Genomic DNA, 1,153,433 nt, shown 5'->3' on the forward strand with positions numbered 1-1,153,433 from the left:
AGAACCCATGGATACAAAAGGCAGGCTGGATAAGCATTTGTACCTGTATAAGCATTTAGTGCAATGAATTTTCCTCTCAGCCCTGTTTTATCTGTGTCCTACACACTCGGATTTTTTTTAACACTTTTATTCAGTTCAACCTAATTTTTATTTCCCATGAGACTTCTTCTTTGACCTGTGAATTATTTAGAAGTGTGTGATCTAGTTCCACATTTTCAAAGATTTTCTTGTAATCTTTTGGTCATTAATTTCTATTTTAATTTCATCGTTGTTAAAAACACACTCTGTATGATTTCAATTCTTTCTAATTTGTTGAGGTTTGTTTTATGGCCCAGGATATTATCTATCTTGATATATGTTCCATGGCATTTGTCAAGAATGTGTATTCTGCTGTTATTGGATAGAATGGTCTATATATCTCAATGATATCTTACTAGTTGATGATGTTGTTAAGTTCTTCTAAGTCCTGGCTAGTCTTTCTATCAGTTATTGATAGACAGGAGTTAAAATCTCCAAACATAACTGTGAACATGGCTATTTCCCCTTTTATTTTCATCAGTTTTTTCTCCCCATGTTTTGCAACTCATTGTTAAGTGCATTAAGATTGTGCTCTCTTCTTGGTGGGTTGACTCTTTAATCATTTTGTAATGTCTTCCTCTACCTCTAGTAATTTTAAGGAATGGGTATACAATTTGAATAGATACTTCACCAAAAATAGGTACATAGATGAAAAATAGTCACTTGAAAAGACTGTCAACATCATTAGTCATTAGAAAAACATAAATTAAAACATAATTATATACCGCTATACCCTTATTTGAATTTCTCAAACTAAAAGGCTGGACCATACCAAATGTTGAAGTTATGGGCTAACTGGAACTGTCATACACTCTTGATGGAAATATAAAATGGTACAACTGCTTTGAAAAGCAACATGGCAAGTTCTGGAAAAGTTAAATATACACCTACCATATGATCCATATATTCCACTCCAAGATATTTACTCAAACATATGTCCTTACATAGAAATGTTCACAGGAGCTTTATTGTAATATCAAACACTACTATATACCCAAATTGATTCATGAATAAGTACGTGGATTAAGAAATTGTGTCATATCCATACAATGTAACACCACTCACCATTATAAAGAAATAAACTCTTAACACACCTAACAGCATGGATGGATCTCAAAATAATTACACTGAGTGACAGAAGTCAGTTAAAAAAATAGTACACACTGTACAATTCCATTTACATAAAAATTTAGAGAGTGCAAATTATTCTATAGTGACAGAAAGCAGATCAGTGGTTGCCTGGGGACAAGACAGGGAGGAGAGCCAGGAGGGATGGGATGGAAGAATGACAAATAGTCTTGAAGAAACTTTTGTGGGTGATGAATATGTTCATGATCTTGATTGTGTTAATGTTTTCACAGGTGTACATATGTCAAAATTTCTCAAATTGGACACTTTAAATTGGTGCCGTCAATTGAATGATATTTTCATCCTTCCTCTGAATTGATTTGGAAAGTTTACCAAGGTAGAGAAGTTTTCGTCCAAATTTCTATTCTTATATCCATACCAAATGATATGAACATATGATCTATGTTGGCTTAATTGATATAATCATACTATCACTTGATCAAGTGCTATCTTATAGCATTTCATAATAAAGGAAAAAGTTCATTACAAATATTTTAAATATGGCAACATTTATGTAAGTTTAAATTCCATATGGGAAAAAGAAAGCATTGTGTTTCAAGAGAAGAACTCCACATGCATCAAAGTTCCTTAAAGATAAGATTCATTTGAGAGAAGAAAAGGAGAATGGGGGGGGGCCTTTAAGGAGGAAGGGAGGGAGGATGGAAGGAAGAAAGGAACAGAGTGAAGGAGGAGAGAGCTCACATAGACCAAATTAGTTTATTGCATTAATAACTTGACTTCTGAAATCCCATATGTAGAAAAAATAAGTGTTTTCTTTTATGCTCAAAGAAAGGAAATACAAATGCTCTGTATATGTATGAGATATGGTCCTAAATGGGAGTTAAATGGACCAGGACAGTAAACAATTACATGATTCACAGAGCAGGGTGGCAGAGCAGTAAGAGCCATCTATCAAAAACTTTAAAAACAGCTGGATTATGGTAGAAAATCGTAAGACTCCTAGCAGTTAGTGCACAGTGACAGGCATATGCTATCTGAGATGTGCTGATAAAATAAAACTCCTATATTAAAATAAGTAAATAAATAAAATTTACTCATTTTATAAATAAGTTTACCTAGCATTTAACATCCTATTTCCTTCCATGATAAAGGACCATATTTTTTGTTTGTATGTTTTCAAATGGATTCTCATTTGGCATCCAGTGTTTGCCCCTCCTCTCTAACAGAAATAACTTCAAATCCATTTTAATGGTTCACAAGAGGTCCTGAATTATTAACCCCTGATCAACTTCTAGGCACAGCGGACCTTTAATGTAATCCAAATGTACTGACTCTTTAAAAAATAGAAATACACAAAAAATGTTGAGAGTTGAGACAAGAGCAATCCTGAATGAAATCCAAGTCTACAAACTTTTCTGAATTCCATGGGACTAGATGTGTATCAAAGTTAAGACTTTTAGAATTTGAGAACACTAATATGGTACTCATACCATAGATTACATAGATCCACATGTTAAAGCCTTGACTATTTTTGCAGGGAAATGTATAATCAATAACTGTGCGAAAAAGAAAAAACAAACAAACAAACAAACAAACAGAAAGAACATAACTAATCTCATGTTCAGCCATGGCAGGTTTGCCAACAAATGAGTTTCAGGAAAACTTTTCCTATTCAGGTTATTTTGGATTTCAGATTTACAGATGAAGCTTTGTGGACCTGTTAAGTTCAATACCTTAAAAAAAAAAGAGATAAGAAAGTCGTGGAATAAAACTGGCGTGAAAATATATGCACACAACTTTAACTTTCAGAGTGCAAATAATATAGAATTATAGCTAAGAGTTGTACTTCCATTTGATATTGTACATCAATTTTGTTTCTCTAGAGTTTTTTACAGAATAACCAGGTAGTTTCTAAAAAGTGTATGAATTCATTAAACCAATATCTATACTTTCTGTATTTTATTATTATTATCATTATTTTGAAGACAGGGTCTTGCTGTTACCTAGGCCAGCTTCAAACTCCTGAGCTCAGGGGATCCTTTCACCTCAGTCTTACAAACAGCTGGGACTAGAGGCATGCATCACCAGGCCTGGCTACTTTGTGCATTTTAGACTGACAATTATAATTTGACAACAGCTGGCCAAGTTAGTGGTTTGAAGGGAAACCAGACTATAAAGAATATAGATTAGTCTCTATCAATACTGCTATATTTAGAGAAAATAATTCAAGAATTACAAATGGTGGTGTGGTAAGCAGAATTATAAGAATGTAATATAATACATCTCAGTATATTTAAGACATACTTTTACATATACTTCCTATAATATATTTAAGATTGTTTATTATATTCCTATTATAATGGAATTTTCTTATGACGCTGTCATCAGGATCTATGTAGGACAAACTTACAGATAAAAAACTATCTTAGTGAAATTTTTTAGGTCTAAAACTTAGTACATTGAGATTGAGGCTGAACTGATTTCTGTTTCCTCAGAAACCTGTCAATAAAATATAGAAAGAAAGAAATCCAAGTGAATTTTATTCTGGTGAATAATGTACTAGACATTGCCATGTGTAATGTTAGAAATTGTTACCACAAATTTCCCTTAAATTAAAATATGAACTTATTTTTTAATGCGATTTTATATTGACTTCATTTTAGCATGTTTTCACATGTAATATTTTTTAAACATGATTTTTGTCCAGATGAGGTTACTATTTATTTTATAAATAGAAAAAATAATCTGAATGCACTGAGTAATTTGGGTACTTACAAAGGTAAGGTGTTATAGAATGCTATGTTCCCATTCCTACTCCGCAAATGAGAATTCTAATATTATTTTGTGAATCAGCTAATACTAGGTCTTTCTCATCATTTTGTTAATACCCTCTACCTCAAATTTCCAAAATGGTTACTCATATAAAGAAACAAAATTATTATGATTAATTCCAAAACGTAGTAGACAAGCAACTTTCTCTTAAACATGACCACCTAAGTAGTTGGCGTTGGAAAAAGGAAGAGAAGAACTATTAAAACAACAGTAACAACAAAACCACTCTGTTTCAGGCTCTTGTGAAGTTGTTTCACATACATGACTGTAATTTAATGTTTATCACAACTCCCTCAGATGTGTACTATTATATATTTTGCAGATAAGGTTAAGAAATTGACCCAGGTCACAGTCATGCATAGTTCCTGTGTCTCTAGATTGGTAGCCTTTTCTTTATATCTGATGACTTCCTTTTCTCCATACTCTGTAAGAAATTGAGTCTATATAGCTGTCTAGATATTTTACTTAATGGCAAGTGATTGATAGAATTCTCCCCTAAAAGGTCAAAGTATACAGATACTGCTTAAAAGTTTCTGACAACAAGCATGTCTGATTACTCCAGAGCTATACAAAGTAGAGTATAAGAAATTAAATCAGGAGCTCAAATGCTTCTCTATGCTATTATCTTCACACATCCAGCCTACTAATTGTTTTTAGCTTCAAATATTCCCCCAAGCTGCCATCTAGGGCTCTTGATGCCCATCACCTTTGGGTCTCCCAATTAGTCTAGGGCATTCTGAAAACGAATGAAATTAGAAATGCTTTGGAAGCAGAGCTCTGAAAGATTATTATGCCCTATTGCAACCTACATTTCTGTCTCTTTGGCCAGAATGCTTAGGCAGCTTCAAGTAGTGCCCAGATGTTTTGAGACATTTGATTAGCAGGAGTTATTCCTCTGAAAGCGTGAAGGATTTATTTTGAGATGTGTGCTGTTACTCTGACTGCTGCTATAAAGCTGTGGGTTTTCTTTCCTTTTTGCCATAGGAGTACTTCATAATTTCAGTAAGATTCTCTCTGCATGAAATAATGTACTTTAATGTAGATTTCCTGCAGCAATCCTCAAATACTTCTCTGTGGGATTTTACGTTTCAACCAATTCCATGTACTCATATCACTTTTAAATTCATTTTTACTTACGTTTTTATAATGTTCACCCTGACTAGTAATTTCAGCCTTACCAGAGATATTTTTTGTCATGTTCTCTCTAAATCTTCAAGCCCTAATACTCTGAACCATAAGGCAAAAAGTTCTATTTTTCTTGGACCCTTATTTCTAATATGAAATGATAAGTCTTAGGTCATAAAATATTAAACAAAAATAGAAATTTTCCTCAATGTTAACATGATCAGATTGGCTTAAAAATAAAACAGACTACTTTTTGCTAACTTGCATTACAGTCTGGCTGGAGGTAGAATAATATTCTTATTTGGCTATAGCCTATATACATATTTTGTTCTGACTTTTGGACTGGTTCTTTTGGTTAGAGCTTTTTAATTCCATTTCCAATTTCTATAAACTTTATTGGCATGGCAAGGAATGCAAGCATGGCTAGAATCCATAAATTATGTTTGTGACTTTAGGGCAGTAGGTTTCACGAAGGTAATAGGATTTTTTTCTTGCATCTTCGTTTTCCAATAAGTAAGGGAAATGGAAGAGAATATTTTAGTCCTAGAAAGACAGAGCAGAGGAAGGGGGAAAAAATAGACTTCTCAGTGTGGCTGCTTTCTGAAATGAGCCTTGAGCATTGTCTTTAAAAAAATAAAAGAAATACCAATCCAATATTTCATTTCAAAATAAAATTTGTATATAGGGGAATATCCAGGTTCTGTGGTGCCTCAAGTTTACACAACTTTGTAGACACTTTGTAAGAAAAAGAAATTAAAGTTACAAACTCAGTTTCAAAAGTCAATATTTAAAATAATAAAAGAAACCACAACAAATTATACATTGTGAAAAGCTGACAAATAAAATGAACATCATAAAAATTCAAGAATAATGTATTTTAATTAATTAATTGCCTAATATACCTCTATAATATTTTTCCTCAGCATTTTTGATTGCATACTTCTGATCACTGTTTATATGACAATTATATTTTCTATAGCTGGAATGGAAAGATAATTCAGTCTGTCTTCTAGCCTGGTAAATCAAAATATGTTTTAAATTAATGAGAGTTTAGAAATCTTTCTTTCAGCTTCACAATTCCTGTTTGGTAATGTAATGCCAAGGATTCTTCTATATGTTGGGATGCATAAAACATGTCACTTTTAAAATGGACGTACTTGGTGTTCATAGTACTGCTATAGGTTTTTATTCTATAATCAAAGGAATTGTGTAAGTTCCATTTTGCGTATTTCCCATCAAAAAAAGAGAAAACATTGTGGTGCGTTTATAATTATACATGCTGCATTATGTTCCTGACAGAAGAGGAATTCTGTTTTGAATAGTCATCTTACCCTCAATTTTACATGTTTGACGTTTGGAAAAATAATCACAGACTAGCTTCTGGCTCATTTCAAACCTTTCCCCTCCACCACCTATATACGTCTAGTGCTAATTAGTATAGAGCAAATTCATATGCTGATATAATCTCGGGTTCTATGTCTTCAGATCTGAACACTGGGCAAGTCAGCACAGAGTATTCCTGGAAGCCATTTCTATACCCAGACAACCAGGAGTAGCTTAACTGTACATAAAATTGTCTTGCAAACCACTAAAATTCTTTCCACTAAACCAGGATTTCTCAACCTCAACACTACTGACATTTGGAACCAGAAAAATCTTTGTTGGGGAAGGAGGCATTCCATGTATTCCTGGGTGTTTGGCAGCTTCTTTATCTTCAGTAGCACCTCCAACCCCTTTCTCAGTTGTGACACCCAGATATATCTCCAGACATTGCCAAATGTCTCTTAGGGGGCAAAATCATCCCTAGTTAGAATTATTGTATTATACAAATCTAATTGTATTCCTAACTCATCTCATTAATTAAATACCCCCCAAAAGCCCACCACTATTCTAATACCAAAATATGGCATAGGACAAGTTGAAGAGGAAAGAGACAAAGTCTTAACCAATGGCAGATACAATATCTTTATTTGCAAATTTTACAAAAAGCTTATGATCATACAAAGACATTGTCAGGGCTCTCCCAGGGTTTTGAAAAAGGTCCATGCAAGGGGCCTATAGATTAAGCTCCAGTAATCTGATGTTATGATAAATCAATTTGTTTGTAATTGAAATTATAAAGAAAATAATGACTTTTGATATTCTTATGGTATATTATTCAAGGGTTCCCTAAACTTAGTCAAAATGTTCCTAGTGGGCAGTGGTTATTTAAACTGTGCTGAATAAGAAAGAACCTAGCTCAGGGAATGATTCCTGCGTTTCTTCACACATTATTGCTCCCCTTTGTCACTCGGGTGATGTAGCTGAAGGCCTATCAGTAGGAAACATATATGTAGAGGCCCAAAAGCCAAGGCTAGCTTTCCTTCTCCTCCACCTGTTTAATATTCACAAGTCTTGCTGCCTCTGAAGTTATTCACTTCAAGATTCCTGGTCTAGCCAATTCCATCTTCCCCTTTATGAGACAACTAAAAATTGCAGTCATAACTTTGTCAAATTTAAGTTTCCTGCTACAGTCAAGTGAAACTTGGAAAGAGGTAAGCTTTGAGTCAATGAACTAAATCCTTGACACAGACAATATTAGAATGTAAGTAGCAATGAAGTAAGAAGCAATGACCTACTGGTTAATGGCTAGAGCCCACACTGGAGTGGAGGAAGACAGCTTGGTGTAATGCTAGACTCCCAAAAAGTAGGCACAGAACAAAGTAACTCATTCTAATCTCTGCTATCCACTGCCATCACACGAATTTCCTTAAAACTAACCTGCTTAAAAAAATTAAAAAGTTTGACTACTCCCTGTTGCGTAACAGCCAAGTTTACATTTCTTGTCTTGCAGTATAAGGCAGTTAAGGTCTTCCTACAATCCTGTACTTTTCTCCTATAATTAATATTAAATGTGTATTAGCATTATCAACCCAATTTTATAGACAAGGAGGCTGAAGCTCATTCAGTTAAGAAAAATATTGCCCTGGGAAATGGTTTTACAGATTTCCCTCTGGCTCAGCAACCTGTAATAAACTTGAAGTTAAAGGTAGACAGTAACTTTATTTTGGTCCCCAGATAATACTCCTTCCTCTCAGTCTACAATAACTTCAAGCCATTGAGATGAATCTGTAAAAGGTCTAAAGACCCAAGTGATTCTGTAATTTTCATTATCTCTGTATTCTTGGTGGGAGGTGGGGAAGATTTTCAAAATCTTCATAAGCAACTTCGTGTTTCTAGGGAAAAAACTATAGTAACCTGTATAAGTTACTGTGTGTGCCTCAAAACAGGGTTTCTTTTTTAAAAGGGATTTTCACTGCCAAATAAGATTAAGGAACTAAGTGTTAAATTGCGTTAAACATGTTTCTTTCCTGCAATATGATGTTTCCCAAACACAGTTGAAGCCTTTTTTTTAATGGAAAATTATCTCAGTAGATATTAGGATCATTTGGGAAACAGTTCAGTGAATGCTGGAATGCTGGTAAGAATATGGGATTTGCCACAAGGCAGTTTGGGGTTCAAATCATGGCTCAGATCTTTACTGGCAATGCAGCTGTAATAAAGTCAATTAACCTCTCCAAGCCTCTGAAATCTTATCTATAAAACTGGGATCAAAAATACCTGCCTTAGAGTGTTATTATGAGGCTTAAGGTTAGCACCTAGAAAGCACTTTGTACAGTGCCTGGGACGTGCTCCATAATTCACTCCTCCTATTAGTATTTGAGTGTATCTTTGAAAGGGCTTCAAGAAAGTATTCATCTGAAGCTATAGGGAAGCTGTTTATACTGACTTGTAATTCTATTAGCTTTTACTTACTGTATGTTGATTGACTTTGTAGTGAGAATGAAATCTGCCTAGATTCAGCGAACCCCATGAAATGATCAATAGTTATTTGTGCGAAGAGCTCTTGGCTCTATAAGAGGCAAACAAACAAGCTTTTTCTAATGTGGACTAATTTACCATCAATTTAATATAATCTTACATGAAACAATAGTCTTCTCAGTAAGGTTATACACCAAGTATTCACTATGGTAGTACCTGATTGGTGGAGTTGTGATGTTTTACAATTTTCTTCTTTCTAATTTTTCTGTAATGAACTTGTATTATTTTTGCAAGGAGGAAAAAAGTTATTCTTAAAATTTAAAATAATAAACCCTGGAATTCTTTAATGTCAATGTTCTAGTACTGCTTATGCTTCTAGTAGGAGGAGATGGTGTCTATTTAGATAGTGCTATACACAACACAATTCTTTCAAGATATAAAAATAATCAGTCTTTAGGACTAAAAGAGATCTTAAGGATCATCTTTTCTTGTGCTTGCCTGTGAAACACTGGATCACTGGGTATTTCCTGTGAAATATGAAAAATTAGATCACTGGGTGTTGAGTTCGTTAATGATAGAATCAGGACTCCTGTGCTTCTCAATATGTTTATGTGTAACAAATACAGACCTGAGGGACTAGGAAAAGGAATTGATTAAAAGGAATGTTGACAATTCATGCCCTGTCAGTTCCATTATTCACATTCTAATTCCTTCCAAATTATCCTACTATTCTGATCCTAACTGCCTTGTTTCTTTGCCTCTTAAAACAATTCTCAATGGCAAAAATTTGAAATAGTTGTAGACTGTCTTACAATTCTCGCATGTCTCTTTCTTTTGGCATTTTTCTCTCAAATAGTGAATCTATTATACCTCTTCTCCTTTACCCACAATGCTATTCCCAGTTACTTAACATCTCTATATCAGCCTTCACCGAAACTCTTCCCATTTCAAAGTATACATAATTCTAAGATTTTTCCTCCTTCCCTAGCTCTGGTCAACTCGGACTGAAACTTCAAGATTTACCTTGAATCTCTGGTCCTCTCTCTGAAGGCTTTACTCAATCCTCAAGGCAGTGTCAGTGGTTCCTCCAAACAATTATCACTTATTAAGATTATGGTTATGTTTCTTTCCCCAACCAGCATATGAGTCTTAATTCATTTTTGTAACAACTTAAAATAGAATAGGATGCTAAGCAAACAGTGGGTGAATGCATGAATTAGCCTCCCCAGGGTAGTTCATCTCTGCTGAATGTTTAGAGAAAAATGACATGACAAAATAATTTTAACTGAGGTATAAATGACTGATAGATCTTTTGCCTTGCCCTCACAGGGCTATTTGGATGACTAATAAGACACATAAAATGATAGCACTTTAGACAAAGTGACCCTGGAGAGTGTCTCTAAATTCATAACACATGAACAAACAAGTCTTTGTACATTGACTGGTCTACATATACTTTCAGTATAATGAAACTATTAATAACATAGCCTGGTATGAGGAACTAATGAGTTAGCAAAAGCAAAACACTTGGAAATCCTGGAATGACATTGGGAAGTTGAAGGAGAGAGGAAGAAATGAGAAAACATGGCTGAAAGCAACAAGTATTGGGGGTCCTAATGTAGAAACTGGCAACATGGATGTAGAACAGTTGTTTCTTTTAGACATTTGGTCATTAAACTGCTCTTTCACTATACTAAGTTAAATGCAGCATCTTCTGTAGTTGACATCAGAATAAATTTCATCCTCCAGTTTCACATTTCAGTAGCAGAAACTGACAACCCAGATCCCAAATCGTCCCCATTAGAAGTGAGAGAAACAGATGGGAGGGGAATAAGCACAGTGAAGATATTTGTCACCCACTCTTGCTAGAAAATGACAGAAATTAATTGCCTCTTCATCTGTGTTTTCACAGCAGGTTGTTTGTACCTATCATTTTCGCGTTTATTCCTAATTCTTTCTCACATGTCATTCTCCCTGTCTGCCACACTCGCCATTAGATGGTAACTTATGCTCTCAGAGGAAGTGATCCTGTGTTCTATCTCTGTACCCCTCAATGCCCAGTATAGAGCGTTATAGATAAGGAAGGGAGGGAGAAGGGAAGGGGGAGGGAAGATGCAGAGAGGAACTGCCATATCAGGAAGGTGTTGGTTAGCATAGAGTGGGTGGTTGGGTGGGGGTGAAGTGGGTAAGTGGATGAGCTGGAATGGGGAAAATGGAATTTGAGGGTTAAGAGGAAGAAAAAGGAGATAATGTTGTACCAGTTTCAAAACCTGGTTTCAAATTTACTCATATTTTCTGTGATTGTTGCTGAGAGTTTTGCAGATTTTCAATTTGTGTTGAAGTAGTTAGAGCCAACTTTTCAATTTATTCCACCGCTAAATAATTAATTTCCCCCTGGGCTCTTTAGTAAGTTTATCAGCAGTTGTATTAACTACTGGACAAAATAGTTCAGATATTTCTGTGATGGGTCACGTCACTTATTGACTTAAGTGTAATGTTTTCTTTTGAAATCATACCTTTGGATCAGAATCACATAATTTCTTTTTAATGCAGGTGGATCTTGTAGTAATTTGAAGGCATTTCTAGTGTCTTACCTAGTCTCCTCAAAGAGATTTATTTGCTATGATTTATACATTCTGTACCTAGATTTATTCTTCTTTACAAATTTGGGAAGAATTTGGAGGACCCAATGAGTCATCCTAATTTCTTTCTTTCATCAAAACTCAAAGATAACTGGCAGGATGTCACATAAAAGAGATAGAAACTTAAAAGCTAGTAGTAGAACTTTGTGATTTAGAGATGATTAACGTTAGATTACATTTTAACCAATAGCCTCCATAATGCAGAAAACACCTCCACTCCTATTTCATTGTAAGTGGTTAATTAGCCACTTGTCTAATAGGTAGTTAATGAGCCAAGCTTGAAGGTTCACTATGAAATCCTAGATAAAGATCCCTACCTTTCTGTGATTTAGCATTTTATATCCAGAAAGTTTTAAGAAGTACAAAGGCAGAACCTCTTAATTTAGTCTATGAAACTATAAAACTTAAGTACCTGTTGTTCTAGGGTAGTTTTGCTTTTCTTAGTTTACAGAAATAAAACCAATATATTAAAATATAAATAAATAAAGAAATCAAAGTGAAAGGAAAACCAGGGTAGAATAATAAAATAATAATACTGGAAATTCAGTATATAACAATGCAGACCAATATATTGTACACAATTACTAAATATGACTGCAACTTTAGCTGAATTTCCTAGCAGCCAAAGTAAAAAAGGAAACGCAAATAGTTACACAATTATTCATAAAATATAAATACTCATGGTTAGGGAGAAAAAAATTTAATCTATTCATCATATATTCTTTTCATATACTGAGTCAAAATTTTACTTTTGGCAACATTATTACATTGAATTTAGTCTTGGTTTTGGGAGCAAAATATAATAAAAATCTCTTTTTTCTGATATTTTTATGATATGAAATAGTCATCGTAATGACAGCAATTCTTTCTAGACCATCTATATAGGTTTTACTTATTTGTTTATTGTCCATCTCCCTCCACTAGAATGTAAACACAGGACAAAGAATTTTGCCTACTTAGCACCCTGGTATATAAGCAGTATCTAGAATAGTACCTGACGCAGGTGAGGTTCTATTCACTCACCTTTATTTATCAAGTAAACAAAGGAAGAAGTCAAGTTGTATGGGGCAGGCTGGCAGGTGAGATATCTTAATCAAATCACCCTGAATTAAGAGTGTACAGTCAGTAACTGGATTATAGGGCCATCAACCTGATCATGATTTGTCTACTAAGGTATATTACTGTTGAAAGACAGCATTTTGAATAAGTATGAACTTAGCTTTCCTTTTTCAACACTATCTAGGAAGAGGAAGAACTCGAATGTTATGATATCTAAAGTGATTTGAACTGTCCTAAATTGTTTTAGTGTGCAATCTCACTTTATCTAGGATGCCTTGGATTTAGACTCACAGTGGGTCCCATAGCTCTAACAGGAATTGAGTTCTGAGTGCCACACAATGAGTTTTGCAAGTAAGTCTTCAATATCTCTGGGTGTAAATAAATGATGTCAACAGTTGTTTGTTATATACAAGGGAAAATATTTCTTCAGACAGCAAGAAGAATACAAAAATAAATAAATTAATAAATCTGCATGTTTGATCAATATTAGAGCCATAAATAAGAAAAATATTAGAAATCGAATAAAGGAAAAGACAGACTTAAATATCTTGCATCAGAATAGTTTCAAACTATTCAAATAAACATAGGAAGCATAATAGGATTTTTGTTCTCTGTTCTATTATTCTTTAAACCCTCTTTCCAGGAGTTTGTTCTCTCATTATTTCAGAATTCTACATCTTTGCCTGCCAGATTATAAAGCCACTTGGCCTTGAAAAGCCTGTTAATTGAGCATCCGTTTTCTCATCTGTAAAATGGCTATATTCTTTAAGGATCAAATGAGATGACCCGTGACCCATGTGTAGTAGCTTCCTATTGCTGTTGTAACAGATTACTACAAATTTACTGGCTTAAAACTACTCAGATTTCAGTTCTGTAGATCAGAAGTCTGAAATTGTTCAATGAACCATAGTCAAGGTGTCAGTAGGGCTGTATCCATCTGGAGGCTGTAGGGGAGAATCTGTTTTCTTGACTTTCCCAGCTTCTGAAAGCTACTTGCATTCCTTGGCTCATGGCCCCTTTCTCCACTTTAAAGTCAGCAGTATAGCATTTTCTTCCATTTATGACCTCTACTTCTATCCTTACATCTCTAACTCTATTGCTTCCCTCTTATAAGAACCCTTGTGGATTATATCAAGTCCACCCAGATAATCCAAAATAATATTGCCATTGCAAGATCCTTAACTTAATCACATCTGCAAAGTTCCTTTGCCCTGTGAGACAACCTTCACAGCTTCGGGGATTAGGTCATGGATTTTTTTTTTTTTTTTTTTGCCAGGGGGAGTGTTGTCATTATTCTGCCTACCACCTCATGTATTTTTGAAAATGAGCTAAAATTAATTCTTATGTACATTCACATTGTCCACCAGGCTCCTCTTAAGTTTATATAAAGTACTTAAGTGCCATTTTACATCATGTGGAAAATGAAATACAACTAGGTTTTGACCAAATCAGCCTCTGATCCTTTTCCCAGACTGTTTTAACTTGTTGTTCTTTGACTTTCTGCTGAGATCAGTGAACCATTAGTTTATATCAGCTGTAGTTGTCAACAAGTAAAAAAGTTAATTGACTATTTCATTATGGCCCCAAAGAAATTGCATGTGATTTTAATACTCCACTGTGCTCGTGCAGCTATTTCTTAATGAACTCCTCTCTGGGCTTATTTAGTTTAAACAGTTGTGAAGCTTTAAAAGCATATAAACTAATGTTATGAGAAATTTGTTATGTATTTTATGTATCTTCCAACAAGGCTTCTCAGGCGAATTAAAAAATTCATCAATAAAATGAGCTCTGCATCCCCAAGACAGACAAGTATTCAGTCAATGAGAGGCACACTCTGGCCAGTTGTTAAGAGCCAGCTGCTTCCCAGAAAGTCCGTTTAGGTAAGAAGTTCGATCTCCAAAACATGGTTTACCCCTCAGGCATTTTCTCCTGTCTGCAATGACCATAACTTTACTCAAGATCTAGCTCAAAACTAGCCATCCCTGCAAAGTTTTTTCCTCTGACTACACTTCATCATGATTTAATACTTTGCTTTCTATTCTATCATATTTAGGAGATATACCCACACATATACATACATACATAGACATATATATATATTTATTTATTTACTCATCTTCCTCTTCCCTCCAGTGGTTTGTTGTCTCTTATTTTTTTGCCTGTTAAACTCAAATGTAAACTACTAATTCTCCTGTATCCCCCATAGAGTAACTAGCACTGTGTTGTGCACTTAATAAATGCTTACAAATGACAAAATGAATTCTTTGCTTTGGTTAAAGAGGACTTCAGCATGGAAATGAGCCCCTATGTTTGTGTGTAGGTTTTAATGGTTCATTTTCTTGTCAGACTTCCCCGGGTTATGAATGCTGTGGCAGCACCAACAGCGTAGAGGGAGGATTTTATTGGAGAACATTTGGAGGATTAGAAAAATCTCCAAAGCTTTGGAAGTAACGTATTTTGTGTTCAGAAATCTATTTCTTTCTGTCTCAAGACCAGAATAAGCAGAGTAGAAAGATGGCAAGATCCACAGGGTTCCATATGTGAAGCCAGTTCCCCAGCCCCCTAGAGAAGTAAGTGGGAGGAAGGAAGAGGCATAATCATTAGAGGATTTCTTATTCGGCTGTGTTAATTCTTGTCAGGCTGCAACTTTGCATATGAGTTCTTAACCCTGCAAAATGTATTATTGAATGCATGATGTATTTAATTAGTTTTAAGTTATCCTCTTTCCTGGTTTTTACTAAAATAACAAGCAAACAAAACCCTCAGGATAATTTATGCATTCAGACCAAAAGAATTCAAATCGGATTCAGTAGGATACTGCATAGCTGGTACCCTTTGTGTATTTTTTTTTCCTATAGTGAGCCAGGAAAAACATAATACATTTTTGGGGACATAGAAAAGTACTCATTAGTATAGAGGGAGAATGAGGCACCATTTAGTGTCCCAGGAAAGGTAATTTGTCACACACATACTGGGTTGCTGTGAAGACCAGGCATTTTTTCCTCAGAGTTGAATCCTGTATTAACATCATTGGACTAGGCTATTTGAAAATGGGGAGAGGCTCTCCAGTGAGAATATATCAGCTCTGGAAGTGACTGTCACTGTCCCATCCCTCCACCTCAATCCAATTCTCACTTTTATGATTGGCTTCCTTTTTGACCCATGCTTGTTAATTATATCCAGCTGTAGGCAAATTGCTCTTCCAAATTGGCAACACTGAGCTCTCAAGCTGCTCGCATTTTTTGCTTCCCTTGATAAAACCTTTGGAGCATGCATTTTTTTGACTAGTGTTTCTGAACTAATCCCCAGTTATGGATATTTTAAAAGGTTCAAGGGACTGGCAAAATAACTCCGGTTTTGAATATAGTGTATTTCTTAACATCTGATCCAAAATTGTCTAAGAATATATAGAGAGAATTTCCTCAGGGACTTAGGCAGGCAGCTGTAGCATGCCTCTTGTGCCTGGGTACTCTGGTGTCAAGATCTAAGTGCTGTGCTAACTGACCAGGCCACAGTGCAATCCTGAGGAGCAATGGGCTTTGTCTTACAGTCCAAGGCTCCGATATTCACGCAAAACAATGGCTTTTAAGGATATAACAATATAACAAGCACTTTTTTTTTTTTCTGGAAGTCTCAATTCAGGAGCTTTATTGTCAGAGAATCCCTGCCCCTCTCATCTTCAGGGACTTTATTGACAACACACATACCCATGCAAGATTCTTACTGTAAGGAATTGCTTTTAGGATTTTTTTTTCCTTTTTTCTCCTTTCAAAGAGAAGATAGAAGCTCATTTCCAACTACCAACCCAAGAAGCTTTGCTGGATGAATTGGTGTTGAGGATTTTGACACTTGACTCAAATGAAAATTTTTAGAGATGAATTAGGTACGTAGGAATTGGGGGGAAATGAGATTTGGAATCAGAAGACCCAGGTCCCAGTTACAGTCCAGCAATTAACCAGCTGTATGCGAGGTTATACAGCTGCATAACTTTGGGCAAGTATTTTAATCCCTCTAAGCTTTGGTTTTCCTTCCCAGTTAAGTGAAATTAATCATACTACCTGGCTTGCCCACTTCACAGGGTTGAAGTGAGGATAGATTGAGATCATGTGGGTGAATATGCTTTACAAACCTGAAAAGCATAATATAAGCAATTAGTTATTATTAATGAGCTGAGAATATTAGCTAATTGCTTATAAATGCATGTTGTGTGTACACTCATGATCTGTCACTGGGTAAATAAAAGCTTGCTTCTGCTGGGTGCAAGTTTGTGCATAAACTTTCAGTGAATTAGAGAAAGAAAATAACATTTACTCAGCAGCTATTATCATCTAGGCCCTTTAAAATCTATACATATAACTAAATCCACATCTCTATGAAAAATATATATATTTCACTCAACCCTCTTAAATATGATTTATTAACCCCATTTTAATATGAAAGAAATTGAGATATAATGATATTAAATGTTGTTTAAGGCAGTGCATCCCAAATTCTGTTCCCTGAAACCTTAATCCTGAGAGATACTCTTCTATTAAAGGGTTCTGTGGTACAAACTTTAAGAAACACTGCATGCTTTTTCTTCCTACAGTAGATTAGAGTGCACAATACCATATTGGTAACCATGGAAAAGGTCCTATATTAAGAAGACTGCTATAGTGAAAAAACCTGTTTTAACTTTGTTGAATCCAGATTTCTCCAAGCTTATTTGATCTTGAGATCCTGTTTTCCAGTTATACTTATTAAAATCTGATAGAATTGAGATTCTACAGAAAACATCTTCCCAAATGCAGTTCTGAGTTCATGATTGGAGTTAGTATGTGGTAAATCTGCAATGAGAATACAGGTCTGTCCTCTTTTAAAATGACTACTATAGCCATATGCTAAAACAATAGGAAAATAGGGAAGGGCAGCCATAAAATTTTATTATTCCACACATACTGCTAATTAAATTAATACTGTGGTTTGTGGGTTTTTTCCCCCCAGTCTTCTTCTTCTTCTTCTTTTTTTTTTTGGTTGTTATCATAGCACATATAGACTTTTGTCTTCTGATTTTTTTATTGTTGCAAAATATATATAACATAAACAGTTTTACTATTTTTAAGTGTACACTTTGGTGGCATTAAGTACATTCACATTGTTATGCAACCATTACCACCATCCCTGTCCACAACTTTTTTGACCTCCCAAACTGAAACTCTGTACTGTCTTCTGATTATTTTATCCAGTATTTGACCATAAGCATTTTTTTCATTTTGTAATTTACCCTTTTTCATAACCTTCATTTCTAGTGGCTGTGAGATATTCTACCATATAATGCCTATGTATCTGCTTATTATTGGATACTTACATTTTTCTACTTTTCTCCTTTGTAAATGATAAATATCTTAGTGTATGTAATATTTTTCATATTTTGGATTATTTCCTTATAGCTACTAAAGAATATGAAAATTTTAGTGATTTTAATGTGATTTGACCAATTTTTTCTAAGTTATACAAATTTATACTTCTTCTATTGATCGATTAACTGATATATTCATGTACTCTTTCAAACAAACAAAAACCAAGTAATTTTTAATATTTGCCAGGCACTTAGCCATGTAAAAGACAGACAAGGTCACTCTCAAATTATTTCAATCCATACTGGCCAGCATTAGTCATAGTCCCTAAAGACAAAACTGATTTACTCATCTAAAAGTTTTATTGCATCTCTTCATTTTAGTGATAAGATACCCTTGTTGGTTTGCTAATTCCTTTTTAGAATTTCCTTCCTCCTCTTTGCTTCCCCTCCCCCACCACTCACTTACTCATGTGTCACTGGGCAAGTTACTTAAAACCTGTTTCCTCATTTGTCAAATGGAAATAATAATTGTACCAACATTATGGAATTGTTGTCCGAACTCAGGAAAACATGTGACATTGTATGTCTTAAGACAGTGCCTAGCACCTTTTAAGCACTCTCTAAACATTATTTGTTACTGTTATTAATTTCATGATAAAGTAATAAATCAGTTGTCTCAGGCAATGGGCAAGGTAAGAATTGTGTGCACTTTGTCAATTTTGAAAGTGCGTCAATCTTTAAAGAAACTTTTTGTTTATGTGTTTAAAAAACAAATTACCATGTCGTGAACTTCTTTTATCTTTCTTAGAAGAACAGAACAGATGAAATAGTTAATGGATGGTAGGGTTTTGTTTGTTTTTACTGGGGCAAATTGCTGCTAAATTTTAGGAAGTTCAGCAAAGTCCTTAAAAAGAAAAATGCATGTCCTTCATTTTTTTGTTACCTGGGAATGAATCTAGGAACATTCCTTCATTAAATAGGAATGGTGATGGTGTGCAAAAGAAGGATGAATTTATGCTGTATCCAATTGGCAAGTGTTGGGCTAGTCAGTGTGCTAATTAGCAAGGACATGCCACGTTTTTAAAAAATCTTTTCTTCCAGATATGTACGTGTGTATAGTATATATGTACGTGTGTATAGTATATATGTATATGTCTCTGTATTTATTTTATTTATATTTCCAGGCCTTAATAAGCTTGGTCATTAATAACATATATTTGATTAAAGGAATACGTGGCTTGGTAAATTATGTGAATGTTATATTAATCTGGATTTCACACTGTAACTGGAGTTACAAAGGCTAAGGATAGGCTATCTGAGTAACTGACAGATGTCAATCAACAGACAATTGTTTTAGGAAATGCACAAGTGACATCAAAATTCTAAATAAAAATTATGTTTATTCAATATTGACCACACCTATTTTTAAGTGATATTTTACAAAAAGGAATAAAGTATGCATCACAGTTCTTAACCACAGAAGCAAGTCAGGGCGGCATATGGTGAAACCACTTCAAGCTGCCGAAGAAGTTGCAAACTGTAAAATACTTGACTGTCATAATGTACCATTATTTGCCTCCAGATGAATCATTCATTGCTGTTTTCATTGTCAGTGTAAAGTCCTTTTGTTAAATACTTAAATAGCTACTTGATATTAAAAACAAAAACCCTTTTCTACACAGTCCAGACCTCGGTGAAAGGAAAGATACTAACCCCTGGTGCACTTATGTGAGAAGTGGAAAGAGGCCGGAGGGTTTCAGAGCAAGCAAAGTCAGAGAAGCAGAGAGTAAATTCAAATATTCGGCAAATGACAAATAAACCAGAAAGGAGACACACCAGCTGTTCACGCTGGTAAGTTACCGAACGTTTATTTTAGTTCAAGTTTTATGTATTACAGGAATAAAGAACAGTAAGTTTTCTGTGGGGCTGGGGGTGTCACTCCTTATTACGAGGAAAAGGAGCAGAGAGTTTTCAGTGCGGCGAGTGTTTCCTCAGGGCGCTCCAAAACTCCCCTCTCTTCCCACGGGGCCCGCTCCGGCGGGACCTCCCCAGGCGGGGGACACGGCCGCGGACGCCGCTCCTGCAGCGCGGGGTTGTCTGCGCCCGTCCTCGGCTGTCCCGCCACCCTGCTTACCCAGCTCCCGCCTCTCAAACTCGGATTTCTGGGACAGGGCGGCGAGCTGCGCCCGTCTCCCTTCCCGCCCGCTCCCCGAGCAGCCGCGGGCGGCGGGCCGCGCGGCGAACAAAGGCGGCGGGAGGCGCGGGCGCGCGGCCGGGGCGGGCGCGCGTGTCCCGGCGGGAGGCGGCGGCGGCGGCGGCGCGCCCGAGCCCGCATTCCTCCGAAGCGCCCGGAGCCCGCGGGGCGACGTCAGCCCCCGGCTCCGCCCCCGTCCCTCCCCGCGCAAAGTAACTCTTGACTAACAGGAGCAGCCTCGGCCGAGCATGGAGAGCTGCCGCCGCGGCCGGCCGGCGACGCGGGCGACGCTTTCGCCCCCGAGGTAGTTTGGCGGCCGCGGAGAAGGAAAAAGTGCCGGCGGGCGGCTGTCGGCTCCCCGCCCTCGCCCGGGGAGGCCCGGCCCGCACCTCCGTCGTGGGTTTCGCGGCGATCGCCCCGGCAGCTCTTTGCAAAGCTGCTTGAAACTTCTCCCAAACTCGGCATGGATACGGCGGCGGCGGCGCTGCCTGCTTTTGTGGCGCTCTTGCTCCTCTCCCCTTGGCCTCTCCTGGGGTCGGCCCAGGGCCAGTTCTCCGCAGGTGAGTGGCCGGGGGCGTCCGGAGCCCAGATGAACGCCGGAGCCCGCGGCTCGAGAGGCGTGGAGCCGGCTCCTCGCCGGGGCCGGGGCAGGGATCTGGGGGAAGCTCTCGCGGCCCGGGGGTCCGGGGCGCGGGGTAGAGGGAGAGCTGTCCCCGGAGTTTGTGCCAGGTGGGTCGCGGGGCACCGGGCTGGGCGCCACTTGGCGCAGGTAACTTTGATCTGCGCGACCCATTGTTCCTCCCCGAAGCTCGCTCGGGGCGCAGGCTGGCACGACTGCGCTGGAGTGTGTAGGGACATTGCTTTTCTTGGGGAACTGGTGGCTTTGGCGTCTAGTGCAGCCTGCCCGGGGCTAGTGGGGAAGAGAGAAAGAAAAAGTAGTTACGACTCCGGGGACGGCTGCTCCTATACTCTGTTGCTTGTGCTGCGGGCTTGTTGCTGCCACTAGTGTTTAAAAAAATCCCCCGGGATCCATTGTCGGAAACGTGCAGATTCGAAGGGACTGACCTCGGCGCGCTTTGCCAGGTGCTTTTTGTCCCGGGAATAACCTACCCTGACTATTGTCTAACTACTTCCCCGTCCCTCCCCGAGTCGCCTTTCTCCTCCCCCAGCTTTGGGTTGCTTCTGGATTTGTCCTGTGGGCTAGGACGGTGTCCGAGGTGTGCTCCGTGTGGGTGTTGGGGGGGGGGGGCTCGCAAGATGTTTGGAAATGTGATTCTGAGGCTCCTCGCCGAGCCGTCCTGGGCGCCGGGTCCGGGCGCCGCGCCGGGGAAGCCTGGCCCGCGCGTGGGAGCCCGCGCCTCGGGCAAAGCCACAGCGAAGCTGGCCCAGCACCTCCCGGAGCCGGCCTGGGGCTGTGATGGGGACTGTAAATGACTCCCTTCCGCCAGGAGGGCCCCAAAGGAGGGATGTGGTGCGGTCTCGCTTCAGCCCTTTGGGTTCAGGCACTCAGAGAAGTCCGTGAACCCCGGCTCTGCCGGTCGGGTCCTCTGTTCCTTTCCAGTTTTGTTACCCTTCTTGTAGGTTGGTTGCTTCTTTCGTTCTCTCCTCTGGGGGCTCTGAAGTTTCACCAGGTGGACACTGGGGAGCGGGCTCCCGGGCGCTCGTCTACCTCCCGCCAGCCCTGACAACTTTTCTGGCCAACCCACCCAGCTCAGCTCGGCCGGCGCGCGCATCTGCTGCCTTGCTTGGTGCAGATGGAGACGCAGAGGTGGCCGAAGGCTGATGGAGAAGACGGGAAAAGCGACAGCCGCGCGCCTGGCTGAGGCCGCAGGACGCAGAGAAAGAACTTACTTTGTACTTGACAGTTACTCTCTTTGTTGTGGCTGCCCTGCTTCCTGGAAATAAACTCAAATTGTTGTTTTCCGGAGAAATCTTTTATTTTCCTTCCTCTTCTCCCTAGCACTCACCCACCCCCTCCCCCTTTGGAACTCTATACAAGGAGTTAATAGATTCAGGTGGCAGCATGTGTCCTATTCCCAGGAAGAGATTATGAAATGGCAGGTGCACAGGAAAAGCCATGCATATAGGTGATGTATGCAGAGGGCAACAGCTCTATGCAATGAATGATCCGATGGTTTAATTTAATTCTCTCTGGAGTAAGCATTACTGCATGCATCTCTGACATATAATGCCCGTTAGTATTGAAACCGTGCTTGATGTAACTCATTATATGCAGGCAAGTTGGAGTGAGTATTGATTTCTGCACAGTGTTTGTCACTGCACGGAGAGCCTACGCTTGAAAAGGCATGTAGTTTGTTAATTGAAAGTTTGAACTCTACCAGTTGCATGATTAAACTCACACGTATTCAAGAGTTGCAACTGTTAATGTCTCAACAGCTGATGGATATATTTTCGGCAATAAAGAAACTTTTCTTTTTCTCCTTTTAGATGTTATTTACCCCTTAATGATTAAGTAAATATTAAATTTGCTCCCGCAGAATGTGCAGATGAGCTTTTCTGATGATAGATATCTCAAATGAACGATTGTGTTTAGATATCCAGTTCTAACTAATTTAACTAAATATGCCTGGCTTTTCTTTAATGACAAAACATAACATTTGACATTATGTTATATTTAATTAATAGAATATGCATTCCAATTAAGTGTAATTCTCACAGGATAGTATCTCAATTTTGCCCTTTATGATTTATATATGTGCCCTAGAAATGAATGTCTTTTATTCTCAGAATTTAAAGTCAGATTGTGGATCTGCCTTTCTCCATAAATTAAAAGTTTGTTTTGTAAATATTTCCTTCCTCTGGTTATCATAAATCATTTGATATTCTACTGTCGTCAAATTCTATGGCAGTCAGATTTGTTGCCAAGACATAGAGTGGATTACATTAGAGATTGGAGGTGTATTCTTTCTTGCTGTTGTTTCTTATGTTTTACTTTAAATTATGAACTTCTATTTCTTTTTAGAAATTTATTCTTTAAAAGTCTAAAACAATATGTTACTTTAATCATGCCCATTAAGGCCAGTTAACTTTCTGCTGTTTTTATGTGGTTCCTAATGTAGTAAGCTTCAGAAAAAAAATTTGAAAGGCTAAGGATTGTTGAGCTTTGAATATGTCATAAACATATTCAGTATGCTTTGTTTAAACCACAGATTTAAGAGTTTTCATTATTGTGACTTTTTTCTTAGCTTTTAGAGTTGAAGTATAAAACTACTGTCCAGTGAGCCTCTTTAAAACCAGAACTTCCTATAAATCTGTTTGTATTTATGTTCTTCCAGTTTAATCTCTCCCTTAAAATGACAGCTGTGTTATATCTAGGGAGACAGAGGCATAAAAGCTCAAAGAAGTACTAGAGTTTATTTCCTGGGTTGTGTAGCTATCATTTCTTGATATCACAATATAACAAAGTTTTCTGTAGGACTTAGATCACTGACAAAACCGGACACAGATGAGGTGACTTGGAATCTCAACTTTCTCATCTGTAAAATGGGGCTAATAATAGCCATCTTGATCTTGCCACATGGTTTTTATGAGGACCAAGTGAAGTCATTTATGTGAACTACACAGTGTAAATTGCAGAGCACTACGCAGCTGTTTGGAGTATAATCATCATATATTAAAGTAGTTGAAGTGGCTTAGTTTCAGCTCTTTCCTTCCTTCACTACTCCAGAATTATCTTCCTAGTGAGTACATACTGTTCAGCATGCATATATGCGTGAGTGTGTGTGTTTTTACCTGGAGACATTCATTTTAATTATTAAACAGCCTAGATTGGTGAGACCATAATTTTATAATTTTATCAGCATAATGAGAGAAATTATACTTAAAAAAAATTTTTTTTTTACTTACCCATTGTAAATCCTCGCTTGAGATAAACCTGTGGAAGAGTTAGTATTAACATTCCTAGCTAGTATTGTAACTATAGAAAAAATGTTTTTAGTTAATTTCTTTAGCTGTTTGTTCAACTGTTGGTTCAGCTTTTCCATCTCAGTGTAGAGAATAATACGCAGCTTTTCAGATGCAGTCTTATCAGTGACCTAGAGAGGGACTATTGTCTCTCTTGTATGATGTGAGCCTGGAAAATCAGCTCAAGATCCTGCTTTGGATATAGTTCCTGGCATGCTGCTCTGTTAACACACATGTACTTGATCCTTTAGGACCTTGGAACTCTTCTAAGCCTTACCACTTTCCTCCTGACTCCTTGTTGTTTCTGTATGTGAAATTAATTTATTTTGTACTTATGACTTACTAGGAAGATACATTGAAGCCAGCTTGTTTTAAGGTTTACCTTTTAGTTTTCTGGTTTTGATTGGCCAGTATCCCTCGCTTCCTCCACTCATTCAAACTACAAACTCTGATCACTAGTAAATGATACGTAACTGGACATTTTCCAGGACTGGTTTTTCTCTCACTGGTCTCCTTATATCAAACTCTGTTGATTTTCCTAGATTGTGAGATGTTGTCTTGTATCTGGCCTACACAGACGGGAAGAGGCAAGTCTGGCTGCTATTTGGACATTGGCATGTGTGCTGCTGACAGCTCTTTGCTTTGTATTCATAAATGTGAATTTGAAAACTAAATCAACCCCTCCGCCATTCTGCCCCTCTCCCACACTCCCACTCCTCTCTAGCAACAACAACCCTCACCCCCCTACACAAAATCACAGCCTTTTTGCTTTCACCAAATATCTTTTGGTGCTGGATGTGTCCTTAAAAATCGGAAATGTGACTCATCCACTGTCCAAAGCTAATTCCAATTTTCCCACCAATCTCAATTTTTTTCTAGCAGTGATGATTTGTTACATGTTTTTATGGCTGTGATTTCATATAGGAAAAGTGTGTTGTTGTGTTCCCTACTAAATATATTTGAAGTGCGGTGGACTAGGTCTAGTCATGGTGGTATTATGGACAATGTGAATCGTGCTAAATATGGATCTGAGCTGCTCCCATTTCCCCTCCTGGCTCCTCATGGAGGGCAGGAAGAGAGATGTTGGAAGATTGAGAGCAGGAAACATCAAGAGAGTTTACAGATTGTTCTTAAAGACAAAACAAAGAACACAGGGATTCTGTGTGTTTGTGTGTTTGTGTGTGTGCCTGTTTGATCTTTTAATTTTCAGAAGAGGGGAATAAAAAGTCCTATTTTTGACTTGTTTATTGGAATTTGCCTTTGCCCAAACACATTCATTTCTTATTCTGTCAATGTAAAAATTTCTCTTTGTGTATTCCTCTCAGACTTCACCCTTTGATCATATGTATCTGGTCTCTGTTCCTTTATCAAATGGTGTTTCTCTTTGCCTAAAAAGGTTGTAATTGCTTTTGAACATGACTTTTTTTTTTTTTAAATCAAAACTCATGCTGTTTGTCAGACTACTGAAAAATAGTACAAGACATATCAATTCATGATATGTCTTAAAATGGTATTTCATAACAAAGTAAGTGAATAAAACATCAATCAGGCTAATTTTTATTTCAATTGAAGCAAAAAGCAAACTTGCGTATGCATGAAATAATCTTTTAATGTCACATGATATTTATTTGTTGTGGTTATCTGTCTCTGAATGAGTCTTTAAGTTCTTTTTTGTACATGGGGATAGAAGATTTGAGTACCGCTTTGCCTGTTATTTTGAGATAAGTTCCATACAACTATGCTTTGGAAAACTTTTTAAAAATATAATATTTGAATGCTTGATATCAATGTGAACTCTGAGGTAGATGGTTTACAAACTTTAAACTCTATCTTAATGCAAATGTGTTTTATGAAAATATTCTTAAACATAATTCTATATAGAAGGTTTTCTAAGTTTCATGAAGATCCCATTGTGAGAAGTATGATTATTTTCCTTTTGTATTCTTGAGGGAATTTTTTTGATTAGTAGGTAATATTTAAATAATAAAAACTGAAGTTATGTAATTTTAAAACTTAGTTTTTGTGAGGTTTTTCATACTGTTGAAGTTCAGGGAAAACATTGGGCCGGGGAATATAAGGATTGTTCACATTGATCCTGTTATGGAATACTGCCATTTTCCTACTTAAGTCTGGTTGAATTTTTTGGCATTCTCCTTTGTGTGTTGATAATCCATAAAAATTACAGAGGCTTATTTTGTCACTATAATTGTTTTAGGAGCAAATGAAGTAGTCCTAAATAGCATAATCCCTGTTTCCACTTGATATGATTGTCAAGCTCTGTTAATAAAAGTGATGAACAGGACAGATCTGGCTGAATCCTCCTATAGGTGTCATTCTAGGAATTGTTTTAATAAGAAGAATTCAGAAATAAAGCCAAGTCATATAGTGCCTAGTTGAGTTATTGGTTGCATTTATTTTGTTGGGAAAGCTGAAAAATGTAAATATATATTCGTATATGTATGAATACACACATGTACAATGATGAGACTTGAATGAGGGCCCGCCAATGATAGGACTTGATTATTCAAAGTTTCAGGTTAGAAGGAAGGTGAACAGTAAGGATATCTAGAGGTGGGATTAAAACTTCATGCTTATATTCTTGGAAAGAGTGGTAAAAATAGGTCATTATTTTCTCTGTTTCAAAGATGGAGAAACTGAAGTAGAATAATAAATGAACTTTATAGTCTATACTGTAGTATACTATGCTATACTTTTAAGGAGAAAATAATAAATCTTCCTCCAGATTGGTGTCTATTTATATAAGCCCTTCCTAATGTGCAGCGTGTTCATTAACCAGCTGCTCATAGACCAGTTCTCAACTCTGTCCAAGGCAGCAGCTGACCAGCCACAGAAATTCCTCTAATCCTTGTTGGGTGGTGGGGTGACCTAGCAGCTGCTTAAGTGGCAGACTAGTAACAGCCCCTTCATGTGATTTGCCTTAGGTCGTTCAGCAAATTCAAGGGTAGAGAGGAAGCCTTTCTAGGGTCCTTACTTCGCAGCCAGGCAGAGTTGATGCCTGATTGCTTCATGGCCATTGGATTCCTCAACTGCAAAGTGTGCTAGGGTTTTGCTGGCTTGGATTGTGGTTCATGGACCAGTAGTGTCAGCATCACCAAGGAACTTGTGATGATCAGTGATCATCTGTTAGAGCCACCCCAGACCTACTGAATCAGAATCTGCATTTTAATAAAATCCCCCAGTGATTGGCTTGACCATTTAATTTTGAGAAACACTGCTTGAGGACAAAGAAAGCTCAGCTTAAAAAGATTGCCACGTGTATGTACTTTACTGTAGAATTGTAAGAGTATTGTGAAAGGATTAATTATAATATGAAACATACTTCCCTGGATTTATATTTCTGATCAATATTTACTTGATTATAAATGAACATCCCAGACACATCAAAACAACAACACCATACGTGTTTTTTGAGAGAATACTCAGACAATTTTGAAATAAAAATTGTCTTAAGAGAATAAAAAAGGCTAAATAGTTTTGGTTATGAATGTTTTACATAAGAACATTTAAAGATAACATACTATTTAAGGAACCAAACATGCCATATCCAAATCATTTTTACTTAGCATAATGTTATGTTGGTGTAGATAATACTATTCCCGCTGATATTACTAGCAACAGTCTCTTGCTTTATAATTCTCTTTTTCATCTAAGTATAATTTAAGATCTTTGCATAAGGAGATCATTTATAGGACAGTCAAATTTAATGAATGAGAGTTAGTAGGTAGAATGCATTAAATATAACTGGTGTTCTTTTTATTATCTTTTGTGCTCATATTTAAGAACAGAGATTCTTGTCAGTTTTCTCAAGAGAAAAATTATGATGTAATAGACAGTGTACACTATTCATGTCAAAACACAATTTTACTTGCATTTTATAGCTTGCCTTAGCATTCTTTTAGAAAATGAATTTTCCCTGAAGACCTAATTGCCTTCTTATTAATGAGCCTGTAAGTGTTTTTTGTTATCCATTTACTATTCTAAATGTGTCTACTTGTGCTAGCTATTTCAACAGTGATGTCTCTGATTAAATCACAACTGCTGTATTTGTTTTTGCCATTCACTAGTGATTCAGAAAATACTGGCATAATGACATGGTTATGGCAGAGACTAATGAACAACAAGAAGTAAAAATTAATGTTAACCCATAATAGTTGGTTGTATTGTGATATCAGAAGCTGAAGTTCAGGGCTAATAGCAGCATTCTGTACATTTTTAAAACTCTAAAATTAAAGTCTGCTTAACTTGCATTGTCAGAAATATAAAAAAATTAATGTGTTGGATTAATAAGTAAACTACAAACAATATGATTTCCATATTTATCTAATTTAGATACTGGCATTTAAAGAAAGAGGTTTAATGGGAGCCTCTTCACTGTTACAGAACGAGTGATGGAGAAGGAAACTCAGAGGGTACTTTCATACATCTTCAATAGCTTTAGAGTTTGAATGTTTTGACTTATTACTTTTTCTAATTTTACTCTGAATTCTAGAACTTGTCTTTTTTACTAGGTCTACTTTTATTCTTAGGAGCAATAATTAAGTTCATTTATTCCCTCACTTGTTGGAAAAGAGAGTTTTCCTAAAGCAGTTGCAAAAACAACATTGGGAGCTGCCGTTTTCTGAGAGCCCGTCACCTGCCAGCCACTATGATCAATCTTTTACATCAGGGGTCCTCAAACTCTACGGCCCGCGGGCCACATGTGGCCCGCTGAGGACATTTATTCGGCCTGCTCAGTGTTTTTGCTGCTGCTGCCTGTCCTGCTTAGCAGCTGACTCATCCCGGGCCCACAGTGCGCATGTGTGGAATGTTCACCCCGCAGTCTCCAACAGCCCTCCAATGGTCTGAGGGACAGTGGACTAGCCCCCTGTTTAAAAAGTTTGAGGACCCCTGTTTTACATAATTTTAAATCCTCATAGTAATCCCTGAAGATTGGAATCATCTCCATTTCACAATGAGGCCTAGAGAAGTTAGTAATACTTGTCCCAAGTGGTTGCATGAGGAACTGGTAGGGCCAAGAAACATAATTGAATGTATACATGTGTAGTGATTAGACATTTTTTTGGTTGCATGTGGGCAGAAAATGCAACCCAGGTTGGTTGCAACAAAAGAATTTATTGTCTGTCCAAACTTACAATTCAGGTGAAGCTTGATTTAGAAGGTTGTATAATTGTATTGGGACATGATCTGTCTCTGCCTGCTCAGCTGAGCTCTGGGATACTCCAGGAGCTTCCTAACCTTCTACAGAGGCAAGATGGCTGTGGCAGCTCCTACTCAACAAGATCCCAGGTTCAAATCCCTTAGGGAAATGTGAATTTACCTCCTGGTTGTACCTGAAAGAACTCTGAGGTTTACTGTGATTGAAGGGTAGATCATGTATCCAGTCATTGAATCAAAGGCTCTGACTGAGGGGAAGTTAGTGTGCTCATGGGTTTAGTCCAGGGTTCTGGGTTCAGCCCTAGATTCCCACCCAGTTTATGTGGGCTGATGGGGGAGCTGTGAGTCCTCAAACCATCAGTTGTCAACAGATAGGGGAACTGGTTTTGGAAAGGTGAGAAAACTACAGTGTGGTTGCTTGAGGCGGAATTTAAATAAGGCATGAATAATAAAAGAAAGAATGGGGAACAATTGTGTGTGTGTACTTAGAATTCTTCAGGTGGGGAGAAAGGAGGTGGAGGGGAGAAAGGAGGTGGTGGGGAATGGCAGTTGGATGACAGGTGGTTCTCTATTCTGAACCACTAGGTGGTCTCAAAGGTGGAAAGGGTGGAGTGGAAAGAGGCAATTTGTGGCTGGCAGGTTTGTGTGCATTACAGATCAGTTCTTCGTAACTTAGGGAGTATTTATTTATTGCTTTTCCCTGTAAGCCCTGCTTTAAAGCATGAATATTACTATTTTCATTATTTTATTCTCTTTGCCTCAGTATTGAATGAATCTAACATTAAAAATTTGCAGAACTTTAAGTGCTAGAAAAGACCTTAGAAATGAATGACCCCTTCATTTGACAAAACTTGCCTAAAGTTGTACATCTTGAGCTCAAATTCAAGATTTTAATGTATAGGTCAGTGTTGTTTCAACATGTATATCATTTGGCTTAATGGCAATTTACATTGATAATGATTAAAATTATTTTAAGACTCTTTAATTCTTTTGGTTTGTGTTCTGAATTGCTGAAACAATGTTATCCAATACAGGCCTGATGTAATGATTGGCTTTGCTTAGAATAATAATCCAGATATAGGGTAAAAATAATGTGTGTGAATGAAAGAGACCACCTTAGATAACTGCTTGGTTTTCAGGTATCCTGACAGGATTTATTTATATATGCATGTATAGGTGTTTGCATGTCTGCATTTGTTTATTTTTAATAGAAAAGCAAAGGATAAACTGATCTATGATAAATGATACTAATTGACACAGAGAAATACAGCTAACTCTTTACTTTTTGGAAATGAATTTTGAAAAACAAGTGGTAAAGATGCATTTGTTTATAATTTTGATATTTTAACCTCTGCTGCCTAACTTTATAGTGCATATCTGAGCAACACAGGCTATTAGAAAGAGTTGCTATAAGAAACATTTTGGGGTACTGAATAATGAATGAAATGTAGAAAAGTAGCAGCTGTTTGCCTACTTTCCCTCATAATGAGACATTTACCTGGGTTGTCTTAGACGCGTGTCTTTGCTAGTGGCATAAAGTTGGATTTGACTGAGGACCATGGCTGTGCCAGGATAGACCCTAGGCACATCTCTGGTCCACAGTGGTCCTTCTGTGATCAGAACAGCTGGACTGGCACATAGGGGTGAAGACAGTCGTCTTTCAAGGTTTATTCCTCTGTCACTGGAGCCTTGTTTTCATATACCTTTGTCTGTTATCTTAAAGGACTTATTAAATTGTCATTTTCTTCTTTGTGTATTGGCTGCTTTCTATATGACTCTTTTCCTCTGTTATTTATATCCTTATCAGTTGTGATAACTGTCAGTCCTGAATGATGAAGTTTGTAATAATTTGCCCTAACAGCCTGGCTGGTTGGAGCAGATTGCTATTAGTGTTGACTTATTATTGCCCCTGTATCTAAACTCACTTTTAAACTCTCGGGGAATATATGAGGTGAAGGGGCTGGCAGTGGCCTGTTTCAGAGAGCAGAAGGCTTTGGAGATCTATGAAGGAGGATGTTTTAATGCACGGAGCACTGGGCTTGCCATAGGAGGACCTGTGTTCCATTCTCTGTCACTTTCTGAGATTTGGGGGGCGTTTCCTTTCTGCATGATCCTTCATTTCTTTATCACCAAAATGGGAATATTACCATGAAGAATGATTTTAATGTCTTATCTAGTTACTGAACCAGGCACTTTTAAAAGTAAAATGTATAATATTTATGAAAGTACTTTTATAATTGTTAACTACCATAAACATATGTTATTTTTGTGGGAATATAAACTCTGACAATTAAGAGATTATTGTTAACTGGGTGCTGTGATTCACGCCTGTAATCCTAGCACTCTAGGAGGCCAAAGCAGGAGGATTGCATGAGGCCAGGAGTTTGAGACCAGCCTGAGCAAGAGCGAGACCCCATCTCTACAAAAAAGAAAGAAAGAAAAAGACGAGATTATTGTTGAAGGCACAAAAAGTGTAGAAGCTAAAGAATGGAAATGAGAATGATAGATGCCTTATCTATTTGCATATCTAAATTATACATTGCCTATTTAAATTTGGATAAAGTGGTATAATAAGAGTTAGTATGGTTCTTATGAACAATGAGTAATTGTATAGGCCTTCCAAATTCATTTTCACATATCTGTATTTCCTATACACACACACACACACACACACTTCAATGCTACCAATTAGTACAGTATCCATGAGGGATACATACCAAGGTGCCCAGGGGATGCCTGGAACCTTAGATACCCTGTATATACTATACTACGTTTTTTTGATTTAATAATGGAGGTGGTTACTAAGTAACTAATGTAACTGACTGGATAGCTTATATAGTGTGGACACACTGGACAAAGGGACGGATGATTCATGGCCTGGGTGGGACAGCAGGACAGAGTGAGATTTCATTATGTTACTCAGAATGGCGTGCCGTTTAAACCTATGAATTGTTTATTTCTGAAATTTTTTCATTTAATCCTTTTAGATCGAAGTTGACTGAGAGTAACTGAAACCATAGAAATTGAACCCATGGATAAGGGGGAACTACTCTATTTGTATTTTTTCTGTATGTCATTAAAGATTATGTGATTATAATTTTATTAAATAAGTTTAAACAAATATTTTAAGGACGGCTATCATATATATCAAGTTATGTATATACTTTGTTCCTTTAAAATATTTTCATGAAGAGATAGGATAATGCTTTTCCCATCTGAGCTGGTTTGCCTAGTTTCTGAGAGCATGATTCTGATGAGGTTTAGATCCCTTTGTTTATTCTTTTCACTCCACCTATCTTTGAGCATCTACTATATGTCAGTACTGTGCCAGGTCGTGGCTATCCTGGCAAGCAAGCCAGACCTTGTCCGTGTGCTTGGAAAGCATATACAACTTTTTTGAGTTTCAAGGAGTGGTAGGCTTTGCATAGCTCCACATTTACTCTTTCACAGCTAAGGCCTGGGGCTATTTTGTAACTGACCATTTATTTTGTAACTGACCCTATCCTGGGGATTGGGCAAGTCTCACAGCCCAGTTTGTTTCTCACAGTTTGATGGACCATTTTAGAACTTGCTTGGGATTATTCCAGTCTATCAGCAGTCTTTCCATATTTTTTGAGACTGCACTCACAAAAAGAAAAGGCTACCAAAAAATAATTTACGCAAAAGTTGCCACAACGATAGTAAAATTCCACCAAGTGGAATTTCCCAGAAGTTGGGTAATCTGAAGTGTAAACAAAGGCAGAGGAGAGAACACATTTGTTTTCTGGAGGCTCACAGACACTAACTGTCCCTCTGGAGGCAGATCAGGAAGACTGAACATTCATATGCAGAATGCCCAGTTGTGGTTGTTTGGCTGCAGGTTTTATTTGCTGTTACCTACAGCTGCTTACCGACTGTCCCTGGTGCCTGGACTTTGACCAGCCTTCTCTCTGCTGCTGCTTCTGTGAAGCCCGTTGCCCTGTGTAGTGGGCAGCCACGAGGGAGGGAGGCCAGAGGCTGGCAGAGAGGCCTGTCAGCCAGGAATGAGGGTGGCCTATGACCATCTCCTAGCTGCCCGGGCACCTGCATCCTGGCACTGGTGTCCTGGAAGCAGAAGCAGAGCAGATTCTCTGTTTGGTGCTTTGGCCATTCATTCTGAAGGGGACAACAGTAGTCACACTTAAATACACTCATTGTCTTACCAGGAAATGGAGATTTTGGACTTCTGTCGCAAAGGAGGCCCATATGACCTGCAGTGTATGAATTAAGCAGAGAGAAGTAATGTTGGAGATGCATAAACTTTCTCTAAGCCAAATTAAAATTACCAAATTGCATACACTGAAGCTTCAAAAGTAGAAATCTAGAGTTTGTTTTAGTTGAGTCACTGATATCTTATGTCCATTTGATATTTAAGCAAGAGACACCCCAATGGTGATCTCCACTCACGGAGCATATAGCATAATGCTTAGCAGCCCAGACATTGGAACCTGACGGCCTGAGTGTGAGTGCAGGTTCAGCATTTTCTTACTACACGAGCTGACCACTTTCCTTCAGTTTCCGCCTCTTCAAAATGGGATAATGAAAGGACCTATTACAGATATTTGTTTTGAGGAATATTTAGTTAAAGTGCTTTAAAGAGTGCCTGGAACACTAATACAACTAGTTCACTTCAGTTATTGTTATAACATTATTACTAAATTAACCAATGTTTGAAGAATACCTAATCCCATGCTGTTATCTTTAAAAATCGCTAACTGTAGTATCTTTTACTTTAAAATAAAATCATCAGAGAGTAGATAATAGGATGTCTGAAATAAGTAATGTGCTGATTAACAAAGACCACAGGTAGCACTATAAAGAATATAATTTAGTGTTTATGAAAACAGGCAAATTTGCACTGATTCCTAAGAATTAGAATCTTAGGATAAATGACAAAACAAAACCCAACAAACAGCAGTAAAAATGATGGGTAGGGTAGCTACAGCAAGCGTGAAGGAAGCATTACATTTCAGGTATAAAAATACCCCCAAAATCTTTGGAAAATACATTTAAAATTTCCTAGGCAGGTTGGGGGAGATAGGAAGTTTCTGACATACATGGAGCTGTTTACCCTCTAGACATATCTAATCTCAGGTAAACTATGAAAACTTTACTTTGGGAATAGAATTAAAATAGGAATTGACCAGAAAGTTGAGAAGTGAAATTTACACCACTTCAAGAAGTGTCCATCCCAGTGAGAATTATGTCCTGCATAGGAGCAGCACTCCGATTTAGAAACTAAAGAATGAGAATTAAGCAACAGGATAGGAGAGATCTCCTTAACTCTTAAAGAATGTTGTTTTCCCTAAAGGTTATAGAATGAGAAAGGATTATCAGTATTGCTTCTATTTGCATTTGACACGTGCTAAACCAACGCATACTGGCATTTGGAAGATACATTTACCTATGAATTCTAGGTAATATATTTGTTTTTCTTTTGGAAGGTTGCCTAGGTATTTAATCTTCCTTAGTTCACAAAGTGATAAGGTAGTTTCAAATACATTTAAACATTTTTTTCAAGCCTCTGTCCACTGGATAAAGCCATTTTCAGTCCTGGCACATGCTGGAAAGGTCTGGCTAAACTTTTGACAATTGTTAGCTCATTTGTAGAGTTGTTCTTTGGCCACTCAATGCAGAGGAAAGACTGTCAATAAACGTCAACAAGGATTTTATATTCAACTCCAGCTTCAGATTTTTTGTACTTTTTAACTTTTTTTAGGGTATCTTTTCTATAGTTAATTAACACCAACTTCCCTTTTCCTTGTGTTACACTTGTGAAAATATTTTCTCTCCAGATATTTAAAAAATCCTCTTAAATTTCTTAGCAGAGAAGCTCTTTACATGGCAGACTTGACTCTCAATGAAATGATGTTCTTATACTATTTAATTTACCTTAGTAATGCAACTTTGTGTTCTGACCGGATGCTCCCGCTAACAGAGGTGTTTGTGATTGTGGTGGTAGCAGGTGTCTTCATAAGCGCGTCTCTATTTAAAAACTAAATCGCTTAAGATGTCATTTTGGTATGCTATTTGACCAGCTTTATAGTCTTAATAAAAGGGAGGATTAAAAAATACTTAGAACTTCTGTGATACATTTAAATTTAAACAATTCTAAAAGAGGGTGTACATGCCTACTTACCACGGTGCTCCAGAATCATGATTCAATTATTATTTGGAAAGCAGACTGCTGTATATATTTGTCACAATAATACCTAAAGGATACTCAATCACAGAGTGATTAACTGAGAATGGGAGACCTTTGTATGGCATGAAATCATTATATATAATCAACAGTATATGAGCCTAACCATTGTGGTTCAGGCTCTGGTTTTCAATCTTTTTGCACTAGGGAATCAGAGAAACCCACAACCAGGAAAAGGTAGAACAGATACCATCAAAAGACCTGGGGGCTCTGATTGCTTGCTCTTTAGGCAAAGTCTTTTAGATTCTGCAAAGGAGATTATGTCCTTTCCTGGCTGATTCTTGTCAGGAATACAGATCCCAGGTGAAGCCTGGGAATTGCTTGGAGGGCAGTTAGGACAGTCTTTTGAATTTCTCACTTACATGCTGTTCCCTTAAGTATCCATTTGAGATCTTTGCTAGTCTCTCAGCAGTTTGCTCACAGTTTGGACACCGTTGGACGAAAGTTTTCTATCCACCTCCATCACTCATTCTCAATTATACCGCAAACATTCCCAGTTGTCAACACATTTTAAAAAACCATATAATTTTGTTAAGAGTGTCTCATGTTGCTTTTAAAGTAGTCGAGTAAAGGGTGGGGGAAGCAGGATGGCATAGCAGGGTTTACTTTTTCAGAGGCTAAATGCTTTGAAAGCAGTAAGAGGTTTTTTTTTAGGTAGAGATGCTTATTGTTTTTGGCACTCCATCCATTGTTGTTGGGATAACAGCTACCTCAAGCATTGTTTTTTATGTGAGTCATGACAAAAAGGATATATCTATTTTGTACATTTTGACAATAAGACTTGAACTTATGACAGAATGTCAAATATGATATCTTTTAGTGCTTGTTAAAACAGTCGATACCAGTCCAAAATATTAGTACTTTCTTGCTGGCTGCACCTTCTTGGGGCCAGGAACCACTGATTTGTGCATTCGTATGATTGATTTGGATCCCTATTAGAGAGGCTAGTGAGCTAGTTCACCAGCCTGTCTTCCTTCAACAGGGTGTGTGTGGCAGAGCTTATCTGATTTCATTCATGGTAGCTTGGTAAAGTTCACTGAGTATTAAATGCATGTTCATTTTGTGCCAGGCAGTGTGTATAGCACAGAGGGCAAAAAGGTGAAAAAGTTGACTAAGTTCAAGTACTTAAAAACCTCAAAGATTATTTGGTGGATCTAGCAATAAATGCGTTATAGTTCTGAGTGGGAGGTACACTGAGAAGTGCCATCAGAACCTGGAGAAGGGACAGTCATCCACTGCTGGGGTGATTACTTAGGTAGACTTCCTGGGTCGGAAGGTCATCAATGGGAATGGGCACATATGCACAGGGGAAAAAGGAATAATGGTGATGGTGGTAAATGTTTAACCATCAGCTCTCAAAAAATAAAAAAAAAAAGCTCAGGTTTTAGGATTTAACAATTTTTATGTTGTAAATACTCTTACTGTGGCTGATTTCAAACTATCAATGTGACATCACTAAACACAGAATTGGGAAGACATGCAAAGCAACACACCATTATACAGTACTTCCACCATACAGATACCAGAAAGTAAATAATTCCAAGAACATGAATAATAGTGAAATAATTAGGAAGTGATGAGTTTTGAGTTATTACCTCTATTTTAAATATGATTCCATAACTGTAAATTTATAAAATTTATTTTTAAATAATCCTCTAAGAACTGACTCACAAAATTCCAGAGAATTTTAGCATCTGACTGCCAGGAACTGGTGTATGCTGGTTTCAGCACACTACTCAATGCATTATAATCTTGGATGTGGGTGTGAGGGAGCAAGTGAGTAAGAGTACTCTTCAATTATGGGATCTTTCTATAACGCTTTCCTAATTAACAGAGTTTAGTGTAAGAAGGTCTGGTGCATCTTGAAACACAGTGGTAAGTTTTTAGCTATCAAGAAAGTTTAGATTCATTGATATCAAATGTTGAAGTCAGAGGCTTTTGGAGCACCCACTGTAGAGCTGAATCTCAGAAAAAGTCCCAAGAAGAACGTTTTTCTGTATAATTCAAGTTTCCTCATTACACAAGATGGATGTCTTTGGTCTTGGGTGTTGGTCTGACTATCCAAGCTCTCGTTAAAGCTTGTTAACTTAGAGCCCTGCTAAGACTACATAAAAGATAAGCTTTTTAATACCTTTGAATTCTGTCCATTTTTCATACCGAATACCATATTTTATGAATATTACACAGTACGTGGAGGGTTTGCAAGAAATACAGCTTGAAAATTATTATATAATCTTGTACTAACACACCTCTTGTGGCCCACAATAGCACCCAATATTTAAGTTCTTCAGAAATATTGGAAGAATACACATGTCAGTAAAAGTGAATGGATTTGCATCTAATTCTGCTATACGTTGTCATTTTGACAGATTTTTTTTTTTTGGATGTTTGTGAAATTGACATCTATAAAATTTACATTTTTAAATAGAAAGCATGTGTTTCTTATCTTAATACTGTATTTGAGCTTTTGGTTTAATGATCCTTTATTGTTTCCTGCTGAATTATCAGTTACTTCTAACTAGTTATTACTGTATTTAGTTGTTAGCTAAAGTTGCTTCTGATTATTTTACTTGAGTTTTAAAATTCCTTTATTATTTAATCCCTATCAATGTTATGTAAAAAGGTAGAATGTTGTTTTAACACATGCTCTTATTATATTTATTTCTGTAAGAGAAGAATATTCAATATCTCAAAAAATGTTCTCTGGGATTAAAGCAGTACTCAATAAAAATCCCTTTGCTCCACAAGCCTTTGTTAGGCTCTGCCCCAAAGAAGTTAGTGTCTAAAACAAGATAATCATACTTTGGAGTATACTGTAAGAAATTGGCAGATTGTGCATATGTAGTGTATCTGTGCTTTTTTTTTTTTCCTTTTGGTGGGAGGGCTGCATGTGTGTGTGTGTGTGTGTGTGTGAGAGAGAGAGAGAGTGTGTGTGAATTGAGTTTATTAATATATAGCAGAGCGCTGACACTTCCCAAGTGACTTATTTTGGCAAAATGGGTTTTCTCTGTATGTTCTCTTTTTTTACATCTTATATAATCTGGGAAAAAAATTCTACTTTCTCTCATATATAAACAATTTCAAGAATTTGGAAGCATTCCAAACTTTACAATTTAAAGCTAGATTTCATAACAAAAATTTCCCAGACTGTTCAAAACAAAATATAGATTTTTAACTCTTTTCAATTTGTGGTCTCTTTCCTTAAGGAAGCCAAGTGGGATAAGTAGAGGCAAGTATTACTCAAAATTAATAAAGGTGTAGTGCTAAGTTGACTGAAAGCTTTGATTTCTGAACTCACATGGTTATAGGAAAGAGGCATATGTTACTATAAACTTCCAGGAATTTATTTAAAAAAATCAATTTCTACTCTATGACCTGGATCAGTAGACTTTAAACCCACTCTCTTACCTTTATGCCTATACTACTATAACAATTAATTGATATTCAGAGTGATGGATGAATTAGCTAAGCATAATCAAAGGTGCAGTTATGCTAGGTAGAGTATGATTCATAAGGTTGGAAAGGTCACCAGTAGTGACCACAGTGATTGAAATATTATCTCTAAACCTCCCCATCCTCAGTTGATCACATGATCATGTTAAATAGGATGACCCACAATAGAGTATCTGTTTTTGACGGACAACTTCTAATTTTTATTACTTTGTATCTCAACACTCTGTTTATTCAGCAGGACCTGATAAAGATCAGTAATTCATTTCTCACTGTACTTAGCCACTCATTCACCAAAACCAGGTGATATGGCAACAATGTATGGGCATCAGGATTGTACCTGCCACTGCATCAGATCTGTTATATTTCTCTGGGCTGTTTACATGTCTCGTCTAGACTATTATTTCAAGGGCAAACATTATATCCCTATTTGTAGGGGGTGGGGAGTGTCCACTAACCTTTAGGGACATAGCTTTAAAAAATATTATTTTCAATAACTAACATTTTAGTGTTTATTGGTCCTAGCACTGAGCTAAATATCAGCTCAGGATTTTCAAATTGCTTGCAGCCACCCATTTCGTGGGTACTAAATTCAATTCAGCAGGTCACTAACAGCTGAAAGAAAAAAAAACCACATTAAATAGAAGAGAATATAACAAATAATAACAAAAATATATATCTCATAGAGGAAGGGAGAAGTATTGCTTCATGAAACTTTGGTTTCAATGGAATAGATTTATATATCTTTATGTGTCTGTGTACTGAATCACCATGTGAAATGAATTTCTAACTTTTGAGTCTGCCCAAAGAAGAGGAAAAGCCACTGCACTGCACTCACACAATGCTTACTACAGTCTCATGAAGTGACTTGTCCAAGGTCGCACAACTTTATAAACTTCAAGCTCATTCTCTTAACAAGTATGTTGTGGCACTTTCTAGTAGGATAGACTACAAAGAGCACAGGGTTTTGCTTAATTCAGTGAAGGAATAATTTAAATTATATCACCTGTTTCTTTATCCTCAATTTGGGCATAATGTCACCTATTTACAAGGTTATGAGGATCTAATCAGGAAATTTATGTTGGATATTCTTTTCCAACCTTGAAGAGCTATACGCATGAAAGTTATTATTATAATGACTTGCTCTTCAAATACAAACTGACCACCATGTTTGACTTGAGACGGTTGGATTATCTTTTAAAGTATTTTGCAAACCTAAAAATGTACAATTCGATGTTTCACTAGTAGAGATCTTTTGTTTCTTGTTTATGACAGGATGTTATGAATAAAGAAGCTATGATTTTTATTTATATTTACTTTTTCTATTTTGGTGTTACTCTTGACAAAATACCAGAAGGCCAGTGTACTTTGGACAGACCTGTACAAACTCATTATTCATATTTGTCTTTTAAATAAACCTGCATCTTTAAAATTACATATTAAAACAAAATAACATTGTGTAAATAAAACTTGATTAAAAAAATTTTTTTGAAATACCCATGACAATGCTCAGTGGAACATCTAAAAACTTTTAACTACAAAAGATATATCCAAGACTTGAAAAACAAAGGAATAAAAAACAAACACAAACCCTCCAATTAATGGTAAAATTTGTGAGTAGAGATATTTCAGTAAATGAAAATAGCTAAGAGAATAGCTAGCTATCTGTTGCCTGTCTTGCTTGTTCATTCGTTCTTTCATTCTTTCTTCTTTCTCCCTCTCTTTCTTTTTTTCCTTCCCTTCTTTCTTTCTCTTTCTTTCATCTGTCTATTTAGGCATCTGGTCGAACTTTTTGTCAAGATATTATGTTTTTATTTCATATTTATTCTGTGGCCTAGTTCCAGGATCTAATGATAAAATGTACATATTTTGCATTTTGTATATTAGTATGGCATAACCTCATAATTCAGTATATATCCTGAAGGCTTAGAGTTATGTACATTATCATACTTAGACTGTTTCTCAATCTTTACAGGATCATACAGTTATCTGGACAGAGGAGCATTGATGCCCCTGTTCTGCAGCATTCCCTTAGCCCAGTCTAGCTAAAAGCAGAGGAGGATATTGGGATGCAAATTAGGGAGAGGAAGGGCTCTTTGCCAAGTGTTGTTTATTGAACTGAGTAAATGTCTCCCCCATGGGTTGAAGGGAGCTGGTTAGTTTAAGTGGGCAGGAAAAGCCAGCATACTTCCAGGTGCTGAGATTTCTTAAATAAATATCACAAATGTAGATTTCCCTGAGTCCCTGCAAAGAGGGGCAGGCATGAAGGCCCCTCAGCCTCTGGGAGCCCAGGTTTGGAAGGCTGGCTACCTGTTTTGAAACTGAAAACTGTCCAGAGAGGATGCTTGGAATGGAAGCTTGGCTGGGATTTGTCTTTGTAACATCTTGACAGAAAGAGAGTGTTAAGGAAATAGGATGACTGCAGTTTCTGGGGATTTATTTACAATTCCTGAGAGAATTAATTGTTTTACTTTTTCACACTTAAGATATAAACAATATGCTAATAGCAAAGCATCCATACCTATTCATGAGAAAAATTCCTTAAAGGATGCATATTGGTCAACATGTTGTTAAAAAACACTTATTAAAAAAAAACCTTCAAGTATAAACACAATATCCTTTTACAGTGTTCTGCAATTCAGATTTTAAAATTATTCACAGAATCGCCACACTCTGCCTCCAATTAATGAGAGTTTACAGTTTATGTGTTAGTTAGATCCAACAGATAAAAATACCTGACCCTTTTGATAAGTGATAATCACTTAAACTTTGGATTCAAACTAAGAGAACAGAGTTCATCAAAATATGGATGAATTAATACTGAGAGAGGTATAAGAGTTATGGAATAAGAAATAAAAGAGAGGAAAGAGAATGAATTCAGTCAAAACAAGAAAGCTTATAAGTGCACGACTCTCATTTTGATGTTTATTTGATTGAAATATGAAATTTTATATTTACTCATTTCATAAAATAAAAATCTCAAGTATTTAGAACAATTTGTTTTCAGTCTAGTTTGTGTTAAAATTATTATATTTTTAGTATATATAGCCAGGCATAATTTAATGTTATTTATTCCCTCCACTCCCTGGCGTCATAAAACTATTAATGTTAAGATTAGTGTTCTGCTGTTGACAGGGTACTTACATATTTATTTTGTACTTCTGAAGTGAAAACTTGCTATTGTAGTATAGAATATAGTCATCTTCAATTTTGACAAGTTACATAAGAAAATTTTATAAGTGACTAATCACATACTGTTATGTTTGTGGGAGGATTATGGCATAGAGTTATTTTGTCATCCTTTTTGGGTGTTATCCTTGTTAGTTTATAAAGAACCTTATATTTGTTACCTATAATGTTTTATGGATTTCAGAGCTGCCTTGGCCTTCTTCAGTTTACTGTGATACCAAGCCCAAAACGAGTATTTTGAGTAAGATTTTGTGGGGAAAACTATAGTCATCTTTTTTTAAAAAAAATTATAAGATGAGAGTAATTCCAAAAGCCCCTACTGAAAATGTTACAACATCATTAGTTTATTATACCTTGTAGCATATTTATGCTTTTCATAAATCCAGAAGCAGAGTTGGTTTATATAATATTTGTTTACAAGATAATTTTACACGATGGTATAATAATTTTAAAGGCTCCATATGTTGTTACTAATGATCAAACTGATGGAAGTTACATTATTTCAGACATGACTGTCTTTCTGATCTTCTGGGACCAAGACCATGTAAGGATTAAATCTGAACCTAATCTCAAATCCCAGAATCCTAAATTAAACTTGTTACTTCACTTTGACTTAATATTTTATATTAAAAATGGTCATTTTTCCAGTATTTATTAAGTGCCAACTACATGTACAGTATTTTGCTAGAAACCATAGGGATACCAAGTGTATGATAATTTCCTAGATAAAGAATATAATCAGAGGTGGAATTTTCTAACAAATATTCTTTATTCTCTACTTTACTATTGGACAGGGTTTTAGGACTAGCCTCCCCCTCTCTGCCCTACCTTGCTGCCTTAAGATTTAGGAAAATAGTTTTCCAATCATCACATTGCTGGAATCTAAGATGGACTTTCCTCATTAGGCCTGCATTTTCTCCCAAGACTTTGGAGGATGCTCTCAATCAGTCTTTATAGTATATATTGAGCACTTTCACTGTGGCATGTGTTAGGGACTGTGGACATGATCCTTTTCATCATGGACTTTTCATCATGATCTTTTGCAGTCCAGGCTAGACAGATGTTAAACAGATACTTGTAAATATGTACTCTTAAATTTGGAAAATCCTGCAAAGAAATATATAGGGTGTTAGAAAAATGGCTCTTAGGGAGATTGCCCTTGCCTTGTGGTCACTGAGAACCAAGAAGTGCAGAGGATATTTTGACGTGAAAAAGCTAGGCAGAAGATTCTAGGCAAAGAGTGCAACCTGCGTGAAGACCTGGAGACTGAGGAGTGTATGGTGCATTGGAGCAGCTGGAAGAAGCCCACCCACCACCATGGCTGGAGAGGAGCTATGAAGGGGAACTTGGCCACGAGTGGCCAAAGCTTCAGGCAGGAGCTAGACCATGCAGGACCTTATAAATAATTGCAAAGATGTTATTCTAAGGAAAAGCCATGATCAGATTTTAATTATATGAGGATCCCTCTGAGTACAGTGTGATGAATGGTTTGGAGGGACCATATAGCTTTTGGTGAGATCGGTTAGGAAGACATCATAGTCTAAGTGAGGGATGATCAGTAGTCTTGATGAGGGTAAGTGGATGGGTTGGAGAGGTATTTTTAAGGTAGGAATGATAAGGCTTGCTGATGGATTTGTGGGGATTTAATGAGAGGGAATGGTGAGAGATGCTTCCTGAGTACCTGGTTGAAACTGTAACATTTGCCAAGATAAGGGAACATTAAAGCTGGGATTTGGGGGTCTTTGCCTACATGAGGATTTAAAAACATATTTGGAAGTTACCTTTTCCTTGCTTTTTACTTAATTCTGTTTTGGACAACATGGGCAAATATTCTCATTTTTCAAGATTACTTACCTTTGTATTGTGGTTTAAGGTATGCAAGTATTTGTGCATATGCATTTGTTTAAAACAGTCATTTAAAACTGCCCATTTCAGTTCTAAAACAATTAAGTCCTCACCTCAGGCACTTTATTGATTCTTTTTCTCCTTTATGCTTTAGCTTCTGTGAGTGATAACATTTGCTGTTTTTGAAATTCTTTGCCTACTCACTTTGTCCTTTCTAGACCGTATATGAATATATTGGTGTATATGTATTTACCAACACAACCGCACAGATAGTTTCTTTTAGAATGCACTGAGTGTATGTAGTAAAATACAGAGAAAGGAAGAAAAAAAATTTAAAATTTTTTTTTTTTTTTTTTTTTTTTATGGTTTGTCTTAGAAAGTCAACACTAGAAAGTTGAGACCTAAGATTCTCTTCTTTGTGTGTGTGAGGCTAGTTGAGGTTTTACAGTTTGGCTGCTTGTCCTATCATCAGAACAATAGGAATTCAACTCCTACTTTCCCCACATACTTACAGGGCGTTATGACAGTTTTAATGTGAATTGTAAAATGTAGGGAGGTGTGCTCTAATTCCCTTTCACGCACATAAATCGAGTTTCAGACTCTTTCGGAAATGTTTACTAGAAAAAACATCATGGGCAGATTTTAAAATGCTTTTGGATTGCATGACGGCATGGTGCCACTTCGATTGAAGGCTTGTAATATTTTATTTTCTTTCCCGAAGAGTCAAGATAAATCCTGTAAACATTTTCTCTCCTTTTGTTGTTTCTGTTGTACTATTGTGTTTGGCTCTAACCTTTTGCCCCCAGGGAAACAAAAGTGTTTTCTTTCCTTGGGTTCTCCTGCTGAGTGCCCCAGCTGTTGGGCAACAGTTTCAAAGTTGTTCCTTATTTACACACTGCAATTCTGACTGATCAGAAAGCTTCCTAAGTCTTAGCTGAAGCACAAGATAATAATTTAAGGGATATTTTTTGAAGGGAAATCTTTGTTAAAATCTATCAGAATGTAGCTTATTTAATTTTATTGTTTTTTACATTTAGATACAATTTAGTGAAATCATTATATCCTTAAAAATGGTTAAGGTGAACAACATAAAGCTTAGTCTTACAAAAACTAAAGCAAACTCATTGGTTTACAGGTTCTAGTAGCTACGTTTTATTTCTTTTTATTTTTAGAGACTAGGTCTCTTTATGTTGCCCAGGCTGGAGTGGAGTGGCTTTTCATAGGTGTAATCATGATGTACTGTGGCCTCCAACTCCTTGGCTCAAGCTGTCCTCCTGCCTCAGCCTCCTGAGTAGCTAGGACTACAGGCATGTGCTCTAGTAACTATTCTTTATGCATTCAACATTAAAAATAACAAATGTTGTAAACCACTAGTGTAGGGTAGACACTATTTTAGATTCTGATTAGGCTTTGCCCTCTGGGAGCTTCAGTCTATTTTGAGAAATGGACGTGTTGATAAATGTTATAATTCACAGTTCGCTTTGGAGTGGAGTGCTGAGAGGAGACATATGACAGAGGAACTAGCTCTGCCTTGACAAGTTGGGAAAAGCATGATAGATGGGGAAACAGTTGTGTTAAGTCTTATCCTTGGAGTTTCCGGATGAAGAGATGGAGGAAAAATGCCTTGACACCAAGTCACATGTTGTGCTTAGGTGCCACGTGGTTAAAATAAAGCTATTGGACTTGGTGATTTCTAAGTTCTCTTCTAGTTCTATGAATTTACCATAGTATAAGTATAGTTGTGTGTGTGTGTGCACTTTTAACTGGGCTTGAGAAATCATATTTGTTATGGCAACGTGTACAGCTAGTGTCACAGCTCTTGTGACAGCGCTTGATGGGGAAAGAACATAGCGGTGCACGAAGAGTCGGAGAACCGTCTTTATTCCTCTGGCAGGCTCCACCGACTTCTGACTTCTCTCTTCTCAACTTGTGATTTCTGACTCCCCTTCCTTGTTCTCTTCCTGTTTTTATACCCTTGATAGGACTGCAGAAAGCGTCCAATCGAAACAAGCTTTAACATCCAGTGAGCAACAAGCTTTAACATCCAATGAGCAATAAACTTTTTTTTTTTTTTTTTTTTTTGAGACAGAGTCTCGCTTTGTTGCCCAGGCTAGAGTGAGTGCCCTGGCGTCAGACTAGCTCACAGCAACCTCAAACTCCTGGGCTCGAGTGATCCTACTGCCTCAGCCTCCCGAGTAGCTGGGACTACAGACATGCGCCACCACGCCCGGCTAATTTTTTCTATATATATTAGTTGGCCAATTAATTTCTTTCTATTTATAGTAGAGACAGGGTCTCGCTCTTGCTCAGGCTGGTTTCGAACTCCTGACCTTGAGCAATCTGCCCGCCTCAGCCTCCCAGAGAGCTAGGATTACAGGCGTGAGCCACCGCGCTGGCCTTAACTTTAACATCCAGTGAGCAACAGTGGGATTCAAAAAGTACCCAATCAGGATCGCACAGCCAGCACAGGCCCGTACAGCAGGAGGCGGCATGAGCCCAGGCGACCCCAGCACCCCAGTGTGCCCTCCAACTGGCCCCATGCAGCGCTGGCCCACCAGGATGCGGAGTGACTGGGAGTCGTTTTCCGCATCAATTTAATACATTTTAAAAAATTCCAGTTCAGTTCCCAATTTTTAGTGGATTTTGGTAAATGGAACTTGCTCTAGGGAAAAAGTAAAGTAGGTGAATGCTTGCTTGCTTTTTGCTGTGGAAGCAATTAACTCATTCACTCATATAACATACATTGTTAAGGGCTGGGGAGTGGCTTATACCTATGATCCCAGCACTTTGGGAGGCCAGGGTGGGGAAATACCTTGAGGGCAGTAGCCTAAGACCAGCCTCCTCAGTTTAGTAAAATTAGCCGGGTGTGGTAACATGGGCCTGTAGTCCTAGGTACTCAGGCAGGAGGCAGGAGGATTGCTCGAGCCCAAGAGTTTGAGGCTGTAGGCAGCTATGATCATGCCATTGCATGCCAGCCTAGGCGACAGAGCAAGACCCTATCTCTAAAACAAAAATAAAACCTCAGAAAACAAACAAAAACTCCATATATTGTCCAGTGCCTAGTATGTGGCAGATACTGTTAGAGAACAATAAATATACACATTCTGGCTTCTAAAGTGCTTACATTCTGGTGGTATATTATAGGATGCCACGCTCTGGATGGGGCATACACAGGTGTGAATTGCCACAAAAGTCAACAAACATCAGTCTTTCCTGCTTCTTTCACAAAAAGCACAAGGGAAGGGTGAGAACATGTCTAGGCTTGAGAAAGGCCACATGGAGAGTGTGGCACTACAGGGGTTTCTTGAAAGACAGGGTTTCCGTAGGCAAAGACAGGGAGATGGGGCATTTCTGGTGAAGAGAAAGCAAGAATATTTTCAGGCCAAATGGTTCAAGTTGGAGAGCGGGTTATACTCAATAGAGTAGTAGGAGATAAATTAGGTCTAGAGCATGAAAATAATAACAACTATTATCTTGTCTCATGTGAGGTGCTCTGGCAAGTATATTTATTTATTAAATCCTCAAAATCCCATATAAATATGATTGTGTATTTATGTTATAGGTTCTCTAAGGGCCACATGAGCAGTAAATGACAGATTTGTTTCAAACCCAGGTCTGTCTGATATAGAAATATGTGATCTCAATCACCATAATATATTGGAAATTTGGTTTTTGGATGGGTAGCCTACAAGGTACTGTTGAAAACTTTGAGTGACTACATAAATATTTACAATGTAATAGTATGATAAATTCAATAATTTAGGTGTTAGGTTTTGGGTATTGTGGGAACATATGGAAGAGGCAAATGACTCATTTGGGAGTGGATGGACAGAGTTTGCCTAGGAAGTGATACCAGCGTTGAGATCCAGAGACTTGCAGGAGTTAGCAGGGCAAGAGAGAGTCGACAACGAGGGTTTCCTTGGCAGAGAGAGCAGCTTGTGAAGGGCCCAGAAACAAAGCAGTAGGAGCTGCTACTGGTGTCTCTGAAGGTGCTAGAAATGAATGTGGCAACGTGTTGAGACTAGATCATGAAACCCTTGGGTCCTGTGCAAGGGAGCAAAGACTTTATCTTGGAGGTGGCCTGATCGTATTGCAGGGTTTAAAGCAGGGTAGTGATAGGATCAGACTTCCAAGATGTTAAATTCATTTAAATGAATGAGAACAGGCGTGAATCAATTCCCAGGGGAAGCTTCCATCACCTAGTTCTCTTCCTGCCTAGAAGCTTAGGCTGTTACTAATAGTTACCAAGTAGCCTTAGCTTTTAGTGTCTGTGCTTGCGCTTGGTAACTTTTGCTACCCTTGTTCTGCTATCCACCCTTCCAGTCCCCATCCTTCATGTGTGTGCTACACAGAACCTTGGCCAGGATCATGAAGAGAGTGAAAAAGTAACAAGAGAAAAAAAAATTATGGATTAACGTAAGCCTAATGTTTATTTTGGTGTTAGATTTTGGTGTTCATATGAGTACCTAAGCCCTTCTAAATTAATCTGATGTTTTCATCACAGGTTTCCAGGTTGGGAATTGACTGAAGGTAAAATAATTGGAAATTATTGGTGTAGCCCAAATTGCATTACAGCTGCCAAGTGTGGATACACAGGAGCCAGGCTGCTTTTGTCTGCTTCCTCATAAACATTCTTTCCGCATTCTTTATCAGCACATAATCCTGAGACACAAAAAGCCTTTGTGTCCCACTGGGAATGTGAGAAAATCAAACCCATCTATTGGTTTTGCTCCTGGTTAGGAACCACTAACATTTCTATATTAACCACCCAGGTTTCGAATTGAGATAAATGTTATCAGCAAGATGTGTCCTATATTTTCACCAAAGATATCCCTGTTCAAATACAAGAAATCTTAAGGCAGACTATAAATGTCTTTTTTCATCTACCTGATGCTGTGATTTATGGGTAATTTAAACATATAAATTTGAGGGAACTTAGCCTAATAGTAAGCACTTATATGCTTACTATGCCAGGTACCAGGCACTTTATGTATATTAATAAATTTAATTACCACCACAATCATGTGAGGTAGGTATTATTGTTATATACTGTTATAGACTGATTTATGTCCCCTACAATTTTATGTTGAAGCCCTAACCTCCAAAGACTGTATTTGGAGATAGGGCCTTTAAAGAATTAGTTACGGTTAAATGATGTCATAAGGGTGAGGCCCTAATCTACAATGACTGATACCTGTATAAGAAGAGGAAGAGACTCCAAGAATGGGTGTGCCCAGAAAAAAGACACAGCAAGAAGGCCAGGTGGTGGCCAGTCCACAAACCAAGGAGAAGCCTCAGGAGAAACCAGCCTTGCTGGTGTCTTAATCTTGGACTTCCAGCCTCTGGAACTGCAAGAAAATTAATTTCTTTTTGTAAAGCCCCCCAGCCTGTGGTATTTTGTTATGCCGGCCTAGTAGTCTCATACATACACATTTTATGACACAGGGAAATGGAGGCACAGAGAGGTTGAACAACTGGCCCAATGTCACATAGCTTAGAAAATGACAGTCAGGATTCACACTTGAGGAGGAGTCAAAGCTGTTAATCACCATGCTATTCTGCTGCTTATGAAGCTTTCCAATATCCGGGCCTGGGTTGTGTGCCCACATACTGCCTTTGGCATTTTCCCTGCCCTTGTTGTCTCTGCCTACTTACTCCTCTGCTTTCTAGTGCTCAGTATTCTTGGACTGTTCACATTGGGCTGTACTAGGTAGGAAGGATACATCTGCAGAATCCCTTACCATTGTCATGGTTGGTAATTTGCTCTGGCTTAAGCAATTCCATGGTTCAGAATGAGCAGGGTTAGCAAACACTTAAAATTTTTCTTGTTATACATTAACTTTTCAAATAATAGCAAAACTCATCTTCATATTTTCCCCAGCATTAGTCTCATTATTTCTGTTAAAGACTACATTTGTAGCAATCCCTGACTGCCGTTTCTTGGAGAAGAATTTCTATGAAAGGACAGGGAGAAGGAAAAAAGAGAGAGGAAGGGAAGTTATTTGAACTAAAATGACCATGTTAACTCATGTAACTGGTCTAACTGATGAATTGAGCTCTTTTTAATTGTTCAAAAATATGTTTAGTATGGTATAATATTTTAAAATATTCTTTAAAATATGACAGTATTTTTTTGGCAGATACTTAGCTTCTGCAAACCTAAAGAAACGATTCAGTTGTGAAAATCCAATACAGTGAACATTGAGGATAAGTGTGGGAGCTTTCCTGAAAGTACAGATATAGAATGGGTTATGTTGTATACATAGCTACATTGGGATTGGTCTGGGAAATAATAAAAAGTTTATTTCTGAGCCTATTAAACATTTCCTCCAAGCATGCAATTGTATAGGTTGTATAGGAAAACAAAACTTATGCTGAATACTTGGGCTCTTTTCCTAAAACTCCTTTTAATGATGTAATTAAATAAAGACCAGACAATGTGTACCTTGTCATGTGCCTTTTATATAGTGTAATTTGATACAGATACTTGGCCACAGATAAATAAAATTAGGTTTGATTGATTAGCATATTTACTTTTATATTTTACTTAATTTTATATGACTAAGTGTTATATGATAAACATTGCTTAATTTCTGAAACCATTTTAATATCACTTCAGTTACTATGATTCAGGCTTGAGAATATGCATCATTTCCAAGTGAGATTTGCTCCTAGCCATGGACCAACCCATTATCTGTTCTGTGTGCAGGACTCTTACCAGGATTAAAAGAAACAGGAAGGTGCAATGAGCTTTACTCTTATGTATGAAACTCCAAATATAAACTGCTTTTAGAATAATTTATGAAGCTTTTTTCCATCATGGAACCATTTTATATTTCTGCATATAATTTCAGTAGAAAATATGTTCCATTTTCAAAATAAAACATTTGTCTTTATAAATTATTTTATTTAATACCTGAATATACAGTCCTTAAATTCGTGGCACGGGAATTAGTTGTTCTGGAAATATTTTCAAAACTCAAGCTTATGATTTCGGGAAAGTGTACCAGAACATCATGTGAATTGTTAAATTATTTTTTAAAGCATGTTCTTTTCTCATGCCTACTCATGGTAAAAATAGAGGAATGCAAATTATGAGAAAAGGAGATTATTTTAATATACAGTAGAGTTTTTCTTTCCCATTAGAGATTGATGGCTTTATAGCTTAGTGTAAATTTTTTTTATGTGAGTAAACCTATTCTAGTTTTACACTATTTGTCAGTAAAAGCAGAAAGATAGTAATTATTGGAGATTTCATCATAGATGAAATTCACTTTTAAGAATTCTCTTTCAAATTTTAAAAAATTAAATGACATGTAAACTTATCGAAAAACTTCAGTATCATTATATTAATACCAACATAGGGATGATGATTTTCTTCTTGAACAGTATCCCTGCCCTACCCACTCCCAGAAATGCTAAATGTGGGCTGCCTATTGGTGAAACTACTGTAAATATGGCGGTTTTGCTCTGAGTCCTTGAATAAGCAATTTTAGCATGTCATTATCCAGCATACTCAACATGAAAGGTAAGTTAGACCTCTGTTTCAAAGATAATTACCTGCTTTTGTTTATGTTACAAATAGCATATTCAGTGGGATCCAGGTTTGTGGATGCCCACTATCCATTCACCATTCTGATAGCAACATCCAGATTTTACTTTGGGAAACTACAACTCCTGTGTGCAGTTTTAGGGGCAGAGAGTTGTGATACCTTTTCTTACCAGCCATAAGGGTCACAGCTGACCAAAAGACAGCTTGACAAAAGAAAAGCATAACACATTCATTTAATAAAAATTTTATGTGCCACAGGAGTCTTCAGAAATGAAGACCCAAAGACCAAGGGAAAACTCTACTTTTTTGCTTAGGTTTGATGAAGAATGGATAGTCATGTAATGATCATTACTGATGGGGGAAGCTCAACCAAGGCTTGCCTGCTCATTCTTCTTTGCCTCTCCATGTAGCATTTCTTCCTCCTGGGTACAGTGCAAGACCCCTTTGGAATGAGGGTCTTTAAGAGAGAGGGTGACCTTTCTAGGTTTTATGGCTTGCTTTGGGGGGAGAGCGGTTCTAGTTTCTATGACCTGCCTGAGGGAAGAGGAATTCTGGTTTCTATAACTTGCTTCAGGGGAGAAAGAGGGACCAGAGACAGGAGGGCAGGAGAAGGTCAAAGAGAAACTTTGCTTCTGAGGCCTTCCAGTCTCCTTTAGTTCAGAGTCCTACTCATGCCAAAACTATACTTTGGGCTGTTGTTTTCTGAGCCCAGACACAGTTTTGATGGGACTTTCAGTCAAGGTGTCCTGCCTTCCTTTATCCAGAGGGTGGGTTCCTGAGCACACCAGGAAAATATGAGTCCCACCTCAGGATTTCTTAAACTGGGATGTTATTCTGTCACGGGTGGTGAAAACTGCAAGATTTATTAAAATGTGAAGGCTATACATCTTTCTGTCATGTGAAGAAAGCAGTAGGAGAGTACTAGAGAGAGGAATTGAAGATGCTTCGCCATGTTAAAAATCCCTGGTTTCAGTTGTTGATGAGAATTAGCTTCTTTTCTTTGTATCATAGGGTTTAATTATTCAACATTTCCTTTGATTCCTCAAGTCTCAGTACATTTCTCCTTTTGCCTGAGCTAATTTGGGTTCAATTTCTGTTGTTTATGACCAAACTGATACCTCAATTAAATTATTTTTCTCTGTTCATATTTTCCCTTTCCTTTTCCCATATTCATACATTATTTTCAATGATTATAATCACAGCATAGATTTTGTTTTTTCCTTTTTTTTTGAATTAATACATCCAATGAACACATGCTTTTTCTCTTAAACCTTACTTCATAGTTGTCATAAAAAAGCTATATAGTATATGAATTGGTATCATAGTTTAGTTTACCATTTCACCTATGTTAACTATTTAGGTTGCCTTTCATCCTTTTTTTTTAGTTTTTTTTTTAACCAAAATAACAAAGAACTTTGTGCATTTTTAGTAGTATTCCGGGGGTTAATTTCTAAAAGCTGGAGTATTGAGCAAAAGATGAAAGTAATGAACGAGCATGGATTTTAGAACCCAAGTAAAATTGAACACAAATTCAAACTGGTACCAGTCACTATCTAAATGGTATTAGTTGAACAATTGTTTAAGTACTTTTTGGTCAAAATGAGGATAATATCATCTGTCTCTGGCTTTGTTATAAAGATGAAAGGAAATGATGGTATCTAGATTTTAAAAAGTATGTTCATCACTCAAGAAAGATTGCTGCTTATTCTTCATTTCTACAAGGTATTTTCCATTATTGCTTGTCTGATTATTGTTAATTTATTCCCTAATAATAACTTGTTTCCATCAGGAGCACCATCCAGTTTCTTCTTGGACCCTGTCAGCTCCCCTTCTTCTGCTTCCACATCCTTTCGCTGGTATGATTGCCTCCAGTCTTGGTCCCCTTGGAAGAGCTACTTACTACATAATTCTTCCATGGGATCTTCCTTTGTTCTTTAGCATTCCTCACTATGACAGCAACTATGCCCATAATAGTCCTCTTTTCTTTTACTTCATTTTATTTATCATAGCAGTGCATATGAGTTATTGCTGTGTCTGTTCTCCAGTGATTGGGACCTTGCCTTTGTAATAATAGTGATTGCTGTATAGTAGGCATTATCTCTGTGTGCATATGCATGCATTTGCAATTAATGATGTACTAGATAAAACAAGTTAATGATATGGGTCTCTAAGGTTATGTTTGTATGAGATTTCAGGTAAATTTTCCGCTCTCTACTCTGTTTTTCTCCCAATGAAGGAAATGGTTGGAAATCTGATGGCAATAGAACTGAGTGACAACTACACAGCATGATAGCTGGTTATTTGCTTAGAACCAGATCATAAATGTGTAATGTGTGCTAATGTAAACAATTGTTCTAAATTTAGAATGTCATTACTTAAGTAATTTTAAAAAATGTAATTATGGGTTGATTGCAACAAAGCCATAGGCCAGCATTTTTATAGACTACTAGGTATTTCTGATAATATTCATAATCATGTAGTTGAATTGTAATTATACAGCTTGTATTTATTTGTGGGTAGCATAAAACTTTATATGATTTACATTTGTTATATGTAGATCATTCTTGCTTTTTATTGTGGGTTCAGAGATACCACTCTAATGCATTTGATCCAAGGAGCATCCTGTTGAGATTGTCGGCTTGTTAAAATGGAAATTTAATTTTTATGAGGTTTGTATGTGTTTTGAGGCAAATTAAAATTACAGTACTTAGGGTTGTGGATTTGATTTGTATTTTCTGAAAGGAAGGAAACTATTGAGTTTAAAAGTGTGATTTGATTTGAACAAACTATGCTAATTAAATTTATTTTTTAGGACAGTATTAGTAGAAAAATATAAATGGGGGCATTTCTGCATTTCAGAAATACAATTCAGTATTTTCTTAACACTTGGTTTTTTAAAAAATAAAACATTAACAGAATTTACAAGTGATTTATTTGTGTTTTAAAAGTTTACTTTATAAAGGAGTAGTCAGGAAGTAGTTTCTTCCCTAGTTTACTTCTGACCATGGGAACAAATATTGTTAATATTATCACTTGACAACTTGTTCACCAACGTTAAATTAGCATCACATACTCAGTCTCATTCAAAATTTTTGAAGCTAGTAATTTAATTTGTTAGTAGTTTAATTTGAAGCTAGTAGTTTAATTTGTTAAAGCTTGCAGGTAGGAGTTTTTTGAAGGGTAAAAATTCACTTTAAAATTTAACTAAGATTATAAACAGGATTGTAAATAATCTGTAGAAAGCACTATTTTTCCAAAATAATTAGATTATGATTTTACCGTTAGGAGTTTAAAATGTTACTAAGCATTTATTGTTTGTTAAGGAGGAAATAGAAAGAAGGGTTAGGTGAACTGAAATCTATTCTTGAGAAAATATAGGTTTGCTAAAAGATCACTATTCATTAAACCTATTTTAGTTGGACATAACGTAGTACCAAGGGTGATGGATAGGCCCATTAATACCAAAGGAGAAAAAACAGATTTTTTGGGGTTTATTTTATTTGATAGACATGGCAACCATAACGTGTACCTAGGGTTTATCAGTTACTATATTTGAAGGGCACTTTGGTCAGTAGTTAGGATATATTTCTGAGGAATCAAGGGGATCTGGGGATATGTAACCTAACCATGAGGAGGAGAAAAATAAATTAAAAAGGAAATGACTGGCCCTGGAAATTATTAGGACATCCTGCCCAGGATGTCATTACCAAATCTGTGTTCCGTTATTTTTATAAAAAGATTACATCTATACACACCAGAGGACAATGGCAAACAGAGACATAATTGGCCTGTGGACATTTCATATCACATTAGCCTAGTACTTTTAATTACAGTTTTGGTTTAATTACAGTACTAAAGTAGTTGCAGGCACTGACTCTGACAATGGAGAGCAGAGATCTTAGTTAGCACAGATTCTTCATCTCAAGTCATAGCGGCGCTTGTGTGCAAAATGACATTGAATTAGCACAGCATAATGACCATGACCTGACCATTAGGGAAACATGTGAGTTCCTTTACTACAATACATTTCCATGACTGTGTTTTTTTTTATTCCTTTGTTCACCTTTATGAATAGTTACTTGGAAAGAGAATTAGGCTCAATGTTACTATACTTAATCTACACTAAATCATTCTATCAGAGGGAAAAGAAGATGGAAAGGATGTGAAAAATCAGAATGATTTTTGAATTGTATTTTATAAGAAACATGCTAACATGCTGCTTTTTGCTTTTAAACATGCAAAGTAGCAGATGTAAATGAACTAATAGGATACAACAAATTGCTAGAAAAAACTACTCTCCTGTGGGAAGTGAAAAATCAGAATTATATTATTTTTGAATTATATTATTGTTATGAAAGATATGCTAATGTTTGCTTTTAAACCATGAGTGGTGGCAAACAAGATGTAAATGACTGGGTATGATAAAAAATTGGTAGAAAAGATACTGCTCTTGTAGGCCTTGATAATGTAATAAAGTAATATATTACTCAAACTTTTTTGAAAATGAATAAATAGAGAAATTGCTGGACTCAGTGTTGGTGGCTTTACTGCACTGTTAAAAGCCCATGTCTAAATACTTAATAGATGTTCAGATTAGGAAAGTTTTATTTCATCAAGAATCCTGCATGTAAGGAAGTCAGTCCTTAGTTGGCTCAGCTAAGAAAAAAGCACGATGTTGATGCATCAAGTGGTTTTATGAGCAGGATACCACCTGGTTCCTCCTTGCTCTGACTTCATTTGTTGTTGTCTGGAATAATGAGAACTGTTCATTGGCTTAATGCCTTTTACTTTTAAGAGACAGATGCTATCTGATCCCTCTTGTCAGAAGAATTCCCAGAATAAGCCATTCAAGCAAGAACAATTGGTGTCTTGTTGATTGCAAACAGTAGAAGAGGGAATTCTCTGTATTTTCTCTCGCACCTTGCTTTTTTCTGTTCTTATGTGTCCGTCATTAGCAGAGACTGTTCGATGACCGACTAACTGAGGTGGGACATGGGTAGTGCTTTCCTATGATTTGGATATTGTTTATTACTTTGATGTAACTGCTAAGCATCTAAAAATGTCCACACTGGTAGTTCATTTTTAGTGTTTCTGTTGAGCCTGTTTTGTGAAGTATGTTTCTATTTGTCTCTTCTGATACATACATTTTATTTTAAACAGGTCTCCGTTTCTAGTCTTCCTTTCTTTCCCCACCTTCTCCTATTTCTCATCCTGTGACCACACATCATTCTCAGTCAGGATTTTCTTGAAGTCTGCTCTTATTTCAGATATAAGCAATACATGTGGCTAAAAACAAATATATTACAGTACAATATGAACTCCGAGGAAAAGTAGACAGAGATGAACTAGTGGGATGTATTTTGAATTCCATTTGTAGGCTGGGGTGGATATTAACATCCCTGGCTATTTCACTTGATGCTTCATCTATTCAAAGGGGTGGGAATGTTTTCTGACATCATTCAACACAGGTCTAGGTCTCAGTAGGGCCCAGAGTCAGGTTTCTTGTTTGAACCACCAGGGGCAAGTGCTAGGAAGAAACAACAAAAAAGAAAACATGTAAATTGGTAATATGTGCTAGTGCCTGAAATCCATGCAAGCAGGATTCATACTTTCATTCTTATGTATGTATGTATGTATGTATTTTGGGGACAGCGTTGTGGGTGAGAACAAAAATTCTAAGAAGAAAATGAACAACAGCAAAATGGTCCATTTAAAAACCCCTCCTGAGTTAGTTAACAAGCCTTTATTGTGTGCTTTTTTTCTGGAAGATACTATGCTACATAGTACTGAAAAAGATAAAAGACCTGTGAGACCCACTTCCTTTAAGTGTGTTAATCTTGTTGCATATTCTTAAAATGTATATTCATTAAAATTCTTGGTTGTCTCAACATGTTAACAATATTATGGTTTGAAATAAAGGAATTGGAGATGTGAGGAGATCAAAATATTTTCAGGGTAACCGAGGAATGGTTATTGAATCAGGTCAAAAAAGGAGATAGATATAGAACTGGATAAAAGGGTGTGGAAGTGATTCTTAATAAAGAAGGCCTTGATACCATAATCCCTGCAATACAATGTTGCAGATATTGCATGGGGAAATAGAACTCATCATAATAGGAAAAAAATGAATTAATTGATCACTTAAAAAGTGAGTCTGCATCATTAATCTTAGCCCACTGTCTCAAACTCTAGATTGGTTAGTCTCTTGGGGAGTATTGCAAGTTGTAAATATCCAATAATTTAAACCAATTAAAATGCAAACCATTTACTATGCAAAAATTGCAAATCTTAAAAAAGGTATAGGATTTCAGGTTCCAAATCTTGGCATCGAGGGAAGGTAAGTGAGGTAAGGTAAGTGGCCAGTTAACAGTTGAACCTAAGAAATTGACTATGTTTAGTTTTAACAGCAGAGCAAAGTTAAAGAGTGTGTATGAATTGATGAAAATACATTTTCAAAATCATTTCAAAAGATAAGGTGTAATTGGGCTTTAAAGTAAATTTTTTTGCTGTCTGAAATTAGAATAGGAAATGCAAGCTTATTTGACTCTGGATATGTCTTATAACTTATTCTCAGGCTGTACTATGTATTAGAAGTAGGAGACCGTTCAGGGTGTGATATGTATACCAGTGCAGCAGGGGGATTAACAGTTATGTTGGTATGGGTGTGACAAAGAGAGTGACTTAGGGAAAAGGGGTTATTCTGATGAGTAATGAGAAGTGAGTTTGCAGAAGCAATCAAAGTATTTTTAACGGCTTGAATGGTACAGTGTAAGATTTTAGGCTCTGTGCAGTGTAGTTCATGAAGATTCATGGTGATGGGTGTCGATGTGATATTGGGAAGCATCCTGACACAGAGGGTAAAACACTGGACCGGAAGTCATGAACCCTGGTTTTTTTTTTTTTTTTTTTTTTTTTTTTTTTGAGACAGAGTCTTGCTTTGTTGCCCAGGCTAGAGTGAGTGCCGTGGCGTCAGCCTAGCTCACAGCAACCTCAAACTCCTGGGCTCAAGCAATCCTCCTGCCTCAGCCTCCCGAGTAGCTGGGACTACAGGCATGCGCCACCATGCCCAGCTAATTTTTTCTATATATATTAGTTGGCCAATTAATTTGTTTCTATTTATAGTAGAGACGAGGTCTCGCTCTTGCTCAGGGTGGTTTCGAACTCCTGACCTTGAGCAATCCGCCCGCCTTGGCCTCCCAGAGTGCTAGGATTACAAGTGTGAGCCACCCTGGGTTTTGTAGCCTTGGCTGCACCTCTATCTAGATACGTACATTTGGAGAAGTTACTTCCTTCTTTGAGCCTTAGTTTTTCATCAGGAAAATGAGGGTGTTACACTGCTCTGTAAGGTGCCCTCCGTCCCATGTGAAGGTCACTCTGTCAGTTCAGTATTGAGAAGAAATGGTAAGTGCATGCATGAGGTAGGGACTTGGCTATAATGGCATTTAAAACTGAAGAGGAAAGGACACTTCAGGGAGATATGGTAGAGGTGGAAACGGCAGTTTGTAGACAGGTTGAGTGTGGAGGTGAAAAGAGAGTCAGAAATAACTTTAAATTTATGGGCTTAGGGGATTGGGAAGATAGAGGTAATATTAACAGTTCCAGGAAATTTGCGAACACTTGCTTATTGTTGGGGGAAGAACATGAGCTCAGGTTTTCACATGTCCAGTTTTAGTTGACTTCTGAGTGAGATGTCCTGCAGGCATCTGGAAGAACAGCCATGAAAGGGGAAGGAGAGAGGTCAAGCCTGGAGGTGGCTCCTGGCTGTCAGCCACAGTCCGGGTGCCATTAGAACAGAGTGAGCTCACTGGGGAAGGAATGAGAAGAAGAAAAAAGAAATAAAAATAAAAAGGCACTGGCCTAAGGTTTGGAATTGCAGTGGGAATGGGGGAAAAACCTTCATGTAATTCAGAGCTGACGGTGTGGAAGTCAAGGACCAAAATAAGTGAGAGAAATGGGAGAGGGTAGGGTAGCTGAGAGGTGGAGAGAGCCACTGAGTTGAGTATTGAGATGGTAGATGGCTTCTGGGCAGTTTCCTTGAGCTATTTCCCAAATATTGACGTGGAAGAAAGAATGTTATGAGGAAATGGGCGTAATAAGAATAGAGTCCTTATTTTCATTAAAAGAATATAGAAGTCCTAGTAAGTAGGAAAATAGTGTTAAGTAAAATTCAAGATGATTTAATTGTGTGCTAAGACAAACAAAAAGCATTTTTTTTTTTTTTTTTTTTTGAGACAGAGTCTCAGTTTGTTGCCCAGGCTAGAGTGAGTGCTGTGGCATCAGCTTAGCTCACAGCAACCTCAAACTCCTGGGCTCAAGCGATCCTCCTGCCTCAGCCTCCCGAGTAGCTGGGACTACAGGCATGCGCCACCATGCTAGGCTAATTTTTTCTATATATGTTAGTTGGCCAATTAATTTCTTTCTATTTATAGTACAGACAGGGTCTCGCTCTTGCTCAGGTTAGTTTCGAACTCCTGACCTCGAGCAATCCGCGCGCCTCGGCCTCCCAGAGAGCTAGGATTACAGGCGTGAGCCACCACGCCGGCCCCAAAAGCTTTTTTCTCCCTTTTAATTCTGCTTTCAGTGAGAATTAACAAACTTCTCAAGTCATTCCTCTTTCAAATCCTACCTAATCTGCACCACCATATACCCAAATGAAGCATGTATCTCCCTCAGGAAGGCGGAGAAAGACTACGTATGCAACCTCCTGTTTCTCAACTACTGAGATTAAAAACACACTCCCTCCCAATCTGTTTACTCCAAAGAGGCCCTGCCCCAGCTTGGTTTCATCCTCACCATCTGTAAACACGATGTGTGGATTAAGATGGATTTTGTTACAGTGGAATTTGGACGCTGGGATTGAGTCAACATAGGACTTTATAACTCTGTTTAGTTTGTATGTAAGTGGTTGAAGCAAGACCTGGAGTGCCCTACAGGAAGATGGCTAAAATTACTGCCCCTGTCCCTGGCCATTTCAGTGCCATAAGCATTTCAGAAATAAAATGCAGATTTTTTTCCATATGACACATCTAATCAGTTGCAATAACTTTGCACCAGAATCACACAATTTTATTGACACGGGGTAAGTAAAGCCCTAGTGCACTTCCGAAGCATTGAATACACCATAAACCTGTGACAGGACCAGTAAAAGTCTTCTGGATCTTTGACTACGGGCTAGTTACTAAGCAGCTTTTTTTTCAACTAGAACAATTCACTACTACACTCTAGTATAATCATCAGTGTTTAGAGAGGCTTTACCCCATCCTCAAATCTACCCTTCTACCCACTGAAAACATTTAGCTTTTTTTATGGCCCTCCAGGGAGGAATGGGAACCCAGCTGCATTGGGTGAGGATAATTCAGCCAGGTGGATGGCTAAGGTGGGGTTTGGATGGAGCTGAACACCCAGCTCAACTATTAGTCCAGAAAAAGGAAGTGCTTGTAAGGAATGCCTGCTGAATTTTGTCTCTTGGGAATTTTATTTCCTAGTGATATATTTTAGCCTGCAACTGGAGGCACTTCTTAATTTGTTTGCAAATTAACATAACTTTAAAATTGTTTTACTATTTTTTTTTCAAGCCATAATACTGCTTTTTCTTCCATGTGGGCAGGTGAAAAGTAAAGCAACTGTGAAAATGAAAATGTTCTAAGTAACAGACAACCAAGGCATGATTATCTTTCCTTTTGCTAAAAAAACAAAAAACCCACGTGTATTTGAGATCATCTCTCTTCTAGAGTGGCAAAAGTATCATAAGAATGCTAAACGGCTTGTACCTACAGCCTTTTTTTGTAGCGTTATTTTGTTTGCCTTTGTCAGGATAAAGGTTACTTGAGAGCTCTCTGAATACATGTTTGTCTGCTTTCCAGTGTAGGGAGATGACCAAAGGCAGGTTAGAGCAGTCCCCGCACAAGTGTGTCACCTAAAAGTGCCAGACATTCTTCAGGTGCAGGTAGGTGTGTCCTTTTGCAGCCACCAAAGCTCAGGCACAGCGATGGCTTGGGACTAGATTCATGGAGGAGGCAAAAAGTGAAGGTTCTTTGTATTTGCTGGTGTTTTATCAGGAAACAATAGTGTAGGGAGGACAGATGTGGGTAGGGTGGGTAGGAGTCCATGAAGCATAAACAGAATCATGTCAGTTCTTAAGCTTTTTAATCTTTGTTTTACTTTTTTTCACGGAACACTGACATCAAAAAACATTGTTTCTAAAGATTGCCCGAATTCATTAATTCCAAGTATGTAAGAATGCCACGCCCCTCTTTCGATTAGTTGTAAGTGACGTCAACACTTCTGCCCTGAGTAAGGCGATAGTTAAATTGTGTCTGCAGGTTGTGCACAGTTCTTTCCCTGGCTTCTTTATTGTGATGGCAGTGGCAATGACATATGGACAATGAGGGCAGGAAAAAGAACTGTTGTTAATTTGCCCCCATGATGCTTCAGAATTGATCAGTGCCTCTTCTCTCAGACCTATGAAAGAAGAAGGTGGCTTTTAAGTATGAACTTTTTTTATCATCAAGTTTGCTCTGTTCTTAATGAAAAAAATTGTCAGCATCTAAATTGTATATTTGAATATTTTCTATGTGTCAAATTGTCATTATAAACATTAGTTGCTTGTTACACTGTTACACAAAGAATTTTTCATTTCTCAGTCTTTTTGATAGGAATAGGTAAGTCTTGCCTTTTCTTTAGTACTTTTAAAAAATATTGGTTGATATATGGTGGTTACTCTTCCTGAAATTTAGCTTTTAGACTTTATAGGTTATAGATATGAGATTGCAACTTTGTGATAAATGTTGACTGTAGCCATGAAAATAGTGACCTATTCCCCCTACCCCTGCACCTTAGCTAAAATATATCTGCAGTTCCTAAATGTAACTGTGTATACTTTTTACTAGAATTTATTAGCTTCCTAAGATAAAATTAACTTGCTTTATTTGCCATAAGTTTGTTATTTTTTCTACAATTTAGTTCAGGGTAATTCATACCAAAACAGGTAAACATTTTTATTCTTCTTGGCTTTCTGGATTGCTCTGACTTCATAAAATTTGGAAATCACATTTTAATGTTGTATTGCCTCTTTATTAAGTGCTTGGGAAACTAAACACATGGAAGTGTCCTTATTTTACACACTGGTGTTAACAACCTAGCAAGATTATATTTTTTTCCAATCTCAGATTTTTTTTTAAAAAGCAGTTTAGGAAGAACTCACACTTGTTGAAATTTATCATCATCTATACCTTAATATCATATGCTCTATGTTCTTACTAATTATTTGCAGGTTTCCACGTCTTAAATATTTGCTAAACCTGAAAAATATGAATGTATTTGCTGAATCAAACCAAAATGAAATTATGTTTTCTTAACTATGAATGAGACTAAATCATCTTAACATAACTACCAAATCATAGTAAAAAGTGTTGAAATAAAATCAAATATACATATTCTGTATACTTATTAGACTAAGTCTGCTTTATTAAAATGACTTTATGATTCTCCATCGTATTGTTTATGCATGTTGTATCTAAAGATTTATGCCAACTGATAGTTAATACTACTTACCTGCTTTTAGATTCAATGACATTAGACAAGAAGAATGGTTCCCTGCACACTCTGAACATATTCATGACATTCTGAACATATTCATGACCAAGATGTTATCAGAGATATTTTTTTAATTGACAAATAAAAATTATATATTTTTAAGGTGTTTAGCATGATGATTTAATATATGTAGATGTTGTATGATGATTACCACAATCAAATTAACTAACATATCTATCACCATCCATACTTTTTTGTTTGTATCCCAAACCCAGTAAAAACTATGTAGAGAGGCTGTTGGTATGAGAGGAAAAGGTGCTATGTACACGAGGACTGCTACGGGAGTGGGAGAAGTGGGATTCTTGGGGAGCACGGTTAGATCTGCACTACGAATGTCCTCTTTTGAAAATTATAGAATGAAATGATCACTGAACCATACAGAAAGCTTGTCCTGGTAAAAACATCCTTTCTGAATTTTTAAGAAAAACAACTGCAAGTCTGATTTTGAAGAATTGGTGGAATACTGATGGAAGGATTTTAGTAGGAGTATTACACACTGTACAAAAATACTTGATACCAAATATTACATACAATGGAATGTAGCTGGAGACCCTCTCTTTTATTAGGAAGCATCATCCGTTTCTTGTGTAAAATAAATTAAAAATATTATTATCAGTGAAAAGATGATTCTCAAATAGGTATCCCAGCTCAGTCTTCCTCTTTATGTGTCAGATTTATTTAAGACAATACCAGGGTGCCCAGGAGTACCTCAATCTCAGCATATTTAAAAGCAATTGTATTATTTGCTCTCAAGCTTGTTTCTTACCAGTCCTTTAGAGTTCTAGTTATCCAAGCCAGAAACTTGTGAGTTGCCTTTGGTTCTTTTTATCTTTCTTACACCATATCTGGTACTTGCTCCCTAAAATCGCCCATACCTACGTCTCTTGCATATTTCAATACTGCCATAATTAAGATCTTCAGAATATCATTCCTAGACTGTTATGGTAGTCTCCTGTCTCCTGTCTTGGTTGCATAAATAATCTCCTCTAACCAATCCATCTTTCACTGTGTTCTCAAAGTGATTTCTCTGAAACAAAAACCTAATCATGTGATTCCTGTCTTAAATGTTGACTGCCTCCCTATGGCCAATAGAATATAGTTTCACTTCTTAAATGTTTTCTGTGTACAAGGAACTCTTTAAATATATTGTCTTGTATAATGCTCATAGTAACTAAATGAGGTACTAACTGGCTCAAGGTCACATAGCTGATGATAACATGGTCAGGATTTAGCCCAGGCCCTCTGAGGCTATATACCCTGTTTGTAAACACTATGCTATGATGCTTCAAATTATCTTTCCCTCCCAAGAATGGAAAAACAAGCACCACATATACTCACCAGCAAATTGGTATTAACTGAGCAGCACCTAAGTGGACACATAGGTACTATAGTAATAGGGTATTGGGCAGGTGGGGGGGGGAGGGGCAGGTATATACATATATGATGAGTGAGATGTGCACCATCTGAGGGATGGTCATGCTGGGGACTCGGACTTGTTGGGGGAGGGGGGAATAGGCATTTATTGAAACCCTAAAATCTGTACCCCCATAATATGCCAAAATAAAAAAAAATTATCTTTCCCTGAGGTGAACCAAGAGAGGATGGGCCCATTTTATATCATCCTATACCATTGAATGTGCCCTGCCTTGCCACTTTCTTTAAAGGAGATTTTTTAAATTTTATGGTATAAAATTAACACTGAAAGCCAATGGTTCTTGACCTGTGAGCTGGCATAAGCACTAATGAATGGTTCTGAAGCTATTTGATACATTGTATGGCTTCCATTTTAGTTGAGACATTGGGCATTTTTAAATGTGTTAGCAACATTCATACCTGATATTTTCCTTTTAGCAGTATCTTTTCCTGTCCTTGTGTTGTTGATAGTTTGGGGCATACATTTTGCTGCAGAGAAAAATATAATGACACTGAGCTTGCGTATGAAGTTATTTCCCTTCTGCTTGAGGCAGTTGTGAGCTTTTAGTTGCTGCAGAAGTACAGAAAAATTTTGAAATTTTGGTGGACAGAGCCATTGAAACCTTTCTGTCTTAAAGTTAAGTTTGATTTGAGAAAAAGCATGTAGGAACACAAATATATTATACAGCCTTATTTTATCAACTCCTTGCCATTCATTCAATCCACAGCTTATTCTAAGCATTCATCCTATTTTCTGAGGTTATTGATTTTCCTTCTAGGGTCAGGTGTGTTAGAAAGATCATTTGTTTCCATTGAAGAATGTAGTGTTTTCCAGGTCACAGTTTAGATGTTTGTGAGTGACTTAAAACAAGTCAATATCTAATGCTGCTTCCATATGAGATTCCTTCATCTATTTGATGACAGCCATCATGTCCCCCCTGCCCGGGTCACCTTTTCTTTACATAGACATTCAGGTTCCTCTCTCACAACAGGACTTTCAGGTTTTTTTTTTCTTTTTCTTTTTTTAATCATCCTGCTCCCACATTGAATTAGGAGGCCCAAGTGTATAGTTAGATATAATTTAGTGTCACCTAGAAAAACACTGGCAGTTATATTAAATAGAATTTAGTTATTGGTCCCTACACCTTATTCTTTTATTCCTACAGCCCAAGACAGTGGTTATTCCATGATGATCTGTGGCCCTGGTAGGTTAAATGGAAAGGAATACTTTATGGGCTGACTCAAAATTCAGATTATACAAAATATGTTAAGTTTTTTGTGTGTGTTATTTTGACTCGGATGTGTCTTTTCCACTTTGTACTGCAGAAAGCAATGTTCATTCTATCACAGAATGAACACAATGGAAGTTTAAAAATGTAGCTTTTTAACATAGTGGTAGCTTTACAAAATAGGTTTCTATAGCGATGAGCAAGAGATTCTGGTTATTTGAGTCTTGAGAACATTAGCTCAGTAATTCTACAGTCTGAGAGACTTTAGGATCATTGAAATGAAGAGTTTTGAAAGTTCTCAAGCTCTCGAAGGGATCCTTGAAAAATAACTAGCGTTTAATTTTTCGAAACATTTGATTTCTGATCATGAACTGATATCACCTTGGATTCTTTGGTATTACAAATAAATTAGGAAAATTACCACTTAGCATCCATAACTGATTTGGGAAAGAATCATCATTGGTTATTACATTGGGGGCAGGAGAAGTTTATGGAGAGTAGGATATTTGGATGGATTTAAGCACCTCCCTATGGGTATTTTATTAATTGCAAAGCCAAAAAATAGTAACTACATACTGGAGAAACTGGACATCAAAATTAAGATCACTGAAGAGAGGCAGACAGACCTCATGTGCATCTGGGTGTGATTCTATAAGAAGAACACAAAATTATCGCTTCTCGGCCTTTTGGCTAAGACCAAGTGTAGAAGAACACAAAATTGCCTTTGTAGCATTCTGGCAAAGAATACATTACCTGCATCTCCTCATGAGGAAACATCAGACAAACCCAAATAGAGGAATAATCTAAAAAAATACCTGGCCTATATTCTTCAAAATGGCAATGTCATGAAAGACAAAGGAAAGCTGAGGAACTCTTCTGGATTAAAGGAGATTTAGAGATGTGAATTGCAATTAAATACAGCACACGATCCCAGATTGAATCCTAGACTGGAAAATATAGTTAATAAGGAGATTATTGAGACAATTGACAATTGAATATAGACTGTGGATTATATCAGGGATGTGCAAATTTTTTCTGTAATGGGCCAAATAATAAATACTTTAGGGTTTGCAGGCTATACTGTATCCCTTGGAACAACTACTCAGCACTGTTGTTCACATTATGGCCGTAGAAAAGAAGGGGCATGGTTGTGTATCAGTAAAACTTTATTGACAAAATCATGTGACAGTCCAGATTTGGTCCAGAGGTTTGCCAAACTCTGGATTACATAATTATGTCAATGTTAAGTTTTCTCAATTTGATTACAGTACTGTGATTATGCAAGAGAATATTCTTGTGGTTTGGAAATACATATCATTGAATTATTGGGAAATAAAGGGCACATTGTAAAGGGCACCCTACTATCAAATTGTTTATAAAATATAAATATTTATGGAATAAATATTAAATGCGTGAAATAAGTAGAAAACAAATATGAGATGTTGAATATTGATGAATTTGGGTAAAAGATATACAGGAGTTCTTTGTGTTATTCTTACAACTTTTCTGAAAGTTTCAAATAATTTCAAAATAAAAAGATAAAAACAAATTCAGGGAGTTCCCTAAACTAAATGGGGGGTAGAAAACAAAACTAACAAGTAACACATGTAAACATACCCCCCACTCACCCACTTACTGAATTTAGTGACCATTTGTGACATACTGAACCATGTGAATAAACAGAAGCTACAAAACCAGGCTTCTGGGGGACTATACAAATAAAAGGCAGAATTCATGAGGGAAGAACCCAGAGAAACAACAGAATTGAAGCAAAGGCTCAGCAGAATCACCTGATTTCACTTGGCTTTATCCTTTTTTGAGGGACAAAGCCTTGGAAAGATGGCTCGGTGTGACTGTGTTGTCGGCAGCTTTTGCTTTGCCTTCCTAACCCACCTCCTTCACCTCCTCTACCCCCTCCTTCTCTGTTTTGTGTCTGTGATTTCCTTTATTCAGTCCTCTCTTTTTCTTCCTCTACCTTTTGTCTCCCTCTCCTAAGCTGGCACATGGATTTGTTTCTGCTGTATTCTTATTATACATTAGCTCAATTAAGATCATGGAGGAGAAAACATAATCAGCACGATATTCAATTCATTTGAAACCCAGCTCCAAACTGTAGTACAGAACTATCCAGTGTTAACCTCACACACTCACATGTACCTGTTGCACTTCTAGCTTGTGATTGAAATAGGAAGGCATATTCCTCACCAGTGAGTCTATTTGTCTGGTCCATTTTGCAGTCAGGCTACTTTCCCCTTATTGGTTGACTTGCTTTGGTTGCAGTTTTATTATTTATTTTTTTTATTTTTTAAGGTTGTTTTGTACCTATTGAATGTGCTTCTGATTTACGTTTTTATTAATTTATAACTGATTCCCTTTAAGATTACTCTCTTTTCCTCTATGATAGGGTCCCTATTTGTCTTTTATGCCCCATTTTCACTTTGTCCCAAACTCTTCCTGAGAACTTTCTGTTATCATTAGTTTTCTTCTGGAACAGAATTGTTCTAACCTTTTCTGCTTATATTCCATAATATCTAGAATCTTCTGCCCCATTCATTTTTAGTTTTCCTATTCATTTGCTGCTCCAGTTTTGACTTCCAAAGGTCTTGGAAAGTCAAACATGTTATTTTTTTGAGAAAAATTGAAAAAAAATTTCATAGTACTCATATCAGAAGAGCAGATATTCTGCAAAATGCCTTTATTATTTTGGCCTATTATTTTCCAACAGTAGTTGGAAAATGTTCCATACGACGTCTGTCTAGAAAATATCCAGCCATTGTTAATATAACGAGAACAGTTTGAGAACAGTTCGTAGGACATTGATGTAACCTAGTAGCCAAGGAGAGTGGACTGTAATGTACGCATGTGAACAATGTTGCTGTCACTGTACTAGTCAGTGGGACGCCAGATAACTGTTGAGTGAGCATGTATACTGTGTGGCAGTGGAATTGAAAATGGCTGGGCAAGTGGAGCAATGTGTCTGCATCAGATTTTGTGTTAAGCTTGAACATTCCTCTGTGGAAACTATTCGGATGATTCAGAAGGCTTTTGGGGATGATGCAATGAATGTAGCACAGGTAAAAGCATGGCAAAAATGCTTCAAAGATGATCAAGAATCTGTTGAAAGTGATCAACGTTCTGGAAGGTCTGCAACCAGCAGAACACCTGAGACTGTTGAATGTGTACAGGTTAGCTTAAGAGATGCTGGGAGAATCGTGTGAGTTTCCACAGTGCCTACTTTGAAGGGGACTGAGGTGTCAGCGTCTTATGTGCATGTTTCTTGTATCTTCAGTAGTCTGTTTTTCACATTACATGGCTGGATACTTTCCGGACAGAGCTTGTATATGTACTCGCTGACCATTTACAACTATTGGCCTTGACTGTCAGTTACTCCCAGAAATAACTAAATTCCTTTGAAGCCCAGAGAACATTGTTGCATAAAATTTACTTTTAAGTTATGTTCTTCAGTGGTATTGCAGGCACTGTCATACATTCTAAGGATATTTTGACTCTACAGTTTATGAGAGATTTAACCTAGCCCTTAAGGTACTGTGGGTGTAGCATTCCTTATGTGGTTTCTTTTTAGTTTGGGGACTCTTTCTCCATATTCCCCGTGCCGTTTTTAAGCAAAAGAAATTCCCTACATGGTTTAATGCAGTGAAAATGAGTTCTGTGTTTCCTTTCTTCCTTCCTTCCTCCCTCCCAGCCTCCCTTCCTTCCTCCTTCCTTCCTTTCTCACTACCTACCTTCCTTCTTTCCTTCATGTTAAACTGTATAGTTAATTAGTATTTGTAGTAGTTCACAGGAAAGGCTTCTTAGTCATTTAAAAACAGGAGATACATCGTTTCTTCCATCTAGATAATACCTTATTTAACCTGTAAATATCTGTATGATAAGGATTATTTCATAGCAAAATTCTGTACTATATTGCTTTTTAAATTTTTTTTTTTTTTGTCTTGCCATTTGTGAGATAGAAAAAAGCTGTAGGCAAGTATTCACTGAAGCATTCTCTTTACTTGAATTTGGTCTTTTCCAAAGATGAGAGAAGTGCCATAGTAAAGCACAGACTTTGTTAGAGACCTAAAGTGAAAGGCAATAGGTTATTATGCATAATTTTGTGAACTTACATCAGCTTTATTTTAACATGACTACTTTTTGTTAAAAAAGCTCAGTAGAGGTCAACAAAATGATTTTATAGAAAAAGTCAAAGCTCAAACAAGACTTCATTCAAGAGACAAAGACACAAAGAATGTCAGAGCTCCAAGGAAACTTAGGACATTCTAGCAAGTGCCATTATATTAAAAAAATGAAAACTGAGACACTAGAAGTAACTAATTATTTTAGTGGGGTCTGAAGTAGAACATGAGCTCCCTCCGGCTATAAGTTACATAAGGTAAGATGGTTTGTTTATGATTATGCTTAGGAATAACAGGATGTATTCAATTTTTTGTTTGTTGTGATGTATTTATTATACTAGTTTTCTATGATTCCCATAACAAATTGTGACAAAGTTAGTAGCTTAAGACAATTGGAATTTATTACCTTACATTTTTGGAAGTCAGAAGTCTGATGAGTCTCACGGGGTGCATCAGGGTATGCAAGACTGGGTTCCTTCTGGAAGGATCCTTTTTTTTTTTTTCTTTCAGCTTCCAGAGGTCACCCTACCTTGGCTCATGGCCCTTTTACTCTAACTTTAAAGTCAGTAACGTCAGGCTAAGCCCTTCTCACACTGCTATCTCTTTCTCCTTTTCTGCCTACTCCTTCCACATTTAAGGACACTTGTGATTCCAGTGAGTTTGCCTGGTTAATCCAGGATAATCTCCTCATCTCACAGAGTCAGCTGATTAGCAACCTTAATTCCATCTGTAGCCATAATGCCTCTTTGCCACATAGCCTTACCTATTCACAGGTTCCAGAGATTAGGATATGGACACTTGCCGGACCACTGTTCTGCCTACCACGAGTGCTAATCTGTGTACATGTTAAAATAAAAATATGACTAGAAATATTTACATGTTTATTTGGAGGGGCAAATATTGAGTTACTTGATTGTTTTACTCTCCTGTTTCTTCCCCTATCCTCAACTATGCTAGAACATACCCTTAAAGCTACTCTAGGCTGTTAATAAATAACAGTAATATAAGAAATGACCAGCCTTTTGTTTTATTGAATTTGAAGCGGCTTTCCAGGTCAGCACATAAATTATTTTGGAGGTATGTTGAAATTATTGGAAGTTGAGAGAATCAGGCATGCTCTCCTTGTGTGCGTTCTGACTTTATTAATTTCTAACAGCTCCTTCCCTTGGCATACATCTGCAGCTAAGCACACAAGATAACCTTTTGTTTCTTGATAGATGGCTTAATATATGCTTTCTAGCTAGATAAAATAAATGGAGGAAAGCACTCATTTATAGTGGTTATTTCTATTTTTTCAAGGTTAGATACTCGTCTGGTTTTGTTAATCTTGCCGTGGATATTTTGATCTTATTTTCCACAGATGTGAAAAGAACATTTATCATTGCTATGAACTAAATACCTGTTGCAAAGTTGTGAGGCTTATTTATCAAAGGGAACTTCTGTGGGAAAGGAATTTATCCTACGTTGGAGAAATGAGATAAATTAAGACTCTTTTTTGGAACAGGTGTTTAATGTGTATTTTGAATTCCCTGGGCTAGGGCAGTGTTTCTGATTGGTACACACCTTTCAGGAAATTATTTCTGATTGAAATAGAAACATTGCAACTTTTCAAAGGGTTGGAGAAATCTCTGACTAAAGGAAAAGGCCAAATGCTAGTAGATGAGTGGATAATTAGGAGAAAATAAAACAGAACTGGTAGAAATCTGTTTCTTGGGTAGATGGACCCATCTAGAAATGAATTACCAATATGGAGGTTTAGATGCTGTCCACAGAACTTATGGAACTGCTGGAGGTTTTGGTGGGAAATCTTTTTCGGTAAATCTATTAACCAATTTTCTACTCATGAAAGATATTAGATACTAAAATATTAGAGATAATAGATTCAATGTTAATATAAACTTGAGCAGAGGGAAAATAGAGACACATTACTTGAAAACAGACATTACATGGTAAGAAAGATCTAGTTACATGGTGTTGATGGGCACTTAAATGAGAGCCCCAATAAACTCCTATTGAAGAGTGTAGTTAACTATGAAAGCTTGAAATTGAAGATATGTGTGATGCTGGAAGACTGAACTTTTGTCTGAGATTGTGGGTGTATTTATATATTTAGTGACATAGACTATTAGCCTGTTACTACCCAAATTAGTTTGTCCTGATGACTCATTCATCAGTAAAATAGTATTATCCTCTCCATTGTAAACTAAGATTTCTCAAATCAGAAGTCCTTATTTTTTTATTTGATAAGAACTTCAGTGTCTACTAATTACCAGGCACTATGGTTGATGCCAGATGTAGGATACAGAATGTAAGCAAATTTGGTTCCTGACCTCATGGAGTTTATAGTCTAAAAGGGAAGATGCCTATTAATTAGTTAATTGCACAGCATTAAGTCTGTGTGTGATATGACATACAGGTATGTGTCATTACGTGAATCTAGAAAAGCTTCTCCCAAAAGGTACACTGTGATCTCAGGGATAAATATAAATTAATAAAGAGAAGGAAGATGAAGTGAAGGTAAGGGCAAAATATTCTAGTTTGAGGGAACAACATACACAAAGCCATGTGGCTGAAAGGTGCTAAAGTTCACAGAGTATACAGTGGGAGAATGTGTTTCACTGAAGTGAGGATGGAAAGGAAGATGAACCCAGATTAAGGAGAAACAATGTGAAGTCATTAAAGGGTCTTAATAAAAGGGTGATGCTGATAAAATTGGATTTCTGTTTCAAAAGATGATTTTGATTATAATGTAGAGAACAGAATGGAAGTGGGTAGAAGTGGCCACAGGGAGAGAAGCTGAGAGCTCTGCAGTAATCCAGGTGAGAGAAGTGGGTAAATCCATTAGTGTTGGAGGATTTGGAGAGAAGGAGATGGATTTGAAAGAAAGTTGGAGGACAGAATCTCAGTACTTGGTGACGGATTGGGTTCAGGGATGAGGGAGAGGGTAGAGTCAAGAATGAATCCTGGGTTCTTCTGGCTTTCAGATCTGGAGGAGAGAGGAGGTATTATTACTGAGAGAGAGGGAGCCCTGGAAAAGGACCACAGTTGAAGTGAGGATGGGATGTGGAAATGTTAGAAATGCGTTTGTTAGAAAGCAAAAGAGGGCAAGAGGGCAAAAGAAAGGTCGAATTAGAGAATTTTAAGAACTTTAATGAGACAGCTACCTTAGCTTGTGATTGAAGATATTATATATGCGAAATTCCAACATTTAATGGCTAATGAGGAGACTATGAATCTGCAGAAGAGTGTCCAGAAAGATTGGAAGAAACTAGTAAGAATGCATCATGGAAACCAAGAAGGTGAAGAGGAGGGAGCGATTACCAGTATTGAATTCTGCAACATCAAGAGCAGTGAAGGCTGAAAACCCTCACTGTTGCATATTGCAATGTGTGCAACCTACACATTGCATGGGTGATATGAAAGTCATCGGTGACCTTGGACAAAGTGGTTTCGATGACACAAACCTGCAAGTTTTCTCATGGTGAGATGTTAAGTCTTCCTGGATTATATACTTAAACTTGCTGGAAGTGATCATTTACTATTTTTATAGAATTCTCATCTATGTGCAGGGTTTACTTTCATCTTTTTTGTGTGTGATGTTTATTTTATCCTCTAAAACCAAACTTAATGACATTAGCAATTTAGAATTTACCATTGTTAACAATACACTGTCTGCCCTAATGTGAGCATACTTTTATTCATTCCTCTTGCCCAAAATATAATAGTAAAGCTTCTTTTCTTATTTTTAGTCTCATCCAGTGTTAGTTCATTCTCAACTTTAGTCTCCTGACATTATTTTAGGATCTATTTCATTTGCATATTATTATTCTCTTAAGTTTTATTTAAATTATATATATATTAAGCCCCTTATCTAAAAGAAAATACTGTGTACATTGCTTTTAAGTGCACCCTACCTTTTCTTCTCATCTATTTTCGTTGTATATTCAGATGCTTGTTTATGAAAATGAGCCATATTCTTTCCTCTGTACTCATAAAAATCATAGTTTTTCCTGTCTTCAATTAAAAATAATTTACTTTTTAGCTGTCTAAATATCTGACGATACTTACTATCTTCTTTCTGGTTATTAGGAACTTAATTGTCGCATGTTTCTAGACTCTTGCATTTCAAAGGCCTGAAATGGATCCACTGACAGTTGTTACCCTGGGGCTAGTAGGAGGCCCTTGCACATCAGGCATAGAAAGTGTTTTACCTGTAATTGCTTTATTTTCTAGATTAAAAAAAAAATCTACTTGTTGGTATATTCATATTTGCCATTCTTGCCTGTGCTATTGTCTTCTTTTAGTTTCAAGACTTATTTGCTTTGCACTTGGTGTGGATTGTCTGACACATGAATTAATAGCTAAGATATTGTATATCCAGTGTGTTTTTCTTCTTCTTAGATTTCTCTATTCGTAATTGTGGCATTGACAAAGACTTGGCAGTAGATAGTATGAAGACAGATTCAACCAAGTAAACTGGCAGTAGTTACTATAAAAAAACATGTAGAAGAAAAAGAAATGCAGTAATTTTTTCCTTTAGTCTGAGTAACAGTTGTTAGGACTTGCTCCATAGCCAGGCAACCAGTGCAATCACACAGGGCTCCAAATTCAGAAGAGGACACACACTTGGGATTTATTTTGTTTTTTTTTTTTTTTTTGAGACAGAGTCTCGCTTTGTTGTCCAGGCTAGAGTGAGTGCCATGGCGTCAGCCTAGCTCACAGCAACCTCAAACTCCTGGGCTCGAGCGATCCTTCTGCCTCAGCCTCCCGAGTAGCTGGGACTACAGGCATGCGCCACCATGCCCGGCTAATTTTATATATATATATCAGTTGGCCAATTAATTTCTTTCTATTTATAGTAGAGACGGGGTCTCGCTCTTGCCCAGGCTGGTTTTGAACTCCTGACCTTGAGCAATCCGCCCGCCTCGGCCTCCCAAGAGCTAGGATTACAGGCGTGAGCCACAGCGCCCGGCCCACACTTGGGATTTAATGTGCTGTGATTGCCGCCTTGAAATTCTTATTAATTCAGTCTTTGGGGTTTTATAAATGCAGCCCCAGTGAGTGAGACAATGGACCAAGAGCTTGAGGCTTGGACTCTCAGATCATATAGGATCTGGCTACCATGCCTGCTGCCTCCTGCCTCCCTGGGGTGGGTTTTTGGCCACCCACTCTCCTTCTCCCACCCAGCCCAGTGACTCCCCACTCTCCACCTTTGGAGGGAGCTGTGCTCAGGAAGGGGGTTGGTTGAGTCTGGTAAGTGCCTACTGCTTATTGAAATGTGATTCAGGGCCCCAGGTACCTGTGAGGGTCTGTAATCACCCATGAGTATTCCTATGCCCAAGAGAGCTCCACATTCAATTACAAATAAAACATACCATTCTAGGTTGAGGGAGACACCTTGAAAGAAAGGTAACAATTATTTTTTCCTGGTTTTTGAATAAGGGGCCTCCATTTTCCTTTTGTTCTGGACAAATTATGAAGTTGGCCCTGATAATTGTTAGTAGTGAACTAGTGTCTGGAAGAAGATTTCACCTTTGCAACTTACTGAATGTATTAGAAATAAGGTTCCTGAAATTTTTAGTTTTTTGAACATATTACATGAATGGATTGGGTAGTACTTAGAATTTTAAAGAATTTCCAAATGCTTTATAATAGTAATTGTCTTTCCACAAATCATGTTGTTAATCTTTAAATTGATTTTAATTAATTTTTTAATTTTAGTTATTTTTCATTGATAGATAATAACTGTACACGTGATAATTTGATACATTCACAAAATGTGTAAAGATCAAATTAGGATAATTGGGATATCTGTGACCTTAAATATTTGTCTTTTCTTTATGATAGGGACATTCAAATTGTTCTCCTCTAGCTATTTTGAAATGTACAATGGATTCATGTTAACTATATCACCCTACTGATCTATTGAAAACCAGGACTTATTTCATCTAGCTGAATAGTTGTACCCGTTAATCAACCTCTCTTCAACCCCCCTACCCTTATGAAATTGGGCTATTTATATCCTTGCAGTAGTAACAAAAGGAATTTGAATTTAAAACATGAATTTGCAAGATTAATACCAAATTTGTACAGTTATTTTTACCCTGAATTTATTGAAAAGATAAGCTACTTGTTTAATGAAAATTCTTCGTAATCATCTTTTTTAGAAAGATCTTATTTTGTCACGTTCACTTCCGCCTTGCCTTTACTCTCAGTTGGTTTAAGTTACCAAACTGCTTTTGTTGGAGATTATACATTTTATTTGATTGCTTTATTGAAGGTCATATATTTTTTGCATGAGGACTTTTAATACATCAGAGTAGTGTAGGGCTGTCCAAGGCAAAATCCCAAACGTTTTTTCGGCACAAAAAAAGACACCCAAGAGAAAGAACAAATTGGCTTTAATCTTTCCTTCCATAACCTTTGTGACCTCTGTTATTCCCACTTCTGTAGACCTGCAATATTTTTGTTGTGTTACTATGGTTTTTTTAAAAAAACCTTAGTGATCTTATTTTCTTTATTTTCTTCTAAATTAAAAAAAAAAATATTGGTGTTACTGCTCAAGTTTTCTCCTTTGTCACAAGTTGGAAGAGTTGATTATGCTGGTGTTACAGGTGCTCACTGGGGAATGTGCTGGAGCCATTGTGTGACCATCTGTTGTATTTTTTTTTTTAACCTAAAAAAACCTTCTGACGGGCTCCTTGTGGAAATACATAATAATATGTTAAAAAATCGTTAATTTATTACTTTTGATGTAGAGTCATATCAGTATAGCAGATTTCAGAGATCTGCTTTGTTGATTTTTTTCCAAATTAACTTTTTGCTTCTTTCAATGTCTTCTAAGGCAGATCACACAAATGGATATTTTAAGTTATTAATGCATTCTTTTCTTTCTCAAAAGTCCTAGGGACCTTAAGTAATTTACTTTGGCTTCTATGCTAGCATTTATCTAGTTTATGATCTCACTTTTTCTTTCCATGTAGAGGTTAGCCTGCCCCTTTGATTGAATAGTTGAATTTATGACCTTTTTAAATGATTTCACAGTTGAAACAACTTTTTAGTTATTTTAAAATATATGGAACTTTTGTGTTTATTGTAATTTGGCCCATTTCCTAAAATATTATGCAAATAATGATTAGGTGCTTTGCATTCAAGGCATAATTTAGTTTATCTCTGGAATTCATGGGTGGAATCATTTATTTAAAAGTAAAGTTTGACTTTCATAGAGAAGGCTGAATTGTTTTGCAGACACTAAATAGAATTTTAATACAAGTGCTTGAGTTTTCTTACTTTTTAATAACTACCTTAATTTTATGTTTTTTTTTTTTTTTTTTTACCTAGCAGGGCACATTATTTTTCTTTAAAGTATAAATTTGTTTTATATAAAACTACTGAAGATAGAATTCCAAGGATGTAGAACTAAACACTGATAAGGACCCTAGAGTGGTTGGTGAACACTGTGTAGACAGGGCCTCAAGGTGTAATTCACAGATAAATTGAGGCCTTAGTAGCTTGAAGCAATGAATGTACATCACAGACATTCAACATATATAAACAAAGATCTTAATCCTAAACTGATTATTAACCCTGGGAATAGCATGTTGGAGGCTGCTGGGTGATCAGAACAATAGTATCATACACACTTTTAACTGTTGTAATAGAGATAATTGATAGAATAAAAGTACACAGAAAGTGATTAGGACAAACTTGGAAGGCGAGGCTGGATTTCTCCCATTTTTAATAAATTTTACTCCCAGTGAAGCTTTTCTTTATCATTTTATCTGCATTTATCATCTAGGAGGCATCACTTTACAACTTAGAGTTTTTATATTGTTTTATCTCCTATCTTGATAAATTTATTGACGACAGGCATATATTGTTCCTTTCTTTATAGTCCTCTTGATAACCCAGTTAGTCAATTAATTTAATATGGATCATACACTATGATAAGTGTTATAGATGTGGGACTTTAAAAATGTTTAATGTAGAAATTAACATTTTTTTTCCTGATACTCTTCCATTCTTGACTCTTTTCACTTCATTTTCCTTACTCCTTATCTCTTCTAACCATTATCATCTTTCTATGATGTCTCTCTCCTGTTCTTCAACTCTCTGTCTATACTGTCCAGACAGGAGCAACTAGCCACATGTGCCTTCTGAGCCATTAAAATGTGGCTAATCTGAATTGAGATCTGCAACAAATATAAGTTACATAGTGGATGTGATACGAACAAAAAAATTTTTAATATCATTAATTTTATATTGTTTATGTATTGAAGGGTTAATATTTTGGCCATATAGGATTACATAAAATATTACTAAAATTAATTCCATGTACCTTTTTTTCTAAAATGCAGCTGCTAGAAAATTTAAAATTATGTACGTGGATCTAGGTATATTTCTGTTGGAGAGCACTGCTCTAGATTTCTTTTGTTGATTTTTCTGCCAACAAAAATTTAGGCCATCTTCCTGCCCATTCTATTCTCACTGCTTGAAAAATATTTTCATGGGGATTGGAAATTAGAAAACTGACAAATTTCTTGAAACTTGTCTTTAAAATAAATGTTAGATGGAATATTAGTCAGCAATAACAAGCAATGAAGTATTGATACATGTTCCCACACACATTTCACTAAGTGAAAGAAGCCAGTTACAATAGATCACAGACTGTGTAATTCCAGTTATATATAAAATGTCTAGAAGAGAGAAATCTACATAGACTGAAAGTGGCTGCCTAGGATTAAGAGGGAGAGAGAAGTGAGGGATGACTGTGAATAGTGTTTTATGAGACACGAGCAGTAACATCAGACAATAGTGATTGTTGCACAACTCTAAATATATTAAAAACCTCTGAATATACATTTTTAAATTTTAAAATGGATGAATTTTATGGTGTGCAAATTATATATGTTAAAATAAGAAGAATTGGACCATGTTCGTGGCATTAAAGTGTCCCTGGTCGGTCTTGTTTGGAGCTCTGCTTCCCCTTTTCTGCCTCTTGGAATAAATTTGCCTTATTTTTTCATTAATCAATTTAGCGTTCCTAAAAACTAAGTGTATATTCTTGTTAATGTCAGTAGCAGTTGGGTGCTTTCATCTTAAAAAATGAAAAGAAACAGGTCAATGTGTATTGGAACTTTGGTAAGCAGTTACATTCCCTTTTTAAAATTGGTGTGTGCAGAAGAATTATTTTAATGCAGTTTTTCCCCCTAAGGGAACTTGTTAGCTAAATGTATTTAAGTGTCATTTTAATGCATTTTATAGCTTTTTAAAAATTCTTTATACTTCATTGATGTTCCAACATCTGATGAATTGTGGCTTTTCATTAGGACATCTGGATTTTATATATAAAAAAAAGAATAACAAAAGAAAAACTTTTTTGCAAGGTGGTTACACATATCTATTTATGCTACAAGTGTATAAATATGTATTTTATATAACAAATCTGGACAATACAAGGGTCTGTGTGCTGAAGATAAACATTTTGATTAAATTAGTCCACTATAAGACATGGAAAAAGCTTAGTGTGAAAGAGGATTTTTTAAAACAAATTCTTTCAAGCTTCATTTTTTTCTTTCTCCATTTTCCTTTAATGATGGCTAGAAACTGCAGTATCTTAAGGTAATATTATTTCTTATATTTATGCATCTGTGTGCTCATTATTTTATATGTCCTCCATTTTGACATAGCTTATTTTTCTAACCTTCAAAATAAATGTATAAGTAAACAGCTACAAAACTAATGTTACCCTGATCCATTTGACCTAAAGTGAGAAAAAAGTGGAGAAGTGCAAGTTCCTTACAGAAGGACAACATCTTTAGTTGGAGATAGGTTTTTTCTTGCATCTCCTCCATCAACTATACTGGGATAGCAGTTGAGTTGCCATTGAATTAGGTGTACTTTGCTTCTCCAACGTGAGAATTTTATGTCACCTGACTTGTAGCAGTGACTTAATTGAACAAGGAACCCCTAAAATCGCAACTATATTTGTCTTTTTTTTTTTTTTTTTTTTAAGACAAGGTCATGCTGTGTTGCCCAGGCAGGAGTGCAGTGGCATCATCATAGCTTACTGCAACTTCAAACTCCTGGGTTCAAGGGATCCTCCTGCCTCAGCTTCCTGAGAAGCTGGGAATACAGGTGTGCCACCATGCCTAGCTAATTTTTTTTTCTGTTTTTTATGGAGATAGGTCTTACTCTTCTTGTTCAGGCTGGTCTTGAACTCCAGTGTGAGCCACCATGCCCAGCCTATATTGGTCTTTAATGATTACTTCTTTTGGAAGGAAAAGGACATTCTTGAAGATTTTCAAACCACAGTTGGGCCATATAATGAATCTATAATCGATAATGTATGTAACTCTTTATGGATTTATGTCTTTTCCTCTAAATTGTAGACAACTGTTACTGTCAATGTAATGCCATTGTTTTGATAGATAAGTAACATTACTGCCTTGTTTATTAGAAATAGCCACCCATGAAAGTTTATTGCTTGGAGGAACTTAAAGAATGATAGCAACAAACTATTAGCATCTTCTTATAGTCTATAGTGGGCAGGACTGGCTCACTGGTCCAAATGATTCCATTTGTTGTTGCCGTGGATATCTGCATTTTCGTAGCAGCTTGGGTAGAAGGGTTTCAAAGCCATCCTTTCAGTATCTATAGAAGGGACCCAGATGGGGGGAGGATGGCCTCCAATGTGGAACTTGGTGAGGTGGAACAAGGTGCGTTGGTGGCTATAGGTTTTCTGCCTGACTTCTTTTTTTCTTTTGTTCCATTGTAAACAGTGGGCATAAAACTATGGCATATGATGAACTTTGCCAAGTTTTGGTACCATGCCCTGTCAGTTATAGAAGCCAGGTATATTAATTGGTGTGATAATCTAACTATAAAGAGATGTTTCAATTGGTGTGATAATCTAACTAGAAAGAGATGTTTTGATTTACTGGATGTTAGCACTTGAAGGAACATAATGAAATTCTTCCTTCTCCTTTTCCAGATGAAGAATCTGCCAAAGATCCCAACATATTTACCATTAATCTTTTTTTTCCTTCATAAGAGATTCCTGGTAATTTTAACCCATAGTGTCCATCTTTAAATGTTCCAATTTTAAGGCTACGGGAATGGCTTTTTATGTTTATAGAAGTTTAGCATAAAAGCATATATTTCCAAAATTCTGTGGGTTTTAATAATCCAAAGAATATTGTTAATGGCCATAAGAGAAATTGTTAATCATTTTGTGTGTTCATTTTTACTGGTGATTGAGATGAGTACAGGGAATAATAAGGAGAAGAGTAATGGATTTCTATCATATATTTAAGCAAATAAGTGGATTTAAAATATTCTCTTTTATTCTCTCAAATGGTATTTTTCCTCTAGTTTTATTGAAGTATAATTGACCAGTAAAATTTGTATATATTCAGTGTGTACAATGTGATAATTTAATACTCCTATATGTTGTGTAATGAGTACCACTGTCAACTTCATTTGCATATCCTTCACCACACATAGTTACCCTATTGTGTGTGTGTGTATGTGTGTGCACGCATGCATCGTAAGGACAGTTAAGATCTGCTTCAAATAGTGTGGTCTCTTATTGTGAACAATTTATTGTGGTCGCCATTTATTTCTAGTCAATATTCAAATACCTAGTTTACGCTTTTATCTGAAATTATATTTTAAATTTCTTAATATAGAGTTATCTGCGCTATATTGTGAGTTTATGGAGATTTGTATATTTTTATTAACTTTTCAAGGGTAAGTAGTGCCCATCAGATGACTGACTCTCCAAGGCACTTCCTATGCTGGCTTTGTTCCCTTCTCTTTCCCCAAACATTTCCATGTTTTCCATTCTTTAGTTCTGATGGAGAGAAGGGGATTGACTTTCTTCTTGTGGTTGTTCGTCTTGACAGTTTGCGCCACTAAACTAAGAGGAGAGATGGAGGGAAATTGAATATTCAAATGGCTCTCGGGACCCAGTAGAGAAAGTTGAGAACAGAAATTGGGAGAATGATTTCCTTGCCTCCTCTACTACTTGTACATTTGACAGTGAGGACAGTACATGTGGGAATGTTAAGGAGTTAACATTAATAGTACTGTGGCTAAACAGATGGTGTAATTAGCCCACAATGGGGAAGAACAACATTTTCATGTTTGGATAAAAAGGGCTCACTGTGGGTGGTAGAGTAAGAGGTTCCAAATGACAGTACATTATGAAGATCAGGAGAGTGACTTTTATACTTCATGATTTAGGAATGTATCTGTACACACATGTACACACACACACACACACACATATATCCTCCAGACAATATTAATGTAAGTAAACTAACTCTTGTTATTTTTAGGAAAAATTGCTCTGTAAATAAATGCACAAATGTCTATTAATTCAGCTTAGTCTAGAAGACATGGCTAAATACTGTGGAAAATGGGAAAAGGATTTGGTCTTTGTATTCAAGTAGCCAATTTTCTGGGATAAATTCATAGGACAGCAGCAAATATAGGACCTGGCAAACATTATTATAGTCAAAATTTATTTTAATTGATTAGCTAGATGAATAGTTAGCCAAGTTCAGCCGAGTTCTTCATAAAGAAAATATTTTCATAAGACTGTGGAGAGAAGTTAAAGGACTAAGTCTGTCTCTTCCACTCATCTAGCATTGTTATCTATTTCTCTGTGTGGGAAGAGGTTTGCTCTTGTCAAATGTTATTCATTCTAAACTTGGTTATGTATTTTCATGAAGCACAAGAAGTGATGCAATAGCAAGAAAACATAATCAAAGGAATAAAAGAATATGGCAAGCCTTTCAGTTTGTATAACATGAAAATATTTTCCTCAGTAAATCTGGAAGTTGAAATTCGTTATATTCTGTGCTGTTTAGGTAGATCTCAGTCAAATTTTTACAAAAATGTAAATTTAGAATAATACCTCATACTTTGGCTAATTATTAGAGAGATATTTGTAGATTTTTCCCATTGTCAGCCCATCTGCTCCTATGGTACAGTCATAATGCAGAAACATTGACATCTCAATTATTTCCATGGCAACAAATTGATGTCAGGATCCTACATTTGACTTCACTGCAGGACCAAACAGGATTTGGATTACAGGGATGGGTTGGGAGTTCTTATTGAAGTCAAGTCTTAAAGAGAGGAGAATAGAAATATTTTGGGAAATGTATATGTTTTTTAAATTTAGCCTTACCTTTAAAGAGGAAAGAATAAAACTACATAAAGTGAATGAATGAATGTTCTTCTCTCTCTATATGTACAAAGACGAAGTGAAGGACATTTGCTCTCTCTCTGACAGTTGCAAGTAAAAGTTTGAATCTGATTTAATGTTTACTCAAAACCCTAAAAGAACAAAGCCTCAAGCAGTTGTCAGTAGTACAAAATAGGCTGGGCATGGTGGCTCACACCTGTCCTTGTAGCACTTTGGGAGGTCAAGGACGCAGCAGGATCACTTGAGACCAGGAGTTCAAGACCAGATTGAGCAACAAAGGAAGACCCTCATCTCTACAAAAAAATAGAAAAAATCAGCCAGGTGTCATGGAGGCGTCCTAGTTACTCAGGAGGCTAAGGCAGGGAGGATTCCTTGAGCTCAGAAGTTTGAGGTTGCAGCAGTGAGCTATGATGATGCCACTGTACTCCAGCCTGGGGAACAGAGTGAGACCTTGTTTCAAAAAAAAAAATTACAAAATAGTGAAAGTCCAGAACCTTCATACTTTTAATTAAGTTATATGTATAAATATTAGTATATGGTACCCCAACTTTATGTAATCTTGTGTGTCTTTGGTTTAGGATATAATTATAGTTGATCTTCCATACTGTAAGGACTGCATAGGTTCAGAGTGTTGGTGATACTTTTTCTTCTTTTTCCATTTTGTGCTGCAGTGAAGACTACTGAGTATTCCTTTACTTATTCCAGACATGATTCCACTCATTCTTTATTGCCAACAGTCAGGGGAAACAATTAGATTTGGTACCTATTAATAAACTTTATTGAATCTAAAAATATTTCTGAGTCTTTTCTGTTCTGTATCCCTTCATACGTACTTGTAAGCTGGTCTCATTTTATTCAAGTTCGTTTAGGTTTCTGTCTCCCTTGCTAGATTGTGAAGGCAGGAACTATGTCTTCATTATACTCCTAGTGTCTGGCACATAGTGGGTACTTTAAGTCACTTTATTGATAAATGTGATCTCACAGATTGTCAGGGCATTACAGATTCTCAAAATGTTGTTGGTGTCATCCCATTCCACTGTTGGACCTTGAGTTTTGCAGGGTTAAAATTTTGACTTTGTGTTTAGGAGACTGACTTATGATAAGCAAACTGAAAAGAGACTGACTTATGACGTACAATTGGTGATAATTCCCTGAGTCTATTTTTTTCACTCCTTTTGATGAATGAGTCCATGCCAAGGCATCACATTGTAGATTAGATGGCTCCTGTGTGAACCAGTTTTAGAATTAGATGTTCAAAGGTATTTTGGTTGCTGTATAAATTGTCTCTGGACATTTCTATCTAGGTACCTGGTAGCCATCTCTAGGAAGAAAATGTTTTCTCACTCTTACCTGTACTGGACAGACACCACCAACAAATACATTCTTTCCTCTTCTAAAATGATTTGCATGTCTTTACCTTTCCATTAATTATTACTTTAGGTAGTAGAGTGTGAATAAATTGGTAATGATTTGCTTATGTATTCATGTTCCTGAGAAGGCACCCTGTGATAATGGCCATGCCAATAGGTTGAGGGTTTATTCTGAGCCTGACAATATACCAAGGGATTTACGTGCATCATTACATTTAAACATTTAACCACTGTAGGAGGCAACTACTACTGTTCTTCCTCTTATAACAGAGAGGGAAGGAGAAGCAAAGAAATGTATAGTAACTTGTCCCACATCATACCCTGAAATAGGTAGAAGAGCTGGGATTTGAATCTGATTCTGGAGTCGGGGCCCTTGCCACTGGGCTCATACACAGATTGATAGCTCATTTTAAAGTAGGATATGCTGCCTATGTTTTAACTTTCATTGTTTTCGATATTGGAAGGTGAGCTTGTTTCTAAATTCAAAGAAAATCCCACTTTAGCCCCAAGTGGGAATGGTAGTTTTCTACCTGCAGTATCCCTGTTTTCAAGGTCAGAGAAGCAGAGAATTGGCATGAGGCTAAGAAGAAAATGAGTGTACTTAATGATAAGAATTTATAATGAGGTTTCGAATGAGCAAATATACCCATTTTGGGTTCATTTAATTTTTTCCTGTGCAGCTTAATAGCATTGCAGTAAAAACTTGCTAATTTAGATGAGTTGTGGGCAACACCTGTCTGAATTAACTGAAAGTCTGAATCACAGAATAATTTCATAGAAATTAAGTTTTAATATTTTTCTGGTACATATAATTAGCCTATCAATTAGGAGCTAGTAAAACTAAGCTTCTGAGTTACTTACTTAGAATAGTTTGTTTTACATTAGCACTCTGTCTTCAATCTTATTTATGCTATTAATTGGCTTTTAAAGTATTTTAATATTTCCTCCCTAGAGATTGGCTTTTTGCAAAAAGATTGGCTTTTTCACTTTGTAGTGAAGCTTTCATGTACTTCACTACATTTAATCCCCACAAAAAACCTTATTTTTCAGACTAGTCAATTTGGTGTGAAAAGGGAATAATAAAATCATTTTTTTTTCTTAGGGCAAGATGGCTGGTCAACCATAGCCTGGCCTAGAAAGTGTGTCTTTTAATGTGTTTCATTATCACTACACAAATATTTGCTGTTTAGTAGACTCTTTTTTTTTTTTGAGACAGAGTCTCACTCTGTTGCCTCGGCTAGAGTGCCATGGCATCAGCCTATCTCACAGCAACCTCAAACTCCTGGGCTCAGGCAATCCTTTTGCCTCAGCCTCCCGAGTAGCTAGGACTACAGGTATGCGCCACCGTGTCTGGCTAATTTTTTCTGTATATTTTTAGTGGGCCAATTAATTTCTTTCTATTTTTAGTAGAGACAGGGTCTTGCTCTTGCTCTGGCTGGTCTCCAACTCCTGCCCTTGAGGGATCCACCTGCTTCGGCCTCCCAGAGTGCTAGGATTACAGGCGTGAGCCACCGCGCCCGGCCTAGACAACTCTTTTTCATTTGTCATCAAAGTTTGTTGAGCAGCATTTGCTCAGGCTGCTATAACAGAATACCATATACTGAGTGGCTTATAAACAACAGAAATTTATTTCTCATAGCTTTTTTTTTTTTTTTTTTTTTTTTTTTTTGAGACAGAGTCTCGCTTTGTTTCCCAGGCTAGAGTGAGTGCCGTGGCGTCAGCCTAGCTCACAGCAACCTCAAACTCCTGGGCTTGAGTGATCCTTCTGCCTCAGCCTCCCGGGTAGCTGGGACTACAGGCATGCGCCACCATGCCCGGCTAATTTTTTATATATATATCAGTTGGCCAATTAATTTCTTTCTATTTATAGTAGAGACGGGGTCTCGCTCTTGCTCAGGCTGGTTTTGAACTCCTGACTTTGAGCAATCCGCCCGCCTCGGCCTCCCAAGAGCTAGGATTACAGGCGTGAGCCACAGCGCCCGGCCTTCTCATAGCTTTTGAGGCTGGTCAAGGTGCCAGTAGCTTAGGTGTCTGGTGAGGGCCCTCTTCCTGGTTCATAGACAGCCATCTTTTGGCTGTGTCTTCACATGGCTAAAGAGGCGAAGGAGCTCTCTGGAGTCTCTTACAACTAATGGTTTTGTCAGTCATTGAAGGTCGTTGCTTTATTCCATTAAGGCTTGCAAAATGGAGATTTTATTGTTCTGTATCCATATATTATTTAGAATTAGCTTATATAGAAGAGCTTTGCTTTACCTGCTAGGACTATTTGGTTATCTTGAAACTCAGTTTATTATGGCAACATGGGACAATTCTCTTCCTTATGTATCAGTTTTCAGCCTACTAAGTTGGTGCCCCAGCATCCACTGTATTTTTAAAAGTTGTTTCAAGAGATTCTTATGTGCAGCGATGAGAGAGAAACTAGAGCTTGGATACATCCCCAATCCCAGAGTTTTATTACTTATTATAAAAGCAGATTTACAAGTTGGCTATTGTTTTTACCACATGATATATTCTTTTGCCAAACTTTATCACATTATGTGGATTTCTTTCAAAGCAATTCTGTAGGAGTGTTTTGGGAGGTGCTTTCTTATATTCGTTCATCTACAAACTAAAGTAAATGAACCACAGAAAAAAAACACTTCTAGGGCAACCTAAAAATAATAATGCAATAGCTAACATTTATTCAGGGTTTATTTGGTGCTCATCTTTGAGCTTAGCCCTTTGCAACCATTAGCTCATTTGACCCTCATAATACCCTATGAGGTAGGTAACCTAATTTCTCATGCAACGAAAGAAGAACCAGAAGCTAAAATGTATCTACTTGTCTAATGTTATGGGGCCAGCAATGGGTGGGGTGGGGCTGAAGGGTGCTGTATGTATGGAGACCTAGAGCCTATATGGTGGACCCCAATTCTCTGCTCCTCTCAGAGTGGAATATTTCATGTGTCTGATACCATCCCTTGTGTGGACCTTTTGTACTTCCATTCTGAAGCAAAGAAATGGAATGATTGTGTTTTTAATCTTCAGGTTCTGCCATAAAAAAATAGATATAGGCAGAGTTGTATACAGTGGTTGTATTTTGATTAGACCATTATGGCTAGCATTTTCCAAGTGGTTACAATGTGATGGATATTATGCTCTTTACTTACCTTTATGTTAACAGTTAATCATTGAATCTGCAGGTTAGTGGTTAGCTCTTTTTTTACGTCTGAGGAGATACAGGCTTAAGGAAATCCAGTGCTCAGTGTGCCACAGTGAACTTTGAACCAAGGCTCCTCCGACTGCATAGCTCTTTATTCTTAATCACTTTATGCTGAGTAGCCAGAGGAAGAGTAAATAGGAATTAAGCATAGTTTGGAGAGTAGCCTTCTCCAGAAGCCAATTTAAAGGTTGTTTTCCAGCCCAAACAGGAGAGCCACATCGCAAAGCACATGATTTTTGTAGAATGTGTCCCAATTAATTCTCTCAATGTCAGAACTTGGTCATATAGTCTGCTTGTTTTCGTTTTTTTAGTTACTCCGTGGTTTTGGACAGTGAAGGAATAGGTGTTGACTAATCATGATCAGCGCAGAATTTTGCTGCTATTATTTCAATAGGTGTTGCTCATTATTTGGAAATAAGCATGCAATAAGAGGTCTTGCTGTATCTTATTCTTGTGTGGTTGCCTCATTATGATTGTGGAATGTGAATTTAAGAAAAGTAAGCCTTGGTTATTTTTTCCAATGATTAAAGCTTTGGTTTTACAGATACATAATTTTACTCTAATGTTTTTAATAATTAAAAGCATATAAAGAGAATGCAAGGCATCCCTATAACCCTCTTTGGAAGTAAAGACTCAGTCAGTGATCAGCCACAAATTAACTCAGGAAAAAGTACTGGATGCATTTTTGTATATTTTAAGTGAAGAGAAGAGAAGACTCAAGACGGATGGCTGTGTTTATTTAAGGGGGAAGATTTTTATGTGAGAGGTGGGGAATACAGAAAAAGTGAAAGGAGACCAAAACAAAAGCATAAGAAATAAGAAAAGCAGAGATTATGGTGACACTAGAACAGTGGGAAGCAATCTGAACCAGGTAGAACAGTGATGGAGACTTTGGGAGTGGGCTCAAGGTGCCCTGGTCTGTCCCCATGAACTTAGTGGTTCTCAAACTTTTGGTCTTAAGTACCCATTTATGATCTTAAAATTATTGATGACCCCAAATAACTTCTGTTTATGTGGATTATGTCTATCAATGCTTAAAATATAAGAAATTAAGACTAAGAAATTAAAAAAAAACAATTAAACCCATTCTGTGTTTATAAACTGTATTTTTGTAGAAAAATAATCCTATATTTCTAAAACAAAAAATAATTTAGTGAGAAGACAGACATTTCTTTACATATTTTGCAAATCTCCAATATCTAGCTTACCGGAAGCCTGGATTTTCATGTCTATTGTGCATTCAATCTCTTGTATTTTGTTTTGGTTGAATGTATGAAAAATATCTTGCCCCAAACAGATATGTAGTAGAAAAGGGAGGTGTATTTTAATAGACTTTTCAAACAATTCTTTATATCCTTCTTTGATACTATACCCAAACTCTACATGTTCTAATTTCTTAAAGAGTTTGAATATAGGATATAAAACTTCATCTAAGCACTTGTACTTCATTACATTAAACTATGTTGGTATTTTTTGTACTTTGGATGGATCTTTTACTTTTACATGATTTTGTAACATCATGTAGTGGTCAATTAGAAAATATCAGTTTACTAAGTTATGCAGTTCTTCCAAATGTTGACAAATTTCATTATGTATCAAACAATCATTTATTAATATCAGAAAATGTTTTAAGTGTTAGAAAAGCTGTCAAGCCCAGGATGGTGGATACAGTTTTCCAATTTATTAATTTCTGTCTAAAAGCTCAAATTTTATCACGGGCAACAGAAATTACCAGTTATTTTTCTTGATCTGATAGGCTCACTCATTCTTGTTCCAGAAAATGTTGGTCAAGACCAGTTTGTCTTTAGTCATTCATTCATGAATTCATGAAATGGCCTTTCATGAAAAGAATGGGTAGTTGAGCTCATATTTCAGTCTCAAAAATGCTTTTTTTTGAGATAACTGTCCACCCCATTCTGATATGCAGCACACATGTTTTATGTATATTTTCTTCATCACAAGGAATATTAAAATGGCATACTCAAGGACAGTAATTTTTAAAAATTAATTAAATTTACAGGTTTATCAAAAACATTCTCAAGTAAAACTGCATTTTATTTACTCTGATGACATGTCAGTGAAGAGTATGAAATGACTACCAGTAAAATTTTGTGCCCCTGCCTTGATTCCTGCTAAAGAAATTGAACAGTTTTACCTACCAATGGTTTTATTGTGCCATCAATGGAAAAAGTAAATAGTGTCTTAGTATCATTATGAAAATTATTTTGACCTCACAGATCCTTAGAAGGGTCCTGGGAACATACTCTTTGAGTGTCCTTGGTTCAGGGTGGGAGCTTAGAGTTGTCATATACAGTAAAGTAATTGTTCTTGTATGTAAAAATACTCTCCTGGAATATATTTCTAAGAGTAGAATTTCTTCCATGCTTTCAAATAAATGGTTTTGTTTAATTGGTTCATTAACAGCTTGGGAAAATTAAATTGCTATTACAGAGAAGAGGATAATTTGTTTTTAATTTTCAAATAAATTAAGTACAATAATGCTTCACAGTGAATTTCTTAATAGTGATCTTGCTATTATAACTGTGTGCATCTTTAGAAACAAATATGGTTTGCACAGGTGACATACCTCTCTATTGTCAAAGTGTTAATCATTTCTCTGCTTATAGAGTTGTTGGTCTGATTTTTATGCTACTGTGGTTTAATCTCACACAGTAAGTATATGGGCAAAAATAGCTTAAGTGTGAATATGTTTGACTCTTCAGTTACTGCATTAACGTAGTATATATTCTACACAAGTATTAAATATTTATTCCTACCCTTGGTTAAAAGTCAATTTAAAAATTGCACCTTGGGAAAAAATTACTGTTTTTACCTAGAAAGATCAGATTATGCAAGTCTTTCTAGTATTTTCTGTTGTTTTTCTCCTCTTTTTAATCCAGATTTCCCTTGTGGGGAAAAAAGCAACATTGAAGTATAAAGTAGAGCCAGGAAAGAAGTGTCCTTCTAACAATAATGATGTCATAGTACATTTCTTTTTAAGTTCTGCAGGTATGTTAAGAATAGTTCTGTAGATTGATATCAAACACCCTGGGGGACCAAAATAGCAAATTCTAATAAAATAATACATAAAATATAGCTATTAATCTGTTTAATATAAAGTGATACAAAGGAATAAAATATTAAAAGAGTTTTAAAGGAGACTGATTTTCAATTGTATACAGTATGAGATTTTGTGAAGACCTTTCCCAGATGCGTGTGGGTGTGTTTTTGTTTAACAATCACATGAATACAAACATTGAAATACATTTTATAAAACAGGCATGGCATAGAACAGGAACACTTTGCTAGTTAGAGAAGGCAAAATGTTTTGTTAAATGACCCCTTGTAAATGCTGTGCTTGGTTAATACTTTTTATATTTGGTTAGTGGTTAAAGTTTAAATTGTAAATGATATTCATACTTTCTTGTCCCCATCTCACCTCAAACACATAGAGCAGAAAAATCTTTGATTCCTGTTAGCAAGTAACTAGAATCATAAAGAGCTACACGAATAAATCATTTATTTCCAATATTATTTAGTGCCTAATATATGGCATGCTCAGTGCTGAATGCTGAGGATAAAAAAGGACTAAGATTAGGACTTTGTTTAGCAGAGACAAATGTCTCTATGGCTCTTTACAGGAATTTGTACCGGGGCCTCAGGAAGAGTACAGTTCTATTGGGGGTGTGTGTGTTAAATGAAAAGACTACAAAGTCTTTGCAGAACAGCCGACCAATTGGAATTATATGCACTCAGATGACTTAACAGTTTTAAGTACCAATTATTTATTGTCTCTCTAGAACACTAGAACCAAGGTTATAAAAAATTAATAGTTCTTCATTTAGTTCAAAATTTATGAAGAATCTGTAGCATCTATTATGTGGCAGTCCCTGGGGATGCTGGAATAAATGGCAGGCTACAGTAGTGGGAGAGTTTCATGATTTCAATATGACGTAGTGAGTGCGCTGGAGATGAAATGTACAAAGAGGCATCTAACATCCTGGTGGCTGGTCATGTCAACCACAACAAAACCAACTTGTGTTTGCCACAACGTAAAGAAGGATAATTCTAAATCATGGACTATTTTCTTATGTTTACTTAGCATGAATATTTCTAAATAAAAAGAGGTCATTGCTTGTGTGCTGTAGATATTTCTTATCCTCTAGAATCAGGCGTCCTCAGACTACGGCCGAGGGCCACATGCGGCCCGCCGAGGACATTTATCCGGCTCTATGGGTGTTTTTGCCGCCACTGCCTGTCCTGCTTAGCGGACGACTGGTCCCCGGGCCACAGTGCGCATGTGTGGAATGTGCACCCGCATCCTCCAAAGGCCCTCCAACGTTGGGAGGGACAGTGAACTGGCCCCTGTTTAAAAAGTTTGAGGACCCCTGCTCTAGAAGCATGGTCTTGAGTCTGCATACTGGAAAATGGCCAAGGTATTCTCACTATCTTAAGCACTCATAATAGGTTAAGCCTGATTCAAATCCCACCACTAATTAGCTATTAGGTCCCTAGATCAGTTATGTAATGTCTTCTAAACCTTGCTTTCTTCTATTGTAAATTAGAGATAAAAATAGTAGCCAAATCCTAGGTGTTTTTGTGAGCATTTAATGAGATAATCTATGTGAAGTGCTTAGCGTGGTGCCTGGCATATGGTAGATGCTTGTTATGTGTTAGCTATTATTATTTTCTCTTAAAGGATTTTAATAAACAAATAGCATTTAATCCTCAAAATAACTCCAAAATAGGATTTTTTTCTTATTTCACATCTCAGGTAGAAATCCTGGCATTCTTGCATGGCTCTGCACTACCAACCAAGAGAACAGCTGCATTTAGTGTTGTATTTAGGAGCTGCATTTAGCTGCAGCTAAATGCATTTAACTGCATTTAGTGTTGACAATGATTTTTTAGAGTGTGATTCCCCTTCCTATTAAAATAGGATAATAAACATTTTCTAACCCCTCACCACGTGCAAAACACTATGCTAAGTATTTTAGAAATAGGAAACTTGAAACTAAAATTATTCTTGTCCTTAGGAAGCTTACACTTTATCACGATAAATAAGATAAATATGTAGAGGACTATATATACTGTGTAGTTAAAAAAAAAAAAGGAAAAGTATTACTTAGCTTTGTCTTATTTAAGCTTTAGGTATTCTGAGAGGTAAAAAACATAAGATTGCAGTTGTTAGAAAAGGCCTTTGTTAAAAAGCTGTTTTGAGCATTTTCCCCTACTGTTTTCCTTAGTTTTATTTGCAAGCTGGAGCAGGTATTAAAGATGAAGTGTTCTGGTGGGAGCGGTAGCCCGGGGCGCTTGAAGCATTGCTAATTTCAAACCTTGTAATTTAGTTAAATTGAAACATAACTGCATTTAGATGAATGGGCTGCTAGTTTCCCTTCCCAAAGCAAACATGCCAACCTCTCATTACTTCTTGTCTGTACTAAGGCTTCTGTGCTATTCAGATCTGCTCGTTTACACATAATTGACATGTAACGGTGTTGATGTTGCAGATTTTTTATTTTGAAAAAAGAATTAAAAAAAATAGGGATGCTTTCCATAGCATACTGTATTAATCATTTTACATTATGAAGGGAAAATGCGACAGTGATTCCAGGTAACTTGGTGTTCCTGTGGAAGGTGGTTTGTGCAGTTCTTGGCTCGTGCTTTTACAGACCTGGGAGTAAGTGACACAGTAAGTCTGATTACGAATACAGTTTATCTTCATTTGGAATCCATGACTTCTATTAAATTTAATTACTTCCCCGGTGGCTTCTATTAAATTTAATTAATTTCCCCTGCAGCTGGTATGGTAGAGGTGCTGCCGCTAAATGAAGGTGATTGCTAATTGCGGGAGTTTTCTGAAAGAGGTTTTACCCTTTCTCTTGTTTATCTGGAAATCGCTTATCCAGCCAGACGTCTCAGAACATTAGTGAGAAGTTGCAGGTTGCAAAGTCATAGGTGAGTTCATCATCATTACTTAGAGAACTCTTAAGGTTTTTTGTTTTTGTTTTTTCCCAGTCTGATCCTTTAGTTAGCGTGTCTTTTGGTGAGAGGACAGTGTAGGATTCTAAGAAGAAAACTGGCCCAGTCTTAACCAAGACAAGATGGAACATGTTAGGCCTATATACACATGGCGGTTTCTGGCAACTGTATCAGGTTAATTGTTGCTCAGTTTCCAAAACACGAGAGGTGAAAGAATTCAGCATTGTGAGCAGTGTTATTACCCATCCAAGCCATTATTTGGGGGACTCCATCAAATGAGAATAAACAGTCATATTGTTAATACGATTTATTTTACTTGGGCCCTACAGCTGTAATGATATTATAAATATCAGTATACATTCCTAAGGCAAAACTAGAAAATTTAAAGCATTTTTAAAAATCAAAACATATAATTGTTATATACCTACTACCATTGTGTTGTTTCTAAAAGTTGGTCAAATGTTAGGAAGAAAAATGTATACCATAATTGGATGTCCATGCATTTAAGGCATTTTTTTTAATTCTCTGCCTTTCATTTCATAATAGAGAAAGGAACTCTCACTATTCATAGTATTATATATAAATATGTAGTGTATATACAATACACATATTACTTTTCATAGCAGTCCAATGAATTCTTTCCAATGAAGAATTGAAGCTCAAGTTCTTGTCTTTTCACTCAGTAATTATACCTGCTTCTATAAGTATGTGAAAATCCTGGCTTTAGAGGAAGTTCTATTGTAGTTTGAATGGACAATAAACACTCCTTTGGCAACAAGCTTAGAAAGCCTTTTTTCCCCCATAATTTCATTTTCTATGTTTTCTCCTACTTTTCTGTACACTCTGTTTAGCTCAAACTGGGAGGCGATTATCTTACTTTAAATATCAGTTTGATGTCCTTCATGTTTCATAATGGTCCTGTTCTCTTTTTTTCTACTCTCCATGATAGTTTTTCCTGATCACATAGCTACTAGTACCATCTGTAAACCCATTCATTAGTCTAAATTTATGACTCCAGTCTTGACCTCTCTTCTAAGCCTGTTAAAGAAAACCAGCGCCAGACAGTAGTTAAAGGGGTAAAAACAGATTTTATTCAGGAACTATTACAAAGGGGAAAGAGAGACCTCAGTACAGAACTGGTCTTAATTCTGAATGCAGCACTGACAAGTGTAGGCTTATAGCTAAGGAAGCAGGGTGGGGGTCAGCAGATGGAAACTTACTAAGAGGACGCATGAAGGGTAAGGGGGATTCTGGTTAAACTGACCTAACAGGACTCTTGCATCACCTGGGGGGGGTGGGGGAGGAGGAACTAGATCAGATATCTAGAGTGGGGGATTCTCACCAAACTGATCAGCAGGATTTTTGCTAAAATTAGGCTGTGCAGCTCTGGCGCACTTGGGGCCTAATGGAGAAAAATACGTAGAGGAGCCCGAATAAGTGTGGTCAAGGAGAGCATCTCTGTCGAGCTTCAGAACCTTTCACTCATTGCATATGTCCTTAGGTTATTTCCCAGGCATAGCAAATTGAAATCATCAAATCCCTGTACAAATCTATATTTTTTTCCTCCAGTTCTCCCTGCTAGCCTTGCCTCGGTGATTAATGTCAGGAACCTGGGACTCATAATTTCTCCTTCTCCCTCATGCCTTGCCTTCAAGCATTAAGCTCTATTTAGTTTAATATCAGATCTTTGTACTTTATTGCATTTCACCCCAACCTCACCATTTGAGTCTATGCCACACAGACAACTATAGTATTTGCTCCCTAATCTACTTAGTGTTCGTTCAAATCCATTCTCCTGAGAGCTTGTTATCTTTGGATTGTAATTATGATCACTTTTCTTTCCCCATTCTTCCCCACCTCTCTCTGCCCCTCTCTCTGCCCCTCTCTCTTTCTCTCTTTCTCTTTTCTTTTTTCCTTCCTTCCCTCCCTCCCTCCTGCCCTCCCTCCTTCCCAGTTTTCTTTCTCACCCCTCTTCCCTTACCTCCTTCTCACCCCTCCCTTCTTCAGGTACCTGACAGAATGATAAAGACTTGTGTGTTTCAGTAAACTTACTAATGATGTAATCTGAATTTACTTAAAGACAGTATACTGATAACCATATGGAATTTGAAGGAAATTATCTGTGTTTTTTAGAATGACCTGAATGTCATTTTTTCTCTGCTACCATTTTTAAAGAAATCAATCTTTTGTTTTTTGTATTTTTTTCTTTGTGAAATGTGCTATGTTATTATGTTATTGTAACTTCATTTGTCAGAGTTATTTTAAATTTGCAACCAACTACTAAATTTCTAAACTTTACAGTTCTGGTAGAAGTACACATATGTTTGCTTTTCATTAGTGGTATCAGATTTAGAATTCCTTTTATTTGTCTTCTCAATTAGTTATTAAGTTTCCTGATTGTGCTATTTAACTGATACTGTATTAATGTTCACTAATTGGAGCCATGGAAATGCGCGAGTCAATCAATGAATGAATTAGAATTTTTCTCTTTACATGTTTCTAACTATCCTTAGTTGTTCTGTGCAGGGCATGGGGAGGCTGCGTAGTGGAGACTGTGCTACCAATTTTGGTTTGAATTTTGGTCCTACCACGTAGGACAGTGTACTCTTATTCTTTAGAAGCTCACTACGGTGTGGGAGAAATGAGATAGATAATTGGTAGGATACAAGTATCCAGGGCTAGAAACAATTAGGGATATTTATGGGCATTGGCAACCAATTCTCTACATAGGAGGGACTTAGGAGTGGCCACAGACTTGTTTTAAGGCTGCATTTGATAGCATGCAAATGTATATTTATTTGAAATGTATCATAAATAGTTTACTTGAGGTGAGTTTAGGTGTCTGAGGAAGTGGCTGGAAGTTGAACCATACATCCCCAGTTGACTCTGATTCTACCAGTGTTGGAGGAAAGAAGAGAATGTGGACAGAGATAAAATAATGAAAGTGGGAGCTACAAAGGGAAGGGTAAGCAAAGCATAGAAAAATGAGGTGAATATAGTCCTAAGGCTAGACGGATTTCACCTGGCAGAGTAGAGAGAATTCAGGGAGGAAAGTCTACCTGCATTATTTATTGTTCCAGAACTAACTTTTACATATTTAAACTTTTACAAATCTGCATCTTATTCAGAATTATAAGGAATATTATGAAGTATTTTGAGGACATATCTACCAGTATTTATCTTTGCCTGTCTTTTCTGATACTCATTCAAATATGGATTTGATGCCTGAGATCTGACTTTGATGACTCCATAGTTGTTCTGGGTTTGGATGTCAGAGGTCTCTGAAGGTTTGATTTTACTTATTTTTTTTTTAGATGTGGGGCTTTGTGTAGCTACTGAATGTTGGTGGTTACCAGGGTCTCTTCTAAACTGTTTTTCTAGGCTTCCTTTTCTGATATTTTTTCTTTCAGATGGTAGTAAAGACCATTTGTGCTTTCCTAATCTTTTATTACCGTAGTAGGGAAAAAACCCAGCTGCCCAGCTTTCATGTGTAACCACTGTGTACAAATTACTAATCTTGTGATTGCCTCTTAGGAGGTCAGTTTTAGGGAATTTGTGTCTTGTAAATCCCTTTTTTTGGAACTGACTGTGTTATACTGCTGTAATTTTCATGGAAGATAGATGTGATTCCCAAGCTTATGTAGATTAGCTTTTTTCTAGGATATCTAGAGGGGAGACTAGTTGGGCAAGAGCAGAGGGTCTTAATGTAAGGGATGGAGGACTGGCCTTTGGGAGAGGAATCTGGAGGGTGGCCTCTGGTCCTGCTTGACCTAAAAACCGATGTTGTTTGTCAGTTGGTTTAATTTTTTAATCTTTGTTTCTCTTATTCACAAAAGAGCACTTCAGGACACCTAGGCCAGGCTGACCTCACTGTTTATTGATTACTTTTGCCCAGTAATATGTTCTTCCCACACTGCCTAGTGTTTTCATTTCACATTATGTTTTTTGAACTAGCACAACGTAAGGACTAATTGGGGTGATTAAGTCTCCTTAAAAAACATGAATTGCTTTTTAGAGGTTTAAGTGGCTACCCAAAGTTCATACTGTTGCTAAAATATGAATAAACAATATGAAAAGGAAAGGAAAACTTTTAAACAGACTTTTAAAAAGATCTTCAATAACTTTATAATAAAGAACTGCAAATTAAAATGACAAGAAATGTCTTTTTTTTTCCACTCGTCAGATTGGCACACACCTAGCAATTTGATAATGCTCTTTGTTTGCAAAGGTTTTGGACACGGTCATTCTTACATGCCTGTTGTTTGGTGTGTAAGTTCGAACACATACTCCACCGTGTAATTTAGCAATATCCATCAAATATAGATGAGTGTATTCATAACACCTCCCCCCTGGAATTTATTAAAAATATCTGTATATAAGATGTTCATGGCAGTATTCTTTTTAATAGCAAAAGATTGGAAAACAACTAAATGTCCATCAGTATGGAGCTACTTAAATCCATTATATATAGTGCACTCATACAGTGGAATACTCTCCAGCTGTTAAAAAAGTTTAAAATGAGGCAGTTCTTTATATACTGATATGGAAAGGTCAAACCATTTTATTAAAGATAAAAAGATAAGGTGTCCAGCAGCTTGTATAATGTGCTACCTTCCATTAAGTAGGAGAGAAAATAAAGTATATTCCTACTTGCTTGTATACACACATATATGCAGTATCTGCAGACATACATAGTACCTTCTAATGGCAGCAGTTACCTGCAGAAGGGGAAAATTTCACTATATTAAAATTTTTTGAAACATACAAATACATAATCGCAAAAATTAAATTGAAAAATCATACTTTTTGGTGAGTTAACTTAATAACATTGTTTCCTTCCTAACACTCATCTGAAATCAGTGGGAAAGGAGTTTTGACTGGGAAGGAAGGAGGAACTGAGCAGTTGCAGAGCGTTGAATTCTTCTGTGTGGCAGGATCTAACCCATAACCTACAGTGAGGACAGCTTGAAGCCGTTGGGAGATATGAAGTTAGGCAGTAGGAACTTTGTAAGAAAATGGAGCTGAAAGGATGCCAAAAGTTAATTTAAACTACAGTCTTCCCTGTATAAACGCAGGGGGTTGGTTCCAGGACTCCTGCATATACTAAAATCTGTGCCTACTGAAGTCCCACAGTTGGCCCTGTGGAACCCACATTTGGAAAAGTCAGCCCTTATATATTCGGGTTTTTGTATCTCCTGAATATTGGAGTTTCAATCTGTATATGGTTGAAAAAAAATCTGTGTATAAGCAAACCCACCCAGTTCAAATTCATGTCATTCAAAGGTCAGCTGTACTTTGAAATTTTGTGTGCAGCCAAGAAATCTCCAAGAAAAGCAAAAGATAGGTGGGATGTTCTTTCTTATCTACTCTCCTGCTTTTTGTGTGAAGCAGAATTTAATTGCTATCAGAATGAAAATATAACGTAAATGCTTTGAGTTAGCACATGGTTGAGGTCTATTACAGGCCAAATATATTTAATTGTCTACTCTGGGAACCTTTCTAATGTTTAGAAGTCTGTATATGTTTGCAACTGCATTTTCACTTTTAGTAAACTACGGTAATACTCAAACTTTTGGAAGACTAATTAGGGACAGCATGTAATTATTTGCAGGGCCATAGACCTTGTCATTCATTATAATCAGTGGGCTTTACTCCTTGGTGTTTGACCTATTTTTGTGATACTTTCTCTTTAAAGCACAGAATTTAGAATTCTTTGATTATAGCAGAAATGATGAATAAAGCATTTTGAAGGAGATTTTATTATCTTAAACCTACTGTATTTCTTTCATGGTATAATTCGCCCTATGTACTAAGGGTTATTGTTTCAGATTACATCAGTATGGATAGTTTTCCATTTTTCTTAATTTATTATTTTATTAAAAAATATTGACTACTTGGCATGGGCCAGATTCTGTTCTTGACTATGAGTATTGAATGGTAGACGTTTCTGCTTTCATTACATTTGTAGTCTTTTGGATACAGGTTTTATCTGCCTTGCTCATTTACACCCCCTTCCCCTTTGATAATTTCATTGTAAAATATTATGAAGTGGGAGGGGAAGGGAGGGGAACATGCATAATTGTTCAACCACTGTTTCTTTCCCAAATATTCAGTTCCCCTTTAGTAAAGAACTTTATGACCATTTATTGGAATCTTGATCTAAGAAATTTTCCCATTTTTAAAAGGCAGTTTATTCCAAAGTACTTGATTATTCCAAAGTACTTTGTAAGCAAATCTCAGTGTTCCCCTGGTATTAGAAATGCATCATTGTGTAATGGAAGGAACAGCAGTTTGGAGTTCTGATTGGAGTACTGATCCATCACTTAATTATATGACCATATTTAGGTTTTATTCTCTGAACTTCAGTTTCAATGGGAAAGCAAAAACTACCTCCAAGAGTTGACACAGGGATTGAAGGTACCTATTGTGTGCCTGGTGAACACTAGGAGCTCTGTAAATGCTTGCCATTATTTGGTTATTAATTCAGGAGCAGCTGATCAGTAAGAGCTTAAGTGGTGGTACGGGTATTTGGTAATGTGTTCAAGTCTCAGTCTTGGAGCCTGAACTCCTGTGTCTTTAGACTTTTCTCAGCCTAACCTGGCACCTGGGGCAGCCCTAGTTCACTATTCACATCTCTTTTTGAGTTAATACTGCATTGCATCTTAGGTGTGTAACAGCTTTTCGATTTGATCCTCAAATCAAAAGAGGTAAGATGAAGGCAGATGAAGAGAGCTAGAAGTAGTAGTTTGTTGGACAGAAGTAGAGAGATGAGTGCTGAGTGGCGCTCTCTTCCTCATTCCCTGCCTGTGGCAAGCAGCCAGCAGTTTCTTAATTCAAACTTCTGTGTGCCCTGGCAGTGATAAAGCACATTCTTCTTAGAGAATTCCCTATTGGCAGCTGCCATTTCAAAGAAGCAGAAACTTACAGTAGAAAAATGATTATAGTTTAGAGTGTTAATATGTGTACAGGAGTAGGTAGATCCAGGGATTGGCATCCATTCAGAAGTAGCGTGCCAAATCATCATTAATTCCCTCATTCATTAGGGGAGGTAGAAATGTCAGTGAAGGTCACTCGCAGACTGCATCTCCTCCGGAAATCCCTGTGATGGTAGGTGGTTTAAATCAGCCCTCACGTATATACAGTTGAGCCTTCAACAACGCAGGTTTGAACTGTGCAGGTCCACTTATGGGTGGATATCCCCCAACTACTTGTGAATTGACAATATTGTATATTCGGGATGCAGAACCTGCATATATGCAAGGGTCAATTTTTCTCATAGGTGAATTTTGCGGGATCGACTCAGGGACTTGAGTATGAACAGATTTGGGCATCCAGAGGTGGTCTTGCCTATACCTCCCACTGTACTCTGTTGAACCCTGGCCTTCCAGGAATAGCGACACCTTCTGGCAGAAATGGGAGTTGTCTGTGTCAAGTTCCACTTGTCCACTCTCATGGTCCATTTGCTATATACACCCTGAGTATGCCGCCTCTCGCTACCTCCATTGGCACTGCTCACACTGTTATTTCGGGTGTGCCTTCATTATTTCTCTTCTTGCTGATCATTTAATGCTATCTCATTCTATTCATTCCAGTAAAAACATCTTTATCTCCATTCGGCACTCTCTTCCTTTCCTTTGGTTGGCTTAATTGTGGCAAAATAATGGCTAAGTCTTTGGAGTCGGCCTGTTTTTTTAAAAACGTATTTAATCATGTAATCTATATTTATTGTGGTAAGAACACTTACCACAGTAAATTAAAACATAAGATCTATCCTCTTAACAAAATTTTAAGTGCACAATACAATATTGTTAACTATAGGCATAAAGTTGTACAACTGAAATTTATACTCATTAAATAGCGACTCCCCTTTCCCCCTCCAGACACATGCTAGCAGTCACCATGCTAGTCTCTGTTTCTATGAGTCTGGCTAGTTTAGAAAACTCAAAGTGGAATCGTGCCAATCACAGGAAGACAAATACTGCCTGGGTTTTGATCCTCTTGGCAAGTTACCTTGTGCTCTGTACCTTTGTTTCCTATAAAATGAGAGGCTAAAATAAAATAAAATAATGCATGTAAAGTTCTCAGCATATCATTTTATGTGAAAAAATCCCTCAGTGATTGTTAGATTTTATTATTTAGCTGCCACCGCACCTTTTCATTTAAGTGCCATAAATAATCTCAGTTGATGAAATTAGTGTCAGTATATACTCAAAAGCATGGAAAAGAAAAGTTGTTTTAGAGAAAGTAGCTTTATATCAATTTCTGAAGTAAGTGAAAATGTTGAAAGTTGTCTTTAGAAACTTCAAGTCTCTAAATATTGCTCCTCCGCTAAATTTTCAAATCTGCTTTTTTAAAGCCCTAGGAGGTGAAATATATTTTAAAAGATTCCTTCAGTTGGATCATTGTACTCTTTTAATTACTAGTATTTGCTACTTTATTATTTTTCATCATTTTCTAATTTTAATACAAAAGTTAAAACTATACTTTAAAATTGCATTTAAACTATCTACTAGTCTTTTGGGGGCTATCCTAGGATTTTAAAACAATGGTTTGGAAAAATATTGGTTGAGACCCCTAAGAGCAACTTACAAATTATCTTTTTGAATAAAAAAGGGGATGGCTGTTTCATATCCTTTGTTGTTTTACCTGATACTCTCCAACTTTTAAGAGATATAATTATTGCCTTTTATATTATTTTTTTTTCCCCTTTCTCCAGTTGACTGAAGAATTTGGCCAAGTGGTTGGCTTCTCTTAAACTACATCCGTAATGCCAAGATGCTTGTTTCTGGTGTGTGTTTGAGAGCTCACTTTTTATTAGAAAACTTTTGATGACTAGAAAGCACACAACAACTTATTTTTCTTATAATTTGTGAGAACTGGCTTTTCTGAAAAGTTTTGTCCAGCTTCACACAGGGGCCAAGCTATCATAAAAGCAGAGGGGTGTACTCCTTCACAAACAGACATGCTTGGTCTCCTGCCCTTTGTGACTTGTCCCTTAAGAGCAGTCTCTAATGGCTCTTTGTGTAAACATTTCTCTTTGAAGTAACAGAAATGGAGCTCTGCTCTAAGCCATCCACCAGCAAGATCGAAAACTATCATTTTCTTCTATTTTCATCAGCTGACCCAGATTGTTCTGTGTGGCTCTTAGTGTTTGCCTAGCCTCTTCCTGGGTGCTTAGTAAATTCAGATCTAAGCCACTGCTCAGTTATGTTGAGATTAATTCCAGATAAAGAAAAAAGATTCTTTTTAAAAAATTAAAAAAATAAATTAAAACTCTTAGTGATTGATGTGTACAATATACTTTAAGTCAAACTATTTCATCCTCAAAAGATCAACTAGTGTAGGAAAGCTATTTAATTACATATTAATATTTATGTGACTCATAATATGAGACCCTGTCAGGATGTCCGTGGCAAGCCAAGCTTTTGGGAATTTTAAACTTTGAAATTATTTTAAATAGTTGTAGAACCTATTTGGGAAAATCTCATATGTAGGCATTTTCCTGATTTTTACGATAACAATAGTAGACTGGGGAAGCTCACCTATGAGGAATATTTAAATTCCTTTATTAAAGTGAAATAGTTCTTTTTCTTCAAGTCTGTTTTGAAATGGGCTAGCATAAGAGAGATTCCAATACTTTAAATCTGATGTTTAGTTTTTTTTAGAGCTAGTTACATTTATTGAGTTCTTTGGGTATCAGACATGCTCCACTTTCATGGTCTTATTTAATACTTCCAACAATATTTGAAGCAAGTTCTATGATTGACTTATATAGTAAGTAAATAAACAGATTTCAGGAAGTTAGGTAGTTTTCTCGAAGTCGTGTAGCTGTTAAGTGGTGGGATCTGCTCTGCTGTTGTTCAAAACTGTATTCTGTTGTCCTCTATGTTCTGCATTTCTCTAAAAAAGTTGAAAGGGGGGTTCAGAAGTATCTAGTTATGTCTATTTAAAAGTCATTTTAAAACTGAGTATGAAGGCTTATTTAGGAATATCCCATGTCGTCTTGTCTATCCATGGTTGGTTTGCTCAGGAGAAAAAGTCACAATTAAACAATTGTGTTCAAGAGACCATGGTTTTTATTACATTGACCTGGCTCATCAGAGGTTTGAATTGTCCCAGAGACAAGGTAATGTTTTTGCTTCAATTCACCTGTGCTGTTTTGGATTTTACCCATGTAGTTCTTTTTTTTTTTTTTTTAAGGAACCAAGTTTTCTGCTATTTTTTTTTTTTTTTTAAGGACCATGTAGTTCTTAAATGGGTAAATGATGAGTTTGTCAGCCACTTTTGATTAACGATGGTTAGTATCAAGTATTTTATCAAGTATTTGCCTAAGAGATCTCTGACTTGGGATGGGAGGTGGTTTAATACCAAACCCCTCAAAATAAAAATGTTTTTCTGTCTTCTCTATGTGGCTTATGGATTATATACCTGTGACTCTCTCTCTCCTGTGCTCAAGTTCCTTCCTAGTATCTATGCAAAGTGGGGTAACAATCACTTATGAATATCTTAAAGAAAAAAACAACTGTAAGAAAATGCTGTGGAATAAAACAGAATGACATCCTCTCATTTGTAGAAACATAGATGGAACTGGAGGTCATTATGTTAAGTAAACTAAGCCAGGCACGGAAGGCAAATACCACATATTCTTGGTCATATGTATGAGCTCAAAAAAGTGGATCTTATGAAGGTGGAGAGTAGAATGGTGGTCACCAGAGGCTGGGAAGGATGTGTTTGGAGAGGGTGGGGAATTAAGAGAGGTTGATTAATGGATACAAACGTACAGTTGGATGGAAGGAGTAAGTTCTCTTGTTTGCTAGCACAGTAGGATGACTATAGTTAACAATATATTGTATATTTCAAAATAGCTTGAAGATTTGAAATGTTCCCAAGATAAAGAAATGATAAATATTTGAAGAGATTGATATTCTAAATACCCTGATTTGATCATTACATATTGTATGCATACATCAAAATATCATGTGTACTGCCTAAGTATGTATAAATATTATGTATTAATAAAAATAATATGAAAAAGAAAATACCATGGACATTGAATAATAAAGAATAAAGGATAAAGTAAACTGTAGTTATGAAATCAGAAGACAGTTAAATGAATGCCTGAATTAAGGAAATAAAATTTAAAATAAGATAAACAATAAAAATTTATAGTAAAAATATAAAAATAAAATTGAGTAAACTACGTTGAATTAGATGTGTATGTGTATTTGTGAACACAACGTACCTCTATGCTAAAGGTAACATTGATTTAGACTTATGTTTCATGCCTGTGTTGAAAATACTCAACTGAGCCATTTGTGAGAATATTTAAACTTTGAAAATCTCTAATTAATGACTCACAATAGTTTCATCTTGTAAGTGAAACAAGGACATACGCATATTTTTGTATGGTTCAGATCAGATTTTGGTATTGATAATTTCAATGGTTTGTAATGATTTTAAATTATTCTTTTATAGAAAGTATGTAAAATTGTCATGGCACATTGCTACATAACTATAAATGGACAGAGTTTTATAATAATAACATGCATTTGTTTGGCCCTTATCTCTTAAGATCTGCTCTTCCTTACATTATTGCATTTGAAAGGCACTAAAGGTGCTCTTTGATTTACATATTACAGTAGTAATTTCTAAAACAATTAATTTATATCAGCTTTCTTTTCACTTAAAAAACTGAATCCTATTTAAAATATACCTGCGTATTCATACAATAACAAGTTGACACAATCTGTTTTGTGAGGAGCAGTGTTTATTTTTCAGCGAGATTTTTGAATTTCTGTTTTGAGCACTTAAAATCCTTTGAAAATAGTAGCCATAAAAGCAGTAATCTATATCCTTAATGATAGCATTTAAAAAAAAAAAAAAGCAGTAATCTGCTCTGGTTTATGACACTTTTAATAAAATGCATTAGAAAATTCTAAGGAGTTGTGTTTTCAACAGCTTTCTTTTCCTTCCTTCCTCCTTCTTCCTTCCTCTTCCTTCCTTCCATGCTTTCCTTTTTACATCAAGGGTAAGAAAATATATAATATCATACCTTGCCACTGTTTCTAAAAGAGTTGGAAGTGGAGGAACAGTACATTTTCCATGAAAATGTCAGCCTGTCAAGATAGCTCCACCCTGTCCATAGGCCAAGTCTTAATCATTTGGATATGTCTCCTGGCCATGCAATTGGAAACAATTTTAGTGTTAGGTACCAGAGATTGAAAAGGAGATCTCATGTTAAGCTTTTAGTGTGTTGTATGCTCTTCAATGAGGTTTTATAAGAGACTGTTGCTTCATTAAAAAAGAAAGAAAGAAAAACAAGCAATTAGATCCAGGGGGATGCTAGAATTTTTGATAGTTTAACATGAACATGTCTTGAGCATTTCCAGTTCATAATGAGGCTTGCCCGAAGTGAAATGCCATTTCATTTCACTTGATATGCCCTGGACATTATTTGTGGCATCTGCTAAAATTCTAAAGCATATTTTAAAAACAAAAGATTTCATTCTAACACCATCAACTGGGACCACTAGTTATGCTGGAGAGGTGAGAATCTGGTGTCTTACTTATTAAATTTTTTAGACATTTTCAGACTGCTTAGCTCACAAAGGTGTTTTGTATTCTTTTTGAAAATATGTTTCAGATGTCATAGATGCTTGTATTTTTAAGACTGCATATTTATTTAAAATTTGTAAAGAACGTCTGGAAAACATTTCTAATACGATACAAAGTTTCTATATCTGCACAGTAATTAAGAATATTTTAAAAATGACACATTGATTATTAAAGGTTATTTAAATATTTATTTCTGTGTGGGAATATGGGATAGGCATTGAGGAGGGAGAATATACTACTTATGTGCTTATGTGACACCAGGTATATTTGTCTCTTCAGATTTCTGCTTGGGCGTGCATGGTGCCAGTACAGAGCCTGGCATGAATTATGCTGCTTAATCTATATTACTGAATTAATGTCTCCTTTTTCTGGATGTGGTCTTGTCTTTTTTCTATGACAAATTCTTGTGTATATTTCAAGGTCAAATCAAAAAGTCACCTCTTTGTGACTTTCCTTTATTTTTTTAAGCACAATTAAATTTTTCGTGTGCATGTTATATACACTCTCATGACAGTGGGTATCATGCTGCCTTAGTTACTATGTCCTTTCTGTATTTTCTGCTATCATTAAAGGTATATAACATTAATATTTCAGTCTTTTTGTATCAATAACATTTAATATACTCTTTGACATAGAATGGAAACTCAATAAATGCTTGTTGAATCAAGGAAATTCAAACAGAGTTCAAAAGAAAATGACTTGGAAAGAGAACTAACATGTATTGCTTTCTTAATATATACTAATCTATTTATTTGTTACTTTATAATTTGATGGCTGTATAGTCTTTCAAATAACCTTGGGAGAAAGGAGGTAGTGTCCCTATTTTACGGATGAGGAAACTGAGAAACTAGTAAGTATAGAATTAGGCTTTCCCTCTGTGTACTGTCAACACTACTTTAAAGGGCTTCCTGTGACTTTGAATCTTCACACTTTTGCAGCTCTTTCTTTCTTCAATCATTGCTATGTGAGGTGGTAGAGTGTACCAGTTTAAAATCTAATTTTCGTCCCTTAAATTGCTAATATTATATAAACATGCCCAATTTTACACTCACCTGTTAAGGTGATTCCATTATTCCTAGAACTTTTAATCATCATAATCCCAGGTAAAATCTCTTACAAACTACTGAAGTTTGAAGTTTGGTCTTTTATGAATAAAATTTTATACCTAAGAAGCGAATTAAAAAATGAAAACACCTATAATTTAAAATAAACTTTATATAGCATTGATGAACATACAAACATATCATGGTGGATGGTCTCAGTCTGTTTTATCTTTATTATCATAAGTTCTTAAAGCTGAAATTACCTAATTAATAATGCATACCTCACTGAGTAGAGTGAGTTTACATTCTGAATAAGGCAAACTTCTAGAAGGGCCTCTAGGATTTTATTTTTAAATAGAGGTGCTGCTCTAAAACACCCATCTGCTCCCACGTCTTACTAGTAGAATTCACTGGGATACGTTCTATGGGATTTATATTTTATAGATTGATGAGTGGATGGGGATATTTTTAGTTGTCAAACTGTATTTTGCTATCACTTCGGAAGTGGCGCTATTACTTTTGTTTCATCATAGTCTAGTAGGACAGGATCAGGGACGATTTTTACCAAGAAACCAAGATGATTTTGATATTGGTCATTTTAGCTTAGTTGCTTGGAATAATGTAATAACCACCTTGAGGTCACAGGTTTATCATCTGGGTGGACCATAGCTTTAGTCTCTTCTTGGGCACATTTTTGACATGGCCTCAGTTAGCTCTGTCACCAGGGAGGTGGCACAAGGCCATAGTGGTGGAGAGTACAAATCAGTTATCTACCCTGAAAAACCAACTCAAAGAGCAGACTTCATGACCATAGAACTGTAGGAATTTCCAGTTGGAAGGTTCATTAGGGCCATCTGTTCCTGTCCCTTTCTTTACAGGTGAGGGAATTGATATGCACAGAAGCTAAATGACTTGACCTAGGTTACACTTTCCCAGTAGCACAGCCTGGATTTAAGACTCTAAAGAATGTGCAGATGCTTCTCCACTTTAGATGGGGTTATGTCCCTTAATAAATCCATCATAAGTTCGAAATATTGTAAGTCAAAAATGCATTTAATACACCTAATAAACCTACCAAACGTCATGGGTAGGTGCCCACCTTAAATGTGCTCAAAACACTCACTCACATTAGTCTACAGTTGGGCAAAATCATCTGACACAAAGCCTGTTTTATAATAAAGTGTTAAAGATCTCATGTAATTTATTGAATACTATACTGAAAGTGAAAAACAAGATTTTTGTATAGGTACTCAATGTATAGCTTCAACTGAGTGTATATTGCATTCACACAATTGTTCAATCAAAAAATTGCAATTTGAAATATCAGAATAGATAATTGAAATTCATTTGGGCTCCCTAATTGTTGGTAGGTAGTTAACTTGTTATTGGTATAATTTGTACATGCTGTTTGCTTGCCTGGAGTGACTGTCAACCACAGATCTTCACATTGGCATCTTTCTTCCAGTGATTCTAGCTCCTCAGAGAGGCTATAATCGCTTTCTTCTAGGCTGGGGATACAATGCTCAGTGATAGCGTAGTCCTGTTCTAGAATTCTAAACAGCTAATTCTTCAGTTGAAGAATAGATTCAGTCTTATTCCTGACCTGAAGAATCCATTGAATCCATAGGAAGAGGATTTGTCAGTTCATGGTTTCTACAGATTCTTATATGATTTCTTATTTACCGTATATGGAAAGGATAATGCCAAATATTTATTTATTTTTTAAATTTTCTTGCTAGCCTCTGGTAGTGGTTGGTACTGGATGTGGGGAGGCTGGGTACAGGAGGAGATTAAGGAGAAAGGACTGATTCTGGTCTGGTAGTCATCCAGGTGTTGACAGAAGTTTCTAGTCTTACTTTGAGGAACACAGAAGTAATTAATAGATTACTTAATGAATCTATAATGTCTATCTATAATCTATTAATAGATTACTTAATGAATCTACTTAATGAATCTATAAAAGTATTAATTAAATCACAAATGTTTTGAAAGTCACATTCATATTTTACACTGTCCTCCTAGAGGACATATTTTACTTGTGTAGAAAGGAGCCTAGACATTATTGCTTTCCAATACTTTGACATATCTTCAGACTGTCAGTAATAGCAAAAGACGTGTGCTTGTTAATAGGAAAGGCTCCCAACTGTGAATGTAACTGTACAGTATTTCTTGTATGTAGTAAAAGAAGGCAGGCAGGAGAGCACAGTGGCTTAGGGTATGTTCTCTGGAGTCAGACTTTCAACATTGGCTGTGTGAACTTGGATAAATTATATGATACCTCCCTAGGTTTTCTTATTTGTGGAGGTAGTAATGATACTTTCTGTATAGAATTATTATGAGAGTTAAATGAGATAATGCATATAATCACATAAGTACTCTCGCACATAGTGGCCATAAGTGTTAGCTAATTTACTTCTATTATTAATCCAATCAGTGCTAGTTCTACACCCTTAACATGTGCCTATTTGGTACCAATGCACATTAGAATACATGATAGGGACCTACCTAGATTAAAGGAAGATCATAATCATGTGCCTCACCAGTTGCAGTGTTGGCTAGGTGAAGGATTCCTTTATGGAATGTTGAAATTGAGGAGTACCAGAAAAAGTCAAGGCTCTGAAATCTTAAGAGTATATCAGTTTATTAAAAAAGAAAAGTATTTCTTTGACAGTTCTTACTTGGCAGTATAGGGGCATTGTGTATTTAATTTCTGGTAAATAAAAAAAAAATGACTTTATATAGTTATGTTTTCCAGGAACAAATGTTTTTCTTTTGTTTCACCTTCTTCCCTAAAACATGGGTTATAAAAAAGCCATTTTAGTTACAAATGACAAAATGAAACGACAAAGTGTTCAATAAAACTTTAAAACTACAGTCTTTTTCTTTGAAAATGAAATGTTAGATTTTGTTCCTATATGATTTTGAAGATGTGGTGAGTATTGGAAATGTTGACTCTTTTTATTCATTTTTCTCAAAGCAAAAAAATGCATTTGAAGGAGCTTGGTGAGTGATTGGGGTCTTAGGGAGTTGTAAGAAGTTATAAGGATTAGGTTACATTTGAATTTGTCACTTAAGAAATAATTACAGCCCACTGTAGGGTGCTGAGAAGAATAAAAAGATAAATAGGGCCAGATGCTGCTTTCAAAGGGATTACAGGGATTGAATAAAATACTAGAAAAATAGTACTTTAATGGAAAGTAGAAATTGTAGATGCTGAAAGAGAAGTAGAATCAGTGTTCTCTTAGAGATGTTACTTCTAGCTAGAGACCTCAAGGGGAGCTTTAAAAATGAACTGGTATTTGAACTGGGTCTTGAAAAGAAGTGGAATTGATAAATACTTATACAAATTGGAGGCATGCTAGGGAAATGCATCCTCAACAAATGGAGTAGAATGTGCAAGGACTAGAGGAAGAAATCAGAGGAATTATTATGGAGAGTGCTAAGTCATAGTTTATTTCCCCAACAATACCAGTCTCAAAAAGATAACGTGCACACACAGAGGTTTCTATGGTGAAATTAGTTTTGGAAACCTTGGATACTGTATCTGCCTCCTGGAAATTTGCAAACATTAGATATTAAAGACTCAGGGAAGTCTTCTAGTAAAAAAACCTATTTAATGTTATTTATACTACCTTATTCCTTATGAAATCCTCTCTATTAACAAAGTGCATAGAATGCTATGAAGCCATTTCTTGCAGTTGCCTATTGGAACATGTTGGTCTATAAAGGTAGGTTGAATTAAGGTGGTGGGAGAACCGAACACCAGAGTGAAGCATCTGTGGGTGTATCCATGGAAGCTTTCTGATGTGGGTGAGCCGAGATTCAGTGTGCCTGTAGAAGAGTTAATCTGAAGACTGCGTATGAGATGGGGTGGATTGGAGATGGGGAAGAGATTTGTGGAGGGGCATCCAGAAATAAGCATTTTTTTTTTTTTAGCAGACTAAGCTTGAGGTAATGTTGATCTAACCTGGAGTAGTTGTGATACCAATTAGAAGGAAAGGCTTGACAGAAAAGCATCTTAAAGGAATAGAGCCAGCAGTTCTTTGATTTCCATTAAATGTGGCTAATGGATGATTTTTAAATTTCTAAAACATGCATTTTTGTTTTTACGTTTTAACATCTCTGAAATCAAGAAGTGTCTTAGCATTTAATTATTCATTAATTATCAGTGGCATTCATTCTTAGTGGTACATAACATTAGATTTGTTGAAATAATTTTGCTGTTGAGGGTGACTTTGAGGTAAAGGAATACATTGCTTGAGAGTAGCTTGGGGCCTAGCAGTTTCTAACTGTGTGATGTTTTTTTTATCCTTATGTGGAAGAGAGGTGACGCTAGAAGAGTAATCTCCATTCATTTGGGCCGAAAGAGATACTGATTTGTTCAGAGAAAAAGAATGAGTGAACATCAGAACCAGGATTCCTTGATGACTTTTGCTGGTCTCTGTAGGCTTTTTGACCTGGCATAAAAGGGAGTGATTCCTATGAACTTCCATTCGTCTCACTTACTGACTTACTAGCCTGATTTTACACAGCTGTGAATATTGTGACTTTAAGTTGTGAGATGTGGGCCTTATCCTGGATCTTCCATCTATTAACTTGCTCAGAAAAGCAACCTAAACCTTCTGCCTCAAACTAACTTTTCAGTGGCCACCATTCTATATCTGCAGTAGATCTTAACCTCTAGCTGTCAAAATAAACATTGTTATAACACATTGTATATGCTATAGTTATCTTAAGAATAGTTTAATTTGTTACTTTTTAAAAAAGATTCAAGTAAATTGAAATAGATGTTTACCCCTCCCCTCCCCTCCCCTCCCCTCCCCTCCCCTCCCCTCCCCTCCCCTCCCCTCCCCTCCCTTCTCTTTCAACAGCCTTTCACTCTGTCTCTCAGACTGAGTGGTACAATCATAACTCATTGCAATCTTGAGCTCTTGGGCTCAAGTGATCCTCCTGTCTCAGCCTCCCGAGTAGCTAGGACTACAGACACATGCCACCATGCCTGGCTAATTTTTAAAAATTTGTAGATACAGGATCTCACTGTGTTGCCCAGGTTGATCTATAACTCCTGGCCTCAAGTGATTCTCCTACTTTGGCTTCCCCAAGTGCTGGGATTAAGGCGTGAACCACAGTGTGCCTGGCCAATTTTACCATTATATATTCTGTTCTTATGGTTTAAGGAACTCAAGAAATATTGATTAAATAGAGAACACCTAACCACCCCCCCAAAACAAAAACTCTCCGCAAACCAGAATTATTGATCCAACAAATTATTATAAAAAGTCATACGAATTATTATTCAATAATATTATTCTTAAATTATTCTGAAATATATATTGGTTGACTCTGTATACCTGCATAAATGTTATTGTCATGAAACTAATGTTCTTATTTTTTTCCTCCAAGAAATCTGTCTATAATGGTTCGATAGTTTAGCCACTTTATACAATGTTAAGCTTTTTTATTTTTCCATTTTCATTTGTGAGTTGATAATGTTCTTAGCTCACGAGAAGAGTCTGAAAACAGTTTTTCTTCATTGTTAATGACAGCTGTTACATTACTTACCAATGGGTAGATCCTGCATAAGAAAAAGAGAAGAAAAAAATCACAAGTAGTTTTCTCTTTTTAAATCCGAAATCCTGAACTTCCCAAGATTTTTCTGCCAGACATATTAATTTAATTTTAGGTGTTCTGAAGAAAAACAGATTCATGTTTACTCAAGAAGAGGGTTTTTTAATTGCTATTAAAGAGAGAAATGAGAGAGAGAGAGAAAGAAAGAAAGAGAAATGAACGTGTTTTAACATGACTGTATTTGCTCATCTTCAGTTCGAACCACACAGATTAGGGATCAAAGAGGAGTGATTTTGAAAAGTTTAGTTTTATACCGCTGACTGACCAGGTTATTATGCTAGTCACTTCAACCTCTTAATCTCTCCTTTATTGTATTGCTAAACAGCAGAAATGCTCAGTTATTTATTTATTTATTTTTAACATCTGTGAAATGTTAAAAACTATTTTGAGTTCTTTGGGAAAAAAGCATTCTCCCAATGCTGTAACGAATGTGACCAATAATATATTAGTTAAGAATCTTTTGATTCTAGACAAAGATATGACTATTTGGAAAGGAAAAAGGAATATACTGGAAAGATACATGGGAATCTAGTGAAGTCCAAAGATGAAGTGAACAATAAACAACAAACCATGGAGAGGTCAGGAATGCGGTCTGACCTCGGGAACAAATACAGCTGGGAGACTGACCCCAGTACTATCTTCATCTCACTTCTCTATTTCTCTTTGTGTGTTGGCTTCATTTTTTTTCTTTCTTTAAGGTACACTCTTTTTCTCCACACAGTAGTATGGCCATTTAAAGTTTTGTAGTGATTTGGCTCTTTCACAGAAAAAGAGTTGTATTTGTTGGGAGAAGGTGTGGGAGTAGTGGATTTTTTACTTTTAGAGTGATTATAAGGTATCAAAATCAATTACACCCATGCATGCGCACAAACGCAAGAACTACAAGATTAAATTCATACCTTAAATAACAGACTAAAAATGTATGCATGGGGAAAAAATAATGCATCATGAAAAATTAAACATAACCTTCTGACAACACACTTACAAAATATACAACAGAAAAAAGGGTTGTAGGCAGGGGGAACTCTCTGTAGAAGTACAAAGCAGCTCTGTTGGTTTCTGGCCAGGGCTCTAAGGTGGGTGAGCCTTTGTATGTTGCTTAGCAATGTGTGTTCTCTTATTTGAATGGGCCTAGCCTCATGAATCATGAATTGTTAGTTTACAAGAGTAAGGTGTTCTTATAAGCCTGCCAGAAACACTAACTAAGCCCAGACCCTTTTTATACTGGGAAGATTTTAAGACCAGAATTTTAGCTTCTCAGATTTATTGCAGAGCTTGAAGAAATATTATTTGATGAGGCTAAATTTGTTATTATAATCAACATCTAACTCTCTGGGTTTTGTATGCCAATCTTTTGTGTTTCTGGATAACAGAACAACAGGGCTGATTAATTCTGCTATTCAGCAGTACATTTAGGGTAGAGTGTGTGAGGTGGGAGGTGGAGCGGTGATCTCTTGTGTAGTTACTGAGTCCTTCCTTCCTTCCTGAAACAGTTTGTACCTCTGGAAGGGTGATTACCTGTGAAGAGTAGTCTTGAATGCTTTGTAAAAAATCCTGTCCTTACCATTCAACAACTTTTGAATCTTTGTCAGATGAGTATTGAAAAAAAAAAAAAAAAAGGAAAAATCCAAACAATAAACTCCTTTCTTATTTCCCTACTCTATCTTTAATTCTCACTGTTTTGGATGATAGGCTAATATATTCTGCCACAAACACCAGTGTCCTTTTTGAATATTTGTGGGATTGCTTCTGGCAACCAGCCCTGGCACCTTCTGTTTTCATACCTTCTTTTGCTCCTACCTTTTGAACCCCCAGATTATATTCTCCAACTTCATTCTTTATTGCTTTATAATTTTAAAATTAAAATATTCTAGTAGTGTTCTTCACCAATTAATGTGCTTCAAATGCAGTGAATTTTTATTTGTTTAAAAATGACATTAGTCAAAGTAAACCTGTCAGATTTGACGAATATTGATTTTAAAGAATCTGAAAATGAATGGTTGTGTTTTGTAAAAGCAAGTAGAAACTGATACAGGAAAGGTGATATTGAAGTTCAAGAGATGCTGGTGAATCACTGAGGTAAGCAGGTAGGGTATTTTACCTGGGCACAGAAAGTCTCTTCCATATACGAAAGTTGGATTTTATCATTTAGCTTAGAGTTGAAGATGATTATACTAAGAGTAACCATCTAATTTCTATAGTTATCTACCACCGTTTTTGTGGTGCAAATGCAAGCTACCTGTTGCAGTATTCCCTAAATACACCCTGTGGCTTTCTTTCTGTCCTCTGCTGTTCCTACCGTTGGCATGTCGTCCTTCAGCTTCAGTTGGCAAAATCTTTTGTGGCTTAGTGCCTTCATTCTCGTAAGTTCTTCCTGATCATAAATGGCGAATGTAAAATTGAATTCCTGCTGCTCTCTAAACACTCACATAAACTTTGCATGTACTTTCTGTTGTCATTACCACAGGTTGCCTGTGTTGTCATTATTTGTATCCATGCTCAGGCATGTCCAGCAAGTCTATGCTCTCTGAGGGCAACAATGAAGTCTCATTCATCAAAGCATGTTCCATATACCTTGTATAAAGTCTTGGATTTAATGAGTGATAATCAAACACTTATTGATTGAAAACCAACAGTTGATTCAAAGGTTAAAGAAGGAAAATATTATATATATATAATATATATATATTATATATATATGCTTCTTTCTAGCAAGACTTTCAGATAAAATTATACAGGTATTTCAGTTTAGAGCTTTTTGTTTATTTTTTACTTTCATTATGAAAAGAAAAAAAAAACATTGCCAGAATTCCAACCTCATCGCGACAATTATATTTATATTTATATTTTTTCTTTCAAACTGATTTAGTTGAGATGACTGTTTTTCTTTGTAAACTTTACAGCCGATGACAGTGTTCCCATTCCTTTTTAAGGGAGAACAGGCAGCCATATTTTAAGTAAAGTGTGAGATAGACTGAATACACATGAACAAAGTTTGCAATTATTGTGGTATAAACTCACAATATAGTAGATCGTATACACGTTCAGTGTTATGCATGATTATTCATTTCCTATGTGCTAATTGGGCTTTAGTACTAAGCAGCTGTTATGAAGGATTTCATACCTAACTAAACCCAACATCTTGAGTTTCCACAAGGGGAATGAGTTGACCTTGGGAAGTTTAGAAGCACAGTTTTTAGATCCCTTGTTACCTTCTTTTTTGGGAAGGAAGACTTTGGAGAATAAATACTCTTCTCTCCAGTTTTGCTTCACATTTTTTTGTTGGGAACACAAAATGCTCTTCAACCCCAGAATCAGTCTTGCCCTGGCTCCTCAGCACTGGCTGGGACAGGCTCGGAGAGCAGCAAGTTCTTGCAAGTCTATGTCTTCAACAGGTTCTCAGATTGGTTTCCTATTGAATTCCTACTCTCTGTCTTTTGACTTTCCACTATTTAAAAAAGGCAGCTAAAGACCACAGCTACTCCTTTCAGCCTCTTTCTTCCTTCCTTGGTCTGTAATAAATATGCAGATTGAGTAGACAGAGTCTTATGTTTCAAGTAATGGTCCTCTGCCCCCAAATGTTTTTTTTTTTTTGCAGCTCTATGAAAAAAACCAAAACACTAAAATAGCCTTGGTGCTACCATTTATACTTTATTTGGGATTATTAGATCCTAGATGTTTGTAGACATTTGGAGATTTCTCCATAAAGTCCTGGTAAGAATTTTCAGATGAGAAGGAGGACAGAGTTATTATGGACAGATTGCATATGTGGGGGGGGTGGGGTCTTATGTGACATAATGGAGTGCTTTACAGAGCTAGAGAGGATCATCACCATGAAGTATTTCTGAGTAGGGACAGGATCCAAAATTGGGATGGGAAAAGAGAATGGTGTAGATAAGAAGGTGATTTGATAAAAAGTCACAGACACCCTAGGTAACATTTAAAATGTAGCAGAGGTGTGATTTGTTCAGGTCAGTTCCAGCTGGATACTGAGCTGAGTTCTAGTGCTGAGGAGTAGGCTCAGGACATGGATATAGGGACATATGCTTGTGGTCCATGCTTTAGGATATACAGAACAAGAAATTGTTTTATTTCATTTTATTAATTATTTGTTTTTTTTGAGAGATGGGGCCGCACTTTGTTGCCCAGGCTAGTGATGAACTCCTGGGCTCAAGCAATCTTTCCCCTTTGGCCTCCCAAAGTGCTGGGATTATAGGTGTGAATCACTGCACCTGGCCCCAGAACTAGTTTTTAATGAGGACTGTGGTTTCTGATTCAAATCACATTTTTCGTAAAGGAAACATTTTATTTGGAGTATTTGGAATTTTGAAGAAGGGGAGAAAGTGAAGAACTATGATTATGTTATGAAAATAGCACCGAATGGATTTTTAAGTGGTCATAGCTTTATAATAAATGTAATTCATAAAATCAAGTAATGATAAAAATGCATTTCAGTTATTTTTTTGACAAGATGCAGAGTCTTACAGAATGCTTGCATCCATCTTTGCATTAAAAAAAGTTTTAACTAAAAAACAAATTCACTTGTACCTAGGCATTTTTACTCTCCCTTCCATTTCTCTGTGTATAGATGGGAAGTAATGTGGTACATTACACCAGGCTGGGTAGAGTGGGAGAGGAACACGCACAAAGCTGTTGTTGAGAATGTCTCTGGGAATTAGAGATGGCCATGTTCCTTTTCCTTTTTCTCATACCAGGTAAGTTAGATTTATTGCGGGATCCTGCCTGTTCCTTAGGGAGTAAAGGTGAACCCCGAGTTTGTGGCAACATTATTGCACACACAAAAATTAAGAAGGATGGAGTGACAAAAATACTATCAAGATCAAAGAAATTTCCTTGTTATTAAGCAAATCAAGATGGAAGGCTCAGCTTTATTGTCTAATTATTAAATGTTTGTTAGTGAAGTCAGAATGATTTATGATAGTGATAGACCCAGAAAGAACCTTTAATGATATACTCACAAATTAGTTTTCTTGTATTAAAGTGATCAGTACCTGTTAGCATTAGTAAATGACTCCCGTGCTTTCCATTATAACATTATTGCTTTTGAATTTGCATTATTAACCACTGTGTTTTTTTCTATGCATAAATAGTGTATAAACTTCTCTTTGGGGGTGCTGATGTTTATGGCTTATTCTTGAGTAAGGTTGCAGAGAGAACTGTGTTATCCCTAGAGCAATTTTGAAATTATAGTTAACTCTCTATTCCCATGTCTGACCTTCATAATGGTTCATCTTGTCCTCGTATTTTAACACCTAGGCTCTCTTACCTGTCATGCATACCATGTCTCTTTAATTCTTGACTGTTTGTTAAATCTAACTAGATTATGTTTTGAACATGTAAACATTAGCCCAAGAAAAAAAATGGAATTATTTTTCCATTGCATGTTATGAGTACTGCACTGAGTTAAAAAAGGAAAATAAGAATTTTAGATAATTTTTTCTACTTTACAGGATAAATATATATAAATATTTGTCTTAGTAAATAGCAATTGAATATTATAAACATTCTCTTTTGACTTAAAAAGTTTTTTTCCCTTGCTAGTTTGGAGCAAATAAATATATAACATCTTTATTTTAAGATAAAATAATTCATGGTTAGGAATTTGGAAAATTCAAAGAAAGTTAGAATCTTATTAGTCTGAAAAAAAATACTGCTAAAACATTTTAGGTCTATTCTTTGAGTCTTGTGTATGCAGGTTTTTGTGTATCTATACATTCTCTTCTAATTTTAGTTCTGAAGGAAAGTCAAGACAACATATTGAATACATAAGGTGCTTTTAATTTTAAACATTCCTATAAATTTATAGTTTTATACTGTTTTTCCCAATGTCTTGCTAAGATGAGGACATCTATGTACCACTGCACCAACAGATTTGATTTTAAACCTTGGTTAGTTCAGAGCTTTACTAGCTCTCACCAAGACTGTTGTGATCACTTCTTCAAATCTTGTCTTTCTCTCTGTGTGTGGCTCCCACAATCCATCTTTTGCACTACTGATAATGGGATCTTTTTGAAACACAAATTTCACTGGTGTCCCAGGGTACTCAGCCTGGCATAAAAGCCAGTTGTTACTGAGGTGTTTACCGCTCCAGCTCTTGTTTGAACACTCCCCTCTTAAACTTCATACTGCCCACAGAGCTAATGGGGCTATAGTCATACTGCTTTTGTACATTCCATTTTCTTTGGTGGTCTTCATTCCTCTTTTAAAACTTAGTTCACCTGTCAGATCTTCTGTGACCATCCACCCAAGTATAGTGTTTATTAATCACTTGCCCTGTTGCTGCCTGTACACATGGTATATATTTCTCATATATTAATTATTTACTTAATATTTCTCTAGTGTAGGACAGCCACTTTTTCATCTTTGTATTTCCCAAATCTAGTGTAGTATTGGTATATCAGTAAATGTTCATTAAATTGAATTCTTTACAGTTAGCTAGATTCAGTGAACTCTGATGTCACCTACAGATATATTATCAGCCCCAAACATTTAATCCTAACCATTTCAAATTCAGCATAACCAAGTTTTTTTTCTTTTAAAGCGTATTAACAAAAGACCATGAGATCTGGGGAGGAAAAAGGGAGTGTTTTGTTTTTTATAAAATAACTATCTGCAGACTGGGGAGTCCCAGCCTTCAAGAACAAGTGAAAGAGTGTTCTCCAAAGGAAAACGGCAGGATCTTACTGAAATAGGGCAAGTTCTACACCCTGTTCCCAGTCACATCCATTTATTCAAATAAACGACTGATTCCGACTTGTTCAGTTCTGACTGGTGGAAGTAGTTGATCCCTGATTGTGTGGTTTCCAAGCTCCAAACCAGAAGTCTGTGTCAGGTGTTAATTTCAACAGGCCAGTGGGGTGGGGGGATTCTAGCTACAGTTTATCTTGGCACCAGCAACATAGACTTGTTTGGCTTGACTGTAGAAAGAGAGGTTCTGTGACACTTTTACATCTTTCTGAGAACACAGAGTACGTTATAGCTCCTTCACCCAGCCTTGGCCACCAGGTTCTTTTTTAACTTTGAGCACCCCAGTTAGCCAGGGGGAGCCCATTTTTTTCTTTTGGCTGGGGGCATACTTTAAGAATCATATAGGTAAGAATGTAAGTTTTCATCTTATTTTTTCAGTTATTTTGAATAGTTATTTATTTAATCCTTACTATGTGTCCTATACCCTGCTGGATTCAAACAGGATACTGTGATTGAGTGAATAAACTTCACGAATCTTTTATGGAGAAGGATTTAATGTTATTGTCATCATAACATTTGTGGGATTAGGGTTTGTTTATCTTGCCATTATCTTCAACAAGGCTTATCTGCTGTCTCTTGGGTTCAGGTATTACTCCTTTGCTCTAGCTTGTTCTCAGAAGACAAGGGGACTTGACAAATGGATGTTATCCCCAAGAATCATCTCTGCCAAAGTGCTTTGTGGGACTGATTTGTGAGAATAATGTTTTTCTTCTTCATTGTGTATCTCAAATGGCACATTTTTCACCACCGAAATATGAATACAGTTCTTTTGTGTTTATTAAAATAATTAACTGGTATTTATTTAAAGGAATAGCTTTGTTAATGGTGGCAATTCTCTTGTGACTTTGGATTTTAAGTGCAAGTTTGGTTTTTGTATGATGCCTCATCCAGACTTGTCTCAAGAATAAAAATGAAAATTCTTGGAGAAAAACCTCATCTTCTTCTAATTTTCACATAGATGCCTTTCCATTGCAGAGATTTGGAAGGTGACCTGCAGAGAACAGCTCTTTGACTGTATTTTCTGCCAGATTCTGCCAAACCTATGCAAATGAGCATAAATTAAAGAAATTTTATCAAAGATAAATCAAGATTATCTGATTTAGTCACACTTGCCTAATCTTGACTGTGTGCTTATGAATAGTCCCTGCCATTTTCTCATTCTGCTGTATGTCATCAGGATCCCAGGTGCTTTTATTTCTCAGGTAGATTAAAAAGTACACAAGCTTTGGAAACAGATACAAATTTCAATCCAGGAATTAATAGCTATGTGACCTTGGCCAAATCAATGGACTGCACTGTATCTCAGTTTTCTGAGCTGTAAAATGAGAACACTTTTATTGACCTTGTTTGTAAATACTAAATGAAATTATGTATTCATATTAAATGAAATTTAAACTTTCATATTAAGTAAAAAATATGAAACTAAGAATATGAAATTAATGTTTGAAAATATTAAATAATATAAAATGAAATGAAATGTTTGCAAATATTAAATGAAAGTACCACCTGCAGTGTCTGATGCATAATATGTGTTTTAATAAAACTACTTAGATTACTTTCTTTTAAACAAATTTAATCCCTTCTCACGAGCAGGAAATAGAGGACAAAATAAAAAATTTAATCCTTTCCTGAAGTGTTTGGTTTTTCATATTCTATACAGCACATTTAGTAAAGCATAGGAATGGTTTTATTACATTAGATCAATTGGACAGAGCAATAAAGAACAAATCTCTTACGGATGATGAGGTTTTAAAAATAATTAGTGGCAAGACAACCCAACTTCTCACCTGTTAGATTCACTTTTAATAAAAATTAGGTCAATGACATGCAATATCTACTATCTTTAAAATTTTTTCCACTCTGAGGAAATTTCATTTGTGTACTCTGGCAAAAAAAAAAAATTAGAAATTAATTTGGCTAACAGAGACAAGCTGAATAATAAAAGTTGCAGTGTGGTGTGCAATAGGGAAAAAAGCATTGCTGCACCAGGAAAAGGGGGTCCTGGGATGGAGTCTCTCATCATTTGCTGTAAGTCTGGAAAAGTCAGTTACCCTAAGAGAGTCCTGGGTATGAAAGGAGGTTGTAACACTTTCCCTACCTGGAGATAGGGAGCTGGTTCAGGTAAAATCATGACATCTCTTCTCGTTCTGCACTTTAATACTAGGAGTTGGAGAAAATGTGGCCTTTTTCTATAAGCATCTGTTTAATTTTATAAGAATATTTGGTTTGAATAGGCTTCTGCCTTAGCATATGGAGAGTACCACAGGGAATTTACTACCCTATTCAGTCTTTTTTAAAGGCTGAATGGATCCACTTTTATTTTTCTTCTAGTTGTGAGCCATGAGACATCAGACTCCCAGTACTACAGTTTCTGTTTTCTTTTAGTGACTTGGTAACTTTTGTTAGTTGTCTTTTTTTTTTTTTTTTTGGATTAAGATTATTCTGGTCAATTAAATAGGATGGAAAGAGAAAAATTAAGAAGTAGACATCAGTTTGAGTAAGAAAAGTCTACAGGAATAAAGTTTTGCTTTGAAAAGTTGGGTCGTTATAGGATGGTAATCCTCATAAAGTGATCATTATAGGTAAGCGTCACATTTATGCACCTGTGAACCTGCTACTTAACTAGATTAGATTGTGTTGACCTGTGCTTAAATGATCCTTACAGTCATTTCCAATTCTGAAGTCTAATGGTTATATTAGATTCAATAGAGTGTAGCCTTTGGGAAGATCTAATTTCTAAAAAGTGCCATGCCATTCCATCTGAATAGTCAAGTGATTTCAAAGACATCATGGAGGAATGCCATTGATATCACAGAGGTCCTGCCCTTTCTTGAGATCAAGGATGTGAAAAATATCCAAGCAGATGCAGAGAGGCCATTTGTCCCAAGACTCTAGAGGACATTCCTATACTGGGTGGAGAATTGTACTCAGTGGGCTTAAGAATCTTTTGCAACTCCTCAAATGGAAAAATTTTTTTGCACTTCAAATAAATGAGTGGTTTAGAATAAGAGGAGCCCTACATTTCCCTAGAAAACTAGGGTGGACTTGGAAGAAAGGAACAAATGAATGTTCTTTTATGCAGTGGTAGTGCAGTGCTCTATGCAGGTAGACACTTGACAAATAACCCTTGATACTTTCTTTTTCTTCCTTTGTGGGTTTGTTTTGAACTCTGCCGGGGGGTCAAATTAGAATACCATTGCCTTGTCCTGCTTTAGCAATATGTAGGTGGGCTTAAGTACAGTTCCATTCTCAAATAGCTGGTTCTAGTAAATTAAATGCCCGTTACTATTGAGGAAATATATGGGTTGTAGATGCTGAAGTAAACTGGGTTAAAAATATTTATTACACAAAAGAGATGCTAACTGAAAGAGGCACACATCCCTGTTCTCCCAACAATTTCTCACTTGTAAATGGTATCTCCAAAGGGTTGTCCAAATTCTTAGTGTGGGCATGCAGAAGAGACAGCTGAGTCACAGCTGCTAAAATGAGACCGTGCCTCCCTCCCCTTCTTCAAGGGAAGAAACAAGGATAAAGGAGTGAAAGAGAACTAGTGCCAATAGCTTACTTAAAATTCACTGGCTTGGAAGTCTGTGAGATTCCTGGGCCAAGAGGAAGCCATTACTCTACTATGTGGGAATGTTTGCAGCATGAAAACCACCTTTTCAATGAGAACTTTTATAATTGGCCATAGTTCGTGCAAGAGTGTGTATCTTCTTTCTCTGGAGATCCTCCCTGTATTTATAGGAATGCCAGTGCTCTCTGTCCTGTTATTTGAGGCTGCTGTTTAGTCTATGTTTTCGACTAATACCTGGCCTGTTTTTTGGCTTTCTTCTGAAGTTTGATGTTACTCTTCCCTTTAAGTCCCTATTTCCATCCATTTGAACAGTTTGGAAATGCCAGCTTTGTTTGGATTTGGACCCTGGCATGGTGCCTTACTAGAAATGTGACCTTGAACAAATTATTCCAGCTCTCTCCACCTTAGTTTCTTCATCAATGAAATGGGACTGATAATAGCATCCATCTTTTTAGGTTGTTGTGGGGATTAAATGAATTACTTCATATGAAGTGCTTAGAACTGTGCCCGGCATGTTGTAGCCACTCTGTCATCCTTGTCTGCTGTTGCTAGTACTATTGCTGCTGTTCCTTCTGGTGGTGTTTGCATCTCTACTACGGAGATGTCTGTTATTCCTTCCTGCCCATTTACAGTTTCTATCACTACTCTGACCCTGTGCCTAAGGACGATCCTCTATTGATGGTAGCATTGAAGATGGCTGGAGAGAGAGTAAACTATCAATGAATACTCTAGCTCATAGGAACAGCACTAATAAATTAACATCTGTTTGGTATCACCATGTTTAATATTGTTTTAGAAGTTCTTATGGATGTAAATAATTAAACACATGTACACACAAAGGAGAACACACTTAGCATTATTTAGACATTATGAATTTATACTTAGAGGTCCCGGTAGCATCAACGGTAAAATCATTAGATTTTAGGTCATTAGCAAAATGATTAGATACTGCAGGTTTTTGAAAAGAGGTAGCTTTTCTAAGGATCATAAAATAAACAGTAAGATAATATAATACAGGAAAGACTAGAAAGAAATGCAAACTAAAATATTAGCACTTATTACCGCTGGTTGGTGGGGACATACATGATCTTTTAAATTAAAAAAAAAACCCTATTGTTTATTTAGTTCTTACTACATGCTATGAACTGTGTTAAATATTTTTGGTATTTTAAAAATAGCTCTTGGCTTTACCCTTCATTTGTATTCTGACCAAATATTTCATTAATCCCCTTTGAGATCCATAAAGCCTTTCTAAGTTTTGTTTGTGAATTTGAATGCATCTAAAGATTGTAATTGAAAAACTGCATTCCACTTGGCGCATATTATAATTTGCTGCCACTTACATCTGCTTGAAGCTGTCAATATGTGGAGAATAGATGTGATCGTAGGACTGAAGTAAAACTGCTTTTAATTTGGGAGTGAAAACTTTTAAAAGCTGTACCTCCTTTCTCTGTGGGAAAATAAACATTTATATTTTCTGTGTAAAATGTATACAATAATGTTGACTAGTTTAGATCTGACTTGGCTAAAAAAGTAACATTGAAATGTAGACATTTAGAAAAAGTGTAATATACTTGACACTCTGGATCCTCGGAGAGCTTTACTTTGTGTCTGAAATTTTTAAGACACAGGGTCTGTTTATTTTCTTTTCTTCGGAGGCTGTGGTCGTGATTGTGGTTGTAAATTTAAGGCTGTGAAGGAAGTTTTACCACTGAAAGCCCAGCCTCAGCCAGGCTGGAGATTGGGCAGGAAGTCGGCTCTCTTGCCCTCAGTTACTTACCCTGCGGCTGCCCTCCCCTGCCACTCCTAGCCCAGTATTTTATATTTAAACATTTACTGTTTGACTCACACCATTCTCACTTCACTCTTGGAGGTGTAATTAATGCCACTGAGTCAGATTCAATAGCCTTTCACTCATTGTGCTTTTAAGGTCTTTAGAGAAAGCACAGATACCCCGGTTTCGGACTGCATGTTGTGGAGGCCTGGCGTGAGGCCACGTGACAAGTCACTTTTATTGATTTTTAATGTTGTGGTAGAAATACTATGTCTTGAAAATGTGACCACGCTATTGCCAGTATTCTCTACAGCAAAGATAATTCTTTTTGTCTATTTTACAAGATGTTTGGAATATATGAAAAGCAAACATTTGTATGAAACATACCCAGTCCCTTTTATGCATTGCTAAGTAGGGTTGTGAACTGTAGAATCCTATAAATGGATGGTTCCCATCTTGGGGAGATAGTTGCTCGTAGACACCATCACAGCGTGGAGATGGTTCCTCACCTCACACATTTCCTTCTAGATGTAGCTGTTCTATAGGGGTAGGGGTTAAAAGTTGTTGAACAAGAATCTGAATGCTGCTTTCTTATTTGCCTTCTGCAGGCAGTTTGTACTTCATGGTTATCACAAGCAGCCTGCCAGTTAGTCCTGGATCATGGCTTTGCCACGTAGATGAAGCAGTTGACAGACTCCACTCTCCAGTCAATTAAGGTCCCATCTCAGGTCTCTGCCTCCCACTCTCCACCTCCATGCACCCTTCAAGCTCTTAGTCTTATTATTATTTTTTTTTTTGAGACAGAGTCTCACTTTGTTGCCCAGGCTAGAGTGAGTGCTATGGCATCAGCCTAGCTCACAGCAACCTCAATCTTGTGGGCTTGAGTGATCCTACTGCCTCAGCCTCCCGAGTAGCTACAGGCATGTGCCACCATGCCCGGCTAATTTATATATATATATATATATATATATATATATATATATATATATATGTTTTTTTTTAGTTGGTCAATTAATTTCATTCTATTTTTAGTAGAGACGGGGTCTCGCTCAGGTTGGTTTCGAACTCCTGACCTTGGGCAGTCTGCCTGCCTCGGCCTCCCAGAGTGCTAGGATTACAGGTGTGAGCCACCATGCCCGGCCAAGCTCTTAGTCTTGAGCATGGCTCTTTCCCCTCCCTGCCTAGAGTTAGAGTCCCTCCTGTTCCTTCCCCAAGAGATACTTTCATTCCTCTGTATCTGTGTCATCTATTTTCTGTAATCTGAAAAGCTCTTCTTCTGTTACTACCCACTCTGTAGAGCATTTTATGAAAGAATCTTAGTCAAATATAGTTACTTGAAATACCAGCTAATTATCACGATTTTTATGCCTCACACTCTCCAGCCCTACTTCCTCCATGCATCATCTTGATCTACTATGGTAACACCTAAATTGTAGACTAACATTAATCACAATGCTAAGAGTTGAGAGGTTAGGAAGAGACTTAACTGTGGAAGATATCTTCTTACTTCCCCGCATGCATTGCATGTGTGATTTCACTAGTTGATTGTATTATATTCCATTAACTGAAAATGCTATTTCTAGGAATATCTTTTGTTTTACTAATATCAGGTTACTAGTAAAAACACTGAATTAAATAATATTATGAATAATCATAGCTAGGTAGTCACAACCATGGTCCAAGCATTTCATGTGGAAATATGTATATGTCTGCATTATTTGAAAAAGGTATAAATCCATCCTTTGCAGATAAAGCATCAGTGGAAATACTTTTGGCATATCTACCTCTATTATGCTTTAATCTGTTTTGCATTCTGGTTGTATCTTCAGATAAGGCCTGCAGTTACTGAAATGATAAGTGAAAAGGAAGTAAGTTATATTATTAGATGTCAGAAGAATACTAGGAAGTTATACTTAAAGCCATTCTTTTATATAAAATTTTATTTTTGGTTGAGTTATAATACTATTGGTGTAATCAATCTTATCTTGAGTCGTTTATCATAAAATGTCACTTTTCATAAGTAGTTCCCCTGTGTGTGTTTCCTACATTTGCTAAATAGCTAGCTGAAACAATTGGTGGCTAGGGAGGGATATTTTTATGTCACTGATCTCCTATGACACTTTCCTCTTTCAGGTTATTCGTGCACTTGATTTGACATTTCTTTACCTGTGTAATATCTTTGAATCTTTCTGTTCCCTTGGCATTTTGCCAAATAATTGCTAGAGTCTATGTTATTTCTTAAACTGTGTTTTGTCTTCATCTGTTGATAATGTTGAATATTTAGGTTGAATATTAACTCTTATAATACCTTAGTGTTGTCCATTAGTCTAAAGTTTGAGGGTATATTTGCAAGTCACTTTGCCGTCAGTGCCCTGTAAGCATGAAGGTTTTTCTGTTGTCTTTGGTTGTCATTGAAAAGACCCATATGTGTTTTATTTTTGTTCCTTGGAGGGTTTGTCACCCTAGGTTTTATTTGTAGGAGTCAGGACCCCACATATACCAACATATATGTAGGGCAGATTTTTAGAAGTGAAAATGCTAGATTAAGGGCAAGTACATTAAACACTTTGGTAAATAAACCAAAATTGCCTTCAAAAAGAGAAAGGTCAGTTGCCCTTCTTTGTTATCCCCTCTCTGGTCAACACTACATATTATCAATTCTTGATTTTTTTTTTTTTTCAAATGATATGGACAAGCCTCTTATTTTTGCTGCATTTTGCCCTTACTTGAATAGTGAGGATGAGAGTCTTTTCTAAATTTACTGGTACATTAAGTAGGGGAAATCTATTTTTATGAACTATTTGCTGAAATGTCCTTGTCAGCAACACATTGTAATAATGTATTTTATTTTATCTATTTTTAGAGAGTTGAAAATTTCAAAATATGAGCTATGGCTTGAGGTGAGATACTGCACAGGAGATACCAGACTTCAAATGCTATCTTCATACTGTTACTGCCTTTAATCTATTATTCAAATCTTATTTGCCAGCTTCTCTCTCCCCATATTTGAAATAATAATAAAAAAAAACCTCTATGTTTTTATGTTTCATTCCGAAGGAATGTGTTTGCATTTTTTCAGTAAACCTTATAATTTGATAGATTTACATTTGGTCATTAAGTTTTAAAGCAAGAGCTGGAGGGAAAATTAAAAGTGAGAATGCGAATAAATGAGTTATATTGCTTCAACCAATCATCCAAATTTGATGAGACCAGGATATTTGAAGTTTGTAGATATTTTCATACCTACTATTCTTAGGAACTATATATGCCTAATATGCTGGACTTTGCAGCATAAGAAAGCTAACTTTTTATTTCTATTAAATTATTCTTGTAGTCCCAGACCTCTTTCCTATAGTGATTTATTTTTTGTATTTTTGATTGTCTTATCAAATCCTAATACGGGTAGAGTCAGCATCTTCAAAACATTTTTATCATGTAAGAATAGTTGAATTGTGGCAGTTTACACTTTAGGAATTTCTACTGGAGAGTAGTGGTAGTACTTTTTCCTGACATTTACCTGAATTTATTATCACATAGCTGCTTTATCTTTTCACAAAGGCCTAGGAGTGATGGGGTACTGTTGTAAGCTCATCTTTCCTTTTCTAATCCTCCAACTTACTGATCATTTTACATGTAAAATTTCATATGTGTATATATATGTATATATATATATATGACAATAATAAGAATATCACCTATATGTTTTCCTAACTAAAATCCTAACTAATGATGACTTAAATATACATAGCACTTAACTTCTAATATCATAGGATATTGTGGACAGATTCGAATTAATTGGCAGAGCATTCCTAAGTAGTAATTAGAAGTATAGATGGGAAAGTGAAGCCAAACTGTTTCTTTGTTAAAGAAATGGAAAAATGAAGACAGACAGACCTGAACCTTGGTGAGGCCTGATGCAAAACTTTATTCACCATTCTTCCACTTAAAACTCTTTCCATTAGGTTAGAATGGCCATTGACTTACATGTTACTTAAATCCTGTGGATAGTAGTGCTTTGTGCTGCTTGACGAATCTTTATTTTATGTGGCAATTCAGTGACTTCCTTCTTTCCTTCATTCCTCTCTTCCCTCCTTCTCTTTCTTTCTTTTTTTCAGATGTGTCTCACTCGTTACCCAGGTTGGAATGCAGTGGCATAGTTGTAGCTCACTGTAGCCTGGAAATTCTGGGCTCAAGTGATCCTCCCCACTCAACCTCCTGAGTAGTTAGGACTACAGGTGCCATCACTATGCCTGGCTAATTTATTTTTTAGTTTATTAGAGATAGACTACCAGCCTGGGCAACATAGTGAAAACCCTATCTCCTGGCCTCTAGAGATCATCCAACCTCAGCCTACCTGGGATTACAGGCGCAAGGTTTCTGACATCATTCAATATAAACATAACTATTTGCTTGTATTTGTGTGAGTGGCTTATTTACTGTGGACCTAACAGAAGGTCAACTCTGACATTAAGTGATTCTTAGAATGAGAAGAATGGTTAATACATCCAATAGCAGTAACTACTAATTCAGATGAAGATGATATTCACTTTTCTTATTCTACCTAACAAAAATGATGACAGAACCAGAATTCCTTACTAATCAGAATGTATTTTAAGAACTTTGAAAAACCTGAACATTGGTCTATAAATCTTCTCTATATTAACCAAGTGTAGAAATATTCTGAGAGGAAAGGGGTTTCATATTAATAAAAACTATAGAAAGATAAAGTTTTTTCTATACTTTCAAGATGCATTTTAATACCTACCTAAATTAGTTGGTTATCTGTTTGAAGTGTACCTCAAAGTCTTACAAAGCTGAATTGTTGATCTCCTTAAAATGTAATTGGGTATATTTAAATTTGCTTTGCCAATCTGATATAAAACTTTAAATTCAAAGCCTCAGTGCAGGTTTTTGCCCTTCCTCGAGGAGGGAGGGTCATGGAAATCTGTTTTATGTGGCTTCAGCCTTTCACAGAACCCTTTTCATAAATGAAAATGATACATCACCCATCATGCTTGAGCTGAGTCAGGAGCAACTGCTGAAATAAGCCTGAATGTGTCCGATATGGGTGAAGTGGAGCCCACCAGTAATCAGTAACCAGTACTCCCTCCATGAGAAACAAAACAAAACAAAGAAATGCTTAAGTGTGGGCCTGGGTGGTTTCCAATTTTACCAAAATGTAAATATGGCTTCAGTTGGGAATTTTATTTTTCACTACATTTATTCTCTATTACTTTGTTCAATGGCTTTCTCTAGATTGTGTATCTAACACTAAGCGGAAAAGATTTTACTAGAATAGTTAAAAGGACAAAAAAAAATAGGAAAAGAAACTTGGGTAAATATAATCACTAATGATCTTTGGGAAAACACCTAGTTTCTTATCCTACAGTGAGTGTGAGTGCTGCTGCAAAAATTGTCAGAACAAAATTGCTTTTAATTTATTTTAATGTTTTTAGAGGTAGAAAAGTCACTGTTTATACATGTTTTAGGGGAAATGAGATGAAAACTGAAGGTTGCCAAACAAGAGCGATAGGACAGTGTTATGATCATACAAATTACCAGCCTTTAAGTCACCCTATTTAAATAAAGGCTTTTATAGCTTTGTCCAGTAAAGATCTTTTCCTGTCTATGGCATCAAAGGTGCCTGAGAGATTTTGCCATATGATGTGGTTCAAAGTTTGCTACGTTTTTATCCTCATACCAGTCACCATGCTATCTCATGGGTGGGCTGGGGAATTCACTCCCTGTTGGGTAATATCTTGAGGCTGTGCTCATTGGAGGGAGCTGTACTGGTTGATTCTGAAAATATCTAATCCTGCCTCATTTTGAGGAGCCCTTTAGTGTACTGATTAAGAGTGAAGAGCCCGTAGTGCCTAGGTTAAGATCCTGGCACCGATACTTTCTTGCTCTGTGACTCTTGGCAAATTTTATTTTTTCCACTATGAGGTACTTTTCACTAATATGTTCCTTTTACATTTTAATAAACCTCTTTTCATCTGTGAAATCATTTCTATGGCTGTTTGGCATGTAATCATCCATTAGCTCCATAATGAGGTTGGATGAAGTCACATACATACTGTAAAGGCTGTTCTGGTCTCTGAAGCTATTTTTTTTTTGGATTTCAACTAATTTCTGAGACCTGAAAATAAGGTGAAGAGATTTGGATTGCTCACACTTGTCTTCTGGGTCCCCTCCTACAATGGATACATGGTCACATGCATTTGAAAAAAACAAAACAAGAAGAATTGCTGACCTTTTTTTTCTATTAATATCTGCTTCCCTGATTCACACAACTGCTCTGCATTTTATTTCACTTATGGAAAGAGCGCTGAACTAGTGAATAGTAGAGATAATTTGTACTCATTTATGCATGTATATGCTGGGTCATGAGGTAAAATATATTTCCCTTTGTGGTCTTATAAGTTTGAAGCCTTTGAGCTAGAGGATCTTGAAAGCATCTTTAGTGCCCCCTTTTTCTAGTCTCACTTTCTGACTTGCACGGCTGTCCAACCAGACAACTGATTTGTTTCAGACATAGTGCTAATATTCAGATTCCATTTCTAGTTCAGTTTCCTGGCTGTGACCCACCACTGCTTGTCTTTATATATGGGAAAGAAAATGGGAGGCTTATGGAGGTGATGCAGAAATCAAAGACCCTTGGTTGCAAGTTTTTCACCAGACTATATTCCACCTACAGTTTTGAAGAACACTGAAGATCAAAGTGATCTAGACTAGGGATTGGGAAAGTATGGTCCACAGGCCTGTAGCCTGTTTTGCAAATAAAGTTATATTCAAATATAGCCATGCCCATTTGTTAGGTGTTCTCTTTGGCTGCTCTCTTGTTACAGTGACTAGAGTTGTGTAGTTGTAACAGAAATGGTATAGCCTGCAAAGCATAAAATATTTGCTAACTTGCTTTTTATAGTTTGCTCACTCCTTGTCTAAAGGAAGATATTTCCTCACTGTTTGAAAGCATATCTGACTTTCTTTTTAGTCTTTCTAGATAAGTTAGAAACCATATTTCTGTTTCATTAAAGGCCTATTGTGTTAAATATGTGCATAGGGTTGCATCTATATGCACATAAACAAAACAAACTGAAGAATGGAACATGGAAAAAATAAGGATACTTTTTAAAAAAACTTGTTGAGTGATAGGAGCTTGACATACGTTATTATGACCAGTCCTAACACGACTGTCCTGTAGCTATTATCTTGATTTTACTGGGAAGGAAATTAAAGCTCAAAGAAGTAAAATAACAAAGCTGCATATGTTCTTAGCCATCACTCCATGCTGTGCCTGGATACACTGTCTCTCTTCTAGCAATTAAGTGGATCATGTGAGCCAATTTCTTAAAATTCCTTAAGTCTTATTAATTGAGGTATAGGAGATTTTAATATTGCTTCTCCGCAAAGATGGAGGGGAGTGAAATTGGACTTAGCATTCTGTTGTAGTTGATTCAGTCTTAATTGAGGGATGATCATTTAGTTGGAGTATAGCATTTGCTTTCATTCATAGACAGTTTGAGTAGAAGTTTTACTAGTTAAATAATCTTGGATTATATAGATTAAACATATATTCTTGGCTAGAGATGGAGTGCTACAGATGATCAATTATATAATTAACTGGTGTGTTTGAAATGAGTTCTCTTGTCATTAAAAGTTTTTTCTACCTATCAATACATGCTGGGTCTAGATTTCCACAAATGTGTATCAAGTTTCTTTTCCTTTATGAAGGAGCTAGGCTCAAAAAATTTTTCACATATTAATTAACTATACTCAGGGCAAATAATTTTTTTCTGGATCTGAAGTGATTATCATTTAAAGAACTCTTATTCATAAATTTTCTTAGTTTTCTTCCAGTAGATCCTGTTTGGTATTGATCCAGAGCAATATATTTTGACCACGACTCATACTTAAATGCCCTAAAGGCATTCATTCTTTGTATCTACTTGGAATTTTTTTTCCTGATTTAATTTCAGTACTTAAATTGAAAAAAAAAAGTTGCTTGTCCTTAGAGTAGATGTAAACTACCTCAATCTTGATCATGGTATGTGAGTATTTATTTGGTACCTTCAATGTTCCCAGAAGTATACAGTTAAAAGAGGGGAAAAGCCACTATTAAGATATCCCAGCATATTTCAGAGGAAATATGGACTTTATTTAAAAGCATCAATTTCTACACTTTTTCCAATAAGGTATTTTTCTGGGAATAGAGTATATTTGCTTCAATTATAAATGGAATCACATTTAAGATACTCAGTAATAATTTAGTTTTTTATTCTTTTGAATTTTTTGTGAAACCTATTGGCTTGTTTGTAATGAGTGTTGGTTATTATACCAGTTAATTTATATTATGGTTTCTGATAGCATAGGTAAAGATGACCTATTCAAAGTTAGTTTAACTTGGTATTGCACGTATCCTAATGTGACATATATTAATCTTTCTCTGTGTTCTGAATGAAAGAAAGATCATTCCAAAGTTGATGATCACTTACAGAAGCAAATTTGTATATCACAGTTTAATTCGCAATGGGAGAAGGTTAATTTGTCCATTTTGAGGGTCACCAAACAACTTGTGCTAGGGATATTGCATTTGCCAACATATTTTGTCCAGGACTTTCCTCTTACTTTTAAAAACCCTATGTATTCTAAAATGATTTAAGAAAATGGTCTGTATCTTAAGCTAAATGAAGCTTGTTCTTTATAAACACTAAAGAACCATGAAACAGAATTCTATTTGTTTCTTGCCGTTGTACCCAGCCAATTAAGAATGTATAAGTGCCTTGGAGGAGAAAATGTGGGAGATGCTAGGCCAATATCTTTTTTAAAAAGTCCTTTATAAAATATTCAGAGCTATCCACTGCTCTGCTGACATTTTATTTTTCTTCATTTCAACTTTCTCTAAATTAACCTGACTCCAGGTTTTATGGAAAAGTTTGACTTCAGAAAGGATTTTAGTATTCATTTTGTTCATGACTCTACAGAAAGAGTCTCTATTTCCATTTTCTGTCATGGAGCTACCACCTCTGTTTAACTAAGCACTCAAGAATGCTTATTTAAATGCTAATCTCTAAATGCTGCCTGTTTAGGCAGTATAGTTTTAGGGCTAGGATACTTTCTTCTCTCTCCTTTTTTTTGTGGTGTGTGTGGGACTAATATTATGTCGTGCTAGGGTTTTCAGGCAGCAGTTTAGGAATGGAAAGAAATTCTGGCAAGTCCAGATAGGCTTGATTTTTATTTTTAGTGAACAGGTTGCAAAGTCCCTTAAGTGGCTTGCCATAGTGGAAGCAGACTGTTGTGGTGATAGATCTGTGCCTTAGCTGATTGATTGGTGTGGAGGAATTAGCAATCTGTGAAATGCTCTTCAGAAGTAATTTTCCTCCAGGGGTCAAGGAACTGTGGTCATCAGCTCTCTGGCATGATTTGCAGCTATTCATTGTAACCTTGTCACCAGTAGCAAATACAACAACTGAAAATGGAAGACGTTTCCTCACTCAGTTTTCTTCCCCTCTGCCTAACTAAATTTCAATAGTTTCTTCTGTTTTGCCATCCAGCCCAGTGAAACTTTAAATCCATGAGCTATGTTTTAATGTATGACTTAGAAACTTGCTATGACGTTTCTTTTTTAGTAAATTATAATGCCATATATAATATAATGATATATTACAGTCAAGAGCATGTGGATAGAGGACTATGTATCATAGAAAACTTTGTGTTTAGGGCTTTCTAGTGAATTTTAAATGGTCAGTAGGAACTGTGTATGATGGAATCAGCTCAGGATATATTATGTGCTCGCTGTCATAGAGTCAAACCACATTGTTTACCTCCATTACACCCTGTCCCATCCTCTTTAAACTACATGGCTGCTATTATTACCATTATTTTTTAATGTGGCTTGAATAGTGTCATACTCCTGGATAAAGTCTTCTAATGGTTTCAGTACAACTGTAGGACAAACTCTAAACTCCTTTTTATGACAGTTAAAATCTTTTATATTTAGCTTTGTTTCTGCCTAGTTTTCTACATACTCTTCATGCTCATTATGCAGAATTATTTGAGATTCCTTAACATATTATGTTCTTTTATACTTGTATGCTTTTGTCCGGCTTTTTCCCCAGTTTCAGTCCCATTTCCAGTTTGGCTTTTTTCTGCTTGGCACATCCTTCCTCATCTTCACTAGGAATAACTCAGTGAAGCTTTCCCTAACCGACTCTAGTGTAGGTAGTGAATTCTTTTGTGTTCTTTGGAACTTTGATCATACTATTATTATCCCATATAACATACTGTATGTATGCGTACATACATATATATTTACACACACACACACACACACACACACACACACACAGATCCCCTCTAGTTCTGTCTCATTTATCAGTTCAGGATTATTTTTTTAATATTTCCTATCGTCTACTCCAGTACACACTATGTTAGTCCTTAACCCTGAAATACAAAATTCTTCAAAAAAAGGATTTGTAAAAGATTTATTAATATGCTATATATTGCACCTCTTGAATTAGAACTTATTGTAAATTATAAATTAAAAATTCTTAAAAAAATTTTCTATCACTCAGATCAAGTAGGCCAATAATGATTTTCAAGACTCTTGACACAGTTCTGATATGGCAGTGATGTGCAACAAATAGCAGGGGTTGACCCACTTATTTTGTACAGCTACTCCTAGTTGTTATTGCTAATCAGGATCCTGTAGGCTAAAATTAACAGTGACTATGAAGGACAGCAATTAAGGCCATTTGTCTTCCAAATGAGTCAATGTGGGTTCCACTGGTAGTTTAAATTTATATACAGAGGGCACTCACACTATTACAAAGGGTAATGGGGGCCCTGAAGGCCTGTGTTGCAAAGCAATAAGTTATTCTAGGGTTATGATAGCAAATTATATTTTGAGAAGAACTTTCCCCTTGCTATGTGAAGATGTATTTCCTAGCAACCTCTTTTCATTGATGAATTTGAGATTAAAAATACATCATTTTTCATGAGAGCATTTATGGAAAGTCTGTGTAAAAGACAACATTAAGTTTTTAAGCTTCTGAAGTTTGGTTATTTAATTTATTTTTTTAAGAAGCCAGTATCTTGCTCCATAGTCCAGGCTGGAGTGCAGTGGCTCAATCATAGCTCATTGTAATCTTGAAATCCTGAGCTCAAGCCATCCTCCCACCTCAGCCTCCCCAGGCATGTGCTACCATGCTTGGCAAATTTTTAAGATTTTTTTTGTTAGAGACAGGGTCTTACTATGTTGCCCAGGTTAGTCTCGAACTCCTAGCCTCAAGCAATCCTCCTGCCTGGGGCCCCCAAAGTGCTGGGATTACAGGCATGCCACCAGCCCTTGCCCTTGGAGTTTGATTATCTTAAAGGATTGTTGTAGTCCTAAGTGTGATTCAAGGATACACAAAACATTCTGCTTTTGCAAAAGGTTTTAGGGCTATATTGTCATCTGGACATCTGTGATCTTGCCTGCTTTGTCTATTTTGCCTATGACACTGGCTCCTTTCTGTCATTGGTGAAGAATGTAATTTTTATTCATACTCAAACTGCTGAACTTCTGATGAGGAAAGTGAATTCCTTTTATACAGAGAAGAATTCACAGGACTGCCTTAAGTATATGGCTCCTTCGCCTGTTGCTTGGTCAGAGAATTCACTGAGTTTCTTCTCAGAGATCCCCATGGAAACTAAACAAATAAGCTATTTGAAAGGAGACAAGTTATTGGTTTTTTTCATTAAATCCACTGCTGGGTTTTTGTTCTAATCCATTTTCTTTCAAGATTAGACATATAGGCCAGTTCTTATTTTCATGATTTTAATAAACCAAGTATGTTGAGTTGTGTGTGCCTGTACATGTAGGCAAGAAGCAAAAGTAATCATTCTACTTCTGCCATAAAATTACCCTGGGAAATAAAGCCAGAAAAAAATGATGTAAAAGGAAAATGCTACCTCCCTTTCAAAAAATTGATTATTAAATAAAGTGGAAGTGATGAGAGTGATTATAGGATAATCTGATTGGTTATGTGCTTCAGTCATCCCTGCCTTAAAATCATAATTGTGGATGAAAGTAATCTAAGTACAGCATGAAAGATATCATGCACCTCAAACACTTTAGACCCCATAAAACTTTATATGTTTCATTTGCTATTATGAGTAAATTTCAAATAGTTGTTTTAAAGCAAGGAATTTGGTAAGACAGATATTAACTTCACCTTTTGAACTTGCATTACAGAGAAAGACGATTCCTTCTTTTCTGTCCTCCCTTATCCCCATTAAAGTTGTTAAAAACTATTTAGATTCTAGGTTCTTTGTATATTTCAGGAAAACCTCACTTTTAGATGTGTCTTTTGTTATTTTTAATAGTTTAAAATCTGTGCCTCAGCCATCCTTCTGAGGCTCAAACTTGCTTCTCATGCAAACAGAGGGTACTGGTAAAAATTTCTTTTTATGTGAAAATTTAAAGAAAATAGTGATAAGCAGGAGTGTCATTTATTATTAAAATTAGGAGTAATGCATTACATATTTCCATATAACATTTGCTTCTCCAGTGCTTTTTCTGCGTTAGAAAATCTGTTTAGAATATAACAGGAGTCCTCTTTTCACCTTCCAGGTGGCTGCACTTTCGATGATGGTCCGGGGGCCTGTGATTACCACCAGGATCTGTATGATGACTTTGAATGGGTACATGTCAGTGCTCAAGAGCCTCATTATCTGCCCCCCGAGATGCCTCAAGGTGAGCAACATTCTGTTCACTTAGTATTGTGGGAATAGCTTTGGAATATGTAGCATTTTCTTATTTTAGCATAACAATAATAATTTAACTGTTATAATAAGCCAATGTATTGTGCTACTAGAGCTCATCTAAGAGCCTTAAAATATTCTTTGTCTTTCCTTTAATACCTTTCTGTAATCCTATATTATTCAAGAATGTTCACGATACCTTTGTTATCTCTGTCTTTGGACAAAAATATAAGTATGAGTGGTTTTTCCTCCCTATTTAGTAATAAATCCAAATGGCAAGCCGAAAAATAAGAAAGCAGAACTAACAGTCCTTTCAAAAAATCTTAAACATGGAATCAACTCATTTGATAGCTATTCACTTAAATTGCACAGGTTTGATCCCATCACATCGAGGGGAAGGCGTATATCACACGGTGGGTAGAGAGGTTGTATCGTCCTCTCACTGGTCATACGCATGCCAGTGACCCTGAGGGCAGGCAGAATGGAGACAAAGTTATACAGAAATAGGACCAAGACCTGTTATTCTTTACCTAGACTTTGTTATAGCCTTTGATTTTTGGTTTTGTGAGACAATATATTTTCTAATTATTTAAGGCAGTTCGAGTTGTGTTTTTTTCTTACTTGTAAAAACCACATTGACATAGGATATCAATATATGCATACCATTTCATGCAATATCAGACTAATATTTGTGCTTCCAATTCTATATTAATTTGGAACTAATTCTAAGGTCTCCATGTATAGGTTTAGCAATAACTTATTACATTGTAAACATGGAGAATGTAAACATGAATTTTAAAATATAATAATAAAAAGAGCAAACTATTTTCCTTCTAATATTTAGAAATAAATAAATATAGTATATAATTATATATAATCATATATATAAAGATATATAATAATTGATGTGCTGATTGCCTACTACTAATAATGTAGATTTAAAAAAATATTTTTAGTATTTTTATTATAATTATTTAAAAATAGTCTATAATTATTTTTTCTACAAATACAGTAAGTCCTTCCTAAACTGAGTGTGAATTTTAGATATAATTTTAGACATAGCCATTGGAAGTGAAAATGTTGATTATGGTCATTGAAGAGAGAAAATTTTATCAGTGGAATCCCAGAATGTGCTAATTAATGATTTAAACAAGTAAAAAGTAAAAATGTCAACAATAAACAACATATCACAAGTACACAAAACAAAAGTTAAAAATAAAAAAGTTACATTTCTAAATTTGGATTTGTAAATGAATATAGTAAATATATCCTTTGGAAAGGCTTTTTCTTTTCTTGACAGAATCTTTCTCTGTCACCCAGGCTAGAGTGCAGTGGCAGCATCATAGTTCACTGGAACCTCCAATTCCTGGGCTCCAGGGATCCTCCTGCCTCAGCTTCCTGAGTAGCTAGGACTACAGGCACACGCCACTGTGCCAGGCTAATTTTTTCTATTTTTAGTAGAGATGGGGTCTTACCCTTGTTCAGAGTGGTCTTGAACTCGTTGACCTCAAGCAATCCTCCTGCCTCGGATTCCCAGAGTGCTAGGATTACAGGTGTGAGCCACCGCGCCCAGCCTAGAAAAGGTTTTTATGTATCCAACCTGATGTGTACTTTGATAGTAAAATGAATTAAATCTGCTTTTTAGTCTAAATTGTCACTTTTCCATTACTGAGTAGGGAAGTGGTTATTTCTGAGGCTGAAATGAGCAATAATTTTTGCTGCTGAAGAATAAATTGAAACTATGTTGATACCCTTTGTTTCTTACGTGTGACCCCTAATTTGTCAGTGGACTTTTTTTGTGCATAGGTTTGTGTTTTTGTTTTTTTTTTCTTCAAAAATACATACATTATTTTCCTAGTGCATTTTAATTAAAGAAACTACTGTAATTTTTCAACTGAGTTTTCTCTGTGTTATATTTAGACTAAATTTTTCATATAAAATTAAAGGGGGTGGACTGGGATGCACACATTTTGACTGTTTATCGTCAGAGAATAATCAGAAAGACTTTGATTTATGGAAATGTTACCATTGTTAATTACCACTGATGGTGGGTAATGAATAGCTGAAGAATTACTGCTCAGATGACCTTGTTGGCTCACCTTTGATGAACAGCTTAATCGGTGGTTACAGTGCAGATGATACGCACAGAAAATGAAAGTGTTTGAAATTCAGCCATATCTTCCAATTAATAGGACATAAAGTAATTAATCATGCAGAGGAGGGAAAAAGGTCATGGCAGCTTTATTTTTGTCAAATGTGACTGTTTAGTCTTCAGAGAGGTAAGAGAAAGCACTTGTGTATATTCTTTTGCTCTCCTCTTTTTACAATAGATATCTTTTTTTTCCATTTCCCTTTTGATATTCCTCTCAAGTGCTGATGGAACATTATTTACTTGTAAATTGACAGGAAAGAGACATTTAGATTTATCCAATTAAAACTGTATGGATGACTTTTTTATTTTCAAGTAAATAGAAAGGAATGCTTGTTTTCTGTTGTTTACTTAAAAAAAATCCACAAACAATAACAAATCGAAAAATCCCAAATATTTGGCAACTATAAAGTAAAGTATTAAGACCGGCTCTCTGATGTAAACTTGGTACTCAATACTATGAAATACTCGAGTGTGGTTCATTGGCTTCTGTTTATTGATCTTTTTGGATTGGAAGCCAAGAGGTGAAAAAGAAAGGGTAAATAAAAAGGTTATAAGAAGAGAAGAATGAATATGGATAGAAGAGAGGATAGGAAAAAAAAAAGAAGAAAATTAATTTCCATTCATGGGAAGATACAATGCTATCAGTAACTGATTAAAATATTCTGCAGCAATTCCTAGCCTCACATACTACATTTGTCAGGTTACAGTGATGATGGCTGAAAGATCTGCTAAATATATTTAAAAATGCATTGCATAACAGAGTCCTAATGGCTCCAAATCATACGAAAATATGAACACCTACTCAACTTGGCCATCAAGGAAATGCAAATTTAAACCACAACGAAAAACTACTACATACACAGTGGAAAAGTGAAAATCGTAATCTCAAGTGTTGGTGAGATTGTGGAGCAAGTGAAACCCTTATACAATGGTTGGGATTGTAAATGTGTACAACCACTTTGTACAACCTAATTAGCAGCAAATCCATTCTTGGGATATAAGCTCAGCAGAACTGAGTATATGTTCAACAAATGACATGTGCAAGAATATTTATAGCATCAACATTCATAATAATTCCAAGCTGAAAATAACCCAAATGTCTGTCAGCAGTGTAATGGATAAATCAATGGTCTTGTGTTCAGATAATGGGATGCTATACTGCAATGTAAATCAACAAACTGTTGCTGTATATATACAACAGTATGGATGAATTTCACAAATATAACCTTAATGAAAGGAATCAGAAACAACAAAAGAGTTTGTTTTGTATAAATTTATGTAAATTATATAAATTTCAAAAACAGGCAAAACTAACAGATGATGTCAGAAGTCAGTGTATTATTTACTTTCAGGACTGGCTGAGGGTGGGCAATGGTTAGTGCTTGTAACGTGGCATGAGGAAGGCTTCTATATACTGGGAATAATCTATTTCTTGATCTGGTTGGTGTTTTGAAAGGTTTGCTCAAACTGTAAAAAGTCATTGATCTCTGTGTTGAGTTTTGTACTTTATGTATCTGATATGTTAATAAAAACTGCCAAAAATAAAACAAAACAAAACACAAAACAAACCCAGTGCTCACAAGGATAGTATTATGAAACAAAAATAATATTTAAAAATGTTATAGGTTAGAATAAAAGATGTGTATTAATAATAGGAATCTTCAAATGAGTGCAAACTTTTATATTCTCATAATCCTAGATTCCTTCTTTCACACTAAAAAAATGTTACATTCTTTGAGATTCTTGGGCCTTGGTGTGTTCTTTCCTCTGCTTAGAGATTTTTTTGTCTACTTATCCATTCACCCTTCTCTTGTCCATTCTTGCTGTGTCTACTAAAGTTCTAACTACTTTGAAAAGATTTTCCTGACTGGCTTGGAACTCTCATATTTCTTCTATCCTCACGTGCAAATATGCTCCCCACTGTATTTTGTACATATTTCAGTTGTCACTGTTATCATAGAATATTTTTATATGTCCTCCTCCCCACTAGACTATAACATCCTCATGAGCATACACCACATTTTTTCATCTTTGATTTCCCTAGACACTATTTTATTTTGCTTAGACAAATATATCAACATTCTGTAATGTAAGGTTTAAAATATTTTGGTCAAGGATTAAACAATAAAGATTTTTTTTTTTTTTTGCCTCTTATTAGAAAATTATTTGAAGAAAAAAATCCCATTTCTCAAACATTATATTGAGTTCAGATTTTTATGTAATTACAAGACCTTCACATCATTAATATTCAGCTTTTTTTCTTTAGAATAAATATCACCTGTTTATTTTGGATATGTTTAGATGTTATTAAATAAAATTAGACTACCACTAAGAAAGAGTTCTCTCTTTATATTTCTCTTGTTCTTCTTTTTCTAACTTTCTTTTTTGTCCTTTGCTTGTCAAATTAATCCCTATCTTCTAATACTTAAAAAAATCTGTTATGTGTGTGTGTATGTTTGTGTGTAAGAAATTCATAGAGTATGAGAGATTTTACATGGAACTAGAAATGGTTCTTTGATCTCAAATACATCTGTGTTCATGGCCTTATTTGTCAAGTTCTTTCATGCCTTTGACCTCATGAAACAAATTCATTTGACCATTTTATTATTTGTTCTGTCCTAGATTCAAGAGCAGGGATTGTGATTGACATCTCAATACATTTATCTTTCACTGTAATTATAACTCCTTTTTCTTTTTAACAGGTTTTTTAAAATAACTAATTGAATTTTAGAGTCTCTAGAGCACTCTTTTGACAGTATTTAAAATTATGACTACATTGTATCTACCTTTTCTGATCTGTTACTTTTCACTGATAGTAATGATAATCACTGTGTAGAGTTCCTTATTTAAAATGCATATGCTGTGTATATAGTGAAAAATGAAAGCCCTCTGTTATTAAATAAATCTGAAGATTGAAGTAAGAAACCATTCCTCTTCTCTTATAAAACTTAGTGAGGTGTGATTCAATAGTTGAAGGCCCTAGTAGATAATCAATTCTGCCCCTTTGTCAAGTTCCTAAACTAAAATATAGACAGCAAAAGAGATTATACAGAGAAGGAAGAGAAATGAATGATGCTATTAAGAAAAATACCTTTTAATTGATTTGTTACTTTTAGAACTATGTATCTTTTTTTTCCTTAGATTTTTTTTTTTTTTTTTTGGAGACAGAGTCTCGCTTGTTGCCCAGGCTATAGTGAGTGCCATGGCGTCAACCTAGCTCACAGCAACCTCAAACTCCTGGGCTCAAGCGATCCTTCTGCCTCAGCCTCCCGAGTAGCTGGGACTACAGGCACGCGCCACCATGCCCAGCTAATTTTTTTTTTTTATATATATATATTAGTTGGCCGATTAATTTCTTTCTATTTTTATAGTAGAGACAGGGTCTCGCTCAGGCTGGTTTTGAACTCCTGACCTTGAGCAATCCGCCCGCCTCCGCCTCCCAGAGTGCTAGGATTACAAGCGTGAGCCACCACGCCCGGCCTTTTTCCTTAGATTTTTAAACAAGAATTTTAGCTAGGTGTTTAAGGCTTGTTTTCTTTAAATATATAGTTGGAGAGCTTCAGTGTGCTTGTATATTCAATAGAGAAGGTACATCGGTCACATGATTTTGTACCTGACTTTCTTCTGATAGTGTGATGTATTAAAAATTCAATAAAACATTGATGTTCACAATTTGATACATATGATAACATTCATAAGTAACAATTTCAGCAAAGTTGTCTTAAGTAATGATACTAATCTCTTAGTTTTACAAAAGACAGTTATAATTTATTATTGATAAAATAATATGTATGTCATGTAACACATTTTAATACATCTGAGAAGAAATTTCAAGGGAATTTCAGTGTTGACTTAGTATTTCTTTCTCTCTGGGAATGGTAATCATGTATTAAAATTAGTGGGTCACTTTGCCTAATATTTCTATGAACCTATTAGAGACATTTGACAATAAGGCATATATTTTTACAAAGTCACAACTGCCAAAAATCTGACACAGCTGAATTAACAGAATTTTTTGACAGCCAATCTGACAGAGCCACAACAAGGCAGATAGTGGTAGAATAAAGTTATATGCATATAGTGTTGGTAATGAGATATTGAATTGCTAATATTATGGCTAATTTTGTGTTAGAGGATAGAGAAAATCAGGCCAAAATGTTGGTTTATTTTTTGTTGTTGTTGTCTAGTTGGCATTGTCTGTTAACACAACCAAAGATAATATATGTGTGAACATGCGCAGTCCTAAGGTGGACTGAGAGATGGGGTGGTAACGGGTGAAGAAAGGAAGGGAATGGCTTAACATCCGGTCATTAACACAGAAGAGAAAACCTCAAAGTATTGGAGATAGGCATTAGATTCTAAGGAGCCTGAAAACCACAGAAGTTTAAAGGTGGAAGGCTATGCATCATTCAGTGTTTTTCAGATATTTTTTAGGCAATAGAAATCATTGTTTTAAAAAACACAATATGTTCCATTTCTCAAATATGTAAAATCAGTAACTAGGAATGAATGGTCTTGGAACTTACTTTGTAATTCTGTAAATACCAACCCCTAAACTTTTCCTTTCCACCACCAAAACTCCATCAAGGGGCTTCTGTGAAAAGCACTTAGAGATGTCAGGCTGTGAGGGACAGTTTGAGAACAATGAGTTTGCAAACTCAAGCACTTTCAGATAAGCATCTCTGACATGAAGATACTTCCTACTATTAGCTCCCACTTATTGGTAGTCTACAGGAGTTTTACTTTATGAGGGACATGATATATATTTTTTAATCTTCGCAAGAACCTTATATAATTGGTGATATGTTAGAGCTAAGTGGAGTGAATAACTTGCTTAAAGTCACCCAGGGACAGAATTTGAACTTAGGTCTGTCTGTTAGCAAAGCTACCTTTCCACAGTACTATCCTGCTTCTTAATTATAGTTGAGCTGACAGATTTCCTTGACTTGAACATGTACATTTAAATCTACTGTATGAGCTTTATAATTTATTTGATTTAATCCACAGTCATTTTCTACCCCTTCATCTCAAATTATTTCTTTCCACAATTTGAAAGCTTTAAACGAAGTATTCTTCACGAGAAATGGAATCTGAGACTCTCTGTTGTTTGGAATTGGTCCTGAGCTTCAGGGTTTCCTCCGAGATATTCTCATCCCCTGGGGAGATGCTTTGCCCTTTCTTTGATTTACCTGTATGTTATTTTTAGTTGTTTGATGAACACTTGCTGCATGTTTTTCAAAGCAAACCCTTAGAAACACATATATTATCTGCTGTCTCATTAGAGCACACATGGTAAAAGAAAAATTCATGGACCAAGGGAATCAGACTAAAGTCTAGGGTTTGAAAATAATTTTAAGACTTTGTTTGCAGTGGAGTATTTTAGGATGAGAATTATGGGCTTATTTCAGTGTGCTCTTCCAAACCATATTATCATGTGTCTATCGGTGCTTTTGCCCTTAGCACAGAGAAGATAGTTTACTACATTTGAGTTGCTTATTAAACACAGTGGGAGTTGGAGGCAGTGCAAAGGGAGAGTGAAAGGCTGTAATGGACTACTTGAAAGGTGAGCCACTTAATGAAGGCTGGTTTTTAATGTAAGGACTATTATCCTTGTGGACATAAATGCAGCATGAAGAATGTCTAAATTATAGTGGACAGAAATGGCATGCTGAGACAGGAATTTTTTTCCTGATATTTCAGGTACATAATGTACCTAAGTTAGATATATCCCAATATATCTCAGGAGAAAAGAACAGCCTAGTATTGAAAAAAAAAAAGAAAAAATTAATATTGGTGTCAGTGCTAGAGAACTTCCAACCTCTTAAATGAATTAGAGATAAAAGTACACAGCAATTTCAAAGACTATGCAGTCACCTTTAACATATACTTTAAAATCAATACATAGTCCAAAGGAACAAAATTACTTTTTCTTGGGAGGAGTGTGACTGAAAGTACAGTTATGACCTTATACTTTTCTTCTCCAAAAATAAATTTGCCTCATGTTGGCTTGGGACTATCTCAGTTTAAAAAGCTTATTGTCTTTCAAACACAAGAAGAATGCCAGGAAAACAAATTTACAAGAAAACCAACAAAAGATAAGTAATTAAGTTAGGGATTAGTTAAAAATACATATGATGTTAATAATCTTATATAGTTTGTGTTGTGAAAAATATAGAGCTATGTTTCATGTTAGATTATCACTACACATAAAATATACTTTAAAACCTTGGAAGACTGTTAGTTTTTAAGCCTAAGTTCTGCAGAGAGTACTATGTTATATTGAAAAGGCCTACATGCCCTCCCCCAAAGGGGAAATTATTGGCTGAGAAATATTGCTCAATGCAAAGTGAACGTTTTATATATTTAGAGCCCTTGACATCTTAGAAATGCCTGCAGCATCATGAAATCTTCACCTAGTGACACAGATTAAAAAGGTGCTGGCTTGCTTTTTATGAGAATAAAATTAAATAGGACAAATCCACAAACTTCATCCAGTTGGTTATATAATTCCATACGTTCGTCCCCCAACCCCTTCAGTTCTTTAGTAGTTGGTGATTTAAATAGGAAAGGAGGGTGACACATTTGGCTATTCAAAAATTATGTTTTGAGTGTGTAATTTTTATCCAAGGTAGGTCAGGTTTATTGGATACTTAAAAAATACTTCTGACCACTTCCACCTAATCCCAGGCATTTAAAAATATGTCATTTCATTTAATTCTCACAAAAAAGCCTTTGGGGTATGTATTAAACTCATTCTATAGGTGAGGGAACTGAAGTTCAGGAAAGGTTAAATAAATTGCCAGAGGTTTTATGTCTTGAGAAAGGCAAGGCTAGGAATCCAAGTATGTGCAGAGATATAGGATAAGGATTTAACTTTTGAACTTTATATAAACAGTGTAAGTAGAGATCCTTCTCTAGAAACTGTAGCAAAAATACTCAGAGATGACTTGGAAATGTGGCAGATGCTGTATTTCTTATGCTTTCTCTAGCTGCAAATAATGTAAAACACAACTCAAATGTCTTTAAACCACAAGGAAAGCTACTTAACTCCAGGTCCAGGGTTGGCTAATTTGGTGGTTCAGTGGCATCACCAAGGATCCAGATTTTTCCCATCTCTTTGCTACTTCATTATGGTAGGTCATCTTGTTACCCAGGGTAGCTCCCCTCAAGATATGTAGCTTATACTAGGTACTAAATTCAGAAATGACAATATCCCCAAAAAGAAAAGGTTATTGGTTGTTTCTTCCTTATGTCTCATATGTCTGTGTGTGTGTGTGTGTGTGTGTGTGTGTATGAACACAAAGAACTTTTCTGCAATGCCCATCAACAGATTTATCTTCTGATCTAATTGGCCAAAATTATGTCACATGCCCATGTCTAAACCAATCAGCCTTTGGGAGAATAATACCTGATTGTACTATTTTGTCAGGCCCACCTCCCTCTTCTAGCTGGAGCTGGGGCTATTGCCATTTCTTCCTGATGCACATGACCAGACAGCTTTATTGGAATAAGGGTGGGGTAGATGTTGGGTAGCCAACTAACAGGCCTGTTTTAGGACTCTTTGATATAGATATGGTAGGATAGATCTATAGGTAGTAGAATGTCAAAGCTGTGAGATTTTAAAAAGTGGTGCACAGATAAAGCATTTATGAGAACAGCATGGCATTCTCTAATGCATGTTTAGTGTCATTTTTAACTTGATATCCCATATTTACTGGATCTGTAACATGAGAAGCAGGAAATCTTCCTGCCGTTAGTAAACTTATTTTACCTTTCTAACCTGCAGTTGTTACCCTTGAGAATTTTTGTATTCTCTCTTGGTTTCCTTATGAGTTTTATGATACAGAATAAATAAGGGAACATACTTTATAAGAAACTCAAAAACTAAGAGGCAAATGTTATATAGTATATATGTGAATGAGCATGTGCTAAAGATACATTAATTTACTATGAAGGGAATCAGCAGGATGGTAAGGCTGGTTCGAAAGATTATAAGAACAAGGGAAGCATTTATAACCTGTGAAAGAAAGAATGCTGAGTAAGATTCCTAAATTTTATGTCAAATGTGCAATGGGGCAATGAAAGTAAACTTGAGATTATCTTTACTACCAGACGGAAATCATTTGCTTCTTTACTAGACAAAGTCTATTTGCTTTATTATCACGTGAGTATTGTTTGTATTGCTACAAATTTACTTCTCTTTCTCAGAGCTATCAAATATCTTAATCAGTGGCAAATAGTGATCCAGACAAAGGTACCTACTTCTGCAGAATTAATTAATCCTTTGGTGAAGGATATGCAGTCCTTCTTTTACTTGGTTCTAAGTTTTGAACATTTGTTCTTTAAAGTTCCTTTTTATGAACATAAATATTCTCCAAGGATGACCATTGTTAGAAACAACAACAAAAAAGGCTGGTCTCATTTTGTTTTGGTCTGATTCATTCTATAGGTGCAGCAGTGTTTATTAACAAATATAAGCCTTGTAGTTGGATCAAACTATCCAGTGCTATATAGTATTAAACAAGTGTTAAGCACAGAAAATTAATTTCTGTTTGAAGATTTTATTAGGAATCTAGCATTGTATTTTCAATAGCCTCTGTCACCTCAAAGTTTTTTTTTTTAAATAAATCTCCATTATTTACCAACCATATCAGAGTAGAGAAAAAATTCTCTATCAGGATACAACAGTTAACTATTTTATAAGGTTTTGGTTGATGTTTTTCTGAAGTTAAGAATATATGGACAGTGAGGGTATTAACATATCTCTAGGTTCTTCCTATAAATTGAATTATCTTGGACACATATTTTATGTTAATAATATTTACACAGAAAGTCGAACTTCTCTGATTTGAAGTTCTTTCTATGTAACCCTTATAAAGGTGTTAAGTTAATTAAAAAATATGGAGCATGCCAAACAAAATTATTTTTAGTATTCCTAATCTTATAAGGAAATGAATCCTTGTGGTTGTTCAAAGCCCTATGGGAAATCCCAAAGATAGTTTAGAAGAAAAGACATCTTGAAATTTTTATTTTTTTCTGAATTTAGAGTCTTGTTGTGCAAGGAAGAATGAAAAGAATTGTCATAGAAGATTGACTAAGATATTGGTATAGGTGTCTGAGAATAAGGAATATCAATATTTTTATTATTACTAATATCAACACTTATGATAATAGCAATTACTATTAATAGAGTAGCTAATTTTATATTTAAAAGTAAAATAACAGAAGGTAACACAACTATAAGGAAATTTAACTCTTCCAGAAGAAATAAAGTTATTTTTGTTTTTAATCATCAAAACAATAAAAAAATCAACTTAATACACAAAAAGGTATTCTGGAGAGATACAGAATCTTTCCTTAGATTAAACAAATGGTTAGGAATAATTTTTACAATCTCTTGTGAGGAAGAAGATGAAAATATTAATTTGTTTTTTTAATAGAAAACCTAATTCCAGTCTGGTGTTAATATAATATTTGGCAATGAAAGCTTTAAAAAAAGATAACATATTTTTTATAATCATCAAAAATTTAATATGGTTTTTTACTACAGGATTATTTTGTGGTATATTACCTTTTATTATGTACTACATATATCCCATTTTTAGTCACTCTAAGCTGTTCAAAATATCTACCATATTCTGATGTTTTACTGACTGTTTAAATATAACTACAACTCTTTCCACTTGTAGAATTTACATATTATCTTGAGTTTTTGAATCACAAGTAAAATATTTTCTCAGGAAAAAAAATTTGAAACATTGGCTAAAAATCTTTGTACTGAGAAATATCTCTAGTAAGTTATATGTTCAAATCTTTGGAAGTTTATATCTTTGCAGCAGTATTGGAAGATGATATTTTTCATGTTATGTCTTACAGTTTAACTTGGCTACTAAGGGTATTGTTGTGACAATAAAATCTTGCTTTATATGATAGGTACTGATTTTGATTTTTTTAAACTGGATTATTTAGTTAGATTTATTGGCAGTGAAACCAAGAAATAGACTCTCCTCGCTTGGGAGAGGTGGTGACTATTTCTTCTGTTCTGTTTTACTCAAAATTAAAATCAATGAAGACAACAAGCCAGTGGGAAGAGGTGACTATTGCTGTTATATGTCACATTCTTCATCATAAAGTTCAATGTTCTCCCTAGTCATAATGTTTATATAAACCCTTCGTTAAAAAAAAAAAAAAAAGAACAGCTTTCATGTTACTCTCTTATTTGTGCAGCCTGAACAATTTTTTACCAGATCAGTGGCAGTGGTCCAATAGTTTTTTGAAATTTTAAATGCTCTGCATCTATGTTAGGAAGTAGATACTGACAAGTCCTGAAAAATCATTAGAGTAGATTGAATGAGAAAAATGGTCAACAAATATGATTTATAATTTGTATATAGGCCTGTTTCATGCTGCTTTTAAATATTTGCTGTCCATTTCTTAACACATGATTATATAAAGTTCAGAAGGTAGTATATACTATAATAGAAGACACATTCCTTTGCGCTCAGTTTTCCTTGTATTTTGACACACAGAATTCTCAAATCTGGTGTATCATATAAACAGTTTCGGTAGTAGCACCAGAATAATGGATGTGAAATCTAAAAGAGACCTTTGAGATTATCACTATTTTAACTTTTCATTTCACAAATAAAGAAAATAGTGTAGAAATACGTAAACAGAGGAACCACAGACTGGGGCCAGAATAACCTGAATTTAAATTTAGGTTTCATTGCTTGTGATTCGGCTATAACATATAACCTTTCTGAGCTTCCATTTTCCCATTAGTAAATTAGGAATATTAAGATTTCTCTCTCTCTCTCTCAATGTTGTTGTACCAGTGAAATGACAAACAGGTTTGTGCAGCATCTGGTAGTATCTGGCATGTACTTGATGCTTAATAAATATTATTTGCTTTCTTCCCTCTGGCCCAAAGTGACATGGCTGGTTAGTAATCTCATTAATCTACAAGAAATTAATTTGAATTCCTTTCACTTTTTTTTAGAGAGGAATTGCATTTCTCCATTATAATTTTTCAGTAGATCATTAGGAATTATTTTATGTCCAGTTTTGAAAATTCCTTTGTTACGTAATTGTTCACTGGGTGCAGGTGCTTTGCGCTGTGACACATAATGGTACATGGAAATGACTTTTATAACAAAGGTAGAATTCGAGGTGTGGAAATAGTTTGGAAAACGGTTTATTATTTCTCAAGTCTTTAGGATGATATTTACATAGTTATTCTGTTTGGATTACTGGATTGCTTTGTGATCCTTCTAATTTAAGTTTTTTCCTTATGAAATACAACATTTTACTTTGGATTTTACTTAATGTTGACAGCAGCTGCAGCCTATAATGTTATAAAGGCAGAGGGAGAAGTTATATAACAACATTTGAAACATTGAAATATACTGGAAAAATTATTAAAAGTATCTTGCGCTACAAAATCTGAGCTTTACTATACAAATACCCTCAGGCAAGCATAGGAAATATCTGGATTTGAAAAACTTAGTCTAAATCTCTCTGACTAGCTTATTGTTATTACTTTGAAAATATGGATATTCTATCATACAAACAACTTTTGGTGTTATGGTTTAAAGTAGAACTTATAAAGGTACTTATTTGGTTACTACATATATGAGTAATTTTTAAAACTTTATCAACTACTAGAGCTGTCCCCAGGTTGTTAGTGGTGAGTTGTTGTCTAATGAGAAATTAGATTATGTTGGCTGTCCTGCCTAGGCCTGAGTACTTCTTCTGAAGAATGAGAAAAGGGTAAGTTCAGTTCTCTCTGCTCTTTATAGGCTTATCTACATATTGTGATAATGTATAGTATAAGCTACTTTGAATATCAAATGCAGATTTTTTTAAACCTAGGGATCCATGGATGTGTTTTAAGTGTTTATAAACTCTTTAAAATTGTGATTCTGTATATGTTTGTATATATCTGTATGTATTTGATTTTTCAGGAAATTATTAGACACTGAACATCAGAATACTCACACAGAACAGTAACAGAATTCTATAGATCGGTGGTCCACAACTCCTGGTCTATGGATACCACACACTCACCCCCCCGCCCCCACCCCCAAAAAATTATCTTCCATGAAACTTAGGAACTGGCCAGCACAGGGGAGGTAAGCAGCCAGGTGCACAGCAGGGGGTGAGCGCCAGCCAGTGAAGCTTCAGCTGTATTTACAGCTGTTCCCCATTGCTTGCATCACCGCCTGAGCTCTGCCTCCCCCTCCCCCATCCCCATCCCCGGACCCTCCCTGTGGAAAAATTGTCTTCCATGAAACTGGTCCCTGGTGCCAAAAAGGTGTTGAGGACCGCTGCATAGAGTACAAAATTATGCAGGTTCCTAAGGCACAGTCCTTGAGGAGAGGTTGAGTTTATAATGGGTGACAAAACTCTCACTTTGTACATCTCCTGGTCTAGTATCTTATGCTGATCCCATCAAAGATGCTATCTTTCTGTAAAGTCTCTTTGTGCCCTTTTCATTTCATTTCCACTACCTCAGAGGGAGTTGGTCATATGCAGAGTTCAAAGGATTTAAATCTTTAATTCTCAAAAGATTACTCTGGGAATTTTTTCCCTCCCAAGAATAATGTTTATAGACTTTTTTTCTGTTATTAGATGAACCCATTTTTTGATGTCTTGCTTGCTACATTATTGGGATTGAAGCCTCCTTTGTAACAGTTTACATCCAGGCAGAACAGAATTTGGCAAGTCCTCTCCTTCCTTTTTCTTCCATATACTTACCATGTATTTTCCATGGGAAAACTTAGAGAAATTACTTTGAGTTTCATGGTGTTCCTCATTTCCTATAACTCATTGTTGATTATTCCGAGTAAAGCTGTAAGCAAAAAGAAACAAATAAACAAGCACACAAACATTAAACAACAAAATATTAGATAGCAAACATTATTAAAGAATAATTAAAGAATAGAATAAGCATGGAGGGAGTTTGCTATCTATCCCTAAAGTGAATACCTTAGAAGATGGAAGCTTTTTTCTCCTGATCTAGTCAAATAGTGTCAAACAGTGTTAGAGATGAATATATGACTGACTAAGCACTTCCCAAAAGTCTAAGATTATTCACAACCTATAAAGGATTTGATATTTTTAGGGATATCAAAAGGTATTCCTTTTCTTCAATAACTTATGAAGAAAAAGGAAGCAATTGAGACATTTTTACCAAAGAGCTTTTTATTTTGGAAGACTCGGTCTCTAGATTCTAGCACTTACACCGCATGGCCTGGCCAGATAGAATGGTCCACTCATCCTTTAAAGGTGAAATCAGGACATTAATATTTGTCCTTCCTTTCCCAGAAACTACTTGTAAAGACCAAAAGAATACATGAAAACAGTGAAAGTAGGTTTTAATAATCTGAAGAAGTAACAAGTATATTGTATTGGTCATGTATATGGCTTGGACCTTGGGCCTTTAGTTATTTCATGTCATTTTAGTAGCCATTCCTTCAGAGAATGAGACTGAATTACAAGGTTCATGGTAATGTGTTACATAGCACTTAGTTGATTTGTGCTGTGTTATCCTATGACTGTAGGTAGCAATGGGAGAGTGTAGAGAAAGGAGGCAAGAACCAGGTAAACTGGAGTATGTGGAAATAAAGTGGCTGAAATACGAGTTTCCAAATTTCAAAAAGAACACAGAGTAGAATTACTAGAAAGACAGTAGGAGAATATCAGGGAGAAGAGTCAAGTGGCCAATAATTAGCTACCGTGTTGTATTCTTTCCTAATAGTGCCTAGAATAGTACTTCGCTGTGATAGACGTTTAGTAATTAAAATAGCCTCTTAACGTTCAATCTCTAAGGTCATTTTAACCATAACAGACAACTCATTACTTCATTCTGTTATTTTCAATCTTATTTGAACTTTGCATAGTGTAACAATTATACTGCAGATAAAAGTAGGAGGTAATTATGCATAGATAAAAAGAGCATTTTTTAAAAGAGATGAAACCAGGATGTGACAAAATTCTGCTCTGTATAATTTCTCCCAAAGTGATTATATATGTATATATCACACACATATATGTTCAGTTGCATAGCATATTTTACATGAAATTCTTTGGGCTTCTTTGAAAAAGAAAGATTCTGCATATAGATAGCAGTAATTATTTTGGAGTCTAATTTTTGTTGTCAGATTTCTAAAAGATATTTTTCAAGATTCTTTGTATTTTCAGTGGAAATTTTTGTTGCTTATTTTCTTATTTTAAAACTAGTACATGTATAGTATACAGAAATGAAAATGAATCAAAAACCTTAAAAGTCATACATAAGGCTTATAACCCAAAGAAACCACCATCAAATGTTGATTTTTACCTCTAATGAAAAGGAGTCTATATTTGTGTATATGGAGTGTTTTTGTGTGTACATTTTTATGTTTATGTATGAAACCATGACCATATAGCATATGAAATTTCTTTTATTTTTGCTGTCATAATTAATGCTGCAACAAACATCCAAAATTTCTGTAGTTTATAGTTGCTATCTTTGGGAAGGTTGGTTCAGATGGAACTACTAAGTCTTGTCCAGAAGCAGGACCTAAGTTGTCATTATTATTATTATTTTATTTTATTTCATTTTTGAAACAGGGTCTCACTCTGTTGCCCAGGCTAGAGTATGATGGTGTCATCATAGTTTACTGTAACTTCAAACTCCCAGTCTTAAATGATCCTCCTGCCTCAGCCTCCAGAGTAGCTGAGACTACAGGCATATAACACTACGCCTGGCTAAATTTTTTTATTTTTTGTAGAGACAGTGTCTCCCCATGTTGCTCAGACTACTCTCAAGCTCTTGGCCTTAAGTGAACCTCCTGCCTCGGCCTCCCAAACTGCTAATAGTGTTTTATTTAACTTCATTATATTTACTCTCTGGTACATAAATGTAATAATATCTTAATATATATAGATGAAAGTAACTTACAGTTTTTATTTATTGACACATAACTTTCACTTTAATATGTGTGGTTAATTTGTTGTATTTTCATGAAGATCTGTGAAGCTACAGGACCTAAAAAGCAAACTGTGTTCATAGATTACATCTGAAGCATAATTCTTTACTGTATTGGAGTTAAGCAGAGCAAAGAAACAAGTGCTCTTTTTCAACATTAAGAAAGGAAGAGTTTTAATGTGTTTAAAATACAACCTAATTTATATGCTTGTAATAGTTCTGAAGTTGATTAAAGTCTGTAGAGTGAATGAAAATTGCATGTAGTTCTCATTTCAGTTGACCTTCCATGTTAATTAGGACATTTTTTTTTTTTTCATTTATTTTGGAGCTAAGTACATTTTCTTTATCTAGTAAACTTTGATTCTGTTTTTTTGGTTGCTTTTGTCTTTAATGAAGTTGATCACTTTCATATCTTTTCTAACTTTCCATGAGATTTTGAATAGCAAATCAAAGTACTATGATGAAGAGAATTTAGGCACTTGTAGTTATCTATTACTTCTAACTCATTCGTCTATTCATTCATTTAACAAATATATATTTAATAGCATATATGCCAGGCACTATCCCAGGCACTTGGGATTAACCCATGAACAAAATAGACAAAATTTTGTACCCTCAAAAAGCTTATTATCTCGATGAGGAAAAGATAATAAAACAATGATGAATAAAATATGCAGTATTTCTAAGTGCCGTGGAGAAAACTAAACGTTTAAAAGATGTGAAGGAACATCCGTGCAAATATCTAGAGGAAAAGCATTCCAGGCAGAGGTATCAGCAAGTAGAAAGTCCTAGAACAAGAGGAGGATGCCTGGCTTTTGAGGAACTATTGGATGATCTTGGCTTAAGGAGAAATTGGAAGGGACTGCAGTAGGAGATTCTTTGTAAAGGACCAACGCCTCACCCACTGAAACTTTAATTGGGTTGAGTTAGAGCTGGGCCATAGCTTAAAGTCTCCCAGGTGATTCTAATGTACAGCTAATAATAAACATCAAAGTAATGGAAGCAAAAGCAGTGTATGTTTTGTCTAAATCATTTCTAGTACTTTGTATTGTAATAGGTTATCCTGTTTTTGTTTGTACAAGTATTGAATATGCATCTATATCTGATTGATGTCTATGTGTTGCACATCAAAATGTGAACTAACACAGCTTTTCAAGGAACAAAGTCTAAGGCTAAGCCTTACAATTGTATTTAAGTATTATATTTAAAAATCCTAAAGGAATACATGAACACTCAGAATAAATCTAATTGGTTTGCTAGTAGTTTTAACACAGAATCTTTGATAGGAACTTACAGGTGCCATGTACAACTTGCTTTTACTTGGAAATACTAACTAAAAATATATTGGAGTGTTTCCAGTCTTAGATCACTATTTCCTGTCTCGAAATTACTTCCCTCATTATTTTCCAACAGTGTATGGTACATCCATGTAGTACAATAGACATATCCCAACTCATATATGCCAGAGTCCATTCTATTCTGTTTTGTTCATTTTCCCAGAGTCTATTCTATTCCATTCTGTTCACTTAGGGGAAAGTGAAAAAATTCAGGATACTGACTTACGGAAATGTTTTTTGATGTACCGAGAAGTTAAATACCTTTCTGAGGGCCAGGCAGGGGTCAGTTTGTGTACCATGAAGTAGTCATTTATACCAGTCATTCATGCCTGTGAGGGTATCATCTGTGATACTGTCAGAGTATCATCTGCACTTAAAATACAACCTATTTACAATTGCCTGTCTTCATTACCATAATCTGTCCTCAGTAACCTAATATCAAGTAAGAAAGACCAACTACAGATAGCCTTTATTTGCCCTTAGGTTTCTCACTTTTCCACTCTTTGTAAATTCTCCTTAAGGATTAAATGAACAATGTATGCATGTGTACAATGTGCCTGACATACTTCTGTCACTTTTCCTTTGGTTTCCCTGCATACATCGAATGTTGGAATGAACTGAAGCCTAAGTTTTGGCCTGGTCTTTTGTTCTTAGATGGTCTTGTGGTCAACATGGATTTAACCACCACACTCAAGGCATTAAAAAATCCTTTCCTTTCTACGATTCCCCTTTAACTCTACTTCTTCACTTGTAATTTATTTTTATCACCGTTCCCTGCTATTCTTGTGCCATGCCGGTGCCATCCTAAAGGAATACATGAACACTCAGAATAAATCTAATTGGTTTGCTAGTAGTTTTAGCAAACTGTGAAGTCCATTTGTTTGTTATGACACAGGCAACTGTGAGCAGAGCTATTCCCTGAAAACACTATTTAGCAATTTTAAATAAACTGTAGTCAGAATATAGAAATAGAATAAGAAAACTGGGGTTTACACCTATGGGGAGCACTTAATGTATCTGATGGAAAGGTGTGCTAACCCAAAATAACAGAGACAAACCTAGGGTTACTCCGTTGTTCTTCATTCTATGCATTTGTGTGCCCAAGAGTTTCTAATCTCTAAGCAGATTTCCTTGCTATTGAACTCATTCCTTAAGCATTAAAAAGCTGAAACATTGGGGATGAAGAATGAAATCTGGAAAGCTTCTCTTTCTTGAGATTAACACATTTACTTGTTTTTCAGGGAAGAAAAAGTTGGTGGTTGGTTGGATGATTTAGTAGTTGGGGGCCTCCCACTATCCCATTTTGACTCCACAACCACAGTTGGAAGAAAGAAGCCTGTTGAATCAAGGAGTTCAGTCCTATGAGAGTAATAGCAACATCACAACTGTAGTCAAAATCTAAATCAGTTGCCATGAAATTTTTAATGAGAATATATAAAATTAACATATGCTAACAAACTATCAATTTGAGTTAGAACTGCTTTGCAATAATATGTTGTTTCATGTGATTGATATGGAGTAGCTATTTGTTTTACTGACTCCATATTACAGCATAGTAGTACGGATAGAGTCCAAACTGATTAAGCAGATGTAACTAATAAAAATGAATTGTCAGGAGAATAATTGTAGGGGAAAGAATCAAAGACAAAGCAAAGGGCTTTTTTTTTTTTTTGCTGATGGGCTGTAGAAGTACAAAGTTTGGGAAAGCATGGTATAATTCATAGACAAATCCAGTATTCTACTTATTCAGATTTAATTCACTGAGTTGTCAGGTTATAATTGAGCTGTTCATGTTGTTCTCTTGAAATGTTTTGAGGTAAACCAAATATCTTCTAAGAATTCAATTATACTGAAACAATAGCCACAAGACACGGTGAAGTTATTGCTGATGCTAACAAAGGGCATAAAGGGAAACACTATTTGTATTAATATTTAGTGGTGTTAGTGCTATTGCTTGGAACCAAATATTTAAAATTATTTCCAAAGTGAACAGACTTGAATTTAATAATGAATTATTATAATAAATCATGAAGGTAATCTTTTTATCCTTAAAGTAGTAAGCTGAAAGTGCTTTATGAGGCAAATTGACTTTTTAAAAATGACAATAACAAAAATCTAAAACTAATTTACAGAATGACAATTTTGGTGGCACTTTTATATAAAAATTTGGAGTATTCATTTGATAATTTTGGTTTTAAAATTTAAGAGTTTTATTGGATAGAAATTTTTATCAGAAAAGTAATGCCCATTTAAATAGGTTTTAAAATAGAAAAATGCAAACTTGATGGATTATCTTGTTGTTAAACAGGCACTGCTTCATGAGTAATATTACTATGAAAAAAATACTTAAGACCCTAAAGGCCTATAAAGGAGAAATATTTAGGAAATGAAAAGGAAAAAAAAATATCTGGAGCAATAGCTTAGGGAACCCTGAGTTCTAGTCCCTACTTTACTGTTAATTCTGTAGCTGTGAGCAGCTAATTTAACCTTCCAAAATCTTTTCTTCATTTGGGTAAGGAATGAATAATACTTTCCAGCTACATCAATAACAGGGATGCCCTGGTGGATGATGATGTTTATTTAGTACATTAAGCTCTGTGGGTGGGAAGACAAGTACTACAATATGAACACAAGCTGTTAATCATTGAACCACTTGATTTTTTTTAATGCTTATTTTAAATAGATTTACTTTGGTTCTGTTATGTGCAAGGGACCAAATTCCATGTCCTTTCTGCTAGATTTGAATCTTCTGAAATGCAGCTCTCATTTTTTACTCATTATTGTATTCTGTCCATTCAAGACTTTGCTTTCTTCTACATAGTAAATAATCAACAAATGTTCATTTAGACTATAAATATTTTGAATGGTTTCGAGTTTTGAATGGTTTCAAATTTTGTATGGTTTTGTTTCTTTAAGCTGTCAGCTTTAGAAGAAAGAAACTTGTATTCACCTCTTTCTTCTTAGTTTCCATCATTGGAGCAAAGTGGTCAGTTCTGGAATAGATTTCCTTCCAAGGTTAGCCATAGAATATCTTCAGAAACATGGCATCCACATGTTTGTGAAATATGCCGCAATAGGTATTTACTAAAATGTAAGAGATGGGATATAAACTGAACAAAGTTTTAAAAGTTTCTAAAGCTTTTTTAAAAAATAGCAAAATTTTCATAATCTATTCAGCTTCTCAATAAATGTGCATTGAGTTAGGAGGAAGGTAATTTCTGTAAGTTGGTCAAAATTTAATCCACTAAATTTAATTCTTTGAGTATGGGATATAGCTAAATTTCTTTTCTTTTCTTTATTTATTGACAGAGTCTCACTTTGTTGCCCAGGCTAGAGTGCCGTGGTGTCAGCCTAGCTCACAGCAACCTCAAACTCTTGAGCTCATGCAACCCTCCTGTGTCAGCCTCCCAAGTAGCTGGGACTACAGGCATGTGCCACTATGCCTGGCTAATTTTTTTTTCTATGTATTTCTAGTTGGCCAATTAATTTCTTTCTATTTTTAGTAGAGACGGGGTCTATATTTTGCTCAGGCTGGTTTCGAAATCCTGACCTTGAATGATCCACCCGCCTCGACCTCCTAGAATGCTAGGATTACAGGCATGAGCCATCGTGCCCAGCCAAATTTCTTTTAAATATTATTCTGTATGTCAAGAATTTAAGGGTGGAGAATAGTGAGCTTTCACATGTATTTTATTATACCTGGTGAAAGGCAAAATAGAACTGAGATTTATCAGACCAGGTCCTGAAATTTTTGGAATGACTTATAAGGTGTCTTATAAGGTGTCTTATCTATGTTGTGCTTATCTCTGAGATTTTACTTAGGATGCTCAGTCTTTGAGCCTTATTTACATGTGGAACATTTCATTTTCTCTTCAGAGCTCTTTGAAGTTAAACTATACTTTAGAAAAGAGCCTACTCTCTAAAATCATTATTGAACCTCTCAAAACTGCCATCTTTTCTTGAAGAACATAGAGGTAGGAAATGATTCAGTAAAACTTTAATGAAAGAAGTGTGGGACATTGCGGGGGAAAATCAGTATATAAATGTACTTTTTAGGAGAACTTTTTCCCTTGGTGAAATGCCTACTATATCTTAAAGGCAGAAAGCTTGACTTGTGAAGTGGTGGTGGAATTTAAATTGCATGCAAAGAAAAGCCAAGGCTCTTTAAAAGAAAGTGAATTAAGTCAACTATGCAGTTTAGCTCTTTGGTGATATTTGTTCTTTTGGAAAAAAGTGATAAGTTTTATTCTTATATATCCTCTGAATAATGGAAAGATTTTCTAGTACCTGAATTTTAAAGACCATTATTTTAGTCTATAATTTTATAGTACTTTGGAAGTAGAGAGTACTTTAGAAACCTAGCCCAGCTGCCTTACTTTATAGATATGAAACTAGTCCCAGAGAATAGCAGTACTTGCTTGGTGGAGAGCACAGAGCGACTTAGAGCTAAAGTCACATTTGGCATGGCTGAATCCGTACTCTGTCTATGTGACTCTAAGGAGTTAAAGGAAAATGACTTCTGACTCAGATACTCCTCATTCCAGTTAGTCCTAATCTTGGGTTAGTAGCTTATTTTGTGTTAAAAATAAATTGGAAGTAATTTGAGAAGAATGATAAAGCTTCTCTGGGGGCAAATTAGGATTACTCAAAGGAAGCTCCAACTAGTCAGAGGAAGCAACCAGTACAAGCAGGACCTTTGCTCATTGTTCTTGTCAAAGATTTGCCTGCACCATTTTTCTTCTTTTAACAGAATAGTTAATTGTTGAGAGATCTCTCTCTCTATTGGAATCACTCTTACATTAATTGTTTTGTTTTGTTTGTTGGAAGAGTGTAAGTGCTGCATCAGTGTATGGTACGGATCCAGGCCCTGTCCTTTTCTTTTCATCCCAGAGCCTCTCATTTGTTTTCTCGGATCTCTATGGCCCTACATTTCTTCTCTCCTTCAGTCTCTGCTTCCTGTTGTGCCTGTCTACCCCCAACAGGCTTCTTTTACCATGTCTACATTTGAGTAAAATTTGGACCCTATTATTTCTTGACACCTATTGATTTTTAAACCCAGTGACTTACAAAATAAGCTCAGCAATTTTGGAATGAAATGGCATCTCTGCATTTTGCATTACTTTTTATCGTGGACATGGGGAAGGTTATGTATGCACATTAGAGAGTCAAATCTCAAAAATTAAGTACTGGATTTGCTTCATTTAATTGCTTTATAAAATTGCACTAACACAGTAAATCATTAAAGTGAGAATATTTTTTTCCCAAAGGCTCTCTCAAACTCTCAAGCAGGGCATTACTTTGTATTTTTTATACTAGTTAATGGTTTCCATTTCGGCACTGCTATTATGTACTCAGAAACCTGTGTTTGATGTAGGACCTTGTATAAATGAGGCCCAAGTTAGGGGTTTGATTTATATATAAAACAATTTAGAAGGAGAGATGCTCTCTATTGCCATACTTAATACTATCCTTTATATTAATATGGGCCTTCTGCCAAGGCTTAACTCAAATTCAGCAAAGGGCAGTGGTGATCAATCTTGCTGCTTAGACTCTTTTGGAAGCTTAAAATAATACCTGTGCCCAGGCCCCACCTGACACCACTTAAATTCAAATCTCTATGGATAGGGCCAGGGTATTGGTGTTTTTAAAAGCATTCCAAGTTATTTCAGGACAGATAATATTGGATACGTTAGGTGAATCACTGAATTTGGCAAGAGTTGGATTTGAGGACTCTGCTACTTTAGGCCCAAGTGGGTGTTATAATGGGTGGTTTTACATATCTCTTAAATTGTAGAATCCTGTGATATTGGTAATCTCTTTTTTTAAAGTAAATGCTACGAAACTGGGTAGAATTAAAGGGAGAAGAGTTGGGGTGGAGTCCTGGATAATTCGTTGTCACCTATTGTCAATGTTGGAAAACCAGCATGAAGAATACAGTAGAATTGGATTTAATTTAACCGTATACCACCAGATATTTATTGAGGGCCTACTCAATTGAGGATAGGGTTAGAAAAGTGAACAAAATAATAAAATATTCGTCCTTTATAGAGTTTACATCCTTGAGGAGGGTGTCACATAGAGACCAAGGCACTATAATATATTAATAGTAGGTCCAAAACAGCTAGCTTTCCCTCCAGTTTTGGAACTATTGAGCGTGAACTGAGAAGTTTGCTTGGTTTTAAAAGCCTGCTTCTATGAAAACATGTATCTTCTAACACTGAAATCATCCTCTGAATCTAAAGAAGCTAATATCATAACAGGTAGCAAGGAAGTAACGAGATGAAGGGAATAGCAGACCTAAGTTTGCTGTCTGATATGCATGTTCATTGAGTCTAAAAGTAGGCAAACTGTCACCATGATTTTATTTCACTCTCTATTTCATAAACCCTCACAGTTGGTTTTATGTATGTTCAATGCACACTTGAGTTGCCCCCACATCTTTATTGTGTATTATTATTGCTGTAAAGCTATAAAGCATGTTGTCACAATCTCTGTGGTCCGAAAGACCTGATTCATTTCTCAACTCTGTCTCCTGTACTGGTTAAGTTCCCTTAAACTTTAACCATTTATTTACTGTGATATCTACATGTAGGGATCTTGTACATGTTTGAGATATGTAACCTCTTTAGCCTAGTCATTGGTATGCTTAATAAATGGAAATGTTGTGTTATTGAAACAGCAGCAATTTTATTTAATACTTAAAATTGAAAATAGGAAATTATAAGAACTTTAATATATCACAGAAGAAGAGGTATGAAATTAATATGTTTGTGTAAATCCTTTCATTTAGGGTGTAACACATTAACCATCATGTGAGTTGTATTTAACTCATGCTAGTTTTGAGCTCGGGGCCTTGTGAAGCATATGTAACTCACAAGTCTCTTCACCTTGGGAGTCACAAGAAATATTTTTAAGTTACATACAACTCACAGAAAGCAATAAAAAACAAAATTTTCATTAAATTAGAAAGGATTATTCTGTTTTCGAAGATTTTATTCTATTTTTGTAATAAAACACTGTGGCCTCCAAGGAAAACACTTTTTCCTTGGATTTTTTGCAGATTTTTCTGCAATGTTTTGCAGATTTTTCTGCAAATTTTGCAGATTTTTCCAAAAGTATGACCTAACACGTATAATTTAGTACCAAAGAGCTAGTCAGAATGATATACTACTCTCAGAAGCATCTAGAGTCCATTTTTGTGTGTGTTTACCTTGAGTATCTCTGTATGACCCCTTTACTGATAAGTTCTCCTAATGGTAGAGGCTAGTTTATCAGATATAGTCTATGGAAAGGCTTACTCTCTATGACTGATCTGAACTCAGGAAATCTGGCTCAGTTCTTAGTGTTTGCAAAGTGGTTCAGATTCAGACACAAGTAAAACACTACTTTGTTGCTTGATGCTTGAGTGACAAGTATCACATCTGTAGTTCTACTGGGAGTGTCTGCTGAGAGTAGCTTAGCATTTGGGTTATCAAACCTGATTAGGTTTTAAACCAATCTTATCAGGTTTTTCCTGTTCTTGATTTAACTTAAACATTTCTTAAGATCACTAGCTTGGTAAATACCCAGCTCTCCAGCTAGGAGAGTTAAGTGTTGTCTGTGTTCTAAAAAGTACATAGACAAGGCTGATATTGATAACAAGTTATGTAATAAACTCATAAATGCAGCCCAAAGTGCTTTCAGTAGCTGAAGCTGGGCACACAGTGGCTATGGGTATGTCACATTGATATACTTGTGGCTTGTGGGTGTTAATGGTTACTGGCTAGAAGAAATGCCAGTTCCATTTCAGATCAGTTATAGAAAACTTTTCAAGGCCTTTTATAATCTAATTTTTGATCCTCTGAAAATATTTTTATTTTGCCAATATTTCTTTTTAGTTAAATATGACTTTAGTTTTCCTTGTACCTTTAGCCATATTCAAATGAAATCAAATCTCAAATGATGTTTTTAAAAGGCACTTTAAACCCAGAAGTAACTTTTAAACTGACTAAATGTCTTGATCGTGTCTATGAAAATTTAGATAAGATTGTTAGGAAAAAGAAAATTGAGCATGGGCATGATACTCTGATGAGAGCATGAATTTGGCCTATGATGCTTACAAGTTTTTATCCATTTCTGTGTCTACTTTATGTGGTATATTGTGCTATTAATAGATTCGGTAGGATACTTCCAGGAAATTAGAAGATAGGATTGAATCACAGTGTTCATTATACACATTCTTTGCCATTTTCAAAATATATCTAATGTAGATATATGCAGACAATATACTTTTACTAACCTGTTCTTAAATTTACCACTAACAATCTAGAAATATAGCTTATCAAAATCACACCACGACTGGGAAAAGATGAAGTCATTGATTCTTCCACAGTACTACAGAAGTACTGTTTAATAAGCTCAGATTTAGATACATGAAATGACAGGAAAATAAAGCTTTAACAAAGTTGATTCAGAATATTAAAGGCTTTATAGGCATGTGGGTCACCCTAATAGGCAAACCTGCGTGCAGGAGAAAGGATGTAAGTATTCATTACTACGTTTAAGTTACAATGTGTACATTTAGGCTGAGTTTACTTACACAGGTGAGATAACTAATAATTATCCATATACTTTAAAATATCCAATCATTCAGTGCTGGGTGTGGAAACTACAATCAATCAATCAATCAATCCAAGCATTTCTGCTTAGGAGAAGTTTATTTATTTAATTTGTTTGCAAGAAGTCAATGATCATTATTGCCCATTGATAAAGCTTACCTAATAATGTGTTAATATGGCCTCTGATTTCCTTTGTGGAGTTACCAATAGCTTTTCAAGATATGGGAGTTATTCATGACAACAAATGGCACCTTTTACATTTAGGTGTCAAATCAAGTATGTATTTTTAATCATATGTAAAAAAAAAAATCAGTAAATGTAATACAAACTTCTATAACTAACTGGAAAGTTTATGTATGGATCATTTGTTCCCCCATAATAGGACAAGGTAAAAACATAATTGTTTTAATGCCATATGGTTCTAAGAAATATGTTAAAATTTAAAACTTAAAGTTGAGAATATATGGGAAAAATTATGCCTTAAATTCATCATGGCTCAGAATCACAATTATGTTAGAATTTTATTATATATCACAGTATAAAGTAAGTTTCCATGTTTAGGTACTATAATTTTATCATAATTGAATGATAAAATTTGAGTTTGGTTGTTGGATAAATGACTAGGTATGTAATATGGAGATTACAATAACAACAAAAAGTTCAGTTTTTGGCCCTGCTAATTATTAACTTTTATAGCTTTGGTTTCCTCAGCTATATAGTAGAAGAGAGAGGGACTAAGTAATGTGTTTCTTCTACTTTTTGGTGTTGTAACTTTGATTGATAAGATAACTAACCATGGATGTAAGTATGGAAATGTCATTTGGAAGAGCATCTTCTACCATAAGCAGCATGTAACAAAGATGGTGGTACAAACTTAAATTCTGGGCCTGAAAGTAAACCTACAGAACATTCTCCAACTACATTTATAAAAGAGGGCCTTTCTCTTTGATGGGCTTTTTTGGGGAGACTATTTGAGTTGTTTTGTGAATATTTTTACTTTGTCATGATTCACCAATCATTAGTGGTAAATGTGGTAGATAGGAATGGATGATCAGGAAGCTGAATCCCAGATAAAAAGAGATGCGATGATTATATCAGTTTCTAGTGAGACCATAATTTATGAGCCAGAATATAGCCCGAAGCAGGTTTAGAGACAGACAGTAGGAATGGAAGCAGGTACTGTTTAATCAAGTAGTTTAGAACAGACCACTGACATGGCCATCTCTTTGCTTTTGAAAGGTCTTTTAGTCAAGCTAGACTAGATTGTATTGTAGTTCCTAATTAACCATAGCATTCAGTGACAACAAACATTTATTTTATATTTCTGATACATGTTCCCAGCAGGTCACTGGGGGATTTGTACTATGTAGTCACTGAGAGACCCCTGCTGACTGAGGCTCTGCAGTTTTGTAGTTGCACCATTTAAAACACAGAACTCTTCTCTTTCTCATTGGTAAGAGAAGACAGTGACTATAGACTCTCCGTGGGTGTTCTGAAACCTCAAGCAGGAAGTAACACATGTTGGCTGGGCGTGGTGGCTCACGCCTGCAATCCTAGCACTGTGGGAGGCCAAGGTGGGCGGATCACTCAAGGTTAGGAGTTAGAAACTAGCCTAAGAAAGAGCAAGACCCCATCTCTACTAAAAATAGAAAGAAATTAATTGGCCATCTGAAAACATATAGAAAAAATTAGCCGGGCATGGTGGTGCATGCCTGTAGTCTCAGCTACTCGGGAGGCTGAGGCAGGAGGATCACTTGAGCCCAGGAGTTTGAGGTTTCTGTGAGCTAGCCTGATGCCACGGCACTCTGGCTTGGGCAACAGAGTGAGACTCTGTCTCAAAAAAAAAAAAAAGAAGTGACACATGTCACAGCTCAGCTTATTGGTCACAATAAGTCACATTACAACATCTGACTACAAGCAGGATGAGAATTGTGGGCAGCAGGTGGAGTGCTTGATGCACTTCACTGTGTGTAACACAAAAGAAATGTTGCAGAAGAGGGTTTTCTACCTCTTTCTACCTTTGTTAAGCTTAGAGGGTTGTAGTAATTAAAACAAATTTGACTTGTATTATTGTATTTGCAGTAATTCTTTTTCTTTCTATCTTGGCTTCTCAGTTTGGTATCAGTTCTCAGTTTATGATGACCTGTTTCATAATAGTCAAATTTACATAAATTCTAATTCATGATGATGTCACTGGCTCATGGACAAATCTGTTTGAGGGGAAAGTATTCGTACGGTTGAAAGTTTCATTTAAATGTATATTCTGTATTTATTTTTTTGAAATTTTGGTGTTAAATGTGGTCCTTGCCTCTATTTACCAATGCTATTATATTTGATATGAGCCCTTTTCAAATTTTAATCTAACATTTAAATTTTATTTTGGTAAAATTGGAAATTCAGAGGTTCTCCTTGTCTTTTAAAATGTAAAAACCAGGATTTCTTTTATGCTTTAGCACAAATTCACACAGATATTCTTTCTTATAATTTGTTAATGAGGAATCTAGAGTTGCATTTACAAATCACTCTAAGACTGTAACTTAGATCCTTATTTATAAATCCTATAGAATAGTAGGTACTTAATATGACCTGATTATATCTGAGGGCTTGTCGTAGACTTGAAGACAAGTTAAGTGCGCAAAAGTTTCCCTCCATGCTCTAATATATGAAAGATAAATTTATATTAATGGGAATTTGGTTTGTATCATACTTTTGTTAAAATGTTGAGATAGTATTTGAGTGGGTGAGAATAAGGTGGAAACTGTGTAACGTGCTATTTGCAATGCATTTATTGCATTTATTTGATTGACAAAAATGTCTTTGTTTAGATGAATTAAAAATTTCTTTATGTTATTTAAATACAGTCACATGCTCCCTAATGATGTTTTGGTCAACGACGTACTGTGCACAACATGGTGGTCCCATAAGATTCTAGTACTGTATTTTACTGTACATTTTTTATGTTCAGATACACACATACATACCATTGGGTTAGAGTTGCCTACAGTATTCAGGACAGAAACATGCTCTGTAGATTTGTAGCTGAGGGGCAATAGGCTATACCATATAGCTCAGGTGTGTAGTAGGCTATACCATTTAGGTTTGTGTAATCACACCCTGTGATGTTCACACAATGCCATTGACACTCTCAGTACCTATCCTTATCATTACTGACTCATGACTGCATATACATTTTTCCATATTCACTGAAACTTGTACATCTTATATCTTAAAAAATCATCCAGGGGGCTTAATGGCCTGCATAGAGTCACACTGCAATGAAAAAATAAAAACAGAACAAAATAACAAGATGTAACTGAATACTGGTTTTATTTAAATGAAGAAATTGAGATTAGTTTCACAGAGGAAAACAGGTCATCATTCATAGGCACAAAATGGAAATGAGGAAAGCAGATTCTCCCATGGGTAAATATTTTTCTTTTTTGAAATAGCAGTTTTGGCTGGGCACAGTGGCTCACGCCTGTATTCCCAGCACTCTGCTCTGGGAGGCCGAGGCGGGTGGATTGTTTGAGCCCAGGGGTTCGAGACCAGCCTGAGCAAGAGCGAGACCCTGTCTATACTAAAAATAGAAATAAATTAGCTGGACAACTAAAAATATATAGAAAAAAAATTACCCGGGCATGGTGGTGCGTGCCTGTAGTCCCAGTTACTCGGGAGGCTGAGGCAGGAGGATTGCTTGAGCCCAGGAGTCTGAGGTTGCTATGAGCTAGGCTGACACCACAGCACTCACTGTAGCCTGGGCAACAGAGTGAGACTCTGTCTAAAAAAAAATAAAAATAAAAAAGAAATAGCTGTTTTATGTGTATAGTTCTGTCCAGGTATTACTCACATGCAGAGTTTGTAAACTGAATGGTTGAAGTAACTTCTGGAATCCTTATAAACTGTGCTAAGTATGAAACATCCTAAATGACTGAAAAGCTAGCCCTTATAGATTTCGATATTTGATACTTAGATATATTCATTTCAAGCAGTTAATGATTCTTAATTTCTTCTGAATCCTTACGTGTAAGTTAGCAATTATAGGGGCAGTGGGCGACCTGTGTCTCATTTTCAATATTAAAAAACAAAACAAAGCAAAACCTAAAGGCTATTGTACATTTACCACTGTAAATTGTTCATTCTGTCTAAAGCATCAACATTCTTTGATTTTTATTGAAATTATATTACTTCAGAGCACTGACCTAAGTTATTTCATATTACTCACAAGCTCTGATTGGTACTATTTACACATCTGAAACAAAAAAGAGGTTTAGTGCCCGTGGTGCTATGTTGAAAACAAACTCAGTCTAGTTGTATAAAGTGTGGAAAACATTGCCATCCTACCCTGTACAGTTTCCTAGCTATTAATTGCATCAATGTTTACTTAAAAGCATATTAAAGCTTTATTGATGCTCAGTTCAACATGAAGGAAATCACATGGGGTTCTGGATTATGAACATTTTACAGAATTAGTCTAGGAATTCTGCCAAGGAAAGTAGAAGACTTAGAAGAATGGGTTCGGACGTGAATTACTGGCTTCACATTCACTGTACATATTAGGTTAATCCTCTGTATATGTTTCTCAAATGCTAGTGATTTACCTTGACATTATATAATAGCAGCTGTCATCACATCTCAATGTCCTGTGCCTACTTCTTTGGCTCTGATTGATAAAATTTCAAGGAGATGGTGTTGAATAAGGAAAAGCGTTGGAATCCGGTCTTTGCCCCTTACTGGCTGTAGTTTTAAGAACATTGCTTCCTCATCTGAAATACAGAGATTAAATGAGGATTAAATAAAATAATAATATGTCAAGATTTTATACTCTGACCTTATAAATATTAGGTCAATTGTTATTTGTTTTTCTGATTGTAAAGTGAACAGACTCTGGGAAATAGGAAGAGTTTAAGTTTCTTAAACTTTCCCAGATTTATGTTAAAATGATGTAATTTTATGAAATGCTTTCTTAAGCTCTGTCATTCTCAAAAGATCATGGTTGTCTTAAAGGCTTTTTTTTTTTCTGTTGTGAAAACTTGGTAGGATGTAACCTTGAGCACAGAATGCGAAATTACTTACATTTGAAGAGAACTAGGTAGTTTTTATTTTGGAATAAATGTATATTGATGAAGAAGGCCTTTGAACTTGCCTCACTCTGAAAGCAGTGAATTGAGTGCCACAGGAGTGGAAAATGTCTTTAAAAGAGACCAGCCTTTTTGTGATTCTAGACCAATGGATAATGCCACCCAGGCAGTATACGAAAATACTGCTGTGTAGCCTATGGCTAGTTCCTCACTTATGAATTGAGCTAGTTGGCAAACACTCCCAAATGTATTATGGACTTTTTTATTGAACTGCAAACACACACATACAGTTTTCATTTTTTGATTACTATTAAATGTTATCAAAATTTATTCTTTAGGGAAATTGAAATATAATCATCACACAGTGAATCATATTAGGTTATACTCAAGAAAGAAAATGCTGTCTTTTAAATAGAATGAAATGAAAATATTAGTAATTTGTGTACCGTATAGCTACTATTGCAAATTTAAAACAAGAATTTTTGCAAGCAATGCATGATTCTTAAATACTTAATCATGCCTACAAAATACAATGTAATATAGTAATCCATGAGGCACAAAATGCAATCATAAATAATGTGATAGGACTGTCAAACTGGAAATTGGAAACCATTTCTAAAATTAACTGTTTCCTACTTGATAAAACTCTGAAATTCACAAGGTATTAATTTTTGTAGTGTTATTTAAATCAACTGTCCTAAAACTCCCTTTAAATTATACACCATTTGTTTTCTTACGTTACCAGGGATAGGGAAGGTACAAGGTTCTAGTAAATCATATCACTGTTTATTAAAGTGTGATCCAAGGATCCCACACATTAGAATTTCTTAGGGTGCTTATTTTAAAAGGGAGACTCTGGGCCCAATTATCAGAATACCTGGATGTAGAACCTGGAAGTTGTCCTTTTTAATAAGCAACTATTAGGTTGCTCTCCAGTGGGATCCTGTGCCACATTTGAGTGCTAGTGTCTTGGAGGAATCTGTATCTTAGTGAAAGCAAGAGCAAATAGAGTAGTGTCTGCATTGCACATCCTTTTTAACCAGCTCACATGGTAGAAACCATGAGCAATAAGTATGACATAAATAAAAACTATTATCTACATATATATCATTCTCCCCACTTTTCTCCTGCCTTCAAATCTGAGCAGTCTATTATACTTTTAGGAACTACTCCTCCTAACTGAAGTATATTGCTGCTTTCCAGCTGCTGCCTGCAGTTACTTAAAAATTGAAACAAGCCTCTCATTTCACATTATATTTCTGCCTATCCATATGCTGAGATAATGCACTGGATATATTTTGTCATTTGGCTGAGCAAGAGTTCTATTTGCATGATTTATGAGGATAATTATTTGCTTTGAATAGCAAACTTAGACATCTCACTTCGAGGTAATCTGCTACTGGAGATGGCACTGTATCCTTGAGTTATTGTATTGTCTAGTCAGGATTTTTGGTAGACTAAACCTTGCAGCCTTTGGCAAATACCCCAGAGCAGTGCCCAGGGTTCTCCCCTTCATATTTTTGTCTTTCTTATATAGTGAGTGAAACTTATGAATGCATGACCTCATCTGTTAAAATTTCACTGTGGTTGGAGCAGTGTTTTCATTCAGTTGCACACTGCTGGGTTGCTCCGAACTGGTCATGTCTATTGAACGCTTCAAGTACCAGTCGCGCTATGAGCCATGGTGAATGGACAGGAAGTGTCACTTTGCACACAGAGGTGTGAGTGAGCACAGCCACTTCCCACCACTGATGGTGTCTGATGAAATTGTAGGCTCTGGCCTAAATATGCCCTTTTCTTCATGGCTAAGTACCATTATAGTAGATTGTGATTATTGCAGATCAAATGGAATTTTGTCTGGGCTTTATCATAACGGCTTAGAATTTCATTTGGCTGCTCTTAACCATTCTAACTTTTGAAAGAGGTAACCAATTTTGATGTATTTTAGTATTAAAGTTATAAAAATATATTAAATTTAACTTTAGTATAAGTTCACAGATCTGAAATAAAATTGTAATTGATCCAGCTTTATTGAGTGGGCCTATCCTTTGTAATTGCAAGTGTATTTCAAGGAAATTTGCTTTGTGAGTGGGGATGGTAAAGAGAGGTGATGGAACAGTATGATGTCTGTGTAACATCACTACCATTTACTGTTCAAATATCAACACTTAAGCTGTTCACAAAGGTGGGGCTGTGCCTTAACTTTTGAAAATAATGCACTGATAAAAGTAATGGTTACAGTCAATTTAGACAGATACATAAGTTAGAATATAATAAGACAATGTCAGCATAATAAAATTGGCAATAAGGTAATTGTAGTAAGGTACTAAAAATTGAAATGTTGTATCTTTGATTTTTCTGTCATTTTGAAAAACAAAGACAGTTGCTCTTGAATGTATGAATATTTATAATTATTTGGGTAGTGTTGATCTCTTTTGGCTACAGAGAGCTAGCTAGTCTATAAATATAGATAGGCTGAGTCTGAGAACAGTGTGTACTGTGACAGTGGCCAGAAATGCTGAATCCTTAACACTCGTGGTGGAGCTGAATATCTGGAGCTGGGGCTCCCACCTAGTCCCTGAAATGTAGCTCTTGTTCCCATACTTCTCTCTTACTCCTGGCCTCGCTTGCTTGCTATCTAAGGGAAGTGATTGCTTCCTAGATCGAGTTGTACAACTTGTGAAAAACTGTTAGTAATTGGAGGTCCATGATCTCTATCTTTGCTTCTTTCTTGCTGCTTAATACTGTGATAATCATATGAAACGATTACAGTGTGAACTCTGACCCACAGCTGATTAAATAGTTCTTAAGTTACACGTACAGAATGAGCATGCTAAAGCTCAAGTTTAATAGCATGACAGTAGCTAACTTTGTTTCTATAGGTAATTGAAATTATAGTAAAATAAAAATGTGAAAGGTTAAAAACTATTTCTTGGCTCAGGAAGGATGGTTCCCTGTCCATGTCCCTTCTTTCTGCATTGCCAGCCTGCATCCTCATTCTTTCATCTAGAAATTCTCTTTTCCTACTATGTTAAATGTTCTTAATACTCCATGCTTGGCTCCACCATGAAGTGCTGACCTTCTGTAAAGTCCTGGAGTTCATATTTCTTCTACTATTTCTTTGAAGGTTAGCCTTTCTTCCATTGTAGAACCAGAAAAGTTGTGTTAGAAGCTATGTTAGGAAAAGCACGGGACGAAAGTGGATTCAGGAGGCATGGCTTACGATTTCAACTCTGATCCTGGCTATATAAATTACATAGAATAAATAAAAGTATTTCCAGACCCCTGTTGCTCATATTAGTTTGGAAAATGATCTGAAGTGGAAATATAGATTTATGCTTCATCAGAATGAATCGATGGCTGAAGCCAAGGGATATGGAAGATTGTTCATATAACATTGCAAATTATGATGCAGTGAAAGGAGAAAGTTACCAAGATGAAAACCTTTAATTGAGGGGTGGGCAGAGAAGAAAGAGTTCATGGGAAAATTGAAGAGGGTTATCTCAGAGGTATCAGGAAAAAGAACAATAGTTGTGTCATGAAGTGTATGGGGGAGGGTTTTAAGAAGACAGAAGAATTGTAAATAGTTTCGTTGCTGTTTTTGTAAATAGTCTTTTGTTGAAAAGATATAGTAGGATGAGAAATGAAAAATGCCTAATAAATTCATTAAGTAAGGGCTCATTGGTAACTGTGATGGAACTAGTTCTTTCTGCAGAAAGGGGCAAGAGCAAGGTTGCATTGCAGTGAGCTTGCTGTGCAATTGAGGAAGCCTGTGGCCTTCAATAAGCATGGGTGGAGGAAAGGAGTAGATGGAGAGGAATCTGGACCTGAATAAGGAGTTGTTAAAATGGAGATTATATGCAGGGACTAGATTAATCAAAGGGGGATAGACTAAAGAAATAGAGACAGGAGGTAACTGCTGAGGGAGAGAGGCTGAAAGAAGATAGAGGCGAGTGAGATTCTGCACACAGAAAGATGGCCTAGCTTTTAATCAGGGTGAGTGGCACCTGGGACTTAGACATTTCTCTGTTTGGCTAAGTTAAATATTTGTGTAGAGATTGATTTTCTATTTACTTTTCCCAAAGCTATTTGCCTTTTAGTTGACTCACCGGTACTACATTCAGCATTCTTAAACTATGAAATTTTAGTAGGAAAAAGGTTTATGTGTGGAAACATTGGGAACTTTGCTAACAAAAAAATTCTTAAAACGTACTTGAATGTTTTTCTTTACTCTTCAATTGCCAGAATTTTATATAATGTCTATGATACATAATATGCACACACACTCACATGCATATGGGTTTATGTTATTATTGTTACTTGGTAAAGAGAAGCTGCTCACCACACATTGTCTATAAATATGTGTTGACTGTGCATTGTTAGAGGCACAAAAACCTTTTTCCTCTGGATAAGAACAAAAGGGAAAATAAAGGCCTGATAGTGTCAAACTTTTAAGTATTTCAAATCTCAAGTATTTCAATTTTAGTATTTTAAATTTCTAATAATTTGGACATCATAGATACAACTTTTTCTGCAATCTTTGAGGAAATGGTTTGCTAAGCAGATTTAGCCTGTATTCTCCCACTTTTGGACAGGGTATAATTACTGAACTCAATTGTTCTGCCTGTAGGTGTAGGAAAACTTTCATACTCACATCAGAATGTTAAGATTGTAAACAATACTAAAGAATGTTCGAAAGGTGTAAAATAATGAAGTCAATATACCCGTAAGAATTCTAGAGTTAGATTTTAACTGTGAGAGAAAACCAGCTTTTTGTTTCTATGAAAATAATCTTGACTCTCCAGTAAGGCATTAAATTCATTAAAACTTTTACTATGCTAGTTACTTGATTTCTGGAAAATATTTGCTAATGAAATAACTATGTTTACTTTAAATACATACTATAATCTGCACTTAATTAGTTGGGCCTGACCTTGAATGGGTAAAGGGTAAGAGCTGACCATTGGAGGTTGAAAGTATGTGATTAAAGGGCATTCTGGATTAAAGTGGCCTGGGCTCAAATCTGAGCTCCGTCATAAATTAGCTCTGTAATCGTAGGTAAGTTAGTTTAAATTCCTAGGTCTCATATTCCATATAAAACAGGAATAATAATAGTATCCTCCTACTGTCATAAATTGGATGAGTTAATACTCATAAAATACTTAGCACTTGAGCTTACCCTTTCTAATAATGTTAACCATTCTTGTTGCCATTTATATGCATTCTTCTGGTAGGTGGTAAAAGAAAATGTATAAAAATACAACAAATTCAGAAAATTTTATGTAAAGAAATGCAATTTATAAGAATGAATATTATAGGAATACAATTTTGTTTGGGGAAAAAAGGATATACCCATATATAGAAAAAATAAACATGTTAAAATGCAAACAGTGATTATCTCTGGGTGATATGATTATGAATGCTTTTAATTTTCTTCTGGAATTTTTGCATTTTTCATATTTTTTATAAGGAATGTATATTACCCTTATACAATATATGTAGCAAATTTGGTGAAATAATATAGATCATTCCCAATATGAACTATTTAGACATTAAAAGCAAAGTTAAGAATGTAAGATGAATCTTTTTAGATTTGGGATGCAATTCCCAATTGCATCAGAAACTGCAGAAGAAATTGAAGCAGGTTCTGCATTTAATCAATGAGCATAATACTCAGATGGGTATTTTTAGCAGATTTTTACCTCCTGGGACAATATTCTTTGGCTACTCTGTAGCACTGTTTTGAAATGGCCTATCCTAATTTCTGTAGGTACCTGTGCAAGGAGTGAAAAACCATCATTTTAGCATGGAAATTTTAGCTGAGTAAAAGAATAAAATAAAATAATATTAATAATAAAAAACCCACAAACAACAAAACTTAAGAAATCATGTGAAAATTACTTCTGGTTTTTGTTTTTTTTTTTTTTTCCTGGCTTTGCTCTGTTTTTCTTTTTTTTTTTTTTTTTTTTTTTTTTGAGACAGAGTCTCGCTTTGTTGTCCAGGCTAGAGTGAGTGCCGTGGCGTCAGCCTAGCTCACAGCAACCTCAAACTCCTAGGCTCCAGTGATCCTTCTGCCTCAGCCTCCCGAGTAGCTGGGACTACAGGCATGCGCCACTATGCCCGGCTAATTTTTTATATATATATCAGTTGGCCAATTAATTTCTTTCTATTTATAGTAGAGACGGGGTCTCGCTCTTGCTCAGGCTGGTTTTGAACTCCTGACCTTGAGCAATCCGCCCGCCTCGGCCTCCCAAGAGCTAGGATTACAGGCGTGAGCCACAGCGCCCGGCCTGTTTTTCTTTATTGAGAGCATATAATCATGTAATGATTTTAGACTCCAAGATTTGTGTAGCATACTTTCATTAGAATTTGGTATTAACATGATTAGTAATACCAATATGACTGGGTATGTGGTTTCTTTTCAGGCGTCTGTTTTCATATGAGGGTGCATGAGGGTGCAAATTTATTGGAAACATTCATTGAAGTCTCTCTAGATATTTGCATATGCAGAAAATAGAGTAGGATGAAGAATTTTTGCTAAGAATGTTGATATGCACTAGCATGTGATCACTTAGAAAATCAGGAGATCATGTACTAATCAATGTAGGAAACAAATACAGGCATTCTTTAACTTGTTATGTTTTATTGAGTAATACCAGTTCCCTAGCAACATGCTCTAAATGTCAGTTACCATGATATATTTTAACTGTGAGTAATTGCATTAAGTACAAACCTTACTGCTAGGTGTTCGGCCCACAAATCGCTATGTAAATAACAGATGTATGTCATGATCTGTGGCTAATCATATCACTTCTTTCAAAGTGGTCTCTGCTCACCTGTTGTTCAGTTCAAGCACAGAGAGCAAGTGTGCACTTGTGTTGCCTTCTTGTCTCCTGGTATACCTACATGAAATTTTATAACAGAGAATAATTTAAAAAGGGAACTGATTGACAAAAATCAAAGAAACAAATGATAACTTTGGAAGTCAAATCAAATCAAACATAAATGGAGTTATAGAAGAAATTGCTGATAATGGGAATATTGACCTTCCTGCCATTCAAGAGACTCTGGATATGTAGCCAGAGAAACTTAGTGGAAGTGAGTTTATCCACATAAAGAGGGAAAGTGGTTGTGACAAAAGGAAAAACACTAGCAAAATATTCAAATTAAATAAGTCTTGGAGATATTTCATGATGTTGCAAATATAAAGAATAAAATGTTGGAGGCTTATTCAAACTTGGAAAGGAATATGAGAATTTGCTGAGGCATAAAATATATGCTAACTCTGGATGGCAAGTTTTACCAATGAAAAAAAGAGAAGCACTATTCAAACTACTCTTGGTAATTTTTTAATTCAACTGAGATAATTATAAATTCACATGCAGTTTTAAGAAACAGTACAGAGAGCTTTTATGTACCCTTCATTCAGTTTCCCCCAGAGATATCCTCTTATATTTTGTATTAATGTTAGTACAATATCATAACCTGGAAACCCATATCAATACAACCTGACCTCCTTAGATTTTTCCAGTTTTACATGCATTCATGTATGTATGACTGTTTGTGTGTATATTACGTTCTTTGCAATTTTATCATGTATAGATTCTTAAAACTACCACCATGGTCAAAATGTAGAATATTTTTGTCACCACAAGGATCCCTTGGCTATCTTTTTATAGGTAGCTACTTCTCCCTGCCCATTCTTCGCTACCAGTTGTGAACCAATAATTTTTACTTCTTCTCTGTACTTTTATCATGTCAAGAATAGTATATAAATGGAATATATATCCATGCATGTACAGGAAATAAATATATATACACACACATATATATAGTATGTACCTATTGGGTTCACTATTTTCATTCGATGTAATTTTCTTGGGATTCATGCAAGTTGTCATGTGTATTAACAGTATTAATAGTTTGTTCCTTTTTATTACTGAGTAGTATTTTTATACATATTTTATATATGTGTGTGTGTGTGTGTATATATATTTCCATATGCTATTTAACCATTTTCTTATTGAGGGACATTTTTGTTGTTTAGTGTCTCTTTTTTGGTTATTACAAATTAAAGCTGCTGTGAATACTCATCTACATGTTTTCGTGTGACCATATTTTTTTCCTTTGGGATAAATGCACAAGAGTGCAATTGCTACATAGCGTTAAATGCATGTTTAGTTTTATAAAAGACTGGCAAGCTATTTTCCAAAGTGGCTGTATCATTTTACATATCCATCAGCAATGGAAAAATCCATTTTTTCAGCATCTTTACCAGAATTTGATGGTAGCATTATTTTTATTTTAGCCATTCTGATAGTTGTTTAGTGATCTCATTGCAGGTTTAGTTTGCATTTCTCTAATGGTTAATTATATCAAATATATTTTCATGTACTTGTTTAACAACTGGGAAAGGTCTTTGGTGAAATATCTGTTTGTTTTATCCATTTTCTGATTAAATTTTTACGTGTTGTTTTGAGTGTCCTTGTGTCCTTGCTATTGATATGTTCTCTCAACATTTCTAATGTTTTATATTTCAGTATGGTAAATAATTATTAGTGTATTTGTTTCATTTCTGTATAAATTTATAATCAAGAACATTTTTTAGTGTTTTGACAAAAATTTTGAATGATTGAAATGATTGAAAAATCATTAAATTTAATCACTCAGTTATGAAGATTTATTTGCAGTTTCAACTAGCATAGTTATTTTTAAATTTCTACACTACTGACCAAAGCAAAGCCTGTCTGTAATCATTATAACAAATGATCCGTGCTCTGTTATAGGATATACAGGATGCTGTGGAAGCCCATAGCCTTTTAGAATTTCAAGTCTCAATTGTGATCTGTGTATGAATAGTAGTTTGGCAGGCAGAGATAGAGGGGAGGGTGGTCTTCCACGCAGACGGAACTGCATATGCAAAGACTTGGAGGTATGAGAGAACATGACATGCTAGAGGAAATAAAAGAAGGTCTGTAGCATATGGCTGTAGCATAAAGCAAGAAGGGCAGTAGATAAGATTCAAAGATAGGAGGCAGATTTATAAAGATATCATAATGTCTGTTAAAATATATGATTCTTATAATAGGGCCAAGAGAGACCCAATTAAAACTGGAATTCATAGTGATCTTTCTGGCTGCAGAATGGAAAATAAATTATAGAGTAATGCAACTAAAGCCCTTAATAATTTATAGAAGTGTTTTACATTCAAAGTTGTTTTAGTGTTTATATTTGTTTGGGTATTTATATGATGATTTTTATTAACAGAATGTTTCAAATGATAATATACTAACCTGAAGGCCCAATCCCAAAATGTGAAACTGATTAAAGCTGAGCTACTCTGCAGAAAATCGAGGTGGATGGGTTAGACCCCAGAGACCTGATTTCCCTTTGCAATGTCCAAATGGACCTTGACCCCATTTCTCCAAACCCTAGTGGAGTATTCTTTGTAGGCTGGAGCTCACTGCAAGGGGTCCCCTTATCATTTCAACCATGACAGTTTAGCTTGTATTTATTTTATTTAAGTTTCATTGCATGATTTCATATTTACAAAGATTCTCCATGAACAAAATGTATGAAAGTCCTTGCTGTTAGGGTTTTGGGAGTTAAGGTTGGTAAATTCTAATTTAGAAAAGGGAGATTTTAAACTCTGGGGTACATTTTTTTTGTAAGAACTAGGTGAGGAAATGAACTACCAGGAACTTTCATTTAATCAATTTGACTTGTGAAAATTATGTGAGAAGCTGATGATTTTTTTCTTTATTTTTGAAGTTTAAGGTCCCATGTCCTTACAGTTCTCTGTCAGTTGTTCCCTGAGATCTTTAAGGAATTAAAGTGATGATTTTCCCTCTATCCTACCTGTCTGAACATGTCCTATTTAAATTCACAGTTTATTTTCTACCACATATAACACTCTAACCTTCTTGCCTATATAAAAATAGGACCACTGCTGTTTTCGATTTGCAGATGTCTTCCTTTTATATTTATATAGTCACCACTGACACAGTAATGCTACCTTTTATTTACTTAAAATGTTGAGATTAGGTTCATAAGTCTCCTTGTTTATTAGGCCCTCAGACTTTAAGGAGAAGAATATGATAGAAGTCACAACTGCAAGAAAGAGTCATGTTTCAACTGTAGACTCAGTGCTGTCTCTTGGATTCCTGGCTAATTTCAGGATGTGCTTCATTGGTATAATTCAGCACCTAAGAAAGCATCACACATTCTTGTTTATAGAGGTGCTTAGAACTGAATAAAAGGAGTTGAAATCACCTTTCCTGCCGCCTCTTATATTCTTCTTCTTTTAGGTTAGAGAAAAAAAGAGTGTGATATTAAACTGAACATAAGCCACCCATTTTCTGGCTTTAAAGAATTTAATGTGGCTTGCAGAGTCAAAGATCTACTACTAGCCAATAGGTAATAAAACTGGCTTGGTGATAATTTTTCCATTTAAAGTATAAATGTTAAAGAGAACTTAAGTCACACCAGTTTTTGCCTCACGGAAGTGTAGGCCCAGTGTTTGCATAACTTGCAGCTATTTTAGAGAAACTAGATATCTCAATTTTCAAAGAACTGCTCGCTAAAATGTTTATAAGGCATCGTGCAGGTCAAACAGCATTTCTGTGGACTACGCCTTTCATCTATTAGTCTGAAATCCTTGATCTAGCACCCACATTACTGGATCGTATCAGCATCTGTTGGATCGATGAATACCCTCTGTGTGCTCGTCCTTCCATTCTCTTTTCCTTTAAGGGCATTTGATACTGTTGATAAGTCTACTTGTCCTTGAATTTTAACATAGTTAGTTTCCTCTCTTTCTTCTGACTTTGCACGCCAACATATATAATGTCTGCTGATTTGTTTCTTACAAAAGACTGAAGCCTTTGAAGTTTAAGACCATTTTTAAATCTGACCCTGATTGGTACCTTGAGCACTTTCTACCTTGCTGTGAGCTACTCCACGTGTACCCTGTACAAATTTAGTGTCTTTGATCCTATAACTCCTCCCTCTGGCCTATTTCTGTCTCCCATCCCGTTGCCTGAAGTTTTTATTTCTCCCTTGCTGCCATTCCTATTGAGTGGATGCGTGGGTAGGTCCATCTATGTGGACTTAATACATGAGACATGATTGTCTCATTGCTGGCCACAGTGAAAGAAGTACTCCTCTGTGTTCTGAAACCCATGGGTAGATCACCTATATGTGGTGATTTTCCCGAGACACTCCTGGTTCATAGCATAATGATTATTAGCATCCCATTTCTCTGTGCAAAACTGTGTCTTGCTTTGGAGGATGCCTTACATGGTCACCTTACCCATAGGCCTTTTCTCTTCTATATTCATCAGTGGGTTTCCACTGTTGGCAGCCTTGCCCAAATACCGATGTTTGAATAGATTTAAAATGCGTAAAATTTCCTTATTACCCAAGTAAAACAAAATAGAGTATAACACCTATGCCTTTTCAATAGTAGTTCTTTTCATCACAGTTCTTCATTTTTATTTTTTATACAAGTAAAGCCTATGATGCAAGCTGATTTTTCAGTTTTCGTTCTGCAGTGTGAATATGGTTGTATAATCTCTCCCTTGTAGTAGAATCAGTTTCTGAAGATATGCTGGTTTGTTGTTAACTAAGGCAATAAAACAGTAGAAGCTCCTTACCTAAATTGTTGCAGCGGGTCTCCCACCTCACATTTATTTACTTATTTATATTGTATACAATCAAAAGGAGATAAGAAGCTCTAGTTCATAAAAACATAAAACTAGAATAAATTTCTGTATTTTCCTGTTGATAAAATCTCCCATTTATCTGCAATTGTACATTCAATTATAAACCACTATCAGGGAGGATTTAATTCTTGAAAGAAAATCCACTGGGGAATATTTATAAGCAAATTTATTTCAGTGTTTTATTTCCTGCTTACATTTGATTAAGTGAATATGCAGAAGAGGTATGAGGAATAGTGACATCATGTTTTTAGATTTGCTATAGTACTTCCTATTGCTCTTGAGTGGCTATGAATTTTCCTTTTTCTGGACTTTATACTTGAGTTCTCTCTCATGAAAATGTTCTCATATGCCTTATACATTTGTCATTTACCTACAAATCATTTACCTGATTTGTCATTTACCTACATTTCTTTCTTTACCTATATAATTTCCTTCTTTTGTAGCATAAGGGAGGTGAATACAGTATGGAAACCTCTGTTTGTAAAAGCCCGTAGCAATTACTAGCATTCTTAGATAGGTGGGTTTTTATTTGCTTTCTTTTTAAATAAGGATGAAGTCATTTTTGTGCCCACATATTTTTATTCATCAGTAGCCAAATTAGTGATTACTTTTCTTATCAGTGTTCAACAGGAAGTTTGATTTATTCCATCTCCAATTTAGAAGTTAAACAAATTGTTATTGAGCTTCCAAGTTTTCATACATGACTTATTAAAGACATAGCTAAAAATAAGTAACTGGAAAGTAATTCTCTTCAATTTGACTGTTAGAATTTTATTTCCTGTAAAACTTTTCATATAGTGAAAATAGGAAAAATAAAAATTGTATATTTGTTAACAAAATAAGTTGAAATATTTCAGTTTACTAAATTATATTTGGATTATAATTTTCATAGAAATTTTTTTATAAATTATTATGGCTGTAATATTCACTATGAATAAAACACAGTAAACATAGATCTTAAAAGCAATACATAGATCTTAATATTATTCATCTTAAGTGCAATTATATTTTAAAGATTTGGGGATAGGTTTTGTTATGTTAATGTAACTAATTTTAATATATCTAATAGTCATTTTAAACTCTTCATTCAAGTGGAAGATGGTTTTTCATTAACTTAGAGGAGATGGTAGATATTGAATTAAAAGCTTTATCTAAAAGTCTTTATAAAAATTTGACTAAAATAGCTTATTTTTGCCAGAATTTTTCATTTTAGGGCTGTATTTAATCAGATTTGTTTGTTTATATTACCTTCTTTCCTATATTGAGTTAATTAATTGGGATATGTATTTGCAGATTGTGTAAATAAGTACATATTTAGAAATAGTGTAGCTTCACTTCAGGTTTCCATAATAATGAGGCTCATAGTGACTTCTGAATATTACTGTTCTCCAATGCTTTTTATCAAAGTATATGCGTTACGCAAAAGCTACAATAAATGATCTATATTTGAGAGCTATGTCTTAACATTTTTGTCATAACCTTGGAATTATTGACATAATCTAATTCCCATGTGTACTGTATTTCTAACAAAGCAATATTTCAAGACCTAGAATAAACTTTTGGAGCAAAAATGAAATTAACTTAATACTATTGCTAATTTATGGAATATTATGTCTTTTTTATTTTTTTTATTTTAGCATATTATGGGGGTACAAGTGTTAAGGTTATATATTATGTTTTAATCGTGATTACACTTCTGAATTTTAATTGCAATGTAGAAATTGAAGTGTCATATACATAAATAATATTTAGAAAACTCTCAGGTTTCTTAAAAAGTTTATTTACACATAAAGTAATACACTAGCTGAAATTGAAATGGTTAAATATTAATATATTTCTCTTTTTTAAAACTACATTTTGTATGAAGAAAAGAACATAAATGAGCTTAAAACCCTGGGAGATAGGAGATTACTTTACCTTTGTGTACACCTGCTGTGCCCTTCCCCACACACATACTCACAGGGAGGCTGGTACAGAGTAAATGAAAAACTTAAAGGTATCTGGGATAGGTTTATTGCTTAAAAACACATAAATAAGCAATAAAATCTCAACATCTTACATTGACCCTTCTTCACTATGTATTTATCTCCAGTTTCTACAAATTTAGAAATACTCTAAAATGGTATGCACTGACTCTGCAATGAATTCTATCAATTCCTTCAGTTGCCTGAATTAGCAACATTTTCATGATACCATTTTGACAGGGGACAGGTTATAAACAATCTTATGATGATACCATTTTCATTCTTTCAAGGGGACAAAACCAGACTTCCCGGTCCCTTGTCTCACCTCTCTTCCTTTGTTCCTACCTATCCCATCAAGCTTGCTGGTGAATGGCTAGGATTCCTTTTATGGTCACACAGACTGAGGTTAAAATATAAATTTATATTATTGTTTCGAATGAGATCACATTACATTCATTATTTTTTAGGAGCCTTATTTACTAGTGTAAAGTCCTACTCCAAAACATTTGATAAATTATACAAAAAAGAATCGTTTTTCTTTTCAGTCGCTAGCGTTGCAATTCAGATTCTACTTTTCTCAGTATCCAGGCAGATCTTAGTGTCTTTAGTATTTTAACCAGTTAAAGTTTCAGCACTTAACGTCAGACTTATGATGCATGTAAATTAATAATTTTCCATTCCTTTCCTATTTTTATAGGGAGAGCAAATATGGGATTGTCATTTGTTATAGGCTTCTTATATGCCAAACCTCATGCCTATAGTGCTTTGCTGATGCTCTCCAATATATTCCTCATGGCAGTCCTATGAGACAGGCTATATTATCTTTGTTTGACAGATGGGCAAGCTGTGTTTCAGAAAAGGGATATAACTTGTTCAAAAATCACACACTTGACAAGGAAATTAAACTGGGTTGGTCTCTTCCCTTTGTATTGCAAGGCACAATTATAAGCTTTATAAAGTGTTTTTATCTTTCTGTAAGATCTGCCTGTTTACTAAGAGAAATAGAATCTGCACTGGATTAATTTGTTAGACAACTGAAAAATAAAACAGTTTTATTTCATATAATTTAAAAATGTTTTGGATTTTGACTTTATATCAGATTATTAATAAAATCATTGTATTCAGGATATTTGTTAACGAAATATGTATTATACTTAGGATATATCAAAAATTGGCTAGAAACTTCAACTTTTTAAAGTGACAGGATCACTACAGATTAGGCAAGGATGAAATATTGCTTTTCAATTTTCATGTTTCTGCTTTCCTTTGCTTCCTTGGATGTTTAAGATATTTGCCATATGTCACTTAAATTCAGTGTTTTTCAGATTTTCAGTCTATAAAAAGATGTATTAGCAAAATCAAATGATCTCCAAGGTCCGTAAGACCCACAGAGTTCAGTGAGATTGTGGCCGCTTAGAGAATGACAGGAAAGGCATCACTAATACAATATGCTTATATTTCTCTCTCTCTCTCTTTTTTTTTTTTTCTTGCTTCTGATTGTTATTCATTGGAAACATTTTCAGACATCAGGTATACTAAGGTGAAAGTAGATTCTTTTTTTGCAAGATAAATAAGCCATGTACTGCCCGAAATATATATCCTTTTAAAATATAACTTAAATAGATACACTGGGTATAAAAAGAACACCTACTACTATCCTTTGTAGTTAAAGAAAATTGAGTGCTTCTATTTTGAGGATTAGATATATTTAATTCTAATGGAAATAAGGCTTATACATTTAGATTCATTATCTCAGAACCTTTGGTATAACAGGCAAGGTTATATTAAACACCTTCATGGTAACAAGATGTATCAGTGAGAAGGGACACAAAATGCATGTAGTGTACACTCTCCTTGCATGGTGATTAGCACATGCATTATCTCTCCAGCCTGAATTATGTACTGAAGAGGAATCCTGGACTGTGTTAGAGGAGAAATAAATTGGAAGACATTCTTGCTTCTCCCGAAGCTGAGCTTCACATCATAACTTAATTATTTGTGTCTCAGATGTTGGGATGTTTCTCAAATGTCAGTGATTCAATTAGCCGATACTTATTGATTCCTGACAGTGTCTTTAGCACAATGCTGGATGCTGTGGTTTGAAGTAGGGTAGGGTATTGCCATCAGCCAGATGACTTGTCTTCTCGAGGAGATGGTGAACATGCACAAAATAATTAAACCGATGACAGGATGAGAATAGCTACTGTGTATTTCATACTTATATTATGCCAGTCTCAGAGTTTTTTGTTTCATACATGTAATAGGAACAAAAATACATCTTTCTGCCCATACCTAAAGGCCCAATTCCTTTTGGAGTCATATCAGAAAGAAGCATATATTCAACACAAGAAAGGGTTTAAAATAGCATACATTTACTGAAGATTCTTTCAGATGTATGTGTGTGTATATATATATATGTATGTATTTGTGATTGAATATATGTCCAATATATGTCATAATAAGTGGAAAAACTTGCTTAAACAAACCGCTTTATCTGACTTTTAAAGTTCTGCATCACATAGTAGCTGCTCAATTTTGTGTGTCTCTGAAAAAAAAACCCCGCAACTTGACTCATATTTAAGACTTATTTTTTCCCCTCCATTTTCCTATATTCAGGATAATTTTTTCTGTCCCCCCCAGGTAACATTTTGCCTTTTATTATATAAACGAATTTTTTCTAGATTAATTAAAAAATTCTACCTCCCCTGCCCCCATCTTTATTTCTCATCTGCAAGGTACAACAGAAGCTGAGCAGTCCAGACAAAAACGCTTAGAAATGAGGGGTGATTTAAAAAGGTTGATAAAAGATTGAATAATCATAGTTTAATTTCGTTGCCTTCTGGCTGCATATAGCTTACCTTGCAGGGTATTACCTTAGGTTTTCCACTATTTTGGCAAACACAGGTCTCCAATTGTTAGTGAATTCAGCATGAGAGTCTTGATGTAACTTCAGTTGACCTTTGAAAGATGAGTGTGATTTCAGTAAGTGGTGATAGAAGGGTTTTTGAGAGAGGAAGCAATTTTATTGGATGCAGAGAGGATGACATAAGAAACTTAGTCACTTTGGTGCTGTTGGATCAGAATATAGTTGTTTACTTTGAATAGAGGATCCACGTGAAGGAGTTAGCCTTCTTTTCAGATGGGAAGAGTGAGGCAATATTGTTGAGGCACTAGAAACCAAAGCACAGAAATTTATTTTTTTCTATGTAGTACTTGCAACCTTTAAAAGAATAAGCATAAGCTGGGCCGGGCGCGGTGGCTCACGCCTGTAATCCTAGCACTTTGGGAGGCCGAGGCGGGCGGATAGCTCAAGGTCAGGAGTTCAAAACCAGCCTGAGCGAGACGCCGTCTCTACCAAAAATAGAAAGAAATTACTTGACCAACTAAAAATATATATACAAAAAATTGGCCGGGCATGGTGGCGCATGCCTGTAGTCCCAGCTACTCGGGAGGCTGAGGCAGGAGGATCGTTTGAGCCCAGGAGATTGAGGTTGCTGTGAGCGAGGCTGACACCATGGCACTCACTCTAGTCTGGGCAGCAAAGTGAGACTCTGTCTCCAAAAAAAAAAAAAAAAAAAAAATAAGCATAAGCATATTTCATGTATTTCTCCCAACATTTTTATAAGACAGGTAGTATCTCTCTCTCTCTGTTTTGTTTTGTTTTTTTTTTTTTTTTACAAATAAAGAGCCCAAGTTTATAGAAGGGAAAGCGAGTTATGTAAATCACTTAACTTTTAAGTGATAGCACTAGGATTTGAACCAAGGTTGATCTGACTCAAGAGTTCATTCTCTTAGCTATAAGCTTAGAAAAATAGACAAAATTGCAGATGTTTCTTAGCTTAAGATCTATCCTGTTTATTTCAGCTGGACTTGGGAGAAATAAGAACTTTGCCCTTGTGTATTTTGTCAAGCAGCTAAAAATGCAAACAACTCTGTTTCACATAATTTATAATATGTTTTTGAATTAAAGCATTTAACAGCTGAACTCTATTTAAAAGTTTTTATTTTAAGGAAGTTTGTTAATAGAACTTTTACTGTGCTATGGAGTTAACCTATATGAATGACTTTTTAAATTGAAGTTCGGCTATTTTCTATTTCTTTATTTTATTTGTAGTCTTTAAATGCTAGATAACCTTGCATTAACTCTTATTTATGACAACAAGCTGTGGATTCTTTATGATTTTTATGTGGACATTTATGTTATAAAAATGCCTTACTTTACTGTCCAGGATTTTCAGAACAACATTAAATAGAAAAATAATGGAGATCTTTTGTTCATTCCTGAATTTAAAAGGAATTTTTGTGAATTTTCACCAATGAAAATATTTTTTGATGCAGGTTTTGGTAGAGGTGCTTTTTCAGAATAAGAAAGATTGCTTTTATTCAAAATTTTTTTTTGAGCATTTGCTAGAATGAACCTTTTTTTTGTTTAAAAGATAACTTTTAGATATTTCCTTTGAATTCATAACAATATTTTTTCTTTGGATCTATTATTTTAATTTTATTCACAATTTTTTTTCTATTTTGTTCTAACAGTAGTGATAAACTTACAATGTATAGTATAATATTTTAAAACTTATGATAACCTATTTGAGAGCTAGTGCACAGCCACTTAAGGAAGATGAGATGGTGTTGAGACAGATGTACCTACATGATGGGCATTTTTGGGGGACATAATTATGTTCAGTTTCAGTGCTGTGATAAATAACCAGTTGATAGTATTCATTCTTCTTGGATATAGCTTAGTAGGCAATCACAATTGACCATCTCCATTTACAATTTCATGTAGATTTGGCTTTTGGGGTTTTGGTGAGATAAAGTAAGCTCTATGGAAAACTTGTTCTTAGTAACAAATAGAGGCTGTCTTCATGTTACTAATCATTCATTATTTACTTTATATACTTTCTTATACTTTTCATTGTTACACAAATAATTGGAGGTGACTTATCCTCTAAGATAATTATCCCAGTAACAAAGAGAAATAAGGAAAAAAAGACTCCTGAGCTGTAAGAATGCAAATATGATTGTAAAATCAAGTTCATTATAAAATAAACTTAAGTTCTTCAGCCAACAAGGCCTACACTGCTGTTTTAGTTGACTCTCAAATGAGATGCTAAGCTTCCTGGAAACGAACTTGAAGAAGAAACACATAATTAGTTACTTAATTTTTACTTGACTCTTAAGAGAACGAACATCTTTCTTAACATCAAGTTCTAAAGATGCAGGCAGAGAGAAAGGCATAGAAGATAAAGTGCTGGTTCTGTACTCACTTTAAGGGGGTGAATCCCTCTCAGTATCTTTTTTAAAAGTGTTTTTCTTCAGAAAAATTAAAATTATGGATTTTCTTTTAAGAAAATGAATATAGGCTTGTGTGGACACAATTTTATTCCAATGTGCTTTTTGTAGTTATTCTTTTCTTACTTTACTGTACTATATGTGGTAAGTTTTCTTTTAGGCTGACTTTAGTAAGTGAGCTAGGGCAATGCTTCTCAAGCTATAGTTTGAACTCAGAATTCTCTAAGTCTCATGAAGGTTTTTAATAATTATATGTTTTTTTCATGAGTCTAAAATTTATGTGCATATACTTAAGTTGATCTGGATGATTGAGAAATAATTCAGAGACATTATTTGCATGTGTGTTTATGTTATCTTTGCTAAGTTGGAGTAGAAATTGCGTTATAGTTTAGAGTACAAATGAAGGTTTCACAGTAGTTCATATTAAGAAAAGTAAACGTGGCAGATAATACATACAATAACGCATGCAAAATTTATAATGAACTTTGGAATGCTGGTTGATATCATACTGCTTTTTAAAATACAGATATTGTACAGCTCCTGAATTTGTACAAATTAACTTAAGCTTATTATAATAACAATAAATATAGTAAATACCCATGAGAAGAATTTTTATTAAGCGACTTAAAATTTTTCCTTTTATTTATTTTGGGATGCACTATTAAACTTATTGGTCCATCAAAAGCATGAATCATTGGCTAAAAACTACTAAAACCACTATTAAAGAAAAATAACAAAAATTATGATGAAATTCACTCAAGTGATGTTTGATTGTGATCTGAACTCCTAGCTTTTTTTTAACAAATTTGATAGAGACCCAAGAGACAGTTTACAGTTAGACGAAAGGACTTATTTTAGGAGGAAATTTTAGCCATTGGAGAAATCCAGTGCTTCTTAAAGTTCTTTTCAATAAACTTATTAGGTTTGTGTGAGAATTAGGTTCCCCAGACAACTTTTTCGTTTTGCTCAGCTCCTCTTAAACAGGTTGCATCTCTTCTGTCGCTGTTCTCTGTTTCTACTTTTATTTTGGAGGGAGGTGATGGTAGTAATTTTGACCTTTGGATTTCAGTCCAAATATTGATCCTGGGCAAGGAGAGAGATGAGTAAAACTATGCTTTTAATTATTCACCCTAAGGAACCTGGTCATAGGGCCATTTCTACCTGGCAAAGAAGAATCAGATGTCGTATAGTATGACTGGAGCCCCTTGTGGCACCTTTGCTAAAACTAAAGAAGTCCTTAGGGTTAAGTCCTTTCTGGAAGCCCAGTAGGAAGTTTATCTGTAGCCATTTATCACCATGAACTTGTTTGTTAGAGCCTCACTTAATATTCTCACTTATTTTCGTGTTTCAATTATAGAAAGATATTTTATGCTTTTCAGTGTTCCAGGAAGCAATGGTAGGCTGAAACTACTGTGAAGAGGATAATCACAACTGTGCTTCAATCACAATTAGTTCCAATTTTGCCCCTCTAGGTAGGCATGCCTTTTGTAGCATCTTGTCAATGTTTTCTTCCCCTAAATGCATTGTCTTTTAAATTGAATGCTGATGAGGATAAATATATGAACACTCAAAAGGGAATTTTGGTTTTATATTTGAAAATAATAAATTAGTAGATGACTATTCAGACTTAAGATGTGTTTAGCAAAGTTCAAGAGGTGAATATACTTGAGATACCTAAACTAGTTATATGTGCTTGTCAGTGCAAGATTAAATGGTTTGTATCCTGCTGCTGATATAGTCTTCTGTGAGCTTTTGGAAGTCACCCAAATTGTTAGGAACTATTGAAATGACATTTTGATACAAAATTGTAAGAAAATTCTTAATTATAAAAGCTAGCCAGGTAAAGTAGAGATTTAGAATGAATATCATCTCTTTTGTCCTCTATTTATAATTTCTAAATTTCTATCACTTTCAGTGAAAAAAAGTTTGTAATCAGATTGCTACATTCCATGTTCCATGGTAACCCACAGTGCAGTATTGATTTGATAAAATAAATGTACTCTGTTATATTTTATTTACAAAGTATTTAATAGGTTTTGAAAAATTTTTCAAAAGTAAAAAACAAAGTAGCACTGTGGAATTTATGTTTGTAAATATGTATGAAGATGATTTACAGATGTGTTTATAGCTAACACCTCATGTGTCTAACTCCTCTTTGACAGCTTCTCTGGGATGTCTCAACAATTAATGGCCCTCCTTCATTAGGTAGCATTTGCCATTTTTTTCATGAGGGTCAGCCTTTTCAATATTTGGTAAATTTCTTGCCTTAAGAGTTTTTATGGCCCCAGAAATAGGTAAAAATTCACCTTTTCAGCCATCCTTATAGCCAGGATATCAACAGGTGACCAAATCTCCACCACTCCAACTACACATAGGAGCTTTGATTTTGAAACTATTGGTTAGAGAGGAGGCATCATGAAGATTTCCTTCTGCAGAGAGGGGAATCATAGACATCCAAGGGCAGCAAAGTACATGCCCCAGCCTGGGTGTTTGTCTGCATGCAGCAGTGGCTGTCCACTGGAGGGGTCTTAGGGTATGTTTTGATCATTCTTTGGGCTTCCTAATGTTCTTTAAGATTTTTTTTTAACTGAAAATGATGCAGTGGATTCCGTCCTTTACATCAAACTTAAACTGACCTTTCTTTCAAACTTGGTCTTCTTCTAGTGTGCCATGGTTCATGGAGTGGCACCACTGTTTATTTGAGTATAGAAGCAAGAAATATAGTTGTATTTCTGGACACCTGTCTCTTTGATTCTGTATCTCATGCATCACCAATTTTGCTGGTTTTACATCCTATATAGGTCTTGATTGGCTGTTTTACATAATCTCTATCAGCTACTACCATAATTAAATGGTATTTTTCTTTACCTGAACACTACAACTACTTACTACCTGGTTTCCTTTGCCTACTTTGCTTACCACCCCGTTACTCATCTGTTCTCTACATTATAGCCATACTAATTCCAAAATGTAAATCTGATTTGAGATAGCAACAACCCTTTTCTGTGACTTATTGAAGTAACAACAACAACAACAAAAGGACAATACTCCTTATTTTTGCCTATGAGGCCATCTTGGTGGGTTTGTTTCCTACATCTCCACCCTCATCTTCTCCACGCTCTTCTACCAGGCCAAACTTTTGGTCTCTCTTACTCATTATATTCAGCCCTGTCTGGGTCCTTTCCACAAGTAGTTTCTGAAATGATCTTCCTTCTTCTCTTTGGCCAATAACTCTCTTTCATTCTTTAGGTCACAGAACAAACATCTGAAGAACTCTCAAAGAGGTCAGACCTCCCTAGTATATCATCTCATAGCCAATCAGTTTTTTGTAGAGGTTTCCACAATTTTATTTGATATATATTTTATTGATACTTTATTTGTGTGATGCCTCATCCATGTGGAAGAAGCCCTACTGAAATGGTATTGTTGGAGCACTTTAAGTTCATCCTCACTGGTATTTCCATGCAATTGAAAAAATATTTAAATTATGTTATTTCTTCATAAACTAAACTTCCTATTCAATTTGATGGGCAGTATAAATAGAAGCTAAAGAAGATGGTTTTCATGTTAGATTTTGATTGAGTTCTGAGCAAGTTACTTCATCCTTCTCAACCTCACATTTTTATGTACAATATTTTGCAGTTTTTATATTCAGTACCTTTCTCACTGGAGGGTTGGATGGATTAAATATTTTTACTGTCTAAACCATTGTTAATTAATATATGTGAGGAAGCCACCATCAAGACGTCATTGATGAGTATCTGCTGTGTGTAGATCAGTGTAGGGAAAGGTATAATGAGGAATAATAGCCTTTAAGAAGTTTACTATCGAGAGTTTGGCAAATTCTACACAGTGTAACTATAAAATGTAGGAAATGTAAAATTTGTTAATTACCTAGGAATGTAAAGAAACCTAGGAATTCTCGGACAAGGTAGAAATAGAGGTTCTTAAAGGAGAAAAGGAACACAGGCCTTCCAAGCAAAAAGAAGAAGGGGTAAACAAAGCAAAAATGTATATTGTTTTATTATGAGCTGTGAACTCTTATGAACTGTGACCCATGGGTTCATGCTGGTGGCACATGGCAAGTTAGCATTGCAAGGCTTAGATGGACCAGACCCATGAGGATTTTGAACGCCAGACGGATTGTATGGTTTCTGTACTCAGACACACAGGTGATAGCTCCAACCAATTGTGTTGTAACTGGTGGATGGAAGTCACTAAAACTGGAGTAATCACTGCCAGTTCATGGTGTTTGCAGAGGTCAGCCACTGGTTGTAGGGTAATTGCTCAAAGCAAGAAAACCTCACATTTTTTTTAAAGATACATAAGGAGTTCTTAGGGAGATTCTTTATAATATTTTAGTTGGAAGAAAAGGTTGGAGATGTATCCTTGCTTGTGGTTATTCTCAAGGGAGAGAAATTTGATCCTGTTGTATGTGCTTGAGTTGTTTCCATTTAGCTTCTGAATATTAATGAAATCTTGAAAGTATATCTCTATAGAAGATTGAAAGATGTGAAAGTGAAGCTTCTGACATTATTGGAAGTTCTCCTCTTCCCTTCCATCAAAGAAAGATTGCCCCTTCCCCCCACCGCCTTGGGGTTGCGGAGGGACACCTGTACTTGATTGCTGGCCAGAGATCCAACTGTTACTTGTTTTGGCTGAAGATTTTTTTTTTTTTAGTTTCTTCAGTACACCCCAGAGGGAAGCTTTAAAAAGTTAGTGTGGGAACTAAAACTCTACAATTTCTCAATGTTTGTGTTTACCCATTGAGCCTTAAGTTAGCATTTATAAAAACATTAAAATACAATTCTCAGTTGCTCTCAGGGCCAAAAAAACAGTGTTGGAAGGGAGGTCACTTGCATCATGTGGCTTTTCTGGTTTTGTTGGAGGAATATCCTGAGATGATTGCATTTGCTCAGAGGAGGTTGAATTAGTTGTGTGTTAACAATCAGAGAAGTATTTGTATGCTGTTCCTTTCCTTACCATTGGACACTATGGCATTTCAATATTGACCATGTGTGTTTTGACCATTTTTTCTTTGCCTTTTAAAAATAACAACTGGATTGGCAGCACTGGAAGTAGAATAACTTATCCCATAAAAATGGAGATATAATTTGCTTTTATACTTTGCTCAAGTATTGAGAACCACTGATTTCATTAGACCTGCTTTAAATTAATACAGGCTCAGGGAACTTCAGAGGGGTCTCTGGTTTTTTTTTTTTTTTTTTTAATTTTATATCAAAACCTTGAATTATAGTAGTTAATTATCTTGTGACCAAAAGCAACAATCTCAATATCTGAGGCGATGACATTGTTCTCTTTTATATTTTTATATCCTGGGACCTCAGTTTCTTTTTTCATATTTGGATGGTTTATGAAGCTAGTGGGGAATACAGAAAATAAACATAATCCCATTTTCTTTACCACTCTGTTGTTCTTGCTTTTTTTTTTTTTTTTTTCCCATCTTCCTAGACATTAACATTTTAAAATGTAAGCACTTATTTTGTCTCTTTTTTTCTCCTGCCATTTGGACTTTCTTCTTTATTTCCCTATATTCAGTCTCTCATTTTTTTTTTTTCTCTCAATTTTTGCCATCGTTCCCTTTTGCTTTTCTTTTCCTTTGCTCTTCTCAGGCATTCTAAGACAGGGCTGTTATCCAAACAAGCAGACGGATTTTTGGCTTAGATAATAGTACTTTGTAAATAAAAAAGTGAAAAGATGTTTTTACTGTAACAGTTCCCATTTCTGTAATCCCCACAACAATCCTCTCAGTGGTACTTTTATTATATCTAAGACACTTATCTTTTCTGGGCCTCAGATTTTCATCAGTGCAGTGGTTGAGAGGAAAGGTGCAGTGCTGGTGGGCAGAAAGTACAGAGCCTTGCTTTTAATTCAGGTCTCTGACTTCAGAGCTGAATTCTTACCCGCCCCATAAACAGGAATATGCTTTCATTTGCGTATATGTTACTCCTTCCTTTAGAATATTTATGAAGTGTTTCCTATTTCAGTTAGGAACTTTAGTAGTCCTTAAAGTTAAACAAAGGAAGAAACTTCCTTGATTGCCAGTTGAACTGCTCCTGTGACTTGATTACTCAGTCACAGTAGCTGGAGGACTCAGTTGAGAAACTTTGTTCTACCTGAGTTCTTCTCTAATTGATCATTTTCACCATTTACTTATTCAGGAGTGGTTACCATTGTCACAATGATAACAATTGAATAGTTATAGTTGTTATTTTAAGTCTTCTAGGTTATAGTCATCTCAAAGGTAGGAACTGTCAGAATTATAGACTAGTTGAGTTGGAAGGAAACTTATATCACTCAGTACAACTACAGGTGTGCCTTGTTTTACTGTGCTTCACTTTATTGCATGTTGCAGATACTGTTTTTTTTTTTTTTTTAATCAGTTTTATGGCAACCCTGCCCACATCCAGCAAGTCTCCTGGCTCCATTTTTGCATCAACATGTGCTTACTTTGTGTCTCTGTGTCACGTTTTGGTAATTCTCACAATATTTTAAACCTTTTCATTATTATTCTATCTGTTACGATGATCTGTGACCAGAGATCTTTAATGTAATCATTGTAATTGTTTTGGGGCACCATGAACCACATTTATATAGAATGGTAATTGATCAATATTTGGGTTCTGATGCTTCCATGGACCAGTCGTTTCCCCATCTCTCTCCTTCTCCTTGGCCCTCCCTAATTTAGAGACACAACAGTATTATAATTAGGTCAATTAATAACCCTACATTGGCCTCTAAGTGTTCAACTGAAAGGAAGAGTTACATGTCTCTCGCTTTAAATCAAAAGCTAGAAATGATTTAGCTTAGAGAGGAAGACATGCCGAAAACTGAGATAGACTGAAAACTCAGCCTCTTGTGCTCAACAGTTAGCCAAGTTTGTGAAGCAAAGAAAAAGTTCTTGAAGGAAATTAAAAGTGCTATTCCAGTGAACATGTGAATGATAAGAAAGTGAAATAGCCTTCTTGCTGATATGGAGAAAGTTTTATTGATCTGGAAAGATCAACAAGCCACAACATTCCCTTAAGCCAAAGTCACATTAAGAGCAAGGCCCTCAATATTGAAGTGAGACTATCCACCAGCAAAAAGATAACAACTCAAATAAATCCACACTTCTGTAGTGAACCTATCTTCAATATAGGTGGCAAGAACATAGAGTGGGGAAAGAACAGTTTCTTCAATAAACGGTACTGGGAAAACTGGATATCCATATGCAGAAGAATGAAACTAGATCTTTTATCTCTTGCCATATACAAAAATCAAATCAAAATTAATTAAAGACTTTAAGACCTGAAACTATGAAACTATTAAAAGAAAACATTGAGGAAATGCTTCAGAGCATTGGTCTGGGCAATGATTTCTTGAGTAAAATCCCCAAAGCATAGGCAACCAAAGGAAAATTGGACACATGAGATCACATCAAGCCATTAATAAAATGCTTTTGTACAGCATAAGAAATAATCAACATAGAGAAGAGACAACCCACAGAATGAGAGAAAATATTTGCAAACTACCCATCTGTCAAAGGACTAACAACTAGAATATATAAGGAGGTCTAATAACTCAATAGGAAGAAATCAATTCTGATTAAAAATGGGCAAATGATCTAAATAGACATTTCTCAGAAGAAGACATGCAAATGACCAACAGGTCTATAAAAGAATGTTCAACATCATTAGTCATCAGAGAAATGCAAATCAAAACTACAATGAGATATCATCTCACCCCAGTTAAAATGGCTTTTATCAAAAAGGCAGGCAATAATGAATGTTGGCAAGGATTTGGAGAAGGAGGAACCCTTGTACACTGTTGGTGGGAATGTAAATTAGTGCAACCACCATGGAGAAATGGTATGGAGGTTCCTCAAAAAACTAAAAATAGAACCACCATATAACCCAGCAGTCCCACTGCTAGGTATATATCCAAAGGAAGTGAATTCAATATATCAAAAAGACACCTGCACTCCCATGTTTATTGCAACACTATTCACAATAGCCAAGATTTGGAATCAACTTAAATGTCCATCAACAGATAAATGGATAAAGAAAATGTGGCACATATACACAATGGAATATTATATAGCCACAAAAAAACGAAATTTTGCAATTTGCAACAACATGAATGGAACTAGAGAACATTATGTCAAGTGAAATAAGCCAAGCATGGAAAGGCAAACCTCACATGTTCTCACTCATAACTAAAAGAGTGGATTGAAAATGTTCCTAACACACATAAAAAATGATAAATGCCTGAGGTGATGGATACCCCAATTACCCTGATTTGATTAATTCACATTGTATACCTATATCAAAACATCACATGTACCCTATAAAGGTATGTAACTATTTATACCCATAATAATAATAACAAATAAATAAATAAATAAAGATAACTCACTGAAGGCTCAGGTGATTGTTAGCATTTTTTAGCAATAAAAGATTTTTAAATTAAGATATATACATTATTTTTCAGACTTACTATTATCGCACACTTAATAGACTACAGTATGGTATAAACATAACTTTTTTATGCACTGGGAGAAAAAAAATCATGTGACTTGCTTTATGGTGAAATTTGCTTTATTGCGATGATCTGCTACTGAACCTGCAATATCTTGGAGGTATGTATGTCTGTATGTTAAAATGGAATTTTGGTACCTCAGACCTAATGTGACCATTGAATAGAATATTTTGAATTTGAGAATATTCATTTATGTGGAAAATGTGGAAGCATTGCACATTCATTCTCTACTGACTTTCAGTTCTGGCCTTTGTTAGTTGTTACTTAGTCAACTAAGCATTGAAAGTATATCCAGACAACAGGTGGGAATTGTTAGCATAATATTTAGTGTTCAGGCAGTTTCCAGGGACTATAGCCTGTACTACCTTCTCTTACCTTTCATAGTTTGTTCTAATTTGGTTCTTTTAAAAATGCAACTGGTGATTACAGAATTGGCTACAGGACAAAGACTCTCTTGCCTTTTGCGGGAATGTAACTGATTATTCTCTCTCAAGTTGCTTTTCATTTTAGCAGCTACTTCTGAAAAACATTTCACTCTTTCATGACTTCAAAGCTATGCAGGTTGGATAGCCATAGGGAAGTGCCAGGATTTCAGAAATTGGAGAAATCTTACAACAAGGCTTTAAAAACTTAGATCTATGAGTCCTTTAAAATTGTTGGCGAAATTGTGTGTACGTTTGTTTTTTTCTGGGAGTGGGGGTCATGGGAAGAATATTTAAAATTTATATCAGATGTCAAAGAAATAAAGAGTGAGAGAGGCAGGCTTATGGAGGAGTAGGGAAGAAAGAGCAGAGGAGGAGGGTTGGTTCCCACTGGTATGGAAGGGGTTAGGTAGAGCTGGGAAGGAGGGTTAGAAAAGGCTGCAAAATCTAAGGGCTAATGAACACGAAGTTTTTGAGTGTGCTACTCTTTAACATTGTCATTTCATTTTTAAGCTCTGAAAAAGTTCTCTTCATACATTCCCTAGTCTCTCTACTATTATCTGTACTACTTGATTCTCTCTGCTGTTTGGTAGGGAAAGGAATGAATATGTCCAAAGGAAAAAATATGGCGGAACTATCTATTCTTCTCATCAGTGTGCCTTAGCACATTGTATAGTCTTCTCACCAGATCTTGGGGCATAGACTGTTCAATAGGAGGAAAATAAGGCAGAGAATGGTGAAATTATTTGTCCAAACTAGGCAGTTGAATAGATATGTGGGAAGTAGTTAGAATCCTGAAAGGTCCTGGAAGGAAAAGCAAAGCAATTATAAAATTAGCCACATAGGTTTCCTATGTCTTAAAGATGGAACTGGAAGTTTTGGTGGTCAGATTAAGGGCCAAGCATTTACTTTTGCTTTCTAAGATGTAGTAAGGGTGGGGAATCAAACTATAGAACAGTATTTGACCCACTTTCTAAATCTTAACATGTAGCAGGTAAACTCCAGGTGGAGACTGGTCTCCCAAGGAGAAATGTGCTACCTTCTTCTGAAACCTTCTTTAGTTTTTGTATTGTCTGAAGATTTTAGAAGCTGTTACTGAAATTGATACATTTTTTTTTTTTTAGTTTTCAAATGTAAGTTGACTACTTAGAATAAATACAAAGCCCCTACTCCAGGAATAAGAGAAATTTTATTCTTTATAATGTGAATGAAGGAGTTTTATATTTTGCCAAGGCCATGGGAGAGACATTCGAGGAAGGCTAAAGTTGGAATTAGAATCCTACAAATATGAAAGTTCAGTCTTTTGTTTTAGAATTCAGGGGGCAAGTTTACTTTTTCCTATCTGACATTTTATAATGTGTGCTTCATTCTGTCTTTTAGAAACAAACCGTGTGATATAGGGAGTGAACTCTATTAGAAGGAGACATTACCTTAAGAAATAATAAAATAGCTTGAAGAATTAAAAATAGACATGCAAAAAGTAAGGGCTCTGATGTCAACCTACCAAAATAATGGAATCTTTTGGGGGAAATTGTCAATACTGAGAACTTTGATTAATGTCATTTTAAATTTCATGTTTTTTTTTCCTTTTTGTCCATTTTTGAAAAACAATGCTTTAAAAAAAGTCCATAATTTTTTTGCTTGCCTTCAATTGAGTCCACCAAGAGTTTACAGGTACATAATCCCTCTGTTAAGTGCTAGCAGGACAAATGAGGTTTCTTATCTTGAAAAGCTTCCATGAGGACCAGGGAGATGCACAGGCAGGTACAGTATATTTGGTACATAAAAGAAGATTATGTAAGTGCTATGAGAATACAGAACAGGAAACACAACTAGACAGTTGTCGAATTTTGTTATAAAAACATTCATCTCCAGACTGAATGCTCCAAACTTTGTTCTGGACTTTGGGAAAACAAAATGAATGAAATCCCAACTTCTTATGGAGTTTTTCCGTTAAGTAAACAAATTCCGTTAAGTGGCAAGGGCTATGAAGGATATAACAAAACGTGTTATATTAAAAGGAGGAACTTCTTTAGTTAACAAACCAAGGAATGTTTTACCAATAGGTGATATTTGAGCTGAGACCTGAATGATGCAAATAAGCCAGCTGAGGAGAGAGCTTTCCAAGCAGAGGAAAATATGATATAAAGAGATTGGGACAAGCATAAACATGGATTTTTTTTAAAGGACAGAAGAAAGCCCACTGAATCTGGAGCATCTTAAGTAAGGGCAGATAAGTGTAGGAGATAATGTCGGAGTGGAAGGCAGATGCCGGACCATATTGAAGCTGAGAGGCTAAAGAGTTTGGATTTTACTCTCAATTACAACGTAAGGATGAGAAAAGATTAATTGTATGTGTTGGGGAAAAGTATTAATCTGACTGCCAGTAGTTAACCATTGTAGGATTGCTAGTGTAGAAATCATGAAATCTGTTAGGATCCTAGTTTATTTGTCCTTCAGAGAAGTGATAGTTTGATAAGACTAGTGAATAAGAAAAGTTGATGGCTTGAACAGACAACTTGGAAGTAGAGACAGTAGGAATTGCTAGTGAATTACAAGAAGAAAGTGAAGGAAAGGGAAAAAATCAAACTGATTCCGAGGTTCTTAGTTTTAGTAATTGTTTATATTATGTTACCACTTAATTAGATGAGGACAAATGGTGGAGGGAGAGGCTTGAAAAAAGGAAATAAAAAGATGAAAGATACTATGAAAAGTAGAATAATGACATTGCCTTCAGGACAAAGGTAATAGCAACAGAAATATTTAGAGACATTAATTTTATAACATAGAAAAAAAATCATCCCAGATGGGCTGAGACCTAAATCATGATTTCATTTGTCACACTTCTCTCTGCCCACAGATCCTGATTATTGCTTCTTAAGCTGCCTAGGCATGAAACAATATTACTATATAGTATTTTGAGTTTTTTTAGATCAACAGTTTCTGGCATGTTCTTTGTTTCTACTGGGGAAAATCTCAATGCCAAGAACTAACTGTTTCACACAGTGTGTTGGTGTTTTGGTAGCTATTCATAATGTTCTTAAGAACATACAAAAATATTTTTCTTATTAGAATAGCATATTATTCTTCTGTTCATCTATAACAACCTGATTCTCTAATGATGCAAGCATAGAGTGGAAGAAAGCCCTTTGTGATGGTTGATTTTATGTGTTAATTTGACTTAGCCACAGAGTGTCCAGTTATTTGGTTAAACATTATTGCTGGGTGTGTCTGTGAGGATGTTTCTGGACGAGATTAACATTTGAAATGGTAGACCCAGTAAAGCAGATTGTCCTCCCTAGCATGGGTGGGCTTCATCTAATCCACTGAAGGACTGAATAGAATAAGAAGTAAGAGAGAGTTTGCTCCATGCCTGACTTTCGATGTTGGGACATGGGTATTATCCTGCCTTTGGTCTTGGACTTGTATTGGAACTTACACCATTGGCTCTGTTGCTTCCTGGACTCAGACTCTGACTTGGACTTGAACTGGAATTTACACTATTGGCTCTCTTGCTTCTCGGGCATTCAGGCACAAATTCGGACTATCTCGTTGGCTCTCCTGGGTCTGTACTCTTCAGTCCCCATGATTGCATCAGCCTATTCCTTATAATAAATCTCTTTATACTATATGGCATATAGTATATAATCTCTATGAATCTCTATGTAAAAATATATATAAAAGAGTATAAATATATAACTCTATAAGGCTATATAACTTATGTCTCCATAATTAAAAATTAAAAATAAATCTTAAGGATTTATATATTATTTTATATATAATATCCTTATTATAAATGGATGCTATTTCTGTATAAATCTTTCTATATAAAGAGATTATATCTATATAAAGATTTATTTATGTAAAAGATTTTATATATAGATTTATATAAAGATATCATGTCTTTACTATATATAGAGATTATATGCTATATGCTATGTATCTCTTTATTCTATATAAGGAGATTATAAACTATATTATATAGTATAAAAATGCTTATTATAAGAAATATATGTGTGTGTGTGTGTGTGTATGGTTATTGCTTCTTTTTCTTTGAAGAACCCTAATAAATACATCCTTTATAATCCTTTATGCTAGTGTAGAAAAATTCAGCTTCTTTGATTTTTATTCTCCAAACATCTAAAAAGGGTTTTATTTCTTAACTGATTTCATAGAGTCCATCTTTTTATCCTGCAGAGACTGAATTAGTGAAGTAGACTCAATAAAAATAAAAGCACTAATAATGTTCTCATTAAAGCAGGATATAAAAAGAATTATGTATATTAAAATATAGTGCTTCTTCATATGTGGTCCAAAGATCACTGTAGGTCCCCACTACTCTTTCAGGAGATCCACAAGGCCAAAATTGTTTTCACAATAAAACAGAGATGTTGTTTTCCGTTTTTTCTTCTCATTTTCTCATGAGCGAATGGAAGAATTTCCCAGAGATTATGTGCTGTGTGATAGCTATCACGACAGATTAAATGATAAAGTAAAAATGAGACTTTAACTCTTTTAAGTCAGGCATTACAGAGATTTGCAAAAAGTGAAACAATGCCCACCTTCTTGCTATTTTTATTTTTTGGTTTTGGAATATGGTTATTTTTCACAAAACTATATTAATTAGATTAACAAATTATGAGATTATCTTTGTTAATCAAATAAATTAATATTTTTCAAATACCTGTTTTAATTTATGATATGGTCAATTTTGATAGAACTCACAGAAACAAAAACTTTTGATATCCTTAATATTTTTTAAGAGTGTAAAGGCAACTAGCATTTCAGGCTAAAAGCATTTCAGAACCTTTAATCTAATAGAAGGTTTCTTATATTAAATATACACTAGGGTGACTCTGACCCAGATGTTAGGTATGTACTTCCAAAAATTACACTCTTACATTAAATTATTATGTCTGAAGCAGCATAAACCAGTTCCATTTAATAAAACTTTTTTTGTTGTTTTGATGTTTTCTGGTAATTATCTCACATATAGGTAGAGCTAGTACTCAGTGTTATTTATTATATTCTAAAATCCATACTCTTTGTTTATTATTTAATTAGTGATCCAGTTAATCAACTAACAAGTGTCTATTGGATTTCTGCTATATGCAATGTCCTTGTTAGATGGTGTGCCAATTATGAGTTTGTTTCTTCAAAGCTCCAGATCTGCCCTTCATTACCTGCTCTGTGATAATGGTGCTTGACCCTTTTAAATGTTTCTTCTTTACAGCTGCTAGCACAGTGCTAAGCTTTGTCAGTAGAGGGCACTGGAGGGACATTTTAGAGGAAAGAAGCTTCTCTTAACTGGTTGCATTGTGCTTCTATGTTTGGTTCTTGCTCGTGCTGCATTGTTCAAAGTGCTATCTCTATGCAGCCCACATAGTCTCACAGTGAGCTTGCAGCCCAAACCTGGCCTAGTGTTCACCGTAAGGCTCGAAACCCTGGCCTCATGCCACCAGGGGAGTGTTTGGGGAGTGTTTCCTGCTTCTCCAGCTGCTGAGGACCAGCTCTGGCCAGAGTGACCAAGCAAACTTCTTCATCCAGTGAACTATAACCACGCCTTCTTTAAGCTACCTGATTTTCATCAACACCCCTCCCCTTTCCACATTTGTTTTTTCCTTGGGTACCCAGCTATTCTTCAGGGTTTACCTTACAACTTTAACCTTTCTACCCTTTTATAGGTAGTAAGTCTTTATATTACACTTTCACTGTTCAATGTACTGCATGCCTCTCACTTGTGATTGGACACTGATCAAGTCAAGTGCTTTTTAAGAGAACATTATTGCTCTTCTGAGGGAAATATATTATCTCTATTTAAATTATTTAGAATTTCTACAAAAGCAGTGTATAATTAAGGGTCAGAATCAGAAATTCAAAAACTCTGAACCAGTTCTGGAAAAGAAAACTGGCATGGCAGTGGGAGAAAATTGTGAGGGGTTTGTCAGATATGGGAGAAGGTGGTTTGTGAAGAGAAGTGACAGGTAAAATGACCAAAGTACTTTGGGGCAAGATCATGGAAGGCCCTGAATACTGATCAGAGAAGTTGAGATTTTTCTTGTGGTTTTTAGGATTTTGAATAAGACCTGACAATAAAAATGTTATGTTAGTGTACTAAAGTATACATGCTCTCTCTCTCTCTCTCACACACATGCCCTAGATATAAAGGAGTTTTAGAGTAAAGTGTGGAAATCTAAAAATTATCACTTGTTGTTTTCATTGCTATTAATCCTATTTTCTATGTTAATACGTTATTCATGGAAGTGTAATTTAAAGATAAAAAATTCATTAATATATAAAATCCATAGAGCATTACTTATTCATCTAGATATTAAACTATGATATTTATGAATATGGGACTTGTTTTCTTTGGCCATTATTTTTAGTAAAAGCTGCCATTTATTCTAAGTATTCTTTGTCTTTCTTTCTCTTTTTAAATGAATGGAAATAGAAGTACCTGATTTTTGTATTGTGTTTTTTTTAATGCCAAGGTGCTGTTAATCTGTAGGATGTAAAGAGGATTTATTTTTGAAAGGCCTCAAACCTGTGTTTATTTCCTAAGTGTTTATCATTATTCATTTGATGTTCCTCATGTAAGATAGTATTCATATAGTCTCCTTTTTAATAAATAAAAGTAGAAATCTAATGTCTCCTCATTATAGAACATGTATTAGGAAAATGTCCACAGCAAAAATAAGAAAACAGGAGATAATTACAGTCCCCCCCACGAATATACTGTTACATTTTGCTATATATTCTGTTTTTTTCCAGTCATATGTACGGATTTATGTGTATGCATATGTGAGTATACACACATTTACACTGATGTATTTATTTAACATCAATACATATTTTCATAAGTAGGTATAATATTTTGTAACCTGTATATTTTATTTACCATGTTGTGAATATCTTCCATGAAATACTTTTAAATAATATATTTCTTAATGACTGTATAATTATTTATCAAATTGATTTTTATAGGACATTTAAAATACTTTGTTATTCATTATTTTAAAGTATAATGATGAGACGGACATCTTTTTTAGCTATATCTTCTTATGTATACATGATTGTTTATCTAGTATACATTTGCCAACATGAAATTGACAGATCAGAGAGTATATATCTCTTTAAGGTTTTTATTCTGATTGCCAAATTGCTCGTCAGAAAGGTTGCACTTTTTACAAATGAGAATATTATAAACATGTAAGTTTTTCTCCTCTGTCTTGAATGATATATTTGAGAACTCCATTGCTTAAGAGATTGGAAGGAATATTTGTAAGGCCATATTAAAGAAGTTATTTTAATTAAAATTTAATACATTGTATGCATGTGAACACAGATGTTTCATTATTAAGTTTAGAGATAGCTAAACTTTTATTAGAAACTTGCGGGATTAGTTAGCTGGTAACAGAACAATAGTAAATAAGCTTAAATTATAACATAAAGGATGAGGAAAGTACATATTGTAGAATTTTCCTACTGAAGGACTGGGAAGCCATTTATTCTGGGAGACTGTAGAAGTAGTTTTTAGAAGTTGATAAGAATAGCACAGTGTTCTCTGTGTTTGAGATGACGGAGGGGAATCTTGTGTCAAACAGGCAGCTGCCTCTCTGGTGCCTACTGGCTAAATTGCCACGATAACAAGTCAGTAGGCAGAAGGACTTTGGTGACTTTTTGGTGATAGTGCTTGCTTCTTTTCTGGGACTGTGCAATAAGTGCATTATTATTCCAGAGCACTCAGATAATGTAGCAATGTTACGCTGCATTGAAAGTAGACCATTTAGTGGAAACATTGTATAGAGATTAATTATTGGCACTAATTTTCTTTATTATTTAACTTGCTTGAAATGCTGAAATAGTTTAGGCAAGCTTTTATTTTGTGACTTTTGTCTTTCTAATGATCAAATTGGTAATGCCTACAAATGAATATAGTTTGTTCATCCTATTTTTCTAATAAAAAAATTATTATAGCTTAAAAGTACATCTGCCTGAAAATCCTAAATGGTCTTAATGGTAAATATCATACATTAAAATGTGACACAAAGCATATTTTTCTCCAAGTTTCTTCTATAATAGAAGAAAATGAATATTAGAAAGCCAGTAAATCATTTCTAGATCACTACCTTGAAATTGACATTCATGAGCCATAATTGATGCCAACTTGTAAAAATAATTAAAATACATTATTATCATAATATGCCACTAGAAAAAAAAACTGTTATGGCAGTGGAGAAATAGGCTACTGGTTTGTGAAGAAGCTGAGGCCCAATAACACTAAGTAACTTATCTAAAATCTCAGGGCTGGTCCTAGTTAAAAGCAGTAATTGGCGTGCTATGCAGTGGTGGATCTCAAAGACATCTTGCTAAATCAGCCGTTGACTTAAGAATGTGAGTATAACCAAGAATAGAAACATCCTGCTTCTCTAAATTGGGTTGGAATCCAGGATATCCTGTTAAAAAAAAAAAAGTATAATTTCATCAAAAATATGCGCGGACAATTTATTCTGTTAATGTGCCGTCTGTAAGAATCAGGAAGGTAAATAAAATAATAATTCCAGCTTACAAGAGAAGATGAGAACTGGGAAAATGGAGTGAACAATAATGTCCGTCACTGCCACTAGAGTATGCTTATTCTGTACCTGGACAATACTAAAGTGTTATATGAAATCTTCACAAAAACTCTCATCCATAGGGTGCCATTCAGTGGGAATTGGTCAGACTTGAAAATTGGTTTCTTAAGTAGTTGATGCTATGAATCTGTTGTTGGGGATTAATTGAACTAGTTAGAATAGCAGTTGAGTAGTTGAGTGTTTAATGTGTCATGGGTACAAATTTTCAGGAGGGAATGCACGGGATTGATTAATTCTACATGGTGTTAAGAAGAGTGGGTAAAGTGTGAACCCTTGAAAACACTGGGCTCTGCAACACTACACCTAATATATTTTGGTTAAAATCACAACCTAGAAAAAAGATATTTTACAATAAAATTTGTGTTCTGCTTTAAGTATGATAAATAATTATATTACATTTTTATGACATGTTTTTGTTAATATCCACAGTGACATGAGAACAAATGGTTGTTTTACTGCAGAGGTTTTTGGTTTCATATCAGCAGCCCAGTGGTCAAGTCTCATTTTTGTGCTTAGTTAGTACATGAACTTTGCTTGTCATGTCAAGTCTGTGTACGAGTGCTATGTCCTGTGCCTCTTCATGATATTAATTGATAACCAATGAGCATTTATTCAGTTGAAGAAGGTAGAGTAGATTAGCAATTTCAACTGGATTTCTTGCAGCCCTAGAAGAGCGTAGGGTCTACCTCAGAATTTGGCCACTAGAAGTGGTGTTTAGCTGACAGCTTAGTGGGTAAGACTCCAAGTGGGTAAATCTATGTGCACAATTCTTTGCTCAGAAATTTTAAATTTTAGCCCTCACACTAAAACTATTAATAACAAAATAGCAGGTTGTTGTGGGGACTAAATGAGTTAATACATGTTGTGTACTTTGAACAATATCTGTTATCTAGTTCAATTCACCGCTTTACTTAATTGGTATTTTTCCATGGCTATATTCTGGAAGACAGAGTCTTTTTGAGTTAAATTTAATGTCCAGAATGGCTTGCTATCTTTGTATTATTATGTATTCCCTTTTGCTTATATATATTTAGCTTTATTGTTTGTAATGTCATTTCAGGTTCCTATATGATAGTGGACTCTTCAGATCATGACCCTGGAGAAAAAGCCAGACTTCAGCTGCCTACAATGAAGGAGAATGACACTCACTGCATTGATTTCAGTTACCTGTTGTACAGCCAGAAAGGGCTGAATCCTGGCACTTTGAACATATTAGTTAGGGTGAATAAAGGACCTCTTGCCAATCCAATTTGGAACGTGACTGGATTCACGGGTAGAGATTGGCTTCGGGCTGAGCTAGCAGTGAGCACCTTTTGGCCCAATGAATATCAGGTAATCATCTGTGCTTTTGTGGTGTATGTTTTGATGTCATCCGCTCTCACTGTATGTGTCCTGCATAGTCATAAATACTCACCTCATAGTAGTGAGACATTGTCCCTCTTGCTTTCCTCTACCCTTGTTGAGGAAATGTTTAGATACATTGACACAAAACCTTCAAAGTAGAAAAAATATTTCCATGTATTAAAAAGAAAGGTAAATTTAGCCCCAAAATTTGTTGGTTGTTTGGCAAAGAGCTATTTATTGACAGATACATTTCTATGGAGGAAATAGTCTTTTTGAATTGACTGTAATATTCAGACTGAATTGACTTACCAACCTCTGGAAAATAAACATGAATTAGTCCTTCATGAAATATGTTATCTTATGGGGGAGACATTTTTATTATTTTAATTTTGATTAATTTAACTAATTATTCAATTATTTGATTAATTATTTTTATCACTTGAAAGGGATAGAAAAATAAGCAAACAAAAAATAATTTGTCCATAATCTCTTTGAATTTCATTTTCCAGAAATGCTTAGTCTAATTATGGTTAAACTAGACAGTGAATAGTGCCAATACTTATATCATGTTTGGGTGACTGAGCTTATTTGGTTTAACCAACAAAAAAGTGCATTTAGCAGTCTGGAGAGTTTTTTAGTAACTCACACTATGAAGGTCAATACCTGGAAACAGAAAGTTCTCTCTTTGAAATCTCACTTTTATGTTAGATGTTGAGATTTAACTTTTAAAGGACTTGCCTATTTGTAGCTTATTGTACAGACTAATGAGAATACGTCTGTGTAAAAGTATATTTCATCATGGTCAGTAAGCAGTATACAAACTAACAATAGTTTTATTTTCGCTTTTTAAAAATGAAATATTTCTTCAGGTTAGGCTTGTCTTTATTCCTAAAAGGGACAAAAAGCAATGCCTTATTTTAACTGCTATGTCTTGAGTTGATTTTTCTGTTTTACATCATAGACATGCTTCCACAGGTCCTCAGTTCAGGGTTATGTGTCTATTGAGATTTCAGTGGATTTTCATTAGGTACTCATTGATGCCATTATTAAAACAAAAGGATGTTCCTCTTCAATGTGGGACAGCCACCTGCTTTTTCAGGGCCCACAGCTTCAGGAGGGCTGCAAATGTAGTAGGTAGGTGGGTGGGGGTGTGTGAAGCTAATGCGAAAAGCACTGGCTGCAAGATCAGTGGGCTCATCTCTAACAATAGTGGGTTGATGGCTGTCATCACTCGGTCACCCTCACAGTGCATTATCATTATACTGATTTCATGAGAATCTGTCATAGGAGCTTAACATAGCTCCGGAAAGAAGCTCTGATTCAGCAGAATAAATTTGTCAACAGATTCAGCCTCCATAAAACGATGCCCCAAGTAACAAGTTAATCTAGCAAAGTCATCACAAGTGTGGGTTCTGGAGTCAGATTGTCTTTCTTCAGCCCTGTTTGCTTGCTAGTTGCTACCTGTGTAGATCTTTAAGGAATCAGGATTGTTAGTTGTAACCTAAAACAAAATAGAAGTAAATTTTGATAAAGCCAACAAATAATATATCTATGGTATGTTTCTTATGCCTTATAACTAAGAAATGCCATACATATAATTATTTTTCTAATTTTTTAAAGATCTTTGAATCATTGATGTTAATTACATTATGGCACAGATTATTGCAGTGTTATTCTCATGTTGAGTTACTGTACCTTGACTGGGTGAATAGTTCTTTGTTCAGTCTCCTTTTGCATGATGAAACTCCCTATGATATATGTGTCTGTGGTTTCTTTAAACAAACAGTGTAAAAAGTGCCTGGATGAGTTTCGCCTTGGCCAGTGAGATATTTTTGGAGATGTCTTGTCAGAGAAAAAGATAACTAAATACATGGAACCTGTGGGTAAATGTCTCATTGTTGAAGATTAAAATTTGAGCCATAGATAATTTCTTAAGTGATTATTTTACTTCCACATCTTTTTCCTTAACCTACAAAACTTAATTAATGAGAGCAAATAACAGAGTAATTTTTATTCATGTGCTTAGTGCTTAATAAATTACATGATTGATGTTTTCATCAATTCAATCATGTGTATACCTAGTTTTATGCCTGTACATTAATTATTAGAAACAACCAGCATAACATAAACTATATTTATAGAGCATTTTTTCCTCTTAGGAAATAGCATGAAAAATATTAAGTCTTCTGTATATTTTTTATAGCTTTCAGAATCAAGTGTCTGTCAAGTTTTTGGTAAGTGTTGGTTTGCTGGCAAAACATGGTAGAATTTTTAGTAGGTGTCTTACGGGCTGATAGTCTCTATATTTAAAGACAAACCCAACTGTTTGAAGTACAAAATTTCAGAGGCCAGTTTTGAGATTGCATTAGGGAAATTTAGAGCCTTGATTTCTATTCTTGTGTAAGAAAAGAACCAACTTATATCCATACAGAGGTATGTATCAGACTTACTTATGTAGAGCCAAACTTATTTGTTGAAGTGTCTCTCTCTCTGATCAAACCTGTTACGATTCCAGAAATATTTCATATCAAAGTATTTTAAAAGTATTTTGTAAGTAAAAGTGTATTAAAGAAAATAACCTTATCTTTAGGGAAAAAAGCAGTACCATACGTCTGCCTTTAACATAAAAGAATATAGCCGTGGCCTCTGTAAAGCATCTAATTTTGCACATACCATCTTATTAGCGTGGCCAGAATGGATTAGCTTCACATTGTACACAAACTGAGCCAATGAATTGATCTATTGGACTTGGTTATTTTGTATTTCATATTTTAACTTTGTTTATCGCCTAGTTTATGGAGATCTGTTTGTTGTGGCAATAACTGTTCTTCTTCAAGGCTGGTCCATTCTCTCGATGGATGAGAATACTGGTTATACAGAACGGCAGATTGTATTTTCATCCCAGCCACATTTTAGCAGAAGAATGTCCTTGACTATCAATGCCCTTTACTATGTCTTAGAAGAAGGTTGTGCTAGGTTGTGAATTATTCTTTGTGTTATCAATTAAGTTCTAGGACTTGTCTCAAGAATTAGCTGAAAAGGCACACATTTATTATTCTTAGAGTTAGGGCAAAGTTACGCAAAAATACAAATGCTGAAGTACTGCTTGCTTAGAAACTCTACAGGCTATACTTCGCTATGTTGAAGATTATGATACATTATATTAAGTAATATATGTGAAAAATACCTGTTAAAAAAGAATAGCTTACAAAGGTCAGTGGTGGTGTTTATTTCTTTTTAAATATTATGTTCTGTATTTTTCTTAAGCTGTAGTCATTTTATTTTGTTTTTATTCTTGTTTGCAGGGTGCTATGGAGTAAATCACTTAATTTAAGTCCTATATATTGATAGAGAAGGACAGATAAATTTGTTTGGAAGTTTAGAGACTAGATTACTCTTCTGTCTGGGAGAACTGAGGGAAGCTTCGTGGAGGTGTGATATTTAAATCCTATCTTGAGGTTTGATGGAGATTGATCAATATGTAGAGAATAAAGACTTCCCAGGAAAAATCACAAATTCAAAATGATTTGAAATTTTAATCGGTGTTGGGAGCCACTGATGGATTTAATTTAGTTTTTAAACTTTTATTTTTGTCAGAGGTAGTGATATCATCTTGGTTCACTTGATTGATTTGCTAGTCACTGTCCATTTGTATTTTCTGTTTCGTTTCTTGTTTTGAAATTTTTGAATCATCCCTTAGTTTGTTAGTATTAATTTGATATGTAATATCCCCATTTTTTTAAATTTTGAAAGCATGCTATTTTCAGGTTTTTCATTCATTAAAACATCTACCATGTTTCCCCGAAGATAAGACCTACCCATAAAATAAGCCCTAGCAGGATTTCTAAGCATTTGTGCAATATAAGCCCTAACCCCAAAATAAGACTTCGTGATGGGCGTGGCTACACGTCGTATCTGCACAACCCATGCATTTCCTCGCGGAGCGGTAAAGAAGATGAGCAGCCCTTCTCATCTGCTCCATGAGAGCTCTATTGCTGGACATTGAGAGATTGGGGCCAATGGTTCTAAAGGAAATAGAGTCACAAGAAATTCAGGGTGGAATTCGGGGTTTGGAGAGTTACGATGATCTTCCAGAAGAAGACTACTTAACTATATTTGAATAAATGTAGATTGTTGTACCGTACTTAGAAAAAAAATAACACATCCCCTGAAAATAAGCCCTAGGGTGTTTGCTTGAGGAAAAATAAACATAAGACCCTGCCTTATTTTCGGGGAAACACGGTACTATTAGACTATGAGGTCACACCATGCTAATCCCTGGGAATCTGCAGGCAAAGTGCTTCTTTCTCCACATGAAGCTCACATTCTAGCCTTGCACTGTAAGAGATAAAAATGTAAATCAGATGTGTGCTCTACTCTTAAGGAACCAAGGCCAGATGGGAAATGTGAGATACACAAAGAAATAACTTAAAACACATTAGCAATTGTTAAATGACTTGAGAGGTAAATATAAAATGTAGTGGGGAAAGCAAAAACAAAAGATAGTTAGATTTGTGTTCAAAGTAATTTGAAGCAGAAATGGGACTAGAATTCTGGCCTCTTGATTTCTCTATTCCTTTGATTAGTATGCTTTCCACCATACCGCATATTTTTTCTTAAATCGCAATTATTTAGAGCCAAGACTTTTTGGACACAAACAGAGTAAGCAAATATAAATTGTTTTTGATATGATCTTTACAGTGATACACAAATATCTAAGGAACTGTTTCTGGCCTTTGTCTTCAGAATAATGTCTTTTCAGCTTAGTGTACTAATTATAGAAATTATCATATCACATTTGTTCTATTTACCTATTTTTACAGGCCTCAAGTAAGTAGTGTAGATTCTTAAATTAATTGCTAAATAGAAATAAACAGAAAAAGAAGCCCTTAAAATCTGCATGAGGTATCATCTTAGTGTTAAATTTCAACTGAAGATCAGCACACCTTGAAAAGTGTAATTTTCTCCACCGTGGAAATCTGACCTGTCTTGTACGTGTAAAACTAAGTTCTGCTTTGGGATTAAATCCATTACTTTCTTACTGAACAGTGAGGTTGTTACTAAATGAAGCAGGCAGACGTATGTAACTTGCAAAACTATTAGTGGAAACCTAATCTGCTGTTTTCCATTAACTGGGTGCACATCATTAATCACAAAAATGATGCGTGATGAAAACTACAGGGGTTTGGCCAGAAATTGGAAAGTGATAATATAGCATAAAGTGAATTCCTCCCCTCCCCAATTCACCAAGAAACAAACACTGAACTTTTGTAATTCATTTTCTTCTTCTTAATGTTTTCCATCAGTTTGAAAAAAAAATGTAAGAACTGGACAGGCATGAGATTTTTCTGTTTTTGTCTCCTTTTTAAAGGGTGATATTAACATGTAGTGTACTGATATGTTGGCAATAGAAAGATTGTTACACTCCAGAGATTCTGCTGGCTTTGGGTCTAAGGACTGGGGCTTAAACCAAGCGACTGTTTACTTGAATAAAGAACCTCTGAAAGATTGATCTTCAGACATAGTGGCTTATGTATGAGAAGCATGCGCATGAAACATCCATCAGAGAATGAGGAAGAGGGAATGCCACTCCTCTGTTCTAGTACTTGGAACTCTTCTAATTATTGCTGGTCCTCATTCTTCCACATAGAGGCCCACTTTAGAAAGGTGGGCAGCAAGATTTTTCTTTCTTGCTCTATCTTATAGAGGAAACGTCTTCATTTGTAAGCTTTGTAAGTGGCTCTGGCTCATGATCTTGCCTAGCAGCATTGCAGATATTGTTAGTTGTCTATTCAGTCAGTCATTCTTCTCACTTTCTTCCATACTGAGAGGACTCCCTCCTGTCTTACTTGCTTTGGAAACTTCCTTTGCAGGTAAGGGTGTCCTGGCCATAAGACACGGTTAGGTCATATTAATTATGATGAGAATCTGCCAGGAGACTCCTGGGAAAGATGCTCCTCACTGATAATAAGGAGACAGACATGTCGTTGCATGAGAACATGACGCTTGGCGCCACCGTGACCATCTCGTAACTGAGGAAGGAGAAACTCAACAAACAGGGTAACAGAGGAGAGTCTGGAAAGAGTCTGGGTCCTTTTCTCAGGCAGAGTAGTGGTAATTATAATTATAGCAGCTGTTTAAAGAATTTTTAGATGACTATTCTGCTATGCTGCCCCAAAGCATCCTAATGTACCATGTCACATCATTCTTGGGGTTTCAAGAATCCTACCCGTCAACACATTGTGGATAGCACAAGTGAAACATTCAGCAGAATTAAAAGTAGGCATATCTACTTAGGCATGAAGCAATTGATATTTTTCAGTCTAGCTGGAGAGAGAAGACAAACTATGTATTTGTATATGTAAATAGGGCTGTGAGATGGTGGATCGACGTTGAACGGGGGAGAAGGGATGGAAAGATGATCTGTTGAGTGTCTACAATGTGTAGGACACCAGGCTGGATACTTTTCTATATGTCATCTTTAATTTGTTTTAGTATTTGATCAGGTGCTCAGTAAATGTTTCTTACCTTCATGCATAGATTGGATTGTGGTTATTTAATCTTTGGACTTTACCCCTATTCCTGACTTCTGAAGTTAGCCACAGCTAGATAGGCTTATTTTAGTTATGACAACAGGAATTGCCTAACCTGGTCACCGAGGCTCATTTTTACACTGATGAAATACCTTCTGTTTGATAGGCTATTAAGAAAGCAGAATTTGCTGCTGCTTTTTAATCCTCATGATCCTCTTTGTTGCAATTAAAGTACCCAAAATGGGTTTGGGGAGACTCCCATGTTGTGTTCTAGTTATTGTTTTCTTAAATCTTATAACCCAGTGAAGGTGACTTCTGCCGGTTCCTGATGGTGATGTGCTTTTATTACAAAATGCCTGCTCTTCTTTGACTTTGAACTGTCTGTATTAATTCATTGATGAAACTTATGGTTGTGTAAATAAATGCAAACCAATGAAAAAAAGAGCCCTGCTGGTTAACACCGTAATTCCTATAAGTAGGTGACCAGTCTCTTGTTATTCTGGTCAATCATTCCTGGTTTTATGTGGGGTAGGAGTTGGGGCAGGGAGAGAATATGTTTTTATGCCACAGTGCCTCTTCGCTGTTTCTTTTGAGAAATAGTTCCATGAAATTAATTTGACTCCCTCTTAATAACTGATTGAAAACTAATGAGCAGTAAGGAGAAAAAGGCATTATTTGTCCAATTTATGACTTTTTTTTACCTTAGGAGTTTGTTTTATCCAAGGGGAGTGGGGAAGACAGATGCTACAAAGAGTAGTGCAAGAGATGTTGCTTCTTTGCTTGTTCACTCAACTTGTATTCACTTCAGCTTGCTGAATCTGAATTAATCCACTTCTGATTCCTTGTTTTGCACCCCTCTTTATTAATTATTTAGCATACATTTATCAAGCAGATCTTCACGTACTAAGATAAAAAAATGTAGCCAAATACAAAAAATGGGAGAACCACTTCCTTCTAATCAGTTTAATGGTGTTTCGGACAATGCCCTACCATTTCCTGACATATATGAAAAATCTAGATAGCAATTTAAAACTAATTCCTTCTTTGGTTATTTTGTCTAATTGACTTTGATCGTCAATTAGAATTGGTCTGTTTCTTTTTTTTTTAGGGCTTTTCAGTTTCTGTACAACTTGAATTTCTGCATGATCCCTTTGTCCATATTCATTGCAAAACTTATTTTTCTTCATTTAAGTCTACATGTAGCATGTGAATGAAATATTGGCTCTCCCAAGGGAAAAACAAAAATGAGTGACATGTTTTTATCTAAAATTTAACTTTTATGCTATGGTGATTTTAGTTTCAATTCTTAGAACATAATGCAAATGTAAAAGGATACAATTATCTATTTTAGTATAAGTTTTTCAATTGATCGAGTGTGGTAGAAAAGAAACATAAGGAAAATGTCAGACATATTTTTAGTCTGTTTCAATTTTATGACTCTTTAGATAATGTTATATAGAATCTAATTATTCTCTATTAGTAACACAAATTGGAATATAAAGGAAAACAAACTTTGGACACTATAAATTCCACTAATGTAATCTAGTGGACAATTTTGGGTTAATTTTAGCTATCTCGATTTTCAAAAGGTAGTCTTAAAACTGTCATTATAAAACTAGCTGCTACATGTTATTTCTGCATTTAGTTATAAATAACCATTGTACACACCACTGGAATTCCTTGATGAAAATTAGATTCTTAATATTCTTTGATCTTTTAAATCATTCTTCTAGGCTTTCTGGAAGCAGTAAATCAATTCTCATTTTATGTGTAAAAATAAGGTCTATCATCCATAAATTTATACCAAATAATAATTCAGTAAAGTAATAAAGAATGAAACATTTCTAGTACCTAAAGAACAAAGTTTGGTTAAAACCTAAATATCTTCAGATCCTGGTATTTTGCAGCAACAGCACGATTATAATACTTAGAAATAAATATAGTAGTTTTTTGGGTTAATATGTATTAAAAGACACTTTTGCTTTGGTTGTGATCTTAAGTAATATAAGACTTACAAAGGGATGAAGTCAGTTGAGCCACATAAATACCAGTATGGATTGCTGTGTTTTGTTTTTGGTTGCTGTTTTTTATTTTCCTTTTTTCTTCCTCTTTCTAATTTTGGGGGTGGGTGGGTGCCATTGTAAGCAGAACAATAGACACATAACCAAATAATTATTTATCAAGTGTGTATGTTACATTTGGCATTGTGACATACTGTATAAGAACTAGAAGTAGAATGTTTCTCTCTCTCTCTCTTTTTTTTTTTTTTTTATGGCAGTAGAGAATAAAACAGAAGGCATTTTGTATGTTGGATAAAAGTTTGGATTAGTTGTCATTTGACCTGTCTTCAATATCCATTATCCTGTGTTCAGGTCCATTCTTTAATGGCCTCCTTGCTTATTGAGTAATTGTTGGTGGGACTTTTTGAGTTTCAGTCCCCATAACATGAGATGATAGTTAGTCTACTATGTTTCATTAACCCTTTGCACTCACTTGCTTTTTTCTCAATTCCTTTAGTGTACTCAGGATTTAATTTTTTAAATACCCCAGATTTTACAAAGCACGGCAGTAGAATAAAAAACTGGAGTTTCTTTTCATACAAACTCATTTATTTGTATTATTTTATATTTCAAATTATTGATACATTCAAAGAGTAATTTTAATCTCTATAATTATTCATGGTGTGATATTTTTTGAAACATTCACCCACTTGAAGACCTGGTTTACATTCACATGTTTCACAAATATAAATCGTCTCTCTTCTTCCTCCTTTGATTTTTCTGTTAGAACAAACAATACAATCTTTGTGTTTTTTGTTAGGGTGAGGTGTGATTATATTATTTCCATCTAAATGTTGCTCTAAGTTAGTAGATAATAATCTACCCCTGGAAGTTAATGTACCATCTCTGCATTTACATTTTACTTGTTCTTTCATGCTAATGAAAACCAGAAAAGATACTGGAAAAATAGACAAAAATCCTCCTTCACCCCACGGTGAAACTACGTGTCGAGTGTGGCTCGACATACGAGCTGCTACTGAGGCTAATCGTGTCGAGTCACACTCGACATCCGAGTGCAAAGGGTTAAGTTAATAACGAAAGGCTGCTTTTAAAGTGGTCTATTTAAAGCTCTTACAAATAACAGATACCAACTAGAACTAGCAAAGTAAAAAAGAGACAGAATTGAGAAGATTTGAAAGTCACTCAGCATTTGAGAGAAGTGGAATACCCAAGCCCTAAGAAGACAGGAGAGCCAGAGTAGATCTGAAGACAACAGCAATACTGACTTTCTTTCTGAAGGATTGCTGTGACTGACTCATTAATTTATCCATTCAGTGAGTATTTATTGAGCAACATAATCCATGCCGGGCATCCTTCTGGGTGCTGGGGATAGATAGTGATGAGTAACTTTCAAGTTGCCTGTTTTTCCAGGAATTCTATGCTAGAGGTGGGGTTGGGGTTAGGGAATACCAGATAAATTCATAAATAAATAAAGGATTAGAATGTAGTAAGTGCTAAACAGATATTAAAACAGAAAACTGTGAGAGCTGGAGTCTTGGGAACCACTCCAGACCCAGTGGTCTGGGAAGGAGTGTTTGAGGTGACCTTCACCTGGAGATCTGAATGACTGAAAGGAATGTAGAGACTAGGACATGCCCTGGAGAGAAAACAAACAAACAACAACAACAACAAAAAAAAACAAATCTGGAAAGAGATTTGTATTTAGGAGATAGAGACAGGCATAGTGGTCAAAGTTTATTTTGTTCAAGATGAGATGAGCAGATTCCAGTGATGTGAACCTTCCAATCCAAGCAAAGAATTTGGATGCTTTCAGAAGATTTTTATCAAGGGATCCTATTTACTCATTCTTGGTCTCATCTCCAAGTTTATATAATTCTTCCTTAGTCTTTTCACTGCTTATTCTCTATTCATAGCTCTGATTGTGCCCCATGTTTTCTATTTTTCCCTTGCCTTCAACTCTATTTGCTGTTACTGAGCTCCTCAGATTTTGCCAATGTTTCCTTTAAAGTCAAAGCTTCAGCCTTTATTTGAGGTCCTTCATAATTTAGCCTCAGGCAACTGCTCCAGACTTTCTACCATTATTATTATTATTTCTTTTTTTACAGAGACCTCCTGCTTTAGTCAAACTGCTCTAATCTTCTCTGGGCAATTTGGGCATTTCTTTGGGGGGGGGGGCTGAATTTACATGTGATTTATCTATTTCCTGAAATCCTTTTGTTTCTTCCTTTCCATTGTCCAAGTTCTGTTTATCCTTTAAGACCCAGCTTTATGCCTACTTCTACCATGAAATTTTTGCTAAACACCTCCACCATCAATGATCTCTCCTGTCTTATATCTGTATTGTCTACATTGCTCATGAGACATTTAGCTTGTTATAGTTCTGGATAGTTTTATGATTTTTTTGCTCCTAAATGATTTATATATCCTCTTTGAAAAGGGTCTGGGTATGCTATAAAGGCAATATATTAATGGTGCTTTGTATTTTAGAAAGCAGTTTGGCAAATTAAAAACAATGCATCTTTTTAATAGCATTATCGGGTCACTGGGAAAGTACAACTGTTTTTATTTTAGAGATAAACATGAGGGAGGGGATAAGTGACTTGCTTAAGGTCATATTGCCAGATAGAATTGAGCTAGGTCCCTTCTCTACTGTGAAATCTTGTCCCTTTCTGTAGTGTGCCAGGCTGTTTGTGCACTGATAATGATCTTCTAGTCTTGGTGTCAAAGGAAAATTTGGCTTGCAGATGAAATAGTGATGGTATAAGAGTAAGGTTATAATTATTTCATATCCATTTCTCAGGAGAGTTATTCTTTATTTGTTAACATTTCTCCCATCCAAGTACTAACCAGGCCCAACCCTGCTTAGCTTCTGAGATCAGACGAAATCGGGTGCGTTCAGGGTGGTACAGCCATAGACCATTAACATTTCTTTAAAAACATTGAATAGTTTTGTGGGTTGTCTATCCAAGAATTGATTGGATGAAATAAGCTGAATACTTGAGAGAGAGCTCAGAACTGTGGTGAACTGGATTTCAGTTCATTTCTACCACTGACTAGTGGATTGTCATTTCATGCTTAGCACTAGTCAGGGCTCCAAGAAACAAAAAAGTATGAGAACAATTTCATATTTTTCTTTAGGGAATATAAAGTCCACTAATAATTGCCCATGTGTAATAATTGCCCATGTGATAATTTTTGATGGAAGGTGATGGTTCAATATGGTTTGGTTATGCAATTATCTCAAATTTTATATATGTTTGCACATGTCATAATAAAACAATAAGGGAAAAAGTCTTCTGAGGAAGATAAAATATCTATATTGGCAATCTTGTAGTGTTATTTAATTAAATGTCCAAAGGAGTTGTTGGGGCTTAGAAAATGATCCCTAAAATGAAGTCCTCAGAAACAGCCTCAGAAGCAAAAGTTTCTCTCTGACCTACTTCAATCCTCCAGCCTCTCACCCTTCATTCTCCCCAAAGGTGAGTCATGGAAAGTATGGTGGGTTTCTATAGAAGCCTTTTCCCCTAGGCAGGTCATAGAAACCAGAACCCCCTTTTCCCCAAAGCCAGCCATTAAGCCCAAATTACTATAACTTTCTGTGTAAGAACTGGCCATAAAGAAGTTCTCTGACCTACCTTGTTTGACTATAGATCATAAGATTCCCATTTCAGAAAGGGTCCTGCCCCATACCCAGGAGGAAGAAATGCTATACAGAGAGACCACGAAGAATCTGCACAGACAGGCCTTGCTGGGTTTCCCTACTCAGTCTATTAACATTAGACTGTACCCTTTTTATCCAATCATATTTCTATATGGCTGTCCATACTTAATTGAACCAAAGCATAAACATGGATAGCTTTCACTGTATTTCCGGGACTTCATTCTAAAGACTCTAGGGTCATGTAAAACCATGAAAATCTTATGCTTTTCTTTTGTTACCCTGTTTTATGTTGTGGGGCATTGGCCATGACCCTTATGATGGGGAGGAAAGGGATCATTCCCTTTCTACCCCTACAGAGTGAAGAAAACAATACTGTTAATGTTTAAAGAGCTCTAAGATAGGAAAAATACATAAACGCTGTGGTCAGATAAAAATTCGGCTGGTATTATGTGTATAAAAATTGAGGTGTGTAAAGGGAAGAGTAAAAGGCAGTTTAGGCTTGATAGCATAGATAGCAGCCTCAGGTTGGAAAAGAGTATGATCGTACTGTTTAAGGCAAAGGGACAGCCCCACTGGCCTGGCTGAGTGGAGGGCTTTGAAATGAGGAGGAAGGACAGATTATGTGGAATACATTGGACCCCATTATTGAGAAGTTTCCAATGCCAGGTCAGGAGATATGTCTGTTTATATTGATTCCTTAATTCTTGTGGACCCCTCAGAAGAGGCGAATCAGCAGAGAAGTGTGATGACAGTGAAGGTTTTTGAAAGTCATTCTTATGACTGAGCTCAGCAGATCAAAGGTGGGCCTTAACGCAGCATTTGCTGGCCATCCACGCACTGCTGTGATTCAGGCTCCATCTGTTCAAACTAGGCTCGCAAAGTCATGATGTGCAATATTTTTGGATGATGATCTGTGGGGGGGAAAGCACATTTTTGCTACTTAGTTCCCTTTCTGCTAGGTTGAGATTTATTTGCTATGAAAGGTAATCATGTTTTGGCTGATAAACTCTTATTTTTTTAAAAAAAAACATTTACTTTTAAGGCTTCTTCTTTTGTCAACAGAATCGCATTTTTTTTCCATGTAAGTTTGTTCTTTCTGCTGGGGTTGCTCAGGATCTTTCCCTTATAATAAAAAATGAAGGCTGCCCGGATGATGCTCTTTTGCCCCATCTGCCTGTTAAGTCCTTAATCTTCTACACCTGGGTGGCTTCTAATCCTTTATTTGCATTATGTACCAGTAGTTCCAAGTGGGGCAAGTTATGTGTCACATATGCCAACTAAGTCTCCTTGTGCCATCAAAGGGCAGGCTACTCCCTGAGATCTCCTGGAAAATAAAGTGGGCTGCTGTTCACAAATGGACCCGCCAGTTTTAATGCAACCCAGTTAATAAATGGCATTCACTCACTATACAACCAGGAGTGCCCCATTGATTGGCAGCAGGAAGCTCCTTGTTCACGTTGAGAGTTTCTTTTCACAGGACTGCTTGCCTTTGAGAATTGTCAGTGGGCTGCCTTTGCCATGCAGCGAAAGGTTCTTTCTGCTTTTCTCATTGCTATTTGCTTCCCTCTTTGGAACTGGTTGAGTTATTTAGTCATGGGTCGGAGTGGTAAGGCACAGCAGTTTTAAATGAGTTTGTTTTTGGATCTTCCTTGGTCAGGGATCTTTTTTTCAGAAGAACATCAAGCTAAGAATACAGGAGGCAAAGTTATCCACTGCTTCTTAGCTATTACTGTGCTAAATTACTTAAATTCAGTGGACAACCTTGTCAAGAGGTTATGCCCTGAATTGAATTTCAGCCTTGAATCTTGTTCTAGTTCAGAGAAAGCTCATGTTGCAGAAACAGTCCTCTCATCTCAGGCACATAAACCTTCCTGACAAACCATCTCTACACCCAGCTGAAACCGTGTGTATCTGTTAGCTACCCTATCTAGTGACAAGAAATTAGAAAGAAAGAAGGTACAATCTACTTCCTCTGTTATTCAAGTTAAAGCCTGTTCATCTATAACTAACTTAATAAATCATGTACTTGTTAGGTGAAGACAGAGTAGCTCACCAAACTTAAAAAAAGAAAAGAAAGAATGATAAAAAAAGGCCGTTCATTGTTCAGTACCCTTGCATCTCTGGTTAGCCTTCATACAAATGAATGGCATCGGTTTGTAGGAGCAGAAAGACTAGAACTTTTTCTTCAGTTTCTTTGCCACTACTAGAAAACAAACCCTCATTTGTGATCATGTTGCTTGGAGAGAGTAAACCTGGAGAGAGTACCAGTCTGAGAGTGGGAAATTTTCTATAAAAATGGTAATTATTTATTAACCTTGAGAAGGAGAAATTAAAAAAAATTAGAGCTATCTTAAATTGGAGGGAATCATTTGGAAAAGACCAATTAGGGTAACATTGGTACTGTTTATTACAATCTGGCCATACAAAAATTCTTTAATTCCTGAGTGTCATTAAAGTTTTCTGCTTCAGCAATATAAAACACGTAGGCTGTGAGGCATTATTACGGCTTCTGGTGTAACAGATTTTGGAGGCAGTAACTCCAGTGAGAGGAAGTTCCAAGCTGTTTTGTGTAGCAGCTACCACATTCCAGCATGGCTATAAAGCCTTGCATAGGGTCTGAACCTTGCTTGCAGACCGGGACTGCTGCATGTGGTCTTTGACATTTCCGTACTGTTGAGATGATCTACATTGACTTCTGACTTCTCCTGGACTCTGGACTCTCCTACCCTTCTCTGCCTTCAGCATTGGCCTGGGAGGCCCCATTTACACCCTAACGTTCATCTACTGCTGTTGTCCCAAGGGGACTATGCCCTTATTAGGGAAGGATCCTGTCCTTAGACCAGGGGCTAGGAGAACTGGGGAGTGGGAGATGTGATGCCTCTACCATGCCCTTTAATAATACTCATTTTTTAGAAAAAGTCTACCGAGTGCTCAGTTGGGTTAGACTTTGTCATAAGAGAAAAAATAATCAGAAATATTAACTCTTTGAACTTAGAAGCTATCCTGTAACAGGGTTGTAATTTATAACCTATTGACTGTTGAGTGGTGAGACATTCAATATTGGGACTAGCAACCCTATCATTTTTTAATGCTCAAGATTATATTATTTATTTACAAGGGACATAACACCTCCACAGTTATCTGCTCTCTCCTGCATATTTGTTTTATTTCTCTATGCCTACCCCACTGTATACCTTGTACCCACAGATGCCTACCTGTGTCTCCGCAAACATGTAAATGTTTCATCCTCAAAAGATGTTGACCTCTCCTTCTGTACATCTACTTTTCAGAGCCAGACTCTACAGGGCAGTTTTTACTTAATGTCTCTAATTCCTCTCAAATGTTTCTCTTATACCTTATCGCTTGGGTGTTATCCATTTCTTGCATCTGAAAATTACAGTTTTAAGATAATGCAGTACCTCTAACTTTTTCCAAGTCCTTATTCTTCTTGACTTCCACATAACATTTGACATTCCTAGATCTTCCTTTCCTTCCTTAGATCTAAAGCCTATACTATCTTTTTTTTTCCAGTAAATTTCTCTGATCTATTTTTCATCTTTTTCCTTTTCTGTTCATTCTTCTTTTTTTTCCCTTCTAAATGCAAATAATTGTATGTATTTAGTCCGTTTTCTTTTATAAATATTTATTTTTGGTGAGTATTTTAACAATAAATGACTATGTACAAGATAATGAAGAATAATAAAACATACACACATGTATCCATAAGCAAGCTTAAATAATCTCATCAGAATCCCTCAAGAGTCCTTCTCCATTGAAACCTTTCTTCTACCCCAAGGGATGCAGTGTTCTGAATTTTTTCATCATTTTCTTCCTTTTGCTTAACTTACTTTAAACAAATATTTTAAGTTTCATACATTTTAAAAATATTTTGGAAATGGTATGATGTTTTGTGTATTTTTTGGTATCTTGATTCCCCCCTTCCATTTAACATTCACGTTTTCTATGTAGTTGTACTTAATTTCTTTCAGTGTTGTGTGTAGTATTCTATTTTTGAATAAGCTAAAATTATTATTCTTCTGCCTGTGGATAATTGGGTTGTTACTGGGTTTTCTAATTGTTATTTTAAAAACAATATTGCGGTGAGCATTCTTGTATATTTGCGTGATATTGCTAAGTCATGTGGCATACATATGTATTCAACTTGATAAGATGATACTGAAATTGTTTGCCAAAATGATTGAACAGTTGCATTCTGACTAGCACTATGCGTAGAAACTTTAAAAATTGTATCGTAGAAACTATAAAAATTGTTATATATTCTCACCAACCCTTGATATGTGTACATTTTCAGATTATTTTTCCCATTGGGTGAGGACATAATTGTAGTCAAAAGTTGAATTTCTCTGACTACTGTTGAAGTTGAGCATGTTCTCAAATGTTTGTCATTTGTGTTTCTAAGTTTTTCAAGTGCACGTTTGTCTTTTGCCCAATTATCTATTGGTTTATCTGTTTCTTATCAATTGGTAGCCAGTTTTTATCTAGACTGGATATTCATCATTTGACAATAATATGTATTTTTCCAGGTTTGGGCTTGTTTTTTTGACTTATAGTGCTTTGGACAAAAACATTTAATTTTAATGTTGATGATTTTATTGATTTTTTTACTTTACAGATTATTAAAAAATGACTTGGTTAGGAAACTTTTCTAATTCTGTGATTATTTTATTCTATATTTATTTTTAAAAATTTATGATTTGCTTTTCAAATTTAAATATTTGATTTTAATTATCTTGGGATTAATTTTATGTATGGCATAAAGTAGAATCTTTTATGATAGTTTTCCTTAGTGCTGGATTCATACGTGTACTCTCTTTCTCTCTCTGCCCCCTTTTTTTCTCTCTTTTTCTTTGTCTCTGTATGTGTGTGTGTGTATGTGTATATATATATATTTTTTTTCTTCTGAGCTGTCAGCCCTCTTTCCAGCTGCCTGATAGAAATGTCCATCTTCATACACATCACCTTATTCCCATCATATCTAAAATAAAACCCCCTTTCTCATATTTTCTAAGCCTCTACTCCCACATCTAACTGGTTTCTAGATCTGTTAAACATTTCCTTTAAAATGAATTTCTATCTGATAGTTTTTATTCCTACCATCACCCTGTTTCATACCACGTGACCTGAACATCAGACTCTGCAATGTTTCAAGTAGACTTCTTACATCTTTTTTTTTTCCCACATGGACCATGCGCTGCTTCCACCATAATAGTATTAATCTATTTAGATCGAGGCTTTGAATATCTCAAAGTGGCTTATTAACGCCTCCTTGTCATACTCAAGTATGTTAGTCCCTACAGTGTGCTCTAGTTCTTCTTTCTAGCCCCAATTCTGCTTTGTAACATCTCTCATCTAAATTTGTTTTTCTTTAAATTATCTTATGCTCTTTGTTTTCATTTATTGGCTCATTCCATTGTATCCATTGTTCTACTTCTTGGCAGAGAAGTGGACCCATTGTATCGTCATTCTTTGGCATTCACAATTCCCTGAGTTATAACTTTCTTAAGTGTTTTTATTGAACTACAGGTACCAATTCTTATATTTCATTTCTATAGTACCTATCATAATATCTAGCATATAATAGATAATAAATATTGGTATTAATAGATTGATTAGTAAAAGGATACTAATTTTATGCATTGAAATTGGGTTCTTCTGAGTGAATTCTTTTAAAAATACCTAATTTGGGGAGTTAGATTTTTAAAAATGCTACTGATTTTATTATGGCAAAAGTGAAACATTGGACTTTTATTTAGGATTATGACATATGTAATATTTTTTTGAGAGATCCAATTTTCAATATGCACGGAGAGTCTTTTCTTACTAAATTATCTTTATTTTTATGTTAACCATAAATGGTTCATTTCTATTTTTGTTTTCTTGATTTCTTTTTTCATTTCTTTTTGTATGTTTCTTGACTTTCTTGGCCAGAGAAAAGTAGTACCCCTATAGCAATAACACCTTTATATCTTAGTAGACTTGTTCTTCCCTTTCCATTTTTTATAAACAGGCCAAGTCATAGGAAAAAGGCCTGGAGCAACTATTCAAGCCTGATATTTGTATGACCTCTTTCTGGAAAAAAGGAAATTTGAAATTCTCTAAGCTACCAATGATGTAGAAAGTGAATCTAATATTATTTGGTGATTCATGTAACTATCACCGTAGAAAAAAAATTAAAGGGAAAATCTTGTTCAGGCCTCTTTATTAGTCAACTATATTTCAGATATTAATTGGTCTGCATTAAAATGACACAGGTAAATCAACAAAATGATGGCTCTGAAAAAGGAGTTCTTCAAAAGTCTTCTAAAAAGGATATAAACTTTTTCTTTTTCAAACTTTTGTTTAAGTTTCCTCTAAAGGAATCAAGAAGAGAATACTTAGACAAATAGAATAAAGAGTTATTTTTGCCTTCAGAAACAATTTATTTAAGAAAAGAAACATAGAAATAGCAAAATAGGTATAAGAGAGAACTTCCACTTGCCACAGCTTTTTGAACAGTACAGTACCACCCAATCCATTCCTTAAGCTAGAATGGTGAGTTAGAATGGCTTGTTTCTCACAGTGTTGTTTTCTAAAAACATGTATGTGTTTTTCCCCCTTTCTAGATTATCACCCTGTTCCTATACCTCCTAGTAGGACTAAGGAACATATGCTGATTATATGTTAAAATGAACTCCCTAAAATTTAGTTTTTTTTCTCAATTGTCTTGAATAAATAAATCTGCAGTTGCTTTTGTTCAGGCACAGTTGGCTATGAAACTTAACAATAGGTAGAATTATATGTGTTTTAATATGAAAGGCTTTAATGACTACTTTATCAACTGTCTCATTTTAGAGATTCATAACAGGTCCTGTGATCTGTACATGTCATACTCAGAAAGGTATCTGAGGGAGCCAGGATTTCCTCAATTACTTTCAAGATAAATCGACTGTTTTATGCATTTAACAATCGAATAACTTTTCTTCATAAAGTCAAACCAAAAGAGTGTTTTGTATATTTTTATCATTTACATCCATTGAAATGACTTAGTCTATATGATACATGAATCACGGGTAGTTAAATAAGTTAAAATATATTTAGTAAAATTTTGCCTACTTGATGTTAAATGCTGCCACCTTCAGTAGTGACATTAATTAAAGAAAACTTGTTACTTTGAATGTTATCCTAAAGTATTTTTTTTCTCATAAAGAAATTGTGTTGCTCCTTCTTAGTAGTATGCTTTGGTTTTGCTTGCCAAGAGAATGTGCAAAGAGCTTGTATATAACCCCAGTTTACCAGTTTAGAACAGAAGGCATTGGTGCTGCTCCCTTAGTCTTTTTAAATAAACCACAGGCAAAATATGGAGCACAGAGTAATGTTAATGTTTCAGAATTGCATTTAGTCCTGGAGCTATGATGGCATCTTCCATGGGTGTGTTTTATTCTGACTACAATGCTGCAGTCTTCTTAAGGTACACTCTTCTGTTGTTTCAACAGGTATCTCAACTTTAGATAATTGTTAAATGAATGTTGTAATTGAGACAATCAGCTCTTGGAACTGCAATCATTGTGGAGACCTTATGCTCATTAAATTCTATGTAAAAATAGTCTAAGTGTGTTAAAGAAAACCTTTCCATTTTAGAAGGAGAAATTGGCTTGAAGAACTTATTTTAATGGAATAAAATTAAGTAATGAATCTTCATGCCACATAACTTTCACTTAAGTCTTCCAGCTTAAGATCATCAATTATAGCAGAGATTCTTTTAACATCTTGAAGTAGTAAAGAGTCGTATTTACTTAGAGAATATATGATTTATAACAGAGTAATACACATTAATACTGAACGGTGTCAACCTATATGAAATCATTTCATTACAAAAGTAACCCAAGAGGTGGCTTAGAAGAGAATTGATGAGAAATATAGCAGGACTAGTACACTAACGGATGTCATCAACAACTGTTTATCCTCTGCCCTGCTCCACGGCCATAGGGACATTTTCACCCATATACCTTTCTACTCCCCAAGGGCATCTTTTCATAGACTAACAGAGACATCGACAGGACTCCTTAAAAGCAATGCCAGTAGTAGAGACCCATGGTAAAATATCCCAATTAATCTTGGGTGGAGATCAGTGAACAAAAAAGAGGGCTAGATTTGGAAGATCTAGTTGGGAATGGGGAGCCAGAAGGCAGTACTGGAGCTAGTCTACCAATTTAGGAGATTTGTGTAGTAAGTAGTTCAGAGGTAGGAAGGATGGAAGGCCTGGATGGTCTACTGGTCATGCAGACTGAGTGAAGTCAGGTGATATCAGAGATGACTTGGAGATAGAATTGATAGAGATTGTGCATTATTTGGCATGTGGATTTAGGGGAAAAAAAGGCAGAGGTGATATCTAGTTTTCTACTTGTGCAAGTGTAGTGGACTGATGCCATTTATTGAGACATGGATTATTTGAGAGGAGGCAGATTGTGTGTGTGTGTGTGTGTGTGTGTGTGTGTGTGTGTGTGTGTGTATGCCAGGAGTTGTAGGGGTGAAAAATAATGATTTAGTTGACCATGGGCTAGCCATGTGGAGTCGATTCATAGTTTGAATACCTTAAGGTCAAGAGAAAGAAATCAACTAGAGACTCGTTAGCATGAAGATGCTGATAAAATTCAGAGGGAGCTAGTATTGCCTTTGAAGAATAAACTGAGTAAGGAGAAGGTCTCATGAACACTAACATTTATGATAGGCTATAGTAGAGTCCAGTAAGTCCAGCCTGCCAAGGGGCCAAAGAAGAGAGATACAGAGTTAACAGAAACCATGAAATTGAGTGACAGGAAATTTAAGGGAAAAGAATGTTTCATGATGGGCATAGGTAAGACTGTCAAATGCTTCTGAATTCACAAGGAAGGTAAAATTAAAAAGGATTTATTGACTTTAGCCTAGAAAAGTTTGGTTTTAATTTCTTCCAAATACATATTTTGAGTAAATTGAGATACTTCTGAGGCAGAGGATATTCTGATATTTTTTTCTGGCTGATGATGAAAATGAGAGCCCTTTCTGGTTTGTTTTTGGTTTGCTCTTTTGTTTCTTTATTTGTAATTTAGTAGTAGGAACTTAGAATGAAGTTATCTGTATTATCTGCTGTTTTTAGTAGAAGGCTGTAAAATCACCTACCTGTAGCAGGTAAGACAATAGGTGTAAGTCATGTTAGCTTATGTAGAACCAGAACATACATCACTGAGATAATATCCTTATCCTAACGGGAAGAACAAAGTAATGTAGTCTTCTAGCAGTGGAAACAAGGCGGTCTAGTTATCAAAGAATATATCAGCAATGATGATTAACTCTAAAGTAAACTCAAATAGTATGTATTCAGATAAATTAAATAAATGTAATTTATATGGACAGGTGTATGTGTCTCAAGAATACCCTCCAATGAGAGAGTGACCTCCAAACTTTCACTTTATGTATATATGTAGGTAGGTGGAGATATAGATCCTGGCAAGACCCTGAGCAGAGAGTCCAGCCATGCCACATGTGGATTCCTGATCTATGGAAAACATGAGACAATTTCTCTCAAGAATCTCTTAGGCGCTTTGCTACTCAGTGTGCTGCACGGACCAAGTACATGAAGCAGCAGCAGCAGCAGCCCTGAGAGTGTGTTGATGGAGAATCTCAGGTTCCCAGACCTGCTGAGTCAACCCACATTTCAGCAAGATCCTGTGTGATTTGCAGACACATTAAAGTTTGAGCTGCACTGTTCTGAACAAACAGAAAACACAGGCAGTATTTCATAGCCATAATTACTTTCTGTAAGGAAAAGGCACAATTATAATTATTTTTATGATTAAAAAATTAAATTATTTCATCCTGAAAATAATAAAATCTTATTATAGAAAATTGGGAAATATAAAAATAATCTAAAAAAAGTATTCATTTAGTATATGCGATAGATATGCACTTATGGAATTGTTTTCTTCTAAAAAGAAAAAAAGATGTGCTTTTATAATTTAAACACACTAATATTTTTTTTAAATGAGGATACTATATGCCTGAAGTAGTAATTTTTTATTTTTTTATTTTTTGGGGAAAGTGTTTCCTTGTTGCCTGGGCTAGAGTGCAGTGTCATTATCATAGCTCACTGCAACTGCAAGCTCCTGGGCTCAAGTGATCATCCTGCCTCAGCCTTCTGAGTAGCTGGGACTGGAGGTGCGGTGCCACCAGGCCTTGCTAATTTTTTCCTATTATTTGTAGACACAGGGTCTGGCTTTTGCTCAGGCAAAACTCCTGGCCTCAAGCAATCCTACCACCTGGAACTCTCAAAGTGCTAGTATTACATGCGTGAGCCACCATGCCTGGACTAGTAATGTATTTTTGTATTTAACATTTCTCTGAACTTCTCATGTGTTATGTCTTAAAGCAAGTAACAAACCAAAAAGACAATTTCTGAAGTTAAGACTTAAAATAGATGAGTATAAGTAAAAGCATTGTTATTTTTGGCAAAATTGGAATCATATTAAAAGGGGTGATAAAACTTTACATAAGTGGACAATTGTTATATTTTTATGATTTTATTAAACACAAGAAATAGTGATATTTACATTAAGGCAAACACTCATTTATTTATTCAACAAATATTTTCCAAGGGTCTTTTTCATGCCCTTTATTTCATCTGTATAGGCTAGATCCTGAGTCTCTGCATTCTAACAAACTCCCAGATGGTGAAGATCCTACCAGGCTATGGACTAGACTGCTCTAAGGTCGACCTTCTTGAATGTCTTGTCTATCTTGGCTTACATTCCCCCATCTTATGGCAATTCATCGATTTTGAAGGAGGGAAGTCAAAGGGGTTTATCTTTGGATGAGCTTTAAAGTAGCCTAGTCCCAGCAGCACATTGAATCTTAGAAATTTATGCTGAATATATACCGTACTTGCAATGTATATCTGAGTTTATTTTACTATAAAAATATCCATTGGGTGCCTTTACAGAAACATCTTATGCAAATGGTTTCTAATCACATTAATGATATTTTATACTTCATTTTTCTGAGCTATCTCATTAGACTAAAGAAGTTTCTATTTCTTTTCAAACAATAAATACAACCTGGTACTATCAAGTTTTTAAAAAAATATTTTAAATTTGAAGGGTAATAGTTTGAAAATATTCATATGGTGACATAAAGCTTATTGCATAGTCTATTTCAAATGCAAACTAGTCATGGTTAGCTTGTGAAAGAAATTCAAATATTATTAACTTAAAGATTTATGTACATTATGGTGGAATCACATATATAATTATGTGCTATTTAGGTAGGATATTATATATTTCCTGTTTCATACTGTAATTTTACCCAAATGTGTTTTTTAATGACTCTGGCTTTGATCCCAGAGGTCTGTGATTTCTTTTTGAGTTGGTCAACCCTCAGTTATTTACTCATATTTATAAAATTATCATTGTATCTGCATTCATAAGTTATTTAATAAAACTTAATTGAATTTAGGGTAAAATAGAGGTAGAACATATATTATACACATGTTATGTAAACTCTGCACTTAGCATATCTTAAGCCATCATAAGTGGATAAGCAAAAATTGGGCTCCTAGCCAATGTGATATTTTGCTAAATCTTAAAATTTTGTTGGGTTACTGCAGGTATATTTTAGGTTAATTTCAAATATACTCTCTATCTACCAACATGAAAGAGATGAAATGTAATAAGCTGTCTCTTTCCTGAAAACGTTAACATGGCAACTTTAAGAAAGTTGCCATGTTAAAATCTGCAAAATGCAGGTAAACATTTACAGAATTCACTAATTATGGATGGAAACAAGATGCTAAGAGTATGTGAAACCCAAGGGGACCCCAAAGAAGATGAGCCTGGTAATTCAAGTGACAGAAGAGAAATAGACATTAAACAGCATTTCAACTTCAGGGTGCACTGGAGAAAGAAAAAAAGGAGAGGGATTTCTTTACACATCACTCCAAAGAAGTGGGGAAAAGAAAACTGTTTCTCGAGAGATGGCTGTTATTTAATCAGTAATGGGCGCCTTAGAAAAACTGATGATTTGCATCAGGGTTAGGAAAAACACAAAGTTCTGCTCATAGCAGGTATAGCACACATTTATTGATTTCCTCTTTTTATGAATATTTCTAAAATTAAATGCAGTAAGCTAAAATTGTAAAATTTAAGGAATGTACTTAGTATACTAACATATCAAATGTAAAAATCCTTAATTGTCCTTATGGAAAATGTGTAATATGGCAGAGACAGGGAAACATTAAAACACACACACACACACGCACACACACAAGTTGAAAGAAAAAAAATCACTCAGTTGTAAACACAAAGGCGCCATCACTAGGATATCAAGTGGCCCTTCCTTAGGTTCTGTCAGGTGCATTATTGTCTGCTTGAGTCCATGTGGTCACAGTGTGTAGGGAACTGAGTCTGTCTTATGATGGTGTGTCTCCCTTGTGCTTTTTGCATGAGTTTTCTCTACCAGGCAGTTGTGAAAAGGTTGTTGAAATGAATTCTACTTCAGTCAGTGAGGGTAGTTTCATTCAGATAGTTTAATTACTATTGTTATTTAATTATATTGGATGCAACAACCTGTAGCTCAGATACTTCCTGAAAAAATATTTTGATCTGGTTTATTGATTTGGAAAAGGTCTGAGCTTTATATTCCCCAAAATTGTATTAGGTGCTTTACTTCTGTCATGAGACAGGTTGGCAAATGATGATTGGTATGTGTGGTAAGGTTTCAGAAATCCCAGTCAAATGAAACAATAAGTAAGGAAAGGTTTGTGAAGATCTAGAATACAGTATCATTATTGTTATGGTTTGGGTGTGTCCTCTCCAAAATTCAGGTGTTGCCAATGCGATAGTATTAAAAGGTGATTAGGTCATGAGGGCTCCTCCCCACGTGAATGGGATTAAGGCCCTTGTAAAAGATGCTAGCTTGCACCTTCCGCCACGTGGAAACACAGCATCCCTCCCCTCTGAATGTGCAGCAACAGGCACTGTGTCTCGGAAGTAGAGGGCAGCCATTATCAGACAACCAACCTGCCAGTGCCTTGATCTTGGATTTCCCAGCCTCTAGATATCTTTACTGCATTATCTTTGACTTTCATAATGATTGAATGAAATGAACTATTATATCCATTTTATAAAGAAGGAAACTAGGCGAAATTACCTAACCAGGATCACAAAAACCAGTAAACATCAGTTAGGTATTGAACTCCACAATATCTCACTCTTTGGCTATTCTTTGACTACCAACATTTTGGTTTCTTAAAAGTTATTGGAGTTCTTTTTGCAATATAGGCATTCATTTAGGTGTTGGAATACAAATATAAATTACCCACGGCTGTTGCTTCTAGACTAGCTTCCAGTCTTGTAGGGGATGCAAATAATTATAAATAGTAAATAATATTAAAATTCAGATGCTGTGCTATAAGTATGTCAATGTGCTAGGTAACATTGAGGAGGATTACCTATTGCCTGAGATTGGCAAAGGAAGAATTCATAGAGCAGATGTACTCTGTCCCGAATGGGGAATTGCATGCGATTTTGGGAAAAGTTTGTAACAGAAAATAACACATATAAATCCACAGAGTTGTGAAAGAGATATTTTGGGAATTATATTTCTTTGTGCCTGAAGCCTGGGGAAAACAAATGTAAAATAATATTTGAAATAGAAACTAGTGTTTCCAAAGGGAAAAATATCTTAGGTTCTAATTTATTCACATTTTAACTTTTAGTTTTCAAGGAATTGCAATTAGAATATCAACAGGATTGGTATTTTGGTGTTCATCTAGGCCAGTATTCTTCAAAGCCTTTTAAAAAATGCATTTGGACTTTTTTTTAAAAATAAATAATATTAGAAGATTTATGTTTATATTATATGATATAGTTTCCCTAAGAAATGTATGGGTTACAGTTATGAGGTCAGCAACAGAAAATTATATAAAATTTATTCATATATGTATTGCTAATATTTTTCTGTGAATAAAATAATTTTTTGTGTGAATTCTAGATTGCTTTCTACAAGTCCATGAAGTATATATGAAATATATAATAATTGTTCTTTTTTAAAATTTCAGAATATTATGGGGGTACAAAGGTTTTGGTTACATGAATTGCTTTTGTACAGTCAAAATTGTGTGTCCATCACCCATATAGTGTGCCTTGTACTCATTTTACCAATCCCCTCTTCCCTCCTCCCCCCTGCTTGATTTCTGTTGAATTTTACTGCTGTATATACACATGAGTACATATGGTTTTTGTTTTTTCACTCTTGTGATACTTAATACTTAAAAGGATGGTCTCCAGTTCCATCCAGGTTGTTACAAAAGGTAATTTGTTCACCATTATTTTTTGATGGCTGAGTAATACTCCGTGGTATACATACATCACATTTTATTGATCCAGTCATGTATTGATGGACACTTGGGTTGTTTCCACATCTTTGTGATTGTAAATTGTGCTACTATAAACATTTGAGTGCAGATGTCTTTTTTATAGAGCCTTTTTTTCCTTTGGGTAAATACCCAGTGGTGGGATTGCTGGATCAAATGGTAGTTCTACTTTTAGTTCTTTGAGGTATCTCCATACTACTTTCCATAGAGGTTGTACTAGTTTGCAGTCCCACCAACAGTGTATAAATGTTCCTTTCTCTCTGAATCCATGCCAGAATTTGTTGTTTTGGGACTTTTTGATAAAAGCCATTCTCACTGGAGTTAGGTGGTAGCTCATTGTGGTTTGATTTACATTTCCCTGATGATTAGAGATGTTTAGCATTTTTTATATGCTTACTGGCCATTAATCTATCTCCTTTTGAAAGCTTCTGTTATGTCTTTTGCCCACTTTTTAGTGGCATTGTTTGAGTTTTCTTGCTGATTCCCTTGAGTTCTTTGTAGATTCTGGTTATTAGCCCTTTATCGGATGTATAGCACGTGAATATTTTCTTCCATTCTGTAGGTTGTCTCTTCATTCTACTCATTGTCTCCTTGGTTGTACAGAAACTTTTTAATTTAATCAGGTCCCATTTATTTATTTTTGTTGTTACTTTTATTGCCTTTGGGGTTTTCTTCATAAATTCTTTGCCTAAGCAGATATCAGTAAGAGTTTTTCTGACCTCTTATTCTAGAATTTGTATAATTTCATGCCTTAGGTTTAAAGTCTATTATCCATTGTGAATTAATTTTTGTGAGTGGTGAGTGGTACTGATCCTGTTTCAGTCTTGTATATGTGGCTATCGAATTTTCCCAGCATCATTTATTAAATAGGTATTCTTTTCCCCAGTGTATATTTTGTTCTTATTAATACCTGACCCAACAATTCATTTAATTCAAAAATTGTTTTTTAGTATTTTCTTTCTAGCTAATGATATTGTCTTCAAAGAATGCCATATTTATCTTTTCCTTTCTAACTGTGATATATTTTATTTTTCTTTCATGGTATATGGCATCAGCATGAACTTCTAAAACCACAGGTTTATCTCTAAGTGGTTGAAGGGGTTATGATGAACTTCTCCCCTTTTCTACGATAAGAATGGTTAAAAACAAATTCCTACCAGGGCCACACTGGTGGCATAAATGTATCAACTGGGCAAACTGTAAGAAAATAGAAAATGGCAAAACCAGAAATACAGAGGTCATATTCTTTTAAGACACCATGCCACAAGAACACATCTCCAAGTTTGATTCCAGTAAATGACTGCTGGAGCTGATCCAGTTGGGAAAGGTATAGTACTCCTGAATAGATTTCTACTTGTAACTTGAATCGTGTGAGAAATATCAGTATTTTGTAAGAGCTGGTAAATATTGAATATCAGTGGGTATTGACTGGAAAACAACATGGCCTAAGGAAAGAACAGTAATTTTTGAATCTGAGTTCAAATTGTAGCTTGACCCCCTACTTGTGTTGTGATCTCGGGCACATTACTTACTGCATTAGTTTTCTAATTAATGCCATAACACTTGGCTACATATTTAATGGCTTAAAATTGCCAGATTTATGATCTTACAGTTCCATGGCTCAGAAGTCTGAGATGGATCTCACTGGTCTAAATCAAGGTGTTGGCAGGATTTTGTTCCTCTTTAGCGTTTCTAGGAGTGAATCTGTTTCCTTGCTCTTTCTAGCTTCATAAGACCACCTTCCCATCTTCCTTAGCTCATGGCCCCTTCTGTGTTCAAAACCAGCAAGAGCAGGTTAAGCCCTTGGCACATTGCAGCCCTCTGTCCTCTTCTGTAGTTACATGCATCTGATGCTCATCTCTTCTTCTGCTTTTAAAGAGTTTTATGATTACATTGTGCCCACTTGGGTAATCCAGGGTTATGGACCCATTTCAAGGTCAACTGATTAGCAGCTTTAATTCTTCTTTGCCATGTAATAGCATTCCTAGGTTTTGGGGATTAGTATGTAGAGATTTTCAGGGAGCCATTTTTCTGTCTGCTATTCTTTTATTTTCAGTTTCCTTATTTGTAAAATGAGATTGTTGTAAAGATTAACAGCAAAAAAAAGGTAAAGTATGTTAAATGCCTTGTGTAATGCTTGGTATAGTGTAGGAATTAGATAAGTGGTATCTGCTGTTATTTCTTGAGTTGCTTTTTCTATTACATTCTTACATTTTGGCTTATAGTGCCCTACATTTCTAAGATCAATGTTCAGAGATTTTCTCTGCTGATTAGGAGTTTCAGTGAGTTGCTTTCACACTACTAATAAGAATACAGGACATAAGCTTAAATAAGTTGGAAATTTTGAAAGTTTAAATTAAATTGCTTATATGTAGAATCCTTTAAAGCATCCTCCAATTCTCTATCCTAGAGTCTAATGCTCCTGTTTCTTCATCTCTACATCAGGGTTTCCCAAGATTGAGCAGCCATCAGATTACTTGGATGGCTTGGTAAACTTAAATCTCTGAGACTCATACCCAGAGTTTCTGACTGAGTAGGACTGGGAAGGACCCGAGAATTTGCATTTCTGACAAGTTCCCAGTAGCTATTGATGCCTTTGGTCTGCAACCACAGTTTGAGAACTGATGCTATAGAAATACCTGTGAAATAAATAGGGTTGATTTGGCTTTCTTCCTGTATGCAGGAAGAAAGATATGCAGTTAAGCATATCTTTGTGTTTTTCTTTGGTTGCTAATTCCTCAAATACTGGAAAGATCTGCATAGTAGTAGGGTGTATAAATTTTAAATGGAAATTCATAAGAATTTTTCATTATTCTGTAATGCAGATCTGCCCCCACAAAGTACTGTTATTTGAAGTGAAGCAATTTGTAGCCGTAGAGTAGATATCAGAATCTGTCCCTTTCCCCAGCCAAAGAAGAATGTCTGACTAGGATTCCTATGGTGGTTTCAGTTAGTTCTCATCTTTTTCCAGTCAGTCTAGTAGGCTATTTTTCAATTGTCAAAATCGTAAAATGAAATGGTTTTCCATCTGATTGTATTACTGCTTCACAAATCAAATGTCTTTTAATAATTCTGTCTTAAAGTTACTAAACATAGTGCCATTATTCTGCAACATGACGTTTATGCAGTACAAAGATAGTTCATTGTTATATAAGGCATGAAAAATAAAGTGTTAAATTAATAATGTTGTTTGACACATCCTTGAAATTGTCCTTGAATTATAGTACTATAAAATACCTAACAACTTGTATCATGTTAAAACTCAGATTGCTTTGATATAAGAACCTAGAATCAGTTTCTGAAACTTCTTTATTCTCCATAAAGTATATTAAGGTGGCAAAGGTCAAATTTTCTGTATTTTTCTATATGATAAGAGGCTGAGACTTTAAAGGGGAGAAAAAAGAGCTCAGAGAGGTTTCACTAGAACCTTCAAGTACATTATTAAATGAGCATAATCCTACAGATCAATTGCTCCTTTTTAAAAACCATGATTTTTTAAAGAAGTTTAATGACATTGCATTGATTGAACAATAATAGAGAATCAAATACATTGTTAAAGTAATTTGATCTTTACTCACTTAAACTATATAAGTCAGATATTTTATTTCAATACTTTGGAACTTCAACTGGACTTAGACTTTATAAATTTGATTTGTTTCTCATTTCCTAGAAAAGTATCATATATAATGAATTATATTTGATGTAATGTTAATATTAATTGAAATATCTTAGTAAGACAATATAATTGGGCTTTTTCTGTACCCAGGATACACACTGCTGTTAGAACTTTGCTGTGAACAAGAATTTTGAGTCCATTCCATGGCTTTGTAAATGTTAGGAGGCCTAGGAATTCTCTGGCATGCTTTTCAAAAATGTAGGTTCAAGAACCCTATCATTTAGAAATGACGACTCATTAAATCTTTAATAGGACCTACAAATGCTCCTTTATAAAACATATTTTAGATGGTTCTAATGCAAATGATTCTCAGACCTTACTCTGAGAAACACAGGTCTAGGTTCTAGCCATGGTGGCCATAGATTGGATGAAATGGGAATGGATTACTGAAGATGGGATTTAGATGGAAAATGGAAGAAAGCCAGCATATTGGTGAGAAAGAAGCAAAGTTAGGAGCCTGAGGACATTATTGTACCAGGGAATTTTATACTTTTAAATTTACAAGTACTAAAGTGGCTTCTGTTAATTCTTAAGGAATTATCAAGTTTTCAAAGCCAGGTCAACTAAAATATATGTTAATATTAACTGGCTGTAAAGTATGTGGTAGAGAGAGTACTTTAGGAATATGAGGAAGAATAAAAGTTCTTAACCTCAAAATACTTGTAATTTAACATAGTGGGTTTTAAATGTTTTGGTTTCATTATCTTTATTTGAGAGATACCTTACTTGGAACTCTAAGGTCAAAAGCAGAACCAAAAACAACATAAAAACTTTGGTTAGATTTGTCACAGGGGCTAGATCCCATGTCCCTTTTATCTCCCATTTCACGTATTCCACACTTTTCTAAATTAGAGAATTCTTAAAGCATCACCATGGAAATTCTAGGATTCTTCAGAACACATATTGAATTATTTTAGAAAATTCTCACTACATAATTGAACAAGCAGATAGAAATCTTTTTTCACATGAAATGGGGAAACAATCTAGATTAACTTTTGTATTATCACATCCAAAGCATATAGTTGTAGACTTCAACAAATTTTGTCAACGGACTAATATAAAATTTAGTATTTAATGTGCTAAAAGGCATATGCATATGCCAAGAAATGAATCTTGAATAACATCCATATTTATGAAAGAAATAAAAAGAACCTCCAAATTGAAAACAGTCACTGAGTATACCAAAAATAAAAGCTTTCAGTTTTGCGAGCATCAACGTAGTCAAGTGTCAAGAAGCAAGTTCAGGGCCAGAAATCAGAAGAATGATCTTTGTGTTTAATAAATAGACAATCTGCTTCAATGAGAGAGGCTCTGGTAGAGTTTTGGGTGAAGAAGCCATATCAGTATGTTGGTAAGTCAGTTGGAGATGGTATAATACAGAAAGTAGGTAGGGAGTAGGAATTTGGATAAGACGAATGTTTGCACAGAAGCCACAGGGTAATCATGATCAGATGAAGACTTTTACAAATAAAAGAAACTACTTGAGTATATTTATAAAAGGCTAATGGAAAGGAGCAAATAGAAAGGAGATGTTAAAAATGGAAAAGAAATTGATGAATTGAATGAGATCCAGAAAAGGAAGCAGTCAAAGGCATAGAGTTGACTACGAACAAGTAAGGTCAGCTCATCTTCTGGGAATGATTGAAAGGAAATAACAATAGTGAGAATGCACAGAACATTGTAGCTTGGTGACAAGAAGTTAAGGGCAGTGGTGTCTGATTTGTTTCTCTTGATAAAGTTTGAGACAGGAGGATTTACTGTGGCTTTTGAGGTTGAAGAACAGGAGATGCAAAGAATCATGGTCATAGGTAATAGGAATTTAGATTATCAGCTGTATGGTTGAAGATAGATAAAAGTTTGGAAGTCCCTCTGGGCTGAAAAAGCAGAAAGTAAAAGATTTTAGATTACTGAACTTGAGAGAAACTCTGCTTTTGCTCATGAAGGCTTAACTGCTGAATGAGTTGTCCTTCTGAGCAAGAGTTTTTAGACATTAGACATCAGGCAACACAGTACTGCAATTCTTGATAGAAGGGAAACAAATGAGGTGATACCAGAAGATTTTTCCCAGTTAACAACTTGGAGGTAGTATCCAGGCCTGGCAGAGAGAGAGGAACTTAAATAGGATCTAGCACTTTCACTTGGGAGGAGAACAAAATCAGAATTAGAGAGGCTGAGGCAGTGAAAAATTGTGAGTCAGAGAACTGGAGAGAAAGAAGATGCACAGAAAGAGTTCCAGAGATATGCAGAGGTGTCCTTTCAAGTTGGCACATATATTATGTTAAATTCTAAGAGGCAGGATAAAGAACCATTAGGAAGGGGTAGGTTAAATAATTCTCAAAATTCACCCACATTTGGGACTGGATGGCATTGGCATCCCCACCAGCTGGGGTAAAGAGCCTTCCTTCATAATATACAGATTATTGGGTAGAGTGATCAGAATGTTATCACCCTAGTAGTGGGACTAAATTGACTTTACTCTAAAGGCTGCTCTGGACATGCTGTAACAGAGCTTAAAATTAACCCTTGAGAGGATCATGTTAATTTAAACAAAACAATGTGCCCAAAATAGTTGGACATTTTTTGAAGGAATAAAACAAAATCCAGCACCAAACAATGTAAATTCCACAATGTTTAGTATCCAATAAAAAAACATTTTACCTTGTATGCAAAGAAGCTGAATAAAATGAACAATAACTAGTAGGGGAAGCATTAATTAATGGAAACATAGTTGGGAAAGATGGAGATGATGGAATTAGCAAAGATGTTAAACAGCTATTATAAATATGTGCCATGTGCTCAAGAGACAGAGAAAAATATGAGCATAATGAGAGAAATGGAAGATACAAAAGGAACCAAATGGAACTTCTAGGGATAGTTCTTATTATGAAGTCATTGCAATAGACATTATTGAAAATGAAACAATGTGAAAAAAATGAACAGGGTCCCAGGGAGCTGTGGGGCAGTATCAGTTAGTCTAACTAACATGTGTAATTTGGGTTTTGCAAGAGAAGGAAAACAGAAATATATTTGGAAACATAATTGCCAAATATTGTCTAAATTTGATGAAACCTATAAACCCTACAGATCCCAAACCACAATGAATACTAAGCAGAATTAATGTAAAGAAAACCCACAATGGCACCTCATTATGAAGTGGCTGAATACCAGTATAAAAGCTAAAATTTTAAAAGCAATGAGAGAAAAGACTTCTGTGGAGAGAGGAGGAGTGTAATAGAGGCTGGGCAGGAGCCAATTTTTAACCCTGGGGTGGGTTGAGACAGCAACTTTCAGAGTTGGGTGACTCTGGGTCCCACATAGAGGGACATTTAACAGTGACAGGGATCTTCCAGAGGCCATGTGGATTAGGTTTTTTGAGGGGCTTTAGGGGATGAAGGGAGTCATGACATTCAGTAGAACTATGTAAGTGGGATTTTCTGATGCCAAGGATGACTAGGATTATAATGAATGGTCTCAATTTTCCTAACTTTGTCTTATGACATTTTTTTTTTTTTTTTTTTTGAGACAGAGTCTCGCTTTGTTGCCTAGGCTAGAGTGAGTGCCATGGCGTCAGCCTAGCTCACAGCAACCTCAAACTCCTGGGCTCAAGGGATCCTCCTGCCTCAGCCTCCCGAGTAGCTGGGACTACAGGCATTCGCCACCATGCCCGGCTGATTTTTTATATATATATATATATATTAGTTGGCCAATTAATTTCTTTCTATTTTTATGGTACAGACGGGGTCTCGCTCAGGCTGGTTTTGAACTCCTGACCTTGAGCAATCCACCCGCCTCGGCCTCCCAAAGTGCTAGGATTACAGGCGTGAGCCACCGTGCCCGGCCAATGTCTTATGACATTTTGATGTGAGAACTGGCTGATATTCTCAGAGAGTGACTGACCAGTGTGGCCTTAGAACATTGATGTAGTTTGCTATCCCGTTTGCACGTGGAGGGCAAAAATCAGTTTTTCAGCTGTTCATGGGAAATTTTAATACTGTGTATGAATAGAGAGTAGTGTTATGTGAACTAAGAAAGAATAAGGTCTACATTTGTTTAATTCAACTTTATATTCTCCATTGCACAGCACAATCCCTGGTCATTGTTAGATATTTAATGAACTTTCCATACTCTTCTCATTGTTGGGAATTCTTTAATGCCATAAACAGATTAAGATTTTTTGAAAAAAGTCCACAACAAACCCCACACACTCCCAATCAAGCATAATAAAAATGGCTTGAAGTTTTGTTAAATAATTATATAGTAGAGCCTTACAGAAATAATATTTCCAGTCTAGCTTTAAAGGGAAGATGATGCTTCTGACCTACTTTGTATGCATTATGAAAAACAATTATAAAACTTTATGTACTTTATAAAATATTCTGTAAATGCATCTTTCCTATAAATATCATGCAAATGTTTAAAAGTAGGTCATTGTGTTTTGTCCTTCCTCTGGTGAAATCAAGAATAACCTTTGGAAGTTTTGTTGGAAAGTAGAAATATTCATTCTTTCATTGGACACCTTTCACTGAATGAACATTTGAAGTAGGGTACCATGTGAGGCCTAGTTATAGAAGACAGTTTCTCTCTTCTCAGAACACACCCACATGGGTCAGTATCTGTAGTCAAGTCAGTGTATGAGAGGTATCATTTGATTAATCCAGGATATGTTCCCTGATTGTGAAGGGCAGGCGAGGTGGAGGTGGGGATCTAGTCAACATGATATGTGTGGCAAAGATGACAAGGATGAGGAGGCATTTGAGTTGTTAGCGTTTACTCTGGGAACCTTGGGGGAGAGATCAGAGGCATAGCAATTGGCACTTAAAAAGGTGCTTTGAGAATTGAGAGGTGAGCATTTTCAGTGAATTACAGAAGTCCAAATTAAGTAAAAGTTAGGATTTGTTTTGAAACAGAAATTGAGAATGTAAGAGGCTGAATGGAGTTAGACTGTGAAGAGTTATGAATGCCAGACTAATAAGTTTGAACTGAGTCCAGTTAAAAAAAAAATGGAGAACCACTCTGAAGGTTTACTTGTAATGATTATCTTCAAAGCCTTGCTTTAGGGGAATTTAATTTTTTGCTATATGTAGGTTACATAGAGTCAGGCCAGCTTCTTAGTAGGCCGTTGTAGTAGTCTTGGTATAATGCAGTTATGGCCTAAAAGTGAACTGCAATGCAAAATAAAAGTGAAGGATGGATACCAGAAATATTGTTAGGAATGCTGATACTGAACTCTAAAGTGAGTGAATCCTTGGGCAGATTGTTGTTTTGTGGTTTCCTGCAAGGGCAGTTTAATTATGTCTAACTATTAAACCTAATAGTTTTCTTAATAAATGCTATTGATTTTAATTTTAGTGCAAAATGTGTATTGCTTCTATAAATATTGTTTTTTTGGTCTATATTTCTGTATTGGAAACTGATAATTTAGGAATGGTTACACTTGATATATCAGAACTTTGAAAGTTATTTAATTTACCACACAGTGTTTAGGAATTTGTAGTAGTAATGATTTGCATATAAAAGTACATGCTGGTTAGAAAGTACTCACTCACCAAGCATTATTACTTTTGAGATATGAGAAGGAAGAACTATCTTATGTATGTATGGCTTCATAACTGTGGAACTTTTCTCAAAAACGAAAAGGTACTAATTGTATTTTTAGTACTCCTAAATAACTTTCACTCCTTGGTTAATTTATATCTGTGAGTCCTATTTGTTGACTAGTCTGGGCAGTATTTCTGTGCTTCTCCCTTTTGTTTTTGTGTCACCTTGTCATTTTCTAAATTGATTGGGGCACCCTTGAAGGAAATGGTCTGTGAAGGACATGCGCACACTGAGGGCTCCATAGCCAGGCCAGGTAGGGAGTGAGCCATGGGGGTGAGCACAGATCAAAGACAAGGTGGGTTCTGCTGTCCTCACTTTCCAGAGAAATGAGGACACTTGGCTGGGGGAAAGCCTGGCCTATTTTAACCCTTTGTGCCCAGGTGGTTCGTTGCAGTGCTCCTGTAGGAAAACACTACCCTTTGTTGTATTTGCAGGACCAATATATTTTTATTTCTGATATTTAGTCTGCCCTCTAGTCTCCTTCAGTGGCTGTCTCATTCATTTTGGTCCCAACTATCATTCCTCTTTTTTTTTTTTTTTTTTCCAACTCTCATAGCTATATTATGGCCTTTTTTCCCGTTAATATCACAAGTCGCAGTATAGTAAACACGTAATGTTTGTAAACAATTTTTGCAAAAGAGCTCACAGTGCTTTCTAGAGGTATCTGCTAATTAATCTTTACAGAATCCGTAGGAGGTAGATTGGGGTGGATGGGGGTATTCAGCACACAATTCGCTAGACCATGCAATCTCTCTCATATGATAGAGGATTATTATGTTAAATATTTATACACTGAGTACATAAATTTGTAGAGATTGATGGAAACTGAATCCCTTGGCAGAAATATGAGCATGCCTGTAGCATAAAATTGCAATTGTAAAGCAAGTCTTATCAACTTCTGGTGTTTAAGGAATTATTCTATATCTGCACACTAAGCCTTGTTTCCTTTATCTTGCCTCTTGGGGAGTGATAGGGAGCAGCGAGCTACTGAACTTCTGGGATTTCAGCAAACGACAAACTCGGATTCTTGATAGCATTATTTGAAAATTACAAGTTCCTCTGGCAATTGTATGACTCATTTTCATGTGTATAATAGATTCATTGGCATATAATTAGTATTTTTATGTTGATATATTGATAATATTTATAGAAAGCTAGTCAGATGTTTTGTGCTTTACAGAGTTTGATGTGGATCATCTGGATTACCCTTTCTACAAAACAAAACCCTGAAGGCTTTTCCCTTTAAGTTAGGAGGCCCCACTATGTTCAGTTGAAAGCAATTTATAATCCTAAGGTGCCTTAGTGTTTTCCCCACTGTATCATATGAATTCACTGGGAAAACCCAAACAAATCAGAGAGTAGAAAGGGAGGAAGAGAATCAGTTCTTTGCTATTATTTCCTTTCTGTTTTTTTCCTTATGTGTGCATGTTGCTCTTTTCTCCCCACCTTCCCTTTGATTTCTTTTAGCTATTAAATATGTGAGGAAATAAGACTGTTCTTGGATTCCCATTTCATGTAAACACACAAAGATAACAGATTAATTCTGATAGGGGTTCTTGGGAATTATAAGAAACTTGAGTTTGTGTTTAAGTATGTGGTCACTGGTCTGCCTTGCTTTGCCTTCTATTAGGATTCCAATAGAGAGGGATCTATAGTGGGCTTGGGATTGGTGGGATGGTAAGTGCAGAGATAAGGGGTCTTCATTAGTAGGCCCAGGGGCCCCAGGACCATGGGACGTTCTCTTATCACTGAGATAGAATGCACCTTCCTGAGAAGGGCTTGCAGGAAATAAGATTCCAATATTATTCAAGTGCTTGATTCCGTACTATTCAAATGCCAGGCATAGTGGAGTTCCTGGAGGTTTTGCTCCTTTCACATTCATTTGAAATGAATATTTGAGGATCAAAATGGAAGGTGGGATAATTTTATTCTTTATAAAATGTGTTTAAGATAATGGATCAGTTTTGAATAAACAAAAAACTGAAGATTGTTTCCTTTGCCATTAGAGCCAAAAAACACCTCCTGCCTTTTTGCCTTACTTGGAGAAGCCCACATCTGGGCTTGCTCTGTTCTCAGCTCCCCTCTTGGCCTGGGACTGCCCTGTGACCCCTGACCGCCAGCGCAGCAGGGTTGAACAGACTGGATCATGTTAGCGAGGTCAGCTGGATGTCAAATGTCTTTCTATATTGATGTAGAGAAATAATTGCTGCTTTGTGCTGTGATGTGGCACACTGTTTGCAAATATAGATTTCTTTTTCCTCCTGTAATCCTCTTAAAGGGCCAAAATATGAAATCATTGTCACGTAGATTCCCTCCCCCCACAAAAGTTTGATTTGATGAATTAGCTAATTATTCAAGTGATATGGTACAAAGAATATAGAAATAGATTTTCAAATTATTCTAAGTCCCTAACATTTAACATAGCTACAATTATTAATAATACCATTATCCAGTTTCACATAGTACATGTACACTGTCGTATCCTGTTTAAAAATTTAAATGGTTTAGGAAAGTTTTCCCACCTGCTTTTGATATTGTTTTTGTGACCATTATTTTCAAAGACTGTAAAATATGCTTATTGTAGTTGACTTGATTATCATTCTCCTATTAATTCCATGCTTTTTCTCTTAAATTTTATGTACCTTTTAAAAACATATTTTATATTATTTGTAAAGTCTTTAATTCTCCAAAGATGGCTTTTGTACTCGGCAAAGATGACTATGAGCTATTTTGTTTTGTTGCTTTCTGAAAGTATTGATAGGATAATATTCTCAAGGAGGAGAAGTATAGTGGTAATTTTCATGCTACTGAGATCTTATATAAACAGGGTTTTAAAATTTATTCACTGACATGGAGAAGCTGCTTGGTGCTCATTACTGTGTTAAGTGCCAGGCCCCCAGGGATGATATGCAGAGCCCTTGTCTCTGCTGGTCCAGAGGAGACACTAGCACTGAAAAGCTGGTTACCAAGAAACTTGCCAAGTATGTCATGGAGTTTTGAATTGAGAGCTAAAAGAAGAGGCATTAGAAAGAAATACAGTAGTTTAACTCAAGCTGTGTTTTCAGACTGAAGAGACAGAGATGAGGTTAATTTTTTTAAACCTCTATTTGTCCTACATCCATGAATTAAAAAAAAAAAAATTATTGCTACTAATAAGGGAAAACATCAAAAGCTTTTAACACACATGTGTATGCTCAGTGGGTCTATTCTAGTAAGTCAGTGATTAACAGAGCCTTTACTGCCTGGTGATGGGCTTTTCTAGGCTGCTGATAACTATTGTTTACAAAGATGCTGTCAGTGAGATGCTGAGAAATGGCTTAGGATGGAATGCGAGGGGTTGTTAATAATAAAGGCATTAGCTGTGATTATGAATACTTTCCTCCACTCACCACACCTCCTCCACTCACCACACCATGGTTTCTTGGGGAGAAACCATGTAGCAGAAATTGTATAGCTATTCAACTTAAGTTTAATTCAACTTATTCAAACTTAAAATAATATTTTAATGGTCACTTGAGTATGCATTTTTGCATCCCCCTTTATGCCTAACTCTATGAAATAATGTTTAAAAAGACACTTAGTGAGAGTACTTTCTTCCAGTGGCTTCAATTTAAATAAAGGAAAAAATAGCTCTCTGGTTTACCCCTGGAGTATATATCTAGTTGGCTTCCAACTGCATTGATTGCTATTGAAGTGGCTGTTGCCATAACAGATTTACCTGATAAGCAATTCTGTAGTCTGCTTACAAAAGCCATTCATTCATTGGGGAACGAGTCCATTTACTTTGTATTTTTAATTAAAGGTGTCTAAAGTTGGAGCGCCTGTTTTTCCATTTTCTCAAACATCACAAATCAATATTTTTTTTTTTATTTTTCCTAATCTAGAGGCTGATTTATATTATTTTTTGTTGTGGTGGTTAATTAGAATCAGGCTGTAACACATTCAAAGAACAGGCTTTAGCCACTAAACAGTTTTTCCAGGTTATCTTTATTTATTTATTTTTTTCATTTTGCCCTCGGTTGGAATTTGAGAGACTTGTTTCCCCAGGGATTGGTGTGATTTCCAGCTCTATTATAGTCAACTTACAAAGGCTCACACAGTCTGAGCCACTTCTAGTCTAAATAAGTGCTTTGGCCGTATCTCAGAGTGATTAATGACTGAGTGGGAAGCAAAACACACAGCACTTTGTGGACCGAAGACCAGATCAAACTGGTCCTGATTCTACTCCCACCCCTGGTCTCTTTGCTCAGGACCCTTTCCTGGACCAACAAGTAATATTACTCCTCTCTTTTGATGTACCAATGTGTTGGAGTGGAAGGAGCACTGACCTGAGAATTCAGGAGTTCTGTCTTGTAGATGTATCTCATTATCACAGACTGTTAAGAATGTTTTTTTTAATCCTAATTTTTTCAGCCAGTGCATTAGGTATTCTTTATATTCTTACGTATGTTTGAGAAGTATTAGCTAGTTATGTTCTCTTTCAAGTGTTTGATAATAAATGGACTAAGGCTAAAGAACAAGCCCTGTGGCCCTGTGCAGAATGGAATTTTCCTGGTTGATAACAATGCATGAATCAAATCTTTTTCTAGCATAGAGGTTAATCCAGTCATGAAGTACATTACTAGGTTATTATCCATGTCTCATTTCTGCAGCTTGCCCATAAGTGGAGATTCTGCTAAATGCTTTATTGAAATATGGACAAATTAAGACCTGTATCATTTCCTTTACCTATTATTCTGGTACATCTAGCTCTTCTTTGGACATTCTCAGAAACTATTCATTTAAAATGCCAATGGAATTTCACTGATACTTTGGAAAGATTGGTTTGTAGGTTTTTTTAAAACTCAGTTTATTCTGTTTTAAAAATATTAGGACCGTATTTGTTCCTATAGTCTCCTATCATGTCCATTTTTTATTATTTTCAGTATTAGCCAATTGCATATTAGATCATTTAGCCATTCATTCAGCAGATAGTTTTAAGGATCAGAGAGATGCCAGGTACTTCTACAAATTTTCACCATACCTTAGGATATTATTTGTTTGAACTGGCAGACTGGAATTAATTCAAGGCAGCTATTAATTCAAGCCTAAGCCATTGGCTGAGGCTGACTCATAAATCATGCTAGAATGTTTGTTATTCTAACCACACAGAAATTAATGTGTGTCCTTTCCCCAACCTTTACTTCTTTGGTCAGGAGTCAGTTAAGGGTTAGTCTGCCCAAGCTCAACATAGACCCCCCCCCCCCCCCCCAGTTATTGATCTCCTTTCAGAAGCTGTCTCTATATTACTATTTCTAGAGTCAGGGTGAGCAGGAATATTGTTTTGAGAGCACAGGTCACGTATTTCATTAGGGTAACATATGATTGTGTTCTGACCTGTTTTCTCTCTAACTTGATTCTCAGTGTTTTGACAGAGCTCTTGCATGCCTGTTCCATAATAGATGACAAAAGATAATCATGTTCTTATATGACAGTTTCATAGTTTATCTTAGTCTAAGAGTGGCATAAATTGACAGCTGCTTGTACAAGTAACATATTATTTTCTTTGGTCAATATACTGTGACTGACTTGAAAGACTCAACAAATTACCCTGGTTTATACTTCACAGGTACTTTTTATAAAGCTTAGTTGCAAGTTAAACATTCAATGTGTGCTTTATTGAATTACTTTCTGTATGAACTTGAGTAGACAGCTGTTTTCTCATTAGTGAAGCTTTTTTTGCAGGCTGACACTGTTGTACCTGGCTATAAGGACTAGACTGTTCATCCAGCAGTTGACTCATTCATTGTCTTTCAGTAAGAGAACATTTAGAAAAACTTTTCTAAGGAAATCTGTGTTCCTGTGGTGTTGCACTCTACAAAAGGGAATACTCTTTTGGACATGGTCGAGACTTTTTAAGGATAGAATCCTCAATTGTCATAAGAACATACAAATCTCATATATGAAGTTTCTTAAAACTTAAGGTTTGTAAAAACAAATGGTTCTGCATTTAAATGACACTGTTGAGTAGTTTCATGCCATATACCTTTCCAGGGAGCAGTATGGAGCTCATTGGTGCCCATAGCTTAAACAATATTTTAAGAAGATTGTTTGAAAGATATGCAGTCCCTTCTTCCTCTTTTTCTTCATTATTTAAAATCTATCCCCAAATCAAACCAGATCTGCAGAAACTGGCACAAGGAACGCATCAATTTACCTCCCAGTGGAATTGTTGTACTGAATCAAATTACACTGGTAGCTGCTTGCTGCATATTTTGCTAGCAAGCTTACAGCCAATTTATGGCTCTCTAATAGGAAGTATATAAATGTTTATGGTAAACATATTTGAGCTTTTTCCTGGTCCTAATTGATGTCTTTATTTTCATTTTTCTCTCTTCTTTCCCACCAGTTTTACATTTGTGGAATTTTCCGGTGGTTATTATATCCTTTCAGCTGCCTTAAGATTTTTCTAGAATGGAGGCAGAATCTAAATAAACAAATACAAAACATCTGTAGCAGAATAGGATAATTAGAAAAGAAATGAATTTGTTCCTTTTTGAACTTCTGTGGTCTAAGACAATATTTCTGCTTTCTTAAATAAAATGTCCTGATAAGATGTCCTAATAAGATGTCCTGCTATTAGTAGACATAAATAAAGAAATTTGTATTTTAATTACTTTAGCTACCATAAAACTTTACATTTTGGCCTCAAGCAGAATCTTATGCTTTTTGTTTATTAAATAATTTAATACATTGGCATTTGTAATTTGATTTTAATATTTAACTGATATTTAATTAAAATTTTAATATGTGCATACTCTAAATTTTAAAGTTTACATATATCATCACACTGAAAAATTCTACAAAGTAGGCAGGGTTTATATATATTATGGCCAGTTTAGAGGCTTGGTTGAGCTTTGACTTTCCAAAAACAATGATTATATCATGTGAAAAAGAAAAATAAGATACTAAATTTTGAAAGAACCTTAAGAATTAGTTATTCATAATTTAATAAGTATAAATTACTTTTAGTTATATGAAATATTAATACTGAAAAAGACCTTAGAAGGTATTGTGTCCAGCCTTCTGATTTTATGAGTGAAAACAATGCAAGTCTTGAAGAATTTTCCACTTATGTTACACAATTAGATATTGACAGAGTGGGATTTAAAATCATATCTCTTGGCAGCAGTCCACTTCTCTTTGTATTATGTCAGGTCTCCTATTGCCATAATCCATTCTAATTCCAGAACATTCAAATGTATATTAAAATCTCTACTCATCGGAACCATACTTGTCTCCTAACTTCAAATAGAGTTTAGTGGTCTAATCCTTCTTCCCAGTAACTACTCTCAATACTTTTAACTGCTGGTTCAGTGTTTTCACCCTTTAAGTCTCTTGTTATTGTAACCATTCTTTAAATTGTATCACCCTCACTTATCAATTGATTAGCTCTTTTCTCTTTAAGGTCAGTAGACTCCGAGTAAAAATCCTGCTATAGGCCCCTTGAACTCTTTCTTTACTCTTTCTATGAAACATTATAGGTCTGCCTGTTGGTTATGAATAGATGAACATACAAAAAGAGGTAAATGTATATTAACTGTCTCAGAACTCTGAACACTCAGTTTTGCACTGAAAAAAGTAAACACAGAGAAATAATACTTTCAGCATTAGGATTCAGAATCATTTGAGTTCAAATATTGGTTCTCTGTCATTTATTGTGAGCTTGGTCAGGTGACATCTAGACATGTTTTGGTCTAGAGTTCAATCTAGTGATTATAACAGAAAATGTTGAATCTTAGACTATGTTTAAGGAAGTTTTATAAATTCAGGGTCATAATCTGGGATCTATAGATCAGTAGGTTGTTCAATTTTGAGCTTCAAAGGCTTGTAAACACAATTTTACATACTCTAGGGAGGAGAATATATAGTTTTCATAAAGTGAGTCTGGGACTTCACAAAGATTAAATACCACTGCTTTCTGTAAACAGTTTATATTTTACTTCATACTAAAAAAGTTCATCTATTTTTAATTTATCTTTTAATGACTAATGAATATGTAAATAAACCTGCAAAGCTGCATTGTAGTTGATATTGGGGTTCTTGTTTTAGGAAATTGAATTGTTACTATCGTAAAGAGTGCCATTAAAATGGTAATACTTTTTATTTCCCTGATAAACTTCAGATTAAACCTTTCAGTTTGATATTATTTTAAGTGCATTTGTTCCAGTTCTTCTAGATAAAATGAATAAACCAGTCAATTGTGCTAAGGACACAAACATTGGCCAGAGATCATGCATCAATAGTCTTGGAAGAGAACCAGAGATACTATAATCACAGTTCGCCAAGTGTGACTAATGATTCCTTCAGAGTTGAAAACACTAGTGTGCTAGTGTTTTGTGAATGCTTTAAACTTTGATCGAGAAAGGGGACTTCTGAGTTAAGGCCAGGGTGCCAGTAAAGATTTGCACCTGATCAGACCTTTCTCTTTTTTTGAGTAGTTAATAGCTGCTTCTGCCAGAATACCAGATCAAAGCATAGCAGGGGAGATTAGTACATTGGTTTTATCAGCCATTTTCCAGCTACAGCTCTTATAAAGCTGATAACAGGGTGGGGGGTGAATAAAATCATCTGCTTTCAACCTCCCTGTGGTGCTTTCATCTTGATTTGCTTAAGAACCAGGGAGGACCAAGTCTACAGTGGACACCTGGTCTATCCCCTCTCTATCCCTGTCAGAGTTTAAAGCACTTAACTAGTAATCACTGTTCTGATTCCGGGCCAGCCAGGTACCATGTTTCCTTTGCTTTTGACTTGGCAACCGCTGTGCCTCCTTCAGTACCTGGTCCTCTGCCAGCTGTCTCAGTTACCTTGGATTGACTACAGAAGACTTGTTTGAGGTTTGTATTTCTCCCACTATTACCAAGGGTAAGGGTTGCAGCTTCTGTTCTATCCCTCCATAGACTACAGAACACATGCAGTCTTTTGTCTGTTTTTTTTTTATTCCTTCATGGCTGCTCTTGATGTTAAGGACCTGAATAATACAAATCTTACTTGCCAAGAGTTGACAACTGAAGTCAGAGTCATAGCTTTTTAAGATCAAGAAAAAAAAAAAAAAAACAACCTTGTCTATCCAGTCTTGCCCACTCCTTTTATATAGCATATATGCAGCTAAAAAAACAAAACAAGGAGGTAGAATCTTGATCTTTCGATGCCTGACTGGTAAGCTGATTTCTCCATGACAAGATGCTACATTAAAACAGAATGATTTCTGAGATGGTTTTGGATGAGAAATAAATTGAAATTTTTCAGAATAGCAGAAAAATTGTATAGTATATTAAAAATCTCTAAAAACACATTCTGAAAGTTAAGCCTACAGGATGCTGCATATTGTACATTCTCTAAAGACACATGAATAAGTGATGTTTCTGAGATTTCTAGCATCTCTATTATATATGGAAAATGTCCAGAATTGAATATGGTGGAATTACATTTTTCTTATGCAATATGATTAATTTGTAATACATTGACTCTCCTCTTACTATCAATGTGTGCTAATTATGTATGGTCACCATATGTGGCTTTGTAAGGTTGGGGGTGAAGTGTAACAGAATATAAAATATCTTGATCTTTGAACCAGTAGCATTCAGTTAAATTCCTATTTCTGTCTCTAATATACTGGAGCATTTGGAATCTGATTTAAGCTATATGTGACACTTTTCTCATCTGAAAAAAACATGTTGCATTTTTAGATACTTTCTAAGGTTTTCTTAGTATGAAAATCTAGTAGAGTACTTAGAACATAATTTTACTATTTAAAATGATTATATTTGTGATGATGTACATTTTTATTTTGTTTTAATCATACATGGTTGACATTGTCATCATTTATTGATTTCAACAACTCTATGCAAATTCTAACATCATTCCTATGAAAAAGCATAATCCTTTTTACAGCATCTGTTTTAGGATGTGGTTTCCAGGAAACTATCATGGCCCAAAAGCAAGGACTGCCTATTATGGGCTAAGGATAATCGACTAGCAGGTGCAATCAACAGAAGGGAAAGTTAATTTAATTGGTTTAAAGACTTTCTTGCAGCCACAGAAAATGCTAAATTGATTTTGTTTTACTTCATAGAAAAACTGCAGGACATTGTACAAGGGGAGTTGCTTTTGGAGAATATATTATCTTCTATAGATGATACTATTGATTTTAGGAAATTTGAAAATAACTGTCCCAGATTCAACAGACTGCCCTTATGATATGTCAGTTCTTATCCCTAGACCCAATGTGGGTAGTAGAAGAATTCATTATAAATAAACAAAAAATTTTTGCCTAAATATAGCTGGCTGTTTTCTGTTTTTAGCTATTAATAGCTCAGCAATGAACTGTTTCAATTTACTTGTACACTGCAACTGTGTAACAATTTCTATATTTCTGTCAATGACATGATCATTCTCAGAATCTCTCTGGCTGGAAACTTAATAGTTGGAATTGGCTCAACTTTCATTGCATTCTAAACCTCTCCTCCTCATTTTTTTTCATATTAAAATCAGTCAATGAATTGCATTTTCTTTGTATTGTGTTTCATTGAAACCTGATAACCTTCTCTACTCCCAGCATCACCTAGATTTCTCTACAGTATTCTCTTGAGTGATTGACCTCTCCTGGCATCAGCAGCCAAAGTTAGGGCATCTTATAAACTGCTATGGAACAAATTTCCTTTAAACACTTGGGGTATCAAAATATTTTGCCTGATTTTCAGTCTTCTCTAATCACACCTCTTTCAGCCTTTGTGTTAGTAGCAATGTTACCTTCTTCTGAGCCTTTTTCTAGCTTACCTGACACTCAGTCTTTCCTCTGTGTTTCAGTGGATTTACGTAGATACATCTGTCATAGTCATATAATGTCCCCTTGTAACTACCCTTATTTGACCAAGTCTCTGGCTTCTTGACTGTTGGAATTGTCTCTATTTTAGTTTTGTAGCTCAATGCCCTGCAGCACTGCCTGACACATAATAGATAGATGCTTTATACAACAATTTTTCTTCTACTGAGGACAGGATCCATGTATTCTTCTTTAGCCTCTCTTCCCCCTACTGCCTTACACAGTGTTGGGCATAAAATTAGGCAATAAAATTAAGAACTGCCCCTTGAGCTCTTATTGTAATTTAAGTACTTATATATTCTTGATTTATGTTATACAGTGTTTTTTGTTTCACAGATATATTTACCTGTTAAGGATGTTGTCAGTTTTATTGTTTAAAATATTACATAATTATTTTTATATATGTAATTGCGGAAATTTAGTGTTTTTTTTTATGTTTTTCACTGACAAGTTTACAGCATTTTCTTGTACTTGTTAGCATACAATTAGGCAATTTAATGCTTATTCTAATAATGGAAAAATGACATTCATGAATGAAGTAGTTACATTTTCGTATGACAATTACATAGCAATTCCCTTTGTTTTATAAAATTGATAAACTCTGAAATTTTAGAGCTAAATTTTAGAGGCCATTTCATTAAAACTGTCTTTATTTTATTGAAGAGAATACATTTCTGCCCTCTGGGACTTTGCTAGAACTAATTAGCCCTTAGCATGTAAGATATGAGACACTTATTACCAGGTTGTTCTCTCCTTATTTTTGCTTGACAAGAATATTACTGATTGATGTGATCTCTCTCTCTCTATGTGACATCAGAGTGATAGCTTATTGCATGTTATTTCACCTGAATCATTTCTTTTGATGAAGGTAATAGTACAGGAAATGATTGAAGAAAATCACATAATAGATGGATAGTCACAAGTCATCTTCATTAAGAGTTCATATTTATATTTTATTGGTAGAAAGCAAATGATAAGACTAATAATTATTCTCTTTAGTAGTGTTAACCATACAGTTCCCTATTTTCTACCAAGGTAAGAAAAGAACTTGCAAAGTATCTCTCAGTGGAATATATTAAAATGTTAAGAGAATTTATAGGTAGCAAAGAATAAGATAGTAAGGATGAGTTCAATATATTAAAAATATTTTACTCTAGATGGCTATATTTCAGGGGTACTTAGTACTCCAGATAAAAGGTAGGTGATTTAAAGGTAGGTGATTGTACAGTAATTTAACTAGAGCCATTGTGTTTTAGAGATCGTAAAACAAATGAATTGTTAAAAATAATTTTACTATTCATTGGGGCACAGTGATTATTACAGAATAATGACTTTTCTGTTGGTGATGCAGTTGGCAAATATAAGTAAGCCGTTTTGCACTTTTTGTCTGTTTTGGATGCTTTATCTTTCTGAATATAGACCCTATTCTCAAGAACGGCTGAAATCATAAGCATTTCTAATAGTTCTCTGTCTTGTATATATGCTTTAATCGGTGGTTCTTTCACTTTCTCTACATTTTATGTTTCCTCTCATATAAAAACTACATCTTTCCATGCTCAATAATGGATGACCCTTGGAATTTAGTGACAAATGTGGGTTAATTTAAGTCGTCATCATCAATTTAACAAGCATCTCTGGTAATACGTTTTTCACTTAAAAAATGTATCATGAAGCAAAATGTGTTTCTCTGGGGAACAGCAATGATTGCAAGATAATCACACACCTCTAGGGCATAAGAATGGGAAAGGTACAGGCAAATGTATCTGTTCCTTTGACATAATGATTATTTCATAATAATGGAATGCTTCCACTCTAGTCTTCCTTGCCACCACTATCGCATCCCCCCCTATTCTATTAGGCTGAGGGAGGAATAATAAATTTTTTCTTGTGTGCTAGAATATGATGATAGTACTTTTATGATGGCTCGGTATACATTTTAGCTGAACTGTACATTTCCTTATGATCACTAGGAAATAAGCATGGTCCATTAGCCCAAATAGTTGATGTAATAGAGAAAATAGATTTTTCTTGAGCTCTTTTGTGATTGCTTTTCCCAATAAGACCAGGTCTTTTTTTCAGAAATCTCCAATTGGAACTCATATTCTATTGCAATTTTGCTGTACACTCTTGTATTTCTGGATTTTTAGGAGTCTTGGATTATTTAAACTACTTATTAGCATTGTACTCAAACGATTCAAGGACTATACATAGCACAGTTCCAGGCCCAGAGATAAGGAATTTTGTATGTTGTTATTGTTAACTATGGAGTCTTGTGGCTTGTTTTGCCAGTTATTTAGTATAAACTTTTTATGGAAGCTATTTTGTGATTTACTAGCAATAGCCAAATATTGGAGGAAGAGTTTTAAAGAGCATCAGCTTTAGGATCAAATCTGGTTACAACAAAATACCTTCAGAATCCCTTGTTATGTCTTCCCTTGTCCAACTTATTCTAGACCACAAACTTGTTAAAAAAATGCCTAAGGCACTGTCTGGTGGAGAAGTATTCAATAAATAGTAGTAGTTTCTTTTTCATTCTTATGTTTGCCATTGTATCCATAACTTTTGTTGGAGTATGTGTGTTGGGTGGATGTATGTGGTCAAGGTGGTTATTAGTAACTTTGTATAAAAAATAGAAATAAGGGCACCCAGGCATTGGTTCTAAGTCCTGGGAGTAGGATTAGTGACTTGTGATTCTTTAGATAGGTCAGTATAACTGTTTCTTGTCAACAGGCTGAAGGCCTTTGCTGAGAACTATAGTGTGTAGGAACCCTCACTGAAGCTATGGCCTTTTTTAGCAGGGCTTTGACAGGAAATTAAGAATGTATTGAATGTCTGCTCCATGTTAGGACAGATTGTATGTTACCGCATGACCTCCTCTGAACAGCCCTATGTTTCAGAGAATGAAGAGTGGACTTGAGAGCCTCAAACAGTGTTCTCAGCGTCACACAGTAAGGGATGACTGGACTCTCAGCCCAGGTGGGTCAAGGCTGAATTATAAACTATGTAGGAAGCCCAAGCTTTCTTTTTTTTTTTTTTTTTTTTGAGACAGAGTCTCACTTTGTTGCCCGGGCTAGAGTGAGTGCCGTGGCGTCAGCCTAGCTCACAGCAACCTCAAACTCCTGGGCTCGAGTGATCCTTCTGCCTCAGCCTCCCGAGTAGCTGGGACTACAGGCATGCGCCACCATGCCCGGCTAATTTTTTTTATATATATATCAGTTGGCCAATTAATTTCTTTCTATTTATAGTAGAGACGGGGTCTCGCTCAGGCTGGTTTTGAACTCCTGACCTTGAGCAATCCGCCCGCCTCGGCCTCCCAAGAGCTAGGATTACAGGCGTGAGCCACAGCGCCCGGCCCCAAGCTTTCTTTACAAAGTCACCTTGTAATCACTTAAGAAGATGGTATCTCATGTTCACTAACTTACATAATTGTGCCTAGTTTTCATTTTTATGTTTTACATGTATGTGCCCATGTCTTCTTATTCTTTATTTTTATTATGGACATAAAGGACAAAAATAAGGGAGAGATTCACATCCTTCCCCCAATGGAATACATGGCTTTACAATCATATAGCAGTCAATAAGTTTTTTGGTAAAATAATAAAAAGGATAGAAATAAGTGAGAGAACATAAAATAATTCATGTTTTATTGACTCATCTAGTGATTTCTATTCTTGGTAAATTGGTTGAAGAAATGAGTTTCATTTCTACCTGTTCAAAGATGGATATATGGCAGGGAGATAAATCACAGACTTTACCACTTTTTCCCTTTACTTTGTACTGACTGACTCATCACCAACGCTGATTTTTTTTTCTTGATGTGTATTAATACGTAGATATTTTTGTTTCTGCTTGTTTGTGAAAACTTAAATATCAAAATTAGCATTTAATTAGCTATATAATTTTATAAAAATTTTTGTGAAAGTAACACATAATATCCAACATTACAACAAATAATATGTTTCCTCATGATATTTGTTGATAATTAGAACAAAGTGAGATATAATTTTTACTTGAATTGCTTAGCAATTTTTATCCCAGAAATAACTCTTCTCCATATTCCTTCATATCCCACATTGATTTTGTGCTTTTACTTACTTCCATATGTCAGCTTTATGGGTTAGGCTAGCTTGGAAATGTTTCTTTCAGAAATGAATCTAAAAATTTCTGAGTTGAGAGCTGGTTTAGCATAGTTTGTTTATTTCTGGCACCCTACAAGCCTTACCTGGATTCTTCCCTTTGCTATTGTATGTGCTTAGATATGTAATCACTACCTGGTCTTCTGGAAACGTTGCTTTTTGTGCTTGTAATATAGAATAATAATGCTGGAAGAGACCTTAGGTGTTATAGTCCAATGATTAAATTTCATAGAAGAAACAATCATGGCCTGTAGAGATTGCTTTGCCCAATATCATACAACTGTAAGTGGCATAATCAGGATTAGGACTCAGACCTGACCACTAAATTCAGTGTATTCAGTATTAGTTAGTGAATTGCATATAGCCTTGTTCTATAAAAATTGCCTAATCTGGTGCTTTTCAGACTTTCTGCACTGGTATATTCAGCCTCATGAACTCATTTATTTGGGCCCTGAGTCACTGGTGACCATGGGAAAGTGAAGGGAAACATATTTTTTAGACATTTGCTATTTGCCAAGCACTGTGCAGCATTTACTAATATTCTCAAAAATTCAGGTAATAACACTTCAGTGTCCTTTTCCTGCCTCTCTGCTGGCACCTTTAGCTTTGTTTGATTCTTGTTCTGTTTCCACAACCCTTCCGCCACCTCTTCTGGCAAGAAAATATGTGTGCTATCTTAGTCCCTTCAAGCTACTATAATAAAATACCACAAACTGATTTCTTATAAGCAACAGAAATTGATTTTTCACAGTCCTGGAGCGTGGGGAGTCCAAAATCAAGACCCTAGCAGATTTGGTGTCTGAAAGTCCTTCTCTTGGCTCATAGACAATGCTTTCTCTTTATGTCTTCACAGGGCAGAGGGATGAAGGTCTGATGAATAAGGGCACTAATCCCATTCATAAGGGTGGATGCCTCATGAGCTAATCACTTCCCCAAAGCCCCAACTTCTAATGCCATCATTTGAGAGTTAGAATTTCAATATATGAATTTTGGAGATGGGAGAACACAAACATTTAGACCATGCTATGTGCTAATTTAAAAAGTGTTAATGTCTCTAAAATACCCTCTGAAGCATTTAATTAAATTTCATAGCACTTTAGAGATTAGAATACCTCCAAGTTTAAATTTGCAGGTCAAGGTGCAATCTTGAAAGGTAATTCCATTAGATGAGTTTAGTTACATTTGACACTGAATAGCAAAGTGTAAGGACTGTGGCAACAGACCAAGGGGTTTGAATCCTGATGCAAAAAATATTTACCCCCTTTCACTTCTGTGTATTCATCGGTTATCATAGCTCCTACCTCACAAGGTAGTCATAAAGACCAAGTAAATTAATATTTTAAAGCAATTGGAAGAGTTTCTAGTACATGATCACCATTATCTATGTGTGTGTTAATAACTGAATAACATAAAAAGAGTTGCTTATATTTATGATTAGTTTTCTAAAAATTGAAAGATGAGCCTAAGTTTGAAAAATCTTGTTCAGCCAAGCAGAATATGTGCATATTAGCCACATCATTTATAATAGTCAAATCAGTCCTAAATTACGTAGTTTTTGTGGTGACATAATTGATATACGGAGTAGAACAAGGTATATCAGATAATTGACTATGTAGGCCTTTGTGTATATTTAAATTTTGGCTTTTAAGTGAACATGTCACTTAATTTCTGCAAGATATGACTATTAATGACTGTTCCCCTTTTATGGGGATCAGATGAAATAATGTGCATGAAAGCACTTTGTGAGCCAGGTGGTGGCACATGCTTGCAGTCACAGCTATTCAGGAGCTGAGACAGGAGGATCACTCGAGCCCAGGAGTTGGAGGCTGCTGTGCTCTGTGATCATGCCTGTGAATAGCCACTGCAACCCAGCCTGGGTGACGTAGTGAGACCCCATCTGTAAAAATGAAAATATAAAAGTACTTCGTAAACTATAAAGACCTATCCAAATAGTGTTACTATTCTTAATGGTGATGACTTGCATACTTAGATCACTTTGCAGCTCTTTACATGGATGTAAATCTATGATGAGAAAATGCCCACATAGAAATAGCAGGACTACATATATCACCATTTATGTATGATATCGGTGTTTAAAATAGGTTATTTTTCTTTAGAGAAAAACTTATCTGTTTTTAATATTCTTGTGGGTGGGTACTTAGCACAATATTCTATGTAGGAACACTGTTTAAACATATATTTTACAAGATTGTGAGGTTTCAACTCGCAGAGGGTTTAACAACTATTCCAGACCACTAGCCATAATTTTCAATTGCGTTTGTCAATTCATTTTTCCCTGACTCTTAAGAACAATGTTGGACAAATTTTATAATTTTTGATCATTTTCAGTTATTAAAATTCAGTTGAGTCCAGTTCAAGTCTACATCCTTTTATTTTGCCTTCCCTCCACCATTTGTTGCTTAGACTTGTTGCCTGCCGTTTGAAAGAGAGGACTCAATACATAGTCAGCTGTTTCTCTTGTCTTCTCTTACCCAGACTGGGTTTGGAATAGACATAAAAGAGGCAGGTATCTTCTTTTTTAGCCGAGCCCACATTGGATGTCAGGAGGACCTCCTGATCTTACTCTGACATTCTTCTTTTATAGCTTTTTAGCTTTGCTACAAAGCTCTGCTGATGAGTGTCGTCTTTTGTCATAGCCGGTGTGGGTGATTTACTTGGTGTACTATTCTGCTTCGTACCAGCCCTCTCTTTTCTGGAAAGAAGCAGCTTTGTCCCTTCCGGACCAGAGTGATTCACTACTCTGGCCTTTCCAACAGAGGTGGCCTCTCACTTAGACGCCACCTGGGAAGACTGAGAGCCCCAAACCACCTCCACAAGGTGCTCTTTCATATAGAGACAGGTAAACCCTCAGGACAGCAGGGACATGCCCATCTACTTGCTAAGAGCTGGCTTGGACTGGATCATAAGAGCTGACTATTAAATTTTCTGGAATTTGTGATCTTGCTGTTAACACAGTCATTACTAATTATATTATGTAAGTGAATAATCAAGTAGATTATTTTAAAAAGAAAGTACTAAGTACTCAAAACATCACTTCCTGATTATTTTGCTGCATGTTATTATCTATGATCCTGATACTGCTTTGCATCTGTTGTCTTTCTGTGGTGGGAAATGCTGTATAATAGCAGTGTACTGCTACACATCTCTCCCCAATCCACGTTCAGTAGCTTCATACAGGTAGCTTGAAATTGGCCATGGTGTGAGTATTTCTACCACTGAAATCAAATGCCACAAACTATGGTCTACCTTTCCCCAACCCCCACCTCCCTGCCATTTGTTGAACGTTTAACAGCAGACCACTGGACTCGCTGCATTTTGGTCTCTTGTAGTTCTATTGCTAGAGGTGACAACAGCAAGTGTCCCTCCATTAATAATCTCCACGATTAGGAAGGAATTGTCTTTTCCTTCTGAAGAGTTTTTCACCAAATTCTCCCAAGAACCCTCTCAGGAAGCATTTGAAAGCCAGTTGCCAGCCTCTTCTTCTCATGGACACCATAGTCTCAAGTGATCCCTTTAGATCCTTCCCTGCATTTGACTCTGCCATCTCTCAGCAAACACTTGAGGAAGGTTGGCTCCGTTGTTCATGAATCATCTAGAATATAAAGTACTTAGAATGGTTCTTGTCATTGGTTTTGGACCCCAGCTCCAAATTCTTGGGGAAAAAAAAAAGAAAAGTACCAGTTAACCTCCTATTATAAAAAGACTAAAAAAGTATTTCATTTTTAAATTTGATTTCATAAAATAGACTTTTTATGTAAATGTTTCACAGTGACATGTAAACTCATAAAAAAGGTAGACATTCCTATTGTCTAAGTCTGTAGTCTCAAAGTGATTTTCCAAAGCAACTGAGAGTCGAGTTGGTTTTGGAGAAAGTGTCTGTCACTCTTTCTTCTTTCTTTGCCTTCCACCCACCCCTTCCCCACCACCATAACCTTGTGATTGGGTCTGGTTTAGGGTTTACCTTTTATTAAAGATAACGTAAGTAAATAAGTGCTTTTTTCTTTGGGAAGTTAGTGTTCTCTTTGTATGTGGAAAGTCCAAAGAACTCACTACTGGAAAACAACAAAAACAAAAGATCCAAAATTTAGGGTTGTAAGATCTAGATATTGATGATCAATGTTTGTATTTTAACTTAAGACTCTTAATCTGATTCCCTTAAGATGAAAATCCCCCTTTAAGAGAATAAAGTTTATAATGAATGTATTTTCACTACCGTAAATTTATTAATTTCAGTAATTTAATCTTGAGTTTGTCTCATGCTGTTTGAATCTAGGGAGAAAACATGTTGGAAACTGTACATAAAATTGGTTTGTCAACAATTTTGAGTTGCAGTGTAACTTTCACGAGGCTGCTTAATTTGTCATCCATAAAATTGGGATGAAATCCAAACCTAGAAAGTAATATTTGACTGTAATAGCAAGCCATACAGCATTGCTTGAGCCAAATAAAGCACACTTGATCAGTTCCATCATTTGCACATGTGGAGAGACTTTTCTCAGGCTGAGTAACTCCTGATATTGGATTCTAGACTTAGTCATGTCACTCTTGCTTGTTGGTGCCATGAAATAATTGCCCTACCCTGTAAGAACCCAATTTGAGGCTGTACTCAAGAGTAGGACCTACTTTCTTGATTCTTACGGAGTTTATATTACTCATATGAAAATATACTGTGACACACCAGTTGCTTTTTACTTCTGATTTTACTATCATTAATAAACCCCTGAAGAATCCCTGAATTTGTTGAAATTCATATTTCAGAGCAGTGCCACTAGCCAGATGTGATTATTTAAATGTAGTTAAAATTAAATAAAATAAAAAATTCACTTCTTCCTTCATTCTAGCCACATTTCAAGTATTCAATGCCAACATGTGGCTGGCTAGTGGCTACCATATAAGGCAGATATAGAACATATCCTTTGTGGCAGACAGCGTTGTTGGACAGTTTTGCTCTAGACTAAATTTCCACACATAATACTTGCTCTTTGATAACTGCAGATATGTGGCTGGATTTTATTGTGTTTCAAGCATTTTGCAAATTCTGAGTTGGTCACAGTGTATTTTGTGAAGAAAAAATAAACCTGTTAGAAATGTATAATATAGTGTTTCACCTATATTATGGAGCATCTTAAGGTCTAGTTCGGAAAATTTACTGTAATTTGTTGCAGTGTTTTTAACATCTTTTTCCCTCTAGAAGCATTATTTTCAAATTTCAAACTCATATAACCTATTGAAAAATATGTATGAATATTGATTGCTGCTTTGACATCTTTAGTCATAACAAGCCAAAAGAAATAAAACAATGAATCATCTAATATGTTTGAACAAAAATTAAAGGTTCTTTTTTGAAATTTTTATTTTAAGCATTGAACTTGAAGTAGATAAAAAAGATAAGATGGAATTTATATTTGAGGATATAAAATAGAAAATGAAGTTCAGAGGCTTGACAGAATGACAGATTAAGAGGGGTAAAAAAGAAATTATTGCTAGCCAGTCTCAGGATGAAATACTAAGTAGAGGCCTCAGCCTATAACTAAAAAGAGAGGTGGGAAAGCTTAAGAGAATGCATATCAGTCTTACAATTTAGGGTAAGTTTTTTTTTTTTTTTCTATATAGAACAACTATACCATTGTTGTTAAACTATTAAAGCAGTAATTTCTTAGATATGTTTAAAGTAATTCAGGATGACTGTATTTTTTGCAGTATCTTCTAACATTTGAAACTTCAGTGACAGCATGCTTTTATACTAGAGTCAAACTGAGAAGTTTGTGTTGAAATCATTTTCACCTCACTTGCTTCCAAATGTGTAAAAGTGGTTATATAAATCTTCTACATTTCTTAGGGGATTAGGAAACTGTTTTCAGAAATGGACATTATACAAGTATCTCTAAAAAAAAAAAAGTTCCACCTATCCAATTCAAATTAGAAAAGCAGTGTACTACACCCCAGCCCTCTTTCCTTCTTACCTGAAGACTAGGCATAGAAAAGCATACTTCATTCCACTTGCTATGCTAGCATAGTTAAGGCCATTTTCTCCATTTCTTCTGCCATCCTCATAGTTAATGCCACCATCCTTTCCTTGAACAACTGCAGTGACTTTCTTAATATAGTCTATGCTTCCGGCTCTTCTCTCCGACAAACCACTTCTCATGGTCATCAAAATAATCTTCTTTAGATCATAATTCAGATTATGTCACTCCTCTGCTATAAGCCTGTTCCATTACATTTAGAGTAAAATCTAGTATCTTTTTAAAAAAATTGGAATGGAAAAAATATTTTTAGGGAACCCATGTCATGAGAAGTATAGTCCAGAGAATAATAATAATAATATACTCTCTAGGCCTAAAAAAGGTTTTCTAAGTTATGCAGGTGACATATTGATAAATACTTATCACAATTCAAATGCAGACATCAATAAAGTAAAAAGTACAACTCCTGTTTCATATCATTTCACCCAATCCATCCAATTCCTCCCTCAAGATAACTACTATCTGCTGAGCCTATAAACTTTTAAGACATTTTCTAAGAAATTACATCCATGTTACATATATTTATACATGTTATGGACTGGAGAGTGGAAGAGATTGTGTGGAAGAGTTCCTACAGAAGAAAGTCACATGCTTTTGCTTTATTTTTAACTTTCTTTAAATGAAAAGGAAAGAAGAATGTTTTAAGTTACGTCTTCAACTGCTAGAAAAGTAGTATAGTTCGAATTTTTATGGTCTTCTCCTAAAGATTTATGATTTTCACATAAAAGAATGAAAATTGAAAACACACTGAGTCATTCTTCTAGAACTTGAAATTATATTCTTCCCCTCTACTCCTGGTGATTTAGTTGAAAGGACGTATTTTATTTTAAAGAAGAGAAAGACAATTCAAACTTTTACACATACACACTGTTTACTAAACCAATACAAACTTGTTATAAATAAATTATTTCAGAAATATATAGAAAGTGAAAGTAGCTCATAATCTCATCCTCCTTCTCCTCCAGGGATGATTTCTAATATTTTGATGAGTGTCCCAGTGGGACACATATGTGTGTCTGAGTGTCTTTGCACATGCATGTATGTATGTGAGTGTAGTAAACTTGCTATTCAATGAAATAGGAATAGATGATGTTTTGATTTCTTAATTAGCATACTGTGAAGTGCTTTATTTTTCTCCATACTCTACCTGTAAGCAACCTGACCCGATCTGACTACTTCTTGCTCTCTTAGATTAGTGCTTCTGAGCGGTGGCATGCTGGTGTTCCCTGGCAGTGTTGTTATAGGTGTAGAGTTAGCTTGTGTTGGGACACCCTAGCCTATAGGTTGGAACCTCAAACTCTAAACAGTCTTGTCCATTTACTCCACGTGCCACACAGCTATTATCATTTTCTGTTTGTTTCTTAATGTGGGAACATTTGAGAGCATTGCTGAAGTCCAGGCTTCCACCATCTCTTACCCCAGACACGGGCCTCCCCACGCTTCACCCAGTTTCCTTTCTTGCCCTTGAGAGGCTGTTCTCACAGCAGACTGTTCTTTTAAAAATACATGTTAGTTATTATGAATTTAGGAATTCTACCTCAAATCCTCCAGCAGCTTCTCAACAGAGTCTAAATAAAATCCAAATTTTTAACCACGGATTCTGACTCCTGGCTAGCTCCATGTCAAGTCCCTCTTTCAGCCCTTTTATTCTGGAATGCTCCAGGATTATCTCAGGGTCTTCGAGCTTGCTATTCCCTCTGCCTGGAATGGTATTCCTTCCATCTTTACGTGCTGTTCTCTACTCGTATTTTACCTTGTCAGAGACTTACCTATCACCCTGTTTCTACCCATCTGTTCTTTAGCTCCTTGTTTCTGTGCCATATTTGTCACCATTCCATATGATTCTTTATTGTCTTTTTTCCATACTAGAATGTTCTTCATGAAAGGATCAACTTCTTTCATGTTTATTTCTTGTAGATATCAGACACTCAATAAATAGTTATCTAATGAACAAATGCATGTGCCATAAGGGTCTACTGACGGTGAAACTAACATTTTTATTCCTTATTTGTCTCTTTTACTTTCATTTTCCCAATGCCTTGGATTTTTCTGATCATTTATCTCTAGTATTAGCATGAGCACTTCAGGAACAGATAAAGGAGCAGTATTGGCCAATTAAGCCATGCATGATTTACTCTGCCTTATCACTGAGTGTGTAAGATAGTTTGATCTTTTAAATACAGTCAAATGGAGCTTTTAATTATTACCTTACTGGATATAACATTATGTTTTGGTCTTTATTATAGGAATTTTAAGGGATTTTGCATAATCTCTATTTTCTTACAGGAGAAAATTGGTACAAATAGAATAGTGATTTCTGTTCTAAAAGCATTATTTTTAAAAGATAAAACTGGTTTTAGTATAAAAGAAACAATTTTATTTCTAGATAATTTCTGGATAATTCCCTCCTATGCATCACCTCAAATTATCATATTTAAATAATTCTCAGTGGTCCTCATTGATTTTTTTTTTTTTTTTTTTTTTTTTTTTTTGAGACAGAGTCTCGCTTTCTTGCCTAGGCTAGAGTGAGTGCCGTGGCGTCAGCCTAGCTCACAGCAACCTCAAACTCCTGGGCTCGAGTGATCCTTCTGCCTCAGCCTCCCGGGTAGCTGGGACTACAGGCATGCGCCACCATGCCCGGCTAATTTTTTTATATATATATCAGTTGGCCAATTAATTTCTTTCTATTTATAGTAGAGACGAGGTCTCGCTCTTGCTCAGGCTGGTTTTGAACTCCTGACCTTGAGCAATCCGCCCGCCTCGGCCTCCCAAGAGCTAGGATTACAGGCGTGAGCCACAGCGCCCGGCCTGATTTTTGAATAAATATATTCTGACCATTTCTTTGTGCCAGGATTTGTTATGTGTTTATGACAGTAAAGTTTAGGTCTGATTACAAATCTGAGAACCTTCATATTTTTGAGACCTGGAACTTTGAATCTGATTAGTTGAGTAGATCATTTTGGGTAACATGCATTACAGAGAAAATTAAAGATGAATTTTCACCACTCTCTTATCTATGAAAATGGAATTAAAGTGAAAGGGGCGAAACCTTGGCATTTTATTATGTCAACTTCACTTACTTTTTTATATTTCTTAGAGTGAAGACAATGTTTATGACTTTAAGTCTCCAATTAAATTTAAATAAAGCCTAAGACTTTTAGTTATTTTAAACACTTGCTTGTCATTAAATTTTAAATTTAAAAGAAAAATAATCTACACACACACACAGAGGTATGTTTTCCTGAATATATAATAATATATTTGATCTCTCCATAAATATGTATATGGATATAGCAATACAACTTAAATCTTTCCACATTATTGTACACAGCAGACAAGCAATAAATACTTCTTGACTGTCTGAGTAATATCCAAGCCTGTTTAAGATATACTATTAGATGTTTAGGTCTTTCTGATGAGATTGCAGTTCTTCAATCTGGTTGTTGCTACCACACTGACCTTTTTAAGATGGAAGTCAAACATATTATCTCATTTGTAAAACCCTTCAAAGGCATGACCATTCCTTCAGAATAAAGGGTAGACTCCTGCTGTTGGGACAAAAGGTCCCCAGCTTCCTATCTCCCAGGCCTTCTCTCTTCTGTTCTTTTCTTCCTAACTGTAACTATACGGTCCATAAATTGCTTGCGTCAATAGCTCATGATGTTTCCTGTTGTCAGTCTTTTGCAGATGGACCTCATTTAATCTGTAATGTCCTCTTTTCTGCTGTTTTAAAACTGTGCTCTGTAATCATTTCCTTTTTGAGTCGTCTGCTTTCCCAGGTAGAAAATAGTTTGCCAATCCTTTCTCTTTTTCTGTGTTATTGTTCTACACGTCATAGATTTTTACCTCCTAGAAGTTGTGGCTCTGCCTTTTATCCCTCTTTGTATCCCTAGTGGCTAGAATGTATAGTGTGCTCACTAAGTGCTTGGTGAATGAATGCAGGATGTTTCAAAGGTCACTTTCCCTGAAGTCTTTTGCTCTTCTCCCAGGTAATTTTCTCCCTCCTATCAACTTTCTTACCTCTCTAACTCTGCTTTATCACAAATAACTGTGCTATAGTTATTTCCTAACATGTCTGTCTCTTCTGCCACACTGTGACTCTCTTGAGGACAGAAACCAAAAATTAGCCATTTCTTTCTGTCAAATATGAGTCTATGAAATATTAGACACTCTGTGAAATTTTTTGATGAATAAATGAATGGCCAATTTTTCAAACATTTTATAAGCCTATATTTTATACAGGCTTATATTTTTGTTTTAGCTGGGTATCTGATAAAGAAAACTCATGAATCCACTTATGATTGATGTGTGTGTGTGTGTGTGTGTGTGTGTGTGTGTGTGTGTGTGTGCGCGCGCGCAAAGAAAACAGTACTGAACAAGATGACTGGTTCTTAGAACCAGTTCTTCCATTAGTAGCTATAGGACTAAGACTGGCAAGTAACTTCCAGCTTCAGCATGGAGATCAGTCTGGATAAGTCGTTTTCAAATTTTAGCTGCATCATTGTCACCTGGAGCTGTGAAAACAGATCACTCGATTCCACTTACAGCATTTCTAAGAATTTTCCAGATGTTGCTGATGCTGCTGGTGCCAGGACCACATTTTGAGAACTTTTGACCTGGTCTCTCTTATGGTATTTTGCAGCCTTCAACATATCAATAATTTGTCAATATATGATATCAGTGCAAAGGTTAAGTAGGCTAAGTATTTTCTGATGTCTCTGGTGAAGGCCTTTGATTTGCACAGACAATTTCTCTAATTATTTAAGTGACACTTTCTTAAATAAATTTGAGTAGGTTTCCATTCTATAAACTATCAAAGGAGGCAGGCACATGGTCATTATGTCTGTCAATTTCCCTCACCTATGACTAAATCCCACCAATAAAATTAAGGCTTTTCCTCCTCTTCCTTCTCTGTCACCCATGTTCTTTTCTCAGTGAGGATAGTTTATCTTTCCCCTTCTACCTTTAAAACCTGATTTTATTCCATTATTTTTGTTTCAGGCCTTTGTAATTGTACAAAGAGTTCCAAGGATTTTTTTACTTACTGTTGTAATTTTTAAATTGTGTCTCAATCCATTTTAATTGACTACCAGACACCCAGAGAGGTTATGGGTATTCTTCAAAAATAATACTGACTTGTGATATGGAAAATATATTATTTTCCTTCTTTTTCTTTTTTTGGACTAACTTTAGATCTCTGAATATCCTCGATAATAATTTTTTTGCCTTAAAAATTTTCACAAGAAAGATTCTCAAAGTCTTAAAGACTATCATTTGCTGATTAATGACACATAAATATTTTATTAAGTATATTACCAAATATTTCAGTTTATATTCTGAAAAGAATTAAATAAACTGCATACTTTTAGTTTATTCATCTTAACTAGTTTTTTAAAGAAAAAAATCAAGGCAAATATAGATGTGTATATTTATATGTACATATCCATTTTTTACAAGTGCTAGGCTATCTTCTAAATTTCCCCATTATTCTGTAGAAGCTAACTATAAAATGCATTTTTCATTACTTTTCCTTGTAAATATTTTTGAATTTTGTCTAGGCCTTTTCTTGGTGAAAGCACTAATATCATAAATTATACATTAATATGTAATTATGTTTGTACTATTTAAACCTTACAGCTAAAGGTGTCACTGCACTTGATCATTTGGCTTGTAAAACAACAAAAGAAAAAAGTTTATAGGCTTTCTATTCTTAAATTCAACTATGAGTACATAAAAAGTTACCTAAATAAACTTTATTGTAAAAATCTTTTTCCACACCAACCCTAACCTATTTTTTCAAAAAGGAAAGATTATAGTACCTTCGAAATAACTTAATTGTTAAATGAATATGATGCGAGTAGAGAGTTATCTTTCTACCAAGAGGTTTTAACAAAACAATTACTTATTACTATGTTTGAATTTGTGATGTGGTAGTTCACGTTTAGCATCTGGCTGAACTTTGCCTGGATGTAGACTAATCCAGTTATCTTACTTGTTTGGTTGTAGTTGATCATCTGGTTTACTTAAAGATTGCTTTCTTTAAAAGTGCTTATAGTCAACAGATTTCATATGTTAATAGATATTTAGTATGAAGGTATATATAGGGTCTCACTACTAATTTTAATTTTCTTAATTAAGCTTCCTGAGTATAAATTAAAGCTCTTGAGAGTCACTTAAATGTGGCAGGGAATAGACTTACTGTGTTAGTTTGAAAGCATTATTTTTCAGATATAGTTGTACAAGTGAAGTGATCTACTTCTGCTATGTGTAAGATTGGAATGTTGGTGCTAAAATTTAAAAGGTTCTGCTTGTGGATTGTAGGAAGACAAATGGCACATCTCAGGAAGCAAGGAAAAATAGTACTGTAATTCAATGTCATGTTGATAGAAATAGAAACCTTAACCAGTCATCTTTTATTTTTGGCCCAGACAACTAACTATAAAATATAACCCAGATGGTAGAGCTATGATAGTAAAGATATAGAAATGACATTTTGCTGATGAATTTTCTGCTACTCTTTGCTTCCCCACTTTCGGTTTTATACCAAATCTTTTATGGCGTAAGTTGCTTGCTTATGTATCTAAGGACAGATCCATAGGATGAAAAATGTGTTTAATGACATTTTTAGATCTTGGATTATTTCGGTAATCTTTTATTTTCCTCTTCTAATTGCCTTTTTGGTTTTTCCTCTCTTTTGCTAAACTCATGTCATGAATAGTGGGTCCTACTTCAGTTATATTTCTGAATACATTTCTAAAGGCATTTAGAACGTATTTAGTAGTATCATCCTCTGCCTATGTCTGTTTGTATTGGAATTGGAGAAGGCTCTAAAAAGAGAGCTGGGAGCTAGCATAACTTACACTGATCTGTAGTCTCAGCCATCTGCACCATACTTAAACCCTGAATTGAAATGGCAACGAAGTCACATAAGGGAGTTTAGTTAAAGGGATGTAAGAAATTAGGAATGGGGAAGGTAGTGAGTTTGTGGTGCTGAGTTTTTGTGGTACAGAAGAGCTAAATGATATTTACTTGTGGTCTCCAGCAACAGTGTCAACTGGAGTTGCCTTTTTGCCACTTTGTTTCTCACTGACTGTGTCTTAAGGCACTGCCTGTGATAAATCAGTCCCACAGGGAGGTCCCTGTAATGAATAGCAAAGGGAGGAAGAAGCTAGCATTTATGGAAAACATCCTAAATTGTGTATAATCTCTTTTAATCCTCCCAGTGACCTCATGAGGTCAGAACTGGGATTTGAGTTGAGGTCTGTGGCTCAGAGTTGGGACACTGTTGCCTAACTCTTGTGCACTGTCTGTGCTGTGTGTGTCTGCATGTGTATATCTCTGTTATCATAAGGGTCTTACATCAAAACCATTTGAAGAACCCAATATATACTTTTCTGTTTTTATCTCCAAAGCCATCTTAATGATATAAAGAATATGCAGAGAACACAAAAATTTTTCTTGGGTTTATTTTGTGAACATTATTTATTGCAGGTTTTGGGTTTGTTTTCAGAGATGAAAAGTTTGTCTAGGTCTCTCTTAGTCACATTATGATTAAGAAGTCATGTGTTTTTTGATACATATTAAGCTAAATCAATATCTATTCAAATTTAAAAGACCACTGATAATCTTTTACAAGTGCAAGATTTTAGAAATGAAGAATTAATTTAAATAACTAATGGACTATTATGAACTTCATCATTGTAGCATAAGATCTGATAATGATTATTGTTAGTTCCTTTATTCAGAACTTCTGGATACTTTTGGTGATTACATTAGGATAGCCAACTCCCTGGGCTAATTTGAAACATAGGAATATACTTTGCTTGCGTATTCCTTTTAGTATGGAGTCTTCTGAATATCTCCATCTTTAGGCTTTTATACAGTCTACTTTGGTGTGAAATCTCTTAAGATCTGGGGTCCTGCATTTTTACTGTGACCTGGACACCAGTGGGTGCTTCGACTGATGTTCTTCCATTGATCAGGCAAAATGCAGTATCACTCTGAATAGTGTTGTAGTTGGATTGGATGCTGTAGTTAGCTTTTCACATAAGCGCACTTTTGTTATACCTGATATTGTCATCCATGTTACATAATGTGCTATTCTCTCTTATCATCTAGGCAATTAGTAATACTAAGCTTCAGGATATTTTTTTTATAACCAGAGCCCTTGTAATTAGATACATTGACGTTTTATTCAAGAATACTTGGTGATGTTATACATAGTATTTGCATTTTAAAATCAACTTACGTCACTATTATATTATTATAATACATTGATAGCTAGGACTATGTGGATGTGTGTATGGATGAGAGAAAAAGAATATCTAAACCCATAGAGTAGCTCTTGCTGAGTGGCAGATACTGTAACTATGCAAAAAGCACATATTTATTCAGGTAAGAGTGTTGGTTTGGGCTGGCTGGATCCCTGATTACTCCCTGTAGACTATAAGGTCTTGTCATGAAGTCTTGCTAGGACTAAGGAACCAGCCATTTTTAATCTCAGAACATCTGAAGGAAAATAAGTGATTTTGAATTATTATGTAGCTATGAGTCACAGACGTGCTAATAGTTCAAATTTGAAATCTGTTATGGGTTACATGAAAGATAGATTTAAGCTTGAGTGTGTGTCTTAACTGCATTGTACATTTAGTTGGCATATAATTATTGGTATTAATGGATTAACACTTAATTGGACATATAGGAATAACATTTATCCAGTGTCTGGAGGGTGGGCAAGGGCAATATATGTAACCTTAACGTTTGTACCCCATAATGTGCTGAAATAAAAAAAATAAAAAATATAAATCCCCCAATTACTCTCACAAGCAGCTTTAAAGTCAAAGAATATATAGGTGTTTCCCTTGCTTAATATTTTATCTATGTACCTTTTGTGATTGCAGGTTGTGGAATTCCTTCAGGAACTCAATAAACAAGTAAACAACCAATAGGTTGTTAAAAATTCGTTAGTTTTAGAGAGCCCCAAAGCCTTGACTCAAGGCATTTTCACACTTTAGACTCTTAGAAGTGAGCTATTACATGAGTCAGTGGGCAAACCAACCTGGCATGCAGCAGTTCATCTCAGAGAAGCTCCTTTTCTCTAACACTTTCAGCTAATCCGTAGTTGAGAAGGCAGAAATCCAAATCAACAGTGCCTCTGAGAGGAACTACAGTGGGTGATAGTAACTCCCGGTTTTACATCGGACTTTTGATATCATCTGTCAGTTCAGTGTATCTTCATCTTTTTGGACAAATATAGAATATTCACATTCAAAAAGAAATTAGATTCTAGAATTTTAAGTTTTGACATACTTACTCTATAGAAGATCTGAGGTCCACTGGCAGAAATGTATGCTTTATAGCATTCTTGAATGGTTTAAGGGCGGCGATTATTGTTTTCTGATTTCTAAATTAGCTTGGGAAGATTATCTGGAACTTTCTCAAGGGAACAGCATATCAACAGCATTTTATAATTTAGGTAAAAATAAGCTAAATACCTATGCTCATTTTTCTTTTTTAGACAAAACTATTAACTAGAATTCACTGATACTACATAGTTGTTTTCTATAATGTACTGCAACTCTTTCTAGCCCTCACATGCAATAGAAATCTTGTGAGGAACATGACAAAGTCACTGCTGGCAGTGAGCTTATATATTATTAATAGTAGAGGAGATAAACATAAGTTTATTTACATACTTATGTAATTATAATTATCTGTTTGTGGCTCCAGCCTGTTGACACTTCTTCCCAAACATTCTCCAAAAGAGAAGATATCATTTCTCATGTAACTTAGAACCAGGTCAATGAGTGAGAAGCACATGGCTGCTTTGAGTGTTTTTACTTTCAATCATGTCATCATCCTCATTATTCTTTCCATTGGACACTAAGTCATTATCTTCTACTCATCATAAACTTTGGGAGCAGCCTCATATAGAGTTGCTCTCTCTACTTCCAAAGCCCATAGCATTATACTAATGGAATCAGTATATTTGTGGAAAGCCCACTAATAGTCATTTTACCTCCCCACTTCCAGGGTTGTGTGCCTTCCTTATTTCACCTTAGTAACCTCGTCTCTGGTTAAATGGATGTTGTAATATCTCACAACTATTTTCACTGGACATCTTTATATCTCTCTTCCTCACCATAAACTTAACTCCTTCTTGTATATTCATTTTGCTGAGATCATCCAACAACATACGGAGACCACCTATCCATCCAGCCATCTGTCTTTTGCCAGTTCATCAACTTGCTTAGTATATCAAAATTTGATTTCATCATAATCATTTTTGTTGTACAGTTGCTGTTTCAATAAACTCTTTGCTTACTTTTATCTGCTTTTTCTGGGCTTAAATCTAAGCAAATGCTGTTTTTGAAAAAAAATCACACCATGTGATAGATTTTGATCACTAGAAATTCATGGTCATGAACTTCAATTGGGCCCATAATACAACTGGAAATTCTACTACTATATTTTTCTATTCAATTCTGTTTCTCATTCTCCTCTCCATTTCACTCCGTTCAGTTCACTCCAAACTTCAACAACTCCTTCTTTTCACCATCCCATTCCTCATAGGTGAGAAAATCGAGGCTATGTAATAGAAATGTTATCTACCATTCCTACAAATTGCATCTTCATTTACCTTCTCCTTTTCTTTTATTATTAAAAAAAGGCAGAGCCCCCTGTTATGACCTGTGTTTTGGATCTTACTCTATATCCCACTAATAGTTGTTATTTTCTTTTGTGTACACTCAAATATTTCCTACCAAACTGAATCATCCTCTTCAATATCTAAAAGTTTGTGTATTTTCCATCTTAAATATAATAAGAATAATTACAAAAAAAACCTGAACTCTTCCCTTGATCCCATATCTTCTTCTATTCTCATATTTCTCCATTCAAGCAAACTTCCTATATTAGTGTTTATACTTTTTGTTTGCATACCTCCACTGTTGTCATTATTGCCCGATATGGTTTTCACTGCTGTTATTTCATACAGATAGGTCTTCTTTGGGCAATTTTGATCTCAATGGCATAGATAAAAGGGGCATCTTTAATCTACATTTTATTTAATGTTTGACTAGCATTTGGTCCTGCTATCTCTTCCCCCTTAGATATTCTTTTATTAAGTTTTGTAATCCCATATACTTATATCTTCCTTTTATAGCTCTTTTAAAAATCTTTTAAAAAGATAAAAATCTTTTAAAATCCCTTCTGTCCTCTTTTGTAAACTTACTTTCCTCAATCCTATCAGGGTGGAAAGTATGGGGTGAAGAGAGAGAACCTAGGAATCTTGAGAAACTACAATGCTCAGTTTACAAGATAGGGATCAATTATATTTAATGATTTTTATATGTGTGTATATATGTACATATATGTAAATGTTTATAGTCCTGCTGTCATCTCTTGAAAGTTTACTTGTGCCAGGGCAGTATTTGAGCTTTGAGGACAGAAAGTTGAGTCAACCACAGTTCCTGACTTTGAGGACATACATTGTACTGAAAGACATGTATGTATGTGCTTTACTTTTACTCATATGGCTGAAACTGCAGCATTAGTCATTGTCGTGTGTCCCACAATGGCTATTTTATTTATTTTCAAAATGCGGACGTGAATATTTAGAAATAGGTTTTGATTATGGCACATTTGTTCTTCGAAAGCAAATGTGTAATTTACTTTGAACTTTACATAAGTAAAATTTAATGTTTAAAAGTTAAAATTAAACAACCACAAATTTAAGGAGGTTTATAGGAATCAAATGCCAGTTTATTCTATCCTTCCCAATTGGGGTGAGGGTTAGGTTTGTGATAAGAAGGAGAAGGGAAGAGAGAATGGGAAGAAATTTAATTTTATGTATGGGTCTTCTTTTTTTTATTATGTTGCTACTTATAATCAAGGCCTGTTTATTTTATTTTTTTATTTCACACAGATATACTTTTTTATTTTTAATTTTTTTGTTTTAGCATATTATGGGAGTACAAATGTTAAGGTTACTTATATTGCCCATGCCCCCTATGTATTGGTCTTCTATGGATGTTTTCTTCCCATGATAAAGAGTGGTGCCACTTAACATAGAATACTTGACTGTGTGTCAGGAGCTGTGCTAAATATGTCATGTACACTCTCTCATTTAATCCTCTCTAAAGCTTGGAGGTGAATATTAATAGTTTCCTTTATAGAAGAGGAAATTATAGTTTACATTTTACATAAGTTAACATACAAGTAACATTATATAACTTTTTATTGAAGTTAAAGTTAGAGTTAAAAAGTGTGAACTAAATATATATTTGAATTTGGAGTCATACTCTTACCACTATGATATAGTGGGAAAAAATTAAGGGCAATTTTTTTAGATATTCCTAGTCTGTAGTGTTTTGTGCTTGATATTTAGTATGCCATTTAATCATTTCATATATACCATTCAATCTTCAGAATAAACCTGTGGTATAGGCAAAGGCAGTATTGTGCAGATGAGGCTACAAAGACACAAGTTAAACAAATTGCCTCGGTTATGGGCTATAGCAGACCAACAACTAGATACCAGGCTTCCTGACCTCTAGTTCAGCTTTCCATTATAGGAGAAACTTCCTCTGCGTTAATTGAGTTTGCCAGATAAAGTTGTTCTTGTTCTTTGAGGTTTGCCATTGTTTCCCCTCTACTTTAATTCAACTTCACTTATTTGGTTAATAATCCAGGAATGTTGCTTGAGTAGCAAAAATTTGATTGGAATCATCACCCTCAGTATTTCAGGTAATGGAGTGGAGTAAAAACAGCATGAAAAGCAGAACCCAGCCATTCTGTTCCTGGGCTGGTCTCCTGTGTGGGTTGAAGTTGACATCTGGTGTGGCTTCGATCTCTCTGTTCTCCTGGGAAGCCCTGGTTGACTACTTGACACCTAGCATTAGATCTGACCCGAGCATTAGCCCAGGAAAGCTCTGCGTAATTAAGCAAAATTGAGATTTGTTTCCCCTGACTGGACAGAAGAGCCCTACAAGGTGAGGGCTCTGTTGAAGTGATAAAGCTGATTAGATCTTTAGCAGTAAAGGAATCTGATCTTAGAAATTTTTTCTAGCTCTAGTTAATGAGGCAAAGACAACACTTAACAGGGAAAATGAGGTCACTAAAAAGAGAAACTTTTTTTTTTTCTTTAATAAAGAACCAATCATTTTGTCTCCTTTTAAATCAAGGCCTAAATTTATTGTCCTGAATAAAGCTCAATTTAAATGAACAAATAAGCAACTTTTTTTCTCAGGGGTATAGTAATCTTGTTTAAACGTAAAGCACAGGAAGTTAATTCAACAAAGTAAGACCAAGATAAGCCTAAAAGTTAAAGTAGTTTAAGAAATACTGACAACAACAAAACTGAAGTAACTAGCAATTATTCATTATATAGATGTGTGGTTTATTCATTAGAATATAACTTTTTTCTAAAAAAAGTTTTATCTCTTTTTCTTTCTATACTGGGATACACTTATACAAACTTCACATATTAACAATGCAATAATCATTTGTTTCAGTTTATATAGCACCTTTACATATGCTGTTTACTCCTCATAAAACTTTATACTGAAAGCTGTATTATTTCCATATTATGGAGTTAGGACTTGGATCTAAAAGTTCCAAATCTCAAATCTGCGTGATTTGCTCAAAAAGTTGTAAATAGGAGAGCTTGGAGTCAAATACAGGTTTTTTTTTTCAATCCCAAGAAAGTGGCCTATACCACAATTGCTTCCAGCTATATATTAAAGTTTTTGATTCTGGTCTCCATTTCTTTCTAAACCCATATTTTGCAATCCAGTATTTAGAAAATGCCATGGTATCTGTGTTCATACCTAATACATTTATATAAAATATAAATTATACATGTACACACTTGTGTGTTCATAGATTAGCCATACCTCCTCTATGAGGCATTTTTCTTCCCACAAAGAACCCATCCTCTTTCTCAGGTTCAACTTCTTACAGTAAAATCAGTAGTCACAAGGGCAAACTTAAAAATAAGTAACACAGAATTAGCCCTCTGGGAGGCTGAGGTGGGCGGATTGCTCGAGGTCAGGAGTTCGAAACCAGCCTGAGCAAGAGCGAGACCCCATCTCTACTATAAATAGAAAGAAATTAATTGGCTAACTAATATATATAGAAAAAATTAGCCTGGCATGGTGGCAACATGCCTGTAGTCCCAGCTACCCGGGAGGCTGAGGCAGGAGGATCGCTGGAGCCCAGGAGTTTGAGGTTGCTGTGAGCTAGGCTGACGCCAAGGCACTCACTCTAGCCTGGGCAACAAAGCAAGACTCTGTCTCAAAAAGACAACCAACAAAAAACAAAAGTAACACAGGAGAAAGTTTTATGATGGGAGTGGATGGAGGGGAGACAATCCATCCTTCCCAGCTTACCTTGTTCCATTGTTATTGGCTTTGGGGTGGTGGTAAGAGTTGATTATGAATATGGGAAGGGTTTAATGCTGATGATACTGCTGTTTAGTCAATGTAATATTTAATCGGTGTTCTATTTAAGATGACATTAAATTTTTTTAAACTTAAAATTGACTTAAAACTTTAGATTTTAAAGGAAATTTAAAGCCTACACAGTCTATTTAAATGAAACACTCTGTGTGTCTGCTTTCTTTATGTTGGGGGGTGGTGTGATGACATTGAAGAAAGCAGCCTAGGGTAGCTTGGCTTAGGTAATTCTTGGCTTCAGCAATCATTGGCAGTTATGCCTTGGCTGGTTACATAACTTTCCTTATATTGAGGATGAAAATAATACCCACCTCCCATGATTATAATGAGGATTAAATGAGGTTTTTGTTTGTTTGTCTTGTTTTGTTTTGTTTGAGAGTCAGGGTTGTTTTCTGAGGCTAGAGTGCAGTGCACAATCATAGCTTACTGCACCCCAGAACTCCTGGGCTCAATTGGTCTCACCCTCCAGAGTAGCTGAGACAACAAGCCTGTACCACCATGCTTGGCAAATCTTTTTATTTTTTTGGTAGAGACAGGTTTTTGCTGTGTTGCTCAGGCTGATCTCAAACACCTGGCTCGAGGCGAGCCTCCTGCCTCAGCCTCCCAAAGAGCTGGTTACTGAAATGAGCCACCACACCCAGCTAATTGAGTTTATATATGTATATGTTACCGTGTATAGACAACATAGAAACAAATGTGAATGTGCATCCTAGCTTAGGACAATCTATTATATATAGTAATTGCTCAATAAATGTGAATTATTATTCGCAGCCCAGTCAATCAAGCATCTCCTCCTCCACTATAGTAAAAATGTCCTGGCAAAGTTTTCTGGAGAATGGCTAATTTCAATCGATACTTCTTAATTGCAGTTTCTCTTGACTTTTCTCCTACATTAGATATTATTTGCCATGGTCTACATCTATTTAAATGCAGCCTCCCAAATTGTCAAGTTGTCGCTCTATTTCTGCCCAACTTCAGCAATTTTGACTGTTTACACCTCCCAATGGAGGTCCTCAGACTGCTAAGTTAGAACCACAGCCTAATCCCGGAATTCACAAATGTTCCATTTGGGGGAAAAATGATTGTAGATCAAAAGATAACTTTGGAGAGGCTCTCTCCTTCTAAAATTTGTGTGCATCTAGATACCTTTATTTGCACAGGTATCTGATATCTTTAAATTATGGTTATTGTAATATGCCTGGTCTTTTCTAATTCTTTTGGTTGGGAGTATTGACCTGCCTGAAACCTCCTGGTACCTCCCTTCCTTCCTTATCCATTACGTTTTAATCATCATGCTGTGTTGGTTTTAATTCTGCTGTCTCTTCATTCTTGACCTTCCATTTCCAGTAGCTTTCTCCTCTTATTTATCTCTCTATGCCATATTACCCACCCATCACATTAACTTTCCAGTCAGTAGCTTACTCCTGTCCATGGTGCTGACTTCAGAATTTACTTTAGAGCCATCTCTTCTCTTCCAGATCTATCTAGGTATCTGCTGTGCATTTCCCCCTGTATCACAGACAAATCAAATTTGAAATGTCTGAAACATACTTAGTTATCTTCTTCCTCCACGTTGTATCTCTTCCTGTATCAGTAGTCCTGACTAAGGATCCTGACAGCGTCATTCATTTGCTATCTCACACTAGAAGTCATTGAGTCGTCCTATATTTCACCAAAACGAATTGGTCAACATCTTGTCTGCTTCCTTAGCATTGTTTTTATCTTTTCTTTTTCTTTTCATCTCATCATTCCCACTGCTTCCAGCATATTAACCATCACTCAATTTCTTTCAGACCATCTTCCATCATATAAGTTAGCTAAATGTTTCTATTAAAAATGAGACCAATTTGATTATATATTCTTTCTTTAAGCATCAATTGCATTACATTTTCTAAAGTGCTTTGCAAGATAATCCAAAAAGAATCTATGTATCTCCATGAATAAAGGAGTTCAATATAACATTGAAGTGTTGAATACTAAATCTGTTTTCACTCAGAAAGTCACAGCACACATTATTAAAAGAAAGGCCATATGAAGTTTTGCTGTTGACTGTAGCAACCAAACTATATAACATGAGCTTATATTTGAACAAAAAAATTCTTTCCCCTTGACTTTTGTTCATGTGAAACTATGGTCCAGGTATACTTTTGACCTCACTCTTGTGGTATATAAAACCTTCCATGCCTACTTCTCTAATCTCATCTCCTTTCTTTTGAGGCTTTGCTGCCATAGAGATAATATTCGTTTAGTTCCCCAAACATACAGTCCCACACTATTACACTGTATGTTGTTCCTTTGGCCTGCAATACCAATAATCCATCAGTTGACCTCCATCTTTGAAAATTCAGCTATTTGAAAGCACAGATAATTTCTTTATTCATTTGATGTCTCTGTCTTTAGTGGTTAGCATACTCCTTGATACATGATAGGTATTCAATATGTGTTAAATAAACAACAAAAATGGAGAATGTCATTTGGAGAAATTTACTTTTAAAGGTATCAGATTTTCTGTGTCTGCCCAGTCATTCTGCTGCTATATATTGCCTATCCAGGAAATATAACAACACTTGATAGTAGCTGTTTAAAAATATTAAGCTGCTTGACCACAGTAGTTTAATTGTTCTTCATATTTTTTCTGTTTACCTATACAAGGTTTAGGAAATTACTCTACATTATAAATTTTTAATTCTTATAGAAAAAATCAAATTTACTTTTATGTGTGTTACAGCTATTCTCCTTCTACTGTGGACATTCCTTAAAAATGATTGTTGTAAATATTTTCTATTTCTTCCTGACAGGTAATATTTGAAGCTGAAGTCTCAGGAGGCAGAAGTGGTTATATTGCCATTGATGACATCCAAGTACTGAGTTATCCTTGTGGTAGGTTGTGATTAAGAACTGTATTTTTCTGTGTCCTTTCAACACTTTTCTTATATTGGCAGTGACTCTTGATTGTTTATCAGTTGGTCATTGCTGTCTTTTGTTGTTGTTACTCCTAGCCTTCTGTTGAGTTTTAAAAGAACACTGAAATATTTCTAAAGTTTTGAACCAAATGTTTTTTGACTTGTAACTAATTGTACACACATTAAAGGATTCCTTTAAATTATTTAATTACTGAGAACAAAATATAAATAGAAAGGCAACTCTTGGTAGGTCTTGTTCATTTTTTTTTTATATATTAATTTGTCTAGAAAAGCAAAGAATAGCAAATTATAGTTCAATAGAAAGGAAAATAAAAAGAAGGCTCACTTAAGTTTTTTGATATGCTAAGTTGAGGGATGGGGTGAGATGAAGGGAATGAATTAGTTTACCTTATTCCAAATTTAGAACTATTTTTAATTTTTTGCTGTCATAATAAATATCTGGTTTATTCATATTTTTTAAAAAATAGAAAACAAAACAAGAAACTCAATTAACTGGTACATAGTTTTGTTATGCCTTTAGGTGCGTATTGGTTGGTTTTTAGATGGTGTGGCTACATGTGCGTTTATATCACATCCCTGAAAGACAATTATGGCATACAACTGATAGAGCCAGCTAAAAAGCAGCGGGCATAAATTCAGACATTACCTATATTTCCCAACAGCAGTATTTAATAGGGACTATGAATTCTGGATTAGCTATTCATTAATCCTCCCTGGTAGAAACATCTCGAACACATTATAGGCAGCATATACAGGGACCACAGCATGAGGGTCCAAGGCTTGTACTACTGCTGAGTGGTGTCAAACCCTAGTGTACACCAGAACTGACTACAGGGTGCAGTAAATCACAGGTTGCTTAGTTGCTCCTTTAGTTCTGATTGAATAAATCTGAGAGTAGCCTGAGAATTTGCATTTCTACTCAATTGCCAGATACTATTGATCCTGCTGGTCTAGAGTTTATAATTTGAGAACTGCTGCTCTAGCTCATGTTAGAGCTTAAGTATTCCTTTTTTTCGAAGCTCCTACTGAGGGAAGACAATAGAGAAAGATGTAGCAGGCAAGTGTCAGCTTGTATATTCCATGTATGGTATATTTTAAGGAAAAGAACAAAATCACCTCATTCAGAGTTCAAGTTGGTTTACTGAGTTCTTTCAGTCCATAGTACAAGAGAGATCTATGTTTCTGTCTGCACTTCATTTTCACTTCTTGAATGATAGAACTTAAAGAAAGGCTTTCATGGGTAAATCAATAAAAAATTATGCATTGAGCACAATTGTAGTGTGATATGCTCCTCCATGAACTTTTCTTTTACTTTGGATTAGCTTTTGCTATTACATTTCCTTTCAATGGAAAACATGGATGAGGCTTCAGTTTTAAAAGGTAACGGCAGAGAATACTTGTTTGACGATCATAAAACTGATGTATATTTAGACTCATGCCATCATTTTCTGTTGTTCTAATATGGATATTTCTTTTGGGTAGCTTTCCTACGGCTATAAAGGAATAGGAAGTAGATTTAACGAACAGTTTAGTTGATTTTCTATTAGAGAGAAACAAACACATTCCCTTGTTCTTTGAAGTGCTAGAGGGTTATAACTATTGAAGTTTAAAAAAAAAGAGAAAAAATCTAACTGCTTAAATTGTAGCTTAATCAGCTTAATGGCTGTGTAACTGTCAGTATTTTAGAAAGCATTATATGTTTTTATTATATTTCTATATTATGCTCTGATTTGTGCCTATTTAATCTCTTTTGCTTGCTTTGACTTGTAACTTTTATTATTGCCCATATGCTATATGCCATGGCAGCCATTCAGCAGTAATTGTTGAGTGCTCAGCCTGTATAGAACAATACTCTAGCAATTATAAGACAATAAGTAATAGAGCTACTGAGAAAATGAGAACTATGAGAGTCAGAGAGGAAATAGTGTCTTCCAGCACAAATAACCCCTCAATTTTCTTCTGCATGATATTGGTCTTTGACAGAGTTAAAAACACTACCAACAGTATTCTGGTGGGATAAAGTAACATGGCATATTTTCTTCATGTGAAAAAAAAATTTTTTTTTTTTTTTTCTACCTTCACAGATAAATCTCCTCATTTCCTCCGTCTGGGGGATGTAGAGGTCAATGCAGGGCAGAATGCTACATTTCAGTGTATTGCCACAGGGAGAGATGCTGTGCATAACAAGTTATGGCTGCAGGTAAGGCCAACTTGGCTAAAGAGTACACTTGATTTAAAAAAAAAAAATTATAATTATGCTGTTTGTGGTCTTATCCTTATCTGTGTTTGGGAGCCAGGCTGTCCATTTGGGTTTAATTTACTTGGTTGCAGATTTGTGTTAGAGGTTTCCCTTTTTGGAATGTAAGTAAAAAATATGAGGATATATAATTAATTATTTGTGTTAGTATCTAGTGAAACCTAACGATGCTCTAGTGTTATGTTCAAACTGCAAAACAAATTTATCTAGATCCATTCAAGATATGAATAAAATGAAATTTTTCTTATTTAAAAATATTTTGAAAACTGAACTTACAAGAGCATAGTACTTAAGCAGGAGCTGTCATATTCCGATAAATTTTTAAAAAGTATTTTAAGAAACTCTTGGGTGTATTTCAAGAAATATGATTTGGAAGAGAGCCAATTAAATTTTTGCAGAATTTTTGTGTATGAGCGTTAATCACAGATCTGAGGTCAAGACATTTGCCTTGCACATATTAAGTCCTTAATGAATTTGTATTTAATTAATTGCAATCTAACATACATGTTAGAGAAATGTAAATGGTTCATATAAAGAGCTTTAAAAGAATCAGAGTGAAAACTGTAGACTAAGGAATATTCTTGCCTTCAGAGAATTTGCAGAAAATATATCTGTCAGGGATGTGCTGGGGGCTGAAAGTAGCTGAGAGCAGCTCTAAAGGCAGGAGACTGGGCCTAGAACAGGTGTCTGTTGAGGTGAATACTTGAAGTTAAGTGATATGTAACTAATAATATGGTTCTCTGAGCACCATTATTATTATTATTTTGGTTCTTTCTGCATCAGAATGAGGAAAGGGATTTAATTAGTTTTGAATTTTAAATTCCTAAGAATGCCAATAGAGACCAAAAAGAAAAATCACTGTAAGATTAACTTAGTTTCTTCAACATAGATATTAAGATTTATTTTATTATATCCTTTAGAGAGGTGAAGGTAGCGTTGAGGATAATCATTAGTTTGCAGGTGTTTGGGGTAATGATTGTAATAAATGATTATTGAAACCATACTTAGTATAATGTCTGATATTGTGCTAGTTGTTATATGTGTGGGTTGTTTCATCTAATACCTATAATAATCCAGTTGGTGGTTATAACAAATATATTTCATATGAATCTAATTATCACTGCTTTTTATCATTCATTTGATTTACAGGTATCAGGATACCATTTTTTTTGTATATCCAAATGTGAAAAGAAAATGAGGCTCCCTTTTTTTCTGTAATTATGCTAATTTCTTCTACAGATACAGAAATATAGGATTATTTTTCTTAGGAAAGTGTATATTGTATAATGTATAACCTATCTTATCAACTAAACATCAAGTCACCCCCTCCCACCACATAGAATAAAAATGATGTTAGATAAGTTTTCTAATTACTTTGCTAATTATTTTTCATTTAGATGGAAACATTAGATGGCATTTGGCTTTCGTTGTGAGCTATGTAGTCTTTTAGAACCAGAGGATCTGTAGTCTGCCCTTGGTTTTATGCCTCAGGATTTAATGTGACATTGAAATAAAAAGGGTTTTGTGTCCTCAGTCACTAGCTGCCTTGTGGCAACAAAGACTTTCTGGCCCCTGCTGGTCTGAGTGGGTTGCAGTCAAAATACTGCTCATTTTTTGTTTCTTATTTTGTAGATTGGCCATTTCATGATGGCTTCTTAAAAAATTTTTCCTGCCATTTTTTGAACAAAGATGAGAGAGAAAAATATTTCTTCGAACTTCTATTCTGCTTTCTGCTTTCTTTCTCCCCTTCCTTCTCTTTGCATTTACTGCAGAAAGGTGAATTTGTGTATTTCTCTTCAATTTTGACATTGACATTGCCCAATTCTTCAGCAGTGTACTTATTTGCCTTATTTACTTAAAAGCTATTCTACCTCTTTCAATAATAGCACATAAATTACCTTAACTTATTCTCTTTAATTATTATTCTCCATGTTCAAGAAATATTGGAATATATCAATTCCTTGGGGAATATTTTTAAATTGAAATAAGAAAATATTCTTTATAGTATAATAATACCATGTAACAATGAATCAGATAAGATTGGTCATTATGTATATATATCAATCAATCAGAAAGTGGGAATGACTTAAAAAATTTACCCATCTTTTGTTGAAAGTAGTAAAAACATAATACAGCGGGAATAATTCTGGTTCCACAGTGAATCAGAATAGATGCATGGATGCCACCTAGTCATATGCCATCTAATCCATATGAATAGATGCTAAGTTATTTGTTCGGTGTAGAACAATACCCTAGAGTTCAGGAAGCCCAGTTCTTCATTCTAACCTTCCTAACCCTTCTAATCCAGTTAATTGTGGGCTTAGAGACTTCATTGAACTGTTCTGGGCCTCAATTTTCTTTATCTGTGAAAGAAGATGCTGGATAGAGACTAAAATCCCTTCCAGCTGTAAGATGCTAAACTAGGTCTTTATGTTATTTTTGATGGCCTGAAACATGGCCCTGATAACCTTTTTGTTCGATGGAAGAATATAAAATTTTTATGTTATTAGTTTTGTATGGGGAAAAATGGTCCCTTAAATTAAGTATCATTGTGAGAACAATGCTTAAAATATCTACTTCAGAGTATTAAGAATGAATGTACTTGAAGCAACTCAATGGAAGGTCACTGTAGTCTATCACAGAAGTAATGGAATAATAGAGTAGCTGTTATACCTGCCATGGTCAGGTAAAATAATAAATGGTGATTAACTTTTTATGTCCTCCAAATAACTTACATTGTGTAGCATTGAGCTTCAATTGGTAAAATATTGTCTAAATATGGGGGAAAGTAGCAAAAACTAGAAAAGTGGCCAATTATCTATTTTAAAGGAAAACTAAACACGAAAACTCTATGAAAGATACTGATCATATTTGATATTTAAAATTTGTATATGGAAATACATGTAAAGAATAAACTCTCACTTGTCTATTGTTTCTAGGTTATGATTCATATTCTAATGATTTTTGTTGTCTAAAATGACATACAAATTAGATAAATTACAAATGGAGGAAAAAAGTCACAAACACTTAATGAGTTACAAAAGCTAATCAAGGATAATTCGTAACACATATGGTGGTTCTGGAAGTGTCTTTAGGGGAATGTTCTTTCTTTTAGAATCAGATTATATAATTATAGTGTCTTTAATGTAAGTTATTTGCTCTAAATATATAGAAAGCAATGACTAAGTACATAACCCAGATCAACCTTCTTGTACAGGCTAAATGAACTAAATGACATATAAAATAATGTGAGTGAAAGTTTTTTAGAAGTCTGTTGAGTCTCAAAAAGCTATAAATATGGTGAAATTGTGAAGCTTTCTGAAACATCGTTTTAAAAAATATGTTATGCAATACATTTGTGTAGTAAAAGAAACTTAGAATAAAGTCTTTAGTCACTCTTAGTAGAACTTCCAAATTCTTTTTCTATCATAAAGCTCAATGAAGTTAACATATATCCTATATATAAACACCTAACAAGTTTTGTCAACTTAATAATTTGTAAATTTTTTCCAATTTTCCAAAAACATCTGGAATTTTTCCAAATTCCAGATGTTTTTCAATTCTTACAATATATTTTACAACTAAGCTATTTTAATGGGACAGTAGCCCCCCTTATCCATGGGGAATAAGTTCCAAGATCCCCAGTATACCTGAACCTGCAGATAGTTCCAAACCTATGTGTTATATTTTTACCAATACATACATACCTATGATAAAGTTTAATTTATAAATTAAACATGATAAGAAATTAGGTAAAACTCAGGTTATAGGAAATAAGATCACAAATGAAATTTTAACGTATAATTGATACCGAAATGAAATAATAAGAACAGGGGTTAATTGCTGAGAATTGTCACATAATTTTCACACAGGAAAAACAAATTTAGCTTGTACATTTTTATAGGTTAAAAATGTTGGTCATGTGCTTTTTACTGTTTGTTATTCTTACTAATATGAATAGTAAAGTGATTGCAGGAAAAAGCAAATATATAAGCAAATAACTAACATATGTTGCATGAGTTCCATTCCTAAGCATTTACCCAAGAGAAATGAAGACATGTGCCACAAAGACTTGTACAAAAATGTTTATAACAGCTTTATTTGTAATAACCAATAATTGGAAAGTACCTAAATCCCCTTAACAAGAGAATGGATAAACAACTTGTGGTTCATGTAAGCAACAGAATGCTGCTCAGCAATGAAAACAGTGAACTACGGATACATGCAACAGCATGAATGAATCTCTGCAACATTATGGTTTCGAAAAGAGGACAGACATAAGAGTCCATACTTCATGATTTCATTTATATAATATTAAGTTTCAGAAAAGACAAAACCAATTTATGGTGATAGAAATCAGAACAATGGTCACCTGTGGGGGATAAGGATTGACTGGAAGTATAGAGAGGGGGAATCCATTGGGGTAATGTAAATGACATATATCTTGGTTGAGGTGTTGGGTCTATGGGCGCACATGCCTTTGTCAAAGATTAAGATTTGTCCAATTCACTGTATATACATTTTACACACATATACATTTTAATAAAACAGGAATGAGGAAAAAGTGACTCTATGAGTCACTGTTATCAAATAACCCACTTCCTGGCGGTATTAATCAAGCCATAGATGACAGTAGCCTACAAATATTACTTGCATTTTTGTCCATCTTGTCCATTTGAATTGATTTGATTAGGTTCAAAGATGATGTGTAATCATTACTCTTAGTTGAAATATAGAAGAAAGCATGTTCGGAGTGTTCTGCTTTTAAGAACATCTTAAAACCTGAGGATGTGAAAAGGTTGAAACTCGGGTTGGACTGTAACGTTTACGTTAGTAATGTTTCGTGAAGGTCCAGTGTAAGTGGACACTTACATGGCAAATCAAATAGAGCCTATTGCTGGAACATCTGTCAGACCATATGCTTTGGCTTCAGGTTCAGTGTAGAAACTAAAATGCTAATGGCTCCATCCATCATTACAGAGCTTGGCAGACATGCATCATTGAATTGGGCAGAGAAATTCAACAGTGGAGTTATTGAAAAGTAGAGAATTGTGTGGGTAGATTTGGTGGCACCATTTGTTTTGGTGCATTGAAATGAGGCTGTTTAATGTGTGTCTGGTAATCCTATGCAGATTGCCATCAAAGCTGTGGCAATTGGGCCAATCTGTCAGTAATCGCCGCAGGCGCTGGCACCCTGCCTCCTCAGTGGGCCTGCCAAAACAGGAAAGTCAGCCACCGCTTTGCCCTTGGTGAGGCTCAGCGTCGCTGAAGTAGTGTGATACAGCTGGTTTCTCAGCCAAAGGAAATGTCATTCCTTATGGAGCAACAGATAATTTAAGCAATGGCTTGAGAGTAATAATTGGAGAGTGATATCAGTAAAATGAGATGCAAATTGCTCTAAAAACAACCAGAGAGAGGCTTATCTCTGCAGTACCAACTGTTGTCAGTGGAGGGGCAGTGAAAATGGTTGGTCTGAAACTTCTGACCACACTGAATTGTTTCTATAGTACATATGAACATCACCACATAGTGATGCAAATCTGAACCATGCTTTTATAAAAATTGAGTTTACTTAGAAGTACAAAAATTTCAACTGATGAAAATGTGTCACTAAACTATTTCAAATGTCAAGAAGTCATTGTTCACAATACTATTCCTGATGGCCCATGCTATATTATTTTCTCAGACTTATTTATGCTATCATTTGATATGCCCAGATGTTTATGGCATATATAATTTCCATAAGAGATTTTATAATCTTTGATAGTCTTTCTTTTAGAGAAAAAAGTCTCATAATTTTTCATGTATTATAATGAAGAAAAGTTCCCTGAAGAAATTAATCTATGCTTTGAAACTGCAGTTTACAGTGAGCCATTCACTGAAAACTAATTTGAGAGGAATTTTTCAAAGTCAACTTGATTAAACACAATATGTGATCAACTCATGTTAGGTACCAGAAAAAAAGCAAAATAGTGAAGAAATGCAGTCTATTGAAAATTGTCCTAATGTCTGGGTGTGGTTAAAGTTCTGACATTTTCTAGGCAATTGACTTTTAAGAGTGGCTGACATACTTGCGAAATACTAGAATAATAAGTTAGCATATGTTAATAATTACTAGGACAGTGAGTAAACTTAAAGAATGATGTCAGAATGGCTAAAGAGTCATGACATAAATATATCTTGAGATATTTGGAAGACTGGATATGTCTTAAAATCTTATAATGTAGGGAATGTACAAGAGGGATTTAATTTGTTCTTTATAGATCTTACAGTAAAATAGTGATTTATGGTTGGAAGCTTATGGTGAGAGATATAACCTGATTATAAGGGAGAATTTTATAATTGCAGGGCTGTTGAAACCTAGAATGAGCTGCTTTAGGAGGTAGTAATATTATAATTAGTTGAAGTATCCAAGCATAATCTGGACAAGCACTTGCTAGAGAAGTGGAGGGACATTCACCACTGAGGCCGTGCTGGGCATGGTGGCTCATTGCCTATAATCCTAGCACTTTGGGGAGTCTAGGTGGGAGGATCGCTTGAGCTCAGTTCAAGACCAGCCTGGGCAACACAGTGACACTCTGTCTCTATGAGAAAAGACAAAAAAAATTTAAGAATAGTGAATTGCGCCTGTAGGCCTAGCACTTGGGAGGCTGAGGTGGTAGGATCACTTGAGTCTAGGAGTTCAAGGCTGCAGTGGGTTATGATGGTACCACCGCATTCCAGCCTGGGCAACAGAGCAAGACCCTGCCTCAAAAAAATATATACAAATATATATATATATATTGAGGCCATGAATACTTTTTAAAATACTTTCAGCCCTGAAGGATGATTCTGTAACCAAGTAAGGAAAGACTGTATAGAATCTATGACAACTATTTCAGAGATGAGAATGAGCAGCATAGACTAGTGAAATCATTTGATTGAAACCTTGAAGTATATATAGGCCTTGAATAAGCAAAGATTAAGTAGGTTGTTACTGCAGATTCAGAAGGTAGAAAGCACACTGCATGTTTGTGAAAGTGGGATAGGAACATAAGGTGAAGGATCTTACTGAAGTGGAAGGTTCACAATGGCTAATAGAGGTAAATATAGTTTGTGGAAGAGTTGGTACTAGACCATGAAGGAAACAAGTGGAAGAGGAAAAGGCTACCGTTAGCAATACAGGCATCAAATAATGAAAGCCTGAGACCAAACTGTGCCAGTAGAATTGGTAAATTTGTGAGTAGGAAAGGAGAGCTTTTGCGTCTGGTTGGTACCAGTTGACAGAATTTGGGAAGATGCAAGAGTGAAATAATAAAGACAACTTTCTAAATTTTCTCAGAGCTCATCTTTTAAAGCCAGTAATTTATTTTCTGTCTTGGAACTAATGTCTATTAGAACCATTGTTTACTTTTTTTCCTGTTTCTGCCTTCGTAATTGCATATAAATGATCCTCAGTAGAAGTGAACGATGAGGAGACTTTTCAATTCCTTTTGGCCTGTTTAGCTTTAAATAAACGTTTGCCAAGTCAACTTGAAACTTGTGGCCAAATGAAACAAACCTCTGCATGGTCCTTGTATCACTGAGGAGAACTACTCTATGGGAAAGCTGTTGATACCTTCAGCCCTGACTGCTGTTGTGACTTGTGGCTCACAGAATAGGAATGTCTCTGTGTTTTCCTAACTTCTTATAATCTGCTCTAGACTTAACCTGACATTAACACTGGTCTGCTCTTTAATTCTAATTTCTTGTTTATCCTTTGCTTAAACAGTAGTGACTTTTCCACATATGTGCTGGTTTACAATTAATTCTGCTCCATTTAAGAGACTGTGTTCTATTTCGTGGCTAGTAGCTATCACTCTTGGCAGTCCTGCTTTTTCTTGGACCATTGGTTTATTCTAATTGATTGTATTATTTTATTCCTTCCTGGATTTTTATAAAGAATTCTGCTTATAGGTCTTTAGATAAAATAACTGACCATGTATCCTGGATTGCATGGTTTATCTTTTACCTTCTGGCATTTTTTGTGTGTGCACATATATGTAACTCTGAGCATCAGAAGTTTAATCATTAATTTTTAGGATTGTTAAATATTCATTTTGGTTGGCTTTATGTGGCTTTCTACCATAAACAGTTCAATACCTTGCAGATATAGTGTTTTCTTTTCCTTCTTTAATAATTTATAATCTCTGAATTGAATGTCTACAGATTACATAGTTGATTATAGATGAATAATGTGTGAAATATTCTTTACCTTTCTTATCTATTCCTGGAACATGACTATAAAAGCATGATAATCATAGGAGCTCAAGGATTTCTTCTTATTGATATCTATAAATAACAATTTACTACTCTTCTTGTGCAAGAATAGTGTACTCTCCTACCGTTTGTAGAGCTGCCTTTTCAGTGTGTTTTCCAGATGTGTCACCTCAAGCACTTTACAACTTTCCCATCGAGCTCTTGCTATCAGTATTACAACATGGGGCTTTGGCAGTGGTGCGGTTTCTTTATGAAAAGCAGTCTGCAAAGACCTAATATTTATAAAATCATTTTATTGTCACATAAAACATAGATATAGAAAAACACACAGAAGTAACAACTGTTATGATTCAGTGAATTTTTTACAAGGTTCACACCATACAGGTCGAGAAAGAGACCTTGCCAGCCACCCCAGAGGTTCCTTCTATGTGCTCCGTGTCGGGCACAGCTGAGCTATGTGCCTGCCCCTACAAATTACAGCTCTCATGACTTACAGCTCTTGTAGGTTTTTCTTTTCACTCATATATGCATCCCTAGACACTATAGATTAGTCTTATCGATTTTTAAAAACGTATTTTGCAGTATATTTTAGTCTGTAGGAGTGTCCTTTCTCACAGTTTATCTGTTAAGGAACCCAGGCTGTTCACTGTCTGGTTTCCCACAGTCTACATTTTGCTGATTGCATACTAATGTCCTCTTCAGTTCAACATGTTCCTCTTTCCTCTGTATTTCCTGCAACTTGGCAGCCAGATCCAGGGTCAAGTTTGATCCTTTGGCAGCTGTATAGGTGGTGCTTGGAATAATTATGGAGGAACAAAATGTCTTGTCTTGTCTTTTTGTGATCTTGGCAGTTGCTGATGATAAATGCCTATATTTATTCCTGGAGGTGGAAAATTGCGATATTCTATTTTTTTTTTGTTTCTCCCTTATTTTGTATTTTTTGATGAAATTTCCCTCATCTATTTGGTTACCAAATGATATAATTCATTAAGTAAAAGAAGGATAAATTCTCCAATCTTTGCTTTATTTCCTAGTTTGCAACATAGTGAGTTGGTTCCCTATCCTCCAAAGATGACTGATTCATTTTTTTCTTTTAATATTGGTTTGAAGTTGTGGATTTAAACATATTAATGGACTTCAATTCATTGTAATTATTACTATTATTAAAGCTCAAACTGTGCTATCTTTGCCCACTGGTAATCTATCAAAGTTGGCTCTTGAGTCTTTTTGTGATCTGACCTAAGTAAGCATGAGAGCCTCCTTGTTACCTGGTATTGTGAGATGTTCTATTATACTTTCTCCTCCAGATCTGGAATCAGTCACTCTTCCATGATGCTCTGATTAGTGTTAGTTAGAAACTGTATTTCAAGATCATAATGTGGGTGCTGAGGGACACTCATTGCTAGACTTCTTCGGCGAAAAGAGGTTAAAAAAAAAACAACCCATATATTTAAAGATAACATACCTAATGAGTTTATTTTGATATTTCAAATTCAGGTCTAAATATTTTCATTTAACATTTATTCTAGTATAATGTCTCAATTGCATCTTCTTTTTCCACACTAATAGTTTTGGTTGTCAATGAAACCGAGGAAGATAGATTTAGAATATCTCATAATTAAACATTTACACTATCTCATATTATTTTGAATATTTGCACCACACATCCATTGTCAGCATATAGTACAGTTCTTGCCTACATAATGTGCTGTCTGCCACTCAAGTAGGCTTAGTTCTAAATGTTAACTATGTTTTTAATGTTCATTATTAGTCTATATGTTATGTCTTCCTAGGAATTTTGGATGTCTGAGACTCATTTTCTACCAGATTCTTGAGGATCTGCTTATGGAAATAATATTCTCAAGTTCTTAGATGATGGTAATAGTCTGTGTCCTTGATTTTGCAGGATATCTTAAATAAAATCTTTCATTCACATTTTCTTTCCTTGAGTAACTTAAGCCAATTTTGTAGGATATCTTAAATAAAATCTTTCATTCACATTTTCTTTCCTTAAGTAACTTAAATAATGCTACTTCTTTTTCTTCTGCCAGAAAACCTACTGACAAAGTCTGCTAATTTTCTTTTTCTTATAAATCATGTACCTAGTTTGTCTAGATATTCCCCCAATGTTTTTCCCATTCAAAATCTCTAATTTTACCAGAATATGTGTTACTGTGGATCATTCTGGGTAATTCTCAGTTATGTGGTCTTTTCTTTCATTACATAATTTCTAAACATTTTTTTTAATTGCAGAATTTTTTAAATGATAATTTTTAGTATTTTTTCTGTTCCTTGCTCCTTAGGGACCACTATTATCTCTGTGTTTGATCTTCTTTGCATATCATTATTACTCACTGTCTCTCAAATCCTTTTTATTCTCCTTATTTTAAAATTTAAAACAATTGTATCACATTTTGTTTTGTTTAGGGAATCACTTGTTGAGTTATTTCCCTGTTCTACAGGGACCTAAACATCAAATGTAAAAAGAATACCTCTTCCGAGTTCCTCCAATTTTAAGAAGATTGGGGGGGGGGGCGGTCATATATAATTATGTGTCTGAAAACCAGCGAAATAATCTCTGCATGTGTTGTAAATGCCACTTTTTTTTAAGTTTAAAATTAAATTGGATTAATTTTATATCTCAGGCTTTGAAAAGAGAAGCTGAAATAAACTATACCATATTTGAAGTGCATCATATTTCTTTTTAGGATATCTTCAAGCCTAAAGTGATAGAAAATGAATTGTGTTATGTACAGAAAAATCAGAGAAAAGGGGGTTCTAGGAATTGTTAATGTCATTTCAGAGACTTGATCAAGAACATGCTCTGTCTTTAATGGAAAGAATGCTCACATTAACCTAGTGTTAATAAACTAGTGTGTCTCAAGGTGTAATATCTTATGCATAACCTAAGGATCTTATTAATAAGCAGATTTTGATTCAGTGGGTCTAAAGTGATCTCTACATTCTGCATTGATAAGAACCCACCAGGTGAGGCTGATGCTGTAGACCACACTTTGAATAGCAAGAGATTTGGTTAATAACTGGTTGGAATAGATGTTGGGGAATCATCCAATTTTACCACTTAAATACTTTATGCCAGGGACTGAACTTTTCAAAGGAGCACTCCATGAACTCTGCGTGATGATGCTCACATAGCATCATAGAGGAGAGTGATATCACTGAGGGATTACGGTAACTTGCCCAGAGATACTTGGTACATGACAAGTTCCATCCAGCAGCCTGTACTGGAGACAAAGTAAATAAGAAAGCAAGCATGAGATAGATCTTGGGAAAAAAATGAAGAGGAGCAGAAGAAAATTTAGGTGGTAGGTTATGATCTCTTGGACTATATAATTTTGTATACTTCATTTTTCAGTACTTCTCAGAGTAGGGAATATTTGCAGTGGAGGAATCGTAAAAACTCAAAGCAGAATAAAGAGCCTAGAACTGAAAAACATAGCACAGGCAGAGAACTATAGGCAAACATTGCTTCATAAGAGAAATTTACCATTACTTCTTATATCCTCCTTTATGGTCCTCTGATAAATTGATAGCTTATTATTAAAGGCCTAGTTTTTGAATTTTAAAAGAAAATCATTATTTTTGACTTCATGAATGTGTAATACATGTTGTCAATTGCTATTCTAACTGTAATGCAATACTGGAAGCTGAGTAAATAAAGCAGTGCTACTATAATGCATTATATTTGCTCATTGGAATAATGCATTGATCAAGCCTCAACAGCAAATAATCAAATCATTGGACAATACCTATCATAAAAATGAAGGAAACAGCTTTGGTTTAGTATAGAAGAAAGACTGTTGGATTTGGTCATCAAACCTGGTTTTGAGTTTTAGTCCTCCTCCTTACAGTCTGTGCATCACATTTCTGATCTTTCTGAATCTTGATTTTATGATCTTTAAATGGAAATGACTCTATCACAGTTAAATTTATATGAGATAGAAGTGACAGAACCACTAACAACTAACATAATTTCAGGAACATGGAGGTGCTTATTAAATGATTGTTGAATAAAATCCTGAATGTTATGACTCTGGGTTCATTTTTATTGTGATTCTATTTCAGTAGATAAATAGCACCTCTCTATTGTACTCATTAATTATATAATATACATCCTGTATAAACATCTATATTTTGTAGTTAATATTATTAATACATATAAATATAAACATCATGTAATGTATCAGCTTTGTGATATCCTGACTGGATCATCTTAAACCTTTCAAACTCTTTGAGTTGTGGTATAGTTCTAAAATAGCTTGGTTTAAGCGATCTCTTGGTGTCCTCGCAATTCAATATTTATGTACCTTCCCTTTATTATTAGTTTGAATTAATGATTATTATATATTTAGCTATAATAATTTATAAAAGCCTAAGGAGGGTGATATGATTCTTATCTCTCATGTTGTATAATGAATTTAATTCCTTTAACAAAGTACTTGAGCACACATTATATAAAGATAATATATATTAGATGACATTGAAGAAAAAAAAATAAGACATGAAACCCAACCTCTAGAATGATTTCAGTATACAAAGAGATAAAAATACATATATAGAAAATATTATCGTAGAAGAGATTTAAGATAGAATAGTCAGTTAATAAGTTTTATATAATAACATTTTATGGAGTTTTTGAGGTAGTATTCATGACCCTGCTAACAACAGGAATAGAAAGGGGAGAGTCTGTATAAGCTGATGGAATGTGAAGTTGAGGCAGAAGGAAGGAGCCAGACACCATAGATGAAGTCATTGTGGGAATTGACGAACGTGTAAAAGTTGCTAATCTCCATTTTTGGATAACATTTTTTTCACAAGAGCAAATGACTGATTTTAGCAAAAGTCAGTAATTTTAAAATAGTTCTGAAGAAATAGTACAATTTTGATATATGGCAATCCATGAACAATAGAAAATTAAGAGAATCTAGAATTTTTTCAGGCTAGTACAAGCTTCTTTGGAATGGCTGGCTATAAAGTAAAGGATCAGAAGTTGAAGTTTCATAGACAATGCAGAATATTGAAGGAGTGTGAGATGGATTCTCATGGCAGTTGTGATTCCAGAGGAGACTATCATTGAACAGGAATTTGGATGTTGTTAGAGCATCCCTGAGGCCAAAGTGAGTTTGGAATCACTGGGAATGTTCACAGAACTATGTTCGACAGGATAATTTGGTCTGTGAACATTCCCAGTGATGGGAATGATATTTGGATTTGCTGGGAATTCCAGAAGCTGAGAGGTGGTTGCGTGGGACAGGAGGAAAAGGATCTGCGAGTTAGGAACCAGGATATTGGTAGCTCTCCCTGAAGGAGGGTGTACAGTACTAGAAGAAATTGTGCCTTACTATGTCCCCCTTTGAGAAAGTGGTATGGTGAGAAGAATGCCAATGAAGATGAAAAGATGGAACAATGGTTATTGAGAGGTAAACCTTAAGGGTACTCAGAATCTCTTCGCCAGAGTAGAAAGGTTTTGGAAGACATAGTGTTAAAAGACTTGGGTGGGGTATGGGCAAGAGAATTCAGAAGGCAGGACAGGCAGCAGACATTGACTGGTCTTGCAGAAGAACTGTGAGTTATCAATGGCAGGGAGCAAGATGACACCTTGAGAGCACCACTGGAAGGGAACATTAGAGGAAGATAAGATGAAGTTGGTCTGCTTTCTAATTAGAAAGATTGTATGGAAATGATGCGCTAATTGAAAATACAATCTGAAATATGCATGTGTAATGATCTTTTGTGTTTATGTGGTTTGTAGGGAAAGACTAATTATATTCAGTGCTTTGAATATAAGCTGGTTTTCTCCTCCTTAATGAGTAGCAGATCTTGGTACAAAAATCATCAGATAGGTGGGGAAGGAGAGAAGAATTAACAAAACACCGAATGAATAAAAAAATGGCAAAATCCTAATGAGAACTTGGTGTCCTGAGGTCTGTGTATATGCATATTCATGCACATGTATGTATATATTACATAATATGCATATATATGATTTCAGATATGGAAAAGTATGTTTAAAGATACAGTGAATTTTAAGATTTAGAAAATTATTACAAAAATAGAGTATCTTCTTTATCATTTATTGTTTTAAAAAATATAAAATATTTCAAACATACAAAAAAATCACACACAACAATAAAATCACTATTAATGTTCCCACCATCCTAATTAAATAGAAGTTAACATTTTGTACTTTTGTCTCATGACTTTTTGTTCAGGAATATTTCTTTGAGATTTAAATACTCACACATGTAGTACTAGTCAATGGGTTGCTGGAGCCAATGAGTACCAGAAAATTGTTAAGTTTTCAGGAATTTTGAGAGCCAAATGATATCACATTGATAATTTGAAAATGGCCATAGTGGAGTACTTATGCCACAAAAATTAACAAATGCTACCAATCAGCATTTTATTACTTTGGTTGCACAACTATCTGCTCCAAACTTCACCTGCACATTGCTGGTCCAAGTTTGCTTAGTTTAACTGCTACCTTGTATTTTATTGAATGAATAAAACTCAGTTTATTAATATTTATCTGCTACTCAGAAATATTTGGATCTTTTTCATATTTAACTATCACAAACAATGCTGAGTTCAGCTCTCTTGTAAATCTCTCTTTGATCACATATGCCAGGGTGACTCCAATGTAGAAACCTAAAAGTGGAATTGCTGGGACCTGAGGTTTGTGCATTCTCAACTTTACCAAATAGTGACAAGTAATTTTCTAAAATCACTAATAGTTTACAATTCCACCAATAATTTGATCATTTTTGTTTCCCAGATTTACTGCATAAAATAATATGAAAAGATACCAGGGATATTTAGCATTTCACTGCCAAGAAATAAGATTGAGGATCACTATCAATTCTTTCTCATAGTTGTGACTTTCCTTTGCTCTTTGTGTTGTCTTTGACATACAGAAATTTTAAAATTTAGGTTGACAGTCACTTTTCCATAGTTACTAGACATATACATTTTTTCCTTTTATAGTCTGTTGTTTGAGTTGTTTAGCTTTTTTCTTATTGAATTGTAGAAGATCTTTCCATATCTTGGTATTTATCTTTTGATGGCTATTTCGTTGACAAATAGCACAGTTCATGACTTTTCTTTTTCACTTTATTTATGATGTCTTTCAATATATGAAGCTATAAATTTTATTATAGTTGGATTTTTCAATTATTTCCTTTATAGTTTATGCTTATTAGTCTTGTGTGAGATACCCTGATATCATAAATATGTTCTCTAATATTTCATTTTGAAAGCTGACAGATATGCTTTTAGCCTTTGGGCTCTTTTGACTAGTTCTTTAAAGTGTATAAATTGGCTGTCATTAATACCAAAGAGAAAGAAGTTTGGAAAGTGTACAGATTTTGGGTTGATCCTAAATTATCCATCAGTACTTTTTTTTGTCATTCTGAGCCCAGCACATTCTGCATATTTGGAACACAGAAATGCATAGGGCATGGTCTCAGTCCCCTGCTGGCTACAAAGACGGCACATACAGTATAGTATAAGGCCTAAAAGAAGCTTATTCATATGTTCTGGAAGAATGAGGGGAATGAATCATTTGCCATGGAACTGTTAATTCTCCTGTTACTTCATATACTCTGGTATACTAGCAATTTTATGGAAAATGAAGATTACTACCTTAATGTCAGCCCTACATCCTTTAAAGGATACCAGTATTCACTCACTACCTTTTCCTGATTAAATGACAATAGTAAAAATTTGTGGGTCTACATAGACATTTCCCCCCCTAATTTTGCAACAAGAGTAATTTATCACAGACATTGCTTGCTGAGATGCTTTGGATTTATGGGAAGGTTAACAATCTGTTTTTAAAGATTGGTTTCTGTTTGCAGAGACGAAATGGAGAAGATATACCCGTAGCCCAGACTAAGAACATCAATCACAGAAGATTTGCTGCTTCCTTTAGATTGCAAGAAGTGACAAAAACTGACCAGGATTTGTATCGCTGTGTAACTCAGTCAGAACGAGGCTCTGGTGTGTCCAATTTTGCTCAACTTATTGTGAGAGGTAAGGTAAAATTGTTTTTACTTCGTTAAGTTGTATGGCTTTGTTAGGACAAAAGCAACTCTTTAGGTATATTGATTGATTTTTAAATCACAGTGTTTTTAATCTCAAGTCCTTATATATAAAAAACATTATTATAAAAGTTCTGTCTTTTGGTGAAATGTCTTAAGGTGAAATTAAGAGTATAATTGTAAAGGTTTTCAAGTTTCCAACAAGTGTTTTCCATCAAAAAGGGATCTATTTTATAATGAATGCTCTAATAGGGCTGAATATTAATATATAAAATATCTTATTCCACTTTGCTATCATCTAGTTTGCATTTTAACTTTAGTTCTAGTTCTTCCTGTTTAAAACTCTTTTGTTCTTCAAAGCATTGTAGCAATGAAGTCAGGGTCAATCATTCTATTTCCATAGACTTGTAAATTTTACCAGTATCAAAATAGTAGTAAATGTTCGCTAATTAATGCTCCCTATATAATCTTAGAAAGTTAGAACTGCTAAGACATCTTTATTAATATTCTTGGATACTAAAGTTATTTAGACGAATGTCAGGGATTCTGACCTATCACTACATAACTGTAATGAATCCTGGAAAGAGATGTACAAGTACAAAGCATATATTACATTTATTCTTAGTTTACTGAGTCCCCATTATATTCCAGGCACTATTCTAAGTTGTAAAGATACAATTATAAATAAAGTATAAAGTCCCTGGCCATGTGGAAGTTTAATATTGAGTGATATTAAGCATGCTACATAGATAGATATTGAAAATGTAGCAACAAGCCATGGTATATATTATAAAGAAAAATAAAGAGACAAAATGACAGAGAATTATTCAGTAAGGTGGTCTGGAAAGCCACTTCAAAAAAGTAACAACTGAGTTGAAATCATTAAAAAAACCAACCAAACAAACAAAAACAATGAAGACTTCAGCCAGGTGAAAATGTAAAAGAAAGTAGCTGTGTTGAATAAGGTATTATTGTGCACCAATCAATGTAGACACAAATGAAAATAATTATCCACTGATTCAAGGATAAGTTTGGGGGAAAATATCTAAACTGTGCTGAGATTGTCAGAGATATCATGGAAAGCGTTTGTGAATGAGTCCTCTTTAAGGGGCACCTGAAGGTTTAAAGTTGCCCAGGTTAGGGGGATGGGTGGAGGGGCAGGAGTGAAAGAAAGAAGCACCAGCAAGCAGAAAGCACAGAACATGCCAAGGCCTGAGGGCTGGAAGGAAACTATGAGATACATCCATACATTCATACTTTTAGAGAGACGGAAAGTGAAATTCAAGCTATTCGATAATTTGCCCATAGCCACAAAAATATAATAATTGACTGAGCCAGAATATAACGCCATGTTTCTTGATTCCTAATGGTGGGCTCATTCTTTTCTACTCCAGCTTTCTCTCACGTTAATATTACTGAATAATACTGTCAGCCTCTTGTATACTTTTGTCTTGGGAGACCGTATGGCTTATTAAAAAGTTTTATCTTTGTAGATTAAATATGACTGTTTTCAATGAAACATCTCTCATGTCCCCATAGTCAGCTCATACCACCTACAGAAGTTCATGAGATCATAGCTCCAATTTATCAAATAATAAGAAAATATGATCATATTTCACTCCCGTGTTCAGGCACATAAACTATTTATCCCATGTTCACAAATGCATGGATATTCATCTTTGTTAAGCCCCATTCTAGCATCTTTTTCACTTGAACCTAATTTTGAAAGCCTGAAGGTGTCTTGGGGCAATATTCAGGGCGATTAATATGTTGTAGGTACTGGAATGTGGGTGTCTTCTTGAATTTTAATGCTCAGTGTAGTACTATATATGCGTCCACTATATGCAACCTCTGAAGAAATGGTGTCTTAATAGTGTACCTAGAGTGCTTTTGAATAACTTACAGTATATATACTATGTATAGTTATGTATAATACATATTATATATAGTTATATATATTTACACATATATAGTTATCTATACATTTTTTTCAAGGAAGTCATCCTATATTTATTGGACAGATTATAGGAGAAAGTGATGCTTTTATCTAGGTTCTCCCTTTGTATATATGGTTCCTTCTTTTGTATGGATATTTTCTGCATGTTTATATTTAAAAAGAATCATTTTTTTCAGTACTAGATCTCACGTTTGTCTTAATCAACAAGTAGATTTTACCATTTTATCAAAGCTTGGTTTTCTTTACCTGGAAACAACTATATTACAGCTATTCTAGGAGCATTACTTGTAAAATAAATAAATAATAAAATTTATAAAAAGATTCTTAAATTTCATTGAGAATTTTGATGCATTTTCTTTTTTTCTTTTTCTCTTTTTTTAAGAAAGTCCTGCCATTTAATATAGATATTTCTTTTAAGTTTTATCTTGGGAAGATTGGGTTCAAATACGATGGTTCTTTGAATATGTTTTTCAGAGTATGCTAATATTTCAGAAATATATTTTGATAGTTTGTGCAGTTTTATTTTTCCTTTCAACATATTTTGGTTTGTTCTGTAATACTTTCAGGTGATACTTTGCTGTTTTAGTTGAAAACCAATATAGAGGTATAAGTTTTCTTGTCTGTCCAGATGGCCACCAAATAAATATTGCTAACCAAAAACATACCTTTAAGGGTCAGCTGTCCTGGTGTTGAAACAATGCTGAGAATTAACTGTGATGACAGGTCCTATCTCTCATTGGCACTTTTAAAGCTGACATCCTATTACATGGATAGAAAAGATGGTAATTTTAAAGGAAATTTTTGGGGCAGTGATATGAATAGTCTTTAATAAGAGCTGGCATACTATTGCCTGTTGTCAAAGATGACCCAAGGGTAAGAGTTTATTAGTGCATTTTCACTTAAACTGAAAGTGACAGGGCACGCTTAAGGGTTTTTTGTTGCTGTTTGTTATAAATGAAAATTTCACTGAAAAATTCTCATGCTGAAGAGTATCGATCCATGTTTTTCCACAGCCAAAGGAAGGAAAAAAAGGTATTGTGAAATAGAATTTACTTTGTCATGACTTTAACATTGCTTCATTTTGAGTAATGATATTATCTTTAGCTTGTGGAAGCCAATCTTTATTGACAATGGAGTTTTTACAGAGATGAGATGAAGAGCAGACATTTTTACTTGATGTTTTACAAAATCGAAGTGTAAAAGTATAAAAGACAAGTTGAAGTGGTGTTTGCAAGCTCCAAACTAAAAACACCAACTTCATAGTTTAATTATGTTACAGATCTTGCTCGTTCTCTACTTCATTTTCAATTTTCTCCTTCTTCCTTTTCCACCTATCTAAATCAAACACCCACTTACATCTCTAACCAACCGACGTGCATAAACTTTTCTAAAATTCTCTCATCGTTGCACCTGACACACTCAATTTCTATTTGAAATTATTTGTTTTTATGTCTATCATTTTTACCCATGAAACTATTACATTGTAAGTTCTTTGATTTGAAAATCACTGTTTTTTTGTTTGTCATTGTTAATGGGTTTAATTTTTAAATTCTAGTGTCAACTATTAGTCATTATCAAAATGCTTAGGAAGTAAAAAGTATTCAGTTAATAATATCTATTCCTAATGAATAATATCTAGCTGGAAATTGGGGTGAATATCAATTCGTTTCCCCAGCTTTACTCAGGGTAGGTACCCAACCTTATTCAGAGTTGGAGTTTAAAATCACAGGAAATTCAGACTGATGTCAATATTTTTCTTGTTAGACAGTATAAACAGCAATATAAACTACCTTAAACATAGGGTATGTACTGGCTGCTGTGACTGGAAGATGCAGGACAGGAAAGCTTCAGGGTTGGTTGATCAAGTCATCAAAGATGCAAGTTCCTCCCAATCTTTCATGCTGCAGCTATGGTTATGGCTTTTATCCTAAACCAGGCTCACTTCAAAGTCACAGGATAGCAATATGACTACATGCTTCCTTGGTCTCATCCAGTTTGGGATAAAGGGGCATTAATTCCCACAGCTATCAAAAGCATTCATTGCTGGATATTGGAGAGACAATTAGTATGTCTGGTAAAGAACTTTTGTACACAGGACTCTAGATCGTAAATATGTTATTCAGAGCTAGTTATTCATTCTATTCAGGTAAGAGAGTAACTGGGAAAATATTTCAAGAGAAAGTACAGCTTAACCTTGAAGGACATACTTTAGAATATGATAATATAGGAGGAGGAGTAGTATCATACTAAGTCAAGTAACAGTATGGGTCATAGGTAATCGGTGGGATTGTAACTTACTTGGTCAATGGTGAGCTGTTAATGAAATCATTGGCTTAATGCCAGTTATCTGCTATATATGCAAAAAAAAAGAAAAGTCAAAACTATCAAACATAAGATTTGCATTTGAGCATTCCAAATGGTGCTTTTACTGTAATTATTTGTATTTTATGTTCTAGCACCTAGCACAATGGTTACATAAAGATACACAGTACTTTTCTTGAAATTAACAAGTAAACTTATTTAGTTGCAATCAGAGCAGCTGGACTGACCCTGGAAGATGCAGGGAATGGGTGGTGAACCACATACCTCCTCCCACCTGCAGATGGAATGAAGTTTGCTGGTACAAAGGAAGTGATGATGGATGTTTTCTGTAGTGTCTGAACCAGCATCTTTCCTTTCTCAAATGAACTAATAAGGGTGACTCTTAAAGTTAGCATGAGATATTTTTCACTGGAAAAATAATCTCGATTTGACCGATATTCTAGTCTAGTATTCTATTTGAGTATAAAATTAAATCTGAATGTTTCATTTTAGTATTTCTGTATTAGAGGTAAGGACATTTGGGAAGTAGAAAACACTTTAAAACTTTTGCTACTTGGTAGCTAAAAGCCATAGAATTTTTAGCTTGAGACCGTCAGTAATCCACTTAATATCACACAGTATTGATTTTTAACTTAGTTTTTATAGCACAGTTGTCAGACTCATGAATTCATATACAGATCCCTTTTCTTACTGGTGACTTGAAGATCTCTTTTCTTTACTTCTATTGTGAAAACTAGTCAACTTGACAGGAAATTTGGAGTTAGCTGGGAGAATGCAATTTTAAACATCTATGTTTCATAAAATCTGAACTATTAATAATGAAGTCTTAGAATACATTGATAAGTCACATACTGATTTTTCCCCAAATACTCCTACATAGTTAGGAAAACACATGCAGTGAGTGGACACTAAATGTCTCAGATTTGGAGGAGTCTCCTAATGTCTCATATTTTAAAATTTTACTTTCTTACCCTTGAGTATGATAAAAGAAGCATTTAGAGTCTCCTCTCATTCATAGCACCTACTTGTAATTCAGGTGGTTGGGTGTTTAAGATGTCTGGTACATATTTAAATTCTAAATGAGCAAAAGAGTACTAGATGTTCTTATTTCAGATAGTATATTGTGGTACAACCAGAAAATGGATACTGATTTGAATTGTTCATATAATCAGTTCAGGAATACTTTTTCAAAGTTGAAAAGCATTAATAAATAATGATTGTACTTATGTTTATTTAAAAGTAATAGGAAAATATGCCTCTTAAATTTAATATTGATATTAACTGGGATTCGGTATTATTACTGAAACTCTGTTTGATTCAATTCTGCACACTATTATTCCAAATACTTTTTATATTCATTTTCTCCTCTAAGTTTCCTTGTTGGGTCTCTTCCAGAGTGGTAGAGTGTAGCAGTTGTCTTTGCTCAAATGATTATTTTCATTTTTGTTTTCTCTCAGTTTGTTGTTAAAATAAAAATGTCATGAGAGTTCTTTCTCCAAGGATTTCTGAGTTTGCTTCCACAGGTGACTGACGTGTATAGCACTGCTCTTTGAAGTGAATCTTTGTGGAGTTTGCTTTTGTTGGAGCGTTCTAAGAACTTGCAAAAGATCAAGAAGGATGTGGAATCATCTACATGGCAAATAATTGTTTTTGTAGAGCTCAGGGGAATTTGATTTCAGAGTGCTTATCATGGGTCTATAATCTCCTTTTGAGTTTCAGTTCTCTTCTCTTAGAGTTTGTGATAAATGTAATTTGAGCCAACTTCTACCATGGGACTTATATCTACTTCATGGACTAACAGTGTCTTTGTAATTTATATTCCACTCCCTGTTCATCAGTTTTCTTTCCCATACCCCAAACCAAAAAGAAAGCAACAATGTCAGTTTGAAGTAAGAGTTTTCAGTCTCTCTGGGTTTCATTGGAAAATCAGCTAGCAGCTGTTATTGAGTACTTAGCATGGTAATAGGCACGGACAAACACCAAAGAAATAACAGACGTAGTCTCAACCCTCAAGCAATTTATAATTTAATTAATTCCTTAGGAAGATGCAGAATTTCTCACTGTCTTGGCACAGACTTTTGACTTATATTTTGGTCACACTTTTAATTCTATAAGAATACAAAAGATTTCCTAACAAATGAAAAACAGCCTACAAAATAGCTATTCCATCAAAACCCTGTATTAAGCACTAATCTGGTAAATAATGTCATACTGTGAGAGTCTTATAGAATGTTAATTGAACAGAAGCCCTAGAGCAGACAGATTGAAATCAATCAGTGAGGGCAGAGATAATTCATGGTGTTTAGTGGTATAATGAGTAAAGATGGCACTATAAGTGTTGTGGTGGGACATTACTTCATTAATTTCAGTTCCTGAGTCTTTCCCACTCTCCCCTCCACTTTGTCTTCAAGAGGGTCAATAATAGCAGTTTCCTACCAGCACATAACTTATAGGTGAGTTTTTGTGTTTAGATAAATTATCTGCCACTGAAATATTCAGATCTTTTAAAAACCCAGCTGATACACATTTTGCTTACTAATACATGATTAGGAACCTGACTGCTACAAAGAGTACAAACAAGGAAATACATGGATAACAGAAAACATTCATAAAATTGTAGGTAGAAGCCTTACAAAGAAGGTAGACAATAGTATGTACTTATTGATTATGAATACATCAGTCCAAACCAGATTGTTCAAAGTTAACGATAGTACCTCAGAAAGCACTTTGTTTTCCATCTGAGTTAATATAAACGATGTTTTTACCTTTTCAAGGAAATATTTAGTCTAATAAGAAACTAAAAACAAGCATGATGTCAACACAAGTAAATTCTTATAAACATATTTTGTTAGTCCTCCACATGGATTGTGTTTAGTCATTAGTATTTTAGAAAAAAGAAAAAAAATTGTCCAGTTCAGTGTTAGAAGTGGAGATTTGAGGACTGAGAACTGGGCAGCGATTAAATAATATGCCAAAATATAGGACAGCTTTTTCTCAACACATAAATGTGCAATAGCCTCTTTTTGTACAACTTAGCGCTGATGTTTGTTTTTAGAGAAATTAGGGCCTGTAGGTCTATTCTCATCTCTTCGAGGAGGTGTATTCTCATCTCTTAGATATGCTAACAGAGTTACTTTTAAAGTTTAGGACATAATTTATCCTGGTTATAGGAATATAAATTTCTTTTTGCTGTCCAATTTCTGCTTTCTGAGCTCTAAACTAAGAAAATATTTTTGTCTTTCTGCTTTGCACAATTTGGAATCATAGATTTAGTAGTGGTGCAGAGTCTGTCCTTGTGTTAAAACAAACAACAAATGGATAATTTACCTGTACCCTTGTTAGGAAGAAATTTTACCCACATGGTTATTTACATCCTCATAATTGCCATGGGCATTTTCTTTAGTCTTCATATACATATGGAGGGTACCATTGCTACTCTCATGTTGCCAGTCTGCCCCCCCCAGTGGCTTCCCTTCACATTAAGAAATATAAGTGACAGTCCTTTCCTGTTTTAGAAGGCCTTGGATGAAGTATCCCCTGGCTGCCACTCCAAATTTGTTTCCTATCACTCACCTTCTTCCATAGTCCATAGCAAGCATAGCAGCTCTTCCAAGCATACTTCTGCCTTAGGGCCTTTACACTTGCTATTCTTTCTATGCAGACTTCTGTTTTTTCAAGTAGATGCATGCTTTCACATTCTTATTTCACTCAGATTTCTACTGAATTTTTTTCTTCAAAATACCTAAAGGCCAAATGGCAATTGTCTCTAGTACAGAGGAGAATTTATTGATTTTGTTTTACAATTTTTTCTCTAAAGTTAGTTAGGTCAAAGTTTTCAAAAGATTTTGAAAACTTTTCTTTGCCATTACTGCCACCACTTTGTACACATCACTGTCTTCTTTTTCCTGCACTTGTATAAAAAGATCCTTTGTGGTCTCCCTCCGTGAGCACTTGTCTCCTCCAAGTCAGTCTTCACACAGCAGCCAGTAACCGTGTGACATATAGAGTAAGTCAGAATACTTGCTCCCTGGCTCTGGTGCCTTCCTGTTCATGCAGTTTAAATGCCACATGTCTCAACACAGCTCCAGGGTCCTGCCTGCTCTAGCTGTGCTCACACCATTCAGTCCTTCATGAGTCTCCTTTGCTCACCAATCTTTGGCACCACTGGCTTTCTTTCACTTGCTTTAATGCACCGTGATCTCTGCTACCTTTGGGCCTTGCCTTTTTCACTTGCTGTGCACCTTTGCAAGCCTTCAAAATATAACTGCATTCCTAATATCTGCCTCCATTAGACTGGTGAATTTAGGGACTGTTTTCTTTTGCTTGTTCATGATAGGATCTCTGTAGCAAGCACCATGACCAAAGTCCAGCAATACAATCAAATATCATCAAAGAAACAAATACAGTGTGAGTTATAAAGTACCATGTGAATGGTATGGATTTAATGTGTAGAGTGAGGAGGCCAGCCTCATCACTGCCTTTGATGGTAAAGAAATGTGCTGAGGAGGAGAAGAGGTTTCATCTGGCCCTTGATGGATGGATAGCATTTGGATAATTGAAGATATACAAAGGCATTCCACGCAGAAGGAATGATATTGGGAAACACATGTTCTTTCGGACAAGTATTAAATATTGACTATAACACAGTGTTTTCCAGGGAAGAAGTCTGAGATAAGCTTGAAATTGTACTGTGGGGCCTTACTGTGGAGGAATTTGAGAGACAGATTAAGAAATATAAATGTATTATGTCATTTGATATAGAAACCTTTGGCAGTATGACTACTCATGTAGGTTAGTAATGTGTTAGTATCTGTCTCAGAAAACCAGGATGGAAGATGATTTGCAGAATGATGAGTTTTCACAAAGTTTAGGGAACTTAACAATCCTAAAAGCTTGAGATGGTAAGGGGGTCTTGTGGGGGGGGGGCTATGTGGTAGAAAGAACAGGTCAAGAGTGCAAGATTATGGCAGAACTATTGTTAAGAGCATTGTGAAATGACAACAGGAAGAAAAGTCAAAAGAGATTTCTAGATTTTTAGCCTGGGATACTGGCTGAAATATTGTATTGTGGACAGAAATTCGTAAGACTCATAGAAGAACTAATTTGAAAGCATAGATGATAATTTCTGTTGTAAACTTTTGATTGAGTTCTGGGGAGATGTGCAGATTTAATATCTTTAGGCATCTTGGTAAGTCTTAGACTAATTGTAGGCTATTAAATAAGTATTCAGTACAAGATAAATTAAATATTAAGTACTTAGTGCATAGAAATTTTTTGCATTTTGTTCCATTTTAGAGCCCTTAGCCAATCCTATTAGATTTTTTCATGTTGTTAAACCTATGATAAAAGCATATGTATTCAATTAAGTTTTCTTTTCTTTTTTGTTTTTTGCTGCTGCTTCATGTAGATTCCTGACTGAATATGACACTATTAAGTGAAAATTTTTTTCCTTTCTTTGTAAAACTTTTTACTTCGTAGGAATAAAGAAAACAGCCCAAAGACTTCTCCACTTTCTCTGCTCTTCAGATTTGATTGCTCCTGATAATAATGCTCTTAGACCTGTCTTTTTCTTACATCAGTGTTTTAAAGGGTTGAGAAGTGGGGGATTTTCTTTATAGGACTTTTGGCTGATGGCATTTCTCAATCCTCAAGGAATGTCATTCACTGCAGTGGGTGGTTTGAAAATATTTACCAAGGGTAAAGAGTTCCCACCTGCCATAATTTTCCTATGTTAAAATAGCCACTAGGTTTGACATTTCTGTGTATTGTGCAGGATTGCTAAAAAGTAGTTACCATGACCAGACTGGTTGATGAATAGTAATGATGAAAAGCAGGGTGTTTGGAATTCAATATGGAAGATAGAAATGCTAGATGTCAGAGAAGCCATATATTAAAGAGAATTTGAATTGGAAACTGAATCTCAATCTGCCACTGGGAACATTTTGATCATTTTGATTTATTAAACTTTTATAACAGCATTCAGATGGAGCTGAATTAAAACCTTTAGTCTTGGATAGTTTATGGTACACCAACCACTGTGTTACTAGTATCATTTTGAAGGTTCTCTTAGCACTCTTGGGGAGGGGAAAAGTAGGTGGGTGAAGGACTTATTTTTTTTCACTTATATTCTCACATCTAACATTAAGTCCCTTCTTTCATTAGCATTGTGTCAAGAATAAACACCTTTTTCAATGTCAACATATTAAGTACCGAAAAGTTTTCAATTTTACTATTAAATATATTCGAAACTCTGATTAATAATGTTCTAATTGAAATTGCGTTTTTTATATTTTATATGCCTTTGGTGTGTGTACTTGTACACTCAGTGGTGTCTGTGTCTATGTTTGTATTTCTGAGTTTTAAAGATAAATATTCCAATAGAAATAGGAATGCAATTCTGAAGCCTAACTTGCAAGTAAAAGAGTGCATTTTCCTACAAATATTGGAATTCTGTACATCAGGTTTTCTAAAAATCATCTTTCAGCATCAGCAACCATGGGTAGTCTTTTCTGAACAGTGGCTCCATACTAAAGAGAAATCAATTACTATTACAGAGGCACTGTAGGTTAAAGGCATTACAAGCTTCATACTTGGTTTTGCAGCCAGGAGAGGGTACTTAGCTGTGAATCAGGAATGATGCAAAAGATGGATGAGACAGAGTTCAAGGAGCAGTAATGTGAGGGTCCAGGACTATCATTTCAAGCTGTCTCAGCAGCAATGATGGATGGTTTGGTGGCAAGAAGTAATAATACCAGATGATGAAAGATGCGTCTCAGCATCTTGAGCCCCAGCATACCGTCTACCTGTTGGAGTTCTGGGGCATAATGATTCCTGATTTGCAACCAAACGGGTTTGCTGCATTTAGCAATCCAGATTTTTGGCAGCTGTGAAGGAAGCAAGTAGCATATCAAACACTCCTGCACATTGTAAATTTAATTACCTCATATTTATGCATAGTAGTTGTTGACAGGAACTTGTAAGCTATGCTAATATGGTAGGTAATTTGTTACCTCCAGAAATCACTTTCCATGTGTCTTCTGATCATTATCATGAAACATGATAAATGATCTCGCCCATGAGGTATAAATGAAAATGAAATGGATAATTGGATTCTATGTCTAAATTGTGGCTGGAATAGTCACAGCAATTATAATTGAATTTATCTCATAAAAATGTATTTGGTAATTTATCAGTGACCTTTCATCATCTTAAGCCTATGATTTTATATGAAACTACTTTTAAGATGATGGCAAAACATTTTTTTTCAAAAAGAGTATTTCCAAATACTTAATTTTCTATTTTCTTGCCTTATTCACCTATATATTATAACATTAATAATTTATTCAATGCTTTGATGAGCATTTTTGAGCAGTCACCATATGTTATTTATTGTGTTTGTTGTTAATAAAATGACTAAGATGTACAATCTTGAGGGTCTTATAGTTACATATGTAGGTATGGGAGTGTCTAGTTTTTAAATTATAACATTTCTTCTTTTGCACCTCATTCTATAATTCTATAATTCCTTTTTCTCTTATAGCTACTTTATATGAGGGTCCAAGAAGAAAACAAAACTACTTTTAATGTTTTTTTGTTTGTTTTCAATTAAAAACAACTGTCAATTTTCAGTTAACAATTAAAAGTTATCTGGAAGTGTAACTTTTCTTTTGAACAAGATATGCCAATAAGCAGGGCATATCCATAGGGAATTGTTTCCCCTCTCTAATTTTTTTGCTTGAAATTCCTCTATTTTCCATATCTGTTGGTAGTGAAGGTATCTTAGCTCCAACTGATGAGCTTATTTTAGTTTAGCTTTATTTAGTTTCCTTGTTGTAACAGAGGAAAATGACCATGCTCCAATTTATTCTTCTCTCTGGTAAATGTTAATTTAATACAACAGAATATAAAATAAATGTTTAGTATATGTTGTAATAATTTATGACATTTATAATACATTTGCATTGTGCAGGTGCTGTGATAGATGCTTTACATACATTATTATTTTCTTATCCATTTTTACCCAAAAGCATCCTGAGCCTGATAGGCAAAGTTACTCAGATCACCTGGCTCTAAAGGGCTAGTCTTAGATTTGAACCGAAATCTGATTCCAGTGCTCATAGTCTTTTCACCTTGCCGTGGTAACAATAGGCTATACAGAAACAAAATTTATATCATGGCATTAAGAAAAATGCTTCTTGAAACAAGATTTAATGACTATGAATAAGAAACAGAGTTGTTAGGTTTCAACCTTAAATTCCAATGATTGCAACTACTGTGTTACTATGATTATTACCTTATCACTTTAGAAAAATGCATTTAGCTTACATTGCTTGGCTACTATTTTTAACTAAATCTTGCCATGACAAGTAGCAGGATAGCTACAGCACTGATTGTAAATAGACTAGCAGGAGGTGTGTGAGCCTCTGTACATCAAGTATAGGGTATTTTAAAAATTACTTATGACTACTACACATGCCCTTTTTCCAGATTGTGATATACTAATATAAACATGTGCACACACCCATTCACACTGACATGTTATCAGTGCGGGCTCACTCAACCTCAATTTCAGCAAGCCTTTGTTAGAATCTAGGCAGAGACTGTCATCCGTGTAGTTTCTAAAAAGCTAAGAAATTATTCTGCTGTTCCTCCTGCATTCTTCTTCCCCTCTTCTCAACATTTTTAAAATTTTAGATCAAGAATTATGAATTGCTTCTGTAGGTCTAAGAAGATGTTGCAAATATGTTAAATGTCTTTAATAATATTACACGATTCTTTGGATTTCAGAGCTTCCCTGATTGTGGAAAAAATAAATTATCGAGAATTCAATAGCCTACAGTCAAGACTTTCTAAAGTCACAGTGCTCATTAATCAAAGAAACTCCATCAGCATTTAGCCTTAATTTTCTGTGAATATTAAAAATACCCTCCTGGGTACACATAATTTTTTTGTGGCTTAGTCATCTTTGATCAAGTTGGATGAAAATTTCAGACTCCCTGGCTTGTTCTTTATTTTTTTCTTTTTCTGCAGACTCCCTCTATTGACTTATTATTTTCAGGTTGGTGAAATAGCATTAGAAACCTTTTATGTATGCTCTGGAGGAAATTTTCTTCTATACTTTATTTTTTATATTTAAAGTAGAGTTGTAGCCTGAGTACTCTTCATGTTGAAAGTCAAATCATAAGCCAAATCTCTCTTCCAAATAACTCACCTGCAGAGTGGCTCCATTTCTGTTTGCTACCTGAGTAAAAAGCCTAGAGAGATGCTTTTAGATGGGCTCACAGAGTATTGCCTCGGACTAACAATGGCAGTGTAATCAGAGTTCAAATAATGTCAAGATACTAAATGACCTAAGTTGGCATGATTCCAGAATAATGTTAAATAAAGAAAATGTTATATTCACATAAAGGGAGATGCTATGAGAAATACATGAACTATGTAAAAATAGTGTATCATAAAAAGATAAATTCAAATAAATCTCAAAAAACGTATAGTTACAAAGCAGAAAAAATGTTTACTTAATTCCTTTATATGGTGTAATCCCTTCATAATATGTTTAACATACAAAGTATGTTACGTAACTCAACTACTCCTCTAACATGAGCTTGATTCAACTTAAAGGCAGAAAGATTCGAATGCCCAAACTTTAGCAGGTAGACATTCCTCTTGTTTCTTTTGATTTCAGGCATTCTCATGTTTTAGAAGTCAAAATACCTGGTGTAATGAAATGACATACGGAAAAACATATACTCCAGTCTTTGTGAATGATTTAGAAAGAGAAATTTTGATGAAATTAGATTTTGCCATAAATGCTGACTTTACATTTTAAATCTCAGTGTGAGATTCTACTCATACTAAATGATCTTTGAGTAGGATGGGGTGGGGGTGGTTGGTGGGTTTTCTGGGCAAGAGTTTAGAATAAATTATATCAATCCTCCTTTTCCCACCCTCTACAGAAAAGTGTGTATGAAACTTATATAGCTTGGTAAGTATTTAGCTTGGTGAATATTACCAGCACCTCAGAAGTCCCCCTCACTCCATTCCAGTTAATATCTTCCTCCCCTAAGGTAACTGCTGTTTCTGGCTTATAACAGTAATGCACAATTTAGGCAAATGGAATCTTAGTTTATACTGTTTTTATCTGACTTTTCTCATTCAATATTCAAGTATATGAAATTTATGCATATTATTATATGTAGCTATTTGTCATATGTTTTCATTGTTATAAAATATTCTATTGTGTGACTATGCCACAATTTATCCATTTTACCGATGATGGGATTTGATTCTTTTTCACCTTGAGCTATTTACAGTAGTGGTATATTAAAATGCTAGTGCATGACTTTTGAGGATATATGTGCTCATTTTGGGGTAGCATGTACTTGGAAGTGGAATTATCAAGTCAGAGAGTATGCTTATGTTGAGCTGTAGAAGATACTAGCAAAATATTTTTTGAATTTATTTTATCAGTTTATGCTCCAACTTGCAGCATGAAGTTTCATATCCTTACCAGCACTTAATATTTATTATCTTACCTTCCATTTTTAATTACCTTCTTTGTTCATAAGGGCATTCGTTCAACAAACGTTGATTACCTAATATGCAAAGCACTGAAGATACAAACTCAAAGATAAATATTAATAATATAAAGCCCTTGCCTTTAAGAAGCTCAATAAGTGAAGAGAGAGGCAAAAAATAAAGGTAAATCTTTATAAGACAAGGTGCATTTATTTGAAGGTACGGAAGGTGTGGTGAGGATAGTTTTTCAAGGACAGTAATAAATAAACTGAGATTTGAAGATAAATAATTTTGCTAAGTGTATAAGTGGCAAAAGGGCATTCCAGGTGGGATATAAAAGGTAAAGGTGGGATGATTTCCTTTGGAAAGTACAAGTTGTTAAATATGAGCGTATGATTGGAATTGAATTAAATATGAACATATGATTAGAATTGTCCAGTTGGTTGGACAGGTAAGTAGGGGACAGATCATGAAAGGGGCAGTGTATTTTAAGATCTATATTTGATGTTTACCTTCAGCTGTCTTAATAGAGTTCTGTTTATCAACTGCTGCGTAGTAAACCACCACTAAACTTAGTGACTTAAGACAATTAACTGTTTTATAATGTTCACAGCTTCCATGGGCCATAAATTTGGAAAGGCATAGCAGTGGATGGTTTTTCTCTGTTCTATAGTGTTTGAATCTTGAGCTAAGTCTCAAACTGAACAGCTGAAGGTGATTTATACTCTTGGAGGCTAGAATCATCTGCAGATTTCCTCATGCACAAGACTGGCACTTGAGCTGGGCTAATGCCACCAGCTAATTGAAAATTGTACATAGTACCTGAGGTCTCCAAGAACAAGTGTTCTAGCTTCCAGTGAACAGAGAGAAAATGATCTGGTCTTTTGTGACCTACCATCAGAAGTCTCCTTCCATAACTTTCTCTGTGTTCTACTTGTTGAGGCAGGCCTGAGGTCCCTCAGATTCAAGGGGTGAGAGGATGGACCAACCTCTTAATGAGAGTGCTATCAGATTTGCGGGCATGTTTTCAGACCTTCACAGTTTCTATATTATTTATGCCTCTATTGCATTTTCCATGTGTTATCTATAATGCTGTAATATTCACCAAAAATTATCCAGTATAGTTTTGGGTTTTATTTTATTTTTTTCATTCCTGGCCATTCTGCCTATAATTTGAATATCTCCTAACTGGCACCATGGCTTAGAGAGCACAGACGTAACCATTGACCTCTTCTTCTCCACAAGATTGACGTGATTTTATAAAGAGAAAAATATGAAATTACAATGAGTAAATGCATTTATTTAATACGGTTTGCAGTTATATATGAAAATAACTTGAAAGATTATTAAAAATATGCAGGCACAAATTAGTGCCTTAACATTTTAAACAAATCATTATGCGTTATAGTAGTGATACTAATAAATCTGGTATACGTTCATGATTAATTTCTCAACTTACTGTCTAGACATTTGTCCCATATCAGGCCCTTAAAACCTGGACATACACATAGAGATATACATTTAAAAACACACTGCATTCCACGGAGGCAGGAAACATTGCCCTTTAGTTACAATGTGGAGATCTCTCAGCTATCAACTTACATTAGTGTGACATTTTACAAAAATGTTTGCCAAAGAAACATGATACTGCTTTTCTTTATAATACTTATAATAGTAAGCTTTCTTTCTCAATTCTTTTTTTCATCTTGTGTCCCCTGATTGAGCTACTATTTCTGAGATTCTTCAGTCTCTATAAAGATATTAGCACATTTTACTTAGAGTTCCCCCCCCCCCCCCAGCAAATTTTCGGTTGACTGACTGAAGTTCGAAAAGATTGGGAAATTTGAAGGTTAGAGGAAAGGGTATGTGAGTAGTCTGGGTTGGTAGCCATTTTATGTCCTTATTTTTAAGAGACATGGTATTCATCAAAGTAGAATAGGGAGCTTTCTTTTGCTTTTTTTCTTTTGGAGAAGTAGCTGAGAAAAAAGAGCCCAACCCCCTAGCTGTATAATTATATTACTTATAGTCCAGAAACCCTTTATTTTATTATTCTTGAAACTTTCCCTTGCTGTGCACAGAACTAGGACTGGCTTCTAGTATTTTATGTTTTTGACGATATGACTTTTTTTGAAATTATGAATGTCAAATACCCGTTATTGTGTGAAAATGGGGTTGTTCGAAGGGAATGAAAGTAAAAGGTCTTTTACTGGCCAAGCTGTCACACTAAGTGCACTAAGTGCAAGATGTCCTTGGACAGGTAACTATTTATATGGTTAAACATCTCTCAAATATCACTAACTTGTTGTTTTATCAGTTGGGCCTATAATTATTCTTGTCTACCTCCAGTTTCCATCTGATTAGAAAACTTACGTATAATGATTTTATTTTTGATGGTACTTTGACTATAGGGCGAAGGTATTTTGGCCCTTAAAGGAATGCTGATAGAACTAGATGGTCACAATAATCATTCAGAAGTTCTTATGATTTTGATGACCACATTGATGGCTTTATTTTTATGGCATTGCCTTTTCTTCATCATTATGCCTGTAATACTCTTCAGTTACCCATAAAAACCTGCTTTTCTTAGTTCAGGGACTTAAGTGGAAGTGCACAGAATCTCTCAGACTCTTGTCCCTTGTTCAAATCTGTGTAATTCTTTTAAGTAGTTGCCATCAGGAATAGCTTATCTAAAGTCAGTAGTTCTATCTGCTGAACTCACTTCTCATTAGAAGTTCTCTATCTCTTAATTTAACCCAAGGTGTTTAACCTAATAGAACGCATAATTGTTTTTTGTTTTGTTTAATTCCAAAATTGAGGAAATGTTCTGTAATTGCTAATTTTAGGTCATTTTTTTTCTTTGGAATGAATATATATTGGTAGTCTTTACATTATGAAACTGAGTTGGATCTGTATAAGCAAAAGATGCCTTTTCTCTGCTAGGAAGATTTTTAAAGTCTCTGAAGATGTGTGTTTTTTGAACTGAAGAAAAGCCTTAAAATTATGACTGCTCTGGAGTTAGTAGTGTACAAGTCAATCCTGTTATTTAGAGGAGCCGTATATATGACTGAGGTCTTGTTCAGTTGGTTTTACTATGTCATCACAAATTCTTCTTGATAAAAGAAAAATAAATAATTATTGCATAGAGGGAAATGCCTAGCCAAAAGATGGCCATTGCGTACCCTCCAGGGGCATGCAGAAATAACAGGCAAATATAGTTCCCCTGAGTTGGGGCAAATAAAGTCTTCATTTTTATCTGCCTAGAAAACAAGGTCACTGAGTAGAGGAAGCAAGTAGTGTCTCCTTATTCCATTGCAGTCTGCATCATTACATTGAAAAAATGGCCATCTGTTGCTGGCTTCATATACATAAAAACCCCATTCATTATTTGAATTGTCTCAGAATGATCACAGAGTATATATTTATAATGAACATATGCTTATTATGTTCTATATTTCAATGAGTCAACACAATGTATTGTTGAGACCCAGGGAGCAAGTTGGCAGACTTACATTGCTTGGTCACAATTAAGTATTGGGAAATTCTTCTAATTGCATAGTTTTAAATTTCCTTAAAATGTGGAATTTAGGTTCATGTAATTTTTTTTTTTTTTTTTTTTTTTTTTTGAGACAGAGTCTCACTTTGTTGTCCAGGCTAGAGTGAGTGCCATGGCGTCAGCCTAGCTCACAGCAACCTCAAACTCCTGGACTCAAGCGATCCTCCTGCCTCAGCCTCCCAAGTAGCTGGGACTACAGGCATGTGCCACCATGCCCGGCTAATTTTTTACATATATATATCAGTTGGCCAATTAATTTCTTTCTATTTATAGTAGAGACGGGGTCTTGCTCTTGCGCAGGCTGGTTTTGAACTCCTGACCTTGAGCAATCCGCCCGCCTCGGCCTCCCAGAGAGCTAGGATTACAGGCGTGAGCCACCGCGCCCGGCCCATGTAATTTTTTAATGTGTTGATATTCTAGCTGTGGGAGACTCAGGATATTTTTAATAATACTTTTTTCTTTCTTGATTATATATGTATTACATGTGCATGTGTGTATGTGTATGTAATATGTATATACACACAAAAAAGAGATTATAATCTCAATGTAGAAATTTTGCAGTGGAATTTTTTTCTTTTAATTGATATCTCCTTTTTTATTGGATTCAGCCATTGTGTCTTAATATGTATTCAGATAAAATGAATACGAGTGGTGTTAACTATACTCCAAACCCTTTTGCCTATAATCTATGATGGAATAATAGTTGATGCTGTATAACATAGGCATAGTAAACATGTTACTGGGACATACATTGTCATTGCCAAGCGCAGTTTGTCTCCTTTCTCCCACCATATATTTTTTTAAATTCTCCTATCTCATAAAGGTGACTGATGAGATGGAGAAGTGGTTACCTGTTTATGGCCCTAGACTTGAAAGAACCAAACAAAGAGCTAAAGGCTTTCCTAGCTTTACTACTGACTTAATTGTTATTCTTGGAATCAACTGGATGTTCTTTCCTTGAAATGCTGTGAACAGGTTGAACTCTGACAAAGCTGAATTGAGGTATTAAACAACCAAAAGAGAAATTTTCTGTATTTATTAGCTTATGACTCATTCAAAGGAATCCATAATTTTCATCATAACCTGTGGTTTGCTGCCATGTGCAGTGTGGTACTGAGAGAGGCTTTTGTGAAGTTATTAAATTATTCCAGTAATTCATAATTTTAAACCAATTCATTGCATAGATATAAATGAGGAAGAAAGTGATTTTCAAACAAAATGAGATACAAATTTGTAGTTACCTTACAATTTGATTATATGGGCTAAAAAGCAAATAAAGTTTACTTTTTAAAATCCCTTCGCCTTTTTTATCTATACTAACTATGAAGCTAACCTTGTTTGAGTTTCTGCTGACAGGTCTAAAACTCTGTGCTGCTCTTGTGCCTTTTTATTTCAGGCAGGTAATAAAGTTATTACACCAGTGTTTTCAAATCAAGGTGAATAAAATGCCATAGTAATGCATAGGATATGAAATTTCAGTATGCAAAATTTGCAGTTTCATTGCAGAAATGATTCTTCTTATTTCAGCACTTCAGGTAGCAGGAAAGAACCTTGTCATAGATTAAATACTGTAATTCCACAGATCTTGCAGTTTAAAAATGAATACATATCACACAGGGATTTGAGAGACAAAATAGTTGTTTAATATGAAGAGTGGCATAGTTAGCATCACAATTTTCTTCTACCTTGAATTAAATTTTTGTTCAAAATATATATATATATGTGTAATTCTGGTGTCAGTACAATGATATATTTTATATCATTCCTGATTGATATTATATATTCAAATTACTTTTAAAATATATAAATGAGAGTGTTTTCCTCACATGAAAAATACTTTTTAAAAACATTTTAATTGATCTGATTTGACTAAAAGACAAAAAAGAATTATTGCTAGATTTGTAGCTATGCCTTCATGTTACAAGCTGGATAAATCATTTGACGGCACTTGGTCACTAAGCAATTGCTTAGAAAGCATTCTTTTGTTCCAGTCAACTAACTCCTTTAATTAAATAGTAACAATTTGTAGGTGCTGTGCATCAATGTCAGAGCAATTGGCTTGCTACAGGGTTCAAAGTGAAAGGTATTAAATCTTACTTTTTAAGGACTTAATTCTAGCACCTAAAACTAAATAAAATAAATAAATACACAGCTTCACTGTGGTCATACCCAAATGTTGATTCACACCCTGAAGTTGTAGTATACATTTTCTCACATGGAATGGGTAGAATTTATGGAAACATTTTTTTCTTACAGTAGTATGAATAACTTTTTTCTACAAGGCATTGTGGAGCCAGTCACTCATCCTGTAACAGTTGTGTTTAAATTTTGTCAGGGACTGTGAGAAATGCTGGGAACGTTTTATGCACATATTACAAATTTTATTGACCAACAGAAATAAAAGAAAATAAAACTCAACTCATAGTCCTACAGTTCCACCATCAACTGCTATTTGCTCCTTGGAATGTTTTCTTTTGGTGTTGGTGGGTTGCCAAGTTTTTTGCCCTAGGGATATACTTTTTACTTTTTAAAGTAAAAACTAATAATCTTCATAACTTGCATTCTTAAGGCTTGCAGGAAATTCTATCGAATAGACACGCCATGATTTGTGTCACTATTTCCTATTGTTGAATATTTTGATTAAGTTTTGCTCTTCTAAACAAAGATTTAAAATACATCATTATAATAAATTCCCAGAAGGGAGATTACTTTGATTTCTGGACACGTCTGTATTTCTTGATTTCTAAAAACATTGTTATCAGGTCACTTGCTTATGAGGAGGCTATATACTCAAATGCCCATTTACCTATATCATCTTAGCCATAGTCAATTCAGTGTGAATAAATAATCACTTGTACAGGGCTTGCATTCTCTTCCTCAAAATTCTATTGCTCTTTTGAGAAATGAAAATATAAGTGATATAATTTTACATAAGCATAAGTGGTGAATTTATTATTCTCAACATCATTGAAATTATTTTCTGCATTTTTGTGGTATTTCTCTAGAGGAACCTATTGGGGTTTTAGATTACAGAATTCTGTTTTTCTTCAACTTTATTGTTATAATTGACAAATAATTGCATATATTTAAGTTGCACAAGGTGATGTTTTGATATGTACATTTTGGAATTATTAAAGCAAGCTAATTAATATATCCATCACCTTTCATACTTTGTTTTGTGGTGAGAACTTTGAATATCTATTCACTTAGAAATTTTCAAGTATACAATGCATTATTAACTGTAGTCACCATGCTGGACAATAGACATCCAGAACTTATCCTAATTGAAATTGTGTACCTTTTGACCACCATCTCTTCATTTCTCCTTACTATTCTCCCAGCCCCTCATGGCCACCATTTCACTCTTTGCTTCTGTGAGTTCATCTTTTTTAGATTCCACATATAAGTGAGACCATGCAGTGTTTGTCTTTCTTTGCCTGACGTTTGAACTACTGTTTTCAGTGGGTAGCCACTGGAAGAGAATGAAGAAACTGTTTAGCTGGAAATAATTAATAGTGATTGAAAATACATAGTATAAACAGACATGGATAATTTTTCATTAAATGAGTACATTATTATAAAATTGGAATTTTTTTCACTTTAAAATTTTCTACCTACTCACCACTGAGAAATCATGTGTGCTTATTTCGTAGTTATTGGAAGTTATTTGTGTGTGAATCATGGTGAATACAAGGCTATGTACACTCTGTCCATACTTCATCATAACTGTATGCTAACACCCATCTAATTTCCATACATATAGATGGTAACAGCTCCTTTTGATCAATACTTAGTGTAGGGGCTGGCACAGGGGCCTCAGGTTGGATGATATCCAAACTTTGTGATGTCTTAGCTTTAACTTTAATTAACCATTGCCAGCTTATGAGCCACCTGAGTTATATGATTTTAAAAAGGAATCTATCAATTGGATTGAAGGTTTTAAAAAAGGGATTTTAATATAACAATTAAACATTATATAAATTAATTCTATCAGTGTACAAGTATGTAAATAAAATTGAATAATTTATATGAAAGAAAATTTTTAGAATTTGCTAACTGAATCATCGATATGAGCATACTACATCATTGATATGAGTAAGAATGATGAGGTATTTGGCTGCCTAAGGAACTTGTTAGGACTAAAAATCTGAAGTCTCAGAAAAATCACAGTGTGAAAATCATGAGAACATTATTACTCTTCTCAGAAATATATCTGAATTACAGTTTATAAACTGGGGATACAAGAGAAACCTTGTTAAATCTAAAAATTTTCAAATGTACACTTCCTGTTTTAACAACTAAAGAAAATGAAACAAATTATGTTGTCACAGATATGATACTAAATGTCCAAAAAATACTTCCAATTATTTATAACCTGCTTTCTATTTCTTATGGGAGCAAAGACCATTTTTCTATTCATCAGTGATATTATTTTAAGTTTCTTGAAACACTCAAGTACCATTAAATTATCCTGTTGAGGCATAATTTAAAATCATTTAAAATTTATTATGGGGTAGCTGATAAAATAAATGACTGAATTATGTGATACAATGATGTCCTTCTTCCTCCCCTCAGCCTCTCTCATGTCCATTTTCCTTTCCTTGAGCATCAGGTAGGTGATAGGGGACAAAATGAGTACATTTCTTATTTAATAGGAACCACAACTGTATCAAAATTCAGTGAGGAGAATGATACAGAAATAGAATAAAATTGACTTTGAAGCAATTCATTTAAGTAAACAAATGGTAGCAAATAAGAAAAGTAATCCTATCTCCAAGGCAAACATTCTAATGTTGAATTTTGCAGGAATTTGGATATAGTAAGGGAACATCTACTGTAGCCATTTTATTGTAATAATTTTCATCATTTCTATCATTTCCTTTTACAACAAATAAAAAAAAAATCACATAGATCAATTATTGGCTCTTCTGTGATTTCTATTGCTCTGACCTAGCTCAGAAACATTTCTAAAGGTGAAGTATAAGCTTCCTACCAACTTGAGAAAAAGTGGAGCTGAGATCTCTCCTAGGAAGAAGGATGAGAATCATGGTCCATATTTGTGGTAGGCTGAAAAATGTGCCCCAAATGTACCATGTTCTAATTTCTGGAACCTGCGAATGTTACCTTATGTGCAAAAGTGATGTTTGCAGATGTGATTAAAGATACTTGAAATGATGGGAGTATCCTGGATTATCCAAGGGGCCCCAGATACAATCACTAGTGTCCATAGAAGTGGATGGCAGGGGGACATTTAACTCCAGACAGGAGAAGAGAAAGCAATGTGAGCAGTAAGACAGACAGGAATTGGAGGGATGTGGCTACAAGACAAGGAATACCAGCAACCAGTAGATATTAGAAAGAGTAAGGAACTGATTTTTTTCCTAGGCTGTTTAAAGGAAATATGGCCTCTGACACCTTGATTTTGACCAAATGATACTGATTTCAGATTTCTGGCTCCTAGAACTGTGGGAGAATTTCTGTCGTTTTAAGCCACCAAGTTTGTGGTAATTTGTTATAGCAGCCATAGAAGACTAATGCAATATCACTGCTTGCTTCTGTAGTGGAAAGGTTGATCTTAGGATCCTTTATGTCAAGGCCTCATTGACAAATAAGCAACTAGGAAGCAGATTGGATTGAAAGGTATTTTGTTCATCTGTTTGAAAAGATGAATGTAGAAGTGTTATTTGCCTTGACGTTCACTTTGTTACTGACTTTTTCTGGATATGTGGCTTCTATTTCTGAGTTTGTATTTTACCAATTAATTGAATTTTGATAAGTGACATATGTTTGTAAAATATCATTATAATAGAAATAACTGGATGAGAATATACTTTCATTATGATTTACTGGATTTCAAGACACTTAAAAATTATTTGAAATATAAAAACAAATATAGCAATTTGAATATATAATTGGGGTTTTAGAATAGGTTCATTTCTGGAGTAATGAGCGTAAGTCATTAGTTGAAAGTTAATTGGTAACATGGGCAAAGTTTATCTTATATTTTGGGGATTGCATGCTTCAGTTAATACCTATCATACATTTGGGATTTATTCATACCACACCGCTAGGTCTGGTAGTGTATTAAGTTATGAAGAATATTAATATTGCTGCAAAACAATTACTTATTCATTTGTGAACTGATTAAAATTCATGCATAATTTATTGAAATGAATAGAGATTTTATAAATAAACCTCCTTGTTCTCAAGGGCCTAAAAACAAAATACATATGCTAATATAAGGCTACTTTTTACATCCAACATAAAAAATTTAATATGTAGGGGTATATTAGTCTTATTAATGGTTGGTTTCACTTGTAATAATAATGCTGTTAATCAATGTATATGCTTTTAATCATCTCTCAACATTGCCACATTTCCAAATTTGAGTTATTGCTTTAGTTATTGGACTGCCCGCCCCCCCTTTTTTTGCCTGACCATAGCAAGTGAGATACAAAACTGATCAGAGTGAATTGCTGCCCTTCTTCAGGCCAAGAGCCAGATTACATCACACTCATTTGTTTATGTACATATAACACTAGTGTTGAATATTCATTTCCAGTTTTAGAATGTATATGCCCTGTGGCAGAAACAAAACAGAACAAAATATATAGGCCCCACAGATAGGGCTTGTTGATACATTTAGAAATGTGGAGTCTTTATAAATTCTTCAAGTAATGATTTACAGGTGAAGAAATTGTAGCACAAAGAAGTTAGATAATATATTTAACTTTACCCAGTAATTACTATGTATACAGTTTTGAAATTAGGCTTCTTGACTCCACACTTTATTTTCTTTTATGCCATTTCCTTAAAGATAAAAATGATGACACTTTACTCTTTCATTTGTTTCTAATATATCTTTGGTGTAGCTTTTATCTCCCTTCCTTTCCATCTTCTGCTCTCCTCTTAGCTTTTCTCCTTATTTTCTACAGCAGGGGTGTACAGAGTTTTGACAGGTGAGATTTGTTATTCAGTATACACATATAAGGTGAGGTTTCATAATACCTATGAATTTATAGATCAACCAAAGTTTGTTATTTACAATTCATTTGGCATACTGTTCGTTTCATCCTTATGTTGAGTATCAGATCTCTTGAGGTCATCATGAAGCTGTAAAATGAGTAGGGTATTGCTGCTCTGGGGTAGAACCCCAGTGAACTATGAATTTCGCTTTTTTTGCTACTTAAATTAGTCAGTATATGAGCCATCTGGCATGAAAACAAACATTGCACATGTTGAGGCAACTCAGTTTATTCACAAAATACAGACTGCATCTTAAAACATATTCAACGTTTAGATAGTGTGGGAAAACATTTGCATTTTTTCTATTGTGTTCCTTTCTCTATTCAGTTTCATTTTAGTTAGGGTTTCGAAAATATATCAACCAACTTTCTCCCTATCTGCTAGAACCTTTGAAAACTCTGAATATAAAAGGTGTTAGCCTAGTTGGTGAAATGGTTAGCTCAATCTTATGTTAACTGATAAATGAAAATTCGAAACTATTTGGTTTTATTTAAACTTTTTTCGAGAATAATTCTCCATTGAGTTCAGTTGTGAAATTAGAAATAGTTCACCTGCTACACAATTTTGACTATGTATTGCTGAAACCACTTGCAAACCAATAGGAATAAATTTTGTGGTTAAAATTTATAAAACAGGTGTTAAGAACTGCATTTACATAGAAATAGAAATGATTCAAAATGTATGTAGTTTATATACCATATGCTGTCTTCTTCGATCTTAGTTTTATTTTCACTTTAAACATGAGCATAGTGAATCACAAGGTCATATGGTTATGCTGGTAATTAGCTTAAAAACTATTGCCATAATGAGCTGTGATTATTTGAGGGGAGTAAATTATATTCTTCAAGGGATTTTTGGATAAGAAAAAAAAAATTGTGTTATATCTGTTATTCTTTATCACAGTATTCTGTTTGTTTCCTGTATAACTGTCAGTTTAAAGAGAGTTTGTTGTTGGATTTGTTGTTTCCCTTAATGTTACTATGTCTCCCCTACAATATATATGGATATCACCCCAGCAGTTCGTTAGCTACTCAATAAATATTTGTCATGAATTTTGAAGGAATATTCTTGAAAGTAATATTAGCCTGAATAGAAATCTGGGCAAGCTAGTCTTACCCCTTATGTTATGGATATTTGTAATTTAGGGGATTTTAAGCTAGACACTGTACTGTTATACAATCAGGGTTAAAAAGAAAATTCTGGATTTTCTTAAAAATCCATTTTCTTGAAAATGAAAATTCTCATTTCAATTAAACCTGCATAAGATGGTAAAATCTATTTAGGCACTTTTTTTGCAATGTATCTTTTTCCAAACAATGCATTGCCATTAAAATTGAAAATCTAGTTTGAAAGACAATTGGTTGTGTGTTCTTAACTTCTCCTTATTTGTGTCTTCTCTAGTCTACTCCTACCTGGAATGGGTTGGAGTATGAGAGCATTATGTGGTTGCATTTAATAGTGTTCCTTTATGTAATTTGTTCTGACTTAAAAAAAAAACAAAAACATTTAAATCAATTTTTGTGCAATTACTACTTAGTAAGACTAACACTTTCCTCTGAAGTCTTTTAACTTTCTTGAGAAGTGTGCGAAGTGTTCAAAAATTCTAAGAAAACTGCATGTGATCAAAATGTACTAATGGGAACTTCATGACTTAGTATTCCCTGTGGACAGCCACATGGAGAAAGCTATAGCTGTGGAGTACTTCCTAAAGTCCTATAGCTCATTTCAGTTGCATTGCTGTTATGGAACAAAAAGTGCTATAATGTATCATTCATCACATCTAAAAATTTAAACATTGAAATGTGTCCCAAAGTTTCTTTCAAGCAAAGATATCTCAAGCTATCCCAAATCAAATTGCAGTATACCTTTGACATTTGAGTTTAGTATTTGATGCCTCGCTTTATCACCTAGTAGTCTCAAAAGTCAGTGATGAATAGTGATTCGTGATTTTGCCTCAGTGTAAATTGATGTGGGTGTGTGGAAACAAGTCAGCACCTGGCATCAGCTTCTGAGTTCAGCTTTGCTACGCCTTGCTTCTACTCTGATCTATAGGAACTCTGAAGGCATAGGAAGCAAAACAAAAAGAAAAAGAAAAAAATACCACTTGGCCATATTTCATGAATGAAATAAAATATCAAAGGTCAACTCTACTCTGTTGAGTAATTAGAGCTAATCCTAGCTATGTATCTCTAAATATTTTCTCTCTATTTCCCTTGTTTACTCTTCCTTTAAAAGTTTATCTCCTGGAGAAAGATGTTGTCTCAATAAAAGAAAAATTGTGGTAAAATAGTCATATGCCATCTGCAAAATTATTTGTTTTATAATAGTATAGTTGCCAGACCATTCGTGTTTGTTCCTGGTTTTCTTTTAAATATTTATCATATGCTCCCATGTAAATTGTCCATTAAGCATGTAGGCTTTGTGACACATTAATATATCTATCTATTATAATATTTTAGATTTTTCGCTAATCAGAGTGCACACTCATCTTTCCTAGAACCTCCAAGACCCATCGCTCCTCCACAGCTGCTTGGTGTTGGGCCTACATATTTGCTAATTCAACTAAATGCCAACTCGATCATCGGGGATGGCCCGATTATCCTGAAAGAAGTAGAGTACCGAATGACATCAGGATCCTGGACAGAAACCCATGCAGTCAATGCTCCAACTTATAAATTATGGCATTTAGATCCAGATACTGAGTATGAGATCCGTGTCCTGCTTACAAGACCTGGCGAAGGTGGAACAGGACTCCCAGGACCTCCACTAATCACCAGAACCAAATGTGCAGGTAAGACTGAACAGCAGGCCATTCTACTTTGTGACAGAATCTAGCATAGACTTACAGTACGCATGCAATATTAAAAGTTCGAATTATTGGGTATGTGATTTAGTCACTCTATTCTAAGAGCTCCAAGAATTAGGTAAATCATCACCTCGGTTATATCATAATTTGATTTATAAGTAACATGAATGCTTTTCCATTATTAACCTAATATTATATGAATCTAGAATCTTTTTTTGCATGGTAATTTTGGTGAGCCTGGTATGTGTTCAGTCCAAATATCTCCGACAGGTATTGCTTGAAATTATTATTGGAGAAAAAAAAGACATTTTCAGTTCAAGCAATAGTGAACACCTTTTTACTGTGTGGAAATGATCTTCTTCAATAATTTTCTTATAGTCAGTACAGAGGCTGTATCATGTAAAATGGATAGGAAAAGTTACTCTGCACAAGGCCTTAGTGAGGTAAGTATTCTGTTCAGAAAAATCCCATTGTTGAGGATTAGCTCAGTAGCTTGACACCCAGATGCAGAATACACAGAGAATGCCTTACATTTTTATGCCCTGTTATTGCTCTTCCTGTGACTAAAACGGAATGCTGAAAATATTAGCTTATGAAGAAAACACAAAGACTAAAAAGTGAAATAAAAATTGGCAGGGTATGTTGCCTCATGCCTATAATCCTATCACTGTGGGAGTCCGCGGTGGACTGATCGTTTGAGCTCAGGAGTTCGAGACCAGCCTGAGCAAGAGCGAGACCTCATCTCTACTAAAAATAGAAAGAAATTAGTTGGACAACTAAAAATATATAGAAAAAACTAGCCGGGCATGGTGGTGTATGCTTGTAGTCTCAGCTACTCGGGAGTCTGAGGCAGGAGGATCGCTTGAGCCCAGGAATTTGAGGTTGCTTTGAGCTAGGTTGATGCCAGGGCACTCTAGCCATGCCAACAGAGTGAAACTCGGTCTCAATCAATCAATCAATCCTGGCTTCTTACTGTACCATGTTGTTATAATGGGAAGAATTTTTAGCTATTTATTAAAAGCTGTAAAGCTATTAAAAAGTTTGTTATTTGAGTGCAGTATTTATTATTGAAAATAGTTTAATTTTTAAAAAGGACATATCTAGCTGTAACTTTTCATATTACATGGCTGGATACTTTCCGGACAGGCCTTGTATTCTCATCAAGCCTTATGTTGAAATACCTGAAAATTGAAAACTAAAACTGTGAGGTCTATGAAGATGTAAGTGCCTATAAAATACCTTTTGTTTCTTGAGCCATCTGTTTATCATTTGCAGTATTGTTGGGTGACCCACCAAGAATATTGATGTACAATCAAAGTAAAACTCCTTTCAATTGCCTGATACCCTGTGATACTTAAATATTTTTAAATCCGGCTCAATTTTTATATGTTAATAGCACCAATTGGAAGATATTCACTAATAAGAAGTTTAACTGTTTATGACCATTAGTTTGAGATCTAAATGATAGAGAGTCTAATAATTTGTTGATTTTTGTCATTTACCTCATGGTTGAAAGGCAGTTTAACTTGAAAGATGTTGGGTAAATCTTCATTACTCAGCCTAAATCTCACCATTTGCTTTTCAAATATTCTGTACATCTACGTCTTTTCCTTTGATGTCATGTGACTTAAATTGTTTTTATGGTAGAAAATAAACTTTCTGAGGAAGAGACTAAGTTGACTCCACACGCTCAACTAGTCAGAGAAATCATTTAAATAGTAAAAAACATATTAACGAACATTGATTTATCCCTATTGAATGCTTATGTTCTTAGTACACATTGAATTGTGGTAAGTAAAAATATGACTATAAAGTTCTTTGAAATATTTTATTCAGAGTATAACCTTATCTTTGTCAGAGGAGATAGAGTAAAAATAACACATTTGCTAACTTATAAATGCCGTGACATTTTGGGATTATACTGGTCTTTTTATCTGACTTTTTTAAAGAAACATTTAATTTGCATACTCTCTGTGACGTAAAATGCTATCAGGTTCAGTCATTTATAGTTTTGGTTCCAACTGTGGTAAGTTTGTTTTAAAACCATCTTTCACATGTGATGAGTCTTTGTCATGCATATTTATTTTTAGAGTGTTGAAAACTGTACAAAACAGAGCACTATTTATGCTAACTATAGTATTAGCTGATTTTTAGTACAGTTTTCAACACTCTAAAAATTCTTCATAATCTGGGGAAGCTATACCGTTTAGACCCCAAACATAACTTTTGGAGGCAGTTCTCATATACTCTAACAATTCTATATTATTCTATATGCCTGAATACTAGTTTTATTAGTGGTTCTGAACAGTAGATCTATAAACAATTCTATTTTAATTATGACTGGGAGTAGTCCACATTATAATTATATAGTTTTACCATTAATATCATCTAATTGAATAAATATTGATTACTTTGAAGTAGTTATTTTAATATACCCTACATATTAGACCACCAAGAGGTTTGTAAAAATGTATATATGTGTTTGAGATATCAATTTCATATAAATTTCTTATAAGTAACAAAGAAATGAAGTTTATTTTCTGCCAGTCAGAATTCTCGTTTCATTTTGGTATATCACAGAGGAACAATTTTTGTGACTGTTAAGTACCAATCAAAGAGTAAATTAGTTAACATTTACTATTTTAAAGATTCCATTTTAATACATTTAAGCCATTGCCATTTTACTTTTGGCAATATTAAATGTTATCTATTTGCCAGGAATCTGTCAATAATTTTTCAGCAAGTCAATAGATAGGTTTTACTAATGTATATTAATGAACAAATTTTATATTTTCAAATGAAAATGAAGATATTTTTATAGCCAAGCATTAATAAATACTACTTTAGAACCAGCATATGAGGTAAATCTATCATGATATTTTATTTTCACACCAATTCTATGGGTTAGATATATTATTATCCCACTTTTATAGCTGGTGAATTTAAGATTCAGGAGAAAACCAAAAACGATAGTGATTTTTCTAATATCAGATAGTTGGGTAGCTGGACCTCAACTGCATGTTGTGGTACTTTAAAAGCCTTAATTCTTTTTCATTCTACTCCTACCATAGGTAATTTTTTTTCTCTTATAATAGTATAGCATGAATAAATAAAAGTACAACGGTAAAATCCAGTATGCATGTACAGTTTTAAAAATGGGATCTGCATGGCTAACTTATTCCTTAAGAACACATAAGTTAATATTTTCAGCTTCACTTATATATATATATAGTATATATAGTTTATATATATAGCATATATAGTTGCCTAGTGCTCAACTTACAAATATATGCTGCATTTTAAATACTCAAAACAGTTAAAGAAGTATATAAAAGTGTTTTAATTTATCCTTTTCTGAAAATGTCCTGCCTGGTTGCCAAAGCTATTTTTTTTGTTGTTGTTTTCTTTGTAAAATATGTTACAATCATTTGGTAAGTAAGTACAATTACCTGCTTCAGGGTCTCTGAAGTTAGGAGAGGTGGTAATTACAGCCTGTGGTGGCTGAAGCCACCTGCACCTGCCTTGTGCTTCTCTATGAACCTGAGGAGTATGATTAGTTTACTGTGAGTTTATACTCTGACCCATGTTGTTGTGCACATAATGTTTCCTCAGGCATTTTATAAATTTTAAAAAAGGTATAAATGTGAAGTTGTCTTAAATGGGAAGTAATTCAAAAACTCCAAGGAACAATCAGAAAGTATGCTTGCTTTTTTCCTGTGTGTCTGTTTCCTCTGGGTATACCATCTGGTATAGAAGGTAGGAAAATACAGTTTTTCTTTCTCTTATTAAATGGAAATAAAATATGCCATCAGAAATTGTCCGTGTTGCATGCTTTGGCAATTGTATGTTAAAATTGCTCTTTGCAATTGCCTTCTCCTTCTGGGTAAGCCATTGTGGAACTGCGTTATGATTAACTGTCATTTTAGCAGCAACTCCCTCATAGGGAAGGTCAGTAGTTCAGAGTGTCCAGAACATAATATATTTACACAGTTGGGAAAACTACTCTCTACTCTTATATTGAAGTTCAGTGCTCTTGGCAATTTTCAATGAAACATTTAGATCTATGAAGCAGTGAACAGGAGAGTATCTTATTTTAAATGAAAACATTTACTAAAAATCTATTCTTTTCTGTCCTAAATTCAAAATGCAAAGAAAAACAAAATAATACTCAGGGTTATACCAGAAACCACAAGGTGAGGAATTAAATTTTGGACTTTTGTCTATAGCTTCATCAGCAAAATGGTACCATATATTAATTTTTTTCTGTGGTCCAAGATAGTTCCCTATCACAAAGACTAGTTACCATTGCTACTCAGCCTAGAGGTTAAAACAAACTAAACACTCTTCTAAGAATTGGTTTGGCTTAACAGTATAAGGATGACTTATTATTTAATTTAAACCGAAGGCTTATTTCAATGCTTGCTTTAAAATTTTTTGAAATGTATTAATTTCTTCTATATCATTTTTGTGTGGCTGTTTTATTGCTCTTGAGCAAGAATTTTAAAAGGTGATGCTATTATTATTAAAGTCAGGAAAACTAAAGATAAAAAGCCATAGCAAAAGTAATGGAAAAGAGTTCTTCAATTTTCTTAGAAATCCAAAAGTAAAAATCCTGTTTTAGATTTCTTTTTAGTGAGTAATAACTTGATTTTGTTTTTCAAATTCTGTAGAGAATATTTCTGTTTGAAAAACATTTATTCATAAAAAAAAACAAAAAACTTTTGTTGGCTTCTTTGTTAACAATACAGGGTTGAGCACTAGGTCTTCAGAATTACACATCCAATGGCTTGCACTTAAGCTCCTAGTCATCACTAGGACAGAACTATAAACCAAGAGTAAAATGCAAAGTGATATGACTAGAATTAAGAACAGAGGGAACCGCATGTTCAACCCACTTATAAGCATTGCTTATGTTTTGTGGGTTCAGAAAATACATGAATCACTGGTTACTCTGCACTTGTGGAAGGTAAGCTGATGCTAGGTCTAACATGATCCAGCTGTTATCCAGTTGTTTTTAGGACGCACACTAAAAGATTGATTGGAACTCAGGAAGAACGAGGGTCAGAGAAACCATGAAAACATGCTTACTTTGTATGTCTTTATATGTATATATTCTCTACAGCATCTTTCTCATGTCACATCAGAAATAGGAAATACATAAATTTCTGAAAAGTATTACCATTCTCAGTAATCAAAAAGGTTAATTTTAATATAGGGATTTTAAAGCTATTTTATAAGTGGTCTAATTTTATTGTTTGAATTACTTTTCTTTTTCAAATATGTGGCTTTTCTAGTATGAATACACATGAACCAAAGGGTATAATGCATTATTTTAGAGGATAAAATCATGAATAAGTGGAGAGAAATTCAACAGATACTGAGTATTTGATGGCACATTTATTTATTTCACAGATTTTATAGAGGGTCTGAGTTGTGCACATTGCCATACCCAGGACTGCAGATGATGCAACATTAATGACAGGATTACCACTCTTAAGAAATAGACCATTTACTGTTACAACCATAATAAAAATAAAAACATAGTACATGATATAATAAAAATACAAAATACTTCAGAAATTTAGAGAACAGCAGGTTAATTTCTGACCAAAAATTAATTTTTCGCAAGCACTTTTAACTTTTCTAAACAGAGTTGGATTAATGCTTCTGCTGAACAGACCCATTGCCTTATCCCTAATTCCTAACCTGTGAAATAATGCATAAAACAATGTCCAGCCAGTATTTACCAGAAAGATGATTTGCCTTCCCTCTTTCCTCTCTACCCATATATAGGCTATATGGACACATGGAGGTATTAAAAAGAAAGATGTAATACACACCCTAATTTAAGCCATCAAAGTAATTTTTTTAAATCTTGAGGGTTCATAGATTATAGAAATTTTATCCTAATATTCCCTGGTAATTGAGAGAGACAGACTGACTGACTGCTACAAAAGCAATCAACGTCTATACACTATGCTAAAATGGTCTATAACACTAGAAGCTCCAAGCATTAGAGTCATGACAGTTGAATAAATATGAACTGGTGTTGCTCACTACCTTTTTTGTTTCTTACCTCAAGAACAGGATGTACAGTTAATTGTGCATCTCAGTTCATGGCACATTTCCTTAAATGTAGTATCAGCAACAGCAATGTAATTAACATTACTAATAGTATAGGGTTGATTTTGTTTTAAAATTGTGTCATCTAACTTTGTGGGTGAAAAGCATTTGGTAACCAGTGAAAATGACACTGTATTTATTCATAGTACTTTACCACATGCTGAGTCTGTTAACTGTATCATTAAGTACTCCTTTATCGGCTTCATTTGTTTTTATTGAATTTCAGGTAGAACAATAAAGCTACAGGTAGAAATTATTTGAATAACAACATCAGTCTCAATGTTCTGGAATTTTCCTCAAATCCTAGGTCTTTTATTTGATATCAAGAAGTACAAATGGCTTTAAAAATAAAATGATATATTAATAATGTCTTACGTGATAATAACACAGGAGTGTCTGATGTAGAAAATGATCTAGGTAGAATTAAAAAAAATATGAATCCAGATATGAAACTCTGAGGGATGTGTTAGTGATGAAGGTGGGTTCAGGACACCCAGCCTATGAGCTTCAGACCTTTCCCTGATGGTGCCATTGGGGTCATCCTGTACACTTGCTCTTGATTTCCTTCCTCTTTACTCAGAGAATCTACTTCTGCCTTTTAATTCTCATTCCATGTTATGTCCTTTTTGAATTATGATTTGTTTCCTTTGCTTTGGAATCTGTAAGAAAATGGTAAATCAAGCTCTGCCAAAATAAATAAATAAATAAATAAATAAATAAATAAATAAATAAATAAATAAATAAAAATCGCAGTCACCTCTTTATAGAGGTTGTGGGGAGGACACCTTTGTGATTATTTCTGGAATTCATTTCCCCAGACCAATTCTACCTACATATGAAAATACTATAATTAGCATTTGGGGGAGTATTGCTCATTTTGTGCAATTTCTGGAGGGAAAAAAATGCCATTATATGTATGTATCTCATTATTTCATCATTTAATTTGACTCTTACCTTACTAAATCATTAGCTTAGGATTTCAGTTTCTGGTCTTCACTGTCTTCATACAAGATATGGCCTTGTTATAGCTAATAATTACTGTAGGGATAACTCTACCATCTTTTCTCTCCACCAACTTGTATATAAACTACAGAGGAGGGGAGAAGCCTATTCAAAGGAAAAGGATAATGAGTGAATTCTAATTTCTAGCCTTGTAAATTATAGTCTTACTTTGTGAACCCAATAGAAAATGAACTTCAAAGGGCAGAAATTCATGCCTTTCTTGTCACCCTAAGCAAAATCTGTGCAAATTCAGCTGTCACTACATATGATATGGTCTAGAAATCATTGAGTGATGTCCATTTTAATTGTCTCAGCTAAATCATCTCAGTGAAGTTGAGTTTAAATAACTCATCTTTCATTCTGTGACTGTTATTTCCCACCCCTACATAATCCTTCTTTGCAACAAGAGAATAATAAGCAATCAGAAAAAAGTTTGAATTATTTTAAATTATTAAAGTATTTTAAACAGGTGCTGTATTCTTTCTTGTTATATCTACCTCTCCAGATATACTACATTTCATATTTTTTATACTAATGTTACATGTGAACATATAAGACATTATTGCCAAAACAGGGCATGCATACACGCACACGCACACACACACACACACACACACACACACACACACACATACACATACACACTTTCCTTTTAAGAGTGATTAATTTACAAATTAGGATACCACTTTAAAAATTATGAGGAATAATAAAGCAGTGTCATAGTTCCAGAGTCCCCTCTCCTGCTTTTTTATCTCTTTTCTCTAGCAAATTCTTGCAGCTTATATATATTTGTGTATTGTGCATGTACTTGCTCTCTAAAACAACCAGCTCCACTCTGCTTAGGTGGAGGAAATGTGACAGAGGTGAACTAACTATCCCTAAGCTTAATTTCTTTGGAGTTCCCTTGCTGGAAGTCCCAAATTCTGTAAAAACTGCATGGAATTCATATATGCAAATTGTTATTATAAACTATACATAATAAAGCAGTACACCGAATTTTGCAAATAGAATTTTTAAAAACATTCCTCATTCTGCAGTGTTTATAAAACTATTCTCATTTTTGTCAGTGCATTATTATTCCCTATGCCTGTGGGGTTTTTTAGTTATATATATTAATACAATTTGATATTCTGCTTATTTTAATTGCCCACAAGTGAACCCATTTTCTATGTTTCTGTAGGACATTCTCACACTCATCTTTAATGATTGCTTAATATTCTACTGGATACATATACTTGAATTTATTTAAACATTTTCCTGCTACTGAAAGTTTGGACTAACTCCAATAATTGGCTATTCTAAATACTGCATTGAGGATCATGCATATATATTTTTTCCATATGACTAAAAAATTCTTGACAAATACTAGTCAACTACTTTCTCAAAGTATTCTATGAATGACCTTTACTTACACTGGCAAGGCTAGTCACACAATTTTAGTACAAGAAAGTACTTTATAATTAATCAAGTCCAACTCCCCTATTAATCATGGTTCTGGGCATTTAGACTCAATAGTAAAGTGATTTGATCAATATCAAACAGTTACTGGATCAGAAAACCAAAACTATTGTTTATTTTCTTGTTTTCTCTTACATGGCTGTCTCCTGTATGCCAGACACTGTCTTAAATGCCAGGTACTCTAAGATGAAGACTCCATTCTCTAGCCACTCAATGTCTAGAGGATCATCATAGTAGCTGACAAGTACTGAGTACTTGCTATGTGCCAGACACTAATATAAACTCTCAGATACAAATTGAGGCTGCTAGAATGCAATTCTGTGCTGAGCCACTTAGAAAGGTTAGAAGATAGATATTCAGGTAAATAATTAAACCAATAAATGATATGGTAGATGTGCTTTTAGGCTTGATGAGAGCACAAAGGAGCCATTAAGTATGAGTAGAATTTCATTAATCAGATCAGGAGATTAGTAGTTACAAATTAAGGATTGGGAGCCAGTAAACCCTAGGTTCGAATATGGCCTTAATACTTACTAATGGGCAAGTAACTTAAGCTCCTTAGTGTTTCTTGTCTTCATATGTAAAATAAGAATCCATGAACAAACCTGCCCGATATAATATTTGTGAGCTAATCAGTTATGTGCTAAAGCTAAGCATCAACGTATTAAATTTTTAGGAATTTTGCCAGCTGTTTGTTAAATGATTATTAAGAAATAAATGATAAAACTTATAAGTATATTAATCATATATTTAAAAGGTATATGTACCTCAGCCTTCCAATTATTTTAATATATTACACCATTATCTCTGTTCTTGAGGCTATTTATGCCTATTTTATGTGTACATTTGAGATACTATATAATGATCTAATGCTCATCTCTTCCCAGTTTTTGAGAAGGAAAGCTTAAAACTGTAATGGCAGTATTTCAGCTTGGAAATTGGCAAATGCTACAAATCAGTGCTTTTTTCCTCTCCTCCCCACGCTCTCTCTTCTCAGAGAGCCAAAAACATGTTTAAAATATTAAACATTTTTCTTCACACCAATGAAGATGATTCATGCAAAGTGCTTACTTAGCACCATGTATGACACATAAGAAGCCCACAGTAAATATTAGCCATTACCACATTAGAAGCCATTTTATTAAAGATAATATTTCTTTGATATTTTAAAAACTGCAAACATGCAAAAAATCTGAAGATTTTATTCAGTAAATACTCATATATCCATCACTATAATGGAAGAGGAATATATAGGAATATATCCTATATTTGCTGTATCCCATATTTATCCACCTTTTCTTATTTTTATTCATTCATCAGTTCATCTTAATTCTTTAGCTAATACATTAAAATATTTTATGTAAAGGAATGATTTTTTTAAAGAATGAATTGTTTGAATTTTTAAGTAGAATGTTTACAATGATTTGTTTTTCAGAAATATTTCTCTAGTGGTAGTTTAGGAAAAGGATTGAAAGGTGATTTCAGGGAGATTAGAAGGCTGCTACTTCAGTCTAAGCAAAAATTGATCAGTGCTTGAACTGAGGCAGTGGAGATAAGAATTCCAATGAGAAGGCAGGATTGAAAGAGATTTGATAGGTGCAATCAGTAGAATTTGGTGACACAATGGAAGTGAGTGCTGGCTTAGAAAATTAAAGTATAGTGACAGGTTTTAACTTGAAGGAGTAAAACATTGGAGAAAGTTTTAGAAGGAAAATCTCTGTGCTTATTTTTAGAAATAAGATATTGGGTAAGAATTGTATTTCTGGGTCCACGGTTCAGTAGAGAGGGCAGAGAGCAGGATATACAGACTTGAGTGTCATCACCATTTCATTCCTGGTGTGTGAGTCATGAGTACACTATAATTTCCTTGAATTGTAAATTGAAGTAAGCTTGTTTCAACCACATTTTCAGAAATTATACTCATTTTTAGGGGGAAATTATACCGTTTGCATCAGTATCTTATTGCATGAACTATTCTGATTTCTCAAGTCTCCCTGCTCAAGGACAGAAAGTATTTATAATTTTATATAGAAACTACTTGAAAATATACAGCAGGTTGTTCTGTGTTTACAAATGTATTAAACTTGGTCAATTATTGATTTATAAAGAGTGATCAGTTTGTCGAATTAGGAACATCTATAGCTGTATTTTAAGTGTTCCCCAGAGTGGGCAGGTTTGAGCATTAGGCTAAAGGAAAATTCAAAGTATGGTTTAGTGTTGGTTTTCACCTGCCAATCCTAGGCATACTTACAAATAAGCTACGAGGATACTTCTGTCTTCTTTCCCATTTTCTCTCCTACCTCCAGTTGTCCTTCAACTCAAAGATCCATGGTGCTCTTATGCTGTGCATGCACCCTTCAGGGACATCCACAGGGTGATGGGAGAAGGGCTTCAACATATGCACTATGTTTAATGGCAGGGCTGCTTGTTGTGCCCAGTTTTTTGGATACTAGTATCAGACATACCATGTTGTACTGATACCTTACAAGAATTTCCAGTTATAGCAACTTATTTTTAAACCTTGTATAAAGTTCTACACTTGAGTGCTTTGATAATGAACTTATGAAAATAATTAGTCTTATTTTTTACACCCTCAAGTCAGAAGGCTCTGTAGGACAAACTTAAATATTTAGACTTCCCGAGGATTTCCACTAGAGCAGGGGGAATAAAGCACTATCTCTTTTTCAGTGAAGAGCAGAAAATAAGTGGTTTTACTCTTTCAGGTTTTAGTGGAATGTTTTTATAAACTAAAAAGTAGGTCAGCAAAGACTGAGTTATGTTATTAAGAACAAATATCATCTTAAGGAAATGACTCTACAGCTGCCTATTATTGAAACAAAGATAGGGAGAATTTTTAGTGATTCATTCCTTAAATTGCCCCAGTCTTTGAGTATGATGCTAATTACACTGGCTGGGTTAATTTGATTTCTACTTTTATTATCTGTCTTTTTCTCTCAGTTACAATATTTTTATAATTTTTGCACATGGTAAACCCTTTTTTAAAGCTATGCTTAGTCAAACCAGTTATTTATTTGTGTACAATTTCAATAAAAATATCTAAAATTGGTGGATCAGTCCTTTATCTCCGAAGAACATAGGTTCATATCACTTCAATTATGAAATTCATTCTAAGAGGAAGAGTCGAATTTGGAAATCTGCTATGCTTGTGGAAATATGTTTTTGACATAAACATTATACATTTACTTGTAACAATAAAGTTAAAATGGGGTAAGGTAACTTTTATCTTAAATTTAAGATCAAGAATTGATCTAATGAAGAAATTCTTTCAAAATTAGAAATATTCTTCTAAAAAACAAGAGGGTATAATTTTAGCCCTTTAATATACAGATTATAAGAAGTCTCTGAATAATAGAGAAATAAATGAGTACCTGCATGCAACAAAACAGAGCTGCTCCAATGTTACAAACAATACCTAATATTTTAATTTTCATGAGGCTAATAAAGCATTTGTTATATTGTGTCTTTTAGCATGGAATATTGCATATGTCTTTAGTTAAAAATATATTCTCAGTGTGGACAGGTGGTATTTAAGGAGTTTGGAGTGAGAAATGGTTTTGCAGTATAACAAGGCATATTACAAGCGTTTGCCTTGAAAAGAAAGTTAGATATTTTCCATTACTACCTACTGTTAAGGTGCTCACATTATCCCCTAAACAGCCTCATGCTTGTGGCAACAATCATGAGCTGTCGTTTTTTTGTACTAATATGAAAGTGCATTTCAATCTTTTTGACAAATACTACATCACTTCTGGCTTTGAGAATTTTTGTCACTCAAACCTGGTTGATGTATAAGTAGGTTGAGACATGCTGGCTGAAATGACTTTAGATTAACTGTATTGAAGAAAGTAAAATTTTACTTGAGGTGTTTCTTTTTCTTTTCATTTCTCACTTCTCTCCCTATCTAACCCTACCCTCACTTGGTCCATGAGTTCAGATTCATTCTACTTCCTTATTCTTTATAAGCTACTTCATTATTAAGTGAATTGCCTTACAATGAAACTGATGGAAGCTTTTCATGGAAATGTGTAATTTACCTTTTTGTTTTATTAATTTCCCAATTGTAGATATGCATGTGTGTCCAAATGCATCAGTGTACAATCTAAGGGGTTAACATAATTTTTTGCTTTCTTATTGGGGCTCTGTTTCCTAAAAGAGTAGTTGTGAGGTGTCTAGAACCCTAGCCTCTTAAAGTCATTCATAATCTGTCAGTTGGTGTGAAATATGAACATTCTGCCTTTTTGATATTGTGATTTTAATAGTTACAAGTTTTGTACTCCTTAAATGTCCCTTGCAGTCATGCCTGGTTTGGAAGTAGTTTTGGTTTTAACTTTTTCTTCTTTAGTAATAACATCTGCATCTGTCGTAGAGACAAAATGAACAGTAAAAACATTGTTACTTTAAAAGATGACCCATGAATTTTCAGTGCTAACTCCTAAAGTAGCACTTCTGAGAAAGAGATCATTTCTCAGGTAAATTAAGATGCCATGGAAGATCTGTTTGTATTTTAAATAAAGTGATTCATTTAGGAGATATCTGTAGAAAATGCATACTCACATTAATAGCTTTTGTTTAACCCCCTAAATAAAATTGTAAAGGAATTACCCATGTCTTCACTCTCTTCATTGTGCTCACCCAGCAGTAGGCTGTGCTGAGTAAAAGCACAGAAATAGTTGTCAATATAGATATGGAAAGTTATAGATTAAGTCTAGATATAGATACAAAGATGTAGATATTTTCTCAGTCGCTTATTTGCGACCTACAGGAGAGATTAACTTATCCCGAAAACTCACATGTTCTTATAGGCAGTATTCAGGATCTGCCTTAGTCTATTTTATAGTGTCCATTGCATGAAGTTTATAATTAGGCTTTGTTTTAATTAAAATTTTACTTATGCTAGCTGTCCTAATACTTGAAGAAATCCATGTTGCCATCATTAAAATTTGTTTACAGTCTAATTTAAATTAGTTTAAGTTTGAGTACAAAAGCAATTACAACAAAAGGAAGATGCCTACTACAGTTTGAAAATATTTATTCAAATTTAAGATATCAACATTTATTTTGTCACCATTAATTTGTTTTTCAAATCAAAAGTAAAGGAAATTCTCCCATATTGTTCTGAAAGGTGCACAGTGTTAATTGTAAAATTATGTATATTCTTTGTCTCCACTATGATATAAGCCATAAAATAATATGCACACGCTTTTAAAATGTTCTTTACATTAGTGGAAATTGGAAAGAAACTAAAAGTTCAACAATAAAGAAATGGTTTTATGAATGATGTCATACATATATGGTAAATATTTTGTAGCCATTAAAATTTTATAAATTTATAATTATATATGTATTTATAATTATAAATTATATATTTATATATTATATGTCATATAAGTTTGTTATATATGACATATAATTATATATGTTATATAATATGTTATTATATATGACATATAATTATATGAAACATTTGTCAGCCATTAAAATTATATGTATTTAATTCAAAGCATGAATATAATATCAATTCATATGGGGAAGGTAAGAGGGAATGATGAAATAATAATGAAAAATACCTTGCATGATATCAGGAAATAATTTTATGAGTAATTTTCCCTGCTGGTAACCCCTGTTCTACTCTCTGTTTCTATTTAATTTATTTGACTTTTTCTTTCCTTCTTTCTTTTTTCTTCTCTTTTCTTTTTTCTTCTCTTTTCTTTTTTCTTCTCTTTTCTTTTCTTTTCTTTCTTCTCTTCTCTTCTCTTCTCTTCTCTTCTCTTCTCTTCTCTTCTCTTCTCTTCTCTTCTCTTCTCCTTTCTTCTCTTCTTCTCTTCTCCTTTCTTCTCTCCTCTCCTCTCCTCTCCTCTCCTCTCCTCTCCTCTCCTCTCCTCTCCTCTCCTCTCCTCTCCTCTCCTCTCCTCTCCTCTCCTCTCCTCTCCTCTCCTCCCCTCCCCTCCCCTCCCCTCCCCTCCCCTCCCCTCCCCTCCCCTCCCCTCCCCTCCTCTCCTCTCCTCTCCTCTCTTCTTTTCTTTCTTTTCCCCCTATAGAGACAGGGTCTTGCCCTGTGGCCTTGGCTACAGTGCAGTGGCATCATCATAGCTCACTGCAACCTCAAACTCCTGGGCTCAAGCCATCCTCCTGCCTCAGCCTCTAGAGCAGGCGTCCTCAAACTATGACCCATGGGCCACATGTGGGTGTTTTTTCCCATTTGTTTTTTTACTTCAAAATAAGGTATGTGTAGTGTGCATAGGAATTTGTTCATAGTTTTTTTTAAACTAGAGTCTGGCCCTCCAACGATCTGAGGGACAGTGAACTGTCCCCCCATTTAAAAAGTTTGAGGACCCCTTGTCTAGAGTAGCTGGGACTCCAAAGAGCACACCACCTTGTATGGGTGAATTTCTCTATGTTTTGTAGAAGCAGGGTCTCACTATGTTGCGCAGGCTGGTCTTCAACTCCTGACTCAAGGGATCCTCCTGCTTCAGCCTCTCAAAGTGCTAGGATTACAGGCATGAGCCACAACAGTGGCCTATTTGACTTTTCTTAAAAATGTCATGTATAAGTGAGATCATACAGTATTTTCTATTTCACTTATTTTGCTTAGCATGGTGTCCTACAGTTTCACTGATGATGTTGCAAATGGCAGGATCTCCTTTATAAGGGCAAAATAATATATGCACATACATGTGTGTATATATACATACATCATACATATATGTATATATGCACATGCATGTATATGCTCTATATATCTATATCTATATATATATATCACCATTTATCAATTCATCTGTTGATGGACACTTAGGTTGTTTCCATGTCTTGGCTATTGTGAATAATGCTGCAGTGAACATGGAAGCACACATATGTCTAGGAGGTGCTGATTTTATTTCTTTTGGATATATACCCCACTAAAGGGATTGCTGGGTCATATAGTAGTTCAATATTTAATTTTTTTGCAGAGGCTCCATACTGTTTTCTATAAAGATTTACTAATTTACTTTCCCACCAACAGTATACAAGGGTTCCCCTTTTACTTACCATCTTGCCAACACTTAGGGCTGTTTTTATTTTAAGCAAAATCCTTTTTCACTTTCAGTCAAAAATGCATGAGAGAATTAAATTGAGCTGCTACTTATTTGGTAGATGTCACACATTTTGCTTCCTAAGATTTTATGAAAACATATTTTCTGGCATTTCCTATTCATCTAGAAGTATTTTCATTCTAGTGACTTAATTCAGTGGGGATTTTAACTTCTGAGTGCCATTTTCTATTTTCAGATTTAAAAAATCTTATTTTTATCTGCTTTTAGAATATTGTTTTTAAAATAAGATTTTTAAAGTTTTTCAAAACTGAAAATATTGGGCCCCAGACCAGAACTCAGTTAAGTTTTTATTTAAATGGAGGTTGTTAGTGACAGTAAATGCTTTGACATGTCTTTACTTAAATCAGTAAAATGGTAGGTCAGGTGCAGTGGGTAGAATCAGTCTCAAATTGAATTTGGGGAATGCATATAAATAGAAGTAATATAAAGAAAGTGAATTATCAGTTGTGTGATGGGAATATTATTAATAAGTAAAACATGATAATTGCAAGAGTCAACTTTTTGTAATGTCCATCAAGCTTATAAATCTGCCCTACAAGTAGCCTTAGTGGTAGAGAGTTGGACTGCATAGAAATGCAGTTTAACTTAAAATTATCTGGGAATTACTCCTTTATAAGAAATTTTGCTGTAACTTACAGCAAAATTAGTATGACCCCAAATTACTTTGAATCACAACCAGGTAATACAAAGTGTAATTTAACCCTACTAGATGGGGCAGGTAATGTGGAAATACTTCATTAACATTAAACAAAGTCAATGCCAAAATAACTCAGGTGAAAAAAGACACTAGAATAGCATTTAAGAAAATAATTTTATATATGTTTTTGTTCAATTTAGAAATGAATTATCATAGAGATTTTCATGGTAAATATTAATGCAATTAACTTTTTAAAGTTCTGGGATAATTTTTAATATAAATTTGTATGTTTAAGATTTATTTTGTTTGTTTAGAATGATTGCCAGCATACACTTTGTTAATGTAATCTTTACTATTAAAATTGGATTGTTTTTTCCTGGCTATGATATTTTGCTTCCTCCTCAATCAAGTTGTAATAGTTTTTTTTTGCATTGGGGTGAGTTTTTCATTTATATTTATGTATAAGGCATAGCACAGGCTATGTTTCAAGTAAAACTCTGGACTGATGCAAAAAAAGTTTGTTTTTTTGTCTCTGTCATTGTTAATAACTTTGGGGGAAGTTGAATATTTTATTCAGAAGTGCAAATACTTTATTCCTAGCTGTTTTCTGATGATATGGTAACTCAGGGGGTGTTAGGTAAAAGAAAACATATTACCAATATTGATGTGCAGAGTACAAAATGTTATTCAGATAGCTTTTATTTACATATTTGGATGGAAATATATGTGCTAGTTACATCCTTCCTAATTTTAAGAAGAATTTGAGGCAATTTACTAGAACACAAAAGATTTAACAGAAGAATACTAAATTGATGAGTAACTTAGGGGAAGAGTGACACAAAGGGTGAAAGAAATAAACTCAGGGTATAAAGAGAATAAACCAAAATTTATGTCATGGAGTCTTATGTTATTAGAAGAGACTGTAGATTTGGTTTGGAATTTACTAGTAATAAAAGCAAAATCTGAATCAATTAATAATTATGGTATTTATTATTTGTAATAAATAGCTTTTATTTATCAATCACTCATAATATTCTAAAAACTATGCTCAGTGGTGGACACATTTATTTATTTAGTTAGTTAGTTTTTTGAGTTTCACTTTGTCACCCAGGCTGGAATGTGGTAGTCAGCATAGCTCACTGTAACCTCCAGCTCCTGACCTCAAGCGTTCCTCCTGGCTTGGCCTCCCAGAGTGCTAGGATTACAGGCTTGAGCCACTGTGCCTGGCCTGTGATCTTATTTAATTATTATAGTGACCTTGCAAAGGTCATGGTGATATTATATTTTAATTTTGCAGAAACAGAATTTCAGAAAAGTTAAGTGTCTTTCCTGAGATAACACAATTAATAAATGGTTGAGCTAGGGTGTGAATCCAAACAAATCTGACTCCCAAAATCCATGATATAAATCCACAGAAGTTACAGTTTTCATAAGATAAAGTTTATCAGAAATAAACATGCTGAAGCTATGAAAAAAATATCTAGTGTGGGGCTCAGGCTTGATTCAAGGATAAAATGGAGCCTGTCCAGAGGAATGTCTGTAATGCATAGCCTTCAGGCCATCCTTCTGAATATCTCTTTGCTCTTTGTTGCTGCCAAATTATTTTGTCTTAAGGCTACGAGCAAATTGTTTTTCTAAAAGCTAAGTCTTCTATGAACAGTTAATATTAAAGCCAAGGGGAACACTTCCTGGTAAGCGTTTTAGTAACTTCATCCTTACGTATATCTAGAAGAAATACTCTTATAATGAGAACTAAATCTAGAAATTCACCTAATATGTGGAATTTTGATAAATAGCCCATGCTATTTTTAAACAGTTTTAAACATTTTTTACTTACATTTTACTTTTCTATCATCTTTCATTTAACCATTAAACTACAATTGTTCTAGGATATAAACTTTCACAAAGAGCATTGATTAGGTTTCAGTTTCATTAATTTTTTCATGAATACTTGAATATTCATTCATAGTACATTATGAATTTATGGTAAATTTGGTACTGATTTTATTCAGGCAGAGATATATTTTAAAGTTTGTCTTAGCGAAGGCAGTGAGGAACAAAACCATCCTATTGGTGATTTTTACATTCTTAATTATATGTACCTTTGGGTCTTTTTTTATTACTTTATATATATTACATATATATTAACAAAGAATATATAAAAATAATATACCATATATATGTCAGACTCACAAACTGAGACCTAATCATAGGACAATGAATATTTCTCCTCCCACCTAAAAAGAAGGAAAAGGGGAAAAATTAATGAAAAATCCTATCATAAAAGGAAAAAACAACATTAACTTATGGTGAACTTCATTCCATACTTCTCTTTGTGTGTGCATGTCTATGTGTATAAAGTGGAAAAAGAGAACAGTTAATGGTTGGGTAAAATAAATGTACAAAATATACTCCATATGTTCTTAACAAAGTTCTTGGCAAAACTTATTTATTTTTCATGTAACAAAATAGGAAACTAAGGTAAAACTGAAACCATTACTGCCAGCTATGGAAAATATTTTCATCACAAGTGTGTCTGTCACTTCATTCTTTCTTCCTTTGTTTATGTTTTTTAATGCCATGGACCAAAGTCTTGGGTCATTTGATAGCAATTTTAGCATAATCTTCACACATAGAATATACAAGAGATATGAATCCATGTAAACATATGTAAAATTACAATTGTAAAATTTATATGGATGACTATAATATTTGTAATAATATGGGGAAACTAAGTTAGCCAGTAAGGTCAGGTATATTTAAAGATCCCACAAATTTATAAAAAGTGGATTGTGAAAAATATTTGGAGTTGAATATGATTGTTTTGAAATTCAGTTTTTAGTTTTGATAATTATTTTTGACTTTCTATTATAGGAACGACCTCATTCCCTTCCACTTATTTAATACTCAATAATGTATTAGGTATACTATTATTTTATATTATGATATAATATAATATGTATCTGCTATTTAGTAGCCATAATTCCCTCTACTCTCTTATCCTAGTTTCACATTTAAGTGCTTACAACCAGTCATTTTACCATGATTTAGCTACCCTTGAGTTCTTTATTTGATATATCCCTTTTGACTGAATATTTTCTAGTAGATTGTGTTGAAAAATGAAGTGAATTAAAGGATTTGGGGGAACATATTAAATATATAAAATATCCTTTTATCTTAGTTTAATTTTTTAAATATTCATATAGGAACATATAAATCTAGTTTATTAGTTTTATGGCTAAAAACATATCCTACTCTGACTTACCATTTATGCATCATTCCCCTATTGATGGCCATTTAAATTATTTCCAGTGTCTTTTCCAAATAAAAACAATGCTGTTATGAACCATGTATTGTCTTTTAAACACATTTCTGTGGTATATGTATAAAATTGGAACAGTAATGTTATATGGCATATCTATCCATTTTCACTTTTACTAGAAATTGTCAAATTGCACTCCAAAGTGCCATATTTGTTACTGTGCTCATCATCAATTATCAGAATCCCAGTTTCTACACTTTGGACTAACATTTTATATCGTCAGACTTTAACTTTTGGCAGTTTGAGTATAAATCTGAAACTGAGTGTAAAATATTTAATTTATATTTATTTTAACTTTTTACCTAATTATTCAATTCTCCAACATACCATTTGTTTGTTGGCTGTTTACATTTCCTTCTTAGTGAATTGTAGCAACTCCATCTTTATCTCCTTTTGTTTTTTACTCAATTCTTTGCACTTTCATTTTGGTCATTTAGATAGCTTTTATTTTATGAAATGTGTTTAAAAATGCGGAAAACATTTAAATGTCTTCCTGTTTTTCTTCAGCTAATTTCATCTATGTATATTCTCTGGTTTTGCAACTGTTCCTTTCCTCTGGCCTTCTTCCCACCCCCAATAATTTGTTAAATGTTTCTAATCCTCCCCCAATCCCACCTATATTTTTAGTATTTTATATGTGCTCTTCAGCAAACCAGTTCATGCCAACTAAAGATTAAGGCAGGAATTAACTTAAGACTTAGTTCTGTATTTTATAATAACTTTTTATAGATGGAGATATTAATCCTGTATTAATGATATTGAAACAGACTAATATGGTCATAAATTAGAGATGTTAGAGAGTTGTAGTTTTACCCGAATAAATCATAATACAACTAGACAGCCAATTTAATAGTAATGTCATATAAAAAAAGCCTAATTTAAATATAAAGCTATTAGTAACCCTGTATAACCAATGGGTAAATATTTTCCTCTGTGAAGAAAGCATCTGAGAATAAGCACAGGGTCATAACTTGTGAGAACTAGGATTATAGGATCATGCTTTATTCAAAAACAGTTGGCATGCTTTCTCCTCTGAAATTGAATGGTCATTGTCTCAGAGTGTTACCTGTATCTCTGATTCATCAGTCATGTTCCCTTTCAAATCTCTTTATCTTTATGTGCATATTTATGTGTATGTGTGTATTTTATATATAGAAGAGTTTCAATTGTAGCCATTTCTAGGAGAAGCATAATTAGTGTTGGTGAATTAGTGTCCTCCAGGGAAATATGAGAAGATGAGAAGGAGTGAGAGACTTGCATGTGTCAAGGGAAGATGATGGAAAGGACTGGAAAGTATTCCTGTATAATGAGGATTCCTAATACGCATGTTTGTGGATTGTCATTATGCCCCTGGAGAAGTTGAACATTTAAAAAAAAAAAAAGGTTATATCCTATTTTCACTACTCTCCAACTCTAATTTAGCAATTCCTTTGTGAATAGTCCATAAACTACATTAGCACCTGTGTCTTTGTCTTCAGCAAACTTCTCAGGTATTTTCATTACATTACAGATGTTGCAGATAGCTTGGAATATCATTTACTGTTATCACTATTTTGAAATTACAATAGTCAGTATACCTACGTCTATTTAATGTATTAATAGAGCAAGATTTTTGTTACTTTTCACATACTTAAATGAAAATTTAGTAACTGTGTATCATTATAAGTGGTTTCTGGTGCTATTCTCTGTATCTTGTTTTAAGCACATTTAAACGTGATTCTCACAAAGGGATGAAGCTTCAGTAGAGCACCAAAGGGAGCCATGGCATAAAAAAGTATAAGACCCTTTCTGGAACAGGCGAGCTAATTCAGCTTGCTTTTAACCTTCCTTCTGTTATATTCCAAATGTGACAGTTCTTCTTTTTATCTGCTGTCAAGCATAAACTTACAAGGGAAATTGAGAAATATTTTTCTACCAAGATGTTTATTCATGCTTTTGTTTTATTTTAATGAAATAAATGTACCCAGTGTAATGGGGAAAAAGAAAAATTGGTAACTTATTTAAGTCCATTGCAGCCTGAAGACATTTAAAACATCACAGTGAAGAAAAGGTAGAATGGTAACTTCATTTATAAAAATTCTTTGGTAGAAAATGAGTATTTTGTTCTAATAAGTAGAAACATATTAAGATATTGTAACAATATTAATAGTAAATATTAAACATAATCTTAACATACTAAGTATTATATATAACATTAACATCTTGAACATAAAACATAATAAGTAGAAAGTTAGATTTTAATTTGATGATCTGAAACAATTTTAAAGAGTGATAACTGGTAACAGTCATGAAATAATAAGTGACACCTAAAATTGTGCTAATCACACAGGAAAGAAAACAGAAAGAAGAAAGCCTGTCAGTGTTGAGGTCCACATCACTGTTCTCAGAGGTTTTGATCACCATCTCTGAGCAAGGTTCTATGCAGATCTTATCAATGTTTGTATCAATTTGTTTTACTGCTCAGTTTTCACAATTAATGGACCTTTCCCAGGTAGATTTAACTGGGTATCTCTTTCTTTCATTAATTGAGCACATGAAGAAGTTTCTGGCTCATTCTTAAGTTGACACGTAGGCTTCACCAAGAATTCGAAGATTAATTATTTCTTAATATATTTGAAACTATTACTTTCACCTCAGGCTCTTCCTATCTATGTGAAAAGTGTTAAGACAGTTTTAGAGAGAGAGTAAGAGCTGCACCCATATTCTAGCTTTCCCAATACCTACAGACATGGTAAAGCCCAGAAAGAGTCCAATGTCTTTTCCTCTTTTTCTCTTTAACACACCAACTCATAAACACATCTAAAGACATAGAGGAGAAAATGAGATAAAATAGAGTAAAACTAGAGGGAAAAAAAGTATGATTCAATTCATTGATAGTGGTATTATATAGCATATGATTTTCTTCACACACGTAAGATTTATTTCTTGAATAAATAAAAAGTTAATCGGCTTGTAAGTCATAAGTGTCTTATAGTTTGATACAATAGATAAACATCAAAACTGGTATCCTCATTAGGTTGTATAATGGTATATTGGCACTTACTGTTATTTAAATGTCATCCTCGTTTCCTTTTTGTAGTGCTGATGTTAACCTTGTAAGCTCTAAATTGTCTGGAAGTTAATGGTCTGTTACATGACTTTAATAGTTCTTAGCGAAAGAATATTAGATTATATTATGCAGTTTGAAATGTAACTTGATCTCTACCTCATAATCATAAGTAATGACATAGTCTTGGTTGAAATTAGGGGCATTTGTTTTTTTTCTACTAATGCTGTTCATGGTATAAATGAAGAAGTTTTTTTTTTTTTTCCTTTTTGTCTTGACAAATATATTTATTTGCCCATCATCACACTGAGGTTTAGGAGGAGAAAAAAAAAGAAGGAAAAAACTGATCATATTTTCTAAAGGGTAGAGTGTTCTTTTTGAAAATCAAAATTTGAAAATTATTATATTAAAGTCGACAAACTCAGAGATATTATGTTCTGTCTGGACCCATCTATGCCCTTGTCAGGATTTGGGAGAGTTTTATTTTTTTTAATTTTATAACAGTTAAATTAAAATTGAAGCTAATATAACTGACAAGAGGGAAATGGAAGCAATTGGCTTGCACTAAACAAGTTTGAATGGTTGTTAATGTGAATGACTTTCAGGCAGTGAATGTCAGGGAACAGTAGATTACTTTCTTTACCTCAGGCATTGTAAGCCATCTCCTGTGGTAGGACTGACATAATTTCTCTCTCTCTTTCTTGAAACTGGGAAGCAAAGTAATTGGAGTCTGGTAATTTTGGCCTATGGCTGATGAAGATAAATCATAACGAGCTATGGAATACACACTGACAATCCACATAGGGCTACTAGAACATGAACTTTCAGTAAAGCATTAATCAAAAATTCTTTCTTTGTGATTTAGATTCCAGGAAGTCATAAAACTGTTAATTATGAATGCAACCATCATTTGTTATTTTTGTCTAGATTCACATGCTAAACAGATTGTTTCAAAATGTAAACTGTTGTATTCTTTAGAACATGGGTTAGTAAGTCTTACCATTTCCATTATATCCTTTATATGATTTTGAGCTAGCATATTTGTTTAACAGAAATTATTTGAGGTTTTAAAATAATAGAGGTGGAAGACAATTCAAGGCCATATGGTCTTCTAGCCCATCTCCTTAAGGCTCATGAATGTTTACATTACCTTGAACAGATGGAGGTGTAATCACTTAAACTTTTATAGGAATAGAAGTTCTAAAGCATTACTCAATAGTTCATTTTTGAACCTGATCACTCTAACTGCTAAGGGATTCCATTGTATATTCAAATTATTTTAATTTAAATTCATATAACATGATGAGGCTTCAGAAGACTACATGGCCTCATTGTTTCCATTGATCATATAAATTTATTAATAAAATATGATTTACTAATATTTATATCATACCATTTATGAATTATTTTCAATGTTTGATGCTGTACTAAGTATCCACCTACATTATTGCATTCAATTTAACAATGTAATGAGGTTTTGTTATCTCCATTATAAATTGAGGAAAGCTAGGTTCAGGAAAGGTAAGAAATGTGATCAAGTCACATGTATAATAAAAAGAGTTGCTGTAACTTAAATTCAAATTTTTCTGGCTTAACTCTTTCCCACTGAACTACTTCTTCAGTGTTAAAGAGTCCAAACTCTTCCTTTCCTCCTAGACATTTTATCATCTTATAGTCCTCTTTCCTCAGCTAATGGGAGTGTATCTTGCATTTCTCAAACCTTTTTACGTTATCACCAGTCCCCCAGCCATTTTAGAATTTCTTTTTAAATCTCTTGCAATTTTATTATATTTGTCTGATTTATATTGCCTAATTTATTTTAGCAGTTTACTTAATCATTTTAATAGACTGCTAATATTAGATATATAACCAATGTGATTAATTGTGCCCTTTTCCTCTAAACCTTCATGATGAAATTTTAATACCACAAATATACTGTTTATATACTATATGTAAAAAATAGCAATATTTTTGCCCCCCTCCAAGAACCAATTTTTACCCTTTGGAGGTGATATTGCTCCTTTTGTGAATGAATATGGTAAATAAGATCTGACCCATTTGTTCTACTTTTAGACCTTTTGTCGAACTTTCTGTTTATCTACAGATATTCCATTCTCAGTATAAACCCAGATTCCTCTTTGTTTTGACATCACAGTCTATTGCCAGAGAAGTGATTGATGCCTTATCTTCATGTCTTCAGAGCTGGTTCATAAGGAGATTGTCAGAAAAAAGCAGACTTTATTGGTACTAGTAGACTTTTAAAGATAATGTACTTCCTTTTATGTTCATCTTCATTTTCTTTTAAAATACAAGAGTTGCAAATTGGTACTTTAGAAAGTGTAAAGACTTTACTTTTCACTCTGTATTATCTTTAAAAAACCATATTGAATGATGATGCTTTATATGGAATTCAAATAATGGGTTTTCTACAATTTTTATCTTGCATCTTAAATAAAATTAGCTGGCAACCAGTGACTAAGAAACTGTGGTAACCTAACATATCCAGCTTTATCATGTGATGCAAAAATATAACAGGAGTAAACTTCATTGGTAGGTTCTTATACTGGGAAAGAAACCAGAAGATGATGGAAATTACTCGTAGCTTTTATATATAATTTGTGCAAAGTTCATAGACTGGGGCTTTGATCTACTTCATTGGATCAATACCATGATAAATTGAATTTTGAAATGTTTTTTTATATCTTTTTTGGAATTACACCAAATAATCAGTGATTTACATAGATGAAACTGACCGCTCAGGTTTTAGAGTTTCTTCCTTCTCTATAGTGTTCCTCAGTACTTTTTTTTCCACGAAAGTCATTTTTGTTCTATACTGAAGTTTACAACCCTTCAGATCTGAGAGAAGTATTTTAATAGTGCCTTTTGGCACTCAAATCTAATTTTGACTTCCATGACCACCCCATCTCTATTCAGAAATTAAAGGGATTGCTGTACAGTCAATCAAGAGAAGGACTTTTGATCCTGCAAATGATTTTCATCTCTGTTAGTCCTGAGGAGTTAAGAACAACTTCAATATTACCTGCCAGGGAGACTATGCCAACTATTACTTTTTCCAGGTACATATAGAAAAGAGGGATAGTATATATCTAAGTGAATGAAACAGAAGAATCAAACCAAATGATATAGGGAAAGAGCTATAACAAGGAACCTTTATTTGATAAAGGTTTTTGGGAAAGAGGAAAAAAGAAACATGAAGGTGACCACTGTGTAAACATATGTTTCAAATGACTTAAAGAGTCACGTATTTGAGAACACCAATGCTTCATGAAGCTTTAGATGAAGGGAAAAAAGGAAAATAGGAACCAAAACCCAGGAAGTTTATGTATACCTACGCAAATTAACACATGGTGATTCAATTTAAGATGCGTGTGTGTATTGTAGATGAAGCATTCTGACTTTCCTCAGTGGCCTTGGCCCTCCTCTATTAAAGGTACACCTTGTTCCCTTCCCAGGGTAAGCACAACTCAAATCAGTAAGGACTCAACAGGGAGGCTATTCATTTAAAAAGCTGTCGTTTCACCAAGGTTGCTTTAAAAATTCTTTTTCTTAAGCATTTCTATTTGATGTCTTTGGAAGAAAGAGAGAATTAGCAATTTAAATGATTGTGGAATGTTTTTGACCATTTACACGCTGCATAAAAATCCAAAACAAACATCAAGTCACTTTAGTAGGCAGAGGAATGTCATTCTTTATAGTGTTTGTGGTTTATTTAGTCAAATGTGATGTACTTCATATATATTTACTTATATACCAATATAAATACATATCAGTAAATGATAATAAAAATATAATTTGTAAGTTTTAAGAAATGAGACAATCCTAACAGTCTGAAATATCTTCCCAGTTTAAAAAAAAGTGAAAGAAGGTGTTGAAAGGGATGCAATAATATTCAAAGGGTTTAAAGAGGCCCCATGAAAAATCCATAGCCTATGCTCAGACATGAAAGCGTAATAATTCTCCAGTGGGGTCTAGAGCAACTTCCTGTTATCAGACACATTAACACCTTTGCAGGAAAAGCAAAGGGGATTGTTAGAAACTATAAACTACCTCATCATAGTTCAGAATTTGAATGAACTTCTGGTTTTCAGTGTCCCTCCCCCTCCCCGATTTTGGATAAATGACCATAAGCCTGTATTAACTTATTCACATTCTCATAATAACAAGATGAGTTGTTACTAGACCCATTTTATAAGCATTAGAAACTAAAGCAAAGAGGAGTCACGCAACTTCCTTTGGGTTGCACAGTTATTCTAAGAAGGACTCAGGAAGCCTCACTCCACAATCCATGCTCTTAATCACGATGACACACCCCCACTGTGACAAGCATACACACATGCAAATATATACCTGACACAGATGCACATACAGAAGCAATTAAGAACCATTCAGTAGTGGATCCCCAGAATTCTATACATTTATGTGATTTAAGTAAAGATGATTTTCTTATAGCTGTTTTATACTGCATTTGTCTTTTTATTGCCACATATGTTTTCTGTTCTCCAGATTGATTATTATCAAAGCTTGTACTTAGTTTCATATTTAAGAAATTTCCCATTTGTTTTTAATCCAGGTATAATTTATAAAGTGTTAGCTTATACTGGGAATTTTGACTTTGTGACATACAGGAAAAATATTATGTGACCAAAGACAAACACTCATGATAAATCATGAGAAAAAAAAATACAATCAAAATTATAAAATTTAAGTCGTAAGAAATTTACAACAATTGCTACATGAGCACAGACTTCTTAGACTTGGTGCTGGCACTCTGGGGCATAAAGGCTGACAACAGAATTATATATCGTTGGCCTCGGCAATTAGGAATGCTTCCTAACATTTGTGTTACTGATCTTGTACTTTTTAATTAATCCAAACTTTTGTGGTGTTTTGGAGAAATAATTGATACCACATTTGGACAAGGAAACATATAGAAGCATGAAACTTCTCCTAACACCAGAAAATAAGGAAGGTATCAAAGGTTACTAAGGTTTTGTCACAGGGTTGAAGAGGTAGCTTGAAGTTGTTACTACTAAAAAAATGGGATACTCTGAGGGGAAAAAAATAAAAAGGAAGGAAGGAATTATAATGGATTGAATCATATAAATATATAAAAAATAAGTTCATAATACTAGCTTACAAAATTGATATCATTGATAATCTTTGGATGATGCTAGGAAACCAACATATTCTGAAAACTTTAAATTATAAAGAAAAAAATCAAACATTTAACCTGCTTTTCCTAAATTAACTATAACTGAGGGTAACTAAATAGCTGAAAAGGGAAGTCTGTCTTTATAAAATTATTCCAACTAATGAATAATATTTCCACTATGCAAAACTTAAATAATGGATTTAGTTGATCATCATTAGTGGCTATTAACATTCCAAAAGATACCACTGAACATTCTGAGCCTCCTAATAGCAAGTGCACACCTGTGAAAACTTCTTTTCAAAAGATTCAAGCCTGAATTTCATCAAGCTTCTATATTTAACCACCAGTTTATAGGAAATACTGGGCTTTGCGAGATGTGTGAACAATACTAAGCATATACAAGCAGAAAAATCTGGAATGTAGAAAACTCTACAGGATAAATGACCAAGTTTCTTTAATCACTGAAGTGCAGTATTGGATTGGGGTGGGGCTTAAAGATTAAAAGAGACTTTAAAGGTCTAGCAACCCAATGCAATATGTAGACATTGTTTAGGTCCTGATTTGAACAAATCAACTAATACTGAAGCTAAGTGAGGGTTTGTTACATTATTCTATCTGCTTTTCTAATGCTTAATAATTTTCTATAATAAACATAAAAATGAAGTATAACTGTATTTTCATCTGGCATCACTACATAAGTAATAAATTGTGAGAATTTATAACAGAAATTGAGTTATCATTTTGATTATTTTTGAAATTGTGTCAAATTGTAGCTTTATTTTCTCTTTCAAGGAATTCCTTAGTTGAACTGTTTTTTCAAATCTCTAGTTAGTTTAAATTATTTGTATTACTTTGTGGTCAGAAAATGGGGTAGTGTAATTTATACCTTTTGGGAATTTTTGAAACTTTTCTACATTAGGTAAATACTGATTTTTTTTTAACAGATGTGTGTACTCTTATAGAACAGATTGTCTAAAATGTGGTAGTTTGCTATTATTAAACTTTCTTTTTCATTATATTATTAAAGTCATATCATTTTTGGTTACAGAAATCTTTTAGTGATACTAATGATAGACATCAATAAAAATTTTTTCTCAATTCCCCCTTTCCCATTTTCTTTTTTTTGCTATTGACATTTTAATGCTATTGCTTCACTAGAGATTCATGCTTGTTATGCCTTCATCAGGAATTGAATTTTCTCTTTTGTCAATATATAATATCTAAATGTTAATTATTAATATATATAAATTATGTATTAACAAATACCTATATGAGATGGGACATGCAAATGAGATTACTAAATTATACAAAAAATTATGACTTTTGTTTGAAATCTTAGGAAATAAACGTTTCTAACCTTTTTCTTTCTTTCTTATGGAATTTGTCTATCACAATCATGGTCTGCTCCAACCAAAATCAATTCTTAGCTAAAGAATATGTTTCTGAATTCCTAAGCTTCCATCATCATTGTTGATAGTATTTTATGGAGTTTCACTTTTTTCTTTTTTGTTTGGACCATACTGAGTGAAGCACATTTTGATAAATGGAGGTGCTAACCACAGCTTTCTGCTAGATATCACAAACCCATTTTAGCTATTTTAATAATTCAGAGGTAAAGGCCATTTTTCTTTTGGGAATATTGAATAAATAAATTTCCATGAAATTAAAAATGATTAACAAGTTCTTGCCAGATTTCATATTTTTTTTTATTTAGCAATCATTGTAACCAAAATGTTGGCATTGTGTATCAGAACAGTGTTGTACTGTCTTTATCTTAAATTCTTTATACACTAGTTCATTCTTGAAGGGGAGGACTGTATATATACTTGTAGTCATTGTAACCCAAAAGATAGATTTCGAACTGCAGGAGATGCACTGAAAAATGTAATTGAAGTTTGAATAGTCCTGTCACTTTCTGATAGAATATTTTTTACATTCAAGTCATTTAAATGAAATTCTGGAAACACTTTTTTTAATAGCAAATACATAGTATACTTTACCTAATTAGAAAACCCACATGCTAGAGAATGATGAACATGAGTAAATAGATCTAATTACTTTTCTTATACTATGTATTAATCTTTCCCAACCATGTTCCAGTGGCTGTAGCTCATTGTGCTCTACCTTACTGAGGAAATTGTCTCCTTTTTGTCAGTCTTCACCATCCTGTCATTTTTTACCATTGTCATTTTAACTTATCCAAATCTTGTTCTTCTTATATCTCTGACGTTCCTTTGATTTTGATTTCACATCTAATACACATTAGTTATTAATATTTTATCTTACTGATCAACTAACTTATTCATATATTTTATTTTTCTTACCAAATTCTATTCGTCTTCAAGGCAAAAAACTCTTCTAGGTTCTAGGTCATCCTTTTCCTCTCTGTACTTAGTTTTAGAAAAATTGAAGACACATAACAAATTCTAGTTTCACTGAATTCTGTATTTTTTAAAAAAGGGCAGACGCTGTTATGAATTCAGTCCTACAGATATGTTTGATTTCCAGCCTGTCCCAGGCAGGTCATAAGGTGCCACTTTTGAGGCTTAGGTGATGCCTGTTGATATATCTATCACTTTCTTCTCTTCCCTAATGTGTTCCCCCTTTGTGAGTCACAAATATAAATGCTACTCTTTCTTAATATAATCTGCCAACTTTAAGAAACTTTTTTATTTTTAATTACCATTTTGCCACACGGGTCATGCTTTTTCCTATTACTTTTCGCTCTGTCACCATCTTAGCTGACTTGAGAAGCCAAATGGATAACCCATTTCTTAGGGTATTTCTGTTTTAATGACCACCCATGCACTCCTTATACCCTTTGATTTCTTGCACTAAACTTACAAATTCAGCCTCTTCCTCTCCATCATTGTCGCGCCCGCCTCGCCAGCAAGGAAGACGCGGCAACCGGAGTTCTTCTGACAGTGCTTTAATGGGGATTGCTTAACTGATTATGTGCTCTCGGAGCGGGCTTATATAGGCACTAAGTACACTGGGCATTGTCTGATTGGATAAGGCACTTGGAAGGGAGGAGACAAGCTCTGCACATGCGCTGAGCACTTGTTTGTCAGACTAACACCAGGGTTTGACCAGGAAGCGGGCGCCATCTTGGAATGGCGTTGCCACCGCGCCCCACACATCATACTGATTTTGTTTTTCTCCACCTCAGTCTTATTGCAAACCCCAATTCCTCAGCCTCTCTCATCTTTTCTTCTCTCCCTACTCTGCAGGTTCTGTTACTTGATTATTTCACCACTGTGCACTCTCTGGCTAGGTTCCCTCTCTCCTGATAACCCCTCCTGTTGCCAGACCTCTTGTAGAATAAACCTGGCAGTCCCCCTTCGTGACATGATGTGACTGGAAGTCCTCTCACTGTGCTGACTGGCTCTAGTACAAGTCCAGTTTACTGTCAATATTTTGATACATCCCTCTCAATTTCTTATTTCTGAGAGCAGCTGGTGACCCTAACAGTGTCCCTTTCTTTCAAACACCTAACCACTTTCTTAACTCTCAACTAAAAATCTTAGCTTTGATTTTAGTGAGAAAAATCAAAGTCATCTGATGTCAACTCCACAATTATTCTTGCTTTCCTTCAACGAAATGTTTTCTTTTTTTCAGAATTTATTCCCTCCTGCTTTCCTCCTGACCCTGTGGCAAATATACTTTGTGTTTTTCAGATATTATAGCCCCTTCCCAGGTCCACTTACTCTTAGCTATTCCTGTCTCTGCAGGGATCTTCCCCATCAAACAATTCCTCTCATGTATTTCTCTTTATCCATTACACCAGTTCTTCAAATCAGCCTACAAATATTCATCTTCTTAAATGTCATCAATGAAAGAATAACTTTTATTTTGACCCCAGTTTTCCCTGATTATACTCGATCCTATTTTTCCTTCACTAACAAAGGTTTCAAGAGAATTGCCTTTTTATACTGCCTCTATAGTATTCACTCCCTCATTAATCATCTGTTATTATGTTTCCTTGACCACTTCATTAAAACTTCTTTTTAGAAGTTTGTAATAACCTTCTAATAGGCAAATATAAGTCATTTTTCTTAGAGATCATCCTCTCTACAGCAGAAGTTTTTGTGTAAAGTACAAGAAGCATGGATGTATGGAAAGTGAATGTTACTTACGTATATGCTGCCTTCTGACAAATGGAGGGGTGTGCATTTATTTTTTTAAAATCTGTTTAAGGTTTTCATCTGAAAAATTTATGATCTTTTCTACTACTTATTGGAGTTTGCCTTGTTAGTTGTATGTAGATCTCTGTGTGGTCTCTTTTACCATTTATATTTCCTTCTCATATCTAATGTAATAAGATACTAAAGTGATGTTTAAAGCCACAGACAGACTTTCTTTAAGAATGCCTTAGTTCTCTCTCTTTCTCCCACACCCTTGGCTTAATTATTTTGCATGGCTATATGTATAATACATTCATAAAACAAAATATGACATAGCAATCATATAGGATGTTATCAGTTGTTTTTGTAGTTCAGAATACTTCATAAACGGACAAGAATAAAGCTGAAATCCATAAAATGGGAGGGGGGAATATCTCCTCCTCCCTGTTGGACTTTTTAAAACCTTGTTTATCTTTTAACTCCCAGTTCAATTTGCAACAGATCTACAAATTCAAATCAACTTCACAAACATTGATTGAATTCTATAAGATTTCACATCACACTTCTGACATCTTAATCAAAATTACATTTTTACCCTATATTCCTTTACTATTTTAATTTCTCCTACCAAAACACTTGTCATTGATATTTCATATATGAATTATTGACAATAATCATCATATCTGACACTTTAAAACACAATTCTCTTTGCCAAATACTGTGCTAATCTCTTTACATACTTTATGTCTAACCCTTAATACAACCCTACGATCTAAAAAAAGGATGTTTTTGTCCTGCTCTAATGAGGAGTAAACATGGGAAGTTTAAGTAATTTTCCCAGGCCATATAGATACTGCCAAGATTTGATCTTGAGTCTGACTTTTTCATACCCTCACACTTCCCTCCTCCCATATTTATGTATTTTTATACTTGTAACTCTTCAATGGAAATGTAATATCCAGGAGGGAAAAGATAGATAAACAGATGTTTATGTAATATGATCACAGGGCACATTTTCAAAGCATTGGTAGCAGTCAGCTGTTTGAAAGTTGCAGGGAAGCAGGGAAGTCTTGACAGAAGGAGTAACATTTGGAATGCCTCTAGAAAAGATGAGCAAGGCAGGCAGGGGAGGAAAAGGGTGGCTTATTCCAGAGGGAGGGAATGGTGAGGGCAAAGTATAGGCCCTTCACAGTCCAGTGAGGCTAGAATGTAGGACATACACCAATTTATTAGGTTTTGGTTGTTTGCTTCCAAAACAGTGGAAGAGTTATATAGCTCCTCTCTTATATCCAGTTTTGTTAGAGCATTGAATTTATTTGGCCTCTTGCCTAGTATGTTTTGGTGTAAGTCAAAAGGAGTAAAATCAGAAATGATTTTAGATAATATTAAAAGCTTAAAGAAGCAGTATAAGCCCAGCGCAGTAATTATAGGTTTGTTACCCTGTCTTACCCTAAGGTTTTTATTTTTTGGCTTTCTGCTGTATTGATTATAGCAAAAATTACAGCCAAATCTACTGAACGTCTTGGTATTCTGTGTAATCAGAATTGATACTAATGAACGTCTGAAGACTACATCCAGCTTCTAGTTCATGAAGAAGCATTTGTCTCTTTACCTTCCAGTGGTATAGTGAGATTCACATAGTATTACTGAGGAAGATCCCCTAATTCTAGTGAAATCCTAGCATGATATAGCTCCCAGAATACCATTTCCCATAGTGAACATCCACAATTAGCTGGAAGTGATCTCAGTTTTAAAGGCATTAAGCAATGACTGCTTTTACCTATCATTTTTATGCACACAAATCCAATGCTGATTTAGTTTGTCAGGAACAAGGAGGAGGAGAGGAGTGATAAGAGTAATACAAATGGGCTTCAATGTCTCAAAATAGGCAGTTATATTACAAATGTTATTATAAAGCTTCCATTTATTGAAACCAAGTGCTAGATTCTTTACCAAGTACTTTGCATGCATGCCATATCTATTTTATTTCTCACAGCTACCTTATGAGATACGTCATTAACTCTATTTAAAATAAATGAAATAACCTTAGTGAGATAAGGTGCTACACAGTAACTACTAGATTGGAATTGGATTTATAGTCTATCCAATTCCTAAGCTGTCTACTATAGGTGTGCAGCTCTGTATTGTACCTGCAATTTAACAACTGTTCAAAAATTAAAATATTATTCTTAAGTCAGACAAATCTAAAACAGCATTATAGTACATTTCACATTTAACATATTTACATATATTTTTTAGTTTAGAATTATTAATAATGTTATTTATTTCTATTATTTCATTAGCTATGCTGTGCCATAAAGCTTTTGTTTCATATTCAGTGACAGTCTGCCAGACCATTATATCAGGTAGACCGATTCAGTTCATGGTTCCCTTTGATTAAAATGCATCAGTCATTTATGTAAGATATGGTCGATGAATTACCCTTGAAATCATGGAAACAGGTAATTAAATTCTGTCATTTTCCCAAACTTTGGCTTTGTTCTTTCTCTAGAAAGACATTATATAATCCTAGAATAAACAAGGTTTCATTTCCCCAAAGTTAATTAACATGCAAATAAATCTCCTACATACTAGTAATTGTTCTTACTAGGTAAATCAATATAGCTGGACATGTCATTTTTAAGCAGAATTTTTTATATTTTGATAACTCTAAAATGTTTTGGAAAATTTGCAAAGGTAAGAAACGAAAGGCTGATGTATTCTTTTTGCACAATCAGCCGATTCTTAGTTTCTGCTCTGATTGGTACATTGAAGAAATGCTAATAATATATCCATAACCTGTTAAGGAATATCAAGTCTCTTCAGGAAAGGAATAATAAAATGCTAATGATCAGCATTAACCATTTGAGTTGGAATGGCTTATAGAGGAACATTTGTGTCCTTTTCCTGCCAAGAGTGGATCACCTTCTACAGTAATCCCAACACAGCAATTACCAGTACCTGCCAGACTATTACTACAGTAGAAATTCTTTGAGGGAAGAAGTTTGTATTATTATTACAATCTGTAATGTCATAATGCTTTGCATAGCATTTTATATAATATATGCTGAAGAAGTTTTTCGATGAATATTTTAAAATTCCAATAATCAGGAATTCTCACAAAGCAACCCTTTCCTTCTTGCTAATGCAAATGACAAAACCCTAGTTCTTCTTCCATGTTGCTCCAGCAGATACTCATTATTCAAACAAGTGCATCAGTGTTCCTTGTAAAATATGGCATAGAGAACTGAATTACAACTGCAGTGCCTCAACCAATACTGGACGTAATGGGTTTACACCTCCCCTTTTCTGGTCACTAAAGATTACATTGTAATTCTTGGCGGCCTTTTCTCAGCTCCAGTTTAAGCAGTCAACTCAAATTCTTGTGTGTGTTGTTGTTTTTCTTTCCATCACATTATTATTATACAAGTTGACATTTTAACCTTCTCCACAAGAAGGAAGAATCTGTACATTTTAACAGTAGTGAAAATAGGGGAAAATTGTGCAGGCAGTCTAGCCTTTGCTTTAGTGGCTTGAAGGAGGGAAAGGAGTTGCCCGTAAACTTACATTAATGATATTTGGTCCACTGAGTATTTTCTTTTCCAGAACTCTTCTTCACTTCTTGGGTTTTATTTTATTTTGTTTTATCCTCTGTTGTTTTCATATGAACCATTGTTGAACCAAGTCACCCACGAGGCCATTAGCATGACAGAATGTTAAAAAGCAACCTGCAGCACTCTGTGTCTAACCCTCTCAGTCACTGACAGGCTGCTGATAGGAATATTTCTATTATGAGCATTGAAATATATTGACATTTATATATTAGAGCCATTTTCTTTATAAGGTTTGATTCTTCTTCCTAATGATGTTATGGTTTTGTCAGTTTTATAGTCTTAAGGCTCTACAAAATTCATAGATATTTGGAAATAGCTACTCCCATGGAAGAGAAACACTGATGAGTGTGTTTGAATGATAAGTATCTCAAGAACCATCCTGGAAAAAGAATTAGGGTTTTGCTATTTAATACCAAAAGATGATGAATGGTTTTTCTGAAACCATAATATGCCCCTGGTTTCTTATAATTGTAAGTTAAAAAAACTGTAGAAAAAGTTATTGTAGCTATTTAGCTTTAAACAGATTATTACTTTACCAGCATGTTTATGCATTTCTAAATATCATATTTATACATAAATTTTGCCATATATATTTGGATAATCCCTGTATAAATCTTAGATTCTATACAGCATACATTTATGTATATGATAAGTAACAATATATTTACTACTTAGGGAAGCAATTAAAAATGGAAGTAATATTCTTTTTATACAAAGGCAATATCTCAGAAGATAACAGGAGAGCAAACTGAGGTAGAAGAATGAGCTAATTAGACTGGAAATAGGAGAAACATTCATGCTTTAGTTCTAAAGTGCTTGTTTTCTCAGACTATTCGTTTGTATTAAAACATGTTCCTAAATGAGGCAATTATATGGTGCTTGTAGGTTTTGCAAACAAGATGTGAAATTGTTGAGCATTATACACTTCTCAACAGAATGATATTAAAGTATTAATTTTATACCTTGGCATGGCCTCTTATGTCATATTTGTAGATTAGAATGCAAATATAATAAAGTTTTGCCAAATTGGTATATATAATAAAACCATTTTAAAACAATATGGTAAAACACAAAAATTATGTAATGTAGTACATTGCCTTTTTAAAGTTTTTAATCAGGCTTATTGAGGCATAATTTATATAGAGTATAATTTGTCCTTTTTGGTATAGAGTTATGTGTTTTCACAAACTGCCACCATAATCAAGATACAGAATATTTTTATCACCCCCAAAAAATTCCCTCAGGCCCCTTTGTAGTCAGACTTCAAAGTTAGTAGCTTTATTATCTCCCATGTTACAGTACCACCATAGGAAAGAGAGTGAACCTCTAACCCCAGATCCACTGGAAGGCCCTGATTTGCCTGACCTAGGTAAGGGGCCACTTATAGACCCTTCAATCCCAGTTAGCAAGATACGGTACCACACCTGCCCCAGCTATGGCTCAGGTTACAGTTGTGGGAAGATAGGTGGAGCTGCCATTAAACCACATGGAGGAAGGAACATTTTCCAGAATATAATTGTTCTTCACTAAGCAGGGGCTAGGAGTTCTGGGAACATAAGATAATAGGTGTCTATTATTATACTAATTTAATAAAAATTAATAGCTTTCAATAAGATAGTTAAAATTCATGTGTTTTTTAAGATAGAAAAGATTTTTTTGTTATGTTACCTATAAGATATCTATGTTGTAAGTTAATAGGATACACATTATATCTAATGTAATGTAATAGAAATATTTAGGGCACAAATACAATGTGAAATAATTTATGGTTAATCTTTTTATATAAAAAAAAAAAAACTATGATCTATTTTGACCATTTTAAACTCCTCAGGACATAATAATAAGATTTTCACTCTTGTTTGTCTTACCTCAAGAATAAGAAATTTGATTTTTTCCTACAGTTTTGTGTCTTCATAGTCTGAATTTCACCTACATATATTTGCTGTAAGTAAACAGCAAACCAGTTTAGAAGTAAAGTAAAACAGCCATAAATCCTTTTATAAAATAAAGGAGCATTAATTTTTTTACACTACTTTATTGTGATATTATGACATATTTAATGTACACAGCTTGATGAGTTTGGAGATGATGATACACTCATGAAACCATCACTGCAATCTATGCCATGAATCTGTCACCACCACAGGTTTCCTCTTGCCCTTTTAATTATTATTATTATTTTGTATGTGTGATAAGAACAGAACACAAGATTTACTTTCTTGGCAAATGTTTAAGGAACGATCTTATGAATACATCTGTAGCTTTCTTGAAAGGCAGTATGTTTGAATTGTTCATGCCTTCATTTCATTGACAATTTCTTCTGTATAAAAAAGCTTGCTCCAGGTAATTTCCCCCTAAACAACCTAGAGCAATCAAAAACTCTTGTTATTATGTAGCTATTGGAAAGTCAACTTTATTTTAGCTTTTTGGCACTTTTAAAAAAAATTTAATTTTTGTGGATGCATAATACTTCTAATAATATATCTTTATAGGGTACATGTGATGTTTTGATACAGGCATGCAATGCGAATTAATCAAATCAGGATAATTGGGATATTCATCACCTCAGGCATTTCTCATTTCTTTGTGTTAGGAACATTTCAATTCTACTCTTTTAGTTATTTTAAAATGTATCCTAACTTACTATTGGTTATAGTCACTTTGTGGCACTACCAAATATTGTTCATTCTTTCTATCTAACTATATTTTTATGCCCATTAACCATCCTCACTTTATTCCCCCCTCCCTACTCCCTGTCCAAGTGTCTGGACCATCATTCTACTCTCTGTCTCCATGGGATCAATTGTTTTTAATATTTAGCTCCCACATATGTTGGAGGACATGTGAGATTTGTCTTTTTGTGTTTGGCTTATTGCACTTAACATAATGTTCTCCAGTTCCATCTATGTTGTTGCAAATTGCAGGATTTCATTCTTTTTCGTAGCTATATGATATTCCACTGTGTATATACATATGAGAATTTCTTCAGCCATTCATCCATTGATGAACACTTGGGTTGGTTTCAAATCTTGGCTATTGCAAATAGTGCTGCAGTAAACATGGGAATGTAGATATTTTTTCAATATATTGAATTCCTTCCTTTGGATATATATCTAGCAGTGGGATTTCTGGTTCATATGGTATTAAATAGTTGTATTTTCAGTTTGTTGAGGAACCTCCATATTGTTCTCCATTGTGATTGCCCTAATTTACATTCCCACCATCAATGTATAAGGGTTCCCCTTTTTCCACATCCTCACCAATATTGGTTATTATGTATCCTACAGACATTATTCCACAGCATTGAGAAAGGAGGGAATCCTCCCTAACTCATTGTATGAAGTCAGTGTCACCTTGATACCAAAGCCAGTCACAACAAAAAAAGAATACTACAGACCAATATCCCATATGAACATAGATATAAAAATCCTCAACAAAATACTAGCAACCCAATTCAATAATACATCAAAAAGATAATATACACTGATCTTGTACATTTCATCCCAGGGATGCAAAGATGGTTCAACATATGCAAATCAATAAATGTGATTCCCCACATAAACAGAAGCAAAAGCAAAGACCATGTGATCATCTAAATAGATGCAGAAAAATCTTTTGATAGAATCTAGCACCCTTTCATGATAAAAAAAAAAAAACCTCAATAAACTAGACATAGAAGGAACATACCTCAAAATTATAAAAGCCACACATGACAAAACCAAGCCAGTGGGTGCAAAAGTTGAAGAGGAAACATTGAAAGCATTCCTCCTAAGAACTGGAACGAGATAAGGGTGTTCGCTGTCACCACCTCTATTCAGCATAGTACTGTAAATCCTAGCCAGAGCAGTCAGGCAGGTGAAAGAAATAAAGGATATCCAAATTGGGAATGAGGAGGATAAACTATCCCTATTTTCCTGAAAATATGATCTTATATTTAAAAAACCCAAAAACTCCATCAAAAGACTCCTAGAATTGATAAATTCAGCAAAGTTTCAGGTTTCTATTAATAAATCAATGTACACAAATCAGTAGCATTTCAATACACCCATAATAGTCAAGCTGAGAGTCAATTCAAGGACTCAATAATGTTTACAATAGTTACAGAGAAAATAAAATATCTAGAAATATACTTAACCAAGGAGGTGCAAAATCTCCACAAGGAGAATTGCAAAACCTGATAAAAGAAATCATAGATGACACAAACAAATAGAAAAACATCCCATACTCATGGATGGGTAGAATCAACATCATTAAAATGTCCATACTGCTCAAAGTTACTTACAGATTAAATATAGTCTCCATTCAAAATACCAATAGTTCATACATCTTGATAAAAGCCATTTTAACTGGGGTGAGATAATATCTCATTACAGTTTTGATTTGCATTTCTCTGATGACTTAAATGAGCATTTTTTTATATACCTGTTGGAAGTTAACTTTATTTTAATCAGAACATCTGATAGTTAAAATTTGGCCGCTACTACCACAGTGTTACTCTTCCAGAGATAGATCTATTGTAGTTTCCCCCCAACCCCAGTTTTGGAACACATGGTGGAAAAGCATTAAATGTATGCTATTGTAAGAAAAACTCCACATTGGTATTTATGAAAATATAGAAACTTTTTGCAGTTCTCCATAAATGTATGATGATAATATGCTAATTATCTTTGGTTATATTTTTGGTACAATCCATGCATTTATTCAGTATCATTAAATACCCACTATGTAGCAGATATAATTTAAATGCTGAGAACTAAGTAGAAAAAAAAGTCATTATCTTCATGGAATTGAACTTATATTGGGAGAAGAAGCAATAAAACATAATTATGTAAGAATGCCATGTAAATTATAAGTGCCATGAAGAAAAATAATGCTGGGAGAGGGGATAAAAAAGGGTGTCAAGATCTTATTTTGAGATAAGATACAATGGTCAGAAAGGTCTTCTCTGAGGTTGTGACATTTGAGCTGAGGTTGAAAAAGATAAGGAATAAGCCTTGTGGCTTTCTGGAAGAGGAATGTTCCAGCAGAGTAAATAACAACAATAGACCTGAAATGGGCAATGCTTGGCGCCTTATAACAATACAACTCAAAATGTGGTCCCCAGGCTGTGTACTGATGTAGAACAAGGCAAGACAAAACTTGAGAGTAAACTTTTACAGCAATTTGCAGTAGTAACTCGTGAGTGTTGAAGCCAGTATTTGATACATCTTACCTGTCATTACTTCTTCATTTCATTAGTAATTAATTTGATTGTATTTTACAAAAGTATAGTTTCACATTAGAGTTGGGGGGGAGCGGGCTGGTCCTTCACCACATATAGTTTGAGAAGCACCATGTTAGAAGACGAGAACAGACCACTGGTTTAAGTTATTGAGTGTGAAAGGAACCAGCTGAGCAGCTAAGGGTGAGAATGGGGATAAAGAAGATGGAAGGAGAGAGAAGAAGATGTAAAATAGTCTACAAGGAGCATAAATAGGTCAGGGAAGTGGTATACTTGCCTTTCCAGTGCTGAGGACCCGCTCAGTTTTGTAGTCAAAAATTGAATGTGAAACTAGTCATCATAGGTATGCTTTAAAAAAAAAAAAAAATAGGGGCGGGCGCGGTGGCTCACGCCTGTAATCCTAGCATTCTGGGAGGCCGAGGCGGGTGGATTGCTTGAGGTCAAGAGTTCAAAACCAGCCTGAGCAAGAGCGAGACCCTGTCTCTACTATAAATAGAAAGAAATTAATTGGCCAACTAATATATATAGAAAAAATTAACTGGGCATGATGGCACATGCCTATAGTCCTAGCTACTTGGGAGACTGAGGCTGCAGGATTGCTTGAGCCCAGGAGATTGAGGTTGCTGTGAGCTAGGCTGATGCCACTGCACTCACTCTAGCCTGGGCAACAAAGTGAGACTGTCTCAAAAAAAAAAAAAAAAATCAGCCACTTTCAACTACTTCATTACAAGTGCAGAATAAGCAGAGAGTAGGATTTAACTGGGAATTGGGGTTTCTCTAGCAAAATATTAAGAGGAAAAAAGAATTTAAAGCTTATGAAAGGATATGATTATAATGATGCACTTGGAATGTAAGCTGAGTAAAGAGGGAAGTAAGGCATAGGGGTGCTGCCAATGACAAGATCAGTGGACAGGCAGTGTCACTGTGGCCACAGAATCCCTGGGAGCACTAGAGTGCATGAGTCGAAAGGTAAGGGCAGTGAGTCAATGAGAGGGATGCCCAAATTGGTGTTTTGAAAATGGTCCAATTATTGGTAATGACTAAGGTGGAAAAGAGGTCACCTCACTGTGGCAGTATTCTAAGACACTAATAGAAAACCTCATATTTAGACTTATGTAAAACAGAGTAGCATCACAGTACCATGTTTTAAGCGAAGTCAGTCACCATTAGGAAAAAAACAGAACACTTTTATGTGTACTAATGGCATTTAACATTTCAAAGCAGATAATTACAAAGCTTTTCATCAGGTGCTTTTCTTAAGTGAATATATGGTTTCCTTCAGTTAACTGTGTCTGGTGAGAAGTAACCCCATTTGGAGGGGAACACATGGAGATGAGTCAAAGTGTACTGGGTGAAGGGAAAGAGAGGGAAGTGCTGAGTTATTGCATTAGTGTCTATTACCTGGTAGCTCAATGTCAGTCTCTTGCTGTTTCCTTTAGCCTCCCTTCTGTCCTCAGATAGGGAGACAGGTATAGTGGAGAGATCTGCATTATAGGAGAGAATGGGGATAGTGTAATAAGTTTCAGGCCCAATCAGCTTTAGATAAAAAGTATTGAATATTCTGATTCTTATAACGTGGATGAGTTTTGAAAAGTATGTGAGAAATAAATCAATATTTTAGATCGGAAGCCATAAATATCTTGAATAGTTATATTGCAATAATTTGAAATTATATTAAAAAGCAAATTGTCTCCATTTAGAAATGGTTTAATATATAGCATGTCCTATGTATGATAGTATCAAATTTTTCTTTTTTGTACAAAAAATGCATTTTATACGTGTGATACCAGGATACTTAGAGGATGAGGCATTGTGTGACTAAAAGAGCATTCACTCCTTACTAAAATTAGTCTTTATTTTTGTTGAAAACTAAGACCTAACTGGGTTTTTTTGGTTTACGTTATAATTTTCTTGAGTCTACTTCTCCATGAAAGAAAAGCACTCCAAAAATTCCGTCTATATTTTCATCCGTAAGAAATATATTTGCTTATGTTTGTACATGTGTGTGAAAGCGATATATATACATACATACATACACTTTGCAATATTTATATTCTTAACTTCCAATGAGATGTTATATTCATAATTTCCCATATACTTTCAATGTTTAACTTGCCTGGGTGAAAGCTCTGATGGCTTTTTTCACTTTAGATGATATTTATTCCCTTTACTTCATTACACATAATCTACCTGTGCAAGATCTTATGGCATGTGGTAGACTTCATATTCTATTAGACGGCTTATCGGCTTCTCTGCAGGCTTCTCAATTTGAATTTTAAAGTAAAAATGAATGAATTTGTGTTGCTTGTTAAGCCCATATTCTGAACAAATTCTGCTCTCCATTTCTGGGGTGTTAACTAGAGAGTAGAAAACAAGTTTATAGATTGTCATTTACAATAGCTGTATTATATGTGTATATGATCTCTAGTATATACACACATGCATACATATAACATGTATATGCATAAATACTAATAATATATAACTAAACATACACATATATTAACATATAATTTTTATGTGTATATCTAAGGAGTAAGAGAAGTGCCTGGTTATTGATTATCAGAATTAATTTGATGTTTAGAAGGAAGAAAGACATATTAATTTAGACAGAACAATATATTTTACTATCTGCCATTAAAAAATGAATAATCTTATAAAATTGAAGGTAAAATTATAACATCATTTAAGTGTTTTTATTCTGTCTCCTGTATGATGTGAGGATTAAACAGACTGTTCGATTCATCTCACTACATCAAAAAGGGCAGAGTTTCAGAGACTCAAGCCCAAGATGAGATGGAACAATTTTAGAAACAAAGCAAAAAAATATGAATGCTTTTGCAGCCAAAATTGAATTAATACATCTCCAGCTACTCAAAACAATCGCTGTAACCCATAGTAAAGCTGTTTAAAAGATAGTCAAAATGCTGTACCTCAGGTTTGCACTTAGATCAAAATCTTTTTCTATTGCTTTTGCTGTTAGAGGACCTCATGCTCCAAATCTCCAAAGAATTTTAGTTGGGGAGTTTTGTTTTGTTCTATTTTTCTAAGGTATATGTGAATAACTTAAGTATTCTCACATACTTGTTTCTTTTAGGAGAGCGTATTCTATGCTCTTTGTAAATTTTATGGAAGTATTTGAAGATAAGAATAAAAATTTGTCCTGTGTTAATTTATATGTCTATTTTTCAATGTATGTAAAAAGATCTTATTTTATCTTCAAAGGCATGACAACATTTGTCCATATTCTGAAATTTTATGTTACTTGATCAAGATTGTTCCCCTTAGCTTTAAGGAAATTTATATTATTATAACAGAATAAAATGTTTATTACACATTATCAAAGTTTCATTTATGGTATAGTAATTTTGAATGCTATTTAATATCAAACAAAATAATCTGGATTTTCCTTTGTAGTTTAATTTTATAGAATCACCCATTCATGTGCTTAAATTTTTCTTACCAATCAAGAGATCATGGTGTGTTTTATAGGTGATCAAAATACATTGAGTAGAAAAGTGCAAGTTATTAGGTTTACTTGAAGTCATAAAAGCAATTCTCCTTTATGATACGTGTTTCTGAATAGTCTTGTCTCTGGAGAAAGCAAACTGGTGTAGTCCTTTTTCATCTCTGGATAACAAATCCCCACATTTAAGGGATATTAGATCATTCAGATCAATATAAGAATATTTCTTTAAAATGAGAACTAAGCCTTTGTATGAATTTAAAAGTATTTTCTAGTGTAAAAGCCAAGAAAGAAATTAATCTGAAAAGCCAAGTACATTTGTGTACCTACTTTATTTTGATCTGTTCCTTTCTCTTGAAAATATTTATCTACAAAATGGGCATCCTGATGATCATAATAATTCTGAGCATTTATGCAGTAGCTCAAATAATTTACTTCTTTTTGAAAAAAAAACAATTTTTCTGCAAAATATCAAGAAATTGCAGGTGTATAACTCAGTGGCCAGTGTATTCAAATCAATTTTTTTTGCAAGAATCAGGAAACCAAAGGACACAATAACAATAATTCAAGTTTGAGATAGGACTGATGAGGTAGAAATATCTTAGACAAGCTGTTGACATTTATTATGGGATATTCAACTATTATAAAGTATACTTTGTGGCATTTATTTGAGTGGTAATATTTCCAATTAAAGGAAAATTATTGTTTATATATTTTTTAATTTACTGTTTTCAAAGATCACTTGTACAAATTATATCTCACCCCATAAGGTTTTAATATAATCTCTTCGTTTTGTTTATCTAACTATAAATAATGCCTTATGTTCAGGGTTATTCTTCAGAGTAGTGTGAAACAACAGATTTAGCTGTCATATATGTTTAGTATTTAGGTTGCCGGGTAGACAGTGACTTCTGTACAGTGCCAGTGTCACGGAGCAAGGAAGCAATGTTACAACTTATGCATCTGGATGCAACATGAGGGTGCAATAGCATTTTGTACAGTCAACGAGTGAGGAAACATCTTTGTTTATTATGGAAAAAGGGATGAGGTCACAGTGTCTGAGTAGTTCAAGACTGTTCACAGTATTTGTTGACATCCTGCTTTCTGATGTCTTAATTTTATTTTTGATTAGTCAATGCCACTTTATTTGGATTAGACATGTTTTGCTAGAGACATAGAAGCAAAGCCATGATGTCCTTAAGTATGAAATTAAGACAAAGCTATTGGTATCTGACATCATTTTGATATGGAAAACTAGAGAAGAGTCTACTTTCAAGAACTCTTTAGTACCCCTTTGGTTTACCCAGAGCTGCTCAGTGTTGATTCTGAAGTCCAGACTGCTCCTGCAAAACTGTCATTGAAAGGCAATCAGGATGTAAATATGTTTATTTGTTAGAGTTAGTGTTAAAAAGAGAGACAGAGAGGGAGGGAAAGAAGAGAGGACAAGAGAGGAAAGAGATTTCTTGACTGAGTTGAATTTACAATTAAAAGGAACTGTAATCATCCAAAAGACCTTCCTCAAAGTTTCACACTTTGTTAGTGTTAAAAGCTATTTTCCTATCTGTGATCTCAATAGGGGACCTTTAAGCAAAAGGGAGATAGGAGCCCTTTAAACTATAGTTTCATGAAATTTCGCTTATTTTAAGTTAGTGACGTGCACATGTGTGTGTGTGACATTTTATTCTTAAGATGTCTAAGACAGCATTAAAGTTATTGGGCTCTCATCGCTTCACAGTTGGACTACTGCAGCTGCTTTTTTCTTTTTTCAATATTCTTAATTCCTGTGCTCAAAACCTGCAAAGACTTTATCACTGCTTACAGGAAGTCCAAATTCTTCAACCAGTATTTAAGATTCTCCATAATGGTGTTCTCTGTCCATCTAATTTTGCCTCCCATTGTTCTTTGACCAGAGCCTAAACTCCCACTAGCCCATTCTCTTCTTTCCCCATCATACCCTGATCTCATACTGTTTTCTGTAGGTGTCTGTCTCACATTATTCTCCCCTTCTCTGATCGTCCACTGACAGACACCCCTGTGTGTATTGCTTAATTGCCTCCCCTGTCCCCCATTTGATTGAAGTCTCTTGGGGAGAGTCATGTGGGGGTTTTTTTGTATTTCCCACATGACTTGCGTGATGAGGAGTGCTGTCTGCAGAGAGAGCACTCAAGTGATTATAGAATATGTCCATTAAGTTTCCTGAGTACAAGACTCTTACTTTATCTCCCATTATGCTGCCAGTCTGAAAACTAAGAGCCTCTGAAAGCCTCAGTATTGCTGATGCTGTAAAGACAGGATATCTAGTTCCCTAGAGTCCCAGATGATGAATGGAAATATTGTTTTAGTATAAAAAGCGAAAATGATTAGCAGCTCACATAGAAATAAAGAAAAATGAGGGTCATTTAACTTAATGGAAAAAGGATAGGTGAGAAAAATTAGACTTGTTTTTTAAAAATAAGAGTAAAAATCATCGTGGAAAAAACACCAAGGAGAATTTAAGAGGAAGTTTTGGATAAGTCACTAGGACAGTAATCTCTAAGGTGCAGCAAAAACATTGAGCCTTCTTGAATAAGGAATGAAATGTGGAACTGTCACACGGATACAACAGATTTCATAAGGCTTCCCTCATCTCTACTGCTCTCTGTTCAGCAACCCAGATTGCACATCTTTTCTTCCCTGTTGTAAGGCTGGAAAGAATCAAAAAGGGAAGGAATGAGACGTGTAAGTTAATTATATGGTTTGTGTAACTACTTTATATATATCTGGGGCTGGCCAGAAAACCATTTATACCAAGCAAGATAAAATTATTCTGGCCAGTCTCTGGCATTTACAGTGACAGTGCATGTTCAATATCTCTTTCATGTTTTTTAATATCAAAACAAGAAAAACTCATGGATTATTTCTACCTTTAATTTGGGAACTAGGTATATATTAGCTCTTTTAAAAGGAAAGTAATTTGGCACAGATCCAGATACAAATCATCCCTGGATGATAATATGCCTTTATTTTCATAAAGCTATATATTTTGTGAATCAAAGAGCTGTGTCTTTATAAATATGTGGCAGGTATTTATATTTCAAGTGGGCAAGAAAAATACCTGAAGTGGGAGACACCAATTTTGGAATGATCCCAATTTTTTTTCTTGATTAATACTTCCTACTCTTTGAAATCACTTATAAGAGCTATATATTCCTTGTATTCACTGCTTGGAAAGTTTCATGTGGCTTACTCAATTTTGCATTTACTATATTATTTTAGCTAGTGGGAATATTTGGTATAATTACTTTGGCTGTTCTTTATTTGATTATGAGCCTCCCTTTACTTCTAAAATAGTGTCTTAGATACTGTTTGGGTTCAGTAAGTAAATACTTGGTATTGCTAAGATGTACCAAGATTTCTATTTCAAATGGTGTTTGGCTAGCAGCTCTGGACACAGCTTTGCTTCAATTGCCAATAAATTGACTATGAAGACAGAAAAAAAATGACAATTCACAATATGGACAATACAGGCTGAGGGTCAGCTTACTGCCAGAATTTGAAAGGAGTTACATAAAATTTCAAAAATACAGTAATTAAGATAATCTTATAGTGGATACCTATAAGATAATCTTATAATGGATAACTATATATCCACCATACCAAATTGATTTTGTTATTATTGTTTTACTCATTTTATCATGTATATCTCCATCTCTTTATTGATAGAACTAGATTTTCAAATGCAATTGGTGGTTTACTTATGTTATACTTCTGGAAATAGTGCAAATTAAGTTTGCCTTAAGGCAAGAAATAAAAAGCTATATGGAACCTGGCTTAAAACAAAATGTTTCTTTAAACTGAAAATACTTACAAGTTGTATAGATTTTGTTTTTCAAAGCAAACCCCTTCTGCACGTACCTGTCTATTTTAATATCTATTCAGAAAGTAACTGAATGACAAACAGGGAGGAGGAGACATATGGTTATATTTTATTTCCTGCAGAGTGTAGCTTCCACAAATGGAGTATTACAAGCATCAAAGATAAGAAGAAGCCAGCGAGGAGTTTCTAGTTTTTTACGTATGCTAGGTGTTCTGACCATTAATGCACTGAGGAGGTGGAAAAGAATAAGGTCCCCTTCAGAACTGTGGAGCATCACCAGACTATACTCTGCTAGACTCTGGAATTGCATAAGAACCGTGCACCTCAACTAGCCATCCAGCTCTCTATCTGAGAAATGGCTCCGGCCATCACAGAAGGGCATAAAGAGCAGAGGATGCCTTGTTTTTGTTGACTGTCACCCACATTCAGCATAGCTTCACCCTTGTCCAAAAATATATAAACAGAAAGAAGTAACATATGGCTTTTAAAAATAAAAATACTTCAGAATTATTGATGCTTTACATCAGCAAATACCTGAAGAAAATGCAACAGAATCTACAGTAATTTGAGGAAAAGTACCTAGCCAAGAATTTTGTACCAGATCAAATTAGTTATTACATGAGTAGGCACCAAAAAGGCATTTTTATTAAGCTGGAGTTTAGAAAATATACTTTGGCGCAGCTTCCATGACAAAATGTACTTAAATCAAAAGTAAGAGCCTAAGGATGCCATGTTATTAAATGAATTGCACATCTTCCCTTACACATTCTGATCTTAGATCTCAGAAACTTGGGTTGGATGTGTGTTTGATAAATAAGATTGTGCAGCCCAGGAAAGAACCTAAGTCTTGTGTCTGTAATGTTTTTCTCAAATATTCTTCTATTTCCTCATTTTGTGATTCCATATGTATCAGTCTTCTTAGGCTGCCATAACAAAATAACACAGACTGGGTGGCTTAAACAACAGAAATTTATCTTCTGACAGTTTTGGAGGCTAGAAGTCTGGGCTCAAGGTGTCAGCAGATATACTTTCTTCTGAGGCCTTCTCACTGTGCCCTCACAGTGACACATCCCTTGTGTCTCTCTGTGTGTCCAGTTTTTCTCTTCTTATAAGGACACCACATAATCAGGTTGGATAAGGGCCCACTTGAAGGGCTTCCTTTTAATTTAATCACCTCTTTAAAAGCCCCATATCCAAATGCAGTCACATTCTGAGTTACTGGAAGTTAGTGCTTTCAACATATGCATTTTGAAGCTACACAATTCATCCCATAATACCATATTCATTGATATCTGATGACCTCCTAAAACTCTACCAGAGGCTATACTTTTTTTGACTGTTTGATAATAATGGCCAACCTCTCTACGTGATTATAAACTCAGGGTAAACACAGAACACATCTCATAGCCTTGGTTTCACCATTAAAAATCAACAGCATTTGGAATCAGCAGCACTTCAGGGCTCAGAGGACACAGGGATATCTTAATGTAGAGTTAGCTAAGAAGGCCCTCTTCCTAAAAGAGAGTAGTGAATGGAGCAGTCCCTAGTGCAACTCTAGGAAGCATCCACTCTGAAAGTATGTGATGGTGCAGTGGGCAGATTGGCTCTAAATCCCTTAGGGCTCATTCCCTAGGCTAAATCTCAATAGTTATGAAAAGCAATCCCTGGAATTGGCAAAGTTTATAACTCTGTGATAATGAGCAAAGAGTGAGCAGGGCTTTTTTCGTTGTTGTAGAAGCAGCAGAAAGTTGCTTTTACACAGCAACTCCTTACATCTTGGGGAGCCAAAGTCAAAGATGGACTGTGGCACAGTGGCCTTAACAAACACCCAGGGAAGAGTACCACAGCTCTGCGCCAGCTCGCTCCATCAGCCAGCCCTCTAACCAGTCAAGAAACTGTGTTTAACAGTAGTTCCATGAACTGTGAGAGTGGAAAACTCATGGTTAGACCTAGCCTTATCTAAGTCTAAATAATGAAGAAAACAAAATGTGGAGATGCATCATATGCATACACACACACACACACACACACACACACATACACACACCCTAATAGTTTAGTTATGGTTAGATAGAGAAAGAATTTGTTTTAAGGAATTGACTCACAGGTTTGTGGAGGCTCCGAAATCTGAAATCTGCAGGGCTTGCTGGAAATTCTGGCAGTACTGATGTTGAAGTCTTGAGTTTAAAGGCAATCTGGGGGCAGAATTTCTTCCTCTTTTGGGGACCTCAATCTTTTCTTGTAAGGCTTTCAACTGATTCAGTGATCCCCCCTCAGCCTCCATTATGGAACGTAATCTGCTTAACTCAAAAGAATACTGATTAAATGTTAATCACTTCTAAGAAATATCTTCAGTGACATGTAGACTAATGTTTTACTAGACACTGGGCGCCATAGACTAGACTAACCATCACCAGTGACTATGAAAGGTTTCTGAAATTTAAGTTATGAAAAGGGCAATCCTCAAAATGCAATGTAGAGAGCATAGTATTGGGAAGAAAACCCTTTAGAAAAGATAACATTTGTACTTTCCTTAGTATTCACAAAATATGGGCTCTGAGACAAGACATAAGAGTGACTAAGGGCAGATAGAACTCAGGAATTTTTTTAAGTTTATGCATATTCTAATAAAAGATATAAATACGCATATAAATTTGTTTTACATCATATGGATTCATTTGGTTATGGAAATTGATAAATATAGTATATTCTGTTGCTAATTACTGGTAAATATTTTTTGATACTAGAATAATATTATGATTAGACCTATTATAACCAACAATCAGAACTCCTGGTTTGTCAGAATTGTTTTGTCACTTTGGTATCAAGGAGCAGAATTTGAATGTTGAAATATTTGGAATTTTATATCACTTGTATGATTTATTTTGGGGAAATAAAGGACACAAACTTAACATAAATAAGTGAAGTCCTGCAACATCAATGTTTTTTTTTTAATGTTTAAAATCATTTTTTACCCATTCATTCTCTCTCTTTTTCTTTTCTTTTCTTTTCTTTTCTTTTCTTTTCTTTTCTTTTCTTTTCTTTTCTTTTCTTTTCTTTTCTTTTTCTTTTTTTTTTTTTTTTTTTTTGAGACAGGGTTTTGCTCTGTTGCCAGGGCTAGAGGGCAGTGGAGTCATCATACCTTACTGCAACCTCAAACTCCTGGGCTCATGCAATCCTACTGCCTCAACCTCCAAAGTAGCTGGACTACAGGTGCATGCCACCATGCCTGGCTATTTTTTTTATTTTTGTTTTTTTGTAGAGACTGTGGTCTCACTATTGCCCAGACTATATCATACAGATAATTATGGAGGTATTTTTGGTTTTTACTTGCTTGTAGCTTTTCTATTTACCAGTACACTAAAATATTTAGTTTTAATGTTTGCTTAGTGGAATATATTTTATCAATATGTAAATTATGTCTTTTTTACCTTTCAAGATAAATTTTAAAATAATAGTTCAGGTGTAATTTTGATCATCTCTGATTCACACAAAATCAAGTCAAATATAATTACTTCATAAGGATGTTTCAAAGTAAAAAAATAAAATCCAAAATGTCTGCATACACTGTTTTTAAAATTTTGTCCATGAAAATGGGAAATACTAAGGTTTCTTATGTTCTCAAATTTAGTTCATTATTTATATGTGTTGTTTATGAAAATATGTTGTGATTCTAATGTTTACTTTAGATATCAAACTAATACAAATGTTAAAGCTAGAATAAACCTTAAAGATCTGTTGTCAGGATTATATCTTATAAATTATATCATTTGATTTGTCTTGTCTAAACTAAAATTGTTAAATAGAAAAAGGAAAATCAAGCTAATTTATAAATTATATATCTAAGCTCTAATGTTTATTTTTCAACATACAATTAATTTTAAGTAGATGTTATTAATTTCTTTCTATATAAATACCCTGAGCTAAAATTTTCAGCATGCTCCTATCTTTTTTAAGATCAAATTTTTGACTAATGCCTCCTTGTTAGAAATATATCAGTTACACTTCATTTCCTACTTGAAGTGATAATGTGAGTTGGTCTCAGTAACTTTTGAATGTCTTTCTGTAGAGAGTTGCTGTCTTACTGGAATGGAAGATGTTGACAACCAAGTGTTCAGATATGGCTGATGGAAAAATCAGGATCATTTTCTAGTTTATGTGACATCAGGGCTTTCCAAAAGGACATACAAGATAGCTTGTCATGGCTATTACTGTTTACTGTTTCATCAGTTAGACTTGCAGTAGGATATGCAGAACTCAGGTTGTGTGTGGTGGGGAAATATTTGGAGAATAAAATGAGTATAATATTCATATACTAAATGAAAGTTGAGTATACCATACATTTAACTAATGCCACTTATGTTTTGTTCACATAATAGTAGTGCCATTAGTGTGATTCTGGAAAGATTTATGGCAGACCTCGATATTAGTCTTGTTCTCCAGTCTGTGCCCTCTTGGGAAAGTGGGAATCAGAGGAAGAGACTATTAACTGATGACACTAGTTCTTGTTTTAAAAATGCACAGCTTGTAACTATTTCAATACTTAACCTTTTGTCTTATACAATATTTTTAGTGTGCATTTTATTTCATTGCTTTAATTACAGATGTAGAATTTTTAGCAGCACAGTGGTTTGTAATTATTTGTCTGAAAAATGGATTTGACCTTTGAAGACATAATTTTTATGCATCAGTGGACCTAATTTGTTTAAATAGTTTATATACAAACTGTTAACCAGTGTGATATTTTTCTTTAGTAAAGAGATCATGGCCAAAACCAAACAAACAATAAAAAAAAAACAGTAAGACTTAGTTTTCAAATTTTGATACATGTTAAAAAAACATTATCACAACATTAGTTGCCTCTAATTTGACATTAAATAAATATAGTGAAAAAGTAATATTTGAAGAGTTATTCATGCTTTCTTATAAACGGTGATTGTGATTTGGGTATATCCCTTTTAGAACTCAGCCTCATTACTTTAAAAATAAAAGCACTATTATACAACACTGGTTGACTTGAAGGAGGACATTTTACTCTGCAAGTGTCCTAATTTTACTCCTGGTTGGAGGGACACTGGAAGATTTTTCAGCCAGAACTACGGTGAGAGATGAATTTTTACTATATACTGAGATGCTTGGAAACAGAAAAGAGCTAATTTTATTATTGAACGGTAGTTAATAGGCTACCTGTGTCCAAATGCACACCTGCCGTCCCCACCCCCACCCCCCAAGTAGATGCAGTCTAGAGCATTCATAGTGGTGATCTCTCATCTGGCATAGCTCCCTGCAGATTTTTATTAAGTCAAGCATCCTTTGCTTGCCCGCCCCCAACCCGATCACTCATGTTCTGCCACCAGAAAAGTAGTTTTTCAGGCAACACACAGCTTATATTTGGAAGATTTCCAAAGTCACAATTGCTTCTTAATCTTCCAGTGACTTTGAAAGAAGCCATGTCATGAATAGAATGCTCAAAGTTCTGTCCCTGTACAATCTGTAGTACATTATTTCAGTTATGCTCTGGCTTCTTAGGGAATTGATTTTTCTTTTCAGTGTACCACCCTCCCCCCAATTCTCTCTTCTTAAATCAGAAAAGAGGAAGGAAAAAAAAAATGGTGCACAAAGGTGTCTGGGAAGTAGAGCAAAACATAGACACTTACAATCCCATGAGACTGTGAAATAGATGGAAATTATAAAACATAAGACAACCATTGCTCACTCATGCAACAGCAAATTATATAATTCTGGAGTGGAGAAGCTAACCCCAGAATGCTGCAGCTTTCAAACTAAATTCTTTCAGATGCAATCCAATCATTCAATTGTTTGAATAAGTTTTATATCAAGTGTGTTTCCTTATTCCTTAATGTGTCTGTTTCCAGAGCCCTGAATATCTAAATTAAAGGTGAAATCTATTTTTATACCATAACCATTCATTTGTTTATGGAAAAGTAGCTTAAGGTGTGATCAAGGAGTTCCTAAGTACTTAATGTAATTGCCAAATGAGTTTTCAAAATGTTCCTTGGAGAGTTACAATGAAAATAAACATGGCCAAGGCTCAATAAGTCTTGTGGTAAATAGCCCTGTTTAATTTATTTAACCCAGCACTTCCTAAATGAAACCCTTTTGCCCCATAATATCTGTTTTTATCTCACTATCATAGATTTATATGTAGGTAAAAGACCGAGGAAAAATTTGATAGGGCTTGGTGAGGGAGGAATTATGGGGGTAAAGTGAACGGGGCCTGGGTTTCTGGCTTGTTAACTTAGTAGTTGGTAGACCATCATTCACTGAGGTGAGACACTATTTGTTTGTTTGTTTGTTTGTTTGTTTGTTTGTTTGTTTTGATGACTTTCACATATGTCCTGGCAACAAAGTGTGGCTAGTATTCTGGATTTGAAGAGAAGCAGGCTTTCTGTACATTGCAAGATTTATTATTGAGAGCACATCCTTTGAGGAAATGTAATGTTTGCAGAAATAGATTTGGTATTCTAGCTATATCAGGAAATGAATCTTAAAAATATAAGATAGAAAAATTACAACCAAAATAATTAGAACAAATTATATTCCACATTAAGAGGCCTTACTCTTTAGACTTAAGCAATTATTTATTTGCTGCATTATTGTCATCTGAAAACATACGACTTTAAGAAAATATATCGTATCTTACTCTCATTGTAGTCTTATATCTTCTTGCCAAGCAAAATGAGCTGAGTTGTACGTTCAGAATGGGCACGATGATTGTCTGAATGTGACATTATCTGATGACACTCAGAAAGCCTTTAAACATAAAAGATATAGAGAAATGCTTCATTGCTTTCCTTGAATTGCATTTTTTTCTTTCGGTCTAAGCAAGATTAATGTTCCCAACTGACATGATGACACATCTAGCTGTGAAATGACAATAAAGTATGTACAAAATGGGAGTATGGACATGCCTAATAAAATGCACTACCTTAATTTTTTTCTAAATACTATTAGTTTGAGATTGTTCTGAAGGTAATGATGTTCAACTTGTAAATGTGTTGCATATGCCATTATGTTTATACATTCATGTGTATACACTGTTTTTGTTAGGAGTGATAGATCACCTCACTTTTGCCTGGATTCCTCTATCTCAGAAAAGTGTTGGCATTTCTTATTTTCTTCAGTTCTATTTAGCAAATGTTTACTGAATAATTCCTCTGTTCCAGTTACTATGCAAAGTGCCTGTTATATGAAAGTAACAGAAAGAGAAGAACCTGACAACATAAACTTAATTTAGGTGAATACTTCCTGATGATCAAAACTAATTGGTGATCAAATGAAAAATAAAAAGTCTAGCAGTATCATATTGTAGTAGTAGATTCAGGTACAATGGGCAAGCAGTAGATTCAGATATAATAAGAAGGCAATTCATAATTTTATTTTTCAGACCACATTATAAATGAAAACATGCACCACACATAAATAATATTGGTGAATATTATACCATTCTTGAATAGCAGGGACGGGATGGCTTACGCTTAGAAGTACAGAAAAATCATTTGAGGAGACATTGAGCTTCAATTTCCAATAATCAGAATGAGTAGAAATTAATAGGTATAGTCAAAATCACAAGCTAACTTAAAACAGGTAAAGGATAGATCAAGTAAAGGCAAATTATATAATTTTCAGAGCAAGGAGAAAGACACAAAATAAATCAAGATGTCTATCTCTACAAATCATGATTCACATAAGCAGAATGTGCAATTAGTAGAGATATGTCCCGAGGAAATCAATAGGCCCATTTTACCCTTATTTTTTGAAATGGGCACTAGCAACATCTTTGATAGCAAGAACTCTTATTGCAGTACATTGAAGTATTGGTTCATGTCATTTTTGTACAGCAGTCATTTATCATCTATTTCAAAAGCATCTTTTTGGTCCTTTATATTAGCTTGTGAACGTACAAAGTAACTTTCCCATCAAATAACTCTAGCATTAGAAAACAATGACTAACTACCTCTGGAATACCTTTGGAGAGTTGAGGGTATAGCCTGACTTCTTTATCGCCAACAAAAAAAATTACTTGGAAGGTTTTTTTGCTATATCTTAAAAATGCATGTGAATTTTGCATTCTTTTTTCTGGTGTCCTATTGTAATTTCTGACCAAATTCTTTAGTATCCAGGAAAGGTTGGCCATAGTTATCACGTGGTTTCTCCTGTCTCCTGTGAATGCACAAATACCCTCATTTGAGAAACACAGTATCCCAAGGAGTTCACCATGAAGGATTATTAATAAAATGATGTTCACTCAGAGTATTCTGAGTACTCTGTATTTGTGTCCATTGTGAAGGAGAATTGCATCTGATCCTCAAAATATGGGGATGCTTTCCATAGAATGGATAAAAGAAAGAGGACATTCGGAGCAGAAGCACAGTGTCTATGCCTGCATGAGCCGTGTGGCTGGAGGGTGGATTGAGAGTGTCTAAAGATGAAGATGGAAACTAGAGATCACTTTGTTCAGCTTGCTATACAAACTACGGATTTTGGTTCTTATATAGTATGTCAGTGATTCTTTAGCATTGAAAGAAACTTTTAAAAAGTGAAATCAGTGTGAACGTCCAATAAATAGTTCTATTAATATATACTTATTTTAAAGTTTAAAAGTTTTCTTATAAGCCAACCAGTGAAAATAGAGTATTTTCATAAAAATTGAACCTCGTCGATTTTAGATGACAGTGACCATTTTACATTGGCCTGAACATCTAGCTGATTTCTACATTTTGTTTTGGTTTCATGGGTGTCAGGAAAATCCAGATTCATGTAGATAACTCATATACTTGAAAAAAGGTATATTAATAGTTCATTTTGAAGTCCCAGAATAATTTCTTATTGAGGTGATCTGTAGACTTGAAAGAGGAATAATTAGAAATTGTTATTTTAATACTAAATCACTAAGAGAGTTTAACTACTGCTCATGAGCAAAGAATTTAATTTGGGTGGAGTAAACCAAATTGTTGTAAGGTACCATTTTAAAGTAATCTCAAGTATGTCAATGTTATGCTTAGTCAGATATTCAGTCAGTGTATAAATTAGTCACGTTTATGCAGTTTGCATGTTGAGTCTAAATTGCAAGTTTTAGTTTCATCAAAGAAACTTTTCCTGCAGGTAATATGTGATCTTGCATCAAGAATGTGAACTTGTTCAGCTAAATAAAATCCTATATCATAAGCAGACCAAGACATTGTATCCATGTTCTAGTTGCTTAGATATTGATCTAACACAATAGAAATCTGTATTTGGAAAACTACAAAACACTGATAAATGAAATAAAAACATATCTAAATAAATGAAGAGATATTCTCTGTTCTTGGAACACAATATTCAACAGTGTTAAAATGTCAGTTCTTACTAACTTGATCTATAAAAAGATATGTCCACATCCTAATCCCTAGAACATGTGAGTATTACCTTATGTGGCAAAAGAGTGAACATTACCTTATATCTGATGTGTTAAACAGATGCAATTAAAGACTAAGGACAGATATGATTAAAGATTAATGAGGAGATTATTTGGGATTGTCTGGGTGGGCCCTATAAGTACTGCTTCAGCCAGGTAATCGAGGTCGGCATCCACAGTGATGGGTCATGTTGAAGGTATGTACCCTTGATATGGCATGATGAAAATGGCACTTAACCTCTCCGGTCTCCCTCCCAAAAACCCATAGACAGTCTAATATGAGAAAAAATATCAGACAAATCTCAATAGAATGACATTCTGCAGAATATCTAATAAGTATTTCTCAAAACCATCAAGGTCCTCGAAACAAGGAAATTCTGAGAAACTGTCACAGAGCTGAGGAGACATGATATAATGACTTATCCTGATTGGGCACTTAGAATAGGAAAAAGACATTAGGTAAAAACTAAGTAAATCTAAATAAGTCTAAATAAAGTAAGAAATTTAGTAAGTAATAATGTATCAGTGTTGGTTTGTTAATTTTGACCAAGGTACCATGTTAATGTAAAATGCTATTAATAGGACACTGGATGTGAGATATATGGAACTCTCTTTGCAAATTTTCTATAAATCTACAACTATTCAAAAATAAATTGGTTTTTTAAAAAAAGTAAGGTTCTTTCTTGAGCAGTGTTATTGGAGCATACATGCAGGGCTAAAGTAAAAAAGACCGGTGTAAACAAAGCTCCTACTAACGTATGCATTCATTTCCTAAGGCTGCTTTAACAAATTACCACACACTGGGTGAGTTGAAATAACTTCTCTCAGTTCTGGAGGCCAGAAGGTAAAAATCAATGTGTCTGCTGCTCTGTGCTTCCTCTGAAAGTTCTAGGGACAATTCTTCCCTGCTTTTTCTGGTTTCTGGTGACCCTGGCTTTGATTGTCATTTTGGGGTATCCAGATGTCACCCCTCCCTCCCTGTTTCTCTGTTTTCTTCTTTTCAGTCTCTTAAAGGGACATTCATCATTGAATTTAGAGGACACCCAAATCTGGGATAACCTCATCTTGAGATCCCTAACTTAATTACACAAAAAACCTTATTCCAAATAAAGCCCCATGTTGAAGTTCCAGGTGTTGATGTTTGTTTCAGGAGCCACTACTCTGTCCACTGACACCATGCTGTAAGCATAAAATGTTCAACAATCTGCATAAACATGGCAAAAGGAGCCTACAGAACCATTGAATATACTATTGTTTACCAAGTGTTATCTTAATAATGATTATAATAATAACAGGTCATAATTATTGAACTGTTACTCTATGCTATTCATTGATGTCCTGTGCCCTACATATATTCTCTTTTAATCTTCATATGGAGTTATCTGTGATTTTTAGGTGATGAAACAAAGGTACTGAGAAATGAAGAAACTTGCCTAAAGTCACACAGCTAGTAAATTTCAAACCTGTGTTAATAGCATTTATTGCAGTTAAAATACTGCAAATGGAATGAATGTATGTCAAACATTTGCAGAAGTTCTGAATCCCTCTGTGGGACCTACTTTAAGGTTTAAAGCCATGGGAGAGAGGTGTGCAATCAGTGTTTTTTCAGCTTCTTGGTATGAAGATTTATCAGTCCTTTTTGCTGGGGGCTCCTCTTGACAGAGATCAATATAGGATTTCAAATAAGATTCCACCTCCATAATCCAGCTATCTTCCAACCTACTCTTATCTTCTCTATCAAATTTCTATTTTCCTCTGAAAATGATGTACTTTTTTATTCAGGTTTCCCTCTAACTAGAGTAACCCTAACTCCCAAGCCCACCCCCATACATGCACACATGTGCTTTTTTATCCTTTTAATTTATGTCTTCCCCCAAAGACTTAAAAATTTCATGCTAGCAATATAAAGACTTATAAATTCTGCAGCAAGCAAATGTAACATTTCTAGAGGCTATTAAAATATGTAGATGTCAAGTAAATATATATGATGAAGTAAGTGATTTGAATAGAACAATTAACAGATGGTAGCAACAATTATATATTCATATCCCTGGCCAACAGCATTTGGTAGATATAATTACCTTACAGGTGTTAACTGCCCTTCATGGAATGAAGTATCTCTGAACACTAGAGAGGCATGGTGAAATGACTGATGGTCACAAATTAGTAAAAATTCCATTGGCTCATTTTTTAGACAAGAATCAGAAAGCTAAATTCAGTTCTTGCAGTGTAGTGCTAAGTTCAGAAACAGTGAAACTTAAACAGGAGAGCAGGTGTGGAGTAATCTTCATGTTGATTGCTGGTGTGGGAAAAAAAAAATACCCGCACATTAAAAGACATTTAAAATTCACTCAACATTTGGAAGGTGCAAAGTCCAAAAAGGCAATCATTTAGGGAAAAGGAAGCAGCTGTTAGGACTTATTCCTTTGAGTTTTTTAAAATTACCTGAGCTTCATATGCAAAATAGTATTATCATGCTATTTTCAAAAAAATACTTTATCTGTGTAGATAAAGTTGTAGTTATGTTTCTTTATAGCCTTAAGAGAATTATACTGGAATGAGGAGAAGAGATAATTTCGAATGTTACTGTTTTTAACATTTTAATCATTTTGGCCAGAAACATTTGAAAAATAGATAGCCCTACCACACACACACAAACAAAAAAATTAGGCCATTCAGACATTGTTGTTTTTATTTTGTTTTACTACTACTGTGAAGAGATTTGGTACTTCCGTTTAACATTTCTATCAGTTGCAGCTATCTGTCCAAGGAAGTATTAAATAAGTCTTAGTTCCTGGAAATGATATTATCTGATTAAAATTGGAATTTCTCCCTTTCTATTATACCTTTGAGTCAGTCCTGAATCTTTAAATTTGAGCTATACTAAGCACCATAATTTTAATATTTATGTCAGTATTTTATTTTTTCAGTTTATACTTTCTAAATGTTTGTTACTTTTTTCCATAGTAATGGTTCACAACTATTTTGTAAAGTTCTTAAACATAAGTATTATTCTTCTCCAGTATCTTATTTATTGCTGGGCAGTTGTTATTAATAAATATTTTGATTGATAAAAATGTATTTTAAATAATTATTTTCTAAAATTATTTTTCTTCTCTTCCAATTCTGTAGGAAAAAAAAGGGATTTTTGTCCTCTAAAAAAATCCTTTCATTTGTTTAGTACTTTACAACACATTTCTCCATAACACAGTTTTAGAGGTGTTAAGTTATCTACCTAATATCCAGAGGTAGAGTGATATGGGGAAACATTTATTTTGCTATAGTCCTCTTTTCTCCTATAATGGAAAGTTAGATTTTTAGTAATAGTTGTTTTAGTGAAATGTGCCATAATGTTCCCTTAGCCTTATATTGCCTATGATAACAGTTAAAATTGAGTATGTGTTTAAAGACTTTAAAAAAATTTAAACTGAAAAGCAGGCTTCTGTTGTCTAAGATATTCTTCAACAAACCTGATGCTTTAATTTTCTCCTGTTTCTACTACAATTAAGAATATTATACTTTTATGCCTTGATCATGATGAATACTCAAGAAAAGAAGCTTTTCTGCAGACATTACATCCATAAAATACAGTCATCAATACACCTTCAATCTTCCCTGGTTTCTAGGTTATGAGTTTGGTAATCCATTAGAATTCGTCACAAATTGCCACATGGTAATGTGTATGCATTGTCTTCTTGATAGAGTTCCAGTAGTGGGATTACTATATCCAAAATAAACAGTCTGAAATTGAGATAAAGATTTATGTTTCATGATAGTCTTCTTTTAGATTATAAACTTTCAGAAGTTTCTGAGCTGGGAGTTGTTACAGAAAAGATAAAAGTTATGCTTCTTCATAGAAGAACTTTAAAAATAATATTTTCAAATATTTCTTAATAGTAAAAGGAAATACCAAAATAATTGTCTGTAGCAACTGATATGTCTGTATCAGTTTTTAACCATATCCATAGGAATAGATATGCATAAGAAAGACTAGAATTGATATGCAAAAATTAAATAGTAGTCATCCTTAAAACTGGGATTAAGATTAAAATTATATAATAAAATATTATCAAATTTAATAGTAACAGTTAAGTTAGTTAAAAATATTTTCTTATAATATTGAAAAACAGACTTCTTCCTTCAGCATTGAGACTGGGAAAATCACTTAACCTTCTTTCTAGTATGGAGCTGAGGATGTGAACAATATTGCATGGCTGTTGTAGGAATCAAAGGAAATGACATATGAAGCACTTAAGTGCCTGGTCTATAGTTGTTGCTTAATATATGCTAGTTTTCATTAATTAATTTTTAAAATATCTCCATTGGTTCTTATTAAAAATAGAGTCTATCTAGCATAAATATTTTAGAAGCTGTTCTCATAAGCATTGTAGTTACTGATTGATTTTCCATTATACTTAACCCCATCATAGTATTGTAGAATTAATATGGAAGGGAGAGTAACCATGACTGAGAAACCTATATAAAACAGAAGTCTTCCACTTTAGGGACAAAGTCAATTTGGTCCTTGAGTAAATTTATTTTTCTAGCTATTATTTTCTCATAGACAACTTTAGCTTATGTCTGGAAATAACTGCCAAAGTCACTGGCTCTATTAGAAATAAATCCTTTGAGAAAATATTTTCAAGCCTCTATAATATAGTTCTGAATTTTTCATTATACCCAAGGAAGTTTGTGAAATATATTTCAGCAAGGAAGTTAACATTCAAAACCTTTTCTATTTTAAGAGATTTTGCATTGTTTACCTGGAGAGTAAAATTAGGACTTAAGTAACAGTCCATCCAATATAGAATGTAATTGTTTCTTTAAAATTTAATTTACAAACACATGTTAGTTTTTAATACATCTATGGTTTGTCATTTGTTTTTCTTTGTTTAGTTATGTTTGCATGCTAATTTTCTTAAAGAATATTTTATTACTAGAGAGAGTGTTTCTTTAAAACATACCTTACTAGCTTAGTAGAATTCATTTAATTATTGGATTATGTATTAGTCTAGCAGATAGGTGAAATTTAAATTTTCTCATGTCATTTAATGTGTTCACCTGTTTTTTTTTTTAATAGCTGAGTTATGCTATTAGAGTATTTAAATAATGTTTCTGATTGTTCTGTTGAGGACTAAATAGAGCCTTAACTGACCGAAATCCAGTAAGTAGATTGGAAAATGTTATATATAGATTGGCAAATGTTATCTGGGAAAGGAAATGCTACCGTGTTTCAGAACTCCTGTAAAAGTTTTTTCCAAGATAAAACTAAGGAGAGCTGATGACCAAAAATTAAGAGGAAAATTCTGTTCTCGGATTTAAAACTGTAGAACGGCTAGAAAGCAGCTGAGAAATAAATGGCTGATTTTTCACGTGGAAAAAGGTTAATGGTGGGGTGTCCTCAAGATCAATTTTAGTGCAGCTGGTGTTAAAATCTATTAATGATTTAGAAAAGAAGCAGAATTTTTTTTTGCTGATGTCATCATTTTATTATCATAGTAGAAATGGACAGATAAGAGCATAGCTAAAATAAAAGGCAGATTTTTTAAATATAATTCAGAGATCATTATAAATATAAAAACCAAAACAATCTGTTCCAAACTTTTGGCTGTTTTATACTCCACATTAATGGTTCATGGGAAATTGATGGAGGAAAACATCTCAAGCTTTATTGTTAATATAAGACAAGAAATAATATGAAATTCAGTATTCTTTTATGAATTTTGTGTTCTATATTTATCAAACACATGTTAGAGAAAAAAATATAGCACATAGATATAAACATGCATACATATTACCAAGATGGTATTTAGAGTGTAACTATTTGTTTCTTTTACTTCTCATGCATGGTTTCTTCCAGAAGTGGGATAGATAGCCAACACTGGTACAAGGGTATTTGTGCATATAGGCATGCCACAATGCAAATCCATGGTGACCTAGATTTGTTGTCATTAGATACATATCATGCCAGAGATCCCTTTACTAAAAAGTCTGATGGATAGATGGATAGAAGAGTAAATGAAGTTATTTGAATGATAGGTCACTATGGCAATATTTATTGACATTATTGTTGTTTGCTTATGAACATCTTGCAATAAAAAATCCTTTGAATGATAGGCGAATTCCTTCTACTTTTCACCTTGAGGCTGCCTCCTTGTGGAGTTGGTGCATTTTCTGGCTCATGGATCATATTTTTTATCCTACCACAAATAAATAGCTTAATTATGAAAATATAAGAATTTTTAACATAATATTAATGTTTATGTCCTGAAAATTAGATAGCATAAAATAGAAGCTGTGCAAATCTTAATTGATAAAGATAAATTAGTCTGGAGACTTAAAAATATAGAAAGCTTCAGAATTTACATAAACCAGATTATAAAATTGCTTGTTTAGGGAACACCTATTTCTACAGCCAATGTAGTCAAACATATTAACATGAGATTCTTCTAAAGCTTATAAGTCTGTACAATTATAGATGTTACATACCTTGGAACAGTATTACATAATCAATTTGTTTTGCTCAATTGTTATTGAATGTATATTGATAAGCACCCCAAGTTATAGTTTCACTAAACCTGTTATAAGAAAATGGATTTCAAACTACATTGTAGAGAATTGTATGTCTTCTTGGAGGAGCTTTAGATTATCGTAAATACTGTGATCTACAAGCCTGACGTTCATATATCCTTGTTCATCAACATAGCTTTGCCACTCCCAATAATTAATTTATATTTTAAGAGTCAGTATTGTAAATTTGAAATTTTTAAATTAGATTTTAATAATATCAATTTATCTCTTCATATATAATTGTGGATTTTTGCTCTGCCTCTGGATCTTCACACTGAGCTGTCTTTCTGGACTATTCCCCACTCACCTGACACCTATGAGGAATCAGCTCCTCATTTTCATCCTTCACAGCGCAATTCACTTGGTCTTTCTTCAAGGAAGGCTTTCTTCATGCCTTATTATCGATGAAATTTTCTTTGTTATATGTTGTCATAGTTTCTTATAGTTTTCCTTTATAACATTAACCAAAATTTAATATATACACATTATATTATTAAGGATAGTATGTATATATGTGTATACTTATACATATGTGTGCATATATATGTATGTGTAGAGGATTTTAACTCTTCTTTCCTGGGTGCTATTTCTTATATACATAGAAGCATTTGTTTACTGATACTGAAAATGATCTTGCCAAGGCAGGAGGCTTGCTATATATATTTATTATAAATATAGATAGATATTTCAGTGTACTCAACGAATTGGTTCCAGGACCCCCACAGATACCAGAATCCATGGATATTCTACAAGTCCCTTATATAAAGTGGCTTTCATAGTATTTGCATATAACCTATGCACATCCTCCCATATACTTTAAATTGTCTCTAGATTACTTATAATGCCTAATATGATATAAATGTTATATAAATAGTTGTTATACTGTATTTTTATTGTAACTTTCATTTTTTTCCAAATATTTTCAGTCACTTTTGATTGAATCCACAGATGCAGTACCCACAGGCAGTGAGCTGACTATGCATGTGTGGGTATACGTATGTGTGTGTGTGTATAAGAAATGATGTGTGTACACAAAGAAACTGTGAATACTTTGGTGTCATTTCCTCTATTTGTTTTCTTCTGTGTACATACGTGTATTATAGCTGCAGGTTGTTATGTGGAACAATACAACAGGTACATTTTGCATGTATATCTGTGTGTCTGTTATACTAAAAGTATTTTCCTGTGTAATTAGAAACAAACAGAAGGCCGATAGAACTGGAAGTGAAGAGATTAAATTAGGATGATATTTTATTCTGACACCATGGAGTTGTGAGGAAGGGTGATTTTAGAGTAACAAATAGTAAAATCTGGACCTTTATTTTATGTACATGTGCGGAAGAGGGAAAAACTAGTATATCCAGGATGATTCTCAGGTTTCAGTATAAGTGGGTGGGGTGGCTGGTGACTGAAAGGAGAAGGAGATAGGAAAGGTGAATTTAGTTATGGACGTGAATTTGAGATGCCCGTAAGAAATCAGACTGCATTTACCCAGTGAATTAGGCTATTTTAATTCACCAGTGAAGTGAAAGCAAAAGAATATGGCCTCTGAACTCTATGTGCTAAACTATATATAGCTTCCATGTTAGAAAAGCCTTAGTGAATTATTAAGGGAGATTATGACTCCTCTTCCCCTGGAGGTATTTTGTAAGTACACAGAAGCATTTGTCTGCTGTGTTTTGAAAATGAAATTGCCAAGGCAGGGCAATTGCCAGCCTAGATAACCTGTCAAGAACTTACTTATTTTTATGTTGACTCTGTCACATGCTTCTAGTCCACCACAGTTTTCATAAACCAATGTTTTCCCCTTGCTCTACCAATAAGAATTTATTGAAATTTACTAAGATAGATTCCCTCCATCATAAAATTAAATGCCAAGATTTCATATTCACTTAAGAAGCATTATTCTTCAAAACCTTATTTATTTTTTAATATGTTTTCATCCAAGAAAGTTATATATTTCAAGAAACTTTATCATATATACTTCAGTCTTGAATGGACTTATTTTTGTATATTTTTCCCATTTTCTTTATTAAATTTATCTTCAGTGTAATCCAAACTAAGTGCAGAGGCAAGGGTTTAGTGTTGTTAAAATAAACACATTAAGGCCGGGCATGATGGCTCACGCCTGTAATCCTAGCACTTTGGGAGGCCGAGGCGGGCGGATTGCTCAAGGTCAGGAGTTTGAAACCAGCCTGAGCAAGACCCCGTCTCTACCAAAAATAGAAATAAACTACTTGACCAACTAAAAATATATATACAAAAAATTAGCCGGGCATGGTGGCGCATGCCTGTAGTCCCAGCTACTCGGGAGGCTGAGGCAGTAGGATCGCTGAGCCCCGGAGATTGAGGTTGCTGTGATCCAGGCTGACGCCACGGCACTCACTCTAGCCTGGGCAACAAAGTGAGACTCTGTCTAAAAAAAAAAAAAAAAAAAAAAATGAACACATTAAGAATGGTACATCCAAAACTTTGGATATTACATTAAACTTCTAAAATTGATGCATTTGAGCAAATTCGTAACTACCCATCACAACCAGCTGTCTTTATCATTAAGATTTACTTCACTCTTCATAATCAGATATGCATAGTGATTGTAGTGATAACATTATAAGAATAAATTTATTCAAGCTGTAAAACCTTTACTAACACCCCCTTCCATCTTTACAAGTAAAATTGAGCATTCAATCATTTATAGATACACCTTCTATGTGTTTGATACCATACTAGGTCTGGGAATATAAGAATAAAGTAGAAATTACAAGTGCCCACACTCTAAGAGTAGAGACAGGCATATAAACTGATGATTTAAAATGATAGGTATACATGGTCATATAGTGGTATAAAGGACATTGAAAACTAAGAATAGGGATGTTGGTTGGGGTTAGGGGTAAAATCTTACCTCTCAGGTACAATGTACACTACCCCTAGCGACAGGCACACTGAGAGCCCTGACTTCAGCAATATGCAGGTCATCTAACAAAAACACTGTATCGTGGCTCTTATATTTTTATTTCCAAATGTTGAGGAGGTCCCAGTATCACCAAACATTATAAAGACATGTAACAGTGCAAGGAGAAGATATGGGATCAAAGAAGGAATACTAAAGAACACCCGAGTAAGTGATATTAAAGGAAGATTAGGAAGAGTTAGCCAGATGGGATGGTTGGGTGAGGGGGAGTGGCTATCATGGAGGGAAGTATGTTATATCAGAGGAAACAGCAAGAACAGAATTATGGAAATGAAAGAAATGCATGTGGGTATGGAGAACCATAGGTATTTTGTTATTCCAGAAACATGAAGAAGTACACAGTTCTGAAAAAAGATAGTGAAGAGGTAAGCAGAGTCTAGACTACTGAGGATATTACACACTTGGCTAAAGAATTTGGTCTTTACCCAATAGTTCAATGTTTTTCACAACTTTGATATATCTACAGATATCAAAGAGAGTATAATGCAACTTGGAAAACACAGTTATAGGTACATTTTTTAGTACACTTAAAACTTTATTTCAAATTAAAATGATAATTGTTTCATGTCAGAAAATGATGTCCTTAATAGCAACTTTTGTTATTTGTTTGCAAGTTGGAGATACATATTCTGAGATAAAGCTTAAGTTCTAGAGCTAGTCTGTATTTTCTCTTATTCCTTATTTTCTCTAACTTAGTTAAATACTAACTCATAGGTCAGTGAGAATGGTCTAGCAAGTATTTGGTGACTGACAGTTTTGGATGTTTGGATCCAATGTGAAACCAGAATTAACAAGGAGATATTTTGCTGGAAAGTACTTTTGGCAAATTCAGAGTCTATATCAGGAAGCATGTCTTACTCAGAACCTAGAGGGTTAAATGTTTTAACTTAAGACATAACATCAAATAGCTTTTTATATACTCTTTGGTTGAATTCAGGAGTAGAAATTACATTTTTCATGTTTGGTTGCAGCATTGGATGTTTTTAAATATGCTTACCAATAGGACATCAATTGCTTTCTCTAAAAAATATAGAAACCCATTATATGTTGATGTACGTTAAACTTGCAGCAGTTGTGTCATTTGTACCCCTCTTCTGTCATCTTAAGAAATCTCTCTGATCGTCAGAGTCAAATATGGTGATACATTGGTCCTGATGCAATAAAGTTAGACTATTGAATAAATTAAATATATTACTGATATTGTATTATTAAGGCATGCCACTTGAAATCATTGAAATGGTGTTAAATAGCATGATCAATGCCAGCAAGAAATACATTAATCTCAACCTTCATTCTGAAAACCCATGTGAGCTTGTTTCCCCTTGACAGTCAGTATACTCCAGTACAGCAAGGCAGTCTTGTATTCACTGCCTATTTCTTTACTCAGTACACTGAATATACTTGATTATATACACATATTTTATTATTTCCTTCACACTGAATCAAAATCAGATAGTATTATGCTTGACTCTTGGCTGTTCTCAGATGAATAAAATTTATCTGTATTGACATTTGTATTTTATTTAATTCTTTTTTCAAAGTGTCACCTTTCCCTTCTTCATTTGTATCTGTGTTATTCCAGTGTTCAATCCACTGCCTCTTTCCTGCATATATCGTCCTAGTTCTCTGGGATGACTGGTACCAAAAGTTCTAAAGCCTTTTGCCCTCAAGTTTATTCCATACATCTCTCAAAAACCTATCCTCTGCACATCAGTGGTTTGTGCAACTGTTAAATGAAATGTCTGCAACCACTTCCAAGAGACAGAAATTGATTGCCTTTCCACATTGCATAGCCCCTCCATGTTGACATTGTACAATGTTTAACAATGTTCATTGATGGAGACATTTTGCCAATAGCTTTTCCTGATGCTTTGAGTGCATAATATTTATCATTAATTTTCTCGGTGGCCTTATAAGCCTCTCAGAAATAGTGTGGTTACATTTGCTTTGCTTCTAAGGGAATCAATTGGAAGTCTCTGCTTTTCATCCCTTCTCATCTTTGGTGACTAAAGTTATCCTAAGTGAAGTATTTCAGGAATTGATAAACAAACACTACATGTTCTCACTATTAGGTAGGAGCTAAACGATGGCTTCACAGGGTTATAAAATGGTGTAAAGGACATTGAAAACTAATAAGGGGAGAGGGTGGTAGGAGAAATGAGGGATACAGCTTGCCCATCTGGCACAGTGTACACTGTCCTGGTGACAGGCACATTAAAGCCCTGACTTCCGCAATATGTAGTTCATCCATGTAACAAAAGCACTTGTTACCCCCTTAATATTTTGAAATAAAAATTATTAAAAAGTATATTTAATGTTTGTAGACAATGCACACAAATTAAAAATAAGATAGATAAGACAACTGGACCAGCACAATCCTTGTGGCAGGTTTGAGCCATTACTGATGTAAAAATTATTAACAATGTAATAACTTGAAAATCATAAATAATCTTACATTTCAAACTTCTGAAATGTGAAAAAGGACAAGCATGGGAAGCGTGGAACTCATCTAGAAGGCTAATATGGCTGTTAATTTTCATTTAGTTACTCTAATGTTATTTTAAGTGCTATTGTTCTAACACTATAAATTAAATTTAAATATTGACACATACTAGTTGTTTTAATTTTGTTAATGTTCTAGTAAATGTTAACCCTTTTCTATGTTATGAGCTAAATGTTTGTGTCCGACCAACCCCTGCAAAAAAAAATTCATATGTTGAGGCCCCATCCTTCAATGTATGGTATTTGGGGGAAGGAGTTTGGGGAGGCAATCAGGTTTAAATGAGGCACAAGGATGGACCCATGATGAGAATGTGCCCCTATCTCTAAGAGAAATGAGCTTGCTCACTCTCTGCCACGTGAGAACACAAATAGAAGGCAGCTGTCTGCAACCCAGAAGAGGTCCCTCAAGAGGACCTAGTCATGCCAGCACCCTGCCCTCAGACTTGCAGCCTCCAGAACTGTGAGAAATACATTTCTCCATTTTAGGCCACCCAGTTTCTGGTAATTTAGAGTCATCGAAACAGAGTAAAACACTGTGGAAAACTTTTTCTATATCATATTTTACATTTTTCTGATTTCTTAATGTAAATTTTATACAATGTTTTAAAAGAATGTTGTTTTTGTTTCTATCAAAATTGAATTTGAATTTTAGCCAAACTATCAATAAGTTACTCAATTCTCTCCTACTCTCAGTTTTCTCTTTCATAAAACAAAGTGAGAGGGGGCGGGAATAACTGCCTTTTAGAGTTTCATGGAAAGTAAATGAAATAATAAATATAAAATGTTTTCCATAGCACACAGTACTTAACTTAGATGCCTCCACTTTTTTTATTGTCTTCACTAGGTATAATGAAAAAAATGACAATTTTGCTTTCTCCTTTTGTTATTTTATTGAGTTTTTATTGACAATATTTAATTGTTTTACCATTGTCACTAAAATGACTATAATATCTTGTTATTTTAGCAAAGGAAGGACTAAGCTCAGTGCAATTTTTAAAAAGTCAATATAACACTAAAACAAGGTTGGTACTTAATGTCCTTAGGAATCACTACTTTTGAGTGAAATTTTTTGCACGTTTTTTTTTTGCTATTTAGGACTTTGGTTTGGTTCTAGTATGGTCTGGCGACATCATGAAGCAGTTGAGAGATCACTTCCAGATCCATGTACAATTAAAAGAAAATTGCAGTAATGAGATGGTTGACAAATGAAAAGAGATAGGATTGTGTCAAGGAGAAAATAGAGGCCTCTTGTGGCACAGTCGTTGGCATGTGCCCATGTAGGGGACTGCTATCTTGCTCAGCAGGAGATGTCATCTCAATTATGCCTCTAGATATGAGTCCTTACCCAGTGATGAAGATCCATGGTGAGGGAATCGGGTTTTCCATTGGAGAAGCCTGAAAATCCTCACTTCCCAAATTGGCACAAGGATTATGACTTAACACAGTATTTTTATAACATTTTTAAAGAAACGCAATGAAATAGTATGTGTATACATTAAGGCCAATCGATATACTATTAAAACTTTTATTTTTTATTTCAGGTTCTGATAAAATAACTGATACTTCTTTACTTAAAATTATGTACTTTTTTTTACTTAAACATGAGTAATGTTTAAAGATATTGAATATATACTATTTATTTCTCCATCACTTTTTGCCATTATGCAGCTTTGGGCTACAGGACTTAATATATCCTTCTGCTTTAGGGGGAAGGTTTAAAAATATTTTTAAAATACATATTTCTGGTGTACTTTATTCCTTGATGAATCATAGAAATGAATTATAATTTTCCCTATAAAATGATACAAAAATACATTCTTGAAGCATATAAAATAAAAAAATGGAAAGAAATGAAACTATCATATTATATTTGCTAACTACTACATTTTCATGATTTTTCTTAAGGCCCTCCATTTACACTATGATTTTTTCCTAAAAACAGGCAGTTAAAACTTACATACTTGTGAGCTATTAGTGACCTTAATTGTTAAACTATAATTACATGCATTGCTTAATTGTGTTTATTTATCAGAAAATATTAGTAAATGTCTGGATATATTGTTCTGTAGTTGATATTATAATTTCATAACAATCCAAAAATTAATGTGAATATTTCTTTAAATTAAATCTAGTTCATAATGAAGTACTTTTTGTTAGGTATTCAAATATCTGTAACTACCAAATTCCTTTATTACATTTGTAGAAAAAAATACTAAAATATTTCAAGAAGGCATTAAAGAATATTGAAATATTGTAAATAGCTACAGTTTGATCGGGATATTTGGGTGCTATAAACATCTTTGAGCTCCTATTCATACAGAAGATAAATGAACAACAAAATCTTTTAAACAGTTATCTCTGTAGCTTTGCATTCAAAACAAGAATTCTTGAAATATTCAGTAGTAATATCTAATGATATATTGAAAATTTCTCTTATAGAGAAAAAAAAAAACAGTTTGCATTTGTGTGTACAAATGAGTGGGTCGACTCCAGATACTCAGTTTAGTAGGGAAGCTTTAGGGTCAATAGCAATATCTATTCTTTGGTATAGTTTTCTATTTGTTTGATTTCTGTTAGATTTTAGTGCTGTTTGTAATTCAACTTAAGTGTTTTCCCTAGTACCTTACACACATATTCTTCAAGGACTTGAAAGTGGGCAGAATAATCCAGAAACCTTGCTTTCTTATCTAAAATTACTTAGTTTTACATATTGAAAATTAGAAATCCATGCTTTTACTTTCTACATGAGGAGTAGAAGATGGATAAATAGCCACAGACAGACAGTCCATTTGAGTTTGGGGAAAGAAAAAACTAAACAACTCTTTCCAAAACTGTCAAGGATTTTATTCTTATAAGTGATAATGTGACTAGACTACGAACATAGAACTCCAATAAAATTAATAGCCACATTTTATTCATAATATTTGCTAAGTAAATTTTCTAAGCATTCTACATGTAGCATCTTATTTTATCTTTGATTCAACTCTGTGAAGTAGGAACTGTTTTTTTCCCCTCATTTCATGGATTTGGAAATGGTGTGTATAGATGTTAAGTAACTTGCACTATGTCGCCTGAGGTCTGATTCCATAAGCCCAATCCCTAACCCAACACATATATGGCCTTTTCAACAGTGGAGGCTCTGACCTTTCATTGTAGCTATGCTTGGTAATTTAAAATATATATCACATGTAGATATATGTGAGGTCGGGAAATATTCTTGTGAAACTTGTTGGAAGCTACTATAATAGGCTGGTAAAATGAAAAGCAGTATACAATGAGACTTGCCCTGTGGAATCAGAGAACACAATTTGACAGTAAACTCATGGCAAGCAGGAATGATTCAGCCTCTGATTAAAGAACTCTTTGTGTCTCCATGCACATGAAAAATAAGTTTAATGTGCATTTAATGGCACCATCTGTTTTATAGTGTGACCTAAAAAAAAATCAATTGTTCATGAATTAAACTCAATTTATGCAGAACATCTCATTTTTAAGCTGGAATATCAAATAATCTAAGACACCAAAGCTCTGTTCTTCCTATACTATGAAAGTAACATCCATTGACTTTAAGGATTTAGTTTTTTTCTATCTTCATGAGGTTTGCTTTATTTTGATATTTTATTTTCAAAGCCCATAGATTTTATAACACCTCCTTTAGGGTAAAATTGCTTAAAGTTAATATATTCATCACTTTCTTACTCTATGCTTAGCACTGAATAGGAAACGAGTGAAGTGGTAAATATGTTCCTTGCCCTGGAGAAACTTGCTCTCTAGTTGAGAAAATAAGAAAAAATACTTAGAAGATCAAAAAACAATAAAAGGCAGTTCAAAATGAATATCCTTAAACCCCTTAAACTAGTCTGATATTCATGATAGATAAGTTGTTTAAAGTACTCATCACATTTTCATCTTTAAATGTACACTTTCTTCTATCAAAGATTTTCCACCTTTTGAAAATTTCAAAGGTCTATAATAACCTTTTCTTCTCCTCTCAGTTGATTTCACCCAGTAATTTGACATTTTTGTTATTCAAATTGAAATCTTTGCTTCTAAAGCATTAAAACATGTTAAGGCTTTTTCTAGAGGATTGGTCTGGTTAGTTGTTTAAACCTCATTTTGTAACTAAATGCAGGCATAGAATTTTACTGGTGACTTTTCTATTATTAAAGACTAACCTTCAATTAGCAAAAATTTGTAGCTCACTAATTATGTGCCAGGAACTTACTGATTGGAGAAAATACAAAGATCCATTCAGTCATATTCATTTATGTCTTTGTTTCAATAGTGCTTTATTCTTACCCCATTAAAATACAATTTACCTGTTTGTGGGTCTGTACCTTCATCATATTTTCAGTTTTTCATGAAAAAGGGTCATATCTTACTCATCTTTGAATCCTAAACAACTAGTTGGCCCATTTGTATTTACTTGCTGAATATTTGATAAAGATAATTGTTCTTGACAATTAAATGTCTAGTAGGAACCGATTTTTGAAGTTTATTCCATGTTTGAAAAATCTGCTACATATTGCAAACTTAATAGCTAATTATTTTAACACTAATATATTGGGTTCTATTTCTTCAAGGCACAGATTACATAAACTATTTATCTCTGTATAGGGCATAGTTTTTTATTTCAAGTTTATGTGTTAATATAGGAGACCTGATCACACAGACACACAAAATGAATGGCAGACTCTATGTGTTACATGCCTTAATAGAGGAACAGGTAAAAGTCAAGATTTAAAGGTCACTTATCACACTGTCAGGCTTCCTGGCTAGATTTTCACTGGGAAGATAGTATATTACAACTGGTCATTGAAACACTTTAATAGTGAGATCTTCAAGAGGAATTTATTCTAATTAAATAGAATGAAATAGACAATGACATATACATTGGACTAACAACTAACTAGATTAGTTTTGGTATCTGATGAGTAGATTGGCAGGAAAGCAGGTCATTGGGAGAAGACAGGAGATAAAGTTGGCATGTGTATTAGGAGATCTTTCCGTGCTAGGAGAATGGATTTTTACTATATTTGTTTAATCTAGGAAATCAGTTTTTTGAATGGACAAGTTATGTGATCAGAACTGTATTTCAGAAAGTCTGAGTGAAGAATGCATTGGGAATATTGGTATTAGTGAGAATTCCTCATAGTTGAAGTGAGAGAAAATTAGGGCCCTCTGAATTAAAGGGCCAGAAAAATGCAACGAATCTTTTAAAGTGATGTATTAAATAGATTTAGTAACAGATTAAGGACTTTTTTGGGAACAGAGGAGCCAGTGATATCTGTAAGGTTTTAGTCTGCAGACTAAAGCCTTTAGTAGAAGCAGAAAGATTAGAATAAAGCACTCATGAAAGGAAGATGATGATGAATCTTGTTTTAAGTGGTATTATATGTTGGCATCCAGATGGAAATCTATAGGCAGTTTGAAATTCAGAGCCAGAATTCAAGAGATGGGTTAGAACTGGTAATAGAGATTTGGCTATTGAAAGGATGTGATTACTAAAGTAGCATGTGAATAGAACAAACATAAAACAATTTCTCCAGTGCTTTCACACTTTTATGCATTTTCATCTTTGTTTACTATTCTTCTGTGACTATATATACCGATTTGGACCTTCCACATAATACTTCAAAATGTAGCCTTAACCAGGAAAATAGTCTCCTAAGTTGTCCTTTCTGTGTGTTGTCAGTATTCAGTGCTTCCCTGTGGAACCATTTAAAGATATTAGTGGATTTAAATACAAATATCTTCATAAAATACCTTGCATAAACTATTTAATGATACATACATTACTTTTTTACTTACACAGTTTAAGGGGTTTTCATTTTCTTTCAAGGCCAATATAAAACACACTGGAACAGTTGACTACCTCTATAGACTGGCTCCAGGAAATCCATGGTTTAAAACTTATTGAAAACCTTTTCATATGTAAGGAATGAATTCTTCAAGATGTATATCAAGATGAATTGCCTTTAATTTATTTATGGTTTATGTGTCATCACATACAGGACTTATGCAGATCTGAGACATAATCAATTAGAATAATGAAAGATATTTCACAAAGAACAAAAGTGAAATAATATTCAGAAAATCCTAATAGAACAAGAAAATGGAAAAGTGAGATTTTGAAATTGGAAAATATTAGCCTCCCCTAATATTTATTGAGTGTATAAATGTTTAATGATTTTTTTCTAGACAACCTCAGACCTTAAAATTAATGGACATAAAATACACAGCAGTACTGTAAAAAAACTTTTAATGTGATCCTCCAAGCAGAAAATAAGCAAGGAAACAATTGACTTAAATGGAACTCTAGGACAAATGGGCCAAACAAACATTTACAGCTCATTCTACCCAAAACCCACTAGATATGTGTTCTTCTCAACAGCTCATGGAACATTCTCTAAGATTGATCACATCCTAGGCAACAAAACATGCCTCAACAAATTTTAAAAAAATAGAAATTACACCATGTATCTTCTCAGAGCACAGTGGAATAAAATTACAAATAAATTCCAACACTCAACTCTTCATAAAGTCATGGAAATTAAATGACCTGCTTCTGAATAGTAATTGGTTCAAGGAGGAAATTAAGATGGAAATCAAAAGATACTTTTAATTAAATGGCAAAGGGGGCATAAGTTATCAAAATCTGTGGGATTCAGCAAAAGCAGTCCTAATAGGAACATTCATATCCATAAATGCCTATGTCTGAAAGACAGAAAGATCCAAAATCAGCAATCTAGTGAATCATCTCAAGGATTTGGAAGAGGAAGAGCAAACCAATCCCAACCCCAGGAGAAGGAAAGAAATAACTAAGATCAGAACAGAACTAAATGAAATCAATAACAAGAGAATTCTGCAGAACATTAATGGGACAAAAAGTTGCTTCTTTAAAAAGTTAAACTCAACAGGCCTCTTGCTAGATTACTAGAAATAGAAAAAAAAAGACCGTCATAAGCTCAATCAGAAATGAAAAGGGAGCTATTACAACTGATATGATGGAAATACAAAATTTCATCTCTGAATACTATAAAAATATTTATACACATAAACTTATAAATGTTGAGGCAATGGACAAATTCTTGGAAACACACACCCTCCCTGGGCTCCATCAGGAAGAAATAGAATACCTGGATAGACCAATATCAAGTAATGAAATTGAAAAGGCAATAAAACAATCTCCCAACCAGAAGAAGTCTCAGACCAGATGATTTCATAGCCGAATTTTACCAGACCTGTAGGGAAGAAATTATTACATAACATAAAGAAGTAAGGAATCCTCCCCAACTCGTCCTACGAAATCAATATCACCCTGATACCAAATCCAAGAAAGGACACAGCGAAAAAGAAAACTATAGACCAATATCACATATGAATATAGATGTAAAAATTCTCATTAAAATCCTAGCAAACCACATTTAGCTGCAAATAAAAAAAATAACATATGATGATCAAGAGGGCTTCATCTCAGAGATGCAAGAATGGTTCAACATATGCAAATTTATGAATATGATTCACCACATAAATAGAAGCAAAAACAAAGACCATGTGATCCTCTCAATAGATGCAGAAAAAGCATTCAACACAATTCATTACCCTTTTATGATAAGAACTCTTAAGAAAATAGGCATAGATGGAACATACCTCAGTGTTATAAAATCCATAAAAGTCAAACCCATAGACAGCATAATACTCAATGAGGAAAACTGAAAGCATTCCCACTTAGAACTGGAACCAGACAAGGTTACCCACTGTCACCACTTCTGTTCAACATAGTGCTGGAAGTCCTAGGTAGATCAGACAAGAGAAGCAAATCAAGGGTACCCAAATGGGGAAAGAAGAGGTCAAATGATCACTCTTTGCTAACAATAAGATCTTATATCTAGAAAATCCCAAAGACTCTTCCAATAGACTCCTAGAATTGATAAATAAATTCAACTGAGTCTCAGGCTACAAAATCAATGTACACAAATCAGTAGCATTCCTGTACACCAACAACAGTCAAGCTGAGAATTCAATCAAAGACTCAATACCTTTCACAATAGCAAGAAAGAAAGTAAAATACCTAGGAATAAATTTAGCCAAGGAGGTAAAAAGCCTCTACAGAGAAAACTATGAAACACAGAGGAAGGAATTTACAGAGGATGTAAACAAATGGAAAAACATATTATGCTTATGGATTGACACAATCAACACTGTTAAAATGTCTGTTTTCCCCAAAGTTATTTACATATTCACTGCAATCACCATTTAAGTACCAACATCATTTTTCACAGTTCTAGAAAAAATAATTGTATGCTTTGTATGGAACCCAAAAGACCTCGAATAGCCAAAGCAACCTCAAGACAAAAAAAGTATAAATCAGGAGATATTACTCTACTAGACTTAAAGCTATAATACAAGGTTATGGTAACCAGAACAGTATGGTGCTGGCACAAGAACAGAGACCTAGACCAATGGATCAGAACAGAGAACCCAGATATAAAACCATCCTTATATTACCATCTGGTCTTCGACAAAACAAACAAAAATGTACACTGGGAAAAAGAATCCCTATTCAATAAATGGTGCTGGGAAAACTGGATAGCCACATGTAGAAGACAGAAACAGAAACACCTCTCACCACTCATGAAAATTATTCACAACAGATAGTAGACTTAAACCTAAGGAATGAAACTGTAAGAATTCTAGAGTAAGAGTTTGGAAAAACTCTTAGTGATATTGGTTTAGGCAATGAATTTATGAAGACCCCCAAAGGCAATGACAGCAACAACAGTCAATAAATGGTACATGATTAAATTGAAAAGCTTCTTCACAGCCAAGGAGACAATCAATAGAGTGAATAGACACCCTACAGCATGGGAGAAAAAAATTTGCATTCGATATATCAGATAAAGAGCTATTAACCAGATTCTACAAAGAACTCAAGCACATCAGCAAGATGACACTAAGCAACCCATTATAAAGTGGGCAAAAGACGTGAACAGAAACTTTTCAAAAAGAAGATAGACTGATGTCCAATGAGCATATGAAAAAATGTTCAACATCACTAATCATCAGAGAAATGCAAAACCAAATCACAATGAGATATCACCTAACTCCAGTGATAGTGACTCTTATTAAAAAGTTCCAAAACAATAGATACTGGCACAGATACTGAGAGAAAGGCACACTTATACACTTTTGGTGGGACTGCAAACTAGTACAACCTCTATGGAAAGTAGTATAGAGATACCTCAAAGAACTAAAAGTAGAACTACCATTTGATCCAGCAATCCCACTACTGGGTATTTACCCAAAGGAAAAAAAAAGCATTTTATGAAAAAGGCACTTGCACCAAATTTTTATAGCAGCACAATTCACAATTGCAAAGATGTGGAAACAACTGAAGTGCCCATTGATAGATGAGTGGATTAATAAAATATGGTATATGTGTACTAAGAAGTATTACTCAGCCACAAAAAATGGTGAACTAACACCTTTTGTAATAACCTGGATGGAACTGGAGACTATCCTTTAAACTACAAAGTATCACAAGAATGGAAAAACAAAAACCACATGAACTCACTAGTAAATTGGAGCTGATAGATTAACACTCATGTGCACATATGGTAGTAAAATTCAAGGAAAATCAAGCAGGTGGGAGGGTAGAGGAGGGGATGGATGAATTTAAACCTAATGGGTACAATGCACACTATCTGGGTGATGGACACACTTATAACTTTGACTCAATCTGTACAAAAGCACTTTATTTAACCAAAATGTTGTACCCCTGTAATATTCTAAAATTTAAAAAAAAACTTTTAAAGTGAGAATTTTCATAAAGCCGATTTGGTAACATATATTTTATAGTTACTAGGTTATTCAATAACTTTAAAATGACCATGTTTATTCTTCTAGTAATTAAAAAAAATTGTCATCATTCCTTTATCTCAAAAGAGATCGTGAATCTTCAATTTTAATATGGGCTTAGATTTTCCAGGTAGAAGCTAAGGAGTTAGTTCATTATTCTTATCTCTGTCAATTTCCTAATTTACAAATGAGCTGAAGCAATTAATCCTTGCAAGATGCCTGTATTAATTATAATCTTAGGCAGGTTTCCTTGAGGTTTTGTAATTCTTTTTGTCACATTTTTACTGTGTTTACTGTCACATCTTGATGCTTGTTGACATGCTGATTCATGTTTTAGTGCACTAGATAGGTTTTATTCATCTAGAGGAATGAGTGTAAAGAGGTCACACCTTATAATCACACTAGCATTTCTAGTTTGTGCAAGCCATATATCTCCTTTTAATTTAATCTCTGAAAAATGTACAGGGATTTCTTCAGCTAAGCTGTATAAATTGATAAAATTTATAATCAAGGCTGTCTAATCTCTAAACCTAATATAAAACTTCACAACTATTGATTATATGTGAAGGATCCACAAGCTGTTAATCATGCATGAAAGCATAGAATAAATGGTAGCTTCAGAAAAGGAAATGGACAAATAATTATCAACCCTGCAGTCCTTATCTGTCTTTGTGTTTCCCTGAAGCGAGCGTGTTACCAGGCACTTATATTTTATAAAATCAAATTTTATGCTAAAGCGTATCTTCATGCTCACTTTTGAAACTTGTATACTACAGAGTATTTCTGTTATAATTTAGACATTTTCTCTTTTTACTCCAGCTACATGAGCAAAAACAAATTAGTCTCTTTGATAAGTTTCATGTAGGAATGAAAGTTGATGTACTTAAAATCATAATCTTTGTAAGGAACAAAATGGGCAGCACATACTTGGAATAGCATTATAATATAATTGTAATAGTTTATTGTAGGGCGGGGTTGAGGAGTTCCCTGTCATAGATACCATCCCTTAAACTCAGCCCTCAACATTTCATTTGTTAATATGCTTTATAATAATATCCTACTTTGAATTGAGTGACTCATTAAAGGATGGATATCCAATGTTTATAAGAGAGTTGTGTAGTTGAGAAAAACGTGTACTATTTCTGTATCTATGCAGCATTAGAGGAGTTTGGATAAAAATATATATAAATGTATTATTTTCTCCCAGTGTCTCCTAGGACTGGGAGAAAATAATAGTAAAGAAATGTAGACTATATTGCAGATTTATTTACACACAGTCATACTGATATAAAAATTAAAATATTTTAATAAATGTTATGTTGCAGTGTTGGTATAGGTTACTGGCAAACTATCGCAACTATTTTAGCTTAGAATAGATGACTGACATGCGTTATCACCAGAATTGTTATTTCAGCGTGTAATATATTCTCTGTGAGAGCATAGTGAAGAAAGACAAAAACATACCCATTAAAAGTCATGTTTTAAACCATAGACCATACTACCATGGTGTCTGGCACACGTCAAGCACTTACAAAATGTTTCCCATTATTCAAAACAGAGTGCTAAATAAACATGAAGCAGCTCAGCACAACCCATTAGTAGGGAAATAAAATTCTTAAACTACTATACTGTTCTTGGTAGATGTCACTGATACAATCTTCACATAAATATTAAGGTAATTTACAGCTAGGTGCAGTGACTCATGCCTATAATCCCAGCACTTTGGGAGGCAGAGGTGGGAGGATTGCTTGGGGCCAGCAGTTCAGTTAGAGACCAACCTGGGCAATATAATGAGACCTCGTCTCTACAAAAATTTAAAAAATTAGCTGGATGTGGTGGTGTGTACCTGTATTCCCAGATACTTAGCAGGCTGAGATAGGAGGATTGTTTGAGCCCAGGCATTCAAAATTGCAGCGAGCTCTGACTGTGCCATTTTACTCCAGCCTAGATGACTGAACAAGACTCTGTCTTTGAAAATTAAAAAATAAGGTAATTTATCAAATGAATGGGAAGTCATAATAAAATGCAGAGCAACAGCTAACCACAAAATCGTATCAGTGGCACAAAGCAAGTATGATTGGTTATACTTATGGGGTGGTTGGCCAGGAGTTGCTGATCATCTTGGCTGATCCTGGCAATACAAACCTGCTGTTAGACTGGATTTGGCTCATCTAGGTTGGCTTCTGCTGGTACAGCTTGGCTGATTCGGCTCTCATCTACATATATCTCATATTCTAGAAAGGATATAAACCAGCAGGAGAACACAGGTCTTTTTGAGATACAGGGTGAGGACTAGCATACCTTCACTTTTGCCTCATTCTTTTGACCAAAGCAAATCACAAGGCAAAGCCAAAATTAAAGGATGGGGAAATAGACCTCATTTCTTTGGTATAGGGAATTGCAAAGTCACACGACAAAGAGTGGGAATAATAAAAGGAGAAATGAAAAATTGCAATTGTCATTGCAACTACCATGGAAGAGAACTGGGTTTTTAGGTTTTATTTTCATTAGCATTTGAACTTAAAACATATTAAAACTATCCACATTATTGTTCATTAAATAAAAATTTCCAAGCATGTACTGTGGGCCAGCCATTATGCTTGGCATGCAAAATATTTATCTCATTTTTCAGAACAACCTAAGAGGTAGGTAATTTATCTTCTTTTAAAGATAAAGAAGACATTGAAAATCCCCTTTAGAATTTTGTTATTGCTACATACAGCTCTTCTAAAGTCACCTTACTTTTTTTACACTATTATGAAGAAGTGTTTTCCATAATACCTTTTTTGGCATTATATACAAATCACTCTACACTTTTGTGTCTGTGATTTATGCTGTTGCTAAACATTTTTATGAAAAATAAAGCTTATTTTTATAGAAGTAGATTATTCTCTTATTGTCTTCTATAAATTAAGAAAATGCTTTTTCTTTCTTATATTTTCTCCAAGTATAGACAGTCACCCATAGAAAATGTTTTATTTTTTTAAGTTTCATTTAAATAACACATAAGCATGATATACAGTATCAGAGATGAATCAAAGTGGATTCATTGATTATAATGACATGCTTTTTCCCTAATACAGTCTGATATCACTATATAACAAAATAAGTGGAAAACCTTTAAGGGTCCTCAAATTTTCTCCTGCTAACATTTTGAGAATTAAGTCTCATGATAAGACATTAGGTTGGATTTATCCTTTGGAGAAAGAATCATTTTTTGTCTTTTTATCCATGTCACTTTGGTAGTATTGCTCTTTAAAAATCAAACAATTTACTTGGCATTTATGTAGAGAGGGACCAAATGTTAATTTTATTAAAATCATATGATGAACTTCAGTAAGACTCTTGAGAGCAGAGGTAGTGACTTGTTTGGGTTTAAATTGATGCTGTGCTTAGTGTGGGTCTGCTGGCAATGGGTAAATATTACGTTGGTTCTGCAGGAGAGCTGAGCGCGCCATGCACCCTCTGTCACTTCATATCCCCCGAGTCCAAGCATGTCACTTCAGCAACACAGCCAGAGAGCCAGAAGAGCTGACAGTTGGCTTGTGATTATTCCTGGACCTCAGGCTCCCTCATGTTACAGTACTAATCAAGTCATCTCACCAACTTATCATTAACTCAATTTGACCCAGGGGAGCAGAGATGAAATCTTTTTGGCAAGACTAATGATGCTATAACATTGAAAAGATGTGAAATGTAAAACCTTGATTATCCTCAATCCTTACCATGAGGAAAAGAATAAAAATACAAAGCACCTAAAGGTAACAGCAAAAGACAATGTCTTTCAAAGACCTTAAGTTTTTCCTTCCCCAAGGTATGGCACCGTTTTCTTATTTGTGTTTTTATTTCTTTGTTCAGAAATTTCATCTTAATTCTTTATTTACACTTACAGATATTTTCTCTGGCAGTCAGAAAACTCACTCTTCTTGTATTTGTTTTGATAAATGGAATGAAAATTGTATTTTGTAGTCGGCTTCTAAGATTTCAGATGAAAAGGCAGCCAGGAGCATGAAGCTCCTGTCATGCTTCAGTGTTCTGAGTTTGTGTACATCTTTGACAAGATATTCCTTTTTTTTTTTTTTTGGCATGAGCTTTGGGACATCTTCTATTTTTATCTGACTGACAGCTGGATAATAAGTTTTATCATTAAAAACTGATTCTAGGGAAATATGATCCCTGCCCTCCATTCTCTTATTGATGCTAAAGCTTTTGTTTTCACAACTCTTTCAGAGTGACTAGAAATTATCACTACAAAAGGACATGGATTAACCTGTCATGTCCTGAACTGTTTACCAAGTACTAAAAAAAAAAAAAAAAAATTGAATTCCCTTTTATATGTTACCTAGAACCACTTATTAAGAATTATTAAGTACTTCATTTTATCCTATCAAATTGGATTAAATATTTGACACATAAATTATTACAGATATAAATCCATGCTTGATCTATTTAGAATTTAAGTGAGGGCAGTGATATGTTACTTCTCTGTTTACCTGCTAATTATATAATACTGGTCATAGATTTAATATAGAAATTCTCCACCATATCTTTTTACTTCATCTTGATTTCACAAAGTTTTTCTCACTGAAACAATTAAGAAATAGGTGGACCATAAAAGGCAAGAAAGGAATGGGAAAAGTTAATAGACCTTGCTGATCAACATTTGACAGAAAAGATAAAGAAAACCAGCTAATGCTTGCAGTTCTCATTGCATGTATGTTTTTAAAAATTTAATAGGTAACTGTTTTTCCTTGGACTTATTGGAAATAAATTAATGGAAGGGAGTTTTTTGCCAATTTGCTTGTATATATTTCCACAGGGCATATAATAAAAGATTTGAGATTTATCAGCTGAAGAGTAGAATGGGGAAAGCACTAGATTTTGCTTCTAGCTGCAGTTCTTTCACTTGCTTCTTAATGTTCTCCTATCCTGTTCTCCAAATATATCAAAAAATGGGACCTTAAGCCTTCTTAATTCCTTTTCTCAGTCCTGTGTCATAGATTTTACCCAATCTGAACCCCCTGCCTAATGATTTAGGCGAAAGAGTCAGATGAGTACATGCCTGGAACACAAATTTCATGAAGAAGTAGAACAATCTGAGAAAGTTGAACTTAATGTTTCTTTTTTTAATTGTAAGTCGATAATTTATAATTGTATAAATTTATAGAGTACAAAGTCATGTTATAATTTATTAATATATTGTGGAATAATTAAATCAAGCTACTTAACATACCCATCACTTCAAATACTCAATGTTTTTTATGGCGTGATCAGGTTTCTGGTACTGACCTTTGCTGTTAACTCATGGGTCTCTTTACAAAGGTCAACGAGCCTCCCTTAGAATTCAGATTTTTCATCTATAAAATGGGGTAAGGTAGAGTTAAGGTAGGCACTAGAATGTATCTGATTCTTTTTGACATCTCCCTTGAGTGAGTTTGTAACATGATGTGTTTAGCACCATCTTCCCTTCAAGCTCACTGTCACGCTCACTGCATTATGTTCTGTTCTGTTCCCCCCCTCCCTATCTGCCTCCTGTCATCCCCCCACTCCATTTCTCTCTTCCCATCTCCTTTTCCCTCTCTCTCTCCTCCCTGTCTCTCTTTGTTACCTTTCTTCTTGTTCTTTCTGCTGTCTCTGAAAGGATGGGAGTACTCCAACCCCTAAGGTGGACTGACAGCTCCATTTATACCTCTTTTTCTTCCGAATCCTCCCCAAGTTATATAAAACACAGATCAGCTCAAGTATTGTTTGTATGTCTTGTTTCTTAGCTGACAATGTTGTCAAATTGATCTTTATATTCTTAGTTCCTGGTATGCTTCCTGACCAACAGAAAGCAATACATAAATGGCAATGAACTATTGGATCATTTTAACTCCCAATTTGTGTCTCTTCTTGACTTTTCTCTATTTATTTAAGAGTGCTGTAATTTTCTTAGTCATTCATTCTGAACACATTAGTTATATTGGATCCATTCATATATCTCAAACCCAAGTAACTACCAAGTTTTTCAATTGTCCTTCCATATCAGCAGCATTTATCCTAAGTATTCCTGTTGTCACCCTCCTTGCTTAGCCTTTTATACATTGTAATCTTTTGATTTCTCTACCTACAGTGTCTCCACCCTTGACATAGCCTCCAAATAAATCTTGCTAAAGCAGTTATTTGATTATGTTCACTTCCAGCTGACAAACCCTCAGTGACTTCCCATAGCCTATTATAAGTTCAACCTCTTACCATACATCTGAAGTTTTCCCAATCTTTTGCCAACCAGTCTTTTCTGTGTTATCTCCTACCAGGTAACTTGTACAGCAACCAAATGGGATTACATTTTTTTACAATTGTGTTCCATGGTTTTATTCATCTTGTTTGCTCTGCTTTGGAATTATTTATCCAAACTATGTGTATAGATCTTCCTTCTCTCCTTTGAGACCTAACACAAATACTTCTTCCATTTGACAGGTGGAAGTTATCTGAACCTCTTGGATTCTTACAGTATTTTATTCCATTCATATTTTATGTGTCTGTATATATACATACATACATATATATATCTTAATTTTTAAATCTTTATAATAAACAAATGGTAAGCTCTTTGAGGTCTAATATTACATTTTATTCATTTTAGTACCTCCCACAGTGTTTTTAATAGTATATTTTATATGATAGGAAATGTTTTTGTTTCATAATAGATGGATCAGTTGATCTAAACATTTAATTATAACTATTTGTTGCAATGAAGATCATTCCATTGCTGTGTTTCTCTCCCTAAGTTTCTGATGAAACTTTGCCCTATAACTTTTTAAAATTCTGTTTCTTTTTATCAGACAAGCAAAGAAAGAAAAAGACAGATAAAGAGAGAAATATAAAGTTATAATATATGGAATACTCAATAAAAATTAGAAAATGAAAAGTCAAAAAATTAAAGAAAAAGTACATTTAGCAACTTCCAAAACAATTGACAAATAATGCATTGTTCAATGTATTCTCATTGTTTTACCATCATTTTGGGTTTTTATGTTGTTATAAATACAGTTTACTATAGTAGCTCTATGTACCATTGATCATGCAGTCATTTCTTTAAATTATTTAATACTTAAAATAATTTTTATGCCCAGGTCTTATATAACATAGGAATTTCCAAACAATATCTTTCTGCTTTCAGTTATTCCATGACAATTCAAATAATTATTCTGATTTAGAAAGTTAAAATTTTTATTTATGTATTCATATTTCAGAATAATAATATAGTTATTGGTAAAACATGAGAAATAATGGATTAATGTGCGAAATTTAGGCAATTTTATTGTTGAGTATGTTGATAACATTTTCTTTGAATCGATTTCATGATAGTAGAGCTATCTTGAGCCACTGCTCTTTATAAGAACTCTAATATAAGAATCCATATGCATATAGTTGTCACCCCATGTCAAACCTAACAGAATACAAAGGAGTTGCATGGCAGAGTATCTATCATTTATGTGTGTGTGTGTGTATACAGACACATATACATACACAAGAAGTTCCTATTACAATAAAAACTGAAAAAAAGTTAAGGCATAGGACAAGTAAGAAAAAATGTAATTAGTGACTCCATCTGTGTTGTTATTCATTCCATGAAACTCAGAACAATTGAGTTTTGATTTTTAATCTTGTGTGTATATTTCTGAATATTATCCTAATGTGAGAGTAAAATTATGTTTAAATCACTATTTTACCAATAATAGGGCAATTTACAACTGCGGTTCCCAACCCCCAGGCTACAGAGCTCTGCGACCCCCCCAACACACATATCCATGGAAAAATTGTCTTCCATGAAACTGGTCCCTGGTGCCAAAAAGGTTAGGGACTGCTGATTTACACCATTTATTCAAGCTGTGATGAAAAATATAAATTTTGAATAACACGTTGACCTTGTTGAAAGATTCTTTGCCTCTTAGAAAATTATTTCTTTCCACAATTCTTTCTGTATCAGTTAATAAAGCATTAGTCAATGAAATGATGACAGTGGCTTATATACATGTATACAGGATTAATAAAGCTATTCATTCCTGGTTTTAAATGAGAATGTTTAATGGGTGTCAAAGTAAGCAGCATTTAAATATACTAACACAAAATTATCACTCAAAGTGAACCCTATGCATTTTCTACATAATAGACAATGTATTATATTTAATATATATCTTTTGCCAACCCTTAGATATGTAAAAATTAAGGATGCAGAGCTACCGTGTCTTCTTTCACAGTGTGTAAGCTGTCTAGATAAGTTTTAAAAATAGTATTAGAATGCAGGGTAAGTGCAAACTGAATACTGAGACAAAACGAAAAGACTGGTGAGAGAGTGATGATTTGGAAAGAGAGAAATTCATAAAATGGGGAAATGTCAGATTCAAAATAAGGGGTATGTGAAAACAAGCATATAAACACTAGTCCTAAAAAGTACTAAATAGAGGAGTAAATATTTATTGGTGTTCTCTCTCATTGCTGCCTGGGAGTTGTTCATTCACATACCCCAAGTATTTTTATGGGAAATCTTACTTTCTCATTCTGGATACTTTTAGAACAAAGTATGGCCTAATCTTAGAATATCTGCTAAATAGTATCTGGTTGCTACCTAGCAGGCAGCAAAATAACAGTTCATCTGGGAATTTTTAGGGTGATCCTAGCTAAAATTGCCTGGTCCAGCTTGTGGGCAGCTGTAGCAAAGATTGTATTTCTAGTCTAATAAGACTGAATTGAAAGTATCATCACTTCACTCTTGTGGGGAAAATGCTAGCATAGAGTTAGACATAGAAAGCAATTTTTAAAATGATTAGAATCATGACATTCTTCCAACCTATGTGCTTAAAGTAACATTTGAAACAAAAGTGGTAAAATAGGGAGGATGGATACTGTGAATAGTCATAAGATTGGCAATTAACATTTAAAACCCAAGCATTAGATTCTACCAAAGATTAACATGCATGCATGTATATAGACTTTTGTAGTTTTAAGGTTTTAAATTAACTGGCCACCAGAGTTTATTTCAGATTGCTCATTAAATACTAGAATGGCAGTTCAGGCTTGCCATCTGTGTAACATGCTGATTATTTTTTACGGAACTATGATTTTAATCTCAAAAGTAAAAATTTATAAAAACACCCAAATTAGACTTTTTTGATGTTATTTTCTCTAGTGATTTCCATTTAGTGGGGTTGTTGACTCTCCTTAGTGAATTATCCTTGACTTTCGCCTTGCCTTTTTTCTTTTTGTCAAATCAGTGTATTAAGGTTTTGTTGTCTATCGGTTTCTTTACTGTGTAGACGTTGTCATGACCATGACTTTCATAGAGTAATTATTTTGATTAAGTTAAACGATGAAAGTTAGTCTTGCATGAGGAAAGAATACACTTGGGAAGCTGTGATGGATGGACTCCAGTCTTTGGAGTGTTCAGTTCTGCCAGCATTTTCCAGTTGAATGGAAATTCACCTCCCTGTTTGGTTTGGGTGACAGTGAATGGATCCTAAGGTCTGAGTGTTTTGTAGGAAAAAACAGAATGAGATAAATAAGGAAAGAAGACAATGTGAATATCCACATATGTTCTTGTAATTTTTCTCAATTGTTTTTGCTTTGATGAACATCATTACTGAAATAATTAATGTTAATTAATATCTGTGTCATTTTTTGTAGATGGTAGTTTAGTGTTACAATTAGACTAATTAGTATACAGCATAGTTTGGTGACATGATAAATCATAGAGTAGAATGTGTTGGCTCTTATCCATTTTAATATATTAGCTAATTTACTTGCTCAACAACAACAAAAGAAAAGAAAGACAGGGAATTGGGCAGTAAGAGCAGCAACAATAAAGGCATTGTGGCCACATGTTCAGTTTTTTTATTTTTCTAACAAGTTCCTGATTGTTGACATTTTACATCTCATTTATTTTTCCATTAGTGAGTCATAGTCCCTGATTGAAACTTTCTAGAATAAGATCACAAATAAATAAAACAAATGAAAATAAAGGATGACTTGTACATTTTCTAGATTTGCATATGCTACATCATACTCAGCATTTTACTTTTCCAAGATTATTCATGGTAAAATTGACAGCTGTCTGCATCTTTATTTTTCAGAACCTATGCGAACCCCAAAGACTTTAAAGATTGCTGAAATACAGGCAAGACGCATTGCTGTGGACTGGGAATCCTTGGGTTACAACATTACTCGTTGCCACACTTTTAATGTCACTATCTGCTACCATTACTTCCGTGGTCACAACGAAAGCAAGGCAGACTGTCTGGACATGGACCCCAAAGCCCCTCAGCATGTTGTGAGCCATCTGCCACCTTATACAAACGTCAGCCTCAAGATGATCCTAACCAATCCAGAAGGAAGGAAGGAGAGTGAAGAAACAATTATTCAAACTGATGAAGATGGTATGCTCATACTTTGTTATTCTAACAAAAATAATATAATTGCTTAAAATTTTCCCTAGATTACCCAGTACTGAATTGGATTCTGAAATCTGCTGAATTCTCTTAATGAGGATAACATTGGAAAAAGTTTGCATTTAACAGAACTCAGTATTTTTCAGAGAAGCATCCAAATACTAAATGAAATATACCTCTGTTGTCTTCTCTTTGGATACAGTGATATAAAAGTAGAAACACTAAAAGCTTAAATAGAGTTTTTCTTCTCAAGTGTTCAAAAATAATTTGTATTATTCATAGAGTAATTATTGAATGGAAATTCAGTTTACCTATTGGTTAAATGCACTGATTAAAAAGTTTAGGTTTTTGCATTTTACAAACCAATACTAGCTGCTTTTATTTTCCTAACATCTGAAAACAACAATGTTTACTTTTTCTATTCATTTTAGATGGTTTTATGTGAGTCTCAATATATAAGAAGGCACCAGTTCATATCTTCAAGTCTAAATAAAGGCCTTTATTAGATATTAGCAACCTATCCTCCTTAATATATCTTATTGTCAATCAAGTAACTGAGCTATAATTTGTCTAATTTCTGTGTGTGTTAATTCTGAATAATTAAATAATAGAGACAAATATTTATATTAATATCATAATATACAGATACCTGCTGTAGCACTAAGTATATTATAATATAAATATGACTATATTTCCTGATTCAACAAAAACATATTATTATATACAAAAGTCTACAATGATAATATTCTAATAATAACAATGCATTCTTTTGATGTAACACATTACATTTCAGAATTTCCTGTCATGAATGAAGGCATATAGAAAAAGGAAGTGTGCTGTATGTTGAACTGAGGTTGAACTAAAGCTAAACTGGAAGTCTGGAACCACAAGCTTTAAGTCCTGATTTTAATACCTCTGAAAGCTTAGCAAATCCTTTTGCTCTCTAGCTCTCTATTTCTCGTCTCTAAATGAGGGGTTTAAAGGAGGTGGTCTCTGAGGGTCCATCCCCTTCTAAAATTCTCCTTCAGTAGCTTGACAGTAGGGCTACATTTTTGTTTGGGTTTCAGAAAGAGGATGTATTTTATATAACCAGGTGTTCCCAACTTCCCTCATGTTCTGAACTTTAGGCTCAGATGTATCTTTTGGTGCCTACCAAGTATGAGATGCTATATGGTAAGTTAATATGTCATAATACTTCTTAACACTTCAAACTCTCCCACTTAGAAAAGTGGAAATGATCCTAGTTTCTCCTGTTGTTTTTGTTGTGACGAAGAGAAATGAGAGCCCTTTAACTTCATTTAGCTCAGACTTTGAAGGTAATAATTAATATAGTTCTAAAATTTTGCATGGAATCATTCTCATATTCCTAAAACTTCAGAGAATAAGCCAAAGACATATTTATGATGAATGTATATTTGTCATATTGGTTATCTCAGCTATCATGTTTGAATTTGCAATATTTAAACCACAAATCCCCTGCCCTAACATATAAACACACAAACACCTGTACATCTTCCACCTCCCCATACACACACACACACCCCTCAATACATGTTTATAAAAGAAAGATTGGTTTGGGGTAATTGTTTCTTATATGCATGATAGAAATGGAAAGTCTAATCCTAGATTCAGAAGCTTCTGAAAAATCTGTATCTCATAAAGTGGAATAAATGTTACCGTGGTTGGGTCACACTAGGCATTTTGTAATCCACGTATTTAGTAATAAGCGCGTACTCACATGTTTTATTGCCTGCATTTAAATTTTGTTAAAAACCATGGTTTCTTAATTACTAATGGTAGACTCAGTTACATGAGTTTTGTGCTTTTTTTTAGCCAATCACTGTCTAACAAGGCAATTCATTTGATGGTATTCTTTGGTATGGTTTGTTAGTTTGCCTTTCTTTTTCACAAACAATAGAATGCAGTCAGGCTTATTTAATCTTTTTCATATTGCATTAAATTTTTAAATGCATTTTTCAGTACACATATGACTAGACTAATAATCAGGGAATGAATTGCTTTGGAATTTTAAATTATGCCCTACATTGATCAAACTTAGGACTGAGCTGTTTATTTTATCCAGAATAGTCTTATAAAAATAAAATGACATTAACTGCATATTCTAATTTTAATATTTTTTCTAACCTAGTTTTATTAACCTTTGCTTTGAAGAATTTTTTTACTGGTTTTAATAATACTAAGTGGTATATTATTATTTCATAGCATGGTCACCAACAGATCTCTTCTGTTGTGAGTGCATTGTTTTTGTTTTTCATATAAAATTTAATGATTGATATACAAACTTTTCTGTGAAGCATTTGCCAAGTAACTCAGTCTTCACATCTGCCCAGTTTCTATATAGAATACTTCATGTGTCTTAGTGTTCCTTAGGGGGAAAAGAATATTTAAATCATAATTTGTTGTGAAGATCGATGGATTATGATGATCTGATTAAGTCAATCTTACTAAATTATTGCTGCCCTATATACATAGAAAAGGAATAAATTATCAAACATCTAATAAAGGGATATAATTTTATGAAAAGAATTCTGAAGATATCCATAAATCATGAGAGCAAAGCTAGAACGATTTCCCACCAGAACCCTAAGGTAGAATTTATATTTAATTTATTGCGTACATTTTTTTAATGCATGGGCAGAATTTTTTAGATGAGGTTTTGTTTTCATTTTTTATTCCAGCATTCATAAAAATCAATATTATGAAGTTAGCTCAGCAGAAAAGCCTGGTTTGGGGACATTTTTTAAAACTACAAAGCTATTTTTAAATGTACATTTATTACAGTTTAAAGGCCATAATGCTTATTTAATATAATCCTGCCCCACCCATTTATCATTTTTCCTCTCTTTTCCGTTTTGAGAGTTATATTTTACAGGACTTTCAAAGAAAGTTAGCTGAAACAACACTCATATAAATCTCAAACAGGGGAATAAAAGTCAGCATTCTGTCTCCATTAAAAGTTGTTGATGTGGAAATGTGCAGTGACATTCCCTGCAATCTGTAGACCGCCAAGATAATGGTTCTAATAACTTCATGTTGTATTTACACAAATCATAAGTACATAGAGACATTGTAATATATGTAGACATCATCTTCCCTCAAATGTAGAAAGTTATTGAATATAATTGGTCTGTCCTACACCTCGCCCCCACTTGTTTATGGATATGCTTTGTAGTTCACCTAAGTATCTGTCATTCTGTCCCTCATCCACTCACTATACTAGTCCAAGTATAAGATAAGTAGCATGGCCACTCTCTTGCCCATAACTTCCCCACAATCTTTTCCCTCTTACAGATGTGACCTATAGGTACTTGGAGTGAATTCTTTTGACAAAGTAGAACATGTATAAGAAGAACACAACAGAAATACAAAAATTCAAGAAAAGCTGCTTTCCAATTCTACTTTCAATGCAGAATTATGTGAACATTTTAAACTATCACTATTTGGGAACAATTTGAAATACATTTATGCCATTTCATAGTATTTTTAGGCCGAATTGTGTTGGGTGAACATGACTATTACTACAATGCCATCAGATAAACATTTACTGCATATTTTGCTCCCTCTCTCCCTTGACATCCACTTTCGATTTGAGGTATATAAAGATGCATATCTTTTCCTTAATTACAATCATAAGTTTATATCATTTGAGTAGAATGGAAACAACAGGGACTCCCTTGGAAAACAAACCGATGGCCATGGCAGCCACAGTAGTTGCTGCAGATGGCACACAGGGGCTGTCACTGCCCCTCTGCCTTGATTTGCATAGCCTGCGCTGGTACTATACCAGCAGGAGGGGAGTAGACACCTTTGGTTTACTTCTCTCTGCACCTTAAGCTGACAGATGCGTGGACATATCTTCTGAAGTTTAATGGGAGCATTTTTTCAGTATACTGTGGATTTGTTTCCTTTATGAATTTACTATTAATCTGCCAAATTATATTGCCTGTCTCAGCAGTCATAACATCATTCATAGTCTCCTTATAGATAGAAATAAATCTTACTCTTGTGACATATCATTCAGAATTTCTTGATGCTGCTGGCCACGATGCAATGCATTTCCTTTGATCCAGTGATTTTTAATTTATTTCAATCCTCACAAAATTGCTGTTTACTTTGAAACTACATTTCTAGATAATGTCATGTGTAAAGTTCACTGAAACGTTAGATTAAGGGAAAATATTAATTAAAAAACATACTTGTACAATATTAGGTGATATTTTTAAAAGGAAATAAGTTTTTGAGCCAAGTGTAGGATAAATAGTATTTATTTTAAGACATCAGAATTAGAAACTGGATATTTATGTGAATAAATGGAAGCTAGACATTTAAGTAAAATACATGAAAGGAAAATACACAATAGCTAAAGTATCTTGTATTTTGTCAATAGAAGCTGACGCATCATTCAGCGTTCCCATTGGGTGTTGCCTGTTGTATATTTGCAAATAAGGACTGGAGCGAAGGTTCCTCAAATCTGGTCACAGCTGGGGACACTTCAAAAGTAGTTCAGCAGATTGTTTTAAATAAGTCTGATGTTACAAACTGATTTGATTCTTTGCTTTGAAAAAGTGAATTTCATCCAAAAGCAATGACATTTTAACCTATTCATCTTTAACAATTTTTATATAATTATAATAACACTGTTTTTTATAAATTATAGAAAATTTAATAAGTATAGCTATAAAAATCAGGTTGACTACTAGTGGGCATTTCAATTCAGTGCTATGTGATTTGGCTTTTGAGTCCAAAGAATGTTAATTATTATTATAATTCATTATTTTATGAACTTTGTTTATGGAGACTGGGGGATTATCATAATCTTCAAAAAATCTTTCAGGGAAAATATAGCTCTGTTCTTGAAACAAATTACAAATAAGATCTTCATGTTATTAGAGGTACACAACAGAGAAAATGAGACTACATAATTTATGCAACTCTCTGAGGTGATAGAATATTCTTTTGAATAAAAATTACTTTGCATTTCTACATGTTCTGCTTTAGAATTTTATAGAATTACTTTAAGTTCCCATATATCAAAGTCAAGTCAGAAGATGGGTCATATAGCTTATTTTCTTTTTAAGAACACATTTTTATTTATATTTAATTTCATTTCTCTAGCTTATATGATTTGCTTTGTCGTTTTCTAATATAAGCATTCTTTTGACCAAAAAACATATATACTTGTAGTGCCCGGTCCTGTGCCAGTTAAATCTCTTCAAGGAACATCCTTTGAAAATAAGATCTTCTTGAACTGGAAAGAACCTTTGGATCCAAATGGAATCATCACTCAATATGAGGTATTGGGAGATCAAGGAAGTTAATTGAAATGTGGATTGAAGGAATAAGAGGGAGGAAAAAAAGGAAAAAGTTAGAGAGAAATAATGGAAAAGAAGTAAGTGAGAATTAGGGGATTGAAATCAGTATCTTTAGTCTTAATTTATAAATTCATTGATTCTAAAATTGAGTATCAAAATAAATATTGTATAGCCTCTAGAGTTTTCAAGTTCTTAAAGTATTATAATAAATGTATGTTTTTTGTTGTTGTATTATTTTAGGGAAGCAGGATTGTCCTTGTTAAGCAGACTTACTGATGGTTGTAGTAATGAATAACCACACATAAAAACCCTAATTTTCCTTTTTATAAAATTAAGAAATTTGTATCATACTAGACTTTAGGAGAGGCCATTGAATGTAAATTCTTTCAGCATAAGGAATTAATACCAGAAAGCAAGACAGATTATAAACCTGACTACTCCAGAGCTTCATGTCAACTTTGAATATAAATCATTATCTTTTCAAATAGGAGAAGCTAAAAAGAAATGAAAGGAACATTTTAATTGCACAAATGTGTAGTTCTGTTCCTACATAGTCAGTGTTGATTAGAGCATAAAGGCTTAAATTTCTAGTGGCTACAGAGTGAATCTTGGGAATGAGAATCACTAGTTCAGTCTCATATTTTGTGACTATGTTAGCATATTTGAATACCATTTACATGAAATTTGTTATGTAACTTGGGCAAAGCAAAGACTATGTTAATAATAAATATTTATTGAACATTCTATGTTCTATGTCTGTTAAAGTATATAATCACGAAGTTTTACATGTATGTATGAAGATTAAGGCATATTAATTTATTTGATTTTTTGGTGGAAGAAAATTGGTGTATATTAGTCTGGTCAGATATAACTCTGGGTATATCTATAGGTGGAAGAATGATAGAAAGAGGGAGAGAGATAAATACAGAATGACAAGAATAACCATACTAAAATGAGAAAGAAAAGATGTAGGAAAAAGTTAGGATTGACTCCACGTGGGTGCCCTTTTACACTACCTTATTTTAAAAGGGTTTATTTACAGTTTATTATTACTTATATTGGATATATAGATAATAGGAAATATATTTCTTAAAACAGGTCAGCTACAGCAGTATAAGATCATTTGATCCTGCAGTTCCAGTGGCTGGACCTCCCCAGACTGTATCAAATTTATGGAACAGTACACACCATGTGTTTATGCATCTCCACCCTGGAACCACATACCAGTTTTTCATAAGAGCCAGCACAGTCAAAGGCTTTGGGCCAGCCACAGCCATCAACGTGACCACTAATATCTCAGGTATGCAAATGAATTAAGTACAAATAGAATTGATCATGCTCTTGATTTGTAATAGCATGTCCCAGAGAATCGCATATATACCAAGTGCAGTTCATCTCACTCATTGAATCTTTAATATGCTTGATTGAAGGCACTTTAAAGAATTATTTGAATACAGATTATTATTGATTATATGTCCAAACCCAAGCACATCTCAAATAGTCACTTTTAAAACTCTTTTAAAATATTACATTATATCTTTATTAAAAATCTTTCAGAGTTCATTATAAATGCTAATAGATCTTATTATACTTTTGAGGAGTTGGTAATTATTATGGTATCAGAGCTTTATGATAAATGGATTTTATCAAAAGAATGGTAAAAAATCCTAGCTCTAACATATTAGTACCAGGTGTCTTGTCTTTTTTCCATTTTCTCTGACGTTCTGATAATTTTAACAAATACAGGTTTTCTTTCTCTCTTAGGAATCTTACATAAATGCATCTAAACTTTAAAATGGGAACATGCAGGAGAATTTTAAGTTGATAAACAAATATAATTAAATTTTACATTCTATTATGTTCACAGTTGCATAGTTTGCATTTGAGTAGATTGTTTACAGATCTTATTTCTCCTTCAGTCAAATCATCAGTTAAACCTGATTAAATTCTTGCTCGGAATTAGCATTGTAATATTTCCTACATTTACTAAAGTTTATGTGGCGTTTTATCTTATTTATTTAATATTACCTAAATAAATATCTATTACCGAAGAGTAAAATTTGGAAAATTAAATGTTTTAAAAGTCAGCCACACAAGGTATTAAAGTACTAATTTTGACTTTGTAAATTCTTTTTGTTCATTTATGTTCATTTTATTATAGTTCTATATAGCATATATTAATGATACATGATAATGTTCATTAATTTTTTCCATTTTTCTGAATCTGTAACATATCAAAAAGATGCTACGTACTCTCTAAATTGTTTTAAATCTAAAATCTTATTTGGAAATGCTTTGAACAGAATACAAACTTTAAAAATTTGTATAGTAAATAAAATTAGCTATTCCAATATGAGCTATAGTTCCTTGGCATAACATTTGATTTATCTTAAAATTCTAATGAAAAAGAATTTTAAAATATCATCATTGCCTCAGAAAATAACAATGTATTAAAATTGCCATTTTATTTCCTGATAAAACAATTCTACACTCCAACCAACTGACCTAACTGACCAGCTCTGGTAGAACAATTCTGAATCATCATTTTACTAGAGTACAAGACTTGGTGATATTATGATATACTGACACATGTGTGGAATTAGCAGTAGTGCTATATAAGTAAGATCTTTCAACAGAGATAATTACAAAATTTACATAAACTTATAAAACTGAAAACATTGAACAAATGTACATTTGTGAAAGCCATATATGTATGGCTCAGATACTATGTTTTGTTTGAACAGAAAGTTTATTGAAAAGACTAAAAAACCCATCTAGCTTTTTCTTTGAATTATTTAATTGCAGTTTCACTCGTACTAACCTAAGTACCATAAATACTAGATTGTACCTTAAAAACTTGGTTGCAATCACATTATATTGAGAACAACTATTAATCACAGCTAAGACTAATAAAATTATGGTTAGTGTGGTTCTCAGCATCACTTGAACTTCCAAGATAATTTATTATTAATTTTATTTCCTAAGCCCAGTAATTGCATCCCTCAGCATTTTTAAAGCAATTTAAATAAAAGTGAAATCAAGTTATTGGAGGTATAATGGTTAGAGGCATTATTAATATACACACATATACATACACAGTACACATGTATATATATATTGTGCATGCATTATATTTAACATGTTGTTTTTGTTTCCTAAAGAACTCTGAGATAATTGTCTCCTTCTTATGTCACCATTCCTTTATTTAATCTGGACTATATTTTAAAGAAATCATTGAAATATCTTTCTAAGTGTTATATCCTGCCTTCAGACTTAACCTTCTTCAATATATTTCTATATCAATCTTTATACAACAGATAATTCCTTCTTAAATATTTTCAAAATCTGTTGTATTGTATCCAGGAGGATAAAGTCCAAACATGCACTCATGATTAGCATTTGTGGCCCTTCGTTGTATGACTCCTCTCACCCTCCACTTTTCCCCATGAACCCCAAGTTCCAGGTACAGCAAACTGTGTGTACCTGTTAGAGGATACCATGTCCTTTCATATTTTGTTGTTTTCAAATACTCTGTTTTTTAACTCTGGAATTTTAGTCCATGCTTTCTCTTCTTTTTAAGATTAAGCTCACACATCACCTAAACTCCAAACTCTTCCCTGTTTCATCATCCCAACACTAATCTAAAAGTGTGGTCACCAGACCAACATCATGAGCATCACCTGGGAACTTTCTAGAAATGCACATTAGCAGGTCCCTCCCCAGACCTCACCAGGCAGCCCTCATCTCAGGTCCTGTGATTCATATACTCCCCAGAGAGTCTCTTTTGTTTCCATCTTCCTCCGTTCCCATCATTGCTCATTTGAAGTTCTCAGGAAACTAAAAGCAAAAGCATCTTCACAAAATGTTTCAAATATGTGTCAGAAGTTGCCAGATTATTTAAATTTCAACAGCATATCTTGACTTAATAGCTTTTGATGCTTTAGGTTTCCCAGGGTTAGCATTCAGTGGCTGATGTGATGCTCCAAAATAAAGTACCTTGTAGATAATTAGGTATTAAATTGATTTTTCCTTAATTTAAAGTCGTCTATTCATCCTGACCTGTGATATATTACTGTGAACTGATTGAACCTTTTTTCTCTCATTAACCACTTCTCAGCTCCAACTTTACCTGACTATGAAGGAGTTGATGCTTCTCTCAATGAAACTGCCACCACAATAACTGTATTGTTGAGACCAGCACAAGCAAAAGGTGCTCCCATCAGGTAAGATAGAAAGACTACAGTAGTCCCCACTTATCTGGGGCAGCGGGAGGAGGGAATGTCCAAAGACTCCCAGTGGATGCCTGAAACTGCAAGTAATACCAAACCCTATATATACTGTATTGTGCTTTTTTCTATACATGCACACCTATGATAGTCCTCGTTTCTGTGACGCAAAGACATACAATGTAACCAAAATGTTTGTACCCTCATAATATCCTGAAATTAAAAAAATAATAATGAGCATTGATAACACAAAAAAATAAAAAATAGGCACAGTAAGAGATTAACAATAACGATCAATAAAATAGAATAATTAACTATACAATAAAAATTATATGAATGTGATTGTGTATGAGCACTTACTAGCGCACGCGCTCGCTCTCTCTCTCTCTCTCTCTCTCTCTCTCTCTCTCTCTCTCTCTCTCTCTCAAAATATCTTATCGTACTCTACTTACCTATTTTCAGACCAGATTGACTGTGGATAATTGAAACCATGGGTAACTGAAACCACAGTATGAAAAACTACAGATAAGGGGGTACTACTGTAATAGTTAAATAAAAAATGGCTAGTAGGAGAAATGATTTCTCATGGTTGGTTAACAACTAATAAAGTAGTTTTTTTCTAAGAGACGTTCATTTAACAATTACTGGAAAGAAAGTTTTATTTTTTTCAGTTTAGTTTCTATTTATTCATTTTTCGTTTGGATGAAGCCTGCAGATGGACCTGAAGTTAAGGGCAAAATTCTATAAGGGAATTGTTGAGATATTCATGAACTGAACCGTTCACCTTTCTGCGCTGTTTGATTTAAGAGCGTTGCCCTTTTCTCACCCTCTAGTCCCATTTCATTTCACTTCCTCTGTTGCTGTCTATGTTATAAGAGCTTTGAAGATATTTGTCAGAAATAGGAGGAGAAAATAACTCCTGTCCACTGCTGTAAATCAGTTATGAATAATTTCATATGAGTGATTGAAAAATAGGACTTTGAGGAAATAAAAGCAGAATAGTTATAACACATGAAGCCTGTGTGACCTTTTAATTCCTGAATTGTTCCTTATCAAGAATTCTTAGTAAATATTAAAGTTTAATTTGCCATTTCATTTATCTTTCCAATATTAAAATCTCTTTTATTACCTTACACCCCTCATCTTTCAAAAAATTGTGAGCCCTACTATTTTTAGGGACTGAGTCAAAGTATTCCAATTACTTTAATTTCTGCACATTTTTTATTAGATGAATGTTCAAAGCTTAAACAAGTTTCCATTGGGAACTTACAGATTTTGTCGACATTTTCTTACCAAACTTCTATTGAGAAATAAATCAGGCCACAGAAATCAATTCAAGTATTTCACAATCGAATCATTTCAAGTTGTTTACTTCACTTAAAAAATAAAATCAGTCTTTGTTCTATGTGTAAAATGAATACATTTGACCTGATAAGCACATATTAATCATTCAAATAATCTTATATCACTGGAAAAGAAAACATATTTTTCTAAATTTAAAAAAATATATTGATTAAAGGACATAAGTCATAAAGGAAATCCTCAAGTTCCCTCCAGCTAAAAATCGTGGGAATACCACACCCAGAGAAAGAGAGAGATGGCTGAGTGTATACTTGTAATATAAACACTTGTGAAGCACTGGCTACTTGAAAATTCAAAGTAAGTATATAGTACTATTCATGAATCAATGGTCTCGGTGAATCTGATTGCTGATCCAAAGGAGAAAGAAAAAAATGCCTATGCTCAGTATCTTTTTCTTTTGACAAGTAATCAGAGTCATTCACAGATTCCTACCGGTGATAAAATTTACTCTGTAGGTATTCAGTTCTGCTACTGCTGTTTAAATGAGCTACCAGGTACTTGCATTTATCTTCCAAGAGTTAGATATTTGAGTGAATTCAGCTTTACTTTGTGTAACTTGTAATCACAGTATGTTGTTAGTAGTAATAGTAGTGTTATATAACTGTGCTATATAACTTACATTAACTCTTTGTTCATTTAATCCATTTTTCCACAAATTTGATCATGTATTAAGAGCCAGCCAATATTCGAGGCATTGTAAATCAAAGATAAAATGACCAAACAAAACACAGAACCTGTGCCCACATTTGTCATGGACCATCAGAGGTGCCTGCAGCATTGTAAATTCTTTGCTCGTAGCTGGTGTTCAGGGGTTTCGTTGACTCAGTGAGTGTGTTACTGATAACACATTCTTAAATCAAAAGTTTTTTACTTTGTTACTTTTATCACATGATTTATAATTACCAAGAATTCATAGTCTGAACTAATGTTTGTGCAAAAATAATCCTTGATAATCATATATCCTCTTACTCCAACACAAAAATGTACCTCTTTGTATTTGTTGGCAAGACAATTGACCTTTCCTGGGATTGAGGCCAGTGGCTGAGAACTCCAAATGATACACTTTAGATTAGTACTCAAAAAAAAAAAGAAAAAACCAAAAAACAAAATAAAACTTTAGTCCTAGAATACTACAAGAAGAAATAATTTAATGATCATATAAACAAATAACAAGTTTTCTTAAGTGAATGTTACTACCAGAAAAAAAAAAATCTATTTTCCAACTGATATTCTAATCCCCCACCACTTCCATCTTTGGCTTTGTGTATTGACTTGTACAGCTCACCTACCGCTGGGTGCCAAGTGGCAGGACCAGACTGGTCTAGTCAGGGAGTTTGGCCTCAGATGAGCCTCCTTTTCTCTTTGAATCCTCCAACCAGGTAGTGCTGCCTCTCTTTCCTCTGACCACACGATTACCTTCCATCCCCCTAACAGCAAATGGAGCCTTATCTTGAGGCTTATAAATTTTATTTGGCCCAGTGTCCTGATTTCTTTGAGAATGACTACCAAATTTGATGTAATAAAATTTCCTAGCACTGAATTTACCGTCTGGCATCTCAAATATCTACATGATTCCCTTCAGATATATTTGAAACTATTTGACTGTCCACCCAGTTTTTCTATATTTATGTCAGCCTATCAGAATCTCTTCTCTGGTAATGGTTGATGCCCTTTCACTCTGTTGTGGCCTTTCTCCCCACCACCACCTCCCTAAAAAAGCCAGACCTGTTAATATTTACCACCCACCTAAATCATCTAAGAGCATCCAAGAGTTGGTTTGTCTGCTGTTATAGGCCCTAAATACTGGATTCTATCCTTTCCTGTGTTATAGCATTACTAGCCTCTGCCAGAGTGCATTTCACCATCCATTCATCCCACCTGCAGTGGAAATACGTATTTTTTCTGCCTGGTCTTCCCAATATCAAATTCCAGGTCCACAATCCTCTGTCATGCCAACTGGGAAATCTTTGTTATATGGAGTTTGTACATTTAGCTTAGTTGTACTAAGAAAGCTAAATTTACCAATGTTGTCAATACATTTGTTGATTCAATAGCATTCTATATGTGCCAGGAGCTGAACTGGAGGTTCAGAAGAAAATTCCACATAAGGCAGTTTAGTATGTGCCCACGAGTAGGGGCAGTAGACTCAGGAATCAATGACAGGTAATGATGCAGTATAACAAATGTAACGACAGCAGTTAGAAAATGTAGTGCTAGAGCTGAGTTTGGAAGGAGAAGTAGAAGTTAGCTTGGCCAAAGGTCACTTTGACTGGCAGGGGGTGGAGAGAGTTGCTGAGAAGAGAAGGGACAGTGGGCTTTCCAAATGATTGCCAAGCAAATGGTGGGCTATGTGACATAGCATGGTGCCTTCAAAAACAGCGAGTAGTTCAAGTTATCGAGAGTGAAGGGTCTGTGGGAGAAGTGATAGTAGCTGAGGCTGGAGAGATGAACAGAGCGAGGCACTGTTTTGTGCCAGCCTGAAAACTGAAGGTGGCCACAGAAGGATTGTAACCAGAAGTTACCATGAGTAATATTGCATTTTTAGAAAGATCACTCTAATAGAAACATAGAGAATGCACTAGGGTTAATCCAGACTAAAAGCTGCAATGGTTGTTGTGTGAAGTGCTCATGAGCCACAGTAAGAAAATAGCAATGGCAACACAGGCACAGCTGTGGCTCCTATACAAGGTTTTAGGTGGAAAGATGTATAAGTTTGGTGGGAAGGGAGATGGAATGGAGACTTTAGGTGAGAGATAAGGGAAGCTTTTATTTTAAAAGTGGTAGCAGAGCAAAAAGTCATCTTAGAATTCAAGGATTTGGGGGTTTTTTGAGGTTATTAAGTAATTTGTAACAATTCTTGTAGTATTGCTACCCCAAATCATAAAAAGTCATGCTCTCTATGGAATAGGGAATTATTTTGTATATATTTTGCCTACCTTACCAATATTTCCAACAAATTTTACCTCTAAGAGATCATAGTGCTTTTACAGAAGAAATAATGGCCACTGTGAACAATCCCATTGTAAATAATGCCACACTCACTCTGACCAACCACTTGTCCTTCTGTTCCCCGTGAAGACTGCCTCCCTATGCTAATGCAACACATGTGCAGTACAACCCTGGCAAATGTGGTTCTTTGACAGAAGTACTTTTGATTTTAACATCATTCTGAAGACTGAAAGTCTTTGCCTGGCTTAACTAGAACTTTGAATCTCTTTACCAGCGTTTTGAAATCTATCCTTACAACTGTCATCACTTGACAATCATTGCTATGACTCAAAATGAATATTTTCCACATTTAGAATCACTATTCTAAAATACACAATTTCTTTTTTTCTAAAAGGCTTCTTCATATATGTATTAAAATTCTAACCTGAGGAGATACAATTATAAATTATAATGTGTAGAATGTCCCATTTAGTAAGAGATTGACCTGATATAACTATGTTTTTAAAAAACGAAAACAAGAGCAGAATATTGTAAAAACAAACAATAGTTCCTCTGTGGTAAGGCTCTGATTATTGTAAAGTGTAAGAAATGAACGTGTATTATATTTTAACATTTTCCAAATATTTTAGCAGTTTAAGCCACCGAAAGCTACCCATTTTAAGGTTACTTTATTTTGTGGATAAAATCTAATTTTACATTTTAAAACATTAAACATATATTTGGTTAGGTAATTAGGATATAGTCATGAAATGCAGTCAAACCTACCATTTGTTCCATAGTTAAATTAGGAAAAAAATTGTTTGATGTTCCAAATTAAGTGATAGCTTAACAGATCAAATACAGGTTAAAATATAGAAGCGGTATTTTCAAACATTGTATGTTAGGGGTCTTCCTTGGGTCACTCAGTCACATATACATAGCTTTAAATATTAGGGCTAGCATCCTCATCCATCTCCAAAATAGTCTGTTTCATCATATTATTTTAAAGAGATCAAATAATTCTATCTGATTTTCTTAACCACTGCCATAACATAGAACTTACTTGAATTCCAAATAAAAATGCTGTGAAATTGAAGCAAAGATAGAAATAATTTTTTGTCTCATTTTATTTGCAGAAAGCTTATATGGGCCGAGTTAAATCAATTAGAGGTTATTTTAATTTTATGTTCATTCTATAGAATCATAGAAGGTAGATTTTTTTTTCTAACATAAAATAGGAGGAGATATGCCCTTTCTGTTAAATCTCATTTCCAGCTTTCGATGACTGTATCCCCAGCCAACAACTCAGTTGTGACTTCATGAGAAGCCCTTAGCCAAAACCACCTTAGCTAAGCCATTCTCAAATTCCTGACTCACTGATACCATAAGATAACAGCGTTTGTTGCTTTGAACCACAGAGTTTTAGGGTAATTTGTTATGCAGGAAAAGATAATACATCTACCCACATAGCTGAAATCTTCTCTTCCTTCAGGTTTCTCCTCAAAGGGAGAAAGGCCTCTCTTGAGCACCCCATATAAATAAAACAGCATTCTCCGTTCCCATCACTCCCTGTTTCCCTTATCTGCTTTATCTTTCTTCAGTGTGCTTATCCCCTCTTGACATATTATATAATTTATTTGTTTTTTAAAATTTATTTATTTTTTATTTTATTTGTAAATCCCCACTAGAATGAAAGCTTCGCGAGAACAGAGACTTTCACTACTGTGTTTATTATACTAACCTTGAAATAATTCATGATATATAATAAACACTCAGTAAATATTTGGTGAATGAACAAATGGGCACTGGACTTAAAAATATGATAGCCCCTGGCTTTAGTGAGTTTATAATCTACTAAAGAAAAGATGTACCTCTGAAAAAAATAATACCACGTAGTATTTATAATGTGCCGTGTTTGTGATGCAAGAAACAAGTATCCTAAGACAGTAATTCTTGGCCTTTTTTTCAACCCCAGAATTTCTAATGATACCTTGATGATTCCAGTCAGTGGGTTTCTGGCATTATAATTGGTGTCATTGCATTAGGGACTAGATTGAGCAAATATCCCATGTGGGTTTATGACTTCTACCCCCATGTTGTCCTTCAACCATCTACACTTGAAAAATTATCTCCACTGGCTTAGAAGCTAGGATGAAATAGTCAGAGGCGGCTTCATGATGGAAGTAAAAATACTAGATATGGAGAAAGGAAGAAACTCTTGACAGTATGTTTAGTGTATTCGGGTAACAGTGGGCACATTGGTGTCAAATGGATAATATATATCAAGAAGGAGTGAGAGTAACAATGGAGATTTAAGGGATGTGGTAAGATATCATCAACTCCAGTGTAAAGAGTATAGAGGTTGCTTTATGAAATGATAAAAGCAGTGGGAATGGAGAAAATGGTATATTAAAAAGGTATTATGAAAAGAAATTACAGGAGATAGAACTAGAACTTGGTAAAAGACAGAACTTGTTAAAATTAATGCCAGGATCTTGAGCTTTGTTGATCTTAGGCAAAGGGAAATCTTATGAGAACCGGCTTATGTGTTTAAGGAGTGAGGAGGGAAGAGCAGGGACTTTGATGGTGACAGGGATGATAACCTCCACTCTGTTATCATCAAAATGTTGGCAGTAGGCAGTATGAGCAATGGTAGCTGTGGGATCTTGGGAAGTCTGTTCATAAGAGGAATGGCAAAACATTAGAGCTGGGGAATTTCTCCTGAAGCTTTAAGGAGACTTTTTAGATAAAATCTGAAAAGTTTGTATAACATTGTATAATTTGTTATTTTGCTATCACCAAGAGGTTACGCAAGCTAAAACTGTAACCAGGTTCACAGGGGATTTACTTAGTAAAGGGCTAAAAAAAAAATTCATGGCAAGCTATTATAGGTAATTTGGGGTTCAGCCCAAACAGTTTAAGTATTAAATCAGGAAGTCTATCTGCCAGATGTATCATGTCATCTATTTTGAGCTCATGGCAAAATCCCCTTATATGTCTTCTTACAGTCTTATAACTGAGGGAAAATTGTATCATGAAAAGTCATCATTTGGCCTCCCAAAAAACTAACAATAACTGCATACCAGTGTTTACTCAAATTAGATTACAGACAATCCCCCAATTTATGATTATGGTTGAGTTTACAATTTTTTAACTTTACAGTGTGTGAAACCATGACAAATTCAGTGTACTTCAAGTTTTGAATTTTGATATTATCTTAAGTGAGGGATATGCAGTATGTGAGATAGTCCACACTTTGTTATAAAACAATCTTTGCGTCAGTTGATTTTGACCAACTAGAGTAATGTAAATGTTCTAAGCACATTTAAGCTAGGCTAGGCTCAGCTATAATGGCCAATAGGTTAGGTCTATTAACTGCATTTTGACTTAGGGTATTTTCAACGTATGACGTTATTAGGCCATAACCCAATTGTAAGTCTAGAAGCATCTGGACAGTATAGAAAATATGTCACTTTTAATATTTAAACATAAAGAAATCACATTTTGAGTGTTGAATGAAGATTTATGATGCCAGTATATTGATTTTAACTTAATTACAGAAATATTTTTAAATGTAATTAAAAGGAATGGGGAATATATGAAAAATGGGTGTAATGATTAAAAATATTAAGATGGTTTGGGGATATTTTTAATTATGAGAGCACTAAGCTCAAATAATATTTAGATCTAGCTAGAGTTAAGTACCATTAGGTAATTAGACAACCACAAGAATGAAAAAGCACAGGCCCGTTTCATGTAATTAGTCAAATCACTTCTAATTTGATTTCCCATTTCTTATTTTCTGCCCTTTAATTAATTTGAATTGATAAATAAGAAAGTAACAAGGATAAAAACAAGTTCTCTAAACATGTGCTTAGAGGACAACCTCTCACATTGAATAATGAAGGAAAGATAGTTTCTTTTAAACATGAACTTTATAATTTTTAGTTGGGGCTTAATCTCAAATTCAATGCGCTCTCTCCCTGTAGTGACTTTTTGTTATTAGATTATTAAGTATGAAATGTCTGATTCCTTAAGTACTAAGTTTAACAGTTGATATCTCTGACATTTCACTTTGACAATTCTTGTTTTATTTTTATTGTGAAGATACATCTTTAGTCTTGCAAACACAGATTTTAGATTGTGATTATCTTTCAAATTTTTTTAGAGCAATTTTTATGAAACTATGGATAAGTTAAAAATTCATGTTATTTTCGAATTGAGTTCCATCGTAGAACCAATGCAGGGCAGACAGCTCAAAATATCAACAAAGTGTTTGGGAAGGCTGTGACTAATGAATGCACAGTACATTAATGGTTTGAAAATGAGCCACATGGGCAACCTTAGACCAAGGTAGATAATGATGAGCTGAAAGCTATAGTGGAAGTGAATCCATCTCAACCTACACATTAAGTAACAGCAAGGTTTGATGTTACTATTCCAACAATATTGGACCATTTAAAATAAATGGGCAAGGTAAAGATGCTGGATAGATGGGTACTGCTTGAATTCAATGAGCATCAGAAGAGAAATCGTCTCAAATCTTGACTTTCTTTGCTGTCACAACATAAAGGTGAATCATTTCTACACCATATTGTTACATGTGATGAAAAATGATTCTTTTTCACAACTGCAAACGCTCAGCATAATGGTTGCATAAAGATGAAGTGCAGAAACACAGTCCAAAACTGAATGTTCATCAAATAAAAGCTAATGATATCTGTTTGGTGGTCCAGCATTATATCATCCACTACAGTCTTATGAGACCTGGTTAATCAAGCACAGCGTATGTCTATTACACCCAGTTGGATGAAATGATGCGGATGCTTGTGATTAAGCAGCCGAGATTGGTCAGTAGAAACAGGCCAGCCCTGTTACAGAACAACAGTGGACCTCACATCACACAAACAATGCTGCTCAAACTACAGAAGCTGGACTTAGAAACCCTCTGTCATCCACCATATTCATCAGACTTTACACCAATGACTACCACTTGTTTCACGTGTTGAACCACTTCTCTCAAGGAAAAATATTCAATTCTCAATAAGGTGTGGAAAATGCCTTTTGCGATTTCTTTGCCACTCGCCAGGCTTCTTGCTACTGGCATAAACAAGCTACCATTAAGATGGCAAACTGTGTCGAAATACTTTTCACTAAGTATAGGCACTTTTTAAGGACTTGCCATGATTATAGTTGATCTGATTACCAACTATACCCTTGCCTTCTTAATGTGCATGAAAAAGGTAGTAATAGATGCACACAGTGATATGTCTTGAAAGGACCTGATTGAAGACAGAGCCCAAATAATGACAGTAAAATTTCATTAGAGGATTTTTCTTAATATCATTATAAGGGAAGATACTTTCGTATTTTCAATATGCTGAAAAGGTAGCATGCTGGGGAGGTTCTGAAAGGAAAGAAAGCAGTATAACATACAGGTGTGAGCCAAGATTTTAAACTGGAAAGGGGTACTTCTAGTTGAAGGCAAAAGAAAATATGAGAGGTAAGTTAAGGGGACCCTGCATATCTACTTTTGGGTGGCTGTCTCAGTCACTTTAAATGCTTATTATGGACTGTCACAGGTTCATTAGTAGAGTTTTAAAGAAAGTAGATATTTTGGATTTTGTTGTTTAAACTGTATCATACTAGAAAGTGTCAGCATTCTAACAATGGTAGAACGCTAGAAATTTCAAAAAAGAAAAGTGAATAAATATAAGGCCCATGAGAACTAGGACTTTTTTTTCACCCCTCTATCCTAAGTACCTACATGGTAGCCATTAAATGTATAATTGTTGATTGAAAAATGAATGAATGAATTGACTCAAAGACACAGGAAGGAAGCTAATTGAGGAAATTCTTATTATTCAAAAAATTTTCAGGATTTTTGAGGTGAAAAATATACATTCTTAGAGAAAGAAAAAGAATATCTTAAATATGTCCTAAGCAAAAACTCAACAGAAGAGGCAGCAATGATTTATTCATTCTGCAAATACTTATTTAAATGCCCATCACCCTATTTGAAACCACACTTGAATATAAAGTATGATGGACAATCTATCAGCTAGTAACAGAAAGCATAGTTGGGGTTGAAAAATATCCAGAAACTGAGCTGTTTTATTATGAAGACATTTCTCTCCTGATAGGGGGTGGTGGTGGAGTGAGAGAGGGATATGAGATATGGAGATCTAGTTATCTCCATCTACCTTTCTGTCCGATGTCAGTCATTGCACAAAGAATATTTTAGAAATTACGCTTGGAAGCCAGTTTTCAGAAGTCTTTCTGTATGTATGTATCTTGGTCTGCTTGGCCTACTGTAATAAAATACTGGGTGGGTGGCTTAAATAAGAAACATTTATTCTTATAGCTCCAGATGCTAGAAAGTTCAAAATCAAGGTGCTAACAAATTTGACTATTGGTGAAGCCCCCTCATCTAAACCGAACTACTTTCCAAAGGCCACATCTCCGAATACTATCACATTGAGGGTTGAGGTTTTAACATGAAATTTGCAGGGGACACAAGCATTCAGTTTAAAACAATCTAGTATAAAATAGAGAAAGAAGAAAGTAAAGCTAGTAGTATAAGTTTTAAGAGCTTGATTTCTCTTTGCCTCAGTTTTGCAATAATAACAAAAATACAACACTTCATTCTTCTATGATCATTCAAAGAATAAATGGATAATGTTAGGGAAAAGATGTATTATAAGATTAAAGTGCATGGCAATAGCATATTCATGTATATACATATATATATATATATATGGAAATAGTTTCCTTAATTTATATTCTTTATTAAAATATTCCCAACTTCTAAAATTTAAGTGATTCATTTAATTTAGAATAGTGCCAATCTGAAAGTTCAGCCTAAGGTGTTGATTTTTATTTTCTGTGAAACCATCCTCAAGGTTCTTTCCCAAAGAGCAGATTGTACCTTTTCTTACTTCACTCCTCTCCAGCACTGGCAATTTGCTTTGCTCCTAATAGATCTGGAGAGACAAGCTGTCTAGCATGAAGTATCCTTAATTTGTAATGTAGAATCTATGTCAATTTAATAGAATTAGGTAAGATTGAATGTTGACTAGATTTTCCAGGTTTTTCTAGAGATGTGAGATAATTAATGAGGAATTAATTTTTAAGGATTAGGTTAAATGATTAACAAGGATGTTAATCCTTGTTCTTTAGGGCAAGAATATAAGGTTTGTTTGGCGAGCATGGATGTGGGAGTTTATATGCATATGTGGATGTGTCCCCAGGATATGCAAATGTGTAACATACAAATATGGATTATAAATTAAAAATAAAACAAAAAAGGGCTAGATTTGCTTCACATAGCAGATGTCAGCTTTGTTCATTCTTTTCTTCTTTCTCTTGGGCTATGCTTATGTATTTCCTATATTTTAAAATTGACAAGTGCTTGCTCCATGAATGTCTCCGAAACCATGTATCTTGTCAATAGCATTCTTAGCTCAGCAACCCAATTTGGCAGCAGGATAGAGAGTGATGCAGTAGACATAATTTGAAATAACCTCTACTGCTGCCTTAGTCGCTTGCTCAAATTGCGATTTCTGACATTAATACCATGTCTGTCCTCTTTCTAAAGGAAAGGAGATGGAGTCTACCCTATCAATTTCTTAGCAATATTTTGATGGACAATGGGAACTTGAATATTTAGGAGGAAAAGAAAATCTTTAATTTATAAATTAAATTATAATTATTTTCATCTATAAAGGTCTTTTGTTTATAAGTGTAATAGTTTATATTAAGTTAAAATTTTATACATTCTAAACTGTCTTAATTTTCACAGATGCAAATTCAGTCTCTCTCTCTCTCTACACACACACACACCCACATACACCTCTTTCTTTTTATAAGCCTATTAAAGAAAATATTCCATTCTTGTTGAAGGTCCATTGAATGAATAGTGCCTATTTTTCCTATGTAGAAGGAGCATATTTGTCATAGACTCAAGATTCAATATGCAACCCTACACACAGCTTATTTATGTTCAATTTATATAAACTACCACAATGCATTTTCCCGTAATTTTCAGAAACTTTTAAGCATATTTTTTAAACATTTAAATAATATATAAATTAATAATGTCAACTTTCCCAGGAGTACTTTACCTGAAAAAAATTTTAGCCTAGAGAATTTCCTACAAAGGAAGAATATTAATATGCCAGTTTTAGAAAGTGATTAAAAATATTAGTATTAGAAATCAGGGAAATCTTTAAAATTGCATTTTTCACTGCTCGTCTGTACAATAATAGCTATTGTAGAAAAGTTTTAAGACTTTTAAGAAAGGTATTAGAAGGCTTAGGTTAGAGCTTTAATAGGCCAAATGCCATCTGTTTCTACAATTTGTAACATTTTATTAATAACAACTCCAGAAGAAGGAGGCAGTCTATTTCAGTGGCGAGGACAGATTTCTGTCCATCTGTGCCCGCATTGCCGCATGTCACTTGTACTTTAGATCTACATAGCTCTGAGCCAATGTAGATGCCATGGCAAGGTCAAGAGGTGGAGAAGCCTGTCAGCACATTCTGTCTAGAAGGCTGTGACAACCACAAACCGGTGCTTCTAGCACCGCCCTGAGGCCCTCATTCTGTTGGACCTTGGAGCTGGGCCCTCCCTAATACCAATTCAAGGGAAATGTTAACTTTAAACATTTAAAAATACCAGACAAAGAACTTAATCTATGATGTGTCTCTGGCTAATGTCAGGGTCCTTATTAATGTGGCTTATTCCTCAGTATTTTAAAATGTGAAGAGTTCTATGATGATTTTTTTTTTTTTTTACCTTTTTTATTCCCTAGTAACTATTCTGTTGCTGGGGAGAGCAAAATCCATGGGAAATTCTATTTTGTTGCAAAATAGCTGAAAACATGAGTGCTGTGGGTTAAGACTGGCTTTAAACAGTTTTAAATGTGGTATGTTCATAGTAAACCCTTTGTTCCTTTGGGGAAAAAAAATCTTAGTATCCTGAATCATTACATGTGTGCTTTTTTTTTTTCTTTTTCCAAAAGTGCGTATCAGATTGTCGTGGAGGAGCTGCACCCACACCGCACCAAGAGAGAGGCTGGAGCCATGGAATGCTACCAGGTTCCTGTCACCTACCAAAATGCCATGAGCGGGGGTGCGCCCTATTACTTTGCTGCGGAACTACCCCCAGGGAATCTACCGGAGCCTGCCCCATTCACAGTGGGTGACAACAGGACCTACCAAGGCTTTTGGAACCCCCCTCTGGCTCCACGCAAAGGGTACAACATCTATTTCCAGGCAATGAGTAGTGTGGAGAAGGTGAGCTTCCTCCACTACTGGCTTTTTCACTGTCCTTTGGTAAAGCCGGTGTCGAATTTTATAAATACTCAGTAGCATTTGTTCAGGAAAAAATAGAAAGAAAGAAAGGAGAAGACAGTTGTTGTGTAGCGGGTGCTGTGTGCACAGTTTTGAGCCTACTCCAGGGCTGAGGCTGCAGGCTGGTTATATTTCACAGGATTCCCGTTTCCTAGTAACTGCCTGCACTTGCTCCTTCTTCTGGGGAGGCCTCAGTAGCAATTGTGAGCAAAATGATTTGAAAAGGTGGGCGTGCTGCTGCCAGGACTCCACCCCCCAGTAAATACCAGGCGGTTGTTCTGTCTTCTTCTCTCAGTGGTGGCGCACTTCAAAAGATTAAATTTACTGCAGGATAAACAGAATGCGTGTTCCACAGCAGGCTAATAAACGCTTATAAACTTTTCAGGGTTTTTCAAGCCAAATAGTAAATAACAAGTAACAATCCTCTGATTGCAAAGTAATAGGGCACCTGTGGTATAGCTGACAGAACCTAAACGGAAGGCAGCCTGGCGATGACTGGCTGCTGGGCTATTACAGAAGCTGTTTCCCCGGCTGCCCCCTCCTTTTCCCATTTTGGACACAGTTGTTTTCAACGCTGCCACTGATCCCAAATGAATATTGAAGAGGAAAACACTACAGGATGTTAGAAACTACCAGTGGTTTCTTTCATACATGGGGAAACAACCTGGTCTTTCGTGTCTCACGCTGTTCTCTTGGAGAGATTTTTCTCTCCTAAAACTTACTTTATTTATTTATTTACTTTTATTTAATTTTTGGCGGGGGGGGGGGGGATAGAGAAAAAAAAAATGTGGAATAGAAACTTCCACAACTTAAAAGCCAATAGAATAATGACATTTTAATGGACTTGTAGTTATATAAGGAATTGCTAGGTTTGTGTCATTGAGTCCCTAAGGTGGGATATGATATACAGTTGCATCAGTCATATTATATCTTAGAATAGTTTAATGGGAAGACATCACAGTCCATTTGCATTGAGGACCTTGGGGGTTGATTGGCCGCTTTTGTATGAAAGCTTGGTCTTTCTGCCTCCCTGTATGGTTGGCTTATAGATGACAAAGAAAAATGCTGTAGCATCTTCCAAAATGTGCTTCAAAGTCAGAGGCTGCTCATGGTTGAAGATGCTCTTTTCGTCTAGTTTATTTCTGTATAACTGGGGGCCTGTAGAGGCAAATCCAACACCTACTTCCTACCTACATAGCCTTCCTGGTCCAACTGAGCTGCTCAAAAAAAGAGAACACTGTGGAAGTTATTCATCAGTTCTGGGTATAAAGTAGCATAGAGGTAGGAAACCTAGTTTTGTGTTAGGGTTTTCATCTTTAGAGAGATGAAAGCTTCCAAATTAACTTTTGTTATTTGATCTGTTGTATGAGAGCAGTGTTAATGAATGGCTGTTACTTATAAAGGATTTTCTCTGGCACCCTTTAAAAGCTTTGATATAAATTTTCTCTTCCAATTGTTAATATATCTATACTGTGGTTTAATCAAAGTACAGAATAGCAACAATGTATTTCACAGCTATCTTGGCAAAGAGTTTTAAAATTGCCGTGACTCCTGCCAGCAGAGGCCGGTAATGTCCAGAGAGAGTTAACAGCAATTGCTTTTAGGAAATCTAAACCCCTTTGGGCCTTTATAGGAATGCGAAATAATCTCTTGGAGCTTACCATGAAGGCCTCAGGTCACAATTAAGTAATAGAAGTGTAAAATTTTATTTTTAATTACTAATTCTCCCTCAATGCTTTGTTTAATTTAAAAATAATAAATGCCTAAGAGGAGATTATAAAGAACTACTCAAGATGGAGTTAAACATGCATCTTGAACACAAATAGCCTCTGTTTTGTTCATTGGCTTTGACACCTTTGCCAATCTCTTATGTATTTAAAGATACACACTGAATGAATTAAGTCCTAGAGAAGTGAGGAGTGGGCCCAGATACTTCTACTGCTGGCAGGGACGTGTCTCCTACTAGCATTCTACAACATTAAAAAAATAATAATATTTTTCTTGCTCTTTCCTACTTCTACTTCCTCTACCCGCTCTCTCTCCAGCAAGAGGAGGAAAATAATCTATGCTGAGAAACAGTTAACTCCTAAAAGCGAAATTCAAAGAAAGAAAAGAACAGATAAATTATACTGCAACTGTGATACAGTGTTTTGATGATCTTTCTAACTATTATCATTTAGCTCTTTAGTCATGCTAGGATCCAAATGAGAGTATATCATGTTCAGCTTTGGTCTGAGTCTGCAGCTACCAGATGAAAATTAAATTTATATTTGGATCTGATATGTATTAGCTTTGCAAACATTCTTCTGATAGTTTAAGAAGTACAATGCATGTAAATAGAATGCTACACTACACAGACAAACTGGTCTGTTTTATTACAAGGGGAAAGACATACCTACATCTTTAAAAATACTGGAAATTATTTAGAGTTCTTATTTTAGATTTTTAAAAAATTTCTCTGAGGGTATGTATTAAAAATAAAGTCTCCTTAATACTGCAACTCTATTGTTTATAATCCTTTTTATGACCCCAAATTGAGCTTCATGATAGTTATAGTTTATGAAATAGGAAACTTCTTATATTGACTATTTTCTTTCATTTTTACCCTATCAGGAAACTAAAACCCAGTGTGTACGAATTGCTACAAAAGGTAAGAGGTTTGCTTTTTTTTTTTTTTTAACTCTATTCGTGCCACCCCACCCCACCCCCCACCTTTCTAAAATGAAAGAGCTTTGTTCCCTGCTTCAGGGCTAATTAAATGTGGCATTTCTATTACACAGTTAGTTCTCTGATTCACTTGGGTGTTTTTAACAAGTAATGGGGTGCAACTTCCCATCCTCTAGTACTTGACTGAAGGAATCTTGTTGTGAGAATAGGAAGGATTTAGAAAGCCTTAGAAGAGCTTATTTCTGCCGTTTAGTGTCTGCAAGGTCTTGTACCACTGATCAACCAATGTCTTTGGAAAAGCTCAGCAATAGCAGCTTACAATAGCAAGTTACTTGTCTAAAAACTTCTGTTAACTTTCCATGGTAGAAAATCAAATATGAAAAGAACCGAGCTAGTTCACGCCAATCTGAGGTTATAGGGGTGGAGACTGATTGGTCCATGTCTTTATCTGTAGTGCAATTAGATTGAAGATAGTTTACCTTTTTTAAGAAAAAACTATGCCAAGAAATGAGATCTGTGATGGCTAATAGCCACGGCAATTCCTGCTGACTCTGCATATTGTGGCTTAGTTGCCCAGTTTCTTTGATAAGAGCAAACATTTTAATCTTCGAATAAGTATTTAGAGTTTGAAATAGAGGAGAATCTCCCACGTTCTCTGTATTTATAATCATTCATTAAGGAGTTATTTGATGATGCCCACAAAGAAGAGACAGCTACTTGGGGTATTCTAGCAAGAGAAATAAGAAAAAGCTATCTGCACGCAGACATGGGCCTCCTCTCAGGGTTGGTGCTCTGGGTGGGTTGCTGCCAGAATTAGTATCAGACCCACATTCATAAGCAGTAGTTGATTCACTTGAAGCAAAAATGAATGGCCATATTATCTTTGTGCTGGCATCTTTCCTTTCTTCATTTTTCTCCATCCTAATCATCAATCTACTCAATTAGCATTTGTGTTTTACTCTTGATTTGTAAAGTCAATAAAGACTTTCCTCTTGACTCATATGAATAATAAAGAAGCTTTACAGAAGAAGAAAATATACTTGTTCAATTCAAATGTTAAGATTCCTCATGATGGTTAAAAAAATAAAGCAACGCTTAATGAAGGAAAAGAGAAAATGTATATGGGTGTATATAATTTATACGCAATTATTTTATTTTTAACATTTAGCTTATATATCAGAAATTAATGTTGAACTTTTCAGAAGATAATGGCAGAAGGTATCTAGGTGTATATTACCTATGCTTTTTCAGATTTAAAATAGAGTCCGAAAAGTAAAAGGGTCTCACATCAGCATTTAAGAAAGTTCTTTAGATATAATCGTGCTACATTTCTATAACTAAGAAAGGATAGCTATAAATGATTCTAACGTTTTTAAAAATGTTTTACTCAGTTATTTCATTTTTGGCTTTTGCATGAGTTGTTTAAGCATTATTTTATTCCTCTTTATTTAGAAATGAAATGATGCTGACAAACATCATATGCTATTTAGACTGCAGGAGGGTTGAGACCACAGAAATTGATCTTACTATGTGACAAAGAATAATTGCCAGAAACTCTGAAGTAGTAAGAAAGAGTTCATTTGCAGATGTTCTTTGTCTAATAATCTAGCCCTGCTATCTCAGAAAGACAGTTTGGTATATAGCAAGAGAAGTGACTCTGGCCTTAGACTTTCTAAGTTCATATCCTGACTTTGCCCCTTACTAGTTCTTTAGCATTGGCAAATTACGTACACCCTCATTCCCAAAACAAGAATAATAAAGTACTTACACCTTATTATTGTGAGGATTAAAATAACTTATATCTGTGAAGTGCTTGAATAGTGCTTAGTGTATTGTAAATATTACATAAGTGTTAACTACTATCTTCTCACCGTAATAATAATAATAATCTTGCACCTTACTTCAGAAGGACATAATTTATGTTATACAGTTATAAAAGAAATTATGTACAAAAAAAACTAAACTTTCATGATTGAGAATTCTTGGTGGAAAACTAAGGGTTTTTTGTTGTTGTTGTTGTTTGGTTTTTATTGTTTCTGCCCAGATCTAATATATTTCTTTCTCTAAACATTTAGCATTTTTTCCACCTTTTAAAAAACACACTTATTAAGGTAATATCAACTTATTGCTTGACTACATGTTAAGGGAACACCATGCAACTATGGTCAAGTTTGATATGAAATTTTTCAATATGAAAATAAAAAGTTTCCTGGCAGGGCATTTTGAAGACACACTTAATAGCCAAAATGGCATTAACCATATTGACTGGGAAGGGGCATGAAAGAACCCTCTAGTGAAGGAATGGTTCAATATTTCACAGGTGTATACATAGGTAAAAATCTATGACACTATATATTTAAAATGTTTGCACTTTATTGTTATACATGTGTATGTAGATAGGTAGGTAAGGTATTTCTCAGTATAAAAAATAAATATAACATTAAAAATTGCATGACCATAGGTAGAAATAACACTAAGTGCATAGAGGAGTCTCTGGAGTTTGGAAGGCTGCTGTTGCTGGCTTCATTGCAGTTTTCCTTCCCTGGGACAAGATAGATCATCACTCTCCAAGCCACTTTCCCTGAGCAGGGCAACCCTGCCCAAGAATCTCTGGGCTGTATGGAGATAGTCTAGAAAAGACCTTTCTCCATCCTGGAAGACTCCCACAGACAAGCCTGTGTTCCAACTGCCCCTCCCCTGGCTCCCACCTTCACAGCCTCAGCTGTGAGTCTTATACAGCTGGAACTTTCCTTTCCTAATTTCCTCCATATCTAGATTAAGTTTACTGAAAAAAACTTAATTCTCAGGAAAATGTGGTGTCCTTCTAGAAGACATTCCAGTTTGCAATGGCCTTTCACGACACAAAATTTTTGTTTTTGTCATATGTAATACTCTATTGCTTTCTATCACTTTTTTAAAACTGAATATGAATACTTAGCTAAATTTGAAGCTGTTATATAATAGTTTTATACATCCACTATGTGCCAGGGACAATACACAGTGAGAATCATGTTAGGGACAATAAATATTTGTTATCCTGGTAATAGCATTTAAATGTAAGATAAATGTTTCAGCTTTCATGTTTAATCAAACTAGTTTTACGGTACCAGTTAGAGTGATTCTGATGAATATATTAGAGCAATTTATATGTGAGTTAAGACAAATTTATTATACAACTAGAGTTCTTATTTATGTAAATGGGCATGTATATTGTGATATACATTTTACCTTCTAATATAGAATACTTTTTTTTACCAAAGCTAAGACTTTATTTGATTCAATTAGAACATAGTTAGAAATATAATTCATTAAGTAATGTGAATTGAATTAAATTTAATCCTAGTCTGTCTCTATATCCAGTTTTATTCAAATGAATTTTCTTCTGCTGAATTTTATGATAACGCATGATTTTTTATTCGCTCAAATGGCTACTTGCTAGGGTAAATAGGAAGACAGTTTAGCTCAAATTATCTTTTCAATGTAATCACAGCTATTCTTATGACTATATTCTAGCTGCTTTGCTTTCCTGGTACTCACATTTCAATGAGAAGGACCTGTTTAGGTGATTTAATCAGAATGAATGAGTGTGATGTATTAGAGCAAAGGCTCCAAAGGAAATCTAGCTATTACTACCTCATATTACTGAGATTCTGGATGTAGGAAATTATAATATGAAATTAAAATTCTATTAGATGTCATAAGAATCAATATAACGCAGTGGCATAAGAATGTGCCATGTTTTGCTAATGAGAAACTCTGACTTCATTGGTGGATTTCTTTAAATTTTATAGTCAAAGTAAAAATAAGAATTCCAGATATTCTTTATGGTTCTCAAACATAAGATCAGGACTAGAAATTAAAAAGGGGTATCATTTATGCTATTTTCAACATTCACCTTTTCCTGACATTTTGAAAGTTGGTGCCAGTTCTCCCAAAACTGCTATATGTCTGAAATTCCATGAGTCTAACCAGTTTCTTCTTAATTCACTCCAAAATGAACACTAGAACCTCCTTTTGTGCTCTCATTGCTAGTATAAGCAGACTCTTCCCCACCATGTTCCCAGAGAAATATCCTAGTCAATGAAACAGAAAAGATATGTGTTAAGGACTTTGAAAGGTTCATGCTCACTCTCTTCATCCCAACCCAGACCAGCTGGAAATTAAATATTTCCTTGCTTTAAAAATACTTTACATTTAAGGAAATTAAATGGTTCCATGAGATGACCTTGACTTGTTATCAGCTTATTCCTAAGAAGCCTGTTGTAGATGCCTGACATTTATGGCCACTCTACAGGACAGGAGGAATGGTATTAATGTCCAAGCTTATCAAATGGGCACTGTTAACTGTGGAAAGGATAGTTTCTAATCTATTTTGTAATGCTATAATCAAATACTTAGAGGAAAAACAGTGAGTTGGTAAAACCTCAAAGAACTACCTGCTAATTCATCTCAGAAAGAATTCATTAAAGTAGGTGGTTATATCATTAATATTCAAAAATCAATAGCTTAGCAACAAGTAAAACAGTATTTTAAGATGATGCCATTTATAATGTATCTAAAAACATTCAGAGTAGGAATATATCTGATGATAGGTAACACCTCAATCCTGAACACTACAAAACCTTATTGAGAGAAATTAAGCAAGACTTAAGTAAATGGAAAGACAAACCATGTTCATGGCTGTACAATATTGGTAAAATATCAGTTCTTTCTATATTAATCTATAGATTTAAAGCAATCAAAATCCCAATTTCTTTTATACTTGGATAGCCTGATTCTAAGCTTAAATGGAAATGCAAAGGAACGAGAATATGCAAGGCAATCTTGAAGAAAAATTAAGTTCCAAGATGTTATTAAGGCTCCTATAACTATAAAGTTATAGTAATTAAGGCAGTATAGATAGATAATGTAGATATTCTGACCAGTGAAAGAGAAATTTCAGTAATAGACCCACACACATATATTCACTATATTTATGATAGATAAAATTGTAGGGAGGTGGGGAAAGGATACTCTTTTCAATAAATGTTGCTGGATTTCCATATGTGTATATAAGGCAATATATTTTGACCTCTAACACACACTATATAAAAATTATGCAGCAGTGGCCCAGGAGGGTCCTGAGCAGGTGAGGACAACAATCTCACAGAGGAGCAGACAGCTGTGGCATCTCCAAGACCTGTTAGATTCAGGTCATTATCATGGAAGCAGTTAGTGGCACAGTCTGGAGTGGAAAGTCAGAGCTTAAACAGGGAGAAGAGAGTTTCCACACGTGAGCTGCTGGGGTTTTGGAGCCCAAATAGGGTGAGAAGATCCATACAGCATGGAAAATCAGAGCCCAAACTTTGTGGGGCTTAACCTGGTGTGGGGTATCTGGTCCAGGCAAGGTGAAAAGCTTGGAGTAAGGAAGTCAGAATCTGAGTGAGGTAAAGAGTGTGTCAACACAAGAGGGTGGCCCGTGCAGGGTGTCAGAGTCCCATGTGTCCAGGTGGGTCAACTTCCATGCAGAGGTTTGGTCATGTGCAGGATGCCTGAGTATGTGTGAAATGAAGAACACATAGCCACACAGGATTGGCATAGATTACATATATATTATATATATACATACATACATACATACATACATATATATATATATATATGAGAGAGAGAGAGAATGAGAGGGGGAGAGAGAGTTTTAGTTATAGAAATAAACCTAGATGAGAGAGAGAGAGAGAGAGAGTGTGTGTGTGTGTGTGTGTGTGTGTGTGTGTGTGTTGCATAGCTCAGGTCACTAACAGAGCCTGGGAACAACAATATGCTGATACTAAACACTCCTGTATCCAAATCTTGGTGTCTAAATACCATGTTCCAATAAAATAGGAACTGAGGATCTTTGGAGAGATAACTAATTCCAGGACTAGAACAGGGATAGGATCAGATGAGACTAGAACTTCTTTGTTTTTGCCAGAAAGCAAAGGAGTACTCAAAAAATAATGAGGACATGTCAAGAGGACACAATTGCCAGTTTGAGGGGGCATCACTGGCTGAATAGAGGTGAATTTGAGAATCAAAATAAATAATGATATTGATGGATTATATCACAGAATAAAATAGGAAACCACAGTCTTTCCTGTTATGAATAAAGAGATAGGTGGATGAGAAACTGATTATTTACATAGTTTCAAAATAGCTCCCCACAAAAAACTTATCAGTTACAAAGGGAAAAAGATTAACTTCACAGTGGAAAAGTCTGGCAGATGTTTTGATCGAGTCATAAAAATGAATAACATAGATGTTGGGAAAGTCATTATGGTTTACCACCAGGATGCAATAAAAACACAGTGTCACTTTTGTGATATTTCTACCAAAGATGTATAACTTTAATCTAACCATAAATATCAGATAAGTCCAATCTGAGGACATTGTACAACATGATTGACCTATAATCTTCAAACGTGTTAAGGTCATGAAAGTTAAGGGAAGGCTGAACTGTTCCCAGCTAAAGGAGACCAAAGGGACACAGCAACTAATTAAAAAACATGCTTCTAAATCAGATCATTTTGATTTAAAGGACATCATTAGCACAATCATAAAACTTAAAAGGACTCTGACATTTAGATGGTGGTTTCATGCTCTGTAGGAAAATATTCCTTTTGCTGGAAATACTACAGTATTCTGGGTAATGGAGGCATCAAGTTAGTAACTTACTCTAAATGCTTAGTTAATTGAAAAAAAATGTACTATATTTTCTGTAAGTTTGTGTGTATTCAATATCAAAATGAATTTGAAAGCTGTTATACTAATACAAGTGGAGGAGATAAGTGATTAAAGAATGGGAATAAGGACGTTGGGGACATAATGGAGAAAAAGGCAAAATGCCTTAGTGTGTATCTGCTGGGAGCAAGGAAGCTGAAGGCTTGAATATGGTGCTGAACTTCTGTCCTGAGCCAGCCACACTAGGCAGATGTGGTGTCAATCACAGAGACAGAAAATACAGGAAGCAAAGGCTGAGATTTTTTTTTTTTTTAATGATTCATTCTATTTTGGAAATGCCAAGTGTTGGGTACTAGAAAATCGCTAATGACAGAGGCAATTAGAAAAGCAGAAATTAAAATTCAGAGAATTTCTGGAACTAGAGAAGTTAGACTTGGGAGTTTTGGGAGTGCTAGAAACATGTAAAGAAAGTAATATAGAAAGATGAGTAGAGCTCCTTGGGGGCATCTGTGTTGACCGAGTGGGAGGAGGAAAATGAGGGTAGTAAAGATGCTAGAATATAAGCGATTAGATTAAAAGGTTTATAACCAGTAGAGTGCCTTGTCACAAAATCAACAAAGGAATATATTTCACAGAGGGACTTGGAAATGGTAATTAATGTTTTTAAACACTGTAGAAAGTAAAAAAAAAAAAAAAAATAGAATTGAGAAGAGGGAACTGGCAAATTAGATGTCCATGGTTGATTTTGGAAAAGGAGGCATTCAATAGAGCATTTGAGCACAGAGATAATGAATGGAAGCAAGACATCAAGGTTTTATGGAGTGAACAGGAACTGAGCAAGGCAGTTCAGTACACTGTCCTTTCCAGAAATGTATCACTGATAGGAAGGAGATTACCAGGACTCCGATTTAGGAAAGAACTATTAAGCATGGCAGAGACTTGAGCATATTTGTTTATCAAAGGGAAAACAATAATGAAGCCAAAAATATTGAACATATATGAGAGAATAAATTCCCGGAGGAAGTAGGACTGATAAAGTTGAATGAATACAGAAATAAATATTTTAAAACAATAAAGAATATTTGAATCTGTGATATAAAGCAGAAGGACAAGTGACACCAACAGAAAAATTTGAGGATAGAAGTCTGTTAGATGATCCATTTACACAAATTAGATGAAGTCTTGTGGAAAAAGTACAAGTATCAGATGTGGAATAACAGGAGACCAGAAAATTTAAAAAGCTTTGAAAAATTCTTGTGGGGGAATGCAAAAGAATTTCAAAGCCAAGAACAATTAGTATACATACTAGAATAACATCATTTTGAAAAATACTGTATATGTGTAAATCATTGTAAAAAAATCCCCAGTATTATAGATTATTGGTTTTCTGCCTTCTTGGAATTTGTGCCTGGTGGCAACCAACACATAAAGGGGTGCAGACATTGGTTTGACTACTAAAGAAACATATGAATTAAATAAATAATCAACATCATAATGTTTAAAATAAACAATCATGTGAATACCTATTATGAGGTAAGAGAAGAGCTAATTCTGAGAATATGTTCATTGTGGTTGAAATCAGTGGTTCTGCTCTCTGACTTTCATTTAGGTAAGATGTCACTGAGAAGATACTTCAGGAATGGAGTGGAAGGGTTTATCTAAATTGTACTAGAAATCATGAAAGCCATTCCTTTTATAAAATAGTCTATACAAAACCAGAATTGTTCTAAACATATGAAAGGGAATTTAGTCGGCTGTATATTTGAAAAGTAAAAAGAAGAATACGTCTCAGGAAAGGTGTTCGTGGTACATTAAAACCATGGGGCAACACCAGAAGGTCTTTATTACAGTGAGGTGAGATCATTGTACAACTTGAATGTTTTAGATTGTTTGATATTGGTTTACTTTATCTTTTTACATATAATTTATGTCAATGTCCTAACATACTATACACTCAAGTACACACACACACAATTATTTCTAAACTAGTAGCTAAGGATCTTGTGCCATAGTACACATGGTACTCCATGGTACTACCATGGTACTTCATGGTACCATAAAGAATTTATACTGTGATAGCTTTATTTTTTTCTTAAGGAAATGATCTTAATGAGTAATATTTGTATGGTTCAATGTAAATGTACTGATTCGTGCAAATATTATATAAATTATAATAAAATTTACTCAAGGATTTTCAAATTACTTCCCAAGAAACATGCTTTATCCATATTAAACTAACAGAAGATGCATTTCAGTTGAATTTTTATTTCATCTTTTTCAATAATTAGCATGGTATGTCATTTAAAACTTTCTCAATATATAGTCGTTTATGGACCCATGTACTTATTTACATAAAATTATTCTTAAAATAAAGCAAGCAAGCAAGCATTAATAAGAAATCAAGATGTTGAATAATTACCTAGAATAAGACTAAGAAACAAATCTAATAGTATAGGAAATTTAAAGTATTATAATCTATTTACATTAAGAAAATATTTTGAAACTATTCTGGATATGTCCAATTTCCCCCTCATATATGAATTTATGAGTTTTTAGAATAAAACTCATTACTTAGCATTTAGTTTTAGTGGCAGTTTCTAAATTGTCAAATTTATTTTTTAATCTGACATTTCCATTGATAAAACTATCAAATTTGATGGAATAGAAAAATTTATAATATAGTTAAATTTATTTGAATGTAGTGTTTAAGGTGAAAGGAGCTTTTTTTTCCAAAGTTAATGAAATAAGAGCTATGTTTTATATTATCCTGCAAACACTTAAGCTCTGAAGGCATAAATGGATTTTATTCTAAAACTCCATTTGTAAATAGTTCATTTGAGCAGACTATTTACTTGTTGCTTGTGTACTCATGAGCCATTCTTTGACTTCTAATTTCATTTGGATATCAATTTTCCAATCATTCATTTAGCAAATACTTATTTTGTGTTCTATGTTTATCAGACAATGTTATAGGCTCTGAGGACAGAAAAACAAATAAATAGAAGAGAGCTTTTGCTCTTGTGGAACTTAAATTCCAGTGGAGGGAAATAGTCTAGACACAAACAAATAAATACAGTCATCCCTTGGCCCCTCACAGATACCAAAATCCAGGGATTCTCAAGTCCCTGATATAAAATGGCATAGTATTTGCATATAAGCTATGCACATGCTTGTGTATACTTTAAATCATCTCTAGATTCTTAATAATACCTAATGCAACATAAATAGTTGTGATACTGTATTGTTTTTTAAATCTGTAGTATTTTTCATTGTTGTAGTATTATTTTTCATTGTCCTCTCCCATGGCGAACATTTTCAATCTGTGGTTGATTGACTCTGTGGGTATGGAACCTGAGGGTGCAGAAAGCTGGCTGTATATGGGATGTCAAATGGGATAAACCTTTGAAAAAAAATAAAGTAGCAATGGGGAGATATGGAATCCTGGGGCAATATGTCTAGGAAATTACTATTTTATATACAGTATCAGAGAAAGATTCACTGGTGAGGTGATGTTTGAGCAAAAACCTCAAGGAAATGAGGGAATCACCCGTGTGGGTGGAAAACATTCAAGGTAAAGGAAACATGTGCAAAGATCTTGAGGAAAATGTATCCTTCGCTGCTCAGGGAAGGTGTCCTGAGGCTCAAGGGATGGACCAGATTGTTCTAAATCAGCTGTTCTCAAAATTAAGCTTGAGTCATAATCACCTGACAGCTCCTTAAAGCAGATGGCAGGGCCTCAACTCCACAGTTTCTAAATCACTAGGACTGGGGCAAGACCCACGAATTTGCATTTCTAAGTTTACTGCTGATGCTGCTGGTCATGTAGCCACACTTTGAGAACCACTGACCTAAACAAATCCCATTTGCCTCTGCCAATGTTTGGTTTAGGGTTGTGTATGTAATCTAGTCTTGGCCTGGAAGATCTAAGGATACATCTTCTGGTAGGTCTTCTAAGAAACTTTTTGCTTCCTGATTTACAAACACAGAGATGGCAAGGACAGACCCTAGCCCATCCTTTTTGCCCTGCGGCATTGTGTTACAAGGATGTGGTATTTAGAAAGTTTAGCCACATTGACCAATAAGAGGAAGAAATCTAGAGAATAACAAATTAGCTGACTCTGAGCCTTAACAACTGTGAGCTTCTGAGCTACCCATTCATTGCTGGTCTTCCTTAATTTCAGCTATCTGTGTTTGAAAAAATAAATGTCCCTATTATGGAAACCACTACTAATGGGCAATCTATTACTTGGAGCAGATAATGTGTGAACTGATGTTAGATTTCTATTTTCTCTTAGAAATTTGATGATAATAAAAATAGTAGTTAGGTTCCAATATAAAGTATAAAGGTCCAGTTGTTTCACGGGACAATAATTGCAAGAAAGCACTTAAAGTTCATGTAACCTAATCATTACCAGTGATATTTTTAGATAGTGAATGAATCTTCTTCTGGGTGTCAGTCTAGAATACCAGGAACACATTTGCTGCCCCTCCATAAGTATTTGGTGGGATTTATCCTCACTGGCTCCTGCAATAGCTAGAAAGCAGGACTCAGACGGTTCTCCTAGAAGCCGTGGAAAGAAGAAAATCCCCAAAGCTAAGACATACATATCTGTATTCATTCATCCATTTAACATCAGTTTATTCATTCTTTCGATAAACCTAAAGTTGATGGATGATTATTATTAACGATGTCTGTAGGCTGAAGTTTTAACTCTTCTTTTTATATATTCCCATCCTGGGAATGGTCTAAGTTGGATTATTAATATTTATTCAGAATATTACTTATGTTAAGCAATGATGATATAGGTCCTTCCTTAGCCCCTGAAAATTTTTTTACTTCAGTGCTAGCTTACATTTTAAACATGTATTCCAATATTTAAAAAAAAAATCACTTGTCACAAAAGAGTATGTATGCATGGAAGATTTTATCCCAGTATATCATATGACATACAAGCTCTGGTAATAATTTATTTACTTCCTCTATTCTTCTCTCGTTTGCTGTCTATTCCCTGATTACTTCATGACGAGTAGGTTTTAGGAGCTTTTTCTTTATATTTTTAATTGTGTCTCATACTGCTTCCATCACATCTTTCATTGGTGCCCTTTTCTGTGAGTATGCAGATGGATGAAAACGCCCTAAGTGACAGACATTCAAAAATAACAAACAGGAGAAGAAAAAACATTTAATCTGTGAAGAAGTTACAGTAAAACCATGGATGCTTCATTTGGTTATAGCTCCGTGTGTTTAGAAAAGGAATTCATGCCCACCTAGTCACCACCAGGGAACTTGATTTTAAGTACAACTCCACAGTCTCTGCTCTTCAATTAAACTCTTGTGCTTCATTCCTTACAGAGCTTCCTATGGTGGAAGGTGGTTTAAAAAGCAGGGATGAAGTCTAAAGAAAAAATATATATTTAGATAGGTTTCAGGGTCTAAAATCCTAATCTTAACTTGTTAAATTGTATTATACTAAGATGCTTTTTATTTAGCCAGCTACACATTGAAGAAAACAGGAAAGCATCAGGAATACATTTTTAGATTCTTTTGTATCGCTTTTATAAAGTGATGCAAACTAATGTCAACTATGGTAGGTTGCCCTGGCCGTTAAGAAACTTTGGGCAGGAGTGTGGCTTTTCCTGGTCCCTAGGATGGAATTAGATTTGAGGATGTTGCAAGCCCTTCTGGAAACTTATAATTACTGAGCATAACTTGTGTTTCTTCTGAGTGCTTAAGCACTCTTGCTGATACTGACACTCTTTTCTCCTACGAGGGAACAAGTTATGTGTCATTCTTCCTGCCTTTTGAATCTATGCACTAGTTTTCAAAAAATAATCTGAATAGGAGTTTCATTTTTCCTGAACTTGGAAGGAAGGAAATTACAGAAAAGTATATTAGTAATAGAGTAGTAGACTATAGCCTTAGGGAAATGAAAGCATATCTAAGTGAAACCAAGCCAGGAACAAGAACAATTTTAATAAAGTTTAAATCAGTGGTTTATGACTTGAAACTAAGTTGTTAGGTACCAGTATTTCCTGCTGCTCTGTCAAAGTCCTTATCATTGTAAATTCTTTTTTTCTTAATATAAAGGTTCTAATAGATATTATCAACCTATATGCAAAACTAAGGTATTTCTTTGCTTTTAAAAAACTATAATACAAAAATGTAACTTTCCCACAATGGATTCAAAGGCTAAGTCGTCAAAATTTTTGTTATTCAGAAAAAATTTTATTACAATGAAGAACTATCTAAACTACTATCTAAACTATCTAAACTACTATCATGGACTGTAAAGTTTATGAGGGTAGGGGTGAAAACCTATTGTATTTGTGCCTGATATTTAATAGAAATGCATCAATCTCTTTAGAATGGATGAATTAATTAATATTATTCAGAATATTATTCAGTGGTGTAATTTAGAGTTACTCTTCTCAATGCCCTAAAGATATATAATCTTTTTTTTCCTACTACATCTTTATTGATATAATTTAGAAACAATAAGAAATGTTCATTTTCTTTTTAGTCTTCTATGGAAACAGAGAAAATTAACATGAATAGAAATGCTGCTTCTATGTTTGCTTGCCCCCAGTCTAAACTATTCTACACTCTTAGCGGGGACAAAATGTAGAAAGAAAAGTTTTGCTTGAGTTCTTAATTTCATTATTTCTTATATCAATTTTCAACTTTTTACTTCATGAGGAAAATAGATTTAAAGAGTAATTAAATTTTATCTTCCTCCCCCTACTGAGTAGAAAGTATTATTATTGTTACTATAAATAGGGGAAGTGCATGATATTGAAGCCCTTTACTTCAAAAGTTTATGGTTCAACTCATCATATTTAAAAAGACCTGAGAATAATTAAAGTCTAGAAAAAAAACATACAAAAATATCTGTGTGTGTAAATTTGTATACTACATGCAAGTATTCTACTTAATGAATGAAAAACAGCCATGGTTACTTATAGAAAATTTCTGGGAAGTGATGAATTCTTATCTCTGCCTTAAGTCAGTTGAACTTTTAACTGTGTGGCTGGGCATTAGCAAAGGCGGAAATGTGGTAACTAACAAGTTACATGAAGATTCCCTCCAAAGAGTTTATTCGTTTCTTTAACAACAACAAAAAATTGTAAACACCACTTATGTACCAGGCATGATTTTAGGTGACAGAATTAGAGTGGTAAACAAGACATGCCACTTCTTTCAAGGAGCTTATATTTTAGATGGGGAGATAGACATATATATGTACAAGTTAAATAATCAAGATAGTTTTTAAATTTTTGATATATTCAATGAAGGGAAAAAAAAAAAGAGCAGTGTGATGTGATTTTGAGTGAGTTCCCTGAGTAAAACTAATTTTGAAAGGATTTCAGGTAAATCCTCTCTGAGGTGATATTTGAGCTGAGACTTAAATGAAAAAAATTAGCCTGTCATATAAATTGGGCAGAAATACTTACCAAAGAGAACAACAAATGCAAAGGCCTTGATGTAGAAACAAACTTTGGGAAGGGAGAGGATCCTTGAGGCCTTGTAAACCATAGTAAAGAATTTGCATTTTGCTTTAAGTGTGGAGAGCCACTGCAGCATTTAAACAGAAAATCCTGATTTCATTTGTGTTTTTAAGGATCACTCTGGATGCTCTATGGAGAAGAGAATAGAAGGTTGTCAGACTGTGCTGAGAGTCTGAAAGGATAGTGCAGTTGTGCATGCAGGACGTGATGGTGGCTTGGACTAAGGAATTGGCAAAATAAATGAGAAAGAAATAGGCATTTTTAACATTAGTACTTTTAGGTATAAATGCATAGAATTTGTTAACAGATTTAACAAAATATATGGAGGAAAGTAAAATTTAGGATAGGTTTTTGTCATGTGCAACAAAGTAGATGAGTTTGTCATTTCATTTGGTTGTGGGATATTGTAGAAAAAGTATGTTCTTTGAAATCTAAGCAAATTCAAGTTGGAATCCATATATTCTTTCAGTACTATTTGGACAAGATGAGGATTGAAAATGTAGGATTTTATATCATAGAAAAATCAATTGTCATTAAAAAATTAGAATCATAGAATTTTTAGCAATTATATATTCTAAAGATTTTCCTAGTTTTTTTGTAGATGTTTCTGAGATTTCAATGGCATTTGCTCTACTTTTGTAATAAACTATTTTTTAAATTGAAAATAATGCTTGCATATACAAATCTGTAATACAGAGAATATTAACAAATGTCTTCCTCTCAGTTTTACCATAAAGTTTTATTTCCAAGCGCCTGTAAAAAAATAAAACTTTTTCTTCTACCTTTATATAAGTATATCTTGAAATTGCAAACTAAGTTACTAAAATGACCATATGATTTGACATTGCATATATAGACAGTGTGCAACCAAATAGAACATTAAATAGTTACTATATATTTCAGCTATCACTCTTAACCCCTGATTTCAAGTTTACAGCTGAAAACTCATTGATTGGCTCCATAATAGGAAATGAAAATGGTATTAGTAATAAGTAAATGTGAAATTATAAACATATTAATAAAATACTTATATTCCATTAAGTATTCCTTTTCCAAAATGATTTTATGCTAAAAAGTTTGGAACCCCTGACCTAAGTCAGTGCCCTCTTTGGGTGAGAATATTGATATTCTTTGGATGAGAATATTGATGTTCACTGATGACTTGATTTTTCAAGGCAGAAGAGACTGTTGAAAGTGTGGGAACAGAAATCAATTCCCTGTGCTCTTCTCAATGTACCACATTTAGCCATACTGTCCATCTAGAATCATCAGTTTAAATGCTAATATATGTTCAGGCTCCATCTTCATGTCAACAAGGGCAGTATAATTACCAGAGGTCTATTATAGTAATCATTTCTCTAATGTGATTAAAAGACAATCTGGAGATTTCTGTTTGGCAGACTATACTGATAGCATCAAACTGAGGATACTGTTTATTGGGAAGAATTTTATGATTTAGAGTTTCATTTAAATAATATCAACAGTAAAGTTTAAATTACTTATTGCCTTTAATTCTAGGAATGTTGCCTTACGTGACTAATGAGGCTGAAAGAACTTTACTATTCATGTAATGTTTTCATAAACATTTATGTCAGAGCAAGGATGGCAAAGTTCTTGGTGACAGAATTATTCCTATCACAATCCCTTTTTTAATACTGTTATTCAAAACGGAGCCAGTTAACATTTCTAGACAATCACACGGTACTAAATAGATAAGTTATTTGTAATTATAGTAATTCTTGGTTTGGGCCTGGTAGGCTGAATATTGTCCCCGCCCACCCCCCTCATAAAAAAAGATATCTATTTTCTAATTCCCATTGGGAAATTATCCTGCATTTTCCAAATGGATTCAGTGCAATCACAAGAGTCCTTATAAGTGGGAGGTAGGAGGGTCAAAGAAGCAAAGGTTGGAGTGATGTGCATTGAAGAAGAATGCAGCCAGGAGCTGAGGAAGACCTGTAGCTTCTAGAAGTTGGAAAAAGCAAGATTTTTCCCCTGGAGCCTGCAGGGAAACAGAGCCTTGCTAACACAGAGAACAACAAATGCAAAGGCTTTGATATAGAAACAAACTTTGGATGTTCAAGGGAGAGGATCCTGAAGGCCTTGTAAAACCATGGTAAAGAATTTGCATTTTGCTTTAAGTATGGAGAGCCACTGCAGCATTTAAACAGAAAATCCTGATTTCATTTGTGTTTGTGTCCCTCCTACCTCCCACTTATAAGGACTCTTGTGATTACACTGAGTCCATTTGGAAAATGCAGGATAATTTCCCAATGGGAATTGATTTTAGTCCCATAAGACTCATTTGGGATTTCTGATCTCCAAAACTGTAAGATAATACGTTTGTGTTGTTTTAACCTACATATTTGTTGTAACTTCTTACAGCACTTATGGATAACTAATATATTAATAGATTTGGACACCTGGAAGTAGGATCCTAGTGTAGCAAATACCTAAAAATAAGAAAGGGACTTTGGAATCGGGCAGTGGACAGAAGCTTGAAAGAATTTTGAGAAGCATGTTGGAAAGGCAGATTGCCTTCAACACAGTTAGAAGTATGAATATTAAAGTCTCTGCAGTGTAGGTGCAGAAGAAAATGGAGGATATGTTACTGGAAACTGGAGGAAAGGGTATTCTCGTTATGTGGCAGAAACATAGCTGAATTGTGTCCTGCAGTTAGGTAGAAAGCAAAATTTAAAAGCAGTTAACTAAAATATGAGGTAAAGAAATTTCCCAAAAATGTTGAAGGTGCAGCCTTTCCAAAAACATACACATACACGCACAAACTGTATATGTATACACTTTAATAAAACTACATATACACACATTCGTATACGTGTGTATATATAATTTGTTAATATTGTTGTCTTTGCATAGTGGCAATACAGATTCCCTATTTTGTCCTTTGATTTTAAAGAAGTCTAAGTATTTTTTTTCTTAGCAATTAAAAACAGCCCTTTAGAGTGAATCCCTACCTGAAAAGGATTATATTAATTTTATTGCAATCTTATGGTAACATCATCTCTGCCTCTCTCTTTTCTAAATTTATCCTATTGTAGGCAAAAAAGATTAAAATCCAGTTTGGCCTCTTGAAACACATTTGCAGAGTGTTAGAGAGCATTGGCTTATGATTATTGCACTATTATGGACAAACAAAGTATTTTTATTCCTCCATCAGTTTAGTGTCTGAAATTGTGAATTCTTTTCAGTTTTCAATGAAATGTAGATTACTTTGAAGATTATCTCTCTGATTTAATAAATGGCATTAGAGTAGAAAGTTAATTGGATCTTTCTTGAATGAGCATTGACCAGTACGTGTGGTTGATAGGAAGAAGATAGTATTCGATGTATTTTGAGTTTAATGTGTTTAAAACTTTTATTAGAAAATTATTTTTTGTGTAATTGGTTTTCTCAAATAAAGTATGTAACCTCTATTACACTTACAAAAATCACAGAGAAATTCTAATGCATTTTAAAATAAAAATTTTTAAATTTTGGGAAAATGAGATATTAAAAAGTGTTACATACTAGAACACGTGTATGTTTTAATGTATTTTTACTTTAAATACAGAGAAAATGAGTATTACCTGAAACATCTGAACAATTCTAGATTCAGAGCTATTGCTTTCGACATAGATCTCAACTGAGCTTCTAATTTTGGAATCTTGTTCTACTTCTTATATTTCCTATTCTTTATTCAAGAGCTCCTGCTGGATTTCCTGGAAAAGAGGTTGATTGTCATTTCTGCTTGGTTTATGTAGAAACTCTATCTTCTTCATTAAGGAAATACAGAAATGCAGTGTCTGACTATTACTGGCCCTTCAGTAAAAATACAGATTATCCTTCTAAAAGAATGCTACGACGCCTCCTTAAAGATGTTTGTGTGTGCAGGTGTGCTTCCATATTGTCAACTCAGAAAGACGATGTTTGCATTGCTGCCTGCAGCTGTTATTTACAACACCTGCCTTTGCATCTGTGCCTCTTACAATTCCAATCTTGGCCTTTGTTTGAGGAAACCACCCAATTCTTGTATACCTCCTGCTTTCTTGGTCTATTTGTTACTGTTATTTCTCAGATGAAAACCCAACTGGGCTATACGTTTGAGATAGAGTTTCCTGTACTAGTAAATCTTTCCTCTGTTCACCCTGATAACCACCATCTCTGTTCTGGCTCCTTTATATAAAGCTTCTTGGTGGTATCCAGTTATTTTTCTGAAAAGTTTGGCCACTGGGGGAAATAGTTTGAAGTAAATACAGTTGATCGTTGGTGGTCCAATAGCATACTAAAGACTAGAGAAAATAAGAAAATTTTAGTAGAGATAAGGAAAAGAGAAAAAACTGAAAGGTCATAAGAATTATGTAGCTAAGACTTCACATCCCATAATTCAGACATTTTCTCTAGGCTTTCCTAGCACAAGACTTCTTAGAAGTGATTACAGTAACAACCACTTTATTCACATGTGTTTTTTTTTAATTTAATATTCACATCATATCAATGATAACACCCATCCCTTGAATATATCCTTATTCGTTGCTTAATTTCCTATACCAGACTATTCTGTCAGCTGTTATATGTTGGGAATTTGGTCATCCATTCAGAAAGTATGTATTGTGTGCTTCCTGTCTGTCAGGCATTAAACCAGATATTGAACTTCCAAGGAAGATGGTTGTAGAAGGGAAGGCATAATCCCTGTATGCACTAACTGGGCAGGGCAGGCTTGGCGTAAAAATAGACGTTGGCCACATCTGTCTTAAATCATGAGATATCATCTTCCTTTATGCTAGCCTTTTATTAATCACCGACAGTCTCCAATGCAGAATTCATCAGACATTTTCACACTGAGTGGGGCAGCACTGTTTGAAGTTGTGAAAACTTCTGTACTGTATTTTTCACTCCTTAAAAAAAAAAAGGAGCCAGATGCGGTGGCTCATGCCTATTATCCTAGCACTCTGGAAGGCTGAGGTGGGAGGATCACTTGAACTCAGCAGTTCAAGATCAGCCTGAGCAAGAATGAGACCCATCTCTATTAAAAATAGAAAAATTAGCCGGGCATGGTAGTGTACACCTGTAGTCCCAGCTACTCAGAAGGCTGAGACAGGAGGATCACTTGAGTCCAGGAGTTGGAGATTGCAGTGAGCTGTGATAACTCTACTGCACAATAGCCCAGGTGGCAGAGTGAGACTCTGTCTCAAAAACAAACAAAAAGAAAGAAAGAAAGAAATGTGTCAAAATAGTCAAAGTGGAGAAAAGCATGAATAGCCACATAAATAAGTTGGGATTCATTAAATAAGCCAGTTGGTAGAAGCAAATGCAGGAAGTATTTTTAAATTCACTGCTCAGAGAAAATTTTTTTAAAAATCTAGCTTAAAGTTGTTATTTAAAAAATTTGCACAATACTTTGAAGAATGACAATAAGATGAATGTCACAACAATCATAAAAAATACATAAGTACATTAGTATTTTAAATTTCTCCTGAATAAAAATTGCTACATCTCTCCTAAAATCTATAACCAAGATGAAAACAAAGTTAGAAAAATATGCACATCGCCAGCTAAGTTTAGTTTGACTTCTGTTTACCAGATGTTTTGAATAGAAGTCTTTTCCAGTGTTCAGTGTAATGCTATCTGTCTCACATTGCTGTGAAACATCTAAGCTATATATCCTATTTGTTGATAAAGAACATATGGCTTTAAAAATCAGTGCTAAAACGATACAGAAATTTTTTATAAAGCAAGGTTTAAGTTTTATTCTCAATATAATAATTGTTCTAAAACTATTAAAAAATGAAATCATATTTCACCATGATATATATAGCCAGATAAAGGAGTATATTTTAGAGATAAATAGAATAATGTTACACATTGTTCCACTCTGGATTACTTATTTTTTTTTCAGTTTTAGAATTAACGAAATAACTGTAATGTGTACGTGTCCCTAATCTGTTGTCATAGGCAAGATATTTATTTGCTGAAATGTTTTTTGCAGATACTTTAAACCTCACTGACTTTCTCTTCGTTTTTCTTTCTCTAATCAAGACTTCATTGAAATATACATGTAGTAAAATTCTAATTATGCTAGACTTATTTCCTGAATGTATTAGTGTTATAGGAATAATAAACTCTAAATTTCATTTTCTAAATATTAAGATATACATTCTTAAATCTCAATGGGCGTATGTTCTAGGAGGCTCTACAAGAGCTCAGTTGGGTGACTCAGAGGACTGACTTGCCCCATGTGCATCATGCTTTTGTTTGGTTCCATTCACAGGAACAGTTGGCCATCATGCAGGGTATCAGAAAATGACCTAAATTAACTTTTCTGCAGGAAGAAGAGGGACCTCAGGATAGGAGCCTCTAGTTTCAAATTTGCCCTGAAATGTAAATTAATTCAGTCTTAATCTAGGATGACTTAAATGACTTAGTATATAATGTCTCTTGTTTCTCTGAAAGAGAATCTATCAGTGACAGAGAACTAAGTCTAGATATCAAATAAACAGTTCTGCTTACTGAGAAGAAGCAGAAAAATCTGATTAGTGCAAAATAAAAGAGGGAAGGGTGGCAGCACATTGAACAAGATTTGCTTCCAAGCACAACTAAAAGAATGAGTTAGGGAGGAGATGAAGAGAAATCAGGTCATTTACTTTCAAAAAGAACAGGCAAGATGGGGATTCCTTTTCAAAGATCCTTTATAATTCTGTGATATAGCCTTTTTTTGTTAATTCTTTAATTTCCACATTTATTTCAATTATCATATTAATACTTACAATTAATTCTTACGTTTGTCATGTATTAAGTATGCTCAGGATTACAAACATGAATAAGATATGCATGTTGACTTTATAGGTACTCACATCCTACTTACTTTTCTTTTTCTTGCTATTTTCTTTTCTTGCTATAAGTTGATGAAACTTATCTTCTGTGTTATTCATGGCAAATATTTAATCTCTTAACAAATCCTTTTTATGGTTATCATTTCTCACCTATAAAATGACTATTCTCTCTAAACTCTGTTCTCCCAACCATCTTACAGTTTGGTTATCCATAAGACTAAGTCTAAAGCTCCTCTCGGGTGTAGCTGCTCACAGGAACATGATGTAGCCACCATGGAGTATAACTCTATATAAAACTCAGTGGTTTTATTGGGCTTATTCTCTCGTGGTTCTTGGGTAAGCCTTGGTTGCCTCTGCTGCTTCTCGTTCATCTTTTGAGGCATGCTCATGAAACGGAGTTCCTCAACCTTGCCAGACCCCAAATATAACAACTGTTTAAGAGCCTCTTCACTATTACGAAGCAAAAATCCATTCCCTGTGCCAGCATACCTAATTTCAAAAGATAACCACACTTTCCTAACTTTAATACAAAGAAGAGCTAAAGGAAATAACTTAAAATAAGATGTACTTATTATGTAAACAATTGAACAAAACCACACTAGAAGACCTAAGGAATACTCTGATGTTTGCCACTATTCTTAGAATTTCAGAACATGACATCTACTAATGCAGACTGCCCTACACATCACAGTATGTCTATTGGCCCTGCCCTCTTCCCAGCAAATGTTCTAGAGCCTCAGCTCTAATCACCAGGAGACCAAAATGCCCCTGTACATTTCCTACATGCCTCCTCCAGAAGTCACTATCTGCTACACTGCCAACCACTGCTATAAAATTTAACCTTCCATGCCACTTCTTATTTTTGACATCTGTGTGTGGTTGCTATGAGGAAGGTTTTGCTCTCAATCTTCCATGAGCACATAAAGTCTTGGAATATTTTTTTCTCTTCTTTTCCCTAAAATAGAACCCAGATATGCCCACACTTGGGCATGATATTTTTAATAAGTACATCTTCAAGTGGCAGATCATAAAGTGCAATTCTGACTTGCCTTATATTGTATCATTACCATGCTGTCATCTTGTGTCCAGATGACATTGGCAAAAAGCACTGAAGGATTCAGTAATATTTTGATAAAGGGAAAATTTATATAGTTGTTTTTAATAGGCGACATTCGTTGAGTGGAAAGACATTTTAAACTGCAGAAAATGAGCACTTCCTGAATTTTCTTCAACCGGCACAAAGAACATTAAATAAGCAGTTTCAAAATTTTCGTGTCTGTGTCACTTGCATGCTTCTCCTTGGTAATATGCTTTTCTGACATTGCTATGAAACACCTAATATTAGTTAAGATATATGCATTTTCAACAAGTTTTTCACTTTGATTTAAACATTTCACTTAATCCACAAGTATTTGCCACTTGAAGATGTACTCATTAAGGGCTTACATACTTTACATAACTGCATGTTTCAGTCATCAAATCTTGCATACCTATTTCTGATTGCCCAATCCCTTTTCTTAAAATTAAAAAATAAAACTATCTGACACAACTACACCATTCTCCAAAGAGGAATTGTAAAACTTTAACATCCTTATTTTTCCTTCAGATGGCCCATTTAAAAATCTGAAGAGACTATAAGTTTCATGAATCTTTGTTTTGTTTTTCTTATTTTTATTTTTGTATCAGTCTCTAAACCAAAGCATTTACAGTACTCAGGATATTTAATAATCAACTTTTTTGTTAAATAGGCAAGTATATTTCTTCAATGAAGATTTTACTGATTCTTTTCCTTTATCAAAGGAAAGCTTATATTAAACATTTTGATGGTTGAAATGCTGCTCATCAAAAATTGATCATCAATTTGAATGCATGTGACAGTTTTTCTATCATGTTGTTGTATTACTTCTGAAAATACAAGACAGAAGTTGGTTGGGCTGCCTTAGCTGCCTTTTTCTGCAGTGAAATGTATTTAGACTTTAATTGCTTTAGCTGTGCATATAGATCTTTCTGTTGAAACATGCACTGTCCTTTTATAGAAAACATAATAATGATAATGTAATTTTGAGGATGGTTTAGTCTACACAGTTATTGACCAGAAGCACAGGTTTTACTGGAGGACCAGTCTGGGTTCAAGGAGCTGGTCCTTAACAATAAAGGAGTATTTCTTTTTATATGAAGGTAAGGTGGTATCTGAAGATTTCAAATCCTCTTTGGCATTCATAGAACCCTAGTCAAACCCACTGTTGTGTGCTCAACTATTCTTGACTTTTGAAATTGACCTCTGTTAGTTTTCATATGTGTTCATATATTTATGTATAGTACATATAAATATGTTATAAATAATGTTTACATTTGTAATTATCGCCAATTTCACCTTTTAATATGAAATCTTTCATTAAATATAAAGCCATCATTTCATTTAACTTTTAAATGTGGGTGTCAGTAAAATAAAACAAATTTCTCTTAATGCAGTAATAGCAGACATATGCTGTTCTAAAATCCTCAGAAATCTGGCAAGGTGAAAACTGCGAAGATAGCTATGATCTCATGAAGTTTGAATATAGTCCTAAACTCTTTGGAAAGAGAGATTTGTCAGCTGGATTTTCATGCTCTAAATCTGACTTCAACAACTGCCACTTTCTACCACGATTTATCCATTGTACCTCAGCATCTCCTGACATTCCCCAACAAAATCCACTGTCAAATTAACAGCTTAGTTCTGTCATTTGTGCCAGGCCCCAAGTGCTACCCTTGTATTCTACAATCACTAGTCCTTTTCGAAGTTATTCCCCAGGGAATGTTGCCAACTAGAAACAATTCAGAAATACTAAAAATATGATTTTTTTCCTAGTTTCTCTACAAACCCCTCTATGCTTCCCAATAGCCTCGTATTATTAATATCTTCACCCCTTCAGCTGCTTTCTCCCTAAGAAGAGCACACAGCTTAGAGCTGGTTCAGGGAATAACTCCGGGTTATCAAAAATGATTTTTAAAAAATATTTGTCATCCAGGGGAATAAGATCTGAGGACAGGACGAGGTAGTGTTGTCTGGAGTGTTCTCTTGCTACTCATGCTGCTGATATTTCTATAGTAGCCAGAGCTATATCTGTGACAGGTGTTACTGAGTCTTTCATAGGATTGATTTAAACTATAAACAATGTAGAACCTACAAAACCCTAGAGGCCTTTCAGCCTCGGAAACTGAAATTATTGCATCTTTTCATCCTTCTTACAGAGGGGAATGTTTCCACCTTTATAGTTAAATTGGCTGTTCATATTTGATGCTTACTTGACTTTTTATGGTTACAATCAATGTATAGGCTAACACATTATATATAACGACTCATATATTTGGTTGGAAATTTCTTGGATTGTCTACAATCAGAGTTTAGAACTACTCTTCTAGAAGTATGACTAGAGGAAGCTATTCGAGCTATAACCTTTACAAACCTTTAACACAATAGTCAATCTCCTGTTGCTGATCCAAATTACATAACGGGCTAAATCAGTGGGAATCAGCATGATCCTCCACACAGAACCAGAAGCCAAAAGGAGGAAAACCACTGGGAAGCTGAAAAACACAGCACAGAGGCCAGAAGCAGGAGGGTAGAGTGGGGCAGAAACCAGAAACCAATGAGCAGTGATTGGGAGGGAAGATTAAGGCAGGAGGCAGAGCTTACAGGGAGTCTGACAATGAGAGGCGGCAGCTGGAAGAAGGCTTGGTAAGTCTGCTTTGTGCAAGAAGCTGGTAATTAGAAACAAGTTATCGATCAGAATCAGATAGGATTTTGAGATCAGAGCAGGTACAAGGAACCAGAAACACTTGAACGGGTCAAATAACACCTGCCTTGCCCAGGAAGTCCGTGCTGTTGTGACTGCTGCTATAGTGGCCTGCTGAGCCCGGGACACTTGCAGCCTGGCGGCTTGTCACCACTGGAGGACACGACACTGGGGGAAGGTACAGGGAAGGACAGGACATGAGACTAAGAGTGTGGATTCAGACAGATCACTGGACTGTTCGGATGCTTTTCTTATAGGGAAAAAAAGTAGGAAGCAAAACTTCTCTTTGTCACTCAAATTTTAGTGTCATTCAAACTGTCTTAAATTAGTGCAAGATCTGCAAATTGAAGATAATGAAGGGAGAAAAAAATAAGGCCAAGCTCAAGTAGTTTTGACTATAGAAACATTTGGGGCCGGGTATGGGTTACTGGAGAACAGGAGCATAGATTTTTTTTTGTTTAATGGCTTTAGAGTTTTGGTTACTTGTCATTTTCTCATTAGTACCTGCCTCCCCAACAATAACAACAAAAGATAATTACCATAGTCTATTCTTACATGGAACACTCAGAAATTTTACATGGACATCAAAATTACCTCATCAATTTCTTCTGAGAATGATTCAGTTAAGTTCCATTTCACATCTCCCCCTCTTATAAACTCCCAGCATTTACTCTGCAGCATTTATGTAGCATTTGTGTTACACAGTTTGTATGATTGTACATTTATTTTCATTCCAAACTAAGTGCAAAGTTTCAGAGGGCAGGAACCATATCTTTAGCTACAGTTAAAAAAAAAAAAAATGTACCAGACTTGGAATCAGACGACCTGGGTTTTACAAAGCCAGTTGTGTATCCTTAGCCAAATCACCTGTCCAAATCTAGCTTGCCTAAACTATAGATCCAGTTGAATGAATGGTTTTCAAGGAAGTGGGGCAAGATGAATCACAGCATTCAAGGCTTGGGTTCCTTATCTCTGCTTCAACTACTATGTCTGCACCTCATGCATTTCAAGTATTGGGCTTCTACATATGTTGTTATTTTTTAAATTTTCCCTGCTAATAAAATTTTCACTGATGTGATAGTGTCCAACATTTCTTCCAAACTTGAAGTTTCATTCTATTTCGATCATTTTATTTATCATTCATTTAGTGTATTTCTTTGGACATTGGAAGTGTCTAATAAATATTTGTTGGGGAAGAAAATTAATGCCATGACTCACTCATGCAATATTCAGATGTTCATACGAATTTTCATGTGAGAAGTTTAGTGCAGCCTGTAGAGAATGGCATTTTAGACTTCTGAAGAGAATTCTTTTTATGTCAGCTTGAAATTCATCTTGAACTTGCTTTCTGACTTAAGGAAATAAAAAGCAAATCTTTTGTGCACATGTTTTATACAGAGAATGAGCTGCTTTTAAAAGAATAATCCAGCTGCTATCTGATCAGCCATGTAGGACTTATTCTGTGGAAATGAAGAAGCCCCCCTTTTTTCAGTTTGAGTCACACATATGAAGGCTTTGATAAGATTAAAATAATCCAAGAAAGCAATTTCAAGATGCACAGCTAGAAACAGGAACTAAGAAACATCCGTGCCTCACATGACCCAGTCACCTAATAGAAGAATCAGGTTTTAAGGACTGTCTACAGATAATGCCGGGATATACAGATAACTATGAACAACTGCTGGTTGAGCTAGAAACACTGATGGTTAAGTTAGAAATCTTATGATTTTTATCTTTCAAATTGTCTCTCTTGCTGCTTTATATTCTTTTTAAAGAGTCAATTATACTGTCACTTGGACGTTTTGCTTTTGTGTGACTTTACTCACCTTTGATGTCCTGACCAGATAGATCCCTTTTACCAAGCTTTCAGAAACCCCCAGCTTCTGTGAATGTTAGCTGCTAATGAGTCACATCTGCCCCTTCTTTTCAGAATTGTTTACAATTAAAAAGCATTTGCTCTGCCCAGATCTTATGTGCCTACCTCCCAACCTATCAGCTCACAGCCAATGACTGACTGGGATGGGGGGCGTGGTAAAGAAGGTTATCTCCTTCATTTCATGGTAAAGTCAACTTTGGGGTGGTTCATGCTTCAGAGTTAGTTCCCCAAGAGATCCCACTGAAGCCAGACTCCAGCTGAGCTGAGCTTAGCTCTTTTCTTTTTCCTATCATGCTTCTCCTCTCCTTTTCACCTGACAACACCCCCTAATAAATCATGTACCTCTGAATCCTCGCAGGCTCTGCTTCTAGGGAACCTAACCTAAGACAGTGATATCTTTGAGAGCATAGATTCTTCTGTCTTTCATCCTCATTCTCCAGCACATCTGGAATATGAGGCTCACAAATATCACAGGTATTTTGAAGAGCAGGCAGAGTATGAAATTTGACTTTCCTTTGGCCAGATGTTCACAGTGGAAGATAGATAATTGAAGTCACAAGCAGTCCACACAGTTCTAACCTTACTTTGAATTCTTAGCTCACTGAAGAATTAGGAACACAGCAGAACTGAGAATTATGTCAATGTCAAAATGGAATCCATTTAACATCCTAATCTTAAATCAGAAACCATCAAAGCATCGTATCAAACAGAAAATGTTCTCACTTATGAAAGTTTAGAAGAACATTTAATCAACATAATTTTGTTGCACAGCTACTCTCTGCCACATGTCCTGTGCTAGGCATCAAGAAAATATTAAAAATGAGTAAGATAAGTCCATGCCCTCAAGAAATTGAGAATGCTGAGTTAGCCTGATAGATGAATTAATAATTTCATGAAGTGTGCCTCGACATCAAAGAGAATTCCATATAAAATGACACTTAAGATGAGTTGGTGGAAAGAACCAGAGGTCATATCCATGTAGGGAACAGCGTGGGCAAACGCGTGCAGACATGAAAGTTAATGCAATCAGTGTTCAGGAAGGATACTTGGATGGATTGGTAAAAAATTAGGCCAAAAGATATATTTGATTTGCAGTTCTGAAAAAAACTTATAAGTCTCAGGATTGACTTTATCTTGAGAGCAGGTTGACAGCTATAAACAGTACTTTCTGGTTTCCTTTTTCCTGTGCTTTAAAAATTATTAAAATGATACAGTAACACATTAAAGTGTTCTTAAACAATATCATAAGGAACTGTCACTTTTGCTTTTTTCCCTTTATCAAATGCTTACATAAATATTTTTCATATTTCAGTGATTGTGATTATGATGATTTGTAGCTATTGTTTTATTGTGAGCTTTTCCCATGTTATTATGTTTTCATTTTAAGTGGCTTAAAATACCTTTATAAATAATGTGTTTATTATAACTTACATTCCCCATTTTTATTTTCCCTGAAATCTTTGTAGGCTATAAAGTAGGGCAACAATAGTATCATACTTGGATTTTAGAAAAATGGCACATTAAAGTTACAGATAGAGTGGGATGAGTAGGATTTGGAGTCAGAATGTCAATAAGGGAACTGCTGCAATGTAGACTAGGAAAGAGGTGATGCCAACCTCTTGATGTCCTCATCTTCATCTATAAAAGAAGATACAACAAGCCTCATAGGTGCATGTGAAAGTTAATTGAAATAATATATTAAAAGAACTTGGCATTTATGAAGCTCTTCAATGATCATTCATTCTACAGAGGAAGCTGTGAAAAAAAATTTTAAAGGTCAGTTTGACTTTTAGGTACCTGATTTCCTGAAAGACTCTTTGAAAATCTTTGAATGTGGGTACTGGCTTATTCATTTTCATGTGATAACTACACTGCCTGACTTAACTTTATTGCCCAACATACATATTTCTTCAATGATTGACGTAATGAATGGCCAGGCAATAAATAACTAATGGTTAAATGGACAAAGACTTCTATCTGGAAACATGATAGTAGAGACAGCTTATAGGAATTGATATGTACATTATTTCCAAAATTGATAAGGTAAGTAAAAATACTTCAGTCATCACATAGTGACAGGTATTTTCTTCCCTTGCCAGTGAAAGTGTGTGTCAACTGTTTACTGCCTAATAGTAATACCAATAACTGTGTATTAAGTGCCTGCTATGTGCCAAACATTTCTAGATATTTTATGTATTCAATACTTTTCAAAACAAACCTAGAGAACAGGATTTATTTGTTCCCTTTTAAAGGAAAGACCCATTTTTACACCATACAAACAGAAGAGAGACGTTTTGAACCATGTTGCAGGACCTTCTACAGCCACTGTTTGCCTGAATGAGTGGAGAGTGACGAGGGGTTCCATTAGCAGTAGAAACAAGTAACAAGCAGCAGGATGTGAGGAGAAGTAGACCTGCCTACCCAGATCTGCCAACTGTGGCCAATGACAATGTCTTCCTTTGTTCATGACCACTCCATACCGTCACCTAGCCCTTTCTTATTTGGATCTCTTGGGATTCTCTTGATTATATAAAGCATGTATCTTGAAAAATACTGGAAAGCATATAGATTTTAGTAGGCTGAATAATGGCTACCCAAAGGTATCAGGTCCTAATCTCTGGAACCTGTAAATGTTACCTTTGAAGGAAAAACAGTCTTTGCAGATGTGATTAAGTAAAGGATCTTGACGGGGAGGTTATTTTGGGTTAACAGTGTCGGTCTTAAATCTAGTCACATGTATTCTTGTAATAGTGCGGCAAAGAAAGATCTAACACACAGAGGAGGAAATGGCCACAGTAACCACAGGGGCAGATATTGGAACAATGTAACCTCAGGTCACGTAACACCAACAACCACCAATAGCTGCAAGAGGCAAGCAACCGATTCTCCCCTAGAACCTCAGGAGGTGGGGTAGCCCTACTGACACCTTGATTTTGGCCCAGTGGTACTGCTTTTGGACTTGTGGTTCCCAGAACTATAAGAGGATAATTCTGTGTTGTTTTCAGCCACCCAGTTTGTGGTAATTTTTTACAGAAGCTATGGGAAACTAATAAGGACATAGAAAATTATTTTACAACCTTTCTCTGAGGTACAGTTGTTTAGTCAGCATTTTATCTTATTCGAGCCTGTGTAGAACCAGGATTTTCTAATCTACAAACCATTGATTTTCATCTTGACTTAAATGTGTTTAGTTATTCTTCCTCTATAAGGTAGGACAATTTAGCAAAAGATTTCAAGAATATGTTATCTCCTTCGAGGTTCAGCTTAAATCACCTTGATATAACAAAAGTTGGAGAAAACAATCTCTCTGAATCAGAGACTTTGGAATATGAATTCATGCAAACTAATGAAGGAAAACAAAACTTGGCCTCATAGGGAGAGAGCATCTTATGCAAATCTTTGTTGTCAGCCACATTCATACATGCAGAATGCAAAACTATGTTTCAGTTTGTTGGGGATTTGGAAATAGCTTGAGATAATCTAATTTTAAAGGACTGGCAAATGCTTGCAGCTTTGTAGAATGTATTCCACATATATCAAAGATATACTTACTGTACTGCAAAATAAACTAACATGGTGTGTGACTTTAGTTGAAAAGGTAAATGTTAGTTTACATTTTATTCTCTCATATTCATTCTATCGGCACATGTTAATAAATTGCAGAACTGTAGTGCTGATGCTGCAAAGTATACTAATAAATTCTAGGAATTATTAGAGATTAGTTAAAATGTTTTGTGTACACTGTAAAAATACTAGATTATTAATTTTCATACTTGCTACTCAATTTACATTTATTGTAAATGTAAACATATAATAAGGAACGATTTTTTTCCCCTTAAAAATGTTCCTGGTAAACAAGAGGATTCATAAAATCATGGTTTGCTGATGCCATAGCAACATAATCTTATATTGAGAACATCATCTGTTACAGTGCAAGTAGTGGCGGTCATGTGCTTAGAATAGACTTTTCGTTATTAAAGTACATTGTGATATGATAGAATAAGATTTGTCCAGATGTTTACACAGCTCTTACAAGGAATTATTTTAGTGTGTTCATATGGGTTGAAATGTTATGTGCTTAAAGGATTGAGTTACTGTTACGACTCAGAATATTTAAGTAGCTTTGAACTGCAGGAGTCGGTTAAATGCCTGTTTGGGAAAGAAAAATAATATGAGTGGACAGAGACTAAAATTTGTGAATTATCATGTCATGATTGCCCTAGTTAAAAATAAGAGATCAGATAGTTCTGTTTTAACATATACTGGGCAGGAAGTGATTGTTTCTTTGTTTTTATCACATCTTTGAAAAGAATACTGGCCAGCAGAGTTTTAATGGGAAACCATAGCAAGATAAGAAACATGCTGGGGGCAGATTCAGGGGTGAAGATAATCTGCATGCTGTGCAGAGAAGGAAGGCACCACCAGGTCCAGAGCCGAAGAGGAGGGAGTAGAGAAAGTTAGGAGGGGCTGAGACTGAGAATCTAGCCTCCAGAGAGGTTCGATGAACAAAATTTGACTTCAGGAAGGTGTGAATTCAAGCACAGAAGTCAGTATGTGTAGGGAAAGACTACATTATAAAAATAGAGGGGTGGTGTGTGAGGTCAGCCACTGTTCTCTAAATAGGGGTGCTGGTTTCTACCTGCGTAAGTAGGCCACACAAATTCCCAGATCAACGGCTACTGGTCGCAGATTGAGGCGCTCGCCTTCCTTTCATTTCTTCATCGGAGCACTCATATCGTATGTTCTTGTCCAGAAGTGGATCTCTGCACTCAGCTGTGCAAAAGAAGTACAAACCCTTATTCTTCCTGTAGTGTGCTGCCTAGAAGATGAAGTGTTACTCTTGCAAAAGTGAAGGAATTATTATCTTGCAAAAAACTTATTAAAAGAATACAGTGTGATTTTACCTGATTCCTCACTTGTAAGCTTAGCCTAACTTTTGGAGAGACATTGAGAAATCAGTCTTCAACTAAGAATCCTGGGATAATTGCTAATACTCACATGTGACATTTTAAATAATTTATTGTATATCTTTATAGATCTCAGTTTCTCAAATCATGTTTGTTTTTTTCAGATTTCAGCCTTCACTTCCACTCTTCTGCTTTTTTTCTTGGCTCCTGCCAGTCTTACTGTTCAGTTCACTACAGGTCAGAAAAGTTGTTCAGTTTTTTTAAAGCAGGAGAATGTGGCGAGGATGGGATTTTGTAATTTAAGTGTTTCATTTCTGTATCAGAGCATTTTGGTTTAGGCAGCAATCATAGTAGCTAAGGTTAGGCAGGATCCCACACCTAATCTACTAAGTCAGTGTAAACTTTGTGGAAGAACACAGTTTTCTTTTAAGTAGCTTAGCTTTCTATTCCTCCCAAATGTGCAAACATACAGGGGGAGATTAAAAAAGAAATATGCTGATAAAATATAAGGCTCAGTGAAGTCCACGAGAGGAAGGGAAATCAGACTGTGGAAGAGGGAACTCTGAAGACTCCAAGCCATCCGTGTGACCCGGTTAGACTCGAGAACAGTGCCTCAGAAATTTCTTCAGAATAACTGGAGATTTTTCCTTTCCCCATAACCTAGCAGTGTTTGACAGTAGTAGGGCTCACTTGGAGTGAGGCGCTTAGAAACCAGCTTTAAAAAATTCAAAACTGTGGATGAAAGAGGTATGTTGAACGTTGGATTCAGTGGAGATGGACGTAATTGAAAAAACAAATACACCAAAGGTCAAGGGGAAAATGAAGTCCTTTGTTGGAGGGCTGCTGAGAATTCGATTTTTAAGAGAAGAAAAGTAAGGAACCAAAAGTTTGGATGGCAAAAAGACAAACAGCACGCCCCCCCTCCGCCCCCGCCCCTAGTGTTTTATGAAGTGGTCACAGTAGAATCTGAAGCAGCGATGAAGGAGCATGAGAGAGCCGAAGGCACCACTCACAGGCACTTAATTTCTTCTGAGAACTAATTTATACCAACTACCCTCGCTTTTGGAATAGTAGGTGAAAAGTTAATGGCCTATTTGCATTTACACTGTAAAACTCCTATTTTTTTAAACAGTGGCGTGCAGATTGTTGGTGGGTAAATCTCTAATGTAAGTGAAGGATTTGGGGATCAAATAGTTCCTGAATCCTTACTCTTTGCTAGAGAGTAGAGATGTTGGCGTATGCCCTCAAGGAGGAAAGACGTGGAAAACAGGCACAGGGAACAATCTTTATGAGCTTTCTTCAACATTATCTCATTTAATCCTTAGAATCATTTGGAAAGAATATTATTACTCCATGTATAGATGAAGAAACTGAGATTCAAAAATTATACAACTTCCCTGAGTCATATATATCTGTGAATGGTGACTTCAGAAAACCTTGCTCCTCCTAAATCTCCACCCTAACTCTACTAGTGTGTGATTTAGAGTTCAAGTAAGAAATAGAATCAACAAGTGCATAAGAATTCAGAAGACCTTGGAAGGATTGAAGGGCCAGGAAAGCTTCATGAAAGAGACGAAACTTTCTTATTAAAAGAGTCCTATTTAGATAAAAGGAAGACTTTGAATATAAAGGCTTTATTACTTAGAAGTGGAAAAACTAGTCCATTAAAGTATTTTGAATATAAGTGCTTGTTAGATATTTTGAGTATTATAAGTTGTGTAACATAGCCTTTACATAATTTTGGACAATCAAGAACCCTTTAAAAATGTGGCCCCAACCTATTCATCTACTCAAGGCCAAAAGATATTTTAGGATTAACAACCAGTCTTTATTTTTAAAATATATATAAATAATTTAGAATTTATACTAAATTATCTTGGAAAAGCTACCTTGTTTCCCTGAAAATATGACAGGGCCTTATATTTATTTTTCCTCAAGAAGACACTCTAGGGCTTATTTTAAGGGGATGTGTTAATTTTTTTTCAGTACAGTACAACAATCTACATTTATTCAAATATAGTTAAGTCGTCTTCTTCTGGAACATCATCATAACTCTCCAAACCCCGAATTCCATCCTGAATTTCTTTCAACTCTATTTCCTTTAGAACCATTGGCCAATCTCTCATGTGGAGCAATAGAGCTCTCATGGGGCATATGAGAAGGGCTGCTCGTCTTCTTTACCACTCTGTGACAAAATGCGTGGATTGTGCAGATATGCTGCATAGCCACGCCCATCATTAGATCTTATTTTCGTGGTAGGGCTTATATTGCACAAATGCTTAGAAATCCTGCTAGGGCTTATTTTATGGTTAGGTCTTATTTTCTGGGAAACACAGTAGAACTCAAAACCATTTTTTAAATCTGGTTCCTCTGTCCAATATTGAGGCAGTCTCTAATTTAGTAGATAAACATCTGTGAAAATTTCAGTGCAACCTCTATTAATGTGATTTAAACCATATTGTATGTTCTTCTAAGATATGCCAGATTAATGAATTATCCAAGCCTAGGTTGAAAATGACCTCAAAATGAAAATAGAATTCATAACTAAAGGCAGCTAGTTTTAGCCCTTCATTTTGCAAATAAAAACAGTAGGAATAGGTTAAAAGGTAGGTATTTTTATTATTTTATATCAAGTCACATTATATATATATTATATTAATAATTTGAACACTAATGAAGGTTTTGTTTGATTTCTATTTCTTTCTCTAATATTCAACTTTTTTTGTTCCAGTTTGTGTTTTCAATGGTTTGTTTGGATGACTGGCCCAGATCTGGCAATCTGAGTTTGTGCCAACAAAAATGTCAAGTGCATTTTCTTTTTAATTACATGCAGTGCCTAAATTTTAATATTTCAGATTTATCCCTGAAGAAGAGACTTTTCCGATCCTGTAGTTTGTAGGAGGAAAAACATATCACTGACATTATCATGAAGCTTTTTTCCCCTGACATCTCTGGATATCCACACTTATAATTTTGTAAACATTTCACTTTGAGGTTCAGGTTTAGTTGTTCTATAGCCTACTTTGCTATAAACATTGTGTCTGGATACATGATTCAGCACCATCTGTTGTAACTTATTTCTCTTATTTCCCAGTAGTCTTTAGTTCACCTTGTTTTACTCTTAATAGGCCATTCCTACTTGGATGTCACATATAATTATTAGTATGTGGAAGATGTATTTATCATTCATATTCTTTTTCTGTTTCTTTACCTTTGGCATAAATGTGGACCAGCTCTCAGTATTCCCCAGGATTGCAGTATTATTAATATGTTATTTAACTTCTATTTTTTTTACTTCTCCAAGTTAATTTTTAATGTCACTCTATTATTTTTCTCTGATCTTTTTTTTTTTTTTTTTTTTTTTTTTTTGAGACGGAGTCTCGCTTGTTGCCCAGGCTATAGAGTGAGTGCCGTGGCGTCAGCCTAGCTCACAGCAACCTCAAACTCCTGGGCTCAAGCAATCCTCCTGCCTCAGCCTCCCAAGTAGCTGGGACTACAGGCATGCGCCACCATGCCCGGCTAATTTTATATATATATTAGTTGGCCAATTAATTTCTTTCTATTTATAGTAGAGACGGGGTCTCGCTCTTGCTCAGGCTGGTTTCGAACTCCTGACCTCGAGCAATCCGCCCGCCTCAGCCTCCCAGAGTGCTAGGATTACAGGCGTGAGCCACCGCGCCCGGCTTCTGATCTTTATTAATTGAGGTAGGCAAAAACAAAAATCTTGTTTGTCAACTAAACAGCTCCATAATCTCTACCTACTACTTAGACAAGTCACCTAAAAAGCATTTTTGCTATTGATATGATACATCCTTCCTCATCTCCTTAAAAGCCGGCACCATCCATCTCCATGTCTTCTTCAGAAAGGTCTTCTTTCACCCCTAAATCTAACATAGTCACCAAGGCACTCTCTTCCTCCTGTTTTTTTAATTCTCAGTATAGAACAATTCACTGTCAGGTGATACTTGTTTACTTGTGTATCATTTGCTTCACAACACAGGGATGTCAACTGCACAAGAGCAGAGATATTCTCTATCTTGTTCAGTGATGATCCTTCAGAGCCTAGAAATGTGCCAGACACATGCTAGGAACAACAAATAATTTATTTAATTAATGAAGAAGGAAAAAAAAATGCCTTCTCTGTGGTTTTAAGATGGGGCACTGAATATATGTTTCCCTTTTTTTGTAAATTTACTTTATGTCTTCCTCTAAGAACCTCCCCATATTCCATTCATTCATTTATACATCTAAGTCTGGTTTTTTCCAGAAAGGATTTGATGTGACTGTCTATTTGTGTTTCTCTCTCTCCAACTTTTCCTTTCATTTTGTTAGTTAATAGTTGAGATTGACACGTCTATTGTATTCCTCACCCCCCTCCTTTTTTTTTAAAGAAAACTGTGGTAAAAAAAACTACTAATATAGGTGGCTAATCACATTTCTTCCACGTGAAAGTGCTACCTGGGAGTTGGGAAACATGTAGAGCTAGCAAAAGTGATCCGAGGTCTGGGATACCTCATGGCTACTGGTAGAGGAGATGCAAATTCTCTTTTAGAGGAAAGTGTAATCAATTTTGGCCTGCAGGATTCCCACAGACTAACAGAGAGCAATTAACTCACAATCAAAGGTCACCAAGCATTCTTGGAAGTAACTTACTGTGAGAGTTAACAAAAACAACAGATCTAAATCCTCAAAGGATTGCAGGTGTCAGGATTTTTGTCAAATACAAAATATAAAATGGCTGTATACAAAACAGTTTAATAAGTAAAGTACAAGTCTTAAAGATTTGCAAGATGTTGTCAAGAGTAACTAAACAAAGACTCACTTACCAAGAACCAAATGGTTCTATTATTTTCCAGGAGGCGACCTATCTATCCTGTGCTGATCTTATTAATACATGACTTTAAATGCTGTAGCTCTATAGTTTGTTGTAATACATGATGGGCACATTCCCATGCCAGTTCTTCTTGAGCATTTTAACTTTTGTTTATATTTTGCTCTGGGTAACTTCTTCACATCTAGCATCCTGCTAATAACTTATCTCATCACTTTTGTCAAACCTGCTATAAGTCCATCCAAAGAGTTATTTTAAAATTTGAACAATTATGCTTTTCCTTCCAAGTTCCATTTGGTTCTTGGTAATGGTTCTCACTCCAGAAAATGATTCATGCAGTTATGTAATTTTGATATAGGACAGCATGGCTTTGTAGATCACTGGATGAATTCAAAAGTTGTACATAGATAACTAGATATTTATGTGGTAAGGGGAAGGACCTGACACAGCTTCCTACTGTACATCACACTCAGAAAGTAACTCTAGATCAACCAGGATGAAATATATGAGATGCATAGTCTTAAAACTTTTAAAGAAAAAATAATTTTTTTAAGTTCAGGTTACAAAAGAACTTCTTAAACAATAAGCACTAACCATAAAGAAATGGTTGATACATTTGGCTTTATTAAAATTAAAAACTGCTATTCATACCATAAATAAAGTAAGAAAATCCACTAATGGAGCTTTGAATATATTACCCTAAAATATGGCACCTTGGCTTATTGAATATTTTACGCTGAAAATTTTTGAGAAAACAGCAAAAGCAGGGAGTTCTCTCTGACCTTCCCCTGAAGCAGATCATAAGACCCTCATATGAAAAATATCCTGTTTATACCTAGTGAAAAGGAACAGCCTCATCTCCAAAGATGAAGGGACAGAGAGAGGAATCTGAACGAACAGGCCTTGCTAAGATAAATCTACTTTACTACACCTTTCATCATACTCTTTGCTCTGTCATATTTCTCTATGACTGCCCACCCTTCATCAAACCTGCTATAAAAAACACTCAAGTTTAACTGTTACTTTAGGTCTTCATTTCCTTATGAAGTCTTCCTTGTCACGAAAATCTTATATTAAATAAATTTGTATGCTTTCCTTTTGTTAGTCTTTGTTATATTATAGGGGCCTTAGCCATAAATTTAGGAGATTAAAAGGAAACGATGTTTTCTCTCTTCCACACCATCCTATAGGAGAAAGTATTTGCAACACAGATAACTGACAAAGGATTAGTATCTGCATATAAAATGTTTTCACAGAACAAAAAGATAAAAACCAAATAGAAAAAAAAATGGGTACAATGCCAGTTGTACAATGAGCATTTCAGAGAAGACACAGGTATAAATATTTCAAGTATCTCAGAAAGTCATTTTATTCGTAATCAGGTGCATATTAGATATTTTCTACCACGAAATTGACAAAAATTAAGAAATGATAATACAGAGCGTTAAGATATAATTTAAATGGAGTTGGCATATATTGCTGGTGAGTATGTAAATTGGTAACAGTTTGACATCATCTTGTAAAGTTCAATATTTATAACATTTGTTTCAGTCAAAATGGGCCTTATGTAACCCATAGGCTACAGTTTGCCAACCCCTGAAATAGAGTGAGAAGTATTTGTGTATTTGGGAAATGGCAGATGGTTTTAAACTTTTGCCTTCTTCTCTTGAATGTAAAGCAGCGGTCCCCAGCCTTTTTGGCACTAGGGACTGTTTTCATGGAAGACAGTTTTTCCATGGACCAGGGAGTGGGGTGTGGTTTCAGGGTGATTCAAGTGCATTACATTTATTGTGCACTTTATTTCAGTTAGTATTACATTGTAATATATAATGAAATAGTTATACAACTCACCACAGGTTGAGGGCCCCCCCCCATATAAAACAGTTACAGTAGTCATTTAATCACATGTACATTTTAGAAAACTCATACCTGTAGCAATATATATGTTTGCTTATTTGATACATATACATATAGTCGATATATATGTGTGTGTGTGTGTGCAAAATTTTAGGAAGCCAACATGGACAGCAGGAGGGCTAGTGACAAAACAAGATTGGGTCTTCAAGGAAGTTGAAGTTGAAAAGGAGAATTTAGGACAGATTTCAGAGCTAACTTAGCAGAATGACTAAACCATATTAAAGAAGTAAGTCTCTATTTTACCCAATTCAATGAATTTAAATGGGAAGCTCGAAAAATCAATATGTATGATAAAATATTTGCTCTTCATTAAGTTACTATGAAGCAGGCTGGGTGTGGTGGCTCACACCTGTAATCCTAGCACTTTAGGAGGCCAAGAGTTCAAGATCACCCTGAAGCAACATGAGACCTCATCGCTACAAAATAAAAGAAAAATTGAAAAATTGGCCAGGCATGATGTCCCATGCCTATAGTCCAAGCTACTCAGAAGGCTGAGGCAGAGGATCACTCAAAGCCCAGGAGTTTGAGGTTGCTGTGAGCTATGATGATGCTACTACCCTCTAGCCTGGGCAATGGAGTGAGACCCTGTCTCCCCATCCCCCCCAAAAAACAATTACTATGAAGCAAATAATATTTTACATGTTTTTTACCTTTAAATACATTACTGCATCATACTTGATTGCTTTTTTAAAATTATTTTTTCATTTGTTCAGAATTTTATGTAATAGTTTTAAACTGTGATTTTAAAGCCAAAACAAATTTAGAAAATCTAAGACTAGAAGGAGATGCCTTGAACAGTGTGAAATTAATTTTAAATATTTGTAATATTAGTCTATACTTTTATTTCATAGTTATTTAAAGTCTTCACAAACTTCACTACTATTTTCTGCATCAGAGATTTTCAGGTAGCAGCTATATCTTTATTAAACAAGAATAAATTACTTTGCAGCTACTGTTAAAACAAAATATGTGGCTTATAGCTGCTTTTTGTGTTGTTGTTACCAATGAAAAACTCTGATAGACTCTGTTTTTTATAGTCAGCAATCTAATACTGGACAAGTTTCATAAGATCACATGAGATGATGAAGCAAAATGACTTCAAAGAACCATTGAGTTAAATAATACATACTTCAAGATGCCCGTAAGGCTTAGGCCTCCACTGTGGCAGACTATTTAATTAATAACATGTGCTTTACAAAACCCATCATTATATATTTATATTATAGACCGCTAAGATTTGTTAAAAGCTGTTTTTCAATAATGTCAGTTCCCCTAGTTATAGTTTCTCATTTTTATATGATGACTCCAAAAAACTTACATCTAAGTCGTATCTACCCAGGGCAGCAGCATCTACTACTGCTTCTAGTATTACAGTGTTTCAGTTCATAAAAACCTTTCGCATCATTATGTCACTTGATATTCCTAAAAGCTACTTAATATAGGTAATGTTATTTATTTTTATTTTATGGATGAAGTTATTAACTCTAAGAGATGCTAACTTGTTCATTGTCATACAATAAACAAGAGAAGATTTAAAAATCAAAATAAGGTGCTGCTGATAAAATCTTTCATTGTTTCCATGCCATTGCAATTTTCCTGTACTTTGCTTTGGTGGTAGGTAGTTTGGTGGTAGCTGGTGGCAAGGAAACAATTAGCCCTGTGAAGGAATGGCTAGCACAGGGGCTTGAAATTTCCAGAGAGGACTCAGAAATGCATGTACCAAGTTCATCTTATGCTAACATCCAAAACAAGAAGATATGTATCTGATCAAATATATCCTTGTGTTTTTTTAAGAAGACAACTGATTTTCTATATGCCAGTACAACCTAGCTTACTAATGTCATTCTTTCATTTATTTAACTAATACTTTTTGTAGTGTTGATCCTTTCCAGGTCCTACTAGAAATTCAGTGGTGAGCAAAATAAGCATGGTTCTTGCGTTTATGGACTTTACTGTAACTGCAGCAGGAAGCCATTGGAGGGCTCGAATGAGGGATGTGATATGATATAATTCAAACCCTAGAAATACTATGTACTACAGTATGAGCTGTTTGTTTGTTTGTTTGTTTGTTTGTTTGTTTGTTTGAGACAGAGTTTCACTTTGTTGCCCAGGCTAGACTGAGTGCCATGGCGTCAGCCTAGCTCACCACAGCAACCTCAATCTCCTGGGCTCAAGTGATCCTCCTGCCTCAGTCTCCCGAGTAGCTGGGACTACAGGCATGTGCCACCATGCCCGGCTAATTTTTTGTATATATATTTTTAGTTGGTCAATTAATTTCTTTCTATTTTTAGTAGAGACGGGGTCTTGCTCAGGCTGGTTTCGAACTCCTGACCTCGAGCAGTCCGCCCACCTCGGCCTCCCAGAGTGCTAGGATTACAGGCGTGAGCCACCGCGCCCGGCCCAGTATGAGCTTTAATGTGGAATAGGCAGAGAATACAGTCAGAGAGATAGCATGGAGGAACTGATGGGTAATCTGGGTGAGAGATGATACCGACCTTAATTAAGGTAGTAGCAGTGAAGATGGCAAAAAAGTGGAGACGAGATATTTAGGAAGTAGTGGTGCTTTGTAACTAACTGTGTGAGAAAGAGAGGTAAAGTGACCATGCATCTCAGTTTGTCCAAGATAATTCCAGTTTTTGCCTTTTCTCCTGTCATAATTATTTAAGAGTATTCCCTTTCACTTTCAAAAGCATCCCAGTTTGGATGATTAATTATATGTTAATCCCAGTGATAAGGAAAGAATTGAGGATTCAAGAATGATGCCCAAGCTTCTAGCTTGAACAACTGTGCAGAGTTGTGCCATTTACTGAAAGAGTATATACTAGAAGAGGAACTGGTGTAAGATAAGATTATGATCTCAGGTTTGGAGTGGTGTGTTTGGGGTGACTGTCATGCACTGAAATGAAGACATAATAATCACATGACTACATAGGTCAGGAGTTCAGGTTGGAGCTTTTGGCTAGAGATATATTGTAATTTGAGAGTGATCACTTATGAGGATATTGCCTGAAATGATGTAAATGTATAAGATCACCAAATCAGAAAGTATGAAAAATAGTGTGAAGAGGCATAGGTCCTTGAGGAACTCAAAGGAGCCTATTTTTAATAGATTGGCAAACAAGGGGGGACTCACAAAGGAGATCTGGAAAGGAGAGGCCAGAGTCATAAGAAACTAGGAGATGCTGAAGTAATGGAAGCCCTGGGAAAAGCATGTTGCAGGAAACAAGTAATGGACAGGTATGTCCAGTGTTACTAAAAGAGTACACAAAATAAGATGAGAAAAGTGCACATTGACTTCAGTGTGTCATTAGAGACATTGGTGATGGTGGTTTGGTGGGGTTGAGCGACATAATCCTGCTTGTGGAATTTTTTTATTTTTTTTTTTTTTATAGAGATTGGGTCTCACTATGTTGCTCAGGCTGGTCTTGAACTCCTAGGCTCAAGTGATCCTCTCCCCTGGGCTTGCCAAAGTGCTGGGATTACTGGTGTGAGCTACTGCACCTACCTGCTTGTGCAATTTTAAGGAACAATTAGAACATGATTGTGAACAATTTTTCAGATCTATAACTGAAAAAGGAAGAAAGCACAAGTGAAAAACCAGGAGGATTTGCAGAATTTGATTGACGATGATGTCTCTGAAGATGTTATAAGATCGCCTAATACATTGTACTTAGAGGCTTCTATCTTTAATGTCCATCATGAAAGTGGAAGAATGATTCTGTATAATCACCACTATTAAAATGATTTTAATTTTTTAGGTAAATTTGTGATTTTAAAATTATTTTATTTTTAAGTAGTGGGAGCAAGGACACAATTTATGAACTTCCTCTAACTATTTTTGCCCCCCAAAAATACATCTCATAAATTGGCCCAATAAAAAAATGAAATTCTGCCTTAGTTCTTTTTTTCTTATTGTGCAAAGAATTATGCCAGCTTGAGAACACTGAGGATTCTTTGAATGTTCTTTGGAAGATATAAAAGGTAAAGATTTATGGCAAAGGAAAGCATTTCTGAAAAAGGTGTTCCACATTGTCTTTGTGTATATGCATAAATTATAAACAGGACTCAGGAGTGCTGTCACTATAATAGCTTTTTGCTCTCTTTGAAGAAAATAGAAAATGCTCACTTAAGGGCTACTGCTTGCATTTCCATTAATGAATCTTTTAAGCTTGAATGATTTTAAATAGGATATTTATGTTCCTTGGTCCTAGTAGGCCAAGAACTTAGGAAAACATGTGTGATTAAAGTATCCAAAGTAATAAATTTATACAGACATATTTAGTAAAAAAAACAGTGTTAGTAGTAGCAATACTCATAATAATAATAAATGTCACAGTTAAAGCCTTTGAGGAAGATTCACAATCAAGGGAAAACGACCGCCAAATCACATGTACTCAGAATTTGATTAGCCTTCTATACTCAAGTTTAATAATTATGTTGAAGATTAATGAACAACTTTTTACACAATAATTGTAATGATGAATGACAAGACCCCTTACCCAACTCAAATAAATAAATTGGACTGGGCTTTTTTTTTCTTGTTTAACCATTTAGTAAATGTAAATTGAAATCTAGCTTTTAACAAACACATATGGATTATTAAAGTGATATCACTGATTTGCATAAGATTATGAAAGTCTCAATGCTTTGCGCTCTGAATACACCTGCAAGTTTATCGGTGTCTCTGTTCAAAAATATACTTTTAGATTTTCTTTTTAATTCTGGAAATATATTTAGATGAATTCATTAGTAAATCTATATTATTTATAAGACCTTAAAAATTTCTTCATCCTCTGACTTTGAAATTATTTATCCATCACCCTTATGTCAGTGTTTTTAGTTACTAAACCCAGGTGATATTAATGCTGCTATCCATATTTCATGATGAATTTGTACCTATATATATTACCTGCTTCCTGTGGGGATTAGCAGTTCTAGACATTTTTATAAAATAGAACATACGCTACTTATGGCATAACATATTTAGAAAATTATTTCATAATAGCATTTCTTTTATTGAATTAAAATGCTATGTTAAAATACTGACCTCATTAAACGAGAACTGACCTTCCAGAGAATTTTCAGAAACATTTAATTCTGTAACTCACATATGTCAGGAAATCATCAAAGGATCATTATCATTACCCTCTGAAAGCCAAGTATAATGTAGAACCTGATGAGAGTAGGCTTTAATTAATGAATAATGATGATTTGTTGCATGGAGTAAAGTTTTTTCTAGGGATTTCTACATCAAACATTCTGTTTCTCTTCCTATTTGAAACAGTTTCTGTGTCAAACCAATCTAATTTAAGAATTACAATCACAATGTTCTTTTTAAATTTTATATTCAACTTTAGAATATACTCCACCTGTTTTCAGTATTTAAATCTGTAAATATGTATGTATACACACATATCTATGTGTAATTATACATAGATATGTGTGTATACATACATATAGATAGATACAGATTTAAATACTATTTATAGTATACTGTATACTGTATAAAAATCTGTATAGATACAGATTTAAATACTATTTAATTCTTATTAAACAAAATTAGCATTATCTTATTAAGCATGTGTATATATACACATAGATATGTATACACAGAGATATAGGTATGTATTTCTAAATTTGCTTCTGGAAAGGAAGAGATCTCTAACATATTCACTATATATTTTCAGGAATTGAACCATAAAGTAGTTTGAAAGGATTGAGCTACCTTTATTCATAATTATGAAATTGGAAATTTCTTGCAGCCTGGATATATGGAAAGTGTCAAGTCAGAAAGGAAAACTCCCTTTGCTCACCAGGAAAAAAATAAGCCAAACCCTTGCTTTTTCTGCTTGTGAATAATGGTTACCAAAACTAGTCATAGAGAAGTTTTATCCTATGCAATTGAAAAAAGATAAATTAAGACCGAGTAAATTGTTAACTTACTGTGTTAACTGTGTTCTAACACTTTTTTCCAAACTGTCTCTTTCATGCTGGTTTTGCTTTAAATTGCCATTTTGTAAAATGATACTAACATTAGATATATTTGTTCTTTCAAATTTCTTACCTGGAAAACATAAAAGTTAACAACCTTATCAGTCCCCTTTTGGCTGGTGGGAAAACTAGAGTGGACATCTATCTATTTATATGTGCAGAACTGGGGTTGAGGAGCAAGGAAGCTAAAAAAAGATGCTGAAGAGGAAAGGATTGGAATGTAGAAAAATAGATAATTTTTTAAATAGAATTAACATATTGTCCATTGGAAATATACAAGGTTACATGTAGAGATGCGTTTGTGTAGCTGTTCATTCAACCATCTCTTGACTCCAAATGCAAGACGCTGACGCTGGCTGTGACCAGCTGGCTGTGACCAGTGGTTTAAGGCAGTTTCCCCAATGTTCCTAATCCTAAGAATCACTTTGGCTCTTGTTATTCAGATTATGAGCAGGAGTGGCTGTGGATCTGGAAACATTGAGAAATGCTGTGTTAAAAGACAGAAGATGTATTAGATTTTTTCTCTGTCCTCGAGCAATTTATAATCTATCCTTATCTCTCTAAGCCTTACTTTTTTTAATCTATAAAATGTAGATAATAGTACTTTCATTGCCAGTTTTTAAGGTAAATGAGGTAAAAAGGAAATGTCTTCAGAGAGTTACTGGGGCTTGTAAATTTATTACAGTTTATCATTTTAATTGGGTATATGGGGAGTGGGCGTGGTTTTGATAAAGAAATGAAGTTAGGGCATACAAAGAATTTTATAAATTAATCATCTCAGAGTTCTACTCAGTTTTGTTATCTGAGTTTTATTTGGTAAGAGTATATGAAATATTCCTTGCTATATCTGTTTTTCTTTGCTTATTCTCTTCTTCTGCCAAACCAACTATTCATCTTAAATCTCATATATTAAATCATAAACTCATGCCTCTAGCAGTGAGACTATGTATTTATTTAACCTAACCCCTTGTGTCCCAGACAAGTATCATTGAAGCTGCCTTACAGCACCAAGCGCACAGCACCTTGCATTTGAGTCAAGAAATGTTTGCTGGCCGGGCGCTGTGGCTCACGCCTGTAATCCTAGCTCTTGGGAGGCCGAGGCGGGCGGATTGCTCAAGGTCAGGAGTTCGAAACCAGTCTGAGCAAGAGCGAGACCCCGTCTCTACTATAAATAGAAAGAAATTAATTGGCCAACTGATATATATATAAAAAATTAGCCGGGCATAGTGGCGCATGCCTGTAGTCCCAGCTACTCGGGAGGCTGAGGCAGAAGGATCACTGGAGCCCAGGAGTTTGAGGTTGCTGTGAGCTAGGCTGACGCCACGGCACTCACTCTAGCCTGGACAACAAAGCGAGACTCTGTCTCAAAAAAAAAAAAAAAAAAAGAAATGTTTGCTGATAAACAAAACGAATGTCTAAATCTGAACCCCTCTTTCCACTGTACCATGTGCTAAAAATCTTGTGTTCTGACTTTTAAGGACATTTAGAGAAAAATAACTCACCATTCCCTTTGATACTTATTTCTGCATTTTTATTTTTTTGTGCTAACAAAACCTTCAGTAGAAAGCTTTTCTCCATCTCAATCCTAAATCTTATGCTGGGGTTTAGCATGCTTCTGTATTTATATTTTCAGGTTATTATTATCCAAATACAATAAACAAATAGTCTTCTTATTTTTGGCTGGGAATAATTTGGGGAGGGGGGAATAATTAGCTGCTTTCAGTAACTGATTTTTTCGATTTGTTTAGCAGCAGCAACAGAAGAACCAGAAGTGATTCCAGATCCTGCCAAGCAGACAGACAGAGTGGTGAAAATAGCAGGAATTAGTGCCGGAATTTTGGTGTTCATCCTACTCCTCCTCGTTGTCATATTAATTGTAAAAAAGAGGTAAGACCTGGTATTGTCGTGTCCCACTTACTTACCCTTCATGTCGCTAGTTTAAAAAAATTTTTTCTCCAAGCTCTTTTACATTAGAACAAACAGTAAGAAGAATTTAATTTTAACAATGTTGCCAGCATCTGAGTCTATCGCACATATATTTTTAAATAAATTTTCATTTGGTTATTCGCAGTTGAATTTTAGATATAACTTTTACTAATTTAACCTTGAAATTAATGTAAGAATTTAAATTTTCAAATGCAAATGTGCTTGAGGTATTAATTTATCTTGTATTTGAAGTGTTATTAAGAATGGCAAAATATGGATTTATTTTGATACTTGATACTATGAATTATTTTATACTCTCACTCTGTATTTTTCTAAATCTTGGCTACAATAAGATATGAGAAGAATATAACCATATTTAGTAAACTGGTATATTAAATATTGATAGCCTAAAAATTTCAGCCTTTTAAAATGGAGAGTAAAATTTTTTAATTGAATATTAATTTTTTATACTATATCAAACAATATCGCCATCTTCTGGAATTATATGAAGATACTAAGAACTGCTAGAATTTAAACTGAATACTGTTCTGGAAAAGAAAGTATATTCCTCTGGAAAACATTTGAAAGGATACAGTTTTTATAATATGAGCTTTTGTCCATTATATGAAATGTCACTCTCTGTAAGGCATAGTCTGAGAAACTAATAGAGCACTCTAATCTTTCCAGTCATGTATTTTGGATAATGCTACAATTTGGAAGGACTTTTTAAAACAATCTTCACATGCAGAGTACGGTCCTAAAATAGTTTGGTGTATAGAAGTGGTTGTAATTTATGAATTCTATTGCATAATACAATAAATGATGTTGCTTATATTACATTAAATCATCTAAGATACTATTATAATCATTTTATACTTGAAATAAAGCATTAACATTATAGATAAGACTCATACTACATGTTTTAATGATTCCATCAGAGTTTATTTTAATATATTGCCTCTTTACAATTATCCCCTGGAGATATATATGTTGGAGAAGACACATCTGCATTAGAAACATTAGGTATGCATTATAGTGTTTTGTGTTAAATTAGCTACATACGTGCTTTCCCCAAACAGTGCTTTCTCTTGCTGTTGTCTCCCTCTGTGGTTGGAAAATACATCATATGTGAGGCAAAAAGATTTAAATATTTCAGTAATAAAAATTTGCCAATAAAGATCAATAAAACCTTCAACTATCTTCAGATCTTACGTTTCTTTTTAGTTTAAATTTGTATTGGGAGAGTTAACTAAAACAGTTTAGAGAGCAGAGTTAATTAACATTGCTTCACAATTAAAATTATTCCAGTCACTTCAAATTGGATATGGGCTTTATGAAAGTGGCTTCCGATTATGTCCCTCAGTTACAAGTGGGTTAAACATATCAGTTTTATTTGTCATTTATTTGAAAACACTTAACGTGTTTTAATAGCCTCCTTATCCATGGCTCTCTGTTTTGGGAAAAACAAAACAAATAGAAAAATAAATTTCCTAAAGTATGCTAAAACCATCACTAAGCAAGATTTTGGGGGGTAAAATGCTCTGACAGCTCTCTAAAATTGCATAATCTAACAAATTCTTTTTCTGGTTCATATTTTAAAGGATTAATGAGCCTCTCCTTAAAATATTTAACATTTGAGTTTTCATAATTATGCTTTAATTGATTGTATTTTGATGGAAAATATGCAAGGCTTTTGCTTCTCTTCCTCACCATCACCTCTATGACTAGGAAAAGTTGCAATTTATAGATAAGTAAAGTTCCATATTTAGGTATGTTACCTTCCGATATATAATATATCTACGTTACTTGAACCCCTTGCTAACCTAAGCAACTTTGTAATGATTTTTACACATACGGAGTGTGTGTCACACATGTATCATGTATGTTTTAATCACAATATATTTATTATACACACGTAAAAGCATACATATTGTAACACTATTGCATTGGGTATTATCAACTTTACCTTAAAACTTTTAGTATATAATATAGTTTCCCTTTTAATATCTAAATTTATATTAAAATAATGGAAAAGCAAGTTACTTTAGCATCTCATTATCTGCATTTTAATGGGAAATTGTTGAATATCTCAAGGCTTAGTCACTCACTGAGATTAATATATGTAGGTGTACTTCTTATGTTGAAAAAAGTTCCATGTATTTTTGGTTTTGTGTTGTAAAAGAATGGTTTGGAATTCAATTGAGTAAAGTTTTACAGCTAAGGGTACATATAAAGTAAGTTTTTAGGCTAAGAAAAGGGATATTGCATCTTTCAAAACGCAATGTCATTTTTTAATTTAATTGCTGTTGAATTATTTCCAAATGTATGCCATTTTTCCATTGGTTATGTATTATATTTTACATGCGCAGCACGAACATGTTAATAATTCAAACATAAATTTTAAATTATGTTTCAGTACAGTAAATGTTTGTGTATTATACCATATTCACATGCATCTACTGTAGAAATATCTTTGTGTATATATAGTATATGGTGCATATGTATATTCACATATGTATATACCTGTGTACCATTATGTTATACTAACTAACTTGTTTATAAAAATTTGGGTATTCTGCATATATGATATATTAACATGATAGATCTTTATGTTTGCATTTAAATAAAAATAGTCTATATAGTACACAAGTTCTATACACAGCTGTTCCATCTGTCACATATTTAGATGATAATGGATGATATTATGCTTAACTGCATGTTGAAAATACACAATCCATTTAATTTTTCAATTTTTTGGCTATAAGAGAAATGTCAGCATGTTATTTTTTTCCAAATTATGTATTTTAAATTTTATTTTTCTACTGCATATCTGTCTGTTTAATTGCATGGCAAAAGAAATCTAACAGTGCATGAGCAAATTGAAATGCAAAGCAAAAAAACATGAATTTTATTTTATTTTATTTTTTAACGCACATTTTTCTGCTTTATTGAATGTGACAGAGTCACGCTTTTCATTCACCATTGCTTCTCTTTTTCCACTGTCTGTGATTTGCTTGCCAGGAGGAGCTACTATTCTTACTCCTACTACCTGTAAGTAGAAAATGGGTGATGTACAACTTTACATGTGTTAAAGATGCAGTATCCCTTTTCAAAAACAAAACAGAATTTTTGCAATTTTGGTGTCATTTCAAAAAATGTTTATCTGGATGCTAAAACTATAAACTTTATTACCTATATTTTGCTAATCTTTTTTAAAAGGGATATTGTATTTCTGTATGTTCAGCTACTTTTTATTTATAATTTTCCATAAGTAGCTTTAGTCCACAGCCAAAAACATCATTTATTTACTGAAGTCAAACCTGTACCTTCTCTTAGCAATATTGCACTTCACTCATCTGGTAAAGTACAGATAGTGGTTGTAACTCACAAATCCCCGTCTTTACATAGCACCATGATGTTTGACGAAATGAGCCACATGATGTATTTATAGGAGAACACTCAGAATGCCTTCATGGGATGCAAATCAGATCAAGTCTGCATGTGATAACATCTCTCTCCATATTTCTAGGAATCCAGGATGGATTATCACTTCAGAACACCTTTTGTCTGGCTACGAAGCCCATCAGTGTGCTCTTCTTAAAAAAAAAAAAGAATAGGTGAAAAAAATTATACATTGTAGCAACAAAAAAATAAAAATTCTTTTTAGAGAAAAAAATGATTTTGTTTATTACAGCTTAAATATAGGACAAAGTTTTTCTAAAACCAAGGCCAAATAAACTTTTTGTCAACCTACTTAGGAACTAACATAGGTATCACGTAGCTACTTTTTTCTTCCAGAGTCTATGACTCATCTTAGACTTGGGTATGGAATACTCATTTGGATAAGGATGGAGAGGATTGTCCATTCTATTTCCTGAGTCATTTTTGGTTTATCACCTTATATGCTAGGGCCAAAGGAATGATACAACAAAGCATGCTTGGACTTGGCTTGACCAATATTTGGTCTACCACCTTTCAGTGCTTAAGGATTGAAATTGCTCATGTTTGGGCCATATATCCCACAACATTTAAATCACTAGGTAAATTTCAACTGGCTCTACAACAGAACTTTGTAAGAGTCTCCATAACTATAACACAATTCTGCCAGCATTTTAAATATTATAAACATTTGGCTTCCCAAAATCTGCTAAAACAAGCACATATAAACTAAGAGTGCTTCTAGCTTATTGTGATGAATCATAATATCCTTTTTAAATCGTGTTTGATGAAGCCAGAGGTAATTAACTGTACCATTTCATACAGTGATGGAGCACTTTCCCCCTTTATGGCCCACCCATTCATCCACCTGCAGAAGTTTATGCTGTTGGCAGCTTTGATAATGAAAATCATTTGCACATCTGTCAAACTCAAGTAGTTGCAAAATGAACTGCTTAACTGTCCTGAAGTGCACATTATTATGCCACTTGCTCAGGGGGAGACAAAGCATCAAACATACTGGAATCAATAAGTATTTAATTATGAGAATGTCAGTAAGCTTACCATTAGCCATCGATGTATCTCTAATATTAGAATGGGACTCCCTTTTTGGTGGATGGATGACATTTCTGTGTTCCAGACAATATAGCAGGTTATGCCAATGTTACTGTAATACTTAGGGCTACTGGCATTTTTTAATCATAACCAGAAAGAGTGTCACAGAAATATGCTTTTAAAGGCTACTGAAACATACCTAGTAAAGCTAATCTGAATTAAAGGGGTATTTTTATAAAAGTGAAAATAAATTTAAGTAGATCTTAAAACCAGATGCAAATTTTACAGTAATATTCATTGGCATTGTCATAGTAACTATCAGTTTTAAATCAAAACACTTAACACTTATGTTAATTTTTCTTTGTTTTGTAAGAGGTGGAATGAAAGCCTACCTCACAGGGTTGTTGTGAGGATTCAGGTATAAGAAGAAAGCTGATAATGCATGGCTGGGAGATATTAGTAAAGGTTGTATTCCCCCCTGATTTGTCAAGTAATCTAGGTTTATAAAGCTGAAAAGTAAAAGTCCTTCGTTGCATGCGAACTCCAACCTGTCATGCACTTGACAAATTCATTACTCTTTGTTTTTCCCCAATCATGAAATACATATATTTGGACATATTTTAAAGTAAAGTTTCAAGGTTTAAACTAGCCTTTTCTATTTACTCTGAATGGCTCATCTTCAAAATGTGAGTATTATTTTGAATCCAAATTTCAGTTTATGCTATTTTTATCCAATTCAATCTCTCATGTTTTTTTTTTTTGAGAAATGAATTCATTCTTTCTTCATGCCCAAGAAACAAAAACTGGAAATTATTTCTTAAACTATGTTCTTGCTGTTTTAGAATTTACAAATGGTAGAACATCTGCTATATTCATATTCTTCTCAAATTTATAACAACTAATGTTTAACTGCTAGAGTTAAGTAGTGCTTTATATCATAGCACTTTGTAATGTGGCAATTAAAAAAATGTAAGCCACTAGATATAGGAGCTTAGGCTTTGGAACCAGGTCATTCTTTATTGCTTGGTAGACAAATGACCTTGGGCAAATTATTTAACTCCTCTGAGTCTTGAACTTATCTATACAATTAGAACTGTTACATCTTTTTCAGTGGGTTGATCTGAGAATTGGCTTAACAAATGAAAAGTGCTAAGCATATAACAGGCCTAATTTATCTATTCAACAAGTATTTATTGAGTGCCGGCTATGTGCCAGGCACTGCTCCAAGTGCCAGGGATATACAGATGATCCTTCTCTTTGCAGAACACACAGTAGGGAAAACAATAAGAAGATACTTGCAATGATACATGAAGAGTGTTATCATAGGGGGAGAACTTGGTGGTATAGAAACACCTAGTCTCGAAACCTAACTTGAGACCCATTGTGCTAGAATCAGTCATACAAAGCTTCCCTGATGAAGTATCTATCAAGCTGAGACAGAACAGAGGGAAGTTAGCCAGATATTAGAGGCAAAAGAACGTCGTAGGTTAAAGAACAAACATTCTATATGATGGCCTAGACAAAACCTTGGAAAATGGAAGTCTTGAGGCTAAATATGACCCGATGATGTTTAATTAGGCCCTATACACTGTTTCAAAAACTAAAACCACTTGAAAATAGTCAAGAAAATGAATGTAAACAATCAGATTCATGGCTTGTCTCTGGGGAAAAAAAGTGTATATCAGAAATTCAACACTGGGACCAAAGGCCACTAGTCATCTAAGCAAGTAGACCCCAAGCTGCTCTCCACTTTGTCACAGTCATTACCCTTCCTTACTGGCAGCAGCACTCATTTATATTCCCCATCTGAGACCTATGCATTTGTACAGGACTTTTGCCCCCTAGCCTAGAAAAAGAGATAATAGTTCTTTCAATGTATAAAGTAAATATTGCTAATAAATGATGGTGCTAGTGGTAGTGACGGTGTAGTGGTAGTTGTAGTGGTGGTGGTCGTAGCTCTTGTTACAATGTTGTCATTGTTTTCTCATTACTAATACTGTGATTATTATTATTATTTTGTTAAGAAAATAAAGCTATCTGCGCCCCTAAATCATAGTTTATGAGTATTCTAAACAAGATAGTGTCAGATCTGCTGTGTCAATGTGTTGTGTGTGCTTGTTATGTGTCCCCTTGAACCCAAGTACTGTAAGTTTTGGAGAAAAATAGCCTACACGAGAACAGTCCTCAAATCACTAGATTAATTTTTTAAAGGAAACTTCTTTGGATATAAACTCAATCAATTAAATGAGACTTTGTAGTATTTATAGTACAATTACTCTAGTTTAGATACTAATGAAGATGAGAAGAAAATAGCTTATGGTCTAGCTGAGAAATCATGTTCTTAAAACAATTTAAGAATAATTCCAAGGCAACATAAACTGCTGCTGTAAATTTAATAACATAATGTGCCTTGTACAGGTTTTTAAAGTATCTTTATATAATATATAAATTACACTGTTCATGTGATTTAAATGTTTTACATACCTTTAGTAGCTTTTTTCCTTGTATGTTTCATGTGTAACATTCACAAAGAACCATAATGTATTTTACATCCTTGATATGTAAGCTAAAAATGTTAATATTTGAGTAGTTCATAATTCTAATGCTGCTAATTTCCAAATCCCCTAAATTATTTGTCCTGCAGCATTTATAAAGCATTTCTGTACTGGATACTTTACCATTTGATACTTTACCATTTGGTTCTAACACACATTTTTAGTATTTGATCATGTCAATACTATAAGAGGATCATAATTTGCATAGTTCCTTTACATACCATGTTATAAACTTTTCTCTGTGCTTTTCATACATAGTATGTGATTTAATCCCACGTATTTGTGTGTATTTGAATCATTCTAGCTGTGGTTGATTCTAAAAGTTTTCAGATGAGGTTTTGATTAATGGTATAAATATGTTGCTAAATGTGTTAAAGTTACACATGTTGCATTTTTTACTTAGTAATGACACAAAGAATGAAGAATGGGACATTTCTTTGTCTTTTTAATTGGGTGGCTATAGCAAAATAAACTTGAAAAAATAGTCATGTTATTTCTAAGAACTTCTAAAAGTTGACCAAAAGCATTAATCACCCAAGAGGAAAATCAAAACTTAGCCCTAGCTTAAATTTTCCTTGAACTACTCTAGTAAGGAAGTATTTTTTAATATTTTTAATAACATACAGTTATATTTTTATGATATTTATTTTATGGATAACAATAAAACACAAGAAATGATGAGAAGTTTGGGTTGACAGTGTGAATACTGATATATCCATCTGACAAAACAGTTTCATAGCAACCAACAAATATAACTGTTTCAATGTCAAACTTAATTCCTGAAATTATGATCAGGTCTTAAGGTTTCTGAACCATGTCTATAACTTTATCCTCGGGCTCACCTGAACTGCTTATTGCTGGTGTCAACTCTCCTTCAAATCTCACATTAAGGATTCCCTTTTGTACTTGCCTTGGCAGCAAGCTTGCTAAAAAACGCAAAGATGCTATGGGGAACACCCGGCAGGAGATGACTCATATGGTGAATGCTATGGACCGAAGTTATGCTGATCAGAGCACTTTGCATGCAGAAGATCCTCTTTCCATCACTTTCATGGATCAACATAATTTTAGTCCAAGATGTAAGTTCTTCCTTAAAATTATAATAAATGATTTTGAGTCTCATTAAGTTCACTTTGAATTCCACATTACCTTTTGAATAGTAAGAGAGAGTAAGAAATAAAGAAGCAGCAGATAGAGAAAAAGGGATGTTACGGAATTTACAAAAAGGATTATTTGCAGAGTTGATACTGGGTTTAGTTTAACTTTAAGCTATATAAATTTTATTACTGTATCATATGAGAAATTTCAAACTTAAAACACTCAGGCCATATAATATGTCATTGCGTTAAGTTAAAATATGTGATTGCCTACATAAAATTAGTTCCTCTTAGAATTTATAATTATTTTGCCATTTTCATCTTCCTTAGTGTAAGATAGTTTCTTTTGCAATAAGACAAAACAATGTTTCTTTCTGGGAATTATTGGCATGGGTAAAATCATTCCATTAAAATAGTCTACTATGAACTTTTGGAGAATGTCAGCACTAAAAAGTTAACTAGGGGCCAGATTAATCTACATACTCATAAGTATCTAGTATGAAGTCCAAAAGTATGCTTTAATTGGAGGCTTTGCAGAAAATTGTGAAATTCATCCATCTATCTATCCATCTTAAGAATTCCTAATGTTGATCTCTGAAGGCAGGACTTTTAAAATATATCCACTAATGTGATGTTTAACAGCAGATGATTTGAATAATTATCCTAGATTGAATTACTGTTTATCTTCAAATTTCCTATGAATTTTATGTTCTCTTCTATGCCTATGTTAATTTTAAGTTAATTAAATTTAAGCTAAATTACCTAACTTTGTTTCTTCAGATCCTTAAGTAAAATTGATGCTTGAGGTAGGCAGATGGGGTTTATCATTGGCCTTGTGTATCTTGGGTCTTGTGGCATTTGTATAGATCCCAGAGATATGCTTACCACAGTTTGGAAAACATGGGTATAAGGAAAGAAGTCAACAACAGAACTATTTTTTTCCTATATGGATTACAAACATATGTAGTATAGTAAGATTGCAAACAAAGTATTTATGGGTTATATGTTTTTATGTCTTTTCAAAGAGGGAAACTTTTTCTGAAGTGTTCAGCTTAGTGAAATTTTTCAGTAATTATTATCCCTAAATGCAGCCTGTCATTTTCCATGTTATATATCTACACGAAATTAGTAGTTAGAAATGCTATAGATAAGTCATTTGGGAATGTAGCTTTAATCATGATAGTACCTCTCTAATTTTATTTTTATTTCACTATAAGATAAATGATAGTGAATAGCATGAAATACTATTATTGTTGAAAGTTAGTTGTGCTGAAAATATAGATTTATCATCTCTCTAACTACTTGATTGAATATTTAACCAATTACAGATTTGAAAGCATTTTGGTTCCCCAAATTTTTTACCTATTGCCTATGTTAGGACCCTATTAAGAAGTTTGAACTCAGCAGTGTAACTATAAATATCTACTTATGAAAATAGAGAAATGATTATCTCTATTTCCCACAGTTAACTGAAAAAATTTATTTGGAATGAATATGAGATAATTACTTCTCTAAATACCTTACATTTGATAGATCTAAAATGCATGGTTTCTTTTCTCCTAACTTTATAATCTTTAGAATGTCAAGTTGAATCTTCTGGCTTTTTAAATTGAACAGAGTACTAAACCATAATTATAGATATACTTTTCTTGATATTTAGAGATAACCCAAGCTGAAAGAAAGAATTTTACCTTTGCAGGATACAGTAATCAAAGAAAGTTTAATATTATATTTCTTAAGAAAGCATAAATCTATTTTAAAGAAAAAGATGTTAAAATATAACTTTAGAGCAATATATTCCTTCATGAGCTTTATTTTCCTACAGTGCCCAATGATCCACTTGTACCGACTGCTGTGTTAGGTGAGGCTCTAAATCTTTATCATCTTTTTATTGCATGGATCACACCTTCTTGCATTTGTCCACATAGTAATTATTTACAGTGCGGGAAGCAGCTTGAGTTTGAAAATATACCGCCATGATCTTATCAAAGAGCTGTGTTGTTCAACCCAATCATATCTAGTGGATATCAAATTAGCAAGGTATACTGTTTAAAGCAATGCATTTTTAAATTCTTGGTTCTATTAGGTTTAGAGTACAGTGACCCTTAATGTATGACTAATGTTAACATATCCAAGTTAGTATAATAGAATGAACTGAAATGTACAGATCTCAGGGACTGGTGCTGCCTGCATAACCAGTTCATAGAAAAAAGTCTACCTGATAGAAAGGGATTTTCTAAATCTTCCTATTTTCTAGCAATATAATACATTTACAAGTAAGCACTATGATTGTGTGCATTTGCTTTAGTTTTTGTCTGTATTAGGAATTTATAAATGTAGGTAAAGTTGTTCGAGTTTTGATGCGGGGTTCAGCATTCTGCATGAACCTTACAAAATAAGTAGTGTTGTCTCAAGAAATTTAGAATAGGCCACTTGGTTTACCACCATATAACATCTAAGAAAACTGTTATTGCTAGTGATGATTAAGGCTTTTTCAGATAAATTACATTAATTTTTAAATCCAGCTATATATTTAAGAATGGAATGGGTTTAATTTCAATGATTACCCTATTCCTTGACTAAATTATATGATTCATGACCAGCTTGCCTCTATGTTCGTAAGTTCCATATCAGTTTTACCTATTTCTAATTAAGATTTAACCAAAGAAATATAGAAATTGTCAGAGAAATATATCTTAAAAATTACCAAGTGTCATGTTGGTTATTAATATTTATTATTTCTTATAAACATAAAACTTACATTTTATGCATGATTTTGTTATCCACATATTCAATGATCAATTACATTTTTAAAATATTTTGAAGCAATGCAAGTAACTCAGTTAAGTAAAATATACCTCTTATTCACTAAAATAAACAACTAAAATTATAATTTTATAATTGATACAAAAATATATATGCTGAAAGAATCTGAAAGTCAATGCTCCTGTCTCGGACTGCTCTCTCTCTTTGATGTCCATACCAATAATGACAGGGAAGCGAACTGGGGGATTTGTCCCTCAGGGTGGCCTGATCATGTAGGGCATAAATAGTGATCAGTGGGGAGGCACCAAATGCCTCTGAAAATGTCATCTTCTGTTGAGCACTGTAGAAGCCTGTCAGTATCAAATTAATAAGTAATTTCAATTTAAATATTGAGAAAACCTTTAGGAAAAAATAGTTGCCTAAATGTTAAGATTTCATTATAGTAATTTTCTACATGTGTGTAGAATTAAGTCTAAGTCTCCGTCCTCTTGTGGATTTACAATATGAACTCATAAAAACACCTTACATCTTTCCTTTCTCATCTTTAAATCAATATAATAATTCCTACCATACATTTTTTACAAGGTTTTATAAAGAGAAAATGAGATAATGTATTTGAGTTTTACAGACTATACAGTTTATACAATTATTTTAACAATTTTCACTGTGAAAAGGGATTTTGTGTTTAAGGAAAGCTAGATTTAACACAATAGAGTCGTAAAATGTAGTTGTATAAACATTCATCATGCATTTTATTTCATTTTGAAAGTCAAGCTGGTTGTTTTTTTTTAAAAAAAATTGACATTCTTTAAAAGCTAAATCTCTCATTAATCATAGTAGATATAGAAATGATTTGTTACATTTTTTATCATTCTTGGGATTGTGGTGTTTACAGTTTTGCATCCAATTGATTCTTTATTTATAACACAATTTCTGAAATCATCTCAAATATTGCTTGATATTAATATTTACATACTGATTTTAAAGGGCTTAGAAACTTTTCATATTGATTCATATTTTTCTTTTGTGTTTTACTGCTTCATTGGGTTTAAGTCCCTATAACAGGTAAGTGTATTTCAAAGAAATCTAGAAAACCTTTCAATCAAGGATGTATTTGAAGTTATTATTCTTAAATGTATAATAAGGATAATGATTAGTACCTGTACCCTCACTACTAGTCACATTATTAGGTGGTTTAATGAGGTGGAAATGTATTGAGATTAATAATTCATATGTTATGATTTTAAAGACCTTACTGCTCATTGTACTTCTGTATTAAAGCTTAATGCAAAACAAAAGGCACTGTCTATTTCATATTGGGACACAATCATCTGTAAGATTTGGAATATGGTTGAATTCTGTGTTTCTCACTGAGCCTTTTACAATTGTAAATTTTCTGCTGCTGCAGCAGGTCCAGTGTGAGCGCTGGGCTGCTCCTCTGAGCCCTGGCTGCCTTCTTCCAGCTTGGGTGATTGCATTTTGCCTCTCTGATGTTATCTGTTCTCTTTACTCCTCATCCTAAACTATATTCTGTAATAGTGCCCAAATCAATTGCTTCTGAATTTAATTTTACTGGGGAGATGTATAAATTCTTTATGTCAGTCTATTGATTGTAATATTTTAACAAATGTAGATCAATTGACTGTGGTCTCATAGTTAAAAGAGGAAACTCTGATGAATCATGTTTGCTAGCGAATGTTTGTATGTAGAGGGTGGTCAAAACCCGAGCAAAAGGCATAAATTCACTTGGGTGGTTAGGTCACGACAGAATCCACCAGGGATTTCTTGATTCATTGTGGTATTTTTAGGAGGGAATGCAAAAAAAAAAAAAAAATGCATTCAGCTTAATAAGAGGGAGTAAAGATAAATGCAATCAAGCTAAAATTATAGAGGCACACAAATCTGATTGTAGGGTTCTTTTTTTTTCCTTCTCCAGGAAGAAAAAATGTTTATCATGGGGACAACAATTCATTTTTTGCCATATCCTATTTGTAGAGTTGGTGATAGAACAGGCAAATGTACCAGCACTTGAAATATGTTTAACTGTTAATTAAATATCATTTTCTACAGTATGCATTATCATTAAAAACAAAAGTTCCCCTAAAAGTGTACTTTCTCTTCTGTTAATGAATATGGTAGTTATAATGCTTTTCAAAGTAACACCCCTTACAACATTTGTTTTTTTTTTTTTTTAAAGTGGTAAGTTTAAATGTGATAAATATAAGCATGCTTCTAATTGTAATGATTAGTACTCTGGTCATTAAAATACTGTTTATTCTTCATAGGCAAAATGTTCTTGTTCTTTTCTTCCTTCTTATGACAGAAAATGAAATAAAAGTTTCTTTCCATTTTAAGCTAATAATACAACTGGGATGGGTCCTACACTTAAATGTGGGTGGTCAGGGAGTCTATGGATTTCAAATAACTCATTCATTGAAATATTTATTGAATACTATGCACCAGGCACTAGGAATAAAAAGAAAAATATGACTCTGTCTCTACAATCTAAAATCTAAGTATTCAGAATTTAGTGAGTAAAATGAACAAGTAAATAAATGATTAAATCTGGGCCAAGTGAAGTGACATGCAGGACAACAGGAAGTCCTGGGAACATAAAGGAGCTTTATAACTCAGTCTGGGTGGGCCAGGGAAGAATTCCAGGGGAGGTGCCCACATTTTGCTTCAGACATACCTTGATTTCCTTACACAGTGGCCAGGAGCCTCAAAATCTCTTTGTAATAAAAACCACGTAATAACAAATCAAGGAGGAAGAGGTTGAATGTAAATGCATGTGCAGCCTGGCTAGCAGACAGAGCGGAGTTGGGGTGATCGTGTAAAATGTTCACATTTCCCAGTCCAGAGTGTTGTGGTAAGAAGCCCCAGTGGCAGGTAGGGCACACAGCAGTGCCACCAGGGCAGGAGCAGCCTTGTGGGGATGGTTGCCTAGGTCGGGTTTCCGAGGGAAGTTGGGATGTGGGTGGGAAGGAGTTTGTCCAACTTAATGGGCAGTGAAAACACCTCTCCGGTTGACATCTTGATACTGCTTTGACTGCAGATGTAAGAAAAGATAAGAACTCAGCAAAATCCCCCACTTATGCTTTTGAAAGGTGGATCAGATGTCTCCCTGCCTCTCACAGCATCTGCTGTCTTGCTGATGCACACAGGATATACTGTGATCTCAAACCTTGAGCTTTGTCTTTATGGGGATGCTGCCCTAGGCCTACACTGTCTGGTATTTCTTTCCCTTCCTCCTGTTATCAGAGAGGTCTTAAGGTCTTAAAATCTTTGCGTGGCTATATATTAAACAAGATAACTTTGTCTCTTTTTTAATCTTCTGGAATCTGAAAAATACCAGATGAGAACCACAGCGCCACAGCAGAGTCCAGCCGTCTTCTAGATGTTCCTCGCTACCTCTGCGAGGGGACAGAATCCCCTTACCAGACGGGACAGCTGCACCCAGCCATCAGGGTAGCCGACTTACTGCAGCACATTAATCTCATGAAGACATCAGACAGCTATGGGTTCAAAGAGGAATATGAGGTGAAAGCTTTAATACTGTATTGAATTTGATTTTTAACCATGATACTCAGCAGAAGTTCACAAAGCACAGACTGCTCTGTAGGGTCTCTAACCCAGTGTTTATGAGTGTGCAATCAAGTGTGTATATGGGAAGGGGGAAGGAATTGAAAAGAGAAAGCTCTTCCCAGGGACTTATCTGAGTTCAATTTCATTAGAATAATTTTTAATGTTGGATCGCATAATTTATTTCACTATGTTATCGAAAACACTTTGTTAAACCTTCTATGTCCCCAATCAAAACTCAAGTGGCAAGATACTTTGAGTCCTATTATGCCATTATAGATTCTATCACTTGAATGACTTAAGTAGCAGATACTTCTCTGCCTCTTTGCTTGTTGACCCTCTGATTGAGAAATCAAATGAAGCTCTGTGCTCTAAATGTACTACTTGCCACTCTCAGTTTATTTTGTGGATTATTGGTTGACGGTGGCTGGGAAGAAAAACAGAACACTGAAAAATCTGGTAAACAACATTAAGAATCCCAAAGAAGGCTGTGGGAAATTCTTCTTCCGACCTTGTTTCCCCTTCCTACTCAAACCAAAATACCAGGATTTATCCTACAAAGGAAGTGATTTAAAACTGAACATTCCACTAAACATAATATAGCAAAAAGGAAAAATTCCTTTGCCACCCTTCACTTACTGAGAAATGCTATGTTGGGGCATGGGAGGAAGCCAAGCCACTCCCCGTGCACACACCACAGCACACACACATTTGAAGTGAAAGAATTCAAGCAACACTTTGCTTTAAAAGCCCATCCAGAATACGTCCAACTTCATGAAGAATTTTTTAAACTATACATTTTACCTACAGATTACGTGTATACCTTAATTTGGGAGTGAAAAAAATTTTCTTTGAATTTGGAAAAATCAGTTTTAGATACACACCAGAAACATAATGCTGTGCTAACAAAATAAGTGCAAGGAATTAGAATATTCTGCCAGAGCTGGTTCTTTTTGTTCGTTTCATGTGTATTCCTGTGTACCTCACTTCAAAGACTGTTGGCTCTTTGAAGACCCTATTTCCTGTGTTGAGCAAAGTTTAAGTTTTTCAGCAAAAAGACATCTATACCCATATTTTAAATTGCTACATACAGTAATTAAACCAATCAACATATTCATCTGTTCCCAGATTCTGGGAGAAGAGGACTCTCTTTAATTTTCATATGGTCCCTTGTTGTAAAGACTCAGTCATGATCTTCAAAGAAACTGAAATGTGTTGCACTGCATACAATTTAATGAATAATTATGGTGGGAAGCAGGTTTTCTTTTCGCTGTTATAAATACTAAAGATGCACATTTAAATAATACTCATTAAAATAATTTTTTTTTTCAGTTTTTGATGCACTATTTTTCAGTATCTGTAGAAAAAGAATGATGCTTTTTCTACTTTTATCTCACAAAGATACAGCAATCTTAAATTTGAAATACTTTCAAGGCCTCTTTTTTCTCCAAAGTTATTTCTTGTCTTTATTTTGTACTCAGTCCAATCCAAGATGAACAAGTACAAGTCCAACAAACCAGCTTTGAGGTCTGAGAATGAAAACTTGTTTACTACTACAGGACTCCCTCACTGACAAAATGGCTTTTACTATTAAGCTCTTCAAAACAGATAAACCAGGTTTTTTAAAAAGGAATTAAATTCAGTCTGCTTGTTTATTTTTTTTCCCCAGAGCTTCTTTGAAGGACAGTCAGCATCTTGGGATGTAGCTAAAAAAGATCAAAATAGAGCAAAAAACAGATATGGAAACATTATAGCATGTAAGTTCCCCTACAGTTCTTCCTGCATGTAAATATTATATGTATAAAGATGAATGCAAAGTTCCTTATATGGTTTTAAACTTCAATGGAATCCCAGAGAGTGGTGCATCTGTTTACAAAGTAATCTATTTAATATTAAAACAGCATTGGCTATTAGCAGTGGCTCTGAAATTGTCATCATCCTCATTAATTAAATTGACTCAGACTCTTCACCCTGTGGAGATAACTTACTGTTTGATTTCATGTTTGTACATAAATACATGGGTGTTATTAAACAGCTAAGAATATCAGGATAATGAAAAAAAGAAGATCTTTTTATCGTAAATTGCTGTATCGCTCCCACCAAACATATTCAAGGTTGGAGCGTTATTTTTTCCACATGCCTTTAATTCTTATTGAAGCCAATGTGTGAACTCCACTTGCTGCATGTTATTTTTGTCATTAGAGACTTCCTCCTGATTAAGTCTTCATTATATATACACGGGATAAATAAAGTCATTATCATACAAAACTACAGGAGCAGTAAGGAAAGTAGCAGATAGCTTAACTTATAACTAGTTGCTGATTTACTTAGACTACTCTATTCAGAATTTAAATTATTTTAATGTTATCTTATGAATACATCAAAATTTAACTTTGACTCTCAGGGAATAAGAAGTTGAGAGCAGGAATTCAAAATTCACTTTCTAGTTCTGTGGCTCATTTGCTGTCAAGTACAGAGGAAAAGGATCCCACCCATTTAAAATCACGACCAAGAAGCCAAATTAGAAGTAAGGCCAGTTCAGTTCTTTTAGGTATGACTCAAATGATGATGTATCAGACATTATCATGTCCCCTAAAATCTCCCTGACTATAAAGATGCAAGTCACTGAAACTTTATTCATGGAATATTATAATTGTAATAAGTAATGAGCTCATTAAAGTTCTTATATTTCTTCAAATGACTAGTTTGATAGTAGTATACTATGAATAGACTATTGGCAACCACTGAATTATTTAGTCTCTACCTATGGCATTGTCTCAGAACGGGGAAAATTTAACAACTTGTGTTTTATTATTAAAAATTTTAGATGACCACTCCAGAGTAATTTTGCAACCTGTTGAGGATGATCCTTCCTCAGATTACATTAATGCCAACTATATCGATGTAAGTGTGTTTATAGTTCAGTATGTCCATTTTATTGGCTTATATACATGAACTTTTTTGCTTGTTGTTACCTATAAAGTGATTGCTAGCTTTTTAAAATAAAGAACAAACTGTACACTTTTCCTTGTTCTACGTCCTAGTACTTACTGACGTTGTTGTGCTTTCTTTCACACCTGACTTTGGTTTGGGCTGTAGATTTGGCTGTACAGGGATGTAAGTATCACTATATGTAAATAACAGCACCGTATTATAAATATTTAAATAAATATTCTTAATTACAGTTATTACTAATGCTTACTACTAGTTATCTCTGCATGCTTCACCTAATTAGCTTCATACAGTATATCTATGTTCATTTTTTTGTAATTCTTTTACATGTGTAAAGATCTATTTTTACCTCCTTCCCTTTTCTTGTTGAGACAAACAGGACCATTTTTAGCTTTGACAATTTATTACGTACTCAAGTTTTATTTGTTGATGATTTCTGTTTCTGGCTTTTATTCTTACCCTTCCCCAAACATATGTGAGAAGCTGGATAGTATGATGTGTATTAGTGTTGCTGAAATTTTCTCTTTTACATTTGACTTGTGATGTTAAAAATGAGTAAGGAGACTATTTTGTGATGTGTGGTATTGGCTCGTAAAGTGAAATTACTCAGGCAAAATAATTACTAAATTGCAATTGTAAAATATCCATATCACACATATATATCAAATCACACAAATGAAAAAATTTGTTTTGATCATATATTCCACTGTTAAATTTTGGTCACATACATATCTACATGCAAATTATTTAAGGGAAACTAATTATCAAATAAAATATAAAATAGTATTAAGGAGGCAATATATTATAATACATGCAAGGAAGACAGGCTATTTGGTCATACTACCTGGTTCAAAGTCACACTGGAAATCTTGGGAATGTTACTTCTTTCTGTGTGCCTGTTTCCTCATCTTTACAGTGGGGACAATAATAATAGTACTAACCTATCACTCTGTTGTGAGAATTAAATGAAGTAATGCATGTTGAGCATTTAGCCCAGTGGTTAGCACATGTTTAGCACTCATTAAACTTCACCTGTTTTTTTAACAGTTAAAATCTAGGTGTGCTGAAATTAATCGATTCAAAATACGCATAATTGTAAGACAAAAGGTAGAAGTATTGAGTTTTGCATATATGCAAACATTTATATACGTAAAAGAATTGAAACTTAGGACCCAACTTTTTCTAATTTCCATAAATAGGAAATAATTTTCATCACATCTTTTAGGTTCATGGTTTATAGTTATTTTAAGAATTGTAATTATTTAGTTGAATTAATATATTAAGTATAGCATATAAGTATATTGGTTAAATTTATGATCATAATCTTTCTCTCATTCAATATTTAAATTTATCAGACATGTCATCATGGAAAACTAAGTTGATGGTCTACCTTTAAAATAAAAAAATCAGCAAATCTCTGACAAGTTTGTAATTGTTCTTACCTATTTAGTTCAACCTTGGTTTTCTACCAAGACATGTACACTGGAGGCTTATTATACTACTTTATGGTTTATGCAGTAGGACTGTATTCTAAATAAGACTTATTTTCTAGTCTTTTTCTTAAGACCCCAGTGCGTTTTGGCTGATGACTACACAGTTTCATAATTTTTCCTTTCCCATTATTTTATTCTTAAAGATATAAGTATTCTGTAATTGGTATATTTTTCATTAAGAACAAATAAAATGCTCATAAAGCTTGGAAAACAATTTTCCATAAAACATTGTACTATGTTGATATATTAAGAAATAGAAATCTTCCAAATTTACAACAGCATAATGCTCACTCTATGGATTTGTAGGTTGGAGATCTCAGTTTACATGCATTCATGTGTGTATTGAGTTGCCCACCCCAAAATGTGGGCAGATTATACCACAGACTTAAAGCCCTTTGATAAACACACAACAAATTCAAAATTTAACCCTATCATATCATCAACATTTTTGCAACTCATGATCTGTTGCAATTCAAACCAACTGACAGCAACTAACAATTTATTGCTCATGAAGAATAATTTCTTTATTGAAACTTTGGCACACTGTGGGGAAAAAAGTACTAAACTTTTATTCAGGATAAAATGCATTTTTAAAAATTCTTCTTTCCCTATATATGTGTGTACCTATAATTATGTGTGTGTAAATTAACATTATTAGCACACACAAAATAGTTTTTGCAGATTACTGAACATATTATAGAATAGGAATATTCTCTAAAAATCTCAGCAGGACTTTGATTTGATGCACACATGCATTGTCCAGCTCTAACATTGGAATGTTCTGTTATTTTTTTTATGGTTCTAATATGTCCTCGTCCATTTGTAACGCAGTGTGTTGTACTTTTGAATGATAAAATGAGAATTAATATTTTTAAACACAGTTTTTACTAGGAATGAATGACTAAAGATTAACATGAAGGCATAAACACTTTAGTGAAATCAAACAAAATCTATGAGGTTATTCCATAGCAAACCAAACTCAATTATACAATATATATTCTAATTAGAGCCTTTAAATATTTAATTTTTGTTTTATGTTTACCTTTCAGATATCATAGGTTTGAGAAGTGAACTTATGTGTTCACTACTCATTTCTGGATTTTTTACTATAACTTAATCTTAACAGGTGGTTGTCTTCATCTTTTTATGCCTTCATTCATTTATTTCTGATACTGATGTAAAATGATAACCAATTTGTTCTCCTATTTTAGGGCTACCAGAGACCAAGTCACTACATTGCAACCCAAGGTAAAACTTTGCCTGTTAAGAACAAACAAACTTGCTTATTCATCCATATGGTGTTTTTGCAATTTTATCTTAATTAACTGGAAAAAAATCAGCTCTTCTAACACTTGCTCTTTACTCATTTGTATAGTATAATTTTTTTTTAATCTATGTAAGACTTACATAAAGTTAAGCTTGATTTATTTTTTAATTAAAAGTAAAAGAGAAGTTGCTGGTAGTTTTTATGATTTGGTCCTTGTTATCCAGATATCTCAGAGCCTTAGTCAATAATGGCGGACAGAGAAATTACTTATTTTTGATGAAAGAGAATAGTGGCTTCATCTTGTATAAGGTACCTGTCTTCTCGCGGCATAGTTTAATAGTACCGAAGACCAATATTGTTATAATGAGATGTTATACTGTCTTCCAACAATTTTTTGACAAGTAAAGACTGAGACAAAACAAAGAGCTACAGGGAATTTAGTCGAGTTCATTCTTTGTGGAATATAAAAAGAAAGTAGGAAAATCTTGTTATAGTGATACACTAGGGAATAAAGTATCCAAACAAAAAACCATCTTTAGCGATTTCTCCAAATTTACTACTGGCCTTCAGAAAACAAACTTGCACATCTGTCTTATATAAGAGGAAAGTAAAACAAAAGCTATGTTTTCTCTTTTGACAGAGGTCATTTTGTAAGTGTTTTCACATATCTTTGGAAAAATTGAGTTTAATTGCAGACTCTTTAAAGTTAGAAAGACCAGCTATAGTGGTGAACGGTATTCTAGTGTTATGGTATTGAATAGAGGATAGCCCAGCACATGCTTCTGCAGTTTGGAAGTGATAATATATGAGGTTAGGATGTGTCCTTATATGTAAGGATACTTCTTCATTAACCCCTAACTAAACATGTGCTATTTATAAATGATGGGCATTTATGTAATTGGTAATATATGCTGTTTGTCTGATGGTGGCCTGAGACTTCCTATTTTTCATATATATTTGAAGATGCATTAAAGTGACATGGTAACAGACATAGATACCCTCTAGTGCTATCATCTTCTGAATTGGAAAGTACAGGAGGCAAATTGGGAGAAAAAAAAAAACTTACAAATGCATATGTTTTTGCCTATTGTGTGAATTTAGATAGGAACTGAATTTAAGTACTTTCAGTGACATTTTGTGTTTGACTTTTAATTATATTTTTCTTAGTTTACTCTGCTTTTTATCTTAATTAAACTCCTTACTAACTACAAAATCCCTTTGATAATATAATATTGAAATTAATTTCTTCATAGGCCCAGTTCATGAAACAGTATATGATTTCTGGAGAATGATCTGGCAAGAACAGTCTGCCTGCATTGTGATGGTCACAAATTTAGTTGAGGTTGGCCGGGTAAGAGAAAAAGAAAGATTTCTTTCGTTGTCGTCATAAAAATGAGTATAGTTGTAAAGCAACATATAACATACTTAAAATAGAATATTATCCAAGTTTTTAAAAAAATTTATAGACAAAGCATTTCAATGGAATGCTACTAAATGGACCTTCAATGGCTGACAAATTATTTGATTTCTCATTGAGCAATAAAATAAGCCTTGATCTTATACTAGAATCTAATTGCATGATTAGGCTTGTATATTTTTTATGAGACTATACGAAGTCTATTGCGTAACAGATTTTTTTTCTCATGTATAGATTCTTTTAATTGTGTTTTAATTAGGACCTAAAGAGTTACCATAGGAATTAAATCATCTTGGCTAATACGTATTATGTATTCAGGTCTACTTATGTATTCTTTTTTGTCATTTAGGTTAAATGCTATAAATATTGGCCTGATGATACTGAAGTTTATGGTGACTTCAAAGTAACTTGTGTAGAAATGGAGCCACTTGCTGAATATGTTGTTAGGACATTTACCCTGGAAAGGGTAAGTATCCTAAAGTTCTTTAAAAAACGATGTACATCAAAACTGCTTTTTCTCTTTAAATCCTTGTCAAGCTTTGTTTTTATGATGCTGTAAAGTCTGTTCACACATTTATTCATTCCAGAAATATTTGAGAGTTTACCATGTGTCAGGCATGTTTCTAAACCTTGAGACACATGTTAAAATCTCTGCCCTGTGGATCGCATAACCTATTGAGGGGAGATGGCACTACAAACAAATAAGCTAATATACCCTTCATCAAAAGTGCTATGGAGAAGAATAATGTTAGGACTAGAAATGGGGAATATTTTTAAGGTAGGGGAAGCAATGATTTATGATTTTAAAAGGATGATCAGGGAAGGCCTTGTCCTTGAGAGAGTAACATGAGTAAAGACCTAAAGTACGTGAAGGAGAAGGAGTGATGGGTTATGTCCTAGGGGAGAATGTTTTCAACAGAGGGAAGAGTCATTTCAAGAGGCCCAGAGACCTATGTGTATTCCTGTCGGAAAGACAACCAGCCAGGAGGCCAGGGTGTTCAGAGATGGACAGGTGAGTGGGAAAGACATATGAAATAAAGTGAGAGAATTCACAGAGCCCGATAAGTGGAGTCTTTTAGGCCATTATTAGGAGCTTAATTTGTATTTAAAGTGAGTTAGGCAGCCATTGGAGGGTTTTGAGCCTAGAGGTAACATGATCTGACTTTTTATTTTTAATAGGATCCCTCCAGTTATTATGTTGCAAAAAGACTAAAGCAAGGTTGGTGGTGTGGTAGACTGAAGTGGGACATAGATGCAATGAAATACATCGTTGTGGAAAGGCTTAATAGATTTGACCACACAAAAGAATGTAAAATTATCTGTGTCAAAAAAATAATTTAAAGTACATACACACAAAGGAACCCTGTGATTATGAATATCCTTAATTCATAGTGTTAATACCAATAGAAAGGAAAATACTAGAGTCTGTGAAGAAACACAACTGCTAATATGCCTATTTAAAATGTTGAACCTCATGTACTGATATACCATTTTGTACTTTCAAATCAGCAAGAACTTTACCATTTTGTACTTTCAAATCAGCAAGAACTTTAAAAAGCATAATAATCCTCATTGATTGTCAGGGTGTGTTGAGACAGATATTTTCATACATTGCCGATCACAGTTAAATGGCTATAAACCCTCTGTGAATCAATAAAACAGTATATCTCCGTAGCTCTAAAGTAATTATGTCCTTTGAGAAGTTTACTTTCATGAATCCATCCTAAGGAATTTACTTAAAGCACAATGGCTTCATTTATAATATTAGAAAATTATAGATAACCATAAATGTCCAGCAATAGAGAAATAGTTGAGCAGTATTTTACAAAAGATATTTGCAAATAATTCTACCAACAGGAAAAAATAATTAGGGAAAACATTAAATTGAAATTAGCATTATATAACATAATTATGAGTATCGCAACTGTAAAATATATATGGAAATTTTTAGACAAATCAAGTAGAATAAAAATAAGCAATGATACAGATTTCAAAAAGAGAACCATTAAGCTTGATTTATTAAACTAGATCCTATAATTATGTAAAGAGAAAATGTAGAATATTTAGTCTCTTGAGTTTATACCGTTTTATAAAATCAGTCATGAAGCTGAATACACAGAAAAAAGTTGAAATGTTTCCAAAATCCAGTAGAAAACAAGAACAAATCACTGACCAATGACCCCACAAATTAGCCTCTTAGAAATCACCAAATCCTCTTCTGAGTAAACCTTAAATGAATGATTACTTCCATACTAAAATTAATATTTTATATAGATCAATAATTTTATATCAAAATTTACCTCAAGTTATCAACTAAGAAAAATGTATGCCCATAAATGATTTCTATTTTGAAAGGCAATCTGAAATCATATGAAAATTAGAAAATAGGAAATATATTAATAGACTAGAACAAAGAAAAAATCAAATATAAAAAAGAAACACAAAAAAATCAAAAAGCTAATTCTCTGAAAAGATCAATAAAGTAACTAAACCACTGTCAATTCTAAATGAGGTAAAATGAAAACGAAATTTACCATATTAGGAAACACAAAGAGATACAACAGCAGTTATACTTGCTGTTAGAAAAGTTATAAAAAATATTATGTATAAATTTAAAAACATAGATTTTAGTCTAGAGACACAGATTTTCTAGCAAATAATTCTCAAAAAGTAGACCAACAATAGTTAGAAACCTGAAGAGATAGTAGAAGAAACTAAGAATGATTGTTAAAATTTATCATCAAAATTGCACTGTGGTTTCCCTGATGATTAGAGATGTTGAGGATTTGTTCATATATTTGTTGGCCATTAATCTGTCTTTTGAAAAGTTTCTGTTCATGTCCTTTGCCCACTTTTTAATGGGGTTGTTTGATTTTTTTCTTGCTCATTTTCCTGAGTTCTATATAGATTCTAGTTAATAGCCTTTTATCGGATGTGTGTACTAGAATGTTTATAGCAGCAGAATCCATAATTGTAAAGATGTAGAAACAGCCCAAGTGCCCATCAATACATGAGTGATTAATAAAATGTGGTATATGTATACCATGGAGTTCTACTCGGCCACAAAAAACAATGGTGATCTAGCACCTCTGATATTATCCTGGATAGAGCTGGAGCCCATTCTACTAAGTGAAGTATCCTAAGAATGGAAAAACAAGTGCCACATGTACTCACCATCAAACTGGTATTAACTGATCAACACTTATGTGCACATATGGTAGTAACATTCATCGGGTGTTGGACAGGTGGGAAACGAGGAGGAGGGTATGTGTCTATTCACACCTAATGGGTGTGGTGTACACCATCTGGGGGATGGACATGCTTGAAGCTCTGACTCTGGAGGAGCAAAGGCAATATATGTAACCTAAACATTTGTCATTTGTACCCCCAAAATATGCTGAAACAAAAAAAATTTAAAAAAATAAAATACAGGTTTAGCAAATGTAAAAATATAAAGTAAAATAAAATTGCACTGTGGTTGACATTTCTTTGTCCTTTAAAGCTGTAGTCCCCAACCAACTTGGCTTCAGAACTCCACCTCCACCCTGCCCCACCTCCTGGCCCTATGGAAAAATTGTCTTCCATGATACTTAGGAACTGGGCCACACAGCAGGGGGTAACCTTCATGTGTATTTACAGCTGCTCCCCATCCTTCACATCAGCTCCTGAGATCCCCTCCACCACCACCCCACCGTGGAAAAATTGTTTTCCATGAAATTAATCCCTGGTGCCGAAAAGGTTGGGGACTGCCGCTTTAAAGAATAGCTAATGTTTATGTTATTCAAAATATTTAGGTCATAGAAAACCATTAAAACCAACAATTGAAGAAACCATTCAAAATAAAATATCAAAAATTTGAATCTAGTAGTGAATGAAGAAAATATCCCAACATGATCTATCATGATATTTTTCCTAACATTGCAAGAATATTTCAACTGTAGTGGGAAATCTAGCAGGATATTTCATTGTCAGGACATAAAAGGAGAAGAACCATATGATTTTATTAACAGATTAATGCATTTAATTTTATTTAAAAGATCTTCATAGTAATAATAAAATTAGAAAAATAAGGAGACTTCCTAAATGTGATAAAGGTGATTTAACAATAAGTAGTAGCATGCATGTGAAGGAATAAAAAACTAAAGACTATCAGTTTATTATAACAAACTAATATAAACACTATTATTGCTTTTAGAATGAGGAATGTAATATGGATAATCATTTTCACTATAGTAGTCAATATTTTTGAAAGTTTCAGCAAATGAAAGGAGACAAAAGAAATAAACTATGTAGCTATTAGAAAAGACAAAATTATTGAAAGATGAAATAATTTTATATAAAGAAAACAAGATGATATCTTAAATAGAACTAATGAACATTTGTGACTAATTCAACATAAATATTCATAAATTATAGCTCTACATTAGTAATAAATATAAATAGACATTAAAAAATCTTTCACAATAACAAAAAATGCTCAGATAGCAGAATTAACAAGAAAGATGCAGGTCCTAATTGAATAAGAACACAAAAGTGTATTAAAAAACATAAAATGATTTGAATGGAGACATGCACCATGTCCCAGAATATGAGAGAACTTGTTATGAATATCACTATATGGATTTAATACAATCCTAATTGGAGCATCATTGAATTTTAATTTTAATTTTATTCTTGTTATTTAGAACTAGAAAAGAGTGGGATTTGAATGTTTTTTTAACTACATATATGAAAATTTCTCCAAAAAATTTATAGAAAAAGAATGATAGGGAAAGAGGTACTACCAGATATGAAAATATACTAAAAAGGGCCTGGCATGGTGGCTCACACCTGTAATCCTCGCACTCTGGGTGGCTGAGGTGGGAGGATCGCTCAAGGTCAGGAGTTGGAAACCAGCCTGAGCAAGAGTAAGACCCCATCTCTACTAAAAATACAAAGAAATTAATTGGCCAACTAAAAATATATAGAAAAAATTAGCCGGGCATGGCAATGCATGCCTGTAGTCCCAGCTACTCAGGAGGCTGAGGCAGAAGGATCGCTTGAGCTTGCTTTGAGCTAGGCTGACACCACGACACTCTAGCCCAGGCAACACAGTGAGACTATCTCAAAAAAAAAAAAAAAAAATTTACTAAAAGGAGTAAGTCCTGTACATGTAATAGAAGGATAAAGGGAACAGGTCCAATATAGAAATTCTAGTAAAAGGATTAGTACAGAGGTGAAGTTACTGACTAAAATCAGGTCTTAAATCAATGTATGACCTTCATCATGAGAGCTAACTTTAAAAGTAGCCAAAAAGGTGACTTTTCCATTTGGGTGATTTCATGATGGTGTTTATCATTGTAACTATTATAATTATTTGTTGAGCTCTACTTTGTGTCTTGTATTGTTGCCAGGAACTGGAACTAAAAAGAATTATAAGATATGATCACTGGCTTCGAAAGTGTGTTAATATTGGTCTGCATAAGATAGATTCTAAACTTTCTCAGTTTTGTTTATGTCACGTAAAGTTTCTACCTGTTCTGACTGAACGCGTGAGGTTGAGGTTTCACAGATGGCTCACAAGAGTTAAAACTATATAGATTGTAGTAGGTTTTTTTTTTCTTTTTGCTACAAATGTGACTTCTTAAAAATATATTCTGCGGCATTTCATGTATGCCCTCCAAGCTGTGCTGCCCCAATCTATAGTCTTCTTTTAGCAGAAAGGCAGGAAAAAGCTTTGAAATGTGCATTTGTAGGATTCTCTTAAATTAACCCAATAGGACAGGAGCACAACAATGAATGCTTCCTTTCTTTCAGTTTGTATTTTTGTTACTATAAATAACACTCTGCTGAATTATTTCACAGAGCTAAGAAAAATAATTTGCCCAAAGAACAATTTAGCTGCCTGTGTATTTTGCGAAACCAAACTAGAGTAGCACTGTCCTGGAAAATCCCTACATGCTCTGCTTCAAAACCATTTTCAACATGGATAAGCAAGGCATTAAAATCTCTTTGTGAGGTGAGAAGCTGGAAAGTTGCTTTTATATACCGCTTGAGAACTCAGTGCCTTGGGTCAATAGGGCAGCATTTTAGCTTTCCCATTTTCTTCTTTCCCCCTAATAATTTTATGTGTTGTCATTCCCAGTAAGAAACAAGCTGTCAAGGTAAATAAAATTTACCCAGACTTAAAGAACTCAGCAAGACTTCTAATTTTCTTTCTTTGGCAGTTGTCTGACAATAAAGGTAAGCTCCTAAACCCATGTTAGGCCAGCATCCCTTTTTAGAAAAGGTATGATCTTTGGTACATTTTTTTATTGTTATCATTGTTGATGGCGTCTGTACTTATAATTGTGTTTAATGGCTTTATTTTGGTCATTTTGAAAACACTTCTTTCCATCTTTGCACAGAGGGGATACAGTGAAATTCGTGAAGTTAAACAGTTCCATTTTACCGGCTGGCCTGACCATGGGGTGCCGTACCACGCCACGGGGCTGCTTTCCTTCATCCGGCGGGTCAAGTTATCCAACCCTCCCAGTGCCGGCCCCATCGTTGTGCATTGCAGGTGAGTGGTGGTCCACATGGCCTTGACCATATGCAGCCAGCTCTTTTTAGAGTATCCAGATAAAACGTTTAAGCACAAAAACTAATGTGTGCTTACAAAGTTCCAGCTTGCATATATTACAGAGAGAGTAAAACAGCCATAAAATAAAAGTTAGCTGTTCAGTAGGCTGTAAACTAGAAACTTAAGAAATGCATACATTCAACCTAATGTGTATAGTGGTTATCCACAATTACAAATGTAGAAACTCTGCCTTTTATTGGCAACATCTGTGGTTTGGGGGTTTTTTTCCTATCACTTTTCCAATCCCATATTGTATGGAATGGTAGGCTGAAATAGAGATTTCTTGCCAATCTAGAAAATTCCCAATGGAATCCCAGCTTTTAAAACTAAATTTGAGACATACAGAATTACTAAATGGCCTAAATTGCAAGAATTTGTGTTGCAAAACAGCTATTTAATTTTTTTTTTAAAAAAATATACGGCCCATTAGAGGACCTTGAAAACTGCATCAGTGAGATTCAGCAAATATATGGCAAAAACATGAACATTATATCCAGACTTTGGTCTGATTAGAAACTTCTTTTAAAACAAGCATTCAGAGACACTAAAAGCAAATTACATGGCCTCATTTTGAGGTGTGACCAGAAAAATAAGTACTGAATCTGAAAAGCTCTCTCTAAATGATGCTACACACCATTTTCAAATACTATCCAAGCTATGTAATAGGTTTTACTTAAGCATTTTTGTTCTTTCTGAAAATCCAACCTATTGAGGATTTAAATAACCATGTATAAAAGGGGGAAAAAAACAGAGAATGAAATAAAGGTAAGACATCCCATAAGAGCAAACACTGTGTACCCTGGGAGAAAAAAAAACAACCTTCATTTCATTCCTCCTCAAGAAATCTGATGTACTCTTCAATTACTTTTCTGTCTCAAACCCTGGGAACAGTGATTGAGAAGATGGTAGAGGAAAAAAAGAAATAGAGATAGCTGCAATATCTTTTGCTTAAATTTCTAAAAGAACAGTGAGTCCAAGAGAAGTGACCAAATCTGAATAACAAAGAAATAATGTCACTAGCCCATCTACGTGTTTAGAAGATGAGATAAATAGGTTTTTAATTTAAGGATTTGTTGATTTATCATAGAGGTTTACTTTCTTATGAATTGCTTGCTTCAGAAGTGCTCCAAGATTCTCAGATACTCTCTTGAAACAGAAGTGTCATTTTCCACTTGCACTCAGGTATCTCTGGATTTATGGAGAAGAAGCAGCTGACTACAAAGTGAATTTCAAAAAAAAAAAGTTATCTTGTTTGCTCCATTGACTTCTATATTTAAAATTGAAGAAATAGTCCCCAGTAGTAAAATAATAACAGTATATTATGATTCAACTTTTGGATTAAATACAGTAAGATAGTGGCTAGCTTTGTGTCTTGCTGAGAATCACATGCTACTCACAATACATTTTCATTTTCCCTCCAGATCATTACTCAGTCTTTATACTATTGGTCTCCTCTCCTCTGATAGCCATCATTTTCTTTCCCACCCTCACCATTAGCATTTCCTGTGAATTGTGGCTCCTCAGATTTCCTATTTAAAGTTTTTGATTTAGTTTTCTTGTGCCTTGGTATTTACAATTGTCTCTCTAAGGGACAGCAATGCCAGTATACTCACATTGTTGCCAAAGGACCCACAACTAGATGAATATAAAAATATTTCAGTTGGGAGTTAAATTTCAAAGCACGAATCCACCACTTGATAAATTCCATGAGATTGAAATTACGTGTATTAAATTTACATCAAATGAAGACCGTGAGAGAGAGAGATGAAACTTGAATGACATATGCACATTATTTTCAATTTGGAAATAATTTGGAACTCTTGTTCCAGTCTTTAGTTTACACTAAAGCAGACACTCTACATGTAAAATTATGTGTGTCTTGCACTTCGGTAAAGCAATTTGGTTCTACCTGATGGTGGAAAAGGTCTTTATGAAACATATAAAGACAAACATGTTCCTATAGTTCTTAAAAATTTTTTTTTCAGTGCTGGTGCTGGACGAACTGGCTGTTACATTGTGATTGACATCATGCTGGACATGGCTGAAAGAGAAGGTGTCGTTGACATCTACAACTGTGTCAAAGCCTTAAGATCTCGTCGTATCAATATGGTCCAGACGGAAGTATGTTAATTCACCTCTAGTGCACTTTTTTTTGTTTTTGCAAAAAAAACGACAGTTGTTTTTCATATGTAATCAATATTAGCTCATGAAGTCATATACAAAAATACTGGCATTTCAATTAATATTTCCATATAGAGAAAATTCTCTGTATTCTCTACCTTTGATGATAGAAAAGTTTTATTAAAATGTTATGAAATTTTCTTTTTCTTTCCTTTGATAGGAACAGTACATTTTTATTCATGATGCAATTTTAGAAGCCTGCTTATGTGGAGAAACTGCTATACCTGTCTGTGAATTTAAAGCTGCGTATTTTGATATGATTAGGATAGACTCCCAGACTAACTCTTCACATCTCAAAGATGAATTTCAGGTATTAACTATTTCTAAGGCCTCTTCTATTATTTATTACAATTTGTTGTAGGCACTACTAATTCTTTATAGGAAGGTCTTTCAAGTCAAATGTATAACCTTTGACCCCTATTTGAAGCATAATATAATACCTGTCTCTTTCATTATACATATTATGGAGTCACTTTTGTATTAATGTGCTCATATCTGCTGTATCCTGAAGGGCAAATAAGTTCAGACTCAGGAAAGAATACTGGTAGAAGGTATCATAAAAGTCAAATTTGGTGGTGATTTGTGTGTATTTATAACCTTTTTGTTCCATGCAGTCTTATGGATTTTGACCTTCTGTGTCACTTACAATGTGAGATCAAGCACATTAATAGTAATAGCTGAAGTTTGTAATAAACATTGTCTCGAAATAGTCTTGAATATTTTCACTAGCCTTAAAACATCCTGAAGGTGTGAAAATGAAGTCAAGGGTAGCTCTAGAAACTGAATTCTTTGATTCTTGGTCCAGTGCTCTTTTCAGCATGCCAAGCTTATCTTCAACTATGGCGTGGCAAAACATGATGACAAATGACACAGTTTCCAGCATTGACGAAGGGTCATCATCATCATAGACCCTACCTGATTGTATTTGCTTTGGTTGGGCAATGCATTTTGCAGGTAGCTGCGTTGTTTATCTTCCCTCTTCCCTTTAAGAAGAGGCACATTGAACAATGTGTGTCTGGTTCCTTTGTCACTTCTCAGGCTTCATTAGCTTTAACTACAAAGTCTATCAGCCTGTCGTAGTGGCAAATGCCATTGCCTTGCACAAATCCTTGACTTTCTACCTGGCCTCCTAAATACTTGATGGGTGTGTGTTAAACTATTAAGTGGGTCACTTTCTTTTAATCTGGGTTGTTCCCTTTTCTTTTTAGACTCTGAATTCAGTCACCCCTCGACTACAAGCTGAAGATTGCAGTATAGCATGCCTGCCAAGGAACCACGACAAGAACCGTTTCATGGACATGCTGCCACCTGACAGATGTCTGCCTTTTTTAATTACAATTGATGGGGAGAGCAGTAACTACATCAATGCTGCTCTTATGGATGTAAGAGACTGCCCTCTTTGTTAGTGCGGAGTGCCATGAAAAACTATATAATGCAATTGAATACTGGCTAGTTTTCTTTTCTAGGAAATAAAAACAGCCTAAAGAGGAAAATTAGAAACTTTCATTGAAATACAAATTTTTCTGGAGAATGATTTTAGATTTCCCCACAGGGATTCTTGCAAACGATTATTTTTTAAAGCATAATTGTAGAATTGGAGCTTGATTGTCAATCACTGCATTCGTATAGGACATAACTGCAGGTTGTATGTCTCATCTTAATTATTTTCAGAAAAGAAAATCGTGGCTTATCTATTCTGAATATAGTTAGGAATGAATTTTTTAAGTCACAGAATGCCATATCTCACTAAAGGTGTGTTAATTTGGGAAATTTTTGTCTGTGACATTTAATGTTTCACTAATTTGAAGCTAACTTGTTTTATTGGCCATTAATTAATAAAGACTACTTATAACTAACTAGGGAAGGCATGGATGATACCATGTCAACACATCCGTCATAACAAGGGAACTACTGTACCTTCTTCCAGTTTTCATAAACTGTACATGCCCAGCATATACTCGATGTGTTAATATCCTATAGACAGAACAACATGGAAAGAGAATTTTAAATTATGTCTTTGGCCACTACCTTGATTACCTTGTAAAGAAGCAAGAAGGTTGTCAGAGTTTTATTTTTAATAGTTTACTGCCTTCACATCCAAGCTTTTGCCCTTTGACAGCTGAAACCATAGCATAGAGAAATTAGAAGCCAGGATTCATTCCTTTCTGACTACAAGGAGACTTTCTAAGTTGTTGCTTCTAGTGCGCTTCCTAAAATTACCTTCTGTAAATTAGTAGCCTGGCAGTAGAGACTTAGAAAAGCCCACATTCTACTGCTGAGACTAGTCTTAGCCAGTCCCTTTCTCTTTTGGGCACTGCAGAGCAGAGTAGTGCAAAGACAAACTCAAATGAAAAGCTCTCATCCTTTCTGTGACCAGTATCTTGCCTGGCCATTAATCACATCTGCAGAAATCACACTGCATCCCAGTTGTACCTTTCCTTCCCCTCCTAGGCGTCTGGAAAGGAAAATATACTAAATACAGGGACAATATGTCAGACTTGAGTCTAGATTGGAAATAAAAAAGGATGTGTGAAAAAGGAAAAGAGAACATAATATTAGGAAAAGTAATTAGGAAATAATAATAGGAAAAGTATTGATACCTTTGAATTTATTGTCTTTGGCATCTTTGGCAAATATTTTGCAATTTTCAGGTTGTTGTCTTTTCAATATGGAGATTGATCCTCGTAATCTACCTGTCCCTACTCTCTGCTGAATCCTCTATTATTCAAAAAAGATACATTTCATAATCAAAGGTGTTCTGTGGATTTAGTAGTGGAGTTAAGCTTTCAGACAAGTAAGGTTGGGTTTGGTTTACAGGAAGAGGGATTATCACTCAATACTCCCTCCTTCTCCCTACCTTCTACCCCTATCAATAGTGGTACACCCTTTTGCCAGGCCTGTAAAGAATTAGGAGGCAGTAAGGCCAGAGATTCTGTGACTTCAAAGCCTTGTGTATGCTCCTGCATTTAGAAAGGAAAGAAATAAAAAATCTTCAGTCTTCTCCTTTATCACCTCCTCCTTATGCATTTCCCCTCCTCTGTGATGTAAAAAAAAAAAAAAATGAATGGATGGCTGCTCTGACTTACCTTTCCATGAACTAGACATTTAATTGGAAGGAAAACTTACTTCCTTCTATTCCTTTCTCATTAGCCTTCATACCTTTAAAAAAGGAGGCACTCCTTGTAAAAAAGGAGTTACACCTGCAGGTGTAACTTTATAAGGTTTTGAGATCATTGAGAAGTAGCCTTGTCAATTACCATGTACTCAGATCTATTCTGCAGTCTTCTATGGAATGGAATACCATGGCTATTCACATTTCCCAAATGGTGGTCGCCTCAGTGAAGTCCAAGATCAGTTCCACATTTGAAGGAATTAACAGTAGTATGATACAAATGGGTCAGGAGATTCCTGACAATTTTTGTCAGCATTAAGGAAATCTATCTTAGAAAACTGTCTACTGTTTTTTGTTTTTTGGGTTTTTTTTTACAAATAATTAGATTAAATCATTACATAGAAACATACATTTCTACTTCAGCATAGATCATCAGTCTGTAGAATAACAGGTTGCCTGGGCAAGATAAACATTACCTTTACTACCCCTCCCTATGGAAAGAGATAATATATTGTGTTCTAATCAAGGGGAGCTTGACAAACAAAAAGCCATCTCCCCACTTAGGTGGGGTCAAGTTACTCTATGCACTTGAGAATCTTAAATGATTGAAACTGTTATGGTGACAGTTGGTATGCATTAGAAATGCTCAGGAAACCATAGGAAGTGGATTGTGCCCTAACAGATGTGCAGAATGTGCTGATCATATCCGTATACTATAAAAGCACAGGAGTTTGAGGTACTTGTGGTTTTTCATATTTGGAGTGGAGGAGAGTCAAACAGTTTTATTTACACACACTCACATACACACAGATGATTGATTAATAGAAAGACATACCAGGCTGGGCACAGTGGCTCATGCCTGTAATCTTAGCTCTCTGGGAGGCTGAGGCGGGCAGATTGCTCAAGGTCAGGAGTTCTAAACCAGCCTGAGCAAGAGCGAGACCCCATCTCTACTATAAATAGAAAGAAATTAATTGGCCAACTAATATAGAAAAAAAATTAGCCAGGCATGGTGGCGCATGCCTGTAGTCCCAGCTACTCAGGAGGCTGAGGCAGGAGGATCACTTGAGCCCAGGAGTTTGAGGTTGCTGTGAGCTAGGCTGACGCCACAGCACTCACCCTAGCCCAGGCAATGAAGTGAGACTCTGTCTCAAAAAAAAAAAAAAAGAAAGAAAGAAAGACAAACATACCAGAGGTTTTGTGCTTGCTTTGCCTTCAGCCTTTCAGAGACTGATAACCTTAGGAAAATTGACATAGCCTATCAGGTACCTAATAGAGGATCTTAACCTCGAGAAGTTCTTTAGTTTCTTCTTTTATATCTGTCCTGTATTTACTTCTCTCAATAAAGTAAAAATTCAATTCTTGACTTGAATTGCATTGAAATCTACCCACCAAATTGACTCATTACTGCACTAGTTCCAAGATATTCCAGAGGTCCACATCTTTTATTCCATGGCTTAAGTGGCCATCTGGCTACATCTCTATGTGAATTTATTACATCTTACTGGTCCTACATTGAAGTATATTGAATCTGTTTGTACAAGTGATCATGCGTTTTAAGTTCTTATGTTTCTTCCTCTATATTGTTTCTTTACAGAGCTATAGACAACCAGCTGCTTTCATCGTCACCCAATACCCTCTGCCAAACACTGTGAAAGACTTCTGGAGATTAGTGTATGATTATGGCTGTACCTCCATTGTGATGCTAAATGAAGTCGACTTGTCCCAGGTTGATGGCTATGGTTTGCTTTTGTGTACTTGTACACACTTAATAAAGTAATAATAAAATGCTAAAATCTGCTTTATACTACCCTAATTAGAAAAAATAATTCTCATTTCTTTTTCTTTCAAAACACTCATCATCTAGGGCTGCCCTCAGTACTGGCCAGAAGAAGGGATGCTACGATATGGCCCTATCCAAGTGGAATGTATGTCTTGTTCAATGGATTGTGATGTGATCAACCGGATTTTTAGGATATGCAATCTGACAAGAGTAAGTCATGTTTGGATCATTCTAACTCTAAATGAGCTAATCCAGAACAAGTAGATCATAAACATATGGGATATAATTCCATTCCGACAACAGGGAGAGTAGAATTATTTAATAACAAGCACTACACGATTCATCCCAAAGCTAGTAATCATCTTATAGCGTAGTACTATAACAAAAATGCACTCCAAATTCAGGAAAGTAGAAATGCTAGGAGCTAGGTTTTCTGGTTAGTTACTAGACTGACGTATTCCATCTGGAAATCTAAACTCAGATGTACTGGGCTCAGTCAAGTTTGACAGTCTGGGCCTCAACCCTGAGCACATGTGGATTTATCTTAAAGATGACTGCATGTTTTATTAGTATTGCCATCCAGCCCAAAAAGGTATGTGACTTAAAAATAAGAACATAGTAATTATAGTGACAGAGGAGCTTTACCTCAAGAGGAAGGGATATGTTAGATCAGCCATTATAGTAGGGTTCCATGTCACTGTTCAAGTTCGATGTATAAGAGGCATGAAGGAAAAAGTAAATCATGTATTTTTTTAGGGACTCACCATTACTGATTCTCTTACCTATAATTTCATCTTCCTAAATGTCCCAACCCTTGGCTCTGCCCGGATCTAAAGGTAGAACCAGTGCTGCTACCAGTGTGCCTTTTCCCAGCAGCAAAGTAACAGCTACTGTGTCCCTCAGAAATCTTTTTTTTGCCCTGACTTTTCATGTGCTTTGCACTACATGACAAATTAGATGTGAGGGTGAGTCTCCTTCACAAAAATGAAAAGTACTAATCAAAACTGTTTAGATTGTATAACCAAGAAGCAAACAGAATTTGAAAAGAAAACATTAGTAACTTTCATGGAACTAAGCTCTTTTTAAAGGGAAAGATTGTTCTGTTTTTTAAAGTACCAGCTCTATGTATGCGTATTGTTTTAAGTGTGTCATTAGGGTTGTCAGGTTTCAGTGTTTTTTCGTATCAAAATGACTATATATGTGTCTGGCTAATAAGTCTATATGTATATGACTATGAGCAGGGAATAAAATCATATCCAATTCTGTTGCTAATTTCAGAGGAGAAAAAAGGATAACTTCAATCATGTCATAACATTCTTGTATATCTTAGATGTTAATTTAAATGGAATCTCATTATGTCTGCACATCTGTCACAGTGTGGTTCTAGTAATATTTTAGTTGAGAACGCGTAGCTGCTGAAGAGAGTATGGCTGGTCTGTTAATTGAGGTGTTTATATGGAAAATATTCTAGGAACAGGAACTGAAATCTGTTACCTTTTTAAGTCAGTATCTTTGTTTATTTGCTGAACTTCCTATTTGGTGTTCTGGTCCTTATTAGTGCATGATTTTTTTTTTCTGTTCCCCATCTCATTATATAACATCATTTACTTCATTAAATATTTAGTATGCACCAACAACAAGTTGGGTACAGTACTACATAGGGCCTGTATCTAACCAAAGGATGCAGGAGCCCTTGCCATATGGAGCTTCAGATTTGATGTTGTCTTCTATGATTTCCTCATGCATTACATTCTCTTCCTTACGTTCTTATTGGAAGGTTCATGGTTTTGATTCACAGTATTACTCTTTGGAAAATATATACAAGGTTCTAATAATACAGAAATTAGGAAAAAGATTTCCTTGTCCTTAAGGAATCTATATATTATCAGAAAGAAAAGCCTTGAATAACTGTAAAAATTATTTATTAAAATGATACATTTTACAAAGGAAAGAATACAGAGGGTTTAACTGGGCAACCTGACATAGCTGTGCGATCAGAGCTGACGTCTTTGAGATAGTTGTATTTAAGCCAAAATTTAAAGAATCAGTAGGAGCTATTTGGGGGTGAAGTAACCATTCTGGTTTGCCCGGGATAGAGAGCTTTCTGGAGACATGCAAGTTGTAGTTGCTAAGACAACAAAACACCCAGGCAAATCTGGGACAAGTTGGTCACTTTATTTGGGATTGAGAAGGGCAAGCAAGAAGGAAGCATTCAAGCAAAGGGGACAGTAAAAGAAAAGTCCCCAAGGCAAGAAGTAACTTTGTAAATGGACTAAAAGAAAGCCAAGGGAAGGTTGTTAAAGGAGGTGGAGCCAGATCATGATCACTTACGGATTTTTAAGTCATAGCAGCAATTTAGATTCTATGCTGGCATCACTTGGGAGCCATTAAGACAGGGAATGACAAGATCATATTTGCCCTCCAAAATAATTATGATGCTTGTAGTAAGAAAGGATTGGAAGAAAATCAAAGTTTATTCAGGGAGATCAACTAGGAGATAATTATCATAACTTGTCATTGGGACTACAATGATGTCAATGGCAATAAAGAGAAGGAAATGAATTTGAAAGTTATTTAGGAAATACAGTCCTGGGAATTGATTACTTGATATCGGGTGTGAGGGAGAAGCCAGATATAAAGGATGATTCCTATGTTTCCTGTGATTATTTAGAATGTTTTCATACTGGCATGTACGTATTTAGGACTTACATCAGCTAGACTCAATCCAGTGTAAATTTCATTTGTACTGTATATCATCTGCATCTTTTACTTTTTAGTAAAAATCGTAGTCCAGGCTAGGTACTGTGGCTCCCACCTATAATCCTAGCACTCAGGGGAGGTGGAGGCAGGTGGATTATTTGAGCTCAGGAGTTTGAGACCAGCCTGAGTAAGAGCTAGACCCTGTCTCTACTAAAAATAGAAAGAAACTAGCTGGACAACTAAAAATACACATAGAAAAAATTAGCCGGGCATGGTGGCACATGCCTGTAGTCCCAGCTACTCGGGAGGCTGAGGCAGAAGGATCGCTTGAGCCCAGGAGTTTGAGGTTGCTGTGAGCTAGGCTGATGCCACAGCACTCTAGCCTGGGCAACAGAGTGAGACTCTGTCTCACACACACACAAAAAAAATTCTAGTCCAAACTTATTTACACGAAAACTCTTTTCCCTCTACAGCCACAGGAAGGTTATTTGATGGTGCAGCAGTTCCAGTATCTAGGGTGGGCTTCTCATCGAGAAGTGCCTGGCTCCAAGCGGTCATTTCTGAAACTGATACTGCAGGTGGAGAAATGGCAGGAGGAATGCGAGGAAGGGGAAGGCCGGACGATCATCCACTGCCTGTGAGTAGGGCAGTTCAGCCTGACCGTTGCCTGGGCTGTGGTGCTTATTTTCTCAGTAGCCTTTGCATTTTCTGTATGAAAGAGTATCCAACTCACATCTTGCACACCTCCTATAGATATTATTCTAAAACAGTCTTCCTTATGATTCTATAATTAACTACTAACTGTATTGTTTTATTTTTTCTAAATATTAGTTATTATATGATTTAAACTCTTTTGAACACTATCCCAAGCAACCTCTTACTTACAGTTTACAAATATATCAGAATCTCAAGGTGTCTAGGTTGCAGCTATCTATGCCTATGGCATATTCCTAAGTGTAAGCGACTGAGCTAATCCCATCCTCACGTTTCCTCCTCTGCTCTGTACACATCCATGCACACCTGTGAAGCAAAATTAAGACACAAATGGAAAACAATTTAAATGGGTTTTTTTTTTCCCAGACATACATGATTGTGCAACCTACGGTCATCCGGCACTGCTAACTCAAATGCCTTTGCTTTCAGAAATGGTGGTGGGCGAAGTGGCATGTTTTGTGCTATAGGCATCGTGGTTGAAATGGTGAAACGGCAAAATGTTGTCGATGTTTTCCATGCGGTGAAGACACTAAGGAACAGCAAGCCAAACATGGTGGAAGCCCCGGTGAGTCACAGGGTCTTAGGCTTAAAAGGGATCTTAGAGATTAGTTCTAGATCTTTATTGACTAGCCGTGATATACACATAGGGAATCAGATGTGAAAAATGAATCATTGTAGGGACTTTAATAGATTGTCAAACATCCCTCTCTACCCACAGAAACTTGATCTCATCTCACAAAAACTGCTAATAATGAAAATAACTATTTTCATTTAATTTGGGAAATGTATAGGATTTTTTACTATTATAGCCAATAAATATTTGCTGCAATAAACTTCGGTGAATGATTCTATAATAAGCATAAATCCTGCTATCTAGGCTGTATTTTTCATTTATTTTTATTTCTTAAAGCATATTGAGTTAACGTATAAAACATTCATCTAAGGGATATAGTAATAAGTTACATCAGCACCCTAGATACTCAGTGTTTTTTAAAGGACAATTGAAATTTATTTTTGTCATTATCCATAATTTTTCATTTTCTGATCAAATTATAAATTTTTAATCTGTCATTGTGGACAGTCTACGGCAGCTCCTCCAACTGTAGAATGAACTTCATGTTTCCTATAATGCTACTTGAATTTGTCAGGGCTCATAAAATCAGAACATATAAGATAAGAGCGAATAGATGTGTGCCAAGGTTTATCTGAGTGAAGCTGTACACAGAATATGAAAGTCAAACCTCTAACATATTTTACTTCTAAAGAGAGTTGTCTGTGGTTACATATATGTGCATCATGGGATCACATTAGAAGCAGCTGTATAGTTTATGCTCACAGAAACATAAACCAGAAAAACCAAGGCATCATTGTTGCTTGCCTACGTTTATCAAGATGATCAGATAACTAAAATGTGCAATTCAATAAGCCTTTAAAGTTTTTTCACCACTTCCTGCTCATGGATTGTTCACACAGAAGTTGCATTGCTTCCTGAGACAAAATCTGAAGACTTCGGTTTATACTGTTTCACTTTTATGAGTGGTACCAGACTTCTGCCCTTTCTAAAGTCCCCTAAAATCCCCCTCTACTCCACCTCAACCTTCAGGGTTATTGCAGTTGTCTGGACAAGATGGTGTTGGTTTTGCCTGGTGTGCTGGCACGGGAGATGGGGACTGGGAGTGGATTTGAGGGATACTTGAGGTGAAACTTTCAGATCTTACAAACTGGATGGGTAATGGATATCTTTAAGTTCTTTTGCAGTTTGGAGACTTCTTAATGTAAACTCTGCCTCCATGTTTCAAGTCTTCTTAAAATCATCAGTAGGGTCACTTCTGGCTTCAGAATTTGACTTTTACTTCCAATTTTCACTTTGATTTCTCACCTTTTCTATTAAAAAAAATCTGGTTAAACTCTGCCATTCTAGAGCCTTCTGAAGAGTTACTATTTTCATATTCACATCCCATATATCCATGTATCCTGATTAAATACCCACCCTCTGGTTTTTGTTTAATGAGTTAATGATTAGTTCAGGATGTTATAGAGTTGAGCTGACAAAGTTGGTAAGGAAATTGAGAGCATAAACAAAATTGCTGGAGATTACTTAAAGAGACCTAACTGTTTCCAGGCATTTTTTGGTTCTTTGGATGCCCTTGCCACAGTGGTAGGTTAATTTAAATCATACCTACTTGGTAAATAGGGTAGGAATGATAAGGACCTCTTGAGGGAAATTTTATTACTCCAATTTATTGTTGGAGACACCTGGAAGTTCTTTAGAAATATACATTTTAGACTGTTTTCCAATTTAGCCTGAATTTTACCTGCTTAGACTGAGTAGGGAAGTTTTAAATGTTATAAGTCATAATTTGTAATAGGGTCGTTGAATTTTTCTAAATTCAGGATAATGGAGCAAGTCTATACATGAACTTAGAGGAAAGGCAGTTTGAACTCAAAAATGTTATTGCCAACAAGTTCTCTTAAATAAATAAAGGCAGCAGAATAAGTTTTCAGGTATAAATAGAGTCATACATTTTAAGAACCAACTATTCTTGAAAAATTTGCTTAAAAACTCTAATAGCCTGAAATTGCAAAATGGCATTTAAAAATAACTGGCTTTTTTCCTTCTCCTAAGGAAATAATCAAATATGGAGAAAAATATTTGTACATGTTCACAAAATAGAGAAAAAAATTTAAAAACTTAACAATTAATGCTAGATTTTTATATTACAAGATATTAATATGGAGAAAGACTATAACAATGTTTTAAGAAAGTAAAATACAAAATTGTTTTGAAATATGTAATTATATTTATTCCAAGATTATTATTTCAACCATACATAAAAAAGGACTCAAGCAAACTGAGGAGATATCTTAACAATTGTTTCAGATGATAGAATTATATCTCTTTTTCTTTATATTTTTCTGTGCTGGGAAATTTTTCTGTAAGGATCAGATACTGCTATTGTAATCAAATACAAATCTAGACATTAAAAAATTTTGAGAGAATAAATGCTGGCGTGGTTGCGGAGAGAGAGGAACACTCCTACACTGCTGGTGGGACTGCAAACTAGTTCAACCTCTGTGGAAAGCAATATGGAGATACCTTAAAGCAATACAAGTGAATCTACCATTTGATCCAGCAATCCCATTGCTGGGCATCTACCCAAATGATCCAGTGATACTCTACAAAAAAGACACCTGCACTCGAATGTTTATAGCAGCACAATTCATAATTGCAAGGCTGTGGAAACAGCCCAAGTGCCCATCAATCCAAGAATGGATTAATAAAATATGGTATATGTATACCATGGAGTACTATTCAGCTCTAAGAAACAATGGTGATATAGCATATCTTATATTTTCCTGGTTAGAGCTGGAACCCATACTACTAAGTGAAGTATCCCAAGAATGGAGAAACAAGCACCAGATATATTCTCCAGCAAACTAGTATTAACTGAGTAGCACCTAAGTGGACACATAGGTACTACAGTAATAGGGTATTGGGCAGGTGGGAGGGGGGAGGGGGGAGGGGGGCGGGTATATACATACATAATGAGTGAGATGTGCACCATCTGGGGGATGGTCATGATGGAGACTCAGACTTTTGGGGGGAGGGGGGAAAATGGGCATTTATTGAAACCTTAAAATCTGTGCCCCTATAATATGCCGAATTAATAAAAAAAAATGGCTAAAACATGTAAATTTTGTGTTATGTACACATAAATTATAAAAAGGACCAGTGCCACTACTCACTAGAATCTCCTGATTTAAAAAAAAATCAATAAATCCAATATGAGCAGATCTTTGTGTTCACACCAATAAAATTATGTCTAAAATGATAAGCTTTAAAAAAAAATTTTTTTTGAGAGAAAGTATGAGGCAAAGATGTCTTTTTAACATCAATTTCCATTTTCTTCAAAAGCAGTCATTAGATTTCAATGTAAAATATGTCTAGATGTTAATCTTGTATATAGAAAAAAATCATAATCCTTGAATAATTTAAATTGGTTGACAAGTTTCATTGGTAGCTATTATTTATCATTAGTCTTTTTCTTACCTTTTCTCACCCCTTTTGTTTTAACATCTTTCAGGAGCAGTACCGTTTCTGCTATGATGTAGCTTTGGAGTACCTGGAATCATCTTAGTTGGGTGAGACTTTTTAAGGCATATCCACGCAGAGACCTGTTCATCTGTTGAGCCAGCAGCTGTTGTACCTGTCATACTTGTGCAGAAAGATTTTAATGTGGGGGGTGGGAGACTTTTACATTTGAGAGGTAAAAGTATTTTTCTTATGAAGTTGTGTATCTTAATAAAAAGGACTTAATTAGTTTCTATTACTGTATTAAAGCATCAACATTTCGTGCCACATAAATTATATTTAATAAGAACCAGATTCAAATGAGAACTTACCGGTGTTTGTATAGTGAATATGCAGCCTTTTCTCTCCTGGTTTCAGTAGAGCAGCTACCACATGTTGCATGAATTAATACTTTCTACGTGGCATTTTCCTCGCTTTTTAAAATGAAAGCTGTTGAATCTTTAAAGGAAGAAGAAAAGCTGTGCAAATTCATAGTAAAGCTCATTTTTTTATATGTTTCAAGTGTAGCAGATCTCTATAAATATATAAATATATATAACTGGCTTATTTTCTTTTAATGTGCAATGATGGCTGGATCATTTAAAGTTCTTTTTAGAAAATAACATAAGCCAAAGACTCAAGTGTAAATATGTCTATATGGAGAAAGCACATTATATTTATTGGTTACTTACATTCCTTTTTTGATGGCTAAAATAGTACCACCACACGATCATTTTTTTTTTTCTGAAGAAAGCTTTTTCTTTAGCTAAAATCAATGGTAAACGATTTTTGTAGATTATTTTTTGTATGTTTTAGTGTAACTAGAGGATAAACTTTTTATTCATAAACCAGGAAGCAATGTTCTTTATAGTGATTCTCTTGTGTACATGCTTGTGAATTAAATTTATGTGAAATACCTTGGCAATTGGGTCTTTTAATATAGGACCAAATTTAAACATTTTGCTGAAAATGTATAGTTTTTCACAATTTCATTAGGTACATAATGGTTTGGTGATCACGTATGAAGAAATGTACACATTAAAAGGCCTCGCTGATGACTTGCAAAATGTTGAACACAGCCTTTAAGCATCATTTAAATTTTAAAGGAATCGATCTTTTCAGCCTGTGGCCAAGCACTGGTCAAGAAAACAAGATGGCAACATTTATGCTTTCAGGGTCAAGTTTTAGCAAACTGTAAACTGTCAAGGTGATAAAATGTTTCTCTTGATGTTTACACGCACAAGCTTTGGGTTCTGACCATAGAAGGTGTGAGCAAATCAATGCCAGATTCCTGTTTTGTGCATTGTCATGGGATTCTCAAGTGAACCTTTCTAAATGTGGTCTTGTTCACATGCTCCATGTAGCTGTAACTTCACATCATCAGCTTGCAGTTTGTTATTGACTAAAGCATTCCAGCGTCCTCTTTCTAGATTGCCAGTTCATGACATGGTGCTTATAAAGATTTAATTAAAGTAAGAATGAAATAAAGTTTTTATAATTACAACAATTATTGTTTGCTCGTCATTTTCTCTTCTTAGTTTTCACACCTTCACCACTATATAAACAACTTATTCCTATACTCAGTGATACTAGCCACAAAAATTAAAAGTTTTGCTATTAAAAGCAAAACTAATTTCCAAGCTCTAGTTTCCTTCATTTGTATTCTCTTAATTGAATGCCAACAGCTCCAGGTGAGTGGAGGGGGAAAGGCCAAGGCCATTTATTTAGTTTCTATATTTATATGTCACTATCCATTCACTAATACGCAGTTACTTGTTTTTCCCCTGCAAATAGTAATATTCATTCCCATTTTACAGATGATGAAATTGAAACTAATGAGAAGGTAAATGGTGTGTCAACAGACTGAAATCTAAGTCTCACTGAGCAGCTTTCTTTTACCATTAAACATACTGTTTCCTCACTGTTGCAAAGATGAACAAAGAAAATTTGCCACTACATTCTTAGCGTTCCTTGTTAATACTTTCCAAGAAAATCAATTATGTACATCTTCGAACCCCCCCCTTTACTGTATGTATTATTAGAACATTTGTGAGTTTCATTAGAAAAAAATTTAGATAAAGCAACTTTCTCTTTTCCTAGGAATGCTAATTTCCATTTAAACATGGAGGCATTAACAAAGAGTCCATAAACTCACCCAAGATTTCTTCACCCAGTAATATTATGTTAATCCTATAGAGGGTTCTGTTTTACTGTGTGACTCTGATTTCATCTCTACTCACATGATTGCACACACGATCAAAGTCACCATGAATACAACTGTCCTCAAAGATCAGAGATCCATGTGGCCTTCAAAAGTCAAGAAAAGAACAAATGAAGTCCTTTTTATTACTATAATAGGAAGTAAAAATGTTTGGGCACCAAAGAGGCCAATTTTTCAGGCAAGAGTGGGGGGAGAGGCCTCAATCTGTTTTTCTCAAAATTCATTTCAAAGCTCATGCTTCATGCCTGTAAGGAGCTCCCTCAGAGTCCTGTGCATGGCCATGTGCCTCGCCCCGACCCAGCCGTGTCCTTCGAGACAGTTATCCTAGCAGAGTACTACATGCTTTTCATAGTTAAGGGCTTTCTATTCTTTAAATGGCTGTCATGAAGTTGAATTTACAGAGCCCCTTCCTGTAATTACGACTAAGAAAATGTTGGAAGTGTGTGGACCAGAGACACACAAGCAACTGTAAATGTATCAGTTTTAACCAAGCATTCCTGAAAATAAGTGTTAGCCCCCTAGTTAGAGCTGCCCCTTAGCCTTTTCTAATAATCTTTGGAGAAAAGAAAGGACTTTGGATGATGGTATTGCTATGTTGAAGCCAAATGATCTCCCATATTGAAAGACAAAAAGGAAGATATTTTTGCCTGGACATGGAGGGGACACAGTGTTTACCCTCTACACGGATGTGCTGATGTGCTCATTCAATATTCATCTTATCAAAAATCTCCTGGATTTCAGGTACTCACGTGATAAGCGTGGAAATCAGACACCAACAGCTGCCCCTTTTCAAATCTGTTCTGTTCCTACAAAATGATGTAAAGAAAAAGGTTCTTAGCATCTAAAAAACTATCAGACACTAATCTGTATTAAGATGCAGGCAAGCAATCTGTAGTTGAACTGGAAATATGAGATGGGCAGTCTGCTAGCTTTAGAATACTTACCTTTGAAATTTGCCTAACTTTCATGGGGGAGTGATATGGTACATTTATATTTAATTTCTGTGCACTTTGACAATCATTCTTTTTCATTAAAAAAAAAAATCCAGAAATCAATATTCTGTCACATAACCCAGCGTAATATGTAATATTTATCCTATAAAATGTTTCCATGGGCAGAAACTTCTCACCCTTCCTAGACTCATTTCACTGTTTTAGTAGACACCCTACTTAATGTAGGGTCAGTGTGCTAATTTATTCATCACTATACTAAGTGAGGATAGACAACAACTGACTGTGGCTCCCTTTACAATTTCTACTTACGTATCATTTCATAAAGCCTCCCCATAGCTTAGGGAGGCTTGGTGTAGGAAAGATATCTGCATTTGTTCACAACTCTGGTCTATTCAAGCAGTCTTCAGAGTATTAGAGTAGTCTCTCTCTGAAACTAAAAGGAAAAGCTCCGTCTTGGGATGTACTTTAAGCTATAAATGGCTTCCGGAATATAAATTGTCCAAAAATCAATGGAAATGTGGTAGACATATAACACTTCTGAATTTCCAGCTCCCTCAAAAGTGAATTGAAATGCTAACCTGGAAGATAACAAACACCACAGAGACACTGTTAACAAATCCTGAAAAATAACAGTGGAGGAGGGTTTCTACACCATTGAAGCAAACATAGCTCCCTACAGAATATCTCTTTAACGTCAAGACTATGCTGAGACTAATTAACCACATCAGAATAAATCAGACTCAATTTTCTGTGTTAGATTTCAACTATTATAGATCATTTTCTACAATTGGCAGGTGCATCATGAGATATGTTATCTGTCATAAAATGTTTTCTCCCACTCCCTTTCCCTGGGCAGATTTTATTAGTCTTTTAAGTTGTATTAGTCATGATTCAGTCAGTGGTATGTAGCATTTAGGCAAAAAAAACCCCCAAACCCCTCAGTACTTAGATGCAATCTATGCGTTCTATTCAGATGTAGAATATGAAGAAAAGGAATATCGAAACTTAGTTACCAGTGAGTCCTTTTCTTAAATAGAAATTAGAATGTACAGACAGGCAGAGGCCACACATTTAGACTATGCTGCATAGTCTCAAAACAAAGTCTAACTGGGACAGTAGGGAAAATGTGATTGTCATGACAGCCAATTGTTATTTATTGAGAAAGGAGCAGCAAACTCATGCCTGCAAGGTAAGCAGGTACTATGAGTGATAGAAGTGGGCCATGTGTGCTTAAGAATGGTCACTCAGAGCCGGGCACAGTGGCACACACCTGTAATCCCAGCTACTCAGGAGGCTGTGATGGAAGGATCACTTGTGCCTGGAAGTTCAAGGCCAACCTGGGCAATATCGACTTCATCTAAAAAAAAAAAAAAAGGTTATATTATTACAAAAAAATCCTTAAAGTGGAACATTTTCTACTAGAAATATTTTTCATCTCTACAGAATAACATTTCCTATTTTTTAAAACATATTTCTCTTGATTCCTCTTATATTTTCCTACTTTGGATTTAAAAAATGGCTACTAGATATTCTGTCATCTTCAGCTCTAAGAAACACGAAAGCATGAGTGATAATAAATGGCAACTGCTGGTTGATACAGGGACCAGAGGGAATGACCTGGGGAGGCCCACTCCCGTATGAGTGAAAGCTCACTCAGTGCCCAAAGAGAATGGCACATACCTCCCAGCAGCCTTTGCTGCATAGGAATGTGGACCCAATAGTGAATGCGCCTTTTTTCAAAGTATAGAAAAATTTTTAGATTTTAAAATTTTGAGTGTTGACAACCAATGAAGTTTATAAAAACATAGAAACAAACCTGTCTGAAGGCTACGTTTGCTGTGTTGCATAAGAGCTGCAGCCCCCCAGTCTGTGACCTCCATAGAGAACCACCTATTTTACTGTTTTGACCTTTTTAAGATGTTTTAAAAGAAACATGAATTTGAGCTGTCTTGAAATAGCTGTCACCACTATTTTTTTCCTATTTGCCTTTTCTCACATATTTTTCTTTTAAAAATGTGTGTATGTGACTCTCAACTCCTAAGATAGATATAAAACAAAAACATGATTGATGTCTTTCTCCTCCCTTTTCCCTGGACTATATTTAGAAACGCATATTTCAGAAAATAACCCCTATATTTTACCTACTAAGCATCACCCAAAATGATGACTAGAAAATAATTCTTCTGGAAATAATAGTATTGAGAACTGAAAAGAGGAGCACTTGTTCCGTGAGCCATGGGATGGCCTGAACTGTTTTAGTGACAATGCAGAAGAGCATCTGTGGAAGTGCCACATTTCCGGATGGTGATTGTACCTGCTGACTTCCCTGGCAGGTGCAGAACAGCATGGGCTCTTGCCAGCTCACAGTGGGAACCCGAACTCTAGTTCCATAAATCTAATCACCTGAAGCGCAGTCAGCAGACCAAAATTTCTTTCTTTTCACCTTTGTGTTATATTCTTGGAATGACAGAGTATGTGTTGATTAAGATTTTCCAATGTCAAGTTCTTTATTGCCTGTGATCAAATGTCACTGAGGGAAAATATCCACTTTCACATAAGAAACCAGAGCATGGATTTTCCCCATGAAATGACAGAATGTTCAGGGGACATTAGAAATGATCAAATCCGATGCCTTTATTGTTAAGGTTAAAAGATTAAACCTAAATTAAATTACAGGGCCATATAATAAATATTTTAAGCTTTACAGCCTTTTGTTTTCTGTTACCTTTTCAGCTAGAGACCTTTCCTTAAAGATTGGGTTAAAAAGTCCTTCAAACAGAAAGGAAATGATAAAAATTTTCAAGCATCAGGAAGGAAGAAATAATGGAAAGAGCAGAATTATGGGTACATACAGAAGCAGATCCTTTTTACATATTTCATAAATCATATTTGATGATTGAAACAAAATTTTAACATAATCTGATGCTCAATAAAATGATAGTTAAAATGGAAAAGAAATAGGGATCTAAGTAGGTTTTTATACTTCCCCCCAAAGTGGTAAAATATCACTACTACTAGATTGTAATAAATCACATATGTTTATTACTATACTCAGAAACCACTATGAAAATTATGCCAAAAGATATGTTCACATAATTCACAGGAAAGAGAAACAGATAAGAACCAGAGAAAACTGACAAAAAAATAAATGACAGGATTTATTGCTAAAATAATTAGTCAATGCCAATAAAAATATAGAAATTGACAGATTGGATAAAAAGCAACAACAAAAAATGAGCCCAGTGTATACTGTCTACAAGAAACTTGTCGCAGCTACTTTTTCACTCCTGAGCTCGGCACCGAAGAAATGAATGATTACTCGAAACAGTGTTTTGAGAGAAGGGGAGAGACCAAAATCCAAAGGAAAAAATGGCCTCTTCAGCTAAGTTTCTCCCCGTATTTATATCCAAGGACACGTGCAAGGGGTCAGGGCCATTTGTTAATTTTTTTAACAACTTCCATACAGGTCAGCTGTTTTCAGCTGACCTTTGCACTCTGCAAACAAGTGGCTTCAGGCAGGTGTTTTTGCCTGGTCCTTCATTCACCTTGCTCACGTTCTTTCCATCCATCCTTTCTTTCCATAGAGATCAGCTGTTTTCAGCTAACCTTTGCACTCAGCAAACAAGCAGCTTTGGCTTCAGGCAGGCATTTTTACCTGACCCTTCATTCACCTTGCTCACGTTCTTTCCATTCATCCATCCATCCTTCTAGGCCCAGCCCCTACAGAAACTCACTTCATATTCAATGAAATGGGTAGGTTGAGAGTAAAAGAAAGGAAAAGCGTATATACCTTGCAATCAGTCAATTTAAAAAATCTTAAATAGCTATCTTAATATCTGCTAAAGTAGACTTCCAAATAAGTAAATGTGTTACAGGCATAAAGGGACATTACATAATGATAAAAGGATCAATCCACAAGAAAGACATACTAATGATGCTCAATGTATACACACCAAACCACAGAGCCTCAAAACACATGAAGCAAAAACTGATAGAAAGGACAGAAGTCGACAAATCTATGATTATGGTTGGAAATGTCAAATGCCCCTCTCTGCAGCTAATAGAATTACTAGACAGTAAATTAGCAAAGATACAGAAGATGTACAACACAATCAATCAACAGGATCTAATTGAAAAAATATAGAACACTCTATCTAACAGTAGCAGAATACATTTTATTCAAGCTCCCATAGAACGTTTATCAATACAGATTATATCATGGGCCAATAAAACAAACCTCAACAAAGTATTTAAAGGAACTATATAATTCTATATGTTCTTTAACCATAAAGGCATCAAACTGGAATTCAATAACAAAAACAATGAGGAATTCTTTAAATATATAAAAATTAAGCTATATTCTACATCATTCACAGGTCAAAGAGAAAGATTAAAAAATGTTTAAAGCACAACTAAAAGGGAAATGTATAGCATTACATGCTTTTAAAAGCAGTACTGACAGGGAAATTTATAGTATTAGTGCTTACACTTGAAATGAGACAAGGTCTCAAATTAATTATCTAAGTCCCTATCTTAAGAAAATAGAAAAAGAAGAAAAAAAAAGCCAAGAGCAAGTAGAAGGAAGGAAATAATAAGAGCAGAAATTAATGGCAATGAAAATAAGAAAACAAAGTATCAATGGAACAAAAATCTGGTTATAGAATATCAATAAATTGATAAACCTCTATCAAGACAAACAATAATAAAAAAAATCCATAAAACAATATCAAGGTTGAAACAGGACATCACTACAAATATTGCACCCATTAAAAAGATAATAAATAGTATAATGCAAAAAAACTTTGTATTCACAAATTGGACAACTTAAAAAAAATTGACCATTCCTAAAAAACTACAAACTATTGAAACCTAACTAAGATAACATAGGTAGGTACTCTGAATAATCTTATTATCAAGAAATTGAATTTATAATTAAAAACTTTCAAGAAATCTCCAAGCCCAGATTGTTGCATTAGAGAATTCTATAAAATGTTTAATTAACACTAATTTTATAAAATCTTTTCAAGAAATAGAACAGGAAAGAACACTTATGAATTCATTTTATGAGGCCAAAATATACCCTCTTACCAAAAACAAAAAGTACACAAAAGTAAAAGTATAGACCAATGTCACTCATAAATTTTACAAAAAAAAAAAATTCTCAACAAAATATTAGCAAAGTGAGCCCAACAAAGTCAAAAAAGAATTATGCACATAATCAAATGGAATTATTTTCATATATGCAAGGCTGGTTCAACCTTCAAAAATGAATCAGTATAATCCACCTTATATCAACAAGCTAACGAAACAAGGCATATGACCCTATATTTATATATATAAATTCTATATTATAATATAACAGAATTATATATTAGTTTTATATATGGATATATATTAATTGATACTTTATACTTACTCACTATTATTGGGAAAGAGGCAAAGATGCCCTCTCTCATCACCTTATTCAACATAGTCCTGGAATTTCAAGAACTTCAATAAAGCAAGAAAAAGAAATTTAAAAATTTCATACAGACTTGAAGAATACAATAAAAATTTTCCTATTTGCAAATGACATGATTATCTATGTAAAAAATCCCAAAGAATCCTAGAACTAATAAATGTGTTAAGTAAATTCACAGGATACAAGATCAAAGCCAAAATATCAATAGCATTTATATTTATTAACAACAAGCATGACAAAACTGAAGACATAATACCATTTATATTTGGTCCACAGAAAATGCAATACTTGGGTATATACTTATCAAAACAGGCACAGGATGTATATGCTAAAAATTATAAGATGTTGATAAACACAATCAATGTATATTTAAAAGATGGAGAGATATATTTTGTTCATGAATTGAAAGAGTCAACATAGTAAATGTTACTTCTTCCCAAATTGATCTATAGATTTAATGCAATGCCTATAAAATTCCCAGTAAGAATTTTTATAGAAACAGAAAAGCTTATTCTAAAATTTCTGTGGAAACGCCTTAGGATAGTTAAAACAATCTTGACAAAACATAAAAAAGTGGGAGAGCCAAGTACAGGGGCACACACCTATAGTCCCAGCTACTCAAGAGGATTCCTTGATCCCAGAAGTTCAAGATCAGACTGGGCATAGTCATGAGCCTTTGTCTCTAAATTTAAAATAAATATATAAATAAGAAAGTGGAAGAAATTACTCCACCCAATATTAAGGCTTACTAAATAGATATAGTAATAAAGAGAATATGGCATTGGTTTTAGAAAAAAACAAATAAGAAAAATCTCCCAGATTTAGTGAAAAGCAGAGTTCTTAGACTTGGTCCCAAAATAATGATCCCTAAAACTAAAAATTGACAAACTGGACCTAATGAAAACTTTTTCTCTGGGAAAGCTCATGTGAAGAGGAAGAAGGACAAGATTAGAGGAAAATATTTGCAAGCTACATATCTGATAAAAGGACTAATATCTAGAATATAAAGAACTCCCTCTGCATCCATGCCAGTATCTATTGTTTTGGGACTTTTTAATAAAAGCCATTCTAACTGGGGTAACATGATATATCATTGTGGTTTTAATCTGCATTTCTCTTATGATTAGTGACATTGAGTATTTTTTCATGTTTATTGGCCATTTGGCTTCTTTTGAAAAGTCTCTGTTCATGTCTTTTGCCCACATTTTAATGGGGTTGTTTGGTTTTTTTCTTGCTTATTTGCTTCAGTTCTTTGTAGATTCTGAGCATTACCCCTTTATTGAATGTATAGCTTGTGAATGTTTTCTCTCATTCTGTAGGTTGTCTATTTGTTCTGTTGATTATTTCCTTAGCTGTGCAGAAGCTATTTAATTTAATCTTATCTCTTTCTGGACTAAGCACAAGCAGTTTGCAGATTGTCACTGGTCTACGGACCACATTTTGAGTAGCATTACTCTAGGGAACACATGCATTGAAGGGACCAGCAGGAAAATAACTAGTGAAGGAGTTTATAAAGTAACAGAAGGAACTAAAACAAGGAAATCATGGATTTGTGGAAAAGTAGGGAATTTTTAAGAAAGAGGAAATGGTTAAATATGTTGACCGCAACAAAGCTCACGTAGGTTGAGGACCAGAAAAGAAGCTATTGAATTGACAATTAAGATATCACTGACATTTTAAAGATAAACTTTAGGAGAGTACTAGTGGTAGTAGAAAAAAGCCAAGCTACCAGGCTGAGGAATTGAGGAAGTAGTGAGAACCAATGAGGACTACCCTTCTAAGAAGCTAGATAGTTAAGAAATGGAAATAGTGTGGTAGCTTAGGGGTGCAAAATCATCAAAGGAAGACTTCTTAGACCAAAAGAGACCCCCCCCCCTAAAAGTTTTAATATCACTGAAGGGGTCTCAAGCTGAAGAGAGTTCTCTCTTCAGACAGAAAATCTAAGAAAGATTGTTTTGGTCTTACAACAATCTTCTTAAAATTAATATGCAGGTTGGAGGAGATGAGGGAAAATTTCTTTTAAGAATCTATAGAATTTTGAATACTTCTTTGATTGTGCAACAGAAAATGACGGGATTTTAATTGACTCAATTGCTCCTGGGTTGTGTGGAAGGAAAATACATTTTAAGTACTAGAGAACATAGTTAAATTTATCCATAGAAAAGATACATTTTTTTTTGTAAATTGAGAAATCTCTCTTTGACTTATAATTGTAAAGTGGTAAATCTGGATGCTGAAAAACTGGGTTTAAATAAAGCAAGGCCTACCTAGAAAAAGAATAAGAAGAAGAAAAAAGAACTTTCAAAAACTCAGGTAAAAAACAAAATGAAAACAATGAGAAAGCAATTAGAAAATGGAAAAAACACATGAAGAAGCATCTCACTGATGAGCATATACAAATATACACATGAAAAGATGATCAACATTGTTAGCCATTAGGGAAATGCAAATTAAAACCACAGTGATATGTCACTACAGAACTATCAGAATGGCTAAAATAAAAAATAGTGACAATACCAAACACCAAATGCTGGTGAGGATGTAGAGAAATTGGATTATGCATATATTGCTGGTGGAACTATAAATGGTAAAGCCACTCTGGAAAAAAGTATGACAGATTCTTACCTAAACATGCAATAACATACAACCCCGCTATTGTGCCCCTGAACATTTATTCCAGAAAATTGAAAACTTATTATCTTATCCCATTCAGGGTGCTCTAACAAAACTGAGTTGCTTATAAAACAACAGAACTTTATTTCTCATAGTTATGGAGGCTAGGAAGTCCAAGGCATAGGCAGATTCAGTGTCTGGGACCCACTTTCTGTTTCCTAAACCACCATCTTTTCACTGTGTCTTCACATGGTAGAAGGGACTAGGGATGTCTCTAAGGTCTCTTTTATAAAGGCATTGTCATAGTTGGTTTTGTATTGCTATAACAGAATACCTGAGATTCGGTAATTTTTAAAGAATAGAAATGTACTCTTATAGTTCTAGAGGCTTAAGAGTCCTAGTATCTAATCGCCTTTGGTTTGGCACAAAATAAAAAAAAAGAGAGAGAGAAAATCTAACCTTCCTTCCCTGAAAGACAAGAATCAAAGCAACAGATTCTTCTGCTGACTTTGAAGAAGCTTCTAAGTTGCAAGGGGCAGGCCCCTAACAAATGGCAATTTACATCTTCAAAGACTGCAAAGGCTTCTAGGAGCTGAGAGTAGCCCCAGTGGCAAGCAAGAATTAAAGACTTCAGTCCTACAACCACAAGGAACTGTATTCTGCCAACAACAGCATGAACTTAGAAGAGGACCACAAGGTCTGGAAAGGAAGGCACCTAGATTGAAGCTTTGCAGAGGACCAGCTAAGTCATGCATAGACTTCCTAGTCACCAAAACTGTGAGGTAGTAAGTGTATGTTCATTTTTTAAGTTTTTCAGTTTGTGATAATTAGTTACATTGCATGAAAAACTGATACAAGGGGAAGTAAAGGTGGAAAAACATATATAACTAATGTATATAAAAATAAACATTACAAACAAGAACATATGCATAGCCCCATGGTCCTCAGTCAGCACCTTGGGGTGTGTTAACCCAAATCTAAATTTCTGAAGGGTCTGAAAGATTGGTGGTGCTGCTTGTATAGGGTTACTTTAATTTTCCATAACTTATTACTGGATATGGAAATACTAAGAGGTTGCATTAGTTTCCTAGGGCTACTGTGACAAATTACCACCATTTTGGTGGCTTCAAACAATGGAAATGTAGCCTCTCACTGTTCTGGAGGCTAGAAGCCCAAGATCAAGGTAGTGGCAGGGTTGATTCCTTTTTGAAGCTTTAAGGGAGACTCTGTCCCATGCCTTTCTCCAAGCCTCTGGTGATTGCCTTTGACCCTTAGCATTGATTAACTTGTAGACATATCATTTCATCTCTGCTTCCAAATTCACACGGACTTGTCCTCTGTGTTCTTCTTCTTCTTTCTGTGTCTTCTCCTCTTTTTAAAGGACATTTATCACTAGATTTAGGGCTCACTCTAGTAAACCAGGATGATCTCACTCCATAATCCTTAACTTAACTAAAACTGTGAACACTCTTTTTTCCAAATAAGATTACATTCATATTTGGATAGCCATATCTTTCTGGGGGCTGCCATTCAAGCCACTACACTGGTGTTCCAGAAAAACCCTTGAATTCTAAACCCCGGAATTCTAGTTATTCCGAGCTATAGCAACCATATTTATACTTGATAATTAGGATTAATAACCCAATGAGTACAAAAACACAACAACCCCCACCCATCACTTTTCCTCTTTAATTCAAGAGAAGCTTAGAAGGCCAGGTGGCAGACTTAACTTCCAGCTCAATGACACATTATTGTATCCTCTGAGAAATAAAATTCCAAGATCAATAAAGCCCAAGTGTCAGGAATGGAAAGCGGAAAACTGTGACTGCTTTATTGGCTGTACTATTGAGAAGAACCTCTCCTACTTTCACTCCATGTTTCATTTGCCTCTATCCCTGGTCCAGGCAACTAGGGCCAGAAAGCACAGACACAGCCATGGGAGAAAACCATTTGGATCTAGGAAGCCGCCACTCCTAGAAAGCTTGACATACAGGTAGGTGCACATGCATGTGTATGTTGACATATTTCTAATATGCTTCCAAAGACATACCCCACTATACATATGACCTACCAGATGATCCAACTATATCCAATATCTAACTATAAAATTCGTCAACCACTCTCCAGTAGTATATAATCCAAATAAATAAATCTCATTAAAATGATTTTTATCAAAAATGCTATAACAAATGCTGCCAAGGATATAGAGAAAGGGGACCCCTCATACACTGTTGGTGGGAATGTAGATTAGTGCAATCACTATAGAGAACAGTATGGAGGTTCCTCAAAAAACTAAAAATAGAACTACTATATGACCTAGCAATACCACTACTAGGTATATATCCAAAAGAAAGGAATTCAGTATATCAAAAAGATATTTGCACTCCCATGTTTATTGCAGCATGATTCACAATATCAAAGATTTAGAAGCAACCTAATTATCCATCAGTAGATGAATGGATAAAAAAATTTTAGCACATATACACAATGGAATATTATATAGCCACAAAAAGAAAGAAATCTTGCCATTTGCAACAACATGGATAGAACTGGAGAACATTTTGTTGAGTGAAATAAGCCAAGCAGAAAAAGACAAATCTTGCATGTTCTAACCATATGTGGGAGCTAAATATTAAAAACAATTGATCTCATGGAGACAGAGAGTAGAATGATGGTTACCAGAGGCTGGGAAGAATAGAGGAGAGGGGAGTAAAGTGGGATGGTTAATGGGTGTAAAAATATGATACATAGATAGATAGAATAGAATGATAGATAGGTAGAATGAACAATAGTTGATAGCACAACAAAGTGACTATAATCAACAGTAAGTTATAATATTCTTTAAAATAACTAAAAGAGTGGAATTGGAATGTTCCTAACATGGAAATGTTAAATGCCTGAAGTGATAGATAACACAATTACCTCGATTTGATTAATTCACATTGTATGCTCATATGGAATATCACATGTACCATATAAATATATACAGCTATATAATATATATATTATATATATAATAAATACAGCTATTGTGTACTCATAATAATTAAAAATTTTTTTAAAAAATTAGGTAGTCATTAACCCCTGAGTCCATATCTCTTTTTCTTTTCTTGATTTTTTTTTTTTTTTTTTTGAGACAGAGTCTCACTCTGTAGCCCAGGTTAGAGTGCCATGGCATCAGCCTAGATCACAGCAACCTCCAAGCAATCCTTAAGCAACCTCCTTAAGCAATCCTTCTGCCTCAGCCTCCCGAGTAGCTGGGACTACAGGCATGTGCCACCATGCCCGGCTAATTTTTTCTACATATATTTAGTTGGCCAATTAATTTCTTTCTATTTATAGTAGAGACGGGGTCTCTCTCTTGCTCAGGCTGGTTTCAAACTCCTGACCTTGAGCGATCTGCCCACCTCAGCCTCTCAGAGTGCTAGGATTATAGGTGTGAGCCACCGGGCCTGGCCCATATCTCTTTTTCAAATGGAAAAAGTACCTTTTGCAATATATTCCTTTTCTTACTGTTGGAGTAATATGAAAGGTAATATGAAACAGGGTATAAATCAAAATCTTGGTCTTGTTTAAAACCAAATCCAAGGAAATAAAATGAGCTAGGGAAGAGAGAAAGGCCAAATATATACAGCAAATAAACAAGACAAATGTAGGATCATGATATGTGCTATGCAGAGTGATTACAAAAGGGTGGTGTTTCACCAAGTGACCCACATATGTGAAGACAATAAAGGAGAGGACCCTTTCAATACACAGCCCTACAATAGGAAGAAGCTGGGTGTATTCAAGAATGACAAAGTGGCCAGTGAGCCTGGGTGCACACTGAGGACAGTGGTGCAGTGTGAGGTCAGCGAGAGTGGTCCACAGCACACAGGGATTTGTCAGCCAGAGCCAAGAGTTTGGATATATTATTCATTATCGTCCTCCATTCTCTCCACCCTCGTACTGCATAATCCAGAGCCTAATGCATTGCATTGCACATGGTAGGTTTCAATACATGTTATTAGGTATGATTTAAGCCAGCCTTAGAACCCAGGCTTCTTTTTTCGTGTGTGTGTTTCCTCACTACATCATATAGTGTCTCTGCTTCTAAAAAGGCAGACAAATAAATGAAACCCCAGGCATCTGCTCCTGGGAACTTTCCAGGATTATCCTTTGAGTACACTGGGTAGCTCATTCCCTTAAGTACTTTGGCACTTCATTTATAGTATTCATGAATTCAATGAGCTCTTTAGTAAGTAATTTCACTCAGGACCATGAGAAACAAAAAATAAATCTAGGTCTAAAGAGACTAGGGCACTCATCCAGTTCAATATCATGGATTGAATATAGACAAAATCTTCCTCCATTCCAGTCCAAACTCATAAATGATAGCAACATATAAACATATTTTATCAACATGGAGCCTGCTGTGAAAACTAGAAAGAAAAATCTCATAAATCAGAAATGGAGAGGCTTTCCTAAAAAGAAAAAATATAGAAAGTGAGCTGGGGGTGTCAGAAAGATGGGCAGGACCTGAGCCAAACATCTGCGCAGCTGGGACCTGAACCACACCTGGCAGGAAAACATGCTCCTGACGGAGAGATGGAGTCGCCCACCTGTACCTAACAAGGCCTGATAGTCTCGAAGCATGTCGCTGACCCTGGGCAGACTGGGTGGCTTAAAGCAGCAGACATTTTTTTTCTTAGTTCTGGAGGCTAGAAGTTCAAAACCAAGGTGTGTTGGCAGGGCCATTCTCCTTCTGAAACCTCGAGGGGAAGAATCCTTCCTTGCCTGTTTCTAGCTTCTAATCCCTGGTATTCCTAGATTATATGTGCATCACTCCAATCTCTGCCTCCATCTTCACACCATGTCTCCTCTCCTCTCAGGATACTAGTCATATTGGATGAAGGGCCCACCCCACGGTGTGACCTCGTTTTACCTTAACTAATTGTGTCTGCAATGACTCTATTTCCAAATAAGGTCACATTCAACCCACAACACACAGCAATAAATAACTGACACACGCAGCGAAATTATTCAAGTGTGAGGATAGAATGAAGATATTTCAGACATATTCAACCTATAACAGTGATGTACACAGAAGTGCATCCCAGCGGTTACTGCTAGAACACATTTTTCCTCTATATTTATGTATCCATAAAATATAGTTTTACTGGATTTAAATGTTATGTAAATGTTACATTGAGGGTATCCTGCTGCTTGCTGTTTTTCACTTATGTTTTTGAGATTTATTAACATTGGAAAGCTAGCTCGTTTTTTAAAATTGCTGTATGGTGTTCAGTTGTAGAGATATATCCTATTTTATCAAACTTTCTCCTGCGGATGAATGAATGTGAGTCTCCATTTACCTCTTACGAGCCAGTCTCTGTTGTTCTGTGCATGGCTCTCTGACCTCTGGGACTGCATTGCCTGGGCTCCCTCGCTGTCTGACTGAACTCCGGGTTTGGCCAAAGCAACAAGAGACCAGCTGACAGACACAGAGGGAAGTAGCATTTTCCCCTGCTGGGCCACATTTTTCATAGTGGGTGCGATTCCTCTGCCAACGTCCTTGTAGCCAGCTTCTCACTCCATAGCTTCAGCTCTCCAGATTACACTCACACTGTTTCATCCTGTTCCCCCTTCGGGTCCAGGAATGGCAATAACTGCCACCTTTTGCTACTTCTTGTGTGCTTTGCTAACCCCTGTTGGTTCCCCAGACTTGCTAGTACCACTGCAAATAATCTTTTAGAAAAAGAAACCCAAATATAGCCCTCAATTCACTGTTTGAGCATGCTATCTATTTCCTGCCCAAATCTTGACTTGTACTATAATTGGTTCCAGAAGTGGCCCTAAGACACTGTCCATCAAATTGCATTATGGAGGTGCATTAGATGAGTTGCATGGACAGACTCTTTGCCAGGGGAAAATGGAACCCTGGTAAAATCCAAGGCAAGCAATGGCTAGTACTTTTACCAAAGCATATCAGCCTTTGGCACATAATATGAACCAATGGACCTAGCAAATGCTTTCTTTTCAGTTTCCATCAGTAAACATAACCTGCAACACTTCACCTTTGCCCAGAGGTTTAGCAGTACACTTTGCTGTCTTTTATCAAGGCTATGTCTGATCTCTGTCATGTTGGGGTCTGGACTGGAGCAGTGATCCCTCAAAGTGTCATCTGTGAACTGGTTTCTGGTCCATGTTTCTTACTTGTCCCCAGAGAATTAGGAAGTTTGCACCAGAATATGAACTATGTCACTAAGCACGCTGTTTGGTTCAGCTGGCAAATTTTTTTCTTAAAAAGATTTTTTGGTGAGGGAAGCAGTGCATTGATTTATATTCTGGTGTGAGCTCCTAACCTTAGTGTTGCAGACAGGTACTTTGAATAGCTGCTTCCAGACTTTGATCGTCTGAATAGCCAACTGGATATCATGTTGGAGCATATTAATTTGACCATGTCGTCAGGACGAAGCCAACAGCTAGATGTCTCAGGGAGACAAATGCATGACCTAGAAAGGGAGACAAACCATGGGAAATTTCACAGAATTGTGACATTATGAGGTTTCTAGTGGGACAATGTTTTGAGAATGTCAGAATATTCCCTCTTAAGTGAAAGACAAGTTGGTCTCATTCTGCATAGCCACAGAACGAAAGAGCCCTAGCAGTTAGTATAGCTCATTGAAATTGGGAGGCAACAAATATCATATTTAGCTCTACTGCTATGCTCTATCTACAAGGTAATCTGTGAGGCTACCTATTCCAAGAGATATTTGGAGTATGAGCAGGTTATGTGGCAGGTCCAGGCTTCTGCACAAGCTGACCTGCCACTTACACCTATGATCTTGCAGACTGAATAGTACTTGAAGCATTTGTGGCAGAAAGGGCTAAACTGTGTCGCCAACAACGGTGACATCACAGTGCAGCCCACCTCTACTAATTATTGTTCTCCATTGGTAAAACTGCTTTTGGTTTGCTTTGTGGCCCTGGTAGACAAGGAACAGCAAACTGTGGTATGGAACACCAGCAGCTGTGACAATGGAGCTACCATCAAGAACCGAGTGTTATCTGATACAATAAATTATTAGTATAAAGTTGGTTGTGGGCAGGAGTATTTCGTGATAAAAAGTAATTGGTAGATAGAAGACTGTGCCTGAGAAGGTCAAGAAACCACAAGTAAATTTCAGGAGTGGTGGCTCAGACTCCTCCAGCATCCGCTCCTGTTCTTCATTGCCTCTGCCCTAACTCACATCTCTGATGTTGTTGAGATGGTAAAATATTGCGGTTTTGTTTGTTAGGGACCACAGCATCTGTTGGCATGACAGTGTCACTTCTACTGTGCTTGTTTTGCAGGATCTAGAACAAGGGTTGGCAAACAACTGCCTGTGGGCCAAATCCTGCCTGCCACCTGCTTTGTCTTTCTCCCACACTGTTTTATATTTTTAAGTGAATGGGGAGAAAAATCAAAAGAAAAATGATAGTTTGTAACATATAAACATTATTGGAAATTCAAATTTCAGTGTCTATAGGTGCTTTCCATGCTACGGTGGCAAAGCCTAAAATATTGACTATATGGCCTTTTATAGAAATATTTGTCAAACCTGATCTAGAAGCTTGGGGACGTCATTGCCCAAAATGTCTACTAGCAGACTAGATTTCAATAATGAGATGGGTGTTCAGGAGATTTAGAAGGAAGAAAAGAGGTAGAAGGTAGTAATCCCCTATGGGGTGTAAGCAAACTGCATGGGCTTTGGCAGACGGCTGGTAGGATGTTTTGCCAGCAGCTCCCGGGCATTCTCTTGTGAATTCAGCACACAGGCTCAGCCCAGATTGCAAGTGACTCCTTTACTTTATGATTTCCTGAATTTTAATAGCAGTTTCCCCCCAGGGTTTACTCTTCCCACCCTTCCAAAGACTGCTGTAAGCCTTGAATTCCTATATTTAATCCCTTCTTCCTCAATATACCTAAAGTGCCTGTATTTCTGATTTTCTGTGCAAACCTTGACTAAGTCAATAAGAAAAGTACTAAATCAATAAGAAATACTAGCACATAGCTACAGCTAGGAGCAGAATTGTGTGTTCTGTGAGAGCATATAATAAAAGGACTTTTACCTATTCTGGGAAATAAGATAAACTTTCCTTGAGGAAGTGAAAACTGATCTTAGATCTGAAAGAATATGAAGAAACTGGGCAAAAGACTGCAGCTTCCAGGACAGAGGAAGTGTCAGAGGAATGAAACAACCCAAGTGCCTGTCAATCTATCAGTGGATTAATAAAATATGATATAAGTATACAGTGGAATGCTACTCGATTATAAAAACAATGGTGATCTAGCACCTCTTATGTTATCCTGGATAGAGCTTGAGCCCCACCTCCAAAGCGAGGTATCACAAGAATGGAAGAATAAACACAACATGTACTCACCATCAAATTGGCACTAACTGATCAACACTAAGGTGCTCACATGGTAGTAATATTCACTGGGAGTTGGGGGCCTGGGGGTGGGTAAACTCACAACTAATGGATGTGGTGAGCATTGTATGGGGGAAGGGCATGCCTCTAATCCTGGCTTGGGTGAGGCAAAATCATAATATGTAACCACAATGTTTGTACACTCATAATATCCTGAAATAATAATAATAATAAAAAAGAACAGTATGCAAATAACCCTTTGGCAGGAAGAACACTGGTGCTATAAAGAGAAAAATGCGAATAGGATTGAAATTCAGGGAGCAAAGGGCCAGATAAACGTGGAGTTGGACAGAGAGGATATACCACGCAGGAGCATCTAGGCTGTGTGTGGGATAGTGCTCTTTCTTCCATGAGCAATGGGAGCCCACTGCTTTATGTTGCCTCTCTATTGGTTATAAAAACTTTATCACAGATGACATAAGAGATGGAGCTTGACTAATGGGTACAAGAGTTGTGAGAGAGGAGAGCTCTACACAAAAGGAACAAGATATGCTAGTGAATTGTGTGTCACCCAGTGTAGCAGGAACTGAGTGGAGATTCATTTAAAGACAAAGTGTGGAAGACCCAACATTGCAGGATTTGGACTTTATTTTGTTGTCAACAAACAGTTATCCAGGCAACCAAAAAGGCAACAAAAGGAGGTGTGTGTATGTGTATGTGTGTGTTTTTCTTGTCCTGAAACTTATACTGAAACACTGAATTAAGGGTGAGAAATATTGTTGGCTTTTGTTAATGATAGTGTTTTGTGGTTCTTGAAGTGAGACAGAGGCTTACAGATACAGGAAATTGGTGGCTTTGGTAAAGTAAAAACTTTGAGTTGTTTCATATTAAAAAAAAACTGTTGCAGAGTTTTTCTTTATGCCGTTGCTGCAATAGAGAGATGATGGCACTTTTGAACAGTAGGTGAGTAAATGCCAGATCTCCATGGCAGTGTCTGCAGTCACCCAGATCTGGCAGCCTTATAGACAAAGAAAAGGAGGCTAAATGAAATTAGACACCAGACCTTCAAGAGACATGAAAGAATCATTTAGGTATAGGTTTAAAAGTACTATCCGTTCCCTTAGAAAGAAGAATTATGTATGCATTTATAACATCTAGGTAAGAAAAAAGAAGTATTATTCTAACAGAGTTGGTAAAAGTTGCAGGTTAGTTTCCCTGAAAAGAGACCCTGACATGGAGTTTAGTAACATAGGCAGTTACTGGGGAGTGCTCCTGACAATGGCACATGAGAGGGGTGAGGAAACCAGGATTGGGCCAAGAGAGGAGTTTGATGATGATACAGTTGTAACAGAGGTGAGGTATCCCTGCATGGACCAATATTGGGCTGCAGGCTACCCGGCGGCAAAGAGACATAACCTTCATTGAGGAAGTTTCCATAAATGAAGGGTAGTACCTAGAGAGGCATTCAACTAGAGCTGTCAACAGTCAACACTTCTGGAAGCTGGGGGATGGGTGCCTGGCCCTGAAGAAAGATCTGGGTGCAACACTGCATATCATAGTCACTACAGTTCAGGCTCCTGTGTCTCTTGGAACCATTTACTTCATATTGTAAATTCATCCCATCTGAATGTAGCTTTACAAGATTGTGATGGGTCTATATTACCTGGGAAACATACAAAAGGAAGATTAATAGCACAAACTACAGACTCCATTGCTGTGGCTAATTTCAAGGACATACATCATCTTCCTCCTCTACCACTCATTCCAAATTTGCTTCACCCTTGATTAGTCCCTCTGCTGGTCTTGATAGCTAAGGTGTTTCCGTGGTGCAGACTCTCATCCCTGAGGAATGACAGCCCCTAGTCCCCATGTGTTTCTCAAGCCCTAGCTTCTGTTGTTGACTATTTTCTGTTAAGAGTGGGCATGGGAGAACCAACAGATACCCCAGTGCATTACCTGGATGCTAAATGAATTATTCCCTACTTCCATTGTGCACCATCAGCCTTGTCTCCCCATGAAGATAAGGAGCAACTCTACCTGCCAGGATGGTGACACAATTCCTTGCCTGCTGAGCTCTGGGTATAAGAAGTCTGAAGTGACCAGAGGTGAACTTTGGCTTAAAGTCTAGTGGGACTCTCTCTGTGTCCTTTGGTGGAAGTGTTTCTTCTCTGGGACCCAAACTTTCTATATAGCCACAAAGACTAGAATTAAAGGCACAGAAAGCAAAACCCCAAGTAGGACACTGAACTTGATGATCATTGGTGCCACTTTTACCTCTGCCCCTTGATTCCTACTGCCATGTGTTTGCATATTGGGAACACAACACAACATAAGGGATATTGATTTTGGGTATGTCACATCATGAAGGATGGTGTCTTGTTGTTCAGGCTGGAGCCTCATCTATGTATTCAACCTGGTGCTGCATCTATATAATATTAATAGTAAGCTATCCCATCACTCCATCAAGCTGGTAGTTTCTGGGTAGTGTAGAATGCAACAGGACCAGTAGTACCCATGACCATGAGCTCCCTGCTAAACCTCCTTTGCTTTAAAATGATTTATTTGGTTTTATTTGTTATTATGTGGAAACATGGTGGTAAATCAGAATTCAGTAAGTCTTTGCATAATGGTCCTGGTTGAAGCCCTGCAAGCAACAAAGAATAACTGTTGGTTCCAATCAGCATAAATCACTGATTATTCCAGTGAGATGGAATCCAATATACTCAACTTGCCACCACCTGTCAGTGGCTGTCACCATAGCCATTTGGCAGTGGCAAAGGACAGAGGCTGTGTAACATCAATTAGCTTGTAATTCTGTCCCCTTGGTTGTGGTAAATATTCTCTGGCATTAATATGAAATATAAGGATTGTCACACTGTGTGCTCTTGGTGATAGATCCAGCCACACATATCTTCCCCAGATCTCCTTGTCTACAGTCTTCCATTTTGTTTTTCATTCTAGGACCAAATAACGATCCAAGCCATTTGTCATTTTCCAAGAATCCAGATATACATGGCTATTTCTCTTTCCATCTGTGAAGTAGGTGACCAGAGGCACTGCTCAAAACTTTTCTGAGTGCAAACCACTGCCTTTCAAAGCTACCACTAAGTGAATAGCCGTCCCTTCTCACCTGGCACCCTTATGTGGAACCAACCAATTTAAGAACGTTGCTTGGCCTTTTACCTTTTATATCAGCTAGTCATAAGAAATTTCTCATTTAGCTATAGCTGTTTGGTGAGAGAAGGGTACTGGTGCAATAGTAGTGAATGACACACAGGTCTGAACTATCTGACTGTGCAGTTTACTTCTCTGCTTTTGCGTGTTCCACTGATACCACTTCCGCCTTACAGTGTATTGATTACTGCTAGATCTGCTTGACCTTATGACTTGGTGGGTATGAGAGAATTCATCTCAAGGTGGGTAGCTCTGTTCTCTTTGTTACTCGCTGAATGTCTATATTCAGATGCTCCATTTGTACCAGGACCCAGTAGAAAACCAATGGCTATTTTTAGAATAATGCTTGAGACAGTATGGCTTTGCTACAGAACCCCATACAGTGGTTCTCCGATTTGCGAGTACCCTAAATGCCACATGGCATCAATCCCACCACAGGTAACTTTAATACAAGAGAGTCTGCCAGATCTTAGGGTTCAAGCAGCAGGAATGTTTGTTCTCACTGCAGCTTGGACCTGCTACAGTGCCCTTGCCTGCCCTGGACTCTACCCAAAGTCGGCAAACTTCTTTGTCACTCAGTAAATGAGTTGATAGAGTTTTCTCAAGCATGAAACATACAAGGTCTGTCCAGAAAGTATACAGCCAAGTAATATGAATATGTATATTAACAATGGCTGGATACTTTCTAGACAGACCTCATATACTGCCTCCAGAATTAGAAGAATTCTGCTAGACATTACATATCCTTCTACTTGAGAAGTATGAGATGCAATTCTTTGTTCTTAAATTTGAACAGTTCTTTGTTCTTTACTTTTTGATGTCTCAGCCTGACCCAGACCACTGGACCGCTAAAAACTTTACTGATGTGGCATGTCACTGATTCTTTGTAGAATTTATCTGCCACCATCAGGAGAGATTGTTTCTTACTAAGGCCTACAAAATATTTGCCATTTCTTGTTCATCAGGTCTGACTAGCATGTTTTCACTGAATGGAACCAATTTTATTTTTTAAAAAATACCCAAATGTGCAAGTCCTTTCCAACTATATTATGATAGAGTGGCAGAAATACTGCACCACTAAGGCAAGACCATAAATATATGCTATTGTTTATCCCATGTGGATGTGAACTACTTTTGGTCCTCTTTACTGATAGGAATGGAAAGAACTAATTTGCCACATCAATGGTCACATACCATGGTCCTAAGGCCATGTTAATTTGCACTAGTAAAGATAATATATCTGGAATGCCAATTCTAATTGCAGTTACTACTTGAGTTTGTGGAAAGCACTGTTACCTGGCAGATCTATCTGGTTGCTTAGGTGCCAGACTAGTGAATCAAAAAAGGATATGATAAGAACCACCACCCCTGCATCTTTGAGATACTTAAGGCTAACACTAATATATTCCATTTCCCAAAGTTGCAATTTTTTTCAAGTTTTATTGAGATATAATTAACATATCATACAATTTATCCACTTAACATATACAATTCAATGTTTTTTTAGTATACTGACAGAGTTGGGCAACATTATTTTTGACTTATTCACTTGTCAAAAAGTTTCAGAGTATTCTTTTTGGTTTTCCCTACTATAATAGCTCTTACTTCACAGATCAAGGAACCAATGTGGAAATTCTGCCAACTACCATGATATCCATTTGAGTCAGACATTTGGAGACTAGAGAAATTACAACTGGTGTGTCCATGGAATGAGTGAACTCACTGTGAGTTGTATCTGAGTCAGGATCACACTTATCATCTTCCTCCCATATCCCATCAATCTAATGAGGATAGGAAATGAGGATACTTCCAACAGTCTTCTAAATGTTTGAGTGTTCTTCGTTTTCCAATGTACAGTTACTTTAGCAAATGGTCCTGTTTCCCCTTGGAGAAAGACTGGGGAACTGATTCTCTATCTACCTGCTGTGGTGCTGCAGGTTCCTTTCTCATGGTGAAGCACCTCTCCTTCAGTCTGTGGGTTCCAGATTTAGGAACTAGCTCAGGTCTGAAAATTGGGTAGTGAATCATGACTTATTACTAGTGTAGACTCTCAACTCTAACATGGCATTTTTGAGCTCTTTTAATTCTTTCCTTCACCATTTGTCATGACAGATTTGACATTTCCCCCTTACTTAATATAAGCCAACCCTCTTTCAAGCATCGTAGTGCCAATCTAGCAGTGTAATAGCACCATCTCCCAGGATTCTTGCCAGTGTATTAAATCCTGTATGGGAGAGTGACCCCACACTGGCAAACACACCCTTGCCCAATTTCTCATTCCATCCCTCTCCAGATCCAGTCTTATATGGACTCTCCCAACTTCTACCCATACAAGTTGTGTCAGTCCTTCAGTGCCTTTGGTATATAGTCACTTTATTCTCTTAGCAGGTCCTGCACTTTCCTGGCCTAGTTATATTGTGACCCAATTTTTCTAGCAGTCAGTAAAGAAAATGGTGCTATATCTTGAACAGAAAAACTATTTATTTTTTATTTTTTTGAGACAGAGTCTCGCTTGTTGCCCAGGCTAGAATGAGTGCCGTGGCGTCAGCCTAGCTCACAGCAACCTCAAACTCCTGGGCTCAAGCAATCCTTCTGCCTCAGCCTCCCGAGTAGCTGGGACTACAGGCATGCGCCACCATGCCCGGCTAATTATATATATATATTAGTTGGCCAATTAATTTCTTTCTATTTATAGTAGAGACGGGGTCTTGCTCTTGCTCAGGCTGGTTTCGAACTCCTGACCTCGAGCAATCCGCCCGCCTCAGCCTCCCAGAGAGCTAGGATTACAGGCGTGAGCCACCACGCCTGGCTCAGAAAAACTATTGTCCTTAGGTCAGAAATTTATCCTTTGCCTTCAATAAAGGGAAAATGATAATCATTAGGATGAGAAAGAAGATATTTCTGCAGGCCAGGAGTCTAAAGGATTCTTGGGATCTGGATCCATTAGTACATTGTTCTAGGTGTTCCCATCCCAAGTCTCAGGGCCCCACTCTTTGTCAATCAGCGCCTTGACCTGGGCATAACAGACCTGCCAGGATTGAGAATGCAACCTGCTCTGGAGCAGCTTCTCTTATAATTAATTGCTGGTTCTGCTCCTCAGCCTAGTCTACTCTACAGCTGATGGAAATGACAGTCTCTATAGGGTGTCAAGGACACTCTTAGGCTTTCCCACTTTATCTTATGTTGGCAATTAATCACCTACAGCATCTCACCAAAAAATTGGTGGGTTTTTCTAATATGTCATTTATCCCAACAGTAACCATCTGATCCTATCATTCTTATGATTATTACTCCCCCAAATCTCTCGAAATCCTACAATATTGCACTAGCCAGTACATTCCATTTCACTAGTATCTCATCCCAGTTTGCCACTGGTCAAAGTTCTGATTGCACAGCAAGTACAAGCCAGGGGCTCTGAGTGCTCATCTGCTTCCGCTGGTAGCATCCTTATTGCCACATGGCCAGCAGTAAATCTAGCTCCAAAATCCCATTTCTGAGTTTGCTTCCTAAGAACACTCCCAGTGCCAACTCTCCTAGGTTGGATTCCCCAGAAAACAGACTGTAAGACTCTGAGATTTGAATGCAGGTATTGGGGAGTGCCTTTACTGGGAAACAACACAAGAGAAGGATGAGAAAGGCAAAATAGGGCACAAGATAAAATTTACCTGTGATGAGTTGACTAGAGGCCTCATCTGACCCTGGGGAGATTTCTGTGACTGGGATAGCCCTTCAGAATTGTCTCAACTGAGTCAGGGCATCAAAAGGTTTGCACCACAACTTTGACTACTCATTAAGTTCAAGCAACCCTCAAGGATGTATCTTAATCTAGACTAAGGTAACGTGTTTCAGCCAAGCATAATTCCTTTAGATAAACTCAACTGGGAGCCATTGTCACTAACACTCCTAGCAGCTGGGGGAATTGCCAATTTAGTCCTGAATATTTAATATTTATTTCAACTGGGTTGTTACTAAAGTACTAATCAAAAGTATGGAACCAATATTAAAGTATTAAACTAGTATTCAAGTTTTTAAAAAGAAAAATATGCAGAAATATATAATCTTATAATATTTGTATTACAAGAAGTATAAAGATAAAAGAACTGAAACACTAAGCCTTTGGGGCCAGTCCACCTTTAATGATTAATATTTTCCCTCCAGCTAAATTTGACTTTAAAGAAATCCCTGCCCACCATACAGGGTTTGAAGACCCAAAAGAGACAGGCATTGAGAATTTTATAATATTGCTATAATCAACTTTGGGCAGAGGAAATGTTTCAAAACTGACAGGCATTGGGAGTTCTGGGTTCTTAAGGAAACACAGGGGAGCAGCTCTCTTATAATTACGTCTTAACTACTTTTGAAGAATTTTGACTAGTTCTGCCTTGCCACTTGAGACATCTCTTTTACATAAATATTAGAGCAAGCTTAGACTGACTCCAGACTGGGTTCAAGTCCAGTCTGCCACCTACTATCATCTAGTGACAATTGTCTTAACCTGTGTCTCAGGTTCCTCACCTGTAAAATAAGAATATGAATGCACCTACCTCACAAGTTGGTTGTGAGAATTAAACAAGTAATGTATTTTGTATGATGACTGCATATTTCAATCGGTGATAGTGGTTATTATTTCATTCTATAAGAAGGTGTTTTGCTGTCCCTTCATCCATAATTTTTATTATCTTATGTCTCAGCAGATGGAAATGATATTAACTGTCTCTTCTCGATTGAGTTGTTCTCTGCTGCTTATTTCAGATTCCACATATGGCTATTGGAGCAGATGCAAAATAGTTGACTGAGATTGAGTGTGGAGTCTGTGTCAAAAATAGCCCATTTATACCAGGACTGAAGCTATAAACCTATACTCTTGGTACCAAACTAGAGAGCTGGGATTCCCAGCCCAGATTTTGCAATATTTCAGTATGTTTAGAGATCATGAGGATTATTTTATATTCCTGTTTAATTATTCATTTTGTTACATATTAAGTCTCTATGTAACATGAGTGTTATCACTATAACTCATATATAGAATAATCCAATCTTGGTAGGGTACAAGCAGGATAGATTAATTTTTCTATACCATTGTTTTTAACATGTTTGGTTTGATCTTGCCTTCTTTATCCCTTGATGATATCTAGGAAGGAAGATCCCATAGATGTCTGATAACTTTCAATTAAAAGAAGTAATTTTAAAAAGAACTTTATAGATTCCAGAAGAGATTACAAGATGACTTGAATCTTAATCCAGTTAAAAGAAACTTCCTTCTCTATCCCAACTCATGCTGACTGTGGGGCTTGTGGCCTTGCATTGGTGGAACGCCTATTCATTTACCTCTTTCTTACCTATGTGAAAGAAATCTGGAGCAGCATAATGAAGGAGAGAAGGGATTAGAAACAAGGGTGTAAACTTTTTCTTTATTTTTTACTTCTTTAGTTCTTCAATTTTATTTCCCTTGGCTAGGACAGGTAGAGAGGCTGTCAATGCCTGCTTTGGGACAAACATCCTAATGCCTCCTTGTACTGCACTTATTTCCTTAGAGAATTTGTGGGGACTTCTGCACTGAATGGTTTCCTGATGTCACAGATGCCCTCTCTGGCTGACTTCTGGTCATGCCTAACTCAGATCCAACACTTGGAGGTTTATCACCTGGTCTCTACCTGCTGACCTTCCACTGAGCCAGAGTCTACCTTAATAAATGGGGACCTTCAATATGGATTAATTAATCCTGACTTTGCCATGGCAGACTGTTGGGAGTGGTGTCTGAGTATGGCTCCCAGTCTTCAGGCCCTGCTATCAGAGGCCAGTTCAACTGTCAGTTTAACTCCAGCATCACACAGGGAGGAGACAGATGTCTGATTCTATGCAGGCTACCAAACTTCAGAGGACACCAGTTTAACTACTGAGGATTCTCTCATGGAACCTCACCTTGGTGCAGTGAGCTAGGGAGGGTCTGTGAGTCTCTGAAGCTCTGCAAGTGTAGGTAGAAGATGCTCATGCTTTGATTGTTATCTTGGGCAGCATAGCCCTTGACCGGTGGTGTTAGGGAAAGGAATAGGGATGATGGGAAAAGCCACAGCCCTTTCCACCAATCTGCTAATGACTACCTGAGAAGACAACACAGTTCTTTACTTCTAAGAAACCCCTTCCAAATTCCTAGTCTTCCCTTTATATACTTCGGATGTAGGTGATGGTATTATGATGGTAATATTGTTTGACACACCTTTAAATAAAATGTGGTATATGTATACCATGGAGTACTATTCAGCTCTAAGAAACAATGGTGATATAGCACATCTTATATTTTCCTGGTTAGAGCTGGAACCCATACTACTAAGTGAAGTATCCCAAGAATGGAAAAACAAGCACCAGATACATTCTCCAGGAAACTGGTATTAACTGAGCAGCACCTAAGTGGACACATAGGTACTACAGTAATAGGGTATTGGGCAGGTGGGAGAGGGGAGGGGGGCGGGTATATACATACATAATGAGTGAGATGTGCACCATCTGGGGGATGGTCATGATGGAGACTCAGACTTTTGGGGGGAGGGGAGGAAGTGGGCATTTATTGAAACCTTAAAATCTGTACCCCCATAATATGCCGAAATAAAAAAAAAAAAAAGTCCTACAGAGATGTGTATATCGGCCCTTCTGTAGACTGACTGGGTTCTTACAATTTATAGTTTGCAATTTTGGTAATTATATTGGTAATTTAGCCAAAATTCTAAGAGCTCAAGAAAACTCCAGTTCATCGGACATTGGATAATTTACTTAATCCCTTTGTTCTTTAGTTTTCTCATTTTTAAAAAAGAGAACAATAATAGTACCTACTTCTAGAGTTGTTGGGAAGCTTAAATGAGGTAATCCATGTAAAACCCACCAGTGTTTAGCACAGTTTTTAAATACATAATAAGACTTCAACCAATGTCAGCTAACCCTATATGATATGGTATATTTATTTAACTATACATAAATGTTGATGGATATATATTTATTCATTTATTTCATGTATATTTACAAACACCTAACTGTTATAGGCATTTTGTGAGGACTAATGAATACAACAGATAGCCTGATGAAGCTTATATTTTAGTGAGGAGAGAAAACTAATAATCACATGAGACTCTGATGCATCAGACAAAGATAGTACTATGGAGAAAAATAAAGCAGGGAGGGGCGTCAGGAGTGTGGAGAAGTGCTGCTATTGTAAGTGATGGAAGGACTCACTGATGAGGTGACATTTGAGCAGAGATGCAAGGCAGAAAATATTATTCCACATGTTAGCATAAAATGTGTTCATTAAATTCAGTATTACAGTCTCCCAAATTTTAGTACTCTTTATAACTGAAACAGGTAACTCACACAGCCTTATACCCAATGAAGAAAAATTACCTTACATTGGGTAAATTCAGTTTACAGAACACAGTTGGTATTATATCGATAAAAACTATGTACTAGCTTATTCTGGAGATATTTTTTCTTGCCTTTTAGCATATTTTGTAATTTTTTTTTTGCTGAAAGCCAAGTAGGAACTGATGTAAACAGGCCTTTGGTGTAAGGTACTGTGTTAATCTGGCTAGGAGCTGAGCTGTATTTAATGTATTTAATGTTCTACTGGCTATGGTATAGGTGCCTTTGGTTTCAGATTCCTCTAGTGTCCTTGTTTTTGTATCCCTGTTACTTTGAGCTTCCCCAAGAACTCCTCTTTAGCTAGAATCTACACTTTGCAGCTCTTTCAGATCTAATCCATCGTTACACTGGAGTCCTGTTGGTGTGGTGGTAAGATGTAGGGAAGGAAAAGAAATCTATAACCTTTTGATTAAATCCCAGTTTTTTTTGTCAACCTGCATTCTTGATCTTTGACCTTCACATGTGTTTCTTAGCTTTCTTCTTTCCCCTTTAGGTAAGACAGGAAGAATAGAAGGAGCTAGAGTTCGGTAAATTCTCTTCCTCCTAGCTGAGATGAGGCTCTGATAAAGTCTTTTACCTTCGCAGGTTCCTCTTTGTTATGGAGAGTACTCTAGATATACTTCAAATCATTACATTTTTCCTCCCTTGTCAGAGCTAGGATGAGAAATTTTTTTTTTTTTTTTTTGCTTTTCACTGTGAAAACCTGGTGGTAAGGTTCAAGAAGGTAAAACTCATGAAACTATAGGGGCAAGATCTTATTTTTGTAAGTAATTATTTATTAAAGTATAGCCTATATACAGATATGCATGAATCATGAATGTATAGCTTGATGCATTTTCACAAAGAGGAAAAAACATGTAAGTAACTAGCAAACTGATCAAGAAATAGAACTTTGGCAACATCCTAGGACATCAATAATGGCCACTTCTGGTCACTACCCTCTCCAAGGTAACCATTATTCTAATTTCTAACAGCATGTAATACATTTGCCTATTTTTGAGCTTTATAGAAATAAAATTAGGTGTGAGAAATTCTTTTTTGTTTGGCTTCTTTTAATCAACACAATGTTCATGAGAATAAGCTGAACAAGATTGCATGTAGAACTAGTTCATTCCTCCTCATTACTGCATCATATTTCATTGTATAAATATAACATAATTTGTCTGTTCTATTGTGATGAATATTTGGATTGTTTCCTCTTTTTCTCCACTAAGAATAGTGTTGCTATGCACTAGAGTACAGGTCTTTTTATGAGCATATGTAGCCATTTCTGCCAAGTGCACATCTGAGTATATACCTAGGAGTAGAAGATACACGTTTGCCACTAGCAGATACTGAGGGCAGAACAGATTTGCAAAGTGCCTGTGACACATCTTAACTCTCCCGAGCAGCAGTGCATCAGTTTCAGGCACTCCACAAGTTCACCAGCACTGGGGATTGACAGTCTCTTTCACTCTAGTCAGTATGATATGGAAAAAGCACCTTTACATTTTCAAAAGTTCTCTACATTTTCTGCCTCTTCTCAGTTGATCTCTCATTGTACCCCCAAAATTAGCAAATGCCCTGAAGGAAATGTCTGTTTTCCTTTTTTCCAGTATCTTGGATGGTCAAGTTGGTCAAGTTCTGTGTGACTTAGAATCTCTTTGGCCTTCAAAAAATATATTACTGACTTTGTTTATTTATTTATTTAATCCAGGCTACTCTAGTTGTCCTCAGTGGAAGAGTTGGTCTGCCCTCAGCTGTGCTATCATAGACAAAAGTGGACAGAGAAGTCTTATTTGATGAGCTCTTAGTCATTTATTTTTAGGAAATTGTACAAGGGCTTCTCTGGAAGAAAAAGTTTTTACTGTGTTTTTTTTTTTTTTTTAGAAAGAAAATTCTAGCTATAATAATCTCCAAAGATTATATCTCCTCCACGGGAGAATCAATATAGAATTAAACTATTCTGAGATGTGTAGATTTCCCACTCTAAATAAAGCACCATGAATTCATGCTTGTAGCTTTTCGTATAACCCATTCTTAGAAGTGTTGAGGACAGCACTTATAATCTGGAGTATGCATCAAATACTCTGAGTTGATCTACAATTTAGTAGGAAGGCAGATGGATAAATGCATTGACATCATTTTTACCATCCACAAACATACTACTAAATGTATCTCTGAAATTGTAGAAAAGAGCAATACATACTGTCATTTTATGAATTATAACTACTGTATTTGTGTTGAGAACTGATGGGGGAAAAGAAGAAAATAAACAGCTGTAAATGTGCTTTCACCGGGAGGCTGTGGGGTTTTTTAAAAGCTAAAAACATTAGAGTTTGTTGCCTTAGGATTACAACACTCACAGAAACAGTGAGTCAGCAAAATGAAAACAAGATGACTCATCAGGAGTGTGAAAATGATGAAGAACAGATACAGAATTATTAATATTTCCTGTTCTTCTGGTTTTGTATTTTTCCAGATACATTCTTTGAAATTTAAACAAATAAAATCTACTGAAAGGTCAAAGAAATATTCTCTATATATATATTTTTTAAATCAAATGTCACATACTGCCATTCTATTATTAAATTCCTAACTCCAGCCATATCTGGGAGTTGATGAAAATTTAAAATATGCTCTACTGCATGAATGAAAAAAATAAAATAATCTATTTCTAACTTTCTGAAGACACAAAGATATTAAGAAGAATCTGAACAAACAGACATTCTAATTCCCCCCCCCCCAGTTTATTATTAGGTCATTAAATATGAAACGTCCAATTTGAAATCAAAACTTTAGTTTGTTATGTCTCAAACTAGAAGCAGTACATTTAATCACAGTATGCACCTACACTGTTGACACAGTTTTGCCATTTAATGATGGCTTCTTTATGCCAGCAGTGAAGAAGTCTGGAGAGCAAATGATGATGAAATCACAAAAGGTATTTTCCACAGCTTGTTAAGGGTGGAATATTTTTCCTTGCAAGAAATGGTTCAAAGCCTGGAAGAAGAGGTAGCCAGTTGGTACAAGGTCTGGTAAAGACGGTGGATGACAGAGAGTTTACAAGTCCAGTCTCTGTAGTTTGAACAGCATTGTTTGTGCAACATGTGGTCAAGCATTGTCTTGACCGGCAAGAGGATTGGCCTGTCTCTATTGACCAATCTCGGCTGCTTAATTGCAAGCATCCTCATCATGTCATCCAATTGGTTGCAGTAGACAACTACTGTAATCGATTGACCAAGTTTCACAAAGCTGTAGAGGATAATACCAGCATTGTACCACCAGACACCATTAGCCTTTTTTGATGAACATTCAGTTTTGGACTGTGTTTCGGCACTTCATCTTATCCAACCATTGTGCTGAACAGTTGTGATTGTCAAAAAGAACCCATTTTTCATCACACATCACAGTACAGTGCAGAAATGATTCGCCTTTATGTCGTGATAGCAAAGAAAGGCGAGCTTTGAGACGATTTCTCTTCTGATGCTCGTTTAATTCATGCAGAACCCATCTATCCAGCTTCTTTACCTTGTCAATTTGTTTCAAATGGTCCAATATTGTTGGAATAGTAACATCAAACCTTACTACTAATTCATGCATAGGTTGAGATAGATTCGCTTCCACTACAGCTTTCAGCACATCATTATCCACATTAGCCTCTGGTCACTCACATGGCTCATTTTCAAGACTAAAATTACTTGAATAGAACTTCTCAAACCATCCATGTACTATGCATTCATTGGCCACATCCTTCCCAAACACTTCGTTGATATTTTGAGGGTCTGCACTGCATTGGTTCCACGACAGAATTCATATTGAAAAAATAACACAAATTTTTGACTTATCCATGGTTTCACAAAAATGGCTCTAAAAAAACTTTTGAAAGATAATCACAAGTCAAATCATGCACTTGAAAGGAGGAGGATATACCTTCACAATATAAATAAAACAAGAAGTGGCAAAGTGAAACATCAGATATATCAATTGCCAAACTTAGTACTTAAGGAAATAGGACATTTCATACTTAATAACCTAACACCATTCATTCATACCCTTTTGATGTCCAATAATTTTTCCATGGCTGTCTACTCTTTATCAATCTTAAGCATAGCAATATACAAGTTTACCCAAAGTTTATTTTGGTCTTCATTTCCTTATAAAGGCTCCCATGTCACATAGCACTTAAATAAATTTGTATGTTCTTGTTAAAAAAAATCTATTTTTAGCTTTTGGAACCTATGGGGGAAAAAAGGATCTGGAACTGAAAAAGGAGATGTAGGGGTTGTGTCTTTTTTTCCTTGATCACAATGAAAAATATAGGAGGCATACATATCAGTGGTCCACAGGACACTGATTGCTCTCCTCTCTGTACCCCAGCAATGCTCATTTTATTGCTCTTCATCCAAAAGTACCTCTGTTCCTTCGAGAATACATATTCGACGTTGCTGGTTTTATCGTGCTCACATAATTGGGTGAAGAGTATCACATGTTGGTCAAACAGATACCTGTCCTGGTCAGAAATTCCCTTGTCCTCTTAAGTGCCCGGGAATCCTTGTGTGCTTAACTGAGCCAGGGTAGCCATCCTGCACACTCCCGGATCTCAAAGTCGGTATTGCCCCCCCAGGGGCATTCTCTGCAGTTGGAAAATGCCCCACACCCACCATGCTGTCAGCATTCTGAGGTGCTCTGGCGCTCTGCTGGACCTCTAGGCCTGACAATTGGTGTCAGAAATAGAGGAGAAGAGTGGAAGGATTGAGTGTTTCCTACCCCTGCCCAGGTCAGGTCAGCCTTCAAAGAGGGAAACCTCCTCTTCCTCCCTCAGTCTAGAGTCAAGAAATTCAAGACCAAAACTGTCTTGGGCTCCCAAGGCTACAGCTACTTTTATTATAATAAAGCACCATCATGGCATAAGACAGTGTCTACAGTGAAAAATAAGGAATACTATCAGTGAGCATTTGAGTACCTTAGGTCGTACAACAGACACGACATAGGTGCCATTAGTAAGTAACCCTACTTTACAGATGAGAAAATGGGGCACAGAGATGTGAAGTAAATTACATAAGGTCATATAAGGCAGAAGAATTGCTCATAGTAAATGAGTACCATCACTGATGGTCAAGTATAGAGTTTCAGTTGGATTAATCCACATCTGCCACCATTCTCAGATCTGCAGTGCAGCTTTCCAGCATCGTCAGAGGGGATAACCCTACCCCTCCAGATGGACTGTCAGGAGAGCTACCCGTGGAAACTGACCGGGGCTGTGAGGGCTGCAGCTCTTTAGACACATTTACTTCCCCAGAGTACTAGTCTGTTCTGGGTCAGCTCTTGTTCCAGTTTTTCCAGCTCACAGATCAAAAACTATTTTAGTTCCTTTTTCTCTGTGCCAAACTACTGTGTCTTCTTCTCGAAACTATTTTATTTCAAAGATTCCACTGACCTTCCCTATAAGGCTTAGTCAGGGCTTCCTCTGCTCTTCCCGAAAGGTTTTTTTTAGTTTTATGATTTTTTTTCTGAATAGAATTCTGAAGATGAAACAGTGAGCTCCTAGGTGTAACATCATGATGATGATGATGATGAAGAAGAAGAAACATTTCCTGCTATAATATAGTTTGGGATCAAACTTTGGTCCATAGTATTTACCATTCCAGATATATCAGTATCAGTCTCTTCTGTCTGTTTAGAACTTCAACATCAATAAAGGAGTAGTCAAAGTATTTACTTAAGGATTAGATTAACGGATTTGAAGTTTCTTATGGTTGTAGAAGAAAGAAGAGCGTTAATTTCTAAGTTGCCAAAGAGCTTGCATGGAGTTCTTGCTGCTTCATATTTGCTGTGTGTATACCATCTGCTGAATGTTTTCTTGTCATACTAATCTTTCCTGCTTAAATAGTCCTCAGAACACTTTTTTTTTTAATAGAAATGCCGGCTTTGGTTTATTTTTTTTGTATGTATATATCCTTTTTTTTATTTCAGCATATTATGGTTGTACAAATGTTAAGGTTACGTATATTGCCCATACCCTCCCCCCTCGAGTCAGAGCTTCAAGCATAACCATCCCCCAAACATTGCACATCTCACTCATTGTGTTTGTATATATCCATCCCCTCCTACCCCTCCCACTCGCCCGACACCCAATAAATGTTTTTCCTATAGGTCCACTTAGGTGTTGATCCATTAATACCAATTTGCTGGTGAGTACATGTGGTGCTTCAGAACACTTGACTGCTGTTTTCATTCCACAGCATTTTTTGAATGCCCATATATGTTATATATACAGTTGGGACACACAAACATGAATAAAAGAGTACCTTTTTCCAAGGAACTCTTTTGATCTATTTGGGTATTAGTCTATGAATCTATGAGATGTCTAATAAGGAACAAGATCCCTCCCTCAACTAACTTTCACCTAACAAATGAGGACATACATACCAAAACACAAGATCCCTGATATTCAATAGTTAGCAAAAAGAAAAACTTTTAGGTTTAACAGCTAGAAAGAGTTTAAGATGCAGTATTGCTAAATACAAGATATCCACTTAAATTTAAATTTTGGGTAAACAATGGATAGTTTGTATTTTTACTTGCCATATCTGGCAACCCAATAATGTGGGAATATGTGTTATTTCCTGTTCAAGTTAAATTGTATTCTTATTGAAGAAGCAATGACATAGTAGAAAGGGAATGAGGTTTGGAATGAGCCAGATATGAGTTAAAGTCTGACTTTATCAGTTATTTGCTAGGTGGCAATGGGAAAGTAATTTAACTGTCTATGAACCCCAATTTTCTCATAGAAATTGTAATAAATACAATTGCAATTGCTTAAATGGCTCATTAATAATATATAGAAATCACTAAATGTACCAGGAACTATATGTTTTTACTTACCAGTGGTAATAAACATAATAATGATGATAATGACTAATATTTATTCAACATCATATGCTAAGGAGTGTACATTATTCCATTTTATTCTCACTATAACTTTTTAAAGTAGATAAATAATATTTTTTTAAGATGAGACAAGATTGAACCCACTCAAGTATTATACCATAGTGTCTCCCCTCTGTATACTATTTAGAAATAATATTTTAGACAGACAAGTGGCACTTGCAACAAAACAGCTCTTTGGCAGCCACTGAAGAACATTAATATGAGAGGCAGAAGCACAGTGATAGAGGCTGTCCACCAATGGCCAGCAGACCTAACTTGGGAGAGTCACAGTTCTTTTTAGCTACATAGAGAGATGGACGTATTTGCATCACTAATGCTGGTAATAATGATACTAATAGCAATAGTAATAATAATAGAAGGTACTATGTATTGATCACTTAGTATGGGCCAGCCCATATTCTAGGCATTTTACATGATTAACCTATTTACTCTTTACAAGATTTATAGATAAGCAAACTGGGGGTCAAAGTATTTAAGTAGTTCACCCAATATAACTCACCTCTCTCTTTTACTTCAAGAATGTACCTTTTAGGCTGGGTGTGGTGGCTCACGCCTATAATCCTAGCACTCTGGGAGGCTGAGGTAGGAGGATCATTGAAGGTCAGGAGTTCGAAACCAGCCTGAGCAAGAACAAGACCCCGTCTCTACTAAAAATAGAAAGAAATCAATTGGCCAACTGAAAATATATAGAAAAAATTAGCTGGGCATAATGGCGCATGCCTATAGTCCCAGCTACTCGGGAGGCTGAGGCAGAAGGACTGCTTGAGCCCATGAGTTTGAGGTTGCTGTGAGCTAGGCTGACGCCACGTCACTCTAGCCCAGGCAATACAGTGAGACTCTGTCTCAAAAAAAAAAAAAAAATAATGCACCTTTTAGTAAACCTGACCTGGGTCATAGTTAATCCCTTATTCCTCTGTGTTTTTGCAGACTTAGTTCACATCATTTTAAAAATAATTTTCATAAGGCCGGGCGCGGTGGCTCACGCCTGTAATCCTAGCACTTTGGGAGGCCGAGGCGGGCAGATTGCTCAAGGTCAGGAGTTCGAAACCAGCCTGAGCGAGACCCCGTCTCTACCAAAAATAGAAATAAATTAATTGACCAACTAAAAATATATATACAAAAAATTAGCCGGGCATGGTGGCGCATGCCTGTAGTCCCAGCTACTCGGGAGGCTGAGGCAGTAGGATCGCTGAGCCCCGGAGATTGAGGTTGGGGTGAGCCAGGTTGACGCCATGGCACTCACTCTAGCCTGGACAACAAAGTGAGACTCTGTCTCAAAAAAAAAAAAAAATAATTTTCATAATGTTAGCTAAAATCTTTTCTACTTTTCTTGAGGGAGAGGATCTTGTTTTATGTATCCTCCCAGCAATTCACATTGGGTCTGGTGGTTCTGGTTATCTATTGCTGAGTAACAATCCACCCAAAAAGCTAGTTGCTTAAAATAACAATATATTTTTTAATCTCTCCTGGGTGTTGATAGGGTCCGTGGTTGGTTCTTCCTTAGGGTCCCTCACACAGGGACAGTCAGATGGCCTGTAGCTGCAGTCATTAGAAAGTTTCTTCATTCGTGTGTCTGTCAGCAGGGCCCTGTCTTTCTCCTGGCCTCAGTATGTTGGTAGCATGGGCTCCCTGATACTACGGTAGACTCAGCATCATTGAGCTTTTTATACAGTGGCTGACTTTCCTCAAGCATTTCCAACAAGCATTTCAAGAAGAAGAAAGTAGAAGCTCTAAGTCTCTTATAGCCTGGCTCAAAAAAATGGAGGGACATTAATTCTTCTTGGTCAGTTATTCTAATTGTTCAGAGCAGTCATAAAGCCCACCTAGATTCACAAGGAGTAGAAATAGAAACCCAACTCTCAGTGAGAAGAGTGTTAAAGAATTTGTAGCCATTTTTAGTCTACAGTACTAGTATTTCTCATTAATTATTGGATATATGGATTTCTCATTAATTATTGGATAGATGAAAACTATCTAGGCCGAAAAAGCAGATGAATGAGAAAAAATGAGGGGTAAAGATTAAAAACAAAATTATAAGGAATCTTACAATTTAAAGTTTGAAAGAACCCAGGAATAGGTGTCATTGTCTAGATATTACAACATTACAGACATATAATATATCTTATATATATAGCAGCAAGTAGACATGACACTGGCCCTTTGTGTTCATAATAGTACTTTGGAATAGAGCTCTAGACAAATTTAATAGATATAATGGCTCTCAGCACTGCCTTTGGATCAAATTAGCTTATTCTTCTCTTCTGTTTTCATTCAAATGTTTCTTTTCCACTCAACAAAGTTTACCTTTGAAAAGTCAGAGATTTGGAATACTTTATCATTTTTTTCTCAAGCTTTTTCAGACAGAACAGTTTTATAAATTTATGTTTAATTTTTTTGTTTCCCTAAAAGCTAAACGTGATTCTAGTCCTTAGCTTCCATTTTATTTTGAGGACTTCTACACAGCAGGTAGAAAAATTCTATTATTATATTTTATCCTCACAGGCATCATAACCAGAATAAGCTTTTTTGACTCCTGATACTTTCCATCAATGCTTCTGTCTCAAACCATCACTTGTCCCATCCCAGAGAAACTGCTTTTTAAAAAATCACACAACTTATTTAAACCTTCTCACTGCTTCCTGGTGAGGAGTCAAGGGGAATATGGGATATGAACAGGGGCATAATGAGAGCATAAAACCCACCAGGACTTTAAATGTTAAAATCAACAAAATATGCAAAATGCCTTGAGGCAATGTAATATCACTGTCTCACAGAAGGCAGAAAATTACTAAGAGAAATTTAAATGATGTGCTGGAGAATGTCAACTGCATTTGGAATGGAGCTTTGGATTTTTATAGGAATTGAATACACATTTCAGTCATTAAAATGAAATGCTCTGAAATTGTTTCAGATTGAACTTTACATAGGCCGAGGAGAAATTACAATTAAATATATCATGCCAAGTTTTTAATTTATGAAATGAGACATGGTGCTTTCTGAGAAAAGAAATAAATCGCAAAGTTGGTCTCCAGAACCTCTTCCATTCCCAGGGACCACAATTGCCTCTCCACACCCACCCCATTAAATCCGTGTGGGAATGATGCAGGCATGACCTTCACAGGCTTACAAAACGTGAGGTGTAACAGGAAGCAAACAGATATTAACTCCTCTTGGCAGTGATCTGGTTTGGGGTGTTCCTTCTTAATTGCCCAGAAAGCAAAATCATGACCTTCCCTCTGCTTCAGCATCCCCACTACTGCAGGGGCTTTGCTTAGTGACCACATTCTGGTATTTTGTTTCTGATCTCATTGTGTTTCTATTTTGCTGGTTTTATTTCCCCTCAGATACAGGTATCTGGGTTTCTAATCCAATTCCAAATCTTTGACTCTTTTATTGATGATTTGGATGTGGCACCCTTGACCTTGGTTGAACCACCCAAACAGTTAACAAGAGGAGCTGAGACTCTTTCTGGGGAGGCTCATGAGATATTTGCTCATGAACTGGGCCTCTGAGGCTCCTGTTTGGAGATTCACAAAATCTCAAAGATAAACAAGGCAGAGGGATTTATCGCCTCCTTTGCCCTGCAGATATTAAGGGCTTTAAACCTGACAAACAAGAATAATTCTCTGAGGATCACAGGTAACACCAAATATTCATGAAATTTGTATACAATTATCCTTCTTCCATAACAAATCTTAACATTTTCCCCCCAACTACTCTATTAGCTTTGTTCCTCCTTCTTGTCTTCTCCAGACTCCATTTGCTACCTCTGAATATCTCTAGAATCTAATATTCATGTTATTTTAATATCATTTTTCCACAATACAACCTACAACAACAATTAGAGGTTTCTCTTCAACTTGAAAAGTGAATAATTCTTTCAGCTAAAAAAAGAAAGTTCAGCTGTTCTCACAATGATGACATTACAATCTGGGTACCTAAGGTAATGGCCCTGCTTCTGAAAAACCTTACTCCTTTCTGTGCCTCTTCCTGTTCTCAGTCCTGCCATTCTTCTCTCACATCCCTGAGACCCAGTATACTCATTTATCGCTGCTTTGCTCTCACAGGAGAATTGGAAAATTATATCAAGAGTCATTTAACAACATGGGAATTTGCGTGATGCAATAAGAAGCCCAGTGATAGGTAATGTAGGATTGTTATAGCAACTCTGTGATGCCATTAGGACCCAGTTCCTTCCATAATTCTTTGTTTAAGTAACCTTTTTTTTAGAATGTTTTAGATTTACAGAAAATTGCAAAGATAGTGCAGAGGATGCCTATATACCTCACACCCATTTCCCATTATTAACATATTAGTGTGCGTATTTACCACAGCTAACAAACAAATATCAATATATTATTATTAACTAAGCTATACATTTTATTCAGGTTTTCTTAGTTGTTTCCTAATGTCCTACTGCTGTTCCAGGATCCCACCCAGGATACTACCTTACTTGTTATGTCTCCTTAGGCTCCTCTTGGCTGTGGCAATTTCTCAGCCTTGCCTTATTTTTGATGATCTTAGCAGTTTTGAGGAGTATTGATCAGGAATTTTGTAGAATTATCCTCAATCATGATTTGCCTGATGTTCTCATTATTAGACTGAAGTGATGGAATTTTGAGAGGAAGACTGAAGAGGTGAAGTGTTATTTGCATCCTATCATATCAAAGGTACAGGTTATCAACATGTGTTATCACTGTTTAATGTTGACTTTCATTATATCTGATTAAGCTGGTGTTGGCTAAGTTTCTCAGCTGGTAAGTTAACATTTTTTCCTCCTTTCAACACTGTATTCTTTGGAAGCAAGTCACTATGCATATGCCACATTAAAGTGTGAGGAGTTATGCTCTACCTCCTTTGGAAGTTTAATATCTATATAAAGTATTTGAAATTATTTTGCCTAGGATATTTGTCTATTTTCCCTCATTTATTCATTTTTTTCAATTCTTTGTTTAAATCAGCATGGACTCAGGAATATTTATTTTGTAACTTGGATTATAACCTAAACTATGTTATTAAGTTTTGGGTTCAAATTGTTCCACATTTGGCCATTGAAACTCTCAGTTGGCTACTGTGTCCTATTGATATATCCATCGTTGTGGGATGTATGTGATTTTTGTTTCTTTGTTTTTTAAAATATTTCCTTTCTTGCATTAAAAATTCTCCACGCTCATCTTGTATATTTTCTACCCCACTCCTAAAATCAGTAATCTTTCCAAGGAGCACTGGTTCCTTTTACTGGAGAATGGTATTAGAAACCAAGATCTTGGTACTAGGAGTGCTCATTGCTACTGAGGTGGTGGTGTTTCTAGGGCCTCTCAAATGACAGGGCAAAGAAATACATGTGCATTTATAGTATCCCATATACACCCATATAAATGTAATAGTATCCCATATACACCCATATATGCCCATTATAAATGTTTTATATGTATCTGGGTATATTAAGTTAAACATAAGTTCATAATGATATATCTAATGCTAGTCCATTACCACGTGGATCATTCTGGTTCTCTCCCCTTGCTTATCTCTAGCCTCCCACTCTAACATGGAGAAACCTGGTTCCCACCATCTGCCATCTATTTACCTAATAGTTCACTACCAATGTACAGGTATAGCAATATCAGAATTATTAACCCATACCTCCATGGGAACCATCTTTATCAACTAGAGTACAGTGCTTATGTGCAGTTTCTTTTGTCATTAACCTTACAGACTCCACTCATTTCCAAACTTACTTAGGTCAGCACATTTTCCCCCACCAGTGAGGTTGTTTCCTACCATCATTCCTTTTTGTCATCCTCAGTATGTGGGTTCGTCCTTGTGGTTGCAAGATGGTTGCTCCAATTTCCAGTCTTATATTACTTATTCTTGTCAAGATCAAGAAGGAGGAGTAAAAAATCAAACAGTTTATGCCACAGGAGTTTGACCTTTACAAAATTTTTCCAAGAATTGTCATTTGGTATTTTCACTTACATCTCATCTTCTAGAACTGGGTCATGTGGCTACCTGTAGCATAGTCATTAAAAGACACACAGGGAGTGAAGTTCTGTTAGTTAGTCTAGGGTCAGCCAATTAGCAGCGTCTGCTACACTTACTCTAACAGTATTGGAGGTCATAGGGACAAGATTCACTCATTCCTTCATTCAACAAATACTGTGTCTCAACTATATGCTAGGCAATATTCTAAGTGCTAGGTAGGACAGAAAATGAATTCTTCTATTGTGATGCATATAAAGTCATTTAGGAGGAGACCAAATATCAAGTGAATCGAACTAACAATTTCAAACTATCATGAGTACTATGAAGAAAATAAAATGGAGTAATATGATGCAGTGACTGGGGTGGGTGTGACATGTGAGTGGATAGCATCAGGAGATGCAGACAGGGAAGGTGTTTTTAAGAAGACGCCCTTGAACTTGGTACTGAATGATGAAGAGAAGTCACCAACTTGAGGATCTGAAGGAAGTCCTTTCCATTCCAATGGCCGAAAGAGTAAAAACCCCCAAGCTAGGGATGAGCTTGGGTTGTCCCAAAAATCAGAAACAAGGTGAGTGAAGCTAGATGAGAATGAGCAAGGAAGAGAGCCACATGGGATGGAGTTAGCATGGTACTCAAGGCCAGATAACGTAACACCTTTAGATCAGGAGGAAAATTTAAGATTTTACATCAGCCATTAGGCAAAAAAAACAAAAAACAAAAAAACACCAAAAACTGGTGTCTGCTCTGTCTGCTGTGTGAAGAATGAGTTTCAGGAGGCAACAGTGGAAACAAGGAGAGCAGAGAGGAGGTTCCTGAAGTAGCCAGAGAAAAGATAATAGTGTTTTGGTCTAAGGCAACAGTAGGGAGAATAAGAAGAACTGGGGTTCAGTTTGTATTTTAGAAATAAAATGAACTTTATTTTCTGATGTTTTGCATATAGAGTAAGAAAAAAGAGAGAAACCTTTGGTTGGTAATGTTGCTGAGATAAGGAAGACTAGGTTGTCTGGGTATCTGTTGCTATGTAACAAATCACCCAAAAATGTATCTTCTGTTTATTACTTTATTATAGCTCCTTGTGTCTGTGGGAGGGGAATTCACAAAGTGCTTGATGGGGCTGTCCTGGCTCAGGGTCTTTCATGTGGTTGTATGCAGTCAAACGGACTGTCTCTCTCTCTCTTTCTCTGTCTCTCTCTCTCTCTTTCTCTTTCTTTTCATACAGCCTTAGGCTTCTCCAGGTGGTCTTTCTGTGTGGACTAGTTTGAGCCTCCTTAGTGTAGTCAGCAGGTCTCACATAGCAGCTCATAGCTTCAGTGAACAGGGTTGAAGTTGAAAACCTTGTATCATTTACCCTCAGAAGTCACTCGCTGTCATTTCTGCATCACTCTATTGGTTTTAAGTGAGTCTGTGAGTCACATGCCTGCCTGGATTCACAAAAAGGGAAATCAGACCTCTCCTCTTGATGGAAGAGTGGCAGAATTGTAAAAGAGCAAACTGGATGGAAGATATCATTGCAGTCATCTTTGAAAAGTACTCTCTGCCACAGAGTGCCCTTTGACCTCTATACAGATCTCTCTTACATGCAAAATACACTCACCCCTCCAGAGACCTACCAAAATTCTTATCTCATTACAGCATCAGCCTTGGGCTTCAAGGCCGGGACCTTAACGTTTAAATCAGATCTACTGGCAATTAAAAGTTGTCAGGTGGTTGGATTTGGTTCCTTGAGTACTGTTTTCTGTCTGAAAACCTATGAGTCAAAGAGGGCCCTTCTCTTCCCCATGGACACCCAATGTACAAAGTTAGAACAGGTGTTCAATCGCTGTCATTGACACTCCCACTCCAAAGGGGGCAAAAGGCAGGTATGCAACTGTCACTGCTCTGTAGCAATTCTGGGATCCAGCCAGCCACAGGATCACAGTCCTTTGATTAGGTTTTATTCCCCCTCTCTGGGAGTTGTTCTCTATGTGTCCTCACTCCTCTCCCGGGACTCCTGTCCCTATCGTGAGTCATCTTTTATTTTCCAATAAAAGTCTCTTCTGTTTGCTGTTGATTACATCTGTCATCCAACTTTCTGCCTTTAGAAGTTCAAGAGTCCAAGGGCCTGTTTTGATTTTGAATTTTCTCTTATACAATTCTTAAAAATTTTAAAATTCTGTAGGTTTCCTATGCAACAATTTACAATTTATCTCATTAGGCAGATGCCACACCCACAGTTATCTTCAAGATAAGCCCTTCTCTTAATCTCTGTGATTAGCGCAAAAAGTCTTCTCTACCTTAGGCTCACAGTTGAGGCTGCTGAGGGACCATGCCCTTACGATCTTTTTATTTAATTGCAAGGAGCTGTGAGGCATACCTGGAGGGACTTTTCAGTCCTTTTTGTTTGGCTGAAAAGTTTCTTCAAGCTCCGCCCTTAGGTCTTTCTGATAATTCTATAGTCACATTTTGGATTTGAACCTTGGCCTCAGATACTTTCTTATTTTGGAAGCTTTTGCTAGCCGAAAAGACAATTTTGGGGGTCTTCGCAAATTCTTCAAATTTAATTTAAGACCTGAATACTTTGTGTTTTAGTTCATCTCTTTCTTTTCATTTTATTATAGGCAGCTGGAAGAAGCCAGGAAGCACTCAGCGCTCTGCCTGGAAATCTCCTTAGATAGGCCACCAAATTCATTAGATACATTTTCTGTTTTCCATGTTACCTCGATGACAGCTGTGCTTAACTTTCTGTCACTGCACGAAATGATCTCTTTTCCTTAACCTTCTAATAATGTTTTCCTCACTTTCCTCCAAGTTTTATTTTCACCGACTCCTTGAGATCTTTTAAGATTCTGCAAATTTTTTTCTCCAGGTCCTTTAGGCTTTTCTTAACAGTTTCCACAAGGCTCTTCCAGCTTCTGCCTGATTCCAATCCCAATGTCACATATTTGTGATAAGCGGCACTCCGTGTGCAGGTACTAAATTCAGTTCCAGTTATCTCTTGTGTCAAAAACTGTAATAGTTTTATTACCTCTGTGGTTTCAGTAGGCCTGGAAATGGGGAAGGGTTTGATCGTGTAGTTCTGGCTCAGGGTCTCATCTAGTTGCAGTCAGACAGTGACTGAAGGTGGAGCAGTTAAGGGCTGCTTCTCTGTCTCTCTCATCATGTAGTCTTAGGGCCTCACTACGGGTCACTCTGTATGGGTTAGTTTGGGCTTCCTTATCATGTGGGGGCCTCAGGGCACTTCGACTGCTGTTGCATTTCAGGGATCCAATGTAAGAGTTTGAGCAAGTGAGAAAGAAGCTGAATTGCCCATAATCATTTAGCCTTAGAACTTACCTGGTGTCACATCTGCTACATTTGATTGGTTTCAAGTGTGTCATAATGTTAGGTAGATAGCAAGGGATTCCAAGGTTTCCTAGGGAATAAAGTGGTCGCTGTTGCTTTGGTGCAAACTGCTCCACCTGGGAAGAAGGCCCCTATCTTATTCCTGCTCTATCCTAATCTCCCAAGCAAATGCCATACCTGGGGCGGAAGGAATATCCTATGAATCAGCCAATCATAATAGCATGCCAGCTGCAAATGAATATACAGAACTCATAGCCCACAGACCAAGCAGCATAAGTACCATAGAGTCCAGAAATTGACCTAGAACAACATGAATATGTAGTTAAGACTCAGGTCATGCAACTCCCAACTGTCCAATCAAAGTGGTGCCATGACATCTCAGCCACAGGGAGGCCCCAATCTGGGCAGTAGAGAACAAGACACAGAACCTAACCAAGTCCCTTTTGGCCCTTCTGTTGGCTCTCCCTTTGCTACGACAATGAGTCCAGTCATTGTCTGTGGCATATGTATCATGCTCTGTAAACCTATGTCTTGCTCTTGCCCTATAATCCTATCTTTCTCTCCTCCATAAACCTCATTTTCATGCTTGCCTTACTTTGGTGTGTCTGGTCATTCTCCGGCCCTGCATGCACTAAGAACCCACAATAAGACCACACAGATTCAAAGAGAGGGAATTATATTGCTTGGAGAAGGGAAAGAGTAGCAAGGGACAATTTTATTTTGTTTATCTGTGATTAGCACAAGAAAGAATCCTTTGTCTTTGGCTTGCAAAGATATGAATTTGGTGGACCTATTGAAAACAGAAGTTCAAGGTCCTATGAAAAGAGAGCCCCTCAGCTACCTAGGAGTAAAAGTTAAAGATAATTACTTATTTTTGTGGTAAAATACATATAACATAAAATTTACTATTTAATTGTACAATTCAGCGGCATTAAGTATATTCACAAGGCTGTGCAACTATCACCACTCCCCAACAGAGAAGATTACTTTTCAGAGAGGACCAGGTTTAGGAAACCTGAACCATGCCCGATGACAAGAAAGAAAGCATAGTTCCAAGAGGATCTGGACTAAAATAGAAAAAAGATTTGGGGCTGGGACTTACCTTTAGTGCAAGAATGAGGGGAGCTTGTTCTGGTGATCATGCATTGCCAAGAAATCCTGTTGTCAGCAGCTACAATGACACGAGGAGGCAAGGCCATCTCTGTGCAGTGGAAAAGCATTGGACTGATCAGGATCAATTTCTCACAGTGACACGGTACAACAGAGGCCAAAGCAATGAAGATAACAGACTGTTTAAACTTGGCCTTTTTAATGCTAAGTAAACAGTTTTGTTGCTGAATGCCAACTCATGAAAGAAATCGGACTTCTCTCTGATCAGGTGATGAAGTGATCAGTTGGGAAAACAAAGCAAATATGACCATATTTTACTCTAATTTTGTATAATTCTTCATGTTGGTTCCTTATAGTTAGGAATAAGTATAGCAATCTTTAAAAACTAGAGAAAGTTGACTTTGAATTTACTTTCAGTTTAATATATTCCGAGCAACTATGTTCACTCGAATAGGGTTATTACGTTTCTGACTTCCAGTAACTCAGACATTAGAACAGATAAGGAAAGTGACAAACCCGTTTTTATTCTAGCATTATTATAACTCTTTGCTGTCAGGAAAGCCAGGCTGTTTTGCTTCGTTTCTGTAAGAAATTGTCAGTTGATAGGCAAAACTTCAAGAATAATTAAAGAAATGGGATATGTACACTCTCTTGGGAAAATCAATCTCCTGCAAATGTATTTAAATGAATTCAGTATCCTTTCCTTTTAATAGTGCTTATCTGGGCAAAAACATTTATTTTAGATTTTGTTATGGCACCCAGAAAACTATGATGCCTCTTTAAAAATAAATTATAGGGTAAAAGTCACAGAGGAGGATGATTGAAAAGAAAAAGTCTCAGGAACATTCCCGGTGTATCTTCCCCTGTCTTAAGTGCACTCAAAGCATGCCAAATCAATCTCAAAACACTTCCTGTTACCTGAGACGCTTTTGAAGTGTCTTCGTAAATGTTTAATGCATCCCTATCTCTTATTCAGCGTATCAAGAGAAGAGAGATTTGTTTTTGGCAGGGGTTGGCTTTGGTAAATGCCACAGGTTAATTCAGCAGGTACTGTTGTGTCTGTGCAAACTGCGAAGGTTTGACAGCTGCCCAGAAATACTGGCCATTCTCTTTGGGAAACCAGACTTTGACACTTGGATTAGGGCACATGTTCACCTCACCTCCTTCTCCACAAAAACACTAAAAGATTTTTTTTTATCGATATAAAGATACTCGCTTTGAGCATTCTCCAGGCCATAGTGATTGCGTTTCAAACTGGAGATGGGTCGGCAGAGCTGTTAACGGCACTGATATGACACTAGTACCATTGAAAAGGTTTGCCATTCATGGACTGGTGCCCTCTGCGTGTTGTGCCTGCGTGTTATCTCATTTAACTCACACCGCAGAACGCTTTGGGAGATACAATTACTATCTTTTTTTCAAAAATGAGAAAGCCAAGACTTGAAATATTTATTATTATCTTCTTTTTAAAAACAGTTTTATTGAGACACAATTCATGTATCATACAATTCACCCCTTAAAACTGTATAATCAAAGATTCTTAGTGTATTCACGGAGCTGTGCCACCATTACCACAATCAATTTTAGAACATTTGTATCACATAAAAAAGAAACTCCTTAATCATTGGTGGTCATTTCACTGCTCCCACCTGTCCTCTTCCCCCAACCGCACCCTGCCCTCCTGCCCCAGGCAATCATTTATTTGCTTTTTGTCTCTATTTGCCTATTCTATACACTTTAAAGAAATATTCCTCCTATCTAACTATAATTATATATCCTTGCCCAACATCTCCCTATCTCCCCACCCTCCAAAAACCCATACCTGTGGTAACCACCATTGTACTCTCTAATTCCATGAGATCAACTTTTATAGATTCCACATATGCATGAAATTGCACAATATTTGTCTTTCTGTGCCTGCCTGATTTCACTTAGCATAATGTTCTTACTTAAAAGAGTTTCAATGACTTGCTGAGGGTCTGCCTAGTTAGACAGAGCTGGGACTATGTGACTAGGTCTCTATCTACTACACCTGTTGGAAAAGAAGCTGATGGGAGGGAAGATGGAAATTAGTGGGCCTTTGTGCAACTATTCATCACCTCATTTAATAGCTATTCATTTAGTGCAATTTACCATTTGATAAAACATGGAAGGAGTTAGATTTACATAGCTGATTTTAATTGCCCTCACAGCAGAGACTACAAGAAGGTAGAAATTGCTCAAAGCTAGAGTCAAAAGATTTGGATTTCAGTTCCACTTCTATTGCAAACTAGCTCAGTGAATGTGGTCAAGCTACATAGTCACTTTCATGGCATTCAGAGGAAACAAAAATGAATAATGTTGAGAGAGCACTCTAAGTTCCAGAAGGCTTTCAATTTGTGGTTCCAGTTTTTACCTGATCTCCAGATGAATGCTTACCTTTAAACAATTTTGAAACCTTATAATAATTTCAGTCTTTAGATTAATCTAACTAGAATTGTTTGCTGTTATTTCCAGCTAACATGGCAGGAAATACTGAGCCTGGTACAATCTGGGTTTAACCACATCAAGATTTAAGAGCTCCACCCCCTTTGTAGACACACCAAGTTCACAAATCAAGAGTTCTGCAGACTCAAGATCTATACTTACGTTTACAAGGTTTATATTTACACCGGTCTCTTTGGCTGGTGGATGGGGGTAAGAGGTTCTCCCTGGATCCTTTCTTTTCTGCAGGAGAAGAAGAAAACACCTGGGCTGCTCCAATGCCTTTATGCAGATAATGATCCTTAAAGTCAGCCTCTCCAATCAAAGGTACAGCTCTTTGTGGGATAATACCTATTGCATAAGATTTCATGGGCCAAAGTTATCACTGGTTATGTATATTCTGTCAGGGTTTTCTTGCATTAAGTGGTCAGTTATAAGACCTAGTCTAGAATAAATTTTTTTTAAAAAAATTACTGTTACAAGTAAGGTTAAATTGATAATTTAATCCTTAAATTCTCTTTTTAAAAAATTAAAATGCTAATCATAGCACATGTGCTGTACCTGACTTTATGTGTTCATTTTTAATGTTGGGGGTCAGCCCTTTAGAGGCTTAAGTGCTTACTTTGGAGTTAATGATGGGGCCCCTCTATGCTGAAATTAAGACCTAGTCAAGAATATGGCTAAAGAAGCATAGCTTCCAAAGTTAGTCTAACCCCACATGACTCTGGTAATGAGGACTTTAACTAGATAGTATATTGGTTGGGGTTCTATCAGATATAAGTGAGGTAAGCTGACTCATGCAAACTTAGGTAGAAAGAAGAAATTTATTAGAAATCTATTATGATCTCTCATGGAATCCAAGGAAATGTTGAACCACCAGGCTTTTGGAATGAGGAAATCAGGAAAGATAAGCATCCAGAAGCAGGAGTTTTTGGCTGGTTCTTCAAGGATTTACCTTTAATGACACTAAATTCCCAATTTCCAGGATATCTTTTAGTTCAAATTCTAAATTTCTGGAGAATAGAATCTGACTGGCCCAGCTCGTCTCAGATATTGGTCCCTTCTCAATCAACTATGATCTGGAATGTGATCAGAGGCTATAAACACAGCTGAAAGGGGCTCTCCTGCTGATTATTCCAAGAGAAGGGGAATTATCAAGAACAGCTGGGCAGTTAGATCAAGAGTACCTAAAACAATGGTCACTATGAGTAGCTTTGACACAGGGCAGCACTTGTAACTGCTGGTTTCAAAGTTAATGTGAAAGACTAGGTGCAGGTCCAGATTCTACTGCCCCCGTGCCTGTCTTCTTTTCAGCATCCTATCAATTCTGTGTACCTTACCCTTCTAATAAATTCCCCATATTGCTTGAATTAGTGTTGGTTTATGTGGCTTGCAACCAAAGGATTCTAATCAATAAAGAGGTTGGAACCAGAAGCACCTATTGTGTGTTATAGACCCAAAATGTAATGGGAGGACTCATCTATTCTGCTCATTAGACATTGACTTCCTCACCACATCTGAGATAGCTTTTGGGACCATCCTTCTTGTGTAACTCTTCTCATATAGCTTGTGAGATTTGGGATGATTTTAGAAGTTGAATAATCCAGTACTTAATCTTTGCAAATACAACTCTTAAATTATTTGTTTCTCTCCATTTCCATTTCCTTTTCCTGACTCTAGATTTCAAAGTCAATTCTCTTGTACAATCAAACACTTTGATTTTAGCCCTGGCCTCAGTGTTTCTCATCATTATCAGTGGACTTGAGCCTACATGTTCTGATCTATCTACCAACCAATTTGTCTCACAACTCAGGACAATCTGAAACAATTACCTGGTAATATATTACTTGACTGCAAGCAACAGAAACTGACTCTGGCTTAAGAAAAACAAAAATGTAGGGATATTGGGATATTGAAGAGTTCACTGGCTTTACTAGAATGTGAGACTATCAGATTTAGACTCTAACAGCACAGCAGAAAGTAATTCACTATCTTGTCTGAACATCACCAGCCACTGACATGAATGAACTCTATTCATTTTATTTTTCTTGCTCTCTTTGTCTGACTGTACTCAACATTTAAGTTTCCCACAGAAAGGATATTCTAGCTTTGATTATGTGCTCCCCTCTTGAGTTCAGTGGAAGGGCCATGTGAACCATCCCAGTGAATGGAGATTGTAATAGAAGGGCATTAATCATCTTCCCCTTACCCCAGCTGCAGCTCTGCCATGAGAGGAGGATCCTCAAACAAAAATTGGGGCTTGGTGGAGAACATGGGTGGAGACTGGATAGGCAATCACTTTCTATCGTAAAGTAGCCACAGTTGTTTTCAATAAAAACATTTTATTATACTGGAATATACATACATATACATAGATATGAACTTCCTTCTCTTTCCTTAGGTTTATTTTATTCAATAAAGGTATTTAATTGCAATGTAAAAATATATGAAATTCTAACTCTTTCATTAGGTTTCAAAATATAAAATCATATTTTAGTTAAACAAATATAGGACTAATTTTTTTACTCTCTTCAGATTTCCTTTCTACTACCCATGAAACAGGAACTTCTGCTGTCTAGATTAAATTCTGAAAAAGAAAAGTTTGCTCATTCTTCTTCCTTACTTACTCCTCCCCCAGAAGTCTCTTTTTGTGGTAAGATTGGGATAAAGGTTCATATGTGGCTCAGATTATGTCTGTCTGTCTTTCTCCCTCTCCCCTACCTCCAGGCAGAACACAGATAACATTATCCTTCTGTGCCCTCTCTTTATTTAGTAAGCACAACCAAGTCAGGGGCCAAGAGCTATTTTCTAGAGATAGACCTAAAGAAGGCCTGGGAAGTCTGAATTTTCCTAAGTACAGAACTTGGATCTTCAACTCTTTCAACTGTCAGTACCAAGTTCTAGACTGGGGGATGGTGGGCGGAGGCTCCAGTTTTAGCCCATGGTCACAGATATCTTCTCTAGACCAGTTGTACCAAAATAAATAAACAACAACAAAATGATACTATACTGTTATCATTTTGCTTCTCATGTCTGTTTTCAATTTTGTTTGTTCCCAAAGGGCAGGTATGAGAAGCCCCATATAACACCTCAATGAAAGCTTTAAAAGAGTTTTCCATTGGTTCTTTTAAATGTAAATTTCTTATACATAGTGCTCAAGATGGATCCATAAATAATGCACTGTTATAATGGGACTTCAATCTGTGTAACATTAAAATTATACAGACTTCATTCTACAAATGGTTCGGTATCAACAATTAGCAGCTCTGCAGGTTCACTGGTAATATATAAAATAAAGTCAAATTGTGTTTCCAGTCAATTATTCTTCTGATAACCAAACCATATGCATTTATAAAATATTATAGTTGGCATTTCATCTGTAATATTACTTTGTTTCAAACAAAGTAGACCTTTATAAAGATCATACAGTTATATCCTGACTATACTGTAGAAAAGCGTAGCTTTACTGTAAAATGGGAACAAATGAGGGAAGTAGTGTTTAGGTACATATGAAAGTTACTTTCATTTCTTATATTCTATCATTAGATGATATGATGTATCATAGTCACAGACTGCAAAATGTTATTTTAGTCAATGACCGAATGCATCTGTGATGGTGATCCCATAAGATTCTAATACAGGATTTATACCTTTTCTGTGTTTAGATAAATATATACTTACCATTATGTTACAATTGCCTACAGTATTCAGTACAGTAACATGCTATACAGGTTTGTAGCCTGGGAACAATAGGCTATTCTATATAGCCTAGGCATGTAGTAGGCTATACTATCTAGGTTGTGTAAGTACACTCTAGATGTTTGCACCATGATGAAATCACCTAACAGTGCATTTCTGAGAACATATCCCTTTGTTGAGCCATATGTGACTATTGCATAAGGGATTCATCCCATAGAAATTTACAAAGTGACAAGAAAATAAAATACCTAAATTGTTCTTAGTATCTTCATAGACATGCCCTTAGACGATAGCAATACAGGTTGAACATCCTTATCTGAAAATCCAAAATCCAAAATGCTCCCAAACCCAAAACTTTTTGGGTGCTAACATTAGGCCACAGTGGCAAATTCCACACTGGGTCTCATGTGACAGGTTGTAGTCAAAACACAGCCAAAACTTTATTTACTTAAATTATTAAAATATTGTATAAAATTACTTAAAATATTGTATAAAATTACCTTCAGGCTATGTGTATAAGGTGTATATGAAACATAAATGAATTTAAACTTGGGTTCCATCCTAAAGATATCTCATTATGTATATATCCTGACTATACTGTCATATAGTCAGTATGTCATATACCAAAATCCAAAAAAAAAAAAAAAAAAAAAAATCTGAAATCTGAAGCACTTCTGGTCCCCAGCATTTCAGATAAAGGATACTCAACCTGTATGAGACTTGGACCCTACCATTTTATGCTATGTTCACTAAGGGATTTCAGAGCATTTTCCCCCCCAGATTAAGTCCTAGGAAGCATGCAGTCCTTGATGGTTATTGCCCATCAATACTGGTATCCTAGGAATATAGTACATGGGATTGAATTCTAAGTCATGAGCTGTAAAACCTTACACAGGAGAAAAACATTCAGCTTCTTTATGAAGTTGATATTTACTTCAAATATAGATTAAATAATGCTTTGGGGATTAAAAGCCTGAATTTACAATCTTACTTCAACTGAGAAGTCTCTCAGTGAGACATACACCCCAGCGCTGGCCTGTGTCCAGGTCTGGCCATGACTATGTTATCTTGGAGAGAAGAAGAGAGTGGAGGTAGAACTTAATCTGGTTTAGATTCAGATTATTCAATTAAATACTACAAATATGTGAAGGCCATTCATTTTTTTGTTTTTTTCTTTAGAAAATATTTCTTAACATAGTGCTTGTGAAGGTATGAGTGCTTGTGGAGCTTAGAGCTATGGAGTGCATGCATCAAGACATAGATCCTCTGCCCCCAAAATATACATAGTTCAGAGACAGAGAAAAAAGTATGAAAAAAGCTACATAATAAGAGATGTCTGGCTGATGGGAATTCTAAGGCAGAAGAGAGAATTTTGAAAATGATATAAAGTTGGAAAAGGACAGGAAAACAAATACCTCATGTACTCACTTATAAGTGGGAGCTAAACTATGGGTACACATGGTCATATGGAGTGGTATAATTCAGGGGTCCCCAACCTATGGTGAGTTGTATAATTATTTCATTATATATTATAATGTAATAATTAGAAATAAAGTGCACAATAAAGGTGATACACTTGAATTATCCCAAAACTATACCCCCACCTTTCTGGTCCGTGGAAAAATTGTCTTCCATGAAAACGGTCCCTGTGCCCAAAGGTTGGGGACCAGAGGTAATGGACTTTGGAGACTGAGAAGGAAGGAGAGCAGGGGGGAGGGATCAAAAATTACCTGTTGGGTACCATGTACACTATTTGGTTCATAGGTACATTAAAAGCTCTGATTTTACCACTATATGATTCATCTGCATAATAAAGAACCACTCATAGTCCCTATATCTACTGAAATAAAATAAAAATAAAAAAGATTAAAGATCTAAGAAAAAAAGGAACCAAAAAGCCTTCAAGGAGGTAAAGGAACACTAATTCAAACTTAAAAGATGAGTATAAGAGACATTTCCCCCCCACCCAGTATCTATTTGCCCTTCTCTTGAGAAATCACTTGATGCTCCACTCTCCATCCAGGTGTTTCTTGTGCAATGTCAGGATGAGCCTGCGACCTAATCTGGGCCAGCTGAGCATTACATTCACTTGGCCACTGATAATGTTCAGGGCTGAATTCAGGGTTGGATGCATGACCTAGCCAGACCACCGAGAAAAAGCACACCAAAACAATCTTTTCCCACTGGATTAGGGACATAATATTTTAAACAACAAGTAATTCACCTTGCTTAGACAACAGGATTTGTGGCAGAAGCATTGGAAATGTGGTAACTTCAGGCTGTTCTGAAGACCTTAATTTCAACACTGTAAGGGCTGGATTTTGTAAGGCCAAAAACACCATTTCACATGAAAGGCATTGATAGAACAGCAAAAGGCATTATCACATTTGTCACATTTTCATAAAGATTATAGCATTTCCTCTTAATTTTGCTCAACACTTTTAAGCTTTTTTCATTTATATATTGCATGTATTAATTTCAATTAGACCATAGATGTAGTTATACTTTAGATTAAGGGGTTTGAGTTTTCTCAAAGATAGGTTTGGGTTTCCAGTGAGAAGTACTCCTCAGACCAGTTCTGCAATAAGAGATCCCTGGGTGTGAGATTGAGGACTGAACTCTGATCTTTTTCTTGTCCCCCTCCCCCAAAAAATTCATTTCTAAGCAGGTCTGGTGAGTCACACCTACAAATGATAAAAACTCAGTAAACATGTTTTTATGATGTTGTTTACTTCTCAACCTGATTCCGATATAGCATCACATGAAAGATACAAGACCCTTAAACTCTCCTTTCAGCGGATTCCTGGTCTTTTGGACAAAACCTAACTCAGCCAATTGTCAACTAAAGAGTCCTTAAATCCACCTATGACTTGCAAGCCCCCACTTCGAGATGTCCTGCCCTTTGTGGGCCAAACCAATGTAGGCCCTCCATGTATTGATCTATTATTCTACCTGAAATTCCTGTCTTCCTGAAAATGCATAAAAACCAAACTGTAACCCACCACAGCAAGTCCACTTGCTCAAGGCTTCTTGAGCATGGCTCCAGGCCATGGTCCTGGTCCTCAAATTTGGCTCAGAATAAACCTCCTTAAATTATTTTACAGAGTTTGTCTTCTTTTCCATTGACACATGATATGGAGCCTTGGCAATAATAGCTCTTCAAACCCTCTCAGCCTAAGTACATGCCTCAGGACTTAAATAAAATTCAGGCTGTCTTCCAAAGGTGACATAAAGTATATAAATGTTTCCATGGCCATTATGCTCAAGACGTTTTATTTATTATTTATTTATTTATTAGAGACAGGGTCTCACTCTGCTGCCCAGGCTGGAGTGTAGTGGTGCAATCATACCTGACCGTAACTACAAACTGCTAGGCTCAAGGGATCCTTCTGACTCAGTGTCCTGAGTAGCTGGGACTGCAGGTGTGTGTACCACCACACATGGCTAATTTTTAAATTTGTTGTAGAAATGAGATCTTGCTATATTGTTCAGGCTTATCTCAAATGCCTGACCTCAAGCAATCCTCCTTTTTCAGCCTCCTAAAGTGGTGGGATTACTGGTGTGAGGCACTGCATCTGGCCTAGAGACATTTTGGGAAGACAATTTCAGATTGCCCACTTCTTGCAAACGAACACACACTAGTCTATAAAATCTACTAGTGGAGAGATTATACCTATTTAGTATGAAAAAAACCTCTTGAACAACCCTAATAAGATCTTAAAGATAAATGTACAATTCCCAAGAATAAAATATCTATTGGGGTCAGCAGAAATCCCCAACAGATGGTGCCTGGAATATGGTATAGATGTAATAAATATTTATTAAATGAATAAATGAGTATAATGCTTTGATTATTTAAACTTTATAATTTTAAGCAGATAAACTGGGTCCGTGAGCATATGAACTTATTTAATAAGTTTAATAAATTTGAATACTATTACTACTAATAAAGACACCTGGTCAGGTTAAGGAATAGATCATTATTGCTACCTTTGAGGTCCTTTGAAGTTATAGTATCCTGATTTTTATGTTTTATATTCCTTTGTTTACATTATTACAATTTAATTGAAATATAGTTTCATCTTCTAAATGTAATCATATTATTTGTATTATTTTGTGACCACTTTATTTTTATTTTTGAGATGCACTTTATATTGTTCATTTTTCACCCTGCATGATATTCCATTGTATGAATAGACCTTACTGTACTTATTCATTCAGCTCTTGTTTTGGATTATCTTAAGTTTTTTTTCAATTTTCATACATATTCATATGTTAATATGCATTAAATATTCTCATACAGTAGAACAAACTTATTCACTTGGAATTTAATACTAGTTTATACTTTTCTGTTGCTCTTCTGTATTTTAGAAAATATCATTAAGAATCTCACTGCAAAGTGATACAGAGCTTATAAAAGTGATGACTGCCAAAAGAATGCCAGGATAAAATTCAGACTGTGACAAAAGAAAATAACTGTATTACAAATATCTGACATAAATCTACTGGAGGAGGTGGGGAAAAAGAGGAGCTAACTTAAGTCAATTTGGAAATTATTGAAAACTGCACGACTAAAAACAAAAGGAAGTATACTAAGCATTGTAACCTAGCTGATGAAGTTGTTTCTCACCAAGGTGCTTATGTATGGTTTAATACTTCTGGCAGTGTTAAACACATCTCTACATGTATGCTCGTATTAATCAAATAAGCACAGGTAATTGAAAGGCAGATGGCGGAGCCAGGTTTCTCATGATAGGAGAAACAAGTTTAGAAATGAGCAAAGGAGGAAAGCTAGAATGAACCATATAGTATTGATTAGAGTTGGAGATATCAGTATGAACTTATGTTTAGATTATTATGTAAATACATAATAAATATTTATTATTTACATAATAAATATATATAATATAATATATAATAATATATTATAATTATAATATATTATTATATATTATATATTATATTATATATTATATTATATATTATATTATATATAATTATAATATATTATAATATAATTATAATATAATTAATATATATAATAAATATTTATTATGTAAATAATCTAAACTTATGTTTAGATTATCTAAATACATAATTAGATTATTATGTATATTTACATTATGTAAATACTGGATACATATAGAAATATTTATAGATATGTAGGTATACAGTGGTCAAAACTGGAACAATTGGAACTACAAAATAAATGTTTTAAAAATAGTGTTAGATTATAACCTAAAGTATGAAATAAATATTCATTAATCCATGCTGATATAGATGCATGATTAAATAAATAAATAAATAAATAAATGAGGGAGAAGATACAAATTTCTCATGCAGAATTCCAGATTATTTATGAAGATACTCCTTCAAGGAGCTGGAACATAAGTTCCTGCTGCTTAAGTGCAGGCTACACTTAGTAGTGACTTGCTTCCATGGAGAACAGTAAAGGGGAAATACAACATTACTGTGGGAAGACCTGGCAAATACTACCTTGATCAGATAATCAAAGTAACATCCTCAGTGATAAATCATGTTGACAGCTGGTACCTTTGAGCGGATGGAATCAATATAATACTTTCTCTCTGTGGTTTTCCTCCCCAAATCCATAAAATCAGTCCAAACATGAGAAAAACATCAGACAAACCCAAACTGAGGCACGCTCTACAAAATACCTGACCAGTACTCCTCAAATTGTCAAGGTCTTCAAAAGCAAGGAATGTTTGAGAAACTGCCACAACCCCCAGGAGACTAGGAAAACATGATGGCTCAATGCAATGGAGTGTTCTGAATGGGATCCTAAAAAAGAAAAATGACAATAGCAAAACACTAATAAAATTCTAGTGAAGTATAGTGTTTACTTAGTAATATTATATCAATGTTGGTTTATAAGTTGTGACAAATGCATTGTAATAATGTGAAGTGTTAAAATAGGAACAGGTGTAGGTATGGGTATGCAGGAAATCTCTGTACTGTCCTGCAAATTTTCAGTGAAGTTACAACCTATTCTAAAAACATATAATTTAAATATTTTAAAAACTGATGGTTGCTCAACTTTATAAACTCCATTTCAAATATGAAGCCCTTTAATTATCCTCTCTGAGGCATGGTGATGTCAGAAACAAGTTCCCCAATACCTGGTTCTATCCAGACAGTTTTATTCTGGGAATAAGGTTGCAGGAAATGGATAAAATATTAAATTACTTTTGGATACACGCTATCAGAAAACAAATACTCATGTAATGCGATTGTAACTGTTTCTATCAAGAACTTTCTTCCCTGATAACAAACTCTTGAAGATAAATTTAGCATTCCTAAGAACGAAATAAACACATCTTCTAAAACAATGAGCTCACAGAATGATGGGGCTTATTGCAATGGTCTCAGAGTTTAATTGAAAAACATAGTCACTGAAAAGGTAATTTGAACTATGACTATAAATCTTTGTGGAAAATCATCATCTATAACAAGGCTTTTACTTCATTTATTCTTAGCTATTTCACATATATATATATATATGAAATTGGATACACTAGAAAGTAATAAAATCTAAATTCATTCTTTCTCTATAAAGTGAATCAGTAAATCTCTCCAGTTGCTATCTTCTCAACCCCTTCCTTTGAGAAATATATATATATATATATATATATATATATTTTTTTACTTAGAGTTTCTCAACAGAGTGCCTTTTTAATTTGTAAGTACAGTAGGTCTTGCCCAAGTTTTCCTGTCACTGGATTTATGACTTTTCCAACTTTGAAAATTATCTCAGTCAAATGTGTATCATGTGCTAAGTTTGTAAAACAGGGACACTTTTGAGAAACATAATGTCCTCAGCCATGTGTTACAGATCTGCCAAGTGAGCAAATAGGTTCTTCAGTTATTTACACACTTTAGGAAATAGGAATCCTAACCAAGCTGCATCATTCACCACTCTCCCTTGTGTGTGTGTATGTGTAGTTGTTGTTGTTGTGTTACATTTGCATATTTGTTTTTGTCACTATCTCTATCCCTTTCCCAATAATGCATTTGACATGAACTGTTCGATATGCTGTTGGTTTTATAGAGCTTTGGTTACCTGGTACCTCCCAGCATGACTCAGTCTGATGGCACCAGCTGGAAAAAGTTGTTTGTAGTTAACCGTCTCATGTATACATTTGTCAGGCTAAGCAAATGGTCTGTTGCCAAATAAACTGACTAGGTTAAAGAAATATATACCCCAAGTTAAATATGCAAACTAGATAATTTATATTTAACACACATACACACACAAATATATATATATGTATATGTATATATATATATATATATATATATATATATATATATATATATTTTTTTTTTTTTTTTTCCGAGGCAGGATCTTGCTTTGCTCCCTGGGCTGGAATGCAGTGGTGTCATCATTATTCATTGCAACATCAGCTCCTGGGCTGAAGTGATCCTCTTGCCTCAGGCTCCTGAGTAGCTGGATTACAGGTGTGCACCACATCTGACTAATTTTTTCTACTTTTTGTAGAGACTAGTGAGATAGGGAACTGGCAGGTACTGCTTTGGGTATGGCATTGCTTTGGGCATTACTGCAGCATTGCCTTACTGAGTCAGGAAGTCTCAGAACAAAGTTTCTAATTGTCCTGATCAAAACAAGAAGAAGACAGGGCAAGTTCACACCGGTTAGAACCAAGATGGTGGAGGAATATTGCCCCTACCATGAATATCCTCCTCTTGTTTAGCCTGTTGCTTAAATAGAAAGACAACAGGAACCAGGAGGCTAGTTCTCTTCTGCAGGAAAAGCCAGTCTCTACTCTTGTCTGTGGAGTAGACTTTCTACATTTCTATAGTTTCTATATGTTTTGTTGGCTCACTCCTGAATTGTTTCTTGCATGAAGCCAAGGACCCACTTGGACTTTAAGTGGCTCCCAGCATTGGGAATCACTTTCCTGTGTCACAAGATCTCACTATGTTGCTCAGGTTGGTCTCAAATTCCTAGCTTCAAGCCATGTCCCACCTCAGCTTCTCAAAGTGCTGGGATTACAGGTGCAAGCCACCATGCCTGGCCTTATATTTAATATACATTTTAATATCTTATTTTCATAGTATAATTTCTACCTAATATTTTATTTTTAGGTCCTAAATCTAATGGGAAAGACCTGGTTTTTTTTAAGGGATTGGTAACTGGATCAGTATTTAATGTGTGATAAAAAATTAGTTAACATTTTAAAAAATATTTTTAATAATGCTTAGAACTAAATTGTGTCGGTGAGGCTCCAAGATATTATCACACTGAAATGCAAAGGACATCCTTGATTTTTCTTTCAGATAAAACAAATGCGCAAAAAAGAGAAAAGAATTGTCAAAGTGGGAATATCCACTCTCCAGGCATCTTGCAGTTATGTTTTTAAAAAATGCTATATAAAAGTCAGAGGGAGGCCAGGCGTGGTGGCTCACACCTGTAATCCTAGCACTTTGGGAAGCTGACGCGGGCGGATTGCTCAAGGTAAGGAGTTCGAAACCAGCCTGAGCAAGAGTAAGAACCTGTCTTTACTAAAAATAGAAAGCAATTAATTGGCCAACTAAAAATATATAGAAGAAATTAGCTGGGCATGGCGGCACATGCCTGTAGTCCCAGCTACTCGGGAGGCTGAGGCAGGATTGCTTGAGCCCAGGAGTTTGAGGTTGCTGTGAGCTAGGCTGATGCCACAGCACTCTAGCCCGGGCAACACAGTGAGACTCTGTTTCCAAGAAAAAAAAAAAAAAAACAGAAATGAAAAAAAAAAAAGTCAGAGGGAAATGCTAGAGTTACATCATAGAACTGCCACCATTTAAAAAGAGAAATCAGAAAATCTTTTATGAGCGAAGGAGCACTTGTCCTGGTTCTGAGGAAGGATTGAGTCCTACCTGCAGCAAGGGAAAATGTCAGGGCAGGATTCATGCAATAACACTGACGTTCACATCATTCCAGCTTGCAAGACACATATTTTAACCTGTGCCCCTGCTCTGCAGCATCTGGCAATAGTCAGAACCTCATGGAAAACATATACAAATCTCCATTTGGGTAAGTCTCCACAAGGTGAGCAGGCTTATCTACCTAACTGCTTTTTACCCTCTAAGATTAACCTCTGGAACACTCTGTAAAGAAATCCCTTCCTAATTCTTGAAGTTCCTGAGTTAGCTATTTCTCCTGTGTGTTCCCATAAAGTAGCCTGCTCATCTCTCAAGTGAACTTTGTACATTGGATTTTGATTCTTAACTTGTGTGGATGGTCAGCTAAAATGTCACCTCTCCAAGGCTTTATGTATATGCTCAGTGCCTTGCATAAGGACAAGCATAGAGGAAGGCATCAACAAATGTTTGCTGAAAGAACAATTAAACTTTAATTTTGCAAAATGGATGACCAGAAAAATATCTAATTATGTCTAAATCTATTTGGGAAGAAATGTGAGCCCTGCATTGAGTTTCATTGAAAAGGAGACTGAAAGTGCTGGGAGGCAGGAACTTCTTTGAAAATAAGGCAATAATGAGTGAACACACTCATAGTTTTGGCAGATGCACAGAATGTCCCAGGGGAAGTTAAGAGGTTTGGATTTAGCAACCCTTTAAAATATATACCTATGTTGTGTTTTAACGACTTGAGCCAATAAATGCCACCTTGTAGTTAAGCCAATATCAGGAGGTGATTCCTGTTTTCTAGGCAAGGCCTAATTTTTGCTTCTTTAGAAATAAACAATGAGGAGAAAGTTTCAGAAAATGAGTGCTTTATATTACCAGTCAGAAGGATCTCTAAAGTCTGTTCATTATGTAAGGAAATATTAAATAATATTCAGATATTATAATATGGTTTTAAGCCTTTGCTTTTGAAGTTCTATACTTGTGAGATAATTGGGTTTTGTTGTTGTTGTTTTTTTTAGTGTTCAGCCATTTCTGCTCACTTTTTAGGAAAGTAGCTACAGAGAGATTAGCAAAGGAATGAGCAACTTGTGCAAATCTGGATTTTGGGTTTTTCCCCTTTTTATTCTACAATATCTCTTGGGTAAGAAGTCATTGACAATGATGGCACTAACGGTTACTTTATCACCATTTGATGGGCAGGTCCATCTCTGTTCTTTAGTGGAAGTATTAAGGAGAGGGAGGAGCAATCCCAGTGTGTGGACAAGATTTTCAACTTTCCAAACATGTTTGAATTATTGGGATAATGTGAAATGCATTTTCTTTTTTATCTTGTCCCTTTTTTGGCCATTAAAGTAATAAATGCTTTAATTAATGTGAATAAATCTTTGTTTGTATCTGATTATGTCTAAATGTGAAATTGCTAGATCCAATTGATAGCAAGATAGATCACACCAGTTTTCAGGATATATGAGTGACTAAATAGTGCACCCTCAACAGTATGGATTTTATGAGTTACATATTTGCTTGTTCTGTCAGCTTTGGAATGTGTAGATGGTTTTTATTCTGATAGTAGATTGTATTCTTTTCATTGAGGTGATTTTTCTTTAGATATTTTGAAGCTATGTTATTTAAGCCTGTGAATTTTCTTAATGAATTGGCCACTTTTTCATTGTTAAATGACCTTTTAATCTCTAGTAACACTTCTTGCCTTTAAATCTACTTTATCTGATATTGATGTAGCTTCAAGAGCTTTTTTGCTTAATGTTTTGTGGTTCATTTTTTCCTATTCTTTCACCTTTGACTTTCTATGTACTTATAACTACAGTGTATATATTTTTAAACAACATTAAGTTTTAAATGTCTGTCAATATTAGTTTATAATCTGTCAATATTAGTTTATTAGTTGGATTATTAAATTACTTAATGTTTATTTGTATATTTCTTTAACTTAAATTAATTCAACTAAGAATATAATTGAGTTTATGTCTACCAACTTACTATTTACTTGCTTTTTGGGTTTCATTTTTCTTTCTTTTTTTGACTATTTTTGGATTAATCAAAAATTAATTTTATGATTCCATTTACTATATTTTAGTGGCTTTCCTAGAAACTACAACATGCATCCTTATTTATTTTAGTATGATGTTAATGATTACTTCTAAAACTTCTATAGAATCCCAGAGCCTTAGAATATTTCAACTTCATTTATGTTTCCTTTTGCATTACTGTTACATTGTAATATATTGCATGAACTATATATAGTTCACATATATTTTAAACTCTGTAAGTCGTTATAATCATTGTCTTGGACACTGGATATTTGTTCAATTTACTCACATATTTACCATCTTCTTTCCTTCTTGTGGTTTTGCCTTCTGTCTGAGATCATTTTACTTTCGCCTGAAGAACACTCTTTAGTATTTTAGTGTATATCCATTGGTGACAAATTTTCTGAGTTTTTATTGTCTGAAAATGTCTTTATTTTGCCTTTGCTTTCATAAATTATTTTTTCTAGATGTAGAATATTAAATTGGTAGTCATTTTCTTTCTGCATTTTAATGATGATATTTCACTGTATTTTGGCTTTATTGGTTTTTGTTAGTAAGCCAGCTATCCTTTGAAAGTGACGGTTTTTTCCACTCAGATTGCATTTAAGATATTCTCTGATTTTGGCTTTTAAGAAGTTTTAGTAGTATATTCCTTGGTATGCTTTCTTTGCATTCCCCCTAATTGGTGTTGGAAATTCTTGAATCTATGGATTGAATGTCTTTTCCAGTTTTGGAAAATCCTCAGCTATTAACTCTTGAAATGTTGATTCTCCCCCTCTTCTTTCTCCTCTCACGTTGGGACTCAGTTTACACATAAGATCTTTTCACTATGGCTGAAATGTTCCTTAGATTCTTTTCTGAATGTTTCACTTTTAAAAATCTCTCTGTAGATAGAGAGTAAATATTTTCTACTCTCCTATTTCCAGTTCAATGAGCTTCTCTTATTCTGGCCCTTCTTCTGTTAAACCCAACTATTGAATTCCTAATTTCAGTTATAGTATTTTTCAACTTTAGAATATTCATTTGATACCCTTTATAGATGGCAGTTATCTTTTGAAATTCTCCTTCTTGTCTTCTAGTTTTGAACATGTTCATAAAAATTATTTTAAATTGCAAGACTAATAATTCCAGTAGCTGAGTCACCCCAGGGGTTTGTTTCTGTGGTATATCTTTCTCTCTCTCTCTCCTTCCTCTCTCTTTTTCTGTTTTCTGGCATTCTTGGGGTTTTTTTTAAATTGAATTCTAGTTGTTCTGTTTAAAAAATTATAGAAGTTCTGTCTGCTTTTCCTCAACAGGAGGATTTACTTCTGCTTTTGTCTGGCAGCTACAATACGGGCAGATCACCTCCATCCACTGAGGGATGAAGCTAATTTTAATTTGGTTTCAGGTTTCATAAAACCTGTTCTACTTACTTTCTTTGAGGAAGGTTCAGCAACCCCAAATGAGAGCGTGAACATTTACTGGGGCTACTTCTTCCTCCTTTGCAGGCCCCGGCTTCCCTGCTCGGCTTGTGAAATTGCTGAAAGCACTGCTTGGCTTTGTCAGCTTCTTACCAGTCACTTTCTAGCTTGTGTCTCATACAGTCAACCTTGTACTGCCTTTGAATGGGCAAAATCCTAAAGGGGCAAAGTGGTGCTGAGCAACACATGTCTCTGACTTTTGCCGGATATCTCAATAGTCCCAAATTCCAATTTTTTTTTGTCTTTCCACTTATGTGAAACTGCCAAAAACTTGATACAGCTTCTCTCCTCCTTAAACACCAGTTTTTCCTCTCCTTCTCAGCCTCTCTCTTGATACCAATTACTAATCCACAATGCAGTGGGGGGGCAAGGGCAGAATATGTGGTTCTTCTCACGGCATTGTTCTACTTTCTAGGATCTTGGCCTTTCATGGCCCAACTGCCCTGACAGCTCTCCTGTTACTTAAAACAGCTTCTAAAAAAAATCATCCAGCTTTTTAGCTTGTCTAGGTGCCTTTGGTAGGCGAGCTGGTCAGATAGGAGCTCATAGCTAAAGTAGAGTCTTTTAATATTTTCATTTTTCATATTGATGAATATGTGGTCTTTTTATACCCCCAGGACGTTAATTCTTTATTTGAAGTATGTATGCATCTCCCTACCATTTTGTTAAAACTACTTTTTGATTAATAGAAGTAGTTCATATATTTCTGTCAAATCTATTAGTCTTTTCCTTTAAGAATTCAGTTGCTGCTTAGAAATAGTTTTTTCTTACCCTCTTTCAGATGTTTTCCTATGTTTTTCCCTTTGGTTTATTCTATTTAAATTTAATTTCAAAATTTATCTAACTTTAGTTTTGTTGCTTGAAATGTAAGGGAACTATTTAGTTCAATTATTTCACAACCATTTGTTGAATCAAACATTCTTTCCTACTGCTTTTGGAATTTCACCTTTTTTAATAGTAAATTATTATATATAGTCTAGTTTTTTTTTCTGAACTGTTTATTAATCTGACTGTTATAACACCTCTAATCTGCTGTTTTAATGATTGAACTTTAACAATTATTTTACTACCCTATGGTTTGAGTGCCATCTTCTCAATGCTCTGCTTTGTTAATGTCCTCTTGGCTGTTCACATCAGCATTTCTCTTGCTGTAGTGTCAGAAGAGATTACAATCTGGACTAAAGCAGTAGCAGTGGGAACGCAGAGCAAGAGCAGAGTGAGCGATGTTGAGTATTGCCATCTATGGGGCCGGATGGATTTGGAGGCTGGAGAAAAGAAGGCATCGCGCATGACTGCAAGCCTTCTGGCCTGGGAAACTGAGAGAACAGTAGCATCATTAATTAAGATTGGGAATATAAAAGAAGCAGATTGTCAAAAGAGCAGAAGCAGACATAGCATAGGTAATTTTAAGAGATTGGTGATATTATGCAATGGCTGTTTTGGTTAGTAGGATAGAAATTTGACTTGGGAAAATTTATTTTAGAAAACTTAAGTGAAGCCCAACTTGGATTAGCTATCAAATAAAATTTGTTCTGGCGTCAATGCTAACGGATGTATGATTTTTAGGGAGGAGTCCCCAGCAGCCTTTTTCATATATGTAACCACATGAAATATGGGGGTAGGCTGTAAACAACCTCAACTTGGGGGCAGGGCTGAAGAAAGCAGATGAACAAGTTTGGGAGTTTTTTGGATGAAAAAGTTGCAGGTGAGGAAGTAGAATCTACTTATGGAAAAAAAAAAAAACCTATTGATGTGGCAAACCATAAATTATAGTTTTGTAAAGAAAGAAATAAAGCCCAGCAGATTATTGCAAGTATCATATGTAATTATGAAGAGCTGAAAGAGTTTTGTAAGCTCTATATCAAAACAAGGTGGTATTTTAGCCATAGGCCATTTACATGAAGGATGGGGTAGAGCTGGGAGGTCCTCTGACCCTTCTCATACACTGGCTCATACACTCTGCAGCCTAAGGCCAAAGCAGTTCACAGGGAGCCTAGAGTTTAGTGAATAAGGAGAATGTGCAGCTTCCTGGCATCTTTCAGGTGTATATATACCAGCCGATATTCCTTTATTTATCCTTAAAGAGACTTAGGAAATATCACCCTGAATTGCATATTCTAGCTCTAAAATATCATTTGAATTAAATACAAACAATAGAGAAGGGGAGGATTTTTGAGAGATTGATTTTCATGAGGCTTCTCCTGCATCCTTTGACTTTGGGCCTTCCCCTCCCTCCCCCCAACTTAAACCACAGGATCAAAATTATAGAATATTGACTTGGAACCAATTCTAACATTTATATGACTCTGACTTTTGCTCCATTTAATAAATGAGACAAATGAAGATCAGAGAAGACAAGGCTGAAGTCACCCTGTACATTAAAAGCAGAGTTCAACCCAGAAAACCCAGGTTTCCTAACAACTGATTTAGATACCTTACACCGTAGTGTGGAGATTAAAATATTCATTTTAACTTATGATATTAATTTACTGTATCTCTTTGCATATTCTACCTCTACCCTACCCTCCTTTAAGATTCAGCAAAATTTTTAATGTGGAAGAATAAAAAGTGGTTTCAATACTCTCTCCAGAGTATCAGATTTCTGAAAAGAGCTGACACAAAGCACTTTTATAACCAAATTTAATATAAAATCGCTGAGAGTATGCAAATAAGGCACAAAGCCAAACTTTAGAAATGAACTAGAGAGATAATGAATTCAAGTGGTGCCATTTGTAAGATTAGATTTTACTTCCTTGTTCCTGTTCTTTTTTGGTGGACAAGCCATAAGCAACTCTGACCCCAAACAGTCTTGCCAATGCTGTAGATGCTCACCTGGTTTTGCAAGGACAGAGCAAGCTACTAACCCATTCTCATTCTTTTGGCTGTGTCTGTTCACACATGCTCACCCCACCCCCATCCTGCCCTACTTCACTGTCAGAAGGAAATTAAGCCACAATGTGAACAAAGAAAGCTGCAACACCTTTTGTCTCCTGCCTCCTCCCTCCCTCCTCACTTCCCTCCTCACATAGAGCTCCTCCACCCCAGTCTGGTCCCAGTGTCACTTGTCCCTGCCTGGTGAGAGAGGAAGAATGAGCAGGGACTACAACTGCAGACAAGAAACCCCCAGGAGCCACACATTTCTGTAAGTACTAGGTCTGCACACAACCTAGCCAGAGCAATGGCATTATCTCTGGAAGAATTCATCCACTCTCTGGACCTCAGGACTCTCCCCAGGGTTCTAGAAATCCAGTCTGGCATCTATTTTGAAGGTAAGCACTCTCCAGCCCTTTAGCTGGCTAGAAAGTACTTGTAGGGTGCATACCCTTGAGAATTGGAGGGGGAAATTTTAATAGCGAATATATGAGTTCTGTTAAAGGCAAGGTGACCGTAAAAGAGAGAAAGTGGTTAATTGATCGATCCATGAATGGTCTTGATCCAGTAGTGCTAGAGAAGAGAGTAATTAGATAGGACTCTGGAATGGATAGGGATAAGGAATTGAATGAAGTTTCTTGAACTTTTTGTAGGTCTTCAGTAGTTCAAAATGCATTATTTCTGCCTACTCTTTGAAATTGTCATCAAATAAGACAAGTTTAAAGTTATTGATATTTATGTTAACAAACATAAAATTTAGTTTTTCTAAAACAAAAGTAACTATCAAAAGCACAGTGTTTTTAGAAAGAAATATTTTCAAATATTTCCCGAACTCTTAGCCGTTTCTAAATATTCCTTATATCATTGTTCTCACTCTGTTGTGGCCTAACTCCTAATTCCTCAAATAATGACAATTTTTATTTGAAGGTATAAAAATGAATGTCACAAGATAATTTTGTAAAGTCTATGTTGAAAAGTCAGAGTTCAATTAAAATTATTGAATAATAAACTATTGAGTTTTGGTTTAACTTAGTATGTTAATTAAGGCAAAAGAACATTAAAACTTTTGATATATACCCTAGAATCTTTTTTGTGGTTAGTTTGAATATACAGAAGACAAAGAGTCATTTTGTAGGCAAGTGTATATTTCTGGTCACCAGAGTAGTAGAATTGAAGCAGTAGTAGAGTCAGGTCCACACAGGCTACTGGGAAGATAATTTTAAGAACTGTTGATAGGCAAGTCTTTCTTGCCTATCACAAAAGAATGCATTATATATTATATTACAAAATAAAATAAAGATTGACAAATGTCAGCTCCAATTTACACACACACACACACACACATACACACACACACACACACACACACATACACATACACGTGTAGGTGATGGATTGGTAGCGACTGTTATCAGCTTAGTATAGGATTTTGTTTAATTCATTTGCAAATTGATTACTTGGAATTAGACCATGTTTTGCCATGTATGCCACAGTATAAATGTCTCTATTTCTAAACAACCTCCAAATAATTTTTTGTCTCATGGTTTGTGTAAGTTTTTGTGTAAGAAGTCTTTCTTCATGTCTAGGTTATAAAGATATTTTTCTATATTGTTTCATATCAACTTTATAATCTTATATTTTACATTTAATTTTTAGTCTATTTAGACTAGAGGACACCTTGCTATCAGGTGTACAGGGATCCAATTTTCGTTTTCTTTATACAATACACCTGATTTCCAAGTACCATTGCTAACCTGGCCATCCTTTTTCCAGTAATTTATGTTTCCTTACTTTAAATCATATTATGTGCTCACGTCTATATCAGTTTGTCTTTAAAATATATCTTTTATTCCTTTAGTCTATTATTTTCTTGTTTCAAAGTCACAGTATTTTTATAACTGTGGTTTTGGAATAAGTGTTAATATAAAGACACAGTATAGACCAATTACCTGTTTTACTCCTTTCTTTTTCTAGGTTGACTTATTCATTCATAGACTATTAAGATTTTTTATGGATACATAATAATTATACATATTTATGGGGTACATGTAATATTTTGACACAAGCATGCAATGAGTAATGACCGAATCAGGGTAACTGGGATGTCCATCACCTCAGACATTTATCATTTCTTTGTGTTAGGAATATTCTGATTCTACTCCTCTAGTAATTTTGAAATGCACAGTAAGTTATTGTTAACCATAGTTGCCCTGTTGTGCTACTAAATACTAGATCTTATTCCTTCTATCTAACTGTATTGTTGTACCTATTATCCAAGCCCTCTTTATCTCCCCCTTCCCATTACTCTTCCCAGCCCCTGGTAACCATAATTCTACTCTCTACTGCCACAAGATCAATATTTTCAGCTCCCATATATGAGTGAAAACATGTGCTATCTGTCTGTCTGGGCCTGGGTTATTTCACTTAACATAATGTCTTCCAGTCCCATCCAGGTTGTTGCAAATGACAGGATTTCATTCTTTTTTGTGGCTCAGTAATATTCCATTGTGCATATGTACCACATTTTCTTTATCCATTCATCCATTGAGGGGCACCTAGGTTGATTCCATATCTTGGCTTTTGTGAATAGTGTTGCAATTGCCATGAGAGTACAGATATCTCTTTGATAGAGTGATTTTATTTATTTTGGATATATACCCAGCAGTGTGATTGCTGGGTCATATTGTAGTTCTAATTTTTGCTTATTAGATATTTGATATTTTTTGTTTGATATTTTTTATCTTTTTGATAAAAACCATTTTAACTGGGATGAGATTATCTCTTTGTGACTTTACAAATATGTTTTTTTTTAAAAAATGAATTGATTCTATAAGAAATCCAACTGGGATTCTTATGCCATTGTATTGATTTTGTAGATTAACTTGGAAAGAATTGACATTTTTATATGGTGTTACAAAAGAACATAGGATGTTCCTTCATACGACCAGACCGTTTTCTTCATACTTTAATACTATGTTATACTTTAATTAAGAAGGAAGAAAAGCAAATACCTTGATGAATTTTCACAAGCAAGCACATTCATGTAACTACCACCCTGGTCAAGAAATATTAATAGAAAATATTCTAGAAGTCTCATTTTGTACCTTTTCTCAACCACTATCTACCATTTTCCCCAAGGGTAACCATTATTGCCACTTTTGTTCATTTATGAACTTTACATAAATAGAAAATTATAGTACGTATTCTTTTCTGGTTGGCATATATGTTTAACATTATATTTATAAAATTAATTTATGCTGTTTTATATAGTTCATTTATTCTCAGTATATATAATATTCTATGAGATGAATATACTATAATTTATGTATCCATTCTACTGCTAATGGACATTTGGATTACTTTCAGTTTGGAGTTGTTACCAGTAATGTTACCATGAACATTCTTGTACATGTGTGCTCACATGTATATGTATTCAATACGATATAAAAATAAGTGGAAGTGCTATGTCATATGGTATATGTATCTTCAGCCTTGGTAGGAAATGAAAAACAAGTTTGCTAAATATAATAGTTATTTCCATTCCTAACAGCAGTATATGAGAGTTCCAATTAATTCATATGCCTAGTAACACTTGACATTATCAGTCTTCTTAATTTTAGTCATTCTGGTAAGAAAATTGGGGTAGCATATTGTTTGTTTTTATCTCCCTGATGACTAATGAGATTGAGCACATTTTCATATATTTATTGGTCTTTTGGAGATATTCTTTTATGAGGAGACAGGTCATATCTCTTGTTTATTTTTCTGTTGGATTTTATTACATTAAATTTTGTTATTGATTTGATGAAGTTTTTGTATGTATTTGAATTACTGATCCTTTGTCAGTTTTCTGTGTTGCAAATGTCCTCTTTTAGTCTATAGCTTAACATTTCATTTTCTTAATGGTGTCTTTTAATGGATGGAAGTTTTTAATTTTAGTGTTAGTATAGTCAACTTATAATTATTTTCCTTTTTCTGTGTTGGCAAGGAAATTGTTCTTTATGCTAAGTTCAGTAAAATATTCTCTATTACCTTTTAGAAATTCTATTGTTTACTCTCATATTTAGATTTGCAGTCTACCTGGAATTGATTTTTTTGTGTGTGTATGTGTATGGTTTGAAGTTGAAGCTAATATTTATTTTTTTCTTCTATGGAGCCAATTGGTGCAGTGATGTCTATTGAAAAACTGTCTTTTTCCTATTACCTTACCCACCACAGTGTCCATACGTGCCTGAGTCTATTTCTGCAGCTTCTATTCCATTCATCTAATTGCTATCCTAACAGCAATTTCACCTGCCTTAATTAATGTAGATTTGCAACATCTAATATATAATTTATGTTAGATATAATAACATGCTGCAGAGCTGTGGTTCTCAAACTTGGTTGCACATGAGAAACACTTGGATTATTTTAAAAATATAAATCCCTGGATCTTTCCTCAAAAGGTAAGGATTTAATTATGTCAGAGGTCAGGTATCACCATCAGTTTATTAAAAATCTTGCTAATGGTTATAACATGCAGCCAAATTTGAGAACTACTACTGTAGAATAAAACCTCCCAATTTATTATTCCCCTTCAAGTTTGATGCTTTGAATTTTCATATATACTTTAGAATTAATTTATCAACTTTCCCAAAAGTCCTCTTGGAATTTTGATTAGCCATACATTGGTTTGGAGAAAATTGGCATCATTTTAAATTAAGTCTTCTGATTCATTAACCTGATATACCTCTCTAGTTATATTAATCTATTTCATTTCTGTCAATAACATTTTATAATTTTTTGTGGAGATCTTATACTTTTTTCACATTTATTCTGCTATTTGACTTTTTATGCTATTATAATGATATCTTTTAAATTTTTCATTTTCTCTTTGTTGTGCTTATTGAATTTTAAGAATATATCTTTAGTTTATTTATTTACTTATTTTTAATATTTATTTTTTAAAATTTATGTGTATATATATTATTTCAGAATATTATGGGGGTACAAATGTTTTGGTTCCCCAAATTGCTTGAGTACTGTTGAAGTCAAAGTTATATGTGTGTCCATCACCCAGATAGTGTGCATTGTACCTGTTAGGTGTGAATTATATACCATCCCTTCCTCCCCCACTCCCACCTACTGGATTTCTGATGAATGTTATTTCCATATGTGCACATAAGTGTTGATCAATTAGTTCCAATTTAATGGTGAGAACACGTAGTGTTTGTTTTTCCATTCTTATGATACTTTGCTTAGAAGAATGGTCTCCATTTCCATCCAGGTTAATACAAGAGGTATTAGTTCACTGTTTTTTGTTTTTTTTATTAATTCACTCATGTATTGATGGGCACTTGGGTTGTTTCCATATCTTTGCAATTGTGAATTGTGTTGCTGTAAGCATTTGAGTGCAGGTGTCTTTTTTATAGAATGTCTTTTTTTTTTCCCTTTGGGTAGATACTCAGTAGTGGGATTACTAGACCAAACGATAGTTCTACTTTTAGATCTTTGAGGTATCTCCAAACTACTTTCCGTAGAGGTTGTACTAGTTTGCAGTCCCACCAGCAGCATATGAGTGCTCCTAACTCCGCATCCACACCAGCATTTGTTGTTTTGGGACTTTTTGATGAAAGCCATTCTCACTGGAGTTAAGCGATATCTCATTGCGGTTTTGATTTGCATTTCCCTGATGATTATTTTGGATTTGTTATGTACACATTTGTGTTGTCTTTGAATATTGATGGATTTTATTTTTTTCCAATGATTGCGCTTTTTTTTCCTGTTAAAGCCCTGGCAAGTACTTCTAGTATAATATTGAATAGGGGTAATGTTATCATTATCTCCTTTTTTATCAGGACCTCCTTTTCTCATTCATAAACACAGGGAGAAATTTTCAGTTATTCACAAGTACATCTGTATGTTTTAAGCTAAATAAGTTTCTATTTCTCTAATAGTGTTTTTAATCATGAGTGTATGCTGAATTTTTATCAAGTATTTTTTTCTGTAACTTTTATGATGATTTTGATTTTTTATTTTACATTTATTTTTTGAACATTAAAGAAACCTCTACTTATAGAATAAAACCAATTCCATCATCTATCACTGAATTTGGTTTACTAATTTTGGGGGGGGATTTTTGTATCTCTTTTAGATAATGATATTGGCCTATAATTTTTATTTATTGTAATATCCTAGCCAGACTTTAGTATCAAGTTATATTGAACTTCTAGAACTTCTTGGGTAGAGTTATGTTTTTTCCCTAAAGATTTTTTGTAAATTTGGTGTTATTTCTTACTTAAATATTTAGAATTTCCAATGAAGCCATACTGAGCTGAGTTTTCTAATGTGGAAATGTTTTAAATTATGACTTAAATTTGTTAATAGCAAAGTCTTCTGTTCGTGAGCATAGTTTATCTCTCATTTAAGAAAGAGAAAATAAAAACATTTCCTAGATCATTAATTATAGTTTTTAAAAAATGTCTCTGTAGAGATCTTATGTATCCTAGGCTAGTTCCTAGAATGCACTCACATATACAGATATTACATTATGTGTACACATATTGCTATGTTGAATGATATATTTCTTCTGTTTTCCCATTGATTGTCACTGAAGTGGAAAAATGTAATTCAATATTATCAACAGAATTGATGAATTCCTTTATTAATTCTAATAGTTTATATTTCATTGGTTTTCTTTTTTTTTTGTTTGGTTTTGAGACAGAGTCTTGCTTTGTTGCTCAGGCTAGAGTGAGTGCCATGGCATCAGCCTAGCTCACAGCAACCTCAAACTCCTGGGCTCAAGCAATCCTTTTGCCTCAGCCTCCCAAGTAGCTGGGACTACAGGCATGCACCACCATGCCCGGCTAAGTTTTTCTATATATATATTAGTTAGCCAATTAATTTATTTCTATTTATAGTAGAGACGGGGTCTCGCTCTCGCTCAGGCTGGTTTCGAACTCCTGACCTCGAGCAATCCGCCCGCCTCGGCCTCCCAGAGTGCTAGGATTACAGGCGTGAACAACTGTACCTGGCCTTTCATTGGTTTTCTGAAATAGATATTGATCTTAGAAAACATTGACTTGGGTCTTTTTTTTTTTTATTTCTGTATATTATGGGGTACAGATGTTTAGGTTACGTATGTTGCCCTTCTCTCCCTCCCCCCCATTGACTTGGGTCTTTTCCCTACCGTTTGTTAATACTGTTTTTTTCTTACCTTTGTAGTGTAGGCTGGGGTCTCCACTATGATGTTAAGCAATGGTAGAAATCATCATTTAATTCCTATTCATAAAGAAAATCATCCATAATTCCTGCATTATATGTAATACTCTAAATTTTGGTATTTAACCTTTACTAAATTAAGAAAGTTCCCACCTATTCTTTTCTTTCTAGGTGTTTTCATAATAATTAAGTATTCAGCTTAATGCTATTTCATCATTGATTAAGATAATAGCAAGATTTGCTCACTTTAGTCTGTTTATATGAATTACTTTTAGAGATTTTTCAAATGTGAAGAATCCTGTCATATTATATATACATTTTTGAAATACAATGTAGGAGTTTGTTATTATATTTTAGATTTTTGCATTTGATCATATTTGAAATGAGGCAATAGACTTATCTGTTTTAGAGTTAAGATAACACTACCTTCCTAAAGTGAACTACATAGCTTTTGTTGTTTTCTATTTTCTGAGGTAATTTCCAAAAAATAGGTCTTAAAATCTTCTTTAAAATTTGTTAGAGCTCTCCTGTAATACCCACTGAATGTGAATTTTGTGGAAAAAATCCAGAATTTGGGTTTGTTAATATTCTCTATTGTTTCTTTAGTTGATTTCTGACTTGATCTTCATTTTTTTATTTCTGTTTGCTATCTTGCACCTTTTCTAGATTCCTATGTTGAATCAGTAGTCATTTTAAAAGCCTTTTTTGCTTCTTGATAAATGTGTTAGAAACTATTATTTTTCTCTAATTACCTTTTTGACTGTTTCTCATAAATTTTACCATGTTGCATTTTCATGATTACTCAATTCTAATGACTATTTATTTCTTTTAAAATCCAATGGCTATTCATTTTATTTATTTACTGACCATATAGGATTTAGTATAGCTATGCTTTTGTTTTAATTAATAATTTTATATTATTTTGTTGGAGAGTGATAGTCTTTATTATAGTGTTTCTTTGAAATTGATTGAGGTTTCCTTTACCTTATGGTATGAAGCACGTCCTACTTTGGAAATATTTCATGTGTTCTCAAAATGAGCATACTTTAGTTTTTGAAATAATATCATTCTATATATACCAAATAGCTTGAGGTTTTAATTGTTTTGTTCACATCTCTGTTCTCACTGCTTATTTTTCACATGCTTAATCCATCATGTTATTAGAGGATTATGTTTAACAACACATTAGCAGTTGTTCATTTATCTAGTTCACTCTTTCTTTCTTGAGTCACAGTCTCGCTTTGTCATCCCAGCTAGAGTGCAGTGGCATCATCATAGCTCACTGCAGTCTCAAACTCCTGCGCTCAAGCGATCTTCCTGCCTCAGCCTCCCAAGTAGCCCAGCTAATTATTTATATTTTTAGTAGAGATGGGGTCTCCCTCTTGCTCAGGCTGGTCTTGAACTCCTGACCTCAAACAATCCTCCCACCTCAGCCTTCCAGAGTGCAAGGATTATACGTGTGAGCCACTGCACCCAGCCCTCACTATTTCTTTTGTTTCATTGTATTTTTTCAGATTGATTTGTTGCTGGTCCTGTGTTGAGGAGAGTTATATCTTTTTACTCTGTTATTATCATCCTTTTTCCTTGATGATTTTTTTCACTAGGTACTATTTTGTCAGGTAATATTATTACTCTGCCTTCTTTTTGTATATCATTTTGTAAGCATTTGTTTCTAATATTTTGGTGTCTTTTTCGTTTTAAGTGCATCCTTTTTCTGCTGTCTTGTATCAGTGCAGGCAGTGGAGCCAGGTTCCACCCATCCTGTGGTGATGACTCCATGACAGAAGATTCTGGGGGATGGGAGGCTTGAGGGAATTTGAAAAAGGCTGGTGTCAAATAATGTGAGGTTCTGTGGTACTGAATTGAATACTCCCAGCTGACAGCCACAGTGACAATAGGCAGCGTGCTCAATAACATGTTGCTCAAGCACTTATTATTTTAGGAGGCTAAGTTGTCCTACTGATGTGAAGCACAGAGCTGTGGGTTATAAACTCAAGACCTGGGTACGCTACACATGAGAGTTGATTTTATGGTAAGTTAGAACATTCAACATTAGCTTTGTCCTCTGTTAAGAAAAATAGGCTTCATCATCACCCTGAGGGCTGATGTGAAGAGTAATTGAGATATTATATATAAAGTATGTAATCCAAATGAGAGCCCATAGCAATCTTGCAGTAAATAATAACTATTATTATTGTTACCTCAGTGTTTATATATTATGAGGAAGACTAATTAACTATTTCTAAAAAGTAAAATAAAACCAATTTGAATGTCTCCACTGCTCATACACAAACAGAAGGTGAATATGAAGAAAAATAGTAACAATTAAAACACTTAAATAAACCATATATGAATATTAAATTAGGAACTTTAAAAATAAAAAATATTAAATTTATAAAATAAAAAAAAATTACTGGAAAAAACCCAAAATACATACATATGGAAGAAAGACAAACTCTAAACTAGGAAAATATTTACAGTATATACAGTAGACAGATTGTAAATATCCTGAGTGTACAAAGAATTACTAAATAAGGCTGGATGTGGTGGCTCATGCCTATAATCCTAGCACTCTGAGAGGCAGAGGTGGGAGGAAAGCTCGAGTTCAGGAGTTCGAGACCAGCCTGAGCAAGAGTGAGACCCTGTCTCTACTAAAAATAGAAAGAAATTAGCTGGATAACTAAAAATATATAGAAAAAATTAGCCGCGCATGGTGGCACATGCCTTTAGTCCCAGCTACTCAGGAGGCTGAGGCAGAAGGATTGCTTAAGCCCTGGAGTTTGAAGTTGCTGTGAGCTAGGCTGATGCCACAGCACTCTAGCTTGGGCAACAGAGTAAGACTCTGTCTCCAAAAAAAAAAAAAAAAGAATTACTAAATAACAGTAATTAGAAAAGTGAATATAAAATTTAAACGTAAGCAAAATATGTTAAAGGCAGTTCATATGCCATACTAATATTAAAAAATTTAAATCTGCTAACACAAATGCAAATGAAACAATAAATCATTATTTACCTATTAGGTCACAGATACTAGAAAGATTCACAAACCCAATGTAGACAAGAATGTGCAGAAAGGAAGTGAGGCACAGCAATTGGGTAATATGCATCAACATATAAAAACATATATAAACATCTGACCACAAGCAATTAACTTTAAAATACAATTACAAAAGGCAAAAATAGTGGTTATGCTAGAATGTACATAGAAGCATGTTTTATACACAAACATTAAGCAAGCTTAAACATGGAATATCTAACATAAATGCCAATGATACATTATCAGGCATTGTTCAAGGGGCTAGGATTATAATTGGAAAAAAAGCAAAGCTGCTCCCCTCTTGGAGCTTTTTTACAGTGGATGGGACAAATGAAAAACAAATGATAGATTTAAAATATATACAAGTGTCATGAAGAACTAAATAGAGAATAAGCAAAGCGTGGGGAGAGGTGAACTTTTGAGAAGGTGACAAAGGCAGATTATCTCTGATGAGATGAAATTTGAGCACAGCCTGAATAAACTGAGAGAATGAGCCTTGTCCACATCTGAAGAACATTCCTGCCAAGGACAAAGTGCAAACCACTTAAGAACTTGCTTCACCTGGGTAAGATACAGGGAGGAGGCCAGTGGTGCTGAAAACAAGCAATTAAGGGGAAGACTGTTGGGAGATAAGACAGAAGAGGGGCAGGCCAAGCTCTTGCAGCCTTGAAGACCTAGTGACACACGTGGTCCACGGTGGGGCTGGGTAAATAGGTGGGGCCTGTAAGATAAGGTGGTCCGGGAAGGCCACTCTGAGGAAGTGATTTTGGAGCAGAGACCAGAATATTGAGGAGGCATCAGACAAGAAAAGATCTGAGTTCCAGATTGTTCCAGAGTGAACAGATAGTGCAAAAATCTGGAGACCAGAAGGAGTTTAGTCTGTTTGAGAAAGAGAGAAAATATCCCTGTACCTCGAGCAGATAGAAAGCAGGGAGATGAGTCATTTGAGAAGAGGTTTAAGGATGGATAGAGCATTTCAGGGTGTTTGGGTTTTGTATGAAATACCAACGACCAGTTCAAGGCAGATGGACAGGACCTAATTGCTGTTTTAGGAAGATCACTGGCTGCTTTGGGGAGAAGAGATACCGGGGCTGGGGGGAAGCAGAATAAGGAGACACATTAGACACCATGCAATAATCCAGAAGACAGAAAATGGTGCCTTGATTTAGTTTGAAGAGTAATGAGCAGTTCAGGAGAGGCTTTGGAGGTAGAAATGTCAGGATTTTCTAATAGATTTGATATGGTGTGAAGAAATGAGAAGACTAAAGGACAAGTCCAGGGATTTTAACCTAAAACCACTGGGTAAATGTTTGTGCATTTGACAGAGTTGTGAAGACCAGGGGAAGATGCGATTTGGTGAGAAAAGCAAAAGTTCTGTTTTGGACATGTTCGATATAAATATCTATTATTCATAAATAATAAAAATTATAGAAGAATAAAAATGAAATTAATATTTTAAACAATGTAAAATTTTAATAGTACAAAACCCTTTTATCTCATAAAAGCTGTTAACTTTATTATAACATTAACTATTTTTTAAGTTAATAAATAATAATTGTACATATTTATGGGGTACATGTGGCATTTTGATACATGCATACAATGTGTATGCTCAAATCAGGGTAATTAGGATACACATCACTTCAATGATTTATCATTTCTTTGTGTTGGGAACATTCCAAATTTTCTCCTCTAGCTATTTTGAAACATGCAATAACTTATTGTTAACTATACTGACTCTCCTGTGCTATAGAACCCTAGATATGGAATACTATTAATATTGAACACTATTCCTTCTGTTTCAATTTTTTAGCTGTCACATATGAATGAAAGCATATTAACTATTAACCAATTTTTAGCAAAAGCAATTTTACTGAAAATTCTTGAAAATATTTAAATATTTTTATTACTGAATATTTTAATATTTTTGAAAATGTTGATTAAACACCATGTGGTACAGAGATCTAACCGGTTCTAATTTAATTTATTTTAGTACTTGTTTTGAATGACAGCTATTAAAGATACCTCATAAAGATACAGTGTACTCTATTTGTAATCTATGCATGGAGCAGGTTTAGCATTAATGTTTATGGCTATCACTCTATATGGGAAATAATCTTCATAAATCTGATTTTGGCAGTTTCATTAGATAGCAAGTATATGCAGTTGATGACAAGTTTGCAATAGTAGAAGATATGCCACTCTGTCATTCGCTTCTTGATAGGCTCTGCAATCATCAGTATGCAAGTGGCTGTATAGGCATCTTGTAAAGTTATCATCTATTTTGTGAGTGCTAATATAGTTAAAATTACATTACAGCGATTCTTAAATCAACTTAACTTGACACATATCAACTCCATTATGTGGTAGTATATTCAAAATAAATGAATGAGCACAATTCTTTTAACTCAGTTTTTGGAATTCCCAATCTGTCTCAGTATGTCATGTACTATACACATGACCATCTATACACATGTCACACGACCATCTGAGGTAGGGATAACTAAGGACTTTTTAATATTAAATACTAGTAAGTCTAAAATGAAATATTTATAAATAGTTCTGTTAAATACTAGCATAGTTTAGTTTTCTTATTTATTTTATGTAGAAATGAATGTGATATTTAATACAAATATGATATCCAATATTTTTTCTCTGACCTCTCATCTTGTAATACTATATGGAATATGTAGCCCACTTTAGAGATCCCTGCTAGGAGATAACTTAATTGCCATCATAAGTCCTTCTCAGATTAAAACTCTGGGTAATTATGACATACATCATAGATAAATGTTCCTGTGCTATCATGTCATCTTCAGTTCTTTGAAAAAGCAGTTTATAAAGGAACAAGTTTGAAAAATTAAAACAGAATTGGTGTTCATCTATTCCAGTTTTCTCCTTCTTTTGGGTAGCTGGTATTATTGTATTTCCAAGATCTGTTTTGGTTAGATGGCTTGCATTGGAGAATGTAATGAGAGCAGAAGTAACATGTATCATGTGGGGGCATATGCTTTAATAATCAGTTCATAATTTAACATATTTCATCTTGGTAGACTATGTAAAAATGAAACCGTAAACAGCCTAGGTTGCTAAGTGACTGCAATCAGCAGAGACCTTCTCCTTATCCAGCTCTGTTGGACATGTAATGGAATCAGAAATATACCTCATTGCTTAAATCCCTGAGATTTTTGAGGTCGTTATCTTTATATAACCTAAACTTTTCTCATGGATACGATGATATCAGCGAACTATAATCAATTATAATTTACTTATAATAATAATTTATTATAACTGGAACTGAACTTATTATCAATTCAATAAAATTAGACACCAGATATATCCTGGAGAAAGTCATATAACATCAGGAAAATTTCTTGGGTAATAATGCTACCATACATTCATAGGAGAGTGAGTTTACCATTTTCAATTTGGGAAACATTATCTGTTGCTTATTTAACTACTGTCCATATTGCTAACATTACCCCTTACCACTGTTTACTCCATACATGTAACCATTTTGGTATTGACTTAAAAATTTGGCAAAAAACAAAGTGGGTTTGCGTTATGATTTTTTGATGAGCTGAATATTAAAAAATTATTTTTTTGCTTTATAAAAATACATGTGCATGGTTGGGCTGGGCATGGTGGCTCATGCCTATAATCCTGGTACTTTGGGAAGCCAAGGCAGGAGGATCACTTGAGGCCAACTGTTCGAGATCAGCCTGGGAAACATAATGAGACACACACACACTGTCTCTCTCTCTCTATTTGTATACACACACACATACATACACAAGTATATATGTATATACACACACACATGTACATGGTTGGCAATTTGATAAATGCAGAGGCACAAAATTACCTGTAACTCTACCAAACACAGAGAAATGCCATTAACATTTTGATGTATTCTCTTTTAATTTTTATGAAAGTATGAATTTTAAAAAGAGAAAATTAATGCCCAATTCCATTCCCCACGCTTTGTCCAGAATCTCTCTACTTCCCACACCTTCTGTCTACCTTTTTAGTTCAAACCATCATAATTTATTTGCCAGGATTACCAAGATATCCACCTAAATAGTTTTTCTGCTTCTACTCCTTTCGCTTCTAAGCCTACACTCAACACAGCAGCCAGAGTCATGCTTTTAAAATGTAGGTCAGATTAGTCACCTCACTGTTCTATTAAAATCATTCAGCCTCTCCATTTTTTCTCAAAATAAGAACATTACAATGGGTAATAAGGCCCTACATTGTCTCCCTGCCCCATTATTTGTCTGAGTTTATTGTTTACTAATCTTCTCCCTCCGGCAACACTAGCCTTTCACTGTTCCTCAAACTTGAGGATATTCCCCTGCCTGAAAGCTTTGCTCATGCTGTTTCCTTGGGCTGGAAAACTCTCTACCAGACATCAACTGGACTCACTCCCTTTTCTATGAGGCTTACCCTACCACTTATATATTCCTGCAATTTTTCCACTCCCCTTCCCTTTATTCTTCCACATTCTGGTCTTCATTTTCTTTTATATCAAAGCCCCTAGCTCCTTCTTGCACACAAGTCACTTATTTATTGCTTATTTGTCCTCTCCTTTTAGATTTTTCTTAAAATTTTATTGAGGTTTAATTTATATGCCATAAAATTTAGCCACTATGGCTATATAATTGAATGCTTTTTAGCAAATTGTTAGAGTTGTGTGATCATCACAAATTTAAGACCATTTCCATCACCTTAAAGAATTCCTTTGGGTTCTTTGCCATTAATCAATCCCCACTGGAATTTCCAACTCCATGCAACCACTGATTTGCTTTCCATGTATAAATTTGCTTTCCATAGACATTTCATATAAAGTAAATCATACAATATGTAATCCTTAGTATCTGGCTTCCTTCACTTGGTATGTTTTTGTGGTTCATCCATGTTGTAGCATGTGTCAGTATTTTGTTCTTTTTTACTGGTAAATAGTATTTTATTGTATGGATATACCATATTTTGTTTATCTAATGCCAGTTGAAGGACACTCAGATTTTTCATGCTTGGAGATATTATGACTAATGTGCCATTTTACATTTTCACCAGTAATATAAGGATCTCAGTTTCTCCACATCCTCACTAAAATTCAGTGTTGTCTATCTTCTTATATTATAGCAAGTGGTATCTCATTGTAGTTTTAATTTGCATTTCTCTAATGACTAATGATGTTGAGCACTTTTTCCCTGTGCCCATTAGCAATTCATTTTTCTATTTGTCTTCTTTGATAAATGTCTCTTTCTTTCTTTCTTTCTTTTTGTTTTTGTTTTTTTTAGAGAGAGGGTGTCACTGTCACCCAGGCTGGAGTGCAATGGCATAATCATAGCTCACTGAAGCCTCCAACTCCTGGGCTCAAGCGGTCCTCCATCTCAGCTGGGACTACAGGCATGAGCCACATGCCTGACTGATAAAATGTCTCTTCAAATCGTTTTCCCATTTTTAATTGAGTTGTTTATCTTGCTATAAAGTTATAAGCATTCTTTATGTATTCTGGATATTTGATTTGCAAACATTTCTAGATATACAATTTGCAAATATTGTCTTCCCTTTTATGTCTTATTTTTTCATTTTGTTAATGTATTTTGAAGCAAAAGGTTTTAAATTTTGATGAGATTTGGTTTTTTGTTTTCCTTTAGGGCTTATGCTTTTGGTATCATGTTGTCTAATCAAAGTCACAAAAATGTCCTCTTCTGGTTTTGTGTTGGGGGTCCCCAAGATTATCCTCAGGTTTGCTGATTTTCTAGAAGGACTCACAGAACTCACAAAAGCTGTTATACTTAGGGAAAGGATACAGATTAAAGTCAGCAAAGGAAAAAAGTATATAGGTCAGAATTCAAGAGAACCCAGGTGTGAGCTACCAGTTATCCTCTCCCACTAGAGACACATGGACAGTGGTTCATTTTCCTAGCAATGATGTGCGGCAACATGTATAAAGTATTTTCAACCAAAAAGCTTACCCATACCTTTGGGTCCAGGATTTTTATTGGGGACAGACTACAATGCATGATTGCCCATATGACTCACCTTAGCTACTCAGTCTCCAGCCCCTTCAGACATCAAATTGATAGAGTGTAGTCCAGGACGCTGGGTGAACAAAAACATAAATTTACCATAAGTCACATTGAAACTGTCTGAAATGACACAAGATCCCAGATATGCGAAAACACTCTTATCTAGCAGGATATTCCAAGGGCACAGAGGTTTTCTCTCAGAAACCCATCAAGGGTTAGTTTTTTCTTTAGAACGTGTGGGATTTGAGCACCCTAAACTCATGGAGTTAACCTTTCTGCATGGTATTCTTTAGAAGAGTTTTATCTCTTGTCTTTAGGTCTCTGACCCATTTTGAGTTAGCCAGAAATCTCTAAATCCTTAAACTCAAGTACTGAAAGAATTAATCAACCTTGAACCCATTTACCAAGTATTCTGGGAATGACTCAAGTAGAAAAGTCTTGCAGTAGTCGGAAGAAGTGAGGGTGGTAACCAGACAGATTTCTGGGTGAACTGTTTTCTGGGTTGAGGGGACATCTTTAGCAAACTACTATGGCAAGAATATATTGGCATATTTGAGGAAAACTGAGAAACCATCAAGAGTAGAAGGAGGGGAAGAGTGATCAGAAATGGTATCAAGAGAAAATGGTGGATAACTAAATATGGTTCTTTCGGACGTTGCAATATTTACTGGGGAACATGGGGATACAAAACTAAATTAGCCCAAAACAACTAAAACAATGCTAGAACTTGTTTCTTAACTATAAATTTAGAAAACATGAGTCATTTATTTTCACTGTTTATCAAGAAGAAAAATGTTGATGAAACCACACATATATTTGCAAAAGTCAAAGTATAGCTGTGCTTAACTGAGCCCAAAAATATGATGCTCAAAGTGTTCTTTGTGGCAAATTTTAAATGCCAAGAAGATGTTTTTTTCCCTCTTCAGAGTTAAGATTTTTAAGTGCCATGTTTTGGATAGATTAAATGTTATACTGTTTCTTGTTCCTGCAAAAAATATGTTAAAATCATAAAAAATATTCTCCAAAATTATATATCTACCTCCCTTCATTTCCTCCTTTTCTTTCATCATTTCTTCTTCTTCCCTATTTCCTTCCATAAAATGCATAAAGTATGATTTTGCCCTTAAAGACTCCATAGGTAGGTAAAAAGAGATAGTTTTTTTTTTAAATTTAAATCAGTATTTAATTTAAATTAAATCAGTATATAATAATATAATATAAGGAGTGCTCTAACTGACATAAAGTGTTCAGGGAATACTGGGAGAGTATAACTCACCACCCAGGAAAATCAGAGAATGCTCAACAAGAAGTGATAATTTTGCTGGGGCTTACAACCTAAATAGAAGATGACTGGGTAAATAAGAAACTTTCAGAATGAGAGAAAATTATTCAGAAGGTTATATAGGACTCAAAATGGAGTCCCAAAACTGCTCAGGAAATAGTACATAGTCAAGTAACATGTCGTCATAATTTAAATGGCTTCTGAACTATAATAAGGATATTGAATTTCTGCTGTAATAAATATAGGAAACTATAAAAATATGGTATTTTTGTAATTTGTGTTATAGACTGAATGTGTTCCTCTCCCTGCCCCAGATTTATATGTTGAACCCCTATTTCCCAGTGTGACTATATTTGGAGATGGGGCCTCTAAAGAAATAGTTAGGTTAAATGAGTTATGAGGGTGAGGCCCTGATCTGATAGGATTAGTGTTCTAATAAGAAGAGACGCCAGAACGCTCACTCTCTCTCCACACACACACATTGAGGGAAGCCCATATGAGGCCATGGGGAGAATGCGGCAGGCTACAAACCAGGAAGAGAGCCCTCACCAGAAACAGAATAGGCCAAAAACTTGATCTTGGACTTCTACAAACTACAAGAAAATAAATTCCTGTTGTTTAAACTACCCAGTGTATAGTATTTTCACAGCATTATATTCTACTTGTGTTTATTCATGTTTCATAGGTTTCAATGCTTAGACAAAACAAAAACTTTTCTTTTAAATTTGTATTTACAACATTGACTTTGGCTTATACAGACTCAAGTGAATTGAAATTACATGAAATCTAATGGAATATGTCCAGTCACATTTAAAAAATAATAATTATAGCTAAACAAAGTACCAGTATTTTTCCACATGAACTTATATTTGTAAAGAGTTATTAAGGGCAAGCATTACATTTCTAAAGGAGAATTTTTCTATGTGTTCACATGTTCTGTTGGACTTTGCAGGTATGAATCTGCTCTGATTTAGGACCACCAAAAGTCACAGACATCCAAAATTTTAAACTTGTTATATCTAAGCTTGTATATTATGTAAAAACTTGCATCCCGAAATTTAAAGTTGGTAATGATTTGTTAAATAAATGTAAATTTTCTCTGTTTGTGTATGGTTGGACACTAAAATGACTGTCAGAATTTGGAAACCTTAATTGTTCAATTTAAGTTAAAAATATACTGGAATTGTGCTAATTTGATAATATGCAAAAATTATATTTTTGGCTACATTCTTAAAAGCATAATCTTGTTTGAACTGACGTTTGATTATTTTTTCTTTCAAAACTTAGGGAACTTTTTTGCTATGTAAGATTGACACTTAGCTACTATATAATTTGGCTTTCAAATTATATATGGCTTCTCATAATATATTTGGCTTCCAATAATATATTATATATATTCCAAATATGGCTTCCTTTAGGCCATATACCACAAATCAATAAAAAGTTCCTCTTTTAGTGTAATTAGACATTACATTTTTGAAAATAAAAATAAAAGCATATGAAGTTTAAGAATGGAAATTAGAAGTTTAAAAGTTTAGTGCATTTTCATGTGTGTGCTTGAATGGAACACGTTCCTCTCTAAAATTTAGCTTAAGCAGGACTTATTTTAGAAAAAAGCCCTAAAACAGGTGCATTAAAAACCAGCAAATAAGCTTAGATAAAAGCAATTTCAGTTGTATTATCTTCAAAAGCTGTGGAAGAAAATAACTGCCAGAACATTTTTTCGTTTTTACTTAAGTGGCGATATGCCAAAATGTGGACATTTTTATACAATGGAGTATGTTATGTACACTGATGGTAGAGTGTTCGTACTTGAAAATATCTAACTTATTTGTTAAGTGCCAACCTTGACCATGTAATACAAAATTACAAAATGGAATCCTGGCAAATGTTTTCTCATATAATCATATAAATATAGATCACGTGTATGCTTCCTTCATTTTCTAAGTATAAACAGTGAGCAAGAGATTAAGCAACATTTTATTTTTTACAGTCTGCTAGATTTTTAAATGAAATGCAAATTTGGGGCAATGATATTAATTACCTAAATTCATTTTAATAAGTACAAATTATTGGTGAATTTTTTAACATTGAACAACTTTTACTAAAGAAAAATAAAATCAAAATTTTTGCCTTAAGAGTAGTATTAATAATTATGTTATGTATATTATAATACTGGTAGATTTTGTTAGGCACTGCTAAATGATTAGTAAGTGTTGAAATGGGAGAGAAAGTAACTTCAAGTTAGTGTGTTAAAAAAAATCAGAAAACTTGATTTTAGAAATGTCTGTCTTTGATGAAATATTCAAGGCTCTTGAATGTAAAAACTTTACATTTTAGTTGCATTATCTAATTTTTCTTACTCCAAATAAATATTTGCAATTATTGCACTTTTAAAAAAAAAGCCAAAATTTTAACAAAAGCTATGAAATGAAATGTATTTAAATGAAACATACCTTTTCACATGAAACAGTACTTTTTATATAGAGGTGGTCAGCCATTATTCGACAATACTTTTTTGTTGTTATTTTAAAGAAAAATAATTTATTGGGACAAATTTTCTTAGAGTAATTTTCTACTGTTCTATGTTATCATATTAGCTATCCAATATTCTAATTATTGCAAAAATAATTAGGAGTAAAGAGGGTTTTTCTTTAGGTTAGAAAGGTTGGTGTTAGTGATTCAGTATTTGTGTCAGTTACAGTAAGAATACTTGCCCCACAAACTGTGTGAATCCTAACCACAAACCAAAGTACATTTTTTTTTTTTACTTCTCTATTGGAATCAAGAAAAGCTTAAAGTATATTCAAAACGTTTTTGTCCATAATTCTTGAAATCAAATCATGTGAGTTTTGAATTTATTTATTCATTAGCAGAGGCCACTTTGATTTTTAAAATTAGTAACATAGTTGTCCTACCCTTCCTATTTAAACACAGCATATGTGTTTATTCTATTTTTTTTTTTTTTTTTTTTTGAGACAGAGTCTCGCTTTGTTGCCCAGGCTAGAGTGAGTGCCGTGGCGTCAGCCTAGCTCACAGCAACCTCAAACTCCTGGGCTCAAGTGATCCTTCTGCCTCAGCCTCCCGGGTAGCTGGGACTACAGGCATGTGCCACCATGCCCGGCTAATTTTTTATATATATATCAGTTGGCCAATTAATTTCTTTCTATTTATAGTAGAGACGGGGTCTCGCTCTTGCTCAGGCTGGTTTCGAACTCCTGACCTTGAGCAATCCGCCCGCCTTGGCCTCCCAAGAGCTAGGATTACAGGCGTGAGCCACAGCGCCCGGCCTGTGTTTATTCTAGTAATTTAAAAATAAGCAACTGTTTACCATGTTCAAATTGTTTATAGAATCTTGACAATAATGGAAATTTGAACTAGTCTCAGATCAGATACAGGATTGTGCTCCCTCCCTCTTTCCCTTCCTTCCATCTTCATTTTTACTTTAGACAAATGAGATTGGATAAATTTTCAGATATTCTTTGATGCAAACTGACTTCGAACACTTGTTATATGCTGAGATCAATCACGATGCATGGGCAAGGGAAGCCTGCAAAACAAAACACCAGCCATCAAGTTTTCATTCAAAGAAACACAAATAATTAAGAGGGCTACAGCCAGATCTAACAGCCAGATCAACCGGACACGTGTTGCATGCCTTAAAATTTCCGGAGGGCAAGGTGGCTGTGATCTGAGAGACTGGACCAGACCCGGTGGAGGAGTCTGGGCTGGGAGCATTTCCCGTTGGCTGGTCGGGAATTACCGAGCCGTGGAACCAGCCTGCGCAGGGCGGGTTGTAAATCGTGGAAGACCAGCTTAGAGAGATACGCCGCGGGTTGAAACCCGACCCAGCGGCAGGCTGTGAAGACGCGAGCCGGCTGCCAGGATTCTCCGGGCGGCAGAGAACAGCTGCTCCATCTCCCTTCTCTAAGGGTCCTAAACACCCATTTTTTTCTCTCTTTTTTTTCTCCCCACTCCCTGCTTCCGCATAATTTGGCCATTTAAAAAAAACCCTACATTTCTAGTAAATCTAATCTTTTGAAGAATGAGACAGCATTCTAAAATGTTGCAAAATAATTTCATTTTACTGAGGCAGAGATCCATTCAGTCACACGTTTTTTTTTTTTTTTTTTTTGAGACAGAGTCTCGCTTTGTTGCCCGGGCTAGAGTGAGTGCCGTGGCGTCAGCCTAGCTCACAGCAACCTCAAACTCCTGGGCTCGAGTGATCCTTCTGCCTCAGCCTCCCGGGTAGCTGGGACTACAGGCATGCGCCACCATGCCCGGCTAATTTTATATATATATATATATCAGTTGGCCAATTAATTTCTTTCTATTTATAGTAGAGACGGGGTCTCGCTCAGGCTGGTTTTGAACTCCTGACCTCGAGCAATCCGCCCGCCTCGGCCTCCCAAGAGCTAGGATTACAGGCGTGAGCCACAGCGCCCGGCCAGTCACACGTTTTTATAGAATTGTCCCATTCACCCATTATTAATAAAGGCAAGAATAAAACTTTCTTTTCATATTAACAGGATCAAAAACTATTTTTCTTAATGATAGTTAAATATAAGGAAACAGATAAACGAAAAAGAATAAATTAAGTGTCCAAGAATATCCATGTATTCAGCTAACACTCTTCGATGCCTGGCAGTACGCTGAACTTGAAGCAATCAAGGTCATGAAATCACCATGGTCCTAACTCTCAAACAAGTTAAGGCCTCTGTCATGGAGGTAGACTTAACAGTTACAAAGACATTTCTATCCCTTAATGTATGTTCAACAGGTTAGGAGATCACTCTTGGATTGGTATTGTTTCTGTCAACTAATACAATCAAACCACCTGAATTTTCATATAATATACCTAAAAGAATTTTTTGCATAGAAATAACATTATCTTGAAAAAAGACTTTTTTCTAAATTGACATTTTGCAAATTACTTCTTATTGTAACACATGCTTTAAAGCTTAAATGAATGTTTTAATCCACCGAAGATAGAAGCACTAATGAAAATTTAAATTTCTGCCATTATTAACAATGTTCTCTTACTAAGAACAATAAGCCATTCATTAAAAAATTGACGGTGCAAATTAACTATTGATAGATGCCATTCATCTGACAAGTGACCTGTAGCATTGCATTTTTACTGCTAGGTTTCATGCTTCTCTAATTTAGATTCCTTTGAAGAAACAAAGCAGTATTATTCAAGAAAGTACATGTTTTTATGGAACCACAGACTCACAGTAAAATTCACCAGCTCCTATTTCTTAAAGTAACCTATCAAATGTTAATCTCATTTATGAAGAGTCAATAGAAAAAAAAGCATGCCAAACTTTTCCAAGAAAATGACTTTTGTTGCTAACTGACCAGAATCAATTTGGGCATTCACCATTATTAGGTTATTTTTGGTAGTATTGGTAGCCTTCATTCCTTGATCTCTTCCCCCACAAACTTGAGGGCCTAGTACAATGAAAGAAAGCTTTAGATCAAATTTTGCCAAATGTAAAAGACATTTGTTTTTACAAGCAGGCATAACAACAGTTATGTGACCCATTTGTCAGTTTGATGTAGTTTCAGCTGTCTTTGAAGTGCTCTGACAGTAACTTGCAGGGAAAGTTCATTAGAGGCTTCTGCAGCAATGTTCGAGCAGCAGGATTCAGCTATCCTGGTTAAAATCAGGTAACAAAACTGCTTTGAATCAGCCGCTGAACCCAGACCATAGTGCACAGGGCTCACTAGATGCTTATACTTCCTTTCAAGAACAGCAGTGCCTATGTTAATCAATACACTCCAAACACCACTCATTCCACCCATGAAGCAGCCTTACTAATAACTATTACTCTAGTTAATAAAACCTGTGTTAATAGGAAATAAAAGGAGGCGTGATATTTGTGATAGTTGTTTTAGTGGTGTGGACTTCTGATTAATATTTTGCATGTTAACTAGCCACTCTGAGTTTATATTTCTGATTAGTGTACTTCACATGTTCACTAGCATTTTCCTCATCCTATCTCCAAGGTTAAAACTATTGAACACATATATACAGGCATACGTTGTTTTATTGTGCTCAGCTTTATTGTCATTTATAGATACTGCGTTTCTTACAAATTGAAGGTTGGTGCCAGCCCTGCACAGAGCAAGTTTATTGGTGCCATGTTTCCAACAGCATGTGTCCTTTTCATCAATATTAATAACCAGCCATCCAGAATGACCCCATTTGCTATAATCTCATATCAACTACTACATGTGTAGGAGATCATTCTTTGACTTGTCTGTTGCTGTCTTCATTAGCATGAGAAGACAATCAAGGTGACACATGGATGACCAAATTAGCAAAATTCTGAAGCACTCTAGGAATAGCAAAATTTTATCTCTCATTTAAGTTTCTTTTTCACATTTTTATAGAACTGTGCTATTCAATATAGCAGCCTCTAGTCATATGTGGCTATTTAAATTTAAGTTAATTAAAAGTAAATATATTTAAGAGATTCCTGAAAGAAGTAAATGTAGACTTACCATTCAATCCAGCAATCCCACTACTGGGTATCTACCCAAAGGAAAAGAAGTCATTTTATCAAAAAGATACCTGCACTCAAATGTTTATCACAGCACAATTCACAAGTGCAAAGATGTGGAATCAACCTAAGTGCCCATCAATTCATGAGTGGGTTAAGAAAATGTGATTTATATATATATAATGTATGTATATATATAATGTGTGTATACACACATACACACACCATGGAGTACTACTTAGCCATAAAAAGGAATGAAATAATGTCTTTTGCAGCAACTTGCATAGAACTGGAGACCATTATCCTAAGTGAGATATCTCAGGAGTGGAAGACCAAACATCACATGTACTCTCTAATAATTGGGAGCTAATCAATGAGCACACACAGACACAAAGACATGTAAAGGTCATTGGAAATCAAGAAGGAGGGGTAAAAATTTACTTATCGGGTACAATGAACACTATTCAGGTGATGGACACACTAAAAGCCCTGACTTAAGCATCATAAAAGGCATTATCCATGTAACAATAACATTTGTACCTCCTTAATATTTTGAATGAAAAAAAAGTAAATATATTTACTAATTGAGTTCCTCTGTTACATTAGTTATATTTCAAGTGCTGATGAGCCTAATCTGGCTATTAAGTGCAGTGTTGGGCAGCTCAAATGATAATCTTTCCATCATTGCAGAAAGTTACATTGGACAGTGCCACTTTGGAGTCCCTCTGAGAGTCCCAGGGTGGGAAGAAGCTAACATTTCCAGTATCGTTATAACCCATTGCCACTCTCTCCGCTATCTTACTCTCCTAATGGCTTACTGCAGTTTGTGGGTTATAAATTTTCCTGAAGCTTCTTGTACTACTTCCACCTTGCATGCACATGTTTATTAACTTAATAAATAAGGAGTTTAAACTATTTTGAGATGGTTGCTTATTCACATGTAGTTGTAAAGAAATATTAATAATACAGAGAGATCTCAGGTATCCTTTACCCAATTTACCTCTATAGTAAGGTCTTGCCTTACTGTTGTACATTATTATTAATACAACCAGGATATTGACATTGATGTAGTCAAGATACAGAACATTTATATCATTACATCACTCACGTTGGTCTTTTACAGCCATGCCCACTTTCTTCTCACTCCCCCACCCTCTCCTTAACTCCTTTCAATTATCAATCTGTTGAACATTTTCATAATTTTGTCATTTCAAAATGTTATATAAAGAGAATCATATTGAGTATAATCTTTTGGGATTGGCTTTTCTTCACTAAGCGTAAGTCTCTGAAGAATCATCCAGGCTTTCCAGTGTATCAGTAGGCATGGCTGTAAAAGACCAACGTGAGTGTTGTAATGATATAAATGTTCTGTATCTTGACTGCATCAATGTCAATATCCTGGTTGTATTAATAATTCTTTGTTCTTTGTTATTGCTGAGTAATAGTAGTATGGGTGTATCTTGGTTTAAGTAGTCACACATCGAAGAACATCTTGTCTGTTTCTAGTTTTGGCTATTGTGAATAAGGCTACTATAAATATTTGTATACAAATTTTGTGTGAAAATTCAAGTTTCCATTTTTCTTGAATAAAAGCCCATGAGTGAAATTGTTGGTCAGATAATGGCTGCAAGTTTGGTGTTTTCTGTTTGTTTGTTTCTTTGTTTTTAAGAAACTGCCAAACGATTTGAGGAGTGTCTCTATCATACATTCTCACCAGCAAATGTAGAAAGTAATCCAGTTTTTCTGTACTCTTGCCAGCATTTGGTGTTGTCACTATTTTTTATTTTAGTTATTTTGATGGTATGCAGTGATAGCTCATTTGTGGTTTAAATTTGCATTTCACTAATGGCTAACAATGTGCTCATTTGCCATCTGTATATCCTCTTTGGTGAAATGTCTTTCACATCCTTTGCCCATTTTCTAATTGTATTGTTTGAATTTTTACTGTTTGATTTGAGAGTTCTTTCTGCATTATAGATATAAATTCTCTATCTGATACATAGTTTGCAAATATTTCTCCCAATCTGTGGCTTGTCCTTTCATCCTCTTTACATTGGCTTTCACAGAGCAAAAGTTCTTAGTTTTGATGAATTCCAATGTACTAAGGTTTCCTTTTATGGATCATGCTTTTGATGTCAAGTCCAAGAACTCTTTGTCTAGCCCTAGGTCCTGAACATTTTCTATTTTATTTTCCTAAAAGTTCTTTTGTTTTATATTTAAGTTCATAATCCATTTTGAATTAATATTTGTACATAAGGGTCTAGTACAGCTGACCCTTGCCCAACATGGGTTTAAACTGTACAGATCTAGTTACATGTGGATTTTTGCAATAAATATACTGCAAACTTTTTTGAGATTTGTGACAATTTGAAAACAACTCCCAGATGAACCATGTAAACTAGAAATATTTTAAAAATTAAGAAAAAGTTAAGTATGTCATGAATTCATAAAATATGTTATTACAAGTCTATTTTATCATTTAATACTATAAAATATATACAAATCTATTATAAAAAGTGAAAATGTATCAATATTTATACACACAAACATGTACAGACCATACATGGGGCCATTCACAGTTAAGAGAAATGTAAGCAGATGTAAGGATGCAGTATTAAATCATCACACATTAAATTAACTGTAGTACATATTGTACTACTATAATAATTTTGTAGCCACCTTCTGTGCTATTATGGTGAGCTCAAATGTTATCCCCTTAAAACTCCATGTGACGTTAGTCATCTCCATGTGAAAAGTTCTGTCTCTCCAGTAAATTGCATATTACAGTAAAAAGTTGTCTCTTATTGTGTTTAGTGCAATACAGTAAACCTTGAATAACACAATGGGGTCCATGCGAAGTGCTACTAGTGATGCTGGAAGTGCTCACAAGAAGCAGAGAAATGTCATGACATTAAAAGAAATAGTTGAATTGCTTGATAGGTACCATAGACTAAGGTCTGCAGCTGCGGTTACCCACCACTTCAGACAGACAATTCATCTTGTAAACAGACAATGTAAACTTACAGTATTCATAAATACGGTACCATTCTGTAAATGTGTTTTCTCTTCCTTGTGATTCTCTTAATAACACTTCTTTCTCGCTAAAGTATTTTATTGTAAAAATACAGTTTATAATACATATAATATACAAAATATATGTTATATGTTAATCACCTGTTTCTGTTATCAGTAAGGCTTCTGGCAAACAGCAGGCTATTATAATAGTAGTTAAATTTTTGGTGAGTCAAGAGTTTTACTTATAGTTTTCACTGCGCAGGGGTTGGTACCCCTAATCCCTGCATTGTTTAAGGGTCAAATGTACTAGGTTAATTCTTTTAATTATTTTTATTTTATGGGTATCAATTTTTTTCCAGCACTTTTTTGTTGTTTACAAAAGCTTATTTTTCTTCCACTAAACTGCTTTTGCAACTTTGTCCAAAATGAGATGGGCTTATTTCTGTGTGGCTGTTTCTAGACAGTGTATTTTGATCCATTAATGTATGTATCCATTAATGTATGTATCTATTCCTCTGTTAGTACCATACAGTCCTGATTACTGTAGGAAAATAAGTCTTGAACTTTGGTAGTCTGATTCCCCTCTCCTACATTCTTCTTTTTGAAAATTGTTTTAGGTTGCCTAGTTCCTTTGCCTTTTTATATTCATTTTAGAATAATATTGTCTATACCTACAAAAAATTTTAACTGAAATTTTGATCACAATTGCATTAACCTGTATATCAATTTGGGAAAAACTGACATTTTTTTTGTTGTTGTTTGTTTTTGAGACAGAGTCTCTCTTTGTTGCCCAGGCTAGAGTGAGTGCTGTGGCATCAGCCTAGCTCACAGCAACCTCAAACTCCTGGGCTCAAGCAATCCTGCTGCCTCAGCCTCCCAAGTAGCTGGGACTACAGGCATGTGCCACTATGCCCAGCTAATTTTTTCTATATATATATTAGTTGGCCAATTAATTTCTTTCTATTTATAGTAGAGACGGGGTCTTGCTCTTGCTCAGGCTGGTTTTGAACTCCTGACCTCGAGCAATCCACCCACCTCAGCCTCCCAGAGTGTTAGGATTACAGGCATGAGCCACCACGCCCAGCCAACAGCTTTACTATGTTGAGACTTCTAGTTAATGAACACAGTCTGTCCCTCTATTTTTCAAGATCCTTAGTTTCTCATGGCAGCATTTGTTAGTTTTCAGCATAGAAGTTCTATATGTGTTTTGTTACATTTATAACTAAGAATTTCATTTTTGACAGCATTTATAAATTATATTATAATTTCAATTTTGGTATCCAAATGTTCATTGCTAATTGTAGAAATAAAATGGAGTTTTTATGTTAATCTAATATCCTGCAACTTTAATGAACTAAATGTAATAGTTACAGGAGGTTTTTTTGTAAAGTCTTTGGAATTTTCTGTATAGATAATTATGTCATTTGCAAATAAGGATGGCTTTATTTCTTCCTTTCTGAGATGTATGATTTTCTTTCCTTTTCTTGCTTTACTGCACTGGCAAAAACTTCTAGGACTATGTTGAATAAGAGTGGTTAGAATGGATATACTTATTTTTTATTTTAGGAAGAAAGCATTCAGACTTTTACCATCAAGTATAATAATTTTAGCTGTTTTTTTTTTTTTTTGTAGATTCTCTTTACCAATTTGAGTGAGTTTCCTGTATTTCTAGTTTTTCTTTGAGTTCTGTTTTATAAAAACATTTATATAACAAAATTTCATTTTGTTAAATGCTTTTTCTATATCAAGTGATATGGTCATATGCCCTTTTTTTAGCCTATTAATACAATGGATTACCCTGATTGCTTTATGGATATTGAAACAGTCTTGTATCTCTGGGATGAAGTGTGATAAAACTTTGCACATTACAAAGAAGGGACAGGCCCTTGACTGGCTTCTTGATGATATCATATAAGATCTTGGGCTATCCTGGCTGATAAGAGTGTCTTTGCACCTTCTTGATCTTGGGCCACTCCAGATAGCTCATGCTAACAGTGTGATTTATGGTGAATGCCTGTTTTTGTTTGCTTGAGGTCCTGGGCCACACTGTATTATTCTGACCTCTGAGAGTGGTGCTGGGCGCTGAGTAGTTAAGGTCAGTCATGTGTGCACTACCTATATGACTGACTCCCAGTGAAATTCCTGGACATCAAGGCTCAGGTGAACTTCCCTCATTAGCAATAGTTTGTATATGTTGTTGCTCATCATTGCTGGGAGAATGATGCTATGTCAATGTGACTCCAGTGGGAGAAGACAGTTGGAAACTTGTGCTTGGTTTCTCCTAGACTATGTCCTTTTTCATTTGTTCATTTTAATCCATATCCTTTCTCTGTAAGAAACTGTAATCATGAGTATAACCACTTTTCTGACTTCTGTGAGTCATTCTAATAGATCATCAAACCTGAAAGTGGATTTCGGGACATCTGATACATGTGGGCAAACATCATTTTGCTGGACATTCAGGTAGCTATTGAAGGAGGCTTTCAACAGATGGAACTGAGAAGCTGAGAAACTGAGATTGTTTCTTCAGGTTGATTTAGTGTTTATTAGAATGGTCATTTGTAATAATCTACAGTTACAGCTTCCTGAAGCTGATCATACTTCTGAGTTTTTATAGAAGTCTCCACACCTCTGCACATGGGTTCTCCAAATCAGGCCCAACTCATCTTCTCCAAGATAGCTTTCCATTGAACTCACCTTTCTCCCTTCCCAGCACTCTCCAAGAAATAGTCTGGATTCTTATATGTTAGTCCAAACTAACTACAAAGCATATATTCGATTCCCTTCTTCCTTAAGATCTGGCTTTTACTTCTTTCAATAAGAAACAGAATTTTGATTTACAAAACTTTTTTTTTTTTTTGATGGAGCACAAAGGGCAGAGTTTGGAAGTAAAAAATAGTACATTTGGTATTTTTTCTCTTCGTAATTAAAAAAATACTAATTTTCTTTTCAGCAGGGTGAGAAATTCCTTTATGTCATATACTGAGTTCACCTCAGTCTAAAATCTACTGTATGATAACCTTCCATTTTTTGATTCATACATTCACATGAGAAGATTTTGGCAATTGTGAAAAATCTTTTTCCATTTCAATAAAGCCTATATTTTCAAGATTATTATTTCCCTAAGTATTCAAATATTTGTTGAATCTCAGAGTTTAACAATGACTAAAATTTCTCTCTCCCTCCCTGGGGAAAAAGTCCTCACCTCCTTGGCTTTAATGGTGGAAGGGAGAATCCAGTGAAAGAATCCAGCTTAGATAAGGTATTGTTTCCCTAACTTTGCTACTCAGCTTTAGGGCATTGTTACTTTTTCTACTATAGGAATTACTTCTACCATTGGTTAGCAAAGCCAAATGTTTCATACAAAATGGCTGGCTATTCCTCACACAAAGATTTTAGAGTTTCCTGGCAGGAAACCTCCTTTGGACATCCCTGGACAAGTACACATTTTTGAGAGGCAGGACACCATGTTGCATGACTCCAAAGATGCCATTCCCATCTATGTAAGTTGCGGTTCGAGTAGTTTTACAATGGTCAAACCTATGCTTAAAGCAGTGGCCCTGAACATACTCCAATTGTCTGATAGCTTTATTTGTAGAAAGAACTACTAGTGACAGCTATCTTCAAACATTTTAAGGCTTCTATGTAGAATAGTTAAGATAATTCCACTTTCTGTATGATTCCAAGGACTTAAAATAGTTGTAAATGTATATCCTACAGGAACAGAGATTATGGTTAATAAAATGAAAAACTTTCAAACACTGAGAAGTGCTCAAAAGTAAAGCAGGTCACCTTAAAATAAATATAATTTTACCAGTGGAAGTGTTCAAAGAAAAGTTGAACAGCCAACCGCTTGGTAGAGATCTTGTGTAGAGACTCAGTCCTTCTAACACATTAGTAGGGTAAGAGGGTACTTAAGTTCCTATCTGACACTGAGACTCAATGATTCAAGAGATCATTACAATGGATGGCATTTTGCCTAAAGATGTAAATGAAATTTAAACTCATTCTACAGCTGGCATTGGGCTATATAAGGTTGTGATTATTATCAAGTTAGACGTTTTATGCCTCAATTCAGACAGCTGCCCTGGAATAAATGTTGGATTGAGGGATATGTGTTCTTCTGCCAGATTTCTTTTGACTAAGACTTTGGGAGTAAATTAGCCCAATTTGAGGATTAAAATCATTAAGAATAAGTATCGGCCAAGAGGGCTTAAAGGAAGCAAGATCAGTCATAGTGTAGAATTGGACTGGAAATAACTTATACCTGGTATGCCATCTTCAACTGATGGATAGTCACCTGGAACTTTATATTGAGGAGGATTATTAGGCCACATCCAGATTCAGCTGGAAATATGCCATGGATGATTAATGATCAGAGGGACAAATGGTAGAATATACTACAGATATTTGCCATTTCTGTATGAAGGATAACTGGCATACTATTTAGGGAGAACTCATAGAATTCATCTCCTGGGGAATTTCACCTTCTCATGGCTTTCAGTCTTAGCTGTGCAGGTGGAGCAACTCAAAGCATCCAGGGTCAATTAGGCTGAGCACTGCATTGTACAACTGAGACGAGTATAATGTAGAAATCAGAATGCCAATGAGTAAATTACAATTACAACTATTACTGTCAAGTTGATTAAAATTCCTGTCCCTTTTACTTAGGGCACCCAGGCTGCTGTGTCATTGAGATAGATGAATTAATAACACTGATTAAGACTTTGTGTATTAGGTCATAACTTTCCTTTTTCCTATATGTTCAAATTTTACTCAAACTCCTTGAGTCTACATTCTGGTTTCCTGCCTTGACTGTGGTCATGGTTTGCACTCAATGTCTACCGGAAGTGCTTCTCAAACTCTGTGGTAAAGGCCCAATTTATTTTCTTTTTCAAATCCATCACATGTTGGTACTTTGGTAAACTATAATACAAATACATAATAAAATGAAATCAAAGAAAGATTTATAAAATAGAAGCGCAATTTCAATGAACATAACCTCAAAACTTTTTATAATTTATGAATCTATACTCTCAATTTCTAAAGTATAATTCACAAGGAAAATAGTTTAGAAAGTATTTAATTAATGCAAATGAACTTAGAGAAATACATAATATAGTGAAGCTTTATTTTTTATGTATTATGTGAACACATTATAGTGCATTAGGGTCCCTGAATAATCAATGCAATCAGTGTATTTATATTCATTAAATGGGAAGTAGAGAACAGGTTTAAGATCTTAAATGGCTATAAAGGTCTACAGTAGATTTATTTAACATTTAAGATAAAAACATAGGCCAATACATGAAAATGTATAAAATGTACTTGAAACCAAGTCCTTCCTAAAAGAATAAGCCAACTCCAATGCAATACTGTTTATATAAAATAGTATGACATTATTTATGAAGTCATTTTGAGGGTTAAAATGTGAGTAAAATGTGGGAAATATTTGGTCAATAATAGCATCAGGAGATGTGAAACCAGTGATTTGTTCCACCATTGTAGGGAAATGTTTTGTGGATGTGTAGGAGGGCTGTTCATCTCATACACACGCCTCTCAATCCCTTTGCTATGATGATGATTGACACAAAGAGCCACAATGATGACTTCTGTCATAACCACTTGCAAGCCCTCTTAGTACAGTTTCCTTTAGTATATTAAATGAATAGGTTCTGCCATTAAACAAACACGTTTTTAGCTAGTGTATGAAACTGTGAATTATTCTTTCCCAACCACTAAAACTGTCATTTGAATGTCATGCACTTCACTCAGAGTGGTTGAAAATTTGAGCTTTTGGCCCTACTACTATTTTAATCTGATTTTATTTATCTCAGGCTCCAGACTTTTCAAACTATAGGAGCCTTTACTGCTTCCCCCTGTTTAGACTTTTTAAGTAAGATTCACTAAAATTCACTACAGTCTATTGATCATTTCTGTCATTAGGCTTGACTTCCTGGATAATACTTAAACCCAAATTCAAAGAACCTCATATTCTTAGTGGGTAAAGAGATTATAACTTAGTTCTTCTTAGTGCAGCCATCATTTTTCTTACTACCTAACCCTTTGCCCTCTTTACATGGTTATTTAGGGAGGTAGAGAATCTCTATGACCTTGAAAGATCACTTTCTATCAATGTTCAGATATACATCTTGGGAGTATATCCAGTGTGTCACTGGTAGAATCCACCCCTAGTAAGGCTGCAAGCTTGCTATTTCAGGCCCATTTATTTGTACATTGTATTCATCTATTTTTAGACATAGTCTTCATGTACTGGGAATGACTTTGTCTCCACCTTACAGGGAATGGAGACCATGTCTTTAGAGAAGATTGACCTTGTAAATGTCTATTGCAACGTTAGCCTCCTTTAAGCTTCATTCCGGTGGTCAAGTGTTTAGAGATTCACTTGGAAAATTGAATTTATCACTATAATGGTCTCTTAATGTCATATCAACCACCATGTCTGGGGACAATTGCCAATGAAATAGTTTTACACTTACACATTTCCTTTACAGGGATGTTTTCTCCTTGATAATTTGCACTATCCTTAAGCAAAGAATAACCATACCTATTTATGAAAAGCAAAGATGCATCTCCACTGGCAACACTATCTGATGTGGTTCTATATACATTTTCAGACACTATTAACAATACTTTCCAGATGTAATTTCCTAACTTTTCAAAATCTATCTCAGATTATCCCATGAGCTCCCAATCATGTAAACTTAACAAGTAGAGATTCATATTGTAGAATCACTTACCCTTAATACTCCTTGTCTGAGGAATTCATAAGGTGGATAGCTTATATACCCATTTGATATCGAAAATACCAAGTGAAGATATAACCCATGCCAAAGCCTTGAGTTGTCCATGCTTTAAGCTGCTGATGTGGAAAGACCACTACTATGTTCACAACAATCGTTATTTTACAGTAAAGCTAGGTTATAACAACATTCACTAAGGATCTATTAAGTGATGAAAACTGTTATTAGCTGTGGGGGGGTTGTAAAAATATAGTTCAGATGATATCTCTTCTCTAAGAACTCATAATAAATTCCAAAATATATGTAATATCAATGGCCAGAAAATAATACCCCGATAGCGGGCAGTGTTAATAATCACATAGGGCTATAATGGAGATAAATATAAAGTTCTATTAGAATACAGAGGAGAGAATGAATTCTTATGTGGTTATGGGGATCAAGGAAGGTTTTTGATGAATATGAGCTGAATCTTTAGAATTGTTGGACTTTGATAAGTTGACGAGGAGGTACAGGGATGAGTGGCATGTATAGTGGTGGGGGCAGGGGGCAGAGTGCACTTGAGTAAAGGGAAAAAACTCTTCAATGTAGTTTCCTCTTTCTTGAGTGCCACACATTTTTAACTTTGTAGAGAAGATGGGAAAAAAATCTATTGAACCAATTGTTTTGGCTGTTCTGATGTGATCATAGCATTGCTTATACGGATTGTCAAACAAGGGATGAGCTCATAAAAGGATATTAATGTGTCGTTTTTATTGAGCAAAGTAGCATTACAGAAAAGGTGATTTCAAAGGCACATGGCTCTTTCATTACAGCCTTCAGGGGTGATGTTTGATCACTGAAAACAGGCTGCTTTGTTCCAGCTTTCTCTGATGTTTGGCGTTATCCTGAATACATATGCTCTGACTTGGAAAGAATCAGTCTGTAAAGATTTAATAGATTTGAGATTTGCATATTCATAATACAGGTTTTGTGGTTAAAATGAAAACCATTTTAATACATATGTCTATATATGCACAAATATATTTCAGACACATACCTCAGCAAATTTTTAAAACGTGATTAAACATATTATGTGTTTTTTCTGAGATTATGAAAGTTGGCTATTTTTTAAATCCACCATTTTATTTAATCACTAAGGAAAAAATAAATTTTAAGGGACATTAGATTGGTGGTAACAAAGTGCAGTAAGATTTCCAGTTTCAGGGATTTGAGATTTGCTCTACGTCCCTGTCACCTATCATAGATATAACTTTCTAGTGCTGGACATCTCTGACCACTCTTCTTATTAAAAATGAGTTAAAAGCTTTCTTGGTTAGAGAAAATTGGAAGTCACAAAATATTAAAGAGAAATGTTAAAGGTTGGCATTTGCATACGGTTCTTTTTCTTATGTTATTGAAATCAGTGATTTTTCTTTTTTTCAAAAGGAGAGAGATGCTTAGAAAGAGACCTAAGGAGTCAAAAGCTTTTCTTGTGGTGACCAACACTCACAGAACTTTCTCTTCATAGAATTCTCTAGCTTCTATTCCTTGTGCATTGATATGCAATCTCACCCAAATTTATCTTTTCATTTTGAATTCCAATTGAATCTTCGAAAGAAGGATCGCATTCCAAGTCAGCCAGTTTGCTATACATTACATTTACTATTAGATGCTCATTCCATTGAAATTAAGCTCAACAGACTTAAGCTGAAATGGGCTAGGTTAAAGATTCTATTTCATGTGAGAACAAAAAATCCTACTATGTCAACTTTCTACTTAAAATCCTCCCCTTTCTCAGTTCCTACTTGCAACATCCTCAATGACACCTAATGCTTCTTCTGCATGGCATGATCCACTCTCTTTGTTAGTTTTGCAGCAATCTCAAAACAGAGACTATTTTGTCATATAATACATCTGTTGCCTAGACCAAAGCTTTACCAACCTTAATTTACTTATAAATCATCTTGGGATCTTGTTAAAAATGCAAGTTCATGCTGAAATGAATAAAAAAAAAAATACAGGTTCTGATTCAGCAGGTCTGGGGTCTGGCTGAGATTCTAACAAGGTCCCAGGTGATCCAGTAGGCCTTTGGGTAGCAAATGCCTAGAGTACACAAATGACCTCTCATTAAATTGACATTTGTTCCTGGACCCTGATAATTGGAAATATAGATTCTCTGACTTTGAGGTTGCTTCAGCCTTTGAATGGCTTTTTTGCTTCTTGGTAATTTCATAAAGACTGCATGATTGAGACTCCTATTTCTCTAGTCTCCTTTATTACCACTTTTCCTTTCTTTCTTTACATTTTAGACAAAACAAACTACCTGAAGTTTCCAAAATGTATCAAGTGTTTTCACATCTCAGTGCCTTTCAAAGACTATTTCTTGTCCATCCTGGCATCTTGTGACACTTCCTTTAAAACTCAGTTCAGCTGTCATCTCTTCTAGGAACCCTTCCCTAATCTCTTTCCCAAGTAATTGCTTAATTAAATACTTTCAATATACTCCCACAATGTCCTGTATTTCCTATAATATTTCTCATAATCTCTTGCAATTGTCTGCTTACTTACTTGTTCCCTTCAAGACATTGCTTCTAAGAGGAAGAGCTTGTGTATTCTATTTCTGATACCTACTGCCAATCACCAACATAGTAGGTTTTTATTAAAGTTTGCTGAATGAATAAAGAGGGGAGATTGATGTATTGTAATCATGCAAAAATATAATGTAATATTTCTTCTCATGAAGTTTAAAATTGAATTGGGAGTAATAAAAACTAAACTCATAAAAAGTTAAGTACAGGGTGAGATAATTCTAAAGATGTAAAATGTTAGTATGTGATTAATTGCCAAATGAGGATCGTAGCAAATAACCATTCTGAGTTCATTGGAGGAAAATGTCACTGTGGATTTATTAGTTTTTTTTTTTTTAATACCTCCATTTGTTCTACAAACTACTCCTGATAACACTATGCATTGAAGTTAATAGAAGTATGAGCACATATGTAGTTAAGGGAATAGTACGAGAAAAGGAGGTGGTTGTGGAAATACATACTCAAAGCATGAGGAACAGATAGATAGACTAGCTTGTGTGCAAAAACGCTCCTTGCTAAGGTATGGACGCATAAAAATATTGGTGCGTTGGATCGTCATTTCCACTCTGCCTGGGAGGCTCTGCCTTCTATAGGGACATCAAAATTCCTTTGTCCTCTGGCTTCTGGTGGAATTTGGCTGATGGGGTACCTTGAGAGAAGAGTGAGGGCAGGTTATTTATTTTCCTGGGCTGCCTAGAACTGGCTATGCCTCTAGTTAAATGACCCTGATGTTAAACCTCCTCAAATTATTCTAATTTGAGTGTGCCCTGTTACCTGTTGGGACTCTGATATGATTGCAGAATTGTTTAGAGCTAGATTGGATGCCAGATTTAATAACTTTTATGACAACCATTAATGCCATAAATATGTTTTAGTGTCCTGCTATATATCAGGAAAGATTCTATGGGGAGGTGGTTCGATAGAGAAAAATTCAGAAAACAAACAAGCCAATGTAAAATCCTGTGCTCATATACTTTATATTTAGTGTGCAAAAAGAATATAAACCATCTTGGGGGTAAGAAAAAAATGATATATTTAAAAGCCTATCATTCTGTGGTGTTTATTTATATCAACCTTTAGTTTACTCTTCAATTGTAAAGCAATTATATGCCAGAGTTGTAGTTTTGGTTTGTTCCTTTTTCACTAGGGGTAGATTATTTAGAACTTTTGCCTCTGCTCTTTCCTGTTGCTCATCTTCTGGTTATTTCACTGCTCGCTGTCCTTTTATCAGGGGATACAAAAGGAAAATAATGAATGAAAAGCTCAGCTTTTACATCTGGGATAAAAGGTTTGTCAGGAAGGAGACTGAAATTCTGAACTAAAATGAAACTTTTCAGTTTTATCTGTGTTGGTCTGCCTCTATTGCCATAAAGATACTGACAGTTGTTTCCAACTTGTCAAAATCCAAGAGATAAAAATGGGCAAAAAGTCTTATATTCATAATAAAGAAGAAACCCCAATCTAATAAATAACTATGATGCTCATAATATAAAGTCCTGGTGAGCAGACCCCTTTGTCGTTGGATCTTGGATTGTATTACAACCTTGTTTGCAGTACTTACTTAGATCATTGTTGAGTCATATGAGCCCAATTCTGTGACCCAGCAAAAACAGATCATAAATCCCAGCAGTGGGAGGCATGTTTCTAGTTTGACCTTGGAAAGATGAGTTAAAGGAGCTGAGGAAACTATAAATTCAATTCCTAATAATGAAGGAAAAAAGATTGTTTATACGTGGCCCAGTGGATGAAGTGAAAGTCTAATATTTTTCCTGGTACATGCTATACATTTTGCCAACCTTGATTAAATTCCTTTTTAGCAGGTAGCCAAAGAAGGGCTGAGTAAAAATGAGGATTTCCCCCCATATTTTTATTTTTCAAATTTTATTTTCAAAATTATTTATTTTTCCATTGCACATATGTATTGTATAGTGGTGAAGTCTGGGCTTTTGTACCCGTCGCCCAAATAGTGCACATTGTACCTCATAGTAATTTTTCATTTCTCACCTCTCCCATCCTCCCTATATGAGGCCTTGACTCTACTTTGTTCTCCGATGTTTGATTCTTTTTAAAAAGTTGTTTTTACTCTTCTTTCTTTTTAGGCTCCATTTATGAAATGTTTGGAAACGAATGCTGTTTGTCCACGGGAGAAGTAATTAAAATTACTGGACTCAAAATTAAGAAGATCATAGCTGAAATTTGTGAGCGCATTGAAGGCTGCGGCTCCCCACAACCATTTGAACTGCCTATGAGTTTTCCAGGTACAGGATGTTACAAACACTTGTCATTTGTACAACTATATTGTCAATAATCATGTACCTCTACACAACTGAAAAAAATGAAAAAGTGGTCTATTTTTCATTCTAGGATAATGGGTAATAAGAAATTAGAATTCTTGTAGTTCAATCATTTTAAGGACTAAAGTAAGGCAAATATTTTCTCCTCTTTTTAATAATCATCCTTTACATAAGAATTAATCACTTTGGTTAAAAAATATTTAGGGAATTCCAACTTTATGCACCCTTAGCTGTGCTAGATAGTGAGAATTGAGAAATCAAAGATGTATTTTCATAAAGTCTATGCAACTAATTAGTATTACTTAAACAATACCCACCCTCTTTGTCATTCCTATTGCCATTACTCTAGCTCCTTGGATCACTGCTGAACTTCCCTGTCAGATCTTACTGACAAGTCTGGCTGGTCTTTTTTGTCTAATTAACTCTACTTGGACTTCCAAAATGAGTTCAAATATCGTGCTGTCTGGAACACCTTTGCAGACCCTCTAACCTACTCTAGATATCTATTGTCTATGTTCCCATAGTTCTTGGGTATGATAGCATACCCATTTGGTAGTCATTGATGATTTTCTTGTCTTATTCTCCAGACTAGGAATTCGCAAACTTTTCCTACAAAGGTCCAGATAGTAAATATTTTAGGCTTTGCAGCCAGATGGTCTCTGTCACAACTATTCCACTCTACTGTGGTAGCATGAAAGACCTATAGATAATGCATAAATCAATGAGCATGGCTATGGCTCAATAAAACTTTATTTATAAAAACAGGTAGTCAGCAGGATTTGGCCTGTCAAATGTAGTTTGCTGACCAATACTGTAGCCTAAAACTCCTTGACTGATGAATATGAGCATGTGACTTTGTATTTCTAGTACCAAGTATATTTTCTGGCACAGAGTATGTGCTCAATTACTGTTTATTGAATGAGTGAATAAGATTCATTCACAATGGAAGAGAAACTTTCCTAAGAATTTATAATCTAATATGTTTCATGATATGATTGAAGTATACATAGTTTCTATGGGAGGCTTGATGAGGAACACAAACTATAGTTGGCTGTGTTTCAGAACACAGATTCTGGAGTTAACATATTTGTATCCCAACTCTGCTGCTTTTTAGTTGTATAAACTTGCCAAGTTATTTACCCTCCTCTTATGTACAAAAGAAACAATAAATTATCTATCTCCTAATGTTATTGGGAAGACTAAATATTGAAATATATTTAAATGCTTCAAATGGTACTTGGCATATAGCAAGGGCTATAAAAAAGTGTCAGCTTTTATTACCATTGTTAGGATATTATTACTATTATCAGGGGAGTCAGGAAAAGCTTTTCAGGGAATGTTTTAATTGAGCTGAGGTTTGGAGAATGAAAATGAATTAGCTATATTAAGGTGAAGATTCTGCCATGCGCTATAGTATCCTATCCACTTTCAACTGAAACCTAACCCATTGTTCAAATCTGTTTCTTCCTCATCCTTGTCCTTATAAACATGGTTCTCAAACTTGACTGCATATTGGAATCATTTAGTAAGCTTGAAAATATTCTGATGCTCAGGCCACTTGAATGAGATATTCTGATTTATTTGGTCTGCAGGGAAGTCTGGCCACCAAAATTTCTTAAAGCTCCCAGAGCGTTACTAATGAGCAGCCAAGGTTGAGAACCCTTGCTTTATAAGAAGCCTTTCTTAAGTAATCTAATTAGATGTAACAACCCCCTTTTTAAATCACTATAGTCTTTCATGCCTTAATTATTGCATTTATTACATTTTGCATGTAATTGAGGTTATTTGCACACTTGTCTGACTAGTACCATCTGCCTAATAGATCATAAGGTTGCTGAGGGCCCAATCTGAATCTCATTTACTATTGTAATCCCCACAGTGTTTACAATAAGATGCATATAATAAATATTTAGTAAGTTAAAATGATTAGAATCTTTTGGTAGAAGGAGTGTTTCTTATTAGGGTAATGAAAACATGTACTTTTTGGCTAACAGTTTAACTTGGGGAGTTGCTATTTAGAATATCCCTTTGAGCTTTCAATTGACATGGTAATCTTATATCCATTGAGCAATAATTTGAAAAATATGTTTATAAAACTAGTTTTATTGTACATAGTAGGGTTAAAGTGGAAGGGTAAAGTGATTGGTGATGGTCAGGATATACTTTCTAACAAAGAGGAATCCTAGGTGGTGATGAAAGAGATCCCAGACAGAGGAGTAATCCTGCTACCTCAGCACTAGGGAGAACGACAAAAATCAAGAATACTAATATTATTCAAAAATATTAATAGCAACATCTCTACTTACACTATATTTAAAACTTTCGATTTGAATTCCCAATTAGATTTTAAACTCAAAATTTCAATAGTGTTTTAAAGCATCCTTCCTTATTTGTAAATTTCCCAAATTTCCTTTTGCTATGGATTTCTGATATTCTATTGTGGTTAGAGGACATACTTTGTATGATTCAATCATTTTAAATGTATTGAGACTTGTCTTACAAACATATAACCTATGCTGGAGAATATTGTCTATGAACTTGAGAAGAATGCATATTCTATTCTTGTTGGGTAGTGTTCTACAGATATCTCTGGTTTATAGCATTGCTCAAGTCTACTATTTCCTTGTGGATCTTCTGTTTAGTTCTATTCATTATTGAAAGTGGAGTATTGAAGTTTCTAGCTATTATATTTACATTGTCTATTTTTCCCTTCAATCCTGTGGGTGTTTGCTTCATGTATTTTGGGACTCTAATGGTAGGTGTACATGTGTTTATATTGTTATCTGTTCTTGTTAGAGTGACTCTTTTATCATTATATTATATCCTACTTTGTCTCTAGTAACAATTTTTGTGTTAAAGTCTATTTTGACTGATATTAGTATAGTTAAAATTGATATTATACACTCATATTAATAGGGGGGAAAAGTATAAAGAGAAGTGAACAGAGTGACAAAAGCCTTTGGGACACCACCAAGTACAGCAATATGTGAATAATAGGATTCCCAAAAAGTGAGGGCAGAGAGAGAGGTATAGAAAGAATATATGAAAAAATAATAGCAAAAGCTTTCAAAATTTGATGAAAAACTATCCACATACTCCAAGTAGGACATACTCAAAGATCTCTGCCTAAGAACATCATGATAAAACTGTTGAAACCAAAGATAAATAAAGTCTATTTTGTAAAGTATAGAAAATTACAGCTAGATAAGTAGAATAAGTTCTGATGTTCTATACTACTGTAGGATGACTATAGTTAACAATAACCTATAATCTCAAATAGCTTGAAGGAGAATATTGAATGTTTCTGACACAAAAAATTGATAAATGTTTAAGATGACAGATATGTTAATTACGTTTTAGTGTTCTGAATTTGGTTGACGTCCATTGCTAGATAGTTGGTGCTCTCCTTTGGGGGTGTGCTTTCCATTTGATTCTTCATACTTCCAGAATTCTTTTGCTGATTCCTTCCCATCTGGATCAGCTGTTGCTTCTTACATTTAGATTTTTGTTTGGATAATGATATGCCCTGTTTAGTCTTTGAGCCAGTAGGTGGTGTTTGTGGGTGAGATTCAACCACACCCTTTATGATGAATCAGTAGATGCAGTAAAAGGGTATGCAGAATGATCTCTCTGTCAGTAGGTAGCACTTGCTGGGAGGAGCAGGCTACAGTGGTTGTTTTGGGGTCCTATAACCAGCTCTTGTTCCTCTGGAGAGGCACTCTAGTTCCTCAGGTGGTGTTTGGAGCTCTGGGACTTCCAGGTGTGTCCTTATTCTCCACCTCAGTGGGGGCAGGTCAGAGAGTGAGTCTGGGCAGAGCAGGATTGGGTAAGCCTGTCCTCAAGCTCCAAAAATGCTGTTAGCAGGAGTCAAAGGTCTGTTTTCTGCTTTTGGGCAAAGCTGCCAGGAAGGGGCTGAAATGGCCCCACTCAGCCAAACATTCTGTGTGTGGGTTGGGTGGGGAGTCTGAGACCCGCAGTCTGGAGCAGGCCTCGCTCCTTTCTACCCTCCCCTATTCCACAGTTTCTCCCAGGCCTCTGCCAGCAGGTAGGACCTCAAGCCAGTGGAGCTTCCCTGTCTGTGATGCTGGCCGGTGGTCTGCATGGGAGGTGTGGGCTAGGCACACACCTTCCCGCAGAAGGAGGGTTGCCCCTCATACTGATCTGCCCTTGAAGGTGCACATACCTCAGTAGGCTCATTCACAAATATCCCTTCTATGCCCCAGGGCCATTCGATTGAGACCTAGGTGTAAGGGCTCTGGTCTGCAGGCTGGTCCCCTGGGCCCCAGAGATCAATCCCTGACCCTGCCAGGGAGAGGAGTGCTGATCTTGTCACCCACAGGGTGCCCATGCTTGGATCTGTGTGCCTCATGATTTGCCCTGCTCTCCTGGAGTCCAGGAAAGGGGTGTCTGGAAGGTCTGGCAGGTAGAGAGCTCACAGTCAGAGTCTCAGTCTGCTGTAGAGCCCCCAAAGGAAAGGTCCCATTCCCTGGAGATGCCTCCTGGTGATGGCTAAATTGTCTCTCTCAGCAGACGCAGGCAGGGAAGGGGGAGGAGGAGGGGAGAATGAAGCAATATGGTGCCTGCTGATCAGCGAGGGTCTGCGCAGGAGGAGGTGCTCCGAGGGAGCTGGGAGCCTGGTGCCCCCTCTGCAAGAGGCTCACCACTCACTGGCAGTGGCTGTTTCTGGGCTGATGTTAGCAGGTGTCCCAACTGCTCAGAAGCCCGCCAGCAGTCTGAGATGGAAGGGAGAGGAAATTTAACTGCTCCACTTACCCTTGTCACTGATCTCCAAGCCTCTCCGGGCCTTTCTCCTTCCAGTTTTCCTCCACAACTTCTTCCCGTAGAGTCTCCTGTAGTTTCAGGCACCCTTCACTGGTCTCCAAGCCTCTCTGGGCCTTTCTCCTTCCAGTTCTCCTCCACAACTTCTTCCCGTAGAGACTCCTGTAGTTTCAGGCTCCCTTCCTTCTGACCTTCGTCCCATCTATGTTTGTCTGCCGGTTTATATTTTTTCACTTTCTTCTAAAAATCTGTCTTTCTTGCAGAGACATACTGGCTGGTGGCTTTTCTTGTCTGCCATCTTGTCCCTCTAGACATGATTTTCTTAGTTCTTTGAATATATTTAAAACAGCTGCTTTAAATTCTTTCTCTAGTAATTCCAATATCTGGGCTTCTTTAGGGACAGTTTTTATTGACTTCTTGCCACTTCCCCACAACTACGTATGGATCATACTTTCTTATTCCTTTGCCTTTTTCATAATTGTTTTTAAAAACTGAACAATTTAAAGGATATAATGTAGGATTTGTAGAAATTGAATTTTTTCCCCTTCTCAGGGCTTGTTGTTATTGCCAGTTGTTTGTTTAGTGAATTTTCTGAATTAAATGTGTAAAGTCTGCATTCTTTGTCACACGTGGCCATTGAAGTCTCTGCTAAGTTAGCTTAGTGGACAACTAATGTCTGAATAGAGATTTTCTTACAAGCTGAAACCAAGAAGTCTCCAGTCTTTGAAGAGGGGCTCTTGTGTTCATTTGTGGGCATATCTTCAACACTCAGCCAGGCAATTGACTAGTCTTGCTTAGCCTTTACTTAAGATTCATGTACAGTCTCAAAGTTAGCCAAAATAATTGAGAGTTGCAGGCCTCCTCAGGGCTTTCCTGAGTGTGCATATGGTCCTGGGTATGTGACTTTCAAGATTCTCAGAATATGTTGGAACTTTTCAGTGTCCTTATGGAAATCTGATTTTCCAGATTTTTCTAGCTTATTGTTTTTAGCCTATTTTTCTAGCCTATTGTTAGCCTATTGTTTTTCCCTACCAATGCACATAACCACAAAAGTTAAACAATTTTCTTTTATTGTTTTCAACAAATGTTCTGAAGAAAAGTCTTTCCCTAGTTAATAAGTTTAAATGAGATAAAGTAAAGACAGCCACACAAGTAAAATCTTCCAGGGGGCCGCTGGACATGTCAAATAATGACAATTCTCTGGGGTTGAATTTTGAAGGTGCCTCAACCCCTTTCTGATCCCTCCTGTGACTGCCAGGCTGCCACAAAGTTTGTTGTTCTTACCAAGATTCCACAATTTTTTTTTGAAAGAAATACTCCCCAGATTGCTCTAATTCTTTGGTTAATTTTTAGAGATCTGAAAAATTGATCCTGATACTTTTTTTTTAGACCAGTGGTCTCATTGATTTTATGAAGGTAACAATTTCTAGAGGTTCTTATTCCAGCATTTTTGCTAACGTCATCCACCTTTCTGTGTTAAAGTATATAAATACAGATCCTCAATCTCATATGGTAAATTAAAAATTTTGAAGAAGATGACAAAAACTTTGGAAAGGATGCCCAGAATTATTTCTTTGCAAATAAAAAAAAATCTGCTAAGAAAAGTTACCCAGCGTTTGACCAATAAACATAGCTTTGCAGATGCAGCTTCAGCAAATACAAGCTCAAGCAAAAGCCAATAAAGAGGCTGAGTGTGGTGGCTCACGCCTGTAGTCCTAGCACTCTGGGGAGGCCAAGGTGGGAGGATCACTCAAGGTCAGGAGTTTGAAACCAGCCTGAGCAAGAGTGAGACCCTGTCTTTACTAAAAATAGAAAGAAATTAACTAGCCAATTAAAAATATATAGAAAAAATTAGCTGGGCATGGTGGTGCATGCTTGTAGTCCCAGCCACTCGGGATGCTGAGGCAGCAGGATCTCTTGAGCCCAGGAGTTGGAGGTTGCTGTGAGCTAGGCTGATGCCATGACGCTCTAGCCCTGGTAACAGAGTGAGACTCTGTCTCAAAAAAACAAAACAAAACAAAACAAAACAAAACAAAACAAAACAAAACCAATAAAGAAAAGATTTGCAGAGATTTAGTGAGGATACTTACAGGGGACAAACTGGAACCTGGTATTTTTTGCTAAAATGTGAATGGGAAACTAATACCACTGGTTGGTTGCATCTTATATTAACATTATGTTTCCATATGTCTCTATTTTGTCACCTCAAAAATATGTTCAAATATATTAAAAGAAATGAAAAGCAATCATTTCAGTTCTGTGTGGAACTAAACATATTGCTTTAGAAGCACATTTTGTTCTTTTAGAAGACAGCTGTTCTGGCTAAGTCTTTTCATGAGTTAGAAAAGATGCCATTCTTGCCAAACACAACAATAAGATATACTGATATTTGGTGGTTGATTGCATTATCCTCATAGATTGGTAGATCATGTAGTGCTAGGTTTATCGTGAAGCTCTAAATTTCTGGATTACCTCCTGGAAAGATTTGTTTCTCTTTTACAATGTTGCAAACCATGAATAATGAATGTCTTCTCTTCAGTCTTGAGAAATATCCTGAAAAAAAGTGTTTTGATACATTTTTTGGTGAACAGAGATTTTTTTTTCCCAAACAGCAAGTTTACATTAAGTGTCTCCAAACCATATGTTCAAGGAAGGCTGTGGTTATAGCTATAAAATCAACATTAAAATTACAAGGTTAGATTAAAGACATTTTTCTGTTTTAATTTTTAGACAATACTCTATGAATTTTAATACTGTATAGGAATTTTGTTTCAGGAGTTAGGCATTCAGAAAATGTTAAAGATGGAACATCCTCTACTACCCTACACCCTATCCTGTCAATATCAAATAATCAAATGAGGATACTGATGATATGCCAGACACTGTTCTTAATAGTTTTACTATAAAACTTTTCTAAATACTTTTATGTATATATAAATGACTAACCAAATCCACATTTACAAATGAGAAAACAGTCACCACTTGTCCACAATCACATAGGAAGTGGTTATTATATGTTGAATCTCTATCAGCACTCTCCAATAAAAAGAAAATATGAGCCACATATATACTTTTAAATTTTCTATAGGCACATTTATTAGCTGTATATGGCTGCATAATAAATTTTCTCTAAATTCAGCAACTTAAAACAAGACATGCTTACTATCTCACACACTTTCAGAGGCTGAGGAAACTGGGGGTGCGTTAACATTGTGTAGTTCTGCCTCAGGGTCTCTGAGGTTGCAGCGAAGCTACAGGCAGGGAGTGCAGTCTCTGCAGACTTGACTGCTTGGGGAATTAGATTTCCAAGTTCACTCCTATGGCTGTGCTGTTCACTCAGATGGCAGTTCTTCACCATGTGATCCTCTCTGTAGGGTTCCCACAGAGTGAGTGATCTAAGAATGAGAGAAAGCCCAAGGCTGAAACCACAGTCCTCTATGGCCTAATTTCAGAAGTGACATAGCATCATTTCTGCCATCTTCCTTTGATCACACAGACCAATGCCATTGCAGTCTGGGAAGGAACTGCACAAGGGTGTGGCTACCAGGAGGCGCAAGTAACTGGGGACTGTCTTGGCGGCTACCTAGCACAGATTTTTTTTTTAAAGTGACATTAATTTTAATATGTTTTATTTAAAAATATGTATTTAAAATATTAGCCTTTCTACAATTAATTAATATAAAAATTATTGTGGTATTTTACATTCTTCTTATGCCAAGTCTTTAAAATTGGGTATATACTTTCCATGTATAGCCCATCTCAATTCATGTTATCCAAATTTCAAGAAGACACATTTCAAGTGCTCAGTGTGATGGCCCCAATAGTGACACTGTATTAGATAACAGATCTAAACACTCTGAGTGATTCCAGAGTCTGCTCTAGAGCACTTCTTGCTTAATCATAGAAAAAGAATGAGATAGTCTTTTTTTCTTAACCAATATCAGTGCCATAATAAGGGATTTTCCTGTTACATGCAGAAAGCATTGTAATATTGAAAAATATTAGAATTAATGGCACTCATAAATTAACATAAGACAGGAATTTTTAGATGAGTGTTAGAAAATTCACTAAATTGACTAAATATAAAATTTCCTTCACATGGTTTGTGGATTTTAATCATGTATTAAAAACAAACTTTAGTCAGTGCTTTCTACTTAAATTAATATCTAACAGATAAATGGATTTTATCTGTCAAGTATCAAGCAACTCATAAGTAGCCATACAGCTCTAGGCTAACACCACATTTCCGTAAATTACATCAGTAAGAAAACAGTGAGCCCAAGTGGGCTTTGTGGTTTCTTACTCATAGCACAGCAGGCCGCACGAGCTTCGTGTCTCAGTGGTTCCCTTTGACTATCAAGCCCCATGAGGTGACATAGAGCAGACCAGGTGGGTGCTGAACTCATAGCTGGATAACCAACAGCTTAGAAACCCCAAACATATAAGGAGCTGCAGGCAAAACTGCCAACCTTTACCCTTCACAAAAACTTATCTTTATTACCTTTATAAAATTATCTTTATAAAAAAATTTCTTTTGGGGAGAGGAGGGAGACTTTACTATCTTAGAATGTCTCTAAGATAAGAGATAATCTCGATCATTTTTATACTGATTGAAAACCAGTCTGCTACCTCTAGCTCCTGAAGGCATGTAGAAATGCCATGGAGAATTCTTTTCCAGAATATCTATATCCCTTAAGAGTTAGACTCTTTTAAAATGATTTTTTTAAGTGTGAAAAATTTAGAAAAATATTAAAAATAACCAATGACAAAAATTGGATTAATGAAATTGCTTCTGTAAGACATTGGTTAAGGTTAAATGGCTAAAATTTATAAAATCTGCTCCATTATTCCTGGGTACCAAAATACTAATATATTATCATTTTTAAAAATGAATTTCCCCATTGTTTCATTTGGAGAATTATTTGCTTAATTAATAGAAAACATATAGTACGTCCAATGGTCATTCATTGTATTTTCATTTACTATTGAAATGACTAATCTTTCATCTTTAACTATATTATTATTGTACCTATTTTTTGACTAAAGTATCAATTTCAAAAGAACCTGATAGAAAAATTACTATGCAAAAATTTAAGTATATTTAATAGTTTTAAATAATCTATCTTCTGTTTTTTTGAGGGACTTCTGTCAAAGGAAGCAAGATGTAAAGTAGAATTTGCTCCTGCTTTTCCATCTGGATGTTGCAATGAAGCATGATTCAGAGCAGCCCTAAATAGAGCTCTCTGCCTTTTAGATAACTTGCTATCCAAGGAATCAGGAGCTATTCTTCCAGATTTTCTGGGTCAACTTCTCTTAAGGAACCTCTTCCCAACTGTGCTCACTTAAGCAAAATAAATTCAGCTATGTCTATTAAACAAAATATTTTCCCAGACAAAATGGAGTATTCTGTATCAACTACACAAGAAAATGTGAATTGATCAAGATGCAGAAGAAATTCAGTTGCATTTTCAGTTGCATTTTTTAGCCTATTTTTTCTTTGACTCTTTAGTAGGTGATCAGATTGTTTATCTAAGTCCTTGGTCTTTAGATAACTACCATGTATCTTATATGGAAGACAGATTTTGCAATTTTAGGTTAAAATGATCTTTTTACTCACCTATGTGCATTTTAGCATCAGATTAGAATTCTGTCAGAAAGACCATTTTAAAATAGGCTATTTTATAGCTGGCACTGTTCTACAAGTTTTCATAGTATTAATATCTTTAAGTCCATCTTCTAAAATCTCTCTCATACATCCTTGTTACCAACCCCTTTCCTACATGCACGATTCTTCTAAAAGTTTATTATGATGTTACCTCAACTGTATCAGTATGGAAGGATTCTCATAAGAGGAACTAGATTGCCCTTAAAAGCTTGTTTACTCAGGTCTTCAGTTTGTTGACTCTTCAGTGAACATTGCTAGAGCACGTCTCTAGAGTTATACACAATTACATTTTGAAGATTTTAGAGATAGAATCATGTATTAGAATCTCTATCTCTAAAATCTCCAAAACAAGCAGAATTGCCCCTATACTCCTTTACCGCACACACCCCACATACCACAGCCTCCCTGACCATCCATATCCCATGCCAGAGTGGTACATTTCTTGCAAGTGATGAGCCTACATCGACACATCGTTATTACCCCAAGTCCATAGTTTACATTAGGGTTCACAGTTGATTTACATTCTACAGGTTTTGATAAATGTAAAATGACATGTGTCCACTTTTATAGTATCATACATAATAGTTTCAGTGCCATAAAAATCCTCTGTTCTCTGCCTTTTCATCCCTCCCACTCCCCTAAACCCTGGCCACCACTGATGCTTTTACTGTCTCCATAATTTTGCTTTTTCAGAATCTTATATAGTTGGAGTCATATAGTATGCAGCCTTTTCAGACTGGCTTCTTATACTTACTGATACACATTTAAGATTTCCCCATGGCTTTTCATGACTTGGTAACTCATTTCTTTTTAGGGCTGAGTATTATTTCATTGTCTAGATGTACACCAGGGTATTTGTCCATTCACCTACTGAAGGACATATTGATTATTTCCAAGTTCTGGCAATTATGAATAAAGTTGCTATAAACATTCGTGTGCAGATTTTTGTGTGGCTATAAGGAACTTAACTTTGAAAGTTATAAAATGTATTAACATATGCATTTTGTTTTATGAGTAACATATGCATTTTGTAGAAAATTAGAAAATGGAAGAAAATGCAGGGAAGAAAATAAAACTCCCTATAATCTCATCACCAGAGTTATCTTGTATTCATATTTGGTATATTTCTTTCCATTGTTTTCCAGTTCATTGTACACCCACACACATATAGACCCAGGTTTTAACATAATGGGGAAAAAAAGCCTTGTTTCTGAGGATTTGCCTGTGTCATTCAATATTCTTCCAAGCATAATTTTTATTTTCTATGTAATAGTCCCTCATATGCATATTCCATAATTTATTAAATCCATTCCGAATAGTTATGCAATTTGTACTATGATGAACAGCCTTTTAGACTAAAATTTTATCTGCACTTCTGATTATTATAACTACTGGTTCAGAAGTACAAGTAAAAATGTTTTTAAAGATCTTGATATATACTCAAATCACATTTAATAAAGACTCTGCCAATTTGCATCCCCACCAGGAACATACGAGGGGGCCAATCAGACTGCTTTTTTGAGGCTATGACTTAACTGTTCATCTCTCCTTTGCCATTTTTTAACAGCTTTATTAAAATATAATTTTATACAATAACATTCACCTGTTTAGAGAATACAATTCGATGGGTTTTAGTATCCCTATCCCAGTTTTTTAGCAACATAAAATTTGAAACCTTCAGAACCCTAGAATATGGCAGGCCCTGGCAGATGTAGCAGAGGGTCACGCTGTTTAGACTTATTTAACACCAGCCTAGAATTTTGAGTAAATAAATATGGCCAGAAATAAATGAATCAGAAAACTTTTAGAAATGAGGTGATAATCATTATTTGCAAATAATAACATTATCCAGAAAAACTGATAGAATCAAGTGAAACACAAATTTGAAACTTGTTAAAATTAATAAGAAAACTTCATCAGATGACAGGATGAAAACAAATATATGAAACAAGTATATGTACATAAACATATATTTATACATAAGAATACATATAATCATAAATTCCCATTTATAATCATTTAGAATATGTAAGGATAACATATGACTTTAACTTTATTTACTTATTTGAAGAATATTATAAGAGTTTACTTAGTAGAAATAAAAAGACATTAAGCGTTTGAATCAGAAAGCTGAATATTGCAAATGTATCAACTGCATATGTATTATGTTCAACACAATGCTAAACATAATCCTGATGTTATAATCATAATTATTATTATGTTGGCTCTTGAAAAAGTAATTCTTAAGTATATTTGGGAGAAAAAATAAGTGAAAATATTCAAATACTTTAAATATAGAACAATGAGGAAGTACTTGTCTTGATAACATTAAAACATAAGATAGAGTCATAATAAATGGCACTTTATGTTACTTACAGAAAATCAAAAGCTGCATCAATAAATTACTTTAATAATAATGGTATTAATTGTTCTAGAGGCATCAGGGAAATGCTTTGACTTTGACTCTCGTGCCCATGTGCGTAGGCATTCACTTATTGCTTAGAGACAAATTTTAATATAGAGTATTACTTTCTATTTGATAAAGTTGTTTCTACATATCTAGGGTTAAAGGAAGAGCTATTTAGTTAATTGTTCTAGTATAGTTATCAATTTAGCAAGCAATAGATCCAGTTGAATCATCACCCTTATACCACATGGCCAAAGAAATTTGAAATAAATGAAAAAGTTATAGTTTAAGGAAAATTATCCTATGTCTGTATTTGAAACAACTTTTAGATTACAAATATAATGGAAAACCATAAAGAAACAATATATTTGATTACATAAAATGGAACTTTTTGTATATTGGAAATTAAAACAAAAAGGAAGAAAAGTTTAATAGCAAAGTGTGGAAAATGACTCAGTTTTAAAAAGACTAGATATCACTGAACTACTAAACCAAAAAAAAAATATTCTAGTAGAACACTAACAAGAAAATGGACAAAGGACAGAAGAAATTCAAATGGTTTATAATTACATAGAAATTAGTTTGCACTAACATAATAACAACTTTTCCACATATTTAATTAGCTGAGCTTTTGCAACTTTGATAATAAAGTTGGGAAAGATATTGTCAAATGGTTACTACTCTCAAACCCAGCTGAAGAGTGTATAGATTGTTGTAATCTTTCTGAAAATACATTTGATAATAGATTGAGTATCCTCTCTGAAGATGCATTTGATATATTTAAAGTGCCATCTGCAAATATTTATTTTATGCATGTGCGGAGGTAATGATTGAATATCCTTATGCACTTATGTCTTGGTTCTGCAATCCTGAAACCAGCACTGTGCTGAGAAAAGAGCCTTTATAGAGTGTAAGGTTTTAACTCAGTGCTTCCACTTGCCAGATTTAACTATAAAGATATAATCATTTTAGAATTATTTGGAATAGCAAAATAATAGAATCAACCTCAATGCCCAACAGTATGGAACAAGATTGTTTATATTTCTTAGAATGTATTATTCAGCCATTAAAAATCATATTTTTCAAAAACATTTTAAAGCATGAGGTTTAATCATGGTTCAATGTTAAGTGAAGCCATTAGGATGCAAATGAATGTGTATGGTAAAGTTTCAATGTTTCAAACATTTCTATCTCTGTGTATGTATCAAGAGTGAAAAAAAATGCCAAAATTTTTAAAGAGGCTATTTCAGTCTAGTGGGAATATGAGTAATTTAAATTTTATTTTAAATATATTACATTTTTATAGAGGATATATATGCATACTACACACACACACACACACACACACACACACACAAAAAAAAAATTTAGTCTGAGTTCCTTGATGTGTTTTACTACTTCTATTTATCAGTTTCTTCATCTATAAAGTATAAAAACATTAATATTATTTATCTCATGAAATTAGTCTGAGAATTAAATAAATTAAAAGAAGTGGTTATTAAGTGCTTGCTACAAACCTTGGCACATAATAAGTACTCAGTGATTGTTAACTACTGTTATTTTCATTATTATTGTGTTTTTTAAAATTAGAGGGGCTGTACCATTTCTTAAGCCCAGCATTAGTAGTAGGCCTTTAATGTTCTCTGTTCAGCTCTGGCCACCTTATTATTAAAGTAACTTATTTCTGCCTTTTTGGAGTAGCTGGTCTATTATTCTTAGTTTTGGGTGATGTGGTAAATTTTCTTCTTTTTATCTCACTTTGTGTCTTTTTTTGAATACTTCACTGGGAAATCAGGGACAGCCATGTCTAGGGCTGCTAGATGGTCAATATGCAATCTCCTCTTAATCAGATACAAACTGTAGAAAACCCCAATTTATTTACCTCCAGTGTCTAAAGTGGTCAACAATAGCAAGCCCAGACCCTCTGGTCTTTCCTGGAAGCGACTGTCTGGGCCAATCTCCGAATAGATTTGAGGCAGTTCAATGGCGGTTACCTGCACCAGACCTCCCAATGCTCTGAAGTAGCTTATCTCAAAAGTGCTCCGGCACTCCTGCGGACCAGCCCCCAGGTCAGATCTTCCGTTAGGGGCCAGCAAGGTGCTTTCCAAATCAAATCCCATGGGACACTGGGTGAGCTAGCCAGTTCAAGAGCCCAATACTGATTTTAGGTGGGATTTTCAAATTCATGTCTTTGGAGTCAGTTTTTATTGCCTAGTAATATGGAACCAAAAGGATGTGCTTAGAGAGAAATTGTTCCTTTTTATATGCTGGTGAATTTAGAAAAAAAAAAAAAGTTCAGTTTTCTTTATCGTTCAAATCAAAATCTATTTAAATTCTAAGCTCTGACATTCATTTAAAACTTATGGCTACATCAGAAAATTATACCTCTTGCTAATTTGAATTTAATGTAAACTGATTTTTAATTGTTTTGTATAACCATGGGAAACAGATTTTTTTTGAACGCTGCATGGTAAAAATCAGCAAATATGTCAGACAAAGCACAACATTACAAGGAAACACCGCAGCATATGTTGACAGTTATAGAAGAATTGCTGCTGTTTTCACCCTTCACACCAGAATAATTTTTTCAATATTTACCTCCCATGTGCAGAGAGAGAAACATATGGGGCTTTACATAATCGTAAGCATAAACAGGTGGCTACTTAGGTGCATTTAATTTGCAGGCAACATCAATACTGAACAACACAATCAGCTCCACATGGCTCCCAAACTCTTTCTACTAACATTCCATTAGCAAAATTAAAATCATTAAAACAGAGAGAGGGTGTAGTCCTCCCTCCATTGGCTTCGACCACCTTTCAGAGTCATGAATAAAACACATTTTTAAAAATGCCTTGGCATTTTGCTGTTTCTTTTGTTCAAGGGAACTTTTAAAACTGTGTATAATGTATACCTTGTGAATACACGCAGCACAGTATCTGCATGTGAAATGTGTTTCCATCTTTTATTCTCCCTATAATCTGCTCATTATGGGCATAAAATTATAGTGGCTAAATTCTAAGCAATTTATCAAAGCATGAGATCAGACAAACTCCTGAAAGCAACCTGGAAATATTTCCCCAAAGGCAGTCCACCTTCAGAGGTCACCTGAGGCTCATTTCCATATTCAAACATGCTGGTGAGATCTGTGCAAATTATCATTGCTGGAAATTTTTGCTCAATCTGTGCCAGATTCTTAGCTGTGGATTCTATATATTTATTACCTCTAATTTGATCTAGACTAGAATATCTGGTTTATCTTCTTTGGCACTGAACTTAATAGGTATTAATTTTTCTGACCTTATGATGTAGGCGATAATAATCTTTCTCATTTTAGGACAAAGGAAATTATAGCCCTGAGAGTATAAATTCTTAAGTTTACATGTTAAGGAAGTGGCTGAGGCCAGAATTAAAGCCCAGGCTGTCAGAATCAACAATCTATCCTCTTAAGCACTCCACTTTACTGTTGGGGTAACTATGTTCCACCTACCCTGAAAAGTCTACTGCCCAAAGTCACTGAGGGGCCAGTAGTAGTAAGTCTGTGGTATATTGAAGATCCTGCCAACAACACTTAGTGAGAGATTTTGGGATGCCTGAGGTCTGTGGAGGTTCTTTCCAGCCCTGATGCCTCAATGTGTCTTCCCATAACACAAGGGGCAGTGCCCTGCAGAACTGGTGAGCATCCAGGGAGCTGTTGTCACCAAGGTTGATGAGAATAAGTTTCCCACATTCTCTCTTTTCATCCTACGTCTATTACTTATCCTTACTGCTTAGGAGAGGGAAAGTTTTGATATGAGCAAGTATGTATGATACATTAATAAATAAGTTCTAATTATAGCAGCTATAGGCATAGATATCAGGTTACATCATTTGATTTCAAGAGTTAACATTGTTAAATGTAAATTATTTGTTAAATATCCCAAACAGATATTGTAGTCACTCTTTTCAAGGAATTTAAATGTTATTGAGAAAGAGGTGTTTATGTTTTTCCCCCATCCAACGGTGGAACCAAAGAGGTAAAAATGAATTGAAACATTTTATGATATATTATTTTATGTGAAGGTGAAAGAACTATTAGAAACTATTACTAGCTATTGCAGATCATTCCAATTCAATTATTAATATTAATATAAATACACTTAAATGTAGGAATTGTACAGCCTCACTTAGTCTCATCTAACATTTAAGAAACTTGATCACCATCTTTGACCTATCTTCTTTCTTCTCAAATATTCAGCTAAATTACTATGTACCATTTTCTTATCACAAACTTTGACTTTGCTAACATTCCTTATTTTTGCTGTTGATAATTCTCCTATGAAGATTGTTGGAGTCACTCTTTAGTTGATAATGTTTAATGATCTTATAACTGACTCAGAAATCTGAAGAATTTTCTCACACTTTGGACATTATTATTATTGTATGTTCTAATACTTTGCTTGAGAATTTTGAGTTTTTTGCTCTGATATGGCATTTCAATGCACACCATTTCAGTATGATGTTGAATAAAGAAACTTGAACTAGAATTAATAATGAAACACTGGATTTGGTGTAGTCTTGAAGAGGATTGCCTTGTAGAATATACTGACCTAAGAGTTGTCTTGGTAATGTAACAGAATGATAGAAAATCCACAAGAAACATGTGAAATGAGAAATCCATATAGGTAAATATATAATAACAAGTGTGTTTAGGAATCTGATTGCAGAACAAAGGGTAGGTTTTCAAAAGGCAGAGGCACACTCACAAAAATAAGAGACACTTTTACTGATAGACAAAGCACATGATCAGAAAGACAGCAGCATGATTTGTCACTTACCTGAGTCCATTAGACATTTTTGAACATACATCTCAAATGTATTTATTTAAAATCATTTAAATAAATATATTTATAATATATAATAATATTTAATAATACATTTAAATAAATAATAATAATAAAATAATAAATAAATAATGATAAAATAATAAATACATTTAAATAAATAAATATATTTATTTAAATAAATGTATTTATTTAAAATGTATGTATGTATTTATTTAAAATTGTATGTGCCTGTTTGTGTGTATTTGACTTATTTTTACCTGTATCTCAAGGGCAAATTTCTTTATAATGATAGTGGATATAAATCCATATTTTGATAACTTTAAAGTGTTAGAGAAGTTTCTGCCAATTTTTGTGTTTCATTAGGCTAGGGTATCATTATTTTATCTCATAATATATGGCTGGAGAAAAGCTTAGGTGGGAGGAGAAATGTTAACTTTTGTCAATTTTTTTGTTGTTGTTCACTTGTATTTATTTATTTATTTTTAATTTACTTTTTATAGTGACAAAAAATTCATATATAATTTATCATGTTTACCATTTTTAAGTGTACAGTTCAGTGATCATAAATACATTTATAGTCCTTTTTTTCCCTTCATCCACCACCTCCCCTTCCTGGCTGCTGCTAACCACCAATCTCTGTATCTTCATGAGATCCACTTTGTTTGCTCCCACATATGAGTGGGAACATGCGACATTTGTCTTTCTGTGCCTGGCTCCTTTCACTTAACATAATGACCTCTACTTCCATCCATGTTGCTGCATCACTTATATTTATATTAGTTTTTATTTTCAATACATGTTTTTTTTTTTTTTGCAAGAAATGTTTAAAGGTATTTATCCATTTTATGAGGGTTACTTTATTTAAAAACTATGGCAATATATTCTGGAAGCACACTGAAATGTGGCCAAGTGACCTGCAGCACACACCACAAAGTACATGAACTTGTGTAGGCAGCACTGTTGACCCTCACCTCATGCAATTCCCAGGCTCTCTCAGAGGCCTCACCTTTACCCAGAGGCAGGTGGCTATCTGACATGTGAATAGATGAGACTCATGTCAATCAATGTCTTAAATGTTAGTGAAGTTCGCTTTCTCAGTTGTTAGATTTAAAAAGTTCTGTGTCTTCCTGTACCCAAAAGGATGGGGGACACGCACTTTGGAACTATCTCTGTTAGCTTATGAAAGACTGGACAAACAATTTATGATTTGCAATAATAATGAAAGGTTGAAATTTTTGTATAACTCAAAAACCTACTCTATCTCTTGTATTTCTGATGATAGAAAATTTATGGCTTCCTTTTAAAATTTCATGTCCTTATCTATGAAATGTTTGTGTTTACTTGTGTTTTGTTAATATGAGCTACTTCATATTGTCATTTTGAAAATGAAATTGCATCATACATGTAAATTGCCAGCACATTCAAAACTGCTAATAGTTTAATAATCCTAATTTTCATGATATGAGAAAAGGATGAGAATTAGTTGCTAACGTTCAAGTTTTCTGATCTCAGAGATGGAGGAAATAGTTTTGGTTGAACTTGAGAAATAGTTAGACTTGGAATAAAAGATTGTGAAATCTTCACTATGATCTTATACTAATTGTGATATACTCTTGGAGAATTGTGAAAATTACTCCTATTTGGGTGGAAATTGAGGAAGGAAAAAGGAAAAAGTAGAAAAAATCTGATAAGCATAAATTCTACACAGTGAACCAGGAGATTATTGCTGCTCTTCTCACACTAGGGCAACTGGGGAAGGTTGATCCATGTGAAGGGAGGGCCAGCTGCTGAGACCCATAAATGTGTTTTGTGAACCGAGATAAACATGGTATTCTCATGAGTAACATTCTTGTAAGTCATACATGTAACAGGCAGGCAGCCTGGCTTGGTGGCAAGGTGCAAGACTTGGATGTCAAAGCTCTTATTTCAGATTCTAGAGCCATGAGTACAAGATGTACAAATCGTGAGCATTTTCACATCCCCCAGTAATATTTATTTTACTGTCCTCAAAAGATTATTTCAAGGATAAATGATGCATCTGAAAAAAATTATTCAAACGTAAATTTCTAAACAAATTTCAGTTGTTACTGTTATTATTAATAGTAATGATTGCAAATCATTAAGAATTGGTTAAAAATATAAACTCTCCCAAAACCTAAGATTCAGGGAGGAGATTCAAAAGATTAAATTCACTTATTGACTAATTTTTTTTTTTTTTTTTTTGAGACAGAGTCTCGCTTTGTTGCCCAGGCTAGAGTGAGTGCCGTGGCGTCAGGCTAGCTCACAGCAACCTCAAACTCCTGGGCTCGAATGATCCTTCTGCCTCAGCCTCCCGAGTAGCTGGGACTACAGGCATGCGCCACCATGCCCGGCTAATTTTTTATATACATATCAGTTGGCCAATTAATTTCTTTCTATTTATAGTAGAGACGGGGTCTCGCTCTTGCTCAGGCTGGTTTTGAACTCCTGACCTCGAGCAATCCGCCCGCCTCGGCCTCCCAGAGAGCCAGGATTACAGGCGTGAGCCACCACGCCCGGCCACTTATTGACTAATTTTTAATAGCTCAATTTACTGTATTTCCTTATAATTTTTATTTCTTAAATGACATGTTTCTTATGAACAATTTCTACTAACTTAGAAATAACAATAAAATCCATTTTAAGAACTAATAATCCAAGGTGGAGACAGAAATCTATTTTCTTTCTGTCTTCTAACTTATTTTATAAGGATTATATATTGGCTTATTTTATAATAAGTCTCATGATTACTCAGCTCCTGAAATGTGTTTTGTTTTTCTTTGAAAGAATAATAAAGCATACTTTTCCCAGCATAAAACTATTATACTCTTTGTGAAAAAGATAGAGGAAACACTGGTCAAATTTATAGCTGATCAGTCCTGATGGTGCTTTAGTTTATATTTAACTTCCTTCATTTGTGAAATTGAAGTTCCAATATGACATCATATTTAATTTTTAAAAATGCCCTGGTTTTTATGGTATTAAATAGCTGTTTTTAAGGAGGGACTCTTTGGATTGGCTGCAATAGTATAAGATGAGATAAGTTAATCAAATATTTTTTTCTATGTTCTGCCACTTCGTATGCTAAACTGTGCACTTCATCATCTTCTAAGGGAAAGCATACAGATCCATAGACACATTTTTCTCACAACAGAGACATACAACAAGACAGCTCCGAGTAGTGTGATTAACTTGAAATAATGGTGGCCCTTAGGGTTTTAGGCTTTCCCTACTTCATAATATTTTAGGTCTGTTATTACCGTAGGTGAACTTTATTCCCCAAGAAAGATGATGCTGAATTAATTCTTCTGTGACTTATGTCATCAATATCGAAATAAAACTATGTGTCTCTACCTTTTATGAGATTCTAGGTAGCTATTTTTTAAAAGTTTATTTCACAAAAACTGCTGAATTTTCTATACCCTGATAATGATTGTGGACGCTTGGAAATAAATCTTCATGTACAGACAAATGAGATTAAACACGCAGGCACACACACACACACACACACACACACACACACACATGCACATGCACACAAATTCATTTACTATTGGCAAATTCAAGAACAGTATTTTATTGGATTTTCCCTCATACAAGACATAATAAAATAAGAAATTCCTCGAAAGTAAATGTTTCTTTTCCTTACTGTCTTCAAGCACACCATACAGTGGATGAGCACTTCAATTTCTTAAAGTTTCCAGGACAGATTGCACATGCTATTTTACTCATTCCTTATCAGGACTCACACTTTTTCAGGAAGTTTATGTCTAAAAATCACCTAGATTCCTTTTCTTGTGTGTGTGACCAAAAAAAAATTTAAAAACAACTGATCAGAAGAAGTCTTTGTACAATAACCCAAAAATATATAAATAAGACAATACAATCTGATTAATAATGATTTGATGTATGGATGAATTTAATTGGAATACATTTGTTAAGTAAACTAATGATTTTCTAAGTTATATCATTTTAGTAAGTTTTTAAAATATACTGTTTCCTTAGAGCATGCTAATGTATAATATTTCCTATTAATTTGCTTTGAGTTAAGAAGGCAATTAACTAATTTTTCTTTGTTCTTATTTTCTCTGGAATTTATTAAAATCTATTTAATAACTAAATCCTGAAAGTGATATAAGGCAGATGTGCCCATAAAATATAAATAAAATAATTCAAACAGGACAACCACTTAAGTATGCAATTATAAAAAGCTATACTTAAACAGTAAAAAATTCATTGTAATAGTGATTATCCTGATAGAATTAGAGATAACATTCAAATAGTGAAATTAGTGAAATAATGAAAATAATGAGCTTTTCTGATGGAAAAATTAGAGATATATTGAGAAGATAAGAGAAGAAAGATCAATATATTATCAAGCATAGTCAATTCAGAACAGCTATATAACATGGCATTTTCAAGGAGGATTATGAGGAACACTAATATACTATGATATATTATATTGTGACTTATTAATATGTGTTTTCTTCAAGAGTTTTAAAATCAAAGAAATTTGGGAAATTCTGCATGTCATATTTTCCCTCTGAAGAGTTTCAATGCATCTAAAGTTTCTGAGATATCTTATATTAACTGGGACTTTGCAGATATTTTTTCCTTGTGGTAAAATATACATAACATAAAATTTAACATTTTAAATGTACAATTCGGTGGCATTCAGTACATTTGTGACATTGCACAACCATCACCACTATCTAATTCCAACCGTGCAGCTTTTTAATCATTAATGAAATAATGGTGGCCCTTAGGGTTTTAGGCTTTCCCTACTTCATAATATGTTAGGTCTGTTATTACCGTAGGTGAATTTTTGACCATGAATCTGTTTCCTTCTGGACTATCTTTTAATTTTGGTTTATCTACAGAATATATTCATAGAAAAACTCATCAAATCCAATCATCTATTTTAAAACTAAAAAAATTAAAAATGTGATTTTGAGAGATTAAATGCCTTGCTTGGGATCACACAGGTAGTTGGGACAGAGCCAGTATCTCATTCAGATTTCCCATTTCCAAGAATGCAGCTTTTCCTATTTCAAGGTACTTTTCCCTTGTTTCCTTTGTGTTGCCTGGTCTGATGATACAGTAAGCTATTTTTCAATGTGTTAAAATTTTACCTAGAAGAACTCAGGATTAAAACAAGTATCTCTAATCTTTACAAAGAAATAGTACTTTTTAAGATTTAAACTTTTTGTAGCACTTGTTTATTTCATTTCTTAATCATTAGTAAGGTTGAGTTGGTAGGTATCTTGCTATATGCTTACATGGCAATTGGAATTTTTTCTGAGTTATCTCCTCTTATTCTTTGCTCATTTTTTACTTTTTAAAAAATTTCAAAATATTAAGGGGGTACAAATGTTGTTGTTATATGGATAGCTTTTGTAATGCTTGAGTGAGGGCTGTAAGTGTGCCTATCTCCTGAATAGTGTTCCCTGTAACCATTAGGTAGATTTATGCCTCTCTCCTTCTCCCCACCCCTCTGCTTGATTTTCAAGGACTTTTACTTTCCACTGCACACATGTGTGCCTATCTGTTAGGTCTAATTTATTAGAGTACACATGGTATTTGCTTTTTCATTCTTGAGATGCTTCACCTAGGATAATGATCTCCAGTTTCATCCAAATCGCTGCAAAGGCATTAGCTAATTCTTTTTTATGGCTAAGTAGTACTCCATGGTATATAGACTACACTTTTTTTTTTTTTTTTGAGACAGACTCTCGTATTGTTGCCCAGGGTAGAGTCAGTGCTGTGCTGTCAGCCTAGCCACCTCAAGGTTTGAGGTCAGCCACCTCAAACTCCTGACCTCAAGTGATCCTCCTACCTCAACCTCCGACAATACTAGGATTATAGGCATGAACCACTGCACCTGGCCAATATATATATATACCACATTTTGTTACTCTATTCATGAATTGATGGGCACTTGGGTAGATTCCACATCTTTGAGATTGTGAATTGTGCTGCAATAAGCATTCTAGTGCAGGCGTCTTTTTGACAAAATGACTTCTTTTCCTTTGGGTAGATACCCAGTAATGGGATTGCTGGATCGAATGGTAGGTCTACTGTTAGTTTTTTGAGAAATCTCCATATTGTCTTCTATAAAGGTTGTACTAATTTGCAGTCCCACCAACAGTGTATAAACATTCCTTTCTCTCTGCATTCATGCCAACATTTTCTTTATTGGACTTTTTAATAAAAGCAATTCTAACAGGGATAAGGTAATATCTCATAGTATTTTTAATTTGCATTTCCCTGATGATTACTGATGTAGAACATTTTGTCATGTGTTTGTTGGCCATTTGTCTATCTTCTTTTGAAAAAGTTCTGTTCATGTCTTTTGGCCACTTTTTAATGTTTTTGTTTTTGTTTTTTTTTTTTTTTTGCTGATTTGTTTGAGTTATTTGTAGATTCTTGATATTAGCCCTTTATTGGATGTATAGTTGGTGCATATTTTCTCCCATTCTGTAGGTTGTCTGTTTGCTCTGTTGATTTTTTCTTTTGCTGGGCAGAAGCTTTTTAATTTAATCAAGCTCCATTTATTTATTTTTGTTGTTGCTGTGATTGCCATTGGGGTCTATTTCATAAATTTTTTGCCTAGGCCAATATCTAGAAGAGTTTTCCCCACATTTTCTTTTAGAATTCTTATGGTTTCATGCTTTATTTTTCAGTCTTTTGTCCATCTTGAATTAAGTTTTGTGAGTGGTGAGAAATAGGGGTCCTGTTTCATTTTTCTGCATGTCGTTAATCCAATTTTCCCAGCACCATTTATTGAATAGGGGAGAACAGTGCTTTTAAAAGCTACACAATTGGTTGATAGGGTACTTCTGGGTGGTAAAAGAAAAAAAAATAATAAAAATAAAAGGAAAAAAAAAGCTACACAATACTTGTTTTATTACAGTATCATTGTGATTTTATTATGAGAACTGTTATTGTAAGAACTCTAATTCGCACAATTCTGTTCTTAGGTCTTTTTAAGATTGTGGCTGATAAAACTCCATACCTTACTATGGAAGAAATTACAAGGACCATTCATATTGGAACAAGTAGACTAGGGCATCCTTGCTTCTATCATCAGAAGGATATAAAACTACAGAATCTCATCATAAAGCAGGGGGAGCAAATCATGCTCAACTCAGTTGAAGAGATCGATGGAGAAATAAGGGTGAACTGTGGAGTAGTAAGGAATCATCAAAATCACTCATTTACTCTGCCTTTGTCACAAGAAGGAGAATTCTATGAGTGTGAAGATGAACATATTTACACGCTGAAGGAGATTGTCGAATGGAAGATTCCCAAGAACAGAACACGAACTGTGAAACTTACAGATTTTTCAAATAAATGGGACTCAACAAATCCATTCCCTAAAGACTTTTGTGGTACTCTGATTCTCAAGCCTGTTTATGAAATTCAAGGTGTGATGAAATGTGAGTATCCACTGAGAATGATGGTCTATGATCACAAGCTTTGTGGGGTTTGGAATAGAGAAAAGTTTTTAGGACCTGAAAAATGGGTCTCTGTCCCTATTTTATCTAAGCCTCTGAGAGTTAGAGTCCTTATCTATCAATTAGCAAACCACATGTCTATTGCAAGAATCAAATTGAATAATGTATATCCAGGTATATTGTAAACTGGTGCTATCCAAATGTAAGATGCTATAACTATTAGGTACAGACAGATTAAAATACTAATTCATTTTTATGACTGCCTGTTAAAACATGATTTTAAAAGAGCTCCTTTTTAGAATAGAGCATATTTGGTTAGAATGAGTCTGTCTTGTATGGAGTTGGTCAAAAAAGAGGTAAGAATGCAAAGTTTCCTTGATTTTTTCCTTTACTCCTATTTTTATGACAACCTTTTTTTTTTTCTCAACCACCCATCACTGGTTATAAATCTCTATTAGTTCAGAGTCCCTCTGCCTTAAGGGAAAATGATATCATAAATTAGTTTATACATAGGTGTGCTTTAATGTGCTATTTTCATAGCATTATTTGCAGTTTGAAATAGAAATATTTAGAGAGAGGTTCATTGCCCCAAAAGGTACTAATACTTTGAATTTTCAAGATTCTGGCTTGAAATATATACTAAGAGTTTGAAATTTGTCCTAAGGGCAAATCAATAAAGGGCTTTAACCTGAGAGGAACAAGGACAGAGGAGTGTAGTGAGGCCAGTTGGGTCTCTGTGGCAGGGTACTGGAGGTTAGTACAGTAGAGATACCAGTGGGAAAGACACTGAATTGTAATTGGGCTTAATGGGTATTTAAGAAGTACAATCAGCAGAATTTGGAGGTCTACTGGAAGGAGAAAAAAGTCAACCTGATTTCTGGTTTGATCTACCAGTTGGATAGAGGTATAGTTTATTAAATATAAACATCAGAAGAGCAAAGGATATTAACAGATACTGTTTCGGTAGATTTGTTTTCTGCTAACCAAGACCCTGAAAAAAGTCTGTGTTTAATTTATTCGGAATCTTTAATTTCCTAGGGATTATTTTGAACATTGGTTCTTATTACATAACAATTTCAGGAAAGATGCTGTATGGGACTGGCTTTCGTACATACTCACAGCAGAATAGTCCCTGAAAATATAGGATGGATATCCACCACAGATACCTAACTTAAAAAATTCTTGTTGTAGGTATTTTTTTTTCCTAAATATAAAATGTATACCCTGTTTTGAATCCACTCTGGACTTGTTTTTTATTATTCTTTCTTAAACTGAAGATTCAAACTTGCCTGAACTCAAGAGATGTTGCTAAATTGCTTTCCACAGGCCTCGAGTGTCAGGCGCAGTGCAAATCCTTCTTGGCTCAATCCTCCCTTTCTAAAGTGATAAGAAAAAGAGTAGGTCTGAGCAGGGGGTAGGAAGTTTTATAGAAATCTTAGGGGAAAGAGCAAGATGAAAAAAGATCAAGAACTACAAGAAACTATGAAATATTGATTTGCTATAAAGAGAACATAGTAAATAAGTAGAGACAACAGAGAATATAAGATAATCTCCTCCTATTACTATTGTTGAATATGTTATTATAGGAAAATTTAGTCTCTATAAAAATGAAAAGTATCATTAAGTATTGAAATGAAATACTTGCTACTGGAAACTTTTGGCCAAAGTCTCTGTAATAGGCCTAAAACCCCACGAACCTGCATCACACATTTAATAATTTTTCAAAAATTATCCCTCTCTGGAAAATAGATATAAATAACAGTATAAACCTCTAACTGCTAGTGTTATGTAAGTCATTTCATGATGTATTTCAGCTTTTCACAGGAAGCTAAAATTCATATTACCATAGTAAATGGAATGCATAATATTTGCACGTGGAAAATTGAGTCAGTTATTTAAATTTGCTTCAACAAGCTAGAGGTCTTGACCATTAAAACTTGTTAAATAGTGTTATGTTTTGACTTATAGGTTGACAATAATTTTTTCAGTAACTGAAAATTTCAGAGTTGTACAGTTCCCTTTCCTCTTAGAAGAAAACCTCAATGCCTTACAAAATTTGGGGATATGTTTTTTTTGATCAGATATATAAAACATCATTTCATTTTATAAGCAGAAGACATCACACAAGTGAAAAATAGTATCAAAAATGTAGTATCTGAATATTCTATAATAGAGATAAAAGGATAGTGGAAAAAACACTTTTGTCTTTAATATTTAATATTCTGAGACTTCTTTTTCTCATTTAATTTTAAAAAATAGTTTCAATATTTATCAAAGTCAAAAAAGTCAAATAGTAGTAAAAAACTATAACGAAGTAATCAGTAAACCTTGTCCCCTTGACACAAGGACCAAATTTTCTTCATAGTTTGTTATTCTAAGGCAATGCCTTTAAATAGCTTCCCCCTGCTTTTTGGCACATTTCCAAATAATAAAGAAATATTGCTATTTTTCAAGTCATTGACTTTAGATAATAACTTCTGACTTCTACATACGGCAATGAAGACTTAATACTTTTATATTCTTGCTTCCCCTTCCCCATTCCCTCAGTATATGGTAAGTCATGGTTAAGCATTGCTATTTTCATCATTGTAACAATTTGCTGCTCAAGTAAGTGGTGTATAATTCCATTTCTGCCTAACTGTTTCTCTGTTATGATGACTCTATTGTTTTCTTTGCTTGGTTTTCTTCAGTTCTCCCTAAGTCTTAGAATATTTTCCAACATCTCTGTAATAAAAAGCTACTCAATACAATTTTCCACAGAGCCCAAACTTTCGAGAATCTGCCTTTTCTGTTATTTTTTTTTTTCCTAAAGGTATTCCTCCTAGAATTCTCCATTTTCATGTTACATACAGTCTGAATTTATTGTTGTCTGGACCGACCACATAGGTACTGTCCTGGGGCTTCCTTCTAAAATCATCCTGGTGGTTCCCTTCTGACTTGCTTCTGTGCTGCCTAGCCGTTTCTGGAATCGAATATTTAGCTATTTCCAGAATCTAATAACTAACTCCCTCTTTCTTGATTTTCTTCTAATTTTGATGGTTCTATTCCCTGCTTGTTTCCCAAGAAAGATGCATAGGATATTAAATTAATTAACTAGAGAAGTTACACATTTGAAAAATATTCTACGTGCTCATAAGATTGATAGTTTGGCTACTTGTAGAATTCCAGGTTGAAGATAATTTCCCCCAGAATTTTGAAAGCTTTGCTTCTTTATCTTCTATCTTCCAGCATTGTCTTTGCAGCATTATACATGGTATTGTGAAGTTTCACAGGAATGTGTTCTGTGGTGGGTCTGTCCTTTCATTACTATGGCAGTTTTCAATCTGGAAATTTAGTTCTTCATTTCTTGAATAATTGCTTTGATTATGTCCTCTCAATTATATTTTCTCTTCTCTCTTTAACACCTAATCTCATATTGAAGCTCTCATACTGATCTTCTATGACTTTTTTCTTTTCTATTTTATGTCTCCTTGTGTTTGGTTTACCTTCAGGGAAAATTTCTTAACCATATCTCCAACTGTTTTAATGAATTTTTAATTTCAGCTATGATATTTTTAATTTCCAAGAGTTATTTCTTATATCATTTTAAATAGTTCACTCTGTTCTTGTTTTTAAAATGTAATATCTCATCTCTCTGAGAATATCTTTGAATTTTTTTAAAAGTTTTCTATTGTTCCCAGCATTTGTCTCCCTCCTTTGGAATTCTTTTTTTTATTTAAGTTTTGGTCTGCCATTTTTTTTCAATGTTTTTATCAAACGCCTGGAGACTATTTGCCATTTGTTCACATTTACATGAGAGGCACTCTTTCTTTTTAACTTACAAGTGAAGTACTATTTATATACAAGTTTTGTATTTGTGAATTTTAGGTTTCATCATGCCAGCTCCTTTACTGGGGCATTCTCTAAATTCGGGTTCTTTGAGTTTTCCTGCTGGGACTTGTTCAGTTTCACACAAGAAGATTCTTCTTGATATTTTCTGGAGATTAGGAAGCTATTGGAGCTGTGTGTGGAAGGAGCTGAGGCTCTCACCATTCCCCCTACAGATTTACAGTTAACTCCTTTGCTTTTAGTCTCATCCTTCTCTTGCTCACCTGTGCCCATGTTCCCCGATTCTGAGGTCCTGTATACACTGCTGCAGAGAGAGGTGGAAGGGGTGGTCACCCTTCCTCCATAGATTAGAATGGAGACCTGGGTTTAACCATGCTTCAGACATTCAAATCATCCCTGCGTTTTTTACCCCCTACCTTCACTTAAATTTTCAGAGGGGACTCATGTCTCCAATTCCTACGCCTTCTTGTCCAATGGGGGCAAGAAAGTCTCATTTTCATTGGATTCTGCCTCTTTAGGCAAATAAGCATTCCTTTTTCTACTCTGTGAAGTCATTTACCATTCTTCCATCTAATTTCTGTCTTTGATTAGATTAAGGATTACAGATGTCTTTTACATTCATTGAAGCTTTTTTTCCCTTTCTTTTTTGTCTTTTTACCCTTATGGCAGATTTGAGGGACAATAGCTTTGGAAAGGTATATATTTCACCCATAAACCTCACTACTTACTTAAATAAATCCTACCCAGAGTTTTTACTGGACCTACTATAATCTCTCAAATGACTGGTTGCTAATACTGCTACATGACAACAAGTATAATTTATAAACTTAATATTTTTAGCAAAACATAATTTTCAGTAATTTATAAAAATATCAGAGTTAATTTTTATGTACTCATTTTTATCTTCTCAGTGCTTGAGACAGAATACATGTTCAATAAATATTCAGTAAATCAAGTAAATGAATGAATGAAGCAACTAAAGTATTCTTTATGCATATATATTTGTGTTGCACAGTACAAAGCTCCTATTTAGCTAACAAGAGGATTCATTTCACTCGCTATATCCAGATTTGTTTTTTTTTTTTTTTTTTTTGAGACAGAGTCTCACTTTGTTGCCCAGGCTAGAGTGAGTGCCGTGGCGTCAGCCTAGCTCACAGCAACCTCAAACTCCCGGGCTCGAGTGATCCTTCTGCCTCAGCCTCCCAGGTAGCTGGGAATACAGGCATGTGCCACCATGCCCGGCTAATTTTTTTTTTTTTTATATATATATCAGTTGGCCAATTAACTTCTTTCTATTTATAGTAGAGACGGGGTCTCGCTCTTGCTCAGGCTGGTTTTGAACTCCTGACCTTGAGCAATCCGCCCGCCTCGGCCTCCCAAGAGCTAGGATTACAGGCGTGAGCCACAGCGCCCGGCCCAGATTTGTTTTATTATGATGACATATTTATGGGTTCGATAGCTAAGGAGAATACTAACTTCATGACACCAATGTTGACATCACTTATATTCAAAAAACAGGTTTGATTTTTATTAATGATACTTTTCCTAATGCGTCCATGAAAATACTGTGACAACATGCTATTTAGAATCAGTGGATACTGTAGTCAGCTTCCATCTCATTCCTTTAGGCTGCTATGGTATTGTTAATAGAAATATCAAACAACAAGCAGAGGAAGGTACATATTTTCATTATGTATATATTTTTACATTACCAATTATTAATATTTTGTCAGTTCAGTATTCTTCAGAGAAACAGAATATGTATATTATATACAATATATATTACATTAAATATACCTAATTGCTATATTACTATGTATAATATTATTTATTGTTTATTTTAAGGGATTGGCTCATGCAAGTATGGGGGTTGATAAATTTTAAATCTGTAAGACAGTCTGGCAGGCTGGCAACTCAGGCATAAGTTAATGCTGCTGTCTTGAGCCAGCATTTTTTTTTTTTTTAGGAAAGCTCAGTTTTTGTTCTTAAGACTTACAACTGTTTGGATGAGGTCCACTCACATTATGGAGAATAACATGCTTTACCTAAAGCAACTGATTGTAGATGTTAACTACATCTACAAAATACCTTCACAGCAACACCTAGATTAGAGTTTAATTAAATAAGAAGATACTAGAAACTAGCCAACTTAACATCTAAAACTAACCATCACAAACGTCAGTGGAAAACATGTTGAAATCTGTCATCTAGTATAGAAAAATATTTGTTTGTTCACTTTCTTATATTTTATGAAATAAATGAAAATGTAAAAGACAAAGTAATGTTATAAATAAACTCATATCAAATGCAAGTATATTCATTTTAAGTGACTTTTGATTTCTCAATGAGGATTATGATGATTTTTCTTTTCTAATACAAAAGTTAGACAGCCCTCCAAAGGCAGCTTCTCTGTTTAGAAATATAAAAGGCAGAAGAGGCAGAAGAGAATCATCTACCAAAATGGACATTTACAGTATAGCTTCTCATAAGTTGAAATGAAGTTGAATAAATAAAAAACAAAATCACAGAATATCAAATAAAATTGAAATCTAATGGATAAACTGTAAATCAAACTTTAATTTAAAAGTATAGAACAAGGCAGAGCTCAGAAACCGTAACTAAGTCTAATAATGGCCCTTTAATAAAGAATATAATGCAGTACAAAAATGTAATCAGTTCATTGAGTAGTTGAGAGGTGGAGATGAAGCTTATGAAAGTACTTTTGAGAAAAATAAGTATAGTCCTGGAAATAGATGAGAAGGAAATCAAACTTAGAAAGTGAAAATGTCCAAAAAATATATAAATTATTATAATTATTAAATAACAACATAGGAGGCATTATATATTATTATTATAGACTTTGGGAGAAACTGTAGAGCTAGAATATACAAAACTTGTTTAGAAAAAAATATGTAGGAACAATCATCTTGCCTTCAAGATTAAATAAGACTGTTTTAGTGGATTTCCAACCTTATCTATTAATAATTTAGGTCTAATAGCAAAGGGTGGTGCTCCATTTGCTGAGTTGAGACTGACTGTTCTAGAATTGAATATTAAATATACAAGAAAACATATGTTGCTCCACACCAATCAAGCTTCAATGTAGTTCTTTATTTTCTATTTAAAGATGATTTTTAGTGGGGTCCTCAACATTCAAATGTAGTGAAGAGAATTGTTGCAGTGGGAAATGCAGAAAAACACCACATTATGATTAACACTCGCCCTACCCGTGAAGGGACTTTTCCTGAAAGAGCAGGCAGAAAGATAACGTTAAGTGAAATGACTCAGCAACATAGAGAGGAAACCAGTATTGCCTTTTTAGAGAAAATGGAATGGAAATTGTTTTGCAGAAACGCTCCCTTTGGATAACAGAAAACATACCCAGTGAAGATCATTCGTGTTCACCCAGAAATAAGTTTTGGAAAGTATAAACTAAGGTTTCAAAAGTATATATTGTTTTTACTTCAGTTTAGTTTGAAACAGGAAAACTTGTGATAAATACCTTTAGAAATGTTTCCCATACTCTCAGGTGTTGTCTTTTTATCTCTCTATCATTTTGAAATCAAAAAGCACTCTTTTGGACAATGACATTTTCTAATTTAGCTTATACTTTATAGCCTTTTTTAAGGGGAAAGGATTACATTTTTCCAATTGTAAAATAACAAATGCTTGTTTAAAGAATTTATAGTATGTGCAACACACACACACACACACACACACGACTAGAACTGGATATACCAAAATAAAAAGTTATAATGGTTTTTCCTCTTATGTTTTAAAATACTTTTTATAAAAGCATGTAACTTGTTATAAGAAAATAACACATAAGTGTTGGTTTCTTTCTCTATCCCTAGAAGAGATCCTTAGATATAATAATATTTGTCATAAAAATTAGTGAAACCTACTCCAGTTTAAAAACTTGATGATGTCGTTGCCAAATTCTAGATAACTTTAAACAAATATAAATTTTTATTTTTAACTTTTGACTATGGAAAACTTAGAATGTGAGTGAAAAATAAAGAGAATAGAATAAAAAATGAAAAGGGGTTTTATTTTAATGTATTAACACACACGAGAGAATAACATATAAAATTTAAAGTTTATGCTAAAATAAGTAGGCAGATTGAGTTGCCAGTAAATTGGATATCTGTGGGCTTCATAACAGTTAGTAGAGAAAGGTAGATTCTCTGACTTCAGCCTCTTCTCCGATTGAGTTATCAAATTAATCTGCCAAATTCCTAATGTTAATTTGGGTATTTTTTAATTGCAAACACTTTGGATCTCTTCCTGAAGTAGTTATACATTTCTCAGCCTGGCATTCAAAGGGTCAGTTTATCTTCATAGTCTTACTTTCAGCAGGTCTCCTGTCTGTCCCTGTGTTCTAATTTAAAATTTCAAGAAGCTGGATTACTTGTTATTTATTGACAATACTCAATTTCCACCCTTGTCATTGATTATGGTGTCCCTGCCATTTGGGATAGTCTCTCTCCTAGTCTGTCTGGGCCTGTAATCTTTTTCCATCCTTAAAGACTCATATTGTGGCTGAGACTTTCATAATATCTGTCTTTATCCCTATCCCCAAATTAGATGTGCTACTTCTTCCCTTCTATTTTTTGCTTACTGTAGTTTTAATTGAAACTTTTCCATGATACCATTTTCTTTTCTCTTGTAGCCTTTCAATTATACTATTAACAAACATTTTTTGTTGTTGGCCAAGAGTTTGCAATATACATTTACAACTAATGTACGTCCACTTTCAAATAACATAAATAACTTCTTGGCTAGTGCAGTTATCTTATATCAAAATATTCTCAATTCCTTCCTTTCATCTCTTATAACATTGCTGTCATTCATTTCACTTATCTGTGAGCTATAATCACCCAATATATTGCAAAAGTTAGGGTATGCTAAACTTTATAAAACAAATTGATTAAGGTAAGAAGTGTTCTTATAGTCCTCTTCTTTTTTTCTAAAAATTAAAAAATCTTTATAATTTTTATAGACCTTAAGCCTATAGGCAGTATAGGCAGTCATTGATTTTTAAGTTTTTTCTTTTAAAGAATATAAAATAATACTTTTCAATGCTATGCCTTCTTAAATTCTATAATTATATGGGATGTATGAGTAATCTGACACAAATGATAGAGTTGGGGTTTTCAGATGCTGTGTAAATAGTTAATAACATAGGTAATGTTTTATAAGAGGAAATTCTATCTTCAAAGTCTTCCAAATTTTTCATTTTCAAAAGCATAGAAGGAAGAAAGAATATTTATAGAAGGATGGCTGGAGATATTGGGAAAAAACACTGCATCATGAAAGTACTATAAAACTTATATTAGAAAATTATCAAGAAAATATAAACTATTATAAGATCCTGTTAGTATTAACACATAACTTTATTTTTAATTCAAGACCATTTATATGATACTATGTGGTGTAGTAGATGGAGAACAGATAAATAATTTCAGGACAATATTTTAAGTATCTCTGTAGTCCCAAAGGAAGACTCCTGGAGCAGGGGGTGCTTAGAATGAATACAGAGATTCATTAGTTCCCATGACATGTGAGGCAAAGAATCCTTCGATGAGCACCCACCAGCTCACACAGAGGCTCCTGTGTGGCTCCTCTGACTGTGACCCAACCTGCGCCACCCCTTCCCTGTCTGGGTATAACATAGCACCAGTGAAGAAAGAGACAACTTTGACATTGGAAAAAAATTGCATCTTGGTATTCATTTCCATATATTAATCTTAAGTCCCTTAGATCTCATGATTTTGCAATATTTTGTTATCCCACAGGATTGCATTTTGTATAAAGAATGTATGTCTTGGGACTTACACATGAAAGGTCTTTTTTAAAGTATGACAACTTTCTTCTATGATAATTTTACATATGAAGTCTGGACCGCAATGACATGACTTAAAATGATCTAACATTATAAACCATCACATATATACATTTCTATATGGTGTGCCAGGGATGCTGTTGGAAGAAAATATCACAGATCCTACTTACTCATGAGTGACTTTGCCAACCCCAGGAAGTGCTAGGAAATTCCTGTTGGCTGCTCAAATATGACTTTTCACACATACCCATACTCATGTACATTATATATGATAAAATTATAAATTTAAACACAAGGGTATTAACACTGGAATCAGGAGAGTGGTTACCCCTGGTTACCCCTCAACAGCAGTGAAGAGGCCATGATTTTGGTGAGGGTCATCGGGCTCCAGGGTACTAATTAATGTCTATTTCTTAAACTGAGTATGGACTTAACGGGTGCTGTGTTTTATATACAATCTCCGTGATCTTAAAATTTGAAAAAAAGAAATGTCACACGTAAGAGAAATGTTATATTATGTTCTGTCTATGGCACCAGAAAAGTATCTCACAGCAAACATTTCGGTGCATGAAATGTCATAGGCTTTTTTTCCTTTTCTTTTCAGTTCGAAAGGATATAGTCCGCATCCTCCCCAGTTTAGATGTTGAAGTCAAAGACATTACTGACTCTTATGATGCTAACTGGTTTCTTCAGCTGGTATCTACAGAAGATCTTTTTGAAATGACCAGTAAAGAGTTCCCCATAGTGGCTGAAGTCATAGAAGCACCTCAGGGAAGCCAGCTGCCCAGAAATATCTTACAGCCTGGGAAAACCATCGTAGTTCACAAAAAGTTCCAGGCATCAAGGATCTTAGCTTCCGAAATTAGAAGCAATTTCCCTAAAAGACACTTCTTGATCCCCACTAGCTATAAAGGCAAATTCAAGCGGCGACCTCGGGAGTTCCCAACGGCCTATGACCTAGAGATAGCTAAGAGTGAACAGGAGCCTCTTCACGTAGTGGCCACCAAAGCCTTTCATCCCCCTCATGACGAGCTGTCATCTGTATCTGTCGGGGACCAGTTTCTAGTGCATCACTCGGAGACTACGGAAGTCCTTTATGAGGGAATAAAAAAGGTGGTGAATGTTCTGGCCTGTGAAAAAATCCTCAAAAAGTCCTACGAGCCCGCACTGCTCCCTTTGTACATGGAAGGAGGTTTTGTAGAGGTGATTCATGATAAGAAACAGTACCAGATTTCCGAGCTCTGTAAACAGTTTCGCTTGCCCTTCAATGTCAAGGTGTCTGTGAGAGACCTTTCCATCGAAGAGGACATTTTGGCTGCTACACCAGGACTGCAGTTGGAGGAAGACATCACAGACTCTTACCTACTCATAAGCGACTTTGCCAACCCCAGGGAGTGCTGGGAAATCCCTGTTGGCCGCTTGAATATGACTGTTCAGTTAGTTAGTAATTTGTCTAGGGACACAGGATCATTTCTAGTCAGAACTCTGGTGGAAGAGATCACTGAAGAACAATATTACATGATGCGGAGATATGAAAGCTCTGTCTCACATCCCCCACCTCGCCCTCCCAAACATCCCTTGGTGGAGGATACAAAGTTAACCCTGCTAACCTCAGGAGAAGAAAGGACAGTGGATCTGCCTAAATCTCCTAAGGTAAGGCTATGATTTTGCAGTTTTTCTTCCAGAGGCAATTTGTTTCAAGTCTTTTCTGAGTTTTTTCTTTTCTTTTTTTTTTGCTTACTTTTCTTTATTTCATGCCATATCTGAAATGAGCCTTTCTGATGCACAGTAGATGAATGAACATCAACAGAGCGTAAGATACTGCAGCATTTCGTATTTTGATGCTTAACCAATAGATGTGCCATAAAGTTTATATGGAATTGGGAAGAGCAGGGATGACATTTGGATATGATGACCCAAATTGCTTTTTCAAGAGGTTTTGGTAATTAAGAATGTTTTATAAAGTGCTTCAGAAGCAAATCTCTTTGATTTTGAAAGTGCTGTTTTATTTTTTCTAGGTAGAATTATTTTAATACTTCATCCAGGAAATGAGCATACAATAAACTCCCTTCTTTTTTCGGGAGGGGTTGCTGGTAACATGCATCTATAACACATGTCTTCATTTTGTTTTATGTGCAGAAAGATGTAAAAATATCTTGGCAGAACTGTGCGTGAGAATGTGAGCATCTGCCCACATTCTGCTGATCTTAAAATTGTAATCTTTAACAGTTCTATTGCAAAACAAAATCAATAAAATTGCAGACAGTATGAGATCATTACAAAATCAACAACTCCATAACCACTCTAAAGATTTTTTGGGGTGGTTCAGCTTTATTTTTACTGGAGGGCTTTGCCTCTTGAAAACTGCCTGCTGGCTGGCTGCAAAGCACTTGCCCTTACACCATGATGTGTAGTGTAGGTCGTTTATCCAGCCGTGGTTCTATCCTGTGTGGAAGGAGAGCATTCTGGCCTGGCAGATGTTGTGCTTGCAGCTTAGGGAAACAAAGCAATTAGTAAAACAAAGAGAGGCTGTGTTTACTCTCTATGCTCAGGAATGATAGCAGAGCCATAGGCTTCAAGTATATGGATATGGAAATACTTATGGTTTTACATCTCAGAGATTGCATTCTGCTTGTATGCTGGAGAAACCGAGGAAGAATCTCCAAAGTCATCATTAGAAAAAGATAAAGCCAGCAGAAACTTCCTTTCCAGAAAAACAATTTTGAAGGAGTCTTTTCAAATAATACAATGGTTCCCAAATCATGTTGACTAATATGTTGCTATTAATGTGAAGGGTGTCTTTGACTTCTCTTGTTTAGCATATTTTCATCACTTAGTGAATAACGTGAAAAATGGAATGCTTTCCTTGTTTTTAGTGGTAGGCAGAATAATGCCCACCTGTGCCCCAAAATGTCTGTGCCTAACTTCACAGAACCTGTGAGTATGTTACATTGCATGACAAAAAAGACTTTGCACATGTATTTAAAACGAGGGCCTTTTAAGATGAAGAGATTTTCCTGGATGATCCAGATAGGTCCAGTTTAGTCACAAGAGTACTTAAAAGAAGCTTCTCCAGTTGAGGTGAGGGTTAGAGGTAGATGTGACTGTAGAAGCATGATCACACAGCTTGGCTGCCTCTGAATATGGAAGAAGGGAGCCATGAACCAAAGAAGACAGATGGCATCCTGAAGCTGGAGAAGACCAGGAAACAGCTCTTCCCTGAAGTTCCTGGAAAGGAACGCAACTAACAGCACCTTGATTTTAGGTATTGAGAACTACCATGTTGGACTTCTGACCTATAGGACTGTAAGAGAATACATTTGCATTATTTAAGCCACAATGTTTATAGTAATTTATTACTATACAGCAACAATAGAAAGATATTATAGCACATAAAGCTGGGAGTGAAGAATAAGTAAAATCCTCGACAGTAAAATCTATATGTAAGTTAGGAGGACTCGTTTTGCTGGAAAAGCAGTTTTATTTTTTCCTTTAAGTGAATTTATTAGCTCATGTGGAGAACCTAAGGGTATAGCTCAGCTTCAGGAATAATTGGAACCAGGATTTTGAAAACAGCAAGAGTGGTCTTTACTTTTCATCACATACTGGTTTTATTTTTCCAGGCTAGGTTTCCCTGATTTTATTTTCCCAGGCTATAGCTGAGAGTTCCTGCATCTCACATCTCATAGTTTCACCCCTAGAGAAGAATGCAATCTCTTTGTCTTGTTCAAATTTTAAAAAGGGAAGGACCTTGATTGGATTACAGCCCATCTCCTGACTCAATCAATTTATTGCCTACCTCAACTAGAGGCAAGATTGGAGGATTATCTGTTTGTGCTACTATAACAGAGTACATAGACTGGGAAATTTACAAACAACAGAAATTTATTCCTTCTGTGTTCTGGAGACTGGGAAGTCCAAGATCAAAGTGCTGGCAGGTCTAGTCTCTGGTTCCAAGGTGAGCTCTTGTTGCTGTGTCCTTTGGAGAGAAAAAACATTGTACTCTCACGTGACAGAAGAACAAAAAGAGGATGAATCCATTTTTACTAGCCCCTTTTATAGCAGCATTAATCCATTCACGAGGGCTTTGGCCTCACAATGTAAACACCTTCCATTAGGTCCCATCTACCAATATTGTTGCATTGCTGATTAAGTTTTCAGCACAGGAATTTTGGAGGAGACAAAAAACATGCAAACCACAGCAGTGAGTAAGGCAATGAGGTCTAGTTGTCTCAAATAATCGAGGTACTAGAACCACAGTATGTGAAGGTCTGCAGATACAAAATAATAGATGTCCACTACTATCAGAAACAAAGAGATCAAAAATTCTAGAACCACTAAGAAAGCATTCATAAGTAAAAATAAATTTAAAAAATTTTTAAAAATGTCCTTTGACAAAGCATCAGATAAAAATGATCTAAGTGTTCTTCTACTAGGAAACGAACTCACAAAACAGTAATTTTATGCCTAGGCTACTATAATATAATAAAGAGAATGTATTCTTTGAATAAACTCATACTTGTAGGATTCCAGATCAGCTTAATCGTTCCTAACTGCTTGTTCACTGGTAAACTCCACATGGATTCTTGGTTTTCAGTTCTGAGTTCCACTCTAGAGAATAATTGAGTTTATAAAGAGTTGTTAAGATGTTAAGAGGTTCTAGAGCCATTTTCATTTGAGGAATGGTTGAGGGAACTGACTGATAGTCTAAACTTGAAAGTCATGTTACTAGATGATAATAGTTATTTTATACATTTAAAGGCTGCTCTGTGGCAAAGAGTGACAACTTATATTCCATTACAATATCTTCAACACTAGTATAAAGCCAAAGGAAGGACAAACTTGGTATAATATGTTGGAACAAATTTCTTGTCCCCAAAAAGGTTACAGCAGAAGATAGAGGACAATAGGTCAGTGATGTTGTCAGGGGATTCCTGCTTTGGCTGAGAATTTATCAGACAGTTGGAAAGGGTCTATAATTCTTTGTTTATGATTAGTTCCGTCAATTCTAGTGTGGTAGATAAAGCATTATATTTTCTCTGAAATCACTTTAAAATGTCAGAGGATGCTATAATTTACCTGTTTTAGACCTACTGATCTCATTATTTTCAATAATTTGTTTCACCATAAAGATAGGAATCTGGTTAGTAGATTGTTTATGGAATATAAACTGAATCTCTGTCATTTCTGCATAATCTACTCCAAAAAGTCTTGCGACCAATTATTTCTTATTATCACAATGCCATCCTTTCATATATTTCTTTTATGTTTCTTCTGATATCTACATTAAAGCTCTTTTATCATGTGTACTTTTGAAGAACTTTTTTTTTTTTTTTTTTTTTTTTTAGTTTACATGTAGGAAGCAGCCAAATAAAACAAGCCTCTAAGATTTTGGATCACATATGGAATATTGCTTTAAATCCAGACAACAATTTGTAAGGGTTTTTCAGAGTTTAAATCTTCAAACTCGTTTAGCTCATTAAAATGCTGTTTTACATGCATAGAGAAGAGTACTAAATGCTTCATTATATGAGTTTATTTTTGCCTTCCCAATGGATCATTAACTTTACTAAATGATTTTTTGCATTTTTAAGTAGCAGGACAGATGTATGGGCAGTCTAACAGTAAGAATCTAAAATGTGTTCAATATTAGCCAAATTCACCTATAGCAGGTATCTGTTGTCAGTTATTGACATAAGTTCATCTAGAAAGTTTGGAAATTAAGAATATATGAGAACAGGTTATAGGAAGTAAGGAAAGGATTGTTTTCCAAAGTAAGATTGCCAACTGCCCTCTAGCTTTAGCAATATCTAAATAAGAAATATATATATATATATGAAAGTAGAAACTTGAGAATTGTAATTGAGGTATAGGCTGGGGCAGGTGAGGGTGGGGATGGATACCAACCGAGATGACAGCCTATCTCAAGACCTATGAGGTTCTACAAGGAAGAATATTATTGTTGTTTTTTAAACATGATAGTTAACTCTTTGGAATAATAATGTATGGGATCTAAACAAAGGGGTGGGGATATAAAAAGGGACCCTTCAAAATGTCCTTTAGGCTTATGACATAATGTAGAAATAGTTTCTTTAGGATGTGTGCATTTAGAATTTTAAGCTTACGGAAACAATATTATAAAGTTACTAACTAAATGAAGCCGGGCCTAAAATTATATTCTCAACAGAAATGTTGTCGGGTAGACTCTCCTTCCTCAAAGGTTGGTTTCTATGTCAGAAGTAGTTTCAGATAGTTTGGAAGAACATATCCTCACTGGGGTTTTTGCCTGTCGTGGATATATATAGCTATGACTTTTGAGTACCGCACAGGAGATATGTAACTTCTATATTCTGATGAAAGGGCCTATAACCAGATAGAAAAACAAACCTTTGGTTGAAAGATGAGATATTCCATGTCTTTGGAGACTGCAGCTGGGACCAGAAATCTTGCATTTCACTAACTCTGTTTGGTCATTTAATGCCCAAGTGTCCACTTTGCTGCCGGAATTTCTAGATTTCTGTCAGACAAGAACACCCATAGGAGACATTAAGCAAAGAGCAAGGGAGGCAGTAATGGCAACATATTGTGAAATGAGCAGAAGAGAAACCCTGCACCAGAATTAGAGTGAGGGCTGGAAAAGGCGGAAGGAAAGCAATAGTTCCTGGGAAGTGCAGAGAGAACACTTCAGCAGCTGCTGCCGGTGCTAAAATGTCACTTCTGATCTGGTGTGACAGTTAGAGTGGCTGAAATGTGTTAAAGAAACCCACGCTCCTGGGATAAATCTAGATCTTTAGAGACTAGTATTAGATCCACTCATTTGTTATTAATAGGATTTGGTCACAAACGATGTGATTTGCTTTTGTTTTTGTTAACCTGGTATAGTGTGAAGACAATACGAGTGCTTGAATTTGTAACTGACTCTGAGCTCTATCTATTCTGGCTGTGTTCTCTTGTTCTAACATAGAAACTGTAAATCTGTTTTCCCTCTGAATAGAGAAGATTGTTGCTATAGCACTTTTCAAAGACCATAGACAAAGAAAGTAGAAGATGGATGTACTTAAAAATTGGGCTTTTGAATCTGGAAATAAGAAAAATAAAGGGAACATTTGAACTTCTTTTTACAAAGTTGGCAAATTTTAATGTCAAGATACAATTTTTAGCATTTTTTAGTAGATAGTTGAGCTTTCCTTAGGGTAAGACATATACAGATTAATAAATCATGGATTTTGAGTTGCCATGGTTTGTAGTATAGGAAGTAGCATGGCCTGTAAACAGCCAACTATATAGGAAGAAGTGAAAAAGATGGGAGGGGAGGGTGAAGAATGGATAAAGAATGCTGTGTTGAAAATTAGCCAAACTTGAGTTACAACTCAAACCTTGAAGGTAGAAATCTGTGCCCAATGGCATGTGCAGAATATTTATAAGTTCTTTTTGTGCTTCTGGAAGTAGGAGAGTAATCTGAACTTTTAAAGTTTTGCTCTAGGCATGACATGGACTGTGTGAATAATTCTAGCTGGATAGCTGAAGCACAGTGCAAAAGAGTTTTAAATGAAAAAGAACTAGTTATGGTAAAACAGAAACATTGCAAAAAATATAATTTTTTTTAAAAAGTATTTATTTTTCTAGTAGATTAACAAAATGAGTGAAATTTGGAGTAAATTACTTTTGGCTTTTAAGAAAATTAGAACAGTTTTCATTTTCTTATCTGTCCATGACATGGAAATTCCTGTTAGAAATGATCAGCGATAATAGAAGAATTGTCCGTTTGGAATGTTCAATGCACACTATGTATAAAGTGGGGGCCTTTGAGTTGCCAGCTTCCTATAATCCCTGCAGGGATTTTAGTGCCTATAATCACTGAATTGAGTATGAACTCACTGGATACTTAAGTTCTAAGGTTTAAGCTCACTACCTTCAGTTGTCTTATTATTTTTTTTAATTTTAAAAACTCAAAAGAGTAGTTGGAGAAAAAGTAGAAGAGGTAAGTTCCAGCTGGCTATGCAGTTTTTGAAACTCATTTATCTGAATTTTCCATTACTATATTTATCAGTTCTGAATTTACATTAGAATAAAAACCTTGCCTAGAAATAAATTGATAATACATATGCCATATATTTGAGCAAATAAGTTTTACTATAACTCTCTAGTTTCTTGCAAGCCAACTCTTAATCTTTGGTAATGTTTTCATTGATGTCAGATCTACATCAATAAAATATTTATACTTTACATCCCAAACCAAATTTCCTGGATAAATATTAGGGTTGAAAATGAGCATAAGACGGCTATGAAAGAATCATAAGGATAGGCTTCCAAAAATCATTATTTTTTCAAATTTTAAAAAGTCAAAAACTTAAGAAGAAAAAGATTTTCTTAAAAATAGAAGGTGAGTAGAGAGTGAAAATGAACCTTGAATTTATGAGACCAGAGGGTCCATAAACACTCTAAAAATTCATAGAGAAATAAATGATACATACACGTATTATTTAAGGGAAAACTCTCAGCAAACCTTTTACAGCCCTAAACATTTTTCATATACTTTGTCTAGAATCTAGCTTCAACATGATCATGAAGTCTTAGAAACCTTTTACTCAATATTCAATTATCAAGATGAACTTCTAATAGAACAAGTTGTTTTTAGCTGCTTTGTAAGATATACTCTCATTTAAGATATTTATCAGGACCCAATTACAGAGGTGATTTTAGATCTGATGAGAAGATAAGAAATAAGAGGGAACCAATCAGAAGGCTATTGATGACAAAACTAGCCAAATAGGAATCAGTTCGTATAATAAAGACCACAAGAACTATATAATAAATCCATTGCTATTTATGTAGACACAAAATTGAAATAGGCTGATTATAAAATCATGGAGCCACACAATACCCAAAAAGCAATAAATATTTGTTCTTTTAGTGTAAGTGAAGATGTTGTTCTATCTTGTGACATTATTCTTATTCAGATCACTAAACTCTATATATTGTTTGTCCGTAGGAAATGTTTATGATTGTTATCAAGTCCTTTCACGAATCTTAATTACTGTTTTAAAAGTACACAATTACCAGTTGTGGAATAGGATGAAACACAAAGTCACGCGAGGTGTGTTCTCTGAATTGCTATCCAAGGATGGGAACTGTCCTACCCAAGCTATTTTTCTCCTCATTAGCTCTGTTTCCAGCTTCTCTACTGAGCTATGATCATTTCTGTATTTTCCATTGATGCTAGACTCTTCCTCAACCAAATACTCTTTCACAGGGTTGTTAGGTATCCTGTGTTCAATAAAATATTCAAAGGTTTGTGATCCAGACTGATTTCAATCTTCTGTAATAAAAACACCAGCTGCTCATTACTGAACTCCTGTTGCTGACATTAGACTAGTTGCTTCCATGTATTTTTCTCTTTTTTAATCCTCCAGACAGCTCCATGGGTGCTGTGATTATCTCTAGTTTGCAGATGAGGTAATTGAGGCTAAGAGGTATTTAATATGTCATGGTTATCAGCAGTATTCCGGTTGCCAAATTTTGTGGTAGATCCCCACTCCTTGTACTGTTTGAATACTAGGCAGTAACTGGCACAGTTGAACATGACATACTTTTTAGAATCCTTTCTTTGTATTCTGGAATATCATGCTGTCTCGGTTTCTTCATACTGCAGTGGTTGAATTTGCTCTCATGCCTTGTGGTGGCTTTTTATCTGATTTCCTTAACTCTTTTTTTTTTTTTTTTTTTTTGAGACAGAGTCTCACTTTGTTGCCCAGGCTAGAGTGAGTGCCGTGGCGTCAGCCTAGCTCACAGCAACCTCAAACTCCTGGGCTCAAGCGATCCTCCTGCCTCAGCCTCCCGAGTAGCTGGGACTACAGGCATGCGCCACCATGCCCGGCTAATTTTTTGTATACATATTTTTAGTTGGTCAATTAATTTCTTTCTATTTTTAGTAGAGACGGGGTCTTGCTCAGGCTGGTTTCGAACTCCCGACCTTGAGCAATCCACCCGCCTCGGCCTCCCAGAGTGCTAGGATTACAGGCGTGAGCCACCGCGCCCGGCCATATTTCCTTAACTCTTAATGTTCAACTGCCTTAGAGCTTGATTTTCTATATCTATGCTCGCTTTTTAAGTTCCTATCTGTACTCATAAATTTTTTTTATACATATGAAATGGCTGTCAGTAGAATTATGAATATGGATTTCTTAAGGGAAGCAACTAAGAAATGATGTCATATTTTTCTTTTAAAATCTGCTTAAATGTGCTTAGATGTCATCTTTTTAAGAAAAGTTCAATTACCAGGCTATCACAGTGTGTCAGTTCTGTAGCAGTTACATTTTCACCTCTGGAAGACATCAAAGGTCAGAGGAAGTGATCAGGTAAGGAAAGGGACTTCCTACTGACATGCTGTTCTTATGAATGTAGGATTATCTTGCTCAGAATTCTTCTTTCCTGATCCAGAGATGAGAAGAAAGTTGAGAACGCCTTGAACTCTCTAAGTGACATTATCATTTTAGCTGCTGAGCTTTGGCATCAGCAAAAAGCTCTTTAGCAGCAATTCAGGGTTTAGCTGAAATAAACTTCAGGAACTGGAATTAAGACTAGGACTAGGATTTTTAATTTTGGAATTTCATATAAAGTAGATGATAACACAAGATCTAGAAAGAATATGAAGCCTTCTCTTCATTAAGGGAGATATGGATTTATAACAAGAAAAAGGCTAATAAGGGTTAATGTGTGAAGAAGTACAGAATAATGAACACATTTTTAATAAGCATAGAAAATTCAGAAAGTATTACTGCTACATAGCAGAAAACCAGAACTATATAATTGTAATAAAAGATTAAGGGAAAAGATTAAAAAGCTATTGGTTTGCATTTCTTTAAATATTATTGTGTGTGTTATATATATAATGCATTTAAATTATTTATATCTTCAGTTATTATATTTTAAAATGTTAGTGATTATTATTATTATAATTACTTACATGATTTTAATTCCACTGGTACAAAGCCTTAATTATATGCCATTTGCTATGATCAGCCCTGGAGACATATAAGGTGAAGGAAATTATCTATGTTCAAGAGACTTTCTGTCTAATGGATTAGATATAGGAAAAAGACAGTTACAATATAAATACTGTAGAGGAACTTGCTATCAGATGGGGAGTCAAGTATCTTTGGGACAATTTATTAAGAACTCCTATCAAAATTTGGGTGAGGTGGAGCTGAGAAAAGGATATTTCAACATCTAGGTTGAAATCTGTTGGGAAATAGGTGCAGAGAGGTATTTAGTGTGGTCCAGTGAGAAGGAAGATCATGTATTGATGACAGTGTATAGGGATAACTCTGTCATGATCTGAGAGAGGTTTATAATAGCTGGCACGTAGAGTAATGACATGAAGGTGGAAGAGCAAAGAGGGACAGATCATGAAATGTGTGTCATTACCAAGCTTCTTAACTCAGGGTTCTCAAGTTGTTCAGTTCACTTCTTAATCAGTCTGTTACAGATGGGGAGTGAGGGCTTCTTCAATACCAACTTATTATGTGTTCTGCTACACCACTTTCTCCCAGTGGTCAAGACTCAGGCTTCTTGTTCCTTGACCTGCTCCTTACCTGGTTCAGCCATCGGTGATTACATGAAATGTGGACCCCTCTACTTGGCCAATTTGCCAAGGATTGCTACGAGGTTTTTGAGAGACCCCATTACCATCCCTTCTCCTTCTTCTATTTAGTCATTTCTTCCTTTTTGTTATTCCAAAAGGCAGTTTTCTTTTTACCCTGCTACTCTCACTCCTTCTTTAATAAGAAAACCTAATGCCCCATTAAGCTCACACCTAAAACCTGAAACACTGAAACACGTTAGTTCCCATTTTCTCCTCATCCTTGTACTTGATTAAAGAAGTACTGCATTTTATTCTTCTAGTCACAAGAAGTATGAAGAAAAAACAAACCAGGTATACTCCATATTGAAAAAGACTGGTCCTTCTAAAACTGCTCAAATTTTTCAGGAATTTAGACTTTTCATAGAGGAAAGATGGGGGTCATTGTAGGGTTTCCCCTAGAGTACTAACAATAAAATTTCTATTTTTTAGATACAAAACATTCAGAAAAGACAATTTATAAAGTCAGATAGCAGATCAGTGTTTCCCTAGAGTGGTGAGTAAAACCATGGATGAACTGTAAACAGGAATGAGAAAACTTTTTAGGTGACAAAAAGTTTCTAAAACTAGATTGTTTATAGCAGCACAATTCACAATTGCAAAGATGTGGAAACAACTCAAGTGCCCATCAGTACATGAGTGGATTAATAAAATGTTGTATATGTATACCATGGAGTTCTACTCAGCCACAAAAAACAATGGTGATCTAGCACCTCTTGTATTATCCTGCATAGAGTTGGAGTCCATTCTACTAAGTGAAGTATAAATGGAAAAACAAGCACCACATGTACTCACCATCAAATTGGCATTAACTGATCAACACTTAAGTGCACAAGTAACATTCATTGGGTGTTGGGCAAATGGGAGAGGGGAGGAGGGGGTGGGTGTATACACACCTATTGGGTGCAGTGTGCACTGTCTGGGGGATAGACATGCTTGAAGCTCTGATTCAGGTGGGGCAAAGACAACATATGTAACCTAAACATTTGTACCCCCATAACAGGCTGAAATAAAAAAAATGGTTTGTGCTAATGGTTGCTCAGCTCTATAAATGTATTAAAATTATTGAGTTGTACACTTACAATGGTGACAACATTAATCATATCTAAATAAAGCTATTAAAATACTCTCGTTATAGAACTGATAATCAACTGAAATAGAGGCAGGGAGACCATTTAGGAAGCTAAAGTATTAATAATAATACAAGAGAGAGGATGGCTGCTTCTGTGAATGGAGGAGAATTTTAGGATTGGTGTGTGTAGGATGTGTGGTTGATAATAGGTAGGGAACAAGAAGGGCACAATAAAGGAAAGTATCCACATTTCTGACATATGCATCAGAATGGATGGTGGCAAAATTTATTAAAATTCATTTAAAAACTCATTTAAAATTCACTTTAAAAATTCATTTAAAATGAACAGAACATAGGTAGGAGGATGGTTTTGCAGGGTCAAGGTTAGAGTTTAGGTTAATTTGAAATGTCTGTGAAATGTCTGAGCTGAAATGCCCAGTATGATGGTACTTAGGGGGTCTGTAATATTGGAAAGAAGTCTGGGTTGAGGATAAGGACTCAAGTGGCACCAAATGTAAATGGTAAAGGAAGTTCTTTACAGGTTGAGATGAAGCTGGAGAGTATGTAGCCCACGAAGGAAGAAGAGAAGATGATGGAATTCTTCTCTGAGGAAGTCCCAAATATAAGGAACAAAAGAAATACGTAAAAAGTCTAAAAGATCAGAACAAGAGGGTTTATTAACTGAGTGCATACAACGGATCAGTCACTATTCTAAGCTTTTTATATGTATAAACTCATTTAATTCTCATGAAAACCCAATGAAGTTAGTCCCATAATTATTATATCGCAATTTTACAGGCAGGAAAAGGCTCATCAACATGGGGTAACTTTCTAAAAACCACAAGTCTGGATTATTGCCTTTCAGGTAGCAAATACTGAGTGATATCTTAAGGGACACAGTATCATGGAGAATATTTGTGATTTTAGAGTCAAAATTCAAGCCATGGCTGATAGATGCTTATTGTTCTTCCCTCACAAAAATCATGGAAATTATTAATGTTTTTAATTTGTAACTTAAAATTTCATGCAAACATTAAGTTGTCAAAGGAAAATTTTCTGAAACACATCATCCTCAACTGGCCCTTTCTTCTGGAATATGACCGGTTATCATGGCATGGGTAAGCAAATGTGGAGAATCACAAACTGCAAATAATGCACAAATGTGAGATCTCTCTCTCTGTCCACTGTAATTAATATGTTATTTAATTGGCCAGAGGAAAATTATATCCATGTCAATGTTGGAGTGAGAAAGTGTAACACTCCGTTAAACCTGGATGTAGAGAGAAACCAGTTACTAATGAACAATGTAAGGACTACTACACTGTCTTAAAAAAATAAATCTTCATATTTACTTTTCCCTCTGTGTTTCTTATATTTGCAGATGCCACCACTGTCTCTTGACTAGCCAAACCAGACGTATAGGGACAGGCCTTCTTTTTCTTTCCTCTTTCCATTTGTGAATTACCAAATCCTGAAGATTCTACTTCTTTACTATCTGTTGCATATACACATGCATTTCCTCACTTCAGGTCTTTGTCATAACTTCTCTGCACCATCTTCTAAGTAGTCTTTTTGTTTCTGGTCATGCCATGTTCAAATTTATTTGTCTATATTACTGATGATTTGATCATTCTAAAAGGAAAATCTTATCATATAGTTCCCCTGCTGAGAATCCTTTGCAGCTTTCCTTTTAACTGTTTATCACCTCTTCCTTATTTATTTCTAATGTCTTACTGCTCTCCATACCTTGCCTCATATTTATACATTATTTAACTATATTAAACAATTTGCTATTTGCAAAGACTTTATTGTCTCCTGAGTTCTTAATATTTCAAATGGAATTTTGTTATTTTTGTTTGTTTTTAACAACCATTTATTGGGAGCCTACTAAATTCTAAATAATTAAATAATTCTCATTAAGTTCTTTTAACATCCTCATGAGTGTCATTAGCATTCCCAATTTATGGAGAAGAAGAAAAGTGATGTTGAGTGAATAATTATGGATCTTATTTCAAAAGTGTGATCTGAGTTCAAAAAGTATCTGAGGAAAGAGAGCTACCACTAAGTGTTAGAGCTAGACTTTTAAATCATTATTTATCCTTCTTCTAGACCATTTTATGTTGTTACTTGTTCTGAAAAATTCCCTTAGCACTCTGCTACTTCCCAGCCCCTAACTCAGAAGTCTGAGTTTGGTGCTCTTAATTTGAGTCTCCATAACTGGTATTAAAGAATTATGACCACACTTCTTACTATAAAGTGTTAAATGGGCTATGTTACTTATCTATCAGACTAACTGGACTCTGTGCTTTTTTAGACCTGGTAATACGTACAGTCATGCATTACTTAATGACAGGGATATGTTCTAAGAAATGCATCCTTAGGTGATTTTGTTGTGTGACTATAACAGAGTGTACTTAGCCAAACCTAGATGGTAGAGCCTACTGCACACCCAGGCTGTATGGTATAGACTATTGCTCCTAGGCTATGGACTTGTGTGGCATGGTACTGTACTGAATACTGTAGGCAGTTGTAACACAGTGGTAAGTATTTGTGTATGTAAACATAGAAAATGTATTGTGAAAATATAGTATAAAAGATAAAAAAATCGTACACCTGCATAAGGCATTTGCTACGAATGGAACTTTCAGAACTGGAAGTTGCTCTGTGTGAGTCAGTGAGTGGGTGGTGAGTGAATTCTAAGGCCTAGGACATTACTGTACACCACTGTAGACTTTATAAATACTGTACATTTAGGCTACACTAAATTTATAAAAAAATTCTTTCTTTACTAATACATTAATAATCGCTTACTATAACAATTTTACTTTATAAACTTTTTATTTTTTTAACTTTTTGACTTTGGTAATAACATGTAGCTTAAAACATATGCACATTGTACAACTGTACAAAATATTTTCTTTTCTTATATCCTTATTCTATAAGCTTTTTCCTATTTTTAAAATGTTTTATTCTTTCTTTCTTACTTTTCAAACTTTTTTGATAAAAACTAAGACACACATTAGCCCTGGCCTACTCAGGGTCAGGATCATCTATATCACTGTCTTTCACCTCCACATCTTGTCCCACTGGAAGGTCTTCAGGGGCAGTAACAGGCATAGAGCTGTCATCTCCTATAACAATGCCTTCTTCTGGAATACCTCCTGAAGGACCTGCCTGAGGCCCTTTTACAGTTAACTTTTTTATAAATAGAAAGAGTATACTTTAAAATAATGATAAAAATTATAGCATAATAAATACATAAACCAGTAACATAGTCATTTATTATCATTATCAAGTATTATGTAATATAGTGGACATAATTGTATGTGCTATACTTTAATGTGCCTGGAAGTGTAGTGCAGTAGGTTTGCTTATACCAGAATCACCACAAACATGAGAGTAATGTGTGGCATTATGACATCAAGACAGCTTCAATGTCATTAGTCCACAGAAATGTTTTAGTTCCATTATAATCTTATGAGACCATAGTCATATACACAGACCTTTGTTAACTGAAATGTTATGTTATATGGAGCATGACTGTATTTGTATTTGTTTCCTTAGTGCTTAGTAAAATTTCTGGTACATAGCAATCACTCAATAAATGTTTGTGGGAAGAAGAGAGAAATTTTTATTTTATTTTTTCCCAATTACTTATATATTAAAAAGAATCTGAAAATTTGTCACATTTTGGGGTATTTCCAGAATACTGGTTCTTTTAACTTATTAGGTACATGGAAGTATTAGACATTTATGCAGCAAAATGTGTTGACCTTTTCATTTGTGCTTGCTTCTGTTGCTTTTAAACTTATTTCCACTCCAGTGATTAATACATGTTCATCAAGTGTATTTTCTTTTAGTTCTTTTAAAGACTGTAATTACATATACACATATGCACATGCATATATATATGCACACATATATGCCTACATTATATCTATACAATATAGATACATATGTATACACACATGTATGAACATGCACCTGTATATGCATACATGTGTATACATGCATATGCATACCTATAGGGTGTATATATGTATGCATGTGTATGTATATATTATATACTATTGAATCCATCTGATATTTATTATGAGGGGGATTCCAAAATGTCTTAATATCATTTATTAAATAATTCTTCCCAATTTTCTGATGTTTTTTTTATTACCTAAATTTCTTTACATAAAAATCTGTTTCTTATTTATTCTTTCCAGTGATCTTTTATTTTTTGAAGTAGGGTCACACTTTTAAAATAAGATCCATTATTTTGTGTTTATATATAGATATACCCTTTTGTGGTTTTAAGAGTAGGCATGATATTAATATTGGAGGATAAGACAGAAAAAACTAAAGCAGAAAATAAAATTACCAATAAACTTGTCACATTAGTATTTTGTTCTATCAATATTTTATTTCCATTCTTCATACACATATAGACTCAGGCACACATACATGTATGATCTGTATTTATCTCTGTGATAAAGTGATGTATGGACATATATGCAAATGTACACATGTAGGTAGTTTCTAACAGATGGCTTCATTGGCTCTTCATCCCAAAATTAAACCAATGTCCCAAAACCTGAGAACAAAATGCAGGCCTTTGAGCACCCACATTTTAAAGTAAGTTGCTGGACCATCTATGCAGTACTAGGAAGATAAAGTTCCTGTAATCAGTGCCTGCAGATTTCCTAGTGTCCCATCTTGGAAGCCAAGGACAAATGTTCTTTAAGCTAGGACATTTCTTCTCACCTTTGTGATATTGTTTTGTAGTTAGTTGTTAACCATATCCTGTAAATTTCTTATCCCCAGAATATGGGCAAAGGAAGTTGGGTTCTTCCTCACCTCAATGTATGTGACAGAATATTCAAGTGATCCATTTGGAGGTTTTTACTATTGGGCTGTGAGAGTTTGAGGAAAATAGGAACTGGCATTTCATGCATATCTATAAAGTCTAAAGATAAGGGCCTGTGACCAGAGCTTCCCTCTGCCTGGGCTTAGTTATTTGAAAGAAACCTGCACTTGTGTCAATGGCAGAGTGAGAGTAGTGAAGGTATATGGGTTCTCTGACAAGATGTGAACTAGAGAGAGGGGAAGGGACCTTGACTGATGGATGTATTTTCTGAAGTAGAGGAAAGGAGGGTGATAATTGTAAGTGATTAGCCTTAGTCAAGGAAGTTTCAGTATGTTTCCAAATGAAATGGTTTCCAAGCAATCTGCAGAAGTATCCCATGAATGAAAAGGTCAATTTTTGACTCCTGCCATGTCCAAATTACAAACATATTTGCGACCCAAGAATATGTATTTTTTTTCCTTATTCCCTTTTCACTCTATGCTGGAGAAGTCAAAAAGAGAAGTTAGTGAGCAGGGAAATGAGATGGAGAGAAATCACAATTCAGAAGTCAAACATATTAATACTTGCTTTTTTGCTGTAGGCTTGAAAAACAACCAGTCTTTCAAGTGGGCTTAAGCTACTGCAGGAAGAAGCCTTGAATTAAGAAGGATTCTGAACTTTGTTATTATACTAAACTGAGCTGGAGTTAAATGGCTATTACACGAATGTGGATTTTTATGAACTATTCAGTCACTAAAACTATGGAATTTCCTTAATATTTTATGCAGGGTTAGAACAACCACTAGTTCACAGAGATTTGAAAGGATATCAAAGAGCAAAAAACAAGCTGGCTACTGTTTATACTCTATCAAGTCCAACGTGCTCAATAAATTGTTTGCGAGTATGTGCGGGTATATGGCTTTGCATATTATATACTCATGTGTTTATGTGTGTACATCTACAGATATGAATATGTGTGTGTGCACATGTAATGCTATTATCTCTAGTTATCCTTTTGTAAGTCAAGTTTTTCTTTAATGTCCTAGTAAAATTAAATAAACCCTCAATGTCATATAATTTTGATAGTCCAATGCCTGCCACCATTACTCCCAAAAATTTATGTAGGAGCATTATTTTTTCTCCTTTTCTCTATTTTGCTGTCTAGCTCTTCACTTTTATTTCTTGTTTAGTTTTTGGTCACCGTGGGTCTTCTCAATAAAGGTACTCCAACTGTATCAGGTACTTTAGTCTTTAGTACCCCAGGCTATCAATGAAATGTGTTCCTTTATTTTTCAAGGAACCACTAACAATGCACTGGTGGGTGAAGAAGAATTTGCTGAAGGTCTGGTGACAATAGTGAGGAACAAGAAGTGAAAATTCTAAGCCCAGTGCCTAATGACTCATCTCTGACCTTAAACCTTTCCAAGCTTTTTCATCTCATAAAATCAATGCTTTTCTACCCAGGATTAGCCCACTTTGGTTGTTTGCTTAATAATAATAAATTTAATGCATTAAACATGTTCATTCTCATAGTTCAGTCCTATAGTGTTAATTAAGCATGGAAAGCCTTGTCTTAAAATCAGATCTATTTATAATTTGTTCTAAATCTTTATTTTATTATTTATCTTTTTTTTTCCAAAAATATGCCTTTATTTTATTTTATTTTTTTAATTCAGGATATTATGGGGCTTTTTGATCCATGAGGAATTTACTTTGTATATAGTATAGGTCATTGTAGTAATGAGGTAAGGATCAAATTTTATTTTTTACAAATGATTAATATATTTTCTCAGTACCATGTATTGACTAAATTATTCTTTACCTATCCATTCAGGTAAGGCAGTTTTGCAACTTTCTACTCTATGTCTTTGATTTACCTAACTTGTCTTATACCAATATCAGTTACTTATGATGTGGAACTTTCTAGTAATCTAGTAATCCTACTATTGACATATTTTTTCCTCTTATAATTATTCTTTTTTGGTACATATTTAGATTCTAAGCTGCCTATTCTTTCAACTGAGCTTTTCAAACACCTCATTCATTTATAAAAAATATCTGGTGAGGCTTTTGATCAAAATTATGTTAAACATATTATTCTGGGAGAACATTAATTTTTATATACTTGGTTTTCCCATCTTGGTAAATAGTTTGATATTCCATTTAGCTAAATCTTCTCGTTAAAGCAATTACTGGTGTACTTCTGACATTTCTTCAAACTCATATTGGAGATAGCAGATCCCTTCCTTGAGTGTTAGGAACTCTCAGTGATATGGTACTCTCTGTGGTATTGTATTTACTTACTTTCATCTGAGTAAAACCAGAGATTATATCTTTGAACGTGATGAATCTTTTAGTCAAGTGTTTCATTCAGCAAATATTTATTGATTATTATATTTTACATACTGTTTTAGGTGCTGCATATCCATCAATAATAAAACACCTTGGTAAATGGTTTGATACTCATCTTAATGCATACATTCTAGTGGGAGTAAATCATACAGGTAAATGATCAGGAAAATGTTAGAGTATAACAAAGGCTACGTGGAAAAATACAGCAAGATAAGAAGTACTAAGAGTATGAGGGAGATAGAATAATTTTTAAAAGGATGTCAAGGTATTCCTTATTGAGAAGATGACATTTGTTGAAAGGCTTGATGTCATAAGATGAGCTATATAGAAGAGCATAGGGGGACATATTCCAAGCAGAGGAAGAAGGTGGTACAAATCCTCAGGTAGGAATGTGCCTAATATGCTGAAAATTCAGCCAGAATGCCTGAAAGTCTGGAATATAGTGACTGAAGGAGATAAGAGGGGCTGAGATGGGAGATTAAATTTGTGAGGTTGGGAGTAGATTGTGTAGCTCCTTGCAGGTCATTGTAATGATTTTGGCTTAATTTTTCATGAGACACAGAGCAGGATTTCGTGGAGAAATGAGATAAACTGACATACATTTTAAAGGGCTCATTCTTGCTTTTGTGTTGCTGTTAGTATATGAGCAAGAATGGAAACAGGGAGACTGTATAGGAGCACATTGCCATACCTGATACTGCCATATTCTGGAAGGATAAAAATTTAGCTATCAATAAATGGTTATTTTTTTTTTGTTAATACATCTATTTAAAGTATAAAACTAAAAGTATTTTTTTTCTGGGTTGCATTTTTCTCTCTTATTTGCAATGAGGAATTTTCATTTTATAACTTCTTTACCACTGACCACTAAAATTTAGCTTATTTCTACCTGCATTTATTAACACAACTTTCTTCTCGTAGATTTTAAATAGATGTCATTTTCTTTGGAAAAATATTTAAAATTTAATCTGGAGTTAGATAGCTGTGGTGGAGAAAAACAAAAAAAAAGTTATTTGGAAGTTAGGAGCATATGGTCTTGTGCTGGCTCTGTTGCTCGTTTGTCATGTGATCTGGGATAATCTTAGTGTTTCTGCTGTTAAAATAAGGTTAGAGTAAATGATCAGTACAATTTCTTCCAGATTAAATATTCTACCAATCCATGATTCTATATTTATACACTGGCCAGTGAAGAGTTGAAAATAACTGAAGATCTTCATTTGAGTTCCTTAAAATAGCAACAGTTTGCTTTGGTACAGCTAAAGAATTTTAAAGAGAAGAAGAAGCAAGGATTCTCAAATGATAATATGGTATTCTGGAGGATTATGGTCTTCCTGGTGACATTGCCAGTAAATTTCTCTGTCCTTGGCACCATAGAGGAGCCCTTATCTGTAATGCTCAATTTAACTGGACCTGTTTTCTCTTCTTAATCCTGCATATAGTACCATGTTTCCCGGAAAATAAGACAGGGTCTTATGTTTATTTTTTTTTCAAGAAGACACCCTAAGGCGTATTTACAGGGAATGTGTTATTTTTTTTTTTTAAGTACAGTACAACAATCTACATTTATTCAAATATAGTGAAGTCGTCTTCTTCTGGAACATCATCATAACTCTCCAAGCCCCAAATTCCATCCTGAATTTCTTGCGACTCTATTTCCTTTAGAACCATTGGCCCCAGTCTCTCATGTCGAGCAATAGAGTTCTCATGGGGCAGATGAGAAGGGCTATTTGTCTTCTTTACCACTCCATGATGAAATGTATGGGTTGTGTAGATACGCTGTGTAGCCACACCCATCACTAGGTCTTATTTTCGGGGTAGGGCTTCTATTGCGCAAATGCTTAGAAATCCTGCTAGGGCTTATTTTATGGGTAGGGCTTATTTTCGGGGAAACACGGTAGGAATGTAGTGCCTGTTTTCATCTTTTCTTACCTTCTCTGGGAGGATTTTCCTGGGACCTGTCTTCTACAAAAAATTAGCCAGGCATGGTGGCAAGCCTATAGTCCTAGCTACTCAGGATGCTGAGGTGGGAGGATTGCTTGAACCCAGGAGTTTGAGGTTATAATGAACTATGATTGCACCACTGCACTCAGTCTGGGCAACAGAGAGAGAGACCTCATCTCTAAAAACATGAAAGAATTACTCCTCCCTATTTTCTTCCTGTACTTCCAAAACCTGAATACCTGTGATATGCCACTCCATTAGATATGCACACGGCAGTACCCCCACTAGTTTATTTATCTATTTGATCTTAAAGTTTCCCTTCACTTGACACTCTTGAGATTCCTCTCCATCGCTACCCACTCTGTCCTCATGCTTCCCCCACTGGGACCCATTCTTTACATGTGGCTTGTCCCTGTTCCCTCCAAGATCACACATTGCATCTAATTCTGTGCAGTAGTGTACCCTATTCCCTCCTGAAACTAACTCAATTTATTTTCAAACAAATATAACAATATTGTTTTCCCCATCACAAGGGGTTACATTTGTGACTCTATTTGCCATGGAGAGACCAGAATTTAGAGACTAAGAGGCTGTGGAATGAGAGACAGAAATAGCTTTCTCTTGCAAATGGAAAGAAATTTACTCTCATTTAGCTAAAAGCACACGACCTTTCTAATCAAACATTTGACATCATGACCAGGCTGGGGGAAAAAGTGTTCCTGTTCAGTTATAATTGGTTCTGTTCACAGAAGTGGATTTCTCATTGTCTGTGCAGCGACAGGAAATATGGTTAATAAAAGCCCATGTCAGCCTGACTGACGCTGTTCTGTGAAGCCCTGCCAGACTACGCCATAACACTGCTATTTCCTATTATGAAAACTAAGTCTCCAATTGTGGTTAAAAGGTAATCAGCCGTTGGGAGAGTGGTCCTGTAGAGGTAAGCAGTAATTCAGACTTGATTAGCAACATAGGCTTTTCAGGGAATGGTTCAAAATGAGGAGCATTTTGAGAGCCAGAAACACCATCCGAAATGGTTGATTCTCAGAATTTTCCTAACATCAGATAATCAGTAAATATATGGCAGATTTTTAAAGTTGTGTCTTTCCCAGCAAGTGTAATAACGCAACCGAGTGGTTTTGTGTGCTTCATCTAATTTGACTGATGTAATGCAACCCTGTGAGATAGGTATCGTGACCACCATTTCATAGCTGAGAAAACTTGCCCGAGGCTCCAAGGTTTATGGTCAGTGTCATCATGTCTTCCTTGTCTCCCGCCAGCAGGGCCCAGGTACATCTTGTGGTCCCATGATGCCTCCTGGGAAGGTGGCGTAAGACTGTCTTTTTCATCTTTTCTGCTCTTTTGTTCCTCACACGAAGCCATGTTTATAGTTTCTATTTTGACCAAGCAATAGCACCTTCCTCACAGGGTTGTTATAAAGACAAATCTAAAGAAAGAGCACCAGTCAAAAAAATATCAAAAGGGAATTAATATGACCTCACTTAAAAGATGACTTAATTTTAGTAGTTTTATGCAAATCATGCACATTTCATCAATAACAAGTATAGAAGCAATTACATTTTTCTTTTTATATAAAAGTGGTGTTGCTGGCATATTGTTGGAGAGATGTATTTTATACCAGTTTTCTAGTTGGTTCTGTAGTTCTGTGTGCTAATCAGGTGAACCAAGACTGTGCATTAAGCCAATACATTTGTATTGCATGTTGGCATTGCTGTCAACTTATTTTTTTAACTTTGCAAAATTAATCTGCAAAATTAATCTCTCTAATCTGCTCTACTTTCCTTTCTGGATATTCCTCACTTAACTCAGGAGAATTTTCCTGTTTGAACCAAGTAATCAAGTGATCTCTCCCTAGAATTCTTTCACATTTTATTTTTCTTTCGCTGTGTTATTAAGTACTATTAATATTTATTTGTATGCTTCATCTCTTTTGTTGGACCTGGGATATCCTGTACAGCAAATGACATGTTTTGAATACATGTATGACTAACCTCAAAGGAAGCTTAACAAGTCTGTGTCTAGTGTTGAACGAGAGAACAAATGTTCACAATACTTGAAAAATCTCCCAGTGAAAACCTTTGAATTACATACAGAATTCATTCAGTTTCAGTGCAAAACTAAAAAGTTCTAAGACTTAGTTCGAAGCTGTATGCTACTCATACTCAATTGGTCATCGAATGACCTATCAGTTGGTTAGAATATGTAGATATAGCAAAACATAATAAAACAAACAAAAAAGAAACAGTTAACCAGGACCTATAGGCCACATATGGTATTATAGGGCATTGAAAGGAGAGAAGACATCAGAGGGTTTGGAGTAGAGATGTGACATGCTTTAAAAGACTCACTATGGCTCTAAAATGGTCATAAATGATTAACATCTGTAATGATTGGGACACTGAAGTTTTGCTCCTATAGTGTACTCTAGATAATAGGGCCATTTTGTTTTGATTTTGAAATGTATTTGAAAATATTTTTACTATATCAAATTAAATGAAGTCAATTTTATTTCTTTAATATTTTGCCATATTTTGGGAGAGCGGGCTGAGATTAGTGAGGACTAAGTGAAATAGCCTTGTCTGAGCAGAATTTATAAAATATAAAGATTTATTGCCTCTTCTATGATGAAAGAGATAATCTGTTGATATGATCTTTTTGTGCTTTTCTACGAAAAGATAGAGGCCTAAAATATTAAAAAACTTATTTTCAAATAGAATGCTATCATCTGAGAATCTTATGTTACCTTGTTATTGTCAGTAAATGATTACTCCAAAAATTTCAGGTCGTTTGGAATAAGGCAATAATTATGAATATCATTCATTTGTTTAATGAAAATTTTAATAATGGCAAAGAAAGCATTTTATTTTTTTCCTTATGAAATATGGAGCTTCCTTTATATTAGTCCTCCAACCTTTCATTATTCAATAATAGCAAACTATAGAATAAATCAGGAAATGTCACTCAGCATTTGGTCTCAATCCCTGAATCTGATTATTGGGAGGCAATTCTCCATGAATGAACACTTTCATATTATCACATGGTCTAACCTTTTTGAAGAAAGATCACTGGTAACCTTGGTGTAAGTATGGTTGAATAGCAAACATATCTTGGAAGATAGAGATAGTATATTGCTTCAGAGAGATTTAGAGACTTCTCTCTTGCAGACATTTGCTTAAATCCCAGAGTAAGGGACTCTTCTTCACCAGAGGGGAGGATGGATCCGTGCACCAGCCAAAGCTTTGAGCATCATAGTTTTGTGAGTCTGTGGTACTTTCCCTCTGTATGTGCAGGGTAACATTAGGCCGTCTTAGCCTCCCCGGTGCTATGATGCTCTGTGAGTATTAAACTGTCTGTTTTCTGATCTAGAGATTTTGTGTTTACTCTCAGGATAACATCTGTCTATTATTTATCCATCTACCCACCCACCTTCCTACCTACTGACTCATCACTGCAGGAGGCTAACTTCTTGGCTTATAAGTAGAGTGTCTACTTATATTCTAGACCCACCACAATCTTAGACAGTACTAACATTCTCCCTTCATGAGCCTCATGCTATGTTGATACTCGTACTGATGAGAAACAAGTCTCATTTTATGGTATCAGTTGTCAAAATATTCTGTATGCCATTTGTTCTCGATGATACATCCAAAAAAAGATCCCAGAAATAATAAATGTACAAGTATGGAGTTCTTTACACACATGTATGTATGCACACACTCACAGGACTGTTGAGATGAGGAGATGAAAGCATTTCCCTAGAGAAGGCAGTGGGATTCAATTTCATCGAAACATACCAAGTTTAAGGTGATGTCATACAATGAACATGGTGACTTGGGTGCAGCAGGGTATCAGTTTCGAGCAGACTAGATTCATGCTGGCAGATTTAATGGATTGGAAATCTCAGGGGCCTTTTATCGGCAAGCATAGATATGCAAGGTTTTTGCTTTCTAGCTAAAGGAAGAAGGTAGTGTGTGCATGTGCGTGTATGACATCCGAATGTGTATGTGTGTGCATGCGTGCATGTGTATGCAAGGATGCCAGAAAGAGACAAACAGTAAATTGGGGGATTTAGAATATGGAAGAAATGTCTTGTATCTTGTTTGCCACCATCAGTATCACAGCCTCAGAATGATGCAATGTTAAAAGAATTGCTGCTGATTCTTTGAAAAATGCCCTAGTGACAGGGCTAATCCTAGAGAGGGAGTGGAATCAGTTCAGGTACAGACAAGACCTACAAGGGGACTTTTTTAGGGGGGATTCTCAACTGGTAAAGTTGTGGTGATGCTCTGGAATAGGACTTTTTGAGGAGCTCCAAACCCAGCTCTTCCGTGGCTATAAAGTTGCAGGGTTTTCACAGCTACTGTGATTGCAAGGCCATTGGTTTTCAAGGCTATCATGGAACTCAGGATAGGGGAGTAGATATAGAGAAAATAAAAACACTACAGAGTTCACTGTTCTTACTAAGATTCAGTCATTTTTCTGGAATAAAGGCTTCTTACACTGTTGCAAATCTTTAGCTAATTTCTAGAATTTGAAAAGGTTGATTCTGCTAATTTTTGCTAGTGTTCGTTGTTTTTAGGCAGGAATGGATTTTCAGAGATCCTTAGCCTGCCATTCCTAACTGTTGGTCTTGGGCAAATTATTTAATCTATCCTTTTCTCATTCATAAAATAGGGATAATAACATGCCTCAGAGAATTATTGTGAAGATCAAACAAGCCCTTTCAGTAAAACACTTAGAATAGCACCTGGCATATAATGAATACCCAATAAACACTGGCCATGAGAATTAGGTGGATTCATTTTAAATATATAAGTTCAGGTATTAGCAAACTCACCTCTTATTTTTGTTTCCTAAATTTTGGTTTTATATTCACAGTATAAGTCACATTTTATTTTTTCCTGAATTGGTTTGTCTGGGTAGAAAGATTTACAGATTATATTCCACAACATTTCAGACAATAGCAGTTGATAATGTTTTACATTCCATTACACTGAATATTCCCTAAAGCTTTTTGGAACAATAACAGATGGCCAAGCTGTTGAAGATATTATGATTCTACTTACTGTTCAAATATGTAGGCTGAAAACTGCACTATAAGAGGGTAATTCTGCCTTTTGTTACTTCAGAAAAATACATACATTTATTTATGCATTATTTTCAATGTGATTTATAAAATTGCACTTTTTGAGAGGATTGTCTCAGGGTGCAAATAAAAAATGTAAAATATTTTATTGGATACCTAAATCCATCAAAGTCATTAATATTTTTATGAAATATTTAAATTTTTAATGACAGACAAAGCTGCTTCCTCAAAAGATCTACTAAGGGAAGTGCATGTTATAAGATGGGGCACATTTAGTACCTTAAATATCAGCAAACTTGAGCCTATCAGTAAAAGTAAATGGGAATTACATGAATGGGTTTAATATACAATTACAATGGCTAATTATAATATTATCTAGAATTGTAATAATATCCAGAATTGTAATAATACCCAGAATATTTAACAATGCTAATTAGTTGTGAAAGACAAGTTGTTTGCCTTCTATTCTGACTGATATTAATATCAGTTAAATATTAAGCATAATACTCATATAATAATTCACTTCATTAAAGGTATTCTCACTTTTCTTTTGGTCTGTATGTGTTAGTATTCCCAAGGCTCTGATTTTTAAATAAGCAAGCAAAGATGGCTATACTGGTTCACCAGTTGCTCTTCAACTTTAAGAGTAAATTGAGATACTTTAATAATTATGTTTTTTAAATCTTTTCATACAGTAAAGATTACACCAAATCAGATCTAAAGAAGAGAAATATACTCCACACACCATTTTATAATTACATTTATCAATCTGGAAAAAGAGTTTGTTTCTTAAGAACCAAAGTTTTGACTTAATGTTATGTAATTTCATTGTACCATGAATATTAGATAGATGTAGAGAGTGTGACTGCCTTTGCTATCTGATTGTTTGGAATTAAAATGCTTTCATAGATAAACCTTATGACAGAACTTTTTCAGTTTTTAGTGACAGAATATTCATCTCAAACTGGCTTAAGTAATTATATATATATTCTGAGAAGTCCAGGGGTTGAGCTCTTTCAGAAGTACTGGATTAAAAGCTGAACACAGGATCCATCTCAGTTCTACCACCTCTGGGTTCACAGTTGATTGCAGTCTCTAGTATCTTCAGCGTCATGCCATCAAGACATTCAATTCAAAAGAAAGATTTCTGCTTTGACAGTGACTCAAATAGAAGCCACAGAACTGAGTTTTATTCTCCCTGATTGGCTCGCTTTAGGTCATGTATGCATCCCTGAATTGTGTGTGTGTATTTGTGTGTCCAAGAGAATATAATGTGCTATTGACTAGTCAAGATCACACATTCTGCTCTGGAGATAGGCATGCGCTTCACTCAGATCATGTGGACAAATTAGAGAGAGGGTTATATCATAAATGAGTTAGGACTTTGCTGGAGGAAGGGGAAATAGAATTTGAGGAAGATAAATTTTTGATAGGGAAAGTTATCATTGGAGAAATATACCTTCAGAACTATTCCTAATGAAATAAAATTTTTTGAACTATCGGGAAAATTGGAGTTATATAGAATAGTATAATTAGAACCACTAAGCTTCTAAGTGTCTTTTAATGGCGGAACAACTAGAGGCCAGAGAGGTTATGGACTTTTTCCTATATTACACAGCTTTAACTAATTTGATTTGCTGACTGGCAGGCTCCACTATTTTAGAGAAAAAAGAATTATGAGCATCGATTCATGCCATGTCTTTATTATAATAATTTTTACACTGCATTAGAAATACTAAATCCTTCAAGTAAGGAACAATGTTTTATTCCGTGGAGCACAGCAAAATTTTTAGTGGCTTAAAATTTTATTTGGTAAATGAAAGAGCAAAATAAAATGAGTATAGTAACGATTGATGATTGAGTCCATATGATTGGAAAAATCCAGAAGACAGTGTTAACTTAATCATCTCTTCTCAATATTAATATGAAAAAACTACTTGTGTGTTTCCCTTCCTAGAAGAGAATTCATAGATAAATTCAAAAATTGATATTAAACCCCTGAAAGATCTGAGAAGGGGGTATTGTTAAAGGGAATGTATCTGAAGTGAAACTCTATTTAAAGATATAGTTTATCATTGTTTAATGCCTAAGGAAGGATCAGTCAGGGAGAAGAGCTTTCAATTTCTTCTAAAAGATGATAAAGCCAAGAGTAAGTGAGATCAGGCACTTAGAGGAATATGCTGAACCCTGAATGTGCTCAGTAACTATCTTTTTGACAGATTGACTGATCTTTACATGTAGACAGTCTGTAGTTTCAGGTTTCTGCAGAAATTTTCTTTCATTGAGTCCTTGCCTATATTTCTCAGGAGAGAGAGAATTTTGTAATAACTCAGTATGTACCTCCTACAGATGTATAATATGAAGTAGCCCCTGAGTTAGATCAATTTGCTTCTGTGCAAGATAATAAAATTGACACCATAAAATGAAATCTTGGGTTCAAGCAACCCAATAGGTATCATCTCTTTATCCTCCAATTCCTTCTACTTTTTTAGTAAAAAAAAAAAAAAAATTCTTTGAATGACTCTAGGACTAGACATTAATAAATACTTCAAAGTAGTCTGCCTGGATAAAATACTGTCATATATAACTTACCAAAAATAAAATGCAACACATAAAGAAAATGAAACATTATGCTCTGGTGATTTCCTTTTAATGAACACATGGTTTATATGTGACAGAAAGGATCACTGTTATGGCATAGCTTTAATAGGCTGCCTGCTCTAAAGGGGCCAGCAAATTAAAAAGGTTAAACATGTGAGAAATCTTCAAAGTTCCTGTGATAAATAGATTCCTTCAAAGAGGTGAAATCTGTAATCACATTAAATATAAATGGGTAAACAATAAAAGGCAGAAATGGTTAGACTGAACAAAAAAAGATAAAGATCCAACTACATACTGCCTGTAGAAAATGTATTTTAAATATAAAAATACAGGTTGACAGTAAAAGAATGGAAACAGATGTTTGTTGGTTATATACAAATGTACCATTGGAGAGGAGGAAAACTAGATAATTTTAAATATCCAATTCATTCCTAAATTCATTTCCTATATATACCCTGTGCTATAGGGAAGATTATCATATGGGATCTTTCTTTTATATTTGCTTCTGTTTGTTAGATAGTGCTGACTGGTTTGCTACTTCTAAGCTCTGGTTTTAGGATAGACATATACATACACAAACATGCATATAATATATGTAATTGTTATTTCAATTGCTCAATAATTCTTCTAGGATTGAGAATGCATTGAGATTTCTACATTCAGTTTAGGTATACACTCACTTAACATAATTCTGGAAAGCAACTCGGTAGTATTTTTCCATTTGTGAGTCAATTTCCAGCTTTTGTAATAGTAAATAGAATAGCATTCCTACAATCTTGATTTCACAAAGAATAGATTCTTGTGAGTCATATGTTAGGGAACCTAGTCATCCCTCCAGAGATAATTATAGAACTCTGGGTATCTACAGCTTTAAACTGAAAAGACAATCGTTAGTGAATCATCCTATTCAGAAAGCTGAAGTCATGGTTTTAAAATGATAAACAAATAACCACTCCTTTTATCATATAAATAATTGTTAATGGAATATTGAAAGCATTGAAGAATTTGAAGATAGCAGAGCACAGCCCAAACCATAATGGTATTTATCCATCATCTGGTAAGTAGCACCTGCTTTCCCGTTCTCAAACCAGCTCTAAAAAAAGTTTTCATAGTCTGAAAGAATAATTAGCATGCTATTCTCAAATAGTCCAAATTATATTTTCATTAAAAATATAATTATCTGAATAATGATTTCAACATTATTAGGGTATGATGTCATATGACAAATCTTTTCTCTGTTTTATATTTTGAGTACTGGCAATTGTCATTTAAAAATATCAAATATATTATCCAGAACATAATGTGTCAGGTCTTATAGTAAAGAATGGCCTATAGATTGAAAATGGCATACTATTATTTGAAAAAACTCTGTCACAAATTATAGATCAATATTATAAACCCTAAAAGGACCTCTAAAAATAGATTAAAAAGTAAAGCTAATAAGATAGTTGTGAAGACAAAACAAAATCCTAAAATATTTGCAATTAACATAAGACAGGAAATAAAAAATGTAAAGATGGAACAAATAGAAAACAAAAAACAAGGTGTCAGATTTAAACTCAAACACAGCAATAATCACTTTAATATAAATGGCTGTATACTCCACTTAAAAGGCAGAATTGTCAAAGTAAATAAAAAATAAAGACCCACCTGTAGGCTGTCTACAGATAACACATTGTAAATATAAAGACCTAGATAGTTTTAAAGTGAAAGAATGGCAAATGATATGCCATTGAAACTATCGAGAAGAAAGCTGGAGAGGCTACATAAGACAAAATAGACTTTAAGGCAAGGAATACTATCAGATATAAAGGTGGAAATTTTACAACAATAAGGACAATTCATTAAGAAGATATCACAGTTCTTACATGTATATGCAACTAATAAGTGAGCTTTAAAATACATGAAGTAAAAAATCATTAAAGTGAAAAGATAAATAGGCAAATCCACAATTGCCACTGGAAATTTCAATACTCCTTTAAGTACAATTCCAATTGCAGTTGGAAATTTCAATACTCCTTTACTCCTATTAGTAACTGATAGAAAAAAGAAACAAAACAAAACAAAACAAAAACAGCTTACAAAAGAATTAAACAAGACTTTCCTCTAAACTGGCCTAGGTGACTTTTATGGAACACTCCACTCAAAAACCACAAAAACATGCCTTCTTTACAAGTCATGGAACATTCATTAAGAAACCTAAACAAAATCTACATTAGTTATTTATTTTGCATAACAAATTATACCAAAACATAGTAAGTGAAAACAACAAACATTCATTATATCACAATTTTTGTGAGTCAAGAATCTAGCAGCTCTAAGAAACAATGGTGACATAGCACATCTTATATTTTCCTGGTTAGAGCTGGAACCCATACTATTAAGTGAAGTTTCCCAAGAATGGAAAAACAAGCACCACATATACTCACCAGCAAATTGGTATTAACTGAGCAGCACCTAAGTGGTCACATAGGTACTACAGTAATAGGGTATTGGGCAGGTGGGAGGGGGGAGGGGGGTGGGTATATACATACATAATGAGTGAGATGTGCACCATCTGGGGGATGGTCATGATGGAGACTCAGACTTGTGGAGGGAGGGGGGGAAATGGGCATTTATTGAAACCTTAAAATCTGTACCCCCATAATATGCCGAAAAAAAAAAAAAACACATAAAAAAAAAAAAAAAGAATCTAGGAACAGCTAAGCTGGGTGGTTCTGACTCTGGGTCTCTTATGATGTAGTACAATCAAGGTATAGGTGGGGCTGCACACGTCTACCGTGCTGGCTCAGGGAGGTTCTGCTTTCAAGATCACTCACCTGGCTTGAGGCAGGCCTTGAAGCTCTGATCCAAAGTCACACATATGAGCCTCTCCACAGAGCTGTCTCTCAAAATGGCAGCTAGCAGCCCCACCAGAGGGAGAGGTCTAAGACAGATCACCTAAGACCAAAGCTGGAGACTTTTTATAACCTAATTTCAGAAGCAAGCTTCCATCATTTCTGCCTTATTCTACTTGTTAGAAGCTAATTGCTAAATCTAGCCTGTAAAGTCAAGGGGTTATACCAGGGGATGAATACAGAAGGCAGTGATCCCTGGGAAATCATCTTAGAAGCTGCCTACTATAAAACATATGCTGGAACATAAAAATAGTCTTGGCACATTTAGAATAGACAAATTATACACAGTAAATTCTTTGACCACAAAGAATTTTGGAATTAATTAGAAATCAATAACAAGAAGATATAAGGAAAAATCCCCAATTATTTGGCATTTAAACAACATATTTTTTTTTACATATACATGGATCAAAGACAAAAATCACAAGGGAAATTAGAAAATATTTTGAACTAATTGAAAATATATTCAAATGTTTGAAATGCAGCTAAAGCAACATTTCAGATAAATGTATAGTTTTAGTGGCTCATGATAAAGAAAAAGTGCCATCTAAAATCAATAATCTATCCTCCACCTTAAAAACATAGGAAAGAAAATTAAATGTAAAATAAGGAAAAGTAAGAAATTAATAAAGAGTTGAAATTAAAGAAATAGATAATGAGCAAACAATAATTAATGAAATCAAAACTTGCTTCTTTGAAAAGATCAAGAAAATTGAAAAACGTATAAAAGACCAAAGTAATGGAAAGTGGGTACCATGATTGTGAATTGGAAGATTAAATAATTAAGCTGTCAATTATCCCTCAAATTAATCTATATATTCAACACAATCCCACTGAAAATTCTAACTACCTTCTTAAGAATAGAAATTGACAAGCTAATACTAAAGTGATGTAGAAATGCAAAGGATCTAAAATAGCCAAAGTGATTTTGTAAAAAGAGAAAGTTGTAGGGCAAACATTACTTCATTTCACTGCTACTAATAAATCTACAGTGATCAAAACAATGTGTTACTGGCATAAGGTATAGAACTACAGATCAATGAAGCATGAGAGAGATGAGAAATAAACACACATATAAATGGTCAACAGATTTTCAACAAAGGCGCCAATGTAATTCAATGGAGAAAGATAGTCTTTTCATAAAATGGTACTGGAACAACCTGATATCTGTTGGAAAAAAATTGTACATTAAGCTTAACCTCACACTATGCACAAAAATTATTAAAATGAATCATAGACCTAAATTAAAAGGCTAAAATTATTCAATTTCAGAAGCAAACACAGTAGAAAAATCCCCACAATTTGGTAATGCCAAGTTTTTTTAAAAAAGCATAAATTATTAAAAATGTTAAGTTAAACTTCATTAGATTTAAAAATTTCTCAAAGATATTCTATTGAAAATGAAAACAAAAGCACCAGTCTGAAAGAAAATATTAGAGATACGTATGTCTGAAAAGTACTTGCATTTGTTATACACAAAAATAAAACTCTCGACTACTTAACAATGAAAAGACAAACAATGCAATTGAAAAGAGAGAAAAAGATTTGACCAGACATTTTGCAAAAGAAGACATTCAAATGGCCAATAAATATATGAAAACATCCTCTGTATTTAAAATCATCATTATCATTAATTAAACCACAATGAGTTGCCAAGTAGCTTAAGTTAAAAAGACTAAAGTAATAACTTTTGGTGTTCTTGTGGAAACACTGGAACTATCATATGCTGCCAATGGGAATTACATGATTTCACCTCTTTAGAAAACTGCATGACAGTCTTTAAAGTTATACATAAACCTATGATAGACTTAGCCATTCTACTCCTAGGTACTTACCAAAGAGAAATGAAAATTTATATCCACACAAAGACATGTACAGGAATATTTATAGATGCTTTAGTCATTAAAACCCCAAATGGAAAGAACCAAATGTTTTTTTATGGATGAATTGATGAAGACATTGTTGTATAGCCATCCAGTGAAATATTCCTCAGCAATGAAAGGAATGCAAAGACGTGAATGACTCTCAAAAGCTTTATACTGAGCCAAAGAAGCCAGATATTAAAGAGTAAATACTATATTATTCTATTTGTATAAAACTATAGAAGGGCAAAACCGATCTATAGTAACAGAGCACATTATTTGTTGTCAGGGGTGGAGGACTTTCACAGCAAAGAGGCCATAATTTGGGGTGCTGATGGAAAACAAATTCAGAGAAAACAGATAAACTCAGAGTGCTGCCAATAAATGTTGTGGCCTCAGGTTTATGATCAGACCAAAGGAGTGGCTGTAATTTTGTTGAGATCTCAGAAAATTGTAGAAGAGAGTCTCATTTTTCCTCTCAGTAGAAATTGCTTCTAATAATTTTGAGGACATGTTTCTTTGACCCACTCTGCTGTGAGCCTCTGCATCCTCACAAACAACCCCAAATAGAGAAAGAAAGACTCTACTTAGAGAAATATGTGGATGTCACTGTCATCTAAAGAATTTGATTATAATTTATACATAACAAGTCCACAGATTTCAAAAAGAATTACCAGCTTCAACCGAAAGGAATTGGCATTATCCAAAACACAAAAACACTTTGAGACCCCAACTTCTCACAGGCAGGAAGCAGGCTGAGAACACTACTCAGCTGCAAACATGGGTCATTTCCTAAGGAACAGAAGGATGACTCTGAGGGTAGTGTCAAGAGTCCATAGCATGGGGCCAGGAAGGATTCAAAAAGAACCACCCTCAGGGAACATGTTTGAGTCCTAATCAATATACTCCCTGCCTTCTGAGCAAGATAAACGGCAGCTTGTCCTCTAGTGACTGTCCCCAACCTTTTTAGCACCAGGGACTGGTTTCATTAAAAACAATTTTTCCATGGATTGGGGGTTGGGAAGGATGGCAAACGATGGGGAGATGGGGAGCAGATGTAAGTACTGGTGAAGCTTTGTTCACTCACCTGCCACTGACCTCTTGTTGTGTGGCCCCCTGCCTAATAGGCCACGGATTAGTACCAATCTACAGCTCTACTGGATCTCAGAATTATTTCAGCCCAGTGACTACAATGTCACTACATTGTCCCTCCACTTTTTGAATGGAGATGTCTGTTGTGGTTCTCCTGATCCTGACTCTCTTATTGTACGGTGGGTATGTTGGAGGCATATAGCTTGTTTCTTTCTTTGACAGTCTTCTAATCACAAGGAAGCCCTCGACCCCACCCCACTAGCCTCAACTGCACTTGGACTTGATTCACATGATGAGATCTTGGACTTAAAAAGTATAATCCTGGCAGGGATGAGACTGTGGGGGTTTAGAGAGATTGGTGAGTATATTCTGAAAGTGGGAGAAATGTGCATCATTTTTAGCCAGAGGGCTAACACTGATAGCTACTCTCCAAAAATGGCCCTCAGCGAAACCCCTTCCTGATCTTCAAGTCCCTTGATAGTCCTCTATAATTATTGATTTGCACTAGCCCTGTGATGTGCGTTAGCCAACTGAATGTAGTACTGTTGTCTCTGGCCAGTTCCTGTTGTAAGCCATAACGCCTGGTAGGTTCTGCTTTGTTTTTTTAGGATATCCTTGAGCTGCCATGTAAAAGAGTTCACTATTTTGTTGCAGAGACTGTTGGGATGCTCAGTTGTCACAGCATCCCAACAACTAAGCTCAGCTAAGATGCTTAGCTTTTGTCACCAAATGTCAGGCATGTGGGGAACCATCTTGGATGTTCCAGACTTAGTAGACATCACATGGAGCTCGACCCAGTTGATTCACAGAATGGTGGAGACAATAAAATGGTGTTGGTTTAAGCTACTAAATATTGGGGTGATTTTTTATGTAACAATAGATAACCAAGAGTCTCATATAAACCCCTAACTATATAAGAACATGAGATTGTATTGGAAAAAAATGAATATATTTTCTAATTATAATTTTCTCACTTTGAATTTTAGCTAATCTTAAGTCTTTTTCTCTGGAATATAATTATATAGCCACCAATATTAGAGCCTTCTGCGGTTGTTGCTGTATTATTGTTTTTTAGGCTTTTTGGCTCCTTTATTAAGGCTGCTTTTTACAAAGTTAAGTGACTGTTTAAGCCATTTATAGATTTTGGCAGGAAAGAAGATACCAGATGTCATGTATGTGATGAAAATATCCATAATCTTCCTGTTGTCATGAAAAGATCTTTTTAAACTCCTTTAGCGGAAGTTTAGATTTGTAGTGGCTTATCAGACATAGAAAAACATAACTTTTTCAAACATGAAGTATTTTTAAGATATTTAAGTATTATTCTTAACAGTGTTCTAATTTTAATGGTAAAAATGGAATAAAGAGGCTCAACTATGCTCTAAAAATATAAATTCTTCTTTTGGAAGTTTCTAGCATTAGAACTTGGCATATTAGCCATGGTGAAATGTATCAGGAGTATGAGTGATGATCAGAAATAGTGATTCTTTAATAAACTGGTACTCCAAAAACTATCTGATAGGTCTCAATGCTTCCACATTAGCTTAATTATATGAGATTATTATAAAGAGCTATTTTCTTTGTTTTACTCCCCATGGGAGTGCATTCCGGGCCAAAATTCTATTGTCTTATCAGAAAAATCTTGGGATTATCTCTAGCTTCTTATTTATTTTTCTAGCTTCAAAATCATGCAAAAAGTTACTTTAGGTCCTTAGTTTGAGTTATCATATCTTTATATGCATCTAAACATTGAATTCTGGAACTTATCCAGGGCTATCAAGTTGATTTAACATAACTTCATTTTTATGTTAAATAGGTCATGACTGGCAGAGCCAAAAGAAGTATAATAAACAAATTTTAACTTCTTATAGAATAAGAATTTCTTCAAGACTGTGTTCCCCCCTACCTAAATGAAGCCTCTAAATTATTCACCAGAACTTCTTAGCTTTTTAGATTTCTTTAGAAGTATAAACATCATGATGACAATGGATTCAAAGATGTTACTTTTGTTTCCAGGAAAGAGCCATAAGAATTAGAATCTGTTGGCAAGCATGCTTACTAAAGAGGAGGAGAATATAGTCTTTGGAATGACAGAAACGAGAAGACATTTGAGTGATTCTTGCTATACAAAAATGAAGCATCACATCCAAGTTTTTTTTTAAAGGATGACCTCAAGACCTCAATCTTTATGCAATTAAATTTGAAAGAAAACACATATTAGCTCAGATATAAGAACTGTTTTCTAAAAATCCTCAGTGAACAGAGCAACACTGAGAGATGAGCAAATAATCCTGTTTCCCTATTGTATGTTATAGAGAAACATATAATGAATAGAAAATTTATAGAAATACAAATGAATAAACATATGAAGCACTGCTTAATCTCACTGAAATTTAAGAATATTAAAATTTTAAAGTAAGATATTTTAATTCATCAGGGGCAAAATTGAAAAAAAAAATAAAGAAATTAAACAATCAGATAGTGTGGAGAAAATGTTTTTATAGCCTGTATTTGTACTTTTTGACCTAGCAATTCCACTTAATAATACCTGTCTTAAAAAATATACATGTGCATTCTTAAGAATAATTATTGTTGTACTATTTCAAATAATAAACAAATGGAAGTAATCTAGATGACCATTAATAGGAGAATGATTAAATAAGTTAGGAAAAAGAATGAAACAGAGACAGATACAGACATATTGAAAAATGAAAGTGTCCAAGATACATTATTAAGTGAAAAAAGCAGATTTTAAAACAAAATACACAATATTTTTCAATTTATTAAAAAAATTACAAAACAAAATTGTGCATTTCCATATGACCACATATATATTATGATACATATACATGGGATGATACACATGTAACATGCTGATCGCAGTAACCCTGGGGAAGGAGGAAGGAGCAATAGTGAGGCAAGGGCTCATAGAATAATTTTGTAATTATGGAGAAATAAAAAGAATGGGGGAAATCAATGTTGCTCAGAACTTTAATAAAACAATAGCACAAAAGGCAAACAAAACAATAAAGTATCACCTATCATGATGAACACAACAGCATCCCACATATCAATACTAATATTCAATGGGAACTGAGTATCCCACTTAAAAGACATAGAGTGGCTGAACAGATGAAAAAAATGACAACCCAGGTATCTGCTATCTCCAGGAAATAAATCTAACAAACAACAACTCACACAGACTCAAGATGATGAGATAGAAAAAACATGCCATGCAAATGGAAACCAAAAGAGAGCACATATAGCCATTCTTATATCAGAGAAAATAGACTTTAAATCAACAATGATAAAAAAGACAAAGATGGCCATTATATAATGGCAAAAGGAGCAATCAAACAAGAAAACATAATAATCCTAAATATATATGCCCCTAACACAGGAGGTCTCAGATTCCTAAAGCAAATACTACTAGATCTAAGCAAAGAGATAAACAGTTACATCAGTTCTGGAGAATTCAACACCCCACTGACAGAGCTGTAGAGATCACCAAAACAGAAAATAAATAAAGAAACAATGGATTTAAGTGAGATTCTAGAACAAATGGATTTAACAAACATCTACAGAATATTCTGTCCCCAAACTACTGAATATACATTCTTCCCATCAGCATGTGGGACATTCTCCAAGACTGATCATATATTAGGCCATAAAACATGTCTCAGCAAATTAAAAAAAATTAAAATTATACCATGTATCTTCTCAGACCACAGTGCAATAAAAGTAGAAATCAATTCTGAGAGAAACATTCAAATCTACAAAAAGTCTTGGAAATTAAACAACCTGTTGCTAAATTATCCTTGGATAAATGATAAAATTAAGATGAAAATCAAAAGAGTCCTCAAACTGAATGACAAAGAGGACACAAGTTATCAATAATATATGGGATACAGAATAAGCAGTCCTAAGAGGAAAATTCATAACCTTAAATGCCTACATTAAAAAGACACAATGATTATAAATTAACAACCTAATGTCACATCTCAAAGAACTAGAACAAGAGGAACAAATCAAACCCAAATCCAGCAAATCTACAAATGTCATTCACCACATAAATAAAAGCAAAAACAAAGACCATATGATCCTCTCAATAGATACAGAAAAAACATTTGACAAAATTTAGCACCGTTTTAAGATAAGAACACTTAACAAAATAGGCATAGATGGCACTTACCTAAAGATGATATAAGCTATATATGACAAACCCACAGCCAACATCATACTGAATGGGGAAAAATTGAAAGCATTCCCACTTAGAACTGGAACCAGACAAGGTTTCCCACTATCACTGCTTCTATTCAACATAGTGCTGGAAGTCCTGACCAGAGCAATCAGACAAGAAAAGAAAATCAAGGACATCCAAATGAGGCCAGAAGAGGTCAAACTATTGCTCTTTACTGATGATATGACCATATATCTAGGAAACCCCAAAGATTCTGTCACGTGACTACTGGAATTTATAAACAAATTCTGCAAAGTCTTAGGTTACAAAATCAATGTATGGAAATCAGTAGCATCCTTTATACCAACAACAGTCAAACTGAGAAACAAATCATAGACTCAGTGCCCTTCACAATAGCAATAAATAAAATAAAACACCTAGGAATATATTTATTGTTATTTTAGAGTGTACTCCTTCTACTTGTAAAAAAAAAACAAAAAAGTTAACTGTAAAACAGCCTCAGGAAGGTCCTTTGGCAGGTATTCCAGAAGAAGGTGTTGTTATCATAGGAGATGATAGCTTCATGCCTGTTATTGCCCTTGAAGACCTTTCAGTGGGATAAAATATGGGGGGGGGGGGACAGTAATATGATTATCCTCACCCTGTGTAGGCCTAGGCTGAAGTGTGTGTTTGTATCTTAGTTTTTATCGAAAAAGTTTCAAAAGTAAAGAAATAAAAATACAAATTTTAAAAATAGGAAAAAGGTGCCATGGACAGACAATACTAGACAGTGATTTCAAATATGTACCACAAATTGAAGGCCATGAAGGCAGACACCTTGAATTTTGACTCTAAATTTTGATCTATTTGCTTCTATATTTGCCACTAGCCACTCAATAAACCCTTGCTCTCGGTTGGGAGTCAGTAAAGATTTATTTAAGAATAATTGCAGATTTTCTCAAGGAATATTGTTTTGATTAGCTAGCATTTGAATACAATCATGCATTGTTTAATGACAGGGATACATTCTGATAAATGCATTATTAGGCAATTTTGTTGTATAAAAATTATAGAGTATATTTATGCAAACTTAGGTGGTATCGCCCACTACCCAGCTAGGCTATCAGCCTATTTCTCTTAGGCTACAAACCTGTAAGGCATATAACTGTACTGAATACTGTAGGCAGTTGTAACACAATGCTAAGTATTTGTGTATCTAAATGTACCTAGACACAAAAAAGATAAAGTGAAAATATAATATTATAATCTTTTGGGACCACCATTGTATGTGTGGTCCATTGTTATGGGGTTCATGACTATACCTAATACAATTCAATTTTGATTAAATAGCTTAAGTAGTAGTTGCTTACATTTGTCATTATAAAATTGTCTTCATTATTTACAATCTTCAGTTGCAATAGCATGTAATAATTTGTAATTTACCACAATTGAAATTGAATCTCTTATGCTTCACAGGTAGTGAAGTGATGTCAGCTTCCCCATCCACTTTTTTCTATTTGGCAGTTTATCCCAATTTGGGATTTTATTATTCTATCTTCATCATCTTCTGTACAGTTTGGCTCATAACATGATGAAAACTTTGTTGCTCTCTGAAATATTTCCCAGATAATAGCCAACTGTTAAATTTGGTGAGCAATATAGAGGTCTAAGAAAGTACCAATTGTTATCCCTCAAATAACTTCCTGCAGGATTTTGGCCTTGTATTTCAAGAAACACACTGAGAATCTGAAGAGACCATTTATATTTTCTTTCATTCTGCATTACTGGATTTTTAAGAAAGAAATTATGTGCTATAATAGTATCCTTGACTTTGAGAATTCTTGAAAGTCTCAGGGGGTATCCTTGAGAATGTAAGAGTCTCTTGTAGCAAGATTAGATGTATGGGACACTTGTAGTTTATGTGAAACTTTCAGATTCACAGTGAATGAGGTTTCCCTGGTGGTGGCCGATACAAATAGAGATATCAGAACAAAATGAAGCACAAATTCCTTCTGCAGTTAGGAAGCTCTAACTTCATGATAACATGGAAAGAGAGGAGGGCACAAAACATACAACATTTATATTAATTTCTTCAGTAAAAGCACAGTTGAAATAACTTCTGGAGATTTTAAGTAATAAGTAAAAAAATACAGACACTCAAAAATCTGATCATAGACTGGGAAGAATAATGGGAAGACAATGCACAAGTTGTTCTTGAGCCACAGGACGATTACAGGTGATAGCCACTGCCTTAGGGTAGTGACAGCATGCAACACCTCACCAGGCATTTGTCCTGAATAAGCATTATTACCAATGCATTATTTTAGGAAACACGGTCTGAAATAGTTGAGTGTGTAAGGAGCGGTGTTTAAGGACTGGAGTCCCATTTAGGTCTTCTCTGAGGCTATGATAGCTATGTATACACTTAAGAAGCAGTTTCTTTTGTATTTTCATCTTATTGATCACAGGATTGTGCTCCACACATGCATCTGTTTCTGTAGTATTAATTCTATCTCAAAATTAAAGTTAAGTTACTGGAGTGAAAAAGCCTCAAGTCTGTAGACTTCAAGCAAGTGAAAGAGAAAGAGAAGCCAAGTTTTGGCAACTGACCATGGAAAAATATACAGCAAATAGGTTTGGTCCAGATTTGTTCCTTATCTCACAGGTGTTTTATAAGTATATTATTAAATGTGATGAAGTATGTATAACGCTAGGTACCTAGTAAGCACTAAGTAAATGTTACCAACCATGAAGGTTTCTATTGCCAATTTTATGACATGGAGTATCTTGTACACTTTCATGTGTCCTTTTTTCCCCTAAACTGTTGATAAATAACAGGATTCTTTCATTTATTTCTTCCTTAATTACACCTAATTAAACTAGTTTTAGAATTAAATAGATTCATCTAATATGTCCCCTTTCAGAATTATCTATCCAACAGTAATATAATGTGAGCCATGATTACGAGTCATATATGTAATTTAAAACTTCCTATTAACCATATCAAAAAAACAAAAAGAAACAGGGAAAATTAAATGATGTTATATGCTTTAGCCCAATATTTATAAAATATCATTAATTTCATTGCTTTAGTATAATTAATATAAATTTATTAGACAAAACTTATATTTTTTAATTTTTAAAAATCTAGTGTATATATTATACACATCTCAATTCAGATTAGCCACATTTCAAGCATTCAATAGTCAGATGGACAAACAGATTTATATAAGAAGAGAATGCAATTGCAGGTAAAGAAAGTCATCTCTATGTATTTTCAACCATTTGCAAGTGGATACGGTAACTTTTTCATGGGTCATAATAAGTAAGGAGAGTAGCAGACAAAGATTTTTTATTGGTTTGTCTTTGTTTTTAAATCATTTCTGATAATAATAATCTACTCTATGATACAAAAGCCTAGTGTTTCTCAGAAACACCTGACTTAAACAACCATCAATTCTTTTGGGCATTCAAAATTAACTTCTGTTGAGGATCATGTTAATTAGTTAATCCAGTCATAAACACAGGATAAAAATTGATTTTGATAGTCCAATGAGATAATCTATATGAAAGCATTCTGTAAGCTATAAAGCACAATTAAAATAGTAATGCTCATCCTTTTCTTTGTAAATGGACTTTCCCTTTATGAGTTAGTCATGGAAATCAGGCAAATTCTTCTATTTCTTAAACTCTTTTTTTTTTTTTTATTTTGGCATATTATGGGGGTACAGATTTTAAGGTTTCAATAAATGCCCATTTCCCCCCCTCCCCCCCCCTTTTTTTTTTTTTTTTGAGACAGAGTCTAGCTTATTGCCCAGGCTAGAGTGAGTGCCGTGGCGTCAGCCTAGCTCACAGCAACCTCAAACTCCTAGGCTCAAGCAATCCTACTGCCTCAGCCTCCCGAGTAGCTGGGACTACAGGCATGCGCCACCATGCCCGGCTAATTATATATATATATTAGTTGGCCAATTCATTTCTTTCTATTTATAGTAGAGACGGGGTCTCGCTCTTGCTCAGGCTGGTTTCGAACTCCTGACCTCGAGCAATCCGCCCGCCTCAGCCTCCCAGAGTGCTAGGATTACAGGCGTGAGCCACCGCGCCCGGCTAAACTCTTAGTTCTCAAAATAGTGAGTAAAAGAACAAACCCAGGTTGGGATTGATTGACAAAGAGGATATTGAAAGCTTCCCTTTGTCTTTCCTCCCACCTCCCCCAACCCAACTATTTCAAAGTTGTGTAATGACTCTATGGTTCTCTAATTATTAGAAATTATCTTTCTTTTTCTTTTTCAGTGTGGATAAATAGCTGATTAGTATTTCTTTGATTTTATAGAAGTTAGTCACTTAGTGGACAACATTGAATGTATTATTTCTGTTTACTTTAGAATGCTTAGAACATTGGCAACAAGAAGAGATAATTCAGAGACGGTGATAGAAATGATAAATTAATGCAAGGTCAATGTCAATCTTATAAGCTAAATAATTTTTGTGCATGATGAGTATTGAAAACTATTTAGACTGGGTAGAGGAATAATGGGGATGATGACAGTTATTTTAATTAATGAGTGGTTAGAGAATGAAGTGAACAAGACAGTCATGTCTAATTCTGGGAGAAGAACTTTTCCAGGCACAGGGAAGAGACAATGAGAAGTCCTGGAGAGGATAAGGTTCTTGTCCTGGCTAGCGTGGAAGCGAGTGTAGGCCCACTAGACCTGAGAGTTGGCAGGGAGCCAGATCATGTAAGCAGTGATTATTGTACTTTTCTATTCTGAGTAGGATAGGATGCCAACAGATTTTTTTTTTCTATAACAGTAAGAATACTTAACATGAGATTTACCCACTTAACAAATTTTTATTTCAAAGTAATTGTTAAGGAATTTTTTAAAACTTATTACATATTGTTTACATAAATTATGATTCAAATATAGCAATTTTTCTTTATAAATCAGTAAAATTGATTTATTTTTAGCTTATGATTAATATCAATATAAAATTTGATTCCATATCCCTCTTTAGGGATAATAAGAACTTTAGAACCCACTTTACAGTCCAACTTTGTCAACTATATGATTTGATATTTGTAGACTTCCTATTCTTGACTGGATTTTATTTTTACTTTATTCTTAGTTCTTCATCTTTTGTAATCTATTGGTTTTATGTATAATTGTTAAATAATTCAAATCTCTCTTATAACATATACTGTATAAGTATATATTAATATAATGTATATATATACCTGTGTGTACATATACATACAGATTTATGGTGAATATAATTTATCTATCTAATCTATGTATCTGTATATGTATATTTCTATCTATAGAGAATAAATTGTATTATTGTCAAATATTTGCTGCCCTTCTCTGATTTCTCTCTACCAGGTTATGCCTGAGGATGATAATATTCTTAGCATGACTGATATCAGATTTGTCCATGTGACTTGACTTGGCTAATAAAATGTGACATGTGACATATGCCACATCCACTTACATATTTGCAATGTAAATATATATCTTTATGTATGTGTATCTATATTTATTAATGCATGGGAGAATTAATTTGTCTTTACGTATAAAGTACTTAAATATATAGTGTCTTTAGAGATTATTACGTTTTTAGAACATTTTTGTCTATTCAAGAATAAATTTATATATATTATCCAAGGCTTAGATACATTATCAGTAACTCCAACAATACTTGCAGACCAGTACTATAACATAGATCATATGTAATGTGGCCACTAGCCACCTGGGGCTGTTTAAATTCAAATTAACTACAATTAAGAATTTAGTTACTTACTTGAACTAGCCACATTCTAAGTGTTCAATAGCCATATGTAGCTAGTGGCTAGTGTTAACAGCACAGATACAGAAGATTTTTATCATTATAGGAAGTTCTATTGGAAAGCTTTATTATGGATGACAGAATGTGTTTTTGACTTGAAGTACAGATATTTTTTATTTCCCACTTTTCCTTTCTAAAATAAGGTGGTGACCAGTTTTTCATTGTGGAATAGTACTAGTTGATTATTATTTTTGCCACAAAAATCACAAATTGGCAGACATGTTCTAATGAGAAAATATCTGAATTGAAAGTCATTATATGTTGTTCACTTATCAGAAAAAAAAATCCAAGATTAATTGTAGTGACATTTCTATTAGCATATAAATAATTGGACTGGAGAGTAGGCACATTTTGGAGTTCAAAGTGACATTATTCCTCTCTCATAAAAGCTAAGCAATGAACCATTCTGATGAAACTCACTTTTAGAATTAATGTAACTAGTATACTAAAATACTAGAAAATAAACTGTCATGTAGGCTTTATTTCCGCAGCTAAATAAAGAAACTGTCTTATTAGTAAATAGTTAATAATTAGTGAAAAATACTAGGTGATGCAGTTGAGTGACAGAGGAGTTGGTGGAAAAAACCAAAAGCTTCATTTAAAAGTGCCAGAATGCTTTTTGAAATGTTTTGTATATTGATAATTCTCATCTCTTTATTTTTATTATCATCTTGTCAAAAGTAACCATTAGAGGCGATGGGCACATGGTCACCTTGAATAAAATTGAATTTGGTCACAGAAGCATTCTGTTAGAGGCTGTCATACAACAGTTTTCATCTTTTGTGTTGCTGCAAAAGTGAAATTGATTAGTAACAATCTTAGATATAGTAAAATTTGTCCAGGATTTTATAGTGGCATTTGTGGCATTGATCTACAAGTTAATGAGATGTTTGTGTGCTACCTTTTTTAACCGAGAGCAGCTCTGTACAGTTGTAATGTAATGCAAATGAATGTCTGCTTGCATATTGATATTTTTACATGTGGGTTTTTAGAAAGTTAAATGGAACGATGCTGAAACAAAATTCCTAATTTTCTAAACAGAATGATGATGAAGTCTTTCTTCCTTTTTTTTTTTAAAAAGAAGATTGTTTAATGGCACATTTTGGTTACATACCATGGATCCTTTTCTGTGCTTGGATGGTTTAGAGATGAATAGTGAAAATATGTAGAATGTGAATGTTACTGTTTTCTGCTTTTACTTTGATTGTGGAAAATGTTTATACAATACACAATTAAAAGTCATAGTAAGCTGATACCAAAGTAAAAAAAGGAGTTAAAAAATGATATCTTGATGTGCCATATGGTTACTTCAAGCATTCTGTAGGGTGATGGGAAAAATGTATATTTTGTATCAAAATGTAAAATGTTTTATTAAAAGCCTCATAATTCTTTCTCATTGACTTCTCTGTTGTTATCTCAGAGAAGCTTACCTAGATTGGGAAGTCTAACTAACCAATCCTCTATAAGAACTTTTAATTTGAAAAGTATTTCAGTATTTTTTAATTTAGGGATTCAGTACCTATCTTATGCTATAACCTCAAATTCTGGTGCCAAAATCTAATTAGTGATGATAATGCTAATGTTAGATACAGTGTTGGAGCATTATATAATATGTTCATGAAACACACATGTTTTGTTGATGATGGTAGTTTTAGAGAAAAGATGCTTTGCATATCAGCAGACCAGGATTTTTCCTTAAAGAATTTATTATCAAAATAATATGCTGTCCTACAATTTTAAGGAAGTTTTTCAAAAAGAAAGCATGTGATAGAATTTTAAGATAATTCTTAACCTGATTTCTTGGGAAAATTCTCCAATGGGTTGCAATAGTTTCTAGAAACACAATCCTACATGCATATTTCATTATGAATATTATAAACATTCCTCAAACTGTCAATAGGTAATTTGTAGACAATTTCCTAATTTGAACAGTTGCCACTATTCACCATTCTTTGCTCATCTGTTTTTTATCGTCTCCACTACTGTACTTCCCGAATTCCTTTGCATTCTAAATGCCTAGAATGTACTGCTTTCTTCCTTCTTCCTGATATAGCCTTTTCCCTTTTTAAACTTCCATCCCAAGCCTTAAGGTTAAATTTAAGGCAATTTCTAGCAACCAGTATTGGTTTGGAGATAAATACACGATCCAAGTTTGCTCAATGAGAATGAATGCAGGAAATTATATTGGTCTAAGAAGAGTTTCCATGTCTTCTACTGGATGTGAGCTAAGAAGCATTTTGTTGAGTTGCTGCTGGTCGCAATCTTGTGAACATGAGAGGAATTGACCAGTGGACAAAGTTGGCATGCCAAGAATGGCAAAGCAGAGAGATAGCAAGAATCTGGGTCTATTACAACATCATCTGGTCACAGCATCCTGACTTGCAACTCCTTACACATTTCACAGTTTTACCATAGTATTGGTTTGTTTGAACATATTATTTATATTGCAGTTCAATATCATATTATATGTGGTAGATATAAAAATAAAGAATATCAGTGCTTGAAATGTCTATATGAAAAGGCACTTTTCTTATAATCCAAGGCTATGAAAAAAGACATACTGGATTCAATAGAATTATCTATAAACCATATCATTTTCTTGTTTTTCTCCTACCAGAATATGCTATTAATTAGAAGAAGGATATCAGTAATTTTCCTCACCACTGCAGGGACAGTTTTTTCATTACAACTTAGGTCCAGTAGAGTTAGTACACTGAGATCTAGAGAGAAGTGTGGTAATACTTCCATAATAACAATGATTATAATGATGTCATTAACACTTTGTTAGAACACTTCTCATAAGTATTTCTAAATGATCTAGGATGTAGCGCCCCCATTCTGTACAGACTTGAGCAGAGGTTAGGAATGACTTTTTATTAATGCCACAGGAATATCAGGCAAAGTGACTTTTTTTTAATGTCTGGTCTACTCAAAACTCCAAGTCTATTTCTATATTCTGCAAAACTCATGACGTGGTGTTATTGTGGTCAATGGGGCTAGCAGCAATGTTCTGTGATGTATTATACTCTAATAAACTTTCAGTTCCTCTGTATGTACAGGGGATAAGGCCTATTTTATGGCTTCAACTTCAACTTCAATCTAGTAAGGGTTGGAAACATTTAATCCTATGGCTCAGTGTTGCTTTATCAGGGTCTTTATACTTAATTGGAATTTTAACCCCCTTTCACAAATTCTCTAGAAAGTCTATGGCCCTGTCACAGCTTCTCTTTCAGACTTACCTGTAAGTTTACTGCTACATTAGGGATGTCAATTCCTCTGAAGGCATATGGCATACACAGCAAAAATCCTAAGGAAGAACTTAAAATGTGATAGAGCCTTTTAATAAATATGATCCTTTTTTCTGCTTCAAAATTTTCTTTCAAAATAAGCTGCTGATGTGTAATATCTTATCTCTGGTTTCATGAAGACTTTTCTTCCTCATTAACTTGACATAGAGAACATCCATCCTGGGGGTTGAATAAATATTGAGCTCAGTTGCTTTGCTTTCAGTCAGTTTATAATCACCACATATCTTTATGCTCTTGTCAGGTTTGAACAATGGATGATAAAGAAGTTACACTATGGGGGGCATAGATTTAAAAATTAGGGGCTTTTCCAGATAAAGAAAGAATAGCTTTCATCCTGCAGAGAGCTCTAGATTCAAAAGGCAAAATATCCGCAGGGCTGGATCAAGTTTTACTGTGAGGAGATTTTTGCCAAAGGCAGTATTCTGGCATATGAAATTGTTATAGAGGTTATACTCAAAGAATCATGAAATGTTAAACTCAATGAGACCTTAGAGTTCATTTTATCCTACTCCTTCATTTATAGATACGCTGTTAGCTCCTGATCCATTGTCTAGCCTAATATCAATGAAAGTTCAGAATGGAATTGAGAATGAACATTTAAGTCTCTTGGCTTTCAATCCAGGGCTGCTTTCACTATGAAATAATTTGAGTTATGAATATCACATTCCAATTTTGTAAAGCATCTACATAGTACATAATTATATTATTTTAGGTTAACCTGGAAACTGAGTTTCTGAGAAATTGTGATTATCCCAAGATTAAATAGTAGTAGTAATAGAATTGAGATTAAAAGTCTTGTTTTAAATTCTCATTTTGCTGCAGTATTTATGACACTTCAATTGGGCCATCAGATCTTGATTATGTGTATTGGTAAAGCAGAGCCTATCCTTCATAATTCATGTGTTGGAGATTTGGTCTCATGTGTGGCAATATTGGGAGGTGGGTCAGTTAAGGGGTGATTAGGTCATTAAGAGGGATTAATGCCACTCTGGTAGAACTGGATTAATTATTGCAGGAGTGAGTGAGGTCTGCTCTCCCAGGACCGGATGAGTTACTGTGAGAGCAGGTTGTTGTAAAGGGAGGGTACCCTTGTGTTTTGCTTCTTTTCACATGTTCCCACTTCTCCTTTTGCTCTTGCACCATGTTTTGGTACAGCATGAGCCCTTTACCAGAAGCCAATCAGATGTGGCTACCCATTCTTGGACTTTCCAATGTTCAGAACTATGAGCCCAAATAAAACTCTTTTCTTTATAAATTACCCATCTCAGTTATTCTGTTATAGCAACAAAGAATGGACTAAGGCACTCTTCAAGTTAATAAACACAAATGGATGTAATCCAGCCAGTAGAGGCAAGCAATACTACTAATAGCAGATCCATTAGCCCCAATTTAGCAGCGTTGCTAATTGTAGAAAACAGGTGTGGAAAAATTGAGTCTTTTCTTATGTGCGCTATCTTCATAATAAGTAACATTTTTTGAGACCATTATATTTTTAACAGTGTTATGGCTTCTAGAAGTTTATTGTTCTTATTCCTTTCTTCATTTATAGCTGGCTTGCTATCTGTGTGGGTAAGGGGGGGGTGTTTGATATTAATTTAAAAAGCCTAGAGAGAATGGGAAGAAAGTAGGAACACACACATACTAAAGGAAAGGTAAGGTGGAGATTTCTTGTGTCTCTCAAGTATTCTTTGGTCAGAGTATAAAGAATATTCAATGTGAATTATGAAGACTATCTTCTCTTGATGCTGAAATTACATATTCTAATATAACTTTAAAAAATAACTTTATCCTTTATCCTGTGAGTTGTCTCTTGCAAAAATACTTATTATAGAAAAATATTTTGAAAAAGAGATAAACATGAGCATAAACTTTCCTATACTTCAATAGTTAATTACTTTAATAATTTTAATGAATCTTCTTTTCATTTTTTGCCCTGCTCAATTTGATTTGTAACCAGCTCTTTTCAATTAAATTAATATGAAGCCAACATATTTTATGAATAGTATATTTTATGCATAGTACATTTTATGGATATACTATAACATGTATAACCAGTCTTGTATTGTTGACCATTTCTTATTTTTCAGTATTAAAAACAATATTTTAATATACACAGTGTACCCCTGTTAAATCTTTTAGTACATCTTTGATTTATTATTTTATATGAATAACTAGAATTGGCACTTCCATATCATATTACCAAATTTGTGATTGAATAAGCTTAACTCAGTTGAATTAAAATTTAAAGATACTGTTAATCAAATGTTTCTTGTATACTTATTTTTTGCAAAGCACTCTGATAGGTACTGTAGGAATATAAGGAAAAATAATGTCTGTGTGCCAGATTGCTAATTGTTTTCAAATTGTTATTCTTGGTTGCCCAGATAGCTCAGTTGGTAGAATGTGAGACTTTTAACATAATTGCTCTTTCTCACTTCCTTCTTAATATTATAGAATCTGTGATTTTAAAGGTATGGTTTCCAGTGTATAGGCTCTTTGCCAGCCTCTCTTGAAGCTATGTTGGTTGTGGGACAAAGTTATGGCCAATGAGATATAAAAATAAAATAGTATATGTAAATTCTAAGGAGTGTCTCTAAGGAGGTAGAGGACTGGTCACTGGAGTAACTGTAATGACTGGAGCCTCAGTGGCCATTTTGGCCTTGAGAATAAAAACAATATTTGGGGGATGTTAGATCAGACAGAGAGAGAGAACATGTGCACACATTCCTGACAATGTGCAATTCACACCAGCCCTGGACAGCCTAGCTGTATTGTACTTTTTCTGTGAAAAAGAATTAAAATCTCTTCTTTGATCCATTCATATTTTGGAGGTGCTTTCACATGTGGCTCAAACCTAATGATATTTAATAAATAATTGTTCCTTGGAAGTAGGACACAGTAAAAGAAATACTTGGGAAGACATGGAGAAATACCTGGATATAAACTAAGTTTGAAACAAAGTTTCAAGGTTCTAAATAGGCATATTAATATCAGACATTTTATGCCTCTATATCTTATTCTGGCAATATGGATAATCATAGAGAATTCTACCCATATTTATAAATATAGGAGAATAGGTCTAAACGATGAGTTGAACACTTTTTCCTTTAAGTAAACATAATGTGTTCAATTCTTTACTTCAAGGCAGGAGAATTCAGAGGTATAAATCTTGCCTTAACAGAGACCAGCTAGGTCTTTTGTGAATGCATGTGTCATTGGAATAATCATATTATTTGCATGCATGTAGCTTCAATTAGTTATCAATGATCAAATAACTAGAAATAAAATAAAAACTAACAATAGGGGATTGAACTGGTCCTGAGATTATTTAACCCATCTTTCTGGCAGGAAACAGTGTATAGTTATCTTTTTTTGTTCCCACTGCACTAAAGAAGAAATAATGTTGAATTAGAATTGGAACGCCAGTCCACACACAGGGTATATTACTCAATATATTATGTTGATACCAACAGACCAGTACTTATAGTTTGATTCAGTAGTACATATAATTTGTATGACCATACCCACACTGTCATGTTTTTTTCCATATAAAATTATAGCATAAAGATATTTATAAACACTATAGATTATTTTTTTTGACAGCTTTAAAAATCTATTTTATGGATTCACCACAATTTCCCTAGTTATTCTGCATTATTTGGGTATTTTTGTCAATTGAGTGATTGTTTCTAATTTTTCTCTCTAAAGCATTTTATTTTTAATATTAATTACTCAGGCATGTTTTCCACAGTAGAATTATTGGTCAAGAGTTCAGTCATATTTAAAGGCCTGAATACATATTTCCAAATTGCTTTCCATAAGAGTTGGAGAAAGTTAGCTATGTATAAATGTGCTGTTTGGGGCAGCTTGGTGGATTGTTTTGTGAAGTTAAAGAGAGGATTCTGTTTCACTGTCTCTCAACTAAGGAGCCATCTTGACATAAGTTTCACTGTGTTTCATTTATTTTGCATTCTTTTTGTAGCTTTTTGAGGTATAATTGATTTACAATAATACTACACAAATGTAATGTATACAATTTGATCAATGTGGACATATGTGAATATCCACGATTACATCACTACAATCAAGGTAATAAACACATATATTAACTCCAAATTTACTTGTGTCATGGCTTTTTTTTTTTTTTTTTTGTAGTAAGAACACTTAACATGAGATCTACTTTCTTAAGAAATGTTTAAGTACATAATATTTTATTGTCAACTTTAGGGTTTATGTTGTACAGCAGGTATCTAGAACTTACTCATCTTGTATAACAATAACTTTATACCCAGTGAACAAGAACACCCCTTTTCTTCCTCCTATCCCTTGGCAATCTCTCTCCTTCCCTCCCTCCCTCCCTCCCTCCCTCCCTCCCTCCCTCCCTCCCTCCCTCCCTCCCTCCCTCCCTCCTTCCTTCCTTCCTTCCTTCCTTCCTTCCTTCCTTCCTTCCTTCCTTCCTTCCTTCCTTCCTTCCTTCCTTCCTCTATTTTAGATACCACATGTAAGTGAAATTATGCAGTATTTATCCTTCTATGACTGATATTTCAATCAACATGATGTCTTCCAGGTCCATCCATGTTGTCAAAAATGGTAGGATTTCCTCCTTTTTTAAGGCTAAATAATATTTCATTATATATATCTATATCTGTATATGTCACATTTTCTTTATCCATTAATCTGTTGGTGGATATCTGGATTGTTTCCGTGTCTTGGCCATTGTGAATAATGGTGCCATGAACATGGGAGTGCAGTATGTTAGTCTTTTCCATCTCATACTTGGCAATTATATATTTTTGGGAGGTGATACAGTGTGAAGGACATGGGGTAACATAAAGATATTAAGGGAAGTTGGGGAATTGAAATAGGAAGAATAAGCAAGAAGAGATTACAAAAGACAAATTTTGTTTCTACTAAAAATTTCCATAGGATCAACCCCTCTTTAACTTCCTGAGTTAAAGTGATCAGACTCTGGAAAACCTGATAAAGACACTTGCAGCTTCTGTAACTTATTTTGGAGAATAATTTCCTGATGTAGTCAATAAACAGGCTATACTGGGGGCAACTCTAAGTCTGGACCTGATATCAGATATTTTAAAAGTTAGTCTATTTGAATGAGTTAATAAAAAGTTTTATGTCCAGATCTCAGTTACTTGTCTTTACTATCTACTTTTTATTCTGAGCCAAAAAGAATTTTAAAGGATAACAATATATTGTTAGAAGCAAAATCTAGTGAGTTGTTCTTTTACCTAAGGAAATACCTCAGGGCAGAATACAGAAATGACTAGAATAATGTTGGCAAACATTGACTTGCTTTTCACTATTTATACATTATTTTCAACAAAACCAATTCTAAATAAAAGATTTGCTTTTATGATGCATTATTTACCTGAGGAATTTGGGTTAAGATTTATGAAAGTAATTGATTTAATCATCATCTTTTTCATTATCACAAATATGTCAAGCAGCCTGGGGCACAATAAGATGTCTGTAGTTTTGTTTGAATTCAGCATCTGCCCACAGAGCTAATGCCATAGCAACTAAGAAACACTTGTACCTTTTTCTTAAGAGACTGCATCTTAAGAAACCTTTTATACTCTATCCCCGTTACATTTTGGGACTGAATGGTGCATCCTCTGAACATTACCATTCTGTCCTCCTCTTTTTCCAGAGATCTCATGCTTTTACTCCTCTTAAACACCAAGCATATTTCTAACATGAACCTCTTTCCTTCATTCCATTCACATCCATAAATGTCTAAATGTCAAAGAGACTTTTTTAGTTAACTTGGCTTTGGGTGGGAGAAAATTTGAGTGTGGCAGCATTTTCCTAGGCTTAGACTTCATATCTAGCATGTCTGAAGATTAGCAGCCAAATGATAAAATTAAGGGGCTCAAATGCAAAGCTATCACTGAAGCTGAGACATCATTATCTTAAGCTGGAGAAGACAGTCCCTATTGGTGCTTCTTGCCTTTTAGTATTCTTCTCTGAACCACTTATTAGCATGCTGACTTTCCTCAAAAGAAGAATAGCCCACTTTCTTTCTCTCCTTTAATGATTTAGTTTTCAAATGCTGTAGATTATTTCTAAAATAATTTATTCTTTTATATATCGACCTTTTCAATAAATAATTTTTGAAAAATTTAAGAAGATATACTCTTTATAATCCTTTTTATTGTGGTACTATACGCATAATATAAAATTTTCCATTGTAACAATTATTGAGTTTAAGGACATTCACATTGTTGTGCTATCACCACCACCATCTTTCTCCAGAACTTTTCTATATCCCCAAACTGAAATGTTGTTGTACCCCTTAAATAATAACTATTTCCCCTTCCCCCCATCTCCTGATCTCTGTGAATTTGACTACTTTAGGTACATCATAGAAGTGAGATCATATGACATTTGTCCTTTTGTGGCTGGCTTATTTCCACTTAGCATAATATCTTTAAGTTTCATCCGTAGTGTAGCATGTGTCATAAGTTCATTCCTTTTTAAGTCTGAATAGTATTCCATTATGTATGTACACACCACATTTTGTTTATCCATTCATTCATGAGTGGACAATTGGGTTGCGACTAGTATGAATAATGCCGCTATGAACAACGGTATATGAACATCCATTAGAGTATCTGCTTGCAATTTTCTGGATATATTAATATAACCAGAAGTAGAATTGCTAGATCATATGGTGATTCTGCATCTAATTTCTTGACAACCCCCTGTACTATTTTCCACAATGGCTCATATCTTCCCCTTCCTCTCTCATGCCCCATAATTTATTCTTAATTCCTAGTGGAACACTTTCTGCAGTGCCTCTAGATTTTTGTGTGCTTCAAGCCTTAAGAGTTCATTCTGGAACTATTATATATCGTTAGTTGGTTTATTCTCCTCATTCACTTCATTTTTGCATTTTTATTTTGTTATGGAATAGAGTACATAATATATCTAGCAAATTCTCCCTTCTTTTATAATTCTAAGTCTATAATATTGCAAGTGAAATTTGATAAGTAACATCAAACAATCAGCTATTTGCAAGATAAGAAAAAACATCAAAGAAAATAAAAATAATTTAATTTTAAATGAGGTGTAAGGTATTTGACCCTTAAAAAGCACTGAAAATGCACCACAATACTTAGTAGCCAGTTTAAAGGAAGTGGCAAGCTTACCTATATGCTTACAATTTGTGTATTGTAGACCATACCTCTTGCCGCTTCTGTGTCTATGAAATACATGTTTGCTGAGAAATAGTGAAGTTGGTTACTACATTTGTAGATTTAAAGCTGAATTTCTTACAGAGCTACAGTATTTGTAGGATTTTATTGGGTTCTCATAGGTGTTATCTATAAAATTTAAGTACTTTTCAGGTGTGGGCTAGCAAATGTGCAACTGTCTCTCCGTATATACTATAATGGGGAAGAAAGAAGTAGAAATATTTTTAAACATGATTACAAAAGCAAAAACTTAAAAAGGCTTTTAAATTTTAGTTAGAGTACTTGCTGGTAATATAAAAAATATATATAACATAAAATGCCCCCTAAATATTTATTTCTTTTTTTCTTAAAAAAGAAAAGATTGCAGTAAATGGTTTATGTTAATAGTTTATATAACGGAGTCCTAGTAATTCATAAATGTTCTCTGGAGGTATAATGCTATGTTCATCTCTGATTGCTTCAATAAATAAATTCTCGTCTTCTCTACAACCATTTGTAAGCACATACTAACTTTACTTTCAGGTAGCTAAAGAAAAACATGGCCGAGTTATTTATGTTCTCATGTATTCCATGGGAAGTCAGCAAAACAAAGCTGGCCTTATGTATGGTCACCCTTTTTGATGACATTGGGAGGTTTTAGACCAATTAGGAACAACTTTCAGAAGAATCAATTGGACTGGCTATGCAGTAGAGTTTGATTAAATCATGTTTGTTGCATTTCTTAAATCACTGGGCTATGACCATGAACAGTTTGAACTTTATATCCAATAAAGATTTTTAGCAACATTTAAATCCACTAGAGGCTTCCAAACTTCAGCAGTATTTTCTCTGACAAGATACTCTCATTTACTGGCAGTCACAAGCTGGTAACTTCAACCCTGGAATCAGTCACAAATATTGTTGTCACCTTTTTCCTACTCTTTAGCTGAAACCTCGGTTCTTGAGCTCTGAAGGTGTTTGAGTTTCCAGCACTTAAATGATTGTAAATGCCCTTTGTTCCTACCTGCCCAGAAAAGACCCACAAAGCAGAAGAAAACCAATTAGGTTCCTGTTGCTCCTGCTCTAATTAATTTCCTATGGCTTACCCTGGAGGAATCAGAGGAGAATCTCCGCCTCAAGTTCCAAGGCTCCCTTCCCCAAGAGCCTTCCAATGGCTCTTTTCCAACCCTGTCCTTACATGTCCATGGGTGCAGCTGGAAATCACACTAGCGAAAATCACCATGGGCACTGGCCCATCAGAGCACGCCTCATTGAGAATGGATGGGGACTGCTCTGTAGCAGGGCAGACCAGCTGAATGTGAGCCCTGCAGTTAATGATATTAAAAATCAGCCAGTGTTTTCCTATTAGCTTAAAGGGATCTTAGAGTATGAGAGTATTAGAAAAATGGCAGATTGATGATTCCTACAAAATCCCATTTTAGTTTACACATTTGGCATAATTTTTTTTAGAGTAGTAGCATTAAATAGGCTGCCCAGGCCCTCCTGTACACGTGGCCACTACCTCCTTCCATTGACTGGTTCTTCCTTCATACTGAGCCCTGGGAGGCAGCTGGAATTAGTTAATTTTTGTTCCATAGTTTGTTCACTTTTACTCTTTGTCTCTTTCTCAACTCCTTTGCTCCTTGGAAATGAAATTCATTTTTCATCATTCTTCATCTTGGGCTTCTTATTCACCTTTTGACCTAGTTCCAAAATGCCTCTCTCTTGATTCTCCTTAAATATTCTCTTATATAGCAAAATATGTGATTAAGTTAAGGATCTTGAGGAGTTTGTCATGGAATAATAGGTGGGACCCTCAATGCCATCACAATATTCTTATAAGAGAGAGGCTGAGGGAGTTGAAACACACAAACACAGAGAAATCAATTATCAATGCAAAGATAAAGGCAGAGGTTATAATAGTGCAGCCATGAGCTGAGGAATGACAAACATCTGACCTCCAGAACTTTTAGAGAAAAAATTCTTTTTTATATTAAGCCACCCAATTTGTGGTAATTTGCTACAGCAGGACTGGGAAACTAATAACTAATATAATGCACAGGCATTCTAGGACTTTCCAAGGAAATATGAATAGACATATAGTTCCCAGGCACTTTGGAATTTTACAGAAACAGCCTATTCAGAAAACCTCCCATGAGTTACTTCATTGATTAATTAATCACATATGTATCAAGGACTCAAGGGAAATTTCAAAGGTGAACAAGCAGAAAGACTTTCAGGAGCAGGATGAACTTGAAAATAAGCAAAGTCAGGTCTTACTTGGGGAATTACAAAGCAAAGCACAGAAAGGGAGGCATGAAGTAGGGTTGCAGAATAATCTTCAAGGTCTGGAATTTATAGTGTGGGCAATAGAAAAGGAGTTATAGAGGAGTTAAATAGAGAAGTTAAATTGACATTTCTAATTTTATGTGAAAAACCTATTACTTTGCTATTGAAATAAGATAGAACTTTCTCGGTTTTAAAGTGCCCTAAACAATACTATGGCTTCTGAATGTTGCATTGTTTACCTAAATAATTTGGTCCCAAATTCCCCATCCATAGAAAATTTTCCTTTTCTATCCATGATTATATCTTCATATGCTACATTATTTGGCAATTGGATTACAGTCTCATTCTCTGCGGATGACTGTGAATTTAGTTCTGGGTAATGAATTTTTTAACTTAAATTTACACTAATTCTAACTCTTGCTTTATAGTATGCATATTAAAAATAGTTTACATTCTTTAGATATGCAGCATACTGCACTGTATTGAGTGGGGGTGAGGACTCCAGGCCAAGGTAGGACTTTAATAGCTTGTGCTTTTCTCTGTTAGATATCAGGAGAGAGCCCCACCTCATAGGTACCTCCCTGAGTCGCCATCACATCCTTCCCCGAGAAGCCTCTTTCTCTAAAGTCCCACCCTTTGCCCTGTACGGCCCCTTGTACAAAGTATAAACAACATCTATGACTGTGTGAATTCCTGTATTGAAAAAGTAGTCCACTGATACTGATTCATGTCAAGGGTATAAATTTATTAGAGGTACAAATTTAAAATAAATAAGTTTGAAATGCATGAAGGTTCTCTCTAGCAGTAAAGAGAGTTGATGAATTCTCAATTGCTTGTAATTCCTGAATGCAAATGTCACTGATCTTTGTGATAAGCCTTTTACTCTTGAATTAGTTTCTTATATATTTGTGCCCATGTACAATTTGTTAAAGAGCAAAATCCTCGGATATAACACATTAGTCAAGATGTCTCAGGGACATATGAATATTTTTTTTTACAAAAAAGGTAAAATTAAATGTATTTACATAACTCTTTGCCAAGAAAATCAAAATGTTTTAAGTAAATATTCCAGGAGCTAAGATTAGATAAGAATACTTGAGATATGGGTGGCATTTAAATACTTCTTATTTGGCTCTGCTTGAAGAAACACAGTACTCTGAAACATTCACTAGTTCTTTTACCAGCCTTTTGGAGTCCTGAACATCAAAAAAAGGTGCCAACTGGGATCCTGAGAGGCTCAACTTAAGCCTGAAGTTTATGTAAATAGCCTTTTCCTAAAGATATCTGTATGACTTGAAAAAATAAAAGCTTCTGCCCGTGGAAGTCTCTTTTCAAATGAGAGACATCTAATCCTGGAGCCACGGAGTCCTGGCAGATTTCCCATATTCAAACTGAGTATGGAGATATAATGTCAGTGCTACATAAGCAATGAATAGCTAGCTAGACTCCGGAGGGTAGCTGCCAAGAGGCAGGGAAGACTGCCATCTGGTGGCAATATAAAATTACTACCTAAATAAATACATGCCACAACTCCTGGTCGCTTTATCAAGTATTTGTTTACAACCTAAGTTTAAAGGCAAAAGTGAAATGAAAATTTAGATCAAATACCACAGGGATCAAATGAGCAATGTTTTAAGTTATAACCAATAATTACTATTATTTTGCAAGTTATTTCGTATTTTGTGTTCTATTTTTTTTAACCTTTTCTCTGACATAGAAAACAAACACTGACAAATGTTTTTCTTTTATTCTATTTGATCATTCAATCTTTCCTGACTTATCATTTCATAGTTTTCAAAAAACTAGCATAGGCTCTCTTATTACAAAAAGAGCAATGTAATACACAACTCAGATCACATTTGGAGATAGAAGAATATAGAGGAATTAATAAAATGACAAATAATGAAAGTAATCCAAACATAGGTCTGAGAATGTTGAGTCTATAACATAGACTTTTGTTTGATTTACATTTAGGATATTGTTTAATCCTTTTGTACTTGAGTTTTATTAATCAGCTTTTCCTCTAATAGTTCCTCTATTAGCTGGATCTCACCTTGGGAAATGATAATGACAGACTGCCTACTTGTATAAAGATTTTATTGTATTTAAAAATGCTTACATGATTATAGGGCTAGATCTGGGTGCCATAAAGTCCATATCAATAAATACTCAGCTCTTAAATATCCCTTATTATCAATTTTACTCTCTACCTTACTGAATTTCTCTCTCTTCAAAGTGAGTGTGGGAGTGGGTTGAAGCATTTTCTGTATAAGTGTGTGTGTGTATGTGTATGTCAATCACACTTCCTATTTAATATTTTCTTAGTATGAATTTCTCTCCGTTTAATATATCCATTATATATAATAAAATTAATTTTCTCTTAACACACAACTTTAAACATGCATTACTAATATACCACAAGAGAAATGACATGTGTAAGTTTTTTATTCCTTGTTAAGTGATAATTTCAAATATAGGTGAAAAAGACAACTGGACCCAACAACTTTCCCTCTTTCACTCCCTGTAATTAACCAAGCTCTAGTGCCATAGTGGATGGTGAGGTTGGCCACAATGGAGAATTTGATCTCTGTTCCTGCTTACCAACAAATCTCTCTAGGTAGGTCCAGATCTATATGACTGGATTTACTGGTGATTTCCTTAACAAAAAATGATGTATGTAGTTGATGAATGCTTTGAGGATTCGTGGCTGAAAATCCTCAAAAAGAGCACAAACTAGCTGATTTCCCTGACATTTCTTGGAAGAATCATTGATCATCATTAAATAAATAAACCCACGTTCCACATCCTGGAGCAGGCAACACAGAGTTGCCCATGTGGGAAACAACTTAATCACCCATTAGTGCTTACAGTTCAGAGGAGTTGTCTTGGCAACTGTCACTCAAGGGGTTTCTGAGGCTGTCAATATCTATAGCAGATTGTTCCTGGTCTGCAGTACCCAGGTCTCCTGCTCACAGTGCCAGCTGATTAAAAAATTGTCTACTTTGTTTTTCCAGGTGCCTTTCATGATCTACGATGTTGACTTTGAAAACACCATGTGTCCTATATTTAAAGGCTAAAAAAATCCCAAACAAATCATCCAAATTTAGTGCATTATCAACCAGCCTGTTTTGTATGATACAGTAATAAAAAAACAGAAATTCATTTCATCTATAAAGATAATGGAAACCAATTAACTGATATGTTTTCAATATAGTGAGAGTATGAAGAATACTTGTCCTATCTGTAATTTAAGAGCTTTGGCTAATGGACTGTCAATATTAAATAAAAACAATCACTGGGTGATTCAAATCATCTGCTAGTCTTGGATTTTCTTTTCACAGAAAGCCATTGTTCCCTCAGGTCCAATATGAGCTTCAAAGAATGCTGACTAATGTTTTCTCTCAACACAAACATTCCTATTTCTAACAGGTTTAGTAGCATGCTATCTCTAATTATCATTAAGATGTTTCTAAGAGCAAGTAACAAAGGTTATAGGCCCGGCCTTCATTTGCTCAGCCTTGTTAGATTGTAATCTTAGTTCCTGTCTACCCCTTGTATCAATGTCTAAACTGGAGCTTCTTTTGTAGCTCCTTCAGAAGTACAGAATCATATCTGTGAAATTCTTCTCTGAGATCTAACAATATCACCCTAACCTAGTACTCATCACCAACCTTGACTTTAGGCAAAAGAGATGATTTAAGAAACAGCCTATTTTTTGAACATCAGTATATTTTTTGATATGCTCTCTCATTGCACATAAGCCAATTATTGTCTTGATCTCAAGTCTTGGACCAAATTATTTTTACATTTTTTATTATAAAATATTGAAGCATATACAAAAAATAGAGAGAATAGTGTAATAAACCTTCAGGTATCCATCACCCAACTCCATTAACTATTACCTCAAGATTGATTTTGTTTCGTCTATTTTTTGAAGAAATAAAGCAGACATTATTTCATTTGATTTCATCAGCAAATTCTTCATTACAAAACTCTAAAAGGTAGAGATTCTTAGAAACAAACAGTATGGTGTCATACCTGAAAACATTAGCAATAATTACTTAAAAATCATCAAGTATTAAGTAAAGGTTCAAATTTGCCTGGTTGTCTCATCAATGTTTTCTTACAGTTTGAACCAGGATCTAAATAAGGTGCCTACGTTGAAATTGACTGATATGTTTTTAAATCTTTTTTAATCTATAGATTTCTTTTTATTTTTCTCAATTTGCTGGAGAAACTGAATGTGTTCTATAGAGTTTATCACAGCATGAATTTTGTTTGATTGTATTCCCATGATTACACGTGAATAGGAGTGGAAATGGTTGTCCTTTTGCCAGTTACACAGAGCCACTCATGTAGAAACTTGAATTAACTGGTGATATTTTAGTGTCCTTTGTTGTTTTCCAAACACCTTCTATTCCTAGTCTTTTTGCCCTTCACATGGGATTTCATTATATATCAGTTTCTTTCTTGGTTATTATATGTCATATATTCTATATCGTATATTCTAGATATCATATATTCCAGAATTGTTTTGTGGATGAGTGGGCTTCCTCCCAAGATGTTCTCTCTTATTTTCCTTTGAATTGATAGTTAAATCTTGAGGCTTGATACATGCAGATTTGATTTTTAGGAAGATTACTCCATAGAGAGTGCTGTGTATTTTCAACAGAAGTTATATAATGTTTGGTTGTTTGTTTTTGATAGTTAACAGCCATTTATGGTCATTGTTAACTCAAAGATAATGGGCAGTTTTGATTACTGGATCTTGTTTTTGTTTCTAGAGACTGATTATCTCTGAGTCTGGGACCCCACTTAGGGGTACACAGAGGCACTCTTGATTTTAGAGGATAATATTATTCTGCAGATTCAATGAACCTGGTTAGGTTGTTTGAAAATTGTATTTTCTAGTTTAAACAAAACCAAACTTACAAAATGGACAAGTGTTTTCAAAAATTACTGAAAGCAACCTGTGGACTAAAGATTATACCACTAGTGACACCATTAAGAGAGTGAAAAGGCAAGCTACAGAGCAGGGAAGGCTATTTGCAAAATAAATAAAGGATACTGTAAAGGACTTATATTCAGAACATATAAAGGACTTTTACCCATCAGTAACAAAAACACAAATAGCACAGTAGAGAAAGTGGGAAAAACACTCAAAAAGTTACTTTACATAATAGATATTTCATAGTAAGTACTTCCAATGACCACTGTAACATCGAAAAGCTATTTAATCTCATCAGTTATCTGGGAAATGAAAATTAGTACCACAAGGAGATAACACCAACACCACAGAATCACTAGTATGGTTAAATAGATTGACAGCACCAAGTCTCATAGGGATTTGGAGAAACTGGAGGTCCACATGCTCTTGGAGAGAGTGCATTGCTCTGGGAAACTGTTTTGCAAGATCTACTAAAGCTGGGCATATGCCCCAGCAATTATATCCCTCTAGCAATGTATGCATATGTGCACCCAATAGAAATGTGTTATTATGTGCACAAAAAGACAGGTACAGGAATATTCACAACAGCATTATTTTTAATAGCTAAAAATTAGAAATGACTCAAATATTCTTCAGCAGTAGAGTAAATAAATACATTTTGCTTTATCCATACAATGGAATACCCTATAATGTTATGGATGTAAAGAAAGAAACAAGACACAAAAGAGAATAGATTGTAGGAGCCAAAGTATATGAAGTTTTCGAACAAGAAAGAAAACTAAGCTATGATATTCCGTGTCAGGAGAGAGTTAACTTTGGGGAAAAGGCATTGGGAATGTGACTGGGTTGAAGCATGAGGGAGCTGCTGGAGGGTATTAATATTCTATTTCCAGATATGGGTCATAGTTACATGGGAAGCTTTATTTATATAAAATCATTGAGTTGTATCCTTATTATTTGTGTACTTTCTAAAAGTATTACATACTACATAAAATAAATTAATTAAAATATTGTACTTGTGATGTAAGCAAAGGAGAACAGGTTTTTAAAAAGTAGAACTGACAGTTTTCACACTTCTAATATTTCTCCATAAGTCACATTAGGAGGGGAAAAAAAGATCAACTAATCATACTCATCAAGATGTCAGCCAAGAATCTGAAATTATAAAAAAGATTGAAATGAAAATTTTAAAATACTCTAAGTGACAATGAACTTCTCCATATTTTATGGATCACATATTTATGTTCTATTAACCACTGAGAACATGAAGCCATCACGATTAACAATAGCTTTTAAAATTAAGCAATAAGAATATGAAGATACTTGTCTGTAGTTTTTCTGTGCTGTTTAAAATCATGTTATACCTAATCTGGTACTTCATTACATTTAAGAGTCACTAAAATTAATGTTAACTCCTTTGAGTTTTTAAAAAATAGTGATAAAGAAAAAGCTACCTATTATTGATTACATCTGTTCTTCCTGAAAATGGCTAAAATAATATAAAGAAACAATATGGTGACAAATTAGTACCATTTATTTTTTCTGAAAATACTCTTGAAAGATGCTTAGAAAAAAAATGCTGAAGATTTCAATATGTTAATACATGTAACAGGCTTAGTCTAGTGCCTGACACTTAGTAAGCACAAAATAGATGTTAGCTGTTAATATTATTTGTATGAACAAATGACTAGTGAGGGAGATTTTCTATAAAGTTGCATGAGAGTAGTTTTTTTCCCTGACATATCTGTTCATTATATTTGCTAGATTGTGTTTCAATAATGAAATCCATGAGGAAGTATTTTTTTATGCATTGGAGAAACCATTATTCTATCCCTTAATGACTTCTTTAGTGAAAGCATTGCTTTATGAATAAACTGAGTAAGTACAACCACTAATACAGCAGCTGCATTGTCTAGAATGTTTTAAAGTGATCCTAAAGGAAGGCTGGAGAAATGAATTTTCATATGAAATGCATCCCCAGTGTCATTATAGACAAGTTGCTGTGACAAAGAAATTGTAGCCGGAAGTTTATCAAGTTCTGTAAAATGTTCTAGATATGACTAATTTATAGAAACAAAGGTATAAAAATATAGTGGGACCCTAATGATACTTTGCGAGATGGGGAATTACTTTTGTGTAATCTAAAGATTTGCATTGATTATCTCATGAAAAAAACACCTTTTCTGAAATTAACTATGTGTTGGCATTTAGATTTATTTTACAAAAAGGTGAATGTGCCGGGCGCGGTGGCTCACGCCTGTAATCCTAGCACTCTGGGAGGCCGAGGCGGGCGGATTGCTTGAGGTTGGGAGTTCGAAACCATCCTGAGCGAGACCCCGTCTCTACTAAAAAAATAGAAAGAAATTAATTGACCAACTAAAAATATATATATACAAAAAATTAGCCGGGCGTGGTGGCGCATGCCTGTAGTCCCAGCTACTCGGGAGGCTGAGGCAGGAGGATCCCTTGAGCCCAGGAGTTTGAGGTTGCTGTGAGCTAGGCTGACGCCATGGCACTCACTCTAGCCAGGGCAACAAAAGTGAGACTCTGTCTCAAAAAAAAAAAAAAAAAAAAAAAAGGTGAATGTTCAAATTTACCCTAATTCATGGTAAGTGCCTATTGGTAGTCAGTATCACACATTCACATCCTTGAACTGGCCCTTTAATTAAAAGATGAAAAAATAACTGTCATAAAAGACTCATTCTATATAGAATATTGTGAAACTGGATTGTTTGGGAATATTTGTGATGTTATGAGCTTTCATTGCCAAAAAATGTGCAACCTATAAAACTTTTCATGTTGCAAACTTTAAAAACATAAAAAAAGTGTAATTATTGATAAAAATTCTTCCAAAGAATTACAATGGGTTTTAAACTCAATGATTAAAATATTAAATAAATATTAACTCAAATCCATTTAGCTTTTTTTCTTTTTTTATTTCAAAATATTATGGGGGAAAATGTTTTTGGTTATTGGAAAAATGTTTTTGGAAAAATGTATTTGGTTATTTGGAGATTGCTTTTGTAATACTTGAGTCTATAAGTATGCCCATCACCCAAGTCTTTATTGTACCTATTAGGTAGGTTTTTGCCCTACCCTTCTCCCCCCCTTTGTCATACTTGATTTCCACTGGATTTTACTTCTCTCTGTGCACATATGTGCTCATAGGTTAGTTCCAATTTAATACCGAGTACATGTGTTATTTGTTTTTCCATTCTTCAGATACTTCAGTTAGGATAATAGTCTCCAGTTCCATCCAAATTGTTGCAAAAGGCATTAATTCATTCTTTTCTATGGCTGAGTAGTACTCCATAGTATACATATACCACATTTTGTTAATATACTCATGAATTGATGGCACTTAAGTTGATTCCGCATCTTTACAATTGTGAATTATGCTACACTAAACATTTGAGTGCAGATGTCTTTTTGATAAAATGACTTCTTTTCTTTTGGGTAGGTACCCAGTAGTGGGATCACTGGATCTAATGGTAGGATTACTTTCAGTTCTTTGAAGAATCTCATACTATTTTCCATAGAGGTTGTACTAATTTGCAGTCCCAACACCAGTATATAAGTGTTCCTTTCTCTTTGCATACATGCCAGCATCTAACACTTATGGACCTTTTAATAAAAACCACCCTCTGAGGATATCTCATTGTGGTTTTAATTTACATTTCCTTGATGATTAGTGATGCTGAACATTTTTTCATATGTTTCTTGGCCATGTCTATTTTCCTTAGAAAAGCTTCTGTCCATCTCTCTGCCCACTTTTTAATGGAGTTGTTTGCTTTTTTTCCTTGCTGGTTTGTTTGAGTTCTTTGCAGATTCTGGATATTAGCCCTTTTTCAGATGTACAGTTTGCAAATATTTTCTCCCATTCTGTAGGTTATCTATTTGCTCTATTGATTATTTCCTTAGCTGTGCAGAAGCCTTTTAACTTAATCGAGTCCCATTTAGCTTTTAAAAACAGTTTGAAATCGAGGTAGATAAAAATTTACTAGCCAATTTTAACAATATCTTTGCAAAATTAGTAGACATTGTTGAAAGATATGCATCATGACTTAGAGCAATTAACAATGTACTTTTCCTGTTTGGATCCATGTATCTTTGTGGCATAGCATATTTAGTGGTGACAGCCATTAAAGCTCAGTATATAAATCAACTGAATTATGAAGCAAACAATTGAGTTGCTGTATCACAAAGTATTAAATCAACATTTAAAAAATTATGAAAACAATTCAGTCATTTTCTTAATGTATTATTAATAAGGAAAGCAAAATTTTGCTTAAAAATTATTTCAACTTTAGTCTTTGTTTTAGAATGCCCCTGATATATTAGTAGAGCAAATATACATAACTATATATAAGTTAGTAGATTGCATGTTTATAATTTTATATATATACATGTATCATATCAACCTCTATTATATTTTATGCATAATGTTTTTATTTTTAAGAACATGCAATCAGAATGGTTTAGAGATCACTGATTTAGAAGTTGGTAGGAAAGAGAAGATGACAAAAGAGATAAGTGCATAAGGATCCAAGAGATAGAAGAAGAATACAGTATTACTGGAGAACAGGAGACTAGGGGGAAAATATTTTTAAAAAATAATGAGTTGGTTAACAGAGTCATATACAACAGAAAGCTTAGGAACCACAATATCTGAGAACAGATGGATGATTAGAAAGCTATTGATGAAAGTATTGTTAGTCAAGTGGTAGGAAGAGAAACCAGAACCTACTCAATAAATGCCCAGATAAGTGATGGGAGGGAAGGAAAAGGAGCAGTAAGAATAGACTTACTCTTATTAGAGTTTGGCAGGCAATGGATGAGGCAATGGAGAGGCAGATTCAGAGAATACATGAGAAGTGGGAAGAATAATTGATTAAGTCAAGGTGAGAGTGGAAGGGTAAGGGTCACATTCAAAGAAGGAGGCACTTTAGTAAAGGACAGGACACTTTGTGAATTATAAAAAATGTAAGAGATCAAGTGAGTTTCTAAGAAAATAAAGGAAAACTGTGGGGATTGATGTCAAATAGCCACAACCTCAGTGGATTAATTGGGTAAGTAACCTCCTAAAACTGAGAAATGCCAGATTGTGACAGTGCACTTGATAAAAAAAGGAAAAGGCTGGAAATATCTTCCATAGACCTCTCGTGGGGAACTAACGCAGAGATCCTCAGATAACTGAGCAAAATCGAGGGCCCAGATGCCACCGACTAACATGGATTTATGTCAGAGGCAAATAAGAAATTACAAGGTTTTTTTCCCAGTAATATGCTACTTTTGGGATTGAGAGAAGAGAAAGAAATTTTCAGGGATTGTCAAAGAATAGAATGAAAAGAGAGGGTCTTATAACCATAGTAAGAAAGCTGTTAACAAAGCAATAGGAAAGCAGGTTCTAAGGACCCCTTGGGTAGGAGACACATGAGGGACAGAATTGGACAATAGGCAGAAATCAATGAAGGACTGAGAGGGAAGAGCAAGTGTGAGCATGGAGGAGAGTGTTAGAATCCAAGATCGTGAGGCAGGAGACATTCTGAGGGACAATGAGGTCCAAGTTCTGATTGTACTTAGAAGAGGTCAAAAATGAGTAAGAAAAAGAGTTCAACAGACATGTGAACATTAAGGTCCTTTGATGTCCTGTTGGGAGAGGGAAGGCAAGGAGGACATGAACATGAACTGAAGAGGCCAGTATAAGAAAAGTGGGAGAGGATCCTACAGATGAAGGGTGATGCCTGGATTCTATAGAAATTCAGAGAAGGTGAGATGGTGGTGCAAGACAATGTTTTAAAAGGGAGATTGAAATAGGGTCTGTGAGTCAGAAGAGGTCATTTCCAGGTGTGAGCTGAGCTGAGAAGGTGGAAAGTAGCCTCCTAGGACCATATTCTAGGACCTCCTAGGACCAGTGTTGGGCGCTTGTTCATGTGAGCTTTTTATATTTTAGCGACATTTCAGTGGCAAGAATGCCATTTAGTATTTCATATCCAGTAATGTGAATGCTTGAAGAAATAGATGAATTATACTCATCAAAACCAATTCTAGCTCAAAAATAATACAGCAATGTTTTAAATCAGGTTGCCAGAATGTGTACCTTTTAAAGACTCATATCAAAGCCTGTGTTTTAATACCTAGAAGGTTAAGATGATTTCAAATATAATTTTTAAGAAATGAATTTAGAATAATTTTCCTAGATACAGATCTGTAGTATAGTAAGTACACTGCAGTTCCCATCTGCCATCCACAACAAGTGTTGGCCTCTTGGCCACTGTTCAAATGCTATTCATATGTCCCCTAATTCAAAACTAATTTCACCAAAAACTAATCTAACAACAACAAAAAAAGTGTCATATAGTTGATTCCGTTGTAATTTCAGTTTTTGTAATTCAAAATAAGATTAATTTTCCTGCCCTTGGCCAAAGATTATACTCACAGAATGTAAGAGTTATGATTTTCCCATTAAAACAGGAGCTATGCAAGTTATGATGATAACCATGCAAATTAATTACTTTTAAGTTTTTAGGAAGGCAAAATAAGAAGGAAGGAGGAAGATTTATCTACACACAAAGAGCTACTCCAGTGTTCATCGCATCAGCATTTTGAGTAAGCCGACCTTGATATTTTGAAGAGGAGGCACTTGCCACCCACATCATATCTAAAATAGCAAACCCTTTTGCATGCTTGTTCAATATCTGGAGTGACAGAGCTAACATCTTTGAGAGCAGCAGGACTTCTCATTTATCTCCTTAAGAGTACATATTAGCTTCCTATTCGGGCCTCACTTTAAAATAAAAATATGTTGGCTAAGTATTGCTTCAAAAGCCTATTTCATCTTTGGCCAAATCCACAGAACATTAGGGTAGCAAGAAGCGGATTGAATTGAGCTTGACAAAGGGTGTGAAGAGGTTTGCCACCTGATTGCCGTGGATTAAAATTCTTACACTCATTTTGATCAAACAGAGCATGTGATTACATTGGGTTCTTCCTGCATCCATGAGCTAGAATTTGATTTCTCCCAAGTGGATGATCAAATCAACAACAGATCAGGATGGTGGAACTTCTAGGTATCAAATTACCTAGATCCCACTTTTCAGCAGGAAAAATAAAGGAAGATGCAACTGAAATATATAAGTGAAATGTGAGTATTGTTAATCTCTTGCTTTAAAACATGATGTATTCTTGAAGCCTGTCTTTGAAAGTGAAGGTTTAAAATAGCCTTTTTAGTAAACGAAGGATTTCTTTTCCAGACGACACAGTAAGATCTTTGATACATGATATGTGGTAAGATTTTTAATCCTAATTCCAGCAGGGGTAGTTTTTCTTGAATCTGTTTCTGGCCAATCTAGGAGGAAGAAGAAGTCCTTGAAGGGCTGGGATGGAAGGCTGTAATCTCTTATCAGGGCAACTAGGGAGATAGACACAGGCATCTTTCTCTTCCATTGGCCTACTGCCTCTTCTCTGACTCAAGAGAACGGGCAAAGTAGGTTGAAAACCCCAACTCTTTTAAATGTCTGACCTTCTCGAGGTACTTGGAACAGGCAGGGAAGAAAGAGGTCTGTCCCACCTGTCCAACCACATTTGGGCCCAAGAGTATCTAAGTGTTAAGCCACATGCAAGAACCTGTGACTGGTGGTGAAGCTCCAATTAGCTGTCAGCTCAGAGCCCAGCTAGTGAGGTCCCATCTGAGAAGAAGGTGTGCATGGTGGAGGGAGGAAGAATACTGGCTGAGGAGGGTAAGTGTTGCCAGCAAGGAGTCTCCAGCTGCAAGGGACAGGAGAGATGTCAAAAGATAGCATGTCTTTGGGATAGTGTGCAACAAGCTCAGAAGCATTCTCTTTGAATTGGTATAAAGAATACATTCTGTGCAGAAAAGGCAGTTTATGAGTACATAAGGACAATTGTAAAGAGAAGACTGTCTATACGGATGACCAGCTTTAGATTATTTTTCTCAGTTTATATTCTTGCTTGTTTAAATATTTTTTTCAGACAAACACTTGCCTCCATTAAATTGGATCTTTATAATGCACAATGAGAAATTTATTAGTTTTTTAAAAAAATACTTGATAATCTTCTAAATTATTTATGGTGATTCAACTATATAATAAACAGAAGAGAACACACACATTAGGAGACAGATTATATACAGGATTGCATGCTTTTCTGGGGTGATAGTTTGAATATGCACAGAAAATTTATATTTCTTGTGATTAGATTTGATCTTCCTTTATTTTAAAGTATAGTCTCTGAGTTATTGCTATTCTTTTTTTTTTTTTTTTTTTTTTTTGAGACAGAGACTTGCTCTACTGCCTGGACTAGAGTGCAGTGGCATCATCATCATTACTCTTGTTTTAAGTCAAATTTAATTCTCTGGGAGAAAGTTAGTTAATGAGAGATTTCTTCCCAAATATTACTTGAAATTTCTTCCTATGTATCATTAAATTTACTTTCTGAGGTGAAAAAACTATAGGCAGTGGAAAAGAGCAGTGTTTATATAAGCAGAAAAGAAGGTTGCTCTTTTTAGTCAGGAGAGGATTGATTTTTTACAAAGTAAAAAGTAAAGTACATTATCTGGGATTCTTCATGTTGTTTTAAATATGAATGATATTTAGTCCCTGAGCAAGACAAGCCCTCTGTAGCTCTCTAAGGAAAAGCAAGTCTATTTGCCCTTGGGGAAAAGGGTCACAAATACATATAGTTATAACCTGGGAATATCAATAAATTGTTCAGAAAGGGATGATTTTACCAACGAACATAGCCTTAGGTGTGAGATAAAAGATGGAGTTTAAAATTCTTTTAATTTTTTTTTTTGTGGACATCTGGGTTAACTTTTTTTTCAGGTATTATTTATGTGTTTTTTCCTTTGTTCATGAGGCAAATATTCAGTACCTTGTAATTAAATCATTAATTTCAGCAGAAACACTGAAAAGCAGCATGCAAACTACAAGCCAAGAATAACATGAAAAATAATTTAATAGTCATTTCATATTAGCAGATGGGATTCTAATGATAAGTTAAATAGCAATTACACAGAAAAAACAGGACTTATTTTTTAAGTACAACTATAGAGTGGTCATAAAGGCCTGAGGCATGCCAGTTCTAATTTATCTATGTTCCAGCTCATTCTTTACACACATTTTAATTTTCTCATTTTCCTTGGATCCTATCTGCAGGTTGAAAACTTGACTTCACTAAAGTAGTGCCTGACACAGGGTTTTATTCCTTCAATTGTTGTCAGGCTACATTCTCATGCCTAGAGAAATGGGGCCACTGTGTTTACACACTAAGTTCTCAATTCCCACTTTCCCTAACATAACCATTCTTTGATTTATAACTTCCGTAGGTAAGTGCCCAATGTAATTGAAATCAGAGATGCATGAGATACTGTATAAATATGGTTTGTGCAATGATTGCAATAATGAGTTTATGTGAAAGCACAGGATTTGAAATGTGTGTTTTTTAATGGATAAAACAAGGTAAAATATAATGGCCTTTTATCTATATAATAAGCACCACTGTTAGGAGTGACTGGATATTAAACCAAATTTGCTGATGGGTGTGAACATGTGATGACACAGTGGCCATTGATAACTGGCCAAAGAAAAAGTCGTAAAAATTAAATATATATTTTGTTCATGAATCTGTCCATTCATTTGATACATAGTTATTTAATACCTACCATATTTAAAACCCTGAGATAAGAACGGAGGACAATGAATAAGGCAGGCTTAGTCTTTACTCTCAGGAGGTTTTTTAGTTCAGCCAGGGAGATAGACATTAAACACTAAACCAGATATTATTTAATGTAGTTGTGAAAATCACATTGCAGTGCAAGTACAAGGTGCTCAAAAACTAGAAAACAAACCTTATACAGTGAGGGAAAACCTGCAGGACTCAAGACTTTATAAAATTTAGGGGGAAAAGTTTATGAAGAATGTTCTAGGCAAACATAATAGCTGAGTCTTAAGACAGGAAGGAAGATTGGTGAGATTGTGGAGCTGAGGGGACGTTAGCATTGGAGTTCAGAGTGTTTTCTGTGTCGTGCAAGCCCTAGCATCTCCACCCTCCTCTCATTTCATAAATCTCCACCCCTGCCATGGAGTCCTAAACGTACAAGTGGTATATTAAGCCACATGTGTGTTGAAATTATCTAGGGGCAGTAAAAGAAAACTGAGCCAATAACTAAGCCTTAAGAATGCTCTATGGCCGGGCGCGGTGGCTCACGCTTGTAATCCTAGCACTCTGGGAGGCCGAGGCGGGCGGATTGCTCAAGGTCAGGAGTTCAAAACCAGCCTGAGCGAGACCCCGTCTCTACTATAAAAATAGAAAGAAATTAATTGGCCAACTAATATATATATATAAAAAATTAGCCGGGCATGGTGGTTCGTGCCTGTAGTCCCAGCAACTCGGGAGGCTGAGACAGCAGGATTGCTTGAGCCCAGGAGATTGAGGTTGCTGTGAGCTAGGCTGACGCCACGGCACTCACTCTAGCCTAGGCAAGAAAGCGAGACTCTGTCTCAAAAAAAAAAAAAAAAAAAAAAAAAAAAAAAAAAAAAAAGAATGCTCTATGTTTAGGTAAAGGAAGATAATCCAGCAAAGGAGACTAAGAATGAGTACTCAAAGTGGTGGGAGGAACAGAAGGTAAGGAGACGAAGTGGCTAGACACGTCAGAGGCTGCTGTGGGGTAAAACAGAGGAAGTTGGACAGATTACTGGCCAGGTCAAAGTTTTCAAACTGGAATGGATGCTTGGTAGAGAAGAAAGGAAAAATAGCAAAGGACTGATAGATATAGAGAAAGAAGAGGGATCACTGGCTCTCAGATGTGGAAGAGGTCCAAGAGTAGTCCTTGCTGGAGTCATGGAAAAGCAGTCTTGGCGATGGGAGATTTGGATGCAGTGGAAAAAATAAACTTGAGGATAGGATATTAGGTGAGAGAGGAAGATACTTAGAAATTTTGGAGGTGGAACATTTCAGGTGATGACAGATTTCAGATGTGACTCTAGGAGTGAAAGGCTGAGGTAGAGAAATGACAGGTTAATTTGCAATAAGGAGATACAGCTGGGGTGTTGAATGGGATGTTTACGTAGATGTGGCTATTATCCAGGGTCATGGCTATACTGGGGCTGGAAGGGACAGCAATAATACAGGTGCCAATCCCTTTTTATATAGGATGCATGGTGACTAGAGATTAGTAGACATATGATACCAGCAAGAAGGGAGATGGTGCATAGCTAGATGGTGAGAATATCAAAAGAATATCAAAGCAGCAGAGATTTTTTGCAATGGACAGACCTGGGGACAAGGGGGCTCATGAACCTGAGGGTATCTGGGGTGTGGAGGAGTAAGCAGCCATCATCATTCACAGCAGAACTGTTGACTTCAATGTATGATGGGATTTCAGTCAAGGTAGGAAGGTAGAGGCAATGAATATGTAGTGAAGTCTGCAAACTATGAGCAAAGTTCTCAAGGCACAGTGGGAGAATTTGAAAGACAGGAAAGGGGAGAGAGAGAAGGAAGAGAGTTGGGGGTTAATGAAGGGCAACTGGGCAATGAAGCATGGAACATTGTGGGAATTTTAATGTAGCTGAAAATAAATGCTGGGGCAGGATTGGGGACCAGGGAACTGGATGGAGGGTCTAACTAAGTAAACAAGGATGAATGGGTGTGGCAGGGTCAATAATGTGCCAGACATGTGCTTCCCTTTATTGAGGACCTGGGAACAGGGGCCTGGCTATAATTAAGTAGAGCAAAGGAGAAGTGGTAAAATCTGACAGGACTTGACTGGAGGAGATTCCAGTGTGGAAATTGTCTTCAGGAAAATGGGGTTCTTCATTACCGAAATGGTAACATGTTTATAAAATATCCAATCTGCCAGAGGTTTGTAAATGGGTTTTGCAATACTTGACCCATTCTGATCAAGTGGTTATTTTCTCCCCTCAGGCTTTCATAACAAAGGTTTCAGGTTTAAGGATTTTTAAAAAAAATTCATCATGTCATCTTTGCAGTCTGGGGTATATTATAATATACATAATGTGCATGGACTCAAATTTTCCCTCAATGTGTTAATATTATCAATGGAATGTGCTATGAAAAAGCATGAAGCTACATCCCTTCTTTAATCTAGTTTATTGCTCAGTACTGAGAAACTATACTTTAATAATCATCTATAACTTGAAATAATAATGTATTTTCCAAAGGTATCTAATTCAAAATCAAGAAAGTAGTAAGATGCTGGTTGAATCTGCTTCTTTCCAAAAGCCATGTGATAATACAGGCCTGACAGAAATGTAAGAATTCACACTAAGTGGTGAACTTATGTTTTTGTGGGCTGTGGGTGAGCCAATCGTAAATAAGTATGGTGGTTTAATTCTAGTTAATATCAACATTCAAATTCTGATCTTTTGGGTTGTCTTTGATAGTATCAGCAGAATCCCCTCCTTTGTCATTAGAAAAGAAATTTGGGGATTATCCCCAAATGATTTGCCACACTCTATTTCAATTCTCTGCTTAACCAATTTAAAAAATTGTATTTGAACAATGTAGAGTCTGACACTGTGTCATATTTATATTTGTAGTGTCACACAGCATCCAGTGGGTGAGATACTGTAGAAAAATGATTGTTGAATGTACCTTTATCTGCATTACCACACAATGCTGTGTGACTACCAGGAAAACTTGATGGCATACAGCCAAAACCACATTTATTTAGTTCATAAAGCTGTGGGGTTCAGGTGATCTCAGCTGGTCTTAGGTGATCTAGGCTGGTTTCACCCAAATGTCGGGGGCTCCTCTGGCTGTTGTTTGTTTGAGCCTGGACACCTGGGAAAACCTAACTCTGCTCCATCTCATGTGCAACCTGTAGCCACCTAGTCTAGGCATGCTCTGATGGCATAGTAGAATTACAGTAATGAGCAAAACCAACTCTGCAAGCATCTTCCAAGCCTCTGTTTGTATCAATATCCTGTTGGTCCACAAGAAACCACATGGACAAGCCAGAAGTCAGAGTAGGAGGGCAAAGCAAAATTACGTGGAAAGGACATGGATACAGAGTGGGTGGAGAATTGGGGCCATCAGTGCAACCAGTCCATCACATTTAAAAACTGAGAAAAACAATCATAGAATGACATAAAGCACGCTGCACTCAGGGTCAGAAGACATAGCAGAGAGGCTCCACACCGTTTACTTTGTGAACTTGAGTGATTTATTTAATCATTCTGGACTCTAATTTCCCTGTTACCCCTTTCCAAACTTTAAAAACCTTTGATTCCATAAATTCAAAGTTTTAATGAATTTAATGCTATGTACAGTTTGTAGGAGGAACTTTATAGGAAAGTTGTTTATTATTCTATCTTTCAGTGAGCCAAAATGGCTAGTGTGAATGGCCAGAATCGATTAATTTTGACTCTATGAATCTTCAAATATTTTGTAATCACATTCAAACTGATAAGCTTCTAGTCTGAACTTGGGTTTGAATCAAAGTGCTGAAAGTTTAATTTCCTATTGAGGTCTTCAGTTTTTGTTCCCATCTGATGATTCTTTTGAAGCATACAATGTGTCAGTATAATGTCAAACACGATGACATCTCTTATATGTGAGATGATTTATAGGAGCCATTGATGCCGTGCCTTAATAATTCATTGTTACGATGAATTCTTATTCTTAACTTGACTAGAGGAGCTAGTCAAGTTAAATTTGCATAATGCTGATTAAAAATGTGGGTTATTTTAGAGGAGATGAATTGTTTTATAAAAAGTGTACAGATAATACAGAAATGAAACTTGCTTTTATTATATGATACATAATTATGTAATATATAATGAAATGCTGGAATGCTGGATTCTTTAACTATAAGAACAAATACTGAGTAAAAATGAAAAATGAAAAATGTTTATAAGTTTCACAAGGAGAAGGTAATATATACAAATGGTCTTTGAAGATGATTTTCTGTGCCTAAAATGACTTCTTATTCTAGTTACTCAGGTTGCCTCAAAAATTCCACACCTAGATTACCAAAATATATCGATGAACATATAATTGTAACTTGCTTTGATGTGTAGAATGTTCTGTTCTAGACATACAGAAATGACTTGCCATATGATAAATGTTTATCCTTGTCATATGTCTGGGAAGCATTTATTTTGGAATGATAATTTACTTGTGAAATCAATCACTCTGCCCTGTGTCATTTCAGAGTCACCACGTAGACATATCCAAGAAACTTCACTCAAATCAAGCTGGCCTGGATTCAAAAGTACCAGTTGGTTGTCAGAACAATTTGGCTGATGACAGTGAGAGGATAAACCGTGGGGCCAGTGCAGTAGCAGGCACCGATGTGACCACAGGTCAGTTAAGCCACATGAGGGCAGTGTTAGCTGCCCACCTGACAAAGGGTCAATATACAGTTTCTTACTACCATTTTGTTTGAAATATATGGCTCAGCCAAAGTGACCATTCTGCCCTGCAAATCTTATTAAAATGACATTTTAAGTGCAGCATGATATTAAACACTCACAATATTGACAGTACCATTCTTTGTTTTCCATTATTGGATTTTTCTCTTCATTTATGGTTTCTGTGGCCAAGGAAGTATTTTATTTCAAGATTTCCTGTATTGTTATGATAATAATATTTTGACATTTTTGCTAGAAGAATGAATAAGAAGGATTAATGGCTAGAGAAGAGGTTAAAATAACTGAGATGCTTTTAATTTAAAGAGATCAGTAATTGGATACAGGCTTGAGTTATGATGGTTTAGTTTATAGAGATGGTGATCTGATAAACCGACTTGTGGAGGAGTTGATAGCATTCAATTAAGCTACCCAGACTCACTTCCATCTGGTGGAAATTTGGGATGAGTTAGCAAGGGAAATAAGAATTTTCTGTCTTGGCAATATTTTATTTTTTTTTTTATTTTTTTTATTTTTTTTAATTTTTTTTTTTATTTTGGCATATTATGGGGGTACAGATTTTAAGGTTTCAATAAATGCCCATTTCCCCCCCTCCCCCCAAAAGTCTGAGTCTCCATCATGACCATCCCCCAGATGGTGCACATCTCACTCACTATGTATGTATATACCCGCCCCCCTCCCCCCTCCCACCTGCCCAATACCCTATTACTGTAGCACCTATGTGTCCACTTAGGTGCTACTCAGTTAATACCAGTTTGCTGGAGAATATATCTGGTGCTTGTTTTTCCATTCTTGGGATACTTCACTTAGTAGTATGGGTTCCAGCTCTAACCAGGAAAATATAAGGTGTGCTATATCACCATTGTTTCTTAGAGCTGAATAGTACTCCATGGTGTACATATACCACATTTTATTAATCCATTCTTTGATTGATGGGCACTTGGGCTGTTTCCACAGCCTTGCAATTATGAATTGTGCTGCTATAAACATTCGAGTGCAGGTGTCTTTTTTGTAGAGTGTCACTGGATCATTTGGGTAGATGCCCAGCAATGGGATTGCTGGATCAAATGGTAGATTCACTTGTATCGCTTTAAGGTATCTCCATATTGCTTTCCACAGAGGTTGAACTAGTTTGCAGTCCCACCAGCAGTGTAGGAGTGTTCCTCTCTCTCCGCAACCACGCCAGCATTTATTGTTTGGAGATTTTTTGATAAAGGCCATTCTCACTGGGGTTAAGTGATATCTCATTGTGGTTTTGATTTGCATTTCCCTGATGATTAGAGATGTTGAGCATTTCTTCATATGTTTGTTGGCCATTCTTCTGTCTTCTTTAGAAAAATTTCTGTTCAAGTCCTTTGCCCACTTTTTAATGGGGTTATTTGATTTTTTCTTCCTAATTTTCGTGAGTTCTAAGTATATTCTAGTTATCAGTCCCTTATCGGATGCATGGGATGCAAAAATTTTCTCCCATTCTGTAGGTTGTCTGTTTACTTTCATGACTATTTCTTTGGCTGTGCAGAAGCTTTGTAGTTTGATCATGTCCCATTTATTTATTTTTGTTGCTGCTGTGATTGCCTTTGGGGACTTCTTCATAAACTCTTTGCCCAGGCCGATGTCTAGGAGAGTGTTTCCAACTTTTTCCTCTAGAGTTCTAATAGTTTCATATCTTAGGTTTAAGTCTGTTATCCAGCGTGAGTTGGTTTTTGTGAGAGGTGAAAGGTGTGGGTCCTGTTTTAGCCTTCTACAGGTGGCTATCCAGTTTTCCCAGCACCATTTATTGAAGAGGGATTCTTTTCCCCAGCGTATGTTTTTGTCTGCTTTGTCAAAGATGAGACGGCTATATGAGGATGGTTTTATATCAGGATTCTCACATCTGTTCCACTGGTCAATATTCCTGTTTTTGTGCCAATACCATATTGTTTTAATTACTACAGCTTTGTAGTATAGTTTAATATCTGGCATATTAATGCCTCCCATTTTGTTTTTGTTGCCTAGAATTGCTCTTGATATTCGGGGTCTTCTTTGGTTCCATACGAAGCGTAAAATTATTTTTTCTATATCTGTGAAGAATGCTGATGGGATTTTAATAGGTATTGCATTGAATCTGTAGATCAGTTTGGGTAGTATAGACATTTTGACGATATTGAGTCTGCCGATCCACGAGCATGGTATGGATTTCCATCTGTTTACATCCTCTGCTATTTCCTTCCTCAGTGTTTCATAGTTCTCCCTGTAGAGGTCTTTTACCTCTTTGGTTAAATATATTCCTAGGTACTTTAATTTCTTTGTTGCTATTGTGAAGGGAATTGAGTCTTTGATTTGGTTCTCAATTAGATTGTTGTTGGCGTATATGAATGCCTCTGATTTCTGTGTATTAATTTTGTATCCTGAGACTTTACTAAATTCATTGATCAGTTCCAGGAGTTTCTTGGTTGAATCCTTGGGGTTTTCTAGATACAATATCATATCATCAGCAAACAGTGAAAGTTTGATCTCTTCTGCCCCTATTTGGATACCTTTGATTCCATTTTCCTGTCTGATTGCTGTAGCCAAGACTTCCAGCACTATGTTGAATAGAAGTGGAGATAGTGGGCAGCCTTGTCTGGTTCCAGTTCTAAGTGGGAATGATTTCAGTCTTTCCCCATTCAGTATGATGTTGGCTACGGGTCTGTCATATATGGCTTGTATCATTTTTAGGTATGTCCCTTCTATGCCTATTTTCTTAAGTGTTCGTATCATGAAAGGGTGTTGAATTTTGTCAAAAGCTTTTTCTGCATCTATTGAAAGAATCATGTGGTCTTTGTTTTTGCTTCTGTTGATGTGGTGAATTGCATTTATAGATTTACGTATGTTGAACCATCCCTGCATCCCTGGGATGAAGCCCACTTGGTCGTGGTGGATTATTTTTTTGATAAGTGTCTGGATTCGGTTAGCTAAGATTTTGTTGAAAATTTTTGCATCTATATTCATTAGGGATATTGGTCTGTAGTTTTCTTTTTTTGTTGCATCCTTTCCTGGTTTTGGTATCAGAGTAATATTCGCTTCATAAAAGGTGTCGGGGAGGTTTCCGTTCTTCTCGATGTTGTGGAATAGTTTCTGCAAGATAGGTACTAGTTCTTCTTTGTAAGTATGCTAAAATTCAGGTGTGAAGCCATCTGGACCGGGACTTTTCTTTTTAGGGAGATTTTTAATTGCTGTTTCTATTTCAGCTGTTGAGATTGGTCTGTTCAGGGAATCTATTTCTTCCTGGTTGAGCCTAGGGAGGCTGTGTGTTTCTAGAAATTTGTCCATTTCCTCCACATTTTCCAGTTTGTGTGCATAAAGATTTTTGTAGTATTCATAAATTGTATCTTGTATCTCTTTGGGATCAGTTGTGATATCTCCTTTTTCATTCCTGATGGAGCTTATTAGAGATTTCTCTTTTCTGCTTTTCGTTAGCTTAGCCAATGGCGTGTCAATTTTGTTTATTTTTTCAAAGAACCAACTTTTTGTTTTATTAATCTCCTGAATAGCTCTCCTGTTTTCAATTTCGTTTAGTTCTGATTTGATCTTGTTGATTTCACTTCTTCTGCTGGGTTTGGGGTTGGTCTGTTCTTCTTTTTCCAGCTCTTTGAGTCGTTTCATTAGATTGTATATTTGTGGTCTTCTTGCCTTTTGGTTATAGGCATTTATGGAGATAAACTTTCCTCTCAGAACTGCTTTAGCTGTGTCCCAGAGGAGTTGATAACTTGTCTCTCCATTGTCGTTTTCTTCATAGAAGTTTTTTATTTCCGTCTTGATTTCTTCATTTACGAAGTAATCATTTAGTAGGAGGTTGTTTAATTTCCACGTTTTTGTGTAGAAATGTGAGTTTCTGTTAGGGTTGATTTCTAGTTTTATTCCACTGTGATCTGAGAAAGTACATGGTATGATTTCTATTTTTTTAAATTTCTTGAGATTTTCTTTGTGTCCTAGGATATGGTCAATCTTAGAGAATATCCCGTGAGCTGATGAGAAGAACGTATATTCAGTGGATTTTGGGTAGAATGTTCTGTAGATGTCTGTCAGACCCAATTGTTCTAGAGTTTTGTTTAAGTCCATTATTTCTTTATTAATTTTCTGTTTGGAGGATCTGTCTCGTGCCGTCAGTGGGGTGTTGAAATCTCCGGCGATTATGGAGTTGCTATTAATCCATTTGCTTAGCTCCAGTAAGGTTTGCTTTATGAATCTGGGTGCACCTAAGTTGGGTGCATATATATTTAAAATTGTTATCTCCTCTTGTTGGACTGTGCCCTTCACCATTATATAATGACCCTCTTTGTCTTTTACTACTTTTGTTGGTTTAAAAACTAAATCGTCTGAAAGTAGAACTGCCACACCAGCCTTCTTTTGGTTTCTATTTGCTTGGAATATTGATCTCCACCCTTTTATTTTTAGTCTATGTGCATCCTTGCAGGTTAAATGTGTTTCCTGAAGACAGCATATACTTGGCCTGTATTTTCTTATCCATTCAGCCAGCCTATGTCTCTTGAGTGGAGAGTTTAAGCCATTCACATTTATTGAGAGAACTGATAGGTAAGGTAGATTACTGATCATTCTGTTGGGTTGGATGTTGTTGCTATGATTTCTGTCTTGAGCCATTGTAATATCTGGCCTTTAATATCTTTGGGTTTTGGTTGTTTTTATATCCGTGGATTATTATTATGATGTTCCGTGCGTAACGCTGTTTTAAGTACTTCTTGTAGGGCTGGTCTTGTCTTGGTGAATTCTCTGAGCCTTTGCTTGTCTGAGAATGTTTTTATTTCTCCTTCATATATGAAGCTTAGTTTTGCAGGGAATAATATTCTAGGCTGGGCATTGTTTTGTTTCAAAAGAGTGAGAATGGGGCCCCAGTCTCTCCTTGCTTGTAAAGTCTCATTAGAGAAGTCTGATGTTATTCGAATTGGCTTTCCCTTGTATGTCACTTGCTTCTTTTGTCTTACAGCTCTTAGAAGGGCCTCTTTAGTTGATACTTTGGTCAGTCTGATGACTGCATGACGTGACGTCTTCCTGCTTGCATTGAATCTCCCAGGGGTCCTCTGGGCTTCTTGAACTTGTATATCGAGATTTTGAGCAAGGCCTGGGAAATTTTCCTCTATTATATCTTCAAAAAGCTTGTCCAGCCCTTGAGTGTTGTCTTCCTCCCCTTCGGCTAAACCTATGACCCTCACGTTAGGTTTTTTCACATAATCCCACAGCTCTTGTAGGCTTTGGTCTTTTCTCTTGTTTCTCTGCTGTATTTCTGTGACTGATTTATTTAATTGGAAGGTGTTATCTTCAAGCTCTGAGATTCTTTCTTCTGCTTGATCTACCCTGTTCTTGAGACTTTCCACAGTATTTTGTAGTTCTCTGAGTTGATTCTTCATCTCCAGGACTTCGGTTAAAGTTTTCTTCACTGTGTCAATCTCTTTGTTGAACCTTTGTTCCATTTCTTGGAGGTTTTTTGTGTTTTCTTGGTGTTGGTTATTGAGTTGTTGTTGCAGCTGGGTGAGTGTTCTTATGATCCACATACGAAATTCCTTTTCTGTCATATTGGTTGCCTGATTTTGGTCGGTGTCCGTTTCTAGGGGGCTGGTGCTCCTCCTTGGGGGTGTGTTTTCCGTTTGGTTCTTCATATTTCCTGAGTTCTTTCGCTGACTTCTTCCCATGTCGATCAGTTGTTGTTTCTTTCCTTAGGTTATTGTTTGGGTATTCACACACCTTGTTTAGTTTCTGAGGCGTTAGGTGGTGCCTGTGGGTGAAATTGGACCACTCCCTGTATATTGAGTCAGTGGATGCCGTGGAAAGGCTGTGCAAGATGCCGCCCCTGTCAGTAGGTGGCGTTTGCTTGGAGGAACAGGCTATGGTGTTGATTTTGAGTCCTGTTATCAGCTCTCGTTCTGGGCGGAGCTGGGTTGGGTAAGCCTGCCCTCAGGCCGTTAGCAGGGGTCAAAGTTCTGTTCTCAGCTTACAGGGAAAGCTGTCAGGGCAGGGCTGGAATGGTCCCGCTCAGCCAGAAAGTCTGGAGGTGGGGGTGGGGCTGTCTGAGACCCGCAGTCTGCAGCAGGCCTCGCTTCTTTCCACCCTCCCCAACTCTGCAGCTACTCCTGGGCCTCTGCCAGCAGGCCAGACCACAAGCCACCAGGCCTCCCCGGACTGTGGTGCCGGCGGGGAGGTTCCCTGCACAGGAACGCCACCTGGGTTGGGCGCACGGCCTCCTCCTGGGAGGAGGGTTGCCCTCTAGGACGCCGATCCGCCCCTGGAGGCACACAGCCCTCAGTAGGCTGTTCGCGTATAATCCTTCTGTGCCCGGGGCAATGCTAGCCCTCGGTGCAGGGGATCTGGTCTGCAGGTCCGACCTCTGGGTCCCAGAGTTCAAACTGTATTCCCACCAGGGAGAGGATTTCCGGTCCTAATTCACCCACAGGGAGCCCAAGCTGGATCTATGTCTCTCAGCCTCTGAGTCGGCACCGTTTTCCTGGGAACAGGGTGCCAGCAGCACCTGGGAGGGCGGGCGGGGTCCCAAACGGGAAGGTCCCGTTCCCTGGAGGTGCCTCCGGCTGGTGGCTGTATTGTCTCTCTGGGCAGCCGCGGGTAGGGTCGGCGGAGGGGAGGAGGAGGCAATATGGCGCCTGCCGCGCGGCTCGGGTCCGTGCACACGGAGGTGCCCGGAGGAAGTTGGGAACCTGGTGCCACGTCTGCTACAGGCTCACCGTTGGCAAGCGGCGGCAGTCTCTGGGCTGATGTCCGCAGGTCTCTCCACCCACTGGGGAGCCCGCCAGCAGTCCCGAATGCAGGGGAGGGGAAACAGCAATTCCACCTACCCTTGCCGCTGGTCTCCGGGCTGCTCCGGTGGTCTCAGCCTCCAGTTCTCCTCCGCAGCCTCCTCCCGTGGAGTCTCCCGGGGTCTCAGGTACCCCTCCTTCCGGCCCTTGTCCGCTGTATGCTCGTCTTCTTGCTTCTTTCCTCTAGTTTCTGCTAGAATTGGTCTTTTCTGTAGAGACCCTCTGTCTGGCGGTGTTATTCGTCCGCCATCTTTGACACCAATCTGTCTTGGCAATATTTTAAACACACCAGACCAGCTCAGATTCTATTACACTTTATCTTTGAAACTTCACATTTAGTTTGTAGGAAAATTGAAACTGTAATTATTCTTAAGTATAGGGTTTGTTCCTTTCCCCTCCTTATTTGGTTTTGTAGCTAGCACACTTTCTTCTCCAAGGACATGTAAAAGTCAAAATACTAGATATAAAGTCTCTGAAGTGTTGCTGCTCCAAACCCTGTCTGTGCAATCTGAGTTCTTTCATGTAGTTAGCTTACTGGCTTCTGACACTCCTATAAAAATATCCCATCGAGCTTTTCTTATTACCTTTTCATTGACTCTCTCCGAGTGATAAAAATGAAATTCTGTAAAGGGCTTTGAAAACCATGCATATTGCAATTCCTCCAAATTTCTAATACTAATCAAGTGTGACTATAAAAGAAACAACCACTGCAGTGAAAATTGCTGCAGCGTGTTAAGTCTCAAGCCATTATTAATTCATTGGAAACTATTTTTTCTTTAAGATTATGGATCTTAAAAAGTACCAAATAACACAATTCCTAAGATCAAAGTTTTTGTCTCAATCACAGGAAAACTTGTTATTTAATCTTCCCTTGTGTATGCATCTCTCTGGAATGGTCCACGATAGCCTCAGCTTTGTGCCCCTGGAGAATAGTGCAGACTATGTTAGAGACCAGAGCAGCACCTGCTTTGAACCTCTTACCTGTAAGTGATGGTTTTAAGGATGAGGAGGACCTGGAATTAAAGTAGTGGTTCTAGCAAGCGAGACTCCCTAACTTCATTCAAGAGAGTAAAATGGGCCGGGCGCTGTGGCTCACGCCTGTAATCCTAGCTCTTGGGAGGCCGAGGCGGGCGGATTGCTCAAGGTCAGGAGTTCGAAACCAGCCTGAGCAAGAGTGAGACCCCGTCTCTACTATAAATAGAAAGAAATTAATTGGCCAACTGATATATATATATAAAAATATTAGCCGGGCATGGTGGTGCATGCCTGTAGTCCCAGCTACCCGGGAGGCTGAGGCAGTAGGATCACTTGAGCCCAGGAGTTTGAGGTTGCTGTGAGCTAGGCTGACGCCACGGCACTCACTCTAGCCTGGGCAACAAAGCGAGACTCTGTCTCAAAAAAAAAAAAAAGAGAGAGTAAAATGAAATCTCCTTTCTTACATGAAGTTGATTTCAACATCATTTAGAAATTACCCAGTATGAACATCTGGGCAATATTCTTATTTGCTTTCTCATTTGTAAATGCAATAAATTACAGAGTGTTTCTCAGGTACGAATTATAATTGTATAACAATTCCATATATAAAAATGCAAAAGTAAAGTAGAGCAAAAATATAATTTTCAAACTTGATTTTTATATACATAGTAGTTTATATTTGAAAAATGAAATTAGATCCATAGTTAACATTTACCATACTTGGTATGAGTAGTTCATCTCTGAATATGTAGTAGCCTCTTTTGAGTTCAGGATGGACAAATGAAACCCTGTTTGAGTTTTCTCCTCTTTTTAATTCTCAGACATAAGTCAGTCACTTCCGAAATTCCCTTTCGGCAATAGTGGTAGTTGCAGAGACTTTGTAGCATATCACAGACTAAAAAAAGACTAATTAAGATAGAAATGGATGCCACTTTTTTAGTTTTGCTCCTTATATCCACACCTAGTCTTTCAGTTAGATGGGGCAGTACCTTTTCAAATATGTATCTAATAATTATACTAAAGGGATAATTATCTTTATCTTGATTTTCAGTGTAAACAACTAGACGGTAGCTGTGAATGGCTGAACACACATTGGGTAATGTGACTGTTCCAGCCAGGGGTATGGTAAACTCACACAGTGTCAGGGCTGTCAGCTGCTGGCTCTTCTTTGCTAAGAAAGAGGTGAAAATGTTTCACCAGATCTCATTGATGCCCTTCTTCTAGGGGCCCTTGATTCAATCTGGTTGCTTGGTGATGCCCATGTCTTATTTTAGGAATGTTTTTATTAATGCTACATGTTATGTTGTCCCTAAATTACTAAAAAAGTAATAATCATCTGAAAATAGGATGATTAGGTGGTAGGATGATAAAGTTCAGACCTTTCGAGTCTGAACTGAGATTGTTTGGTTTAAATTTTGGCTTCCTCACCCACTAACTATGTACCATGAGCAATTCGTTAGACTCCATGTCTTTATTTGTAAAATTTGGTTAATAATAGTGTTACACCATAGGCTATTTTGAAGGTTACATTAGATGGAATAAGTGAAAGTTTCTGGAGTACATAATAAACTCCAATTAAGTCAAGCGATAATAATTATCTACTGAGTCTTTGGGAGCTGATTGCCAAGGAAAACTTGGTTTCCCTGCAATATGCTCTTCAAGGTGCTGGCTGTGGCCACTTGATGTTGTGGCTCTGACAGTCTCCAAGTTTCTGTCTGCATTTTGTTTTCCTTTTGAGAACTGTATCTTCTTGGAAATTGTATGGTCTTTGTGCATGCTATGGACGGTGGAAAGGATGAGAAACGCTCCTTAGCATTGTCACCAATTCCTCAGAGTACAAGAAACACTCCATTGTGCAGAGGCTGGATGCCCTGCCTCTCTCTATTAACTCTTTCCCCACTTTGCCTGACCAGCAACAGCTCAGGAGGAGCACAGGACTTCACTGTTCTATCAGCTTGGGAGCTATTTTCAGTAGATGACATGTGTTAAGTGGAAATGTCTGCGTTAAGCTTTTTGTTGTACATCCAGTTCTTCGGATTCATTTGCATGTGGAAAGCTGATTGGGAGGTGTGCTCAGGAACAGCACCTAAGGCAGAGTCCCACAAGCAGGTCTGGGCACAGGAGGAAGTTGAATCATGATACAGTGACAACAAAGGCCTCAGCTGATCCCACGGGGAGCTCTGAAGTTGGCATGACTCTTTAGAGTTGCCCTGATTTGGGAGGTTGGTGGGGAACAGACCTTTATACCCCCTGCATCAATCAATCATTGGATGCAGCTGTCCCTGAGGAGAGGCTGTGACTGTGGGCAAGGTGGCTTCCTCCAGCCAAGGGCAAAGCCATTTGGGATAAGAGCATTATTATTTAGTTGTGAGGAGGATCTGGTTATTATGTGGGTCACTCATTAATTGCTGCAATTGTTTCTGGTGATCTGCCTGGCTACACCAGGGGACGTTTTTCTTTTTCCTCCTTATGTGTCCCTCTGGAAACTGAAATCTCTGCCAGAGAGGGTAACCTTTTAAATATGCCTATTTGTTTTTGCCCTACATAAGTGTTCTCTGTTGAGCACATTTTATATTTTCCTACTCCACATTCTCTAATGTCATTTCCTTCCCTTTGAATTTCCAACTATGTTCTTTGAATTATTACTACAACTTTAGACTCAATCTGTGCCATCATTTGTCCTCCATAAATTAGACTAGTCAAGTAGTGAGAGGAACACTGGGTCAGAAAACAAAACCCAGGTTTTGCTCTAAGTTCTAGTCCCAGCTCTGCCACAACCTAGATGTGTAGTATTTCCGAAGTCATTTCATTTGTCTGAGCTTCACTTTCCCCACCAAAATAGGAGACACACCAGCTAATCTTTAAGCCCTGTGATTCTATGGCCTATTCTGATGTAGAGCATTGAGACTGCTGAGCTCAAATGTCCCATCTCTAAATAAGACCCACATACAGGTGATCCACCACATCGAGGATCCTACTTATTTGATAAATTAAACAGATGGCAGGAAACAAAGTCCATGGGAATGTTTCCACTGAGGCCAAAGTAGAAGTTAGGGTATAAACAATGGATCTGTAGAAAAATAATCTTTATGTTGAGCTTTAGTTTAAGTTATCAGAGCTATTTTGAGGATTAGTCAAGGTTCTATATTGATTAAATGGGTGATTATATGCTATCAAGAGATAGGTACTTTAGATATCATTATCATAAATCGCATTGTTGTTTCTCAATTTTAATAAAGGAACACCTCAATAATTTAATGTTACTCTAAGTAGTGTTCTAAGCACAATGATTACTCTTACTCCAAAGACTAGAAAATCTGCTATTTAAATTATTGGCTAATTCTAAACTGGTAATCAAAAGATCTGGTATATCTTTCATCCTTCTATTTAACATCTATGCAGATTTTTCATAATCTCAATAAAATAAAGATATTAGTAAAATTTTCCCTATATTTCTAGGGAATGCTATTTTAGTTTGGAAATACTGACACCCTAAAGCAAAATATTATAAGATTGTTCTTCATTTTATAGCAAACCTATTTCCCTCTTTTCAGAAGGTCTAAATGTTTAAGAATGTGCTGGAAGGAGAACCCGCAGTCATTTCATTCTTTGAGCAATTCTGAAATATCATTTCCTATTAGGCAGTTGTGTGAGCACTGACAACTTGGCCCTTCTTCTTCCCTAGAGATTAATTTATTTCCTGCAGTGCTTGCTGCTCATGGAAAATCTTACTCGTCAGCCTTCACCAATGGGAGATCTCATCAGCAGAATGTTAATTATCAAAGCAAAGCCATACGACATATTAAAAAGGAAAAAGAGTTCTCCAGGCAAAGCAACTTTTTTCTTTTCTCCTGAATCTCTCCTCAGTCTGTGGCTGGTCAGGAACATTAACCACTGGGAAATACTTCAGAGGTGGTTGAGTATAGTGGGTAGGCTTTGCAACCAGACAGACCCAAGAGTAACCTCTAATTCAAAGAATCACATTTCTTTCTGATTTTGTTTCCCTATCTTTAAAACTAGAATAAAAATATCTACCTCACATGAAAGTTCTTGTGCCTAAAAAACATTGTACATGCTAAAAAGATGTATTCGGGATCTGTTCTCTAGATCAGGGTTGGCAAACTACGGCCTGTTAATCAAATCTGTCCCATTGCCTGTCTTTGTACAACCCGGAGCTAAGAATGTTTTGTTCTTATTTCTAAATGGTTAAAAAATCAAAACCAAAATAATCCTTTTTGACATGGGAAAATTATATAAAATTCAAATTTTCATGTCTATAAATAAAATTTTATTGGAACATAGCCACACTCTTTCATTTATATATTGTCTATTACTGTTCCAGTGCTATATCAGGAGTGTTGAGTAGATGTGACAGATATTTACTAACTGGCTTTTCAAAGAAAAAATTAACTAACTTCTGCTCTAAAGAGTCTGAGTCTGAGGTTCTCAGGTATACCAGGAGAATCTAGTTCAACACAGTCTTCAGGTAATTCTGATGCAGGGAGTCTATGTACCACACTTTGAAACAAATAATACACTAGATGAATGGTGAACAACCTTTCTCTTCTTCTCACTAATCACTTCCACTCTATCAGCAAATCCTATTGGCTTTATCTTCAAACATTATCTAGAATATGGCTATTTTTTCCCCATGTCCACTGCTATCAACCTTTGTTTCTTACCAAGATTTTAATCCCAGCTTTCTAATAGTCTATCTGGTTCCACACTTGTCCCATAGTGTCTCTTCTCAACAATAGCCAGAGTAAATGTGTTAAAACCCAAATCAGATCATATCATTCCTTTCCTCAAAATCCTTTAGTGACTTCTCTACTTCTCCCCTTTTCTCACTGCTTGAGGTATGTTGGCCTCCTAGCTATTTCTCAAAAACCAAGGGAAGCTCCATCCTCAAATCTTGCACAAGCTGTTTTGTTTTTTTTGGTTTTTTTTCCTAAGTGGCACAATCTTCCCCCAGAGATCCACATGGCTTACAGCTATATCTCCTTTAGGTCTTCTTTCAATGCTTACCTTCTCAGTGATCCCTTCCATTGATAGGGAAAAACCCCCCACCCCGGGGCCCTGAGGCAAAATCCACTGCTGATTGGATACATGTGAAGCTTATAGCTGATCCCACTAATCCCACCGTAGATTGGATAATTTTGCATGCTCATAGTTGATTGGTTGTGTGTGATCCAAGAAATGTATAAGACTGGAGAGAAATAAGGAAGCGGTGCTCAAAATTTGGTGGCATGCCCCTCTGAGTCCGCCTGCAGAATAAAGGCTGATTCTGGGACCCTCTGTGTGCCTCTCAGTTCTTTCCCTGGTCAATCACTGTAACACTTGCCCGGAACACCATAACCAACTCATTTAAAATTGTAAGCCTCCTATCAGGGATTACCTGTCTCTTTTATGCTATCTAGCTTGTTATTTACATTCCTTCTTTATTCTGATTATTGATAACTTCCCCCAAAACCGAGCACCATGAAGGCAAAGATTTTTATCAGGTTGCTTTATCTTTGATTCTAGAAGAGTGTCTGGCCCATAATAGGTTCTCAATAAGTATTTTTTAAATAACGAAATGAAGCCCAGAGTTCTCTTTTTACTTGACAGATAATGTGTGGCTATAAAACATTTTCTGTATGCAAAAACAGTTGTCGGGAGTACAAATAGAAGACTCATTTCTGAAACATGATGCAATATCCACTTAGTCACTGAAAATGAGAGGGAATATAAAGTAGCTATTAACTTATTTGTTCAATCTCAGCTAACAATTTGATTACTAAAGGTGCTAAGGAAAGGGAAGTAGATGGTAGGCATAGATATAAAAACATGGATGAAAATCCAGTTGAAAATGTGGAGAAAAAATTTGAAGAAATCATAATCAAGCTGCATCCTAAATCAGGTAGATGTCTTACTGCAGGTTTGACTGTTCAGCATCAGGGTGAGCAATTTTAGGAGACTGGCACTCAAACTTCTCAAGAAGGAAACTGAAGTGTGAGTGGCCTTGGTTCAAATTAATGCTTTAGGAAACATCAGCTTTATAAGAGAATGTAAATCACTTTTAAATATACTTGAACTTGATCCTTCCAAAATATAAGGAAATAAAAATTTTCTGTTGCTTTAATCTTCTTATTCAAAAAATTATCTGTCTAATTTCGTGCTTATAACTTCATTTTGTGGATTGAACAGTAGGTTATTGTTACAAAGATATAAATTCTATCTAAGGTCACTTATTCGGCCTATATTTTTTAGAGAGAAAAACAAAACAAAACTCCATTTTTGTGTCTGCTATTTTATGGATGAAATACATATTTGACTTGATCTCCAAGGAACTTAGTCTATATGACTCCAAATTGCTCAGCTAATTTGATCACTTAAGTAATTGGTTTAGTGAATATTCAATTCAGTATGAGAAATATCTCCTCCATATTAAACTTGTGGTGTTTTCAAATGGATTGGGAGATAAAAGCCAACGAAGATAAAGGTTGTAAATCAATTTAGGTTTTAGAGACCTAAATAATTGTCAGAAAAACCAGTTCCTACACATTTTGAGATTTCTTGCAAGTTAATATGATAAGGAACACAATTTCTATTCAATCTGAAATCTGCTCTGTCAACTAGAGCTGGCCACCCGAGGATGGGTGTTATTTAGAGGACTCTTGCACTGGGAAGAAGGTTGGGCTAGATCAGGCAGGGAGAGGTGACTTATAAGGTCCCTTCTAACATGAAGATTGTTCAGATCCTATTATTTTATTTTGAGATAATCTAATTATTTTAATATCCTTGCCTCCCATTTTTCTGCTTGACTATGTACTATCTTAAATCAGCTTATTGACAAGGGAGAGTGAGACTAATAACTGTCAAGATGACAGATTGAACTTTCCAACTACAGGCTTATAATAGTTTTATGTGAATATGAGATGGTAATAGCAAGTAATAATTCTGTAGCACTTTACGTTTTACAAAGCACTTGCAGGTCCATTATTTCATTTGCTATTTCCTCAGCTCTATGATTCAGTTATTATTATCAAAACTTATTCACTGATAACGAAATGAAATTCAGAGATTCCTCAAGACACGCAGACTGTAGATTGTAGGCTTAGGACTGAGACCTAAGTCTTCGGATTCCTGTTCTCTGTGCTATAACACGTCTATTTCATTTTCCCTCATCCGTCACCCACCCAAGAAAAGCAGCACTATGAGAGAGAAATAGTGTTGTTATCCTTTTTTACAGATAAAGTCACAAAGATAGTAAGTGATAGAAGTGGGAATTACATCTGGGCATACTGCCTAAAAACCTTGTGTTCTTTCATCTATAATGTGTATTCTACAGTGTGTGTAGTTTTATTGATGTTTGTGATATAAGAAAGACCTAAAAAATCTAAAAGCAGCAGTTGAGGACAGTGACTCATGAGGAGAGGGAATGTGTCCAGGCAGGCATGGGTTCCAGGCAGGCGTGGGTTCCAGGCTAGCTTCCCTGCCAGACCCCTGACCACCTCCAGCCCCTGTTAGCACTGAGGGAGATGTTGACAGAGGAAACTAAACTCAGGCTGTCAGGGGAATTAACATGAAGTGTGGAGAAATTTCACTTCTGCCTTGACATCATCTTTCTTCTTCCCAATTACTCTGTGAGCTCCTCAGAAGTCACAAAACTGTATTTTGTCTTTGTATTTCACACGCATCATCAAAATTGCCAGCAGTTGGTAAGACAGTTTTAGGCTTTTCATATCTATTAATTCATTTAATCTTTGTAACTACTCCATAAAATAGGTGTTATTATCCTTTTTCCCTCCTTTTTTTAAAAAATCAGAAAATAAGGCACATGAAGATTAGGTAACTTAGATGATATAGCTAGTGTGGCAGAAAAATAATTCAGAGAAGACAGGAGGAAGGAAAGGAAGACAGGGAGAAAAGAGAGGAAAAGAAAAAAGGGAGGGAAAATGTGAGAGAGGAAAGGAGGGAGGGAGGTAAGGAAGAAGGAAGGAAGGAAAGAAGGAAAGGAAAAGGGGGAAGAAAGGAAAGAACGTCGTAGGCTAATCGGTGCTTAGGAGCAAGAGTTGCAGAGACTTCTGCTCCAGGTCCAAGTGGCTAGAACTTAACAGATCTCTAGCATGACAGAGGTGGAGAGATTTCTGGTTTTCTGTTCCTCTTGATCGTTGGGGTGTTTGCTATTAGTGCTTTTTTAAAACCATCCATCCCTCAGGCTCCATTGAAACCATAGTGGAAAGGACTGAAGTGTCTTGTCTGAAGACAGACAAAATTCATGTTTGTAACATAGCTTGCTTTACTTAAGAGTTTGATATGATACTGTGTTAATGGCGAGTCTGTGGACCTGTTAACTAGGAGCTTTAGACAGCACAGATTATGCTTGAGACTTGTTGCTTTTTCTGCAGTTTAACACTTATAGGTACCCTTTTCCTCCTCTGTAGTCCTTAGATCTCCACTAGGCTTGTGCTGTATTCTGTAAGCATAGTGCCTCAGCCAAAAGAATCTTGGATCTGGAATCAGACATTTTTAGACACAATCACCTTCAATCCCTTACTACTTGTTTGATTGCTATGCAGGTCTCAGCTTCAGTGGGGCCTCAGTTTCCTACCTTACGTTGCCTATATAATAGAGATGTTTTAAAGATAAACTAAAATGCAAAGAAAAGCATTTTGTCAACTGAAAAACACTTCACTTTAGATAAAACCTAAGGTATTATCTACTACCTCATAGAAATATCTACCTTGTTTCTGAGAATTTACATTTCTTTTCTCTTTTGACTCTTCTACATCGCTCCCAATTATTTCTCAAAAAGCATATATGCATGTGAGTGTCTTATAAACAATATTTAAAAGCAGGCAATTTTCTTCCTGGTTATTTCCAATACATATTGCTGATGGATCCCTCTTTTTTTATTTATAGAAATATTCAAAAATGAAAAACATCAAAAATAACAAGATGTGATGGGAGCCACTTGGCAGTGAACATAAATGTTACAATGGAAAAGGAGGCCTAGACTTCTAACTAAAAACAGCTATTCCCCAGCGAACTCTAGAAGAAACTTGACTGGCCACTGCAAAGGAGAAAACAACCTTAAAAGTTTTATCAGATAAAACTCAAAAAGAAACCTATGATATAAAATTAACATAGGCTGTTATGTTGTGCCAAAATCTGTATGTATTGTTTCATTGTTATTTAGGCAATATTTATTTAATGTGAACATTTTTTGTGGTTCCTATTTCTAGTACCAACAATTAAGTGATTGAAAAATAATGAAAGCCCACCAAACATTTTCACTTTTTTCAGAATTTTTTTGTATATTTTTAGTGTTATCATCATTCCTGTTAAGATCTACCTTAAAGAAAAATAATTATATTTGAGAGTGATTTATTAATAAAATACCCAGGTTTCTTATCTGACTGATTCCCTTGGAACTGTGGAAATGAGTTTGACTTAACATTTTCAGTTTGTTTCATAAATACACTGTAAATAAATGTGCTCAAGTCTCAACAGCCAAAGCCATTGTGAATCATAGGAATTTTCCATAAGTTTCTCCTCTACCCACTAACTAGAGTTCAAAACTGAAAGATCACCAAAGTTCTGATAATATGCCTTATTATTTTATATACTATATACCAGATAACCCTTTAGATGAATGTTTATTAGGTTTATAGAAAAATAATCTAGTTAATTATAATATTTTATGGAAAGAAAAAGGCAATAGAATTGTAATGAGATATAATAAATTTGGTTGACTAGAAACAAGAAGAATTCTTAATTAGTATACATTAGAATTATGCTCTTATAGTTGCACCATCTATAAAAATTACTTTAAGGGCTCTCAAAATTTGATAATTTATTTTATTTTATATTAAGTATACAGGAACAATATTATTTTGCCTTTAACAAAATGAAGGGACAGAGAGGTTGTCTGGTTAATATTACACAGGAATTTAATGGTAAGCCTTGGACTTTGTTCATAGGTCATACTCTACAAAATTTAACTGTTAACTAATCTCCTCCCATAATTACTTTACATCATGAGAAGAAATTATTTGTTGATTTAGTACCAAAAAGTTTTGAAGACAACAAATCATAAGACAATTTTTAACAGAAAAAATTAGTTAGAGATTTTCAGACAATGTTTATGTTCTCATTTACCTTACTTCCCCTTACCTTTCTTTATGTTTTTAAGTGGCAAAGAATCCTGATTTCCAATGCCCTAAAGATTCTTTAGTGATTTGATTGTGGTAACATCATTTGTTATCTACAATTTCTAAAATTTTATGGGATATTTTTGCTTTTATTTATTTTGCCTCTTTGTACCTGTAGGAACAAAAACTTTGGTTATTGAAAGCCACAGAGTTACCTAACTCAACCCTTGGCAAACTGCACTATAGGTGCTTTGAGAGTCATAGAATTTTTTATTTTTCAACTAATAGTGAATATTTAATTTTTTTATTTGGTAGATGGCAACTCTTAAATGTGTACTTTGAGTAAGTATAATTTTTTTGATTAGAAAATTAAGAGAATGCATATCTTACTTTGGTTGTAAATCATCAAGAGCTTTCTAATGGAAATCACCTATAACATTCTTAACCTAACATGCCCTTTTTCATACTGTTCCAGTCATCTTGTTACTGAAAAGTATAATACATTTCATGATCACTTATGGAAGATTTTTGGGAGGTTGAAAATAAATTTTCTGATTTTTATTTCTATGTGTCGCATGTGTTCTCTGCCATATTTGTGAAAAAAACATTTTCCTATAACAAGCAAGTTAAAATATCCTTTAAGTGAAACTGAAATAAATCCTTCACTGTTAAGGAGGAAACTGTGTTAAAGAAACCAGGAGGAAAGAGATAATCCTCCTAGGAACAACACACACTTGTATTGCTGAGCCCAATCACAATGACAAAATTTCACAGCTTTGTCAAGCTGCATAGATAGGTGCAAAGACTACGATTGTAAATACTGCCCTCTTCCTAGTTGAGTCAGTCTAGCAGTTTTGGGAAGTAGGGTGGAAAGGGAGTGAGAAATGGAAAGAGGAAAATGTGATTTTTGAGATGGGCTGACTCAACTCTTATAACAAGAACTTTAATGTTAAAATGTTTTAAGGTCAAAGTCAACATTTAAGGAGACTTCTAGATGTTTATCCAAAGGTTTATGAATCAAGTTACTTCTATAAGAATGAGAACATGTAAAATTTGTGGAAAGAAAGAGTCTAAATAGGATCTAAATATATCCCAATAGGCTGGGATACTAAAAACAAAATCCAATAGAAATAGAAATCAAAAGCATTCTTTTGATTTTACCATGAAAATACTTCTACAATTTTACTTCTTACTGCTTCCACTTCTACTACTGGTGGTCCAAGCTTCAATAATCTCTTTTGGATTATTACAATAACCCTGTAAGTATTTCCCTCATTCCTGCCCTTGCTACCTATAAATCTATTCTTCCTGCAGTAGCCAGAATGACCTCATTAAAACATACTATTATTACATGCCACAGTCGCTTCTCATCTCACTCAGAGTAAAAGCCAAAATTCCCAAAATGAACTACAAAGTTCTACACAATCTAGTCCCGTCACCTCTCCGGCCTCTTCTCACTTCCTTTGTGCAAGTGTCACTGGCCTTGCCACTGTTCCTCAGCCACACCAGGTGCCTGCCTGGAGGGCTTTTACTCACCTCTCCACACAGATCACCCCCTCACTTCCAACATGCTACCTGCCCTGACCATCCTATCTTAAATTATAACTGCAAGCACTCCTTGTCCTTCCTATCTATCCCCTTCCCTATTTTGTTTTTTTTTCCATAGTTGATTCTGTCTAACATACTCTCTATGTTATGTGTTGTGAGGGAGAAGGAAAACTTCGTCTCCCTCGGAAGGTTTGCTTAGAGATCAACTCACAGTAAGGCAGATTAATATGAGAAATAGATTACAAATTTATTTACTGTGCACACAGGGAGAATCACAGAGTGATTACCTAATATCCCAATGGGGTCCAGAAGTTTATGTACCCTCATTTTAGAGGGGAAGGAGTGATGAGGAATACAGGTAATTCTGTTGAGTGGCAATAAATGGTTACTAGAGAGGATGAATAAATACTTGGGAGAATGAATGGATGAGGGGAAATAGATTGACTTGTAAATGATTCTCTTTGGAAATTAAATTAACCTGAGAGACAGGTTATTATCTTTGAAATGGGCTGGCCCAGATCTGGTTGCATTCTCCCCCATTCCCTGCAATATGTTGAGATAGCAGGGAGGGGAAGGAAAGACAGTTGTTCTTTTCGATGGGTCTGGTTTTCAGAGATCCAACAGGCCTTGGAAGGGCCTTTAATTCAAAATGCTCTTTATACCAAGGAATCATATCTTGGAGTGAAATTTCCTAAGCTCCTTCACTGTCTAGATACCTCTAGCACTATGGGAGATGCAAGTCTGCTCTAACCACAGACTTGGCCTGCTATAATACCCTTCCTTGCTCTAGGGCTCATACAAAACTATCAGTAGTTTGCATCACCCCACATATGATTCAGAGAAGTATTCCACAGCGTGGGATAAGCTGCCTCTAGAACTCCCAAAGGCCTACTAAGTGCTGTGTGTTTTTCTTACTGGAAAGAGGTGCAAGATGCCTGCCGTGGTCTGAATGTTGGTGTTCTCAAAATTCATGTGTTGGAGCCTAATACCAATGTGATAGTGATTGAGTCATGAGGGCTCCATTTTCATGAATGGGATTAATACAGTTATAAAAAGAAAGTGAAAGAGAGTGCTCTTGCCTGCTTCTAACCATGTGAGGATGCAGCAAGAGCTGCCATCTCTGAAGCAGAGCAAGCCCTCACCAGGCCCCAAACCTGCTGCCACCTTGATCTTAAGCTTTCTAGCCTCGAGAACTGTGAGCAATAAATTTCTATTGTTTATGAATTACCCATTCTAAGGTGTTTTGTTGTATCAGCCAGGACAAACTAATATAGTGCAATAACTTATCCTTCTTAGAGGAGATATCCTAGCATTCCTAGATCACTGGAACCCTAAAATCTTTATTCATATGGCAAAATCTTGAATCTTTATAAGGTTTATCTCATAGTCCCTAGATTGTATACATCTTACCAGGGAATCCATCTTTTTTTACATCTTGTCAAAATAACATACTATTTTCCAAATAATGGAGCACCATGATGCACTGGAGAATTTCCAGGTGATTGTGGTCCTTTGGACTCTATAGTGGCAGAAATCAGGAGAGTGAGCATTCCCTTGGGGTAAAACTGACATGAGAATGGTTTTTGATCTTTATTCATAGGTATTGAAAATAATGTATTTGCCAGTTCAGAGATCACATGGAATATGCCAGAGGCTTTGTAAATCTGGTCTAGTAAAAATATAGCAGCTGTAATTATGGCTACTACTTGGCTAAGTCCACTGCCATGTATGAAGTTTTTGTAGGGGTCAGACTGCTAAATTAAGCATAAATATAACAAAGACCATAACCCCTGCATTCTTTAAATCTTTTGGGGTAGCATTGAGTTATGCCAATATATATAGACTACAATATTGTTTTATGTTTACTATCTTGGTCAGGAATAAGTGAAGGTAGTTTCAGGGAATCCAACTCTACTTTTTCTACTATAATAGCTTTTTCTCCATAGGCAAATAAATCACTGTTATGGTTCCAAGATCCAATATGTATAACTATTTTGATTATAATTTGAGAAATGAGGAAATGACCACTGGTAGGATCTGTGAACCCAGATCCATTGTGAGATGGACCTGGCCCATTATCTGATCCTTATATGGTGGTACTCTAAGAGCAGTTGTACTGAGTACTATGAAAGTATAAATCTAAATACTCTGTACATAATTATTAAAATTATTTATTATATATTTTGTCATTAATGTGCTAAAGCTGTACTAAAGAGTGGGAGCTAGGCACATATCCCTTTAGGAGTATATTATAGTAAGGTACTTAAACTGTGGGACCTCATTCCTGTGGCTTCCTTTTGCTGATGTGACCCTCATTCTTAATACATTCTTGTCATTTCTTGAGATGAGTGCAATGACTGGACACATGAGAAACTACAGCTGGTGTCTAACACCTTGAGTATTTTCTTGACCTGCATAGTGCTTGCTATTTGTTTTGGACCCTTTATTAATGCTCAGTAAACTTATTGTGTCTTATATATTTGATTGATAATCTGAAACTGAAAACTGTTCTAGTGGTTTTCTTCTTGAAAGAGTACCAAAGACACATATAATTAGAAATAATAACTACAATGATTTAAAAAATAAAAGAATCAAAAACCCAGGTTAGGCATAATAGAAGAGGAAGCTGATGAAATGGTAGACCTTAAGTAATTACCCAGAAAAGAGCCAAGAAAAATAAGATAATGGAAAATACAAAAAAGATGTTAAAAAATATCAGGAGGAGTTTAAGAAGGCATATTTACTTAATCTGAATTAGCACAGGAGAAATTGAGAGAGTGGTACAAGGCAAAGGTGAGACAATATTGCAAAAAGATGATATTTGAAAAGTTTTTAGAATTGATAAATAATACCAATTTTGAGACTTTAAGAAATACAGCATATTTCAAGAAGAATAAAAAGGTATCTTCCCAAGTCATACTAAAGTCAAATTTGAGAATATGGAATACAAATATAAGACTGGGATATCAACTGGATAAATAGTAGACCTTTCTAAGCCCAAAATAAAAGCTGGAAGATATGGTGCTAGAGGTGGGGAGAGAAGAATTTCTCAAGCAAGAACTGTGAATCCAGTTAAGTAATTTTCAAAATTAAGAATAAAAGGCTTTTACAGATAAACAAAACAGACGGTTTACAGTCAACTGAAATTCTCAGTATATCTAAAGCATGTACTCTAAGAAAGAAAATAAATACAGAAAAAAAGAGTCTGAGAATCAAGAAGGAGTAGTATGTTAAAAAAGAACTCACAGAATGGAAGAATATATTTGCAATATATATATCCAATGAAAGAGTTGTATCTGGAAAATTTTTGTAAAAGTTCCTACAAATAATTAAGCAAAATGCATAGAAGCTAATTTTAAGAAAGAATGAAGAACTTAAGAAGGCACTTTGTAAATGAGGATATCCAAATGGATAAGGAATATATGAAAATATGCTCAGAATCACAGCAGTCTCTAGGAAAATGCAAATTAAAGCCACAACAAGATACATCATCATAAACCCAACAGATGGCTAAAATTAAAAAAATGACAAAAACAACTTTTGAAGAAAATGTGGAGCAACCAGAATGCTCACATATTAATGGTGGGAGTTTTAATTGATACATCTACTTTGGCAAACTGTGGCAGTATCTACTAAAGCTAAACATATACCTACCCTGTGACCCAGAATTTCTACTCTTGGTATAAATCTAACAAAAAACTAAATGTATTTTCCTGCCAATAAGACATGTAGAAACATGTTTGTAGCAGCTTTATTCAAAGTTAACTCCAAACTGGAAACGACCCATGTCCATGAGTACTAGAATAGAAAAATAAATTGTAGTATAACCATACAATGGAACATGATGTATCAATGAAAAGGAATAAACTATAGATACATGCAATAACAATGAATATATTTCAAAGCCATAATGATGAATGATAGAAGTCAGACACAAAAACAGTATATACTGTATGATTCCATTTATATGAATTTTAAGAACAGGCAATAGTGCTTTAACAGAAGAAAGTGTGTTGTTTGCATTTGGTTTGGTAATGACTGGGAGTGACACAATAGAAGTTTCTGGTGTGCTGGCAACATTCCACATATTAAGCTGTGTTCTGGTTATACGGGGGTGTATGTAGATTTAAATTCATAGAGCTATACACTTTGGGGTCATGCACTTCACTCCATGTATGTGAGAAAGCAAGGGAACGGTAAGCACAAATTTCAGAATAGTACTTACCCCTGGGGTAAAGGTTAAGCAGAAATTAGGAATGAGAGCCTAAGGGAGTTAAAGAGCATTGGCAGTGTTATATTTATTTATCTTATGTATAGTATATATTTTTGTGCATATAACATTTTTCATATTAAATAGAAGAAAAATGACACAAGGAATACATTGTCACTTGATCGATCGGACCAATAGAGAAGGCAGATGTTCAGCAAACCTCTCTTAAAATACATATTAGGATCCCCCATGTACACTTTATTTTATCCTATGTAATGTTATTAGGCACATGCTTTTGCTCTGTTATCTTGCTGGGATGTATTCTTGCATAGGCATGATCTCATAAATTATTTTCTTATATTTATTTCACATGCTAATAGAAGATAAAAAGTACACTTTCTTCAGCATGTTTCTTAAAATGCCCCAAATCCTTTTGTTGAAAATAAATGCATGCTACATTGTATGTCAAATTCTTATTTTTTGCAATATTCAAATGTAAAAGATAAACTCTTTAGTCTGTGTTATCAAAGTATTTAAAATACTTAATGCATATGATATCTGTACTCTTTTATACATAACCCTGACATTTAATTTTTTTTCTTTCATGCATTATAAGGAAATCTCAAGCTTAGGTTGAATATTTCCAATGCTTGGAAAGACACATGAAAAGTTCTTATTTCTAAATTAAAGATTAGTAATGAAATAGTAGCAAAAATATTTATAAGTGCTCATAGACTAATTACACTAAATAGCACGCTATTGGAGGAGACCTGCTATAATGTTTCCATCCTCCTATCACATGGAAATAATTTTGTCTAGATTACTGGTTTATAAATTAAAGATATTAAAATGTAAAAGATATCCAAATACATTTCTCATTTAGAGTCTAAAAGTTTAAAATGGAAATTCACTTTGAGCTTGTTACAAATAAGTTTCCCTCATAAAAGTGGTAATTAGACCATATATTTAATTTTATATTGTGGCTTATGCTTAAATAAGTTTATTATTTAATTTTAGTATGTGTATAGAAAGATATACTCAAATAATACTATATCCTCATCTCACAAGAAAATCATGGGGAGGTGAAATTTTGGACATGGGTTTATAAAGTCATGGAACAACTTGATAGGTCCAATCAAAACCCAATTCTAATACTCCAAGCTATGGACACTAGAGTTGAAGGTAGATTTTAAAATTGATCTATAGGCCAGGGACTGTTAAAATAAGGAATAAATAAAACTGCTAAAGAAGTGTTGTCAAATTCCTTATTTATTTAATACTGGGAATTTAAGGATCAAAGAATTGGAATTTCTGGGAAATCTGGGAAATACTCCAAATCACAGGTTTCTCTCTCTCTCTCTCTCTTTCTCTCTCTCTCCTCTCTCTCTCTCTCTATATATATGTTTTGATATGTGAATATATTGTGAAGTGATTACCACAATCAAGTTAATTAACACATCTACCACCTCATATAGTTAACCCTTTTTTTTCACAGTAAGAACTCCTATTCTTTTACCAAATTTCAAGTACACAATATAATATTATTAATTATAGTTGACATGCTGTACCTTAGATCTCCAGAACTTGTTCATCTTATAATTGAAATTTTATACCATATGACCCAAATCATCCCATTTCTTCCCCCTCCCATCCTCAGCATCCTCCTTTCTACTCTCTTTTCTATGAGTTCAACTTCTTTAGATTCTACATGTAAGTGAAATCATGCTGTATTTGACTTTCTGTGTCTGGCTAATTTCATTTAACATAATGTCCTCTAGGTCCATTCATGTTGTCATAAATGGCAAGATTTCCTTATTTTTAAGGGCTGAATAATATTCTATTAAAGGATGTATCACATTTTCTTTATCCATTCATCTGTTGACTAACATTTATGTTGTGAATAATGCTGCAATGAACCAAGGTGTGTAGATATCTCTTTGTGGTCCTGATTTTAATTCCTTTGGCTGTACCCAGAAGTTGGATTGCTAGATAGAATTCTAGTTCCATTTTTAGTTTTTTGAGAAAGTTCCATATTGTTTTCCATAATGGTTGTACTAGTTTACATTTCTACCAACAGTGTATCAGGGTTTCCTTATCTCTACAACTTCACCAACATTTACTACCATTTGACTTTTTAATAATATTCATCTCTTAACAGTTGTAAGGTGGTAACTCATTGTAGTTTTGCTTTGTATTTCCCTAGTGATTAGTGTTGCTGTGCACTATTTCATATACTTGTAGACCATTTATATGTATTATTTGGGAGAAAAAAATCTATTCAGGTCTTTTGCTCATTTTAAAAGCAGTTTATTTGTTTTTTTCATACTGCATTGTAGGAATTACTTACATATTTTGGATATCAATCCCCTATTGGACACATGATTTGCAAATATTTTCTCACATTCTATAGATTGCCTTTTCACTTTGTTGATTATTTTCCTTGCAGTGGAGAAATTTTTTAGTTTGATGTGGTCTCACTTGTTATTTTTTGTTTTTGTTGCCTGTGTTTTGGAGTCATATTCGCATCATTAAATCATTGTCAAGACCCATGCCAAAGAGCACTTTTCCAACATTTACTTCTAAGGTTTTTGAAGTTTCAGATCTTACATTTAAGTCTTTAACCATTCAATTTCATCCTTTTGTGTGTGGATATCCAGTTTTCCCAAAACAATTGATTAAATAGACTGTTCTTTCCCCATTGTGTATTTTGTTGAAGAGTAGTGGACCACATTAAGTGTGAGATTATTTCTGGGTGCTCTATTCTGTTTCATTGATCTATATTCCATTTTTATGATACATTGGTCTATGTGTCTTATTTATCATATAATATTTTAAAATAATAATTTATTTATATGTTTTAAAATAATAATGAATGCCCATAATAAACAATGAATTTTTGGGGGGGTAGTGATAGTTATAGTTTCAAAGGTTTTCATTTAACAAATGAAGATATGATAATAAATGCATGCTTTATTAATCTTAATAGATAATATATTGTGACAAGATATAGATATGAAGTCTGTGAAATAAACATTTGATATTAAAAAACATTTAAAGAAGCAAACATTAACACAAGATAATAAATTTTTAAAATAAATAGTAACATAACTAGGCATTATTTCAAAATTAGTATTTTTAAAATAAAATTTTAAAATGCTCAAAGCAGTAATTGTTATAACCCATGGAGTCATGTTTTTTCAGGGCTTTCAAAACAATGGCAAGGCAGAAAAAATGCTGATATCATGTTAAGAACTTTTTGCTCAGACTATAGATTTAGTGTAGATGATGAATTGATACACTCTGAGAGCATCACATTTGGAGTCAGATTGGGTTGAATTCAAATCTACCTTTGTTACTTCCTAGTTGTGGGATAACAGAAGTGGGACTCCATCTCTTCACATATAAAATGGGGAGCAAAGATGCTTGCTTGTAGAATTATCCTGGGGATAAATTGTGGAGAGGGATGGCTGCAGGTGAAGCCCCACCCAGTGGGGCTTGAAATATGCGTAATAATCATTAGTCCCTTTCCTCCATTTTCCCTCCTGGCTTTTAGATTACAATCCTGTGTATGTTTTGGATATCAATATTATATACTATCAATATGTGAAATAAATAATATTTTAGAGCATTTGAATTATGTTAGTAGGAATCATCCATTTCTGGACAGTTTTTAAATCTGTATTCAACTTTTGATTATTTACTTGCAGATTGGTAACAAAAATGATAAAAACCCCAGGCTATCTTCCTTTTGCCACCAAGTCATTATACCTATTATTATTTCTTTACATGTGTATGAACCTCACTGCCAGATAATGGATGGAAACCTGCTGTGCTTGTAGTTCAATTTCAAACAGTTGAGTAAAATAAAAAGTGAACCAAAGTCCATGTCAATGCTATCAGTTACAACAATAATTACCTATCATATGAGTCTTAAAATATCTATTAAACTTTTAAGACTAAAGTTGGTAATATTAAGAAAAGTACATAGCTTTTCTTGTGTATAGCAAAATCACAACCTTTCTTAAGACAAGTAGCTGAATACTTGCTTAGATAAGCTGTACTCTGTGTATTCAATTCTATCAATTGTAAACCAAACGCAAAGAGCTGTAAAGAAAAGCATATGTTTTTTATGTTTACATTACATACACATTAAAAGTAATGCTTAGTTTCGATTTTCTGTGGTTTTTTTTAACCTAATTCAAAATACCTGCCAAGAGTTGGCACATCTCTGAATTGTAAGCAACAGTGGAAATGAAGAGAATGGTTGATCATGGGAATGGCCACTAGATGTTGCTAGTTGTCTATTTTATAGATCTAAGCACTTGCATATCTCAAAAGCTTGCTTTTCCCTTTTTTCACCAGTGTTTTTCAAATATAATAACTAATTCAATATTAACTTTCAGTAATGTTGGAGCATATAAAAAGCTAAAGTTTGTAACATTCAAACTTTACAAAGCTTGCTTTTAACATTTCACTCAATCTCTTTTCTTCACATCCTAAAAGGTAATAACATTGGAATCTGGAATATAGTTATGATATCTAAAAAGTTACTTTTAATATAATTTTTAAAGTGTATAACCTTCCTCCTTTCTTAACCGTATTAATTTCCATAATTTTGCTGTTGACTACAAATGATTCAATTACTTTATAACTTGGTTCCATCGGACACATATATTCTGGAGCTATGCTGAGTAATTTTCAAACTTTCCATTACAGACTACCTTTGCTATGTAAACTAGGAGTTGGGAAGGGCTGGAGTAGAATGTGAAGATTTCGGGAAGGGATTAGTGATTATGTCTGAAGTCTACAGAAATAGATAGAATTCTAGCAAGGCAGGTTTAATTATTGCTTCTGTTAGTCAGGAAGGTTTTTTGTGTATAACGTTTTTTTCTGTTGATGAGACCAATGGAGGAAGCAGAAATAATGAGCCCCAGAAAAGGAATAGAGCCTTCATATTACCGCCAGGTCACTCGAAGGGCAAGTTACAGAGGCTGCTGCCTCAGGACACCATGGAGAGGCAGGCCAATTAAAAGAGGGCCATAAAGGTGCCCATTAACTGTTGTAACAAAAACAGTGGACAAAATTGCAAGAAAAAGCCACACGTTTTTCTTTGAGCATGCATCGCCATGATTTACATCTATTATTTAGCTTCTAATTATTCACATATCCATGCTATATAGAGTAAAATGTATTGGTGGCTCTTAACTGTAGAATTAGGTGCTTTGTGGACAAAATTTAGGTTAGACAACCCTTGCCTTTCAAATTAGCAGTGATAAAAGGGGCTTCATCTCCAGTAATAAGAATCCATGGTGATATGTCCTCTGTAAAAAACATTAATCATGGTTATATGAATGAGGTTGTAGGAACGTAGTCCTCAAAGACAGCCTAGCTTTTTGCAAATCCTATTTCATAATATTCAAATCTAAAACAAAGTAGGAATAAATGGAAACTGATTTAGTTTTCTCTGAGTCCATCTTCCTTAATTTTCCAGGAAGATGATTAGATAATTCTTGGCCACCAAACATGATAGAATGTTTATTTTGGGAGATGGTAGTGACTTTAACCTTTATTCTTGGAAATATTAGATCAGATTCTTAGATCTTTAAATCTTAAAATGATTTTTGTCATCAAATGTTTAGTTTTTACTTATTTTACCCCATAATATAATACTTAGTATAATTAAATACCACATAACATCACTTTCTAGAGTCATGACTAAGTAACACAGTTTGGAAATACAGAATTAAAAAAACAAAGACATTGAGGAAAAATTTCTGCTAGAATCTGACAACTTTTTAAGCAAAGATCTATTTTTCTGAAATCAGGGAGAACTTAGCATATGAAGCATAATTGAGAAAGAACTAGTATTCATTCTTAAAAGATTGTTCTGTAGGTCTGCCTAAAGGCCAACTTTTCCTACGCAAAGACAGGATTTTTTCAAGGGCAATATTAAGTAAAAAATAAATGTGAAAGTAAAAAAATAGTGTTACAATTCTATCATCACTTGCACCAGCTCAATTAACTGTCCAGACATGCAGCAGAAGCTTTGCCTGTAAAATGTGTGTGCTGTTACCTCTGCCTGTAATCTCCTCCCACCTAGTTCACCAGGTGAAGTCATGTCTTTCAGGAAACGTCCCTATCCTCCTTCAGCTGAGTTAATCACTTCCCCTTCCTTCATACTCTTTATTTCTCCCTATATTGAACAGGATTAGAGTCTTATTGCTCTCTGAATCTCCAGTCTCTAGCCACCTAGCACTGTGTCCAATGCACAGCAGCTGCTCAATTCATGTTTCTTAATGTTTAATAAACAATAGCATAACCCAGGTGGCAGTTCTTGCTCTCTGTTTGAGATTTGATACTAACAGAACCCTTATTCCCTGCCTCTCTGCCATTTTCTCCCCAAGGAATATTTGGTAAGCACCCAATTCTTTTGTAAAAAAAAAATGAGAGCTTTTAGGTTTACAGCGAAATGGAATGGAAAGTCCTAAGAGTTCCCATATAAGCCCTATCCCCCGCACAAGCACAGCCTCTCTCACTATCAACATCTCCAACAGAGTGGTATATTCATTACAGTCAGTGAACCTACAATGATGTATCAATCCATAGTTTACATTAGAGTTCACACTTGATGTGCATTCTATGGGTTTTTACAAGTGTATAAGTGTACAAGTGTATAATGACACATTATACCACTATAATGACACAATATACCACCACTATTATAGTATCATACAGAATACTTTCAGTGCCCTAAAATTCCTCTACACTCTTCCCATTAAGCCCTCACTTCCCCCAATTCCTTGAATTTTATATGTAAGTCTATGATCTATTTTAAGTTACCTTTTGATAAGGTCTGTGGCTAGATTTATTTTTGTTGCATATGGATGTCTGCCTGTTTCAGCACCATTTATTGAAAAGACTACCTTTCTCCACTATATTGCTTTTGTTTCTCTGTCAAAGATCGGTTGATTTTATTATGTGGTTCTATTTCTGGGCTCCCCATTCTGCTCCGTCTATCTATTTGTTTATTCTTTTGTCAATACCACATTATCTTGATTACTGATCATTTACTAGAACTGAGGCAAACCTGGGCTTAAGGTGCAACCTAGAGGCAAAACAGAGGCAGCAACTTGTGGTAAAAGTTTGCTAAGAAAATATATTCACTAAAACGCAAACTAAGCTAGGTAGAGAAGGCTGAAATAAATAACTAATCCTTCAATGCAAAGATATAGAGGTATATTCATAATAACCAACAGCAAACAGGTAACCAGGACCTCCCCAAAAGGACAAAACAAAAATCTAGTGACTGGCCTTAATGAGATGATGATTTGTGAGTTCTTTGACCAAGAATTCAAAATACCATTTTCAAGGCAATTCAGTGATCTCCAAGATAACACAAAAAAGCAATTCAGAAATTTATCAGAGAAATTTAACAAGATGATTGAAATAATTTAAAAAGCCCCAGAAATTTTGAAACTGAAAAATTGATTTGCTGAACTGAAGTACTCTTTTTTATTTTTTTGAGACAGAATCTTACTCTGTTGCCCAGGCTAGAGTGCCATGGCGTCAGCCTAGTTCACAGCACCTTCAGACTCCTGGGCTCAAATGATCCTCCCGCCTCACCCTGGTGATATACTACCAGAGAAAATCACTTAACTACAAATGAAGGTGGAAGGAAAGGATGAAAGGAAGAATGGAGTCTCAAAACAACCAAAAAACAAACAATAACAGTGATCTGAGGAGTTGGGACTATAGGCACGTGGCCAGCTAATTTTTTCTATTTTAAGTAGAGACAGGGTCTCACTCTTGCTCAGACTGGTCTCGGACTCCCGACCTCAAGCAATCCTCCCACCTCGGCCCTCGGCCTCCCAAAGTGCTAGGATTATAGGCATGAGCCACTGTAACCAGCCTGAAGTACTCTTTAGAGGCTTTCAACAGCAGAATAAACCAAGTAGAGGAAACAGTGAGCTCAAAGATCACCTATTTGAAAGTACATAGTCACCAAAAACAACAACAACAACAACAACAAACAAACAAAAAACAAAACAAAACACGTCACCCCCCAAAAAACAGAAAGAAAAAATGAATAAAAAGGAGTGAAGATTGCCCACAAGATTTAAAAAATTACCTTAGAAGACCAAATCTAAGAATTGTTGGTGTTCAAGGGGGAGTTGAGCAAGAGCAAAAGGAACAAAGCTTTTCCAAAGAAATAATAATAGAAAACTTTTCAAAACTTGAGAAATATATAAATATTCAGGTACAGGAAGGTCTTAGAAGACCAAACAGATTCAACTCAAATAATATTACTCCAAGACAAGTAACAAACTGCCCAAGGTCAAAGACAAAGACAGGATCCTTAGGGCATCAATAGAAAAGAAACAAAAAACATATAAAGGAGTTTCTATTTGTCTGGCAACAGACTTCACAACAGAAACCTTATAGGCTAGGAGGGACTGTGATGACATTTTCAAGGTGTTGGAAGAAAAAAAAATGCCATTTAAGAATATTGTATCCAGGCCGGGCGCGGTGGCTCACGCCTGTAATCCTAGCTCTCTGGGAGGCCGAGGCGGGCGGATTGCTCAAGGTCAGGAGTTCAAAACCAGCCTGAGCAAGAGCGAGACCCCGTCTCTACTATAAATAGAAAGAAATTAATTGGCCAACTGATATATATATATAAAATTAGCCGGGCATGGTGGCGCATGCCTATAGTCCCAGCTACTCGGGAGGCTGAGGCAGAAGGATCGCTTGAGCCCAGGAGTTTGAGGTTGCTGTGAGCTAGGCTGACGCCACGGTACTCACTCTAGCCTGGGCAACAAAGTGAGACTCTGTCTCAAAAAAAAAAAAAAAAAAAAAAAAAAAAAAAAATATTGTATCCAGCAAAATCATCCTTGAAATATGAAGGAGAGATAAAATCTTTCGTAGACAAACAAAAGCTGAGAGAATTCATCAGTCACTAAAGACCAGACCCATCTTGCAAGAAATATTCAAGGGAGCTTTTCAGTCTGAAAGAGAAAAACATGTAAAAAAAATGTAAAAACATGTAAAAAGAAAATATTTCAGGGTATAAAACCAACTGGTAAAATTAAGTAGATAGCCAAATATAGAATATTCTAGTACCATAATTGTGGTTTACAAACCACTCATAACTCTCACATGAAGCCCAAAAGACAAACTCGCCCAAAACAATAATAGATAGAGCAAACTGTTAAGAGAGTGGTAATATAAAAATATGTAGATTTAGACAACTAAAGTCAAAATATGAAGGAGTTGAAGTGTAGAATTTTTTTTTATTTTTTAAGTCATGTTTGTTTCTATTATTTTATTTGTGATCTAAGAGAGATTGTAATCTCTTCAGTATAATTTATTCTAATTACAAGAGGTTTTTGTAAGCCTCATGGTAACCACAGTGCAAAAATCTATAATAGATTCACTAACAGTAAAAAGCAACAAATTAAAATACACTACCAGAGGCCGGGCGCGGTGGCTCAAGCCTGTAATCCTAGCACTCTGGGAGGCCGAGGCGGGCGGATTGCTCAAGGTCAGGAGTTCAAAACCAGCCTGAGCAAGAGCGAGACCCCGTCTCTACTATAAATAGAAAGAAATCAATTGGCCAACTAATATATATATATATATAAAATTAGCCGGGTGGGGTGGCGCATGCCTGTAGTCCCAGCTACTCGGGAGGCTGAGGCAGGAGGATTGCTTGAGCCCAGGAGTCTGAGGTTGCCGTAAGCTAGGCTGACGCCACGGCACTCACTCTAGCCTGTGCAACAAAGCGAGACTCTGTCTCAAAAAAAAAAAAAAAAAATACACTACCAGAGAAAATCACTTAACCACAAATGAAGATGGAAGGAAAGGATGAAAGGAAGAAAGGAGTCTTAAAACAACCAAAAAACAAACAATAAAATGGCAGTAGTATGTACTTATTAATAATAACACTAAATGTAAATGGTCTTAATTCTCCAATTAAAAGGCATAGAGTGGGCTGGGTGTGGTGGCTCACACCTAAAATCCTAGCACTCTGGGAGGCCAAGGCGTGTGGGTTGCTCAAGGTCAGGAGTTCAAAACCAGCCTGAGCAAGAGTGAGACCCTGTCTCTACTAAAAAAATACAAAGAAATTAATTGACCAACTAAAATATATATAAAAAATTAGCTGGGCATGGTGGCACATGCCTATACTCCTAGCTACTCAGGAGGCTGAGGCAGAAGGATTGCTTGAGCGCAGGAGTTTGAGCTTGCTGTGAGCTAGGCTGACCCCATGGCACTCTAGCCCGTGCAACAGAGTAAGACTCTGTCTCAATAAAAAAAAGCAAAAAACTTTTTTAATATTTAAAAAAAATTTTTTAAATTTTTTAAAAAAGGAATAGAGTGGCTGAATGAATAAAGAAACGAGACCTAACCATGTGCTCCCTTCAGGAAACTCACTTCACCTATGAAGGTACACATAGACTGAAAGTGAAGAGGTGGAAAAAATGCTCAGATAAAAGAAATTACAAATCAAAGATTGTAAAAATAGACAAAGAAGGTCACAATAGAATAATAATAGGCTCAGTTCAGCAATAGAACATAACAATTATAAATATTTATGCAACCCAACACCAGAGCTCCCAAGGATATAAGGGAAATATTAATAGATCTAAAGAAAGAGATAGACAGCAATGCAATAATAGTAGGGAACCTTAATACACTACTCTTGGTAATGTACAGATCATCCAGACAGAAAATCATCAAAGAGATAAAAGAATTAAATGACACATTCGATCCAATAAACTAACATTACAGAACATTTTACTCAACTGCTGCAGAATACACATTCTTTCATAAGCACATGAAACATTTTCCAGAACAGATAATATTTTAGGCTATAAAATAAGACTGAACAAATTAAAAAAATAGGTCATTATCAAGTATCTTTTCTGAATAAAATGGAATAAATCTAAATATCAGTAACAAGAGGAAAATACACAGAAAATATACAATCACATGGAAATTAATCAACATGCTTCTGAATGACCTATAAGTCAAGGAAAAAATTAAGAAGGAAATTAAAATATTTCTTGAAACAAAAAAAAAATAAAAAGACAATATACCACAATATTTTTTTTAAAAAAGTCACCTGAAGTAATCTGATGTTAACCAATCTGCTTTATTTTTTTATTGTTTCCTTGTCCCTACCTTACAAAAACCAAGTGTTCTGCCATGCTCTGCAGAGCGCTTAGTCTATTTTAAAGAATGCAGTGCTGCCTTATTCTAGAATAATAAGAGCCAATTGGATCTTTAAACTACATTAGTTGCAATTTCGTTTTCTGTAAAAGGAAAACCAAGAAATATCCTAATGGAAAATTTAATTTGTAGTATTATTATAGCCTAGTTTAAAGTCCACAGGATAGTCCTATCACATAGGAATAAACTGGTAGCTTGGTTTGCCAAGAAAGAGTGTTTTGTATTTTTGTTTTCTTTCTTTTTTGTTTTTTGTTTTTGTATTCTCAGTTGAATAGATTCTTTGTAAGAAGGTTTTAGTTGTGTCTTTTATTATTCAAATGATCCTAGCAGTCCATCAATTGTCAAGTGATAGGCACAAACTCTTTCCAGATTGAAGAGGGAGAAGCTCAGAAAGACCATCCATAAAGTTGTTTATGAACTTTTAGGTTGACCTTAACTTGAATATGCATAGATCTGGTTCTAATTAGCATACCAAAGATTTTGAGAAATGAGCTAATGAATAGGCCTTTGTGCAAGTTACAGACTGACCACTGAGTGGTGTATACAAGGGACAAATCCAATAGTACTAAGGCATTGCAAAGACTTTAAAAACTGAGCTAACAAGGAAGCTATAGCCTACAGAAGATGGGTAAAAATTTACAGCTTGAACTTTTGTTTTACTTGGTAGATTGCCTACAAAAACAAAATTATTAACATTCCCGATGAGATTTCAACAAAACCCAGAGTCTTATAATAGTCAAAATGCCCAGGACTCAATCCAAATTACTCAGTATATGAAAAAAGATGAAAATGTCAACTTTGATGGGAAAAGACACTCAACAGATGTCTATGATAAGATGACATACATATTGGAATTGTCTGATAGAGATTTCAGAGCAGCTATTATAAATTGCTCAAACATGAAATCATGAACATTCTTGAAACAAATGGGAAAATAAAAAGCATTAACAAAGAAAAAGAAAATTTGTACAAATGCAAATTTTACAATGGAAATATATAATAATAAAAATAAAATGCTCAATGGACAAACTCAATAAAATGGAATTGACTGAGGAAAGAAAGAGGAATAGAAGTTATCCATATGAAAATAGATAGGAAAAAGATTAAAAATTCTAAACAACTCTTCCAGAAAATAGAAAAGAGACAAATACTTCCCAACCTATTTAATGAGTCCGTCATTACCTGGTTACTAAAACCAGACAAAGAAAGTAAAGGAACCCAACAAATCCCATCCCCTTTGCCATTCTATGTAAATTTCCCCTAATTATCTATAGATTTAACATAATACCTACTGAAATCTCAACAGGATTTTAAAAACAATATAGACCAGCTGATTCTCAAATTTATATAGAATGGCAAAGGGGATGGCAAAAAACTTTTTCAGTAAACCTTTTCAATAAACGTGCCAGAAAAATTAGTCATCTATATGTTAAAAATTTGAATCTTGACCTCACAACTTACAAAATATTAACTCAAGTGTATCATATATTTTAAAATAATATTTAAAACTGTAAAACTTTTAGAAGAAAATATAGGAGAATATTTTTATAAACTGGAGTTAGGAAATAAGTTCTTAGACTTGATACCAAAAACAAAATTCACAAAATAAAATAATAATAAATTGGATTTCATCAAAATTAAAAATGTTTTCTTGAGAAAAGGCAAAGTCAAAAAAATGAAAAGAAAGACAAGCTCCGGACTAAGAAAATATTGGCAAATCTCACATTTAAAAATGTACTTCTGCTCATAATAGATAGATAATGAACTCTCTAAACTTAACATTTAGAAAACAACCCAATTGAAAATGATAAAGAAAGCACATAGACTGTTTTTTCCAAAGAGGATATAAGGCTGGCATATAAGCACATAAAAGATGTTCAACTTAATTCACCATTAAGGAAATGCAAATACAAACCATAATGAATACCACTGTATACCTATTAGAATGACTAAAATATCAAATGTTGAGAAAGATGCAGAAGACCTGGACGTCTCATACATTATGGTGGGAACATGAAATGATATAGCAATTGTTATGGCTTGAATTGTGTCCACAACCAAAAAAACTTGTACTTCGAATTCCAACTCCCAATATCTCCAAATGTGACCTTATTTGGAAACAGAGTCATTGCAAATATAATTAGTTAAGATAAGGTCATACTGGAGTAGAGTAGGTCCTTAATCCAATATGACCAGCGTCTTTATAAAAAGGGGAAATTTCAACATGGACAAGCACACAGGGAGAACACTAGATGAACATTGAGGCAGAGATGAAGTGATGCATCTATAAGTCACAGAACGTCAAAGATTGCTAGAAAATCACCAGAAGCGAGGAGAGAAGTGTGGAACAGATTTACCCTCACAGGCTCAAAAGGAACCAACCCTACTGACATCTTGATCATGGACTTGTAGCCTCCAGAACTGTGAAAGAACAAATTTCTGTTGTCACAAAATTTGTGGTACTTTGTTGCAGCAGTCTTAGCAATCTAAAATATCCACCCTGGAAAATACTTTGAGAGTTTCTTTTAAAATGTGTCATATACTTACTAGGCAATCTCACTCCTGGGTATTTACCCTAGAGAAATAAAAAATGTATGTTCACACACAAAAAAGCTATATTTGATTGTTTATAATAGTTCTATTCATAATTGCCAAAACCTGGAAAGAACCCAAATGTCCTTCAGCAGATGAATGGATAAACACACATCCATACAATGGAAAACTAAAAACAAACAAACAAAAAACCCATCATCCATTAAAAAACTCCTGGCACAATTATTGACACACACAACTTGGTGAATAACAAAGTTTGAGTGAAAAAAACCAGTGTCAACTGAAAAATGGCAAGGTTCATAAAATTGGAAAGGAGAACTTTATTTCTCATAAAAGGTCACAAGCCAACAGTGTGGCCATTCTGGGAGGTTGGGAAACATATATTGGGCAAAAGCTTAGAAAGAGGGGCAATGGGAACAGGAATATATGCTAAGCAAGGTGTCAAAATATACATGTTTAATAAAATGTAGGAGGAGTCATGAATATTTATGAAAGGAGAAACATGTACATGCACAATTGAGTTTTATGCTCCTTTATGAATTCCATGTTCAAAAAATGGCAGCCTTAGCATGATTCAAGGATGAAGTTTTTGGCCCTCTGATGTCAAAAGGTGAAGCAGAGGACACAAAAACCCTCTCTGTACATCCTCATTAGACTGGTCAGAACCACTGCAGGGTTAGTGTTCCCTTATCAAGGAGGAATGCTGGTCAGTTATCGTATCAAAACCACAAAAAGGGAGGAGTGATCATGAGATTGGTTTCTGTTTAGCCCTTAGAGAAGAAACCCTGAAGGCTGCTAGCAAAGGAGGGGGTAAAATGAGGTGTATCTGACTTTGCATTCTTGGGAACTCAGTTTTAAGTTTTTTTATGGTTCCTTTGGCCAAGAGAGGGTCCACTCAGTCACTTGGGGGCCTTAGGATTTTATTGTTATTTCTCACCAGTATGAAAATGTAACACTGTTTGACACCATCTATATGACATTCTTGGAAAGATAAAACCATAGTTGTTAGGTAGATAGCAAGGGATTCTGGGTTTCCTAGGGCCCAAAGTGGGTGCTGTGGCCCCCATCTTGGTCCTGCTTCACCCTAATCTCCCAAGTGACTGCCATACCTGGGGAGAAGGGAAGACTCTATGAATTTGCCAATAATTTAGCACACCAGCTGCAAAGAATACAGAGGACTCTCTAGCCCACTGGCCAAGCAGCACAGACACACAGAGTCCAGAAATTGACATAGAGCAACCCACTTGTGTAGTAATGTAACTCCCAATCATCCAATCAAAGTGGTTCCATGGTTACATCTGAGCCACTAGGGAGATACACATGCCACAGACAGCAACTAGACATGTTGTCACAGCAAAACAAGAGCAAAATGAAGGGCCAGAAAGAGGTTGGTTATGGTCTGTATCTTGTTTTATAGTGCCTGGATTGGGACCTCCCTAGTCCCAGATATCACCATGGAACCACTTTGATTGGACAGTTGGGAGTTGCATTACTATGCATGCGGGTTGTTCTAATCAATTTCCAGATTCTATGGTATCTATGCAGTTTGGCCCATGGGCTAGTCCACTGTATTCTCTTGCAGCTGGTACCCTGAGTTCTGATTGGCAGATTCATGGGGTATTCCCTCCTCCCCCAGGTATGGCAGTAGCTCAGGGCAGGATTAAGGTGGGGCAGGACCAAGGTGGGGACCTGAGATCCACCCTTATCCTTCTTCCCAGGTGTGGAATTGCACCAACACAAGGCAAAAACTTTCATCCCTAGAAGACTTGGAATCCCTTGCTAATTAACTGACAGTCAGAGCTCAAATCATTATTGAGACAGATCCACAAGGAATCTGAAGGATAAATGGACTTGAAATAGAATAAATGTTCTTTACTTGGTAACAATGCTCTTGGTGATCTGACTTTTACCTCCTTTCTAGTTGAAAATTTTATAAATCTTGAGTATCCTAAAAGGTACTCTCTCCTAGAACTATAGGTTACTCATTTATTTATTATTTGAGAACTATATTAAACAAAATCCCCCTTTTAAAACAAATATTTTATAGTCACTTTTATCATGAGATTAAATTCTTAGATAATATAAGCTAAGTACACACAATTCTAAAATAAATCAATAAAATCCTTTAATGGACACATGAAAAAGATATCAAAAGAAAAAAATGAAATGTATATTTTAATAAATCAATGCTGAAGCACAACCATACTTTACAAGATCTGATAAAACATATTTATGCTTATAAGTAAGGTTATATAAATATGACAGCTACAAGACTGCTTATGCTTATGCTTATAAGTAAGGTTATATAAATATGACAGCCATAAGACTCATATGCTCACATATATGCTTTTACTGGGAGTAAAATACCATCAAAGTCTTTTCAGTTGGTGAATTTTTTTCCACATGATAAAAACTCAATCACCCAAGAAAATATTGTAACAATCTTCCCTTGAATTACTTGATATTGGCATTTTTTGGCAATTATAGAAAATTAAATGAATATTAAAAATATAGAAGATAAATTCTGTTTAATGTAATTAAAGTTAGACTCAAAGATCTAGGGAAAGACAGATGACTAGAGACATCAGTTGCTATATTGTCCTGGATGGAAAGAAGTGTTTCAGATAGAGAAGAGGGGGGAATGGCAACAACTTAGGTGTAGTTCAGGGGTAAAGGTGCCAGAGTCTGCTGGAGACTTCATGGAAACAAATTAAAAAGTAAAATAAGAAGGAAAATGATATGGACAGAGATCAACCCCAGAGGAACTTGGACCCCAGTGAAGGCAGTAGGTGGGGATTTTGTTTCTCGTTCCCACACACTTCCAGTGGTCAGAGGGCTGCTGAGCTGCTCAGGAGCTTTTCTACCCTCACAAGTCCAAATGTTGCTATAACCAATGAACTGGGACCCTCTTAAAAATAAAGCATCAGGCTTTCAGCCCCTTTGGGGATCAGCCCCATGGCCACAGCCATGAGCTGAGAGAGTGGATGCCACATTGCTTCTCCCCTCATACACCACTTTCTCTACCCAAGGGAGCCCCAGCCCCTCAGCTTTCATATCACCTGTTCCTGCATACACACAGTTCCCAATGCCTGCCCAGGTTGTGGTGGGTCCCCCAAAACTTGTGTGATCCCAGAGCTTGGACATTCCATGTGGGCTTCCTCCAGGGAGAGAGACCAGAAGAACTGGAGTGCCATCTCTCTTCCATCAGACTCTTCCTCCCCTCCACGCCCACCCACACCCACTGTAGCCAAGAAAGGCTGTTGAGCCAAGACTTTCAAAAGTGGCCCTCTGCACTCTGCTGGTGCTACCTCCAGGCTGAGTTTTCCACAGAGAGAGGGTCCACACCTTTCCCCTTGCGGACCTGAAATAGACCTATGGGTACTTGGTCTGGGAGTTCCCTGCCTACCAACACTCCCCAGAGATTCCTGCCCATGAGACAGGCATTTGCTTGAATCCCATACCCCCAGGACTCAATGGGTTGCTTGGGGAAAAGAGGGGAGAATTGAGAGCTAAACTCAAGAAGCAGAAGGTCCCACATGGGCGGAACAGACAAGAAAGTGCACTGAGGGTCTGAGCCACAGCAAACTGGTAGGGCACCCATCCACCCAAAAGGAAAACCATGCCTTCAGACTGTGGCAGTTCATGGGCTGTGTGGTTTCTGGTCTGAGGCGCCATTGCTGGTGAGCATGGTAAATTTGGAGGTCATTTACAACCAGGCACTGGTAAGAGTATCTAGAGGCAGGGGAATAGTAGGAGGGAAATAATTGCCCCCAATAGCCAATTATTGGTGAATTGCAGATGGTCCATTGTTCACAAGCAGACTTTCCAGTTTGGTGGGGTCACTTCATCCCCCTTCCCAGTGATCTTCCCCAGCAGTGTGGGGGCTTACCTTTGATCCCTGCTGGGACAGTTCCGGGACTTACATCTGCAGAATCTGAAGGCAGGCTTCCCTGACCTAGCCCCATCCAGCCTCACTTCACCCACCTTTTCTGTGGTGGAGAAAAAGTAATCCCGTAGGAGATTCAGGGCACCACCTACTGCCTAGGGCATTTAAATGCCTCTTCTGGGGGAATAAAGCTGATTATAGGCAAAATAGAACAACTCTACAGTTGGCTGCTCTTTCCTGCAAGCACCAATTTCTGACAGAGAGAACAACTGGACAGTCCATTGCAATATCTACTTATTCAATCAGACAAGGAATGTCTGATTCTTACTCATAAGCACCACCTACTATTTCAGATTTAAGGTGGAGGTCCTAATATAATTCACACAACTGGGGGGAGGGGAAGAGAGCAGAATAGAAGCAGCTGGACAAGATACCACTTTATAGGAGAGCAATAAAAGGTGCAGGTGGCTCAAGCTGTGAGGGGTCTCCCTCCTCCACTTCAGACCTCTAGGCTGATAGGGAAGTTGCTCAGAGTCTGTACAGAGAGATTGCACTAGAAAGCAGGCACAGCAGAGATCTGAGAGATGCAGATCCCTCGTTTTTGCAGCCAATACCATCATGATTGCTCTGGTGCATGGTGCCAGCTCAGCTCAGGGCTCAGCTGTCTTTACATCACTCCCCCCACAGGCTAGAGAGAGAGCAGACAGAACAAGTGCTCTCCCATGCTGTGTCCTAAGAATTAGCGGCTGAACACCCCCATTCCCCTGCGTAGGATCTGAGCAGAGGAGGAGTCTCAGACACCACAGCCATCACCTGGGAAACAATGGGTGACTGCCTCAGTGGGGCCTAGGTAAGGGAGGAGAACCTCAACTGACCAGCAGCTCACTTCTGAAGTCCCTGGGTCTCTGAGACAAACCCCTGCCTGCATGACTGGGCAACAGTAATCTCCACACTGGTGGAGCTACCTTACACTGGTATGGCTCTGTTCTCACACTCTGCAGATCCAACTCTGAAGCTGTCACTGTGCCTGAGCTCAATACTCTGCCTCTGTGGCTCCAGGGGCCCTGCTAGGACTGTGATACCACCCCTGAAATTCCCGAATTGAATGTAGGCCCATGACACTCTCTCTGAGTCTCTACCACTGCCTCTGGGCCAGTGGAGCCTCCTTGAGGGACAACACTTTACTCAGGAACCCCTGGGCCTAAGCAGATATTACTCCTGGACCTGATTCCTGCAAATGCCTGCAGCCTGGTCATTCATGATCACTGCCTAAATAGACTCACCCAGCTGCCACTATCACATTCACTGGGTGAAGCAGGCCTGAGCAATCCCTCACAACAACAGCCATGGTGGAAAGGGTTACATCCGTCACCCAACTTGAACTCCCAATAATGAGCCGGGGAACATCCCTCCAACCCATATGAAGATCATCCAGCAGTGGCTTGAACTGAAGCAATCATAGAGGAAGGGTTAAAAATAGAACAGCTGTTATACAGCTTCTCAGTGCACCAGCCCTTTCCCTGACTGGTCAGCATTCCAGAGTGGGTCGCAAATGCTCCATCTTGGGTCCTTCCTTTCCCCTAATTAAACAGGAGAGTTCCCAACAAAGGAGAACAAGTGCCTTACAATCCTATTAATTCAGATCTGAGAGAAGAGGAGCTGGATGAGAAATGACAGAAATGAAATGGCAAATAAGATGAATGGAATTGAAAAGAAACTTGAAAACCAACAAAAAGAAGTGAAAGAAATATTTCAGGACATTAATGAAAAAAAAATGAAAAAGTCATTAAATAGCTAGACAGCATAAAAAAGAATATACTAGAACTAAAAGAAATGAAAGAGTCATTTAGGGAATTTCAAATCACAGCAGAAAGCTTCAACAACAGACTAAACCAAGGAAAAGAAAGAAACCTAGAGCTTGAAGACAACGTTCTCTTCAACCTCACGAGTATTGAATTAAAAGAAAAAGAGAAAAAAATAACAGAAAAGAAAGACAAGTTTCTTGAGAAAAGGAAGACAAGGTAACAGTGATTTAAAGAGGCAGAAAAGAGAAAAGAAAAGGCAGAGAAATCACTTAGAGAGATATGGGACTAAGATATGAATTATAGGTATCCCCGAGAAAAAAGGAGAAACAGTTAACAGCATGGAAAATCTATTTGAGGAAATTATGGAGAAAAACTTCCCTGGTATCACCAGAGATCCAGACATCCAGATATAAGATGATCATTGAACTCCAGGAAGAGTCAGTCATATCAAACAGGACATTTCCAAGACACATAGAAATCAACCTGGCGAAAGTCAAAATGAAGGAAAAAATTCTACAAGTAGCAAGACAAAAGACACAACTGACCTATAAGGGAAAGTGCATCAGGCTAATAGTGGATTTCTCAGCAGAAACCTTATAAGCAAGAAGGGAGTAGGGCCCCATCTTCAATCTTCTTAAACAGATCAACTTCTAGCCTAGAATCTTGTATACTGCAAAACTAAGTTTCATATTTTATTGAGAAATTACTTCTTTTCCAGACAAGCAAACACTGAGGGAATTTGTTATGACCAGATGTGCACTGTAGGAAATACTCAGAAATGCCTTGTACATGAATCAGCACAATAGATGCCATCAGTATAAAATCACCCCAAAAAGCTAAAGGTCACAACTCTTATAAAACAATAGCACAAGAAGGAACACAAAGCAACAAGGTACTACCCAACATGAGGAACAGAACAGCATCCCACATATCACTTGTATCTCTTAATATTAATGGTTTAAATCCACCACTCAAAAGACATAGGTTGGCTGAATGAATGAAAAAACACAACTGCAAAATCTTCTGTCTCCAGGAAACACATCTAAACCATAAGGATGCATACAAACTCAATATGAAAAGATGAGGAAAAATATTTCATGCAAATGGGAAACAAAAGAGGACAGGCATAACCATTCTCATATCAAATAAAATTGACTTTAACTCAACAAAGGTAAAGAAAGACAAAGAGTATTATTATATAATGGTAAAGGGAGGAATTCAACAAGAAGATATAACAATTGTAAATATACATGCACCTAGCACAGCAGCTCTCAGATACATAAAGCAAATTTTCCTAGAGCTAAGCAGAGAAATAAATAGAAGTATTGCAATTGCCATGTATCTTCTCATACCACAGTGGAATAAAACTAGAAATCAATCACAAGAGAAACACTGAACCTTAAGCAAAGTCGTGGAAATTAAACAACCTGCTGCCGAATGGTAGTTGGGTAGAGAATGAAATTAAAATGGAAATCAAAAGATTCTTTGTACTTAATGACAAAGGGGACATAAGCTATCAAAATCTATGGAACGCAGCAAAAGCATTCCTCAGAGAAAAATTCATAGCCTTAAAAGCCTACATCAAAAAGACAAAGATCACAAATTAACAACCTAATGTCATATCTTAAGGAAACTAGATAAGGAAGAGCAAGCCAAATCCAAATCCAGCACAAGAAAAGAAATTACAAAGGTGAGAGCAGAACTAAATGAAATGGAAAACAAAACAAAAAAATACAGTAGAACAATAAAACAAAAAGTTGGTTCTTTGAAAAGATAAACAAAATTTATAGACTGCTTGCTAAAGTAACCAGGAATAGAAAAGACCCAAATAAGCTCAATCAGGAATGAAAAAGGAGACATTAAAACTGATACCACAGAAATACAAAATGTCATCCTTGAACACTGTAAAATATCTAATGCACCTAAACTAGACAACTTAGAGGAAATGAAAAAATTCCTGGAAACACACAGGCTCCCTGGGCTCACTCAGGAAGAAATAGAATTCTTTAACAGACCAGTAATCCACAACATAATTGAAGTGGTAATAAAAAATCATCCAACAACAACAACAAAAAGCCACAGACCAGATGGATTCATGCAGAATTCTACCAGACCTACAACAAAGAGCTGGTATCCATACACCAGAAATTATTCTATAACACAGAGAAGAAGGAAATTCTCCCCAACTTTTCTATGAAGCCAGTATCACCTTGATACCAAAGTGAGGAAAGAGCACAACAAAAAAAGACAGGTATTATGACTATCCCATGTGAATGCTAATGCAAAAATCCTCAATACAATACTAGCAAACTGAATTCAACAGTGTAGCAAAAAAAAAAAATTTCCACCATGACTGAGTAGGATTCATTCCAGGAATGCAAGGATGGTTCAACAAATACAAATCAATAAATATGATTCACCACATGAACAGAAGCAAAATCAATGATATCAATAGATGCCAATCAATCAATCAATAGATGCCAAAAAAAAAAAAAAAACAAAACATTTGACAAAATCCAGCACCCTTTCATGATAAAAACCCTAAACAAACTGGTATAGGAGGATCATATCTCAAAATTATAAGAGCCATATGACAGACCCAAAGCCAACATCATGCTGAATGGGGAAAAGTTAAAAACATTCACCCTATGAACTGGAATAAGACAAACCCACTGTCACCACTTCTATTCAACATTGTGCTGGAAGTCCTAGCCAGAGCAATCAGGCAAGAGAAAAAAATAAAGGGCATCCAAATAGGGAAAGAGGAGTTTAAACCTTGCTTTTCACTAATAACATGATCTTGCATCTAGAAAAACCCAGACCCTCCACCAAAAGCCTCCTGGAATTGATAAATAAATTCAGATGCTTTCAGGTTACTAAATTAATATACATAAATCAGTAGCATTTCTATATACCAATAGCAATCATCCTGAGAGTCTAATAAAAAAAGTCAGAAGAATAAGTAAATAAATACAATACTTAGGAAGATACTTAACCAAGGAGATGAAAGATCTCTACAAGGAGAACTATGAAACATTGAGGAAAGAAATCCCAGGGGACACAAATAAATGGAAAAAGACATCTTGCACATGCATTAGCAGAATCAACAATGTTAAAATATCAGAATCAAAAATGTTAAAATATCCTGCTACCCAAAGTTATTTATAGATTCAATGATATCCCCATCAAAATACCAACATATTTCACAGATTTAGAAAAATTAATTCCATGCTTCTTTTGGACCCTAAGAAGAGCCTGAATAGCCAAGGCAATCTTAAGCAAAAAGAATAAATCTGGAGATATCACATTACTAGATTTCATACTATACTATAAGGGTATAGTAACCAAAACAGCATGGTATTGGTGCAAAAATAGACCATGGAACAGAATAAAGAACCCAGATATGAAATCATCTACCTAGATCTTTATCAAAGCAGACAACAGCACATGCTGGGGAAATGAAGCCCTATTCAATAAATGGTGCTGGGAACATTGGAACATGAAGAAGAATGAAACAGGACTGCTATCTCTCACAACCCACAAAAATTAATTCAGGTGGATAAAAGACTTAAACATAAGGCATGAAAACACAAGAATTATAGAGGAAAAACTTCTAGATATGAGTCTAAGCAAAGAATTTATGACTAATACCCCACTTGAAATCACAGCAACAAGAAAAATAAATAAATGGGATTTGAGTAAACTAAAAAGCTTCTGTACAGGTAGGGAAATAATCAACAGAGCAATTAGACAACCTATAGAATCAGAGAAAACATTCACAAACTTCACATCTGATAAAGGGCTAATAACCAGAATCTACAAAGAACTCAATCAAATCAGAAAAAAAAAAAAATCAAACACTAGGAGAAAGACATGAACAGAGCTTTTCAAAAATAGATAGGCAAATGGCCAATAAACATATGAAAAATGCTCAACATCCCTACTCATCAGGGAAAGGAAAATTAAAACCACAATGAGATATCACTTTACCCCTGTTAGAATGGCTTTTATTAAAAAGTCCCAAAACAACAGATGTTGGTTGGGTGCAGAGAAAAAGGAACACTTATACACTGTTGGTGGGACTGAAAATTAGTATAATCTCTATGAAAAACAGTATGAAGATTCCTCAAAGAACTAAAAGTAGATCTACCATATGATCCAGCAAATCCGGTATATACCGCTGGGTATATACCCAAAGGAAAATAAGTCATTTTATCAAAAATACACCTGTACTTGAATGTTTATTGCAGTACAATTCACAATTGCAAATATGTGGAATCTATCTAAGTGCCCATCAATCCATGGTAACAAAATATGGTATATGGTATATGTATACATGGAGTACTACTCATACTTAAAAAGGATGAATTAATGCCTTTTGCAGCAATTTGGATGGAACTGGAGACATTGTCCCAAGAAAGGATCCCAGAAATGGAAAAACAAATACCATATGTACTCATTATTAAACTTGAACTAACTGATGAGCACACATATGCACAGAGGAATATAAAACTTAGTGGAAATCAAGCTTGAGGGAGGGAGAAAAAAGAAAGAGACGAGTAAAAACCTATCTAATAGGTACAACAAACATTAATTGGGTGATGGGCACACTTATAGTCTGGACTCAAGCATTATATTAATAAAGGTGACCCATGTAACCAAAAACATTTGTACCCCTTTTATACTTTGAAATAAAGAAATAAAATTTAAAAATTCAAAAAAATTCAAAAATCATTTTAGACTCAGATAATTTCCTATTTGCAACTACATGAGTTCTTAAGTGATCACAGATATGGGACAATTTTTTCTTTGTGTGTGACTTTTCTGCATTTCTCTGGATCTTTTACACTATTCCCCATACTAAATACCAGTATTGTCACTTCTTAGGAAAGGGCAGTACTCTTAGGGAGGACTCCCTTCCCTGCAAGCCTATGTGGATCTGAATTGGAAAATACTACCTGACTTTTCTTCCTTACTAAAATGTTTTTATTGTATTCCCAGAGTACCTTGTACTCACCCGTATGGAAGCATTTATTACACAAGCCATGTTCACTTATCAACTTAGCTTCCTAAACTGGTTGTAGTTCCATACTAGGAATTAACATATTTTTCATTTTTATATTCCTAGTCCCTAACTCAGTGTCTACCTAGCTTATAATAAGCACTCAGCAAATGTTTTCTCAATTATTAGAAAATCAAACAAATGGAATCATTTAAAAGGCAATTTGATAGAGTTAAAGCTGGCCAGTTCCTCAGGCAGGAACTCCTCAGCTAACTCATCTTGTCCAGGATGTGGCTTATCTTTATTGACAAAAAGTTAATTTTGTTTTTGCACCCAGTGTTGATGGAACTTGGGTGACATGTTCACATTGACCAAGTTAAAAAAAAACAAGCACAAAAACAAAAGTGCCACCTCATTTTAAACATAGAACAGATTGCTGTATTTAGAATAGAAAAGCCAACTTGGCTGCACATTCATGTCCTCTGGACACTTCATTTTGTGCCTGCAGAGAAATCTACTGAGGAGGCCAGTTTCTCTATGGAGATAAAATCTGGGCAAAAGCAGTAAACGGTTTGAGCCTATGGGCTTTTGTCACGAGGGTCAAGTGTACAACCTGTTCTTTAAAGATAGATTAGTAAGAAGATTCACATTCCTTGGCCTATGCTGTAGACCCTGATGTCTTTTTTTTAAAAAAATTATTCTATTCTAATTTTTTAAAAATTATTCTAGATGTCACATGGTGGGAGAAACCAAATTAGGTCAACTTGCAGTGGGCATTGAGGGGGCTTCTTTCCTTTACCAGAGCCTAAGGTGAGCATATATCAACTGTGATTCTGAAAACCTATGGTTTTCTCTTTTTCCAACTAAGCCAATATATGTTCTTCTGTTACCACAATCCTTTAAGCTGTCATCAGCTTTCTTTTTATTTCTGGAATATGGTATATTAATTAATAATATATCATACACTTTTGAGGTATTAGAACTTTACACCTTGTAAGATAATTGCCCCAAATCAAGATCTGGTACATATGGGTTGTTTACCATTGAGTTGTAGGACACATTTGTAATAACACTGATCTTATACTAGCAAAGTTGTTTACTAAATCATGAAAAATAACTTGATCACTAATAGTATGTGAAATGCTCTAGTAAGTACGTTCATTTTCCTCTAACATTTTCTTAAGTGTTAAAGTCCAACAATATTGGTACAGTATCCTCAAGAGAACTTGGATGACTTTAACACTATGCACCCTTGGTTTAGGAAGACCTTAGCATTTTGGTTATATGTTTCCTAGAGCAGGCAGAGCTGATATTGTTGTTTGGAAATTATATTATATTTAAGAGAATTAATGTGTATATTATTATCTTTTTCATGAATAATAGCTTCTGAGAAGCACAATTTTATTGAGTGTTCTTATTCAGGTAAAACTGATAGTAGGCTTTTAAAAAATTACACTTTTGTGTACTTTTGAATGTTTAGTAATAATTAGCACTGGTCAGCTAAACATTTTTAGAAAAAATAAGGCAGCATCACACATTTTTCTAGTGTCCTTTTATTGCCTTTTTTGTTGTTTAAATAAACATATATAAATGAGATTAGAAAAGTTATAAAGCATGTAGGAAATTGAGCGATTATTTTTCAGAAATTTAAAGATAATGACATGTTATACTGGATATATAGAAGATATAATTTTAAATACCTAAATATATAGAAGACATAATTTTAAATACCTGGATATATAGAAGATTTACACCTTTAAATACATACATATGTAAGTATTATTTTCACTGTTTGAATTTTTGCACTGCTCTGTCCATTTTCCTGGATTTGGCCATATTTACAAAAGTGTGTATACTTTTGTGATTCATCAAATTAATTAGATTGCATTTTAGCTATTAAGATAATGGCTAGATTAAGATACTATTAGAAATTTGTGGCCAAATTTAATATGCTTCAATAAAGATGTTTAAAGAATTTTTGTTTTGCTTTTTTTATGTGTTTTTTATATTTCAATAATCACTTTAATGACAGAAGTATTATATATTGGTTTAGTTGGAAGAAGAGGATGCTGGGATTAAAAAGCCTATTCTTGTTTCAGCTGTGAAATTTACCAAACTTTGGATGCCTGGTCAAGTCTCTGCCATTCTAGGCCTCATTTTATTCATCGGTGAAATTAACATAGATGTTTTACATAAAATAATGTATAAAATCCTCCTCAGTGTGTGATTATGTATTTATCTGATATCATTCAACTTTTTTGAAGTTGTGGACTAAATCTTAAAAACAACTTTTATTTTGAGATAATTTTAGATTTGCAAACAAATAACAAAATTACTACAGAAAATTACTATATATTCTTTGCCTAGGTGCCCTCATGTTACAGAACTATGGTACAATTATCAAAACTAAGAGACTACATTGGTATAATATAATAATCTAATCCATAGACTTCATTTGGATTTTCTCATTCACTGTCAGTCTCCCTTTTGTATTCCAAAATCAAAACAGGAATATATAATATTAATATTACTTATTAAATTTATATTTTTCAGATTTTCTTTATGGTAACACTGAAGCAATATATCTTTGGAAAAAATATCATGAAAGTGAAGTACCTTTGGGATATGATATCAATATGACTTCATGTCAACTTTTTTTTTTTTTTATCCATTAGGAAGGAAAGCCCTGGATGTGTCAACTTTGATTAGCTGGTTAAGGTAGTGTCTACTAGGTTTCTTTACTGTAAAGTTATGAAGTTTTCCTTTCATATTCTACTCATTAGAAGTCACTAAGTCAAGCCCACACTCAAGAAGAAGAGAATTAAGCTCCACCTGGGAAGGAGTATAAAAAAATCTGTAGAAATATAACAATCACAGTGATTAATATTTGGGGGGAATATTTTTTGACAGTTTTAAGATCAGAAAATCTTACTTGTAGTAATTATTACTGCTATGTTCTAATGGGGATTTTTTTTCCCATTCCTATTATAATTACTAATGGAATTCTTCCGTAAAACAATGCCTTTCTCATTTATTATTTTACTCATTTTATTCTATCAGCATGTACTTATGGATGCATACTTTTCATTTTTTAAGTTATAATCTGATACTATTGTTATTTATTTTCTTGCTTAAATTGATCTACTTTAGGCCACTGGCTCAATTAGGTTGGTATTTGATCATGCTCTCATCTTTTTTCCCCCCAACTCTCTTATTTTCTGGCACTACAAAATGCCCCACACTTACTTTGTATTTCCCCTGCCCAGCCCTAAAATCAGCCATGTCTTCAAGGAGCCCGATTACTTTCATTGGATGATGGTGTTTAGAAACCAAAATCTGGGTGCTAGATGTTTTTACTGCTATTGAGGTGTCACTACTTATATGCCCTTTCAGTGAGCACAGCTAGAGAACATATATGTATACTAACACATGTAACTATACCTATATTTATTTCTCCATACACTATTAAATATCTGTATATATAAAAATAAACATGAGTTCATACTGATATCTGTGACTCTAATCCAGAACCACAGTGTCCATCCTAGTATCCTCCCTTTGCTTACTTGTAACTTCTTTCCTCAGCAGTGAGAATCTAGCCACTCATTATCTATAATTATTTTTACTTATTTTACACACTTTTAACCTAGTGTGTATATACATATATATATTAGATGATATAGATATAGATATAGATAAACAAAGTCAGAGTTGCAAACCTATATATACCATGAGAGAAAAAAAAATTCAAGTTAGGATACAGTGCTTTTGTACAGTTCTTTTTTTCTCTATCTAGGCAGAATAATATAGAGTTTATCCTATTCTATAAATACATAGACTTATTCTATGTATAAATTGTTTTACAAAGTTATTTAGGTCATTTCTTTTCATCTCCACACCCTTCAGTATTTACATCATACAAATTTAATACAAGTATATTCATTCATTTGTCACAGTCTACATTTCATCTTGTGTTCCCATGCTATCCCATTTGATCTTTTAAAAATATTTGCCTACAGTAAAATGTATATTTTTTGGCATGCAGTTATATGTGTTTTATAAATTAATAATTGTCTTTTTCATTTTTTATTCTTTTCCCCCCCTCCATGTTTCCTTTGGGTAGTTTTTTGTTATGTCTTCAATTTCTCTAATCTTTTTATTGGTGCTAATTTGTTATCTCACCAATTGTTTATGTAATTGGTTGCATACTTTTATTCTCATACATTGTAATATTTATTTCTAGAGGTTTTATTTGAGTCTTTTAAATATTTTCTACATTTCTACTTAGCCGTTTGAACATTTGGAATATTGATGTAATAAGTGGCTTAATTTCCTTATTTGCTAATAACATATATATCAGTTCTGCATCAATTAAGATTGGTTTATTTTTCTCCCCATTATGTTAATATTTTTCTGCTTTTCATGTATTGTAATCTTTAAAAATTTTTAATTATGATAACATATATATTACATAAAATTTACCATTTTAAATATTTTTTAAATGCATAGTTAGTTGGTGTAAATATATTCCCATTGTTGTGCAACCAATTCCCAGAATTCTTTTTCATCTTGAAAAATTGAAACTTTTTATCCCTTGAACAACTTTCTACTTTGCCCTTCTGCAAGCACCTGCTGACCACCATTCTACTTTCTGTCTTTATGAATTTGACTATGCTAGATACCTCATGTAAGTGAAATCATATGGTATTTGTCTTTTTGTGATTGGTCTATTTCGTTTATGATGATTTCAAGGTTTATCCATATTGTAGCATGTGTCAGAATTTTCTTCCTTTTTAAGGCTGAATAATAGTCTATTTTATCTATAAACAGAATTTTATTTATCCATTTATCTGTCAACAGACACTTCAGTTGCTTCTACTTTTTCGCCATCATAAATAATGCTGATAAACATCAGCACACAAATATCTATGAAGACTCTGCGTTCAATTCTTTTGGCTATATACTCAGAAGTGGAATTGCTGATTCATACTGCAATCCTATTTTTAATTTTTTGAGGTACCACCATACAGTTTTCCATAGTAGCTGCACTATTTTACATTCCCTTAAACAGGGTACAAGGGTTTTAATTTCTTCACATCCTCTCCAACACTTGTTATTTTCTGGTTTTTATTTGTTTGTTTGTTCACCATTCTAATGGGTGTGAAATGGTATCTCATTGTAGTTCTGACTTGCATTTCCCTAATTATTAATGATGTTGAGCATTTCCTTGTGCTTTTTGGCCATTTGTACATCTTTTGTGGAAAAATGTCTGTTTAAGTCCTTTGCCCATTTTTAAATTGCATTATTTTTCTTGTTGCTGGTGGTGGTGTTGAGCTGTGAGAATTCTTAGCCCCTTATCAGATACATGATTTGCAAATTTTTTTCCCATTCTGTAGGTTGCCTTTTCACTATGTTGATTGTGTCTTTTAATCAACAGAAATTATAAATTCTGATGTAGTCTAATTTATTTATTTTTACTTTTTTTGCCTGTGCTTTTGATGTCATAGTGTGGTATCACAGAAAGATATTTGGTCTCTGTCCCCAGTTCCTGGCACAAAGCTCCTAAAACCCTTGGAATTTCCTAAGTGATAAGCATGATAGGAGCCTCTTCTGTTCTAATGAGGTTATTCTTAGAGGGCCCTTGTTAGCTTTATGTCTGGAGAGGGCATGGGACATTTGCACACACACATACCCCCTTGCCCTAAGGATATTTTCCATTTCACTCTCTCAGTTATATTATTTATGCACATTCTCAAACCTGAAAGGGAGGAATTAAGGGAATTTCTCAACTTTGGCATCAAGTCAAACAGAAGAATGGATAACCTGAGCATCTGATACTCGTGACTAGCATCTGAAATCTAGGCAGTCTAGTGGAGCTAAGCCCTTAAACTTATGGATTCTGACATTAACTCTGGGTTACTAATTCGGGGATGAGTTTTTCTATTTTTGCAATAAACATCATTGGGGCTATTGGGGGATTTAATTAAATCTGTAGATTACTTTGGGTAGTACTGATGTCTTAACAAAGTACGTCTTTCAATCCATGAACATGGATATCTTTCCATTTATTTGTGTCTTCCTTAATTTCTTTTAGCCATATTTTTTAGTTTTCCACATACGAATCTTTTGCCTCTTTGGTGAAGTTATTACTAAGCATTTTTCTTCTTTTTGATGCTATTGTAAATGAATTGCTTTCTTAATTTTTTTTCAGATAGTTCACTATTAGTGTGTAAAAATGCAACTGACTTTTGTCTGTTGGTTTTGTATTCTGCAACTTTGCTGAAATCGTTTATTAGTTCTAACTGCTTTTTGTAGAATTTCTAGGGTGTCCTACATATATGATTATATCATTTGTGAATAGAAATAATTTTATTTCTTCTTTTTCAATTTTGATGCCTATATCTTTTTCTTTTTTCCTTTTCTTTTCTCTCTCTCTTTTTTCCCCTAATTACTGTGGCTAAAACTTCTAGTACTATGTTAAATAGAAGTAGTGAAAGCAGGAATTCTTGTCTTGTTCCTCTAATCATAATCTTTAATTGAATCTTGCTTTATCTTAAAGCAAGATATAGTATACTTCTATTTCTCCCTCATACTATTATTGTTATAACTTTTACATATACTATAAACTTCATTCTACATGGTTATTATTTTTTTAACAGTCAATTATCTTTTAAAGAGATTTAGATGATAATAACTAAAAGGATTTTGTATAGTTATACGTGTAGTTATCATATCTGGTGTTCTTCCATCTGCATTGTTCTGCTTGAAGAACATCCATTATTAATATTGCTTATAGTACAAGTCTGCTTGTGATGTGTTATTACAGATTTTATATGCCTCCCCCCAATTTTTACTTAGTTTTCATTTGAAAAACTTTTTTGTTGGATATGGAAGTCTAGGTTGACTTTTTTTCCTTTAAGTGGTTTAAAGAAGTTGCTTCATTCCCTTATTACTTGTATTATTCCAGTCACTTTTTTTTCTGGCTGATTTTAATATTTCTTCTTTATGACTGATTTTGGTATTTATAATTTGATTATCATGTACCTTTGTATAGTTTTCATTTTTTCCCTAGGTTTTGTGGAGTTTCTTGGATATATGGTTTTATATTTTTAATGAAATTTGGAAATAGTTCGCCATTATTTCTCAAATATATTTTCTTATTCCCTTCACTTTTTTGAAGATTCCAATTACATAGGTAGAAAGCTGCTTGAATTTGTCCTATAGATAAGTAATGGTTTTTTCACTTTTTAAAATATTATTTTTTATCTGTTTCTTTTAGATGGTTTCTACTGCTATGTCTTCAAATTTATTCATCTTTTTTTTTTTTTTGCAATGTCTAATTTGCTGTTCACATTCTTCTATGCATTTCCACTTAACATGTTGTGGTTTTTAAGTCTAAACTTTTATTTTTAACCTTTAAAAAATCATCCATGTCTGTTTTGGCTTATTGAATATTTAGATTGTAGTTACAAGTATTTCACTATCCTTGTCTGCTAAGTCTAACATATTTTTCAGTTCTCTGTTGGTTTTTGTTGACTTATTTTCTTATGTGGATCATGTTTTACTACTTTAGCATGTAGAAATATTTGAATGTTAGGTAGTAAAATGTTACTGTTCTGTGAGTTAGGCATTTTTATTCATATATATGAATACTATATATATATATATATATATATATATATGCATAGGTACATATGTTTTTAATGGAAACCAATTAAATTAGAACTATTTTAAATTTTCCTGTCTTGCTTTTAAGATTTGTTAGTGAAAACTAGATCAGCACTCATTATAGGGCAAGACTCTTCTGTGTACTCTACACAATGCCCTGTGAATTATGATATATTCAATTGCCATTTAGGCACAGACATAATTATAGCCCTGTGTACACACCAGAAAAAATAATACTTAAATCTTTTCTGGCTTTGCTCTGTCTTTATAAATTTTAAAATAGTGACAATAATATATATCTCAAAGAATTATTGTGACATCATTTGAAATAATAATTTAAAAAGGACTGGCAAGCAATCAAAGGTAAATAAATGCTAGTTCTCTTTCTTCCCTACCACTAGATAACCAAGCCACCAAAAAAAGTGCATTATAGACAATACTGGGTCATAGAAAAGAATTTAGTTTTAACCTTTAATCTGTCCCCAGGCAAAAGCACTTTTATTTCCCTATATTCTCTTTACTTTTCTTTCATTTTTTTTATGTTTATTTATTTATTTTTATTTCGGCATATTATGGGGGTACAGATTTTAAGGTTTCAATAAATGCCCATTTCCCCTCCTCCCCCCACAAGTCTGAGTCTCCAGCATTATTATTATTTTTTTTTTCATTTTTTTTTTTTTTTAGCTTAGGATCAGTAGGAAGATACCTTTTACGAAATAATACAAGTATTTATTTGGGCTAAATGAATACATAAGACATTGTTTTAGAAAAATTGACAGTGTGTAGGTAATTTAAGCTACAGGAAATAATTGAATATTTGACTAACTGCAGTAAATTATCTATATAAATTATTTACTTGAAGCAGTTTTCAATAGCTGTTAGTCATTTTAGTTACTAAATCTATATTGGCAGATGACCATTGATTTGCTCATTAGCTATGCAGGTGCTCTTTGTTCAGTGTATTATCTGCTCATTGATTTGCCATTCTCTAACTGGCAAAAAAATTGTTTGGCTCCTTTCTGCTATATATAATTTGCTCCTGTTTGAGACTTATGCTTAAACAGAACAGGCAGTGAGAAGATGTGGTCTTCTTTGATGATCCCCACTTTTCTATTTCTCAGCTTCTTTGCTGTAGAAATGGCCCCAAATCCAGGGTCAGTCTCAGAGGTAACTGACAGCTATCCTCCTTTTTGGGATCAAATTAATGGAGACATAGCAGAATTTCCAGTACAGAATAACAAAACAATCATTGATATCTGGAAATATATGGATCGACTGCAAATGCACAAGATCCTTATAACAGAAACAAACAAATATTTTGCTCAATTTGGACAAAACAACAAAGGCAATATACACTGGGGAATCACTTTATTTTATGGAGATCTATACAGAACAGGTATGTACATTTTAATTATTTGCAAGGAAGCTTGCTTTTTTCTAAGTGTGTTGTTATAGCTAATGTGTTTAAATATTACTATTTGAATACTCACAGAGTGGATTGTACAGTCAATACGAGCATTTATCTGCCAGTATTCAGAACTTCTTATGGCCTAACTAATGACTCTTTTCTGCAGTAAAATTGTTTGGCATAGCTTTTGTTCTCAGAGAAATATGAGTCATACCTTTTTCTCATAAAGTGGGAGTATTACAGAAAATATGACAAAAGCTTCTGGGGTGAAATTTCATACAAAATAAAGCGAAGAGCAGACTTTCCCTTAAAAGTCTGGTCTTTGCCTCATATAATGTCAATGGAAAGAGAATTTAAGACATGGCATTCAATGCATGGTCTTCTTTCTATTAGTTGTTAGATTCAGATAGAAGAAAGGAATGAAAACAAGGAAGAACAGTTCTAGTAACTAAACCATTTCTTATACTAAAATAAGTAGGATGAAGAAACTAAGTAAAGATGTGATGCTTCAGCTTGGGACTTGGTGTTTCCAGGAAGTTCTTCTCTCTCTTTTTTTTTTTTTTCTCCTGTGTTTAGGTGAATTTCTCTATCTGGCTTTTATGCTTTCTACTTCTTGAACCAATTTTCTTATTACTAATAAGATTCTCTAGCTTGACCAGCTTCCCAGTTGCATGAAATTCTTTTACAAATTTTCTTCTTTGGAAGCGACTAGACCCCCAAGAAACTCAGGCTGAACATAGAATGAAATGAGTATTAGAATGTGATACCTTGGTACCAAAAATCACTACTTGTAGATATTAATTATTTCAAGCAGCTGTTAGTTTGGGAAGAATCAGTGACTGCTCAGCAAACAAGGCTTCTTTACAGACTACTGTCTCTGAGAAGCTTCCAATTCTCAAAGTTTGCAAGAAGGAAAGCCTATAAATGAACCAAGTTATTAGCAAGAATTAACTCTGGATTTCTATTCTTTGAAGGGGAGCATATGCATCTTTCCCCCTCTTTCTCATGATTTTCTACTAAAAGTTCAAACTTTTATCTTAGAGGTACCTACTGTGTTTACTCTACAGATCGATTTGCGGAGCCTTCCAATACTTCGGTCTGTGCTTACGAGGCTGGAGCACCTGGCTGCATATCAATCAACAGTGGCTGGGCAGGTAAGTGCTATACTTGCCCCATGCTTTACTGATCTGTAGCCATAAGGCTTGTTCTGCTTTTATACGGTGTAGGATATATGACGTTAAATCCTGATATTTCCTTTGTAAAAGTATGCAATTTTTGTGTGTGTAATTTCCCTAGGAACTAATCAATTTAAGAAACCAAGAAAGATAACTTCTATTATGGCCATTTCCAAATTATGATGCATAGCACCTTATTAATTTTAGTTAGATATTAAAGAAGATGATCCTTCAAGATACTCAGCATTTCAGAGTCTCTGTTGCTCTCTCAGCCCCTTTCCCAACTAGCTACTATTTATTTCAAACCATCTGTACTCCAGCACCTTAAGCCCTTCAGAGACATGGTTTAATTTAATGCTTATCACAATATTAATGATAATATCCCCACAATACAGACAATCAAACAGAAGTTTGAATAATTTGCTTCTTTGCGCAAATTTGGTAATAGATTCCAAACACTCATACTTCTATTTGTAAAATCTGTTTTCTTGATCACTGTGCTAGTTTGCATTCCTAAACTCCCAATCTTCAAAACAAACAAACAAACAAACAAAAAATCCAACCTTGACAATGATTTCAGATCTCTAATTGCAAGATTTATTTTAGTGCTTAAAGATCAATTTCTCTATAGGCTAGTTCTAATAACTGTATATCTACTGCTTCACAAAGATTTATTCATAAAACCCACTAGGGATAGAATTTTTAAAGGCGTATCTGTTAAATCTACATTTCAAAATAATGGTCATACTTCATAATAAATAAAATTCACACAGGCCCAGTTCAGAGAGATCAAAGTAAAGTTTTATAAACAATCACTGAATCAATTTTGAGATTTAAGGTAAAAGTACAAATAAGTGGAATGAGGTCACTGAGTATACCAGGCTTTAAAAAATGAGAAATTATTTGCCACCTACAGAATAGAATAATGATCCTGATGTCTCCTTGACAGCTAGATTGAGAATCAAAATTATTCTCTGGTTGCTAAGCAGAGACATGGGAGGATGTGTTTCTTGGACAGAAAGAATGGAGTCATGCCTGTGACCACAGAAACCAACCTGAGGTTTAGATTTAGCTCCCAGGCCTGGGAGCTGCCAGAATCTTGGCAGACAGATGAACGTAGGGATTGAGAAGTAGATAAACAGTTCAAAGACAGAACATGAACGAGAACTAGAGTAAGCACTTCATTAAAATGAGATAGCATCAAGAAACAAACAAACCAAAAAACAAAAACAAAAAAACTGAATAGAAAGTTAAGGAAATGCATTGAAGATCCATTGGAAAAGGATTCAGAAACATGATTATCTAAAAGAACTGAAAGGATAGAATAATTAATTAATCTGAAAGGATAGAATAATTAAAGATAATTGGATAAGGATAGAATTATAGAAGGATAGAAAATAAGGATAGATAATTGGATAAGGATAGAATAATTAAGAATAATTAAGGATAATTAATCTGAAAGGATAGAATTAAACTGAAAGGATAGAATAATTAATTAAATAATAATTAATCCAAAACTTCTTCCTCAGTTTAAGCAAAGGCTTTACACAAATAACATATATGGAGCATCATCTACAAATACACTCACACTAAGGTAAATGTTTTTCTCATCCAAACCTCATTGTATACTTCCTAATTGAGACAAAATAAATCAGAACATCAATAACTTGGAACTGGGTTGAATTAGGTAAATTCATGTACAAGTATCTGTACCCAAACTGAGCCCCCGATGTGGAAGTTTCCTGAATGGGACTAAGCTCTCCTAGTCCCATGAATTTCCAAGAACCAACTAATTCAATAAAATTGTTTGAGGGATAAACTTACTAAGTTATATAGGCAGAGTCTTAGTCATTTTGCTACCATGTTTCCACGAAAATAAGACAGGGTCTTATATTTATTTTTCCTCAAGAAGACACCCTAGGGCTTATTTTCAGAGGATGTGTTATTTTTTTTAAGTACGGTACAACAATCTACATTTATTCAAATATAGTTAAGTTGTCTTCTTTTGGAACATCATCATAACTCTCCAAACCCCGAATTCCATCCTGAATTTCTTGCAACTCTATTTCCTTTAGAACCATTGGCCCCAATCTCTCATGTTGAGCGATAGAGCTCTCATGGGACAGATGAGAAGGGCTGCTCATCTTCTTTACCGCTCCACCACGAAATGCATGGGCTGTGCAGATACTCTGCGTAGCCACACCCATCACTAGGTCTCATTTTCTGGGTAGGGCTTATATTGCACAAATCCTTAGAAATCCTTCTAGGGTTTATTTTATGAGTAGGTCTTATTTTCGGGGAAACATGGTAACTCCTCTTTTGAATAGTTGTTGATTCTAGGACACCTATCTTCTTCTACATTTCAGGTATCAACTTTTATGTGATTGTTTTGTATTTTTTTGCTGCAATTGATTCTGGGATTTTGAGTAATGTACCACATGAGATAGAATTATTACCTCGAGAGGAATACAGATCTAACTTCTGTTATTCGATTGAAGAATGCTGTGCATCCTACCCACAAGCTATGTATGCAGCCAAAAGGTTTTATCAGGTAAAAGTATCCATAATAAATAAAAATTTAAAAAATGTAATGATCTTTTTTCTGTGTGATGAAGACACTAAAGATACCTCACTGGATTTATGATTTAAAAATTCACTAAACTTCATATTTACATACATATAAGTATAGAGTGATGTCCCAAAACTCTGGAAGTGTTCCCATTTGTATCATGAGATGATACTAAATGGATAATTAATAAGAAATTAATATAATGTATAAAAAAGTTTTTGCATAATTGATACAGTAATTTTCAAAGCATGCTTGTCTATACTGGTAAATCAGCATATATCTGCTTGTAAAGTTAAATGACAACTTCAAGTGTTAAAATTTATTTTGATCAGTCTGTTCTAGGCAATCAGCTAGACTAGTATTTCACAGTAATCTATTTCGAGAATTCATGAGATCAGTGATTAAATGGATTTTAATTTGATTTTGAATTCTTCAATTCACATAGCTCACTTTATTCATTTTGTAGTATTTGCAGTCCAGGAAGCAAGTCTCCATCGTTGGAGATAGTCCTGTGTACGACACAGATCAAGATACAGCAATATTATACATGTGGGTGGCCCATCAAGCAGCCATTGATGTTGGAAAATCAAAGTTCACTGACATGTAAGATATTTGGTCTTTGTGATACAATTAACTGTTAATTTCTTTCTGGCACTGTAAACCATGATGTATAAGTTTTTGTTGCCTCAAATATTTATTTCTCATATTTTCCAGAATGTCATAGGAAATACCTTTTTCATTTTTATTTGCAATTCATCTTACGAGTCATCTGGTCCATCATTGAGGATATAGATAGATGAAAGAATGACTGGCTGTGTAAACTTCTTTCAGGAGAAAGTTCCAGAACATTCTCTGACAGTATAATTCATCATAAAGTAGTTATGTTGAGTCAATTTTTTTTATGAATGCAACATACACTCAATTTCTCCTCTTAGATTTCAGATGAGATATATATATATATATATATATATATATATATATATATATGAAATAGCTATGCATGTAGGATGGTAAGATTCTGAGCCAGATTTCAATTTGCAGCACCAACCCTCACCACCAAAAACCAAAAATGTTTTGAAGTACTTTGAAGTACTGACTTTTCTTATTTCCTGCTTGCCAGTTTACTCTTTTAGTGATGTCTAATGTAGAAAATTTTAAATGACTGATTTTTCAATTTTTCCCTTTGTCATTTAGTCTTTTTTCTGGTTTTAGAAAAAAAAATTTTATCCCAAGATTATGAAGATCTTAAACCTCTTGGTATTTTATTGTGTAAATGTGTGTATGTGTAAACTCAATTTTTTCCATTGCTTCATTTGTCTTGCATAAATACTACAATGTCTTTAGTACTTATTTATAATAATATATTATCTGGTGTTGTAACTCCTCCAAATTTGTGACTCATTTTCAAGATCATCTTGGCTATACTTGGCCCTTTGTATTTCCTTACAAATTTGAGAATTAATTTTTTAACATTTACTAGTGTAAAAAAATGTTGGGAATTGGACTGGTATTGCATTAATCTATAGATCAATTTGGGGACAATTTACACCTTTACGCCAATTTACACCACTAAGTTTTACCCCATGTTTTAGGTTGACCCACATAAAGTAATTAATATTCAACTGTTTTTGATCTATAGAAACAGCCATTTCATGTGATTAAACCTAAAATTATACATTTTTAATATTTTAAAATGATGTTTTATAGATTCCCATGTTGAATTTTTAGCATATTTCATTAGAATTATTATTATATGCTTCACGATTTTATGTATTATTAATAACCATTGATTTTGCAAATTAATTTTTCTTTTTTTGGTTGGTATATATAAATACAAGTGATTTTTTTTATATAATTTAATATCCAAAGATTTTGCTATATTCACTTACCAATTCTAATAGGTTATACGATGTTTTTCTTTCACATTTTATATATAAATAATTTACTATGTAAATACTGAGAGTTTATTCTTTTCAAATCATGACATTTATTAATTTTCTTATTACATTGCTGTACAAGGTTGAATAGAAGTGATGAAACCAGGTCTAGGATTTTGATAGATAACTTTTGTCAAACAGCACTTGCCCTTCTTTTCCTGCTACAATTTTTTCTACAAATGCATATCGAATATCATTAGACTTAGAAAATTGCATGATTTTTTTCATTCTTCTGTTAATGTTAAAAATACATTATTTGATTTTCAGATAGTATATAAATCATCCATCTCTGCACTAAACAAAATTGGCCATAATATACCATTTTTATACATTATTGCATAAACCAACATGATTTATAATTTTGCATATATAGTCTTGAGTAAGATTGGCCTGTAATTTTCTTTTCCTATAAAATCTTTTTACCTTTGACTATAATGAATACACTAACTCAGAGGATGAGTTGAAAAACACCTCTCTAAAAGGTTTTCTGTAAAATTGGTGCAATTTCTTTCTTAAGTCTTTGTTGGTCTTTGGTAGTGAAGTCACTTTTTTTCCAAGAACCAATTTTTGACATTTAGAATTCTATTTTAGTTTAATTTTCTATTTTATTGATTTCAGCTCCTATCCTTATTTGTTTCTTCTCTCTGCTAATTTAGTTTCATTTGCTTTTATTTTTAGTCACATCAAAAGATAAAAATTTAGATAATTTATATACCTCATAGACTGTAGATTTATTTCAGTTGTGGTTTTACCTATATTCCACAAGTTTTAATATATTGTATATTCATTAGGTTTAATAAATATCATTTTCTAATTTTCATTATGAATTTTTCTTTGACCCATATTAATGTTACTTACATTACATAATCATTTATACAAATATATTAAGTTTTCTAGTTTTTTATGAATTTATTGTGATGCATAAAAAGTTTCTGTATGATTTAAATCCATTGAAATTTGTGGAGACTTAGTTTTTAGCCTAACATGTTTTGTAAATATCCCATGTGTACTTAAAGGATGTAGGTGTTTAACAAGCAACTTTGTGCTTTGTCAAGTTAGTTTGGGGTGTGTTTCAACATTGTTTTAGTATTTACCCTCAATAAGGCATTAATAACATATTAAAGTTTAATATAGAGACTTTACTTCTTCCTGAAAAGGGCAAGAACCTAAAAACATTTCAAATCTATTCACCCCTTCCCACAGAATATACTATTGTCATAATGTACCATGATAAATATTATTATAAATAGTTGTTTTATAAAGAAATATTTGTTTAGATATATCTACATATTTATTTTTTCATTTCTTTTTATTTTCATTTTGCATCTCTAAATTATCCTCTGGTATACTTTCCTTCTGCTTAAAAAAATCCTTTTAGAAACTCCTTTCTTCCTGATCTGTGAAGACAAATTCTCTCAATGTTTGTTTGTCTAAAATATTCTGATTTTGCCTTTTGGAAGAATATTTTTATGAATTATATATGAATATTTTGTGAATTTATAGGTTACTATATATACATATATATGTGTATGTATGCATATAGAGAGCTATATTTTATTGTAGAAGTTTTTATCTTTTATTCAATTTCTTCTGACTTCTGGTTTTAATATCTAGAAGAAAGAAGTTAATTTTATTGTTGATCTTTTTTAGATAATATTTTCATTTAATTAAATTATTTTGTATTTTATAATTTTACTTTGAAGTCCCTAGACATATTTGCTTTGATGAGTCTGGTCAGAATTTGTAGTGCTTCTAGAATTTGTACCTCGATGTATTTCATCAGTTTTGGAAATTTTGAAATCACTATGTTTTCAAATATTGCTTCTGTCTCTTTATATAAATTCTTCCCTTTAGAAACTTCTCTAGTTTGAATATATAATGGACCTTTCTCCATGTACCATAAGTCTCCTTGGTGATTTTTATACTTTCCATTACTTTTATCTCTGTTTTTTTGTGTAGGTATTTTCTTCTTTCTCATCTTTCAATGCGAAATTTGTTTTTGTTTTCCTGCTATATCTACTAAGCTGTTAACCGCATTCATTGAGATCTTAACTTATTATATATTTACTACTGGGACTTTGATTTGATATATTTTTATATTTTTAACCTCTCTTCTGAAATTTATGAACTTGCACTTTATTGTCATAGCTATTTTAAAGTCCATGCCTGATAGCTTCAAAATATGGATCTCCTTTGGGTTTTGTCAAGTGTGCATGTGTGTGTGTGTGTGTGTGTGTGTGTGTGTATGCATTTCCTATCACTTTCCAACTAATTGCTATGTTCTTATTTATTTGGTTATTTTGAATTATGTGCTGGACAATGCAAGTGAAGCCTGTAGAGATAATTTTGTCTATGGGCAGTATTACCTTGCTCCAGAGAGAATTTATTTTTGCTCCTGGCAGTCAGGCTAGAACCACATCACCTTACTACTAATAGGGATTATGATTATTCAAAGATGATCTTTAGTCTTTGTGACAATTAGTTTATTTCTCATTCATTCTCAAACCTATTTTGTGGTTTTTAGTGGTTCTAAATGAAATATAGGAATGTATATCATGGCCTTTCCTATTTAGTTAGTCATTAACCATAATTTTTTTTCTCTGATTCCATAATTCTGCCAAGAAAAGATTCTTCTCATCTTTTCTTTTGAGCCATAACTTTCAAAATCATCTATTGTTTCAACTGGAAAAATATCCACATATATTATACTCCCCATATGGTTTCTCTTCTTGCCTAGATTTTTATCTTATAATTTTTCAAAATTTGTTTCCTTTCTGATGCCATCAAACATGTTTTTTATATTTTATTAAATTTGTATAATTATTCTCAGCAAAAAAGAAGTAGCCTGCCATTTGATACTTTAAAGTCTAGTTTGGATAGCATTAAAAGAAACCTTGAATTTTTTCTTTGTTTTTGCCATGAACTCTCTCACCAGTTCTATCCAAGAAGGTGCTTTTCTATATTACAATGGCAAATTGTTACAAGAAGGTGCTTTTCTATGTTACTATGGCAAATTGTTACTATGGCAAATTCTTAATCCATTCCTTATTCCCTATGAATTAAAAGAATTCTAATAATATACATGCAATAAACATTAGGATCAACAATGTATTTTGTTACAGAATTCTCAGAAATTGCTATTCGATAACCCTCTACTCATTATGTTGAGTTACTTTACTCATTCTATGAGCTTCTGTGGAAAACAACTGATGCCGTGAGAAGTGAGTAGGGTAGAAATTAGATATAAAAGAAATGCAACAAGAAATCAAGAAGAATAAATCTTATGGAAGTAAGAGAGGGATTGCCACATGCTATAATTTTTTAAAATTATAATTCACAATTAGCCTTCTCTCTTGTTGTTCAAGAGAGTTTCAACTAACTATAGTATAGAAGATATTGTAGGGACTAATTCTATAATTGTAGATTCTGAAATTGTAAATTCTGAAATTGTAGATTCTGGTGAGACAGCTATTCAGTAAATTGTATAGTAACCATAAAGAATATGGGAGCAAACACACAGTTGGACATTAATTTGTACTTACAATGAAATATTTTATAACTTATGTTGCTAATTATGGTTTTTCAGATCCCAGTATTCTTCAACAACTGAAAGAGACTTTACTGAGGATACTTTAATTACCATGGAATTTTGTGAGGCAGCAAGATATCGCTTACACTATGAAAGTTCAGCAAAATTCCTAGGGGGTTTCCCACACAGGCTACTCACAGAACAAGATGCTTCAAGTCTCTCAAATGACTTCAGCATACGGGAAAAGGCATTTTTGTCTTCAGTAAAATTCATTTCACGCCTGAATAAAATCACAGGTATGATTATAAACTATAATATGAATGAAACCTAAGTGATAAAATTCATATATAACTTCTGAATATATTTAATAAGTCATTCAACAAGAATTATTATCTACTATATTTTAGGTAAATTAAATAGATTATGATAATTAACAAAGCTTAGCATTCTAAGACATCAAGCTTAGCAGATAAAATGGATATATAAATTATCACAATGTGTTTTCATCAGTGCAGTAATAGAAGTATACTCAAAATTTACTTTTATGACAAAGCATGTGAAAAAGCAAAGGAGGTCTGAATCATTCCCCATATAAATGAAAAAGCATATGTTTTGACTATTCTAGGTTTTTCCATCCTCCCCTTAGTTTTTCAGAGTTGTCTGTCCTCCACCTCCTGTTCTTTTCACTCTTTTTGGATGAAACATCAAAGCAGATTGTTTGAATTAGCACCAAATATGATTATTATTATCTCCAGCTAAGAACTCACTGCTGAACATTAACATGGGAACATTTCATAGATATTTCCTATTTTGCATCTTAAACTGTCCTGTTCCCCCATAAACTGTTTCTCCTAAATCATGAGGTCCTATCATTTTGCCTCCTTCTTATTCTGTTCTTTCCTCTCTAATATCTGGATTTCCCTGAAGCAAATTTTTACCATTTCTCATCTAGTTTTTAAACATTATCCCCTTAAGTTGTCTAACAGATTTTATATAAATCATCCTCAATATATAATCTAGCTAGTGTAGTAATAACATTTCTAAAGTAAATATCTTCACATTTCTTCTTAAAAATTTTCTTGTTAATGTAATAGCATTCTCATTTGGGGATGAAGATTAAAATCTACTGGTCTGTGAAAATAGGGTCCTTTATTATTGATGTGGAGCTCTCCCTTGCCTCCTATAAAACTACACCCTTGCAGTCAAGCTATTGTAGTTTTCTAACATGTAATGTTGCCTGGAACCTACTTGTCCCCTCATTCTCTGAATGACTGGTTCCTGTTCCTCTTTCAATTCCTCTAAAGGTTTATTTTCTCTGACCACTGCCTTCACCAATCTATTTGCTAACCTGTGTCAAGGTCAAGAATTGCATTCTTATCACTCCTTGTATTAGAGTGGAATCTCCACCATTACCCTCTTCACATTGAGCAATCATGTACTGATTTACTTGCTTATTTTTCCTTATGGACTGAAATGCATATGCTTTGGTTGTTGTTGTTACTCCAGAACCTAGGCTAAACATTAACTGGCTAAATGTAGGTCAAGTGCCCAACTGTTGAACCATAATTGTAATACTAGAAGAAAGATATGTGTAAGAGATTGACATCTCCATTTAGATCATGAGCCAATAGGAAGGGAGGAGGAGTGGTTTCCCCCAAGAGTTGAATACATAGATAGAATAACTGGGGGAGCCACTGTGAATTGCACAGTTCTCTCATATTTGGACAGACTAAAGCAGTGCTAAGAGAGCTTAAGCAGGGAAATGATATGATTTTTCATTTTAAAAAGCAAAAATGACTAAGGTTATTGAAGGTGAATTGTGGGAGTCTAAAACTGGAACTCTTGCTAGGGTTTACAAGGACATAGCAGCAGGAATCAATATAAAAAGACATATTTGAATGGGTCTGAAGGGATCAGTTCAATTGGGCTTGCAGTTGCATTTGATGGTACAAAGGGAAGATGACTCAGTGATTTCTGGTTATGTTGAGAGAATGTAAGGTGACATCATCCACCAAGATAAATAATATAAGTAAATGAGATAATTGGGGTGGAAGTAGAAGGACCGGGTGTAGAGAGAGACAGTTCATATATTAATTGAGCATCAATTAAATAATGGATATTAGGCTCAATGTTGTCAAACATCATCTTATTTAATGTCCATAATAATGGTATAAAATGGGTGACATTGTCTTCATTTTGGAGTAAAAAGACCTATTGAAGTTAAACCAGGAGCTGGCTACCTTTAATTCCTATTTTTTCTTTTTTTACTATGCAATATTACCTTTCTGGAAAATATTAAACTATCAATTAATAAATGAATATTATACATTTAAATCTCAGCATTTTAGAGTTAGAGAAAACTGTAGTGGTTTCAAATTTCAGGCCATCATTTCATGGACTGACTCTAAGACGTAGGGGCCTTGAATTGCCAAATATCACTCAGTTTTAGTGTCAGCTGGACAATCACAAAGTCTCCTTCCTCCACTAAACCAAACATTGTATGCAGGGGTAGGAAGGATGCTACCATGGGTCTTAACGTTTTTTATTTGAATTAAAATAATAATACAGTCATGTGTTGCTAAACTATGAGGATACAATCTGAGAAATACATTGTTAGGTGATTTCATCATTATGTGGAAATCATAGAGTGTACTTGATACAACCTTACACACCTAGGCTACAAACTTGTGCAGTACATTACCGTACTGAATTATGACACAGTAGTAAATATTTGTGTAACTGAACATATCTAAACATAGAGAAAGCATAGTAAAAATATGCTATTATAATTTTAGAGAACCACTGTCATATATGTGGTTCTTCATTGAACAAATATTGTTATGTGGTGCATGATATATTTAGAAATCATCCTTTATTTATTCCATACAATATTGTGGCTAAAGCACTGTTTGATAATTTTTAAATAGGTATAACTCTCAATTAAGGTAAATAACTATTCATTGATGTTGTCAGACTGCCCAACACAATGCATTTTCTTATATACGTTGCCAAATATAATTTTCAGGTAGAGCTATAAATATGTTGCAAATGGTATAATTAGAAAATATAATTTATTTGTATGCTTTTAGATTTATAAATTGTATTCATAGTTTTATTAACTAACTAGAAATATAAATGCATCTATTTTTCAGGAGGTGGGTTTTTCACAATTTGGAAGATCATGAATTCTTCAGAACAAGGTCGGGTTTTGGGACGGTTCATTATTAGACGTCTACTCTTAATACCCAGTCTTTAGTAGCCTAGATTCATGTTGTTATATGTTAGGCATATAATAATTCATGTTATTATATGAATTAAATATGAAATTTAATTCCATAATAAAAAGCAATTAAATGTTATAATCATTATTTTATGGAAGTTTCTCTCGTTCCTTATAACCCCTTTGCATCTTTGTGTTTCTAAACTTATCAGCCAATAATCTTCCCCACTTCACTCCATTTTATTATAACAACACAACTGGTGGAAGCCTAATTAATCTTACAGAGTGCCAAAGTTACATACAAATATGCAAATATCCATGCTTATGGCAGGTTATACCACTTAAGGAATTGATTTTTTTCTCAGTGCTTGGTTATACATTGACTGGCAAACAAGGCAAATTTTTCTCCAATAGATAATTCTTATGAAACACAACTTGGAATATTGGAATAGAGATTTTAAACACTTTATGTTCTAACACTGAGCTCAAAATACCTATAATGAAAGCATAACTGTCAACCCACATTGTGAAAAAGGCTTAGTGTCTGAGCACTGGAGGACTTACTGTAATCATCCAGTGGAAAACTTCTGAGCTACTCCAGGGTAAATAATTCAAATCTATAATTTTCCTTTTTTGAGTTTGTTTTGCTACTTTGAAAGCTCCTATATGGAAAAAAAACATATATTAAGAGTTAAAAGTTTTCTAAAATTTACCATCTTCAGATCTTTGCTGATGGCATTAATCAAAATAATTGTATTAGCGAAAGTATCTTCTGATGACTCCAGGAACTCTTTGTACATTTTCCCTGTAATGTGTCATGCCTGTATTTTCCCACAAATCTCAGCATTTTTTAGTTATCTCCCAACAAAAATTGCTGCTTATGAAGTGACATGACATATTAAAAATATTATCAGTGTTCCTTGGAAACATTTATTAAGCAAGATCCAATGTTCAAAAAGGTCAAATAACACATTAATTTATGTCTATATAAAAGTGAGATAGTTTTATATAAAGATGTAAAATTAATAAATGAAATCAAGAGACTAGTGGAAAAATATTATACAAGTATGTCAAAAATGGCTTGCTCTTATATATAAAGAAATATTACAAATTAATAAGACAAATATCAATAGTCCTATAGAAAATTGGGTAAATATGAAAAGGCAGTTTACAGGAACAAAATGCATGTGGTTCTTTATGTTTAAAAATAGATGTGATCAAAATATTTGAGACAAGAGTATTGACAAATCTGTGAGAACACATGTACTTTCCATAACTGTTGGAAAAAAGTAATATTGGCAATATTTTTCAAAAATTTAAATTTCCACATATATTTTATCATTCATATATTATTGCACTATAAGAAAATAAACTATAAAGTTGTTCACTTATTCAAGCTTATTTGGAAAGGAACAAATGCATTAAACTACAGTTAAAATGTTCTTGATAAGCATATCATCACAAATTAATACAAAATAATTCTATGCCATCTATGAGAAGCAATAGATAGGCTATTATCTTCTGATTCATTGAAATCAACTTTAAAAAAAACTTTCACAAAGTTGTGTATAATATGTTGCTATTTGTGTTTATAAAAAAGGTTAGATAAATTTCTATCACACTATACACAGATACGTATGTAGAAAACATAATTTCTATTACTTCTCTTTAGCATCAGAATGACTCATAGTCCTTAGCATAAGAAGATAATAAATATTTATTTTTTTCTTTTGTTATTCCATTATCACCTATAACACATTGAGACAATAAATATTTATTGAATGACTGAAGCTACTCTGAAAAATAGGAAAAACCATACAATTTCCTGTGACTTTGCCTGAAAGTGGGGAAAAAATTCCTGCCAAATCTCTTAAACGTGACTCAATAGATGGTATTTCACAGAGTCCTCTATCTCATATATATCTAGGATATTTTCTCCTGTGCTCTAAAAAATTGTGACTAGAAATATTTGATTCTCCAACATTTGCTATGAGATCATATTTCATCATCATATTCTGATATGATTGTTAATCACATTTTAATACTTCTTTGCAATATATTTCTTAGGAATATTATTATAATTCTTACAAAGCAAACTCTGCAATCTTTTGTGCACAAAAGCAGACTTACTGTGATTCCAGCAGCCATCAGAAGGTATACCATCCAAAAATAAGTTTAAATTTTCTTAAAATAATACATTAATGATGAGCATAACCCTAACAAGTATTCTTATATTTATTTACCAATTGAATTATTCTTTTTACTCCACCATCCACTGTTAATTGCACCTTTTCAATGTGCTAATAAAGACATTCCATATATAAGTTTTCCAAAATAATTTTTTTTTTCTGTTTAATCAGTCTGTATTCTTATATTGATTTGGATATTTAGGTTGTTTTCCCAAAATATCTGTTTTCATGTTACATGTTTCATTTAGTGAAGTTATAAATTCTGTTTTCCACCATATAGCAATGGCAGACAGATTAATACAATGTCTATTACATCAAGTATCAATTAACATTAACATGCTACTTTTCCTACATTTCCCACACACAAAAAATACTCTTTTCATATATACTATATATTTCTTTTTATCAAGGTAGTCACCTGAGGCTACTGCTTAATAAACTCTGTTTCCATATGTCCTAGGAACATAAGGATACCCTAACCACTAAAAAACATATTTTCATCAACACAGGTGCTCTTGTGTCATTGGGAAGCACCACCCATCTGCTGTCCATGGGGAAAACCCATGCCAATTCTTCTCAAAACAGTGTGATTCTGCTATTGCAGGGTGAAGATACTTTGGAAATGAGGGAACAGCAGTTATAACCAGTTATAACCACGTTTTCCTGTGATATTTTATCAAATTTAAGCTGGCCCTAGTGTTCTCAAATATGTAACCTAGTCTGAGTCTCCAATACACCTGGTCTCTATCTTTACAATTATAATGTCACTAAGTTCTTCCACCATGCGGACATACGCTGTGGTAGTCTGAATGATGACTCCCCAAATATGTCTACATCTGTTATTGATTGCATTGTTTTCCCCCAAATTTATATGTTAGTTCCTAATCCTCAGTACTTCAGAATGTGAAGTTATTTGGAGATAGTGTCTCTTAAAAAGTAAAAACAAAAATAAAACAATAAGCATAAAACGCTTAGCCAAATATAATTGGCATTGCCTCTATTAAGAGAGGAAATATGAGCAGAAGATGAGATGAAAAGTTATGTTCATAATAGCTGGAATTAAGTTAATGGTTGACATAAATAATATAAGTACAGAAAACAAAATTTCAATAATGCTATCTGGTATGGACTAATTGTGTCCCTGCTTACCCCTCAAAATTCACATGTTGAAGTACAAATCCCTGGTATCTGAGATTGTGATTGTATATAGATATAGGGTCTTTAAAGAGGTAATTAAGTTAAAATAAGATCACCCAACAATACATCAAAAAGATAATATACTATGATCAAGTGGGATTTATACCAGGGATGCAACAGTGGTTCAACATATACAAATCAATAAACATTATACCTTACATCAATAGAAGGAAGGACAAACATATGATCATCTCAATAAATTCAGAAAAAGCATTCGATAAAACTTAACATCTTTTCATTTTTAAAAACTGTCAATAAATTAGATATAGAAGGAAAGTACCTCTACACAATAAAGGCCAGATATGACAAAGCCACAGGTCACATAATACTGAATGGAGGAAAGCTGAAAGCTTTTCCTGTAAGAACTGGGCAAGACAAGGATGTCCACTCTCATGACTCTTATTCAACATAGTACTGGAAGTTCTAGCCAGGGAAATTAGGCAAAAGAAAGAAATAAAGGGCATCCACCATTGAAAGGAGAAAAATCCAATTGTACTTGTTTGCAGATGATATGATCTCATATATAAAAAAACCTAAAGACTCCATTAAAAAACTCTTAGAACTGATAAATGAATTCAGTAAAGTTGCAGGAAACAAAATATGTATACGAAAGTCAGTACTGTTTTTGTTACATCAACAAACTAGCTGAAAAAGAAATCAGGAAGGAAATCTCATTTACAATAGCTACAAAAAACATATAAAAAATATCCAGGAATAAATTTTACCAAGGAGGTGGAAGATCTCTATAAGGCAAACTATAAAACACTGATGAAAACATTGAAAATATAAACAAATGGAAAGACATCCATGCTGATGGATTGGAATAATGAATATCGTTAAAATGACCATAGTACCTGAAGAAATTTATAGATTCAGTGCAATATCTACCAAAATACCAGTGACATTCTTCTCAGAAATAGAAAAAAAATGCTCAAATTTTTTTGAAACCAAAAATAACCCTGAATAGCCAATGTAATCCTGAACAAAAAAGAACAAAACTGAAGATATCACACTACCAAACTTCAAAATATACTACAAAGCTGTAGTAACTAAAACAGCATGGTAAATGTTAAAAAGCAGGGGAGGGGAATGGAGTTAAAGTGTATAATTTCTATTAGATTTCTCTTTGCTTGTTAATTTGTTTGTTTGTAAACAATGTTGTATGTTTAAAATAATTGGTTATAAAATATTTATGGTAATCTTCATGGTAACCTCAAAGAAAAAAACATACAACAGGTACACAATAAATAAAAAGCAAGAAATGGAAACACACTATAGAGAAAATCACTTTTAGCAAAGGAAAATAGGATGGAAGGATGGAAGAAAATGAGGACCACAAGGCAACTAGAAATAAAATAACAACATGGCAATAGTAAGTCCTTACCTATCAGTAATAACATTGAATGTGAATGGACTAACTTTCCAATCAAAAAACATAGAGTGACTGACTGGATTAAAAAAACTAGTCTCAATGATATGTTGTCTATATGAAACACACTATACCTAAAAAGACACCTATACACTAAAAATAAAGGGATGGGAAAAGATATTCTATGCAAATGGAAACCAAAAAAGAGCAGATGTGCTTATATTTCTATCAGAAAAAATAGATTTCAAGACAAAAACTTTTAAAAAAGACAAAAAAGTCATTATGTAATGATGAATGGGTCAATTGAGCAAAAGGATATAACAGTTCTAACTATACATGCACTCTATACTGAAGCACTCAGATATGTAAAGTAAATATTATCATAGCTAAAGAGAGAGATAGACCCCAATACAATAATTGTTGGAGACCTCAACATTCCACTTTCAGCATTGGACAGATCATCCAGATGGAAAATCAACAAAGAAATATTGGACTTAATCTGCACTATAGACCAAATGGACCTAATAAATATTTATGGAACATTTCATTCAACAGCTGCAGAATACATGATCTTCTCCTGAACTCATGGATCATTCTCAAAGGTAAACCACATATTGGGCCACAAAACAAGTCTTAAAAAATTCAAAAATTTGAAATCATACCAAATATTTTCTCTGATCACTATGGAATAAAACTAGAGACCAATAATTAGAAGAACTTTGGAAACTATATATACACATGGAAACTAAACAATGTGCTCCTGAATGACCAGTGGGTCAATGAAGATATTAAGAAGGAAATTTAAAAATTTCTCAAAAGAAAATAAAAATAAAAACATAACATATCAAAGCCTATAGGATACAGCAAAAGCAATAATAGGAAAGTTTATAGCAATAATTGCCTACATCAAAAAGCCAGAAAACATAAAAAAAAATGATGTAATGATGTAACTCAAAGTAGAAAAATAAGAGAAACCAAAGCCTAAATTAGTAGAAGAAATGAAATAATAAAGATCTGAACAAAAATAAGTGAAATTGAAAGAAAAAATCAATATAAAAGATCAATGAAATGAAACTATTTTTTTAAGATAAACAAAATAGGCACACCTCTATTCAGACTAAGAAAAAAGGGAGAAAACCTAAATAAATAAAATCAGAGATGAAAAAGGAGACATTACAACTGACTATCCAGAAATCCAAATGATCATTAAAGACTAATAAATGCTGCTGGGAAAACTGGATAGCCACATGTAGAAGACTGAAACAAGACCCACACCTTTCACCTCTCACAAAAATCAACTCATGCTTGGTAACAGACTTGAAACTTAGGTGTGAAACTATTAGAATTCTAGAGGAAAATGTTGGAAATACTCTTCTAGACATTGGCCTAGGCAAAGAATTTATGAAGAAGACCCCAAAGGCAATTACAACAGCAACAAAAATAAACAAATGGGACCTAATGAAATTAAAAAGCTTTTGCACAGCCAAAGAAACAGTCAAGAGAGCAAACAGATAACCCATAGAATGGTAGAAAATTTTTGTAAGCTACACATCTGATAAGGGGCTGATAACTAGAATCTAATTAGAACTCAGGAAAATCAGTGAGAAAAATCAAACCCTATCAAAAAATGGGCAAAGGACATGAACAGAAACTTCTCTAAAGAAGACAGAATAATGGCCAACAAACATGAAAAAATGTTCAACATCTCTAATCATCAGAGAAATTCAAATCAAAACCACAATGAGATATCACTTAACTCCAGTGAGAATGGCCTTTATCAAAAAGTCCCCAAACAACAAATGCTGGCGTGGATGCAGAGAAAGAGGGACACTCCTACACTGCTGGTGGGACTGCAAACTAATTCAACCTCTGTGGAAAGCAATATGGAGATACCTCAAAGCGATACAAGTAGATCTACCATTTGATCCAGCAATTCCACTACTGGTCATCTACCTAAAAGATCAAAAGTCATTTTATGAAAAAGACACATGCACTCAAATGTTTATAGCAGCACAATTCACAATTCAAAGCTGTGGAAACAACCCAAGTGCCCATCAATTCATGAGTGGATTAATAAAATGTGGTATATGTATACCATGGAATACTACTCAGCTTTAAGAAACAATGGTGATATAGTACCTCTTGTATATTCCTGGATAGAGCTGGAGCCCATTCTACTAAGTGATGTATCTCAAGAATGGAAGTACAAGCACCACATGTACTCACCAGCAAACTGGTATTAACAGATCAACACCTAAGTGGACATATAGGAGTAACATTTATTGGGTGTCGGGAGGGTGGGAGGGGGGAGGAGCGGATGGGTATATACAACCACTATGAGTAAGATGTGCAACGTTTGGAGGATGGACATACTTGAAGCTCTTACTCGAGGGGGAAGAGGGACATGGGCAATATAAGTAACCTTAATACTTGTACCCCCATAATATGCTAAAATAAAAAAATAAAAAGACTACTATGAGCACTATGTGCCAATACATTGGAAACCCTAGAAGTGGATAAATTTCTAGACACATACAACTTACCAAGATTGAACCAGGAAGAAATCCAAAATTTAAATAAACCAATTGCAAGTAATGAGATAGAAGCAATAATAAAAAGTCTCCCATCAGAGAAAAACCTAGGACCCGATGGCTTCCTTTCTTGCTGAATTCTACCAAGTATTCAAAGAGCTAATACCTATCCTACTTACAGTATTCCAAAAAAGTTAGGAGAAGGGAAAACTACCAAACTCATTCACTGTGGCCTATACCACTCTGATACTAATACCAGACAAAACACATCAAAAACAAAATGGTAGACCAATAATTCTTATTAACATAGACACAACAAAATACTTCAACAAAATATCTTCAACAAAATACTAGCAAACCAAATTTAACAACAGATTAAAAAGATTATTCATAATGATCAAGTGGGATTCATCCCAGGGAGGCAAGGATGGTTCAACACATGAAAATCTATCAATGTGACACATCATGTCAATAGAACAATGACAAAAAGCTTATGATCATTTCAATTGATGCTGAAGAAACAATAGAATTCAACATCCTTTCATTACAAAAACTCTCCAAAAAACTGGATATTGCAGGAACTTACCTGAACATGATAAAAGCCATTTATGACAGATCCAGAGCTAATATCATATTGAATGGGAAAAATTGAAAGCCTTTCCTCTGTGATCCGGAACAAGACAAGGATGCCCACTTTCACCATTGTACCACTGTTATTCAACAGAGCTACTGTAATCAGAAAAGAGAGAGAAATAAAGGACATTTAGATTGGAAAGAAAGAGGTCAACTCACCCTTCTTTGTAGAAAATATGATCTTATATTTATATAAACCTAAATACTCCCCCAGAAAACTACTAGAATTGATACGTAAATTTGTAGGATACAAAATAAACATACAAAAATCAGTAACATTTCTATACGCCAACTGTAAATAATCTAAAAACTAAGAACCAAGAAAATAATCCCATTACAACAGTTACAAATGAAATAAAATAACTAAGAATAAATTTAACCAAAGAAATGAAAGATCTCTATAATGAAAACTATAAAACATTGATGAATGACATTGAATAGGATACAAAAAATATAAAACTATTCCATGCTCATGGATTGGAAGAATCAATGTTGTTAAAATGTTCATACTACCCAAAGCGGTTCAACGAAATCCCCATTAAAATATCACTGACATGAAGAATGTTCTGTGAAGAACAGAAAAAGAAAAAAACAACCCAACATTTACGTGGAACCACAGATTACCCAGAATACCTATATCCAACTTAAGCATAAAGAACAGAACTGGAGGAACCACATTACTTGACTTCAAATTATACTACTGAGCTATAGTAAATAAGATAGTATGGTCCTGGCATAAAAACAGACATATAAAGCAATGAAACAGAATAGAGAACCCAGAAATAAATCCACACATCTATAGTGAACTTACCTTCAACAAAGTTACTAAGAACATATAGTGGGGAAAGGACAGTCTCTTCAATAAATGGTGCCGGGAAAACTGTATATCCATATGCAAAAGAATGAAACTAGACCCCCATCTCTTGTCAAATACAAAGAATCTAAACAAAATGGATTTAAAACTTAAATCTAAGACCTGAAACTATAAAACTACTAAAAGAAAACATCAGGAAAACACTTCAGGACATTGATCCGGGCAAGAATTTCTTGAGTAACAACTCCAACACACAGGCAGCCAAAGCAAAATTGGACAGATGGAATCACATCAAGCTACAAAGTTTCTTCAGAACAAAGGAAACAATCAACAAAGTGAAGAGACAACCCACAATTTAGAAAATATAATTGCAAACCACCCATCTGACCAGGAATTAATAACCAAAATAATAAAGAGCTCCAAAAACTCAATAGAAAAAAATTAAGCAATCCAATTTAAAAAAAAAATATGCAAAGGATCTGAATAGACATTTCTCAAATGAAGACATATGACTGACCAAAAAGTATATGAAAAATGCCCAACATCCTTAGTCATCAGAGAAATGCAAATCAAGACTACAATGAGTTATCATCTCACCCCAGTTTAAATGACTTTTATCCAAAAGATAGGCAATAACAAATGCTGGTGAGGATGTGGAGAAAGATGAACCCTCACAGACTGTTGGTAGAAATGTATAGTGCAACCACAATACAGAACAGTATGTAGATTTCTCAAAAAACTGAAAAGAGAACTACCATATGACCCAGCAATCCCACTACTGGGTATATATCTGAAGGAGAGGAAATTCAGTATATTGAAAAGATATCTGCTCTCCCATGTTTATTGTAGCACTATTCATAATAGCCAAAATTTGGAATCAATCTGAGTGCCCGTCAATGGATTAATGGATAAAGAAAAATTGTGTTAAATATGCACAATGGAATATTATATAGCCACAAAAAAGAATGAAATCCTGCCATTCACAACAACATGGATGGACTAGAGAACATTATGTCAAGTGAAATAAGCCAAGCATAGAAAGACAATCTCACTCATATGTTCTCACTAATATGTGGGAGCTAAATATTAAAAACAGTTGATCTTATAGAGACAGAAAGTAGAATATTAGTTATTAGAGGCTTGGAAGTCTAGTTAGTGGGGAGGGGAGATAAAGTAGGGATGTTTAACGGGTGAAAAAATATAATTAGATAGGTAGATAGAATGAAAAATATTTGATAGCATAACAAAGTGACTATAATTAACAATAAGTTAAGATATACCTAAAATAATGAAGAGTAGAGGGAGGCCAGGAAAATGGCAGATTAGTTGTGGCCTGCTGTCTGCTCTCCAAGAAGGAGGCAAAGAACGTGGACAGCTATACACGAGTGGATTGCTCTCCCACAAGAACAGCATCGTGAATCTGCATAGAGGCAGTGTGGCACAAGCAGTACTGGAAAAAAAAATAAGTGAATTGGAGAATTGACTACAAAATCTGGAGAGTGTGAGATATACAATAGGGCATAGAGCATGGGTTAGCCACGCCCATGGGTTGACCAGGGCAGTGTGATCTGACCCACAGGAAGATGACTCTTTCTCCACTGACCTCCACATCTTCTCAGGCAGGTAAGTGCCTAGAGTCAGTGCGAAGTTGTGGCACCGGATGACAGGCTATGTGGAGAAGAGACAATAGCAGGAAACATTTTGAACTCTCCAGTGCTCTGTGCCAGGTCTGCACTGAGTGGGGTAGGGACTGGTCTGAGTGGACACTTCCCGGGTCTGCAGGAGGGAAGCAGTGGGGATAGCCAGCAGCTAGCTGAGACAGACTGCTAAACCCAGCACCCACTATCCCCATCCCCTATGCAGTCACCTCCACTGCTGGGTCTCTGTGGGTGGGCAGCTGCCATTTTAGGGGTCCATAGCCTAGAAACACTGTGGTGCATTGCAGTTCTGGACACCACTGCTTCTCCAGCCCAGCAAGGCAAGCTCAGGCAATGGTCTGAGGCAAAGTCCCTGCCCCTGCCCACCAGAGCAGGCCCCACCCTTGGAAGAAAGGAGTAAGGAGAGAAGCCACTTTCAGAACATTCATCCCCCAACCCAGCTGCTTGCCTTTTCTCTCTGTCAGGACAAACATCGCCCATGGAGGTGTGGAATAAATAGAGAAGCCGCTTTCTGGGCTGACACCCACAGTGGCCTCAGTTGGTGCTCCTGCCCCAGCCTGGAGGCTTGTGCTTTGTGCCAACTAGATAAACTCCACCCTTGGAGGGTGGAGTAACAAGAGAAGCTGCTTTCTTGGCTGAGATGCACAGAGGCCTCGGGTGAGGCTCCTCTCCCTGGCCTGGCCGCTTGTATTTCACTCTGACCAGACAAATGCTGCCCTTGGAGGTGCAGAGTAAGGGGAGATGCTGCTTTCTGGGCTGAGATGTGCGGTGGCATCAGGTGGTGTTCCTCACCTGGCCAGACCTTGTCTATCCCACCACTGGGATGAACATCACCTTTGAAGGTGAGGAGTAACGAGAGAAGCTGAGATATGTGGCAGCCTCAGGCAGCACCCCTCCCCCAGCCTGGGGGCCTGACTTTGGGAGGAGGGGAGAAATGAGAGAAGACATTTTCTAGGCTGGGACAAGTAGCAGTCTCAGGCAAACCTGGCAGGGCAGACTCCATCCTTGGAGGCATGGAGAAGGGAGAAAAGTTGCTTTCTCAGGGTGACTGTTGTGAATCTGCGGGACATTAGAACAAAGCAAAAGGGGGAAGATGGTTGATTTGGTCTAGTGGGTTGGTTTTGATTATCTGATAAGAACATAACACTTGGGCTCACCACTGCCAGCTTTGGGGCTTGTGAACTGCGAAGGAAAATCCTGGCCAGAGTCCTTAGCAATTATACCAACTAACACCTCCCACCTGGAGCTGCCTTGCAAGTGTGGCCAAAGAGCCCTGAATTACATATCAGCAGACCATGGCCGGGTGTGGTGGCTCACGTCTATAATTCTAGCGCTCTGGGAGGCTGAGGCAGGCGGATCATCCAGGATCATGAGTTAGAAACCAGCCTGAGCAAGAGCGAGACCCTGTATCTACTAAAAATAGAAATAAATTAATTGGCCAACTAAAAATATTAGCCGGGCATGGTGGCACATGCCTGTAGCTACTTGGAAGGCTGAGGCAGAAGGATTACTTGAGCCCAGGAGTCTAAAGTTGTTGTGAGCTAGGCTGATTCCACAGCCCTCTAGCCCAGGCAACAGAGTGACTCAAAAGACAGCAACTCTGTCTCAAAAAAACAAAACAAAAAAACATATTAGCAGTCATCCCCTAGCAGCAGATCAAGCAACCACAGAAGTATATGCTCTCAGGCTTGCAGGTACCTATTTCCCTTACCCCACCTAAAGTGGCAACAGGGCTCAAGTAACCCTTGGAAGTCACAAGACATTTCCCAAATATTGGGCACTTGTATACCTTATTTGGAGATTTAGAGCCTAACACAAAGGCATTGGAATACCTTGATAATCAACTCCTCCATACAAACTACAAGCAATAATAGAGAGGTTAACTCCATAGCTCAACACAGTGCCTTTCATCTCAAACTATTGGAGGGCAGTGGAGTCACACACACAGGAGGGATTCAGCACCTAGGGGCTTAAGCAAAGGGTCTAAACTCACCAATCTACTTTGGCAAGAAGTGAAGACAATAGGTCAGAGAGAACCCAATAGGCTAAAACACCTCTAAGGCAATACAGGACCAGAGTGCATCTCCCTAGCACTGTCAAGGAACATCCATTTGGGGACTTGGAGATAAGGCCATAAAGCAGACCCAGTAACCCCAGTTCTCGACAAAATAGCCTGATAAGAAAGAATCAGCAAAAGAACACAGGGAGAAAAGTCACCCCCAAAAGAAAACATTTGATCTCCGTCAATAGATACCAACTTACACGATATGATTAAATTCACAGGGGAAGAATTCTGAATATGGATTGTAAGAAAACTCAATGGAATTGAAGAGAAAATAGAAACCCAACATAAAGAAGCCACAAGAACAATACAGAAAATGAATGAAAGATTCTCTAAAGAAGTTGAAATACTATGGAAAAAACAAACAAATTCCGTAGTATGTGGTGATTGCCTTTTCACATGAGTCTTCCAGGAGTTCTCTGTGCTTCTTGTATCTGGATATCTAGATTTCTGGCCACGGCAGGCTTATTTTCCTCCAGTATTTCATGAAATAAGTTTTCCAGGCCTTGTGTATTTTCTTCTTTTCTCTCTGGAATGCCTATGATTCTTATTTGGCTTCTTTACATAATCCACATTTCTTCTATGTTTTGGTTTTGTCTCTTGTTTCTGTGTTCTTTTTCTTCATCCAATTTGTTTAGCATATAGGCATCATCTTCAAGTTCTGAGATTCTTTCCTCTGTATGATCCATTCTGTTCTTGAAGTTTTCCACTGTCTTTTGTAATTCACTAAATGTGTCTTTCATTTCCAGAATGTCTGTCTCAATTTCATTTATTTATCTTCTAATCTTTATTATTTCTTTCTTTCTATGATAATACATTTGGGTTTTTTGTTTTTGTTTGGTATTTATTTATTTATTTTGCTTTTCTAATTCTTTGAGGTGCATCATAAGGTTGTTTATTTGACATCCTTTACATTTTGATGTAGGCACTTATTGCTATAAACTTCCCTCTAAGCACTACTTACTGTATGTCATTGATTTTGGTATGTTGGTATTTCTGTTTTCATTTATTTATAGATATTTTTAAGTATCCTTCTTAATTTATTCTTTGACCCATTGGTCATTCAGGAGCATATTGTTTAATTTCCTTGTGTTTGTGTACTTTTAGAAGTTCTTCTTATTATTGATTTCTAGTTTTATTCCATTGTGGTCAGAAAAAGATATTTAATAATATTTGGACTTTTTTTGAATTTGTTGAGACTTGTCTTGTGATCCAACATGTGGTCTGGAGAATATTTCATGTGCTGATTAAAAGAATGTGTTTTCTGCAGCCATTGGGTAAAATGAATGTTCTGTAATATCAATTATTCCCATTTGTTCTAGTGTCTAGTTTAACTTCAATTTTCTTTGTTAATTTTGTGTCTGATAATCTGTCCATTACTGAAAGTGGAGTGTTAACATCACCTATTATTGTATTGCAATCTACCTCTCCCTTTAGGTCTATTAATATTTACTTTAAATACTTGTGTTTGCTGGTATTTGGTTCATAATTATTTATAATTGTTATATCCACTTGCTGAATTGACCTCTTTTCATAATGTAGTGACTTTATTTGTTTCTTTTCACAGTCTTTGAATTGTAGCCTATTTTTTTCTGACACAAATATAGCTACTCCTAGTCTTTTTTTGTCTCCCATTTGCATGAAATATCATTTTCCATTCCTTCACTTTCAGTCTATGTGAGATGAGTTTCTTGTAGTTCCAGTTTCTTGTAGGTAGCACATAGTTGAGTCTTGTTTCCTTATCCATACATCCAGTCTATGTCTTTTAATTAGAAAATTTAGTCTATTTAATTTCAATGTTATCATTGATAGTGAAGGACTTATTACTGCCATTTTGTTACTTGTTTTCTGTCTGTTTCTTAACTCCTCTCTTCCTTTCTTCCTTATTACTCTCTTTTGTTGTTTTCAAATGATTTTCTCTGGCATTGACAGTATGTTTTAATTTGTTGCATTTTATTTTTAGTGTATTTATTATAGTTTTTTTCTTTGTGGTTACCATGAAGCTTGCAAAGATCATATTATAGACATAACCAGTTTTTTTTTAATCAGATGACAATTTATCTTTGATCACAAAGAAGAGAAATGAACAAAGAAAAAACTAACAAACCTCTACACTTTAACTCCATTTCTCCCACATTTTGAATTTTAGCAGTATCAATTTTCATATTTTTATACTGCCTACCTCTTAACATGTTGCTATAGTTATTATTATTTTTAATAGATTTGTCTTCTTGCCTTTATATTGGAGTTACAAGTGAATTGCATACCACAATTACAGTTTTAAAGTGTCCTGAGAGTTTGTGTACTTACTTTTACCAGTATGTTTTATACTTTCACATATTTTCTTTTGCATGTTAGTGTTTTGTTCTTTCAGATTGAAGAACTTCTTTCAGCATTTCTTGTAAGCCAGGTATGGATTTTCTCAGCTTCTTTTTTGTCTGAGACAGACTATATTTCTCCCAAAGTTATTGTCTGAGCAATAACTTTGCAGGGCATGATATATTTGGATAGTAGTTTTTTCCTCTCAGCACTTTGAATATGTGGTCCCACTCCCTCCTGGCCTGCATGGTTTCTGTTGAGAAGCCTGTTGCTCAACAAAGTGGAGCTCATTTATATGTTATTTGCTTATTTTCTTTTGCTGCTTTTAAAATCTTCTCTTTGTCATTGACCTTTGAGAGTTTGATCATTACATATCTTGGGGTATTCTTATGTGGTTTTGTGATCTCTGACCTTCCTGTATCTGAATATTTATATTGTTCATATGTTTTAGAAAGTTGTCTGTTATTATTTCTTTAAATAAGCTCTCTTCCCCCATGATTTTCCTCAGGTCCCTCTTGAACAGCAATAAATCTTAGATTTGCTCTTTCAAGGTAATTTTCTATATCTTGTAGGTATTCATCATTCCTTTTCATTATTTTTTCTTTTCCTCTCGGAAGATTTCATCTTCTCCCAGTTTATCTTCCCTTAGCCTGTCTTCACTTTGGGCTCACTGATTCTTTCCATTGCTTGACCCATTCTGCTATTGATAGCCTCTAATAAATTTTTCAGTTCAGTAAATATACTTCTTCATTCCAGGATTTTTGTTTGATCATCATTATTATTATTATTTCAATCTCTTTGTTAAATTTATCTGATAAAATTCTAACTTGTTTTTCTAGCTTTTTTCGAATATTACTAAGTTTCTTTAAAGCTGCTGTTTTGAATTCTTGATCAGAAAGTTTGCCTACTGGTTTCTTGTTAGAGTCACTCATTGGTTCCTTGCTTTGTTTGTTCAAGGGAGGTCATGGTTCCCTGTTTGCTGTTGTTTCTTGTGGCTGTATGTCTATGTCATTGCACTGAAGTATTGTTTATTTATTCCAGTCTTCTATGACTTATTTTGATTTCTATTTGGAATGTTTGCTTAGAGATGTCTTTACAACTTAGCTGTTGAATATATTTTTGCTAGGTCATTGCTTTCTTTTTAACACTAGATGGTGCCTTAAGCCCAAGTTTGCCTTGGTTCTAGCAAATGTTCACAGAACTGACCATCCTAGATGGGGGAGTTCCTATAGGGGATACCTCAGCAGTGTGAGAAGGCTGCATAGAAGGCTGGTTCATGCCCAGGGGACATGTGGAATATACCTTCTAGAGCTGCTGCTGAACAGCTACTTTGATTTAGAGTCTCCTTCAGCTGAGGTACAGAACAGAGTTTCCTAGGCTAATGATGGTTGTCCTGCTTCCTTCCCCCTTTTGTCTCTGGATGTCCTCCAGATTTTTTCTTTGTTCAGGCACTTGTGATGCTTCCAGTGGTTTCAGGCAAGGACAGGTCTCCTGTCAGGGAGCCCCCAATAGTGGGGAAGTTTGAGGCTACCCCAATCTCACTTTTTCCTATGTAGTAACTGGGAGCTGGGAAGAAATTTCTTCATGATTGGTGTCTAGTAGATTTGAGAAGTATTTTAAATATAAAAGTCTGGTTCTATTACCATCTGCACAGCATGTTTTCACTTCTCTGTGGCCCCAGGAACTGTCTCATTCTCACATTTTCATTCTGTGATATTGCTGGTGATAATCTCACTCCTGTATATTTGTTTGTGGTTTTGTTTTGACGGGAATTAAGCCAGCTTGCTTCTATTATGCCATTTTGGTAATGTCACTCTTCTAAGATTTAAATCTCAGTATTGTTTTTTTATTTTTATTTTTTGGAGTGATTTCAAGTGGTAATTGAAAAAAAATTTCAGTTTCCATTAGTTAATATATCGAAATGCAATTAACATTTGCTTGTTCATGTTATGTCCTGGGGAATTTTCCTATTGTTCTATTCTTGATTTCTAGCTTGATTTCATTACAGTTAGAGAACATACTCTACTTTAAATTATTTTAAGTTTCTTAACGTCCAGGAAATAGTCTCTGTGAATTTTGTCCAGGAAATAGCCTCTGTGAATTTTCCATGGACACTTGAAAAGAATTTGTATTAAGCAGGAGCACCCAATTACTTAAAGCAAACCTTGTCTAATATAAACACCTTGTTACATAACACTACCATAGTAGCAGGGGACTTCAACACCCCATTAAATGATCTGGATAGATCCTCCAAACAGAAAATAAGCAAAGAAATAATGGACCTGAAGAAAGCCCTTGATCAAAAAGGTCTGACAGATCTCTATAGAGCATTCCATCCAAACAAACTTGAATTTACATTCTTTTCAGCAGCCATGGATCCTATTCCAAAATTGATCACATCCTAGGCTGCAAATCAGATTTCAAAAAATTCAAGAAAATAGAAATTATACCTTGTATCTTCTCTGACCATAACGATATAAAATTAGTTCAATTCCTATAAAAACACTCAACCCCTCACAAAATCATGGAAACTAAACAATCTATTATTGAAAAATTATTGGGTAAAGGAAGAAATTCAGAGGGAAATCGAGAATTTCTTCTCAAACAAAATGATAATGGTGATACCTCTTACCAAAACCTATGGGATACAGCAAAAGCTTGCCTGAGAGGAAAACTAATAGCAATTAACACTCACATCCAAAAAACAGAAAGCTTAGATACTGACAACCTAATGAATAAGCTCAAGGAATTGGAAAAAGAAGAGCAAATAATTTCCAATCCTAATAGAAGAAAAGAAATAACAAAGATCAAAGCAGAACTGAATGAAATGGAGAAGAAGAGAACTATACTAAAAATCAGGAAAACCAGAAGCTGGCTTTTTGAAAAGATAAATAAAATCGATAGCCCTCTTGCTAGATTGACAAGGACCCAAAGGGAAAAGACTGTAAAATAAACTCAATAATAAATGAAAAAGGAGAGATCACAACAGATACCAAAGAAATACAAAACATTATATTTGACTATTATAAAAAACTATATGCCCAAAAACTACAGAACAAAGATGAAATGGACAAATTCTTGGATTCATACAACCTCCCTAAGATCACGCAGGAGGCAACAGAATTCCTAAACAGACAAATCTCAAGCTCAGAAATTGAAGCAGTAATTAAAAACCTGCCCAAAGGGGAAAGTTCTGGGCCAGATGGCTACACTTGTATGTACATATTTTGTACGTACAAACATACAAAGATGAACTCATACCTATACTACAGAAACTATTCCACACCATTGAGAAGGATGGTATCCTTCCTAACTCATTCTATGAAGCCAATATCACATTGATACCAAAGCCAGGAAAGGACACAACAAAAAAAGAAAATTACAGACCAATATCCCTTATGAATACAGATGCAAAAATCCTAAATAAAATTTTAGCAAATAGAATTCAGCAGCACATCAAAAAAATAATTCACCATGACCAGGTGGGCTTTATTCCAGAGCTGCAAGGATGGTTCAACATACACAAGTCTATACATGCAATTCACTTCATAAAAAAATCAAGAACAAAGACCATATGATTCCATCAATAGATGCAGAAAAAGCATTTGACAAAGTCCAACACACCTTTATGATAAAAACTCTTAACAAAATAGGCATAGACAGCTCATACCTTAAACTTATTAAATCCATCTATGACAAACCCACTGCTAATATCATTCTAAATGGAGAAAAATTGAAATCTTTCCCCCTTCGATCTGGAACTAGACAAGGGTGCCTGCTATCTCCTCTCCTATTCAACATAGTACTTGAAGTCCTAGTGATAGCAATCAGGCAGGGGAGGGGTATTAAGGGCATTCAAGTGGGGGCAGATGAAATCAAACTCTCACTCTTCGCCGATGATATGATATTATACCTAGAAAATCCCATGGACTCTTCCAAGAGACTCCTAGACTTGATAACTGAATTGGTAAAGTTTCAGGTTATAAAATCAATATACATAAGTCAGAAGCATTCATATATGACAAGAACCATCAAGCAGAAACTCAAATCAAAAATGCAATACCTTTTACTATAGCCCCAAAGAAAATTAAATATCTAGGAGTATACATAATGAAAGATACAAAAGATTTATACAAGGAGAACTATGAAACATTAAAAAAAGAAATTGCAGAAGATTTAAACAGATGGAAAAATCTACCTTGTTCATGCATTGGTAGAATCAATATAGTTAAAATGTCAATATTACCTAAAGTGATCTACAGAATCAATGCAATCCCCATAAAAATACCATCAGTATTCTTTACAGATCTAGAAAAAATAATTCTTCACTTCGTATGGAACCAGAGAAAACCTCGTATAGACAAAGCAATCTTAAATAAAAAGAACAAACTGGGAGGCATCAGTCTTCCTGACTTCAAGCTGTACTGTAAAGCAATAATAGTTAAATCAGCATGGTACAGGCACAAGAACAGAAGCATAGATATCTGGAATAGATCTGAGATACCAGAGATGAAACCATCAGTATACGGTAATCTAATCTTTGATAAAGCTGACAAAAATATACATTGGGGAAAAGAATCTCTCTTCAATAAATGGTGCTGGGAAAACTGGCTAGACACATGCAGAAGAGCAAATCAGGATCCCTACCTCTCACCTCTCACAAAAATTAAATTGAGATGGATAACAGACTGAAACTTAAGGCATGAAACCTTAAGAATCCTAGAAGATGTTGGGAAAACCCTATCAGACATTGGCCTAGGCAAAGAATTTTTGAGGAAGACCCCTAAGGCAATCACTGCAGCATCAAAAATAAACAAATGGGATCTGATCAAATTAAAAAGTTCCTGCACAGCCAAGGAAACCATCAGTAGAGCAAATAGACAACCCACAGAGTGGGAGAAAATATTTGCTCTCTACACCTCTGATAAAGCTCTAATAACAAGAATCTATCTAGAACTCAAAATAATTAACAAGAAAAAATCAAACAATCCCATCAAGAAATGGGCGACAGAAATGAAAAGAAACTTCTCCAAAGAAGACAGAATAATGGCATGCAAACACATAAAGAAATGCTCAACTTCTCTAATTATTAGAGAAATGCAAATCAAAACCACAATGAGATACCACCTAACCCCAGTAAGAATGGCCTATATCAAGAAATCCCAAAACAACAAATGCTGGTGAAGATGCAGAGAGACAGGAACACTCCTACACTGCTGGTGGGACTGCAAATTAGTGCAACCTTTGTGGAAAAGAATTTGGAGATACCTCAAACAGCTAGAAATAGAAATACCATTCGACCCTGCCATAGCATTGTTGGGCATCTACCCAAAAGAGCATAAGACATTTTATTATAAAGACATCTGCACCCAAATGTTTTTATCAGCACAATTCACTATTGCACGGTCATGGAAACAACCCAAGAAGTCATCAATTCATGAGCGGATAATCAAAATGTGGTATATGCTCACAATGGAATATTACTCAATCCTAAGAAATGACTGTGAGCTAGCACCGTTTATGCTATCCTGGATTAAGCTTAAGCCCATTATCCAAAGTGAGGTGACACAAGACATGGAAAATGGGCTCTACATCTACTCGCCATCAAATTGGTACTGACTGATTAAAACTATGGTTTTCAAATGGTGGCAATGCTCACCAGGGATTCGGGGGACGGGGGGGGGGACCCAATCTTAGGGAGGTGGCGAGTATTTTGGAGAGGAAGGGCATAACTCTAACCCTTCTTAGGGAGAGGCAAAGATATACAATGTAACCAAAATGTCAAAAAAAAAAATCAAAACAAAACTTTTTATCGGGTGGTGGGCAGGCGGTAGGGGGGAGGAGGAAAGGGGTGTATGCTTCCATAACGTGTGTGATGCACACCACCGGGGGATTGGATACATCGGGGGTGGGGGGCAGGGGCAATATTTGTAACCCTAACAATATTTGTACCTCCATAATATGATGAAATAAATAAAAAAAACCATTAAAAATTTAAAAAAAAAGAAATTATAAAACACGGCAAAAAAAAGAATTTGTATTAAGCTATTGTTAGGTGAAGTTCTTTATGAATGTTTATTAGATATTGAAATATTTTTATGATACTGTTTAAAAATCCTTGACAGATGATTCCAACATCTGATACATCTCCATATTGACATCTGCTGATTGTCATTTCTCATTCAACTTGTGGTTTGTCTGGCTCTAAGTATGTCTGATTATTTGATTATGTCTTGGACATTTGGGTTATTATGCTAAGAGACTCTTTATTCTATATATAGTTTGTATTTTAGAAGGCAAGAGCCATGTATAGTATATGGGTTCTTATCTACTTTTGTGGGCTTTGGTTCCAATGGCAGTTTAGTATTTTAGCCCTTATAGTGTTGTTCAAGTGTGGTTATTCTGGTGCTATTGAGCTCCCACTCAGTCTCTGCTGGAGGCATCTGTGGGAGCAGATGTCACTCTCCTGAGTCACGTGCTGTCACAAAGTGACCTTCTGGGTGGGGGAGAGTTGCAGGTGTGGAGGACAGGAAGCTTAGGCTTCCTGAGGGCAGATGGGACTATACTCTGGTTCCTTGGTTGTGGAGTGGGAGCCAGAATGGCCTGAGGTTTCCTCCTGCACTGCTGCCACTCCTATTAGCACATCAGATTGCCTGCAGGTGCTCAGGTTGTGGAATGGGCCTAAACTCTCCACTAGGACTGTATTGGGATTCCCCTTTCTACCTTTCCCCTTAAGGTAGTAAAGTGATGTACTACCTTATCTACTTTTGGCCAGATAAGGTAGTTTTTTGTGTGTTCTTCTGTATTCTTGTTGGTGGTTACAGGTTTCTCTGGTGTCCAGTCAGAGATTGCACAGGAAATCAAGGAAAACCCAGAGAACCCATCATGATATCATTCCAAGAGTCCTGAGGTGTCTAGCCAGTCTTTATTCTTCTGTATCTTCTCATTCAGAGTCTTTTCATTATTATCTGTAGGCTAATTTCTAGGCTATATAGTTGTAGCTGAAAGAAAGGAGCAGAGAAATCTGAGTTTATGCCATTTTATTCCAGAATTGTACATTCTTATATACTCTCTTTTTGAACCAGTAATCTTTCTTCTGGTAATTTACCTTAAAAATATACCTGGTCTCCAAAGTTATTCGTTATGATATTATTTGTATTAAAAAAATTGGAGTATTCACAAATAAAGTATTGGTTGAATTAAGTACTGAATATCCTTATGAGGAATGATAGGTAGGTAGCAAAAAAAATTAAAAATGATAAATATATCTATAAAAACACATATAGTAGTTTCTCAGGGAAAAAAAGACTAAAAAGATCAGGATGCCAAGGAATATAAATACAGTATTCTACCTTTTGTGGAAGAAGTAAGGGGTAAATAAGAGATAGATAGATAGATGATAGATAGATAGATAGATAGATAAGATATAAATATAGATATATTTATTTTTACATAAGAAAACAAGAATGAAAAAAAAACCACAAGATAAAACCAGTGTGCACCACCTCTGTATTCCCAGAGGCAGGAGGATTCCTTGAGTTCAGGAGTTCAAATCCAGCCTGGGCAACATAGTGAGAGACTATCACAAAACAATAACAATAATGAAAACACAGGGTAGATAAACCAGGAACTATTTAATTGATTGTTCATCATGAGTGAGTGAAAATGGTTTGGGAAGAGATAGGGAATGGAGGACTGGAACTTTGGGTATATCTTTTCATATAGTTTTATATTTGAAATGGTAATATTTTACAATAAAATTAATATTAAATAAAGATAGGTTAAGAAGCTACAAATTGAGTCCTAACATAAGCAAATGAATCTAACAGTATATCAAAATGACAGCACATGCACACAAAAAGATTACCCTTGATGAAAGATTATACTGTTAGTAGCAGGTTCATTACTGTGTTTATATTATCTTTATTCATTTTTATAGCAGAGATTATAACCAAAGTAAAAGAAGTTTTGTGTCTGCAATCTGTGATGTACTAAACTTCTTCATGTCCTGGAAGATAACAGGAACATCCTTAAATAATTATTTGGCCACTTCTGTTTCAGTGTCAGTATAATTCTATAATTTCACATTTTTCCTTCTTTACAAATTTGAAGCCATTTCAATAGATTGAGAAACAAAGGACACACTGCATTTGACAAAAAAATGAGGGGAAGTCATTAGACATTTATTGATAGTTAATCAAGAAAAAATATTGCCTATCACACACGTGTTCAACTAATTTAATGCCAGACGACATTAAAATTCTAAATAAACTATCAGTGGTTAAAAATTGGTAGCCAATATTTATGGGGCCAATGTCTTTACCCAATACAAGTGTCAAGGAAATCAAGTCTCATTTCAAGAATTGTGAAATTGGTATATAACAAGGAGAACTAATAAACATAAAGGATAATTTTTAAAAGTCTGAATGTAGCTATTCCATACGGAACAATTAATTTAGAACTAAAAATTAAGAGGTTCTGGGTTCTTTTTTATTTACTTTCCCAGCATAGTCAGAATATATTCAGAAAACATTCTCATTTGCTAATGGCAAATGCAATCAAATACATTGGTCTATTATATGTGAGGTAATTTGCTAGGTAATTTGCTAGGCCATGGAAGACATGTGGAAGAACAGGAATTTATACCAGTAGCTTACCCAGTTGCAGCTTATGCCTGAACATCAACCAAGTACATACAAATGAGCTATCCCTCCCATGTGCCTAACCTTTCATTCCTCTTACCTCAATCTATTTCTAGCTGCTTCTGGAACACCTGTTTTCAGGGTTAAACAAGTTATGTAGGAAGAGAATCTATGAGTGTAAATAAAGATGACTTCCAACTTACATGCCCTCTTCTCTGTAAAATTTTCCCTTATCTAATGACCCCACTGCCATCTCAAACCCACAGATATCACTTGCTTTTCTGAACTCTTGTAACTCTTTACTTAAAATTCTCTTAAGACTTTTTTTTCTGAGAATATCATCTGATTCTTTAAAAATTTTTTATTCTCCATAACATACTGCACCTAGTTGGTGTTCATAAAATGGATAGTTAGTCAAAGAATAAATAAAAGAGTGTACCAAGGACCCTCATCCAGAGTAAGTGAAAAATTAGACTTTCTGTTGCATCTAGATTCATGAGATAAAAATTTATTCAAAAGACCATTCTGCTTTCTGAGGATCAGTGATGTCAATATTGTCTAAAAGACTAAGATAATATTAGTAAAAGTATTATAATTGAATTTTTTTTCTGATGTAATAAATTACACATAAGCTTCGCTACCTCACCACTAGGGTTCTCTGTCATTATGATGGTTCTTCCTTCTTTACAGTCTTCTAGCATTGCTTATATGTTTAGTTCCCCTATATGTAATAATAAAATATAAATTATAAGAAGTCAAATTGAAGGTAAAATTCATCTGTCAAATATCAAATTACTTTCTTTCATCAGGACTTACATTTTTAAGTGATACTTTGTTCAATATCTCAAAAACAATACCTTTCCTACCTTATCATTGTAGTCCAGTGTTGATGTGGCACCAGGAATGAGGTCACTGCTCAATAAATATCTGTTGAATGAAATCTGAGGCTTGGGCAGAGAGTTTTCTAGTAACTCATTATGATTAGACTAAACACATAGCACATTAATACAGGGAAGGACTGGACCTGCATATTCTAAAAGGGCTGATAATTTATAGTGCAGAGTTTCCAGATAAGTCAGCACTTATGTATCACTCCTCAATCCCCTTGTCTTCTCTGTGGACTGCAGCCACTGTTCTTATGACCTGTTTCTCACAGGCTTTGACTTGCATTGTGCGGGGGCCACTTGACAGCTTAATTTCAGTCACTCTTTATATCTCTTCCTTACTGTCCTGGGCTTGTATGTCTCTGTTGCTACCTTCGATATCTGCAAGAATCCATGTGGTGTGTAGGCCTGTTCAACCAGAATTACAGGACAGTTCCTACCCTTTGGGCCACCTTTGATCAATGGATGATGATAGCGGATGGACACATGCTTCTCATTTCCATTCTTTGAGTCGAGTGGTTCTGAGATGCCTTTTGTAATGTTCCTCATGAATCCCATGACAGCACTGAGTTTCCATATTCATAGTGGAGGCAAGCCAATTATCTCTACTTGTATTAGCTTTTTCTCCTTTCCTTTTTAAATCTTTCCTTTTCTTTCACTCTGTAACCCCCTAGTAAATGACTTGCATACAAGTCTTCAGTTCAGACTCTGCTAATGTGGAACTTGGGTTGACAAGTCTGACATACAAGTCTGAGCTTGCATACAAACTGAAATTTTAAAAAGACCTGGTGAAATCCCAAATATCACCAAAATGTCTTTCAAATTCTATCTAAAATTGTTTACTTTGTCATTTTGTTCATAAAATCCCACCAATTAGAGATTAATTTGGATCAATAGTTATCTTTCTTTAAACTCTAAGTACCATGGTAAGAGAATATAGTATATAATAAGAACCTATGTTCATCTAATTAATATGAGAAAAAAAAGAAAGAGACAGAAATACATTTAGAAAGAAAGCAAGGCTTACTAAAAGTACTGGGGACTGATACACAATCAAAAGTATTTATGTGGGACATAATTAACAAGGGAGGCACTTCGTCATCTTTGGTAGGGCATTGTGATCTCCACCCTATCGTTTCCAGGACAGGAATTAAGAGTGTTGATTGGCAAATGTGTACAATGTAATATGACTTCATCCTCCACTTCCCAATAAAAGTCCTGTCATAATCTCAATCTCCAGTTTATGCATGATGGCTTTCAATCCTTCCTGGGCCTGTGTAATAGTTGGTTGTGTTTCTGCTTCTTTAGGAGGAGCATCAGATATTTCAGACAAGTATCCCCCTCTGTGGAAAGAGAGCCCTGGTCAGTTCAGTGACTACAGTGTAGAAAATGGAAAGTACATCATTAACCCCTGGAATTACATTGAGAGAATGGGGATGTATAAAATCCTATTGAATCAGACAGCCAGATATTTTGAAAAATTTGCTCCAGAAAATGAACAAAATATTTTGTGGGGATTGCCTATGCATCATGGATGGCAATATCATACAGGTAAGAATGACTCACTTTTTTGTAAAATGACCCTTTGATTTAATTGTAAATTAATTAGGAAGTATATCTAACACCACCTTTTGGAAAATTGATTATTTCTCCCTGTCTCTTTCCCATTTCTACTCCTTTTCCACCTATTCTTTTTCCCACTCCTCTTCTATTTTCCTCCACATTCTTTCCTAATCCTTCTTTATCAAGCATTTATGGAATCCCCCTGTGTGCCCAGGTTTCCCATGAGCACTTTCAAATAGAATTGTGTGTAATGAGAAACATTTTCTATATTTTCAACGTCTAGTGTGGGAGGGGAGTCATGCTGTGCTCACATGTTCTTATACATGGCTGTTGAGCACTTGAAATGGTTAATGCCTCTGCAGAACTGAATTCTTAATTTTATTTAATTTCAATTCATAAATAACCACAAGTGGTTAGCAATTACTACATTCACTCTGATGTGCAGAATATTAGACCTATCTCTTCAATACCAACAATTATTAATTGAAATAATACTAGGTACGAAGCTCAGTTCTAAGCCCTGGGAATTATGTCCAGGAACAAAACAGTTTAGGTGATATACATTAAATAAACATGGCTATATGATTAGTCTACATTATCTGTAGTTCTAAATGTGATTAAGTAATGACATAGATTGGAGTGACACAGGAGGGGAATAAAACAAAAAACCTCTGTAGGTTTTTTTTCAAATGTTCTCTTCTTAAAAATAGTGTCTACGTTTAGGAAAAAAGAGTGGAGATTTGTTTTGGAATAAAATCATCATCACCAAAGCTATCTTGTTTTGGCTAACAATGGCATTCGAGAAAAAAGAGACCTTCACCATCACCTCCCAGAAAACAGTATTAGAAGAAGGAACCAGTGAGGAAATAGGTTCTGTTGTGGAAAAGATTGGGAGGAGATCCTGCAAGGCCTGATGTGTGATGACACCCTGGGCTGGCATTACCTCTGGGCTTGTCTAGGGGATCTCCTGACACCCAGTATAACTCTTGTTTGTAGCCTATCCTTGGCCTGGAGAAAAGGAATATTTGAACTTGTTTGGTGTGGTTCAGGAGGAGACCAAACATGAGATCCACTGTAAACAATAAATTACCCCCCCCCAAGAACTACACACCCACTCCTAGGAAATTTTTTTAGCCTGGATCCAATGGTAAGCAAATGGGAAAGTAGAATGTTAGATTGGACAACTTTCAAAATTTTATTTTCATTCAACAACACAATAAATTGGCTTTTTTTTTTAAGTGGTTGCTTTATTTTACTTAGTATTTAATTGCATTGAACTTTATGGCATAAACAGAGAAAGTCAAAATAGTATTAAAAATTATTTAAATAGTCCACACAAAACCTTGAATCTTCAGGAGCCAAGGACGAGATGTGACATTTTACCTATAGGACACCAAAGTCAAGATGTTTAATTTTAATTCTGCTCCCACTGTCCTTCTGGCCTTTTGTTTGAAAGTGTCTCCAACAGTATGCTAAGACTCAAAGACAGGATAAGGACCATAAGTAAAGAGTAGTTCAGGAAAAAGTGATAACTATGGGCTGAGACTGTGGTAGGAAGGAAGGGAGACCAAAGAGCTTGCTGGAGGCATTACTAGAATAACATTTACGAAGATGGCAATGGCAGCAAATTGTATTGGGAACAAGACTACCAGACTATAGGAGAATTAGAATGTGAAAGAGAGTAGTGGGTGATAAATTTGAAAACCATCAGTTAGGGCCAGTTTCAGAGGTGTTTTCGAAGTCAGACTGAGGAGTTTTGATTAGGCTCTTAGGCAATATGGTTTAGCTTAGCCACAAGGACCTATTGCTTGCACAATACTTAAGTAACTTAAATATTTGCTTCTTGCTTGCTTAGCAGATTTTTAAAAGCTTTATTAATGTATAATAAAGCTATAACAGACTGTGCATTTTAAAATATATTATTTGATAAGTTTTGATTATGTATATAGCCCTGAACCCATCACCACAAATAATGACCATACGTATTATTCTAAAATTTTTCTTTTCCCCTTTGTATTCTCATCTACAGGAACTGTGCTACCCCATCTGTCTCCTCTCCCTCACTCTCCCCCTTATGCCTGTCCCCCCTCACACTGCTCTGACTGCTCATCCCACCACACTTCTTAACTTCACAGGCAACCGTGATCTGCTTTCTATCGCTTCAACTTGGATGGCATTATCCTGAATTTTCATATAAACAGCTGTGTGCTCTTTTTTGGTCTGGTTTATTTCAGTTGTCATAGGTAATTTGAGAGTCATCCATCCCATTCTATGTGTCAATAGTTCATTCTCTTTTTGCTTAGCAGAAATTTTAATTGGAAAATGTTGAAATGAGAAAGAGAACATTAGCAGGCTGAGGCAGGGTGAGCAAGTGCCAACAAAGAGAAAGAGGGATGAGAAATAGGGACAACTGTAGCAGGTGTTCAAGAACTTAAGGTGAATATCATGCCTTCCCTCAAATGGCTTATAACATGGTTGAGAAGGAAAGTTTGAAATGAAACAACCAGTGACAATAAAGGATCAATGCATACATTATTGGATAAAAGTGAGAGTATTGTGAGCTGGAAAAATCCAGAAATAGCATAAGATTTAAAGTAAATCTTGAAAAAGTAGAGAAAGTTGTAGATTAAAATAAAAGTAACCAATGGAAAAAAAAATAGAATGAACTAAAGGAAAGACTTTGGTATTAGTATGACATGTGTCATAGAAAAAGAGAGGGAAGGAAATGTTGGAAATATGGGGGATACCTAACTTATACCTGGGAAATATAATAATATAATTGAAAATAGGATAAAGTCAGGGCAGAAATTGATACTGGGTAAGACAGAAGCTGAAGGGGGAAAGGAAGAGTCAAAACACTGGGGAAAGAGAGAAATGAGGAGATTAACAAGAGCAGAGAGAATAAGCCAGGTATGAAAATGATTGAAAGGTGGAGAGAGAGGGGCATTGAACCAGAAGGTAGCTGAAGGGATGTGCAGGGAGTGTACATGGAAGTTACCACTGGTAACAAATATGGAATGAACCAGCAAAGGAACTTTTGAAAGTAGAAAATAAGGGAGAATTTTAAAAATAAAAGGGATAAAACAGAATAATGGCTAATATTTACTGAGTAAGTGTTCACTGTGCAGAGCACTTTGCATGTTCATCGTCATTTGACATTCACCAGTCCTCTATGGGGTAATTATTTTTAGTATTCCTTGTATGTAGATTAGAAAATTGAGGCTTACAGAACGTATACATCTAGGGCCAAACAGTGGGTAAGCAATTGTTAGGGACTTGATTTTAGGCAAATAAAATCCAGGTCTTATTTCACATACGTGAATATTGACTCGTAATAAGTAAATAGTGGAAGAGTTAGTAAGTAGAAGAGACAAGAGCCACAAAGGTTAAACAAATTAAGCCCTAGGAGACAGAGTGGAGAGCAGGAATGTTAAAGAAAAGGGAAGTGGGAAGGAAAAAGTCATGAAGAAGAGAAAGTGATAGGAAGGATGACAATTTTTTCAGAGAGTAAGAATTTGGGGCATTCTTGCAAAAAACAATGTATCCAGTTAAGGTTTTGTGCATGCAGGTTAGAAGTGGGCCTAATAAAGACAACTCTACATCTTTTCTCTGCTAGGCAGATTAGCTGACCCCACCCAAAGGACAGAGTGTGGCCATGACTCAGGGGATCACCTGTGCATCTCTGTGGACAGTTTGTGGGGTGGTGAGTTCAATGCAATAAACCTTAAATGGAGGAGCTTTCCACAAAACATGGATTCAACCTAGAATCTCAGTTATAAAAACCAAAACCAGAATTACTGCTTTTACAAAAGGAAATCTGTTCGACCTAAATTTTCTGAATTTAAAACCTGAATGTTTTGAAATGAGTTTATAGATAGAGACTTTAAAAATGTACTAATCAGTGTATCCAACTATGAAAATATTAACTGGAAGAAACTAATAACCTTAAAACTTGCTTTAACACATTGACTTCCATGTGAGTTATATTTAAGTCAGGCTAGTTTTAAGCCCAGGGCTTAAAACTTGAAACAAAACCCTGCAGTTGGTTCCTGAAAATCTTGTTTATGTTCTTATTGATACAATTAATATTGACAATTTAATCCTAAAAATGTGGGTTGTGTTGCATATAATTCACGCACGGAAAACAATAACAAATAACAAATTAGATAGAATCATTTTGCTTTAATAAAACACCACGACCCCGGAGTCAAAATTTTTTTTCTAGTACGGCAGTCAATGTGTTAAATGTGTTAAAGGTAGAAGTGGAAATTTATATCATGATATAAAATAAAACTTTGTTCACAAGAAAAAAAATCTAGGTACATATTAGAATATTTTAACGATATATCAGATTTTCAAATTTATAATAAAAATATCTGATAAAAGAAAATCATAGCATTCTACAAAGTTACACTTTTTTTTTTTTACTTATGCTTTGGAATTTAACTAGCATTTAAATTTCAATGTAATTGCTATTATCAATGATCTAAAATAACATACCTACGACATAAATTTATTTTTCTTCATGAGAGTAGGCTTTTTAAGAGAAGCATATTCAAGTTGTGTATGATCCTTAGGGAAATTTCTGGTAAAATTCCCAAAGTACCCAGCACGACCGCTTAAGTTTTAACACATGTTTCTAGATCTGTGGGTTTACCTTCTTGATGGATTTCTTTACTTAAAAAGCAAACTCTTTTTTATATGTTAATAACATTAATAATAACTTTTTGTTTATGCAGACCTTAATTATTATCTTTCTGCAATGCCCTTTCTTGCCGCAATTGACTCTGGCATAATGGGGATTTTATCAGACAATGTCGTCCTTCTGCCACCATCTAAGGATCAAATGAAGTTTTGTTATAATGTTTCTAGCTGTCATTCATCCTTTCCAGAAGCAATGAAAATGTGGAATGAATTTTACCAGGTTTTTCTTCAATATTTTAATTGATAATCTTTGAAGATAGCCAGATAATTTTTGAATAATATATTATGTAGGATTTTTAATGCATTGAATAATACTTTCCTAATAAATAATTCCTAATATAAACATTTTATGATAATTTTATGAATATTAATATGAATAGATTGCCACATAACATCATATCATATTAGTACCCTTATTCCCAATACAGTGTTGAGGCAGCCCTATATACTCTTCTCACACCAAATAAATTATACACAAACCTGAGCACAGAGAAACTGTGGCTTAATGGTGATAAAGTATTCTAGTTAATCATAATTTCAGATCAACTGATCAATAATCTCTATATAAATAAAATTATAGAATAGATTATAATAAATTTGATCGGCTTATTTCAACTTTCTTGATAAACACTCACATATGAGTTGATTTAAATAATCATTTGACAATTAAAATCAAATATTGATGTTCAAACTAAAGTATCGGGGGTGAAAAAGTGACCAAAGTTTCCCTTTAGAGAACTTGGTCATTATATTGTGTGTATTAGATCAAATCCTACTACTTTTGCACTCTTCCCCCACTCCCATTTCTGACTTTTAAAACTTTATAGAAAGTTCCTTGCATAGCAGAAGAAAAACAAACAATTAAAATACTAAAGGTATGTTTTTGAACAATATAAAATTTTGAACATTTAGAAAAAGAAACAAAAAAATAAACTTAGTTTATTCCTTTCAAATACATTTGGCATTACTAGTAATTAATATAACTAATATTAAGCTCTTTGGGAAGTGTTAAGGATTAAATCTTTCATACTTTCACTTAGAAACATAGGATTAAATCATACTTTCACTTAGAAACAATGTTCTCCTGTCATTAGAATGTTGAAATTTATATCTATAAATACAAGTGGTTTTCAGGAAGAGAGATTGTAATAATGGCCTAAATATTAACAACATTTTCTTTCTTGGATAGCATATAAAATCACCTTCTAGTAGTTTTGATGACCTGTTGAAGTACTTATGGGCTGCCCATGTTTCATCCCAGAAGGTTGCTCTTAAAATTTTTCACAATAGGTAAGAAGAGATTCTAAGTTATTTTGTTTTAATATGACAACAATCTTTCCATGTTATGCTATCTCTTTCATTGAAGTCATTTTCAATTTACCTATTAACTAGCATGTCAACCACCAGAGAATATTATAAGAAAAGTGACAAAAAATGTTTTACTGGATAAAGTTCAAAAAGTATTTTATAAGAAAAATATGAAGAAAAATAGGATTGTAGCACAAAGCATAGAAAAATAAAAGACAATAAAAGAAAATTTAACTGTAAGTACAAGGGAAGGTTTTTTTAAGGGCTCTTTTAGCACAACTATAAACCAAAAGGATGTAATGACAAGTAATACAGGATTTCTGCATCATTTTGATCAGAGAAAATAGCTTGGTTAATGCATGTTTGAAAGGAAATATCTAAGAACCATCTTTTTTATTATGCCAGATAGCTAAAATAATGTCAAAATTCTTTCCATTTTATAGTAAATGAGATTGAATGAGGCAGTGTGATTTGGTATGGAAGTGAAAAACACTATATTGAGGAAGTATCTGTTACCGAGAGTGATATGGAGTTGGAAAGAGGAGAGAGAGAGAAAGAAAGAAGAGAGAGAAAGAAAGAAAAGAGAGAGGGAAGGAAAGAAGGAAAGAAGGGTGACTAATTTTTAAAACATATATAAACACAGACATACATATTTGAGGATTTCTTGTTAACCATGTGCTGTTATCTTTCTCACGGACCCCATATCCAATTTAGATGAACAAATCAGTCAGGAGAGTTATACTGCTTTGTATATTTTATCTATTAGTATTGCTTCAAGGCCTGATGTTTATATTGGACAGTGGAAGAGTTCATCCACTTGGCATGTCTGTGAGATGAATTAGAATTGCAGTCGTTATAAAAGTGTATTGGTATAAAGGGGATTGTTAACATCAAGATTGGAGCTGAGAGCAAGTAATTATAATTATAGGAAATAGTTTGTAAAATACTATTTTTTTAACTTGTACATTTTCCCAGTCACATGCAAAAGTAAACTGATCTAGAAAATAGCAGTTTTTCTAGAATAAGACTGCTTGAGTTATCTAACATAAAAAGTCAACACTGAATTCATTGCTTCCTGAAAGAGGGGTAGGTCATGCTGATGAGAAAAAGTCTGTGAGCATCGTAGCCTATTAATCTGATAGAAGATTTTGAAAGTTCAGAGCTTATTCATGCATGTACATAGATTGAATCATCAGTTTTAGGTGTTTACTCAGGTGAGACTCTGAGGCACTTAGGTGCATGTTTACTGGAGGGAGTCAATGTCTCATTGGCTGATGTCAGATATGAAGAGCTGTTGCTAAAGAAAGGCTTGCAAAAACCTGTTCACCGAGGCAAGTTTTTGTTAATTGAAGAGATCTAAAAATGGTTTGGCAGCCACTTGTTATGATGTCTTTAGGGCAATTGTCTTTTCTGAGGCATTAAAGAGCTATTTTTTATTTTTGAAGGCATGGCAGTATTTCAAGGGGTTAAAGTTCAAGGATGTTATAGATAATTTTTGTCTATAGATACAGTTTTCATCACTTACTTGCTTAGCTTTTCACACTCATTGCATTTATTCCTAACTATTGAATGAGACTACTTTGGAAAAATTTAATTAAGTTTTAATATATCAAATTTATAAATACATAAAAAGGACAATCACATGAACTGTTTCATGAATAAATTTAAATGTGTCTATGCCTATCTTTTTCTCAGAAAAAAGTCTCTTTTATTGTTCTTAGCACAAACTATGTATATTATATATATATATATATACCCATAAGTACAGTACATTTTTTTGTACTTACACACTTATTTTATTTCCTGAACTTCTATCTTTCTTATATGACAGTCTACATAGGTGTCAACCTATACCTATTTAAAAATTATTTTTCCCTTAAATAGATGTATAAGTGCCAGAGCCTAGAAACCTGGACTATGAGCTTTTTTATCATCTTTTACTCAATTCTTATAATAATATACTTTTATACATAATAATAACTCTTCTGAAGTTTCATAAATAGTCAGTGGCAGGAAGAAGACATATAAAGAGTTGACTGATTCCAAACACCATGCTTTTACTCTCACTGCCCTTGTGTTTATAAAACTGCATGTTCTGCAAGCTGATGTTCAGAGATTAATATCAACCACACTTCTTCTTCTCTCTTTAAAGATACTTTAAGCAATTAATAATGTTTATTGAATACTATAATGTGCAAAGCAATATATTTGTCAATGAGTTAGATATAAACATAAATATAAAGATTTTGTTCCCTAAAGAGTTTTAGAACATGAGTTGAAATGAGCCATAGATTTAATCAGGTAAGTAAACAAACCTCTTCATACCTAATTTCCTTCATCTTATATCATGCTTTTCCTTGATTTATTTTCTTCTTTTGGTATATACAATTTTTAGTGGAAAAGAAGAATCAACAAGAGATAAAGTTGAGCCTTTGAATGTTTCAAAAACCTTTATTATACCATAACATTTGATGGATGATTTGAGTATAGATTCATAGATTTAAAATTATTTTATTTCAGATTTAAAAACATTGCTTCATTAACTTCTAGCTGCCAATAAGTCTGAATTATTGTGAATATTGATCCTTTGAGTATAACTTATTGTCTTTCTGGAATACTATAAGGCATTTTTTTCACAAAACTTCTAAAATTTCAAGCAGTTGTAACTTAGTGTGTCATTTTTCATTATTTTGTGGAGTGCATAGTCTATCTAAAATTCTATTTTATCTATTCTACTATTGGAATTTCTGTTATTTCTGTGTTGAATCTCCTACACAATAGTTCTAATTGTCATAGTATTTTCCACATTTTTCTCTTTTGCAACTTCCTATCAAACTTCCTCGAATTTGTCTCCTAATCTCTTTGATATGTTATTTACTATGCTATTTCTATGATTTCAATGAGTTGTTTAAGTTTAATAAAGATTTTATAGTATCTTCTTATTGCTTTTCTTCACAATACTTTTCTTATCTCTCTGAGAATATTAGAATATTAATTGCAGTTTATTCTGTAGTATTTTCTAAATTGCTTTTTCATTTCTTTGCTTTGTGTGGTATCTCTTATTTGTGGTATCTCTTATTCAAAGTACATTCTCAGGTACCTTGTAATCTTTGGCTATGTACAGATTTAAAATAGGGGCAGTAAGGAGCTGATTTGAAACTTCATGGGCAGGATTAATGCTTGCTGACTGCTGAACTGTAGACCATGTTCCTGTACAATTTAATTGGACAATGCTAATTTCATTAAGTTTATGCTGGTTTTCTTGGGCTAGTTGAATTTACCAAAACTTTTCCATTTTCTGCTTTAAGAGGTAAGGCCTGGCTTACAGTGTTTTAAGAGTCCAGTGAGAGAAGAATATTGGAGATCTGAGTATCTAGTATGCACATGTTCACTTAAGATCCCTGTTTTCAGTTTGGTTGCCTTCATTTATGCTCAGTTTACTGCAGTTCAGAAACCCTCTACTTTGCCCTCTATGTAATTAACTCATCATTGTGACTCAGTGGGAGTCTTTGAATCTAGATGTTTTTCTAACAGCCTTTCAAATAACACTGCCCTTTTCATCAATTCACCCTTCAACCCAATGTCCAGAGGTGCCTGCTATCAGACACTCAAAATTGTTTTGAGAATTTAACAGAATATACGGTATTAGCTTTCCCAATTGCTGGTTTAGAATTCAAACTTCTTGGATTTGCTAAATCCTTTGCCACTCATCTATTTGATTTCCAATTTCCAAAATGTTGTGCTTTCTTCCTTAAACATACTTACAGTTTTATTGCTTCTGTTTTGGTAATGGAACAAAAGGAGGTGCATGTATTCAAATGCCCATCTTTATATAAAAGATCTTCTGTCATTTTATACTTAAGAATATAATCTAAAATTTATTATTGGGTAATAATATTTTTGCAATATAGACAAGCTTATGAATTAATCTAGTATTGGTTTCATTAAAAATACTAGAAATTGTTGTCTACCAAAAACTTACTTTAGTATTTAATAGTTGTACTGACAAGGAGAGTCTTTCCAAAGGTGTCCCTTAATGGAAGGTAGGTATTTTGAATGTTAATACTATAAAAATGTCAAAATCCTGGTTGTTAGTCTTCTGATTTATAAATTTAGAAGATGTCATATTGGAATTTGTTAACATATTGATCATTCTTTGATATAAAATAACTTTGTAGAGTTTAAAATCATTTCCTTTAGAGTCAAGTAAATCTGAGTACTGACTCCTGACTATATTGGATACCAGAAATCTCTAATTAGTTTTCCACCTGTACAATAAGAATAACAGGACCTGTATGTAGGATTTTTTGAGTAATACATGTAACATTTGTAGCAGAATGACTACCATATAGGAAGGAATCAATATAAAGTGGCTTCTATAAGAGGAAATATAGAGTAGTAGTTAAGTATATGACTCTGGAACCAGAACATCTCTCTTAAATCCCAGATCTGCATATTATTAATTGTAGAAAATTAGGTAATTTTCTCTACATATTTCTATTTCTTCATCTATTAAAAAGAAATAATCTAGGTTGTACTTTAATAATACCAGAGTGAGGATTTTCCTAAATTTATTACTTTCATAAAAGCAACAAAAACACTGAAAAAAGATCAAAATAAACATTTTCAGATTTATTTTTCAACATTTTTTAACATTATAAAATATTTTATAAACATTTTCACCTTAACCGATGGCTTGCAACAATCTGAAAAATATTTATTTAAAAAATGATGAACATAGTAAGAATAACAGGGTCTGTGGATTTTAACTTTGCTTATTCTGTCCCACTGTCCCCAGCTTTTTAGTAATCTTGAAAACCAGCAGCCTTGAAACTACTGTAGCTGTGAAAAATACCAACTGTGCAGCCACCAAATGGTCATACTTGGTTTGGAGCTCCTCAAAAAAAAAATCCATCCCTAGAACATTGCCACTATTTGACCTGTCTTACAAATCCCTGGAAAAAGTTTGATTGTCAGGGTATTACAGTTATCTAAACTACTCATTCTGTGGAAAAAAAAAAAAAACCTTATACCCAGGACATTTGTAATAAAAAAACAATCAGCATCAGTTGTTTAACATCTTAGCTGCCTGAGACGGCTATAGCAGTTGGGGAAAATAAGAACTAGGTCAAAAGCTTAAAAGGACAATCTGGGTAATAAGATGTTCAAAAAGGACTCTGGAAAACTGTGAAATATTCCTGGGGATCTAGAAGACCACAAACATAAACAGAACTATGAACATACCAAGACAAGAACTGAGAGGGTCCCACCTTGGGGCCCTGAACAAGTAAGAGGTAAAAGCTAAGGCAGAGTTGAAAAAGGCCTTAGCATTGAAGATGTGCCCCAACACACACACACACACACACACACACAGAGCTCCTTAACAAAGGGCAGAAGACATTAGTTCAAATAATTTAAGGAAATCTTTTACCAGTCATTAAATGATCACTAAGCTTATTGAGCAGGCCTTCAATGATGATTCACTACAGAGAATACAGACTGAATATACACAAGTAGTCCAGGAAAGTCACTAAAAAAACAAACAATGACAAATGAACCAAGCAGCAATGAACCTTGATTGGGGGTGGGGGGTATCTAATTTTCAGAGTTGCTACTTTATATTTTCTGAAATATCCATTGTTGGAAAAAATAAAAGTAAGAAACCTGCAGAGAATCAGGAAAATATGAAATGTATACACACACACACAGTCAATTGAAATTGTTCCCAAGCAGGCCTGTATGGTGGACTTAATAGGAAAAAAATTAAAATTAGATATTTGAACATGTTCAAAGAAATGCCAAGTGCAATGGTTCTCACATATATGCCCAGCTACTTGGGAGGCAAAAGCAAGAGGATTGCTTAAGCCCGGGAGTTTGAGGCCAGCCTGAGAAACATAGTGAGACTCTGTGTCTAAAATATTTTTTTAAATAAATAAAAGACACTCAAGTGTCCATCAATACATGAGCGGATTAATAAAATGTGGTATATGTATATAATGGAGTTCTACTTAGCCACAAAAAACAATGGTGATCTAGCACCTCTTGTATTATCATGGATAGAGCTGGAGCCCATTCTACTAAGCATCCCAAGAATGGAAAAATAAGCCATGTACTTACCATAAATTGGTATTAACTGATCAAAATATATGTGCACAAACAGTAATAACATTCATAGAGTGTCAGGCAGAAGGGAAGGAGGAGGAGGAGATGGGTGTATTCATACATAATGGGTGCTGTGTGCAATATCTCTGGGATGGACACTCTTAAAGCTCTGACTTGGGCAGGGCAGAGGCAATATATGTAACCTAAACATTTGTACCCCTGTAATATGCTGAAATAAAAAAAATAAAATAAAATAAAATATATTTATTCCAGGAATGCAAGTTGGTTTAGCATCTGATAATCAATTGATACTATATATCATATTAAGAAAATAAAGGACAAAAACCACTTGATCATCAAATGGACTCAGTAAAAGCATTTGACAAAACCAAACACCCTCTCATTATTAAAAAAAACATCACTAACAATGGACCATACTTTCTCTATTCAAAGAAATCCACAAAAAACTATTAGAGTTAATAAATGAGTTCATCAACCTGGTGGGAATAAGATCAACATATAGAAATCAGTTATATTTCTATAACTGCAATAATAAATTTTTAAATAAAACCAAAAAAACTGGTGTATTTGCAACAGTATCAAGAAAAAAATATCATATGAATAATTTTTTTAAAAATAAGTATAAAATTTGCATATACTGAAAATATACAAGATATTGTCGAAAAAAATACCACCTAAGTACAGTTTTTTTTTTCAGTCTTGATCAGGGGATATGTTCTAATTGCTTTATGAATCTATAACACCGAGCCCCCCATGTCTGTATTATATAGAGTAAAAAGTGGGCAAAGGACATTAACAGAAACTTTTTAAAAGAAGATAAACTAATGGCCAAGAAACATATGAAAAAATGTTCAACAGCTCTAATCATGCAAAGAAAAACCATAATGAGATATCATTTATATCCAGTGAGAGTTAAATGATAGGGGTTTTTATCAAAAAGTCCCAAAATAACAAATGTTGGCATGGATATGGAGAGATAGGAACACTCATACACTGCTGGTGGGATTGGAAACTAGCCCAACCTCTATGGAAAGTAGTATGGAGATACCTAAAAGAATTGAAGTAGAACTACCATTTGATCTAGCAATCCCACTACTGGGTATTTATTAATACCAGAGAACGTTTAACAAACCATGTAACTTTCAAAATAAGTTCTGAAGAACATAGGACATGATGAGCAAGTGGTAGAGTATAAATTGTTTTGGAGGGAACACACATGGTACAAAACAGAAAGTTGTTCATGTGTTCAGGAGATTAACTGAAAAAGGTGGTACAGATTGTATAGATGTAAAACTATACACTACAAACATAAAATTAAAATTTCTTTCTCAATAAGACAAGAAAAATTTGCTTTCTAAGATATTTCAGAGAAACAAAACTAGCTAAAAAGCAGAAAAATTCTTTATTTCATTTTTCAGTAGTCACCTGACATGAAAATCATGTGTTCTTCAAAAGATGTCAAAATCCAGCAGAAATTTTGCCTCATCTCCTTTTACTGTAGTTTTTACATTTTAAAATTGTGAGACTCAGTAATATTTAATATGTATGCAAGTATAGCATTCCTGATGGAATGGGCAAAATATTCAATGAAAAAATATATATTTTCTGGAATGGTAATTTCCAGATTTAAAATTCTAATAATGTCTCTTCACATTTTCAAATCTAGGGGCTAAAATCAAAACCAAGTTTATACAATCTGTATTCTAAAAAGTAGACCACAGGACATTTTGGAATGAAGAATGAGTTGGCAAAATTCTGAGCAAACTAATATTAATGCATGTTTTTTCCTCATTTGTCTTTTAGGTTAAAATATTATTCTAAACATGAAGCAGATTTTCAAAGAAGCTGGGATTTATTTGCGGATTATTTAGCTCCAACACTGTTTCCTACAACTTTGATTAGAGTTTATGAATTTCAGAAGGGCATGCCACCACGAATACTTGTTAATGGGGATAGACCTCACTTCATCAGTGACTTTACTAACTTTCAGAACATAGTCCTGCTTGCTCTCAATGTCTTACACAAAGTGCATAAGTATACAGGTAAGAGATGCAGAGATGTTATTTTTCATAAATTCTGTATATTGTGCTTGATTTCATAGGTGATTAAATATTATAGCATTAGAATCAGAATTATAGATCATTATGACATACTATCTAAAGAAGGAAATATTAACTTCCTATAGGTATCTGTTTAAAAGTTTTAACAATAATCCTTGTGGGTTTATTATAGGTTTCACTTAATGGGCCCATATTCTGAGCCATTCCTCATTTGGCATGTCTTCTCCCATAGGGTTCTTGCACAAAAACAGCAGATCAACATCAAGAAATGTTAGTTTAAGAAGGAGATGACAGGAATCTCTATTTCTTTCTCAGATAGGTTTTTAAATTTTATTTTATTATCCTTTCTTTTAAATGAAAAACATAATAAACATAACAATGACACTTTCCATGACTAGCAGAAAAAAAACAAATTGTGTTATATGAAATTGTGTTATATGAAACTTATCCTCAACCAGTTCTATTAATTACAGATATAAAGAAATAAATATGATGCAAAAATAATCTTATCTTGAGGGAGATATGTTTTCCAAAATTTCCACATCCTAGGTTTACTATTAGTAGAAAACACAAAAGAAAGCACATAATAGTAAATTTTAAAATTACTGTATCATGTCATTCCCCAGATACCATTTATCCTTGTTCTTTCTATTTAAGGAAAACATGCCTCATGTATATGTGTAATTTTTATTGCCTAATACAAAATTTAGAAATAAGATGTCAACATAAAAATGAATAAATTATACATTAAATTTAAAATTGTATTACTTAAGGTAATACTCACTGTTTTAATAAATAAATCTTCAAATTTTAATAGCATAACTCAATAGGATTCTACTTCTGGCTAACAGGATGATTCAGGGTGTTTAATCAATTGACTGGAAACTTTCCTCCATGGTAATTCAGAGACCTAGAATCTTTCCATCTGTGGCTCCACCAATCTTTACAGCTTCGCCATGGCATGCCTCCCGCAAAGTGAAAAGTATTAGAGAGCTTAAAGAAGGGAGCTCTCTTTTAAATGACTAAGACCAGAAGTGACAAACATACTATCTCACGTACCATTGGCAAGAGTAGTCACACAGTCCCAGTAAATGGGGGATGGTGCAACTTGAGAAAGGTCATTTTTATTGCAGCCACACTGATAGGAGAATCACAAAATCCAGTGTTCTGCCAGCCATTTTTGCCACATTGTCAGATATAGGCAGTATATTCTAGGCCCAGATGTTATAAACTAACTCTAATTTCCTGGTATATAAAGAATGAAGGATTGAATGGATGATTAGAATTGATTACATTTAAAGATCGTATATACCAAATTTCTAGACTTTTGTAAACTCCAGTTTTACTAAAATTAGCTTTGGATTTGTTAGTGACTTTTTAATCGACTATGTAGGAAACAATAGAAAGAAATAAAAGGACAAATTGGAATGTAGTTAAACTAGCTACCTGGTATCCTCACCACCTCTACTAATTGCATTCTTCTATTGATGCTCAGAATTCAGAAACAGTGCTGAAAACACTGATTACAAGGGAAAGGTTAGTCTGCAAAACAGACCACTTATCTAGTACAGCTGCCCTGGCTTACTGTTAGTGTAGGCCCAGGCTTATCTGTTCTGTCTCTTTCCTTCTTACACATTAACTGATTAATCCATCCTGACACATTTCTTATATTTAAAATCCACACCATTACTAAATACTTTTTCTCCATATTTTAATAACATTTAATTTTTATGGTTATAATTTTACTTATTTTAAATATATATTCTATATATGTTATTACTACAAATTTAATAGCTACAGAAAGTCATTAAATGCAAATAAAACCTATCCTTTCCAATATCACTTTCTAACCTCAATACCTTGATTCTTGACTGATATTTTCTTTAAGGTTTTGGGCTCACTCCTAAAAGGAAACTTGTATGCCCTAATGAATAAATATAAATGAATACATTATTTGATTAAAAACTTTGTTGTTTGCATAAAAGAGATTATATGTATGTCACTTCTCTGTGCTACACATATTTCACTAACCAAGTATCTGGTATATTAGTAAGTCAGCAAACATTGACACATATGATTCTCATTAAATAATATTAATACTAGCTTTCTATTGAGTGAATTTATATTCTTTCAAGGTTTGAGCAATCCAAAAGTAGCATTCAAAGAGTACTTATATTAGCTTAAATTACTTATATTAATATGATACTTATATTAGCTTATATTACTTATATTAGCTTATTTATATTAATACTTATATTAGCTTGTCAGAATAATGACAGATAAAATACTAAAAATGAATTCATGGATCTGGTATTGCCAAATGGTAATTAAAGAGTATGTTATAGATGATCTTCTTGCCAAAAAATAAATAAATAAATAAAACAATACAAACCATTATTAAAGTTTTTATTTCTACATAGGCAGCAAAAATGAGTATTAATACACCTTTTAATTTGTAACAGTCTGATATGTGAACAATGGTACTTCATTTTTATAGGTTTTTATTTCTTTATCACTGTATCATCCTTTACTCTCCTCAATTACTTATATATCTTACAAGTTTGAAAATGAAGGGATAATATAATTTAAAATAGCAAAACATTGTATATTTTAGTAAAGAATGAATATGAACCTGTTTAATACTAATTCAATTGAATTTTGTTTTAAATAATGTCATCATTTGAGATCAAATAAAAGCTTAACCTATAATTTTAAAAATATTTACTATTTTCTAGGAACATTGTCTTTCATTGTGTGGAAAATGTTAATGCAGTTAAAAATTGCAAGAAAACTTTTTCTAGCGATTTTGGAAGTTATCCTTCACTTTTTAAATTAAATCCTTCTGGAAATCTATAATGAAATAAAAATCCACAAAGGTAATTTATTGAGGAACTGTACTCAAAATTATGTTTATATAATTTTGTCATTATCTATGTCTGCATTTTAAATTTTGAATCAATGTTGCTGTTAATTTGCCTAATTAATCATTTTTTTTTTTTTTTTTTTTTTTTTTTTTTTTTTTTATTTCAGGTAGTTGTAAAGTCTAGAATAATTAATCATTTTTTAATTAACAACAATTAAAATGTTTACTATCCAATGTGGATTCAGTTGAATAACTGACAAGTGCTAATAAATTAATAAAAGCCAAGATTTTATTGGGCTTTTGGATGTTATTCTGCCTAAATTAATTTCATAAAATTTGGAAGAATAGATTTTATGGTCAAGAGTCAAAAGGCAGATTTTAAATAAACATTAGGTTGCTTAATTTATATTTCTAAAACACTTCAAAATGAATGGTTTGTTTAGAAGGTACTGCTTGATTGATCAGTATTTAGAGAGGTTGTCAATTACAGAGTTCCAAAAATTATGTTTTGAATATCTCTTTTTTTGGTGCATATTTTTATATAGTACTTCAGAGTCACAGAGGGCAAAATTTCTCTTTTTTGAAGAAATCTGCACTGGCAAGAAGGTAGCTCTCCGTCTTGTTTGTCCTCCTGGCAACTTTTCATCAATAGCTTTTATAAAGCTTATTTCCACAGATTTGTGTAGAGCCCTATCCATAGTTAAAATATATCCACTAACAAACTGTTTGGAAAAATAAAATGGATAAATTGAGCCAAAGGGTAGATAGTGTGACAAAAATAACACAGACTTCAAGGTCAGAAAGATTTGAGTTTGCATGTAATGTCTGCTATTTTCCAGCTGGTGTCAGCTGGTTAAACCTAAGTAAATTAGTAAATTTTCTTGTACCTTAATATACTTGTTGAAAACATTAAGATTATTAAAGAGTCCACATGATTTTGATTATAAAAAGTGACTGGATCAATAATCAGAAGGTAATGAGTAGCCAAGATACCAACAAGATAATTCTGTTGTATCAAAAATCAATTATTAATATAGCTATAGCAGTCAACTCCAGGAATCTGAAACCATGAAACATACCCATAATGAATTATAGCAACTTCACCATTCATAGAAACCTTTTCCATTTGTTAATAGCTTTTGACCACTTGTACTGGTTTCCTTTTGCTGCAGTAACAACTTCCTACTCAGTTGGAAGTTTAAAATAACACACTTTTATTGTATTACAGTTTGGTGGTCACAAGTCTGAAATGGGTTCACTGGACGAAAATCAAGAATTGACAAGGACACATTCCTTCTGCAGGCTCCAGAGAAGAATCGATTCTCTTGCATTTTGCAACTTCCAGAGGCCATGCATATCCGTTGGCTCATGACCCCTTTCTTCATCTTCAAAGCCAAGAGTATAATAACATCTTTAGATTTTTCTCTAATTCTGACTATTCTGCCTCCATTTTTTCACTAATGATGACCATCACCATTATAATTGGCCAACCCAGATTATCCAGGACAATCCCCCACTATAATATATTAACTTAATCACATCTGCAAAGTCTCTTTTGCCATGTAAATTAATACATTCAAGTGTTCTGGGTATTCAGACATGGGTATCTTTGGGGGGCCATTATTTCTGCTATCACGCCATTCATAAGATTATCTCTGCTTTGAATATATTCAAGGATAGACACAAGAACATGGCACAGTAGTTGCAGTGTCATAAACACACGATAAATTTCTGTGTCTCATTACGAAGTAATATACAGTTGGCCCTTAAACAACATGGGTTTAAACTTCACAGGTGCACTTATACACAGATTTTCTTCTGCCTCTGCCACCCCTGAGATAGCAAGACCAACCCCTCTTCTTCTTCTTCCTCCTTAGCCCACTCAACAGAAGATGATATAGGTGAAGACCTTTATAATGATCCACTTCCACTTAATAAATAATAAAGATATTTTCTCTTTCTTGTGATTTTCTTAATGATATTTTTAGAGAACTTACTTTATTGCAAGAAGATGGGATATAATACCTGTAACATATAAAATATGTGTTAATTAACTATTTATGTTATCAATACGGCTTCTGGTCAACAGTAGGCTATTAGTAGTTAAGTTTTTGGGGAGCCAAAAGTTATACATGGATTTTTTTACTACATAGGGGGTCACCACCCCTAACCTCCTTATTGTCTAAGGGTCAACTCTGTGTTTTCTATTGATGGCTTTAATGCAATAGGAATTGTTCTATTTCACATCACAAAAGGTGGTGGCAGTATTTTAATGAATAATTAATTTAACTTAAAAATTAGAATACTTTAGCTTCATGAAATGAATAGGTAAAGAAAAATTTTTGAAAAGGGAGAAAATTGTCAGGTGTAGTGGCTCATGCCCACAATCCTAGCATTTTGGGAGGCCAAGACAGGAGGATTGCCATAAGGCCAGGAGTTCGAGACCAGCCTGGGCAATAGTGAGACCCTATCCCTAAAAGAATTTTTTTTTTAAATCTAAAAAGAGAGAGAATTTATATGAAGACTCTAGGATTATTGCATGGAAACAATAAGATGAAAGGGCAAATAGTTTTCATCGGATGTTAGAACACAGAGTTGAAAAATCATCAGGAACCAAATAAAATACTCTTTATACTTTAGGTGCTTTATGAGAACTCATTTTCATTTCTCTGTGTACATTATGTTTATTCTTCTCTTGATATGTGCAGACTAGCTTCCTTTGCTTCATTTGAATATGACTCATCCTTTCTGTCCAAGTCTCTAGAGTCTACGTCAGTTAATAAGTTATGGGTTCACAACCCCAAACAAACTAACTCATACTTATCAAAATACAAATTCCCTGGATATAGGTTTTGTCTGGTAGAATGTAGCCTCTGAATTAGTTTCCCTATGTTAGTTGTGCACACTGGCTCCAATGAGCTGGGAACAAGAACTAATATGTACACAATCACAGAGTAAAAAATTGGGCAATAATAGCCCACTTTATTCAGGAAGGAATATATGGACTGAACAATTATGTACAAACTATTCACAGATGCCCATGCACACCTGCAATTTAGATCAAATAATGCAAAATTCCAAGGTGAATTTTTGGTCCAGACAAATTAATTTTAAACTTTATAATGATAGTTAAGTTTGCAGGGTATACAGCCTAAAAATCTATGAAAGAAAACTTTGAAAATGGCTTCCATGTTTTTTGTGTTCTCATATATGCACTATTCTTTCAGGAAAATCAACTTACTAAGTAGAAAATTTTACAGACCAGGATTCTCACAAAATTAATCTCTTGATCATCCTATCTTATCTTTATGTTTATCCCTATCTTATGTGTACAGTGTATAATTTAGTCTTAATATTTTTATCCAAACAATCACAGTCTTCAACTTTAATGTTTGGGCCATTTAATTTTAATACAATTTTTAGTTAAAATTTACCAACAACAAAGTGGTATGTCCCTTTATTACCATCTTTCCCTCTTTTTTCCTTACTTTGCACTGAGTAATATTTATAATTTCATTTTATCTCTATTAGCTTACTATCATTCAAGTCACTTTATAAAACACATACTGGTTGTCTAGGAATTGAAGCATAAAACTTTAACTATAGTTTATTATTAAATAATACTGTGTCACTTTATGTCTAGTACTACAATATTATAGCAGAATACTCTATTTTTTCCTCTTTTTATCTTTATTATACATTTTACTTTTAAATATGGAATAAACATGTCTATTATATTTTCTTTGCATAGTCAATTATCTTTTAGAAAAAAATAATTAATAAGTATGTAAATTTTATATTTGCTTTGCTCTTTATTATGTCTAGCATTACTCTTTTGTTTTTGTCTTTTTTAAGTTTCTACATGATATCAAATTTCTTCTGCCTGAAGAAATTTTTTAAACATTTTTTTGTAACACATTCCCATAAGAAACTAATTGTGTTCTTATTTGTAGTGATGATGGTAATAATGATAGCAGCTGTGGCGATGTTTGTTTTCTTTATTTCATTGAAAAATTATATTTCATTCAATTTAATTTTTTTTTCTTTTTCTTAGTGCATAGATTTTACTCTACAGTATAGTGATCTCTATAGTTTCTGATGAGATGTCTGTTAGAAACTTTATGTTTATTCTTCTGTGTAACTTGATTTTTTATCTGGCTACCTTTAATAATTTTGTTTTATCTTTGTACTCTATCAGTTTGAGTATAATGTACCTAGTTTTGTTTGGGGGAGGTATTTATCCTACTTGGTGTTCTCTGAGATTCTTAGCTCTGGATGATTGATATCTTTCATTACTTTTGGAAAATTCTTCACCAATATTTTTCAAATATTTCTGCCCTTTTTTCTCTCACCTTTCTCCTTGTGAGATTCTAATTATACCAATGTTAGATTGTTTGATATTATCCCATGGCTCATTTATTCTCTGTTCTGATTTTTTACTATTTTTTTCTCTTTAGTTTTATTTTGAGTAATTTCTGTTGACCTAAGTTTGAGTTCACTGATCTTTCCTCATCTGTGCAGACCTGCTGATAAGCCCATGTAAGGCACTTCCCACCTCTATTACCATATGGGGGGTTTATTGTTAATTTTTAATATTTTCCCTTTGATTATTTCTCACAGTTTTTAATCTCTCTGTTGAAATTCCCCATTTATTCATGCTACTCTCTACCTTTTCTACTATGACCTTTACTATCTTAATCGTAGTTAATTTAAATTCCCTGCCAAACAGTTTCAACATCTGTGTCATGTATCAGCGGTCCCCAGCATTTTTATCACTAGACAGTGGTTTCACGGAAGACAATTTTTTCACAGACGTGGGGCGGGGAGGGAGGGGGGGTTCCGGCTGTGATGCCAGCAACGGGGAGCAGCTGTCAATACAGATGACGATTCCCTGCCTCACCCACTGCTCACCACCTGCTGTGAAACCGGTTCCTAAGTTTCCTGGAAAACATTTTTCCACAGAGGGAGGTAGGGGAGAGGGAAAAGGTAGAGCTGGGGGGGAAGGGGGAGCTCCATGGCCGGTTCCTATCAGGCCACAAACCGGTACCAATCCAGGGGAAGGCAGGGGGGCTGGTTGCAGACTGGGAACTGCAGTCATATATGACTCTGATTCTGCTCATTTCTTTGTCTCTTGACACTGGTGTTTTTTTTTTTACTTTTTGTCTGTGACCTATAAATTTTGGTTGAAAGCCGATCAACATATGTAAAACAGTAAAAACCAAGTTAAAGAATAGTTATGCTGGTAAGGGGGCAGGTATCTGATTCTGATAGGCTTTTAGTTGAAGGGGTGAGACTATCTAGTGGAGATTTGAGCTGGCTTTGTGTTTTGTTGCTATTGTTACCCTTAGTGTGTCACTGGCTTAATAGTTCTCCGGTGTTCTCTTGTGCTTAAGGTGAAAACTGGGTTGCTGGAGGATTTTTCTAATAGTTCTTTTCCAACCTCAGTTTTAATGGTTTTTTTTTTGTTTGTTTGTTTTTTGCATCAGCCTATGCCTCAAAGAGAGTCTCTCTCCATGCTTTTACTCTTCTTCCAATGTTAGGAGTTTGTTACTTATTAATATTCAATGGTTGTTAGCCTGAAGTAGGTAGTCAAGGTCATTCTGTTTTCCTGCGTATCCTCTGTTCTACTAGTTCATCTTCAGTCATATTCAGCCCCTGTATCATTGGTTCACCAACCCAGGACTTTATCACCAGGGAACTTCTAATGATTTGAATTCAGGTTGATTCAAATTTATAAAAAATGAATAATGTCAGCTGTCTTTTCCAAGAGAAATGAACAATAAAATGAAGTTTTCTACTGAATCTAGAAATATATGGTAATGTGTTCTTAAATAGGCCAAGCTGAGTCCTAAATATCAGTATTGTCAATATGGTCTAAAAGACCTTAGGGCACAGACTATGAAGCTATGGGCCTAATCTGGCCTGTTGTCAGTTATAAATAAAGTTTTATTGGAACTTGGCCACATTCATAAATTTGTCTATTTCTACTTTCATGATACAATTATAGAGTTGCCCATAAAACCTAAAATATTTCCTAGCTGGCCCTTTACAGAAAGAAAAGCTTGCCGCTTCTGCTTTAAGGTAATGTTAGTAAAAATGTTATAATTCATGACAACAAAAACAGCAAATTTTTCACTACTAACATACACATAACATACCCTACCCCACTGATAGGATTCACTCACATTAAAATAGTCCTTCCTTCTTTGCTGGGTTCTAGCATTGCTTATGTTTGATCCTTCTCTATGTAATCATAAGAAATAACTTGCAACTAGAAGTCAAATTGAGAGTAAAATTCTTCTATTAAACATTCAAATTACTTATTTTATCAGAAATTAGATTTTTATAGTCATTCTTGGTTCAGTGTCTCAAAGGTAGGGATCTTTTCTAACTTGTTCATCACCGTAGACTAATACTGATGCAGCACCAGGAATGAGGTTGCTGCTCAAAAAATATCTGCTGAATTAGGTCTGAGGCTTGGACAGGTTTTTCTGATAGAGTTTTCTGGAAACTCATTGTGATTAGAATAAACTCAAAATACATGCAGGAAATGGCTGGGCCCACAAATCAGACTATAGTGCAGAGGTTCTGAATTAGCCACCTTATATACATTAATCCTGAATCCTCCTGGCCTCTCTTCTGACTGTAGCCACTCCTGCTATGACCAGTTCCACACAGGCTTTGAACTGCTTCATGCAGGTGCAACTTTACAGCTTACTTTCAGCCACTTCTTATACCTCTTGCCTACTTCCCTAGGCATTTGTGCCTCTGCTGGGACATGGGGCATCTGCTGGAACTGGTTTGGTACTCAGTCTTGTCCAACCAGAATGGCTGGAGTGTTTCTACCCACCGGGCAACCTCTCTCCTAAAATTACGCCTGGGATTTAAGTTATAGAGGTATGTCTGAGTGATGACACAGAGCGGCCAATGCCCTTGGAAGAAGAATTTATTGCTTACATTCCTCAAGAGAAGGGAACAGGGTCACAAGGAAATATCAGGATGGACAGGAGGCAGATTACAGAAACAAAGACAAGGCACAGGCCAGAACTTTTATTGGGGTTTCCACAGAAAAGGCAAGTAGCGCAGAGAAAACAATTTAGGATTGTCTGGTTTGAATAATTCCAGCAAGCTTGGAATTATAAGGCTGTTCTCTAGTTGCCTGGTCCCTACCTGGCCTTGGAATGATATAGGGCAGGGGAAATATTTGCTTAGTGTGTGAGGGTTACATAAGAGTGTGTGTGGGCATGGCCTTGAATTGGCCTGTGAGCACATGAAAGGCATGTTTCAGGCCAGCTGTTCAACACCCTCAGTAACTCGCTAGCCCTGGGAGGTGTGTCCCTCCCCAGGTCTGAAAGGTTCCCTAGAGATTTATTATACACATGTCCTTCCTTTTTCAGATCTAATAACTATCAACAATCTATTACCTTTCTATCAACTATCTACCTATGTATAATTTTATTACATTTTAAAAATAGTTATATAAAATTCCATAGCATGGATATATCATTATTTCTTCAACCATTAATTCATTAAAAGGTATTTAGTAAAATTGCTCCAAAATATCTTTCCTATGTAAGGTCTAATATGGATATTATATCTCTTTAAATTATATTATAAAAAATATAATTACCAATTTTATGAAATTTGTTTTAATATAAAGTTAAGGAAAAGATGAAACTTTATTTCCTTTTCCAGATGTTGGTTAATGGGTCCAATTGCATAAGTTTAATAATTTCCCCCCATTGTTCTAAAGTACCACATTTATCATATACTAATTTTTTTTAAAAGAGAAGAACCTACCTCTACATTATTTTTAATCCAAATATTCTGTTTTTAAAATTCTACTCCAGGCCGGGCGCGGTGGCTCTCGCCTGTAATCCTAGCACTCCGGGAGGCCAAGGCGGGCGGATTGCTCAAGGTCAGGAGTTCGAAACCATCCTGAGCAAGAGCAAGACCCCGTCTCTACTATAAATAGAAAGAAATTAATTGGCCAACTAATATATATAGAAAAAATTAGCCGGGTATAGTGGCGCATGCCTGTAGTCCCAGCTACTCGGGAGGCTGAGGCAGGAGGACTGCTTGAGCCCAGGAGTTTGAGGTTGCTGTGAGCTAGGCTGACACCACGGCACTCACTCTAGCCTGGGCAACAAAGTGAGACCCTGTCTCAAAAAAAAAAAAAAAAAAAAAATTCTACTCCAATGAGCTAGTTATCTATCCATTATATGTATCACTCAGTCCCCATGTGTTTAAAAATTGTGGCTATAAACTTTAATATTTGATTGGACAAACCCCATCCTTTCTTTCTAGAAGAAAAACTTTCTGGGTATTCTTACAGGCTCATTAATCTACACAGGAGATCATCCAACTTTTTCTATAAAGGGCCAAATAGTAATATTTTAAGTGTGTGGGTTATTAGGTCTCTATCACAACTATTCTACTTGGACTGTATAGGGCAAAAAGCAATGGACAATATGTAAATGAATGAGGATGGCGTGTTACAGTACAATTTTATTTATGAGAACAGGTGGCTGGCTAGATTTGGGCCTGAGCCATAAATTACCATCCTCTGATGTGAATGAAATTTACAATGTATTGGCTAAATATAATGTATTGTCTTATAGCCCCATCATCAAAACTCTTACTTCTTCCCCTTTTCCTCATTAGGCTATATGTCAGCTTTCATGATTTGGTCAATCACTTACTTTTATGGTCTTGTTTATGACAATTCTGCAAATATACTCACATATGTCAAAATACTTCTTGGACTTTATCATGATCTTTTGTATCTCCATACTTTTGCACAAATTATTTGCCTTTCAAAAATACTATTTCTAACTAGGCATGTGGAGCAAGATAGCAGAGTAGACATCTGTAGCCATCTTACTCCCACAGGAACAGGAATCTGGGGGACCCATCCAGGTTATTAAGGGGAAGAGCCATTATGAGACTTGCATCTAAAATGGTCTTGTGGTGCCCTCTAGTGATTAAAAAAGAATACAATAGTTCACTCAGAATTTGTAAACAAGCCCACTGAAATAGGAAGGTCACAAACCCAGACAGCGAAAACTGGAATAAATACCTAATTATTCAAAGTAATTCAAAGACAGAGATATGTATCTACAATATATAAGAATAGACCAGGAAATATGGCCTCACCAAATAGATATACAGATAAATGATCTGACAGACAAAGAATACAAAATAAGTGTTTTAAGAAAACTTAGCAAATTTCAAGAAACCACAGAGAAAAAGTCATAAATTTATCAAAGGAATTTAACAGTAAAATTGGAATAACAAAAAAAATTAAACAGAAATCCTGGAGGTGAAAAACACAATAAATGCAATAAAAAATGCGATGGAGGGTATCAATAGTAGAATTAAGCACAAGAAAGAATTGGTGAACTCAAGATTATTCAAAAACGCACGGAAGAGAAAAAAGAATGAGACAGAACAAAGAAAAATTATGAGATCTATGAGACATCACCAAAAAGGCATATATACATATCATTGCCATTTAAAAAAGACTAGAGGATTAAAAAGGGGTAGAAAGCTTACCAAAAGAAATAATAACAGAAAATTTTACAAACCTAGAGAAAGACAAATAGCCATGCATAAGAAGGTCAAAGGACAATAATCAGATTCAACCCAAATAAGACAAACTCAAGACATACTATAATCTAACTCTCAAAAGCCAAACACAAATAGATTACAGCAGCAAAGCAGCAAAAAAAAAATATGTGCAAATAATACATAAGGGAATTCCAATATGCCTGGCAGCAGACTTATCACCAGAAACCCTATAGGGAAATATCCCTGACAAGCATAGATGCAAAAATCCTCAATAAAATATTATACTAAAGATAAGAATTCAATAGTACACTGAAAAGATCATTCACCATGATCAAGCATGATTCATCCCAGAAATGTAAGGATGATTTAACAAACACAAATCAATAAATTTGATACATTATATTAACGGAATAAAGATTAAAAGCATAATTATCAGAATAGATGAAGAGAAAGCATTTGACAAAATTCAATATCACTTAATCATAAAATCTCTCAACAAATTAGGTAAAGAAGAAACATGCCTCAACATGATAAAGACAATATGTGATAAACCGATAGCCAACATCATAGTGAATGGAGAAGAGTTTAAACTTTTTCCTTTAAGATCTGGAAGGAGACAGAATGCCCACTTTCACCACTACAATTCAACACACTACTGGCAGTCCTAGCCAGAGCAATTAGGCAAGAAAAAGAAATAAAAGGTATCCATATTGGAAAAGAGAAAGTCAAATCATCCCTGCTTGCAAATGACAGGATCTTATATATAGAAAAAAACTAAAGACTCCACCAAAAACCTGTTACAATAAACAAATTCAGTAAAGTTGCAGGATACAAAAATGGTACAAAAGTCAGTAGTATTTCTATATATTAATAGCAAACTGTCTAAGAAGAAATCAAGAAGGGAGTCACATTTATAATAGCTACAAAATTACCTAGGAATAAATGTAACCAAGGAGGTGAAAGATCTGTACAATGAAAATTATAAAACATCAATGAAAGAAGTCAAGAAGGAGAAAAACAAATAGAAAGATATTCCATTTTCATGGATTGGAAGAGCTAATATTGTTAAAATGTTCATACTACACAAAGTAATCCACAGATTAATGCAATCCCTATGAAAATTCCAATGTCATTTTTCACAGAAATGGAAAAAAACTTAAAATTTATATAAAATCACAAAAGTCCCTAAATAGCCAATGCAATCTTGAGAAAAAGGAAGAAAGCTGGAAGCATCAAACTACCCAATTTCAAAATATAATATTAATACAAAGGTATAGTAACCAAAATAGCATGGTATTGGCATAAAAACAGACACATAGATCAATGGAACAAAATAGAGAACCCACATATAAATCCACGTAGTTATAGCCAAATAATTTTCATCAAAGCTGCCAAGAATACACAATGGGGAAAAGACAGTCTCTTCAATAAATAATGCTGGGAAAATTGGGTATCCACATGCAGAGGAATGAAACCCGATGCCTATCTCTCATCATATGCAAAAATCAATTCAAAATGGATTAATGGCCTAAATGTAAAACCCCAAACCATGAAATTACTAGAAGGAAGCATAGGGAAAATGCTACATGACATTGGTTTGTGCAAGGATTTTTCAGACAAGATCTAAAAAGCAGGAGCATCAAAAACAAAAAGAAACAAGTAAGACTACATCAAACTAAAAAGTTTCCCCAGAGCAAAGGAAACAATCAACAATGTGGAGAGATAATTTACAGAGTGGGAGAAAATATTTGCGAATTTTACATCTGACAAGGGATTAATAATCAGAGTTTTTGAGAAACTCAAAAACTCAACAGAAAAAAAAATCCACATAATCTGACAAGGGATTGATAATCAGAATTTTGAGAAACTCAAAAACTCAACAGAAAAAAAAAATCCACATAATCTGACAAGGGATTGATAATCAGAATTTTTGAGAAACTCAAAAACTCAACAGAAAAAAAATCCACATAATCTGACTAAAAAACTGGCAAAAGACATGAAAATCATTTATCCAAAGAAGAAACACAAATGTACAACAGGTGTATGAGAAAATGCTCAGCATCACTGACAATCAGGGGAAATGCAAATCAAAACTATAATAAGATATCATCTCATTTCTGTTAAAATAGTTATTATCAAAACGACAAAAATAAATAAATAAATTCTGAGGAGGCTGTGAATAAATGAGAATACTCATATACTATTGGTGAGACTGTAAATAGGTACAGCCATTATGAAAACCATTTTGGAATTTCCTCAAAAAATTAAAAATAGATCTATATTAAAAAAATAGGCCGGGTGCGGTGGCTCACGCCTGTAATCCTAGCTCTCTGGGAGGCCAAGGCGGGCGGATTGCTCAAGGTCAGGAGTTCAAAACCAGCCTGAGCAAGAGCGAGACCCCATCTCTACTATAAATAGAAAGAAATTAATTGGCCAACTGATATATATATATAAAAATTAGCCGGGCATGGTGGCGCATGCCTGTAGTCCCAGCTACTCGGGAGGCTGAGGCAGAAGGATCGCTGGAGCCCAGGAGTTTGAGGTTGCTGTGAGCTAGGCTGATGCCAGGGCACTCACTCTAGCCTGGACAACAAAGCGAGACTCTGTCTCAAAAAAAAAAAAAAAATAGATCTATATGATTCAGCAATCCCACTACTAAATATATATTCAAAGAAAATTAAGTAAGTATATTGAAGAGACATCTGCATTCTCTTATTTTTATAACACTATTCACAATAGCTAAGATATGGAATCAACTTAAATGTCCATCAACAGACGAATGGATAAAGAAATTATGGTATATATAACAATGGAATACTATTCAACCATTAAAAATAATGAAATCCTGTCCTTTGTGACAATATGGATAAGCCTGGAAAACATTGTTAAGTGAAAAGAGCCAACAACAGAATAACAAATACCACATGATCTCACTCATATGTGGAATCTTAAAAGAAATTATTCAATAAAAGTTGAAAGTAGAGTAGTGGTTACATGAGACTGAAGAAAATAGGGAGGAGACAGAGATGGGTAGATATTGGTCAGTGGGTTCAATATTACAGTTAGGAAGAATAAGTTCTGGCACTCTATTGAACAGTAGGGTGACGATAGTTAACAAACCGTATTGTATATTCCAAATAGTTAGAAGAGAGGACTTTGAATGTTTTCACAACAAAGAAATAATAAAGGTTTAAGGTGATAAATATGCTAATTACAATGATTTGATCATTACATAATGCATACATGCATAGAAATATCACATTGTACCCCATGAATATGTACAATTACATTGTGACAACAAAAAATATAGAGGAAAAAATGCTATTTCCTGCCCTTTGCTCTTCTGTTGAACGTGTACTTATCATTTCATTTCAGATAAAGTACTTTAAAATAAATTTTCATCTGTCTGAGTTCCACTCCAGTGCATATAGCTTTTTATACTTCCAAGTATTCTCACTGGTATCATTGACCTGGATAAATTTGTTTGCAAATGTATGTAGCTCACCTATGAGCAAGAAACAAACTGATTTGTTCTTATATAACAGTACATACTTCAGTGTTTGACATATTAACAGGTGCTACATATAAACATTTACCAAATGAATAAAATCACATTGAATGCTATGAAGTACCATAAATACATTAAATATTATAACTCTATCTAGATAAACATAATATTACTGTTCTTTCAGAAAGAGGAAAGATGTTTGTTCTGATGGTTATCTGTTTAAAAGAAGAGCTAAAGAAGAGAAAATCCAGCCTGTTATTCCATGGTACCATTGCCTTTGAGATACCCTGGTGGAGCTTAGTGATTTCTCTAATATGCATCTTGAGCTAGATTTTGCTCTGTGAGTCAAATTTAAAAAGCTTTCCTAATTTTATGATAAGTCTCAACTTTTATTGATATGTATACATGTTTGTTCTTAACTTTGAAAATTTTTTTCTCTTGTTATCTCTTTCTCTCATTCTCTTCCTCCCTTATATGTTTATGTTTATCTTTTGGTATTTTCATTATGTTCTAATGGTTACATTTATAAAATACTCTTTTAATGCCTTTCCAACTTAATCTTGTAATACTTGGCTTGACAGTTTTAAATGACACCGTTTAACTCCTGTAAGTTTTGACTTATAATTAGAAAGCTTGTGTCTCTACCAAAGTTAAACAGGAATGCATTTATACTTTCTTCTAGTGCTTTTATGTTATGTTTCTGTTTGTTTGTTTTTTGCATTAAGATCCCTTCCTTTTAGCCGTTTTCTCTGCCCTAGAAGTTGTGCTTTTGGAAGACTGTTACTTGAAACTGCCTGTCCCTTTAAAGTAGCCTTGCTTGTTTAAATAAAGTCCCTTCTTAATACCAGAACCAGAGAAGGACACAGCAAAAAAAGAAAACTGAAGACCACTATCCCTGGTGAACATAGACACAAAAATTCTCAACAAAATACTAGCAAATTGAATCCAATAGCACATCAAAAAGATAATACATCATCATCAAATGGGTTTTTACCAGGTATACAACCATGGTTCAACATATGCAAATCAATAAATATGATATATCACATAAACAGAATTAAGTACAAAAGTCATACGATCATCTCAATTGATGCAGAAGAAGCATTCAATAAAATTCAATAAAATTCAGCATCATTTTATGATAAAAATATGCAACAAACTAGGCATAGAAAGAATATATTTCAGAATAATAAATGCTGTATCCAACAAACCCACAGCCAACATCACACTTAATGGGGAAAAGTTGAAAGCATAATTCCCTCTATGAACTGGAACAAGGCAACGATGCCCACTTTCACCACCCTTATTCCACGTAGTACTAGAAGTTCTCACCAGAGCAATAAGGAAAAGAAAAGAAGACAAGGCATCCAAATTGGAAAAGAGGAAGTCATGTTGTCTCTGTTTGCTGATGATACGATCTTATGTCTTGAAAACCCTAAAAACGTCACCAAAAAAAACTCTTAAATTTAATAACTAAATTCAGTAATGCATCAGGATATGAAATGAACATACAGAAATTAGTAGCGTTTTTATATACCAATAGCAATCTAGCCAAAAACCAAATCAAGAGACCCCATTTACAATAGCTGCAAAAAAAAAAAAAAAAAAATACTTAGGAATATAATTAACAAAGGAGATGAACAATGTCTACAGGGAAAACTACAAAACAACAATGAAAGAAATTTTATATGACACAAGCAAATGGAAAAATATTCCATGCTCATGGACCACAAGAATGAATATCATTAAAGTTATCATGCTGCCTAAAGCAATTTACAGCTTCAATGCAATCCCTAACAAAATACCACAGTCATTTTTCACAGAATTAGAAAAAAACAATTCTAAAGTCCATATGAGACAAAAAATAGTCCAAATAAACAAAGCAATCTTGAGCAAAAAGAAGAAAGTTGGAGACGTCATATTGCCTAACTTCAAATTATACTATAAGGCAATAGCAGTCCAAACAGCATAGTACTGATATAAAAATAGACACATAGATCAATAGAATAGAATAGAGAACCCAGAAATAAAGCCACATACTTACAGCCAACTGATCTTTGACAAAGTTGACAAGAATATACTCTGGGGAAAGGATACCCTTTTCAATACATGGTGCTGGGAAAATTGGATTGTCATATATATGCAAAAGAATGAAATTGGACACCTATCTCTCATCATATATAAAAATCAACTCAAAATGGATTAAAAACTTTGGATGTAAGACCTAAAACTATAAAAACAGTAGAAGACTTGGGGAAAACTCTTCTGGACATTGATCTAGACAAAGGATTCATGACCAAGACCACAAAAATACAGGCAACAAAAACAAAATGGGACTTCATTAAACAATAAACCTCTGCAAAAGAAAGAATCATCAGAGTGAACAGACAACCTATAGAATGGGAAAAAGTATTTGCAAACTATATATATCTGACAGGGGACTAACATCCAGAATTTATAAGAAACTCAACAACAACAAAACCATACAATTAACCTCATTATAAGTGGGCTAAGGATATGAATAGACATTTTTCAAAAGAAAAATAAATGGCCAACAAGCATATAAAAAATTTTCAATATCATTAATCATCAGAGAAATGCAAATTATTATAAAACCACTATGAGATATCTTCTTACACCAGAGTGGCTATTTTTAAAAAGACAAAAACTAACAAATGTTTATGGGGATGTGGAGAAAAGGGAACACTTTTACATTGTATATGGGAATGTAAATTAGTGCAACCTCTATGGAAAACAGTATGGAGACTTCTCAAAGAACTAAAAATAGAACAATCATATAATCCAGTAATCCCATTCCTGGATATCTAACCCAAAGGAAAAGAAATCAATATATAAAAAGAATACCTGCACTTACATGTTTATCACAGCACTATTCACAATAGCAAAGATATGAAATCAACCTAGGTGTCCATCAACGGAGAATTAGATAAATAAACTGTGATATTTACACAAAATGGAATACTATTCAGCTGTAAAAAAGAATGAAATCATATCTTTATAGAAACATGGATGGAACAGAAGACCATAATCTTACATGAAATAACTCAGCTACTGAAAGACAAATATCACATGTTCTCATGTATAAAAGGAAGTTAAATAATGTGTACATATTGAAGGATAGACATTGGAGACACAGAGGGGTGGAGGGAGTAGATGATGAGAGGTTGCTTGGCTGATACAAGGTGTGTTGCTTCAATGATGTATACACTTAAGGCCCTGACTTCACCACAATGCAATATATTGATGTAACAAAATTACACTTTGTATCTCATGAATACATACAAATAAAAAATAAATGGGAAAAATAGTTTCTACTGTTAGTCAAATAAAGGAAGCTCTGAGATTGGAAAAAGTAAAAAATAAATAAGTCACTAGCCTGACCCTTTAAGATGCTCCTACCATGAAATCTTCCCCCTGCAGTTGTGCTCTGAAGTGTTCTATCTGCCCATTGCTTTTTAGTATCTTTAGAATAGGTTTGGATATAATTTTTCCAGTGGCCATTCCATTCCACACTCAGGCTCTTTGTCAGTGTCTTTCTCTTCTGGGTCTTCACTTGAAGTTTTTCTCAGTCTACCTGTGCTCGCTGGGATGAAGTAGAAGCCATTGGGACTGGGGCACTGGTATTTGTTTATTTTTCTTTTTAATCAAGTTATTTTCTTGTTTCTGCATTATCTATCTTCAAGTAATAATGAGAGTTTAGTTGTGCATAGACATTTCATAGATGCATAATTATTTTACATGGTTTGGGAAGGCGATTTGGGGAGGGCATTTATTTATTACACTGCCTCTGTTATCTACAGCTACCAGGAAATATTCTGTATGTTTGTGGATTCAACAAAAATTTATTCATGATCCTGGCTCATCACAGATGCTTTTCCTGTCCCAGCAATAGAACATCCATCCATATTCAAGCACAATTATTGCGACAATTCCTCCTTTTTGTGGATTCCTACAATATGTTGGAGCAAGTATTATACGAGATACTTTATATCTAAATTTTTATTGACTCCTCAAAATAATATTGCTAAGTAGGTTTGATAATCTTCATTTTAACAATAAAAAAACTGCAGCACAGAGGAAACTAGAAAAAATTGCCCAAGCTCTTCAACTGGCAAACGACAGGGCTGAGACTTAAAGTGTATCTTTCTTACTCCAATGCCCATGCAATTCAAACCAATTTATCAATTTACTTTCCCAACAGTTAGTGGGTATATTTAGTCTGTGGATAAGGCCCTGGGTAAATATTCATATGGAAGTTTCACATCAGTTCTGTAAATCACAACCTCCTGGTCAGTGCATTCTCTCTCTTATAATAAAAGAGAGCAACTCTGACAAACTTGACCCTGAGGCACTCTTATCAAGTCTGAGTCAAAAGAGGGGAACTCTATCATGTAACCTTGGGTTATCATGTAAACTTGGGTTCAGTAAAAACACAGAAAAAAGTGACAAATCAGTTAATGTGTTCTATTTGCCAGTTCAGTTTTACAAATTTAAAAAATTTAAACTTTTATTTAAAAATAATATAGATTTGATTATAAATCAGTAAGATATATTATTGTAAATGTAATGAAACTAGATTAGATAGGATAACAACAAAAAAGCCATACCAGTGTAATATTTGTTTCCTAATTTCTCAGTGATTTTTTGGTAGCTTAATACAATCTCTTTGACCCTAAACATTTTAAACATTAATGAATTGAAAAACCAAGAATTATTAATTGAGCAAAATAATCACTGTATTACTTTGAATTTTAAATTAGGAATGCGTAAACAAAATCTTAAACTTAGGTTAAAAACATCAGAAATAATAAAACTACATGATTATGATCATATTAATTTTTTGAAATTACTAGTTGTCAAGGTAGAGATTTTCATTTTTAATTCATTAATCATTTCCAGAACTATTTCAAAAACCTTTACAATTGTGCCAAAACTTCTAGAATTAGCTTCCCTGTAACTTCTATCTTCATGAAATTTTTCTGTACAAAGTTAACCTGTAAAAGATATAAAATTACTACAGTAAACTCCTACAAATTTTGTGAGTAACATTTGGCAATATATGATTCATCTCTTTTACTTCATTTCCTTTATACTAATTTAGTGATAAAATCATAAATTATACTAAGAAAAGTAAATATTACATGTCATTAGTTGCATTATTATCAATACCATCTGACAATATTTGACCTGCCAATTTTATTTCATGTCCTTTCTATAAATTCAGTGGTAAAATCATAAATTATGCAAGAAAAGTATACAGGAAATGTCATTTTTAAATGATTGGCAATAACTTATAACAATAACTAATGTTATTGATTACGGTAAATTGATGAAATGAAACACTATACATCTATTAAACAGAATGAATTGGGGCAACTCATTTTGTGGGAAAAATCTCCAAGAAAATTTCCAGAGTGAAAGAGACTTGGTCTCTTACTCATTGTGTGAAGGGAAGCTGTCTTTCTGACTGACAATGCTGTACTACAGCCATTACTAGAGTATGAACAACTTCAATTGCACGAAGTCTCTAAAATGTTTGGATGTTTTGGTTACTCTAATTTTTAAAAAACATATATTTAATTTATTTATGTTTAATTTGCTTCATTTGTATCTTTCAGATCCAATGCTTTATAAAAAACTAATAATTATAATTATGTTTTAACTTTGGCTCAATGCTTCAATGCATATATGGAAAATGGGATGACATGGTAACTTTCAAACTTGTAATTATAGAATCCTATTTTCACTCTGCTAGCAGATCTAGCAGATCTGGCATTTGAAGGGTTGGAGCAAAAGGCTTGATTTATGACTAATAGTATTGGATCGAGGGAACTCAGATAAGTCAAATTACTAGTAATTTCATTAATTATGGCAGGTTTTCTTTTGGAATTTATTTTCTTTAAAGTTAAAAGCAGAGTGGAAATTTCTTTTTAAAAGATCTGATAAGCAAAATAAGGATTATATGTGAGTGCATAGAACAAAAACTGTGCTTCAGTTGGTTTTCCAACTTCAGGGTTCAATATGGACTCCAGATGAAAGGACAGGCCATTATATGGACTCCAGATGAAATGACAGGCCATTAGCAGAAGGAACAAAACATATGTGCATTAAATGGTCCCGCATATAGCAAGAGAGATCGTTGCTAAAGGAATGGAATGTATGTGCACAAGAAATCATAACTTTCTTTTTGGAGTGTTATAATGTCTATATCTCTGATTTACTGTTATTTTTTTCCTCTCTCTGTTCAATCCAATATTGATTTTTAATTAAGTATTCTTTTAAGATTCTTACCTGTAAGTTATTCTGCTTTGGGAAGTATATTTAGAATAAACAGGACCACATTTTGAAAATTAGTAAAGTCACTGATGAAAGGGACTACATCAGTATTAAGAAGGATTCGTGGTGGCAGGCCCTTCTGCAAGTTGTATGTGTTGGTCAAGGTGGTAGGAAGGAGCGATGCAGCTATATATCTCACAGCTATGACCCATTTTCTCTCAAAACGTGCTTCTGGTTTAGAATAATAATCATATCTAAAAGAACAGGAAGAGAGCAACAAAATTTTAGAAGCTGAAAGTTGAAAAGAACTAGTTGGAAAGATATAATAGAGTCAAGAAAACTAAATCCTAAGCAACCAGAAAGGAAAACAGAGAAATAAGGCTAATATAATTTGTAGAATTCTCCTCAATTTAAAACTGAGTGTTAGGCCCGGCGAGGTGGCTCACGCCTGTAATCCTAGCTCTCTGGGAGGCCGAGGCGGGTGGATCATTTGAGCTCAGGAGTTTGAGACCAGCCTGAGCAAGAGCGAGACCCCATCTCTACTATAAATTGAAAGAAATTAATTGGCCAACTAATATATAGAGAGAAACTTAGCTGGGCATGGTGGTACATGCCTGTAGTCCCAGCTACTCAGGAGGCTGAGGCAGAAGGATCACTTGAGCCCAGGAGTTTGAGGTTGCTGTGAGCTAGGCTGACGTCATGGCACTCACTCTAGCCTGGGCAACAAAGTGAGACTCTGTCTCAAAAAAAAAAAAAAAAAAAAAAAAAAAAAAAAAACCTGAGTGTTACCCTCTGGGTAAAGGGATATTGCTAAAATGAGGATCATTAAAAGTCTGTTAAAGGAGTAATAATATACAAAAATTCCCTTCCAGACTTCAAATAGTGTGTAACTGCCACTCCTCACACTGGAAAGGGTAGAGCACAGGGTACCTGAACTGTGTAAACTAATCATGGTTGATGGTAGAGACCGCCTTGGAAACAAGGGATATAAGTGAATATGGTATACTAAGGCACACTCCTCTTTCCTTCTTTCTCTCTCTTGACATTAATAATACTAGCAGCCAGCCCTTCACTTTTGAGGCAGATAAAGTGTCTCTTCTGGAAAACCAGGTAAGCTCAAGAGAAAAGACTTAAAGTTATTGGCACCATAGTGTCAATACTTAAAAGACCTAAACAACCCAGCAAGATTACTCTAGAGGTGTGTTCTTAGAAAGATTCCACTCAAGCACTTCAGAGCTTCTGAATGATCCTTCTTATATGATATGAGTAGACATCCAGGTATTACCAGATACCTGCAAAAAGCCTCTAACACGGATAAGAGACACGAAAAAAAATAACAAGCAGAAAAAAAAATTGAGAAAAACAAGTTATACATGTTTACAAAGGATCAGGAATCTGACTGGTTTCAGACTTCTCACAAGTAAAAGTGAAACTAAAAATTAATGAAGAAATTACTTTAAAATTCTAAAAATTACCAGCCTAGATTTCCATATTCACTTCAAAGCTCAGTCAAAAATAATAGTAGATAAAAATATATTCACATATGCAAAGTCTCAAACAATTTTACCTATCATATATCTATTCAGAATCTGCTGGAGGCTGTGCCCTACCAAAATAAAGTATATGAAGAAATATCATGGGTTCATCTAGATCCAAGGAGTCTAGAGCTCCTCCATCTGGAACTCCAACCAATTTCATGTATAAGGTCTAAAGACCCAGATTCTGTGCTTTTCTAGGGAAATGGGTGAAGTTTATCAAAGGTGACTTAGAGTTGAAGTAGCCACAGTGGGGAAACTCCTTACAAAAAGCAAACAGTTGCATGTCTTTATAGCTACAGCAGCTGCAGAAGATCTACTGTACATAATTTTGAACCTAAACCAAGGGGTCTCCAACTAAAGAAGCTGACTATCAGGGTGCCTCCAGAATAGCCCTGTGTCATACAGGCTGTCCTGCTGCAACCAGAAGCCTCTGAACCTGCTCCCATTCCTGAAGAAATACTTCAAGAGGTGAGTCCAGAGGCATGGGGAAGTGGGAGACCCGGAAGGGTTAAAACCACCATTCCTGTGCAAGTGAAGGTACTGGCAGGAATGGCACCACCACATTTAAAGCAATACCCCTTGAGGGAAGAGGAATGACAGGGATTCCAGTCTCTGTTGTCTTTTTTTTGTTTTTTTTTTTTTGGTTTGAACTTATTAGACCTTGCCAGTCCCCATACAACACACCCATCCTGCTGGTCCTGAAGCCTGGGACTAAAAAATATAGATTTGTTCAGGACCCAAAAGCCATTAACCAAATTGAAGAAGACATTCACCTGGTGGTCCCCAATCCTTAAATGCTACTCACAACTCTGGTGAACTTTGTTGATTCACAGTCTTAGGTCTAATAGATGCTTTCTTCTGCAACCTTCTGAGCTCAGAATCACAAGAAGTGCTTGCTTTTGAATGGGAGAACCCAGGAAGCCAGATACAAAAGCAAAGCAACAATACTGTTGGACAGTTCTTCCCCAGGGTTTCAAAAACTCCTCTATTATCTTCAGGGAAATCCTTGCTAAAGACCTCTGAGACCTCCCATTGGATTTTACTGCAATATGTCAATGACATATTAGCTGCTAGTGTGACAAAAGAGACACCTGGGCTGGGCACGGTGGCTCACGTCTATAATCCTAGCACTCTAGGAGGCCGAGATGGGCGGGTTGCTCGAGTTCAGGAGTTCAAAACCAGCCTGAGCAAGAGTGAGACCCTGTCTCTACTATAAATAGAAAGGAATTAATTGGCCAAGTAATATATATATATATAGAAAAAATCAGCCTGGCATGGTGGCACATGCCTGTAGTCCCAGCTACTCGTGAGGCTGAGGCAGCAGGATCGCTTGAGCCCAGGAGTTTGAGGTTGCTGTGAGCTAGGCTGATGCCATGGCACTCACTCTAGCCTGGGCAACAAAGCAAGACTCTGTCTCAAAAAAATAAAAAAGAGACACCTGATCAGAACCTATGTTAACTCTCAATTTCCTGGATGAATGTGGGTACAAAAAAAAAAAAAAAAAAAAAAGCTCAAGTTTCACAACCTTCAGTTAAATATTTAGAGTACGAGCTTTCCCAAGGACATAGGAACCTGCTCCCTGATCAGAGGTTGGCCCTTGCCAGACCCATCACTTGGCAACAGATGTGGGACTTCTTAGCATGGCTGGATTCTGCCATATATGGATTCCTAACTTTGGTCTATTGCGAAGCCCTAGATGATTCCTTAAAGGGAGAAGATAAGGAAGCTTTAAAATGGTCTGGGGACTGTCAAAAGGCCTTTTTAAATATCAAGGAAAAGCTGTTAATTGCTCCAGCATTGGGGCTCCCAGATATGAGAAATCCTTTCAATCTTTTTGTACATGAGAGAAAAAGAATAAATCTGGAAGTGTTAACTCAGGGTTCGGGAAATATTAAGAGATCTGTAGCTTATTGTTCAAAACAATTGGACATTGTTACAAAGGGATGGCCTTTTTGCCTTAGAGCTTTTGCCACCACTTGTGGCCTGCTTCAGGAAGCAGAAAAGTTGACATTAGGCCAGCCTGCACCACCTGCCCACACACCTTGCTGTGCACTTCCCTTGCTGGAACAAAAAGGAGGATACTGGCTGACCTCTGGGAAGCTTGGCAGATAAATGCCATCCAAATGTAACATTGAGAACAGTCTCTACTTTAAACCCTGCCACCTTACTTTCTCAAATGCCATGTGAATCTGTGCATGACTGTTTAAAATAATTGAACAAGTTTATTCTAGCCAACCAGATCTGACAGAATACCCTTAGACAGCTGGGACTGAGAGATGTTTACTGATGGAAGCAGTTTTATGGATCAGGGACAGTGGAGAGCTGGGTTTGCTGTGGTGACTCATCAACAAACATTAGAAGCTGAGGGGCTTCTCCCGGTACCTCAACACAGAAGGCGAAACCAGTAGCCCTTATTAGGGCACCCCAGCTAGGTAAAGGAGCACGAGTGACCATTTATGTTTCACATTTTCTGTTGGTCATGCTCATGGGGGCCATCTGGAGTAAAAGGGAACTCCTAACCTCTGGTGATAAAGAAATAAAACCTACTCAAAAAAAATCCCAGCCTTGCTAGTTGCCATTTTAGCCCCCCAAGGAAGTAGCTATATATAGGACATTGCCTCGGACATCAGCAGACAGTCTGGTGGCAAAAGGTAATCATCAGGCAGATGGGGTCACAAAGAAAACAGCAAGAAAAAATGTCCTCAAGACTTTGTTAATAAACTTAATGCCTAAAATAGATCTTGGCCCTAAATTTCCCAAAACAACCACTCAGAAAATTATTTTTAAAAGTCTCCTCTGTACTCAGAACAACTCTAATACTAGCACGGCCGCCTCCACACAAGGAGTTCAGGCCAAGGGTGAAGGGCTGACAGAAGGTAGGTAAATTGATTTCACTGTGATGCTAAGAGTAGCAGAAAATTTCAAATATCTACTCATTTTTGTGGTTACCTTCTCAGGCTGGGTTGAGGCCTTTCCCTGCCAGATAGAAAGAGGTTTTGAAGCCATCAAGGCCTTAATAAAAGAAATTCTTCTTCAGTTTAGTGTACTGGTTTCTATTCAGAGTGACGATGGCACTGCAGATCACACAGGATGTGTCCCAAGCCCTTGGCACAACTTGGAATCTACAAACAGCCTGGAGACTACAGTCCACCAGAAAAAAAAAAAAAAAAACTGAAAAGATGAATCATACTATAAAGAAAATTGTATCTAAAATCTGCCAAGAAACTAATCTGACCTGGGATAAGACACTGCCTATAGCCCTACTTAGAGTTAGAGTGGCCCCTAGGAGTGGGCTCAAGTGAAACCTTTTTGAAATTCTATGTGGGAGACCCTTCCTGTGTCCTGGCTCTAAAATATGAGACCCCAAACAGCTTACTTGTTAAATAATTTGATATCATTAAATATATACGATCTATAGGTCTGACTGTAACTGCTACTCATGTGGTTCCTGGTGGACATTACACTACATCGCATCCGGCCTGGCGATTGGGTACTGCTGAAGACCTGGAGAAATCAACATCCTGATGACCAACTAAGAAGGCCCCAGGGGAAGGGGCCCTGTGAAGTCTCGCTGATGACCAACTCCTCTGTCAAACTGTGGGAGTCAAGCCCTGGATTCACCATAGTCGAATGAAGCCAGCCCCACCTGATTCCTTGCCAAGCAGGAAAAAACAAGAAACAACTTTGGGCTCTTAGGAGTAGACAAGTGAGTCCCTATCATATCTTAAATATCTCTTCAAGAAAAATCCTGGATAAGTAATTTTTTTTTACCTTTTAATAAAATGATAAATGATATGCCCTCCTGATTATAATCATTATTTTGAGCACCATAAGAATCTTTACCATCCTCACTGCTTTGTGCAGAAAGATGGGATACCTGCCCCCACATTTCATTCCCTACCAGATGTATATTCCATACACTTATTTTATTATTACTTTTATTAGTATTATTGTTAGAATTGCTTGCATTCTAAACATCTTGTGTCACGCAGGAATAGTTTCTTGCCTCCCTTTATTTAGATACTCCTAGCACTTAGGCTTATCAAGAATGCCACTTTTTATTATTGTGACGTTAGTCACCCTTTTGCTCTTACTTCTCTTATCACATGACCTAGGATAACAGGACAATGCTATAGTCAAACTATTTCAGAGTATTGCTGCAGGGGGAAATCTGTCAGACTGTTAGATTTGCCAAGGCCTCCCCTGCTCTATCTGAGATAGACTGTTACAACTGGTAATACCTGTAGCAGATTTTTAAGACTTTCCCAATGCCACCATGTATCCATATCAGCCCTTCTCTCTGTTTACTTTCCAAGTTCAATTAGTCATACACCTACCCCTTGTTTCAACCTATGCCATGTTCTTAAAATTGGATGGTCACACTGAACCACAGGACCCCAACAGTCCTTGAACTGTTGGATTAATAGATGTAACCTGGAACAAGTTCAGAATCAGATTAGGAATAAGTCCTTGTTAGGTCAACAGATCATACATTTGAGATATCATGTAAATGGATTTTGGAGAGCCTGTATGAAACAAATTACAACCCAACTTAAGAGTATATGTCCTGTAACAAATAGCTGAGTCTCAGCCAAACACAGCAGCTAAGCTTCAGCCAATCATAGGCTGCCAACTGGTCAGACCATATTCACATAAATCAAATGCTGAGCTTTAACCAATCAAGGTGGTTTCTATATGTCACTTTCTTTTTCTTTCTATAAATAAACGAACTGCTCACATTGCTAAGTGGAGCTCTCTGAACCTCTACTAATTTAGGGTGATGCCTGATTCATGAATCATTTTTTGCTCAAAATCTCCTAAATTCAAATTTTAATTTGTTTAAAGTTTTTTTAATAATATCTATGATCAAAATAATAAATGTCATCCACACATTTATTATATTGTATTTTGTTTTATGCAATTAGAGAGATGTGTTGGACCTTGCTTGTTTACTTGTTATTTAATGCAAGAATTTTTTCTCAGACTTTTGTTCCCTCTTCATAAAACTTTTTAAGGTTGATCATGCTAAAATATTTACACCTCATCACTATAATCTCCAAAGGTTAGATTTATATTTAATATAAAGATTGAAAAGCACTTTAGAAGAAAAAGGAAAAGGTATAAATAAGACAAAATATTATTTAATAGATTAAGTAGAGATGACTTTAAATCCAATCTCACCTGTCTTCAAAACTTTTGACAGTATTGTCCAAGGTTGAGGTGTGTGCAGCCCATAAATACTTCAGCAGGTCATTAAATTTACTAGAAGGTGACTGCATATACTAAAGAAAAACAAACTTATTAATATTTGAGCAACTGTAACAATTTCTCTCCCTGAAATTCAATCATGTTCAGAATTTTGCAACATTTAAATGACAGTAGAATTTTGTTTCTAAGAATTAATATGTGTAAGACTAACGCTCTATAAAGGACACAAAAATATTTACTATTTTTAATAATAGCACATCCATCTAGAAGAAATGAACTTCAAGTGTCTTCAAAGAATCCATATTTTATACTTATCAGCAGGTCTTTATTTTTGGTTTGTCATTTTTTTTCTATTAACATTGTTAAAATTACCAAAGTATCTTAAGAGTAAGAAGAAAAAAATCTTGTTAGAGCATTTAACTTAATTAAGTCTAAAGTAATAAATTAATAATCTAAACAACTAATAAGTCTATCTTTTCTTTGCTGATTTTAGTCCATGTCTGTGTTTAACCAGTGTAATTTTTTAGTTACATCACTGAATATTTGAATAACACATAATTGTTTTGTTCTATCCATATGTGTTTATTCATTAATTTAACTGAAATGTGTTGATTGTTCTAAAATAAATTTGATAATTATATTTCTTCCAAGATCCCACAATTGACCTAAAATTTCAATTAACCAGACTAGCTTGTTCACCATTCAGCAAAATATCCTGCATGCTGACCATTAGTGTATAATTTATTTGAAGTGAGAAGAATGGATAGGTTTTGTGTTAACTTTGTATTGGAGCAGTGAGTGTTAATAACACACATAATGCCCCACTATAATGGATATTATTACTATATCTTGCATAACAATGTATGTTTTCATACTAAGGAAAATATTATATAATGCACAAAAAAATCCTAAGCAAAAAGTGTTATACAACAAAATAAATTCTTTTGCCATGTCCTAAGACTATAAAGAAAGAACCTGGTAAAAGGCATTCCATTTGTTCATTATCTCAGGGAAGGATGAACGACAGCTAGAAACATCATAACAAAACTTCTTCTCATCCTTGGGTGGTGGCAAAAGCCTAACTTGGTTTGATGATATCCCCATTATGCCAGATTCAACCGCAGCAAGGAAGGGTATTGAAGACAGAAAATAATTTAAATCTGTAAGAACAAAAGCCTTATTATTACACGAGCACTAACAAACATCAGAGGATATTTTTAAGGAAGCCATAAGTCATTAAGGAAAAATTCACAGATCCAGAAACATGTAATAAGAACTAGGCATTAGGAAAAAAAAATATTGACTAAAAATTCCTGAGGATTATATATATGTAACTTTAATGTGTTCTTGTTAATAATCCTATAATTGTAAATATATATTGGTTAAAGAACTTGACTATGATATTTTAAAACAAAAAGTAATTGTAATAGATCTGGCAGTATTCATTTTTCAAAGCATTAAGTAAAAAAGAAAGAAAGCTGTCAGCTTATTCACAGAATGGAAAAAAAAAACTCATTCAGATTTTATTGTGAATTGTATTTTTCCTAAAATACTTTAACATGATTAGAGCTCTAGTAAATAGGTATTTTCTATTTTATATATGTAAGTTTAATTTGTAGCCATGCTATCACTAAGTTCCTGCCTCATTCTATGTCTCCGAAGAAAAAATTTTGGATAAGTTTTGGCAATATATCATTGGATAATTGGGTTGACAGTCAAATAAGACCTTTTTATAAATTTGTTAAAAATTTCTCTCTATAGATTACCTATTCCAGCAGATTCAGACATTATAATTTAGTTAGGTATTAGACTTATACTGAGTCCCACTAGAAATCAGTGATACAGAATATTTCATCATAGACATGCATATATGAATATAGTCCTATGCCCTTGTATGGCAGGCTGATACTCCAAAGTACTAAACCAATCTGAGGATAACAAACTCTGAATTCTAGATCTGTGGCCACCCCTATTTGTGGGTCTTCAAAAATAATGATTAGGGGTAGGATGAAGAAAACACGTAAGGATACATATGATGTGCATCACTCTGAGAATGTGAAATTTAATGTGACCATGTTTCTAATTATTGGGAAATACCTCTAAGGAATTGTGTAAATTAGTTTCATTACCAAAGCATAAAATTAAATTAAAGAATTGGAAAATACCTTCTGGTTATTTTAGCATGAGGTATATGACTAAAACCTTAGATTACTGATTGATAAAATGAATTGCAGTCAGTCTTTATCTCTGACATGTTTATGAGTTTCAGTATTAAACACATCTGGTCTGAGCAAAATGAAACAGCATCATTTTTCTTGGTCTCTCACTTCTAATCCTCGTTCTGCAGACTCGCTGTCACTAGTGGGACCTCCCACTTAATTTCCAGTTTTGATTCCTTAGAGACTGTCACTCTTTGCAGTTCCTCATTTCAGTCCTTCTTTGAAAAGCTGAATATGTCCTAAGAAATTATTATTGACATAATGGCTGTTAAACCATATAATGTGACATAAAGACCACAAGGTACATGGTGAAGTAGAGTCCTTTTTTAAAAGGAACAGGACTGTTTTTGATTTGTTTCTGTCCTTAAGATTCTAGGTTTGAATGCTTTCTTTTGGGAAAGGTTAATATCTATTTTGCGACTTAAGTCAACTTACCAGCCCACCAACTATCCACAGAGAGGCACAGTTTATCTCCAGATGCATAGCCACAGCTTGTCGTATGGGTTGGATCAGCTAACCTGCCTAGAGAAGAGAGGATGCACAGTTGAATTTATTATGCACATTTTGAAACTGGCTATAATTGTTGCTTAATCAGATACATTTCATTTGCAGATGTAAAACCATTTATTTCTGAAAAACTTGTGTTTGTATTCCCACCCTACTTTATCTTTTATGTTCTACCTCTCAGCCAATTTCTTTTCTTTTCCTTAACAGCTTTATAATTTTCTGCTTATGAATTATATGTCAGATATTTTTTGCTTCTGTAAGTATTAGCTCTTCTACATCTTCCTCTACCTCTTGGTCAAAAGTTATGGAAGCAATACGTATAATGATTAAAAGAGGTAGTTTAAAATCAAACCAAATCCCTGCTCCATAATTTACTAGTTTGACTTCTAAATAACAATGACTTATGCCTTAGTTTCCTCATCTATAAATCAAGGATAATAATATAAACTACATTTTAATGTTTACATTTATGATAATATAAACTACAGTTATGTGAAGTGAGGAAAAGTATCAAGTGTTTCACCTGTAATATATATTATGTAAATATTAGAAAATAATATTTCTTTTCTTTGTCAAATGACATTTCTATTTCTCTCTCTCTCTCTCTCTCTCTCTATCTATCTATCTCTCAATAATTTCTTTATTGGCTGCATTATCAATGGGTGCTGGGAAACAGACACCACTTTCTCATGAGCTTCTTCTGCTAGCCAGAACAAAAATATCTTTCAATGCATGAATATTTTATTCCCAAACATATCTGCTGTCTGTACACTATACAATGCCTATTTCCAAGAAGAAGCAGTCATTTGCAGATCAAGATCCTCGTGAATAAGGTACTGCTCATTTATAACCCCATATCCATGATTGGGTAATCACAATTAAGACTTCAGGAAATTCAAACAAATTTGGCATCACCTTTTGATCTTAGTGTGTATCCCTTGACTGTTCTGTTCATCTTGTTGCTTATAAAGGAGTCTGCTACTTAGTAGAAGTTTAGTAAATATTTTTTAAATGCTCTATAGATTATATATGGTGTCTTTTTGTAGTTGGTAACTATGTTTTAGGCCTTACTGAAGTTTCTAATAGAAACAGACAACCCATAAAAGACGGATTTGTGGAGGAGAAAGAGATGTGGAAATATAATGATTATGAGTGAAAAAGAGGGAAAGGTAAAAAATCAATTTTCAAAAACATGCTATGGTGTATACAGAGCCCTATTACCCATTGGTAGATCATTAGAATGAAAAAAAGAGTCATACTTACCTGAACTATATTGCCAGCCATGCTGCAGAGGCAATCCCCATAAAATATTTTGTTCATTTCCTGGTGAGAATTTTTCAAAATACCTGGCTGTCTGGTTCAATAAGATTTTATACAGCCCCATTCTCTCAGGGAATACCCATGGGTCAACAATGTACACCCCATTCTCCACCCTGTAGTCACTGAACTGACCAGGACTCTCCTTCCACAGAGGGGGCTCCATATCTGAGAGAATGGAAGCCCATGCTAGAGAAGCAGAAAAGCAATAAACTAGTATATGAACCCAGCAAGGAAGGAAAGCCATTGTACCAAAGGTGGCGATTGAGATTGTGGCTGGGTATTTATTGGAGAATGGAGGAGGAAGTCATAATACTTTCTTACATCACATCTTATCAATACTTTAAATACTTTTTCTTGGATAGGGTGAAAATACAGAGGAAATGTGAACATTAGCTAACATTCAAGGTAACTGAAATGTGTAATCTATTCAGTGTCAGAATGTGACTACAGGGTTAGGCTTGTCTATAATATATTAGATAAAACTATTTGTCAACAAAAACCTTCCAGATGTTTCCCAGCCTACGCTGTGATTATAAAATATATTGTAAATGGCATTAGGATGCTTTCCTCTCATAAAAATACTTCAACATATTTTATGGAAAATTCTAAATAGTTGAAGGTGAACATACTAGGGTTTGTAATAATGTGTAAAGGTTTACTGAAAAATATGTGTATCCAGTTATAATACAACTTTCTGCTTCAAGAAAGAAGTTTCAGAAATTTCAATTATATCAAATTAGCCCAATTCAATAGCAAAAGCCAGTCTGTTGGGAAAAAATCTGCTAGTTAATTCCCAATATCCATTTTCCATTCTTTATCAGTAAAACGATCTTAGAATTTTAGCTGGGATATGGTCTCACAGAATTAAGGCTAAATTTTCAGTATCCTTTGCACAAAAAACCAACCATGTGACTAAGTGTTGGCCATTGGGACATAAACAGAAATCGTGTTCACAACTTCTGGGATATGTCCTTAAATAAAGGGCACGTGCCACTTGCTCTTCCCTTCTTCCATGTTGTGGCTTGGATTACGGATGTGACGGTTCAAACTTGACCCCTAAGCACAAGGCACTATCTTAGGAGTGACAGAATGTAAAGCTGGAGGTTGTCTGAGTCCCAGCAGACTATGGAGCCATAAGATATCCCTGAATTCCCAAATCTGAATTTTACCTGAGAGAGAAACATCCTGTTTCCTTGTTTCAGCCACTGTTATTTGGGTTGCATTCACATAAAGTCAAAATGCTTGCCTCATTAATAGGTAGTGCACTTGAAATGCTCAATTATTATCATAATTAGATCCATATGCTTCATAGCAGTTCAAGGGCACTGCTCACTCCTGGCATGGTCCAGATTAAATATCTTTCAGCATAATGCAACTCTTTATTTCTTTCATATTATTTACTCAGTAGCCATTTGACCATTAACTATTCAATTTTGGGGGATATATTAATATAAAAGGGAGGTGTTAGGAATTGCTATTGTGTTCTTGATCAAGAACACAAGCATTCTGGATGTCACATTCCATCTTTATAAAAAATAAATACATGAATATGTACTCTAAGATGTTTCTCTAAAATCAAGGATCAGGATCATTCTCAATGGAGAAACCTTAAGAACATTCCCTTTAAAGTCATAAATAAGTTAGTAAAGATAATGAAATTAGGGGTATAAAATTGAGAATGAGAAAGCGGTAGTACAATTTTTTTTGCAGATGATGTGAAAGTATTGAATATTTGGAAAATATAAGAGAATAAACTAGAAGGATAACTACAAAGAAAAAGGAAATTTAGTAAAGAGGATAGGAGCTAAATTAGTATATAGAGGTCAATAGCTTTGTATGTAAAAGCAATTGGAAAATACAACAGTGGAAATACAGTGAAGAAAAGTCCTTATTTTAAGATCAACAAAAGGACCAACATGCTTGGAAATAAGTGTAATCGTGTTAGATCCATTTTGCAGGATTTGTTATTACCTGGAGAACCAAATCAGAACAAACACTCTAAGTATGTCTTTTAATATTTCTGTGTTTCATTTTCCTTAATTATAATGTAGAAATAGTGTTACATGCTTCTAGATCTACTAATTATGACTCCATTTCAAGTCGTCTGAGTTTGACATTTGGATAAGTAATTTGTATTAGATATTGTATAGAAAATATGTGTTGAGGCACATACAAAAACAACATCTCAAACTCCAAAATTTCAATGTGAAATGAATACTTATACCTTAATTTATAAATAAGAAAACTAAGGCTTATCAGGGTTAAGGAATTTCCCCAAAGTTATACATGTTGCAGATGGGAAAGCCTAAATTTCATCCCAAGTCTGCTGGATGTCAAACCAGGGTTCTTGTAGACTATGCTGTATTATGCCACAAACTAATAGCACAAATAATAGTACAGGGAAATTTTAACTTATTTAAGGAAGAAATTGCGTTTAAAAAAGCCAGCATTTTACACATTTCAAGACAGTTTATTCATTTGCCTAGAATGCTGATTGTAAGTGTATATTTAAATAGCCATAATGTTATGGAAACTGCCAAGAAATTAAAGACAGAAGATCTGTAATATCATCTTAACCTTGTCACTAGCAGCATAAACTTGGGGAGTCTAAATTTGCTTCTCTACAAAATGAAAATAATGAAACTATTCTTTTCTATTACACAAAGGAATTGGGAGAAGACAAAATGAGTGAAAGAGTATAAAATAATGCAAAAATCATAATTACAAAAAGCATTTTTATAAGAATCAAGAAACAGCCTTGGGATATGTTTGGTCCACTTCCATATTCTTTTAAATATGTGCTTTGACTTACAAATGATTTGGATATATTCTTGAATTACCTCAGTGCAGTCATCCTTCTCCTCCTTTACCCACCCTCAAAAACAGTAGAGAAGTTTAGATTCTTTTGCATGCAAAACACATAGCTCACAGTCACAAATGAAGAGTGATAATAATAATAAAACTTCTTTAAAATTATCAAAAGGAAAAACTATGTTTAACATTCCTAACACGAAATAAAAATTCTTGGCAAATATCGTAAAATACTTAACTGGCTAACATTTAAGAAGTAGTATTATCTTATAGTTAATTTTTTTGTTGTTGCTTTAGATATATTTATATATGATTTTTAGTATAAGGGTAATTATATTTTTACTGACTAAATATTTTATGTGTATACTTTTTTCTCTGAAATTGTTTTTTGTTTACTCCAATGTAAAAGGATTTTTACATTCTTTCCTATGGTATGAAATATAGAGGGGAATAAAAATAAAGCAAAACACAAAAATGGTATTTCTTTGGAACAAGGATATAGATATACTTGAAAATTATATATTATGAAACATACTTATCAAGTAGTATAAACTACCTGTGAAGACAAAGATATTTGATGAATTCTGATGTAGTTCAGGTAAACAATCAACTTCTTGAAAGGTCTCTAGAGTCACAGTATGGAATATAACTAAAGATACAATTTAAAATACAAGAAGTACAGAAGACAAGAAGTTGAGAGATAAATCAGGCCAACATGTGACTCTGATTATCTGTTATCATTCTCCTTTGATAGAGGAAAATGTTTCATGTAAAACTAGGTATAGGAGGGAAAACAAGGAGAAGCCACTGGGTTATAAACTAAGAGCTGATGAAATAGGGATTTTGCTGTGTGCTCCCCCAAATACCTGGATCCAGACAATTATCCAGACAAAATCCAAAATATATGAGTTCAGACAATTTAGGATAGACCTGCCTGAGGAAAAATAAGTACAGATTTGGTAGGAATTTATTAGTACAACTATGTTTAATCAAGACAATAGGATTTCCTAGCTCATTCTTCCTTTCCTTTTTTCATCTGTTCTTAAACTGGCTCCATTCAAGATAAGCACAGTCTTAGAAAACAATAATGGACACAATAGAGATTGGAAAATATAATGTAATAAAATGAAAAAAATCCTTACAACATTAAAATGGAGAAATAATCAATATGTAGACAACCTATATCAGTAGAAAAATGATACAAGGAGATAGAGTTCAGACTATATTTATCTATAATCTCAGAAATTATGGACAACAAAAGCTTTCCTATCTGAAGAAGAGCAAGAAAAAGTTGAATAAAAAATCCAAAGAAGGCCAGGCACATTGACTCACATGTGTAATCCTAGCACTCTAGGAGACCGAGGTGAGAGGATTGCTTGGAGGTCAGGAATTTGAGCTCCATCTTTACCAAAAATAGAAAAACTTAGCCAGGTGTGGTGGTACATGCCTATAGTCCTGGCTATTCAGGAGGCTGAGGCAGGAGTATCATTTCAGCCCAGGAGTTTGAGGTTGCAGTGAACTGTGACGATGCCACTGGACTCTAGCCAGGGCAACAGAGCAAGACTCTGTCTCAAAAATAAATAAATAGAAAAATAAAAAAGAAAGAAATCAGAAATCCAAAGAACACTTCCTGAAATTAAGAACACCTTGAATTCATAGCATAAAAAATACTGATTAACCTATACTTAGCCATATCCTGTGATATTACTTAATACAATAGATGAAGATAGATTTAAATGGAATCCAAGCAAAGTAAACAAGTCACATACAAGGACAGAACAGTATTCATTCGCTTTTTATCACTGCCATACCCAATATCAAAAGTTGGTGGAGCAATTTGTGCAGAGACCATTGAGAAAATACATTATCTCCTAAAAGTTTTAAAGGAAAGATTTGGATCTAGAGATCAATCATTACATTTTGGAGCATAAGAATAGAGGGTTGCAGAAAGGGTACTTTCAAAAATACCAAGTAAAACATTTATTACCTGATAATTTTAATAATATCACAAAAAGTTTTAGAGCTCTATGAAAGTTAGTGAGTGATTTGTGTTCAGTACAGAGAAAACTAAAAAAAGAAAAACTCCTTAAGGAAAAAAACTTAAGGAAGAATAAAAAGTTGTATAAGAAAGAAATATGGCTGTACAATGTGGGTCAGTTGCAAATAATATTTACATAACCATATTAATTTAACAATAGATATTTATTTCACCAAAAAATTTTTAGTTAACAACTCTGGGAATTTGAGAGGAAGAGAAATGTGTGTGTGTGCATAGTATGTAGCAAAAAAGTGCTAAATCTTCCATAGTATGAAGTCCACAGACAGTATCTTAAATAAATAAATATCAGTATAATAAAACCATTAAATATAAAAGTGTGTATGTACAAGTATATGTATATGTATATATGTGCATACATATGTTTATATCTATATTACTTTGATTAAAAATAAAATAAAATTAAGAGGAAATTTGGCTTTGAAAATGGGAAGCAAGAAAGTCACTGCTAGGAACAAATGATGAAAGAATTTTTTGTTCCCCTTTTAAATGAGGCATTTAAAAATATTTATAAATGTTTTATAAGGATCCAATACTCAAACATTTCCTCACATCCGTCAATTTGTATTCTCTATTCCTTCATTCCAATAAAAATACATACATGCCAGTATCTTAAACTTAACATTCAACTTTAAAATTAAGAAACCCTCTCTTGAATCTACTTAAACCTAGAGCCAGCCACTCTTACTCTCCACCCCATCTGTTTTACTGCTCCACTTTGTAGCAAAACTCCTAGAAAAAAGTTGTATACAGTTATAAATATTTCTGATGCCATTTTCCCTTAAATCCCAATCTTATCAGACTCTAACCTCTCTACCAAGAGAAGTGTGAATGTTAACAAATATATATACAAGGAATTGATTATAATTATTGTCCTTGGAATTAATTGTAAACTCTTTCAACAAAGATATAAGAGACAGTGACAGAAATAAATCAATAGGTAAGTCCTAGCATGTTAAGTCCTTGCAAGATTGGAATATAAGCAAGAATGACCTAGAAAGAGAAACCCACAGAAAGTGGACTAATCAAAATTAAGACAGCTTTGAAGTTTTAGATAATAAGAGTCAAGGGTATGAACTTGATATGGTTTGCCTGAAGTATGATGACTGACAAAAATCATTGGAAGGGAATATATCAAGAACTTGAGAGGAAGGAAAAACTCCTGAAGTGGGAGTTAGAGGAGCTCTACAGACTTTCTACCCAGTGAAGTTACCACTCAACTGGTGAAAATTATGAGTAACAGCCAATTAAAGTCCTTGGAAATTGACATAAGGGCATACAGCAAAAGGAGAAACATTTATTCCAAAAAAAACTACTGAATTTTTATAATATCAGTGAGACTCTGTGGCATTTGAGCCCCAACTTGCTTCTATCCTCTTTATACCCAGCTCAGTGTGACAGAAGCTATACTCCAGGTATGTGCAACCAAAAAGACAAGGTCCTTTTCCCCTACGTGTGGTATCATCTCTCAATTGCCCACCTCCCCCCACCCCAATCTCTGTTTTGCAGAAGCTCTAAACAGGCAGGTGCCACTGAGAGGATCAGGGCTCCCATGACCCATCCATTTCCCACTTGCAGGGAATAAGCTCTACTCAAGGCACAGGAGGCCTAAAATACTAGTTCCAAATCACCCACGTCCCAGCACACTCATAGGCATAGATTGCACGCTGAGAGGAGCAAGCCAAGAAGACCAGGGGCACCCTACCCACATAGAACCCATCTTGTACAGCAGCAGTTTTACTTGTAGAGAAGTGAGTTGCCACTCCTGCGGCTAGCTCAGATGCAGTGGTTCAAAGGCTCTATCCTCTGGATGGTTTAACATCCCCAAATTAATGTAATACCCAATATTAATGAAATAAAAAAGGCATCTGATCATCTCAAAAGAAACAGAGAAAGCAATTGACAAAATACAACATCCATTCCAGATTAAAAATTCCTGGAAAACTAGAAATAGAAGAGGATTTCCTCTGATAAAAAGGTTCCTCTAAAAACCAATAGCTAATATCATTCTTAATGGTGAAAGATTAAATCCCTTTTACCTATGATGAGGAAAAAGGCAAAGATTTTGGTTGTCACCACTTCATTCAATATTGTCCTGGAGGTCCCACTCAATGCAATAAGTACAAAAAAAAAATAGAAGACCTACCAATGGAAATGAACTATACAAGTATCTTTATTCACAAACAATGTGATTATGAATGTAGAAAATTTTAATGAATGTACAAAAATTCTACTAGTAATAATAGGTAACATTTTTCCCAGATTAAGATGAATATGTAAAAATTAATTATATTTTTATATGTTAGCAAAGAATAGAACATCAAATTTAAAAGTATTTTCAATAGCATCAGCTATCTTTACTCAGCTGTATATATATATATATATATATATATATATATAAACAATATGTGCAAGATCTCCAAACTAAAAATGATATATCTTGTTGAAAGAAATAAAGAAAATCTTTTAAATAAATGGAAACATGCATCAGGTTGATGGAACAAAAGACTCACTATTATTTAGATGTCAATTCTTTCTAAATGGATCTATTGTTTTAATATAATCCCAATAAAAATCCTAATATATTTATTTTATAAAATTTTATGAGCTATTTCTTGATTCAATATGAACATAAGGTAGCCTAAACAATACTGAAAAATACAAAATTTGACTGACTTACTATATCAGATTTCAAGACTTACTCTAAAGCTACAAATAAGCAAGAGAGTGTGGTACTGATTTAAGGATAGAGGAATAGATGAATAGCATCAAATAGAGAATCCATAAATATATCCCCAAATATATAGGCAATTAATTCTCCATAAAAGTGTCAAACTCTTACAGGGAAAAATAATCTAAAAAAAATAAAATAAAATAATCTATTCAAAAAATAGTGCTGCAACAACTGGATAATCAAAAGGAAAAAATAAACTTTGACATTTACCTTAAATTATATCAAAATTAAGTAAAACATGTTCATAAACATAAGCATAAAAACTAAAACTGTATCTTGTAGAAGAAACGTGGGGGGAATTTTCCTTCAGGGATTAGGCAAATATTTCAGCATTTGGAACATAAATATAAATTCATACATTGGATATTCATAAAAATTAAAGTCTTCTGCTTTCTAAAAGATACCATTAAGTAAATAAACCAGATATCCACAGACTGAGAAATATTTTGTATCTAGCATATATAAAGAACACATGCAACTCAATAAGAAGACCCAACAGAAAAAATAAACAAAATATTTGAACAAGCATTTAATGGAATAAGATATATGAATGACCCACAAGCACATGAAAATATGATGGAACATCATTTGTTATCTGGGAAGTAGAAATTAAACTACAATGTAATAGCACTATGTTCCTGTCCACTAAAAAGTCTAAAATTAAAAAGAATGGCAAAGCTATGCATTGTCTAGACCAGGCATTCTCAAACTACAGCTCGGGGGCCACATGCGGGCTGCCTAGCACATTTATCCGGCCCTCCGGATGTTTATGCCACCACTGCCTGTCCTGCTTAGCAGTTGACTCGTCCCGGGCCCACAGTGTGCACTCTCCAACGGTCTGAGGGACAATGAACTGGCCCTCTGTTTAAAAAGTTTGAGGACCCCTGGCTCTAGACTGTGTAGTAACTGAAATGGTCATACATAGCTTAAAATGATACGACTTTGGGAATAATTTAAGAGCTTATTTTAAAACTAAAAGAAGTCATTTTATCAAAAAGACACCTGCACTCAAATGTTTATCACAGCACTATTCACAATTGCAAGATGAAGAATCAACCCAAGTGCCTATCAATTCATGAGTGAATAAAAAAAAAATAAAAAATAAAAAAAATATATATATACACTGAGTGCTCCTCAGCCATAAAAAGGATTGTCATTTGCAGCAACTTGGATAGGACTGGAGAACAGTATCCTAAGTGAAGTGTCTCAGGAATGGAAAAATAAATAACACATGTTCTCAGTTATAAGTGGGAGCTGAATGATAGGCGCACATGGTCAGTGGTATAAAGGACATTGGAAACTAAGAAAGGGGTAGGGTAGGAGGGAGGTGAGGGATAAACCTTAGCAGTTGGGTACAATGTACACTATTCTGGTGATGGGAACACTAAAAGCCCTAATTCAGCATTATACAAATCATTCACATAATAAGAAAACTCATCTCTCTAATATTTTGAAATAAAAATTATAAAAAATAAGTCCTGAATGATCTCAAAGAACATAATCATTATCTGTAAAGTAAAAATCCACAATTTAAAAAATTGGCATGCTTTAAAATATTTCCATACAGATATTTTACTTTAAAAAAAAAAACTATGTAAAAATAAAACAAGAAAACAGAGAACTTAAAATTCAAAAAGGTGGTTCCATTGAGTGGAATCAACCAGCATTTTGCATATTCCATGATATGGAATGCATGTGTATAGTCATTATCTTTATTACAGCTTGATTAAATTATATCTGTTTCCCCCATGTTGAGATCCGCCAAATGCTGGAAGAGTGCCCTCTTCATCTTTATATCCCCAGGAGGTATATGTGTGTCCTCTGGCATAGAGTAAGCCTGCAATAAATGCTTATGGCAGAAATGGTGAATGAATGAATGAATACGTTAACAAGGACCTACAGCAGCAAACCATCCAGATCAATACAGTAACCGAGTGACGGCAAAAATAATCAAATCATGGACATGAGCATGAGACATCTCACAAATGTCTGCCTTTCTGTGATGTGACATGAGAACAGTGGAGAGCTCTTGGCTTACCAGTAGTCTGTAACCTGAGATTCTAGAAGCTCAGTATTTGGAAAGACGTTACACCATTCTGAGTTTTCAATTCTTAAAATATAACTTGATTGGTGTGGCAATTGTGTCAAGCAAAGATATTACTTAATAATTGTCAGCAAATGTTAGCCATGTCTAATCCACATAGCATATTATTATCACTTAGAATTAAATTAATTGAAAGCCTTGCTAGTTTCAATAATTTTATTTTTTTGTATAACTCAAAAATATTAGAAAATATTTTTCTATTACAATTTTATTTGTCAAATCCATTGTCTTCTATCACTCAATCTATTGTAATTTTCTTAAATTTACCTCAGGAAAAAAATAGGTGTCTTTTTTTTACACATATGCAATAATAACAGATAATGATACCATAGAATTGTGCTGATACTAAAACAGAAGTGATCTATGGATCATTAAAAACATTGCTCTAATCTTTCTGCATATGAAGTGGTTTGCTATATCATAGATTGAAGACTTAAAATGAAATCTCTTTTATCTTAATTATAATCTTTACTGTACAGAGTAGTCTAAGAAACATATCACTGTTGTGTAATCTTCCAAGAAGGCAAACATTTACTCAGGTAAAATCCACCATGAACACATCTGTCAAGCAAAAATCATAGATTTTTAAAATATTAGGACCACCACATTAAGCCGTGGTTTCAGGACAACCACTGTCACCACTACTGCTTCAAACCTCCACCTCATTCACAACACTCCTTGAAGTACTTTCTCCTGTGGGTATTTGTCTTAGCTTTATTTTCTCAGTTTCCAATACTTGTTATTTCTTTGTGTAGATTAGGTTTCTGCCTATTGTAGTCTTTCTACCTGAAGAATTTCCTTTAATCTTTCTTTTAGTGTAGATCTGCTGGCAATGAATTTTCTCAGTACTTGTTTGTAAGAAAAAGTATTTCCCCTTAATTTTATTGCAAGTATTTTCTTTGGATAGAATTCTGGGACTGATAGGTTTTTTGGTATTTTTTTTTTTATCTTTTCGGTATTTTAATGATGTCTTTCCATGGTCTACTAGATTGCATGGTTTCTTTTTATTAAATTTATCATTTGTAATTATTATAGATACATAATAGTTGTACATATATATATGAGGTACATGTGATTTTGATATAGCATACAATGTGCAATGATAAAATCAAGGGAATTGTAGTGTCCATCATCTCAAGAATTTGTTACTTCTTTATCTTAGGAACATTCCAATTCCACTTTTTCTGTTATTTTAAAATATGCAATAAATTATTGTTAACTATAGTTGCCCTATTATACTACCAAATACTAAATCTTATTCTTTCTATCTAACTGTATTTTTGGATTACATGGTTTCTGATGAGAAATCTGCTATCTTCCTTACCTTCACTCCATTGTGGGTAATCTGTCTTTCTTTCCCCTCTGTCTACTTTCAGGATTTTCCCTGTGTCTTTTGGTTTTAGCAGCTTGAGTATGATAACCACACTGTGTTTATTTATACATTCTATTTAGTATTTTCTGAGCTTCAGGTCTTGTGATTTCATATCTGTTATTAATTTTGGAAAATTCATACCTGTTGTTTCTTCAAATACCCCTCTACCTCATTCTCTTCTCTTTTTCTCTGTTCTGTTTTTTATTTCTGCTGTTAAAAGACAAACTTTTGACAAATTAAATTTATCAGAGTTTATTTGAACAAAGAATGATTGATGAATCAGGCAGTACTCAGAACCAGGGGTTCTGAGAGCTGGGTTCCACCCAGCCATTCAGGCAGGCAGTATTGACAGGTAAAGGAAGTGACATACAGAAACAACTTGATTGGTTACAGCTCAGTATTTGCCTTATTTGGGCATGGTCTGATCAGTTGGCAGCCTGTAATTGGCTGAATCTTGGCCACTATGATTGGCTGAGACTCAGCTTTCTGTTCCAAGAATATACTTATGTTGCAGTTTATGTAGTAAGTTAAATTGCATTTTGCTACATAGCAATTCAAAGCAAATTCAATTTAATATTACTCTTAATTTTTGTGTTTCAAATTTGGTTATTTTTAGTGAACTGCTTTTAATTTCAACAATTTTTTAACTCAGCTGTGTTGAGTATATGAATGAGCTGGTCATAGGCATTTTTCATCTGTTACTGTGCTTTAGATTGGTAGCATTTCTATTTGATTTTTTAAAATTTCCATCATTTTGCTGAAATTATCCATATGATTCTGTATGTTGATCTCCTTTTCCATTAGAGCCTTTGATATAATAATTTTAAATTCCCTGTCAGATGATTTTAGTGTCTGTGTCATACCTGAGTCTAGTGCTAATTTATTTGAATCTTGGGAGTACGTTCATTTCCTTGACTTTCATATGCCTCGTAATTTTTCTTGAATATGGACGCCTTACGTAAGACAATAGACACCAAACTAAATAGATTTTTGCTTGGATGTAGGCACACTTTTCCTTCTGTTAGATCTTTCCTTAGCACAGGGATTTTTATTAATCTTGCTGAGCTAGATGTGAGAATTTTTTTGTTTCTATGGTTATACTCAGTGAACTACAGACTTTAAATTTCTCTAGTGGGGCTGATTTATCAGAGAATCATTCTTAATATCATCTCCTCATTCAGCTTTAGACTTTCCCTTTGTGACATAATTCAGAATTTACATCTCTTGTGTCTCTGCCAGAGTGTTTCACAGTTCCTTTTACTTGACACTTGTTAGCCTAGTGGGGTGGGACACAGACACTATTTGTGACATTCTGAGTAAGACTCCATGTTAGGCAGGAACTGGTGAAGAGTGTGGCCTGCACAAGTGCTGTTGACTCTCCTCCAGCGATAGTTCTGGACCTGCTAGTTATCTTTGCCCATCTTCATAGAAAGAGTTTTTCTATTACCTTTTCCCAGATGCAAATAGTTTTCATCTGTACTCTAAAATTGACATTTTTGTTTCCACCAACAACTCTGACAGATTAAGGCTTTTTTTCCAACATGAAAATAGGAGATGAAGGGTCCTAATGGAGTTTTGTGCCATTCTTCTAGTACCTGCTATTCCTCTCCTTACCTGTTCCATGGGGGAAAGTTTCTCAGGGCTCTCCAATCTTCCCTGTGACAAACAATATTTTTTACTGGTGAAGTGCATGGTAGGTGAAAGAGGAAACTGAAATGGCATCCCCAGGTAACTGGTTTAGCCTAAGACTTATATGGCTCCAATTCAATTCCCAAGGCCCCTATTTACCCAGAGGCAGGGGTGAAGCATAACTTTCTTCATCTATCTTTAAATGGCAGCTATCTCCTCCTTTCCTCTTAAACTTATGTCTTTTTCTAGCTTTAGTGTTTTCTTGCCCTAAGATGACCTAAATGACAAGCACTCAACATTCAATGCAAACTGTCTTTGTACAAAGGTAGATTAATATTTATCTTTCCTTTTTATGTGTTCTTAGTTCTAAGTTCCAGTTCATTGAGTTGATTCACTCAAGGAACATGTACAATATTTGCCTGCCCTTTATTATCCAAACAAAAATTGTTTCCAAAGTCTTTATGTTCTTTTCCTGAATCTTAATTGACAGACGGAGGATGTGCCATTCTGTCAGCAAAAACAAATTTTTTTCAACTTTTCAATCCAAATGGTCATATATATCAAATATTCAAGCACAAATCACTTCTTTCAAAGATCTGAACCTAGAATCCCCTAGACTCGCCTTTTCCATTTGATTTCCTTCTATCGTGTCCTCTTGTTCCATTTTAAATAATAGACAAATATAATCCTCATTCTCTTCACACACACTTTGTCTATTTATATTTCTTTGCCTTAACTGACAGCTCTCTTTTCCCTGACACACTGTTTTCCCTGGTAGGTAACTCCTGGGCATCCTCGTTCACTTACAGCTCATAAATCACATCATTCAGCAAGATGCAAGATGCAAGCCGCCCCCATTGAACACCCTATTCACACAGTTTTATATCATCGTCATTTCTATCTATTTTCACCTCCATTCTTTTAGTATTTTCCAGGGATTCGTAATAATGTTCTCTCTAGTTTTAAATAAATAATTGGATACCTCGCTTTTTGGTTTTTATTCTTATCGTCTATCACTAATTCTATAGATAGAATCAAAACTGGTTTCCAGATTTAGATACTCATTAGCAACAGGAACATTTTCCTTGATAGCTTTGACACTTGCCCTCCTCTGACAATGTGGATCTCTAATCCTGTATGAGAAACATTGCTATGGTAGATGCAAAGTGGCCACAAATTCTTTGTAGCTAGACCCATGCAGAAGAACACTTCACTGCTTCTTCAACTGTAATGCTTTGTGATTTACTTTCATTAATAACATGTGGTGAAAATGATGTTGAATAACTTCCAAACCAAGACTTCAAGAGGCCTTAGAGTTTCTATTTTGCTCTCTTAGTATATAGACGCTATGCAAACAAGCTCCAGCTAATTTGTTGAAGAAACATTGGTGGAGAATCAGATGATAGCCAGACAACCAGCAGACATGAGGCCATCCTAGAGGATCCAGCCTCACTCCAGTCCCCATGTGACTGAGTCACATGAGTGAGCCCAGATGCAAGCAGTAAAACTGTCCAGCTGAGCCTAACCCAAATTGCTGGCCCACAATTGTAAGCTCATAAATAAACTGTCTTTACAAGACACAGGATTTGGGAATGGTCTGTAACAGCAATAAATAACTCACATAAACAGCAAAGGAGTTTGGAATTCAGAAGTTTTTTAGATTTTAGAAAGATAATACAAGCATTATGTAACAGCCTGAGTAGAGTCTGAACCTGAACCCTATAATCAAACACATTAAAGTTTCTATAATGAAATGTATGACAGTCAATCACACTTAAGGAGCTAAAGGCAATAAATCATTACAGTTTGTTTATGTAATGCTGAGCTGATAAAAGAAATAGTTCTTTTACTTCATTTCATGGAAAAAACAAAATTTAAAATTTTTGATAATTACTTAGATCTATAGCTTTATCTGAAATATATTTTGTTATCCATCATAACAATTACACACAAATCTTTTTACAACAATCACCGAATTCACATGATATTGTGTATTCATCTATTATAATGATAATAGCTGAGTGTTTACTATGATTTTTATAGGGCAGTCAATAGAAATTTAAGAAATCTTATTTGCTGCATTGAAAATCTCCAAAACTTATTTTGCACTACTGAAACTTTCTATATTTTGACTATTACTTTCCCATTTCCTCTTTCCCCTGGCCTGGAAGACATCATTTACCCTCTGCTTCCATGAGTTCAACATTTTTAGATTCCTCATATAAGTGAGATCGCACAGTGTTTGTCTTTCAGTGTCTGTTTTATATCACTTAGCATAATGTCTTTCCTGCTCATCCACGTTGTTGCAAATGGTAGGATTTCCCTCTTTTTATTCAAGGCTGAATAATATTTCATTGTGTATATATACATACACACACATATATATCACATTTTCTTTTTATTCATCTGCTAGTGGACATTTAGGTTATTTCCATATCTTGGCTACTATTAATAATGCTGGAATGCAGCATTAACATGGGAATGCAGATGTTATATAGTATAGTGCCTGTAACAATACTGCATCATATACTTAAAATTTGCTGAGAGAACAGATTTTGCGATAAGTATGATTATCACACACAAACAAAAATAATGATAATGATAAAAGGGGGGCAGGAGAAAACCTTGGGACATGATCAATATATCTATAGCCTTGAGGGTGGTGATGATTTTCTGGGTATATACTTATTCTCAAACTCATCGAGTTGTATACATTAAATATGTACAGCTTTTTACATGTAATCATATCTCAATAGAGTGTTTTTTAAAGAACTTTCATCTGCTACATTTAATTTTATTTTTCTATATTGGGTGCATTTATTATATCCTTTCTCCATAAGGGAGCGTCACATTACTAGTATAAAGTTATTATAAGCATTCTATAGATTCCCCTTGTTCTAGAAAAAATTGCTCTGATAATACATTATTATTTTCCAAGACTCAAGAGCCAGAAGTAGAACAGTGGCAGCAGCAGTGGCTTTGGCAGCTGTGGACTGAATACAAGTAACAGAATCATCACGATTCTTCAGAGTGTCTTCAGGTTCTGTCATTCAGTCGGCAGTCTCAGTGCATTTGTGGAGGAACACTTGTGTTAACATCAGAGGCATTTAATAAGGAGCTTGATCCTGTACAGAAACTCTTTGTGGACAAGATTAGAGAATACAGACCTTAGCGGCAGGCCTCTGGAGGACCTGTCGATACTGGCCCAGAATACCAGCAAGAGCTGGAGAGGGAGCATTTTAAGCTTACGCAAATGTATGGTAAAGCAGATACAAATAGGTTCCCTAACTTGAAATTTGAAGATTCCAAATTTGAAATGATTGAAAAACCCCAGGCCTGAAGAAATAAAGTAAAATTAATCCGGTAATTTGTCATGGATTAGTTGTACAACTAATCATAAATTTCAGAATAAACATACATTTCACAACTGTCAAATGTTCTTTTAATTCAGATTTCAAATAAATTATTTAGTAAAAATAGATATCTATTCCAATATTCTGGTGGAATTCATGTGCATCTATCTGGTTTTGGGGGGTAAAAATCTATGGTCCTGAGCTTCCAATTTATCCACCTAATTTTTCTTAAAAGAAGTTAATTTAGGTACATACACACAAACTTTTAACAGAGAGAATTACAATGGATTGTAAAAAGCTCCTCTTTCAGAGACATACTTTAAAATTCATGAAATTGTTCTAGTACACTGGTATGGAAGAATGAAGCAGTATATATAGGAGATACAGAAACACATACTGATAAAACTTGATTAATTTATTGATTGATCGTGGCAGTTACAGGAGAAATTATTCGGCTAGAAAAGTTGAAAGACAATAACATATTAATAGTAATTAACAATAGATTGCTATCTCTCTTTCCTTTTTCTTTTTTTTTTTTTTTGAGACAGAGTCCTGCTCTGTTGCCTGGACTAGAGTGCTATGGCGTCAGCCTAGCTCACAGCAACCTCAAACTCCTGGGCTCAAGCAATCCTCCTGCCTCAAACTCCTGGGCTCAAGCAATCCTCCTGCCTCAAACTCCTAGGCTCAAGCAATCCTCCTGCCTCAAACTCCTGGGCTCAAGCAATCCTCCTGCGTCAGCCTCCCAAGTAGCTGGGACTACAGGCATGTACCACCATGCCCGGCTACTTTTTTCTATTTTTAGTAGAGACGGGGCTGGGGGGGCTGGAGGGGTGTCTCACTCTTGCTCAGGCTTGTCTCAAACTTCCTGACTTCAAGTGATTCTCCTGCCTCAGCCTCTCAGAGTGCTAGGATTATAGGTGTGAGCCACAGCACCTGGCCTCCTTCCCTTTTCTTTCACTTGAAAAAAGATTCTTTCATTTTTCCCTAGTCTGTTCTCATGCTCTTCATTGTTGATTCTGTCCTAACCTCCTTTAAGAATCCCAAGCATCTATTAGCCCATTTCATTTCTAAATTCTCAATTTTTAGAGGTTCTTTTTTTTAAACTCAGACTCAAATTACTACTAGTTCCTCCACAATCTTAAATTTAAAAAGCAAATAGATGAATAAAAGTACTAAAAAAACATAGATTTTTTTTAAAAAAGAGAAACCCTATGCACCCTCATAGTTTTGTTATTAATTACTCTTTTTACTATTATTGTTACTCTTTCTCCTACCAATGAGCTTTACAAAAAAACCTATCAATACTAGCTGTCACTGTTACCTTATTTTGCATTTACATATCCAGGCAAGTCTGTAAATTTTCAACACAAAAACCGTTGTGAAGGGCGCTAGTCACCCTTAATTGTTAATCTAATATTCTCTTTACAATGCTTAGCCCATCTGATCTTTATTATATTTCACAATATTTTATTATTTATTTTTCACTGAAACAGTCTCCGATCTTGACTTAGTTCTCTGAAGGTTCTCTCTGAGTATACATAATGAAATACTATATATATGCTATACCCAGTATTCCATTGTATATATGGAATGTACAGTATTTCCTGATCCTTTTCCCACACATAGCCATGATTCTCTTCTTTTTTTATCCAAAATACCTTTCCTGAGTTATCTCATGTTCTTCCATAATTTTAATTATTGTGTATAAAGGAAAATTTCCAAATCCATATCTTCAGTCTATAATAACATGCTTAAATTCAGGACAAATTATTTAATTATAGACTTCATATTTGTATGGTATACAAAGAAGTCAACCTAAATTTTTCCTAGACTACATTCAGTGTATTCCTACAAATCTTCACATATCCTTTGTCTACTTTCTTGATTAATTAGCTGACATCAAAAGGGTGACTAAGGATCCATAATAGTGTCTCACAGCAATAATTTGGTATGGTTGGAAATTAGGGCATATGCGATAAATTAGAGAAAATGCAGTTCATAAGGTAGCATGAATCAGACTGTTTAAATATACATGTCATTCAAGGAATTTGACCTTAATTCTATAAGTACTTGGAAATTATTTTGGTAATTAAAAAATTATTATTAATATCATTATTATTATTATTTAGCATAGTGGCTCACACCTGCAATCCTAACACCCTGGGAGGCCAAGGCAGGAGGACTGCTTGAGCCCAGTCTGGGTAACATGGTGAGATCTCACCTCTATAAAAAATTTAAAAATTAGCTAGGCATGGTGGTACACACCTGTAGCTCCAACTATTGGGAGGCTAAGGTGGGAGGATCCCTTGAGCCCAAGAGTTTGAGGCTGCAGTGTAATCAGTGTAATTCAAGTCCAATGTTTCCTTATTAATTTACTGTCTAGATGATCAATGTCTATAGGAGCAATGATGTTTATTGTTGAAAGTGGGGTAGTGAGGTCCTCTGCTATAATAACATTACAGTCTATTCCTCCCTTCAGTTCATTTAATAATTGCTTTATATGTTTAGATGCTCCAATGTTGGGTCCATACAGATCTACAATTGTTATTTCTTCTTGATGAATTAAACTTTTTATCATTATGTAATGATTTCTTTGTCTATTTTTATAGTTTTTGATATAAAGTCCATCTTGTCCATATAAATATAGCTACTTTTGCTTTCTTTTGGTTTCCATTTGCATAGAGTACCTTTTTCCATCGCTTCACTTTCAGCCTGTGTGTGCAGTAAAGTGAGTTTCCTGTAGCTAGCATATGGTTGAATCTTTTGTTAATACATTCAGCTGTACTATATATTTTTATTGGAGAATTTAATTCATTTGTATTCAAGGTAATTATTGATAGTATGGCTTTGCTACTGTTATTTTTTAAATTTGTTTTCTGATAGTTTTGTAAGTTCTTTGTTTCTTCCTGTCTTCCTTTATGGTTTGATGGTTTTCTGTGTAATATGTTTTGAATCTTTTCATATTTTGTGCAAGTACTATAGGTTTTTGCTCTGTGCTTACCATGAGGCTTACATAAAACATCCTATCTTTATAACAAGCTATTTTAAGCTGATAACTTTAATTGCATATAAAAACTCCACATTTACACTCCCTTTCCCCCTTTTATGATTTGGATGTCAAAATTTATATTTTTTTGTAGTTTTCATACCTTAAAACTTTATTGAAGCTGGAGTTGTTTTTAATAGTTTTATCTTTTAACACTCATGGTAGGAATAAAATTCTTTTACACACCACACAGAGTTATGAGTGTGACTATCTATTACTTATTTTTACTTTTATATGTTTTTTGCTATTACTTAGCAGTCTTTTCTTTCAGCTTAGAAAACTTTCTTTAACAATTCCTGGAAAGCAGGCCTGGTGGTGATGAACTAGGTTTTGTTTGAGAAAGTTTTCATTTCTCTCCATTCTAAAGGGCAGCTTTTTCTAGGTGAAGTATTTTTGCTTGGTAGTTTTTTTTTTTCCCCTTTGGCATTTTCAATATAGCATCCCATTCTCTTCTGGCATGCAGGGTTTCTGCTGAGAAATCTGTTGAAAGCCTTGAATATGCTATGTTTCTTATCTCTTGCTGCTTTCAGTATTCTTTCCTTGTCTACGTTTTGACAATTTGATTATTATGTGCCTTAGTGAACTTATCTTTGGGTTGAATTTGGCAATTGCTGAGCTTCCTGTACAAAAATGACAACATTCAGTTGTCATTTTTCCCTGTAAGTGGACAATTTTTAGCCATTAGTTCTTTAAATATTCTTTCTAGGCCTTTTTCTCTCTTCTCCTTCTGAAATAGGTCCTATTATATAAAAATTAGTTTGTTTGATGGTGTCCCATAACTTCCATTGGCCTCCTTCATTATTTTTCATTCTTTTTTCTTTTTGCTCCTTTGACTAAACAATTTCAAATGTCCTATCTTTGAATTCATGATTCTTTCTTCTGCTTGATCAAGTCTGCTATTGAAGCTTTCTATTGGATACTTCCATTCAGTTATTATATACTTTATCTCTAGGATTTCCTTTTTTATTAGTAGTCCTATTTCTTTGTCAAACTTCTAACTTTGTTCATGTATTATTTTTCAAATTTCATTTAATTTTCTATTTGTATTTTCTAAGAGTTTCTTGAACTTCAAGATGATTATTCTGAATCCTTTGTGAGTCATTTCATAGATCTTCATTTCTTCCACATTCATTATTGAAGCTTTATTAATTTCTTTTGGTGGCATCATATTTTCCTGATTTTACATAATCGTTCAGTCCTTACATTGATGCCTGTGCATTAAAGCACACAGCTACATCATCTGGACTCTGCAGAAGTTCTTTGGTGGTGATATACCTTTACTCTTTAGTCTAGCCTGGGATTCTGAATGGGTCAGGCTGGTGGCAACTCCAGACAGGCTGACCTTGGTGCCAGGTTTCCCAATTAAGCTGAATCATTTCCTGTGCTCTGAAGTGAAATGATACCAATGGCCATGCTCTGTACTTTGATGAGAACACTGGCTGGACTCTGCTGTCAGGTGGAACTTCTGGCTGGGCTCTGTGATTATCTCTGGTTGGGTAGGGGTGCACATTTTCTTCCCTGGCTGGGTAGTACCATTGTTTAGAATCTGTAGCTGGGCAGGGTTGTGTGTTGGGCTCTGAGGCTGGGAGAGGTCTCTGTGGTTTCTGCTCAGCCACATAGGGTGGACAGGGCTAGAGGCTATACTTCATAGATATACATGGACTTGGTCTTGCCTTCCAGACTAAAGTAGGCTTAAGCAGAGAACTCAAGCCCAGCAGATTTGTAGACCATACTTCCTGCAGCATGATGCTGTTGGCTAGTCTGGTTTGGTGCCTCCGTTAGCTGAAATGCAGAGCAATTGCCAAGATCTGCATGCTGGTTTCTATAAGCCTCACTCCATTCTTTATTTCTAACTGACCCCAGGCAATCTAGCCCTGTTGTTACTCCCAATGTTTCCCACAGGAAGAGACAGGAGTGAGCCTCCTGAAAAGATTCCAAGAATTGTGGTGAAACTGAATGTCTACCTTTACCTCATTTTTCCCACTATAGGAACCATGGGTGCAGGGGAATTCTCTGTGTGTTGTGCTATACTGGCTTGGGGCACAAGTGGTATAGTCAAAGAGAATTGTTTCTCTTACCCTCTGAACATGGCTTTTCCCACTTATGGGGCCCAAGTGAATCTTTCAGCCTCACTCTTGAGTTCTGGGATGTTTACAAAGTTATTCTTGCCTGTGGATAGTTGCTAATTGAATTTCTGTGAGGGGAAATGGAGCTGGAGAACTCCTATTCTGCCATCTTGCCAACATTGTTCCAATTGTGGCATTTTTTACTGACTTGGTCAGGCTCTGTTTTAGAGAGATATTTTATGACGTGAATTCATGCCAACAAATCTAAAAATAATGATTTGGTAATTTAGCAAAAAGATTCTAAAATTCATGACAGAATATAATCAGATGAAAATGGCCAAAATTTTCTGAAATATAAAAGTAACAGTGAAAAAACATTGGTTTTCCATCTTCACTTATGAAGACTTTAGGATATATATGCAAAATACAAAGTGGAACATATTTCTCTAAAGTAACAAAAAACAATTTCTTGTTCTATCTTTTCTCATACAAAGTCCAGAATAAGGCTGGGTATTGGCAACTATTAATATCTATTCCATTTACTAAAGAAAAGTTAATTCTCTTTCTCACACACACAGACACATGTTTCCACTCAGTAAGCCATGCCTATAATTAGACATGAATTGCCATGCAAAGTCTATCCCACTTACCATTTTACCATTGTTAAAGTGTGTCACTAAAGTGCAGAAACTTGGGTTTTCCCACTTCCAGAAGTATACTCTCTAGTCAATAATACCAACTAGAGCACCTTCTAAATATTCACTATGTTTCAGGAATGGTATTAAGCGCTTTACATACATTATTACATCGAATCTTCCCATAATTTGTAACAGATATATTTTCATCCTCACTTTAAGGATGATAAAACCAAATTTTAGAGAATTTAAGTAGCTTATATAAGATTTAGGTCTGTGGTTAAATTTGGATCCAGAATGTCTGAACCAGAAGACATTATTGTGCTATTAATAACGGACCCAGTGATTTTTTTTTATTGATCTTATGTGGACATGACATTACCTCACATAATATTTTTGCTATAACAACAAATTTAAAAGGTGATTTAAAAAACTATGTTTACATTACCAAACCACATTCACACACTACAAAGAAAGCAATAAAAAAGTCTTTCAAAAATGTTTTGTTAATATATTAAATATATATGCTCCAGATATTTTTAAAAGGCAAGACCATTGTGAAATTATTTTTTATGAACAAATTTTAGTATCATTCTATCATGATACTAGTATTAATCCAAATAACAGCTCCAAGAGGTGAATCATCAGATGATCAATGAGACCATCATTAATGTATTCATTCATTTTAGATGAGGTGTTAAGTTCCAGGAAGAAAATGGTGAATTGGGAAATTATGTACTATCCTGTCAATGGGCACATTCACATGGTGACAATCTAATATCCTAAAACTAAAATAGGCTGCTCTAAAAGAGTTCTTCATCCTTCTCTAGAAAACATATAAAACATATTTTACTTTTTGATTTAGGATTACTAAGTGCTTGTTTTAAGAGTGAGTGTAAAAAAGTATGATTAATTGTAAAAAGCATTACAAGTGCTAAAATTAATTCTGAAGGTTATTTAATTTATATAAGAGTCCTTCTAAAAATTAAAGTATTCTAAAACATGTATAATTTTCATACATGGCGATCAAACGTTAGATATTATTTCTTCTTTGATGTATTTTCATAGTAAGGCATTACAGAGCACGTTGGTGGTCTTGGCGGGTAGGTCTCATGTAACCATGCCCCACTAATCCTGCAGCACCCAACCTGGTTTTTTGCCTAATCGGAGAGCATGCCCATAAGGAAATGAGCAGCAGTGTTCAAATGCTGCCACCGTGTGGCTAAAGAGAACAGGCACAGGATCACAGGTAAAAGGCAGAGAGGAGAAACAGAGGCTGACACAAACTTAGGTTTTGAGTTAAGTTTTTAAATTTTAGGATTGCTATAGTTTAAAGATCATTAAAACAAACTATAGTTATTTTTAAATATTAGGGGCTTTCCATTAATAGTTTTCTTTAACGTAGTTTTCTGTTTATGCTATCGGGGGGAAAATAATGTAAAAAATAATACGTTTTTAAAATTAGGTGGTTAAGTGATAATGTAACTCTGATCAATTTATTTACTTGTTTATTTAGGCCAATGGTCCTAATGATAAAAGCAAAACTAGCAGTTTAACAATTTAGTGGTTAAATTTTGGTACATATGTATACTTAAATTTCTTTTACCAAAATGTAATTATATCACCCAGTTTTTCAGCTTTTTTCATATAATTTAATCCATATATTTATCTAGAGATATTGATAAATTAAAAGAAATACAAGTACTTGCAGCCTTACTTTATTCTTTCTAAGGTTGACACAATACTACATTGTAAGTCCACATAAACAACTTCTTAGCATGGAAATTTTAATTGGGTTTAAAATTTTATATTAAAAATGATCCTACAGTGAATATTCTCTCCCATTTTATTCCCAGTGTCTCACCTAAGGTCTGACACATAATAGGTGACCATGAATGTTTACTAAATTAAATAATGTGTATCTGCAGTTGGAAAACGTTTTCATTATGTTAAAACATATATAACTTGAGATTTTGAGAAGCATTATCAGATGGAACTCCAAGAAGGATAAGTTAATTTACACCACCTTTCTTATTAAATAAATTTTCACATCCTATCAATTCTCAGCAATTCTATTATAAACTGCTGTAATCTTTGCCTATCTGATAAAGTAAAATTGTAGTTCTTTTATTTTTCATTTTTCTTTTAGTGAGATCAGGTCCATGCAAATTATTTTTAGCCAGTTTCTCTTGCTTAGATTAATTGCCTATTCCCTTTGTTTACCTATTTTTCTATTAAGTTATTTCTTTTTCTTAATGATTTACAAAATTCATTTATATAACACGGTCTGGATAATAAAATTTTTCTAATATGAGACAAATATTTCAGCTTTGATTATGTTGACTTAAATACAAAGGTTATTAAATTTTCTGAGGCAATTATATCTTTATTAAATCTAATATATGAGTTGACTATGTAAGTAGTTTCTTAAAAGATTAAGATGATCAAAAATAATAGAATAATTATTTTTTAAATATTTCACAAATTAAATGAACCAGCCCATTTTATAAGAGTATTGGTTATTATAATTCAGTTTCCTTGAACATGTTTGCATGCTCATAATCCAAAAATTTTACCAAAGTAATGTTGGCCTGTCTAAGCATTCCATAAGAAAACAAATTAATGTCTTGATTAAACAAGACATTATGTATTATGTTAACATTATTTTTAAACTATGATAAAATCAAGAAGACATTAACAACCTAGTTTAATTTCTAAGTATTTACCAAATTTTAGGATATTGCTTGAACTTTTATTACATTTATATACCTACCACTTACTAACATTTTAAAATTTTTTTTAAGTCCACCAGTTCTGTCAGCAAGTCTTAAAATTATAACAAGTATACTCTTAGAAATTGAGATTCTGGGATTGTTGAATCTTTTGAATTCTGAGACCCCCTGTTTAACATAGAACCAAGAGGAAAATAAGAAAAATATAACAAAGATAGTATGTAAGGAATGACACAGAGCAACTTTGTAACTGAGTGTTGACCAGTATTTCGGTCAATGGTGGTCTGTGTACGGGTGCAAGAGTAAGGAAAAGATACAAAGGGCAAACAGACCAGGCACAGATGGGGTGAAGAGCCCACTACTATGTATTCCAAATCCTGATGACAAACACTTTCACTTTCTGTAATGTCAAGGGAAAACAGACCACAAACCAAGGCTGAGAGCTCAATCAACAAACTCTGGTGACAATAGAGGTTTTATGTTCCACTCACAGAAGATTGCTGGCTAGGACTTAGCAAACCAAACTAAGTGAGGATAATAAAACTTTTGTTGTCTTTGAGTCTCATCACCAGAAAGAGTTGACCAGGAACATAACCTCAAGAAGCCCTATCATTGACCACTGCAGGTCCTTTGTTGATCGAAACCAGGAGTTCTCAACTAGGGATGATTTTGCCTATTAGGGGACATTTGACGAAGTCTGGAAACATTTTTGGTTATCTCAATCAGAAGGGAAGATGCTAGTGATAACAAGTGGGCAGAGGCCAGGGATGTGGTCAGGTATCCTATTGATACAAGGCACATGACAGTCTCCCCTCCCCTACTACAACAGAAAATTATATAGCCTGAAACATCAATAATGCCAAGGTTGAGAAACCCTTATCTAGATGAAAGAAAGCCAACAGGTTCACTCAGTAGGATCTCTTTTTAAAAGAATGACAAAGACTGTCCATCGACATAATGACCACTGTGTTTCTCTGCTTGCTCAGGCAAGACAAAGTAGCCCAGTGAAGAACTTCCCTGAGTGTCCTCTGAAAGGGAGAAGCCTTTGTGTGGTAGAAGCAGGATGTTTATTGTAGTTAGGTTAATTAAAGGATTGAAACTTGTGCCCTGTAAAGAGGGGAATTAGTATATATATATCTGTACTTAATTGGATTGGATAAACTATATTCTATTGTTTATTGCTCATGAAGGACTTTCCCATTAAGTCCAGTGAGGATCTAATATGTCATCGGACTTTAGAATGCTCAAGTTTATAATTGTTCATCATCTTTAGCTGAGGTATCATAAAAAGGACATATTTGTTCATCGTCTTTAGATAACTAGAACCCGTCGTGGTTAAACACAACATCCAGTTGTTTTAAACAAACTTTTTATTTTAGAATAGTTTTAGATTGACAGAAAAGTAGAGAAGATAGTGTTCCTATATAGCCCACACCAGTTTACCTTATTGTTGATATCTTATGTTATAGTACATTTGTCAAGATTAATGCCCCAATACTGATACATCATTACTAACTAAAGTCCATTCTTTTTTCAGATTTTCTTAGTGTTTACCTTACATCCTTTTTCCGTTCCAGGATCCTATGTTAGATTGCATTTACTTGGCATTTCTCCTTAGAACCCTCTTGACATTGATGGTTTCTCTGACTTTCTTTGCTTTTGAAGACCTTAACAGTTTGGAGGAATACTAGTCAGATATTTTGTAGTATGTTTTTCATTTGGGGTTTATATGATGTTTTGTCACAGTTAAACTGGGATCATGTGTTTTTAAGAGGAAGATGGCAGGGATAAAGTGACATCGCATCAAGTGTACACACTAACAGCATGACATCACCCTTGATGTTAAATAACTATGATCACTTGGCTAAGGTTGCCTTTGTCTCTCCAATATGCAATTATTATTTGTCCCTCTTCCATATTGCTCTTTTTTGAAGTCACCATGCACAACACAAATTGATGATGTAGGGAGTTATTTATTAAATCATTTATTTGTATCAGTATGTAATTATGGAAATTTGTTTTATATTTTGGGGTTAACCCAATATTATGCTATTTATTTTGTTGCTCAAATTGTTCTAGCTTTAGCCATAGAGAGCTCTTCCAGGTGGCTTTGATGCCTCTTTGACATACCCACATTGTTGTGTTTTATGCTTTATGTGGATTTTTTGTTTTTGCTTTTATTTTTTGTATCGGTTTGTTTTCAGCACCTTCTTGCTTTCTAGCACTATGCTATGCTCCAGGCTCATCCTCTATATGTTTCTTGCCCCCATCTTACAATCAGCCATTTATCTAAGGAGCCCTGAATCTTTGTCTTGGAGAATGATACTAGCAACCAAGATCTGGGCACTGGGTGTGCTCATTACTAATGGGGTATTATTGCTGACGTAACAAGGAAATATATATGTATATACTAGTCCATATTTCTATAAATATTTCTGTAAGTAGCCATCTGTATCTATCTTAAGCTAAACATCAGTTTATACTGATGTCTCCAACTCCAATCTGTTACAACATAAACCATTCCTGCCTTCTCCCTTTGCTTGTCTGTAACCTCCCTCTCCAAAAATAAAAAACTGAATTTGACTATCTGCCACATTTACTTAATTATTTAATTCTAGTGTATGTAGAGTTCAGAATTGTTAACCCATACTCCCAGACCCCCTTGGGAAACAATATTGCCAACTAGGGTAGAGTGTTTGTGAATAGTTGTTTGTGCATTTAGTCCTACAGACTCCCTTGGGTTCCACATTTACATAGGTCAACATCATTTTTCTTCACACATTTTAGTGAGGTTATTGCATAAGGAAGTGCCCCTATTTCCTACTTTGCTAAGAGTTTTTATCCTGAATGGGTATTAGATTTTACCAAATGCTTTTTTCTGCATCTACTGATATGATTATATGATTTCTTTTTTAGCCTGTTGATGTGATGGATTACATTAAATGATTACAGAATGTTGATTCAACTTTGTATTTCTGGAATGAATCTCACGTGGTGAGATTATTATTCACTAAGTGAGATGATATATTGGAGTGATATATTATTCACTTTACATACTAGATTCCATTTGTTAATATTTTGTTAAGGATTTTTATGTTTATGTTCATAATAAATATTGATGCAGAGTTTTTTTGGTTTTGTTTTTGTTTTTGTCCCTAGCACGGACTTTATTTAGTTTTGGCATCATAAAATGAGTTGGGAAGTGTTCACTCTACCATTATTTCTGGGAAGAAATTATGAAGAATTGTTATTAATTTTTGTTCATTGTTAGAATTCAACTATAAAACCATCTGAGCCTGGTGTTTTCTTCTTTGAAAGGTTTATTTATTTATTTTATTTTTTGAGACAGAGTCTCTCTGTTGCCCGGGCTAGAGTGCTGTGGCATCAGCCTAGGTCATAGCAACCTCAAACTCCTGGGCTCAAGCAATCCTCCTGCCTCAGCCTCCCAAGTAGCTGGGACTGCAGGCATGTGCCACCATGCTTGACTAATTTTTTCTATATATTTTTAGTTGGCCAATTAATTTCTTTCTATTTTTAATAGAGATGGGGTCTCGCTCTTGCTCAGGTTGGTTTTGAACTCCTGACCTTGAGTGATCCGCCCGCCTCAGCCTCCCAGAGTGCTAGAATTACAGGCATGAGCCACTGCACCCAGACGTTTGAAAGGTTTTGAATTTAATTTAATTTCTTTAATACATAGAGATATTAAGGTTATTTTTTCTCTTTGAGTGAGTTTTAGTTGTTTGTGTCTTTCAAAAATTTGGTCCATTTTATCTAATCAACACATTTGTAGGTACAGAGTTATTCATAGAATTCCCTCTTTATCCTTTAAGTGTCTATGCATGAAATCAGTGGTAATGATTCTTTCGTTGTGATATGGTAATTTGTGTTTTCTTCCTACATTTTTTTTTAGTCTTTGTTAACCTTGCTCAAGGTTTATCTATATTACTGATCTTTTCAAATAACCTTTTGTTTTTGTTTATTTTATATATTGTTCACTCATTTTCAACTTTTAAAATTTATGCTCACTTAATTATTTTCATATGTGGCAAATTTATAATAATAGATTTGAGACAAGGTATGTTCTCATACTGTAATGGAATTAAGCTAGTAATAATAATAAAAAGTTTACTAGAAAATCCTCAACTATTTAGAGATTAAATAAAATACTTTTCAATAACACTAGGGTCAAAGAATAAGTCTCAAAAGAAAAAAATATATTTTGAATGAAAATACAGCTAATGAAAATTGGTAAGATATAGTAAAAGTAGTGCTTCAAAATAAATTTAGAGCTTTAAAATGCATATATTAGAAAAGAAAAAGTTACAAAAGATCTAAATTTAATAATCCATGATTCCACTTTAGGAAACTAAAGAAAGATGAGTAAATTAAATTTTAGAAAGTAAAAATAAAGAAATAACAAAAATGAGAATATAAATTTAAAAAGTTGAAAATGGGAAAACAATATAGAAAATAAAAACAATATGTGGCTCTCTGGAAAAATTTAAAAATACAAAAACTTCTAGCAAGCTAATCAAGACAAAATAAGAGTGAAGTCCAAGCGATAACATTAATCTTTAAAGGATCTTTTATGTAATAATTTGCATGAAAATTATAACTTCCTCTTCAAATTTTTAATTGATAAATTATATGGAATTTAAATGATCCACCCACAAATCCTGGCCTGAATTTTAGCTCTTGGTGTCTGAATAAAATTGGTTTATTTAAAGTGGCCTAACAGGATCAGATGAGCTCAAACAGGAAGACTCTTTGAGTAACAAATAGTAAAGATTACCTCTTCACTTTTATATCCCTTCCCTTACAAAGAATCTAAATTCGTCTGTTATAACAAGACATGGTTTTGCTTCAGAATTCTTGTATACCTTAGCTTCCTGTGACTTTATTTTATGCTACTGCATTTTGTTTGTTTGTTTGTTTGTTTGTTTGTTTTTGACTCACCTATGCTCCTGAACTTCCAGTTGCTCTATAACTAGCCTACTTGTCCAATGGCCCACAGGAGAAGCCTAGACAAATGAGAAGAAGGGAAAACATTAGACACTTGACTTGAAGGTTCAACTGGGGTGTGTTCCAGACAATCAAGCAGGAATTATAGTTTGTTTTTGTACACATATCCCAAAATTTAAAAATAAATAGATAACCTTTGTCCCACCTGTGTATCAACTTTAAACAAATGATTTTTTTCATCTATGATGTTGTCAGAGATTAGTTGTCTTCAAATCTAATTAATCAAAGAAACTGTAAAAACTGAGGCACACAAAAAGTTTCCACTCATCTGGGGCATGCCGGCTTCTAGAAACCTGACCTTTCTCAATTCCTTTTCTGAATTTCATGAAACCAGCCCTTGTAGTTACCAAGTAGGGTGGATAGAGGAGGATCACCCTATGGCCCAACCACACCCAATATCATCTGGAATTTGGTGCTAAGAAATATGGCATACCAGGGGTCCTCAAGCTACAGCCGTGGGCCACATGCAGCCTGCCAAGGACATTTATCTGGCCCGCTGGGTGTTTTTGCCACCGCTGCCTGTCCTGCTTAGCAGCCAACTCACCCCAGGCCCACAGTGCACATGTGTGGAATGTGCGCTGCACTCTCCAATGGCCCTCCAATGGTCTGAGGGACAGTGAACTGGCCCCCTGTTTAAAAAGTTTGAGGACCCCTGGACACTGTATATTTTATCCTAAGGAAACATAACCTAGGTGTGATATATAAAATCCCCTTTTTCTCCAGGTATGAGTTGCTATTTTAACTTTTACCCACTAGATGGGGACAATTTACATGGAGAAAAATGTGTATCTTGGCTAGGGCTTAATTTCCAGCAGTCTTGAGTTGACAGATACCCCAGTTGCCTCATTCTCTCTCTCAACAGTCAATGAGCCACTACAGCCAGTTATGAACAAATAGACAAGTAACCTTGAGATGAGTGAAGGTTTTAAACTTTAGAACAGGAAGTATCATTGAATAACATATCATCCAAAACACTCATTTTACTTCCTAGGAAACTGAGGTCCACCCAGATTTGCTCAAAATCACATACTGGGTCAGGAATAGAACCAAACCTAGAATCTAGACATGATAGTTCTTTCATCTGCACCTTTTGGTTGCAAGAGTACTGCCCTACATTTAAAAGGCTCCATCAGTAAGCCAATTAGGAGAGTGAACATAAAAGAAGAAACCGTTCTAGGGAACACATGAGCCTTTCCACCAAGAGAGTGGCTACACCAGTGAGGCAACCCACCAGCAGGAGCGCACAGCTGCCTTCTTGATAAAAATTTCAGTCCACCTGAGAAGTTACTAAGTTGGTAAATCTTAACATCCACAGTCTGTGTCATTGAAGACTATGTGTTTCAGGACTGCAGAATTCTAAGTTGCTTCAATTTGGCAGCTATAGAAGAGAAGCAATATTTGTAGATTTTTAAAAATTTAGTAACACCTTAGCTATTAAAATTCAGTATGATTGGAAGTAGGGGAGTAAGTATAAATGTCCAGGCTGTTCAGCACTGAGTCATGTCAAACCAAGTATTCAGTTCCTAAAAAATAATACAACCCTTCATATTATCATATCTTTAACATGGTGTCACAACATGTTAATGTGACAATATAGTATAGAAAAAAAGAATATGGATAGATTTAGAATTATTTTAACAGATCAGCCAGCTTTTACCTTGAAAATCAGGGAACCAGGTTATAGAAATCAATGGACAAGTTGAGTGAAATGAAAAAAAGAGGAAGGATTGGAAGCATGAGGTGCTGACAGAGAGAATAGGTTTGGGTTAGGGACCAAAGTGCTATCTATTGTCCACTGAAGGAATAAAATGAGGATATAAAGTATCTGAAAAAGGAGGGTATAGGAACAAAGGCAGGGTGCAGTGATATAGATTGGAGGCAGCATTCAAGATCATTTTTAATTTTCAAGTCCAGAAGCATATAAACAACTGAAGAAAGAGCTTCTCAGAGAAAAGAGTTTCCCTTACTGCAAGAAACTAATTTAGTTTGATGAGGCATTACAGAATTTTTTAAAGGTTCTTGTTATACACAGGAGCAAATTTTCCACAGACGAAAACAAAAATTAATGAATAAACATTATAGATGAGTTTTGTCTCCCTCTTCTCTCAGCCTCCCATGATTCCCCTGGAATGTAACCTAACACCGTCCTGCCAAAAATATGGATTCAAACAATGATGAAATTTCACTGTGAAGGACACAAGGAAACCTAGTGCTGCGAAACATAAATCAGAGTGGTAAATCTTTTGAAAAATCCATCACTAATTTGCACAAGCATACAGTGATCCAACTAGAAAAACATTTGTTATTCAGAGACAATAATAAGGATTTTTTTTTTATTCTAATTAGTATTGTGTTGATCTAAAATTCCACATTGTTTCCTAGGAAGGTTCGTCGTCAACATAATAAAAGGAAAATGATTCATAGAATAATTTGAACAAGAAGCAGTCTTTCAGTACATGTGCTAGTTTTTACTTTTTTTGGAGAGGAACAATTTATTCATATTCATATTTTTACTTTGGAACCATTCATCTTAATCCAATATTAATTAAGTTAAGCAGGATAAGATTTTTAAGTAAGCTACCATTGCTGATACATGTAGAAGCTGAGTTTTAAAATAGTATTTCCATCTGTCTTTATTACTTACCAGAAGATTCATTTATGTTTTAACACTTGAGAATTGAAAATGATAAATTTTATTTTTAAAGGAACTATTTCAAGTTGATTGGCTGAGTTGATTCTTTTTTACTTAATTCTCATTGAAATTCCAAAGAACCATAAAAATATTAAGGGAAATCAGAGAAGGATGACTTCAAGTAATTTCTGGAAGACATGATACTAACGATGTTAAAGTTGGTGAATGGCAAACCACCCAGCACTTCACTCACCCACCTAGAAAGTCAATGGATAGTTTTCAGAAAGATTTAAAAACACAAGAATCTCCACTGGGCAGGGAACATAGGCAAGCTTAACCTAAACCAGGATAGTTGATGATGGGTGAGGAAGAGGAAAGGGAGTTCTCAATCTTACCTTACCCTCATCTTACCTAAAATGCATGGAGACTGGTTTGCTGGCTATCCTATCTTGTACTTGTCCTAGGTGGTATACTAGTAAGTGACTCCAGTAGCAAATATTATACTTAATTTAAAAACAAAAGTAAAACTAAACCTAGCTATTTCCGTCAGAGTCATAGAAGATATGATATAAATGAGACTACATCATAACCAACATTGTTTAGAAAGGTTTAACCTATAAAGAGAGAGACAGAAAGAAAGGAAAAGAAAGAAAGAAGAAAGAGAGAAAGAAGGAAAGAAGGAATGAAAAGAAAGGAAAAGGAGAGAAAGAGAAATAGGAAAAAATGAGGGATTGAAGAAAGAAGGGGAAAGGAAATCAATAGATTATAAATATTAAGAGTCAAAATTATGATTATTTACAAGCAATGTGATGATTTATGTAGAAAAATGCAGAACTGACAATGCATATGAGAGAGTTTAGTAAGGCAAGGTGTTTCTGGAAAAAAAAAAAAGAAAATTCAAGTGTCTCATATTTGAGGAAAAAAAGATATAACCAAACAAATAAAATAGAAAAGAAGACATTTGGTAACAGTTTAAGAACAGATAAATCGGGAAAAAAAAACAAGATAAGAAACTGACCCAAGTATTTGAAATAATTTGGTATATGATAAAAATGGGGTTTCAAACCAATTTGATTTTTGAATAATGCATTGGTCTAAGTGACTAAAAATCAAGGCAGACCACTTTATATCAGAGAAATAAATTCTACATCATAGCAACAAATTCTACACCATAGCAAAAAGAAAAAAAAAAAGAAAAAATTTCATGTCATGAATTAATGAAAACATGTAATTACAATAATTCCAGAAGAAAATATTGATGAATAATCCTAGGTTAAGAAAAACCTATCCAGTTAGGCTACCAAAAGTGGAAAATAGTGAATTTATAAAGAAGATTTTTTTTCATTCAAAAAATTATTAAACATGGAAGTAAAAGTGAGAAAGTGGGATATAGAAACCCACTGAAATGCAGAATTTATTGGATGTGTTTAATGTTGGGGCCCTTCCCATTCAGAATAAACAATGAAATTGTCTGCAATTCTGCAGGTGACCAGAGCAGATAAAACAGTTTCAAGAAACTCTACTACAGGTCTTCAGATACATGTTTCATAGCTTTGGACCAAATATGGGGCTGCTATAATCTGCCCCAAAACACTTGAACCAGAGACCATGCAAGGCAGACTAGTGGAATATATTATCTAGATAAGCAATGATACTGGCTGTTTCACAAAGTCATGCAGAATCTAGTAGGTCAGTTGTCAGAAGAAAACAGAAATAAAAGTCATTAGTATAAACTTGTGTTGTTCAGAAATCTCCAGCAATGTGTTTTTCTTCATTTGTTTTTCAAATATTTCAGAGGTCTGGCTTCATGAAAATCAGGGCTAAAACAGATTGGTGTACATTAGTAGCAGTCTCTCACAGCAATGCATTGAGGGTGCAGAAAACATGTTGGAAACATAGTTATCCATTTTTCTTCTTCAGGACTGCATTGGAATAGCTGAAGAAGAGATGCATGGCACATATAGCATTGCATGGATGTATTAATAGAAGTATAACCTGGGGCAATGCACTAACTGTGGGAGGGAGGGTGATTGAGTCCTGTATTGAATAATCTCTTTCCTCATCACACTCACTAGGAGGCCAGAAGAACATATAAAATAATAATTTGATTTAGACTGAAACTATATCTTCCAACTTATACATATTTTACAAATGGTAGAATATCAGAAGTAGTTTTTTCTGCCATATACAAGTTATGCCCAAATCATCAAGTGGCCCAGAGCCTCTCATCTAGGGCCTTCAGGCCACCCAGCATGGCTATCACTCTTGTAATTAGTAGGCAATAAGAAAACTTTCCCTCTAGGCCTACAGTCTCTTCTCTGTACTCTAAACTCCACGTGTCCTTTGATACCCCTGGCTCCTCCTGCAGATTCATTCCTCTTCTCCTCCGTGTGTCCTGGTACAGATTTTCAGCAGTTCTTATCAATTTCCAGAGACAGGCTGTTATGGGTGCAGCAGTGAGGAGCAAGTGGAGATGGGAGTGGGGTGGGGTTTCCTCACATGTCTTCTGGGGGTCATGATATTAAAATTTTTTCTGCCTCCTCCTCCAATTTATGTTGCATTTCCAAAAGCTGATTTTTTTTTATCCAAGATTTGTCCTATACTTGGTTCCAGAAAGAAGAGTAGATATTGGAAACATGGTCACCGATTGTGGCAAAACCTCAATCTCAGGCTCAGGGAATGAGAACAGAGAGGCTGGTCTCTCCAATGGCAACACTTCCCAGGTGAGGAAGAGTTTTCTACTTCTTGGTAAATGACACATGTAGAAGGGAATCCAGATGCCAAATAAGGGGGAAGAGAGCAACAGGGTAGTAGTATGGAATAGAAATTTGTGGACCTGCAGAAAGTTTGGCCAGTGTGTGCAAAAGTGTAAGTGCAAGATCTCTTGCAAGTGTTGGTCCTATAGGTTTTTAGCAGGAAAATTGATGACTGAGGAAAATGTATGTAGAGAACATGGCAATTTGGGGTTGATTCTCATGTAAGGTCCACAGGGTGAGGGTGAGGGATTCCATCAGTATTAGAGTCCCCATGAGAAGTCATTCATTTGGAGAGTACTTTCACTTGGGATGGTCCTCCACAGAGGGACTAAAAAACCACTTGGAATTAGAGACTTGGTCCATAAAATGGGTTGAGGCACACCTTCCCTATTCCCTCTCTTTGAATTACCCTAGACAGGCTCTGGGAAAACAGACTGTTCTTCTTTCATCTGGTTTCCATCATTAACCTAAATCAGCTAAGGACCAGGGACCTATGGGCATTGGAGATTCGCCTCTCCTTTTATAGTTAGCCCTTAGGTGAAGGTTTCATGGAGGCAGCTGTGCTTCCAAATCTTCAGCTCAGATAAGAGACAGGCCCAGGCACAGCTGGTCTTGGCAAAGAAGATTTCATTGAATTAGAGCTTGGAGGAGGAGGACCCCTGACATTATGATGAAGATGAGCAGACATAGCCCAGCCTTCAACATACTTGCTTGGACCATGCTCTAGCCACACCTGAGCTGACTTATCTCTTAATGTCTCTGAATAATTTTCCTGGTCACTGCTAAAAATAGTCTAAGTGATGTTGTGCCGCGAACAATTGGTAAATAACAGTGTTTATTCTGTTGTAATGTGCAAGTCTATGGAATATGCCCAGAAGAGACCCAGGAATCCTACAACCTACTTGGATGCAGAGCACCCACCAATACACTTTCCTTAATTGGGAAAGGTGATCATATGCCACTCATATTTCAGGCTTCCCAAGATCTTGAGCCTTTGGTGTGTGAAAATGCTGATTCCTAATGAATCCCAGGAGATTTCTGGGTCACCTCCAAATTACTTGAAAGGAAAAAATCAGATAGAGGTGAAGATATAGCAGGAGAGGCTGTTTTCTCTATTCCAGTGAAACATTGTAAAAGTTGTGGTTAATGTGATACATTTTTAAATAATTGTTAAGAAGCCACATGGTTTCAATAAATATTCCAGCATATAGTTAAAACATAGGACTAGAGATAAATATATTTTCTCTTTATACATACCAGAGAAAATATATTAATAACTATATGTATACATTTTATAACATATTTTAAGAATCCATCAAAAATCCCTTTTACTTCAATGAAAATGTGATTTATATTCAAATAGATATTAATATAATTTTAAATCTTACCATTCAACAGCTTATATTCATCAGCCCTCGGCTAATGTTCCTAAAAACTGTTCCCATGCTGGCACTTGATACAGGAATGGGAAATTAAACTAATTTTTAACAAGTTGAAGCAGCAGCTCTTTCTTACCTGGGGAAGGGAAGAATAATATTTCCACACACCATAAAATATTGTTACCTCAAGTTTAGAAAATATGTTCCAGTTACCGCCTTTCTCATGATTTTTCCCCTTGTTGATCATAAAAAGATTTGAAAGACCTCATCAACTAACTGGAGATTTCTGAATATTAGCCAGGCATATAGATCCCAGGCATATGGATCAGGGCACGATGAATTCTCTAAAGATATGTAAAAGCCCTTGGTACATGTCTCGTGCTCCAGGGACAAGTTTATTGATCACATACACTATGAAATATTATTTCTGCAATATAAATGTGAGTTTTTACTGAACATCATTGCATAATGTTGAAAAGATATAATCTTAAAAACGTTCAAAGTCAAGTGCTCAATTTTTTAATATATAAAGCTGTCAGGTATTCTTCATATTAAAATTGTGTTGCACTATGTAGACATGGTAAATGCTTGAATCCTGCTACTATAAATTATTCATTTACAAGGGGAACATGGCTACATTGTATCAAAATATTTGGTGGGACCAGAGGGGATGTGTAGATTCAGAACCAGCTGACTGGACAGCTTTGTGCTCTGTGGCTCCCTCTCTCCTATTCTAGCAGCAAAGTGGCAGAGCAGCCCTCAGGGCTGGCATCTGGGATAAGCAAGATATCCTCAATACACTAGGCTGATCTGATCCCTTAGCTACATTTTGCTTCATCCTTAAGACCACTTATTTGTTTTCTAGAAATAAAGGCCCACATATCAGACTGTCTGTTGCAAATCTTGACATCTGGTTCATTTCAAACTGTCATCTGAGTGTAAATGGCTATTTTATGCAAGAGAATTTATCCCAAATTTTTTAAATTGCAAAGTTATTGCAACATCAGCATTAAAAGGCTGGGTTTTTAAAATATTAATTGAAATGATCTTTTAAGTGAGCATTGTTCTCTTACTGGGGCCGTAAAATATGTAAATATGTCATCATAAATATATTGCCAATTTATGATACATTTTTATAGATTACATCAAGAAAAAAACTTCCTCAGATATGAAATACATATTTAATGTATAATGCTGAAATTTTCTAGATCATCACTAGATGGTACTATATAGCTTTTTAAATATAGTATATTCCCCCTTGCTTTGCTGCTCTCTGCCTCAAGCTCCTTTCAAATGGCTTCTTAATGATTACAAGTCTAATTATAGCTAATATTTAATGGCTTCTATGGACATTGATCAAATAATATTGTGCTAACTGAGTGATAAAGGACAAGTCACTTATCCTCTCTGTGCCTCAGTTACCTCTTCTATGAAGTGAGCAGAAGACACTTGGTTCTAGTGCACAGTCCTACATGTAGCCTCTTGATCTCAGCTGAATATACCAGGGTGAGCCTATGACCTAAAAGAAGTGACCCAGAAATCTTTCTCTGGGGTTTTTCAAACTGGATTAGGAAACTAGCTAGTGCCTCCCTGATAGTGGGAACAGCAAGATTTAAAATGCAGGTGCTGGGGGAAGCAGGGTAGAAAGCTGTGTTGAGAACAAAAAAGAAATAAATAAAGCTGAAAAGCAGAGACAAGAGGCCAAGATGGAGAGTCCTGATCATGTTCATGCCCCAGTTTCAACTATTCTTGGAGCCCATGAGAGCCCTGCCCTTCTAGGAGCTGATTATTCATACTTCTTTAATCAAATTTGATAGAAAAGTTGTTCCTCCAGTAAATTTACCCCTTTTTGCCCCAGCCTGTTTGGCTTGGGTTACAGTCACTTTAACCAAAGTTAAAGGAATCCTTACCAATCCAGGTGCTCATTCACTCTGTCCATTCCAAGGAGTAACCGAGCAGTTACAAGCCAGCAGTCTAAGTCCCATCGTATTTGATAATGTCAAAAGAGGAAAGATGCAAAGAGGGAGAAAGGCAAAATAAGGAGAATAAGTTCAAAGCTGTGGCTCATTAGGACTAATTAAAATCTTAAAAGGATATACCTGCCCAAGCACTTTGCAGGTGGATATTACCTCTTAAAACCATCACTTCAATCCTAAAAGGCTATGTGGTTCAGCCCTCCCAGATATTCTACCACTGGAGATTTCAATAGGGTGGGTGAGTGTATAACTTTATTCCACTAACTTATAAAGCTCCTAATTGGATAGTTATAAAATGATGATGTAAACATGTATTTCCCAAGCACTTAAATTCTCAGAAATTCAAGGCTAACGTAAGTAGCAGAAGTCACCAGGGGTTCTAGACCAGTGCAGAACATCGAAGCAATAAACCAATTTGGATCTTCTCCTGCCTGTCTTTCTCCTCTCTCTTCCTCTCTCTCTCTCTGAAAAAAATGTAAAATCTTGAGAATCCATTATACTAATATGCTGCCTGTGTAAACAGATTCCTAAAATGTGGACACAGCTGGGAGTGGGTAGGGCCAGAGAGAACCTGGGGACTCATTTGTTAGTTTTATGACTCTTTTAAATCCAACAAAAACATACCCTAAAATAATTTGGAGCTGTATAAAATCACTCCTCTGCTGACTAGTCTACAGATTAAATTATAGTTGTCTGATATGTGGAGCTGCAATATAAAACATAAAAAGTAAAAACATGCTTTTAAAAGAGATAATATTTTACAATTATAAAAATGTTGTGTTCATTCATCCTTCTCTAAGGCATTACAATAGAGAATACTGTGAATTCAAAAGGATTTTAAAAATCACTATCAATGAACCACAGCTTCCCACCCCCCTACCCCATACATAGCAGTGTTATTTTCCCAAACCAACTTAACTTCCCAACTTCTCCCTTGTTGAGAGTGGCCCAACATTTTCCAGTCCTCTAAGATCATGATACTGGGATGTACCTGAAATACCACTTCCCTCCACTCACTATAGTTAATCTAGCCAATTCACATTTTCTCCCACTTAAAATTTATAAGTTTTCCTCCATTTCCATAACTATTTTCTTAAGCCAGATCCCAATAATCTCAGACTGGATTATAGCAATTCTTTCTTTACTTTCTTTTTTGTCTTCCACAGATTTATTCTGTTTTTTGACTGAAAATAATCTCTCTTCCTGTTCTCAAATATCTGTAGTGTATCTCTTCCTGTTTCTTTTCAGATCAAAACTCTGTTTTGGTATTTGAAACCTCCATCAATGCTTTCTTGTTTATTCATGCATTTATTTTTATTCATTCATTCTTCAAATAATAAGTAAAACATTCTTTAGTGTTAACTAAAGTCCTCTGTCCTGGATCCTGGGAAATAGCAATGGGAAAAACAAAACAAAACAAAACAAATGAGACAAAGCTCCACCAGCATGGAGCTCACAGTCTAACATGAGGAAGCAGACAACAAACAAATAATATGTCACTTGGAAATAAGTGCTATGGTGGAAAAAATAAATACATGCGAGAAGGATAGAGATTATTTATTTTTATTTCATCATATTATGGGGGTACAAATATTGTTAAGGTTACATATATTGCCTTTGCCACCCCTCCCTCCCCCTCCGTGTCATAGCTTCAAGCGTGTCCATCCTCCAGGTGATGCGCATCGAGCTCATTATGTAAGTACACACCCAACCCTCCTTCCCTCCTCCCACCTGCCTGCCACCCAATAAAAGTTTTTTTTTTTTTTTTACATTTTGGTTACATTTTATATCTTTGCCTCTCTCTAAGAAGGGTTAGAGGTATGCCCTTCCCCTCCACAATGCTCTCCACATCCCTAAGATGTGGGTCTACCCCACCAACCCCCAAATCCCTGGTGAGCACTACCATCATTTGAGCACCATAGTTTTAATCAGTCAGTACCAGTTTGATGGTGAGTACATGTGGAGCCCATTTTCTTGATCTTGTGTCGCCTCACTTTGGATAATGGGCTTAAGCTCAATCCAGGATACTATAAACAGTGCTAGCTCACTGTTTCTTAGAATTGAGTAATATTCCATCATCGTTTCTTAGAATTGAGTAATATTCCATCATGAGCATATATCCAATTTTGATTATCCACTCATGAATTGACGGGCACTTGGGTTGTTTCCACGTCCTTGCAATAGTGAATTGTGCTGCCATAAACATAGGGTAGAGATTATTGATCTGGTGGAAATTTATATAAAGAATTCAGAATATATCCAGACAGTCAGAGAAGGTTATATGTGAAAAAAAGACCAGAAGGAAGTGCGAAGAGTAGGCAAGTAACTATTCTGGGAAACAATGCTTTAAAAATCATGAGTCTTGAGGGTGCTTGTGGTATCTGAGGAATAGCAAGGAGGTGAGGGTTAAAGGATACAGTGGGACCCAAGAAGGTAGGGAGAGTGCAGGAGCCAGAAGACAAAGGGCTTCGTGAGCCATTTATACACCTTGGGCTTTGCTGTGGGAGAGATGCCATGCCATTGTAAGGGTTGAGCTAGGAGCAAAATGATCTGACTCATTCTTCAGAAGAACACTGGTCACCATGTGGACATTACTTAGGTGAGGAGAGTAGGGCAGAAGCAGGGAGGTCCTTACAGGCACATTGTATTTCCCTTGGATTGTGATGGTAGCAGTGAAAATGGTGAGAAAGGGGTCTTCTGTTAGGGAATTACTTTGTATATGGGGTGACAAGATTTCCTGGCTTATTGAGGTGGGATATGAGGAGAAAGAAAAGAGCCCAAGATTTTGAATTGAATAACCCAGAAAGATGGAGTTTCCACGAACTGACATTGACAACTACCCAACTACTCCTTAACAGAAAAATTCTATGTGTTTCAGTTGGTCTCCTACTTGTTCAGTTGGTCTCCTTCCTGGACTTAGACTATGTCTCTCATTTCCTTTGCTTAAATTCATCTTCTCATCCACAGTACTCTCATTTAATTAAAAACATTTATGAACCACTCATAATTTGCAAAGCTCTGCATTAGAAACTGAAAAGGGTATCAAAATATATGACATGGCTCTATATTACAAAACATATGACAGGGTAATATATTACATGGATCTATTTAAGAAAAATAATGTGCACCTGTGATTATATAACAATATAATTCAAATATGCAAAATTTTCTGGATAAATAGCTTCTTATAAACAAAGAATAGTGACTAGGCACAGAGGTCCAGTAGGGATATAACTATGAGCAAAGCATAACTACTCTCAAGAAGCTTGTAACCTATGCTGAAAGTTCAATGAGTAGTATCCCCATACTCCACAGTTGTTGGGATAGATGAATTTTTCAAAATGCATTAAATGAAAAAAATGAAACACCAGAATTAAAGTGGAAAGAAATCACTGAGAGGTGAATTAAATAAATAGGCCAAACCTGCTCAAGACTTGCTTCAGTTTATTCCATGATGCTTTCCTAATGAAAAAATGCCCCTTCAGAAAGTTTCCCCCACACCTACATAAAATGAGCACTAGTTTGACTTGTTTTATGTTTATATTTGCTTAGAGGTATACACTAGTTACACTCTAGAATATAAATTTGAAAGCAGGACCTTCCTCTTATTTAATTTCCTTTGAACTTTATAGGCACTAAAACATTGTGAAAAAAGTTACAAAATATTCTAGAATATTATAAAATATCTCACATTATTTAAAAGTGGTTTTGAAAAAGGGTGAGGGAGGCAGAGAGTCTTTCCAAAAGCCCAGAAAACTTCCTTCTTTTGGAATATATATCCTCGGCAGCCCAAGATAGAAATCCACTAAATGTTCAAGAGAATCAGTCAAGTACTTGTTCACTAATTTCAGTTGTTAGATTTTAAGCCAGGCAATGGTACTACTGCCACATATTATGTACAGTTTCAATCAATCATGAGATGTGTTACGTAAAGATTCTTGTTATTAGGCATTGCATGTTATTTTAATTTCTTCTAAAATATTTCTGATTTAAACTAACAGTGAAGACTAATTTTTCTATGCATCTTCAGTGGGAGTGAAAATTACACTTGATGTGCAGTCAGACAATCTACATTTTGTTCCAACACTGTGGCTTAGTAAACTTGTGTCCCTGGGTAGACTTTAGTAATTTGCTTTCTCATCTATAAAATAGAAATACTAAACCCCGCCCCATGTCGCATACTGCCAGGTCTTGATGAAGATGTAAAGAAATAACATGGTATGAAAACACTATCAATCTTGTAGTACTCTATAAAAATAGCATATTTTTAATTTACATAATCTCACCTGAGCTAGCACACTCACCTGCTGTCATGCTAATTCAGTTCTCCTGGCAAGATGCTCTTGGTCAAAATGGGGCATTTTCATTTAAAATGGTTGATAGCAGTTTGTTGTTTTACTGATTTTGTTTGTACTATTTAGAGGTATATATATGTGTTGTGTGTATGTGTGTGTGCATTTCAAACAAAATAATCTTTAAGTTGTCTAAGGCCATCAGTAACATTCATAATACAAAGTTGTTGTCTTTTAAAGATGCTGAGGTTGACAAAATGATGAAAAAATCACTGCACAATGCTGACGTTTTCACTTTGAGTCAGCCACTCTTTAGTTACATAAGCAATATTTGACATTAATATATTTATGTAAATTGACATGTCACTTTTATTGTACTTCTTTATGCAAAAGGAAAAGAAAAAGTCAATAAAAAGATAGCCAAAAAAAGTCATTCAAGTGAAGGAAACTGGTTCACACACATCAACTAGCTCAAAATACACAAAATGTGTATTTTGTATTTGTATTTTATTATAAAGGGTAGATTTCATGAGTGCTATACTTCTCTTTGCCCTCTTTCTTTGTTTATTTACCTCTGTAACATTTTTATATTTTTCATTTCTAAAAGAAATCTAAAAGACTTTTTATATTCTTAATTTCTAAAAGAAATTTAAAACAATAAATGAAAAAGCCATTAGAATTACAATTTATAAGACCATTCAGTTACATGGTAGAGACAAAAATCAACTAGTTATAGTTTCCATAAATAACAATAACTAATTGAAAAATAAAGCTTAAAATTGTGCTGTTTATAATCTAAACAAACATTTTGAAATACCTGGAAATAAAACTAAGAGAAAAGTTTAATATCATAACCAAAAAAACCTGAAAAGATTATTTTAAAAAATCAAATTCAATGAATAGATTATATTCCTATGTAAAAATACTCTAAATTATAAAGACATTAATTTTCCTAAATAAATGTATAAAGTCAGATAATCACAGTAGGATTTTCATGAAATTTGAGAAGCTAATTCTAAAGTTCACCTAAAAGACAGAATGAAAATAAATGCACAAAAAAAGATTTAAATAAATAAGAGGGGATGTACCCTACCAGATATCAACATAATATATGAATTCATGGTGATTAAAATAGCATACATTAGCATAAGAATAGATTAATAAACAGAATGGATAGTACAGAGAAGACCTATATTAATTTGGAATTTAGAATATTAAAGACTTAGAATATAGTTAAGAGCATGTATTCTGGAGCCAGAGTGCCTGAGTTCAAATTTGATTCTGACACTAATTAGCTGTTTCACTTGGGAAAAATTGGAAAAATTATTTAATCTCACCCTAAATTTTGACATGTATAAAATGAAGACAATAGCAGCATATACCTATTTATAAGATTATTAATTTTTTAATTCCAAGGACCTTTATCAACTAGAAGCAAAGCCTAATCACAAAAAATATGATTGAAAATGTGTATGCATACAAATTTAAAATTTTGTCCAAAACACAATAAGTCAAAAGCAAAAGACAGTCTAGAGGAAATACTTATGAATAGAATACAGAAAAATGTATTATCCAGAATGTTAAGAAAATCCTAAAATTAATAAAGAAAACTGAATCTAATAGACAAATAAGTGAAGGAGAAAAGAGCAATTCAAATAAAAATGATATATAAAAATATGCTTGATATTACTAATAAATAGGGAAATGTATATTAAATAAAAATTATATATAGTTTTAATCTAACATACTGAAAATAAAAAGATATTTAGGTTTGACAAAAAGAGGAAAAACAAGCGCTCTCATGCACTTAGAAAAATTTATTAATAATGACATTCTAAAAAATAAAAGGGCAAATCTTAAAAAGATTAAAAGAGCATATACTTCAATCAGTAATTCTCTTCTGAATATCTATTCTACAGAAAATCAGAGGTGCACAAAACATATGTACAACATGGGTTTTTATCTTATTATTTGTGATAAAGTGTTATAGACAATGTAAATGTCTTAAATATAATATATTGGAATATTCATAGTATGATGTACTAAGCAGCAATTAGAAAATAAGGGAAATCTGTATGAGTCACAGGGAAAGATATCCAACTCATATTGTTAAGTTAAAATACAGCATGTTAGAGGACTACACACACAATATGTGCTCATATTTTATTTTTTAATGCATTTACATATAACACAAATTCATAAGAAAGGCTGCAAGTATACATGCTACACTCTCAACAGTGATAACATTTGTTTTAGATAATGAAAAAAGGGAAAGATATGAAATTAGGCTTTCAGTTTTTAGTCTATCTATATATTTATGCATTTTAAACATACTTCACAATAATATGTGTTGGCATCACTTATGTAAATAAATAAATAATCTATAATAAACATTTTTCTTCCCCAAAGCTCCTTTTCAGGTGATTATATGATGTTTTTGCTACCACACATGCAATGGCTTAAATGTCTGTCCCTTCCAAAATTCGTGTTGAAAAATAATCCCCAATGTAGCAGTACTGAGAGGTGGGGCCATTAAGAAGTGATTGGGCTGGGCGCGGTGGCTCACGCCTGTAATCCTAGCTCTCTGGGAGGCCGAGGCGGGTGGATTGCTTCAGGTCAGGAGTTCGAAACCAGCCTGAGCAAGAGCGAGACCCCGTCTCTACTATAAATAGAAACAAATTAATTGGCCAACTAATATATATACAAAAAATTAGCCGGGCATGGTGGCGAATGCCCGTAGTCCCAGCTACTTGGGAGGCTGAGGCAGGAGGATTGCTTGAGCCAGGAGTTTGAGGTTGCTGTGAGCTAGGCTGACGCCATGGCACTCACTCTAGCCTGGGCAACAAAGCGAGACTCTGTCTCAAAAAAAAAAAAAAAAAAAAAAAGAAGTGATTGGGTCATAAAGGCTCAACCCTCATGAATAACTTAATCCCTTCATAGATTCATGCATTGATAAGTTAATGGATTAATAGGCTGTCATAGGAGTGTGACTGGTGGCTTTATAAGAAGAGACCTGAGCTAGCATAGTCAGCTCCCTCACCACATGATGTCCTGCACCACCTTGGGATTCTGCAGAGTCCCCATCAGCAAGAAGGCCCTCTCCAGATATAGCCCCTCCACCTTGGACTTCTCAGCATCCATAACTGCAAGAAATAAATTTCTTTTCTTTATAAATTACCCAGTTTCAAGTATTCTGCTATAAGCAACACAAAACAGACTAATACAACATAGACTGACGAGCCTCACTGATTTTTCTTTCCCTATGATTTTTCACTACCCAAGGAACTTCATCTGCCCTCTCCCATCAACCATAATGCAGAAAAATTCAACTTTTCCCCATTTGTACTCAAAATCTATTGTGTAGAAATATGAACAAATTTGTAGTATAAACATTATTTAAAAATATGTAGTTAAGATGTCTTATAAATACTCTGAAATGCTATCTTGGTACAATTAAAATTATGGAGAGTTTATAATAGACTAACCTTCCATCTTAAGAACTCTCAACCTTATGTACATACACATTTTTATAGTATTCAGAGATGATATTTTGTATTTCTGTGCACATACACTTGAAAATGTAGAGGAAATGGACAAATTCTTAGAAACATACAGCCTCCCTAGGCTACAGAGTGGGAGAAAATGTTTCCATGCTATACATCCAATAAAGTATAACAACTAGAATCTATAAAGAATGTAAGCAAATCAGCAAGAAAAAAAATCAAACAACCCGATTAAAAAGTGGGCAAAAGACATGAACAGAAACTTTTCAAAAGAGAATAGACTAATGGTCAACAAACATATGAAAAAATGCTCAACATCTCTAATCATCAGGGAAATGTAAATCAAAACCACAGTGAGATATCACTTAACTCCAGCGAGAATGGCTGATACCAAATAGTCCCCAAAACAACAAATGTTGTTGTAGATGTGGAGAAATAGGAACACTCTTAAACTATTGGTGGGATTGTAAGCTAGTACAACCACTATGGAAAGCAATATGGAGCTACTCAAACAACTAAAAGTATAACTACCATTTGATCCAACAACCCCACTACTGGGTATTTAGCCAAAAGGAAAAAAAGACATTCTATAAAAAAGACACCTGCACTCGAATGTTTATAGCAGCACGATTCATAATTGCAAAGATGTGGAAATAACCCAAGTGCCCATCAGTACATGAGTGGATTAGTAAAATGTGGTGTATGGAGTACTACTCAGCCATGAAAAATGGTGAATAATACCTCTTCTATTATCTTGGATGGAGCTGGAGACAATTCTTCGAGGTGAAGTATCACAAGAATAGGAAAAACAAACAACACATGTACTCAACATTAAATTGGAACTAAAGGTATTGTTCCAACATTAAATTGGAACAATACCTATGGGCACATATGGAAATAACAATCATTGGAAATCAAACAGGTAGGAGAGGTGCAGGGGATGGGTATCTGCTCATACATAGATAGTGATCTTTCCTCCCACCTGCTAATACCTGGTAAGGATTCAACTAGTCATCTTAAAGATTATCCGTGTTATCAACCACCATTTAAAGGTTGTTTATCGCTTGGTTCAGACACAGAGTTATCATTTGCCTTGAGACTGAAGTATATATTCATTGTTTTGTCATTTCAGCATCAGTATCCTGTTCTTTTGATAACAGCCGTAACTTTCCCTTGGAAGACCATGAATCCTCCATCCTGCTATATGGACTGGTGGGATTGACTCTACCACTTAGTTTAAGCAGTTGATACATGACCCAGATCTAATAGTGATAATTGTACATCGCCACAACTACTGTAGGGGTGGACTCAAGACCAAATGTGGAAGAATGAAAGTGGTGCCTAGAATTTCGCTGGAACTCCTTAAAAACATATGTCCCTATTTTCCTAGCAGTGCTAAGCCTGGAGGTGCAGGTAATTCCCTAGAAATGAAACGCCTGCCTGAGACTGAAGCCAACACAAAGGAAAGCAGAGATACAGCAGGAAAATGATAAATTGGAGATATGCTTTAGCCCCATTCTCACTCTCCTCAAACAGAATAATGCTCAGCCTAGAATCTTGCACCCTGCAAAACTAAGTTTCTTATATGAAGGAGAAATAAAGACCTTCTCAGACATGCAACAACTTAGGGAATTCATCAAGACAAGACCTGCCCTGCAGGAAGTACTCAGAACTGTGTTACTCATGGATCAGCACCATAAACATTTACCAGTATAAAATCATCCAAAATGTATGGGCAGATTTTAGACTGGAAAGGAAGAAGGACACATGACAAGTATGGGGAATGGCAAGGGGAAAGGTATAGAGGCAGCATGAGCCTGTATGATGATGGGAAACAGAGACAACAAGTCTCACTAGGACAGGGAACATGTGCAGTGAAGTATTAAGGAGTACAGTTTAATATAGGATGGGACAGTGTATTTATTTGAAGTCTAGGAAGAAGAGTTTAGATGTGCTGTAAGAATTTGGACATGACTGTAAGCAGAGTGACATGAGGAAAGTGTTGTTTAATAAAGGTGTAAACTGTCAGTGTTAGGCAGCATAGATTTGGCAGAAAGAATCTATCATTTAAATAGGAAGCATTGCTGCAGTGAGGGCCTAAATTTTGGTAGTGATTGCAAAGGAATTACAGAATAAAAATTAGATATTTTGAAAAAATGGATTAGCAAAATGAATAAATAAATAAAGCAATGAAGAAACCAGTGTTTAGTGGGAATGTATACAAAATGATGGTTTCCCCAGAAGAAAAAGATACAGAACATATTGTTTTTCTTTACTAAGAGAAAAATAGGATAGAGATACCAGTTAGAGAAAAGAGAAAAATTTCATATAGAGTTTGAGGTGATAATGTTACCTCCAAATGTAGCTATTCTATGCATAGGTGAACAGACTGAACTAGGATATGTGGAGATATGGATTTTTAAACTGTAGTATAAAAAAGAAGTGAGGCACCTGAGACAAATACAACAAGCAGACTTGATGGAGAACAGGACCCAAATTCAAGGTGTGATTGTGAAATTAAACTTGAGTAAGTCATTTAACATCTCTGAAACTCAGTTTTTAAGTGGGGATGATAGTATCTACTTCATAGTGTTCTGAACACACAAAGTGAAAGGGCCTGCAAGCTGTAAAGCTATATAGATTAAGATACTGTGATCTCGTGAAAGTCATGAGAATTGAAGGGTAGACTTTTTAAGCTATGTATATCTTAAGGGCTTTGAAGTTGAGACTTTAGCCTTCTTCCCTTGATCTAAGATCTACATCTTGCTGTGCTATAAAGTGGATGATTCATTATTACAAGCAGACATTAAAAGGTCAGTTGGCTCACCTGCTTCTCAAACACATGAAAAATAATGCCAAAGTCTTTATAAATTCCGGAAAAGTTTTTTGGTAATCATCTTTAGGGTTTGCTTAATTGGAGAAATATAATTTTAACTGGCAAATAAAAGAATAAACCAGACAAATTTCCAATTCAAAAGTTCTTTTTCTATGGCATATTTATTTATTTATTTTTTCTTAAAGATAGAATCTCACTCTGTCACTCAGCCTGGAGTGCAGTGGAGTGATCAGAGTTCACTGTAACCTTGAGTTCCTGGGCTCAAGTGATCCTCCTGCTTCAGCCTCCCACGTAGGTAGGACTACGCGTGCAACACCATGCCCAGCTAAATTTTTTTAAAAAAATTTTTGTAAAGACAGGGTTTCCCTGTTTTCTCAGGCTGATCTTGAACTCCTGGCCTCAAGTGATTCTCCCATCTCAGCCTCCCAAACTGCTGGGATTAGATATATGGGCCATCACACCTAGCCTCTATGGAATATTCACATAAGTTAAGAAGTATCTTAAATATTGCTTATACTTATCCTATATTATTACAGTTTTCAACTTTGAGGCTGGTAATATTAAATTATAAAATAAAACATTCAGGCACATTGTTTGATTTAAGTATGCATAAATAATGCATTTTTGATTTTTATTAGACTCTTTAAAGTTATAAATTATATTGAAATAAATAACATTACTTTAGGAAAAATTAAAACATAGATGCCTAAGCAAAGCACAAGTTCTTAGAGAAACAGGACCTAGTATGTTTTGTGTCCTCAGACTATATTTACAATATCAATATTTTATTTGTAAAGATTGATCTGAAAAATATTTTTTCTATTTTATCAATTATGATTGAATGAGACATGTAGATATTGATATTTCTTAAGGATATTACAACTCAAGTTTAGGTACATGATGAGGAATTGCCTAATATAAATTCAAACTAATTTATGATTACATTGTCACTTTTTTTCTTTTATTTTTGGTATGCAAGTCAAGGTTTGATCTCTATTACAGATGTTGATGTCACTTTTCCCCTTCCCAAAAGTATTTGAATAAAAATAAAGAAATTATCTCAATTCTTACCAATATGCTTGAGACTCCCCAGCACAAGGAAAATTTCTTGATTTAATCTTTGCATGCCCCTCACCTTGGACAGTGCCAGGCACAAAATAGGCTCTTAATAGCTATTTTAGAACATGAATGACTTTGTTGTGATACTGTATTTGTCATATATGTCACTGGAAATATTAATCACCGGGGCTTGAACATGTTTTTATTTTGCTATAATGATTGTTTGCATGCAAACTACTTATAAATTGTTTTAATTTCACTTTTAATGCAAAATTTAGACTTGGTAAATAAAATCTTTACATAAAAATTCACGTTAGTATATATTTATATATATATATATCTCATTTCCCCTACAAAAACCACCATATTAATGAGAGAGAAATTTAATTTCAAAAAAGTGCCCTTTCAAAGGCAGTTTTTTCTCATCTTCAAGCTCACAAAGGAATTCTTAGAGGTAGGAGGGAGTCTCCCATGCCCACTCCCCCCAAAAAACCCTGGAAGAAAAAGGGAAATTTCCATTCAAATTTTTAAAATATTATTGCTATGGACCTGCATGGATTTGTGTAAACTGTAAAGGCATATGAATGCTCCTTTTTTTTTTTCTGAATTCCCTTTTATGCTGATATCTTATAAATACATTCTTCCTGGTTCCTGTTACCCACATGCACTACTATAAAGATTATAGATCCCAGCAATTGCTCCTGCACTCAATAAAGGACAGAGAAAAATGTACCGAGGGCAAACCTATCTGTGAACGATCTCTGTAAGCCGGTATTTATTCAGTTTGCACTGAATTCGTGGTGGCTTCACAAGAAACCTTTGTCTGTGGGACGGTGGGTCCCACAGTGGCAACCATTATCTATTCGTGGAAACGACATCCGATGACTCCGCCCGGGCTGGGGGTGGGGACGAGCACCGCGTGGAGAGCTTGACTGAGAATTAAAGTGAGTGAACAAAGAGAACTCCTGGCAGCCGCCCGCCAGCGCCTTGGAGCTGCATCAGGAGGCGTCAGTCACGCCCAGAAGGCTGCTCGAATCCGCCTCCCTGGAAAAAGAGCTCAAGTAAATAATTGATGGAGATTGATCGGACCCAGGACAAAGCTTTGCAGAAAACCAGTGCACGCGATTTCAAGCGGCTTTGGAATCTTCTGCCGAGTGCGGGATATGAGAGTGGAGGAAGGACTTTGAGAGCGGCTGCCAATCTTCCATCTCGGGCGGTGGCTGTGGCCTTTTTGTCTTCCTGTCCCGCCACCCCCCACCCCTTCCCTGCCTTCTTGTCTTTCCTCTTGAAAGTAACCTCTCTTTGGTTACCCCTGCCCTGTGGTCCCTGGCAACCCCGCCCTCTCCCCTGCCCAGTCCGGTGAGGTCAGCTCATGAATATCACTGCACTTCCTGGGGAGCGTCTGGCACGGCTTGGTACCTCCGTGTTAGCCTGCTGCGAGCCGCGGCTCCAGCCCGGCCGCGGACCGCCGCGAAGTAACCCGCTCCGGGTCTGAGTCTTGACGTTACCGCCATTGTTTGGAGGAATCGAGTGGGTGTGGAACTGGAGCCAGCTGGCCCAAAGTCGTGCTCAGCCAGAGAGTCGCACACAATACTACGAAGTTGAACTTTCCCTCGGCTCCGAAAGGCACAATAATCAAAATCCTGAGATCCACGGAATATCGAAAGGAAAGCGTTGGTGATTTGCATCAACTTCTCGGAAACGTCGCCTCTGCTGAGAAGTGAGCAGTTCTGGATTTCTAAAGGGATTGGGATGAGAGATGGGGAGGGTCGGTAGTCAGACAAAACTTGAGATTGAAAGTGTTGGTTTGAGCCAGGCCAGGGTTGGTTGGGTGGCAATTTCCACGGGGGGAAGCCTTGAAGAGATGCAGCATCTTGTCACTTTGTGAGAACCACGTGACAGCAGACAGGTACCTTTGATTGTGGAGCCCAGTTACTGGAACAGGAGCTTTCTCCTGGGCTAAAGCTGTCTGGGAGCCGGGTTTAAGCATTATCTCATGGCTTCTCAGCTCTGGAATGATTCTGCCCAAATAAAAACAAAAAATAAGTTTGCATTGGCATGTAGCTTAGTTAGGTGGCCCACGTTAGTGTGACCCAGGCTGATGAACTAGGCCAGACATTTTAGTAGTGTTGTGGCTCCAAAAGAAGATGTAGAAAATAAGTTGGTAGGCATTTTTTCCCTAATATCTTCTTTGTTCACCTTTATAATCCTTCTGTTTCTGGGAGGAGATGCCAGAAACAGATAGGGAGGTGGGGGAGGAGTCCTCCAATAATATTTCTTTATAAAATGAGGAATTACTGCACGCTAACTTATGATACTAAAAATAGATGACAACAAGTATAATGCAAGTACAGTGACCGACAGTAGAGTAACCTTCTCTCTTAATAAGAGAAAAATTTTATAAAGCAAAACTTTATGCCTAGTCATGGCCTTTTCAGTGCTTTAGAGAGAAAGGCTTCTAAGGAAAAGTATGTAATTGACTAGCTGACTGGACCACTTAGGGAGAAGAACCCATGAGGCAGTAGCTTGCTATTTTCCAGATTAAAGAAGTCAGTGTTGGATTTATCTTGGAAAGATACACAATGGAAATTGATCTTACCATCATGAGGGATGATGTATCAGCCTTCTTGGTACAGGGTCATTCTGTCTCAAAATTCTCTTTATAGAAGGAAATGGGCACTCTAAATTACATCTTTGCCTATGATATGCCAGCTAAGAAGATGCCTAAGAATGAAAATATTTTCTATTTAGCAATTACACTTAAAACTAAAATGATTCACAAAAACTATGAAAATGGATAAGTGTAGAAAAATTCATCACCAGAAACTTAGAGAACTCTGTAGAGCTACCCATCAAGTTTTCTAAAAGAATTTTAAAAATTATTTTCCAAAGCTAAAACAAAACAAAACAACAAAACTTTGGGGTTGCTAATAACTAAACCATATAGATAATTCCTAATGCCATTATTTTCTTGAAACTGAGGTTGATTTAAAATCATTCATTATTTAGAATTTCTTTTAGTTCTGTTCTAAAGGAAGTTGGGTGCATTTTTCTAAAAACATTAGGGGTTGGAAGTTGCTTGAGAAAAGTTTCACTTACACACATCAAATTTTCTCTAGGAGCCTTACATCATAACCCTTTTCCTCTAATTGACACTGGGGAATACTGATTGAATAAAACCTTCTCCACTAAAGTAGGCTTTAAATATAGATTTTATGGTGAGGAAAGCCAAAGTTGTAAAAGCAAGAGTTTAACAACTCTAGCATGTGAACATCTCCTTTTGTTTTGGAGGCTTCTTCTCGACCTTACCCTCTTTTCTTTAAATCTCCATTCTCAATAATACATTTCTGACTTTATATCTCACCCTTTCCCAAACCTGCTACTGTGAGACTGTATAAGGTTCAGCTGTTTTCAGATCCGTCATCATTTTACTGAGTGCAGGGAGATGAAGACAGCGCCACCGTGGACAAAATGAGATTTGACGGCCCTGCATTCTATTCCTAAAGTCAAAGCTTCTATCTATTAAGCTCCTTCCAAATCTCATCGTTTTCTGAGGCTTCTCTTGTACAGCAAAATCACCCTTTGCTCTGTAACAATGTCGACATGTGTGCTTTCCTTCTTTTGTTTCTGTCCCAGCTTAGAAACGAAGGTTGGTGGCGGTGAAGAGGGAAGAGGATGATCTAGTGATGGAGGATTCCAAATCGCATCCCATAGGTTCCTCCTAGACTGCCATGAGTCAGCCACCGTCCGGGGGCGCTGCCCCTGCCGCAGCTGCAGCTTCTGCTGCCTCCGCAGCCACTGAGGCTCGCCTGCACCCGGAGGGCAGCAGCAGAAAGCAGCAGCGAGCTCAGTCACCCGCTAGGCCGAGGGACAATTCGCTCCGACAGACACCCACGGCCACCCGGTCCCCGGTGGGGGCCGGCACTAAACTCAATTCTGTTCGGCAGCAGCAGCTGCAGCAGCAACAGCAGGGTAACAAGACCGGGAGCCGCTCGGGGCCTCCGGCTGGCTCCCGAAGCGGTGGAGGCGGGGCCGAGAAGGCGGCGCCCCAGGCGCCCAAAGGGGCCGCGCCGGGAGCTGTCCAGCCCGCGGCTGGTGCTGAAGCGGCCCCCGCCGCGACCCTGGCCGCTTTGGGCAGCAGGAGGCCCGGGCCCCCTGAGGAGCAGCCTCGAGAGCTAGATTCGGTGCCCTCGAAACTCGGGGAACCCCCTCCGCCCGGGGAAGGGGGAGGAGGGGACGGGGAAGGAGGAGGAGCCGGCGGCGGCTCCGGGGAAAGGGAGGGGGGCGCTCCGCAGCCGCAGCCGCCGCCGCCCAGGGGCTGGCGAGGGAAAGGCATCCGCGCTCAGCAGAGGGGCGGCAGCGGCGGGGAGGGGGCCTCCCCTTCGCCATCCTCCTCTCCCGCGGGCAAAACCCCAGGCCCCGGTAGCAGAAACTCCGGAAGCGGCGTTGCAGGGGGCGGCGGCGGCGGTGGAGGGAGCTACTGGAAGGAAGGATGTCTGCAGTCTGAGCTCATCCAGTTCCATCTCAAGAAGGAGCGGGCGGCAGCGGCGGCAGCCGCGGCTCAGATGCACACTAAGAACGGCGGCGCTAGCAGTAGCCGCAGCTCCCCTGTCGCTGGAGCCCCTGCCATTTGTGAGCCCCTCGCAGTCCCTTCCGCCTCCCCAATGGCGGCGGCGGCGGAGGGCCCCCAGCAGAGCGCAGAGGGCAGCGCAGGCGGAGGGGGCATGCAGGCGGCGGCGCCCCCTTCGTCGCAGCCGCACCCGCAGCAGCTCCAGGAGCAGGAAGAAATGCAGGAGGAGATGGAGAAGCTGCGAGAGGAGAACGAGACTCTCAAGGTGAGGAGGGTGGGGGGAGGCGGGTGGGGGAGGGGACGTGTGGGCCTCGAGGATTAGGGCGTGTCCCGGCGGGGGTGAGAGGCTGCTAACCCGGTAGGGAGCCTTAAAGAGGGAGGGGAACAGGAAAAGAGGGAGAGGGGAACAGGAAAAGAGGGAGAGGGGGTCCTAGACCTTCTCTGGATTTGAAACAGAACCCTATCTTAGTAACGTTAGGTTTTCATTTAAATCCACATCTGGGCCTTCGTTTCTCTAATTATCATGGTTTGTCCCACTTTTTCGTGGAGAGAGCTAGAGTAAGAGAGCGAGAGAAGGCCTCAAGTGGGCCCTCTTTCCAGTTTCCTCTCCTTCATTTGGCTTTTTTTGTCATTTGTCTAATGGAGGAGGAGGACATAAAGCTGAGAATTTGGAATTGGAATGGGGTGTGTACGGTGTATGTCGGAGGGGCTGAAGGTGAGGCTAATTTTGACGCGCGGCCTGTCACCGCCTCAGAACGAGATCGATGAGCTGAGAACCGAGATGGACGAGATGAGGGACTCTTTCTTCGAGGAGGATGCCTGTCAACTGCAGGAAATGCGCCATGAGTTGGAGAGAGCCAACAAAAACTGCCGGATCCTGCAGTACCGCCTCCGCAAAGCCGAGCGCAAAAGGCTCCGCTATGCCCAGACCGGGGAAATCGACGGGGAGCTGCTGCGCAGCCTGGAGCAGGACCTGAAGGTCTGCGGCGTGGCGTGGGGCGGGCTTGCCGGCGTGAGGCAGGGGCGGCTGGTGGGGACTCTCTGGTCGAGGGCTCTTTGCGCGGAAATGTCTTCAGTGGTGACCTGCAAAGAGCTCTGGGGATACAGAATTTTGTCCCACCGACACAAAATAGCAGGGTCCCGAAAGGGTTAGAACTGACAGGTGGGTCTAAAGAGTCCAGTGTGTATAGATGGCCTGGCAGAAAACGAGCTCAGTGGGCCCTCCTGGGAGTAACTGTGGCTTTTCCAGAGGTGAAGGGAAGAGGGCGCCTTCCTTTTGGGCGGAAACAAGGGCGTGACAGAGCTCAGGCTGTGGCTTTGATCTGGCCTGGAGTCTGTATTTCCAAGCCAAAGCCAGGTGGAATCTAGTACTCAAGAGTGGCACTAGGAGGACCCCTCCCGGGGAATTAAGCCCAGAATAGGAGCAACACTGGCAATGTAACAGTTAAGATTTCTCTCCGCAAGTCCCTACATTGCCACCTTCTTCCAGGATACCTTCCTTTCTGTAGTTGTCACTTAGGTAACTCCCTGAAATGAAAACTGTCCAACTTGTGACCGGTTTGTTGAAGTAAAAGAATAAAGTAAATGAAAGAATCTCATTTTTAAAGTGAAGTTACTCCTTCAGAATCTCTCCCAGTAAAGAAATCTCAACCTTGAAATGCATGTCTTAGACAAGTGCAGTCTCCAGTTCATTTTGAATGTAGGCAGATTCATTGACAAGGCAACCAGATATTAAATTAATCGCCCTAGGCAACCAAATAAATATACTTTTAATTGTATTAGCTTCATCAAGATATAAAACTCAAATGTATAATTATCCTATATTTCTTTTAAGGAAAGCTATGAGTATATATTTTATGAGAGTCATTATTGCATTATTTCTTTGATTACTTTTGCTAGCATTTCTTGAGTGCTCACTATGTACCAGGCACTTGGCTGGCATTGTTACATACATTATTTCATTTAATTCTCAAGGGAAAAACACCCTGTAAGGTAGAGATTATTAATGACATAGTTTTACAGAGGCAGAAGCTACATCTTTCACAGAGGTTAAGGGCTCAGACCTGGAAAGCTGTGATAGCCAGGCTCGCTCTCCATCCTGTCTAAAACCACAAGCCAGTATCCTACTCCTCTACACCAGATTGCTCCAGTTTTCTTTCAAACCCTAAAATGTCCAAGATAATCTGAGAACATGGGGTAAAAATGCATAGTAATTCCAAAAAATTAAAATCAAGAACTGAAGTGTTTCCTAAAATTAAGCACTTAGAATTCTAGTTATAACATCAAAATTCAAGCCCCAGCCCCCTACTTGTAAAAACCTCTGTTTTCCATTCTTTATCATAGGTGATAATGAAAACATCTATTGCATAGTTTTGTTGTAGAATTCGAGAAGATATGTGAAATTTCTCCACATGTGATAAAATGCAATAGAACATTTATTACCATGGTTGGCGTAGGGTAGAAGTTAAGGGAACAAAATCTAGAGCCGGACTACTAGACTACTTGTTAGTTGTGTGACCTTGAGCATATTACTTTACCTCTCTGAAACTCAGTTTCCTGATCTGTAATGTAGGAATAATAATAATGACTATCTCATGGGATTGTTCCAAGGGTAAAATGGTTGATATTTGTGAATTGCTTATATGTAAAGAATGCTGAACTCTTCCTAGTACATGGTAAGCACTAGATAAGTATTGGCTCTTAATGCTTTCAGTATGAATAAAATTTTCACCCACTTATTATATTGTCTTTAATTATATTTTATTGGTACAAACACTAATTCAGGTCGCAAAGGATGTATCTGTGAGACTTCACCATGAATTGGAAAATGTGGAAGAAAAGAGAACAACAACAGAAGGTGAAAATGAGAAACTGAGGCAACAGCTCATAGAAGTTGAAATTGCAAAGCAAGCTTTACAGAATGAACTGGAAAAAATGAAAGAGGTTAGTATTTGATTATTTCATGGTGTATTATATATTTTTAGCTCTTCAGAAAAGAATCCCAAGGAGTAATATGACTGTTAAAGTAATGCTTTCTTTTAAGATTACAGGACAGTTTTTTGTCCTCATGCAGTTTTAAAAAAATATATGATTTCATTCTAATATATGAGTAGCAATGAAAAAATTCTGACCTGAACCCTGTCCCTAACTTGACATATATGAGCTGTGATGGATGTTTCATCTCTGGGTCATCTAAATGTATGTTAATTAGATAAATCACATAGCATACTAAATGCAAAGTATTTGAAGAATATGAAGGAATGTGCCTTGTGTTAGTTAAAGGGAAGAGTTAGTCCTGTGAGATTACTGCTGAGTTCACAGAGCCATAAACTTTTAGGATGGGAAAGGCTATAAAAGCCATTTAGTCTAATCCATTCATTGGTTGAATTCTCTCTATAATGAAGCTCTCTTGCCCCTGATGGTCTAACACTTACAGTATCACCCGTGACTAACCCTTAAGATCTTTCACAGCAGCCACTTCTATCACATCATAGCTCTGTTTAAAGGTTTTCTTTGTTTTGAGTTGAAATCTGTGTAATGATGACTTTAACCAATTTATCTTAGTTCTACCTTTTAGGGTAGAAGAGTCAAATTTCTCTTCCGTGTTAGCTACTTGAACATTCCTACCTTATTTACCCTGAGTCTTCTCAAAGAAAAAAGAAACACAGAATCAGGATCAAAGAAAATAATTGGAGGAGAAAAGAAACTGAAAGATCTATTAGGAAGCAATTAGCTTTATGATAAATAGCAATTTAATTTTAGTTAAAACAATATTCTTTGAAAACTACATGAGCACATACAATGCAACCTATGAAAACTGTTATTGAGGATTAGCAAATGCACAAGTGGTCTTCTGAACAATTCCTCTGCTTGGATATGCAGAATTCTAAGGAAAATCATAAGCTTTCCACAGACACTGAGGTACTGAGCCACGTGTCATTGCTGTGCTTATCTCAAAACGGTACAAAAATATATCTACAATGTAACAGTGAAAATATAGTCTGGGAATATGTAAGGGCTAGGACTTTGTAGAACATGATTTCAGTAGAATAAACTATTTTTTTGTGATCTTGGTGCCTACTTCTTATATTATCCTGATTTTAAACATTTTTTAACATGACAACATAGGGAAAATTATTTTAATGATGTGACATCCTTGCCTACTAGTTAAGAGTGGCTCTGTGCTACAGTAGAAAAACATGGAGAATGAGAGCCATGTGAGTTATCTTAACCAGGAACTAACTGGGTGACTTTAAAAGGCTTCCAACTTCTACTTGCCTTCATTTATTCATTATAAACTGTAAAGGTTGTTTTATATGATTCTCGACATCTTTTGCCACTATATAAGACTTTTATCATGAAATTCAGGACATCACCATGTAAAGAGCAGCATAGTTTTTGTTTCTTAAGTTAAGAGATCAAATATGAAATTAATATAGATACAAGTATATGTTTCTTCAACAATAACTACAGTTGCAGTGGGTCATGTTAAAAGTGTCATTCCCAGAGCAAAAAATTAAGTAGGAAGCTATATTAGTTTTCCAGGGATGTTCTAACAAAGTACCAAAAACTGAGTGGTTTAAACAACAAAATGTATTGTCTCACAGTTCTGGAGGCTAGAAATCCAAAATCCAGGTGTTGGTAGCGTTAATTCCTTCTGAGGCTGTGAGGGAAGGATCTGTTCCAGACCTCTCTCCTTGGCTTGCAGATGACTGTCTTCCAAATTCTAAATTTCCCCTTCTTATGAGAACACTAGTCATATTAAATTAGGGTCAACCTTAATGACCTAATTTTAACTTGATTACCTCTGTAAAGACCCTATCTCCAAATAAGGTCACATCCTGAGGAACTGGGGATTAGGACTTCAATGTATGAAATTGGTGGGGAGAGTGGGGAGGAGGAAACACACTTCAGCCCACAGCAGTAGTAATTAATAGCTTCCTACGGGCAGGCTAAAAGAAAGTTCGTTCATCTTCAGTCTCATTAGGCCCCATTCCTTGTTCATACATCAATTGTGTTATCTCATATTCTTAGTCTATATAAAACAATATCTATAAAACATTCGAGTAAAAGCAAACTTCACTTGATTACCAGATATTAAAAAGAAACACCTTGTAATTTGGTGTCATGTGAATGTTTTTCAAGGGGGTATCTGAAAAGTTGTATTTGAGAATGGCATAAGAGTTTTCTGATTTTCATCCTACATCCAGGAAAGGAAATGCTCATAGACTTTTCCATTAGCTAGAAAGATGTGATCTCTCACATCTTAAAATAAAAGCCTAAATAATCTGGCCACCAGGAGTGAGGGATGGAATTTAGGAATGTCTTCAGAAGAATATTAAAGATACGTTTCCTTGATTTTTTTTCTCCCATACCCTTCCCTATGACTATTTCCTCTTTCAAGGCTCTAATTCTGAGTTTAGAAAATACTATTACAGCACCAAGCAGTGTAGGATATATATATATTCATGACAAAGAGGCAATTCACATTCTTTTTGGAGTTATAAAAGCCAAACGCCAATCTCCTACTAGGAAATATAACAAAAGTATAAAGAATTTAGGAGCATGTATTCAGGACATCAACTTTTAAAGTAGCCTTTTATTAAGAAAAATAGCATTTATAGTTTGAGAAGATGGGTGGGGGGAGGAATAGAAATAGAAAGGAAGGGAGAAAGAGTGGAAGATAATACTCTAAAGGATGCTACATGTAATAAAGGAAAAATGAAGAATATTCTGGTAGGAATATTTTATAATCATCCATTTGAGGTTGACCTTCATAGTATTCAAAACAGTGTAAGAAATAGAATAAGTAGTTTAAAAATATGTTTAGAAATCAGAAATGTTTCAAATAAGATTTTGACAACAGTTATTCTGTTATCCTCTAAGATAAATATTTAAAACTGAGCTGCTATATAACAGGCTTACTCTGTGGGGTAGGGGTTGTGAGTTTGCCATTGGATGACTTGTAACAGCTTCAGTTTTCCATCTGCTTCCTTGGTTGTAAAGTGAAAATATATTCAAGTCCTTGGTGAGTGTTAACCACATGGACTGTCATCCCTTTTGTCATTCTATTGGTGGAGAAAAATAGAACCAGGCCAAACTCTCTTATGAGAAAAGATACTTGTTACAGAGTAAAATCATAAAATGTTAAGTAGAATGTATTAGAGAAGAGCAATCCTCCAATCCTAAGAATTTAGTTCCTTGTATGGAGTTGTATAGATGTTGAACAGCACCACTAGGACTAATAGACCATCTGCTAGAGTTTGGGACTGTTTACCAAGGGTTTAACTAGCTCCAAGGGTATTAACCAGTTGCTCTCAGTGCCGATGGCTGCACAAGGTCCTGTGTGCCTGCTCACATCTATCTGCTTATCTTGTACCCCTGAGCGAGTGGAGTAGGCACCTGGGAGTAAGAAGAATTGAGTTGAGGCAGGATGGAGGTAATTAGCTGTGTCTACTGCAACTCCTTGCTTGTGTTGAAATAGCTGGTATTCTGCCAACTGCAAACAAAAGGGACCTCTTAGAATGCTGCCTTCCAATCTTAATAGCATTCTCATCCCAATTATAAAGCATTGATTGCTACTAGCAGTATGTTTTCTTGCTGTAGAAAAATGCCTTTATCTTTATGTAACCAGGGAAAATAATGGTGTATCTTTCAGCATCATAAATGATCAGACAGACGGTAGTTTTTGTAAAAGTTATTTCATGCAAACAACTAGCTCTTTGAATGCCAGGATGGGTTCATACACAAATAGGATAAAGGGAGGGTATGGAGCAGGCTCTAGACAACACATTCTCTCTGAGGGGTGAGTTTTTTGGTCCAGTTAAATTGAGGGTCATTGCTCTCGTGAAGTTCTGCTGCTGTAGGAGTGAACATTGTTTTCAAAGCTTTGAAACTCTCTGTGCTCTTCAGGAGAGAAGGGTCTTCTCATGTCACTTTTAAAGTTGGGTGCTTGAAGAAAGCACTCATGACAGACATTTGAGCAAAGAAATCACCAACAGATGACCAAAGGGAATAAAGAATAAGTGAGATGATGATGATGACAACTATTTATCAGCTCCTTTTCATTTCAGAATAGGTACTCTGAGTTGTCTCATCCCTCGGCTGTACACAAGAATCTTAAAAGAAAATAATTGTCTTAACTTTTCCCAGTCTTTGCTCTAGAGAGTTCTTAACTGGTCTACTGCAATAGCACCACCTATCTTGGGACTTTTATTTTCTGTGTACTTGGTTTATATAACCTATCTATTATAATGAACTTTTATTCTAGAACACAAAACTAATTAGTACTGTAAATTTTAACAGTGGTGCCTCTGGTTTTGTTTTTTAGAGTCCATTGAGAGTGTTATCTATATACCCAGATTCTCTTTCCAAACAGAACACTTTAATAGACAAATTATTATACTATATGTTTATAATTACCAATTTATTTTCTTACGTAAAATGAAGGACCAATCATAACTACACTTGGTTCTGATAGGGTATATTTATCTAAGTAATAAAGCGTGAAAAAGAAATGCCAAGCAATAAATTAGCGAAGAAGCAGCTCAAGAGACACTTTTCATGGGGAATTTCTCTGGCATGCAAATATTTTCCCCTAGTTCTGATGGTTTTCTTAAAATATGAGAACAGAACAGTAGTCATGGATATTTTAAAATGAAACGGCCATAAATATTTTTAAATGCATCAGTTGAACACTAATATGTTAGTCATATCTTCTCAGAGCCAATAGTTTGTTGAATAACATAGGCAGGAATAATAAAGACTAAATTAAAAACAAGGAAGAACATGCCAGGTAAGTATAGAGAAGCTTGTCTTCCAGGAAATTACCATTTGTTATGAATGCATATTTAAAGATGTATTTATTTAGGAATTATATATTTTATTGTTTTTTTTTTTTTTTAAGAAATTACATATGCAGCTGCATGCCCAAGATTCAGGCTTGTGTAAGTGCCTTTTTTACTCAGATGCCAAGCCCCTGGCAGAAGCAAATTAGTACACAATCAGAAATTAGTAGATTATTTTGTGAAATATATTGAACTTTCATAAAGACTTCAAACTTCTGGTTATTTACATAATAGAGGTCCAAATGAGATACCCCCACATAGATGATCAGATTCTAGTTCCTTTTTTTGGCTGAAATTTTGAACTTTATGTTCCTGAAACTGTAAAGCACTGTACAAATACAGGTTTTACCTGAGTAATCATCACCAGTTGAGCACATTTGCAGTTCCCATCTAAAATATCTTTTGATTTTAATGTTTGCAATGTAATGGACTTCACAGAAATTGTTCAACACAGGTGTGTTTAAATGTTTGTTTTATTTGTGGTTAAACTATATTCATGAGAGTTAAGTTTCCAACCCTGGACTCTGCTCAGAAGCCAGTTTAACATGGTCCAAGCCAGTTTAACATGGTCTAGGCTGAACTTTGAATGACCTACCCCTGAGAGAGCAGTAGTTTACCTGTGTTAAATATCTCCATGGAAGTATATTACTTATTTAGTTACCAAAAGGTTATTACTTCCCTGACTTCTGTACCAACTGACCTTAAAAATGGATTTGAAATGGTTCACAATAAAATCATAAAACTATTGAAATCAGGGTTTCAAAATGAGGTCAAAAATTCTGGGAATCCAGGGGATGTACATTGTTATGTAACAGCTCTGAGTTTAAAAGCGATCAAGGCAGGGAAATAAGTATTGAAAGAAATTCTTTCCTAGCTGTGACCAGACAGGGAAGCAACACCAAGATTCCTATGAAGCCTCTAGAGCGAGCAGGAAGCAAATCAATTACAATACAGCAAAATGTCGACAATTATCAACAGGTGTTACATGGCAACCGCTATAGATGGATGAGCCTTTGAAATGATTGCCAGTTCTCATCCATATAATCAATACATTAAGAATTAAAACTTTACAGAGAAGAAAATTAAGGCGTTTTGTCACTAGCCATAAATTTGAATGTGGTTTATTAGATAGTGCCTATGTCATGGATTCTGGAAACTGGCTGTGAGGCCTCATTTGACATTCCTCGTGACTCTGGGCAAATAACTTGAAATTTATAGGCTTTAGGTTATTTTTTTTTGTATTTGTAAATGCAGAAATTAAACTGAATGCTTTCCAAGGTCCCTATAAAAATGTGATTTTCTACTTTGTCAGTTATCCATCTCTGTTCTCCTGGAAAGTTTTGTAGTCAGGTATGAAACTCAGTTTTATTACTGTTATTTAAATTACTATAATTTTTAATATATTCAGTCAACAGATATTTATTGAAGAATAGTTTAATACCTGCTATAGTGTGGCCATACAGATACTACAGAGAATATAAAGATATAGATCGCATAGTGTTACATTAAACTCCAAGTTTGCATTTACTGAAGAGCCCTGCTAAAGAATTTTAACACAGGGAGTAAGACCTACAATGATCTCTCTGATTGTTGCTACTGAGCATTCAGAGCCTGGTTTAGTGCTGTGGAAATTAGAACTGAAGACCTGACATGTGGGGCTGAGGACACGTGGAGTCCTTCAAATAATCTGGGACATTCTTTTTAATGTGGCCTTAGTTCTCTACTCTAGGAAGCCACAAAGATCATGTGGTAACCAAAGAATTCATCATCTTTTCCAGTAAACAAACCACTGTATTGAATGATGGCACCTAAACATTCTAATTTGTGCAGAAATTCTCCGAAGTGGGCTCTTTGACCATACAGTTCTTGGGGTAAAATCTGCTCCTGTTTTCTGCCCCTGGAGGGCTGCCAGGCTCTCACCACAAAGGGTGAATTAATGCATGCTGATCCTCAATTAAACATTCAAACACTTGTATTTTGCTATTATTGAAATTTATTTTTATCCCCCGTAATTTCTCTGATGTTTTTTTAAGTTACAAATTTTTATGTTTCCAAGAGTATGATAAAAATCTCTTTGAGGCTACTTGGTCTTCGTATGTGTGACAGACATAAACCTCATATAGAACTGATGCCCTTTAAACAACCTCAATCTCTTCCTTAGGCGATTCTGAGGGTACAGCTGTGAATTAAGGAGTCCATATGGTAGCTTTAGACTTCTGAGCAGTAATTAATGATACTATTCTCTACCAGTCCCCTCAACCCTGGCCACCCTTGGCTGCCTGAGAATGCCTAGAAACAGCAGAAAATAGCACCTTCTCTCTGTCTCAGCCTTTACATAAATCTAAAAACCTATAAACTTTGATCTGATTTTAATTTAGCAAACATTGGGATAACAGATAATCTCACCATGGGGATAGTCCCTGCCATCAAGATGTTAATTATTTTCTAATAGAAAAGACAACCTTGTACAGGTTGTACTTTGGCAACAGCTACACGTACACGTTCCTGTGCCAGATACTTTAATGTCTGTTATCTCATGAAGTCTCACAAGATCAACCAGACTGTAAGCTCTATGAGGACAGGCCCATGCCTGTTTTGGTCACTGTGGCATCCTTAGCCACGAGTTCAGTGCCCAGCATGTAGACAATTAGACCACTTTCTTCTGTAACATTATAATAATTTCATACTTAATTTGTGCATACCTTTTTCGTGCACTAGACTGTAAACTCCCTGAGGATACAGACAAAGTCTGTCTTATTCATCATGTCCACAACAACCAGAAGGGAATGTGGTGCAAAGGTGATAAGCAATAAGTAACTTTGCATAGAGAATAAATGGAACTGAGCAAGGAATTTCAGGTCCTATTTTGCAGAGAAAAAAAAAGTGACTCAGAACCATGGTACTTAATGCAATACAAACAAACGAGAAGATAACAGATAGGTAACTCCAGCCTCACCCCACTTCTAGAACTAGAGGTCTCCTGACCTTCTAGAAACTTCCAACTCTCTACCTTGCTCCTCTCAAATCCCAGTTATCCTCTAGAAGCAGCAGGTCTTCCCTGAAACAAGGTCCTGTACCATAGGGGTCTTGGGAAGAGAAATGAGAACAGGAATTCAGAACAAAATAACTCTGACACCTTGGGCATCAGCATTGCAGTTTAACTTCTGTGTGCTTTGGTAAGAAAATGTGAAATGCAGGTTTAGGGAAGGAGAGAAGACTACAGAACTTGCCACTCCCTAAGACTATCCCAGTTGAATTTGTTTCACATCTTCATTGGGACAGTCAATTCAGCAGTTAATTTGGGGGGAGAGGTATGGAAAATTACCCCAGGGCTGTAGTTGCTCAGTCACCAGTGCTGAGTGCTAATTATCTTCCAGTCACTGTATCAGATACTCTGTGTACAATTATGTTGTTAATAGTTTTATTTTACACATGGAGACTCCTAGGCTCAGAGAGGTTAAAAATATCATCAGTTAGCAGGCCGGTCCCTGCCCAAGTCTGTCTACCTCTAATCATGGTCTCCACTAGTCAGTGCTAGGTGGCCTCATTGCAGGGACTCAGGCTGTCCCTCCATGTTCGTCCACTTCCATATTCGTCCCTCCCCACTAATAACCTGCCTTCTTTAGGAACCTCCATACTCCTTGAATCTTCATATTCTGTGTCTCTCGTGATTCTTTGATCAAGCATTGAGAGTAGACTTCCAAGATGTCTGTAGGAAAAAATCGATGTTATCTCACAGAAAGGAAATCTTGGGAGAAAAAACTAGAAATGTAGGGCTAGAAAAATGTTTTCAGGTCTGTCGATACTGTCTCCCTTTTTAAAGATATAATAGCTGTGTTATTTCAGGTAAGTCACTTAATAGCTGACTCTCAATGTAATCACCTCTTAAAGGAAAATAGGTATTTTTCTATCCAGTCTGCTCACAAGGATAATATGAGATAATTATGTACAAAAATGTTTTATAAATAGTAAGATACTGTATCAGATATTATTATTATCAGTACATAGCTCTAGGTTAGCTGATTGAGACTTAACTCCTAGAAGGAATTTTTGAGTCTATAACAGTGTAATTTTAGATTGATCTAGAGCTCCCCAAATTCTTTTCAACAGGCCTTTGAATCACTTTTGCTTTCTTGTTGATATTGAACATCTATCACTCTCTGAACCTCCCCTTTACATTCTACTTCCTTATAAAGCCATTCTAACTTCTTCAATTTGTCCCATTGCCTCTCCCACTAAGTTTGTCTTTAGTTCTTACTGCTTCACCTTCCATTATCTCACATTTGCAAATGGTTTGGGTGATGAAAATTTAATCTTGCTGCACTATCTGCCACTGCATTTGTCATCAGGGCCCACCTTGTCTTGCTAAATGTCTGTCTCCTACCTTGCTGCTCTATAAATATGCTTCCTAAAGAGGAACACCTTAGCAGAGAGAGTAGGGCTGTTCTTTGATCAAAAGTACTCAAGCACAAGTCAATTTGGATTGCTTTGTAGCTTTTATTGACTCTACAGCTAAATTCTGTGTTCTCTGAATTTAAGAACCATATTTCTATTTAACTCACATATACCTACCATTATACACACAAAACTATCAATAAATGGTTGGGTAAGAGAAGAGGTTTTAAAGATAAGATTGCCAGTAGCAGAGCTCATCTTTAGCTCCTTACATTGGAATTTATGAATTTCCTTTGTTTTCCAATATGGAATACGTGTGTTACTACTTTTGAGTAAATATGGCATGCAATTTCACTGTATATTGGGAAGTAGTTTCCAAATGAAAATTTAGTTATAGCTTGAAGATTTTAGACTTGGCTGAATTTGAATGGTAATATAATATAATTATTTATTTGATGTTTCTATTCTAATTCCATTTTTACATTTCAGGGTCAGTTAAGCTGGTCTTTATCCAGATGGTAAATGACATTTGAAGATGACATTTGAAGATGTCATTTAGCCTCTTCCCTGACATTTTCCATTTTATACTTATATATTTCACTTAATGGGGCCATTTATATTCAGCATGATTCAACTTAGAAGCACTTAAAATTAAAAATTCAAAGTATTCTGTATTCATCTGCTGGCTAGCTCAGTCATTTCCAATTTGTCTGGCCAATTAATCATAGGTGTAAGTGGTTAATAAAATTAACTATGTTATTTTTTTCTTTCCTTCACAAAGTTTCTTAGCATTACATTGACCAAGCACCTTAAATAATAGCAGAAGTAATTGGACAACCCAATCATTTATTGTATTCAGGTGCATAATGAGCAGCTAACATGTTGGTATGTAGTCATCCACTACCTCCTTGCACGTGGAAAAAAAGAATGATTTTCATAGAACCGTATCAAGTGAATCCATCTGTATATATTTAGGAGGATCCATTATATGGAAAGTATTATCTTTCAAGGCTAAAATAGAGCCATTGGATTCATTTATTTAGAGGTATGGCTAAATTTAAATCAGAATAATTTTGTTCTGTAATGATTCTGAAAGTAGTTATCCTATTTTTAATCCTACTGGTGTTAACTTTATTTTGTAATACATGTATGATTCTCAATTTTCCCAATTACCAAAATCAAAAATAAGACAAGGAATTAAAAAAATTCTTTCAGTTACTCTAAACCCTTAGACTACAACTTGATCTTTGTTAAATTAACATGTGATTATAGACTAAGATTGTTACTATTAAGTTACTCATTGTTATACCATATAGTTTTAATTTAAAACCTATTTTTTGCTTTTATATGCAATTTTATAGTCATACAATTTCTATGTATTCAAACAATTTTAATACTTATAATCAATGATTTTAAACCACCACTTCTACATTTCTGAGACCTTAATTTTAAATAATCCTTAATTGATTAGATAATTAATACTCAACTTTATTTTTCAGGAAAAGTTTGTAGATGTTATATATTCTGAGCCTTTGCACTTTTGAAAGTAGACTTTGGTTGACAGGAAAGGCCTAACAGAATTATTGAGTAAAAATTTTTTCTCTCACATATATTACTATATATTTACTCTGGCATTTGTTTTGCAATGAAGAAGTGAGATTAGTCTGACTTTGATTCCTTTGAGGTCAAATTATTTTTTCCTCTATGTGTTTTTTTTCTTTTTTTTTTTTTTGAGACAGGGTCTTACTCTGTCACTCGGGCTAAAGTGCAGCGGCATTATCATAGCTCACTAAAACCTCAAACTCCTGGCCTCAAGCAATCCTCCTGCCTCAGCCTCCTGAATAGCTGGAACTACAGGCATGCACCATGACACCTAGCTAATTGTTCTATTTTTTGTAGAGATGGTGTCTCTGTCTTGCTCACACTGGTCTCAAACTCCTGGCCTCAAGCAATCCTCCCACCTTGGCTCCCAAATTCTAGGATTACGGGCATGAGCCACTGAGCTCAGCCCTTTCTCTACATATTTATGAATATTTTTCTTGAGCCTTTATATCAATTGGAGTCCTCCAATAGGAAACCGAATTCACCCAAGATGATTCAAATAAAGTGAGATTACTCACAGTGGTGCGGGCAGGGTTAAGGGAGCAAACCAGGGCTGGCAAGGCATTCAGAAAAGACTAGCAATGCTTGGAAACCATTACCATCCCAGAAGATGAAGACAGCTGAGGAAACAGTGCTTGGAGGCCAGTGAAACTGGAACTCTGGAGTAGGGTCCACCCAGTGGGATCTATTGCCTGGAGTGGACTTAGCTACTACATAAGATATGGTGTTGCAAAAGTGAAGAAATTAACTCTCTCTCCTCCCACCTTCCATTCCTAAGCATTCCTGCCAGTGCCTTCTAATGGCTAAACCCAACTAGGAGTCAACTGGTGGGGTGGAGACCTGGGTAAAGCAGGGTGTGGAGGTCAGGCTCCTGGAGCACAGAACAGGGCAGAGAAGGAGTGAGAAGGAATCTGAGTAGCTATAGGAAAATAACCAGTTCAGAAATATTGCCTGGACATAGCTAGATGAGGGTCTTTGTTTTAAATATGTTGAGAACACATAAACCCTTTAATAAGTAAATTAAGATTTACTTATTTATTATTTCAGAAAAGTTTTCTTGTATTATAGACTTGATAATCATGTGTACTCTATTTTTTTTCTTCTTAGCATTTTCTTTGCTTTGTATTCCTTACTACTATCTTCTCATCCTTTCTTTTTTTTAAATCCTTTTCATCTGCATCCTTGGGTAATTTCTGAAGTTTGTCCCCAATATTAATGAGTTTCTGCCATGTCACTTGTGCGTTTTACAAGATATCAGTGCAAAATTCAATTCTTACATTGAATTTTAGTGTCCTTTGTGACTTTTCTTATTCCTGATAGTTTCCTAGTCTTCAGAACTTAATCACCTCCTATGACCTTCTTGTTTATAGAAGCCATCTTCATTATCTTATTAAGAATGCAGGATTTTCTAAAGCCATCTTCTATTTTTCATAGTAGATTTCAGAGATATATTTTAGGGTTATTTTGTTCTCTTCAGCTGATTTTTTTATTGACCCAACGCATTTTACCTTAACAGCTTTATTATGGTATAATTTACATATCATAAATTCACTTAAGTGTGCAATTTAATGGTTTTTAGTAAATATACAGAGTTGTGCAACCATCACCAACCTAAATTTACAACATTTCTGTCACTTCATAAAGATCCCCTGTGCCCATTTGCAGTCACCCTCCGTTCTCAATCCTAACCCCGATCAACCACTAATCTATTTTTTGAATCTATAGCTTTTATTTTCTGCGTATTTCATATAATTGTAATCATGTAATATGTGGCCTTTTGCATCTGGTTTCTTTTACTTAGATCAGTGTTTTTGAGGTTCATCCCTATAGCATATAGCAGTACTTCATTTCTTTTTATTCCCAGATAATATTCACTGTATGTATAAAGCACATTTTATTTCTCCGTTCTTCAGTTGGTGGACATTGGATATTTTCTAACTTTATGATTAATGTTGCTATGCAAGCTTTTGTGTGGATGTGTATTTTCATTTCATTTCATTAGGGTAGATACCTAAGAGTGGCATTTCTGGGTCATATGGTGAATTTATGCAACTATTTTCCAGAGTGGCTGCACCATTTTACATTTCCACCAGTAATGAATGAGGGTTTTAATTTATCTAGATCCTCATCAATACTGATCACCCATCTTTTTTATTATAGCTATTCTATTGGGTATTAAATGATACATCATTGTGTTTTTAATTTGTATTGCCCTAATGATGTTGCACATCTCTTCCTGTTTGTTTCATGTGTTTCTGTCCATTCATATATCTTATCTTGTGCAATGCCTATTCAAAATTTTTTGCCCATTTTAATTGGGTTATTTATTTTAGTTATTTGTGAGTTCTAATTTAAGTTCTTCATATATTTTGAATGCAAGTCTTTTGTGTGATACAAGATTTGAAAATGTTTTCTTCTATGGTTTATCTTTTTACATTCTTAATGGTATGTTTTGAGGTGCAAAAGTTCTTAATTTTGATGAAATTCAACTTGTATATCTTTTATTTATGCTTTTAGAGTCACATTTAAGAAACCTTTGCTTAACCTACAGGAAAATTCACTGTAATGTTTTTTTCTAAGAGTTTAAGATTTTAGCTCTTACATTCAGATCTAAGATCCATGTTGAGTCAATATTTGTGCATGGTATGAATTAGGGGTACAGCTCCATCTTTTTGCATGTGGATTACTAAATGCCCCAGCTCCATTTGTTGAAAACACTATCTTTTCTCCACTGAACTTCCTTGACCCAGTGCACTTTTATCTTCTTTCTCCTTTTTCTTTCTGTTAGAAATGTCATGATTGAATGTCAACCATTCTTTACAGATTTAATGTTGGCTTAAGATAGGACTGTGTAGCTTTTTTTCTTATCCTTATCACTGTCCACTGGCTATTGATTGCCCTCTCTCAGATCCAAAGGTGTGGAGCAGCTTGATGTGTGCAATTCCAACCAAATTTCTGATATCTAGTAGATATTCATCTAATTCAGGCCTATTTGTCTGAAATAGGGAAGTCTACTGCTGTAGCACTTGAGTACACTGACTTTGAGGAACACTTGTAACTTAGAAAAACTTGAAGAGCTTGCAGTAGTTCTTTGCCTATCTTTGGTATACGAAAAACAATAAATGCCCACATAGATGCTCCCAAGGCTTTTCGGCCTATACTTCTACCCAAGAAACACCAGATAAGGAAAGACTACGTCTCGTGATTCATTGAACAATTAATCATCTAGCTCCTTTTCCCTGAATAGTTCCTACTTGTATTGGAATTTTAATAACCAGAGAACTGCTGATTGCGATGTTGTCTGTGCAATATTTACACATTAAAAAAATAGGGTTGAGGTGCAGACGTGTTGCTCCCTGGTTGGTTGTTTTTAAATAACTTTATTGAGTCTTATTTTACATATCATTTAATTAATTTATTCAATTATACAATTCAATAATTTTGTAGTAAATTTCCAAGTCATACTATGACCATAAATCAAGTTTTAGCACATTTTCATCACTCCAGTAAGATCGGCTTATGCCCATTTACTGTTAATCCCCATTCCTTCCCTCCCTTTGTTATCCCAGGCAACTGCTATTCTACTTCCTATATCTATGGATTTGTCTTTTCTAGATATTTCATTTAAGTGGAATCATACTATTTGTAGTCTCTTAGGTCTGGCTTCTTTCACTTAGTATAATGCTTTTGTATCCATCCATGTCATATCATGTATCAGTAGTTTATTCCTTTTTTATTGCCAAATAATATTCCATTGTATAGATATCATATTTTATCTATCCATTCGCCAATAGATGGATATTTGAGTTGTTTCCAAGTTTTGATTATTAGGAATAATGCTGCTAAGAATATTCTTGTGCAAGTCCTTTGTGGATGTATGTTTTCATTTCTCTTGGGTATTGTATCTGAGAGTGGAATTGCCAGGTCATATGGAAAATTTGTGTTTAACCTTTTAATAAATAAGATGGTGGCAGCGAGGTGTGGTGACTCCCGCCTGTAATCATAGCACTTTGGGAGCCCCACACAGAAGGATTGCTTGAGGCCAGGAGTTCAAGACCAGTCTGAGCAAGAGCAAGACCCCATCTCTATAAAAAATGGGGAAAAAATCAGCCAGATGTGGTGGTGACAAACAGTTGTAGTCCCAGCTACTTGGGAGGCTGAGGCAGGAGGATCACTTGAGCCCAGGAGTTTGAGGTTGTAGGGAGCTATGATGACACCACTGCACTCTAGCTGGGATGACAGAGTGAGACCCTATCTCAAAAAGAAAAAAAAAAATGAAAGAAAGAAACAGGATGCTTTGTTTTGATTGGTCTTCATGTCCTAGTCTTCTGTTTCAGACAGTAAAAGGCATGTATTAGATTATATTTCTTGTTTGAGTTCCACTGTTACTTTTGTTAAAGGAAAATTTTCTTGGATTCTGGCAAATGCTTGATTATTAGCCTTAGTTTTTGGCATTGCTGTGTTTACATTTTTACCTTTGCCTTCAGGTATATTTCAATAGGAAATAAATGATAGCTTCCTGTGATAATAACCCAGAATTCTTTCAATTTGAGTAACAATGTGAAAAGGGTAAATTTTCTTTAAAATATAATACTTCAGAAAATAAATCTGGTTCATTTATGATTACTTTCCATAACTTCCTTAATATGTGAAATATTTTATTACTATTGCAGTGATATTTCATGCTCTTGTATTCATGCATGTATTCCCCTCGATACTTATTTATTATTTATTGAGTTACTAATAACGGTATATGAGTACCCCTCTTAAGTTCCTTTCATGTCTAAAAATGATGTACATACTTGTGTGTATTATTCAATATTATATTCAAGAAACTAAGTAATTTACATAGCCTAAAACATGGCACTTGTTTCTGTTTAAATTAAATTTTTAAAAACTTAGTAATTGCTCATTTATTCCAAAATAATTTTGAAATAAGCTAATTTGATCAAATACAATACACTTCCAAAAGATATCAAGATGCCCATTAATATAAAGTAAAATCAAATTATGACTAGTTTTAATGGGCATGTGTTCTAATATCTGCAATAGACTTCAAAATTATCTATTTGTTATATGAATAGAAGTTACAGAGATTCTGGTTGTCCAAGTGTTTTAGAATTCACTGAGCAATTTTTAAGGTGTGCTAACATTCCTTCTGGAACTTAGAAAATACACATATATACACATGCACATACACTTGTATGTTCCAATACATACATATACAAATTCACATGCACATGTATGCACATAAACAGACACACACTCATATATATTCATTCATAGAGCAATCTGTAAAGGGAATGCATTGCCCACCTTATATAGCAGCCAGCTTCTGCTCACTGGAAAAACACAGGCAGGTCTAGGTGGTGGTGGAGAAAGGATTCCTGTAAGGCACTGTATGCAAGGTTGAGTTTCTTGGACTCCTTCTACATACCTGCCATTATCAGTTCAGGGCAGAGTTTGAAAATTGTAATGTCACTAGAAGTCAAGTGAGGTATGTGAGTGAGTGAAGCTGTATATGTTAAAAATGACAGGGCAGACCAGAGTGTGTGTGTGTCAATATCCAGTTCCAACCTGGGGTTGCCATGCCATAGTCTGGACCTAACATTACCAGGTCTTCAAGTGAAACTGGAAATCTGGATTTTTCCAATGTAAACTGTTCACATTTTAAAATTTAGCAACTATTTCCGAAACTTCTAAAGCACAATTGTGGGCCGTCATTTTTTAATATAGTCCAGGAATTACCCCCCAAAACATACTTCTCTTTCTGTACATTTTCAGAATTATTGAATATTCTGACTTTTACAATTTTATTATTAAATATCTTAAATGTGCTTTTATTCTTAAATGCATAAAGAATAATTTTTAAATATCCACTCTTTAGCATCCTGCCATCTTGTAATGGTACCTCCAAGCATATTTCTTACAAGATTCTGAACATGATATAACTATGATGTAAATATCACTGCATTAATGAGTTAGAAGTTGGTTGAGGCACAATGTAGGAAAGACTGGACAGCTCATCCTTTCAACTTATAAGTACTGGCCATGGTTTTTTCTTTGCCTAATTATAGTCAAAATCCATAAGGAACTGCGGTCATTGCCCAGAAATAATTTTCTAAATGTGTTTTAATTGCTAAATGTAATAATGCTTGGGACCCCAATCCATTAACAAGAGCAAATTAGAGTAGACTATAAATCTCAGCATTTGCTGATGTCATGCATAGCATAATAAGCATACATTTACTGTGGACCAAGTATGTAAGGCATAAAATAATTTTTTAATGATTATTACTTCAAAAGTATTTAACCAGATTCTCAGATTTTTAAAAATCTCAGCTGAGAAATATCCCAGTCTTAAATCCATTTGCCTGAGTGGAGCCTTCTGAGGCATTTGCATGGTATTCATCCAGGTGTGATATATGGCATATTAAAGAAGCACTTATGCTGTCTTTGTTTTCTCAAAGCAAAATAGTTTTGCTTTTAGATCAGTTTATTATTGGTAATTTGGCAGACCCTCTAACAACTTATACCATGCCCAGAAGAAGGTCTCTTCAATGACAAAAGAGTAAACTGTATTAGAAGCTATCTCACTGGTAGCCTGGAGACCCTTGGAGATCCCAGAGAAGCTTAGAGAATAGGGATGCCAATTCTCTCTAATGATCCAGGGAATGTTTTGTTCATATGGTATGAACCACACAATGCAAGGCAAGCAATTACTGGGTCCAAATCTGACTTTTAAAGAGGATATTTTCACAAAGGTCTTGTAGGCCCCAATGATTACAGTTTCCTCCCGAGTTTCTATATCCTCCAGTTCTACAGTAACCACATCCCATTACAAAGAGAAGCCTCTATTTCCTTTCTTCTCTCTCATCTCCCATGATCTTTAAGATCACTTAAGTTTTTCTTTGTTTGTTTGTTTTGTTTTTATAGTTAAGCTCAGCATACTTTTCAATTTTCTGGCTTACCTAAATTTTACTGTATTTAGTTATGGAGAGCAGGTTCCAATCTAAAGATATTTGAGCATGATTAGCAAGCAATGTGCTGGTAAAAGGGCAGAGGTGTTCTAAGATAATTATTGGCATTAAAAAATGAAGTTTTTAAAAAAGAAGACACTATACAACTCTATGCAACTCTAGGACCATTCATAGCCATTTGGCCCTGAGGAATTAACTCTGATTCCTACACAGAAAAAGATTTAAAAGTTTTCTTTTTTATTGGTAGTCTGATTCAATAGCATGTTCTACAAAGTTCACTCATTAATATTTCTTAACAACAAGTAATTCATCTCACTCTGTAGTCAGTCTGACCACTGCTGTAGATATCTGCTTTGCCACAAGGGGGAAACGATGGAGGAGCTAAGAAAAGGAAAATTCACTGGATTTGTTTATTTACCAAAAAAAAAAATCCAAAAACTTAAAGAACATAATCCCAGCTATTTCAATTTGGCATTAGATCAACATTTTTAGAGTAGAAAAATAGCTTTATCAGGATTTAAAAGTTTCTCTTATTTAGGCATTCACTGGAGATTAAAAAAATAAGTTTGGCAGCCTCAAAACTCAGAAGATAGGAACAGAGCTTAGACTTATGGGAGGGAGGGAAGACATAGCTGTGTGGCAGAAAAAGGTTGATTTATTGGTTGCAAATTCAAGCCTACATCTCGATGACATGCTTGTCTGTATGCCACATACACGTCCTCACCTCTGACATGTACCTCTGAGACCATCCCCAGGAGGGGATCATCATTTTCTCCAAGAATAAGAAACTTTTATTTTATTTTATTTTTATTATTACCTTCTGGGAACAAATCCCAGATTTACATTGTTGATCAATGTCCTTTCCCGTAACTGCCAAGGTTGTTTCTTGGAAGAGGTGAATTAATGATGACTTAATTTTTTTCCTTTCTCCATTCTAGTCTTTTCTAAATTCAGGCTTTCTTAACTATCAGAAGTTTGGAAAATCTTATCCTTAAATTACAATTGAGAATTTTCTGGGTATAGCCTCCTTTGTGTTTGTCTTTATGTTTCAACGATATAAATTGACTTAAGTAAGGAGTCTTGCCAAAATTGAAGTTATTTTTCTTCCCTGCCTAGGAAAACTATAAAAACAGAAGGAAAAACAAAATTGGTTAAAACTAAGGGTGGCCTTGACAGATATAAATTAGAAACATAGATCAAGGTAAACACTGTTAAGAAGTATATGTCACTTCTTCCTGAAAATAAAGAATGAAAGCTAAGTTCACACAGAAAAAATACTTCAAAAATGTGCTGATTCAGATCCAGTACTAAACTTGCATGTTAGGATAAAATTTATTAGCTTTTAACACATATCACGCCTCTGGTGCTAATCGAACACCTGCTTTTATTAAAAGAAGTATCTATAATTTAGAACTGAAAGGGTGAGCTTTTAAAATAATTTATTTAAAGCTCAGTTTAATTAAAAAAAATCTTTTCTGGAATCAAAATATTGGCAAAGGCAGGGGAAAAATAAAAGCAAAGAAAAATACATTGAGCTTTATTTTTCCTAAGTTTGATAACCCCTTCGATTCTTTCTCCAGACCTCTTACTCTCATTTTTTTGCTTTTCTGGGATTTGAATCAGGAATAGTTTTTGTAACTATGGCCTGAGTTCATTAGCCTAATGTCATTTTTAATCTCAGTGGTGAAAAACGTTTGATAAATGGATTAGTAGGCTTTTGCTGTGTAACAACCCATCCCAAAATTTAGTGGCTTAAAACAACATTTATTTAGCTCATAATTCTGCAGTCCCTTACCTGGGATATTCTGTTCAAAAATACAAGGATTTATGCATGACTTTGTGGTCAGCTGACAGTCAGCTAGGAGGCTCTGCTTCCTTAAGTTGACTGGCTATTGGCTAGCAATGGGAGCAACTGGGCCACTCTGTTCTTCAAGCAGGCTAGCTGCAACTTAAAGCATGGGGCAGCGGGTTTCCAAGAGAGAGTGAGCAGGAGTGTGCAAGATCACTCAAGGGTAGACTCAGAAGTAGTATGCCATTTCTACCACTACATTGTAATGGTAAGTTGTAAGTTGTAATGTAAGTTGTAATCTTTTTGCTGGCAGAGGATCTTGCCATGATGTCTATGGCTGCTGACTGATCAGGGTGCTGGTTGCTGAAGGTTAGGGTGGCTATGCCACTTTCTTAAAAAATAATACAGCAATGAAATTTGTTGCATCAATTGACTCTTCCTTTCATAAAAGATTTCTCTATAACATGTGATGTTGTTTGATAGCATTTTACTCACAGTGAAACTTTTTTAAAAATTAGAGTCAACCCTCTCAAACCCTGCCACTGCTTTATCAACTAAGTTTATGTAATATTCTAAATACTTTCTTGTCACCAGAAGTAGATTCCATCTCAAGAAACCACTTTTTTTGTTTATTCAGAAAAAAACAACTCCTCATCCGTTAAAATTTGATCATGAGATGACAGCAATTCAATCACATCTTCAGGCTCCACTTCCAATTCTAGTTCTCTTGCTGTCTCTACCACATCTGCAGTTACTTCCTCCACTGAAGTCTTGAGACCCTCAAAGCCATCCGTGAGGGTTGGAATCAACTTCTTCCTGTTAATATTAATCAACTTCCTATTAATATTGATATTTTGACCTCCTCCATGAATCATGGATGTTTCTAATGGCATCTAGAATGGTAAATCCTTTCCAGAGGTTTTCAATTTACTTTGCCCAGATCTATCAGAGGAGTCTCTGTCTATGGCAGCTAGAGCCTTACAAAATGTATTTTTTAAATAATAAGACTTAGAAGTTGAAATTACTCGCTTGATCTATGAGCTACAGAATGGGCCCTGTGTTAGCAGGCATTCATTGCCTTGTACATCTCCATAAGAGCTTGTGGGTGGCCAGGTGCATTGTCAATGAGCAGAAATCTTTTGAAAGGATTCTTTTGTTCTGAATAGAAGGTTTAAACAGTGGACTGAAAATATTCAGTAAACCACACTGTAAACAGATATGCTATCAGCCAGGCTTAAGCATTCCATTTAAAGAGCACAGGCAGAGGAGATTTAGTATAATTCTTATAGGACCTTGGATTTTCAGAATGGTAAGTAAGGATTGGCTTCAACTAAAAGTTACTAGCTGCATTAGCCCCTAATAAGAGAGTCAACTTTTTCTTCGAAGATTCGAAGCCAGGCATTGGATTCTCCTTTTTAGCTATGAAAGTCCTAGATGCCATTTTTTTTCCAATATAAGGCTGTTTTTTTTTTTGTTTTTTTTTTTTTTTTTGAGACAGAGTCTCGCTTTGTTGTCCAGGCTAGAGTGAGTGCCGTGGCGTCAGCCTAGCTCACAGCAACCTCAAACTCCTGGGCTCCAGTGATCCTTCTGCCTCAGCCTCCCGAGTAGCTGGGACTACAGGCATGCGCCACTATGCCCGGCTAATTTTTTATATATATATCAGTTGGCCAATTAATTTCTTTCTATTTATAGTAGAGACGGGGTCTCGCTCTTGCTCAGGCTGGTTTCGAACTCCTGACCTTGAGCAATCCGCCCGCCTCGGCCTCCCAAGAGCTAGGATTACAGGCGTGAGCCACAGCGCCCGGCCTTAAGGCTGTTTTATCTACATTGAAAATCTGTTGTTTAGTGTAGCCACCCTCATCAATTATCTTAGCTAGAAATTCTGGATAACTTGCTGCAACTTCTACATCAGCACTTGCTGCTTCACCTTGTACTTTTAAGTTACAGAGATGGTTTCTTTCCTTAAACCTCAGGACCCAATCTTTGCTAGCCTCCAACATTTCTTCTATAGCTTCCTTTCCTCTCTTAGCTTTCACAGAATTGAAGAGAGTTAGGGCTTTGCCCTGGATTAGCCTTTGGTTTAAGGGAATGCTGTGGCTGGATTAACCTTCCATCCAGACTACTTCAGCTTTCTCTGTATCAGCAATAGGCTGTTCTACTTTCTTATCATTCATGTGATCACTGGAACAGCACTTTTAGTTTCCTTCAAGAACTTTTCCTTTGCATTTTTAACTTGGCTGTTTGGTGCAAGAGGCCCAGCTCTTGGTCTATTTGGGTTTTTGACATGCCTTCCTCACTGAGCTTAACCATTTCTAGCTTTTGATCTAGCTTTTTGATCTTTAAAGTAAGAGACCTGTTACTCTTCCTTTCTCTTGAACACTTAGAGGCCATTGGAGGGTTATGAATTGGCCTAATTTCAGTATCATTGTGACTTAGGGAATTGGGAGACCTGAGGAGAAATGGGAGGTGTGAGGGGGGTGCAGGGAACGGTAGGTGGAGCAGTCTGAACACACACACATGATTTATTGAGCTCACTGTCTTATATGAGTGTGGCTTGTGGCACCCCAAAACAATTACAATAGTAACATCAGTGATCATAGATCACCATAACAGATATAATAATGATAATGAAAAAGTTTGAAATGTTAGTGTTACTAAAATGTGACATGGAGACATGAAGTGAGCACATGCTGTTGAAGAAATGGTACAGATAGACTTAGTCAATGCAGGGTTGCCCCAATCTTCAATTTGCAAAGCACACAGCATCTGTGGAATGCAATAAAGCAAAGTGCAATAAAATGAGGTAGACCTGTACTTTACATCTTTTCTAGGTTACTTATACAATGTAAATGCTATAAGTAAGGTTGTTACACTGTATTTTTAATTTGTATTATCTTTTAATATAGTGTTACTTTTTATTGCATTTTTCAAATATTTTGATCTGCAGTTGGTTGATTCTGCAGATGTGGAGTTTACAGATACAGAGGGCCGACTGTATTTGATATGTCCCATATTAAATACTCTTCAGCTTGTATAATATTTTGCTCTTTAGTCTGTTTGTTGAAAAGATTGACACATTTTTATTTTTCCAGCATTAAGGGGAATTTTTAAGTGGACATTTAAAAATGGGCTTTTATTAACTTGTTTGTTTTAATCATTTATCAACTTTTAGTAATGCTTCCAAAACAAAGCTATGTAAGAAATAAGGCTGACATCGCAGTTTCCTCATTCAGCTGATATTGACTGAGTGGCTACTTTGGGCCAAGTGTATTTCTAAGAGCAGGGGCTATAACAGAGACCCATGCCAAGAGCCTGCTCTGTGGGGTTCGCATTGCAGAACAGGAAGACAGACATGAAACAAACAAGCACACAAGTCAGATGGTGAGAGGAGCTGTGGAGAAAAATAAAAGCAGGGTTAGGAAGACGAGGAGTATGTGGAGGAATAGAATAGGGAAAGTACTTGTTATTTTATATGAAGTGGTCTGAGAAGGTCTCTCTGATTAGGGACCCTGAAAAAACTGTGGGATGGGTCATGAGCATTTATAGCGAAGAGTGTTGCAGGCAGAGGAAACCATAGTCCAAAGGCCCTATGTCAGGATCATGCTTCACATGTTTGAGGAGCTCGAGAATATCTGTGACACTAGAGCAAAGAAAGTTTGGAGGAGTATGGTTGGAGCCCTTGTTTGGGATGCTGGGCGGGGTGACCACATAGAGCAAGGAGGTAGTTCACAGCCAGCCACCCAGTATAGTCACCCTGGGAACTTTGCAAAATTGTCTAGGCCCAACTCCAAAATCTGTTTTAATTGGTCTGAGTTGAAGCCTGGTAAAGTCTTCATAAAACATTACCAGAATAAATCTAGTGTGTAGTCAAGGTCTGGTAGTAAAGCATGCCTCAGCTCCAAACAAGATAGAAAACTAGCAGGAGATTTTGCACAGGAGAGCGACATGGCCTGATCACCCTGGCATCTGCCTCTTCTTCACCCACATTCTTCTCTGCCCCCCAAGATCATACTTTAGTATAAAGTTTGGGATCCTGCCTCATCCTTTTGGGGGAGAGAGTGGAGAATGAGGTCCTGAGCACCTCACCTGTCCTGCCTCTGCTGGGCTCTTTGCTTAAGTGTCAAGGATAAAATCGAAGGGAAAGAGGACGACTTCTTGGGACAGGTGCCCTCCTGTTTCCTTCCAAGACAGGTTGGAGACAGAGCTTCTGCCTCTTTCAGTTTCCCTCTAGCCTTCAGTCAGCAATACCCGGGCCTCCTTCCCAATGTTGTCCTGAAGTCACCAGTATTTACACATTGACTGTGAGAACCAGTTAAGTGTGTATGTCACTTCTGTTGGTTCCATGTTGAAAATACAAAATACATTGTACACGTGTAATATGTGTAAACTGGCACCCCAAGCCATGCAGTCATGCTCTGTTACCATAGAGAAGGACATGCTCAGAAGTGATATAACCTTGTTTTCTAAATTGCACTTTTCTTCCTTTGGAGTAACAGTATAATGCAGTTCTTCAGAGTGAGCAATTACACTGTTCACTCTGTTCAGAGTTACTGGATAACTTGCATCCTGATTCTAACACTTGCTAGCTGAGTAGTGTGTTCTTTGTGTGCTTCAGATAATGATGTCAAGCTCATAAAGCTGTTGTCAGATTAGATGAGTAGATACATATAAAGTGCTTAGAAAAATATATGGCATATATTTAGTCCTCAATAAATCCTTGATATTAATATATCTGTAGTTTCTTTCTTGATTTAGTCACCATATAAATGGATCTCTTTTAAAAAGTTTATCAACAACATAGGAGATGTCTGTATACATAATAATGTATGTTTTGGTAGCATTTTAGGCAGGTTCTTCTCTGTTATTTAAGTAACTAAAAATTTGGTCCATATTAAGAAGTGGACCAAATTTCAATTGAGAAAGGCAATCTCAAAACATTTTTAGAACACAAACGATCCATTTTATGTAATTGCTGTGCAAACATAATTATTGGCAAAACTCTCTAATTCCTGGCCTTCACAAGGATAAAAACGAACAGCAGCCTCTTTTGCACAAGCTGAGGCTGGGAATGCAAAGAATTAAGTAGACAAGAAATGTTCTGAACATATTTATCTAGAGAACCATCTGAAGTGCCTGTTTTGCCAACAAAGATGGAAGTCAGAGATTTCATTCAAGCCTCCCAAACTGCTCCCCATTGCGGAGGTTAATAGATTTAGTGGAGAAGGGTGGGGGAGGGTGACAAGAGGGCAGGTGACACAGTTTCATCCACACAGGAGAGGGACTGTGTGGACTTACATCATTTCTCTGACTTTCTCTAACTATATGAATCTCTTATCTTTGTTTCATAGTAGTCAAAAAGTTTATTAAAACTTACTGGGATATGAAAAGATGATTAAATATTTATTGAAAATTTAAATGTGATACTTAAAAGGTACTCGTAGTCCTAGGGGCACCTTAAAAGCAATGTACCTTTATTCAAGGGGAAACCTTTTTTTCAGAGTTTTATTTGAGTTTAACATCCCTACTTGAGTGATATTTAAATAAAAGTAAAATAGCAAATTTCTCTTAGGAAAGAATGTCCTAGTTTCATCATTTCTCCTACATTAATTTAGAGGTCTCATTTTTAACATTGCCCACAGGATAAAGTCTAAATTTCTCAGCTCCACAAGCTGACCTCAATCTTTTCACGTCCTTCTTCCACCCTGTCTCTACAGAGACCCTACCCCCATCATTTCTTTTCAGAGGTCAGTGCACCTACAAGGCTCCCTTTTGCACTCATTCCTCCATATCTTTATTCCTAAAACTGTTTGCTCAATTTTGTTTCTGTTGAAATTTTACAAATTTCAAAGATCGATTTTCTCTGATTCCCCAGATCTGGAATCATAGATTCTTCCTCTGCTCTCTCAGTCCTTTGTTTACTCTTCATTTATTGCCCCCCGTTAATACTGTCTACTGTTTTAGTTAATTACATCTTTCTTATCATCATAAACAGTTAGCTCTTTGAGGAAAGAGTAAAATATTTCTTAGTCATATATGTTTACCATCCAAAGCCACAGGTATGCCAGAAACTCAACAAATGTCTGTGGTGAATTAAAATAAAAGCATTCAATAAATATTTAGTAAAACAAATTTAGTGCTTCCTGTAGGTAGTTCCTACCTGGAATGTTTCAGGTGTCCTAGTTCAGCTCGCTATATTCTTGGGACTGTTTTTGTTGATCAGTTTTTAAGTCACTTCTAGTTAGTGAGTCAGTCCCCACAACTTTTGTTTCTGAAAAGATACAAGCACCATAAAGAACTTCTTTCTGTAAAGAATTAGAAACGAATAACCATGTGGACTATTTATTTGTCTCCATGGTTTCAATTTCATAGTGAACAAAGTAGTTGCAGCAATGTATTCCCCTGCTATCTGTGCTTGAACATATGCCTTTATTTAATAGTGGATATGGGTTAGAAATTAACATGAAGAATTTAGTTCTTAGTTCTGTGCAAAGTCAGGAATCCTCCGCTTTTGAAAAGCTTTTCCTGCTTTTACTGTCTGTCTATACCCCTACCCTTCTCTTTGACTTCAGAACTTTGTATTTTATATTAACTCATTGGTTCAGCAAATATTTTATCACCATGTAGCAAGCATTATTCTCATGGTGGTGATGCCAACTAAAACAAAGTTTCTGCTTCACAGAACCAAAAGCATGACATTTACTAACTCGTACTGTTATTCTTTACTTCCCTGCCACCTATGCTAAATTTGAGCCTCCTGATGGTAGGTGCAATATCTAATAGAGCTTTGGGTCTAGTATATGGTAGATTTGTACAATGGGTAATTATTATTTACATAGAGCGACCGTTCTTATTATATTTCTGTGAGAAATGTAGTTGGGCACCAGTGATCGTAATCTGCTGGCCCATGAAACAATTTGGCTCTAGGTAGGTATGTATTCTTTGACTTATAAAGTGCAGTTTATTTGAGTTTTAATTAGAATCAACCAATAAAATGTGGGAGACTTTACATAAATCCAGATTTCCAGCTCCTTTTGAAAATACCCACATTCCTGTACTGCACCAATGAGCTGAATCTGCTCCCAGTCCACCTGCTCCTGGACATGGAGGATGCCCTCTCTGTCTCCATTTCACTGCAACTGTACCACTGCCTGTCATGTTACACGTGTGTGTGTGTGTGTGTGTGTCTGTTGTGCTTTGCTTGCATGGATGTAGGAATGAGGGAATAATGAAATTCTTCAAATTCTACATAAATTCATTGAAAGTTTGTCTTTAGAAGCCTCTGGCAACCTAACTCCAACCCTGGAAATAATAACTTGCTCCCTTTTTTTTCTTTAATGATGTGGAAGGCTCACAAGCATTTGCTTTCATTTGAATTATATAGCCTATCAAGTCATCAGTGTAAATTTTATCTGAGTTGTTTTTCTGTATTTTCACAGTAGGTTTTCTGTGTTTATCAAATTAATTAGATAATTGCCAGCTACATTGTACTGTGATGTGTACACCAATCCAAGGTAAAAATATGTCTAAATCTATCTGGTTGGGATGTGTTCCTCCTTTATGATTATTGAACTAACTCTTTTTATTGGCCTTGGTTTTGTCATAGGAGCTTAGGACACTTAAAAACATAAAATAGAATTAAAATGATAACTTATCAAGCTAAATGTGTTCATGCTTTGTTTCAGTTATCCTTAAAAAGAAGAGGAAGCAAAGATTTGCCAAAATCAGAAAAGAAGGCTCAACAGACTCCCACAGAGGTATGTAGAAACAAAATTTCAACTAGTACATCAAGTATCTCTAAATGTATATAATAATAAGCTACACTTATAAATAGACATAATGTTTATAAAACATTTTTAATTATTATGAATGCATAATATTTATACATATTTAAGGGGTAGATGTGATATTTTTATACAAGGCAATTGGGGTATTCACCACCTCAAGCATTCATCATTTCTTTGTGTTAAGAATGTTCCAATTCTACTCTTTTAGTTATTTTGAAATATACAATAAATTATTATTAACTATAGTCACCCTATTGTGCAACATAATGGCCAAATAGACAAAGTTAAATTATGCATATCAATTATGTAGCTATAGATACAAGTAGTATAAAGAATTTGGTATATTTACTTGTAAAGCCAGCACTAATATCCCTATTATACTTGCTTTTACGTTGTGAGCATACAGCAAAATGTCATTAGCAGTTTATGTGCTGCTGTATTTAAGAACTGTACTCATGATGCTAACCTTGTTCTTTTCATAATTAATAAGGTCAATGGAATGGCTGTTCCTATAGTATCAGGAAGGTAAAGAAAGGAATGTTGTAGGAAGGGATGGCAGAAGGGAGAGAGCAGCTCATGATGTCTTCAAAGAGTTCTAGAATGAAGTGATTCTCTATGCCAGTGAGTGGAGAAGCAAAAGAGAGGAAACAAAGGAATAAAAATAAAACTTACAAGATGTACTCAACATGGGCTTATTAAGTATCTTAGAAACAGCAATGATAAAGACTAGCTCTGCTTTCAGGGTAAGCAGAAGGTGCTGATGGTTGTAATAAAGGAGATTTTAAAACAGAAGAGGAAATATTAGGGATAAAAGTGACATATGGTTATCCAAAAACACATGTCTAGATACTGACATTTAAATATATATTCATAAACTGGAATCTATTTATTCCAAATGTATGTTAAAAATATATTTTAAAAAATTATCACAAGGTATTTTCTCATTAGATAACTTTAAAGTGATAATTAAATATTCAAAGTTTGAAAGAGTTGATCTCAATCATTTTTTTGAAGCATAACATACGAATTAAATGTATATTAGTTTCCTTTTTCCTCTATGTCCTTGCTCTGTTCTTGGTTAAGTTTTTTCCTGATACTTGTGCTAGAAAATTTATAGGCCTCAGCATTTCTAGAATCTCAGAAAGTCTCATATTGAAATCATAACACCTTTTTTTGTACCTTTCTCCCCATCCCCGTAATAAATCCAAATATGCTCTGTCACTACAGCTTTTCCATTCTCTTTGCTATCACTTTAGTCACCTCTGTATAAATATTTTGCAGTGGGTCATTTCACATGTTGCCATGAATCCTCTTTCCTCCCTTGTTTAGAAAGTAGATGCTATATGCTTCCTGTTCTAAAATCTTAAGTCAGTTTTAATCAGCAGTTTATTCTTTTTAATCCACATTTGTCCTATTCTTACACTTTCTATGTTAAAGTTTATTTATTTTTTCAACAGTATTCTCTAATCCAGGAATTCTTAACTGTTCCTGGCGCTATGGACTTCCACTCCGTGTGCATGTGCTATTGCACGTTTCGGCAAAATACATCCACAGCTTTCATCAGTTTTTTAGGCGGGTCTGAGACCTTACAAAAGTCAAGATGCCTGCAGTCCACCAGCTTTTGTTTGAGCACAAACTTCCTGGGATAGTTATAAGTGTATTGTTCGTTCTGTTCTGGTATTTGAAGTCTCTGCTATCATTTCCAACACATTTATTTTCAGTGGTTATGATCATCACTTTTCAAACACTCACCCCAGCTGATTGATCAAAGCTGTCTCCAATGGGATATCTCAATGATAGAATGGTTCATTGTATAAAGTTATACAATGATTCTATTGTTCAGTCAAGGTTGAGGACCTTTGATCCACATACTTATATTACTGCAAACATCCCATTCTATTGTTATTCTTGTTTAGGTGTTCATCTTAGCCAGGGCATTTTATAGACAGGGCCCATGTTATTCAGCTGTGAATCATCAGTGTCTGGTGTGTGACACTCTGCACATGCACAGTGCACACTTTGGAATACTGCTATGTCCCCCTTTTCTAGGTTCAACCACACGAAACTGCCAACATGGTATTGATTTTGATCTAAAGAGCTAGCAATTTCATATGGTCCAATCTACTATTGTTTGTATAGCTTTGTATTCCATTTTGTCAATTTGCTTTGGCTTTTTTGATCTATTCCTTACATGTTCCTCCAGCGGCAGTGACTTCATTTACTGAGAAATGGTGTTGCATAGCAATTCAGAACTGCAGCTCTAGGGCTAGGTTGCCTGGGTTGAAATCTCTGGCATACACCAGCTGTTATGAACTTAGACAAGTTATTTATTCTTTCTGTGCCTCTATTTTTCATTTATAAAATGGGAATCTTAATAGAGAGTTGTTGTACAGATTAAATCAGTTAATATATGCAATTGATTAGAATGCAGTTTAGGTTCTTGTAGTGGCTCTTAAGTCAAAGCCAGGCTTAGCTCACTTTTTGCTGGCCCTTCATCGTCTTTATGCTCCCTTCCTCATAGTCATCTGTATCTTCCTATGAGTGAGTGAGCAAGTCTTTAGCAGACACAAAAATCAGAAACGACTTGCTCCATACCTCAGTGCATTTTCATCTTCCTTGCCTACCATTCACTGTGGAAAACAGGAGCAAACCTTTACTGCTCTGTTACTGTGGACCAGGCACTTCCCATACAATCTCCTAGTTTTTAAAACAATTGTATATAGTATTTCTATGCCCAATTCCAAATGCAGCTGATAATAGTTAGGTTACAAGACGGGGATACAAGGTATATTGGCATACAGGGTTCTTAAACTCTTAGCATCGCAGAAATTATCACACTTTGTAAAAAGATTTATTTTTAAATAACGACAATAATTGCTGTGCCCATTGTCCTCTTGATGTAGCTTCTTCCCTCATAATGACATTTTTACTTGCAGTATATGTCCAAGTGTTAAAATAATTGTTATGTTTTCATTCCTTTGGGCAGGAGAGCTTACATATACACAAATCAGATATTCTTCTCTTTTTTTAATTTGCTTAGCATAGCCCAGTGAAGTGTTATTCTGCTTCAGTCTGTGGCTGGTATCACACCCACTGCTGTTTTGGTTGGAATCAAACTGCCGCATATGCCAATGTATTTTTTTTTTCTTTTTTGTACTAGAAATGAAGGCCTTGCCTTGCAATCAAGGACTTCCACCCCACATGTAGCCCTACCTAGCTCCCCAGTCTCATCTACTTTTACTTTTCAATAAAACCTAGCCTGTATGTAAAAGCATATTTGATACTGTTGGTCAAGTTTCTATTCAAACATTGATTTCTAATTATTGGCCTACATGATCTTAGACTTCCCCTCCCTATCCTTTGACCATTTCTTATCTATCTCCCTTTATTTTCTTCTCCTCTTTGGTTACCTCTGTGACCATTGCAAGAGCTTCAACCATAACTTCTGAGCATCTCATTCACATGTCCTCACCTCTAGACCTGAGCTCTCTCCAGGAGCCAAAGGTGTAATCTTTGTAATCTGGAGCCTGAGATTTCACATGCTTGGTGATAGGTATTTCCACTCAGTATCCTTTCACTGATGCATCTCAAAGACAGCATTTTAAAAAACTTAAACCCATATTATTCACATAAAACCCGCTCTTTGTTCATTCACCATCCCTGTTATTGGCAGTACAATCCAGTGAGACCCCTAAGCTCAAAAATTCAAGGTTATCTTTGATCCCTCTGCTGGTATAATCTTAAATATTATACCAGCCCTATAATCTTAAATATTATACCAGTCCTTGGTCTCATCTTCACTGAATAAGTGAGAAGGCCACAACACATAGTCTCTTTCAGTGAAGTTTCTCTCTTCCCTTGGGAAATGAATTCTCCCACCAACGCTTTCTATACATACCCTCTGATCCTGTCTGCATACTGCTTAGGTTCTCTCATCTCTTCTGGCTGTGCTTCTCCCCTTTCTTCTAAACTTCTTCTAGAGGAAAGTATACAAGCCAACATGTCTGATTTCTTTGATTTTTACCCCATTGCTCTATTTTTCTTCTTTCACGCTTCTTTTCTAGAGGCAACATGTGAATGGAAAGAATATGAGTTTTGGAATCAGCCTGAATAGATTGTGCTCTTTCATCTATTAACTTGTGCTCTGCTGTATTATCATAGTAAACCTCTCTTACTGGTAAAGGGCAGATCTTGAAAGGCTGATGGGAGAATTTAATGATATAAGGAATGTGATGTTCAGGCACTGCACCCCCAGCAGCTCTCAAATCCTTCGTATTTCCTGCAAGAGATGGGAGGATAGGAGACCTGTGCCCTCATCTCCATCTCTTCCATCTCAAAAGCTCGGGGCCTTATTTACTGAGCATCTCTGGCAGAAGCTCATGATTCTCCTCATCTTCCTCCCCAGTGGTCACTAGTTCTTTACCAGAATGCATCTCCAACACAGGTGACTCTGAGTACTGCTTAAGGAAGGCATTTTTATTCCCATTCTAAAAATGAGGAAACCAAAGTTCACAGAAGTTGCGTGATTACCCCAAAGTGCATACTTAAAAGAGAATTTTGGGAATTTTTCCTTGGGAGATATGTCAACATGCTTCTATAATAGCTCTCAGAGAAAGAATGGATTTCCACTTCTCATTTTGTACTTTTCAATTTAGTTAGTGATTGGGCTTTGAAGGTTGGCATAAGGATGTGTGAGAGGAACTTTTACAGATTCTACTTCTGTATCCTTTCACCAGGAAGAACCACCTTTATCCATTTCATACTGGCGGGGAGTACATTCTATTTTAAAAGTGAGCTAGATAGAATAATAGTTTCTCCTTGGATGGGTTATTCCCTACTTAAAGGCCTTTAAGAGAATTTCCTTTGAATAAAGATGGAAGGCAGATTATTTTCTAGATTTCATAGTGATCATGAACTCGAGCCTTTGTTTTGGACAGAACTGAATTCAAATCTCACCTTAGTCCTTTGCCACTTATCAGCTGTATAACCTTGAACAAGTCACTGAGCATCTTTAAACCAGGAATTTTAACACCTACTCATAAGTTTACTCTGAACATTAAATTAGGCCATATGGGTAAAGAACTTACGGGACTCAGAGTGAGTGCTCAGTAATGGCAGCGAGCGCACACTAACCACATGCTCCTTCCAGTGAATAGGATTTATATATAGTATAGTAATAACAAAACAAGCAAAAGGAGCATTGTTAAAATGACCACCAAACAGTTGTGTGCAGTTACAACATATAATAATCTCCGAATAGCGATGAACACAGTTTTTCTTTTTCCATATTCCTTTTCCTTTTTGTTTCCAGGACGTAATATTGTCCTGGTCTCTAATTTGCCGAAGAATTGAAGTGATATGAAGAAAGTACACAGCATCTACTCTCTCTGTGTGTCAGTAAATCTTGATTACAAGAAAAAGAAATTCTCTTTGCAGGTGTCCTTTTTTGGTGGTTTTCCTGATTTGCATAAAAATGATCTGTTCTTTTCCTCTTTTCCCCACAATGAGGAGGACAATGAAGATCTGAAATGCCAGCTGCAGTTCGTTAAGGAGGAAGCTGCTTTGATGAGGAAGAAAATGGCCAAGATTGACAAAGAAAAGGACAGATTCGAACACGAGCTCCAGAAGTACAGATCCTTTTATGGGGACCTGGACAGTCCTTTGCCCAAGGGGGAAGCCGGGGGTCCTCCCAGCACCAGGGAGGCCGAGCTCAAGCTTCGGCTGCGGCTGGTGGAGGAAGAGGCCAACATCCTGGGCAGGAAAATCGTCGAACTGGAGGTGGAGAACCGAGGCCTGAAGGCGGAACTGGACGACCTGAGGGGCGATGACTTCAACGGCTCTGCCAACCCGCTCATGAGGGAGCAGAGTGAATCGCTGTCGGAGCTGCGGCAGCACCTGCAGCTGGTGGAAGACGAGACCGAGCTGCTGCGGAGGAACGTGGCCGACCTGGAGGAGCAGAACAAGCGCATCACGGCGGAGCTCAACAAGTACAAGTACAAGTCGGGCAGCCACGACAGCGCGCGGCACCACGACAGCGCCAAGACCGAGGCCCTGCAGGAGGAGCTGAAGGCGGCGCGCCTGCAGATCAACGAGCTCAGCGGCAAGGTCATGCAGCTGCAGTACGAGAACCGCGTGCTCATGTCCAACATGCAGCGCTACGACCTGGCCTCGCACCTGGGCATCCGCAGCAGCCCGCGCGACAGCGACGCGGAGAGCGACGCGGGCAAGAAGGAGAGCGACGACGACTCGCGGCCCCCGCACCGCAAGCGCGAGGGGCCCATCGGCGGCGAGAGCGACTCGGAGGAGGTGCGCAACATCCGCTGCCTCACGCCCACCCGCTCCTTCTACGCTGCGCCCGGGCCCTGGCCCAAGAGCTTCTCCGACCGGCAGCAGATGAAGGACATCCGCTCGGAGGCCGAGCGCCTGGGCAAGACCATCGACCGCCTCATCGCCGACACGAGCACCATCATCACCGAGGCGCGCATCTACGTGGCCAACGGGGACCTGTTCGGGCTCATGGACGAGGAGGACGACGGCAGCCGCATCCGCGAGCACGAGCTGCTCTACCGCATCAACGCGCAGATGAAGGCCTTCCGCAAGGAGCTGCAGACCTTCATCGACCGCCTGGAGGTGCCCAAGTCCGCGGACGACCGCGGTGCCGAGGAGCCCATATCCGTGAGTCAGGTACAGTTCTGCCTAACGCGAGCCGCGCGGTGGCCAGGCCGGCTGCGGAGTGGCCGTCCCTCGGGGCGTCTCCGTGGCCACCCTGCCGCGCCGCTCCAGGGCAGTCCCCACTCCGGTCTGGCTGGGGTTGACGCCCAGGCCCGGCTACTTGCTCCTTCACTCTGTCCTTCTTCAGGCCTGAGGTTTTTGTGCCCCAGTTATCTAGTCACTGTTTCCCTTCTGAAGTTTAACACCGTCACCCTCAGTTTTTTTGTATAAAAGTTAAAGGATTCTTAAGAAGCATTATTATTTTGCAAGGTCAACACTTTTCACTTTGACTCTACTGACACATTGAACTACAAGAAGGAATAGGAATCTTCAAATGCTAATTGTTGATTTTCGAGCAAAGATCCAAACTAAGTTTAAGATTTTTAAAAAAATTGCTTGAGCCGGGCACAGTGGCTTATGCCTGTAGTCCCAGCTACTCGGGAGGCTGAGGTGGGAGGATCACTTGAGCCCAGGAGTTTGAGACCAGCTTGGGCAACATAGTGAGACCCTGTCTCTAATATATTAAAAAAGAAGAAAATGTAGAATAAAAATAGAAAAAAAAATTAAAATCCAGGTGAAAGCTCTGGAAGGCCTGGCCTTTAAAAAAATAAATAAATTAAAAAAAAATAATTAAGCAGGATTGATGGATACCCACTGGTAAATCTATTAAATAGAAACCAGTGGTAAAGAGACATGATCTTGTGTCTAGAGCTCTATCAAAAGGAACAAATGAAATTCTCCCCTTTATCATAAGTTAAAGTGATAAACGTGATCATCATTTCCAGAGAAAATCACTGTCAGTTCTTTGGTGGGGAATCTCAGGACTTGGGAAGGAGTGTTATACTGCAGCTTGAAGGCACCACTAATTCAGAGAAATAGTAATAACTATTCCAGAACAGGGAAAACCAGCATTTTTCCTCCATCCTGATTTGTAGAGGCACACCGGATGAATTGGACTGAGCTGCTTTGGCCAGGTATGGTGGCCACTTAAAGACAATGCATTTTGTCAGAGTTAACCAGGTGAAAGATAAATTTATGAAAACAGGCAATGCTCTTCCCGCTGCCAAGGCTGGTGTCCTGTATCCACTGGAGAACCCACAACCCACGGAAGTACCACAGCATGCATGGCTTTTAAGACACACAAGACATTTATATTTAAAAATCAGCTTATACACAGAAGCATGATATTAGATTAACTGCCTGTTAGTACAACTAAGAAAAATTGCAACCCTATCGCTTATTTATCTTGCATGTTGCTCTCTGCTTTGTTATGAAAAAAATAATAATTTTTATGATAAAACTTGGTGGATTTGATATTTTAAATTTTACCTTTTTCTATTTATTGTATCAAGTAATTGGTTTTTAGTTTCCTTGTTACAGATTTTTTAATACTGTGAGCATGTAGTTTTTAAGTTATACCCTCAGGGGAAATCAGAGTGAGAGAAAGCACTGTGTATAACAGGCTTTCATATTTTGCAAATATAAGCTTAAGGGGGGATGGTTATCTTAATTGGGATGAATACTTAGATTAGTTGATACAAATTTAAGTTTTAAAAATTATTATTAATTAACTCTTCTCTTTGTCTTTGCATTTACCTTCCCAGATGTTCCAGCCTATCATTTTACTTATTCTCATTCTTGTATTATTTTCATCACTTTCTTACACAACAATATTTAAACTTGTCTTCCTTTTTACACTCTTTTTTGTACTGTAAGTCTTTCATCATTTACCATTCATTGTAGTATTTTCAGTTTGTTTATTTTGTTCACCCTTCAAGACAAGAAGTAAAAGAAGTATAATTTCTGTAGTAACCGATGCTATAAAAACACTGAAGACTGCTTATTTCTTTAAAAAGACACAACTCATCTTACCACTACCAAATTCAATAAGAAGCCCAAGCATTAAAATATTTCAGGTAAGCAAGTATGACTTTTTGGTATAAATCATTTTCAGTTTTGCTTCCTTCTTTTACAATTTGATTTGTACTCTTCTTGATAAATAATTGGCAGGTTGCCAAAAAAATTGACTAAATCTTTCATAATTATTTCTCAGTAGTTGACTATTATGGTAATTCAAAGGCTGGACATTTACAAGTTGGTCACACTTTCAAAAACTATGTAGATTTATAAAGTACCTTTGCTAGGTTGCATCAGACTAACAAGATAACATATAATAAATGTCTGGGAAAATGTGACCTTCATGGAAACTAAGAAATATAATGCTATTGTATTCTGTTCACAGAAATATGCTTGGAAGCATGAGAGTGGATTAAGTCTTAGTCCATTTAGAAAATAATTATCCCCATCCAGGAAGATAATAAGGTTTCTTTCTACTTCTAAGTGTGATACTGGGATACTTTAGGCACTAAAGCAGAGCTAGTAATGCTTTTCTGGTTTCACATTGGCTTATTATAACAGATTGAGGTAAAAAGTGTTGTAAGATGTATCTAACCTCTGTTAACTTTGTTGCAGCCTACAGTGCTTGGCTATCAAGCCAGATTCCTTAGTAGACCAAATCTTTTGTCACTGAGTATTCCAAGATATATCTTGATATTTAGAAGAAAAGTATTTGTTAAAATGGCTTGAGTTCATCTTCTAGAATCTACTTTTTAAACTTTTCATCCCCTTATAGTTTGTGCATGTACTACTAGTCTTCTAGAAATAAGTATGTTTAAAGCAACTTGAAAGTCTACACACAGGGCTTGTTTTCCAAAGACGTGGTGTTGTTTAGAGGAACAAAATTATAAGCCTTACCCATATGTGTTGTAAAACTGTTTTGAAAAGTGAGGCTTGTGAATAGAGATGTAGTGCCCAAGTCACAATCCACTTAAAACTTCTAACAAATACAGATAAGTTAAAAAGTTGGGGGGGAAAAAAGGAAATAATTATCCCCATCCTACTGTATTTGATAAGCTTCCCACCAAACCAGCCATTTCTGCTGTTACTTATATTTAGAGCCATATATTGCTAATCAAGCTTGTTGCCTGGAGTCCTTTCCTTTATTATGGATTGCCTCCAAAACAGAAAATATGCTATAAAAATGGTATGTGAATTGTTTTGAGTAGGGAAAAAACATATAGTCATTCTCCAGATTTCATTAAACCACAATCCAATGCCAGTAGCACAGTTCCAGTGGGAGGTGCTCTTGAGATATGAACTTACTTACTTGTGCGTCTCATCAGCACTATATCCAATGGAGAGCTAGACTGCACCAGTGCCACCCAAGATTCAGAAATCTCAGCACTTGCTAAAGTCACATATTTGTAAATATTCACCATTTGGTTGGTGGATGTGAAAAGTCTTTGGTAAAGTGAAATATCTTGTGTCTCAACAAAAAAAGTAATATGTGGAAAAACTTTGCTCTGCCACAAAAGTTGGCACTGGTAACATCCTTTTGAATCCCAGGAATTTAGCTTGCAACAGACCACGATTAATTATTTATAGCCTCACCCCCCCACACACATGCATTTTCCTTTGAGTGTTAGTTTGAAAAAAAGAAAACAACTTTACAGTTGTATAAAAGTTCAATGTAAAATAAATGCTCTTACTCTCCATAGGGTTTGTTTTGGTTTTAGGTTTTTTTGTTTAGTTTGTCTTTTTGCTTGTTTTGGTTGGGGGAGGAAAGTCCTAGAGTGAGGAGTGGTGGTTAACCAATAGTTAGAACTTGTTGATAGGTACTTCTGGGTTTTCATTTCAGAAATTCAAAGGGCTAGGTAGAACTTCATTACAAAAATGAATGAAATGTGATAAACGCCATGTTTGATCATTATGATTCAAGCTTTTTAAAAAATTTGATCTCAGGAATAGAGATCACTTTAAAAAATAAAATCTGTTAGATCCACATCACCATCTCAAGGAACTGAAAGTAAATGTTGGATGGCTGATATGTACCTGAAATGTTTATTACCTTTGGAGCCAGATACATCCATCCTGGCAGTGGTTCTCGGCTACCTACAGAGCTTTTGGAAATCTGTGGCACTGTTGTGAGTTGTCACACTGACTGGGAAGCTCTCTGGCATTTAGAGGGAAAGGGTCAGAATTTCAAGCTCCCTGTGATCTCACATCACAAACAATGGTTTTGCCCAAATTGCTGATACTGTCTTTGTGGAGAAACCTGGTATGCGTTGCACTTGTTCACTTCAAAAGCATCATGAGTATTCACTGCCCTGTGTGGCTTTAAGAAACTGGCTTTGGAATTTTAGCTTTCTTTATCATAAGCAGACTCAAGAACTAAATGTCTAGATCAGTAGTTCTCAAGCCTAGCTGCACATCAGAATTTCTGGGATGTTTTTAGTTGGGGTCCTACCTCATAGTCATTGAAACTAAATGTATGGAGCTAGGAATTTATATTTTTTAAAACTCCTGAGAACCCTTGCTTTTAGATATTTGAATTATCTAAAATACTTATACACATTCTGTATAGCTCCAACAAAGGTTACACTGAACTATGTGATACTAAGATATGGGATCATCAGCTGTCTGGGTTTGAGTAGACTGTAAAGATCCAGTCACTCAGTGAGTGTCTGGATCCTCTCTAGAGCATGCCCACTCAGAACAAAGCAGTTCTATTGCTACACTAGTGGTGGAGTAAGAAAGCTCTCCTTGCATTAATACAGGATCTTAAAACTAACAAAATCACAGACAAATAGGAATAATCCATAACAGAAAAAAGAACCAAGATGAACAGGGTATGGGTGCAGGGCTACACACACACCTAGAGATGCAGGCACATGTGCACACTGAATTCAGGATGATCCTACAATGAGATAACATGCTATTACAATAAAATCCCTAGGCATTCGTAGATGGGATGACACCATAAATATAATATATTCAGCGATGGTACAAATACCTCAGTGTTAACTTATAACCTGAAAATGGAAGGAAAAGTGTCTGAGCTAACCAAAACACCAGCCTCATCTTTAGATCTCTTTTTAGGGGAACTATGGTCATTCTGGCAACAGGGGTATTAATCTTATTTATGAACTCCTAAGGCATTGATTTTGTAGAAGAATTTCATGAGAATCTTGAAGCCCATTCAGGCCCTCCATACATGGAACCTCCATTAGATACTGGAGAGGGGAAAGTAGGCTGAAACAGGACTGACTTGACTGCTGCTTGCAGATTCTGAGCGCTTTGGGGTCGCTCTGACAGCTCCTCTGAAGTTAGTAAGGCAACTTTTCTATACAGTTGAATTCCAGGGTGGTTCTTTCCAACTCTGCTGTGCCCACTGCATAGATAGCTTCCCAGCTATGCCTGTATGTATGCACATACCTCCATCATAATGGTGCATCTAGGGTCTATTTCTAGGGACATGTTGGGGGCCAGTGGGTTGAAGGTAGTCTCAGCAAATTGCCAACAAGCACGAAGTGACCTTTTCCCTTGCTGTCTTCTCCCTGTAACTTCAGGCCATTCTGTGGGCATCCAGTATCTGTGTGTCTCTCTCATACACCACAGAACATAGACTAGGGTTCTTTGTTAAGACTAGGGTCTTAACAAAGATGGTGCCCCAGACTGCAGAGAGAAAGTTCCCAGAATCTCCTTCCCCTCCGCCTTTGATCTGTATTATTTTTTTGTAGTAAGCTAGTTTTGAAGGAGGAATATTCCATGCTGCTTTGTTCACCAAGAGAGCAAAGTCCTCCAATTAGTGAGACAAGGGATCTTTTGTTTGCACCTTTGAAGCAGTGTTATTTAAACATCACACTGAAACTAAACTCAAAAAAGCAAACTTTATTGTAGAAAATATCCTTGCATGCACACTCTTGGACTTAGACAGGAGTGTCTTTGTTAATTTGGCCTAGATGTAAGAAAAAAGGAATCTGGTTGGCTATTTTTAAGTATAACTGACTACACTCGTAAAACAAAAATTCAGTGCTGAGCCTGGAATGTGTATTGGCCTGCATTCCCCAATCTTCACTCCAATTTCTGTGCTGGAATAGGATATAAGTATCTAATCAGCTGCCAGCAAAGTTTGGAATGTCAATTTGGTAGCTCAGCCTTAACTCCAAATATTCGTGCAGTGTTTGTAGTTATGTCCTCTTAGAACTACAGCCCAGTTCATCTAGTAGCGGCATGCTTTGGGTCAGATGCCTTAGTGAAAGTTGAGTTTGAAGTGAAAGTAGTAGATAGTATTAGGAAGTGAGAAAAGTTTGACCATTTATTAAACTACTGGGATTTGGTACAGTATGCATAAAGACATAGCTGCTTAAACCCTAGTTATATACCAGTTAGTTCTAATGGAAGATAATTTTAAATCTATGTTCTTAATTTAGATCTGGTTTTTGATAGGTGGGATGATTTTGCACACGTTTTGAACATTTCATGGATAGGTCAGGATATTCTCAGCAGCCTACTTGTGAAATTTCAGAAGGCAATTTATACAGAGAAAGAATGCCTTATGGCCTGGACATGGCAGGAACACATTTGTAGTTGTAGTAATAAATGTGGTAACATCTTTAATTCTTCTAAACAGTACTTTTGTGTTGATCAGTTGAGGGAGGAGGAAGTGGCGATGGCTGTTTTTCATGTTAGCCATTTTGAAAGTGTGTGCAAAATTATAGAATCTCTAAAGGTTCTTTCCATATAACTTAATAAATGCATTTTTATCCACACCTTCTCTGCTTAAGGATATATTTTCTCTACTCACTGGCAGTTCTAATCTGTGGCTGTCTTAGTGAAGCTGTGGGTAATTTTTAAACACTTCCAGGAACTCCTTTTCAGTAGAGTACTATTATAATCCACTTGATCAGAGACTAAGAGCAGCAAATGTAACACTTACTCTTTAGAAATAAGGAGAAACTTCAGAAGTCTCCACATTGTGCTACCCACTGTTAAGCCACACTGTGTTGTTCTAAGGAGCTCCATCTTATCTTTTATCTCAGATGTTTAATTAACTTAAATCTATTGACATTTCCTGATTATTCTATTTCATTGTTAAAATGATAAAAAGTTTTTTTAGTTCATAATTGTATGTGTTTCCCTGTAGCTATTTTTCAAAATAAGGTACCATCAAAACCCATTATCTGAAAATAAAACTGCAAAAATTTACTATAACTTAAGACTGTATCTCTGCCTGCTACCCTACAAAAAAAAAGGAAAAGAGAAAATAAGAATATATAATCAGTGATTGTTAGCAATTATTCAGCCTTTTCAAAAATGTTCATATAATTTTATTGACTTGCATGTTAAAATATTTTTTCCAATATTGTCTAACCCAAATTCATATATAGAGTATTTCAAATTCAAATCATAAAATTTTGGTATTTTAATATTTTTTCTTCAAATTATCAGTACAGTTTTAGATATAGTAAATAAATAACTTAAAATGTTTTTTATCTTGTACCAAAATAAATATTAAATAAACAGTAAAGTGGAGCATTACACTAATTTAAAAACTAGAATCTTTCAGAAAGTTAAGAACACTGATTAATTTAACAAAGTGGCATGTCACCTAGATGTATTCGGGAATGGTACAATTTTTTTGACTATTTGAAGAGTATTAATATCCTGCATACTACAGATATAGAGCTCTGGAAATTATTGATTTAATTTAATTTAATAATTAATTTAATTATTGAAAAAGTGTACTTTACATGTTTACTTTCCGTAGTCTCTTCTGAAATGTTTTGAGTTGAGCTGTTTATGTTAACATACAAGACACATAAGTGATTATTGAAGGCTGGAAAATGATGTCATTCCTTTCTGAGTTTGTCCAACATTATATACCTTTAAAGTCAGCCCGTTAAGGTCATATCAAAAGTACCTGCCTTAACCTATGTGTTCAAATATTAAGAGGTTATAAGGAATAGAGAGAAGCTCATCCATTTACCCACTTGCCTCGATTAATTTAGTAGGGGAAGAGAATTTAAGAGCTTTGTTTATAATACCATATACAGTCTTTTATTTCTTAAAGTCAGAGAACTCAGTTTAACATATAGTTTATAATTCCCTTCCTTCTTTTTCATGAACAACATTTTCACATTCTATGTAATTCCCTTTGTATCATTAAATCCTGGACAGATAAAAGAGAGTTAAACTTCTTAAATAGCATCCTATGTATTGGCCTAGATTAGTCATTTAGAACTTCAGAGGAGGAGTTTCAACATGACAAATTACCAAAATTAATTTATTCCAAATTTTAGATGACTCCTGGGAATCCGAGCACCTTTACCTGAAAGGGAATGTGTATCTGCTCTGACTCCAGAGCCAGTGCCTAGAGGGCCTTAGTATTACTCTCACATGTTTAAGTTTCATCTAATAAAAAACAGCCAGAAGGAAGCAGATGAGGGAAAGTGAGGTTCCCCTATCGTTGCACCTCACAAATATTGAGGTGAGAAAGCTCTCCAGAAGGGGAAACATGTCTCTGCTCAGACTCCTTTCTTTAGAGGGAATGTAATTGATTCAAAAGTAACTGTTTGAAAATACTGATACTTGTAGAAAGTGAGTGGATTCAAAATGGTAGGGTGGATTCAAAATAGTTGGATAAGAAAAAGTTAGGTTATGGGAATCTTATTGCACAAAATGTAGATAACTTCAACAACAACAGAATATAATGTATGGATCAGGCACAGCCACTTTTTGGGATATACCGAGTACCTACTGCTTCCTTCCTGCATGTGAGTATCTTTTTCCCTACGCTATACCACTATTTTGTGAAGGATGTTTGAGATGATCACATGCAAACCACCCCTCCAGGTATTGTTTACAGGCTCATGTGGACTCACGGGGGACCTTGGCCATGGAGAACAGATCTGGCTGGCTCTTCAGATGTCCTCTGATTAGAGTGGCCTGGAGGCTATTCCGAAGTGTGACTTTGGGCCTCCCTTTCTGTACCTTTATTTCCAGACCCTTTCACTCTAGACTTCTCATATCATGGTGCCACATTTCTTTTCACCTGAACACCAAGTACTCAAACTATAGCACCCACTCATGCAGTTCCCATTCAGATCTTCTCTCTCTTCCCCTCTCTGTGCCCCATGAATGAAACAGACAACATTCCCGAGCTCCAATCAGAGCTTACCTATATAGACTTGTTCCTTCTAGTCCTTTCTATGTGTTAGCTGTTCTTTTGTGTGCTGAGATGTGACTAGCCGGTAATTGCTTCCTCTATCAGTGCTATTTTAGTAGACGATTGATTACTGGAAATATAATACTATCGCCCAGTAGTGACAAATCTGACATTTCTGGTAGAAGATGTAGGTAGACTAGTAATTCCCTGAGGGGGTATGGATTAATTCCTGTGACCTTTCAAATCACACTGGCTAAATGGCCTCTCTGAGCCATGCTTTACTGCTGGAACATCCTAGCAGAGAGAAGTGACTCAAGGTGGCCCTCTTGTGGTAGACAGGCATTCTTGGGGCTCTTTTCAGGTCACTGAATAAGAAGTAGCCCTAGAGAAATCTCTTTATTATTTTGATTTTATTATCATCATTGTCAACATCTCCCAAGTTAAGAATCTGTAAATAATATAATGAGATGCTAAAAACAAATTTGAAAAATATAAGCAAGATCTGTTTCTAACTTTAAAATAGCTCACATTTCTCAAATATGTTATTGTTTTGTTCAGAATTTGGACCAATACTTTAAAAGAACAAATGGTTCAAAACTGTTTCTTTTGAATATTTCTGTCATCTGGAAATGCCTGTACATAAGCCCCATGACGGATCTGCTTGGCCAAAAAAATCTGTTGACATGTCACCAGCCTTCAGAATAGAAGAGAGAGCCAGCATCCCATGATTTTAGGGAAAAACATCCAGCACTGAGAACATAGTACATCAGCTGGAACACAATAATCTAAATATGCAATTTTCATGGATAATAAATGCCCTATGTGTGACCTTCATAATTTTATACCCCAAAACAGCATCTGAAGAGTGTCAGAGTTATTTTATTAACACACAATTGAAACTCTGCCATTCTAGGACTCAAATAACAGGCAGTATCACCTGTGGAACTTTGTAAAAGTTCAGAAGTCCTAGACCTCACCACCAGATGGTCTGATTCAAAAGGTCTGCGGGAAAGTTCCAGCTTTACTATTTTTGTTTATAATTCTCTGAGTGATTGCACTGTGCACCTACGGCTGAGAGTAACACTAACCCGTGATGCTGTTGGTGGAATGCTATGAGTACTCCCTGGAAAGGCTCTTCTTATTTGTCTGTAAGTTTATTTCAAGATAGTGGCTACTCAGGGTTGAACAGTCATGCTGCAGGTCACATTTTAGGGAATCTTCAGAGTTGATCAAGCTTATTAAAGGCAAGGACTTGTCTTATTCTTTAAATCCTCTTGGTCTAACCTGGCGCAGAGTTGTTACTCACAAATATTTGTTAAATGGAATGTTCATTAATGTACCCAAGACTTCTTGGGAACTGAAGATAGTATAAGATTCAAGAGATCTGCTAAATATGGCTGGGCGCGGTGGCTCACGCCTGTAATCCTAGCACTCTGGGAGGCTGAGGCGGGCAGATTGCTTGAGGTCAGGAGTTCAAAACCAGCCTGAGCAAGAGCGAGACCCCGTCTCTACTATAAATAGAAAGAAATTAATTGGCCAACTAATATGTATAGAAAAAAATTAGCCGGGCATGGTGGTGCATGCCTGTAGTTCCAGCTACTCAGGAGGCTGAGGCAGTAGGATTGCTTGAGCCCAGGCATTTGAGGTTGCTGTGAGCTAGGCTGATGCCATGGCACTCACTCTAGCCTGGGCAACAAAGCGAGACTCTGTCTCAAAAAAAAAAAAAAAAAAAGTTCTGCTAAACAACTGAGATCATATATCTTAAAGTACTTTGAAGATTGCAAAGGGCAGATGTTATTCAAGAAGGAAAGATTACTTAAATATGTCACCTATTGTAGCCTCTGAACTTTAACATGCATAAGAATGATTTGTTTTTCAAAAGTTATTCTTTTCCAATCTTTTCCATCTCCTTTCCAATGAAAATGGAAACCCAATACCCTTTTGACTGTTAAACATGGTTAAAAGGTAAAGGAAGAAGCAACTGGAAAACTATACAAGCAAGATGGCAGAAGCCTCCCAGTCCCATAACAACCAGGGTTGTCGTAGTGTAAAGAGATTAAATGGGTAACTGCTTATGACACTTCACGACCATCCTCCAGGTGGAAAACTATAGATTAAATATGGGCCGGGCACGGTGGCTCACACCCATAATCATAGAACTCTGGAGGTTTGAGGCAAGAAGATTGCTTGAGCTCCAGAGTTTGAGATCAGCCTGAGCAAGAGTGAGACCCATCTCTACTAAAAATAGAAAAAATTATCTGGGGGCATTGTGGCACACACCTGTAGTCCCAGCTACTCAGGAGGCTCACAGGAGGATCGCTTGAGCCCAGGAGTTTGAAGTTGCAGTGAGCTACAGTGATGACAGTGCACTCCACCCAGAGCAACAGAATGAGACTTTGTCTCAAAACAAGCAAAACAAAAAAAAAAAAAAAAAAAGGGAATAAAAAGGAAATAAACATATACAGGCATGCGTAAGGCCGTATTACTGTGTTTATCCCCAGATTTTTTAAACTGCTAAGGTAAAATCCTCTTGCCTTTTTATTTTGACCTAGAATTTCTATTAGCTAAGGACCCAAGCCTCTTTAGATAAATAGTCATTAAAATCAACACTCTGCTATATGACTCTTGTGTCATACTTTGAAGATAGAGTATTATCTCTCTCATTTGGACATTGAAGAAAACTGAATTTAAAAATTGGCACAGCCAGAAATCACTTCTCACTCTCCCCTCCGATCCAACACTCTTATGCCTGGGTTCAATTTTTTTCCCTTGAACTCCTTGGAATTTTAAACTTTAAGGCACTCCACCAGGAATGAGAAGACCTGGTTTCTATTCTTGGCACAGCTAGTAAATGGCTTTGTGACCTTGAGCAGATGACTTAACATCAGGGCCTCTTCCCTCGCTTGTAAAATGAGAAGGTTAACTAGATTCTTTCTGTCTCTAAAATTCTGTAAGTCTGCAAACACCTGCTAGTGACATTTATGCACTCAGTATTCTTCTTTCACACTTTCCAAAATGTTTTTGTTTGTGACTTAATAGATCTTATTAATATAGATATTTTTGAGTCCTTTTTAGAATTTTCTTTTTTGTTACTTGACAGTAGCTGCAGTGTCTACATTTATTTTCCATTAAATAATATTATATTCATTTCTTTGCATATCTGTTTTACGTTGAAATAGGATTGATGTGTCATTGGGTATGAATGTTGTGATTCTTTCCAAAACATAGAGCAATAATTTGGGTGAATTTCATATTTTAAGATTTAAAAGGTTCACATCGTTTAAAAGTAACCTGGATTACCCACACACAAAAAAAAATTGCATTTTTTCCATAATGTTTTCAGTCTTTCTAACACCTGTTTGAAAATGTCAGGCAGTTCAAGATGACTGAATATCATTGCACAGCTGAGTACATCAGCAATAGTCTTTTAAATGCATTCTTCTTATGTACAGAATTGTAGAAACTTTTCTTAAAGTTTTCTTTAAAAAAAGTTTTCAGAGGAAAGGCTTGAAAGCTGTGCTAAGTATCTGTTGCCTTTGCATTTTGTCATCTAATTGAGTTATTTCTTTTGGGTGTGAAATATGGTATGGAAATTATAGATTATGTATGCTTATATATACACACATATATATTATTCATTAGAAAGGGTTGGTATACTAGAATAATTTATAAACTTGGAGTAAAATTTTTGTCAATGTCTTTCACTATTTTGAGATCAGCTTTAACATGGCATGAAGCAGATGAAGCACCTACAATTACTGGAGCATCCATGTAAAAGGGCACTGAAATGGGTATTACTGAGTGACAGTGTGAAGGATAGCCCAACATAATTTCTCCTTAACTTAGCCACATATTATCTCAATTTATGATAGGATTTGGAAAATAGTCTTAATTTGGTTTACAGAGGATACATAGCAATTAAGAAGTTTGGAGCGGAAGAAAGGGTAGAAGAAACAATGTGATTAGAGAATTCCATTATCGGTGCTTTTGGGCAACTCTCTTCAACCTTCCTCCAAGGATCATCTTCCTATCCACAGAAGTATGGAGGCAGACGTGAGCTAGCATTTACTGTGTGCCTGGCACTGTGTAGTCCTCATATTCTTACAGCCTCTTGAAGAAAATATAATTATCCCTTTAAGGAAGAAACAGTCTCCAAGATCAGACAGACAAGTGGTGGCAGTGGTATTGAAACTGAGATCTCTGAGACAAAATTCCAGCGTCTCCAATCAGGGAAACCAGTTCCAAGCCTTATTTCCTCCAGGTGGATGTGTTTCTATGAACTTTGGCAAGATGCTTTACCTGTCTGAGCCATGGTTTTATCAGTGAAATCAGGTTAATAATATCTGTAGCCGCAATGGCTATGAGGGTGAGCTCAGATAAAGGTGTATTCGAAGTACTTAGCACAGAGCCTCACAGAGTTGCCCCTCAATGAATAATTGCTATTATTTTGTTGTGACTGCTGTTGAGATTGTGGTGCCAGGCTTTTCAAACACAGGGTAGGATTTCATTCAATTGTCCTACATGTATTAAAGTCCTACTGTGAGCAGGTTACTATTATTAAACTTTTTATCTCCCTGTGAAATGTTTATCTAGAAGCAGATGAAAATAACATGAGAGTGCACTAGGGAAACTCTTCAGACTTGAGGATAAGAACTTATTATTTAAGCTTTAGTATATTTGCTGAAGTAGATACAAAATTGCTCTGGGAACTTTCTTTGACTAAATGAAATCAAACATCATCCGATGCAGCGTGTGCTAGGTGACAATAAAACTGGACATGCTGCTGGGGAGGCAAGTTCTCCTAGTATTTTACAGGATAGACCAATTTGATCATGATTTAGGGAGCTTTTCCATAGGCTTGGGCTGCTTTATTTTTCTGATTTGGCCGAGGCCCAACCTCAGTTGAAAACAAGCATGTAGGTATCTCATTGGGTGGTTTTCGTTTTGGTTTTTGTCTTCCCATAAGAAGAAGTGTCATCCTTTCCCACAGGCTCTGATTTCCTCCAATATAAGGACATCACTCTCATTGGAGATATAGACAGCACACTCTCAGAATCACAAAGTGGTACGAGAGCTATGAGGTTAAAACTGTATGTCTATAAAACAGAAATGGGATTTGTATTTTATTTAAAGGCAGAAGTTCAATAAGTTTTTACAGAACTTCTGAGATTACATATATGTAATTGCCACACATGTTCTGACACATCCAGACACAAACTTCTAACGGCTCTGAAGAGTATTTCCTGACACTAGCGAGGAAGGAGACAGAGAGAAATATGTAAGGGGGATAATTCTTGCCAAAAAAGATGAGTTTACTCCAATAAAAGAAATCTAAAATTGTCCATTGTCATCGTGTGATATTAACAACAGCTCTTTTGGCAAGTTTGAAAATACTGGGCTCCATTATAAAAGCTAAAAATGTCCTGGACCTGGAGTTGTTTACCCTGAGTACGAGCTGCTCTAAAGTTACAGGGCTCTGGTTGGAAGAGGTGGCTTGAAGGCCGCCTCCGAGCAACTGACGTCATGGTAGTCTCAGCTGCTGCTGTGACACTGGGCTGAGCAGCTTCTTGGGAATGTGGTGAAGGTTTCAGAGGGACTTGTCAGTACCGCTCTGCGGAATGGTTGGATGTATCCTGGGTTCCCTTTTCTTGTAAAGAATCAGGATTCACCGACCTGAGACTCTTCTGTTTAAGACAGCTATCCACCCACTCTGCTCCCTTGCCTTGCTAGATTGACCAGTGGTCAAGCATCCACAGGATTTCTCCCCAGTGCAAAAAAGGTATGTGTCTTTCTGGCAAGTTTGCAAGCAAGTGACTAGTTATGGCACGATACAGAGGGGCTGCTGCTAACATGTTTTGAACTATGGATACTGTTTACGTGGAGGCTGATTTCAACATCTGCCTGTGCTGGCGTCTGTGTCTGGGCTTAAAAACAGTGGGTGGGGTGTGTAACGGATTGTACTGACTCCTTGGGAAGAGGCGGTTCAGCTGCTGAGGGTGGATTTCCAGACTCTGGACTGACAGGGCCATCCGCTCTCTGACTCTCTGCTACTTAGTAGTTTGAAAAGCACTCTGCTTATTATGGGATTTCACTGAGTCTGTTCATTAGAATGTGATTTTTATTAGGATGAAGAGTTTTTAACATTTGCAAATTAAAGTTCATAAGCCTTGAGATTGCTGGTATTTGAAAACTGTAGTGAAAAATAAATAAATGTAATGTCATTTAAGATGATTATGTACTCACTGTAGGATAAGTGTTTCTGTGATTTGGACTGAAGTCTGTGCCATTCATTTTATTTATTTATTTATTATTATTATTATTATTATTATTATTTTACCCTACCCCACCCTATGCCATTGATAATGGGATAATGGACAGTTAGGAGGGAACCTTACAATGATATCTTCTGTTCAAGATGTTTAATTTTAAAGATTTGTTTAACCAAGCCAAACATTTTTTCAAAGCTTGTATTTTAAATGTTAAAAGAAGTAAAATCAGTGTGCCTGTAGTTTGGATGTTTTCTTGTTTAAGTAAATAACTGGAGACAAAGCAATGAAGGAGAAGATAATTAAATGAGAAGGCAAAATTGATGAATTCAGAATTGCATGTGGTAGTGTCTCTTTGACTTTGTTGGAGCATGAGAAACCTGCTAAATAGTGATAAACAGCAATATTTAAAAATTTCCTTTTACCCTTTAACAAAATCAAATCATGGTGATCTTTGGAAAGATGCGTTTGCAAGTGAACAATAGGGGAGGAATGAGATCTGTTAATTAATTGAAATGATGCAAGTGATTCATAATAGCTAGAAAATTTGGGAGCCAAATGGTACATTACACTGATAGATTATAGGCATGGGAATTCCCAATCCCTCAAAGTTAATCAGAAACAGAGTATCTTCAGGCCTAATGATTCTTCTAGGAATCTTGAGATTGGCCGTACATACTGTATGTGGTGTTCCTATTGGAATATGTGACCTGTTATAAATGAAAAATCTTCAATTATATGAAAAGTAATATGGTTAGGAAAAGGAAATAGTAGAGCAAGAAGCAAGTACTCGGAACAAAAATCTCAGAGAGGCAGCAATGAATGGAGTGTCCTGTCCTAACGCTGGTGAGTGTGTTTGGCTACAGTCCACTTTTCAGTGGGGCAGATGGAGGTTGAAATGGTAATGACCAAGGTGTAGTAAGAATGGGACACCACCCCTCAGATAAAGAAGTGTTGCCATGACCAAACCAAGAACTAATTTAGGGGATGAAAATAATTTATTGTGAGACCTCTGTGTTGCTCTTAAATTTTGCTTACTGGTCAGCCGGAAGGTTAGCAGAACTATTTGCCTCCCATTGCCATACTTATGCAACCCACTCACAACTCTTTGTAATTCTGGCTTTCAGCCTTGGGGAGAGGAAGTGAGTTAAAAGGGAATATGCAATGCTAGTTTAGAGTTATTGAGGGAGGAATGTGTGTGACTAAGTGAGGCAGTTCACTCTGTCCTTTGACATTTGCTCTAATAAATTTTTATTCTGAATGAAATTCTGGAAGGAGCGAAATGACATGGAGAACCAAAGAGCTATGAGAAGGGAGGTTCAGATAGCAGAACTCCTTCCTTCTCTCCCACATAGATGCCAGTATCTGTGGGAGAAAAAGAGTGACAACTAAGAACAAAGAGAACTTTTATTCTTGCCTAAGTAGAGAGCACTTAAATTGAGTTTTTGAATCTGTTGCACCACTTTATCCCATAATATCTCATAACAGAACATTCTGTCCCTACAAAGTTTGCCCCTTTAGTCTGATATTTTTAAATAGTTAAGTTAGAATGATAACAAAAGCAATTTTATATAAGATTTATTTAGATTTTTACTAACAATGAAAAACTTTCTCCTAAATATTTAACTTGACATGCATCCTTAAAATACTTGAGGGCAAAGGAAGATCATGAGAATCAGAAAGTTCACATGATTAGACTTACTTCTATCAATTTTTAAAATAAATAAAGTTAAAAACAATCCATGTTTTCCAGAGAAAGGGAACAGAGAGAGGGATAGGTGAAAGAAAGAAGGGAGAAAGGGAGATAAGGAAAGGGAGGAAAGAAGGGACAGACAGAAGAAACCAAGAAACAAGCATTTATTAAGCATTTATTAACCCACTGTGATCCCAGATGGTGTTTAAGCATTTCTATGAAGCATTTTTCTTTCTTGCTCACTTAATACTCAACACAATTCAATACCCCCCACCCCAACTTTATTTTTGGAAGAGGAAGCAGTATATTTGACCATATTACATTTGATATTTATATTTATGACAAGACAGAGGTGCTAGAAAGGCTAACTAAATCCTCCCACAGAAATTGGCACAGATATTGCTGGAAATTTTCTTGCAAAGACTTCTTTTTGATCCATAACTGTTACATTTCCTGGCATTAGGAGTTTGGCCCTGGAAAAGGGAACTGTAGATTGGCCCTTCTCCATATTAAGTGATGAGTTTGGCTCTTTGCAAATAAGTACAGGATTAGTCTGCTTTGGGAACATTACCTGGGTTCAGATAGAGTTGTTACCAGGAGCAAGACTAATCTAGAGGTTTCCTGGATGATCTTCTGGTAGGTAAAAAAAAAAAAAAAAAAAAAGATAAAGAAAAGAAAGGGCTGGTACCTTTTCAACTGTGGTGTGGAAGTGGTTTAAGAAGAGTTAGGAATAGAAAGAAAAGTTGGAGCCATTTGCTACATAATTATAGGAAAAACTGTATGATGATTTCTGAACATTTTCAATGTTTAAAAACAATTGGGATAAAACATGGAATATCATAGCACCTCTTTTCCAGGTAGCTTGAAATTAGTCTGCTTCCTTTTTATAGCTTCTTTGGTTAAATCTGCAACTATCTCTTGATATCTCAAGCCACTCCACTCTTCCTAAGTTCCAATGATAAATACCTTCTAGTCAGAGACAGTTTGTGCACACAGTTAATTACATGGAGTTTTAAAGCAGTCTGTCAGTCTCAAGATAACCACTGTCTACATTTCCTGTGAATAGTTGCTAGATGAACCTAAAAGATTACTGGTTAATTAAGATCACTGACCGTTAGATTAACCAAAACAAGCCAAAACCAAAACTCCGTATATTCTTTACTATCTTCATTTTGCTAGTTCTTCATTGACATTTGGTATGGAAAGTACTTGTGGTTACTGGCTTGTAGTTGTGGAGGACAGCAGAAAAGAAAGAGTGACAGAGAGGATGGGAAATGAGCATGGCTAAGTGGATAAAATGAGATATGATAGCATCTTTAATAACCAGATCTGAAGTTACTAATTTTTCTTCACTGAATTAATCATAATGGTGTCAGTGACAAAGAAATAGGAAAAAATTATCAGTGTCTTTAACATATAGCCTGAGAAAAGAGTAACAATATAGACTCCAATATTACTAGTGTGTTTTTGAAGGTGGAGCCCTGCATATAGAGCTGACGTTTTTTATTCTTAGTAGTCTGTTATAACTTATTGATAGATTGCAGCTCAAAAAGTATATGTTCAAAACTGATTACAACTCAGATATGTGTTTCCAGAACAGTCTGACAAACAGAGTGTAGTAGCTCATGCCTGTAATCTCAGTGCTTTGGGAGGATGACATGGGAGGATCACTTGAGGCCAGTAGTTTGAGACCAGCCTGGGCAACATAGTGAGACTTTGTCTCTACAAAATAAATAAATAAATAAACAATCAATCAATTTAGAAAAATAAAAGGAACAGTCCGACAAAAGTAAAATTAGTCTTTTACTTTAAAAATAAAATTAGTAAAATTAGTCTTAGAGTTTTATCTTCTATTTAGGATATGAAATATGTAGGCATCTTCTGTGAGCACAAAATTGGTGCTTGCTGCCTGGGTATCTAGGCTTTATTCTACAATGTCAGCACCCCTGAAGCTATCGACCGTTAGGAACTTTGTCCATAATTAGCATGGGCTGCCACTAATAAGTTACAGCATTTTGGTAATGACCTAGTAAATTGAAGAGTTAGACTTCCATATAGGCATAATTATCTTAAACACAGTTTCAGACATTTTAAAAATGCTTTTTGACCCTCTAAAAAGGTATATGACTTTATTAATAAAAGCCATTTTCAACTGAAATCAAAGCAAAATTTTATAAAACAAAATACAGGAAAATTTCTTAATTTTCTCAAACTACTTTGTATTCAATATGCTATTTAATCTTTATAACAATTTTGTGAATGCCTCCATTTTAATGTAAATAAATCTCAGAAATTTTAGATGACTTATAACAAAGTTGTATATCTAGTATTTTCCATCTTTAAACCTTAAATACACGTACACTGACTGCTAGAAATCTAATTATTTCAGTTACTACTTACTATAATAGAAGATTCCCTGCCAATTAGGCAAAATGTTTTCTTTAATTCTCTGTATTCAGTGTCCTAAAGAGTTTAGAGTATATAGGTATAGTCTATTAGAAGGAAAAGAGAATGTATAAATTTTAACATGTCTCATGGAATAGTTTTGATGTTTTTAGATTTTACTTGATGAAGTAAAATGAATACATTTTTTATAAGTTAGGTGGGTTTCTTGCTGATACATCAGTCCCAAGTTGACTACCAACTTTGGGGTCTTAAGTGATGCAGTAATCACATTTGGTATGGGCCTGATCTCTGAATATAGAATGGCGACTGTAGACCAGCATGGGCTCAAGACGTTAAGTCATGGGAATATATAATCAGGTTGCATCAAAACAGAAAGGGTAGTTCTATTGCAGCAGAATCTGCCATGGTTGTGTAGATGTGATGATACATTTGAATTTCAAACATCCACTCTTAGATATTTGTGAAAAGTTCTGTTTTTAGATTAAGTGGTATTTATATCTCACATGCACATTTAGCCATCTTGTCCACTATAATTTTGCTGTCTGGTCTCAGAAAGGGAAAAAAAGTAACTTTAGACAATACTTACTACTTTGTTGACTGTGTTAGTTTCTTCTTCCTAAGCAAATTATTGTAATCTCATCTCTCCTTTTGAGTCCAATTTTTCTATAGTTGGCTTATGTCAATGGCTCTTAACAAAATGATAAAGTATATTTCCAGAAAGCACATGGATTTGGAACTCTCTCTTGTTATGTTTATATTAGGCTTTATTTTAAAGGCAAGTGAGACTGCTTCAAATAAAACAACTCCAAGCTTCCAAGAAACAGTTAAGAGAAGGCTGAGAAGAGCAGAAACACTTCTTCGCCGACACTTACACTGTTGCCATGGACCTACATAAGCAGTGGGACAACACAGAGACTAACTGGCACAAGGAAAAGATGGAATTACTGGACCAGTTTGATAATGAAAGAAAGGAATGGGAAAGTCAGTGGAAGATCATGCAGAAGAAGATAGAAGAGGTACAAGTTGATTTGTTGTGAATATCTTGTAATCTTCAAGCTCAGAATGAAAAGTCTGTTGAAGGTTGTTTTGTATTGGAAACGATTCCTATTTTCCTTATTTCACCTAAGAGGTGCATGTCTCAGTGACATTTACTAGACCAAAAATAGCATAATATTACCCAGTGGTACCTTAAGAACTATTTTATAGCCTTGCATGAAAAGTAAGAACTTGAAATGTCACTCCAAAATATTTCAATTTATTATTTTCTGGCTAGAGAGCCTTGGTTTCAAAAGTGAGATATGTATTCTGCATGAGTTTTCAGATACCAGGTCCCACGAGTAAAATGCAAGAAAGGCATAATTGTTATGACATATATGAGCAAAATTACAACTGGACATTAGAACGTAGATCTTTCCTGAGATAATTTATAAGTAATGTCTATTAAAGGAAGTTACATGTTAGATAAATCAGTATAAAAAAGGAGTATCATATGTCAAACAGAAAGTGGCAGTGGACAGGAGCTGTATTCTGGCATGGTGTGCCACGTTTATTGGCACATTTATTAGGAACTCTCTAAGGGGTTATGAGACTCTCAAAGGGGTTATGAAAAATTACATGTCACAACTCTGATACAAATAGTCATTTTATTCCCATTAGCCATCCCTCAGCCTGGTAGGCCTGAAATATTTCCTTTAAGCATTTGCGTTGGTGTATAGTCAAACTTGTTCCAACTGGAAATTTTTTATACTTTTCTTGCTTTCTTCTGGTAACATCCATAGTATTGACTTATACAATTGGATGTACAATGCACATTACCAAAGTGGTTATTTTAAGACTCCTTGGTCTTTATTTGTGGGCAAAGTGTTTTGTGTGTTTTTAATGCAAACATTTTTCTTATTAACAGCCACGTACTAAATTATGAATAAAATACAAATTGGCATAGCGTTAATAAAAGGAAAAATAAAGAAAAGTAGCTGTTAAGCCTTTTCTCTAAGATAGAGCTGAGCAGGCAGGCATGTAGTATATAATTGGAGACTGAAAGGAGAATCCACTTCTTCTCCCTTTGTAGTTTGGGAAATGTGTCCTACTTGCTCCCTCAACTCCCCTACACAGAGACTCAGATTGGATCAACAAAGAGATGCCTAGGTCAAGTCAGAACCCAGAACTCCAATTCCATCAGAAACTGATCTGTAATCCTGGGTCACTGGCTCCCAAATGTTTGGGAGGTCCAGTTGGTAACAGTCTCATACATTTCTAGCATCTAAGCAAAATAATTAAGGGAGGCAGGATTAGTCTAGCCAATTGTTCAAGCCATGTAGATAAAACAATCTGGTTAAATTTGTTATATTGTCCAATAATTATTCTGATGACTCTGTAGAGTCTGTCCAAGGTAAGTATTAGCTTTATCAATTAGTGAGCATTAAACATGCTTTAAACATAGGATTATTGCTTGTAGATACATTGTGTCATCCCTTTCCACATCAGGGAAACAGAAGGACTGTAACATTTTTTCTTCATCTTGGAGAGGAGTTGTGCTACTATTTATGTCTTGCTGCTTTACTATAGCTCCATAGCTGGGAATATGTTTAGATATTATGCCACCCAAAATGCCCATAGATGATGTTTTTCTATACCTGAATACAATAGCAGCACTGTGTTCCCCTTATTGTATACCAAAACATGTACAAAAGGTACCTTCTTATGGGCTACAAACCATAGAAAGAGTGAGGAAAATAAGAGGAAAGTATCTTCACATATCTCAGAGAATCAGGACAATTTATTTTAAGCTAAAATTAAGAAATCAATACTTGGAAAAATAATATGACACAAGCATCATAGACTGTATTTGTTTAAAATTTATGACTAAGTACTGCGTATGAAATCAGATGTAAATTATTAAGTCCTGTGCTAGAGAATTGTAGATTCCCAGGTATACACATATATCTTCAGTACTATTCGGTATTAAGTTGCTCATGATTCTCTGTTCAGCCACTATCCACAATCATTTCATTTGCTCTTGCAAAACCAAGATATACATACACAGATCATCTGAAACAACTTTGAATAATCCAGATAGAAACACTGGATAAAGTTGATAGACATCTGGACATTTTTTTTTTCACACTGTAATCTTTCCTGCTTGTATCCTTTGGTAGAATAATCACATAACCATTGACTAGGGCTGAGTATTGGGTAACTCAGATTCCCTTATACAAAATAAATGGTTTTCCACCAATAACATTTATTTTATTTGTGTATTCATACCTCACCTGAATCCCCAAGACAATTTAAGATGACATAAAATTGCATATGAGGTAAAGTATGCAAAAACAAAAGTAGAAAGATGAGATGAAGACAGGAAGAAGGATTATATGTGAAATGCAGCAGTGAATCTATCTTCCTAGTAACTAACACAAAAATTATCAAGTGTGTATTTCTTAATATTCAGAAGACAAAGCAAACCTGTTTCCTAGGAATAGCACTCCCCCCCCCAGTTTTTAAACTGAAGCAATTTTGTTTTTACCTATGGCTTCTCAAAAAGAGGACAGTGTCACCAACAGCATCCTTAAATTTAATATGTCACTTTTTAGCGATGTTTCTTATAATATCCCTAGAGGTCAGCCCAAACCGTCACAACCATAGCCATTCAATACAAATAATTTTACAGGACCAAAAGGATTGATGGCTGCAGTTTGATGCTATTCTGACTTTATACAATAAATACTAATAAATTTATTAGTATTAGTAAAATAAATGCACCATATATCTTTTAGGCATGAACTATGTGTAGTGCTTTTCTCTAAACATTTTCTCTACTGAGTTTTGAGTAAATATTAAGTAGCAGTAAATTTGATATATCCTTAAATAATACATGTAGTGCAGATATTGATTGTGGCTATAAAATGTAGAGTTGTTTGGTTAATCGTTCTCTGACAGTCTCTTTTAAAATTTGACAAGCTTTTCCAAGACTCCAGCCTAAAGAGAAGGCCACTTCCTTCCTCTATTCAGAGGTGAGGTGAGTGAGTGCCTGCAGGTTTAAGTAAGGTCTCGCCAAGGTACAATTTGGGGTCCACTTTAACACAGACTAAAAGATGATCAAAGCCTTAAAGTTCTATTATTCCACATAGGGAATTGTCACTTATGTTTTAGTCTGAATGAGAAACTTTTAGAATATATATAGCCTTAGCATTAAAAAAAAAAAACAAAAAAAAAAAAAACACTTGGTAATATCTAACCTTCACCAATGTAATTGACCAAGGGAAACATTTTTTTTTTGGAGACAAAGTTTCACTCTGTTGCACAGGCTAGACTGCCATGCAGTCAGCCTAGCTGCTCACAGCAACCTCAAACTCCTGGGCTCAAGCGATCTTTCTGCCTCAGCCTCCCAAGTAGCTGGGACTACAGGCATGTGTCACCATGCCTGGCTAATATTTTCTATATATTTTTACTTAGCCAATTATTTTCTTTCAATTTTTAGTAGAGATGGGGTCTCCATCTTGCTCAGGCTGGTTTCGAACTCCTGACCTTGAGCGATCCACCCGCCTGGCCTTCCCAGAGTGCTAGGATTATAGACCTGAGCCACCGTGCCAGCCTGGGAAACATTCTTTGATTGACAAATGTCTCTCAGGGAACAGAATGAGTTGATTTACTATATGGATTGTCAACTATTTAGAGTGTTCAATGTTGGCATACAAGTAGGATCACAATTTTTTAAAACATGACTTTAATGTTAAACTCTTTTCTCTGAAAGCAATTAGATAGCATGGCCAGTAATCGATTCAAATCATTCTAATTTTGTGACAGTTCTTCTCTACCTATGTATGTATAGATACAGATTCATTTTATTTTTGAATCAGTTGATTTCTAGTCGTAAATATAGAAGATACCATCCATGCATTGCCCTACTAAAAATAGTCCTATGGTTCATCAAAGCTGTTCTAGTTAATCCATATTTTAGAAGCTGATATGATATCAGCTTCTGATATCTTCTGATATCTTCCTCCTGTTTGGAGGCAGAAACATTATACCCAGGTGGAATATAGTAATATGGCAAAAAGAACTCAAAACAGTTTGCTTAGTATCAAGAATAAAGAATTAGGGAGGAGAAAAGTTTTAATTTTGTTTTCTTACAGCTTTGCCAGGAAGTAAAGCTTCGGAGGAAAATCAATATGCATGAACGTGCTAGGATCATTGGTCTAGATCTTGAGAAGACCACTCAAGAAAAAATGGTGGAATCTTCTCCAGATGACCCCAGTGCGGGACAATACGAATTTACAGGGATGAATCACAGGGATGGTCTGGGAAAAGAAAAGAAAACGGAGCAGAGCTTATTCAGTGAAGGAAATCAAATGTGTAAAGAACAAAAAGCAACAAAAAAATCAAAAGTAGGATTTATAGATCCTTTGGCCACAGACAATCAAAAGGAATGTGAGGCCTGGCCTGCCCCGAGGACTTCTGAGGAAGAGAGCAAGAGCTGTTCTGGTGCCCTCAACACTGTAAGTGAGCTGTGATTAGCCTAGAACTCTTTCTAAAGAAATATTTACATTTCAAAGTGCTAACATGCTATTGCTTATACATATAAAGGCTCTTGAAGAACTTGCCAAAGTTAGTGAAGAATTATGCAGCTTTCAAGAGGAAATTCGAAAGCGGTCTAACCATAGAAGGTAGGCTGGTACATCTATGATTATTTTATGTTGGGAAATAAAAAAATATTGTTTGTAGTTAGCGAATCCAAACTGCCTCCTCCTTATATTTTGTTTGTGAGAATTGAGAATTTAAGAACTGAGTTATTAAAATTTATTCTCTTGGATGGGAGATAGAAACTTCAATTGCATATGTCTCTGCTCACTAATTCTAATTCTAATTCCTAAAGCAAATCTTCCAATTCTCTTTGTAATTTGACTATTAGGAATACTTCACTCTTTTGGTGTTTAGTTAAGGTAGCTCTTCCATAATAAATTAACAAGTAGCTTCTAATGTAGCTCTTATTAATAATTTTGAGTAATTGGCCAGTAGAAGAGTATACAACTGGGCTAACCCAGTTAAATACATCTTTAAAATATGTCAGATTTAACACAATGGTGTGTTAGTTATATATATATATATATATATATATATATATATAATGATGTTCTGCTGAAACATTTAATGCTTAAAACACAATTATTTCTCTGTAATTAATATTAATATGTTTCTGATAATTGTAACAGTAATTTTGCCAAATTCAAAAAATATATTTGGAAATTCTCTATTAGTTAAGTAAAGATGGAATATTCTAGGATTAACATCTCCTTGTGGGGCAGTATACTCTTAGAAAGCTACAACAGTGTGTTTCCTTATTTTTCTTAGCTCTTAGGAAGCTCAGAGAGAATTTTTGTGCTGACTTTGCAGTAGGTTTTTTAGCCAACAATGTTTTATACATAATATTTTCCTCTACTTGCCCAATTAGCTTTTGTGTACTATTCTCTGTTAATAAGTACTTATCTGTACTTTATTGTAAGGTATCTCATAACCTTTTATAAATTGAAGATATTTATATGTATGATTTATATTTATCAATATAAGTAAGTTTGATTTGTGATTGTTGCTTTATTTAGGTTTTTATTTAAATAACTCAGAACTTACTTGCCAATTTTCTTTTATAAGTCACACCTGGTGTAAAGCTGTTATTGTCATCCCATGACTTTAGAACAAGGTTCAAAATCTTTGATATATAATTCAAAGGCAGGATGATTTGCCATGACCTAATGTTTCCCTCTCATTTTTCATTTTGGTCCCCACTCTGCTTTATAATCCATCTGTACCAAAGTACTCATTGTCCCTTGAAGAGCCACACAATTTTTATCACAGCTCACTTTGTCTATGTGCCCTTTACTCAGCTCATCTAAAAAAAAAATATCTTACCTTTCTTTCAGGTCCAAATGACACCTTTCATTTGGAATTATTCATGTCTCATTGCACTTTCATTCAGATTTCTATCTTACTATTTAAAATGTTATTTCACATTCAAGGGGAGGAACTTGAGCTCACATTACATAATGAATGTGAATTCGGTAGGCAGAGAGGAGGTAAGGAAATGGTAAGAGAAACCTATAAATGGGAAAGCCAATAGCACAAACGCACAAGACTACACAGTCTAATTTGAGTGTAGGTGAAGTTTCAGGTAATAGAGAAAATGGGACATGAATTAGGAAAGATAGTTTGGGTCACAGTTATGTGTAGAGCCTTGAATCTAACACTGAGAGGTAGACTCTACTATAAAAGCCAAAATATGACTTGAAGTTTTTGATTAGCAGATTTATATAAAAACAATGTTTGAGGTAATTGTAACTCCTTTTGCTGTAGCAGAAATCCATTGCTTAAGCTATGGGGTTTCTTTTAAATTGAAATTTTATTGTAGAACTTCTTCAGAGAATAAAAATACTTTTTTTTTTAAAAAAATGGTTGTCAGGAGATACAACAGAAAGTGCCTCATTACAATCAATGCAAAGCATATTTGAGGGCTTTGACAGTGCCAGATTTTAAAGGGGACTTGAATGTTTTCTTGAGCTCTTTTTTTTTTTTTAATTATTATGGGTATGTAATGGTTGTCTATATATATGGAGTACATGTGATGTTTTGATACAGGCATACAATGTATAATAATTAAATCAGGGTAATTGGAATATCCATCACCTCAAGCATTTGTCATTTCTTTCTTTCTTTTCTTTTCTTTTCTTTTTTTTTTTTTTTTTTTTTTTTTTGAGATAGGGTTTTGTTCTGTCACCCAGGCTGGAGTGCAGTGGCCTCATCATAGCTCACTGCAGCCTCAAACTCCTGGGCTCAAGTGATTCTCCTGCCTTAGCCTTTCTAGTAGCTGGGACTACAGGCATGCCCCACCATACCAGGCTAATTTTTTCTAGTTTTTGTAGAGATGGGGTCTCACTCTTGCTCAGGCTTGTTTTGAACTCCTGACCTCAAGCAATCCTCCCGCCTTGACCTCCCAAAATGCAAGGATTACAGGCATGAGCCACTCACTGTGCCCAGCCTGCATTTATCATTTCTTTGTGTTGGGAACATTCCAATTCCACCCTTTTAGTTGTTTTAAAATATACAGTAACTTACTTTTGACTATTTGATTTTTGACTATTAACTAGTCGCCTTGTTATTAGATCTTGTTCATTTTATCTAACTGTATTTTTGAGAGCTTATCCTAAATAAAATTATAACTAATATAGTGTGTTTTATGATTATTTAGGATGAAGTCAGATTCTTTTCTCCAGGAAATGCCAAATGTAATTAATGTGCCTCATGGGAACCTCATGATCAACAATGGCCAGTGCATTCTTCCGGTTAATTTAGAAAAAGAAAAACAGAAAAATATAAAGAATCTGAGCTATACCAATGTCCTCCAAAGCAATCCTATGAAAAAATGTGGAATTGACACAATTAATTTGCAAAAAAATGAAACTCCACCAGTTCCTCCTCCAAGAAGCACCTCTCGAAATTTTCCCAGCTCAGATTCCGAACAAACCTATGAAAGGTTAAAGGAAAGTTTAGAATACAACAGCTGGGTGGCCCATGAGGGTCTAAGTGAAAGGAACTGCAATCCTCACTTCCTTTTGAGGCAGCATGAGATGCCTATGTTGTGTCCAAATGAACAGAAGACTTTGAAAGAGGATATCATGTTTTCCTCTTTGGCACCAGAAGTCAAAATAGATAGCAAGCCTCCAAGTAAAGAAGATGTTGGCCTTAGCATGTGGTCATATGACATTGGTATAGGTGCCAAAAAGAGTCCCTCCACTTTTTGGTTTCAGAAAACCTGCTCTGCTCCCAATAAGCCAAAATATGAAATGGTGATCCCAGATCACCCTGCTAAATCTCATCCTGATCTTCATGTAAGTAATGACTGTAGCTCCTCAGTGACACAGAGCAGTAGCCCACTTAGAAGTTTCAGTTGTGGCTTTGAAAGAACTACAAAGAATGAAAAGCTGGCAGCAAAAACTGATGAATTTAACAGAACTGTATTTAGAACAGATAGAAATTGTCATGCAATACAGCAAAATCAAAGCTACTCTGAGGATCTTAAGCCCTGTGATACCTTATCTACTTATACAGGTAACATATCAGAAAATGACACTGTGTCTGGTATTTGGAAAGCCAGTGCCCACATGCCTGTGCCCATGGAAAATGTGCCTGATAATCCCACTGAGAAATCCACAACAGGATTAGTCACACAAATGCAGGGACACGTAAATCCTCGCCGTTATCGGAATATGCTCCACGAGCATGATTGGAGACCAAGTAATTTGTCTGGTCGACCAAGGTCAGCTGATCCCAGGTCAAACTATGGTGTCGTGGAAAAGCTGCTGAAAACCTATGAGACATCAACAGCGTCTGCACTGCAAAATTCTAAGCGCTTCCGGGATAATTGGACCAAATGTAATTTTGATGTCAGTGATGGTGCCACATTAAGTCAGCATTTAGAAATGCTCCAAATGAAACAAGAATTTCAGCAAAAGACAGCTATGTGTGGGGGACAGCAAGTGAAGCAAGGAATAGATCAGAAAAAGTTAACAGAGGTGAGAAAGCAAATCACATAGTTTGGTAGAGATGCATCAATATTTAGTCCAATCCATTGCCCATTCGTATAAATAGGATGTAAGCAAATATTTTGGCCTCTTGTCACCTGCTTTTGACCCTCTGTGAATAAATATAACTCAAAAGGAACTTTTAGGGTATAGTTTTTAAGACTGGGAATAGCACATTATAACTTTTTTAAAATTTTGAAATGGGATAATATAAATATAATAAGTGAATTTCAACCTCGAGAAGATCAAATGTTTGTTCTTTCTTGACAGAATATTCAGAATGGACATTGGTTGATTCATAGAGTTTTATTCTTGTAAAGGTTTATTTTTTAAGTGTGTGGAAAATATTTTAAAAATAATTTTCACTTTTCAGTTAACAACTATGGTTGATTCAGTCATTCTCAGCATTTGATTCATGTTTTTTCTCATCAGATTAGTCACATTAATGGTGAATATGAGTAAAACATGTCATTTAAAACAGCACCTAGTAGGGTTCTTTTATTTATGGAACTAAAAGATACTATATAAAAATAACTTCATTCTTCATTCTATATTCTTAGCATGGAAATTGGGGAAAAAAATTTAAGTGGGTATTTAAATAAACTGTTATCCTTTTTTTGTTTCTGTCCATTTCAAAAGAGTATAATCTCCATCACTTACAGGAGAAAAGGAGGTCAACGAAATTGGTATTTACAATGAAGAGTTGTTATACAGCCGTCCCTTTTTATGGATATAATTATTAAGAACATAACTTACAAAAAGTTATAAGTTGGTATATTGTTATTATTAGCCAATGCTTCAGAAATGCTAGCCTTACAGAATGTTGTGTATATGCAGCATGATTTTAAGCTCTTCAGGTTGATTCCTTCTGGTGTAAAATATTATTATATGGAATTCGAATCCTGCAAAAACGTCAGTTTTCATCCATTTTATCAGAAATCTTGCCTGTTTCTGATAAAAACAGAAGGTACAATAATTATCCTGCTTTTGTATTTCTCTGCTTAAAAAAGTAAAAGCTTAGAAGTTGAGCTCATAAATGCCTGTAAGGTCCTGTAGCTAGAGATGGAAAATGGAAACCTGTGTATAATAAACAACCAAAATTCTCATTAACTAATAAGAAATAATAATAAATGTTTCCCCTTTTTGCATTATTGGAGGTTCGGGAGGAGGGGATCCTGTATTACAGATCCTTACTTTTGTTTTGGTTTTAGTTTTTTCCCCTCTGTGAACAAATCTAAACAATAAGTCTCCAAAGAGAGAAAAGAAAATGCAGGTTAGTGTCAGGCCTTGACTAAAATAGTAGAAATAGAGGCAATCCTCACTGCCCATCTCAGGTGAAAGAGCACAGTCTTGGTTAAAAAGATCAATAAGAACCAAGTGTATAAAATGTCATGAAGGCTTTATACTTTTTTTAATTGTAAGATTAAAAAATGCTTTTCTTTCATTTAAACAAAAAAAGAAAAAGAAAGGAAATAAAAGAAAGAGAAGGAAAGAAAAGGAAAAGGTTTTCACATATCAGAACATGCCCAGTAGAGACAGCAACTCTTTATTAGCATTATTAATAGAATGAATTGTATTTAAAAGTATTTTGGTGACCTTTAGACTTTTGAAAGATAATAACAGTGATTCTAAATGAAAAAAATAATTCAGTTTGTGGGTCTTTTGCTTATCAACTTTAAAAATTACAATAATCTGACTTAAATGAACAGTTTCTTCCATCAATTACTTTTTATTTTTAAATAACATTAAATTATCCTAATATCCTGCTAAGGAACATCTGTTCTTCCATCACTGAAGTTATATAAGTTGAATTGTTGAACCCTATGCTTATAATTAGTTCTACAAAGAGATCAATTGTATTAAAATTTGTTAGTGTGAGGAAAGCTACAAGATTATCAAGTGCCGTATTCCAAATTCAATTAAAATTGAATTGCTTTGATTAAAACATCCAAGACCACAAATATTAGACAAATACCTTCTTTAGTTTTCAATTCTTGTTTTTGCTTGGAAATTTGCTAATACATTAATCCCATAGTTGGGATCCATAATGTGTTAAGCCCACTCACTGTTGGTACCTGTATAATAAGAGATGCCTTCATTTGTGTCCTAGGAATCACTGGCGGTGAAAACTTCACATGGAAAAGGATTTTCCCGACCTGCTAGACCAGCAAATCGCCGTCTCCCGTCCAGATGGGCATCTAGATCTCCATCAGCACCCCCCGCCTTGCGGAGAACTGCCCACAGCCATACAATTTCTTTGCGATCTGAAGCATCAATGATCTAAGTCTCTGGCCTGGATTGTGAGATTACAAAAATTCTAGTCCCAGTTGTCAAACAGAGCATTCTGAGTGTTTACAGCCAGTCCTGCTCTCTTCTGTGTCTTTCAAGATCACTGGGACAAGCAACTTAATTCTTAACTTTCCATCAGTCTTCAGTGTTTTTAATCCACGGAATAATTGTTTTTCTGTATTTTGATTTCTTAGATCAGAACTTTTTAATGCCATCCTCATTAATTTTCCAATATGATTTAAGTTGAAACAATGTATAATATTGTATATTCTAACTTTCTTGCAAGTGGCAGAAAGCAAGGTTATGTGCATGGACATGTGTTTGTAGGTGCATGTGTTGAAATAGGAAGTATCCTAGTATGTATTTAGATAAGAAAAACTTATGTGCTAGTGTTGACTTTGAAATTATAACATGTATACCTATATATTCTTTGTGTTTATTTAAAAGTTTTGAAAATATATAGTACTATTTATATTTTGTATACCTTTTAATAGGTATCCACTTAAGCATTTGAGGTACATATATATATATTAATTAACCACTTCCTTCACCCCCAGCCACACTGAAAAATAAGAATTATACACATATCTAACATTGGTAGATTTCTAAATATAATTCATAAATAGTTTCTTAACCCATATAAGGAGAAACTAATATCATTGATCTCCTTGTTTATTCTTTTTTTAAATTAAAGTGTCACAAGTTTAACAGATCAGCTTTCTAAAGCAAGCATAAAATGTTCATAAATACTTTCGTATATCATTTGGTAGTCTAGTATGGCTTTAACTATATACTTGATCCTCAGAGCCAATGTCAAAAGACTGCCTTATAAATGACTAAATAATGAATTTATTTTGTCAACCTCAGTAACAAACATTCCTTAAACAGGATGCAAAAAACATTAAATTATGTTGAATTTTACTCTTTGTTAAAATTGTGGTAAGCTTTTAGTTTAGCTGCTTTACTTGGAGTCGTATGTATATAGAGGTAAGTCATTCATTTTTTTCCTTTTTCTCACCTTTTCCCTAAAATTAATAGATAAAAGACTAATTTGCTTTTTTTTAACCAAGGAAGATCAAGAATAATATTGAATTGAGAACTGAACTATATTTCTTATAGTGTGCTACAAAAAAAAAAAAAAAGCCTTAAACCAACCATTGAGATCCCATTGTAGCATCAGGAAGAGAAACATATATTTTGGCTAGAAATTGCATACAGTGAACACACAAAATATATGCAGAGAACTGATAGAAATATGAATGTTGAGGGGCTTGGAATTCTACATGGAAGGTCTTAGAAGCAACTTTGCTCCCCATTGTCTCTATATAAACCCAATTATGTTGTTAGTTGGATATTAATTCTATTTAAGATTTTCTCATACTACCAAAAAAGGTTAAGCAATTCTTCTGCCAAACATATTCAAAGAGCCTTTTCCTTATGAGGTGTTCTAACCATTTAGAGAAATTTAATTCATTCTACACCGTGACCTGGAGTAAAGTAAATAATTTTCAAATTGCAATTTCAAATTGTAGACTGCCTTGAAAGGCCCAAGACTGGTGATGTCTAGATCATACTTTACAATAACAAAACTTTCAGGAGTTACGTAGAATTAAACTTCTGGAGTGTGAGTTTGGATCAGATGGTAAGTAAGAGAGATAGATTCACTCTTTTCATTCTTCTTTCTTTTAGGAATATCCCTTTCCACAGGAAACCTATCAAAGAAAAATAACCTACACACTCTCATAACACACTTTTCAGCTAGAGGGGAGAAAACATCAGGAAGGTGGAACCCTGGGGTATAAAATAATGGAGTTTTTAGTACAATGCTGCTGTGTGACTGTGGGGAGCCTGCTCAAGGACTGTGCGACATAACTGTTCCTCTCCAGCACTGTAGCCCAGGTAGTCTGCTATGATCTGTGGTTGTTACCTTGACCTATAAACCAGAAATTAAGGATCTCTTTAAACAATGAAATTTCTGATCTCATTCCATAATTACTAAAGCAAAATTTCCAGAGGTGGGGACTGGGACTCTGTAGTCTTCAATAAAACCAAACTAAGCAAAGCAAAATATTTGTTGACCAGGCAGATTCCGAAGCAGTGACATTAATACTTGAATAGATGGGTACCCACCCTTGGGTGGTCACTTTCCTTCTCTGAGACTTACTTTTGTTATCTGTAAATTAAAGTGGTTATATTGTCAGGCTGCACAGTTTTAAGCTACCTTTTTAGTTAACTTTTGAATGAACCCTTGGGACACGTTTTAATATTTCTTATGGTGACTAAAATCATAGAATATTAGAGCTGAAAAATAATGAGCATCTACGCCAATCACTTGATTGTAAAACTGAAGAAACTAAAATAGATTATTTGAATGTTGCTTTTTCTTTTTAAATATTTTATAATTTTTTTACTGGAAAAATCTATTAGGTAAATAGGAATTATCGTTGAAAATAATTTTTGATGTGATTGATTGTGATTTTTTAAACCGGTAATTTTTCTACTTTGGATCGGTGTTTTCTTCCCAACAATATAACTTTCATTATACCATCATTGCTAAATTTAAAGGATTTGTAAGCATTTCTAGAAGTATTTGATTAGAAACACTTACATTAATAGATATTTTCCCTAGCAGACTTGGGGAAAAAAATCTTATATTATTTCAACAGGGAATTTCTGATATTATAAGCTGATCTCAGAAAAGAATAAGAATGAGGCAGAGAAGAGTGCCTGAGTTTGTGTGTGTGTGTGTGTGTGTGTGTGTGTGTGTGCACGCCACCATCAAATTAAGTTCTCTGTATTGTCTTGTGTCCCAAAGCCAAATATAAAAATATAAATGATGCTTTGTATAATTCACTTTATCAAAAATTATCCATAACTTTCATTTGTTTTTATATAGACAATGAAGATGATCATATTTTATTTCATAGATATTACTATAAAACATGAGTTACTTCTACATGGGTGATTTCACTGGGCTCCATGTTATCCTGAGAAAACATCTGGACTGGAAAAAAAAGTGTTTGTGCTTCCTTACAAAGATCTTTAAAGTTATTGTTAGGCATATTTGCTGATAAAAACTACTTGGTACTGAAATCTTCAACCATTAGGAGCTATCAAATAAAATAGGTGTGGAAACACCCACCATGGCAATTGTATACATGCAGAACATTTTGATTTTCCTCCTTTTTTGCAGGGAACTCCGGTAAAGCTGAGAGTCTTATAAAGTCTAAACTTAACTATGTACACAGTTCAATCTAGCCTCTCCCAAAATATCTCCATACAGTGGAATTTCAGCCTAATCTGCCTAACTCCTTGCTCCTGGCCACACACAACCCTTTATTGTTTCTCATACACTGACATCCTCTCTGTGCCCATTTAGCTGCTAATTGAGTCTGATAAAAGTGTTTTTTTGAAAATAGCATTTACCTCTGAAGTTTGCATATACATGATGAAATTAATTATTTTTAGGCAGATTCAGATTTCTAGTATAGTGGTATTTTCCTTCAAATGCTGCATGTTTTTCTTAAGTAGTGTGTACTCTTACCAGAAGTTACAATTATGACTTATTCATCTTACCCAGAAAACATGATCCTTTAAAAAATTGGCTTTTAAAGCAAAAAATCAAAAACCAAGAAAAGTGAGGGAAGGGAGTCCTTCAGGAAAGTGCCAAATATAACTTCTACCCAATCAATTTTATTGTATAAGTTTTTATTGGCATGGGAAATAATTTTTGTTTTAGTGGGAGTAAAATCATGAGGCTTAACATATTGCAATGATTTTATGAATCCAATAGGTTAAATTCCAAAAAAAGAAAAAACTACTTAGATGAAATGATGGAGAAGTCTAGAAATTAGGGAAGAGTCTAGATTTGGAAGGACCTAAGAATTCTTTCAGAACAATCTCATTTAAAGGTAAGAAATCAGGGATTCATAGGTCTGTATGGCTGCCAAGGTTACAAGGACAGAACCCAAACCTGGACTCAAATACTGGTATCCTGCCTTCCTATAAAATGTACCATGTACATCTATGACTTCATTGTTTGCAAAGCACGAAACTTGTTTACTTTACATGACTTGTTTGCTTCTTACAACAAACCTCAAGGCACACTTTGTGATTTCTAATTACTGGAGGAAAAATTAAATTGTTGGGATAATAATTGGAATAAATATTTTCCAAGATAATAGTTAGAAATAAATAGATGGCTTTTCAGACTCCTAGCACAGGCACTTTTCCTTTCCCAAAGAAGAAGAGGAGGAAGGAAAAGAACAGTTCTTTTTCATTTTTGTTTTATGTTTTATCCATGACACTGAAATTGTTTATTTTGCTTTCATTAAGAGTCTCTCTAGGCCGGGCGCGGTGGCTCACGCCTATAATCCTAGCACTCTGGGAAGCTGAGGCGGGAGGATTGCTTGAGCTCAGGAGTTAGAGACCAGCCTGAGCAAGAGCAAGGCCCCATCTCTACTATAAATAGAAAGAAATTAACCAAACAACTAAAAACAGAAAAAAAATTAGCCAGGCACAGTGGCATGTGCCTCTAGCCCCAGCTACTGGGGAGGCTGAGGCAGGAGGACCGCTTAACCCCAGGAGTTTGAGGTTGCTGTGAGCTAGGCTGACGCCTGGCACTCTAGCCTGGGCAACAGAATGAGACTCTGTCTCAAAAAAAAAAAAAAAAGAGTCTCTCTTGATTACACCTTTTAGCGATCATAAAAAGTCATCACTCCTGATTTATATGGTTTTAACAAATTCAAAAAGCTGTCAACAAGGCTCAGTTTAACAAAATATTTTCCACTTTTAATGCCTATGCTCTGATTTTATATAAATTTTGTGTGTAGGACATGCTGTTGACAGTAAAACTAATAAATAGCCAAACAATCCTCATATATAGCATCAACAGAATCCTGACCTCCTTAGTCTTCAAAAGAATCACAGAGAAGTTTCACACTATGTAACTTATGTGTACTCCAGAATAAGTTAGAAGCTTTCTTCTTAGTCCATTTGTGCTTCTACAACAAAACATCTGAGACTGGGTAATTTATAAAGAATAGAGATTTATTTCTTACAGTTCTGGAGGCTGAGAAGTCCAAGATTAAGACACTCAGCAGATTCAGTGTCCAGTGAGGGCTGCTTTCTGCTTTCAAGATGGTGCCTTGTTGCTGTGCCTTCACGTGGCAGAAGAGCAGAATAGCAAACAGGAGCCAAGTGCTTTGTGAAACCCCTTTTATCAAGGCCTTAAATTCCATCTGTGGGGGAGGAACCCTCATGACCTAATCACTTCCTAAAGGCTCCCCCCCTTCTTACTATTGCATTGGAGATTAAGTTCCCACTTAAATTTTAGAAGGACACTTTCAAACCATAGCAGTATGTAGTTATTTCCAATTTAAGTCTCACTAAAATTTACAGTCATATCTGCATAAAGATGATTCAGTCAATGACAAACCACATATACAACTGTGGACTCATAAGATTAGAATACAATATTTTTGCTGCACCTTTTCTATGTTCAGATACTTTTAAATACACAAATACTTTCCGTTGTTTTACAATTGCCTACAGTATTTAGCACAGTAACATACTGTACAGGTTTGTACCCTAGGAGCAATCGTGTATACAACACATCCTAGGTGTGTAGTAGGCTATACTATGTAGGTTTGTGTAAGAACACTCTATGATGTTTGCTCATTGATGAAGTCACAAAAGGACGCATTTCTCGGAACATACCCCTATCACTAAGCAATGTGACTGTAATTGTGCTCTACCATCAATTTCTTTTTGAAGCTTTATTCTCCAATTAAATTATTTACTCATGCGGCAAATTTTGTAAGAATCATTAAACAAATTTAATCCAGCTATTTGTGATCTAAATTTTTTTCTTCGTAATGCTGATCAGATTCAAAATATTGACAAATTATCTAAAGTAAATTATATATTTTTGCATCCCAATCATTGCTTAAAGTTTTGTGTTTAAAATTAACTCAGTAAAGTGTTTTCTGAGTTAATGATATCTGGAGTAAAATAGTTTACTTGCAATGAAAGCCAGAGAAGCAACCAAGGTATTTTTAAGGAGAAGTTATATGCAGGAGTAATAGGGGGCAAAAGTCTCCATTTGTTAAAATTCAGGAGGTAAATCATTAGGAATAAAGGTTCTTCCTAGAAAAGCCCAGGCAAGACAAGAGGAGCTGAGACCTGGCATGGTCACTATGCTAAAGATAGTGGGAGTATAGCCCAGGGAGCCAGAGTTAAATGAATCCATGAGGTATCCTATACAGCAAAAGCAAGCACTGGGCTTCCCAAGCAGATCCAGGCCTGGAGAAAGCACTACATCAAAGACTCCAGGGTGGACAGTGCTCAGGGGTCAGACAGGTGGTCCTCCTTAAGGAGATTTCTTCATAAAGCAGCAGAGACCTGACACTGGGCCCAGGTAGAAATGAAGTGTCCAGGGAAAGAAACTGACAAAAGCAAGATCCAAGATCAAGAAAGTCCAGTCCTGGGGAGCAGCATGTAGGAACATTAACAGATACAGCCTGAGGTAGGGAGGCAGGTGCCACTGGAAGTGAAATGAAGGAATATTCGCCAGCACACCAGATCGCTACTGCAGTTGAGCCCCAAGAAGACTAGGGTAGCAAATGAGAACCCATTTGTAGGCAACTAGCAGAATAACCACCACTAAGCTGAAATAAATGGAGGGCCAGTGCAGATGGGCCTTCATATGAGACATTTGCAGGAACTAGAATTTATTGTGTACTATCAGAGGACCTCACTGTGAGGGACTGAAAAAGGCACAAAAGATGATGAAGTGGGGGCTTATTCCCTTTTTTTTCTCTTCCTTCTAGTGCTATTTTCTTGTGACTCTATCTCCAGAACCCAATACTTTCCTGGTAATATGATGAATAAAATAAGCCATTCATACTTTTGTATGATAAAATGCTAAAATTAAATGATAACATTTTCTCCAATTAAAATTTAAAATAGGCACATAAAGAGTGAGACCGTTTTTAGAACTTACAAAATTACACAAAATTGTCTATGTATGAAGTAAATGAGCATAGAGAATGCCCTTACTGCATTGGTAAGAACAGAAAACAATCTCTGTACTTAGAGAAGTTGGAGATCATCTAGACCAGTGTTTCTAATTACACCAAGCACTTAGAAAAGTGCAAGCAGATAGATAATAGGTTGAGTGAATAAATGAGATTTTTAAATGTTTTAATCAAGCGCTATCAGGAAAAATAAAAATGGTTTTCCTGCTTCCTTATTTAATCACAGATAACTGAATTTACTTATTTTATACAATTGAACTGACCTGAATTTACATTGTATACTAATTTCTCTTCCTGTTTAACAATATTTTGAGAACCTGAACTCACTGAAAAATGTGCACACAAATTGAAATTGTTTTTTCATTGTTTTGAAAATTTTATAAACATAGTCACTAAGGCAAGATGACCAGAACCCTACCAAATAAACAGCACACTGTAATGTTTCAGAGGACTGCTGGTAGAAATTTTGATAAATATCTTTTAGTTGAGAAGTCAAAGGACTTGTGTCATATGAAATATCATAAGGCTGTCTTTTAATGCCTTAGAAAAAAATAGTTGAAGGGCATTTTTGAAGGAAGAAAAACAACAGATTATATGGGCTTTTATTACATGTAGTTGAACTGAATTACGTTTTTAAAATTTTATTGTTGATAAAGTCAACTCTTCACAACTCTCACACTTTAATTCTGTTGCAATCTTATTGCACCCAGTGAAAGTATTCACAGTTTGACTTTCATAAAGAAATCACTTTTAAAATGTCTTGGCTGATTAAACCAAACTTGAGAATCACTGTTAACCGTTAGCCAAAATGATGATTCATCATTTTAACCTATGTTCTAGTCACTTGAAAAAAAAGAATTCAAATAATTGAAAATCTAGTCAACATTTTTCTCTGCCTAATCCAGCACGCATGTATGTCAAAGAGCAAGTTGTCAAACTCATGTCCCATTTCTTTGTAAATTAATCTAAGAAGGTAAGCATCTAGATAATTTTTTTCCTGCTAATTTTAAATGAAATCTAGCATTTCTTTTCAGGTCATTAATGCACAAAGAAAACCAAGAAACAAATTGTTTGAGAGGAGGTTTCATTGGTGGGTAACACCAGAGCTGCTGATTCTTGCAGGATACAAAAGTGCTACCTTTCCCACTAATGACTGCATCATAGATTTGTTTCCATGCATGTCCCTACTCATCCATATGTTATTCTATTCTTTTTGTAAAAAACTTTTACATCTTTTAAAAATTATTTTGACTGGTTATTTCACTATCAGTTATCCTTATAAAATTAGTGGACAGGCCGGGCGCGGTGGCTCACGCCTGTAATCCTAGCACTCTGGGAGGCCGAGGCGGGTGGATTGCTCAAGGTCAGGAGTTCAAAACCAGACTGAACAAGAGCGAGACCCCGTCTCTACTATAAATAGAAAGAAAATTAATTGGCCAACTAATACATACAGAAAAAATTAGCCGGGCATGGTGGCGCATGCCTGCAGTCCCAGCTATTCGGGAGGCTGAGGCAGTAGGATCGCTTGAGCCCAGGAGTCTGAGGTTGCTGTGAGCTAGGCTGCCGCCATGGCACTCACTCTAGCCTGGGCAACAAAGTGAGACTCTGTCTCAAAAAAAAAAAAAAAATTAGTGGACAAAGATCAATAACTAAACTGTGAAATTATTAGGGTCTATGATTTCCAATGTAAAATAAAGAGCATTCATCTCTCAGCCAGTCATTCTAGAATACCCATCTTGTATGTTAGAATCATTTGGTTGGGCATTATTCAATAAGTATACCTTTTTCTTTTTTTCTTTTTTTTTTTTTTTTTTCATTTTTACTGAAGATATAACCTTTTTCAAATTACTGGTTTCTTTATAAGCTCCGCACAGGTTTGATCTTAAATACTTCACTAAGTAGTGAAGTTCCATTTCACCAAGTTTTCGTTTGGTTGATAGTTGGTTTTTTGTTGTTTTTTTTTCTTGACCCCATGGTTCTTGTAAATAGACTTTAAGTTAATAATCATCAAGCAATATTGACTTGAATTGTGCTTTTCCTTCTTAGTCATTATATTTTTTCCTTTGTTGATGCAACATTTTCTGGTTGTTTGAATTGTTCATTTTTAATGTTACCCACAAAAACAATGAGAGTTTATACAGTCATTCATATAAATAATTAAACCTTTGGCAGTTATACAATGTTAAAGCTACTAAATATATTACTATTTTTGGATATCATCTAGCTATTACCAGTTTAGTAGTAAAGAGAATAAACTATGATATTTTTCGCCATGAATTTCATTGGGAAAGCTTCATATCTCTAACTTTTTCATATCTCTGGTTGTACTGAGAATTTTAAATCATCTTTCCTATTTTACCCAATATTAAGTTATGATCCAAACTTCCTGTATTAAGTCACAATATGTTTCCTATTAGAAATATAATTTTAAGATTATTTCACTTTAAATGTGTAATAATGAAAAAGATGGTAACCCCACACACAATACAGATTTAGGGGGCACTTATTTACTATTGGGAGGAAACAGAATCAGAATGAATGGTGCTTGTAAACAAAATATATGAGTATTTTATATATATATATAGTATATATATATATATATGTAAAGTATATATATATATGAGAATAACTGTTAGAAATTCTTAAACTACATTTGGAATCAATGACTTGGTCAGGTGTGATCTAAAACACTGATTCCTGCAGATGCAAAATAATTTCTCAAAAGACTGGCCATGTGGGTCTCGAGTTTATGTGAAGGCATCACAGTTTTCAACTCTTTCGCTCTGGCAGCCAGTTTCATGAGCAACCTCAGCACACTCTGTTCTTCCCTTGGAGCATGCCCAGATCAACCCACGGGGACTGCAGTGTTAATGCCGCTTTATTCCCTAAGCACAAAAGTACCAAATCAACAATTTTCTAATCAACAATTGCATATAAAAATGTATGCTTTCTGTGCTTACATAAAAGCAACAAAATATTTGCCAACAAAGAAAATCAAATCAAATTTTCATATGTTCCTTGAGTTTTCATGTACCAGGTTTTTAAAACTTTTTATTATGAACTAATATTAGACTCATGGGAGGTAGAAAAAATAGAACAAAAAGTCCCATGCATCCTTCATTCAGCTTCCTCTGATGACATTTTATATTACTGTAATACAAAATCAAAACCAGGAGATGAACATTGGTACATTATTGTTTTAAAATCTGCATTCATCTGTGTGATGAAGCACTTTTTTCCATGAACAAATTTGTGTAATCACCACTGCAATCAAAATACAGATTTGTTCTATCACCACAAAAGAACTCTCTACCGCTACCTCTTTGTGTCTCTCTTTCCCCACTACACCTGTCCCTGTGTCCCGGCAGCCACTAATTTGTTCTCCATCTCTATAGTTTTGTTATTTCAAGGATATTATATGAATGGAAATACACAGCGTGTAACATTTTGAAATAAACTTTTTTACCAGTAAGCATAATGCCTTTGCGGTCCGTCCAGATTGTGGTGTATATCAATAGTTCATTACTTTTTATTGCTGGGTAAATATTCTATTGTATGGCTGTACTCGAGTTTGTTCAACCGTACGTTCATTTAAAGACATTTAAGTTCTTTCCAGTATTTTACTACATAAACTATTCTTAACATTCATATACATGTTTTGTATGAACATAAGTTTTAATTTTTCTGGGATAAATGCCCAAAAGTGTAATTGCTGATCAAATGGTAAGTACCTGTTTAGTGTTATAAAATCTGGCAGACTATTTTTGAGAGTGATTGTACTATTTTATATTCCCAATCCAGTTTCTCCACATCCTTACCAATATTTGATATTACAGTTGGCCCTCCCTGTCCCCAAGGGATTGGTCAGAACACAATCCCCCACTCGCTCAAGGATACCAAATCCACAAATACTCAAGTCTCTTACATGAAATGGCCTAGTACAGTAGAACCCCCCATATCTGCAGATGGGAACCTGCCGATTCAGAGGGCCAACTGTATTATTTTTTTATTTTAGATGTTCTAATAAGTACATAGCGATATCTCATTATGGTTTTAATTTGCATTTCCAAATGGCAAATAATGTTAACATCTTTTAATGACTTTATTTGCAATGCATGCCTTACCTTTGACAAAATGTTTTTATACTTCTTTTGTCCATTTTCTAATTGGATTTTTTTTTAATGTCGAGTTTTGAGAGTTCTTTATATATCCCTGATATAAGGCATTTGTTGGACAGATGGCTTTATCCTAGTCTATAGCTTGTCTTTTTAACTTCTTAATGGGACCCTTTGCAGAACAAAAGTTTTTAATTTTGATAAAGTCCAATTTATTTATTTTCTTTTCACTTATGGATCATGTTTCTGGTGTCAACTCTAAGAACCTTTTGCCTTGCCCTAGGTCCCAAGGATTTTATCCTATATTAACTTCTAAAAGTTTTATAGATTCCTCTTTTACATTTAAATCTATGGTCCATTTTGAGTTAATTTTTTTTTAAGTTGTGCGGTTTAGGTTTAATTTTTTTCTGTCCTCATTCCTCTTTTTCCCATTTCTTCTTTTGTGGGCTTTCTAGATATATTCTAGAATTTCACTTTAGTTAATCTAGAGGGTTTTTAAATATATCTCTTTGTATAGTTTTTACTGGTTGGTCTTGTTATTACAGTGTTTATACATTGCATGTTATGGTCTGCTAGTATCAACATTTTACCACTTTGAGTGAAGTGTAGGAACGTGACATTTGTTTAGATCCTTTTGCTCACCTCACTTGTCTATATAAATGTCTTAAATATTTCCTCTAATATTTTAAACAACATGTCAGATGATGTCATATTTTTAGTTTCAACTTCAAACATGGTTAAAAAACAAAAAAGACAAAAAAAAATAGCCTATTATTTTTACCCTTTTTAAAATATTTTTTCTGAAGTCCCAGCCTCCTGTTAGTGTTTGTTACCTTTCTGTTTAGAGAACATCCTTTTAAATATTTTTTAAGGGTAGTTCTTCTGGCAAGAAGTTTTCTTAGTTTACCTTCATCTGAGAATATGCCTTCACTTCTCCTTTCTTCCATAGGATATTTTCACTGTGGTTGACTCTTGAACATTGTTATGCCACTTCCTTCTGACTTTCATGGTTCAGATAAAAAAAAAATCACTTTAATTGTTTTCCCCTATAGATAATGTTCTGTTTCTCCGTAGCATCTTCCAAGATTTTTTTTTCCTTTGGCTCTCAGAAGTTTGATAATGATGTGTCTTGACATAGATTTCTTTGAGTTTATCCTGTTTTGAGTTTCACTAAGCTTTTTGAATCAATAGGTTTATTGTCTTTAACCAACTTTGGAAAGTTTTCAGCCATTATTTTGAATACTGTTTAGCACCACTCCTCCTTATTTTCTATAACTCCAGTGATTCAAATGTTAGAACTTTTTTTATTATCTCAGAGATGATATTATTCTCACAGATTGATCACTTTTTAATACTGAACTAGCCTTGCATTTCTGGAATAAACCCCACTTGGTCACAGTATATAAATGTAAAAATGTGTGTATGTGTGTGTGTGTGTGTGTGTGTGTACATATATAGAGAGATACAGGCAGAAGGGGGAGAGACAGCAAGACAGAGGGGGAGAGAGCTGGATTCAGTTTGCTAGTATTTAGTTGAGGATTTTTGTGTCTTGAGAGATATTGGTCAGTTGTTTTCCTTTTCTCTGCCATCTGTGTGGTTTTGGAATTAGGATACATAAAATGTGTTAGCTTCTCTTCTGGTTTCTCAGAGAGATGATGTGGGATTGGGAATAAGATTCATTATTCTTTAAATATTTGGTAGAATTCTCTAGTGAAATGATCTGAACCTGGAGATTTCTTTTTTCAAATATTTGTAACTATAGATTCAGTTTTTCTTGAATTTGGACTAATCATATCATCTAATTCACTTTGGATGAGTTTGGTAGTTTGTGATTTTTTAGAAGGTTTGGTCCATTTCATCTAAATTGTTGAATTTGTCTAGACAGGGTTGTCTGTAATATTTCATTTATATTATTTTAATGGCTTGAAAATTTGTAGAAATATTGTCTGTTTTGTTTTGATGTTGCTAATTATGTCTTTTCTCTTTTTTATATTCATATCTTACAGTCTTATAAATTTTGATCTTTTCAAATAATAGTTTTTTGTTTCATTGATTTTTCTCTAAATTCTACTGATCTCTGTTTTAAATTCTACTGATCTCTGCTTTTATCTTCATTATGACATTTTCTCTGTTTGTTTTGTGTCTATTTTGCTAATTGTTTTCTAATTTCTGGAGGTGGAAGCTTAGATTATTGATTTGAGAACTTTCTCCTTTTCTAACATTAGTATTTAATGTTATAAATTTTCCTCTCAACACTGCATTAGGGCATTAGGGACATTCCACAGATTTTGAAATGTTGCATTTTCATTTTTATTATGTTTTAAATTTTTAAAGATTTTTTTCCTTGAGACTTTCTCTTTAACACATGGATTATTTAGAAGTACATAATTTGAATTCCAAAGCTTTGGAAAATTTTCTGTTATTGATTTTTAGTTCAATTCTATTATGGTTAGAGGATATATTTATTCTGTATGATTTCATATGCTTTAAATTTGTTGAGGTTTGTATTATGCCTCCGGATATGGTCAATATTAGTGAAAGTTTTGTGGACACTTGAAAAAAATGTGTATTCTGCTCTTGTTGTGTAGTGTGTTCTATACATTTCTATTAGATCTTATTGGCTGGTTGTGTGATTCATTCTTCTATATCCTTGCTGATTTTCTGTCTCATCATTCTATTAATTGCTGAGAGAGTGATGTTGAAGCTCTCAACTATAATTTTGGATTTGTTTTTTCTCCTTTTAGTTTTGTCAGTTTTTGCTTCATGTATTTTGAAGCTCAGTTTCTAAGCCTCCCTTTTATCAATATGCAATCCCCTTTGTGCTTGGTAATTTTTTTTTTCTCTGAATTCTAGTTTATCTCATATCCACTCTTGCTTTTTTTAAATTAATGTTTGCACATATTTTTCCCTCTGTTTACTTTCAACTTACTTATATTGTTGTATTTGAAGTGACTTTGTTGTAAACAGCATAAACTTGGGCTATTTTTGAAATCCACTTTGTCAATCTGTTTTTTAATTGGTATAATTACATCATTTACATTTAAAGTAATTATTGATATGTTAGTGCTTTAAGTCTGCCTTTTTATTATTATATCCTAGATACAAGTTCCTCATTAGATATATGATTTCCAAGTATTCTCTCTGTATGTTTTCTTTTCATTTTCTTTATTGTGTCCTTTGAAGTACATACATTCTTAATTATGATGAAGTCCAATTTACCTTTTTTTTCTCTCTTTCACTTGTGCTTTTGGTGTCATATCTAATAAAACCATTGCCTAATGCAAGATGATGAAGTGTTATTTCTATATTTTCTTATAAGAATTTTGTTGTTTTAGCTCTTACATTTAGATTTATGACCTATTTTTAGTTAATTTTTGTTTAAGGTGTGAGATATGCGTCTAAGCACATTATTTTTCAGGTGAATACATAATTTTCACAGCATCATTGATAAAAAGAAATTCACAATATATATAATAGTTTCTTTCTGGACTCTCAATTCTATTCCACCAATCTGTGTGTCTGTCTTTATGCCAGTGCCACACTGTCTTGAATTCTGTAAGCCAGTAGTAAATTTCTGGGGAGAATTTCCACATGAACTTTAAGATAACCTTTTTGATTTCTGTGAAAGAAGAATACAGCTTGGATTTTGGTAGTTTTTGTATTAAAACTGGAGATCAATTTGGAGAGTATTGCCATCTTAATATTATGTCTTCTGAGTGATGTGCTTTCATTTATTTAGGTCTTCTTAAATTTCTTTCACAAATATTTTACAGCTTTCAGTGTATAAATCTTGTATTACTTTTGTTAAAATTGTGTTTTATTCATTGTGTTTTGTTCTTTTTGATACTATTGTAAATGGAATTGTTTTATTGATTTCATATTATGATTTATTTTGTATGTTGACTTCATATCCTGCAGTCTTACTGAATTAATTTATTTATGCTAATATTTTATTTGTGGGGGTGCCTTAGGATCTTTTACATATAAGACCATGGCATCTGCAAACAGAGATAGTTTTACTTCTTCCTTTCTAATCTAGATGTCTTTCATTTCTTTTTCTGGACTAATTGGCCTGATTAGAACATTCAGCACAATATTGAATAGAAGTGGCAAGAGTAGATAACCTTGTCTTATTCCTAATCTTAGGGGGAAGAATTTAGTTTTTCACTATTAAGTATGATATTAACTGTAGGTTTTTCATGGATCTCCTTTATCAGATTAAAAGTTTTCCTTGCAGTCCTACTTAATTGAGCATTTTTTATCATAAAAGAGGGTTGGACTTTGCCAAATGCTTTTTCTATGTCTATTGAGATGATCAGGTAATTTTTTTTTGTCTTTTATTCAATTGACAAATTGCATTACATTTCACTGGTTTCATATGTTAGACCAACCTTGCATTCCTGTGATAAATCTCACATGGTCATGGTATATAATCCTCTTTATATTTTACTGGCTCTTTTGCATCTGTATTCATAGTGAATATTTTTCTCTAGTTTTCTTTTTTGTGATGACTTTATCTTGTTTTAGTGTGAGGGTAATATTGGACTCATAAAATGAGGTGCAAAGTGTTCTGGTCTCCTATTTTTTGAAGAGTTTGTGAAGGATCGTTATCAATTTTTCTTTAAATTTTTGGTAGCATTTACTAGTAAAACCATCTGCCCTAAAAATTTTGAGTGAAAAAATATTGTCTTTTTAAATACAAATCTTCAAGTAAAATTTACGTTCCAGAAAGCTGTGTTGAGCTTACAATATTTATTCTGGTGTCAAAGACATATGCTCTGTTTTTAGTGTAGGAGTCTAGTGGCTTCTTATCAGTACTTTATCAATCAGAGTCCAGTAAGGAGAAAAGAAACAATACTAAGAATTGAAACACCTAACAGGAAATTGAAAACAAAGATGCTGGACTAACTAGAAGAACAAAATGGTGAAAGGGGCTAGAGGAGAAAGAAGGAAATAGAGATAATACCTAGAGATTAGAAATTGCTCATGTTTCTAGCCTGGAGCACATACCTGATGCTTCACCATTGGCAGATTCTGGAACACTGAGTAAGAACCAGTCCACATAGAAAAGTTCTGCTTCCATTTTGAAGTGTAAAGTCTGAAATCAGCTGACTTTCAATACCATAATAACAAGTACCAGCACCTACCACTAGTATGAGCTAGAGACTGGAAGCCTCTCTTTTCATTTATTCTTCTGATCTGCCAGCAGCAAAGGAGCCTAGGAAATACAATATAACTTGTAGTCTCCCAGCCCTGGCTACACACTGCAAATTACACAAAAGCAAGCGGGGAAAATTGAAATGTTTCTGTGGAACGTATTCTGAAATTAAACATTTGATTTTAAAATGTCTCAAACAACAGGAAAAATGAAAGTAGATAGTGTCTGTTGGGTAATTTTTTGTTTATTCCAAAATTTTAGAGCAAAACAAAATTATCTTCAATACATAACAAGATCATTTACGTACAGCTCTCAGTAAAATCAACAAAGAGGCTTTATAGCTTAACTTGGCAGAGTGTGCTACACAGAAATGTCAAAGTTCCAGAGAAGAGAATAAAGAGGTTTGGTTTTTTTCATGTTCTACTCAAAGATATTAACTTGTTTATGTGAAAGAGAAGAGCAAGGAGTAAGACCTTGACCATAAAAGTACTCAATCCATTCCGAGGGGGCGGGGGAAGTATAGAAGATTAATAAATCATTGGGGATTATTCTTTATTTTAGGATGACCTGGGTTAGAGGTAACTGCTTAAGGCACAATTTTAAAAAGACATGAACTTGCTAAAGCTTGTCAAAGCTTCTATAATTATTTGTTCATTTCTATAACCTAAGATCTATCTAATCTATTTCTTCATATCTAAGTCTACTTCTATAATTATTTAATTCCGTTTTAAGAGTGAAAATATATTAGGAGCAAAATCTTATTGAAATCTTGATTTTTAAAAAAAAAATTATTTTTCTTAACAATTCTACTTTCTGAAATTTTATAAAGAACAAGGGGAGATTTTCAGAATGGAAAGAAGGATGACATATAAGTGATTGAATTTTCTGCCTTTGGTCTAGAATTGGGATAAGAACCCCTTTTTGTCACATAAAAGCATAATGAAAAGAAAGATCTGGTCTGAAATCATACCACCATCATCTTCCCCAAATTCAGACAGTACATGTCATACAATGGGGGTGCAAACGCATACAAAATTAGCAACTGGAGGCATAAAAGTAAAGTGGATATCCTGAGAAAAAATGAACTTCTCGTTATTTTTATGATACTTCTATCATAAAAATGGTAGCTTTGCAACTTGGAGCCAGGTGTGCACTGAAGTTAGATTCCTGCCATCCCACAGAAACTGGAAGATAGATGTTTACATTTTGAAAAGATCATCCCCAGGTTCTTGAGAGAGACCTTCCTGCCCTTATAAAAGACCCACCTAGTCTTCAAAAGGATGAATATACATTTCAAAGACAGGAGAAAGTACAGTCCACTCTCCATATCCATGAGTTCCACATCCATGAATTCAACCAAATGCAGATAGAAAGTATTTGGGGAGAAAAAAAATCCCACAAAGATCCAAAAAGCAAAACTTGAATTTGTTGCACACATCATGTTGAATCCACTCAAATGAAGTGATATGTAGGCATTGTATTAGGTATTATAAGTAATCTAGAGGTGATTTAAAGTATACAGGAGGATGTGCATAGGTTGTATGAAAATACTATGCCATTTCAGATGAGGAACTTGATTGAGCATTAGTGGATTTGGGTATCCATGGAGGTCAATCCTGGAATCAATCCCCATGGATTCTTACAATTATAGGCCTTCTAAAATAAATGCTCTGGGGAAAAGTAGGGGAGAAAAATACCTTCCCCTGTTTTCAACACAGGTAATTAAGTCTCTTATTTTTAAATTATATTTGTCCTTACAAAATCAACAGAAAATTTGAGAGAATGTGATACTACTTATGCTAATACTAGTACTATTTCAGTATATTTTCCTATATTTTATATAACTTTTTGTTTTTTACAGCTTTTATCACACAACATATACATGACTTTACATCTGATTTTTCCTTTTAACATCATCCCATTTTATTATAAACATCACTTTTCTTTTTTCTTTTTTTTTTTTTTTTTTTTGAGACAGAGTCTCGCTTTGTTGCCCAGGCTAGAGTGAGTGCCATGGCGTCAGCCTAGCTCACAGCAACCTCAAACTCCTGGGCTCCAGTGATCCTTCTGCCTCAGCCTCCCGAGTAGCTGGGACTACAGGCATGCGCCACCATGCCTGGCTAATTTTTTACATATATATCAGTTGGCCAATTAATTTCTTTCTATTTATAGTAGAGACGGGGTCTCGCTCTTGCTCAGGCTGGTTTTGAACTCCTGACCTTGAGCAATCCGCCCGCCTCGGCCTCCCAAGAGCTAGGATAAACATCACTTTTCTTTCTTTTTTTTTTGGAGACCGAGTCTCACTGTGTTGCCCAGGCTAGAGTGCCGTGGCATCAGCCTAGCTGACAGCAACCTCAAACTCCTGGGCTCAAGCGATCCTCCTGCCTCAGCCTCCCAAGTAGCTGGGACTACAGGCATGCACCACCATGCCCAGCTAATTTTTTTTTTATGTATTTTTAGTTGGCCAATTAATTTCTATTTTTAGTAGAGACAAGGTCTTGCTTTTGCTTAGGCTGGTTTTGAACTCCTGACCTTGAGCAATCCACCCACACCTCAGCCTCCTAGAGTGCTAGGATTACAGGTGTGAGCCATCACCACCTGCCTATAAACATCACTTTTAATGGCAGTATTTTAATGGTTGCATTATATTTCATTTTATACAATAGATAACATCTTGGTAAATAACATATTTACTATTATTTCCTTTTGAAAGGTTATCAGGAATAGGATTTTTTTTCTTTTTCTTTATTCAGCATATTATTGGGGTACAAATGTTAAGGTTACATATAGCGCCCTTGCATTCCCTCCCCCCTCAAGTCAGAGCTTCGAGTGTGTCCATCCCCCAGGTGGTGCACATCGCACTCATTATGTATGTATATGCCCATCCCCTCCTCCCTCCTCCCACCATCTGGACACCCAATAAATGTGTTTTTTTTTTTAACATTTTGGTTACATTTTATATCTTTGCCTCTCCCTAGCAAGGGTTAGAGGTATGCCCTTCCCCTCTACAATGCTCACCACATTCCTAAGATGTGGGTCTATCCCCTCAACTCCAGAATCCCTGGTGAGCACCACCACCATTTGAGCACCGTAGTGTTAATCAGTCAGTACCAATTTGATGGTGAGTACATGTGGAGCTCATTATTCTGATCTTGTGTAACCTCATTTTGGATAATGGGCTTAAGCTTAATCCAGGATAGTATAAGGGGTGCTAGCTTGCTGTCGTTTCTTAGAATTGAGTAATATTCCATTGTGAACACATACCAAATTTTAATAATCCACTCATGAATTGACGGGCATTTGGGTTGTTTCCATGTCCTTGCAATAGTGAATTGTGCTGCCATAAGCATTCGGTTGCAGATGTCTTTATAAGAAATCGGATTTTGAGTAAATAAGAATAAACATTTTAAAGTTTTTAACAGATGTTGCTGAATTGCTAAATCTTATTTTTATAAATAACACAGTATGTTTTATTCAGTAGTTTTTCTCCCCCTTGTTCATCAAGCAGTTGCACAGCTTTCCCAAAGGGAATCACAAGTGCAAATGTCATGAGGCAGCAGCAGTGTGTGTAGTGTGTCAGAGGCACAACAAAGATACCAGTGCAGCAAAAAAGAGTGAACAAGAGAAACATAAATATAAAAGAGACTAGAAGGGTAATGAGAGGCCAGGTTGTGTAAGGCCTTCTAGAATGTTCTAAGTTACAGATTTTCTTCTTCTCAAAAGTGTTCACAGCTGTAGTACTGCAGGAAGTATTTATTAGATACCTTCCATTTGCCTACAAGTTTCTTGACTAAACCAAGGGGTAGAAAACCAGTTATTGTGTGATTTTGTACTTTCCTGGGTAATTCTCTGTAACTCTGAAGATTGTTGTATATTCGAGACTTTCTCTCTGAATGAAATAGAAAACCATTGCAGGTCTTTAAACAAAGGAATGGCATGATCCTACACATGTTTTAAAAGGGTTACTCTGATTGTTGTGTTCAGAATTCTTTTAAAAAAACTAAACATATAATTCTTTCCCTTTAAAATGAAAGACTGCAAAGGTATTATATAGCAATTGAATAAATAAATGCCTTAGTGTCCTTAGTGTACAAAGATGTGACTAATTCATGCTCATCTGGCCATGTGGCTGAAAAATGGTGGTAGAAGTTGGAACTGGCCCATTCTTCCTCTGGAACCTTGCCACCCTTATGAGCAACTGTGCACACTGGGGAGCCAGCTGGTTAGGGTTAGAAGGTGGAAAGATGGGAAGCTGTGTGCTGCAGGACTTTATCTTTGCGGGTGCAGGTTGAGCTACTTCTCTCTCTTCTTACTCCTAAGATGGACACCAGCTTCCTCTCAAGGACAAATAAACAGCATTTTTATTAATTAAAAAATTACATTTCTTTATTTCAATTAGTTTTTCTAAACAACACAGCACACAGTCATCAGAATAAAATGCAGAATCCCAAACCTGACACTCAAGGTTTCATCAGCACAGTTCTTGTTCTTTCCCACATTGTTTACTTTTCCTGAACAGACCATGCGCCAAACTGAACTGCTATTTTCTGCTTCTTTGCTCATGTTGTTGGCTTCACCTAAAAGGCTTCCTGCACTTCTGTTTCTCTTGGACCAAATCACACCCAAAAGTAAGCAACGAAATGAAGTTGAAAGGGCAAGGACTCAGAATGAGAAAGCCTGGGTTACTGATTGTTAAACGTTGATCCTATCACTCAGACTTTCTCAGCCTCTTTCCTTATGTCCTACTGCTTATGCAGTTCATCGTGCACCAAATAGATGATATAGGTGAAAATCCTCATGAATTGAAAAAACATACCACACTAATTTATTTAACCAATAAATATTTATTTCACTGAAAGGGAAAAAATTGAGGTGACTCATGGAGGGAATGTGAGACAGTATTCAGGAATGAGAAAGTACAGGAATAAACGCTGTCATGGTGAAGGTCTGGGGCTTCTAAAGAGTCTCTTCTCCAATTGCACCTGCTCATAGGGTGGAGAAGAAGAAATCAGGCCTATGCTTAATATTTGTGGGGCTTGGGGAAATAGCACAAAAGGAGACCCATATTCCATATGTCACCTACATTTATAGCAGCCAAATTGCAAAATATGTGTCAAACTGTGGTTTTTATGTGATTGAAAGTCTGCAAAATACCAAATTCTACTGAATTCAACTACTGTTACATATGTCTGGGTGTTCTGTTGAGAGACAAGTGAAGTGGTAAATAATAGAATAAAAATAAATGTAATTAATAAATTATACATTCCATAAAACTTTATTATTCATTTTGTCTAAACCACTAATGATATGCTATCGGTGTAAAATACACATAGACTTTTTTTTTTTTTGATACAGAGTCTTGCTTTGTTGCCCAGGCTAGAGTGAGTGCCATGGCGTCAGCCTAGCTCACAGCAACCTCAAACTCTTGGGTTCAAGCAATCCTTCTGCCTCAGCCTCCTGAGTAGCTGGGACTACAGGCATGCACCACCATGCCCGGCTAAGTTTTTCTGTATATATTAGTTGGCCAATTAATTTCTTTGTATTTATAGTAGAGACGGGGTCTCGCTCTTGCTCAGGCTAGTTTCGAACTCCTGACCTCCAGCAATCCTCCTGCCTCAGCTCCCAGAGTGCTAGGATTACAGGTGTGAGCCACCACGCCCGGCCCTACACATAGACTTTTAAAGACTCACTACCAATAAAAAAGAAGGTAAAATATCATATCCTTGATAGTATAACATTTTAGATATAGATTAAATAAGATACATTATTAAAGTTATATATAGAGAGAGCTTATATTTACATTCACTGTTTATTTATTTTTTAGTTATATTTTATTAAATATAAAAATAGTTATATGCCACAAAAATTATTTCAGTGACAACTACCCAGGAAAGTACAAAATCACATAGTAACTGGTTTTCTATACCTTGATTTGGTCAAGAAACTTATAGACAAATGGAAGCTATCTAATAAGTACTTACTATAGTACTTACTGCTATGAACAGTTTTGAGAACAAGAACAAAATCTGTAACTCTGAAGACTGTTTTATATCCTGTTCATAGATTCTTCAAATGTTCTACTGAAATACAGCATATAATTTATGCATTTCAGCTCACAATGATTCCCATGAGTTAAAAAGACAAAACCACAGGACAGTTCAATTCTAGATACTCTATGACTATGTGAAAACATTTATTTTAATTAAATACATTGCAACTATTAGGGTACAGGGATCTTGCTCCTATATTCTCCATGCTTCTTCTCTATAGAAAGTCCAATAAATTATAAAAAGTACTGTACTCAGAGTGAGAACTTAACCTATCATCAATATATACACAAACTATTAATATCTCACTGAATTATCATACTCAAGAGTCAGACTCAGGAACTTCTTCATCAGGGCAGCAGTAATATTCCATAAAACATATATGTCCATCTTCTTTTCTAATCATATACTGCAGTGAGAGGAATCCTTGGTAATCTGTCTGAATAGATACCTTACAAGATAGGACTAATACCTTTGGAGATGGTTTCAGTAGAGAAATCCTATGCCTGTTGACCTGGGTCTGATTACAATGAAATGCTTCCATCAAACCAGAATCTTTGAGATAGTCAAGATGGGAACTTCCTGCAGTTCCAAAAGTAGAAAACCTAAAACAAAGGTTTGTCAGGAGATAAGGCAATCTGTAGGACCTCACTCATCACCTCCAATTCGGAAAGTGCTTCATGGAGCCCCCTCTGAGTGCAGAATATTTTATTAGTAACATTGATGCTGCAGAAATCATAGACCAGAGTCTCCTCAGGCTCCTGAGTATTGATTTTACAGACTGTCACCACTCTTTCTTCTTCCAGGAGCAGTATGAAAGGGCAACCATAACCTTGGTAACACATGCAAAGTGCATTTAAAGTCCCTGCAGCAATGGAAGAAATCATGCTTCGGGCTTAGCTTTATAACTCTGGGTTCAGCTTCTCAAAACTACACATAAAACTTCTCAAGAATAATTTCCTCTGCCCAATTTCTAGCATATGTGTATCTCCTCATAAGAAGGGATTACATCTTCCCTGATGACAGTGGCGTGTAGACAATTCCAAAAATAACTGCAAGAAAACTGGCATAGGACTTCATCCAAAAATAGATAAACGGTCTAAAAGGACAGTTAAATTAATTCTAACACTAACAGACTCTTCCTGAACTGTAAACTCTTGAAATATTTCAGCCTGAATAAAAACATTTGCTTGCACATAAACTTGCATTTTCCACGGTAACCTTGATTCCAGTTTTAGTAGCAAAACACATGGCATGATCTCAGAAATGAATAGCTTTCAAAAGAGTGGAGGGATTTCCTAACATTGTCAAGGCTGGCCAATGGGCTGTACTGATCACTCTCATCTTGGATATGTCAGGTTAGGAGGGGCATCGGCCACCGTACATTCAGTCCTAAGGGGTGCTCCTGGGGCCAACGCATGCTCCCACGGATCAAGAAATGCCTGCTCCGGCCACCCTGCCACAGGCACCTCAGGGGGAGGAGCCGAGGCTCATAGCTCAGTCCTGCTCAGACTTGCCCTTCCCTTGCAGTCTTGTGCAGTTCAGCTCGGAGCTTTTCCTCAGCTGCCCTTTCTACTTTCACCTTTTAGATAAAACGATGCACTGAGCCAACTAAAACTAACTTGAGATGTTATCCGTTGTCATTTTATAATATTCCTGAGGCAGGGAACATGATAGAACATTTCTAATGATTATTGCTCCCTCAACCCTTTCCTTGACTAGACATAAGAAGAATATGTCAGAAGCAATGGCTGGAGATCAAGAACCTGGAAGAGGGTGGGAAAGCCTAGGTTCAGTTGAAGTTCACCATTGGCTATGCTGTACCCTGATTTCTCCCTTTCTTATATACAGTCACTGTGAAGTAGACTTTTAGACTGTGCAGGGTAAGAGGTAAGGAGGACTCTGTGAACAAGAAGAGTATTTAGCACCTAGGACATGGCATAATCTCAGAGACTTCAGAACACCACACCCAGAAAAACCTCCTTCCTCACAGAAACCTGAACTACTGGAAAGAATTTCTTTCTAAACTAAAGTCACAGGAAGTAAGGGACAGCAGCATCTAATACACTCCCCATAAAATTGTATTTGATGTTTTATGTAAGTTCCTGAGTATCTTGTAAAATCGGGGACATCAGAGCTCCCCAAAACAATCCTGAAATTGAAAAGGAATTATAAGTGACTGATAGTCTACCAGATAGAGACTGTATCTTTAAGCCTAGAGCTAGTATAAATTATTGTCTGGTTAATTCAAGTAGAGGTAGGAAATGCAGATGAGCCTAGCTTAAAATTTTTAAATCTCTCTCTTTTTAACCTGAATTATTGAGAGTGTGGCAATGTCTCAGGGATTTAGAAAACTCAGGATGTTTGGGCATAGGATAGGGGCTGGGAGTTGATCGCAGAGGCAGGTAAAGTAAATTTCCTTCCTGCTAGAAGTGGAGAGTTCAGGGGAAAGGTGTTGAGGCACTTATAAAGCATCTGCACCTCTCATGCAGCAGGATGGGAAGCAAAGACTGTCAAGGTCAGGGATACTTTCCAGCATGGCCTTGGACTACACCAAGATTAACACTGAGTGGGCAAAGGGAAGGTAGGTGGTAACCGGAGAAAAGAAGGCAGGAACCCTCTTTCGTTCTCAGTCTCCCTCGTCTTCCGTTTCACCCCGTAACACACACACTCTGTGGGAGAGGTATTTCCTGACAAAGAGTTTATTTAGCCAGGATTGTAGCCAAGACACAATGTTGTTTTCATCCACAGGGGTAAACAAGTTTGAGGACCCCAGTTGTCCTTAAGAAAGTGATAGTGAGGTACTCAAAAGAAAAGTTCATGAGAGAGTGCACAAACACCCTCACAGGGACAACTGAAAATATTGAAAGCAGAGTCAGAGACAGGCATGGACCATTAATAGGCCCAGTGAGAGGCCATGAGGCCAAGCAGACAAAGATAGAGCAGATATACAGGGGGGAAAACCAATTTTATAAGAGAATGTTATTTGCCTAAGAGGGAGTAAGTGAAGAAATATTAATAATATAATTGGTATTCTAATAGGTGGAATAGAGGACTCCTCTTTCTGACCTACTAAATTTGATTTGGAGCTCTAGACAGGTAGAGAAAAAATTGAGAAGAAAAGAATCAGATCAGGAAGCCCTCAACAACCTCATCCTAATTGAAGTTAAATGTAACAAAAACATTAATATTGGTGTCAGGGCCCAAACAGATACTAATTTAAAGAAAAGCAGGGCAGTCCTCCTCCCTGAATATTTCATATTTAAATTTGCGTTATACTGTCTGTAACAAAGTTGGCCTGTTCATTACTCCTCTTTCTCTAGGGCAAATATTGCTGAAATATGTTGCTGTTTGCCTTTTGTATTACTTACTCAACAAATGTCCATTGGCCTTTTTCTTCTAGTTAGATCACAATGAAAAATTAAAACAAAAAACCTTTCTAACCTTTGAACTTGTCTCTTTTTATTATATAATGTAAAAATAATTCATCTCATTAAACATCTCTAAAAGAGATGGCATTGCATGAGCTAATAACTTTTGTATATGGAGAGCATTTATTTTGTTTTCATTTTTTTATCCAGTCCAATGGAGCAATTTGGAGAACTGTGCTAAAGGCATTTGCAAGTTCATATTGGGCGAATATGTTGCTTCAGGATTGTCACACTGGTTGTCAGATGTTTGAGATTGAGAAATCAGACAATTTAGCCCATCTCCAGAAGGAGATTAGAGTTCAGGGAGATCTTGTACTTATTGCCAGTAAAGTATTTTGAATCTGAACTTTCCACCTGACTGAGATGTAACTTTATAATTATGAAGGATTATTTTAAATGTGAAGAAAATATACCTCATCACATAGTCATTGATTTTCATTTTCATAAAAAATAAAAACCTGCATTAAAAAGATGTAAATGATTATATCAAATTGCTATTGTGTATATCTCTATATGATGAAGTGTGTTTTACCCTCTTTCCTCTGTTTTCTAAATTTTAAAAATTCTTCTGTGATTTGAACAATAAATATTAGTAGAAGAGGAAAGTATATATACCTACCCATCCCATTAACCTGGAAAAATTGCAGATTTATATCACTCCAGTAATTCCTTTTATATATCAGGACTTCTAAGCAAGCTGGAGAGAAATCCTGCACCTTACAGAGAAATGTGTTGCCTCAAGAGGCAGAGATAACACTAACTTCTCCAGGGCCCTGTGGGCATTTCATTCTTCAGCTTTTCCTTATCTACTTCACACTTTCTCATCACCTCCTCATTTTCAACACTTTACCTTTACCTTACAGTTCATTTTGAACTGGGAACAAAAAACCCTCCAAGAACAATGTTATCTTTCACCCCTAGACTCATGCCAAGCTACCTTGATTCCCTTCTCTTCCCAAAGGCTGACTCTTCTCCTGTGCCCTAGATGTTGTGGTCTTCTACTTCCTTAAGAACTTTCTCTCCATCAGCCATCCCCTCCTTTGTTTCTGTATCCTAAATCTATCCCTCTCCATGATCTCTTTCCCATGAGTCTTTAAGTATGTTCTCCTTAAAACATATAGCTGTCCCAGTTGATGTGGCCACCAAGCCCTAAGCCATTTCCCTTTTCTTGTTTCACAGATATGTTTCCTGTGGAGTTGTCTACCTCACAGCCATTCCTTGATTCACCACACTCTGATGTGTACCCACATTAAGCCTATACAATTTCCTATCGCAGGGTTCATCAGTGATCTCCTTTTTGGAAATAAACTTGGAAGTTATTAAATCATACTTAACTTCTTCTGCAGCATGGAAAGCATTGACTTTGAACCTTGAAAGATTCTCTTCTCTTGGCCCCCAGGACACACAGCCTCCCTGTTTTCTTCCCCTACCTTTAGCTGCTCCCACTCAGTATGCTTTTTTCCTTCTGCTTTTGTCCTTCCACTTAACTTCCCTTAAAAAAAAAAAAGTGCACAGTTTTCAGTCCTCTCTCTTCTTGTATCAAGAAATCTCATTCACTACTGTTGCTTTGATTAATTAACATCTTTATTCAAGTTTTTGACTTTTTATTGTCACCTATATATATATATTCACTAGATAGCTTACCCTAAAAATATTTCTCTGCACTCTGCAGGCACAGGATGGTACAGTAGCTCCTGCAACTCAGCAAGCATTCAACTTGGGGTAAAAGGGACAGCAGCGGGGGAGACATGCTATTCTTCCCATGGTAAGGGACAGATGAAAAAAAGAATTTTCACTGGCTCTCCAAGAAAGTAATCTTTTTCCTAGTCTATAACGTACTATTAAGGGAGACTGAAGATGTTGTACTCTTTGCTGTCAAGTCCTTTGCTGTCAAATCTCACCATGAGAATATCTAGTGTCATTTGTTTCCAGACATGGGAAGTCCCTACAGTAAACATTCATTAGAGCCAGAATAGGTATCAGTAGGTACAACACCTTCATGTTTCCCATTCATCTATTTCACAAATATTGAGTGTTCTCAAAATTTTTTATAAGCCAAGTGGGAAAACATGTATTAAAACAGTAATTACACAGATAATTATTTAATTACACTCTATTAAACTCCATGAAGGAAAAATATAGGATCTTGAGAGTATATAACAGGGGACCTTGCCTAATCTTGGGCAACAGGAAAGGTTTCTGTGAGAAAATGTTGTTCAATTGAAAGGTAGAGGAAAAGTAGGAGTTAATTAAGCAAACTGATGAAGAAAAAGTCTCCCAGGAAAAACAATTATGAAATTCAATGTTGAAGTTGTCATGAAGCTAGTTAAGCTTAAGAACTGAAAGTAGGTCCGTGTGTCTGTAACAGATCAAGGAGAAGTAAAGCTAAAGAAGGAAGGTATGCAGGCATGTCAGGACTAGATCTTGGCAATCCTGCTAAGGATATTGTTCAGAATGAAATTTTATTTCATTTCGTAGTAACTTGCATTAGACAAAGGGTCTATTAATCTATTTCCGTACTTACCCCATCTTTGTATTCTAATGTAACTTAACTAAAATAGTTTTGATTAACAAATATACAGTATTTCATTTTGAGAAGGAGAAAGCCATTATTGGATCATGTGATGAAAAGATCAGATTAAGAGAAATAACATTTGGTTCTGCAAATTGTTTCAAAATCAGTGATGAAAACAACTTTTTTAGCACTGATGATGTGGCAGAATGCAAACAGCTTGTATCACCAGAATTCATAGGTATACTGAGAAATGAGCAGCAGATATTGGGTGGACAAATACAGATTTTACACCTGCTACTGTCATTTGAGTAATAGTTAATTGTGTAATTAGCACCTAAGTTCTTGATAACATGCCTGAGAGATCAAAGAAAATATTCTAACCCAGGATAATAAACTCTGATTTACAAGTTCTATTGCAAATCCTCAGTAGTGATTTTTTAATCCACAAAAGTGTGAGTAAATTACACACACACACACACACACAAGCTACACACTTGTTGAAAAGAGAACATTCTAATATTTTTTCTGAGCAGCACATCAAGTGATAGGAAACATATCAGAATGCCAGAATGAGACTTTGAGTTATATTTTAAAGGTAAAAAAGCAAACTATTTAAATGGCTCCATAAAACTGATAAAATGAGGTGGTAAATTCTAGGGTTGGGGCAAGAAGTTACAAGGTGAGCCTGTAACCACTTGTATAAGAAATTAAAGAAGTGTTCAAAAAAGAAAGGAAGAAAGAGGGAGAGGAAAGGAAGGAAGGAAGGAAGGAAGGAAGGAAGGAAGGAAGGAAGGAAGGAAGGAAGGAAGGAAGGAAGGAAGGAAGGAAGGAAAGAAGGAAGGAAGGAAGATGGGAGCATGAATAAAATATACAGGAGCCAGCTTGGAGTGTCCATCATTTTAGCAATCTGAAACAACTTATCCAAATAAATAAGGGTCATAATACTTTTGAATAAAACAGTAATCTATGGGTCCACGTGGAGGTAGATAAATAAAGAGGAAAGAACTCTCAGAGTAGAAAAAAAAACTGATAAATTTAGAGAGTATTGGAGTTTTAAAACATTCTTTGCTTCCATCATCAATACTGATATTGATTTGGGCAGGAATACTCAATGAATGCTAAACCTGAAGGCAGAGGAGTGAGTGATGAATTTGATGAACAGAATATTTAACTGGCTTCAAAGTGTCTTTCTACAGATTGCTATTTAGTACAAGGAAGAGAAACCAGAAAACACATTGACCAGTGATTAAAATTAACATCACTGCCGGGCGCGGTGGCTCACGCCTGTAATCCTAGCTCTCTGGGAGGCCGAGGCGGGCGGATTGCTCAAGGTCAGGGGTTCAAAACCAGCCTGAGCAAGAGCGAGACCCCGTCTCTACTATAAATAGAAAGAAACTAATTGGCCAACTGATATATATATTAAAAATTAGCTGGGCATGGTGGCGCATGCCTGTAGTCCCAGCTACTCGGGAGGCTGACAGAAGGATCGCTCGAGCCCAGGAGTTTGAGGTTGCTGTGAGCTAGGCTAACGCCATGGCACTCACTCTAGCCTGGGCAACAAAGCGAGACTCTGTCTCAAAAAAAAAAAAAAAAAAAAAAAAAATTAACATCACTAAGGAGGTACTGGTGGATATTAGGTGCCTTCAGGTATGATACCCAGAAAAAGACACAGCATCACTTTTGTAGCATTCTGGCAAGGATGGCATTACCTGAATCTAACTATGAGGAAACATCAAACAAATAAAAATTCAGGAATATTCTATGGAATAACTTGCCTGTATCTTTTAAAATATAAATGTCATTGGCTAAGAAACTGTTCCAGAGGATAGAAAAAGACAGAGACATAACAATTTCTTGCAGTGCATGGTCCTAGACTGGTTTTGTACTGGAAGGAAAAATATTATGTAAGACAGTATGAGAAAATTGTCATAATTATAATATATACCATAGATTTGATAAAACTATTGTGTTAATATTAAATTTCCTGAATTTGATAACTATTGTGGTTATGTTGAGTGAATATTCTTGTTCTTATGAATATATACAGAAATATTGGGGGAGAAAAGAGTATGATGCAGGCAAACTATTTTCAAAGGTTTCAGAAAAAAATCATAATATATATCTGAGAGAGAGAATGATAAAGCAAACATGTTAAAATAGTTAAAAACGTTGAATCATGTAAAAGGTGTCTGAAAGTTCTCTGAATTTTTTTGCAACTTTTCTGTAAATTTGAAATTATTTTAAAATAAACATTTAGGAAAAAGAAAAAGGCATATACATAAATACATTATAGTATTCTATTTTAACACTACATAATAATTTATAATCAATTATTACTTTTTTTTCTTTTCTGAGGTCTTTATTGGTGAACTTTTTTTTTTTTTTTTTTTTGAGACAGAGTCTCGCTTTCTTGCCTAGGCTAGAGTGAGTGCCGTGGCGTCAGCCTAGCTCACAGCAACCTCAATCTCCTGGGCTCAAGCAATCCTGCTGTCTCAGCCTCCCGAGTTGCTGGGACTACAGGCACGACCCACCATGCCCGGCTAATTTTTTATATATATATATTAGTTGGCCAATTAATTTCTTTCTATTTTTATAGTAGAGACGGGGTCTCGCTCAGGCTGGTTTTGAACTCCTGACCTTGAGCAATCCGCCCGCCTCGGCCTCCCAGAGTGCTAGGATTACAAGCGTGAGCCACCGCGCCCGGCCCTATTGGTGAACTTTTAAAAAAAAATTTCAGAATATTACAGGAGTACAAATGCTTTGGTTACATAAATTGTCTTTGCATTGCCAGAGTCAGAGCTACAAGTGTGCCCATCCCCCAGACAGCATCCCCGCACCTATTAGGTATGAGTTTACTCATCCCTTCCTCCCCCCTCCCAATTGCCTGATTCCCGGTGTGAATGTTACTTCCATGTGTGCACATAAGTTTTAATTGATTAGTACCAATTTAATGATGACTACATGTCCTGCTTGTTTTTACACTCTTGTGACACTTCACTTAAAAGAATGGGCTCTAGTTCCCTCCAGGATCATACAAAAGGTATTAGTTCACCGTTTTTTTTATGGCTGAGTAGTACTTCATAATATATATATATATATATATATATATATACCACATTTTATTAATCCACTCGTGTATTGATGGGCACTTGGGTTGTGAATTGTGCTGCTATAAACATTTGAGTACAGATATCTTTTTTCTTTTTTTTTTTTTTTTTTTTTTTTTTTTTTTTTTAGCTAGAACATGGGTCTGCACAGATATCTTTTTTATAGAATGACTTTTTTTCCTTTGGGTGAATATTCAGTAATGGGATTGTGGATCAAATGGTGGGTCTACTTTTAGCTCTTTAAGGTATTTTCATACTACTTTCCACAAAGTTTGTACGAGTTTGCAGTCCCACCAGCAATGTATGAGTGTTCCTATCTCTCCGCATCCACGCCAACATTTGTGGTTTGGGGACTTTTTGATAAAGGCCATTCTTACTGGAGATCAGTGATATATCATTGTGGTTTTGATTTGCATTTCCTTGATGATTAAGATGTTGAGCACTTTTTCATATATTTGTTGGCCATTAGTCTCTTCTTTTGAAAAGTTTCTGTTCAAGTTTTTTGCCCACTTTTTGATAGGATTGTTTGATTTTTTTTTTTTTTTTTTTTGCTGACTTTCCTGTTTTATAAAGATTCTAGTTACCAGCTCTTTATTGGATATATGGCATGTAAATATTTTCTCTCATTCTGTAAGTTGTCTATTCACTCTAGTAATAGTTTCCTTGGCTGTACAGAAGCTTTTTTATTTGATTAGGTCCCAATTATTTATTTTTGTAGTTGCTGTGATTGCTTTTGTGGTCTTCATAAATTCTTTGCCTGGTTGTACCAAATTAGCCGAAATCCATATTTACTGATGTAAATATGTGAACTGTTTTAAATAATGGCTTTATTTCCTGCTATTCATGATCTCATTTTTTTTAACATTGGTGTCTTTCAACCTTGTTTAGGCTCCATCTCTCTGCATCTACTTTAATGTCAATTATTTTAATGACTAATATTTCAACTTATGTTCTATAACTGTTTCAATTACTTGAAAAAATAGATAATGCTGGAGAGCTGGGCCATGCTTCTAATTTATTCCCTGGTTTAATAAACTAAGTATAATAGAATCACTGTGGAAGTGTGGTCCAGCATTCCAGTGTCATCTATCAACAGGGTGAAATATAAGCATTAATTTTTTTTAGAGTTAGTATCTGTCATAGTATTTACTTATTCTTTTATCTCCTGGTTGTTAATAGTACAAAGGAAGACCACCTACAATGTTGAAAACTATTCTTTTAGCCACTGAAAAAGTAGAGGAATAATTGACCTCTACAAATGACCTTAGAGATTTTATAGTCTCAAATGTCCTACACTAAACTCCATGCTCTATTCTTGGATTTGCTCAAAGAGTTCCTACTATATGAACTATTTATTCTGTTTCCTAAACTAGAAACCTGGGAGTTTCTTTTTCCAGCATCAAACCTGTCAAACAACTTATAATGGGGCCATTAGACCCATCTCTTTATTCTGCCCACATGAACTTACTCATTATTTCCCAAACCTGGAAGGTTCCTTTTAAGACTTTATGCATTTATACATGCTATTACTTGCAAGGAAGGGTCTTTTTTCTTTATGTCTGATCAACTTCTTCCATCCTTCAAGTTTCATCTCTGATGTTAGACTCTTCCAAATATAGTAGGCAACACTGTCCTATACTCTAACATCAAAGCTGTCATCCTTGTGGTATTGTGGAATTTATTTGTTTATATGCCTGTCTGGAATGCTAGACTGTGAAATCCTTCAGAACAGGGAGCATATCTTATACATCTTTATATGTCATCCAGCATGTGGAATGTGCATTATATAAAGCAAATATTCAAGAAAGCTGATATGAATGAAAGGGTGAAGAAAAGACAAGTAAATGAATGAATAGCAATAGAATGAAATTAAAGAGCTAACACTATGGGAAAATAGGTAGGAATTTTTAGGAGATACAAGGTAAGAATTTTTACCCATTTGAAATCTACACACACACACACACACACACACACATACTGTCATTGTTTTTAGAAGAAAATTCTCTAAATCCAAAGAAGAGTTTTTAAATTACACTTGGAAATAAAACAATGACAGAAGGAAGGCCTGAGAGCCTCGCTTTACCAGGTGAAACCAGCAAGCTAGGTTCTTCGGAAAAGGTCTTCCTCTCAAATATGACACCCCTTCTGTGCAGCAAGGCTAGCTTTTGGCCCGTGGCAATCCTTCTGTTTTTATGCATTTATATAGTGTAGACTACTTTTCTCTGTCTTTTATAATTCCTTGCCTACTTCCTTGAACTAAGTACCTAAGGATTGCCTGGACATGTTCTATATAAACCACGCCAACTCTCATTTACCCAAGTTTCAAACTATCTGAGGTTGACATTTCCTGATTTGAAAGTATAGCTCCCCCTGGTTAATAGGAGAACCTATATCTCTACTAACCCTGGCCTAGCCGTGGTTTCCTCCTATCAAAAAATCATCAATTAAATGTGATGCCTGATATTTAATTAATTATTTTAAGTATTTGGAAAAGTCAGTTGATCTAAGCCCTGTGAATATTATCTTATTTATAATATAGTGCAGATTGATGTTTTTCTTTAAAAAAATATAGATAGATAGATGATAGATAGATAGATGGATAGATAGATAGATATGTATATAGTTGGGTGTCACCATGCCCAGCTAACTTTTCTATTTTTTGTAGAGATGAAATCTCGCTTTGTTCCCCAGGCTGGGCTCAAACTCCTGGCCTCAAGCAGTCCTTCTACCTTGGCCTCCCAAAGTGCTAGGATTACAGGCATGAGCCATGGATCATGGCCTGGATAGGTGTTTTTTTCACCATTACCCATCTACAATTTTGACACAGTAGAGGATATTCTTTTTTATATATTTCTTCTGCCCATCAATTCCAAATTACAAGCATACTTTCTTAACTCTGAAGTCACCAAATAAATATTAGACACTGCATGGGTGCTGCTTGCTGGCTAGGTTCTTGGAGGTATAAACATGTAGAAAACAATTATTACCTGCGAAGAATTGGCATTTGTCTAGTGAAAGAGACAAATACACCCTTCTTACTAAGTACAGAAAACTGATCCTACGAGGAAGTAGAAACCTCCTTGGATACTCAGCATCTACCACAGATACTCAAATGTTTGTTGTTTTTCCACCCTTAAAATTTGCTTCTTTCTCTCTGCTGCAGAGTTGATTTAAATTTCACCTTCAGTTGTTGAAAAAAGTCACTAAGATGTGAATCCAGTTGAGAAAGCCTCATGGTCCCATGGGCAGATAGGCACAGGCTCTGGCACTGTCATTCCCTTGCAGACACCCCTGTCACAGTTTCATGTAGTGCCTTAATGTGGCCCTATAGAAGACATTATGCATTATGCACATGTGCAGACACCATGTGTGAAGTCATCAGTGTCTCTGTGCATATCCCTAAACTAATGCAACATGAAAAACTGTTAGTGCTAAGAGTAACTGCAGAAACAATGCAGAAACTGGTCTTTCACATGCCTGTTAGCCCTACATTCAGAAACTTCATTTGACCTAAAGTCAAATTAAAACCCGATGTCTTCTGGCAGATTTTGAAGTTACATGACAAAGAAGATGGTAGGCATTAAGAGTAAAGTGAAAGCCTTCACTTTGTTAAGAGGCTTTTTAACAACAGTGTCTTTGCTGGGTGATGACTGGAGTGTAGCATTGGTTCTACTGAAAGTGTCGTCCACAGTGAGATAAAGAGCTTGAGCTAGAATGTGAATCACCCCACTACTTCCTTCCTTGAGAAAGTCTTGCTATGAATAAAAGAATATCAGTTGAACTAAACAATGTGCTTAATGACATAGTCAATTTACATTCTGATGCAAGCTTCTGGTCTATGGACCACATTTGAGTAGCACCAATGTAACTAACATGAATAAGAATTAATTATCAGTGCAGGTGCTGAGATTAGGAAAAAATACTGCAGTGGTACCATCTAACTTCATTATATAACAGGTACCGTAAACCCTGTTTGGGGTATAGATGAGTTCGAGCTGATTTTTCTGCATAAGATAAATTTCTATAAACAATCTCATTTTTATATTGTCTTTTACTATTAAAACAAAACCATCTTTCTCTTTGCCATAAACTATACTTGTGACTTAATTTATTACCTGAGCTTTGCATTTATTATATGACAGGTCACCCATAAATCTGTGCATGTATTAAAAACAAAATATGGATTATCATATGTTACTAGTCATACTTTAGTATAAATAGTAAGTAAATACATCTTGACCAAAAGCTACTGTGAATTCATACAGGTTTTTAAAATTTACCTGTTTGAAAATACTGCAAGATGCTTAGCTAGCCAATGCTTGCTGTTATATATGAATTGTGGACTTTTTGCAATGCAAGTTGGGAACTCCTGATGCATAAAATTACTAAAAAGCTGTCTTCTAGGGGATTTCATCCTTAAAACACAAGTATAAGGAACAAACTTTTTAATGTATTAAAATGTGTAAATAAAATTTATTTTTTATATCCTGAAAAAAAAAATAAGGGAGAAGAACTCCAATGACCTAGAAATTTCCTTCTAACTTTAAAATTTTGTGATTCTAATGTTAATAATGGTAATGATAAATGATAGATTATCTGGCCAGCTAAAATCACAGTTTCCCCCATCACTGTACCACGGATGGTTTCTGAGGTTGACAGTGACACAATAAGTCAAAGTAACTTTTGCTGTGGTTCAGCTGAGAGAAGCTACAGTCCTACTGAGTCACCTGCTTTAATTGGCAGCCATGTCAGTGTGCAGGGCTTGACTGCAGGGAACTGGGCCTTGAAAATGTCCTCAAGTCAAAATGACACGCAGAGCTGAAATACCCTAAATAGCTTCTATGTCTCTTAATCTCAGCTCTTGCAGATGTAAAAATAGAAGAACACTTTGTATTAGGGCTTTCATAAACCATACACTGGAAATGCCAAAACATGAGCTTCCCCTGGAGACAAAGAGTAGGAGTTTGTCATCTGCTTTGTGTGAGGGAGGCAGCAAGATAACTGATATGATCATTATTTATTTATAAGCAGGCATTGATACCATGCTGGTAATTTGAACTCTAAAGAAGTAGTTTTTTTTTTTTTTTAATTTCTGAATAAGTCCTGTATCATATTTAAGTGATGTTAAGCATTCAAACGAGGGGGGAAAAGCTTTGTTATAAAAGAATAGAAAAATGCCTGTTGGCTTGATGTTAAGCAGGCAAGATAGCTATATATTTGACTGAATGTTATATGTCTACATAGATTACTCTTGACATTACACAGATGTAGCCTCAGAGGTGAACCACTAATGGTAAACTATGAGCTTTGGGAGGCAGGGAGGTAAGTAAGTTTCTTGTGAGGTGGGTTACGTTGTCCTTATTGCTGTGAAGTTTCCACCTCACTTGCTAGCATTCAGTCAACTGCAATGTATCACACTCTTGTCCTGCCAGTTAGCCTGTAAGTGAGGGGTTCTGAGTCTTTGTATTTGTTCTTAGTCATGGAAGCAGCTGCAGCATTGCAAAACTGTGTGATACGCTCTACCCCACACTCCAGTTAATGCCTCTGTCCCTTATTCAATCACGTTAAAGTGTCCAGAGATTTCTTGGCCCTAGAAGGTGTGTGTTCTCATTCAAAGGCAATTTCTGGCTGGTCTCTTTCCTTATTTCACAAAAGGTATTTTAATGTATTATTTTATTAGTTTTAGTGAAGAACAGGATATAAAAATCCATCTGAGATGTTGAATGAAACTCTAGGGGAAGTATTGTTAATATAGATTTTTATATAATGGAAATATTACATAAGTTAGGAATATGTTGTGCCATACATATATATTTAATTAGCTTCACTCTTTATTCAACATCTTTTAAAGAGTGACATGTTAAAGCTTTTCTCCCCATTTTCAATAATTTATACCACTGATGACTTTACAATGCCGTTCTTATAAATAATTGCTTTATTAATTTTCACTTGCCTCATACACGGGATTATTAGTTAATCGGTAACTTATGAACCCTGAGGATTAATTTTATGTAAGTTTTCTTATTTTTTCAAAACTAAGACAGAAATCTTGTAAGAAATGCACATGGTAGAAAGAGCAGGATATTTAAAGTCAGACATCTCTAGCTTTGGTCCTCATTTTGCTACTTAGTAGCTCCGTGCAATGAGAATAACTTCACTTCTACAAATATTTTTCTCATCTTTGAGATAGAAAAATACTTATAATGAGAAAACATCTTTTTGAAGATTGAATGTGATTACATGTAAAGCTGCTAGCACAACTATTCTATGTGAACCACAAACTAGGCATCAGTAAACATCGGTTTCCCCATCTACTCTAGCATCCTCCTTCTTAGTAGTCTTATTATTATTTTAGAGGCAGGGTCTCACTCTGTTACCCACCCTGGAGGGCAGTAGCATGATCATAGCTCACTGCAGCCTTGAACTCCTGGGCTCAAGCTATCCTCTCGCCACAGCCTCCTGAGTATCTGGGATTACAGGAGTGTGCCGCCACACCTGGTTCTTTGTAGCCTTAGATTTTGCTAAATCTTCTTTCTGCCCTTTTTATTTCTACATCAAGTAGAATAATAACTTTCCTAGGCTTTACCCATTATTTTGTTCAGTTCCAAGTCCTCACAAAAGAAGTTGGTTTAGAGCAAGGTGCAAACAGTTGAGCCCAGAGAACAGCAGGTAACTATCCTGTTGAGAACCTACCTTGGACCAGTTCACAAATGGAAGTGAGGCTGTGGGATTCTCATACTTGCATAGAACTGAGTGTAGCTGTACAATCAGAAGAATGAAAGCGAGTTAGAATCTCTTCACTGGGAAAATTCTCAGAGGCTGTCCCTGAAAAAGTGTTGTTATTCTGGTTTCTGGCCAAGAATTCAGCAAAGTCAGTTTTTCATTACTTAATTACCTTAGTAAGTGAGAATCTCTTTAAAAAGCTATTCATTCAGCTTTCCTTACAATGTGTTCTTTTTTTTTTTTTTTTTTTTTTGAGACAGAGTCTCGCTTTGTTGCCCAGGCTAGAGTGAGTGCCGTGGCATCAGCCTAGCTCACAGCAACCTCAAACTCCTGGGCTCCAGTGATCCTTCTGCCTCAGCCTCCCGGGTAGCTGGGACTACAGGCATGCGCCACCATGCCCGGCTAATTTTTTTATATATATATCAGTTGGCCAATTAATTTCTTTCTATTTATAGTAGAGACGGGGTCTCGCTCTTGCTCAGGCTGGTTTTGAACTCCTGACCTTGAGCAATCCGCCCGCCTCGGCCTCCCAAGAGCTAGGATTACAGGCGTGACCCACAGCGCCCGGCCTACAATGTGTTCTTTATGTAAGTTTGCCCCTAATCCAGCTTTGATCTGGAGAAGACAGAATGTGAAGGGTATGTTATTTTTATCCAAACTGACATACTCAACTCTACAGAGAAAGTTCAGTAGTGACCATTCAGACAATGTATAGTGATAGCAGTAGGAAGAGATACTATTACTACTCCTTCTGCTGTTCTTATTATTCTTCATGCAAATTAGAGAGCAAGACAGGCCCAGCTGATGTGGTGATTCAAGTAAATTCAGGAAGCAAGAGCTCCATCTCTAACTTCACAACAATTAAACTCCCAACTTTTCGGTTGCCTCCTGTAATCGGGGAAACTCTAACTAGACTCTTAACTAAATTCTTCTTAAAATATATTTATATCACTTTAACAAACATAGAAAATATAATTCTATGAATCCAAAAATGTATACATATTATAAAAAACATATGGAAACTTGATTAATTCACAGTTTTATGTCAATTATAGCTAACATGTGCCCAAGGGACAGGGTGTACTAACAAGTCAGCATAAATGCAAATAAATTAAGATTGCTTGCTTTTGAGTGATATACATTGAGTTTTTTTTTTAAGTGTGAGCAGTATATGTAAGATAATATAGGAAAGAGGACTGGTGCAATACCAAGTTATATGGACTAGTAGGAACTGGATTATTGAGGAGAATATTGATGATAGTGCACATTATCTTGAAGAAAATGGAAAGCCTTTGGAGACCTAACGAAATGTCACAGTGTAGATCTAACACCACAGGCTAGTACTACTTTAAGAAGAAATAAAAAGTGCTAAGATCCTAAAGATCCTAAAATGTCTGTTATTAATATCTGTAGTGCGTAAGTCTTGTTGGTCAAACCTAATTCATATGCCTGTACTATAAATGCAAAGGAGTTTATGGAAGTGATTCCCTGCCAGACTCCTGCCTAGACTGCAACCTCTATGGAGGAAGGCAACATTACTTACTGATTTGCACACCAGTGAATCCCATGCCCTTAACACAGGTCTGAGAATTTAGTAGGTGTGCCAATATTGTTGAATAAAAGAATTAATAAACTATAGATAACCTTGAATCATACTTACCATGGTACACTGGGCAAAATAGGCTAAGCTCATTTTGTATTTTCACAATATAACTAATAGTACTCTTTTTTGTTTGTTTGTTTATTTCTGGGTTTCCATTTAGATTGCTTTATAATTTTCTTCTTCTACTAAATCTTGAGTCTAAGTTCATTCCTTTCTTTTGAAGGGGTAAATTCATTCTGAACCCACTTTATGATCATAAGATCATAGTTTTACTCAGAAACTGAGTTTCAAACATGAAAAATGAAGAAAATGAAGTGTATTGTGAAAAAAAAAAACATATAAAGTAACTTTCAAGGAACTACAAGCAGTTGACCCAACAAATTATTTTCTGGTTCTTTCTTCCATGTGAGAAAGGGGGAGAACACTCCCTATCTGAACCACTGAGTCAGTGGAAAATCAGCCATCCATTGGAAGGCATCTAGTGTAGTTAATGAAGTTTGCAATGCATTAAAATCTGTAATCTCACATCCTCAGCTGGGCAGGAAGGAATGAAGGAGGTTGTTGTCTGGTGAGTGATCTGAGTCTGTCCTAAAAGAGCTGTGGAGCAGCTGAGATAGATCTTGCCTTGATTATTCACAATTTTTTTTTCTTCCTTCTAAGATATAACATGCATAAACATCTGACCTGAAGACAAGGGTTCTGACTATGGGGTGCTGGTAAAGTTCTACAACTGACTTTCTAGGAAGGAAAAGCAAAAACAAAGGCAAAACCAAAAAACCTGATTGTAGCATTTACTGATTTTCAAGGTATACATTGTTTTTATCACAGCTGATTTCCACCTACCAATGTGATATCAGTCATTTCACAAAATTCCTGAAAATTTATCAGTTGGCTCTCATGAGCTAATATAAGTAAACCCCAGCATACCTCTGATTCTCCTCCTTGGGGAGTGCTTATCACATACCTTAGCCCACAATGGAGCTTGGTTTCATTTACTTATGTACACATATTTATATTCATTCAATAAACTAATATTTATGAAGTGCCTAGTGACACTTATGGGACAGAAAATGATTAATCCTATTATATAAGGGTTAATAGTCTAAAAGAGACAAACTTTTGAACCAGCACGTGCAATATTAGAGGTATGTACAGGCTATATGGGAGCACAAACATGAAAGTACATAAATCTATCTGAGGAAATCAAGGAACATATCATTAACAATTTAGTTATTTAATGAGCACACTTTTAGTGACCACTACATTTCAGAAACTGCTAAGTGTTTGATAACACAAAGGCAAATGAAATACTTCTTTTTTTTTTTTTTTTTTTTGAGACAGAGTCTCACTCTGTTGCCTGGGCTAGAGTGCCGTGGTATCATCCTAGGTCACAGCAACCTCAAATTCCTGGGCTCAAGCAATTCTCCTGCCTCAGCCACTCAAGTAGCTGGGTCTACAGGCATGCGCCACCATGCCCAGCTAATTTCTTCTATATATTTTTAGTTGGCCAATTAATTTCTTTCTATTTTTTTAGTAGAGACAGGGTTTTGCTCATCCTCAGGCTGGTTTTGAACTCCTGACCTTGAGCAATCCATCCGCATGGGCCTCTCACAATGCTAGGATTACAGGCGTGAGCCACTGAGCTGAGCCCAGCCCAGCCACCGCGCCCGGCCCAAATGAGATACTGTGATTGAGGTTTTCATAGGAAAGATAAGATCGCAATCTAGTATAAATGTAATCGTCGAAGTGTATATCAGAAAGAGTGATGGCATATAAAAAGCATAAAATCCACACTGTTTAGCAAAGCTCACAAGACTTCCAGGCATAGGGGCCTACCATGCCTCTCCAAACTCCTCTGCTATACCATTGCAATCTACGTTCCGTACAGTCTAACTGAGCATCTTGAAGCTCCTCTAAAATGCCTATTCCCTACCACTGAAACTTGGGCTTCCTTTCTGAGAATCAAGTGGTACTGAATATTTCCATGTAATTTTTTGAATAGAGGCACATTTGAACAGCCTTTCTGTCTGAATGTCTTCTTTGCTTTCTGAAATATGTTACATTATTAATAATTTATGTAATTTTCATTTAACATAATAAAATCTATTACTTTATTTGTTCAGCAATCCTTTTGCATCTCAGACTATTAGAGATCATTTTATTTCTTCTGAAGTATGTCTATAAATGCTGCTTTATGCTGGATGTGGTAGAAAACTCAATGTTTTGTTTGTAAATATTTTTATATTTTCCCTTCGTCTTAAAAGGTTTTGCTAAACATGTGATTCTAAGTTGAGAGTTATCTTCTCTTAATAATTTGAATTTTATTCCACTCTTTTCTAGCTTTCATTGTTGTTGTTGAGAAGTCTGTTGGAGTTCTATTGTTGCTGGTACTCTGTGGTTTGGAATGGAAAGAACAAGTTTATAAGCCATTCTTCTCTCCACAGGATTACCAAAGGCAAGTTTGACCCTGAGCAGAACTCCTTAAATATATTGACTGGTGGAATTTACTGGCTAAGAAATGCATACGGGTCATGGAAGAGTTTTTCGTACTGATTACAGAGCTAGGGATGCTTTTAGCATGATGTATCTATTTTCTCAAGATTGATCACTGTAGAAAAACCCTTCTACCCTGTAGAAAAAACCCTTCTACACTGTAGAAAAACCCAAATTTATGTACTGTAGTTGCACTGAAAAGTGGAAGGTATGAATAGTTGCTTTCCTATGCAAACTTGGCCCGTACTCAGCTCTGAAGACTCTAAACACATACTGATAAGGCAAAAAGAATCTGGAAATGGGGTCTGTTTGAGGCCTCCTGTATATTGATTTTGAATACTGTTGGAATAGTGTTTTATGTTAGTCTCTTTGGCAATTTGAGTCTTTGTGATCATGTATAGTATTCTGTCCTTTCTCTTCAGCTAATTTTAAGAGGTTGTGTCTTTATTATTGAAAATGTGAGATACTAACATTTGAAGTATATCATAAAAATCACAAGTCAACCTTTGCAATATTTAGTTTAAAATGTGTGCAACACTTATAAAACCAGTAGTACCCAGCATTCAAATTCAGAGTTCAATTTCAAATTTCGAAACAGTTTGAAAAATAGCATGAACTATTTTACTAAAATGGTACCTAACTTACCTTACATGAGGGTAGAGGTGAAAAATTCCTATTTAAATGAAGTGTAAGGAAAAGATTTCTACTGTACTACAAATTATTTGCTTTCTGCTATAAGATCATGAGAAGTATAAAATCTCATATGACTCACAGATGCATGGTAATAATTACAAATTTGATTTTGTCAAGTGCTTTGTTCTGCCTTGGTTTTTTACTTTATATTATTCATATATTTTCTTTAATATTTTTATAAAGTAGGTAAAGCATGTCTTCAAAATTCAAATTAATGTGCTAGTATGAGAAATTTTCATTGCTTTAATTTTTTCAAAAAGTATTGTAGAAATTTATTGAGGTTTTCTTTAAAATTTAGTGGTAAGAAGAATACAGCATAAAATGTACAATAAATTTTCTGAAGGATCTGCTTTACACACCAGTGGTTTCCAAGTCTCAGAAACCAAGGCAGTGGCTCAATGTTTATCCTCCTCCGTGACCTCTTTTCAATCTGAAACTCATCTCTCCAAACAGATGACTCTTGTTATCCCTGGAATCTCCATGCATTTTGCTTGTTTGTTTATTTTTATTTTTTATTTCAGAATATTATGAAAATACAAACGTTTTCATTACATGAATTACTTTTGTATGGTTTGAGTCAAAGTTATAAGTGTGTCCATCACCCAGATAGTATGCATTGTACCCGTTCGGTATGAATTTACCCATTTCCTCTTCCCCCCTCCCACATGCTTGATTTCTATTGAATTTTACTACCATATATACACAAGTGTGATCATTAGTTCCAATTTTTAATGGTGAGTACATGTTATGTTTGTTTTTCTATTCTTGTGATACTTTACTTAGAGGATGGTCTCCAGTTCCATCCAGGTTGTTACAAAAGGTATCAGTTCACCATTTTTTATAGCTTTTAATACTCCATTATATATATATATATATATATCATATATATCATATATGTATATATCACATTTTATTAATCCACTGATGTGTTGATGGGCAATTGGATTGTTTCTACATCTTTGTGATTGTGAATTGTGCTGCTATAAATATTTAATAGCAAGTGTCTTTTTTATAAAATGTCTTTTTTTCCTTTGAGTAAATATCCAGTCGTGGGATTGTTGGATCAAATGGTAGGTCTACTTTTAGTTCTTTGAGGTATCTCCATACTACTTTCCATAGAGGTTGTATTACTTTGCAGTTCCACTAAGAGTGTATAAGTGTTCTTTTCTTTCCATATCCATGGCAGCATCTCTTGTTTGGGAACTTTCTAATAAAAGCCATTCTCACTTGAGTTAAGTGATACCTCATTATGGTTTTGATTTGCATTTCCCTGATAATTAGAGATGTTAAACATGTTTTCATATATTTATTGGCCATTAGTCTATCTTCTTTCGAAAAGCTTCTGTTCATGTTGTTTGACCACCTTTTAATGGGGTTGTTTGATTTTTCTTTCTGATTTGCTTGAGTTCTTTGTAGCTTCTAGTTATTAGCCTTTTATCAGATGTATAGCATGTAAATATTTCCTGTGGGTTGTCTATTTGTTCTATTGATTGTTTCCTTGGCTGTACAGGTTTTTAATTTGATCAGATCTCATTTATTTGTTTTTGTTATTCTAGTGATAGCCTCTGGAGTTTTCTTCATAAATTCTTTGCATAGGCTGATCTCTAAAAGAGTTTACAGAAACAAAAACAAAGACCATGTGATCCTCTCAATAGATGCAGAAAAAGCATTTGACAAAATTCAGCACCCTTTTATGATAAGAACTCTTAACAAAATAGGCATCAATGGAATATACCTCAATATTATAAAAGCCATATATGACAAACCCACAGCCAACATCATAGTGAATGTGGAAAAATCAAAAGCATCTCCACTTAGAAATGGAACTAGACAAGGTTGCCCACTGTCCCCACTTCTGTTCAACATAGTGCTTAAAGTTCTAGCCAGAACAATCAGACAAGAGAAAGAAATCAAGGCTATCCAAATGGGGAAAAAAGAGTTCAAACCATTGCTCATTGCTGACAATATGATCTTATATCCAGAAAACCGCAAAGATTCTGCCAAGACACTCCTGGCATTGACAAATCAATTCAGCAAAGTCTCAGATTACAAAATAAATATACACAAATCAGTAACATTCTTATATACCAATAACAGTCGAGTTGATAATCAATTAAAAAACTCAATACCTTTCACAATAGCAGTAAAGTAAAAAAATATCTAGGAACATATTTAACCAGGGAGGTGAAAGACCTCTACAGGGAGAACTATGAAATACTGAGGAAGGAAATTGCAGAAAATGTAAACTAATGGAAAAACATATCATGCTCTTGAATTGGCAGAATCAACATTGTTAAACTGTCTATACTACCCAAAGTGATTTACAGATTCAATGCCATACCCATTAAAATAGCAATGTCATTTTTTGCAGATCAACAAAAAATTATCCTACACTACATATGAAACTAGAAAGGACCCCAAATAGCCAAAGTAAACTTAAGCAAAAAGAACAAATAGGTAGGCATCATTTTACCAGACTTTAAGCTATACTAGAAGGCTAGAGTAACCAAAACAGCAGGAAACTGGCACAAGAACAGAAACATAGACCAATGGATCACAACAGAGAACCCAGATATAAAAATATCTCATATTGCCATCTGATCTTTGACAAAGCAGACAAAAACATACACTGGGGAAAAAAATCCATATTCAATAAATGGTGCTGGGAAAATTGGATAGCCACCTGGAGAAGACTGAAACAGGATCCTCACCTCTCACCAGTCACAACAATTAATTTATAATGGATAATAGACTTAAACCTAAGGCAAGAAACTATAAAAACTCTAGAAGAAGAGGTTAGAAAAACTCTTATAGATATCAGCCTAGGCAAAGAACTTGTTGCTTCAATATTAATTGCTGGTTCAGTTTAGTTCAACCAAAATTAATTATTAGGTTGTTTCAGGAGCTTTCCCCTGGAAATACAAAGTTGACTATGACACAGGGTCCATCTCTGAGGAACTTGCAGATATAATCAACTTGCTCCCCAGTGGAGGTCTGGTCTGTTATGTCTCTCTTAGGCACATACACTAAACATTACAACTAGCAAAGAACTTTCCTTTCACCACCTATCATTCCCACTATACCCATATCACCAACCCCTCACTATTCTAATTTGGGGTTTGTAGTACCACACTTATCTGCCCTTGAGAAAATTAGATTCGAAGAGTGTGCATTCCCATCTTTTATTTAGTCTTTGTTGAAAAAGAATTCTGAAAGGTTGCCAACAGCCAAAAGAGAAAATAATGTTTTCTATTGTTGGTGTCATTGCTATCCTATTTGTAACCTTCTGTCATGATAATGTTTCAACTCTTTCATCATTGCAAAATGTAGATCTTGTAGAATGAACTAAAATTATTTCTTTCTAGTTAACAAGTCTTTCTTAAGATATTCAGATTTGTGCTAGATGTTATGAAATTTAAAGAAAATTTTAAGAAAATTAAAGAAATAAATTCAAAGCTAGAAAGACAAAAAACATATAAAAATAAACAACCTGAATACAATTCTAAAGGTGCGGTTATGTGATACATGCAAACTAGGGAGGTACATTTCTGTATGCATTTAAGTAAAATGTCAACGTGTAACTTGGCGTTAGTCAGGCAATATAACATTTTAATAGATAGTGAGAAGATGTGAGGTTTCTCTGGGTGAGAGAATGACGTGCACAGAGAATGTGCAGAGGAGAGTGAAGGAGAGTGGTCTCCCTAAGAAATATATCAGGGAACAGGAATCAGAGCCATAGTAAAGCAGGCAAGAGGAGGGAGAGTAGAGTTGCCTAGCACCGTGGTTAAAAGCACCAGTTCTGCAGCCACTTTCATAAAAGTCCTGGAGGCCAATGAACGGAAGACCTAAAACTTCAGGCTGACACTTATGAAAGATAATAAAAGACAATCTTTCACTTAATTTTCAGAGAAAGTGGCAGCTATATTTTGTTTGTGTCTTTTAAAATATAAGTTGCTACATTCACCTAAATAAAAGGCAGATGTCAGAGACACATTTTTCCATGCAAATATGTTTTCTTCAGTTATGACATTTTGTTTCCTAAAATTTAATACTTAATAATTTAAAGGGAAGCATTACTAAAATATAAATGATGACTACAGCAGAAGGAAAAAGCACCTTGTGCTTCATCATACTCATTACTGAACTCAACCCTAAAGCAAATAAGTTCCAGTTGCATATGGCTTGTATGTCCAAATGTGGTAAGGCCATAAGATCAAGAGGTCATGAGATCCAAGCCAGCCTTACTTGTATACGGAGTTAGTGGCTCCCTAAGCAAGGTTCCTTCAGGGATAAGGAAGGCTACCTACCACTCAAAACAACTCCCCCATATATAGACTGATTTCTGATGCTTTTATAAAGGAAGAAGCCTTTCATTCTCTCTAAAGAGAGGACTTCTAAATAAAAATACTTAGTGCAACAAAAGGAGTTAGTTTAAATTTACTTCAAGGTATAAATGATGCTGATTCAATCATACCAGTAAAATACTCCCCTTGATCTAATTAGAGAGTTAACTCACATATCACAGCTCTCTTTGCTCAGGGAAAAATCTGCCTAGTATATCTCAGTGTGAAATAGCGTTAAATATTCTGGAGCACTGAATTACTTATTAAAATAACTTATTGAAATACATTAGGAAATATAACTTCAGATTTTCCTTCCTCCTACAATAATTTTTGTATTGAATAAAATTTAAATTAAAAACTCAATACCTTCAAAATTAAAAAAATTAAAAATTTCCAATTCTAAAAATTATAGTCTCTGATCTCAAATAAGCAGCATTTCATAGGTAGGAAGGACTCCATATTATTGTAGGAAGGTAAAATGTCATATGAAAAGGATCTAAAATGGATTTATTTATAGATTCTACGTCTCTTGCTACAAAAGGCAGTTACAGTTGGCATCTAAAACCACACAGTTTTCAAATAGATTTCAAATGGAACCGCAAGTAGCCTTCTTTAGGCAAAAATAGGCGAAAATTCAACAGAAGCAAAGCAGAAGGAGAACATGACAAATTAGTGTAACTATAACAGGTCCATGAATTTGGCAACTATCTAAGTATCTATCTTTATAAGATAAATTTAATGTATATTTTAGGAGCAAAATCTGTAGTTTACTTAAGTATTACAAACTGCAAACATGAGTCCATGTTTTTAAAATTTTAGTACATACACCCAGATAAAAAATTACAGGAATGAAATAAACACAATCATGTACAGCTAGTGGAGTGTAAATTAGTCTAATCTTTCCAGAAAACAAATTGGAAACAAATGTCAAATGCCTTTAAAACTTATTCATGACCTTTAGACATTTCTGGCAATCTATCTATGGATTGTATTAGAATTTTTTTTTAGCGTATTATGGGGCTACAAGTGTTAAGATTACATATATTTCCCATGCCCCCCTCCCCCCTCGAGTAAGAGCTTCAAGCATGTCCATCCCCCAAATGTTGCACATCTTACTCGTTGTGGTTGTGTATACCCATCTCCTCCTCCCCCTCCCACCCTCCTGACACCTGATAAATGTTACTCCCATATGTCCACTTAGGTGTTGATCCGTTAATATCAATTTGCTGGTGAGTACATGTGGTGCTGGTTTTTCCATTCTTGAGATACTTCACTTAGTAGAATGGGTTCCAGCTGTATCCAGGAATATACAAGAGGTGCTATATCACCGTGTATTAGAATTTTAAAAAAACATTATACTGATTTTTTTCACAATACTATCCATAAAAGCAGGAATTAACTCTCCAACAAGAGAATGGTTAAACAAATCATACTATTTTCACAGTACAAAATATCATGAAGCCAATGAATCATGTTTTGAAAACATTATAATATTATTTTTAAAGGTTTATGATTAATGGTAAGTTTTTGAAATATGGGTAAAATATTGCATAAATATGACCATAAAAATTTATTAAAGAAGAAAAGAAAAGAAATCAAATGATGAGACTTCGGTTTTTGATACTTTTCATTGCCAGACAACAATGGCTACTACGTTCATTGATAAGAGGATCTTAATCCTTCCATTTAGCCCATGCAGAGCAAATCTATTTTAACGTCTTCACTTTTTCAATATTTGAAAACTAGGTAGACAGAACTACCAGATGATCTTTTTATCCACCCTCAACACTAACAAAATGTCATACAATTCTCCAAGTTAAACACCTCACTTCCATCAACTATTTCCTAGGTGCCATGCTCTATTTTCTACTTATTTATTAAAGGAGTATACATAATGCTTTCTTTGTGCCAGTTCCAGCTCTGTATACTATATGCACATTATAATGGTGAGTTAAATTAGCCTTCAGAGTATTTACCAATCAGGGTTACCTAGAGGTTTGTGTTTTAAGGACAGGACAGAAAACAAGAAACAAAGCCTTGGGACAATTCCAGGTGGAGAGTTAATCAGTATTAACTCCTGCCATCTCAGCTTGCGCAAAATGGTAATCCCTGAAAGGCTATGTCTTCAGTAAAGGTGAATGAGGCAAAATCTATATGCAAGAAAATATGTCTGTTTTAACTTGAGCTATGAGTGATTAAAAAAACGTCCCTTGAGAATTTGTAAACACAGGCATGATTCAGGTTAATTTAGATTGCCTGGGTGGCCTGGGAAGTACCAACCTAGGAAATACAGTCACTTGTAGTGGCTTCTCCTTGGCAGAACACTGTGTGTCTGCACAACATTCACCCTAAAGGCAATAGTTTTAATCGACCTTTTGGGAGTCCAACAGTCAAGCAGATAAAGTCAGACCAAACATGACCTCAAAGTTACACAATTCACAGAGTTAAAAAGTTTTAAATGGTTGCACAAGTAGAGAGAAATAAATACTAAGAAATTAATCAAATAATTATGCTTCCAATAGGCAGATTTGAAAAGTAAGCAAATAGAAGTTGAGAAATAAAAATGTAACCATTAAATTTAAACACTCATTATGGTTTAAATAGCACACTAAAACCAGCTTGTAAGAAAACTTTGTGAGCTGGAAGACACATCTGAATTAATTTTCTGGAAAGTGGCATATGGAAATAAAGAACAAATATGACAGAAACAGAGAGAGAGATTAAGAAATATGAAGTATCAAATGAGAAAAATATCTATTTAAAGAAATAGATCAAATACATGCAGAAAAGACTCTCATATAGAAAAGATGTCTATTATCATATCTTAACCTACAAATTTAATATGAATTTCTTTCAAAATCCTGCCCTAGTTTGTTATGCAGCTGGACAAACTGATTTAAAAGTGAGGCTGGGCGCGGTGGCTCACGCCTGTAATCCTAGCACTCTGGGAGGCCGAGGCGGGTGGATTGCTCGAGGTCAGGAGTTCAAAACCAGCCTGAGCCAGACCCCATCTCTACCAAAAATAGAAAGAAATTAATTGACCAACTAAAAATATATACATGAAAAATTAGCCGGGCATGGTGGTGGATGCCTGTAGTCCCAGCTACTTGGGAGGCTGAGGCAGTAGGATGGCTGAGCCCAGGAGATTGAAGTTCCTGTGAACCAGACTGATGTCATGGCACTCACTCTAGCCTGGACAACAAAGTGAGACTCTGTCTCAAAAAAAAAAGTGTACATGACCAGCTAATGGCCCCAAACAGGCATGACAATTGTGAAAAAGAAAAACAAGATGGAGGGCCAATTGTATAACAATGGTTATGGTAACTGAAAATAAATGAATAAATAAATAAATTTATAATTTGGAAAAGGAAAGTTTTATTTATCATAAAGGGTTTACAACCTGCAATGGCAGGCTGTAGAAATAGGGCTCCCAGCCACAAACCAGGAACATGTGCTTCAAGGGAGGCACAAGGGAATAGAATTTTATACTGAGGAAGCAGTCTGAATATACATATTAAACAAGCTATGGAGGAGTCATATATTTATGAAAGAGAACTATGGCCTGCACAATGGGGCTTTCTGTCCTTTAATGGGGTCTGTGTTTAAAAATGGCCACCCTCCATGTCAAAAAGGTGAAACAAGGATACAAAACCCCTCTGTGTGCATGGTCTGGAAAGTGTTAAAACCACTTCATGATTGGTCTTTTATCACGAGAGAATACTGGTCTGGCCCTTAAGAAATAAAACCTGATGGCTGTTAGCAAGGGAGGGGTAAAATGATGTGTGTCTGATCTCCTGTCCTGTCCTGTCCTTTCATGGCTGGAAACTCTGTTTTAAGATTTCTCTGTGGTCTCTTTGGCTGAGACGGGTCTGTTCAGTCAGGGAGGGTCTTAGGATTTTATTTTTAATTCACAGTTATTACAATGCAATAATAATTGAGACAATATTGTACTGGCTCAGAAGCAAACCAAAGACCAAAGGAACAGAATAGTAAGCCTAGAAACAGAAGCACACATAAACAGAAACTTCACATTTGGCAAGTATTAATAGCATTGTTAATCAACAATGAAAAGATGGACAATTCAATAAATAGTGCTAAATAATTGTAATTACACAAAAATAAAATTGTATGTAAATTGTCTATCACACCATACACAAAAGTCAATATCAGAGTCCTAAATAAGATAAGCAAAAGCATAAGACTTGGGAAATTATGAGACTACTTTATGACTTTGGAGCAGCCTAGAATAACCTTTAACTTACTTGAGAGGTTAAAAAATAAAGCATAGGTAAGGAGAAGAGTTTTGCAATACATTTGAGTCTAGCTTCTGGTTAAAATCCTACAAATGGTTTTTCAGGTTTAACACGAGCCATGCCAAAAGCTTTACCTGGACTCGTTCATAATTAACCAAAAGAAAATATAAATGCTAGGCTAATACTGCCAGAAACATCACCTCTCCCTGTTTGTTCAGGCTTTTTCCTGTTTTCTTCTTCACTCACAGCATTGCAGTCATTGTATTAGTTAGTGTTCCCAAGAGAAACAGAACCAATAGGAGACATGTTTGTGTGTGTGTTGTGTGTGTGTGTGTGTGTGTGTGTGTGTGAGAGAGAGAGAGAGAGAGAGAGAGAGAGAGAGAGAGAGAGAGAGAGAGAGAGATTGATTTATTATGAGGAATTGGCTCATGTGATTATAAGGCTGAAAAGTCCCATAATCTGCCTTTTGGAGACTCAGGAAACCTAGTGATATAATTAAGTCTGTATCCAATGGCCTGAGAAACAAGGGTGATGTACATTCCAATCTGAGGGCAGGAGAAAATAAGAGGAGGGGTTCCAGCTCCAGCAGTGAGGCAGGAAAAAAGGGGCAAATTCCTCTTTCCTCAGTCTTTTATTTATTTAGGCCCTTAACAGATTGGATGATACACAACCTTACTGGGGAGGACATATTCTCTGAATACAACTGAATAAAGCAATGTAAAATAAAAGTATGCGGAAAAAAACAACCACTTGAAAATTTAAAAGTCAGAGGTTTCATAATATTTTCATCTAAGAATGTAACATATATATATATATATATATTTATTTATTTATTTATAATTCTCTCCCTTAACTAGCTACTTGACCTTTTGAGTTGTTTCCCAGAAATGGTAGATTTTCTTCAACACAAAGGAGCTAAGATTCTGAAGGCCCCTAGACGACTTCCAAGATTCACTACCCAATACAGCCTGCCCACAATGCAGTTAGCCCATTGTTAGTTACACGATCCACTCTAAGACATAAGGCCCCTTCTTTAAAAGTCCCTGATCTCAGTTAGTTGGAGAGGTGGATTTGAGGCAGCTTTTCCCATTCTCTGAGGCAATCTTTCTTTTCTCAATAATTGGATGTTTTTGCAATGAGCAGCTAGGCCTAGGCCAAAATCCCTTTGCAGTTTTGACAAGAAGAAATCAAATTTGCACTTAAAAATCAACACTGTGATTTCCTTATAAATGTACATTCTTAACCCCCTAAATAAATGTTAAGCAAAATAAATTCAATCATATGCTAAAAGTAATACACCTAGTTTATGTGGATATAATCAACAAATACTAGAATGACTTTAGAATATAAAAATTGATTTATATAATTAATTAAATCAATAAATCAAAGCCAAACATTTGTAATTATCTCACAAGAAAACTAAACAAAATTCAATATCCATTCTTGACATTCAGAGTCTTCATGATGAAATAGAAATATATTTTCTGCATATGTTAATTAATATCTATATAGTGTTCCCATTTCTGATATTAACAAAGTATCTTATTATAGACTATCCTTGCAACTAGAAAGTCAGATAAAATATAAAATGCATCATATATCGAGAAAAGAGGCAAGATCTCGGAGAAAAGGGAAACATATCAAGGTGACTTTGACATTCTGCAATATTTTCCCTCTAGGCATTTGTCAATGTATAAATGGCACAGCCATGAAACCACGTATAAAACAGTAGCTGAAAGTATGAGGAACTAACCTGAGCTTTAGCAGTCTTATGTGTCCACAGAGACAAAACTTAAAGTTTGGGACTACAAAGATTCCTAAAAACTTGGGAATAGTAGATTACAGAAAGAAAGGAAATACATTCTCCTCAAGGTATTTGTTGATTTATAACCAGTATGCAGTCAAGAGACTAAGAGGCCAAGCAGAAATATTCTCACAATGTTTCCATAATTGTCTCATAGGTTTCAGGAGGCAAAAATTGGGATTCAGAACCCATTAGGGAAAAGGGCCTATGGTAAATATGTACGAATTCCACTTTGGTTCCCAGAGGGTATCAACCCAAGAGTAAAGATCAGTTACAAGTAGCTCAACCCTCAATGATTGCAAACCAACTTTAAACTAGCTCAATCCCAAATTGGCTTAAAGTGATCTATTCTCCATTAACTGCCTGCTAGAAAGCAAAAGTAAATCCTGCAGGAAAATAAGATTACCCAGAGTCTTAGATTATCTCTTAAAAGTTTTATATACATGTTTTTGGCATTTAATCAAAATTACCAGGCATGTTAGAAAACAGAACTAAATGATCAAAAATAAAAGAAAAAATAGACATGAGAAACATGTACATTGGGTTTGAAAATTTATAATTATTGGACCCAGATTTTAAAATATCTATAATTAATCAAAAATCTCATCAGAGAACTAAAAATGGAAACTCTAGAATATAAAATATAAAAATTAAAAATATGAACTCAATAATTAACTGTGTTAGTAGCTTAGAAAAGAGAAAGACTGAAATAAGAAGATAAAAAATATGAAGAGAATAAAGGAAAGAAAAAATTAATAAAGAGCATAAGGAAGAGAGGATATGTTAAAACTATCCAATTTTGGTCGGGCGTGGTGGCTCACGCTTGTAATCCTAGCACTCTGGGAGGCCGAGGCAGGCGGATTGCTCAAGGTCAGGAGTTCAAAACCAGCCTGAGCGAGACCCTGTCTCTACTATAAAAATAGAAAGAAATTAATTGGCCAAATTAATTTTATATATATATAAAATTAGCCGGGCATGGTGGCACGTGCCTGTAGTCCCAGCTACTCGGGAGGTTGAGGCAGGAGGATTGCTTGAGCCCAGGAGTTTGAGGTTGCTGTGAGCTAGGCTGATGCCACGGCACTCACTCTAGCCTGGGCAACAAAGCGAGACTCTGTCTCAAAAAAAAAAAAAAAAAATATCCAATTTAAATGTAATCTAAGTCCCAAAAGAAAAGAAAGGAGAGAATATTTGTAGAGTGATGACTAAGAATTTTCGAAACTATTATAAGACATTAATTTGCATATTCATCAAGCACTATAAAACTAAAGCAAGATAAATACAATAAAAACCACAGCAAATTTTTGAAAAACCAAGTCAAAGAGAAAGTTTTAAAAATAATCAGAAGAAAAGACATGTTCAAAGGAGCAATAACTTACCTTATGCCAACTTTGCAGTAATGATAACAGCCAAAAACTATGGAATGACATATTTAAATTGCTGGAAGAAAACAAATGACAGACTACATATCTAGTAAAAATAACTTCAAAAGTTAAGATAAAATAAAAGCACTTCCAGATACCCAGAATATAGGAGAATATGTCACTAGCAGACCCATACTAAAAGAAAAATTAACGGATAATTTTTAAGCAGTAAGAAATTTGTCTCAGATGGAAAAAATGAATAAATAAAAATAATTTATTCATCAATATTTATCCACTAGCTTCCATTCCCCATTGATTAAAGATTGCTCTTGGGAGCATCAACTCCCACTTCACTCCTTCAAGGCGAAACTTACGAGAGAATTGCTAACTATTACAGCTATGGAAAAGGTATGGAGGAAGGAAGTGGAAAAAAGCATAGCCTGAACTTGAAACAGGATGCTTTCTTTATGAGTCTGAGCTCCTAAAGAACTGCCCACTGCAAAATAGCTAAAGTCGGTGTTGGCCTAAAGACATGGAGTGCAGGGCACCAAAAGTCCCTGTTACACCATGGTAAAACTTGTTGAAAATGGATCATTTTGAGTCCTGTGAAATCAAATTTGTATCTATTCTTCAGTACATGTTCTTCAGATTTCTCTCCTCTCTCCCACCTAGTGGTTACAGACTTTATTAATAAATAATTAACATAACTTCAATGTCACTCTAATAATCACATTTTGACTTGTCCACTAGATTGAATGATAAATATTAATATTAGCATGTTAGTAACATTATATTCCCTTCTTAGAAATGTTAGGGCTTATAACTCAGCATTGTTTTTCTAATAAGAAATTAAGAAACTTCATGGTTCTATGAATCACCAGATAATAATATATTTCTGTTTTCACTTAAGAAAGAAACATGTCATGGACTGACTACAAAGTATGTTTGAATACACATTGTATGCTGAAGGCCTAAGAATCAGAGCTCCTCTTTCCAGAATCCAGAAAAATGGATGCTTCACAGTACAATACTATTGCTAAGTGAGTTGTCCCTCGGTTATAGGGTAAACTTCTGAACTCCACCCAGATACTCTTTGAATAATGTCTACAAGGCTTCTTACACAGACAAGAGGAAATGAAAGATATTTACTTTCTTGAAATAAAGCAGAACACACTTCCCTCCATCTACTTTGCTCAAAACAGGAGCCAGAAAAATGTTTACTCCATAATCCAAAGCCAGTCAGGGATGCCAGAGTAACCCAAGCCTGCCACAGAAATCAGAGACAAATCAAGTCACAAGTCTCATAAAATGGAAATTAATATTTATGATGGTCAGGAGTACATTTCAAAATAAATCATCTAAATATATGGGATAAAAACTTTGAAGTTTCCTCTGATCTGGCTAAAAGGCCTACTATATCCAAATTTCTCTTCCTTTTTCACCCTCAGGCATTGCTACATAAACCTGACAGCATTATTAATGCATCTCACTCTATTATTCCTTGGCTTTTCTAAATATGGGAAGATCAGAGAAACAGGTCCTTAAAAGAAGCAAACGTTATTGCTGTTGAGGGATGAACAGTTCTGCTCTTCCTTTCCTGCCACTTACGGTGCTGCAGGCCTTCAGAGAGGAGTGTGTGCAAAAGAAAAAAAAGATGAGCTAGCTCCATTGAGTGCTCAAAAAATGCACTTTCTCAAAATCTTAGGAAATCTTTTATCTTAATAGAGTACGTGCTGATGGTAAGCTGAAATTTTCAGCTGTGACAGTCATTTAACTGTGAGTACTATTTTGTCTTCATAAGCCATTTTGCATAGTTATTACGTAACAATATGTTTAAGTTATTTGGCTTTTGCCTCACATCACTCACTGTCTTTCCTGTCCAAAAGCCACAAATAAGCTGGAAACAACAAGAGTAGATAGATTCATAAGTTTGATACTGATCATCTTTACATAGAGACTCTCCTCTAGCCTGTGGCCCCAAGTGCTATTTGTGCCCCACCCCCACCCCATCCCATTGCCAGCTGCCCTGCCTTGCTCATGTTTCACACTGTGCTGAGGCAAGTGGGACTGGCTGTCCCTTTGTTTTCTCACAACAGATAAGTCTTTATTCACTCTTTCCATGTTTGTATCACTCTGCCAAGTTAACAGCTCTTTAATTTATCCTTTTTCTTCCTCCCTCCCTCTTTCCTTCCTCCTTTCCTACCTTCTTTCCTTCCTCTTTCCTTTTTTCTTTCATTCCCTCCTCTTCCTTTCCTTCCTTTCTTTCATCAAGCCATTGAGTAACTTCTTCACTTAGTCCCTGTGATCGGCTTTTGTGTACTTTTTTCTCTTGTGCCAATCCTTCAACATCAATTTTACAACTCCAAATGAAAAGACAGATGAAAATGGAGACACAACAGTGTTGTTTAGTGACCTATATATTGCTCTGACATTTAGCTAAAGATTCGAAATCAAAATTTAAAAATAAGACGCATATTAAATTAGAATGAGAAAGTATTTTCTCCCTAGGAAGTTATGAGCAGAAATACAAAACATGAAATACTGAGGACATACTGAGGAGATGGAAGATTTTACTGTTAAGAGCCAATGATCCAAAATGTAAAACTCAATTGAATACACAAACTGATTTTTAAAAAGGAATTTAATTCAGCTTGATTCATGTTTATAGAAGGGCATATATGTTTCATGCCTTGAACTTGTAAATTAAGAAAACGAGTACAAAGTTAGTAAAATATAACATAGTATATAATACCATTAATTTAGAGCTGAATAAGAAAGATGGAGGGCTAGGAAGAAAAGTAAAAGTAAGAGTAGAGAAGGAAAGAATAATAGCTAAAGACACAAAACAGAGGCAGGATAGGATAGGGAATAAATGAGAGGAATGATGTGTATTGAACACAGTCTGTATCAGACACTGTATTGGTGCTTTATATATATTTAATTTAACCATGATAGAACTCTGAAAAGTAGGCCATTGATTACTCAGTTTTATACATGGAGATTATGTTTATGGCTAAAACTGAGGGAGGGAATCAGATATCTGCCCCCTTCCCATGGCTTGCTCTGCCCTTGGAATCAGCCTGCCAAATACAGCCATTCTGTTCTCCTCATTTTTCCAGGGAGAAGGCTCAGCCTCTGTATGCCAAATCTGCCATAACTGAGTCAGGAGAGCTGTGTGATTTCAGGGGTCAATATTATGAAGCCAGTGGTCAAATACACCTAAGCCTTGTTCTCCAAAATACTACTGCAACAACATCGCGTAAAAAAAGAACCACAAAATTTTAGTGGTATAGAGCAATAAGTATTTATTTCACTCTTGGATCTGTGAGTTACATGGTAAGTCTCTGCTCCATGTGTATTCATTCTGGGGTCTCAGCAAAAGCAGTAGCAGCTACCCAAGGGAAGCCTTTTGCATCGCAAGAGCAGAAGGGCAGAGGTGCAAGAGGGCTTATACATTTCAAATTCATGTCTGCCTCACATCTGCTCACATTCCATTGATCAAAGTAAAGTAGCTGGGTTAGACCCTGCCTTAGAGAGAGGAAACATGCAGTCACTTGGCAAAAGGGTAGATACAAGGAGAGATGAAGAATAGGGCCAATAGTTGAATCCACCACACTCTAAAATCCCCAGTAATTATAATCAAGAAAAATAGAGAAATGCAGGCAGCTCAGTAGTCATTTGAGGTGTCTGTGTTATTTTCCCCACTTTTGGGTCTCTGAATGAACTGTGCTGTCGTGTACTTCCATATATTTGCACATGCTGTTTACTATATGAAGGGCCTTTCTCTCCATTCTTTTGCTTAGTAAAATACTGCTTATCTTTCAAGACTCAGTTCATGCGACACCTAGTTTTAAGGCTTCTATGGTTTCCTAACTTGGTATCATTGTGCCATTACAAATCTACTTCCCTTACTGCATTTGTAGTTCCTCCAAAATAAGGACTGTCTGTAACTTGTAAATCCTGTTGTTGCTTGTATCTAACAAGGTATCTGTAAAGATAACAGCAGTGACAAAATATTTAACCAGAGTTTTTGAAATAATTAAATGTTCATTTTATCCTGGTATTCACTTTGGTTCTATGTGCCAAAGTCAGTCCTGAAACAATAGAATTTTGAAACAGATTTTTCATTTATGTGACAAATATTTATTTAGTTCTCAAGGTTCTCAGATCTAGTGGGAGAAATAGACATTTGGATACTGTATGCATTTGAAAAGAAGGATGGAAAAAGTGTTGCCTGAGTACAGCAGAGAACACCCTACTGCTTAGCGGGTCGGGGAAAGATATAAATTACCATTTAAAGATAAAAAAATCCTGTTTTTCTTCTCCCTTTTCCATTCTATCTACCCCACTACCACCACCCATCCACAAACATGTCACACATCTTTCCTCCTCTCTTTCCAGAAGTGATTCAATGTCCAGGTAACTGAGAGATATGCTGCAGTCACCTGGCTCGAAGTAGACAGAAGTTAAACTGTTTAAACAACATCAAATTCCAAAGGGCAAGGGGCATCCTTTTTTGATGGACAGAGTGTGTATCCTGAACTCCCCTCATCTCTCAGGGCTTGAACTGATCATTCATAACACCCGGAAAGAAGCCTTCTGTTCATTAGGCATTTTTGCATTTTCCACTGATCTTCACAATCACCCTGTGAGGAAGGCTTAAAGGTAAACGGTGTCACAAAGATCCCAACATCTCTGCTTATGCTGTCATTTTGCTTTATGAATCCAATGGTGAGAATTTATACTGTAACTTCTTGACTCCAGCTTGATTTGAAGATATTGATCTTTTAAACCTCTCCTCCTTGTGATACACACGTGTGCGCATACACACACACACACACACACACACACACACACGTGCTGGCTAGAAAGAATTTGAATTGCCATTGTCTGCTATTAAAAAGTTGTTTGATTGCTTTGGGGGTTAAAGCAGAGCCAGCAGTTGATATATTATTTTGAGCCTTTCTTTAAAACTGTTCATGTCTGTCTAGTTGAGTTATATTATGATAAATGCATAGTAGACACTTACTTAGTTATTTTTTCATTGTCCATCTCCCCCATTAGAAAATCTTTAATATAGAATTTAACTTGAATGCTTTCCTGAAGTATGAAAAACATAGATGGAAAATGGAAGCCAGAAATAAATATCACTTAGTATTAGTTATTACTGAGAAAGAAGTAAGAATAAAAGTTATTACTGAAAAAAAAAATAACTGAAGAATCCTTTCCTCAGGGAGGAAAAAAAGCAGCACATACATAGATTGTTCAATGCAGCCCACATATAATCACTAAAAAGAGATCTATGCATTTGGGCAGCAATAGATAATAGTATAAGGATAGTATAAAATTCTTACCAACATATAGGGGAGAGAAAAAGAATTTCACATAAAAGTACAAATATGAGGTTGGCCATATATTTCTCCTCTATCAGAAGAAAAGAGAGCATGGTCTACAGAGAAAAGATAAAAGGTGAGACCCAAGAATTGATCACCAGCCAAGTTGAAGTTCCTGTGGGAACAAAAGAAAACACAGCTTCAGATATCCATGGGCTCAGAAAATAGGCAATATAATGTACCCCTTGGGAAAAATGTAAAACTGAACAAAGTACCTCTTTGGATAAATTAAAAAAGCAAAACATACAAACAAAATTTTAAGTCCCTTTGTAACCATGTAAGAGGTGAATCAAAGTGAAAGTTTGAAGTAGGGGTATAAAACAACTAATGGTTTTAAATACAGGATCAAGTCTACACTTTTAGATATGGTACAGAACACTAGATGGAACTCTGAAAAAGTATTGAAAGAGAAGATACACAATGTACAAAAACACAATTTTATAATGTAAATCAGGTCTTAAACAGCAGATTATAGAATAAAGATTGGAAAAGAGGAAGGTAGATGGAATAAAAGTAAGGCATAAAACCATAAGAATTCCAGAGGAAAATGTAGGAAAAAACTACTCAAGGAATTTATGAAAAAGACCTCAAATGGCATTATTGCAATAACAAAAATTAATAAATGGGATTAGATTAAACTAGAAAGATTCTGTACATATAAGGGAACAATCAACAGAGCAAATAGGCAAACTACAGAATAGGAGAAAATATTTACAAGCTACACATCTGATAAATGACTAATAACCAGAATTTACAAAGAACTCAAGCAAATCGCCAAGAAACAAACAACTTCATTAAAAAGTGGGCAAAAGATGTGAATAGATGATTCTCAAAAGAAGAAAGACAAATGGGCAAGGAACATATGAAAAACTGTTCAATATCTTCAATCAGTGAAATGCAAATTAAAATGACAATGAGATACCACTTTACCCCAGTTAGAATGGCTTTTATTAAAAAATCCCAAAACAACAGATGCTGGTGTGGATGCAGAAAGAATGGGATGTTTATACGCTGTTAGTGGGACTGCAAACTAGTACAACCTCCATGGAAAACAGCACAAAGATTCTTCAAAGAACTAAAAGTTAAGCTATTACTCAATCCAGCAATTCCTCTACTGGGTATTTACTCAAAGGAAAATAAGTCATTTTATCAAAAAGACACCTGCACTTGAATGTTTATTGCAGAATAGTTTACAAATGCAAAGACGTGGAACCACCCCAAGTTTCCATCAATTCATGAGTGGATTAATAAAATGTGGTATACGTACACCATGAACCACTACTCAGTCATAAAAGCAGATGGATTTATATCTTTTGCAACAATCTGGATGGAACTGGAGACCATTCTCTTAAGTGAAGTATCTCAAGATGGAAACACGAACACCACATGTAATCACTATTAAATTGGGACTAACTGATGAGCACACAAGTGCACAGAAGGAAGTAAAACTCAGAACAACCATGGGGGAGGGTTTGTGTGTGGGGAGGGTAATAAATGAACCCCAAAAGTACTATGAACACTATTTGGGTGACAGGCACATTCATAGCCAGGACTCAAGCATTACAAAAATGATCCTTTTAACCTAAAATATTTTTACTTCCTTAATATTTTTAAATTAAAAAAAAAATGACAAAATACCCATACCCCTTCAACTTCAACTGAGATATCAAAAAAGGGACAGCTCCTCCCTTTTCTCTATTTCTTTGAACTTGCTTCCTCCCTTACACTTCCTACCTTCACAGAGGAGCATGCAATGAAGCAAAGTTCGGCAGCCTGCTTTCACCATCCCTAACTTGTGTGGCAGAATGGAAAATTCCAAGAACAGCATGAGCTTGCTGGCTTTGGCTCGCTCTCAACAAGGGCGGGGGAAAGAACTGTGTCACGGGTGGGGTGGGATTTCCGGATTCACGGGAGCCCGCATGGGAATGGACTAGAGCCCCAGAAGAGAGGGAGCATGGAACTTTAAATGGGGCTAAGAGAAGAAGGGGGACATGGAGGAACGGAACACAGGTGCGGGAGCGGAAGAGGGTCTCCCAGGGAGCAGAAAAGGGCATGCAAAGCGGAAGCGGGGTTGCAGGGGAGCGGAAAAGGGTCTCGGTAAAGCGGAAGAGGAAGTCTCCGCACAATCTAGGGCTGTGGCGGTAGGGGCTGGCGGTTGGGCTACGCTTTCAGTGCGGTCCGGGGAAGAATCCTAGGATTGTCGCTGTGGAATGGACTCTTGCGCTCCTCCAAGCCATTCCCAAACAGGGAGCCTCCCTAGTTCTGCGGCTTGTCTCCTGCGAAGCCGCCGCGCAGACCTGCCCCCTGCTGGGCGTAGGAACGCAGTGCCGAGCGCCGCGGACCGACGTTGCCAGGTGAAGGAGAGCGCTGGGCAGAGGAAAAAAATTCCCAGAAAACAGAGAAGTAGCGACTTTAATATTTTCACAAGGATAAGGTGGCTTCCTTTCAGCGCACTAATTTTATTTCTGAATATTTTCAAGGCCCCGTGCTAAGTTAGGTAATGTTCCCTGGGACCTCTGTAATTGTCCTTTTACTTATGTATTAAATTGTCTTGCTTAACTAAACCTTTATTTCTTATACTGTTTGTGTCGTGCAGCCAACTTTTCAACAACAAAATGAGCAACTCACTTTTGGCATGAGTTTTTTCTAGAATTTGTGTGAGCTGCAATAATCATTTTAATGCTAACACACAAGAGGCACAAATGTAGGCAGAGAAAAGAAGGGATAGATAAATTATAAATTGTAGGCTGAAAAGGCTGATAAGGGCTGGAGAGAGCATTTAAGTCAGCGCTATCTCTTTTCTTACCTCGCATCCACATCGTAAGCCTACATACCTATGTGCCCTAGTTTTTGCGGTAGGTGCTAGAGGTATGGAAACTGGATATGGGCAGGATTACTAAAAGACACTTTGTTTTGTAGCACTAGTAATCCCTTGGAAGAAACAAGCTTGGGTAAGAAGTATAATTGTGAAATCTGCGGGAGGGAGGAGCATAATAATTAAACAGCCCATCCTTTCTTGACATCTTATTGGGTTCTTATCTGAAACTTGAGCAGAGAATAATCATTTGGGGCACTGGCAGTAATCAGCGTTCCGTGAATTGCTGGACGGGAGGCCTGCTTATGAAGAGGCATGGAGTTGAAACAGGGTGAGTTGAGAAAATAATAAACAGGATAGCTGGAGAGTTGGTTTGTGGCCAGATTCTTTAGCCCCTGTATGTATTTTAGTATTTAAGAAAATTATTATTGACAGTACCATTTGTTAGGCACTGAACATGCTTTCTTGCAGCTAAGTCTAGTAGGAAGATCTGGTTAAATAAGTAATTACAGTAAAGTATGCTGATCTTTTCTTAACATCTTATTGGGTTTTGACCTGAAAGGTAAGTGGATAATAATTATTTGGGGCATTGGAAGTGATCTGCATTCCACCACATATGGTGTGGCAGATAATGAAACTTGCAAGGTAGTTTATATGATGACAGCCTAAAACCAAATTGAATCTTTAAAAACCAGCTATATGTTGACAGTCTAAAATCAAATGCTTCTAATTTTTCCTTGTTTGTTACTGTAGGCCAATTGTTTTCCTTTTAAGTTTAGGTTTGTGTTCGTTTTTTTAATTTAGTGGTTCCAACATAAGGTAAAACAGGCCAGGGCTTTTAAGAGAACATCTTGCAAAATTCCTGTGCACTGAGGGGAACTGTATTTGATCACCTTTGCAGAACTTGGAAAAAACCTGATGAATGAACCCTTTACTGGCCACTGAACCCTTTGATCTCAGATGGCCATAGGAGATTGCCCTCTATTCCCCTTTTCCAGTGATTTGGCAGTGAGCTTACTCAGCTAGACTGACTCTGCTTTGCAATAAGAGCAAGACAATCCCACAAGACAAATTTTGTCCTGAAGAAGAGAGTTTATAAAATTTTAAATGCCTCAGAACCTTTTCATTGCCTTGTGATGGTGAAGGAAATCCAAAACACCAATTGTTTTACTATGTGCTTATACAGAACCTGAATCTTAAGCTATGTTCACTTGTATTTTCAGATATTATAGTAGTTTAATAATGGCTACCACTTTGTCATTTTCTCACCACTCAGCTCTACTATAGTCTCTGAATTTAGAATTGGGATGAAAGTATACATAATATATCATATCACCAAATTTTTAGAATTGGATTCCTAAACTTTAGATCAGTGAACCTAGCAGGCTTTAGCAGTGCCCAAGGTTTTCTGGCACAGGCAAAAGAATATGAAAGGGGGAGAAAAAAGAAGGAACAGTTAGTAGTGGGAGTAGGACAGAATGAGGGGAGAAAAAAATATGGAACAGAGAAAAGGATCCATGAAGTATTATAAGATTTTCTTAGGAAAAATCAGCATTTCAAAGATAGATCAAAGATGTCTAATGAGACAAAATATTACTGTTACATGAATATTTAAATTTTTCATGATTTAAGGATAAGGGTGTATAGATCTTGTGGCATTTATACTAATTTTGCTGGTGTTGTTGAGTGTTGCAGGTAGGGGTAATCAAGACAGAGCAGTAATATCTCTTATAATGAGAGCAGAAAATATGTTGTTTTCTGATTCTATAGTAATAAAAATGCTAATGCTTTTATAAGTTTTTATTCCTTATTTTCTAGTTTAATTCCTTATTCTTTAAACAGAGTATTTCAGAAAACATAGGCAAACCTATTTTTTGAAAATAGATATCTAAATCCTTATCAAGTTTCTTTAGCACCATGATTCTGAAGTTATGATCAGTGTGGAAAAGATCAGGTCCTCTGCCCCAACTGAATTTTCTTCATTGAGTTTTCTTCTTCATATCTGCAGGGGCAAAATATGCACAGAGCAGATTCCAGGAGAAAACAAGTTCCTGGACATATTATGCTTGGCTCTGAATATGTAGACTTCCCATCACTGTGAGCTGAGATAGTAGATGACCTTATTTTTCTAGACTAGAAACAGTCCTAAGAAACCCTGAATCCTACTTTCTTTGGCCTTCATAGAATGGGCCACCAAATTGAAGGTTGCCTCAGATTCCTTTTACTATTGGAGCTGTAGAGAGAGAGAGACAGAGACAGAGAAGCAGAGAGAATGAGAAAGAGAATCCAGTAGAGAGGAAAAGGAGGGAGAACAGAACTAAGAGAATTTAAAACAGCAGGTTCAGTTTGTAGCTTCCTACTGAAAGCCCTAGTACTTTGACTGAATTACTTGTCTTTACCTCAAAACCAATGTCTTACTTTGGAAGGGGGAGTGAAGAAGGGGAGAGGACTCGGGTCAGATCTTGGATTCCTCATTTAACCACATTCGGTAAGGCACTCACCGGTTGCGAAACCTTGCCCACAGCCGGCACTCATAGTCTGCACGATAGTTTATGCTGTGCATTGACGACGAATCCGTTTTGTTCTTGTGTGATGAGGAAAGCTTTAAAGCACTGAAAGCTTGTTTTACTTTATAGGCAGCTTTACTTGTAATGTAAATCAGAGTAGGTAACATATATATATATATATATATATGTTTTCATTACATTATTTTTAAATGTTCACAATTTTATTTTGATAAATGAAAAATTATTAAAGTCATATCACGCCTGTTGGCTGAAGTCAATGTGCGTGTTCATCTGTGATTGTTGACTACAGTCGCTGAGCTGTGCGCGTTCATCTGTGGCTATCGACTATAGTCAATGCTCGTCTGTGGGTGTTCATCTGTGGCTGTCGACTATAGTCGATGCTGGTCCTGAAGTAGTTAAGTTTGATAATAACACTTACTAAGTATTTACCTTAGTACCTATTGCGTAAATTGCCTCTTTTTCTGAGAGCCCTAATCTGTAACTCCTAATAGCCTCTGAGAGATTAATATTTGAACAGTTATTCAAATAGTAATAAAGTAGGAAGAATGCTACTAATTGGGTCCTTATAAAATATGTATTGCAGATATTGTAGATATGTAGTGTGTTTGTTTTATTATTTAACTCTTTTCTTAAAAAGTGTTGATATTTTGATTCATGATCCAATAGAGATCATACAACCCATTTTGTAAACATGAATAAAACCAGTCAAAGAGCTCTTGCTTTCCCTTTCTGAAGGGGAACAGAAATTCCTCAGCTAGGATTAGTGGAGGAGTTGTGGCCCTATGGCAAGCTGATTAGAGGACAGTGAAAAAGAGAATATGTTTCTCTGGCCATCTGTGAAACTGTCACTCACTTGTAGCTGCACATCTGAGGCTTGCATTCCTTAGAAACCCAACAATGAAATAATTTCTTTTTCTATTTTGTACATATAGAGCTTATGTTTAGGAGATGATGGTTAGGTACTATAATACCTATATAATAATAACCACATTGGACGTCCTTTGTTTCCACAAAGATTTAATGTAAAAGTCTGTGTGCTAAGAATTATGAATAGGTGTATTCCTTGTCATTGAGAATTTTTTAGTGGAGACAGGAGCTCACCCTTAAAATGTTACCATTCTCATCTCTAATTCTCTATTATCTAGTTGTGCATCAGTTTTTTAAGAAATATTACCTTTAGTACTTACTCTTGTTTAGTTGTCAGACTTGCCAACTAAGAACCTTCAGACATCTATAGGCTATATTATTATTGGTGGCTACTGATAGAATATTGTGTTCTTTATTTCTTATAAGCAAAAAAATAGAGTACTTAAACTAGTTTTTCAATTGGCAATTTAGAAGATTGGGAGAAATTACTGGGAAAGACAGAGACATCTTCCAAAATTTGCAATGATATTCTTCAGTTAAAAAGTTTGTTGAGGCCGGGCGCGGTGGCTCACGCCTGTAATCCTAGCTCTTGGGAGGCCGAGGCGGGCGGATTGCTCAAGGTCAGGAGTTCAAAACCAGCCTGAGCAAGAGCGAGACCCCGTCTCTACTATAAATAGAAAGAAATTAATTGGCCAACTGATATATATATAAAAAAAATTAGCCGGGCATGGTGGCGCATGCCTGTAGTCCCAGCTACTCGGGAGGCTGAGGCAGAAGGATCGCTCGAGTCCAGGAGTTTGAGGTTGCTGTGAGCTAGGCTGACGCCACGGCACTCACTCTAGCCTGGACAACAAACCGAGACTCTGTCTCAAAAAAAAAAAAAAAAAAAAAAAAAGTTTGTTGAGAAGTAAATGTAGCACCTCTACACAGAGTGTAAAATGTATACGAGTTTAAAGAACAACAACAAAATAAATACCTATGTATCCATTACCTAGGTTAAGAAATAAACATACCTATATTCTGAAACCTAACTTTTTTTTGCATTTTTTAGATAACTAAGCCAACGTTTTTCTTCATTCTTCACATGTTTCTTTTCTTTCTGGCTAAGTGTAATACAACATAAATTTCAAATCAGTGAACAAAAGTTATCTTTTATAAAAATCTATAATTGTGTAACACTAGTATTATACTGTTTCATAACCATGTTTTTGCATTGGTGGTATAGTGGTGAGCATAGCTGCCTTCAATAACCATGCTTTTATTTAATCAAATAGTCTGCATCATATAAACTATATTCTTGTCCATTCAAAATACTTGAGATTTGAGGCAACTATGGAGTGCTCTGAGTGTCTAGTTTTAAAGGTTTTTAATATATTGATTATTAGGTTTTTTTTAATGTTTATATTTATTTGGAGGAAAATCTGAGAATGATAACTTTGGTTGAGTGCTTTTGTATTTTTTCTAAATTTGACAGTGAATAGGCTACTCTATAGAGGAAAGCTGCATACAAAGGTAAGTTTTAATTAATTGTAAGATGGAAATGTAGGCCTGTCTTAGTCTATTTTGTGCTGCTACAACAAAATACCTGAGACCGTGTAATTTATAAAGAAGAGAAATTTATTTCTCTAAGTTCTGGAGGCTGGGAAGTCAAAGGTCAAGTCACCAGCATCTGGTGAGGGCTTCTCTCTGTTTCCAAGATGATGCCTTGGACACTAAGCCCTCCATGGTGGGGTGGGGTGGGGGGATGCTTTGTTCTTACATGGAAGAAGACAGAAGGGAAAGACTAACAAACTACCACCATCAAGCCCTTTTATAAGGACACCTCCCAAAGGCCACACTTGCCAATACCATTGCATTGGGGATTAAGTTTCAGTATGAATTTTAGAGGGGACAAAAACATTAAAAATAACAGGGCCATATTTCTGTTTATTTTGTAAATTTGTTTTGGGAAGGGGAATGGGATTATATAATTTTCATGCTGTAATAGATTAGCTCTAACATAATCTTTTGAAGAAATGATACCTTGAAAACATGTAAAATAAGAGTAATTAAGGATTCTCCTCTGTCAATAGCTTGGCCACAAGGGACTATGAAAATAAAGCTGGTCTGAGCTTGTTTTCCTTTAGTTGCTCCTCAGCAGAGCTGGTATGTCACTTGATTTTTTTTGTTGTACTTCTGCTTAGAACTTCAAAAATTAGAAAGAATGAAGGGAAATACAGTATTATAATCCCATACACAATTAAAAACCTCCCCAAACAGATAAGTCCTGGGCCAGATGGCTACACTTCAGAGTTCTACCAAACATACAAAGATGAACTCATACCTATACCACAGAAACTATTCCACACCATTGAGAAGGATGGTATCCTTCCTAACTCATTCTATGAAGCCAATATCACCTTGATACCAAAGCCAGGAAAGGACACAACAAAAAAAGAAAATTACAGACCAATATCCCTCATGAATACAGATGCAAAAATCCTAAATAAAATTTTAGTGAGTAGAATTCAGCAGCACATCAAAAAAATAATTCACCATGACCAGGTGGGCTTTATTCCAGAGATGCAAGGATGGTTCAACATACGCAAGTCTATAAATGCAATTCACTTCATAAATAAAATCAAGAACAAAGACCATATGATTCTGTCAGTAGATGCAGAAAAAGCATTTGACAAAGTCCAACACTTTATGATAAAAACTCTTAACAAAATAGGCATTGATGGCTCATACCTTAAATTTATCAAATCCATCTATGACAAACCCACTGCTAATATCATTCTAAATGGGGGAAAAATGAAATCTTTCCCTCTTCCATCTGGAACTAGACAAGGATGCCCACTATCTCATCTCCTATTCAACATAGTGCTTGAAATCCTAGCGATAGCAGTCAGGCAGGAGAGGGGTATTAAGAGCATCCAAGTGGGGGCAGATGAAATCAAACTCTCGCTCTTTGCCGATGATATGATATTATACCTAGAAAACCCCATGGACTCTTCCAAGAGACTCCTAGACTTGATAACTGGATTTGGTAAAATTTCAGGTTATAAAATCAATATACACAAATCAGAAGCGTTCATATATGCCAAGAACCATCAAGCAGAAACTCAAATCAAAAACACAATACCCTTTACTATAGCTCCAAAGAAAATTAAATATCTAGGAGTATACTTAACGAAAGATACAAAAGATTTATACAAGGAGAACTGCGGAACACTAAAAAAAGAAATTGCAGAAATTTAAACAGATGGAAAAATCTACCTTGTTCATGCATTGGTAGAATCAATATAGTTAAAATGTCAATATTACCTAAAGTGATCTACAGGATTAATGCAATCCCCATTAAAATACCATCAGCATTCTTTACAGATCTAGAAAAAATAATTCTTCACTTCGTATGGAACCAGAAAAAAACTCGTATAGCCAAAGCAATCTTAAATAAAAAGAACAAACTGGGAGGCATCAGTCTTCCTGACTTCAAGCTGTACTATAAAGCAATAATAGTTAAATCAGCCTGGTACTGGAAAAAGAACAGAAGCATAGATATCTGGAATAGATCTGAGATACCAGAGATGAAACCATCAGTATATGCTAATCTAATCTTTGATAAAACTGACAAAAATATGCAATGGGGAAAAGAATTTCTCTTCAATAAATGGTGCTAGGAAAACTGGTTAGCTACATGCAGAAGAGCGAATCAGGATCCCTACCTCTCACAAAAATTCACTCAAGATGGATAACAGACTTAAACTTAAGGCATGAAACCTTAAGAATCCTAGAAGAAGATGTTGGGAAAACCCTATCAGATATTGGTCTAGGCAAAGAATTTTTGAGGAAGAGCCCCAAGGCAATCACTGCAGCATCAAAAATAAACAAATGGGATCTGATCAAATTAAAAAGTTTCTGCACGGCCAAGGAAACCATCAGTAGAGCAAATAGACAACCCACAGAGTGGGAGAAAATATTTGCTCTCTACACCTCTGATAAAGGTCTAATAATAAGAATCTATCTAGAACTTAAAAGAATTAACAAGAAAAAATCAAACCATCCCATCAAGAAATGGTCAACAGAAATGAACAGAAACTTCTCCAAAGAAGACAGAATTATGGCCTGCAAACATATAAAAAAATGTTCAACATCTCTAATCATCAGAGAAATGCAAATCAAAACCACAATGAGATACCACCTAGCCCCAGTAAGAATGGCCTACATCAAGAAAACCCAAAACAACAAATGCTGGCAAGGATGCGGAGAGACAGGAACACTCTTACACTGTTGATGGGACTGCAAATTAGTGCAACCTTTGTGGAAAAGAATTTGGAGATACCTCAAATAGCTAGAAATAGAAATACCATTCGACCCTGCAATAGCATTGTTGGGCATCTACCCAAAAGAGCATAAGATATTTTATTATAAAGACATCTGCACCGGAATTTTTATGGCAGTACAATTCACTATTGCACGGTCATGGAAACAACCCAAGTGCCCGTCAATTCATGAGTGGATAATTAAAATGTGGTATATGCTCACAATGGAATATTACTCAATCCTAAGAAACGACAGTGAGCTAGCACCATTTATGCTATCCTGGATTAAGCTCAAGCCTGTTATCCAAAGTGAGGTGACACAAGACATGGAAAATGGGCCCCACATCTACTCATCATCAAATTGGTACTGACTGATTAAAACTATGGTTCTCAAATAGTGGCAGTGCTCACCAGGGATTATGGGGGGAGAGACCCAATCTTAGGGATGTGGCGAGCATTTTGGAGGGGAAGGGCATAACTCTAACGGTTCTTAGGGAGAGGCAAAGATATACAATGTAACCAAAATGTCAAAAAAAAGAAAAACAAAACTTGTTATCGGGTGGTGGGCAGGCAGGAGGGGGTAGGAGGAGAAAGGTGTATACTTACATAATGTGTGCGGTAGGCACCACTGGGGGATTGGACACACTTGAATCTCTGGCACGTCGGGGGGAGGAAGGGGAGGCAGGCAATATTTGTAACTTTAACAATATCTGTATCCCCATAATATGATGAAAGGAAAGGAAGAAAAAAAAATAATCCCATACACTGATTTAATGTTATTGGATCAATTTGTGCCTATAGAACATCCTTAGACTACATGATGAAAGTTTACTGGTGGGGAAAAAAGATATCCTTTTATGAAGTTCAGACTATATTTTAAATTTAATGCAAATCTCTAATAGAGCTCAAGAAAAAGACTATGCTCTATTTTCAATTACATATTTGAATTATTTTTGGTTTGTGTGTGTATATTTTGTTTCCCTGACAAAACTGAAAACTTTCTGATCATGAAGATGCTCTTTTTTGTTTGTTTGTTTTTTCCTGAAATAGCTAGCAAAGGGAAGATCAATGGTAGGAATTCAATAAATATTCATTCAGTTGCTACAAAATTACTTCTTACCAAATGTATTACCATATGTGTGTGTGTCTATACACTTGAATCACATTCTATCAATTTCTTGGCCATAACAACCTATGCATAAGTGGAGTTTCCTTAATGGCCCATAAGCCAAGAAATGAGTCAAGTTTTAAAAATTATTTTTTTAGAATGCAGCTAAACTCGTAGCTATAATTTACTCTAAATAATCCAATAGAGAATACCATTCTGTTTTAAAATATTTGTTTTAATTGCTAATCTAGTTATTAAGTATATTTTTTGAAACTTGTATTCATAAAGCAGAGAAGGCTTCAAAACTCATTTAGAATGCTATAGTGTGACATATTTCCATTTTTTCCCCATAGCCTTTGACCACTGAACTTAGGGATAGTGAAAGGGGAGGTGAAAAAGAAGGAATAGTGGGTTGGGGGTGAGAGAGTTATGAATATGAATGGAGCTTGTAAACATGATCTTCATAATAAATACATCCTGTCATGAGCATATAGGCTTAGTTGACTAATTTGTTTCAAGCCCTATTGCTTTGTCCATTACAATAACCTCTGAAATTTTTAGTTTAGATTTCTTCCACTAAGAGAACTTGAAGCAACTTGATATTTACATTTGAGTGATAACTTAAGACGCCTCCAAAATCGTTGTGTTTTTTCATAACTACTTTATACTTCTTAATTGGTAATAACATTTTATATTTGAAAATTTTCTTCCCTTCAATTTCCCATAGACCTGAATTTTCTACTTTTCTCACTTTATTTCTCCTTCAGGTTCATTCTTTAGGTTCATGTTCAAGTTCTGAGAGGCTCCCTTACTTTATTAATAAATCTTTTCATTTTCTTTGAGAGTGTGTACAAAGATTTGTACTTCTAGAGGTATACATTAGAGACATATGGTTATAAATATGCAGTATTGGCCCGGTGCGTTGCTTCACACCTGTAATCCTAGCACTCTGGGAGGCCGAGGCAGATCATTCGAGTTCAGGAGTTTGAGACCAGCCTCTGAGCAAGAGCAAGACCCTGTCTCTACCAAAAAAATAAGAAAGAATAAGATAATGTGTACAATGTGTTAAAATGGAATAATGTTATTACAATTTTTTGGACTGGGATAAAAGTGATTATCTCCACTTAGGAAATCACTTTTAGGTGGAAACTTAGGAATTCGGTTTTTAAAGATGATTGGTAATTTACCACATCAATGAGGGAGAAAAGAGCAGTACTAGGGGAAGTAATAATATAAAATGGCATGGTAAATTTCTGGGACTCTGGTTATTTGGTGTCCAATGTAGATTGTATAGACATATCATGAGAGAAGAGATTCAAGATTTAGGTAAGAATCAGATCAAAGAGAGCATTGGACTTGATTCTTTCAGTAGTAGAGAACTATTTAAAAACCTTAAGTTTAAAACATCCTGATTGGATTACAAAGATATCCACACTAACACAAGGAATAGTGTAGTTACATAGTGTAATTGATAACCATTGTATTAGTTTAGATCAGGCGTCCTCAAACTATAGCCTGCGGGCCACATGCAGGCCACCTATCACATTTATCAGGCCCTCTGGGTGTTTTTGCCACTCTTGCCTGTCCTGCTTTGCAGCCAACTTGGCCCAGGCCCACAGCACACTCTCCAATGGTCTGAGGGACAGTCAACTGGCCCCCTGTTTAAAAAGTTTGAAGACCCCTGGTCTAGATGATATGTAGTCAGGTTTGAACTCTATTAGTAACAGAAGGAATAGAGGATCTGAAAGATAACAAAGAAGAAACCATTTTAGAGGTACGCTATATGTGGGAGGTGAGGGAGAAGAGATTGGGTTGCCCTAGAGGTATGAACCACTGGCATGAACCACTGAGTTGATGATACAATGAATAGTTAAGACAGGGAATAAAGAAAAAGCAGCAAGTTTTAGGTGAAATATGAGTTTAGGTTTAGACGATGATTTTGAGAAACCTATTATATACCTAGAGCTGAGAGGGGCAAGGGAAGTGCATTTCTGGTAGGCAATACCGTGAGTTAGGAGTATAAGCATAACGTCTGAATTGGAGATAGAAATGTATGATTTGTTGTCTTATGGGTTTTAGGAAAGTTGTGAGCAAAAGAATAAAAGATCTCTAACAAATGAACAATAATAAAAAGGCAAATAAATAGGAAAAATGTTCAAAAAGCTTGCAAGGCATTTCACAAAATATTATATGTAAATGACAAGCATAAGAAAATGGCTTGCCTTCATTAGACATCATAGAAATACAAAATGAAACCATAATGAGATACCATTCACTAGAATACCTAAAATGGGGGGCAGGGAAAGGGAAAAGATGGTAAGTGATAACAAGGTTGTAGAGCAACTGGAACATTATCTATGGGAACATACATTGAGATAACCATTTTGAAAAACTCTTTGGCAGTGTCTTCTAAAGTTGAACAAACAAATACATATATTATAATTCGTGGTATACTGGTAAACTCTGTGTGTATGTGAGAGAGGGAGAGAGATAGAAGTAGTGTTTACTGATATTCCCACCATGGTCAACATGAAGCTACCAATGGTTTAAAAAAGCAACTTGCAAAATTCTTTCATGTTAAATAATCAGTATAAGCTGGGCTTTAGTACACCAACCCATCAGTTTCATTCCCAGATATGTATCCACCAGAAATGTGTACATATTGACCAAAAGACATATGCTGAAGTGTTTACAGCAACTCTATTTGTGATGTCAAAAACAGCCCAAATGTCTATAAACATTAGAATATATCAATTGTGGGATATTTATATAATAGAATACAGCAATGAGAATAATGGACTGTTTAGATTCATACAATAATTGTAATGGTGTTAAAAATATAAAGTTGAAACCAGGCATAAAATAATATATGTTATTCAATTTATGTGGAGTTCGAGAGCAAGCATACTAATCTTGGCTGTTAGAAGTCAAGGTAGTTGTTATCCTTATTTGAGGGGTCATGACCAAAAGGTGGCCCGAAGGACTTTCTGAGATTCAGGTTACATCCTGTTTCTTGATTTGGGTGCCATTTACTAGAATGTATCTTTTGAAAATGTATTGAGCTATAACTTATGTTTTGTATACTTTTCTGAATATATGTTTTGTATCAATAAAAATGTTTACTTGGAGGGGGAAAAAACCTATGGTCAGAGATGGGATTACCCGTGAAGTATATATAAAGTAAGAAGAAGGGGGAGGGGGGGAAATGGGCATTTATTGAAACCTTAAAATCTGTACCCCCATAATATGCCGAAAAAAAAAAAAGTAAGAAGAAAAGAGTGACAGAAACCTGGGGGACACAAAAACCACATGCAAATTCCTATTTCCTTCCACGTTTTACTTGGGGCCCCTTTCAGCTTTTTGTATGAAAACATTGCAGAAGGTAAGGATGATGCTAAGAATAAAATTTCTGTTAGAGAGTGGGATTGCTCTTACAGCATTTCTGCATAGAGACTGTTTCCAAGGGGACACTTGGACTGACTTTATTCTTAGATTTTGCAAGAGTTAAGGGTTGGAAAATGAAGAAATACTGTGATGAGAGAGACCACCTGGAGGCAGGAGATGGTGCTAAATACAGAACAGCACCATTTTTTCTAAATCATCTTAGTGTATTGAATCCCAGTAAATGTACTGTAATTATGTCAACATTTCTCCATGATATAGTGAAATGATGTGCTTTGTGAATTATTTAGATTGAGAAGAAGGGTGAAATGAAAGGAATTCCATACTGACCATCTCCTGAAAGAGTGCTTTTATAAGTGAGCAGATATTCCCAATTCAACAGAAAGGTCCATTAACCGCAGCCTGTTAACAAGTATTATTAGAAAAGTGAATGTTCATCTGGACAATTGCACACTTATCTCTCTTTTCCAGAAATGGCAAGAAGTCTTTTGAAGACATCATCTCTGTGTGTAAGGACAAAATTGCTAAATCAAGTGGGATTGTCACTATATAATACATCCCATGGCTTCCATGAGGAAGAAGTGAAAAAAAAACTTGAGCAGTTTCCTGGTGGATCCATTGACCTTCAGAAGAAAGACAATGGCATTGGCATTCTTACTCTGAACAATCCAAGTAAAAAGAATGCCTTCTCAGGTATTAGAGATATTTTCTTTTTTTCCTAGATAAAGAATCATACTGAATGTAACCTGCTATCACATGTAATCATTTCTCTTGTCATGGAATTCTTTGAATTCATGGTACTCTTTATAGAACACAAAAATAAACATGACAAAATCTCCATAACATGAACCAGAACATTTTTACTATTTATGAATGCTTTAATGTTTTCAGAAAATTCCTTAATACAAATGTTGATAAAAGGAACTTAATGTTGATTGTATTTTTCCATTGAAATTCATTAACCATTTAATAACTTCATTTTTTTTTTTTTTTAGCTAGTGCCACTGGAAAGAAGGGGAAGGAGTTTTAAAAGATTTTTCTGAAACTAAAGAGAAAAGCCTATAAATGAAAAGAATTATTTAGCTTAATTTTTTTTTCCTATGAATTAAAGTGAGGCTGTTATTGTTAGTTTTTAACCTTGTAATTTCATGGTTACAGTGGAAACACTGAACTTGCCTATCTGTTGACTTTTTCTTAATTCTTTGAATAATGGTGAATGTGTTCTATTTGCTAGTTAACACTTATAACATATATGAATTTTATGTTTAATAGACCTGAAGATCCAGGACATATGATAATTTAAAATTTTTGTGGAAGCTCTAATTTGAATTCTGCTACCATGGTATTTAGCAAGAGCTAATGAGTAGCCTTGCTGAATGAACATTCACCACTCATTTGATAATCTCTATTTGTTAATTATACACTTCATGGGGGATAAGTATATTCTTTAGTAGCATTTGATATATTGGGCTCAAAAATATCTCAAAAAATTCTCATGTGTCTACTTTATATATGATCACCCCTAGAGATATAAGTCAATATACTATAAACTTTGTAAATTACCAATTGTGGGTCTTTAAACCCAAGATAACTTTTTTCTCTACTTATCAGAATTCAGAGATGTAATGTGCTGACCAATAGAAATATAATGCAAGACACAAATGTGAGCAACATATGTAATTTTAAATATTCTAGTAGTGATAGTTAAAACAGTAAAAAGAAATAGGTAAAATTAATTTACCTATTTTTTTTTTTTTTTTTTTTGAGACAGAGTCTCGCTTTGTTGTCCAGGCTAGAGTGAGTGCCGTGGCGTCAGCCTCGCTCACAGCAACCTCAAACTCCTGGGCTCAAGCGATCCTTCTGTCTCAGCCTCCCAAGTAGCTGGGATTACAGGCATGCGCCACCATGCCCGGCTAATTTTTTTTATATACATATCAGTTGGCCAATTAATTTCTTTCTATTTATAATAGAGACGGGGTCTCGCTCTTGCTCAGGCTGGTTTCGAACTCCTGACCTTGAGCAATCCGCCCGCCTCGGCCTCCCAGAGAGCTAGGATTACAGGCGTGAGCCACCGCGCCCGGCCTAATTTACCTATTTTTAATAGGTAATAATACCTAAAATTATTTTAGGTATTAATAATACCTAAAATTATTTTATTTAACTCAGTATATTTAAACTATTTCAACATATAACAGATATTAAAAAATGAATATTTTCCCTTTTATTTTCATACTAAATATTTGAAATCTGGTATTTATTTTATACTTTATGCTCATCTCAACTTGGACTAGCCACATTTCAGGTGCTCAATAGCTACATGTGGCTAGTGGCTACTTTATTAGACTGTGCAGCTCCACACCTTCAATTTGTTTAGGGAATAAAGGTTAATTTTAATATTATGCCAGAAAAAATAAAAATAGAAAAGTAAGGCTGCTCTAGAAGGTTAAATTAGATTAATAGTTTTAATTTGCTTCTCATTAGTTACAAATAATAATTTTTTATTCAAGTGGAAACATATTAATTTAATGTATAACATATAAAACTAATAAAAGTAGAGCTGCTTTGATTTGGGTAATGGTGTTTGTTTAAATTGGGTTGGGAGAGGATGAGTGAGCCCTCAAGGCTCTTGTTTAAAAATCATCTAACTGGATAGTCTTTAAGGTCTCTTCCAACTCTTAAGGTTTAATTTACAAAGTAAAAACATGGGTTTAAGATTAATCACTGGTATGAATGTTTTTATACTTAAGGATAGCATTATTATTTAGAAGCTTAAATATTATGAATAATGATTAAAGGTCCATAATTACCTATACAGATTTATTCTTACCCTAAATATGTGAGGTTTTTTTGGTTTCCCTTACTAGACTGTAAATCATTTGAGAGCAAGAACTATATTTCTAAAGCATTTAGAACATCCTTAGGAAGGGTTACAGTTTTAAATACAGTCATGCATTGCTTAATGATGGGGATATGTTCTGAGAAATGTGTCGTTAGGTGGTTTCTTCATTGTGTAAACAAGCATCATAGAATCACACAAAACTAGATGGTATAGCTTACTACATACCTAGGCTATATGGTATGACTTATTGCTTGTAGGCTATAAACCTTTACAGCATGTTACTGTGTGAATACCATAGGCAGTTGTAACACAAACGTGTGTAATGTGTTGTGTTGCACTACAACAGGACAATGGCTTTGACATCATTAGGCAATAGGCACTTTTCAGCTCCATTATAATGTTATAGGATCATTGCATATGCAGTTCATTGTTAGTTAGCATTTAGAAAGGATAGTTGCTTAGACATTTGTGAGTTAATAACACTGATTTAACATTTATTGTAGGATCACTTCACTACTGTTTACTTCAGAAAATGTCAAAGAACATAATGTTTTCTTGACATTGTGGGGTTTATATTCCAAAAAAGTATATTATACATTGTTTAATGAGGCCTGTATATTAAGACTTGGGACCTTGTGGTACAGATTCTTTGTCAGTTTTAACCCTCTGTTATGACCTTTATATTAGATTCTAAAGCATTTCCTAGGCAGAAAAAATAAAATTAATCATGTTGAGAACAGTGAAGTTGGAAGATTTTTGAAGTTGGAAGATCACCAAAGATAAGAATATCTAAAAATTACGGATTAGATCTTAAAATGACAGTCCTTGATGTTTCTATTTTAAATTTCTTCATTATAAAGAAGCTCCAATAGAATTTTGGAATCATACCAAAGTAACAATCTAATCTATAAATTATAGAATCAGTGGTTGGTGGCATGTGAAATACTTCCATAGTATGCCGTGGGCTCCTCAGAGCGTGGTTTTTCCACTGTGGAACAGGTGATAATTATGACCCCTTTCCTGAACTAACATCCTATTATACTAGCTGTGATGTGAATAGGACAGGAATTTCACTTTTTTCTATATACCATATGTACAATAGATCATAAGATCTCATAGTCCTATGTTATACCCATACAGCTTATTGCCTGAGACACTTAACATGTATTGCCAAGAAGTCTGTTTTATCTTTAAGAAATAATTTTTTCTTATTACCATATCCCATATTGTACAATATAATTTTCTTATTCTTGGGACATGTATGATATTAGTATATTCTTATTTTTCTACCTAATCATATATTTGTGTGATTTCTTAGATAGATAGATATATTAATAAATTTAAACTTTTAAAGCAAGTACTGTCATATATATATACCTCTTTTGTTTATAGTACCAGCACAAGAGGCACTGGATAGACATTCGGCAAATATTAGTAAAGCATGTAAGAAAGAGTACTGCTTGACACCTTATGATTTATAAATTATTTCTATTTTTACAGTATATTAACTGTGTTTATTACTTCCCCTCCCCTCTCTGGCAGGTGTTATGATGCTGCAACTTCTGGAAAAAGTGATTGAATTAGAAAATTGGACAGAGGGGAAAGGCGTTATTGTCCGAGGGGCAAAAAATACTTTCTGTTCAGGATCTGATCTGAATGCAGTGAAAGGACTAGGAACTTCAGAGGCAAGTGAATTATGCATTAGATTCTATGTGTTTATCAGACATCTATGGCTAAGATATTTATATTTTACTTATATGGCTATTATGATGACTTTAATAACTTTCAAAGGATCAGAAGATTTTTTTATTTGTTTTTGGTGGAGTTATAGGGAAAGTATATAGGGGAAACAATAAAAGGGGGAACTATATAGTAGGTGTTATATATAGGGGAAACAAATGATTCTTAAGGTTTTACCAATGGGGTATCTGCAAAGGGCACTTTAGTAAAATGTTTGACATTGCTCTTCTTTGTGGTTTAGCAGTGCACTCTTAAGTTGTTTGGGGTTTTTTGGAGGGGGGGATTCTCTTTCTTTTTCTCTTGCTCTCAATATTGCTCCTGCTGCTTTCCCCAAACCCCCATTTTGTCTCTTTTTTCCCCAGTACTATTGATTCTTTTTTTAAAAACAATTTTTAAAAATTTTAGAATCATTTTAGATTTACAGAAAAGTTACAAACATAGCAGAGTTCCCATATACCTGACATCCAGTTTCCTCTATTCTGTTTTTAATATATTACTATGGTACCTAGATTTATTACAACTAATGAACCAACATTGGTACCTTACTGTTAATGAAATTCCACTGTATGATCTCAGTTATATGTGGAATCTAAAATGGTGAAACTCGAAGAAGCAGAGAGTAGGATGGTAATTGCCAGGGGCTGGGAGAGGGGATGTGAGAATGGAGAGGTGATGTTTAAATGGTTACAAGGTTTCAGTTATGTAGGATAAATAAATTCTGGAGATCTGTACTGCATAGTGCCTATAGCTAACAGTAGTGTAGTGTATACTTAAAATTTTCTAAGAAGGTAGATCTTAGGTTAAGTGGTCTTATTACATATACATACAAAATAATAATAAAAGGAATAGGAGGAAGCTTAGGAAGGTAGTGGATATGTCTATGGCCTTGATGATGATGATGGTTGCATGGGATGGGTTTATATTTATCTAGTATGTGTATCTTTTTACATGTTAATCATGCTTCAATAAAGTGATTTTAAAAAGGGGAAAAGAAACTCCACACTTTGTTTTTCACTAGTTTTTCTATTGGAGTTCTTTTTCTGCTTCAGCATTCCATCCAGGATACTACAGTAAATTCAGTCATCATATCACCTTAGATTCCTCTTATCTGTGACAGTTTCTCAGACTCTCCTTGTTTTTCATGACCTTGACAGTTTTGAAGAGTACAATTCAGGTATTTTATAGAATATTCCGTAGTTGGAATTTGTCTGGCATTTTTCTCATATTAGACTAGGTTATGAGTTTCTAAGAGGAAGACTAGAGGTAAGGTGCAATTTTCATCACATATCAAGGGAACATACTGTCAATATGACTTGTTTACTATTCATGTTAACCTTGGTCACATGGCCAACGTAGTGTTTGCCTGGTTTCTCTACCTTAAAGTTATTTTCTATATTCTCCTCTTTGGAAAGAAGACACTAAATTTAGTCCATGCTCAAGTGGGGAGAGAGAATAAGTTCCTTCTCCTGGAGAGGGGACATATCTATGTCAATTATTTGAGTTTTTTCTGTAAGGAAGATTTTTGTCTTTCCCCCCATTTATTCATTTCTTTATTTATATCAGTGTGTGTTCATGAATATTTATTTTGCATGCATTATTCATTTTGTTGCTCAAATTGTTCCAGCTTTGGAGTCCTTTCAGGATAGTTCCTGTCTCCCTTTGACACTTACCTATCCTTTTAGTTTTTTTAATACTCCCTTACTTTCTGGTACTATCAGATACTCCAGGTTAACCTTGTATTTTCCCTGCTCTAATTCTAGAATCAGTGATTTCTCCAGGGAGTTCCGGTAGGGGAAAATGGTATAGACTTGTGTTAGAAACCGAGATCTGGGGCTTGGGTGTCTGTCTCTCTCTTTCACCTACATTGATAGAACAAATTCCTGGATTAGTTGTGCCTACCCATAACTATAACAGGATAAAGAAAGCTCTGAATTCAGAGTTGAGAAGTCTTGGGTTAGACACAAATCTGCCACTTAACAAAAAGAAAGATACACGACCTTCCTTTTGGCCTTAGCTACATGGGGTTGATAAAAACTATTTCACAGTTAGCTAATGTATACTAAATGTGTTTTGTAAACTAGGAAGAGCTACTGTGAGATTTCAAATACTAATATTAATTGGTATTATTAAGATGATAGATTGAATTCAAGATTATCACCTTTCCTTTAGAAGTTGTGAAGTAAATACTTCTTTTGTTTGATTTGCTTCTTAAAGATTTGGTTGCAATAATGGGAAGGACTGACAAAAAAGGAAGATGAAGGATAAATAATGAACATTATTAACATCAGGTCATTATTAACATCAGCAATAATTTGAATTCCTTTAAATGGAAATCCCTTAGCATCTCTTGAGAAGAAATTTTACATGAAGTATGTATATAAAACACTAAGCATAGTTCTGAAACATAGAACCTTCACCAAATAGTAACAATTTTATAAGTGTGCTTTTGAATTACCCTGATGGAATAGGAATAGGAATCCTAATCATCTTTCATTATCAGCATTATCAATCCTCCAAGGAACTTATAGTTCTTGAATTCAGTCCCCTGCTTCACAACATCTAGGTAAAAAAAAGAACGAAGGAAGGAAATGACAGTAGAAAAGATAAAAAAGCAAGTAGCATTTGTTGCCATTTAATTATAGATATGAGCTGTAGGTAGATTATCAAGCTTTCATGGTATTCCACAAATCTCCTACCACTGTTTGTAGTATGTGATTTTTGTTTGCATTGAATATGTGAAGAAAAATCTCTTGGTAAATAGAGCACTAACTTAGGTAGATTTAGGTTTGAATGCTAGTTTCAACACATTTTGGCTAAGTGGTTGGGCAAATCTTTCTGTGTTATTTTCCTAATCCATAAATGAAGATTATAATATTCATAGATATTTCATGGAACTATTATGAGGATTCAAGATAATATATGTACAGTGGCTACTAACAGCTTGTCTGAAAAAGATAGCTATTATTTTTATTTCAGATATCTTGAGAAATATACATTATTATCCATGAGATGATGCATAATTTATAGCACTACTACTAGACTTTTAATTTGTAATATATCCAAATGGTTAGAGCACTAAGCTGGAAATTTAAAGATATGGATTTTTTCCTCCCCAAATCTCATAGTTAGCCATGTGACCTGTAAGTCATTTGATTATACACATTGAGTATCCCTTATCTACAAAGTTTGGGACCAGGGTGCTTCAGATTTTGGATTTTTTAGATTTTGGAATATTTGCATATACATAATGAGATATATTGGGAATGAGACCAAAGTCCAAACACGAAATTCATTTATGTTTCATATATACATTATACACATAGCCTGAAGATAATTTTAGACAATATTTTTAATAGTTTTGTGCATGAAACCATCTTTGTACATGAGGTGAGGTGTGTTATTTTCTACTTGTTATATCAGGTTCAACTCAAAAAGTTTTGGATTTTGGAGCATTTCAAATTTTGAATTTTTGTATTAGGGATGCTCAACCTGTATATATATTTTTTTCACTTCTAGCATGACTGTATTACTATGCACTAAGTTCATGAAAGATGTTACAACAATAGAATGAGATAAAGATTGTTGTGGGTCTGATATAAGTTGAGTAGGAAAACATCTCTAGAAAGATGAATGGATATTTTATTTTGCTGTTTTCTTCTAGATAGAAGGTAGGTTTTTGTCTCTTATATCATGTGTCTAGGATTCATTTCTTATATATGTGAAAGCTACAAGTGGAAACATACTGATTGTTTCATATATACATTATTAGTGTGCTTTGAGTCACATAGGAAAACACATAGAGTTTTTATTCAGACTTCAAATAAGGGATCACTTAGAAAAGTTTATTAAACTGACTAGTACAGACATTCTCCAAGTAATCTCTCTTCAAATGCCTACCGTAAATCTTTTGATTGACAGCTGAGAACTAGGGTGGTGTGGCCTTAATGCTATGAATACCACTGCAGGTGTCTATTACTTGTTTCTATATATATATATAGCAACCCATCTATATATAGATGCCCATCTCATCAATATACCTGCCCATCTCATCAAGGAAAATCTGGAATTGGGAGTCTGCTTTACAATGAGTATACTTAGAACCCAGATTGGAATTGAAATACTTTATTTAAAGCATTTTCCAGCATAGATGAATACTTTATTATACTTTTATGAAATCTTGATAGTCAGTGTAGGAAATACATAGTATAAAAATAAGCAATTTGAGTAAAATTCTCTTTATGGATAATATTAAGAAATAGTAATATGTTAAAGTATGGAGTATGTTTATCACATGATGATTTTAAAATTAATAAAAACTAGAAATAGTATATGTAACATTCTTGGTAACTCACTCCCTTTATTCAAGTCTCACGGGCCTTGCCGCTGTTCCTCTGCTACTCCAGGTCCCTGCCTGGAAGGCTTTTGCTCACCTCTCCACACAGATCACTCCTTCACTGGCAACATGTTACCTTCTCAGTGAAGCCTGCCCTGACCACCCTATCTCAAATTATAACCTCAACTCCTCCTGGTCCTTCTGTCTCCTTCCCTGTTTTAGTTTTTTCCATAATAATTGATTCTATCTAACATATTGTCTATGTTATGTGTTGTGGGGGAGAAGGAAAACTTCTTTACCCCAGAAGGTTTGCTGAAAGATCAGCTCACAATGAGGCAGATTAATACGAGAAATTAGATTATAAATTTATTTACCATGCACACAGGGAGAATCACAAAGTGATTACCTAATATCCCAATGTGGTCCAGAAGTTTATATACCCTCATTTTAGGGGAGGGGAGATGAGGATTGTAGGTAATTTTCTTGAGTGGCAGTAAATGTTTATGTATATTTAAAGAGGATGAATAAATACTTGGGAGAATGAATAGATGGGGGGGAAACAGACTGACTTGTGAATGATTCTCTTTGTCAATTAAATTAACCTGAGACAAATATTATATTCAAAAGGTCTGGTTGCATTCTTGATCTTCTTTCCTATAATATATTGAGATAATAGGGAAAGGAAGGGAAGTTGATTTCTTTTTGATGGGTCTTATCTGGATTATGTAGGTAGAGGGAAAGTTCCTTCTAAGGCCTGTTAATCTCTAAGGGTCTTTAATTCAAAATACTCTTTCTTCCAAGGAGTCATATTCTGGGGTGAAATATCCTGAGCTCCTTCATTCAGAAGCAAAGCTATTGAATTATAATAATTTAGTCTTCAGTAACATAGGTCTGACCCAGTGCAGCGGCAGTGAGAATATAAAAAGAACGAATGCATTAATATGTTGGAAATATTTTAAAGGAAGAACTAAGGGGGGAATTATTTGGTAGTTCATTGAGGGTGGGAAAATTGTGAAATGAAAGAGTCAAAATTAGTACCAAAATTATGAGCTTTGTTGACCACTAGCTCAGACCTCTTACACTAACTTTTTCCACTGACACAGGCCTCTTATATTTATGTAATCTTTTTATAGAAAGTGTCTAGGTACATTTTCATCTTTCCAGCCACCCTTTAAGTCAAATAGAACAAATACTATTTTTATTTCTCATTCCTTATGGATGAGGAGATTGAAATTCATAGTTATAACTTGCTCAAGTTCATGTTGTTATTAAGTGATAGCACTAAGATTCAAACTGACTCTTTTGCTCCTTGTTGGCTTTGCCACACTGAGTTTGAGGTGTTGGCAGGATGTGAAAATGTCTAGTAAGTTTTAGCACTTCACAAGAATTCATTAGTTAAAGCAATGGGACTGTATGAGACTTCCAAAAAAGAAATTGTAAATAAAGAAGATAAAGAAACTCATGGGTTGGATGTTTGGGAATACATGCATTTAGGGGTTTAGCTGAATAAAAAGAGCCAAGGAAGAAAACTGGAAATTAACAATCAAAGAAATGGGAAGAGAATCAGGAGTGTATAGCGTTGCTTGAAACTAAGAGTATCAGAATGAAGAAACTACCCAAAGGAAAGGTACCACATGTTATGCAGTGAGAGAAGAAGAACAGAAATAAGGAAAAGTCATTTAATTTGACAAATATACAATTATTAGAAACTTTTGAGGAGAGTCTTTTGGGAGAAAGCTGAAGGCCAGATTACATGGCTTGAAGAAAGTGTGTGAGATAGAAAAAAAGAGGTAATGAGTTTGGACTACAATTAAGAAATTTTTTTTTTTTTTTGAGACAGAGTCTCACTTTGTTGCCCAGGCTAGAGTGAGTGCCGTGGCGTCAGCCTAGCTCACAGCAACCTCAAACTCCTGGGCTCGAGTGATCCTTCTGCCTCAGCCTCCCGGGTAGCTGGGACTACAGGCATGCGCCACTATGCCCGGCTAATTTTTTTTTTTTATATATATATCAGTTGGCCAATTAATTTCTTTCTGTTTATAGTAAAGACGGGGTCTCGCTCTTGCTCAGGCTGGTTTTGAACTCCTGACCTCGAGCAATCCGCCCGCCTCGGCCTCCCAAGAGCTAGGATTACAGGCGTGAGCCACAGCGCCCGGCCTTTTTTTTTTTTTTTTTTTTTTAAAGCTTCAAGGTTTCAACAGAATGTGGATATATTTGAACTTTCAAAAAGGACAGTGTTTAGAAAGGGCAAAACCAGGACACATAAGACTGGGAATTCCCAAGACCCCAAAGCGCTTCCTGCTCCAGGAAATAACCATTCATGTGTTTATTAGAGTTCACACTATTTTCCCCCTATAAGCTGGTGCAAAATGATTCATCACCTCCCAAAAGCTTCTTTTCAAACCACGATTTTCCCATTTATTTTGGTCCCAAGCAGTCCTATTCTTTAGCAGCCTGTAACTCACTCCCAACTACCCCCCTGGGGGGTAAAAAATGAAGGAATTCCCCCTAGACTGGCCCCAATAACTCAGAATTAAATAAGAGGAGGGGCTAGCAGCCTCCTGGAGACTAAAACAATTTGAGAGGCTAAATCTGCTGGGTTCACGGGGTAACCGCACTGCACTGATATTTAATCCTCTAAAGAATTCCTTAATCGATTCTTCTGTCACATCATAGGGCAGGTTCCCTAGAAAAGCAGTGTAGGAGGCCGGGCGCTGTGGCTCACGCCTGTAATCCTAGCTCTTGGGAGGCCGAGGCGGGCGGATTGCTCAAGGTCAGGAGTTCAAAACCAGCCTGAGCAAGAGCGAGACCCCGTCTCTACTATAAATAGAAAGAAATTAATTGGCCAACTGATATATATAGAAAAAATTAGCCGGGCATGGTGGCGCATGCCTGTAGTCCCAGCTACTCGGGAGGCTGAGGCAGAAGGATCCCTCGAGCCCAGGAGTTTGAGGTTGCTGTGAGCTAGGCTGACGCCACGGCACTCACTCTAGCCTGGGCAACAAAGCAAGACTCTGTCTCAAAAAAAAAAAAAAAAAAAAAAAGGCAGTGTAGGGTGGCGATTTGGGAAGACGGCTCCAGTCGAGATTGGGTTCCCGAGCAGCCCGTGGAGCAGTGGGAAGGATGGAACGATCAATGGGAGGTGCCCTATACACATCATCATCATTACTGTGCCAAGTGGTTGAAACATCTCCTTCCAGGTCATCTGTTTCATCAGCCCAGCTGACTGGTTTGGGGACATAGGTGCTTCCTCCACCAGTCCCCCAATCCTCAGCCAGAAAGTCTGTCAGGGAGATAGTCTTCCCCTTCTTATTCTTCTTTTTTGCTGAGGCCGCCATGTTGGGAGAGGGAGAGAGAACGCAAAGGCTACAATTAAGAAATTTTTTAAAGAAAATTATAATTTGTGGAAATACCAAGATAAAAGTCTTAGAAGTACAAAAAAAAATCAAAGTTTAACATTCATTACTTTTCCCTTCTTCCCCTTCTTCTTTTATATGTTTATCTTCTCAGGGATAATAGGCAGGTGTATCTTACGCCTTTCCCCTCACATCACTCTGTGTAGAACTCCATACTGTTATGGGGTATGTGACCTGACTCTCATGCCTACATCCTTGATAATACCTCATTTAAATCTGAGTTCAAGGAGCCCTAGAATATCAGCAAAGTCAAACACAGCACCATTGACATTACAGACAACATCAAAGAGTTTGAAATGGAAACCTCATTTTTAAAAAAGTTAGATATATTTTTGGTTTTATTACTTTCTAAAATCTGAGTTAAAAATTTTTTTTCTTACATATTTACATTATACCTTAGTGTTTATGCTTATTTTTATTTAAAGGATGGAGTGGCCTTATGTATGTTCATGCAGAATACCTTAACAAGATTTATGAGGTAATGTATCTTTCTTTTTAAAATATAATTTCTGAAACACCCAAAATATCTTATTATTCCATTCTTTACACCAGTTAAAAAATATAATACCTCATTTTCAGATTATATTTATTCTAATGACAAACTATTTCTTTGTGCCAGAGAGGACAGACATTTAATTATATGTTAGTGAAGTATACAGAAGTATTTTAAAAATAAGAGAAATGAGGAATAAAAAGAATTTAAGATATAGCCCTTTCCCTAAAGAGCATATATAACTAGCTATATTAAGGAATAGACATGGGGAAAGTTAAATACTGATAATACAGCAAAATAAAGACACTGATCAAGAGATGACACTCAAAGATTACCTAATTTTCAAAATTAGTAGACTATGTAGTGAAGTGGTTTGTATCCATAGGAGAGAGAAAAAGAACTATGTTTTGGAGAGGGCTTTTACAGCTTTCTGAGGAAGATGGATTCACTTTGTACCTAGATGAAGAAAGAAAAGGGAAAAAATTCTTCTTTGTTTATCTTTATATGTTTGGGGTTACAAACTGTGACATGTTGTGGCTCATTAGTTTTCTATTTTCACATTCTGAATATAGACAATTTTGAAATATGAAAACTAATATTCATATTTATTTAAGCATAGTTATTGGTCATCATTGTATTTTGGGTACTATATCTGAGAGTTGAGAAAGAGTTACATTTAAGAGAATCATACCATTATTATTCTAAAATACTATTTTTATTGTCTTACTGTTTGTTAACCTCCCTTCCCCTATTATATTTGACTTTTTCTTGGATAAATCTGAGAAGTTATTCTTTTTAAAATAATCCTTTCTACTTGGGAGCAATGCATGGTTGAGAAATTTTCAATTACTTTAGACTTGCAGGTTTGCATTCTGGTTAGAACCTACAAAAAATTTCATACATTAAAACATTTTAGATTTACCTTATAGTATTCAGAACCACTGCAAAGTGGTTCTTTGCAAACAGGAATGGTAAGAGATTTATTTTTACTATCAAATCATCCCTTCATATAAGATTAGTCTTTGGGTTACTTCAGGCAGTAATGAGAAGATTTTTAATAGAAACCTTCAGAACACACTTTTGGGGCTCTGTCTTCTGTACCACATTTCCTTCCTTTGGATAGAGCCTTAATTTTCTCACCTTTAACCTGATATCAATAAAAATGGACTAAAACAACAGCACATTGAATTAGTCCCAATTGCCAGCTGCTGAGAAGTTCCAGGAGTTGTATATTATCCAAAAGCACCTATTTGGAAGAAAGTCACAATATGTCTATATTTTAAAAATAATATAGTGATTTAGGGAGGTATTTTGATAAACTTACATGGCATTTAGTATGAATTATTATATCTTTAGTATTATACTATTCTTCCTCTCATGGTATACAGGTTCAAGGTTCTACTATCCCTTAATGTATGTTTGTTATTATAAAGACAATGTTTGTTACTATAAAGACAATGAAATACTTTTGTTTTATAAATTTTAAGATATTTTTAAAAGTAACATTTGTAAGTAAATATTGAAATTAAAAATGTTAACATCAATTTTTCCTTAAATATACAGACTTCCTTTAATAAGTGTTGCACTGGTTCAAGGTTGGGCATTGGGTGGAGGAGCAGAACTTACTACAGCATGTGATTTCAGGTAGGATGAAAATATTTTATATATTTCTTAAAGAGGATACTAAATTAGTGAATATTTTCCTTTTGTCATTAAAGTAGATAATTTTAATTTAGTATAACTCTACTATTACTTTATTACTATACATTTCAAAAAATTAATAAAACATAATAATTCTGAATAAATCACATCCATTATTAGCAAAACTCCTGGTGAGGAAAGCTAAGGAAATATATGAAACTTTAAAATCCTAAAGAATTATCCAAAGAAAAGTAAACAACTGAAAAAAAAAAAGGAAGATAGAATGATGGGGATTGCTATAGCTGTCCTCTCTCAAATTAAAAAGGATTTCTGAGATCCATTTCTTATCTTCATTCATACTCTGATTTACAGTACTTTGTGAGGTTTTGGGTAGACTAGGGTATCAAGTTAGAGAAAGTTATTTGGGACCAGCATCTCTTCAGTCCCTGGAATTGTTTTTAGTATTTGATGGCTATCCTATATATGAATGACGTTTTGTAGAATCTTATGCTTTCCATACTCTTTAAACTGCTTTCTCAGTGCCATTCCCAAGACATGCAAGCACAGCTATAAGGAGATCAATACAATTGCTCTGTAACCTGTACAGGGTCACACACTTGAGCCTCTTTATAATGCAAAAGGTAATATATATGGCATAATTGGAGATAAAATGGCAAACAGTAAAGAGCCTGAGGACTGGAGTTAATTAGGTTCAATCCCAGCTTGACACTTTTATCTGTTTAACTTTGTGCAAGTAACTATTTCACCTCTCTGTTTCTTTATTTATAAAATGGAAGTATCTGTGTTAAATATGTTTAGCTATATTTAAGAGAGCTAGTGAATATATAGATTTTAGCATAAATTTAACCTAACGAATACATTAATGTACACATAATATTATTGTTTAGAGTCTTAAGATTACTTTATACTGCTCTCTTTTACAGAAATGCCAATCAGGTAACTTTCTGGCATACTTTTAAACACATTTTCTTTTCATTTGGAAAGTTTTCAACCTTAGGAGTAACCCTGGCCTTCCCTACTTTTTTCTGTTCATTATACACTTGATCCTGGCTAAGAAAAATGTTGAAGCATTTATTAAGAGGAGATTTCCAGCAAACTTTTGACTCTCACTTTCAGACACTAAAGAGAGAACCATTCTGTTCTAGTATGTAGTGCTATGGATATATCAAAGCATCGTGTTGTACAACATTTTAACAATTTCTAAAATTAAATTTATTGAAGTACAGATTATATATAATAAAATGCACTCAATTTAACTGTGTGGTGTAAATGAATTTTGGTGAATATACACACCTATGTAGTCACCTCTACAATCAAGATTTAGAACATTGTATCACTCTTATATGTTTGCCTATACCCTTCCCAGTCAGTTCCCACTCCTAGTCCAAGGCAAACACATTACTTTCTCACTTTAAAGTAGATTTTTTTTTTAGAATTTTATATAAATACACTTACACAGTATGTACTTTTTAATGTCTAGCTTCTTTCATTCAGTGTAATTATGTTGAGAATCATGTATGTTGTATTATGTATCAATACTTCATTCTTTTTTTTTTTTTTTTTTTTTTGAGACAGAGTCTCACTTTGTTGCCTAGGCTAGAGTGAGTGCCGTGGCGTCAGCCTGGCTCACAGCAACCTCAATCTCCGGGGCTCAGTGATCCTACTGCCTCAGCCTCCCGAGTAGCTGGGACTACAGGCATGCGCCACCATGCCCGGCTAATTTTTTGTATATATATTTTTAGTTGGTCAATTAATTTATTTCTATTTTTGGTAGAGATGGGGTCTCGCTCAGGCTGGTTTCGAACTCCTGACCTTGAGCAATCCGCCCGCCTCGGCCTCCCAAAGTGCTAGGATTACAGGAGTGAGCCACCACCACGCCCGGCCAATACTTCATTCTTTTTTAACAGTGGAAAGTATTTCATTGTGTGGACACTGCCCCTGCCCCCCCACCCCGTCCCCCCCTCGTTTTTTGAGATCCATCTGTGTTTTTGCGTGGATCAGTGGTTGGTTTATTCCATGGCTTAGTAGTATTCCTTTCTATGCCTATATAGCACAGTAGGTATCATGCATTGATGGACACATGAGTTGTTTCTAGTTTGGAGCTACTATAAATAAAGCTGTTGTGAATATTCATGTAGAAGTAGAGCAGAAATTTGTAATTTTTAAAATGTTTTCAACTTCTCATTTTGAAATAATTATGTATTTTTGAAAAACATACAAAAATTATACAGATAATTTCAGTATACCTTTCACTCAGCTTCCCCAGATATTAATATCATATATAGCCACAGTACAATTACAAAACCAGGAAATTAACATTGATATAATACTTTTAACTAATCTACAGGCCTCATTCAAATTTTTTAAATTATAATACTAATGATCTTTTCCTGATCCAGTATCCAATCAAGAATCTATTTTGTCTAATATAAATATAACCATCCCAGCTTTATTGTGGTTAATATTTCTATAGTATTTCTTTTTCTGTCCTTTCATTTTGACCCGTCATACTGTATTGTTCAAAGTATATTCTAGTAGACAACATATATTAGGGTCTTGCTTTTCTATCAAGAGTGACAATCTCTGCCTCTTTGTCTTTTAATTGGAATATTTGCTCCATGTATATATTCAGTGTTGTTACTGACATGATTGGGTTTAAATTTACCATCTTGGTACAGCCATACCTCAGTGATATTGCAGGTTTGGTTCTAAACCACTACAATAAAGTGAATGTCACAATAAAGCAAGTTACACACATTTTTTGGTTTCCCAGTGCATATAAAAGTTATGTTTACACTATATTGTAGTCTATTAGTTGTACAGTAGGATAATGTCTAAAAAATGATGTATATACTTTAATTAAAAATAGTTTATTGCTGAAAAATGCTAATAATCATTTGAGCCTTCATTGAGTTGTAATCTTTTGGTTTGTGGAGGATTGTTCCTCAATATTGATGACTGCTGACTGATCAGGACAGGATGGTGGTTGCAGAAGGTTGAAGTGACTGTGGCAATTTCTTAAAATAAGACAACAGTGAGGTTCGCCACATTCTTTGACTTCCTTTCATGAATGATTTCTAGCATGTGTTGCTATTTGATAGCATTTTACCCACAATAGAACTTCTTTCAGAATGGGTGTCAATCCTCTCAAGTCCTGCCACTATTTTATCAACTAAGTTTATAAAATATTTTAAATCCTTTGTTGTCATTTCAATAATGTTCATAACATCTTTACCAGGAGTATATTCCTTCTCAAAAACCACTGTCTTTGCTCATCTATAAAAAGCAACTCATCTGTTCAGTTTTTATCATGAGATTGCAGCAATTAGGCCAAATCTTCAGGTTCCACGTTGAATTCTAGTTATCTTGTTATTTCCACCACCTCTCAGTGACTTCTTCCACTGCAGTCTTAAACCCCTCAATGTCATCCATGAGGGCTGGAGTCAACTTCTTTCAAATTCTTGTTAATGTTGATATTTTGACCTCTTACAATGAATCACAAATGTTCTTAATGGCATCTAGAATGGTGAATCCTTTCCAGAAGGTTTTCAATTTACTTTGCCTAGATCCACCAGAGGAATCATTATCTATAGCAGCTATGGCCTTATAAAATGTATAAGACTTTAAAGTCAGAATTACTCCTTGATTAATGGGCTGCAGAATAGATGTTGTGTTAGCAGGCATGAAAGGAACATGAATCTCCTTGTCATCAGAGTTCTTCATTGACTAGCTTATTGTCAACAGCAACAGTTTTTTGAGATAATTTTTTTCTTTTTTTCTGAGTGGTAGGTCTCAAAAGTGGTCTTGAAATATTCAGTAAACCATGCTATAAACAGATGTGCTGTCATTGAGGCTTTTTTATTCCATTTATAGAGCACAGGCAGAATAAATTTAGCATAATTCTAAAGTGCCCTCCCTAGTATTTTCAGAATGGTAGATGAGCACTGGCTTAAAGTCATCAGCTGCATTAGCCCCTAACAAGAGAGTCAACCTTCAAAGCTTCGAAGCCAGGTATTAGGTTCTCTTCTCTAGCTATCAACGTTCTAGATGGCCTCTCCTTCCAATAAAAGGCTGTTTCATCTATACTGAAAATCTGTTGTTTAGTGTAGCCACCTTCATCAGTTATTCTAGCTAGATCTTCTAGTTAACTTGCTGTAGCTTCTATGTTGCTGTTTCACTTTGCACCTTTGGGTTATGGAGAGGGCTTCTTTTATTAAACCTCATGAACTAACCTCTGCTAGCTTCAAACTTCTGCCGTTTCTTCACCTCTCTTAGCTTCAGAGAATTGAAGAGAATTAGGGCCATGCTCTGGATTAGGCTTTGGCTTAAGATAATGTTGTGGCTGGTCTGATCCAGACAACTAAAACTTTCTCCTTATTAGTAATAAGGCTGTTTTGCTTTCTTATCATTTGAATGTTCACTGGCGTGACACTTTCCTTTTTTTCCAGACAGAGTCTCACTCTTGTCACCCAGGCTGGAGTGCAGTGGCCTTATAGCTCACAGCAACTCAAACTCCTGGGCTCAAGCAATCCTCCTGCCTCAACCTCCCTAGTAGCTGAGACTACAGGTGGGCCACCATGCCCAACTAATTTTTTTTCTATTTTTTGTAGAGATGGGGTTTCATTCTTGCTCAGGCTGGTGTCAAGCTTCTGGCCTCAGGCAGTGCTCTCACCTTGGCCTCTCAGACTGCAAGGATTACAGGCATGAACCACCATGCCCAGCCTAGAGCAGCACTTTTAATTTTCATCAAAAGAACTTTTCCTTTGCATTCACAACTTGACTATTTGGCATAAGAGGCCTACCTTTGGTCTAGCTCAGCTTTTAACACACCTTCCTTACTACATTTTAATCACTTCTAGCTTTTGATTCAAAGTGAGAGACCTGTGACTTCTTTTCACTTGAACACTTAAAGGCCATTGTAGGGTTATTAATTGACCTAATTTCAATATTGTTGTGTCTCAGGGAATAAGAAGGCCTGAGGAGAGGGAGAGAGATAGGGGAACAGCTGGTCAATGGAGCTGTCAGAACACACTCAATATTTATTGATTAAGTTTGCTGTCTTACATGGGGTGGAGGATTTGTGGTGTACCCAAATGATTAAAATAGGAAGATTAAAGATCACTGATCACAGATCATCATACCAGATATAATAATAACAAAAATATTTGAAACATTGCAGGAATTACCAAAATGTGACACTGAGACACAAAGTGAGCACATGCTGTTAGAAAACGGCACTGACAGATTTGCTCAATGTAGGGTTGCCACAAACCTGCAGTTTGTAAAAAACTCCTATCTATGAAGCACAGTAAAGCAAAGCGCAATAAAACAATGTATGCCTATATTTGTCTATTTGTCCCATCTGTTGTTTGTTCCTTCTCACTCTTTTTTCCTGCTTCATTCTAGATTATTTTGTGATCCCATTTTACTGACAGATTTGCTCAGTGTAGGGTTGCCACAAACCTGCAGTTTGTAAAAAACTCCTATCTACGAAGCACAGTAAAGCAAAGCACAATAAAACAATGTATGCCTATATTTGTCTATTTGTCCCATCTGTTGTTTGTTCCTTCTCACTCTTTTTTCCTGCTTCATTCTAGATTATTTTGTGATCCCATTTTACTGACAGATTTGCTCAGTGTAGGGTTGCCACAAACTTGCAGTTTGTAAAAAAACTCCTATCTACGAAGCACAGTAAAGCAAAGCACAATAAAACAATGTATGCCTATATTTGTCTACTTGTCCCATCTGTTGTTTGTTCCTTCTCACTCTTTTTTCCTGCTTTATTCTAGATTATTTTGTGATCCCATTTTACCTCTAATATTTACCATACCTCCTCTCTCTCTCTATATATATGTATGTGTGTGTGTGTGTGTGTGTGTGTGTGTATGTGTATCAGATATATAGATTTTTTTACTAGTCGGCTTAGGGTTAACAATAGGTATTTTAAAGTTGTCACAGTCTACCTTTAAATAATATTACCTCTCATAACATATAAGGACATTACAACATTTTTATTATTTCCCTTCTCCTGTCCTTTGTGTATTGTTGACACATTTTGCTTAATATAACTCCATAATTGTTATATTTTTTACTTAAACAATTATCTACTAAAGAAATAAAAATAAGGAGAATAGAATGCCATTTTCTTTATATTTTTTATCAGAAAGAATATGGAGGTCTAAGCATAGAATGTTTAACTTCATGAATGAAGATAATGATTTCTCTAACCAACAACTCTTCTAGGATGAGATATGTTGTTTTCTATGTTCTTTGAATAGTTTTGAAACTTAACTCAATTACTTCTAAAATGGCTGGACCTATATTAATACCTAGATGATATTTCTATTTTGATCTTCTAGTTTTCTGAGAATATAATGAAAGCTAGGAATTCTCCATTAGGAAACTTCACATAAAATATGGTTTTAGAACCCCTGATTTTGAATAGATATTTATATATATAATACTTTATCATTATCTTTTGTCTTAAGATATTTCTTCTTACTACTGATAAAGTTCTGATAAGGCCTTATCAGAAGTATGGTTTTGTCATATAAAACATAAACATTCAGTTTGATGACTTCTTACAAAGTAGAACCTTCTTTACCAAGATAGAGGTCAAGAACTGTAGCATTGCCAGCACTCCCAAAGCCCCCCACATGTCCCTTCTTGGTCACAATCCCCTTACTTCCACTTAGTGTTAACTATTAATATTATCCTTAATTTTATGATAATTACTTTCTTGCTTCCTTTATGGTTTAATATGCTATAACAAATATATTCTATTTTTTTCTTTCCAACTCCCTATAAATGGCATTATGTAGCCAATGTAGTACAAGAAAATATTCACTAAACTAATTCATGCAAATAGTAAAATTTTATATTTTTATTTTTTTAAATAATTTATGACTCGTTTCAATTTATCAGTTAAAATATGTCACTTTGTACACACATAGATTTTTAAATGGTTTTGGTGTATAATAAGATAATTTACAGAAATCCTGGCCTCTTTGAAAACTAGTACTTCCTAATCAGACTGGATTCTTTGTACACAATGAAAAGTGGTCATTTTATATGACAGTGCCCTCTGCTGTCAGCAGTACAGATTGCATTAGGATGCTGCTGTATTTTATTCTGTGAAGAGGAGGCAGTCATTGGCTTTATGCATGATATGAGACCAAACAAGAAATGCTCTGTGAAAGAATTAAATCCTTTATTTACTTTACCCTGACATACATGTATTTATGGAATATATAATTTCAACATATATATAACATATACAATATAGGAATATAAAATATATATTTAAATATATACATTTAACCTGAGCTATATGCAAGTGTGTATTACTACACTTAAAAATCTTTTACGTAAAAGTACAGATTAAGACTTTTTAGATGTCCTTTGGAAAAAGTGAAAATCCTCTAACATAGATTCTGGTTATTATACTTTTGTATTTATTAGACTTTTGTATCATCTTTTGTATTCATTCCTCATCTGTGTTTGGGTGTAGTTAGGGTTTAGGACAGAAGACAAAATAGCAGAAAAAATAATCAGAGACCTTATTCTGTTAATCCTGTAACATTGCTAAATTGTCTTGCTTTTATTCTCTAAACAAAGAAAGTGTAGTGTATCCTAGAGCCTCATTAAATACCTAATTTTACTTGTTATGAGATATCTGTGGATACTACCCTTTCTCAGATTTATCCAGTAATATACTTCATGCATTTTCAGAAAAGCTTCCAATGAAAACACATTCATTTGTAGACCGAGTTTTCTGGAAGTGGTATCTTTGTTCATCAAACATATTTTAGTACCCAGGCATAGCCATGCAAAAAATTTGTATTAATAAGTCTTGTTTTTTGTTTTATTTTTTAGTAATATATATTTGTTATTTTATAAACTTTGTCTACAACTGATTAGAAATTTTTTATAATTGATCCTTCACCGTAGAAATTTTAAAAGCACTATCCTAGATTATTCAACCCTTTTTAAACCCTCATACCAAGGGCAACTATAGTTTTTAAAAGTTAGAGGTTTGACTCGCATAGTAGCTCACACCTGTAATCCTAGCACTTTGGGAGACCGAGGTGGGAGCATCATTTGAGACCAGGTGTTCAAGACCAGCTTGAGCAACATAGCAAGAGTCCATCTCTACCAAAAAAAAGATGTTATTAGAGAAATTACCTACTCAAGTAACTACACTAGTAGGCCCAGTGACAAGGAAGTGATAAATCTGTACAAGTTCCTGTAGCTGATCTTTTTCCCCAACTTTATCAGTACCTTGTCAGTTATCTTTTACGACAAATTGCTGTAGTTATAGTCTGGGCATATCTGCTTGTTTCAAAAGAGCACCAAAAGTTTTCATAGCATTCTGCTAAAAATAGCAAGTTCCTTTTTTTAAGTATATGTGTTGGCCCTTTTTTCTTGTTTAACTTTCTTAACCTTGGAGGATTGCCTGGAATTCACTCAACTAACATTTTCATCCATACCAGTGGAAAGTACCATAGCAGTTGGAGATACACTTAATATGAATATACAAAAGAAATGAGCTCATACAGCATTCTAGCATTGCCCCTTGCCCTCAAAACCCTGTAAGTACTAGTTGATAGTAGATCTAATGAATACATATGTCAGAAACATACAGGTCTACTTGGCACATATAGACCTTTATTTTAAATTGCATTAAGTTGAGTCAGAATCTAGTCACTCATGCATATTTCCATTTTAGTGATAAAATTGAGGAAACTAAAAACTAGAAATGTAATAAAATAATTTGCTTCTAACCTTTTAATCCACCTTGACAAATAAAAATATTTAAAATGACATATAAAATAAGAAAATGTTTATGTGTAGTTTTCTATAGATACTATAACAAATTAACTCAAATTTAGTGGCTTAAAACATCTTTATTATTCACAGATATACAGATCCAAAGTCTGGCTAGGCTCAACTGATTTCTCTAAACCTTGTCTTCCAAGGCCAAAATCAGTGTCAGTTGGACTGGGCTCTGAAGACTCGAGGGGAGGATCCACTTCTAGGCTCATCCAAGCTCCCATTGGCAGATTTCAGTTCTGTGTTCTTGTAGGACTGAGGTCCTTGTTCCCTTGCTGACTGTCAGCAAGGAGTGAGCCTTTGCCCTTAGAAGCTACCTGCATTCCTTTTGCTTTCCATGTGGTCCCCTCCAGCAGTGGTGGTTCAAGTTCCTGTCACATTTCAATCTCTTTTATTTGTCCTTCTGCTGCATCTCTCTGACTCCAGCTGGAGAAAATTGTCTGCATAAGTGTTCTTATGATTAGATTGGGCCCACTCAGATAATCCAGGATAATCTTCCTGTTTTAAGGATGGATGTAACTTTAATTACATCCCTTTTGCCATGTAAGGTAACATATGCACAGGTTCCATAGGGCATGGACATCTTTTTGGGATCATTCTACCTATCATATATGGGCTTGGTATAGAGAATATAATTGTCTTATTTATTGCTAACTTTTCTGTTTCTGTTTGATTACTAGTGAAAAGCAGTAACTTTGCTATGCTAAATTAATTTTGTAAACTGTATTTTTATTTTTTTAACTTTTGTTTAGATACTTTTAGAAAACATTAGTAATAGTTACCATATACAGTTATGCACTGCTTAGTGACAGGGATACGTTTTGAGCAATGCATCATTAGGTAATTTCATTGCTGTGTGAACATTACAGAATGTACTACATAAACCTAGATGGTACAGCCTACTACATACAGACCTAGGCTGTATGCTATAGCCTATTGCACCTAGGCTATGAACTTGTAAAGTATGGTACTGTACTAAATACTCTAGACAATTGTAACACAGTGGTAAGTAGTTGTGTATCAAAACATAGGAAAGGTACAGTAAAAATATGATATAAAAGATTAAAAAAATGGTATATCCATATAGGGCACTTACCATGAATGGAGCTTGCAGGACTGGAAGTTGCTCTGGATGAGTCAGTGTGAGTGGTGAGTGAATGTGATAGCCTAGGACATTACTGTATACTACTGTAGATTTTATAAATACTGCACACTTAGACTGCGCTAAATTAATAAAAAAATTTTCTTCAATAATAAATTAACTTTCGCTTACTGTAACTTTTTACTTTATAAACTTTTTATTTTTTTAAGCTTTTTGACTCTTGAAGTAACATTTAAAACAAAAATACATTGTATAAACACACAAAAATATTTTCTTTCTTTATATCCTTATTCTATAAGCTCGCTATTTAAATTATTTTTAAACTTTGTTTTTAAATGCTAACAAACAAACACACACATCAGCCTACGCCTACAAAGGTTAGGACCATCAGTGTCACTGTCTTCCACCTTCACAGTTTGTCCCACTTGCAGTGTCTTCAGGGGCAATAGCATGCATAGAGCTGTCATCTCCTATGGTAACTATGCCTTCTTCTGGAATACTGCCTGAATAACCTGTCTGAGGCTATTTTACACTTAACTTTTTTTATATCTAGAAAGTATACATTATATAATAACAATTAATAGTACAGTAAATACACAACCCAGTACAAGAACTTAATCAAAAGATATAAAAATTTTCAAGGCTTTTGGTAATTGCCAGTTGTCCTCCAGGAAGAAATTTACCAATTTATACTACCACCAGCAGTAATTTAGTATCTATTTGAGAACATCATTTCTTACAATGAGTATATAATCTTTTAAAAGATCTTTTCTAATTTGATAAAAATAATACTTCAATTTAATTTACGTTTTTAAAGATTTTTGGTATGACATACATTTTCATATATTCATTGATTTGTGTGTGTGTGTGTGTGTGTGTGTGTGTGTGTGTGTGTGTGTGTGTGAGACAGAGAGAATTGGCTGCGTTTTCTTTTCCCTTTTTTCCTTTGGGATATTGAGTTGTTTATATACCAGATGAAAAGCACATTTTTATTTCTCCATCTCCCTAGTGAAATAAAATTCTCAACTATACAATTTAGAACCTGTCTATCTAATTTGTTTTCAATCTCTAATGTTGTTTTCATGAATATAAATAACCCTCATTCCCAGATATTAGCATTTCCAGCTGCTACCCATTAGCATATTGCAAAGAAAAGGAGCTGTAAACATGCTTTCTGCAAGGGAACTTACTGTAGATAGCCCTTTTATTAAAATGTGGTTTAATGAATAAAATACGAAATATATACACAATACACCAACTTGCACATACACAGATAAATGCATGCACATACACACATCCCTAAAAGAACAGATTCCATTTTTGGAAGGCAGCTATGCTTACCACTATACCACCAATGCCTTCAAGATTCCAAGATTTTTGATTTGGAAGTGCCTGTACTCTGAATATGAGATGCACACCTCAGGAAGCACTCACATCTCCTATGTTGCTTTCTTTGTTTTGTAATTGTCACCACATTTCTTGGAAATTCTTGCTTTGCAGCCTTGCAATATCAAGAAAATCCACCTCTGATCATGTCAGGATTACAAATCAGACTTGAATATCACAAAATGTTTACTTGTCTGCTCCTCTCTCACTCTGCCACTGCACACGCACAAATAAAAATTTTCACTCATTCAACCATATACTTTCTTAAGCAGTCTGTGTGTAAAATGAATGGAGCTTCATGAGGCCAATCATGTGAGAGTTGGAAATCAGAAAAGTGAGATTATAGTGAGAATTTTTTGAGTTCTTTCCTTCTATTGTCCATAGTTTGTTTTGTGATGTGATGGCAGGTGGAAAGGGAGAAGATGCTAAGAAAATATATGTGCAAAAAACTTAAGTTTATGGTCAAAGCATGCTTTTTAAATTGTTTGCTATCAGAGATGCCATTGCTAATTCTGTAATTATCTATGCCATATTTCCCCAGGTCAGCAAAGTTTGCCTTGTTGTCTTTGGGTCTCAGTGGAAAAGGACTAGCAGTTTCTGGCCCTAGACTAAAGCTTATTTAAATCAGTGATTCCAAACTTTAAGTTTATGACACCGTTTTAATTTTGCAACATCAGTGCTTTAAGATTTCAAGATATTCATGCTGTTACTTTTATTGCACAATTCCCCTTAGGAAATTTTAGAGGGATAAGTGTCTACCTATTTAAAAAAAAAAAAAAAATCAGTTTGTAATCTGCTGCTGCAGCCATATCTATAGTAGAGCACAGCATTAATTTTCACTTTATTTGGAAATATAAAAATTGCATATGTTTTGTGGTCTCCATTTATGTAATCAACATTGAGGAAGGATAGTATAATATTATTTTCTGGGTTTCAGTGTGAATATAGCTCTTTTACTTTGAATACTTTAAGGATTGAGTGATTTTAGTCTAGGAAACAACTTCTACCTCTCTAGCAGAAACACTACTGTTAATTGTACTTACCTATCAATGTGACTAACTTCATAAAAGCTAGTACATAGAATTTAATATGTGTCAGACTACAAAATATATACAGCTTTTATATTTCCAAATAAAAGTTTAATACTGTGTTCTACTGTAAATGCAGTTAAGGCAGACAATTTCACACTGACTTTTTTAAAAATCATACAGACACAATCCAAGACTATCTATAAAAGAATTGAGTATATATGTTCTAAGTACCTATCACATATTAACTCAGTTAACACTCACAGTATTACATGTATTTTTATAGACAAGCAAACTGAGGCCCAGAGATGTTAAGTAGCTTCCTAAGATTAGAGATGAATCTTCTTCATCCTCTCTATACCATGTTTCTTTTTCCTTTGCAGGGTTTTACAAGGTATAGTGTGTGGCTAGTCCAGTGGCCATGCCAGGATAGCAAGCCCAGCATTCTGCCTTCTAAGTCTGTGTACTTCATAATCAAAACTGTAGTCTCCTAATTCAGTTATTTATGTGTTTCTATCCTTTATCACAGAGTTCACTAGAATTTATTTAATATTAATAATGTACATTTTTTCTTATACAACTTTTACTAAAAGTTTAACAAATTTTTTCTTATACAACTTTTACTAAAAACTTACTATTTTAGTAAAATTTGATAATTTCTTTTTAGAATTGTTTTTCTTGTGTACATATGTTCAAAGACCTGACACAGTTAACTCATCACAAAGTAGTAACTCACTGAACAGTCCTTCTAGATATCATCAACACTTTGTCAAAGGTGATCCAGTTTTCTCAGTTGTGGGTAGTTTTTCCTATAACATTGTTTCATCTAGACCAGGTGTCCTCAAACTATGGCCCAGGGGCCACATGTGAGTGTTTTTGCCCGTTTGTTTTTTTATTTCAAAATAAGATATGTGCAGTGTGCATAGGAATTTGTTCATTAACTATAGTCTGGCCCTCCAAATGTCTGAGGGACAGTGAACTGGCCCCCTGTTGAAAGTCTGAGGACCCCTGATCTAGACAGTAACAAGAAGCATATCCGTTTTTTATTACTTTCATTTCCTCTCCCCCAGAATGTCACAGGAAATTTTAAACATTGCCAATAACAATTTTATTAATAAATAGAAGACACTTATAATTCTTTTATGTGTCAAAAGAGTTTAATGTGGTTTTATAAATTGAGTTTGTTGTAAATCTTCAGAGTATAAGAGCTAAATAAGAGCTAAAACTTCCAGTACTCTACATAGATTAATATAAAAGCTCAATCTTCCAGTATGCTACATATAGTAATAGATTATCCTCTACAATAAATTATATTATCAGGTAACTGCATCTAAACTCTAGAAGGAATTATTATATAAATCTGTAAGGTCAGGAAGCAGTTTCTGGTTTTAGATGTATCTTGTTGATTAGATGTCTTCTTAAATTATGTTTTTAAAATTTTATACTTTAATTTTGTTTTTAGGTTAATAAAGAGTTTTGTGAAAGGTTACCATCTGAATGCTGTATATGTCTGTCATTGTCAAGTACACTACCTGTGTTCTTTTATCACCAATGAATTTTTTGGTCATATCTATGTAATGTACAGTATGTCCCAAAAGTCTCCAAAGGAAAAATTCTGTAAAATTTTGTAATGAATATTTTGTAAATAAAGGTACATTTAGCTACAAATTCCCATTTTCCCTATGTTTGGTGATTTTTGGGACACCCTGTATATTAAATGTATATCAGCACAAAACTATACCCTAGGCATATGATTTTAAAGAATGGATGCCGGAGTTTGAACACAAGTATTTTCACAAAGATTACATCAAGATTTGTTAGAGTTGTAAACTATAATTCAAAAAGGAACACTTTACCTTATAAAATAAAGAAAAAAAAAAAAACAAGGTATAAAGATGATGAAGATTCTTCATTAGAAGCAAAGAATTCCAAATATAAATGTGCTTATTACATAGGTAATAACTTTTGTTTTCATAGCTCATCTACATTATCCTAACATTGAGGACTTTAACCAACTTTTATATTCAGCTGATTATAAATGAATTTATTCCTGACATAATCCTTTACATACTCCATTGTAGGCATAGCTCTGAGCCAACATCAATAACAGTTTCAAGATTAAATTTAAAAAGTTATATATTTAATTCATTCTGTGAGAAATTTCATAGAATTAGGTTCAATATTAACAATATTTCTAAGGATATTAGACATTTTTGTAATTTCTATTTTGTTTTCTGTTTAGTTTAACAAGGCAGTACTCCTTTTGCAATTTTACACTAGATTCAGACTCTTATGAGACTTGTTCTTTCACTCTATTTAAAAATTATTAAAAATTACTATTTTCATAGCTATTTGCCTCAGAGGTATATGTTCATAATAGAGGTATATTTTCCATTGTAGAAATTCATAGCAGTGATGAGAAAGTCTCCCAGTGTGTTAAAAAGATAAGATTTTGTGGGAATTCTACACTGGAACATTTCTCCTGATTAAAGGGTCAAAGACTGAGTCTGCTCTTGGTGCTAATAGAACCAAATCACCTGCAATTGATCATTTAACAGTTTAGAAAGTCAAACCAACTTAAGGTCTTCCTTTATATAATGAGTGGTTTGAAAGCAAAATTTTTTCTTAAACAATTAAAATTCAGACCTGATATTTGGTCCAAATTAGGTTTTAACACATTGAAAGCTTCTCATTGAAGCATGCAGTCAAAATAAAACTATTTCCTAAACCGTACAGCTTTACTCAGTTTATTGATAGTATAGAAACATTTAACTGGCAGATGTGAAGCCCTTCACTAGGCACACCAATTTCTTTGCGTTAACTTTCCTTTATTGTTACACTTTCCTTATTAATCACTCTGATCGTAAAAATGCCATGATTTGGGAAAAATGAAACCCTGTTATAGGAAATCACTGCTATGAGTCCAACCCAAACCACTATCAATTTTCTTACTGGTACACCTGCTTCCACTTTTATGTAGCTAACGATTGTATGCACCATGAAGTTAAGAGGATACATTGAAGACAAACTGCATGGGTTTCAATCCTGGCTCTGCCATAGTCGTATGGCCAGTTCCTCAAAGTGCTGTGAAATCCTAAATAAAAAGTCTTCATTTATACAGCAACAAGAACAACCCTCATTAACCAGATTGCTATAGCATACTCCCAACACACATATGCTCATTCATTAGTCCCTTGCCCCATTTTTTCTTTATAGCACTTTTCACCACTGACATTATATGGTTTATTGTCTTTCTCTCCAAACTGGAATGTAGCTCCCAAGCACAAGGATTTCATTTTGGTCACTCCTGTAGTCTTCAGCACCTAGAACATCACCTGGCATTGGTAGTGCTTAGTAAATATTTGCTGGATAAATTCTGCACTAAAAAACATAATTTCTTCTTCCGAGGACTGTTGAGAACTTTAACTTACTATACTTTTTTTTTTTTCCATAATATGAACGTCAGCTAACATTTCCTACTCTAATCCTTTCTTGATCCTGGTTTTCTCATTAGGCCACCACTCACTTTAGAAGGATGAAATTTTTACTTTTAGAAAGAAACATAAAGTTCTTATTGCAAAGTACAGGATAAACAAGCACAACAAAAATGCTGACATTGTTTTCAAAGGGAAGTGTTAAGTACTATGTAAACTAAATTCTAGATGAAACAGCCATGTTTTTCTAACATTCAGTTTTTAACACATCTACTTATAAAGGTCTGTGATTTCATATTAAATGATGAATGGGTACTACTTTATGATTATACAATTAAGTTTTTCTTTTTTCTTTTGCAGGTTAATGACACCAGAGAGTGAGATCAGATTTGTCCATAAGGAGATGGGTATAATACCAAGCTGGGGTGGCACTACCCGGCTGGTTGAAATAATTGGCAGTAGACAAGCTCTCAAAGTGTTAAGTGGGGCCCTCAAACTGGATTCAAAAAAAGCTCTAAACATAGGAATGGTCGAAGATGTCTTGCAATCTTCAGATGAAACTAAATCTCTAGAAGAGGCTCAAGAGTGGCTACAGCAATTTGTCCAAGGGCCACCAGAAGTAATTAGAGCTTTGAAAAAATCTGTTTGTTCAGGCAAAGAGCTATATTTAGAGGAGGCATTACAGGATGAAAGAGATCTTTTAGGAAAACTTTGGGGTGGACCTATAAATTTAGAGGCTGTTGCTAAGAAAGGAAAATTTAATAAATAGTTTTTAAAAATGTGGACAAACTATAAAGCTCCAACAATATGTATTAAATGATATTAAATGTGAACATTAGAACTACTTTGAAGGCTATTACTAATATTCTAATTTGTTTTTAATATTTTACATTTTCTTCTAAAATTTTTATGGTTTCATGTCTTAGGTTTAAGTCTGCTATTGATCTTGAATTAATTTTAGTGAGTGGTGAGAGATAAGGATCCTCTTTCAATCTTCCACAAGTGCCTATACAATTCTCCCAGTACCAAATATTGAATAGGGATTATTTTCCCCAGTGTAAATTGTTGTCTGCTTTGTCAAAGATCAGAAGGCAATATGTGGATGATTTTATATTTGGGTTCTCTGGTCTGTTTATTGGTCTATGTCTCTATTTTTGTGCCATTACCAGGCTGTTCTGGTTACCATACCCTTGTAGTATTTATAGCTTAAAGTCTGGTAGAGTGAGGCCTCCAGATTTGTTCCTTTTGCTTAAGTTTGTTTTGGCTCTTTTCTTGTTCCAAATGAAGCATAGAATTATTTTTTCTAGATCTGCAAAAATGATGTTGGTATTTTGATGGGGAATGCATTGAATGTGTAAATCATTTTGTATGGACATTTTAATGATGTTGATTCTGCCAATCCATGAGCATGTGTTTTTCCATTTATTTACATCCTCTGTGATTTCCTTTCTCAAGTGATTCTTAATTCTCCTTGTAGAGGTCTTTCATCTTCTTGGTTAAATATATTCCTAGATATTTTATTTTCTTTGTTGCTATTATGCAAGGTATCTTGTTTCTTGTATTCGATGTGATTTTCAACTTAATTGTTGTTGGTGTATAGAAATGCTACTGATTTTTATACATTGATTTTGTAACCTGAGACTTTGCTGAATTTATCACTTCAAGGAGTCTCTTGGCAGTCTTTCAGGTGTTCTAGATATAAGATCACATCATCAGCAAAGAATGATAGTTTGACCTCTTTTTTCCTCTATCCTATTTGGATACGCTTGATTTTTTTCTCTTGCCTGCTTGCTCTGGCAAGGACTTCTGGCACTATGCTGAATAAAAGTAGTGACAATGGGCAATCTTGTTTAGTTCCAGTTCTAAGTGGGAATGCTTTCAGTTTTTCCCCATTCAGTATGATGTTGGCTGTGGGTTTGTCATATATGGCTTTTATAATTTGGAGGTATGTTCCATCTATGCATATTTTGTTTAGAGTTCTTACCATAAGAGTACTGAATTTTGTCAAATGCTTTTTCTGCATCTGTTGAGATGATCATATGGTCTTTGTTTTTGCTTCTGCTTATGTGGTGAATCACATTTATGGATTTACATATGTTGAACCCTCCTTGCATCCCTGGGATGAAGCCTACTTGGTTGTGAAGGATTATTTTTTTTGATGTGCAGCTGAATTTGGTTAGAATTTTATTAAGAATTTTTGCACCTATATTCATAAGGGATATATTTTCCTTTTTTTGTTCTGTCCTTTCCTGGCTTTAGTATTAAGGTGATATTGGCTTCATAGAATGAGTTGGAGAGGATTGCTTCCTTCTCATTGTTATAAAATAATTTCCATAGTATGAGCACCATTTCTTCTCTGTAGGTCTAGTAAAATTTTGCTGTAAAACCATCTGGGGTCCAGGACTTTTTGTGTTGCAAGACTTTTTATTACTGCTTCAATTTCATTGCTTGATATTCATCTGTTCAGGAGTTCTGTTTCTTCCTGATTGAGGCTCGGGAGGTTGTGTTTCTCCAAGAATTTGTCCATTTTATCAACATTTTCAAAGACTCCAACGGCAATCACAACAACATCAAAAATAAATAAATAGGACTTTTAAAATTAAAAGGCTTTTGATAGATAACCTACAGAATGGGAGAAAATATTTGCATATTGTACATTTGATAGAGGGCTAATAACCAGAATCTACAAAGAACTCAAGCAAATCAGAAAGGAAAAAAATCAAACAACCCCATTAAAAAGTGGGCAAAAAACATAATGGAAGCTTTTCATAAGAATATAGACAAATGGCCAATAAATATATGAAAAAATGCTCAACGTCACTAATTATCAGGGAAATGCAAATCAAAACCACGATGAGATATTAGCTAACCCCAGTCAGAATGGTTTTTATAAAAATATCCCAAAACAATAGATACTGGCATGGATGGGGAGAGAAAGGAACAGTTATACACTGTTGGCAGGAAAAAAAAGAACTAAAAGTAGAACAGCCATTTGATCCAGCAATCCCACTACTGGGTATTTACCCAAAAGGAAAAAAAAAAGTCATTTTATCAAAAAGACAGTTGCACAAGAATGTTTATTGCAGCATACATAGTTCACAATTGCAAAGATATGGAATGAACCCAAGTGCCCATCAATTCATGAATGGATTAATAAAATGTGGTGTCTGTATACCATGGAGTACTACTCAGTCACACACACAAAATAATTAATACCTTTTGTAACAATCTGGATGGAAGTGGAGACCATTCTCCTAAGTGAAGTATTGCAAGAATGGAAAAAGAAACACTACATCTACTCACTATTAAATTGGAACTAACCAAAGAGTCCTCATGTACACAAATACGAAGTGAAGCTCAGTGGAAATCAAACAGGTGGCAGGGGGTATAAGGGGAAATGGGTGAAATCATACCTAACTTGTACAATGTACACTTATCTAGGAGACTGGCACACTTATAACTTTGTCTCAAGCAGTACAAAAGCAATCCACGTAACCATATTATTTGTACCCCTATAATATTCTGAAATAGAATTAAAAAAACCTAAAATAATAGGCAAAACAGTGCTTATATGTGAAACATATGTGGGAAAGTCATTTTAATGACGATTAAGGTTTTAATCACAAATAATATTAAGAAGCTTTATACACTTCCTGCGCTGTCAGAAATTAAAAGCAAGATCTCCATTCTCACAAATAGTGGGTAAGTTTTCTGAGCTTAGTTTCAGCAGCACATTTTAGACCAAGATGCAAGAAATTTCTATATTTCAAAATATATTTGTGCAATTGAGCTGTTTTTACCTAACCTTCAATTGAAAATGATTAATCTGCAATGTAATGACATGCTAAAAGGCAAATATCAAGAGAAGAACCTAATAAAATTTTGTAATTTTCTTTCCAAGCAATGAATATGCTCAATTAAAATCATATGGTCATGAACTGCAGTATTTAGCGGTGCCTATCTCTGTGAAAAGAATTTTCAAAGATGAAGTATGTAATATAATGCAAAATCTCATTACAGGTCAGCATTCACAGATGAACCGAAAATTTGATGATAGGGAACTGTAATAAGCTAAATGTCCCCTCCAAAGAATGCTATTTTTCTCATTAGTAGACTTGTACCACAAAAATTTGTACTCAATTATATTTTTAATATCTGAACTCATTGGCTTAGCTTTTCTTTTTTTTTTTAACCCAATACTCACTTGGGTATTTATTTACCAAATCTGGAACATCTGGCTAAAATATATGACTTTTGTCTTAAAAATTATTGCTATTGATGCCTATATTTCTGTAATAGTTTTTAGCTTCTAACCAAAGATCATTGTTTAAAAGGAAAAGCTTTACAGAAAACCTTTTCCTGGGGTTATTTTTCATAAAATTTTTGTCTTGCCCTTAGAAACAGAAAACACCTCACTCTATAAATTTTGAGCTTTATTTGCTCTTTTAATAATTAGTCTTCAATCTTAAATTATCTACTAAACAGTGATAGACATGATATAAAAAGTCAACTGATTCTACAAATTGGCCATTCATGTGTGTGACCTGGAATTTCCAAACTAGTAATAAATACTATTGTTAATGTAGTTTGAAAATAGAAACTACTCAAAGTGACTCATGATGCATCCTGCAACATAAATTTGCATTTTATATCAGATTTCTATTTTTTTCCTGATAAACTTAACCTTTTATAACCAGCTATCTTTTAAAAGCAAACGTAGGTTGAAGTATCTGAAGAATGGGAAAACAAACACCTGTACTCTCTAATAAACTGGAACTAACTGATGGGCATACATGTGCACAGAGAGAAAAGTCACTGGCTATCAAGTGGGGGGACAGCGGCAAAAACCTAGCTAATGGGTACACTGAACTCTATTCGGGTGATGGACACACTCATAGCCCTGACTCAAACATTACAAAAGCGATCCATGTAACAAAAACATTTGTACCCTGTTAATATTTTGAAATAAAAAAAAGTAAACATAAGAAAAATGCACACAACTTTTATGATCATACCAGAATACTTTTAAAAAACCATGTAAGTCAGACAAGTCCTAATTCTGACCTATCACAAGAGGTAAAAGATAAATTTCAAAGTAGTAACAGTTTTATTTGCTATTATAACATTCAATTCACATTTGAGTATCATAGTAAAAATAACCTGCATTATGCTTTATCAATATGATCCTACTATTCTGAGTTAGGAAAATATAGTAAGACAAACTCACATTACTTTTTTCCAGAGACAAATTGTAGATTCTCATGTTAACTCAATACTTCCTACCTTGCCATAGATATAAAAACTATATGATAAAAGTGGATTATGTGGTCTACAGCATTTTGTGTAATTTTGTGGTTTGCGAATGCTGTTTATGTGTCAACCATTTAATCCTGAGTGTTAGACCACTAATGAAGATAGGTAAGGAAAATATAAAATATTAATGGTATCAGCTATCTGAGAAACTTAAATACCACAGGCTTTATATTTATTTCTGTACACATTTATTCCATACATACTACTTATAAAATCTGCTTAAATATTCTCTATGAAGAAATCAAACTTTTCTGAGCAGGTGAGTATTTAAGCTGAATACACCAATTCAAACCACCATTTTTTTAAAGACCTTTGACCACAAATGTCAAAATGTTTCTATCCCCTTCCACACTCAAACAAGAGACAAATGAATTTTGATAAACTCTAGTATTTATTAAATTATAAATTTTGTAATCAAAAAGAAAAATGTGGATCAAGAGAAACCTTAGACTCTAAGGACTAGACAGCAAAGCCTATGGGAACGCCATGAAGTGTGTTACAAAGATTCTGAAACATAAGTTATTAGCTGTTTTCTTTACATTTCCATTTCAATAACTTTACTATAAAATAGTTGTTATTCATCTATTTTAAAATCTCAGATTCACATCTATTCTCATATTAAATTAAGCTTCCTGCTCATAATGATATCAAACATCTCATAGTTGCCAAATTTTAGTAATGGTTTTATACCAATCCATGCAGAAAAATAAGACACAATGCAAAAGTCAGATGAGGACCATTAATGCACAGATAAATACACACACATTGGCCAAAAGAACTAAAGAAATTAACAACAACAAAAAAAAACTATAAACAGACCTCAAGAAAACTGGGTTATTACTAAATGGCTGTCACTATTAACACGCAAATTCCTTACATTAAATAAATTTCTCTCAACAGAGACATGTTAGACATTTTAATTACAGGTCTATCCTTCCCACACCCCTTCCCACCCCAATTCCCAAAATGCACTACTAGGGATGAGTATAATGTTATGTGGGCAGAAATTTACAGATAACCCTTTCAACATTAAGTATGGAGTTGAAGGCTTTATTTAAACTTCAGTTACTGTGCACTGTCCATCAGGCCTTCTAGATCTGACACTGACACTCACTGTTCCACCCCCTGCTACTGACCGATCAGTTCCTGATCGATCAGGTACTATCTGATTTGCATTAGGAATCAGAAGTCTCTGTTGGGTCAAGGAGTGCTGTGCAACAACCGCAGATACATCCTCACTATCACTACTGGCATCTGATTCGGTTTCTTCGATGGAGGTGTCTGGTGCAGGTACCCTGCCTGAAGACGGTGATTCATGATCTTCTTCTCCTTCCCCCCTATGACTCCTTTCAGCTATGTTGTCTCCACTGAGTTGTAAATGAGCAAAAGAGTCTTCCAGAGAAGTGCTTGCATCAGGGGATGGGGTTGCGGGACTTGTTAACTGACCATCTACTGACGTGAGAGGCCTTACAACAGAAGACGACACTAGAGGCTGAACAGAAGCTCCACTCTGTGCTGATATACTGTCCGCTCCATCAGCAGAGCTCTCTCTTGCTAGGTTTACAGTATTAGCATCACAGTCTAGCCTAAGGCCAGCTACTCCCTTCTTTGGTATATCTATTATATCTCGCTTAATCTTCCTGCGACGTCCATGTTCATTTCTCCTATATTGAACCATATTTTCGAGATCAGCAACATATAAAAACCCAGCAATTAACATTTCAGTGTTCTTTTTACCTTTGGAAAAAGCATCTTCCAGCTCTCTACTAGTGCGCTCATCATACTGCCACCACCCATTTCTTCCTTCGTAATACCATGCATATTCACCATTTCCTCTACTTGCTGCCTTGAGTTCTTCAGGTGACAGCAGGGTTGGCTTGTCAAGAAAATCCTCAGGAATTTCTTGTCGACAAAGAGCACAGCGCTTTCCAAGCCAGGAAGCTCCCTTTACACACAGATAGCAGAAAACATGCTTACAGGGCAGACTGACCGGGTGAACACATGTTTGCAGACAAATGGCACATTCAGGGACGGTTAGAGAAGGTGTAGTATTAGAACAGGACTCATTTGCTTTCCTGTTCGTAGGAAGCATGTTTATTGAGTGATCAATTTCACCACAGCCAGCCATCCTAAGAAAAGAAGGACAAATACATAGCATATTAAAATCATGTTGTAATCCTTTCAATAGCTTATTAAGCAATTAAGAAAACACTTATTAAACACCTATTATATGCTTTAAATCCAAGTCACATCCTGGACAATGGGGAGCCAAAGATGAAAGTAGAGAAAAAAACTGTGTGTGTGTAGAAATCTTTTTGATCTGTGTTTGTGTGTCATCGGTTTTTACTTGCAGGGGGCAACAAAGCACACAAAAGTGAAGCAAAAACCCCCAAACTAAAAAAAACACAAGGTATAATATATTTTAAATAAATATACCATCTCTAGTCAGACACAGAATTTATAAAACAGAAACACAAAGATTTAAAAATGTACAATCCATTCTAGACTGACTTTACAATCAGTCTGGAAAGTAGTTTAAGAAACAGAAAACAGCTAAAATTAATTCAGATTATAATTACAGAAGGCAATTTTTATAGACTTTTAGGATATTACTATGGTAATTTTAGAAATATTACCATATATTAATATACTTTTGGTATGTGACAAATAGAACATTTGAAATTAAGACTAAGGCTGAAATCCTAGAAGTTCCCCATCTCTGCTATATACTAAAAATACTGGTTCATATAGGTGTTTCTGTCATACTTGACCATTTCCTCTGTGTAAAAAACTCTTCTATGGGTTTTTTGTAACCGTTGCCTTTTTCTATTTTTCTAAACCATATGTTCTTCTCACTATATTCTTTCAACATGATTTCATCTATTCTCATGGCTTCAATTATTACCTATATAACAGGTGACACACAAATTAGTATAACTAGCCCAGACTTCTCTTTTCAGCCATGGATCTATTTCTAAATTGCCTATTTTAAATATTTTCTATGATGTCTTGAACATAACAAAAACTGAACTCATGATCTGCCTGCTTCCTTCTTAGTAGCTCCCTAACCTTCCCACCTACCCTCCTCTGACCCTGTGACACCACTAACCCTCTGCTTATACAATCCAGAATCCAGCCTGGAAACAACCCTTCTCCTACCTCTCGCCATCCAAAACATTAGCAAGTAGTATCAATTTTATCTCCTAAATATCTCCTGAATCTGTCTATCCATCTCCTACCCTTCCCTAGCCACTAAGCACACACTGTTTATTAAGTTACTATGTGTGCCTTTTAACTAGTCAGCCACACACCCCTTGCTAAAAAAGTTGATTTTAAAATCTCTAACAGGATCTATACACCCTGCACGGTCTGGACCCTACCTCCCATGCCAGCCTCATTGCACATCAAACTTCCCCTTGATCAGTCTTCTAGCCACACTGGCTACCTGCTCCAGTAATAGCTTTTCTCTATATGTTACACTTCCTCCTTACCTCCTGCCTGCCACATGCCTCCCAGTGGGCAAACCACTACACCATGATTACATCAAATCACACTATTAACTTACTATCATGTGTTCCTCATTCCTTATCAGAATTGCAATGTTACACTTATTTATGTGTTCTTTGTTAATGTGCTTTTACAAAGGTGGGGAACAGGTCACTTTTGACTTATCTCTGCATTTTCATACAGGACCTGGCAGACAGAGAACACCATATATTTGCCCTGAAGAGGAGGGAGAAAAAAAGACAGGATTTGTCAAATTGGATGTATCAAACTTAAACACTAACGTAAAACTTGATTTTGTGATTAAATTCAATAATCCAAGTAGAACGACCAGTAACACTTACTGGTTGTTATACTATCGTAAGTACTAAATAAACATTCATTGCCTTTACTTTATTTGAAGTCTCTTTCTCCCACCTTACTTTTTCCACATAGGATTATTCCCTGGCTCTTGTAAAATGCCTTGATGTCTAGGCAGCCATGACCTTCCCCTCCTCATTCCCTTGGTTTGAAAAATATTTCCTACTTTTTTTCAATTATTAAAATTCTACCATTTTTTTAAGGCCAAGCTAAAAGTTCTTCTGTTCACTTCATTCCATCAGATGGAATTAATTTCTTCCTCCTCTCAGTTCCAACAGCATTTTATTGTTACATCAATATGGCATCTGTCCTGCTGTTTATTAATTACATATGTGTCTCACTAGCTCCTAGACTATCTGACCTATAAGATTTTTTTTTTAATGTAGATAAATAAATGGATGGGACTGAATAAAGATACTATGTATTTGTCCCAATTATAAAGAAAAATCCTGTTATCTTTTTTCTTAATCAAATTCTCAACACTGAATAAGAATATTATACTTTTAATGGGAGGATATAATCAGAATATCATATTGGAAAAGTAGATAGTGGAAGTTTAATGTGTAACTGGGAAAATGTAAAATAGTATCTATCAGGGTGATTCTTTGGTCCAATAATTTAAACACTATAATCACTGAGACTTTAGAAGCCAATAAAATATTCACTGCATTTCTCATAAGTGACATCAAATTGCACAGTATTCAAATTAATTTGGAAAATAGAAATATGATGTTCACTGTGGGAAAATGTTACATCAATAATAGAATGAAGTTCAATATGGGCAAGTTGAAGGTACTGTAACTGTTTAAAGCATATTACACAAAGACTAAATGATAGGAAAGCACAACTAGTAAAACTGAGGATAAGACTGAATCAATATGAATAAAAAGCAATAACATACTAAATTTTTAAAATTCAATTATGGTATAAAGAAAATCCTTTATTTTAGTGAAAACAAGTTTTTAGTAACTAGTATTTTTATAACCCAGAAGTCTCTCTTATTTATAAAAGCTGATACACTATCTGCCTAGCTTGGTTATTTAAGTAAATTACTATGTAGAGAAAAGGTAGAATCTAGAGGACCTAACGATTGCGCCAGTTTTTTTTTTTTTTTTGAGACAGAGTCTCGCTTTGTTGCCCAGGCTAGAGTGAGTGCCGTGGCGTCAGCCTAGCTCACAGCAACCTCAAACTCCTGGGCTCGAGGGATCCTTCTGCCTCAGCCTCCCGGGTAGCTGGGACTACAGGCATGCGCCACCATGCCCGGCTAATTTTTTTATATATATATCAGTTGGCCAATTAATTTCTTTCTATTTATAGTAGAGACGGGGTCTCGCTCTTGCTCAGGCTGGTTTTGAACTCCTGACCTTGAGCAATCCGCCCGCCTCGGCCTCCCAAGAGCTAGGATTACAGGCGTGAGCCACAGCGCCCGGCCTTAAGCTTTCTATAAGCAAATTCCTCTGTCTTCAGTTTCACTTCTTATATTTTTCCCTTTGAGAAGACTTTTGGAAATCTACATTAACAAAAATTTAACATGAATGAAATTGTTAACTCAATATTAAGTATCTGTATGTCAACAGAAAATGCTTATTTTGTATAAATAAAACTAAATATGACAGATACTTGATTTATCATAGTTTATACCAGTGCACTTAATTTATTGCAGCTTTGGAAAAACCATGGTGCTACACTTACATTTCTATTACAGATCCCACAGACGCCTGCCACAAAAATAAAGCATCTTCTTCACCAGCAGCCAGCCAGTTAGCAGTATTTTCTCTTCCACTGCTAGTTCATTCTTGTTGCTGCAAAAGAAAACAATTCCAACATCAACTTCTCTACAAACTAAGATCAACTAAATTCGTCAATTATGTACAATCCTTGAACAAAATTCAGTGGCAAATTTTATCTTACAAGTGACAAAAAAAATCAAGACAAAGATGTCCGCTTTCACCACTGGTATTCAACACTACTGTAAGTTCTAACAGAGTGATTAGATTGGAAAAAGAAATAAAAGGCATACAAATCGGTAAGGAAGAAGTAAAACTATCTCTATTCTCTCTCTACAGAAAATCCCAAAAAAGCCATTAATAATAAACAAATTCAGCAAAGTTGCAGATTATAAATTCAACACATAAAAAAAAATCAGTTGTGTTTTGATACACTAAGAGTTAACAATGCAAAGAGGAAATCAAGAAAGTAATTCCATTCATAATCATATCTAAAGGAATAAAACAGCTGGTAATCAACTTAACCAAGGAGGTGAAAGACTTGTACATTGAAAACTATAAAACATTACTGAAAGAAACTAAAGCAGAACTAAGTAAACAGACAACTTATGTTCATGGACTGGAAGACTTAACATGTTAAGACAACAATAATACCCAAAGTGATCTACAGATTCAATATAATTCCAATCAAAATTCTAACAATGTTTTTGTAGAAATAGAAAGATCAATCCTCAAATTCTTATGGAATTGCAAAGGGCCCCAAATAACTCAAACAATATTGAAAAAGAAAAAAGTTGAAGAACTCACACTTCCCAATGTCAAAATTTACTAAAAAGCTATGGTAATAAAGACAGTGTTGTAATGGCATTATGACAGACAAATACACCAATGGTATAGAATTGAGACTCCAAAAATAAACCCATATATCTATAGCCAACTGAGTTTTAAAAAGGGTGTCACAAGTCCATTAAATGGGGAAAGATCAGTCTCCAACAAATGCTACAACAGTTGGATTTCCACATGTAAAAGAATGAAGTCAGACCCCTACCTTACACCATATATAAAAAACTTAACTCAAAATAGATCAATGACCTAAATGTAAGAAGTAAAACCATGAAACTTTTAGAAGAAAACACAGGGGCAAATCTTCATGACCTTGGATTTGGCAATGGGTTCCTGGATTATGACATCAAAAGTACAAGAAACAAAACAAATGGATAACTGAACTTTATCAAAATTAAACACTTTTGTGCAACAAAAGAAATTTTCAAGAAAGTAAAAAGACAACCTACAGAATGAGAGAAAATGTGTGCAAATCACATATCTGATAAGGGTTTAATATCCAGCATATATAAAGAACTCCTACAACTCAACAAGAAAAAGACAACCCAATTAAATGTGAGCAAAGAACCTGAATAAACATTTCTCCAAAGACGATATATATATATGGCCAATATATATATATACATATATATATATATATATATATATATATATATATATATAGCCAATAAGCGCACAAAAAGATGCTGTGCTAAAGATGTATCTATTAGGAGGGCTATAACTTTTTTAAAAAGAGAAAAAGTGTTGGAAGGAAGCAGAGAAATTGGGCCTTTGAACACTGCTGGTGGGGATGTAAAATAGTGTAGCTGCTGTGGTTAACGATTTGGTGGTTCCCCCAAAAGTTAAACATATAATTACCACATAACCCAGCAATTCCACTCCTAGGTATATACTAACATTATACTAAGTGAAAGAAGCCAGACACAAAGAGACAAAGGCACAAGTGTTGTATGATTCTACTTAGATGAAATATCAAGAATAAGTAAATTCGTAGAAACTAGGGCTAGGAAAAGAGAATGGGGTGTTATTGCCTAATGGGTACAGTTTCTAATGATGAAAAAGTTGTGGAAATATTAGGTTATTAAGCATGAAATGTCCAATTTCCTTAAGTACTAAGTTTGACAGCTGATACTGCTGACATTTCACTTTGACATTTCTTGTTTTATTTTTACCATGAAGGTACATCCTCATTCTTTCAAATGCATGGTTTGCCTTGTGAATCTTTCAAATTCTTTTAAATTCTTTTTAGAGTAATTTTTGTGAAATCCCAGATAAGTCAAAACTTTGTGTTATTTTCAAACATGAGTTCTGTACTGAAACCAGTGCTGCACAGATAGCTCAAAATATCAACAAACTCTTTGGAAATTATGTGGCTAATGAATGCACAGTACACAGATGATTTGAGAAGTTCCATTACAGTGATCTGAATCTTGAAACTGAGCCACTTGGGCGACCTGAGACCAGGTGGATGACGAGCTGAAAGGTGTAGCGGAAGCAAATCCATCTCAACCTACACATGAATTAGCATCAAGGTTTTTTTTTAATTGAAGACAGAGTCTCACTCTTGTTGCCTGGGCTAGAGTGCTGTGGCGTCAGCCTAGCTCACAGCAACCTCAAACTCCTGGGCTCAAAGTGATCCTCCTGCCTCAGCCTCCCGAGTAGGACTTGGTACTACAGGCATGTGCCACCATGCCTGGCTAATTTTTTCTATATATTTTTAGTCGAGATGGGGTCTCGCTCTTGCTCAGGCTGGTCTCAAATCCCTAAGCTCAAACAATCTTCCAGCCTCGGCCTCCCAGAGTGCTAGGATTACAGGTGTGAGCCACCACGCCCGGTCAGCATCAAGGTTTTTGACATTACTATTCCAACAATATTGCACCATTGGAAACAAATGCACAGGGTAAAGAAGCTGGATAGATGAGTACCGCATGAATTAAATGAGCATCAGAAGACAAACTGTCTTGAAGCTTGCCTTTCTTTGCTGTCACGACATAAAGGCAAACCATTCCTACACCGTATTATTATGTGTGATGAGAAATGGATTCTTTTTGACAATCACAAGCTTTAAGCACAAAGGTTGGATAAAGATGAAGTGCTGAAACACAGTCCAAAACCGAACAGTCATCAAAAAAAGCTAATGGTGTCTGGTGGTCCAGCGCTGGTATTCTCCACTACAGCTTCATGAAATGTGGTCTATTGATTATAGCAGATGTCTACTGCAACTAATCGGATGAAATGCTGAGGATGCTTGTGATTAAGCAGCCAAGACTGGTCAACAGAGACACGCCAATCCTCTTGCAAGACAATGCACAACCACGTCACACAAGCAACACTGCTCAAACTATAGAGGCCGGACTTGGAAACTCTCTGTCATCCACCATATTTACCAGACCTTGCACCAATGACTACCATTTCTTCCAGGTGTTGGATCACTTCTTGCAAGGAAAAATATTCAATTCTCAACAAGCTGTGGAAAACACCTTTTGCGATTTCATCGTCACTTGATCTCCAGGCTTCTGGCTACTGACATACACAAACTACCATTAAGATGGCAAAATTGTGTCAATAGTTTAGGTGCATACTTTGATTAACTGTACTGCTTTTAGTTTGAGACATAATAAACTTAATTTTGATTCAAAATTGGACATTTCCTATTTAATAATCTATGGTGGTGATGGTTGCATAACATTGTAAATAAAATTAATCACAATGAATTGTACACTTAAAAATGATTAAAATGGTAAATTTTATGTTACTTATATTTTATCAAGCACCATTCAAAATACCATTTCAGTCATTAATCTTCTTTCTTCTCATTCAGTATTTCTTCCTTCTACTTTGCCATGCTCACTCCAGGAGGCACATACTACACAGAACTTACTTGGAATCAAGCACACATGACAACTAAAGAGATGACAGACCTCAAGGTAAAGACAAGATAGGAGAGACTTGAATCTTCTTTCAGTTCTATGTGCCTCTGTAGGCATCTTTCTAAGTGTAGGCATCTTTCTCCCTAAGGTATCTAAGAGTCTAGTGTTTAAAGATAAACATTTTTAATGCCATATGCGGCCTCTAAATACAAGCTGACTTATCCCACCAAATATTTAAGAGAATAATAATCTGTTTCAAAATCAGAGAACTTTCAACAGTAAGTGACTAAACAAGGTTTCTAAGTCACCTGGCTTTTTGTTTTACTCTGACTTTAGATGATACAGACCCATGTTCTGACTGTCCTCCCAACCTTTTCATTTTATCCTATAGGTTCCTACTACTTCAATGGTGTCACAGAAGACTTCATTCATTTCCCTCCTGCAGCCTACTCAAAACAGAAACTATATATCCCATACACTTCCTATCTGCAAGACAGAGGGGACATTCCACTGCTCTAATATCATTCCTTATTCTTTGTAATCTCTACCATTGGCCACAACATACTCTACAATCCAGTACAGCTGTTCTCATTCAACCTTTATACTGACTTCATCTTTTCACTACTGATCATTCTCTTCACTCTAACTTCTGACATCACTATGAGCCTATTTAAATATCCTTGAGAGTGAACCATCCAACCTCTATCTCAGAGGTGCCCAAACTTGCCCCAATGTCTGTTCATCAGAATCACTGAAGCTGCTTGTTAAAAATACACATTTTCAGGGTCTCACCCCTAGAGATTCTAAGCTACAGTAGACCTAAGCCCAGAAATCTCAGCCCAGGTGATACTGACACAAGTAGTCAATCATATACAATTTGATAAACACTGTCCTCAATTTTCAATTCCTAAAATCCTAAATTCAATCCTAAATTCATCTTTCCAGGAACAAAATATCACGGCCACATTTGGAACTGCCACCTAAAACTGCTGCTTCCATGAAATCTAAATTCCACTCTCAGATCACACACTCTGGTCCTTCCAGCTCACTCCCTCATTTCCACACCTGCTCTTTAATTTCATGGCGACTTCTGGTCTCTTGAAGCTTCCCTTTTCTTTATCCAGTTCCGGATCTCATTTCCCTTTTTGCCCAATCGGGAACCCAATCATTTTAACTTCCTTCTTAACAGAACCTTTGGCTGCCTCTAAACACACAATCCACAAACCCCCATTTCAGCATGATTCTTGCAGTATGCCATCTCAGCTTCAAGGCTTTAACAACTTAGTGTTAATGGAGAAAAAGAGAAAATCTTTTCTCACTACCCACCCACCTCCCCATACCCCGCCAAACAACCATACCAAATTCTGTCAACTTATATCCCGAATTCCTTTGGGATATATCCTATACTCTCTACCCATTAATGGTGCCCTAGTTTAGACCAGTATGATCTCTCACCTGTACTACTATTGAGACTAACTACCTTGCTTTAGTATCACCCTCAAATTCATTCACTAAGCCTCTGAGTGATATATTTAAAGGCAAAATGGATGATGTTCTTTCCATATTTAAAGCCCAATACTGGCTTCCCAGCCTATACAATAAAGACAAGGCACCTCAGGACAACATTCAAAATCCTTAAAGATGTGAACCCTAAATAACTCTCTAGGCTTATATATCTCTGACAACTACCCTTACAGATTAATACTCTAGTTATATCAAATTACGCATAGTCCTCCAAACCTCCCTTTGTATCCGGTCTGGTATAGCCTATTCTTTTACAGCTTATGAATGTCTATTTGTTCTTCAATATATCACACAGGAATGATCATCCCTACCATTTTCTCTGATTAACTCTGAAAGTTAATTGTTTCTTCCTCTATATTTTGTACATTTTTCTATTACTAAACTTATCACATGCACTGACATCATTTGTCTGTGAAGCCTGACTCTTCTACTAAACCATGAGCCCTCTGAAGATAGGAACCATTTTTACATCTCTAAGTGGCTAGTAAACTGCCAATTAATTATTCTGTTGATTTGAACTGGTATTTGTTGGATAGCTGAAAAATTAACTTTCTAAAGTAACCACTGAGAGAAACAGAATATCAAAGGCTTAAATTTATTTACTCACATAACATAGCATTTGAGTTCTAATCATAAACAAGGCATCCAGCTGGAAGCTACAAGCTATATAATGATATTTAGTTCTAATCCTTTAAAAAAACTTTTAAATCTAAAGGAGTTCCTATATTTACAAATTTAAGATTCAGGCCATCTTTGTATCTTTTGGCAAGCACATCATTTACCCAACTATTGTTCAGTGGCAACAAATTTTCCCGAATGCAGATAAAAATCCAAGCACAAACCAAAATGGGTTTCTAGACAGCCAAAACAGATTTACAAAGCTCATGCCAAAATAAAGGTTAATATTCTTCACTACGATGACCATGTAAGACAGCCCAGAAGCTGTCTAGTTTGCCCCTTTCTCAACATGTTACAGTTTGGAAAATATGGAGACACTCTACCCTTTAACTATCACAAAGGTTTCTGGACCATTATTCTAGTCAATTTACTCTTACTTTACCCACAATTCTAAGATGGAGTTTTTGAGTCCACAAACTCCTGCTAGGTGTTGCTACTGGTAAGTAGAATGTTGTTCACTAGCTTACAAGTATTTTAAGACATATCAATCTACCATTTTAATCTCTTACTTCTAGGACATATTTGATTTAATGTTAAAACCTCTAGTCAGAAAGATTTAATTACATTTCTTAAAAATCTTGATCAGTTTATACTTCAGTAATTCAGATGTATAGAAAGTATTGTTTTACTTTTATGAAATACACAGAAATACCTGTTCTTATTTCTAATCCTCTTTCTCTCTTACATTTATTTACATATTCTCTCTTTTAACATACCTCATCTCTTCTCTATTTACTTACTTTATTCAGGTATTATCCATAAATATTTTATCTCTGAAACAAAAGTTGATGCTTAAAGAAATCTAAGTTAGCTGAAGCAAAGTAGCTTCAAAATAATGCACAAAAATCCTCTTTTAAAAAAACCCTTATTTGGGCACCTAAATAAGTTGTAAACTTTTTAATAAAACTATTTCACATAGTTAAAATAAAGCTATAGCCACAAATATTAATGTAAAACTTTTGTTACATATACACTAGGAGAAAAAAGGTGGCAAAAAAATATTGTAATTAATCCAAGGGGATGCAGTTTTCTCATTTTGCTTCCCTTACTTGAAGACTAATAACTGAATTCAAGTAATTTATCAATAAAATAGCATAACAACTTGAAAAATACCTTTAAAAAGCACACATTTTTTAAAAAAGCACACATAAACCATGGAACAGGGACCTATTTAGCCAGTAGTACTCAAATAACAGCCAAGCATCAATGAACAAAGATACTTTCCTTCAACATGAACATTTTCCTTCAATACAAAGAATACCCTTATCCTCATCACACCCCTCTAGTCCAGCTATGTTTAGCAGTAAAGGTTGTATCAGTGACCATATCCACATTCCAGTAGGACCTTTCCTTATATTAATTAGTGCCCTTTAAAAAAACCACAATATTTATTTTAGCCTGATATTTCTTCAATTTTTCTAGTCTACGGTAATTTCTAGGACTCTCATAGAAATGCCTTCCTCTAATTTTCAAAATCTTCATGATTTCATTTCTCCTTCCAAAGATCTTTAACAATAAAATAGTCTCGTACAGCTGATCCTTGAATATGGCTTGTGCAGGTTTACCTACATATATGAATTTTTTTCAATAAGTACACTGAAAAATTTTTTGAAGATTTGTGACAATTTGAAAAACTCACAAACTGTATAGCCTAGAATTATCCAAAAAATAAATAAGAAAAAGTTATGCCATGAATGCATAAAATATATGAACACACTAGTCTATTACTACCATAAAATATACCAAGCTATAAAAAGTTAAAATTTATGCAAACACAGGCTGCAAAGGGTACCTCTAGCAGTTGAGAGAAATGTAAACAAATGTAAAGATGCAGTATTAAATCATAACCGCATCAAATAACTATAGTACATATTGTACTACTGTAATTTCATAGCCATGTCCTGTTGCTATTGTGGTGAGCTCAACTACTGTGAATTTGTTTAAAATGCCATGTGACAATCATCTCCACATAAGCAGTTTCTCTCTCCTCTCTCCAATAAATTATGCATACCAGTAAAAAGTGATCTCTCAAGGTTCTTCAGTATGTTTCATCATGTTTAGTGTAAACCTTGGATAACACCATGGGACCTATATGAAGTGCCACTAGTGATGCTGGAAGCGCTCCCCAGAAGCACAGAAAAGTCATGACATTTCAAGAAAAAGATGAATTGCTTGATATGTACCATACACTGAGGTCTAGAGCTGCAGTTGCCTACCATTTCAGACAGATGATTCATCTTATAATCAAATGATGTAAATTTACGGGATGGATAAATATAGTACTGTAAATGTTTTTCTTCCTTATGATTTTCTAATATTTTATCTAGCTTACTTCATTGTAAGTATATAACACATATAACATACCTAATCTGTGTTAATTGACTAAACATCGGTAAGACTACTTAAGCTCTGAGGGAGTCAAAATTTATACTCTGGCAGGGCTCACGCCTGTAATTCCATCACTCTGGGAGGCCCAGGCCAGAGGATTGCCTGAGGCCAGGGATTCAAGACCAGCCTGGACAACACAGTGAACCATCTTTACAAAAAATAAGAAAAATTTTAAACCAGGCATGGTGGTGTGCGCCTATAGTCCCAGCTACTCATTAGCTACTCAGGTGGCTATGGTAGGAGGATTAGGTGGGAGAAAACTCCCACCTTAGATCAGATTGAACTCCAGGAGTTCAAGATTATAGTGAGCTATGACTGTGCCACTGCATTCCAGCCTGGGTGATGACAGGGTGAGATCCTATCTCGAAGTAAAAAACAAACAAACAAACAACACTTATACTCAGATTTTGTACTGGGGGGGGGGGTTGGCACTCCTAACTCCATGCATTGTTCAAGGATCAACTGTACTATCCTATTATCTTAGAACATTCTTAAAATTATTTCACTTTTGATTATGTATTATCTCTCAAAAATACATTTGTAAAAAAACATAATTTGGCTCTTCTAGATCAAGATTTAGCAATACCACCCTGCCAAAAAAGTAACTCCAGCTAAAAGCAGACAAAAAACTTTAGAGTCTAGTGTAAACAGGAATCCTGCAGTATCCCTAAGAGGGCACAATACATACAATTTTAGTAAATCTTGCAAGCTATGGTGACTTTTTCGATTTCTATACTCCATGGGTAATTTTCAAAGCAGAGACTAAATGGATAATAAAGGTTGGGGAAGGAAAATGGACTAGAACTTATAGGAATCTAGGTCCTAGCTATGCAAACAAACTGTGGTCCCCAACCAGCAGTATCAGCATTACCTAGGAGTTCCTCACAAATGAAAATCTAAAGCTCCACCCTAGACCTACAGAATCAGATATCCAGGTGATTCATGTGTATATTAAAGTTAGTGAAGCACTATCAAACCCCTTATATCACTGAATCTTCAAAACAACCCTGTGAAATTTCCCAGTTAACAAATAAGAAAACTCAAGCTCAGAAAGTTAACCACTTTGGTACAAGCGTGGACTATAGTCAATAGCCCCAGATCAACACGCACAGCAGAGCATCGACTTTAGTCAACAGCCAAAAGCTTTCACTTTTACAGCTTTAATTTCTGCAGTTGCAGTGTGTAAATTCAGCTAATAAGTTACTACGAATCTGTGACCTTTTAATAAGTCCTTAGTAGGAGTTGTTATAGTTATTTTCCTAAAGCTGCCTATAAAGTAAAACAAGCTTTCAGTGCTTTAAAGCTTTCCTCATCACACAAGAGCAAAACAGATTCATCGTCTATGCACAGCACAGACTATCGAGCGGACTATGAGTGCCAGCTGTGGGCAAGGTTTTGCAGCCGGTGAGCGCTGTACTGAAGTTGTTAAATAACTTACCAAAGTCACAAAGGTATGAACATTGGGAAATGGGATTCAAACTCGGGTATATCTTTAAAAAATCCTTTCTACAATGTATTATCTCTCAGGGAAAAGGTCTAGAAAAGCATTATCTAACAGAAATATGATTCAAGCCACATATTTCAAATTTTCTATTAACCACATTAAGAATAATAAAGGTAGGCCGGGCAAGGTGGCTCACACCTGTAATCCTAGCTGTCTGGGAGGCCGAGGCCGGTGGATCATTTGAGCTCAGGAGTTCTAGACTAGCCTGAGCAAGAGTGAGACCCCGTCTGTACTAAAAAAACAATAGAAAGAAATTACCTGGACAACTAAAAATATATAGAAAAAAAAATTAGCCGGGCATGGTGGCACATGCCTGTAGTTCCAGCTACTCGGGAAGCTGAGGCAGAAGGATTGCTTGAACCCAAGAGTTTGAGGTTGCTGTGAGCTAGGCTGATGCCCAGGCAACAGAGTGAGACTCTGTCTCAAAATAATAATAATAAAGGTAAAATTAATTTCAATATTTTATTTAACTCAATGTATCTACAATAGTACCACTTCAATGTGTATTCAATATAAACAATGTGATATTTTACATTCTTGTGTGTATACTGTTTGAAATCCAGTGTGTATTTTATGCTTATATCACAATTAAATTGAAACTGGCAACATATCAAGTGCCTAAGAGCTCCATGTGACTAGTGGCTACTCCACTGGACAATGCAGGTCTAGAATGTCTTATATATTCATCTTTTTTTAATACAAAACTAATAAATTACTACAGGTATTGTTGAATAGAGAAAATGAACACCATGTTAATTTACCCAGACCTTTACTAAATATATATATAAAAAAGAAAATTGCATATTCTGTTATAATCAAAATTACAGGTGAATACAAGTTGATCCTTGAACAAAGTTGGGAGGTTAGCAGTGTCTACTTCCTGCACAGCTGAAAATTCATGTGTAAGATTTGTCTACCCCAAAACTTTATTACTAATAGCCTACTGTTGATGGGAAGCCTTACTGATAGATATATAACATAAACAGTTGATTAACACACATTTTGTATGTTACACATATTATACACTGTACTCTTACGATAAAGTAAGCAAGAAAAAAGAAAATGTTATTATGAAAAACATAAGGAAGACAAGATATATTTACTATTCATTAAGTGGAAGTGGATCACCATAAAGGCCTTCATCTGCAGGGTCTTCATGTTGAGTAGGCTCAGGAGAAGGAACAAGAGGAGGGGCTGGTCTTGTCTCAGGGGTGGCATGTGCAGAAAAAAATCCTTGTATAAACGGACCCAAACAGTTCAACCCTGAGCTGTTTAAACATCAACTATAATGTCAATTGGGCACAAAATAGAGCACACATGAGATACTCAGAACAGTAATGTGAAGAAGACCTAAAAACACTTCTATATGATTTGAAACCAAAGATTTCTAAAGAGTGAGGTGAGAAGGGATGCTTTTATTTTAGCTAAAAGGAAAATTTAAGATACAGCAGTATAATTTTAACTACAGGCCAGAATTAATTTGGCGAACATAAATAATTCAAACATACACAATCCCTGCTACAATAAATGACTTGTAGGTTATACACCAAACTCAATATGATGTTCTACCAATAAGATAACATAAAAAGAGAAAAGATCTGAAACTAAATTAGATACCTTGCTCCTTAATAATTCTGGAGGGGAAAAAAAGTGACAGGTAAAATGTAAAAATATATGAAGGAGTTTAGAGATTATCAGTGAATTTAAGGCTTTACTCACTCAACCAAGTAAATACAAAATAAATCTAATTAAAAGTGAAGTAAATTTGTACTATTTATAATTTGTGACCACTCAACAAATTCATGCTTCCACTTTTCAAGTCAGTTACAAGCTCAAAAAGGTCAACTTTTTTCAGATCCAAATAGTTACCTTTAATCAAAGAAAAAGGTGTGCATGTAACATCAATATAAAATACATATAAATAAAAAATAAAACACAAATGTCAAATTGTAAATATTTGAAGAGTTCCTGTTTTTTTTCAATTAACAGCTGTTTAATAGTTTTTACCCTTTATTAAAAATACACAAAACAGAAAATGTTCTATATAAAACCTCTCAGTGACAGAAAAAAAATACTTCAAACATTCCAACTTTTGGTGTAGAACTCAAAACAACAACAGAAAAATGATAAAGACCAGAAAAGGAGTAGAGAGCACAGGTGTGATTTAGCATTTATCAGATACATCTTAATATTTCTTAAAAAAGAGTCCCAAATTGAGGGATTTAACTAAATGTACTAATGTTTCCATTTTTAGCCTTCATCATCCCCTACTAAAAATCAGCTAACAAAAAGCATAGGTTATACTTGGAAACAAGTCTTCAGTCAAAATTCATTTCAACTAAATGGGGTTCAATATTCTACTATATTTTAAAGAATTACTTCCCTTATTCCATATCACTTCCCTTAAAAAACAATTACTGTATAGTAATTTATTTACTGACTTTACAATCTTCATACTTAAGGATTAAACCTGTAAATTTCCCCTAAAAAAATTTAAAAATGTGAGCTTTGCATTTTATTTAAATAAACCCCAGGAGTTGTAAATATAAACTAATACTGTCTTTTAATCATATCAAACTTACAAGTTTCATGGCCAGCAACCATTTTGTAAATAAGAGAGGCTCTTTTGCCAATTATCTGTGTGACCTTAGTCAAGTCATAACTCCCACGTCTTTGTCATTTCACCCTACTCTATAATTCTGTAATTCTAAGCTCTAAGTGCTTTAATTAACATTAATTTAACAACATTTTCAGTTTTAATTAACCCAAAAGATAATAGGCCATGAAAATTAAAGAGTCCATAAGTAAGCACAGGTGGTTGTAGCCAAGTGTTAATAAATTGGTTTCCATACCTACAAAGATTGTTCCTAATCCAGACTGTTGTTTCATAAATTTAGATTCCTTGGGCACAGGCAATCAAGCAAGAGAATGGAAAAAGCTTGTAGCACCTTCTAAGACTAGAGAAAAATAAGCATTAAAATTCCTGACAGTGTTGTCAGGCACTTCATGCTATTAGATAGCTAATACATAAAACAATATTCTTTAAGCAGATCAATGTGAAAAGATTATTTTTTTCTTCTAAGTCAAAATATCATTTTGGATTCTTAAAAAAAAAAGTCTGCTCCTTCTGACAATTCAAGTAGGTGGAAACTGAAACAAAACACTGTACCAGTTGACATGTCTCCTAAAAAAAGGTTATTTCTTTTTTTCTTTGCCATACCAATGGCCGGCTATTTGGAAAAAGTTTTCCTGATGACTATAATTCCACCCAGTTCTAAACAACTAGCAACAAACAAAAACCTTCAAATGTATTTTCATTCTGCCCACAACCTACACTGGCCCATTTGAGACATAAATTATCAATCAAACACTGGGCTTAACAAAATCCTCCACCTTAAGATATACAAAGCCAAAACAAACACATCCAAAATTCTATTTTTAGAGTGGCATTCACTCATCTGGCCTTCTCTTTAAAATGAGATTACTTGACCTATTTTCATGTGTTTTTTAGAGCACCCAGACACTTAACACAAAAAATATTTGCTAGTAAATAAAAACAGCAAAGCCAACATCTCAGTTATTTGTGTGGATCGTGTTATATTCATGTGTCCTTATATGCCACGTCTTTTAAAAGTCTAAACATAGATTCATTTACTAAAATGTCCTAGGTCTTCCAAATTGTGTGATTATATACCACTTCAATACCAATATTACAAGTTCACATCCCATTTGAAAAGTATAAATGGGGGGGGGAGATAAGCCCAGTACCTGAAATGTCAATCATACAAAGAACAAAGCGTTTTCTATCATCTCTTGGGTTTCTTCTCACCTCAGTTATACAGTTTCAATATTACAAAACTATTTAAAAAACAAAATGTTCAAAACTTGAGAAATAAATGCTCACTAAAATGGCACTTAAATAAAAACATACACCAAAATGAATAACAAGAAAAAAATCTAGTTGCCAGAACGTGTGTGCAAACTTACAGTCCTGCAGATTTTACCTATGGAGAGAACGGTTCCATCACCACCCTCTCAAAAACAATATTACAGACTTTCTCTAAGAGCCTTCAGAAAATAAGCAGCGACAACAATGGAAGACCGGCATTCTTTAAGACGGGATGGAGGGTAAGAAGAGAACTCTGCACCCAGCAACCAGAACAAAGCAACAGCCTGGGCTTTTAGGGCGCACGGAGGTTGGGGAGGCTCAACGGATATTCCAAGAGATCTAACTGTGCCGAAGCTCAACAGCCGTCAAAACAAGCAGGAATATGCAGCACTGGGTTTCACCAGGACAGGGTGAAGGGATTGCTCTACTTCGTATTAGGCAAGACCCTGGCACTGAGCAGAAGGAAGGAGAAAAGAGAAAGAAGCAGGCAAAGGCAGTCCGGGAAAAGACAACATGTAGACTGTACGCCCTAGCTTCGCTCTGACCCAAGGCCCAAAGTGTTTGGCTCTAACAGAAAACAGGGAGCAGCTTACGCCCCAAGTCGCCGCCGCCCCTAAACCTTGAGGCCAGAAGGTCCCTGGGCACAGGCCTGACACCACCGCCGAGGGGAAGGAGAGGGACCCGCCTGCCACCAAGGGCAGCGATGCGGACCCGGCGGAAGAGGCTGCGCAGTAATGGCCGCTGCTCCGCCTCTAGCGCCCGGACCGAGCCAAGCTCCGGCCGTCGCCCTGGGCAGGGGCTGCGGCACCCGCCGGCAACGCAGAGGCCGTCACAGTCTTCTTGCCTGCGACAGCAGCCAAGGCGGGGGCGGCGGAAAGGGCTGAGCTGTCCCATCCCGCCTCCGCGCGGACAGCCGGAGCCGCGCCAGCCCAAGGGCGTCCATCTACGTACCGGCCCCTGACCCCGCCGCCGCCCCTCTCAGGCCCCAAGCGCAGGGCCGACCCGGAGCGCGTCGCGACTGGAGGTGACACGGCCATCTGGGCCTCCTCTCCCCGAGTTAGGATACCGGAGTGGCCAGCCTTCACCCTGCCCCCCGCGAGGGCTTCGCCCCGACTCCCACCTCTACGGCCACAGCCGCGGCCACCTCGCTGTCTTTTTTCTCTTCGGCCTCGGAGCCCGCAGCGGCCGGGAACGCGCGCGGCCGTCACGTGACCGCCCGGCGCGTCTCGGGGGCGGGGCCGGCGGGGCGGAAGCCGCACGGCGCACTCGCGAGCTCGCTGCGGCGCCTCCCCGCCCTGTTTCTTTCTCTTCGCTCCGCCCTTGGGTCACGGCGCCGCGCGCCTGCGATTTGCCGGAGACCGGCGGTTTCGCTCCCTGCATCCTTCTGACTGCTTTACATTTTACTTTATTTGTATTAGGCGCTAGCGGCTCTAATGCACGTCCACTAGAAAGAGATTGGGAGTGGAGAAAGTAAAAAGCGTGTCGGACCATTAGGTAGCAACACTCAAAAATCCAGCTTTGAAACCCAAAGAAGCCCTTGGGCGCCTAGCTGAGTTTCAGTTTGAAGATCCCTAAGCAAAAGTACTGTGTGTTCTCTTTTATCAATAAAGGGGGGCGAGGCAGGAAGTACACTAGGACGTTCCAATTTATTCACCTTCTGAATGCTTGAAAAATTTAATCGAAAAGAAACAGATATTACTTTCTTTGTGAAAAGAATAGAGCATAAGAAGCTTGAGGAAGAAATCGGCATAAGAATCTAAAATTAAAGATTATTTTAATTACAAGCGTGTGTTTTTAAACATCAAAACTCTAGCATTCTTCAATTTCATTTTAGCATGTGCATTGCCTTTTTCAGAACTAAGTATTAATTTATAGTAAAATGAAGAGAGTGAAAGCGTTCCTCTTATCTTGGAAAGAGTATGTATTTCAACACTATGACAATATTCTTATTTGCAATGATGTTGCATTTTGAGATTTCATTCGGGATTGGACGTTTTCAGTGCTCTTATATGTATAGAAATGTGTATGTTTTGTAGTATTCCCTGAATTCAATGTATTTCGAGGTTCTTATTCATATATATGAATACATAAACCAATCTCTGGAAGGGTGCTATTTAGTTCAATGATGTTGACTCATGTAAGCAATACTATTTTTCGCATAACTTCTATAAATGTAAACATGCTTTGCTTTAACCTTAGTTCCCTACTTTTATTAACAACCCAGTTTTACCCTTCTATCCCACACAACCCATGAACAGATAGCAAAAATTTGATGCCTAAAGATTCCAGCTTGAAGAGATTAACAATGTGTCAGGCATTGTTCTCGGTGTTTTACACATATATATTCATTTGATCCTCATAATAAGCTATGAGGTAGGCACTATTGTTATTCCCATTTTATAGAAACAGACAGCTGGGATTTGAATCCAGGCAGAGACTACAAGAGGTCACCTAGTCAATTCTTCATTTTCTTAATTTTCATCAATTAGAAAATAGATACAACAAAGTTAAATGACCTGCTTAAAATCCTTTTGTTTGGTGTAAAGCTAGGATCAGAACGCAGGTATGTTTCCTGGTCCATAAATACTTTTAGGGAAAGTTTTTCACAGTTCTTCAGTTGCTCTAGGTTCATATTTAGAGCAGGTTCTTTAAATTAATGTTATAAATTATATTCTATCTATCTTTACATTAGCACATAAGACAGGACTAAATCAACAGAAATCTCTCTAAAATGTTCTTCCGGACATCAAACCCTCAAACCTTCTCTTTCGGCCACACCCACAGTCGTTGTCATTTCAGTAAATGGCTGTATCTTTGTCCAACCAAACTCATCTTTAATTGCTCTTTTTCTCTTATGTCCCATATCCATTTTGCAAATAATCTGTTGGCTTCAAAATATATCCAGAATCCAGCTACTTACCACCTCTATCACAATCTATATCATCTCTTGTTTGGATTACAGTATTACAGTAGAACAGAAACTGACCTTATTTCTGTCCTTGCTTTCCTTTGAGTCTGTTGTTAACACAGAAGCCAAAGTGAATCTATTAAAAAAGAAGTGAGATCATACCACTCCTCTGTTTAAAGTTCTCCCCACACAGATGGCTTCCCACATAAATTAAAAACCAAAGCCCTTACAATGTCTTTAAAATCCTCCTCTCATTATCTCTCTGACCTCACAGACTGCTCACCCAGCTTTGTGTTCTAGAAGACTAGATATAAGCTCTCACCCTCATGGTCTTTGCATTTGCTGTTTCCTCTTGCTTAGAACACTCTTCCCCATAGTGCTCCCTCCCTTTGTGCTCAAATGTCATCTTTTCAGTCAGTCCCTACAGGCCACCCTATTTTAAATCATGGCATTGCCCATTCCCAATACTTCTGATTCTCCCCTTTACATTTTCTCTTTAATGCGTATCACACTGTAAAGGATAATTTATTTTACTTACTCATCTTTGTTGTGTTTCTTGCCATGCTAGAAATAAGACTCATAAGGGCAGTAATTTGTGTTTTATTTTGTATTTCAACTGCCAGCAATAGAGCCTAACACATTTAGAGACTCTCTGTAAATATGTGTCGAATGGATGAATAAATGAATGAATATGTGTGCACACATGAACATGTATGTGAATGTGTATATGCATATACACATTTATATATGAATAAAAAGTGAACTTAATATTTGTCAACAACTGTATATAAAGAGAATTAAATGTATGGAATACTATCCACCAGCTACCTGAAAGATAGTATTACATCTCTATCATTGGATAATACAGGGCAGCACCTCCCCACATTGTGAGAAATGTTTTTAAAATAATTGGTTTCTAGTAATTAAATGCCCAGACCTTCAAATTATTTCCTTAAAGAAATCAGAACCTAACCAATTAAAACTATCTCTGTTATAATGTTCCTGTCACTGGGATTCTATTTTGCTTCATTGAATCAGTGTAAAGAAGTTGCAGCAGATAGCTAGTAATTGCCTATTATTTACAATCCACTGTTTATTTCCCACAAGCTTGTACAATACTTTTA

At 35.2% G+C, this 1,153,433-nt stretch overlaps 8 protein-coding genes and 1 pseudogene across 29 annotated transcripts; 6 read left to right on the plus strand and 3 right to left on the minus strand.

The window, feature by feature from the left end:
• The first annotated feature begins 20,349 nt into the window (after nucleotides 1-20,349).
• Nucleotides 20,350-535,237, plus strand: PTPRK (protein tyrosine phosphatase receptor type K). 9 transcript variants are annotated; one of them, XM_012736558.3, is made up of 34 exons: nucleotides 20,350-20,718; nucleotides 137,669-137,791; nucleotides 207,576-207,847; nucleotides 282,051-282,132; nucleotides 284,261-284,376; nucleotides 300,549-300,723; nucleotides 328,605-328,898; nucleotides 418,505-418,807; nucleotides 424,025-424,134; nucleotides 425,251-425,452; nucleotides 428,270-428,375; nucleotides 441,691-441,964; nucleotides 444,635-444,671; nucleotides 490,770-490,908; nucleotides 491,929-491,970; nucleotides 493,969-493,998; nucleotides 498,912-499,072; nucleotides 500,916-500,951; nucleotides 505,212-505,396; nucleotides 507,108-507,195; nucleotides 508,266-508,342; nucleotides 508,538-508,555; nucleotides 511,095-511,131; nucleotides 512,404-512,501; nucleotides 512,917-513,033; nucleotides 518,954-519,108; nucleotides 521,154-521,289; nucleotides 521,510-521,659; nucleotides 522,558-522,731; nucleotides 526,059-526,190; nucleotides 526,329-526,454; nucleotides 529,418-529,581; nucleotides 530,088-530,223; nucleotides 533,744-535,237. In XM_012736558.3, exons 1-34 carry the CDS (start codon nucleotides 20,622-20,624, stop codon nucleotides 533,795-533,797), a joined length of 4,446 nt encoding a protein of 1,481 aa, XP_012592012.1. In that variant the 5' UTR covers nucleotides 20,350-20,621; the 3' UTR covers nucleotides 533,798-535,237. The 9 variants fall into 9 exon arrangements, with proteins under 9 accessions (XP_012592012.1, XP_075859090.1, XP_075859091.1 ...); XM_076002975.1 differs by having other exon boundaries at nucleotides 490,773-490,908; XM_076002976.1 differs by lacking the exon at nucleotides 508,538-508,555 and having other exon boundaries at nucleotides 20,351-20,718.
• Nucleotides 535,238-602,818: 67,581 nt separating this feature from the next.
• Nucleotides 602,819-771,233, plus strand: THEMIS (thymocyte selection associated). Of its 3 annotated transcripts, none has more exons than XM_012736554.2 (6): nucleotides 602,819-603,127; nucleotides 641,241-641,399; nucleotides 666,111-666,569; nucleotides 676,865-677,913; nucleotides 753,610-753,760; nucleotides 770,488-771,233. In XM_012736554.2, exons 1-6 carry the CDS (start codon nucleotides 603,037-603,039, stop codon nucleotides 770,517-770,519), a joined length of 1,941 nt encoding a protein of 646 aa, XP_012592008.1. In that variant the 5' UTR covers nucleotides 602,819-603,036; the 3' UTR covers nucleotides 770,520-771,233. The 3 variants fall into 3 exon arrangements, with proteins under 3 accessions (XP_012592008.1, XP_075859093.1, XP_075859094.1); XM_076002978.1 differs by having other exon boundaries at nucleotides 602,819-603,000; XM_076002979.1 differs by lacking the exons at nucleotides 753,610-753,760; nucleotides 770,488-771,233 and adding an exon at nucleotides 737,482-737,625.
• Nucleotides 771,234-849,000: 77,767 nt separating this feature from the next.
• LOC105855511 (protein LEG1 homolog) lies at nucleotides 849,001-863,691 on the plus strand. The gene is made up of 6 exons (XM_012736542.2): nucleotides 849,001-849,301; nucleotides 852,930-853,016; nucleotides 854,053-854,237; nucleotides 855,207-855,307; nucleotides 863,252-863,490; nucleotides 863,681-863,691. Exons 1-6 carry the CDS (start codon nucleotides 849,001-849,003, stop codon nucleotides 863,689-863,691), a joined length of 924 nt encoding a protein of 307 aa, XP_012591996.1.
• A 20,606-nt stretch (nucleotides 863,692-884,297) lies between these two features.
• On the minus strand, nucleotides 884,298-896,782 carry C5H6orf58 (chromosome 5 C6orf58 homolog). Its single transcript, XM_012736541.2, has 6 exons — nucleotides 896,482-896,782; nucleotides 895,147-895,233; nucleotides 893,468-893,652; nucleotides 892,466-892,566; nucleotides 885,778-886,000; nucleotides 884,298-884,456 (listed from the first exon to the last, which is right to left on the minus strand). Exons 1-6 carry the CDS (start codon nucleotides 896,780-896,782, stop codon nucleotides 884,298-884,300), a joined length of 1,056 nt encoding a protein of 351 aa, XP_012591995.2.
• A 50,719-nt stretch (nucleotides 896,783-947,501) lies between these two features.
• On the plus strand, nucleotides 947,502-989,924 carry MTCL3 (MTCL family member 3). The gene is made up of 7 exons (XM_012777462.2): nucleotides 947,502-948,251; nucleotides 950,168-951,366; nucleotides 951,856-952,080; nucleotides 953,886-954,044; nucleotides 981,397-981,468; nucleotides 987,007-988,182; nucleotides 989,814-989,924. The coding sequence occupies exons 2-7, from the start codon at nucleotides 950,263-950,265 to the stop codon at nucleotides 989,922-989,924; spliced, it is 2,847 nt and encodes a 948-aa protein (XP_012632916.1). The 5' UTR covers nucleotides 947,502-948,251; nucleotides 950,168-950,262.
• Nucleotides 989,925-1,008,460: 18,536 nt separating this feature from the next.
• Nucleotides 1,008,461-1,026,055, plus strand: KIAA0408 (KIAA0408 ortholog). The gene is made up of 5 exons (XM_012777463.3): nucleotides 1,008,461-1,008,597; nucleotides 1,012,714-1,013,076; nucleotides 1,013,165-1,013,244; nucleotides 1,015,818-1,017,141; nucleotides 1,019,261-1,026,055. The coding sequence occupies exons 1-5, from the start codon at nucleotides 1,008,463-1,008,465 to the stop codon at nucleotides 1,019,432-1,019,434; spliced, it is 2,076 nt and encodes a 691-aa protein (XP_012632917.2). The 5' UTR covers nucleotides 1,008,461-1,008,462; the 3' UTR covers nucleotides 1,019,435-1,026,055.
• A 15,817-nt stretch (nucleotides 1,026,056-1,041,872) lies between these two features.
• Nucleotides 1,041,873-1,043,168, minus strand: LOC105878224 (cell cycle checkpoint protein RAD1-like; annotated as a pseudogene).
• Nucleotides 1,043,169-1,081,401: 38,233 nt separating this feature from the next.
• ECHDC1 (ethylmalonyl-CoA decarboxylase 1) lies at nucleotides 1,081,402-1,125,645 on the plus strand. 8 transcript variants are annotated; one of them, XM_012777465.3, is made up of 7 exons: nucleotides 1,081,402-1,081,525; nucleotides 1,082,570-1,082,661; nucleotides 1,095,011-1,095,232; nucleotides 1,098,921-1,099,063; nucleotides 1,107,290-1,107,342; nucleotides 1,108,921-1,109,001; nucleotides 1,125,162-1,125,645. In XM_012777465.3, exons 2-7 carry the CDS (start codon nucleotides 1,082,646-1,082,648, stop codon nucleotides 1,125,568-1,125,570), a joined length of 924 nt encoding a protein of 307 aa, XP_012632919.1. In that variant the 5' UTR covers nucleotides 1,081,402-1,081,525; nucleotides 1,082,570-1,082,645; the 3' UTR covers nucleotides 1,125,571-1,125,645. The 8 variants fall into 8 exon arrangements, with proteins under 8 accessions (XP_012632919.1, XP_012632918.1, XP_012632925.1 ...); XM_012777467.3 differs by lacking the exon at nucleotides 1,081,402-1,081,525 and adding an exon at nucleotides 1,081,587-1,082,012; XM_012777466.3 differs by lacking the exon at nucleotides 1,081,402-1,081,525 and adding an exon at nucleotides 1,081,587-1,081,869.
• Nucleotides 1,125,646-1,130,486: 4,841 nt separating this feature from the next.
• Nucleotides 1,130,487-1,150,638, minus strand: RNF146 (ring finger protein 146). Of its 5 annotated transcripts, XM_012777480.3 has the most exons (4): nucleotides 1,150,522-1,150,638; nucleotides 1,135,671-1,135,780; nucleotides 1,133,680-1,133,837; nucleotides 1,130,487-1,132,243 (listed from the first exon to the last, which is right to left on the minus strand). In XM_012777480.3, exon 4 carries the CDS (start codon nucleotides 1,132,240-1,132,242, stop codon nucleotides 1,131,169-1,131,171), a length of 1,074 nt encoding a protein of 357 aa, XP_012632934.1. In that variant the 5' UTR covers nucleotide 1,132,243; nucleotides 1,133,680-1,133,837; nucleotides 1,135,671-1,135,780; nucleotides 1,150,522-1,150,638; the 3' UTR covers nucleotides 1,130,487-1,131,168. The 5 variants fall into 5 exon arrangements, with proteins under 5 accessions (XP_012632934.1, XP_012632927.1, XP_012632928.1 ...); XM_012777473.3 differs by lacking the exon at nucleotides 1,133,680-1,133,837; XM_012777474.2 differs by lacking the exon at nucleotides 1,133,680-1,133,837 and having other exon boundaries at nucleotides 1,150,353-1,150,631.
• Nucleotides 1,150,639-1,153,433: the final 2,795 nt, after the last annotated feature.

This window comes from Microcebus murinus, chromosome 5 (assembly GCF_040939455.1).
Source record: "Microcebus murinus isolate Inina chromosome 5, M.murinus_Inina_mat1.0, whole genome shotgun sequence".
Taxonomy (NCBI): Eukaryota; Metazoa; Chordata; class Mammalia; order Primates; family Cheirogaleidae; genus Microcebus; species Microcebus murinus.

What these genes read in the sequence shown, in the direction of transcription:
- MTCL3 (XM_012777462.2), top strand. Translation starts at nt 950,263, where the DNA reads ATGAGTCAGCCACCGTCCGGGGGCGCTGCCCCTGCCGCAGCTGCAGCT. An exon ending in AGGAGAACGAGACTCTCAAG is followed by an intron (nt 951,367 to 951,855) that starts GTGAGGAGGGTG and finishes TCACCGCCTCAG; the next exon opens with AACGAGATCGATGAGCTGAG. An exon ending in AGCCCATATCCGTGAGTCAG is followed by an intron (nt 988,183 to 989,813) that starts GTACAGTTCTGC and finishes TTACCTTCCCAG; the next exon opens with ATGTTCCAGCCTATCATTTT.
- ECHDC1 (XM_012777464.3), top strand. An exon ending in AAGGACTAGGAACTTCAGAG is followed by an intron (nt 1,099,064 to 1,107,289) that starts GCAAGTGAATTA and finishes TTTTATTTAAAG; the next exon opens with GATGGAGTGGCCTTATGTAT. An exon ending in ACCTTAACAAGATTTATGAG is followed by an intron (nt 1,107,343 to 1,108,920) that starts GTAATGTATCTT and finishes TTAAATATACAG; the next exon opens with ACTTCCTTTAATAAGTGTTG.
- LOC105855511 (XM_012736542.2), top strand. Translation starts at nt 849,001, where the DNA reads ATGGCTTTCAATCCTTCCTGGGCCTGTGTAATAGTTGGTTGTGTTTCT. An exon ending in TGTGGACAGTTTGTGGGGTG is followed by an intron (nt 853,017 to 854,052) that starts GTGAGTTCAATG and finishes TTGTTTATGCAG; the next exon opens with ACCTTAATTATTATCTTTCT. An exon ending in CTTAAAATTTTTCACAATAG is followed by an intron (nt 855,308 to 863,251) that starts GTAAGAAGAGAT and finishes TTTGTCTTTTAG; the next exon opens with GTTAAAATATTATTCTAAAC.
- KIAA0408 (XM_012777463.3), top strand. Translation starts at nt 1,008,463, where the DNA reads ATGGACCTACATAAGCAGTGGGACAACACAGAGACTAACTGGCACAAG. An exon ending in TGCAGAAGAAGATAGAAGAG is followed by an intron (nt 1,008,598 to 1,012,713) that starts GTACAAGTTGAT and finishes GTTTTCTTACAG; the next exon opens with CTTTGCCAGGAAGTAAAGCT. An exon ending in GTTCTGGTGCCCTCAACACT is followed by an intron (nt 1,013,077 to 1,013,164) that starts GTAAGTGAGCTG and finishes ATACATATAAAG; the next exon opens with GCTCTTGAAGAACTTGCCAA.
- PTPRK (XM_012736558.3), top strand. Translation starts at nt 20,622, where the DNA reads ATGGATACGGCGGCGGCGGCGCTGCCTGCTTTTGTGGCGCTCTTGCTC. An exon ending in TATTCAAACTGATGAAGATG is followed by an intron (nt 418,808 to 424,024) that starts GTATGCTCATAC and finishes ATATACTTGTAG; the next exon opens with TGCCCGGTCCTGTGCCAGTT. An exon ending in GAATCATCACTCAATATGAG is followed by an intron (nt 424,135 to 425,250) that starts GTATTGGGAGAT and finishes TTCTTAAAACAG; the next exon opens with GTCAGCTACAGCAGTATAAG.
- C5H6orf58 (XM_012736541.2), bottom strand. Translation starts at nt 896,782, where the DNA reads ATGGCTTTCCTTCCTTGCTGGGTTCATATACTAGTTTATTGCTTTTCT. An exon ending in TGGCTGGCAATATAGTTCAG is followed by an intron (nt 895,234 to 896,481) that starts GTAAGTATGACT and finishes TCTCTTCTCTAG; the next exon opens with GCAGGTTAGCTGATCCAACC. An exon ending in TGTGGATAGTTGGTGGGCTG is followed by an intron (nt 893,653 to 895,146) that starts GTAAGTTGACTT and finishes TTGTTCTTACAG; the next exon opens with ATTTAAATTATTTTCTGTCT.
- THEMIS (XM_012736554.2), top strand. Translation starts at nt 603,037, where the DNA reads ATGGCATTATCTCTGGAAGAATTCATCCACTCTCTGGACCTCAGGACT. An exon ending in GTCTGGCATCTATTTTGAAG is followed by an intron (nt 603,128 to 641,240) that starts GTAAGCACTCTC and finishes CTTTCTTTTTAG; the next exon opens with GCTCCATTTATGAAATGTTT. An exon ending in ACTGCCTATGAGTTTTCCAG is followed by an intron (nt 641,400 to 666,110) that starts GTACAGGATGTT and finishes TTCTGTTCTTAG; the next exon opens with GTCTTTTTAAGATTGTGGCT.